A 1153433-nucleotide genomic window follows, 5' to 3' on the forward strand; every position below is an offset into this window, starting at 1 on the left:
TCCTAGACTCCAAATCCCAGGAGCACCCGCCAGCCCGCATTACCGGCACCTGGGCCGCTCTCCCTGCTTGAACCGCCCTCCAATCGAGTCCCTATATCAGCAATTGGCCATTCCCGCTGCGCGGGAGCGCGGGGAGCGTCCTGGGAGAAGCCCGGGACAAGGGCGGGGCCGTCTGTGGCCGTTAAAGGACAAACAAGGACGGGACGGGCCACCCCCCGAACATTGGTACTCTTGCATGTACTGGTAAGATTTAAGCCCCCTGCTGTAACGTACCCTTTTGTCATTGCTACTTTAAGACAGCCTACTTTGCTGTGATTTATTTCCCCAACGTACCATAACTAATATTTAAATTAACTACTATGGCTTCGCCTACGGGGATGAGTAAAAACATCACGGTAAAGACCTCTAAAGGGATAGTTACTGGCACGATTGATCATTTCTTTAAGCGTATTACCACTGTCCTGGAGAAAGAAATCGCTGATACTGAGAAGCGCCTATCCCTTGATTTATTAACGGGAAAGCTCTCCTCTTTAGGTCAAATAGCCCACGCAACATCCCCGGGTACGGAAAACTTAACAGGAGGTGACCCCTCCCAGTCGGCCTCAAGAGAGGAGGATGATGAATTGATCTGCCTTAGTGGAAATGTTTCCCCTCATAATTCCACGTTGGGGACAGACACTACGGGCTTATCAAGTTCCCCAAATTTACCCATCACCTCCCCTCCAACGATAACTCAGAGTGGGGAAACGAGTACAAATGGGAGAAAAAGGAAAAGAAGGGGATCTTCCCAAAAAAAACGCCAGGTAAAACGCATAAACAATCCAACTCCTGCTATCCAAGTAAACTCGCAGCCAATAGAGATTGGTAACTCAGTACCCTCTAGTAACCCACAGGCGCAGCCACATGGTTCAAATTTAGAGGGTGACCTTTTATCCAAATTAGAGATCATGGTTAGGTCTCTTCTACTCCCCTTATTTGAGAGAACGAGACTGATCAGCGCTAAATTGGATAAATTAGGCGACCAACTTGGCAGAATTAGTAAAAACTCAGGTCACAAAGAGTAGTGGAGGCCTCGCTGAGACTTGTACCCTCACTATAGAACAACCCTCCACTAGCAGCTCTAATGCGAATACTGGGTCTGTAGCGGGGAAAAAGAAACCGGTGGGTAAACCCACAAAAACTCTGCCCAATAAAGAACCATCAACTCTATCAGCAAAAGGCCCCCTGAAGCAAAAGGAGCCCCTAAGTGCTGATGAGAAAAGGGCAATTGAGAATAACACCAAATCCAATAAAAATAGAATAGAGAACGAGAATAGGGAACAGCCCCCACAGCGATCCCACAGACACACGTTTAGAAATGTAGATCTACCCCCTGAATCTGCCCCCTTTACTATCATCATGACAGGAGTACCCGAATTAGCAGAAGGGGTTAGGGAAAATCATCATGCCCTAAAAAATAAAACAATTTATTGGTTAGAACAAAATAGACCACTCCCCGCCCATGTAGATGGAGAAATTCTAACCGTAAGACTTGCAAACTGGGTAGGTTCACGTCCAAAGGATAAGAAAGGGGACGTAGTAATAATAAACTTTAAGGACCACAGAACAGTTAGATGCATTGGAGACTGGTATGAAGCAAGAGGGGGGGGGGGATTCCATCACCACCCACTACGTTAGTTATTTTTATCCAAGAGACCCACAATCCTATCAAAAAGCTAATCCTGTAAGAAAGAACCCCTTTGAATGGAGAGAAGTTGGACACCAACCTCATTTTCAAAACCCTTATAACTACCCAAGTTGGCCACTCTCGTACAGGGGGCATAATAATAATAGCTTCCCACCACAACAGGGCTTTATCCTTCCCACTTTTAACCACTTCTCAATGCTCTATGGGCTAGACGAAGTGGATTGACTTGGTATGAATATAAGTGGGGGTGAGGGATTACTATTAGAAAGTATCTCCCCAGAAACAAGCGATAAAAAAAGTTCTGACATAATGAAGGAGGAGCGAAACAAGGAAATGATATCATATGACCACCTCCATGCAGTTTCTAATTTGATATCCCTGGCAGAAACTCTGGACTAAGAAAACTCACCAGATACTACAATAGGCCCCCTAAGGGAGAAGATGCACCCGACAGCAGACAGCCCTCCTCTAGAGGAGGCTCCCCTAAGTGAGGCACCGCATGTACAGAAACATGGAATGATATCACTTCTGTTCTGGAACATAGCGGGCCTTCGCGCAAAGATTGAGGACGATAGCGCCCTAAATTTCTTTAAAGAATATGGGGTTATCTGTTTACAGGAGACCTGGGCCATCACGGAACATCATCTGATGGGATATATAATATCTACTTCTCCCCAGCGATAGCAGTTACCCATGGAAGAGCAAAGGGTGGCCTGACCATATATATAGCAAACACTATATCAGAGTTAAAAATAACGGTCCTCCAAATTGAACCGAATTACCAATTACTAAATCTCTCTTTTAGAAAGAAAGAGAACTTTCTTCTGGTAAATTTTTATGACAATTTAGCGGGTAGTGAGGCGGAAAAAATAATTGGTGAGCTCCGCCAAAAACTTGGAAAATGGATAAATCAAATGAAATCCACGGGCATACCAAGTATTATTTGGGGGGGGAGATTTTAATCAACACCCCTGTCCAAAAATTAATACCAACATCTGTGGTCTAGCGGAAAATCAAGATGAGCAAATAGTCCACTTTAACCATTCTATGGTAGGAAACTATTTAAATGAAACCTAATCTGATTTAGGCCTAGTGATAATTAACGAGGTACAAAATTCACAGGGATGTTTGGACCCAACTTATTTAGGAAGAGGATGTGAGTCGACTATAGACTACATCCTAGCCACAGCAACATCAGTAAATACATTCAGTGGATTTAGAGTATTAGTAAACTCCCTAAGCGATCATGCTGCTTTGGGTGTGAATTTATCTTTAGAACAGTGCCAACTTTCACCCCCGCTTATAATGGCAGCTCTCGCCCAAAATAATTTACACCTTTCTAAAATTAATGGTTATGACCTGGGCTGGGAAAAGATAGACCCAGTAGAAATAACAATTTAAATAGAAAGAAAGAACACCCTGCCTCGGGATATAAAGGCCCCAGCTAGAGGGTCCAACAGATATATGTGAAGGGGTGATTGACCTAGGAGCTGACACTACACATAACAATCACATGGTCAAATCAAATAGACTGTACAGTTCATGTTAGAAATATATATATTTTTTATTTTTTTAAAGATGGCAAGGATATAAATATTGAATATAATTTTCGTATCACAAATACATTTAGATCATAAATAGGACATACATAGATATGGGGACAACATCAACAGGGAAGATAGTCCTACCCAGTACCGGCCACACTTCACACACACTGTCTCATTCACTTCAATCTCTTCAAGCCTTGTGTCTCCAGGAATACAGTTATTGTCCTAACTACATCAGGACCCGTAGTTAAAACCATCTACCTGGACCAACACTCCGATCCATACAACACATTAACCACCTATGTGTTGTACTCGCCAGGATCAGAAGAATGAATGGTAGAATGAATGGTGAATGGTACAAAATGAGAGAGTGGGAAGAGATTGAAGTGAATGAGACAGTGTGTGTGAAGTGTGGCCGGTACTGGGTAGGACTATCTTCCCTGTTGTTGTTGTCCCCATATCTATGTATGTCCTATTTATGATCTAAATGTATTTGTGATACGAAAATTATATTCAATATTTATATCCTTGCCATCTTTAAAAAAATAAAAAATATATATATTTCTAACATGAACTGTACAGTCTATTTGATTTGACCATGTGATTGTTATGTGTAGTGTCAGCTCCTAGGTCAATCATCCCTTCACATATATCTGTTGGACCCTCTAGCTGGGGCCTTTATATCCCGAGGCAGGGTGTTCTTTCTTTCTATTTAAATTGGTCTCTCCCCCCTACTACCTGCCCATATTCTAAAGCTACCCACGGGGAACCCCCTTCTTTGTCTACCAGTAGAAATAACAACCAAGGTGGTATGTGCGTCCTATCCGGCTATCCGGCTATATTAAATTGCTTAGATACAAACATAGGAAAATGTAAAAAAAAAGTCTAACTGTAAATAAGAAAGGGAACAGGGATATAAAAAAGGATGGTTAAATCACAAGTGCACTGTGGCCCATAAAAGACTAAAAAGAGCACTCTCAAATAAAATCAGAAATCAGAAAGAAATAAAGTTGCGGAGAAGGTCTTACAGATTAGCCTGCAAGGAAAGAAAATCAGAAGTGAAACAAGACCTATGGAACCAGTTACATGAAAGTTCTCTGAATTAAAACAGCGAGACTTTCTGGAAAGTGTTAAGAGCCCCGTTCCTAGCAGATAAAAAGAACCAACCGACAATAGAAGTGGCTATAGAGGGACCTGCATGGGTAAAACATTTTTCAAAATTTTTTGGTAAATCCCCAGAATCAGAGCTCCCTGGGGGGACAAATAGTAATGGGAACACACAACAATCTAATTCCCTTCCAATCCCATTAGAGTTTTTATTAATTGAAGTTACTAATGCCTTAACGGTTAGTAAAAGCGCCAAAGCCCCTGGCCCAGATGGGGTACCAGTGGATTTTTTTAAATATAAACCAGATTTGTGGACCCCAATAATGAAAAGGGTATTTGATTCTGCAATGATGTGTGGCCTACCCAAATCCTGAACCCAATCCATTATGGTTCCCATCTTTAAGAAGGGTGAAAGACATGATGTCACCTGCTACCGTCCAATCTCACTCCTGGATTCGCTGGGGAAAGTACTGGGCAGAGTGGTTCTTCAACGCTTACAGGAGTGGGTTGAGGACGGGGAGCTTCTTTCTGACATCCAATTCGGCTTTAGGGAGGGCTTCGGAACAACGGAGCAAGCCCTTAATCTGTCATTAATGATAGGGAAATATGTCTCAGCAAAGCGGGGCAGGCTGTATATGGTCTACGTCGACCTGTCGGCGGCGTTTGATTGTGTTTCCCATTCAAAACTATGGTCTATACTTATTGAGATGGGGATAGACCAGGCCCTCGTAACCTTCTTAAGAGAGCTTTACTCAAATGCCTCTGCTAGAGTGCGTTTTGGAGTGAACGGTGAATTAACTGACTCATTCCCGGTGGAGCGTGGAGTCAGGCAGGGTTGTGTCCTGGCTCCCTTTCTTTTCTCCCTCTATACAAATGGTCTTGAGGTTGAGATGTTGAGAGGGGGCCAGGACCTTCCTCGAGTAAAACATCGCCTGATTCCTGCTTTATTATACGCGGATGACGCCATGATTCTCGCACGCACTCCGCTTAAATTACAGAAGGCATTAGACAGGTATGCGAGGTTTATGGGCAGTCTGGATCTGCGCATAAACGTAAAAAAGACCTACGTTATGGTGGCAGGTAGAAAGAAGAAAGGGGGAAAAGGTATATTCCTTGACAACAAAAGGATTGAAACAACTGCCCAATACCCATATCTTGGAATCATGATGGACGAAAGGTTAAACTGGAAACCAGCTATAGAAGCACGAAAGCATCAGTTGCTGAGAGCAACTGCTGTTCTCAAAAACTTCTACCAAAAACTAGGAAAGAGACCGCCAGTAGAATTGCTCCATATTTACAAAGCAAAATGTTAAACCACCGCACTTTATGGGGCAGGTCTTTGGGGACATAAAAACACTAAATCCCTACAGGTGGCTCAGAACAATTTCCTAAGATTCTTGCTGGCAACCCCCAAATGTGCATCCATCTATGCCTGCCATATGGAGTTAGGTGTCCCACACATAACTGATTTGGCTAAAATACAGCCGCTCTTGCTTTGGTGATGTATTTGGATTGCGACGAAAAACACCCTATCTAAACAGATAGTAACAGACTGCATGTCACTGGACCACGTGGGGAAGATAGAGTGGCTCATGTACATAAAGAATTTTCTCACAGACCTAGGGCTTAGTAATTACTATTTCACACGTGAACGAATTGGTGAAATAACTAGAAAAGAACTAAAAAAAAGGGCCTTGGGCCATGTGGAAGAGATGCGACTTTGCACAGTGGCAAGAAAACCTTCAACTCAACACTCTTTGGCAGTTATGACCACCCTAGAGATTGAACCGTACTTGACATATGTTCAGTCACAATTTGAACGCTTCCTACTGACAAGGTTCAGAATGAACATTTTTCATAGACTGGTGGCCCTTCCGATAAAAAACAGTTGGGAAGAGCGTTTAACAGTGTGCCCATGTGACAATACATCAGAACAATCCACCATCCATACTGTTCTGTTTTGTAAATACTACTCTGTACACCGTAAACTTTGGCTAATGCCTCTCCTAAGAAAAATGGGTGTGAGAAGAGGTCGTCCTGCCATGATGCGCTTACAATTTATAGAAATTGAAGTAGTCTGTAAATGCATAGTGACTTTTTTTAAATGTATTTTTAAACATAGGGAAGATCTTTGACTAAAATCCACTCGTATATGCTAGAAAATGTGAGATATCACAAACGACTAGGGGAAAGATTATCCCTTTTTATGCTGCTGTAAAATCAATAATCTGTTAAATGTGTATATTATGATATGCTTGTTGAAATTCTTTTATGGTTTTTATCTAACTTGAAAATCGAATAAAGAAAGATTTACTTACTTACTAGCTGTCGCTAACTGGTGTTAGCGACAGCTAGGTAATAGGGAGATAATTTTATCTCCACTTTCTTGGCTTTTAAAGCCAAAAAAAGCGGAGATAAACCCCCTTGATAAAATGCCCCTGTCTCTTTTGCTGAGGTGGTCTTCACGATCCCCACTACCAGATATTTAGAAAAGTCATTTATGACTACCAAAAGGTGTAGGCCATCTTGGCGACTGCCTAACTCTGCAGGAATGTCTGCAACCCCACTGGATGACTATGGCTCCTTTTCGTTATGTGAGCATCACTGCTCTATGGGGTCAGAGCACGGCTGGCATAGGCAACGGGGTCCCGCTTCGTGAGGAGACTTCAGTGCTTTGTGGAACCTGAGGCCATTCGTGGAAGCGGTCATTGGATATTGAGTGGGGGTGTGGAAATTACAGGCAGGGCTGCGAGCGAGTAGCGGGTCCTGGACTCCAACTCCCAGGAGCACCCGCCAGCCCGCATTACCGGCACCTGGGCCGCTCTCCCTGCTTGAACCGCCCTCCAACGTGATTAAAACCTCCAGCCCTCGGACACAACTTGGGACGCTTTGCTGCATCTTTGTTACCTGCTAGGACTCGGCGCTCTGGGTTCTTTAGCGCCACACCTCGCGGTACCCGCTTCGCGGGTCCCGCTTCGTGAGGAGACCTCAGTGCTTTGTGGAAACTGAGGCCATTCGTGGAAGCGGCCATTGGATATTGAGTGGGGGCGTGGAAATTACAGGCAGGGCTGCGAGCGAGTAGCAGGTCCTGGACTCCAACTCCCAGGAGCACCCGCCAGCCCACATTACCGGCACCTGGGCCGCTCTCCCTGCTTGAACCGCCCTCCAATGTGATTAAAACCTCCAGCCCTCAGACACAACTTGAGACGCTTTGCTGCATCTTTGTTACCTGCTGAGACTTGGCGCTCTTGGTTCTTTTGCGCCACACCTCGCGGTACCCGCTTTGCGGGTCCCGCTTCGTGAGGAGACTTCAGTGCTTTGTGGAACCTGAGGCCATTCGTGAAAGCGGCCATTGGATATTGAGTGGGGGTATGGAAATTACAGGTAGGGCTGCGAGAGAGTAGCGGGTCCTAGACTCCAACTCCCAGGAGCACCCGCCAGCCCGCATTACCGGCACCTGGGCCGCTCTCCCTGCTTGAACCGCCCTCCAATCGAGTCCTTATATCAGCAATTGGCCATTCCCGCTGCGCGGGAGCGCGGGGAGCGTCCTGGGAGAAGCCCGGGACAAGGGCGTGGCCGTCTGCGGCCGTTAAAGGACGAACAAGGACGGGACGGGCCACCCCCCGAACATTGGTACTCTTGCATGTACTGGTAAGATTTAAGCCCCCTGCTGTAACGTACCCTTTTGTCATTGCTACTTTAAGACAGCCTACTTTGCTGTGATTTATTTCCCCAACGTACCATAACTAATATTTAAATTAACTACTATGGCTTCGCCTACGGGGATGAGTAAAAACATCACGGTAAAGACCTCTAAAGGGATAGTTACTGGCACGATTGATCATTTCTTTAAGCGTATTACCATTGTCCTGGAGAAAGAAATCGCTGATACTGAGAAGCGCCTATCCCTTGATTTATTAACGGGAAAGCTCTCCTCTTTAGGTCAAATAGCCCACGCAACATCCCCGGGTACGGAAAACTTAACAGGAGGTGACCCCTCCCAGTCGGCCTCAAGAGAGGAGGATGATGAATTGATCTGCCTTAGTGGAAATGTTTCCCCTCATAATTCCACGTTGGGGACAGACACTACGGGCTTATCAAGTTCCCCAAATTTACCTATCACCTCCCCTCCAACGATAACTCAGAGTGGGGAAACGAGTACAAATGGGAGAAAAAGGAAAAGAAGGGGATCTTCCCAAAAAAAACGCCAGGTAAAACGCATAAACAATCCAACTCCTGCTATCCAAGTAAACTCGCAGCCAATAGAGATTGGTAACTCAGTACCCTCTAGTAACCCACAGGCGCAGCCACATGGTTCAAATTTAGAGGGTGACCTTTTATCCAAATTAGAGATCATGGTTAGGTCTCTTCTACTCCCCTTATTTGAGAGAACGAGACTGATCAGCGCTAAATTGGATAAATTAGGCGACCAACTAGAAGGAAATAAAGTTGTCTTGGCAGAATTAGTAAAAACTCAGGTCACAACGAGTAGTGGAGGCCTCGCTGAGACTTGTACCCTCACTATAGAACAACCCTCCACTAGCAGCTCTAATGCGAATACTGGGTCTGTAGCGGGGAAAAAGAAACCGGTGGGTAAACCCACAAAAACTCTGCCCAATAAAGAACCATCAACTCTATCAGCAAAAGGCCCCCTGAAACAAAAGGAGCCCCTAAGTGCTGATGAGAAAAGGGCAATTGAGAATAACACCAAATCCAATAAAAATAGAATAGAGAAGGAGAATAGGGAACAGCCCCCACAGCGATCCCACAGACACACGTTTAGAAATGTAGATCTACCCCCTGAATCTGCCCCCTTTACTATCATCATGACAGGAGTACCCGAATTAGCAGAAGGGGTTAGGGAAAATCATCATGCCCTAAAACATGGGTACTCACAAACTTTCTCTAGGGGGCCAAATTTACAGTGTGGTTTATGTCCGAGGGCCGCGCTGGTGGGGGCGGGGTCAGTGGGGGAAGGGGCGGGGCTAGAGCAACAAGAAAAAAACTGTGACCATGAGGTTGATCACAGGTCCCCGCAGCGGACGCCTTCGTCCACTGAGCCACCAGACCCGGCATACACACATCTCTCTCTCTCTCTCGTTCTTTCTCTCCCTCACTCTCTCTCCCTCCCTCTCTCTCCCTCTGTCTCTCTGTCTCCATCTGTCTCCCTCACTCTGACTGTATCGCTCCCTCTCTCCCTCTGTCTCACTCCCTCTCTCCCTCTGTCTCACTCCCTCTCTCCCTCTGTCTCACTCTTTCTCTCCCTCTGTCTTGCTCACTCCCTCTCTCCCTCTGTCTCACTCACTCTGAATGTCTCACTCTCTATATCTCCCTCTCCATCTCTGTCTACCTCTCCATCTCTGTCTATCTCTCCATCTCTGTCTTCCTCTCCCTCACTCTGTTTCCCTCTCCCTCAGTTTTCCTCTCCCTCACTCTGTTTACCTCTCCCTCAGTTTCCCTCTCTAACACTCTGTTTCCCTCTCCCTCAGTTTCCCTCTCTATCACTCTGTTTCCCTCTCCCTCAGTTTCCCTCTCTCTCACTCTGTTTCCCTCTCCTTCAGTTTCCCTCTCCCTCTCTCCTTCCCTCTCCCTCCTTCCCTTTCCCTCCTTCCCTTTCCCTCTTTCTCTCGGTCTCCCTCTCTCTCCCTCGCTCACTCTGTCTCCCTCCCTCACTCTGTCTCCCTCGCTCACTATGTCTCCCTCCCTCACTCTGTCTCCCTCCCTCACTCTTAGCGGGCTCCCTCACTCTTGGCGGGCTCCCTTACTCTCCTTCCCTCTCCCTCCCTCCCTCACTCTCCTTCCCTCACTCTCTCCTTCCCTCGCTCTCTCCTTCCCTCGCTCTCTCCTTCCCTCACTCTCTCCTTCCCTCGCCCTCCCTCTCCCCTCGCCCTCACTCTCTCCTTCCCTCACTCTCTCCTTCCCTCACTCTCTCCTTCCCTCACTCTCTCCTTCCCACACTCTCTCCTTCCCACACTCTCTCCTTCCCACACTCTCTCCTCCCTCACTCTCTCCTCCCTCACTCTCTCCTCCCTCACTCTCTCCTCCCTCGCTCTCCTCCCTCCCTCTCCCTCCCTCTCTCTCTCCTTCCCACTCCCTCCTTCCCTCACTCTCCCTCACTCTCCCCTTCCCTCTCCCTCCTTCACTTTCCCTCCCTGTCTCCTTCCCTCCCTCTCTCCTTCCCTCACTAACTCTCTCCTTCCCTCGCCCTCCCTCTCCCTCGCCCTCTCCTCGCCCTCACTCTCTCCTTCCCTCACTCTCTCCACCCTCACTCTCCCTCCCTCACTCTCCCTCCATCTCCCTCCCACGCTCTCCTTCCCTCGCTCTCTCCTTCCCTCGCTCTCTCCTTCCTCTCCCTCCTTCCCTCCCCCTCCTTCCATCCCCCTCCTTCCCTCACTCTCCCTCACTCTCTCCTTCCCTCACTCTCCCTCCCTCGCTCTCCTTCCCTCGCTCTCCTTCCCTCGCTCTCTCCTTCCCTCACTCTCCTTCCCTCTCCCTCCCTCCCTCACTCTCCCTCCCTCACTCTCCCTCCCTCCCTCACTCTCACTCTCTCCCTCCCTCGCTCTCTCCCTCCCTCACTCTCTCCCTTCCTCGCTCTCTCCTTCCCTCGCTCTATCCTTCCCTTGCTCTCCCTCCCTCTCCCTCGTCCTCCCTCTCCCTCGACCTCCCTCTCCCTCACTCTCTCCTTCCCTCGCTCTCGCCTTCCCTCATTCTCCTTCCCTCTCCCTCCCTCACTGTCCCTCCCTCACTCTCCTTCCCTCACTCTCTCCTTCCCTCACTCTCTCCTTCCCTTGCTCTCCCTCCCTCTCCCTCTCCCTCGTCCTCACTCTCTCATTCCCTTGCTCTACCTCTCCCTCGCCCTCACTCTCACTCTCCTGCCCTCACTCTCCTGCCATCACTCTCCTGCCATCACTCTCCCTCACTCGCCTTACCTCCCTCTCCCTCCCTGTCTCTCGCCCTCCCTTTCCCTCCCTGTCTCCCTCCCTCCACCTTGCCCGTGCCCGGGCTAAGACAGCTTCCGGGCAGACACACCCACAAACACAGCCTCACCGGAGCACTTCACACGTCTTCAAAAGACACTTCGTATGTTAATGAGGCTTTGTCACCTCTTAGCCCCCCTGCAGCCCCACTCTGACTACGAAGGGAATCGCCCGGCCCCCACAGAGCAGCAGTCTGAGTCACGCTGCCGCAGGGTTTTTTGCTGACACTGTAAAAAAAAAAAATTTAAACACGGGTACATGTCTGAAAGGTCCGCGGGCCGCCAGGGAAGGCTTGCCGGGCCGCCCCTGGCCCGCGGGCCGTACTATGAGTACCCGTGCCCTAAAAAATAAAACAATTTATTGGTTAGAACAAAATAGACCACTCCCCGCCCATGTAGATGGAGAAATTCTAACCGTAAGACTTGCAAACTGGGTAGGTTCACGTCCAAAGGATAAGAAAGGGGACGTAGTAATAATAAACTTTAAGGACCACAGAACAGTTAGATGCATTGGAGACTGGTATGAAGCAAGAGGGGGGGGGGGATTCCATCAACACCCACTACGTTAGTTATTTTTATCCAAGAGACCCACAATCCTATCAAAAAGCTAATCCTGTAATAAAGAACCCCTTTGAATGGAGAGAAGTTGGACACCAACCTCATTTTCAAAACCCTTATAACTACCCAAGTTGGCCACTCTCGTACAGGGGGCATAATAATGATAGCTTCCCACCACAACAGGGCTTTATCCTTCCCACTTTTAACCACTTCTCAATGCTCTATGGGCTAGACGAAGTGGATTGACTTGGTATGAATATAAGTGGGGGTGAGGGATTGCTATTAGAAAGTATCTCCCCAGAAACTAGCGATAAAAAAAGTTCTGACATAATGAAGGAGGAGCGAAACAAGGAAATGATATCATATGACCACCTCCATGCAGTTTCTAATTTGATATCCCTGGCAGAAACTCTGGACTAAGAAAACTCACCAGATACTACAATAGGCCCGCTAAGGGAGAAGATGCACCCGACAGCAGACAGCCCTCCTCTAGAGGAGGCTCCCCTAAGTGAGGCACCGCATGTACAGAAACGTGGAATGATATCACTTCTGTTCTGGAACATAGCGGGCCTTCACGCAAAGATTGAGGACGATAGCGCCCTAAATTTCTTTAAAGAATATGGGGTTATCTGTTTACTGGAGACCTGGGCCATCACGGAACATCATCTGATGGGATATATAATATCTACTTCTCCCCAGCGATAGCAGTTACCCATGGAAGAGCAAAGGGTGGCCTGACCATATATATAGCAAACACTATATCAGAGTTAAAAATAACGGTCCTCCAAATTGAACCGAATTACCAATTACTAAATCTCTCTTTTAGAAAGAAAGAGAACTTTCTTCTGGTAAATTTATATGACAATTTAGCGGGTAGTGAGGCGGAAAAAATAATTGGTGAGCTCCGCCAAAAACTTGGAAAATGGATAAATCAAATGAAATCCACGGGCATACCAAGTATTATTTGGGGGGGAGATTTTAATCAACACCCCTGTCCAAAAATTAATACCAACATCTGTGGTCTAGCGGAAAATCAAGATGAGCAAATAGTCCACTTTAACCATTCTATGGTAGGAACCTATTTAAATGAAACCTTATCTGATTTAGGCCTAGTGATAATTAACGAGGTACAAAATTCACAGGGATGTTTGGACCCAACTTATTTAGGAAGAGGATGTGAGTCGACTATAGACTACATCCTAGCCACAGCAACATCAGTAAATACATTCAGTGGATTTAGAGTATTAGTAAACTCCCTAAGCGATCATGCTGCTTTGGGTGTGAATTTATCTTTAGAACAGTGCCAACTTTCACCCCCGCTTATAATGGCAGCTCTCGCCCAAAATAATTTACACCTTTCTAAAATTAATGGTTATGACCTGGGCTGGGAAAAGATAGACCCAGTAGAAATAACAATTTAAATAGAAAGAAAGAACACCCTGCCTCGGGATATAAAGGCCCCAGCTAGAGGGTCCAACAGATATATGTGAAGGGGTGATTGACCTAGGAGCTGACACTACACATAACAATCACATGGTCAAATCAAATAGACTGTACAGTTCATGTTAGAAATATATATATTTTTTATTTTTTTAAAGATGGCAAGGATATAAATATTGAATATAATTTTCGTATCACAAATACATTTAGATCATAAATAGGACATACATAGATATGGGGACAACAACAACAGGGAAGATAGTCCTACCCAGTACCGGCCACACTTCACACACACTGTCTCATTCACTTCAATCTCTTCAAGCCTTGTGTCTCCAGGAATACAGTTATTGTCCTAACTACATCAGGACCCGTAGTTAAAACCATCTACCTGGACCAACACTCCGATCCATACAACACATTAACCACCTATGTGTTGTACTCGCCAGGATCAGAAGAATGAATGGTAGAATGAATGGTGAATGGTACAAAATGAGAAAGAGTGGGAAGAGATTGAAGTGAATGAGACAGTGTGTGTGAAGTGTGGCCGGTACTGGGTAGGACTATCTTCCCTGTTGTTGTTGTCCCCATATCTATGTATGTCCTATTTATGATCTAAATGTATTTGTGATACGAAAATTATATTCAATATTTATATCCTTGCCATCTTTAAAAAAATAAAAAATATATATATTTCTAACATGAACTGTACAGTCTATTTGATTTGACCATGTGATTGTTATGTGTAGTGTCAGCTCCTAGGTCAATCACCCCTTCACATATATCTGTTGGACCCTCTAGCTGGGGCCTTTATATCCCGAGGCAGGTTATTATTTCTTTCTATTTAAATTGGTCTCTCCCCCCTACTACCTGCCCATATTCTAAAGCTACCCACGGGGAACCCCCTTCTTTGTCTACCAGTAGAAATAACAACCAAGGTGGTATGTGCGTCCTATCCGGCTCTCCGGCTATATTAAATTGCTTAGATACAAACATAGGAAAATGTAAAAAAAAAGACTAACTGTAAATAAGAAAGGGAACAGGGATATAAAAAAGGATGGTTAAATCACAAGTGCACTGTGGCCCATAAAAGACTAAAAAGAGCACTCTCAAATAAAATCAGAAATCAGAAAGAAATAAAGTTGCGGAGAAGGTCTTACAGATTAGCCTGCAAGGAAAGAAAATCAGAAGTGAAACAAGACCTATGGAACCAGTTACATGAAAGTTCTCTGAATTAAAACAGCGAGACTTTCTGGAAAGTGTTAAGAGCCCCGTTCCTAGCAGATAAAAAGAACCAACCGACAATAGAAGTGGCTATAGAGGGACCTGCATGGGTAAAACATTTTTCAAAATTTTTTGGTAAATCCCCAGAATCAGAGCTCCCTGGGGGGACAAATAGTAATGGGAACACACAACAATCTAATTCCCTTCCAATCCCATTAGAGTTTTTATTAATTGAAGTTACTAATGCCTTAACGGTTAGTAAAAGCGCCAAAGCCCCTGGCCCAGATGGGGTACCAGTGGATTTTTTTAAATATAAACCAGATTTGTGGACCCCAATAATGAAAAGGGTATTTGATTCTGCAATGATGTGTGGCCTACCCAAATCCTGAACCCAATCCATTATGGTTCCCATCTTTAAGAAGGGTGAAAGACATGATGTCACCTGCTACCGTCCAATCTCACTCCTGGATTCACTGGGGAAAGTACTGGGCAGAGTGGTTCTTCAACGCTTACAGGAGTGGGTTGAGGACAGGGAGCTTCTTTCTGACATCCAATTCGGCTTTAGGGAGGGCTTCGGAACAACGGAGCAAGCCCTTAATCTGTCATTAATGATAGGGAAATATGTCTCAGCAAAGCGGGGCAGGCTGTATATGGTCTACGTCGACCTGTCGGCGGCGTTTGATTGTGTTTCCCATTCAAAACTATGGTCTATACTTATTGAGATGGGGATAGACCAGGCCCTCGTAACCTTCTTAAGAGAGCTTTACTCAAATGCCTCTGCTAGAGTGCGTTTTGGAGTGAACGGTGAATTAACTGACTCATTCCCGGTGGAGCGTGGAGTCAGGCAGGGTTGTGTCCTGGCTCCCTTTCTTTTCTCCCTCTATACAAATGGTCTTGAGGTTGAGATGTTGAGAGGGGGCCAGGACCTTCCTCGAGTAAAACATCGCCTGATTCCTGCTTTATTATACGCGGATGACGCCATGATTCTCGCACGCACTCCGCTTAAATTACAGAAGGCATTAGACAGGTATGCGAGGTTTATGGGCAGTCTGGATCTGCGCATAAACGTAAAAAAGACCTACGTTATGGTGGCAGGTAGAAAGAAGAAAGGGGAAAAAGGTATATTCCTTGACAACAAAAGGATTGAAACAACTGCCCAATACCCATATCTTGGAATCATGACGGACGAAAGGTTAAACTGGAAACCAGCTATAGAAGCACGAAAGCATCAGTTGCTGAGAGCAACTGCTGTTCTCAAAAACTTCTACCAAAAACTAGGAAAGAGAACGCCAGTAGAATTGCTCCATATTTACAAAGCAAAATGTCAATCCACCGCACTTTATGGAGCAGGTCTTTGGGGACATAAAAACACTAAATCCCTACAGGTGGCTCAGAACAATTTCCTAAGATTCTTGCTGGCAACCCCCAAATGTGCATCCATCTATGCCTGCCATATGGAGTTAGGTGTCCCACACATAACGGATTTGGCTAAAATACAGCCGCTCTTGCTTTGGTGATGTATTTGGATTGCGACGAAAAACACCCTATCTAAACAGATAGTAACAGACTGCATGTCACTGGACCACAGGGGGAAGATAGAGTGGCTCATGTACATAAAGAATTTTCTCACAGACCTAGGGCTTAGTAATTACTATTTCACACGTGAACGAATTGGTGAAATAACTAGAAAAGAACTAAAAAAAAAGGGCCTTGGGCCATGTGGAAGAGATGCGACTTTGCACAGTGGCAAGAAAACCTTCAACTCAACACTCTTTGGCAGTTATGACCACCCTAGAGATTGAACCGTACTTGACATATGTTCAGTCACAATTTGAACGCTTCCTACTGACAAGGTTCAGAATGAACATTTTTCATAGACTGGTGGCCCTTCCGATAAAAAACAGTTGGGAAGAGCGTTTAACAGTGTGCCCATGTGACAATACATCAGAACAATCCACCATCCATACTGTTCTGTTTTGTAAATACTACTCTGTACACCGTAAACTTTGGCTAATACCTCTCCTAAGAAAAATGGGTGTGAGAAGAGGTCGTCCTGCCATGATGCGCTTACAATTTATAGAAATTGAAGTAGTCTGTAAATGCATAGTGACTTTTTTTAAATGTATTTTTAAACATAGGGAAGATCTTTGACTAAAATCCACTCGTATATGCTAGAAAATGTGAGATATCACAAACGACTAGGGGAAAGATTATCCCTTTTTATGCTGCTGTAAAATCAATAATCTGTTAAATGTGTATATTATGATATGCTTGTTGAAATTCTTTTATGGTTTTTATCTAACTTGAAAATCGAATAAAGAAAGATTTACTTACTTACTAGCTGTCGCTAACTGGTGTTAGCGACAGCTAGGTAATAGGGAGATAATTTTATCTCCACTTTCTTGGCTTTTAAAGCCAAAAAAAGCGGAGATAAACCCCCTTGATAAAATGCCCCTGTCTCTTTTGCTGAGGTGGTCTTCACGATCCCCACTACCAGATATTTAGAAAAGTCATTTATGACTACCAAAAGGTGTAGGCCATCTTGGCGACTGCCTAACTCTGCAGGAATGTCTGCAACCCCACTGGATGACTATGGCTCCTTTTCGTTATGTGAGCATCACTGCTCTATGGGGTCAGAGCACGGCTGGCATAGGCAACGGGGCCCACTCTCTGCACTGTTGTCGCTGAAACAGTACAACTCTCAGACCCTTGGGGCTGGCGTCCACTGCCAGCTCTGTGTTGATGTTGAGGTCAAATTAGACGAGTATAGTGTCTTCATATAAAACCTGCTTTGTTCCCTGGAATGACTTCTCTTGTTTGGGACCCCATTGCTAGGGGTTGACACTTTGCTGAGGTCTTGCAGTTGCCCTATAAGTTGGGTTAAGTTTGGCTTAAACTCGCTGCAGTAGGTGACCATTCCTAAGATGCTTCTGGCTCCGGTGACTGTGGGAGGCGCTGGTAGTGTCTGGATGTAATGGACTTTGGCCAGGTCAGAGGTGATCCTTTTCACTGAGAAACAGAATCCAAAAATACATATCTCCTACTTCAGGAATTCACATTTCTCTATGCACAAAGTGAGGCCACAGCTTTGTAGCCAGTGGAACACTGAGCACACTCAGTTAAAATGTTCCTCCAGAGTATGTGCGTAGAGTAGAATGTCGTCGATGACTTTCAACACTGGGGTGAGGCCAGCCAGCACTCTCCTGATGATGTCTCGAAACACCTCAGCAGCACTCAACAGTAATACAGAGAAAAACACAACAAAATGATTTCACAGCAGGGTAGAAAAATAAAGAATAATTTTATAAATAAAAGAAGACCAAAACAACAACAATACAACAAGTAGAAGTCAAAGTATGAATTTTCAAAGAATAAACTCTAAAATATCGCTTTGAAGCAACAACCGCTTAAATGGGATATCTGGTCGTGCTGAACCGGAGCAAAATCAAATTTCAGGCAAACCCTGATGGAGTGTGGGCCAGATACAGGGGCCCAATTAGGCCAGCTGAACAACAGTAACCCGATAAAGGATTGTGTTGACCTCGAAGAAGATGTGAGCTGCAGCCGAATACGTTGGTGTGGAGCCACACAGTGTGCAATATGTATTGAGATTCTTCATGCAATAACGGAGAGGCAGTAGCTCTGAGTGTGATGCGCTGGTTTCTAAAATGATGGGCGGCTACTGCACCCACAGCAGGTGTTGCTTCCATTCCGAAAGCTATGCTCTGGTTCCGAGTGCGAGGTGCCAGATCCATACCAAGGGTCGATGAGGATACGCTGGTTCCGACCCACTCAGGGGCAAAGATTTGCAGATTTCGATGAGGATGCATTGCTTGGGTTGGGAAAGCACCTCAGGACTCGCTACCAAGGGTCTAGGACTGGGGTGGCACCATTTGGCAGGGCAGACTCATAGCTTGCAGAGTCCTAATGCAGACTTAGGTAGTTGGAAGTCTTTTGTATCCCTGAGACTTCAACCAGGAGGAAAACAAGCAAGCCCTTGGTGTCACTCTGGGTTCAAGTGATGCAGGTCCAGTCATTCACACCCAGGCAGGAAAACAGCAGGCAGCAGCACAGCTCAGAAGAGCAAGACCACAGCATGGCAAGAGTCCTCAAAACAGTAGTCCAGCAGAGTGGCAGTCCTTCCAGCAGCACAGCAGTTCTTCTTCCTGGCAGAATAGTCACAGGTCCAGAAGTGTACTAAAGTCATTTTGTCAGGGGTCCAGAATTTATACCCAGTTGTGACTATGAAGTGGGGGAAACTTCAAAGAAAGCTTTGAAGTGCACTGAGGTCCTCCCTTTCTACCATGGCTTCAGACTCAATTCAGGGGGTACACAGCCCTTTGTGTGAGGACAAGACACAGCCTATTCAGGCGTAAGTGTGAGCAGTGCCCAGCTCCTCCTTCCATCTCCCAGGATGGCTCAACAAGACAAAACTAATATTTCTTTGTATGTGGCTGTCTAGAGGGAATATACAAAACCCATTTGTCACTCAACCCAGAATGAACAGAGACAGGCAGCGGGCACCACAGTAAGTAAATGATAACTTTCTGAAAGTTGCATTTTCAAAATTGTAATTTAAATCCCAACTTCACCATGAGTTGTGATTTTAAATTCTGAGTCCAGTGACAACAAATGTGAACAGTCTGTCTCTTTACAATTGGAAATGACACTTAAGCTGTAGTAAGGTAATCCCAATGTTATCCTACGGAAGAGGGAGGGCTTGCATAGTGAAAACGAAATTGGGAGATTCTCACTATCAAGATATGTAAAACTTAAAAGTACATGTCCTGCCTTTAAAATACATTGCACCCTGGCCAGTGGGTCATACAGGGCCTACCTTAGGGCTGACCTATATGTATAAAAAAGTGAAGGTTTAGACTTGGCAAGAGGTTTATCTTGCCAGGTCGAAGTGGCAGTGTTAAACTAAACATAGAGACTCTGCAATGGCAGGCCTGAGCCTTGGTTAGAGGGATACTTAAGTGGGTTGCACAATGAGTGCTGCAGGTCCACTAATAGCATTTAATGTGCAGACCCTAGACACATGTAGTGCAGTTTACTTGGGACTTATAAGTAACTTAAATATGCCTGTTAGGATTAAGCCAAAATTACTGTGTTAACGGAAATGCCCGAGCACTTTGGCACTGGTCAGCAGTCGTAAAGTGTGCAGAGTCCTAAAGACAGCAGAAATGTGGTCAGAAAAATGGAGGGAGGCAGGTAAAAAGTTGGTAGAAGACCACCCTAAGGCTGTCAGGTCTAACAGTGCTTATATTGCCTCAAACAGAGGTCAGTGGAAAATGTGGTTACATTCTGTGACTCAGGCACCAGGAGTATCTGGTGGTATTCAGACAGCAGGTCTATTTTGTAGAACCATCAGGAGTTGGATAGTGATGATGTTGTCCACTGTTTGTTATGTGATGTTCTCTTTTGATCGCAGTGTTCGGGAGCCTCATACACGCACTTATCCTGGCTGCTTTGGCTTGCGAGCTACTATTATAGGTGATACATAAGAACATTGTTTTTTCCAGTTTTTCAATGATATCCACCACATCCAAATTCAGCAGCTCTGCCTCTACTTTCGGTTGAAGGTGGAAGGCCACTGTGCTGTGGAGCAATGCGAACAGTTGCAGTCACTTGTCAATGTGTAGATGAACTACTTGGTCTTTGAGTCATCCAGTGCCTTTGGAAAGGTATTTTAAATTGTCTAGGCATGAGCTTATAGCACTGACATGAACACCAAATGCGAATTGGACCAGCTGCAGGTGTTCGACCGTGTGGCAATTGAGGAGCATTTCTACTGCACCATTTGTGACATACACCTTTGCTTTAGTGGTTTGTTCTTGGTGGCTGATTGTGGCGGTCAGTACCCCTGTGAGCGGGAGACATGTGGAGGTGCAATAGGCATAAATCCTGGAGGTGGTGGGGTGAAGCGCTGGTGGGGAGGCAAATTCACTGTGTATCGATATGGGCAATATGTTGATTATGGTGGTTGAGGCCCACCATTGGTTGTCCATCGGCAGTGACTTGGCACCAGAGTGTGTGGTGGATGTGGTCTAGGGCCAGCTCCACAATGTGTATGGCATGAACCGTTCCCTCTGATTCATTGTCATCCATGTCATCCTCATCTACGAGCATGGATTCTGTGTCAAACTGGCTGGCAATCTTTATTTTGAGCCCTTTCAATGGGGTTGTGGAGCAGCAGACCTTCATGTAGTGGTTCATTTTTCCACATGGGGAACACTTTCTCCCTTAGGCAGGGCAGTCTCCACAATGTGGTGTAGGAGCTCTGCGCCACCTACAGGGTCTGGTGGTTTGTGGTGTCTTTGGGCAGTCTATTTTGCCGAAAGGTGACGTGGATGCTCCTACCTGGTTGACTGGCTAAGTCTTGATGGTGTGCTAAAGGGATACCTCCATATGGATGACTTGCGCTTTTGACAGTTCTTTTGCCTGGCCCATGGTGGGAATGTCTGCCATCGTCATGTGGGGCACCTGAAGCATGTGCTCACAAAGCTTTACCAAGGAACAGCTTCATATGAACTGAGCTAAAATGTACTCTTGTTCATCTGGAAGAGTGCATGCACTTGAGAGCTCTTGGAGCCGAACATGGAATTCATCCACGATTCATGTGGTGTCTGTAGGACTTGCCGGAGCAGGAACAACTCATAATCCAGATTGACCAGGAGTGCAAAGTGAACGGTCAGAGCTGTTTTGAGCGTGATGTAGGTGTACTGTGGGCCAACTAGGTGTACTATTTTGGCCAGCTTATGGACGTTGGTGCCATCCAATTGGAGGAGCATGGGCCGACACTGTGACCTGTCTGGTTCTAATCCCACTACAGCAAAGTATATTTTGAAGCAATCAAGCCAGGTTGCCCACTCAGCGGCCTGTGACATCAGGGGCATCAAAAGGTACAATGGTGGGTACGGACACCATGTGCACAGTTATTTCATGCATATGGATGAATAGTCTGTGCTGTGTGTGCTGTGACGTCAATTGTGCCAGGGGTGAGGAGGCTAAGGTGTGGCATGGTTCCTTACGGTTTCTCAGCTGCCCTTTCAGCTGCATAGAGCGGTGGAAAATGTTGGGGCGATCCTCTCTTTGCAGAATGGTTAAGACAAGCTGAGCAGGTAGCTGCGCACTGCTTGGTCATTTCAGTGTGAGGCACATCTGCCTTCTTATGGACCTTCTCGCCGTCTGGATGTGGGACCTGGTATGTGGGGCGCACATGTCTTTCTGTAGGCTTTTAGCCTTCCGGGCTTTGGTGGCAGTGTAGGGCCTGTGTGTGCCCTAGGGCCTGTCGTATCCCAACAGTTCCAAAAAGTGTGCACTTGCCGAGCACCAGTGACTCACAAATGATAGGCGGTGCAGCCGTGAGGAAGCGAGGCCACCGTCCATGTCGACTGGTGAAGGTCGGGCATGGCTGTCAGGGCGTTGCCATGCCCAGGAGGCTTAGGGCCTCCTCCCTCTGTTGGGTGCATCAGCTGGGCGTGGGGCCGGGTGCAGCAGGGCATCGATGGGAGGGTGTAGTACCACCGTCCTCGTCGCCAGTTGTGTTCTGGGCAGCAGATGGCTAGGCCGGCCTCAGAATGCTGCACGCTGCCGCACAGTGCTGAAAGAATTTACAGTACACACTGGCCTTCGCATGACGTGGAACTGCCTATGTGCAGTTTCACCTGTTTATTTAAGCCCTTGGTCATGTGACCACGAAGCCATACCAAATACATTGCGAGGCTGGGAGCGTGGTACTGAACACTCTATAACCTAGCGCAGTATTGAGGGTCATCTATTTTTTTAATGTAATTCTTTTACAGTGCTACTCATTTCAGAAATATTACCTTTTGGACCCCAAAATCTGTTCTCTCCTAAACAATGGTGGCCCGAGGACGCAGAAGCTCCTCCCAATACTATCGCTTCTGCGCGAAATCTTGGGATTAAATTCGACGACCAACTTTCATTCAAACAGCAAGCGGTGGGCGTAGCTGGCTCATGTTTCCAGATCATCAAATCACTGAGGAAGTTTTTTGATCTCCTTCCTCTGGCAGCCAGAAAGACTGTGGCAGTAGCTCTTATAACATCTAGACTGGACTACTGCAACAGTCTTTATGCAGGCACCAATAAAGCAGTGCTGCATAGGCTGCAGATGGTCCAGCATGCTGCTGCTCGCCTGGTACTGCACTGGCCGAGAAGGTCATCTGCCTCGGCGGCGCTCAAGATCTTACACTGGCTGCCCATCCACAAGCGCGTCCTATTCAAGGTTCTTGTCATCACCTTTAGAGCCTTTCAGTCTCAATGTCCTAGATACCTGCTGAATGGCTTTAAACGCTATGTGCCAGCACGCTGCTTGAGGTCAGCCAATCAAAATCTTTTGGTCAATCCCAGATTCAGATTGGCCACCAAGGGGGGGAAATCTCTTTTTGTGCTAGGATCAAGAGCTTGGAATAAACTGCCAGCTCAGCTTCGGCGTATAGTCAAGGAGAGCGATTTTAGGAAGTCTCTGAAGACCTGGATCTTCTCACTCCCCGATGCGGCCTGCAGAGCACTAGTGTAAAGCTTGTATTGTGTGAAACTGCCTTTTGTCCACCAACCTATGTCAGCGGGGTTGGGTGCTGAGCGCCAAGATGCTCCTCTGAGTGATAGTAGCGCTATATAAATGTGTGCTTACATTACATTTCAGTGTAGGGTGTCAGAGCACGTTACATCACATTCAGAGTCACAATAAATCATACAAGTGTGTAAATCAGAACAGAAAATGTTACAAAAGACAAAGACTTTGTAGAAAATACACAATATCCATACTTGTAGACTATTATATGTTAAGACTGAATGGTCGGGAGAAACACAAAGTCAGGCTATAAAGCGTAATGCAAGTTTTGTGATTGTCTGTACCAACAACAGTTTATTACTTCCGAAAGGAACCCTTCTTTTCAACCTTAGAATAACATCAGTTTTAGAAAAAAGCAACACGGATTTGAACCCATGACTCATAGTTTGTATGCAGCTCCTTGATGTCTGTAAATAGATCACTGTGCTATATTAGAAGAATTGCAATTAATGAACTGTAAATAACAAAATGATCTCAGTGTCGAAGGCAGTAGTCTACTTACCTATCTACTTAAAATACAAATCTGTGATCTGCATATTACACAATGTGCTTTACAGAAAGCACATTAACCGTCTATGCCACTGTATGAGTCAAAAATGACTGGACAAAACACACAACTCTCCCAGAACTGTGTTAGCCACTAAGTTATCTCACAGCTCTTATAATCCCCTGCAAATTGCTGGGCACACAATGATCACTGCAACAGGTGTTTTAACCCTGTAAGATATTTAAAATGCAACCCTTGTGACCAATCAAGTAAGCTAGTATACAGATTTAATATCACATATGTACTTGTTGACTATTTCTATGAGCATTTTTTTATCACATATGTCCTTGTTGACAATTTCTATGAGCAGTTCTTTTTAAATAGATGTATAAGCGGACTGTCAGACTCTGATTTTTAAGCTCTGCCCCTCAAAACACCGCTCTTTTTCCTCTTTCCCACCTTGACCCCCAGTGTATGGGTTTCTGGAGTAAATGGTTTCCAGTTCCAGCACTGCTGGTCAGGCAAAACTCAGGGAATTACTGTAGGGAGCTGGTGATGGAGCAAGGATTCGCACGTAAAGCGACTTGCTCTCACTCATGAACCTCGCCTAACGTATAATCATATTAATCCAACTGTCCGTCATTTATTTAGCATATTCCCCAACACGCGGGTGTCCCCGAGAGGCTTGCCTGTGTGTCTTTTCATCCTCACAATGCTTGCACTAAGGAAATGGCTGCTTTGCAGAAATCCAGTCTGCGCATGCGTCGGTCATACTCATGTGATGTGACGCACTCGCATTTTGGAGGGATCTTATTGCTCATGCGCACTGTTGCAAGTATGGCCGCTTGTCTCTCACCACGCTCTCTGCTTGCCACTGCTGCTTCAGCCTATCTGTCTTTTCGCACTAAACTTTAATACTATAGATGTTATAAAATAAGGGGTGTGTTAAAATCTATCACGGTATACAGTGTGATCATTTTTATGTATGATTCTAATTTGTTCTCGCTTACTTTTCATGTACCGCGTCTCTGGGGGCTGGGAAAAACTTGAGCTACGCCATGATGAAGCTCTACTGAACCCCGTCACATGACATGGGGAAACCCCACTGCGCAGAAGCTGAAACCAGCCAGCTGGCACCTGAAGCTTGATGCGCCTGAGAAACCACCTCGAAGACACGGCGTTTTACCTTGACTGTGTAACAATGTATCTGTAACATGCTCTCTCTCATTGTCTTCTGTATTCCTAAGCCTGGGAACGTGAACCCAAGGGGCGGGTATGCAAAATTTTACAGTAATGATGTGAACACTGAATTCTAGGAGGTGACAATGACCAAATCACCTCTCCTGACCAATCACCATGTGGGAAATTGTCACTTGCAACATTAGTGGGTGGTCCAGGGGTCCCCAAACCGTATAACTGGCCTAGTGTAGCATAGAGAATTTGTCCGACTTGTCCGAGTAGCAGACCTGTCACTGACCCTACGAACTCTATAGGTGATCAATCTAGAGTGCTGCAGAGCACTCTGTCCATACTTTCCACAAACTCCTAGGGGTGGAAATAGTCCTAAGTGCTGGCGGAGCACTTTGCTCGGGAAATTCGAAAACCCAATCGGGGTTACTGGCGGATTACTTGCAGAGAGGGGTAACGCAGGCGTTGCATCCGAAGCTGTGGGTGTTGGTCGTACCTTGGTGAGCCCAGTCCTGACCCAAACCTGAGGGGTATCCTGTCTTGACTGTCCGTGAGCTGTACCTGCTCGCATTCTGGTATTCCATTCCTTGAGGGTCCTTGTCCCCGTCTTCTCAAACTGACCTGTGGCCAGGGTTAGTCCTCATTCCTATCTAGGTAATTATAAATCTGTGGGTTTACATCTTCCTAACTCTCTCTCTCTCCTCCTCTTAATAAAGCACTCTTGCCTGTGATATTGCTCTATCACCTTCGAATGCACATTATATGCAATTGTTTGTTTAGAATTGTTCCACTTCTCTCCCCACCTGTAGGTATTATAAAATTGTCGTATTATATTAGTGTGTTCCATTTTTCCACTCCCTTTTAGCATGGTTGCAGTGAACTTAGTAAGAAAAGCCTAAGTAGTCTAGTTCAATACACGTTTTAGATCATGTTCATGTCCCATGCCCTAGTATAACTTGCTGTGAATAGTTCTGTTTTTAGTATTCTTACCCCATAGTGTTCACACTTACTTTAATGGTCCTCGCCCTAATCCATAGTTATATTGTGGCTTTGGTTCTACTGATTGATGTGTTACTTTGTATTTGGCTTATTATCTTGGCATATTCATTCTGAAATCTCTTGATAAATCTTTAGAAAACTCAGCAGGTGTCTGTGGTCATTTATCGTATAAAGTGTGGATAAACGTACTTGGTATGGATGTACCATGTTACAACGCATACCGTTACAACTACCTACCATTACAACGCGACCATTACAACGCATACCATTACAACGCATAGCGCTTTGGGGTGCTGGATAGTGGTAAGTATAATTTACTATTCTAACTCCAGTCCCCGTGGACCCTAGGGAAGGTGTTGGATAGTAAATTATACTTATTCCCTATCCTATAGCACCCCCCAGCGCAATGCGTTGTAATGGTATGCGTTGTAAAAGTCGCGTTGTAATGGTAGTGCGGAGTAACGAATGCGTTGTAACAGGTGCATACCACTTGGTATATGAAAAGTTTTACTCCCTTTAGGAATCTTGTCACCTATCCACTGCTAGCTCCTGATCTGTCAGGAGTAATGTGCCTGTGGTAAGTCAGGTACATGAATAGTAAGTGGTGAAGAGTCACCCCCCGAATTACTCATAGTAGCGTGTAGGCAATCACCCGGTTCACGCAAACTCAGTCCTTGTATGTACGCCAGGGCCCAGTGCGTGGAAAATTGGTAAACTTGTGACCCGGGTGACCTGCGCGCTCTATCAGTAATTTTCTGGTAGCAGAGCTATGGTTAGGACTAGTTAAGATAGGTAGACAGGATAGTTGATAAACAAACCGTGAAAATAAAATGTGCTGCTGAAACTTCTATTGCATTAATTTTAATACTGTGCAACTGTTTAAGGATTTGTATATGTATGTAAATGATTTTGCATTGCTGCTATAAGTGTTATATGTAATATTAACAAAGAAATTGTTTGTAAGTGTTCAGTGTAGTCCGAATCCCCGGGGAGGTATATAGCTAACGGTGAGCAGAATCCGGTTAGCTGGAAAAGTCACTTGTTGTGAGTCATTAGTGCAGGGTTAAGAATACCTGGAAGCACTAATTAGGATCTTCTTGCATCTGAATAAATGATAGCTACGAGTCAGTTATAAAACTTCCATTGTGATATCACCTAGTAAGGGTCACATACGGGAGGAGTAATAGGGTCTCCGAGGCTTGAATGGTAAGTAAAATAGTCCGCTGGTGAAATTCTGACTCAGTATATATCCCGGAAAGAAGTGGATGAGTCAGAGGAGTAACAGGTTCTATATTGCTCGTGTGAAGGGTTAGGCAAAGAAGTCTATCCGGAGTGAATGAAAAGTAGACAGAAGTGGTTTACTAGTAGTGAAAGAAAATTTTTCTACCTGTTTAGAACACTCAAACACAGTGGCAGACGTTGTGTGTTGTTAACTAAGATTTGCATTCGCACTTTAGGAAAAGTTAAAAGTTTCCGTTACCTTGTGAAGGAGGGAGTCGGTCGGAAGACTGCTCTGACGTCACTCCGTGCCGCGCTGGTATTGGTCAAGACAGCGGGTGTGTAGTGAAGCTGAAATTGTAAGGGAGGGGTGAGTGCCGGAGCGTGAGACCTCGTCTCGCGAAAAGGCCGCGCACCCATTGGACAAGGATTTTCGCAATCACAGTGTTGATTGGTTGCTAAAGAAATAAAAGTCGCACTAGCATTGGAAGCTCAAAGGTAAACAAAATTAATCAACAGGAGCTTGAGAGAGGTATAGAAAGGTGTATGTGGTATCCGGAGTTCTTACCTAATCCACAAAACTTTGGCTTCTATAAGGAACAGATTTTACGAGGTAGACCGCACATGATGTATGGAGTAAAAAGAAAAATGTCCTTTGCCGATAAAGTAAAGAACTTTTTAAAAACAGACAAGCCCATTAGAACGAGGGAGGGGGTGATCATCCCTCCCCCGAATACACCTGCTTCCTTCATGTTGTTCGAAAAAGGGTATCATACCTGTGTATGGCTAGAGAATTGGGCAAAGTATAGTGCAGATGACGGGATTCTAGCATTTCCTATTGATGGTACGTTTAATGGCAGAATCCTGTTTAATTTGAGGACCCACATGAATGAATTACATCCCAGACCCAGATTAACCCAGTATGAAGCCTTAGAAGAATGGGAAATTGAGGCTGTGGAAAGAGATAGACCCCAGATGGACAAGGGAGTGAGCAAGTGGTATCCGAGGGTCCATAGAGAAACCAAAGAGCAGAAAATGAAACATTGGAGACAAAACATGATGGTGGAGGGATTGTTTCCAATGATGGGGTTATTAGAACAAGGGAAGGGGAAAGGGAAATGCAAAGAAAAAACACATCACTTAATGGCCGGGGGAGACTCTGAAGATGAGCACCTAGAGGATTTATTGATGAAGAACCCCCCTCCCTATGTTGCAGAATCAGAGCCCCTGAGTTCACCAAACCCGTTTTCCAGATATCCGAGATGTCGGAGGGATAGTGAGACAGATGGAACAGGAACGGATAGTAAGACCAGCGAGGGGGATGGGTTTTGTAAACCTAGTTCCACGGTCCCAAATTACCGCCCGTTTGGAGAAGACCCACCTCGGTTGGTTACTCTGACTGCCCCAAGTATTTACCCTCCCTTGGTACCGCAAGTGTTGCATGACAATTCTGCAGAAAAGGCTTTACGAGAGCGAGAGAAGGAAGCTCTAGCTAGACAGCGAGAGGATTTGGTTCGGACCATAGCCCAGATACATCCCCATCCAGATTCCCTGACCATCCCAGTAACTATTGGTCCTGCTATTCCTCTTTACGGGGATAGACTGGCTAGTCCTCGTCCTCCTGTCATGACCCCAAACATGCCAACTCCTAGCATTCCACTCCCGAGAAAAGAAGTGCTCATAGATGATGATCAAGAAAGTGAGTGCGAGTCAGTGGTCCTGATGGATATGCCCATTAGGGAATCTAGAGCGAGCATGCCAGGTCCAAGAAGTCAGAGTAGGGCAAAAGAAGTGCAGATTGAAAGCACATCAGGGGTGAGGAGTGCCACAGTAGTATCTCCCGAAGAATTGGACAGATGGACCAAAGAATTAGAAAAGGAGACCACTCCCCAACCCAAACAATTAGAAATCTATAAATTAAGGATAGAAATAGAGGAGCTAATGGCTGGAAATGTAGGATTAGACCGATTAAACTCCTTTAGCGAAGAAGAGTTACTGTTCATCAGCAAAAATCTTACCCGGAACGCTAGATTGCTTCATGAAAGATTAATGGACACTGCCGCAGAAATGGGAATCGATGTCAGTCGCTCCAAAATCCTTCAGAAACCCTACAGAGTGGATTTTTCAGACAAAGATTTAGAATGCTTGAATGTGGTAGGGAAACAGATCCAGATAAAAGAATTACTGAAACTCTTACAGAAATGGGGGGATGTGGGAAAATGGAGAACCCGTGGGCAAAGAAAAAGGAAGACAGTAGGGCTAAATCTCAAACGTCCGAATACGTGCTCAAAGAAGTAAGTCCCGCAGAAAAGTTGTGTCCCATGAGGGAGGTCCCGGGGGGAAAATACGTCCATGTTCCTTGGTCCCGACAGGATATTGTGTCATTTACAAATGACTTTCCAAAGTTACGGGAAAAACCAGTTGATTGGTACAGAGAGGTCGAACGCTTCATAAAGGTTCAGAAATGCCTTCTAAAAGACCTGGATGGGTTTTTCGACATTGTGGTGCCTGTAGACTTGTGGACCGAGTGTAAAATTGAAATCGATTGGCCCAATGATGAGTATGTGAGAGACCCCAAAACCGGAGCTCCCTCACCCGAAGTAATGAGGAAGTATGATCAAGTTATACAATACCTCAAGAAAAAGGTACCCGCAAAAGAAACAGATTGGACCCGGATAGATAGAACTACCCAAGAGCGCGACGAAACTGTCCACTCCTTTTATGAAAGGTTGCTACAAGTGTTCAAAACTTACAGTGGAATCGATAATGTGGACATGAAAGACATGACCCATTTCAGTTACAGATTCGTGCTAGGATTAAGGCCTGAAATATCACAATGGATTCGAGACAATAAAATCAGTTGGCAGGGAAAGCCCATAGATGATGTCCTAAAGTACGCCAAGTACTGCGAAGATGAAATAGAGAACAAAAAGAAAGCCCTCAAGGAGAGTGATGTGGGCACAAGTGAAATTGGCTGAACAGCAAGAAAAACAGTTAAGTAAATTAAATTCTAATAATAATGCCCAGAATACCAACGCTGGGGGAGGAGGGAAGCCCCGAGTAAAAATGAGTCGGGAAGAGGCTATGAAAAAATTCCCCTGCCACGGGTGCGGCCAGATAGGGCATTGGAGAGACGAGTGTCCACACCTACAGGCCGGTAATGCCCCTATAAATGGTTTAAATCCACAGGTGCAGAAAGAGGGGACGAAAAGGAACCAGCAACAGGTAAAGCTACCTCCAGTACCTCGCGCTCCTAGACAGAATTATAAGAATCAGGGTCAGCAGAATGAAAGGGCGGAAATATGGGAAGGAGAGAATGAGAGAAATGCAGCAATTCCGCAGTACTTGTTAAACGATACGTTCCTCTGTGATGAACAAGATTGACGGGGCCTGAGGGGGGAGGATAAGGAGTGCGTGCTTGGCGCCTCCTTACCGGTAGTCCAGACTGGACCATACATTGAAGGAAAGGTAGAGGGAAAAGACGTCACCTTTCTGTTGGACACTGGTGCTACCCGGTCCACTGTGAGAACAGTGGATGTTCCTAACCTACCCCTCTCGGGAGAAGCAATCCAAGTAGTGGGTGTCTCCAATCAAATAATCAGTACTCCAGTAACAGAACCAATGGAAATATCCATAGGAAATTTTAAAGAGATGCACAGATTCGTGGTCTGTGATTCCAGTCCGGTGAACCTGCTAGGACGCGATTTGTTGTGCAAAATGAACTGCACCATCTTTTGCACACCAAAAGGTGTCGAAATTCAGACCCCCGATGAAGATGGCTTGTACAAACTGATGTTAGTGAGACCTGACTCTGACATTAGACCCTTGTCTGTTGAAGACTTACCTGAAGAGCTACAGTTAAGAGTGGTACCTGAAGTATGGGATTTCACGGGAAAAGATGTAGGCTTAATGGCAAATGTGGACCCAGTTAAAATAGCAATAAAAACAAATGCTGTATACCCCAGAACAAGACAGTACAAAATGAGTGCAGAAGTAAAAGCAGGAGTCGCAATTGAAATTAACAGGTTGCTCGAAGCAGACATCATACAGGAAGTAATGAGCAGTCCCTGCAATTCACCCATCATTGGGATTAAAAAGCCTAGTGGAAAGTACCGAGTAGTGCAGGACCTACGCAAGGTAAACCAAATTGTTGTACCTTGCTGTCCCATTGTGCCCAACCCTGCAGTGATCCTATATCAGATTCCTTGGAATGCGGAATGGTTCACTGTCATTGACTTGTGCCATGCATTCTTTTCCATCCCATTGCACCCAGAAAGCAAGTTCCTTTTTAGTTTTGAATTTGACAGCCATATCTATGTCTGGAATCGTGTCCCTCAAGGGTACACTGAAAGTCCATCGATTTTCAACCAGATCCTAAAGAAATGCCTTGAATCCCTAGTGCTGCCCAGAGAGTCTGTTTTGGTACAGTACATAGATGACCTTTTGGTGGCATCTAAGACTCAAACTGACTGTGTCACCGACACCATTGCCTTGCTGAATCACCTAGGAAAGGGAGGACATAAAGTATCCCCTGACAAATTACAGTTCTGTAAAAACTCAGTAAAATATCTGGGGCACCAGATAGAGAAAGGGATCCGAAAAGTCACCACAGAAAGGATCAAGATAATTAAAGCTATGGACCTACCCCGAACTCAGAAAGAGGTGAGGATGTTTCTAGGAGTTGTGGGGTACTGCAGGCAGTGGATTGTGGGATTCGCAACTCTAGCCAAACCTTTGATAAAAATGACCAAGAAAGGAGTAGAAGACCCAGTCAGTTGGGACAGTGAAAGCATGTCCGCTTGGGTAACATTGCGAAATTATCTGTGCACCGCTCCTGCATTAGGTATGCCTGACTATTCCAAGCACTTTGAACTGTTCTGTGATACAAGAGAAAATTGTGCGCTCTCAGTCCTGACCCAGGAGCATGGGCTGGTCAGGCGTCCCGTGGCCTACTTCTCGGCCACTCTGGATCCAGTGGCTGCTGGATTACCCGGATGCCTGAAGGCAGTAGCTGCTACTTGCGTCAGTCTAGAACAGAGTGAGAATATTGTCATGGGACATCCTGTCACCGTATATGTTCCACACTCTGTTGTAATCCTACTGACAAGAACCAAGACCCAGTATCTCACTCCTAGTCGGCTGACTAAGTATGAGAGAATTTTGATTGGTGCTGAGAATGTAACCATTTCTCGGTGCAATGTCTTAATCCCTGCAACTCTGTTACCTGTTCCTCTGGATGTAGACGCCGAGGATGAAATGGAACATAACTGCATTGATCTAACAGAATTCAGCACTAAGCCCCGTCCTGACATCTGAGAAGTAGCCTTGCTTGATGGGGATCTTACAATCTTTGTGGCCGGCTCATGTTTAAGACATGAGAGTGGAGGTCTGTGTGCTGCCTATGCTGTAGTCACATTGACAAACACCATAGAAGCCTCTTACCTATGCGAGGTGGAATCTGCACAAGTAGCAGAGCTCATCGCATTGACAAGAGCCTGTAGGAGGGGTAAAAACAAAAGAATAACTGTTTATACCGACAGCCAGTACTGTTATGGGGTTGTTCATGACTTCGGCCAACTATGGTTACAAAGAGAATTCATGACTTCCTCAGGTACCCCTATCAGAAATGGAAAGGTGGTACAAGAATTACTGGAAGCTATTCAATTGCCCAAAGAATTGGCTGTGGTCAAGTGTGCGGCTCACAGATCCGGAAATGATGATGTGACAGCCGGAAACAGATACGCTGACCAAATCGCACAGTTTTGTGCCCGACACCAAATGTCCCTCCAAATTGGGTTATGGGGTGGACACAGCTGCCAACTGATGTTGTTTGAGAATGTGTCAACGTGGGAAGAATTGAGAGACTTACAACAGGCAACAGACAGGGAAGAGAAAGGCAGATGGAGGGCGAATGAATGCAGCATAAGGAATGATGGTGTGGTGGTAAGCTCGACTGGGGTACCTGTACTGCCCGACAGCCTGATAGATCCCATGATCCGAATGATAATTGAACCAACACATATGGGAAGGGACGCAATGTGTCGTGTGTTTGACAAAGTGTTCTATAATTCAAAGTTCAGGAACCAGGCGGAAAGGCTTTGCCAGAGGTGCCTAGTGTGTCAGCAATTTAATGCAGGAAAGAGGACTGTAGTAGAACAAAGTACCATCGGAAAGGCAGTAGGTCCCTTTGTCAGGATGCAGGCGGACTTTATAACAATGCCCAGAAGCAAGGGATATAGGTATGTCCTGGTCATAGTGTGCCTATTTTCCCGGTGGGTGGGGGCCTACCCAGCAAAGAAAAATGATGCCTTGACTGTAGCCAAATTATTACTCAGGGAGTTGATACCTAGGTATGGAATTCCTGAGATGATTGAAACAGACCAAGGTGGGCATTTTGCCAACAAGGTCCTAGAAGAGCTCTGTAGGGCCTTTAAAATGAAGCAAAGACTGCACTGTGCCTACCATCCCGAGGCGTCTGGGGTGGTTGAGCAGATAAATGGCACGATCAAGTCCAGATTAGCGAAGATGTGTGATTCCACCAAAATGAACTGGACAGAAGCTTTGCCCCTTGTGCTGATGAGTCTGAGAAGTATTCCGAATCGAAAAACAGGCCTGAGCCCCCATGAGGTGCTAATGGGGAGAGTGATGCGACAAGCATGGGTACCTGGACACAAACTGCTAAGCATTACTGATGATTTGGTGCTAGAATACTGCAAGCAACTGGGTGACCAAGTGCGTTCTCTCTCCCACCAGATTGGAGAGACAGCTGACGACTGGCCCAAGACTCCAGCACATAAGCTACAACCAGGCGATTGGGTGGTGTTAAAGAAACACACCCGGAAGAGTTGCCTTGGACCAAAGTGGGGAAAGCCAAGACAAGTGATCCTTGTCACCACTACTGCTGTAAAGTGTGCTGGTGTACCGAAGTGGATCCATGCCAGCCACACAAAGCGGGTAACCGGAGAAAACGCGACTGAAGCTGAAGGCAGCACCGCTGAGGAGACTCCCGAAGAAAGTCCGGATCTCGCTGACATCGAACTGCCGAGCACAAGTCGAGACGTTGATTGGTACCCTGCCGACGACCAGGTTCTTGATCCAATACGAACCAGGAAATATTCCTACCTAGACAGTGAGTGGGATAGTCCAGGTGAGACAGAACTAGAGGACGAAGATCAGGTCAGCGAAACTCACATCACACCTGATCAGGAAATAGGCTAAGTAGGGACAGATCAAGACATCGACACTCCTCCTGAAACTCCGGAGTCTGGAAAGGGACAGATAGTGGTCAAAGTTGAAGTTCATGCGGAAGAAGATGAAGGGAACGAAGTGCATGAACCAGAGCAGATAGAAATAGATGAACGTGTTCAGGAATCAGAATCCAGTTCACCTGAAAGCAAAGAAAACATACAAAGCGAACCTGAACAGGGCCAGCTTAAGGACCAGGCAGAAGAAATAGATGAAAGACCTGGAACTAGTCAGACAGGAAGGGAAATAGACTCTGTCAAACCCAAAGAACTCATAAAAAGAGTGCACGAGGAAGGCCAAGTGTCCTCGACCACCGAATAAAAACAGTTGAGGAAAAACTGAAAGACCGAAAGAGGGCTGAAAGTGAAAGGAAAGCAGCCCGAGGCAAGTCTCTGAGAAAGAGCGACAGAGTGAAGAAACAGAACAGACTGTATCGGAGCCCTGAATGGACATATTTGGTGTTGGGAGAAATTGATGAGCCCAATCACAGTGGCAAAAGTGACGAAGAGTCCGGTACTGATCGGAGTTCTGACGAAGACCCTCCTTGAGACAGAACCGAGTGAACTCTTGGTGTAAGGAGGCAAAGACGGGTTGCAAAAGCCACCTGTAAGCTAAAATGTCTGATTCAAACGTAGCTGGAAGATCCAGATTTGGATGTTGCAAAACGTGCTGTAAAATATGCTTATGTAGTGTAGCTATGATGATAGTGATGTGGATAGGACTAACAGTTTTTATTCCTTTTATGATAAGTAAAGATCCTAACCTGTCCCCTACTGAACCTGAAGTGGTAGACCCAGACGTTGGACAAACTGTAGAAACACCACGAAGCTTAGAACGACGTGACAACCCAGTTAGTCTGAGACACACACGACCAAATTTAGAAGCATCAGATGAGGGCGAACTACATTTTCACAAGATGAGAAACCGGACACATTTAAATGTTTTCGCTAACCTTTTAGTGCATTACGTAGAAGCTATGGAAATAGAAGATTGCTATGTCTGCATGAAGCTCCCCACTTCTGTAGCTGAAGGTGTGACATATCACCACCTACCCCTAACCTACGGAATTTCCTGTAGTATATTAGCAAGCTTGTTTTATAGAAGCACTTTACAGTACTACTATTCAAATGCTGACGTAATCTTTTCTGAATTTCCTATTAGAGGACACCTGAACCTTGTACATGTTAGGAGCGAAGTAACCCGTTATATGGGAGAATATTTTCTGACTATAGGTGGCATAGACTTAAATGAAGCAAGACAAGAAAATCTGACCTGTTCTTTGCAAGAGAAGGAAAAGATGTTTATAAAAATGGCAGACAGAAGGAGAGAAAAGTTTCAGAAAAAGGCAAATGACGAAAAGGATAGGGTCCCTAAGTGGGCAGAGCACATGGATAACACCTCACAAGGCGAAGCTAATCCTGCTTTGTTGCTGGATTTTGAACGGAAAGGGAAACTTTGTCTCCATAGAGAAAGGACAGAATATTATAACAATGTATTCATCGGTTCCAGCGAGTGTGAACATAATTACAAGGTAATTGGAGGTTGGGGTTTCAAAAATGGGTCAGAACCTGTGTTTCCCTGAATTTACTATATATGTGGGAACAAGGCTTATTTCAAATTGCCGGATCACTGGTATGGAAGCTGCTACTTTGGCATTGTCTTCCCGAAAATATACCATGTGAATAATGCTGCTGGAAGCAATGAAAAGACTAATGGCTTAGCGCGTAGAAAGCGAGAAAGTGTAGGCGAAATTATAGGTGATATTTTTAGTGCACTGATACCTGGAATGGGGGTAGTTCTGAATACTCACAGAATCTGCAAATTGTCTACAGTAGTGGATTGGTTATCAACTGACACTGCTGCTGGATTCCTGCTGGTCAATACTGAGATGGTTGCGATCAGATCAATGGTTTTACAGAATCGCCTTGCTCTTGATACCTTATTGGCAAAAGAGGGCGGAGTCTGTAGAATGCTGAAGGCGCAACATTGTTGCACCTACATACCTGACAAAAGTATCGAACTTAAGAAATATGTAAGGAACATAACTAATTTGGAAAAAGAACTCAAACCATTGGAGGTTGACAGTGCCTGGACGAGACTGACTGGAGGTCTCTCCTCTATAGGTAGTTGGTTTTCTAACTTAGGTAAAAGTCTTCTGTGGAAAATACTGATGCCAATAGCTGGAATAGGTGTGGTTGCACTGATCATATTCATCTGCTGTAAATGTCAAAAATGCAGAAAGTATGCAGTGAATAAAAGAGGGGTGAAAAGAAACATTGATGAGTTAGAATTAGAAGAATTGAAGAATAAAATCTACAAAAAGGCCAAGAATCACCACTCTCATAGAGAAGCAGAAAGAAAACTCAACAATAAGTTTATCGAAATTGAGATGCATGATATGGAAGAATGAAAGTTGGCATCTGTTTCCTTTGTAGTGATGATAGTAAATATCATCAAAGAGGGGATTGATGGAGCAAGGATTCGCACGTAAAGCGACTTGCTCTCACTCATGAACCTCGCCTAACGTATAATCATATTAATCCAACTGTCCGTCATTTATTTAGCATTTTCCCCAACACGCGGGTGTCCCCGAAGGCTTGCCTGTGTGTCTTTTCATCTTCACAATGCTTGCACTAAGTAAATGGCTGCTTTGCAGAAATCCAGTCTGCGCATGCGTCGGTCATACTCATGTGATGTGACGCACTCGCATTTTGGAGGGATTTTATTGCTCATGCGCACTGTTGCAAGTATGGCCGCTTATCTCTCACCACGCTCTCTGCTTGCCACTGCTGCTTCAGCCTATCTGTCTTTTCGCACTAAACTTTAATACTATAGATGTTATAAAATAAGGGGTGTGTTAAAATCTATCACGGTATACAGTGTGATCATTTTTATGTATTATTCTACTTTGTTCTCGCTTACTTTTCATGTACCGCGTCTCTGGGGGCTGGGAAAAACTTGAGCTACGCCATGATGAAGCTCTACTGAACCCCGTCACATGACATGGGGAAACCCCACTGCGCAGAAGCTGAAACCAGCCAGCTGGCACCTGAAGCTTGATGTGCCTCGAAACCACCTCGAAGACACGGCGTTTTACCTTGACTGTGTAACAATGTATCTGTAACATGCTCTCTCTCATTGTCTTCTGTATTCCTAAGCCTGGGAACGTGAACCCAAGGGGCGGGTATGCAAAATTTTACAGTAATGATGTGAACACTGAATTCTAGGAGGAGACAATGACAAGTTCAAGTTTCAAAGCTTTATTCGACATTTGTCATAAAAGCATTCACCTAGCCCTAATACAATAAATACTACACATAAAAATACTTCCTAAAAATACATATTAAACATGAATTGTCGAATAAATACATGATAAAAATACACTAAATTATCACACTTCTTAAAAAGTAGATTTTTCTAAAAGTTAAAATACAATAATTCATATAACAAAGTGCAAAGTTAGTAATGTGCATGATTTCATTGGGATGTGATTGTCATTAATGATCTGGTACGAATTATCCATGCCCAGGCCAGGAATTTTGCTACCCCAACCACGAGCACTGTGGAACAATCTGTTTCAAGTATCCTGAGAGCTTCAGATTGGCTACGGGTTGCCATATTTGCACACACAGGTTTTAGCCATTTACGTCTGGGGGACGAATACAGTGGACAACAGAACAAGAGATGGGAAATGTGCTCAGTTTGTTCATTACAATGGTGACAGTGTTCATCCCATGCTGGGGACCAATGCTTCTTGAAGGCATTCACCGGGAGTGTACCTATGCGAAATTGAAAATAAAGTTTTCTATCGTATGGTTTTTCGATAACATCCCAAAAAGATTCGCATGAGGGGTACATTTTTATATCTAAGAAGCGAGATGTTAGGCTTGTACTTGTACCATCACTAAACATTGTAAGATATACCATTTCCCAATATAATTCTTTCAGCTTTGCTTTCGTAGGGAAGCCGGTGACATCTTTATTGTCCCATAGATAACCCAATTTCAGTTTTATAAGGAGTCCCCGGAGTTCTTTTAACCATGGGATACTATGGAAGCGGTCGAACTTGATGACATCCATCAAGGCCGCCGCATAGTGACTTAGTTCTGGGGTCACCATAATCCGTCTCCAATATAGAAGGGGCCGTAGCCTCGCTATGTCCTCTATATCTTTTCTTCCCAGATCCAATTTTAATGGAATTGTGGGTGTGCTTTGGGGAACCATCACAATCCCTCGTAGGAATCTGTTTTCTGCTCGGCCCAGTTCTCTCAAATTAGAAAACCCCCATAATTCAGAGCCATATAAACATGCCCCCAGTACTTTCATGGAATAAATTTCCAACACACAATTTACTGGCTTTGTTAGCGAGCTACGATGTTTTAGGCTAATTGCGCCTGCTAGCTGCCTAAACTTTAGTAAAGTTGTGTTTATGTGTGATTTCCAGCTCATGTTTTCTTGGAGGGTGATGCCTAGGTAAGAGAAAGAGTCCACCCTTTCTAGGGGTGTACCTTTATATTTTATTACACCTTTAAAGGTGGACTGCTGGTTGAGGCACATGAATTTTGTTTTAGTGGTATTCAGTTCAAGGCCCCTCCCATCACAAAACTCACCAAAGGCATCAACCACTTTTTGAAGACCACTGGGGGTGCGGGAAAGTAAGAGCGTGTCGTCCGCGAACATGAGGATGGGGACACGAGAGCCTGCAATTACTGGGGCGTCACTAGCAATCTTCTCTAGATGTTCAACAATACCATTTATATAGATTGAGAAGAGAGTCGGCGCTAGGACACACCCTTGTCTCACCCCACGTTCTACCGGGAAGGGATCAGTTACTTCTCCTTGCTTGCCCCACCTTATTCTAGCAAAGTTATTTTCGTGGAGACGAACAAGAAGTGTAAGCAATTCCTGGCTTAAGCCTACGTCCGCCAGGGTCTGCCAGAGTTTCTCTCTGGGGACCAAGTCGAAAGCGGCTTTTAGGTCCACAAAGACTGCATACAATGTCCCCTTCTTTAAAGTAACGTTTCTCCAATAGATGGTTAAAAAGTGGAGGACTTGATCAACGCTACTAGTTAAAGGGCGAAACCCAGCTTGGTAGGATGATAAAATATTCTTTTCATTAATCCATTGCTGCAGTTTATTCTGGACTAATCGACCCATTAGTTTCTGCGCTGTATCAATCAGACTAATGGGTCTATAGTTTTTAGCCAGGGTTCTATCACCTTTCTTGAATATGGGAATGATTTCAGCTCCCTTCCATGAGGCAGGCACTTTCCCTCCCATTGCCACCGCATTAGCCAGCATTGTAAAATAGCTACACCAGGACTTCCGATCCGATAAAAATATATCAGCTGGAATTCCGTCCATACCTGGGGCTTTGCCCCCTGCTACACAGTCCAATACAATACTCACATCCTTTTCAACAAATATTGGAGATTTGTAGTAGACATGCGGAGGAGGACAATCATTGGTAAATGTGGGGTTACGGGCATACTGTGGTTGGAAAAATTCTACCCAGTGGCTTTTCGGGACATGGTTCATTGGTTGGAGGGCTACGCCACCCTTTTCCCATTTTACTGTGGCCCAGAAACGCTTGGAATCCTTGGAGGCACATGCCTCCTTGAGTTCGCACCAGCAATCCTCATCCCAACGCTTCTTTGCTAGTTTTTGGGCCTGTCTATACTGATTTCTCGCCAGCCTCACTGTTGATGCATTTCCTATTCTCAATTCCATGCTAAGATTTTGTCGTGCTATCCTGCAACTCTTATCATACCACCCTTTACTCTCTTGGACCTTTTTCTTGTTGTTTGGGGCTACCGTTTTAACAAAGAAACTTTGAATTTTGGAGAATAGTTTTTCGTGGGCCTCCATCATGTAGTCCATAAAATCAATCAACCCATAATGGGACTTAATCTGAGAAACTTCGTCCACCACTAGTTCCTTGAGAGTCTCTAATTTAGAAACATCTTCTAGGAGCATGCTCCACTTCAGGTGGCGAAGGTTATTTGAGCTTACAAGATCTTGCGTCACCATTTCATTTCCTCTTGGATGGTCGGACATTTCATGGTAGGGATGGAGTGTCAAACACAAAGGATTGTGATCGCTTTCTATTTTGTCTTTCACTTCCATATCTACCAATTTGTTCCAAGCTCTTACATCCAGTAGTATGTAATCTATTCTGCTTGCTGCTCGGCCGTTATCAAATGTATTTTTCCCCATTAAGTCAGAGGGTGCCCGTCCATTGACGGCTCTAAGCCCTCTTGAGAGACAAAAACTCTTTAATTGAATTGCCACTGTGCTCCATTTTCTAATAACTGGGACGTCTAGTTGAGGAATTCTCCACTTGGCATCCTCTTCTTCGGCCAGGATCCTATCCTCTTCACCCAAGGGTTCAAAGGTAGTATTGAAATCCCCGCCTATCATTACATGAGGTGGCACTGGTAGCATTTCAATGTGGTGCTCAAGGGTCGTTATGGTCTCTGATAGTTTACCCCTACCAACTCCCCTGGAATAAAGATTAAACAGGGCGAGTTGTTGGCCATTTTGCCAGCTAATATCAAGTGCTAAAATATCATTAGAGGGTATAGACCTTTGTTTAACTGAGCAGTTCAATGTTTGGCGTACCCAAATTAACAGGCCCCCAGAGGGTCGGCCTACTCGGTTTCTTATAGCTGGGACATAGAAGTTCAGGTACCCTTGCCGGAAAATTGGGGTAAGCAACCAAGTTTCTTGCAGCATAATAATATCATAATGGTCGATAAAGTCGACCCAATCTGGGATGTTTAGCTTGTTTGTAATGCCAGCTATATTCCAAGAGACAAGAGATAATGGCAGTATATTCAGTTGATGATATATCTGTTCATTATCAGGAGTATTTATTGCATCTTCGGATTCTATGCCTGGTGTTAAGTCTCCACTCAGTGTTGGTGACTTCTCAATCACCTCTAGTACTCTGTTTTGACCCTTCAAAACTATACTTAGTTCCTCTGGGGCAGGAGTGTAGGATTCCTTGGGGACCAGGGTCAGTTTTTTTACTAAGAGCTCGTGTGGGGTAGGTGTCCTAACACGTCCCTGATGCAGCTGGATTTTAGGAGGGACAGGAGAAGAGCCCACGAGTCAATCACACTCGTTTAGGTCAGATAGTGCAGAGTAGTGGTTTTCCAGATTTAGCCCCCACTCGCATAATGGGCCATTCCTGGCCCTTCTATTTCCCACAACTGTCCACTTTGTTCTCAATATGCTAGGTTTAGCTACTAGACCTCTTCTACTATAGAAGAAATCCAGTGTCAGTGGTATTATTTCTGCTGTTCTATGTTGTGGTGGGAAGATGTTCCGTAGGACGTCGGGTAATACTTCAGGGCCCTTGAAGTTCAAAACCACACAGTCCCCTTGGAATTTCTTCGTCTTAGTGCCTATCCACTTAACCCTTCTTGCTGTGAGCAGATCACCAGATAGTTTTTCCTTGCCCCAAGGAGATATGTGCATGTTATTACTAAGCCACTGCAGAGCCTTATTTCGTAAGGAATCCGGAGACTCGATCTGCCCTGTTTTCAGTGGTGGTGTATTAGCAAGTACTAGAATCAAGGGGGAAGCTTCGACAATTAATTCAACTGGGCCAGTTTCTAAGTTAAGAATCTCAGCGGTAGAGTTGCCTACTATTTGCGCTGGATCTAAAATTGGATCTAAAATTGGGACAGTGTCAGGGATATTACCAGGTCTAGAGCTAGCTTGCTGTGTTTGGTCAAGTGGAACTTGTAGGCCTGCATTCGTATTCCCCCCAAGTGTTTTCCCTGCAGCCTCTATGTCTTCAAGCTTGCTTATTATTAAATTTGGTATTTCCCCCACCCCCTCATTGGTTTTTCTTAGGAGGGTCTCTAGTTTGTTGACTTTATTGGCTAGTTGGTCTATTTTTGATATAAGGGGTTTCATTAACCCTGATAGTTTGGACTCCAATATACCCATGAGCTTATTTGAGAGCGTATCCTCCCAGACTACACTTTCGTTCTCTTCCTCACTTATCCCTTCTTCCGCCCTTTTATTTGTTCTTCTAGGTGGAGTTACAGGTTTATTCTTGCAGGAACGTGGACCACCTCTTCTAGGCGGGGCCTTAGTTATCCCTCTTTTAGCTCTTGGTGCGGGGACGGGGGTAGGAGGGGTACTGCTCTCTGGGTCTAGCTCTACAATTGTATCGGATTTATTTAACTCTTCTGAAATTAGTGGATCGGCAATAGAATCAGGTTGTAGGACAATAGATGCCGTGGACACATTTATTGTAGAGCAATCATTGGGGTCCTCTATTGGGTCGGTGGTGATAATTTCATCACTAGCAGACTGGAATACCCCTGATTGGTTAATTTGGGCACAAGGTGGCGAGTCCATGAGTCCCAGAGAGGACCTACGATCGTTATTGATTTTGGCCACTAGCTGGACCAGATAATTGTCCATTGTGTTGGTCGGAGTGGCGGGTGTTTTTTGCCTCGACATAACAATCAGTCAAATCCGGGCAACAGAGCCCTGGTGATGAGTATAGCAATAGTAGACCAAGTACACAATGACCGCAAGGAGTGTAGAGATTTGTCACCTTACCACATGTAGATTTGAAAGTTGGGGCAAAGAGGGGTGGCCCAGTCCAGTCTTTCACAGTCTAGAACGGGCTAAAACGGGCCCGCCCTTGGCCCGGGCTTCGCCCGGCGTCCCGCGAGACGGGGGTGATGCGCTATTTCAGCGCCTCCAGGCGCGCTGGTAACGCGGCGTGCGCCGCTTGGGCTTCTGGGAAATGTAGTTCCCTCGGCCGCGCTCCTCTCGGCCACCGCGTACTCCCAGGTGACAATGGAGTCGGGCAGCGGGGAGGCGGGAGGCGGGAAGGCAGGCAACAGAAAGCAAGGGCTCCAAACAAGTCTCCTAATCGTCTGGGCAGCAACAGCGTTTGTCCAGTACAGGTTCCCCCCCTCGACCGGGGTGATGCGCTATTTCAGCGCCTCCAGGCGCGCTGGTGACGCGGCGTGCGCCACTTGGGCTTCTGGGAAATGTAGTTCCCTCGACCGCGCTCCTCTCGGCCACCGCGTACTCCCAGGTGACAATGGAGTCGGGCAGCGGGGAGGCGGGAGGCGGGAAGGCAGGCAACAGAAAGCAAGGGCTCCAAACAGGTCTCCTAATCGTCTGGGCAGCAACAGCGTTTGTCCAGTACAGGTTCCCCCCCTCGACCGGGGTGATGCGCTATTTCAGCGCCTCCAGGCGCGCTGGTGATGCGGCGTGCGCCGCTTGGGCTTCTGGGAAATGTAGTTCCCTCGACCGCGCTCTTCTCGGCCACCGCGTACTCCCAGGTGACAATGGAGTCGGGCAGCGGGGAGGCGGGAGGCGGGAAGGCAGGCAACAGAAAGCAAGGGCTCCAAACAGGTCTCCTAATCGTCTGGGCAGCAACAGCGTTTGTCCAGTACAGGTGACGTTTCAATAAGAATAAACTCTCAATGCTTGGAACATTTGTCATCCAGGGCAGCCTCCAATATAAGCCAGGAAGTTCAGTTTCAATATTTATTTCGCCTCCTGCTGGGACACCTGTCTCCGGGCAGCGACGCTGGATCTCTCCGGGATCCGACGGGAGGAGGGTCACCGCCTGGGATCCACTGGAGGCCTCAGTAAAGTATCAAGGCGCCCCAGGCAGCTGTAACATGCTCTCTCTCATTGTCTTCTGTATTCCTAAGCCTGGGAACGTGAACCCAAGGGGCGGGTATGCAAAATTTTACAGTAATGATGTGAACACTGAATTCTAGGAGGTGACAATGACCAAATCACCTCTCCTGACCAATCACCATGTGGGAAATTGTCACTTGCAACATTAGTGGGTGGTCCAGGGGTCCCCAAACCGTATAACTGGCCTAGTGTAGCATAGAGAATTTGTCCGACTTGTCCGAGTAGCAGACCTATCACTGACCCTACGAACTCTATAGGTGATCAATCTAGAGTGCTGCGGAGCACTCTGTCCATACTTTCCACAAACTCCTAGGGGTGGAAATAGTCCTAAGTGCTGGCGGAGCACTTTGCTGGGGAAATTCGAAAACCCAATCGGGGTTACTGGCGGATTACTTGCAGAGAGGGGTAACGCAGGCGTTGCATCCGAAGCTGTGGGTGTTGGTCGTACCTTGGTGAGCCCAGTCCTGATCCAAACCTGAGGGGTATCCTGTCTTGACTGTCCGTGAGCTGTACCTGCTCGCATTCTGGTATTCCATTCCTTGAGGGTCCTTGTCCCCGTCTTCCCAAACTGACCCGTGGCCAGGGTTAGTCCTCATTCCTATCTAGGTAATTATAAATCTGTGGGTTTACATCTTCCTAACTCTCTCTCTCTCCTCCTCTTAATAAAGCACTCTTGCCTGTGATATTGCTCTATCACCTTCGAATGCACATTATATGCAATTGTTTGTTTAGAATTGTTCCACTTCTCTCCCCACCTGTAGGTATTATAAAATTGTCGTATTATATTAGTGTGTTCCATTTTTCCCCTCCCTTTTAGCATGGTTGCAGTGAACTTAGTAAGAATAGCCTAAGAAGTCTAGTTCAATACACGTTTTAGATCCTGTTCATGTCCCATGCCCTAGTATAACTTGCTGTGAATAGTTCTGTTTTTAGTATTCTTACCCCATAGTGTTCACACTTACTTTAATGGTCCTCGCCCTAATCCATAGTTATATTGTGGCTTTGGTTCTACTGATTGATGTGTTACTTTGTATTTGGCTTATTATCTTGGCATATTCATTCTGAAATCTCTTGATAAATCTTTAGAAAACTCATCAGGTGTCTGTGGTCATTTATCGTATAAAGTGTGGATAAACGTACTTGGTATATGAAAAGTTTTACTCCCTTTAGGAATCTTGTCACCTATCCACTGCTAGCTCCTGATCTGTCAGGAGTAATCTGCCTGTGGTAAGTCAGGTACATGAATAGTAAGTGGTGAAGAGTCACCCCCCGAATTACTCATAGTAGCGTGTAGGCAATCTCCCGGTTCACGCAAACTCAGTCCTTGTATGCACACCAGGGCCCAGTGCGTGGAAAATTGGTAAACTTGTGACCCGGGTGACCTGCGCGCTCTATCACTGGCTCTTTATATAAGCCACCAAAAAGCGGTAAACTTTGTAAAGAGTCCAAGCAAACCCCAACTGGCTCACAAAGGCACAAGTGATATTCCAAATGCTTTCTTTTGTGGTAGTGCGGGCAAGCAGTTAGGCATATCAGAGGGTAGTGCTAAGCATCTATTGTACACACAAAGGCAGTGAGACAGACACACACCCAATAATAGAAATCCACCACCAATTTATAAAAATAACACTTATTTTTATATGAAATTAGATACCAAGATCATCAAAATCAAGTAGTACTTATGGAGATATTAATTTTAATAAGTTTCAAAAGTTGACAGTACAATTTCTGGAGCGCTTATGTTATCCTATAGGGGAAAAACATGATTGCATTAGGGCACCTGTCAGCGACTCACGAAACTCTTCTGACTTTAAGGTGAGCATGGGACAAGGTAGCACGAATAGGTCACTTTAGGAGGTACTGTGGCATCCGGGTTCAGAGGTGATTTACTGCATGAGGTGTCCCATTCACTTCATTGGAGAATGGTCAGGTTGAAAAGAGGCTTCTAGCTTGGACTCTGGGGCCAGTCTGGGCGAATCTACAGGGGTTCTCAATCCTTAGTATACTCGGGCATGTAGGGACACTGTTGGTTCGCTGCTCCATTGGCTGTGGGTCTCTGGTATAGTGGTATCTTTTGGTGTCGGACGGCGTTGCTGGAGACACGTACGGTTCGAGGGGACCTACAGAAGGAGTCTGCAGACAGCAGCTGTAAGTCAAATCCTGCAAAACCCATGGGTGAGCTCAGCTCTTGTGGGCACTGTCGCCTCCCTTGGACTCAGGCTGTGGGGCGCGGGTGCGGAGGCACTATGAGGAGTTAGTGGTGACAGTTGGAGTCTCTTACTTTGTCTTTGTTTTCGCAGAAGAGGGGCAAACAGGACAGCTGGGCCACTGTCAATGAGGGTCTCACTGTCCCTGAAGTCCCGCGACGTGCAGGTCAGTTTTCCTCAGCTTTGGTGTCCGTGCTGGACACAAGCCTTGGTTGCTGCAAGGAGCCCTGTACCCCAGGTATTGGTGTTGTGTGGGTCCGATTGGTCCTGGCATCCCCACACTTGGAGGGAGGACAGATCTGACCTAAAGGAGCATGCAACCTCTTCCTGGGTGGCTACAGCATTGGTTATCCTGGTAGGCAGGAGAACGGTGAACTGGGCCTTGCTTCTTTGTTGCTTGCAACCGCAGGGGAGTAGCTCCTTTACTCTAAGGGAGTTTCACTGGTGTTTTGCGAAGTACTGGCAGCCCTCTGGGTTTCTTGGAGTCTACACAGTGGTAGGATGGGTCAGGTTCTCCACGAAGGCCAGGTGCAGCAGGCAGGCCTGCAGGATTGGCGCAAGGTCAGTAGTTGTTCCTCAGGTCAGCCCTTCTTCTTAGTCCACTTATTCTTTTTGTCTGTCGAAATCTGAAGTCCTGGTATCAGAGGGTACCCTAAATACACAATTTAGGGGTATTAAGAGGATTGGGAGGTAGTAGCCAATGGACTATTTTCCTCTAGGGTTACTACACCCCTCGATGACCACTTCCTTTGGGAAGTAGACATCAATTTGTCCCACACAAGATGGGGGATTTCCTATCTTCATGTTCACTTCAGGCTGCCCACCCATGAGGTGTAGCCAGCCTTGCAGTGCAACAAGCTTCCTGCATAGCAAATTTTCCAGCCTGTCTGCTGGCAAATGGGCTCCGGGCAGGGGTGGCATTTTCCCTGTATAGGGAATCCGTGGGTCACATATCAAAGGTGGCAGAGGCATTTGAAGACTCCTGCCTTGCTGTACTGATTTACTAGCCTTCCGGGAGGAGGAGGTGTAAACCTCCCATCAGAACAGGCACTATTTCTGACCTCTGGGGGTCATGGCTCTCATCTTCTAGGGAGTCAGAAACTTGTCTGTGGTGGCAAGCTGGACTGGAGCAGTCAGCCAGCAAGCTAGAGGGCTAGTAGGGATCAGGGGGCACTTCTATGGTACCTGAGGTACTGGGTTTTCTCGGAACCAATACTAATACAAAACCCAGCGGTGTCAGGGCAACACCCAAAGACCCCGGATTCCCCTGTCTTGGCAAACAGAGACACGGGATACTTCTCGATGACGTCAAAGACCAAAGTTTAATGGTTGCAACCAGGGACAGAGGTCTACGAAGTACACACGGGTAGTTCGAAAGAGACTGCACCATCTCAGTGAACGAAACTCGGTCTTTTATGCCGAAAATTACGCTTCTGGCAACATCACAATTTACATTCGGTGCATAAAAAACCAACCAATGAGCAAGTAGCATTTCAAAAAGTAGCAAATCACGACAGTCAAAGTTAATCCCATTTTCCGTTGTCCAGCCCACCACAAATGGTCACACATATGTTATTTTCCTGTTCGATCAGGCCGGACAAACCTATCATAAAACCTTCAACTAGATCGATGAACATGTTGTAAAGGAAAGGCAAGAACAGATGGAAAGGAGATAGAGGAGTGGGAACGGTAGGCCATAAAGTCGGACCACGTCCTGCTCTTTGATCTTTATCAGTGCAGCTGCTAACTAAGGAACTGGCTCAGCAGGATTCGCCCCAGGGGAAAAGTCAGTTTGGCCAGGTCAACCAAGTGTCAGCTAAGGCATACGTGTCAAGGACTCGTTTGGCCACAATCACAGGGCCTATGTTAGGGCAACCATACAAGATGGCTGCCGCTTTACAAAATGGAACCCGAAGGTTCAAACTAAATCCTCAAATGCAGAGTGTTCCCCTATATCGATTCATACAAAAACACTCAGGCACGTTAGACTCGTCATTTGCGGTCTGCCGACATCAAGATCGTCCATTTCCGACAATCTTTATAAATCGGGTTTCGGAACTATCGAACCCAATTTGGAATTACGGAACCACAGACCCTCCTTTTGCCCTATCATAGGCAATAAACCCAAACCCATTTTAATCTGAATCTGGATCTCTATTCATCAGATCATCGATATGCTTCTGTAGCATCATCTTATTGCTATGGATCTCTCTTCGGACAGGCTTCCGTACGCACATTGTAGCACAAAGGCCAAAAAGGGCCGGAGCGCACTGCACACAGAGACAGAACATGAACAGAATCGCTAAGACCATACCAATGACCATCAAAATCTTCCAACCCCAAGTGGATATCAATCCCCATAACCATCCCATCAGAGACCAATCCCCTTTGTCCAGGTGGACAGAATCGGAGATTTTATGCAATTTGGAAATGGCCTGGAAGACTGACGGAGCATTATCCGGAATAAAAACGCAACAGCTTGATTGAATCAATCTACAAACTCCCTCTCGATCGGCTAGAATAACGTCTAGGGCAACTCTGTTCTGAAGTGTCATAAGTCTATCCGACTGGAGCTCAGCAGTCAGGTTACCGAGGGCACCGGCGGTCTCAACTATGGTGGACTCAACCACTCTTGTTAGCTGACGAATATTCCTACTGTTAGCCATAGGTCCCCAGAACGGCAGAAAACCCTTGAAGAAATCACCCAATTCTTGTCCTGCAGTGTCTTCTTGACTAAAGACACCTCTAGCAATTCTCATCTTGTGATAATCTGCCGCAGCTGTAAAGGTGGGGGGTAACAGAAAGGAAACAAAACATGTGCCCGAAAAATCATGGGGCAACCATGTATATGCTTTGTCATAGCAGACAAAATAAGTACCCTTGGCAGCTAAAAACGCTGGGGAAGACAGAGACGGAAACACGTAAATCTCAGTGCAAACGCTCTTCCCTAACTGAGCTTTCGGATTCTTACCGTTGCCCTGCAGACAACAGTAACCCTTATGGGGCACTATCCCGATCGGTAGGGGACTTTTCGCACGCTGGTTAATACTCAGACTTACTCCATATCCACTTACGCTCCAACCACTATATGGTTGTCTCTCGTCTTGTGGAATAGTCTCTACTGCATTAGTCCCTTGAATCATATCGACTATGCCTCTAGCTATTGGACTATTCTTCGGATTATCTCTCGGTGAGCGTAAGGGGTCAACACTGTGGGCATATATGAACATTGTTCTGTAAGCTCGAATCGAACCATTTAAACTAAAGGGCAAAACTAAATAAGGAATTCCCTTATGAGCTGTATGAGGAATCAAACCACAAATCCAGCAATTCGTTGTATTAATCACTAACTAATGCAGGTGCAAAAGCTGTATGAAGGAATTGTTAGCAAACTCCTTACGTCTAACTACCTCATATTCAGGCAAAGTGTGGAAAGAATGAGAGGAAATAGTAGGTGAAGGTGTAGGTTGCACAGTGGAATTAGACGTCTCTTTAAAAACAAATGCTACATAACCAATTATAAAAATTACGATACTCAGTAGTAAAAGTATGCACAGTATCAAAAAACATTTCTTCAACATTATTTTACAAATGTGTTTTCTAAAAATCAATGTCTGCACAGGTCTCTCCGACTCAAAGAAATCCATCCTAAACTAAGGTTGCTGCCCGCGGTGGTTGGTTGATTCTGCTCGAGAGGCCTCCGCTAAACCCAGGAAGACAGCCTCGGACTAATGGAACCCAAGACCTAGTGTCTCAGGCTTGCACTCCCAAGACTTGTAGCAACCGCGACCCTAGCAGCAAGAACCGGATGGCAGTTCAGAAAAACAAAAATACGTAGATCCTTGGTGGAGAGTTAACCTGCAAACATTAAAAAAAATCAATTTTATTCACTTTATTAGTCCTTATTTCTCGATCTCAGATTGTATCTGTCTTTTCCAGGCAGTTCTTGATCGGTAAACAACAGCTGAGGATTAGTAGTGTCCAACCGCTTCTCAGGAGGTATTGCTTCTTGCAAAAGCTGATCACTCTCAAATTCTGAATTGGTGCCGATTAAACGAGCATCCCTAAAGGTGACAAACCTTGGGACAGTCTCTGTTTCTGAATCTGCAAGACCATCTTGAACCCACTGATCGTATGGTAAAGGTAGGGGTGCCTTCTTCGTATGACACCCATTAATCCAGTGTTTTTTACCGCAGATCTCGTTGACAAGAGGACCTGATAAGGTCCAGTCCAGCGGGGCTGAGTATTCTTTGTTCTTTGAAAATTCCTGATGAACACCCAGGATCCAGGTTCAATCACATGTCCTGGATCATCTGTAGCTTGTGGAAGCGAGTCGTGAACCTGTTGGCGTAAAACACTCATTTTAGTTGTCCGTTCACGCAAATAGTCAAGCAAAACAGGGTACTCAAGGTCACTAAACCTCTTCGGTCTTGGTACGCCCCAAATATTCGCCGGGCGACCAAACACAACCTCATACGGACTCAAACCCATTCGCGAGTGCACAGTCATTCGGGTGGACAATAGCGCTAAAGGCAAAGCATCTGGCCATTGTAAACCAGTGCTCTCTTGAATTTTGGCCAACTTTAGCTTCAGAGTGCCATTATAGCACTCGACTAAACCAGCTGATTGGGGATGATTTGCAGCGTGGAACTTCTGCCTAATCCCAAGACCTTCACACACTCTCTTCATCACTCGTCCCACAAACTCACTTCCGTTATCACTCCAAATGATTCTCGGCAATCCAAACCTAGGGAAGAATTCTTTGATCAAAACTTTAGCAGTGGACAAGGCAGTATTGTCCTTAAGGGGGTAAGCTTCTACCCATCTAGAGAAAGAGCAAACAACCACCAACACATACTTCAAGTTGTTGCATCTTTCCATATTAATAAAATCTAGCTGCAATGCCTCAAACGGATACGTCGGAGGAGCAAAATGACCAGCTGGTGTTGGAGTTCCCTTACCAGGATTATTTATCAAGCATACCATGCAATTCTTAACCAAGTTCTCTGCACATTTGGGTATTCCTGTATTCTGCCAAACCGGAGCCAACAACTTACAAATCCCTTTCACGCTAATATGTGCCAGTCCATGCGCCATTGTAACAACTGGCAACACATACGCATTCGGTAGCAACCATCTCTGATGTTCGGACAAATCAGTCCAACAACCACTCGCATCCAATCTACCCTTCCTCTCTCTCCATTCATTCAACTCTTTCTCCGTGGCCTCACTCTGAATAACCTTCACGCACTCAATGGTGTCTTCGCACATGCCTACTTCTGGAACCCACCTTGCTGGACCCGCAACATACATTGGACTCGTTACATTTCTAGCAGTTTCTTTCGCGACCTCATCCGCAAACGCATTACCACGACCAACGTCATCTGTCACTTTCTTATGGGCGCTACACTTCACAATCGCTATTTGCAAAGGTAGCGTAAGAGATTCAAGAAGTTCATTCACCAGTTGCCCATGCTGGATTTTCGTCCCATGCGATGTCAAAAATCCACGTTCACGCCACAATCGTCCAAAACTATGCGCCACTCCAAACGCATACTGACTGTCAGTATATACATTCACTCTTTTCCCTTTCGATAACACACATGCTCTTGTAAGTGCGATCAACTCTGCCGCTTGTGCAGAATTATATGGGATTCGAGCAGCTTCGACAACTGTATGTAAAGTCGTCACAGCATATGCTGCAGTAGTATCGCCATTTGGCAATTTAAAACATGAGCCGTCAACCCACAAGGCATCATTGCAATCAGGGAGAGGAGTATCTTTCAGATCAATGCTCCCTTTGGTCTCTTCCTCAGTTCTCAAGAAACAATCATGTTGCTCTTCACTATCATCGTCTGTCTCAAGCGAAATTGGCAACAACGTAGCCGGATTTAGAGTATTGCACCTCTTGATGTGCACATGGCTTGCCAACAACGTAAGCTCATACCCTGACAACCTAGCACTAGTCAAGTGCTGTGTCTTCGTCCGATTCAACAAGGTATCCACTGCATGTGGAACCATAACCACTAGCGTATTATCCATAACCAAGCCAGCAGATTGTCGAATCGAAACAGCCGCTGCTGCAGTTGCTCTCAAGCAACTCGGCAACGCTTTAGCTACAGGATCTAAAGTTGACGAAAAGTACGCACATGGGCGTTGCTTCTCGCCAAATTGTTGCGTCAAAACCGACAATGCACATCCTTCCCTTTCATGGACATAGAATGTGAAAGGTTTACTGTAGTCGGGAGTACCCAACACAGGAGCCGAACACAATGCATCACGTAATTCAGAATAGCTCCTTTGACATTCGTCAGTCCAAGGAATAGGATTCGGAGTGTCCTTAACCGTAAGAGCTAACAAAGGTTTCGCTAAAAGAGAAAAATTTTGGATCCACTGTCTACAGTACGACGTGATACCCAAAAACGCACGTACTTCTCTCTGTGTCGTAGGGACACTCATTTTCGCAATGGTCTGAATTCTTTCAGGGGTCAGTTTCCTTCCCTCCTTCGATAAGAGGTGACCTAAGTAGGTAACTTCTTGGCGACAAAATAGTAGCTTTGAAAGAGAAACTTTGTGGTGACATTTAGACAAATGAGACAATAAAGACACAGTGGCATCCTTACATATCTCCTCAGTATCGGCAGCAACTAACAAATCATCAACGTACTGGATAAGGGCCGCACCTTCCGGTAAGGCCAACAAGTCAAGTTGTGTCTTCAAAGCTTGACTATAAATCGATGGACTCTCACAATAACCTTGAGGAGCGCGCTTGAAGCGGAAACTTCGTCCTCCTAAAGAGAATCCAAAGATATCTCTACTCTCTATGGCAATCAGGATGCTGAAGAAAGCATTCTTCAAGTCGATCACCGAAAACCACGTAGCTGAAGCTGGAATCAATGTCAGTAACGCAGTAATGTCAGGCACAACAGGGAATTGTGGAACGACTATTTTGTTCACCTCACCAAGATCGATAACGAACCTATATACCGGAGGCTGGGAAGAATTGTCGTAATTGGCATGGCCGCGTTAGCGATTAGCTGAAACTACACGTTTTCCTGCTTAACTTGACAATACACGAAAACGCCATTTTGAATGTTACAGCAGCCATCTTAGATCATGAGCGGCCTCGTGGCTAGCGTGCCCTTTAGTCCGTTGTCCGTACCACTGACCACTTCAGTCTGCCCAGCAACAGGCTATTTTTAGTACTGGTCAAGCTCGTACATGCGCAGTCCCCACTGACCAGTCACCCCTCAGGAATGTTCCGCCAAACTGACCAGCGGAGTTGTACCCCCACCAATGAGCTGGCTGTGTTCCAAAACATGACCATATATGTACATAATGTATTGTAACTTTGTGCCGCCTATCTTTATTACCTGAAACTGTATAAAAGACGGGGTCACACCGATGTTCGGTGTGATACCTCTTGCATTACCGAAGGGTGCTGTATGAGTGTACCACCACCCCATGGGGTCTTAATAAACTTGTTCTTTGACTTTTGCAGTTTCCGTGCCAACAGTTCTTGAGAGTAAGTGGGTTATCTACGGAGCATGTAGGCCTTGGGAACCCTGATTACTTCAAATTGGCGACCACGAAGGGACTCATCGGCGACTCGGATGCCCGAAGGAGAGGTCGTGACGAAGGCTTGGAAACTCGCCATGGACGCGCGCTGCCACTGAGTGACCCGAGTCTTGGCACCCACGGTGTTTCTTCCTTTCCTTCTGATCTGACCTTCCAGGTGGCGCCGGTCTCCGACTGAGTTTTCGATCGTCTGCGTTGCTGGGAAAGTGCCGTTTGGCTGATTTGATCACAAGACCTTGGCAGTTGGAATCTGGACATTTGAGATTTTGGGTAAGATTTGTGTTCGGTAAGGTAGTCTTCGGACGCTTACTGAAGTTCTATGATTTGTGTTCGGTAAGGTAGTCTTCGGACGCTTACTGAAGTTCTATGATTTGTGACCGGTAAAGGTAGTCCTCGGACGCTTGCCGGAGTCCTATGACCTATGATTTTGATTTGAGTTAGCTAACGTTTGTGAATTTGTGAACTTTGAATCTATATGTGTAGTGCACTTCACATAGGCAGGCATGTAAAGATGTTTCTCTAACTTTGTTTTTTTTCCTCTGAGCGGCACATTTGTGTGAAGTACTGTAAGTGCCATTTTATACGGTGTCACGCTTTCGTGATACCTTTTGAACATGCCTGTTTTTAGCACACTCCGAGGGATGTGCTGTTTTGGAAATGGTACCACAATTAGGTTAGCAGAAGCACAGCCGGCTCCCCCAGAAGGCACACCGAACAGAGATATGTACATCAAATTTGGCCTTCCCCCTATAATGTACAGCAAATTATGGCATAAATATACTAAATCCATTCCTGAATTGCAATGGCCTCTACATGGGTCGTTCGATTTACGTAAAGTGCAGTTTGTGGAACAATGTTTGTTTCAACGCAGGTCTAGACAAAATATGTTTGATTGTGTGCGAATGTGGGAGAAAGCGGTGCGTGAACGAATGAAGCGTGAAGTTGCCTTGGCGGACAAAGAGCAGCGTAAGGCTGCTCGGGATAAGGCTTTACAGCTTGAGGAAAAGGAGGCTCAGGAGAAGAAAGAGAGGGAGGAACGGGAACGCAAATTGCAAACGACTGGTCAATTTCCTATTCGTCGACCGCTTTATCCTGTCCTTAATAATGAAATTGATGATTTTTCATTGCTAGATCGGTCACCGCCTCCGTATGTTTCGCCTACGGCTCCAGATGCAGATTCGGAAGATGATGGACAGGATAAGCTGGAAAAGAAGGGTGTATCTGCTCTCAGGTTTACTGCGGAGAGGTCCGCACATTTACGTAGTTGGGCTCGTAAAGTGAATAAGAACTGTGTTTCTCAGTCTGAGGTGATTGCGGAAAGGGGTAGTTGGACGGATCGGGAATTGTTGTATTTTCTGTCTACTTTGGCGGATGAAGTTGTTACTGCGTATCGTCAACTTTCAGATACGTTAGAATCTAAAGCTGTGTCAGTTCATCGTGAGAATTTGGATAAAGGTTTATTTGCTCTTACAGATGTTGATGACCTTTTCAAGCAACTGGTCCAGCTGCGAGATGAGACCACCAGTTTGCGGGAGGAGCGGAGAAGGAGACAAAAGGAGTCCGGGTCGGAGTCTAACGTGCAGACTAAGGAGTGTTCTCTCCGGGGCTCAGATAAGAGTTCTGCGTTGCATGTTATGCCTATGCGTGAAGCCGCACCTTTGTATGTCCCTCCTAAAGGGCAAGGTACAGATGATGATAAATTATCTAAGGATGCGAAGGGATATTTTATATATAACTGGGTGTATACTCCTTGGAATAGAGCAGATGTTATGGCCTTGAAAAACTCTTTACCTGACCTACGGAAAAATCCGGCGGCATTTTATGAAGGGGTGGAAGGGGCCATTTCGTCTTGTGTAATGACTCTTGTCGACATAGATCTGTTCTTTGGGTTAATTCTTCCACCTGATATGTGGAGACAGATTCGTAAAAATAATGATGAAACAATACTGGGGGGGACATGGAAAGAAATAAACCAAGCAGATTTAGATAGGGAACCTGCATGTAAGCCATGTGATTTGATTTTAGACCTCCCGGCGGCTATCCTGACTAAACTAAAAACGCTTGTTCCTTCTAAAAAGATTGATTGGACCATGTTAGCTTCGTGCAAACAAAAGCCTGATGAAACGGTTTCTGATTTCTTTACACGCTTCGAGGAGGCGTTTCATGATTACAGTGGTCAATCTTTAACAGATGATACGGGTAGGCATTTGTTTGTAGATAAGTATGTGGCTAATCTCCTACCGGAGATTGCAAAGCGATTGAAATCGAGTGAAAGTTCCTGGGCCACGGCGACCCCTGCGTCTTTGTTAACTATGGCTCAGTATTATGAGCGGCAGGAGTTAGAGGCTAAAGAAAGTGTTGATAAGAAGGCGAAAGAATTGAAAACGAAGGTGATGTTGGCTCAGGTTCGGGGAGCACAGGGTAGAGGGTATGATAGAGGTAGACGTGGCGGAGGAAATGCGTCGTATGGTCGTACGGATATAGCGGAGGATCAATGTGCCTATTGTAAGGAGTTTGGGCATTGGGCTGACGATTGTCCGGTACTTCGTGAACAGCGTAGCCAGCGTGGTCGAGGAGGTGGTAGGTCGAGAGGCAGCTATACGGGGGCGAGAGGTGGTGGTGGTGATCGTGGAAGGGTTGAGGAAAGGGGCCGTGGCCAGGACGAAAGAAACACGTTTGATAGACGAAACCAATATCAGATATCGGAGGGTGAGAATGTGGAGCACCAGGATTATGTGCATGCATAGGACTGCGTAGGATGGGGTACGGAATCAATTGAGGTGCCAGTAGATCAGAAGGGACCATATGTAACAGCGGGTATTCTGGGTTCTACTGATCAATTTTTAGTCGACACAGGAGCTACTCGTAGCGCTTTGTCAAAAAACTTGGTTCCGAGGGCTCCCCTGTCTGGCGAAATGATAACATGTGTTGGGTTCGATGGCACACCCTCCCCTAGCCCATTGTCAAAACCCCTTGCACTTTGTCTTGACAAATTTTTCAGTTTTGGTCAATTTTTGTTATCACCCCATACACCAGATAATATCCTGGGCATTGACTTGCTTAAATATTTCCGAGCAACGATACGGTGCGCTCCTGAGGGAGTGCGGGTTATCTTGAATGACAATTATCCTGATTCAGATAGGTTTTGCACTATATTGGACATTCCAGCCTTGGCCTCTCTACCGCACACGTTATGGGCAACCTCAGATACGGATGTGGGAGAGATGCGTATTCCACCTATTCACATTACTGTTAAGGAGGGGGTCTCTCTACCACGAGTGCCACAGTATAAGATTTCGAGAGAAGGTGAAATTGCCTTGACACACATTGTTCAGGATTTGATCATTGCAGGAGTGGTAGAAGAGGTTCCTTATAATGTCTGTAACAGTCCGATTCTTCCGATCCTTAAGAGAGATACTGACGACAAAGTCTATCGGTTTATTATTGACTTGAGAGAGATTAACAAAATTGTCATTCCCCAATACCCGGTGGTGTCCGACATTACGACCTTGCTTACATTGGTGCCACCAACAGCCACGACCTTTAGTGTAATTGATTTGAAAAATGCGTTCTTTTCCATCCCTGTCCATCCTGACAGCAGCTATCTGTTTGGCTTCACATTAAATAATAAATCGTATAGATTTTGTCGTGTTCCCCAAGGTTACACTGAGAGCCCGAGTATATACAGCCAGGCTTTGAAAAGACAGCTTGATTCCTTTGAGTTACAGACTGGCGTTGTCCTCATCCAGTACGTGGATGACCTTCTGCTTGCCGCAGACTCTTATGCACAATGTGAAGAAAGTACAATTGCGTTGCTTTCCTTTTTGGCACAGAACAATCATAAGGTTTCGAAGAAAAAGCTCCAATACTGTAGACCCAAGGTGACCTACCTCGGTCATCTTTTTTCTAAGGAGGGGCGTGCATTAACATCTGATCGAATTCAAGCAATTTTAGACACACCAGTCCCCCGCACACAGAGAGATGTGCGTGCCTTCATAGGATTAACGTCTTTTTGCAGACAGTGGATCATGGGGTTTTCACACATTATAAAACCTTTGTTAGCGTTACTGTCCAAAGCTACACCAATGCCCCTTGAATGGACAGATGAATGTCAGAATGCTTTCGAACAATTGAGACAGGCTCTTTGTTCTGCACCCGTGTTAGGTACACCAGATTATACAAAACTTTTTACATTATACGTGCACGAGAACGATGGGTGTGCGTTGTCAGTGTTAGTGCAAGCACACGGGGATAAGCAGAGACCATGTGCGTATTTCTCTGCCATTCTTGATCCTGTAGCACGAGGGTTGCCTGGGTGTTTTCGAGCAGTGGCAGCAACAGCAGTAGCCATAGGACAGAGTGAGGGAATTGTGTTATCACACAAACTGTTGGTGTTAGTTCCCCATGCAGTAGATGCTCTGTTAAATCAAACAAAGACCCAATATCTTACGAGTGCACGGCTAACAGGATATGAGCTTACACTTTTGGCGCCACATATCACACTGAAAAGATGCGCTACCCTGAACCCTGCCACTTTATTGCCCTATCCGGTCGAGGAGGGTCAGGAAGAAAAACATCATGACTGTGTTTTCCTGACCGAGGAACAGACAAAGGGTCGTGTCGACTTACAGGATATGCCACTTCCAGATGTGGATGGGGGACTGTGGGTTGATGGATCGTGTTTGAGGCTGCCAGATGGTACGACTTCCGCAGCCTATGCGATCACGACACTTAAGACAGTGGTAGAAACAGCACGGATACCACAGAAATCGGCTCAGGCAGCAGAGCTGATAGCTTTAACAAGAGCCTGCGAATTGAGTGCTGGCCTATGTGTGAACATATACACAGACAGCCGGTACGCCTTCGGAGTAGCACATGACTTCGGGCTACTCTGGAGAGAGCGTGGGTTTTTGACTTCTCACGGAGTACATATCATGCATGGAGAACTGGTGCGTGATCTCTTAAATGCGTTGCTTTGCCCGAAGAAAGTAGCGATAATCAAATGTAGCGCCCATAAAAAGATCACCGACAAAGTGGGCCAAGGAAATGCCTTCGCAGACAGTATAGCGAGACAAACGGCTATGTCTCGGACTGACTCCCCCATGTATGTGACACAATCACAGGCTGAGCGATGGAGCGATGCTAGAGCAGAAATCTTGGATATTCAGAAATCAGCTACTGAATTAGAACTTGCGGCATGGGCAGCAGATGGGGTACTAGATGATGAGGGTTGTTGGAGAAGCAAGGACATGGAAAAATGGAAATTGCCTGCAGCTTACTTGCAGGCGATGGTCCAGATGACACATGGATTGGCACATGTCGGAGCCCTTGCAATCACTCGACTGTTAACACGAGTTTGGGAACATCCCGAGATTGCTAATACTGCTAAGAGAGTAGTGCAGACCTGCCTGGTGTGTTTACAACACAATCCTGGAAAGGGGACCCATACTCCGAAAGGAGGGTTCGTTCCACCCTCTGCACCATTTGAGGTACTCCAAATGGATTATATCCAACTCGAGCGCTGCAACAACCTGAAGTACGTCCTAGTGGTGGTATGTGCCTTTAGCAAATGGGTTGAGGCCTTCCCCACGAAAGACAATACAGCCCTAACAACGGCTAAGGTGTTGCTTAAGGAATTCTTTCCTCGCTTTGGAGTTTGCAAATTTTTGTGGAGCGATAATGGGCCTCATTTTGTTGGGAAGATTGTGGAGTATGTACTGAAGGGGTTAGGGATTCAGCAGAAGTTCCACGCTGTCTTCCACCCTCAGTCGGCAGGTCTGGTTGAGCGGTACAATGCTACGTTAAAACTCAAATTGGCCAAGATTGTGGCATCCACGTCGTTGAAGTGGCCTGACGCTTTGCCACTAGCACTGCTCTCTCTTAGATCAGTACCCCATTCACGAACTGGCCTCACACCATATGAGGTGGTGTTTGGTCGCCCTATGAATATCTGGGGGGTGCCCAAGCCGCGATTGATACATGATGTGCCTTGTATAATGATGAACGATTATTTGGCACGATTAACAAATGATTTGCTTTCTATTCATCAACAGGTTCGTGAAGCGCTCCCCGACAACTCTACTGGAGAGGGCCATGATCTTCGCCCCGGCGACCATGTGATGATCCGGTCGTTTGAGAGAGCGAGCAGTTTGGAGCCAAGGTGGAAGGGCCCCGAACAGGTCCTCCTGGCGACCCGGACCGCTGTACGAGTGACCAATAGGAAGCGGTGGGTGCACTCGACACACTGCCGTCGGGTCTCTCCTAATCTGGTGAATCCTGCTGTGTTGACTGACTACAAAGAGATTTTGGAGAAAGAAAAGAGCCCAGCTGTGACGTCGGCCGAAGTAGAGGGAGCCTTCCCGGACCACGCCGTTGCTGGACGAGAGCCCTACAACCTGCGTCCTCGATAAGAAGATTTTTGTTTTTTTGTACGTGACTGGTTGGTTACCGCTCCAGGTTTGTGAAACGGAGACCGGGAATTCCAAGGGGGGGGGATCAGTTCTGCCAGTGTAGCGACACCCGTCTTGGCCCGGAGAAGAAAACAACGGCTACCTCGGAGTTCAGCACCGTATTTTTCTTTTTTTTTAGGTATACACATATGTGTATTTGAGACTTTGTGAACAATTTGCACTATTTGAGACTTTGTAAAGAACTCTTCTGAACTATGGCGTCATCTGCCTCACGAGACAAACGAATACTAGGTGCCATTCTCTTTGTCTTGACTATTGTGGTGATAGCTGTAATAGCCTGGGTAGTTGAACTTGTGGTACCTGTACGTGAACATTTGCTGCCGACTACCCCAGCTCCATCTGAACATTTTCACTTTACCCTACCTTACCATGAAGAACGGCATCGGCAAACGTATTTGAATAACAGTTTTATCCAGATTCTTCATCACACGCATAATATGACCAATACTTCCAATTGTTGGGTGTGTGGGATGTTACCGGGACACCAGAAGAGAGGGGGCACCCCACTCATTCCACTCCCATTCTCACATAATGGATCCTGCAATGCCTGGTACACTCTCCTCTTTACTCTGAGATGGCCAACAAAAGGGGGGGTGCTTTTCCGTTTGAATAAAATATGCTTCCATGACAAGGATGGGTTTCCACGGGCTGAGGGTACTCGATTTGAATGGGAGGAGTACCGGCCTGATAACATATCTGCCCCGCGTGTGTACAGCAATCAGCGAATTATCAATGTATCAAGCTCACATGTTATCACTGTTATTGCTACTAAAGCCGATTTGTGTATAAGAAATAAAGGTTCGATTGCGGTAGGGAAAAGTGAATGCAATACCACACTTACCTTTGATAGCCCGAATGGCATCTCGTTTGTAGCATCTCGAAATACGTATTTCATTTGTGGAACGAAGGGCTATCATCAGCTTCCATTAGGATGGTTGGGCACGTGTTATGTATCGTTTGTACTACCCCCTGTATTCATTGCCCCGCCGATGTATCATAATGACTATGTCCTGTATCACGACTTTGTCCTGAATAGAGTCAAGCGGACTGTTGTTCTGGAGGACATCGACCAGACTGATACTGCCTTACAGCAGTATGTGGATTTCAATTTGGGACTGTTTTCCTTTGTGGGGGCTGCATTGAACAGTCGGAAAATAAGACGATTGACACGTGTTGTTGAGGCTGTAGCAAATGATACTGCAACGGCACTTGGGAATATTACTGAGGAGCTTCAGATTTCTAGGATCGTTACGCTCCAAAACAGGATGGTGTTGGATGTAGTTCTAGCTGACCGTGGGGGGGCGTGTAGAATTATCGGAAGTAGTTGCTGTGTGTACATACCTGACAATTCACCATCTGTTTATGATGCTATATCGAAGCTGCATAAAATAGCAGCTGAAATACATCCGGACAATGGAACTTGGACACTTTCAGGATGGTTCTGGTCAATACTTACTGCTTGGGGCTGGAAACTGTTAACGATTCTATGTATCATTGTAGGGGTACTGTTCCTTGTGTGCTTATGTATCCAATGTGGCCCAGCTCTATGTTCTATGTGCTTATCAGCTTGTGTACCATCAAGACGAGCTCTTGCTCATGACAAAATGAGGCTTCATAAAGAAGTGACGCAGATAATGTTAATAGATATTGAGGACGAACATCCTGATTATGTTCATTATGAGGTAGCTTCAGCTAAACGCTAAAAGGGTCGTCTGTCGTAATTGGCATGGCCGCATTAGCGATTAGCTGAAACTACACGTTTTCCTGCTTAACTTGACAATACACGAAAACGCCATTTTGAATGTTACAGCAGCCATCTTAGATCATGAGCGGCCTCGTGGCTAGCGTGCCCTTTAGTCCGTTGTCCGTACCACTGACCACTTCAGTCTGCCCAGCAACAGGCTATTTTTAGTACTGGTCAAGCTCGTACATGCGCAGTCCCCACTGACCAGTCACCCCTCAGGAATGTTCCGCCAAACTGACCAGCGGAGTTGTACCCCCACCAATGAGCTGGCTGTGTTCCAAAACATGACCATATATGTACATAATGTATTGTAACTTTGTGCCGCCTATCTTTATTACCTGAAACTGTATAAAAGACGGGGTCACACCGATGTTCGGTGTGATACCTCTTGCATTACCGAAGGGTGCTGTATGAGTGTACCACCACCCCATGGGGTCTTAATAAACTTGTTCTTTGACTTTTGCAGTTTCCGTGCCAACAGTTCTTGAGAGTAAGTGGGTTATCTACGGAGCATGTAGGCCTTGGGAAACCTGATTACTTCAGAATCAGTTCTCTTTAGAACAGGCAAAACCGGACTATTACACACATTACCTCGAGTCTCTTCAATAACATCTTTGTCGATCAGGTCATAAATGATCGCTAAAAGTGCACGTTCACCATCACTTGAAATACGATATTGCGGAATGCGTGGCAACTGAGCATTCGCTTTCAACGTCACAACATATGGAGGAATGTCTAGCAGGCCCACATCATTGGGATCTGTAGCCCACAACGAGTCTGGTAAGGAAGACAATTCAGATGGAAGACAATCTTTCGAAACATAAATCGGAGAAATCACATTCTCACCCAAAGTAAGATGTACTCCTGCCGGAGAACAATACAATGTCGCATACAATCTTTTCAGCAAATCAAGACCTAGTAAGTTCTCATTACAACCCGTTGTCAAAAGAAGGGGTGCTTCAAGTCTTCGAGGACCAACAGAAATAGGCAATGGAACGGAAATCGGATTCATAACGGGGGCTCCATAAAAACCTATAGAAACATTATTTAAGCCAGACAAAGGTGCGCCAGGGAGTTTGGAATGCATAATAGAACTCTTCGTAGCACCAGTGTCTAGCAGAAAAGGCTCTGACACACCTGATGCAATCACTTCCACGTAAGGTCCACTCTGATCTACCGGAACTGAAACGACTCCCTCTCTTTGTCCATGGCTCTCCTAATAATCATTACCTTGATCTCCATCGCCTTCAACATAGTAATCATCGACATAGTACTGTGTAGATCGACCAGAAGAACTCTGTTGCTGATCAAAACTATTCATTGAATTCTGTGGAGGCAAAGGGCGTGCATTTTGTCCGCGAACTCTACCACAAGGCACTTGTTGAGCACCTCGTCCTCTAACGCCAGGAGCACTATTGGCACGTTGCAGCAAAACCGGACAACTATTCTTGTAATGACCCTCTTCTTTACAATACGCACACTGATTAGGTCCATACTGAATACGCTGTTGTTGAGGAGTCTTGTTTCTCTGCGAGTTCCTCGAATACTGTTGAGGCTGCTGATAGTCACGCTGATTATTAACACGGGGTGGATAAGCTTGTTGTAGAAGAACTTTCGTCTTCAATTCCTTAGTCTTCTTATCCGCTTTCTCTAACTCATCTTTACGCCGATTCTCGTAGTACTGAGCCGTAGCAAGAATCTGCGCCGAAGTAGAAACAGGCCAAGAACTCTCAGAATCTTTCAAATTAGTACACAGCTCGGGAAGAAGATTGTGCACAAATTTATCAACAAACAATCTCTGGCCACCTTTGGTAGCCATATCCTGACCACTATGATCTACGAACGTCTCTTCGAAACGCGAGAAAAAGTCTGAAACAGACTCTTCTTTCTTCTGCTTACAGGCTGACAATTTATCCCAATTAACACGGACTTCAGGCATTAAAGTCTTCATAAAAGTAATAATCCTACCAGGAAGTTCAGTAATAACATCTTCAGGGTTAGCACCTCCCACTTGTCTATCATTTGCTGCAGCGAGATTTACCCACGAATCACCCAACTCAGCATCGTGATCTGTATAACGAATGACATTCCAATAGGGTTGTGGAACAACATTCCCAAAAAGCATATCTATATCCGCCAAATTCATGACACACGAACTCACAGTCTGTGTAAGTTCTTTATAATACCCTGCAGGGTTCTTTCGTGGATCTGGTAAAGTCTGCTTAAGCGCTAAAACTTCTGCTCGCTTCCATGGCACATGTACCCACACACGTTGGAAATGCGCTAAAACCGGTGGCTGAGCATTAGGATCAGCAGGTCTCCATGCTGGAGGAACCTCTCGCATCGGATATTGACGCGCTTTTCTCCTAACTGACGAATCTGGCTCAAACAACTGTTGGACAGGAACGTCACTTCGCAGCAACAGTAACACTGATACTGCTTTCTCAACATCGGGTAGACTCACAATCATTCCTTTGGCAAACTCCGAACGCGATCGGGATAATTCTACAGGAACTCTACCCACTTCATTCATCCATTGCTCATGGAGGAACGCACACATAAGTTCAAAAACATATCGCTGCTTTGGTGCTTCCCATTGTCGGAAAACATCCAAAATACCTTCCAGATCATACTGGGACGTATACGTCACCCATCTACGTGTCATATGATCTAGAATCACTCGCTCATCTGTAGCGGGCAATTGGCTACGCAGTTGTCTACGCTCGGTCACAGGAGACATACCCATCTGCCCCAAAATAGGAGTTAAGAAATTAGAAAAGGCAGCGGACAGCCGCTGTCTAGGAGAAGGAACAGTCGGAAGGACAAGAGGAGACGAAGCAATAGCAGTCGGATCCATAGTTGGAACAGGCTTAGGAACAGCAGTAGTAACAGAAGGCAAAACAGGCAACCCTTGAGAAGGCTGCACAGTAGAAGGACCAACCAACGGAGGAGCTGGCGGTAAAGGAATAACAGGAGGCAAAGCAACAGGAGCTTGCACGGCCTCAACAGGCTGTGGTGGAGCTGGAGCATTCTGCACATAGGGTGGTGGAGAATTTAGCAAATGCGACATCAAAGGGTCTTTCACAAGATCCTTTTCATCTTTCTGCTCTTTAGCTGGCAAAACTGGGTAGCATCTGTCTACCGCTAGCTTCCTCACTCTAAGCATCTGCTCACTATCTTTTTCTTCTTCATCGTTCTTGTATGCAACGGCGGCTTGCACCATTGACATACCCTTCCTATTCTTCTTTGCTAACTTAATTTCTTTCTGTTTGGCTTCCTTGCGCCAAATGCGGAAAGAATCAAACATTGCCGGCCAGGCTTTCTTCTTGAACAACTTCACTTCAAGATTATCTAAAACTGCTGTCTCAAAACTACCATAACGGGGCCACTGTAGGACACTGTCGTTCTTCGTATATTTTATCCAAATCTCGTTGTAGCTAATTGGACCTACACCATGCTTCACGTATAACTCGTATGTAGGAGTTCCGATCGGAGGAACCGGACACGAATCCTCTAACCGGGAATCCCTCATTGTACCACAACTAAACAAATTCCTAAGACTGCTAAAACCAGGCATCTTGCTCACTAGTCTAGCTTCAAACAACAAGGGTAATCTAAAATCGATAAGCTCGTGAATACACAAATCCCTTGGCTTTGGGGCCTGCAGGTACCAAATCAAAGCTATCCACTAAAGGTTACAAACCAAACCTAAGAACTAAGAACTAGGAAACGCTCCCTTTATACTTAACTGAATTGTCAATGGCGTCACCAGAAGACCCGTCAATCGTCTCGCTCTACAAACGTCTAAGGCTCCAAAACAGGGCGACAGTCAGGGCAGCAGTCCTTCGTAGCCGTCGGGACGTGGGAAGCCTCGCAGCAAAGACCTTCGGAACCACGTCGACATACAGGGGTCGCTGAAGTGGCTGGCCAACCTCCGGAATATTCACACGACGCTCCTCACGAACCTATGGCTTGGACCGGTACCGCTGAAGTCGCCCCACGTTGGGCGCCAAATGAGGTACTGGGTTTTCTCGGAACCAATACTAATACAAAACCCAGCGGTGTCAGGACAACACCCAAAGACCCCGGATTCCCCTGTCTTGGCAAACAGAGACACGGGATACTTCTCGATGACGTCAAAGACCAAAGTTTAATGGTTGCAACCAGGGACAGAGGTCTACGAAGTACACACGGGTAGTTCGAAAGAGACTGCACCATCTCAGTGAACGAAACTCGGTCTTTTATGCCGAACATTACGCTTCTGGCAACATCACAATTTACATTCGGTGCATACAAAACCAACCAATGAGCAAGTAGCATTTCAAAAAGTAGCGAATCACGACAGTCAAAGTTAATCCCATTTTCCGTTGTCCAGCCCACCACAAATGGTCACACATAGGTTTGTCCGGCCTGATCGAACAGGAAAATAACATATCATAAAACCTTCAACTAGATCGATGAACATGTTGTAAAGGAAAGGCAAGAACAGATGGAAAGGAGATAGAGGAGTGGGAACGGTAGGCCATAAAGTCAGACCACGTCCTGCTCTTTGATCTTTATCAGTGCAGCTGCTAACTAAGGAACTGGCTCAGCAGGATTCGCCCCAGGGGAAAAGTCAGTTCGGCCAGGTCAACCAAGTGTCAGCTAAGGCATACGTGTCAAGGACTTGTTTGGCCACAATCACAGGGCCTATGTTAGGGCAACCATACAAGATGGCTGCCGCTTTACAAAATGGAACCCGAGGGTTCAAACTAAATCCTCAAATGCAGAGTGTTCCCCTATATCGATTCATACAAAAACACTCAGGCACGTTAGACTCGTCATTTGCGGTCTGCCGACATCAAGATCATCCATTTCCGACAATCTTTAAAAATCGGGTTTCGGAACTATCGAACCCAATTCGGAACTACGGAACCACATACCACCTGGGTGCATGTTCTAATAAATCCATCAATGAAATCAGTGTGGGTTTATTAATACAAGGTGCTTGATACAAAACACTATATGTTTCAGTGAACTCATTATTTAACTGGGAAACTCGTTTTGGCCAGTGCCAAGTACATACCTTAAGATTGCTTCCCTGTTCACATGGAACTGGCCAGTACAGGTACATATCTGCTCATGCAGATATGTCCTCACATGTAATATAATGCCATCTGCCTTAGGGCTGTAAGGCCTGCTGGAGGGGTGACTTATAAGTATTACATGCAGCGACAGGGGAAATGGCACACAGCTGTGTTTCATGTCTTGCTTTCACAGTTTAGGGAACTTTTTCACGCAGCCTGCAGTGGCAGTCTGTGTAATTTTGGAGCTGGGTCCCTTACAGTGGCGCAAGATATGCTGCAGCTCTTAGGGACCCTCGTTAGTATCTATGCAAAAGGTACCAGGGAATCACTTACTAAAGACTTACAGAGGTGCTAAAGGCCTGGCCAATTGGGGATCAATTGACCAGTTACCTTCTTTTGGGGAGAGAACACTGGCACAGGGAAGTGGTTAGCAGGCACCCAGTGTACTTCAGTCAAAGTTGGATAAAATAACAGTCGAAAAGTGGAGGGACTACTGCGACAAAAAAACAGTTTCCTACAATTACACTCCCACTACATAAATAAATGTACCTTTCATTCCGTAACAGTTATAAGTCTTTCAGAATGTTTGATACACCTGGAAGGATGGGTAGGCCCTTGACAACAGATAGTGTGTGTGATGTAATTAATGTAAAAGAGGAGAAAATGAAGAAGAGGGGAAGAGTGAGGATCACAGGAGTAGAGTAAGAGCCAGAGAAAGCTTGACAACTCAGATCACAGGGTGATAAAGTCTTATCTAGGCAGATGTCGGTGTCACAGGAGTTCCCAGAAGCATGTTCTCCTTGGCCTCAGGATGTATATCAAAGTCACAGAGTTCCTCTGGAGAGGATAGTTCACAGGGATCATCCTATAAAGTCAGAAAGTAAGGTGAAGTACACGTGATAACATAACTTTTCCTCCAAGCTTTGACCATATTTATTTTTTGCTGGATTATCTCTGCGACTTTCCTAAAGGTTCACCAGCACCATATCTTCTTGACGCAGATAAGATGGTTTTGCTCACTTTCATGGGTTGGCGAATTATCTCTTCTCCTTCATTAAAGCATCATGTGTGATTTTGGTCTTTACTTTTCTTCCAAACATTGGTGATGCTCCTGTGGTGCTGTGTGACGTGCCGCTGTCAACATGCAGAGTTTGACAGAAAATCTCCGACAATTGGCAGAACTTTCTTGAGTGATACCATAAATCAATTCCCTATGCCATTGCTTTGAGACCACAGGAGAGTTACTTTTTGCTGTTCAAATTCAATCAGTGTGGTAAAGTCCTTGAATTATTTATCACAGAAACATGATCTGGTCTCTGAGTTTAAATTGGAGGCATTTCCAAAAGGGAAGAAGAATTAGTTTAACACAGGTACGACAAAATCAGCTGCTGTGCTGGGCTCAACCTTTATTTAATGGACGCTGAAGCATTCATCTATCACTATGAGCAATTGTTAACCCATAGCGATCAGCCCCAAAAATTAATTACTTTCTTTTGCAGTGCTTCTGGAGCCACATTTCTGCTCATTCTCTAGCAGATATGACATTTCCCTACTGTCTTTTTCTCAGTGTCACTTAGGGTTGGAAACCAGACTGCCTGACGCAACAGGCACTAGATGGTGTTTGTGTGCCTTTGAACCTGTAAAGCGCACATTGGATTGCCACATGGTCAACATGGTGACACTTCTTGAGCCCTTTTTAAGCTCGAGCTGATGGTAGCTTTTACCTATGTCCAAGTTAGAAAAGAATTGATGGATCATGTCCTGGTTTTGAGTTTCAGGGGTCATTCATACTGTATGGCCAGGTTGCGACATGCATGTCCACACATATGTGAATCCTGTCCCCAGCATTATGGTTGGGTTCAGGAATAATGGGGGACACTCATGGCTTGAGCTCTTATCTAGTTCAATAACATCTTGTTGTAGAAAGTTATTGATTTCGTCTTCCGTCTTTCACAGTATATGAAAATGCATACTCCTTAACATGCTGGACACTGACTGAGCTGAATGTTGAATGTGTGGTCGAATTGGGCCTGTTTTTGAGTATGTCAATTTCCCAAAAGAGTTTGTCCTTCAGTGGCTTGTTCGAATTGCTGACGCAGGTCTTAGAGAAAACCAGTTTTACCTTATTTGAAGCCCAGCGGTTGCTTCCACTATGTAAATGTCACATTTAGCAGAGTGAGAGTGATGAATGAAGCGAGCAAATAATTTGACCTTCCAAATGAATGTTTTTTTTAGCCCCATTACATATGCCTCTGTCAGCTGGTGCCAACGGAGGGTTGAAGTCTATGTTTGCAAAAGCGTTGTATGCCATATTGATTTATGATCACACGGGTGTAATCGAAACCGTGGTAATTAGACCATTAATGTCCATGTAGAGGGCCAGTTCTGACAGTTCATCGTCCACATCAGTGAGGATGCTGCCTCTGACTGAAAATAATGTTTCAGATCTCAACAACACCCTGTCTGATGACTAGAATCAGATCAAGAGCATCCACTTTCATTGATTCTCTGATGTGTTGTTTCCAGGGTCGTAGCTTCAGAGGGCTGTTTTGGGTGTGACACACTTCAAATTAATTCATTCTTGGCTTGGCAGTTGGGGTTGGAGTCAGTTTGGTCTGTGTTGGTTTCTCTCATTGTTCTGGCTTCGCTAAGAGTTTTTAACTTCATTTTTTGGATCAGGAAACTTAAATAGTGACCAGTTTACCAAATAAACAGTAAATCTGCAGCATAAAAGATTTCCGTGAATGGATGTAAATATACTACTTTTCGAAATTTTCACACATTGGTAGTAGTTGGCTTGGAAAGCGGCACCTGCCTCAGGTTTCCAGGCATGTCAGGGTCAAGCAAACACACAAATTGTGATGGGACAAATGCTTGCAAATAATATAACTACTGGTAATCACTCGGATTAGTATGCCAAATCATTGTTTATCACTCACTGTGCCACTGCAGGCAGAAGGACTGATTTAGGGTTTTGTGGACAGATTAAAGGCTGACAAGGTGGGAGAGGCCTGCCGGTGGCATTATGGCGGTTCGAGCAGTAGGCACTTATTGGCATAATGTGGGTGTCAATTGCACAGTGGTGCCCAAGTATGGCATACTGTTTATCCTGGCTCAATAAAGGTAATTCTTGGACTATTTTTTACATTCCTGGCAGTCATGTTTCCGGCATGATAGTAGATATTGCCATTAAGTAGGCATCATTGCATATTGGTGGCAATTCTTGATATATTGTGTGCGTCCATTGCACCCAGCCATACTAGATTGCTACCCCGTGTTTACTGTGCTAATTCTTGCCATGTAGTGGGTGGGCATCATTGCACATTGGTAGTAATTCTTGATATATGGAGGCCATGCACGGCATTATAATGCACTAACTAACAAAACTTTGGTACAGTCTTTATGGGGGTAATTCTTGGGATCGTGTGGAGAGCCATGGTGTGATGATGCCAATGCACACGTGTAAACAATTGTGTATGCAGTATAGTTCACACCAGTTCCGAAAATAAGGAACTAGTGCACTTGGCCCTTATTGTCCTAAAAGTTTTCGCTTTTCCCCCTAGCCTTTTTACTGACATGGTGTGTCTGAACTGAAAATAATAAATGTTGTGCAATGGTGTACACACCTTTATTTCCACGATTGTAGAAATGCACCTTTGTAAAATGTCACTTTTAAAATGGACGCCATTTCTGTCTACTTGTGCCGCCTGCCTGAGGTGGGTTGGCGGTCTACACTTCCCCCCACAGTGACAGTTGAGGCTGGAACTGCCAGGGACCTTCTAGAAGCTTCCAGCCCTTTCTGGTAGGTGGGAGGAGGGGTGAATATGTAGAGCAGTTGAGATGCCATGTGCTCAGACTGAAAGTAGACTTGATTGAGAGGAGACACTCTGCCAGGAGGTACCACCGCAAGGGCCTGTGTGCTGGCCCCTGAGCACATCTGTACCTCTCTGCTGCTCACAGGGCCAGTGAGAGCCTTTGCTGGAGTGAAGACTGCTATGTTGGGAGGAGTGGTACTTTATGGGAGATGACTGCTCCTAGGAGCTGCTGTCCTGTACTGATGAGTACCCACTGTCTGCTGATCTTGCCCAGCCTTGCCTGCCTGCTCTGCTGCCCTAGCGCCTCATGAGCGCCATACTTTGACTGCCTGTATTCCAAGGAGTTGAGGAGTGTGGGCACTACTGTCTTGTGTTGGACTAGGGATCCTCACCAGCTCCCTAGCACCTTGAAGGCACTATTTTCTTGGTTGCCAGAGGAGGAGTGATGCCTGCAGCGCTGTGCTGTCAAAGCGCTTTATTTGGTGGCCTGTACTTCAAGGAGGTGAGGAGCTGACACCTGCAGCGCTGTGCTGCCAAAGCGCTACTTTATTCTGGTGGACCCTGTGACTGTGAGCCATCTAGCGCCTCATGAGCGCCGCCTCCAGTCCCTGCCCAGGAAAAGAAGGTGCGTGGGACCTGCAGCGCTACGTTGCCAGAGTGCTATATTCGCATTGACTGTGCTCTGCTTGCTGTCTGGCGCCTCGTGAAGTGCTACAACAGTTTTCCAGCCCCCTGGACTCTTAGTCCTGCATTCCTGGACTTAACGCTGCAACTTTACTCCTGCATGAGGAGAGCACTTTATCTATACTGCCCACCTGAGAGACAGCTACTTACAGGGAGTGGTGACAATCTTTGCAATGTGTGTGCATGTATGAGGTTCTCTCTTCTGACTTGAGGCCTAATGCATTTCTACGCGCAGTGTAATCCTGCCATGATGTCCATGCTCTTATGCTAAAGAGAAATGCCCTAATGATGCCTAATGTACCTGCAAAGATTTATGCCTAAGGTGTTTATACCCCAGGATTTGTGCCTATTGTATTCAATGGTGCCTAATTCCATGATGTATGCCTAACATGTCTTTACACTAATGATATTGCATTTATGCCTCATCTGTTTTACTACATAAGGTGGCTGCAGGCTAATGCTATGCGTAATGTGTTTCAAAACCTAAGGTTGAGGCCTGAATTTCTTTTTCCCCCCAAGGCTTATACTGTTGGTGTTCTGCCTAATGGTTATGCTCCAAGCTCATGACTCATGCCTGTTTCCGTTCTTGGGCCTAAGCTTAACGTCAGGTTATGATGCCTCATGATTTATGCCTAATGACACTGCATTTATGCTAATGAGGTTTTTATGCCCACTGTCATGCATAATGTGTTTCCCGGTCAATGTGATGCTGAGATTATGCATAAGATGGTTTATTCTTCATGATCATGGCCCTATTGACATGCCTCGTGTGTTATGCCTAATGCATGTGTTTATAATGTCAATGGTTTATTTTTCCCTAACGCTTACCAGGTTGGTGTTCCGCATAAAGTGCCATGCCCCAGGCTGCTGATGAGGTTTATGCCTATTGTTGTGTCTGAGGTGCTTTTATGCCTATTGAGATGCCACATGCATATGTTTAGGTCTAATGAGGATACATAATATGTTTTATGCCTAATGAGGTGCTCAGATATTCTAGATTCACGCCTGATCACATGTGGGGTGCTTCTGGCGCTGCTGCCCTGTGTGGAGTGAGACAGGCGCTGCTATATTCCTGGACCCAAGACCAGCGTTACCTTTCGCGACACCCGCTTCGCGGGTGCCGCTCATTTGCATACTCGCCGTGTCTGCCTAGTGGGAGCGGCTTCACATTCGGTGAAGTGCTAACGCGCTCCTGGGTGTGACATAGAGCGTTGGATTGTGCCTGGAGCCGACCGGAGGACTGCGAGGACCAGCAGCCCTAGCTGACTCAGCTGGTGCCTCTTCCCCCGGCGGCCACGCCCCCTCCCTCACGGAAATAAGATCACCTGTGTTCAAACATCGAGTGGGTGCTTCTGGCGCTGCTGCCCTGTGTGGAGTGAGACAGGCGCTGCTATATTCCTGGACCCAAGACCAGCGTTACCTTTCGCGACACCCGCTTCGCGGGTGCCGCTCATTTGCATACTCGCCGTGTCTGCCTAGTGGGAGCGGCTTCACATTCGGTGAAGTGCTAACGCGCTCCTGGGTGTGACATAGAGCGTTGGATTGTGCCTGGAGCCGACCGGAGGACTGCGAGGACCAGCAGCCCTAGCTGACTCAGCTGGTGCCTCTTCCCCCGGCGGCCACGCCCCCTCCCTCACGGAAATAAGATCACCTGTGTTCAAACATCGAGTGGGTGCTTCTGGCGCTGCTGCCCTGTGTGGAGTGAGACAGGCGCTGCTATATTCCTGGACCCAAGACCAGCGTTACCTTTCGCGACACCCGCTTCGCGGGTGCCGCTCATTTGCATACTCGCCGTGTCTGCCTAGTGGGAGCGGCTTCACATTCGGTGAAGTGCTAACGCGCTCCTGGGTGTGACATAGAGCGTTGGATTGTGCCTGGAGCCGACCGGAGGACTGCGAGGACCAGCAGCCCTAGCTGACTCAGCTGGTGCCTCTTCCCCCGGCGGCCACGCCCCCTCCCTCACGGAAATAAGATCACCTGTGTTCAAACATCGAGTGGGTGCTTCTGGCGCTGCTGCCCTGTGTGGAGTGAGACAGGCGCTGCTATATTCCTGGACCCAAGACCAGCGTTACCTTTCGCGACACCCGCTTCGCGGGTGCCGCTCATTTGCATACTCGCCGTGTCTGCCTAGTGGGAGCGGCTTCACATTCGGTGAAGTGCTAACGCGCTCCTGGGTGTGACATAGAGCGTTGGATTGTGCCTGGAGCCGACCGGAGGACTGCGAGGACCAGCAGCCCTAGCTGACTCAGCTGGTGCCTCTTCCCCCGGCGGCCACGCCCCCTCCCTCACGGAAATAAGATCACCTGTGTTCAAACATCGAGTGGGTGCTTCTGGCGCTGCTGCCCTGTGTGGAGTGAGACAGGCGCTGCTATATTCCTGGACCCAAGACCAGCGTTACCTTTCGCGACACCCGCTTCGCGGGTGCCGCTCATTTGCATACTCGCCGTGTCTGCCTAGTGGGAGCGGCTTCACATTCGGTGAAGTGCTAACGCGCTCCTGGGTGTGACATAGAGCGTTGGATTGTGCCTGGAGCCGACCGGAGGACTGCGAGGACCAGCAGCCCTAGCTGACTCAGCTGGTGCCTCTTCCCCCGGCGGCCACGCCCCCTGCCTTGGTACATTTAATCCACCCAAGCTTACCCGCGACGCGGGACGCGCGCGGGGCGGAGCTCGGGGCGAAGACCGGGCAAAGAGCGGGCCGTTTGAGGCCGTTCGAGGTCGGGAGAGTCCGGTCCGGGCCCCCGCTCTTTGCCTGCCCCACCAAGACCTCGGACACCCTGAACAATGTGCACACGGGAAACAAGAAGTAAAACATCCTCCCTTGCCGCTGCTGGAGTGACCAAAGGCCCAATCGACACTTACTTCGCCAAGGCTGGTTCGCTCCTGATTGAGGAGATCCAAGTCCTGGAGCGAAGAATTTCATAAGAAATTGATTGGGTAAGGAGATCTTCTATGGGACCGATGGCACTAGCTAGAACGCCTGAAAATAGTGCAGACAGGCCCACCTTGATTAGCTCTGATCAAACACCATTCCACCCTACGGATACACTAATAAACAGCCCAGAAACCACCATTGATGTTCCAAGTGACTTAGAGGACATGAGCCTAATGGTGCTTCCCAATACTCAACCTATACCACCACAGAACACCGAGATAGCTCTAACCGTAGATTCCAATAGTGATAACAATAAGGGAGTCAGAGAGGGAGCGATCCCGAAGAAAAAGCAAGGGCCACAAAACCAAGAAGAACCTAGGTCTAAAACCCCCAAATCTAAACAAACTAGAGGAAAGGGCAGGAAATTAAATGCCCTACCCGCAACGGGGGTTAGGCCCGGAATTTCAACCACTCCCAGACCACTCACATCAATCCCACCCCTACAACCTAGTGATAAGCCCCCATTAGACACCTCCTCGGATGACATTACTCTGGAGGATATAGGCTCAATGCTCAGGTCCTTACTAAGCCCATTGGAAGCAAGACTGATAAAGATCGAAGCAAGACTAGTGAGCATCGAAAAGGCAACGGTGCAACTCGCTGATGCCAGGAAAACCGACAGCAACATCACTAAGTCATTAAAGGAGGGCATAGGCTCTAATTCGGCTAAAAACAATAACTTGCAGGCTGTATCAAACCCCAAACCACTAGACCCAAAAATTAGATCCACACAACCCGCAAAAAACAGTGCATTAAAACCTACTGTTACACTTACAGTACCGACACCCTCACAGCAGCCTAATACTACTACTCCCAAACCGACCTCTACATCAAAATCGGTCCCAACTCCCCTGAACAAGACCAAGGACAATCCCCCACTTGAGGGAGAGAAGCCACACATCAAAAGAAAACTACAGTTTGTAAACCTCCCACCAGAAGCCGCCCCCTACACTGTAGTCTTGGCTGGGGTACCTGAACTTGACCCACCCACATTTGAATCATATACTTCACTCAAGAATAAAGTAATAAATTGGCTCTCGGTTAACAGACCACTACCGAGAGGTACTGTGAGTGACATATCCACGACAAAGAGAGTGGCATGGGTGGGCCACACCAGGAAGTCTATCAGAGGAGATTGTATCTTGGTCTCTTTTAGAGACCCTAACACAGCTGCATATATTTGCTCCTGTGTTACTGATGAGGACTTCGGTAATACCATCCAAACACTTCCCCTTTCATTCTTCTACCCCTCCAATCTTTATGACTCTGAGGATCATAGGTGGGGCCACCATCAAGAGTTATTGGAGGGTTGGGAAACTTGTCACAGAGATATTAACACCTATCCTCCATATAGGGGGAGACCAACTGAGTACATCTCTGGTTACGGGGATGAGGAGGGGTGGGAAACTGTCACCAGGAGGAGGAGGGGGGGAAGAGGTCATAGGAGGGGAATACCTGGACCATACAGAACGCATTACCCTGCCTATCTACCAACTCAGAATCGATACAGCAACTTAGATATGGTAGACTGACAGAGGGCTGGAGAGGGGAATGCTGCCTCTGCAACCTCCCCTACTACCACCAACATACCCGTAGTTTCCATATGTGATATAAATTCACATACACTGACGGGCTCATTAACAACAAGTCTGGGTGAATTGACCCAGACGCCAGTTATGGTGAACCCTCCCTCGCCCATTGCCATCTGTCCATCGGACTTCACACAGTCATCTTCAAGCCACAGGGCTCACTTTGACCCCAGTGATATTGCTGTGAGTCCGTTGCGAGCCCAAACACCACACATAACAGCAATTTCGTGGAATGTAGCAGGGCTCGCTAGTAAATTAGATTGTCTAGAATGGGCCTCCTACATTAGATCTAAGAACTTAATACTCCTGCAAGAAACCTGGGCGCGGGAAGCAATAGATTTAACTGGCTTTGCTTCCTTTTCCAAAATAGCCAGGTGGGGGGGAAAGGGGAGACCGTCGGGGGGACTAATGATAGGGGTAGCAACGGATCTAGGTTGCCAAGCCTCTGATATAGAGACCGCTTCCGATGATCTGTTGGCTGTTCTACTAGAGTGGCCGGACACAACAAAATTATTAATCATTAACATCTACTCCAGGCCGACCCAAATGCAAAAAGAGTCGCCTACCATAGAAGAGTTAGCTAGATTCCTAGAGGGCGTGCCGTGTGATCTCGCCTGTCTGGTTGGGGGCGATTTTAATTCCCATTATGAACCCCTGCCCGGACTACGCGACGGTCCTTCCCTAGATGAAGATTCCTGTTGGCTTATACCCGAGACGGCGGCGCCACCGCCAAGGGCTTGGACTCCCCTAGCCCTACAAATAAACGCCCTTACCCTTAATTTCGGTCTTAGGGCATGTAATGGCCGTTGTACCTCGGATATACCCAGCAACCCGACCTACAACAAACCTGGCAGTGAATCCAGACTTGACTACATTATGGTCAAAACCTCTATGTGGCCAGCAATAGTTGATTTCAAAGTGTGCCCAAGAAACGATAGTGACCATAACTCCCTGGAACTAACTTACTGCCTTCCCGGCTGTATGGATACATCACAGGGATTTGGGACTGAAAAGTCTGGTCTCCTACTTGAAACTAACCGTAGGAAAGTGAAGTGGGAGAAGCTGGTTACTAGCACGGACAAACTCCCTCGCCTTTATGAAAGGCTAGTCCCCTTACTAGAGAGTGCCTTTGATCTGGGTACTAAATACCCAGACGAAGACACCAGAGGGGAGCTGGCAAAAATTCACAAAACTATTACTGATTCCCTTGAACAAGATCTGTTCACAACTCCTATGGAAAGGAAGGGCTTTAAGCCAAAGACCTCGTGGTATAATGCTACATGTAGGAGGGCAAAGGCTCACTTGCTTTCTGCAATAAAGGGACGCCTTAGCAGGGAAGAAATTCGCGAGAGAAGAAATAAATACAAGTCCCTCCTAGTGAATGCCAGGGCGGAATGGGACTACGACTATTGGGAGAATCTCGTGAAGGCACTATCAACCAGAGACTCACGCAAATTTTGGCGGGTAGTAGCTAATGGCACGGGTGAGTTACCATCGGCAATAGAACCCAATATAGCCGCCTCAGTGTGGCAGGCCCACTTTGAAGCACTTTATGCAGAGAGAGGACAGGATTCTTGTATTACGAGTCTCTTGCCCGCACCCACCCCCTCGGGGGCTGCGTTCACTGAGAAGGAGGTGAGGGAGGCCATCAAAGGTCTAGCTGCTGGAAAAGCCCCGGGATTGGATGGGGTCCCGGGGGACCTGTTCAAACAAGAACCAGGGATCTGGGCACCTTACCTCACACTAATATTTAATGCCATCCAGGAGGGTATGACTGTGCCCGATACTTGGACGGGAGCAGAGGTAGTCCCAATCTATAAAAAGGGATCCCCCCTGCTCCCGTCCAACTATCGACCAATCAGTCTGATAGACATCTCCCAAAAACTTTTTGGCAGATTGATCTTAAATCGTCTGCAAGCATGGATTCAAGAAGGGGAGATTCTGTCCCCATACCAGGCGGGATTCCGGGAGGGTGTATCCACCACAGACCAAATATTTAGGTTACAACTGCTCTATTGGAGAACAGCGATAATCGAAGGCGGTAGTCTCTATACCATCTTTGTAGACCTACGTGCCGCCTTCGATTTGGTGCCTAGATCCAGGCTGTGGAATGTCATGAAAGAACTCGATGTCCCCGCCGATATCTTGGCGATCCTGATAAGACTCCATACTAATAATTATGCCCGCGTTAGGTGTGGCCAAGGTGGGAAACTATCCGAGCGGTTCCCCGTTCGCAGAGGTGTAAGACAGGGTTGTGTACTTGCACCTACCCTGTTTTGCATCTTCGTGAACGGGGTAATTGCCCACCTTAACAGGATCGCCAATATAGACGCCCCCAAGCTGACCGGCAACAGGGTGCCTGCAATTATGTTTGCAGACGACACCCTGTTGCTGTCTAAATCCCCTATGGGGATTCAGCGCATTTTGGACGGCTTTCTTAACTTCTGCTCCGATCGGGGACTGGAAGTCAATCCCCAAAAAACAAAATTCATGATTTTAAATCCCAACTCCCGGAACAGAACCCCCCCAAGCTAGGCATGGTTATATTAGAACGAGTGCACAACATTGAATATCTGGGGATTACTATAAACGAACACTTAACTTGGTCGGCACACCAGGCCAAAGTGACCATCAAACTGGCACAGTTGGCGGGTGGCACTTTGCGCCTGGCTAACAAATCTAGTTATCGACCACTTACCCCAGTTATTCACATATACAAAACGCAAGCTAGGGCAGGGGTCACCTACGGGGGAGAGTTGTGGGGACACACCCAGTACCCTAAGTTACAGACCACGGAGAACAAGTTCTTGAGACAGGTAGCTGCCCTCCCCCAGAGCACTCCACTACTACCACTCAGGTTGGACTTGGGAATCAGACCCATCACAGAGGAGCTAGGACTAAAACCCCTAAAATTCTGGAGGCGTTTGTGGTCCAGCCCAGATCTTGTAACCTATAGAGAAGAACTACAAGAATTCCTGGAACTACGAAGCATAAAAAGGATTCCTTGGTTGACTTACGTCAAGGGAAGGTGCGAGGTAATGGGATTCCCGGAATTATGGACTGATCCTCTAAATTCCTGCACCAAGATCTCAAAAAAGACACTTGCGGACACCTACTACGCCATGATGCTCAACAGAGCCTCTAATGACATTCGCGAGGGGTCTTTGACAAATTCATTTTTGAAAATAAAAGATACCTATTCCCTGGAAAAAACATTAGATGAGATTTCCCCTGTATTAACCAGGAAACTGTTTTTACAATGGCGCTATGGATGCCTTCCTCTAGCTTCGTTTACAGCATCTTGGTCAGTCTGCTCCACTACATCAACTTGCCCAATGTGTGCACACCCCAAAGAGGACGACATGCACGCGGTCCTTTTTTGCAAAGGCTATGAGCGGAGCAGGAAATATTGGCTTGTCCCGATGCTTAGGAACTTGGGTTTTAGATCTCACCAAATTGCCTATAGAGTGCTAAAATCCGATCTCTCCCCCCCTATTGTTTTTGCACTGTCAAAATTTTTAACCTCCCTGTGGTTTACCCGTAGCCGAATGATGAAATGCCTGCCATAATTGGACATTACCAGCGCCAGCCCACCCACGTCTTATTTATATTTTAACTACTTTTAGAAATTTGGATCACACTATGTTTAATAAGTTTTTAAATGTATGTACTGTTTTGCATCTTTTATGATCTGTGATCGAAATAAAGATTAATGAAAATGAAAAAATGGTTATGTGAATGTGCTGTGATTCATGGCCTATTATGTTTATGCCCCATGCTAAAGGGATTTATGCAAATGCGATATTGCTCAGTACATGATTGTGCCAGTAGCTACTGGCTGTCACACCGTTATTACTGATGCTTACATGTATTCTAGTTGTGATGGTGATGGTTCTGGCAGCGGCCCGATTGGCCCTGCCTTGTAAATAGTCCCCCTGTGAACTGCTCCCCGGTGCCGGTTGGCACAGTTTATCTGTACCTGAAATTACATTCTACAACGTGTTGTCTTAATGCAAAAAGTTATTTTCACATCTCCTGGTATGGAGTCTCTTTTGTAATGTGTCCGGTGTGTCACCTGTGGGTGTGCTGCGCAGATGCTTTACACAATGCCCTGGAGTTTGGCCTACCCGCTCCACACCACGCTACCCCGTTTCTAACAGTACCTCTGAGAGTTTACTTAATGCTGCATAAGAAAATCTCTGCCAAGTCGCATACATAGATGAAGTAGAATAGGTTAGAAATTGAGGAAAATTAAGGAAGCCTGATTGCTTTCTTTCTTTTTTATTTTCTACTGCTGTTGGCAAGCAAGGATTGGACCAAGGATATGACAGTGTCCCTATCCTTGGTCATTTTTCTAGCCTAACAAAATTGTGTGGTCAGCAGTGTTTCGCGCTCTGACCGATTCAGTGTGAGAGACACGCCTGGAGATGCTCTTAATTTCTTGGAGTACTGCAGAGTGAAAGACATATTCAGGGATGCTCTATATTTTCTGCAGTGATGCAGTGAGATAGACTTATCTGCAGATGCTGTATGTTTCTTGCAGGGCATTAGCATAGCCAATATGTCTCGCCTTTGGGACCTTATAAGTATTTAGTTGTGCAGCACAATATCCACTGTTTCATGGCTAAACACATATACAGTCCCAAAGGCGAGCCGTATTCCTGGCTCTGCATCCTATGAGTCTCCACTGAAGTCATAAACAACCCTCTGGCTTCTCTAGCTTCTGCTTCTTTTTTGTGTATTTTAAACATCAATTGCGTCGTTTGCTTCACATCTCCATGGCTCTCTTGCAAAGGAACAGACCCTGTGAGGCAGCTGCCAGTTCAAACCAATAGAACTGCTAGAAGCTCTTGTAGCCTTAAAGGGACAGGATGCTTTTTCTCTAGCTTCATCAATGTAAGCCTGTCATGCTACGCTTTTCCCTCAGTGCTAGCCATTCACAGCATTTTACATGGTGGAGGGCACAACGCAGTCTTGAGACTAGTGTTAAAGCAGTCTAAATTTCGGTAAAAAGTCTAGTCTTTGATAGTCTCCTGAGGGGTGCGCAGATCGTCTGTACATATGGAAATTTGCAAGATATCGAGCCAATATAATATGAAGTGTTCCAAGGTCCATACACGCAGCAGAGAATTATTCTAACATTTATGACACCAATGAAGATTCCTAGAATGCAGAACCAGGAGTACAAGTAACCACTACTTCTGTATCTACAGTATTAAAAAGAGTTTGCTACTCAGTTTAATTGACATCGCACTTCATCCCATCAGAGAGTTGCACCGGACTGTTAATTCTTCTCTGTCCCAGCTGAATGTTTACTTGGAGCTCTCTGTATTGTCGGTCAGGAGATAAAGCTGATGCATCGGCCTCTGTAGTTTGCCTAAAGCTGTTATTAAATGTGCTGAATCCCAGCTTAGCTCCTCATTTCCTCACTAGGCCTGAACATACCTTGATAGCTTCCTTCCGTGTACTCCACCATACAGTCTTTTGTGCTGCTGTGTTACTCCTCAGGTGTGCCCGCGTCAGGATGTGCTCATGCAGTTGTGTCTGACGTCACTCTCTGGCAGCACTGGGGCTCTCAGCCTGATTTTGAAATCATTAACTAATGATAGATATAGTTACCAGCATAGCTTACTGCCAAGAGTGTACAAACAATTTTTTACATTGAAAGGAATTAATCAAACACATTTTGTTTTTGTTTGTAAAAACCTTCTCTTAATAGATGGTGAACTATATGCAATATTGGCGATGTTTAAATTGCTTTGCTTCACTGGATAACATGCAAACTTAATAGTCCTGTGCAATATGTATACTGAATACTCTTTGAGGAGGCCTTTACGGGGATGCAGTCACGTAAAATTGTAAACCCTAATAATACCCAGGTATTATGCGCACAATTAATCTGTTCGAATTTTGAACGTTTTAAAGTATGTATCCTTCGGGTTCGGCTAATATGCTTTCCGTATGGACTTTGTTGTTAAAAGGAACATGAAAGCAAAAACGTCCAAGTGAGATTCAAAATGTGATCATTTATATTATGGTGGTGTTAGCATTGTATGGCACATGTAATATAACGTCATACCTTGTGAGTTGTTCGAGGTGTGGTGCAAGTAATGCTATGCTGTGTGGTTCAGTTCTGGACCAGCCCTAAGACACTGCCAATCCAGGGGGCGGTATAATCGGTCATGTTGGTCACCGATATTATATTGAATGAGATAGGAAGTGGGGTATTCATGAGGTACAGCTTGGTGGCTTTTCATTTGATTGACAAGTTCACGTGCTTTAAACAGTTTGTGTGGCGTTGCAAGCTATATGGCATGTATGCGCAGCTTTGGACATGTATGTGTGTTTTATTTTTTGTCTGACGTGTTCTGGCTGTTTGTTACATTTGTACTGAGTAGTTCTTTCTAACGCAGTCTGTTATGTGAAAAAACGAGTTCATTTAGCTGTGACAATCCTAGGTTCCAACGAATGAACACATTAACTGTTCTTTCCAATGAAAGAACAGATTTGTGTCGGCTCGGCTATCACAGCCGATCAGTCTTTACAGCTGTAGTGGAAAGGGTTCTGACTTGTGCACTGCTTCACGTTCTGTAGTGACCCAAAGGCAGCGGGGGTGGCCGGCCATCGGACTAATGCCATGGCTCAGGGCAGGGGCGGCCTTAGGCATGTGCAAGCTGTGCACCTGCACAGGGCTACCAAACCCCAGGGGCCACCACGCCAATATATATCCTTAGCATAATAATCTACTGAAGATGGATACATATTTGCGTGGCGGCCCCAGGCAGGGATTTGGCGGCCTCCGGCTCTATTCCACTTCCAAACACCCTGACCCGCCCTCTTCACTGGCCTCTGCGCTCTGCCCTACCCGGACCCCCTCTTCCAGGGCCTTCTACCTACGCTCCCTGCCCAGGGCCACCATGATCCTAGAGCCGCCCCTGCTCAGGGGATGGCTTTAAGGAAAGCTGCCGTCCGGAAGCCAAAGGGGGAGCCGTGCTCGTTTAAATGGCCCAACCTCTGCGGCGGGATTGGAGAAAAGCTTGGCCCACCTGCTTCATGGCGGCATTGTGGAGCCTGAGGGGAGGTGACCTCAAGGGCATATCCATATTCAGGGGGCGCAGGAGTGGTGTGGGCCTAGAGAGCGACAGAGAGAGACAGAGCTAGAAATCTAAGGTAATATGGACTGCAACAGGAAAGGAAGTGGACTGGTCGAGAAGAGTAATCAGTGGTTTTGCTTCTTACTGGATGTAATGGATTTATTGGCCCAGAGTTAAAAACACAGCCGGGTCTCTGTACCTTCTTAATGTTCCATTATAATGCAGCTGATCCTGTTCTCAGTCTTGAGCAGCTGGAATCCTAGGCCCTCCTACCAAGGGTCATGGCTATAAGTCGGTACATCCAACGCATGCTTCATCCGTGTATACTCCTTGTACTCCTGAAAAGTACACACATGAGATGCACCCTTAATACAAAGCCCTCAGTGCCACCTGGACATACCTTGCCCCGTGCTTCTTTAAAGAACTATTGGCTCGGCACCAGCTACACTCTTCTCCTTCAGACCTTGTTGTGTCCGCTGCCGCTTTCTAACGTGCCCTGCTCGGTTATGCTGAATTCTGTTCCATTTGCTGTCAGGCTCCATATGAGACTCTATCTGTGCACATGGTGCCGTCAGTTTACCCATGTGCATGATGATCCTTGTTGGTCTGCTGGCGGGGGAAGGCACACACCCATGGTCTGCATGCACAGATTCCTGCACATGGTGGGTGTGCACCAGGCCCCTGGTTCACCTTTTTAAAGGAAGGATGGTGGGGCGTGGAGAACCGGGAGCCCGAGGCTCTCACCTTTACATACAGTTGTGCACGGAGTGAGAGCAATGCACGCTGTGCGCTGTGAGGGATCCCTTTCAAGAACACCGCCAGAGGGGTATCTGGTGGCACAGAGGTAGCCGCTGTTCAATAGCGCAGGAGACCATACTGGGAACCAAGTCACTCACTTACACAGTGTATCACCGAAGGCAGCGGTGAGGAGAATGGGACAGCAGTGGGCGCTGCGGGGACGCCCAGCTTCTGGGTTCAGTGTTCACTGAGCTCTGCCGGAGACACAGAATCAGCTGCTAGGGGGAGTTGGCGATCTGCACAGCCTTAAAAAGCTTCGGAACTGAAAAGAAACACAGGTTTCAAGGACGTTATAGTTAGTTGGACATTTCACTCGTACAAAACCAGAGAAACTCGGCAGTTATGGTTAGTTCAGCTAACTATAACTCGCGCCCCCGCAATGCACTGCTGATGACGTCACGTATTACATCATTCTTGACATGGTCAGTGACATCACTGATGACATCACTGATGACATCTCAAATGACATCACTGATTACATCAGCGATAATGAATAAAATTCACTTATAAAACCATGATTCATTAAACTTGTTACAGAAAAAATGATTAAAAATGCACACACTTCTTTAATATACTACTGTAAAGAGTGTGAACTTCCCATCTAATGGTACTGTTTTGATGTGTTTTTAATATTTTTTTCTGTAACAAGTTTAATGAATCATGGTTTTATAAATACATTGTATTCATTATCACGTAACAGTTTGCACTTTAATTTTTTGGGGGCAACTGGTGCAAAATACCTGTTGATAATCAGAGAAAATGTATACTAGGCTCATTTGGGCAGGACATTAGCGCGAGTATGGCATGAATAGTATAGCCCACAAAGGCTTCTAATACACATGTAATCCTGTGAATTGTAATGTTTAGACATTGCATGTGCCGCTAGATAACTTTTATGTAATTATTTTAAAAGTTGTTTTTGCAAGTATGCTATTGATATGAGCCCGGTTCAGGTATTAACTGTAACTTTTATGAAATTATTCGCAAAATTGATTTCGCAAGTATCCTATTAAGGAGTGCTTGTTTTGATATACAAGTTGTTAAAGATTGTGTATGCGTATAGTTTAGTAATGCTATTGAGCAGAAGATGTTGAAAAAGTAAAGGTCTGTCATCTATGTTGTCTACATGAGTAGTTTCAAGTAACAAAATTAACACAGTTAAAAGACTGCCGTAAATGCCACCTCGGAATTGGTGAACAAGGCTGGGATCAGCTGAAACGTGTTCAATGGCAGCTTGACATAAAGAACATTGGCAATCGCACATGGCGTTGTCTTCCTTGTGGGCGGATTGTGTTGGGAATATTATTTGGACCATTCCTGTGAGGTCCATACGGCGACGCACCCTTCGCTTTGGAGTACAGCATGTGGTTTGCAAGAAAAGAAACGGAATGATATAATGCGAATAGGAGAATTGTTAACACTTTGTAAAGATTCCTTTCTAGACAGCACCTTGCGTATAACATATTGTACTTTCAACATGCCATATTTAGTATTGTTTTCATTGCATAATAATTGATTGTTGATTGGAAGTCGAAGTAACTTTGATTCACTAGAATGAGGTTGACATTGTGGAATAATGATGAGTTTGATCTCTTACTATGCACCAAGTACGTCACAAATTATTTTGAAAGTTTTTATAACTAGCATGAAAATCATTAAAATCTGCTATCGTTGTACTATATAATGTGGTTTACAATCGTTAGCATTTAATAGAGACTCGAGTGAGTCAGCATTTCAAGATAGTACAATGCACTTTCAATCTGTCTTATCTATTCATATTGTACAATAATGATTTTATTGATTGGGCAACGTGCTTTATAGGACTCATATCAAACCAGCACTTTAAACCTGCCTCACAGTTCGATGGAATGAGAAATTTTTTAGCAGAAACAGCACAGGGTCTGTGTTTGTCAGTGGCAGGGCACAGGCGCACTGGCTCCACCGGTCCCCCTCTAGCGACACCACTAAGCGAGATAAGCGCCAGCAGTGGCTGCTGCCCTACAAACTGACCTTAAAAGTCGCCAACCCACAGGGGAAATGCCCAGTAGATGCAACAGGCAGTCCAGGCATGTGCCTCACACTGTTTGGCTTTTATACTCCGTCCCCTCTTCTGCACCCTTCTCTCTCCTCTGCTGCCTCCTATTTGAACACCATGGATTAGATCTAAACTTCTCTAAGACGCGCAACAGAAAGGATATCCTGCTAAAATTGTAAAATAATGTCGACCAACCTCATTTAAAACGAAAGTGTAAATTCAGAGGCAGCTTCTACACACGACAATAATTCCAGTGAAACTGAAGAAGATGCTTCTTCTGACGATGAGTGCCGCTGATAGTGTTTGTGACACACCATTTCACGCGAAGAGCTTTCACCACCAGAACATGCCTCAGATGGATAATGTTATCTGTGATCAGTTCTATGTGCAGCTCCATATCTGATTTCCTGCAGCAGATCTTTGACAAACGGCCCTTGCCAAGTTGTGCTATCTGGTCCAGGAAGGAAGTGACAAGAATGCAAAAAAAAGGTAGAAAATATTTAGAAAGGTTATGATGTGTGAGATATTTTAGCACCATAACTTGGCATCACTTTTCAGTAAAACATAGGAGTTATATTTCCTAATTGGCATCATATAAGTGGTGCGTGCACAGAAATATGTTCAAGAATACTACTGGGATAAATCGCCCTATTAGAGGAGGGTTGCAAAGAACAAGTTCCCAAAAAATGCTAATTTACCACCATCTGCTAATATTGAGTTTGATGCATATAGTACTATTTGTATTTGTAATTGTTTGTATAGCGCTAGAATCGACCCCCAAAGGGGTATCTCTTCGCTTCAGCAGGACTGTGAGGGGATGGCAGCACATTCCACATGATCAGCAGCGGTAGAAGAGGAAGATCTTAAGCATTTTCCTGAACTGCAAGTGTTAAGAGCATTGTCTTAAGGGGAGTGGAAGTTCATTCCATAGGCATGGTCCGCGATATGAGAGAGCTCTACCTCCTAATCTGGCCCTTTACATGAGGAGACCCCCCCCCAGCTTTTCCAATGTGCAAAATAGAACTCCACCACTATTCGGTGGACCAAACTAGAGTCACTGGTCTGCCAACAAGTGAGGTGGAGTCAGCTCTTTGAAAATCTGCCACATGAACAGGGTTGCACTTTCACAAAGATCTAGTTATAGCCCCTAATATTGTGTGGACAACTCATGTTTGATATACCAGTTATGTGCACGCTGAACATGTACCACCCCCGTTTTAATGATATATTTCCAGTGTTCCCATTTAGAGGCAGATGTATAATGCTTTTTTTTAGCTCGCAAATGGGCAGATTCGCAGAATCAGCCGTTTTCAACCGGAAAAACTCAATTTGCGAGTTGGGAACCTAATACCGACTCGTAAAATAGGCCAAGGGCGTCCCTTCCTATTACCGATTCAGATGGGATGCACAATTGTTTTGAAACCGGAATGCGATCACAAAACAATGACAGTTTACTGGCTTACCACCTACTTCAAGTAGGTGGCAAGCCAGTCACAAATGGGAAGGAGGACACAAGGGGCCCCTTCCCCTTTGTGAATGGTAGCAAAAACGTTTTTTGAGAGCAGGAAGTGGTCCTACGGACCTACGGAGCACTACCCTTAAAAAATTAAACCGAAATGTTTTATTTTTTAAATGCATCCTGTTTTCCTTTAAGGAAAAGGCCTGCATTTAAAAAAATAGTTTTATTTAAAAGCAAACACAGACATGGTGGTGTGCTGTCCTAATTAGGAATATTAGGAAGGTTTGCACTTGGCATGCCTCTTCCTCCTAGGGACTCGCAAATCCTATTTTGTGACTCGGTAACCGGTTGCTGACTCGGTTGCTGATTAGGGTTTATACATGCTACAACTCTCTTTAGCGGTCGCAAACGGCCCGAATTTCCATTTGCCACTGCTAAAAATGGTCACACATGTGACCCTCAGTTAGTTACATTCCAGTATCCAGTAAGGCCATGGGAGGATTTTCTGCCGGAGGTTCCCCTTTCCACCACAAAAGTAATTCCTTTTAGGGCAGACACCATCACTTTGATGGAGAAACTCCACTTTCTTAGCACAGAACTCTAAATATCATTGGATTTTCCCTTTCTGGCTTAGCAGTGGAGGGAGCTAAACTGCAATGGCAGAAGGAAAGTTTGCCATCAAAACTCTAAATCAGACCCTAAATTATTCACTTTTTGTTTTGCTTCAGTATAGCCAAGAATGCACAGGAAATTCTGCTAAAGCTTATCTATGGCATGAGGCTGAATGGCTCTGATGCTTTAAGACACAGCAGCAGAATCGTCTCAATTGAAGAAGCATTGGCAAAGCCAATAAGTCTGGCTTGCAGTTATAAATCAGACTTAATGCCTTTGCCAAAGCTGTCGGTGCAATGAATTTGTATGTCAGCACCAGTTTGGCAGCGGAAGAAGAGGAACTGCCTGGCATGCTAAATTTTAGCAGCTTGATGGCTGAATGTGGTTGCTAAAGGCACCAAAGTACCATTGCCCTGATGCCATTTGGTGTGCATTATATTCATTTCTTTTTTCTTAAATTGAAACAATATGCCATGCAGTGAAAACAGAGATTAAAGGACTGATTTGGAGACAATGCCTGTGTGAGAGAACAAAATGAGCATGATCAAAAGATGTGATGATTGAGTGTGCCTTTGAGGTGCGAAATAATCTCTCATGAATTGCGATATATGGTATACGGCAACTGCTTTCATCTCCTCTGCAATCCAGGCCTATCACCCTACTAGAGAGCTGCGCTCCTCTCCCAAATGCCTTCTCTCAGTTCTCGCTTTAAGAAATGCAGAATGGGAGGCTTGAAATTTTCCGTCCTCGCCCCATTATTCTGGAACACACTCCCGCTCGCCATGAGATCGGCCACCTCCTACATGGAGTTTCGTAGAGCCTTTAAAACTTTCCTTTTCCAGCAAGCCTTTTCGTTCTAGGCACCCGCCCTCCTGCCCTTTGTATTAGCATCCTCGAGCACCAAGAAACCGCATGGTATACGTGCGCTTTATAAATTCTTTTAAATTCAAATTCTGATGGGAGGTGGAGTGACACACCAAACAGCCAGTAGCATGAGGTGAGAGATGTGTCCTCATCTAAGTTGTGATTGACCCTATCTCAAAGCAATGGCTTAAATAATCTTATCCAAAGCCTGATCTGTGTACAATTGCACACAATAAGCCTGTCAGAAGCTGCACTGTCTGGTCAGACCTAAACACTGGAAAATCAACCCAGGAATTGCTATTGCCTGATTGTGGAGTCATATATTCTGGAGTGGTGATGCAGTCTGAGTGGCGATGCCCATACCATTGTCTCCAGCCAATTAGTTTATTTTCATCCTTTATTAAATATCACTCTCTCTCTATTCTGATTCGAACAAAAAATTGTAGGGATAAAGGGAAGGAAGGAGAACGGGAGAAACGGAGAAACCCTTCTTCCTAAAATAGCTGCTATGCTGCCTAGAGCAGTCTGATTCTGGGCCTGGAGAATGAGAAACCGAGGTGGGAGTCCCACCAACTCATTGAAGGGAAGGTCTGGTCTACTGCAGTTATGCTTGTCGAGCATGAGGCGAACTGTCTGCAGTGTCACAGTCTAACCTCATATATGGCCCATTTCACACACTGTTTTGCAACAAACCGGAATTGTATGCAAAGATTACACTAGCGGCATGCATCAATTGAATTGAGATGGTCATGCATCGGCTGCCAGTCCTTTGGCTTTGGCAATTATTATTTTGTTCCCTCATGTTTGCAAAACGTTGTTGTTTGTAAGCTGCATACTCTCAACAATAAAAAAATAAAATAAAGGAAAAATATTTTCTTGGTCTCAAAAAAACACACATTATCATATCATAGCAGTTCCTGGCAATGCAGGGAACAGGACAGATAGACAGATAAGACTGGTAGATACATAGATAGCTAGACAGACAGATATGATGGATCCGCATAGCTTAAATTTGTAATATAATCAATACATGCCTACATAAGCGCTGAAAACAAACTAGAAAGCCATGCAAGCAGGACATACAGACTGAATTGGTTAACAGTATAACTGTACTCCCAAATTAAAATGCATACCAGCGTGACAAGCAGGAGTCCAGTTATAAATGTGTTTCATTATGGGCATACAATAAAGAGTATACCTTTATGAAGAACAGTTCCAAATGAGCATAATCTGGTATTCTGCGAAACAACAGGGGATAAACAAAGGGCACTCCAAAAGGAATTTACAAAAGCATTAGCTGGAGAAATTGAACTGATAAAATGGAATGTGCTCTGGGCACACATAAAAAGCAGCATAAAGAGCTGGCAGAAACTGTCCTGCCATCACATCAGGCTTTAAACACAACTGCGAAATACAATCAGAACAAGATTTCTCTGCCAGTGTACATAATTAAGAGTGCTAATCGTCACTGATAACTGGTAACCAACGTGGCGGGTCAAGGGGCGATGAATAGGCTCGTGACTAGAGCCTAGAAAGACATGGAAAACAGGTATGAATGGATAAACTGCAATCAAAGTGGCCTGGATAGAAATATCTTCAATACTAATATAATAAAGAGAGAGCCCAAAACTTTGAGGCGGGTAATCTCAGGAACCACAGCACCAATCACAACACCCAATACAGCGTTGGAAAGGGCAGTTGCAGCAGAAGGACATAGGCTATGCAGACGCCCACCATATACATTTAAAAGGTAAAAGAACCGTGCCAGCAAAGTAGTCCCTTGTGGGCGTGTCTGTGTTGTGCTGTGGGGGTGTGCTGGGGGCATGACAAACGCTGGGGGCGTGTGGTACGTTCCACCCTTCTTACCATGTCTCATATCGTGTGCTAATCCCTCCCTGCTCCCTTTAAATACCCCTGCACCCCATAATCATAACCCACCCTTACTCCTTAAAATACCCCAACACCCTTAAACACTAACCCATCTTAGCCCTATAAATATACCCTGTACCCCAAAACCCAAACCTATCCCTAAACCCTAAAAATACCCCTGTACCCCAAAACCCAAACCTGGCCCTGAACCCTAAAAATACCCCTGTACCTCAAAATCCAAACCTACCCCTGAACCCTAAAAATACCCCTGTACCCAAAACCCAAACCTAGCCCTGAACCCTAAATATACCACTGTACCCCAAAACCCAAACCTACCCCTGAACCCTAAAATACCCCTGTACCCCAAAACCCAAACCTAGCCCTGAACCCCTAAAATACCCCTGTACCCCAAAACGCAAACCTAGCCCTGAACCCTAAAAATACCCCTGTACCCCAACACCCAAACCTAGCCCTGAACCCTAAATACCCCTGTACCCCAATCCTAGCCCTGAACCCTAAAATACCCCTTTACCCCAAACCCCAAACCTAGCCCTGAACCCTAAAAATACCCCTTACCCCAAAACCCAAACCTAGCCCTGAACCCTTAAAATACCCCTATACCCCAAAACCCAAACCTAGCCCTGAACCCTAAAAATACCCCTTTGCCCCAAAACCCATACCTATCCCTAAACCCTGAAACTACCCCTGTACCCCATAACCCAAAACTATATCTGAACCCTTAAAATACCCAAACACCCCAAAACATATACCCCAGTACCCCAAAACATATACCCCTATACCCATACTTACCTTATCCAAACATTGAAAAAAAAGCATGCTTTTACCATTCATGTATTTACAATGAATTTCGTTTTAAATGTATGCGTGGTAAAAGCATATAAAATGTAATGCCATGCGTTATAATGGCATTCGGAGTCATGGTACTTTCGTAATGAAAGTATGCGGAGTTTTGGTATGTGGAAAGAAAGTTGCGGCCCACATCTCCAGCAACATACTCATATTTTTTCACCACCCATTTGAAAAATGCACAGGTCTCTCTCATTGATGGCCAGCACTGACATACACTTTTAGACACACCTCCCGCCACAAGGTCTAGAATTGCGAACTTTAGAGCTGGGGAGCTACGTTCGAATCTCGGCATCAGCTCAACATCCTGTGATTCCAGGCAAATCGCTTTGTCTCCCTGTGCCTACCACAAATGAACGTGTTCTTCTGTAATGTAAATTGTGCTCATGCCATGTTGTCGAGTTTGCGCTATATTATATTGCAAGGAAAAATAAAGTAGGGAAACTCGAGTTCACTCACTACTGAACGCGCACTCTTAAGTGCATCAGCAGTGCACTGTGAATCTGAGCATTTCACAGGCCTGTCACAGATAAGAAATGCTATCAAAACGAAATCCTACAAAACAATATACTACTGGCCGGCAGCAATTCATACCCGGACAACGTCGGGACGGGCTGCTAGTTAGTTAATAAAATGCACACAAGGCAAAACAGCAGCTTACTGGAGAAAATGCATTAACGTAATCCCCGAGTCGGTGGTGATAATGTCAAAGTCCTCAGGAGCATAACACCAAGCAAGGCACTAGAAGGTTCAGGGACATGCCCCTTGACCCGCCATGTTTGTTGCCCTCTTTTGTCTTTTACCAGGTAGATCGTTTGTTATGGGTGATTACTCATTTCAAGTTCTCCTTGGGTAGACTTCAATCCTCCGCTCCATGACTATATGGGTCAACATACAAATCCAGTACACTTAATTGAAAAATGTAAATAGGATAAAAAATTAAGAAAATGAATAGAACATGCAATGAGAAGAAAGACTGCATGTACAAATTATAGAATACATGTATAAAATCTACATTAAAAAAATCATGAACTCACATACACACCAATTCAAGTGAGGCTCTCAAGTTCAATTTCAAAAATCTTTATTCGAATTTCCAAGAATTCATAAAAGCACATATACAGTTACACAGTTTATCATAAAATCCATAAAATTAATATTGAACATCAAGCACAGGTGAATGAGACTTGAGCATTGTCCATCATTTTACGGGCATGAACAGCAATTTTTAGGAAAGTGCAAGTGCGGCAAATTATCTCCTCATTGTCCAGGGTAAGCAGCAATTGATAGGATTCTTCCATAGTAATTGGTCTATGTTTTTTAAAAAGAGGAATTAAAAGCCATTTAGTATACTTCAGATAAAAATTACATGAAAAGTAACAATTTAAATAATTTTGGTTACTTAGCCCATCACAGGGGCAGTTTATTTTACTTAAACTTGAATGGTAACCCAGAGGGAAATTTAACAAAAATCTAATAGATCCAGCCCTCAATCGAAACAGGAGGCTTCTTTCCCAATGTGTCATCGGTAGAGTTAGATACAATGCTAAAAGATATCTGTATAGTTCCTTATCCATGTACCTAACAACTGTAGTTTTCTCTGATTCTGTCCTGATTCTGTCCGTTGTGTAAAGTGCATAGAGTGCTTTCTTCAGGTCATTTTTATTCACCATAATGGCTTTGCTTGGGTTAGTAAAGATACTATCTTTTCCTATCTTACACAAGCTTTTGTAAACAAACGAAATCCAGGGAATCTCCATTCCCCTTTCCCAGTTTAGACAGTCAGTTATAATTTCTTGGGTCAGAGTGGCTAAGTTGTTCCTTCATACCGAGTGCCAAAATAGCACCGGTCGTGCACTAATGTAATACGATACAAAGTGTAAGTTTAGTTCTTTGTGCAAAATTTAATTAGAAGTAGAAACTGGAAACCTTAACAACTTTCTGCAAAACCGGTTTTCTTCCTGCTGTATATATTGGTTATGTAATAGAACATGTAATGAGAAGAAAGACTGCATGTACAAATTATAGAATACATATATAAAATCTACATTAAAAAAATCATGAATTTACATACACATCAATTCAAGTGAGGCTCTCATAGAGAACACCTGTGCCACACCCACGCTAGTTGAAAATAATCAAACTAGTACTCAGTCACTCATAGATCGGAGCCATAAAGAAGCCAGAGAAAAGGCCCACAAGTTCCTTAGATAACTACATCGGAGTTTAAGTAATACACAACGTTTCATAGATTAATAGTTTAGATGAAATTGTAACAGTTCATTAATCCTCTGATTAAAGTAAACCAGTTTCTGTTGAACCATGAAAAATAAGAAGTGCATTGTGAATTCATAGGGTAATATCATACAATTCAGAAATGAAGACATGCTCAGTGCAAACGGGGATCGAAGAGTGCATAGAGTAAAATAAGAGTTACATCCATAGGTGTATCCAGAGAAAGTATCAAGCCACACAATCAAAATATGAAATAAGTCAATAGAAAAAGGAAATTAATAAATTGGATTTAGTAGGGTCATGTGGATGATTTGTGAGAAGATAAATGTATTACATGTTAGAACGTCTTACAACGCTGAGGGACCGTGAAGGAGGATTACAAGTTGCACAGACTTTCAGTGCTGAGGAACACTGATTTTGATTGCAACACGTTTGTCAATCAATCACCAAACATCTACAAGATGAACATATTCCACTCCACTTTAAGGGGTGGATGACACATCTGAGCCTGAAGGTATGCCTGGTGATACGCATGGCATCACCATGTAATGCACTGCCAAATGGTTGGCACCATAAAGAGATGACGGGTACACAGATGCTGGGAAGATCTCTGGTGCTAGTCCTGGCTTAAGACCGTAGACATACTTTAGAAATACACCTGGCTACACAGAAAGACCCTCTAATCGCTCCTGCCACTGCAGATGAGGAAGGCCCCAGCCCAGACCTGGCGAAATCTTCATACCTAGCTTGAGAAGCATGAACGACTGCATGCGGGAGAGTTGCTATCCTATATCATCATGTCACTTCATGTAATGCCGAGGTAACTAACTTGTGTGGTGTTATACCCTGTAATATTTGTGAAATCTAAACGAATGTGTACATTGCAGCTGGATAATGTCACATGCAGTTGGCTAGCATTTGTTCCCATGTGCTGTTTTGACAGTGTCCCCTTGACAAAACTCCATATGCATATGCACTCATGTGATTCTATGGAATGGACTTGCAAAACACCTTTTTCAGAACAAATTCTGTGTAGTCTTGTCCATTATGTTAGAAGACATTGTACACTGTGAAGAAGAAAGAATATGCAAAGTCACATAATTGTTTAAGTGACGTGTCCCATGGTGAGAAACTAAGTCAAAGCAATATATGTATGTGTCAAGAATTAGGCGATGGGAATGTCTGTAGAACCACCTTCTTGATTGGTATCTCCTCTCTGTAGAAACAGTGCAACCTTGCATAGAATGGTATCCATGAAAAGTGTTGTGTCTTCTTAAGATGGTCCCAGAAATGAGGAAAAACATACACAAGAAAAAAATAACTCATTGACAATCTTATAGCTCTTGTCTGAAGATAATGATTAGAATTGCAGACATCAGCAAATCACCAAACACCAGCTGCCACCAGTAGGTAGGAAAGAGCCGAAAAAGAATCCAAATGAAAAAATCTAGAAGATCCAATTTGTAAAAGCAAAAATCTGGGACAAAAATAGAGACATCTTCATGCTAAAAAAAATAAACGAACAATTATGCTCTAACATCATCTCATGACTGTCTCTCTTGTGTATAACTGAACAAGAACTGACATTACAGGTAAAGACTCAAACTCCATCTTCGATTTTGAATCTCAGTTAATGAAGTATGATCAACCCACCATATTTAGAAAGTCAGGTTGGAAGGCTTGTCCATGCCCATTTTCAAAAGTCATAGGTCCTGATTACAAGTTGGTCAGTTAATTCCAACCTGGGGGTAAACCCCTGTTAACGCACAGATAGGAATTGCTTTTTTATTTTTATTTACCAACATCTAATAATTATCTGATGCATTTAGCTCTGTTAAATTTTGCCAGGTCAAAACTACCAAAATTTTACTGAGAAAAAGCCTAAAGTATTTACCTTACAATGCAGATTTTGGAGTGATAAACCTGGAAATCCACGTTACTCCCCATAAACTCATAATAGGTGCTATTTATAGCACCACATAAATAATGTACCCTATTTGTATTGTTATTTATAGGTGCACTAAATAGCACCTTTGCCTGAAACCAGGGCCCATAATATTAATTTGGAGATTGACATACTAATTTCTATGCTGGATTACAGCATCCTGCTGCCGTTCGTCTTGCGTGGTGTTCCAGGTGACTTGTAAAACACTCATGCGGGTGACTGCAAGCATGCTTTAAGAACCACAAGCACGGATACGACAGATCGACTCAGCAGCATGAGCCCCCATCAATCTCTTAATGCAGTGTCCTAGTAAAACAAGGTGCTGCAGTGTAGGGAGATCTTTGTTTCTGAAATGCATGCATCCTTCGGTAATATCTTGGCATGATTCTTGGCATAGATCTAACATTGTGCTGCCCTTTGATGCTCAGGGTTTATGAGGACAAAGTCATAAAAAATCGACAAAGTAATAAATATAGGAGTATGAACTGAAGCAGCATTTATCGAAGAATGATCACTCATGGGATAGCCTTTTCAATGAATATCACATATTTCTTTACCTCGCATTCAAGTTGTCCTTGTACCGTGAAGTGGCAAAGGGTTGGATAGACTCTGTTAATAAGGATCAGGAATGAATAGCTTCAATTGACATGAAAGAAAAAAACAGGATATATCTTCTACCTCAACAGAAAGACCATAGGATTGATTTGAGTAGCTATCTCAAATGGGCCAATAAATCATTGTCCACATTTTACTATGATATATGGACAGGTAGGAAACAATGAGACAATACAAACTTTCTTCCAGGAGAAAAGAGAGCAGAACTGTAGCTTGATTTATCTGAATTTCCTTTAAGTTTATCTTAGAATGGCTTAAACTTTGAGAAACAAGTTGTCAATGTTTCCGTAGGTGATGCAGATAAGCAGTTTGTGCAGTATCCAGAGGATCAGTATAGGGTAAAGCATGGGAACAATCTCTTCAATGATAACCTTGCATACAGAAGAAAGGGTAAACTTTATTGTTATTGTGAGTTGTATCATAAAGAAATTATTATTACAAATCCACTCTGCTCAGTCTGCTCTTTTCACTGGGATGGTAAGTAAAGATAAAGCTAGTACAACTTGAGTGAATGAATGAATGAAAAGAGCGCCTATGTATTGCATTGCTACTCCGAAGAGTGTCCTGGTGCTCTGCACCTCTACCGTCACTGCCCAATATGGCCTTAACTGAGAAGTAGCTGTAATGGCCGGTACTCAAGAGGTATTTTATTCCATTCTGATGTCCTGAAAAAGGAGAAGGACCTGCCTACAGCTCTGGAATGCCAGATTCTAGGATTTTTTTCCAAGATAACATTGGCTGATCAAAGGAACCTAAAGGGCGCACAGAAACTGATCCTTGCCCTGAGGTACCCCAAGCCAGTCTGATGGAGAGCCTTTTCACCAGGACAAGGGTTTAAAAAAAAAATCTCTGCTTGATAGGGGGGAGGGGGACAGTGCGAAACTACTGATGCTGGGACACATATACTCTCAGAGGCAAGGTCAAATGAGTGCAAGCCACTGTGTTTTGGACCACCTGCAATTTATTAGTAAGATAATCAGGGAAAGTGAAAAACAAGGCATTACCGTAATCAAGCCTTGATATTATTAAAGCCTGTATGACCCGTTTCCTGGCTGTGAAAAAAAGAAATTGTAAAGAACTTTCTTAAAACGTGCAGCAGTCCAAATCAAGTGCCCACCACCATATTAACCTAAGGTACAAAAGAGAGACAGTCAAAAAATTTGACTAAATCAGCCTGACACCCAGGAGGAGGGGTGTCCACAGGCCAAAAAGGCTGCCACGACTCAGGGGATCTTCACTCCCAAGAAAATCAGCTCAGTCTTTTATGTGTTGCATTTGACCTGATGGTGTGTTAGTGTAGAAAAGTGCCTGTTTTGACATGGCCTCCCTCACTTTTTGCCTGGTATATGATGTGATTTCTGTTCAATGTGCACTGGGTTCCTGCTAACCAGGTCCCTAGTGCCAGATCTCTTTCCAAAAATGAGCAATTGGTTGCCCAATAGGCAATACCTTTAGTACCCTCTGTAAGTTCCTAGTAAATGGTACCCCTGGTACCTAGGGCTTGACGTACTAAAGAGGGTCCCTAAGGACTGCAGCACGAATTGTACCATCCTGAGGGACCCCTCACCAAGCTCCTGCTAACTGGCGCTGCATGTCTTGGTGCGGGCAAAAGTGAAAACTTGACATGGCACACAGCATGTGTGCCACGCCTTCAGCACTGCATGCAGTATACGTAAGTCACCCCTACAGCAGGCCTTAGCATCCTAAGGCAGAGTGCACAATACTACATGTGAGGGCATAACTGCAGTAGGAGATATGCCCTTGTGCTGGTCAGTTCCATTACTGCCTGTACAGTACAAGTGATCAGGAAAGCCATTTTAAAGCATGTGCTGGACACTGGTGAAAACGAGTTTCCCAGCGATATGATGGTGTCACTGAAAATAGCAATGTTTGGTATCAAACATCTAATTTTAATAAACCTGATGCCAGTGTTGGTTTTAGTAATACATTCACACAGAGGGCCCCCTAGGGGTGCCCCCTGAAAACCTACCAGTTACTGGTGTGTTGACTGACTTTTTTTCACAAGCCTGCCACCAGAGATGGGTTTCTGAACCCCAAGGGCGAGGGCCTTTGCTCTCTGGGGGCCATAAACCAAGCCGGATCTGGCAGAGGGTGCTGATCCAGCGCTCCGATTGAAAAATTGTCTCACAAACACTATCTATCACCTCAATACTCACCATATACTTTTAAACACTGATATAGGCTCATAAAACCAATGAGACAATTTTTGAGCAATTGAATCAGGTGATTTGATTTATATTCTATTCACATAATATTTACACTATTATGTACAACTGCAGTTTATTCTTCATTATCATGATTTTAAACCAATTTTAAGCTAAAAATCAAACCACTTTTGGTTGATGGATCAACTAATGGAAACTAGACCATAAATAAACAAGACCAGCTTGTCATTTCAAATCTAATTTTATTTACTTTATTTTCATAAAGAAAGAGCATTTTACGTTTAAGAATGTTTATTCCATAAGTAAATAAGAAAGCAGCATTTTAATAGGGAAATGAAATTTAGAACTGACATTTCAAAGCAAGCTCAGAAACATGAAGAGTTAGCAAAATAATGGTTTCCATTCCCTGAATCTATTTTCCCTGTCTCAATCTAACTTTACCTGGAAAACAATGAATCATTAAAAGTCTCCTGTCCTTACGTGCGCAAGAAGTCCAACAGCATGACACCACTCAGGAATCGGAAAGTAAGAGTTTTTTCCTTGCTCATGGTGCCATAATTTATACCTTTCTCTCTAGCTAAACTTTCTACATTTCACATTCTTTCGTAGGAATCCAAGGTTATCATTGGCTGTCCCGTGTCAGTCCACGATAAAATTAATTAGGTCATTCGACTCTTGACCAAAATCCAGGTTTTAAATAAGGCACATTGTCTTTCATTTCCACATCCTCGATTTCCTCAAGAAAGATACTTTACTCGAGCCTAGGACGTTTACATTAATTTCCTAACCTTGGCAATCATATCAAAATGCTGTCCTTGGCTGGCCTCCGTGAACACGCTCAACAAGTCAAAGGAATCGCTCTTTAATTCAAAATGACTTTGCAGCAAAATTCTTCACAGCTGCGCATGTGCAGGAAATCACTCTGGACATCTTTTGTCAGCCATATTTCAGCACCAATTTTTTAAGCCTCACTTGGAAACTAATATTAAACAAACACAAGACATCAATTAATTAAAGACTTGAGACCCATTCTGTTACCCTCCCCCTTTGCTAATTAACCTTGTCAATTAAGTTACCTGGCAATGCACAAATAGGCAGCATTATATTTACTTGTCCTTTTCGAATGGCAGGAACTCCAAGAGCTTTTATCACAAAAGACATAACATAAGCACATAAAATAAGCACATGCCATTAAATTATACTGCCGCATATAATACTGACAAAGACAATAGACAAGGTTAGTTTATTATTTTCCTTTGCATTTGCAACATAAAGCACATTAGTCCCGCATGTGTTTTCAGGATTGTATCTTTTAAACTAAGTTGAATAATAATTTCACCACAAGCTTATTAGACTGATTACTTTTGTTAGGAGAGATTAACTTCGCAAGTTTGAACAAAATTGTGTTCTTTACCTTGCTCCATCAACTCCCTCATCTGGTGATTCCTTAATCACCAAAAAATACCCAAAATGTTATACATTTTCAACCCTTGAACATGTTTTGGACTTTCTTAATATTAGTATTTCTAAACGTTTGATTCATCTGTTTTTCCGCATTTCTCATATTGAGTTCTACGAAACTCTTCTAATTCTATTTCCTTTTCCTTTTCATCCCTTAGCTTATGAATTCTTTTCCTTTCTGTTAAATATTTTCTTCTCTTGTGTAGCATACAACTAATTTTTAACAACAGTATCACTATAACTATTATTATTAAAGGAAAAACTATTTTACCTATAATTGATCTACCAATCTCTAAAATCCAGTGTTTAATTGCTGCAAATCTTTTGCCTAAACGTTCTGAAAAACTCTCATCTTCTAAAGGTTCTATCTCCTCATGTAATTCGGTAATATTTTTTATGTACATCTCTATGCTCTGACTCTTGTCAGGTATGTATGTGCAACAATGTTGAACATGTAAGATTCCACAAACTCCACCTTTACACACCAAGCCCTGGTGCTGCTTGACCTCTCGGCTGCGTTCGACACGGTTGACTATGACATCTTGCTCAACCGTGTCGAACAGGCTGGCCTGAGAGGACCAGCGTTGAGCTGGATCACTTCCTTTATCGAGGGCCGGACTCAGGCAATTCAGCTAGGCAGCTTTATAGGCACTAGGCATACATCCACCTGTGGAGTCCCGCAGGGGTCGTCATTGTCCCCCTTATTATTTAATCTTTATCTCCGCCCTCTTCTTCATTCCCTTAAGAAATTTAAAGTCACGGTGTTCAATTATGCGGACGATTTACAGCTATTATTCCAACTGAACATTCCCGATGCTGTGTCCGAATTTCAGAACACCATGAGACACATCCAATGCTGGATGAACGAAAACCATCTAAAACTTAACCCGGGAAAAACGGAACTACTTTTGCCCGGAAATAGTTTATCCAGCTGGAGTGTCAACTACTGGCCAGCAGACCTGGGCACCCCCCCTGTAAGGTCCACTGCTGTAAAGAGCCTAGGTATCACGCTCCATACGGACCTGTCCTTAAAGACCCAGGTGGGTGCCGTGGTCTCCGCAAGCTTTTTCCAAATGAGAAAAATAAAAAAAATTGCCCACTTACTCACCCAGTCTGCCTTAATCCAGGTTACTATTGCCTTGGTCATGTCCCGTCTGGACTATTCCAACAGCGTCTACCTGGGACTTCCAGTGGGCCTGTCGAAGAGACTTCAACTAGTCCAGAATCAAGCGGCTAGACTCATTTTACAACAGCCAAAATGGTCTTCTATTAAACCAGGACTAGAAAAGCTACATTGGCTTCCGATTTCCCAGCGCATAGCCTTTAAGGCTGGCTGTATCACCTTCAGGGCCACACAAGACAAAGGCCCTGCCTTTATTCGCAGTTTGGTTTCTAAATATACCCCCACTAGAAGCCTGCGCTCTGCTCAAAAATCCCTATTGGAGGTGCCTCGCTTTAAAAGGAAGCGTCAGGGTGGCTGCTGCTTTCGCCATCTAGCAGCCTCACTTTGGAACTCCATCCCCTTACCGATTAGGCAAAGTAAGGATTTACTCACCTTTCGCAAGGGACTAAAAACCTGGTTGTTCTCTCAAGCCTACCATTAGCCATTGTTAGCTTAGTGTTATGTTGGACGGATTCTTCACACTTCCTATAGCGCCATGAAGCCCATGGGCGTACGAGCGCTTTATAAATTGATTTTAACATAACAAATTGATTTTAACCTTCTTTTGCCAACAGAATGTCTAGTGCAAGACGATTCTGCATCACCATTGTCCTCATGGCAATAATTCTGTGTTCACTAATTGAAATCCACTTGCAGTGTCTGTTGACAATCTATCAACAATTGTAGACATTTTTCTAATTTTGTTTGCATTCAGGGTTATTCCTACCATCGGTATTAATACACCAAATAAGTCTCCCAAGATTTCTGAAAAGCTTTCCCTCCTGAATCTGTTCACATGATTGCTAATTTCAAATGAATCTTCTACATTTCTGTCTACATGAACATTTTTTAGAAAAACTAAACCTACATAGCACGTTCCATACCAGTGGTCTGGAAGGCTGTAATAAGCTTTATTCCCACAAATAAAATAAATTCCAGGAAAAATTGTATCTTTGCCTCCTTTAAATCCCCAACCCCCTGTAATACGATAAGTATCTTCACATTGACTTGCACCTACAAAATAATTATCATATAAAGTATTATCTCTTCTTATACAAAACTTTCCACCAACAGGTTTATCTATGTGGATTGCGACATTTTCATTTTTACCATTAAGATTTTCATCTTCAATCTGCCAAAATTTTGACTTAGTAGTTTTCAGCATCTCATTTCGCTTGTAAATTGCTCATCTCTCCTCAACCATATTTAAGAATGACTTCTGTTCTGTTCTCAATTTACATGTTAAATTATTTCTAAAAGCATACTCATAAGTAAGTTCACTAGTTGTTAGGAAACATTCCCTCATCTGTTTAGCAGGTCTCACTTTATTCAAATTATCTTCAACTTTTAAATTTGCAAAAATTTCGTCATAATCGGAATAATAATATTCCAGACGACCAGTCTTATAAAACAAACTGGCTATTACACTACATGATATACCATAAGTAAGAGGAAGCATATTATAATTCACACCTTCAGACACAGAAGTAGGTAATTTCACACATACATAACAATCTTTTGCATTCATCACCCTAACATATTCAGATAAAAGTCTTGAGAAGGTATTGCTAGAAAAATCTCCAATAGATCTATCTTGATGAATCTCTGGTTTATGTGCAATAATTCTATTAGTCTTTTCAGTTTTGTCAAGTTTAGCCACAACTTTACCTGTCATGTTAGCTTTATTCATCTCTTTATCTACACCAAAAGGAAAAACAACAGCTAAAATTAACCAAACTAAAATAATCAATATTACACGTATTGAAGACAGTTTGCAACATCTTTTGAGAATTGAGCATCTAGAATTTTCATTAATATAAGGCATCTTTACCTTTAAAATAACAACTAAAAATAAAAATAAACAATTGAAAAATCACGAATATTCCCTTTTTTTTTAACAAACAACCTTATTTTCTAATAGCTTTTCTTCTAACAATTTTTCTTCGACCTTATGTCATACATCAAATGTGTTTTCTAGCTAACACAATTTCTTCGACCTTGTGTCTCCTAACACAATTTCTTCAACCTTGTGTCACTTAATCAATAAGTTCAATCATTGTCACTTGCATCATCAAAATATTCTTGACTACTGTTTACTTCCACTACTGGTGGGATTATTATGTAAGCCCACTCTGGTGATTTATATTTCTGGTTTGGCTTAATTGTTCTTTTTGCTCTGGTGCTTATCACTTCTATTTTCTTTCCTGCCTGTGTTTTCTTACTCAAGTCTTCCTCTTTTTGACTTGTGATCTCATTCACCTGCTCCTTTGCTTTATTCATCAATTTAAATTTTATGCCTCCAATTTCCTTTGGCCAATTATCCCCTTTTCTTGTTAGCTTCTTTTTTGGTTCTTTCAAATTATACTCCACTCTCCAAGCTCTTGTTCTTGTTTTCTTCAATTTAGATTCATCTTCACTGGCATCTGTTTCACTTTCTGTGTTTTCAGCTGATTCATTAATGATCACATTTTCTGAATCAGATTCTTCATCAGATTCAGGTACTTCTTTACTCAGCAGTTTCACTTTGTTAGGAAAATCATCCTTGTAGCTGGTACTTGGAATTTCTTCTTCTTCTTCTTCAATTACTTCCAGTTCACCAGTTTCAGAATTATCGTTCCTTCTTCCAAAGTTTCCAATCTGCTTTTCAATACTCTCCTGATCTTGATCTTGAATCACTTCTTGATCAGTTTCTTTTTCTGCTTCTTGATCTAGCAGATCTTTGTCATTTTCTTCCTCAGAATCTTGTATTACAATTTCTTCATTTTCTTCATTCAAAGCTTCATTCGCATTTGAATCTTCCAGATGTCGACTATCTTGTCGATCTTCAGGATCTGGATTTCTTTCAGGCTCTTCTTCTGAATCTGAATCAGCTGTTGTATCACCTTCTTTGTCAAGATTTTCAGGTTCTGGCACACGTATGGTGTGACTCGCATGAATCCACATTTTCAATCCCCTACACTTAACTGCATTTGTCGTGACCAAAATCACCTGTTTTGCCTTTTGCCACCTTGGTACTAGGCAATTTCTTCTTCAATGCACTTTTGTCCTTACCCAGTCTCCTGGTAGCAGATCATGAGCTTGTTCTTTCTCTTTTGTGAGCACTTCAGTTCCTACATGATGGAACACAGAAGTCACCACGTCAGACAGATTTTTGCAGTAATCCAAAATGATGCTATCATTTATGCTCCATAACTTATCAACTGGAACAAATGCTTGCCTCATGACCCTGCCCATTAAAATTTCATGAGGGCTCAATCCTGTTTTCTTATCTGGAATGCTTCTCAGAGTCATCAAAACAAGTGGTAGTGCATCTGTCCACTTCATTCCTGCTGCTAAGCACATTTTACTTATTCTGTTTTTTATTGTTCCATTCACTTGCTCAACAACACCTGATGCTTCTGGTCTGTATGCACAATGTAATTTTTGCTTTATACCCAATGCTTCACAAATCAGTTTTAACAACCTGTTTTCAAAATGTGTGCCGCGATCTGTCTCAACCGACACTGGGAATCCATACCTTGGTATGAACTCTCTCAAAAGCAATTTTGCAACATTGATTGAATCATTATGGCGCGTTGGAAATGCTTCCACCCATCTTGAGAACAAACATACAATCACCAAGACATATCTGAGATTGTTGTGAGGTGGCATATCAATGAAATCAAGCTGTATTCTGGTAAAAGGATCTCCCTCCTGTCCTATGGTTCCCAAACTTACAACTGTTTTTCTGTTCGGTTTGATCTGCTGGCAGATCAGACATCTTTGACAAAATGATTCTGCAATTATTCTGAATTTTGGATTGTACCATGTCTGCCTAAATAACCTGATCATGGAATCTCTACCTATATGTCCTGGACCATGGTACATGCGTGCCATGTCAGAAATCATGCTGTCTGGCATTACTGCTCTGTCATCTTTGTAAACCCAAATCTCATCCTCTTCTCTTTGCCTGCATCCTGCTTTTAACCAAGTGTCTTTTTCCTCATCACTTGCTTCATCTTGCAACTGTTTTACTCCTTACCAAGTTTCAACTTCAGATATTAGCATAAGTGAGTTCAAAACATGTTCATTTTCTTTTTCCCGATTAACTGCTGCATTATGTTTTGCACAAAATTTTGCTATTTCATCAGCATATGAGTTTCCTTTTGTTATGTAGTCCTCTCCTCTCTTGTGCGCTGTGCATTTAACTACAGCAATTTTTTCTGGTAATTGAATTCCATCAATCAGTCTTTTTATTAACTTAGCATTCCTTATTGGTGATCCCGCAGAAGTTAAATAACCTCTTTGAGACCAGAGCTGGCCATAGTCATGGACTACACCATAACCATACTGACTATCAGTCACTATGGTAATCTTCTGCCCTTTTCCCAATTCACATGCAGGAATCAAAGCAATCAATTCCGCTACTTGAGCTGAACGAATTCCTTTGAGACTGGAAGCTTAAATCACATCTGCAACCGTACATACCGAATATGCTGCACTCAGAACACCTTCATCTGTTCTTAAGCATGAACCATCAACAAACAAAACATAGTCTGACTCAGGCAACGGGACATCTTTAATATCCAGCCTTGGCTTTGTGCAATATTCTAATACATCCAGACATTCATGATCAACAATTTCATCCCTGATTTCTGTTTCAGATGTGTCAGGTAATAACATAGAAGGATTCAAATTTACACATCTCGCAATTGAAACATTATCTGATCCAAGAATAATTTTTTCATATTTTGTCAACCTATTACTTGTCAAATGCTGTGTCTTGCTTCTAGTAAGCAGAATTTCTACTGAGTGTGGCACATATACTTTTACAGGAAATCCCATTATTATTCCTTCACTTTGTTCCAAACTTACAGTTGTTGCTTTTGCAACAGGGTCAAGAACAGCTGAGAAATATGCTATTGGCTTTCTCAGTCTTCCATGTCTTTGAATCAGAACTGATAATGCACATCCTTCTCTTTCACTGCAATACAGCTCAAACTTTTTCATAATCAGGCATTCCCAATGCTGGAGCTTCACACAAACTTCTCTTTAGCTGCTCAAAAGCTTCCAATTCAGTTTTTGTTAGGCTAATCGGGTCTTTTATGTCTGCTTTTGTCAGTCTCTGCAAAGGTTTTGCAATTACTGAAAATCCACTAATCCATTGGCGACAATAACCTACTATGCCTAGAAATATTCTAACCTGCCTCTGTGTTTTTGGAGGTTGCATTGCTTGAATCATTTTTATTCTTTCTGTTGTCACTTGTCTGGTACCTTTTGCAATTCTGTGACCAAGATATTTTACTTCTTGTTTGCAAAACTGTAATTTCGCAGGAGATACTTTGTGTCCCTCATCTGCCAGATGATTTAAAAGAGTAATGGTATCTGACACACAATTATCTCTTGTTTTTGCAGCAACAAGGAGATCATCAATATACTGCACTAACGTAGATTTTCCAGGTAAATCTAGATTCTCCAATGATTTCTTTAACAACTGATTAAAAATAGATGGACTTTCGGTGTACCCTTGAGGGATTCTACACCATGCTAGAATACGCTCTTTGAACCGGAACGCAAACATTTGTTGGCTTTCTGGATGCAATGGAACAGTAAAGAATGCGTTACATAAGTCAATAACTGTATACCATTTTGCATCATGCGGAATTTGATATAAAATTACCGCTGGGTTTGGTACGACTAGACAACATGGAACAACAATTTTGTTAACTTTTCTCATGTCCTGAACAATTCTGAAAGTTCCGTTTGGCTTTCTGATTCCCATAATTGGTGAATTACATGGACTGCAATTTCTCTTAGAACACCTTGTTTTATGAATTTTTCAATTACAGGAATAACTCCTTCAATCACTTCTGCTTTCATTTTATACTGTGGAATATTTGGATAATCTGCTCCTTGTTTTACTGTTATTTGTACTTGATCTACATTTTTCATCAAACCCATTTCATCTCCAGTGAAATCCCACATTTTTATATTCACTGTGTCTTTCAATTATTCAGGCAAATTATTTTTTATCAAACACAGGAAACAATTTGCTTTCTTCTGCCTCAACCATTGACATTGTTAATTTGTAAAGGCCATCTTCTTCTGGAGTTTGAAGCTCTATACCATCCAGTGAGCAATATATTGCGCAGTTCATTTTACAAAGAATATCCCTATCAAACAGATTTACAGGACTGCTGTCACAAACTACAAATCTATGCATGTCTTTAAATTTACCTATTTCAACTTCAACTGGTTCAGCTAAATCTGTTTTGATCTGTTGATTAGCTACACCTACTACTTGGATCTTTGCACCAGAGAGAGGAAGGTTTTCTATTTCCACTGATCTAACAGTAGAACGGGTAGCACCTGTATCCACTAGGAAAGTAATTTCCACATCATTCACTTTACCATTTACAAATGGACCAGATTGATCTACCTCAAGAGTGGCTCCAAGCACGCACTCTTCTTCCTCTCTCAGGCACTGTCAGAAATAATCCTCAGATTCACTACCTCCATCTTCTTTCAACTAAAATTGTTGAGATACATTCGACACATTCACTCTTGGTGATCTGTTTACCTGTTCACCTCCGCTGAATCCTGATTCTGTACTTTATCTCTGCAAATTTACACAGTTTGGAAGTGGCGGTTGTGGTAACTGTTGTGGTAACTGACTTTGCTGAATCACTACCTGTCGCTGTAGCTGTTGCTGCTGATTTATCTCATTCTACATCTGTGGATTTAATGATTGATTTTTAACAAAACATCTGGGCGGATTCTTACATTCGCGCTTCCAGTGTCCAATTTCACCGCAATTAAAACATGGGAGTTTCTGTTTCAACTCTTCTATATTTCCCATCAACTTTGGCTTATTATAATTACATTTATATTTTCCTTGATTCTGATCAGCATTTTTATTTCCTAAAGTTGCTATTTATTGCTCAGCCACTTTCACCTGAGCCCACATTGCTGTAGCTGTTGCTGCTGATTTATCTCATTCTACATCTGTGGATTTAATGATTGATTTTTAACAAAATTTCTGGGCGGATTCTTACATTCGCGCTTCCAGTGTCCAATTTCACCGCAATTAAAACATGGGAGTTTCTGTTTCAACTCTTCTATATTTCCCATCAACTTTGGCTTATTATAATTACATTTATATTTTCCTTGATTCTGATCAGCATTTTTATTTCCTAAAGTTGCTATTTATTGCTCAGCCACTTTCACCTGAGCCCACATTGCTTTTTCTTTCAGCTTCTTTTGTTTAGCATCTATCTGATCATTACAGTATTTTGCCTTTCTCAAAATATCATCAACTGTATGTGATTGCCAACCAACTATTCCAGTTCTTATCATTTCACTAATTTCAGGTCTCAAGCCATATACGAATCTGTATATAAAATGGCTCATATCCTTCTCACTTAGATGCTCATAACCACTGTATTGTTTAAATACCAGTAGTAATCTTTCATAAAATGAATGTACTGATTCTTTTGTCTCTTGAATTGTTCTATCTATTTTAACCCAATCTATTTCTTTTGGAGGAATTTCGTTTTTCAAAAACACAATCACTTGTTCATATTTTCTCATCACATCTGGTGAAGGAGCGCCTGTTACTTTATCTCGTTGAGGTTCTTCTCTAGGCCATTTTATAGCAGTTTTACATTTTGTCCAAAGATCTGATGGAACAATTATGTCAAATAATCCATCAAGGTCTACCCACAAAACTTTCGAAACTTTCACAAATCTTTCTACCTGTCAATACCATTCCACAGGTTTTTCTATCAATCGGGGAAAATCATTTGTAAACACTAAAATGTCCTGTCTTGTCCATGGGACATGCACAAACACTCCTCCTCCTATTTCCCTCATTGGAAATTCATTTACTACCTTTTTTTTCTCTCTTACAGGAAAATTCAAACTGTCTTTATCTCTTTTCTTTTTCCATTTCGCTCTCCATTTACTTAATTCACCCCACTTTCTCAAAATCACAATTACGTATTTTATATGTGTAATTCTTCCTGAAGTATTCATGTTTTCAATGTCTTTTTCAGAGAAATCCACCCTGTAATTTTTCTTCAAATTCTTCTGCTTGCTTAAATCTACTTCAAACTCAGCAGCTATTTCTTCCAATTGATCATATCTATTTTTCGTTTTCCATGTTATGCTTTTACAAATAAACAAAAATTCATCATCCTGATATGCCTTTAAACTGTCAGTTCCAATTGTTCCAATAATTAATTCTTCTATATCTACTTTCAGCTTTCCAACATCAAGTAATTTACCTTCTGGGGTTTGCGTTAAATTTATTTTATTTATACTCTTTTCTGGCGATCCAGAATCAGAATCTGCACCAATTGGGGTTTTACATGATAAACTTTGATTAGGAGTTAAGTCAGGCATCATCATTCTCTCTCGATGTATTTCAGTCAAATCCGAATAAAATTTTTAAGTTACTTTCTGTATTTCTGAATTTAATGAAACAGTTAAAGCTGAATGTCTAATTTCATTTTGATCAAATACTGGAAGAACAGGTCCAATCGTTACAGGCACTGTTACTGCTTCCATGCTTTTAGTTAACTGCTGTATTAATTCATTTGCAGAACGAATATATTCTGAAGTATCTGGTATTGGTAATCCTTCATACCCATCTGCTCTTATTCCATTTCTCAGGGTTTTATTTCTTTGATCTGGAGTGTCAGTAAAATTACTATTTTCTGGTGATATATTTGAATTACATCCTGTTTCTACTCTTTCTGGAGTTTTACTATTAATCAAATTTGTTTCATGGGATATCTCAACAATAACTTCTCTAGGTGGGGCACTTGGAGGAGTAGTCGATGTATAAACTGGTTGATAAGGTGGTGTTTTTTAGTATATATTTCTTCTAGAACCGCATCTTCTGAATCACTCTCTTCTCTAGTATTATTTCTCTTTCGGGAATGCTTTTTTCCTGATGTCTCATTAACTAGTCTCACTGGGTACAAGCCATCACACATATCTGCACTTCTTTATCGATGCATTCTATCCTGATGTGTTTCTCTAACTAATCTTTTTGGTAATCCTCTACTTTCTCGTTCTAATTCATGCATCTCATCTTCCCATTCAACTAAAGCTTCAAATTGTGTAGGTCTAGGTTTTGGTACGGGATTTATCATTCTTTCTCTTAAGTTTTTCAAAACCGCTATGTTAAAAGATCTGTCTTCTGGCCATGCTAACACACCATCATTCTCAGTAAAATTTCATCCAATTCTCAATCCAGAGACAAGTATGATAACCATATTCACCCAACATATAAGCTGCAGGTGTTTTGTGCTTATGAATTAATTTTCCGCCTCGCGTTGCAATTTCTTTATCAGGTTTAAATTTATTTTTCAATTTCTGAAACCATGAAAGTTTCTTTTTCTCTTTCCTAAAATAATAATCCATGTTTTTAAACGATTTCCTCAACTTCGGAAAAGATCGTAACAACTTTCTTGTTATTCCGAATCACCAACCAATCCGTGCGCAAAACTCACCAAAGAACCAATCAGGTTAAGCCACATCACTATCCTGCTCAACCAATAGAATTACTGTTTTTCAGGATGAGCCAATCAACTGTAAGCTTGTCTTGTCACGTGAACCAATCTGTGCGCAAACACTGTGACGTATGATAGCCAATCACAGCACGACACTAGTGACGTATGCTACCGCTGCAGAGAAGCTGCTCTATCTCTCACTCCTTAAACTGACCCCTCCTTTACAAAAAATTTCCCAGCGCCATATTTACAAAACTTTTGATGAAATTCAGTTAATAACTCCACAAAAAACAAACCATTTGTCTGTTTCGCTAAAATAAAGTGATAGTTTTCTCATACATTCAAGTATTCTTTTCACGTGAAATAGACGACGCTATTTTCACAGAATATTTAAATTCGTCGATAAAGTAAGTAGTCTTACCCTACCCTTCTAGCAAGTAATAACAAACTTGTTTCTCTCCAAATGCACATACTGACATTTTTACACCTCCTTAGAGACAATTCAGAGTTTCACTCGATCATATATTACAAAATCATTTATACAGAAAAAATCCCTAACCATGCATACTTAATTCTTTAGTAGGACTTTAACTCACCAATAGAAATCCTCACTCGTCAGTAAGATAGATGACACTTCCTTACCCTTCACTCAAGCTTGAATAAATTCTACTACTCTCTTCACAGTGAGTTTTAAAACAGGACAGAAGTCCCTATACTCGAAAGCTACAATTTCATAGACAATCCTCACTATATATTTTACCTTACACACCTAAAATCCCTAAACTTATGCTGTACGACCACAACACTAGTGATATACGACGATACCACTATTTTGAAACAGAACAAATACACTGTGTAACTTCACCTGTCACACTACTCATGCCGGCACAACTAGGAATTTTCACACTGCTGGAAAAAACCTTTTGACTACATATAACAACTAAACAAACTTAACAAGTTTTAGACATGTAATCCTATGTAATTACCATGTAACATGTTAGTTACCATAGTAACCGAACTCTGCTACCAAGTTATTGATCCAGCGCTCCGATTGAAAAACTGTCTCACAAACACTATCTATCACCTCAATACTCACCATATACTTTTAAACACTTATACAAGCCCATAAATCCAATGAGACAATTTTTGAACAATTGAATCAGATGATTTGATTTATATTCTATTCACATAATGTGGTGTTTTCCACATAAATAAATAAGTACAGAAAGATGAAGTTAAACGAGGTATCATTTAATAAACCTCAGCCACAAACAGCTCAAGCTCAACTGCTAGGAATCCCGGCTCAACATTCTTAGTTATAGAATATTGCAGAGACTTAATTCTATATTCTAAAAAGAACTTAGACATATAAAGAAAGATAGTACACAAAGGTGGGCATTACACACCTCCCTTCTCAACAAAATAAAGAACAACATGCAACAAATAAAAATAAGAAAAAGAGATCATACATAATCATTCATGTAAGCAGGAGCCTTGCGTATTCTTTGACTCCTTGCACGAACTCCAGGAGAATTACTGGAACAAGATGGAAGAACACTGATGGAACCAAACAAATGATTGTCAGCATCAATACTGCTTTGTTCACCCCACATGGATTTCACCACAACAACACGACTTTTGTTCCAAATTCTCCCATCATTTGTTTTGATAGCGTTCTTGAAAACTTTTATAACAGATCTAACATTGGTGTATTTTGACCAAGATTTACGTCCAACAGGTGCTTTTATTTTAACCAAATCACCAATCTTGACTTCTTGGAAAAGAACACATTTTTTCTCATCAAAATACGTTTTCCTGCTAGCTTGCTTTTCCAACTCCCTCTCCCTCCATGGACCAATGCGATTATCTACAATCCCTTTATTCAACTTCATCCAACCAGGACACCACATAGTATTGGGAACTCTTCCTTTAAATAATTCAAAAGGAGAGCTACCAGTGGTGGAGTGAGGTGAACACCGGTAGGCATCTATCCTTTCCTTGAGAGCTAATTTCCAATTTAAACCATTAGCCCTAGCGAGTTGAATACATTCTTTCAATGTTTTATTCACTCTCTCAACAGCACCATTGGTTTTGGGATGATACAAAGAAGACCTCTTGTGACCAACACCACGATTGTTCAAATAATCACTAAAAACACCAGAACAGAATTGAGGACCATTGTCCGACAAAATACTATTAGGAAAGCTTTCCCTTTTGAAAATATCATCCAAAAAACTTAATTACAGAATCAGAAGTAATATCACTAACAGCACACACCTCAATCCATCTAGAATACAAATCCATCACAACAATCAAATAAGGAGTGTCTGACACCCCAGAAAGTGGCCCTAGGATATCAATGGCAATCTCATCCCACGGATGATTGGGTAAATTCCTGCAAACCATTGGCATCTGTTTTGTCTTCAGAATTTTATCGCTTGCAGAACATTCCACACATTCTCTAACCATTCTTTCTATTTCTAAATCCATTCCTGGCCACCAAAATTGCGTTCGTAACATTTCTTTAGTCTTCACTATACCCAAATGACCACAGTGTGCATGCAATAACAATTTTTTCCTCAAAGAAGAAGGAGGTATAAGTCTCACACCACGTGTCATCATACCATCAGTTATAGATAATGCTTCAGAAACAAGAGACCAAGGTTTTTCCAAATGTTTCTTCCCTCTCAACATACCCATAACCTTGACTAAATCCTCATCTTTCTCCAACTCACTTTTCCACTCAAGCTCTTCAACAACACCATCAGTCACTTCACATACATTTATAACATCATCATCCTCTTCAAACACATCTTCAACAAACATATAGTCTCTTTTCACTAATCTTGAGAAACAATCAGCAGATTTATTAGAAACACCAGGTATGTACTGTACCACAAAATCAAACTCCTGCAACAAAATAATCCATCTCCTAATCCTAGATGAAATGGAATCTAAACCTTCCTTGCAAAAGACCTCTTTTAAAGGCTTGTGATCAGACATTACAAAAATCTTAGTACCCCAAATTAAATTTTTTAATTTCCTCAAAGCCCAAAAAATTGCCAAAGACTCTTTCTCTATGACAGAATAATTTAACTCTGGCCCTCTAAGACATCTTGAAGCACAAGCAATGAGAGAATCATTACCCTGTTTACTTTGAACCAAAACTGCCCCAAGACCTTTATCACTAGCATCCGTAAATAAATAAGTTGGAAAGCCTGGAACAAATGCATGAAGACATGGAGCTTTCTTCAATTCCTCCTTAATTTCTTCAAATTCTTTCTTGCATTCATTTGACCATTCAAAAACCACACTCTTGGCAGTAAGTCTCCTCATATTCTTAGTTTTATCAGCAAAATGTATGATGAATTTTCCATAGAATTCCACCATGCCCAGAAAAGAAAGCAACTCCTCCTTATTTACTGGCTCAGCCATATTGTCAATAGACTCACCCAAGTCATTTTTAGGAAAAACACCTTAACTCTTTATACAATGTCCAAGATAATTCACCTCTTCCAGCCCAAACTTACATTTCTCTCTCTTAAGTGACAAACCAGCTACACTCAACCTCTCTAATACTGCACATTCCTTTTAAATTTAAATGTGCCCATTGGAGTAATAAATGCTGTTAAGTCCTGACAAGATTAATCTAACTCTACCTGGTGGTAAGCAGAGGCTAAGTCTAAAGTGGTAAAGTATCTGGCTCCTTTCAAAGTTCCTACGATTTCATCAATATTAGGCAAAGGGAACCTGTCTACAACAACCTCTTTATTTAGGGCGCGTAAGTCAATGCATAGGCGAATCTCGCCAGTGGGCTTCTTAGCTATCACAATGGGAGCCAACTATTCTGTGGCCTCAACAGGCTCAATGATTTGATTCTTAATGAGTTTATCAATTTCCTTCTGTACCTTTTCTTGCTCGCCTAAAGGAATTCTCCTAACTTTTGCTATAACCGGAACAGCATTTTTCTTTAATTTAATACAATGCTTGTAACCCTTCAAACAACCTAAATTCTCATTGAAAACATTTGGAAATTTTCCCGCAAACATTGAAGACAAATCCTCCACCTTTTGTATTTGTACTTGAGGTGAAGCATTTGGATTAAGCTTAACACCTCGGTCACGTTGATGTCTCCAACTAATCAATGCATCACCCTGTTTGGTTACATAAACTTTTCCAGAAATGATACGACTTCCCAACTCAATGGTAGCCAGAAAATAACCCAACAATTTGATAGGTTTATTTCCGTAACCCAAAGGCAAAATGTCACTTCTTAAGAGCTTAACATTTTTACCAAACTTTTTGTGTAATAATGCTTCATCAATCATAGTAATTTGTGAACATGAATCAAATTTGAACTCAATTAATGCATTATCAACTTTCACCAAATGAGATGGGTGTTCTAAATGGCTTCCATTAACTTGAAAAGTTACAGTCTTCACCTGAGGTTGAGACCATTTTCTATTACCATTCTCCCTTTTGTTGATTTTAGTTCTACAACATTTTGAGAAATGTCCCCTCTTACCACAACTATTGCAGATAGATTTCAAAGCAGGACACATAGGAGAGTTTGCAAGATGACCAATATTTCCACACCTAAAACAGGAAAATTTGTTATTTACATTTGTGACATTAGAATTAGAACTATTTAACGTAGAGTCACTTTTATCCACAGTTACTTTGTCTTCTTTTTTTACTTGACAAATTACTTCCTCAACCTTTAATTCACTTTTTTTTTCAGAATCAGATGCCTTTTCCTTTTCTCCTTTCAATTCGTCTGCACATTTCGTCATGTGCTCAACTTGCTTTGCGATAACTAAGACTTCTTCCAACGGAGGTTCGTCCTTTAGCCAAAGTTCTTTCCGGATACTGTCATGTGCACATTTTAAAACAAACTGGCCTCTTATTCTCTCTTCTAACGTTTGTCCAAATTTACAAGAAGAGGCCAACTTCCTTAACGCAGAAACAAATTCTTCCACTGATTCATCTTTCTTTTGACCTCTCAAACCAAAATGGTATCTTTCCATAATAGTACTCAATCTGAGAAGATAATGTCTATCCAATTGTTCAATTGCTATTTCATATTCATTTAAGATCCTTTGTTCAGACACACTAAGTTCCGGTAAATGTTCCAATACATCCTGACCTTCACCTCCCAAACAATGAAGAAACAATGAATGTTTCGTTGTCTTCTTTCCCATTCAATTGCTTTTTTTTAAATTGCTTATACGTCATAATCGCAGGCATAACATGTGGTTGCCATGGAGATTTTAACGTACTGCGTCATTGACACGCACACGCTGATTTTGAAAAAAAAATCTCCAACGCTGTTTTCATTGGAACGCACACGCGCTTTCACACGACAACGTCACTGAAATGCAGATCGGACGAGACGAATTCTCCCGACTTTTCCCTTAAATCCAACTAAGCCCTTTTCATTTGGCCTCCCACCACACTCCTCACCGTTTTTTTCCTGTAATCGCAACAGCCGCTGGGAAGACCACGCTTCCGTCCAAACAAGTCAGCCGCTGGAGGAGTGATGAGACGGTAAGTGAGCAGGCTTTGTGTTGAGGTAGGAAGGGTTCCCATCCTCGTCGCCAAATAAATGTGGTGTTTTCCATATAAATAAATAAGTACAGAAAGATGAAGTTAAACGAGGTATCATTTAATAAACCTCAGCCACAAACAGCTCAAGCACAACTACCAGGAATTCCGGCTCAACATTCTTAGTTACAGAATATTGCAGAGACTTAATTCTATATTCTAAAAAGAACTTAGACATAGAAAGAAAGATAGTACACAAAGCCGGGCATTACACATAATATTTACACTATTATGTACAACTGCAGTTTATTCTTCATTATCACGATTTTAAACCAATTTTCAGCTAAAAATCAAACCACTTTTGGTTGATGGATCAACTAATCGAAACTAGACCATAAATAAACAAGACCAGCTTGTCATTTCAAATCTAATTTTATTTACTTTATTTTCATAAAGAAAGAGCATTTTACGTTTAAGAATCTTTATTTCATAAGTAAATAAGAAAGCAGCATTTTAATAAGGAAATGAAATTTAGAACTGACATTTCAAAGCAAGCTCAGAAACATGAAGAGTTAGCAAAATAATGGTTTCCATTCCCTGAATCTATTTTCCATGTCTCAATCTAACTTTACCTAGAAAATAATAAATCATTAAAAGTCTGCTGTCCTTACGTGCGCAAGAAGTCCAACAGCATGACACACCACTCAGGAATCGGAAAGTAAGAGTTTTTTCCTTGCTCATGGTGCCATAATTTATACCTTTCTCTCTAGCTAAACTTTCTACATTTAATATTCTTTCGTAGGAATCCAAGCTTTTCATTGGCTGTCCCGTGTCAGTCCACGATAAAATTCATTAGGTCATTCGACTCTTGACCAAAATCCAGGATTTACATAAGGCCCATTGTCTTTCATTTCCACATCCTCGATTTCCTCAAGAAAGATACTTTACTCGAGCCTGGGACGTTCATGTTCATTCCCTAACCTTGGCAATCATATCAAAATGCTGTCCTTGGCTGGCCTCCGTGAACACGCTCAACACATCAAAGAAATCACTCTTTAATTCAAAATGACTTTGCAGCAAAATTCTTCACAGCTGCGCATGTGCAGGAAATCACTCTGGACAATTATTTCGTGTCTGCAGCTCTGTCAGCCATATTTCTGCACCAACTTTTCAGGCCTCACTTGGAAACTATTATTAAACAAACACAAGACATCAATTATTTAAAGAATTGAGACCCATTCTGTTACCCTTCCCCTTTGCTAATTAACCCTGTTAATTATGTTACCTGGCAATGCACAAATAGGCAGCATTATATTTACTTGTCCTTTTCGAATGGCAGGAACTCCAAGAGCTTTTATCACAAAAGACATAACATAAGCACATAAAATAAGCACATGCCATTAAATTAAACTGCTGCGTTTAATACTGACAAAGACAATAGACAAGATTAGTTTATTATTTTCCTTTGCGTTTGCAACATAAAGCACATTAGTCCCGTGTGTGTTTTCATGATTGTATCTTTTAAACTAAGTTGATTATTAACTTCACCACAAGCTTATTAGACTGATTACTTTTGTTAGGAGAGATTAACTTCGAAAGAAAGAGCATTTTACGTTTAAGAATCTTTATTTTATAAGTAAATAAGAAAGCAGTATTTTAATAAGGAAATTAAATTTAGAACTGACATTTCAAAGCAAGGTCAGAAACATGAAGAGTTAGCAAAATAATGGTTTCCATTCCCTGAATCTATTTTCCCTGTCTCAATCTAACTTTACCAAGAAAAGAATCAATCACTAAAAGTCTGCTGTCCTTAAGTGCGCAAGAAGTCCAACAGCATGACACACCACTCAGGAATCGGAAAGTAAGAGTTTTTTCCTTGCTCATGGTGCCATAATTTATACCTTTCTCTCTAGCTAAACTTTCTACATTTTACATTCTTTCGTAGGAATCCAAGCTTTTTATCGGCTGTCCCGTGTCAGTCCACGATAAAATTCATTAGGTCATTCGACTCTTGACCAAATTTCAGGCTTTACATAAGGCCCATTGTCTTACATTTCCACATCCTCGATTTCCTCACGAAAGATACTTTACTCGAGCCTAGGACGTTCACGTTCATTCCCTAACCCTGGCAATCATATCAAAATGCTGTCCTTGGCTGGCCTCCGTGAACACGCTCAACACGTCAAAGGAATCACTCTTTAATTCAAAATGACTTTGCAGCAAAATTCTTCACAGCTGCGCATGTGCAGGAAATCACTCTGGACAAGCTATTCGTGTCAGCAGCTCTGTCAGCCATATTTCTGCACCAACTTTTTAGGTCTCACTTGGAAACTATTATTAAACAAACACAAGACATCAATTAATTAAAGAATTGAGACCCATTCTGTTACCCTCCCCCTTTGCTAATTAACCCTGTTAATTATGTTACCTGGCAATGCACAAATAGGCAGCATTATATTGACTTGTCCTTTTCGAATGGCAGGAACTCCAAGAGCTTTTATCACAAAAGACATAACATAAGCACATAAAATAAGCACATGCCATTAAATTAAACTGCTGCATTTAATACTGACAAAGACAATAGAAAAGGTTAGTTTATTATTTTCCTTTGCGTTTGCAACATAAAGCACATTAGTCCCGCATGTGTTTTCATGATTGTATCTTTTAAACTAAGTTGATTAATAATTTCACCACAAACTTATTAGACTGATTACTTTTGTTAGGAGAGATTAACTTCGCAAGTTTGAACAAAATCTTGGCTCACTGGTTAGAGGCGGCAGACCCGGAGGCTGAGAACGGCCCGGGACCAGGGTTCGATTCCCGACGCGGCAGGGTCGCGGACCTGGGTCAGCGGACTGATAATTCCTCGCCTCGGTGCCCACTTTGGGCAGTGATCACACTCGGTAACTCTGGGCATTAAGCTTGCCTCATCTCTACAACGGCCCCACACAGACGCCGGGGATGCCTGGCTTCACCTTGGAGATACCCAGCAAGGGACCATCTCACAGGGAAAGCCAGGACGGGTTCCCCAGCGGTCATTCGCGCCAGGATACTCCGGTAGTAATTGAGCGCGCTACAAAACACCTTACATTTACATTTACATTTACATTTACCTTGCTCCATCAGTGCTTTTCACCCCCGACCACAGGATGACCTGCAGACTAGCATTTCAAGGCCAGGGAGCTTCAAAGAGGCCCACTACCTTTGGTATGCAAATCTGGCTCTTCTCACAAGAGAGGAAACCAACCCCCTTTGTCAAGAGCCCTTTGACACTAGGACAGTTGGGAAAATTAGCTAGGCAAGACAGGCGTGTCCACGCTTAGGTAAGTACCACTAATGAACAGGGTAACCTAAAGTGGACGCAACTTTTCAAAAGTGACCATCTTGATGAAGGCACATTTAAGATCTCTGGGACAGGGTTATTTCCACTTCCCCCAGGAAGTGGATATATTGGGGGCATAGTGACACCAGGCGTAAGTAGCCCATTAGCTACTCCCCTACACTCCCATAACGCCCCTAAATTCAGTACTTAGGTGAACCATGGTACCAGAAAATCAGCTTCCTGCTAACCTATGAAGAAGAATGGCACTAAAGAGAAGCGCCTGTCTCTCCGCCAGCCCTGCTAGCCTGTCTGCTGTTCCCAACAGAGTGCACCAAAACTCATCTCATCCTGCAGCTGCTGTGCCTCCAAACCTTGGGAGACCTACCTCCCTATAAAAAAGAACCAGGGACTCATGTGGAGCAGCAGATCTGCTTTCCTGCATCCTGTAGGCAACTAAAGGAAGACTGTGAGACTCCGGAACCACATAACCCGACGCTGCAAAACACCAATTCACCTGTGCTTCATAACCCGAGTTGAATTAGGCCAACGGTGCCAGCATGGACCACCACCCTCCAGATACAAAGTCCACCTTGGACTTGTCCACTGTTGACTCCCCAATGCTGCCTGCATCCTCTGTTCTCTGGGCCCCTCTACTGTGGCTGGTACCGGTGACAAAAACACAATGCCTAAGGACACCTCTGCACCTGTCGCCCCTGGCGCATGGAGAAAAGGACCGAAGGTGTCCCCAAACCCCCAAGCATTGTGAGGCCTGAGCCCCCTTGTAGGTTCAGCCCGAATGGTCCCTTAGTCAAAGCCTGCATCCTCTTTTCCAATAGACGGATCTCCATAGAATTAAATAGGGCTCCCTACACTGTAAGGCACCTCTTCAACCGACTGTCCCAGTGCTGCCCGATGTGAACTGTTGGGGCTGCCTTGGACCTTGCCCCATACTCACCTTAAGTCCAGAAGATTGATCCCGTAATTCAATGTTGAGTGCCCAAATGCAATACGTGCTTTTCCTCCATAGATTAATATTGCTGCAAATTGCTTCAATTACGATTTAAAGTATCAAAATCCTGTTTTCTTCAAACCTGCTATTTTGAAAATGACTTACCCGATTTTAATGATCTTGGTGCCAAAAGTCATAAAAAGATACGTGTTATTTTAATAAATTGGTGTAGATCTCCTTATTAAGTCGTGTGTATCATTTTTTGGCAGTGTGTGCAACAGGTGTCTAATACTCCTCTCTTATAAGCCAAAGGGTGCTCCACCACACTACCCTCTAGAAGAGCACCTTGGCATTGCTAGAGCAAGCCCCTGTCTACTAGTAAGGAATCCCTGGACTCTTTGAACGGTGTACCTCTTTTTGGTATACCATATAAATAGGCTGCTTCCTGCAGTTAGCCACTAGAAGACGGCTGTCCAGCAGGTTCTAATCATTCTGCCAGGAAACCCTGCATCCGTACCCCATGAAAACTGTAACTGGGTGTCATCAGCATAGGAAATTATTTTCGCTCCTAAGGCCTCGGCAATGGCAAGTAGTGTAAGATAGATATTAAATTAAGTAGGGCTAAGAGAAGAAACCTGTGGCATTGCCATTTGGAGCTCCTGAGACCCTGATGAGAAAGGAGAAGTCAAGACATCCTAACCTCGTCCCTCAAGGAACAAAGCCACCCAATCCAGAGCTTGACCCACAATTCCAATAGATTGAAGAAGGGCTGAGAGTGTGGTGTGGGGTTCCGTATTGAAAGCAGCTGAAAGATCTAAAATAAGCAGCACTGCCTTCCCCCCACCATCTACAGCACTCCTTTTTTAAAGTTTAATATCTGAGTTTATTTATCGAATTCAAAATAATACAAAATATAAAAATGAAGTTGTTGTTACATTAAAGGAACGTTAAATAGAAAGAAATCAGATATATATGAGAAATATAAAAAAGGGAAAAATGAGGAAAGGGGAGGTAAAGAAAACCTACAAAAAATGGGGGAGGGGAAGGGGGAGGGAAGAAAGAATCTCCATACCATTATAAACTGAACTCTATAATAACGTGAAGTAGAAAGAGTTGCACATAAACAACAATTCCATATGCATAAAAAACAATAGTAAGAAATGTAAATATCAAATTGCATTAAGGGTAAATATCTAAGGGAATAGTAAACATCATGTGTTTAAATAAACAACAGCAACTAGTAAATCACAGAGGTTTTCGAACTTCATCAGAGGATTGAACTGAGAGATTACTTTGTGAGGCAATGTAAGGGAGCCATAAAAGATCTCTCTTGATGGATAAAGAAACAGGGGAAACGTAGTTAGTGTCAAGTCTATGATGTAATAGATGCCAACAAGGTGATAGCGCACCTAGAAAAACCTTGGAGGGAGAAAAGGGAACTTTTGTTTTAAAAATGTTGTTAATTTGAGACTAAAGTAATTGCCAAAAGCAGTGTATAGGGGGGCAACTAAAAAGCATATGATATTAATCTGCCTTTGTGCACGGACAAGACCAACAATTAGGGGTAAGATTACAGAGAAGGAGGCTAATTTTTCAGGGGTGAATAAAAGACGTTGATAAACAATATAGTGTTCGAGAGGTATTAGCAGCTCTGGAAGTTTTATGAATTTTAAGCCACAATTTATCCTAAAAGGAAGTAGTCCAACATTCCAAGAGATCATTTTCCCAAGCTAATTACATTTTCGTCTTGCTTCTACTAGAGGATAGAGATAGACACTTATATAACGATGAAGCTGAGGAGAAGCTCGATATTAAGGAAAAGAGCGTGGAATAATTAGGTGAAAGGGAAGACAATGGCGGTAGGAAACAAAGATATTGACAAAGAGAAGGATACAGAAGATCATATTGAGGTTTAAAGGAAGAAGGTAGGGCAAATTGTGCTTGAAGTGCCAGAAATGATAAAGGAATATTATTGGATAATAATTGAGAAATCCAAAGCAATCCCTTATTTCTCTAAGATTTCCAGTAAAAGGTACGGTTTTTAATGCGGAGTAAAAAATTATGCCAAATGGGCTGTCGATCTAACGAGGAAAACAAAGGATAAGAGGAAGGCAGAATAGGAGTCAGAATTTTACGAGTATGAGATATGACTGGACTTTGAAAAGAAGAAATATTGTTGGTGAAGGCAAGAGGTTCTTCAAATTTAAAAGGCGTTATAAAATAGTTTTCTATAGTCAACCAAATAGGAACAGGAGTATTTTGATTAAGAGAAAGCCAACGGGAAGATTGTTTTAATGAGAAGTCATGATGATATTTTTTTAAGTCATTACATTTTTGACCTCCAGACGTTTTATCCGCCTTCAAGGAAGATAAGGCTATACGAGGAGATTTGTTTTACCAAAGAAATTTTGTTAAAAGAAAGTCTATTTTTTTAAATAAAAACCAGGGATACGTACAGGGATCATAGAGATTATGTATAAGATTATGGGAGAAAGCATCATTTTAATAGAGTCTAGTCGTCCCCACCAAGAAAGAAAGAGAGGATGCCAGCGATCAATAGCATCAGAGAGAGTCTTAGTTATGTGGTCAAAATTTAATTTTAGTGTTTCCCGAAAATTTGAACAAAACCACAGGCCCAAGTATTTTATCTTCGAAGGTTGCCAAGAAAAACTGGTAGGGCTGAAATCTTGTTTAAGACAGAGTACATTTAGGGGGAGAACCTCACACTTGTCTGAATTAAGACGGTAGCCAGATAATTGAGAAAATTCATCAACCTGTTTCATAAAAGAAGGAATGGAAGAAGAAGGATTAGAACAATATAAAAGAATGTCATATGCGTAAACAGACATCTTGACATGAGAGGTAGAGAGTTGAAAACCAGTAATCTGAGGTTTTTGACTAATTTTGGATAAAAAAGGTTCTAAAGCAATTATAAATAGAAGTGGAGATAAGGAGCAACCTTGACGCATTCCTCTAAGAAGAGGGAAATAGTCTGAGACTTTACCATTAGCAAAAATAGAAGCTGTAGGACCTGAGTATAGTAGGGAGATAAGGGATATTAATTTAGGAGGAAACCCTATCCATTTGAGAGCTTGAAACATGAAATCCCAACCAATCCTATCAAATGCTTTCTCTGCATCTAATGCTATTGCTGCAATGGGATAATACAGATTAGAAGCTTTGCTAAGGATATTAAAATAGACTCTAGAATTATCAGAGGATAGACAACCTTTTACAAAACCTGATTGTTCAGGGCCAATGAGATTAGGCAAAATAGGGTCGATTCGGAGGGCAAGAATGTTTGCAAATATCTTATAGTCAAGATTGACTAAGGAGATTGGACGGTAATTTTTGCAGAGAGACGGATCTTTATTGTCTTTAGGGATTAAACAGATCATGGCTTCTTGAAAGGTACCGGAAGAAGTGCCAACCGTAGTAAAGGAATTAAAAAGAAGCAAGAGGTGTGGGAGGAGTATATTAGCGAAATGCACATAGCATTCAATAGTAAATCCAACTGGACCTGGAGCTTTTCCCCTATTTAGCACCGATACTGCATGAGTAATTTCGGAAAGGGTGATATCTACATCCAAAGAGGTAAAATCCACATTGGGAGATAGTGGGTGATCAATAGATTGAAAATAGGAAACAAGATCAGATGAAGATGGATGAAGTTGAGGGGTGTATATAGTTTTATAAAAGGAAACAAACTCATTTAAAATGTTGTTATCCTTAAATAAAGAGATGCCAGCATTATTACGAATAGATTCTATCCTAGTTTGATCACGACGTATTTTTAAATAGTTCACCAGTAACTTCCCCATTTTATTTTGACCTCCATAGTACCTCGTGCTACTCTTTGAAAGATATGACGAGGTGGCTTCCGTAGATGCTTTACTAAACTGAAATTTTACTTTAATAAGTTTTTTAAGGAAGACTCAGAATTAGAATGATAGTAGGTATACTCTAGTTGTTTGATCTCAGTAAGTAATTGGGAGGTTTTAGCTTCAAAAAATGTGCGCCTATGGGAAACAAAATTTAAAATAAAACCCCTGGCAGCTGTTTTAAATGAGTCCCAAACCATAACAGGAGAAGAGTTCGGGGTAGAATTTATTGAAAAGAATTCAGAAGCAAAAGAAGTGAATTGGGTTGTAAAAGCGGGATTAGATAGTAAGTACTAGATCTGGGGGTCTCTAGTTGGCAATGGTTATCACCTTTGTTCAAATAGGGACGCTTACATTTAGGTCAGGATAAGGGAATTACAATCCTTAATAACCCCTGCTTACCCCCTTGGTAGCTTGGCACGAGCAGACAGGCTTATCGCGGAGGCAGTGTGTTAAGCATTTGTGAACATACACAGTTATACAGTGAAAACACTGCAGGTGGACACAACACAGGTTTTCTAAAAATAAGTATTCTTTATATAGACTTTAACACAAGACCTCAAACGACAAAAATCCACAAAATACTACACTTAAGATTACTTAAAAGATGATTAAAGTCTCTTAGTTCAAGTTGTTGGAAAATGCGACAAAGTTCGCAACAAAGTACATGGATGCATAACGCAAAGTGAACAAAAGGAGAGATGCGTTGGTTCCATGACCCAGGGGAACGGTTGCGTCCTTCCTCAATGCTTGCGTAGAGTAGGGGACTCGTCATGAGCCTTACCGGTGCGGAGGTGATGCGTAGATTCTCGGCCTGCGGGCCCGTTGCAGTGCGCAAGTTGGCGCCTTGATGCACGCGATCATCCGGTTGCGATGTGAGAAGATGGCGGCCTCAAAGCGGCGATGCTATGACGATGCGATGACCCCCTGGCAGCCTTGAGACGACTCTGTACTTTGGAGCCGCAACAGGCCCTGCGACCCGCTTCTCCGGTGATGCGATGATGACTCTCACGATGGTGTCACGCTTCTCCGGTGATGCGACAGCAGACAGCTTCGATGAACACACGCTTCCAGGAAGATGCGATGAAGGCTTGCTTCTCCGGCGTTGCGATGATTTCAGCTGCAGCGGCGACACGCTTCTTCTCGATGCGTCGCGCTTCCAGCTCCCAGCGGCACGCAACTGACTGGAGTCAGAATTCCCAGCAAGGAAATTCAGGAGGGAGCTGGAGGTGAAGTCTTTTGTCCCTGAGACTTCAGCAGGAGGCAAGCACAGTTCGAGCCCTTGGAGAATATTATGTAGATGAAAGTCCTTACAAAGTTCCTTCTCCTTTCCCTTGGCAATGAAGCAACCACTGCAGGCCAACCCAGCAAACAGCACACTGGCAGAGGGGCAGTCTAAACTCCTGCAGCTTCCTTGGTTCTTCTCCTTGGCAGAAAGGTTTCTTGTTCCAGAAGTGATCTAATTTCCTGGGATCAGGGTCCCAATATTTATACCCCAAAATCCTTTGTTCTCTGAAGGCAGAGAGGTCTCTGCCTAGTCCATACCAGTTCCTAAGCACTTTGTTTACATGACTCTCTTCTTCCTTTCACTGTGCAGGGCAGAGACATCAGCCGCCCCACAGCAGTTGAAGCCAGCACAGGGGAGGGAAGATACAGCGCCGGAGCACTCTTTTTACATGATTCTTTCTCTCCTTTCACAGTGCAGGGCAGAGACATCAGACAAGCCACAGGAGGTGGAGCCAGCATTGTAGAGGGAAGGCCCAGCCCCATTCAGATCCCAGGTGCACTCCTCCCTCCTGTCTGGATGTAAATCTCTCGATTCACCACTGGGCTATCCCAGCCTGTCTCCTGGAATTCCCCAGCCCTGTCACTCACAAACCCAGACAAGGAATACACAACCCAGCAGAGGCAGGTTCAAATGGTTAGGCAAGCAAATACCTGTTTTCTAAAAGTGGTATTTGCAAACACAGAATATTAAAATAACCTTTACTAAAAGATGTATTTTATTATTATGAGTTTAGGCATACTAAATTCGAATTTCTACCATTTTCCCCGAGTCAGTTAGGATTATAAGGATGTAATAATCTTAACTGCCCATTCTGGCCTATGAGAACAGGTAGCCTTCAATAGTGAAAAACGAAAATGGCTGTAATTCACTATTACAACATGCTACCCACATCAGAGCATGTCCTACCTTATACTTACAATGCACCCTGCCCTTGGGCCTACCACAGGGGTGTCTAACATGAAGGGAAGGTTTAGGGACTGGCAAGTGGGTGCACTTGGCCAAGTTGACATGGCAGTGCTAGACTGCACCTAGGCCTTGCAATGGCAGGCCTGAGACACACTTTACAAGCTGCTTCTGTGGGTGGCACAACCAGTGCTGCAAGACCACCAGCAGCATTTGACTTACAAGCCCTGGGCACACATGGTGCACTGTACTATGGGGTTGACAGATAAATCAAAAAACCCTATCATGGAATCCAACCAGTAACTAAATTTAACATGGGGAGCACTTGCACTGTGGCACTGATTACCTATGGCAAGGTGCCCAAAGCATAAATGCAGCAAAAACATATCAAAACAGAGGAGGCAATCTGTCAAAAATGGAAGAGAGACTCACGCCAATGATGTCAGGTCTAACACGTGTCCCCTCCAGCTGAAATGTGGGGAGAACTACCCTTCTGTTTGGGAGTTCTCTTCACTAAGGCGGAAAAATCTGGACAGACCATCATCGTTGGCGTGTTCTGTACCTGGGCAGTGTTCCACCGTAAAGTCCATACCCTGTCGGGAAATGGACCATCTCAACAACTTTGGGTTCTCACCCCTCATCTGCATGGCAAGAGGACGTCCCACTTATGCCTCATTGGTTCTTCAAGACCCATGATCATGCCATGAATCTTTCAACCAGCCCATTTCCTTGTGGGTGGTAAGGAGTGGTGAACTTGTAGGTAACACCACACTCCTTCCACAGAGACTCCATATAATTTGAAATGAAGTGTGTACCTCGGTCAGACACAACCTCTCTGGGAAACCCCAGACGGGAGAAGATCCCCATCAGTGCACGTCCCACCACGGGGGCCGTCACTGTCCTGAGCGGAATGGCCTCCGGGTACCGGGTAGCATGGTCCACCAAGACCAGGATAAACCTGTTGCCCATGGCTGTCTTGGGGTCCAGTGGCCCCACAATGTCAATGCCCACCCGTTCAAAGTGGGTACTGACCAAAGGGAAAGGTTGGAGAGAGGCCTTGTGCCTCCTTCCACTTTTCCCACTTGCCTCGCAAGTTTGACAGGTCTTACAATGAGTATCTGAACTCTTCCGCATCTGGGGCCAATAAAAGTGGGAGACAAGCCTTTCAAAGGTCTTGTTCTGCCCCAGATGACCAGCTAAAGGAACATCATGAGCCAAACCCAGTAGGAAGGCTCTGAAGCGCTGGGGAACCACCAGCACATGGGCTGACCCAGGCTCAGCAACCTTAGGCTCGCTATACAGGAGACCATTCTCCCAGTAGATCCAATGTGATCCAGACTGATCACCTGCTGACTGGTTTGTGGCCTGTTGACTCAAACCCACAAGAGAAGGGCACTTTTTCTGCTCTTCACAAAATTCCTCCATGGAGGGACCCCTTCCTGCTGCCAATGGGTCAGCTCAGGAAGGTTCCCCAGTTCAGAAATCTGCTCCCCTGTAGGTTCCAGGGCATCCCCCTCAAGGTCTACCTCCTCCTGGACTGTGGTTTCCCGCACCCCCTACCTCCTCTCTTCAAGGTAGGTCCCTGGGCCATACTTTCAGGCTCCAGGGTCTCTTGAACACCCTTAGCTGCCATAGACCGAGTGGTCACACATGCCCAATCAGGCAGACCCAACATCTCTAAATGCGCCTTACTCTCCACCTTAACCCAAGGGTAGCTTTCTAAATCATTGCCTAACAGACAATCAACAGGCATGGATGGCCTCAAAGCTATTCGAAGAGTACCAGAGACCCCCCTCACTCAAAGGGAACTTAAGCCACCTTGCAATGGCTCTCTGTGTTGTCAAGGGCAACAAATGGGAAGAATGCATTGGGGACTACCTGCTCTTCAGAGACCAAGTGACACTTGACAGCTGTCACACTTGCTCCTATGTCTCTGAGAGCCTCCACTCTATGGCCATTGATGATCACCCACTGCTTGTATTTTTTTAGTGTTTTGCAGGCAGCTGTGTTTTAGGGACCATCTCAAAGTCTCCTAATGAGACAAGGGACATTTCTGCGGGACCCCACCCACCTTGGACACCCATCTCCTCCCCACCCAGGGCTACACTGGCCATCTGACACTGTGGTGCATGGGGTGGCACATACTGTCCTTTCTGAGGACACTGGCGATCATGCCAACGGTGTCCCACCTGCTTACACTGAAAGCAGGTAACAGGCCCCCTATGAACTGGTTTACCTGTCGGGGGTCCTGACTTCTTTTCAGGGGGAGGCTGGGAACCCTTACCTTGGTTCCCTTGGGAATTACTTTGGGGACCTTTTTGGAACTCCCTCTGTTTACCCTTGTCCCCCGCACTCTTCTGCTGGGGACCCTGCCCACCTTTGGCGGAGTCTCCCAAAAGACCCTTGTGGACCCTGCTACTGACCCAGCAGTCCACCACTTCAGCAAGTTTTCTAGGGTTAGTCAACTAGCTATCAATAAGGTGCTGGCATAGCTCTGGAAAACAATTAGCAGACAAGTGCTCCCTAGCACTCAAATCATAGAGCACTTGAAAATTATCAACATTGCTACCACTCACCCAACCATCCATAGCCATGCAAAAGAAGACACATATTCTACCCCAAGGGGTTCCCTCCACTTTCTTACAATTCCTGAACCTCTGCCTATAGAGCTCTGGAGTTAACCCATACCTTGTCATCAGTGCTTCCTTCATGTGGTGGTAAGACATCCTATGCTCCCTCGGTAGGTCTAACAAAGTATCCCTCCCCTCAGTCAGAAAGCGGGTCCCACAACCCCGCTCCCCAATCCTTCTCAGGGATCCGGTGGGCCAACATTGCTATCTCATAGGCTGCAAACCACTGACCAATATCTTCACCTTTGTGAAAAATCTTTAATGACATCCTTGGGAATATGTACTCTGCCTTCTGAAGGCACAGATGGTGCGCTGCCACCAGAGGGATGGATTTCTAAGCCCTTGGCCTTGATCTCTAACTCCCTCAACATTCTCTCATGCTCCATTCTCATTCTCTCCCTTTCCAAAGACAACCTGTTATTCTCTGTTTCCCTCTGACTCTCCATCTTAAGCTTAGCCATCTCCAGCTTGTGTGTCCTATTTCTCTCCCTGTCTTCCAACTTTCTGGGGCACAGGTCTTTGGAAGAGATGCTGCTGCCAGGTGGAGACAGCACCCCTCCCCTGCCTGGAAACACTGGCCCATTAATTTGTCCATCTGCATCTCCAACAGGCTCTACCACAAGATCAGGGACATTTCTTGCTTCTACCCAGGCCCTCAGCGCCTTTTGGTAGTCTTCCTATTTAGAAATGCCTGGTGTAGCAACTTTCAATTTCCTGCAGAGCTACTTAAGCTGTTTCACAGTGTAGGTTTCCAACCTCTCTTCCTCAAAATCAAGACCCATAGATGCAACAGATGCTGGTTTACTCATGGTAGTAAGAATTGGGAGTTTTCAGGATAAAACTAACAGTCCAAGGAAAAAGGATTCTAAAAAAAGTATGTGGTTGCGTTTGGTCTGCACTCACTAGTAGAGTACACCAGTCACTGTATATGAAACACAAATGCAAAGTCCAAATCCCACGGCTGCCACCAATGTTAGATCTGGGGGTCTCTATTTGGCAATGGTTATCACCTTTGTCCAAATAGGGACCCTTACTTCTAAGTCAGTATAAGGGGATTACACTCCTTAAGAACCCCTGCTCACCCCTTTGGTAGCTTGTATGAGCAGACAGGCTTATCTCAGAGGCAGTGTGTTAAGCATTTGTGAATGTATACAGTAATACATTGAAAACACTACAAATGGACACAACACAGGTTTTATAAAAATAAGTATTCTTTATATAGACTTAAACACAAGACCACAAACAACAAAAATCCACAATACTACACTTAAGATTACTTAAACGATGATTAAAGTCTCTTATCTCAAGTTGTTGGTAAATGCGACAAAGTTCTCAACAAAGTACTTGAATGCGTAATGCAAAGTGAACAAAAGGCTCGCAAGAAGAGAGATGCGTCGGTTCCTTGACCCGGGGAACGGTTGCGTCCTTCCTCAATGCTTTCGCAGAGTAGGGGACTCGTCATGATCCTCACAGGTGCGGAGGTGATCCGTAGATTCTTGGCCTGCGGGCCCGTTGCGGTACGCAAGGTGGCGCCTTGATGCGATGCGATGACCCGATTGCGGTGCGAGAAGATGGCGCCCTTGAAGCAACTAAGGCTCGCTTTTCTGGCGTTGCGATGATTTCAGCTGCGGCGGCGACACGCTTCTTCTCGATGCATCACGCTTCCAGCTCCCAGCGGCATGCAAGTGACTGGAGTCAGAATTCCCAGCAAGGAAATTCAGGAGGGAACTGGAGGTGAAGTCTTTTGTCCCTGAGACTTTAGCAGGATGCAAGCACAGTTCAAGTCCTTGGAGAATATTCTGTAGATGAAAGTCCTTACAAAGTTCCTTCTCTTGTCACTTGGCAATGAAGCAACCACTGCAGGCCAACCCAGTAAACAGCACACTGGCAGAGGGGCAGTCAAAACTCCTGCAGCTTCCTTGGTTCTTCTCCTTGGCAGAAAGGTTTCTTGTTCCAGAAGTGATCTAATTTCTTGGGATCAGGGTCCCAATATTTATACCCCAAAATCCTTTGTTCTCTGAAGGCAGAGAGGCCTCTGCCTAGTCCAAACCAGTTCCTGAGCACTTTGTTTACCTGACTCTCTTCTTCCTTTCACTGTGCAGGGCAGAGACATCAGCCGCCCCACAGGAGGTGGAGCCAGCACAGAGGAGGGAAGATGCAGCTCTGGAGCACTCTGTTGACATGATTCCTTCTCTCCTTTCACAGTGCAGGGCAGAGACATCAGACAAGTCAAAGGGGGTGGAGCCTGTATTGTAGAGGGAAGGCTCAGCCCTATTCAGGTCCCAGGTGCACTCCTCCCTCCTGTCTGGATGTATATCTCTCTATTCACTGCTGGGCTGTCCCAGCCTGTCTCCTGGAATTTCCCAGCCCTGTCACTCACAAACCCAGACAAGGTATACACAACCCAGCAGGCGCAGGTTCAAATGGTTAGGCAAGCAAATACCTGCTTTCTAAAAGTGGTGTTTGCAAACACAGAATATTAAAATAACCTTTACTAAAAGATGTATTTTATTATTCTGAGTTCAGGCATACTAAATTCGAATTTTTACCATGTTCCCTGAGTCAGTTAGGATTATAAGGATGTAATAATCTTAACTGCCCATTCTGGCCTATGAGAACAGGTAGCCTTCAATAGTGAAAAACTAAAATGGCTGTAATTCACTATTAGAACATGCTACCCACATCAGAGCATGTTCTACCTTATACTTACAATGCACCTTGCCCTTGGGCCTACCATAGGGGTGTCTAACATGAAGCAAAGGAAAGGTTTAGGGACTGGTAAGTGACTTGGCAAGTCGACATGGCAGTGCTAGACTGCACCTAGGCCTTGCAATGGCTGGCCTGAGACACACTTTACAAGCTGCTTCTGTGGGTGGCACAACCAGTGCTGCAAGCCCACCAGCAGCATTTGACTTACAAGCCCTGGGCACACATGGTGCACTGTACTAGGGGCTGATAATAAATCAAATAACCCAATCATGGAATCCAATCAGTATATCAATTTAATATGGGGAGCACTTGCACCGTGGCACTGATTAGCAGTGGCACAGTGCCCAAAGCATAAATCCAGCAAAAACATATCAAAGCAGAGGAGGCAATCTGTAAAAAATGGAAGGGAGACTCACGCCAATGATGTCAGGTCTAACAGTAAGGTATTATTGAATCGCCATCTACGTGTATGTGGAGTGATGGGTAATAAATCAAAATCTATGAATACTGGAGCATGATCCGAAATTAAAATAGATCCAATTTCGGAATGGGAGACGTGTTGAGATAGGGATTTATTAAAAAAGAGGTAATCTATTTGGGATTGTGATTGATAGGAAGGGGAGTAAAAACTATATTTTTGAGTATCGGGGTTACACAGTCACCAAATGTCAACTAGAGATTTGCGTTGTATGGTGGAATTAAATTGGGAATGCATATTAGTATTGGAGAACCGAACAGAGGAATGTCTATCCAGTATAGGATCAAAGACCTGGTTACAATCACCTCCAAAAATAATATATTCATCATTCAACAGAAGAAGTTTCTCAGATATATGAGACCAAAAAGCGTAATCAACATTAACTGGTGCGTAAACGTTAAAAGGAACTAAAGGTATCTTATTAACGAGAAGCTTGACTAGTACCCATCGACCTTCAGAGTCACTTTCCTGGTGAGAGACAGAAACATGAAATTCTTTGCGACACAAAATAGAAACTGCATTTTTCTGGCCTAAGGCTTGAGAGGAGAAAACATTACCAACCCAACCTCGTTTTAATTTAGAAGCTTCAGCATCAGATAAATGTGATTCTTGAACTAGGGCTATGTCAGCCTTTAATTTAGATAAATGGGTTAATACCCGTTGTCTTTTTATGGGATTGTTTATTCCCTTAACTTTCCATGTAACTACTCTAAATGTAAACCATCAAAATTAACTTGAACAATAATTATGCAAGTAATAAGAAAAATATGCATATTACTTAAGAAATGGTAAAAAATAGAACAAAAACATAACCAATAAAATTTACCTTGAACAATGATTGTACAAGGAATAGAAAAATTAAAGGCAATATTGAAAGAAGAAAAGATAGAGAAGTTTTTTGAGAATTTAAAGTGAGTTCCAGATTAAACAAAGAAAAGAAAAGGAGGTGAAACTTGCATCAAAAAGAGGTGAGAGAATGAACAGAGGAAGAAAGAAAAGAGTAAAAGAAAAGAAGGGGAGAGAGAAAAAAGAACACAAAAGAAGAGAGGATGGAACAAAAACATACAACATAACAAACAACAAATGATAATGCATTAGAATGTCTAAAAGACATACCACACAAGGACAATCGAAGTGGGGGTGTAGGAACCACATAAGGGAAACAGCACACCGAACGGAGTACTCAAGGAAGACGCAGCAAAGGGAGAACAACCTCCGGGCAGGTGACGGAAGGGTCACAAATCAAAAAGATCACAGAAGTGCGCCTGATAAAAAAGGAAAAAGAAGAACATTAGGAGGGTATCTAGGATATACATACTACATCAAAAGACAGGATGAATACAAATAACAGCAAACAAAAGTCAAATTAAGACATCAAGAACCAATAAAACATATATTAACGTCATCATGGATTGTCCATGGAGTCATTTCTGCATGAGTTGATAAAATGTTGAAGAAGAGCAGGATCTTCATAATTTGTTGTTTTATTATTGTAAGTCACCTTGAATAGGCATGGATGAAACAGTCCATAGCGTGCATTCTGGGAGCGGAGAGCAGGTCTTATGTCCAAAAACCGTTTGCGACGGTCTGCTGTAGCTTTAGCGTAGTCTTGGGCAAAGAAGAGATTGGCGCCATTCCAATTAAGTTTCCCCCTGTTTTTAGCAGTCTGAATAACTTTAATCCAATCAGTATACTCTAGAAAGTATAGGATAACAACTCTAGGTTTCGTTGGAGAGGAAGCGGAAGTGGCCGAACGAGATGGTGGGCCCAATCGATGCGCATGTTGAATGTTCAATGGAGGAGAAGTTGGAAGTCCAAGAAGTGTTGGTAGGAAGGACTGAAAGAAAGATATAGGATTCGGACCTTCAAGACCCTCCCCAAGGACATAAATGTGTAGATTTTTGCATCAGTTGCGGTTTTCCAAATGTTCAACCTGTTGCTTAAGTGATTGTATTTCGCAATGCATTCCTGGGATCTGGTTCGAGACTATCTGCTTTGAGGACACTTTGCTCTCAATCTCTGCAACTTGTTGCTCAGTATACGACCAATTATCCTCAAGGCTTTGAAGCGAAAATTTGTTTCGGCCATGTATGGTTTAAGTGAGCGTATTTCCTCTAGAAGAAGCTCCATGGAGATGGAAGAAGATGCGTTAGTAGGAGAAGGGAGATTTGTCTTCACTCGTTTTGCTGTTACTGATGGCAATTTTGAATTAGGTTTAGTACCCGGTCGAGAAAGATTAGAAGAGGAGCTTTTCGCACTAATAGAATCAGAAGTAGTTTCGTCCATGATATCCTGTAGTACACTGAAAGGATTATTGTCCTCTAACTGCACGCAGGTAACATTAGTATGTTAAGTGTTATTGCAATTGGAACGGGCCATTGTGAATGAAGAGAAGTGAGAAGAAAAATATTCTTAGGATAAAAAAAATGAGAAAAGGCAAAAACACAGGTGACAAAAGATAACAGTCATTCATATAAGTGTCTGCAGGGCATTCATTGAGAAAAGTGAAGGACTGCGTTAAAGTACTTCGGTGAGCATCGTAAAGGGCAGCAGAAAATAAAAACTCAAAAAGACGTCTTGGGAAATAATAATCTCCACTTGGTTTTAGCCGCCAAAAAATAATCAAATGTCATCCAGAATTAGTATGAGTTACAGCAATGTGTCAGAAATCAAAACAAATAGAAGAAAAAGTGGAAATCCAAACATGTGCTAAAACAAAGCTCCATCCACATGAGCAGCCACAGAGGTCTCCAGCAGGAAAGATGAGGCAGCACAGCACATTTCCTTCAAAAAGCTGAGTAAAAATGTCATGTTATCAAGCTCAAAATTGCTTCAGGTAAACAACTATTATTTCTGAGGAGAAAAGCAACATCGTCTCCATTCGCCAAAAAAGGACACAAAAGCTAGAAGAAATATCCCACGATGCAGAAAGGGGAAATGTATGCTACCTAAATCCCTTTAAAGTACATGAGGAAAGAGTGCAGGTCGAGAAAAGCTTGGTGTCTGCATAGCGGGACGCATGGGGAGCTGCAAGCACGCAAAATGGCGGCCACGCCTCAGGAGCAAGCCGCGGTCTGAAACGTCTATGAAGAAAAATAGTCGGCAAGCTCACCCCAAGTCATGGAGAATGTGTTCCGCCGTCGGGAAAAGCAGCTCTGTGACCTTGAGTAGAACTACGCTTCTCTGGAGCCTCCGAGAGCGGCGTCCATTCCTCTCAGTGCCTAAGCCACGTCCCTCCCATCTAATACAGTCCTGATGCAATCTGCCACCTCCACTAGTACCATCTCATTGCTGAAACTGGGAGGAAAGCCAGACTGAGTCGGTGTAATAAATTATTACTTTCCATGTACTGGGGGAGCTGTTGGTTAACATGCTTCTCCAGTACTTTAGATTAAGCTGGTAGCAAAGATATGGGTCTGTAGTTGGACTGCTCGCCTGGGTCTGGGCAACATTTTGACCTGATTCCAGGCTCAAGGCATTATTGCTGATGATAAAGATTAATTCAGGAGTTTGCTGACCAAAGGATTGATAACACTTGCCACTAGACCAGCATGTTAGGGGGCCAAGGGTCCACGGGAGAACCGTAATTAAGTACTCATTTAGCTATAAATGATCCTTCAGGGAAATGAGTTTGAACCTGGAAAAAGTCACTGCAGAATTATGCATTGAGCTAGAGTGCATTCATTCCAGTGAAGTCTCCTGAGGCTGCATACTGGGGGAAGACTGGCCTGAATATTCATGAGCTTTTTCTGGCAATAGTGTGCCAGCTGCTCACACCATTCAACCGAAGGTTCATGACACCTAGAACTGGTCTCAGGGGACATAACGTGTATCTCTTTTACACTGCTCTGCAAAAAATATGTCAGATACTGAGTTCCTCTATCAGAAAAGAGAGCAAAAGGCAATCCAAGAAGATAAAAATATCTGTCAAAAAGCATTGAGCCTCAGCTCTTGATATTTGAGCAAAGGAGAAACATGAGCCATACTTGAAAAGGTGTCTACAGTAACCACTCACAAGCTGTCCTTGTGAGCTAGTGGTAACGACTGTAAATATGCATAAGGCTTAAAATGTTGAGATTTGTGCTGGGTGTGAATAGAACAGGCAAGATCATTTTCCTGAATGTCAAAATGGACAGTTGGTCACCACAAACATCACAGAACTAAAACCAAAGTAGTATTACTCCTCTTTAAAATGACTGAGTAATAATACTTTTTCATATAATTTAACTATAATTCCCTTGTTGGAATAAAAATGGTTTGTTGACTGAAAAGTCATTCATTTCCTTAAACTAGAGGAGTCTTAAATTGAAGATCTTCCAGTTTCTGTAAATCAAACTTTTCGTGAACCCTCTTTACCTTACCTAGGAAGGACTCAGCAATACCAAAAACACATTTAGAAACAATTACTGGCTGATCCTAGCTAAGTGATGATTCAGAATAACAATATGATAAAGGATCATCCAACATATTCTGTGAGCCAGTAATCTAACTGATTGAAAAATCATAGTGGGCGAAGAAAAATACCCATTTGGCTTGACGATTGTTACTACATTGATGTATTTGCAAACATTGTACAATCAGTGCAAACCATATTCGCGGCTAAGAACTGAATAGTTCGTTGTAGATTCTGAAAAAAACATGAGACAAATTAAAGGCAGGATGAGCCTGTTCAGCATCTTCTTGTTCTTGGAACACAATGCATTCAATTTCAGAAGCATTTGTTTCCACAATAAACATGCTTGAGGTTTTAGGATGACGTTCATATTGGCTCATAAGTAAATATCTGCTTATGCATATTAAAAGCCTTTTCAGCTTGATAATTAACGCAAAAATCTTTGCTCATATTCTCATTTTTCAAAGCACGGGTAATGTAACTGGTTATCTCAGCAACATTCCTAATGAACTGATGATAAACGTTTGTGAATTAAAGGAAAATTTAAGTCTCCCTAACATTAGTAGGTGGAGGCCAAATCAGAAAAGATTACTATTTCTTAGGATCCATGAGGAGACTGGAGGAAGTCATTCTAATGTATATAACAAAGAGAGGGTATTAAGTATACAGGAAGTATGGGTGCTCAACAGTATTAGCGTAAATATTACAGTTGTCAAAGTTACTGGTGCTGGCAGGGAGGGGGGACCCAACGAACCCCTCAATTTAAATGTGAAAAGATTCACACCTAAGACTTAAACACAAAATCCTGCGCACTCAAATTCAATATAACAAGTAGAATACTGTTAAATGTAATTTGAAATAGACAAATGTCCAACGTTGATTCCTGGAGTATGGTGTATATCTCCTTTATTAGATCATCACATCAGTGGTAATTTTACAGCCAGCCGACACGTGTTTCGTTATAGGTCTGTACAATCACACATGCTATAACTCTTCAGGGCTGGAAAAATACAGAAAAGTATGACCTGTAGTAACCATGTAACATAAATTATTTAATCTATCTGCCACAATAAAATTAGATGTGACATAACCCAAATTTGAAAGATGACAACACCATGTCATAAGGAACCCATAAGTGATATGAAAGTATTGTTCCGTCATACATAAATACGTATATCATACAATTGGACAAAAATATTGTTCGTTGTAGTGAAACAAAGTGCAACGACGCCCGTGCTAACTCTAGTAGGGAATATTCATACATAATAGCATGAATACCTCCTATAACAAATGCAAGATTTAATTAATACATAAGCAAATTCCGCGAGATTTCAAAAATTCAACAAGGAATGGAACAAGATAAAAAGCGGCGTGACATATCAACCGCAAGCAACCCCGTACTTGTAGTGCTCATTTATTCAAAGAAAAAAATATATTTAAAGGCTACCTCGATGGCTGGATCCTTATTTACTAGGGCTAATCATGTAAAGGAAAATGAGGCAAGGGAAAGAGGAGAAAAACAGAAAGAGCAAAAAACGAGATAAAAGAGTTAATAACACTGGAGACTCACTTCTTGGGGAACTCAGGGCAGGGGTGCATGCTCTGTGCGTCCTGCAGGGGATATTCCTGTCCTAATACTGACCCCTTCAGAATATTGAACAGGTAACATTGGAAATCTGCTGAGCTTTTTTGATAAAAGTAGAGCTTACGCTAAAACGAACCAGAATTGTGCTTTCTTCCATTTTGAAAAGACGCTTCAATACACCACGTGATCGTTGTTGTTGATGTTCTGATTCAATAAAGAAATGTGAGCTTTACATGGAGAGATTGCAACTTTCCGGTCTTCAAACTGAGATGTTTCTATCCTAGGAGTACCCAGCTGTCCCTGGCAGCTTTGTACAGCGCACTTAGATTCTTAGATGCGTAGAAAAGGTTCTGAGAACCTCTGAATCCAATGTAATAGTATTATGAGAGAATCCTCAAATGTATTTTCTAGTAAATGTTTCTTGTTGCCTGTGCCTGTTTGGCGTATGCCCTGAGAACCATATACTTGTCTATTAATGTATGAAATCTTTTGGCTAAGGTCCTATAAAAGGACTTGCTTTTCCTCTATTTGCAGAACACAATTTTCCCATCATTACCAGGGAAAACTATGCTGGATTTACAATTGAACTTTACTGAGTTCTTTATACCTATGATCTATACTCCTTGATGCTATTTTATATATTCTGCTTTAATACTTTTTTAAATAAACCTTTAAAACTTTGACCTGTGTTTGTCATTTTTCTCGAGAATGTTATTGCTGTATTCCTACATTGAAGCTCAGATGTAATAGAGACTGGTCCAATCGGGGTGCAACATAGTCCGTGTAGGGACTACAACACTACCGGTCCAAGTCACTTGTGTGATCATGGTGAGTTGATGAGAGACGGATCTGCACACCGACAGATTTGGTAGCAGAGCTTATAGTTCCAAATGAATACAGTCAGAATTAAATAAAGCCATTCAGCTATAGATCCGATTACTGTACCTTCATGGTTCACACAGTGTCAGCTCAAGATTCAAATTGACTCTGCCTCAACCCAGTCCTGGTTCCTGAGAATTAGGTAGCTCTAACCCTGAGAAGGATGGCGTGAGTATCAATAGGGACTTATGTGCATGCAAAGGATAAATGAGAATTAAGCCAAAGGATTGGTAGTTTGTGTATTGTGGCAGAATGCAGTGGACGGATATTGAATTGAATTACTATGTGGCTCATTTTATTGGACTTATGGGAATCGAAGCTATTGTATTGTTGTTGATGTTTTTAAATTTTTTTTTATTATTTCATTGAAGAGAGTTACCGCTGAGAAATTTGTTGAGTTGTAGACTTGTCTGCTAAGGTGAGATGCACTGTGAAGCACTATCAGTTACACCAAGATAGGGACGTGACTTTTTCTATTGTGCAAGTGCGTTAATTGAACTCAGTGGTAGTTCATTCCTTGGTGCATGGAAGTGAGCTCGCTGAGTACGGTTGAGAGTCTGCTGTCATGTGGAAGTAGGTAGTCTTCTTGGCACTGTAGAGGTTTCTTATTAGGGAAAGCAGATAAAACATGAAACATAGTGAAAAACTGTTTAGAAGTTCTCAGCAGTACACAGGTGTTTACGTCATTTGGTGCCGCAAAGGGATTGCTTAGCAAACGCTGATGCCATGCTGCGATAGGGTGTCCTCTGACCGAGACGTACTGATGTTGGTAGGCAGATCGTGAGCACAGTTATGCAAAGTGTGTGTGAGACTGGGACAAGGAGTGACTAATCCCTTCTCAAAAAGAGAAAGATGTGAAGAAGGAAGAGAAATTCACACCAGATGGTACTCCAGCTAGGGAAATGGCAGCACAGTAGGGGTTGCAAACATGCATGTGGTTTAGCCAACGGCACGGATATACATCCAAAGATTGGAAACTACAATTCCCACTGAGCAAGACGTACCACATTCCCAGAATAGAAAATTTAAGATGGTGAATGTATGACTTGAGACCTGAGCCTAGGCCCACACTGTTTGAGGCCCCGAACCTTTAGGAACAAGTTGTGAATGATAAGTAGAGGAAGACGTTTGCATTAAGAATTTGCAATAAGGCCTATTCGTGAATACGTGCACAGGGCGATGAGAGGCCAAAGAAATGGAGGGAGGAAGTGATTGAGACAGTTGGAGTTTACCTGTGGATAGAGTGTGAGGTAATAGAAAAAGAAAAACCTAGTGAGAAAAAGAAATTCAATATCGAGGCAGTAGTAGAGAGTGAGGAGGAGGACACCTTCCTAGAGGAGCTCCTTATAGCTTATAAGGCAGCATTAACACTAAGCGCTACATCACAAGTGGCTGAGGTAACTGTCTGGGTGGAAATTTCTGGGCTTTGGTGCTACAATTGTCAAGGCCCAATTTTGTTGTGGCACATTCCTCACAAATGGCTTCACCCAAGAGCCATTATGGGGTTTAAGTATAGAGGGAGATGGAGGATTGTGCCCTCTCGATTTGTCAACCTTAGTGCAGAATAATTATCAAACGTTCTTTGATGGTTTTGCGTGCGTGGTCTTTATTTGTTATTCCATACGTGAAATGAGAACAGAAATAGTGAACAACAGCCGACATGTGTTTCGCCCTAGTGACCCATTGGCCCTGGGCTTTTTCAAGGCAGATCTTGGTTATGTAGGGAAGTAATGTTCGTGATTCTCTAATTAGAAGGCATGGAGTCTCTGCAGTCTAGGACAAATCGAGAGGGCACAATCCTCCATCTCTCTCTATACCACAAGTGGCTGAAACTGAAACATACGTTGCAGCCATTCCAGAAGTTAGCGCAACTCCAAGTTACCCAGAGACTGCTCAGACCTCAATACCCGTGGCAGAGAGTATTCCACACTACTCGGCCACCACAGCTGTTTCCCATATTACGACTGCTCTTAGCACATTTTAGAGTCTTACCTCTCAGTGTTCCTCAGGACCTTATGGAGGTGTTCAATGTGATAGCTTCAGGCCCACCTCAGAGAGAGGCTTTAACAGCTCCAGTGGCAGGAGGTTGCATGACCAATGTGACTCTACTCGCCAACTCACAAAGCGAGGGACAGACTTGGCAAAGACTAAATGTCACCTAACTGAAAGTAGAATTTAAAGAAATTGTTAAGGGTAATGTAGGGATGGAGACTTCATAGGCCATTACAATGAGAACAACTTGCTTTACATGAGCGAGGAAGCTAATAGGGTGAGGCGAGGAACATATGTGTAGGTGGAGAGAGTGGCAAATGAATGTGGATTTGATCTGACACAAAGAAATAATTTGCGAAAGAATATCGTTGTGAGGGAGTTGATTGAGGATGTCAGGGACTGGAGTGAGACTGAGAAGTTTATAGAGTTTTGTCTAAGAAGGAGAGGGTCAAGGTGAAAAGGAAGAAGGAAGTCACCAAGCAAGACAAGGGAGAAGTTGCAAGACAGTAGTAAAGGAATACCATTTAAGGAAAATACTGGGAGGAGCATATCTGCATGCACTATCATCCCGGACAGATCCCTGCCAATTTGTGTATTCGTTGACAGGTTGAGGGAGAATCATTATAAGTGGTACGTACAGATATAGCAGATAGTTATCATTTTGAAGGTTTTGTGGGAGGATTTGAATGTGTAGTTTGAATTGACGATCTCAAAGGAACTATAAGCAGAATTCAAGAGTACAATTGAATGGCTGACATAGAACCCCCTAGGGTAGCAGGTACTAATGCACCTTCACCCTCGCTAAAGACACAATACAGTGCAGTCATTAACCACCTAAAGACAAGGTTCATTCAAAAGGAAATGAACTGGCCTGATATCATCCGAACATCCCAGTAACCAAAAGAGTCCCTACAAGCATATTTGGAAAGATAACTGCAGGTGTACAGGGAGCATAGGGGTCTAAATGGTCCGCTTAGAGAAAACATGGGAGGGAGTTTTGCCTTTTTCATGCAGAGTCTGTGACCTGAAATTAGCAATCTGATCATACAAGGGTTCTTTGTTGGCAGTGTAAACCCATAGACGAGATCCTGCAGTATGCAAAATATTGCAGTGAAATGCTAGAAACTTAGCAAAAGGGGCTGACTGAGAAGTTCATGATCATTCAGACCCAGTAGGTGCAGAATGGAGGTACGAAAGGACCTAAATTGTCCACTTAAGGACGTGAAGTTGACCCCAGTGCTGAAATAAACATGCAGGTGAGTTTCTATGACATTTAGAGGGAATGCTCAGAGAATAGGAAGAGGCTGAGGAAGTGTGCCTGGAATTAGCATAAGGGCCTTAAAGAAGTTTACACCTTGTCACATTTGTAACAAGAATGGGCTGTGGAAGAGGGAATGTTGCTACAATCCTGATAGAGCAATGCCCAAGCCAACAATTTCACAGAGCGGGGAGAGCTTCCCCTAGTACCCAGACTCCCAATCCCAACTTCAAAAATCCCAAAATTAGGCACGCCACAGAATTCCCCTGGACCTGTAAAGATGCAAGGAGGGAATCTCCATTTTCAACCGAGTAACAGAGTACCCCATAACCCATTCACATCCCAGACAGCCCCAATTCCCATAACATTTGAGTTTGAACAGTCCCAATGACAGTGCCTCAGGTGGGGAGGAGTGTATACTTGGCGCAGTTCTGGAACTGGATCAGAGTGGTCCATATGGGGATGGAGAGCTTAACAAGCACCTTGTATCCTTTCTGATAGACACAGGAACCGCTTGGTTGACTGTCAGAACAGTTGAGGTTCTGAAACTGCCTATCTCAGGGAAAGAAGTCCAAGTCGTTGTTGTTGGAAATAGCACTTTCTGCAGGGTGAAATCCAAACGTTTTGCCTTCCTCCTCCTCTTTTTGCTAAATCTAATTGTGTTGGCTTTTGGACTCTGTGCATTACCACTTCTAACCAGTGCTAAAGTGCATGTGCTCTCTCCTATAAACATGGTAATATTGGTTCATCCCCAATTTGTATATTTAATTTACTTATAAGTCCCTAGTAAAGTGCACTACAGGTGCCCAGGGCTTGTGTAAATTAAATGCCACTAGTAGGTCAGCAGTACTGATTGTGTCACCCACTTACGTAGCCCTCTAAACATGTCTCAGGCTTACCCTTGCAGAGCATGGTTGTGCAGTTTTAAACTGCCATGTCGACCTGGCAAGTTAAACCTCTTGCTAGAACCAAACCATCATTTTGTATACATATGTCACCCCTACGTTAGGCCCTGGACAGCCCAGAGGCCATGGTGCAATGTATTTTAAAAGCAGGGCACGTACTTTTAAGTATTACATGTCCTGGTAGTGAAAATCTCTTAAATGTGTATTTCACTACTGAAAGGCCTATATCTCCCATAGGATTACATTAGGATTCCCTTATTATATTTTATAAGTGGAATTTCCAAATAGTAAGATATGATTGAGTTATGTTTGGTGTCTCTACAATCCTAATTTTAAATCCTAATTTATGCTTAAGTCTGATTTTAAATTACCATCCCGAAAATACAATTCCTAAAGAGTTATAGAGAAATATAGCCAAGAGGTTGGATCCTTACACAAAGCAGCAAGGTTCAACCACAAATAACAGAGCAATAAAGTAAAGTGTCTTGCCTGAATAAATTAGACCAATGACTTATTAGAGAGATTGCAACATTTATTTTGCATGATCACATTGATTATTCATGAACTGATTAGGTGAATTTGTATCAAAATCACTTGTATATCATACACAGCATGAATTGTTTGTTACAAACCATAGTTCAGCATTTATAATACACACATAACTCGCAGAACCTGATTTCTGCTTTACCTACAACGCTATGTGCTAAATTAAAATTTCGAATGCAGTGACATAAACACATAACTTGTTACAGTTCAATTACACCATAACATGACAGTAAAGTCGACTGTCCAAGTTCCCTACTCCATGTTTAAGTGAGCTAGGGGTTGAAGTAAGTTTTTCGCGAAGGCCGCCCATGCTTGTGAGAGTTCACTCTCTATAGAGTTTCTTTCAACTAATATCCTAGTGGCGAATGTGGACGCGCTTCAACCCACTTGATATTAGGGTCTCCTCGGGACGTGGAACTGGAGAGGCTGTTAGATAATTATACATTGAACGTTTTTTGTTGAAATGTGCAAAAGTTGTGATACACGGATAAATGAATGATTCGTACACATGGGTGCCCCCAATAAAGAAAAACAGGTTTACCTTTACTGAATAGCATTGGCAGATATATAGGAAAACGAATTCTAGCTTTTCTAGTCCATGCGAGGCTTGGTGAAAGTAACCTTGTTTTTCAAGTCTTGCAAGTATGTATGTACCCTTGAGGGAAGAGAAGGGGCACCCATGAGATTCAAAATACAACAATGACACCCTTTTTAGAGCAAGGCACATTAACGATAGGTTGAGTTGAAAAAGTGCTTTTGGATGATGGCAGCTAAACATGCTTCTTCAATTTGACTGGCAGGGCTCAGGCTGCCGGAGTGGAACACGAATTCCAATTTAATATATACTAAGTTTGGAGGTGCTCGGGTGCCAGTGGGAGTCTAGTTCGGGCAGCCTCATTGGAGACATGATTTTCAAACATTTCCGCGTTTATTAGCGTGATGGCGTCTTGATTGTGACCGGAAAGGACCAGCTTACACATGAATGACGTTATGCAGGAAAGATGCGAGTTGAAATGCCCAACTCACCGTCTATATACGACTTAAAAGTATTCACAGACACAAAGTATGCCAAATGGAATGCAAAATCAGCAATAGAAATTTTGAAGTTCTGACGTTTCATTGCGACCCACAGCGGTTGTAGTAAATTGTAAAGTTCGATTTGCTTCTCTACTTGTTAGATTTCTTTCCAAATCCAGTGGCATAGCAAGGTCAGGTGCCCGTTGCGAAAAATTTCTTGTAATCCCCTGGCTAGACAAAATGGCAAAAATATGTGTTTAAAACACATATTTTTGCCATTTTGTCATCCCCCTCAGTGCGAACACCTGGGGCGGCCCGCACCTACCGCACCCCCCTTCCTACCCCACTGTCCAAATCATCTCCTCGGGGATCGGGATCAGGATGAAAGACTGACAACAGAGTCCATTTGAGATCATTCTTGGTGTAGTGGTGCTCAAAAAAGTGATTTAGAAGTGGGGCTGATGTTACTACGTGGGCAATCAAAAATTTGTGCTGTATTATTCTTTGTCGTATTTCCTGGTTTGTTTAACCAATGTAAAGTTTTTGACCCAGACATACAATCCCATAGACTACTTTTTAGGTTGAGCATCAGCACACATGCGCTGTCTGCAAGACATGCTGTAATCACTCCGCACAAGTGAAATTTCAGCTGCTGCTTGCCATTAGCTGACAACTCTCTTGCTGCTCCTTATTGGCCGGTGCTTTCAATACATCACTTCCATTTTTAAATCAGGAGCACCGGCCAATTATAGTTTTCGTACACCTATTTCTTTATTTTTTTCTTTTATTTAGGCGGGACTTCCTCCTGTTTTTATTCCTCTCTGCTTCATGTTATTGCATATGATGAAGTAATGCTGTAACCATGGCCCACCAACAGCCCTGGTAAGACCTTTATATCATTAGAGTTCACATTTTTTAATTATCTTAAGATCCTGCGAAGGGTCTTTTAAACATCCTTCACTACAATTCCTTTGCAACTGTTTTTAAACCTCCAGACAATGCAGATGATCTAATTGTGGCCCTCAAAACAAAATCAACTCACTCTGATGACTTGGCTCTGGGTTGCTTTGTGATAGCCTCATTTTAGATTATTGCAGTGAGTTTTTAGCTAGTCAGTCCGTGACTTAAAACATAATTCCATATTTAGTTTTGGCATGGTTCTGCTCAGAAAGTTAACCAATCACTAATGTAGAGGATTTGAGGCCGACCGTGGGTTTTCAGGGCTCAGCAGGGCTAGAATGATGAAAGCTATGTTGCAATACAGATTGTAGAGCAACATTTTGGAATCCGTAGTTTCATTATGGCAGCACTCTACAGTGACTAACACCTTTCTACAGTTGTTTCTGCTGTGCAAGGTGACAATAGAGCGATTGCCATTCGTGATGCAAGTGGATGGTTTGTAGGTTAGACTAGAGAGACCAAAAGATGGCTCGCAAAGCCGAGTTAAAGAGTACTGATAAGTGTTTCGTGCCTTCTGAAGTCTGGAATTTAGTGATCATATTGCTTGAGCACCGTAGTTACTAAACAGTATTCTGTGTGTGCTGTTCTTTACCACTGGCATGCTTAGAAGCCTGTGTGCTTAACCTGCACAGCGCACAGGTGTTTGTTCCCCCAGGACCTGGTGCACAGTGCACCCTAGGGTTCAGGGCTCAGGTCTAGGGTTCAGGGCTATGTACAGCAGTTGGTCTGTGTGCATGGCTATCTTTATCTGTCACCATCTCTCCATCGATGTATGTATATCCGTGGGTCTGGGAGCAAAGTTGCTTGTATCTGTTGTGTGCACATGTATGTATGTGCATTGTCCCTCTGTGCATGCAGTTACCTAAAGCGAAACCCAGGACCAGAAACCAAGTTCGACCATGACAAAAATATACAAAGTGCTTGCATGCTGCAGGAGGCCTTGACTAGAACTGGGCCTTCATGGCATGGCTGGATCATGACAGCCAATGCTTAATTTGACCAGGTGGTTTCCAGTGCTCAGCACCAGCTCCTAATTGACAACATTGGTGTTTGTGATAGTCTGCCACAAGGTGACACTGTCTCTCTAATATAGATATGACCAAAATGACAGTTAATTATCGATTCAATATACTTTAGAAATGACTATCATTTGCCACCCAAACCATTTTTACAGCTTTGGGGGCCTGAACTAGTCCGAACTGTCACAATTGTAGGAGTGTAATGGTTAGTAGTTGTGTTGTTACTGCAGCATGGCAGGGGCAATATGTGATGAAAGCTGCAGTAGATTCCTAACAAGGGCCCTGCCACTTTATTTTCCTTTTTACAAGTTAAGCACTGATGACAGCTCAACCTGCTTTAAAAGAAGCCAAGAGCGGCCATCCCACTGGGAAAGTGCCAGATGTCTATAGCTTGTCCGGCAGTGAACAAACATATTGGATTTTCAACATAACAAGTGTGTTTGTGGAGCACACATCCACCTCTCAGCACTTTACAGATTCTATTTACTCCCCCCAATGATACTCATTTTATCAACCTCAGCCAACAGCAAAAGAGGGGACATGGTATGCCTACTGGTTTCTTTTTCATTGAGCCTCTTGGGATTTGCACACAGAGTAAAACAGCAAAATATATACTCAATATCTGCTAATGTATGAGACAGGAAGGATTAATTAAATGAGTAACAAAGCAGTAAAGAACAGTAGAAAATGCATTAGACTTATGAATTGCCTCATATGCCCCAATTCAAATAGCTCGTTGGTCTGTGAATGAAATGAGAAACATCCAAAAGTGACTGTCCTTTACCACCTCCGGTAAAGAAGCACATTTTTTCTTTGATTAAATCTCCTTTAACAGTGTCAGTATTACTACAGCCTATCTTGATCAATTGTCCAAAGTGCTCTTGTCAGATCTTCATTTCCCCACCCCCTGCAGAAACTGCATTTTCCATTGCAGGGACCTTCCTATAGTTGACACTATGCCTGTGCAAGAATTACACTCTTCAAATGTGCTTCACTTCAATGCCTCAATAGTAACAGAGGACTACCTTGTCCTTATCTGCTTCACAGGACAGTACTCAATCAGGTGACGTTTCCCCCTTAATTCGATAATCTCCCCTTATTTCATGAAAATTGCTATTTATTTGCAGTTTTTCATCTGCGGTTGGCCAGTAGAAAAATTACTTGATCAACCATTTAGTTCTGTGTTGCCTTCAAAATTCTTTCTATAAAACCCGCTTATGCAGATCTCACTATCTAGCATAGCAGCAACAAGTACGACATTTCTAATTCTTGGTCAATGCTCACACATGTTAAATGTACTGTTCTGTCTTATTACCTTATCTTAATAAGTGAGTTAGTATGTTATTTCTTGCAAAGGAGTGTGCAGCCTCCTTTCTGTGCTTACTTTCAGATAATACCTCTTTTAGGAGTTTTGTGGTGCTTTACAGAGTCACACCAAGTCAAATATTTTGTCAATTTTATTCTAACCTTAGATTTGAAATTCTGAAATGTTAGGTCCAATTGCTGTTTTAACCCAGTTTGGTCAATGATCTCCCCTCAGTGTAAACAGGGTTTGCCACAGGCACTGTCATCAAACTGAACCAGTTTCTTTGTGTGGATGATAAGGTTCTGATGCGAGCAGTTCAGACTAGCACCCGTCCTTAGGAGGAGCTTCACTTCAGTGCATAGTGCACTACCACTTGTCTTGCTGTTGGCATGGGGCCACATTCTGCCTCCAGGGGCGAAAAGCGATGAGTAAAAAAGGCCTTGTTACTGCCAGCGTTGCTTCTCGTAAGCAACGAATGGAAGTACAAAGTGTGTCTTTACACACCGCTTCCAGGCTTTCAAAATACATAAATAAAAGGCATTGGTATTTACAATGCCAATAGCTCAAACCCTCACAAATGCGAGACCAATGCATTGCAAATACTTGTTCTGTTTTGCAATTAGAAAATGGTGTATGTATCCATTTAATGCTCTCCAATGTGAATCCAGAGTCTTCAATAGTTTGGTCACAGACTATACAAGTACCACACTTATGGTGGCTTCGCAAGCCTCATAGGGAAGTCTGATGGCTCCTTCATCCATCTCTAAATCGAATTTGTACAGATGCCCGATGTAATCAACTAAGGTACATCCTTGTGATTGTGTGCTTGTTTTCTCGTTGAATAGATGCATATCCCACCAGGAGGTGTGATAGTCTGTCAGCCGCCAAACTACTATTGGAGCAATTAATTCTGTAGCAATTAATTCTGCGTTGCGAGATGCCAGTTCATCTTGAGTCAGATCAAGGGAGTCACTTCAAAAATGGTGTAATGCAGTTGCTATGTACAGCATTAGGGATAGATCATAGATTCCATTGCTGTTAGAGACCAGAAGATTTAGGCTTCATAGAGAAACTGAGTGGGAGTATCAAAGCAAAGTTGACCAAAGCCTGTGTGTCCACATCCCTTAAATGGGTTCACATGAAGAAGCACATTCGCAAATCGTGTTTGAAAGAGCACTGGAGAAGCCCTTGCCAGGTGATCCTGGTCATCAACAATGCTGTAAAATGTGCTGGTCTGCCATACTGGATACACACCAAGCATACCAAGAGGGTGAGACAAGAAGAGGAAAGAGTGAAACAAACATTGACTATCTCCTAAAGTCCACCAAGGTATGACATTTTTGAGGCATCCGAAGAAGAAGAAGAAAGCCAGTCTGAGAGATTGCAGTCTCCAGCAAATTCAAAGAAATGTCATTCTGATGACGACTGTGATGCCAAACACTGGGTTAAGAATACACATCCACAAAGATAGCGATAACTCATGGAGAACTGAACCAAGTCTACCAGAGTCAGGTACAGAAGAGTAATATTAGCAGAGAAGCCTCATCTTCTGAAAGCGAATCAGCTTCACCTGAAACAGAGATCACAAAAACCTCTAAGGATTGTTCATCAACAGATAAAGGCTAACACCAGAAATGGACTAACTGAAAGAGACTGTTAACAGCAACAAAATAACCAGAGACCATAAGAAAGGCTAGCTATTTAGAGACGAAGGAACATCTAGAGCAACCACACACTGAAGGCAAGAGTTCAGATCTGACAAACCCAAGCAACTCAAAAGAGAGTGAACCATTAACTACCACTATTGAGGTCCTGATTGGACATATCTTGTAAGAACTGGCATCGAATCAGATGACTGCCTGACTGACATTGACAAACCTCTTTGAACTCTAACCTGACAACAAAAGGGGCTGAATTTACAGAGACCGCAGACAAAAGTAAAAAAAGGAAAGGCACAAATAGAGAGTTAGGTTAATGGTTAGAGGACATCTGGGCCTTAGAGCTTCAATTGATGCAAATTTCAAATCCCTGTAGTTTGCGAGATAGAGAGGTGACGCTAAAGTAGAGATTGAAAGATTGGTAGCTTCTTCTGAAATAACTTACTTGCTTGATCTGATTTAGGCTAACATGACGCAGCGACGCTGAAAACTTCTACTTGTAGTTTTGGCAGTTGCCATTTCTGTTTCTATGGTTGGGTGGATGCTAGATGTCTATCTACTGGGTGGAAATGTTTCTCATATATCTGTAAACTCAATAATTGACCTCTTCATTAGCCAAACAGTGCATGAAGGCAAAGTCTTGCAAATTCCTCATCCTCAAGGTTTAACGATTGTTAGCTGAGTATTTGTCTGCTCCTATCTTCCGGCATCCACAGCTGATGGGGCTGCCTATTTTCATCTACGTTTGTCCTATTCATTTTAATGGTCTTTTTCCTTAATCTGTTCTATCAACAAAATTCCATCAAACTGTTCTATACTGACTATGACAAGCCCTTAGAAAATGTACCAATTGTAACTGATGCAAATATGTATTTCTGGTCCACTAAACATGTTCATCATTTCTCTAAGGCTTTTAAACCAAGGTATACGCTTGAGTATATGATGGTATTCTTTATTACTGTGACTAACACAAGTGTTACTAACCAAAGCAAGCATGACTTAACCTGCAAAATCAGCAAAGGAGAGAGGGTTATTGTACATGAGCTAATTGAAAGGATAATACTAGATAAAGATAAAGGGAGCAAGAAGGTTACTAAAGAACACATTATCAGAAAGAGGAAGGACATTTTGAAGGAGCCACCCCCAAGATTAAGTATTGATGTCACCAAGAAGGGGACTTTATGTATGATTCGAAACTAGAGGGCTTGGCAACCTACTTACCTGCTTCTTCTACGCTCTTGACCCCGTTCCGCCCCAGCATTGTGACGTTTGTGCGGAGGGTCGTTTAGCCGAGCGCCACTTCCTGCTCCTGACACCACTTCCGCCCTGCCCCTCCACCCTGCAGGTTAGCGGTCTAGTGGCTGCAGAACTTTTTCTATTTTAGGCGCGACAACTGCACCTTTCTGTTGACAAACGCGGCGATTTAGGCTGCGGGTGTGTGCTCGTCTCGCTGCTCATTTTAAAAGCTGATTTTAATAGCTGTGTTAAAATTTCATTTTGCTCGTGCAAATTTGTATTGTGTTCTGTGCTTGAGGGTACTTGGGCTTGGCAACCTACTTACCTGCTTCTTCTACGCTCTTGACCCCGTTCCGCCCCGGCATTGTGCCGTTTGGGCGGAGGGTCGTTTAGCCAAACGCCACTTCCTGCTCCTGACACCACTTCCGCCCTGCCCCTCCACCCTGCAGGTTAGCGGCCTAGTGGCTCACTTCCTGGTCTGTATAACATGGTGGCCTGGCGGAAGCGCAGCGGACGAGGGCAGCGGGAGCGCCGACTTCGCGCCGAAGTTGCGCCTAATTTAAGCCTGTCTGCGCCCATCCGCGGCCGGCCGCGTCCAGCGGCCGCCCACTATGCCCAGCGCATCACTTATTCCTCCAAGGACCTGTTCTCCCTTCAACGCCCTGGCCCTCCTGATCCCCGTGCCATTGGCGCCGCTCGGGACTGCGGCATCTTGAACCCTCACAGCTCCCTTTTAAGTAGACCTGATGTGCGTACTCCCATCATTTGCAACAATTTCTCCACCTTGCCACTCGCCGCTGGGTCACCAGCACCTCACTCCTTATCAATTGTCTACCTTAACACCCGCTCTCTGACTAAGCATCAGCTTGAAATTTTTCAATTGCTGGACAATAGTAATAATGACATTCTTCTCCTCTCGGAGACTTGGTTAATTGATGACTTTACCCCCGACATCCTCGCCGCTGTCCCTCCGGGCTATTACATCCTACAGTCCAATAGGGCGGCGGGTAGAATGGGTGGGGGGGTAGCTGCTATCATCCGTTCCCAATATAATTTTACCAACTTGGAAACTACCACTCTCCCCAAAAGTGACATCCTCACGCTGAAATTTACTTCTCCCAAGTCTTCCTTTATGTGTGTTCTTGTTTATCGACCCCCTGACAATATGCCTCTTTTCTCCCATCAATTTGGCAACCTCATCTCCCGGTTAGTTATTAACTCCGCCAAAATCCTGATTATTGGCGACTTTAATTACTGGCCGCTAGATCCCTGGGAAAGCAGCCTTTCTGCAGAATTCACGGATCTTCTACTAGGCCTGCATTGTAAACAGCACATCTCAGTGGCTACCCACACTAAAGGCCATACTCTCGACCAAGTATGGACGGCCAATCTTGATATTTCTCCTCCCCTAGTTTATCCCTGCACTTGGTCGGATCACTCTTTTATCTCCTTCTCTCTGGAGTTCACTTTGCCCTACCGCCCCTTACCTACCACCAACTTCACTGCGCGGAACTGGAAGCAAGCTGATATCTCTGAATTTCACTCTATTCTACTCACTACAGCCCCCAGCGACATAACCATGACATCTGCCCAGACAGACGTCCTCGACCAGTGGTTGAAAGATACGAGTGATGTGGTAGCCCCGCTGAGAACTACTAAAACTAAACGCCCTCATGATGCTCAGCGCTGGTTCACAGATCAATTAAAACTGGACAAATTGGCCCTTAGCCAAGCCGAGCGCCGTTGGAGGCGTAATTATGACCCATTATTAAAAACTGCTTATGTTGATTTATTAAAACTGTACAAAAAATCTATTTTACTGGCCAAAACTTCCTACTTTTCCCAGAAAATTCTCAGCTCAGCTTCTTAAACCAAGGATATCTTTTCAATCGTAGAGGAACTTTCCCTGCCCGACCGCATTACTGTCCAACTCCAACCCTCACAGGGCCTTTGCGATTCCCTTAACTAATTTTTTATCGACAAAATCACTACTATCAAAAACAATATCCCTCCCCCTCCTCGTCCACTGCTTGTTCTTTACCTCCCATGAATCCCTGTTGTTTTAACGAGTTCCCTCCCATTTCCCAGACAGAGTTCATCTCTTTGTTACATGCGGTCAGCTCAGGTTCCCCTAACGACTGTTGTCCCCCTCAAATCCTGAAAGCCGCCTTCTTGGCTTGTCATGGTCCCCCGTTGGCACTCCTTAAAAACTCGCTTGCCACAGGTTCTGTCCCCGATGCTTTCAAACAGGCAGTTGTTGTCCCCATACTCAAAAAGCACGGTGCTGACCCATCTGTCCTGAGCAACTATCGGCCAATCTGTCTCCTCCCCTACCTGGGGAAGGTTTTGGAGACTTATGTCACCCACTGCCTCAGCACATTCATTGAAGGGTCTTCTTTCTTAGATGACCAGCAAGCCGGTTTTAGACCGGCCCACTCCACGGAAGCTGTCATCGTGGCTGTAATGGATGTGCTGAGGCAAGGCGCCGATAAGAACCTGGCCCAAGCTCTCGTTCTACTAGATCTGTCGGCTGCTTTTGACACGGTCGATCATGCCATCTTAATCGACCGTGTCAGAAATGGGGGCATCCAGGGCATGGTTCTAACATGGATTAGCTCTTTCCTGCACCAGCGCTCCCAGTCAGATCATCTGTCCACTTTCTCTGCCCCCTATTCCTCACTTTCCTGTGGTGTCCCTCAAGGTTATGCTCTTTCGCCCCTTTTATTTAATCTCTATATGCAACCCCTTATAGCTTCTCTCCGTCACACCCCTGTCACTACTTTCAATTATGCGGATGATTTACAGCTAATTTTTCCTATTGATTCCTCCCCTTCTTCCTGTGCTAATTTCCAATCCACCATGCTTGCCATCTCTGAGTGGATGCATTTCAGCCAGCTGAAGCTCAATCCCAGCTAGACGGAGTTGGTGTTGACAGGAGGGTCGCCCAACCCTTGGAGCTCTAGTTTCTGGCCCCCTTCCCTTGGCCCCCCACCCTGTCCTGTCAATACGGCGAAGAGCCTTGGTGTAATCATCTCTAGTGATCTATCTATGAGGCCTCAAATCAATGTTGTCACCTCTTCCTGTTTTTTCCATCTGCGCAAGATCTGCAAAATTCGCAGGTTTCTTACTACTGAGGCTCTAACACTTGTCATCATGGCCCTCGTCACCTCCCGTATTGACTATGCCAACTCCCTGTATGCTGTGATTCTTGCTTACCATCTTCATCGGCTTCAGCTGGTACAAAACCAGGCGGCCAGACTGGTCTTTCAACAGCCTAAGCACCAACATGTCTCGCCCCTGTTGAGGAGATTTCACTGGCTCCCAGTAGCCTCTCGATGCAATTTCAAACTGGGTTGCACTGTTTTCAAGGCACTCCTCGCTCTCGCCCCAGCCTTCACTTCCCTTAGCCTCAAGCGTCACATTCCCTCAAGAAATCTCCGGTCTTCTACACAGAACCTCCTAACTGTCCCCAGGTTTAAACGTAAAAAGCATGGAGGCTCCTGCTTCTCTTTTCTTGCCCCCACACTTTGGAACTCTCTCCCGACAACAATCCGACTCTGTCCTAATTACACCTGTGTTCTTAAATAACTCAAAACGCATCTCTTCCAGTTAGCTTACGAGTAACCACCCTGACTGCCCCCTCTGCTTTAGTCTATGAGCGCCATGAAACCGACTGGTGACCGTGCGCGGTAGAAGTGATTTTAACATAACATAACATAACATAGAGGGGAATGAGACTGTTGAGATAGTGGGTTGGAGTGAATGTAAACATAGTTACATGGCAAAAGGAAGAGCCTTTTCTGAATTGAATGTGAGTATCAACTGCATATATTTTGTATGTGGTAAATCAGCTTATTTCCAGCTATCACATAATTGGATAGATAGTTGTTACACAGCTTTAGTTTTCCCAAGAATCTAGCACACAAATGAGCTAGGCTCATCCCATGATCACTACATAAAACTGAATAAGTGTGACTTTAAGTAGGTGATGGAGCAAGGTTTCACATATTCCGAAACTTGCTTGTATTCAGCCCTCTCTAAATAACTTGTAATATATTAACCAACATGTTTTGTTTAGTAGTATTCGCACTACACAACATTTCTAGTATCTAGGGGTAGCTTGTCCTTGTGCTTTTACTAACAGTAACTCTAATGCATTAAAATGGCCGCCGAAAACACGGGAAACCTTCTGCGCATGCGTCTATCACATCTACGTGGCATGACGCACCTCTCTGCTTGGTGGGAAAACTTTGCTTCTGCGCACTAGTGCAAAAAATGGCCGCTTTAAATCTCACATGCTAATGCTTATGCTGCAGCTTGTACTAAACTTGTTCGTTCTGCTTAATTATTAATGCACAAGTTAATATGAAGCAATGGGGTCAGAGTAGAGAGAAGTGGAATACAGTGCATTCATTTATTTTTGTATTCTAATACGTTTCTTTTGACTTTGATACTGGCTCGTATTTGGGCCTGAAGGGTGACTTGAGACACCATTTTGAAAATTCACTGAAAATGTGCCGGGAGAAATGAGAGACCTCGAGCTGTGGCATTGAAATCGTGCCAAGGATTGTCTTACCCGCGATGCGCCTGAGAATCTCACCCCATGACCTGAGAAAACACTTAAAAATGTTTTAACATTGTATGCTAAAATGAAATAAAATTGGTGGGCGGAATAAAACCGTGAGAAAATAAATTATGGGTGGGTACTTGATCAATTCAAGTCAATTGAGATGATCTCCTCTTAGTATGGGATGATGACCTCTCCTCGTCTTTCCAACCAATCACTGAAGGGGAACACATAGATTTGCAACATTTAGGGGTGGTACATTGCCCTCTAAATGGTATAACTAAGGTAGGCTCAGGTAGAGAAATTGTCCGACTTGTCCGAATAGCTGACCTGTCATTGACCCAACGCACTCAATAGGCGATCGAGAGCAGAGCACTCTGTCAGAAGAATCGATTACCCAATCGGGGTGCCAATTCGCTTTCCTAGAGAGAGGGGTGTGACGCTGGCGTTGCACTTAGCGGAGGTCACCTGTCCTGATCCGCACCTGTCTTGTCCCATAGGCACCTTATTAGTTGGGAGCCTGGTCCTGGTCCGTATTTTGCCCCAGCTCGTGGCCAGGATTGGTCATTGCACCATTCTAGGTAAATATAATCTATCTTGTATGTCCTTGTGCTATTTCCCTTTCTCACCCTTACCAATATCTAAAGGGGTTACTGAGATTTCGTATAAACTTTATGTCCTGCTGGTTCTTTCCTTGCTTGTAAAATTTATGGTCACAAGATTGTGGCCATTTTCATTTTGACTCAGAACATCTCTCATAGATAAAGGTTTTAAAACTTTCCCTGAGTCTTTGGTTATTATAAGAAAAGTAAATGTGGTTAAATATTGCCAGTTTATGCTAACTCCCTCTGATTCACAGGACTTATAAATAGGTGGCGAGGATTGGTAAGTCATGGTTTACAGGTATAAGTCCTAAACAGACCTCTGGGAAAATTGATAGAGTGGTTCAAATTAGTAAACTGGTTAGGCAGGACTGCTAGTTCAAAGTGTGAATGTTATATGGGCCCACGGTGAGTATGGTATAACTGAGCTAGTTGGTCCCTGCACGCTCTATCATAGGAACTTATAGATATCTTTGGAACCTTAATACCTTCAGTAGGAGTTGCAATAAATGATGATTGATAGAATCAGAAAGCTATCAACTTAAGTAGCCCACTTGCTACTAATAATGTAGGTGCCTTAACTGTTATTAATAAAGTATTGGTTGCTATGAGAGCTATGATTATGCAAAACCCCCTTGAATTAGATTTGTGTTTTTTGGGAAGGAAGGCAGAGTCTGCAAGGTAATTCATGTACGGGAGTGTTGTGCACACATCCCGAAAATAGATAACCAGCTTAACAGCTATGTCTCTAAAATCACCAGTACAACACATTAACTAACTGAATTGGAAGAAAAAGGTGCCTGAAAAAGTAATAGTTCAGTATTCGGATCAAGTGGAATGTAATTTGCTAAAATAGGCGAATGGTTAGAGAGCTCAGGTGGAGGAATACTGTAGTTGCTTCTAACTCCTCCTTTGATTATATTAATTGGTGTTGCATGTGTGCTCTTTTTCCTAAAAATTAGCAAAGGAATTTCATCAAGCAATGTTTTAGATTGTGGGATTAAGAAGCTATCAGCAATGAGAGTACGAAAGTGAAAGACAATTGAAGAGATGCAGAGTGTACTCTTTGACACTAAGAAAGATTTGAGAGAACTGAAAGAAAAGAACCCGGAGTTGATGAAAACTGTCTGTAATCAAGATGCAGATGTGAGGATTTAGTAATCATCAAATGGGCGTTGTGAACATTGTTTTACCTTTCCTTAGCTTCTAATGTGTTTTCTTCCTACTTGAAATGGCGTTGAAATACACCATGTGATCATTGTTGTTGATGCTCTGCTCTAATAAAGAATTGTGAGCTTTACACAGAAAGACTGGCACTTTCCAGTTCCTAACCAAGGATAACCCAACTGTCCTAGACCGCTTTGCATACAGTGTGCCGACGCACACCACCTGATAAGACTTTGAGAACCTCTGAATCCAATGAAATAGTATTATGAGACAATCCTCAAATGTATTTTGTTGTATAATGTTTCTTGTTGCCTGTTCCTCATTGGGGTATACCTTTTCCCTTAAAAATTCACATAAAGGCTGGATGTTACACTCGCCGGATCGGTTCACTGCATTATAAAAATTAATCAGCATAAGCTTTGTTTTGCCCCTCTTTAACTCTAAAACCTGGATATTTCTATTACCAGAGTAATGTTCAATTTTATGACATATAAGAGTCAAATTGACGTAAATTGCCAAGCCCCCTTTTGCTCTACCACTGGCTGAGGGAACTGCTGGAATAAAAAAACTTTGATAACCCTCAATGTGTGCGTTTTTTTCCACCAACCATGTTTCTTGGAGACATATTACCGCATGTTCCTTAACAAAAGATAGCCAACCAATATCATTGAGTTTGTCATGGAGCCCGACTATGTTCCAAGATATTAAACTTGCATTACATAATTGTGGAGGACATTGAGTTATATCATCATTTTCATGTTCACCTGTTATAGAGGGCATGATATCTATACTGCTACATGCCCTTACTTCTTCAGGATTATACCTATTGGGGACTGGGGTAAGGACAGAATTTATTACTTCATATAGACTTGTTGGTCCTTTTGGCTGACCCAAGGAGCCCATCATCATCTCAGTGAGGCCTTGCGATACAGATACGTGAGCATCTTTAACTAGTCCTGCATCTCGTTGCAGTCGGGCGTTGTGAGCAAGATTGAGTGATGTATCAAGTAGTCATTCAACCCCTTGCAAACCTCCCTGATCGTAGAAGACATCAAATCTATTTGAGGTAGGAATATTAAACCAGTTGTTAAAATGGTTAGGATATTGATGTTGTTGTTGATATATCTGTTGTGGGCGTTCCCATGTGTCTAAATTACTATACCCCCAATTGTTAAATAGGGCACCATAGTCCCGGCCATTTGTTATTCCTGGCCATACTGGCCTAGTGTAAGTATGGGTTAACTTAGGGTAAGTCATACTTCGCTGTTTTTTACCAAAAAATTCTAAGGTAAGCGCAACGATGGTACCTCTCCTGCGCTGTGGCGGTAGAATATTTGATAGAATATTTGGTAATGCAGCGGAGTTTGTAAGGTTTAAAACTATACAATCACCCTTAAATTTTTGGGGGTTTTGCCCTATCCATGGCACTCTTCTGGCTGATCTGATGTCTCCTGCTAGCTGTTGTTTCCCCCATGGGGCCAACTGCATATTGCCAGACAGCCAGTGCAGGGCCTTACTTGTCAGTGCTGTGGGGGATTCTAGTTGGTCTGTTGCTAGTGGAGGGGCATTTGCCAGTACCAGCACTAGGGGTGATGCGTCTTCTAGGAATTGCAATGTATCTACCTCTGTGCCTGATAAAGTCGATACTGGGGGGTTTGAGGGCTGACCCTCTCTTATCAGTGATTGGTTGGGCACAGGTATTGGAGTCTGTTCAGTAGGATTGTCATGTATATTATTTGTGACCCCCTCCTTGTCTATAATTATTAGCTCATTTGTAGAAGCAGCTAAATTTGTGACTATGGTTGATATATTTGTCACCTCTTCCGCTAACTTTTTCTGATCAGTGCCTAATTTTTTAACATCAGCAGACAATTTATCTAGTTTAGCCACTACTGGTATCAAGAGTGCTTTAAATTTAGTGTCAATCATATCAGCTATCCTAGATAGAAACTCGTCATCCATATTTTGCTTCTCAGCATCATCTCCTTTCCCTCTATTTTTATCCTTAGTTTTCGGTGGCGACACAGCCCTCTTCCTCCCAGAGTGAGAACCACCCCGATGCATTTGTAGTTTTCTGCACTTTCTAAATGCCCGTGTAACTGGGGCATGGGCAGGGGGGTCTAAGTCTACGATATTTTCCTGTGCACCCTCCTGCACAAGGAGATCTTGTTCTATATCGTCTACCTAGGATTCAGTATCATTTTCCTGGGGTAGGTCATGGTCAGATTCTATGAGAACACTCTGATTTGGTGTCCCACTATCGTGTATATCTGTATCTGGGATTTCATTTCCCACGCCCTGCGATGGTATATCTACCCACGGGGAATTTGGCGGTGGGCTCAAGAGAGAGAGATTAGGAGATTGGCTTAAGCCAAGTGATTTTCTCCTATCATTATTAATCTTTGATACCACATGTACCATGTAATTGTCCATGGTATTCCCCCCTACAACAGGAATCTTTTTTGTCATCCTCAGTTGTATTAATAAAGCTACCAAAAATAACTCGTGTATCAAAGTTTAGTGAGGAGAACTCAAATATTACTCTACAGACGAGGCCAAGAAGAGAATATAATCAGAAACAAAAGTCTTACAACTAACGGCCAAATCAAGTTCCGTAGGGGCAGTATAACGCGCCCAGTCCAGTCACGGCCTTTCGCGGACTGTCTAAGACTGTCCGCCCTTAGTCCGGGCTTCGTCCGGCGTCCCGCACACGCGTCCCGCTATGCGTCAGTGGTACGGTTTTATAGGAGGAGCAGGGGGCGGGAAGAGACTCCAGGTGCGCTACGGTGATCCTGCGCGGAACCCTGGGTCTCGCAGTCCCGGCCCCTGTTGGAACAGCCTCGCTCACTCGTAGGCAATACTTTTGCCTTTCCTCAGGCTCAGCAGGCAAAGGGAACAAAGGGAGCAAAGTCGCGGTCTCTTCGATCAGCTGCGAGCGGCTCCCGCGAAGCGGGGGCCGCGAGCTGTTAAGTAGGCAGGCAAACAGGCAGGCAAACAGGCAATCAGGGAGGAGCAGGGGCGGGAAGAGACTCCAGGTGTGCTACGGTGATCCTGCGCGGAACCCTGGGTCTCGCAGTCCCGGCCCCTGTTGGAACAGCCTCGCTCACTCCTAGGCAATACTTTCGCCTTTCCTCAGGCTCAGCAGGCAAAGGGAACAAAGGAAGCAAAGTTGCGGTCTCTTCGATCAGCTGCGAGCGGCTCCCGCGAAGCGGGGGCCGCGAGCTGTTAAGGGCAGGCAAACAGGCAGGCAAACAGGCAATCAGGGAGGAGCAGGGGCGGGAAGAGACTCCAGGTGCGCTACGGTGATCCTGCGTGGAACCCTGGGTCTCGCAGTCCCGTCCCCTGTTGGAACAGCCTCGCTCACTCCTAGGCAATACTTTCGCCTTTCCTCAGGCTCAGCAGGCAAAGGGAACAAAGGAAGCAAAGTCGCGGTCTCTTCGATCAGCTGCGAGCGGCACCCAACAGGGACCAACAGGGCCCAAAAAAACATTTTTTAAAGAAGTTTGGCAGGAGCCGCATTGGATCCACAAATCCTGCTGAAAATTGAAATAAAAAATATGCGTGTTGCTGTGCTTCATTTAATGAAGCCCCCTAGTGGGCCCGGTCCCAGGGGCAATTACCACTGCACCTCCCCGAGGCTAATTGATTGAAATGCAGGGGGTCATGCGCCCCACTACCGCCCTGGGTACCACCACTTCCCCAGGGCTAAACACCAGGAAAATGCAGGGGCACGCCCCCATGCAGCCCCAAATTCTCTCGCTTCCATGAAGCAGAGCAGAAGTGCTTTTGGACTGAGGGAGCTGCAGGTTTGCCCCGTGACACCCAAAACCTCTCAGCAAACCCACTGTCTGAGACTTGCTGGTGGTAACAGGAGGGGTAGTTGGCCTCCAAGGACCCTCCATAGCCAAGAAGACTTCATCCCTCTACTAGTAGTGCGTCAGTAGGTGTGTTTGCAGAGTGGTGGAGAAAGGGGGCATGGCCTGCTGTCAGATCTCAGCAATCCTGCTGTATGGTACTTACTGGATGTAATGGAAGGGGTAGTTGGCCTCCAAGGATTTGTTTGGTGCTAACTACCCTGCCTGTTACCTCCAGTAAGTTCCACACAGCAGGATTGCTGAGAATTTGCCAGAGGCCATGTCCTGTGTCTCCACCCCTGTGCAAACTTACCTCCCAGCACACTACTAGTCCCCTTGCCTCTGGAGAGACCTTGGAGTCCAAGAAGCCCTCCTAGTACCTCTTGTAAGTCCTACACAGCGTAATTCCTGAGAGCTACTTGGAGGGCCGGCCCCCTTTCCCCACCACTCTGCAAACGTGACTGCTAATTAAAAAACCTTAGACATTCACTAAAAATAAAAGGTTAAAGGGATGTTCTAGTTAGGAATTAACATTTTTTTAAACATATAAATCCACTGAAAAAAACAGAGGTTACAAGGATGTTATAATTAGCAAATAGAATTTAAAAAACCTTAGAAATTCACACACAAAAACAAAGGTTACAGGAATAATATAGATAGGGTTAGATTATACTAATATAAAACGAGAGAAATTCAGCCATTATAGTTGCTTGAGTTAACTATAACTCGCGCCCCCGCAACGCACTGCTTATGACCTCACATATTACATCACTCATGACATGGTCAGTAATGACATCTAAAATTACGTTACTCATGACATCAGTGATGACATCATCCAGTGACTCTTTTTAAAAAGTTTATGAGTGTTAAATATATATACTAATGCAGAGGTCTTCAAACTTTTGTAGGTTGAGCCCCCCCTTCTGAATTTTTTGAAATGTCGGCCCCCCCACCACCTGACAGAAATTTCTGGAATCTGGTACACTACATAATTGACCGCCACCCTCATATCCCGGGCCATATCCGGCAAATAATATTCAATGCAATACGAGTTTAGTTAACTGTAGGTTTGTGAGTGGGTGTGGTTAAAAGACAGAAGCTTATTACACAGCTCAAAACTAAATTTTCCCAGATAAAATGCACGCAAATTGTTTTTACTAGGATGATTTGTTTTACACATGACAGATTGATAATAACACCACCAACATTAATGTGACGGGTGTGCCTGTTTTTCGCCACATAGACGGTCAATCTGTGGATGGATTTTTGCCACTGCCATCCTCAGGTTGTGCTCCACATCCAGTCTTAAACAGTACTTAGTCTTTAGTACCGCAAGTACTGAGAACCCAATATCACATAAATAGGACGAGCTGAAAGGCAAGAGAGTTTTGATGGCAGTTTCTCGCAAAGCTGAATATTCTGCAGACATTTTCAGCCAAAACTCTCCCAGTGAGACTTTGCTGAAATGCATCTGCAGAGTGTGGTCACTTTGGAGATCAATCAGTTCTTCCTGCATACGAATTGGGAGATGGCTTGCCACCTCTGCCAGAAATGGTTGAAAGACCCAGTCATTTAAGTGATCGTTGTCCTCAGGAAATACTTTTGCAAACTGTCCCTGAGAGAAGTCAAATGATTTTTATTACCTCAGCAACACTTGGAAGTTCATATTCAGTCTCCGCAAGAGCATCTACTAAACATGCAAACTGCTCAAACAGGCCATCTTCAACTAGTCTTCTCCATAATTCAAGCTTCTTCTTGAATGCAGTTATTCTTTTATTCATGGTAAAAGAAGTCATGTCAGCTCCTTGCATAGACAGATTCAGAGAATTTAATTTCTCAAAAATGTCAGCATGGTATGCTAGAAGTACAAGCCAGTGAGGATTGCATAGTTGTTCTGCTTTGCAGGGGTCCAAACACAAAAGAAACTGCCTTACTTCATTCCTTAATTCAAAGATGTGAGACAGCACTTTCCCCTGGGATAACCACCGCACTTCTGTATGAAACAGCAAGCCATCATGCTCAGCTCCCATTTCTGCACATAAAATTGCAAAAAGATGATCTCTTGTGGGATGGGTCTTTATAAAATTTACTATTTTTATAGCAGAATTCAGCACATCCTCTAGTTCGCTGTCCATGTTTCGAACAGCAAGGGCTTCCCGGTGTATCATACAGTGGGTCCAAAGAATATGTGGAGCCACTTTCAATACGTTAGCTTTTAGGCCAGCCCTAGCACAACACATTGAAGGAGCACCATCTGTGCAGATTCCAACACAGTTATCCCATTTTAAGCCATGGATATTCAGGAGGTCATTGATCATGGCAAACAAATCGGATCCTGTTGCCCGCCCCTTGATTGGCTTTCAAAATAAAACATATTCTAATACTAGTGTATCATAACAGTAACAAACATAAGCAATTAAATTGGCATCCTTTGACACATCAGTTGCTTCATCCAGCTGTAAAGTAAACAAACTTGATTTCAACCTGGCTATGAGCTGTCCCTGGATATGTTCTGACATGTCAGCAATGCGGCGGCAAACTTTTGTATCTGAGATTGGTATACTTTTGAACTTCTCTGCTGCTTTTTCACCAAGCATTGTCCTAGCTACGTCGAGCAATGCTGGGAGAATCACCTTTTCTCCATCTACAAAGGGCCTTTTGTTTTTGGCAATGTGTTGTGCTACTTGGTATGATGCTTTTAATTCAGTTGCAGGAGTATTTGCCACATGTTTCACAGCTTCCTTCTGCTGAGTTATCTCTGTCAACTTCCTGGCAAAATAAATCTCTGCTTTTTCCTGCTAGAGACCCATGTTTCGTTTCAAAGTGACGCCTTAGTTTGGTTGGCTTGAAGCTGTCGTTAGCTAAGATCACGCCACAATTCACACACTGCGGACTACTTTTTCTACAAACAACAATGCAGGTGAAACCAATATCCAAATAGGAGAAATCATATATCCTTGTTTTTGCAGCTTTTCTCTCTCCGTCGCTTTCTGTTTCGGCCTTTCTCTTGAGCACTCTACCATCTTTTGGGAGCAGAAAACGATCCATATCAAATGCTTGCCTAACCTAAGATACAAAATTTGAAGCTGCATGTTAATAAATAGTAAATGGCTGCAATTTTACAGCTGCATGAGGTACAGGATTTTTTTTTAACTTTGTAGGTAATCTTTAAAAAAAATCTTCTTATGTTTTAAATAAAATAAATTTGGACAAAAGAATCATTCTATGGTGAGTGGATAACAAGTAATTCCAGCTCATCCAGGCTTTAAGTAGGTGCTCCCAAAATTGCTGCAGTATGTATATGCTGTATACCACCGATGAGGCTCTGCAAGGTACTTGTTCAAAGGTTAGTGAGGGCAAACGTCAGCACTGCCCCTCCACCCACTCAAAAACAAATGCATACCTTCTTATTCACTTCCTCAGATGTTTCTTCTGCTTGAATAGGAGTCCTTAGCTTAGCGACCAAGTAGCTATTTCCCTTGCAATGAAGAGAAAATGTTTAAGAAATATTACTTGCATGTTCTCAGTATGATTTGCATAAGACACCATGAAAGCTTCAGAGATCAGAATCATAGTGATGGGCAAGGAAGTGAATGACAAGCCTAGAAGTTACTTGCTGCCTTATCTGAAGGGCAAATAAAATACGGCATGATCTGCAAGTTATTAGTTGAAGTGCTGATGGCTGGTAGGATGGCCCTGATCTGCAAGTTAAAAATTTGATTTCTGGCAGGGCCACATTAGCTTTCCATTCTTTCAAGTTTGTTAAATTGATTGCATGTACTTCCTTGAGGCTCCTTCACTTCAATATCCCCCATACACAATACACCCACTCTCCTGTAAGCACAAATTTTCTTTTATTTGTGCCATGTTAATATTTCAACACATGTGCAGTTCCTCCTTGCACCTTTGCATAGAATCACAACTGGCACATGTGACTAATGTAATGTGCACTCTGCAGAGAAGCGCAGGATTGGATGAGCATGCATTTTAGAACAACTTTAGGACCCAGCGACAGGCACTGTGAGAAACTTGCACTGCCTTTGAATCTCAACTTCAGAGGTGTTAATTGTGTTTTTTTGACTGTTTAAGTATGGACGCTTACATTTCATGGAGCCCTGGCCTTTGCTCATAGACCTTTGCAATATTACAGACGGACGGCCAGGGCAAAAAAGCACTGGGAAAAATCACTTAATCTACTGCATCAAAAGGGTTCATACAACATGTGCAGCTGAAAGGCATCTGGAACAGAACAAGGAGGGCTCCTGGGATACTCCGTACCGCCCCTCTGTACCTTTTTGAAATTTGTATTAAGAATATAAATCTTTCCTATGCCAAAGCTATGACTCCATTGGTTAAGATACCACCTTAATATATTGGGAAAAATCCCGGGCGGATCAAAAAAAGGAGTCACCTAAAGCTGTATTTTCAGCACTTATCTGTGCATACTTTGAACAGCAAATATAAATAGAAAGCACTTTACATTGTGTTCTAGGGCTGCCTGAAAGATCCATGACTGAAAGGGAACAATGACCGAAAAGTCACATTACAAATGAATACATACTTCGTTATTTATAACCTGTATTAAGGGCCATATGTATCAACATCTCGTTTTTTGATTTCTAAATAGCGATTCTTAAGGAATCGCTATTTAGAAATCGCAAAATGGTATGTATGTAGAAATTTGCTTCTTTTTAGCGATTCCTTAAAATTCCTTAATTGCGATTAGCAAATTGCTAATCGCAATTAAGGAATAATTTCCCATTCATTTCTATGGGACAGGAGGCCCACAGGAATAAAGGGGAAAATTGTGATTCGCAATTTGCTAATCTCAAATTGAGAATATTTTCAATGGTGCAGGGGTGTCCATGGACACCCTGGTGCACCCCTGAAATCTGCATGGGTGCACATGTGGCGCACATACATGCCCTAAGGGCATGTATGTACGTCACATAACACTTTGAAAAATGAAAAAATATGCATTTTGATAGGGATTCGCAACTTACCACCAACTAGAAGTTGGTGGTAATTTGCGGTTCCTTAAGGCCAATTTGCTATTTTTTTGGCTTCTTACATTGCATTTAAGGAATCGCAAAATTTGCGATTCCTGAAATGCAATCCCAAGATATGGAATCGCAAATTTTGCGATTCCTTATTTTTCAAGCAGATTCCCTTGATGCATACCATTAGTCCAAATTGCATTCGCAAATGCCGAAATTCTGCGAATTTCGACGTTTGCGCAGTCAATTTGGCTTGATACATATGGCCCTTAGTGCCAAGACAAGCAATTTGCAAGGTACTTATACAACATATGGCTGGCATTTTTCTTTTGGCAACTTGAAGCCCTTCTAATCCTGTGGGTATTGCTACCTGCCTGTATACTTCTAAAAGAAACTATGTATTTTCCTGCTTGGCTGCTGTGCTCTTCTAAATGCAGCCCAAGTGCAACATTCCACACAATTGCCCGGGAGGCCTATGTAATTGTTGAACTCCAGTGCAGGAATATTTTAAAGAAAGTTAAACATTACCCAAATATTTACAAACAGGTTTGAAATGGTGTAATTTAGCTTCTCCGTGCAGACCCAGGGGCTGCTGCCCTAAAGGTACCTAGGAAGGCATCCGCCTGGAAAGGTGCCCCCCCGATGGAAAAACTCTGACTTAAGTGTACCCTAACACCTCATTCCACATTGTACACGTCACACCATTGTCCCCAAATCTTTTGGGATTTCCATGTGTGGGATTCTTAAAGTCAACAGGTCTCCTGAGAAGTACAGAGCTGCCAAGGTTTCAGATTGCTATGTGTGACATTTTCATAATGTTAGTGTCTTATGAGTGACATTTCAATGATTATATGAGCGACACTTTCTCGCAAGCAAAATCAAGCAAAGAAGGTGAGGGAAACATAAATATCAGAAATCACACCCAGTTGAGCAACGTGAAACTCTTAAAAAGTCACTGACCTAAGGTGTGTGACAGGACTCAATACTTCATGACTATGTAAAGCACTTGGTCCATATTTCATTGAGACTTAGATGTGGTCCTAAAATCTTACCAAATAAAAACAAAAAACACGTCAATTTTTTATTTTATTCTTGAACAGCCTGCACCTAATGAGTTTCATGGATATGTGTGCTCTCCCACCATATATTTTTACAAGCCCCTTTGTGAAGCACATGCTGTAAAAAGTTCTTTCTTTTTCCCATAGACCCGTTTGGGTACCTGGCCTAATGAAGAACCAAAATCTTGAACAATCAGGGTTGAAACCCAGTGTGAAGAGCAGTGAAACATGAGTAACCGGCGTTTAAACCGACTGTGAGGCTGTGCAAAAAAAGAGAGAGGAATAAACCAAAGCTTTAATTCAGTCAACCCAAAGACCCTGTGCGGCTGCATGAATGCTGATTGGCTGGTGGAGAAAAGACAGGTGCAAACTCAATGTTAGGACAGAGTGCTCAAAGAAAGAAAAACAAGTGCAAAATCTTCCAATGTTGCGACAGATACACAGGTAAAAGTGCTTGAAAACATGCTGGAGCTGTTGTCACACTAGAAAATGCTGAAAATGCATAAATTGAAAGTTATGTGCATACAAATAAGCAATGGAACACCAGTGGACCTAGCAGACAAGACTTTCTCTAGCCATTTTACTAGATCTCAACAGAAGTGTCACTTTTCTATGTCATCCCACTACTGTTGACAAATGTGGTCAGGACAGCCATGATTACAGAAAAGGAAGAATTAATGGATCACCCTCATGGATACCAAAAATGCTGACTATACACATCAGTACTTGGAAACAGACATTCTAATCCGGCATCTGATCAAAGATTATTAGTGTATTCAAGACCCTCATCCTCTGTAATTTTGATTGTATTGATACGCTGAAGTCCTCAGATCCCCCACATCTGTTAACCACTTGGCTGCTAAGGCAATATTTTACTATTCATTGAATTTCCATTGAAATCAATGAAAAGTGCATGACGAGTTACCCTTGTCATTAGCAGCCAAGAGGTTAATCCTCATTTTTCCTTTTGAAATTAGAAGGATTGTTCTCGACGTTACAAAAAAGAGCATCATATTTGGACATTGATTTAGCACTAGTGCTTCCAAAGGATGACTTTAGTGTACCGCAAATGTATACAACTTTAACAAAAGCCATCACACTTGGACATCATTTCTTCAATGATTGACATAATTCCATTCCAGAACTTTGGTTACAAGAAAATACCAACTACCTAGGAGCAGAACTGCTACCCCCCGGTTTCTGCATGATTAGAATGTAACCACAGCGATAAAACGTTTGGCTGAGTAACCAACCTTCCCAAAGATAATGTAGAAATAAAGAAGGTGCCACTTGCAAACTCATACTCAGGTGAGTTACTAGGATGAGGATCCTAAATATGCTCTGTATTAAATAAATCTTATTTACCGCTCACAAAAGCGGATGTCCTTAACACCGGTAGATTAGTCAAAAATATCTTCTGTTTAAGAAACAAACAGGCACTAAATCGCATGAAAAACTGACAAATGCTGTGATAAGAAGTACCGTGAATGTGTCATACACAATCCCACAATCAATCATGAATTCTGCGGTGCTTTTAGGTCCGCATTGTAACAAATTATTTATTCAGAAGTTACGCAAGAGGAATAGATTTCCAAAGGATGGGCATAATCTGAGGCACGAGAGACAAATGGTCTGAGAACTGCATCGATGTTGGCAGAAAGGGGCAAATCAACTAAAGCTTTCAGTGCAAGGGTGGTGCTGGCACTGTTGGGATCAGTGCATCCGCAGATCATGCAAATGGTCACGCAGAAAAGAGAGGAAAACAGTGGTTTTATATGTGACTAGCGGCCCGTAGCGACGTTGTCCGGGTAAAAAAAGGCTAGGCAGCAATGGTTTTAGTATTGAAAATAACATTTACTTCAAAACTTCATGGTACACCACATTTCGTGTTTCATGAAAATCAGGAAGTAGAATAAATTGGTTGTCGGAATTCCCCGACCTCGATAGCGCGACATATAACTGTCCATGAGTGAACTAGTCCTCTCGTAAGTCTATCCCAATGACTTTGTATGTATGACCTTGTGATTTGTTAATGGTGGATGCAAAAGCAATGTTAATAGGGAATTGTAACCGTTTGAATTGAAATGGTAGATCAGTAGGGATCATGGGTATCCAGGGAATATGGGCTAACTGTCCTGCAGCAGGGCCAGTGAGAATAGTAGTCTCTATTACATAAGGTAAAAGAGATTTAACTTGTGGGCGCGTCCCATTGCAGAGATTTGGTGGATGTAGGTTTTGTAATAACATGATAGGAACACCTACTTTCATTTGGAGTGTATGAGGGGGAAGCCCTGGTTAAGTGAGTGGAGGAATTCTTGGGGATAATGCACAGCGTCTTGTGTATCTAATACTGTATCAATGGAATTATATATTGTGGTTTCACCTGGGAATAGTTGTAGTATGTGTTCATTAATATGATGCACTGCAGAGTTTCGGGCGGCAACTATAGACCTCTCGCAAATCCGTGTGTAATCTTTGCTGAGAAGATGCTTGATGTCTGGGTAAACATGTTGTATGAGTTCATGTAGTGTACAGAGATGCTCACCTAAGTTTTGTATGTTGGTAAAGCCATTTGTGTCAGGTATGTCTCCGTTGGCCACTTGTATTAGAAGATCTGCAAATTGTGTATCTCCACCTCCTAAATGTGTCCTCATGTTAGTGCGCAAGGTAATAGATTGTACAGAGTTCCATAGGTGTGATGCTTTTAAGCATGCTTTTAGTATATCAGCCCGCGTTCCTGTAGGCACCACAGGAAGAGTTTGTCGGAAGTGACCAGCAAACACAAAAGTAACACCTCCAATTATGTTGTACAAATTTCTAATGTGTTTGAGAGTTCTGTCAACTGCCTCAATATGTGAGCGGTACATTCGTCCCACATGATAAGAGACACATTTTGAAGCAGTGTCCCCAAAGGTCCGTTTTTCCGAATAGAGCATATTGAATCCTTTTCAAGGGAAACTGTTAGAGGCAGTTCAAAGATAGAATGTGCTGTTTTCCCAGCTGTTAGCAAAGTGGCAGCTATTCCAGATGAAGTAACAGCTAGAGCCAAATTCCCAGAAGATCGAACTTTGGCAAGTATGAGGTTGATTAGGTAAGTCTTTCCTGTGCCACTGGGGGCGTCTATTAACAATAGTTTGCCTTGCTTCTTTTCAACACTATCAACTATGGTGTTGTAGGCGAGTTGTTGATCGGGAACTAAGTTAGGCAAGTGTTGAGCAAGGTAGTTATTTAGCTCTGGAATATTGTGTGCGGTAGCGATATTGTGGTATCCAGTTAGGTTAGTTCGGACCGCTGGCGGCAGGATGAAATCTTGTAAGGACTTCTCGCTTAATAGATACAGTGAGTCTTCAATTTCTATAAGTCCTTGGTTTATGATTTCATTGTTGATAGCAGCCCGTGCCGACGTTGTCCGGGTATGAGTTGCTGCCGGCCAGTAGTATATTGTTTTGTAGGATTTAGTTTTGATAGCATTTCTTATCTGTGACAGGCCTGTGAAACGCTCCGATTCACAGTGCACTGCTGATGCACTTAAGATTGCGCGTTTAGTAGTGAGTGAACTCGAGTTTCCCTACTTTATTTTTCCTTGCAATATTATATAGCGCAAACTCGACAACATGGCATAAGCACAATTTACATCACAGAAGAAAACATTCATTTGTGGTAGGCACGGGGAGACAAAGCGATTTGCCTGGAATCAAAGGATGTTGAGCTGATGCCGAGATTCGAACGTAGCTCCCCAGCTCTAAAGTTCGCAATTCTAGAACTTGTGGCGGGAGGTGTGTCTAAAAGTGTATGTCGGTGCTGGCCATCAATGAGAGAGACCTGTGCATTTTTCAAATGGGTGGTGATAAAATATGAGTATGTTGCTGGAGATGTGGGCTGCCGTGCCACCAATGTACTTACTGGGGGAGGGTAAACACCGATTATTCCGCAACTTTCCTTCCGCATACCATCACTCCGCATACTTTCATTACGAAAGTACCATGACTCCGCAATGCCATTATAACGCATGGCATTACATTTTATATGCTTTTACTACGCATACATTTACAACGAAATTCGTTGTAAATGCATGAATGGTAAAAACATGTTTTTTTAAAATTTTTGGATAAGGTAAGTATGGGTATAGGGGTATATGTTTTGGGGTACTGAGGTATATGTTTTGGGGTGTTTGGGTATTTTAAGGGTTCAGATATAGTTTTGGGTTAAAGGGTACAGGGGTAGTTTTAGGGTTTAGGGATAGGTATGGGTTTTGGGGTACAGGGGTATTTTTAGGGTTCAGAGCTAGGTTTGAGTTTTGGGGTATAGGGGTATTTTTAGGGTTAAGTGGTAGGTTTGAGTTTTGGGGTACAGGGGTATTTTAAGGGTTCAGGGCTAGGTTTGGGTTTTGGGGTACAGGGGTATTTTTAGAGTTCAGGGCTAGGTTTGGGTTTTGGGGTACAGAGGTATTTTAAGGGTTCAGATATAGTTTTGGGTTTTGGGGTATAGGGGTATTTTTAGGGTTCAGGGGTAGGTTTGGGTTTTGGGGTACAGGGGTATTTTAAGGGTTCAGGGCTAGGTTTGTGTTTTGGGGTACATGGGTATTTTAGGGTTCAGCTGTAGGTTTGGGTTTTGGGGTACAGTGGTATTTTTAAGGTTCAGGGCTAGGTTTGGGTTTTGGGGTACAGGGGTATTTTTAGGGTTCAGGGGTAGGTTTGGGTTTTGAGGTACAGGGGTATTTATAGGGTTCAGGGCTAGGTTTGGGTTTTGGGGTATAGGGGTATTTTTAGGGTTTAGGGATAGGTTTGGGTTTTGGGGTACAGGGTATATTTATAGGGTTGAGATGGGTTAGTGTTTAAGGGTGTTGGGGTATTTTAAGGAGTAAGGGTGCGTTATGATCATGGGGTGCAGGGGTATGTAAAGGGTTCAGGGCTAGGTTTGTGTTTTGGGGTACAGGGGTATTTTAGGGTTCAGCGGTATGTTTGGGTTTTGGGGTACAGTGGTATTTTTAGGGTTCAGGGCTAGGTTTGGGTTATGGGGTACAGGGGTATTTTTAGGGTTCAGTGGTAGGTTTGGGTTTTGAGGTACAGGGGTATTTATAGGGTTCAGGGCTAGGTTTGGGTTTTGGGGTATAGGGGTATTTTTAGGGTTTAGGGATCGGTTTGGGTTTTGGGGTACAGGGTATATTTATAGGGTTGAGATGGGTTAGTGTTTAAGGGTGTTGGGGCATTTTAAGGAATAAGGGTGGGTTATGATCATGGGGTGCAGGGGTATTTAAAGGGAGCAGGGTGGGATTAGCACACAATATGAGACATGGCATGAAGGGTGGAACGTACCACACGCCCCCAGCACACGCCCCCAGCACACCCCCACAGCACAACGCAGACACACCCACAAGGGACTACTTTGCTGGCACGGTTCTTTTACCTTTTAAATGTATATGGTGGGCGTCTGTATAGCCTATGTCCTTCTGCTGTAACTGCCCTTTCCAACGGTGTATTGGGTGTTGTGATTGGTGCTGTGGTTCCTGAGATTACCCGCCTCAAAGGTTTGGACTCTCTCTTTATATTATTAGTATGGATAGAAAGCAGGTATTCTTCTAAGCAGAAAAATCTCAGACATACAATAATATTGTACTTTGTACGCTTTTGTAACTTGCACACATGTCACTTTTTCCTCCTGTAATGTACCGTTTGCTACCTCTTGTATTTTGTTGCTCACAATTGTCACTATTGCCTCATGTAACGTAACGCTTGCTTTTGTAATTTGTTCACTTGTAATCTTCTCCTCATGTATCATTACTGTTCCTATTGTGAAGCGCTCTGATACCTTCGGGTAAAGGTTGCGCTATATAAAAAAACGCATAAATTACAAATAAATAAATAAATACGGCCGAACATCAGTCCAACATCCCCCCATCTGACTTCGAGAAAGCCCTCTTACCAGTAGTCCTTCTCAGCGAGGAGAGGCGATGGGCACACGCAGATTCCAGCAAGGAGAGGCGATGGGCACAGGCAGATTCCAGTGAGGAAAAGCGATGGATGGGCACACGCAGATTCTAGCAAGGAGAGGCGATGGATGGGCACACGCAGATTCCAGCAGTTCTTCCCATTGAGGTGACGGAAAAACTTTCACATGAAACCAGGAAGAAAAGGCAGCAAAAGTGGAATGCAGGGGCTTTATGGCCGCAAATTTCGTGGCACTTCCTGCAATCTCAGCTGCTCTCACCCTCATTGGTGGAACATCACTGATGACGTTCCTGCGTGCTGATTGGAGAAAGCGGGAGCAGCAGGCCAATCACAAATCCCCATTTGAAATGTGGGAATACTTGCGACGTGGGACAGAAGAAAAACAAGAAAACAAAGGTAAGCTTTTCGGATGGCGTCCGTGCCCTCCCTGGGATGGTGGCGCGCCCCCCTGGGATGGTGGCGTGCCCCGCCGTTTGCAGAACACTGTACTAAGTTGTATTGGTGAATCAGTGGGTATATGAGTGTCTGTATGGATAACTCAGTGAGTGCATGACTGACTCTATCAGTGAGTGATTAAGTGTCTCAGTGAATGTAAAGGTGAGTGACTGGTTGTGTAAATGAGTGTATCTGTCTGTCAGTTGATGTCTAAGTGGGTGTATGAGTGTGTTAGGGGGTACATGAATGGCTATATGGTGAATGGTTGTCTGACAAACTCTATGGTTGTCTGGGTGCCTGTGTGTGAGTGTTAGGGGATGTGTGACTGCCTGTATGTATGAGTGAGTGGGTGAGTCAGTGCCTGTATGGGGTACTGTGCTTGAAAAGCTGTATGGGTGAGTGAGTTTCTGTATGGCTGTGTGGGTGATTGAGTGCATGTGTCAGTATTGGTGAGTAACTGGGTATGTAAAAGGCAGTATAGCTGAGTGATGGGGTATTTGAGTAACTGTATGCATGAGTGTATGAATATGAGCGTGGCTATATGGATGAGTGTGTGATACTATCACTAACTGTATAGGCGATGTGAATATGTGTTACTATTTCTATGAGTAAGTAAGTGGGTGTGTGTATCTGTTTAAGTGAGTAAGTGGCTGTTTGTTGACTGTATGGGTGAGTGCCTAGGTGTGTGAGAAGTTCTATGGGTGACTCACTCAGTGTGTGAGTGCCTGCATAGATGTATGAGTGGATACATTAATGGCTGTATTAGTGATTGAGTGGGTGTATGAGTGGCAACATGGGGAGCGAGTGAATGTGTGTGTAAATCTATGAATCACTGAGTGGGTGTATAATTACTGGTATGGCTCTGTAAATGGGTTTATGAATGGTTGTGTGGGAGTGGCAGTGGGTGTATAAAATATTCTATAGGGGTGTGAGTGAGTACTTCGGAGATGCTGAGGAAGATGTCATCAGTGATATCACTATGTATTTCATGAGTTATGTAATATGTGAGATCATAAGCAGTGCATTGCAGGGACGTGAGTTAACTATGGTAACTATAACGGTTGAATATCTCTGGTTTTGTATGAGTCAATCAATCAATCAAGGTACTTGTAAAGCGCGCTACTTACCCGTGAGGATATCAAGGCGCTGAGAGGTGGTGGCGGGGTGCCGCCACTGCTCGAAGAGCCAGGTCTTGGGGAGTCTTCTGAAGGTGAGTAGATCTTGGGTCTGACGTAGGTGGGTGGGGAGGGTGTTCCAGGTTTTGGTGGCGAGGTAAGAGAAGGATCTGCCGCCGGCGGTCGTGCGTTGGATGCGGGGGACATCTGCGAGGGCGAGGCAGGCGGATCAGAGCTGGCGGGTGGGGGTGTAGAAGCTGAGCCTGCTGTTCAGGTAGGCTGGTCCGGCGTTGTGGAGTGCCTTGTGTGCGTGGGTGAGGAGCTTGAAGGTGATCCTCTTGTCGATGGGGATCAGTGCAGGTCTCTCAGGAGGGGGGTTATGTGGCTGCGGCGGGGGGCGTTGACGATCAGTCGGGCGGAGGCGTTTTGGATGCGTTGTAGCCGCCGTTGGTGTTTGGCTGGGATTCCTGCGTAGAGTGCATTGCCGTAGTCCAGTCTGCTGCTGACGAGGGCCTGTGTCACCGTTTTTCGTGTTTCGTCGGGATTCATTTGTAGATCCGGCGGAGCAAGCGTAGGGTATTGTAGCACGAGGAGGAGACGGCGTTGACTTGTTTGGACATGGAGAGGGAGGAGTCGAGGATGAATCCTAGGTTGCGTGCGTGGTCGGTTGGTGTTGGTGCTGTCCCTAGCGCGGTCAGCCACCAATAGTCGTCCCAGGCTGTGGGGGTGGGTCTGAGGATGAGGACCTCCGTCTTGTCTGAGTTCAGTTTCAGACGTCTGCTCTTCATCCAGTCGGCGATGGCCTTCATGCCCTCGTGCATGTTGGTTTTGGCGGTGTGGGGGGTCCTTGGTGAGGGAGAGGATGAGCTGGGTGCCGTCGGCGTAGGAGATGATGTTGAGGTTGTGGTGGCGGGCCACTTGTGCGAGGGGTACCATGTAGATGTTGAACAGCGTCGGGCTGAGGGATGAGCCCTGGGGGACACCGCAGATGATGTCGGTGGCTTCTGACCGGAATGGTGGGAGGCGGACGCTCTGGGTTCTGCCGGAGAGGAAGGACGTGGTCCAGTCAAGGGCCTTCTCTTCTTGGAGGTGCGCCTTTAGGGTGCGGTGGCAGACCGTGTTGAATGCGGCTGAGAGGTCCAGGAGGATGAGGGCTGTCTCGGTGCTGTGGTTTCGTCTGAATCCGGATTGGGACGGGTCCAAGATGTTGTTGTCTTCTAGGTGGCGGGTCAGTTGAATGTTGACGATTTTCTCGATGACTTTTGCCGGGAACGGGAGCAGGGAGATGGGTCGGAAGTTCTTGAGGTCCTTGGGGCCCGCCTTGGGCTTTTTTGAGGAGGGCGTTGATTTCGGCGTGCTTCCAGCTTTCCGGAAATGTCACTTTTTCGAAGGAGATGTTGATGACCTTCCGTAGTTGGGGTGCGATGGCCGCGTCTGCTTTGTTGAATACGTGGTGTGGGCAGGGGTCTGACGGAGATCCTGAGTGGATGGAGTTCATGATCTTGCGTGTCTCCTCGTTGTTGGTGTTGGTCCAGGAGGTCAGGTGGTTGGTGCTGTTGGTGATCGCATGGGGTGGTGGGGTCGTGCATCGTTGGTGCGGTCGTGGAGTTGAAGCTGTCGTGGATGTCAGCGATCTTGTGGTGGAAGAAGATGGCCAGTGATTCGCACAGTTCTTGTGAGGGCGGGATGTCATTGGCGCTGGCTCGGGATTGGAGAGTTCTTTCTCGATGCGGAAGAGCTCTTTGCTGTTGTGTGCGTTGTTATCCAGGCGGTCTTTGAAGGAGGATCTCTTGGCTAGTCTGATGAGATGGTGATGTCTGCGGGTGGTGTCCTTGTGGGCTGCGTGGTTTTCTGGCGTTCGTTTGTGGAGCCATTTTTTCTTCAGCTTGCGGCAGGCGCGTTTGGAGCTCAGGAGGTCGTCGGTGAACCAGGTGGCTCTCCTGCTGGTGTTGTTGGATGGTCTCCTGAGTGGGGCGAGGGTGTTGGCGCAGTCGTTGATCCACTGTCTGAGGTACCGGGCTGCGGCATCAGGGCAGGTGGGGTCGATAGGTGGGTTCTGGGCGAGGGAGGTCGTCAGCTGGTCTTCGGTGACTTTGTTCCAGTGGCGGTGCGGCTGCTGTTGGGTGCGATGGTGCGTGGTTGGTTTTTTGAAGGTGAAGTGGATGCAGCGGTGGTCGGTCCAGTGGGGTTCGGAGGTATGGTCGAAGGCGACGTGGGTGCTTGTGGAGAAGACGGCGTCCAGCGTGTTGTATGCGGGGTGGGTGGGTGCGGTGACGAGTTGTCTGAGACCTAGGTTGGTGAGGTTTTCGATCAGAGTGACGGAGTTGAAAATTCAGGTCCCCGAAGGAGGAAGTAGTCCGTGGAGGCGAGTGTGTGGGTGCTGACGAGGTCGGCGATGGAGTTGCTGAACTGAGCCCGGGATCCGGGGGGTCTGTAGATGAGTGTTCCTCTGAGGGTGGTGTTGGGGTTGGTGTGGATCCGGAAGGGCAGGTGTTCGGCGGTTTTGAGGGTGTCGTCTTCGTGGGTGCTGACCTTGAGGGTGGACTTGTAGACGATGGCTATTCCTCCTCCGATTCCATTGGTGCGGTCCCTGCGGGTGATCTTGTAGCCGTCCGGGATGGCTATGGCGATGTCGGGTGCCGAGGAGTCGTTCCATCAGGTCTCGGTGAGGAAGGCCACGTCTGGGGCGAAGGTGTCGAGCAGATCCCAGAGCTCGATGGCGTGTTTGCATGCGGAGCGGGTGTTGAGCAGAATGCAGCGGAGGTGGTTGGGTCTAGTTCTAGGAGGTTTGGTGGGTCTGTCGCAGGTGAAGCTGCAGGTGCGGCAGGAGAAGGGTCCGTGGGTCCGTTTCGGGGCGGCCTGGAAGCAGGTGTTGTGTCGGCTGGCGTTGAGTGCGTGGAGGGAGTCGGCGTCGTATCTGAGTCTGGCATCGTGGCGAGCGTGGGGTCTAGGGGGTCTGAAGCTGGGCGCGGTCCAGGCACGGATGGGCGCAGACAGTCTTGCCTTAGGCGCACCTTTGGCGCACCAGCAGTGTGGCCGCGCAGCGGCCTCCATTAAGAAGGGTACGAGGGAGGGAGGAGCAGCTGGGAGGGGGAGCGGGTGGCTAATCAGACGTGGGGGCGGGGCCGCAGGGGAGGCAGCGGGCGGGAGCTGGAAAGCGAAAAAACGGCAGTAAAATGCAGGAATCCAAACAGAGGCAGCAAGGGGGACGCTGACGCGGTGGGGAAGAGACCTGGCCTGTGAACAGGGTCGCTCCCTTAGTGCACAGCGTAGTGCACAGCGGCCTCCATTAGGAAGGGTGCAAGGGAGGAGCAGCTGGGAGGGCGAGCGGGTGGCTAATCAGGCGCAGGGGCGGGGCCGCAGTGGAGGCAGCGGCAGGAGCTGGAAAGCGCGAAAACGGCGGGAAAAGGCAGGAATCCAAACAGAGGCAGCAAGGGGGACGCTGACGCGGTGGGGGAGCGACCTGGCCTGACCTCAACTATAACTTCGCTGTAACCTATGTTTTTTTGTGAATATATATACACACACATACACACACACATATATATATATTGAGAAAACCAAAGGTTAAAGTAACGTTGCAGTTACTTTATATATATAACATGTCAGTGCGTTAAGTTTGGAAAATAAAAGCTGATTTAAGTTGCTACCTGGAGTGCTCGCTGTCTTTAACAAGCATCATAGTATTTGATCTTTCTGGAAGTGCTGTAGGATTTTTTTTTTAAAGAGGACAGATAGGTTTCAAATCGTCAAATCAGTTCATCATTTATAATTAGATCTCCCTTGAGGAGATGCAGTCGAGAAATGATGCTATTTCTCAAGATACCTACTACTGCCTTCTATATGCAACAATGGTGCTACCCAAGGACTATAAATATGTAACTTATTCTGGACAATGAGACTGAGGGGTCCACATCTTCGTATTTAGCAGAATGGATGTATGAAATAGGAATTTAGAGGCATTCACCCCAGGTTCATAAAGCTGCAGTAAAATGAGGTTTGGCACATTAACACCCTCAATGGAGTGCAGGTGTCTTTTTCATGAATCTGAAGATGGGCTGAATTTACACCAGCAGAATACGAAGGTGCTGGCTGGTGCCGCTGTGTAAAAACTTGGGACTAAGGCAATGTGTGCAGGCTTGCAGAATGCTAAGGCACGACACTTCCCCTCCCATCGTCTTCTCGGTCTCCCGCTTTTTATATGGAATGTGGCAAAGAAGGTCTTCCCTGATTAATTAATTAACTAATCATTTTAAAATTGTGATGTGCACTTCTGATAACTTTCAATTTAATAACGTTTTAACTTAAAGTTCTCAATTATTTATGCATTTTATTGCTATTTATGTACATATTTTATCTACACTTTTATGGTCTATGACCGAAATAAAGTTATCTTAAAGTAAAGAATTTACACCATGATCTATGTAGCATCATGAGCGTGTTGTTTATACGAACAAGGTGTTATCGTTTTGGAAAAACAACTGCAGTGTATTGAAAATGTCAGTCACTTCTCTCCAGATTTGAGTGTGAGTCTGGCTCACCCGACTTGGACTTGCACTGACACTTCAAGGGAAGCTGAAGTGTGCAGGGCAAAGGATATTGAGTAGCTGTCAGACGATGTTCATATACATAGAGCCACAGGGTATACACTTGTGAATAAACAGTGGACTGTGCCAAACAATCATGTGGCGCCTGGGAGGAGATACTATTCAGGATCTGTGGGAAGGTTACCAAGAATCATAAAGTCTCTGTTGGTGTTTGAAGGTCATAGAATGCCCCGGGCTCACCTCTGTGCCATACAGTGAGGCAGACAGACGCACCTGTTCCATTGTCTTTGACTGCAGTGGCCCGTGCAGGTAAGGGTGGGGGGCCGGGTTTGGGGTGGATTCCATTGTCGAAATCACGCCCCCTCTCCCCCATGGGCCCCCACCGCTCTTACTTGCACGTGCCGCTGCTGGTCTGTGAGATGTAACATGAAGGGTTCATTCAAATATTCCTCCTGATGGAGAAAAGGCCTGCCCTCCCTAACAGTACCGAAGGATAACTTTGCGGTCGATTTGTTGCATATTTGTTGCAGTCAACCCAATGGCTTTTTTAGGCATTGTCGAGGAAAAATCCTTTCTTGGGCACAATTCTGAAAACAGAAGAAGTGGTTGTGGTGTCCTGGCCTAAGGCCTAGAAGTAAGGGACACAGGACACACGTGTTACCTTAGGTGGCTAGTAACTCACTGACCACGCCCAGGACCCTGGGCTCTTTATTAACATTGTAGCGTGTCCACGCTTACGTCTGGTGGGTAAATGTATAGAGGGGTCCCCGTGGGAGGGGAATTTTTTCAGCACAAACAATAAAGAATTTTTCGAAAGAAATTAGATATTACTCAAAAAACATGGGTGTTGTCATTTATTCAACAACCATACATGAAACAATTCAAAGCGAAATTTATAATCATTTATAAATAGAAAGGGAAATTGTGAATTTGAAAAAGGCCCCAAGGGGGGAGGAAGGAAGGAGGGGTGTGCTCAAAGGGTATGTGAAAGATTATAAGGATAGTACATAGATTTAGACATACAGTGTGAATACACAATCAACAAGGATTCGCAAAATATTTCACAAAACCAAAACGGCCTACATCAATTAAGGCAAGTGTTGGACAGGTTTAACAAAAGAGGGGGACATTCAACGGTCACATGTACAAATCAATGAGGTACTGGAAAAGTGCCGGATGTCCCGTGGTAGAGAGGCGTCGACGTTTCGACCCCTATTTATAGGATCAAATTTATTCCTTTGCCGGGGTCTTCATCAGGACCGTGGTGGTGGGGAAAAGGGACGAGGGGGGCCGTCCTATTTAAAAAATGAAACCCGTGTCAGATGATGGAATATCAGTTGATAATAGCCAAAACATATGGCAAGGAAATAGTGAACAACTGAACGAATACCACATTTGGTTGAACCAAAGGAACACCAATATCCAGTTCACCCTTGAATCAAGCAAGAAAGCCATACCTTTTCTGGACATCTCCATCTATGTGGCGAATGGACAGCTTCTGACAACTTTGTACAGGAAACCGACCGAAAGAAATTCTCTACTACAATATGGTAGCCACCACCCCAGAGGTCTCAGAGACAACCTTCCGGTAGGACAATTTTTGAGAATTAGAAGAAATTGTTCCTCCCGTACTGACTACCTCAAGGAGGGGGGTCGAAAGGTCGACGCCTCTCTACCACGGGACATCCGGCACTTTTCCAGTACCTCATTGATTTGTACATGTGACCGTTGAATGTCCCCCTCTTTTGTTAAACCTGTCCAACACTTGCCTTAATTGATGTAGGCCGTTTTGGTTTTGTGAAATATTTTGCGAATCCTTGTTGATTGTGTATTCACACTGTATGTCTAAATCTATGTACTATCCTTATAATCTTTCACATACCCTTTGAGCACACCCCTCCTTCCTTCCTCCCCCCTTGGGGCCTTTTTCAAATTCACAATTTCCCTTTCTATTTATAAATGATTATAAATTTCGCTTTGAATTGTTTCATGTATGGTTGTTGAATAAATGACAACACCCATGTTTTTTGAGTAATATCTAATTTCTTTCGAAAAATTCTTTATTGTTTGTGCTGAAAAAATTCCCCTCCCACGGGGACCCCTCTATACATTTACCTATCTACGCCCAGGTCCCCGTGACTGCTTGGGTCCTACCCCCCATTTATAATGCACGCTTACGTCTGGGCTCTACCAAAACCCTTTTACGCCTGAGGGGCAGCAACACTACATTCCTCCTTTACCTAGGGATAAAATGAAAACTGAAAACAAAGTACACAGATACTCAACAGTCTATCATGGTCAGCAGACATGCTGTGAAAGTTGTGGTTGATGCATTCAAACAAAGTTCACCAACTGTCTCTGGTTCAGTCTCTGCTCAACTGGTAAAAAGCCATAACATTTCGAATATCAAAAACAGAACAGTCTTACTTTATTCTCGGCGGGGTCAGCCATCTCGATCAGTTCAACGCCAGCACTGTGCCACAAAGTCACGATACCTCTGGGAAGGCTTTGGACACGGACGCAGGCTGTATCTTGCTTGGCTTCGGCCTTCCCCCGTAGCTGTGGGTGACTCTTCTGTGTCTCTGGTCTCATTGACGTTGGACCCTTCCGCTGGTTTCTCCGTGACGTGGACGCTCGGGGTGACGTCTTCTGTTTGGCCCGTTGCGGCGTCTGTTCCCACCGGTCCTGATGGTCGGCGTTGGGGAGTCGGGTACCACTCATCCGGGTCAGGGTCAGCACTTCCCTCTGGTACTCGCTTGAAAAACGAGACGTTTCTTGTGACAGATTCCTCATTCCTGACAGCTGTGACCATGGTTCCGTTTATCTCCGTCACAGTCCATGGGTCCAATTCAAAGGGCAGACGAAACTTTCCTCCGGGGTGGCGGTCCTTCACCAGAACCGTGTCTCCGACTTGTATGGGGCTGTCTGTTGCTCTTCTCCGTCGGGATGCTTCCTGGTTGGTTTTGGCGCGCTGCTCCATGGACCGGTTTCTGGGGTTTGGGGCGAGCTCCCACGCTGGGTGGTGCGGAATAGTGTCCGCCATGACTCGATTGAAGGAGAGTCGGCTTGGGGAGACTCCGGTAGTGCAATGCGGGGTCAGGCGGTACTCTCGGAGGAATTGGTAGAGGGCCAGCTCCAGACACAGGCCGTCGGCAACTGCAATTTGTATTGTTTTGTTCAAAGTTCTCATTAGTCTCTCGACCTCTCTGTTGGCCTGTGGCCATCTTGGCGTTATCCTTTGTGCTTAATGCTCTGGCTCTGAAGGTACTCCGTGAATTCATTGCCGATGAACGGGGGTCCGTTGTCAGTGCGGACTTCCTTCATGAGCCCGTGGGTGGCAATTATCTTTTCGAATTTTGGTATTACTTTCGAGGCTGCTGTCGATGACACAATTTCTATTTCCGGATAGCGAGAGAAATCGTCCACTACGACGAGCATGTACTTGCCCCCAGGGAGACTGCCGAAGTCTGCACTCACTCGCACCCATGGGGATGTCGGGCCTTCTTCGGTTATCACTGGCGCTGGAGGGTTTGGAAGGCTCGTCGCAAGACACACTGGACACCTATGGATCACCTCTTCAACTGCTCTGTCGAGCCCAGGGAACCACACCTTACTCCGGAGCCTGTTTTTGGATTTGACAATCCCTTGGTGTGATCCGTGTGCCAGCAAGGCAGCTTGTTGGGCTAGGCTGCTGGGTAGCACCAGGCGGGGGCCTCTCAGGAGGCAACCTTCGGTGGAGACTGACAGTTCGTGTCTGACTTGATACAGGGCTTTCAGGACGGCTTGGGCGTCAGAGTTGCGAAAAGATGCCGGGCTCTGCAGTGCCTTCCAGTCACCGGACTCTATGGCGTGGATCGCGATTTGGAGGCAGTCATCGTCCTTGGTGGCCCTTGATACTTCTTCCAGGGACATGGGACGTGGTCTTGACCGTTCGACAATTAGTCGGACGTACTCTTCTGTGGCTGCTGCTTCGGCTGCTTCCGCGTCGGTGACTGGACGGGCGTGTCTTGACAGATAGTCTGCAGGGTTACGCGTGCCGGGCCGGTATTCCACTGTGAATTGGAACTCCTGCAGCTGCAGCACCCACTTCTCAATCCTCGGGGGTGGGCGAGATGAAGAGCCTTGAAAGAGAGGTATGAGGGGTTTATGATCGGTGATCACTGAGAAGGGGTGTCCATAGAGGTAAATGTGGAAATGGCGGCATCCCCACAGGATAGCGATAGCCTCCCGCTCAATTTGGGAATAGCGTTGTTCGGTAGGCGTTAGCGTACCGCTGGTGTATGCCACGGGGGCCCACTCTCCGCATGTTTGTCGTTGCGACAGGACAGCTCCCAGGCCGGTGGGACTGGCGTCTACCAGCAATTGTGACTCATGTTGCGGGTCGAAATAGGCCAGGGTGGTGTCAGCCGACAGAGCCGCCTTCGTGTTCGTGAATGACGCTTGTTGCTCCGGGCCCCATGTCCAGGTGGCATTTGACTTCGTGAGGTCGCGTAGGGGGCCAGTCAGGTCAGACAGATCTTTGATGAAGCGTCCGCAGTACGTCACCATGCCCAAGAAGCTGCGGACAGCAGTTACAGAGGTGGGGGCTGGTGCGTTGTGAATGTCTCGGACTTTTTCTGGGTCTGGGCCTACTCCTTGATCGGAGAACTTGTAACCAAAGAAACTGATGTCCTTGAGTAGAAATTCACATTTGTCTTTGTGGAGGGTCAGTCCTCTCTCCTTTAGCCGGTTGAATACCGCTTGTAGGCGTCAGATGTGTTCCTCCAGAGTTGGGGCGTGTACCAGAATATCATCGCTCACATTTAGCACGCCGTCAAGGCCTTGTAAGACATTGTGAATGATGTTTTGAAACACCTCGGCGGCGCTTGAAATGCCGAAGTTCAGCCTCGTATATCTCCACAGGCCGGCGTGGGTGGAGAAGGTTGTGATTGGGCGTGAGTCTGGGTGGAGCGGGATCTGATGGTACCCCGACCTCAGGTCCATCTTGGAGAACCACTTGGACCCCACGAGCTCCCCGATGATGTCATCAATGGTCGGCGTCAAATGACGCTCTCTTTTAATGGCCAGGTTGGGGAGGCGCATATCCACACAGATTCTTACTGCTTCGGGCTGCTTCGGTTTTTTGGCCACCACAATGGGGGACACCCACGGTGTCTGTCCTGTCACACGTTCGATGATGCCAGCTTGTTCTAACATCCTTAGTTCGGCTTCAACTTTGGGCCGGAGATGAAAAGCAATGCGTCTGTGTCGGAGGGCTACTGGGGCTACCGACTGGTCAATGTGGAGTCGGAGGGGGGGGCCTCGTAGACATCCGATGCCTTCGAACAGTGAGGAATGTTCTGCGACCAGGTGGTCCAAACCTTGTGCTTGCACGGTCAGGGCAAAGTGTATGAGTCCTAGATCTCGTGCCGTCTTGCAACCAAGGAGGAATCCCAAGCCTTCCTGGGAGACGTAGATTTTTGTCTGTAGCTGTGTAGACCCGTGGGACACAGCTGTCCGGAATACTCCGCACAGGCGCAATGGGCGCCGGGTCCCATAGGCAAATACTTGCACTCTGGTGGGGTGGAGCGTGGGGGCGTTTTCGAGGCACTGGTACACGCTGGGGGCCATGAGATTTATTGTCGCACCGGTGTCGATGAGTGCTCTAACGGCCTGGCCATGTACTTGGATGGTGCACATTGGTTCGGACGACGACGTTGCAGCAAGGGTGTTAAGCATGCGCACCACGTGGACCGACGCGGTGTCTTCTTCGTCGTCGTCCATGTCGCTGCTGTTTGACGTGTTCGGTAATGGCGCCACTTGTCGCGCTCTCCTGGGTGGGCCACTCTGCTTCTTCCGCTGTGACGACAGACAGACACTTGCAAAGTGGTTGGCTTTGCTGCATGCACTGCAGATTTTCCCTTGAGCTGGGCAGGTGCCCTTGTGTGGGGTGGCACCACCACACCACATGCAGGCTTGATCATGAGCGGGCTGCGTTTGCTTTGGCCGCCCTTTTCTAGGGGGTCTTGTCCGGTTGTCAGGATGTTGCGACTTGACGGCGCGGACAGGTTCTGTCTTTACTATTGGCCGCTGGTTTTAGCTCCATGTGGGCCGCACATGCCTTGGAGAGTTCCTTAGATCTTCCTAGGGCTAGGATATCGCGCATCGGCATAGCGTCGGTTTCAAGCACTCTCTCACGCAGCTTCAGGGAGGCGCACCCTTGAATGAATTGGGCGCGAATTTCATCCTCTGCATCCAGGAGCGTGTACATGCTGGCCAGTTTCTTCAGACGCGCGTAGAATACATCCACGGACTCTTCTGGGAGCTGGCGTGCTTGTCGGAGCAGGAATCGTTCGTAATCCGCACTGGTAAACGGCTCAAAGTACCTCATGATGGCGTCCCGTAGGGTGGCATATGTGTGGGGCGGATCACCTTCCGTGATGTCCTTGGAGATGTCGTGAATAGCCTCTCCTCCCAGGTGCAGAAGCATGGCGCGACGCCGCGCTACCGCGATGTCCGCTGCGATGAAGTAGTTCTCCAATCGTTCCACCCACTTCCGCCAGCGTGTGGCTTGCGAGGGAGGCGTTCCCGTGATGGAGAAGGGTTCTAGGGGCGGCACGTTGGCCATGGTGGCTAAAACAGGACTCAGCGAGATGTCTGGGTGCTCCTAGCAGGTAGGGGGGAGGCGAGAGGCCTTCACAAGCACTGTGGGAAGGAGCAGGCACTGGAGAGATGTACCCTGGCGCCGTCCCGCCGGATGCATGAGGATTGGCAGGGTCTGCGGGGCCGAGGACACGCGAGATGCGTGAGACAACACGGAGCACGTCGTGGACGTGTTGCTGGGCGCTTACTGCGCATGCGCGGGACCGCCGGGGATGCCGCGCTGGGTTGGCGTCTCCGGGAGAGGCGAAAACCGGGGCCCAAGGCTAGCTGGAGCCAACGTGACAGGCCGCTGCTGGTACCTGGAAGTGGCACGCCGGCCATGCTGCAGGGGACGGCCGCCGGACGGCCCAGGAGGCAGATGGGAGCCGAGCGGGGATGCCGGAGGGCAGCGCGGGCCGCTGCAATCGGGCAGGCGGGTCTCCTCCGCTTCCGGGCGGACAGGGTGAGTCCTTGATGGCGCGGCCGGGGGCAGGCGACCCCGGATGACGGGGCAGGGCGCCTCGAGCAGGGCTGCACGTCGAGGAGCTGCTGGCCAGCGGGGCTGCGCTGGAGGGCCGCTCGTCGTTGAGCTGCTGGGCAGCGGGGGCGCCGTTGAAGGGGCGCGCTGTGACACAGGGCACGCGGTGGGGGCTGTGGACCCCAGTCGTCGCCAAGGTGGTGTCCTGGCCTAAGGCCTAAAAGTAAGGGACACAGGACACACGTGTTACCTTAGGTGGCTAGTAACTCACTGACCACGCCCAGGACCCTCGGCTCTTTATTAACATTGTAGCGTGTCCACGCTTACGTCTGGGCTCTACCAAAACCCTTTTACGCCTGAGGGGCGAAACAGTCAGGAACAGGGGAGGGGGCGTGTGCTGCAGTGGTACACCCCACTGGCAGCAACACTACAGTGGTATGAAGTTAAAAAGTAAACCGTTTTTATGTGGTTAAAAACGTGTTTTTACTTAAATTCTTCCCTAAAGTATGTCAGCAAAATGAAACCTTTTAACCTACAGCCATCTCTCAGACAGAGCCGGTAAATGAAGATTTACTTCACGTAAGTTCGTCGCTGTTTATAAAAAAGCAAATCTAAGTCAGCACAATGTTGTTTTTTTACTGTGGACTTGCTTCCACTTCTGCCTATTTGTGCAAACTTGTCTGTGGTTAGTAAATAATAATTTCAATTGAAACCGCTCACAAAAGTTCCACATGTCCTTGAAAGTAGGTTATGTGAAAAGACAAGCGCCGCATTCCGTGCGCCGTTTGAGGTGCATGTGCCCTAGATTCTCAAACAGATGTGGGACGAATCGAAATAGGGTGCAGCTGCCGGGAAGTGAGAATAGGGGAAATAGCAGTCAGAAAAAAAACATAAGTAGGCAAAGATTGTTACCAAAGGATCTGCCAGTGGACTTAAGTGCCTCTATTATTACTGACCATTGAGATATTTTAGGCAAGTATGAAGCTGCATTTGTGCAGAGGACTTGCCCTATTGTCTACAGTTTGCCTTATACCATATGAGTCTCTCTCGCTTTACAAAATTCATCTCTGAAGCATACGAAAGCTGGCGCAGATTACTCAAATGGTTTAAAGTGTACAGGAGGAAATCCCCAAACTCGTGAAATTTCAAAATCCCATTCATTTTCCCAAAGCAAACAAACTATATCCAGGCAAAACTGGAAAACATTTGAAAGAACGTTCACTGATGTGTTATGGATCAGCGGCATTTCCATTATTCTGCGCCTATTTTTGGTATGGTGAGTTCAACTTTTGTCCAGCAGCTTTGGAAATGCAAACAAAATGTCATGCCTGCACTTTACATTTCATAAATTGCAATCTTAGACAGAACAGGAAAAATCGTTGCATACTAAGGAAAACACTATGGTGCATATGCAATAAACACATAACATTTCCCTCATATTGCATGATTATGAAGATGTAGAGTAAAAACAAAAATAAATGAGCAGCAGAGCAGGAAAGCGGATGATGCATGCCTACATGCACATGCCATGGGTGTACATGCACTCAAACACACACACAAACACACTTTGCATGCAGGATAAACAATCATATTGAAATGCATCATGACATTGTAAGACACCTGCAGCCCATAACACCACATTACCACCTGAAAAAATGAAACTTACTGCAGGATACACCTACCGCCCTAAGGCACCTGTAAGAAGCTATGGTTCTTGCGTGACAAGGGTTTCCCCCCCCTCTCAACCATTACCCCAATATATTCAGTTTCAACAATTTCAGTGAAAATAGCCCCAAAAAGCACAACAAGCCAACTGTGGATATTTGGTCACTCCAGATCGGGCCAAAGTCACAAATTCAGGCCGACCGCAATGGAGAATGGGCCAGCTACTGAGACATGGTTAGGCCTCCTCAACAAGAGTTGAGGAAGTTGCAGAGCGTTGCGAGGTCCTGCACCGACAATGTGTCGGGCAGCTGAGGTAATAGTTAGGGTCCATGGTGCTGTGAAGTTGCGCAGCAAGGTCCTGCATCGTAATCAAGGATCTGAGCAACGAGGACTTGCGATGTCAAGTCCTGTGTTGAGTTTGCATTGCACAGTCGAGGCAATGCGTCAATTCTGAGGAGATGTGGGGCAGTTATGAGAAAAACTGCATCACTGTCAAGGCTGCCACCTACGAGAGATTTGCGATGCATGGGCCTGCCCCAGGAAAGCTTTGCACAGACGAAGGTTCCGACAAGGTACAGTAAGACTCACAGATGGCAGAGTCCAGGTGCTGTGTTCAAGGTTGTTAAAACCTTCTGTCAAACCTTCTGTCCCTGAAGCTGCAGTCAGGAGACGAGACAACTAGCCCTTGAGTCACTTTGGGGTCCTGGGTTCAACAGCTGCAGGTCCAGTCTTTTAAATTCGGGCAAAAAGGCAGAAAGATGCAGGTCACCACAGCAAGGCTAAGGAAATCAAAAGGGGGGAGTGAAGAGGTGATGCCGATGGGCACCGAGGTGGGCACGTCCTCCTCTTGTCAGGGTTTCAGGTTAATCAGAAAGGGCCACCTCACAATGGGTGGATGTGTATCCAGGTGTCAATGGAATACAACATCTTTGTTAAAATACCCCTCACACACCAAAAGGGCCCTTGGTGTCATGCTTCATCATCGGGGTCTTCCCGTCCCGCTGCGGGGCGGGGCAGTGCTGCGACAAGCGGATACGCTGGAGCACCTTTTAGATGGAGGTGCTATGTGTTGGGAGTGAGTGTCAGTGGGGTCAGGGGTGATATCTGGTGTGAGTTTAAAAAAATACCTGGCCTAGTGGAAAAAATAATTTTATTAAACACTGGCTGGTATTATTAAAAAAAGTGAAACGGAGAGATAGAGCAGGTTAATGGGCTCTCTCTCCTAAGTGGGTCAACATGTTTCGAGGCACGGGGCCTCTTCGTCAGGACCAAGGGGAGATCCCCCTGTCACTCACTAATGTATTCTCCACATAGGTAGAAAAAAATGTGTATGTACAAAAAAGTGAAAAAAGAACTATGTGAGTAACTACCAGTTAATAATTACAGCACATATATGCTACCACACTAATAATGTAGTATGCCTGCAAAATAAAAGTAAGAGATTAAAAATGCGCCGATCCCAAAGTGCGCTTAACTCTAAATTATCTGTAAGGAAAAAAATGAGAGAAACACACAGAAATATTTTCAGGTAAGGGATCCAGTGTAAACATGTAGGATTCTTGAAGAGTTCCTTCAGCACACACACAGTCAATCACACACAGGGTAGATAATATACATGGGTTCTAAGTAGCCCGAGGTTGTAGATATGGAAATGCATACTTATCAATAGGGGGATCAATGCCTCATGAGCCAGCATAAGACTGAAGGGTATGGTGGGGTGTCAACTGCAAAGAAGAAAAATGGATACACTGTAATTCTGCCTTAGGAGTGGTATAAGGTGACTCAACTAGGTTGAGTAGAAATACAGGTTTTTGCCTCCTCGAGACGGCTATGCCGTACTTACTGTGCCCCTAGCACGATTGTGCTTCCTCCTTCGTCCGCGGCTTCCGTGGATATGAGGGGGGAAGTGGGCGGCGTGTATATATACTCAATGGTAATTGGATAATTGATCCAATAAACCTTGGCGGGACGATCGCCGGGTATGTGTGGCCAGCAGGGGAATTACGGGGGCGGCCATGTTGGATGGTTAAATTTAGCCCATAGGTATTGGTTCCTCGGCTGTGGTGCTCGTTAAATGACGATCGGTGGTACTTTCCTGGGGTCTAAAGCTAGTAAAAGATGCAAAACCAGCCAGACCGGGAGGAAAACACCGCAGCGGCGGATCACTACGCATGCGCCGGAGTTAGCACACTTCCGCGCATGCGCATTTGGCAGTCACTGATGGTGGTGCGCGTGCGCACCCTGATTCCCTTGTTCGGATCCTAGATCTCACCATTCATGCTCAGAATGGACCAGCACACGTGAAAAATGGACAGTTTCATGACTATTAGCGTTGTATACATTCAGACTGTCAGAGGAGTAGAGAAGTACGTTTTATATGTAGCCTCGAGGAGTTTGAGTTAGAAGGAGGTTTTGAGAAAAAAGAAGGTATATCAAATATTATGACAGGGTCCCATATATGTATATCTCACAGAAACCAGGTTGGCTGGAAGGGGTGAGAATACATATGGGAAACCTGTAATGTGGAAAGTCTATGTTGCCGGGGCCATTCTTACAACCAAAAAAGGGGGGTTCTTTCTTATATACATATAAAACAGAAAAAGTCCATTTGTGGAGACAGAGGTGTCTGCATTGTCACACAATTTAACACGCCTCACGTGTGCAGTTGAGACCATGGGATGTCATCGTTCAGGCCAGTGCGATGTGACCCCAAGCGGAACACCCAACGTTGTTCTTTTGATAGAAGCTCTCTATCATTGGGGAAGATCTCAATAACGGTCCACTTTAGGTCATGTACAGTGTGTCCCATAGTGGCAAAATGGGCAGACATTTTTGTGGATGTCCTGTTGCAGCGCACATTGCTGCGGTGTTCTCCCATGCGAATTTTCACGGGTCTACTGGTCATCCCTACATACTCCTTGTTACATGGACAGGTGATCAAGTACACCACGTTGCGACTGTTGCAATTCGTGAATGCACGCTGCTCCCATGTAGAGTGGTTAGAAAAGGTGATACTCTTACTTTTCTTTGTGTACTGGCAGGATACACACGAACCACAGGGGTGATGTCCACTAATCCCTGCGACTCTAGGGGGTTCAATTCCACTCGTTGATCTAGGTCTTGTATGTACCAGGAGATCTTTAAGGTTCATTCCTCTCCTATGTGCAAACATTGGTTTAGGAAAATCCAGTTGGCCACATGATAAAACCCTCCAATGTTTGTTCACGATTTTCGTGATTTTGTTGGAGTTGGTGTTGTAGGTGGTAACGCAAATGGGGCGTGGATCTGGTTCTTTTGCTTCAGTGTCGTCCAGGAGGGCTTCCCTGTTATTATTGCGAGCACGTTTCAGACCTTTGCGGACAATGTTTGCCGGGTATTGTCTGTTCAGGAGTTTGCTCTCCAGGTCTGCCGCTTGAGTCTTAAAATCATCTATGCTGCTACAGTTGCGCCGTAAGCGGAGAAATTGTCCGTATGGAAGGTTCTCACGTAAGTGGCGCGGATGGAAGCTACTGTACAGAAGTAGACTGTTCTTAGCTGTCGGTTTGAAATGAGTGCTAGTTGCAAGTTTGCCTCCTTTAGGGAAGATGTTCAAATCTAGAAACACTAGATTTTCTTTGGAAGCAGTATGAGTAAATTTCAAGAACTGATCTTGCTGATTTAGCCAGTTCATGAAACTTGTAACCGAGTCTAGGTCACCCTTCCAGATGACAAAAATGTCGTCTATGTATCTCTTCCAAGTGAGTACATGATGTCTATAGGGATTGCTCTGATCCAGGATCTTGGTGGATTCCAGATGATGGACGTAAAGACCTGCCAGGCTGGGGGCACAGGTGCTCCCCATACTGGTGCCGTGTCTTTGGAGGTAGTAGGTATCTTCATATTGAAAAAAATTCTTTGTGAGGGTCAAAGAGATGCATTCCAGGACCACTTGTCTGGGGGTGTGGTAATCCCATGGTGTGGAGAATAATACTTCCTCTATTATCTCCAGGGTTTCCCTATGTGGGAGACTTGTATATAGACTCTCCACGTCAAGTCCCACAAGAAGATCGTGTTCCGGGTCAAAGGGGACATCCTTGATCAATTGAAGGACTGCTTTGGTATCCCTCAAATAGGTATCGGTGCTCTGCACAATAGGCCGGAGGAATGCGTCTGCGAACTTAGATAGTGGTTCCAAGATAGAGTTTATACCCGACACTATCGGACGCCCAGGTGGATAAGGTGCGTCCTTATGAATTTTGGGTATAGTGTAAAAGTACGGTACTTTTGGTTTGTCTTGGGTTAGGAACTCACTCTCTTTCCTGGTCAGCCAATCGTGTGCTCTCGCTTCCTCAATCATTATCTGGATCGAGATCCTCACTTCCTCTGTGGGATCTTCTCTCAATACCTGGTAATTTCGTTCATCATTCAGTAGTTTTTTACATTCCCTATCGTAGTTACTGTATGTCTGTACAACCGTTGCTCCGCCCTTGTCGGCTGGTTTTATCACAATAGTCTGGTTATTAGCAAGTTCCTGTAGTGCAGCCTGTTCCTGACGGGAGGTGTTCCTAAAGGGGATCTTGTCACTGTTCGGTAACCTTTCAAGATCTTCCATTACTGCTTTTTCAAAAGTCAGGAGTTCTACAGGTATGGTAGAGTCTAGTGGGGTAAAGGTTGACTTTTTCTTCAACCCTGTGTCGGACTCCTCAGTACCTACGTTAGTAGCATCCTGAAAGAAAGCCCGAAGTTTGAGTTTTCTCATAAATTCTTTCATCTCTTGGCAAACTTTGAATTTATCCATTTTATTCGTAGGTACATAGCCTAAACCCTTTGACAGAACCTTCACTTGGTCTTCTGTGAGGTCTTGGTCCGACAGGTTTACCACTAAGTTCCCCGGCTGGTGGAGGCTGTTTGGCTCCGTGTTGATACACCCGGGGCGGTCTCTGAAGGTTGGTTCCAATGAACCTGATTGCCTTTTCGGTTTCTTCCCCTTCTGGGGCCTCGGCGCTGGCCTAAAAAAGGCTGCTGCCCATAGTAATTGTACTGGGGAGCTTGTGGATCCCAAGGTTGGAAAGGGTGATTCATAAAGGGTGGTGCCGGTGGGTATTGCATATATCCTGGGGGTACCTGGTATGGTATCCACCCTCTTCCACCCCTTGGAAATTGCCCTCTGGAAGAGGGTTTTCCTCTGTTTGCACCCTGATTGCTATTTCTACTAGAGTTGGAGCTATTCGAGCTGGTGTCAGAAAAGTTGGTGTCCTGATCACTGCTTTGATTTCTTGATACATAATCTTTCTTAATGTACGGATAAATCCGCTCATGTGTGAACTCCTCTGTGTCTTTTTTATGTTTTTTACTTTTACTTTTTTTCAGAGTGAGTTCGAAATCGGTCATTTCTTGGTTCAGTTCTTCAAGTCGTTTTTTTAGGGCTGCAGGGGATAGATAGCTTTTGATCTTAACTTCTAGTTTTGAAATTTCAATTTTCAGTTCTTGGGTCAGTTTTGTCGCTGTCTTCACAATGAGAACCAGCCAGTCTCTGGTGCATCTCCAGCTTATCAAGGACCAGTCTCGTTTAAATTCGAGGTCATGGGTGAAGATGAAAGGTTCATTTTTAACTATCAGTCCTGCGGGGGCTGTCTTGGATTTCAGATATTCCGACATAAATAGACCGTGGAGGGCCGTCTTGATCTGTGTTCTTCTAAGCACAGCCAATTCGTCCCAATCACTATCGTTCGTGCATGGTTCGGTGTTACTTAGCCCTTCAAAAGGGCGGAGCGTGGCTAGAATTCTGTCAACTTCCTCATCGTCAAATGTGAGGCCTCCTGCTTCCTCCATGATGGATGGCTACTTAGAATGAGTGTGTGGTGACTATGTGTGGGTGTTTTAACGGTGATGTGCGTGAAAAAGGATATAAATATATAGACACAAGGCAGCCTAATTGGGTGCTATGTGTAGATCCAGAACTTCTGGTGTCTCGGTCAGCTTGAGAGAAAAAAAAAAACATGTTGACCCACTTAGGAGAGAGAGCCCATTAACCTGCTCTATCTCTCCGTTTCACTTTTTTTAATAATACCAGCCAGTGTTTAATAAAATTATTTTTTCCACTAGGCCAGGTATTTTTTTAAACTCACACCAGATATCACCCCTGACCCCACTGACACTCACTCCCAACACATAGCACCTCCATCTAAAAGGTGCTCCAGCGTATCCGCTTGTCGCAGCACTGCCCCGCCCCGCAGCGGGACGGGAAGACCCCGATGATGAAGCATGACACCAAGGGCCCTTTTGGTGTGTGAGGGGTATTTTAACAAAGATGTTGTATTCCATTGACACCTGGATACACATCCACCCATTGTGAGGTCACCACAGCAAGGCAACAGTCCATTGAGGCTGTAATCCAACACAGCAGCTGTTCAGCGGAATGGCAGTCCTTGCAGCAGCACAGCAGTCCTTCTTCCTGCCATTTTTAAAATTGTAATTTAAAATTCAACTTTACCAGGAGAGAGGATTTCTTATTACAATTCCAAAGGCACCAAACATGGACTGGGTGTCTGCTTCCATTTGGAAATTACCACTTATTAAATGTAATAAGGTAACTGCAACGTTATCCTATGGGAAAGGCTGGCCTTCGCAGCAGTGAAAAATAGATGTTTCATGTAAAAATAAAAAGTACTGATCCAACTTTTTAAATATACTTCAGCCTACCCTCTGAGCTATCCTGGGCCTATTCCAGCGGTGCATTATATGTATTAAAAAGCAAGGTTTTTGTCTGGCAAAAAGGTTTCTTTTGCTAGGTCCACATAGCAGTGTAAAAACTGCACACACAGACTGCAAAGGCAGACCTGAGACATTCTTAAAGATCTTATTAAGTGGGGGGGCACAGTCAGTGCTGCAGGCCCACTAGCAGCATTTAATTTACAGAGCCTGGGTACATGTAGTGCCATTTTACTAGGGACTTACAAGTAAATTAAATAGACCAATTGGGTGTAAGCCAATTCTATCATGTTTAGAGAAGAGCACACAAACACTTTAGCACTGGCTAGCAATGGTAAAGTGAGCAGAGTCCTAAAAGCCAACAAAACAGGTTCAACAAACAGTAGGGTGAAGGCAAAAGGTTTAGGGAAGACCCTGCAGAAAGGGCCAGGCCCAACAACGCCCATGTAGATAATTGCAGTAATGTAGGATCATCTCATTCAGAGCATCTGTTCCACACAGGTGTTCATCCCTTCCACAAATGTATGACTAAAGCCAAACATAAGGAACATAGAGAAGCCATCAAAGCAAATGGGAAAAAGAACATTCAATAGGATATACACATAAGCACCACAACCAACAATATCATTAGCCCATCACAAATGTATACATTACTGATCCAAAATCCAAAGAGCAGGATTGCTTCTAAGAGGGACATGACATATATTAATAACAATAATACCCATGAAAGTATCATTCATGAAAAGTAATCAACAATTCTGAGTGGTAAAGTCAGTATATTACAACAAGCAATCAATGATCAAGGAAACAAAATAAAGAACACGCATTCAAAAATGGCATGCAAAGGGAATTTGTATATTGACACATAAGACATAGAACAATTGTTTAAACAATAGACTAATATGGCAATATGTTCTCAATGTGAGAAGGTGAATCCACAGGGCTGGTGAACAAAGCAACAGCCTCAAAACGTAATCAACTTGCACACTTGCACAAACTGCATAGTTGTCAGCTGTAGGTGGCATGGCCAGCCTCCAACAGTGGGCCCGATTCACAAAAGTAAATTTAGATGTTTGGTCTAAACTTAGACCAAACTTCTAAGTTTACAACTTTGGGAATTCACAAAGGGCATTTAGGAGTACCATCTTTATTGTCCACACTTGGGCTGCATCTCATTTTAGAACTTTGGGAATTCACAAAGAGCTTTTTCGAGTACCATCTTCATCTCTGCACTCAGGCTGGATCTCCCGCTCGAGTGCATATATAAAGATAGTACTCATAAGTGCCATTTGTAAACTCCCAACGTCCAAGTTTACATTTGTGAATCAGACCCACTGTGTGTAGAAGGGGTGCTCTAATGAGGGGAATTTGTAGAGTGTGAGTACATGCAGAGAATAGTGAAAGTACACGCTAAGCATGATACAGTGGAACCAGCTTTAAAACACAATTTTTGGTACATTATGCCAGTCTGCTACATGCAAGAACCTTGGCTGGAAGATATTACCTTGTTGAAAGAGGGAAATGTCACACTCACTGACACACTTACTATTTGTTTGAAGTAACTCCAACTATATGAATGAAGAATATAAGCAACATCACTCTTGATACCATGGGCTGTAGCAATGCTTCGTATAAGAACATGAGCCTGAAGCTATCTTGTCTACCATCGCACCTCTCATATCATGCACATGCTAACCATAACGCCTTCATTGCCATATATTGCCACACATCGCTGCATTTGATTTATTTCAGTCTAGCCTTTAGCTTAGTGTCTTGAACATGTGCATCTATCTCCATGTGCCGTATTATTTACCTACCTTCAAGTCTGCTTTTGCCAGAAGGGAGGAAAGAAGGGGGGTTGGGCCCAATGGGAAAGAGGGTAGGTCGGGCCACAAAATACTATAGAACAAGGGGGTTTACCTAAGCCTCTGGTATTAATTCGACAATTAATGCCTGAATAAGGATGAACAAAATTGTATTAGTTTATCCTGACATTTGATTTATGTCATTTTTCTTTTCATTTAATTATCGAATTTGTTTTGTATCTAGACAGAACAAGACCGTCGTCAACTTCACATATTGCCATACAATTTACAACATAGTGAACCACAAATCAGAAACATTTACAATGAAAAACATAAAAGTAAACATGTGATTATAAATACAAAATAAATTTTGTGCTCACAACTTCCAGAAATAAATCAATTGACAGTTACTAACAAACAGTAAACGAAAGACTAAATCATCAATGCAATTCCTGTGGGGCGAAAAAAAGAGCTTTTCAGATACCACCCCACTCCCTGTTTACAGTATCACTGTGTTCTTATTTTAATCAGGGAGTAAATGCCATGTAACAAGCAGATGTTGTTGGCATTAAATGTCTTAAATGAATAAATGCCGACGCGTTTCGAGTCCCACTGTCTGATTCACAGGACTCTCATCAGGGCAGGATGAGTCAAATCCATGGGAACTGTTTCAGAAAAAAAGAGGTGGAAGATTTTTTAGAAAGAGGTCCTCGATCCATTTAACCATAAAATGAAATGCATCAAAGCGATGCGGCATACCTTTTTTGTAACCAAGGATGCGCTGGCCTTTAAAATGTCATCAGTGCTGTGGATGTCACACTGCAATAGAGTAAAGTTCAAGTCAGGGGAAATTGTTCCCAGTCTGAGCAACGTTGTGCTCATGCGGGCAAGGGGGACAGTTTTTCTATTACCTTGAGCCGTCTTGCTCGAGTGGCGTATATGCTGTCGTCTCGATGTACTTTGGTTGCCGGATTGGTTTACATTTCTGAAAAGATTCAGGGCAACACATAAGTATTTTTTGCAAAAAACAGACTTTTGAAACCCGTTTAAAAGGAAAAGACTTACTCATGAGGGGAGCGTGGAAAGGACGGAAATTAATGCCGCTGTTACTTCCAGGCGGTTCAGTCCTGTGGAAAGTGAAGGGTGGGAAAGAGTCACTAAGCTGGTCCTACATTAGATTTACGAAAGAAGCCGCCAAAGCAGTTTCAGAATCTTACCTTGAAGGTACGCGACTGCCAGCGTTTGTCAGTTTCACTCTGCCGCGGGTTCGTGCAAGCAGCAAGACCCGTATTGTTTGATCACATTCAAAGTTCAAGTCCCGATCACGTGATGTCGGTCGGGCCAATCAGGCAGTCTGACACACTGCAGTCAGTTGCAGTGTATTCTGGGCATTGTAGTGGTGCGTATATATCAGGGGGCCAGACGATTGTTTAAATTTTGATAGCACATGTGACTCTCATGCCCTATTAACTTCGCTCAAACTATTAAGTCCTTTGTTGACACTGTCGAATTTCATGATAAGATACGCCTCTTTACGCAGTAGCGCAGTCTCAATGCTGGACTGATGTTTAGGATCAATCCAGGATAATACTGTCCATTTAAAATAATTTTCACCGTGGTTGTGATTCAAAAAATGTTCAACCATTGGCGCGGATGAAACTTTTTTCTTTATTCTAGAGCGATGTTGGGTGATCCTTACATTGATGGATTGGCAGGTCTTTCCAATGTATACTCTACTGCATGGACATACCACAGCATAGACCACATTCTTGGTCTCACAATTTGTGAATACATCATGTTTCCATTTGACCAAGTCATGGTCAAACACATTGCCTTCAAGCGTCGTTGAACATGACACACAATTGCCACATTTATGATGCCCACATATAGGTTTTAGATTCCACTGTGCTATCTGGTCGCTCTTCTGTTTGGGAATATAACTGTCCGCTCTTATTATTTGTTGGCCTATGCCAATAACTAATAACGGTCTTGTTCTGTCTAGATACAAAACAAATTCGATAATTAAATGAAAAGAAAAATGACATAAATCAAATTTCAGGATAAACTAATTAAATTTTGTTCATCCTTATTCAGGCATTAATTGTCGAATTAATACCAGAGGCTTAGGTAAACCCGTTTGCCAGAAGGGAAGCATGCAGGAGCCAACTAAGTGCTACCTGGGGATGGAACACCTGAAAGTGCTAAGGAGTTGGGAGGGTTGGGGATCCATGCACTAGAGTGCAGTCTGTCATGTTTCTGAAGTTATCACCTGCACCTCCTTCTGAGCCAGTATTGGTACTACAGCATACATTATTTGTTAACAATGTTTATTTACAATAAAAGTTGTTGTTACTATTGTTAGAAATGGGGGTCTCTAATTGGCAGAGGTATGCACCTTTGTCTAAGTAGAGACCCTTCCTTCTAGTCAGGGTAAGGGAGCTACACACTTTCGATAATCCTTGGTCACCCCCTTGGTAGCTTTTCACGAGTAGACAGACTTATCACAAAGGCAATGTGTAAAGTATTTGTACTCAAACATCCAGTAACACAGTGAAAACACCACAAAGAGAAACCACACGAGTTTAGGAAAAATAAAGTTTCTTTACCTAAACTAAACAAGACCAAAACGAAAAAATCCAACGTACAGGTATCAAGGTATTACTTTTTAAATGGTTACTTCAAAATAGAACTGTTGAAGCAAAAATAGCTCCAACAGGGTCTATTATGACATTGTGACAGGCACAAATCCAAAGTACAGCGCTGAAGGCAAAGTGCGTGGGCCGGACACAGAGTCACATGGACACCCAAACAACAGTGCCTTGGAAACCAAGGCAACAGACGATGCACAGCATTGTGGAGGTGAGGCGTCGGTGCAGAGGTGAAACTGATTCCTTTCTGTCACGGGGAGGCAAGGTGCCAAGTACATGAGAAAGAGATACATCGAGTCCAAGACAGGGGAAGTTAGGCGCCATCAGCATTAAGGAGTCACCGGTAAGGCTTTGCTTCCGGTGAGGCGATGCGACGTTGAAGAGTTCCTTAAGTCACCCTTGTCAGTTATTGGCTCTGCGCTAATGTGATGCTGGCGGTGATGGCGTTAGTGCGAGCGCTGGCATTGGATAGGCCGATAACTGTGGGCATCAGCAGGAATCGAAGGGCGTAGGAGCTGCGGTGCAGGTGAGGCGCTGCGTTGTGCACTTCACGAGCAGTGTACCCGGCCTTGGTACAGGTCGCGGGCCACTGGCGGCATCGCTAACAGCGCCGGGGTCATTCTTCTTTCTTTGCAGCTCCAACCATATAATTCTCAGTGCCCAAGAAATGGGACTGCCACCCTTTTAAATACAGGAGTCCACAGAGGATTCCAGGTGCTGGTCAGCGGGTGCAGGTGAAGTCCTTGTGGCTCAAGACTTCAGAACAGGAGGGAAGTGCACCCAAGCCCTTGGAGAGTCTTCTTGAAGCAGGTTCACAGCAAAGTTCCAATCTTTATCTTCTCTTTTGGCAAAAGCAGCAACTGCAGGTCAACCCAGCAAAGCACACACAGCAAAGGGGCAGTACACCTTCTTACAGCTCACCTGCTCTTCCCCCTGGCAGATATTCCTCTTGAGTCCAGAAGTGATCTAATTCTCTGAGGTTTAAGATCAGAAACCTATTCCCTATTTTCTCTTTGTTCTATTCGACCCTTTTTCAGGCCCTGGGGACTCCAACACCCATGGCCACATTTCAAGTTTATAGGGGAGAGGGTGGTGCATGCTACTTTCCTGAGCCTTTTTAAAATCCCTGAGACCCAAACACCTCGGCTGTCGAAACTTTAATGGGGAAGGGCAAGCACCCCCCCTTCCCTAAGCCCTTGGTGTGGCCCCAGGGATACTTGGGCTGACTTTATGACTGTGACTGTGTCCCCAGACCCCATCCTCAGGACACCGTTTTTTCCCTGCCAGCAAGAACACAGGCAAGGAAACCTTCTTTGCTCCCTGCAGGAGCAGGAAGTTACTCCTGCCTGGTGGGAGCACAAATGTTTCTCCAGGCCCATGCTTTCTCAGGCAGGGAAACATAGAGTTGCTCCCATCTGGATGGGAGCATAAAGAAAAGGTGCTCCCATTGGGTGAAAGCAATGCTGGCTCCTGCTGCACGCAGAATCGGTGCTGACACAGAAACCAGCCGAGCTGTAGCGCCCCTGGGTCGACCTCGCAGTCTCCAATGTGGCTAATGTTGTGGCATACCCGGAATACACTGGAGCACCATACTGTGAAATTAAAAAAAGAGATCCATAGAATGGGGCCACTTGCAGGGAGCTGAAGGGGTCCCTGGGGGCTTGGGGCTCCTCTCACAGCCCCAAACATTAAAAAAAACTGTGGTGTGTCCTGGGGAACCCAGAGTTAAAAAAAACAAAAAAACGTTTGCCTGCTTATGCTCTGTCCCAATAATAGGGCTGCTGGCAGGGAGCTGGTGGTTCTGTGGGCTCGGTGTGGCTCCCACTGCGGCCCACCACAGAATTTTAGACTGGTTAGTAGTAAATATTTACAATACAAAATATATTTTAAATGATGAAAAATAGCGGAGCATAAGTCCCACAATCAAAACAACTTTAAATATAAATATATATAGCCCGCAGTATAGTTCCACTCGGCACGCTCTAACTGTGGGTGCTGGCGTGGGGCTGAACCATAAAACCCATGAGTACAAAAATATGCCACACTCAATAAATCTTTGGTAATTCATGTTTATTCAGAACCCCGCTTCTCCACCAACGCATTTCGCCCTCACAGGGTCTTTACCATGGTTTAATATATATATATATATATATATATATATATATATATATATATATATATATATATATATATATATATATTTATATTTATATAATGTGTAGTATAAAATATATAACTATATATTCACTAAAAAACGTTAAAGTTAGGTGACTATGTTAGTGATGAGATTAACGTTTTGACCTAAAGAAAACAGGACATAGCATCATACATCCAACCCAATCCTGCACAGGGCTGTTTTTTTAAGTTACAGGGGAGGGGAGGCTCCCCGAGCCGTTATCAGTCCTGGGGACCCCATCCCCTGGGGCCAATTATTTAAATAAAGGCAAGGGAGACTGTGTGCCCCTCCAAGCCTTGTTAGGCCCTAGGGACCCCATCCTCCTGGACCAGGATTTTAAATAAAGGGGAGGGACAATTTTGGCCCTGGGGAACCCCTTTCCCCTGGGCATGCAGCCCCCTCCTCAGGCTGATTTTGGCCCCGGGGACCTCATCTACTGGGGCCCGGCAGCATTGTTAGGGGGAAGAGGGCATACATGGCCCCCTCATATGGGCCAGTTTTGGGCATGGGGTCCAGCACCCATTTAAAGAGGGAGGGTGTCATGTGGTATCCTCCCATGGCAGATTTCGGCCCTGCGGACCAAATCCGCCAGGGCCCTGCATAATTCTGAAGGGGGCCCACAACCCCCCTTCCTGGGCCATTTTTGGCTCCATGGACCCCATCCCACGGGGCATGGCACACTACTGAAGGGGTGGGGGGCACGCGGCCCCTCTACCTCAGCTGATTTCAGCCTGGCGACCCCATTGCTGGGGCCCGGCATCGTAAAAGGTGGGTGCCCTGGTGCTCACCCAGGGCACCAACCACACTATCGTTGGGGGTCACAGGTGGAGCCCCAAAGCCACTGTGGTCTCAGCTGGCTCCCCTCATCCACCAGGAGCCAGAACTGCTTCCACCCAGAGGGAGCAGCTAGTAATGCTTCACCTGGTATGGAGTTGAAATGTATTTTCCCACTCTCCTAGTTGTGAGGCCCTTATAGAGGAGTTTTGTGTATGCCAGCAGGGTCGGGCCGACGCGTACTTTACGGAGGACTGCGAATAGGTATGGCCATAGTAGTGTATTGAAGGCCTTTTCGAGGTCTAGAATTAGGCATGCGGCTTGTGGGAGGTGATCTTTTGCTCTATCTTATATATGGAAGAGTCTGCGTATATTCTGTGACACGTTGCGCCCGGGCAGAAAACCGCTTTGGCTTGGGTGGATCAATTGTGGGAGGACTTGGATGTACCGATCCGATAATATTTTCCCTAAAATTTTACAGTCCGCGTTGAGTAGGGCTATGGGCCTGTATGAGTACGGGAGAGTGGGATCCCTATGTGGTTTGAGAAATGTTACCAGGGTTGATTCTCTGAGTTAACCAGGAAGTTCACCTCTTTATAACGCGTCTTCATACATGGACACAAGTCGAGGGGCCAGTTGGCCTGAGAAGGTGGTATAGTATTCGAGGGGTAAGCCATCCATTCCCGGCGCCTTGCGTCATGCCAGTGCCCTGAATGTGTGAGTTACGTCCGGAGATTTTATCTTTGTCTCTAAATTAAATGGCTCTATAGCGTGTATTTTTATAACCTTGTATTTTCTTCATTGGATTGATAAGCATACTTTTTTTCTTTATATTTTTTATGTTTGCAACAACGTGGCAATACCAGCGGTGATGTAATGAATGGTGCATGTCTTTGAGGAAGTCTTGAACATATATATAGACAGATTTTACTTAATAGAAGACACTATTTGTTTAGTAATGTAGAGTTTATATTTAAGTTTGTGTGATGATTTTGTGAAAAAAACTTTTCAATGGGGTGGTTTATATATTTGCCATGACTCTGTAGACCACTGCATCGTCGGTAGTCACAAAGTGCACAGGGTTTTATTAAACTCGGAAACACATACTTACACATATTTAAGTTAATATGTGACACAATTTGTTTATTGATATACTCTTTAAACTTAACTTTTGGAAGAATTTTTCAATTAATTGCCTTTTGCTTGTTTTGCGTGATCACAGCAATGCCAGAAGTTGCGATGTCGTCGGTAACCGTGTGTTTTTGGTAAAGTGTATAACACATATTTATACATATTACATTATGTGATCCACATTTGGGGTTTAATATCAGTCGATCTCAAACAGGTCACAAAATCGCAAAACATTCAATGACCACCACCACATTAAAAAAAATTATAACTTTAAAAATTCACTCTAACTATTACAAAACACACATTACTAACTTAAAGAACATGTTTGTACACATTTATTTGTTGTAACTTTTTTAAAACTGTGTTAGAGGTGTAAAACACATATATCTACACATTTAACAGTATTGCAAGTCAAGTCAAAAAGTTTATTTGTTCTGGTACTCAACAGAGGACCACAAAATATATTACACAAGTTACATGTAAAAAGAGATTCAATTTTGTCAATACAGAGATAAAAACAATTTTAGAAATTTATACAGGTTAAAACAAACAAATTCGTTCGGAGGTTGCTTGCAAAGAGCGATAAGTTCTCTCACTGTCGTGATTCTACATGAGCAATATATTGGTGCTAAAAATCTAGTGCGAGCAGAAATTACGATCTGGTTCGGACATACAAATAGAACATGTTCCAGAGTCTGATCACCCCCAGCGCACAATGTACATAAAGCAGATTCCCCCGGGGACCATCTTGAGGTAAATGAAAGTAAGGGGAGGATGCCCAGTCGAAGCATAGCAATTGTTCTCCTTGCACCATGTGTTAAGGTTAGCCCAATATAAGGCCGACTTTGTTTAAATTCTAAGGAATCAACAAATGGTTTATAGGTAGATAATTTGGTGCAGTGTCGAGAGTCCACTTCGTAGCTAAGCTTTGGGGTGAAGCATTTTAAGAATAGTTTTAGTTGTGCTGGTGACCAATTTAGCAGCATTTCAACGGTAATATTTGCTACACGAAATGCTTCAACCATGTTCTCTCTGAAGACTTGCTTTTTAGCATCATACTCAAAGGTTTCTTTTTTCAACAGTGACCTTAGTGTGTTCTCTTTTGCGTGCAATAAGTTGTAGGCCCACCTTATTACATTTGCAATTGCTACTGCATAGGAACTTGTCACTGATAGTTCCAGTCTCAGTGCTTGGACAGGAACTGCATCTGACAGTTTCATAATTTTTCTTAAAATCTTCCCCTCTTTTCGATCCATAAAAGCCCATTGTTTTATGGGGATGTACTCCGTCGCGTAAGAAAGTACAGGAGATATTTTTACTTTATAGAGGTTTATCAGAGAGGAAAAATGTCTATTCCCTGTTGCGCTATAGAGTCTCAGGAGGGCCGTGACATGTATATCTGATTTCCTTGACAAATTATTCCGTTGCGCGGTGTTAGATAAGTTTTTTGAAAGGATCCTGCCAAGGTAGGGATAGTCCTTAACTTCTTCTATCTTTTCCCCTCCTAAACTCCAGGTATATTTTGCGCTTTGTTTCCTCCCCGAGAAGGCCAGCACTTTTGTTTTTTGAATGTTTGGGACTAGATAGTTTTCTTTAGAGTATTTGTGCAGAATGTCAAGTGACGTTTGTAGTCCAAAGGGGGTAAGATCCAACAACACTATGTCGTCAGCATACAGTAAAGCAATTATTTTTTGATCAGCAATTTTTGGAGGTAGGTTGGAGCCCAATTGCAGGTAATGGCACAGGTCGCTTAGGTAGAGGGAGAATAATATTGGGGCTAGGAGGCACCCTTGCTTTAGTCCGTTTTCAGTTTTAATTCTTTCCGTGTAACCTCTTTCTCCCCCCATTTGAACTTGACACCAAGTATTGGTGTGTAAGCTAATTATAGACTGTAATAGTTGTTCGTTTATGCCAAGTTTCCTCAATTTTTCCCACAATGTTGGTCGGTCTACCCGGTCAAATGCTGTAGAATAATCTATGAAGGCAGCGTATACAACCTGATTTTTTTGTGTTATATATTTGTCAATGATGGTTTGGATAACTGCGATGTTGTCAGTTACCGAATGTTTAGGTCTGAAACCTGCTTGAAACATCGGTATCTGGCCAGTCGTGAAGGCCCATTCTTTTAGACGGTGTAAGATTTCTGCTGCAAATACCTTGCCCACGGAGTCCATAAGTGCTATTTGACGGAAATTGCTTGCCCGGGTTTTACTTCCCTTTTTATGGATCGGAATGATTATACTTCCCTGCCATGATTTTGGAACTTGGCCAGTATCTAAGATATAATTGAAAAGGGGATATAGCAACTGACTCCATTCCTTTGGGGCGATTTTTAGTGCTTTGATCGGAATCTGATCAGGGCCAGACGCTCCTGTTGATCTTGCTTTACGTATGTTTAGTTCGACAGATGTTGCGGTGATTTTACTTAATGGAAGTTTAACTTTTTCTTTATTGTAGACCCCACTGCTTTCCGATGGAACTATTAAGTTTGGTCTGTAAAGGTCTGTCAGAAAACTTTCCCAGGCATCCGGAGGGACCGGTATTGATTGTAATTTCTTTTTGGATCCAGTAAGTTTTCCTATTAGGTACCAATATTTGCGCTGGTCGTTCTTGTTTGCCGCTATCTGGATATCTACCCAGTTACGATCTTGTAGGGTTTTTTTATGTCTCAGATTCTCGCGTCTTAATTGATTTTTGGTTTTGTTTATTTCCTTTTTTATTTCTGGAGTGGGATTCATATATTGGGCGCGTATGTATTTGTTTAGTTTTTTCTTTACTTCAGAGTTCTTAAAGTTGCGCTGATTTTTATCTTTATTCTTACTGTTGCCTCCTGAATCCTTTGCTGTCATATTAAGGATGAGAGATCTAAACTCTTTTATAATGGATTCAAAATTTTCGATGGGATTTTCTGAGTATATTCTCGTTAAGAGTTGTGAATGATCAATCAGGGACGAAATTTTGTCGATGGTATGAGAGTTCCAGAATATGCGTCTCTTTTCATTGTTCACCACTACAATGCTTTTTTGATATAATATGTGACAGGCTGCAGAAGATTTAGGTAACCAATCTGTTGTCAGGTGCATCATGGTATGATCGCTTTCTTGACAGAACTGGTTGAGCAGATATGAGACTGTTTCTAGCAAATCATTACTTGTGATTATATAATCAATTATAGATGATGTCCCATTTCCCTGTCTGGTATAATTTGCAGGGATATCCCCTTCCATGCTACCATTCAATATTACTCCATTTATGTTTGTTAGTGTTGATAATAACAGTTTCCCTCTTTTGTCAGTCAGTATGCCCTCCGGGAATTGTGGAGCTATGATGTCCAGACCTTCTTCTGAGTGTTGTTTTGCCCATTTATTAATTTCAAAATTAGAAATTTTACTATTGAAGTCGCCGACAATTAAAAAGGATGAGTGAGGATCGTTTTCTGTTATGATCTCAATCCTTTCCATGATATTTAAGAGTATTATATCATGCTTTTTACCTGGAGGAGCGTATACATTAAAGAGGAGAATTGTTTTAGGGTGAGCTGTACTGCATGTTTTAACGGAGATTTTGATGCACTGTAGGTTTTCTAAGTTGGTATCTAATAGTTCCTGGGCCCACAGATATTCTTCACTTAATAGAATAGCTAAACCGCCTTTAGCATGACCTCGATGAGTGTTTATTGCTGGAATTTCGTAAACATAATAGTTTTGAACAGTGATAGGTTTGGTTGCCCATGTTTCTTGTAAAATCAAGATGTCCGGCCGATTTCTGGTAGCCGTGGACAGTTTGTTCTTAATTCCACCTGCGATGTTCCAGGAGGTTATTTTTATGTCAGTGCTAAACAGATTGTTGTTGAGATCTCTTGGGTTTGTTGCTATTTAGTGTCTCTGAAACCCAAGCCCAAGATTTTGTGCTATTATCGTTCACAAGTATCTTAGGAGCTTGATACCAGACGGCCCGTTGACCTTTGTTCACCAGAATTTTTAGTTTTTCTTGCCCTACAGAATAAGTATCTGAGTGCATGATTGCTTGATCTTCCAACGCTTCATAATGTTTTGGAAATTGTTTCCTGTATGAATTGGCGAGTGCACTGATTTGGGCATCATACCCAATTGGAACTGTACTGACCATTGATTCTTTTCTTTCCACAACATCATAGCCTTGTTTGTAAAGTATCTCCTTATCATTCAGGATGATTTCTGGGATAACAGACGACCAAAATGTTACCCTTGCTAATTTAGTGTTGTCTTTAATGGGAAAAGTTACTTAATCAAGTTCGTTACTACTCAATGATTGTAGAGGCTTAATATGGCGTAGTAGATGTATTATCCTTCTTCTGTTGAGTGGGGATGAGTCACTAGGAAAAAGTTCTTCGAATTGTATAATTTTAGGAGAAGACTCTTTTTCTCTTTGTTTGTTCCTGTCTAGATGTTCCATGATTTTATTATTATTAATTTGAGTTGGTTCCTCTAGAAGTCTGGAAGAGACAAATTCTTGCGCTCTTGGGTCTAGTTGTGGCGACTTCTCTTCAAGGTTTTTCCTAGTTGCTGATTTAGCAATACTTTCAGATGCTATTATTTTTCCAACTTTTTCCTCTTCAGGGTTTTGTTTTATAGCTGACTGTCGAAATTTTAGTTTGTTAGCTTTCTTTTTTTGAATCCTCCTGATTGGTTTTTTTCTCCTTCTTTTCCTTCCTTCTATGTTACTTTCCAGATTCTTTTTATCTGCAAGTTTTCCGTTATCTTGTACTGATATATTAGACGTATGTAATTCCTGGTTATCTGATACAGAATTATTTACCAGTGTAGTTGTTTCGCTTCTTTTTTTGAATATTGGGAAATTGTTAATTTTTTGCTGATGTTCTTCTTTGAAAAGTTTTTTTAAGGAATATATTGTTGTATCATTTGGATGTTCCATCTTTTGTTTTTGTTGTTTTTGAGTCTTAAAAGTTTGGGTACCGAAATCACGTGTACTTTTCTTCTGTTCATTATTATGTTTCGATATATCATTTTGCTCAGATTTTGTTTTCGTTGGTAAATTGTTTGCCTCTGCTAAGAGGAGGTCTTTTTTCTTTTTCTTATTAACTAGATGTTTTAGTATCCCTATTTGGACGTCCAGGGTTTGATCAGAATTATCAAGAATATTTCCCAGGAAAGAGAGAACCGATTCTAGAATCTCTTGCAGTGAAAACAGGGCTTTTGATATGGGTGATGTCGTGTTAATAATATTATTATTTGTTTTGAAGTTGATATTGAAAGGATCGGATGAGAGATCGATTAAGGTGATTGGAAGAGATGTTTTATCCTTATTGTTCTGGCTTGCTGCATGTTCCAAGTTTTGCAGTCCTAGAACTGATTTATTGATATTTGAGTTGTCAAATAGCGCTGAACTCCCTGCATTTTTGATGGGAGTAGAAGTTTTTAGAGTAGTCTGTTCTTGTTGAGGGTTTAGTAAATCAGCTGGAGTGCAAGGTGATTTACTACTTAGATCAGTGGCCAGAAGACACAGTTTTGATTGTTGGTTAGGTATCGTTGGAGTGCTTTCTAATTCCCTTAAGATTACGGAAACGTTGGGAGAGGTTTCTCTGGCAGATGTATTCAATTCTTGAGTGTCTTTAGTTGTAAGTGTAGTAAAGTATGTGCTAATTGCCGGTGTTAACGTTATCCGACCAGGTTTAATTGCCTTGTCGGTAGATTTCCGAACAGCATTTTCTGTCCCCATTCTTTTCATAAATATCGTGCGGGAACGTAATTTTTTGAAGCCCATTTATTTACCTATATACTTTAGATTGTTGTGGGTTATGGGTTCTCATACAATAACACCGATGTACGCTCTGATGTAAGCTGCTAGTTGACTTACCGAGTGCGGTGTTCTCTGTAGTAATAGTCGGGATGAAAGGGGGGGGGCCCGGCCCGTCCTCAGACGTCCCCGGACGGCCACAGACGGCCCGCCCTTTGCCCGGGCTTATCCCCGCGCTTGGTCCCGCGCGCGTCCCGCGTCGCGGGGAGCGAGATGTTATTTTTATACGTTTCGTTGGGGGCGTGTCCGTGGGCGGGTCGCCTGGGGGAAGAGGAACCAGGTGATCTCCGCTAAGGATTATGGTCCTCGCAGTCCCCCAGGCTAGGTGCACTCGCTGTATGCACCCTGGCCTCAACCCCTCTGACTCCAGCTGGGAGCGACAGGCAGAGCGTGCCGAGTGCAGCTCACGCTCACACCAGCGAGTCAGGGGGAGGCAGCGCCACGATACGGTGAGCAATCAGCGTCAGCTCCAAACAGCCAGCACAGGTTGTAGACGGTGAAACTGGTTTTCTTGCACAGCAGAATTGGGTACAACAGATCAGCAGCAGTTTTAAGCTCCAGTGAGTGGCGCCCGCGAAGCGGGTGTCACGAATCTATAACCAGCTCGTTGGGGGCGTGTCCGTGGGCGGGTCGCCTGGGGGAAGAGGAACCAGGTGATCTCCGCTAAGGATTATGGTCCTCGCAGTCCCCCAGGCTAGGTGCACTCGCTGTATGCACCCTGGCCTCAACCCCTCTGACTCCAGCTGGGAGCGACAGGCAGAGCGTGCCGAGTGCAGCTCACGCTCACACCAGCGAGTCAGGGGGAGGCAGCGCCACGATACGGTGAGCAATCAGCGTCAGCTCCAAACAGCCAGCACAGGTTGTAGACGGTGAAACTGGTTTTCTTGCACAGCAGAATTGGGTACAACAGATCAGCAGCAGTTTTAAGCTCCAGTGAGTGGCGCCCGCGAAGCGGGTGTCACGAATCTATAACCAGCTCGTTGGGGGCGTGTCCGTGGGCGGGTCGCCTGGGGGAAGAGGAACCAGGTGATCTCCGCTAAGGATTATGGTCCTCGCAGTCCCCCAGGCTAGGTGCACTCGCTGTATGCACCCTGGCCTCAACCCCTCTGACTCCAGCTGGGAGCGACAGGCAGAGCGTGCCGAGTGCAGCTCACGCTCACACCAGCGAGTCAGGGGGAGGCAGCGCCACGATACGGTGAGCAATCAGCGTCAGCTCCAAACAGCCAGCACAGGTTGTAGACGGTGAAACTGGTTTTCTTGCACAGCAGAATTGGGTACAACAGATCAGCAGCAGTTTTAAGCTCCAGTGAGTGGCCTGTTAACAGTATTGCAGGCACTAGGGGTTTATTACTGCACTGTTTAAAGTCATATTTTTATATCAAGTTTGTATAAAAAAAAATGATTCAAACCGATTTTCCATTTAGCAGTGACGCCTGATGTCACAATGATATTGGTAGCCGTGATTGCTGCAAATATGTAGTGAAATGACAAAACAAATGCAGACATGCAATAGCCACCACCACATTCAAAATGCAAAATTGCAAAATGGATTAAAAACCAAGAGGCAGATGTATCAAGGGAATATTTTGTCGCAATTTCTGCGATTCGCAAAAAAGCACCATTTGAGACTAAAAATTTTCAAAACGGTATGTATGATGCAAATCACCTAGCAAAATTAAGGAATCACAAAATTTGTGATTCCTTAATTTTGCTTAAGCATTTAAGGAATTGCAAATTGGGATTCCTTAAATGCTATGCATCAAGCATTCTATTTTTGCGATTTCTCATTAAGAAACCGCAAATTACCACCAATTTGAAGGTGGTGTTAATTTGCGATTTCTTTCACAAATGCACTTTTTTGCATTTGTGAAGGTGCCATGTGGCGAACATACATGCCCTTAGAGTATGTATGTTCGCCATATGAGCACAAAGTGAATTTCAGGGGTGCAGTAGGGTGTCCTTATGACACCCTTGTACCCTTGAAATTCTCAATTTGCGATTCTCAAATTGCGAATCGCAAATTGAGAATAACTTCTCATTCATTCCTATTGGCCTTCTGGCCCAAAGAAATGAATGGGAAATTATTCCTTAATTGCGAATTCGCAATTTGCTATTCGCAAATACGGAATAATAAGAAATCGATAAAAAATCCGATTTTTTAGATACATACCATTTTGCAATTCTCAAATAGCGATTCTCAAAAAATTGCTATTTGAAATTGCAAATAGGTATTTTGATACATCTGCCCCCAAAAGACTAAACACATTACTATCTAAATGACTGTATAATTGCATGTACAACTCCCTTAATTTCTCTATAATACAGTACATACATTTTTTTGTGTAAACTATAACTGTACGCATCACTGTATCAGTATGTATAATTATTTGAGTGAATCTGTAAGACGGTGTATCAGTCTGTCAATGCTTCTGTAATGAACTGGGTGACTGCCTCAGTGCATCTATGAGTGGATGCATCAGTGTCACAATGGGTCAGTGATTGGTTGCATAAGCCTCTCACTCAATCTGTGAGAAGGTGCATGAGTGCCTTTGTGCATTTGTAAGTAAGTATACAACCGCCTGACTGGATCAGTTAGCGGATACAAGAGTGTCCAAGTGGGTGTCTTAGTGGGTGAGTGAGGGGGTGCATGAGTGTCTGAGTGGGTCTGTGAGTGACTGCATAAGTCTCTCAATGGGTTTATCACTGGCAGCGTGAATGTCTGAGTGGTCCTGGCTGTGGGTGCGTGGGTCTCTGAGTCTGACTGTAAGTGGGTACATGAGTCTCTGAGTGTATAACTGACTGGGTGCCTAAGTCTCTGAGTGAGTCTATGAGTGGGTGTGCGAGTGACTGTATGGGTGTGTGAGTGTCTGAGTGGGTCTGTGAGTGGGTGTATGTGTCTGAATGATTTTGTGAGTGGGTTTATGAGTGTCCTAATGGGTCTGTGAGTGAGAGCATAGGTCTCTGAGTGGGTCAGTGAATGGGTGCATCCATCAGTGTCTGGGTCTTTGACTGGGAGAGCGAGTGTCTGGGTGAGTCTGTGAGTGGATACATGTGCCTTGAGTGGGTGAGTGAGTGGGTGCATGTATATCTGAGTACGTTTGTGAGTGGGTGTGTGAGTTTCTGAGTGTATGAGGGAGTGACTAAGTCCATAAGTCTCTAAAGGTGTTAGATTCAACCACTCACCTGTGCTCCTTTTGCCCTACCTGGCGACAACACTTTCCCAATCCCTCTAGGAGCTGACAAAAAGGCAACAATATAATATTTTCTGTCTATCTGGAAGCATCCAGGAGGGAAGGGGGAATGGGATGACAAAGAGAGAATACACCGGACCAGCGAGATGGCCAGGTCTTCATTCATTTCAGGGAAAATGTCTTTAGGAACCTTTATTGGGAATCAGGCCTCAGTGCTGATAATTGGTGTTGCATTGGTAAATAGGAAAAGTTAAAATTACCATCCACAAAATAGCCACTAAATATACAATGTTGTATTGTTCTACTAGAAAGTGATCTACCTTTTATGTGTCACAAACAATGATCTTTATGAGGGCTGTTGATAAATTCACAGACTTCTTGTTATACCTGGCAGTGCCTTGTTTCTATCTGGCTGTGCCGTGTTTCTATAAATAACCAGACATTCACAAAATATATGTTATTGACTGATTGTTAAATAATTCAGAGAAGGTTTACTGTAATGCATGATCAATATCATATACCTGAGTCTTTTCATAAGATGCTTGACTCGTGAAAACACAAAAAAACTGTTTCCAACTTTACACAAATTAAGAGAATAAAGAAGGAATGTTTTGGAATAAAATATAAGGTTCAATTGTTTTTTAAACAGCTGAAGAAATCCGAAGGACTTTTCAATAGATTGATTCTGCACACAAGTTTGTTCATCCAGTTGTCTCACACAGCGTTTTGTGTGTGTTTTCTATATTTAGGAAAACATATCACTCACCGATTGTGCTGGATGCCTTGTTTCACCTTAGTTTAACTGTAGTCCGATTTTAACTTCACTTTTGTTTGTGCTTTCTTTTGAAGGTTTACGATAGTGAAGCTCCGATGTGACCGGCAGAGGCAGGAGAAGCCAAGGAAGACAGGAACAGACTCAGGAGCCAGACGAAGGAGGAATCCAGATGAAGGACAGCCGACGGGAACAGGAGACAGGTAAGGACTAATTACCCCCAGGTCCCTCCTGACCCCGTCCCATTCCTTAAAATAGGGAGATAACCATCTCCACGACAGAAAAAAGAAAAGGAGCATGCTGGGATACCCTACCTGCTCCCTCCCACTGGGAGTACTTAAGCAGTACCAACCCAGCATGCAGCCTGTTCTTTTTTCTGTCTCCGACAGATTGGATTGTTCGTGTATGCTGTGATGTTTTTCCTTACCTGGATTCTTCTTCCGGACGGCGCCCGCTCCTGCTGGGCTGGGGTGGCGTGCTGGTCATTCTCTGCTTCCCCTGCCCGGCTGCCTGGCTTCGCGGGCAGGGGTGTTGTTTCCTGGTGTCTGCCTCCCGGCCTGCCTGGCTTGCTGGGTCGCGGGGCTTCTTCCTGGCTGCTTTCCGGTTTGCCGGCCCTTTGCGGCTGGTGCGCCGTCATCCCGCTGTTCTTCCGGGTCGCCTGGGCGCGTCTCCCCGAGCTTGGCCGGGTGGGAGGCGCGCTGCTCCTGTGGCTGGCAGGCGAGGCGCTAGATGGTTTCTGGTGCCGGCTGGGTGTGTGGGGGCCTTGTTTCGTGGTGCTGCGGCCCCCACTATGGGTGAGTCCCGCTTTGCGGTGTTTGCCTCCTTTTTTGTGTCCATGTCTGTTTCGCCAGCAGCCTTCGCTCGCAATTGCGAATGTTGTTTCGTTTTCTGGCTGAACTGTGGAGCCCGGGGTTCTCTTCCCCGTCGGGGTGCCGCTTTTCCCTTTCAGGCTGGCCGCAGACCGTTTACTTGTGCTGAGGTCTGTGTTACGTGGCTGCTTGGGCACCTCCTGGTGGTCTGGACTGCGCCCTCCCGGAGGTTGCCATGTTGTTGTGACTTCAAACTGCCAATTTGGGTCTTGGTCATCGGACACTGTGCCACGCTTCCACTGGGTGTGTTTGCCTGGCGGCCGCCTGTCTTCCCCGGGTGTCTTCCCCTGCTGTCGCGGTGGTGTGGTCTGCTCTGCCTGGCGCTGATGTCCTGGAGGGTGCCTGCGCAGTTTCTTGGGGGGCGATGAGCTGTTGGGGCGCTCCTCCTGCCCTCCTGGTGAGTACCGCATAGCGGTCCCTCTTTGTGGGTTTTTTTGTTGCCCGCATTTTCCCGCTGTCTTTCTTTTGCAGGTTTCCTCCTGGCCTGGTCCTTGGCTCCCTGCCTGTGGCCTCTGTGGATCTTGCTGTGGCCTCGGCAGGGCGGACTTCTCTGCCCGGCGCTGGGTTCTGGTGGGCGCCTGGACAGTCTGTTGGGGCTGTAGGGGGGGGGGAGGTGCTGTTGTGGCCCTCTTCCTGACCTCCTGGTGAGTGCCGCGTAGCGGTTCCTGTTTCCTGCCTTTTTTCCTGTGTCCTGTGTTTCCTGCTGTCTTTCTTTTGCAGGTTCCTCCTGGGCCTGGCCTGGGCTCCCTCCCTGCGGCCGGTGTGGTTCTTGCTGTGGCCTCTTCAGGAGGGGGGGACTTCTCTGCCCTGCGCTGTGTTCTGGTGGGCGCCAGGGCTCCCTGTTGGGGGAAGGGGGGGTGTTTTGGGGCCCTCTTCCTGCCTTCCTGGTGAGTACCGTGTGTGGTTCGCCCCTGTTTCCTTCCTGTTCCCTGACCTTCTTTGCGGTGTAGCGGTTGGGCTGTGTATGGGCGGGTTGGCCTTGATGGGCTTGGTTCCGTCTCTTGGCCTGTTGTCCATGGCTGTTGCTGGTGGGAGTCGTCCTTTGGGCGTCTCTCTGCCGGTCATGTTGGGTTGATGCTGTTTTCCTCAGTTTCCTCCTCTCGTTTCCGCCTTGGTTTGCCTTCCCCGTGCCTCCTCGGCTGGTTGGGTTCTGTTCGTCGAGGCTGTGGGCTGGGGGTGCGTTATTCCTGCCTCCTTGCTGTCCTTTCTCCTCCTCTGGAGTTTCGGCTTTGGAGTGGCCCTGGGTTCGGGTGGGCCTCCTCCTTTTGGCTCTCTCGGGGGTTTCGGGGGTTCTCCGGCCCTTCTTTCTTGCCGGGGGGGGGGGGAGGGGGGGGGCGTCCGCCTGTTGCTTGGACTCCCCTGCTCTGCGGTTGTTCTGCCCCTGGTGAGGTGCGCTTGTGCCCTTGGTACTTGGTGGTTGGGAGGTTCTTCCTTCCTGCATGCGCCCTGGCCCTCTGTCTTCCTGGGTTGCCTCTGTTTTCGCCTGTTTGCCGTTGGCGTGCCTCTTTGGTTGGCTTGCCCTTGCGGCGTGGCTTGTGTTTTTTTCTTCCTGTTCCCCTGGCCTGCGTGCTGTTTTGGGGATTCGGGTTGGCCCTTGGTGGGCTCTTGTTTCTGGCCTTCTCCTGCTGCTGCGGTTCCCTGTGCTTTCTGGTTCCGGGGTTCTTGCTGCTTTGCTTTGCCGTTTCTGTCTGGCATGCTGGGGCTTGTCCCTTGGTGTTGGTCGTTTGCCGCTTGTTCTCTGCGGCTGTGTTGCCTTGTGGCTTTGGCTTCTGGTCCTCCTGGCCGTCCCTGGTGGGGGGTCTTCCTGCGGGGCCGGGGCTCGCTTTCTGCGTCCTGCTGCCTTTGGTTCCTGGCGTTCCTGTGGGTTCGGTCCTGGTGCATGCCTGTCGGGTTCCTGCGGTTTTCCGCTGCTGGTTGCTTCTTGCTCCCTCTGGGTTCCCTTGCTTGGGCTCTGCTCCGGGCTTCTGGCTTTCGACGGGTTCGTGTGTCCTCCCCTGGTTTCCTTGTCGGGGAGCTGTTGGGCCCTTCCTCTGTCCTGGGGGCGCCTTGTCCTTGTTCGGCTGTTGGCTCCGGTCCGGCCGGGTTGGGCTCTTGTTGGGTCCTGTTGTTGGGGGTTTTTCTTCTCCCCTTCTGCTTGATGGGGTTTGGTTTCCTGTTGTGGTTTCCTTCTCCCCTCTTGTCTCTCCGGCTGGTTTGTGCTTTGGGGCTTTGCTTGGCTGGCCGCTCTTGCCTCCGGTGGTGGCTGGGTCGTGGCTCTGCCTTGGGTGGACGCTTGTTCTTCGTCTGCCTGGCTCCTGTGCCCCGTTCTGTTTACCGGTCCTGCCTGGACTGTGCCCTTTCCCTGCTGGTGGGTTTTTGGGTGTTGGTCTCCCCGGGTGTGTGGCCTTTCTGCTGCCTTCTGGTGGTCCCTCCCCCCCTCGGGTTTCGGGGGGGGGGGGGGTTTGTCGGGCCCTTCCTCGGTGCTGGTGGGCCTTGGCCTTTTTTGCTGGTGTTGGCTTTGCCTGCTGTCCTGTTTCCCTCTGGTGGGGGCTGGGATTTGTTGGTCGTCCTTGGCTTTTGCTTTGGGTGGCCTCTTGTTCTTGGGTTGTTCGGCTCTTGTACCCTGGCTTTTGGCCGTGCCTTGTCCCTGCTTGTGGGGTTGGGTGTCTGCCTTTCCGGGTTTATGGGCCTTTGCTCTCTTGTCGGTGCTGGGGTGTTCCTTCGCGCTCCCTTCTTGAGTGGTGCGCCTTGGCCTTCTCGGGGCTCCTCTCCTTTGCTTTCGGGTGCTGGGGTTTTTTCCCCGTGTGCTCTGGTGGCCGGGGCTCTGCCTCTGTGTTTTTGCCTCACGGTCTCCGTTTTGCCTTCCCGTCCGCTTTGCGGTCGGGTCGCTGGTGCTCTTCCTTGGTGGTGTTGAGCTTTGTGCTGTGTGGCCCTTCTTTGCTTGGGGTCCTTTTTTGGTCCCTGCTGGGGTTCTTTCCTGGCTGCTCCTTCTCTTGGGATTTGTCGCGGTCCTGGGGTGTTCTTCGGTCCCTTCGGGGTCCGCTCCCTTCGGTTGGCTTTGGCTCTGGGTCCGTTTTGTGAGCTCTGGGCTCCCACCTTCGGTTTCTGTATTCTGGGGCGGGCTGGCTCTGGTTGGCTGTTGTGCTTTCCTGGCCTCCTTCCTGGTGGGCGGTTCCTTTGTGGCTCTCCGTCTGGGTCCTGTTGGTCCACTGTTGTGTGCCTCCTGGCTGGCTGGCCTGCCTCTTCTGCGGCTGGTTTCTTGGGGTTGGGCTGTGGGCCTTGTTGTTGGTCCTCAGCTTTTGGGGTTTCGCCTTCGGTGGTTCCGTGGTGTCCCCCTTTTCCTCCTGGGGGTCGGTGCCTCCTTTTCCGGTTCTGGGGTTTTGGTTTCCCTGGTTCCGTGTGGTCCTTTGTTGTCTTTCTTGGTTGTGCCCTGGGTTTTTCCGGGTCTGTTTTTGGTTGGGCTTTTTGCTCTCCCTGCCCTCTGTTGTGGTGGTTGCTGGTTCTGCTGAGGTTGGCCTTTTGTCGGCCCTGCCCTGTGGCCTGGTTCCTTTGTGGTTCCTTGTTGCTGCCCTCTTTCGGTTCTGCTGGGGGCCTCCCCTGCTCTGTGGGGGTCGTCCTTCTGCTTTGTTCCTTCCTGGTCCTTCGGCTTCTCCACCCTGTGTGGGCTGTTCTTTCTGCCTTTGTCCTTTGGGCTGGGTTGGCCTGTTGGTCTCTGGTTGTTTGGCGGCCTGGGGGGCCTGGTTCCGGGGGCAGCGCCCTTGGGGGTTTCTCGCGGGTTGGTTGCCTTTTCCTGGCTCCTTTCTCCGTTGGGTCGCGCGCTCTTCTCCTGGCCTTCCGTTGGTCGGGGGGGGGGGGTCCTTGGTTTTGGCCCCCTCTGCTTGCTCCCTTGAGGGCTTGGCTCTGCTTCTGTGCCTGCCTTCCGGCTTGCCGGATTGGTGGTTTTTGTTTTCCTGGCGGTCCCTTTCTGACCTTTGGAGGTCTTGGTTCGGGTCTGTGGGGTTCTGTTTTTTGGTCTGGTGCCCTTGTTGTTGGTGGGGTTCCGGAAGGCCGGCTTCTCTGCTTTGGTATTCTCCCTATTTTAAGGAATGGGACGGGGTCAGGAGGGACCTGGGGGTAATGTCCTATTACTTACCGGTAATCTTCATTACTCCTGGTCCCGTTGACCCCGTCCCATTCCTTACTTCCCTCCCTCCCTCCCTTGCGGCCGGCCTTCCTGTTGTTGGCTTGGTGTTTTTCAGGCTGCATGCTGGGTTGGTACTGCTTAAGTACTCCCAGTGGGAGGGAGCAGGTAGGGTATCCCAGCATGCTCCTTTTCTTTTTTCTGTCGTGGAGATGGTTATCTCCCTATTTTAAGGAATGGGACGGGGTCAACGGGACCAGGAGTAATGAAGATTACCGGTAAGTAATAGGACAATAACGAACGAGACTAAGCAATGTCCTGAACGCGCGAGCGATTTAAACACCATTTGCCACCCACGTATGCATTTAGGAGGCTCGTGGTCCACGTGTTGACAGTTTACACGTGTTCAGGCAATACTGCGGGTAACATGCTTATCCACAATCTTGCTTGCACGTTTCTTTTACAGTTGTGCCATGTGCAGCCAGCTTAATTAGAGCATCTTCTGGCTTGCACGTTCTTTTAGCGCTTGTGCAATGTGCTATCAGTTTACCTTCAACATCATGAATGATTATTTTAAGCACATGGTTTTATTTGTACATACACATGTTTGATTTGAAGAAGCAATCAACAAATGATTTTGCACATAAAATACACATGTGAAGACAAGAATTCATCAAATACAATAATTGATCCATGCAGTTGATAAAACATCTGGAACATTAGAGTCTAATCACGTCCCCACTATTGTCTGCTGAGGAGAACATGAAGAACGTGCATGAGTGAAAATAGTTATACCCATAACAGTCTCCCCCCCCCCCCACCCCCACCCCCCTTAAAGGTCGCAGTATTGGTCGGGGTTTGTTAGGGTGCAGGGCATGAAAACGCAGAACCAGCCTAGGGGCATTCAAATTAGAGTCCGGTTCCCAGGATCTTTCGGAAGCATTGTAACCTTTCCAATCAATGAGATAGTAACTTTCCTTGTATTATTTTGGCATCAAGAATTTGCTTTATTTCTTATTCAAGGTGATCATTAACTATGATAGGAGGAGGGGGATTATCTTTTCCAGTTACAGGATGTTAAGGTTTCACAAGGGAGACATGGAAAATAGGGTGTATTTGAATATTCTTTAGTCAATAGCAATTGCATGGAAACCGGGTTCAAGATCAGGCCCGGACTGGCCGTTGGGGGCACTGGGCAATCCCTCGTTTTTGTTACAGGGCCGTTTTTGCAGCGTGACAATACAGAAAGAGTGCGTGGATGGAACCCAGTAAGAAAATAAAATGGGAAACAACCTAAAGCTGAATGCATACTGTTGTTATAAGTGAACCCTGCTAAAGGAAGTGCTTGATCCCATTGGGAAGTCAAGGTAGATGTTAAACACCGAAGACTTTGTTCTAAGTATTGATTTCCTTTCTCAGTTTGACCATCAGATTGGGGATGGAACGCCAAAGATAACGCTACTTGTATTCCTAACTGTGAACATAGGGTTTTCCAAAATTTGGAAGTAAATTGGGGTCTCGATCGGAAATTATTTTTCTCAGAAGTCCATGTAGTTTTATTAAGTTATGAATAAAAATATCACAAATTCGATAGCAGTGGGTCATTTCTTTAGTTGGATAAAATGACTCCTTTTTTTTGTTCAAATCTGTTTTTATTGTGAACACAGCGTTAAGCCTACAACCTCAAGCCGAGGCCGGCCGCGTACATGATAACTCTTATGTTTCTACGCCAACTGGGGCGGGAAAGAAGCTTTAACACAGCGCCTTGCCTACAACCCTCCAGGGAGGGCCGGCCGCATGGCTTAGGAGTGAAGTTCACAGGGGTTTGTCGCATGCGAGTGCGTTTCCGCTTAGTAAGGGAGGCGTAGGATGGGTAACTGGCTTAAGTGTCACAAAGGAAAGAAAGCCCAACCGGGCGTAACTGTCTCGTAGAGAGACGAAGGCCAGATTGGCAAGTAGGAAAGAAGGAAGTATGTGAGGTCAGGTAGCCTAAGAGTAGGTAGAGAAAAGAGAGTGGGGGCGGTGGTTATGTGCGGCGTTTCAGGGAGTAGGGCATGGGAGGGCATGTGCGGTAGCAGCAGCGCATGCAGTGTGAATGGCAATCAAGGGCATAGCCTGGCAGGATCCGCCGGGATGATGGCATCTTCAAAGAGGTGCAGAGCGCGGAGTCTAGGGGGCATATGTCGCGCATAGCTTATAGAGCAGAGATATCGCACTAGGGGCTGCCAGACCACTTTGAAGCGTGTGTCCCTCGCCTGTAGCCTTGCCGTGAGTATTTCCATTGCCAGGACCTGCCAGAGACGCACAAACCAGGAAGCTATTGGTGGCGCCTCAGCCCGCTTCCAGTATAGGGCGATGAGTTGTTTAGCTGTGCCCAGCATTTGGAGCGTAAGGATCCAGTCGCTGCGGGTAAGTGCCCTAAGTGTGGTAGGCCGGATTCCAAGCAAAATCGTGCTCACTTCCTCAGGCAGGGGGAAACCCAGTACCCCTTTGATGTGGCTGAGTACCTCCTTCCAGAAAACAGCTAGGTTCGGGCACGTCCACCATATATGTACAAAGTCACCAGTCGCAGAACCACACCTCCAGCACATCGGCGAGGTGTTGGGGAACATCTTGCTAAGTCGCAGCGTGGTATAGTACCATTCGGTGAGTAACTTGTAGGCGTTTTCCCTCTGCGGGACACTGCAGTAGATTTTGGGGATATCACGCCACAGTCTGTGCCATTGGGAGGGTTCGATGTCTGTACCTGCTGCCAACTGCCATTGTCTCTGATAGGGGTGCGCAGGTGTCGAGGTAGGGTGTTGCAGTATGTGGTATATTTGTGAGATAAGTCTCTTCAGCCCCCCAAGGGAACGTGCTAGTTTCTCGAAGGGTGTGTAGGCGCTAGTGGCCGCTTGATACATGTCTTCACCCATAGTCCATGACTCCTTTTTTATAGTAAATCCACAACCACTAGAATAGTAGTAAAGCAGTTAGATGTTGGTAAATCAGTAATAAAATCAACGCTAACGGTATGCCATGGTGTTGAGCGGTTTGGCAAAGGATGTAGTAGTCCTATTGGGGCTATGTGTTGTGCTTTACAGCGAGCACAGGTTGGACATTTCCTAATATACTCTTGAACATCTTTTTGGATGTTATTCCACTAAAAATTGTGTGAGCATAACTCTACTGTTTTTTGTGTACCTGGGTGCCCAGTATTGCAGGAATCATGATTCCTAGCTAGAAATTGTTGTCTCTGAGACTCCTGTGGAATAATCAATGTATCATTATGGAATAAATATCCGTCTTTAATGGAATTTTGTGGTTTTCATAGCCATTGGGTTTTTTCTATGCATCGAGATGCTTTTTTAACATTGTCTAAAAAGGTATCTGTTTGTGATAGAGCTAGTATTTTGCTGGCCAGTATTATGCTTTGTGGTGATATGCATTTGTCTTTGATTAGGTCTAGGTAAGATATCTGACAATATTTGTTTTTGTCCAGGCCGGTATGTTATAAAATCAAGTTCACAAAAACAATGCGGCCATCTCATTTGTATGGGAGTTAGGGCTTTCACTGAAGTAAAAAACTGTAAATTCTTATGGTCAGTAAATATCGTGATGGTGTGTTTAGCCCCTAGGAGATGATGTCTCTATTCGGCAAATACATCCTTAATAGCTAGAAGCTCACATTCAGCAATAGTGTAATTATGCTCAGCTTGCAGGAATGTACGAGAATAGTAAGCTACAGGGTGTAAATGTCCTGTGTTCGGATCTTTCTGCATAAGAACTCCTCCTAAAGCTGTTTGGGAAGCATCAGCCTGAACAAAAAATGTTTGATCTGGGTTTGGGTGTGAGAGTACCAGGGCAGCAGTAAAAGCTGTCTTTAAGCCCTGAAAAAGCCTTTTCTGCTTCTTTGGTACAAATACATTTTTGTCCCTTTTTTAATAGTTGTGTGATAGGAGTTGTAGTGCAGGAAAAGTTTGCTATGAAGCGCCTGTAAAAGTTTCTGAATTCAAGGACTCACTGAATTTCCTTTATTGAATTTGGGGATGGCCAATTAAGGATGGCGTCCACCTTTTTAGGAGACATACTGATTCCATTTGGGGACAGAAAGTATCCTAGAAATTATACTGATTTGGCATGAAAGGCACATTTTTCTATTATGGCATATAGTGTTCTTTAAGTCTCTGTAAAACAGCCTGTACATGATGAACATGTTGGTATTCTGTTTTAGAAAATGTGAGTATATTGTCTATATAGACGATCATTCTGATGTCAAGGAAGTCATGAAGGACCTCGTTTATGAAATACTGGAATGCCGCCGGAGCATTACAAAGTCCGAACAGCAAAACAGTATATTCAAAAAGACCGAACTTGGTGTGGAAGGCAGTTTTCCATTCATCGCCTTCTTTTATGCGTATCAGGTGGTATGCACCCTGAAGATCTAACTTAGTGTAAATAGTGGACCCCATAACTTGATCCAAAAGGACAGGGATCAGTGGTAATGAATAGTGATTTTTAATGGTGGCTTTATTGACTGTGCGTTGATCTATTAAAGCCTTGAGATCGTCTGACTTCTTACCTACAAAAAAAGAGGAGGCACAATAGGAGATGTGGAATGTCATATAAAGCCAATTTGTAGAAGTTTATCTAAATATTTTTTTAAGTACTGAGTTTCCGGTTCAGTGAGGCCATACATTCTGCTACATGGCAGAACAGCTCCAGGTATTAAATCAATTCTGCAATCAAATACCCTATGGGGTGTGTTAGAACCGGCTGTCTCTAGTTGGTAGAGGTATGCACTTCTGACAAATAGGGACACACCTTTTCTAGTCAGGGCAAGGGGATCACACACTTAGATAACCCCTGCTCACCCCCTTGGTAGCTTGGCAAAGCAGACAGGCTTATCTCAGAGGCAGTGTGTTAAGCATTTATGACCACATACAGTAATAAAGTGAATACACTACAAATGGACACGACACAGTAGTATTATAAAAATAAGGATTTTTATATAAGGCTTAGCACAAGACCACATAACGACAAAAATATACACAATCTTAATAAATACTCTTGGAAGGGAAAATAATAGTTCAAGCGTAGTTTCTTCTTAGCACAAAGTCTTTAGTATCAAAAGCAACTCTTCTTCTTTAAAACAAAGTTCTTGGCAAGAATGTAACCCACACGGGAGTCACACGACGTCGAGGCAAAGTTAATCCAAAGGGTTTGGCGTCGACCGCGAGGAGCGCTACGTCGAGCCCGGAGTCGAGCAGACCCCCACAACACAGTACCTTGGAAAAGCGAAGCACACGATGATCAGCGGCGTCGAGATGTCCGGCGTCGCGTCTTCGGCGTCGATCCGGCCTCAGAGTCTGGGCGACCTGCAGCGGCGTCGATCGATGTCGGGCAGGAGCAGCGCTCACGAGGTGAAGCAGGATACGGCGTCGTTGTCGATGTCGATGAAGTTGCAAGAGTGAGCAGCGCTCACGGCGTCGAGGGGACTCGAAGTCGATGCGATCAGCAGCGGTGCAGACACGGGGTCACTTGGAGCTGGAGCCGAACTCGCTACTCACTGGCGTTGCTGCTGGCGTCGATCGGGCCCGGCGGCCGGCGTCGAGGAAGCGGGACACTGGAGCCGTTACTCACGATGTCGAGCTGGATTCGGCGGCGTCCGTCGGCGTCGAGATTGCTGGTTTCTTTCAGAGGTGCTGGATTCTCAAGTTCCAGCAAATAGCACTTTTAGCAGATGAAGTCCTTTAGCCCTGTGACCTCAGCAGGAGACTGGCACTCTTCCATTCCTTGGAGATTTTCTTAGCAAAGCTTGAGAGTACACACACAGTTCCTCTCTCCTGGTTCCTTGGCAAAAATAAAGCAGCACTGCAGGATTCCCCCCAGCAAACAGCACACTGGCAGAAGGGGTAGGCAAGTCCTTGGATCAGCAGGCTTCTTGTCCTTGGTTTCAGGGTTCCTTGTCAGAAGTGATCTAAATTCTTGGTTCATGGGTCCTTCTCTTATACCCCTTTTTGGCGTTGATCCCTTTGTCCATGCAGGGGAATTTCCCAACATCCTGGGTCTGTTGTGGGTGTAGCCAGGCAGAGGCACCTGGCCTATTCACTGTGCAGGGCAGAGTCCTCAGCTGCCCAGTAGGAGGTGGAGCCAGTATTGTCACTGGCAGGAGCAGAGCTATCAGCCTCCCGGCAGGAGGTGGGGCCAGGATCGTCCCTGGCAGGCACAGAGCCATCAGTCGCCTGGCAGGAGGTGGAGCCAGCATTGTATCAGGCAGGGCAGGCTATCAGAAGCTACTCTCCCCCTACTCTCAATGCAAATGTCCCACTCATCCCACACTGACTCAGCAGATCTCTGGAGCCACCCAGCTCCTGTCACACACACACCAAACCAGCAGAAGCCAGAAATAGTTAGACAAGAAAATAGCCACTTTCTAAAAGTGCTATTCTCAAACCCAGAGTCCAAAAACCATCCACACAAACGGATGCGTTATTAAACCCCGAGTTCAGGGATACCAAACTCGACATTGCACCATGCTCCCCGAGCTAGCTAGGATTATAGCATTAATAATCCTGGCAGCCCATTCTAACTAATGGAGAGCAGGTTACCTCGCAATAGTGAAAAACGAATATGGCTGTAATTCACTATTAGGACATGCCAACTTGGTCAGGCTTGTCCTACCTTATACTTACAATGCACCCTGCCCGTGGGCCTACCATAGGGGTGACTAACATGAAGTTAAGGGAAGGTTTTAGGGACTGGCAAGTAGGTATACCTGCGCAGTCAGCGTGACAGTACTAGACTGCACGTGGGTCTGGCAATGGCAGACCCTAAGACATACTTCTACTAGGCCGCTCTTGTGGGTGGCACAACATGTGCTGCAAGCCCACGAGCAGCATTTGTATTTACAAGCCCTGGCACCCCTGGTGCACTAGACTAGGGACTGACAGTAAACCAAATAAGCCAAACATGGAATTCAATCAATACATCAATTTAACATAGGGAGCACTTGCACTGTGGCACTGATCAGCAGTGGCACAGTGCCCAAAGCATTACACCAGCAAAAACATCGTAAACAGTGGAGGCAAACAGAAAAAATGGAGGAGAGACTCAAGCCAATGATGCCAGGTCTAACATGTGTCCCCTCCAGCTGAAATGTGGGGAGAACTACCCTTGACCTAGGGAGTCCTCATCACTAAGGCGGAAAAATCTGGACAGACCATCAGCATTGGCGTGATCTGTACCAGGGCGGTGTTCCACCGTAAAGTCCATCCCCTGTAGGGAAATGGACCACCTCAACAGTTTTGGATTCTCACCCTTCATCTGCATCAACCATCTGAGGGGCCTGTGGTCTGTCTGAACCCGGAAGTGAGTCCCAAACAGGTAGGGTCTTAGCTTCTTCAGCGCCCAGACCACAGCAAATGCTTCTCGCTCTATGGCACTCCACCTTGTTTCCCTGGGAAGTAACCTCCGGCTGATGAAGGCTACTGGCAAGTCTCAGCCCTCTTCATTTACCTGAGCTAGAACAGCCCCCACGCCATGCTCTGAAGCGTCCGTCTGGACAATAAATTCTTTAGAAAAGTCGGGTGCCTGGAGTATAGGTGCTGTGCACATTGCAGTTTTCAGGGTGTCAAAGGCCGTTTGACAGGCATCAGTCCAGATCACATTACGTGGCTGCTTCCTGGAAGTCAGCAAAGTCAAGGGGTGCACAATGTTACCATAATCCTTGACAAACCTCCTGTAGTAACCCGTGAGACCTAAGAAGGCTCTCACCTGAGTTTGGGTTTTGGGCGGTGCCCAAGCCAGGATGGTATCAATCTTGGGTTGCAGGGGGGCAACCTTGCCGCTCCCTACTTGGTGCCCCAAGTACACCACAGAACCCTGCCCAATCTGGCACTTACTGGCTTTGATTGTGAGGCCTGCTCTGCGCAGGGCCAACAACACTTCCTGGAGGTGGTGCAAGTGTTCCTCCCAGCTGGCGCTGAACACTGCGATGTCGTCCAGGTAGGCGGCACTGAAATCCTCCAGTCCAGCCAAGACCTGGTTGACCAACCTCTGGAAGGTGGCAGGGGCATTCTTCATCCCAAAGGGCATCACCCGGAACTGGTAGAGCCCATCTGGTGTGGAGAATGCTGACCTCTCCTTTGCCCCATCAGTTAAGGCGATCTGCCAGTACCCAGACGTCAGATCAAACGTGCTAAGGTACCGGGCAGCCCCCAACCGATCTATGAGCTCATCAGCTCTGGGGATGGGGTGCGCGTCAGTCTTCGTGACTGAATTGAGTCCTCGGTAATCCACACTGAACCGAAGTTCTGGTGAAGCACCAGGCGCTGCAGCCTTCGGGACCAAGACCACTGGGCTGGCCCAAGGACTGCTAGAGGACTCAACCACCCCTAACGCAAACATTTTGGAGACCTCCTCCTTAATGTATGCTCTGACCTTGTCAGTCACCCTGTAAGCCTTGTGCTTCACAGGAGGGCTGTCTCCGGTGTCAACATCATGGACACACCAATGAGTGACACCCGGAACCAAGGAAAACAGATCAGGGAATTGTCCCAACAGTTGGCGACAATCCTGTTTCTGCTCAAGGGTCAGTGTGTCAGAGAGGACCACACCATCCACTGACCCATCTTGCTCTTTAGCACACAGGAGGTCAGGAAGAGGCTCACTCTCCTCCTCCATTCCAGCATCTGTAGCTAGGAGCATGCCCACTTTGGACCTTTCTAAGTGGGGCTTCAAACGGTTGACATGCAGGACCCTCAAGGGGTTCCTGGGAGATTTCAAGTCCACCAGGTAGGTGACATCGCTCTTCTTCTCCACAACCTTGAACGGTCCAGTCCACCTGTCCTTGAGCGCACAAGGTTCCACAGGGGACATGACCCACACTTCCTGACCAGGCTGAAGCTCTACCAGAGTGGCATTCCGGTCGTACCAACGCTTCATCTCCTCCTGGCTGGCCTCCAGATTTGCCTGAGCAAGATCTCTGAAGCGCCTAGTCTGGTTCCTGAAGGCCAGCATGTAACTGTATACATCCTGGGGAGGTTTCCTGGGAGATTGCTCCCAGCCTTCTTTGACCAGACTCAAAGGCCCTCTTACCGGGTGACCATACAAAAGCTCAAAGGGGCTGAACCCTAGAGACTTCTGTGGCACCTCACAGTAAGCAAACAACAGGCATGGCAAGAGGACGTCCCATTTCCGCCTCATTGGTTCTTCAAGACCCATGATCATGCCTTTAAGGGTCCGGTTGAATCTCTCAACCAGCCCATTTCCTTGAGGGTGGTAAGGAGTGGTGAACTTGTAGGTTACCCCACACTCCTTCCACAGAGACTTCATATAGTTGGAAATGAAGTTGGTGCCCCGGTCTGACACCACCTCTCTGGGGAACCCCATCCGGGAGAAAACACCCATCAGTGCCCGCCCCACCACGGGGGCCGTCACTGTTCGGAGAGGGATGGCTTCCGGGTACCGTGTGGCATGGTCCACCAAGACCAGGATAAACCTGTTGCCCAGGGCTGTCTTGGGGTCCAGGGGCCCAACAATGTCAATGCCCACCCGGTCAAAGGGGGTACTGACCACTGGAAAAGGTTGGAGGGGAGCCTTCTGCTTCCTTCCGCTTTTCCCACTTGCCTGGCAAGTGTGACAAGTCTTACAGTGGATGTCTACATCCCTTCGCATCTGGGGCCAATAAAAATGGGTGACAAGCCTGTCATAGGTCTTGTCCTGCCCCAGATGTCCAGCTAAAGGAACGTCATGAGCCAAACCCAGTAGGAAGGCTCTAAAGCGCTGGGGTACCACCAGCACACGGGCTGACCCAGGCTCAGCAGCCTTAGGCTCGCTATACAGGAGGTTGTTCTCCCAGTACACAAAATGTGACCCTGACTGATCACCTGAGGTTTGGGCTGAGGCCTGCTGCCTCATACCCACAAGAGAAGGGCACACTTTTTGTTCTGCACAAAATTCTTCCCTGGAGGGACCACCATCCTGCTGCCAATGGGTCACCTCGGGCAGGTCTCCCAGTTCAGCAACTTGTTCCCCTGTGGGCTCCAGGACATCCCCCTCAGGGTCTACCTCCTCCTGGACCACGGGAACTACGGGGGCCGGTTTCCCGTGCCTCCTGCCTCTTCTCTTCACAGCTGGGTCCTGGGCCATACTTTCAGGCTCCGGGACCCCATCAACAACCTTACTTGCTGTCATGGAACGAGTGGTTGCACATACCCACTCTGGCACACCCAACATTTTCAAATGTGTCTCCCTCTCCACCTTAGCCCAAGGGGAGTCTTCTAAATCATTGCCCAGGAGACAATCAACAGGTATGGCGGGCCTCACAGCAACTTGAAGAGTACCTGAAACTCCCCCCCATTCAAAGGAAACTTGAGCGACCTCACACTCTTTCTGGGAGTTGTCAGCAGCTATCACGGGGTAGAATGCGTGGGGAACCACCTGCTCTCTGGACACCAAGTGACACTTGACAGCTGTCACACTCGCTCCGGTGTCTCTGAGAGCTTCCACTCTATGGCCATTAATGGTCACCCACTGCCTATATTTCTTAATGTTACTAGGCAGAGGGGGTGGAGGGACCATTTCCATGTCTCCTAGCGAGACCAGGGACATTTCTGCGGGACCCCTCCCACCAGGGACAACCATCTCCTCCCCTCCTAGGGCTACACTCGCCAACTGACGGGGGGGTGCACGCGGCGGTGCATTCGAATTCTTCATGGGACACTGGGGGTCATAATACCGGTGTCCCACCTGCCCGCAAACGTAGCAGGTTAGGGGGCCCCTATGAACAGGTTTACCCGTCGGGCCCCTGGCTTCTTCTCAGGGGGAGGCTGGGAACCTTTCCCTTGGTTCCCTTGGGGATTACTTTGGGGCCCTTTCTGGGACTCCTTCTGTTTACCCTTGTCCCCCCCACTCTTCTGCTGGGGACCCTGCCCACCTTTGGCTGAGTCTCCCACTGGACCCTTGTCGACCCTGGTACTGACCTAGCGGTCCGCCTCCTCAGCAAGTTTTCTAGGGTTAGATATCTTGCTATCAATAAGGTGCTGGCGCAGCTCTGGAAAACAGTTATTAGACAAATGCTCCCAAGCAAACAAATCATAAAGAGCTTCATAACTTTCCACTTTGCTGCCCTTTACCCAACCATCCATGGCTCTGCAAAAAAAAGACACATATTCAACCCACGTCGTACCAGGCAACTTCTTGCATTCTCTAAAAGCTTGTCTGTACTTCTCGGGGGTTAGGCCATACCTTAACATTAAAGCATCTTTCATATGAGCATAAGACATCCTATCCTCAACAGGCATGTCTAACAGGGTATCTCTCCCCTCATTCACAAAGCGACCCCACAACCCCGCTCCCCAATCCTTCTCAGGGACCCGGTGGGCCAACAATGCTAACTCATATGCTTTAAACCACTGACCAATATCTTCATTCCTATGATAATCTTTTATCACATTTTTGGGAAAATAAAATCTACTTTCTGCAGGCCCAGATGGGATGCTGCCACCAGAGGGATTCAATTCTAACTTCTTAGCTTGGATGTCCAACTCCCTCAACTTGGTATCACGCTCCAAAGCTAACTTCTCTCTTTCAAAATCCAACCTTTTGGTCTCCAAATCAGCTTCTCTCCTACCTCTTGCATTTTCTAACTCCAACTGCCCATTTATCTTTCGCCTTGCCATTTCCATGTTGTATGCACGCTCCTTCACCCTTTCTTGTCTTTCTTCAGGGGAAAGACCTTTGGAGGAAACACTGCTTCCGGGAGAGGACTCAGGCCCATTCACTGGTGCCTCCTCTTCCCCTTCCACTGGCGGTACCACCACCGGATCAGTGGGATCTCTGGCCTCCAACCAGGCCTGCAATGCTTTGAGATAGGTTTCCTTAGCCTTGAGACCTTTGGTAGGAACTTTAAATTTCTTGCAAAAGGATTTCAGCTCCTCCAATCTGTAGACGTTTATCTTCGCTCTATCAAATTCCTCCTCAACAACAACAGGGGTAGGGACTCCAGTGTCACTCATGGTCAAAACTGGCAGTGTTCAAAAAATCAAGCTTCAGAAAAGCGGAGAACCAAAAAATAGGATCCTTCCAAATTAGATTGTGGCTGCGCTATGGTCTGCTTTCACTATGTAGCGCACACTAATCACTGCACATGGGTCATAAATGCAAGTTCAAATCCTCACCGCTGACCCACCAATGTTAGAACCGGCTGTCTCTAGTTGGCAGAGGTATGCACTTCTGACAAATAGGGACACACCTTTTCTAGTCAGGGCAAGGGGATCACACACTTAGATAACCCCTGCTCACCCCCTTGGTAGCTTGGCAAAGCAGACAGGCTTATCTCAGAGGCAGTGCGTTAAGCATTTATGACCACATACAGTAATAAAGTGAATACACTACAAATGGACACGACACAGTAGTATTATAAATATAAGGATTTTTATATAAGGCTTAGCACAAGACCAAATAACGACAAAAATAAACACAATCTTAATAAATACTCTTGGAAGGGAAAATAACAGTTCAAGCGTAGTTTCTTCTTAGCACAAAGTCTTTAGTATCAAAAGCAACTCTTCTTCTTTAAAACAAAGTTCTTGGCAACAATGTAACCCACACGGGAGTCACACGACGTCGAGGCAAAGTTAATCCAAAGGGTTTGGCGTCGACCGCGAGGAGCGCTACGTCGAGCCCGGAGTCGAGCAGACCCCCACAACACAGTACCTTGGAAAAGCGAAGCACACGATGATCAGCGGCGTCGAGATGTCCGGCGTCGCGTCTTCGGCGTCGATCCGGCCTCAGAGTCTGGGCGACCTGCAGCGGCGTCGATCGATGTCGGGCAGGAGCAGCGCTCACGAGGTGAAGCAGGATACGGCGTCGTTGTCGATGTCGATGAAGTTGCAAGAGTGAGCAGCGCTCACGGCGTCGAGGGGACTCGAAGTCGATGCGATCAGCAGCGGTGCAGACACGGGGTCACTTGGAGCTGGAGCCGAACTCGCTACTCACTGGCGTTGCTGCTGGCGTCGATCGGGCCCGGCGGCCGGCGTCGAGGAAGCGGGACACTGGAGCCGTTACTCACGATGTCGAGCTGGATTCGGCGGCGTCCGTCGGCGTCGAGATTGCTGGTTTCTTTCAGAGGTGCTGGATTCTCAAGTTCCAGCAAATAGCACTTTTAGCAGATGAAGTCCTTTAGCCCTGTGACCTCAGCAGGAGACTGGCACTCTTCCATTCCTTGGAGATTTTCTTAGCAAAGCTTGAGAGTACACACACAGTTCCTCTCTCCTGGTTCCTTGGCAAAAATAAAGCAGCACTGCAGGATTCCCCCCAGCAAACAGCACACTGGCAGAAGGGATAGGCAAGTCCTTGGATCAGCAGGCTTCTTGTCCTTGGTTTCAGGGTTCCTTGTCAGAAGTGATCTAAATTCTTGGTTCAGGGGTCCTTCTCTTATACCCCTTTTTGGCTTTGATCCCTTTGTCCATGCAGGGGAATTTCCCAACATCCTGGGTCTGTTGTGGGTGTAGCCAGGCAAAGGCACCTGGCCTATTCACTGTGCAGGGCAGAGTCCTCAGCTGCCCAGTAGGAGGTGGAGCCAGTATTGTCACTGGCAGGAGCAGAGCTATCAGCCTCCTGGCAGGAGGTGGGGCCAGGATCGTCCCTGGCAGGCACAGAGCCATCAGTCACCTGGCAGGAGGTGGAGCCAGCATTGTATCAGGCAGGGCAGGCTATCAGAAGCTACTCTCCCCCTACTCTCAATGCAAATGTCCCACTCATCCCACACTGACTCAGCAGATCTCTGGAGCCACCCAGCTCCTGTCACACACACACCAAACCAGCAGAAGCCAGAAATAGTTAGACAAGAAAATAGCCACTTTCTAAAAGTGCTATTCTCAAACCCAGAGTCCAAAAACCATCCACACAAATGGATGCGTTATTAAACCCCGAGTTCAGGGATACCAAACTCGACATTGCACCATGCTCCCCGAGCTAGCTAGGATTATAGCATTAATAATCCTGGCAGCCCATTCTAACTAATGGAGAGCAGGTTACCTCGCAATAGTGAAAAACGAATATGGCTGTAATTCACTATTAGGACATGCCAACTTGGTCAGGCTTGTCCTACCTTATACTTACAATGCACCCTGCCCGTGGGCCTACCATAGGGGTGACTAACATGAAGTTAAGGGAAGGTTTTAGGGACTGGCAAGTAGGTATACCTGCGCAGTCAGCGTGACAGTACTAGACTGCACGTGGGTCTGGCAATGGCAGACCCTAAGACATACTTCTACTAGGCCGCTCTTGTGGGTGGCACAACATGTGCTGCAAGCCCACGAGCAGCATTTGTATTTACAAGCCCTGGCACCCCTGGTGCACTAGACTAGGGACTGACAGTAAACCAAATAAGCCAAACATGGAATTCAATCAATACATCAATTTAACATAGGGAGCACTTGCACTGCGGCACTGATCAGCAGTGGCACAGTGCCCAAAACATTACACCAGCAAAAACATCGTAAACAGTGGAGGCAAACAGAAAAAATGGAGGAGAGACTCAAGCCAATGATGCCAGGTCTAACACGTGTCCCCTCCAGCTGAAATGTGGGGAGAACTACCCTTGACCTAGGGAGTCCTCATCACTAAGGCGGAAAAATCTGGACAGACCATCAGCATTGGCGTGATCTGTACCAGGGCGGTGTTCCACCGTAAAATCCATCCCCTGTAGGGAAATGGACCACCTCAAAAGTTTTGGATTCTCACCCCTCATCTGCATCAACCATCTGAGGGGCCTGTGGTCTGTCTGAACCCGGAAGTGAGTCCCTAACAGGTAGGGTCTTAGCTTCTTCAGCGCCCAGACCACAGCAAATGCTTCTCGCTCTATCGCACTCCACCTTGTTTCCCTGGGAAGTAACCTCCGGCTGATGAAGGCTACTGGCAAGTCTCAGCCCTCTTCATTTACCTGAGCTAGAACAGCCCCCACGCCATGCTCTGAAGCGTCCGTCTGGACAATAAATTCTTTAGAAAAGTCGGGTGCCTGGAGTATAGGTGCTGTGCACATTGCAGTTTTCAGGGTGTCAAAGGCCGTTTGACAGGCATCAGTCCAGATCACATTACGTGGCTGCTTCCTGGAAGTCAGCAAAGTCAAGGGGTGCACAATGTTACCATAATCCTTGACAAACCTCCTGTAGTAACCCGTGAGACCTAAGAAGGCTCTCACCTGAGTTTGGGTTTTGGGCGGTGCCCAAGCCAGGATGGTATCAATCTTGGGTTGCAGGGGGGCAACCTTGCCGCTCCCTACTTGGTGCCCCAAGTACACCACAGAACCCTGCCCAATCTGGCACTTACTGGCTTTGATTGTGAGGCCTGCTCTGCGCAGGGCCAACAACACTTCCTGGAGGTGGTGCAAGTGTTCCTCCCAGCTGGCGCTGAACACTGCGATGTCGTCCAGGTAGGCGGCACTGAAATCCTCCAGTCCAGCCAAGACCTGGTTGACCAACCTCTGGAAGGTGGCAGGGGCATTCTTCATCCCAAAGGGCATCACCCGGAACTGGTAGAGCCCATCTGGTGTGGAGAATGCTGACCTCTCCTTTGCCCCATCAGTTAAGGCGATCTGCCAGTACCCAGACGTCAGATCAAACGTGCTAAGGTACCGGGCAGCCCCCAACCGATCTATGAGCTCATCAGCTCTGGGGATGGGGTGCGCGTCAGTCTTCGTGACTGAATTGAGTCCTCGGTAATCCACACTGAACCGAAGTTCTGGTGAAGCACCAGGCGCTGCAGCCTTCGGGACCAAGACCACTGGGCTGGCCCATGGACTGCTAGAGGACTCAACCACCCCTAACGCAAACATTTTGGAGACCTCCTCCTTAATGTATGCTCTGACCTTGTCAGTCACCCTGTAAGCCTTGTGCTTCACAGGAGGGCTGTCTCCGGTGTCAACATCATGGACACACCAATGAGTGACACCCGGAACCAAGGAAAACAGATCAGGGAATTGTCCCAACAGTTGGCGACAATCCTGTTTCTGCTCAAGGGTCAGTGTGTCAGAGAGGACCACACCATCCACTGACCCATCTTGCTCTTTAGCACACAGGAGGTCAGGAAGAGGCTCACTCTCCTCCTCCATTCCAGCATCTGTAGCTAGGAGCATGCCCACTTTGGACCTTTCTAAGTGGGGCTTCAAACGGTTGACATGCAGGACCCTCAAGGGGTTCCTGGGAGATTTCAAGTCCACCAGGTAGGTGACATCGCTCTTCTTCTCCACAACCTTGAACGGTCCAGTCCACCTGTCCTTGAGCGCACAAGGTTCCACAGGGGACATGACCCACACTTCCTGACCAGGCTGAAGCTCTACCAGAGTGGCATTCCGGTCGTACCAACGCTTCATCTCCTCCTGGCTGGCCTCCAGATTTGCCTGAGCAAGATCTCTGAAGCGCCTAGTCTGGTTCCTGAAGGCCAGCATGTAACTGTATACATCCTGGGGAGGTTTCCTGGGAGATTGCTCCCAGCCTTCTTTGACCAGACTCAAAGGCCCTCTTACCGGGTGACCATACAAAAGCTCAAAGGGGCTGAACCCTAGAGACTTCTGTGGCACCTCACAGTAAGCAAACAACAGGCATGGAAAGAGGACGTCCCATTTCCGCCTCATTGGTTCTTCAAGACCCATGATCATGCCTTTAAGGGTCCGGTTGAATCTCTCAACCAGCCCATTTCCTTGAGGGTGGTAAGGAGTGGTGAACTTGTAGGTTACCCCACACTCCTTCCACAGAGACTTCATATAGTTGGAAATGAAGTTGGTGCCCCGGTCTGACACCACCTCTCTGGGGAACCCCATCCGGGAGAAAACACCCATCAGTGCCCGTCCCACCACGGGGGCCGTCACTGTTCGGAGAGGGATGGCTTCCGGGTACCGTGTGGCATGGTCCACCAAGACCAGGATAAACCTGTTGCCCAGGGCTGTCTTGGGGTCCAGGGGCCCAACAATGTCAATGCCCACCCGGTCAAAGGGGGTACTGACCACTGGAAAAGGTTGGAGGGGAGCCTTCTGCTTCCTTCCGCTTTTCCCACTTGCCTGGCAAGTGTGACAAGTCTTACAGTGGATGTCTACATCCCTTCCCATCTGGGGCCAATAAAAATGGGTGACAAGCCTGTCATAGGTCTTGTCCTGCCCCAGATGTCCAGCTAAAGGAACGTCATGAGCCAAACCCAGTAGAAAGGCTCTAAAGCGCTGGGGTACCACCAGCACACGGGCTGACCCAGGCTCAGCAGCCTTAGGCTCGCTATACAGGAGGTCGTTCTCCCAGTACACAAAATGTGACCCTGACTGATCACCTGAGGTTTGGGCTGAGGCCTGCTGCCTCATACCCACAAGAGAAGGGCACACTTTTTGTTCTGCACAAAATTCTTCCCTGGAGGGACCACCATCCTGCTGCCAATGGGTCAGCTCGGGCAGGTCTCCCAGTTCAGCAACTTGTTCCCCTGTGGGCTCCAGGACATCCCCCTCAGGGTCTACCTCCTCCTGGACCACGGGAACTACGGGGGCCGGTTTCCCGTGCCTCCTGCCTCTTCTCTTCACAGCTGGGTCCTGGGCCATACTTTCAGGCTCCGGGACCCCATCAACACCCTTACTTGCTGTCATGGAACGAGTGGTTGCACACACCCACTCTGGCACACCCAACATTTTCAAATGTGTCTCCCTCTCCACCTTAGCCCAAGGGGAGTCTTCTAAATCATTGCCCAGGAGACAATCAACAGGTATGGCGGGCCTCACAGCAACTTGAAGAGTACCTGAAACTCCCCCCCATTCAAAGGAAACTTGAGCGACCTCACACTCTTTCTGGGAGTTGTCAGCAGCTATCACGGGGTAGAATGCGTGGGGAACCACCTGCTCTCTGGACAACAAGTGACACTTGACAGCTGTCACACTCGCTCCGGTGTCTCTGAGAGCTTCCACTCTATGGCCATTAATGGTCACCCACTGCCTATATTTCTTAATGTTACTAGGCAGAGGGGGTGGAGGGACCATTTCCATGTCTCCTAGCGAGACCAGGGACATTTCTGCGGGACCCCTCCCACCAGGGACAACCATCTCCTCCCCTCCTAGGGCTACACTCGCCAACTGACGGGGGGTGCACGCGGCGGTGCATTCGAATTCTTCATGGGACACTGGGGGTCATAATACCGGTGTCCCACCTGCCCGCAAACGTAGCAGGTTAGGGGGCCCCTATGAACAGGTTTACCCGTCGGGGCCCCTGGCTTCTTCTCAGGGGGAGGCTGGGAACCTTTCCCTTGGTTCCCTTGGGGATTACTTTGGGGCCCTTTCTGGGACTCCTTCTGTTTACCCTTGTCCCCCCCACTCTTCTGCTGGGGACCCTGCCCACCTTTGGCTGAGTCTCCCTCTGGACCCTTGTCGACCCAGGTACTGACCCAGCGGTCCGCCTCCTCAGCAAGTTTTCTAGGGTTAGATATCTTGCTATCAATAAGGTGCTGGCGCAGCTCTGGAAAACAGTTATTAGACAAATGCTCCCAAGCAAACAAATCATAAAGAGCTTCATAACTTTCCACTTTGCTGCCCTTTACCCAACCATCCATGGCTCTGCAAAAAAAAGACACATATTCAACCCACGTCGTACCAGGCAACTTCTTGCATTCTCTAAAAGCTTGTCTGTACTTCTCGGGGGTTAGGCCATACCTTAACATTAAAGCATCTTTCATATGAGCATAAGACATCCTATCCTCAACAGGCATGTCTAACAGGGTATCTCTCCCCTCATTCACAAAGCGACCCCACAACCCCGCTCCCCAATCCTTCTCAGGGACCCGGTGGGCCAACAATGCTAACTCATATGCTTTAAACCACTGACCAATATCTTCATTCCTATGATAATCTTTTATCACATTTTTGGGAAAATAAAATCTACTTTCTGCAGGCCCAGATGGGATGCTGCCACCAGAGGGATTCAATTCTAACTTCTTATCTTGGATGTCCAACTCCCTCAACTTGGTATCACGCTCCAAAGCTAACTTCTCTCTTTCAAAATCCAACCTTTTGGTCTCCAAATCAGCTTCTCTCCTACCTCTTGCATTTTCTAACTCCAACTGCCCATTTATCTTTCGCCTTGCCATTTCCATGTTGTATGCACGCTCCTTCACCCTTTCTTCTCTTTCTTCAGGGGAAAGACCTTTGGAGGAAACACTGCTTCCGGGAGAGGACTCAGGCCCATTCACTGGCGCCTCCTCTTCCCCTTCCACTGGCGGTACCACCACCGGATCAGTGGGATCTCTGGCCTCCAACCAGGCCTGCAATGCTTTGAGATAGGTTTCCTTAGCCTTGAGACCTTTGGTAGGAACTTTAAATTTCTTGCAAAAGGATTTCAGCTCCTCCAATCTGTAGACGTTTATCTTCGCTCTATCAAATTCCTCCTCAACAACAACAGGGGTAGGGACTCCAGTGTCACTCATGGTCAAAACTGGCAGTGTTCAAAAAATCAAGCTTCAGAAAAGCGGAGAACCAAAAAATAGGATCCTTCCAAATTAGATTGTGGCTGCGCTATGGTCTGCTTTCACTATGTAGCGCACACTAATCACTGCACATGGGTCATAAATGCAAGTTCAAATCCTCACCGCTGACCCACCAATGTTAGAACCGGCTGTCTCTAGTTGGCAGAGGTATGCACTTCTGACAAATAGGGACACACCTTTTCTAGTCAGGGCAAGGGGATCACACACTTAGATAACCCCTGCTCACCCCCTTGGTAGCTTGGCAAAGCAGACAGGCTTATCTCAGAGGCAGTGCGTTAAGCATTTATGACCACATACAGTAATAAAGTGAATACACTACAAATGGACACGACACAGTAGTATTATAAATATAAGGATTTTTATATAAGGCTTAGCACAAGACCAAATAACGACAAAAATATACACAATCTTAATAAATACTCTTGGAAGGGAAAATAATAGTTCAAGCGTAGTTTCTTCTTAGCACAAAGTCTTTAGTATCAAAAGCAACTCTTCTTCTTTAAAACAAAGTTCTTGGCAACAATGTAACCCACACGGGAGTCACACGACGTCGAGGCAAAGTTAATCCAAAGGGTTCGGCGTCGACCGCGAGGAGCGCTACGTCGAGCCTGGAGTCGAGCAGACCCCCACAACACAGTACCTTGGAAAAGCGAAGCACACGATGATCAGCGGCGTCGAGATGTCCGGCGTCGCGTCTTCGGCGTCGATCCGGCCTCAGAGTCTGGGCGACCTGCAGCGGCGTCGATCGATGTCGGGCAGGAGCAGCGCTCACGAGGTGAAGCAGGATACGGCGTCGTTGTCGATGTCGATGAAGTTGCAAGAGTGAGCAGCGCTCACGGCGTCGAGGGGACTCGAAGTCGATGTGATCAGCAGCGGTGCAGACACGGGGTCACTTGGAGCTGGAGCCGAACTCGCTACTCACTGGCGTTGCTGCTGGCGTCGATCGGGTCCGGCGGCCGGCGGCGAGGAAGCGGGACACTGGAGCCGTTACTCACGATGTCGAGCTGGATTCGGCGGCGTCCGTCGGCGTCGAGATTGCTGGTTTCTTTCAGAGGTGCTGGATTCTCAAGTTCCAGCAAATAGCACTTTTAGCAGATGAAGTCCTTTAGCCCTGTGACTTCAGCAGGAGACTGGCACTCTTCCAGTCCTTGGAGATTTTCTTAGCAAAGCTTGAGAGTACACACACAGTTCCTCTCTCTTGGTTCCTTGGCAAAAATAAAGAAGCACTGCAGGATTCCCCCCAGCAAACAGCACACTGGCAGAAGGGGTAGGCAAGTCCTTGGATCAGCAGGCTTCTTGTCCTTGGTTTCAGGGTTCCTTGTCAGAAGTGATCTAAATTCTTGGTTCAGGGATCCTTCTCTTATACCCCTTTTTGGCTTTGATCCCTTTGTCCATGCAGGGGAATTTCCCAACATCCTGGGTCTGTTGTGGGTTTAGCCAGGCAGAGGCACCTGGCCTATTCACTGTGCAGGGCAGAGTCCTCAGCCGCCCAGTAGGAGGTGGAGCCAGTATTGTCACTGGCAGGAGCAGAGCTATCAGCCTCCCGGCAGGAGGTGGGGCCAGGATCGTCCCTGGCAGGCACAGAGCCATCAGTCGCCTGGCAGGAGGTGGAGCCAGCATTGTATCAGGCAGGGCAGGCTATCAGAAGCTACTCTCCCCCTCCTCTCAATGCAAATGTCCCACTCATCCCACACTGACTCAGCAGATCTCTGGAGCCACCCAGCTCCTGTCACACACACACCAAACCAGCAGAAGCCAGAAATAGTTAGACAAGAAAATAGCCACTTTCTAAAAGTGCTATTCTCAAACCCAGAGTCCAAAAACCATCCACACAAACGGATGCGTTATTAAACCCCGAGTTCAGGGATACCAAACTCGACATTGCACCATGCTCCCCGAGCTAGCTAGGATTATAGCATTAATAATCCTGGCAGCCCATTCTAACTAATGGAGAGCAGGTTACCTCGCAATAGTGAAAAACGAATATGGCTGTAATTCACTATTAGGACATGCCAACTTGGTCAGGCTTGTCCTACCTTATACTTGCAATGCATCCTGCCCGTGGGCCTACCATAGGGGTGACTAACATGAAGTTAAGGGAAGGTTTTAGGGACTGGCAAGTAGGTATACCTGCGCAGTCAGCGTGACAGTACTAGACTGCACGTGGGTCTGGCAATGGCAGACCCTCAGACATACTTTTACTAGGCCGCTCTTGTGGGTGGCACAACATGTGCTGCAAGCCCACGAGCAGCATTTGTATTTACAAGCCCTGGCACCCCTGGTGCACTAGACTAGGGACTGACAGTAAACCAAATAAGCCAAACATGGAATTCAATCAATACATCAATTTAACATAGGGAGCACTTGCACTGTGGCACTGATCAGCAGTGGCACAGTGCCCAAAGCATTACACCAGCAAAAACATCGTAAACAGTGGAGGCAAACAGAAAAAATGGAGGAGAGACTCAAGCCAATGATGCCAGGTCTAACAGGGTGGTAATTGTGTGGCTTGAACTGGATCAAAAATGGCAGCAAGACCGTTATACTCTTTTGGTAATGAAGAAGGAGTCAATATCTGCATGATAGCACAATGTAAAGGATAGGTAGGATCCTGTGCTTCCTGATAACAAGGAGTTCTGCAAAAGGCAGAATCTAGGGTTACAGTTCTTTGAACCCAGTTGATCTAGGGGTTATGTAATTCTGGCCAGGGTATTCCCAGTCTTGTAGCAAAAGTTGGAGTATCAATAGGGTCGAAAACAGTCTGTTCCGTACGACCATTTTCACTCACAAGAGTTAATTGTGTTGTGTGGAAACAAATGATTCCTGAGGAAAGAGCAGAACCATCTACCGCTCTTAATGGTTCTGGTTCAGTTTTAGCTACTTGTGAAACTCCCAATTTCTTGGCTACATTTATATAAAAAAAATTGCCTGTGATGCCCGAATCTAAAAATATTGGAAAACGATGTCTTTGTTGAGCAGAGATGACAACCGTTATACTAATAGTCATATGTTAAGATACTGGTTTTATAACATTCGTTGTGGATCTTGAGACCTCTGAATCTTATTCTCTGGAAGAGGCGGTCTCAACTCTCTACGAGGAAGTCAGTTTCCTGACTCCTACTGGTCTGTGGTTGTATTGGCTATTATCTTTCTCTTTTTCGACTTAACTGTGCAGTCTCTAGCAAAGGGTCCTGCCTTGCCACAATATAAACAAAGGTTTTCCTTTCGATGCCTTTCTTTTTCTTCAAAGGATGATGGCTCTTTAACTCCACCTATCTGCATGAGTTCTGACTCATTTAATTTATCGTGATTAATCAGAGGAGGGATAAGGGATCAGGGTCTCCGTTTCGTTCCCCAAGGTTAGTTACTGGTTATCAAAAATAGAAAAACGGACACTAGTTACACCTTATGACCATTGGTATAAGGGATAAAGATCAGAGTAGCCTCAAAAAACTCTATGTTTTTGTTGGAAGGAGGTGCGGTATATCTGGTTCGTCCGCCCCACATTAGAGTTGTGGCAGTTATCATTGGCTACTCCGAAGTGAATGTGCCAGCCTCACCCGAGGCGCCTCTGGTCTAGGGTGCAGTGTCCAGAGATTTTGAGTGAAAAAAGGGGTGCAAAGTAAAATGGACAAAAAAGGAAGAAATGGTTAAAAAGGTAAACAGCCCGGAAGTTCTTTAATGGGGGTTGTTTTTACCACATTAAAAATTGGGTGGTACGATTTTAGACCGAGTTACTGGGTCTGATAGTATGATTTAATAAGGTACGTCGACATGTTTCAGCTCCGTTGGGCCTGGAAGGGTCTGCGGAGCTTTCGTCAGGACTCACAAACATAAAGGTATTGTACTTACACAATTTGTGTAGTCATATATGGCGTACAAGCACACATTTTGAACAGACAAACATCGAAGCCCCCACGAACCCCTACTCAGCTAATATAACAATTTGGCGTCGATATATCGACGACATTTTTATTGTCTGGGAGGGTAATGAGGAGACACTGAAAGACTTCCTCACTTGGATCAACAACCTTGACCCATTTCTCAAATTCACCTGCACTAGCAGCCCAACGGAACTAGCATTCCTAGACCTCAACATAAGACCTGATCAGGGAGGCCTAACAACAACCACTCATTACAAACCAACATCCAGGAACTCATTGTTGCGCTTTGACAGTTTCCACCCCAGACCCCTGAGGGAGAACCTGCCATTTGGACAGTTCCTGCGTATACGCCGGAACTGCAGCAACCTCCACGACTTTAAAGACCAGTCTAAAGCCTTGGTCCACAAGTTGGAAGACCGTGGTTACCCAACCAGAATCATCTCAAAATCCCGCAAACGAGCACGTAACCAGAACAGGGAGGCTCTTCTTGAAACAGTTGTCAAACCACCAGAAACACCTATTATGACATGTGTCACCACTTACAACACTGCCTCAAACCAGGTCTGTAACATAATTCGCAAAAATTGGAAGATCATCAATTCAGGCACGAGGAACTGGGATCCCCCCCGGTTCGCTTACAAAAGAGCACAAAATTTGAAGGACCAGCTGGTATCCACGAGACCCAGAAAGATACCACAAACAGGCCAAACAATTTTGAATACATGGGGTCTACCAGAAATAACAGGCCATCAACCGTGTTACAATTGCAGCGTCTGCCACCTGACTACTCCTTCCAAAACATTATCGTTGGAAAATGGTAAAACCTGGACACAACGACAATTTACTAACTGTAACTCATCTAACTTAATATACCTAATCACCTGTCGTTGTGGTTTGAGATACATTGGTATGACTACCAGGAAAGTCAGAACCAGGATGACTGAACACAGGAGCACAATGCGCTGTGGCAAAAACATCAGCAAGCTGACCCAACACTTCATCGTGCAAAATCACACCCCGAACGACTTCACCTGGACGGTCATCGAACAATTCGCTCCCTCGTGCTGCGATGAGAAAACTCTGCTATCCAAAGAGCAGCGCTGGATTTATCGCCTTTCTACCCACACAGAGGGGCTCAACGATTCCATCCCGTGGAATGCTCTAGCCAGATAAACTCTCCAAAACAATTAGTCTGTATCCCTGTCTGCGCTCAGACTCGTGGTCTGTCCCTACTCTGTATTTGCCTTTATGCCTAAATTCGCTATTGTTGCTTGTTTTTTAATCCTCAATGGTCCCACACGGGCCCTTTTTCCTTTGGTAACTCCCCCTATGCCTCTAATTCCTTAATGGTCCCACACGGGCCCCTTTTCTTTGGTTAATCCCCATTGCGCGTGCGCCAATGTGCACATGCCACTACTACTGTTGTCCGGCGTCTCCTCACTTCCTATGGCGCCTAGGCGCATGCGCGAATGTATAGAGCTCCCGCATGCGCTAGAACCCCTCACCGCGCATGCACCACGCGAGTGCCGCCAGCTACCTGCACACGCGCGCTAAGAGCTAGCGCGACCGCACCCTTTCCCCCCTCCAGGTGCTACCTATTGAACCGGCTATTTAAGCCCATACCTGATCCATGCAAAGCTCATTCGGGACACTGGAGCAGGACGATAGGTCGCAGGAGCACGCTGATCGGAAATACCGTGAGTAAAAGGAGTGATCTCTACACAACGCTCGGGGTAAGCAGCATTTTCTCTCTACAGGTACCATCCTAACTCTGACCTTTTACAACGTTTAGGGTCTTCTTTCTCTCCCTGCCAAGTGACCCATGAGGCTTTAACAGCAAGTAGCAAGTGTGAGGAATTATGTACCATACTTACCTGTACCTCACGCTATGCTTGTTTCGCTGTGTAGCCCACCACCGCCACTGCGTTTAAAACGTTACCGCCATATTTCACCTCAGCCATAGCTAACACTCATGGCCACGTTATCTGCCGCTCTAGGTCGCTCACGCACACTAGAAGTCGGCCATATGTTGTGTTTTGGTAAATACCATTCTCATTGGTTCTCCCTTGTATGTCTGTATTGTCTCTGTGTTCCATGTACAGTAAAGTAGAGGGAATCCCCCTCTTACACGTACAGCACCTTAGCGAGTGCGACACTTTTTTACCACACATTGTCACTTAATATACTTTATTATCACTCACACATACTCATTGGTCCTGAGGAAAGCCAGTTTTAATCAAAAGGCCTGGCTGAAACATGTAGACCACAAGGACGTAGGAGCTCTTAATACACTCCACATCGTCCACAGCCTTTTTATCTTGCTAACAGGGGCCCAGGTATTAAATTTACCTTTTACCCTCGGGAACTGGGACCACCTGTATAGCTTTTAACTTTTCACTTTCATTCTCACCATCACTGCACACTCAGCAAGCATACCTGCTCCTCAGTAATCTGGAGTCGCAGCACACCCGGGACACATTCGGTGTCACTGTGGTGGGCCCGATGATGAAGCATGACACCAACTAGGTTGGTGTGTGAGGGCTTCATGATCAAACCTAAGGGTTTGCCAGCAGATATACCCCCTGAGTCTCACTAAACACAACCTAGCTAGTCCAATATTGATATTTCTATTTATAAATAACCAGACATTCACAAAAGTTATGTTATTGACTGTTTGTTAAATAATTTCAACTCCCAGAATACATCAAAGGGGAAAGAACACCCGTTCCGAGGAGATCTTTTGATGTTAAGCTCCAGTGAAATTACATCTACCTGTTTAAAATACCATCAAGACAGGTTGCGCTGTTTGTGAAACAAGCAGAACGCCGAAACACATCCTTGTAATTAAAATATCTTCAAAGGGGCCATGTGAATGCCGCATTTTTTTTTCTGAAACCGGAGCGTTTATATTTGTATGGACCCACCCCCATACTGACCTGCACCAGTCTGGAAGAGTGAGCACATTGCCCTAAGACTGACTGTTGGAGCTGTGATGTAATATAGGCAAGTGAACCGCCAACAAGGAATCTGGGTACTGCCACTGACCAATGTCGACAGCCATCATTGCTGTTGGAGATTCGGCCATTCCCAGAGGAGATAAGATCAATAGCGCAATCTGGTTTCGTTCTTTGAATTTGCAGTGCACTTCAAAGAGGACGGCGAATATTAAGCCTGAAAGATGGACTAACTGTGTGTCTGGGGGTTAGTCATCTAGAGGCTGGATGTGTAAGAACTAATATCGACCATGGTGGTGGGAGAGGGACGATTGAATAGCCCCCATGAACACTCTCGGACTTCAACGCCCAGAATACATCAAAGGGGATAGAACACCCGTTCCGAGGAGATTATTCCTCTTTTAATGTTAAGCTGCTACATCCAATGAAATTACATCTACCTGTTTAAAACGCCACCAAGACAGGTTGCGCTGTTTTTGAAACAAGCAGAAGAAGGCAGAACGCCGAAACGCGTATTTGTAATTAAGGTATCTTCAAAGGGGTCACGTGTATATATCTCATTGTGGAGAGGATGTAACCTTACTGCTAAGCAGTCGACTTTGAAGCTGGGGAACCGGGTTCGAGTCTTGGCAACGTCGCTCAAAATCCTAAGATTCTGGGCAAATCACTTAATTTATCCGTGCCTAACAAAAATGAATGTGTCCCTGTGTAACGAAACTGGTGCTATGTAAAGCGCCCTGATACCCGATATCTTCAGGTCTAGTCTGCGCTATATAAAACTCTAAAAATAAGAAAAATATATATATTTATATATCCAGGATTACCAAAAATGACTCGCACTTAAGGATTCAAGTTCCCAGGATTTATTTGGCAAAAAAATCCTGGGAACTTGAATCGCGGAGTGCGAGTCATTTAGCTGTTATAGTTTGAGATATTTCAAGGAACTATAACTCATGCCCTAAGGTAACTATAACTTGTGCTGCCACTATGCAGAGTTCTGGCATCAATAATGTATTGTAAATGTTGTAGTGATAATATCAATGATGTCATAGAAGATCAGTAATGTAATATGTGGGGTAATTAGCTGAGCATGGCGAGGGTGCCAGTTATAGTTACCTTAGGGCACGAGTTATAGTTACATGAAATAACTAACTATAACAGCTGAATTTCTGTGGGTGTGTGCATGTAAACTCAGAACGTAACTATAACGTCACTGTAACCTTTGGTTTTCTTAGTGAATTTCCAAGGGTTTTTAAATGCCAATTCCTTGCTATAATGTCCGTGCACCCTTTTCAGTGAATTTCTAACTTTATTTAAATGGAGTGTGGCCGATCTCACGTGTGCTGCCAATCTAACACTGCACATGGAGTGGTTGACTTCAGGTGTTCTCCCACTATTTTTCTGAGTGCCATGTCCTTCTTTTGGCTAGTTTGTTTTACTGCTTTTTTTCTATTCCTATCCCCCATTATACAGAGTGTTTTCTCCTGCTTTTGCCTCGTTTTTTTACTGCTTTCTCCTTCCTCTTCCCGCATTTTTGTTGAGTGCTTTCTCCTGCTTTCTCTTCACTTTTTATGGTTTTCTCTTTCCTTCCTCCCCCTTTATTAATCCCGGGGCTGTATATAAATATTGTAGGTGGACTGGGACCACTCTTTGAAGCCCCAAGCACTACTACCTCTGTGGGGCTAAATGTGCAATTTATTACAATGTAAAGGGGAGGGGGTGGGGCCTGCCCAGGACCCACCTCCTCCCTAGGGTCAAAACTTTAGTTGGAACTGAGAGGGGTGACAGCGTGGCCCCCTCCTGGGCTGATGTTGGACCCAGGGCCTGGCCATACTTCAATAGGGGAGGAGGGTCATGTGGCCCCACTCCCAAGGGCTGTTTTTGGCCCCAGTGACCCCATCCCCAGGTCCTACCACTATATTTACCGGTTTCAGTCCCGGGGTCTACATCTTTCATCAGTGAGGGAGGGGACACACAGCCCAGTCCTGGGCTGATATCGGCCATGGGGATTCCATCCCTGCGGCCCAGCCAAAGTCCAAAGAGAAAGATACCACACGACCCCCCACCCCAGGTTGATTTTAGCTCCTGGGACCTCATTCCCAAAGGCCTGGTGCATTTTTTAAGAGAGGGGCATGTGGCCCCCTCCCCGTGCCAATTTTGGCCCATGGCAACCCATCCCTTGGGACCAACCACTATATTTACAGGGGAGGGTGTCACACAGCCCCCTCCCTGGCCTGATTGTGGCACCAGGGAATCCATACCCCAGGGTTCAGTCGGATTACAATGGGGAAAGGGGCAAGCAGACCCCTCCCCGGGGTGATTTCAGACCTGGGGACCCCATACCCTTTGTCCTAAGGTGGAGGGGGCCTTGCAGCACCCTTCCCAAGCCAATTTTGACCACGGGTTCCTATCCCCTCGGAACCCGGCCAGCAAACACTATAGTTGAGGACCGTGGGGGGAGCCCCAAGGCCCCAGTGGACCACAGTCACCCCCCCCCCAGTGGGAGCCAGCACTGTTCCTTCACACGGGGAGCAGCTAAAAATGCTGCTCCTTCCAGGTGGGAACAATATTTTAACTGTTTCCGTAGTGCTAAAGAAAAACAAGGGTACCCCGATATGTGAACCTGGGGTGGTATAATCTTTTATGTAAACAATTGTTCTGGTGTGGCCTAAAAGGTGCAAAAGAATGTGACCTGTCGGAGCAAAGGTCACTTTCTTTTGGACCTTTTAGGCCACACCAGAACCATTGTTTCCCTAAAACATTAACTGTTTCCCTGCCCGCTTCAGTGCATTTTTCTTCCCTCTGTGAGTGGACTTGGTGTTTGATCCCACGTGGCTGGAGTTTTGAAATTGCACCTGTCAAGTGCGAGCAAACACAGGTTCCCTTGCCAGGGCAAGTGGGCGCAGGGGGAACTGGTGTGTCCCGGGGGTAGGTACCCCGGAACATAGCATATGAGCTGGCTATTGGGCATGGGGTCCCAAGGGCCATTTATGGCTTAAGGAGGGGGTGTGCATGGTGGATCTTTTTTGTGGTGCTTTTACTGTTTTTACAGTGTGTTGCTTCATATTAAGCCGGACTGCTTTGTGTCAAGCTACCAGATGATGAGCACTGGTTAATTTGGGGATTACTGGTGCCGTACCCTGACTAGGATTGTGTTTACTGCTTGACCAGGGCCAAAATCCCAGTCAACCAGGAATCCAGTTCCTACAATCATTGATCAGCGGTGACGATAGGACTTGTGTTTGTGCAATGCCATATGGTAACTTGGTGTACACTATCATCCTATATCTAAGACTAGTTTGAATAAATTCTCCCTGGTTGGCCGTTTTGCTTTTTCCAATTTTATTCTTACTCTTCCTGTCTGTGTGTCTGTGACCCCACCTGCAAAGATGGAGTTTGAGCTGGACAACATGGAGAGCTACACCGTAGCCCAGCTCAAAATTTGGAGTTTGAGATGGGCAAAATGGAGAGCCACACCGTGGCCCAGCTCAAGGAGAGGGTTGCCTGTTAAGGCGAGCAATAAAAAGACAGAGCTTCAAAAGGCCTGGAGGGCATGAGCAGAGGCCCACCAGACCCCAACAGATGATGAAGAGGAAGAGCTGGATAATAAGGAGGAATTGGAGCAAGACCCACAGGCGGGTGTTGAACTGCGACCTGTTGGGGAGGGGGTAACATACTCTCAGGATTGGAGATCTTTTCCAGAGCAGGGACCAGTATGTCTTCCAGGAGACTATCCTCAGAGGAGCTGGAGGACATGTGGGAAGAGAGGAAGCTCAAGTTGGAGCTCGCCTAATTGCAATTGCAGAAAGAAAGAGCCTTAGAGGACAAAAGGCTGGCCATGGAAGCAGAGCAAAATAAATTGGCTATGGAGAAAATTGCTTTGAAGTGTTTGACTCAATTGAGGAGCCTTAAGAAACTGGACCTCAAGGCCAGACAGACAGGCAGAGTATAGCATTGATGGTGGCAGCAATATTTCAGTGCCCTCTGATAAGAGGGTCCACATTTCTAACGGTCTGGTGCCTGACTTTGTGGTGGGAGACAATATTAATAAGTGGTATGAATCTTACGCGATTGCCTTATTAATGCATAGGATCCCTGTGGGGGATTAGGGAGCAAATCTGTGAAGGCATATCCCTTGCGAGGGGAGAGACACCTTACTGGCCCTAGAGGAGAAGGACAGGATCTCAAACTGTTGAGGTGGTCCATTTACCTACAGGGAATGGACTTTACGGTGGGACACCGTCCTGGAACTGATCATGCCCATGCTGATGGTCTCTTCAGGTTCTTCCGGATTAGTGAAGAGTACTCCAGAGGGGTTGGATAGCTCTTCCCATTTTCAGCTGTGTCGGGACATGTGTTAGACCTGGCGTGCTTGGCGAAGTTTCACCTAACTTTTTGCCTTTAGATCTCCTGTTTTTGTTGACTTCACTTTTGCTGGCCTTAGAATTCTGCACACTTTACCACTGCTGACCAGTGCTAAAGTGCTTTTGCTCTCTCCCTAAAATATGGTAAATTTGGCTTATCCACGATTGGCATATTTAATTTACTTATAAGTCCCTAGTAAAGTGCACATGTGCACAGGGCCTCTAAATTAAACGCTACTAGTGGGCCTACAGCACTGATTGTGCCACCCAATTCAGTAGCGCTTTAAACGTGTGTCAGGTCTGCCATTGCAGAGCCTCTAGGTGCAGTTTAAACTGCCATGTCGAGCTGTCAAGTTAAATCTCTTGCCAGGCCGAACCTTCCTTTTTAATACATTTAAATCATCCCGAGGGTAGGCCGTAGACAGCCCAAGGGCAGTGGGCAGTGTACTTAAAAAGGAGAGCATGTATTTTAAAGTTTTACATCTCCTGGTAGTGAAGAATTTTTGCATTCATTTTTCATTACTGCAAGACCTAGCTATTCCCATAGGATAACTTTAGGATTACCTTATTACATTTGATAAGTGTAATTCCAAATTGTAACAAGATGGACGTTTAAAGTTTGGTGTCTCTGGCATCACAACTTAAAATCAAAATTGCCTGTCTCTGATCACAGTTTCTGGGGTGGGTGACAGCTGGACTTTGTATCTTCACCCTAGACAGCCACACACATTGGGAGCTTAGGTGTGACCTGATGGGCAATCCTGGCAGGATGTGAGGGAGGAGCTGGATCCAGCCTCATCTACACCTGAATAGGCTGAGTCCAATACCCACAGAAAGGGCTACATACCCCCTATATATTGAGTCAGGAGCCAGGGCAGGAAGAGAGGGCATTTGTGCACTTCAAAGGCATCTCTTTGAAGTCTCCCCACGTCAAAGACACCACTGGGTGTAAATACAGCACCACTTAAGTACACTTCTGGACCTGTGGATACTCTGCCAAGAAGAAGGACTACTGTACTGCTAAATCGACTGCCACTCTGCTGGACTCTTGCTTTGCACTGGACTCGAATCCATACCCTGAGTGACTCTAAGGACTGGTTGGCTGGCCTCCTGATCTGATGTCACTAGGACTTTAAAGACTTCCAACCACTCTGCCTTCTGTTAGTCTGCCCTGCTAGATGGCGCCAACCCAGTCCTGGAACTTTGGAAGTGGGTCAGAGGTGATTGCTTCAGCAGAAATTACACATACTCTGTCAATCTGACGCATTACTGCTGCTGCGCGGGTTGGAACTGGCACTTGGCCTCTGTTGCGTGGATCAGAACCGACATATCACCTCTGCAGCATGGATCGGCACTGACACATCACTGATGCTGCATGGATTGGACTTGACGCATAACCTTCGCAACTACCACTGCACAATGCTCATCCCGGCATTGCATCTTTGTCGACGGTAGGATCAGCGATGATGCTGAACCTCCACATCGCAGCACCCTGCTCATAGGAGCTGATGCATCGCTGCTGCTGTGAAGATCAGGAGTAGTGCATTGCTGGTGCTGCGTGGATGGGCACCTTGGTATTCCTCCGTCTGCACTACGTACCTTCAACATTTAGTTGTAGAAGCCTGTGCTCCATTGCAGTCAGCCTGAACTCTTGGGTTTGTCCTGGTCCAGTGTTACCAGATATCCCAAGTAAGTGCTTATGGCTTTTAAGCGCAATCTAACAGTTTATTCTTTAAAAATCAATATCTCAAGATCTACCTATTGGATTGTTGTAGTTTTGGTCTTGTTATATTTACTAAAATACTCTCTATTGTTCTAAATTGGTGTGGGATCTTTTTGAATGGTGCTTTCACTGTTTTTGCTGTTTGAAGTATTGCACAAATACTTTACACATTGCCTTCAAATTAAGCCTGACTGCTCTGTGCCAAGCTACCAGAGGGTGAGTACAGGTTAGTTTGGGGATTGCTGGTGCCTTACCCTGACTAGGATTGTGGGTACTTCTTGATCAGAGCGAATACCCAGTCAATTAGGAACCACATTTCCAACACAACACAAGACTCTCGTTCCAGACAGCTGCATTGTTTATTAGGGAAGAGACATAATGCCAGGCTCACACTTAAAAGTGCACACACATTCATGCAAGTGCGGTTCTAAATTGTCTGTGCTCTGAATACAGACCCTGCTCTCCTCAGCTACTGGGCTGTTCATGCATTGAACTCAAACATTTTCACTCAGCTTCTGCAGCCCCACGCTTCAGAGGGCCCTCACTGGCTACTGCTTTGGCCACTGCCTCTACTATTGGCTCCTAGCCTAATGTTCAGGGGCAGTTCCTCCGCAAAGGAGTGTCGTTCCACTGCCTTTATGCAGCAAAGGAAAGGAAAAAATAAAATGATCATAATGTAATGCTATTATCATTTTATTTTGTCCTCCTGCAGCGGCAGCTGGCGTGAGGGTGCGGGCGGGGCTGCAGAGCAGGTGAGGAAGGTACAGCCCTCCTAAGTGCGCAATGACTGTTTGTTCAGACCTCTCAGGCCGACAAAACAGTCATGCGCTCTTCCCCTGTTCTCCGTGCAGGCTTCATTACAGCATGCATGGAGAACATGCCCATCCCTCAAGCCTCTGTCTGAGCGCCGTGTAACAGCACTCCGGCCAATCAAAACGCTGCATTGCAGGGTTGTGATTGGCTGTGGGTAGTGTGGGAGCCCTGGTGCTTCCTGTTTCCCTAAGGAAGGAAGCGGACGCAGGAGATGCGGCGGCGTTTTTTTACCCGATACTCCCCTGCCCCCGCCCGCCCCTTACTCTGCTACCCGCCCCACTGCGGGTGAGAGGTAGCAGCCGCTACTGCTATTGTTCACCCACGATGTGACTTTTTAGAGAAAGGCGTACAGGGGGGCGTGGCTTGGATGGCAATGAGGTCGGGCGCCTAGGTCCGTTACCTCCGCAACCCCGAGGGAAATATCTGTGAAAGAACAGCGAAAACGAGCACTGAACAGAGTGAAAAGAAGCCTCAAGTACGTCGGAATACCCAGGGCATACAAGAGAAGCAAGGATCCCGCCACCAACATAGTTCCGGGGGAGTTTCAACCAACTTTCCGTCTCGGTGGGATACACGAACGGAGCACAGCAAAATGGCGCCCACACAGTAACGGGAAAGCGATGCACGGAACGCCAACAAACTGAAGGACACCATGCAATGCCCGCAATTGAGGAAATACAGAGGTAACTCGAACTCCCCCCCCCCCCAGCAAAACAACCAAGTAAGTGCCAAAGAACTAAATGGGGAGGAGGTGGCGGTACGGGATCGAGGCACGCTGTAACAAGAAAGTCCTGAAACTGAAAGCGCTGCTGGGGGCCGCCATTTTGCTGTTGTTGCCTCGCCCCTTCTCTCGCTGAGCGGCAAGGGACCGGAAAGTCACCGGCGACCACCGCAAGATAGCGACACCACTGGCAGCACAGGTGGGGGCGAAAGAATAGAGGAGAGGATCGCAAGAAGCGCGATCAAGTCCAGTGGTCTCCGGGAGTAGCGGGGACAGAGCAAGGGAAATGAAACCGAAGGTCCCCCACTGGAAGCCGCCATTTGCCCAGCCAATAGACCAGGGCTGCGGAAAGAAGTTCAGAGGAGCCACACATACCGCACATTCCGCCTCTGCGTTCCCAACGCGCAACCGGCCGTTGCCGCTAGACCGGACAGCACCACGCCTACTAGGGTGCTCACCGAACCTGTCCCACACCTGTTTTGGCAGGAAAGGGTAAGGAGAGCGTAAGTTACATGGACTACAGTCAGCCAGCCTAGCGGAGGCATCAGAGCGATAGACTAACAGGGGGATCAAATAGATGAGGTGAGACCCGAAGCTGGGAGCAAGGAAGAGGAGGCCGCCATCCCAAACATACGGAGAGGGTGGAAAACGAAAGTGAAGGTCCCCCAGTGGAAGCAGCCATCGGGCCCGGGCGAAAGACAATAGACCGTGGCAGCAGTCAGAAGCGTCAGCCGAAGTTGTACAACCCGCATAATTGCCTCAGTCTGGCCACAACAAGCCCGCAGCCGGTGAACCGGTCCAACAGCTGGATAAACACCTTAAGGAGGCGTCGGAGCCTCTGCCCACAACGGCGGCCACAAGCGAACAGGTGGGACTCGAAGCGGCGGTCAAAGAGGAGGAGGCCGCCATCTCACCACACTGAGCGAACAACAAACTAGTAGTGCTGTGCCACCCGAAGCTCGGTCCAAGTACACATAGCACACCCAAGAACTGCCAGCAAAGGTCCGAGACCACTAAGCGCCGCCCAGTTAACAATTGAGGAGCACAACACGTGCGTTACAGGAAAGGACCAGCCGGACTTACAGAAAATAGCACCCTAAGAGGGTCTGCAGAACAAACAAACCAACATTGGCCCCCGATAACACCGCAGGTACAGACAAGACGTGTTCTCGATCTTCCCACTAATCCCAGAGGACAAGGGGTCAGCACACCCGAGAACGAAGGAAACAAGTGCGGAGCTGGCAGGAGCAAAGACCAGGACAAGGTCCATAAGGGAACCAAGCAGGTACAGGCTAGACCACCAAAATCCAAAGAAGGAGCAGTCATAATCAAAAGGGGAGCTACCCAAGCCAGTCTCCGTAAAGCAGAAATCGGCAGACTTGACAGCTACCCAGCCAGAAGGGGTTTGGCAACAATGGCAGGGAATGATGGCAAGTCATCCAGCGATGCTAAGAAATACAGGAAGGATCTAACAGACTCACCGCAAAAACAGAAGAACAAAATAACCCTGGACATGATACTTAAAAAAATCAACGAGGGCAACGATTTGGCCATATCCACGAAGCAGACAATAGACAACATGCAATTGGAGTTGGCAGCTATAAGGGCAGACCAAAATAAGGCGAACAACAGGATAGGCGGAGAAGCGCATCAGCGACCTAGAGGATGAAAATGCCCAGTCAACCAAGTCCCTGCAGTCCATCACCAAAGCCGCCAGCTACCTCAAAAAACAGCTGGCAGACCAGGACGACCGTAGCAGAAGAGGTAACATAAGACTTCTGGGAATTCCTGAAGGAGAAGAAGAGAAACCTGGTTCGTGTGCAGCCCTCATAGAAGAAATGCTTCCAAAGCTAACAGGATTAAATTTTGACAGACAGTTCGAGGTAGACAAAGCCTACAGAGTGCCGGCTGTCAAACCGCCGAAGGGTCGCGGCCCAAGACCAATCATCTGCAAGCCCCTGTGCTCCAACCAGACTGAAGCGTTCTTTGCGGTAGCGCGGACGAACCCGAACCTAAAATGGAATGGCAACAAAATATTAATCACACTAGACTTTTCAAGGCAAACAGTGGAGACCAGAAAAGAATTCCTAGCCCTAAGGGAAAGAATGAAGAAGAATAACGTCACCTTCAGCTTTGCGGGTCCGGCTAGGCTCAGAATTACGGACAATTGGCGAACTTTGGTTTTCGACGACCCCCGCGAGCTGAGAAGGTACCTTCAAGGTCCTGCACCAGAAGAAATGGAAGCCTAAAACACGGGCACGGCGAAAAGAAGAGCATCAACGGACAACACTGAGACAGGAGGAGCTGCGGGCAACTAGCGCCTCGGCTAAGTGCCAACAGGGGACATTATGACTAGGGGAAATAGTCCTGTCAGATACAAGCGTGGTCTAATGACCCAGCAGACAATGCGACACCTTATACATACTGTACTAGCCGACCTACCTCAAGCCCAATCAACTACCTCAGTCAAGAGACGTTACAACAATATCTACCTCATATCCTTTTGATCTCAATTTGAGTAGGCCAGCACTAATGACGGGTGGGACAGGGAGGGGGCAACAGGGATTCTCTTGTATAACAGCCACAACATGTACTATAGACGGCCACTTGTTGCAAGAGCTCTGTTCTTAGCTCACCACATATCCTCGGGGGGAGGGGAGGGAGGGAACGTTGCTGTCGCACGCTCGCACTGCAAGTTTTGGGGGGAGGGGTGGGAGGGGGTCCGAGGGGGGAGAGGGGGGCTCCACATACTTTATTTTTTTTGTTTTCCATGCTTTTCTTCCTTCTTTCTTTTTTCCCTTTCTTTCCCCTACACTATCTTCACTTCTCCTTAACGGTCAGATGCAAGCTACCACTAAGCCAGTCTACTCCAACAAGCAAGCCTGACAGGAAGGCGACAAAAAAGGGCGACAAAAGACCATACGTAAGGCAGTTAGACACATACAGGACCGCCTTACGAAACTGCGATACGCACCGGAAGACATGACACAGACAACACATAACCAGCTAGTTTCAGACTTAAAAGTAGTCTCCTTCAACGTTAAAGAGCTTAACCATCCAGTCAAGAGGAGGAAAGTGTTAGAGTACCTAAACAAACTAAAGCGCGATATGTGCGTGCTCCAAGAAACCAAACTGTCAGCAGAGGGCGCTCAGCGAGTCAGGGCGAACTGGATAGGGCAAACACTGTGCTCGCCAGCAGTGCACAAAAAGAGAGGGGTAATCACTCCGATAAATAAGAGCCAGACTAGGGGTACAGGAGAGCCACGCAGATGAGGATGGGAGAATCCTAATAATGAGCCTCAAAAGGGGAGAAGTGTCAATCCACAGTGCCAATATTTATAGGCCTAACAGTGAGGACAATGCTTTCTGGGGGGACGTTGAGAACAGACTAAACAAGATTCCCCTAGAGGATTTACTGATAGTAGCAGGGGACCTCAACCAGGTGACACTGACAGACACCCACAAAGAAATAGCCACTGCACACAAGGGCAGAATACCCTGAAGAACCTATGCGCCAAGTTCCCGCTTAGGGACCCCTGGTGACTCGAACACCCAGATACCAGGGACTACACTTTCTACTCACACCCGCACAACTCATACAGCAGGATCGATTACATCCTCATCTCAGCCTCACATACACATCTCATAGACCACACAGAAATCGTCCCCGGAACAATTTCAGACCACTCACACAACAGCCTAACACTCAGCGGACGACATAACGAACACCCTAGCCGTAGATGGAGATTCAACAGCGACATCCTCAAAAACCCGGCCAATGGAGCAGAAATAGAAGGATCGATAAAAGAATTTCTAGAGTTCAACGACACCAAAGACACGGAAAGAGACACCCTTTGGGACGCCATGAAAGCTACAGTCAGGGGTAAACTACTCAGCATTAAAGCCAGAATAAACAGGGAAAGAAATAAAAAAGTACTAGAGCTTGAACTGCAGATCAAAGACCTAGAAACAAACCATATTACCAACTTAGCAGACAAGAACACTCTTACCGACCTCACCAGAAAGAAATACGAGCTCAATAGGATTTTAAGCGAAAGGGCAGGCACGTGGATAAATAGATATAAAGCTATAAACCTATGTTCAGCAAATAAAGCGGGGAAAGCGCTAGCTGCATACTCGAAGTGCAAACAGAGGCAACATGCAATTGCGGCAATAACAGACACCAATAAGAAGTCCAAAACATCAAACAAGGGAATCCTCAAGGTCTTTAAAGATTTCTATGAGTCCCTCTACAGAGAGGACAAAAACCTAAAAGGGGACGGCGGAGCCAGTCTCCTAGACAAGCTTACCTTGCCCAAGCTGTCGGATACACAAAGATCGTCCCTAGATCAAGATATATAACGGGAGCAGAGATAGAAAAAGCGGTAGCGAATCTTAAGGACAACAAAGCCCCTGGCCCAGACGGGTATAGAGCAGTGTTCTATAAACACTTCCTCCGACTAATCAAACCCACAATGGAGGAAGTCTTCACACACTGCATTCAAAAAGGTAAGATGACTTTCTCAATGGCTGAGGCTAACATAATAGTCATTCCAAAAGAGGGCAAGGATCCACAATACCCGCAAAACTACTGCCCCATCTCATTAATCAATGTAGATTGCAAGATATACGCAAAGATCCTTGCGGCAAGACTAAATGCACAGCTCCCAAATCTAATCCACTACTCACAGGTGGGCTTCCTCAAGAACAGAATGTTCCAAGACAACACGAGACTCTTATGCCACTTAATAAACCATGCCTCCACAAAAGAGGAGCCAGCAGTAATGATCACACTCGATGCTGAGAAAGCTTTTGACAGAGTGTTCCTGGCCCTTCCTAGAGCAATGCATGAAACAGTTTGGGCTAGGTGAGAGATACATAAGAATGGTGATGGCGCTATATAACGAACCCAAAGCCCTTGTGGCTGTCAATGGGGGCACCTCTGAATCACTATCACTGGGCAGGGGGACCAGACAAGGCTGCCCACTCTCCCCGGCACTTTTCCTACTCTGCCTGGAACCGCTCCTGTCGATGATCAGAGGCAACAGAGAAATAAAAGGAATCCCAATCAAGGAGAAGACTTTTAAATTAGCGGCATACGTGGATGACATACTAATAACAACACAGAACCCCGGCCCATCGATAGCGGCTCTTATGTCTACAATCGAAGAGTACACGCAGGTGTCTGGCTATAAACTCAATAGGGACAAGTCGGAATGGAAACCCCTAAATATTCACACAACTAGGGCAGTACTAGGGATCTCGGGACTGGCTTGGCAAAAAAACTTCCTAAAGTACCTGGGCCTATACTTCGGGAGGTATCTCAAGTCAACACTGGACTACAACGAAAACTCCATTCTAAACAAAGTAAAAGAGATGCTAGAGACATGGTCACCAAAATTTATCAGCTGGTGGGGGAGGGTGGAATCAATACAAATGATGATAACACCCATGGTCAACTATTTCCTCAGCATGCTCCCGCTCTTAACTACAGAGGATTTCCACAAAAAGCTAGACACCCTGATCAATACATTCCTCTGGGGAGACAAGAAACCCAGGATCAGCCTGCAGAAACTAAGACTATACAAAGCACTTGGAGGACTCAACCTCATCAATTTTAAAACCTTTCAGATGGCATGCCTAGCCTAGCAGGGTATATTTTGGATCTCACCGGACCAGGCATACACACCGGTATGGCTGGAACTAGAGAGAGCAATTTTAAGAGGCCTTGATCCCCTAGCCCTACTTACGGCTAACAAACACCCCGAAGCCAACAACATCATATTTAAATATACCAAGGACGCCCTCCTCAAGGTGGACATAAAGTTGGAATGAAGCATTAAAAACACAAGTAGGGAATCTATCAGGCACAATACCAAAATAAAATACAAAGACAAAGTACTGAATATCAGTGCTTGGTATGAACGGGGCATCTCTACTACTGACCAGCTAGAAAAGCTCAATGCCCCGCTTACCTTCCACACACTAAAACACTTGCACAACCTACCAGACATTGAATTTTATAACTTCCTAAAAATAAAGGCGGCAATCACAAGAGCAGGTATTAGCAAGGAGGCCCCATCGATCCTGCTATACATGGCAAACTTAAATAAGATTGGTCATCAAACATCACACCTATACAAACTCCTCTGCCCGGTAACAACAACACTAAATGCCAAAGCATTAGACTTTTGGGAAACACAACACACCGGACAGTTCAGTGAGACAGAAAAGGCCCGCCTCTGGAACTCTGCATCCAAAAATAAGGTGTCCCCAACTTTAGCCCAAACCAAATACTGGCTCCTCCACAAAGCATAATGGACTCCGGTCCGACTGGCAGCAGTAGGCCTCCGGGACAACGACATATGCAGGAACTGCCACAAACACAAAGGGGACCTCGCACACCTTATACTTTACTGTCCTAAAGTCAAGACATTCTGGGGTAAGATAAGAGTCTTCATAAACAGCATAATAGGCCACTCAATTCAGCAAGATTTCCTAGGGCTAGTAGCCACCTTCCTGGCCCCAGGAATCGTATCCAAAAGCGACAGTGAACTAATCGATCTTCTGCTCACAGCGGCAGTCAAAACTATCCTGGCGAACTGGAAGGACATGGGGAAGGCAACCTTATTCATTTATTAATTTATTTTTTAAACTTGTAAGGCGCAACAGCTACCCAAAAAGGGTTTCCCGGCGCCAAAGAACACAGCACAGAAGATGGGGAACGATCAGCTTAGGTCATTTGGGGTTATTGATCGAACAACCAGGTTTTTATTTCTTTCATGAACCTGGAGTAGCTCCCCTCTTTGCATATATGGAGAGGTAGTTCGTTCCAGATGGATGGACCCTGATAGGCAAAGGATCTCCCTCCCATTCTAAAGAGCTTGAATCTGGGCACGCAAAAAGTTGCTGCTGAGAGTGACCGTAGGTTTCTTTTTGGGATGTAAGGATGAACTAATGCCTGAAGGTATTTGGGTGTAGTGCCTGCTTTTATTTTAAACATGTAGTTTAGGGTCTTAAATCGAATGCGATTTTCCACCCTGAGCCAGTGAAGTTCACGCAAGTAGAGGGACACGCAGGTATTTCTAGGTATATGACAAAGAATCCGGGCAGCCGCATTCTGTATCATCTGAAGTCTCTTTATAACTGCTTTGTTGGCACCTAGGTACAAGATGTTCCCGTAGTCAAGCCGAGATGTAACTAAGGCGTTGACTACTGTTTTCTGCGTGGAGATGGGCAGCATCCATAGTATCTTTCTGAGCCATTTTAGGATGGTGAAACAGAGTCCAACTACTTTGCTGACCTGTTGCTTCATGGACAACGAGTTGTCCAAGATTACCCCCAAATTCCTAGCATGGGAGACTGGTGTAGGAAGATTTCCCATCTGGGAAGGCCAATGTGAGGCATTCCATAGATCGGGCTGCTTACCCATAAGGAGGATCTCCGTCTTGTCTCCTTTTAATTTCAACTGGTTCATAATCATCCAGTTGAAGATGTTCAGGAGACCTTGTTTGAGCAGAGACGGAGATGATGGGTGGGATTCTGACAGCGTGAAGATGATCTGAGAATCATCTGCGTACGTCATAAATGTCAGTCCAGATTTTTCCACTAAGTCCGCCAGGGGTCTAAGGTAAAGGTTGAAAAAAAGTGGGCTAAGGATAGATCCCTGCGGTACTCCATGAGGGGAGTTGACAGGTCCAGAGCACACAGTGGATGATGCTATCTGGAAAGTCCGTTGGTCCAGGAAGGATCTAATCCATTTCAAGGCATCGCCTCGAATTCCGTTTTTTTCTAGCGTGGTGAGCAGCTTTTTGTGCGACACAGTATCAAAGGCTGCGCTTAAGTCGAGTAGAATAAGCGCAACCGTTTGACCATCGTCAAGATGTTTCCGGATGGTTTCTGAAACTCCCAGCAGGGCGGTTTCCGTAGAGAAACCCGCTCGGAATCCCGATTGGGTTGGATGGAGAAGGGAATTTTCTTCCGCAAATAGGGTTAGGGCAGAATGCACATGTCTCTCCAGACATTTAGAAAAAGCTGGGAGAAGAGAGATAGGCCTGTAATTAGCTAATATTTCGGGGTCTGCTGTCGGTTTTTTCAAGAGTGGGGTTACTATGGCATGTTTCCATAGGCTGGGTACTGTAGCGAGCTCCAAAGATGAATTTAAGGTATCAACAATAATTTCAAGGGAGGGGGTGTCCAGTGATTTCATGATATTCATAGGAATAGGGTCCTGCGGAGAGCCGGATTTGATTGTCTTCATGATGGATTGAAGGGTATCAATTGTAATAGGTCTGGTTAACTGTGGGGGTATACTCCAACTCTTGCTTTGTGGTGGTATCAACATTGTTCCTGTTTATTTCAGTGATTAGTTCATCTATTTTGTCAGAGAAAAATTGGGCGAGGTCCATGTCATTGCCTTTCGTTTAATGGGCGGGCCGGGGCTGTAGTTTGAGCCCCGCTAGATCTTTAACTGTGTTGAATAATGTTTTGGCTTTATTCACAGCTTCAGTGATGGTGTTAGAGACATACATGGCGCGTGCTTTCTTGCATGCAGTATGGTATAGGTTTCTGCCAATTTGGTACCTTTTTTTTTTGTCAGGAGCGAAATCTTTTCGCCACAATCTTTCAAGTACCTTACATTTGGTTTTTTCCTCTTTGAGTGAGTCGTTAAACCAGGGGACAGGGGGGCGATGTCTGTTTCCCTTAGTATTCGGGGTGGGCAGGCAGGTCTCAGCCGCTTTGCTGAGTCATTGTTGAGTAGCAGTTGCAATACCTTCCATGTCTTGGATTTTATTTGGTAGGTTCATGCTCAGTGCTGTGTTGAGTTTTGAAATGTCTAGGGATTTCCAATTTTTTCTTAATGAAACCGGGGGTACAGATTGAGAGAAGGATGTGGCAGGTGGTTTCAGATTAAATTTACTTAAATAGTGGTCAGACCAGCATACCGGGGTAATGTCCTGCCAGGTAAATTCTGGGAGATTAGAAAGTACTGGGTCGAGCAGATGAGCTGCCTTGTGGGTGGGTCCAGAGTTAAGGAGATTAATACTTAACGCTGTCAGATCTTCTAGCAAGTTAGCACAAGCCGTATTAGATTGGTCCTCTAAGTGTAGATTTAGATCTCCAATAAGAGAGAAGTTTTTACAGGCCAAGTAAAAAGGGGTGATACGGTCCGCTAATTCGGAAGCCCATTTCGTGCCATTCCCGGGAGGCCAGTAAATTAAAGAGCCTGAGAACGTGAAATTAGGATTCAAGCAGATTTTAAAAAGTGCGGCTTCACAGTCAGGGATATGTAGCGTCTCAATTGTACATTTGAGTGTTTTGTCATAGATAACAGCAAGTCCACCCCCAGTTTTCAGGGGTCTATCCTTCCTGAGAATCGCATAGGTTGCAGGAAGAGCAGTGTCCACATCCGGACCAGAGCCCTCGTGTAGCCAGGTTTCTGTGAGGAACAATGCACTGGGTTTGTCCTCTAGCAACAGGTTAAGAATGTCCAGTTTGTGTTTGGGTATGGAGCGGCAATTTATATAATAAAACGTAAAAACTTAGTCAGTGGGGCAGAACTGTTTATGACGCTTCCTAAGTCTGGATCTACGCGGAGGGTAAGATTGAAAGGTGATAATGTGAGACAGCAATTAGGGCAGACTGCCTTACCAGTGTGTGGGATTTCTAGTAAAGTACAGTTGTCGTGCTTCCTAGGTCGCAGTGCTTTCAGCTGATCGGATGACACAACCCGTGGTGGCCTTGCATGTGAGACATAACCCTCTGCCCCGTGCCCCGTCCTGGCCCGGACGGGCACAGACGGGCTAGTCTTTGGCATGTCTTCGGCGCGGGGACGGCGCGGACGCTGCGCTGGCTGGCTAAACTGGATTATATTCCTAAGGGGGGCGGACAACATAACGGCGAAAATCTCACCCAACTACACCGCAAAGGGCGAGATGTGGCTCCCCCTAGACAACTACTTGAGCTCGCACAAACCACCATAGGTAGGACGGGTTATTCCACCCCCCCAAAAAGCGCCACCCTTCCTGTCCGCTCTTCCCTTTTTCTCTTCTCCCTACTTTTCTTTTGTTTCTCTTCCTTCTCGAGGGCAGCACCGAGTTTCAACGCACGCCTGTACCAAGCATTGCCCAGCCATTGTAACATGCACCTAATCATGTTAAACGATATGCCTACTGTAACCCTTACGGCGTATAAGACACCAGTAATGCCTTCACTTTATATGTACTGTTAAAATCTCTATAATAAAATCTTTTTAAATCAAAAAAAAAAAGAGAAAGGCGTAAAACATATTCATGCTCCTTGTGACTCTTTTGAGGCTATGGCATTGGTTTAGCTGGCTGCCATTCAGGGTCTTGGATAGGCAAAGACCCTTTGAAATAGATGGAGGGATTGGCTTCACCTCTGAGAGTTTCTTCCAGGGTGCTGGGGAGCTACCAGTAGCTTCCGAACTACTCGTTGGAGACCCCTACTCTAAAGTAAACCCTAAAACGTAGAAAACAAACCGAGGAATAACAGCCATGCAAAAACATTTTTTAAATAAAAATGCACAAAACAGTATATTGTGTCTCAATAACGAAAACTTTCATTAAATAAATATGCTTTTAGACTTGATACGTATGATTGTCTGCCAATTGTTTTAAACTGCACATATCCATTAACTTAGGTTGTTCCTTTTGTGAGTCATTTGCATACATGAAGATTGAGGTTGCAGCGTTCTCATTCTTTTTTCCAGAGTCTCAGAGTCGACGTATGTGGGTCACGCATTCGCTGACTGGTTTCCTTTATTATCAGAGCGGTGAGCGGCGCGGCTCACTGCATGGTCTGCCACCGCGGGAGGGAAGACTGTTCATGCAGCCGCCAGTGAAACGTGTGGGCGCAGAGCTGGAGGTGAAAGTGTCCTGAGGCAGCAGCAGGTAAACGACACCTTCAGAGCTCTGTCTGATAATGATTTAAAATGCAGGATTTACATCGGTTCATTTGTAAGCCTTTTTTTCTGGCCATCTCTTCTTTTTAAGCACGTGTTCTATTTATTTTCCTCTGGGATTGTACTACTCTCAAGGTGTAGATTAGAAAAATTAACATAATTAAAGTTAAAGTTGCAAATAATATTTTTATTTTAATATTTACATTTATTTTAATTTTAAAATTGTATCACATATTTACACAATCTTAGATTTAATATTGAAATAAGCGCCATATAGGAGTTGTGGGTTGTTTCTACATGATGGAGGGTACTAAGCTACCATTGGTGCAGCAGGTACAGTTGCACCGAAGCAGAGAGCGCTGACGGGCCCATTGAACCCTGATAATTGTTGTATTTGAATACCCCAACAGCAGTCACTGGGACCATTTTCCTTGCACCAGGGAGCATGGCATTCAAACTACGCTACTGACATGAAATCTAAACATTCACTTGTGTGCGTTTTTTGCTAAAATTGATAGCTGAATCTTTCTCTCCTGTTGAATCAACAGCTGCATCAGTTATTGGTAAAAAAGGATTCCCATTGTAGAGACACTGTAGTCTGATAGTGACAAAAGGTGCAACTTATATCTGAACTTATGAGGGCAAAAGTCGAGGATACAGGTGGCTAGACAGCGTCTACCCACTCTTTTCACATGGTGTTCGCCGTCTACCCTGCCAAGAAGTTGGTTCCCACTGAAATATTCTAAACTCGGCCTGGTGTAGCTTTCAGACACCGAGAGGACTTTACATCACACGCACACATTATACATTGACAATAAATAATTTGTGTGGAAATCAATGTCCAGGATGTGTTACAGAAGGCCGTGTGTTTTACAAGGTGTAGGAGTTACATACCCTTTATAGCTCACTGTGCCATATTAGTAGGATTGCAAGGTATGAACTGCAAGCAACAAAAGGATCCATGTGTTAAAAGCAGTAACGCACTTTCTCATTTCCATAAAATAAAAATCTGTCATCTGCGTGTTACTTGATGTGCTTTGCAGGAGACATATTAACCCTCTATGTAACTTTGATTGAACACTGGGAATAGAAACAAACTAAATCTCTCCAGCAAATGTGTTAACCTACAGAGTAATCTTACCGTTATTAATATTCCTCTGGATGTAAAGGGAACAATCAGGAAGACCTCTGCAGCAGGTTTCTTAACCCCATAAGATATTTTAAAATGCAGACATTGCAATTAATTAAGCAGAACAGATTTACTGGCATGTTTCTCCTTGTTGCCACTTTCTTTGTGGCAGGGTTTAAAAAAATAAATATGTCAGTTGAAACCCGGATATTTCATTAGCACAACCCGACGCAAAATCTAATTTGTTAAATATTGTAATGTGCTTAATGTTCTCATGATAGGTCTGCTAAACATATGTGGGAGGTCTTAAGTTCTGATGTAACTCATTGTGATGTCACTTCCTGTGAGGTCATGGGTTCTGATGTCACGTGCCGTGATATCATGCTTTGTGATGCCACTTGCCATGATGCCACTTGCATATTGCCTAACTTGGTTAGACCCCCCACCTCTTCTTTTTAGGATTTGTGCCCTGATCATACGTCTTGTAAAAAAATCACATAGTCAGATGAGTGTTATATGGTGATCGAAAGGATACAAGAAGGTTTGCTGGGATTGCCATCTGGAGGTCATCATTAGGAATGTTCAACCTTGTGGCGTATCCTTGGTCTTTGAAGCCCCAAGTGGTGCAAAGTCGGAGGCATGACCGAGCACTCATTGCTGACAGCTGGCAGTTGGATTTTGGGTAGAGGGAATATCAGTAGCTCCTGACCTTAATCTGGAGGGAGATCTACCATTGATGTTATGCCACCAAGACCAACGTAATCTTGCAAAGTGTTAAGGACACACTCGCTTTGCGGTCTATGCAAACCTAATTGTGTCTAAGCGCTAAAAATGTATTAAAATTGCAAGTCATTTTCGTGAAGGGGGGTAGAAGGAACAAAAGACCCTTTGTGGTGCAGTGGACCTTGCTATAGAGATAGAAACTGCATTAAGAGACAGGTTGCACACACGGGTAGGAGAGGTGCTCAGTTGTGTATTGCTAAGGATACTGCATATGTCGAGATTGGTTTAATAGGTGCACAGCTCAGGAGTGAATTTACAGGTGAGCAACGCTGAAGGGCAGCTAGAGGTGCCCATTTCCAGACTGCTGTGAGAGAAGCACACAACCCTAAACTGCTTCTTGAGGCACACAACCGAGGACTGCTGTTGAATGTGCACAGCTCTGGAGTGTTCTGAGAGATGCTACAGCTCTTGAGCACTGGGAAATAGGATCATGAATCTATGAATATCTTGTGAGTGCTGTGAGAGCTGCAGATCTCCAGTGTTCTGCGCCACCTGCATCTTAAAGACACTTGCCTCTTCCCAGGAGAGCTGTTGGCTGCAGTGATAGTAAACAATGGCATGCTGGGTGTTGTGCTGTCCTATCCGTCCCGTGTGGCCCTAGGGCCGTTTCATGATGGGCTGCGCTGGCTCTGTGCACAGCCAAATGCCTGTTTTTTACCTACGAGGTCTCTAACATTCGTACACATAATGCAGAATTTGTCTGAGTTAATGCATGAAGTTAGGTTTCCGAGCAGGGACGTTTTAAGGGGTGGGCAGATTGGTTAATTGCCCAGAGACCCCACCTTCCAAGGGGGGCTCTGGGAAAGTAAACGTAAACGTTATTATATTTCTTTAGTTAAACCTCTTTCTCTCTCTGACAATCTCTACCTCTGACTCTGCTCTCTATCCAGTATCATCTGAATGACTTTTGATATCTAGTGCAAGACATCTGTTTGCTGGTTTTGTGTGACGCTGTTAAAGTTTAACATATAATTTAGCTAGTTTGCCATCGTGGGACTTGAATTAGCAAAAAATGGGTAATAAAATGTAAGTATGTTTAGTACATGGGTCCCCAAATAGGATACGATGCTGAGCCCATGCTGTCTGATGATGGCGGTGAGGGGGGCCATGTAGATTTTGAAGAGCGTGGGGCTGAGTGAGGATCCCTGGGAACTCCACAGTTGATGTCTGTGGTTTCGGAGAGGAAAGGAGGGAGTCGAATCCTCGGAGTTCTGTCAGAGAAGAAGGATTGGATCTAGTCGAAGGCAGCTCATTGTATCCCCGCGTCATGAAGTCTGGTGGCGAGCGTACGATGTGAGACGGGGTCGAAGGCTGCTGAGAGGTCTAGAAGGATTAGGGCCTCAGTGTGTCCTTGGTCCAGTAACAAGCGGTTGTCATCAGTGGCGGCGAGGAGGGCGCTCTCTGTGCTGTGGTTGCTGCGGAATCTGGACTGGGAGGCATCTAGGAAGGAGTTATTTTTGATTAAAGTGGTCAGCTGGGCGTTTACGAGTCTTTCGGTGACCTTGGCCGCAAGGGGATGAAAGAGATGGGCCGGTAGATCTTCAGGTCCGTGGAGTCGGCGTTGGTTTTTTGAGGAGGGGTTTCACCACCACCCGTTTCCAATCGTCTGGGCAGATGCCGGATCTGAGGGAGGTGTTGATGGTACGTCCTAGTTTGGGTGCGATGACAGTGGTGGCCCTGTGGAATTTGTGTGGTGGGCGGGGGTCCATTGGTGATCCCGAGTGTGTTTTCTTCATGGTGTCGGAGAAAAGTTTGGTGGTGGTGGGATCCCAGGACGTGAGAGTCGGCTTGTTGGCAGTGGTGGGTAGCGGGTGGTGTCCGGGCTGGTTCGCTGAAGTTGTCGTAGAGGTCCTTGATCTTTAGATGGAAGTAGGAGCTGAGCTTGTTGCAGAGTTCCTGGGAGGGTATAAAGTTGGTGGCTTTGCAGGTGGGTTTTGTGAACTACTGTATGACGTTGAACAGTTCCCTGGCGTTGGTTGCGTTGGTCAGGACTTTGTCTTTTATGAAGGTGTCCCTTATGCGCTGGTGTTATTCCCTCAGGGCGCTCTTGTGGTTGTTCTGTGCTTCCGTGGTATTCTGGTTTTGCCAGATTTTCTCTAGTCGTCTGCAGGAGTGTCTGGCTTCTTGTAGTTCTGTGGTGAACCAGGCGGCCTTCAGAGGGTGTTGTTTGGTGGGGAAGCGGAGCGATGAAGCTGTGAAATTCCCTGGCTGCGGTGTTGGTATCGGTTGTGGCGGCGGAGGGGGTGTTTGACGGAGGGTGGTGTTGTGGTGTTCTTCCTTGACCTTCCAACAGTTCCATTGTGGCAGGAGTGGGGCGGGTTTGGGTGCATTGGTGGATTTGAAGGTGAAAAGGACGCAGTAGTGGTCAGTCCAGAGGGGCTGTGTGGTGTTGCTGAAGCAGATGTTTGTTCCTCCCGTAAAGATGGGGTTGTGGATGTGACCCACTCTGTGGGTAGGTGTGTTGACAAACTGCTTCAGTCCTTGGTAGGCGAGGTTGCTGAGGAGGGTGATGTAGTCGGGGTCATTGCAGTTGTCGAGGTGGAAGTTCAGGTCTCTGTGCAGAATGTAGTCCATGGAGGTGATGGCTTGGGATGCGAGGTCCTGGTGGTCTGAGGGTGGCACTGAGCGCGGTCCTGGGGCTGGTCTGAATCTTGAAGTGAAGGTGTTCTGTGTTGGAGAGGGGGTCACTCGTGCTGGAGGTGGAGAGTCAGAGGGGGTCTTGTGTGCGATGGCGAGTCCCCCTCCTGGGCAGCGTGGGCGGTCCTTTCTCTAGCTCTTGTAGCCGTCGGGGATGGCCGTGGCGATGTCGGGGCCGGAGGTGGCGTTGGTCCAGGTCTCCGTGAAGAAGGCGACGTCGGGCGAGAGGGTGACGATCAAGTCCCATATTTCTAAGGCGTGTCGGTGCAGGGAGGGCATGTTGAGAAGGATGCAGCTCAGGGTTTCAATGGTGTGAGCCTCCGGCGGGCCTTCGGCAGTCGTGGGAGCAATGTCAATGGTGAAGGATTTGCAACAGGGTCTGCAAGAGAAACTGCCCATGGGTGGTGATGGGCGAGGATCTTGCGCAGTTGACGTTTCTTCCAGGGTTGAGTGCGTGGAGGGTGGTATATAGGCATTCAGATCTTATATAGGCATTCAGATCTGCTCCAACCAGCGCAACCCATCATGATACTGCCCCCAGGCATGCCACTAGTTTGACTAGCTAGTATTCCTGGGAATAAAGATGCAGATGGCTCTGTAATACTGAAGACCTCTCGCACCTTGGCCTCAGTTTAATTGATACTCTTTAAGCTATAAAATCTTTGCAAAAGGGGGTTCGAGAATGTCTATCAATCAAATAGTAAAATATTCTACAAACAGCCAAAAGGTGTGACATGTATAAATGGGCTGTCCTGTTCTGTGTGCCCTACAGTCAAAGAAAGAAACCATTATTTCAGGAGAACTGACAGGCCTAGTAAGTGGAAAAGAAATTCCATGCTATATGGCCTTTATTTGGGCAACAAGAATTGGCATAGGTGCTAGGTATCGCCCTTGTGACCTATTGGTTTTATTAATGTTTTTTGCTATTCTACTCTACATTTCGAATGCTGTGCTACGTTGCTAAAGTAAAAAAAAAAAACTTTTGACATGGCTGCCTAGGTCATTTTGTAGCCGCACGCACTATGCCCACAAAAAAAAAGCAGGCGTTCTTTTTTAGGTCGAGCCTAGGCAGCGCATGCATATAGTAAACACAATATTGAGGTTAATTTCTCCTGCCATTCTCCTGCTGCTTGCCATTTGTTAACTCTGTCATTGCTCTTGAAAGCTGGGTTATCCTTGGCTTGTGATCCGTCACGTCATTTCCGATTTCCTTCTGTTGGAAGGAAGCGGCACCGACCAACTGCTGTTTAGTTGCACTGGACTGTTAACTTGGCTGTTATCTTGTCATTTACGGATTACTTCCTTGTTTTTAATGATTCTTCAGTCGTCACTGCTTGTTTCCTTTTACTTGGTCTAACCTTTTAACTTAGATTCTGAAAATTCAAGGTTTGTTTTTGTGAGAGAGCAGAAGATGGAGTGGAGGGAGGGATGGGAGAGGGAGAAGGGAGAGGGGTCGCAAAGCAAAAGAAGGAAAGGAGAAAAGAGTGAGGGTATGGGGGAGGGGGAGCTACACGAGAGGAAGGGGGCCACGAATCAAACAGGCCTTCCTCTCAGGGCCCACAGAGACAGGGGCCTCTTCCAGTCTGCAAGGACTCCAGGGGCCCCCTGGACCCAAGGTAGCAATGCTGCCCCCTGGGCTTCACTCTCACAAACCAGAGCTTTCAGGGGTGACAGCAGAAATGGATCAACCCCAGTGTGTAAGTGCGCACGGGGCTGTGTCACAGGGTGCTTGGCTGAGTGACGAGCCCTTCACTTCCAGCGGGGGTCTGGCTGTGTGCGCATTGTGTTTGACTGCGCTGTAAGGACATGGGCAGTAGTGGGCAGATGTTGGTTGGCCTAGTGATGGAACCCTCTCTGGGAGCGGGGATGTGCACTATGCTTGGGGCTGTGTTAGATGGTGCTTGGCTGAATGATGGGCCCCTGTGTTCTAGCGGCGTGCGGCTGTGCGCATCGTTGGCAGCGCGCTACACACGTGGACCAGTGCCCGGAGGATGCCTGCTGAGTGAGCGGTGCTCCCTGTGGGCTCTGGAGGAGACACTCTGATAAACCTCTCTCGGAGCGGTGAAGAGGCTGTGCGCCTTGTATCTGGCAGCGCTATAAGCACTCGGGCGCTCTGCGTGGTCTGTGGTGAGAGGGAAACCCCTAACCCATGGAAGGAAAACGCTGTTCTCTGGATATAAATATATGTATAACTAGAAATATTTTCAATCAGTAACTGTAGTTAAAGGATCTAATCCAGTTTTATTTTTATTTCTGAATAAAAAAGTGCTTGGAACTTCCAGAGGTAAACTGTATGTAAATACCTCAAGTAATAGGCTTGTGGTGCAAATCGCATAGTTTTAGCTTCCATTCTGCATTCGTTTCTCCGGCTTAAAGGTGCGCCGGAGATATGCATTTTTAAGCATATTCAGAACGCTGGGCGTGAAATTAAATGTTTGACAGAGTGAAAAAAAAATACAGAGTTTTTGGAGATGCCGTTTTTTAAAGAGAAAAAATAGTAATGCTATGCAGATCTGGAGAGTGGGGGGCGCAGCCGCTCAGTGGTGGAGTGACCCCTCTCTCCAGGAATTTGTGGCTCACTGTTCCCTCGCCTAATCTGCCGCCTCCATTGAAGTCGCCAGGTTGCTGCCAGGCCGCCTTAGAGATAAGAGGAGGGGGGGAGCATGGGAGCAGGACTGACCCCAAAGCTCTTCCATGTAGGTAGTAGCAGAGGGAAAAAAAGGCACACACAATAGGCTGCACTGGAGAAGTGTGGCTCAGGGGTTAGAGGCGGCAGACCCGGAAGCTGAGATCGGCCCTGGACCAGGGTTCAATTCCCCGCCTCGACGGGGCTAGGGCTCAATAATTCCACGGACTCGATAATTCTCGCTCCGGTGCCTACTCGACTCACGGGTTCACACTCTGCGACTCTGGGCAATAGCTTGCTTAATCTCCACAACGGCCCCTCGCGGCGGGATGCCTGGCTTTCACCTTGTGGATACCCTGCCGGGGTTATCTCACAGGGGAATACCAGGACGGGTTTCCTAAGCAAGCGCTTAGATGCCTGCGATGTGGGTGGTTTGCGCTATATAAATACATGTACATTTACATTTACTGCAGCCCAGTGTAACTACCAGCGGGCGAGATTAATCCAAGGACCTCTAACGTCACATTTTGTTTGTTTTGTCCTTTAAAATGAGCTTTGAACAGAAACTGAATTACTCTGGACAAAAATAAAATGTTTGGGAGTCAGGGTTTTAAGAGGGATGCAAAAAAGGGTGTGTGGGGAAGGAGGCTCTTAAAGAGGCGCAGCCTATGTAATTAGGGGCGTCGCTTGAACACTAGTTTTTCTGATCCCTATAATGGGCCTGCCTAACGGTAATTTGGTGCAAGATTAAGAAAAATATAAACAATAACGTAATCACTACTTTGATGGTTTTTAGACTTTCTTCAGAAAATTATCAGTTTTATTTCTCAGTACAGTGAAGGACATGAATATAGGGCCCCATAGATACCCGTGTTAATCTGTGTTTTTGTTTTTTATTACTAACGGGTCCGAGACCAGGGTGGACCCGGCCCTCTAAAAGCCCTGCTGGAAATAGAATGTTCATAGGTAACTCATTTTTGAGTGTACGGACATTCAAGAGCCCATAACTCTTTTCTTTCTACCCAATATATGCACCACACCACCACCAAAAGCCAGCAACCAAAAATGAGCTAGCATCTTTGCAAAATCACATTGTTCCCTGCTTTTTTAAATTTTTTTAAGCATACAAACATAACTAGCTTGGGGGCACGGGTGAATAACAAAACAACAAGCTATCGTGTTTTGCTGACCATCCTTCAGTCAAACACCCAAAGCAGAGCCAATGAAATACACGAACAAAAGAACTGAGAAAAAAATAAAGCTACATTCCAATATATACGCCTGACCATGTCGTCTTGGGATGGACTGGAATTTATGTAAACACGTGCACCGAAAGTTAGTATTTAATAATCACATACTCTGTAGACCTGCATACACAATACATAAGATGTAAAGTAGGAGGGGTGAGGGGGCAGAGCGGAGCCAGGGCAGACTCCCGCCGTATTTGTAGGCCGCCCACCCACAACCCCTGCATAGAATCACGCCGGGTTTCTTTCGGCCGCGCTGTAGAGGGCCTATTCTTTTTAAAAGACAATGCATTCTTAAAACAATCGAATTTGAAGAATGTGTGTTTTTTTCAGTGGACAGCAGGTGCGTGATCCCATCTTCTTAAAAACAAAAATAGAAACGGTTTCTAAGAAAACAGAGTGCTTCTCTGGCAAACATGTTTTAGCAATGCGCGGCGCTGTGGGGGATTAAAGACATTCGCTGCAAGCAGCAGCTGGAAAGAAAAACAAGCACAAGCACCTACGAGCGCACGGACAGTGGGACCGGGGGCGGGAAAAGCACGGACAGCGGGAGGGGGGTGCGGGAAAAGCACGAACAGCGGGAGGGGGGTGCGGGAACGAACGGGCACACGGAAAGCACTCACCTAGACCTGGACTTCCTCCGGCAGTGGTCGGCCGCGGAATGACCCAAATAAACATGGACAAACAAAAAAATAAACCCCGCCCACCGCCGCACTGACGCCCTAAAAGGGGCCAGATGAGAAAAATTCTCACAAACGCCCCCGAGCCACCTCACAGAATGACGGACGCCTCTGTTTTCCAATGGCTAGGCACCATTTATGGAGCTAGCTAATGGGAAACAGAGGCGGGACTTTTGTCCATACTGCAAAACAAAAGTTTTCGCCTGCGCGAAAAGCTGCTTGCGTAGCTGTTCGCCAGGCGAAACCTAAACAAGCAAAAGTGTTTTTTTGTTTTTTTAAGTGATTGGGAGAATGGAGGCAATGGGGTTAAGGAGCAAGATGAGGAGGGTGGGGGTAATGCACCAGGCAAGGGTGAGATGGTAAAAAACATGGAAACAACACTTTGGAGAACGTGGGAAAGGGCGCGAAAGCAACACGTGGTGGGAGGGACGACAAAGCAACACGGAGGGCCCAGATGTGGGGCATAATGGGGAGAGGCACATGGGCGAGCCATCAGGGAGGGAGGGGGTTTGCAACTGAGAGCAAGAAAGGAAGTGAAGTTCACGAGGGAGACAGTTTGAAAATACACACACTCTCATGGAGTGCTCAACACAAAAGAAACAACTAATGCTTGAAAAGCAAGCCATAGAAGCAAAGATGCCAGTCAAGCAAAGCGGTGGTAAAGGGGCAGGGGTTTATTGAAAGGACAAAGAAAAACATTGACAACCTAGGGGACGAATAAGAGCAGGCAAATGAGTGACAAGGAAAGCCAACCAGTTAAAAAGCAATGAGCGGTTTCCAAGGCCGTCTTTGTTCATGCTAAGCCACAATATGCCGTAGAAAAAACAGCTCTTCCCTGTCTAGAGACTCAACCTAAAATTAATAACGCATGCAATTCCCCTTTAGCTGAAATATTTCTCAGAATATTTTTGAGCTGCTCATCCTAAAACAGCCGCAGCACGCTAAGCTTATCTGCATCAGTTAAATGATGATGACTGAACAGAAATCCATGGTATCATTTGTTCTAACAATTTAAGCAACAGGAGGTGACTCACTGACAAGAGGGCAAATAACATGATTGCCGCAGACACAGAGTTAGAGTTTGCTGGATGGGATCATCTGTTGCAACCATGATGGATATCCCAGCCTCTGCATTACAAGCTCCACAGGATAGAGTGCAATTATAATGCTGTGAATAGGATATATAACAACAAGGGGTAGTGATGGACAGAGTCTCTGAATTAAGCAGAATACTCTCACCCAGTCAAGAGATCAGGGCTAGATCCAACACCGTTTTTTAGCTCACTGCACCATCCCAGCTCCGAACCTGGCTATATGCAAATTATTCTGTTCCTGTCCCAGTGCATGATGGGAACAGGGCAAACCAAACTACCAAGCCAATTCTTACACTGGAAAGGAAACAAGCTTCCGGGGACCGGTTTCTGGCAATTCAGCCGTCGTCGGCCCGGCTTGCTTGAATCCTGATGGTGCAATGAGCAAGGGACTCACATCTGAGTATACCCTTCCACGCGTAGGGTGGACAAAATATTTAACAACAAGGGGTGGTGATGGACAGAGTCTCTGAATTAAGCAGAATACTCTCCCCCAGTCAAGAGATCAGGGCTATATCCAACACTGTTTTTTAGCTCACTGCACCATCCCAGCTCCGAACCTGGCTATATGCAAATTAGTCTGTTCCTGTCCCAGTGCATGATGGGAACAGGGCAAGCCAAACTACCAAGCCAATTCTTACACTGGGAAGGAAACAAGCTTCCGGGGACCGGTTTCTGGCATTTCAGCCGTCGTCGGCCCGGCTTGCTTGAATCCTGAAGGTGCAATGAGCAAGGGACTCACATCTGAGTATACCCTTCCGCGCTTAGGGTGGACAAAATATTTAACAACAAGGGGTGGTGATGGACAGAGTCTCTGAATTAAGCAGAATACTCTCACCCAGTCAAGAGATCAGGGCTAGATCCAACACCGTTTTTTAGCTCACTGCACCATCCCAGCTCCGAACCTGGCTATAATAATAACGGTGATGGATCAAGCCCTGATCTTTGGACTGGATAAGAGTGGTCTGCTTAATTCAGACACTCTGTTCATCACCACCCCCTTTTTTGAATCGTTTTTGGCCACTATAGGTGTGGCAGGGTATACTCAGACATGAGTCCCTTGCTCACTGCACCATCAGGATTCAAGCAAGCCGGGCCGACGACGGCTGAAATGCCAGAAACCGGTCCCCGGAAGCTTGTCTCCTTTCCAATGAAGAATTGGCTTGGTAGTTTGGTCTGCCCTGTTCCCATGATGCACTGGGCCAGGGACAGACAAATTTGCATATAGCCAGGTTCTGAGCTGGGATGGTGCAGTGAGCTAAATAACGGTGATGGATCAAGTCCTGATCTTTGGACTGGGTAAGAGTGGTCTGCTTAATTCAGACACTCTGTTCATCACCACCCCCTTTTTTGAATCAATTTTGGCCACTATAGGTGTGGCAGGGTATACTCAGACATGAGTCCCTTGCTCACTGCACCATCAGGATTCAAGCAAGCCGGGCCGACGACGGCTGAAATGCCAGAAACCGGTCCCCGGAAGCTTGTCTCCTTTCCGGTGAAGAATTGGCTTGGTAGTTTGGTCTGCCCTGTTCCCATGATGCACTGGGCCAGGGACAGACTAATTTGCATATAGCCAGGTTCTGAGCTGGGATGGTGCAGTGAGCTAAATAACGGTGATGGATCAAGCCCTGATCTTTGGACTGGGTAAGAGTGGTCTGCTTAATTCAGACACTCTGTTCATCACCACCCCCTTTTTTAAATCAATTTTGGCCACTATAGGTGTGGCAGGGTATACTCAGACATGAGTCCCTTGCTCACTGCACCATCAGGATTCAAGCAAGCCGGGCCGACGACGGCTGAAATGCCAGAAACCGGTGTCCGGAAGCTTGTCTCCTTTCCGGTGAAGAATTGGCTTGGTAGTTTGGTCTGCCCTGTTCCCATGATGCACTGGGCCAGGGACAGACTAATTTGCATGTAGCCAGGTTCTGAGCTGGGATGGTGCAGTGAGCTAAATAACGGTGATGGATCAAGCCCTGATCTTTGGACTGGGTAAGAGTGGTCTGCTTAATTCAGACACTCTGTTCATCACCACCCCCTTTTTTGAATCGTGAATAGGATATCTGTCACGTCTGTGATGGACTGTACATCTGCCTTAGTCTGGATCAAGCCCTACATTTGTACAAGAAAGACTGAAGGAGTCTCTGTTCACTCAGAAGGAACCAAGGGACATGTGCAGCATTTACAGGAAAAGAAAGAGGGAGCGGTGAACAAAGGAGAAGTGCAAGAAAAGAAGGAGGACTAGTGTGCAGGAAAAGAAGAGGGTGCAGGGAAAGAAGGGGGGATAGTGTGCAGCAAAAGAAGGGGTGCAGGGAAAGAAGGAGGGATAGTTTGCAGGGAAAGAAGTGGGTGCAGTGAAAGAAGGGGGGATAGTGTGCAGGGAAACGAGGGGTGCAGGGAAAGAAGGAGGGATAGTGTGCAGGTAAAGAAGGGGTGCAGGGAAAGAAGGATGGATAGTGTGCAGGGAAAGAAGGGGTGCAGGAAAAGAAGGAGGGATAGCATGCAGGAAAAGAAGGAGGGATATTGTGCAGGGAAAGAAGCAGGGCTAGTGGGCAGGGAAAGAAGGGGGTGCAGGGAAATAAGGAGAAATAATATGGAAGAATGGGGTGCAGGTAAAGAAGAAGGGATGGTGTCAAAGAAGGGGGTGCAGGTAAAGGAGGAGGGATGGTGTGGAAGAAGGGGGTGCATGGAAAGAAGAAGGGATGGTATACAAGAAGGGGTGCAGGGAAAGAAGGACGGAGAGTGTGGAAGAAGGGGCTCAGGGAAAGAAGGAGGGAGAGTGTGAGTGCAGTGAGAGAAGGGATGGTGTGAAAAAAGAGGGGCAAGGAAAGAAGGAGGGATAGTGTGGAAGAAGGGGGTGTAGGGAAAGAAGGAGGGATGGTGTGGAAGAAGAGGGTTCAGGTAAAGAAGGAAGGAGAATGTGCAGGGAAAGAAGGGGGTGCAGGAGGGAGAGTGTGGAAGAAGGGGGTGCAGGGAAAGACGGAGGGATGGAGTGGAAGAAAGGGTGCAGGGAAAGAAGGAGGGGTGGTGTGCAAGAAGGGCTAAAGGGAAAAGAGGGATAGTATGCAGGGAAAGAAGGGGGTGCAAGGGAAGAAGGAGGGAGAGTGTGGTAGAAGGGAGTGCAGGGAAAGAAGAAGGGGTGGTGTGAAAGAAGTGGGTGCAAGAAAAGAAGGAAGGATGGTGTAGAAAAGGGGGTGCAGGGAAAGAAGGAGGGATGTTGCGGAAGAAGGGGGTGCTGGGAAAGGCGGCGGGGAAGGAGCTCTGATCTTGAGCTCCAGAAGCCAGGATCACGAATCAGTGTAAATCCTCGTCTCCACCCACCTAGGAAGAACAGAAACATAAGGAATCTTAAAAAAGAGCTTACTGGCCACAAGGAAAACAAGAAGCTTGTAAAGCCTGAAGTCGGATTGACCCGAAGGGTGTGTGCACTTCAAGACAGAAGTGCCCGATGATCCTCACCTCGTCTCCCCCCAGGTAGCCTAGAGGCATCACGGAGGAACGACCAGCGAATTACACCGCCGTCGGTCCCAAACCAAACTGGACAACACGGGACCCCCGGAGAGCAGAGGGCATCCATATAGACCAATGGATGTATGCCCCTTCCAGATGGTGCCGCTCCCATATATGACAAGATAACGGCAAAGAAGATAAATGACTCACCGTCCCTTGCAAGATTTCCATCCTGAAGAAGGAGCTGCCGACCCAACACACACACACCTCCGGTCTCCTGCTCCCAAAGAAGGAATCACTGTCCCTCTCAAGATCTACAACTTGAAGAAGGAGCCACCGACCCTGCAAAAGCATGCCTCTGGTCTCCCGCTCCCTAAAAGAAACGGTGAGTGCTAACGAGCCGAAGGTCACAGGTTGGATAGCTGGGTCCCCTAAGGAAGGCTTTAAGCACTCGGTGCGCGGCTCCGGGGAGCTAGTCGCACCGGCAATTGAACCCACCTACAACCCGGTTATGCTTAGTGACTTCAGCGGACACCAGGCATGTTAAACAAATAAAGACTTAAACAACAACCATAACAAAACAAAAGGGAAGCCACAACTCAAAGCCCCACAAGCTTAATAGCCCAAGAGCCTGACCCCAAAATGGCGTCCATTCGGGACCAATCACTCCGGAGACTTCGCCCTGCTACCAAGCAGCAAAAATTAGCCATTCCAAATAACAGCTGCCTCTAGCCTAAGGGGACCAGAATTTCAAAGCAAAAAGAACTGGGTCATTTCACAAAAATAGAATGAAGTGCTCTAATTCTATGCCAATGGAAAGCACAGAATGAAAGAGCTCCTCAACAGAGAATTACAAATGAGGCAATAAGTACGACATAATGATACTATTTTTAAACCCAGATGCCTGCCTGTGAACTAAATTGCTTTCCTGGAACAACTGCTAACTACCCCTGCTTTGTAAACATAAAACAAGCATAATCCACTAATAAACTGAAGCTTTGCGGTACTGCAAGCAGGCAAACGCTAAACACCCTACACTACTAACAAGGCTACAAATGGAGAAATTCAAACTTCCTCATGACAACCCCAGTGAATGAAGCTCAAGAATTACCAGGAAGCTGTCTAGAATGAGTCTGCCACCAATTACAGCACACCTTCAAGTCCAACCCAGCTGGGAAAAACTCAGGACAGGCGTCCACAAATATCTCCCGAAATCTATCTTCTAGCTCAGTAGGCTCCTCCGTTCCCTGTCTCCTAGCCCCCAGAGAACAACAATGCACCCACATAACAGAATAAATAGATCACAGGCCAGCCTAACCCCCCTCCGAGCCAACTCAGCACATGGCTTAAAACCCCATGGCAGGAACTCCTTTTCCATCACTTACCATCCCAACATCTCACCTAAAGCGAAAAGAAATTTTAAACACAGGCTGATAAGACAGCACCAAGAATCACTAATTGCACCTCAAAAGGCTTGCAGAAAATGGATCTTATTTTCCACACCCAGAATCCAATGGGGTGGGACTCCATCCTCAGATCTCACCTCCACATATCTAAAACTACCACCACCCCTCTCAGCTGTAAGCTAACGTTCCTAGTACCTAACCACCACACACGCAGCGGAAACACCTTTGCAGCGTTTATACAGCAATGGCACAATCCTGATCCAAGCCAACTATGACAACCTGGAGGCTTTCGACTCACTCTTCCCCACGCTACGTTTTGCCCTGACCCATCTATCCCAGTCTAACGCGAAAGCAACCCTATCCTCAAGCCATACATACGGGGAATACCATCTAACCAATCTATCCACTCAATCCCCACCCGCCAATCTACCGCCCCCCCCAGCCCCACTATCCCCTTCAACTCTCCCCCCGAGCCTGCAAAATTCATCCCGTTCAGACACACCCAACACAAGGACCACCCAGGATGACACACTACAGCCCCCCTCCAGTGTCCCCCTCTCCCTTTACCCCCAACCAGCAACTAATGAAATCGACCCGCTGATAACAGCCCCAAACTCCCCTCCTTCACTAAACCCAGCGAACTCGACGCACATTCCCGGAAACACTCCATCACAACCTAGACGTGCGATTACCCCCATAAACCACACAGATACTAGAAACACAGGGAACTGCACACACACAGATATGCTATCACTACCGAACACAACCAAACAGCCCCCAACCACAAATGACCTGACCCTGGTCACACAGAGAACAAACTCCCCCACCCCTCCCTCCTTGAGCACAACCCAAAGATTGGCTTGACTAGAATAACAACTAGAAATAGTTACACAGAATATTAACAAAATCTTATCCAACCGCAACATCCCCACCACCCAAGGCCCACCCCCCACACTCTCTGGCACTCCCAATAAACACAGATACTACCACAAAAATCTACGACTCAGATGGAAGACAACCCCCCTTTAGAAAGCAACCACATAGACCCAAGAGGACGAGCGCTGTAATGTCCATGCAAGAGGCGTGGGATCTCGCTGAATCCTATAAAGCAGCTCCAACGGTCACTCCCAGCTCTGTGATCCCAGTAATCAGTGGATTTGGTAAAGAAGCCACAACTATAAAAATAGCGAGACCTCCAGCGCACCTCACTAATATTCCTAAGGCTCCCCCAAATAAGGAACTCAACAACAAGAAGGTGGCTAACTGCATGCTCATAAACTGCAGATCTGCGAACAAACACGCAACCGAACTGGCAGAAACCATCTTAACACATGACATAGACATCACGTTCATGATGAAGCATGACACCTAGCTTGCTGGCTGTGTGAGGGTTCTAGTTCCCAAGAGGGAATTCCTTCCCTCTTGGTTTTTGCTTCTACACTACCCCACACACTCCCTCCTTCCGATCCAGTCCTTCTGGGGAACTGTGTGTACCTTCCTTGTTGATAGACATCACGTTCATCACGGAAACATGGTTAAACGAATACTCTCCCCCTATCTACGATATGCTCGTACCCCCGGGGTACTCTATCATCAAAAAGGACAGGAAAAACCAGCAAGGTGGAGGGACCGCAATCATACATAAAAGGAACATCTCTGTTACAGAAACTGACTCCTTCAAATACCACACACTGGAGTACCTTACAGCCACCATCAAAACATCTGATAACAAAATGCTTCACTGTCACCTCATCTACCGCCCACCAGGTAACAATTCCGTATTTGGTGAACAGTTGGCTGACCTGATCTCACACTGCTCACTCTCAAATGCTTTCAACCTAATACTAGGAGACCTAAACCTTCATTGGAATGAGACCAACAGCCCTCAAATACAAACCTTAAATGAGCTCCTTCAGAATAGAAATTTGACCCAACACTGCACTGAACAAACCCACAACAAAGGCTCAATCCTGGATGTCATCATAGCCCGCGAAGATGCAATCCCCATCGACCGTACCCTCCCTGTCGACGGGTCAGACCACTATCTCATTCTCTTCCACATCAATCAAAAGACACATCGAACACCTCGCGCAAATGATCAATTTAACTGGATGAGAAACCTGAGACAGATCCCCCTGGAAGAACTAGAAGAAGGAATAAGTACACTCTTCCCCTCCAATGTAGGAGAAAGGTCTACAGTAGAACTTACCTCACAATACAGTGAGGCTCGTACCGACATGCTGGACAAAATAGCCCCCCTGAAGCAGAAAAAAAAACAAGACCCTACCATCGAGATCGTGGTTCAACGTTGACCTAAACCTGGAAAGAAGGCGACTAAGAGCGGCAGAAAGACTTTGGCACAACAACCCCTCAACAACCCACCTTGAGCTACTCAAAAATCAACATAGAAAATACAATAAGCATATCACACATGAAAAATCCTCCTTATTTTGCGACATGCTTTACAATGCGAAAAACCGCCCCAAAGAACTCTTCAACATCATCAGACAGCAAACACCCAACACCCAAACCATCACCTTCTGCAATTCTGGCCTTCAAAGAACTATGTAACAAGTTTGCCAATTTCTTCAACGTAAAAATACTAAAGATTGAGCTCTCACTTATGGACCACTCTCGTCCCCCAAAGGAAGGCCCGCTACTTATCAAAAAAGACATGAACCCACCCAGCCAATCCACCAACAACTGGCTAACCTTTGAACCCCCCACTGAAACGGAAATCATTGAACTAACTACCGGATCCAAGCCCTCATCACACCAAGAGGACCCCCTCCCAGCTCAACTGGCCAAAAAACTCAAACACTCCTTAGTCCCTCTCTGGACTGAGATTATAAACAGCTCCCTGGAAACAGGAATCATGCCCGACTGCCTTAAAATCGGTGAGGTAACACCAGTAATAAAAAAAGCAGGTGCCGACCCAAACGATCTCAACAACTACAGGCCTGTTTGCAATCTCCCATTCCTAGCAAAATTACTAGAAAAATGTGTACTCGCGGATGTTTTGGCAATTGCACTATACTCAATTGGAGTACTTTCTACTGGCTAATCAGTAAGTGCTACCTCGTTGGATAAATGTATCGTGCTTTTCCTGCACTACAGCTGCGTAAAGGCCCAGAAGAGTGGTCTTCAGTGACACCGTGTGTCTGTAACTTTGCCCTCGCGCCCATAGGCGCCGAGGTCCCTCGAGTGAGCTGTCCATCACAGTGGGGGAAAGGGCGGGAAGAGGTTGCATAGCCTAGTGTGTGTGGGGCTGGGCTTCTGTGCGAGTTCACATGGCTCTTGTTTATAAAGGGTCAAGACCGATCAGAGCAGCAAATGAGGAGAAAGCAGTAAGTGCTACCTCGTTGGGTAAATGTATCGTGCTTTTCCTTCACTACAGCTGCGTAAAGGTCTAGAAGAGTTGTCATCAGAGACCCAGTGTGTCCGTAACTTTGCCACCGCACCCATAGGCGCCGAGGTCCCTGGAGTGAGCTATCCATCAGAGTGGGGGAAAGGGCGGGAAGAGGTTGCATAGCCTAGTGTGTGTGGGGCCGGGCTTCTATGAGAGTTCACATGCCTCTTGTTTATAAAGGGCCAGAGACCGATCAGAGCAGTAAATGAGGAGAAAGCAGTAAGTGCTACCACGTTGGGTAAATGTATTGTGCTTTTCCTGCTCTACAGCTGCGTAAAGGCCCAGAAGAGTTGTCTTCAGTGACCCCGAGTGTCTGTAACTTTGCCACCGCACCCATAGGCGCTGAGGTCCCTCGAGTGAGCTGTCCATCACAGTGGGGGAAAAGGCGGGAAGAGGTTGCATAGCCTAGTCTGTGTGGGGCCGGGCTTCTGTGCGAGTTCACATGCCTCTAGTTTATAAAGGGTCAAGACCAATCAGAGCAGCAAATGAGGAGAAAGCAGTAAGTGCTGGTCACTGGAAGTACAGGGGGATTGTGCTCGAGAAACTCGGATGCCTAGACCCCCATCACGGATTACAGCTAATTGTAGACGGTAGATCTGGGGAGAAAGCACACCTGCCTAGCATCGACTGTGCTCACTAGATTCCTGGGCTGATTAATAATGTGTTACTGAATTTGAGCTTCAACTCGGGCACCTGCTTTATTTATATCTGTATGTGCTTCCTGCTGAGGTTTAATTTTAGTGACAGGAGCCTCGTTGCCTAATTGTAACTATTCTCTGACCCTGCTTCGAGGGTCAGAGCAGGGTCAGAGAAAAGTTGCAAGTAGGCAACGAGGCACCACTCAGGAAGCACTTACAGGGTTACAGAAGGTGCCTAAGTTTAAGTAAATTTCTTTGTAATGGTTACAAAGAAATGAGCATCAACTTGGGCACCTGCTGTAACCCTGTAAGTGCTTCCTGAGCAAAATTCGTCCCGCTCGCGAACTCGTGGATTTTGCCGCGATTTCGGACAATTTGCGGATCGCGAAATCGCAAAAAATCCACAAATTCCGCGAGCGGAACGAATTTTCCGCCCATACTCATTCACAATGGTTCACCTCCTTCTTGCAAAACCGCTCCCAAAGAATAAAAATCGGAAACGTCACGTCCAACCTACTCCCTATAATCAGAGGTGTTCCCCAAAGTTCAGTTCTTTCACCCGCACTGTTCAACATTTACATGGAGCCACTCACCAGCATCCTCAAAAAAGCCAATATTCCCTTCCACCTCTATGCCGACGACACCCAGATCTATCTAGAAACCTCCTCCATAGCAGACATGCAAAGACTAAACAACACCCTAATAGAAGTCCAAAAGTGGCTGTCCCTAAACCATCTGAAACTCAACCAAGACAGAACGGAAATCCTCCTCACAGCCAACAAAGAACAGACCCCCCAAATCACGGAATGGATAAAGCCTTTTGATGCTCTCGACTGTACCCTCACGCCAGCAGACTCAGTGAAGTCATTGGGTATCACTCTAGACCCCAACTTGGATATGATCAAACACATCAAGAACACCGCAAGATGTGCCTTCGTCAACTTAAAACTACTGAACAAAATCAAGCCCTTCATCCCACCAAATGACCGCAGTATAATTACATGACACGTGGGCGTGGTGTGGTGCTGGTCATAGTGGCACAAATCTTAATCTTTAAAACATGGAAAACCTCAGTTGGTGGAGTTTTTGAGATAGGTCAGCTTGTTATCCTATGGACCTAGGTTCATAATAGCGCTGCTTCAGAACGACGAGCCGCATATGTCAGCTTTGTGACGGATGTGGCTCGTCGTTCTGAAGCAGCGCTATTACGAACCTAGGTCCATAGGACAACAAGCTGACAAGCTCATTTCACGGAGCTGATGGATGCGGCTCGTCATTCTGAAGCAGCGCTATTACGAACCTAGGTCCATAGGATAACAAGCTGACCTATCTCAAAAACTCAACCACCAGAGTATTTCCACATTTTAAAGATTAAGATTTGTGCCACTATGACCAGCACCACATCACGCCCACTCGTCATATAATTATACCGCGGTGTTGGGATATGTCCCCACAGCCTCCTGATAAACCTACAGGATTACTGATTTAATTCACGTATGATTGCTCAACCTTTGGTTAACATCTGACAGTTTCCTTGATGCCCCCACCCCCGGTCCTGAGGAAGACCCGCCGCTGAGGACCGCATTAACCCTTTAGCACCCGGTCGAAACGTCGACGCCCCCGAATATGCCCACACCCTTCCCTTGACCCCCTTAATTTTGTGAACAGAAGATAATACACTGTGAAAGCGAATATGATGTATTTTGTTTTACTGTTTCTTTAGGGGTAGGCCTGAATGATGATGAGATACTGTCTCTTTACATTGCATTGGATCTCCTAGGATTTAAGTTGTTTGAAACCATTACTGCTTCCTTTCTCTTATCCTCTCTCACATGAGCACTGACATTTCACATACCACTTCCTGTCTGATGATAACCATGTGATATGCCATTGTATATATCTTTTTGGATAAAATACCATACATGATTGATTAAAAGGTTTTTTCAATCACTATCGGATTGGTCGTGTCATTGAAAGTTATGTCTTTTGTAAATATTGTTGTGCCTTATTAGATATATATATTATATCAATTTTTGAGCGATCCACGTAAAAAAAAATGTTTTTTCTTAGTATTGTATGCATGGACTGAGCCAGCACAGTCACTCCACTGACTCACGCTTTTCTTTGATATCAGAGCATGCCACAGTAATAGCTATGGAGAGGGTAAGTAGTGTAAGCCTAGAGCAGGCAGGGTCTCCAGCCAACTGTACGCTAATCCCGGCAGGATGGCCGTAACTGGGACCAGCTGAGCCGGTGCTCCCCTTCCCGCATCAGGAGCACAATACGTTGCTTTATGGGAAGGAATGGGCTCTCTTTTTTCGGAAGGATCATAAAATAAAGCATTGGCAATGTAATAGCACTTGCATTTACGCAAGACCTATTGCATTGCAAATGGCAATGCGTGCGGGTGACGAGGCACAAGGGGGGGTGGCGAGAAGGCATAGGACTGCGGTAGGGGGGCACGAGAAGAAAGTAGTCTGTGCTGTAAAGGGGCCAGTTGCCATGGAAGGATACAAATGACTGACATGGCTCTCATGGGGAGGGACTTACAAGGTTAAAACCAATCAGAAGGCAGATTTTATAACCTAAGCCAATTAAGAAGATGGACTAGAGAGTGGGCGGTGCTACCACGAAGCTTCCAAACTATAGTGTATATTGCATGCCTCGTAAAGCAAAGGCAGCGCATTTGCTCTGCAGAGCTAGGCAAGACCTAAAAAAGAGCTCTTTTGTTTTAAATCTCTGACCTGATGCAAGTGGCTGTGTGTGTACCACTACTTGGTACTGGCTGCTGTGCGAAACGGAGGCAGTAATTCCAGCCTGACTTGCTGTCCTTCACTGAGCTCTAGTAATATTGGATGGGCTGGGCGTATTCTGCTTCTCTGACAACGGATCAAAATATTTGATATAAGAAAAGGTTTAAGAGGTTTGTTGGGTATTTATCATAGTGCCATAGAAGAGTCTAAAATATTCTAGCCATGACCAAAAAGTAGGTATCATAAGTGAAGTGTGATAACCACATCATATACTTGTTATTATGAAGTATGTTATTTATTTCTCAATAGTGATATATTTTGATTGTATGGAAAAGTGCATTGAAGTGACAATTTGGCGGTTGCTTTAATGTGGTATGACACATTATTCTTAAATGTTAAAGTGATATACACTTACATGAATCATTAAATCCAGCTCATTCTAAGTGATTGCAAATCTGTGTTTGTAGACAGCCTGAGTCTAACATGGCCACATCCAAGTCTTGTGAGACTGAAACTTTTGTTGTTGATCTCACAAGACTTTGGGCAGCGATCCTGAAGCAGGTGTGCAAAATAGAAAAGCCAAAGAGTGAACAATGATAGTGACCGACATGCACTTGATTTCTGACAAAAGAATTGGAAATGCCTAACAAAGTATATTGTTTTCTGTACAGAATGCCTTTATGAGAAAGAATGGAATGTGACAAAAAGTGCTGATGAGTGTACTTTTTAGATGTAAAGTAGTCCCTCATTCATTGCAATGGAACCACTTCCCAGGGGGCAGAATAATACACCATGAAGCCAGTAGCACTGAGTGAGAGAGTGAGAGATGTATACTCCCCTAGATTGATCCAAGACGTGACTGACAAATTCACTAAGCAATGGTTGAAGAGGGGCGAGGCAAACCCCTCCACTGACCAAGAATGATAAGTCAATGCTCGCTCTTGAGGTTCCGTGACAATTGTAAGTGGTGTTTTCGACTCGCACGAATATGGTCGAGTCTGGTATCTACGAACCGCAAATGACGAGTTTAGTAAGTGTGCGCAGTTTCGCTGTGCTAACTTAAACCGTTCGTTTGTTACGTGGGTTTTTCATCTGTACCCACGGGTTCCATCTTAGATATGGCATCCATTTTGTCTCTTGCCCTCAAGTAGCCAGCGAACGGACGTTGTCCGCTTCGCGACCCTGGGGCTCCCAAGATATTTGCGGAAGACACATGTCCTTTGTAAGTGTCTTTATGATGAGGGGGATGATACTGTAAGGCAGATGGCCCCGCTCGAGGCTCATCTCGCCATGCCGGTTTATTGTCTCAGCCGTGCATCTCATTAGGCACGTCCCTTTGATGCCTGTAGCTCGTGTTTCCCGATACCTCCCCTTTTACACCCTTTCCAATCTCCCCACTGTTTCCATCTTCCTCCACACCTGTTCTTGTTCCTTCTTCGATCTGTTTTACTGCTGATTGGAATGTACTAATGGTGGGAAGATGGGTTTTTACAGTTGGGAACCGCTAAATGTTTCCGCACTTATGTTCCGGACCTTGTGTGTATCAAAGTGACCAAAGCGACCCCTCTGGGGGATAATTGTGGGAACCGGGTTGTAAACCTTTGTGTGCTATGCAAACCTATGGGAGAATTCTGTATAAAAGGAGCGATCCACAGAACCAATTTGAAGCAGTCTCCCCGAACTACACTCGTTGTACTTCCTGTGACTTCTGTGTTTCCCTGCAGTAAATAAACCTTGAATCTTTGACGCCGAAGGAAGTGTCCTGTGTCTCTGTCATTCGTACGCCGGAGCAGGTTACCCACGAAGGTTTCAGGTGTTGTCCCCTGGCACCGCTGGGTCTTAAAGAACCCAGTCCTTCAGTTGTCGCCCAACGTGGGGCTGCATCAGTGGTACCGGTCCAAGCCCGACGATCGTGAGGAACTTCGTGTGAAATCTCCGAGGGAAGGTGCACTCCGCTTCATCGATCCTGTTGTCGAAACAAGTGGCCCGAAGACTTTTCCTGCGAAGATTTCCGCCTCCTGACGGCTGCGACGGACTGCTGCCCTGACTGTAGACCTGTTTTGGCGCCTGGCGTAGACCTTGGTAGAGCGAGACGACTGACGGGCCTTCCTGGCGACGCCATCGATCTTTGAGTTAAGTATTTGTGGGTCGCTCCCAGAGTTCTTGGTTGTGGTTGCTTAGTGGTTGCATGGTTCCATTGCATTTGTGGTTCTTGGTACTTTGTTGTGTTGTTTGACGACTGCAGCCGCCAAAAACCGAGGGTTTTTGCTCTTTGCAGGGACTTGGTAAATCCCGTAACCCTTGACGTTTGTGAAACTCGGCTAGTGTGCAAGATGCCTGGTCGCAGTACTTTGTTTAGTTGTTTCAGACGTTGTGGTGCGGATTCCCGACTGGAGGACTCGTGTCCGATACCTCCGGTTGGAACTCCGACTTATGAACTGTACAGCAAACATGGGCTAGGCCCGATTACTTTTAATGATTATTGGATTTGCTATACTAAGAAGGACGGTGTCCTTAGTTGGCCACCTCATGGTAGCTTTGAGACCCCGATCTTAGATAATTTAGAGGCTAAATTGTTCGAGAAAAAGTCAAGGCCGGCCATGTTTGATGCCTTTCGGTTGTGGCGTAAAGAAGCCCGACAGAAAGAGATCAGACAGACTAAACGAAATCAGAGAGATGGTGTTGCTACCATTGTAAAGAAAGCAGAGCAATTTCAGCGTGACAAGGAGGTTAAGGAAAAGGAAGTGTTTGATAGACTACAGCGTATGACTATAGATAAATGCTATCCTGCTTTGCCTACGGAGTCGGAAAAGAAGGAAGAAGCAGTTGAGGATCCGTTAATGTCCTATCTTATGAAGTCGCCACCTCCGTATGTACAGGGTACCGCAGCTCCTGTGGTTCCCCCTGTACCTATTCTTCCACCTATTCTTCCTCCGCCTGTTCCTCAACCTGCACCCGTTCTTCCGACTGTCCCTGCTCCTTTGCCTGTTGCTATCCCTACTGCTCCTCCGCTTCCACATACTCCTGCTCCCGCTACTGCTCCTGCTCTGTTAACTCCTGTTGTTGCCTCTGTCTCTACTCCTTCGCTTGTTAGTCCTGTGTCCTATACTTCTCCTTCTACTCGTAATCGTACTTCTCCTCTTGCGGCTAGCTTCTTTCATTCTCTCGGACCTGTTCTTGGGTCCGCTGGTTCAGATGGTCCTCAGAGACGTAGTCAGCTTCCTGGTAACAGGGAACGCGCTTCGCTATATAATATGGCAATGGGTTGGATGACACATCCTCTTAGAAATCCACCACGTGTCGTACTCGATACGTTTTGTCAATTCAATATACCAACTCAAAGATTCGTGTTCGAAGAAATGTGTAAGGTCCTTCGTGATCAGATATCGGCCGATGCACCTGACGAGGTGCTGACCGCTTTGTCTGACCTACAGCTTCAGTTCTCGACTGGACTGATAGTAGATACCAACGTTCGACGTGCGGTTGAGCGGTTGCTATCTTTCCGTCCCACTCCTATACCTCAAGCCTTGTTTGTTGAAGATGTTGAAAGACAGCCAGATGAGTCTGGTCAATTTCCTATGCGGGAAGTTCCACCAGTGTGGATGCCAGGCGATCCTAATGCTAATCCCATTATTCTACCATACTTCCAGAGAGTGTGGATACATCTCCCATGGAAACGCTCAGAAGTGTTGCAGGTGAAGCAATCTTTGCCTGACCCTCGCAAAAATCCTGCAGGGTATTATAAAGAATTATCACAGCTCGTAGACGCTACGGTAATGAATCTTGCTGATATTGACATGCTGTTTGGCAATGTTGTACCGCAACCGGTATGGGCTAAGATTCGTCAGGAAAATCACGCAAACGAATTAGGTGGTGATTGGGCTGCCATTATAGCGGCGGATGGTCGACAAACTGGTGGTGCTAAACCCGAGCAGTTGATTGCTGCTCTTCCTCAAAGAATAATTACGCTAATGAAAACTCTTATGCCAGCTATGAGGGTGAATTGGGACAAATTGTCAGCTTGTAGACAGAAGAAGGACGAGAGTGTCTCCGACTTCTTTACGAGATTTGAGGAGGCATTCATTGATCACAGTGGTCAGGATATGAGCACTGAGGGTGGTCAGCGGTTGTTCGTAGACAAATTTGTTTCAAACTTATTGCCCGATTTGAGCAATAAATTGAAGAATTCAGAATGTGCGTGGGCCGTTTCTACCTCGGCTCAGATACTGGCCACAGCACAATATTATGAGAATAGAGAGAAAGAAGAGAACGACCGCGCCGATAAAAAGACGAAAGAACTCAAAACTAAAGTGTTGTTACAGCAGGCCTATCCCCCACGTTCGAATCAGAATGCTTCGCAACAGAATAGACCGCAGTCACAATCGAATCGCTCACAATCTCGAAATGACTCCTCTTCCCAAAGATCTTCGTTAGGGTACAATCAATGTGCCTATTGTAGACAGGAGGGTCATATAAAATTCAATTGTCCTGTTCTAAACGATCGTAATAGCGGTAATTCATCTAGAGGAGGTCGTGGTGGTTCACAGCAGACATCACGCAGTAGGGGTCGTGGTGCTCAGAATGACCGTTCAGATAACTCATCAAATTCCGATAATTGTTTTGATCAACGCGGATCATCGCAAGGACGATCTGCGCAGTACAATGTAGACGACTATTATGTCGATCAGGGAACTGACGACAGTAATTACTAGGACAGCCTTAGACAAGGAGAGGGAGTGGTATCAGTTCCGGTTGATCAGAGAGGGCCTTACGTCGCAGTTGCTACATCGGGCGTCGTTGAGCCCTTTCTGTTGGACACTGGTGCAGCGAAAAGTTCCATAAAGCATTCGAAACTCCCTGGCGCACCTTTGTCTGGCTTAACAAATGTTTCCGTTGGATTCTCCGGCGCCCCCGTTAGCAATCCAGTTTCGCGCCCTTTGCCCCTTACAATTGGGCCTCGTGAGCTAGAAGCTCCGTTGATTTTGACCACGGGTTGTGGTGAAAATCTTTTAGGCTTGGATTTGCTTAAACGCTTGTATGCAACTCTGTATTGTTCTCCTGCGGGTGTAAAGCTTACTTTAGGAGAGAGGGTTGTCTCCCCTATGTACTTGTCTCTCGATAAGCTTCCACCGGAATTGAGTTCTCTTCCTGCATCTTTGTGGGCAACAGGTCCCAATGACGTGGGCCTGCTTGACATCTCCCCTTATGTTGTTCAGTTGAAATCTAATGTGCGGTTGCCACGTATTCCCCAGTATCGTATCTCTCTTGATGGTGAACGAGCATTGTTAGCGATCATCTATGATTTGATCGAGAAAGATGTAATTGAAGAAACACGGGGAAACGTGTGCAACAGCCCTGTACTGCCCATTCTAAAACGTACTGATCCTTCAAAACCACCTGTTTATCGTTTTGTTATCGATTTACGGGAGGTGAATAAAATTGTGATTCCTCAGTTCCCCGTTGTGCCTGACATCACGGCACTACTGACTCTGATTCCAGCTTCTGCATCTTGGTTTTCGGTGATTGATTTGAAGAATGCGTTCTTCAGCATTCCCATTGCAGAAGAGAGCAGAGACCTTTTCGGTTTCTCTCTTGGTGGACGCAGCTTCCGGTTCAAACGCGCTCCTCAGGGCTACTGTGAAAGTCCATCGATTTACAGTCAAGCCTTGAAGGGTCAACTGGATGCGTTTATGTTGCCGGCTGGTGCAGCCTTAATCCAATATGTTGACGACTTATTGGTAGCTGCAGATACTCAGGACATTTGCAAAATTGCTACGGTGTCGCTGCTGCAACATCTCTGCGAGTTAAATCACAAGGTGTCACCTTCTAAACTCCAATATTGTTGTCAAGAAGTAACCTATCTAGGTCACTTATTGTCAAAGGAGGGAAGGCGTTTGACCCCAGGGAGAATTGCAGCGATTGCGCGAATGACTGTGCCAACAACCCAAAGAGATGTGCGTGCCTTTCTAGGTATCACGTCGTACTGCAGGCAATGGATTCCAAATTTTTCATTGCTAGCGAAACCATTGGTAGCTCTTACGTGTAAGGATGTTTCAACTCCTTTACCATGGACGGAAGAATGTCAGAAAAGCTTTTCTGAACTGCGTGATTCATTGTGTTCGGCTCCTGTGTTAGGTACTCCTGACTACAGTAAGCCGTTTACATTATATGTTCACGAGAGGGAAGGTTGTGCTTTGAGTGTCTTGACGCCACCTTTTGGTGGTAAGCAACGTCCATGTGCATATTTTTCCTCGACCTTGGACCCGGTAGCTAGAGCATTGCCGAGTTGTTTGAGAGCAACAGCGGCAGCTGCGGTGTCCATCCGACAATCAGCAGGATTGGTCATGGATAATATGCTTACGGTGATGGTTCCGCATGCAGTCGATACTCTTTTGAATCGTACGAAAGCCCAGCACTTGACGAGTGCGAGATTGTCTGGGTACGAGCTGACGCTGCTGGCAAGTCATATTCAGATAAAACGTTGCAATGTTCTGAATCCGGCGACTTTGTTACCAATTAGCTCAGAGTCAGATGAAATAACAGAACACAACTGTTATTTGAGGACAGAGGAATAAACAAAAGGTCGAGTGGACCTTAAAAACACTCCTTTGGAAGACCCAGATGGAACGCTGTATGTGGATGGTTCATGTTTTAAACTGCCGAATGGCGATGTGACTACTGCATATGCTGTTGTAACGTTGAATACTGTTGTTGAGACTGCAAGATTAAATCAGAATTCTGCCCAAGCTGCAGAACTGATCGCTCTAACTAGAGCGTGTGTGTTAGCGAAAGGGAAACGTGTGAATGTGTTTACCGACAGCCAATATGCTTTTGGCGTCGCCCATAGCTTTGGACGGTTGTGGAGAGAGAGAGGTTTTCTGACATCGCATGGTACGAAGATTCAGCATGGTCAGCTTGTGAATGATCTTTTGGATGCACTTACGTTGCCTAAGCAGGTAGCGATTGTTAAATGTAGTGCGCATCGTAAGGTGACGGATGATGTTGGTCGTGGTAATGCGTTTGCGGATGAGACTGCTAAGGAAACTGCCCGGAACCTTAGCACTCGAATGTATGTGACGAATTCGGTTAGGTGGCCTACAGAATCGAGTATGTGTGAGGACACTATCAAGAGTGTGAAAGCAATTCAGAATGAGGCCACTGAGACTGAAAAGACGAAGTGGAAAGAAAGTACGGGAAAGTTGGATGCAAATGGTTGTTGGATTGATTTGTCGGACCAGAAAAGATGGATGTTGCCTGATGCGTATGTGCTGGCTGTTGTGACAATGGCGCATGGGTTAGCACATATTAGCGTGAAAGGTATTTGTAAGTTGTTGTCTCCTGTGTGGAAGAATGATGGTATCACGAAATGTGCTGAACGCTTGGTTAAGAATTGTATGGTATGTATGTTGTACAATCCTGGTAAGGGAACCCCAACTCCTCCTGGTAGTTTTGCTCCCCCTTCATGTCCCTTTGAGGTGATCCAACTAGACTTCATCCATATGGAGAGATGCAATAACTTGAAGTATGTTTTAGTTGTGGTTTGCTCATTCTCCCGATGGATCGAAGCCTACCCTCTTAAGGACAACACTGCTTTGTCAACTGCGAAAATCCTACTGAAGGAATACTTTCCTCGGTACGGAATGCCTCGGGTTGTGTGGTCGGATAACGGAAGTGAGTTTGTGGGGAGTGTGATGAAGAGTGTGTGTAAGGGCCTTGGAATTAATCAAAAATTCCATAGCGCCAATCATCCCCAGTCAGCTGGTTTGGTTGAAGGGTACAATGGCACCCTTAAACTGAAGCTAGCGAAGATTCAGGCTACGACTGGTCTCTCGTGGCCTGACGCTTTACCCTTAGCCTTACTGTCAACAAGGGCAACCGTACACTCCCGAGTAGGGCTCAGTCCCTATGAAATAGTGTTCGGTCGTCCTGCAAATGTTTGGGGGGTCCCTAGACCGGGTGTGTTCTGTGATCTTGAGTATCCAATGTTGATCGATTATCTTCATGACTTGACTGCTAAACTGAGGTTAATTCACCAACAGGTTTACGAAGCATTGCCGACGCAGACGGAGGGTCCAGGCCACCAGCTCCAGCCCGGAGACTGGGTGGTGACGCGCAATTTTTCGCGCAAGAAGAATTTGGAGCCCAGATTCACTGGACCCTTCCAGGTCCTCCTTGCCACGAGAACTGCTGTTCGTCTAGAGGGTCGGAAAAACTGGGTGCACGCCACCCATACAAAGAAAGACCCTATTCCGTTGCCGGCAGACTCGTGGGTGAGGAGAGGCATTGCATCAACTGAAACCGAAGGATTGCCGGCGTTTGTACCTTTCAGCGACGCACAACCTGTCGGAGAATCCTCAGTGCAGCAGAAAGACACTGTTGAACATTTGTCATCAAAAGACTCAAGACCAGAACATTCAACTGATCAACAGGACGCTGTCTCTTCAACGGATCCTTTGTTTGACGAACAGACACGTCCTGGGAAAACTCGATACTTTTTGCGATCCAGCACTAAAGACTAATAAAAAATCCTGTTCTGTCCCTTGACAACTGCATTATCCCGTTTTCCACGATCAGTTTGAACACTCGTATCATTGTAATTATTCTTGTTTATATACATTGAGTTTCGTTCCTCATATTTTTGCTTCCACAGCTGAGAGACACTTTGCATACACATAATTGTGAATAAAGGCCGTAGGGCCGCGCGTGTACTTCCTTCTGGTTAGTAGGTCTTGACACTAGGTTAAAGACCGTCGGTTCCTGGGAACTCCTAGGGATTGACTACTGCTACACAGAACGAAGTGCGTCAAGAAACGTTGCGGACGGTCGTAGGGGATGGCATTTTCGAAGCTGATGGACTTGGAAGAAGCTCAGGCGCAAAGGTTCAAGTTGCAACAACTTAGTCGTACCAAATGTTTTATGTTCCAAATATTCGTATTGCTTTTGACTGTTTCTGCATTATTGGCGGTGGGGTGTATTACATGATGTCTTGTTTCTTATCTCCTGTCATACCTACTCCTACCTCTGATCCTAAACTTACCACTGTTGCATCTCCCCATTCCTTTCACATCTTACCCGAACACGAGCAGGCTAGACGTGCAGAATTCCGCAACAATTCCTTTATTCAGCTCCTTCACCAGCACCAGTTAGTGGTTAATACTACTAATTGTTGGGTGTGTGGGTTGATGCCACATACTACGGATAAGGGAATTCCATATTTGGTGTTACCGTATAGTTCCCAAGGGTCTGCTCGAGCATTTCAAACAATGTTTCGAAGCGCACTAGATTCTCACCCCAATCGAGAGCCACGTTCTCCCTACCTTGGCCCTGGCTCGTACTATAAGCCTTTGTCTATAGCGATAGAAGACTTAGATAGAGATATCTATGAGCCGTCGCTCATTCCAGTGGAAGAGGTACAAGCCTATAGGGTCCTGAGTAAGGTTGAGTATAGTGCGCTCACGAGTGATAAACAGCTTAAAAGCTCGCCTCCGATATGGGTCGTACCCCACATTGGTAATTTTTGTCTAATGGGTCGTGGCCGAAGAACGAAAGCCCGACTTGGAGAGAGTGCTTGCACCGAAAATTACATGCTGCCGATGATCTCGTCCCCTGTGTTTCTGGCTGCCAAGGGTACCTACTTTGTCTGTCATGATCGTGCGTATGCATGGTTGCCCTCTGACTTCATGGGCTCATGTTTTATCGCAAACTTGTTTCCTCCGACGTTTACTGTAGATGCAGATTATCACAAGACTAGAGTTGTGAGAGGCGTAATTAGCGAAGAGGATACTGCCGGTCAAGAGGCAGGAGACTTTTTCAAGGGTTTCCTCCCGTTTTGGGGACCTATGGTTAATAGTAGGAACCTGAGACAGTTGACTCGAGTGGTAGAATCGACAGCTAATATTACTGCCAGTGCCCTTGGTAATATCACCACAGAACTTCAGGCGGATAGACTTATGACGTTACAAAACCGTATGGTTTTAGACGTGATCTTAGCAGATCGAGGTGGGGTATGTAAGGTGATCCATTCGAGCTGCTGTATTTTCATTCCTGATAACGCTCCGACTGTCTATCAAGCCATCTCGAAGTTGCATAAAATCTCTGAATCCATACACGTGGATGTAGGGGATTGGACGCTACTTGGGTGGTTTTGGGGCCTGATGTCGACTTGGGGTTGGAAGATTCTGATGATCATCGGAGTCGTTGTGGCGTTCCTGTTCACGTGTTGCCTTTGTGTGCAGTGTGGTCCTGCCTTATGTGGCCTCTGTGCTACAACGTGTATGAGACAGCCGCCTGTTACCAATGGAACTCGGTTGGACAGAGCTATGCTACAGCAACATCTAGATGGTCTGATGAATATCGAGTATGATTCCGACTAGTGCTTGCCTACATGAGGGCAAAAGGAGCGTCTGAGGTTCCGTGACAATTGTAAGTGGTGTTTTCGACTCGCACGAATATGGTCGAGACTGGTATCTACGAACCGCAAATGACGAGTTTAGTAAGTGTGCGCAGTTTCGCTGTGCTAACTTAAACCGTTCGTTTGTTACGTGGGTTTTTCATCTGTACCCACGGGTTCCATCTTAGATATGGCATCCATTTTGTCTCTTGCCCTCAAGTAGCCAGCGAACGGACGTTGTCCGCTTCGCGACCCTGGGGCTCCCAAGATATTTGCGGAAGACACATGTCCTTTGTAAGTGTCTTTATGATGAGGGGGATGATACTGTAAGGCAGATGGCCCCGCTCGAGGCTCATCTCGCCGTGCCGGTTTATTGTCTCAGCCGTGCATCTCATTAGGCACGTCCCTTTGATGCCTGTAGCTCGTGTTTACCGATACCTCCCCTTTTACACCCTTTCCAATCTCCCCACTGTTTCCATCTTCCTCCACACCTGTTCTTGTTCCTTCTTCGATCTGTTTTACTGCTGATTGGAATGTACTAATGGTGGGAAGATGGGTTTTTACAGTTGGGAACCGCTAAATGTTTCCGCACTTATGTTCCGGACCTTGTGTGTATCAAAGTGACCAAAGCGACCCCTCTGGGGGATAATTGTGGGAACCGGGTTGTAAACCTTTGTGTGCTATGCAAACCTATGGGAGAATTCTGTATAAAAGGAGCGATCCACAGAACCAATTTGAAGCAGTCTCCCCGAACTACACTCGTTGTACTTCCTGTGACTTCTGTGTTTCCCTGCAGTAAATAAACCTTGAATCTTTGATGCCGAAGGAAGTGTCCCGTGTCTCTGTCATTCGTACGCCGGAGCAGGTTACCCACGAAGGTTTCAGGTGTTGTCCCCTGGCACCGCTGGGTCTTAAAGAACCCAGTCCTTCACTCTGTACAATGGAAACATAGGTATTGCAGGCAGCAGCACTGTTAAGCTAGAGGTAGGAAAAAAGGAGGAGAGATGGTAAAGGCTAATGGGAGGACTAACAGTGTCAGAAATAGATGGCAGATTTGGCAAGATCAGCATTCAGCCTGCAGACTAAATTCAAACTATAAATAGTACTGATGGACAGGTGAACTATAGGTTTAGAGTGCCCAATAAACCAGGTAAAAAAGAATACAAATTGAGTTTATGAAAGCAAATATAACTAAAACAAAATAAACCCTGATTCAGAGACAGATAAAAATACCATTATCATACACTTGGAAAACTATCTTTTAGTAAGTAACCGCCCCATAAATCCTGCCCCACCAAACTAACAGTTCCCACACCTCATAGGGTAAAGTGCTAGTTTGGTAACACCAGAGCCTAAGCTGGTTCTACTGTAGAAAACCTCTGATCAATTACCTTTCCGCTCTTGATGACTGCACGCCAAAAAACCTACCCTATTTAGGCTAGTCTTCCGACACATTTTTCCTGTTCAGGACTGCCAGAGAAAACATGGCGTTCCTGAACAGGAAAAAATGCAAAAAGCCCAATGCACTTGAAGAAAACTACCAGGGTCATTTGTGCTTTGCTTTTCAGAAAACAAACCACCATTTCAGAGGTTTGTTTCTAAAAAAACTAAAGGTTTTCTGAGAGGGGCTATAAGATCACCTCAACTGCTCTACAATCGCCAAACGAGTGGCTGCTCTGAATTGAGGGGCATATGTAAGTAGGCGTTTGCGAATCGCAAACGGTGCTTTGGTATGTAGGTGCATATTAGCAAAATAAGGAATCACAAAAATTGCGATTCCTTATTTTGCTCAAACATTTAAGGAATCTCAATTTTGCGATTCCTTAAATGCTATGTAGGAGTGAATTTTAAAATGCGATTGTGGCTGAAGGAATCGGAATAATACCACCTACTCCAAGTAGATGGTATTTTGCGATTTCCTTTCAAAATGCATTTTTTTTTTAAATTGAAAGCGCCTTGTGTCGCACAGACATGCCCTTAGGGCATGTGTGTGCGCCACATGTACTTCGAGGCACATTTGAGGGGTTCAACAGGTGTCCTTTGGACACCCTGGCACTCTTGGAATTGCGATTGTCAAATTGCGATTTTCTCATAGAAAATCGCAATTTGAGAATGTATCCATAGAAAATCGCAGTTTGAGAATGTATTCCTATTCATTCCTATGGGCCTCTTATCCCATAGGAATGAATGGGACACTCATTCCTTAATTGCGATTCGCAATTTGCCAATCGCGATTAAGGAATGTTAGAGATTCGCAAAAAATTGCGAATTATAACCTACATTCCATTTTGCTATTCTCAAATAGCGATTCCTAAAAAATCGCTATTTGGGAATCGCAAAATGGAAATTACCTACATATGCCCCTAAGTGAAATACCTGGCAGGTAGGCAGGGATCACTCAAAAGGTAGGGTCAATGACTTCCACTAACTTGTAGGGATGGCAGGCCAAAAAAAGACTAGAACCTGCTGATGCACCACAAGGAGGCACAGTATGGCAGAGGAGGGTCACCTCACTGCTTTTAAACAGTGAGAAACATAAAATGACAATAACTTATAGTTATTGTCATTTTATGTTTCGTGTCCTGCTGCTTTGCGGCATGCAGGTGGGCGGGGCTGCTCTGCTCTCCGAGCAGACAGGGGAGGAGTGGTTTGTCTACTTCTAAAGTGCTCAATGACTATTTGGTCGGCCCTCTCGGGCCGCCCAAAACAGTCATGCACACTTCTTTGTTCTCCATACAGACTGCATTATAGCCTGCTTAGAGAACATGCCCACCCCACCAGCCCCTGGGTGAGCGCTGTGTCTTGGCGCTCAGACCAATCACAATGCAGCACTGCAGCGTTGTGATTGGCTTAGGGGAGAGAGCCTGACTGTCTGCTTCCTGTTCCTGTCAGAGGCAGCAGAGCAGGAGCAGAGAAGACGCGGGACCCGGCCTCAAGGTAGGTTTTTACTATTTTTATTTCCGATCCCCCCGTAAGACAATCGGCCCACCGACCTCAACCCGCGAGCCATGCCGGTCGTGACTGGGCACAGTTGGTGGCACTTTCACTAGCACCAGGTGATGCGTCTGTGGCAAATTGGCAATAACAAGCTGGCCTCATGCTTATCCACACCCAAAGAGTATGTGTTGAATGCTGGAGGCACTGATGAGAGTGGCCTTGTCGGCCCGTTGCACAAGCATATTTTCAAAGGAGGAGCCATCCGTTGATTCTTCTTGCTGATCAGAGCAAACAGCATCGGCAAGAAGGGCAATCACAATAATTAAGACTAACCTTTCATCTCACCTTCCATTGGACTACTTCACATTGATGGCCCAGTAGGTAGCATATCCTCTCCAGGGAGCTGTAGGTGAAAGATTGGAAGGACCTCTGGGGCGAGAGAGCACCTGAAGAGCATGTGCTAGAATTAACATGGGACTGATGAGGCTAGGTGTTAGCTAGGGGAATTCTGTGAGAATTTATATGAATGCATGGCATCATAGATGTTTATTTCACTCTATCATTGACCTTTTGGTCTTATTGATGTCAGAAGAGTATGACAGACTTTTTAGTGGTGCTTTTCTAGTGGTTTCTGATGATCCAATGGGTGTTGGTGTTTATCAGTTGGAATGACAGGATTGTTAGAGCATGGGATGTGTTAGTGATGTGTGGTGCTGAGGGTGGAAAACCTAGGGTTCTTTGTAACTTTAAAAAAAAAACTTTTTATTGTTAGTTCGTTGTCATAGATTCACATACATCAATAAACCAATAAACATTAATTGTCTCCATTTGTGATTACTTAGTACATTACACGTTCCACTGCGTACATAACAATTTACCTCGACACATATTTCGCATTGCCTAATAAATTACAGCATTCCTGCAATGTCCCTCCCTCATTACTACATCTGAGTTTTAGTATAAACATATCACCAGGCCTCATCTCTATTTATGGGCTATCTTCAGGGGTTGATGTCGCTCGCGGAGATTCACAGACATGCCCCCAGGATTCATTCCACTTCCCCCATATTCCGGACCATTTTTTGGGACATCCCCTATGGGCATAAAACGCTCTTTCAGCCACCATAGCGGCAACCATGTCATTCTCCGACTGCTGCCTGTGTAGGCACCCCCCCGGAGCCCCAGTTCCTGGCTATATTCCGCTTAGCCATCGCCATCCCAAGCGTTGCCCAATTCTGTAGGCCCAGGTTAAGGTCAGTAGGATGCCAAATATTTAGTAGGCAGCATCCAGGATCTCGTTGGACCTCTACCCCAACCACCTCTGAGATCTCATTCAGCACTTGTTCCCAGTAGGCTTGTATCTTTGGACATTCCCATAATATACGAAAGAATGTTCCGACTTGCCCACACCCTCTGAGAGGCTCAAGCGTGTGCCCGAGCTTATGTAGTGTGGTGCGAGGGTAGTATACGCGATGTAGCACTTTAAGTTGTATAAGTTTTAGCCGAGATGGGATCGCTGCCTCCCTGGGTGATGCTAGTGCGTCCATCCAGTCTGAGTCCTCTATGTCTCCCAATTCTGTGTGCCATTTGTCTCTCAAGACTACCATGGGGTCCGGTTGATTACTTACTAGCTTACTGTAGGTCTGTGATATGCCTTTTTTTTCCCCATGTAGTCTGTGAGGAGTCTGTCTTCAAGGGGCGAAGAGTCTGCTAATTTGGTGCCTAGGGGGATGGCACTCTGGAGGGCATGTCTGATTTGGACATAACGGTGTAGTTCAGTCTCTGCCATCCCGTACTTTTCTTGTAGAGTTGCAAATGGAAGGATTTCACTCCGCACCCAAAGATCACAGATTTTCATGGTGCCAATGAGGTCCCATTGCCTGAATCCTTTAGCGTTCGCCAGGGTGTCCAGGCGTCTAGTTTTCCAGAGTGGGGTGGCCAGTGTTAGCACTCCCTCCCAGCCCAGCACTCTTTGTGCAGTGTGCCAAATTTTAATCGTGTGGGCCGTGGGACCCGTGAGTGCATGTCGTCTCTTGTTATTGTAGAGGGCCTTCATCAAGCGGTCTACGGGTAGTATATTTCTGTCTAATCTGAATGCTAGGTCATCCTGCGGGACATGTAGCCATTGATTTATGATCGTCAGTTGTGCGGCCCAGTAGTATAATTTAACGCTTGGCAAGGTAATTCCCCCATCATACCAGCTATGTACTAATTTATGTTGTGCTATACGGGCTGGTTTCCCGTCCCATAGTAAGGAGGACATTTCTGCGTCAATTGCTTTAAAGTAGGAAAGGGGGACTGGGAATGGGGTATTCTGGAGTGCATATAGGAACCTGGGGAGTGCCAGCATTTTAAATATTGCTGCTCATCCCAAAAGCGTCAACGGGAGGGATCTCCAGTGTTTAACGTCTGCTCTAAGTCTCGCTAGGGTTCTCATTAGGTTTTCTTCTATAAATATAGAGTCTTGTGGGGTAACATAAATTCCTAGGTATTTAAATCCTCTGGTCGCAATTTGTAATGCACAGCCTGGAGGTAGGCTGGGTATAGGGCCATGTAATACGTATAGCAATGATTTTGTCCAATTGATAGTGTACCCCGATACTGTTCCGTATGCTGTAAGGATGTCCAGCAGGACCGTCAGGGACTCTGTCGGGTACGTTAAAAAAATTAGTACGTCGTCCTCATAAAGCGAGATCCGGTCCTCCCAGTCTGCCTCCCCTTTTATCCTGTGGAGCTACGAACCGTGCCGTATCCATGCAGCAAGCGGTTCTAATATTAGAGCGAAGAGGAGCGGGACAGTGAGCCTTGCCTCGTCCCTCTTCCCAATGTGAACTCCCTTGATATACGTCCATTCGTTACCACGTGTGCTAGGGGCGCTGTCTACAGTAGTTTGATCCACCCACAGAATTTAGGGCCAAATCCCATCTTTCGGAGTACTGCGAATAGGAACGGCCATTCCACGAGGTCAAACGCCATTGTGGCATCTAATGAGAGGATGGCCGCATCTTCCTGGACCATTGGCGTTTGGGCCAGTACACCATGTAGACGCCTTAGGTTCAGGGAAGTGTTTCGTCCAGGCATAAAGCCAGATTGGTATGGGTGAACCAATGTCTTAAGGTGTGATTGCAGTCGGAGCGCCAGTGCTTTAGCCAATATCTTTGCCTCTGCGTTTATTAGGGATATCGGGCGATAAGAAGAGGGTGTCTCCGGAGGTTTCCCGGGTTTGTGTATCGCCACGATCGTAGCTAACCTTTGATCTCTGGGTAGGATCCCTCGCACTAGGCAGTCATTATACATACTGAGTAGATGGGGCGTGATTGTGCTTGCAACCTTTTTGTATAGTTCCACTGGTAGGCCGTTAGGTCCCATTGCTTTCCCCGTGTGAAGTGCTGTCAGTGCCTTCCCTAGTTCCGCAGCCGTGAAGTCTGCTTCAAGTGTATGCATGTCTTCTAGTGGCAGTGTGGCCATTGGTATATCGTGTAGGAATTGTATGCTGTCATCCACCGTAGCTGTGGCACGCGGTGTGTACACCTTTTCGTAGTGTGCTGCTAGCTCCTCCACTACGTGTTGGGAATCTGCTGTGGTAGTACGTCCTCTAACGTTAGCTGGGCAATCCACCTATCTGTCTTCTCCCTCTTCTCCAGCCATGCAAGCATTTTCCCTGTCTTGTCTCCCAGTTCGTATATTCTATGTAGAGTGTCAGTGTGTCTAGTTTTTGCCATTTCCTCTGCATAGTCTCTAAATTCTTGGGACGCTAGTGTCAGGGTTTGTGCTGTGATGTCATTGGGATGCATGGTATGGGCCACCTCCGCTCTCTGTACTGCTTCCTCTAGGGTATCAAGGGTCCTCTTGTGTTCCTGTTTGTGTCGGTGATGGTCGAGATGGCTTGACCCCTAATTACTGATTTGTACGCTTCCCATAAAATGCATGATGAGTCTACGGTCAGCGTATTCTCGGTAAAGTACTGTTCAGTAGATTTTACTAGAGCCTTGGCAATCTTATGATTCTTCAGGTATCCTGGGTAGAGTGGATAGATTCTCTGCCTTCCGGGGAGCTGTGTAGTGTACGTAATTTGAATAGGGGAGTGGTTGGAAATACCTCTCGGTAAGTGCTTGACCGTACTGATACGTTCCGGGGTTATCGCTAACGTCAGAATATAATCTATGCGGGAGAGACTGTTATGTGCCCCTGAGTGAAAGGTGTACTAGTGTTCAGTAGGGTGTTTAAGTCTCCAAATGTCAGTCAGTACCATAGCTTCTAAGAATTCCCTAAGGACCCTGTTGGATCTGTTTGCCTCTCTGGGCGGTTTGCGGTCCATTGTAGCATCTATTACTGTATTGAGATCCCCACCTATAATCAGTTCTCCCTCAGGAAAGTCAAGTAGGAGTTTTCCAAGGCCCTGGAAGGCTGTCTGGTGGAGTATCGGGGGGACATATACTGAGACCATGTTGTACAGTCGTCCCTCCCATTGGCAGGTCATTGCGGTGAATCGGCCCTGGTCATCAGTCCAAGTTTTCTTGACCACCAACGGAGAGCTCTTATGTATCAATATGCCGACCCCTCGGGATCTCGATGTGAACTCCGCGCGGGCAGCCATTTTGAACCCCCAACAGTCTAGTGCTTTACCGGCCGTTCCCGCTAAATGCGTTTCTTGGAGCAAAGCAACCGTGGGGCCCTTTCGCTTTAGATATTGCAAAACCAATCCCCTTTTAACCTTGTGCCCCAGCCCATTGACGTTCCACGAGATGACGGACAGGGGAGGGCCCCGCGATCGTGGCGCCTGGGAGCTATTACCTAGATCTTCACGTCTAGACATGGTGTGTGTGGTATGACATCAGCAGTGTAAATGCACTTCCGGTAGTGTTTAGGCTAAAGTGTACGCCATGTGTATGGATGCATTCCATCGTTACTAAAACCTTCCCTTTACGTGTATGTACTTTCTGCGTAGTTATCAGCAATCTTCCATGGAGAGACTGTGGAACTTTAATCTCAGAACATAACCGTGTAAACTGCTGGGCACCAAAAACCCATACCCCCCACCCTGCCTCCCTGCCCGGTGGATCTAGAACCGTCCACCTCCCCAACTGAGCAGAGCGCTTACAGTCCCTTATAAACTGCAAAATACATGAGGGTGAGTCTTCTGTGACCAATATAAAGCCCCCCTCTCCAATGCCGTCCATACAGTGCTGCTTAAACTCGGTAGATCCTACCTGCGGGAGTCCCCGTTCCCCATCTCTGCAACGCTCGACGTAATTTTGCTGCATTCTCTGTGATCATTGTTTCAACCCGCCCCCTTTTTCATTGCCCCTTCATGGGCCATGCCCAGGTACCATTACAATGCATCAGAGATACATGCTTGGACAGTTAATCTGCATTCTGGAGATGTACAGTACTTGAAGTTTGTCCTTGCACCTCATTTCTCTGTGTTTCGCCGTTCTCCACCGTGATTGTTGCGCGCCGTGTCTCGGTTACTGGGTCCTTTAGTCGGTCTCCAGCCCTCTAGCCAGTCTCTTGCTTCCCCTGGTGACTCGAAGAACGACGTTTCCCCTCTGACTCTATGCGTAGTCTTGCTGGAAAGATCATGGAGTATTTTAATTCTCTGACGTGGAGTTCCTTCTTTACCTCTGTAAAACTTCGCCGTTGTTGCACTACTGCCGCTGTATAATCAGGGTAGAAGGTGACTTCAGAATTGTCGATTTTTATCGGTGGGGCAATTCGTGCGGCCTGCAAGATGGCGTCTCGGTCACAAAAGTTAAAGATGCGCGCCAAAATCGGGCGCGGTGGAGCCCCCGGGCGCGGTTTGCCTCCAGGCACTCAGTGAGCCCGTTCCACCGAAAAATATTGCGTATAGTCCTCTCGGTTGGAGCTGGTTCAGGATAAGGTCTTCCACGAAGAGGGCAAAGGCTTGGCCCTCTGTCGTCTCTGCACACCCACCAAGCGTACATTATTGCGCCAGGATCGACCTTCTTGTTCGTCAAGCTTGGCCTTCAACAGGGTATTGTCTTCTTCTAACTTTTGCACATTGTTCCGTAGCTCTGCTGTGTCTGCTGAGAGCCCCGTCCTCGTCTTTTCGACATCCAACAAGCGATCTGACATTTTGGCGAGGTCCGCCCGCATGAGGGAGATGTCGGTGGAAATTGTGCCCATGGAGGACTGCATTGCCTTCAAGGCCGCCATTACATCCTGCAGAGTGACTCCTGTGGTAGCATCAGGGCTGTTGGTCGGGCGGGTTGTTGGCTGTAGCGTGTCTCCCTTAGAAAGGTCTGTAGTATCCTTAGTGTATGCGTATTTGTCCAGTCTGGGAATTGGCTGCGTTCTTGAACACCCTTCCGCTCATTGTCCCTAAGTGTAGGTACTCAACACGAGTTGCTGTGCGGCGGTTAATGCGCAATTGGTATGTAAGTGGGCCTCTGCGCCACTCCTGCACCGATGTTGCGATTTAAGAACCACAGCCCTACAATAGCAGCCGGAGCCCTTCCAGATAGGCCTGCGCTGCTGTTGCAGGCTCTCTTCTAGTGAATCCCTTCAGTCTGTCAGATGTTCAGCCACTGCCTGTTGCAGGGCGGGTCGCAGTGTCTCAAGCCCCACCGCCACCACTGCCTGGTACCAGTCTCTGTGGGAACTATGGAGGCTGCGCAGCGGCGCTATAGGGCACCCCCACTGGTGCTTGGCTCCGAATGACCATTGAGCCACGACACGTCGCGTTGCCGATCGAGGAGTCGCTATCAACATCGCATCAGACCACAACAAAAATCATCAACAGATTCGATCCACGTCCAACACTTCTTATATATTAACCCGTGTTGAGCAACAAACTAAGAGAACGCACAGAATAGAACAGCGTTCCACACCTTTGGTGTTTTCATTCAGCTAACGCAACCAACTGAGGCGGTTTGCATTTCTTTCAAGGGAGTCTTTGCTTCAGCAATAAAATAGTCATCGTCCTGATGATGGTCTTCTTGACATCTGCAACCGAGACCGAAACGTCGACACTCCATCAACTCCTCTAATGTTGTTTCATAACACGAATTCACAACCACATTTAATTGATCATTTTGGGTTGTTTTTTCTTTATCAATAAGGAGCTGATGTGTTAAGTCATGAACTGAAGATAATTTGTTGTCAATCTTTGTTCATGATTTTTTGCTATAATTAATTTGTACATCTATCTCCCACAACTTGTTTTCAGTAAAGATTTTTTTGAAATATAACATTCCTCTGCTCTGTTTTTCTTCTAACCTTCCATTAATTTATTTATCCTTTTAAAGCAATTTTGTTATCCTGTGGATACTGTTGAGTGTGTTACTATGGTACAACTCAGAGCTTAGACCAAACAATTTATAAACAAATCCCTTGTAGCACCTTTTTGTTTTGAATGGCTCCTTTTGTAGCTGCAGCCCCTCTGTGCCAGCACTTTTCTCAGCGTTGTTGTGGCGAGGTGTGACTCCGGTCTGTCCGGTCCGGCTGGTCCTCCGTGTGCTTCCCTCCCCTGGGCAGTCAAACGGTTCACAGGGCCACAGCCCTCCGCCGGGTTATTGCTGCTTCTTCTGCCGCAGGTCTGGGCTGGTGTTTGCCTCCACTGGCCACAGGAAGGATCTCTTGCCGCTCTTTAGGTGTAGTTTGCGGGGTCCTGGGTAGCGGCGCCCCCTCCGCCCGGATGCAACGCTCACTTTTGGAAAACTCACCACTGCGCCTGTCCGCGCACACACGCGTCCAATCTGGACTTTAGGCCCCGGCTCCGGTGCCCCCGCAAGGCCGCAAGTTTCTCGGCGGCGGCGCACAGTGTCTATCGGGAGTACGACGCTGCGGGTGGGTGCGTTATGCAGCGGAGGCTTTCTCGCAGACGGATTTATGTCGCAACACCGTCTGCTGTCAGGAGAATTACTCGGATATCGTCGGGAAGGCCCTGTTGGTGACAGAGCTCCGTTAAGCTGCGGCCATCTTGGCTGGTCGCTAGCCACGCCCCCTCTTTTAACCACTTTATAAGCAATCTTCGACCACCCGCTCACCTTCGACCAGTCTTCCAACACCTAGCCCCCTTATTTAGCACCTGGATTAAGTATTTCGTTCACATTTACCCAATCACTCATATTCACCCACCACAACAAACATGTTGACCCACACATCAACCCCTGAAATTACCTGATTGTCCCATCCATACAACCCCACACAAATATAAACGCAGACACGCTTGCATCTATCAAATAACAAACACTTTCAGTAATAAAAGCCAGACTCATTGGTGCTGCCAGTGATTGCCATTAATGCCACCTGCAGGCTCAGATCAGCTTTGTCAAGGGAAACACTTGGGTTTCTGTTGTTAACTGTCTTATTACTATATCGGTTAATGATAGAAGTAGGCTTTTAATTTCTTGAAATTGCAGGCCTTTTGTTGCTAATATTTAGGACATCAAGGCTGAATATATTTAACAACAAAAAGCTAGTGGTTTGATGCCATTCACGAAGTCTCCAAGAGTGTAAAAATGTAACCTATAAATGCTAAAATGTGTTCTAATTCAATCTATATAGTGAAGAGAGAAAGGTGCCAGCATGACACTTTAGTAGGAGATTCTGAATACATTATCATATAGCATAAAGCCATGCAATAAAAAATATGGCACAGAGGTCGAAACCTCTCCTAAGTCTCAGCGTCGAGTGCTACATATGATCACAAGCATTGCCTAGTTATATTCTTGAAGACTCTCCTAAATTTTCATTGTAAACCCAATTAAAGGATGCTTTCACAGAATATTTCCTTTCACATGACCTAATCAAAATTCTTTCGGTAAGATTTTATTACTACAAAAACATAACTCTTCTTGTTGTTTTCAGATACCTTTATGTGACCTTGACTGTATGCTCTCATGTCGTACAGAAGCCTCCCTTCTGGTCGTCATTTCTTTCACCCTTGACTATCCTCACACAAACCTATCGACTGCGCACAAAAAAAGCCTTCTTTCCCATCCTTGAACCATTGTAAAAAGTACCTAGAAAAGAAAGAAAAACACCACATATAAGAGAACATTCATGCTGAAGGTCAGACATTGTGAAATCCAAGTGCTTGAGGCATTTGGTCAAGTCAACAGATACAAACTTCAATCTACGTTATAAATAAATAAGACTAATACATGTGCATTCAATTTAATACAGCAAATACATTTCTCACATATATTTACCATTATGTAGCAGAGCACTACATTTTCTTATAAACAGACATTTAAACAATAACTTGTTATTACTTAAAGCATTAGTAGCGCACAACTAAATATTTTGTGATTACAGTACATGACCACATCACACATAACTGTAAGTACACTTTTCTCTCACAGATGACATTATTTTTCATGAATACATAAGGCCATAATATACATATGCAGCCTAATCAATAATAATGAGGGTAGAGCCAGTTTTATGCTGCTCTGTTAGTTAATATGAATAACTAAGGGAAACCTTGAGGCGTTGAACTAGAGGGTTTGTAAGGTGAAAGTAGCCAGAAGGTCATCCATGCTCTTAACTCATTTTCACTGTTAATCTGTGCAGGGGACTCTTTCCAGCAAGGAGATATGGCAAAGAGAGGTGAGATTATGAATGGGTCAAACACAGCCAATAGATTTCGGACAGTCCACATAGTACGCTGACTCTTTCACAACCATCAACCAGCTCATCCTTACTGACAAGAAGTCTGCCTATGTACGTTGTCTTGGACTGTATTCAACAGACAAGATCAAGAATGTTGAGCATCTTTAGACAGTTTGGACTTAGTTGACTACAGCTGTTCACTTTCTTGGTTTTGTTGATGCTGAGCAGGTTGGAGTTTGATGTGACTGAATGTTCTTAAAATCTCATTTCAAGAATAGGTGATTTTGCTGCTTGTTTTAATTCTTTATTCACACAACCTTACTTTAGTGAGAAATTAGAAATGATGGCCTGAATTCTGAGGCCTACAAATGTTGTTACATATTGACATTTATTTATATTGAGACTTTTTATGGCACAAGTAGCAGATGAAGAGGTGCGTACGTCTGTACATTCACAAAAGAAGGCATACAACGACCAGAGGTTGGTTATAGTTTATAAAGTAAGTGAATTTCTGAAGAAGTGTGATTATTTGTAGTGAGGTCAACCACACATTGATTGTTCTTGTTAGGAAATTTGATCGCTTTTATTTTTTCTGAAATGCTATGAAGACATTGAGCTTCTTAGTTGCCCATGCCATCATTAAATGGTGACATTAAGAAACAAGCAGGAACTTGGCACAGAGCAGTTAGTCTTAACTTAGAGACTAGTGTAAAGTTTTTATGCAGCTCTTCAAACGGAAATAAAGTGAAACACAGCACACAAAAAATCCAACACCAATTTAGAAAAAAAGTCATTAAAAAAAAAGTTATTATGGGGCAATCCATTATCCTTCAGAACCTGGGCAATACAGTTTAGTGTATACAATGGTTCTGTCGGGTGATTAACCTGATTGCTTCAAATTACGAATGAATCATTCAACATATCAATTAGCCATGGTTATATCAATTAGCATGTCCTTTAGAAAAAATCATTAAATGCAAATCCAACCCAAAACAGGGTAATTGTAGGTTTAAAAAAAAACATCAACAAAATTCTAATCAGTAGAACTGGAGATATGCTATTTTAAAGATATAAGTGAAAATAGTGCCAAAAAGCACAATTCGGCAACTGTGGATATCTAGTTGCTCTAGAATAGGGCACAGTCAAAAGTTCAGGCCAACTGCGATGGAGCACGGGCCAGCTACAGGGTTCCAGTTAGGCCAGCTGAATGAGAGTACCCTAAATCCTGGTTGCGAAGAGTTGCGGCATCCTGTGTTGAGGATGAGTTGCACAGCCGAGGCGATGCAAGATCCTTTACGAAGATGCATTGCACAGCATCGGTTACGAGGTGATGCGATACTGTGATGCAAGGTCCTGCCTTTTTTTTGGGGAGGCTGACAACGTGAAGGCTTACAATATGAAGTCCTATGTTGAGGATGTGTCATGCACCAGCTGGTGCGGAAGAAGCTGCGGGCTTACAATGCAGAGTCCTGCATTAGCGTCAAGGGTGCCATTGATGAGAGGCTTCGAATGTGAGGGCCTGCATTAGGGATGCATTGCACAGCAGCGGATCCGATGACACTGCAAGCTGCGAGAAGGGTGTGAAGTCCTTATGCCAGGAAAGTCCACACAGCAGAGGTGATGTGTCGATTCGCTCGGGCGGCACCATTCAGCAGGACGTCTGTTCTGCTGGGACCACAGTTGGATTGCCAGAGCATCTTCAGGCCCACTTCCCCATGCCCATAACTGGGGTGGCACAGCTTGGAAGGGTTGACTCACAGATGGCAGAGTCCAAGTGCAGGTGCAAGGTTGTTGGAAGCCTGGGGTGTCCCTGAGGCTTCAGATCAGGAGGTCAGCACACTAGCCTCTGGAGTCACTCTGGGGTTATCGGTTCAAGAGATGTTGGTTCAGTCCTTCTCACCCAGGCAAGAAGGCGGCACGTAGCAGGTCAGCACAGCAGCGCAGTAGTCCTCCAGAGCAGTCCTGCAGAGTGGCAGTCCTTTAATCAGCACAGACATCCTTCTCACTAGCAGAATCTACAGGTCCAGCAGTGTACTGAAGAGTTGGTTCTAAGGGTTCAACATTTATATCTGGTGCCCACTTTGAAGTGTATGAAGCTTCTGCAAGTTTCCACCCCTCTTAGGTTTCAGGCACCCCCTTCCTCCCTGTGTTGGCCCCAACTTGTCTGGGGTTATAATAGATTAGTGACAAACCTTTTGTGAGAGTGATCAGGCAGAGCCTTTGTGATGTGGAAATGTGGTAGGTAACAGCTCCTCCCCCGTGTTAACTCAAAGTGGTCTATCCTATCAACACCTATCTTCCCTTCGCCCTACTGTCTGGAAGCAATGCACAACTAACTGCCAGCTACACCTAGTAATGTGACCGAGGATCATGCTGGAGGCCCCAAATGGTTAGCACAAGAAAATGCCAACTTTCTAAAAGTGACATTTTCAGAATTGCAATAAAAAATCTGACTTCACCATTAAAGAGGGGTTTTAATTACAAATCATTAGCCACCAAACTTGACCTGTCTACCTGGTCCAATTACAATTTACTCAAATGTAATAAGGTAACTCCAATTGTATCCTATTGATATTCCTTGCAGTAATGAAAAATGAATGTAGGAGTTTTTATACCACTAGGACATGTGAAACATAAAAGCCCATGTCCTAGTTTTTGATTACACTGCACCCTGCTCTCTGGCTGTTCAGTGCTTGCCCTACGGGTGACCTATATGTATTAAAAAGGAACGTTTGGGCCTGGAAAAAAGGTTTATTTTGCTGAGTTGAAATGGCTGTTAGAAAAACTGCACATGCAGGCTGCGATAGCAGGCCTGGGACATGTTTAGTGGGCTACTGAAGTTGGTTGCACAGTCATTGCTGCAGGCCGGCTAGTGGCATTTAATTTACAGGGCCTGGGTACATGTAGTACCACTTTACCAGAGACTTAAAAGTACATTAAATTAGCCACTTGGGTGTAAAACAGTTTTACCATTTTTAGAGGGAAGATCACTAGTACTTTAGCACTGGTTAGCAGTGGTATAGTGTGCAGAGTACGGAGAGCCAACAAAAACGGGTTCAGAAGAAAAGAGGGTAAAGGCAAAAAGTTTGGGGATGACCCTGCAGACACGGCCAAGTCCAACAGTCACCAACTTAAAAAAAGACAGATTGTGCATATTAAATGTGTGATATTTACCTATTCACCAGCTGCTAAGATATTTTACTAATAAACTTAAAATTCAGACAGACGCATACACATGTATGCACACTGATAATTTGGGGGGTTATCACTGCATTTTGTGTCTTCTAAGACCAGCTGCATGTTAAATGATTGACACAGAGTCAAAGTCATAGATAAAATACTAACCATATCTTTAAAACTCCGTCCAATCTCCCTGCTACCCTATCTAGCAAAACTAGCAGAGAAAGTAGCCAATGTCCAACTCATGGCCCATCTGGAAGCCCAGAATGCTTTCCATATATCGCAGTCGGGTTTCAGATCAAGCTTCTCTACGGAGACCGCTCTATTGAGAGCAACTGAAACCCTGCGGGCAGGAGCTGATGAGGGCAAGACCATGGCTCTCATCATGCTGGACCTCAGTGCCGCGTTTGACACTGTAGCACATTCCATCTTGCTACAGTGGCTAAACAGAGCGGGGGTCACCAAGCAGGCGCTGGGATGGCTGAAGGCCTTTCTCACCAACAGGAGTTTCCAGGTCCAAAGAGGGACTTTTCTCTCGGACAGCTTGATGCTAGAACAAGGGGTACCTCAGGGCTCTGCCCTGAGTCCCACCCTGTTTAACCTGTACATGGCACCGTTGGCCGAGGTAGTACAATCGTTCGGCGTAGAGCTTGTCTCCTACGCCGATGATACTCAACTTCTAATCTCCCTGTCCCAGGCTCCCTCCTCCGAGGCCGACAATTTTAAATCCTGCATGTGCAAGCTTGCTGCCTGGATGACGGATCATTGCCTCAAGTTAAATGGAACAAAAACGGAGGTACTTATAATCGGAGGAAATGAAACAAAATGGACGAAAGACTGGTGGCCTACATGTCTGGGACCCTTACCTACTCCCAACCAGGAAGCTAAGAACTTGGGTGTCTGGATAGACAACAAGCTCTCCTTTGACAGCCATATCAAAAAAACAGTAGGTAAGTGCTTTGGAGTCATGAAAACCCTCAATCGTACCCTGGATTTGCTCCCGCTGAATTCCAGGCGCACCATGACTCAGGCACTTATCACCTCTCGAATAGATTATGGTAACGTGCTGCTGCTGGGCACGTCTGAAAAAAACATCAGAAGATTACAAGTCTTGCAAAATTCAGCAGCACGCTTAGTGCTAAGACTTCCCCGCAGAGCTCCTTCCAGACCTTCCCTGGCCACCCTTCACTGGCTGCCTATTAGCAAAAGGATACTATTTAAAGCACTCCTCTGGTGCCACAGGATCATTCATCAAAAAGCCCCCTCCTACTTGTCCGATCTGGCTTTATTGTATGAACCAAACAGATCCCTCAGATCCAAAGGAATGGGCCTGCTTAAAACATCGCTCCCTAAAAGAGCCAGAATGGGAGGTAGGTCCTTCCGCACTCTTGCAGCCAAGAAGTGGAATACCCTCCCTACGAACATCAGACAAGAAATTAACGAGGCAGCTTTTAGAAAACTGTTGAAAACCCATCTATTCACTCTATAGTTGGCTGTATCTCTGTCTCCCCTCCTAATACTATCTCTCCACAGCGCGGGGACACGCCGGGAGGCGTCACCAGGCGCTTTACAAACCCCTTTAATAATAATAATAATAAAAGTTGTGAAGTCGAAATTTAAGTTACAATCATTAAAATGCCACTTTTCGAAAGTTGCCATTTTTATGTCCTAATCCCCTGTGCCTTTCTTCGAGTAGCCTGTGCCATATGACCCTGCTATTGTAGGTTGTGTACTGCTGCCAGACAGTGACACAAAAGAACACTAGGGGCCTGATTACGAGTTTGGTGGATGGATTATTCCATCACAAACGTGACGGATAACCAGTCCACCTTATTACGAGTTCCATTACATTCGGTTGGATATAATGGAACTTGTAATAAGCTAGACAAGAAATCCATCACATTTGTGATGGAGTAATCCGTCCGCCAAACTCATGGCCTTTAACAGTGCCCAGATGTCCATAACCAGTCTCTTTCAGATGCATTAAATTAGTTGTATAGTGCCACTCATACCAGTGTAGGGTGTCAGAGCACACATCACACTGAGACAATTAATCATACCTTTTGTAAATCAGTGTATATGAAATGTTACATAATACCGAGGCTTACAAGTGTAGGAGTGACATGTCGTCCATACTGGTAACCAGTATAGTTTAAAATTGCTTGGTGTAAAGAAGCACACACTTAGAATATAAAAAGGAGCACCATAGTTGGGGATTCTCTTTAAAAATAAGAATCCATTTCTACCCAAATTAACCCTTTTTGAAACATTAATATATTCTATAATTGGCAGTATGCATGCAGTTCTTTGATGACAGTTAATAATTCACTGTTCTATATTCGCATCTTAACTTATAAACTGCAAGTAACAAAAGGATATCTCTTTTAAAAGCAGTAACCCACAGACCTATTTACATTATATACACCTTGTAATCTACATGGTACACATTATTTGCATTAGGCCTATTAATCCTCTGCGCTACTTTATAGTGAGTCAAAACCTCAACTAGACAAAACCTCGAGCGCCGAGACACCATTTTGGTATTTGTGCGCTTTATAAATATCATTATCATTATCATCATTATCATTATCATCTCTCTCCAGGAATAAAATTGATCACAGCAGCTATCCTGACATTTTTAATGCCTACAAATTGCTGGAAGAAAGGAATGCGGCAGCAGGTGCTTTAAAACCATAATAAACTTGCAAACAGGGTGCCCCCTGCAAGTCAGCACCTGGTGCGGTGGTACTGGTCGCACCGCCCTTGAGCCGGCTCAGTACCAAAAGAAACCTGACACCAGACCTGCCCATTCTAATGCCACACCAGACAGCTTGGAGCCTACCTCAGGAAGGAGGAATTTAAGACAAAGGGTACACTCCCCTCTCACAGGTTGGTACTGGGGAAAAAAGCGCCACTCTCAGACCCCAAAACAGGACCTTCCTGGTTCTGTGAAGATTCAGAAGAAGGACTGCCCTACCACCAGAAGGGCTGTCATTCTGCCCTGCTGTTGGAAGGTTTACTATGGTGCCCTGCCGCCTGAAGAAAGAAGCCAGAACCTGCTCCTTTGAACTCAAGACCACCAGAGTGACTCCAAGGGCTATTTGGCTAGCCTCCTGTGTGATCTACAGGGATCTTGAACCCTATGGTTGGCCTCTACTGGAGTAAGTCTGAACCCCCCAAGTGGTGCTCCTCCCCAGGTTCTGGATCCTTGCAAGTAGTGTTGGTGGTACCTCTCCTGCATAACCTTATAAGCTGGAAATTCGAAACCTTTTCAACAAATTGTACTCTGAGAACCGGCAGGAGACCGGGACCTACCTGCAAGCCGATCCAACGAAGGATGGACTTCAAGGCAGCTAGTACTATGTTCTTTTCCGCAGCAGCAAATCATTTTCAGCTGCACCCTTGACAATGATATTCGTCCAGCGGCTCGGAGGACGATGACCTCCTCTCGGGAAAAGACTGCTGCCTTGCCCCGCTGAAGAATTTACTTTCTCCAGAAATGTTCAAGAAATCTTATAAGTCTTAAGGGAAGTTTTAGACCAAGGCAAACCTGTGTTGCATTATATCCTGTTTCAGCAAATGTAGGAAATATGAAAATTGTATTCTATTTAAAACTTGGTCTACCGGCCCATCAAATGAGTTGAGCAAGTATCACACAGACCACGTTCCAGGAAGGCAAAACACCCAAAATAATGCTTGAGCGAACCGAAAACAACAGAGCGGGAGGTGGCTGGTGTGCAAGGGAGGGGAGAAAACAACATTGTCGAGACTGTGATGGCAAGCTACAGGACAGCAAAGGTCTTAAAGAGGCCCATGTTGCTTTCCATCTAGGGTGCAAAGAAATAGAAACAGCATTAATTTACGCATGAGGTGGCATATTGAAGGAAGCAAAGAGTGTAAAGTCCCATGAAAGACATTTGGCCCACTGGCCAGAATTCCAATCTTTGGAACTGGGGACGCAGTTTGGAGTCCAGTCACCAAACTGAAAATCTGGGAAATCACTTAATCTCCCCTTACCTAAAATAATATCTGAACGTGTTTAATGTAATCTGGTGCCCATGTGAATCCATTGGACTAGTTGACTGCTATATAAACGATCTGCAGAGCCATTGGGCTAGTTATCTGTTTTAAAAAAGATTAAAAAGATCTGTAGAAGAGACATTTTCTTTGCAGCTGCCTCTGCTGACAAGGCACACAGCTTTGGTGGAGGTGTACCTCTAAGATCAAAGTGAGGAGAAACTACAGGAATGGGCTTTGTCAATGAAGAGCATCTCAGAATCACTTGTGCCAAGCACTGTACACACAATTGCGATTACGTTCCTTGCTGGGGGAAGTTGCAGCTCCTCTTCAAATCTATGACTTGCACACAGGGCACTCTAGAGGGCTGAGCCGTGGCTCGTTGGTTTTGACTACAGAAATTGACTATTTTGCATATCTGAATTTGCTCCTTCTGGACGAGGAAGCACATAGTAAATAAGCACAATCCTGTCACAGCGAAGCTAGCCAGTAGCTGAAGTTGACTGACCCCTTGACCCATGCTGGATGCAGTAGTGGGTGCAAGAAATATGTAAATGACTCAACAACAGACCAATGGATTAAGAGGGCTGACCTAATGTCCACATAAGTATGTGTAGTACACGTATTATATTTTAGTAAAATTGTATGATCTCTGCTAAAGGCAGACCTACTTAATACACAGCTCCCAGCGGTCTCATAACGGAGTTGTCCTTCAGTTGGACAAGTCCACCCCTGAGTATACACCGGTGTCTGTAAATTCGATTATTCACACTATAAAAACAAGTTATTTCTGTTTGTTTTCAGTGATATACTTAGTGCACACACAGACAAGATGCGAAATACATACAAGCGTGTAAGGCACATCATATTTTGTAAACAACGCTTCGCCTTATTGGTGAGACATATCCCCCAGCACCCAATTTCATCCATCGAATAATCATATTCCTAAGCAATGCATTAAAATTCTACGCTCATCTAGAGCTGTGCTGAACCCACCTCCTTAATATTATAGTTTTCAAATGTATGCAGACTGAAATAACAGTACATACAATATAACAACCCAGTTTTAAATGCATAATTTTAGACAGATACGCAAACAAAAAGCAATATTTTATTCGATGCAGATTAAAAGTATACATTAATACTGTTCATCATTTAGAGTTCAGTTTTCAAAAATCTCTTTCTATGAGGAAAACAGGTGGGCAAAGAAAACCTGCCGGATCCCCTATTCAATCACAGTTCAGCAAGTAGTGTGAAATTGACACAAAACCTTTGAGAATCATACACTATTTTAACTCAGTGGATTCAATACAGGCTAAATCCATATTTCAATCGAAAGTTACTATACAGAGTTTCGGGCGCAACTTTGGAGCACCTCTGTGTCTAGCAGGATCAGAGCCCATCAGCCAAACCAAGTAAAGACGCAGACAATTTAGTATACACAGTTGTCCCACGGCCAAGTCCTTCTCAAAGCTGTCAATAAATGAAGCCTAAAATGATAACATACATTAATTTGATCAATGCATCTATGGCACACTTAAACTCACTCTGGAAAGAGTAAACAGGGTATTCAAGGAGAAATAATTTCAGCATTACCTCTTTAAATCTTGGGATAATCTGCATTCCTTCAATACAGAAGCTTAAAAGGAAAAACATACCACTTACAATTGATCATTGCCGGAAGGCTACATTTCTGAGCCTGGGACTTCAAGATGTGTCCCTCATGAGGCTAAGCTACAATGGCGAACCTACTGATTGAGTCTTCATGGGTGGAGCCAACATATCTAATCGGCTGTAGTCACTTGAGCCATTTCTGAGCATCTATATTATCACATGTTTCTTGAAGGTAGATGAGAACTGGTCTCATATCTGAAATATATCCTCACACTGTGGGCCCGATTCACAAAGGTTCTTACATATGGTAAAGTTGTGAGTGCGTAATCTCCGCACTCGGGGTGAATTCTCTGCACTCGGGTGGAATCTCCACAGTGAGAACTCCAATGCAGAGATTCCACTCCAAGTGCAGAGACTCCACCTCAAGTGTGGACACTCCACACTCATAACTTTACTACACGTAAGTGCTGTTGTGAATCGTGGCTTTGTAGCGTCATGCTATAGCCACTACAAACATTCACCTACAAGCACTTTAACAGAACATCAGACAATATGTTTTTGTAACCAGTTTCTTTATCTCTGTGACCTTGGCTGTAGGTGGATGTGTGGAATTGTTCGATCACAATCTTTTTTTCGTTATTTTATTTGCAGATGATGGAAATGACATGCAAGCAGGTGTGAAAAACTGATAAAAACAGAATGCAACAAAACCATGCCAAATCAGCATATGAGGCTCTTCAACAAAACAAAAAACAATGCTTTTCATATGCACCCTCTGGAAACCCCAGAATTTGTTATTGAGAAGTAGTGTGTTTTTAGGCTATGGTACTTTTCATAGTATGCCGCCACTTCTCTATTCGCTACCCGCGAAGCAGAAGTGAGAGGTTTGTCTAGAAGTTTAAGCATGATCCTGCCACCCTCTCAGAAACTCCACTTTAAAATCATGTTGCAAAATGCAATTGTTACTATAGTTTTGATATGTTGTGGTTCAAAGTATCCATCATTCTCCTAAGTGAATAAGGTTTTTATTAGGCCTGAGAGAAAATTCCTTTACAGGAGCCCAATCTTGGTAATTTTGGTACTTTCGCATTACACTTGCTGCATGAAATTGTTGAAAATATGCATGGACGTCTGCAGCAATTTTTTAGGGGGGGGGGGCATAATTTTAACATAATTTATCCTTGGACCCTTTTTGACAATGTCAAAGGGCAGGGGAATTGTCTTATCACAGAAAGCTCAGGCATGCAAAAGGTTGAGAAACCTGATGCAAAAGCTTAATAGAAGGATCACGCTTCCATTGTCTGATTGATCTGATTTCTTATCTGTTTTTATGTTAACACTATTGAATGCACCACATTATTCATACACACAAATTCAAGGCACTATAATAAAAAAAGCATGTAGAATCTGCATTTTGTGTTAACATACACAAACAAATGACAATTAAAATATATGACAAATGTATTTATTTTGAAAATGTATTAACTTTATATAATAAAAAAATAACATTAAATATATTAACTTAATATATGTATATAAATGACAACTGTTCACATCCAAATTGGAAAATAAAACACATAACCTTTAACTGGATAACTGTTGCAGGCTAGGAACTGCAAACATCTACGCTCTTGCTCAAATTTAACAATCACTTTTTCAATTAGTAGTTTTAAACAGTTTTTGTTCACTGGTTAGTGATCTTGAAAAAGGAACTGTAAATGTCTGTGGTCTTATGCAAATTTATCAATGTAATGTGTGCCACAAAATAAGATAGTGGAAAAAATTGGAAATAACTTTTTTCACTTTTCTTCAACTTGCCTTTTCACAGCGCTGTTGGCAAACAATACTTGTTTCTGGTTTCTTTCTGACCACCAAACAGTGAGTTGCACCCACTTGTGCGTTTTTATGCCAAGAGAATGAAACATAGTTGTGTGCACTTTCATGGAAGTCTTTATATTTAGTAAAAGGCGTAGTTATGAATGTTCCTTGTATCCCAAGATTGAATGGCTGTGGGAAAACTGAACATTACTTGCAAATCGCACCTTTCAGCTGTGGAAAGTAGCTAAGCCATGATGAATATCAATTAATCCACACATGACGGAAACAGCGTGGTCCACCAGAACCCTTCTTGAAGTCATACTTTTCAGGTGGGGTATATGCATTTAGTACTAGATTGTATTTAAAATCATATGTTAGTTTTTTAAAGAATTAAAATACAATCCTATATCATTTACAGGAGCATCAACATGGCTATATTCTGTTGGAGCTGAAACTGGACCTGCAGAAATGTTTTGTTTGGTTTTGCCTCCTGTTCACCATGTCATGGGGCAGATGTATCAAAATACCTATTTGCGATTCTCAAATAGCGATTTTTTGAGAATCACTATTTGAGAATTGCAAAATGGTATGTATCTAAAAAATCGCAATTTTTTTGCGATTTTTTAATATTCCTTATTTGCTAATAGCAAATTGCGAATACGCAATTAAGGAATAATTTCCCATTCATTTCTATGGGCCAGGAGGCCCATAGGAATGAATGGGAAGTTATTCTCAATTTGCGAATCGCAAATTGAGAATAATTTAAAGGGTGAAAGGGTGTCATAAGGACTCCCTGATGCACCCCTGAAATTTACAAGTGTGTGCATATGGTGCACATACATGCCCTAACGGCATGTATGTGCGCCACATGGCACCTTCACAAATGGCAAAAAGTGCATTTGTGAAAGAAATCGCAAATTACCACCAACCTCAAGTTGGTGGTAAGTTGCGATTTCTTTATTAGGAATCGCACAACTTGGGTGCTTCATACATAGCATTTAAGTAATCGCAATTTCCGATTCCTTAAATGCTGACGCAAAGTTAAGAAATCGCAAATTTGGCGATTCCTCAATTTTGCGATTCCTTAATTTTGCGATGCGATTTCAATAATACATTGCATTTTCCGATTTTTTTGTCGCAAACCCTGCTATTTTGCAAATCGTAGCGTTTGCGACAAAAAAATCGTTTGATACATCTGCCCCTAAATTATTTTCTTGGTTCCTTATCATATTCTAAATCATCCAATTTTCATTTTGAAGACAATTTGCAGATGTCCATTTCTAAAAGGAAATGGAGATCATTAAATACTCCGCTCATCATGCAACTGTTCAGTAAACTGTGAGTTGTAGATGAGCTGCAGGGAGTTGAAAAATCCCCATAAATTTCTCCTGCAAATACAGCCCCAGTGTGTATGCAATAATAGAAACATTAAAAAAAAGAGTATGTGTGTGGTTATATATACACCGACACACACACAATATATGTGTATAGTTAGGACTGGATGGCACCCACACAACACTAAATAGTAAATAGTACCCATGACACCAATATATCAGTATTCTTTTTATGACCTTGCTTGTAGGGGGATATGCATGTATATGGAAAGAAGGAAAATATTAAAATTCATATACATATGTGACACTGTATACACAAGGCTACTTCATTCAGTATTGAAGTCACTTAGATATAAGCTCTTTCTTCATAATGCAGTATCTGGTTCACACTGAGCTCAGTGATTACACACACAGCACCAGATTTCACCAGTTTGCATCACTTACCACAGCACCAGACTGCTTGCATAGCAGTTGTCACAGCACTAGATTGCATGCACAGAACCAGCTACAGCTCTAGATTGCACCCTCTGCATCCGATTGCACCCAGAGCACTTGTCGCAGCACCAGATTGCACACACAGCACCAGATTTCACTTGCAACAGCATTTGACTGCACGCACCACAGTTGGCACCACACTAGATTACATTCACTGCACCAGCTACAGCACCAGATTGCAGCCACAGCACCAGATGTCACTTGCCACAGCACCGGACTGTATGCACAGCAGTTGCAACAGCACTCAATTGCACAGCCCCAGATTGCACCCTTAGCACCACATTGCAGCACAGCATTTGTCACAGCACCAGATTGCACTTAACACAACACAAGATTGCATGCATAGCAGTTGCCACAGCACTCGATCTCATACACAGCAGTTGGCAAAGCACTAGGTGGCACGTACAGCACTAGCAACAGAATACAGGAGTTGCCACTGCAGTAGATTGCACCCACAGCACCATATTGCACCCAAAACGCTTGCCACAGCACCAGGTATAATCCCACAACACTATATATAACCCCATGGCACAAGATATAAACCCGCTGCATCAGATAAAGATCCATAGCACTTAATATAACCCCACAGCACAAGAAATAGATCCACTGCACCAGATATAAACCAAAAGCACCAGCTACAAACTCACTAGACAAAACTCCACAGCAGCAAATACAACACCATAGCACAGGATATAAACCCACAGCAACAGATTTCACCCACATTTCCTACATCCGTGCCATCTTCCCCATTTATATATTTTCTTCCTCCACACCGTCATCTCTTCCCCTTTTACGTGTTCCATTCCTCCACCCCTGCCATCTCTTTTCCATTCCATTGTATGTATTTGTCCCCACCCATGTCATCTCTTTCCCATTTAATATATTTTCTTACCCCATTTAGGTCTGTCATCTCATTTCCCCATTATGCCTTTTCCTCCTCCATTTATTTTTTGTTACATGATCCAGAGCCACCATTTTCAGCCTTTTGGATGGTAAGGATGGGCAGTGGCTGTTTTACACTCTCCATCATAGTTGGGAGGCTGTGGAGGCACGTGAAGCGTGAGGCTGCAGAGAAGCTGACCTGACACAGCCCCTGTGAGGCGAATGGCACCTCATCGGGACTTCCAGGGAAGTCCGGCCATCTAGTCGCCCCCATAGGAAAGCATTGCAGGCGACCAGATGGTTTGCGACAAAAAAATCGTTTGATACATCTGCCCCTAAATTATTTTCTTGGTTCCTTATCATATTCTAAATCATCCAATTTTCATTTTGAAGACAATTTGCAGATGTCCATTTCTAAAAGGAAATGGAGATCATTAAATACTCCGCTCATCATGCAACTGTTCAGGGAAAAAGAAAAACCAGCAACTCTACTCACATCTGAAATGGAACCTCATACTCTACTCGACTCCTCCCAATCAGGACTCTGCAGTAACCACTGACATCACAGTGTGCAGTGAAGTCATCTCAATACCGGCAGTGCGATCAAGTAAAAAATTCCTTTGCCCCCCCTTCTTATGGCATTGCACAATGTTGTGTGTTCACGTGCCATTCAAGGCAAATCTTTAGCATAAGCAAAAGAGACCAACTCAAATTAACAGAACTGAGCAGCTCTTTTTAGCTGCCTTTGTGTTTTTATGGGTATTGTTAGCTTGAAATGTATGCTTTCATCAGAAATTGACCCAAGGATGCATTTCGAGGTAAAATATAGCACCAAATGCAACTTTTTAATTTCACATAATTAGGTTTGATTTTGTGATATCTTTTCAACATTTGTGTGTAATCATGCAAAACATATTACACAAATTTCACACACTACAAGTTTTAGATGTATGGCTTCTTCATATATTCAAGGAATGCGTTTATTAGAGCTGTGAGCCTGCACCTTTGTGACTTCGGGGTGCCATTGACTGTCTAGATTATATACCACTCTTAGTGTTTGAAAGTGAGACTTCATCTCTATATGTTCTGTATGTTACCATTGTCAGCCTCAAGGAAGTGGCTTTGTGTAACTTGCTTTGATTCATCTCTGCACTTGATCCTTCAGTTGCACAGCAAGTAATAATAAGACTATTGTTATCCATTTTCTATTCCCACTCTGGTTTGTCATTTGCACCAACACCAGACTCATTGAAAGAAACGAGATCAATGGATAGAAGACCCATAGAATACAAATAATGGCACAACAATTTGTTGTTGAGAATTTGATTTTTCCCTATGTCATCAACATATTCTTGTCTTTTGAGGTAGAGCAACTTCACCTATGTGAGCAGAGCCAGGGAGCATCTGCTTGCTTTTTTTGTATGTGACACCACTATTTGGCTCTCATGACGGTTTAAGCCTATTTCTTATGATATTTAACAGGCATTTGTCCAAAATATCCATATCTTTATCCTTTATAGATTACTTTTTTTGAAAAAGCAGCAATAAACAACATTATCCCCTAGCAGGAACTTACCATCACATTACTCCTTCACAGGATAAGCTGCAATAAAAAACATTAACCCCTCACAGGAACTCTGTGACAATCTTGCAAACTTCTTTGATGACTAGATCACCAATATCTACAGAAACTTCCCCAGCTCAAGGCCACTGACTTCTTCAAGCAACACATTGGCCCTGCCACCACTACAGACATCTGACTAACCAAATGTAGCCAGATTTCCCCCCAGGACACCACCTGGAAATAAATGTGCAAGTCAACCCCTATTGAAGAAACCCTCGGCAGACCCCTATGAACTCAACAACTACTGACCAATCTCCCTGCTCCCATTTCGGGAAAAAGAAAAACCAGCAACTCTACTCACATCTGAAATGGAACCTCATACTCTACTCGACTCCTCCCAATCAGGACTCTGCAGTAACCACAGCACCAAGACAGCCCTCATCACTGCTACCGACTACATCCAGCTGTACTCGACCGAGGAGAGACTGTGAGTCTGATTCTCCTAGTCCTCTCTGAAGCTTTCAATATGGTCTCCCACCACACTCTCATCACAAGACTTCACAACATAGGCATTCAAGGAGTTGCTCTCAAATGGATCGAGTCTTTCCTCACTGGAAGAACGCAAAAAGTCTGCCTTTCCCATTCACCTCCGGGCCCAATAAAACTATCTGTGGAGTACCCCAAGGATCCTCGCTCAGCCCCGCCCTCTTCAACACTTATATGACACCTCTGGCCAGCATCGCCAAATCCCACGGGCTCAACATCATATCCTACACCAACAACCCTCAATTCATCCTCTCCTTCTTCTAAGACACCATCAATACCAAGACCAACTTCCACAAATGCATGACAGACATCGCCAACTGGACAAAGGACAACTTCCTGAAGCTCAACATGGACAAGACAGAGGTACAGATTTTCTGAAACAAAAGCTTTCCATGGAACGCATCCTCCTTGCCATCAGCACTCAGACCTACTGCTACCCCTGCTGACCCCTCTAGGAACCTAGGTATCGATCTGGACAACAAGCTAACCCTGACGACTCAGGTCAACTCCTTCTCCTCCTCGTGCTTCTTCATCTTCTGTATGCTTCATAATATATTCAAATGGCTGCCCAAAGGCTTAAGAAGCATCAACCCCCAGGCCCTCATTTCCAGCTGACTGGAATATGGCATCAATCTCTACGCAGGGAGCTCACCTCCTCTGTCAATTACAGGCCATACAAACACTGCAGCCAGACTGATCCTGGATCTCCCAAGAAAAATCCACATCATCCCCTACCACAGGGAACTGGATTAATGGGCAGAAAAGATGCCATGTCAAGCTCCTGACCCATGCATACAAAGACATGCACAACTGGGGACCCAACTACTTGAACCACAGCCTGAACTTCCAAGAGCCCACCGGACATCTCCTCTCCGCGTCCCTTTCTCTAAACCTCTTCCACTGCATCCAACGTAGCAGATGCGGAGGCCACTCCTTCTCCAACCTTGCAGCATTTCTGCATTACACCCACAATATAATTCACTGGACAGATATTTACCACTGACCCACTCTTGATAATGGCAACTGGAATAATGTAATCCTGATAATCAGCTTATTAATGTGAGAGTTAAAGTTAACTTACGACCTTAGCTGTGACATGTCCTGTTTAAAAACAACATATCCAAATAGTTCTGATTTTTTTATATTTATATATTTATATACAGAGAACTCCGCCCGATACTCCAAATGGTTTTGGAAAGACGAACACGGACCCAAAGACTTTGTGCAAGTTTCCCAGAACCACCGCCATGACGCGTTTCAGCCTTCAGGAAGCCTTGATCACATGACTCCATGAGGAGTGACCCACAAATTTAAAGTGACAGTGTAATACCACATGAAATAATGCAGATAGACATAGAAAAAATATCACTTCTAATCATTTGCTTTTTGTAAACATCGTAGTACCAAACAAATCTAAATATCAGAGCAATTGCGCCAATAAGCAGACAGTGCTAAATGGAATTGTGCAAATATGCAAATGTTACTGCATCTTATTAAAATGATTCAAAATTGTGGAAAAATTGTATATTACCACATATTTTAAAGCAATGGCTATTTTCACAGGCAAACAATATCTTGTGCAAATACGCTTACAGTGCTGCATAATGACGTGCAAATAAGCTAGTATTCATGAATCATAAATATATTCAATTAAAATACGGCGAAATCCCACTGAACTGAGCAGAGAAATCTCCTCTTTTCCTTCCTCTCTTCCCATTGTGTGTTACATATATGCGCAGTATGCCAAAAATAACATCCAGTGGGTCCACACCTACTGCATTCTAACTGCTCAATGATATACGTGTTATTGTTCATTAAAAAACGTTTTATGATACTGCAAAAATATTAAACAATGTTGACATTTCAAATGAAACCAATAGTTTTTAAAATGATCTATGGCTCGATCTAGTGTGGGGAGTTACACCAACTGCAAACCCACAAATACAACCGGCTATCAAACATATCCAGCTTAATATAAATAAAAAGCTTCCATGATGCCAGAAATGCTAAAACCTTAATAAATATTTATTACATCATAAATATCTAAAATCAAGTTTAGTGTGCAGATTGCATGATCATTTCATTGAAAATTTGTTAGAAAATTTTATAGAAAAAATTCTACACCTTAATAAATATTTATTACATCATAAATATCTCAAATCAAGTTTAGTACGCAAATTGATTGATCATTTTATAAATAGACAACTGAATTTCATTTAAGCCATCAAAATACTTGAGTAGAGCCCATGTGGGCCTGATGTCTATTCTGCAATAAACAAAGTGCTTGGGCTAATAAATGTGCTGATTTAAAAAAGGTTAAAATAACTCAAGTTTCATGTGAGGAGGTCAGGCATAAAAGTTTGTTTTACGTTGAAATGTACCATTGAGTTAATTAGTCTGATGATGAACTGGCGTCTTTGTGTCCAACTCTAGGATGTACCTTGTTTCTAATTTCCTCAACAAGGCCTCTCGGTCACCACCACGTCTGAGCTGCAGATTTATATCCACCACAAAATAACTAAGGTGATCCAGCCAGCTGCCATGGTCCTCCTTAAAATGCATGGCTCCTGGATAGGATGTGTCGTTATTACTGATTGCCCTCATGTCCTGGAGTATACGCTTGTGGACCTGTAACTTGGTGCTACCCGCATATTGCAGGCCACACGTACACTCCAGCACATACACGGCAAAATCAGTTTTGCATGTAAGCCTCTTAGATATTACTGAGGGCACATCATGTAATGGAATTTTGTAAGATGTTTTACTCTTTCCTAACTTACACGCCTTACGCGCTGTACATCTGAAGAACCCTTTGATAGTTTGTAACCATGTACTAGAGGTCACAACCTCTGGACTGCTTTTTACAAGCATGTCACTCATTGAGCGTGCTTTTCGAAAAGTAATTTTTGGAACCTCTGTCAAGGATTTGCCAATCACGGGGTCATTACGAACTACGACCCAGTTTTTATTGAAGTTGACAGTTGTACGTAACAATCAATCTTGGAGGTTCTGCAGTTGAAACAGGTGCACTATGCGTGTCACCTGATCTGGGACTAAGTCCTAATGCTATTGATCTGGAAATGGACTTGGTTTTTCATGATTGCCTTGTCTACAATTTGAACAGTATAGCTCCTGGCCAAAAACCTTTTCTTGCTGTCATTCTGAGCCTTAGAACAGTCCTCATCCACACTACAAATACATGTGATAGGCAGCATCTCACCATCGGGGATGCTGCGTATCAAATGATCAGGATGATGGCTGGTGGCGTGGAGCACCATATTGCCCGCCGTTGGCTTGCAATGCAATCTGGTCTCCAACCGGCCATCCTGGATGTACACTTCCACATCCAAGAAATTGACTGATTCCTGGCTGATTTGTGCTGTAAACCGCAAATTGAAATTATTGTCATTGATTTCATGAATAAACAAAGCGGCTGTTGCCTCAGAGCCCTTCCAGATGAGAAATAGATTGTCTGTGTAACAATACCATGCAATTATATTGTCAGCTAATACTTTTGCAAACACGGTACTGAGGACTTGCTCCTCCCACAGCCCCAAATGCATGCAGGCATAGTAAGGGGAGAAGCAAGCCCCCATAGCCACACCTCTCATCTGTTGAAAAACATGATTCTGAAATGAAAAGAAATGATTGTTTAAACATATTGAAATCACCTCTAAAAGCATTTTATTGTGGTCCAACATACACAAGGGTTTAGTCCTTAAGAAATGTCCAACTGCTTTAATGCCGTCCAAATGGTGTGTACTTGTGTATAACGTAGTGACATCGATGGGGGTTAGCAGGTGCCATGTTATATTGTCAATCTTCCTTAAGAAATCCCCTGTGTCTTGCAGCTACGATGGTAAATGATTGACATGCTCCTTCAAGAAGTAGTCAATATATTGCGAGGTGTTTTCCATGATACTGTTTCTCACTAATATTATCGGCCTACCAGGAGGCTTGGCTGGATCTTTGTATATCTTGGGGATTAGATAGATAACTGGTATTACTGGATGGTTCACCTTAGGAAACTTAAATTCATCCATACTCAGTAACCCAGCACTCTTCCATGATAACAACTTTGCATGGAAGTTGCTCCATGCTAGTCTGATGGTTTTCCAGTCACTAGTCTATAGCACTGGTGATCATTGAAATGGGAGAGCGCTTCCTCTACATACACTTTCTGAGTCCAAAGGACTACAATTCCGCCCTTATCTGATTGACGAATTATCACATTGTCGTTGCCTTTCAATTTCTTCATAAGTTGCCCATAACAGTTGTTTTGATATGAGAACCTACGACACGCATGTAATGTTAACATGTGAAGTTTTTTAGGTTGATTAGTCACAAGTTCATTGTATATGCCAATATTGTCATACAGCATGATTGGATTAAAGGTAGATCTTGGTTTGAATTGTGTTAGACCAGGCATATCCAATTTAGGAAAGAACTCAGTATCTGCAAATCCGACATCCATACTTTCCTTGCGTAATTCACGAAGGTTGCACATCAAATCATAGTCGTTAACTGTTATGATTGGCGGGCTAAGTATTCCTACAGGTGCCATTGCTTGTTGTGTTATGGGTTCAGTCTTTCGCAATGCGTGAAACTTGCGTAGTTTAAGTTTACGCGTGTATTTGTAAAGATCAATGCGTGTTTGCGCATAATTAAAATTGTTGGCTGGACAGTAGGATAACCCTAGTGCTAAGATCTTTACCTCCGTGTTTGTCAGCTGCATGTGAGTGAGGTTGATTATCAATAAGGGGTCATTAGTGGAACTGTTCATTTGTGGTTCCATTTCTTCTGTGGTTTTTAGTATTTTGGTTTGCCTCTGCTGTTTGCATTTGCGGCATTGTCCTCCCTTCCGGCGCTTGAGGTTTGCCCTCTCAGTTATTTTTGATTTGCCTCACGAGGCCTTAGGGTTTGCCTTCTGTCCTGGCGCAGGCAATCTACTTCCTGCACTATAACACAACACCCCCGGGTGGGAGCAAGGGTCACAGGGAAATGTTTAAAGACCTAACCAGTTTCAATCCCCAAATCCTAACTTATTCAACACATAGAAAAAACTGGTGGTCTAATAAAGGATAGAACACTACAGAGGCTAAGAAAAAGACATTCAAATCAGATCACTCATCAAAACTAAGGACCAAGATCGCTACAGTTAGTGACATATGTGCAACTCTATGACAGAAGAAAACCCTGAGGAGGGGAGAAAACAATAAGGATTTCCATCAACTGCCCTTTGTGGCCAGTGTCATCATTTGGAACTCCAAGAGTGCCCCTGTCACCTCAGTTTTCTGGCAACAAACCAACAACTGGTGAATTGGGCATAAGGAGAGACCAGTAAAAAAAGTAATTGACCAAATCAATCCATTAATGCATTGCAGGAATAAACAAATGAGTGAAGGTGATGTTAAAAAAGTTTCAGCAGCAAACCAGACAACTTTATTAGTGATTGCTGATGAGCTTATTAAAAACAGTATATCGGCAATAAACAAATCTGCCGGGTGTAATGGACTAGTTTCAGCCGTACTGGGTCAAGAACCCCGGCTTTCTTCAGGACCTTTAAGTAGAAGCTACTGCATTCAGTGCAATTTGACCAACAGACAAAAGTGCATAAAAGTGAAAGACATAAAGTTATCACTATAACGCTGGTTGCGAACTTAGCCTACTGAGGCTGGGGGTGACCTTCCCCAGCCTCAGCAGACTTGCCTGAGGTACCGACAGAGAGGGCGGTGCCTCCCTATACCTGAGTCTGTGCCAGGTGAGGTGAGGCCTGATACCTCACACGGGATAAGTTTGAATAACCATCTGACGTGTGTAGAGGTATTGTATAAGTTCGCAACCAGCGTTATAGTGATAACTTTATGTCTTTCACTTTTATGCACTTTTGTCTCTGCACGTTTAAAGATGGCCGCCATGAACTGTACATCGAATGCTGCATAAGTCCGTCTTTTATGTTTAGTGACAACACGTGATGTATTGCTATTTTAAATACTTTCGTGAAGCACAAAGAAACTAACATTGAGGAAGCCGTATAGCGAAAAGCGTCTGTCAGGGGGGGTCTGCTAAATAAACCATCTACCTTGAACATCTTTCCATGTGTGCTCTCTGCTTTTGGCTGCAAATGTGTTTGCCTCTTCTGCAAAACAAAAATAGTTATATATATATATATATATATATATATATATATATATATATATATATATATATATATATATATATATATATATATATATATATATATATATACTTATATGATGGTAGCCACTGAGCAGTTATAGTTAGGATTGTATTTCCATAGGAAAATCAATTTTTGTTTTCCTAATAATGTTAATGCCATTTGATGAAACTTCATGAAACTTTCAACAAAAAAAAGTTGTTCCTCCTCAGCTGCATCCTGGAAAGTATCGGGGTGATCTATGAAGTGGAGCTGAGAAAAAGGGGGGTCCCAAAATTGTGTTTCCCCATTCATTTTTCCATAGGAAATGTAGACACAGCAACAGCCCAAATGGCTAAATGGATTTACCTAAAATTTGGCAGAAAGTTATATTTAGGTCCAGAAAGAGTGCTTTTTGGTAATTTCATCCGTTCAGTAGCTTTTGAGCCGATAAAGTTCAAAACTTTATATATTTCATTTCACAGAGGATCTTTGGGGCCGACAAATCTAATGGTGAGATCTAATTGGCAACCACCACATCAACAAGGATGTGAAGGCCGCCATTTTAGGACTCAGGACTCATTCAGTAAAAGTAGGCAGGGTAGGGATACCATGACCCTCTTTGCTTGGTTGTGGGGGTAAAAAAAAAATAATAATAATAATAATTGTACCAAACTTGCAGAAAATCTGCAGAGAATCCATGAATCCCCAGCAATTTCTTTTTTTTATCAGCACAGGCTCTTAATTAATGAAAACCCTGGATGGGCTAGGTTACAGGAGGCACTGCAACATATTTCTTTTGGTAAGATGGGCACGTGGCCCCACTCCCCGATCCTCCGCAATCCTCGGGGGAGGCCCCAGGGATCCCATCCTGTAGGACATGATGTAAAAAAAGGGTGGAGGTGTGTGGCCCCCCTCCTCAAACCTGAATAGGCCCGAGGACCCTATTCCTGATGTGTTCCCCGGGGCCTATTGAGGTTCATGAAGAGGGGCCAGATGACCCTCCCTATAGTTTTGGCCCCAGGGGATGGGGTCCCCGGGTGCACTATTGGCTTTGGGAACGGGGCCATACATGGACCAAATGCAAGGCCCTGTGGAAACCCCATGCTGTGCATGGTCGAAGGCCATGTGTGGTATTGGGTTGGCTGCCCGTGGAGGGGATGGAAACATGGTGTGGCCACAGGTTTTGGCTTTAATATGCTAATACAATATTATGATAAAAACATTGAAAATACCAGAAAAAAACAAGGTTAAAGGGACGTTATACTCAGTTATAGTTAGGTAAAACTGTCATTTAAAACATACTGTTTTTAATTAACAAAAACACTAGAATTCACCAGATATAGTTATCTCAAGTAACTATAACTTGTGTCTTAAGCTAGCTATAACTCAAACCCTCACCATGCACTGCCAGTTACCCCACATATTACATCACTCATGATATCTTCTATGACATCATTGATAATATCACTGAAACATTTACCGATCAGAAAAAAGTGCAAGCAGGCGCAAGTTTTAGTTATCTGAGGGCATGAATTACTTGATAACTATAACAAGAAAATTTCAGTGGTTTTGTTTGTATAAAACATTATCTTTTAAATGACATTTTTACCTCACTATAACGTCCCTTAAATCTTTACATTAATAACATGAACAGACATGTTTCGGCTGATGCCTTTCTCAATGTCAGCGTGCAGGCAGTTAGTTATAGATACTTTGTGAGACCGTTCATTGAGTAAACAAATTTACTGAAATCAATGAAGAACTCATATATAATTCCACCTTATTACCGCTGTTAATGTGGCCCCCATCTTAATACTGCAAAATGCTCCATACTTTCATCGTAATTCATGTCAACCAGTGATGTAATTCTCAAAAGTCAACATACATCAATGCAGTTTGGATCAATAAATGCCTGGTAAATACTCATCACAGTTCTTAGATCATTTGGAGGCACTTAATTTTGGCATAATGCCCCGCAAGATTACGCACCTAACAAAACATTTGACTATTTAGAAATAAAACCAATGGCTTTAGAGAGAGATCTTTGGCAACATGTCTCAATTTGAGAGACCCTCTTCATCCGCAGCCCTGGACTTTACACTGCTGAATTATTGTTACTTCCATTTCAGAGCATAATTCTTAAGATAAAATCTTTGATCAGCATGATCCGCTTGAGGTATACAACCTCTGCTCCATTCCAGTCAGCCGGAAATCTTGCATAGATCTCAGTCAACAGCAAACAGTTATTTTTCAATGTTTCTTTTATTAGTCTACGTGCTTTTTACCTTAAAATTAAAAAATATGTATCTCCAGTTATCCAGTTTTACTGATTTCTGTCCTTATTAAATTGTTCTTTATTTTCCGAAATTAGTTTAAGAATATCATTGTGTTCTTTACTTTACTTTAAAATTGTTGGTACTTCTTGAACTTAACACACACTTCTGTGAAGATTTCATGATTCCTGTGCTATACCTCCTGGAATGAGGGACTTATTCTTTAGGAACTGTGTATTAACCTCACCTTGATAACCACATTTCTGACAGTGACAATGAGAGTAAAATTGCTGCTCCTGTTAAAACAAACTCTACTTGCTGGGCGAGGTGAACGCCAGCAGCACTTGCTCAGACGACTTTCAATCAAGAGTTGTCCTTCCCTTTCTACTCCTCGAAGGAGGACTAGCCGTCTCCTTAAAAAGTTATAGGCAAAGTCTGCGGCTATAACGCAACATCAGTAATTGAATGACAGTGCTCACTGACGAAGAGGGGTAAGTGAATCTATTTACCTAACGTACACAGAGTGACCAACAAAAAGATTGCTCCTTCGCCGGTCCTGATGAAGGCCCCATGACCCACCATGGCAACCCAGGGTTGAAGCACGTCAACCTACCATGACCTACCACTTGGTGCTGTGGATCAATAGCACACCCACAATAGCACCTCCATATATACGTCATTTCATGTTATCACTTTCCTATATAATAAAATATTGCATGCAGGAAAGTAGATAATTTTAATCTTTTTTCACAAATCACGACTGTCACGAACCAGACAGTCTCCCTCCTGATGGAGGATAGTAGATCACCTGGAGAACAGAACACTCAGTTGATAAGACTGATGATACTGCTCACTTAACCACAAGAGCAGAGAATCAAGACATAGCACGCCCTGTGTTAGTGTGATTGAGGGTCTCTGTGACAAACATATAGCAACTATGATTCATTCCCTTTGATCATGAACATATTAGTTGTGGAAGTCGAATGAATCTCTGCTCCTCTCTCCCTCCCCTATTTTGTGCCTGTTAAAACAAATACAGAAACTGTCATCGAATGCACATACTTCTATTCGTTTGCTTAACACCATCACTGCTGCAGCAATTCCCCTCCTGTGCTGAGAACCTTTGATTACCATTGTTCATGACTAGCTGAGCTCGTCATGAGCACACGACCAGTGTACTGCATGACGAGCTGAGCTCGTCATGAGCATCGAAGGGGCTAAGCAAAGGGGGCAAATGGGAAGAAAGGACCAGTTATGAATGCACTGCCGAGATGTCAGTCAGGCTTGAGATAACCAAAGACAATTTAAACAGGCACATTACCTAGAAAAGAAGCAGTGACTCATAGGCAGAATATATGGTCGAATAGAAAAGACACATTTGAAACTGAGCACTTTGTAGAAAAAGGTGGAAGAAGATAATAGAATATTTTAATATTTTGCTACACAGATAAAAGTTTTAATAGTACTACACCTTTGGCAATCCTAAACAAAGCTTGTCATGGATCATGAGAAGCTAAGCTATTTGATTTCACTGGTGAGTCTAGTACCAGGCACAATTTAAGTAATAAAAGGAGGTGATCCAAGTACTAAAATTATTGTAGACATTTAAAGGGTTACAAAACTTAGTTGTAAACCTCCAAATAGAAGTTAAACACTCTGATGACAAATACAAGGTCATGCCAGCGATAAGATGTTAAACTAAAATGTTGGAAAGTAAAGGTCTATCAAGAAAACTGATATCCGTTTGAAAACTAAAACATGCCCAAGCAGTGATAATCATAAATGAAATCATTATTCCTGGAACGGCTAACGTGTTCTGCAGAATCTAATACTCCTTACAAAGGCAGATACATCAACTTAAAGACTCCTTTCTTGAAAGTTTATGCAAAGTATTAAGCTCTTAAACTATATACTGAAAATGAAATGTATTTGAAACTGAGGCCCTACAGAAATGACACCAGTGTGCCAAAAGTAGATAACCGTTTTGATATGTGGTCGGCCCTGGCCATTCAGATGCCGATATATTAAAGAATATCAGTAGCTGAGAATGGAAGGTCTGGTATCAAAAGCTTTTGAGGACCTTCCATCTAAATTGTTCAGTCCCTTTAGTCAACGGAACCAAACACAACTGCAACCTACATTATTGATCTGCTAGAATCCACTCTGGAAGTACTTAAAATGGTAAAGAATATTGAATCAGAGTCTAAAAACCAAAACTGAAGCACAGATAGAAGCTAGTTTGTTATGGAATGAAACTAGACTCTATAGTTGCCATTGGCTTTCTAAAACAAAGGAGTAAAATCTAGTAAGCATCAGTGATGTTACTGAACCTGAAGTTTAAGAGACAGAAATCTACCATACTACACTGAAATTGATGAACGGGATTTCCTTTAAATAAGAACTTTTAGAGAAGTTAGAAGTGGAATCTAAGTCATCCTGCGCATGTTTACATGCCATGTACATTAGGAAGAGTATCCATTGGTGTTGAAATCAGCACAGAATTGCAATGGGAACAAGTCTGTAGATAACAAGTTAAATGACATGATGGACATAATCACTAAGCTCATTCCATCTCAGACCACTAATACTAAACCCAGCAGTTAAGCATGAAACATGCAGAGGCTCACAACAGCCATCTGAACAGAGAGAAAAACAGAAGTGTAATAGATCAAAAGCCCCCCTACATTTACTCACCACTGGAAGTGAGTATTCCAAGAAAAGAGTCTAAGCGTTGCTTTTTTTGTCACACACATGATAAAACTGGCACTTGGCAGGAAAACCACTGACTAGGCGAACATTTGTGAACTCTACTTGATAATGATTCATTTCAGTTTCGATTCAAGTTAGAGCTGCACACCAGTATGTCAGACCGGTATTCCACCTTAAGATTGGCTACCCAAATATTGTGAACAAAATTTTGAGGACAACAATCTTGACAAGGCCAGTATATGTAGGTGTTTATCGGCATACTTTACTTAACTTCACATAAGTGCACATTGATGATATATATCTCATCAATGTAGTTAGATATGGAGTTAAGAATAATAAATGTATACTTCTGGATTTACCTTCTGAAAATGTTGGCCACAATTTTTTCATAGCACATAGTTTCAGTGGTCAATATTCCAACATGCAACCTGCCAGAGATATGTGTGTTTCAGTTGCAGCACCTTACCAGTGGCTGTCCTTGTACCCCAAGCTGGAATAAGGCATGGACCCCTAGCTCATAAAGAAGGGCTACTATGCTGCCCTAGTCAAGAGGACTTCTATCTGTGGAAATAAAAATAGGCTGTGCTGTGCTTGGTCAGGAGGGTTGCTTGGCAGAGAACAGGAGCACAGTTGAAGGGAATTCGTCCTTTTGAGGCTTCTCCCATTCCGCTGATTCAGAACATCTACCTACATCCCCAAGCACCTCCTCCATGCGGCATCCTGTATGTCCACTGATAATTTCTCCTCCCGTCAACCCTTAAGGGCCAAGAGCTCGATTTCTACGACATCCCCCTGCAGGGCTACGTAAATGTGCAAAATAGCATGTCAGCCCCCTTTAAGGTTCTCATCAATTCTAATTGGCCAGCTTCCTGTGTATGGTCACTGTCTAAATTCCATGATTTATCTGCCACCCCTCTTAATGCAGAATATAGGTGACACTGACCCGGTTCTAATGTGCCCCTCTCCATCTGGTCTACAAAGGTGCAAAGGCTACCCTCCACTGCTATGTCCAACCTAGTCGTGTTTCCAGCTGTGGTCCAGGAATCTACTTGATAAAACCTCTCTTAGCTGCCTGCACTGTGGGGGTACCAAAAGGGGAAGGGAGGTGCATAAGGTGTCGCTCTTTTACCGCAGTGTATATATTTCTTCCAGCACCATGTCACCACCGCCAATAAAGTACTGGGGATAATACGGTATGAGGAGGAATCTAAGAGCCTCTACAATAATGTAGTGTTCCTGAAGTCAACACCCAACAGATGGATGGAAGGTGTCTATCAGCCATCGAAGCGGCCATTGAAGTTGAACTGGGGCATAGTAAAGCTCATAATTTGGAGCACCGAGCCCCCCATTCTCTGGTGTATCATATTAAGTGTCCAATATCACTGTGTTCCTTTTCTTAGCCCAAATCAGTGATGCAAGTATGAGTGGTAAGTCTAGAAAGAATGACCTCTTTAATATTACCTGGAGTGCCGCAAAAAATAAAAGAGTCATTGAAGGACACTCTCCCCATAGGTTTTAGAATCTCTCCCAATAGATCATAGGTGTGGCTGTGTCTAAAAGGGTAGCATCTGTCAAGGCCTTTCCCAGATTTTCCCCCACAAGGTCGCGTTCACAGTGATACATTTGGACTCCCAAATATTTGAAGGTGTCATAGTTCCACAGTAAGGGGTGGTTTCCAGTGGATTGGTGTTCAGGCATCCATAACAAAGGAAATAAACATAATTTCCCCCAATATATCTGCAGGCCAGAGAGAGGCCTAAAGTGTCTAATACCGACATACATCAGGTAGCAATGTGGGGTCTGCCTGTAGATAAATCGGCATACATGGATCCTATCATTAGGCTGGTCTCCCACTGGATAGCGCCAGGCACATGTTTGTTCCCGTAGCATACAGGCCAATGGCCCCTTTTCCAGGGGAACAGCAAGAGAGCCTAGTGCCAAGTTCAACAGCAAAGCTATCCAATATGTAAATGAGATAACCCCAGGGTGTCGACACCTTTTCAATGTCTGGTGTGGCCACCCACCCCTGCATGTCAACCTGACGTGCCCACTCCACAACACCAAATAACCCGAGAAGGTTCGAATACATGTTCCAACCCAGAAAGGAGTAGCCAGAAAATTAAATAACCCCCACTTTGAACAAAACCTCAAGTGATGTCAACTAAGTTAACCCGTCCCTTTCTAATAGTTCCCATGACCCTTAAATCCATTCATCTGTCCATCTACCCTGCAAAGCTTCCACCCATTTATCATCTTTTTATATTTCCATCCCTCTTCCCTGCTTTCATTATTCTTACCATATATGGAGATTCCATTAACTCATCTGTTCACATCAATAAATCCTTTCACCTTTCCAGTTTTCCATTTATCCATTGGCCCATCCACCCAGTAACCATTTTCCTTACAGATAAATATATATATGTACACTTTCACTTTGCTGTCTATTCAACGTTTCACTCTTCATCCTTTCAAACATCAATCCTGGCATTTATCCTTCCTTTTTCTTTCACCCACTCTTCCTTCCATGTCACCTTTCACCTATTTCCTCATTTTAATATTGCCTTCCTTTCACCCTTCTTTCTTTTAACCCATCTTTCCTTCTCTTTGCCCTTTATAGGTTCTACAGAAATTCTTTATTTTTTGGCATTATTTTTTCTTATTTACCTGTCAGTACCCCACTATGTGCTACTCTCCCTGTCTATTTTTAATTTGTTTGTATCACCACTTTCTGCTTTACTGAACTTGGCTAACACTTGACCCCGACCTCTCGGCCCTGCTATTTGCTAAGCTAATTTTTGTTTGCAGGCAAACTAAAGAGGCAAATGTATAGTAACCAACTTCCAGTGAGACTGTTAGTGATTACCCCCCATTTAAGCTTCTAACGTGGGGGGTTCACGACACCACTGCTGCCCAGAATGAACCCATTCTGATCTGAGTGGATCACTGTATGTATCATGGTAGTCAGTCTATTCGCCAGGACCTTCTTCAGCACATTGTAATCAAGGTTAAGTAATGAAAGCGAATGATAGGATGCCACCTCAAGTGGATATATTCCAGGTCTTTAGGAGCACTGTTATCAAGGCGTCCCGCATGCTGTCTGATAATCTGATCCGATCCCTGGCTGTTCTGTATACCCCTAAAGGTCACAGGGCGACGGCGGCCTGGAATATGACATAGAACTCTATAGAGAGGCCATAAGTATCAGGACTTTTACCAGTGGCTATCTGCTTGATGGCCAGTTTGACTTCTTCAAGCGTCAGGGGTGTGTCCAGTTACTGCCTCAACAGTGGATCAAGAGGCGGCATGTCACAGGAGCGTATGTACGCGGGTATTGCATCTGGCTGTTTGCCCAGAGGTGCTTGGTAAAGTGCAGTGTAATAAGTTTCAAAATCCGTATTAACCCCTTGCATGCTGGTGACGGCTCCCGTCCGTCATGGCACACAGTGCTCGTGTGCTGATGACGGCCGGGAGCCGTCACGACCACGCCCGCGATCGGAATGTGCCGCACAGGAGCAGAATTCCGACCGCAGGCAAGGGGTTAATGACCAATTGGTAATTTACTACAGTCCCTGTGAGTGTGCAAATTGCACCCATTCGTTGCAAAGGAAATCAGAGGTCAGCAGCCAGGCCAATAAGCTGTTGACGGTTAGTAGATTCTCTGTAATCAAAAGAACATAAGCTTTGGGAGGCCTGCCTGTATTCGGATCAAATGCCCTCTAATTTGCGTATCCCATCCAGGTCCATTACCGAGGCCTGCTCAGCTGCTCGTAGCCACCCATATACTTCAAGGGCCCGATTGTGATGCGGTTAGGAAATCTTCCCAAACTAATCGGTTTGGAAATGGTTTCCGAAAGACTTGGTTCAGGAGAGTTCAACCGACCGAGTATGATGCATCCGGGTGCTTCCAGATAAGATTGGTTGGACTCCCATTGACTACACATGACCCGTCGAATTTAAGGTGCCACTAGTAACGAGGGCCCCACTCTACTAGGCTTTGGCCGGTCTCCTCCGGCCATTTTGAAAAGGTTAATGGCCATTGCTTTGAGCCTCTGCAGATTTGTACCAAGTGCACCAAACATTGTAAAAAAACTTTTAAACTTTGAATGGTAGAACAAATCTCAGTAGACTTAACAGAGAGATACAAATTGAAATGGAGCAGTTTAATGAGTGACTGACGGGTATCTGTACTGAACTGAGATTCTGCTCTGCACTGTTTGAGACAGTGCTCGTGCTGCCTGAACTGCCTGCAATGTGAACTTGGCTTCATGCTAGCAAAGTAGGGATTTTATCACGATCACTCCCATAGACTTAACATATGGGTATAGGCTCTAAAGTTACTAGAAGATTATAGTGCTTTGTTCATAGGCACTAGAATAGTAGTAACGCATAATGATCAGCTACGATTTGCAAATGTGTTTTGTTTCTTGAAATGTATTGTATTTATTTATTTGACTCCTGTGTTCTTCCATCAAGCATTGATAATCGAAACGTTGCTCTTGTTTGTAAACTTACATACATTGTTGAACGTATTACTGCATTGCTCTAAAGCTATTGCCCTTGTCTTACAGTGTCCATGGAGGTCTACTGACTGGAGGCATGAATATCAGTATATTTTCCTGGAAAGCTGCACTTGTCCTCCAAATGCTTTGCTGCAGGGTCAATGGAGGTAGTAGGACGTGGTTCCTCCTATTTTTCTTGAAAATAATTTATAATGACTTTAATGTTTTAATGTACAATATGATTGAGACTCTCTATTATTAAGCTTTTTAAATTACTGATTAAAAGATTAGATTTGATAAATATATTTAAGCTAGATGATAAAAGAGAAGAATTCTTTTTATAAAAACACTAGCAGCCCGCCCCAGCATTGCCTGGGGTAGAAGGAGGCTGGGGGCTGCATTTCAGGTTTGCGTGCTCTCCCGCCCAGGCCCCCGCCCGCCACAACATTGTCTGTGTCCCGGACAATGTTGTGGCGGGTGGGGGCCGGGGCGGGAGAGCACGCAAACCTGAAATGCTGGCTTTCCTTACCCCCGCCTGCCCTGACATTCCCCAGCAGCCCGTGCCCCGCCCGCCCCGACCCTGGCTGCCCCGGATTCTTACCTTGCCTCTGCTGCTCACACCGCCGGTCCATATTTCTCCGCTCCGCCGCTCTGCCACTCATCACCTGTCCGCCGCCGCTCCTGCCCGCGCCATATCCGCCTCTCTGCTCCGCCGCTGGCCTCACTTCACCGCTCCTCCCCTGTGCGCCATGTCCGCCGCTCCTGGGACGCTGCTCCTCCCCTGCTCCTGACGTGACGACGCACAGTCGCGGCCGGCGCTACTTTGGGGGAACTACTTTTTGTAAAAATTTAACTTTTTATATACCGTTTATTTTTAAAATTTTTAAAGCCTATGACCATCTACACACCCTGCCGATTTCAACGGTGTATCAGGTGTGTAGATTGGCGCTGTGGTTCCCGAGTTTACCTTGCCTAAAGGTGCAAGTTCTCTCTTTATAATAGTAGTATAGATACAAGTGCAGTGATGACCTTAATGTTATCGGGGTGAATGAGAAGTATACAATGACACCTAAATGAAGGCGTAGGGTGTGATTTAATTTGGATTTATAAGCCCAACAGTATATTTAATTTGGACTTTTCAGTCAATGGAGGTAGGGCCAGCTATTAATTTCCTTATTACTCAGTTGGACTCATACCTGCATGCTTCTTAGTACGGGAGGTTAGTTTAGAGCCAGGTATATATTGGAATACCATTTATTAACAGGATTAATGAGCCAGAGAGATGGGGCATATTCAATAAGATTTGCTGACACATACTATTTTACTAAGGGTTTAATGTCCTAAAAGTTCCTAGGCAACAGGTGATCTGCAAAAACAACATCAGAAGTCTCCTGTTTTGTAAATATATTATCATGGAAAAGTGTAATATTCTATCTCAATAAATGTAATCTCAATAAAAGTGCTTTCCCCAAACTTCTATAAATTATGCTTTTTGACCTTTAGATTACAATACCAATGTATTGGTAATTATGGGTGCTGGAATACCAGATTCCTGAGTTAGCTAGAATGAGGACTAAAATGTCAGAAAAGTGAGAAAAAACAATACATGTGGAAAGATTTCAAATGCAGTATAGGAAGGTCTACAACTAAATTATTAAATTAATAATGGATTCTTGTGCCCACATTCTTTTAGGGAACACTCGACATATATATCTTGATTACATGTGTAAATTCACGTTTGGAATTCTCAACTCATACATTTACAATCATGAAGGGATTTACGTGTCATGTTTGTAGCATCTTATAGTACAACAATGTAGTAATAATATATAGGGGTGAATTTTGCCTGGTCAAATGCACACAGCCCACCTGAAAAAAGTGAAATTCTTTACGAGGGCTGGTGAGTCTGGGCTGCTTACCCACTCCTTTATTTTCATATGTTTTATATTATTGCTTTTTTTGCATTCAGCTTGTGTTTGGAAATAAAAGAAGTCAAAATTGCAGAATTGGCAAGGCCAGACCTATGGTCAATGCGTGCTGTACTTTGTTGCTGTTACTTAAGTGTTGTGTTTGAAGCAAGTATTTCATTTTACCTACTTTGTTTTCGTACATCCTTTACATGGTTTTATGTTTAAGCCTCTTTGCGTGGCTTTGAATAGCTTCACAAATATGGAGTAATGCAACACAGCTCAAATCACTGCATTGCCTTACTCTGCTCAAGGGAGGCGTTCCATGGGCATTGTGGTGGGTGTTCCCACGCAGTTCTCATGGTTTCGGTGGTTTTTGATGCATTCCCGGATTTGCAAGACCTTAAAAACTTGATAATGCTTCAAATTCTTGTGCCTTCCCAGGTGAGACGTAAAGAGGTGAAATATGTTTATTTCTCCTCGTTTTTTCCTCTTTCTAATTGTGCTGCATTCTGCAGCACACACAGAAATAGGAAAACACCTCTATTCATTGTTTCTAAGCACAAAGGTTCCCCTTCCTGCACAAAAACAATCCTGCCTATAATCGGAGAAGAGACATCAGAGGGAGATGAAGAAGGGTACCTGGAAGCGGCCTGGGATCTGATACAGACCATGAAACAATGGTGACTGAAAGCAAATCGCTCCTGGCCAAGCTATTGGAGGACAACTGTAGCAATGATCCGGCTTGAGGTGACATAGCAAATGATAGGGACATGGCGGGGTACTCAGGGTGGTGCAGGGGACAGTAAGATGTTCCACATCACCCCACACAATAGACTTAATTGCTCATAAGGGGATGGCGCTCCAATGGCTGTTCCTGATCCAGGGACTTTGTTTAATTATGGTTTAAGTTTGGGGGTTTGTTTACAGGTGCCTGTCAGTTAACCAACCTATGTATTTGATCTCAATCATGATACACTCTCCTGGGCAATGGTCATGGGCGGGGGCATACACAGCGACATACACATTTACCCCTTGGTTACTTATAGGATGACAGACTCACTGACTCTACGAGTAGTGACCCTCAATGTCAAGGGGCTAAATATTCCAGTAAAGTAGAGGGCGATTCTCTCCTACTTAGAAAATACACGAGCGGACATACGCACCTATTGCCCAGAGACTGGCTGAGACTCAAATGCACAGCCTTCCCACAACAATTCTTCTCTTCATTAACCCAGAAATCCACTGGGGTGGCAATATTGTTTTCACGGTCCTTTCAAGGGAAGATAGGAGTAAAAGTAGCAGAGATCGAGGGCGCTCTTGGGATACCACATACACTTCGGCGCACACTTGTTAATGGTAGGATCAATATATACCCCAAATGAAAGACAGGAACAGTTTTTACAAGAATGAATAAGGGACGTAAGGGTAGCACAAGATGGCTGGGTACTACTGGGGGGTGACTTGAATTTGGTATTCCACAACGACCTAGACCACTCGACCCAGAATCATGGGACGGCAGGGGCAAACAGTGAAGGGGGAGCTCAGTGGCTATGAGAGCTGGGATTGAGAGACCTCTGGCGGGAGTTTCATCCTGAGACAAGAGTCTACACATTTTACTCCCATGCACATCGATCATACTCATGTCTGGATTACTTCTTGGGTTCAAGAGAGGTGCAGCTGGCAGTCCATTCCATAGATATTGAGCCTAGAACCTTGTCAGATCATTCGGCGGTACAGCTGGACCTCGCCCTTCCATTCCATTACAGAGGTCCTTGGGCTGGTGATTGAGAGAATGTATGCTTCGCAATCCAACAAATAGAGAAGGTGGTAAGGAATATTTAGAGATTAGTGACCGCCCGAGACTTCCCCTGAAATGGTATGAGATGCTTTAAAGGCAGTAATTAGAGGGGTGCTGGAAGCGGACTCGGCCGCTGAAAACAAGGCCAGATGAGAGAAGCGCAAGGAACTCCAGACACGGGTTCGAGAGCTCGAGCATATCCACCACTGTACTGGTGCCCCGCGGGTCTGGAGACAATTGGAGTCAGCAAGGAAGCAACTAGCAGGATTGGACTAGGATCATGCTGAATACTCAATCCTGCACCTTAAACATGCATACTATCTAGGGGGTAATACATTTGGGAGACTACTAGCTACCAAACTCAGAGTGCATCTCCAAGCCAACACTGTGGAGGGGTTAAGAACTGAGACGGGTGAAATAATAACTATAGATGACGTGGTGGCAGCTAGATTCAGACATTTTTATAAAGATTTATACACAGCTCAAGACATCCCCCACTTCAATCACATCTTACTTAGAGAAAGCCACTGTAACCAAACCAACAGATGTTCAGGCCTCTGCATTAGATCACGCTATTAGAATAGAAGAGGTCATTACCACAATATCAGGACTGAAACCCAACAAACCACCAGACCCAGGAGGCTTCTCGGCCCTGTTCTATAAAACATATTGTACCATATTAGCCCCTCTGCTAACCACACTTCCCCCATCGATGCTTCAGGCCTCCTTACCTGAGTAACTAGAGGACTAGAGCAGTGACAGCGGACACAGCCTGCAAGCAGGGGCTGCAGTGCCGGGGCAACGCGAGTGAGGACCTTTCTGCCGACACCGCCAAGAGTCTACTTTGGCAAACTACGCGCGCCGCGGTCCCGGGACTACATCTCCCGGCAGGCTAAGCGGTGGCGCGCCCTCTGACCTGCAGAACGGCTCCAGGAGGCACATTTAATCCACACGCCCCCGACAGGAGGGAGGAACTCCTTACCTGAGTAACTAGAGGACTAGAGCAGTGACAGTAGACACAGCCTGCAAGCAGGGGCTGCAGCGCCGGGGCAACGCGAGTGAGGACCTTTCTGCCGACACCGCCAAGAATCAACTTTGGCAAACTACACACGCCGCCGCCCCGGGACTACATCTCCCGGCAGGCTAAGCGGCGGCGCGACCTCTGACCTGCAGAACGGCGCCAGGTGGCGCATTTAATCCACGCGCCCCCGACAGGAGTGAGGAACTCCTTACCTGAGTAACCAGAGGACTAGAGCAGTGAGAGCGGACACAGCCTGCAAGCAGGGGCTGCAGCGCCGGGGCAACGCGAGTGAGGACCTTTCTGCCGACACCGCCAAGAGTCAACTTTGGCAAACCACACGCGCCGCCGCCCCTGGACTACATCTCCCGGCAGGCTAAGCGGCGCCGCGCCCTCTGACCTGCAGAACGGCGCCAGGAGGCGCATTTAATCCACGCGCCCCTGCGTTGCGGGACGCGAGCGGGACGCCGGGCGAAGCCCGGGCAAAGGGCGGGCCCTCTACGGCCTTCCAAGGCCAGAAGAGGCTGGGCTGGGCCACCCCCCTAACTTTACCACCACACTGAAGAAGGTACTCTCTGTCACTTTATTTTTCCTTTACTGTATGTGGGTTGTCCATTCCTAGTACCATCTTAAGAACAGTTAATCTCTAAGTGTCACTTATACCTTTTTGTTTTTGAGCAGTATGAGCAAGATCACTAAATCCACTAGGATGCCCACCCTAAGGTCAAATTCTAAACAGAAGGTGGTTGCCCCTCAACCAGTTCCTACACTTACAGCAATTGACATTATGCTGTAGCAGACCATAGGGGCAGTATCAACTGCAATAGCTAATACAGAAAGGAGGTTGTCCTTACCACCGACAATACTTGTCCATGATTCACAAGATGCTGCAAATGACCCTCTGGTAGCTACTATAGATGCCACTGATGATTTAGATTTAAGCCTCGGTGTCACTTCTTCCTTCGCCGAGCTTCCGTGTGCACAGGCGCCCTCTGAGTCAATAGGGGATATAGAAACTTTTCAGCCAAACTTAAGTATTCCACGGGATGGGGAGAAGTCGAATCTAAACAACACAGTGCCAAAAAAAACTAGTGATGTTCGTGCATATAAGAAGAAAAAAAAGGGCCAGAACACCACGCAAAATCACAATCTAGTTGCCCCAATTTCCAATTTCACACCAGGAATACCTTGCTGGGTAACAAATATGGTAGCTGATCTCAAGGCAGACCTTGAAGATACGATCATCGCCCATATCAAACCACTTATGTCAAAAATTGACAGATTGACGTCCCTAATAAACAGCAAAGGGATGGGTCCCACTAGGCAAGTGGCAAATGATGGCATATTAAGTAAAGGGGGGTCAAAAGGGGGTACTACCAATAATATACCAAATGATAAGGTCACAACAGTTAACCAATCCTTAGCCAATAAATCTAAGGATGCACCTAAAATAACACTCCGGTTGGGAATAAAGCTTCTGCATCCTCGAATCCTAGTGTACCTAGCACTATCCCACAGGCCAAACCGAAGGAAGGGCAAAGAATTGGAAATCCTTCAACCTCAGATGACAAAACCTGTCAAAATTCTAGAAAAAGTTCAAGCACAGACACTGTCCAATCAAATAACCAAGTAGAAAAGGCAAGGTTGGCACGCTTCAAGACTATTAATCTTCCACCTGAAGCCCTTCCCTTTGTGGTCGTACTGACAGGAGTGCCACCTATGAAGGAGGGAAAAAAGGAAACACAAATTGAATTAAAAAATAAATGTATACAATGGTTACAGCTAAATAGACCTCTACCGCCCAACATTTCGGGAGAAATACTAACGGTTAGACGAGGGGAATGGATAGGTAGAAGTATTAAAACAATTGCAGGGGACATTATAATTAATTTTAGAGACACGGCTGCAGTGGACTATATATGTAATGCACCCCCTAGTGGAACCAACACACTAATCCACCCTTTACATCTTTCATACTTCTATCCGACCATACCCCAAAGGCAAATGCAGAATAATAGAATACTTCTGAGCAGGGCATACCAGCAAGCACCCCAGCAGAGATTCAAACAATGGCAATCCCCCTGGCAAGGCAGCCTTGATTTTGATCCCTTTCTATCCCAGTATGCACACTGGAACAGGTTTTGTGCACTGGATGAGGTGGACTGACTTAATTTTGAGGAAATTAACACTCTGCCTCTTCATACGAGCTTAGATGAGGAAGGGAACACAATGATGGAAACCTCACCTCTATACCCCCGCCCTACCTCTAAATTAGTGTATAGTAATGCTCAGGTCACACCTTTAACAGAGACCACGCCTCCAAGTGAATGTTTGGGACCTCCAAAAAGTAATGGTTATGTTCCTAAGGGTCCATTCATGATTCTTAGTTGGAACTTAGCGGGTATCCATCGGAAACTGGGCTCACCCGAGTGGAACACTCTGGTGGAGGCGCATAAGATCTGTCTGTTTCAAGAGACTTGGAGCCTAGAACCACTTCACCGTGTTGGCTATGTCACATATTTCGTGCCTGCGGAAAAACATATAAATGGGAAGGGACGCCCCTCGGGGGGTTTGCTTACTTGGGTAAGCATCTCCCTTAATTGTCGCACAAAACCTAAGCACATCAATAGTCCAGACATCTTAGGACTTTCTTTGAAAGGTCCTTGTAGGGGGTCAACCATTGACTTGTACAATATATATGTTAGAAGCACCAAACATGGGTCTATGTCCCCGATTGTAACCACTCTTGAAACAGAACTAAGAGAAAATACTGAGGGTGCCCAAATCTTAGTCGCGGGTGGCTTCAATTGCACCTATGAGCACCTCTCCTCAGATGACACTCTGGACCTGGGTGAGGATGACTCTAGAAGGGGTATTCCAGTCCTAACCATTCCCCGATTAAAAGATGGTCTCATTGTGCGATCCAGCTAAATGCTCTGACATTGGAGTTTGGCCTAAGAGCCGCAAATGGTCGTACACCATCAGACTCCTTGGGTGCTGTCACATATATCAGAGCCAATCACACCTCGAGGATTGACTATGTTTTGCTAGATGTCACTCTATGGGGATTAGTGCAGGACATGCCAGTTTTACCCACGGTAGAGAGCGATCACAATTCGCTCTCCTTATCTCTAACAAACCCCTGGCCCAATAAATCAGCCGAAAAGTCCCCTAAACATGCTCAAAAAATCGCCGTCTCTTCTTGTGGGAGACGCTTAAAGTGGAATAAAATCTCTGCTGACGAAGCCAAACTTAAAACAATTAATGAATTGCTTTTGACCTCACAAATGGAACTGGATACTATTAATCCAGCCTTGCCAACAGGAAGGGTGACATCTATTTTTGAGGATACACTTAGGTCCATAAGGGATATATTTCTGAAAAAGGGGTGTGTGGGGAGGAATATGGTATCCCGGAACTCTAGGGGTAAGCATGACTGGTATACACCTGCATGTAGACATGCCAAATCCCTTTTGATTGAGGCTGTCAAAGGCAAATCACAACCCCAGATACAGGAAGCCAGGAAAGAACATAAGCGAACCATAGCAAGAGCAAAAAAGGAGTGGGAAGAAGAGTTCTGGTGCACCTTAAAAGAGGCAAGTGCTAAGAAAGATCCAAGGTGTTTCTGGGACACAATCAGAACCAGAAACAGACCTGATAGTGACCTCATAACATGCAACATCACTAGTCAAGTGTGGGTCAACCACTTCTCTAAACTCTACACCAGCCAATCCGGACATATCATCTTAGATATACCCAATGAAGATCAGGGATGGGCAGTGGCTCCAATTATGACCTATAAGGACTGGGAGGAAAATCCAATAGACTCAGACTTCTTAATAAAAGAAGTAGAGTACGCCATTAGAACCATCAAGCCTCAAAAAGCGGCTGGTCCGGATGGTATTCCTGGAGACCTACTACGCTCAGACATTCAGAAATGGGGGAAACTTATCCAGTGCCTGCTTACTGCCATCTGCAGGGGCGCACCGATCCCCACATCCTGGAAAGGGGCGGAGGTCGTCCCTATTTTTTAAAAAGGTGCCAGGGACGACCCGTCCACCTATAGACCTATAAGCTTGCTGGACATAAGCCAAAAGGTAGTTGGTAAGGTACTGCTGGCTAGAATATTGGACTGGATTAATGAGAATAATATCCTCTCTGCCTATCAGGCAGGATTTAGAGTAGGCACTGGCACAATAGAACAAGCCTTTAGATTGATGTTAGTGTACTGGAAGGTGGTGGTCATAGGCAAAGGCAGTCTTTATCTCACATTTATCGATTTAACGACTGCCTTTGACCTCGTACCTAGGGAGACCCTTTGGAAAGTCCTTACTGATATGGGAATACCGCACTATATTCTATCCTTACTTGTAAGGCTCCATGAGAACAGCTTTGCCCAGATAAGATGGGGCGCAGGTGGAGAAAAAACCAGCAGTATCCCGGTGGAGAGAGGGGTTCGCCAGGGATGTGTTTTAGCTCCCACCCTTTACTCCCTGTACATCAACGGAGTGGTTGAGCAGCTGCTGAAAGATCCTTCAGATGAACCATCCCTGGCGGGGGAGCGTATCCCCACCCCTCTCTTTGCCGATGATACGCTCCTCCTGTCTAAATCCCCAATGGGTCTTCAAAAACTCCTCAACAACTTCCAGACTTTTTGTGTAGAACGGGGCCTGGTAATCAATACCGACAAAACGAAATATCTTGTGATGAATCCCCCCAAAAAATCTGTACGCCCCCCCCAAGCTAGATGGTGTACCTTTGGGGAGGGTAGACGTATTTGATTACCTAGGTATCCGTTTGTCACATAATATGCAGTGGGCCCCCCATCTAGATAAAATGTTGCTAGGCCATAAGAGGGTAACCGGGGCCCTCCTGAAGGAACAACGCTCTTGTGCTATAAGACCTATAGCCCCTGTTATTGATATTTACACAGCTAGGGGGGTTAGCTCTGCTCTCTATGGGGCAGAGCTATGGGGCTCATGCAATATTAATGAACTGGCAAAATCTGAGAGGAAGTTCTGTAGGGCCATTATGTCACTTCCCCAAGGCACCCCTATGACCCCATTAATGCTTGATTTAGGCTGCCAACCTATTGAAGATCTAGCAAAGTTCCAGCCTCTACTCCTATGGGCCCAGTTGTGGCGAGTCCCGGAACTCGCCAAATATGCGAAAGGGCTCTCTGAAATCATGTCGCTACCAGGATGGCATAGAATTAAATGGTTAAGAGACATGAAATCCCTTTTGTGCAATTTGGGCCTAAGTGAAGCCTGGGCAAATAAGGAATCTCCAGCAAAGGCAACACTCAAGACTCTGTACTGGAATTGGATCCTGACTAAACGGAGCACTAACTGTACACTGGGCAGACTGACGGAGGACTTCTTAAAGTTCAAGGACTTACCAATTCGGGAACTCTATCTAGACATTATTGAGAAACCATTTGATAGGACCCTCTACTTCAAATTTAGAATTGGATCTCTACCCCTGTATGCTTTTACATCTCGGTGCAAACCACCAGCACAGACTACAGAGTTTTGCCCCTCGTGTCCACTCAAACAAGAGTCAGTGGCACAGTTTATGTTTGAGTGCCAGGAGTATGCCCGACCGAGAAGAAAATGGCTTAAGCATTTGTGCCGGATGCTGGGGACCAGGCATCACGTTGAGGCACTACGCATTTTAATGTCAGACTCTCGCCCATCGTATGTTTGTACCCTCTCAAAATTTTTATCATGGGCCTGGAGCATTAGAAGCTAAAGGCTTAAAGAAAATGTTTTATTCTCTTTTAAACCAAACCCCAATGATACGCTTCTTTTATTTGTAAATCAAGATTTTTAAAGCTTAATGTAATCAAATTGTCGTATTTCTCCATTGCTCTTTTTTAATCAAATGAATGAATTTGTGTCTTTTTATTGTGAAGCTTTTATGATAATTTTTAACGAAATAAAGCCTTTTTAACTTGACTTGGCTTCAGGCCTCCATCTCTGTCATAGCAAACCCAGGAGAGGATAGGGCAGTCTGCGGGACCTACCGACCTATCTCACTCTTGAATGTAGACGCAAATTTATTCACAGGTATATTAACAGCTCGACTGGCTCCACTAATGCCCGGACTCTCACTCCTGATCAGTCAGGATTCATACCCAACAGACAGTGTTCAGACAACACTAAACACCTTCTTCATCTTATAGAAAAAGCACCCCTTACACAACGTGAATTAATGCTCTCCTCGATAGATGTTGACAAGGCTTTTGATAGAGTACCTTGGCCGTATCTAGTGGGGGTGCTGAGACACTTTGAGTTTGTGGACAAATTCTGCTCTTGGATATTGAGCAGATATGAGAAACCACGGGTGTCGGAAAGGGTAAACGGCAAAACTTCAGATTGCTTCCCGATTTGGCGCGGCACAAGGCAGGGATGCCCTCTCTCCCCTTTGCTTTTTGCATTATATGTGGGGCCATTTGCTCAAAGAGTGAGCTGCAACCCAGATGTGCGAGGTATCCACTCTGGGGGCGAGGACCACTGCATTATGCTCTATGCAGACAATGCCATGATCCAAAAGTTTCCCACCCGAGATTCTTAACCGAGGTTGAACACTTCGGACTAGTCTCCCGCTTCTGCATTAACGTGTCTAAATCGCTGGCACTGAATCTGACACTCATCCCTGAAATGTAAGACCATGTTAAGCAATTTCACTTGATTAATTGGCAATCCACCATCACATACCTGAGGATCCGCCTAGCACCGACAATTTAGGAGATCACGATGACCAACTAGAAAGACTTAGTAGGCAAAACAAAAGAAGATTCAGTCCGGTGGCACCTTTATGCATTGGCTAGGATGGATTCTTACCTAACAATGATGGCTTTCCCAAGAATATTGTACGTGTTTCTGACCACACCTCTTTGGCCACCACGGGAGCACTTCAAGACTTGCAGGGTGTCTTTAGCTCTTTTGTGCTGGCAAATAAACAGCCCATCATGTGAAGGAAGCTAAGCATGCGAGCCCCAGGAGACAGATGCCTAGGAGTACCATCCATAAAAAGCTATTTCCAAGCAGCCCAACTCCGATACAAGGTGGAACAGTCCCGCTCGTAATCAGAAAAACGTGGTTGTTCATGGACAGGGCGCTGGCGGGCTCCCAGCTGTGGAAGATCCCTTTCTTAGAAAAGACTAGTCGTGCACCAAGCCTCTATCTATCGGCAATCATGGCCCCCACACTGAGGGTCTGGGACACGTTTGGGCTGAAGAGGGGCCTCACATTGTTCCCGTCCCCCTTGACTCCTGTAGTCGGGAACCCAGCCTGTATGCTAGGGCTGAATCGCAAAGAGTTCAAGGCCTGGCAAAAACTAGAATGCAGATCAACAGGTCATCTATTTGACAAAGAAGGCCCCAATCCATTAAATATTTTAAGAGCAAATGGGATGCTCCCTGAGGAAGAGAGATTCCACTATACAGAAATCAGACAGTGGGTGATGAACCCAGAGACAAGAGAAGCTGTGTAGAGATGCTTAACCGCCTTTAAGAAATGGCTCCTTGGCAGAGACTCCGACAAACGACTAATCACCGACCTATACAAAATCCTAATGGGCCCAGAGACAGAGACGGAATCTACAGCTCAGCAAAGTTGGGGGCTGGAGCTGGGGAGTGAGCTGACCCAAAAAGAGTGGAGAGACATTCTCAATAGGGCTAGATGCTCAGCCCCCAACACATGTATTACTGAAACAGCAGTGGAAATACTCACCTATTGGTACTTGACCCAAGCTTGTATGCACAAAATCAACCCAGCTCACAACAACAAATGCTGGAGATGTAGCACATCGACAGGAACACTAACGCACATAATTTAAGACTGCCCAAAATTGCCTCACTTCCGAGAAGAGATTCTAATAGAGATAGATATACACTTCACGACCCAGCTCCCTAGATTCCCCTCCTATAGAATTGTGGGCCTCCCCAACTCACTCACATGCGCATTTAGATCAAGGAGAGGCAGATATATAACTCTAGCACTTAGAGCAGGACACCAAGCTATATAATCTTTATGTCTTACTGAGAGAATTCTAACAAGACTAACTTGGCTACACCGAATTTGGGACCTGTTAGGGATGGAGCGCCTCTCCTCGACGTTTAGGTCAGAGGGAGACACTTCCGGGAGATCTGGCACCCATTTATACCACTCTTATCACATAAATTTACTGAGCTATCCTGCCTCCAATATCTTAGACTATTAAGACTAACATAAGGCTCCCACCCAGCAGACATATGTGGAGACCTAGGAGTTAACTAGTACCACTAGAGGAGCCTAAGAGAATAGGATGCACAGGCAAGAGAGGGCTGGGAGTTTTGGAGTTTTGCTACTTTTTCCCTTCATTCTCTGTGTAAAATGTTGCATCACAACCGGCAAGGCCGAATGTTGACGCCGAGTCGGAATGTACAGAATTTTGCCACAATACTGGAGCAACAATAAAAGAAATGTAAACATAAAAGTGAAGCACCCAGGTCTGAGGCAATCAGTGACACTCCCCTTTTTCACAAGGGGGAGGACCTTGAGGCACTTTTGCCAGGCTTAGGAGGTCACACCCACTGGTCTATGAAATCCTCAGCCTGGCAAAGTTAAGTTCAGACAGAAGCCTGTTTATTCAGCGCATGTCTAGCTCCAGGCTCTCTGTCTTGAACAAGAAGAGTGTCTGTCAGGCTGACTTTTGCTCAGCCTGAAAGACACTCTTCCTGCCTAGAGAAAGGTAGGCCACACGGCCCCCTCATCTTGTATGGATGGGGCGCTGCGGCCTACTCACTTGGTCATTATTTAAAAGTGTAGCCAGCAGTGGGTAATATCATTTAATACTCAGCCTGCTGACCTCATCCCGTCTGCAAACCGATGTAATATAGATGCACACCCGAATTCTCCTGTGACTTACAAAGTATGGTCCCTAAATTATGCCTAGTCTGCTTCTTTGGAAAATTAAAACTAGGCAGTAATATTGGAAGAATATTATATCATCTAAGATACATACTCCAATGAAGGGCAGCGCACACCTAAAATTATTTTACCATTAAATGTATTTAAATCACAGGCAGCGCCCTGCTTAACCAAGATTTTCCTATGAGTATGTGGGACTTACTTTTGTAGTGCTGTTGGTTTACTACTCAATTCTAGGAGAAAGCCAGGAGTACTTCTGACCTAACTCTGGAACTCAATAGTGTAATCTGGCCCACAATTGGGATGTTACACATTAGGTTTGGGTTCTCTGACCCATACCTAATGCAGTTTCATTGTTTGAATGAAAATTATGTGTGAGTCTCTAAAAGTGTCTTGGCCTAAGCAGTGTGGCCTTTAAAACTAAGGACGAGGCCTAATACATATGGACTAGTGTACAGAGCGTGATAAAATCATAGATAGAGCTTTAGCTTTTCTTTCAAGAAAGTATAAACAAATTCAGCTAGCAACTAGGGGGCAGATTTACAAGCCCCTTGCTACACATTTACACCCCATAGTGTCACTTTTGTGACGCAGCGGCGGCGTAAACTATGCGCCACGTTGCGACTTATTTACAATGTGACGCATCTAGGGAGATGCGTCACATTGTAAAGCTGTGCTCCACATTAAACCTGCATCAGGTTTAATGTATGCAGGGTGGGCGTTCCGTTGCAAGGAAGCCCCGTAAAAGTGACGCAGTGAAATCTACAAGATTTCACAGTGTCACTTTTACGTCCATGCTGCGTCAAAACCCTGTGCCTGCTTGAAGCAGACGTAAGGAGTGACGCAGCATGTTAGGCATAGGGCGCCCCTGAGTATTGTTGGAGTTGCGTCGCACTTGCAATGCGCCACTGTTACGCCATCAGATGCGACACACATCTGTCTATCCCTGCACCATGGTGCACCGCATTGTAAATGCGACGCATCTGTGGTGGCGCAAAGGTAGAATTGCGTGTTGGATCTTTACTTGCACGTACCTGCTGATATGCAGGGATGCTCCAGTCCTTGTAAATCTGCTCCTAGATATTTACCTACAGCAACAGATATACAGTTTAGTAGCTGAGGCACTTACAAAGGATCACAAGTATCACTCTTACCAAAAACAGTCCACCGCTCTTAATTTTCATTGTTGGTGCATGAATTAAAGAAGTGATCAGCCACCATAATTGCTCACAATCCAGCCAAAGGTTTTACTGACAACTTCAAATTATGTAAATTAACTGAGCACTCTCATTGGTCACTTACATTGAACGGTAAATAACTCCTAAAGGGAAAATCCAAATTGTATGTGTGATGAACAATTCCTGAACAAAACAGAATATGAGATGATCCATTGTAACTATTTGACATTTCCTTTATTTATAATTCATTGACAGTAAAACTTGCTTGTAGCCAACACATTTTATTGAAATAGAACTTCTTCAGAGCTTATTTATTGTTCATGTTAATACATGGCCTTACCTACACTGCACAAGAGTTTTGTGATAAACTGGCTATCTACTACAGAGATAACATTTTAATATCTACTTTGAGCTTCCCCTCTCTGTTGAACATAGTTTCTTGATAGAAGCGATGGGCATCTCTACTGGGTCCCCTAGGCTCTCTGTCTTCTCTCCCATTTTGGCTCAGAAAACCAAAGAGCTCCTAATAAGTCTGGTTCCCTTATGGACCCTTGTCCACCCAAAATCCTACAGTTATCTCCTGATTTTATTTTTAAGACCCCTCAGTTATGTTCTAGATACAAGTTGCGGCTGGCATTGCTCGTGGGTGGGGGGGGGGGGGAGTGCAAGGGGTCATGAGGAGGAGGGATTTGCAGGGAAATTAGACAAAAAATAAGTATATTAAAATTACTTTTCCGTCGGACCCCGTGTCTTCTCAGCTCCTGCTCTCCTGCCTGCGACAGGAACAGGAAGCAAGCAGCCAGGCTCCCTCCCTTAAACCAAACACAAGGCTGTAAGCAGCGTTGTGATTGGTCGGGCTGCCGCCCAGCCAGCAGCTTATGTGGCTGCAATGGCAAACTGCTACCCTTGTTCAACATCCAAGCCCTTTCATATGACGATGATACCCATGTCATTGTATCATTATATCCATCTCAGACAACTTGTCATTTGTATCAACACGTTTACCCACTTCATGACCAGGATAAATACCTGGACGACAGAACATTTTCTAGAACTTAGTACGGACAAATCTGCAGTGCTGGTATTTGGGGCACCAGAATCTATCTGGACCAATACTTGGTGGCCAGAGGAATGTGGGAGTATTCCAACCCTGTGAAAGCTGACAAAAATCTTAATTTTGAGACACGGGTCAATCGTACTGCAAGTACATGCTTTTAAATTATCACAACTCTTTGGAAAAATCTTTCCATTTAATCCGGCCAAAATGCATCACTCGATGGTCATTGCATTAATCTCCTCCCAACCTGACTACTGTAATGCCCTTTACTTGAGTACTAAGCACTAAAACATCCTCTTTGAATAAACTGCAAGACTGCTTACCTCATTGTTAACACCCCCAAAAGTATGTCAGTTATAGAAGGCATTTGCGTTCTGCACTGGGTTCCTGTTAGGAAGCACATGTCCTTGAAGGCTATCTTCTTGGTCTTCTTTGCCCATCATCAAAAAGCATCTAACATCTTTCTGCTCCCTTTAACAATTATGTGCCAGGTAGGAAGCTCAGATCCACTTCTGGTAGGAAAGTTACGAACCCCAGGTTTTTCAAAATCAGATGGGGCAGCTCTTCTATTTCCATTCCTCCTGCCAGGTTATGGAACACTTTTCCTGCTCACCTCTCTAAGTCAACACATTTGTCTTGTTTAAAAAATCCTTGAAAACATGGCTATTTTCATCCTAGTTCTTTCTGGCATTGTGATTGTTAATGGGTTCTGACTCTTCGGTATAGAGTTTAAATACCTTTGGGCTTAAAGTGCTCTATAAAATCCAATTTCAATTAATTTAATTAATTTCGGGGTTCTCTTTCTCTTTCCATATTGCATTAATAATCTGACTTGTGTTCATCGTATGTGCAAAATCATAAATAATAATTCCCCATTCTCCTCTGATAGGGAGCAAAGGCAATCATAATGAGTTGCATGCTCTCAGGGTGCTCACAGCATGGTTTGACGCCATGAGCACGACAAGAGCACACCATTCAATATGATTACCTAATTGATTATCATGTGCCAATAGCTTTGATAATTTTGACAAAGTACATGTGACTTCTCAGGAGCATAGTCCTTTCAAACTATTAACATTGACTGTTTGCTTTCTTGGTCATAGGCCTTCAACCTGGTCCAGCTGTCCTGATAGAGGTCATAAAGTATATGGTAGCAGGTAGCAAACGTGGGGGGGCACCAAGACAGTAAAAGAAGCTTCAACCCAGCACCTCATAATACGGGATAGCTGTTGTAGATGAGTATTCTTAAACCCAATTCCTTGACTACTATACACTTTGGACAGTGGACTTCCATTTTTAGGTCGAGCCCTGAGCCAGCGCGCAAGCGCTGCTCTGTGGATGATCTGTGGTAGTTCACTATGTGAGGGAAGCCCCGCCCACTCCCCCGACCATGTTTTTCATTGGCTTGTGTCTTTGTCCTTCGTAAATGCTGCCTTGGGATTGGTTTATAGGCTTGCTAGTCCCTCCTTATTATGGCCACACAGTACTTATTATTTACTTTAATGAGCTTCTCCTACTGCCTTATCACCCTCTCCCCCCCACTCCCGCTGTCCGTGCCTTCTCGCCCTCCCCGCACTCCCGTTGTCCGCGCCGACCCCCTCCCGTTTGCAATGCAATAGGTCTTGCGTACATGCGAGTCCTATTGCATTGCAAAGGCTTGTTTTCTCAATAGGTTCACTCGTGCACTAGGTCGCTCTAGGGCTCTGTACTGAGCTCAGAAGCCGAACCATTGCTACACACCATGCCGTTGCCAGCCCCGCTCCACTTCACCCCCCTTGAGTCGACTCCTCTCTCCTCCTCCTCGGCTGAGCACGGTTTGGTGTTCGGCGAATTGTCCTGCGACTGTCTCCACCAAACGAGATTTGCTCAGAACCCAAACCCATTAACAGAGGCTTGGGTGCATGTTTAAGCGCTCGTTAATTGCCACAGGCACGCCAACGTACTTTAGTCGTCAACTTGGGATGGCCACCCTTTCAACACTGGGGCCTTGATAGACACCCCACTTATAACGCATGTGCTATATTGGTTGACAGTTTGTAAAAGACTTTGGGGGATATTCACAAATTAGCTTAGCGCAACTTTGCATATCGCAGTCTATCGCGGGAAAATAACACTGTGTTAACGTTATATTCACAACCCTGTAGCTCCATGCGATAGTTCCTCGATAACGCGTCAAATGACCGCGTTAAAATCAACGCGACGCCGCAGAAATGCAAAACACAAATGCAAAAAAAGTTGCAATGAGGCCAATCACGATATAAAGTTCCGCGATAACCAGCACAGGCCGGCAGTTCCCACGTGTCATGCTGGAGAATGCACTATAAAAGCAGAACAAGAAAAACATCCCCCCAAAAAAATCAACTGCGTAGCAAAATGGATGCACCCGGACCGAGTGTCCAGGTCAACGCGAACCCCGCAAGCCCCACAAGCCCCACAGACCATCAGCAAGAAACCTCATGGTCGGGGAAGGCCAAAGGGAAGAGGAAGACACAGTTCAGTCCACATGGCAACTGAATCGTCGTCACGGAGGTGAGAGAACTTCAACGACAACTGTCTGTTCCCTCCACCTTGTCATTGGCAACACATACAGAAAAATGGCATTCCATCATGAATGCAGTCGGAGTGTCAAGGAGATCAAGATGCACTGGCATCATGTAAAAGTCAAACCAAGCAGAAACCCGCTGCCAACAGGGAGGCAGCAACGGCGAATGGAGGTGGAATTCCTGCGTCACACGAGGCGGTGGAGCAAATGGTGGCCACAGTAATCCCGGTGGAGACGGTGCAAGGAATTGGGAGTCCGGACACTGCTCGACATGACCTGAAACAACATCAGCAGGGTGAGTAACGAACAGGGACTGGAGGGACAGGTGTGACGGGCACAATGGCACACATGCACAATGACGTGTAGCACACCGCACACCCACAATGACCCTGGTTCATGTCCCTGATTCCTGTGGCACACTGCAGCACACATACGAACATCAAGTAGGCCCCCGTCCACCATGTCCCCAAAGGGGTCCCACCCCACACATCACTAATTCCACAACACACACATGCACTTGTGCCAAACAAAACAAAGATGCATATTTGTGAGCCACACTGACAATGCAAGTGACACTACATGACAAGCAGCATGGCTGGAGAACAATCACCATGACATTGTGCACACCACACCACTCAGGTGGCTGAGTGTGGACCACATCTGTAAAGGAGCAGGTCACACTCTGACACATCCACGTGCACAAACAACCACTGACGTCAACAATACATCTGCAGACAAACAATGCACAAGAGTACAAAAACCGTCTCAAAGCACAAATGACCCAAGTCGCCAACATCATTGCACCTTAAAAGCACAAAAGTCAAAGGCACACCGCCTCCAAGGGATAAGGGGCCGAAAAATCACAGTGGCAGGGGCGACCCTTCCACAATGCAGCACACACACATAGCAATGACAGCACATCCACATGGATGACAATTTGGTACACAGTGCAACACTTACACTACAGAACAGAGGACACAACTGGGTCTGCTTGTGCGTAGTGATAAGCGTGGCTCAAATCCACCTGAGCGACTTACCTCACTCATATACCATTACCATATGCCAGCCGGACAGTGGAGAAGAATTAGTAATATATTTATATAGCCATAATATTGATCTGCAGATGGGCCCCGTCAGGTGTACACCCCAGGGAGTGCGCCGAGAGGACTGCCCCATCCCATCACGACAATACATTATAACATAGCATGGCAGAGTAAAACCACGCCCAGACTGGAAAAGTACTGGGCTCAGCAGAGGGTGAACAATGAACTCACACACCAGGCACCTGCACCTGCAAGGGCAACATTATTATCTTTACTCCAAGGCCACGGAGCCGAGACTCTGCTTCTCCAGAGCATGGAAACATTTCTGCTCATAAAGGAGGGGGGGAAACTGTACCATGAGACATTGGAGCTGCAGAGCAAATGTCAGCATCAGAAGTCTCTCTGCCATTGACAAGCTTCTCTCTCTTATAGAAGAGTGTACAGAAATGTCTATTCTGTAAACTTAACCGAGGGAAAGCAATGTACTACAACAGGTCTTCTAACTTAGAAGGTAAAAATAAGACAAAAGCTTACACATTACAGAAACAATTCTATCCAGCTGAAGCTTGCATATTACAAAAATAGCTCAGTGGGTTGCAGCACATGAATAATAAGCTGTAACTGCATATTGGTTAGACACATTAGGCTAACACGTTCACAACATCATTAGGACATTCTGTAACAGGAAAATAACGATCTATCAGTAGAAAATGGGCAATAACATCTGACATAGCAGGAAACTGTGAGACCAAAATGTATGTGTTACAACCTCACCTACATTATGTAGTCCAAATGTCCACTGTCCCGCATCAAATAGTCCGCTCCACCCAAACAGTCCCAATGTACATTGTCATGCAGTCTGTATGTAAACTTGAACAATGCGTCAACATACATGCCAACACAATGTCAACAAGCATCTCCCTCCTTATCACACAGCTGGACGCACCCACCACCACGGCTAGCTCCCAGCAGCCCACCGAAGCACACATCGCATCACAAGGCCAGGTGTCACTCTGCCAGAAGGGGGTGGCTGAACAGGTGCGGGTGGGTTTCGACCTCATGGAAGCTGAGCTAGATCACATATGTGGATGTCTTAAGTCCCATCAGGGACCACCTACACTCCCCAACGGAGGCCACACTGCGACAGAGACACATGTCCAGTTTTGAACCTCACCCAGAGCCACAGGATAATCATCTGCACCCCCACGCTGGACTGGGGTAGGCCGGCCCAGTTCACTCCTCTGACGTATTGAGTGGAGGACTACAAAGCTGCATGTGCAAGGTCTCACCATCTGCCTGCGATGACATGGCTGCATCCACTGTACATGGCACAAGTTAATGTTGTACGGCCTGGGCCCCTAATGCATACATCAAGAGCACACGGACACACTCAGATAGTTCGTTGAACTGGCTACGGGCACGTGCGCTCGACACCTTTATTGTCAGGGTCACATGTACAATGATGCTTGTGCTGGATGTGTGTGGGGTGAGTGTAAGTCAGCCCCATGGAGTCGTTGGTGCTGGCAACAACTTGGACAGTGAACACAATTAAAGAGGAAACAGAAAACACCAGCAAAACATAAACAACTGTGAAGCATCATGGTGATAGCCGGAGAAAGTACAGTGTTCTCCCAATATGCAACCAGAATGAGTTGTGTTGCACTGAGTTAGTGGCACCTGAAGAGCTGAGCAGGGTATCAAGCTGATGATGGCACCCACGACAGGTGTGAGCAACTCTGATAGTCTGGCAGTAAAACACCTCCGACTCTGGCACCTGTTGTTTGGAGTTGGTCCAGGCGGTGGGGGCATGTGCTTCCTGTGTTGATGCGACTTCCGGGCAGGTCAGGACTCGATTTGATGTGTGAGCCCAGGTGCACCGCAGTTGAGGCAGGAGGCAGTGGACAACGCAGGGCCACAGATACATGGCATGGATGAGCCCCAGGCCATCGACACAGAGGCCATCCAACATTCATTTGGAAAGGGTCCATGACTTGAGCTGCACAGAGTTAGTGGCCCCGGATGCACTGCAGCCGGCAAAGGCAGACCGCCACAAATTGGGAGACTTGCGGTACAGTGATATAGGGCCACGTGAGCTGAGCTGGTCCTCATCGATGTCCAAGGTGAAGGTGGCGGAGGGTTGTGGGGGACAGTGGAAGATGTCCTCCAGGACATGATACAGAGCATCGGAGCCATAATGAAGCGGCAAATGGAGGAGTGGAATGCTACGGTCTCATTTTTGCCACCAAGTCATTATCACCGACATGATGATGAAGACAACCCCCAGTCCATAGACTCTGTCACCACCAACGCTCAACCAGAAAGTGTCCATGGATGTCGGGGAACAGACTTAGTGGCACAGGAGCTGAAAGGGGATGTCTGCAATGAGGCCTGTACAATGATGTCAAATCTGCCATAACTAAATCAAGACTGAGTTCTGAAAGTGTGACCAATTCGACCACAGTGTAGGCCCGAGGCAGCAGTCAGTAGGGGCGAACAAGCCTGTGTCATCAGCTTGAGATGCACAGAGTTAGTGACACCAGGGCAGTTGTTGTTAGTGCTCGATCACCTCCATAATGATGATCCATTTTTCATCCTGACTGAAACGCGTCTTCCTCTTACATCACTCCTTGCGTGCAATGATATGAACTCTGCCATGATGGAATTAAGACTCAAGTTTCAAATGTGGGACCTACTCGAGCGCAATGTGGGCCGAGGGCAGTAGTTCACGAGGGCCCACAGACACTTGTGGTTGGAATGCTATACACAACCCTGGTGGCACCACATCCAAGGGAGTATAGTGACATAAAATCAGCCATAAATATGTACTCTGCCATTGTGTAATCAAGACTCAGTTCCAAATGTGTGATCTACTTGTACGCTGTGTATGCCGGTGGAGTACATCAACAAGAAAAGAGGACTGCGGACCTTGCTCGAGGAGGTTGTGATGGTCTGAGCAGGCTGCCAAGGTTCCGGGCCTCGAGCTTAGAGTTTGCATTGGCACGTGGGGGGCCCTCTTTGACACACACCGGGACTGGCAGGTGAGCAGTGAGGCCTGGATGTACAGAGGCGGGCAGGACGGGTTCGGGGACCAGAGGCCCGAGGTACAGCAGGCCCACATGATCGTAGGAAACTCTGCTTACCAAGATGGTATCGGCCTTGTGGCGGGTGAGAGGCGCCGCCCTGGCAAAGACGTTGGGCATTCCAAAAGAGAACCACACCCAGAGCTATGTGCTATTTATTCACACCCCAATGCTGGCCTGTCATATGGTGGGCCAGCCCACTCCGCTCACGCTTACGGGGGGGACGTAACAAGCAACTTTTCCGCGATCTTCCCTATTGGCTGGGGTGACATGGTTGCGTCCACTGTCCACTACACTCCAAACACCAGCAGTGAATGTCGACATGGATATGTGTGTGCTCTGCATACTGCAGTCTGGCCATCACATCCACGCCACACTTGGCATTTTGTACATTCTTATTCATGGGTCACTTGCCTCCTTTGCACATGCCTGATCCGCACCTCTTCCCACAATCTGCTATCGTGTGGCTGAGGTGCCATGCCGTTGACGGCTTATGTGCACGGCTGGCCCAGGTTCCCACAGTAAGTTGTGCTGTCTTGTCTGGTGGGTGGGAATGTTGTTTGGCATTCAGTACGTTAGTTTGTAATGTGTGCATTCCCAGTGTTGTGAGTTGCATGATTGTGGAGTTGAGGTGTGTGGTGTGTTCATTTGGTACTTGCCATCCAGCAGTCCATTTCTGTAGGTGCCTGCCTGGAAGCGCTAGTTGATGATGGACTGTCGGAAGATGTAGGAATCATGCACACTGTCTGGGCAGTTGGCGTCAACGTTGGTAGAGATTCTCCTGTGGTCCACTATTGCCTGCACATTGATGGTATGTACGTGCTTTCTGTTGCGGTTATTGTGTGCAGTGTTGTCAGGGGGCACAAGTAGGACATGTGTGCAGTCGATTTCCCCCAACACGTGCCAGAAGCCAGCTATGGTGTAGATACCTTGCTTGTTCTCCAGCTGTTCCTGCACAGTGTGGGGGGTATAGGTAGTGGGGTACCAAGCTGATGATGTAATCCAAGACAGTTGTGAACTTTGATAGGGCTGGCTGTGAGACACCTCAGACTCTGGCGGTTCTGGGTTAGAAGGTACCAGGGGCCAACAAGTGCAGCACGGTCAGCAGCTTTGTCTGAGGTGGGATATTGGTTGTCCGCTGTGTTGGTACCCTCAGCCTGTGGGCATGACCACCACAACAGCCTCAACTCCTCCATCACCACCAACTACATCTTTTACTACAAGTGCTCTTCCAAATGGAAAAGCCTATTTCTACGGCACCTCCCCATCACCACCTCCCGCAAGATCCCATACGGTCTGAAACTCTCCACCCTTAGGCATGTGCAAGGTGTGCACCTGCACAGGGCCGCCAAACCGCAGGGGCCGCCACGACGAGGATCGGATACAATCATACATATTCTCGTGGCGGCCCCTGGCAGGATTTGGCGGCCTCCGACCCTGGCTTCCACTTTTCCGTTCAGAAGCTGTGAGACCGGAGCAAGTGAAAAACGTGTTGGGGCAGAGGGGGGAGGGGTTGAAGGCAGCGAGCGGGACGTGGCTCAGGCCAAATGAGACCTAATTGCCCGCCTCGTAGACTAGAGGCCCACTCTATAATCAAGGAACAGAAGGCACCACAGATGGAAGACTTGCGGAAAAGGATGACGCTCAAAGGTCCTGTAGAAAGGCTCTGGGACTCGAGCAGAAGGAGGGGGGGGCTTAGAGGATGTGTCTTATTAAAAACACCTATAGGAACCTTACTTCCAACTGTTACTTAGACAGCAATACATCGACTCAACTTGGAAGACACTATGAAATAGACATAATTAAGATGTCATCTTTTTAAATTCCGCGGAAACAGTTTGACGGCTCCTGGAAAATAATCAAAAACTTTGAGACTCCTGTGTACACCAGAAACCTTAGAGCAGATGTTATGGCTCTGCACGCGCATGTGAGACATTTGTAGTAAATATCGCCTCCCGACTTTCAGGAAGTTATCGCTAGCACAATAAAAGAAGCAACAGACCTTTAGTCTGCATTGCAAACAAACACTTTTATTGTGAACTTTGCGAAGTCTTGGAGCACATTTACAGTAGACTTAAAACTGTTGATGGCTCAAAACTGGTAATTCAGTCTCATGACGAGGTGTTGACGTCAGCCTAGGATGGGAGAGTGTAACATTACACAGCATTTTTCCATTGCACAGCTCACGTATTTAAATTGATTTAACATTTGTATTGTAGTTGGATAAGGTTTAAAAAACTGCCCAATAGATTTGAAGGGAATACGTTTTTTGAAAACTGCATTTTACACTTTATACCTATGTATTTTCTATATGAATAGTTATGAATGTTAATAATTTACACAATAAAGCAGCCCTACTGCAGAGAAAGCATTCATGTGTGATCAGGTAAAAGGGACTGTCAGCACCCTAAGCCTCCCAAAGAGGCCGGGAGGCTTCTCTGTCTATACAGGTGAAAGGAGAAAGGTTTGTCTCAACTGCTGTGATTGTCCGTTGCCACAACCAACAGTCTATTAAAGACATTCTCCATGCACTAATTAAAGTCTGAAAGGATTTAAGAAAAATTAATAATCTGTGAATCACAGATTCAGGAAGACAGAGGGAACTCCAGTCCAGGAAACCTGTTGGAAACTGCTCTACCATCAAAGGCAGCACACACGGTTATAGAAGGATACACACTGGCTTGCAATGGAGACATGTGGTGGAGTCAAGCAAAGGGAGCCTAGTAAACACTTGGAACCTAAACACTTCCTCACTTTGGAGCCAAGATATGAACAACATGCTGGACCCTCAGAGAGGGCACTTCCTTTTGGCATTTAAGAGGCAGTGAAACATAAGTTACAGCGAGTTTCTGAAAGTTATATTTCACTCTCACCCCCATGCCATATAATTGCGCAATCTGTCATTATATTCATCTTTATCATCCACTGTACTTCGAGGGTAAGATGGGGAGTGTAGAAAAGTAGGATCTGCTTTCCTGATCATCTCCACTATTGCTTGATGTCTGTATGTTTTTGACTAGTCTGACTGTCATCCTGCCAGTCTAGTGTACAGACTTAGGCAACAAATGTATAAACATAACTATGATTTCAACAGTTAATGACAAACCAACATGGATGAAAGGAGAACCAACTGTATCTGGATATGTTTTACAAAATAGACATAATTTATATTGATAATAATAAGAAATTCATTTCATTAAAAAAGACAAGGTCCCATACAACTCAATCATTCATCTTCATTCATACTTTAAAGAAATTAGTGTACATTAAAAATTGCAACTTTTCTACATTTCAGATAAATGCAATGATAACAATTTCAATGTTTATGAGGAAAAGGCAGTGTGGCACACAAGTAATAATCTCTTGTGTTCTACGTGCGTTTCGGCACTGAGCTGTGCCTTCGTCAGGAAAATGGGCCACAGTAGATCAAAGTTGGTTTCTGTAAAAAGAACATTATATATAAGATATGACTGAGGCTGTTCCTCATACCTGGTGTTTATTGTATGCAAATAGCTGCAAAGGCCGACATGGCGGTGGGGGTGTGGATTCACAGGCTAGGCCAAATTAGCCTTTGGCTGTCAGAATAATTGGAAGGTACTGTCTCTACGGGGAGAGTGGTGCATTAGGAAGAGCAATGGACCCAGGGCTTTATCAGAAATAATAACACCGGGGAGAGGGGAAGCTGTGTGCTCGACTTCCCACCCACTGTGTGTGCCCCAGGACTGCCTCGGCGGCGGAACCCCAGCTCCTGTAAGCCATCTCCTCCAACCATTCCCAATGTTACAGGCTTTACAGGCACCTTCTCATTGGGTTTAAACACGGCTAAAGCTCTTCTAGCCGCTAGTTTGAGGCCAAGCAGGGTGCTGACTGGATGGTTACTAAAATAATACAACGAAGATCTCTACATTAACTTGGGAGAATATTAAATCTCACCGCAGTGCCATGGCCATCTCTGGCTCACCCTGCTCCGTGCACAACGATACAGCTCTTCCCCTGGCATGAAGCCTCTTCACGGTGGCGGCTACTCTCTGGAGGGCGTCTGGTCGCACAGTTTCCAGCTGCCCTTTGTGTGTCACTACGCTGCCTCCAACTGGTATGGTGTTTCGGCAATGGGGGGGGGGGGGGGGGGGTTGATGGGGGGGAAGGGGTTGGAAAAGCGTGGCACTGTGGCAGACAGCAAGCATCTGTACAAATCCCTACAATCACCCGCTAGCAGCAACCATTGTCCTTTACCGTCATCTGTATGAGCCTTGCTGCACTGGGGCCCCCACCTACGCTCCCTGCACAGGGCCACCATGAACCTAGAGCCGGCCCTGCTCCACCACACCTTCTGCCACCTTTCCAGGTGAAGTAGATATTTCCATCTTCAAGTCTGGAAACATTATCATCCAAGCCTCCGAACACCACCTATTCATCTTTGAACTTCACTTTCATACTCTTTCTCAACTCCTTTTGCAACCCTCAAATTCTCCCCTGTCACACACTCTACCCCGTGATCCATCACCTCTCTCATCTTCCCTTGACCCCTGCCACCTCTCTCTGTTTCTCCCCAACCCCATGGTCCATCACTATCTACCATACCTCCCACCCCCGTTTCCTCTCCCGGTCTTACCGTCCAATCCCCTAATCTGTGTTATAGATACCCAACCTCCTTTGCCCACTCGTGCCCCCACCCCCCTTCTCCTCTCCCGGTCTTACCATCCAATCCCCCCATCTGTATTATTGATACCCAACCTCCATGGTCCACCCGAGCCCTCAACCCCCACACTCCCTCCAAAGCCCAATCCCCCGGCACCCCTCACTAACTCTCCTACTCTTGAGCCCTACACCAAACCCTCCTCCTCACAACCCCAACTGGCATATCTGGCCTTCTCCTCTATCTATATCCACAACACTAACTCTGCTTCCCCCTTCTGGACATTGCACCCGTGGGAGGGAGGGCGCACTTACTTCCGAGGCGAGAAAACTCCTGCATAAACAAACAGTGCTAATGACCAGCACAAACGACCATCACCTTGTGTGCTCCAGACGATGAGCAATTTACAGGGAACGCTCCTCGCTGTTTACTGTGAAATTTCACACCCTTGAGGGCGCTTGGGAAAGTTTACTTCACACCAATAGAACTCCGGGATGCACAGCTGCTCCTAGATTTACCTGAGGGCATCTACAGAGGTATTAAACTGGGCGTAGTTCGCGTAGTAGCCCTACGCGTAGCTACGCGAAGTGTACTTCGCACTATGCACGCTACGCATAGCTAAGCGAACTGCATAGTGCGGTAGGGAAAATGCTGTTCACAATGATTGCACAGTGCTGGATGCTTGTCCGCACTGTGCAATCATTGCAAACGGCATCATGCACAGTGCGAGCGGTCGTTTTCTTCAGCTCGAGTAGATTTGTACTCGAGCTGCAGCTTTCTCAACGCGGACTGGTAGTTTCTCATCACGAGCGGTAGTGAGCATCCGCAACCACTGACCTCCCTGCCTTGAGAATCTTGCTGGGAGATTTATTTTCCATGCTTGCGATCGGCAACTTGATGTTGCCCATCACGAACAAGGAAAAAGTCTCGCCAGTATGTTGATTTTGCTCACTCGCGGTCGCCAACTTGACGTTGAGGACCGCGAGCAAGCATAAAATGCCCGCTACGGTGTGCATTTTTGTGCTGTCCTACATGTGATTCACGTAGCGTGTGGTTGCGCAAACTACGCACATTCGGCGAGCGTACTGTACTTTTTCACCCAGGCTTACACAGAGGTATGGCTGTTGAACACGCAGTCGTAGTGCACACATTCACCAGTTGCTCGCAGTGGTGGTGCCCGCTTTCAAGGGCCATCCAGCCAGATGCCCGCTCACCGGAAGCTTCGCTCCTTGTGTTATTTTCAGCTGAGGGCATCGGGTTTCTTGTGAGTCTGTGTGACCGTCTGTGTTGCGATGAAAGTGAGATGGGGCATTTAGCTGCACGTGCCAGGTGTGCATAGCAGTGCAACGCAGGGCGCCTTTTAACTGTGCCAAAGCCTTCCAACCTCTGTTACCCACAAAAGAACAAGTATATAACGGTTTTCCACCCACTGATTCATGCTGGGAGGCAACTTAAAATCAGCATATAGCGCTCTACAACACCAAAGTTTAACCAGCACTGACTTTGTCATTAGGTGTCGCTTGTTTTGCTGTCCTGTAAACATACAGGCACACAAGCACACAGCCACAAACGTTCAGGCATCCATGGACACATACCCATAATCACACCTATCCTTTGCATGCAGGTGCACCATATCCACTGTCGATGGGATCCCAGTTAGGTGTGCACATAGGTACCACTGGTGCCCTGCACCTCATGGGTGCAGGGTAAAGTAAAACATGAAATGCAGATTGATGTGTCGTGGGTGGGCATGTGGTGGTGCAAGTGAGGTTTAAAGTGGTCCCATGTCAGGTGTGAGTAGCTTATCCAGTCAAGATTTATTTTTTAAGACTAAACGCACCAAAGCGAGAGGAACAAAAGGCCATGTGAGAAGATAACCCACGTTCACCCACAGACTGTGGTTAACTTCTCCTTGCTGAGCTGAGAGACAACTAATGGTATTCACTTGACAGCACAGCTGAATGCTTTGAGCAAAAGCCTGATGGACATGTGCTAGCTTTGGTTTTATATAGAAACGGTGTTTCTAGTTTGATGACATTGCAAGTTGAGATCAGACTGTATCATAGTTTGCTTTATGCCATATTTACTGCTGCCTGCAGGCCAAGGGACACTGGTGAGTGTGGGATAAATGCATATATCCTACAGTCTGGCTGAGAGTCTCCTGACTGCAGGGCACTTTAAAAAAAATTAACATTGCCACTAAATGATACAATAAAGCATGACTGCAGCCTAGAGGCAGAGCCATACAGGCCTTTTATTCCACAGGGCATTTCCCCAGTAGTTTGGATCCCTTGAAGGCTAGTTTTGAAAACTGAGGGCCGCTGCTAGTGCCTCTGTCACCTTCTTCTGAGATTAATTGCTTAAGACAAAGGGAGGCTCCTAGACAGAAAGATGTGGGAGGTAAAGAGAAAACAATCAGAGGAGGAGAAGCGCGAGGAGAGAAAGAGGTTTGGTGGATAGAAAGAGATCGTAAGGAAAAAAATGAAGTGTAGCTGGTTTGAGATTTCTGCAGATTTCTGCCAGGGCTGCTTTTGGTTTCACAGCCAGGCCCTGCCTAGAGAGGCGGGTGAGCCACTGAATGCTGAGGTAGGATGGACTCCACCCCACCCTCTTTCTTCACCCAGCCCATCTCTCGCTCACATTAATACACCTCACATGAAACCAATCTATACCACGTAGCAACATTCCATATAAACACACTCCATACAATGACTCATAATTACAACCACCAGAATTTCACTCAGTGTCACATATTTCCACAAAATAAACTCACCACATAATTCAACAAGAAACCACACAATAAAAATCAACAACACAATTACATAACACACCACATACATACAATCCACACCACATAATTCTACATCACACTAAAAAATTCAACAGCACGCAACATAATTAAACTACACTACATAACACTCCACAACACAAAATACAATACCACATACTTACTCTCCATGACACACGATCCCGCGCCACACAATTTCAATATCCTAAATACCACATAATTACTATCCACATAATTCCACTGCATACCACATACATCCACTCCACAACACATAAGTAAAAAATATTTACATTTGCAACGCCGATAGCTCTAACTCGATAGCTCTAACTCTTGTTTTCTAAATAAATACTCCATTGCAGAGACAAAAACATAAGTAAAAACATTCTCATTTACCGGGCCAAGTGCTCTAACTTTCCCAAATGCGAGACCGATTGCCTTGCAAATGCTTGTTAGATGTCTTAGCAACAGAACACCCCATCCTCCAGACACCTTCAGCGGCCGTTCAGGAGAGAATTTACCTTTTCATTAGATGTAAGGAAATGCTGCATGTTGCCTAGGACAGAAAGGAATGCTGCACGTATTTGCCTGAGGAGATGAGAGATATTCCCTGACAGATGCCTTTCCCCGCTCTGGATGCATAGCTAGATGGAGCCAACCCTATACGGCCTTCAATGCACAATCCCTGTGCCGGCATCTGCTGCACCATCCTGCTTTTGGTTGGCAAGCACAGCCTTACCTAGCTGATTCCTTTTTCAGGGGCCTGTGTATGGTGGTGACCGCACCTATGACTACGAAGAACGACCTGTGCTTGTCCTCGGAATGTGTCTCCAGCCCTTTTTGTTCCTGTCTGCACGTTCACTCTGCACTCTAGCCTCTGAGGGGGTTCTGAAATCCCTCACAAGGGTGACTCAGTCTGTGATGGCACCACTTTCTAGAGGTTGTCAGGAATCCCTCAAGAGTTGCAGGACACCCAATAGAGTAATATGGCCTGGTGGTTTGCACATCAGCTGTGTGTTTACCTTTTGATTTCTGACCCCGACCTGTGATGCTTCTGAGAATAGGTGCTTGCCCTGTGCAAGTAACTATTATTTGTAGTTGAGTGCAGAAGCCTGGACTCTGCAGGGTGCACATGGACTGGGGGTATGCACAGACGTGGGCTGTACTCTGCTTTCTTCAATATGGAATTGAGTGTTTGGTATTCTCTTTCAGTAAACTCAAACGTTATTATTTGCATTTTTTCAAAAATATGATCTATTAACTAGAAGTCCTGCTCAATGTCCCAAATACAAGGTCTGAGTTGCAAAGGGATGTAGCTAACTATTTCAATGTTCATTTCATTTTATTTGAGATATTTGCTTTATCCAGACTAAATGGCAGGCAGCTACTGATTGCTGTAAGGAAGCCCCGACTTATAATGGTAGAACCTCCAACATGGGATCCTAAATGGGGAACAGTATGGAGTATGTGATTCAGTTGAGCCCAGATTATAAGGAGACCAGGCTATGATGGGCAGGGAACATTCAATTGAAACAACATTTTCACTACAATGTATAGTTTCTTTGCATATTTACATTACTAAAAAAAAGGATTTTCCCGGAATCGCTGCAGAAGTCCAAATGTGCTGTAGGTATTTGGCATCGAGCAATGTCACATGTGTGTTCTCTCTCTCCGCAGGTGTTCTGAAGTGCGATGGGCAGGTCAGGATAGAGCCCTCCTCAGTCTTCCTCATGGGCTCCAATATTTCCATTATTTGTACGTCAACGCTCGCCTGCCAGCGGGGAACGTTACATTTGTATCTGAATAAGAAAGAAGTCCAGTTAGATAAGGAATACCAGTCACGGGTAGAAATTCAGCTCAACAATGTGCGAGAAAACTACACGGTCACCTGCTTCATCAAGTGTGCAGGCGAACCCCTGGATAAACTAGTTTGTGGCAACAGTATCTTACCTGGCTGTAAGTATCTCCTTCAGTAGGGAGCCCTGTATGGTTTCACATTTCTGTTTTCATTATATACCTGTGTCGCCCGCTGCTGAGGGCTAACCCATTTGTTAAAGGCCCTGAGACCTGAGCGTCAGTTATAAGCCCTTGCTGCAGGTGAGGACCTATCAAGAAAGAGAGGGCCTTTAACAACAGGTGTAGTCCGAGGCAGAATGGGTACAAGACTATTACGACATTCTACTTATTGAGGGTAGAATGGTCTAAATTAAAAAATGGAGAAACAAAAGACAAATATTAGAATGTTGGAGCAGAAAGCCTATACCAGTAATTATTAGCCCTGCGCTATTTCATTGTCTTCAATGGCACTCTCAAAATGCCAATGTTCTAATATAGCCTTAGATCCCGCCCAAGCGGGCTCTACCAGCCAATACAGACCTGGGCTGAAGGTGAGGGCCTTTAAAAAGAGAGTTGCCTTTAATTGTCAGTAAAACCCGCTACGGAGGGCTCTAAGGCTATTAAAAGATTACACCCCTAGAGGGCAGAATGTTCCAATTTGTAAAAGCAAAAACCTCACAGAGCCCGAAGGGGTTGAAATCTCCTCGGGCTCTGTGAGGTCTTTGCTCTTTGTTCACAGCTGTTTTTGTGAGCAAACATTGGAATGCTGATGCTCCGGGCTTCTACCAGCCATTAGAAGCCTTAAACACTCCACTGTCTTCAATGGAGCGCTCAACATTCCAATGTTCTAATCTTAAATAGTTCGTGTATCACATGCTGTGAGATAATTATCAGTCCTATGTTATAACAATTATAGTTAATACATTCATGAAACAATTATAATGTTGGTCTTATTCGATGCCAGCACTGTATACGCGCTCTTACCTTCGAATTTGATAGGCCAATGTCCCAACTCTTTTTGGAGCAAGTGCTTGTCTAGGGCTTCCATGGCTCAATCATCTTCTAGTGTTTCTCATCTGTTTGGGGTTCGTCAAGTTTCATGTTTGTCTCCACTATTGTTAGACAGATCACAACTGTTGTAGTTGGCAGATCTAATTTCCCAATTATGCAGATGATGCCATGTGATAATTGTTAAACAGGGTTTCAGGTGGCTAGGCTTGAGTGCTTCAGAAACGGAATTCCTGTTGATTGCTCCTCAGTATAAGAGAGACCAACATTTATGAAGCAGCATATCAGTTGGGGGAAAGGCTGTTAGCACAATGAGCAAAGTTAAGACATTGGCACGTTTGTTTTGCACTCTTCAAAATCAGTGTTTAATTTGTAATAAAAAGAAGTGCCACGGCTCTGGTCAGGATGCAGCTTTGACCAGCCCATTTCTTCTGTTGGTGCTGCCTAACACTGAACCAACAAACCCTACAAGTGGGACGGGATGTGGCGTAATGGCGAGAGCTGCTGACTTCAGAGCTGGTGAACCAGGCTTGATTCTCGGCAATAACTCAACATCCTGTGACCCTGTGTGAATCACCTTATCTTCCTGTGCCAACCTAAAATGAATGTGTCCTTCAGTAACGGCTCCTGGAGGGAGTTCTGCTGGGTGGTGGGGCACGGTGGGGGAGGGGCAAGGGCAGGGTGGGGGTTAGTAAACTCCGGCATACAGCCGATTGGAGACAAGAAAATAAATAAATAAATAAATAAAACAAATTAAATTGCGCGCACTGCAACACCAAACGCTTTGCAGCGCGCGCAATATGATTTGTTTTATTTCTTTATTTCTTTACCTAACTCCGATCAGCTGTATGCCAGAGTTTGCCCCCCCCCCCCGCCCCACACCTGCCTCACACCTGCCCCAACCTACCGCCCGCAGCACTCCCTCCAGGAGCTGCTACTGGTGTCCTTAACTGTTGCTCAAACTCCGGTGTTGATGATTAAGGTCCGGTGCTGAGTACCAGAAACTACAGTCTCAAATTAAGCACTGCTCAATGTCCAGAGATGAATAGTGAATCAAGTGTTTTAGCGATAATAATTGAACAAAAATCGAGACCTTGTTGTTAGAGGTATGATTGGGCCCAAAACGGAATAGTGTAGTACATGCATTGTCGGCTTTACTTAAAGAAATGGCAACAAACTGCAAGTGCTACAGATTTCCTCTGCAAGGACAGCGTACATCATCAGAGCTCTGGAGGTCGCATTCCCTTCTAAGTCTTCGGTATTGTTCATTAGTGACCCTTTTGTCGGGCTCCCAAATATTAGAAAAATTAAAATGAACTTAAATTAGACAAACCTATCCTTAATCTGTTCTCTTGTGGGAAGAATTTACCTGTTCTTGTTGGGGGGAGACTTTCCCCTTGCTCACTTTTAAATATTGGAATCCTCTTCCGTGAGATACCTGTGGCCTAAGTGCTTAAATACCATTTTGTGGTTGTTAGACACTTTATCAATCTATGACAACGGTGGCAAGGAAACTATCGCCCTTTATAAACCTTTGGGGAGTTGCTTGTAATTTATTTAAGGATAATTGTCCATAAATGTATTTTTAAAAGATCTTGGGGTATTTCCGTTCGAGGAGCAGCATGTTCCATTGAATAACATGCGTATGACATAATTCTTCGTATTCTGAGGTGTCCCACATTGGAAAAGTTGTAAACATTGCTAGCTTTCTTGTAAAGCACCTTAGCAAGAGCACGCCTACTTAAGAAGAATGTGGTTAAGTCTTAAAAAAATAAGCCACAAATGTCAAGCTCTTTTAATGTTTTCGGTTGCAACAAAAGAGGAACAACTTCTTGTAACTATTTGTTTAAGAGTAGAGAGATGTTAGATATGCACCAGAAAAAAACATATTGGAACGTCATATATTCGAAATAAACATTTGAGCTGACTGAGTTATTGAAAGCATCTTTTACTTGTTAAATGTTTCACTTTTGTGAGTGGATGGGACCCCTACCGTTTGCTACATGTTATTAAAAACACTCTTATCTTTTCCAGTACACCAAAATAGTCAATTTAAGAATCCCTTCTTCGTAGAAATCGATGATCAATGTGTGGATACTTACCTTTTTTAACAATAGCATTTATTTGCACGCTATCGTAATCACGTGAAGTTATATTGGAAAACAATATAGCCAAACATGCAAATCTTCCTGGCCCTCCTAAATCTTACAGTTGAACATAGCAGGATTTGAGAATAAGAGGTGCGCTAAAAGAGAAACACAAGCTGAAAATGGTGTAACTCACTAGTATATCAACCGTTATTCGAGGAATGCATTATAATTTGAAACTTAATCAGCAAAGCATTAAATAATATTTTTTATGCAGTGTTTCTTATTGCAACGTCTGCCATTTCTAAGCTCTGTAAGTGGCAGCTGGTAGTATTCCCTAGTGCAGGATCTCATTATGAATACGTCGTATGTGGGGGTTCTAATGCCGCAGATCTGGAAATAATACCACTGTCCTGTTAATTCCAGGGACACAAATTTAGCAGGGATTCCAAGTTCCAAGAAGCCGCCTTACAATGCCCTGAGAAATGAATCATTTAGGGGAGTTGGTCATTTCACATTGATTTCCCCAGACATTGTCCATCCCGCAGAAATATCCGTTGTTTTCAGGAGTAAGAGTCCTCAGGGATCTATTTTCAGGCCTGTACTGTTCCAGAGTATCTCAGATTTCTAACTACCTTTACCAGCTCCATGAGAGATTGAGAGAAAACTGGAAATGGATGTCTGGTTGTATTCAGTTGATTATACTGTTAAGGGCGGGGTTCTGCTACCAAATTTAGCTATCAACCCTGGGCCGATTTACCCTTATTACCTGCTGAGAAGTGTATGGTGGCGCGTCACCTAATTTCAGTCAATTAAACAGTCGATAATAACTATGGCTCAAATGATCACAGACTCCAAACTCCAGTTTAGGGGTTTATTACAAAGCCAAGAACAACTGAATATACAAGCGCCTCAAGACGAGGTTGTAAAAATACATGGGAACTAATACAAATCTGTATCTACAAATAAGTTTAATCCGATGAATCATGAAGAGGATAAAAAGTTCTAAGAATAGGACAAAGTAAGAACTTCTCCAATTCTCAGACTTCATCTTTGGGTGAAAAATTAAGAAGCATTAAACTATCCCTACTCTATCTCCAATGTGGCATCCCTACTTAGCATTTCCCAGGCAATGTCAGTTAAAGGTGTCAGCTTGTGAAGACTTCTTAAGAAGTACATTCACAAAGTAAATCAGGTAGCCAAAGCTACAAAGCTCGTTCTTAGATGCTCTTTCCAGATCGCTCTCCTCACCCCTTCTCCTAACTCAACCCCAGGCACTATTGCTAATACAAAATGGAGAGATGTAAAAAACACGCCCACAGATCACCTCATGCTAACAGACACCTCTCCTAGGTAGTTTTCCACCGTCTTCCTCACGTTCACTAAGTGTAGTCCGATGACCTTGGTTCCCAGGCCTCTTCAGCGAGAAAGAACACCGGCTCCCAATTATCGACCTTCTGTTTACAAAGTATCACTTCTCCTCCATGCCTAACTCATAAAACAAAAGGAGTTAGTCCTAACTAACAAAGGTAGCTTCTTCCAACTGCAACTGAAACATTAGAACAAAACATCCTTGCATAAACATGAAATTCGCTGACTACCTCCAAATGCAAGAGCCTACCAGGGAAATTAAATTTTCAGGCCTACACAATTCGGACAACATAAGAATAAATGAATAGGCCTTTCATAAACACAACATGAACATTTCATTTAGGCCTTTACACATCAAATTGTACACTCATGTTAATAATGCTTTGTGTTGCAAACATCTTCAATTATTACATGTTAAGCATAACTCATTATTTAACACACAGAAGGGTTGAAGCGTGTGTGGTATCGTCAGCTAGTACTATTTCCCAGGCCAGCCGGGACAGAATTAAAACCGGTGGAGAGATCGATCACCACCTTGCAATTTTGCCTTCAAGCCCTGTAGAAGTCTTGGGTTACTACCCAGAGAAAACAAGTGTTGGCTGGGCAATCAATCTGGATTAAAATACAGAGAACACAAGTTACCTATGATTGTTCTTTTTGATATATAAATCAATGTTCATTACTTGTTTTTCTGAATGTTTTGAATTAACAAATACACAGACTCTGTTCTGCATACAACATCGACGAGTGCACAAGCCATTTGTATAACTCATTATTTCTCTGTGCAATCTTCATCATGGTGCACGTTAAAATCAAAATGCATTATATCACACATAAGCTGTTCGTTAGGCAAATGCAATATACTAAAGGTTACAGTTTCAAATATAAATTCCATTTAATTTCTCTTCTGCATGGCACAAAATATTTTCTGTTCATTCACATGCACATGTTTGTTATTACAATACAATTCTACTGATCAAAGTTGATACAACCCAAGAATATATGTGGATGCGCACCATCCGTTATTATGACGCACCCCTACAATTTTAGAGCACCCTTGCGCTCCATCAGTTCCCCCTCTGATGACAAATATCATCACAACAAATCACACTCCCTGGAGATAAAACCGACCTAAGCAGAACTTATAGCCACTCTTCCCTGTCTGAACCTCTCTCTCCAAGCTTTTAATATTCTCATAATGACTGTCCTGCAGTCTTTCCATCCTTCTCTCTTTCTCTCTAAGTGACCTCTCAACTCGGTTTATTTTATGCCACTTGTAAGCTCTAACTAATCCCTACAATATAATCACACAAACCACCACTACAATAAGAGGCTTCAAGATGTAACCAAGTATTCCCTTTCCAAGGGAAGCAAACCGACTTCCTACCTTAGCAAATCATTCTCCCACCTTGTCCCAAACTCCTTCTGTGGCTAAATCATGTACCTCATGATGAATCTTAGTGATATTACTTATATACTTCTTCATATCTTTACTATTGTCAGGAATATAAGTGCAGCACTGTTGGACTTTCAACATTTTACAGACTCTGTCCTCTTTTGCCAGTAAAACATCTAAAGCAAGACGGTTCTGTATCACTATAGCTCTTATTGACACCATCTCTCTATCTAAAAGCAACAATGATTTATCTGTATTTGCTAACAGCTTGTCCACAATGGTTGACAACTTTCTAATCTTGACATCATTCAACACCACAATGCCCCAAAAACATCTCCTACAATTTCCTCTGCACTTGCACCTCTCTTCCTTCTAGGATGTAATCCACCTTCCATATGGTCCAAATCCTCCACATGAGAAATCTTGGGAAACACTACTGCCACATAACACTACTATACCAATTCAGTGTCAACCGCACAAAATCATTTTTCCCGCACACAAAATACGCATTTGCACCACTTGTACTGCATCTTGTAGAAACGTCTTCGCAGTAGCCTAAATGGTGAAAATATGATCGCATGCACTCTCTCCCACAAAGACTTTATAACAATATGTTTGAACTTGTCTCACACACAACTTCCCTTTCTGCTCAAAATCCAATGCAATTGAACCACTACTCCCTTTTGCTTTATGTGCTAACTCCTCTTTGGTCCATTCAACCGTCCCTTCCTTGTCATAACGATTTCCTGTTAAATGTCTATGTCTATCTTCTACCTGTTAATGAACATGTTAAGATGTGACGATGTGCAGAAGCTGTATCTAAAGTTACAGTAGGTATGAAATACTTTCCTACTCTATCTTCCTGCTTGTAATAATCATACTTATTTAAATGCTTATAATTGGAACCTCTGAAAGCACTACTTCATAGTTCGAAAAATAATACTCATAATGATATTTTTCAAAAAACATATTAAGCAATAAACTACATGTAATACCATACGTCAAAGGGAGATGATGGAAACGAATACCCTCCTCCACGGACGCAGGCAATTGCATACACACATAACAATCTCTCACATCCATCGTGTTTACATACTCATATAGCAGCTTTGCATATGCATTAGGCGTGTGATCGCCCCTGGATAAATCTACATGCAACATACGACTACTCTGATCTAGCATAACCTTTTCAGCTCCTACGATACCCTCTTTTGTGTTAGAAGTAGTAGGTGTGGACGTCCCTTGCACTCTCACCTCCCCAACTTCTGCTTCATGTGAAATGGTTCCAGATACAATAATATCTACTGCTATAACAACTATCCCTCCTGAAGGGTCAGAATCCATACTCTGCTCAATAATGGAGGTCTCCGAACAGTTACTGTCAGCACTTCCTCTTCATTATTTAAATATTGGGTGCACAGCGCGCAGTTGCCTGCAGCAGTCTTCAGTGGGAGGCCTAGAGGGTGGTGCTGGGGAGCAATGCCATTATCATGCGCATTGCAATTAAAAGTGCGTGTGAGCAGGCTGACCTGTGAGGTGAGGCATCCTAGGACCCAGGCCAGCCAGAGACTAGTGAGAACTAGGAAGGACCGTGCGGCAGCCGGGCACAATTTAAATATTACTAGCCCCGGGGACGTGGCCTGGCGGCGGCTAAGATGGCGTAGTCTTGAGGCCCGTCTGAGGGTCGGCGAATGACCCCCTAAATCTGGCCAACATCCTGCTACCACTCTCCCTTCTGCCACGGATCCTGGCAGCGGGAGAGCTCCGGCACCGGGGGAGGCTGCTCTGGTCCCTCTCCGGCCCCGCATAGCGAAGCGGTGCGGCCCGATGACAGCCGCCAAGCCGGGGCTAGTCTCTGGCCTGTGGAGGAAGTGCAGCCCCAGCCTCGAGTGCGGGTGTTGCCGGGTTCCAGTGAGGGTGCATCAGGGATGCGCAGAAGACACAGGCGGCCGCCCTCGAGTGACGGTGAGCGGGCCCCCTCCCCTGGGTCGGGCCCCCCCTTTTCCCACCCCCCCTCTGCTGAGGCTCCGGGGGGTCACTGGGCGCTGGAGGACACTCGACGGTTGCACAAGGGGAGGACGGCTGGAGGTGCCGGTGGGCTCTGACCAGAGGAGCTGCATGACTCTTGGGCCGCAGGTTGCAGGACACAGAGACAGGGTCGGACGCTGACCCCAACTAACGGAAGGCGGAGGCGGAGCTGCTGGGTCTGGACTGTGCCCGCCGGTGTGCAGAGGCTCCAGAGGCATGACTGATCGGCGATGAGGGCTGGGAATGATGGCGCCCGGGGCACGTGGCCGGATAAATGGCGGTGAGACTGAGAGCTCTGGCAAGCGGGGTGGCTCCACTGGCGCCTCGGGACTCCCATCCAAGACTATTGCCAAACCCAATCCTCAACTATCACCCAGGCCAACACCATTGACAAATATATGGCCCGACGGGTGAAGGAGGCGACGCGCATGCGGGAGCTGTGGTGGAGGGGTCTGAGCCGTCGCTGGCTGCCATTATGCAAGTTATCCAGTCACTGGGAACAACACTGGAGACGAAGATCGATAAGGTGGCCATCAAGTTGGAGTTACAGCGAGCGGACCTCAATAAAACGTCGGAAAAAGACACTCAGAATACTACCGACATTGGCGAACTTCGGAACACCACTAAGCATCTGCAGCAGCAGGTCCAGCATCTGACTCACCAGCAAAATATTAACATGGCACGGCTGGAGGACCAGGAAGGAAGGGCTCATAGAAACAACATACGGGTGGTAGGTGTAGCAGAGAAACTGGAGGGGCCGAGCATGGATCTGTTCTTGGAGGACCTCATTTTGAAACACCTCCAGACCAAGAGACTTTCCAAGTTCTTTATCATCGAACATGGGCATCGGACTCCGGTCCCCCTCCCTCGCCCGGGCCCCCTAGAAGGACTATCATTGCCTGTATTCTCAACGTCCGAGACCGGGATGCCATTTTGCAAGCCGGCCATCACCACCCCCTTTTGTACCGCCATTTTGCAAGTGGCACGTCAACATGGTGACCTCCGGATAGACAATGCGGTGATAAGGTTCTTTCCTGACTTTACGTACAAGGTCCAGTAGGAATGCCGCTTGTTTGAAGGAGTCAAAAAGGAACTACGAGCACTGGGCCTCAAGTACATGATGTTCTTTCCGGAACGCCTCAAGATCTTGGCAGAGGTCAAATCCTTCTTCTTTACATCCCCGGAAGAGGCCATGGCGTGGATTGAAGAAAGGCAGAGGCCCTCGCAGCCATGAACATCTGCCGGCTGGGGAACAACTCCCGGAGTATGCCCCACTGGAAGATAGACTGTTAATGGACCCAACGGTAGACAAGGCAATCTCCCTGACGTACAAAAAACTTATCAACAACCTGACTGATCTCCTGGAGCCCCTGAGGGAGAAATGGGAACCGGACATAGGGTTATTGGATGATGACGACTGGAGGGAGGCACTGCAAGGCCCGCGCGAGGTAGCCATCCGAGCTAGGTTTTGACTCACCCAGCTCCGTATTCTCCATCGCTCATACACCCCACGCACGACGCAGCATAGAATAGGCTACGTGGACTCTAAGTTCTGTCTGAGGGGCTGTGGGGAGGAGGGCACGTTTTTCCATATATTATGGGACTGTACCAAGATCCGGGTCTACTGGTCCAGATTGTCTGATATCATGGCAGAGGTAGTGGGGTCGGAGGTCCCCCTGGAAGCTCGATGGCGCATCTTGGGAGTTATGAGTGATATCACATGGCCGAAAGGAGACAAGATCTGGTTGACATTAGCTAGCATGGTTGCAAAATGGAACATAGCAAGACTATGGGGGAGTGAGGTGGCGCCAACAGTGGAAGACTGGGGGAGGAACCTGGATTGGTGCCAGAGGGCCGAAAGAGTCATTTATAAAAGTAGAGGGTGCCCTAAAAAGTGGGAGAAGGTGTGGGCGGTGTGGAGGCATTATAGAGAAGTGATGGATACCCAAGACATGTCTGAGTCTGATTAGTTTTTTTAAATTTTTTTATTTTTATTGTCATCAACAAAGGAAAACCAGGTATATCCGCACCATAATTATTGCACACACAAGAAGGGAAAAAAACATCTCAGATTTACCTACAGCTACAGTGTGTCAATCCTAAAGACTTCCCATGTAAGTGCAACACATGCCATCAATATGAGAACAATCAAGAGCAAATGCAAAACAGTGGATGCCAGACCCTCAACAAAAAACAATAAAGAAAATCCCAAATGCAACAAAAAAGGAAAGGAAATCATAACATAAAATCATAAGGAAAAAACATCCTCAATCACAATGCTTTGTCATGCACATAGCGTAACCACAGTGCCAGTCTGTATACCTGTGTCCTTGTGATAATCACGCTGCTCCCATCAGTGGACTCTCCAGCCACAACCATTCCATCGCGCATCTCGCTTCTCGCCGGTACTTCAACCAATTACCCTCCTCAGTATGTGCAAGCAGATACAGCCTCAGAGGCTCCCATATATCCCTCGGCCTCGACGATAGGGGCAGCTCCTCCGCATAGACGTTGAGACTATCCCGTCAATACACTAAGTCCGTAAGCCAAGCTTTTAGGATAGGTCGTTTGCTTCTCCCCCACGTAACTGCCACCCTCCGAGCAGCCATAAGCAGCGCTAGATGCACAAACATTCCATTCGCCCCCTTAACATGTGGCACACAGCAGAGTAGACATACCAACGGTGTACAAGGAAGATCCACGGCGACCATCTCACGCAAACTACGCATCACAGCAATCCAAAAAGCAGCCACCGTCTGGCAGTTCCACGCTAAATGTAGAAAGTCTGCTTCATCTTGCCCGCACCTGTCACACCTCGCTGTGTCACGCAACCCATATCTATACAATAACTCTGGGGTGTAGTACACCTGGTGCACATATTTAAAATGGAGGATTTTAAGATTTCCATTCATACATAGCCTGCCAGTCAGCCCACATATAAACTTCCAGTTATATTCAGATACGTCAACAGTCAGGCATGCATTCCACTTGGCCCAACTCTTATCCTCACCCAGCACGGTTTCATCTTTAATACGTTTACAGAGTTTGGAGATTAATCTCTTGTTATTAGGCACAGTGAGGACAGTTTGTAAAGACACCAGTGCAGGGGGCTCGTCCGGAAAGGCAGTGTAATGTTCTCGGCCGCGCATCGCAAGCGATGTATCGCGAATTGGAAGAGCAGCGACTGATTCACAATATGACTCAGGTCATCCTGTCTGATAAATTTGCCATTGGGGTACACATCCCGCATATGAGAAATACCTGCCTACCTCATCAAACTCAGAGACGGGGCCTCGTGTGTGACTGACAATTGTGCTTGATACTCTAAACGCAAGTCCGGCGCATATAACGGTAACTTTTGTGCCAGTTTCCTATCCGCTGCCAGGCCGACACCGTAGCATCCACCGCGTTTATCTCCGACTTCGGGGTACCCCTCGAGTGATGTGTGACCACACTATGCAGTGGAATCGGAGCCGCATCTCCCTGTTCCACTGCAACGTGCGGCGTGAAAGCATGTTGCCTATACCAATAGAACGGGTATTGAGCTGGTGTGCTTAAGTAATATGCATAAAAATCGGGCGCTGCGAAGCCACCCTGCTCATACCCCCGTGTAAGCACCGACCACTGTACTCTCGCCGCCTTTACTCCCCACACCAGTCGAAGCAAATGGGCTTGAAGCGTTTTAAAGAAAGACAAATTAGGCACTATGGGCACATTCACGAACAAGTATAGGAAGCGGGGTAACACCACCATCTTAATGAGTGCGAGCCGATCCGCCAATGATAAAGGTAGCTGCAGCCAGGTTTCAACAACGCTTTCTAATTTTGAACATGCCCTGCCATAATTTTCCCGAATAACCACTGCCGGATCCCGATGCACCCACACTCCCAGATATTTCACCGGGTCTCCTGACCAGACCAGTGGAAACTCTAAATCCGGACATGTTGTCCCAGCCGTCAGCGGTATTATAAATTACTTCTCCCAGTTAATGTACAGCCCAGATATGCGGCCAAACCGCACATACTCCCGCAACAACTGCGCCAGATATCGCGACGCTTCACTCACAAACAAGACCATATCATCCGCGTAGAGTGAAATCGAGACCGGCCGATAGTTAAAATTCAAGGCAGTTTCTCTATGTCGCTGCCGAATGACGCAGGCCAGTGGTTTAAGAATGATCGCATATAGCAGGGGTGATACGGGGCAACCCTGCCGAGTTCAGCGTTCAATACACCACGCATCAGACGTCAGCCCACCAACTCTCACCCATGCCGTTGGCGCCGTGTACAGCACAGCTATCGACTGAAGAATCTGGGCAGGGAACCCCATACGCCACAGGACCTCATGCATATACTGCCATTCAATCGAGTCAAACGCTTTGGCAGCATCCAGTAACACTACTGCCGCCTCTAACTGTGGATCTAACACATGGAACATAGAGAATGGTGTGCGCAAGTTATGCGAAGTGGATTGTTCAGGCACAAATCCGGATCTTGCAACAGGGGCTGTAACTTAGTTGCTATAATTTTCGCTAGGATCTTGCTGTCAATATTGATCAGTGATAATGGACGGTAAGAATCACAGTGCTCCGGAGGCTTATCTCTCTTGAGTAAAGTAACTATGAGTGCCTCTCTCATGCATGAGAGGAGCACCCCTGCGTCGTACGCCTCAGTATATACCTCTAGCAGATGCGGCGCGATGAGATCAGCATATTTCTTATAAAATTCCACTGGCAGCCCATCCGGGTCCGGTGCCTTGCCATTGGCCAATGCCGCAATAGCCAGCTTGACGTCCTGTTCATCAATTAGAAGACAGAGATATCGACCCTGCACATCTGACAACCAAGCACATGCTATGTCATCCATATACGTATCAAATTCTTCCACCGGCAGCGGACCTTGCGTGCTGTCAAGATCCTTATAAAATATACGAAATTGTTCCGTTATAGCCTCCGGAGTGTTATGCTCACCACCTTCGTCATCCACTATTCTATCTACACGTGTTTGCTCCAACCTCGCCTTTATCTTGAACGCCAGCATCTGACCCGGCTTGCCCGCCTTCCCGTATCTCCTAGCTGCAGATCTGCGAGATATATAGTTTATCTCCGCTTCTGCCTGCAAGTCATACTCCACCAGTAATTCCTTTATTCTTCCCAACGTAGATAACTCGGGACGACTAGTATAATCCCTCTCCAGATCCCGCAGTTCCGCCTCAAGTCTTTGCAAACGTGATCGTATGTCACGGAGTATGCCCGCAGCTGTCCCAATACATACCCCTCTAATGGTGACCTTGAAGGCCTCCCACAGCATGGCAGCTTCATCAACCGTGCCCTTATTGATTGTGAAATATTGTTCGATGGCATCATGTACAGTTTTATCATACACAGGATCTAAAAGCGCCTCAGCGCGCTTTCACCATGTAAAAGGACGTCGGACTCCAGTCGGAATTCTCAACAGCAGGCGTACCGGGTTATGATCCGACAGCGTGCGGGCAAGAGGCACTACCTCTGCAACCCATTCCATTAGCTCATCATCAATCAACCAGAAATCCAGTCGTGACCAACTCCCATGCATGGGCGTAGCATGCGTACCCTCTAGTCTTCCCGGATTGCGTTGCCGCCATACATCACACAACCCAAATTCCTCCATAGCTCGCAGTACACTCGCTGCTACTCTTGGGGTGCGGTGCGTCTCAGGGTTCGATTTATCCAATTGTACATTCAGATATGTATTCAGATCGACCCCCCAAATAACTGGGGCCTCAGGCAATTCCCTCAACCGCTCACAAACACGCGCCACGCATGCCGGATCGTCCACTATGGGGCCATACCTTTTTGACAATGACAACCAATTTACCACTCAGCTTCCCGCACACCATAGCGCATCTCCCCTCATCATCTGCATATGAATCCAACGTCTGAAACTCCACCCCCCGTTTAATCAGGATCAGCACGCCTCGCGCATACGAGGAATACGAGGGAGCCATACGATAGCCCGCCCATCTGTCAAGCGCCCCACATGACGCATTTGGAGCTAGATGCGTCTCTTGCAACAGTGCAACTTGTATTCCGTGTCTATTTAAATATGCGAGCACCTGGCGCCCTTTCTTGGGGGAATTGAGACTCTGAACATTCCAAGTCAATAGGGCACAGTCAGTAGCCATTAACATTCAATAGGGTAAACATAGCAGCTTGAGAGCGACAGCCCCCTCGGGAGACACGTGAGTCACTACAGAACAACTCCAATATTAAGCATATCAAATGTTTCATGTTGCACTTGTGATTGACCTTCACAAACAAAAAATTGCAAACAAACAGAAAATAAAAAATCCCCACCTCCCTCCACCCCCCACCCACTCCAACCTCCCAATTAGGTCGAGACCATCCCCCCCTCGCCACCCTCCTTATTCCAACCATGTGGGTAATACCCTCTGGGGGAAGAACACAGCAGTGTATACGCACGCCGAAGTGTGGCCGCCGGAACTATTTCCATCATACAATCGCTGAATCCAAATCAAACAAGCAATGTAGGATCCTCACATCGCATCAGCAGGAGCCCCAAGGGGAGCAGCTATCATCTCTACAGTACACGCCCACCCCGACTCCACACACCATTCAAGACCACAGTGTTCCGCCCCTTTCAAAGAAAAGGCACAGCAGTGCAACAGCAATCACGATCAAAACAAAGCATTAGTCGGTCTTTCAGCCTGTGACATCCAGTCCTGATTCTGCTTGCTCGTCATCTGCGCGTTGCTTCCGAGGCTTTGTTTTGCAGATATGTTTTGTAAACTTTAACGCAGATTTTGCGTCTGTGAAAAAATGAGATTGCTCTTCATGTGTAATTTTCAGCTTTGCTGGGTACAACATAGCATAGGGCACCGTGGCCTCCCTCAGCAACTTCTTTACCGGGACAAATTCCCTCCCCGCAGCTTGGACTATCGGGTGTAGTCAGGAAAGAAACACAGGGTATCGCCCTTGTATACCACCGGTTCTTTTGCTCTTGCCTCCCGGTAGCTAGAATCCCTATCAGCATAATTAAGTAATCTGGCGATGATTGGTCGCGGCGGCGCCCCCGGTTTAGGCCTAGGACCCAGCGACCTGTGTGCCCTCTCTACTATCATCACACTGGATAGAGCAGTACCAAAAAGTTCACGCAACATACAGTCTATGAATTGTTCCATCCGGGATATAGGTGTAGTCTCCGATAGGCCAAGAATTCGCACATTGTTGCGCCGAGAACACGCCTCTAAATCCTCATTTTTCGCGCTAATCACCTCCAGGAGTTTTTCCATTTGAAGAAGCTGCGTGCGATTCTCGGCTTGCGCATCATTTCCATGGGCCACTCGATTCTCCAGCACATCCAGCCTGCGTTCATGTTTCTCCACCTTTTTCTTTACAACGTCTAGACCAGTCGCCAGGGCGTCTATTTTACTGTCAATAGACTTCATCCTTGCGCGCAGTTCCAGGAGTATGGTGCGGTTGTCATCCTCGGTATCCTCAGGCGTAGAAGACATCCTTCTGATCTCGCTCTGGGCTCTCGAGCTCTATCCCGCTCGTGACTGTCGCTGAGCCACGAAGGCCAGCTTGGCCTGCTTGGGTTCGGGCTTGCCCATGGTGCTGCGTCACAGTCTTTAAATCCCAACAGACCGTTGAGTAGCAAGTAGTAAAGGCGTCTCGCTCAAATATCCACACGGAGTCCCACTCCGTCGTCATCTACGCAGTAGCCGTTTATGCCACCCAGCGTTGTGTTTATCGCCACTTGCACCACTGTCCGCAGCTACTGGTCTGTACATTGCAGCCCAGCAGGACGTCACCTCTCTTCTGCAGTCTTCTACCTCGGGCAGCTCCGGTAGACACTCGCGGCACCACGCTGGCTCCCCGCCTCCCGCGGCCCCCGCAGAACTCGTCCCACAGCCACCCGCTCTCCCCTGTCCTCTGCCGTCCTAGGGGAGTAGCGTTGCGGCCCACAGTCAGAGCCCCACCGGCCCCGCAGTCAGCGCAGCATCCAGATGTCTGAGTCTGATTAGTTGCAAGAAACTGTTTGCTTTATGCTCCACACTCTGAGACGGAAGAAAGGGGGTGGGTGGGGCGGAGGGGGCGGGGCGGAATTGGTTGTAGTGCCGTAACAGTGCCAGCCGGAATGTCCACCGAGGGTGGTTCCACAGTGATTGTGGCCAGCGGGTCCACTGCCAGTACGGGGGGGGGGTGGAATGGGGGTTTGATCTACCAATGCATGCCGAATTGTGGTTGTATGGCATTACAACGCAGGCTTTTAACCCGCATGCCATTACAACACGGGGATTACAACTAAAGTTGTTACAACGACTTTCGCTGGAGGGCGCTGGAGAGTGGAATAGTTTAATTTTCTATTCCAACTCCAGCCCACGTTGACAGTAGGGAAGGTGTTGGATAGAAAATAAAACTATTTCCTATCCAACAGTGCCCTCCAGCGAAAGTCGTTGTAACGACATTCGTTGTAATCTCTGCGTTGTAATGGCATTTCGGGGTAATCCCCGCGTTGTCATGGCTGTTCCCCCCGAATTGTTGATGTTTCTGCAATAAAAAGATGTTTAAAAAATATATATTACTAGCACCTGCCTGCCTAGCCTTGCTCTCTTATGTTGCCCGCTCGCGCCTGCCTGCTCCGAAGCTGCAGGCCAGGCCTCCAGTAAGTCTGTCTGATGGCAGTCTTGATTAATACGTGAAGTATTTGGAAAAGACACCACCTTATCTGAAACACCCGAGCAGATAATGGAATGCTTCCTGTTCTGTCCAATCTCAGATCAGATGCTGCTCTGAGACCTTGATGGAAAATACAACTTTTCTTCAACTAACAGGTCCTGAGCAGGTACACTGAGCTACGGGGAGAGAAGTGCCTGTTAGCCTGCTCAGAGAAGTGCTTCTGTGTAGGGTGTTTTTTTGCAACATGTATGTTCGGCATGGGGTATGCCCTAAACTCTTCTCCACTTGTAAAATTTATGTGGTAAATGCTGGTCAATAATGATGTCTGTCTTATGTCACACAACAGCCGGGACACCATCTGCCAGTGTAAGTCTTTTAAATGAGGAATTTAAAGTTTTCTTAGGGAGAAGGAGCATAATGTCGAGGGTTTCCGTTTTTATGAATTCTGGAGGAGGCGACCACCTTCTGACGAGCCTAGAGTCTAAGGTGAGAAACGCCAGGCTGCATTTCCAACTTCCTGATTGGATAAGCCCCTTGGAGCACAGACTGTTTATGCCCCTCAGACCAGACGTCCTTGAGGGAGGGCTGCAGTGTTGCATTTGGCAATAAAAAAACCCACAGCTGTTACAATTTGTTAAACAGATCTGTGTCTTAATGTGTCAACACGTAATCTCTGTAACATGAAGGCCACATGACTCAACCCCCTCTTTTTCTTTTATTTTGAGGGTTTTGAAAAGGATAACATTGACCTTGCCGATGGTAACTGCATCTATTATTTTTCTTGGGGCTCAGGGCTGTATAAAGTACAAACGAAATATGGAATAAAGCACCCCCTGCAGAAGACTAGTGCAAAACACCAGGGAGCTCGGCTCCATAACATATAGAGGAACGAGGCCGAAGGCACATTGCACCACCTTTCACCACTTCATACTGTGGATTCTTTAACAGTACAGCAAAGTACGGGAGCACCTGCACATTTTTTTAGGGGAAGTAGGGACATTTATGGGAATTTCAATTGTTCAATGTTTACGGCAAACATTTTCTCTTTTGAAAGAAGAACTATATATTCCTTATATCAATTTATTTTCACACACAAAATATACAACTGTACACATATATACACACACACATCATTTGAGGCTAGGGATATCACTCCTCTTCTCTCAGTGCTTAACATGTCTATCCTGGATAGACATGTTTCTCCCTACTGGAACAAAATGAAGGGATGTAAGCCAGGCATACCATCCTAACTTTGAGAACAGTGGCCTTTGGATCACTCTTCCTACATTTTTATTCTCTACACTTACCCGGGCTCCGATGTTCTTCACCCTTCAGTTAGTCCATATCGGCTGGTTCTCCTCAGTATGAGATAACTTTCCTCTTTGGTCATAACTTCTCTGGCCTGGTTTTGTATCTGCTTCCTTTATGTCTTAAAATGGACAAGGTCTAGCTCTGCCATTTGCTGATCTCATCCTCAGCTTATGCTGGCGTGTCCCACCCCCATATGGATTAATTCCAGGCCACACTGCATCCCTGCTGCGGTCTGGTCCCTGCACCACATGCTCTTCTCAGACACACTATGTGGTTCTCCGTTGAGGCTCAACACTGCCATTTCAATCTCCAAGAACCACATGAGCACAACATACCTCACTGTTCAAATGCCCATGCTGTTGCCTCACCTTCCTGGGAAAACACCACTATACAATTCCTTTCTTTCATTGCAGGCTTCTACTACACATTTGCTTCGGTGAACTCCTACCAGACTACATCATACCAAACCATCCACTACTATATCACTCCTAACCATCCACACCACATCATGACACAGAACATTACGCCACAGCACACAATACCAATCCATTAGAGGATGCATCACTCCACATCACACCACATCACTCGCCTCAGGCATGGTATCACAGCACATTCCGGTATCACATAGTACCATATGATCCTAATCCCTACCACACCTTAACAGACTTCAACTCATTTCAGTACACCTCACCTACCACTTCGCACATCCAACAAACCACATCTATAACTTCTTGCCAGAGTACATAACATTACATCACAGCACTGAATAGCACTTTTCCCCACAATACCTCCCACATACCACTATAGCACCACATAACACACTACATCACACTACACTTCAGCATACAATTCCAGACCTATCCCTCCCCACCCAGTCTACACAACTGTAAACCACACCACCATACCAAAACACCTCACTGCTCATCACCACAATGCTCCATATGATACCACACCCTCCAACACAATATCACATCTTATCATATTACGAGACACCAGTTGGAGAAGTATGCTGAGATGTTGACTTTGTAAAGCAGCAAGGGCTATGTTGATTAAACAAAGGCTGGTGTATCACTGAAAACATATTCATGAATTTTCCATTAATGTTAGTTAATTACTTTTTGGGCAATAGAAGTGAACATTTGAATACTTTTTCTTGAGGAGCCGGTGGGACATTAGACTCTATTGTGATGCTATACAGACAGTTTAAGGACCAAAGGAGGTGACACAGTGTTGCTACACTGCAAAAGTACTGCAATATGCATCCCTCAAAACCACATTAGTCAGTGATAATACAGTGAATGGATGTTTTGGAGACGCTGATACCCACGCTTCATTCAAAAGATAATGCCAATGGAACCAGATGCATCCCTCACCTCTGCATACTAATATGGATTGGGCAGTAAGGCCAACCTCCGATCCACAGTGAGACATCTGTACTGATAACCCGCATTCAGAAGTTATCAGTCAATGGGAAAGCATGCAGGTAGAATGACAGCGAGAACACATGACCTCCTAGGAACTCTCACACAAACAGCAGTTGAAAATCCACGAGAGAAAGACAAACTACTGTCAGGATCAGACAGTACATGTAAACTAGAGCTAAGCCCTAGCAGGTACAGATTGAGATGGAGGATTGCGAGACCAAATCCCTATTGTAGCAAACCTTCTGTTTTGGACAACCCATTGTCATAATTCTAAATTCCTCCCAGCAAGAAGGAGTCATTAAAATCAACAAATGATGTACTGTATAGAAACCCTGAGTCCCAATATGCACTTATGTAAGAGAAAAATATATGATCAGTATCTGCAGGCCTGTGCAGTCTAGTTCTGCCTACATTGTGCCGGGTGTGAGATGCTATGCACAGCACACACAGTACTCCAGGAAAGCTCAGGTAAAACATTGGTCGAATTCAGGACCAAAGACATTTAAAACATGGACACAGGTAGGCTTGAAGAGACTGAGGGGCAGGTAAACCCATAGGCATGTCACATGTACACTGGGAGCCCTGAGGAAAAGGACACTAAGTCCTAGGAGTGGGGTTAATTATGGACAGGGAACATGGGGGAGCGGAATCCCAGAAAGGAAGTCTAGTGGGAAGGGAATCACAAGGACTAAAAGATATTGAAACAAGGACCCTAAGGTGATTGACTTTTAGACTTGGCTTTTTCAGCAGGTTCACTCCCAGACTTTATGCTTTTGGCCTCCTGTTTTATAACTTGTTTTTGATGGCTTAGGACTCAGGGCTCTTTACCACTGCTATTCAGTGCTAAGGTGCATATGCTCTACATGTAAATTGTGTGTATGGATTGGTGCTTCCATGATTGGCTTATTTGATGTACTACTAAGTCCCTAGTAATATGCACATGTGTGCCCAGGGCCTGTAAATCAAATGCTGCTAGTGGGCCTGCAGCACTAATTGTGCCACCCACACAAGTAGGCATTCAAAGGGTTCTCACGCCTGCCACTGCAGTGTCTACGCACATCTTTTACTGCCATGTCGACCTGTCTGTTGCACCCACTTGCTAGGTCCTAACATTCCCTTCTTTTATACGTTAGGCACCCCTAAGGGAGGACCAAGGTAACCCCATGGGCAGGGTGCCGTGTATGTGAAAGGTAGGACATGTACTGGGGTGTATGACACGTCTTGATAGTGAAATACTGTGTATTTTGTTTTTCACTATTGAAAGGTTGTCTGTCCCAAAAGCTTAACAAGGGAGTTGCCTTGCAACATTTCACAAGCATATATCTCTATTGGGATAAGATAGAGAATTGGAGTTTAGTATGCCTAAACTCAGAATGTAAAAATGCATCTTTTAGTGAAGATGATTTTTATGTTTTGTGTTTGAAAATACCACTTTTAGAAAGTGGGCATTTTCTTGCTTAACCATCCTGTGTACCTCTACCTTTTGTGTATACCCTGTCTGGGTCTAGGGTGACAGGAGCAGTGGATGTGCATTCACACTAGACAGACACAAGGGAGGGGTTGAGGTGTTTCCTGCCTTTCCTGGGTGACTCCTAGCCAGGCTGAATAGACCTGGCTACATTTAGGGCAGTGGGAGGAGTGTGTGTGCCAGAGGAACTTTACCAACTTCAAAGGAAAATGTGGTATAAATATTGGGGCTCAGACCACAGAACTTTAGATCACTGCTGGGCTAAGGAACCTTACAGGAAGAAGAGCTGTAAGAGCTGTGAGGAGAGACTACACTTTGGTGTCTGCTTTGCTGGTTTGGCCTACAGTTGTTGCTTCTGTTTTGGGCAGGGAAAGGACTGGACTGTGCTTTCTGCATCCTAAGTATCCCCAAGGGCTTGATGTAGCTTGCCTCCTGTTGGAAGTCTCAGGGAAATCAAAGACTTAAACATCTTCAGGGTACTGGCTTCCGGAACTGGATACTTCAGCTGCCCCAGAGAAAAAAGGTAACCTCACACAGTCAAAAAGGCCACTGCCAGCTTCGTGGCCTGAAGGCACCGCAGAGGGTACACCGCATGTCGCACTGCAACCCTGGTCTTAACACCGCCGTCTCCGCCCAATGCCGGAACAAGCTGCTGCTTGCATTGTGACCTATGGTCACCACACTCCGCACCGCCTCGCTTCATACTGCTGCCTTGGTATCCCCAGAGTTATGTAAAAATGTGGTAACCCGAAATACCACTGGACCCGGGTAGCATACAGTACAGTAGATAATGGCCACAGTGGAAATCAATTTCAGAAAATGCAGAATACAATCATTCAAAAATCACCATGATAAATTCCAATGAATGAGATTTTATTTTTATCACATAACTATCAAAGACAACACATTTGTCTGTATATTTGAAAAATGGTGCTCGGAGACAGGAACTGAGTGCTCGGGAAGGAATATGTGCTAGTGAGGGTTGTAGGAAAGGAAAGGCATGTGCAATATATGCATCAGAACATAGCTGAAACCTATTCAGCCTAACAATGGCAAATTAATACAAAAGAAACATAGCAAAGGGTAGGGTCAGATAGTACATCTCTGTGGTCTATGCTTGAAAAATTGAAAAAGACCATCAAAGTTTCGACCCCTGCAGGCTCGTAACACAGGTCCCCACAGTCCCCGCGCTGTAGGGAGCACCCTCAGGACAGTACTCAGGCCAGAGAGCTCGGGTTTAACTCCGGAGCAGAGGCCCCTCAATGTACCTTGCAGGGGTCCCCCTCAACTTTCGTTACGCCACTGGCAAGTATAACCTGCTCATAAGGAGTGAGTCTATTATTTGTCATATGTTGTGTCTTAGTTATCGTCATCAGGAGCTCAACTGAATGTGGAACAAAAACAGTAAGTGGCCCATGACAATACTCTCACATCTCTCAATGCTGACACCGGTTGCAGCAACAGACTTAAGACATCCGGGCAACGCTGAAGCTACTGAATCTAAAGTAGCTGAGAAGTAGGCAACTGGTCTACGGACTACCCCATGACTTTGAGTTAGGACTGACAAAGCACAACCTTCTCGCTCATAACAGAACAATGAAAAGGACTTGTTATAGTCTGGCATCCCCAGAGCTGGAGCATGACCCAGGTCCTCTCTCAACTTCAAAAACGCAACCAGACAGTCATGATCTCACGGTACTGGATCACTCATATCCTTGTGCATCAGCCTCTGTAAAGGCTTCACCTTCAAGGAAGAATTTGGGATCCACTGCCTACAGTACCCAACTATTCCCAGAAACATTCTGACCTCCTTCAAAGTGATAGGAACAGTCATTTTCATAATCGCCTCAATTTGATCTGGTGACACCTTCCTTTTGACTTTCTCGATTTGGTGACCCAAATACTGAACTTCAGTCAAACCATACTGTACCTTGTTTGGGGACACCTTGTGTCCATTCTTCGCTAGATGGTTCAATAAAGCAACAGTATCGATCCTGCAAGCGTCCTCCGTCTCAGATGCAATCAGGAGGTGATCTGTGTACTACACGAGAACTGATTTCTGTGGCAGTACGAGGCTCTCAAGATTTGTCTTCAAATGCTGATTGAAGATTGATGGACTCTCTGTATACCCTTGACGGATATGACACCACATTAACACACGATCTTCCCGCCGGAAAGCAAATAAAAATTGGCTCTCCTCATGCAATGGTATCAAAAAGAATGCCTGATCAATCACTGTAAACCACTCGGCTTCACATGGGATCTGGAACAGTATCACTGATGGATTTGGTACCACGGGACAACATGGAACCACAATCGTATTGACCTTGCGCAGGTCCTGCACAATCCGATACTTCCCACTCGGTTTACGCAATCCCATGATTGGTGAGTTACATGGATTTCCCATTATTTCCTTCAGTATTCCCTGTCTGATCATAGACTCAATCACAGGCTTGAATCCTGCAATTGTTTCCGGTGCCAGATTTTACTGAAGTGTTCTCGGAAACTCGACATCTGGTTTAACTTGGCTCTTAACTGGCTCGACTCCCTTAATCAGTCCTATTTCTTCCCCTGTGAAGTCCCATACGTCCAAGAAGACAGAGTCTATCAGGTCGGGTGGAAGTTCCTCAACTGTTAACATAGGAAATACCTCTGTACACATACTCTGATCTACCATTTTAAATGCAGCATCATCATCATTAGTCTGTAGTTCCACTACCTTAGGCGTACAGTAGATATTACAGTTCAATTTGCACAAAAGATCACAAACCAACAAACAGACTGGACTTGAGTCACATACCACAAATTGGTGCCGATCGTGAAAGGTTCCTATTCTCACAGATATTGCCTCTGTCAATGGATTAGTCATTCTCTTATTCGCCACTCCTATGGCTTGAATGGATTGTTCCAAAAGGGGTAAGTTGGGAACTACTGCAGATCCCACAGTAGAATGGGTAGCACCAGTACCAACCAAAAAGGTGGTTGGATGACTGTCAACATACGCCTCTACATACGGTCCTCTCTGGTCTACCTCCAAGACTGCTCCAATGGTACAGTCTACCTCCCCCCTCAGACACCATTGTTGCAATGGGTCTGAATCGAATTCACTGAAGGTCTCGATAAAGGGCATCTGTTGGTAAGTTCTATTTCCCTGTGGGATTCTTGATGGCTGGGAAGCTTGTACTTGTGGACCTATTGTCCCCCCTTGTACAGATATGGATCTCTTCACCGTATTGACGACCTCAGGTATCTGCACCACTTTCTCCTCTTGAGTCTGATTAGCTGGATTCACTCTAAACTCAGGCTTCCAATGCCTGATCTTGTGACAATTATGACATGCAGTGGTTTTCTTTAGTGTAGCAACATCTACTCCTGTCTTAGGGTTCATGGGTATCTCCCTTCCCTGACTAGATGCATTGTGGGTCCCTCCTTGGGCATGCCCCTGTCTTCTTTCTAATGTTCCTCTACTTGACTGTGCCTGATCTTCCATCTCTGCATTCTGCATTTGGACCAACATCAGCTTATCCTTAAGCTTCTTATGCTTCAAGTCCACTTTATCACTACAGGACCTGGCATACCGTAGAATCTCATCCACAGATTTATTCTACCAGCAAATCAAATGCTGTTGTATCATGAGGCTAACTTCTGGTCTCAATCCTAGAACAAATTTGGAGGCGAACTGTCCCAAATCTTTCGGGTCAAGAGTATCCAACCTGCTGTACTGCTTGAAGGCTTTCAAGAGCCTCTCATAATAGGCATGTACAGCCTCTTTTGGCTCCTGAACAGTTCGGTCTACCTTAACCCAGTCAATATCTTGTGATGAAATCTTGGATTGCAAACGTGATTACTTGCTCATACTTTTTCATAACCACAGGTGAAGGACCATGTGTAACAGAATCTCACTCTGGTTCCGAAGACGGCCAATTGACTGCAATTTTACAAGCTGACCACAAATCACCCTGGTACCACACTATCAAACAACATATTTAAATCAATCAACAGCACCTTTGAAATTTTGACAAATTGATCAACTTTTTTGTACCACTCAACAGGTTTTTCCCTCAGCCGAGGAAAATCATCGGTAAACGTGCCAAATCACCGCTACTCCAAGGCACCTGCACGTACCCTCTACTCGGTATCTCTTGCAACGGAAAAGCCTCTAGTCTTACCATCCATCCTACTGGAGGTGGTGTTTCTCCTATGCTTGTTCTAGCACCCTTCTTCTTTGATCACCTTTCCTCCCATTTGTCAAGCATGCTCCATGCAAGTATCCCTACAATTAATTCACGAATATGCATTTTCAAACCTATGACTCTTTTCTCTTCTAGTTACTGATCACTGTAATTTAATCCATGATTTCCCTGCCACATCTTCGTTTTGGACAAATCCACATCATACCTCTGTGCCAACTATATCAATTTCTCATGTGCTTTCCTCACCTTGCGAGTTACATCCTTCGCCACAAACCAGCAATTCATCTGGCTCGTAAAGTTCCATCCTTTCCAAAGACAAGTTTCCAATGATTATTTCCTCCACTTCTGCCTTTAATCTGACCATATCAAATACTTTAGCCCTCATAGCATCTTTAATTGTTCCTCGACTCGGCGGACTACTTGACTCTCCACTCTCACTACACCGATCTTCCCGCTGATTCCCTTCCATTATGTTCCGTGAGGCAGATTGACTCCCCGAAACTCCCTGACCATTGTCACATCCCAACATCCTTCCACAAGGACCTCTCACTGTGGGTTCCGACATCCTCAAGTCAGAGCGTGAATCAGCTAAAGACCCTGCCCTCGCTGCTCTCTGCTCCAACTGACCTCTAGAAGAATCTGCAGTGGCTGGCAAAGGCGTACTCGATCCTATGGCCTTGAAGGGTGACTACTTCCACTCCCTGTCCCATTCCCTTCAAAATCAGTACTTTCTCCCAATACCATTCGTACCAGACTCCCATTTCCTGACTGATCTGGATCGTACACTGACACTATGGGGCCAATGGTGACCGGCACTGTAAGAGCTTCTGGTAGCCTGCCAATTGGATTCACTCCACCTGCCTCTGCACTCCTCAGTGGCTGTGCCCCCATTCCCTCTGTTCTTGTTGAAATCCTTCCTCTTACTCCTATACTCAAGATTTTGTCTGTGGTTCCCAAATTTCCTCTGTAAAAGCTATCATTCCCTCCTCTGAATCTTAGTTATACGGAGGTGGACGCTCTGCCAGTAACCTTTCCAAAAGACTGTCATCTGTGTCACTATCATCTTCCTCTTCTCTTCTCTTCTGAGCATCTACCACTTTTATTAGCTACGAAAACAATCTATCTCCTTCAATGGGTTCTACCCTCCATCTTGTCGCCAGCATCCCATCGCGCATCTTGAAATGGCCTGATTGACTTCTTCACCCTTTACTGACTTCAATCCCTTTTTCTTGCATGCGCTGCTCTCATCCATGCATCTAATGCTTCAAACTGTGTTGGTCTGGGTAGAGGTCGCAATGCAGCCATTACCGATTTCAAGTGATACAACACATCAAATCGAATGAACCATAACATGGGAAAGCCAAATCTTTCTCCTTCTCAGTAATCTTTTGCCAATTCTGAAGCCAAATTATAGTATGGAGTCCTACGTTCATAGCCATGTAATGAGCTGGGGTATCCTGTGAGGGTGCTTCTTCCCCCACTTGAGTTACCACTCCTCTATCTCCCCTACAAAGATCTAGCAATACCTTAAAACATTTCATGATGGAATCAACTTTTTTTACCAACAATGTTGTTGTTCCGCTTCCTGATGTCAGTCCACCAATACCAGCATGTCTTTACACCAACCTACCTATCACAGCGTGGCAAACTTTTACGTTACTCTTCCTCCTCACTCAGCAGTTTCCCTCCTTCAAAATTCATCTTGAACACTCTTGCAGATCTCACTCATACAGCAAGTATCTGTCTGGCCACCATACGTCCGGACAGTCACTTAATCGGCTGTCTGTCCACCAAACGACTGGACAGTCGCTCGTAATTGTCTACCTCTATCTGACAATTGTCTGTCCGCGAAACGACCGAACAACTGCCCTCGACAATCTGCCCACTAACAGCCAGACGGTCACATAAATAATTGATCGGATCCAATTACTCGATTTTACACAAACAGTAACCCACGTTGGTCACTCAAACACTCACTCTCTAGTTCCCTTTCTCAGGTGGGTTTGTCGATGACTTCTCACGACTCCCACAATCAATGGTCAACAATTACGGCTCAGGGTGTCTTCTACACTACAATCTATCTATCCCCGGATCTTTGGGTACTCGTCGAGCCTGACATCAAAAATCACATGGACCACAATCACTCAACTCTCATTCCAACTCCGCAAGACATCACACAATCAAATCATCACTGCAATCTAACAACATCCCTATTCATTCTCACTCCTCCGCGAACCGCTGTTTCCCCTGCACCATCACTCTCCGTCAGTCTCCACCAAGTGCCGTCATCCTCTCTCGATCCTCTGGACAATCATCTCTTGGACTCTGTGGGGTTTTAACTAACCTTTCCCTAACTACTCTCTGACTACAGAGGTAACCGTCTCCTCGCTACCAACTGTTAAGGGTGGGGTTCCACTACCAAATTTAACTAGGAAACCTGGGCCGATGTATCTTTATTACCTGCTGAGAAGTGTAAAAGGGTGAGACAACTCATTTCAGTCAATTTAACAGTCGATAATAACTATGGCTCAAATGATCACAGACTCCGAACTCCAGTTCAGGGGTTTATTACAAAGCCAAGAGCAACTGAAAATACAAGCACCTCAAGACGAGGTTGTAAAAATAAATGGGAACTAATACAAATCGGTATCTACGAATGAGTCTAATCTGATGAATAATGAAGAGGATAAAATGTTCTAAAGATTAGGGGCCAATGTAGGTAAATTTTATTTTCCGACCTCTTAAATACCGAGTCATACCGACTCGGTATTTCAGAGGTCGGAAAATAAAAGTACCGAGATGTAGGTAAATGCAGATGTGCAATTACCGAATCGGAAACAGTCGGTATTTTCCGATGCGGGAAATACCGACCAGTTAATGCCCATTCATTCCTATGGGCTTTGAAGCCCATAGAATTGATTGGGCATTTACCGGTCGGTATTTACCACATCGGAAAATACCGACTGTCACAAGGGTGCAGGGGGTGTCACTTTGACACCCTCTGGCACCCCCAAAAGAGGCTCGGGTGCCATGTGGCAGGCATACCTGCCCTAAGGGCAGGTCTGCCTGTCATATGGCATAGGTGTGCATGCACACATGTGCATGCACACCAGAAACGGTATTTTACCATCAAGTAGTATTTGATGGTAAAATACCGATTTTGTACTGCTTGTGGGACTCAGAAGAGTCCCACCTACATACCAATTTACCGGAATCCGTAATGATACCGACTCGGTATTTTACATACTCGGTAAATTTACCTATCGGTAAATTTACTGAGTCTGTAAAATACAGGGACCTACATGTCAAATTGCTCTTACCGGTCGGTAACGGCCGAATTCGGCCGTTACCACCCGGTAAACGCCTACCTACATCTGGCCCCATGACACAAGCAAGACTGCTCCAATATTCAATTCAGACTTCATCTCTGGCTGAAAAATTAAGAAGCATTGAACTATCCCTACTCTTTCTCTAATGTGACATCCCTACCTAGCATTTTCCAGGCAATGTCAGTTAATGGTGTCTGCTCGTGAAGACTTCCTAAGAAGTACATTCACAAAGTAGATGTAAAGAACACGCCCACAGATCACATCATGCTAACGGACAACTCTCATAGGTAGTTTTCCACCGTCTTCCTCACGTTCACCAAGTGTAGTCCGATGACCTTGGCTCCCAGGCCTCCTTAGTGAGAAAGAACACCGGCTCCCAATTATCGACCTTTTGTTTACAAAGTATCACTTCTCCTCCATGCCTAACTCCTAAAACAAAAGGCGTTAGTTCTAACAAACAAAGGCAGCTTCTTCCACCTGCAACTGAAGCTTGAGAACAGAACATCTTGCATACACATGAAATTCGCTGACTACCTCCAAAGGCGAGAGCCTACCAGGGAAATTACATTTTCAGGTCCACATAATTCGACCAACATAAGAATAAACGAATAGGTCTTTCATAAACACAATGTGAACATTTCATTTAGGCCTTTACACATCAAATTATACACTCATGTTAATAAAGCTTTGCGTTGCAAACATCTACAATTATTACACGTTTAGCATAACTCATTATTTCTTTGTGCAATCTTCATCATGGTGCACGTTAAAATCAAAATGCATTACATCACACATAAGCTTTTTGTTAGGCAAATGCAATATACTAAAGGTTACAGTTTCAAATATAAATGCCATTTCATTTCTCTTCTGCATGGCATGAAATACTTTTCTGTTCATTCACTTGCCCAGGTTTGTTATTACAATACACTTCTATTGATCAAAGTTAATACAAAACAAGAATATATGTGGATGCAGACTATCCATGATTATCATGCACCCCTACAATTTTAGAGCACCATTGCGCTCCATCAATATGAAAGTTTGATGGCTTAAGTCGGCCATGCCAGGGTTTAAACTTGTGACTTTGAGATCTCTACATATCCCATTAGCCAGTATGCAACTCAGTTTTAAAAAAATGCCAGGCAAGCCTCGACATAGTACACCAACAAGGCATATTCCCTAATATTTTTTATTTATTTTGAAGTGAAACATTAAAATGTTCTAGTACTCCAAGTATTTCGCCAGACTTTACTCTGTTTAGCACGAAAAAAACAAGCATTCGTTCCTCCCAGAACCTCATTAAGAACATTCACCACACACTTATTAAGTGAGTGACACAGTCCGTTGGCGGTTTAAACCACTCCATTAAAGCGTTATTATTAGTTCGTTAGTAAAAGACGGTGGTTCCGTGAGCGAAACAGCCCCTTGCCACCAGCAACAAAGGCTGTGCATAATCTTTTCTCTCAGGATGTGGGCCTAGTTGTAATCACTTCATTGTCACCAGAGAAGCCGTTTTTATCTTTCAGTTCATTAAGATCCTGCTAAAACTGTCATTTTCATTTATTAATGTCTTGCAAAATTATAGAAATACAAGTGTTTTTTCAAAACTTACCACTCACAGTGTGCATTATAGATATGATTAGTCCCTAATTCTAAATCTACTCTGAACAAAATATTTAAGATACTGATTTAGAAAGCCGGGAGATGGCTCATCTAAGTGGGTATGGTCGAACATTTTTTCAAATGAATATTTAAAAAAAAGCAGCAAAAAAGTACATGATGGAATATATTGACGGATCAATGTCAGTGGCATGCTTCAAGATTAGAGTATTTGAGATATAAGCCTTTCAAACTTCAATTTTGTAATTCCCTGTTTAATGTATTTTCCAACTTTCATGGGCACAACCTCCCCCCCAGCCTCGTGTGTTCTACAAATAGCAATGCCAGTTACAGATAACTCACCACAGAACAGTCGCAAGAATGGGTTAACAGAGAAAAGAGAGTGGGTACTTGTTGCATTTCTTTAGGTCGTGAGGTCTAGTAGAGGGGTGCAGATAGGGAAACAGAGAACGCGGGATCCACAAAATTGTCCAGTAGCACGCCTCCTGTAAGAAAAGAGGGAGGACTTTGTGGACGGAAGTTCCAGGCGACTGTCACAGCCCCTAGAATTATTTGCAATGTCAAAATGTATATCTACACTATATGAGTGCATATTTATTCTCATTAGTGTTTATTTGATATTTAGTTGGTATGCATATCCTGTGTAAAGCATGTAGCATGATTTGTACAAGTTAGTATAAAATGAAAAGAAGGGACACCTAGCTAGTCAAGGAATTTCGAATGATCGTTCAACCTGACTTTGTTGTCAATCTCCTTAATCACGCTCATTTGCAGTCTTATCTTGGTTTTAGTTTTCAGGATTACTTGTTCTCCACCTTAGCTTTGGCGTCCAACAAGACGATGAAATGGTAGTTGTATGGGACAAACTATCACTTTTTTCTGCATTTTTACAACAATGCTCCCTTCCCAAATAGGCAGCAGCAACAAAGCCCAACATTTTTGAAGGCAATATACCCATGGAAAGTGACCTCTTCCATTAGAATGCAGAGACAGAGGAGCAGACTATACTTTGTCTAAGGCGGTTACCATCCTTCCGGCTGATAGCTAAATGTAATCGTAATCAGTGTTGCTCTGACAGTTTCTGCCTTGTTTGCTAAGGAAGCATCTTGTGTTCCTTCAGTAAAGTCTTCATGAATTCATGATTAAAGCAACCTGACTGACACTGGCGCTTTTCATTTTCCTCCTAGCACAATGGACTTTACAATTTCATGACAGTAACAGAGAGCTCTATCTGTCTTCGAGAGCGTCGATTACTGATTTGGAATGAGGCACTTACAACAAACTGAGAGTACCAAACTCCCCCACAGAGAGGACCAACGATCATGGTGCACCTAGCCACTGTCGAAAAATCCAACTTTAATTGTTTTAATGAATTGGGACAATGATGTACTGAGTCCTCAGAAGTTAATTCTTGTGCACATCACAGTCCCAAATCAGTGACTGCTTTTGTTGACAGATTTAAGACCTCCAATTACAGCATGGAGTCTAGCCTCTGTATCCTCCAGGTGGATCAATGTGTCAGCCAACCCCTGAATCAAAAAGGATTTAGAAAGGGTGTTTCATGCCGTACCCTATAATACATCTGTTTTACTGGTAAACTGACCAAGAGAAAAGGAACTGTCATTCATATTTGTGTTCTGTCGACTCTTCCAATTTCTCGACCATATTGAGCACAATCTATTACAGTACAAATTAAAGACCCTTGGGATTAACAAGGCTTACTGAAATTGCTTCTCCAGTTTCTTGCTAAAACTTGTGTCAAGGTGTCCTTACTGGAGGATTTTTTTTTTTACCTGAGACTGACAATGCAGAAGTTTAAGCATGGCTGTATTTAGTTGTTCTGTCGCATTCACTCAAATTGAAATACATTTTTCGAATAAGTGGATGATAGCTCTGTGTTTTCTAGGCCTGTCCATAAATCATGCAATGCATGACGATTACTTAGTTTTGTTGGCTTCTCATGACCAAGGTCCTCATAAGTCTAGGCCTCCAGTTGGTCTATTGATACTTTAAGACAATACAAGAGGTTAAATCATTTAAATGCTAATATTAAAAAAAGAGGAGTCCTTATTGTTGGGCCTAGCACAGTATGTAACTTCTTGTTCCTTGATGGCACTACGCGTGTTGCTCTATGACTAATTAGGGCTCACCTTGACTCCCAACCTTAAAGGCAAATTTTGCCATCTTACTATCAACTGCTAGTAGACTGAAACACTTCAATAATACATGCCCAAGTAGAAATGTAAAGCTTCTTCTGAGTGTCATTCAAGCAAAAGCTATTCTCTCAGTATTACACGTTATATTTGAAAGATGAATGAAGCTTATCCGTTGATGTAACCAGATTGGGGGTCTAGTTCTGAAGAAACCCCGTAGTCTAAGTCATTCCCTCCCAGAGGAACATCTACATCTTTATTTAGCCCCTTGTAAGATCAGCAGTCCTACTAGATGTCTCACTTGTAAAGCACTATTCTGAGTGACAGAACAATCCACTGATGCTAGGCGGCCTCATTAAAACGGAGACCTGTCATAGACTGGAAAACGTAATCAGCTCAAGAATGGGACAAATGTACCGGCCACACATAAGAATTACAATCTGTTTCACTGTACGACTGCTGCAAACATAGCTGGGTGAACTGTTAAACAACAGAATAACAATGCAACAATTGCCAGTTTGAAAAGTAGACTCTATGTAGAGGTTTCTTCAACCTAGACCACCAGGAAAGATGTCTGTGCTGCAAAGCTAGCATTTCGGACTGCTACACCTTCCCATAAAATAATTTACTAGTACCTGAGCAAGAACTGAATGTAGTGTCCAAACAAGTGCATCTATGAATTGTCATATTGTTGTGAAGAGTACCCTGAGTCTTTGGATTTCATTGTTTGAGGCCCTTTTAGAGTCAAGGAGGAATCATTTAGCATCCTTTTTATTTCAGCAGGTATGTCTGTAAGCAATGCAGCTGTAAGGCTATGCTTTCATGGCGACGATAACAGAATATGCACCATGAAACAAGCTTCAAAATGTTGCCTACTTTGAGCTGAGTGTATAAGTACATTGAATTGTTTAAAATGGTCATTAGATTGTATAAACTTGTCTTTTCACGGTTTCTGGGAACACCCCAGCGTATCTTTGGGGGATCTATCATTAATAGTTGACCGAGTTAATCTTGGCGAATGTACATGTATCTCACAAACTCACCTATGGTTTTTACTAATTTAATAGAAATATATAGAGGAACAGCAGAAGCTGCAAGACATTTAGTGGGGTTCTTTTGCTAGAGTCCTTTCCTGAGCTTACCCTCCCCTGCCCATGATTATTAGAATTAATTAGGGTATTAAGACAGATGATTACTAAATGGTTGAATATTACAAGAACACAAACCATTGTGCAGGCAGGCTAACAAACAGTCTTGTTTTCTGTGCAATGAAATGTAAAACCTCCATGCAAACAGTTGTACAGCCGTTGAGTCTGCATCTTGCAGTAGTGCATATTGGACTAGTTATCAGTACAAATGTCCTTCGGAATAGAAACTCAGGACCAGATGTAGTAATCCCATTGACAAGCTAGAGAGGTGTCAGGCAGAGATGTGCATTTTGTCCACCAACCAGTTTGCGTCTGGGAATGCAATTTGCTATGCAAACTATGTAATTGCAAATAAAAACACAAGCGTGTCCAAAAGGAGCTGTAAAACAAGCATTCATTACACAGGTTGCAATTCGCAATCCCCAATGATTGGCTGTAAATGCAGGATGTGGCTTGAAAGTCACAGCAGACCTCCATCCCTACAGTTGCATCCGCCTTGGGACCATGGCTTGCTCCTCATGAGGCTACTAGGACACTTACCAAAGTGAAATTGTCCCCTACAGGACAGCTTACCCTTTGTGAAACAGTTGCCACCATAATTTGGAGGCTTGTAAACAATCAATGGTTTGCAACTGAAAAACGTTGGTGCATCTCAATGGTGTACATATGACGGTGGGCCCATAAAAGGTCTTTTATGCATTATGAACATCTTTTGTGTTCACAAGCCGTGTGATTTTGCGAATCACAGGGTTGGTGACCACAAAAGGACTTGATCCATTTAGCCCTCAGTGCTCTCTGTAGTGAAGCCTCTTTCCCCCCTTGCTAGACAGTTCTTATGGCATTCCCATCAAGAAGAAATACCAGAAAGAAGAGATGCTCATGGCTTGGTGAGGTGTCATGGTAATCATATATCATAGGCAGAGCAACAGGTATTAAAACTGGGGGGGGGGGGGGGGTTAGCCATTGTTTTTAAACAGGAAATGGAGGTGGTGGTTACTGAGACGGTGTGTAACCCACAAATGGAGCTCCTGATTTTCACCATCAACCCTAGCTCTAGGGATTCTAGGAAGGGAGCACTAGTTTATCGTCCTCCGGGTCCTGCTGGGAATTTTTCTATACAACTTTTGGAAATACTTGCCCCTCACATGCAGATGAATTCAGATTTCATTATGCTAGGGGACTTCAATGTCCACAGTGAAATAGCGACATGTCTTGAGGCACAGACACTCCTGACTGATCTGGCCACACTTGGCTTTAACCTAGTGAATCAGGGACCTACACACATAGCCGGTCACACACTTGATCTTGTGCTATGCAATTCTACACATATAAAATGTCTCCCTCCCCACTATGTGGATTGGACTGACCACGCCATTATCGAATTTTATACTCGCTCCAACTTTAAGACAAAAGGCATTCGGAGGACTATGGCAGATGTCAGAAGACCCTGGAACAAATTAACTTCTGAGGGTTTTAGGGGGAAATACTTAGAACCCATTTGGGCTGAATGTGGGGATAATGTTACCTCTGTTCTAACCAAATTCAATGAAGCAATAACTACTACAATTGATTGTGTTATTCCTTTGAAGACATATAAAACACGGCCTGCCCCTAAACAAAAAGTCTGGTTTACAGGCGATCTTAGACAGCTAAAACTCACTACGAGGAAGTTGGAGAAACGTTGGAGACTTACTCGGAAAGCAGAGGACAAAGAAAATCACAGGGCCTCCCTAAAAAGTTACCACAAAGCTATTCGGGCTGCGCGGAAACACCATATCGCTGCCCAATTATCAGCAGCTGGTAATAACTCCAAAGCTCTCCACCAAATTCTTCAAACATTCACTAAGCCTTCGGCCTGTGAAACGGATGGGATTGAGTCCCAGGAACTTTGTAATAATATTTCACAGTTCTTTGTCAGTAAAATTGAAGGCATCTATGCTAAGATCCTAGCCTCTAATACCACTGTTAATAACACGGGCTCCAGCGATAGCATGCCTCAGCCTCCCCCTAGCTCAGCACATAATAAGATCAGTAAACTTGCGGAATTTCCACTGGTATCGATGGATGAGATAACCATCTTAATCACTCAGACAAAGAGTGGGTGCCCTTCAGATATCATCCCGGCACGGGTCATGGCACTTTTGAGTGATGAGCTGGGGGCTGGAATCCAGCAGGTCGTCAATCTTTCTCTGAGCACAGGGGTAGTTCCCCAAGACTGGAAGCATGCTTTGGTAAGACCTCTACGGAAAAACAGCTCCATTCCGTGGACAGATCTGACAAACCTGAGACCCATTTCCCTCCTCCCTTTTTTAGGGAAGCTTACTGAGAAGTCTGTAAACCGGCACTTATCTAAATACATCGAGAGTGCGGGGGGGCTCGATCCATCCCAATCGGGGTTCAGACCCAGGCACAGTACAGAGACCGCCTTGCTGTCAGTCGCTGACGATTTATGGATGCTACAGGATAAGGGTTTTTCCGTTATCCTGGTGCTCCTAGATTTGTCAGCGGCGTTTGACACTGTGTCACATGATATCATGACCTCCAGACTAATTGACATCAGTCTGGAAGGCAAGGCGTTGGCCTGGTTAAGGAGTTTTTTCACCAACCGCACTCAGAGAGTCATACTGGGTCCTTATCGGTCAGAGGAGGTTGAGATCTCAAAGGGGGTGCCACAGGGCTCTTGATTGAGCCCAACGCTCTGTAACATCTATGTGGCACCCCTAGCTAACATCATGAGATCTCATGGGTTCATCCCTGTATCATATGCAGATGATACCCAACTCCTCTTCCCATTCAAAATCATGACTCCTGAGGTGCGTAACTCCTTTGCACTGGGAATGAAAGAGGTGGCACATTGGATGGCAGCTAATTTCCTTCAGTGTAACGTCTCTAAGACCGAGGTTATGCTCTTTGGGGAAGCCAAACGATTATGGACTCCTGACTGGTGGCCTCATGATCTAGGCCCAGTCCCTGTACCCAGAGTGGTAGTGAAAGATCTAGGAGTAAAGTTGGATCAGGAGCTTGCCCTTAAACATCATGCCAATCAGGTTGTAAGCTCCTGTTTCCATGTCATTGGTCTTCTCCGACGGGTATTCCCCCTGTTACCTGATATCACAAGGAAAACACTGATTCAGTCGCTCGTGCTGAGCAGACTGGATTATTGCAATGGTTTGCTGCTGGCCGCTAATGAGGGGGTCATGGCCAGACTACAAGTCGTGCAAAATACAGCTGCTCGACTTGTTTTTAATGCTCCGGCCCGTACTCCCTCAATGCCACTATTAAATAAACTCCATTGGCTCACTGTAAAACAGAGGGTGCTGTTTAAAACTTGCTGCACCATCCATAAATGCCTTAATGGTAAAGGTCCTGACTACCTGACCAAAAAGTTCATTCCCTATACCCCCGTAAGGGCCTTGAGATCTGGAGATCAACAACTGTTATGTGTCCCCAGGTTTTGGAAATCTAGACAAGGGGGAAGGGCTCTGTCAGTGGCTGGTCCAAAACTCTGGAATGATCTCCCCTATGACATCAGAGTTTGTAGGGAACACTTTCCTTTTAGGAAAAAATTAAAAACCTTCTTGTTCAATTACTAACTCTGATAGAGCAACTGCTGTACATCAGACAGGGCTATTGCTTCACAGATGATGCCAAAGGCGCGGAGATACTCCTTAGGGAGTCGAGTTCCTAGCGCTGTATAAATCTGTAAATAAATAAATGGTAACCACCCATCATGAGCTTTACATACATATATAGGCTAATCACTAGAACCATTTTGAATTAAGGAAAACAGGCCTACAAAACAAAAGTAATTACAGGCTTATAATAATAGGGGAATAGGTGATCTACAAAGGCATTTCTCGGTACAATACATGCAATTTACTAGGAAGTATATTATGTCATGATATATTTGCATACCATATAAAATAGTTAATAAAAACGAGGTAGTTAAAGATAATTAGCAGGCACAAACCTAAAAATGCTGGATAGATCAGGTGTGAAAGGTCATGGGTGAAAGGTTATACGTAAAAGGTTTGTGAGTCTGTAGTAACGGGGTCCACGCCGGTAGGATGTAGTTCACGATGTTTTACTGTAGTAAGTTACATGTAGATAAGATTCTGTGAAGCAGGTAGTTGAATTCTGTAGAGCAGCCCCACCAGGAGCAGCCTGCCTCCTGCTCAGCCCATTCTCCCACTCACCAACTGTCAGACTTCACCTCACGGGCACCCAATATTCCAATCATATCCTCACTCCAACATTCCATGCAGCACACAGCACATTCACACTGCTGAGCAGGAGTGAAAATGGCAGAACATTAACATTAGCAGGATACTACAGAGTCCCACGCCCAAGTTATTGTAGCAACCATGTGACAATTGTCAGCATTTCCATGAGCGAAATACCAGTGAAAATAGGCAATGTGGCCCCAGAAAGCGCATTGGGCTAGGTTAGTGGTGTGACTTCCCCTCATCCATTGGCACAAAGTTGCTCTGGGCGACACAACCCCTGTCCCTTTTTGTGGCAATACAAATAACGTGATAAAGGAGAGGTGATGGTGGCACAGCCCTAGTTATAATATGGTCCTCCCCCTGCCAAATGTATGCGGGGCTCCACACAAAACAAACATACATGACAGAAGTGAACTGTGTTTTTATATTTCACACTCCTGTCTGTTGAACATTATGCCTTCTTTGTTACTACAGATCCTCCTGAGAGTCCAACCAACTTAATGTGTTTCTTATACGAGCAGTCACACAGCATGATGTGCGTGTGGGAAGCTGGGAGGTTCACGTACATAAATACGAACAGCACCGTCCATTTAACGAAGTGAGTCCTTACCGTAATAACTGCTTCCTGTAACCTGTTTCTGAACCACTGTATCATTTTTTACACAGCATTGCCATTGAGAGTGTCTAGCACTTATTAATTACTTTCTAATTTCAGCATTGTACTACATTTTTAAACCATTTCATATACTTGTTGAAAGGCCCGCGGCTGCTGTCAAGCATATATATTTTATTACAGTCACTATTGCGCACTCAATGTAATATTGAGTCACAATGCATGCTGCCTCGGGCCACAGAATGTTGAAAAGTGCACAATGCACACTGACGCTCGTGCAGTCACAGAAAATAATGTCTCTATACAGGCCCTTTTAGGTGAACATCCTCTGATATGTCACATTCATAAGCCTATGCGTTAATATGTGCTGGGACTCTGACCTTGGAAATGTTAGAGTTCTCTGAAATCCTTGACCCACACTTGATCAGAAATATCTGAGTCAATGATATTTATATCACAAATGTCTCATTTTACAAATGACTTTCAGAAAGATCTAGAGTCCTTCAACACAGCATCAGATTTTAGTTTTGTGCCCAATATACTAATTAAAATACTTTTTTGACTCTTGAATCTCACAGCACACAAATTGTAGAACTGTCACCATCTAACCGAGAGCATTACACAGGAAATGTTTTATCATGCATCTTATACTATTGAAACTATAAACTGGGCTGCTAGCCAGATGAGACCCGAGTAGATCATTCATAGGCTGCAATCACTTTTCTGTAGGTAGAAAACCCTTGCTCTTTGTGCACAGGAGTGGTTTCCATGGTTCGCACAAACCTTGAGGAATATGCTGTATTTAGTAATTAACAGAGTGATCCCGTTTCAGCATTCATTTATTTCTCTTTTTCAATAAATACTCCCGTTGTCTCTAATTATTTTTAAGCTTAATTGACATTGGTAAAACGATCAACGTTCCTTTCATTAGGAAAACAAATTTCTCTCTACCAAGCGGAAATCCTAAAGTCTTGCCTTGTTTTCCTGCCATGGGCGCACAGAGAGCATCTTGCTTCATGGACACTCTGAAGGTCAAGCTCGGGCCTGGTAAGGCAAGTACAAATTCAGATTTTACACAGTCTTAAAACTGCACACTATGGCCCAGATGTAGATCGCCAATTACCGGTCGGTAACGGCCGATTTCGTCCATTAACGACCGGTATTTGGGAATTGGCATGTAGGGGGCATTTTATTTACAGAATCGGTATATTTACCGATTCGGTAAATTTACAGAATCGGTAAAATATCGAATCGGTAAATATACCGAATCTGTAAATCCATATGTAGGTGGCACTGTAATCAGTGTCACAGGCCCTTACCGAATCGTTATTTACCATGGAATACTATTCCATGGTAAATAACGATTTCCAGTGTACATGCACATCTGTGCATGTACACCTGTGCCATGTGGCACACAGACATGCCCTAAGGGCTTCTATGTGTGTCACATGGCACACAAACCAGAAACAGGGGTGCAACAGGGTGTCAAAGTGACACCCTGTCCCCCTTGTCAATTCGGTAATTTTACCGATTCTGTAATTACCGAATCGGTATTTGCTATTGAATCCTATGGGCTTCAAGGCCCATAGGAATCAATGGCAAATACTGATTCTGTAATTACAGAATCAGTAATTACCGAATCTTACAGATTCTGTATTTTTACCGAATTATTTACCTACATAGCAATTACCGAATAGTGAATACCGAATCGGTAAAATTCGGTATTTACCATTCGGTAATTGGCTATTACCTACATCTGGGCCCCATATCCTAGATTTACATGTGCGTTCCGCTGGCACTAGCGCGGTGTTAAATCAGCACAGAGCAGCATCAGTGATATTACTTTCCAGTGATTTAGGTGTTTTTGAATAGAAAGATGGCCTTTTCACAGAGCAAAATCCACATTGTGTCCCTTGCATCAAGGGGGAGGAGCGCTTTCGATTATATGTTTTGGGGGTAGGAAATTCAAAATCTGCACCGATCATAAACCATTGCTAAATATTTTAAAACCTGGGGGGGGGGGGGGGGAAGGAATCTTACTCCAGGATAATAATATCGCCGATGGATTGTCACGTTTGCCGTTAGAGGAAGGGAATGTAATTTTAGAAAATAGTAGTGAGTGTGAGGTGGCTTTCACTTTTGAGGATCTTGTATTGAGTGAAGGAGAAAAATACAGGCAGGTTGTGTCTGATGCAGAATGGATAAAGGAAATGGAAAAAGATATGGGGCCCGATGTAGGTAAATCTACATTTACCACTTCATAAATACCGAATCATACCGAATCGGTATTTATGAAGTGGTAAATTAGAGGGGGGGAGATGTAGGTATTTCAGATTCGGTAAATACCGAATCTGTAAGATTCGGTATTTACCGATTCTGTAAATACCGATTCGGTATCCCCCATTGCTTCCTATGGGCCTTGAAGCCCATAGGAATCAATGGGCATTACCGAATCGGTAATTACCGATTCGGTAATTACCGATTTGTGCAAGGGTGCAGGGGGTGTCACTTTGACACCCTCCAGCACCCCAAAAAAAGGCATGTGAGCCATGTGGCACACAGACATGCCCTAAGGGCATGTCTGTCTGTCACATGGCATAGGTGTGCATGCACACATGTGCATGCACACCTGGATTCGGTATTTTAACACCCAATTGGATTGGGTGTTAAAATACCGAATCTGAAGGGCCTGTGGGACTGAAAGTAGTCCCACCTACATCCCAAATTTAAAAAATCGGTAAAATTACCGATTCGGTATTTTTGCGATTCGGTAATTTTACCGAATCGGTAAAATACCGAATCGGACAAAAAAAGGTCCCCTACATCTCAGTAGGCCAAATACCGGTCGGAAACGGCCTAAATCGGCCGTTTCCGACCGGTATTTGGTACCTACATCGGGCCCATGGTGTTGAAGGTGGTAAAAGAATATATTTTGGGAGGTTGGCCAAGGGAGTCTCAATTGCATGGAGAATAGAGTGTTTTTTGGTAAAATTCAAGATGAGCTATCCGTGTACAATAATATTGTATGAGAGGAGACAAATTGTATCCCCCGATTGATGTGCGTGAGAATATCATCAAAGTAGGTCATGAAGGGCATAGAGGTATGTCAACCACAAGGAGGAGAATGAAAGCAAATTGTAGTGTAGTTCCTATATTCCCAATAGGCTCTGCGCATTGGAATAATATAAACAGCAGTGTAGACGTAGGACTGAGGTCTTCTAGGTCTCTACTGACTATGTTAGACTTAATTAGTTTTTGCCAGCTAGCTCAGAGGTCACTAGAAACTTTCTCGAATAAATAGGGAGGGGTTAACTTCCCTGATTTAGACAAGAAGGGTTTAGCTTCTGACAACCATATAACATGACAACTTTGCTCCCCCAGAATAAGGAGTGAATCTCCAGAGTCGTGTGAAAACAATAGACAGCTATTTCACTCAGTCAATCGTGCATGCTTAGTTCCACCAGAGAGTAGAGAAATAGAAAGACGGGCGTTTTCAATAAAAGGTGTTATTTTATTGAGCAGTCTTCTTTCTCATGCAAGAGAAATGAATTGCCACAATTGCAATACTTATCATGAAGTAAAGTGCGTACAGTAAAAGGAGTATTATAAAATAATACTGTAAAAGCATTGATACGGTTTGGTAGCCATATGATACTTTAAAACGGATAAAATATTTACATACATAAAAAGATTGACTAACGAACTCAACTGGTGCTTCTAAGATACGCCTACCCCGGTGTACCTGACCTAAGCCTAATACGTGGGAAGGAGTAAGTAAGTTGCAGTTTTAAGTTAAGTTGGGTTTTTTGCCAAGATTCTGAATCAAAAATTCTCTCTAAGGTTTGAATCAGCTCCGTACCTTTGTTATAGAATGAAGAAGGTCTTGTATCTCGTTTCTCAGGACTCGATCTTCCAGTAACCCGCGAGGGTGACTGGAAACACCGGAGCTGGATTTCTCGGCCTGAGAAAAGGCAGCTTCTCCAGTGTGTCAAAGGGGAGGGGCGGCTTCCTTCGGCTCTCGCATCAGCTGGGCTTCGTATAAGTATATAGCCGCTCTGCTCCACACCACCGTGTATTGCTTAAGGCAAGTGTTGGTATATTTATACCTGGAAGGTGCCGTGTTTGACGTAAGGTTGGGCATAAGACGTCAATAAAAGATGTCACTAAGAACTGACTGTCCCTTTAGTGCTCACAGTAGTTCAATGACAAATCAAAACAAAGACATGGGGAATTCCCAGGTTACTGAAGGTTTGGTGTGTCGAAAGAACTCGTTCTGCTCTCTAGGAATCTAAGGAAGTAGCCTTGCCGTATTTGGGCTGCGTGGGCTGCGGCTGAATATGGGTAAGATTCGTATGCCTTCATTAGGACATGATTTATCATAACTGCATAAGGGCATGAATCAGGAATATTTAATTAGGGTCCTAGATACATTCACAACACCCACTGCACGTATAATGTCAATCATTACTAAATACTAAGCAATATATAAACATATAGGTATGCATGTTCTTTCCAACCCACCCCAAAATACAATGAAATGCATTTGAAATGGTATAGATACACGAAATGAGTATTTTACTGTACGCTTTCAAGCAGAGTTGTCATTCAGGAAATGTAAATATTAATATTGGCTGAATGAATTGCGAAAATTACATTTATGAAATGGCTCTGAATACAGAAAAAAAGTCGAGACCATTTCATCACAAAGTTATACAAAATTGTACATATGCTAGAGGCTGATTCAAAATATTGTCTCTAAAGTCTCTAAAAATATAACATCTGTTCTCTAAGAATAGTTCTACTTTAAGCAGAGTACCATGTGCCAAAAAACAGTAAATATTTTGGAAATTAGGGGACAAATAATTTGGTTCTCGGGAAGGGAGAAAAAAATAGTGTCACTGTCTTTTTGGAGTTCTGTTTATCAAAACTGAAGGCTGAATTCAGAGTTCAGGGAACGCTGTGAGCTCGCTTTTTCAAATATTATTCTCGTTATTAGGGGAGAACATTACTTCTGATAGGCCAGTAAAAAATTTGTCTACAACAGTAGGTGAAAGTTGGGCCAACCCCGAAAAGGTGGAAATAGTGCAAATGTGCGATGCATTGCCATCATCGATGTCAGGATCAGAAATGTTCACAGAAGGTTGTACCTGTGTGGTGCCACTTTCATCTCGTACCTCACCGCCACTTAATCGTAATGGTGAAGTCTCAACGAATACTATCATCAGAATAGGTAGCCGCTGGGGACAACATGTTGCATGAGTCGTAACAGGACAAAGCAAAGCGTCGATATCCATTGGTACTGCTGATGGTAGTGTAAGACAAACGTCCAACACGCATTCTTCTCCGCATAGCAGACATCGAAGCACAGGTAAGATGCAATTTTGCCAAATTGGTCTGAATGAAAGAAACCAGGTAGTATTTAGATCCCTTAGCCGGGCCAATCCGAGGACCTTAGTGATACGGTCTCGATATTGTATTGCTAGGATCGTTTCTTCCATTGTTGCCAGAGGTTTGTCTGTGACTTGGCTTGCCATATCGGAGCAGGAGGAACAAAAATAAAATTCCTGCTACAAATCCCAAAATAAGAGGCAGGCCGCCGAAGAGCGAATGCACAAAATTTGGGAAGATGCCAAGAACTGCTTCGAAGGGTGTTAGCAGTCCCGAAAAAATTGTCTTAAATACATGTGCGATGCCACTGGCATCTGACATGTTTAAGATTTGGCTTAACATTTCTACGAAATGCACCGGACAATTTGTCGATAATAGGGTATGTATCTCTGCCGTTGTCCTTGCAACTTGCAGGTCATAAGTCTCTTTGGACGAGGTTAAAGGCACATTTGTCTGTAAAAGAATAGACTTCATTCTGCTTAAAGTATCAATTCGAATAGAAGAGATATTCACATAAGACCATATTGCCGCCTCCATGTCTGGATTGCTATTTGGATACAATACTTGCATACAGCAAATGACCCTGGCCGTCACAGTTACGAGATAGGCTTTTCCTGGCACCATGCCACAGCAGCTGTGATCACTTATTAAAACGTAGCTACAGTTGGAAAGCTGTCTGAAAAATGGTTCTATCTGTGCAGTAGGGGTGCCCTAAAGATGACATGAAAGGTTGTTTGAAGAACCTTCACAGGCCCCATGCAAGTTAATACCTTGGCACAGGAGTGTACTGCTTAGTGATTTTTTACAACCATTACCACTAAGAAATACCTCTTTTTTTCCCTTCACTGTAACATTTGTGTGTATAAGATAAATTCCAGGTCGATTTGATGTATTCTTTACCCAACCTTTCACACAGGCCTGCTGGTATATATTTTTGGCAGTATTGAAACTGAAAAGTTGTTATCAGGATTGTAATGGTCCCATGTATTATCCATTCAACGACAGGTCTTTCTGACATTGTCAATGGTAATCTCTCAAGTTTTTCAATGCTCAGTATCGTAGTCTGCTCCTTTCTGTGCCAAACTGATTTGTTTACCAGTAAAGTTAAAGATAGAAAACAATGACGTTGTGTTGATTAAATGCCATGGCACATAGCCTGAACGCAGGTTTTGTAACGTCCAACCTAGCTGTACAATAGAACGTAATTGGGACTGGCCTTGTTGTAACATTAGCATGTCCTGTTCTATTATATCAATAGCAGATGATACAATGCTGTCCAGTGAATAGATTCTGGAGGACAGAGTCGTTAACCCATTGTCCACTACAGAAAATGTTTTTTCCAAATTGATACGGTCAATTTCCCGTATTTTATCTGTAGTTTAAATTTGTTTCAATTTCCAAGCTTCGTTGTAAGCTGTGTATATCGGCGTATATGAAACGTTTTTGACGCTGTTTGCGAGATCCCATTATGAAATCTCGCAAGTCGGCACCTTCTTTAAGTAAAGTTAAGTGTTGCTTTATTTTGGGAAGTGTGGATTTCTGTAGCCAGTCAAGGCATAGTTTTCCTACACTATATGTTGTTACTATCCCTGGATGTTGTCTCTGGGAGTATCTAGGGTCTGGCCTGTTCTATTGAACTCCTGTATTTTGTTCAGGAATCTATTTTGACAGTTATTTGTGTCTATGGGCCAGATCAACCATTTTTTCTAATCAGGATTTGATCTGTTTTAAAATATAGGACACGTCTAACCCCTCATCTGTAGTGGTGTTTCTATCAGGCATAGGTTTTGGTATAGACGGGTTATTTAAATCTTTTATCTTAGCTAAGCCAAGACAGGTTGTTTGCTGAATTGTGTCATTCAGGAACATAATTTATTCTGGGATCATGCAGGCTCTGAATAATGCTTCTTGACCTTGTACCTGCCATTCTTTTGTTCCCCAGATTGTTTTTGTTTCAATGTTGTTTTTCCAAAACTCAAAACCAAATGTTGACATTTTGTCATAAAATTTTTCAGAATAAATCAATTAGTATTTGTCAGCATGTTTTTCATTCCGGTCTTATTTAACATCTTGAAATAAAACATTTCTGGATCCGTATGATTAAACCCTGAAAAGTATGGGAATTTTTCATAAAACGTTTTCGAACTGCCTATTGGCGGTGTTGGACAATGTTCCCACTGATTATAAGTAAAAATATTTCTAGGATTCGCAGATTTATGCAGATAATGATGACCATAGTGGTTATAACAGTACATCTCTTCATAATTCGATGAGCCCTGTAAATAATCATGTTCTGTAAATTTTGCTGACATTTCTAAATCATACATCATATTATTAATGTTTTCAAAGTCCCAATCATCAGAGAAAGAATTTGGTGTCACAAAGTCACTTAATGAAATCTTGAATTGGTGTAGATACTTCAAGAGCTCTACCGGGCCATAGATTTCATAGTCAGTTCTGTCCCATGCTATACCACTAGGTATAGGCTTTGCTGTGATGTTCACTGATGATAGTTCTCTTTTCTCTATGTGAGAGAATCTGTGTGGTTTCAGTACCAAGTTGATGTTCTGACTTGCTGTGTCCATTGTACTTTAATAAATTTACCCAAAATTAAAACTAGGATTAGCCAAAGTAGTAGGATAAGTACACCTAACACAATCCATAGTTCAATCCAAGGGGAAATCAGATATGTTTCTTTGAGTTGATGAAAAAGTTCTTTAATTTTCATTTTGAAAGTTTTTGTTGCTGGCTTGTCTCCATTTTCACTCGGATCATCGGAAAAGTCATCAAAGTTGATAAAGTAGCCAGATGCAGTTCTGTCAATTGGTGGGATTGTTTCCGGATTTCCATTGATCTTTGCATTCTCTTTTGTTACATTTGTATAGTCCGAGGCTACATCGTTGTAGACTGGTTTTCTTGAACTGTTGCAATTTGGGTTTCAAGAGATACAAGTTCCATGGCTTTGTTGCATAGTTCTATTTTATTCACTGATGGTTTATCGAAGGTGATTAGTCTTTCAGTTTGAACCTCTTGTATTGTAGCAAGATTTCGTCTTCTGCTATTTCTTGGGAGTCCACTGGGCCTACTACTTATTATCGGCCACATGATTGTGGTTTCACCAGGTCGGTGGAAACAACTCTGTTTTTCTTTTTACCAGCAAGTGGCGGTAGTACTACTGATCTTGTTCCGCTGACAGCAAAGACAGGTACTGCTTTTCTGTAAGAAGGCCCAAATTCCTTCTTCACCGCGATCTTTTCTCTGACCAGATCCCCAATCTTTGGAATCCAGACAGGTCTTGCTGGGACAGGTGGGTCTTCAGTGGTTGTTGGCTTAGACTTTATGTTACTTAGACTTTTTCTTGTTTCATTCAAGTCATGTAAAACAGCCAAACGATCTTTGATATCAAAGGTTTTTTCTTCTACCACTGAAGTATGACTATCTAAGTCCTGGATTCTCATTCTAGTGCCGAACAATAGTTCGTATGGAGTGAAACCCTTTAGAGAATTTCTTGGCAGATTGTTAAGACTATGTTGGACACTTGTTAGATGTTTGACCCACCCATCACCCGAACCTAATACCCTTGCCGTTATAGATTGCTTTATGTCACGGTTTTTTTCTTTCTACAACCGCATTTCCCTCAGGATGGAAGGGAGAAGAGTACCGCAATGCAATGCCGATGCTGCTCATGGCCTCTTTGTAAGCTCGAGAGCTAAACGCAGGACCCTGATCAGAATGTAGCATGCCGATTGCGTATGTGCTGATAAAGACTCGCAATCTTTTATAACAGTTCTGGCGTCAGCCGAGCGCTGAGGCGACATCTTTAGTGAATCAAGTCTTAATAATTATGGGACCGCATTTTTCCGGTCGGACGTCAGTGCATAGTTAGCCTGATGCTGTCTAATAGTGGTGTCTGGGCTGGTGCCTGGTCTGGTTCACAACTGCGATCTCTGTTGCAGTCCTCACAATTCATTGCAAAATTGTAAATTTCTACGCTCATCCCCGGCCACCAGTATTGTGATTGTAATTCTATCAGAGATTTCAGGATCTCTTGGTGCCTCAGACCCAATCCCATGTGTGCTTCTTGTATCAAGAAGATTCTCCGGTTCGTGTTTGGAATTACTCTATCCCCCACTCCAGGGATTCGAGCAAATTTAACGGAGTTCGCATCAATTATGTATGTATTATTGAGTGGACAGTTGAGAGGTAATGCCGCATAGTCGCCTTTTAATGAGGCTTTTACTGCCAGCATGGTTTCTCCATCTATTTGTTTTTCTGAACGCTTATTAGTGGCTACGGAAGCCGGTTGACCAGCCGCCGCTGTGGCTCTATCAGCCAATGAATTCCCTGCAACGTGAACGCCATCACGTCGATGACTCAGTGTATGTATCACGTGAGTCTTTTGTAGTTCTTTCTGTAAAAGAACTACTTGTTCCCAAAGCTTTTTATGCTTTATTGTGGCACCTGTGTCATCTTTGTAACCGTTTTGAATCCAAGTCTGCAGGTTCTTATTGTAAGATTGGACGCAGTAATGAGAATCGCACACTATTAGTGTGGGGAATTCGCGATCGGCATTTTCAAGCGCCATCTTTAGGGATCTTATTTCAGCTTGCTGAGCTGTACAGTTTCTGAATGATTCTGTTTTAGTGACCAGTGGTCTGAATTTACCTAAGTGCCAACGACCTTTAACAATCGCGCACGCGTTGTTGTAAATTTGCTTTTCCACAACAAAATGTTGTGCAAATCTGTCCGTGTAGATTACACAGGTGTACTGTTCTAGAGGCTGGATTTCGACTGGCAGAGGACATTCATATTCGTATTCCATATTTTCTAATTTTTTCATTTTCGGATCAAAATAGTGTTTCACGTCTTCTGCAGCAAGAGAATTTTCCCATCATATCCATTTCGGATCTAATGCCACAGATTTTAGATTGCGTGGACTTCTCAATGCCTCAATGGCTGATTCTGCTGTAAAAACAGTTATTCTCTTGCCTTGGGCTAGGGCTCTTTCTCTTGCTACAGCAGTTTGAACCGCTGTCAGAATTTTTTCTGTAGAACTGAATTTCATTTCAGCTTGTGTGTACAAATGTGATTTGTAAGCTATTGGCACCGTTTCTCCCTCATTAGAGGTCAGGTATGTGAATCCGCATCTTCCTGGGATGACTCGGATTACCAGATTGCGTTTGTTTGCGCATGTTTGCAGTTTTGTTTTAGTTAACATGTCTGGCTGTAATGATCTCAAAATTTCTGTGTGTTCTTGAGTCCAATTATTTGGTTTGAAATCATTTTTTTTTTTATTCGTATAGAGGTTTAACCCTCTCTGCCTAATTTAGAATGTATGTTCTTCTGAAATTCAGGAAACCTAGTATTGATTGTAAATTCTTCAGCATTTTAGGTGCTTGGAGTAGTGCACATTTCTCAAAGAAATTGTCTGCTAGACATCTTGCCTTCACTTGATAATTCATATCCTAAAAATAGGACAGTTAGATGGGCTATTCTTGACTTTTTAAAGTTGAATTTTAAATCTTCGGATGCGAACCCAAGTATTATGGTGTTCACTCTTTTCAAGTGAGTGTCCAAGTCATCGTCTGTAAGATAGATGTCATCGACATAGGATAATGCCTCATCATCATACATTTGTGGTAATTCTGCTACTCTTGCTGAGAATAATCCTGGGCTATTCTTGAATCCCTGTGGGAGTCAGCAAAATTGTTTTTGCGACCCCATTATTGAGAAAGCGGTCAAATACCTGCTTTCAGGTGCAATGTTTTGACAGAAGAATCCATTAGAGATATCTAATGCTGTTTTATATTTTTTGCGCATGATGTTATTCATTAGTGCTGCACTGTGAGAGTTTTGGACTCAAAAGTATTACAGCACGTGTTTAGATATCTGTAGTCCAAAATTAGATGATATGAATCGTCTGGTTTGGAGACAGGAAACAAAGGATCGTTCATTTGTGAGGTGCATGTTTCAATCACCCCTTGATATTCAAGTTGATCTAAGATCTCCCTGACTTGCTTTTTAGCTTATTTTTTAACTGGGTACTGCTTATATGCAGTAGGTTGATTTATTTAATTGGATTTTGTGGTGAGGAGAATCCTCATCCCATCCTACATGATTTTTATATAAGGCAGGGGCTTGGGCCGCCGGCCATTTTCTTGCAAATGTGTATTTTTTATGAATTGGGATATGATTTGAGAAGGCAGGCAAAATAATTTCTTCGCCATGAGGGCACTCCCTGACAAACTCTGGTGGCCAGTCTTTTTCAGCTAACAGGATATCATAGCCTTTAGAAAGATTCTCCCAAAAGAGACCTTTTATTTTCCTAGTTTTATCTCCCTCTATATGTGATGTTATTTCATATAGTTTATGGGGCACGCTAACTCGCGTGTCTGCAGTTTCCACCTGAATGTATTTATTCGTTTCCACTGTCTCCAGAAGATTCATCAGGATCTTGGGAGCTATGGTCACTTCTGCTGCACTGTCTAGCATTGTCTGGGCCCACTCTCCTTTTTTAAGTTGTGTCCTCAGGATTCTCGGCATGTTTAATTTTAATACTTGCTACCTTCTTTCTGGGAAATTGTGATTTTTTACTTTGATGAGCAGGTTCTTTGTCTTTGGACTTGACTTGCTTTTCCTTGTGTTCTGACCGTCCTCTTCTTTCCGATTTCTGTGAGGAAGTCTGAAAAGATCGAGAGGGACGTGTATCAATATCTTGATATCTGTCAGGTTTTCTTAATTTATCCCTATCTCTAAGATTAAATTTTTTTTCAGAGGGCTCCATTTGGGGAGATTTGTCCCCTCCGCCTGGAGACTTATTTCTCCATTGGGGAGACCTCCCTCTGGACTGAAATTGTTTTTCTCTGGGAGTAGTTTGTTTATTACCCTCCCATTTCATCTTTTGTGAATTGAGATTGTTTTTAATAAAGGTTTTTTTAGGATTTTCAATTAGTTGGGGTTTTACTTGTTTACCACCCAAACTATCTCTGCCTAATTCTTCATAGCGTTTTTCAATTATTTTAGCAAGCTCAAAAGGTTGGTTTGCTATATCTGTTTCCTTCAATTTTTGGCGGATTGCCACACATGCTGCTTCTCCTTTTATGTTGGCCAATAATATAGCCGAGACCTGCTTGAAGTCTTTCAGTAATTTCATACCCAGAGTTAAAGCAGGTTCTGGACCGTATTCGTTTTGAATCTGTCTTAGTACATCTGGTATAACCGCCATTGACGGAAAACCATGTGTTTTTGTGTACATAGAAGCAAAGACCGTGCCCCAAGTGTCACAGTCCTCCACATGTGGTGCGATCCCCATTGGGAGACAGATAGTCAGAATTTTGTGTTTTTCGTGAGGGGTAGTATCAGGAAATACTGCCTCTATCTGGGTGATTTTTTGAGCTAACCAAAAGGGGATTTGTTCCCATTTTACAGGTGTGTTTCCAAGACATGATTGAATATTCTGTGGAGTAATTTTATTTGTATTCCCCTGATGAGGGGTGTTTTGAGGAATTTTAATTGCAGGTTAGACTGTTGAAGTCCGCATGACATATTGGACCAATTGTCTATGAATTTTAATTAATTGTTTTAGTTGAACCAAAAGTTTTTCGTCTGACATTCCTTCAATGTCTGGGTGTGGTGTGTAGCTGGCTAGAACCGGCCACGTGGCTCCTGGTCTACCTAGTGGACCGAGCCTGGTAATGTGATTTTGATTTTTAGGGCGCCATTAAATAAGAGCAGGTGCTCTTGGTATGTTAGTGGAATTTCAATTTCCTCGAAAGGAGAGTATTCCTCTAGAGATTCCACTACTTTATAGTAGTGGAACTCACGTGTCACAGTATGTGCTGCTGGAAAAGTTATCCAGGAATAGAATACCTCTGTCTGCCGATACTCATGTGCCCCTACCACAAATACAACTGTACCACCTCTTGGTGATACCCCATTTTTTATAAGTTTTATAGTTATGGTTTTTCTTATGTTGGCCGGGATGATTACGGCATCATGGTCATCTTCATTAGACCCTGTAAGGTCTGCCCCCGGTTGATTTGCATTTACTGCGGTTTCACCGGTTTCGTTGTTGTCGCCGTGATTTGACATTGTTTAATGAAAGTTTCTTGCAGAGCAAGTTTTGAGGAAACAAAGATTAGGTGCACAATATTTTGGAACACTGTATCCTTCAACGTTGACTATACCGTAAACTAATACATAGGATTCCCATCCTACTAAGTTTCAGCGGATATTAACCTTCCACCCACTCCAGACGTCTATTGGAGTTTTTATGGGAGAAATGGGTCTGTGTGAAAAGCATGACTGAGTTACTCTAGTATCTTGTGTTAGATTATCATCTTACCAAACGTTGGGCGCCATGTATTATAGTTCCTATATTCCCAATGGGCTCTGAGCATTGGAATAACATAAACAGCAGTGTAGACGTAGGACTGAGGTCTTCTAGATCTCTACTGACTATGTTAGACTTAATTAGTTTTTGCCAGCTAGCTCAGATGTCACTAGAAACTTTCTCGAATGAATAGGGAGGGGTTAACTTCCCTGATTTAGACAAGAAGGGATTAGCTTCTGACAACCATATAACATGACAACTTTGCTCCCCCAGAATAATGAGTGAATCTCCACAGTTGTGTGAAAACAATAGACAGCTTTTTCACTCAGTCAATCGCGCATGCTTAGTTCCACCAGAGTGCAGAGAAATAGAAAGACAGGCGTTTTCAATAAAAGGTGTTATTTTATTGAGTAGTCTTCTTTCTTATGCATCATGAAGTAAAGTGTGTACAGTAAAAGGAGTATTATAAAATAATACTGTAAAAGCATTGATATGGTTTCTTAGCCATATGATACTTTAAAACGGATAAAATATTTACATACATAAAAACATTGACTAACGAACTCAACTGGTGCTTCTAAGATATGCCTACTCCGGTGTACCTGACCTAAGCCTAATACGTGGGAAGGAGTAAGTAAGTTGCAGTTTTAAGTTAAGTTGGGTTTTTGCCAAGAATCTGAATCAAGAATTCTCTCTTAGGTATGAATCAGCTCCGTACCTTGGTTATAGAATGAAGGAGGTCTTGTATCTCGTTTCTCAGGACTCGATCTTCCAGTAACCCGCGAGGGTGCCTGGAAACACCGGAGCTGGATTTCTCAGCGTGAGAAAAGGCAGCTTCTCCAGTGTGTCAAAGGGGAGGGGCGGCTTCCTTTGGCTCTCGCATCAGCTGGGCTTCGGATAAGTAGATAGCCGCTCTGCTCCACACCACCGTGTGTTGCTTAAGGCAAGTGTTGGTATATTTATACCAGGAAGGTGCCGTGTTTGACGTAAGGTTGGACATAAGATGTCAATAAAAGATGTCACTAAGAACTGACTGTTCCTTTAGTGCTCGCAGGAGTTCAATGACAAATCAAAACAAAGACATGGGGAATTCCCAGGTTACTGAAGGTTTGGTGTGTCGAAAGAACTCGTTCTGCTCTCTAGGAATCTAAGGAAGTAGCCTTGCCGTATTTGGGCTGCGTGGGCTATGGGTGAATATGGGTAAGATTCGTATGCCTTCATTAGGACATGATTTATCATAACCGCATAAGGGCATGAATCAGGAATATTTAATTAGGGTCCTAGATATATTCACAACAAAATCTTTGGTGACTGGGAACGGATGCCATGATGATCGTTCGGTGAGGAAATGAGTACCTTGTAGTGCAAGTGATAAATCTGTTAAACCACTGAATGTTCCTTTGGCAATGGTGGAGTTGCTGGAGGGACAATGGTGTAAGTTGGCCGTAGACTTTATGGGACTGTTTCCAACCTTGTCTGCCGGAGAGATATATGCCATAGTACTTTATGATTATTATTCTAAATGGACTTAAGTACTTATGGTGAGCAATTACAACTGATATGATAATTGAATTCCTTGGGGATGTCTTTTCAAGGGAGGGTCTTCCTGAAGTTCTGGTATCTGATAATTGGGTGCAACTTGGGAAACATCCTTTAAAACGAAACTTTTACGACGCAAAGCAATTACAACGCAGGTTTTACTACGCATACCTTTACAACGCATTACACTGAGGGGCGCTCTAGGATAGGGAATAAGTTTAATTTACTATCCAACACCTTCTCTAGTGTCCACGGGGACTGGAGTTGGAATAGTAAATCAAACTATTCACTATCCAGCACCCCAAAGTGTAATGCGTTGTAAAGGTATGCGTAGTAAAACCTGCGTTGTAACAGCATGCGTTGTAAAAGCATGCGTTATAATGTCATACATCCATGCAACTTATATCTGAGAAGATGCATATGTTTATGAAGAAGTCATGTAAAAGTTTCCTGGTACCACCTAGAAGGTAATGGTCAAGTAGAATGTTTTAATCAAGTCAAAAAAGGAACCATTCAATTGGCTTTGACATCTGGGCTGCAAAGGAAGATATCCCTTCAAGACATGTTATTGTCCTACAGAATTACTCCCAGTTATGTGACAGGCAGGATACCTTTTGAGGTTGTGTGAGGGACAAAACCGTCTTCAAAGTTAGTTTTGTGGTGGTTGAGGAAGAAGAATGAGTAGGAGTCTGATAAAGTAGTTCTGGAAATGAGAAGGAAGGTAGAAATGCTTCAAGAACAAATAAAAGTAGACAGAATGTTCATAAGACTTTACCTATGGTGAAAGAGGGACAGTATGTTCGAGTGAGGAAGCCTGGTTATGAGAAAAAGGGGCTCCACATTTGTCCGAACCTTTAGGAATTATCAAGGTTCTGGGTAGGGCAGTCAATTTGGAGGACGGAGGAATGTGGAATTTACGTCATGTGAGTCTTTGTAATGTGAGGAAATCCAATATTCAGAATGTTAGCTGTGGGAATGTTGATGAATGTGATCACTATATGATGGGGATGGTTGGGTAGTAGTGACTCTGAGAGTTTGTGTATAGGGGGAGAGATGAGAATGTGTGTGAGGAGGAAGCAGCAGTGGTTGATTCCAAAGCAGCAGAGGTTGATGACAGACGAGGAGTACCTGAAATAGAGGTTTCTTTGGAGTAGTATAGTGAATACATTACTGTGTCACTTTAAGAACCTTGTTATGGGATAATGGTAGTGTTTATTATTGACTCTGTGTAGTGTTTATTTAGTTTTTATTTTGTTTATATGTATAATGTTACTGTAATCTCCAGTTCTGTATTTAAGTGAATAGTGTTTTGGGTTGTATTATTGGGGGAAAAAGTAAGTGGGGCTTATTATGTCTTGTGTAATGTTGGGATCATGGAATGATAAGGGTACAGGGTTTGAGGAGCAGCGGTTCAGAGAGAAGCTGGTGAATGTCGGAAGGTGCTTGCAATGCTCCTTACGTCCATATTGCTTTTCCGATAAACCTTGTATTGAGTCTTACCTGCATAGATCTGGTTGCTTCTTAACGAGGGTGTTTCTGGGGAAATCACTCATCTGTTTTGACCCAACACCCGATCTACCTCGGTAGCCTGACCATAGTTGTGGATGCAGGTGCAAACAATGGGGGATACATTGATGTCTCCGAGAAACCAAAGGATTGCATGCATGCTACAGTTCACATCACAATCCAATGAGCCTGACCGTTCTTTGCTTGTCTATGCATAGAAATTTATACTGGAAGGGTTTCCCTCCAGTCAAAATCCTATGCTAGACAACACATGTTGACCCTGTACCATGGTGTGAGCTTGTACATTGCACAAAACAGTCTATGTATGTGCCAGGGCAGTAGATAACACCACGAAAAGACCAATTTCAATATCTATGACTCTGCACTGTTTTCCCCTTTACAGAACACAGCACATACATTTAGATGCTGTGCTCCATTGTGAGAGAGCTTAGTAAATCTGGACTCATATGTTGTACTAAGATTTCTTTTTTTTTGTATTTAAAACATTTAAGGCCATCTGTACTGAAACATGTTTTAGTAGACACAGAACGGGTAGAACGCTTTGATATATCTGGCCCATAGAGTACTCGATTTGAAGCCCTCCATTCCACATCAGTAGTAACATGTGCAGAGAACCCTCAAGAAACTGACAGCACACCTTTGTATGTACAGGTGGGATCAATACATTAATTTACTAATTGTTATCCAATTTTCAAAATATATATGCATAGATTTTCAAAAGTGTTTTACTACATAGGAAATATTCATTCTCAGTGCATTTCAGGCTACCTTGCCCTTCTTCATGCTTAATTCAGATACTCTGTCCATCACCACCCCCTTTTCTGAATCGTTTTGTCCACCATAAGCGTGGAAGGGTATGCTCAGATGTGAGTCCCTTGCTCACTGCACCATCAGAATTCAAGCAAGCCGGGCCGAAGACGGCTGTAATGCCAGAAACCGGTCCCCGGAAGCTTGTTTCCTTTCCAGTAAAAGAATTGGCTTGGTAGTTTGGTCTGCCCTGTTCCCATGATGCACTGGGCCAGGGACAGACTAATTTGCATGTAGCCAGGTTCTGAGCTGGGATGGTGCAGTGAGCTAAAAAAACGGTGATGGATCAAGCCCTGATCTTTGGACTGGGTAGGAGTGGTCTGCTTAATTCAGATACTCTGTCCATCACCACCCCCTTTTCTGAATCTTCTTCATGAAGGGCAGTTACTGCTTAAACAATTCTCAAGCACAAACAGGCAAGTACAATCTGTAGACACATGATACACATAATACCTCAAACAGTCATGAGAGCATTTTGGCTATTAAAGGTAGATTTTCCAGGAGTTAAGGATGGAAAGTCCTAATTTTATTAAAGACACAGATGCCTTAGCAGCTAGTCAACAATAACATTACATTTTGGTGAAAAAATAAAGAAAAAGTTACAAGAACGAACATTCCCTTGAAACATTGGGAAAAAACTACAGAATGACTCAAACAGTCCCCATGCACTGTTTATAAAATGAAGTTAATAATTTAGTCCTTACCTTTTCTTGATACTCTAACAGTCTCTGAGAGTTGTAGAAGATATAAAAAAGGTAAAAAGATAAAAACTCCAAACAAACTGGAAAAATATCCAGTCAGCAACGTATATGAAACTATAATGCAGACTGCGGAATGGTGAACTGAGCAACTCAAAGGACCAAAAGTAAGGATTATTAAAAAAAAATCTAATTAATATTTCAAAACTAAAATTCAAAAGGTAAGGGAACATAAGTGTATATTGATTACACCAATGGATAATTTTTGCATTAAATGTTGTACCTATAGTAACAATACCAATAAGAAGTGAGATAATATGTGCCTCTATGTGTTTAATAAAATTAGGGCTTTACATCACTAACACTGACTGGAGGCTTATAGGGCCAGATGTAGGTAAAATAGATTTACCGATTCTTAATTACCGAAAATTACCGAATTTTACGGAATCTGTAATTAATAATCTATAAATCTGAGGGGTGGATATGTAGGTATTCCAGATGTGCTGGAATAACTAATCGGAAAAATTCGGTATTTTGTAATGCCCATTTATTCCTATGGGCTTTGAAGCCCATAGGAATGAATGGGCATTACAGATTCCGTATTTACCGAATCGGTAAATACCGATTTTCACAAGGGTGCAGGGGGTGTCACTTTGACACCCTCTGGCATCCCCAAAACAGGCTTGGGTGCCATGTGGCAGGCATACATGCCCTAAGGGCAGGTCTGCCTGTCACATGGCATAGGTGTGCATGCACACATGTGCATGCACACCGGAATCGGTATTTTACCATCAAATTGGATTTGATGGTAAAATACCGATTCGGTAAGGCCTCTGGGACTACATCTGGGTGCCTCAGATACGGTAAATTTACCGAATTTTTATTTTTCCGAATCGGTAAAATTACTGAATCGGTAATTTTACCGATTCGGTAAAAAAATGCCCCCTACATACCTGTCACCCATTTACCGATCGGTAACGGCCAAAATCGGCCGTTACCGGTTGGTAAATGGCCTGAAACGGCCACCTACATCTGGTCCATAGTATGCTAATTTAAAGCAAATTGATCACAGGCAGGGAAACATGAGCAATAGGATTGTGGTAAAACTATTTGAAATTTGTAAGAGGAAGACAAATCGGCTCCTCTAAACATATCCTCCAATGTGGCACCAGCCGAAAAGGCTTTCAAGGGCATTGTTCTCCTTAAAGAATGGGCTCCAAAATGAGAGGTGTCTATGCCAGCATGAGACATAATCCATTTAACCATTCTTGCTAACGTAGCCATTTAATTATTGTATTCTTTGAGACAATGTACAGCACAGTTTTGGATGAGGTGGAAAGGAAGGGCACTTTCTTGAAGTTGAGGGCGCTTTGGTTTTCCTTAAAACAAAGAGAAAGACTCAGTAGGAGTAACATGCCTAGCTGACAAGTCCAAAGCCTGTACATTCAATAGTCCTTTGCAGAGTATTAACTATAGTAAGATAATTAGTTTGGCTGAAATCCTCTTCAGAGACAATAGTTCATTATCTAGTAATTTATGGTAAATTCTAATACGATATTGACATCCCGAAGAAAGGAATACTTTAAAGTTGGCGGGGTACATATCCTAATTCCACAAAGTAATCTGCCAAGGAAGACATGTTCTCCAACAGGTTTGTCATTAATGTATTAATGATTTAACAATACATCCTGATCTGTGATTATTGATACTTCTAAAAGGTTAACCGAGGAGCCCAAAGAAATCAGAAAATCGATCAAGCTGATTTATAGATTTTAAGTGTTCTCAGACCTATACAGAATTGATTTGATTAATAGATATATGTGAAAGGCCATCTTTACAAGGTCCGAGAACCATATCTGAGATGGGCAAAAGGATGTCACTATGAAAAGGGTACCTAATTCTCTCTTAACTTTGGCATGGGAATGAACTATCGTTAGAAAAGGAGGAAATAATTAAGGAAGAACTATATTGCACAATTTGAGAAAAGCGGCTGTTGCCAAGGCTAACTTATCTGGTCTCCAACTGTAGAACAGAGGCATTTGATTGTTGAACCTGTAGCAAATAGGTCTAGAAGGGCTAGAGGTGTGCAACATTTGAGTAATTTACCTTTGTATAACTAAGTGAAATGCAAATCCATAATTTAGTACTATATTTTAGATTGAACTGTGTAACTGCGTCAAGTTTTTCCTGTAAGGACACATTTCGCTCTAAAGAATAGTACAAAAAAGCAAAACCACAGTGAACATCAGCTGCTCACATTCTGTTGTTTGTGTGGTGGTGCTGTAAATTCTTTCAAGAATACTGCATAATCACACACCATGGCATTATGGTGTGATGTCAGTGATTTCACATAATAACCATAGCATTAAATTCCTGAAATTGGAAGAATCACACCAGCATAATAAAATTTTTACCCAGGCCTAGAAAGGGCCCCATAGAGATTGGATGATGTGGAAAAAAAGAGGATGAAGCTCTACAATTGATGTGATCTCCAATCTGCCACTTTGTTTAAATGACCAGGAAGATATTCTATCATTACTAGAATTTGATAGATCAGAAAAAGTTCCCAAACTGTTTGGCTAAAGTAGCTTGAATTTTTTTACATGTGCTTCCTTAGTGACTAATGTATTGAACCGCAGTGAAATTGTCTGTGTGGAGCATTACAGAACAGCATACATGATTTTTTGTGAATATTTGAATATAAAAAAAAAACTCCAAGAAGCTCGAAACAGTATATATGGAGATCAGAGTCCATAACAGACCATGCATATCCAGTCGAAAATTCTCCACATCGAACCCCAAACCAGACGTTTATAATGCTTGATACTGTAGAGGACCTGTAAAGACAGCTTGATGGTGGAAGACCTACTATACTCGTTAAATGATGGCGAGAGATGGAAGATAGAGTTAGAAAATTTGAGAGTTCTTTCAGTATAAGAATCACATTTGATTCTGGAAGTTGTATCGCTTAGGATATGAAGTTTATAACAAAGCCTAGGAATTCTAAGAACTAATATACTAATATTAAAAAGAGAGAGCCCAAACCTTTGAGGCGGGTAATCTCAGGAACCCTAGCACCAACCACAACACCCAATACAGCATTGGAAAGGACAGTTTCAGCAGATGGACATAGGCTGTACAGCTGGCCACCATATACATTCGAAGGGTAAAAGAACCTTAGGGGCAAAGTAGTCCCTTGTGGGCATGGGCGTTCTGCTTGGGGCGTTCTGCTAGGGGCGTGTGCGTGTGCGTTGTGCTGGGGGCATGGCCATACAGCCATGGGCGCGGCATTCGCTAAGTGTTAGTACTTCCTTGTGGCCGTGTGCGTTGTGCTGGGTGGGTCGCCATACACCAATGGTGGCGGCATTGAAGCGGCATTCAGAAAAAATGCTGCGCGAAATCCGGGAAAACAAGCGTTCGCATTCAAGCGGCATTCAGAAAATGTGTTGCGCGGGAATCAGGTAAAACAACAGTTTACAGCTCCATTGTGGGCATGTGGGGGCGTGGCCATACAGCAATCGGTGTGGCATTCAACGGGCATTCGGCAAAAATGGGGCGCGGAACTCCTACAAAACAAACGTTCACAGGACTCCGTTGTGGGCGTGTGTATACCCGGACAATGTAGGGGCGGGCTGCTAGTTCATTCAGAAACTTTCTAGAAGAGAATTTGTGATCTTAAATTGGATATCACTGGTTTCAGAAACTTTATGAAGCACCATTAGGCAGAAAAAGTTCAAAAAGAAGAGGATTGTGGCAGAGAAAATCGTCTACCTAATAGCGACGGGACAGAATATTGTTACAACAATATTGAGGGTCAAACTATTGAAAGATAAGTGCACAGAGGGAGGTACAGATTTATTATTGTTAACTTCACATCTACATGCTTTGAAGATATACACATCATCAAGGTACGTATATGTGGAGTTAGGTATAAAAAATATTCAGAAATGTACCTTTCTATATTTTATCCCTCCATATTGTTGTAATAGTATTCTGTCTTGTTGATTTTTGGGATTCGATATTCCAGCCAACACTGGGAAGAGCTGTAAATTGATATATTAGTCCTTGTCAGTAGAACTTAAGATGTATTCTATGGGATTGGATTGGGACTGCATGAAAAGCATATGTGGGATCTAGGCAAGTCAGCCAGTCTCCTGGTTAAAGGCAACCTCTGAGATGATGAATAGAATCCATCTTGAAACAGTAATATGAATCAAAAGAGATGAAGTGTCTAAGATCGATCACACAACAGAATGTTTTGTTTTTCTTTTTCACCAGAGAAGTGTTCCTTAAAAATCCCTAGGATGTAAGGTAGTTTTTTTTCTATCAGATCTGTGCAATGTAGAGCCTGGATTTCCTGAAAAAGGTGGTGAATATGACTCAATTAATGAGGCCCCAAAACGAGGCTTTCTAAAAATAAAGAAATCTAGGGGTATATAGTTAGTTCACATCCCACTTCTAAAATACCTATTACCAAGAAGCTTTTCTATATCATTAGCAGCATTCCACAAATCAAATTGTAAGTCCTCTTTGCAGAGTGGGTATTGGAAGATAAGTTGTGTGTGTAAGTGACTGTGGGTAGATCCAGTGAGGTAACACTCAGTTTGTTGTTCTGTGATCCTCCATTTCATTATTTGTGTATTTTTTTTTACAGTATAAATGGGGGTATAACCAAATGGCAGTGGAATACTCTGCAAGCAACATATATGGAATATAATCAAAACATAAAGGATCAGATACTTGTATAAATCAATCAAAAGGCACAACGAAGAGATCAGCATGAGGGGTGTAAATAATCCTAACAGAGGATGGTGTTGGGACCAACATCATTTTTGAATCAGAAAGTTCTTGAAAAAGCAAGGTTAGACTTGCTTTGGAATGAAAGGATAGTTAGATATTGCTTGTTCAGGCCTGTAGGAGAGGATTATAGTATTCAGAATTTAGACGTGGCACATGAATGCTTGAAATAGTGTTTTTGTTTTCTTTGCTTTAGGGATTTTTAGCAGGAGTCTAGTGGTCTTGGTACACCAATCAACAGTATGTCAAAGTGCTAGTGTAAATAGATCACATGTTGGGTTATGTGACCATTTTATTTGGTTTCTGTTACCAATGGAGTTGCTAAATTCAGTGTGGATTTTAGTTGTGCTGGTGATACTTTTGGTAAAACTGACAATAGGTGCAGTTGTGCATATTAGCAATGTGAGCTTGTAATTTGAGGCAGGGATCAATATCAAGGATGGATCACAGGTGGTTTAGTTTATCCAACCAAATTCTTACTTTGGGGGTGACAGTTTCCTGAAAAATAAAGAGAGAGTTCTGAATTAGCTACACGCCTTTAAGTAGAAAGAGGCAATTAATCTACTGGCTTCCCTCCTTAGCACCTATTTATTAATTTAAAGTTTTATATAGCATGAACAAGACCCTTTTGGCTGACAGAGCGCTTTACAAGAATATCAATAGCAGGTATGTTACGAAATGATAGGCAGTTTACAAAAGCACAGTATAAGTAACATAAGTAAATGGTGAGAAACAAACATAGGCACATACCGGCATTGGCAGAGTCCTACAGGTGATAGAACGGTGTATAGATTTGCAGGGAAGCACAGGAGAAACAACTTGGGTCATGATTGTATGTGCAAGAGTGTGCCAGGAAGCAGCAACAAACAAGCAGGAAAGAGTCGTTCATGAGGAGAGGGAGGAATGTCCTCAGTGAGAGAGGAATCTGTTTGTTAGTAGAGTTTTTACTTCTTTCCTGAAGATGGATGTGGAAGGGTTGCATTTGAACTTGGGTAGGAGAGAGTTCCAGATTTTAGGGGCAATACCTGAGAAGGGTTGGTTGTTTTGGGTTTTTTGTGATTTAAGTAGTAGGGAGCTTGTGCTTCTGGAAGGTCTGTTTTCACCCGATAGGGTAGCTTTCTGGGCTAGGTAAAAGGGGGTATTGTGCTGCAGCGCTCTATGGGCTACACATGCGATTTTTAGATCCTATCCTCATAGGGGAGCCATTTTAGTGATTAGAGGTCAGGTTTTATGATCACTTTTATTTCTATCCGGCGATGAGTCTGTCAGCAGAATTCAAAGTGGCCTTAAGTGGTGCAACTGTGATTTTCAGGAGACCTGCATGTGCAGCACTGCCATAATCTAATTTCGATTGAACAAGAGCTTGAACCACTGTTTTGAGGTCTGCCCTTGTGAGGAAAGGCTTAAGTTTTCTTCGTGCATGCAGTTGAAGGTTGGCTCTTCTGGTGGCGGTACTGATGTGCTTTTGCATGGAGAGCATATTGTCCAGGGTAAAACCTAAGGATTTAGCAGTCAAGGAGGTGTGGGGTACAGTTCAATACAGTGAGATGGGGGAGCCAGTCTTTGATACTAGGAGTGATGGCAAGTCGGGAGATCAATAGGAATTCTGTTTTGAGGGCATTGAGTTTGAGCTGGTTAAGAGCCAACCAATATTGCATTTTTATCAGAATGTTGTTGAGGATATTGATGTCCAGTGAGGAGGAAATGTATTGATGGATAACTGTGCCATCCTCATATATGTGGTAGGAGATATGTGCAAGTTTGAGGTTTTAGAGGGAGTCCAGGTATCGATTAAGCAATGTCGGGGAGAGAGTAGAACCTTGAGGTATGTCCTGTTCCCACCACTCGACCCACCAAATACTGCAGGAGCGATGAAAATCCCACTCCTCTACTATAAAACCCGCCACCAGCACTATCTGATTATACACAGTGTCAGCTGGCAAATGTCACAGAAGAGGGTGGGGAAACACGAAGGAATGCCTGGAATTCACAGGACCTCACTCAGGGACTGGGGACCCTCAGGGATCTACAACAGAGAAGAAACAAAGAAAGGAAATAGTGTAATTTCATGCATTTATATCCATACGTGCTTGGGCGGTCATAAGTCAAAGAAAAACAGGCAATGAATAACCTTACCCTTCTTTAAGGGTCCAAGCGCTCTGGTTTTTTTTCACAATCTGTAAGCAGCATATTCCAATCACCATCTGCATGTCCACGTTTTCATACGTATAAGAGTCCAGGCATCCATAATTTTCTTTAAACAAAATTGGGAAGTTTTTTTCTACACTTCTCCAGGAATAAGGAGCAAGCAAGAAGAAAAAGGGGAAAAAGCCTTCAAACTGGGGCAAAAAACCCCTCTTCATACAGATGGGGAAAGGGTGCTATTTTAAAGACAAGTGCACTTATCTCACAAAAAAAGAAAAACCCACATGGCCCAAAATCTAGACAAGTAATACTCTATGCCTGACACGCAGCTGCGTTATGCCCAGGCAAAATTCACCATGGCGGTAGGAGCCCCCACCACTATGGACACAAAATAGTCCTCTTACAGGGATTCAAAATAACAAAAACAAAGGGACTCACGAAGTTCAGCTGGCCAAAGAACAGTGAAACTACTTTCTGCACTGTCCAAATTGTGTCCTTATCGAGGCTAGAATCCAAGGTCTCCAGGAAACAAGAACTGGCAAAGTTCCTTGAAAAAAACGCTGTCTTCCTGAGGCTCCATAGACGAAATAAAAAAACTGGAAGTCAGGCAAGGAGGAGCCAGAAATCCACAACCATCCGGGAAACGTCAAGGGGGATGACTTTCCAGGTCACAGGACCGGAGAAGAAACCAAGCGCTGCTGAATGAGAAACAGAGCCTTTTAACCCCAGAGCGCCCCCCCCACCAAGCACGCAGGACATCCACACGAGCAGAAAGTCGAGGAGGAAAGAAAAGGTACGTCCCGTAATAGAAATACGTGGACTTTTAGGAGAATCCAGTGGGATCAATTCCCAACAAGATACACCCACTGACACAGGCGACTGATCGGAAAGAGCTTGATTGATTAGAAAGCGCTGATATCTATTGTGAAGGAAAGTGGAGAAATAGTTTAGCATGGTACTGGGAAGGTCTATCCTGTGTTCTAAAAGGTTCAGCAGGGTATCATGATTGACCATGTCTAATGCCACTGACAGGTCAAGTTGGATTAGTAGGCAAGATTCGTTCTGGTCGAGTGATCTTAGGGCATTATCAAAAATATGGACCAGGGCTGTTTCGGTGCTATGACCTGGCCGGAAGCCAGATTGACATTGGTCGAGAAGTTTTAATTGCTCAATGTGATTGCAGAGCTGTAAGTGCACACATTTTTAAAAAGAGTTTTGCTAATGTTGGGATATTGGAGATAGGCCAGTAGTTATTAGGGTCAGACTGGTCAGCTTTGTTTTTTTTTTAGAAAAAGAGTAACTTGGCTACTTTTGAGGCAGTTGGGTATGGAGCAGTGAGTGAGTGAAGCAGTGATAATCGTCCTCCTAAAGGGAATAGGAAGTGAACGGACAAATTGAGGAGTTTGGAGGGAAGGGGGTCAAAGAAATGGTGGGAGTATTTTAGAAAGGTCAGAAGTTTTAAGATGTCATTTTCCTCAAAGGTTTTAATGGAAGACCAGTTGGCTTTGTTTTTGGGTGAGTGGGTAGGGTTTCCTGAACATTCGTCCATATTTAGTTGGGTGGCGAGTAAAGAGGGGTCACATGGCAGATGTTTTATAGCATTATGGATATCTGTGGGAATTAGCATGGTTTTCTCAGAAAAGAAGGAAGCAAAGGTTTTACAACTAGGTACTGTTTTGATGACTGAGGATCGGGGATACCTTTGGAAGGCCGACTGGTTTTTAATGATTTCAAAATGTTTTTTGGTTTGTTTCTTGTCGATTCAAGGTGGTTTAAGAAGCATGCTGCTTTGGTGCTTGCTCCTGATGTGGCTAATATAGGTGCTTTGTTTCTGTCAAAGAAGTTTAAAATTGGAGAGAGAGGGAGTATGTCTCAATGCACTCTCTGCAAGTATGAGGTTTCGGCATTCATCGTTAATGATTCATTTGAACCAAGGATTGGATATTTTGGGCAGGATTCTCTTTAGTTGCATTGGGGCAAGGGTGTTCATGTTTTTACATGGAATTGGTGTAGTGGTCAGTAAGGTCATGAGTGTAATTCATGGAGAAGGGCGGGCACAGAATATCTTCACAAAAAGTTACTGCAGTGAGGGGGTTAATATTGCATGTGTACCATACCCAATTTTTGGAATTTACAGGTTGACCCTTGGTCGTGATTGCCTTTCTGATAGGAGGAAGGTGATGCAGTGATGGTCGGTTCAGTCGCAAGGTAGGAATTTGTATGGATTTCTCTTTTGCGATGATGAAATCTAAAGCAGCCCCTTTGTTATTGGTCAGACTGTTGCAGGCTTGGATATGGTTGAGGTCCTGCAGGAAGGATTTAAAGCTGTTTATGAGAGGGTCACTAAAATTATTCCAGTGGATGTTGAAGTCGCCAAGAAAAATGTGGTTCTTATGTTCGTCATAGTTAGAGAATATAATCTCCATGATCTGTTCGGTGAACATATGATTGTCACCACGAGGGTGATAGAACATGTGAAAAAAGCAGGTTGAGTTGTCAGTGCTGGTGGGTGATGGTGTCCCTAAGGTAGTCACAGGAGGGCAATGACAGAGCTAGTGATTGATTTAACAATAGTGTGCTCCTATACATACAAGCTAGTCTACCACCTGAGCGGCCTAGATGGTCTAGTCTAGTGATTGCATGACTATCGGGGACTAGTATGTCAAGAAATGTGGATGAGGATTCATTCAGCCAAGTTTCAGTGAGTATAAGGATGTCAAGATTAAATATAAGATCAGTTACGTCCGCCACATGCTTCACAGCTGAGTGACAATTGAGTAACAAAAATTTAAGGGCTGTTTTGGTGGTGTTCATAGAAGTGTGAGAAATGAGAACTTGTTTGCGGTTCTCTTTATTTTTATACCTAGTGCTGGGTGGGATGTCCTGAGAGGGTGAGTGATAATGGTCCCGGTTTTTGTAGTAGGAGTAGCACTGATGGCTGGGGTATTTTTATATGTGTCTAGGAGAGAGATTATGTCAATTTTTGATAACTGGATGGCTAGTCTATTAGGTCGGTAGGAGTGGTTGTGATTCAGTATAGATCTCCTGCAAGGACATGTGACCTTGGAGTAAGCAGGGATAGTAGTTGAGCGACAATTGGGAGCTGGACTGTTGTTATTCTGGAGGTGAGTTGAGTGTGAGGTCATGAGGGCGGGATGGGTGCAATGATCCTGTTGATGGGAGTTTGGCAGCATTGCCCTATTGGAGAATGATATGTAACAGTGTCAGGTTGTTGTTGTTGGGAAGTATCAGAATAGTAGCTGTCAGAGAGGTGTGTGTTGTACTTTGGTGGAGCTTGTGTATAAATTGGTGTCCGTTTGGAGAGAGCAGGATAAGGTGGGGTGGGAGAAATGATGTTGTCAGATGGAGAGGAAGCAGATTAGAGTTGAAAAGGGGCCTGCGGGTTGGAGGAAACAGTGTCTAATTTGTTCTTGGGGTAGCAGAAAAGATTGACAAAGAGTTCCAGATTACGATTTGAATATTGGATGAGCACGGTGCCAGTGTTATAGATCGAAATGTTGCCAACTGCATTGTACAGCATATAGGGTGCTATAGTGAGTTTATGGATGTGTGAAATGTTCTTGGTGCTGGTGGTGATGAGTGAGGAAGATGGGACTTTACTCCATTGAGCACAGCCATTGGTGGTGAAGATTAGGTAATTCAGTAGGGTATCCTTGTTATAGCAAGAGTAGGGATCAGTGATAAAAGTTTCTTTGTAAAGGAGAGGATTTTATGTTTGAGATTTCTCATGGCGTTTTTGGTTAGGTTGGGAATGTAGTTTATTAAGTATGAGTCATGTCCTGCAGGGGATCATAGTGGTTTCATCTTACTTACATGGAGAGTATCCATGTTGGATGATGTCGGTTGGAGGGTGCTGTATCAGATCAGATGGGGGACTCTTCAAGTCAGATATTCTAATTGGAATAGGAGTGAGTCCACTAACGAGTGAAGATGTAGGGAGGATCCTTCTCCATGACTGATTACCACTTTTGTGAGAAATCAGGACCCGTTTACAGTGTCCCCCCACTTGTTGCATCCATTTTGACTACTAGATGTTGGTTTTCTGACTCTGATTGTGCCCTGGACTGTGCTAACCAGACCTGTCCTCTGTGTAAAAGTACATGGTCGTTAGGTATAACTACAATTGGCAATGACAGACCCCTGTAAATCCCTAGTATACAATAAGGCAAGGGGGGTTAAAACTAGCTATAAGTCCCTAGTATATAATAGGGCTGGAAGGTTTAGAGACCCAGTAGATTTCCTGCAATGGAGTGTGCACTACTGTGTTGCCTGCTGTCATTTTAAATGCCAGGCCTGCCTTGCAGGCTGCTTTTAAATTGCTATTATATGCAAATTTAACTTTGGATTTAAAAGTATTTCCAAAGTAGTAATATACCTTATTTAAACATATACATCACCCTTAATGTCTCCCCTAGGTACCTCAGGGGTAGGGTGTCATGTAACTATAAGCAGGGGCATTGTAAAATGTTTATAAGCCCTGGTGAGGGAAAAACTGCCACATTTGTTTTTTTCCCCGTGCAGATAATGAGCTAACATTTGAATATTTTATTTAAGTAAAAATATTGACAGTAGCAGGTTAACAATTTCATTCAAGGTATCAAAATGTTAGCTATGATAAATCCCAGAACTAACCACTGTTAGATTTATAAAAACTAAAACAAGTTATGAAACTTTATTTTCAGTAAGCCAAAATCCAGCTTTCTGTTGCTTTCTCCTGATTGGCTAGCCTCTGCCAGGCAGAGCCAAGCTGTCTTAAAGAGGTGTGAAGTATCCTGCTAGAGAGATACTGGGTTTTCTGTGGGAGGAGGACTGAAACTGCAGAAGCAAAAGGCAAGAGGAGGAGGGGATCGCCAAATTGGTCTTCAAAAGGGGAATTAAACTTTAGGACAGCACAGGCTCACCCCCACATCTTTCTACATGGCATTGACATTCCATTTCCATCTCTAGATCCTGTAAGATATCACAAAGCAAAAAGTCAACTATTAGTGGCCATTTGGTTGCATGGGGGAATGGCATATAAAGTATAAAAATACAATACAAATACAAGTTAGAAACTCTTCATAAAGGGGCAACATCAGATGCTGGGTGTAAGGATCATATGGCTTGATGTAGCCATGTAGGTCATGGTCTGAAACAAGGAGCAGGACCCGAAGGTTGTTGTTACCATCAGTTTTCCATGGCATTTCTCATTTTCTGCTTGAAGTCCCTGCTCGGGACATCAGGGACATCCTGAGAAGGAAATGGTAGATGGGGTGACAGGATACAACTAGTTTGTCTTGTCTCACAGTGGATAGAAAGGTGAGCTAAACCTAGTTGATTTCCCTTGCCCATGTGCCATTTTCTGATCCAGAATGTTTCTGGATAAAACGTCAATAAAGCATGACACAGGCCTGGCTGCACCCTCGCTCAGAACAGCAATAAGGGCTGAGGAAAATACGCCAGACAGACTGGGAAGAGACAGTGCTGGAAATGATCTCTGCATGTGCAACAGATTGTCAAAGTTTGAATAAGATGGGAAACCCTATTGAGTTGAGGGCTGGGTAACATTTTAAGTAGGGTTGCATGAGCTGGCAAAAATATATGTATAGATGGGCAAGGTACTCAGAGCCGGAGACAAAATGATGGTCTGAAGAGTGGAACTAGTTAATGGTGTCCTTTGTGGCCTCTAATTATTTTTTCAACTATCATATATTAATGAACTTTGCACAGTTACCAGTATTTAGAAAAATTATGCTATTTTGCAAGCCATGAGACTTTATAGCTTTGCAAAATTTTAATATTTAATATGTGGGTGAAGTGTCTGTGACTTGAATCGTTCCACTGTCTGCTTTTTAGACGCAATAATGGCCATTTGAGGTGTTATGTTCTGGACTTGGAAAATTCAATTTTTATGCTTTCCCCTAGAACTACAATCTTCGCTAGCAATATCAGATTTTGCTTATATTTTGGGTCTATATTAAATTTCCCTATCATTGACCTGAAACACACTGTTTTGGTAGAAATGGGGAATTTGTAATGAGTTGAGAAGGGGATGTCAAATTTCAGAAATAGGAATGTTGGGTAGATGTGTATTTTAGCCTTTTCAAGTGAGTAGCAATTGACAATGGTGAATTGTCTTCAATGTATTAGTAAAGTCATGCTGATATCCTTAAGTTACAACACGTTTGGACTATGATTAATGGCTGTAGTGTATGTTGTCTTTTTATTTTGGACAAGATTTCTCAAAAAAGTGTGAAACATCTCCACAAAGAAGTTGAAGATCTGACTAGCGTTTACTTTGGAGAGAGGAAGTGCTTGGAGGCAGAGGGTGAGGGTGAGGCCAGGGCTCTTTTGAATTTTGGGTGTATTTTTGGTGGTATTTCTTATTTGGTTTTGAAAAATGTCACTGTGTATGTATGCACATGTATAAAAAGAGTGTGTCCCTCGTTACAAAACAGTGAAGCACTGAACAAGGGTGAGATCCTTACATATGATTTATGATCATGTACACAAAATTGGATGTACATCAGAGTTGAATACTTTTGCGTGCAGAGGTAGTGTTCTCTGCAAGAGGTAAGATGTCAACTCCTTTCTGAATTGCAGGTGAAATGTGGTCACTATGATGTTGACGGGGATTTTATGCCAGATTCTGGGAACTCATCAAGAAAAACAGTAGCTGCTTTTTAAATAGTTAGGTTGGTGTGTCGTTGCAGAAAATGTACTTTTTCTGTATGATAGTCAAAAAATCTGACTTGTTTTTCTGTTTTTCTGGAGCCAATTTTTACTGGTTTCAGGACTCTGCCACAATGTGTGTGCCTTGCTCCTAATATTTAAAGTTAAAATTCGTGTCACCCTACTGGTTTATGTAACTTTCATATAAGGCCTTGGTAGATGGTACTGAAAATGCATCAATCGCTTGGACATTAAAGGTCATATTAGCTCTTCAGTGTGCATTAAGCATGGGCGGAAAATCCGTTCCGCTTGTGGATTTTGCGGATTTTCGGTAAATTCGCAATCCGCAAACTCTCGCGAATTTACCGAAAATCCGCAAATTCGCACGCAGCGGATTTTTTTGCTTGGTGATACAATATTGCGGCGTGCGGCGTTCACTTACCGTCATTCAGCGTTTGCCGAGTTGTTTTTCTCGATATTTTGCGAGTGCTGCTCCATTTTGGATCTTGCTGCGGGATCCCGCAGAAGTTTGGCGACGCATCGCGAGAGTTCGCAATTGCGAACATGTAGATGCGGCGGGCAGCAACAATCTCGCACTCGCGGAATTACAAAATTTGCAATTCTGCACAAGAAATCCACTAGCAAGCAGCATAAACCTTCTGAAAATGATGATTTTTATCAGAATAACTCCTCAGGTTGACATTTGCCTGCACTTTTTTGGATTTGAGGCCTTTTTGACTTTCTTTGGATCACTTTTGGATTAGAAATCAACTTTCTGGGGAGGAGCTACGATGGCGAACAAGATGGCTGCTTAGGCTCTCGGCTCCGCCGACCTCCATATCCCGCCGCAAGATCCTGCATGATATCCTGCTTTTACGCCCAGCCCCTGCGTACATGAACAGTTCCTCATTCCGGAGGTGAAATCCCGGGAATTTCATTGGCCGGTTTCACGGAGTTACACCGTGTTGAAGATTGCGGCCTACTCCGGCAGCGAAGCCGGGGCCTCGAGTATCTGCGTCGCCGAGTGGTAGTGCAATAACAACGGCTGAGAGACCCAGGCAGGGTCCGGTTGATCCTAGTAGAGGCTTCTTTTGCGCCTGGAATTGGCAGTGACTGCTCTTTTTGCTCGGCACTGATGGAGTGGTGACCTTGCTTGCTGCTGGCGGCGGGCAGGGGTTCCCGTCCCGCGGACCCGGTGCCGGCTCCCTCCGGGGTTCGGCGGGTCGGGTCCCGGCCTGCGGCGATAAGCCGGATGATCGCGGCTGTGGAGAACAACAGGCTGCTGTCTATGCTTGCATTCTTGTGATCCCTGTCGGTCCCCCCGGTGACACCAATCCACTCGGTGGGTGATTGGGGTTGGTCTCGGTGTGAGATCATGGATCGAAATGTAGCCGAGCCATCGCTGAAGCCATTATTGGCGGAACTCTGGGCGCTTCAATCGCAAATGACTGTCTCCATGAATAAAATGGATGCAAGCCTGTTGGGGATTTTGCATATTGTACTGGACCCTGCCCCACTATTTGAACTACCATCGGTAGCCATTCAACCAGCGGCCATTTTGGCTCACTGCGAGGACCCCATGGGGACGCGATTATTGGAATCACCGGACGTAGCCCTGGATGATGGTGTCCTGGAGGTCGTGAGAGTGCCACTGCACCTTCCACTGTTATCGACTTTCGAGGAATTGAATGGCTTCCTACCCCCGGAGACTTGTATTGTGGACCCTTTTTCATCTGGTGATCGTCTCCCCCCTTTTTGGAAATGCTGCGACCCGGGGGCAAGAAACATCGAGACTGTCTTGTCGGGAGAGGGAGGCTTTCTGTACATGAAGTTCCCGTGGACTCGATTGCTGCAAGCGGTTACGGATTGACTTTCGGTGACTTTCCTCTCCTCTATGACTTGCTTATATGCCATTGGGTCTCGTTGGGAAGGGCTTGTGTGCTGGTCCGGAAGGGTCAGGGGTGAGATTACTTAACTCGGGGCGGATTGAAATGCTATTGTGACTGTTCGACTTATGATGATTTGAGTTCAGAGGCTGGGCGGTGTTTCATGGTTCCCCCTATCTACTTTCATAAGGCTCGCATAACATCCGTTTCTTTGCGATAGGGTTGCCTGTTTCTGGCGGGGGCAGTAAGGGGCTGGGGGCAAGTACTACTAGGCCCTCCTCCGTTTTTTCTCTTTCTTTCCCTTCTTTTAGGGGTTTTAGTTTTTAGGGCGACAGGCACGCTTCTAGTGGGGTTAGGCTATAGCCATAGGCAGGGGTGCAGGGTGGGAGGTTTGATGTTGGGGGGATTTATTTTGCCTTTTTTATTTTCTATGGCCTTTTTCTCCCTTCCCTTTCTTTCCTTTCGGGTCAGTATCGTCTGGGTACTATTCTGATTACACTGTGTTCTGGAATTTAGTGCTTTCTAGGTTAACCGATAGTCCGGGTGGGCAGGATCTGGGAACTGGCGCTTATGAAACTGTCTCCTGTATTGTTGCTCGTCTCGCTGTATAGGTATTGGCGCCAGGGTCCCTCATATTGTTGTTTCTGACGTATATCCTGTTTCTTGACCTGTCCCCCGTCTCCTTTAACTTGATTATATGGCACCTGATCCGTCAATCTCTATAATGTAAAATGAAACCTTTATTATATTCTGTACCCTGTTCATACGCTCCAAGATAAACGTTATCCTGAATCGCTGTCGGACCTCAGGGTTGTCTGCTGATGAGCTGTGTTGAACCGTGATATGTTTGGTTACATTTCTGACTAGCGGCCGGCCCCTGCGGTTGTAGGCCCATACTTGTACATTTATAGTGCTGCAATAAAGGTTTAAAAAATAAAAAAAAAAAAAGAAAGTTTGTTTGGGGCATTACAGTTGCTGTTCTGCAGAATAACGAGTTTTGCAAAACTGAAAGCACTCAGCAGGTGCAAAAGTTCACTCATCATTAGTAACCATTCCCTGTAGTGCTTCCTGAGGGGCCCCTCCAGAGTTCAGTTGCCTATGTTTGTTTGGGGCATTACAGTTGCTGTTCTGCAGAATAACGAGTTTTGCAAAACGGAAAGCACTTAGCAGGTGCAAAAGTTCAAACTCATCATTAGTAACCATTCCCTGTAGTGCTTCCTGAGGGGTCGCTCCAGAGTTCAGTTGCCTACTTGCAACTATTCGATGACCCTGCTCTGACCCTCACAGCAGGCTCATAGAATAGCTACAAGTAGGCCACAAAGGTCCTCGGAAAAAAATTTGCACTGCAACAGAAAGCAAATTACAGATAAGGAAGCAGGTGCCAGACAGGAAGTTTAAATTCAGTGACACGTTAATCAACCCCAAATTAATTCATGTCAGTTGAAGCAGGGCAGGTGTGCTTGCTTTCCCCCCCCATAATCTACAGTGATGAATCAGAGGGTGGCAGTGATGTACCAGAGGGTGGCATGGGTGAATCAGAGGGTGGCAGTGGTGAAACAGAGGATGCTGTGAACCTGTGATGATGAACCAGACGTAGAAACAACAAAGTCACGACCGTTGCGAGCCGACAAGTAAGTTCGCAATTGCGAACTGGTACAAAACCCTCGCGAACTGGCAGAAACCCTTGCGAACACAAAATAAAATTCTGCAAATTCGCGAGAATTCGCGGATTTTGCGGATTGCGAGTTTGCAAATACGCAAATTCGCGAACGCCAGATTCGCAAAATTCGCCCATGCTTAGTGTGCATCAATGCCACCCACAAATGGAACACAATTGTGCTGTGGCTGGGCTGTAGTTTAAAAGCATTGAAATGACACACGGCAGGGAAAAGCTTCTTTGCCATGAAGGAAAACTTATTTTTCTTCATTAGTACTCTATATTAGATAAATCACTCCTAAAGTGTGCTATGTAAGTCCACGGGGAATGTGCTTAATATATAACAAAATAGCATGCTGTTACATATTTACACTAGGTAAAGATGGATTTTCCATGCTGAAGCATGAGTTTATAAAACAAAAAATACTGATTTTATATCTTCATTAGGGAAAATGCAAGCACCATAATTTAAAATAATTTTCCATTCAGTTCTAAAACTCTAATATACTGGTTAAAATTGCTTTTGTTAATTTTAGGGGGAACATTTTTAAATTGTACTGTGTATTACCTGAGAGAAAACTGGTTCAGAACTAGTTAGTCTCTCTGCCCCACGCCTCAGGTTTAATACACAATCCTGGCTGAGAGTTACCAGCCCTACTCCCAGAAAGGTATGAGTGTGGTCAACAAGTTGCCGATTTATAGGAATCAGCAATCTGGCAGGAGGTCAGAAACAATTGGCAGAACAAAGGCACAGCTTTTCATTTTTCTTTTGACTTTCTGTTGACAAATGGGACTTGCAGGGCCTGCTCCAATTCATATCCAGTTCTGTCCTACACTCTAACCTATGTAGGAGAGAAAACTAGTTTCTGACCCTGATGGGGTGGACATCATCTACATAGGGGAGTGGCTAGAGGAGCGCAAGAACCTATCTCTAGCTGGAAGCAGGGATTAGCTTTTGTGGATTGAGAGCTTCTAGAAAGTTTTGCTTCAAACCATACACGAGGAGCAGTAAAAGGTTGTGGGTTATTGGTGAAAATAAAGTTGGAATTGGTTGCTGGGAATTCTCCATTCACTGGTTCATGTGCAGTATAAGACTGGCACCTCACTTCCACTTCCTGAGAACACTCTTGGGGCCAGCATGACAAAATCTGAAGAAAGAAGACCCAGCTGGAAGAAATAAAAGAAGGACTCCTGACTCTTGCTGACTTGCTGACACACAGGGACTGAAACTCCTCTCCTAGGGTCAATTGGTTGACCTACTGTTTGATTGTTCCAGGAACACAAAAGGCAGAAGGAATCTTGTCTCCAAGTACACCAAGAGGGCTGAACATTAGAAGAACCTTGGAAGGAGTGAGGCCTGGTGCCTAGAAATCTGCCATACAGACCTGGGCGTAGAAAGACTGCCCATAATGCGCTTTCCCAGTAGTTAAAAAGAAAGAGAGACTCTTTTCACCTCTACAAGCCCTGGACAAAGTGCTGAGAATTCCCCAGGGAGCGCGCACCCCGGATGTTCAGAAAAACAAGTTTGCCCCACTCACAGCAGGTTGTTGTACTGACAAAAGGTTCAACAGGACCTTGCTGAAAATATATTCAGACTTGTGGAAACCTGTCTGGCTACAGCTCTAAGCCTTCACCCATTGGAGAATTTTGATAATCAAAAATTTGGACTATGTCCAAAGGTAAAACCTTCAACTGTGGCAAGGCGGCAAATCTATACTAATAGTGAAGACACCAAGGCAGCTACAAATTACTTTGTTGTTCTGAAAACCTTGGACACCAAAACTAATGGCTTAAGTGAGGGCTCAACAATGACCTATCCAACTTTAAGTGACCCTCGCAAGCTTTAGCCTTGCATCTTGCCTTTCTGGAGGATTTTGACTTCAAAAATTGACAATAAGTCTGAAGGTAAAAATGTTTTCTGATATGACCCGCTTGATGTATGCCCCATCCACTCCATTGCATTCAGGCTGAAATCATGTCTCGGTCCTAGTCATCTGCAAATAGAAACTTTACTTGGGTGCATTACTATTTCTAAGTAGTTTTTGCCTTAACATTTTGAAAAAATATATATCCGGTGTTATTAATTTCTCACATATTTTTCTTCAGTGGTTTAGGAATTTTCTTATGTTGAATTCTGGACTTTAAATTTGTTGGTAGTGCTTGAAATTAACATGCTATTCTCTTTGCCATATCTACCAGAGGTTGATCATCGTTTCACTGAAGCTTGTGGTGAGACCTACCTAGTCCATGTTATGAATTGAGAACATGTACATGGTGTTAAATGTTCTCTATTAACTGGAGCATACCAACATAGTTTTGAAGACTACTGGTTGTAAGGTGATTTATTTGGAATATATCCATAACACTGTATTTGTGACTCTTAAAAACCCAATATATTTGGTTGCTCAAGCCTGGTGTGATCTTGCATCTCTCTGGTGCCAAAGTATTGAAATAGTCGAAGAAGGGTTGCACATTTTTCATAATCACTTGTGCTGAATCTGTCCTTTAATTATTTTGCTTGGGCTTGTCTGAGCTTCTGCGCAGGATATTGTTGTCAAAACCCTGTAAGCTAATGAAGTGTTCCTTTGAAATTATGAACCACCAACTGCATTCTCTTGGCTACGTTTAGCTACACATGGCTTCCATTGAAAGTCACTAGTGTGAATACCAGATTAGAAATGTTATTGTAGGAAAGTAGGATCTGCTTCTAGGGTTACCGCCACATTTTTCCTGGTGCTAAGCTGTTACTGACTAGTATGACTGGGAGCCTGCTAGTCAAGACCCCAGTCTATCTGCTTTTTCCCTAAATTGTCATGTTCAGTACTTAGGTATATCCCAGATTGGATACTGCGGTACCCTTATAAGTTCCTAGTATATGGTACCCAGGGCATAGGTACCCCAGAGCTCTCACATGGGCTGAAGCATGCATTGTACCACCCATGAGAGACCATTCAAAATGAAACTACAGACCTGCCATTCCAGCCTGTGTAAGCTGGTGCTAGCACCACTTACTAAAGATATAAGTTTCCGATCTCTAGGGTCACTGCATTGAAAACCTATAGGTCACCCCTATAGCAGGCCTTTGCAATACTGAAGGCAGGGTGCTTGGATCTAAGTGAGAGGGTGCCCCTGCATGAGCAGAACACCCCTACAGACTACGGTCCCGGGTTGTCAGTGAAGCAGACATATACCATATAGAGGGCACCGGGAATTACGTGATGACCATCTCAAAACTGGCTGCAACAAATCCTATCATATTTAGAATCAAACATGTTGGAATCACTCCCCCCCAATACCGTGGGAGGTGGGATTCCAAGTACTTGAAGAGCCCTCCTTTGGGCTCTCAGTGTTCCCGGAAAGCACTAAATGGTTGCTGTCAACCAGAGACACGATTCTGCCCTCCTGCTGCTGAGTCAAGCTCGAGCAAGGCAAGACAGAGTAATAGGCATTCTGTCATAGGGAGGTGTGACCCCCTCTCAGATAGGATTTAGTGTATTGGGATAGGGTGGGTGCGCTTGCCAGAGCCACTCAGTCTGCATGAGGGGCACATTTGGTGTCCCTGTGCATAGTCCAGTTCAAACCAGTCCTGGGGGCCATTGGCTCCCGCTCTGGTGCCAAACTGGACAAAGGACATGGAAGTAATCTCCCCTCTGTCCAGGCCCTCCCCTGAGAGGCCAGTATCCCTTGTGGGGTTGCAACAACCAAACCCCTGTGCACTGCTTCAACTTGCAGTTGCAGAGGCTTGTAGACTTCTTTCCAAGACGACCATTGGGCTCCAAGTAGCCCCAGCCTTGAGCATCTCCTGTGACCAGAATCTTCAGCCACACCTCATCATGTGCATTGTGGGCTGCATCTTTTGGTGAGCTGCTTGAGGTCCTCTTGTGACTCCAGTGCTTCCGGTCTGTGGGTCCATTTGAGGGTCACCTTTACCTGTGTTGGGCTCCCCTGATTGCTCGGGCCTGCCCTGACTCCCCTGCTTTTGATGCATCCCCTGGACCTTGCTGGTCTTGACATTGCACCTTCTTTGACTCCTGCGTTGATTGCATTTGACTAGGCTTGTTGGTGCTCCCGCCAGACATCGACCCCTCAGCACTGGACATCCTGCATAAGACAGCTCTGCATGACTCCTGGTCTTCCTCAGCATCGCATGGTCCTCACAGCTGCAGAGTCAAGGTCCTCGTCACCTCTCCTGCAACACCCGAGATCAGAGGGCATTCGTCTTCCATGTCTCCTGGTCACTCCTGAGTGACATAAACACTGTCCCCTCTGCTTGCAGGTACCTCTCATCTAGAATCCATCTTCGGATTCCACTGGACACTTTCTACTCTTCCAGCAGTTCCACTTTCCTGAAGACCTACATTGGAAACCACTGCGGTTTCCAACACCACTTCACACTTATGCACCCGGCTTCCCTGGTGTAGGCAATATGGATACTAGGGGTCCACGTGGGGAGTAGCTCTCCAACCTTCTGTCTTTCATGGGGTTGCTTCAGGGTCCCTTGGAAGGGTCCTTAATCTTCAAAAATCCAACCACGACTTACACGTAGATATGTACGGAACACGCGGTTGTGTACTCACACTGCACATGCTCTCTGTGGGGCTTCTACATACTCACCTTGGGTAGTTCCTTGAGTCCCCAGCACTTCTACATCCTCTTGACATTGGCTTGACTCCTGCCAACTTATGGCGAACAAAGAAAAACCAAAGGAAATGATGGACGAAGCGTTGACAATACAAGCACTCACCCCCAGTCAACTGATCTGGGTTTAATCCATCACCGTTCTTTAGCCCACAACGCTACATTGGCCCAGAAACAGAAGTCAGTGCAAACTTAAAAAGGATACGGTGCAATCTTGACAACATCGACCTTATTGGTTCAATCGCGAAAACCCTCTTCCACCAAATTAATTGCTCATCTAAGTTGGCGAACGTCTGGCATGACTTCATCATCACCATTGGGGAACAACTGGGTAGTACCAGGCCTTCCAATTCTTGCCTGGTGAGAGGACCCTAAGCACGAGACAGATGCGGTTGGATATGAAAATACAAAAACGCTTGATTAATCAAACTCTGAGGAGGATACGAAAGGAACAGGGGAACCCTAGTTTGCAAGTAGTGCTGAGGGAAGCAAAAAAGCAACTCAAACAGCTGAAATGGGCAAGTCAAAAACAAAGGAATGAAGAACTTTGGGGGAAACTTGTCCACGAAGGAAAGCAAAAAAACAGTTCTAGGTTCTGGCAAATGGTGAAAAGGATCCAGAACCCGGACCATCTGGGGCAAAATTCGCACATAGTAAAGGAAGTATGGACCAAATACTTACTGTCACACTTTAATAATGGCAATATAGGAGATACGACAACAAAGGCTCCCTGCACGGAAATCATAAAGCTTGGTCGTGATGGTAACCCCAGCAATCAAAGCGGGACAAGCATGTGTGGACTGGGGGAGTTTGAGGGTATGACCTTACCACAATCAGAATCTTTAGAAGGGGAAGGAAGACCCATAAAGGACATGGAGACAGGGCTCACGGGATACACCCCAGTAGACATCGGGCGTCAAATTACCAAGGGACGACCGAATGGGGCCCCGGGACCGAATGGAATCCCCCCTATGTTGTACAAATCTGACGTAGCCTTTTGGAGTGCATCCTTGTGTCAGGTCTTTAACGAGGCCAGACTTACTTTATCCCTTCCGGACTCCTGGCATGGGTCCGTCATTAGCCCGATATATAAACATGGGAGCAAGAGTAATCCGAATAGCTACCGTCTCATTGCTTTGCTTGACATAGAAGCAAAATACTTCAGTGGTCTCATTCTGGAAGAACTATCGGCGTGGGCGTCCGAAAAAGCCATTATCCCTTCCAACCAAACAGGTTTCCGTAAAGGCCAAGGGACAACAACCAACATCATGGCCCTGTCCCTACTGATGGGCGAAGCAAAAACCACCAAGCTACCGCTTTTCCTTTCATTTATTGATTATACGGCGGCCTTCGACCATGTGGACCGAAAGAAACTTTGGAAAAAACTATCCACTTGGGGCATTCCGAAACATCTCCTAGATGTCCTAATACTGCTTCACTCTAACACCTGGGTTAAAATTAAACTTGGAACTGGCCAGCACCTCTCGAAGCAGATTAGGACAACTAAAGGACTAAAGCAGGGGTGCCTATTAGCGCCAATTCTATTCAATCTGTTTATTTCTGACTTACCGGAAGAACTTGACAAATGCCGTAATCATGCGCCCAAGCTAGGAAAAGCCACCCTCCCTAGTTTGTTATATGCGGACGATTTAGTGCTGATAAGCCGGTCGCCAATAGGCCTTCAGCATCTTTTGAATTGTACCCATGCCTTCTCGGTAAAGAATGCCCTAGAAATAAACCTCAATAAATCCAAGGTCATGACGGTAAACTACAGGAAGAAAAGGATCCCTTGTTGGTACCTGAACGGAGTAAAGCTCGAACGGGTAGCCATATACAAATACCTTGGCGTTGTGCTGGATTCTAAGAACACGTCTAGGCCTCAGCTCCAGTCCATCCGAGGGAAGGCAATAATGATCCACCTCGCACTGAAATCACTAAAGACTAAACTCCCTGACCTCACCCTTAAACACTTCCTTGAAATCCTCAGAGCGAAACTTCAACCAACGCTCACCTATGGGAGCGAATCGCTGCATGGGAAGGACGCTGCATTGTTAGACACAGTCATAGCCAATTGTTACAGGGCCATCTTCAACCTTCCCAAATACGCGTCTCCGGCCCAAATTCGTTTAGAATTTGGGGTGGTCAAACAAACACTAGAAAGACGGAGTGCATATGTAACTAACTGGCGCAAGATCCGCAACGCAGACCCTGACTCCTTAAATGCCAGCGTCTGGGAAGAGCTACTCAGATGTCGCACTTCACTGCCTAGGGACTACCTATTTGGATCTCTTGATGTGCTAGGCTTATCCGATATTTGGGAAACTGCCATAGATCACCAGTCCTTCAAAAAGTTGGCAAAAAAATCTGCCCGAATAATCTCCGCAATAGAAGATAAGAAAGACCTAGCCAACAGGGCGCATGGATGGATAACGGTGGGAGATTACGGCAAAATACGGCCACAAGCATATCTTAATATCGGGATGAAAATAAAAATCAAAGAAAAGTTCCTTAAATTGCGCCTTGGAGCTATCCCGATATTACCGCACCTGCCGCCATGGGAGAGAACTCACGCCTCGGCCCTATGCCGCTTGTGTAAATCTGGCAAGGAGGACATCATCCATGTGATATGTATTTGCCCGAGACTAATGGACCTGAGGCTCAAGCTGTTGCTACCTTTTTTTAGATCACATGCCGTTCGGACCTGTAGGCAGGCAGTTAAACTTTGTTTTTCCTCCAGCGATATTAAACTGAATTGTCAGGTTGTGAAGTTCTTTGATTTAATGCAGGAAAGATTCAAGCACACTTGAAAGACTCATTGGGACTTAATAACAACCTTGAATTGACAATAGTAACTGCTGTATTTTAAATAATTTGTACTGTTATATGGCATTTTAAATAATTTGTACTGTTATATGGCGTTTTATATTTTTGTAAAGATTTTAATTAATCATATACAAATAAATATATTACTATTACTATTACTATTACTACTATCTATTGGGTAGTGGGGTCAAACTTATCCGCCACAGCTGAGGTTAGTCATCTATATACACTTGATACTCTTCTCCATCTGTCCCATCCCTGCAGTAGGACGTCTGGGCCCCTCCCCTTACTGTTGCAGGTGGCCAACCGCTGCTTTCGCTGTCGTCTATTTTTTACTAGAACTATCAAGCCATATGCTCCATCAATTCCATTGCTGGGGATGTCTAGAGACAAAGGGAAAACATTGCCAGCAGAACTTATTGTTTGACACACGGTGGGCATCCATACACCAGGTGACCTTTACCGAGACTCACAATTATGACCTTTGAAATCATAAAGCAGGAGGAGGGAATGCCACCGGGACACTTCCTTAGTTATTCCTCTAGGGTTGGCATGTTGCAGTGCAGATGGAGACACATAACGCAGGAATGGCAAACACACCTTATACTCAATACATACACGTTATGGGGGAGGGATGTCATCTTACTTGCTGGTTTGCGGATGCACTCCGTTTACACACTGCAACAGATTTAACTCCTTTCCGAACTCGATAGGAGACGGACCTATATCACCCCTGCACAACTGCAGAATGGAATATGATCCTGGTGAGCCTCACATAGGTCCCCCTTAATGCCAGATTTAACGCAGTATTACATAATACAAAGGGCATATTTGACCGCAGCAAACATGAATCGCCATTTCAAAAAGGAAGACATGGGTTGTCACCAATGCACCCATCATGATGCTGATGTTATACATATGTTGTGGTCATGTTCTAAACTGCGACATTACTGGGAGAGGGTAACACACCATTTGTCTGAATGTACTGATAGACACATTCCAAATTCATCGGAAGCATGCATATGGGGGATATTCACAAGAGATAAAAAAAACAGAGCCACACACCAGTTTATAGATCTTGGCATTATAGTAGCCAAACGTCTCATCACGAGACGCTAGAAATCCAGCAAATCTCCATCCTTATTGGCCTGGCCACGGGGCATACTTAACTGGGCGAGAGCAGAGGCAGAGTCTCTTCGTAGAGAGGACACCTTTAAATTCTCAATTTCAACCACCTGGAATGTGATTCTAATGGCCCTTCAAACAGCATTACGCCCGAAGCAGAAACAGATAATTCTTCTAATGAGGAACCAGTACCTGAATAGGAACCGATGTCCAGAACATACTCTTAATAGATGTGATATCTACAGTATAATAATGGAATTTACTGATAATGTTTTCAGTGCAAGCAAACCTATTTTTGTTTACTCTCTTGTTTCTATTTTTAATTCTTCCTTACCTTTGATCAGAATTAGAAATACTCACCTTTTGCTCCCACCTGAATGACTTGTTAACCCCGAGGTGTGGAAGTCACTTACATGCTTGGTGTAATTGGGGCAATGTTATGTTATGTTATGTTAGGCTCATTTATTAAGCGCACAGATCCTCCAGCGAAGGAGCGTCCTGGCGCCCGACAAGGTAGAAACACAACACAACTGGACAGCCAATGTATGGTAAATACCAAGGTAACCCCCCTTTTTCTGTTCTTCTAAAGAATGTGAGATTGCTGTTGTGTAACATGAAACCAATATGGGTTGAATAAGACCAGAAACGTGTACACCATAACACTGCAAATGTGATAAGAGATTGAGCTACATGACTGTTTCTACTGTTTTTAGTTATTTCAGAGATACATAGGGACACCCCTGTATTAATGCATTACTTATTTACGTAATGTAACAATATAATGTAAAATTAAATAAACAGATCAAACAAAACAAAAAAATGAAGTGGCTCCATATGTTGGGCTCTAGGGTAGCCATAATGGTGAAAATGTGTTTTATATTGTGCCCATTTCAAGTCTTTTCATCCTCTGGATCTCAAGCTGACTCGAGTTACAGATTCCAGTCACACTGTGTCAATCCTGTCTCTCCTGCGTTTTTGCTCCATTTGAGGTTATTGTTTTGTGTCCTGCTTTCCATCAACATGCTGCATAGTTTATTGTAGCAGAACATGGATCTGGCATAGCATGAGAAGTGGCCAAGCAGTGCTAAATTAATGGTGGGGTTCTTTGGAATGGAAGTGTGAGCTGCTGCAAACAACCTTTGAGAGTGTCGCTCGTCCATGACTGTTTATGTAGGTCTATCCCTATATGCAGGTGTGTGCGTGCTTCTATTTTTTCTTTGTTCAAACAGTGCATGTATTGTGTATTTTGTTTTTTGCACTGTTGTGTTAGTCTTAGTTTTTTTGTATTTTTTTATAGCTTTTCGTTTATTCCCAACACTTTCAGGAATTTGTATTACCTGCTTTTGACTGGAGAAATCTAAGGGGGTATTTTCCACTTGTTTACAATGACCTCTCTTACTTGCAATTGGGTGTTATTTGCCACATGCAATATTTTTCACTTGGTAAATATCTAGTTCTTTTATTATACAGTAAAATAAAACCGTAACATACAAACATTATATTGATACCTAATCAAATTAAACATTTTTAAATTGTATACACATTTATGAAATCTGGCAATACGAAATAAATGTGAATTCCAAAAGCAGCATTTCAGGTTGATGGCAATATATCACAATTAGCCGTTTAGTCCAAAATGTAAGTGTAATGTATGAAAGACAATGACAAAAGTGTCACAATGCTTATTACTAATAGTTAACTTTCATCAACGTTCATTTGTGCAATGAGAATAGAACTTGTATTTTTCTTAATGCTGGGCATTATGCAGTGCAGTTAAAATAATGTTAACAGACTTCCCAGCCCTTGCTAGAACTTGGACTGAATTATTACTGAAGCACAAATCAGATGCTTCCCTGGAATATCTCAGTGACTTTTTCTGATAGACTGGAACCAGTAGACATCGGCGATTGTTGACAAGATGTAACCAGGACTCATGTGGATAATTACAGAGCCTACATGTTAGCTGACCGTTCATCCGAGCCGACAGCGGGTTAAAATCATGAATTGGAAGGGCTAACAGCCTCATATAAATAATTTTATTACGAGTCTGTGATTGGAGAGAGTAATTAAAATATGGTTGAGGTTTCCCCTTGATATACAAGGCATCCAGAGCTGTAAGGAGTGTTTTTTTGGGAAGCCGAGAAGTGTCTCTCTCAAATGACACTAGAGTAATTTGACTTTTTATCGTTTTTTTCCACGTTGACAGGGGAATAATTGGATTAGAGAAGTTTATGATTTCAATCTTCAATGTGAAAATGGCCAAGTGCAGCTGCCTGTACCAAGGAGAGAGTTTGTCTGTGAACACTGATTGCAATTGTTCTTTCATGGCTTGAGCTGGTGCACGCAGAGTGTAGATGTAGAATTTAATTAAGTCTCCTAGACAGTGAAGATCTGCACTTGCCAGGCCCAGCTAAAGTCTCAGCCTCGCCCTCCTTGCATGCTGGGGAGCCGAAAATATTTTCTTATAGGCCATTATTTGATAGTTCACAAGAAATTAATCCATTTTACCAGGGAAAGCCAGATGTCCATAAGACACTGCCGGGAGCAGTGTGGCGTGTAGGACCCTTAAGATTGGCTCGGCTGTGGGTCTGTACAAATTCTGATTCAAACCCCTCAGACTTTGATTAAACCCCTGCCCCCTGGGGCCGAAGAAGTTTTGAGATGGGCTACTTGACTTGCTCTTTCGTTAAACCAAACTCCTAGATAATTATAGCTAGTGCAGGTATTTATTTTTTTGTGCTTCCCAAAAATCATGACTTTAGTTTTTGACTCATTCATCAGAAGATTGTTTTTTATATTGTATGTGTTAAGGGCAGTGAGCTCTCTTTGTAGACATGTTTTATATGGTCCATAATAATAATGTCGTCAGCGTATTGCATGATCTGTAGTCGTGTGCCACCCAATTTTGGGGCGACCAAAGTTGCACCTACCAATTCTTTAAGCAAGTCGGCAGTATAAAGATTAAAAAGTAGTGGGGCTAATACGCAGCCTTGCTTTAGACCATTTTTTCGTGCAAGTTTTGCATATACTGTTGTGGCACTTGTTTTAATCCTCACCCAGGTTTTCTGATGCAGTGACATTAGTGCAGAAAGAAGTGCTGATGGTATCCCCCAGGAATTTAGTTTGTTCCATAGTGTCCCTCGGTTGACTCCATCGAATGCTGCTGAAGTCCACAAAACAGTAGGATAGGGGTAGTTGATTGGCCAAAGTGGCTCTCCACGACAGGTAGGACAGCGCTATTATATTATCTGTCGTGGAGCAGCCTGATCTAAAGCCTGACTGAGTATTTATTTACTTATTTTTATTTTATTTATTACATTTGTAGAGCGCTAATCACCAAAAGGTCTCTAAGCGCTGTGTCCTTGAACGGCCGTCCTCGTTCCATTGAGCCCCTGAAGCCTGACTATGAACCTAATGGACCTAATCAAAGGCCTCTAAAAACAGCATCGTCTTAAGCATTTTCCTAAATGGAAACAGTCTATCTTCCTTGCGCATGTCATCTGGTAGCTTATTCCATATCTGGGGGACACAGACTGAAAAGGCTCTGCCACCAAAAGTCACCATACTGACACAGGGACAGGCAAGGAGACTAGCCTGTGATGATCGAAGCTGACGGGCCGGTAGATAAGACTTCAAACGGCCCTTGATGTACTTAGGGGCTGCACCAAACAGGGATTTGTATGCAATACACAAACCCTTAAAACTGGTCCTTTGTTTAATAGGCAGCCAATTCAGTTGACGCAGCAAGGGAGTGGCATGTGCTCTGCGGGGCAGTTTGAATATCAACCTGGCAGCGTACGGGGGAGGATGCTGTTTTCTGTAACCCAGTTTTCGAGTTCTGCCAGCAAGGCCTTAGCTTTGATGTCCAATAAAGCTAATAGCCTATAATTGGCCAGATTTGAGTGGTTACCCTTTTAGTAAAGTGGATGTAATATTGAGCCCTGCCAGGTGGATGGAATTGTAGCTGTAAGAAAGGCTTGTTTAAGGAGCGGTGTAAGGAGCTCTGCCCAAAAGGATCGATTTGATCTAAAAACTGTAGCGGGTATTCCATTTGGCCCTGGCGCACCATCATTCCTCATGCGACTAATGATCTTGACAATTTCGGCTTCCGAGATGCCTGAACCATGGGTGTTTTCATGATTTGGTGCTTGAGGCGAGTAGAGGGCTGACAGCTCCCCTGTCCCACTGCTCTAGAGCTGATTGATATGATTCACCAAGAGATTCTCAGGTACACCATTCTCCTTTGACTGGCCACTATTACTGATTTGGTTAATATAGTTCCAAAATGGAGCTGGATTTTTATCCTTAAGAAGAGAGAAAATTTTAAACCTGGCATCCTCTCTTCGTTTAGTATGTTGCTCCCATGCGCGTTTCTTATAGACAGCTTGAAGTGACCCAGTTACAGTGCCCTGCAACGCTTTTTCCCCTCTTTGTTTTGCATTTGGGGGATGTTGGCACTTTCATTTGCTTTCCGGCACTTCCTTATTTGGGTGCTGGTTTAAATCGTTAGGCCCCTGTTTTTGTTGAGCGTCCAAATGTTCTCCCCAGCGCCCGATGCAGGTCCATCAGGAGAGTGGGCCAGTGGTCTAAGAGGGCTTGCGAACCAAAAGCAGTTATTAACTGTTCATTTTTAGTTGTACATGCGGACAATTCTGTACCGAGATTAGTGGTCCATTTTATCCTACGTGGGACTTTATCACAATCTTCGCCCGTAGATTCGCCTACAGGTATGAATTTGCAAGATACAGCAGTGGAAAGACTGAAAGATGCTCTAAGGGGCCTGTGGTCGCTCTTGACTCGATTGTCAATGTCAAAGTCATTCAGATGTGAAGCTAGTATTCTGCTGATTAATAGATAATCGATTGTAGAGATGTTCCTCTATGTTGGAAGCGGGGGCCCATGTCTGAACTTTTGCTTTCTCGAGATTATGAGCGGATGATATAGAACAGGCGTCAAATAAGGCTTGTAGTACAGCAACCTCTTTAGGTTGTTTAGGGTCCTTTTCAGTCTTGTCAAGCGATCTATTATTAAAATCCCCAACTATAAGTGGATTATGGAAAGGATATTTTTTTTTTATTAAAGACCTTTATTCTACATGAAACATAGCGTGCATTGCATATCACTTAGTAATGTATGTTGGACCAAAAAAAAAAAAGAAATACATCCTGTCTGCGTAGCAGAATTATGTTGGACACAGCCATTTAGCCGGCATCCCGGGGGCCCGGCGGCGTACAGTGCAGCAATCTTCCAGAGTCAACAGGGCTTAATCGCATCAAAGCAGCGACATATATAGGCCCATGAGTGTTGCAAGTATCAGATTTTCACTCGTGCCCAAAAACCTTAGATATGTGAAAAAGGTCTAGGAACAAACTAACTACCCCAACCGACCCTAACCCTCCCCCGTGTGCCAGCAAAAATGTACCTAGTAGTGTACTCCAATCGGTGCTATCAGCAAGTTCATACTACACTGCCTACAGCTATCACTCCGGGAGCCCTGTTCCTTGACCTGGGTGACCTGAAGGGGACTACTCTGGTGCTATTACCAAAAAACTCCCCTCCCTCCCCTCTGCAGCCTCCTCCGAAGGAAACTACATCAACCATTCCACCTGACCCTCTGGGGATTCCGGGATGTCCGGAGTTTCGTCGCCGTCCGAGTTCATTTCCTCACTCTGCTGTATGTATGCCTGGTAGAGACCCCAGAAATTGTTGGGCCTACTCCTAGGGGGGAGTAGCTCGCTGTAAAGTTCTGACTGAGTGCAACAGTAGAGTAAGTCACCCGCCCATCTCTTCTTGGTGGGGAGTGGCCCCCTCATCCAGCACTGGGCTACTACCCGTCTGGCTACCAGTAGGGCCATATCTACAAGCCCGCGCTGAGAAGACGGAAGCGGCTTAGAGTATCCCAGTAGCGCCAGCGCCTGTCCGTTAGTCAACTCCGAGCCCAGGATTGTGTTTAGCTCTGAGAACGTCTGGGCCCCTCCCCTTACTGTTGCAGGTGACCAACCACTGCTTTCGCTGTCGTCTATTTCTTACTAGAACTATCAAGCCATATGCTCCAGCAATTCCATTGCTGGGGATGTCTAGAGACAAAGGGAAAACATTGTCAGCAGAACTTATTGTTTGACACACGGTGGGCTTCCATACACCAGGTGACCTTTACCGAGACTCACAATTATGACCTATGAAATCATAACTTAGTAGGAGGGAATGCCACCGGGACACTTCCTTAGTTATGCCTCTAGGGTTGGCATGTTGCGGTGCAGATGGAGACACACAACGCAGGAATGGCAAACACACCTTATACTTAATACATACACGTTATGGGGGAGGGTGTCATCTTACTTGCTGGTTTGCGGATGCACTCCGTTTACAGACTGCAACAGATTTAACTCCATTCCGAAATCGATAGGAGACGGACCTAAATCACCCATGCACAACTGCAGAATGGAATATGATCCTGGTGAGCCTCACATAGGTTCCCCTCAATGCCAGATTTAACGCAGTATTACATAATACAAAGGGCATATTTGACCGCAGCAAACATGAATCGCTATTTCAACAAGCAGGACGTGGGTTGTTACCAATGCACCCATCATGATGCTGATGTTATACATATGTTGTGGTCATGTTCCAAACTGCGACATTACTGGGAGAGGGTAACACACCATTTGTCTGAATGTACTGATAGACAAATTCCAAATTCATCGGAAGCATGCATATGGGGGATATTCACAAGAGATAAAAAAAAAAGAACTGAGGCACAAACCAATTTATAGATCTTGGCATTATAGTAGCCAAACGTCTCATCACGAGACGCTGGAAATCCAGCAAATCTCCATCCTTATTGGCCTGGCCACGGGGCATACTTAACTGGGCGAGATCAGAGGCAGAGTCTCTTCGTAGAGAGGACACCTTTAAATTCTCTATTTCAACCACCTGGAATGTGATTCTAATGGCCCTTCAAACAGCATTACGCCCGAAGCAGAAACAGATAATTCTTCTAATGAGGAACCAGTACCTGAATAGGAACCGATGTCCAGAACATACTCTTAATAGATGTGATATCTACAGTATAATAATGGAATTTACTGATAATGTTTTCAGTGCAAGCAAACCTATTTTTGATAACTCTCTTGTTTCTATTATTAATTCTTCCTTACGTTTGATCAGAATTAGAAATACTCACCTTTTGCTCCCACCTGAATGACTTGTTAACCCCGAGGTGTGGAAGTCACTTACATGCTTGGTGTAATTGGGGCAATGTTATGTTATGTTATGTTATGTAAGGCTCATTTATTAAGCGCACAGATCCTCCAGCGAAGGAGCGTCCTGGCGCCCGACAAGGTAGAAACACAACACAACTGGACAGCCAATGTATGGTAAATACCAAGGTAACCCCCCTTTTTCTGTTCTTCTAAAGAATCTGAGATTGCTGTTGTGTAACATGAAACCAATACGGGTTGAATAAGATCAGAAACGTGTACACCATAACACTGCAAATGTGATAAGAGATTGAGCTACATGACTGTTTCTACTGTTTTGAGTTATTTCAGAGATACATAGGGACACCCCTGTATTAATGCATTACTTATTTACGTGATGTAACAATATAATGTAAAATTAAATAAACAGATCAAACAAAACAAAAAAATGAAGTGGCTCGATATGTTGGGCTCTGGGGTAGCCATAATGATGAAAATATGTTTCATATTGTGCCCATATCAAGTCTTTACATCCTCTGGATCTCAAGCTAACTCGAGTTATAGATTCCAGTCACACTGTGTCAATCCTGGCTCTCCTGCTTTTTGCTCCATTTGAAGTCATTGAGTTGTGGCCTGCTTTCCATCCACATGCTGCATAGTTTATTGTAGCAGAACATGGATCTGGCATAGCATGAGAAGTGGCCTAGCAGTGCTGAATTTATGGTAGTGTTCTTTGGAATGGAAGTGTGAGCTGCTGCAAACAACCTTTGAGAGTGTCGCCCGTCCATGCCTGTTTATGTAGGTCTATCCCTATATGCAGGTGTGTGCGTGATTCTATTTTTTTCTTTGTTCAAACAGTGCATGTATTGTGTATTTTGTTTTTTGCACTGTTGTGTTGGTCTTAGTTTTTTATATTGTTTTATAGCTTTTTGTTTATTCCCAACATTTTTATTACCTGCTTTTGACTGGAGAAATCTAAGGGGGTATTTTCCACTTGTTTACAATGACCTCTCTTACTTGCAATTGGGTGTTATTTGCCACATGCAATATTTTTCACATGTAGTAAATATCTAGTTCTTTTATTAAACAGTAAATTAAAACCGTAACATACAAACATCATATTGATACCTAATCAAATTAAAACATTTAAAATTGTATACACATTTATAAAATCTGGCAATCCGAAATAAATGTCAATTCCAAAAGCAGCATTTCAGTTTTATGGCAATATATCACAATTAGCCGTTTAGTCCAAAAGGGAAGTTTATTGTATGAAAGACAATGACAAAAGTGTCACAATGCTTATTACTAATAGTTAACATTCATCAACGTTCATTTGTGAAATGAGAATAGAACTTGTATATTTCTTAATGCTGGGCATTATGCAGTGCAGTTAAAATAATGTTAACAAACTTCCCAGCCCTTGCTAGAACTTGGACTGAATTATTACTGAAGCACAAATCAGATGCTTCCCTGCAATGTCTCAGTGACTTTTCCCAATAGACTGGAACCAGTAGACATCGGCGATTGTTGGCAAGATGTAACCAGGACTCATGTGGATAATTGCAGAGCCTACATGTTAGCTGACCGTTCCTCCGAGCCGACAGAGGGTTACAATCATGAATTGGAAGGGCTAACAGCCTCATATAAAGAATTTTATTATGAGTCTGTGATCGGAGAGAGTAATTAAAATATGGTTGAGGTTTGCCCTTGATATACGAGGCATCCAGAGCTGTGAGGAGTGTTTTTTGGGGAAACCGAGAAATGTCTCTTTCAAATGACACTAGAGTAATTTGACTTTTTATCGTTTTTTTCCACGTTGACAGGGGAATAATTGGATTAGAGAAGTTTATGATTTCAATCTTCAATATGAAAATGGCAAAGTGCAGCTGCCTGTACCAAGGAGAGAGTTTGTCCGTGAACACTGATTGCAAATTTCTTTCATGGATTGAGCTGGTGCACGTAGAGTGTAGATGTAGAATTTAATTAAGTCTCCTAGACAGTGAAGATCTGCACTTGCCAGGCCCAGCTAAAATCTCAGCCTCGCCCTCCTTGCATGCTGCGGAGCCGAAAATATTTTCTTATAGGCCATTATTTGATAGTTCACAAGAAATTAATCAATTTTACCAGGGAAACCCAGCTGTCCATAAGACACTGCCGGGAGCAGTTTGGCGTGTAGGACCCTTAAGATTAGCTTGGCTGTGGGGCTGTGCAAATGCTGATTCAAGCGCCTCAGACTATGAATAAACCCCTGCTCCCTAGGGCCGAAGAAGTTTGAGATGGGCTACTAAATTTGCTCTTTCGTTAAACCAAACTCCTAGATAATTATAGCTAGTGCAGGTAGTTATATGTAAATCACCTGCATTCCAAGACAGGATTTTCTTTTTTGGTGCTTCCCAAAAATCATGACTTTAGTTTTTTACTCATTTATCAGAAGATTGTTTTTTATATTGTATGTGTTAAGGGCAGTGAGCTATCTTTGTAGACTTGTTTTTGTATGGTCCATAATAATAATGTCGTCAGCGAATAGCATATTGCATGATCTGTAGTCATGTGCCACCCAATTTTGGGGCGACCAAAGTTGCACCTACCAATTCTTTAAGCAAGTCGGCGGTATAAAGATTAAAAAGTAGTAGGGCTTATACGCAGCCTTGCTTTAGACCATTTTTTGTTGCAAGTTTTGCATATACTGTTGTGGCACTTGTTTTAATCCTCACCCAGGATTTCTGATGCAGTGACATTAGTGCAGAAAGAAGTGCGGATGGTATCCCCCAGGAATTTAGGGGTCAATTAGGATGGCCGACGGATCGCCACCGCCATGCAGGCGGTGGCGATCCATCCGCCATCCTTGCCCGTCCGCCACCTATTTCCCCCCGCCATATTACAATGGCGGGGAGGACCGCGGCGGACGGGAAGACCGCCCGCTGCTTTTCCGCTGCGGTCGCCTTGCGGCCGCGGCGGAAAAGCTCTAATATGGTGGCAGTGTCTATCAGACACCGCCAGCCATATTAGGATGTGCTGTGGGCTATGCCTTTCCGAGGCCGTGGCGGCAATGCTGCCACGAAAAGGCATGCGGTACTTGCATTGGGGGCCCGTTGCAGGCCCCCAGGGTGAAGGGAGTGGTGGGGGATGCACATGGGGGTACCTATGGTACACCCTTGCAGTTGCATGCACAATGCGGCAGGCACTGTGCAGTGCCTGCCACTTTCTGCATGCAAATGCACAGCATGCACTTTTAACTTTGCGGCGGGTGCTGCTTAAAGCAGCACCTGCCGCAATGTTAAATATACGGGGTGTGACCGCCAGGGTGGCGGTCATATCCTAATTGCAATGGATGGAACGCCACTGCCCCTGCGGATGGTCCCTCCACCTCGGGGGTGGCGGACAGATGCAGGTCCGTCCGCCATCATAATTGACCCCATAGTTTGTTCCATAGCATCCCTCGGTTGACTCTATCGAATGCTGCACTGAAGTCCACAAAACAGTAGAATAGGGGTAGTTGATTGGCCAAAGTGGCTCTCCACGACAGGTAGGACGGCGCTATTATATTATCTGTCGTGGAGCAGCCTGATCTAAAGCCTGAATGAGTATTTATTTATTTATTTTTATTTTATTTATTACATTTGTAGAGCGCTAATCACCAAAAGGTCTCCAAACGCTGTGTCATAGAGCGGCTGTCCGCGTTCCGTTGAGCCCCTGAAGCCTGACGATGAACCTAATGGACCTATTCAAATGCCTCTAAAAACAGCATCGTCTTAAGCATTTTCCTAAATGGAAACAATCTATCTGCCTTGCGCATGTCATCTGGTAGCTTATTCCATATCTGGGGGACACAGACTGAAAAGACTCTGCCACCAAAAGTCACCATACTGACATGGGGAAAGGCAAGGAGATTAGCTTGTGATGAACGAAGCTGGCGGGCGGGTACATAAGACTTCAAATGGTCCTTGATGTATTTAGGGGCTGCACCAAACAGGGATTTGTGTGCAATACACAAACTCTTAAAACTGATCCTTTGTTTAGTAGGCAGCTGTTGTATCTTGAGTCTTCCTGCTGCTCAGCTAGAATATCTGTGTTGTGGAATGTTTGATGGGTGGAATGGCGATGTTTTGATGAAGAATCCATGCGTGCAAATTCAAGGAAAATGAAAACACAACAGAGACTTGACTGAAACAGATAAGAAAAGTTGAAGCTTGTTGAAAAAGGAAATCAGAAAGGTGCAGAAAATCGGAAAACAACGAAATCTCATGGTAAATGACTTTCAAAAAAGTATTTAAAAGTGTGTCTGGAATGCTGTCTGGCAATCTAACCCCATCAGTGACCCGGACATCGGTCACCCTGAAACCCAGGTTTGCTAGATCCATCAGCGTAAATCTGCTTATATTAATTGCCGTTGTGTCATTTGTTTGTGGTTCGGGGGCAGCAAATCGAGCCTCGGAGTAAAGTTCTGGCACAATACCTGTTGCTGTGTCTTTCGTATGTGGTTCGGGGGCAGTAAATCGAGCCTCGGAGCAATGTTTATGATGACAGTTAACCCAGGTCTGCGTGATTTGTCAGCGCTAATTAAAGTGATTAATGCCAGCTGCAGTGTACTGTGAATATTGTTTAGGAGCAAGATCGAGTCACGGAGTAAATCTGGAGTCACATTTTCAATAGCGTAATACGTTGTGAGTTTAAGTCTCGAGACAGCACTGTGTTTTTGGCAAGATACCATGCATGGGAAGACAAAAGGAAAATAGAAAGAAAATATCTACTTTTGTCTTTCGCTGGTTTTGACTGTTGATTTCTGTGGAGAGAGATAACGGTTGCTGTTTTCATTTAGAATCAGCACAAGACAAGACTGATTACATTTCTAAAGGTTTACGATGTCTTTTGTCTCGCACGTCAGGGTTGCGATGTGATTGTCTGTTGCCTCACACGTCTAGGTTGCGTTGGCAGTGTCCCTCGCACGTCATGGTTGCGTTGGGAGTGTCCCTCGCATGTCAGGGTCGTGTTGGGAATGCACATGAATGAGTTATGTGAGTACTTGTTCTTCATCTCAGGTGGGCACGTTGTTTCCTGATATGTATGGTGTTAAGGGTTGTTTCTGTGTGTCTTTCTTGTTATACTGGTCTGGCCAACTGGTATGATTTGTGGCATATGGACGTAGGATGTAGGTTAGTTGTTTATTTCAGGAAGTGATGTGATGCTCTCTTCAGACTGTAATGCGCGAGATGAGTTAAAATTTATTGTATGCTTTGTTTTAAATTTATTGACTAAATGTACTAGAGTGTATTGTTTTAAATTTCATCCATTTTATTGCTCAATGCTGTTGTTTCCCTAACGAAGGGAGATATGTTGTATCTTGAGTCTTCCTGCTGCTCAGCTAGAATGTCTGTGTTGTGGAATGTTTGATGGGTGGAATGCAAGTGGTTTGTGAATGTCAGTTGGGTGAGGGCTGAGCAGCAGGACAGCTGCTCCTGATGGGGTTATCTTTATATCTTAACATCTTAATTGAATAAAGTAACTTAAAGAACTAACTCGAAGTACGGATCATCTTTCTGATTACATCAGCAGCCAATGCAGTTGACGCAGCAAGGGAGTGGCATGTGCTCTGCGGGGCAGTTTGAATATCAACCTGGCAGCGTACGGGGGAGGATGCTGTTTTCTGTAACCCAGTTTTTGAGTTCTGCCAGCAAGGCCTTAGCTTTGATGTCCAATAAGGCTATTAGCCTAAAATTGGCCAGATTTGAGCGGTTACCCTTTTAGTAAAGTGGATGTAATATTGAGCCCTGCCAGGTGGATGGAATTGTAGCTGTAAGAAAGGCTTGTTTAAGGAGCTCTGCCCAAAAGGATCGATTTGATCTAAAAACTGTATCGGGTATTCCATTTGGCCCTGGCGCACCATTAATCCTCATGCGACTAATGATCTTGATCATTTCGACTTCAGAGATGTCTGAACCCTGGATGTTTTCATGCTTTGGTGCTTGAGGCAAGTAGAGGGCTGACAGCTCCCCTGTCCCACTGCTCTAGAGCTGATTAACATGATTCACCCAACAGATTCTCAGGTACACCATTCTCCTTTGACTGGCCACCATTACTGAATTGGGTAATATATTTCCAAAATGGAGCTGGATTTTTATCCTTAAGAAGGGAGAACATTTTAAGCCAGGCATCCTCTATTCGTTTAGTACGTTGCTCCCATGAGCGTTTCTTATAGACAGCTCGAAGTGACCCAGTTACGGCGCCCTGCAACGCTTTTTCCCCTCTTTGTTTTGCATTTGGGGGATTTTGGCACTTTCATTTACTTTCTGGCTCTTCCTTATTTGGGTGCTGGTTTAAATCGTTAGGCCCCTGTTTTTGTTGAGCATCCAATGTTCTCCCCAGCGCCCAATGCAGGTCCATCAGGAGAGTGGGCCAGTGGTCTAAGAGGGCTTGCGAACCAAAAGCAGTTATTAACTGTTCATTTTTAGTTGTCCATGCGGACAATTATGTACCGAGATCAGTGGTCCATTTTATCCTATGCGGGACTTTATCACATTCTTTGCCCGTAGATTCGCCTACAGGTATGAATTTGCAAGATACAGCAGAGGAAAGACTGAAAGATGCTCTAAGGGCCCTGTGGTCGCTCTTGATCAATTGTCAATGTCAAAGTCATTCAGATGTGAAGTTAGTGTTCTGCCGATTAATAGATAATCGATTGTAGAGATGTTCCTCTATGTTGGAAGCGGGGCCCATGTCTGATCTTTTGCTTTCTTGAGATTATGAGCGGATGATATAGAACAGGCGTCAAATAAGGCTTGTAGTACAGCGACCTCTATAGGTTGTTTATGGTCCTTTTCAGTCTTGTCAAGCGATCTATTATTAAAATCCCCAACTATAAGTGGATTATGATAAGGATATTTGATGAGAAGATCTCCAATGATGGCTGCCTGATCGTCGAGTGCTTGGTTTCTCTGATGCAAAGCAGGATTGACATACCAGTTGAATAATAGCAATCGAAATGGTTTGTAGTGATTTTTTATCCCATTGATGAGTAATACTTGAATTCCAGGTGAGGGAGATGCGAGTGAGGTTACTTCCAACGTTCTGGAATGCTTGATGTAAACAGAGAGGCCGCCCATTGGCCGCCCAAAAATATTACGTTTTGAAGCCGAGACATGGATTTCAATGTACCCGGAAAGAGCTGTAGCAGACGTTGCCCATGTCTCCTGGAGACAGATTATATTGCTGCTTTGAAGGTAATCTAGGGCCGAGTCGTTTTTAATCAATTTGTGAAGGCCAGCCACATTCCAAGAAATGATCGTTATGTCATTATTTTGCTCGTTCAATATATGGTCTATGTTGCCTCTAAGGGACTTCAAGGTGCCGTCGGGCCGAATGATGGCCACATTCAGCCTGATGTCCAAGTTGGTTGTTAGTGTCCTGTTTGCTAGTAAAGACTCTTCTCTGATTAGTTGAGCAGGTGATCCTCAGTAGTTTATGCTGGGAGAGAGTGCTGATAATATTGTTACCAATGTGGTTATCATCAGCACATTTTAAGATGGAGTAAGTATTTAAAGATTTATTGACTGATTGATTGATCTTGAGGTAAGTGCCTAATCTCAATACCCCAGTCTGCCAATTGATTGGCTTCACACAGCATTGCCGTCTGTTGTAACTGTTGATATAGACCGGCCACTGTAGATTCGTTGTGGAAGTCGCCTGCAAGGCTTTGGAATTTAACCCAGGCAACATCTGTCGAGCCTATATACTCCAAAGATGGTTTGTGAGTAAATAAGCACAGGATGTTGCCTCTGTTCAAAACATCATAATTGCCTTTGGCATGGTATCTTGGTGTAAGTAGGACCTCCACCACTCCTGGTTTTGAACAGCTGCTGCACTATAAGGTTCCCGGTACGACTTGATTGTCAAGTGCAAGTGTTGGTTGATATATTGGGGGGGTTCTATATACCATTGGTCCAGGAGGAGATTTTACCGGCTGTCTAATGCTGTAAACAGCACATTTTATAAATTGTGCATGTGGACTACAGATGTGAAGTATTTAGAACATGCGATTACCAATCGTTATTTTTAACTTGTGGTCAGACGGGACTGTAAATGCATGCATTATTTTCTATGGCATGCGGTAACTACTGCCACGACTAGATCACGATCATGGCCAAAGTCTTGAAACATAGCCTGATTTATAGGTATGACCCTGAATAATGTAACTAGGGAATCATTCTTAACCTTTAAATTTTTTAAGTACAAAAGTAAGTTTATTGAAAATTTTTTATATAAAGGTACATAATATAGTCAAACAATAAAAATTCACGGAAAAAATTAAGTTAAAATGCAGAAAACAACATTGTAAGATGTAAACATTAGAATAACATGGCTTGAAGAATAATATAAGAAGTGAAAAGAGAAAAATAACAAATAAAGGGTTAAAATGGTGTATCCCACAAAATGATAAATGTCATACAGAAGATTCATGAATGCTATTAATATGAACAGGTTGATGCATAATGAACATGTGGAATGTCAGGGAGGTTGAGAAACTTTTTGTTGAATAGGGGTTAGGGAAAAAGAGCGCTTGGCACTAGCATCTATGAACGTAAATGTTTCGAGGCCATATGAATAGGGTGTACAAAGGCTGTATCTAGTCTGTGGTTATAACAAATGGCATACCACCAAGATTAATAAAGAAAATTGGTGAAATCCTTCCAATTTTTGGTTATTTGCTGGAAAGCAACTGCCAGGAAAAGGTCTATAATCTTTGTATTGAAATTAGAGTCACCAAGCTGGAGATAAACTCCCTAGAAATAGATGTGTGTTAGAGAAAGGGATTCTGGAACAAAAGATTAAGTTAATTAGAGACCAAACGTTCTTCCAAAATTTATGAACATGCGAGCATGTGAAAAGTAGATGGTTTAAATCAGCAAGTGGTGAGGTGCAAGTCCAGCAAGTATCAGGAAGGCTAGTATGTCTTTTACTTAAGATTACCAGGCATAGCAGAAGTCTGTTATAAATAAAAAAGAGTGTTTGTGTGGTGTTATCTGCTCTAGAAGATTTCCTGATTTTAGTCCATATTTTGTTCCATACGGATGTAGACCAATACACCTCTAAATCCTACTCCCAGGAGGCTCTACTTTAGTTTTTTCTCTATCATTGTTCGAGGTGCGTAAAAATGTACATATAAGAGAAGCTTTGGGATAGCTGCAAAGAAAATCATGTATTCCATTCACAGGAGAGGAAATGCTAATATTAAGGGTTAAAAGTTGAGGGTAAGCAATCTGGAGAGTGTGCAGTAGAAGTTTGTATATAGACTGAAAGGAAGTAGGAAGATTGAAGAGCTGCCTAGCTTGTGCAAAAGGCATGACCTCATCTTGAACAAAAAGCTGATACATCCTAATTAAACCATTTTGTTTCCAAGATTTCCAGTACAAAGGCTTGCCAAGTATCAATACCATCTTATTATGCCATAATGTGGAGCTAAGAAAAGAGTCTAAACTAGTCGGAAGTGTATTTAAGTATAGGGGTAGATATAGATTGAGGTCTGCGGGTAAAGGATAAATACTCTTGAAATGAGTAACGGTAGAGAAAAGAATGTTCAAGTTTCACCCACAAAGGACAATTTAACAGAGACTCTGAGAGCCATCTTGAAGAATGGTGGAGTAAAAACTATTTTTGGTACGTCAAAAAATCAGGAAAATTTACTCCACCCTCTGATTTTGGTCTTGATAACTTTAATATGGACATGCAAGATTTCTTGTTCCAAAGAAATGAAGATAACACTGAGTTTATCTTCTTATAAACTTTTGAAGGAATGGACACTGGAATATTACATATTGTGTAGAGTACTATGGGGGTTATCATTATTTTTACAGTGTCCAGAGGACCCCACCAAGATAAGTATAAGGCATACCATTTAGCAGTCAGTGTGGAGATTCTTTGTATACATTTGCTCATACATAAAGAGAGTGTTATTGGTATGGAGGGGGTGAAGTATAAACCTAAATATCTTATGTGATTAGGATTCCAAGCAAAGTTGAAATCAGCAAAATCCTCTTTGAAAGTATACTTAGTTAAAGGCATTGTTTCACATGTATCTTTGTCTAGTTTATATCCGGACACAGAGGTAAAGGATTTGACTTCTTGTAGAAAGGCAGGGATAGAGGATAGTTGCTGTGAAATAAATAATAACACGTCATCAGCGTATGCTGCTAACCTAGGAGCCGATTAGGATGGCGGACGGTCTTTGTTCGTCCGCCATCCTGTCGTGGCAAGGTACCATCCACCTTAAAGGTGGAGTCCCATGCGCCGAATTAGGATACACCCCCCACAGTGGCGGGTGCATCCCGCATTTTTAACATTGCGGCGGGCGATGCTAAAAGCAGCGCCCGCCGCAATGCTAAAAAATGCATGTTGTGCGTTTCAAAGCACAACATGACAGGCACCGTGCAGTGCCTGCCATGTTCTACTTTTAAACGCAGGGGGGTACCATAGGTACCACCCATGTGCACCCCCCCTTCACCCTGGGGGCCCACAACAGGGCCCCCAAAGCAAAGACCATATGCCTTTCGCCACCGAAAGGCATTCCCCAAAGCCCATCCTAATATGGCTGGCGGTGTCTGATAAACACCGCCACCATATTAGACCTTTTCCGCCACAGTCGCAAGGCGACCGCGGTGGAAAAGCGGCGGACAGTCTTCCCATCCGAAGCGGACCCCCCAGCCATCCTAATGTGGCAGGGGTTCATTTCAGGGAGGATGGCGGACCGATTGCCCCCGCCGGGCTGGCGGTTGCTACCGCCAGCCAGGCGGGGGCAATCCGTCCGCCATCCTAATCGGACCCTTAATTTGTTGTCCTTGAAATCAAATCCATGTATATTTTGGTTTAGACGAATTCTAGATACCAAAGGGTAAATTAAAAAAGAAGGGAGATAATGGGCAACCCTGACGAACACCTCTGCCTAAATTAAAGTATGAGGAGATGTTGCCATTTCCTGTGGTTGTGAGTAAAGAATGGAAATTAACAAAATTATGTTTTGGCCAAAACCAAACCATTTAAGTGTTTGAAAAAGATAGGGCCATTCAACTCGATCAAACGTTTTTTCCACGCCTCAGCCTATAGCTGCCAATGAATGAGGTAAATGGGAGGATTTGGCTATAATATTAAAAAAATTGAGTGTTATCTGTGGTAAGACGGCTTTAACAAATCCAGATTGTTCTGCACCTAATAATTGGGGTAAGTGGGATTCCAGACGCATGGCCAGGGCCTTAGGAAGAAATTTGTAATCCATAGTTACTAACAAAATAGGTCTATAATTTTTACAATATCGTAGATCCTTCCCTTTTTTAGGAATAAGGCAAACTAGGGCATCTGCAAAAGAACCAGAGGATCTGATGGAGTGTAGAAAGAGTTTAAGAGGTCATGCAGTTTGCGTAGAAGTTATTATGCAAAATGCAAAAAAATAAAACTCAACAGTAAAGCCATCTGGCCTGGGGCTTGATGTTTTTTGTGTATCTATAGGCCAGCTTTTTGTGATAAGTCAGATTCTAAGGGGGTAAAATCGATTAGAGTATCAGAGGAGTGTTGAATGCCAGAAAGAAACTGAGAAATGTGGACTTCTGAGGAAGGATTGTCTGACGTGTATAATGTTTTGTAAAAGGTAAGGAATTCATTCAAAATATCAGCATCCTTAAATTTCAACGTTTGTTGTTCATCCATAATTGACTCTATGTTAGGCATATTATGTTTAACTTTCAAATAGGTAGCTAATATTTTCCCCACTTTGTTCTGATCATCATAAAACTTTCGACTGGATTTTAACAAAGAGGTTGAGGTGTCGACTATTAATTACATTGAAACCTAGCATACATAAGTTCAGTTAAAGATTTTTTTGATTTGGAAGAATCATAGGAATGCTTCAATCGTTTTATCCTAATTAAGAGGTCTTTTGTTAATTTATGTGAAGATTTTTTTTTTTTAAACAAAGCCGATAATGAAATCCCGAGGAATCCTTTGTGTCCGTTTGGCGTTGTGGTTGCTGCCCATTGCTTTATTACCTGCTGAGTTACCGGGGCCGCTGTTGCCTCTATTGACCGCTCGCCGGACCCGCTGCGCCGGACCCGCTGCGCGGGTCCCGCTTCGCGGTTTGAGGATATGAACTGTCAGGACTTGTGGAGTGCGAGGGCTGAGGCACGGACTGTTGCAGGGCTGCGAGCGTTAACAGGGACTCCGTATCTCAGGAGTCCCTGTGGAGACCAATTCGAGTCACCTGGTCTGCTCTCCCTGCCTGACACGCCCCCCGCCCTCGAACACTGAAAGGCGGGTATACCTGGAGCCACTGTGGGAATCCTTTGTGTCCGTTTGGCGTTGTGGTTGCTGCCCATTGCTTTATTACCTGCTGAGTTACCGGGGCCGCTGTTGCCGCTGTTGACCGCTCGCCGGACCCGCAGCGGGTCCCGCTTCGTGGTTTGAGGAGGAGAACTGCCAGGACTTGTGGAGTGCGAGGGCTGAGGCACGGACTGTTGCAGGGCTGCGAGCGTTAACAGGGACTCCGTATCCCAGGAGTCCCTGTGGAGACCAATTCGAGTCACCTGGTCCGCTCTCCCTGCCTGACACGCCCCCTGCCCTCTCCACACCCTACTTAGCAAGAACAGTCTACCGCTGCGCGGGAGCGCGTGGGAGTGCGCCGGGAGAAGCCCGGGACAAGGGCTGGACCGGCTGTGGCCACCAGGGGCCGAAGGAGGATGGGCTGGGCCCACCCTCTAACATTGTGCCTTTTATCCACATGATACAGTACGTTCCCAGGTTCAAGAGATCCCTGGTGTTTGCTTATATAGTATTGTTAATCTTATAGCTTGTTGGCTGCGAAGTGTGTCTTCTATTTCAAACACCACTGCTCAATTCCCCACTCAGGCCGAGGCGGGGCTAGCTATCTTGGGTCCTCTAGACAAATACTTCAGTCGGGTAACCCAAGATATTTACAAAGAAATCGCTTTGGCGGAGAGGCGCGCCAAGCGTAGGTTATCTATTGAACTCCTTAAAATTCCCTTGGAGAAACGGCCACCCCAGGGTTTCCCTGCATTGGCATTGGTTCCTCCCCTGTCATCTCTAACCCTGCCAGTTGTACTGGAAACGCCTTATGCCTTTCCCCCTTCACCAGAGCTGTTGGCTGGCTCGTCTGTGGGCCACGTCGTGCCCATTTTGCCTCCCACCTCGCCCCCAATATCAACTAGCTTATCTACAGGGCAGGTGACTACTGTCCAACCGAGTGTGCCCATTTTGCCTTCCACCTCGCCCTTAACACCAACTGGCTTACTTTTAGGGCAGGTGACCACTGCCCAATCGAGTGTGTCAGCTCACGCAGATAAAACCAAACCAAGTATTAAAAGGAAAAGAAGTTCTGCCCCGAAGAAGTGTTATCTTCCCAAACATCCGAAAAAAATAAGGAAGTTTGGAGTATCCCTGCGTCCTTCCTGTAAGCCTACTGGGGCTGGCTCTGGTGGGGAAGAGACTACTAAGGACGGAGTTGTTTCGGTTAGTCCTGTATCTATCACGAATGTCCCTTCAGCGATGGGATCAGCTGAGACATTATCTTCTGATCCAGTTCTGCTTCTCGAGTTGGAGAGGCTGATGAGGTCTCTCCTGATTCCTATCGAGGAACGAGTTAAAAAATTAGCTGATCGGCTAGATCATTTTGAGCAGGCAACTCTAGATAACTTTTTTTCCACCAAAGCCCTAATTAAGTCCCACCCTAGGACTGGGGAAAGCACCAATTCTCTGAAACCAAATGGCCAGGCTAATGGTGTGTCAATCGCAGTGCCCCCTCCCCCCATAGTCAGCATTGCTAGCAAGCCTCAGTCGAAGGGTCAAATCCCTAAGACTAACTTAGATTTGTTGGACCGCCCAAGTAGTAATACCACCAAACAAACCAAGCTGCCTGATACTGTGGCTATGGGTAATAAAGAGAGTTCCAAAAGTGGTAACCCTGTATTTGATGGTTCCCAACCCATATCAAGCAGTTTTAAACCCTGTTCTGGCGTTCCAGTTCGGGATAACAAAGACAGTTCCAATACCAATAGCACTGTATTGAGTAGTTCCCAGCCACTACCAAGTATTTCAACATCACGTCCTGCTGCTCCTGACATTAAGCCGGCCCAACACCCTCCCGATGAAAGCACCCGTAGGATACCTCCTATGAATCTTACCCCGGATTCCTATCCCTTCGTGGTTGTTCTCACTAATGTACCACCTCTGTTGGCCGGGCAAAGAGAATCCTTCCAGATGCTAAAGAACAAGGTAATGCACTGGTTGAAGGCAAATAGACCACTGCCCGGGGAAGTGGACGGGCTGATTATTGGAGTGAGAAGGACAGATTGGATAGGTTGTACTCCTAAGAACCTGGGGGGGGGGTGTTTAGTTGTTAACTTTCAAGATCCTAGGGTGACACGTTTGATTACGAAGCAAAATTGGGGCACAAGCAGTGGTGGAATCGGTGTTGTTGATCTCACATTCTTTTACCCAAGACCAACAGGTGTTCAATTTGGAATGACCAGTGAAACAGGTTGTTTTAATAATTTCCCCTCCCCAGGGTTTGTTCCTTTCACTGTACCCTCTCAACGGGGCAACTTCTATAACGGACCAATGTATAATCATTTTGAAGTAATGAACGATCTAGGGTGGGTCCATTGACCCAATTCTGATTATTGCCAGAACAACAGGGAAGGTATGTCTCGTAGGGAGATATGTGGGAAGCCTGTGTTAACTGTTTTGTCCAGAAATGTGGAATCAAATGAAACGAGAACTGGTTGGGAGACTGTGATTTTGGATGAAACCTGTGGGGAGTGTATTCCTACTTCCGAGGACTCTGAAAAGGAGGTATTAATTACACTTAGCATTGTGGACACCCAGGAGGCTGATCATAACATAGAGGATACCACCCGAGGGAGGGGGGAGGGGCGTGACGGAACTTTAGTAAACAACTCTGGGGTGTCCTGTGTAGGAGCGATACCTATGGACGGCCCCAGTCTAGGGAAGTTTCTCTCATGGAACATCGCGGGGCTGAATAGCAAGCTGATGTCCCAAAACTGGATTGATTTTGTCAACTGCTTTGAAGTCTGTTTATTCCAGGAGACATGGGCTTGCGACCCTATATTTCTTCCTGGCTATTTAAATTTCTCAATTCTGGCCAATAGAGGTTCTAGGGGCCGGCCAATGGGAGGCCTAACTATTTGGGTAAGGCAATGCCTTCAGATAACAATCAAAGTGGTGGATCTGGGTTGTAAAGACATCCAAATGATAAGAATAACCTCAGAAAAGCAGGGAGGGATAGATATATATAACATCTATGCGAGGGGTAGTACCACTGGAGTTCACCCATTCTATAGGCCTTGTCCACCTCCCTGGAATCGCAGTCTCTGGGTAACAAAGTTGTAGTAGCTGGAGACCTAAATAGGACCTTCGAACCATTGGATAGTTCGGACGATCCCCTAGGGCATGAAGAGGATACACAATGGGGTGTTCCGACTTTACATCTGGCTCCTGTTAAGCGGTGGACGAAAGATATATTACAACTGAACGCCATTTGCTTGGAACATGGGTTGAGAGCCCTAAATGGGAGGACGAAGGGCGATAGGGAAGGTGCCTGCACATTCAACAATGGTCATAATCAAAGTCGGATGGACTATGTCCTTTGTAGCCTTAATTTGTGGCAGTTGGTATGTGACATGAAAATTGAGGGTAGACTGGAAAGTGACCACAATCCCCTCTGTGTGTCCCATGATTGGTGGATGGCCATATCAGGGAATCCTCAATGAAGCAATTGCCTAATGCCTACTATGGCCAATGACATGGGCAGACTCAACTGGCCGAGTGTACTGGCGAATGCAGAGTCTATGAACTTTATAAGTTCTGAAGTGGATACTGCAATCGCTGCTATGGAGGCTGCAAATTCTGTAACCCCAGGCTCAGGGGAAATAACGGACATACACAACAAGCTCTTTTCCATTTTAAAACCGCATTTCTTGAGGTCCAGCAACACAAATAGGAAAAAACCACCTAAACCAGCTAGTTGGTTTAACCACCAGTGCAGGGAAGCCAGGTTAAGCTTGGGAAGAGCAATTAGGAATAGGGACAAGGCAGCGATTGGCGAGGCTAGGAAGCACTACAAGGCTAGTGTACTACTAGCAAAAAAAACATGGGGCGAAAATCACTGGGCTGAACTAAAGGAGGCCTCAGGGGCTAAGGATTCCAGGTTATTCTGGAATATTGTTAAGTGGGGCAGAGGAGGAGTTCCAAACAAACCTGACAATAATGTCGCTGAGGGTGCCTGGGTGGATTATTTCAAACCGCAATATGCCGAGACAACCGAGTTTAATGATGTGAAGGTAGTTTCAGCTGTATTCCCCACTGGGAATTTATTTTCCACCAAAGAAACTGAAGTTGCAATAGGCGCTGCCAAAGGGGGAAGGGCCCCGGGTCTAGATGGGATACCCTCTGATGTTTTTATAAACGATAAGGCGAGGTGGGTTAGGTATATATTTCTTTTAGGAAACGCAATTGCAAAGGGAACAGCAGTCCCGGAATTATGGAAGGGATCAACTATTATACCCATATATAAAAAAGGGGATCGGTCCCTCCCGGCCAATTATAGGCCAATAAGCTTGATTGCCACTATCCAAAAAGTGGTGGGGAGAATGGTGGTAAACAAGCTAATGGATTGGGTAGATGAGAAAAACGCCCTGTCCCCATATCAGGCTGGATTCCGGCAGGCAACAAGCACAGTTGATCAGGTGTTTCGTTTTGCTCTGCTGCAGTGGGGGACGGTGGTGCTCGGCGAAGGCAGCCTGTATGTCGCCTTTTTTGACTTGCGGGCTGCCTTCGACCTGGTCCCAAGGAGAAAGCTCTGGGAGGTTCTGAGCGATATAGGCCTTCCAGCTGAGTTGCTCACCCTGATAATGAGGCTACATGAGCGTAACTTCGCCAAAGTCCAGTGGGGTGCGAATGGCGAATCATCTGCTGACTTTCCAATTGGACGCAGAGTACGACAGGGGTGTGCTATGGCCCCCCTGCTTTTTTCCCTATTTATTAACTAAATTGTGGCTCGGATGCTGGATGCCAGTGTCGATGCACTTTCGTTGGCGGGCGTCAGGGTTCCGATCCTGATGTTCGCCAATGATACTCTGATTTTTTCCAAAACACCGGCCGGCTTGCAGCGAGCTTTAAACATCTTTGTTCTCTTCTGTGGGGAACATGGCCTGGAAGTTAACGTGGGCAAGACTAAGCTGATGGCCTTCTCACCAAAGTGTAGACCCCGGCCCAAAATACTCTTGAATAACTGTGAGCTAAAGGTTGTTTCTGTATTTACCTACCTTGGGGTGCAGATAGCAAACAATCTAAAATGGTCCCAGCATATGGAAAAGGCGGTCCTGAGGCATCAACAGATTTTGGGGGCACTCCGGGTGGAACATAAAAATTCAAAATCAAAGCCCATGATACCAGTCCTAGCAGTATATGATGCCAAGGCTATTGGGGCTGCCCTATACGGGGCTGAGCTGTGGGGCTTCGATAGGCTTCTCCCTCTGCAAATATCTGAGAATAGGTTCCCTAGAGGAATCACAGGTCTCCCCCAGAGTACACCACTGATCCCGCTTGGTCTTGATTTAGGGAGAAGATCAGTTAGTGATCGAGCGCAATTGCGCCCGATTCTTTATTGGAGACGCCTCTGGACTACCCCGGAGATACGGCAATATGCAGAGGGGTTCCTTGCCATAATCAAAGCTGATACCTTTCACCAAATAGTATGGTTAAAAAATCTTAGAACAGCTCTAGGTGACCTCGGCCTGTCTAATCTATGGGATAATCCATCTGGGGAACCCTTTCCAAGTAAAAACATAATCAAGAGTTTATATTGGGATTGGTTAGATGGTAAACTTTGGAGCAGAACGAGGTCAGATACAATGGCGCAGCGCTTCTTAGAAATCAAACTGTGTCCTATACTGGAACTATACTGGGACAGTATTACTAGCCCTGGGGATAGGAAGCTTTTCTTCCAGTTGAGATCAGGTGCTCTCCCTCTGAGATCATTGACGGGTAGGTGGAGGAGTGTAACTACTTCGTGCTGCCCGGTTTGTGGTGCAATTAAGGAAAGTATAGGTCACTTTTTATTCTTGTGCAAAGCTTATGCCAACCCGAGAAGAGTTTGGTTAGCTCCCGTTTGTAGAAATCTAGGGACATCCAGGGGTGTTGAGGCACTACGAATTATTTGCACCTCCACTGATATGCCTATTGTTCTAGGAACAGCAAAGTATCTGGGGTGGGCATGGTCTATTAGACGGAGGGCAATTTCTACCAATGTAATATAACTAGGGTATCAAGGGATCTCTGTGTAAATGTATACCTAATATTTTCTTTTATTGCTGATGTATGTACAAATGTTTTAAAAGTATGTATAAATAAGGAAAACAAATTAATGTGATGTATTTTAAATGTATGTTTGTGCTTTTATGAGTATATTCCTCGAATGAAGCCTTGACTTACCAGAAATCCCGAGCAGCTGCCTTGAAAGCATCCCATATAATAGAAATTGGTAGGGTATTTATTTGATTAAACAGAAAATATTTGTTGAAAATGGAAACAAAGGAGGAAGTAAACTTTGGATCTAAGAGAAGAGCATTATTAAAACGCTATTTCCTGGATATATTAGGTTTGTGTAAGATGTCTAATTGAATAGAAATAGGGGTAGGACCAGATATTAGAATACAGCCATTATCTGCATCTCTTAAGGATTGGGAGATGTTGTGGGATAGAAAGAAATAAGCTATTAGTGATTGAGTGTGATGGGTTGGAGATAAGTAAGTATACTCTCTTGTGGTAGGGTTGCAGGCATTGACAAGCTAGTACTGCTGAATAGTTTGAGTAAAAAGTTTGTGTGCTCAACAACTTGGTTGCAATCACCAACGAGGATAAAATTATCGTAAAGAACTCTGAGCATTCCCAATCAGCAATTTTGTATGCAACCACATTCCCTCATCATCAGAACTCCAAGAGAGCAATTTAACAGAAAGCAATTTATGACAAAAAGTCAAAACCCCATTACACTTACCATCTCCTGGTGAAAAGAAGACCTCTCCCACCCAACCCCTCTTCAACTTTATAGATTGTTTGCCATAAGATGGGATTCCTATATAAGAGCTAAATCAGCCTTTAATTTAGCCAAATGTGTTAAAACCCATTGTCTCTTAATGGGAGAGTTCAGACCTCTGAAATTTTAAGAAACAATTTTCAGAGACATGAAGTAAACTGAAAAAGGAATAGAAGACACCATCTAGATAAACCAACATAAAATTAAAAACAACCCATGTAAGTATCCAACTATACAATGAATTAACCATACAATAAATAGGAGATGAGAAAAATGAATGAAGAAACAAATGCGATACAAGAGGCATATAAGAAAAAAGAGATGAAATATGAAAAGGAGAGAGAAAGAAAGCCAAGAGGAAAGAAGAAGAAAGTAAAAGACAATTAAAAAGGAAGTGGGGGAGAGATACAGGGGTAAGAAAGAAGAAACATACCTAGAACAACTATACAAGGGTGGAGGGAGGTGAAACCACAGGGAACAGATGACACACCCAGGTTAAACCGAACAACAGGTGGGGAAGAACCACATCACATGTGACGGGTAGACCAGGTGAACACAAACATCACCAAATCTGCAAGGAAGAAGAAAAATACATTATCAAGGAATTGCAATGAAATGATGGGAAAACATTATGACAACAATTTTAAAGTTTTAAACTATATAATAAAGAGTTAGCATGGTAATAAAGAAGACAAGGTACAATAAGATTATGTTAACATTAAATAGTCTGGGAAGTCGAAGCTCCAGAAAAGTCTATGAATTCTGTTTTGCTGAGTTAATGAAGCTCTGCAGCTTGACTTGATCCTCGTATGTTGTGGTTCTGTTCTTGTAAGTAACTTTGAAGAGGCAAGAGTGAAAAAGTCCATATCGGGCTTCCAACGAGCGTAGATAAGGTCTCATATTAAGGAACTCCTTACCTCTATTCACAGTAGCTTTGGTGTAATTTTTTTAAAAAACTTCTTTTTATTAGTTTCATCCGTAGTTACGCATACATTAGCTATCAGTATTATCGACAATCACATATTACATCATTACAATATCAAGGGGAAGAAAAGTCACATTTACACAATATCTTCTTCTCAATCTCCACTTCTTCTCATTTCAAGTTCCACCATCGGAAGATACAGATAATCCCACGATATACGTTCCATTTTCCCACTTCTTTGGGCACCCCGTGTTATAAATACTTCCTTTTCTGCAATCATACATTTATCAAGGTATTTTGCCGACATCTGGATAGACGGTGAACTTGCCGCCCCCCCCTTCCCTTGGCTATTTGTCTTTTGACAAGGGTATAGCCGAGAGTGGCCAGTTGCTGCTCCACCGCTGTGAGGTCTATTGCCGCCCATATATTAAGCAGCCTAGCCCTGTTGTGAGATTCATTGCTTTCCCCAAGTCAGTCTAGATATGGATTGTGGCCCCCTCCCATAGTCTCAGGAGCTCTGGGCACTCCCTTATCGTGTGGTAAAAGGTAGCTGTTTGGCTGCAGCCCCTAAGACAAAGTGCATCAGCTCTGGCCCCTATTTTTGCCAATGTCACTCCTGTTAGATATGATCTATGGAGAAGCGGAGGGTGATGGCCGCTTCTTTAGGGGACGTCAGAGCTGCCTGCCAGTCCTCATCCTCAATGGTCCCAAGTCTCCCTCCCACTGCTCTCTAAGTTTATGTAGTGTGTCTGGCAAGTTTTTACATAATTTTTTATAGGTCAATGAGATGGCTTTGGAGTGTAGTGACCCATCTGGCAGCCGATCTTTCAGCGGTGACGACTCTGGTATATCTGTGAGGTCTTGCAGGCCTGTGGTGAGGGCGTGTCGAACTTGCATAAATCTAAACAGTTCCCCTATGCCATCTTATAATCTTCCTTGAGCTCCTTAAAGCTTAGGATCGACCCTTTTTTAACCCCTCCCATGCTGGTGATGGAACCGCTCCGCCACCAGCCTCGGTCGCGCTGTGCTGGTGACGGAGCGGTTCTGTCACGGCTGGGCGTTCTATTGAGCGGGCTGGGCCGTCACAAGCACAGCGCGCCCGAGGCACGTGACGGATTGATTCCGTCACGAGCATGGGAGCGCCGCGCGGCCCCCCTACCCCTAGCACTGCGGCAGAATTGCCGCTGCAGCGAAGTGGTTAATCAGGTCTCCGACCACAGAATTCCCGAAAGTATCCCTCTTATCGAAGCGGGTTTATGGCAGAGAGAACCCAACCTCTGGGCATACCACAGCGGTGTTGCTTTTGTGAGGACAGTGGACCATCCCAGACATGAATTTACCTGGTGCCAGATCGCTACAGTGTGAGAGAAAGGCCCAAAATATCGCCCTCGTTTTACTTTTGAGTATAGTGCTCCTAGGTAACCAGATCACCCAGTCTGATATCTATCTAACACATAGGCGGGATCACTGGGATAGCGTTAGATCCACTGACTGATTTACCACCACCAGTTGTGAGGCCCAGTAGTAGAGTCTAAGGTCTAGGAGGGCTATTCCCCCATCATACCATCCTTTCGTAAATTTTGTGGTAGCGATGCAGGGGACCCTGCCGTTCCAGAGCAAAGTACGGACTTCGCTCTCCACTGCTGAGAAATACGTGTCATGAACTCGGTGTGGGCAATTCTGGAGAAGATATAAGAAGCGGAGAAGAGCAGCATCTTAAATAGGGATGCTCGACCTACCAAAGACAGGGGCAGGGACCTCCATGTGTAACATCTGTTTTTAGCCAGTTTAGTGGGGGGGCTAAAAGGCGATCATAAAAAAGGGTTGGGTCAGATGTAGCATATATTCCCAGGTATCGATAGCCCTCCACTGCTACCTCAATCATGCAGTTCGGTGGGAGATGGAGAACTGGCCCCCGGAGCATAAAGAGTACCGATTTACTCCAGTTTATTTGATAACCAGAGTATTTCCCAAAGTTCGTAAAGATGTTCAGGATGCCACGCTGGGTATAGTAGAATATCATCTGCGTGGAGGGATATTCGATCTTCCTGACCCTCCACTCATTTCAAGCCCCTCACCATAACATCCCGACGGATCCAGGCGGCCAACGGTTCCACCATCAGAGAAAATATCAGTGGGGATAGAGGACAGCCCTGACGGTGTCCCCTCCGCAGTGTGAATGTCCATGAGGTATAGTTATTAACTCTCACTTGACCCTGTATATCTGTGTATAGTAATTTTATCCAACCTAAAAATTTCGGACCAAATCCCATCTTTGCCAAGACTTCGAATAGATACAGCCATTCCATAGAATCAAACGCCATGGAGGCATCTAGAGACAGCACTACTGCGTCTTCTTCTAAGAATTTCCTACGTGCCAGCACATTGTTGAGACGGCGAATGTTGAGTGCTGTATTCCTGTCTGGCATAAACCCAGATTGGTTATGGTGTACCAAGGATGAGATAACTGTAACCAGCCTGGTGGTGAGAACTTTAGCTAGGATCTTTGCTTCTACGTTGATTAATGAGATCAGCCTGCATGAACTGCAGTTATCATCTGGCTTCCCCAGCTTACGGATTACAACTATGGACGCCACACGTTGGTCACTAGGCAGTATCCCTTGTTCATAACTTTCATTGTACATGGCTCGCAGATGTGGAGCGGCTTGGGAGGCAGTTACTTAAAAAAATTAATTGGTCCCATTGGGCCCCATGGCCTTCCCTGAGTGTATTTGGCTTATGGCCTTTTTGATCTCCTCATCTGTCAAGCCACCCTCCATAGCCACTTTATCAGTCTCCGAGAGAGTTGGTATATTGCTGTCAGAGAGGAATTGGTGAGAATCATCTGTGGTGTATGCAGTGGAAGGAGAGTAAATCTGCTCTAAATGATCCGCGAAAGCATCCGCTATATCCTTGGGATGTGTTATACTTCTACCATTTGACGTGGTCAGGCTTGGCACCTATCTTTCCCCCTGCTCTCTCTTTTCTAGTTAGACCAGTGTCTTTCCAGCCCTATCTCCCAGTTCATACAATCGATGCTGCATGTTAAGGTGTTTGGCCATCATGTGTTCCCTTGTTTTGATCCTATACTCATTTTTTTTTTAGTGTAAGGTGGTGCAATGTGTCTTCCGACGGCATATTGGTATTATCTAGTTCCAGTTGTTGAAGCTCATCCTCCAGTTGCGCTAAATGACGAGGCTTTTTCTGGATGTATCCCACTTTAAGGACATAGGTTGGCCCTTTAGGACCACTTTAAAGGCTTCCCATAAAATTTGGTACTGATGTTACCGAGCCAACATTTTAATTGAAATAATTACAAGTTTGGTGATAGAGTTATGTTTTACTATCCGGAATTTTCAATAACCATGGGTTGAGAACTATAGTGGATTGTGGCTGCCGCTCCCAGTGTGTAAGTTCGACTATTACCGGGGAGTGATCTGAGATGCTTCTCAGCAGAACATGATGGTTCTGAAAATTACCAATGGAGGCTGCGTGTGTTAAAAAATAGTCGATACGGGATGAGCTCTTGTGGGCATTAGAAAAGTATGTGTATTGGATTTCATTTGGTTTTATTGTACGCCATATAACAGTAAGACCCATAGCTGTAGTAAATCCTTTCATGTGTACATTAGGACGTGTCCCCACCCACCGGGAGTATCTATTTATACTGTCATCCATGGTCATATTATAATCCCCTCCCAGGACCAATGTGCCCACTGGAAGGTCAGTCAATTTTTTGCCGAGAGATGTCAGTGCTTCCATACCCAGTGCAGGCAGTAGGTACAGTGAAATTACATTGAGTGCCCTTGCCTCCCACTTGGTCTCCAGGACAGCAAATCTGCCACCAGGGTCTGTCCAGGTGCGCTTCACAATAAGAGCTAAGTTCTTTTTAACTAGAATCCCCGTTCCCCGGGATCCTGTGGTATAATCAGCATGAACGAGGAGCTTATAACCCAATCTTGTGAGGGCTTTACTTTTGTTGCCAATCATGTGCGTCTCTTGCAACAACACTATGTCCGGAGACTGTCTTTTCAGGTACTGTTGGACAATTCCCCTTTTAATTTTAACACCCATACTGTTCACGTTCCAGGTAAGTATGGAGATCGATGAGTCCAGCCTATCCCCCATCATCCAATGTAAAGACAGTGAAAGTGCGACAATTTAACAAAAAAGTATGCATAACGGTCCCTCTTGCTAGCACTATCAAGGCGTGACCCGGCTCGTCCTCCCATAAAATGAAATCTGTTGTGAAACCTGTATGTGATGGTATGCAGACACTACTTTGTGAATCAAACATTACTTGAAACGATAAACACCCATCCCTCCACCCGTTCTCCTCCCCCCTCCCTGCCCGTAGATTTAAAACTACCCACTCCCCAACAAGGCAGAGTGCCTCTCCCCCTCCCAAGAATACCGAAAGGTGTGGGTTAGTGGTCCCCTCACCCCCACCCATAGCTATGAGTATTATATCTACATTCTCTTGACTCCCAGCCCTTCCTGTGCAGGAACAAAATAACACATATCATAGGTGGGTCTCTCTGACATTAACAGTTGAGTAACAATTTTCCTTAGGACCTTTAAGTCAATAACATTATAGGAACATTCTCACCAATGTCGTGGGGCATTATTGGGATATAGATTTTCCTGTAGTCCCCATCGCATGTATGGTTGTGTCACCTGCGCTTCAGCTATGTGTCCTTTGCGCTATCGGAGCCGTGTTCTGATAGATTCCCACCATTTTCTATGTGCGTCCTTGGTCCGGGATTTTGTCTCGACGGTGGCCCCCGACTTGGCACCATCCCTCCAGCCATTCCCACGTGTCTTCCGGCGAAGTGAAAAACCAAGTCTTTCCGTCTGATTCCACTCTAAGTTTCGCTGGAAACTACATGGCGCATTTTACTTCTCGGACCCAAACCTCTATCTTCACCGCCTGAAAACTTTGCCTTTGGGCTTGGACCTTGGCAGTGAAATCTGGGAAGAACGTGATTTTGCTATTCTCCAACTTGAGTGGGGGGCCAGGTCGTGCCGTTTGGAGAATAATGTCCCTGTCCCTGTAGTTAAAGACGCGGGCTATAAGTGACCTCGGAGGGGCGCTTGGGTTTGGCCTTCCTCCTGGCACTCTTTCAATTGAGAAATAGTTGGAGAGACTCTTGGGCTGTAGATGTTTCACTATTAGGTCCTCCACATACAGGTAAGCCGCTGGCCCTTCAGCCCGTTCCGGCACCCCTAAAATACATATAGTTTTTTCTTAGGGCCCTCCCTTCATATTCATCTAGTTGTTGCGCCATTCTCCCGTGTTGGCTTTGAAGTGCTTTGGCGTAATCTTGAGAGTAAAATAAGGTTGAACCTCACCACACAATGGGTTGAATTGATTTGGTAGCAGTGAGAACTTTTAACAAATCAGTATATTCGAGGAAGTATAGTATAACTCCTCTTGGTCTCTGTGAGGTTGACACCGAAGCCGGTTGTCCACCTAACCTGTGGGCGCGCTGGATATTAAGTACAGTTTCCTCTGGCAAATGTAACAACTTAGTAATAAAAGATTTAATGAACATGTGGGGTTCAGAGCCCTCCGTACCTTCCCGTAAACCATAAATGCAGAGATTATTTCTTCTTTTTCGAATTTCAAGATCTTCAACTTGTTTTTGAAGTGAAGAAACCTGTGATTGCAGTACATTAACTTTAGCAATGGTGGGCACAAAAGAAGAGACGTTCTGCTCTACTACATTGAGCCGCTCATCCATTTTAGACCGGTTGTCTGTGAGAAACTGCAATTTGTTGGTTGTATCCTCTATAAAGGGTAAAAGAGCTCATATCTCCTCCAACAACAAGTCAAAGGGTACATTAGAGGAGGATTTTGAAGGGGATGGAGGATCTTTCTTTAAGTGTGTTGTAGTTGCTTTCCCTGTTGTCTGAGGAATAGGGCTCTGAGAGAAAGATCCTTTAGATAAGGATACGAGGGAATCTTCCATTTTAGCCAACTCAGAAAAAATCTTAGAGTTTTGAAGAAAAACATGCAGACCGTGATGCAGGTGGTCCCAATTTTTTCAATCTTCCCATAGGGTGAGGAAATGTAGAAATGGGTTGGAAGAGAAATGACTGTGCAAATAAAGTCTGTATTTTGTTGGGACTCTCTGTATCTTTTACCTTATAAAAATAGTTCTATATAAAAATCCTTTCATATGCTGGCAGCATATGATGTTAAGGTGACCTTTTCAGGAAAAAAGATCAATACATTGGAGCAGCTGCCCTTAATTGTCTTACAAGCTGCCGAGCCTCCAGAAAAAACAAAATGGCGGCACTGATAACAACTCCTTGAGGTAAACAAAAAAATATTTCACCCAAAGTGCTTTATAATGACAAAAGTATCAAAAATAATAACCTGGTATCCTTGTCACTTATATTTCAATTATTTACGAGAAAAAAACACGCTATATTCTGTTCGTGATTGGGTTATTTAATCACCCAGTTTTTTCAACAATTCATTTTTTTCATAGATAAAAGGACTCTGTTCTCCTCAGAACCACATATACAGTTTACACACATTTATCACAATACTTTACAATACTCACATTTACATATACAAATAGTTGAATCCATCTCACTTAATGAGATTTTACTAATACTATACACAGTAAGTTTTACTATACACAGTACAACCACATTAAGAAACAAAAAACCAATGTGGAGCAAAGATTATGCTCTTTGCCATTCAATCCAATTGAACAGTAAATTCATTTTCAAATTTTTAATACAGCGTCTTTCCAAAGTATCATTGCTAGATTATTTATGTAGGTGCTTTAATTTGCCTCAGCGGAACTCTCGCTGTGCCGACGCGTTTCAAGCCACACTGTTGCCTTTGTGGGCTCTCATCAGGGCATATTAATTTCCAACATTGGACTTATCTAAAGGACACAAAAAATGAGACACCTATCACTCATCTGCACAATTCTCATTGTTTTTAGGCTTTTACCTTTGGCTAGTTGGGGACCTACCTGCTAATGCGGTAAAGCTTTATGGATATAGGGGCTCCTTAACAGCTTTCACAACTGATTTAACGGTGGACCTGGAGGCAACAAAACATAATTTTCGTTTTTTCTACCTCCTGGGCACCCAACTGTTGCTGGTGGTAATTCGCCATATTTTTGTTTTCAACATACCTGCACTTCCGTTTATGGTGCGACTTATTAGCTTTCTCTCGTCATTACCAGGACATTCTGTTTATAAAACAAAACGAAGACACACATTCGTTCAGAACAGCTCTAAATCATGCCAGTACGAATGATGGTATGCATGGGGCATGCACGCACCTTTCGGCGTGTTGTTAGTTCACCGCCTACTCGTATGTGCCCGCTGGTCTTAACTGTCATGTTTCCTATGGAGGTGACACAAAGCTTTAAGTTAATGCTTCTACGTGCTTTGTGTACTTATTTAAATCTATTCTGCGGAGACGCCAAGTGCTTATAATGACAAAAGGTCACTACAGCTGAAGCTTCTAAAGCGCAAGACACGCAATGAGTGCTTCATATTCAGTAGGAGACAGAAACACGCATAGACTACCCAGGTATTCAATGCCCGCATTCTGTAATGGCGAAGCTTAGTTTTAAACGCACAAAATGGCGGCCACACTCCTCTTCCTTCTGAGGTCGGTGGGAGCCCACAACAATCAAAAGCAGGTCCCAGAGCTGAAAACAAAAGCACTAGAGGGCTTCCCCTCGTCAGGGCAACATCCACAGCTTAAGACGCCTCACCAAGTTCCCAGTACTGGCCTCTAGCTGCAGTTAGTTCCCACCGCACTGAGGAGCCTCACTCGGTCGCAGCCATCTTCCGTGGGGTACAAGCCACGTCCCCCTAACCTTTAGACTTTAAAGCTCTCTTATCTTTGATAAAGTGCTCCACTAATTTCAGCTCACTGTGGAAAACTAAATGGAACGTCCATGTCAAAGGCCATACATTTGAGTATGTATGGACATGAATGTATTCATTATATATTTTGGAATACCAGCAGACTACAGAGAGTTACCCTAAGGAAAGTTTTCTCTGTGATTCGAAACCACTAACTAGTTTTGTCGAGGTTCTGCTGCCTCTGTCTCACAAAAATCTACAAATGTAAACAAGAACTGAGCCAGAGTTCCCATAGAAGTGGTCAGGCGGTGGCAGCTGTTTCCAAGACAAGCGGCTTGTCAGCCCAGTTCTGCCATCTGAGCCTTCTGTCTCTTAGAACGATTCTAAAAAACGCACTCAAATTCCAGATCAGCATTCGCAAGTCTGAATTTGCAAAAGTGTTAGGACATGTCACAATCGATAAGTGATCGATATGGATGAAATTGAAGATGTGTCCAATAGTGTTTTAGGAGAGCAGGGAATGCCATTGAGGTCAACAACATTTATAGTTCATTTTCTTCATCTTCCTCAAATTTCAAAGACTTGTTAGGTGGAGCAGTAACTATTGTAAAGTGCACACAACACCCGATTTGTGCAATAGGTAAACACCTTAACACAGAGAATGATTTGCCACGTGAAAGAAAAATAGACAAAAACACTTTGATTTTATTTTGAGTACGCCTAATCACTCGCCTGTGGATTTTCTGCAATACAAACAATCTGTAGCTATTGGGCCCTATTTCAAGTTGCACTTCAATTGTATTTGCATTTATACAGCGCTAACTACCCCTAACGAGGCGTAGAAGTGCCAAACGATGACTCCGGAACCCAAACAGTATTAGTGGTGATTTAGTATAGAAAAATATTTGAAATATTTGAAATTAATCTGAGTGGTGGACATGTGAGTCTGTTATTTGGATTGGCAAAGGTTAGTGGAGAGGTGTAAGAGGGAAGGGTTTGCATTTATATAGCGCTTGTTAACCCTGATGAGGCGTCAAAGTGCTTTCTGGAGCCGTAAACACAGGTACCATGCGGAAACAGCCCTCCAGTACCCTCAGTTACGAGCCAGGTCAAAGTACACCCCAAACTTCCAATTCTGAGTGGATTGACATTGCCATTTATAACCTGTTATCAGCAGGAGACAGAGGAGGCTGTGGCGAGGAGGGGTTGCGGCGGTGGGGGTATAGCATTCTCTTCTGAGCCCAAGGGGGTTGGGGGTGGGGGGGTGGAGCAGGCAGGAGCTGACTGTACTTTTACTGGCCGCAGGAACACAGAGACTCGTAGTCTGGTGAAGTAGTGTCCTTTCCAATTTATCAGGGCCGTAGAGTTCTGGTAAACAGGCACACAGGAATACAACTTACATTTTGACATTTGCCTGGAATGTATATCATTTAGGTCAAATGAAAGAGCTGCAAATCCCTGTAAATCGTGAATATCAGCCCCATCAAGCCCCATCTCTTATTTCCTGACCACTATTTAAACCAGACGCTTGCTGATTTTTTTTTTTTTTTAAATCACGCTCTGTGAATCACAGACGTTACGAAAGCAGGGCATAACATTTCCTTTTTGCTCCCCCCCCCATTTCTTTGTGGGCAATGAGCGCACCTAGTCAGCGTTGGGAAAGTGAAGTGAGCAACCGCAACCTCTGAACTTTTATTTTGGTACATAAAATAGGTAGTGTGATGAGTAAACTGAACTATGTTAGGCAGAAACCCCTGAGCTAAAAGAGAAACAATAAATGACATAATATGTATCTCCCGGGTTCCATGTTACGCAGTGGACATACATGCAGGTGAGCGCGTTCAGGCTTTGAAGGTCATGAGGACAGGCTTAGTTGAAGCAGCTGCTTGTGTAACACAATTGTGCAGCGCGGCTCACATAACAATCTGGACTCCATAAAAGATCAATTTACATAATGATATTCTTCCTGCACAAAACACACATAGTGTTCAGTACGCAAATATTCATTTGACTCTCTAGGTGAAACAGTCACATAACGTTATTTTCTTTCTCACTTAGTAAATTCAAGCCATTGTGATGGTAAACAATATTTCATTATTTGTTAAATGTTTAAAATTTGGGGCATGCAGAGAGAGTTGAAAGTCAATTAGTACCAAAGAAAAGCTCAATCAACCCTTGATAAAGAAATTGTTTTGAGCTTGGATAAAGATTTCAATTTGTATTGCAACAAAAAATATTTCTTTGTGGAATTCAGTGTGTTTCTTCCATTGTAGGAAAGACACAGTAGGAGTGGCTTGTTGGAAGTTTAGTGGATTAGTGCATTATATTAAAATAAGAGATATGCACATAGTGCTTGAAATTGTAGAAAGCATTTTCAGATGCTTGTAATCACAAATAAATTCTGCTTTGATATTGACATCATTGATGAAACAGTGAAAATCAATGCACTGCTCTGAGGATTTTGACCAGTCCTTCAAGTGAAAACTGATGTTTCTCCCTAATTCTCTTATTTTGCTTTATTACACCTAGTTACTTACTTTATGTACACTTATCATCCTAGACGGGGACCTCTGTATTTGTAGAATAAGAGAAATGAAACGAGGTAGGAGAACAGCAGAGAGGCGAAGAGAATCATAAAGCAAAAGAAGTAAAGTACTGGCAGAAGGGAGGTAGTAATTTATATAAGATAGAGCGATAGATGAGGTATGGTGAGACTAATGCTAAAGAGAGAAAGGAGAGGTAGCTAGAAAGAAAGATGCATACATGTAGAAAATGACTAGGTATATAGATAAAGAGAGATAGAGAGGTAGGTATTGTTTTAGCGAAAGGTAGGGCACGACCTAAGGATAGGAAGAACAAACAGACAGGGAGAGGGATGGAGAATTTTAGGAAAGTGGATTGTTAGTAATCAATGGTAGTTTTTGGAAAACGGGGGACCCCTACATTGACTAAGTTTGCTAGTAGTAGGGAACAATAAACATTTATGGAAAAAGAGAGAGCACTCTCACTAGCAAACATACGGTTAATGACTGCCCATTTGATTATTTAGTTTCAAAACGACTTCCTTCAAATAATAACCAATTCAAAACCATATGTAAAATTTCAAAATCTTTGTTTTTGTTTTTATTTGACATATTCTTTTTCATATAAATATTTTGGTTCTTTTTTGCATTTCATAATGCGCGTAGTTCTATTCCACCGCTTTGCCTACTTCATTGTTACATCGACCGAAAATTCCCTGATTGTTTCATATTTGTAATTTCACATTCTCCTGTTTTGTATATGTATTTATGTGTGTAATATGTTAGTGTCTACATAATGTATGTCAAATGAAATGCAAAAAAGAACCAAAATATTTATATGAAAAAGAATATATAAAATAAAAACAAAAACAAAGATTTTGAAATTTTACATATGGTTTTGAATTGGTTATTATTTGAAGGAAGTCGCTTTGATACTAAATAGTCAAATGGGCAGTCATTAACCGTATGTTTGCTAGTGAGAGTGCTCTCTCTTTTTCCATAAATAGTAATCAGGGGTATACACCTTCACCTAGTAATAATACCACAATCACTAATAGGTCCAGTCAAGTCTCTATAAATGAATCCTTGCTCAACCCTCCATAGATTGGCAAACGAGCAGTCAAGTTTAAGTTAAGAGACAGGTATGTGTAAAGCATTTAATATCATCAAAACAATAAATAAGTGGGGGAGGAGCCAAGATGGCGACGGGAGCGGACGTGTAGTCCCTCGGCTCCTCGGTCCTTCGTCCCTCGCGACGATATCCTGAACTCTATCCTGCCTCTGTGTGCTAGCGAGAGGACGGCAAGCGAGCGCGGCACTGGCTGGTGCTTCCACCGATGTCCCTGCCTGCCTGGATCCCGGTATATTACCGAGTGTTTGGCGGAGTCCGTCCCTACCCCCGTGACCGAGACCAAGGATGGGATGCAGATATGGCGGCCGCCGGAGCTACGAGGGGTTGCTGATGCAGAGCGAACCTGGCGTTCTGACTGGCGCTTCTGTTTGTTAATGTATGCGCCTACCCTCACCCCGTTCACTGTGTGCAAGCCGACCGGGAGTCCTAGCGGAGGCCGCTCCTTTTGAGATCCACAGGTGAGGTGCGCGGCGCTACCCCTGTAATGGCGGACATCCGAACACCGTGGCCTCCCTATAAGCCTGCTAACGCTCCGGCTTGATTCATGTGAGCTATATCATTGATCGCCCACTGCTTGAAGATCTGCTCTGAGACGGCGACCTGAGTCCCTTTTGCTATGCGCTATTCCCCCAATGAGGCTGCTACGATGGCTGGACCGGCTGCGCTGACTACCAGCACCGCTTTTGATACGCACTGGACTGATCTGTGTGGCCCCGGGCACTATACTGACTTTGGAGCCGTGCCTGAGCTCGTGGAGAAGATGAATCCCCCGGCCGCTCTCACTTACAACTCTATCCTCGGTGCACTATACAACTTGCGGGCGGACATGCGTGAAGGCTTTCTGTCGCTGGGCAAGAGAATTGATGCCGTCACGCCCGGGGTGGATTTTACACCATTGGTCTTATTTCCTCGCCGAGATGCTCTGCTGGTGCTGAGCCCAGACCGGGCTACAATGTTACCTCACGAGTGCCCTATACCCTGGCGCCTTGACAGTGCTGGCGCAAGCGTTCTAATACCTGCTTTTTCCATCAGCGCTACACTGTATCCATCTCTTTCGGAACTCGTAAACTCTGCCTTGACTTTACTACCGCTGGGAATAGCGCCGCAGACGCAGAATCTGGTTGCTTTGATTGCTCACGCTCTGCTGGCCTTTCTTCAGACTTTTCTTATTTTGCTACACCGGTTGGCACCACTTCGGGACTTTTATGGATCTGGTCGGGAATGGACCCATCCATTTTGTCTTGTACTAACAGCTCCCTGCCAGGAGCGGCCATCTTGTTCCTTTGTTCTCCTAGTGGAGGTTGCCCCACGAGGGCACTGGCGGGGGAGGCATGAACGGTCTGGCCAGGGTTAGCGGACTGCACTTGGTAGATTATGCATTCCTGGCTAACGATATCTCGGACTGCAGCGTTCCTATAAAGTGTACGAATGTGTCTCTATATGGTCTATATGACGCTCGTAGCCCACTGCTTTCGCTGATATACGTGTGGGGAAGTGACGGACTGGGTTTGATTGGCGGGTGGGGACTCGGGACGGGCCACCTACTCAGTGCGTCCTGTTGCGATATAGGTGGTCTCTCCCTACTTTATTCAATGCTGTATTGTTATTCCTCTTATTATGTATAGGGTAGTAGATGTGGTATGGCTGGGGTGTCCGGGGGACTTAGTACTTGGTGGGCTCCTCCCCTCCTTTTTCTTCTTTCTTGGGAGTTTCCCTTCTGTGGGTCACTTGGGGCGACAGGCACGTTAGTGGGGAGGGAGGGCCGTAGTCTCTCAACGTGCAGGGTGGGGGGGTGGGGTCTTTATTTTTTCTTTCCCTTTTTCTGTTCCTATGGCCCTTTTTTCTCTTTCTATCTCTCACTTCTTTTTTCCTTCTTGTCTATCTTGGGTCAGATGGGGGGTTGGGTTTGGTTCTGTCCGGGGCGATTCTTGCGCTTTGCGTCTAGGTCTTATTATATGGTTTATTGTTTCTCCGACCAAGATATTGATTTGTATGCATAGCCACTGAATAATTACATCTTTTGCTCTTACTTCCCTTCAATGCGATTGTTTGAGGGCGCTTTTCCTCCCACGAATTCTCCCATGTAATAATGTACTTATTATGTGTCATCGTATCCTTTTATTGCTGCTATACAATGTTCCCTCTAATATCCTATTATACCGTGGACAACTTAGAATGTAACTCCTGAGGTGATATACTGACTGGGCGGGCGCCAATTGGGGCGACATGTATTTTTGCGCTTGTGTATCCTTACTGTAATGATTCACGTCAGTATTTTTATAATGATGGTTCATTTCTGGTTATCCCTTTCTGTGGCTCGCCCACCCAGCTACCCGACCTGACCTTAGGGCGATTCGTCAAAATTAGAAAATGAAACCTCTCTATCCTTTTCCTTTGGTCCCTCGCCAGTCCATTGTAGTGTCGCTATTTTTGTCATCTAATTTAGCACGGGGTACCTTGGAAGATTGTAAATTGTCATGGCGGCCGGCCCGCAGTGGTTGTAGGCAGACGCTGTGTACTGTGCTTGCGATAAATAAAGGTTTTCAAAAAAAAAAAAAAAAAAAAAAAAAAAAAACAATAAATAAGTAAAAGCCACAACACAGTAAACATCCAACACCAATTTATAAAACTAGAGAATATCTGTATTTTTAAAATAACACCAAAACAACACACATCCAATGTAGGGAATCGTAGATTTGAATTTTGAAAGATTAAGGTCAAACATTGTACATTTTAGTGCCAAAAAGGTCGAAACGCCCCTCATGGCTATCTGGTTGGACTGGACTGTGACTAAGTGAAAGTTTTAGGCCAACCATGATGGAGCGTAGATCGGATAGGCTAAGTTCTATGTCCCGGTCAAAAGTATACCTTGGGACTTAGTCCTTTTCATGGACCTTTTCTCTTGTCGACAGGTTGGTCGTTGGGTCCTCGGGCTTCTCGGATCCGAAGTTCAATTCGACGATGGAGACCTGCTGCAACGCAATGCCTCATGCGTCGGGGACGTTTTTGTTCTCAACATTAATGGCGATGAGCTCCAGAGCTTTCAGGGGGGACAAACCAGCGCGGTCAGTCTGATTTACAAGTCAACGTCAGTGGCTTGACTTTCAACGTCAAGCCTCTTCCTGGAGCTTTTCTGCAAAACTTTGCAGAAAGTTTATTTCTTTGCAGATCTTGTAGTTTCTTGGTTTCTTTGATGAAAATACGTTTCCTGAAGCTCAGTCCAAGGGTTCAGATACTCTATATTGTCTCTTGGGGATAGGACTCGATTTCCCACAATGCACCTGCCAGACCAGGAAAAATCCAGTTGCAACTGGTCTACTGGGGTGATCCTCTCTTTGTGCTTGTAGGTGACTTCTTCCAGCTCTGCTGCACATGTTACTGATCACGGAGTCCAATCATTTTTCTTTGAGCCAGACACAGTCCTTTCTTTGTGGAGCCTTGAGAATGCAGCAAGCAGGGTCAGGTTCTCCATTAGGGCTCTAAGGCTGCGCCCCCCTGATATTCCTTCACAATCCTGTACAAATAATAAATAGATCGATGTATTAAGACATACAATTGTATTTCTAAACAAACCGATGCATTTAAGTCTGGGCTGCCTGTCCCAGGCTGTCTGCTCCTCCACGCTCTGAAGCAAGAGAGGGAAGCAAGGCAGTAATCGTCTTTCTGAACTGTGATGTACGACCCAGGGCTTACTATACCAAAGCCCTTCAAAGTGAATCATTATCATTGTAGTCTATGGCATTATCCACTATAGGCCAGTGACAGTTTCAGGGTCAAGGTTTCGGGCGCTGGAGTCTCTGTCCCAGCATGAGAGCAGGCGCCCATCATCCACAGGCAGAGATCTCACCCATTCCCATTGGTCGCACATAGGAGTGGATGTAGACATGTGTGTTTTGTGCCTTGTCCTCAGTAATGGTAAGTGTTAGAATGCTAGTCTTTTGTTATGCATATTGTTCTGAGACCCCACGCCACGCTAACCTCCCCCACTGTGACACCCCAGGCACTGACTGCACGCTGCTGTCCCTGTTAAAAGTGGAGCTGTTGCATTTGTTCCCCCGCAAAATTGATCCAAAAGATGAGCAGGCTATTGTTCTTGTTCCCTTGTGAAGTTGATCCAAATATCTGAGTAAGTGCAAAGCAAGTGATATGTGCTTACATTAGATAGTTATCTGCTGTATGACATTAAAACTGGCCCTATATTCATGCCTGTTAGATCTGGGGGTATTCACCTTTGTCCAAATAGGGACCCTTACTTTTAAGTCAGGATAAGGGGATTACACGCCTTAATAACCCGTGCTCACACCCTTGGTAGCATGGCACGAGCAGACAGGCTTATCTCAGAGGCAGTGTGTTAAGCATTTGTGAATATACACAGTAAAAGAGTGAAAACACTACAGATGGACACAACACAGGTTTTATAAAAATAAGTATTCTTTATATAACTTAACAAAAGACCACAAACGACAAAAATCAACAATACTCCACTTAAGATTGCTTAAAGATGATAAAACATTGCTTAGTTCAAGTTGATGATAAATGCGACAAAGTTCTTAACAGAGAACCTGGATTCAAAACGCAAAGTAAATAAAATGCTCACAAAGGGGAGATGCGTCGGTTCCGTGATCCGGGGGAGATGAAGCGTCGTGCCTCAGTGCTTGCAAAGAGTAGGGGATGCGTCGTGATCCTTACCGGTATGGAAGTGATGCGTAGATTCTGAGCCTGTGGGCCCAGTTGCGGTGCGCAAGATGGTGCCTTGATGCGATGCGATGCGATGATCCGGTTGCAATGCGAGAGGATGGCGCCCTTGATGCGGCGATGCGATGACGATGCGTAGATGCCATGGCAGCCTTCCGACGACTCTTTACTTTGGAGCCACGACAGGCCCTGCAACACGCTTCTCCGGTGTTGCGATGGCGACTCTGTCAATGGCGTCACGCTTCTCCGGTGATGCGACAGCAGGCAGCTTCGATGAACACACGCTTCCATGGAGATGCTGCTTAGGCTCCCTTCACCGGCGATGCGTCGATTTTAGTTGTGGTACCGACACGCTTCCACTCGATGCGCTGCATTTCCAGCTCCCAGAGACCCACAAATGCCTCGAGTCAGAATTCCCAGCAAGGAAATTCAGAGGGGAGCTGGAGGTGAAGTCTTTTGTCCCTGAGACTTCAACAGGAGGCAAGCACAGGTCAAGCCCTTGGAGAATATTCTGTAAATGATGAAAATCCATAAAAGTTCCTTCTCTTTTCCTTGGCAATGAAGCAACCACTGCAGGCCAACCCAGCAAACAGCACACTGGCAGAGGGGCAGTAAAACTCCTGCAGCTTCCTTGGTTCTTCTCCTTGGTATAAGGTTTCTTGTTCCAGAAGTGATCTAATTTCTTGGGATCAATGTCCCAATATTTATACCCAAAAATCCTTTGTTCTCTGAAGGCAGAGAGGCCTCTGCTTAGTGCAAACCATTTCCTGAGCACTTTGTTTACACGACTCTCTTCTTCCTTTCACTGTGTAGAGCACAGACATCAGCTGCCCCACAGGAGGTGGAGCCACCACAGGGGAGAGAAGGTACAGCTATAGAGCACTTTAATGACAATATTCCTTCTCTCCTTTCACAGTGCAGGGCAGAGACATCAGACAAGCCACATGAGGTGGAGCCAGCATTGTAGAGGGAAAGCCCAGCCCTATTCAGGTCCCAGGTGCAACTCCTCCCTCCCATCTAGATGCAGATCTCTCTATTCACCACTGGGCAGCCCCAGCCTGTCTCCTGGTATCCCCCAGCCCTGTCACTCACAAACCCAGACAAGGAATACACAACCTAGCAGAGGCAGCCCATGACAGTTAGGCAAGAAAATACCTACTTTCTTAAAGTGGTATTTTCAAACACAGAATGTTAAAACCAACTTTACTATCATTGTGAGTTCAGGCATACTAAATTCGAATTTCTACCATGTTCCCTGAGTCAGTTAGGATTATAAGAATGTAATAATCTAACTGCCCATTATGGCCTATGGAGAACAGGTAGCCTTCAATAGTGAAAAACGAAAATGGCGGGAATTCACTATTAGGACATGCTACAGACATCAGAGCATGTCCAACCTTATACTTACAATGCACCCTGCCCTTGGGCCTAACATAGGGGTGTCTAATACGAAGCACAGGGAAGGTTTAGGGATTAGCAAGTGGGTGCACTTGGCCAAGTCGACATGGCAGTGCTAGACTGCACACAGGCCTTGCAATGGCAGGCCTGAGACACACTTTACAAGCTGCATCCGTGGGTGGCACAACCAGTGCTGCAAGCCCACCAGCAGCATTTGATTTACAAGCCCTGGGCACACATGGTGCACTGTACTAGGGGCTGTCAGGTAAATCAAATAACCCAATCATGGAATCACCAATTAGTACATCAATTTAACCTAGGGAGCACTTGCACTGTGGCACTGATTAGCAGTGCCACAGTGCCCAAAGCATAAAACCAGCAAAAACATACCAATCCGTCAAAAATGGAAGGGAGACTCACGCCAATGATGCCAGGTCTAACAATGCCCTTAGCAATATTAATGCAAAAGCATGGATTGATTTATGAACAATGAGTGTTAAAAATGTTAAGGCAATACATGTCAGCGATTTAGTGCCTCTCTTATTTAAAAGTTTTTCGTAATCTTGCATTCCTCAAGAGTTAGCTATTTAATCATGTTGTATTTCTTTCTGTATTTTGTTCTGTGCGTACTTTGAGCTGTGCAAGTGTTTATGAGGGGCGTTGATCATGAGCTCTGACACTGATGCTGACGCTGAAGCCAAAGCAAAGTGCCTGTCAGTGGGTTGGCCTCTCTGCACAGCACACAGAACAATGGTCATGTATTCCAGTTGTAATTGCAATTTTGTGAACATATGTGTGACGGGAGTGCACAGATGGCAAAATATTTGCAGGGCAAAAGCAAAAGTAAATAAATGACAAATGTGAGTGAGTGCAGTGTATGTTTGGAAGTGGTGACGAGAGGTAGGTAGGTCTGTTTACCAGAGGGCAAAGCTATGCCAGACACCTAGGCTCCTGGGGCCTCATTTATGAAAAGTAACGCATCGCTGCGTGAAAGCAGCGATGCATCATTTCTCAGTGCAAACTCCTTGCGACATACCTGATGCATCATATTTAATGTATGATGCATCATGTCGCAAGGAGTTACAGATACGTCAGTATTTCTGACGTATCTGTGAGCGCAAAAGTGACGCATTGCTGGAGTGTGTCACAAAAGTGACACAACTCCAGCAATGCGTCCTTTCACATGGGGCAAGCCCCATGTGACAGAGCCCGCGTCAGTCTTACGCCTGCTGTGAGGCAGGTGCAAGATTTTGACGCAACAGTGTCCTAGAAGTGATGCAGGGAAATCTCATAAATCTCATAGATTTCACTGCGTCACTTCTACGAGGCTTTTTGCGTGGGAACGCCCCCCTTTCATACATTATACCTGACGCAGGTATAATGTAGCGCAGGGGTTTACAAAGTGACGCATCTGCTTAGATGCGTCACTTTGCAAATAGTGCGCAACAGGAGGCATGTTTTACGCCGCCGATGCGTCACAAAAAGTGACGCATCGGAAGCGCAAAACTGACAGAAGGCCTCATAAATTAGACCCCTGGGGCCTTATTTATGAAGGCCTTGCGCCACCGGTGCGTCACTTTTTCCCATGTTAAAAGTGGCGCACCCGCAGCGCAAGGCCTTCATAAATAAGGCCCCTGGTTTTGAATCACTTGTCTATCTTTAATGCACCTCTCTGTAACCTGATAGGCAGTACTGACTTAAAAGACTACCTTAAGCTGTAGTATTTGCTCTGGTCGCAGTTCCCCAGTGTATTTTTTATTTTTTTGCTAGCTACTACTCTGCTACATTGTGGTGCATCCTCAACAAGCCCAATTACTGAACGTTCTGTGCTATAATGCTGTGCCCCTCTGCATGGTGCTACGGCTGTGGGTGATGTCTGGACAGCCCTTTCTGCTGGAGGCCTACTGCAACAGAAATTCAGAAAATCTAGGTGCTTACACTTGTATTAAAATAAATACTGGATTTATTCTACGTTAATCTGCTCGGTACAAAACAAGCTCAGCTCAGTAAATAGGCAGCAGAATGTGATATTTGCTTTTTTCTCGATTATGTCTATATTGCCTAAATTAAGTCTCTGTTACCTAATTTGTAAAAGTAAGCCCTACGCTTAGACCATTGAGCTGAGGTTTCCTAGAGGAACGTATTGGTGCACTGCTGCCCTCCAGTGGTCTTTTTATACTAGACTATTTTTCGGTCTGGATGCTTGCTTGCATTCATTCCCTTTACCATCAAAGTAAATAAAGGATTAGGGATTTCCAACAAACACACGTTTTTCATTGTGTCTTTTGAACACGGTATTTAACCTGCTTACAGTCAAATGGTTCATTGGATATTTATGTTCGTAAGAAACCATTTTCTCGTTATTTATGTATCCCAATTTCTGATTAACTTCCTTTTTATGTCTCATTTACCAGACCTCTAAAAGCTTTGAGCTGTGCGGTAAATACATATAGTAAGAGTTCACAATGGGCATTGCCCAATCCATTGCATGCAATTGGCTGCCTTTCTTGTCACTCTTATTTGCTTGCATTTTATTTGATGGCTTTCTTTGTCCATCCTGTGTCTGTCCCTTCCCTTCCTTCACCGAATCAAAATAGTCTGTTTACTATCCTTTCGACTGGATGACTTGTGAACTACTTTTTTCTTTCAGTAATCCATGAGAGTGTATATGTTTTCTATTTCACCCCCTCATGTGCTGATTCTCTTCCCAAAACATTTGTCCCACTTGTGTGTTCCATGTTGTCCCATAAACCTCCATCAAGCTAGTTGATTGTTCCCTCCACCCCCTGGCTTTTGAATCATGTTTTTGGGCATCCTTCGACCCAGCCACAAGCGCCCCTCCTGCTTCCTTTGCCCCACCCATTCCTCATTGCACCCTCTGCCCTAAAAGTCACAAATCCTATGATTTATTACTCATAAAAAACGGGATTTGCAGCCAGAACACCTTAGTGCACACAAATAAAAGAGGAAGCAAAAAAATGAAATTGAGATTTTTTTAAAAAACGACATTTGCTAGTTTTAAATATGCTATCTACATACAAATACATTCTTACCCCTCTAACAAGTTTGAACAGATGCACTACACAAGACCGTCAGAAAGTGCCTTCCTTTCTCTTCCAGGTTACTTCTCTACTTTGCTTGCCCAAGGCAGAACCTGTTTAACTTTAACTGTTTGCTGCACTTCACCCTATTCTTCCCTGATACACATCTCACCGTGCACTGTCATGTACAGATTTAGGTGTGAATGTTTTTTTTTAATCTTTTTATTAAAATCAAGGCACAAGTTGATCAGACAGTACGTACAAACATTATATCCAGAAGTCAACATTATTATGACAATTTGCATTTTGATATTGCACATATCATTACAGATGACAATATTCCATCCGTTAAATTCGCATCCCCCCCGCCATTTTCATCACAGATGTAACCCCTGAATTTATTCCATGCCCCACTTTTGAGGACAGCCTCGATTGACAAACACTGCCTTCTCGGCCACCATAGCTGCATCCATATCTTTGCACCATGCTGAAAGTGTTGTTGACTCTTCCCCACCCCATTTTTGTGCGATGTTATGCTTTGCTACCACTATCCCCAGTATGGTTCAAACCTGTGTTGGGCGACTAAAATCATTCAGGTGCGAATGCTTTTGAGTATAGCACCTGTACATCTTTTGTGTGCATGGCTGCTTGTGTGCCTGTTGGTCTCTTGCTCTTAGGGTACAATGAACAGTAAGTATCTCCGTGTGCCTCTCTGTGGGAAAACATGAATTTTTGCGTCTGTTTGTGTACACATATGTTGTCTGTCTCTAGGTGCATCATTATATAAAGCCAAACCCAATTGACTTGATAAAAGCTTCTTTATTTTGTAGAAGTGGCAGTGATGTGCAAAACGATATGCTGAATTTACTATTAAATATACTTAGGGGAAATAATGTGTGTTTTAACTAATTAAAGAAATATGCTAAGGTAAATTAAAAATCTAACGTGCATGAGAATATCAACTCAAATTGGAAGATATAAATTCTTTGCTCTTCTGTTGCCCTCCGATCCCAATCGACAAAGGCGGTTCCAGTATACACATCTGCAGGCACGTTCACTGAATGGGGCATAGTTTTAAGAAATCCCTAGACATCATTGAGGACCCAGGAAACTGGACATGGACTGAAAAAGAGGACTAGCTTCTTGCTCTGGACCTGCAACTGGAGTCTCACGGACCCTAACAGGGAAGGATCAAACACTTAAGTGTCAGGTGGTCTGCTGACCTCACTGTAATCTGGAAACGAGGCAGCTCTGTGATTGTGCCCAGTATTTACATATACATTGATGGATTTTTAGATCCGTAAACAAGTCAACCAAGAGCTTGAATGCCACCAGTAAAGTCAACAATTGGGATTTTGAACCAGAGCTGACGCCAAGAGGGCAACAAATCTTTGATATACTATGTAAAAAAAATGTGGTTCTATAAAAGTTAGTCTGCCACAGAGATCTGATAGAACTCCGGCGCGGTGCACATGTGTTCAAATATGTTTGAACAAACAGAATAGAAACACAGACACCAAGGTTTTGCCTATTGATATCAATCTTCAGGGTACCAATGTAAAATATTGTATAGGGCCTGATTTAGTGTCTGGCATATGGGTTGCTCTATCCCATTGTGGTGAATGTCCTATCTTCCTTGTTATGAGTACACTAGGATATAATGCCCTTGTAATCAGGTGGACAGGATATCCATCATGTTGTAATATAGTAACCTGCCAACCTCTAAATCTGACCAGGCAAAAATACAGTCTGAAACATTAGTTAAGTTGATGTTTCAACCACACTAAGTCAATTGGGCAAGGTCTTCATCAGGAAAAACATCAAAGAACATTCAAGTGTGGGCTCCTACTTGAGCCCTGAATAATATGTGTCTCCCGTGTGTTTGTATAACCAATAAAGGAGGCAAGGCAGAAGGGAAGAAGAAGAGCTGCATTGTGTTCATAACGGCAACAAAAGTGGTAATCGAGCCATTTTGCACAGTAGGCCATAGTGTAGAAAAATAGACATATTGATGTACATAAGCAACGTTCATTTCCCTTTTCCCACTCCTCTTCCTGCGCATATCCTAAATACCGTAAAGCATTTAACTACATCCTACTGCCGGCAAAGGCCTGTACCCGTGTATACATGACAGCCATTTCAGGCACCCTGGCCCTTTTTGCCCGCCTAAAATTAGAATCACTGGCTCCCCTTCCGCGTGTATTCAAAATCTCTCTCTCCCTCACATGCATGAACCATGAAGCCCTCTCCCTCTGCACGACCCCGCTGTGAAAGGCAACTCTCCCCCTTGACTCGCACAAAACCCCCTATTCCATCTTGGAGAGGCATCCTTTGCCTTAGCAGACATAGCCCTCCCCCAGCTGCACCTGACTGCCCCCGCTCTCATGTACGGGTCATAAGATCTCTCTCGCTCTCTGTGTGACTCTGTCCTTGTGTCCACCCTGGCTACCCCTCCCTTCTCCTCACGTAAACAAGTCATAAACCCTCTTCTTACGCAGAGCCCTGTCCTTGAGGGTCACGGCCGCGCCTGACCAGCACCTCCTTCCCTTCCATGAATGCCCCTCTGTTGACAAGCCTTCCCTCCGCACTCAATTGTCCACGCGGCATTAATACCACTCCTTTGATGACCCTCTTCCCCCGAGTCCGGCTGACCACATATGTCCGAGGCCATCGCCTGAGCCAGGAGATACCATTTACTGCCCTTATTGTATGAAGTCACTCCTCTTCAAAGGATCCTCTATTGGTCTTAGCCACCCCCACCCCTTGGGCTATGATCAGTCGTACACATCCTGCAAAACACTCAGTTGTGTGATTGACCTCCCCTCTTATCAGCAGGTCAAGGGCCCCCATTGTGAATGTATATGGGTAGGATCACCACGAGGATTATGGGGATGTCTTTCCTTTTGCGTCACACCGTCCTAATTGTGTTATCATGTGTTCTGTAGAGTATAAAAAGCCAGAGTCTCAGCTCACTTGTTAGAGCACCTCCCGAAAGACACTGTGTTTCGTGTCCGAAATGACTGGCTCTCCTCATGAGTAATAAACTCTGTCTCTTGATTCCTGCTTCCAGCGCCCGTCTCTTTATTTTGGTAATTACTCAACATGGGAACTAAGGCGGTTTGCGCCAGCAGCCTGGGCATCGATAGGAAGATGGTTTGCATTTTTCTACAATAGCAGTTTGGGGGCGCGCTCTCCTTTGTTAGGTCTCGCATAGGCAGCGCATGCGCTGCATCCACGAGTCATCAATTAGTCAGTATTAGTGGTGAAACTCCACCGTTTCGTTTATATTTGTGTTTAGCTTGCCATTGGTTAAATCTGGCATTGCTCTTTATATGTAGCTCATTGATTGGCTGGTGGTCCGAAACGTCACTTCCATTCTGCTTCCGTTTTGCAGGAAGCAGCACCGACCAATTACAGTTTAGGTCCGCTGCTGACTGTTATCTATTCATTTAGGGACTACTTGTTTTTTAATTCACGCTCAGCGCACCATGCCCGCTTTCACTTTCAAAGCAGGGACAATGGCGGCCATCGTTACGACTGTGCACCCGCCTTCACGCTCTCTCCTACAGTAACTCCTCTTCTTCCTTCTGAAACCGCTTTGCTTCATGAGTAGCTTCTCCCCTTCACGCGCTCAGCATGCTATGCCCACTTTCACTTTCAAAGCAGGGACAATGGCGGCCGTCGCCATGACTGTGCACCCGCCCTCGCGCTCTCTCCTATGGTAACTCCCCTTCTTCCTTCTGAAACCGCTTTGCTTCATGAGTAGCTTCTCCCCTTCACGCGCTCAGCATGCCATGCCCACTTTTAATTTCAAAGCAGGGACAAGGGCGGCTGTCGTCATGACTGTGCACCAGCCCTCGCTCTTTCTCCTACTGTAACTCCCCTTCTTCTTTCTGAAACTGCTTCCTGCCCCATTCCGTGCCTTTCATTTGCATTTCTTAACTGCACTGCAGTAGCTTTAAAGGTGCTTTTCGTCGTTGCTGCTTCCGCCGTCCCTCTAACCTCCCAGCTCAAACACAGTGTTTGCCTTACTCAGACAGTGAATGAGCACGGACGGAGGTAGCCTTGTTTTATGGTTGAGTCATTTGTTGCAACTTATTAAAAGAAAATTCCACCCTTTGCAGGTTCGTGCACGCAGTTACTTTCCGTCATCACTTCGCCCTCCCAGGTCAAAGGCAGCGTTTCCCTTGTGCATGTTTGTACGCTCACTGAACACAGAACTTCTGTCATCACAAAACTTATTACAATAGAACTGTTTGATATAAATGGTAAATAGCCGCGATTAATGTACAGGTTGCAGCATCTCTTGTTACAACTTATGATAAAAATTACTCCCTCGTGCAGGTTCATGGACGCAATGAACACTGAACTTGTGTCAAGTGAAAGCAGTTTTGGCATTGATCACTTAACGTGCTATTGTCGGTTTGGTTTTGTTTTAACAAATTATCCTCCTTTTTCATTGACCCTGAAACTAAAATTAATTCCGCTCAGACATTCAGGTACATTTTAATGAAATCATGGCACACGCACTGCCCAGTACGACACATAAAATACACTGTATTTAACAGAGTGCAACTCAACTTCAGTACGCTGCATCAGTTTGGATTCTGGAGTTTGCTTTCAGTACATAACCCTTCCCCGGCCTTTGTCCTTGTTTAACGTAATCATGTAAAGCACTTCAATACCTTCGGGTCGTATTCGCGCTATATAAAACTGAAAAGAAAATACCAATACCACCGCCTATTCCCAGCGCATATCACCAGACACCACATAGCTCCATCCCTTCCACGCACGTTTTTACAGTACTTAATATACGCACACACACTTTTTTCAATAATGCACATTCTATTATGTCTCCTCACTCTCTCTTATGCGCACTTATGTTTGTTTATGGCTGTCTCACACACATAGACACAAACTTCATTCCGTACAAACTGCTATACTATGTTCTTTCTGTCTAGAAAATAGAAAACAAACATAAGATCAAGATTAAAGAGGCATTTGCAATTCATTAGGTCTCACATTAATGAAAGTTTGCCCTATTTTGCGTCTGCAAATAATAATGCAACCCCAATAGCTCAAACTTTCAGTAATGCGAGACCTATTGCATTTGCAATGCAATAGGTCTCACATTTGAAAGAGTTTGAGCTATTGGCATTGTAAATGACAATGCCTTTTATTTATGTGTTTTGAAAACCTGTAATATGATGCGTAAACACAAATTCTTTACGAGAAGCAAGGCTGGCAGTAACTGCATCTCGTTTACAGCCAGCCTTGCTTCTGGTAAGCATAGACTACAAGTACAAAGAGGCACAGTTACTGCCAGCCTTGCTTGTTGTAAGAAACACCTATAAGTACAAAGTGCGGGTTTACATAATACTTGCAGATTTTCAAAACACATAAATAAAAGGCATTGTCATTTACAATGCCAAAGGCTCAAACTCTCGCACACGCGAGACCTATGGCATTGCAAATGCTTGTCCTTTCAGCCAAGAAAGAGGCATAAGCTGTCTACATCTTAGAGTGCACTCTGGATTGATTACTGCTTTTGTCCGCAGTAACACATTATTTCTACATGTTTATATATTCAGAGCAAATACTGGTTCTGGAGTAAATAATTTATATATCTATGTATGTGTGTGGTATTCGCATAGTGAAAACCTAGTCAAATGACAGCCGAGCTTTCACATTTTAAAAGAGACAGTAAAGGACTTTCAATATTTGTTGTACTACATTAATTACAATCCTGCCACTCATTAAAAGATAACCGACCCATGGAATATGTAAGTTTAGAAATATGAGATTGTCACTGTATTAATTTGGGCTTAGTTGAATTTTCCATTTATATCAGCCCACTCTTAAAAACGAACACACCAAAAGTACATTACCTTACTTCAACACTAGTTTGTGGTTTTTACATACATCCTTTTCGCCGTGGCGCGAATTTGGCCGCGGCGCGGATGGGGCTAAGGGGTGGCTGTGGTGCTCCCTTACTCATGACGGCTCCACGCCATCATGAGTCACAGGCAGCGTTTGCTCATGACAGTCTGGAGCCGTCATGACCCCGCCCACTCACTAATTCACCCGCACTGGCGGGGAATTAATGCTGCAGAGGCGAAGCGTGGGCGGAGTGGCAGTTGCATGACTGCTCCACACCGTCATGAGCACACGCCGCCCGTGGCTCACGACGGCGTGGAGCCGCCATGAGCATGGAAAGGGATAAGGAGACCATGTAAGCAATTTCTATTTTTTGGGTTCCGTTCTCTAACCACCTAGGATCCTAAAAACTTGTCATCAGAGATGTGTATACCAAGATTCTGTTTGACCCACTCAGGTGATCATACAAAGGGAGAGTATGAGTTGAATAGTTTGTCCTGTTGATGCAATGATCTGGTACTATGAAACAGGTGCTGAATTCTTTCAGTTTCAGTATTAATTAGTCATGTATGAAAATTACTTGAAAGTATTATTTTAAGTATTCTCTGATATGAAGGTCTATGGTGATCTTAATAATGACAGGAGAATAATTGATTAACATTGCATTCAGTGTCCTATGATCCAGTGTGGACTATTTTTACTGTCTCTGTACAGATTTACCTATAATACTAAAATATTTCAATATAATTCTAAGTGTATACACAATATATCATGTGCGCCTTATCAGTGCAATTATTTACACTTCGGCATAGCACCTCAGTGCCAGTCAGTATCACTATTGTGTGCAACTTATTTGCTGCAGTACTAAAGTTCTGACTTGGAAGAAAGGACATGATTTTTTTCATTTGCCCCACATGTTTCCTCTCTGGTTTTGCTGCCTTTGAGAGTAGAGCACGGACGCTTCCTTCCACCAACCATCCGGGCACTGGGCATTGGATTTATCCAAATCAGTGATTTAACTTTCCAGTAAGGCCATAGTGGATGCCAGAGAAAACACCCTTAAGACATAAGTTAAATGTTATGTGTCAGTGGGTATTAACATCACCCTCATAATATAAAAATAAATGGCTCCCAGGAGCGCGACTGTACTCTGTCTGGGCTGCAGTTAGAAGCACTGCAGTGGCACACGAAAAAGAAAAGCACCGTATCCATGTAGGAAAACCTATTATTTATAATTATTTTAATCACCTTTAAATTGTGCCATGTAAGCACAAAGGGCTGGGTGATTAATATATAAAAAAAAAAAGCTATTCCACTGTGCAGGTTAGTTAGAATCTCCATAAACAGGCCTAAGTAAAATGAAAATCTTGCACTTATCCATTTGTTTGTTGAAATGCTAGCAAAATGATTCAAAGTCATTATCCTCCTAGTTTTTTAAAATCTAATTTCAAAGTTTAAGTTGATATCTAATACATTAAAAAAAATGTACTTTCGATGTCTGAGCCAGAACTGGTGTTACAGTTGTCGATCCTCAGGATCAGTGGGATGCTTAAAAGGTCCACCTCCAGGCAGCACCAAGTCTGAACGCTGTTACAGCGCTGATTATTGGTGGGGTTAGGTGAGGGAAAAGGATTGGGGAGGGACAGCAGGGAAGGAGACCTGTTAGAGATTTTATATTTCAGCTACATCACTAAATCCCCCTGCCCCCTCAAATTAGCCCTCCCAAACGAATGACCCCCTGTGAAAAAGACTGGAGTTGCTCTCTTCTAATGCTCCCTTCTGCTGTAGGTAGTTAACTTGAGCTCGGATGCATAAGTAGGAGACTTATTCATGCAGAGACACTTCTTTAACATAAATCAATCCTCTTAACTGTGACAACTTTTATAGTATCCTCACTCCTCTGGTCTCTGCCTTAGCGCTTTCCCTCCAGAAGACTCTGACTTCGAAAAATGCTATTACTCTTACTTCAGAGTAGAGTTTCACTTTCAATGATCAAAGTAGGTTTTCTATTTTATCACTGTTTGCTGCTTTTATATAAGGGGTTCAGCTTTCAAGATTCAACCCGTGACTACATTTGTTTTTTTGATTCACATCTGGCGCTGTTTGTATTTTCCTTAATACAACTTCCAAGCATTAATACACATATAGAAGTCTTTCCAGTGTCCACTGGGATTTCTCCGTAAAGAAATGTTTCCCAAACTCAGAAGGTCTGTTTTTAATATTATGTTCCACTTCACCGAATCACTGTCAGACGCGCTCCTACCTCGAGACCAGTCTGGTCTCAGAATCCACCTGAAAACCTTCTCTGGATGCCACAGCTCGATCGAGGTCCATGCTCAACTGGAATTCTCTGAATACCGCTGTGAGTCTTGCGACAAATGTTTTGCCCCCTCTAAGGCCAGGGGCCGCAAAGGAAGTGCCAGGAGTAGCAGGGAGCAAGCTAGAGGCTGCATCTGCGACCCCTGACTACCCCAAATGAGGTCCATGGAGTCGTGATAACCATATGGGAACGACTAAAGGTGAATGCAGATCTGGGAAAGGTGACTGCAGATTCAGTTTTGGAGCCTAGAAGGAGCTCCACGTCGCGGCAGGTCCAAGACAACTGGCTTAGAAACTGTTTCACCACTCATCTCACCTCCCGAGGTCCAATACCCAGTCGAAGCTGGAGTGAATAATCTTAGTGTCCAGAGAGCAAAAACCAGTCCCTGTTCCCAGCAAGGCAAGGATGTTGCAGGCAACCAGTCACTTAATAGGGATTAGCCTGCTGAGAGGTGGCAGGAACATTTCTAGATGAAATGATAGACTCAATGTACCTCTTTTGACTAGAAGATGCCAAATAGGGCTGGTAGGCTCTTCTTCCATTCATCAAACAGCCCTCCTAAACTTTATTTCTAGTCCCAGCAGATGGACAAAAGTTCTTTACCCTTACAGAGGAGACCTCATCTAAATAGGGCTGTGGCTAGAAGAGTGCCAGAGTCCAATCTTATTTAATAAGGTTTAACAACTTTTGGATTCAAGACTTCTGGGAATTGTTCCTTTAAGAGAAGAGGGGGTTTTGAAAAAGGAGGTGGGCATAGGGCAAGAAGGCAGACAGGTTTGTATAGGAAAAGTTCCCAAAACCTTGGCTAGTGCATAGGAAACGACTGGCCCCTCCTGTCACCTGCTGGCACCAAGGGATTTAAACTACTCTGCAAGGATCCCGTTGCTGGTCTCATATTTGTCTGCTCCACAGACACAAAAGCAGAACGACTCCTGACCAGGCCTGGGTGGAATTTCAATTATATTAATGTTGTTGACATCATTTTGAGAATTTCATGCTACCCTTGTTACACAAATTCCCTAAATTACACTATTTCATCACATAACTACACGCCCCACACAGCAAATTCTTAGCAGGAGTGCACAGTAAAACAGAAATGGCCAGAACATGATCAGTTGATGTTTGTGGCAATTGTGGTTTGTGTGCTATTGTTTTGGTGCAAAATGCGTCCTCATGCCTAAAAATTAACACAAAGAAAGATTTTGTGTTAACATATAAAATACAAGTTTTACCATTCACATATTTCTGCATCATTTTCCCAAAACTTCATGTACTTACAAAAACTATGTGAAATTCACTCACCATACCTTCTGACTCCAGGAGAATGCAGCTGACCTCAGAGGACGGGACCCTGCTGGAGGCCTGATTGGACAAAGACCTGATACCCTGAGGACCTGCGGGCTGCAGGAGTCACCAGAAAAACGTTTCCAGCAGTTGGTTAGAAGAGGGAGTCAGTACTTTGTTCCACCTCTGAAGGACCTTGATAGGGTGCTGAGACTTGCCCAGGGCTGTTGCACCCTAGGAGGGCAATGAAAAACATGATCTTATAGAAAAGATATCTGGCCTTGTAGAGCTGCGCTTGGATACAACCTCCATCCCTGTTCCACTGGAGGGTTTTTAGAACCAACCAATTGACTAAGGACCTTATTTAGAGTTTAATGAATAGGGTAATCCATCAACTTGTACCAGTAAGGGTGAAATAATTAGGGGTGGGTAAAAAATTCCACTCCACTACTGAGTTGGCTGGGTTGAGGCCACCCTGCAACATTTTCCCAAAGTGGGCAGTCGTGACAGTTCGCTATAAGAAAGCTGCTGCTCGAGTATGAATTCTACTCGAGTGGAAGCAAAAGTAACTCAGGGTGTAGCACTCAATGGCATACAGCCTATTGCTGTTCACACGGATTTACGGGCACAAAAAAATCTGTGTGAGCAGTGCAACATCCTTATTTCCACCCGTTCATACAACTTTGTGGAATCTTGCTAAATTTTGAGGTAACTCCTCCCAATTACATGGAGTGAAAATCTGCAAGATCCGCTCACCCCTAGAAATAATCAGGGGCAATGCTATAATGTAGGCATAAATACTCCGTCAAAATGTAGCAAATATCTGTATGCCCTGTTACAAGTTCATAGGCTTTAATGCAAATGTGGTATGACGGGACATCTGCCATATTTGTGATGGAGTATCCCATCCTCTAAACTCTAAATAAAAGCCTTACATTTGAAGGACTGGGTTATTTAAGACCCAGCGGTGCCAGGGGACAACACCTGAAACCTTCGTGGGTAACCTGTTCCGGCGTACAAATGACAGAGACACGGGACACTTCCTTCGGCGTCAAAGATTCGAGGTTTATTTATTGCAGGGAACACAGAAATCACGTGAAGTACACAGCTGGTATGTTCGCGGGATCTGCTTCAATTTGCTACTGTGGATCGCTCCTTTTTATACACATTTCTCTCATAGGTTAACATGGTACACAAAAGTTTACAACTTGGTTCCCATAATTATCCCCGAGAGGGGTCGCTTTGATGCATTCAAGGTCCGGAACATAAGTACAGAAACATTCGGTGGTTCCCAACTGTAAAAACCCATCTTCCCACCATTAGTACATTCCAATCGGCAGAAAACAGATCGAAGAGGGAACAGAGACAGGTGTAGAGGAAGGTAGAAGCAGTGGGGAGATCGGAAAGGGTGTAAAAGGGGTGGCATCGGGAAACACGAGCTACAGGCATCAAAGGGACGTGCCTAATGAGATGCACGGCTGAGACAATAGACCGGCACGGCAAGATGAGCCTCGAGCGGGGCCATCTGCCTTACAGTATCATCCCCCTCATCATAAAGACACTTTCAAAGGAAATGTGTCTTCCGCAAGAGTCCTTGGGAATCCCAGGGTCGCGAAGCGGACAGCGTCCGTTCGCTGGCTACTTGAGGGCAAGAAACAAAATGGATGCCGTATCTAAGATGGAACCCGTGGGTACAGATAGGAACCCACGAAACAAACGAACGGTTCAGGTTAGCACAGTGAAACTGCGCACACCCACTAAACTATTCATTTGCGGTTCATAGATACCAGACTCAACCATATTCATGCGAGTCGAAAACACCACTTACAATCGTCACGGAACCTCAGACGCTCCTTTTGCCCTCATGTAGGCAAGCACTAGTCAGAATCATACTCGATATTCATCAGACCGTCTAGATGTTGCTGTAACATAACTCTGTCCAACCGAGCTCCTTTGGTAACAGGCGGCTGTCTTATACACGTCGTAGCACAGAGGCCACATAAGGCAGGACCACACTGCACACAAAGGCAACACCTGAACAGAAACGCTACAACAACTCCGATGATCATCAGAATCTTCCAACCCCAAGTCAACATCAGGCCCCAAAACCACCCAAGCAGCGTCCAATCTCCTACGTCCACGTGTATAGACTCAGAGATCTTATGCAACTTTGAGATGGCTTGATAGACAGTCGGAGCGTTATCTGGAATGAAAATGCAGCAGCTCGAATGGATCACCTTACATACTCCACCTCGATCTGCTAAGACCACGTCTAAAACCATACGGTTTTGTAACGTCATAAGCCTTTCCGCCTGAAGTTCTGTGGTGATATTACCAAGGGCACTGGCAGTGATATTAGCTGTCGATTCCACCACACGAGTCAATTGTCTCAGGTTCCTACTATTAACCATAGGCCCCCGAAACGGGAGGAAACCCTTGAAAAAGTCTCCTGCCTCTTGACCGGCAGTGTCCTCTTCGCTAATCACGCCTCTCACAACTCTAGTCTTGTGATAGTCTGCATCTACAGTAAACGTCGGAGGCAACAGATTTGCGATAAAACATGAGCCCACAAAGTCGGAGGGCAACCATGTATACGCACGATCATGGCAGACAAAGTATGTACCCTTGGCAGCCAGAAACACAGGGGACGAGACCATCGGCAGAATATAAGTCTCGGAGCAAGCACTCTCTCCAAGACGAGCTTTCGATCTTCGGCCACGACCCATTAGACAGAAATTACCAAGGTGGGGTACAACCCATATCGGAGGCGAGCTTCTAAGCTGTTTTTCACTCGTGAGCGCACTATACTCGACCTTACTCAGGACCCTATAGGCTTGTACCTCTTCCTCTGGGATGAGCGATGGCTCATAGATATCTCTATCTAAATCCTCTATCGCTATAGACAAAGGCTTCTGATACGAGCCGGGACCAGAGTAGGGAGAACGTGGCTCTCCATTGGGGTAGGAATCTAGTGCACTTCGAAACATTGTTTGGAATGCTCGAGCTGACCCCTGGGAAATATAAGGTAGAACCAGATATGGAATTCCCTTATCCGTGGTATGTGGCATTAACCCACACACCCAACAATTTGTAGTGTTAACCACCAACTGATGCTGATGAAGGAGCTGAATAAAAGAATTATTTCTGAATTCCACACGTCTAGCCTGCTCGTGTTCAGGTAAGATATGGAAAGAATGAGGGGATGCAGTGGAGGTAGATTTAGGTTCAGAAGTAGGAGTAGGTATGGCAGAAGGTAAGAATTATGACATCATGTAGTACACCCCACCCGCCAATAGCGAAGAAACAGTCAGAAACAGTAGGAACACTTGAAACATAAAACATTTGGTACGAATAATTTGTTGCAGTTTGAATCTTTGCGCCTGAGCTTCTTCCAAGTCCATCAGCTTCGAAAACGCCATCCCCTAAGACCGTCCGCAACGTTTCTTGACGCACTTTGTTCTGTGTAGCAGTAGTCAATCCCTAGGAGTTCCCAGGGATCGACGGCCTTTGACCTAGCGCCAAGACCTACTAACCAGAAGGAAGTACACACGCGGCCCTACGGTACACCTGGATGTAAGGTATCTTATTTCACAAATATGTAAAAGTCTCTCAGCTGTGGAAGTAAAAACACATAGATGGAACGAAACTCAACATTTACAAAAATAATCACAGTTATACGGGATTCAGACTGATCGTGGTTAACCGGATAATGCAGTTGTCAAGGGACAGAACGGGAATTCTTTATTTGTCTCTGCTGTTGGATCGCAAAAAGTATCGAGTTTTCCCAGGACGTGTCTGTTCATCAAACAATGGATCCGATAAAGGAACAGAGTTCTGCCGATCAGTCGATTGTTCCGATCTTGAGTCTTGTGATGGCAAATGTTCCACAATGTCGTTGTGCTGCACTGAGGATTCTCCAGCAGGTTCAGCGTCGCTAAAAGGTAAAAAGGTCGGTAGTCCTTCGGTTTCCGATGAAGCAATGCCCTTCCTTACCCACGAGTCTGCCGGTAAAGGTATAGGAACCTTCTTGGTATGAGTGGCATGCACCCAATTTTTACGTCCTTCCAAACGGACGGCAGTTCTCGTGGCAAGGAGGACCTGGAAGGGTCCGGTAAAGCGGGGTTCCAAATTCTTTTTGCGAGCAAAGTTGCGGGTAACCACCCAATCTCCGGGTTGGAGCTGGTGGCCTGGACCCTCCGTCTGCGTTGGCAGTGCTTCGTAAACCTGTTGGTGAATTAACCTCAGTTTAGCAGTCAGATCATGAAGATAGTCAATCAACATTGGGTACTCAAGATTAGAAAATACACCCGGTCTAGGAACCCCCCAAACATTGGCAGGACGGCCGAACACTATTTCATAGGGACTGAGCCCTACTCGGGAGTGTACTGTCGCCCTTGTTGACAACAAGGCAAGGGGCAAAGCGTCAGGCCACGACAGACCAGTCGTAGCCTGAATCTTAGCCAGTTTGAGTTTAAGGGTGCCATTATACCCTTCAACCAAACCTGCTGACTGGGGATGATTGGCGCTATGGAATTTTTGATTAATTCCAAGGCCCTTACACACACTCTTCATCACACTCCCTACAAACTCACTTCCGTTATCAGACCATACAATTCGAGGCATTCCATACCGAGGAAAGTATTCCTTCAGCAGGATTTTCGCAGTAGACAGGGCTGTATTGTCTTTAAGAGGATAGGCTTCAATCCATCTGGAGAATGCGCAAACCACAACTAAAACGTATTTCAGATTATTGCATCGCTCCATATGGATGAAGTCTAGCTGGATTACCTCAAAGGGATATGAAGGAGGAGCAAAATGGCCAGGAGGTGTAGGGGTTCCCTTACCAGGATTGTACAACATACATATCATGCAATTCTTCACCAATCTCTCAGCACATTTCGTAATACCATCATTCTTCCACACAGGAGACAACAACTTAAAAATACCTTTCGCACTAATATGTGCTAACCCGTGTGCCATTGTCACAACAGCCAGCACATACGCATCTGGCAACATCCACCTCTTGTGCTCCGACAAATCGACCCAACAACCATTCGCATCCAACTTTCCCGTACTCTCTTTCCACTTCGTCTTTTCAGTCTCAGTGGCCTCGTTCTGTATCGATTTCACACTCTCAATGGTATCCTGACACATACTAGTCTCTGTAGGCCACTTAACTGAACTCGTCACATACATTCTAGTGCTGAGGTTCCGGGCAGTCTCCTTAGCAGTCTCATCCACAAACGCATTACCACGGCCAACATCATCCGTCACCTTGCGATGCGCACTGCATTTAACAATCGCTACCTGCTTAGGCAACGTAAGTGCATCCAAAAGATCATTCACAAGCTGTCCATGCTGAATTTTCGTACCATGCGACGTCAAAAAACCTCTCTCTCTCCACAATCGTCCAAAGCTATGAGCGACGCCAAAAGCATATTGGCTGTCGGTAAACACATTCACTCGTTTCCCTTTCGCCAACACACACGCTCGGGTTAGGGCGATCAGCTCTGCAGCCTGGGCAGAGTTCTGATTCAATCTTGCAGTTTCCACAACAGTATTCAACGTTACCACAGCATAAGCAGTAATCACATCACCATTTGGCAATTTAAAACATGATCCATCCACATACAAAGTCCCATCGGGATCTTCCAAAGGAGTGTTTTTAAGGTCCACACGACCTTTTGTTTCCTCCTCAGTCCTTAAGTAACAGTCATGCGCTGTTACTTCATCTGACTCTGCACTAATTGGCAACAAAGTCGCCGGGTTCAGGACATTGCAACGTTTTATCTGGATATGACTCGCCAACAACGTCAACTCGTACCCTGACAACCTCGCACTCGTCAAGTGCTGAGTTTTCGTACGATTCAAAAGAGTGTTGACTGCGTGCGGAACCATCACCGTAAGCATATTATCCATGACCAATCCTGCTGATTGGCGGATGGAGACTGCGGCTGCCGCTGTTGCTCTCAAACAACTCGGCAATGCTCTAGCTACCGGGTCCAAGGTCGAGGAAAAATATGCACATGGACGTTGCTTATCACCAAAAGGTTGCGTTAAGACACTCAACGCACAACCTTCCCTTTCGTGAACGTATAGTGTAAACGGCTTACTGTAATCAGGGGTACCTAACACAGGAGCCGAACACAATGCATCACGCAGTTCAGAAAAACTTTCCTGACATTCTTCCGTCCATGGTAAAGGAGTTGAAACATCTTTGCACGTAAGAGCCACCAATGGTTTCGCTAACAATGAAAAATTCGGAATCCACTGTCTGCAGTATGACGTGATACCTAGAAAGGCACGCACATCTCTTTGGGTTGTTGGCACAGATATTCGCGCAATGGCTGCAATTCTTTCAGGGGTCAACCTTCTTCCCTCCCTTGACAATAAGTGACCTAGATAGGTTACTTCTTGACAACAATATTGAAGCTTAGAAGGTGACACCTTGTGATGTAAGTCACAGAGATGTTGCAACAACGATACCGTGGCAATTTTGCAAATGTCCTGAGTATCTGCAGCCACCAATAAGTCGTCAACGTATTGGATCAAAGCCGCACCAGCCGGCAACACAAACGCATCTAGTTGACCCTTCAAGGCTTGACTGTAAATCGATGGACTCTCACAGTAGCCCTGAGGAGCACGTTTAAACCGGAAGCTACGGCCACCAAGAGAGAAACCGAAAAGGTCTCTGCTTTCTTCAGCAATCGGAATACTGAAGAACGCATTCTTCAGATCGATTACTGAAAACCAAGATGCAGAAGCTGGAATCAGAGTCAGTAGCGCCGTGATGTCAGGCACAACAGGGAACTGAGGAATCACAATTTTATTCACCTCCCGTAAATCGATAACAAAACGATAAACAGGTGGTTTTGATGGATCTGTGCGTTTCAAAATAGGCAATACAGGTCTATTGCACACGTGTCCCCGTGTCTCCTCGATAACATCTTTCTCGATCAAATCATAGATGATCGCTAACAGTGCTCGCTCACCGTCAAGGGAGATTCGATATTGGGAAATACGTGGCAATCGCACATTAGATTTCAAGTGAACAACATAAGGGGAGATGTCAAGCAGGCCCACGTCATTGGGACCTGTTGCCCACAAAGATGCAGGAAGAGAACTCAATTCCGGTGGAAGCTTATCGAGAGACAAGTACATTGGAGAGATAACTTTCTCACCTAAAGTAAGCTTCACTCCCGCAGGAGAACAATACAAAGTCGCATACAGACGTTTTAGCAAATCCAGGCCCAAAAGATTTTCACCACACCCAGTGGTCAAAATCAACGGAGCTTTCAGCTCACAAGGCCCAATGGTAAGTGGCAAAGGGCACGAAACCGGATTGCTAACAGGGGCGCCAGAGAATCCAACGGAAACATTTGTTAAGCCAGACAAAGGTGCGCCAGGGAGTTTCGAATGCATTATGGAACTTTTCGCTGCACCAGTGTCCAACAGAAAAGGCTCAACGACGCCCGAAGTGGCAACTACGACGTAAGGCCCTCTCTGATCAACCGGAACTGATACCACTCCCTCTCCTTGTCTATGGCTATCCTAGTAATTACCGTCGTCAGTTCCCTGATCGACGTAATAATCATCTACATTGTACTGCGCAGATCGTCCTTGCGATGATCCACGTTGATCAAAACAATTGTTGGAATTTGATGAATTGTCGGAACGATCATTGGGAGCACCACGACCCCTACCACGAGATACCTGTTGAGAACCACCACGACCTCCCCTAGATGTGTTACCACTATTACGCTCATTCAGAACAGGACAGTCGAATTTCAAATGACCCTCCTGTCTACAATAGGCACACTGATTGTACCCTAACGATGATCTCTGCGAAAAGGAGTCATTACGAGATTGCGACCTACTAGATTGCGGCTGCGATCGATTACTTTGTTGCGAATCATTCTGATTCGAACGCGGAGGATACGCCTGCTGCAACAACACTTTAGTTTTAAGTTCTTTCGTTTTCTTGTCAGCACAATCGTTCTCTTCTTTCTCCCTATTCTCATAATATTGAGCCGTAGCCAATATTTGAGCAGAAGTGGATACAGCCCACGCACTCTCAGAATTTCGCAATTTATTGCTTAATTCTGGCAGCAAATTGGAAACAAACTTGTCCACAAACAACCTCTGACCACCTTCGGTACCCAAGTCTTGACCACTATGGTCGATGAAAGCCTCCTCAAATCTCGTAAAGAAATCGGAGACACTCTCATCCTTCTTCTGTTTGCAAGCCGACAGTTTGTCCTAATTTACCTTCATGGCTGGCATAAGAGTTTTCATTAGAGTAATTATTCTCTGAGGCAAAGCCGTAATGAGCTGTTCAGGTTTAGCCCCACCAATTTGTTGTGTATCTGCCGCTCTAAGGGCAGCCCAATCACCACCTAATTCGTTTACATGGTCTTCCTGACGAATCTTAGCCCATACCGGTTGCGGTACGACATTGCCGAACAGCATATCGATATCAGCAAGATTCATTATCGTAGCGTCTACGAGCTGCGATAATTCCTTATAATATCCTGCAGGATTTTTGCGAGGATCAGGCAAGGATTGCTTCACCTGTAAAACTTCAGAGCGTTTCCAAGGAAGATGAATCCACACTCTCTGGAAATGTGGCAAGATCGGAGGATGAGCTCCAGCATCACCTGGCATCCATACTGGTGGAACTTCGCGCATGGGATACTGACCAGACGCATCTAACTGTCTCTCAACATCTTCAACGAACAATGCTTGAGGTATTGGAGAGGGACAAAGAGATAACAATTGCTCAACAGCGCGTCGAACATTAGTATCCACTATCATTCCGCTCGAGAACTGAAGCTGTAAGTTAGTCAAAACAGTTAATACATCTTCCGATGCATCTGCCGATATTTGGTCACGCAGAACTTTACACATTTCTTCGAAGACATATCTTTGTGTTGGTATATTGAATTGACAGAACGTATCAAGCACAGCACGTGGAGGGTTTCTAAAAGGGTGCGTCATCCACCCCATCGCCATATTATACAACGCAGCACGTTCCCTATTACCGGGAAGTTGACTACGTCTTTGAGGACCGTCCGAACCAGCGGACTCAAGAATAGGACCAAGAGAATTAAAGAAGTTAGCAGCCATTGAAGGGGTACGACGTCGAGTAGTTGGAGAAGTATACGATAGAGTAGAAACGAGGGAAAGAGTAGGAACAGAAGAAACAGCAGGAGTAAGTAGAACCGGAGCAGTAGCGGGAGCAGGAGTATGTGGAAGTACAAGCGGAGGAGCAGTAGGGACAGCAGTAGGCAAGGGAGCAGGAACAGTCGGAGGAACAGGTTGAGGAGCGGGTACAGGAGCAGGTACAGGAGGAACCACGGGAACTGTGGTACCCTGTGCGTACGGAGGTGGTGACTTCATAAGATAGGACATTAAAGGATCCTCAACTAATTCCTCCTTCTTATCCGACTCCGTTGGCAAAGCGGGATAACATTTATCTATAGTCATACGCTGAAGCCTATCAAAAACTTCCTTTTCCTTTTCCTCCTTATCACGCTGAAACTGCTCTGCTTTCTTTACAATGGTAGCAACACCATCTCTCTGATTGCGTTTTGTCTGTCTGATCTCTTTCTGTCTGGCTTCTGTACGCCACAACCGGAAGGCATCAAACATGGCCGGCCTTGACTTTTTCTTAAACAATTTTGCCTCGAGGTTATCTAAAATCGGGGTCTCGAAACTACCATGAGGTGGCCAACTAAGGACACCATCCTTTCTGGTATAGCGAATCCAATATTTATTAAAAGTAATCGGGCCTAGCCCATGCTTACTATAGAGCTCATAAGTGGGAGTTCCAACCGGAGGTATCGGACACGAGTCCTCCAGTCGGGAATCCGTACCACAACGTCTGAAACAACTAAACAAAGTACTACGACCAGGCATCTTGCACGCTAGCCAAGTTTCACAAACTTCAAGGGTTACGGGATTTACCAAGTCCCAGCAAAGAGCAAAAACCCTCGGTTTTTGGCGGCTGCAGTCGTCAAATATTACAACAAAGGACCAAGTACTAAGAACCACAAATGCAATGGAACCATGCAACAACTAAGAACCACAACTAAGGACTCTGGGAGCGACCCACAAATACTTAACTCAAAGATCGATGGCGTCACCAAGAAGGCCCGTCGATCGTCTCGCTGTACCAAGGTCTACGCCAGGCGCCAAAACAGGTCTACAGTCAGGGCAGCAGTCCGTCGCAGCCGTCAGGAGGCGGGAATCTTCGCGGGAAAAGTCGTCGGGCCACTTGTTTCGACAACAGGATCGATGAAGCGGGGTGCACCTTCCCTCGGAGATTTCACACGAAGTTCCTCACGATCGTCGGGCTTGGACCGGTACCACTGATGCAGCTCCACGTTGGGCGCCAACTGAAGGACTGGGTTATTTAAGACCCAGCGGTGCCAGGGGACAACACCTGAAACCTTCGTGGGTAACCTGTTCCGGCGTACAAATGACAGAGACACGGGACACTTCCTTCGGCGTCAAAGATTCGAGGTTTATTTACTGCAGGGAACACAGAAATCACGTGAAGTACACAGCGGGTATGTTCGCGGGATCTGCTTCAATTTGCTACTGTGGATCGCTCCTTTTTATACACATTTCTCTCATAGGTTAACATGGTACACAAAAGTTTACAACTTGGTTCCCATAATTATCCCCGAGAGGGGTCGCTTTGATGCATTCAAGGTCCGGACCATAAGTACAGAAACATTCGGTGGTTCCCAACTGTAAAAACCCATCTTCCCACCACTAGTACATTCCAATCGGCAGTAAACAGATCGAAGAGGGAACAGAGACAGGTGTAGAGGAAGGTAGAAGCAGTGGGGAGATCGGAAAGGGTGTAAAAGGGGTGGCATCGGGAAACACGAGCTACAGGCATCAAAGGGACGTGCCTAATGAGATGCACGGCTGAGACAATAGACCGGCACGGCAAGATGAGCCTCGAGCGGGGCCATCTGCCTTACAGTATCATCCCCCTCATCATAAAGACACTTTCAAAGGAAATGTGTCTTCCGCAAGAGTCCTTGGGAATCCCAGGGTCGCGAAGCGGACAGCGTCCGTTCGCTGGCTACTTGAGGGCAAGAAACAAAATGGATGCCGTATCTAAGATGGAACCCGTGGGTACAGATAGGAACCCACGAAACAAACGAACGGTTCAGGTTAGCACAGTGAAACTGCGCACACCCACTAAACTATTCATTTGCGGTTCATAGATACCAGACTCGACCATATTCATGCGAGTCGAAAACACCACTTACAATCGTCACGGAACCTCACATTAAAATGTAAACCTTTAGACAGAGGCAATAGGGCAAATGTATCCCATCTCCAAAGCAGCATGTTTCTACGAAATCCAGCTTTCCCCACTTAGGGCTTTTGGCACCAAAACCAATGCTTCAGTAGGAGCTCAACGACAATGTATCTGGTTTTGCTGTGCCCACCTTGGCTTCACTTTGAATCTTGCCTGGTTTGAATAATTTGACCTAGAGTAAAAAGATGACGTTTTAAGGTAATACTATGACTGGGGCGACCCATTTTGTGTATTTGACTACCACTGAATTGTGGTCAATCTAAGATTAGGTCCTAGGAAACGGCAAACTGAGACTTTAAAACTGCACTTTTTGTTGGTGCTTTTTGTATTACAACTTTATATCCCCCATTTCACTTATCTAGTTGTTGTTTTTTTTACATTCAGATTTTTTAAATTTTTCTAAAATTGCTTGATAATGTTCTTATGTTGTTTTCTTAAAATTGATGATACTGCTTGAATGTAACATGCGTTTCTCTGGGGAATTGCTGGTTGCTTGTGCTATAGGTCCATGGACTTAAGCAAAGTTTCACTGAGACTTGTGTGAAGACCTAACCCATTTTCTGACACTCTTTGAGAAAGAGTATGCAACTTCAAATTGATTACCTGACCTTAAAATGCTCATCTACTTTAAGACACACTATAAAGGTCTGCTAAGGAAACAGGTGCCAAAAAGGCAGATGGACAGACATTATACAATGAGTCCCATCTTTTCTGTGTTTCCAGTAGAATCAGAACTTCACTCGCTAGCTGTGGAAGTCAGAATCTGATTCAAAAGTGCTGCATAAATAGTTTTTAGATGGCTAAACAGTCTGTCACTGACCTCTCTAAGCAACTCAAGCGTCTTTAGCAACAAACACACCATATGGTCAGATCAAGACAGAAGGAAACGAAAGGTGGAAAATATGTTATGAAAAACTGCAATATTCTGCCCATGTAAATTTCAGTCCCTCACCAGTTTCATACAAGAGCAAAGCTCGTGTTTAGTTATAGGTTGAGTTAACAGCAGAATATCAGAACATAGAAAAATTCTCAGATATATGCAATAACTCGGTGTGCTATAAAAAGTTTATATCATACATTCTTACAAGTTCCAATTACACATTTCCATTCATGTATCGCAGATAAATGTTTGGTAGCAAGTCGTTCATCACTGCCAGTGACTAGAAATGTTCTCTCTCAGTGATACACACATACACACTGTTAGAAATTGTATTGTTGGGTGACTGGGGTGTGAGCCCTGGTCAAGCAGCAACCACAGTCCTAGTCAGGGTTAAGCACAAGCAGACCCCAAATTAACCTGTGCACACCCTCTGGTAACTTGTCACAGAGAAGTTAGACTTAACTGGGAGTAATATGTAAAGTATTCATGAAATACTTCAACAGTAAAAACAACTGTGAAAACATTATACAAAAAGATCCCACACCAGATTTAGAGAAATGGAATATATTTTAATGAAGATCAAAATGACAAAAGTCCAATAAGTAGAACTTGAGATACTGTTTTTTATAAACAATTGTGATAAGAAGCGTGAAGGGATAAATTGGTATATCTGGTCTCACTGCTGGGTTGGGACAAAGTTAAGAGTCCAGGCTGGTCGTGATGGAGCACAGGCTAGAAGCAGGGACCCAGTTAGGCCCGTTGAGCAAAGGTACCTTAATCCGAGGTTGCAGAGCATTGAGTCTAGGATGTGTCACACAGCAGCAGTGATGTGCATTTTCTGAGATCCGGTGTGGCTGCAGTGCGACTTTCAGATGCGCCAAGGATCTTGTTGATGGGGCTTGCAATGCGGTGACCAAGGAAGCGTTGCTCAGTCGAGGCAATGCAGTGGTTCCGATGAGTAGGAAAGCTTTGGTGTTGAGTTTTGCTATCGTTGTCAAGGCTACCATTGTCGGGGATGTGAGGACATTGCACTGGGAAAGGCATTGCGCAGTGGTGGTTCAGAAGGCAATGCCTCAAATCCTATCCACGTAGTAGCGATGATGCACTGGTGCTAATCCAAGTAGTAGTGATAATGCGCTGGTTCTGATCCGCGCATAGGCAGTGATGAACTGGTTCTGCAAAGGATGTTTCGGTAGAGAAAACACTTTAGGTCCACTTCCAAAGGTCTAGGACTGGGGTGGCACCATTTTCAGGCCACACTCACAGATGGCAGAGTCGAGGTGCAGAATCAGGTTGGTTGAAAGTCTTTTATGTCCATGATACTTCAGAACAGGAGGCCAGCCACCTAGCCCATGGAGTCCCTCTGGGTTCAAGTGATGCCGGTCCAGTCCTTCTCACCATGGCAGGAGAACATCATACAGCAAGGCAGCACAGCAAGGCAGGGGTCCCGCAAAACAGCTGTCCAGCAGGGTGACCAACCTTTCAGCAGCACAGCAGTCAGTCCTTATTTCTGACAGAGTAGTCACAGAACCAGAAGTGTATTGAAGGGGTGGTGTCAGAAGTCCAGTACTTATACCCAGTTGTTCCTTTAAAGCGGGGGAGACTTTAAAGACATGTCTTATGAGTGCACAGATGTCCTACCTTCCTGCCTTGGCTCCAGACTCACTACAGTGGGGTATGCAGCCCTTTTGTGTGGGGAAAGGTAAAAGCCTATTCAGGTGTAACTGAGGCTGTGTCCAGCTCCTCCCTCCCATCCTGCCAGGATGGCCAATCACGTCACACCTAAACTTCCATTGTGCGTCTGTCTTGGGGGAATACCAAAGCTCAACTGTCACCTACCCCAGACATGTGACCAGAGATAGGCAGCAGGTACCAAATGGCTAAAGTAAGAAAGTGCCAACTTTCTAAAAGTTTACTGAATAAAAAGGGGCTGGGCTCTTCACAGCAGCTAGAATGAGCCTCTCTAATATGTAAAACTACAGTATGATCTAGCTGTCTTGTTTTAAGAATGAATAATTTTAAAAACAGGGTTGTATAAAGTAATTATCTTGGCCCTTGTATATTTCCAAATTCATTTCAAGTAATATCACAATTCATAACATGTCATAGGGGGATTACCTTAAATTTCTACTCTCAATCCTATTATATACATATAACATAACCTATTGTAACAAATATTCAAAGAGAAAGGGAAAAATTAAAAAAGATAAACATACTTTTAACATTTTCATGTATTTTTTGAAAATCATGAATTCCACCAGCGGAGGTAGTGAATCACTTGTTCCAAAAAATTATTATCTCCTGCTGGTGATAGCTCTTGGGGACTGCTGAGTAAATTTCGAGTGGAGTTGTCAATCTGCCACTTCTCCCACTAATTTAGTCCTCTTTCTGGAGATTTTTTGCCCATGAGATCATGTCAACGCGTTTCGTACCCCCTTATGAGTAATGGGGTTCTCCTCAGGACAATGACTGGATTTGTTCTTGTTAGAACCGGCTGTCCGTAGTTGGCAGAGGTATGCACTTCTGACAAATAGGGACACTCCTTTTCTAGTCAGGGCGAGGGGATCACACCCTTTGATTACCCCTGCTCACCCCCTTGGTAGCTTGGCAGAGCAGACAGGCTTATCTCAGAGGCTGTGTGTTAAGCATTTATGACCACATACAGTAACAAAGTGAATACACTACAAATGGACACGACACAGTAGTATTATAAAAATAAGGATTTTTATAGAAGGCTTAGCACAAGACCAAATAACGACAAAAATATACACAATCTTAATAAATACTTTTGGAAGGGAAAATGTAGTTCAAAGGTAGTTTCTTCTTTAGCACAAAGTCTTTTCGTATCAAAGCAACTCTTCTTCTTGGTAACACAGTTCTTTAGCAACAAGGTAACCCACACGGGAGCTACACGACGTCGAGGAAAAGTTAATCCAAAGGTTCGGCGTCGACCGCGAGGAGCGCTATGTCGAGCCCGGAGTCACACGGACCCCCAACAACACAGTACCTTGGAAAATGAAGCACACGATGATCAGCGGCGTCGAGCAATCCGGCGTCGCGTCTTCGGTGTCGATCAGGCCTCAGCAGGCGTCGTCGTCGATGATGCAGTTGCAAAGAGTGAGCAGCGCTCACGGCGTCGAGAGGGCACGCAGTCGATGCGATCAGCAGCGGTGCAGACACGAGGTCCCTTGGAGCTGGAGCCAAACTCACTACTCACTGGCGTTGCTGCTGGCGTCGATCGGGCCCGGCGGCCGGCGTCGAGGAAGCGGGACACTGGAGCCGTTACTCACTATGTCGAGCTGGATTCGGCGACGTCCGTCGGCGTCGAGATTGCTGGATCTTTCAGAGGTGCTGGATTCACAGGTTCCAGCAATTAGCACTTTAAGCAGATGAAGTCCTTTAGCCCTGTGACTTCAGCAGGAGACTGGCACTCTTCCAGTCCTTGGAGATTTTCTTAGCAAGCGTGAGAGTACACACACAGTTCCTCTCTCCTGGTTCCTTGGCAAAAATAAAGCAGCACTGCAGGATTCCCCCCCAGCAAACAGCACACTGGCAGAAGGGGTAGGCAAGTCCTTAGATCAGCAGGCCTCTTGTCCTTGGTTACAGGGTTCCTTGTCAGAAGTGATCTGATTTCTTGGTTCAGGGGTCCTTCTCTTATACCCCTTTTCGGCTTTGATCCCTTTGTCCATGCAGGGGAATTCCCCAACATCCTGGGTCTGTTGTGGGTGGAGCCAGGCAGAAGCACCTGGCCTATGCACTGAGCAGGGCTGGGTCCTCAGACGCCCAGCAGGAGGTGGAGCCAGCATTGTCACTGGCAGGAGCAGAGCTATCGGCCTCCTGGCAGGAGGTGGGGCTAGGATCGTCCATGGCAGGCACAGAGCCATCCGTCGCTTGGCAGGAGGTGGAGCCAGCATTGTATCAGGCAGGGCAGGCTATCAGCAACTACTCTCCCCCTACTCTCAACGCAAATGTCCCACTCATCCCACACTGACTCATCCAGACCTCTGGAGCCACCCAGCTCCTGTCACACACACGCAAGACCAGCAGAAACCAGAAATGGTTAGACAAGAAAATAGACACTTTCTAAAAGTGCTATTTTCAAACCCAGAGTCCAAAAACCATCCACACCAACGGATGCGTAATTAAACCCCGAGTTCAGGGATACCAAACTCGACATTGCACCATGCTCCCCGAGCCAGCTAGGATCATAGCATTAATAATCCCGGCGGCCCATTCTAACTAATGGAGAACAGGCTACCTCGCAATAGTGAAGAACGAAGATGGCTGTTGTTCACTATTAGGACATGCCAACTTGGTCAGGCGTGTCCTACCTTATACTTACAACGCACCCTGCCCGTGGGCCTACCATAGGGGCGACTAACATGAAGTTAAGGGAACGTTTGAGGGACTGGCAAGTAGGTATACTTGCGCAGTCAGCGTGACAGTACCAGACTGCACGTTTGTCTCGCAATGACCGACCCGTAGACATTCTTTTACACGGCCGCTCTTGTGGGTGGCACAACACGTGCTGCAAGCCCACGAGTGGCATTTGTATTTACAAGCCCCGGCACTCCTGGTGCACTAGACTAGGGACTGACAGTAAACCAAATAAGCCAAACATGGATACAATCGATACATCAATTTAACATCAGGAGCACTTGCGCTGTGGCACTGATCAGCAGTGGCACAGCGCCCAAAGCATATACCAGCAACACATCATAAAACAGTGGAGGCAAACAGAAAAAATGGAGGAGAGACTCAAGCCAATGATGTCAGGTCTAACAGTTCTGTAAATAATAATGTGTATGTTTCTATTAATATCATTACTCCTTCTCCCCTCACTCCACATGCTGTTGAGCTATTAAAACTATATATCAAAAGCATCTTTGGTAGTCTTTAGCTCCTATGCTTCAGATCTTATTTAAAGCTTGCAATCCACTCTGCTAATTAATGTGCCAATTTCATTGTCCATTAAAATAAATTTGATTTCTTTCTGTGCAGATTAACTTGCCGGTTTTTTTTATCTGTAAAACAAATATCTAATATCATTTAATGTTTGGGAAAATCGTTTTGAAAGGAGCAAAAGGTAGAATGCTATGCGTTTTTATTTATTTGTGTACTTTAACATTTAGGCATTGCTATATCATGTTTTCGTTATGGCCGTCGTTCCGCACTAACTCGTTTATTTATGTTAGCAGAGCGGATTTGAAGTGTGAATCCGTTTTCTAAGTATCGAATTTATGAGAAGGGATCGCTCGGGATTTCCCCTATCATGAGAAGTTAGCATAACAGGCTGCACACCAACATGTTCCTAATCCTGATGAAGACCCCATTGTGATGTTGCCCACATACACTCGCCTTCGGGGGGTTGAAACGTCGATGTTATATGACCAAAGCTTACCATACCTAACTAGACGTATATTAGACAGGATGAAAAACACCTCTTCTTTAAGGGCATCAACTGTATTTGGGCCCTAAAACAAACTTATGTGTATATGTGTTAATTGTGTTCACTGTCTTTTATTGTCATAGCACCTGTATCATTTTGAGGAACATTCCTACACATGTATATATATTTGACAAAATATTGTCCATAGTCTGTATTTGGTCTGAATGTTCTTATGTACTAAGAACAGACAATGTATGACTTTAAATACATCGTTCATCTCTAACTGTTATCAAACAAACACTGTTGTTATCACTTCCAATATTTGTTTAAAGGATGTTTTCATGTAGATTAATTGATAGTTCTTTATTTATGTATGTATATTCCACTGATCAAAAGCAATTATCTCTCCATGGCAGAACCTCTGCTTCTATACTGCTGAAATACCTCAGCTTCTGCATGTTACTGGGACACCCCATTATTATTAAGGCTCTAGGATGGGGGCTTGGTCAACCGCCGAGAGTAATGGCTGCTTCTTGAGGTGGCTTCGTCCGAGCGTGCACGTCCAAGCAATTATCGGCCTCTTCGAGATCCGCCAGATGGCATAAATACATCCCGGAGCACTGCGTAACTTCAGGGGAACAGGGGAGCCAAGTCTCTGCTTGACCCAACGGGCAGTACTGCGCCTCTGTCTGCCCAACCAACGCTTGGTGCCTGTCGGGGCACGGATTCAGAGACCCGCCCTGAACCTCGATTTCCGATTTGGGGCTGAAGGTGAGGAAACTCAGTGGCGGCGAGGCCTGGAGCCATATGGAGCTTCCCAACTGGCGAGAAACGCCGCACCTGGAGGGGGTAATCTGTACCTGCTTCGCACTGCTCGCACTGGACCCCGGTGTGACTCCCGTTGGGAGCCATGGCCTCTGTGCCCTCCGTGGCGATGGGCCCTCCGCTGGAGTGCCGGCTGGGGATTGCATTGCCGGGATGGGGGGATGCGGCCTACGCCGGGGACTGGGACATTGCTTGTCGATGACTGGGGACGGTGCTCAAGGTGCCCAGGAAAAATAGCAACGCTGGTTGCTGAGGAGAGACGGACCCTGTTGCCCTGGGTGTCTATGAGTCTTTGCGAGGGCCAGGCGCACAAAGTCCACTACTTCTGCCTGTGAAGAGACACAGCCTGCCCTGGCGCTCAGCTTACAGCGCTTCAACACGACCTTGCTGCACCGGGCCCTAGCAGAGGAGGACTAAAAGTTGTCACCAAGTTTCCATCTGGCCCAGTCTCTCAGCCCTTCCAGGCTTGAATTGTGCAACAGGGCCGTTTACACCATGGCAGGGGGCTGCTCTCTAAAGCAGCCCTCCAGGCCAAGCTAACGAAATACGCATGGGATCGGGACCCTGGAGCAAGTCCAAAAGGAGGGTCAGCCATGTTAGACAAGCCCAATCCTGGTGGCAAACAAATCCTTGAAGCCATTATGACCGTCCATACATCCTTGGAATCGCACATTGACACAGTATTCACTGAAGTGTCCCTTATTCAGGCAGATATGCGCTCGATGAACTCGTAATTGAAAGACGTGGAAATTAAAGTGAACTCTCTTGTTTAGGACACATCCACATAACAGAGGAGGATGGAGGAAATGCAGACGCTCTCCGTGAAATTGGAAGCGCAGTTGGACGACTTTGAGGGGGGCTCCAGACTCAATAATGTCCGAATTATAGTGGTGCTGGTGCGAGCAGAAGGTCCTTTGGCTGACCTATTCATGGTAGAACTGATTACTACTTACCTTTAACCGAAGGGGCTCTCTAACTTCTTTTCGGTGGAACGGGCGCACCGTGTACCGAGTGGCATACCGAAACTTGGAGCCCCCGCGACCTCTCCTTGCCAGGATCTTCAATTTCCGAGACTGGGATATTATCCTGCAGAGTGCCAGATCGGCCCCACGATGGAGTATCAAAACAGCTGTATCACCTTCTTCCCGGACTTCACCTGCTGTGAACCATTTTAGAACACTATTGTAAATTTCTCGATTCATACCCTTATATAGGTATAAATAAATATGTCTTTATATAGGCATAAGAATCATAACCATATTTAGACACAGCTCATGCGTCCAAATACGGCAGGGCTACTTCCACTAGTTCCGAAATTCTACAACGATTTCTTGGAAAACTCAGCTTCAACGACTAGGGACTTCCCCTTGCTCGAATACTGACTTGTCCAAGAACTCATGGTTCATCCAAAAAAGACGGTGCACTTGAAAGTAATATTCAACTTCTCTCCAAAGTCTTCAATTATTAAATTCTTTATTGTTCAAATCTTTTTTAAAAAGCCTCAGCATCAGCCAACGCGTTTCGTTCCGATGGAACTTCGTCAGAGCTCAATAATTTCTTGAAATAGGTACGGAGGGGTCTATGGTCATGGTAGGCCACAAGCAATGATATATAAAACTTCTTCACCCAATCTTTAGGTAGACAAGGGATGACGGTAAATCAGTAAATTCATGAGAAACAGCAGATCCTCTGATCCAGGCTCACAAAAAGGATACGAGGGGTCACGTTCAGTCTTATCAAAGGCACAATGGCCACATGACTAATGGGTCATATTGATGTACTATATCCCTTAATATTATGATGCACCTTTTTGTCTGACTGAAGACGTGGTCCTGTATTTTGGGTGTTCTTGTGATTGGTGTATCCCTGAGGGTCTACTATTACCCTCTGAGGATAACTGGGCCTGCGGGTCAAACTATACAAACCAGGACACTCTTCCTCACAAGTAATGATAGGAGGTACTCGTGCTTGAATTTGGGGACACCAGTAACAGTGATTGACGCTATAGAAGCAATTCACTTCCTTACTTCTTACACTCATTTTGTAAACGGATATAGGCTATAGACCTGTGAGCCTGAATCAGAGGATCTGCTGTTTCTCACGAATTTACTGATTTACCTTCATCCCTTGTCTACACAAAGATTGGGTGAAGAAGTTTTATATATCACTAGCAGCCAGTCCCGACGTTGTCTGGGTATGAATTGCTGCCGGCCAGTAGTATATTGTTTTGTAGGATTTCGTTTTGATAGCATTTCTTATCTGTGACAGGCCTGTGAAACGCTCCGATTCACAGTTCACTGCTGATGCACTTAAGAGTGCGCGTTCAGTAGTGTGTGAACTCGAGTTTCCCTACTTTATTTTTCCTTGCAATATTATGTAGCGCAAACTCGACAACATGGCATGAGCACAATTTACATTACAGAAGAACCCATTCGTTTGTGATAGGCACGGGGCGACGAAGCGATTTGCCTGGAATCACAGGATGTTGAGCTGATGCCGAGATTTGAACGTAGCTCTCCAGCTCTAAAGTTCGCAATTCTAGAACTTGTGGCGGGAGGTGTGTCTAAAAGTGTATGTCGGTGCTGGCCATCAATGAGAGAGACCTGTGCATTTTTCAAATGGGTGGTGAAAAAATATGAGTATGTTGCTGGAGATGTGGGCCGCTGTGCCACCAATGTACTTACCGGGGGAGGGTAAACACCCATTATTCCGCAACTTTCTTTCCGCATACCATCGCTCCGCATATTTTCATTACGAAAGTACCATGACTCCGCAATGCCATTATAACGCATGGCATTACATTTTATATGCTTTTACCACGCATACATGTGCAATGAAATTCGTTGTAAATGCATGAATGGTAAAAGCATGTTTTTTAAAAATGTTTGGATAAGGTAAGTATGGGTATAGGGGTATATATGTTTTGGGGTACTGAGGTATATGTTTTGGGGTGTTTGGATATTTTAAGGGTTCAGATATAGTTTTGGGTTATGGGGTACAGGGGTAGTTTTAGGGTTTAGGGATAGGTATGGGTTTTGGGGTACAGGGGCATTTTTAGGGTTCAGGGCTCGGTTTGGGTTTTGGGGTATAGGGCTATTTTTAGGGTTCAGGGGTAGGTTTGGGTTTTGGGGTACAGAGGTATTTTAAGGGTTCAGGGCTAGGTTTGGGTTTTGGGGTACAGGGGTATTGTTAGGGTTCAGGGCTAGGTTTGGGTTTTGGGGTACTGGAGTATTTTAGGGTTCAGGGGAAGGGTTTGGGTTTTGGGGTACAGGTTTATTTTTAGGGTTCAGGGCTAGGTTTGGGTTTTGGGGTACAGGGGTATTTTCAGGGTTCAGGGGTAGGTTTGGGTTTTGGGAGTACAGGGGTATTTTAAGGGTTCAGGGCTAGGTTTGTGTTTTGGGGTACAGGGGTACTTTAGGGTTCAGGGGTAGGTTTGGGTTTTGGGGTACAGTGGTATTTTTAGGGTTCAGGGCTAGGTTTGTGTATGGGGTACAGGGGTATTTTTAGGGTTCAGGGGTAGGTTTGGGTTTTGAGGTACAGGGGTATTTATAGGGTTCAGTGCTTGGTTTGGGTTTTGGGTTACAGGGGTATTTTTAGGGTTTAGGGATAGGTTTGGGTTTTGGGGTACAGGGTATATTTATAGGGTTAAGATGGGTTAGTGTTTAAGGGTGTTGGGGTATTTTAAGGAGTAAGGGTGGGTTATGATTATGGGGTGCCGGGGTATTTAAAGGGAGCAGGGTGGGATTAACACACAATATGAGACATGGCATGAGGGCGGACCGTACCACACGCCCCCAGCTTTTGTAACGCCCCCAGCACACGCCCACAGCACAACGCAGACATGCCCACAAGGGACTACTTTGCTGGCACGGTTCTTTTACCTTTTAAATGTATATGGTGGGCTTCTGCATAGCCTATGTCCTTCTGCTGCAACTGCCCTTTCCAACGCTGTATTGGTTGTTGTGATTGGTGCTGTGGTTCCTGAGATTACCCGCCTCAAAGGTTTGGGCTCTCTCTTTATTATATTATTAAGCATTGTTCGTGGCCTACCATCCCATGGACACCCGTACCTATTTCAAGAAATTATTGAGCCATGACGAAGTTCCATTGGAATGAAACGCGTTGGCTGATGCTGAGGCTTTTTTAAAAAGATTTGAACAATAAAGAATGTAATAATTGAAGACTTTGGAGAGAAGTTTAATATTACTTTCAAGTGCACAGTCTTTTTTGGATAAATGTTTGGTATCTGTTGATCAGTGGAGCTAAAGTGCGGTGAGCTCCGGACATGTGTTGCACTTTTTCAGGACTAATTTATGGAACTGAGAAATTGAAGTGCCTAACCAGGGTCAGCCGCAGTGTTTGTTGTTGGAGGTTCCAAGAACTCATGGTGTTTGCAAAGAACTGAGAGTCTTTAATGATGTTATTATGTCCACCTTTACGTCAAACTCTGAAACTTCAAGGTATAAATATGCCCACACTTGCCATAGCAAACACACGGTGGTTTGGAGCAGTTCGACTATCTACTTGCCCGATGCGCCCTGCTACTGCAAGTGCCGAAGGAAGCCGACCCTCCAGCAGACACACTGAGAGAGACACTGTCTTTTCTCCTGCCGAGAAATCCAGCTCCAGTGTTTCCAAGCTACCCTTCAGGGTTGTTGGGAAATCGAGTCCTGAGCCTGACCTTCTTCATTCCAAATTAAGGTACGGAGCTGATTAGACCCTAAGAGAACTCTTGGACGGATTCTTGGCAAAAGAATAATCTATTTATTCTACAACGCACTTACTTCTTCCCTCGTACTAAGATTAGGTTAGGTACACCGGGGTAGGCGTATTTTAGAACCCTTTGGTATTTATGTATGTATTTATTTATGGTCTAGGAACCATACAATGCTCTTACAGTATTATTTTATTCTACTCTTTCTACTGTATGCATTATATTTTGCAACCAGTTTTACGATTGTCGCAGCTCATTTCTTATGCTTGGGAAAGACGACTGTTCAATAAATCCTTTTATTGAAAATGCCTGTCTTTCTATTTTCTCTGCACCTCTGGTGAAACGAAGCATGCACGATTGACTGAGTGAAATATCTATCTATTGTTTCCACGACTCTGAAGATCAGTTTTATCTTGGGGAAACAAAGTTGTCATGTTTATGCGGTTGTCAGAGACTACTCCCTTCTTGTGAATTCGAGAAAGTTTCTAGGGACCTCTGAGCTAGCTGGCACTCACAAGGTAGATCGAGAAAGGCGCAGTTTCTTGGACGTGAAAAAAGTGCTTTGAGACAGGGAATTGAAATATGCTATGCTTTTTCCAGCCAACTGAGGCTGGAATCGTAGGGGAAAACTTGGTTCTTTACCACCCCAGAGAAGTCCTGGGACTAGCTGGATGGATGGCATAAGGTAAGCTGCAACAACAACCATACCCGGGGCGTGAGGACGGGAGGGGGTGCCCGGGACTCTGATGGCGGCTCGTCACACCAGGAGCAGAATGAAGCGGGGGGTGGCATCGAATAATTGGTCTGTATGCTTCCCTTTCGGGGGTGGAAGGTTTCTTCAATGACTGAGGTATGTGACGGAGTGTCGGCTCCTCTAAGTGCATCAGACTTCTCATTAGTATTGAGCCAGACTCTCACTGATAACTTTGTCGAACTGGTCTCTTCAAGACCCGCTTTATCCCCTACCACTTATGTATCTGTTTCCTAGTGTTTTCTAGGCCCTGGCTCTTAGTGTATCCATGTTATTCGAATGCGATTATTATCTGATAATTTCTCAGGGACGGGTGCTCGGTTAGGCTACACATACCTGTAAGTCTTTGGGAGGGTGGGCAATAGGCGTTTGTTAGTTTGTAGGGCAGGATGTTTTGACACCGCCGAGCACGGAGGCAGGGAGGGGGGTATCGGGAAATGTTTCTTGGGTCTGCGGGGCGGGTTGGATGAGATTGCATTTGTGTTTATGTTTATGTTGGGGTTTTGTTGTTCTTCAGGCATGACGTATTTGATTGGTCTCAGGTAAAATTAGATACAGGTTTGGAATTCTTGATGTCCTCATTGATGTAAGGGCTATGGGGTGTACCGGCATCTCTCCCCATGTGCCTTGCGAAGTGCTCCTCTCTGGGTCACCACACACCTTTAAGATTGGGTGATGGGTACTGTGAATAGACAGAGACTTAACTTGCTCTCTTGGAATGTAAATGGACTGGGTGACAAAATTAAGAGAGGGGTAGTTCTCCAATTCCTGAAGAGACATTCACCAGATATTGTTCTCCTGCAAGAGACCCACCTGTTGGGTAATGGCTGTAAGACCCTGTCACATTGGGGTTTCCAGTTGGCAGTTAACTCCGCCTTTGGTTCTAGTTCCCGGGGGTTGGGCATCTTAGTCCGTAAATCATTCCCCTTGACTGTGGACGTTGTACGTACAGACTCTCTGGTTAGATTTGTTGCTATTTCTGGGATTTGGGAGGGATCCATGCTTAACTTGGTTTTAGTGTACATACCACCAGGCTTACATGCACAGACTTTTATTGACCTCGGAGATCTCCTCCTTGGCTTGCCGGATGGGAGGTTACTGATCGGGGGTGATTTTAACTCCATCGTCTCTGACTCCCTGAACCGCTGGCCCCAGAAAGACCTGCCACTCTCCCGCAAACGAATCCATAGTTTTCTGGGTGCTATGTGCATTGCGGATGTTTGGAGATGCCTGCACCCCGATGAGCTCCAATACACCTACTTTTCGGGACCCCATCGCAGTATGTCTCGTATTGATTATGTACTCACACTCAGGCATCACCTTCATACCGTCAGCCATACACTAGTGCTTTCCAAACTTTTCATGTTGGTGACACACTTTTTAGACATGCATCATTTCGAGACACGGTAATTCAATTTTCCTAGCAACCCGGTGGTTAAATTAACTGCATTTGTAGGCATGCACAATTCCGCGACACAATAATTCAGTTTTACTAGCAAACCAGAGGTTAAATTAACTGCATATAAGAGCTAAGGACAAATACATATGTCATAGACTAGAATTTGTAAATAACAAAATGTATAGAGAGTTCCTCCCTGGGAACAGAACTAGGTATGTAGCTAGAACTGTACAACCCCAGCTGCCCACCACGAGCACTCGAAGGGTGCCCCCACCCCCTTCAGAACTCACTGTCAGAGAACTCCCAACTGATTGTATTTCTCAGTTTCAAGTTGCCCCACTTGTAGTATCGCAAGCCTGTCCTGAACTCTATTAGCATTTTCTTGTGACTGTCAAAAAATATAAGACCAAAGCATTTCGATTAAAAGTGAACCAGCATTTTAATGTCAAGCGACCCGCGTTTAAACATTGGCAATTCTGAAAGCTATGACATGAGGGATATTCATATTTTTGCTATGAATTTGCTGCCCTCAAGGTACCTTATGCCCTTCCTGCATTTAATTTGCTGTTCTGGGGGAGCTAAGCAGGTTTAGTTTCTTTGGCCGAAGTTGTTAAGCAGACCAAGGTTAATGCAGTTTCAGTCCCTATTAACGTGCACCTCATTTGGAGGGAATGTCCTTTTACCTGTGGATTCACTTCCTCCTTCCCTCCTGACTAATGTTTCTGTGACTCTGATGTCACCCGCAACAGGACAACAATAGACATTTGTAGTTACTGACGTGCCTCTCTGACGTTCTTGTGTTGCCTGACGTTGTGTGTGAACTGTTGTAAAAGTGTGCTTTTCAAGGAAAGCACGCTGCAGAGTTGCCGCTGCCCATGCAGAGCCTTTTATAATTTTTACAGTTAATTTCGTAGCCTTGTGACATCTCAAACAAACAAATACAAAGCATAAAAAATAAATTCTACCATTACCAACCCCATTTACCTTCACCTTCTTCACTTTTCATTTGTTTATAGAGCATTATCATGTGATGTGGAAGTAGTGCTCATGGTCTATATATTTTTTTACTGCTCCAAGTTGGCGTGAATTTTGTGCCTGCCGCTGCCATTCAGCAGCTGAAGTACAGCAAACTCCACCAGGTCTGGCGCCCACTGGCGCAGCACCTCCATGGCGTAGCCCTGTAGCAGGTCAGTCATACCAGCCCGGGGGGTCTTGATTCTCATTGTGGCGATAGCTCCCGGGCGTCTCCGTGCCACTGGGGCTCAGACAGACAGCGGAGCCCGGCAGCCACCCGATTGTTATCCCCCGCCGTTCCTCCTTGTCCCTGGACCAGAACTCCTGCAGGGAATGGGTAGCAGAGACGCTTCTACGGACTGCATTGTGCATGTGCTGCCCTCACACACTTGCCTAACGGTCTCCCTCTCCTTTCTCCGCGTACGTCTGGCATACGAACTGCCTTTTCTATTTGTACCGCATTTTCATTGAAAAGCTCTCTGATTTTCCTTGGGCCTAACAGGTGATGTATAAAAGCATAAATACATTAATAAAACCGGCTTGGAGAAGATGAACGGCAAGTTCCTTAAGAAACTGAAACAGACCTTGTAATGCGCAGTACCAGCGTCATCGCGCGACACACTCACCCATGTCAGGCGACACAGTACCGTGTCACGACACAGAGTTTGGAAAGCTCTGCCATACACGATCTGCATGGGAGGGGAAGCGTCAGGCCCTAACGGGATCCCCATAGAGTTATTTAGGATAACAGCAAACATGACTGCCCCCTTTCTCACTGATATGTATAGAGAAATTAAAGTGGTAGGGATCCTTCCCAAAGATCACAGGCTGGCCAATATCATTGTCATCCATAAGGCGGGCAAGCCCGCCAACCAGTGTTCATCATATAGGCCTATTTCATTGCTCAATTGCAAAGCCAAAATCCTTGCAAAAGTCCTCGCCACTTGTTCGCTACAAGTTCTCACCCGCCTGGTGCACCCGGACCAGTCCGAATTTATGCCGGTGAGAAATACATCCCTCAACCTCCTCAGGCTCTACAGTGTACTTTGCCGGGCGGACATGATCAGAGAGGATGCTGTTGTGGTATCCCTGGACGCCGCATCAGCGTTTGACACTATTGAGTGGCCGTACAAGTTTCCTGTGCTTCAAAAACTAGGTTTTAGCCCTGAGTTCATTAAATGGGTGCACCTTCTGGACTGTCAACCGTCGGCGCAGGTGGTCGTCAACAACCGGAAATCCCCTGTCCTTTCTCTTGGTAGGGGCACCTGGCAGGGCTGCCCCTTGTCGCTGCTTCTCTTCGCCTTAGCTTTGGAGCCTCTGGCGGCATGGATCCAACAGGATCCCACCATTAGGGGTCTCAAATGTACATATGGTTGGGAGGACTGCATATAGTTATACGCTGCTAACATCTTGCTTTATTTGGCCTCCCTCACAATGTCTCTCAATGTGGTACTGGACATATTTCGAGTATTTTGTAGGTTCACAGGATATACGATCAATTAGACTAAATCAGTGCTCTATGTCCTTTACGGACAGCGGCCTTTGCTACCCCGAGGTTGCCAGCTGACTGAGGCAGTGGAAAGCTTCAAGTATCTGGGAATTTGGGTTTCCAAAGATTTATCTTGATTCTATGACAATAACCTTCGGCTGCCACTGGCGCGTCTCAAATCTGATGTCCAACATTGGAAGTTGCTTCCTTTGACTCTCCTGGGACGTGTGGCCCTATTTAAGATGATGTCCCTTCTCCGACTTTTGTATGCACTATAGAATACTCTGCCTCCAGTCTTTGCATCGTATTTCAGATAACTTGAAAGTGCTATTCGTGTTCTGCTGTGGGAGGGCAACCCCCCCCTGCATCTCTACCGATAAACTCACATTAGGTTGGTTTGATGGGGGCATTGGGCTCCCAGATATTAAGAGGTATTAATGGGCCTCGCAGCTCGCAGCAATCACCTAATGCAGTTATAGCCGGCAAGATGACCCGGCTTTTCGGATCGACAGGTGGCTCCTCCTGGGGGGTAGTTTTGAGGGTGTGTTATATGCGAGGTCTTTGAAACCTGCCCTGTCCAGCCCGACTAGGCATGCCATGCAATTGTGGAAAGACGCAAACAGAAGCCTGGGTTGGGAGGGCAAACTCACTCAAGTCACGCCGCTCTGGCATTGTGATCAGCTGGGTTGACTGTCTCGCTCAAAGGATTTCGATAAATTGGACCTTATTGGTATGTCCAGGGTGGGGGATGTCTGGAAATTGGGCGAAGTCATACCCTTTTCCTGACTACAACAAGATTATGAAATGGCCAAATATGAACATTTCCGGTACCTTTAAATTTGGCACGCCCTGCTCGCGGTTCTCCCACAAAGTACTGTCCTCCCTGACCCCTCCCCTCTTGAGGACAGGATCCTGGATGGCAACGTACCCGAAAAGCTATAGCTCTTATCTACAAAATACTCATTAATAACATGACAGATCCCCTGACCCGTCTGAGAAGTAAATGTGACCACGACGTGGCCAATTTGGATGATGAGGAGTGGCGGGCTGCTGTGGCTTCTCCCTGTGAGGTTGTCATTTCCTCCCAACTCCGATTGGTCCAACTGAAGATTCTCCACAGAATATACTTGTCAGGACCCTCACTGGCCCATATTGGTTACACCCAAGATGGTGCCTGCGTACGGCGGTGTGGGCAGGAGGGCACCTTTATCCATACACTCTGGGAGTGTGTAGGAATTCAGAAATACTGGGAAGGGATGGTACTCATGATGGAGGAGGTATTTGGGCAACAGATACATTGTAACATTAAATTGGTTTTGTTGTACATTTGGGATCCCACTGACCTTAATGCCAAGGAGAGAATTTTTGGTCACTTTAGGTTTCATGGTTGCAAAACGAAATATTACACGGGCGTGCAGGGCTCAGAGTCCACCAAAGATTGTTGATGGGCTAGCGACTGGTATATGGTAACGGAGAAGCCCATTTATGTATCCAGAGGGTGTCCGAAATATGGGAGCCATGGAATACTTACCAGGGGGACATCTGTGAGCCTCCAAGGGTCCAGGGGGATACAGATGCTGGGATTTAACTGTATAAGTCTACTTATGTCAGCCCTATATTATTGTGTTACCAAGTTCATGGACATACCATCTTAATGATTACTACCGACTACCCGAAAAATGCTGCATAGTAACTGTATCATGCCTTGTTTCTCAATAAAAAGTGTCATCATTGTCATCCATAAGGCGGGCAAGCCCGCCAACCAGTGTTCATCATATAGGCCTATTTCATTGCTCAATTGCAAAGCCAAAATCCTTGCAAAAGTCCTCGCCACTTGTTCGCTACAAGTTCTCACCCGCCTGGTGCACCCGGACCAGTCCGAATTTATGCCGGTGAGAAATACATCCCTCAACCTCCTCAGGCTCTACAGTGTACTTTGCCGGGCGGACATGATCAGAGAGGATGCTGTTGTGGTATCCCTGGACGCCGCATCAGCGTTTGACACTATTGAGTGGCCGTACAAGTTTCCTGTGCTTCAAAAACTAGGTTTTAGCCCTGAGTTCATTAAATGGGTGCACCTTCTGGACTGTCAACCGTCGGCGCAGGTGGTCGTCAACAACCGGAAATCCCCTGTCCTTTCTCTTGGTAGGGGCACCTGGCAGGGCTGCCCCTTGTCGCTGCTTCTCTTCGCCTTAGCTTTGGAGCCTCTGGCGGCATGGATCCAACAGGATCCCACCATTAGGGGTCTCAAATGTACATATGGTTGGGAGGACTGCATATAGTTATACGCTGCTAACATCTTGCTTTATTTGGCCTCCCTCACAATGTCTCTCAATGTGGTACTGGACATATTTCGAGTATTTTGTAGGTTCACAGGATATACGATCAATTAGACTAAATCAGTGCTCTATGTCCTTTACGGACAGCGGCCTTTGCTACCCCGAGGTTGCCAGCTGACTGAGGCAGTGGAAAGCTTCAAGTATCTGGGAATTTGGGTTTCCAAAGATTTATCTTGATTCTATGACAATAACCTTCGGCTGCCACTGGCGCGTCTCAAATCTGATGTCCAACATTGGAAGTTGCTTCCTTTGACTCTCCTGGGACGTGTGGCCCTATTTAAGATGATGTCCCTTCTCCGACTTTTGTATGCACTATAGAATACTCTGCCTCCAGTCTTTGCATCGTATTTCAGATAACTTGAAAGTGCTATTCGTGTTCTGCTGTGGGAGGGCAACCCCCCCCTGCATCTCTACCGATAAACTCACATTAGGTTGGTTTGATGGGGGCATTGGGCTCCCAGATATTAAGAGGTATTAATGGGCCTCGCAGCTCGCAGCAATCACCTAATGCAGTTATAGCCGGCAAGATGACCCGGCTTTTCGGATCGACAGGTGGCTCCTCCTGGGGGGTAGTTTTGAGGGTGTGTTATATGCGAGGTCTTTGAAACCTGCCCTGTCCAGCCCGACTAGGCATGCCATGCAATTGTGGAAAGACGCAAACAGAAGCCTGGGTTGGGAGGGCAAACTCACTCAAGTCACGCCGCTCTGGCATTGTGATCAGCTGGGTTGACTGTCTCGCTCAAAGGATTTCGATAAATTGGACCTTATTGGTATGTCCAGGGTGGGGGATGTCTGGAAATTGGGCGAAGTCATACCCTTTTCCTGACTACAACAAGATTATGAAATGGCCAAATATGAACATTTCCGGTACCTTTAAATTTGGCACGCCCTGCTCGCGGTTCTCCCACAAAGTACTGTCCTCCCTGACCCCTCCCCTCTTGAGGACAGGATCCTGGATGGCAACGTACCCGAAAAGCTATAGCTCTTATCTACAAAATACTCATTAATAACATGACAGATCCCCTGACCCGTCTGAGAAGTAAATGTGACCACGACGTGGCCAATTTGGATGATGAGGAGTGGCGGGCTGCTGTGGCTTCTCCCTGTGAGGTTGTCATTTCCTCCCAACTCCGATTGGTCCAACTGAAGATTCTCCACAGAATATACTTGTCAGGACCCTCACTGGCCCATATTGGTTACACCCAAGATGGTGCCTGCGTACGGCGGTGTGGGCAGGAGGGCACCTTTATCCATACACTCTGGGAGTGTGTAGGAATTCAGAAATACTGGGAAGGGATGGTACTCATGATGGAGGAGGTATTTGGGCAACAGATACATTGTAACATTAAATTGGTTTTGTTGTACATTTGGGATCCCACTGACCTTAATGCCAAGGAGAGAATTTTTGGTCACTTTAGGTTTCATGGTTGCAAAACGAAATATTACACGGGCGTGCAGGGCTCAGAGTCCACCAAAGATTGTTGATGGGCTAGCGACTGGTATATGGTAACGGAGAAGCCCATTTATGTATCCAGAGGGTGTCCGAAATATGGGAGCCATGGAATACTTACCAGGGGGACATCTGTGAGCCTCCAAGGGTCCAGGGGGATACAGATGCTGGGATTTAACTGTATAAGTCTACTTATGTCAGCCCTATATTATTGTGTTACCAAGTTCATGGACATACCATCTTAATGATTACTACCGACTACCCGAAAAATGCTGCATAGTAACTGTATCATGCCTTGTTTCTCAATAAAAAGTGTTAAAAAATAATGAATACTCTAGGATGGCCAGGCATACCCTTTGGGGTGACTTATCCCTATTAAAAAGGAAGGTATGGGCCTGGCAAGAGGTTTAACTTGCCAGGTCGTCATGGCAGGGTGAACTGCACATACAGGCTCATACAGGCTCTCCAATGTCAGGAGTGAGACATGTTCAAAGGCTACTTAAGTGGGGGGCGCAATCAATGCTGTAGGTCTACTTGTAGCATTCAATTTACAGGCCCTGGGCACATGTAGTGCATTTTATTGGGGAATTATAAGAAATTAAATATGCCAATTGTGAATAAGCCTATGTTTCCACGATTACAGGGGGCACCAAATGCACTTTAGCACTGGTTAGCAGTGTTAAAGTGCACAGGGTCTTAAAGCCAACAAAAGCTAATTCCATGAAATGCGGAGGTGAAAGGTAAAGGGTTTGGGGGTGACCCGGTCGAGAGGGCCATGTCCAACACACACGCACACTAACTCTAATCTCTCTATCACTATCACTCTTTGTTTCTATTCTCTCTTACTCATACACACTCTCTTTCTCTCTAAATCTCCCTCTGACATTTTTTCTGTTTGCATAATTGCCAAATAGTCAAACCCTAAAACTTCGCATTAAAGCTAATGCTAGCCTGCACACATCAAGACTTAATGCCATCTGCCTTATCCTTAATCACTTGTAAAATATCTCCGACTTCTTCATACTACTGGATGACCTAACATGCGTCATGAGAGAGTGATGATGGAGAAAAGAAAAAAAAATAGGAAATGCAAGAATAGGGTAAAACGGACAAATAGGCAATTTACTATTTAATCACACATCAAAAATTCACAATGAAGCCAATCATGCCTTCCTATACATAGAAATTACACAACAAAGCCATTACGTGGGACAAGGAACACGCAAAGGAAAAACACCACATGTTAAAAAAGCATGATTTGCACCAACCTAGGTTATTATTTCATTAAGTAAAAAGAAGCAGGAAATTAATTATTTGTAGTGATTTATGTTCTCTTTTACCGTAAATGCATTTAGTGAAATTGAGATATTGTTTTAGCTCTAATTAAGGAGTATATAGTTTAATGTATTGATTATTTTTCAGTTTACAGACACAAGAAGAGTCAGTTTTCCATTCCAAAGACAATTTCACAATTTGGATCAATAAATCACAGGAAGGCATCCAGTATTCGCTCTGGGTAGAGACAGAAAATGACCTGGGCTCGGCAAGATCAACTCTGCTGAACATTTCTCTTGATGACATAGGTACGAAGTATGATCTGTAGCACTGCAATAGATTTAGCTTGAAAGAGTAATACTGCGGTTTGCAAACTGATTACTTGTATTTGATTGACTTGTAATGATTGTAAATCTAGTTGTAATATTTCTGTCTTCGTCTTTCATATACACAGTTGCAAATCAACGAAGAAGTGAGTAAAAATTGCAAAATTGTAAAGTAGGACTGTGTCCTGTAATCGTCTATCATTTGCATTTAATTGAATATAAATATGGGGTCTCACCTGTTAAGACATCTACTCTACCAAAGATGTATCTTAATTCCCAATTTTTTGAACATGACATTTTTAAGGTCTAATTTCAGATCATGTTAGTTGTCCTGCAGAGCATATACTCTCAATAAATTACACAGAGATAAGGGTAATCATTTAGCCCCCTCCCACCCCAATCCGCCCCCCCAATTCCCTCCTGCCATTGGTTGTGCCATTGACATTTTGATCAGTCCACATTACAGCCAGAACTGTCAAGGATGACTTATAGAGATTTCCTCTTTAAAAAAGCACTAGGGGGTGCTGTTCCTGTTGGTGGAAGATGGCGGCTCTCCCCTCTTGCAACAGCTATGATTTGATCATCCATTGTAAGAAAACCATTTAACCAACTGTGGTATTGCTACACTGGTAATCTGTCATCCTTTGTCCCAATCCTTAACACTTTAATAAATTAAATGCTACCTCACTATTAAACTGGATTATTGGTTTGGTAAATGCAATCAGAATCAAATGCTACCTAAATTTGGTCTGAAACACTCAAATATGAAACAATATCTGGGCTACTTATTTTAGATTTGTGACTTTTTGAGACAGGAAATAGCGTTTTCCTAGCCAAAGCGCAGTGGTATAGTGAGATGCTATCTTGTGGCTGATCCTTTTCCCTGGCTTTTCACACCTGTTTTGGTTTCATCTCATGCCCGTACGTATTTATCCATAAAGATATCTGCTTTTTAGCTTCTAGGGTAACACACAGATTCATCAGAAAAGGTGAAGAGATTTGGACTAGGTGCAGTTCCTTGACATCTACCTGAACAAACCTAATACATCATGTATTTTTACCGAGTGCTTATCTCTGGTAGACCCACAGCCTCCACTGGCCATCATTAGACTCCTAGTTCAGTATTTTAAATGGTGTGACACACCTATCAAGTCGATTTGACTACATTGGTTGGAAGTTAGTAGAGTTGGGAGGCACGGAAATGCTCCTTAATCTCCAAGTTGTCGTCAGTCATCTAGGATTTAAAAACGTAAGTAGAAGTTCCCCTGCCTGCTGCAAGCACACTTTCTAGTGGAATACCAGAAGATTATTTTCCTCCCTCTACATTGAATATTTGTGGTCAGGGTTTTGTTGCAGAGCTGGAACTACATCTCGATCTGGTCAAAAGGGTAATTTGAACATGATCTGCTGGGACGTTTTACTACCTGAGAAGCCTTCTTCAAGAAAGTGCGGTCTGCAAAGCAGCAAATATCCTTCAACCAGGAGCGCTGACTACAGATATCTGCTTAAACAACTGAATTGAAAGAACCAACCTGAATAACTACAGCACAATTTGGGTCTACTAAAAATGCCCTTCAACCTTCATACATTCATTGTGTGTAATAGTCTTCATTGAGTTGAGAACCAATTCAAAGTACTTGCTTTCAGGCCAACATCGAGTCATGGCCTCAGGAAGATTTGCTTGCTGGGACAGGGGTTTAACACCACAACCCTTTCAACAACTTTGAGTCCAGTGTTTACAAGTACATCTTTTACTTGCAATTACAGAAGAGTGTAAGCTCGACCCACATCTAAATTTGTCACTATGTACCAGGTTGCACAGCACAATTCAGACTGCGTTTTCCTTGCGTTTTATTGCTGTTCTTTTGTTGATAATGCTTGATTGAACACAGCTTTTTCTAGGGCTGATAGGTTGTGCTATAGCAGAGTTTTACTGAGAATTGTGTGAAGACCTAACCAAGTGGTGTTTGTTAAGTTAATAAGGGTTCTCCCATTCACAAGTTAATAGCCTATTTTCTGATACACTTTGAGAAAGATTTTGCAGCTTCACTTTAACCTTGAGATAACCCTGCCAAAATATTGTTTTCCAAGAGATTCATTCAAAATATATATTCATTGAGGGGCATTTGTTCAGTGGCCTTCATCCATTGGTCTGTTGAATTGTCATTCACATTTTGCTTTCGCCCATCACAGCTTTCAAGCAGGTGGTAAATATATGTCGGGGGTCAGTGTTCATTGGGTTTTGAGGGGCGGATAGAGTAGGGAAGCAGAAGCGGAAAAAATACCCATTGAAAAATATGTATGGGCAAGGAAGGGGGCAGAGACTTGGCTGTTGCAGCCAAAGTCTTGTCTGACTTTTTCCAGACAGAATTACTAGCAGCTGTGGCCCATCCCTATGGGCTGAGGGGCCACCTCCTCACCTATTGGCCACTATAAAGAATATCTGTCAGACTGGGGGCGGAGCTAGCCACGAAGTGAGATGGCTGCCGCCTGAGCGAGCTCCTTGCCCGAGCCCCGATAATCCTGTTGTACCATCCTATACTCTCATCTGACTCCAAACCGAAATGAGCTGCGTGACGTGGGACATCCATACCCACTGCCGACTTGGTAAAATCCCGCGATTTGAAGCCGTGGAGCCTGGCATTCTGGCCCCTGACGGCAGAGGCCTGCTGGCATTGTAGTGAGACCGGAGCCCCGACCTTGAGTGAGTGGCAGCCTGTGGAGCGGACCGTGCACGGCGGCGGCGCAGGGTGGTGCGCGCCGTCTACTACCCGGGACAGGAAAAACCGCATCGGAGGCCGTCGAAGGGAACGCGAGACCAGGTGGACTGGCGGCCCATACAGAAGATAGCCCGGGGACAGGCACTGAGCGGGGGCCGCGCTGGACCATAACTGACATCGGAAAGGTTGGCGAGCGACCTGCAGGACTGCTCTGGGAGCTGAGGCGGCTGGACGTGGTGCTCCCTTTCTGCCCTCCTTTTCCCCCGCCACTGCGGTGGATCCCCAGGGGGTGCCGCATAGGGGACTGGACACACCTTCCCCCCCCCCCCGAACCAGCGTGGAGTTTGGGACCCTCTCGGCGCTGCATATACTGTCGGGGTGGATCGGGCCAGTGCAGCTCTACAATTGAGGGGAGGTGACACGGCGCGTGACGGGGACCGCCATTGCTGGCACCGCCCAATAGGCCGCAATTGCTGCAACAGACAGGGTATTTACAACGAATGCAGGATTGCCATCCCAGGGGGCCACAAGTATCATGCATGAGGGAGTCACACCAGCTGTGCTGACATCATACGTGGCTACGGAGTGCGTGGCACAGACCCAGGAGTGGAGTTCTGTGGGTCGTGGACAAATACTAGGAAATAGCGGGGCGCACACATACGCACCGGCGTGGGGGCGAGAGCTGAGCGGCGCTGCTCTGTTCTGCGTCTTCGCCGACGCCCCGGTTTGGCCCCTGCTCTTGACCCGGCGGGCACGCTTTTCCTTTTCGGGACCTTCCTACTGCTGAGAACACCTGCACTGAACCATCGCGGGCCGCGGGGATGGAGCAATGGGGAAACTGGACCGCAATCAGCCAAAGATAACCTTTGACCAGGCCAAAAAACATCAGGACGCTGGCACGGAAGCGCAGGCCCCACCCAAGCTACAGACATCGGACGCAGGAGTGGTCACAAATGAAGCCATACAGTCCATGTTTCATACCATACAGGCCTCGCTAACGAACATTGATGGGAAGATCGACTCTTTAAAGTACAGGGTGGATAGAATGTCCGAGCGCTTAGACAAACATGCGGAACGCCTAGACCTGGATCTCCGAGGCCGAAGACTCTCAGGCGCAAGTGGAAACGAGGCAAACAAGAATGGAGAAACAACTTGTGTTAATGGCAGCTAAGACAGAGGATTTGGAGGCCAGGTCCAGGAGGAGCAACATTCGCCTGATGGGTGTTTCCGAGACAATCAATACTGGCCCAATGAAACGCTATGTAGAGAACCTACTTACTTCTATGCTTGGTCAGGACACCTTCTCAGATGTGTCTATCGTAGAAAGAAACACAAATGACATATATTTTTTTCAAATTCATGACTGTACTGGTATACCCTGTGGTGATGTGAAGTTGAAAAAATGGAAGCCAACTAACGGTCCCCTCAAACAATGTTAAAGGGGGCTGAATGCATCAAGTTACTGCACTTGCTTATTCTGTACCTAATACTTATGCATTCCAACAAATGATGTCAACTCATAAAAAGGTAATTTCTAATAGTTCTCATTACAACAATGTATAATGAGTCTAGTTGAATTACTTAACTTGCTGTTAGTGTATTATGGTGGAAGCGTTATGTCATCATAGTGATACATTCTAGATTAAGCTAGAATACTGACAATCTGGGAATTTAGTTTCATAAGATATAAAATTCTGTCTTCAACATTATCATCATTATTGCTACAGGCTTGCAAGTTAACAAAGGTTTTAAAAATTAGTTCTAAGGCAATCAAAAGGTGACGTTTGGTTTTGATGGACAAATGCCTTCCTTACCTCATTAAATTACTTTTTTTCAATATGTTATTGTGCGTCGGGACAATCACACAGCACTGGAAAGGCTGGGTGATGTAGCTGAGAACCCACTCTGCTAGTAGGCAATGCTTTAATGATCATTTGTAGAAACAGAAAGTAGAAACAGAAAGAAGAAATAGGGGATATTTACCAAATAGAGTGAATGAAGCAAGTAAAGATGCGCAGTTCATTAATTGACAAATGATGGGGAAAAATGGCCAGAGAGCACCCGCGGGACTAGAACCATCGAAAGGTTGAACAAGTTAAATCATGTAAACTTGAGAAGGAACCGCTGGGCTATAGCTGACCCAACCGCACCATCTTTCTTCAAACTATAACACAGTGAACATCAACTAGGGAATTAATGTTCATTTATTTGAACTCTGAGGATAAACATATTGCAAAAATTACTTTCATGTTATTGAAGCCATTAGCGATAAGAAATATATATTCTTCACTTTGAGCTACTCCTGAATATTGAAAGGGTGTTCAGGCTCAGATGAAGGTACAGACACCAGAAACATTTATGGTAGGAAAATCTTAACCCATGGAATTGTCTCTGTATTCAGATGAAGATCTCTGAACTTCTGTAAGTGGATGTGTTGTAGATCATGCAGTCCATTTTTTGTGGCAGTCTGAGATTTGTAGCCTTGATTTATTAACAGGATTAACAACATAATTTAAAATCCTTCTGAGAGAGTAGTTTAACATTAAATTCAAATCACATAATTCAATGTAAATGCAGCCAAAATTAGGTTTTGACATATTAAATCTGGAAACCCTGTCAGGTCTGCATCCCCAGCAGCAAAAACTGTACATTGGCATAAACACCTGTTGTTGCAGTCGTTATCAATGTAGGAACATTTTGATAGGTGACTTTGTTAAACATTACGCAGTTTGTCAACATTTTCAGTGTTCCTTTTTTGTAGAAGAAACCACTAAATTAGGATTTAATTTTTTTAACAGAAACACAAATGATTCGAACACCATGCTGTGGGGTTATATATTTTTTTCAAACTCAGCACTGCACTGATATACCTTGTGGTTATGTGAAGTTGAAAAAACGGATGCCAACTAACGGTCCACTCAAACAATGTTTAAGGGGGCTGCGTGCATCACGTTACTGCACTTGCTTATTCTATACCTAATACTTATGCATTCCAACAAATGATGTCAACTCATAAAAAGGTAATTTCCAATAGTTCTTATTACAGCAGTATATAATAAGTCTACTTGAATTACTTAACTTGCTGTTAGTGTATTATGGTGAAAGCGTTATGTCATCATAGTGATACATTCTAGTTTAAGCTAGAATACTGACAATCTCGGAAATTAGTTTCATAAGATTTAAAATTCTGTCTTCAACATTATCATCATTATTGCTACAGGCTTGCAAGTTAACAAACTTTTAAAACATTAGTTCTAAAGCAATCAAAAGATGATGTTTGGTTTTGATGGACAAATGCCTTCCTTACCTCATTAAATTACTTTTTTTCAATATGTTATTATGCGTCGGGACAATCACACAGCACTGGAAAGGCTGGGTGATGTAGCTGAGAACCCACTCTGCTAGTAGGCAATGCTTTAAGGATCATTTGTAGAAACAGAAAGAGGAAATAGGCGATATTTACCAAATAGAGTGAATGAAGCAACTAAAGATGCGTAGTTCATTAATTGACAAATGATGGGGAAAAAAGGCCAAAGAGCACCCGTGGGCCTAGAACCATTGAAAGGTTGAACAAGTTAAATCATGTAAACTTGAGAAGGAACCGCTGGGCTATAGCTGACCCAACAGCAACATCTATCTTCAAGCTATAACACAGTGAACATCATCTAGGGAATTAATGTAAAAAAATTTTGAACTCTCAGGATAAACATATTGCACAAATTACTTTCATGTTATTGAAGCCATTAGCGATAAGAAATATATATTCTTCACTTTGAGCTACTCCTGAATATTGGAAGGGTGTTCAGCATCAAATGAAGGTACAGACACCAGAAACATTTATGGTAGGAAAATCTTAAACCATGGAATTGTCTCTGTATTCAGATGAAGATCTCTGAACTTCTGTAAGTGGATGTGTTGTAGATCATGCAGTCCATTTTTTCTGGCAGTCTGGGATTTGTAGCCTTGATTTATTAACAGGATTAACAACAGAATTAAAAATCCTTCTGAGAGAGTAGTTTAACATTAAATTAAAAGCGCTGAATTCAATGTAAATGCTGCAAAAATTAGATTTTGACATATTAAACCTGGAAACCTTGTCAGGTCTGCATTCTTAGCAGCAACAACTGTACATTGGCATAAACACCTGTCGTTGTAGTTGTTATCAATTTAGGAACATTTTGATAGGTGACTCTGTCAAACATTACGCAGTTCGTCAACATTGTCAGTGTTCCTTTTTTGTAGAAGAAACACTAAATTAGGATTTTACTTTTTAAAAAGAAACACAAATGATTCCAACACCATGCTGTGGGGTTATATATTTTTTTCAAATTCAGTACTGCACAAAGCGGAAACTTTGTGAGCTCCAAATACCCTATGCGATGCTATACCCTGCAAGGCTCAAAATCACATCCGAGAGCAAAACGAGAATATTCAATGACGCAGGGGAGGTGCAAACTTTCTTAAAGCAAAAGGAGAAGCAAAGAGTGAGGAGAAGATCACCCAGAAGCGCACAGGGGGAGCCCCCCGCTTTGTCTGATGTGGAATAGTTTGTATTGATATTGCACAGGGTCTGCGAGGAGGCGGTGGGCTGATGGTGCACCTCAAGAGGCTGTAGACTCTGGACACTAGCGCCGACAATATGGGACTGCAGAGGCAGAAGTATCCAGATAAGTGACTATTTATTATATCTGCTCTGTGCTTGGATTAACGCATATGCTAATATTGGCTCTGAAGTAGGCACTGCTCTGCAATTTTATACTTTAGTCCTGTGGCTCTATCTATATTGTCTGAATATAATGGGGAAGGAGGAGACGATATTGCGACACAGGGGGCTCGGACCCATGCAACGTTGGTTACAGGAAATGGGTAGGCAGCCCTGACCCCCGCGCATGAGTCGCATAAGTTCTTTTTGATTTTGGTGTTTCTTGTTCTTATTGTTAAGTTGGTTGTGGGACAAGATGAGAAATGTTTTATGGGGTGTCTCCACTGATTTGGGGGAGGTGGAGTGAGAGTGGGTGGGGGGGGGCACAAAAAATTCTGACTGGCTGATCGAAGGCTGACACTATTGATACTGACACACTCCGACGGCGAACACATAGGGGATTGACACTATACAGGACTGCAAGAGATGAGTGTCCCCTCTAAAGTTTGCAGATCCCTGAACCTCCTCATGTGGAATGTACGGGGTCTGCACAACCCACAAAAAATACGCAGGCTGATAGCATATTTAGATAGACACAAGATAGATGTCGTCTGCCTGCAGGAGACGCACCTCACTGACAATCGGGAACAACATATAGGCAAAAGGTGGGCCTCGTATCGGCTGGCTTCCTCCTACTCGTCCTACGCCAGAGGGGTCCTTATATGGGTCAAGCGTACGGTCCCCTTCACACACCTCAACTCAGTTCGAGACGATCAGGGACGCTTTGTCATTTTACAGGGCAACTTTGGGGGCTCAGTGTTGACCATAGTGAAGGTATATGGCCCGAACATAGATGACCCTGATTTTTATACTAAACTCTGGACGACCTTGAGGGTGATGCAACCAGGCACCATAATCTGGGGGGGGAGGGACTTCAACACTTGTTTAGATCCCACACTAGATCGATCGACTGGCCTGGACAGGTATGGCAAACGCTCGGACAGAGTGCTACGGGAGGGGTTGTCTGGATGGAACATGCTGGATGTGTGGCGGCAGAGGAAGCCGGATAAATTAGAGGGAACGTGTTTTTCATCCATGCACCCCACATGGTTGTCGACTTGATTATTGGTTAGTGACGCAGGACGCCTGCACTTGGACTACAGAGGTAGCGCACATGCCCAAGACACTGTCAGATCACGCACCGGTCTTGTTTAGACTGGAAGTCCCAACACACACACCAAGACAGTTCACTTGGAGACTAAAACACACTGCACTACAGGATCAGGTATTCAGGGAGGGGCTGAGACAGGCTACAGTGAGCTTCTTTGAACTTAACACAGGCTCTGTTCAGAGTGCAAAAACTCTGTGGGAAGCATTTAAAGTAACCATGTGGGGTTACTTCATTGGAACACATGTGGGGATACTGAGGGACATCCATACCCAACTGGGGAACATTGAAAGCGACATACAGGTATTGGAGCGAAGGTTCGAGGAGAGCCCAACAGACTCTATCCCAGCCAAGATAAGACAACACATAGATAGATACAACGAATTTGCAGCCGAAGAAATAAAATACCTCTCACGTAGATATGTGGCGCGCACCTATGGTGAGGGAGGCAGGTCTGGACGGGCCTTATCCTACAAAATTAGGCCTGCCCACACCATGACACACACCACAGAATAAAAAAACTGACGCACACGTATATGACACACCGTCTATATTGACTAGTTCTACAGAATTTTATACACAATTATATATGGCGCGCGCAACACCCCCAACCTCGGACATATGGCAATACCTAGACGATATAGGACTAGCCTGGCTGTCCGACACCCACAGAAAATATTTCTGCCTTCCGATATCCGAAGATGAAATAATTAAAGCTTTCAACTCACTTCCCAATAACAAGGCCCATGGCCTAGACGGCCTCCCGGGCGAGTTTTATAAAGAATACCAGGATATACTGGTCCCACACTTATCAGAAATGCTCGAAGAGGCGTACGAAGAGGGCTCACTACCGGACACACTTATGGAGGCGCTACTAGTATTGCTTTCGAAACCAGGCAAAGACCACCTGAAATGCGAATCCTATGGACCCCTTTCCTTACTTAACATGGACGCAAAGATTCTGGCAAAAATAATAGCGAATAGAATATACCCACTCCTATGTAACCTGATTTTGCCGGATCCAGCGGGCTTTATGCCAACGCGGTCCACGGCTCAGAATCTCCGCACGATGTTTTCCCTCTATCACCAGTTGGATCCGGAAGTGCCAGCGGCAGAGGCCCTATTGGACGCCGCTAAGGCATTTGACTCCGTGGAATGGGGTTTTATGTTTGTGACCCTGCGCAAAAAGGGGTTTCCTGAACGTTTTTTTGAAATGGATCTCCCTGCTGTACACGGCACCAAAGGCGCAAATTCGTATTAACGGTCTAACTTCAGCTCCCATCTCCATCACTAGAGGCACGAGGCATGGATGCCCTTAGTCTTCCATGTTTTTTGCCCTGATACTGGAGCCACACTATGCAAGATCCGCCAGAGGCACTCTGACACTGCTTTGCAATTCACCCTGCGACCGATTAGCATCTCATTGTATGCAGATGATATGGTCCTTTACACCACACACCCGAGCAGGAACCTAAACCCGCTCATTAGAGAGTATGTTCAGTTTGAGCAATACGCCGGCCTCAGTGTCAACTGGGACAAGTCGGTGGTGATCCCACTCACCACCACTACCACAGACCCTGAGTTAGACTATCCCTTAAAATGGAGCACTGATCCGGTTAAGTACCTGGGGATATGGATCCACAGGGACCCAGACATAGTTATTAGGGAAACTACGGAACGGCACTAACTAGACTTGAAGAGCAAGTGGATAGGTGGATTAAACTGTCTCTCTCCATGGCAGATAGAATAGCTCTCCAGAAGATGATTATCCTTCCTAGATTCCTATATCTGTTCTGGAACGTCCCTAATTGGCTGTCCAATGCATTCTTCGCTAAAATGCGCTCGGTGCTCCAAAAGCTGACGTGGGCCGGATGTCCCGCCAGAGTGAGTTGGAAAATCCTGACACAGCCATATCATCTGGGCGGCTTTGAGGTACCTGACTTACAGTTATACTACATTTGTGCACAAGCCCAACATGCGCATTATTGGACACGGCCCCATGATTACATGCCACACGTTGCGGTAGAGCACGATGGTGCTACTTGCCGAACCTATACGTTAAGCCCCAAAAGACACGATACACACGGCGAAGAACACTTCAAGAGCGTGGCATGCACTGGCGCGCAGAGCAGATAAATTGCCGATAAATGCGCGGGCCCTCCCAACAGCCCAACACCCTAAGCTCACGGTGACGCAAGAGCCCAAAATGCAGACACTATTAGAGGAAATGGGCTTACGTACCATGGGAAAGGCGTTCCCACATAACACGTTTCTCAATTGGACAGACTCCGATGAAACACTTCGCATACCTGCGCTTTCGGGCGGCCATGAGGGTGCTATACAGCACGTTCCCTGAGGAACCAGAACAACTGGCGTCACTACAGACACTGCTCATAGCGCTATCACGCAGTCATTTGGTACCATGTCTTTATAACACGGCCCAATGAGAGCAGGTAGAGGAGGTTAAGGCACCGAAAGAGAGATGGAAAAGACTACCGGACACCCCAGTAGACGAACAAGACTGGCAGTACAGTTGCATGCAGCTCACACTCTTAACGTCTAATTGTAATCTACGATTAATACACTTTAAGTTCCTACACCAGACCTACTACACGCCTGCAAGGCTACACCGATTGGGACTTAGGGACACTGACTGCTGCCGCCGCTGTGGCTCAACTGTCGGAGAATTTTTGCATGCGGCGTGGTCCTGTCGGGACCTACAAGCCTACTGGCATGCTGTCACTGATGTACTGCAGACCATGCTGGCTGAACTTATCCCGAACACGCCTCAGACGTGTATACTGGGAATTCACAAGCTTAAACATGCCAGGCGCAGAAAGTTCCTGGTAGTGGCGCTGCTGCTGCCGAAGCCCAGAATAGCGACTAAATGGGGCAGTAAGAGACCACCCCGATTCAAGGACTGGATTACAGACATGACATACTGCAAGACAACATTGGAGGCCTTTGCTGAGGAGATACCACTGGCATCCAGACCCAGAGACTTCTAGGAGCCACTGACGACATACTTACAGAACACACACGCAAACACTTAATGGCTGGCTGTTGTCCAGTTGTCCCGTTGCAGCGCAACCTCAGATGTGTACAACTGATTCTACGCTCCTGTGACAGTTACGTAGACGTGGACCTGTGGGACGGAGGGAGGCAGGGGGCAAAAGGACCCACGAGGTCTGTCTGTATATCCCTGTACAATGTTCCCAATGTTGGCTCACATGAATAAAACAATGTTTCTTAATGTGTCAACTGTATAACATGATCAGGGTCATATATCAATGTATGCTTTGTATCTGTTGGTCGGATTGAAAAAATAAAAATTAAAGAATATCTGTCAGACTGAACAAAGATCAGCCTGACAGGTACTCTTTTTCTTTGCTGGTGAGCCTGCCAGGAACTAGAGATGCGCTAAATGTGCAGACTCCTGGCTGCCTTAGCTGAACTTTGCCAGGTTAAAGAAGTCACAGCTCTTGTGGGCTTGATATTTTCAGCCTGTCCGTCACAGATTGCCTTGGATCTGGGCGCTTCAGGGCTAAGCCTTGTCACACAGTGGGGTGGGGTAAGCAGTCTCATTGACTCAATTCCACTCTGTGATGAGTAAGAGACTGCTGCCTTCCCTCACTGGTTGACCTTAGGTAAGCAAGTGAGGGAGGACAACAGGCCCAACCCTTCTGGGACCACTGAGGCAGAGTTGCCTGGTAAGTATGATTTTATTTTCAATGTTTGGTGGGTGCATGCATGAATATTTGTGAGTGAGTGTTGTGAATGGATGAGTGTCTGTGCTTTCATGTGTGAATGCATGAGTGGGAGTGAGTGTGTGTATGTGTGTGGTCCCCTGGCTTCATCACTGGTAAAAGTACAGGCCACCACTCATTACTGGCTGGTAAAATTGGGTCCGATGATTTCGCACCTGTGAAAACCAGATGCAGAAACAGCTGGTCTGTCATGATCAGGTGGCGCAGTATTTCACCTAGAGATACTGCTCTGCCTGACTCGCAATTGGGACCACCATTGTTCTTACTAAGGTTGGTACATGGTCAGTCTGTGAAAGAAAGGATCTGGAAGTGAAAACTCCAACGTGTCATTCTAGTGATATGGTCAAAAGTCCCTGCATCAATTCTGTCAAACATGATACAAAAGTTATCAATCTATGTGAGCTCTGACAAGCATACTCATGCAAAATGGCTATCAATAAGTCGAGCAGATGGCTCAGTGAGTTGAATACTCATCTATACAAAGTTTAGCGATCGGTGTGTCACAAGCTTGAATTCCAGCAATACAGACTCTGCCTTCCATTCTCCTGAAGTCAGAAACTGAATACTATTAGATTGGATAATACCATTAGAATTTGAGGCAGTAGCCCAAACATTGTTCTCTCTAAGCCAAACATGAGATGTTGTCATTAGGCATTGCTGAGATTAAATAAATACACCTTAAGGCTTCATGCGATTTGAAATCTGGTGAAGTTTTGAAGCAGGTAATGCATTTATGAAGCTGTATCATCTCTCTGTCTGTTATTTTAAGTTTACCTTATCTCTCTTGTGTTATGTGTATTCTAGTGGTTCCTGCTCCACCTGCTATCGTCAAAGTTGAGATTTTAAATACATTCACATCAGAATTGTTCATAGAAGGAAAAAATCGGGAAACATATAAGAAGCTCTATTGTGAAGTTAAATATAAACCCACAGGAAATAACACATGGACTTTGGTATGTTATGGAAGAAACTGTATGCTTTTATCTCGTGTCTATTGTTTTCTGAGTGTTGATTTTCCTCGGGCAAGGGGTTTAATCCCATGAAAAAACATTTTCTAAAGTAAACAAATGCTATTAAGTGTTTTAACCTTCTTGTCTAAAGTGATAACTATAAACAGTCATCAGTAATACCAGGTAATATGCTAATATTAGGACTGGCCGTTGAATTTTTCCTCACTCCTGTCTAAAAGTTGATTTTACAGTGTTTACATTGTATTGTGACATACTATCTGGCTACATTGTTAGTGCTTTTTGAGTGATGATATCTTGTTGTCACCGTCAATAAAAGTAAAAGTAAAAAGTGGTAAAATTCATTGCGCAACTCACACTTGTTTTTCTAAAAGAAAAATCAATCATAAAACAGCTGCATGAGTGAACGTATTATTTTTTTTACTTTGCAAGCATGTTGTGACCACTTTTATATGGCTTTCGGTTTTCTATTTCCATTTTCATTTTGTGGCATACGTTAAATATACTTAACCATTTCACGAGCATTCCAAGGTCAGAAATTTTGGCTTTGCCAATGCTTGTATACTTAGTCAGAGGTAATGAAAATCCATCCGAGGCCAGTCAGAATGCTCTGAAGGATGGTGGCAGACAACAGAAGTGAAGGCATGCTAGCAGAAAACAAAGACGGCCATCCCACTCAAAGAAAGAGAAAATGGATTCCTCTCCACCTTCACTGTCCACCGCCTACTGTCAATGCAGGATTTGTATATATTTTATTTTATTTACAGTGTTTTTCTATAGTGTACATTATAACAATAACTGCATATTAAGTAAGATAATATGCCTCAATTTAACATCATATCAAACAAAAGAGTAACCATGAGGTGGTGGGGGTTGGTGAAAGGAGGTCCTGTGTTGGATACAAATAAGTAGTTATATGATACGCCAGTAATGAGGCTAAATGCTATGCATCCGGGAAGGAACCATAGGCACGAACTGAGAAAGGGAGCAGTTTTCTTACTTATTGACAGACAAATGATTTTTTTTATAGGAACATCTTGAGATGCTTCCTTAAGGAGAGCATGTCATGTGACATTTTTAAATGGTTATGAAGGAAGTTCTAGACTGTTGGAGCAGAGCCAGAAAATTATTGCCTTCGAGAGAGTGATGTTTTGAATTTCAGAGGTTGTAGCAGGACAGAGTCTTTGCTGCAGGATTGTATGAAAGCTTTTCACAAATTCATTGCTCATGCTCCACCCAGTTGACCACATACATGTACTGGGACATGGGCTGCTGGGCAGCAAATAATAAACTGCTGCGTAGAAAATCCCAGTAACACCTTGGAATTCTTTATCAGCGATAAAAGATACCCATTGATTACATTGGTATTTTTAGCATGTAAAATGTAACTTGTTTTTAGGTCTGGCGTGCGTTGCAGCGCAAAGCGCTGCACTGCCTCCGTGAAAGATTTTGTAAGAGAGGAGTTTGAGAAGAGTGCTTTAAGCCCCACCCCTCTTTTCCATTGGGTAGCATCAGCGTTTATGGTAAACGCTGGCTTCTCATTGTAAAGGAGGGTTTTTCATTGCCTCCATTTGGCTTTTTGGTCCAGCCCACCTGGACTGGCTCGCCTGCTTCACAGCTGTTGTGAAGACTTTTCTTATCTGCTTGTTTATTTAACAAGCAGATAAGAAAAGTCTTCACGACAGCTGTGAAGCACCCGAGCCAGTGCTCAGGGCTTCCTGCAACAACGCTGCCTTCACGCCTGGAGCATGCACCAGACAGCTCTGTGATTGGTTGGCAGCAGGAAGGCAGCAGGAAGGCAGAGAGCTCAGAGGCACAAGGGGTCACAGGGAGAACACAGGTGTTCCGGCAGACTGTGGGGCTTGGCAGGAAAGGATGTGAGTGCTGTTCAATTGGTCTGGCATTAGATTTTGTCATAGCAGCGTGGTGGGTCAGTGCTTTTGTGTCCGTGGAAGTAACAGTGCTTTATTGTGCTTAATGTACATTAATACACCCGCAAGAGCGGAATTTTAAAATAACTTGCTTGTGTCACCAGGTGCATGATCGACTCTTTGTGAGCCAGCATATTCATAATTTTTAGTGTGTCAGTATCTGCGCTGGCGCTTTGCATCATAAAGTTATGACGTGCCTGGCGAACGCTTGTTTTAAGGGGGGGGGGTAATCTTACAGCTATGTGTCACATTGGTGACCGCAGTGTCCTCGCGGCTCAGTGTGTGCTTAGTTTTTTGGTAATTGAATACGTACATATATGGACAGGGCGCCACCGAGGAACAGATCAGTGACAGTTTTAAGAAGTTTCTTTTGTTGTGCTACACTAAACTGTTGTCCCTGGGTCGTCTTTCCCTCCTCGGTCTGCCTTCAGGGTGGCACCAGCTGTCTCTGCTGTTCCGGCCACGCATCCTTTGTTCCTCACTGGGTGCAGTGCTCGCTGCTCAGCACCAGTGTAGTGCAAATGAGACAAGAACCATCCCTGCTGCTGCCTGGTGCAGTGGGATGCAAAGAAGAGGCAAGGCGCACTGACCTGCCGGGCAATTTCCTGATGGGCCAGAGCAGGTCTCTGCCACTTCCCCATCTCTATCGGAAATGGGTTCCAGTTTATGGGAATAAGGCGACCACTCTGCAAAACGTCAATGTCTAGGAAAGGCAACCTTCCAATATCGATTATTGTGTGGTTAACTCATCCACTGCTGAAGAGTTCTCATAATCTAATTCCTGACAGTTCTCATAGGTATAAAGAAGAAAGAAACACACAAAAAACATGCACACTCTTGTAGGTAAACCTCACGCATTGTTGTAGATAAAACACTTGTGTGCACGCGGGGGTCTGTACTTCCAGGGAAACACCTACACACCTTTCTATTGGTTTCTATATGTTACAAGTGCGTACCTCGCATCCACCCGTCTCTTACATCGCCCAAACATGGAGATAACCACAAAAAAGGCAATTTTATACAATTTTGTGTACCTGAAAAGACTACGTTGGTTAATAGTGTTGAACATTTCACAACCCATTTGCATTTAAGTAACAGTTACTGATATTACTATTTTAACGTGTGTGTGTGGGGGGATCAAGCCATCCATTTTTGTAATGTAATGGATATTTACTACACCCATATTTAGAGAGCTCTGGATACACTATCATTGATTGGAGGTCTAGATTTTGAAAGGAGAGGGTTGCATATTGTACAAAGCATATGTTTTAGTGTATTGTGCAAAGCGTGTGTTTTTGTGAAGAAAATGTATGCTTTCCTGGAAAGTCTGCACTCCTGTTACCAGGCAGGCTTTGTCAGAGCCTACTGTTGTTTATCAGGCTGCAGTTGCTGCCTGCTATCCCAGTGCCAACCAGCAGTAGGGGCTGCTGAGCAAGTCTGGGTGTACAAGAACTAGTTTCAAATGACCAAGAGTAACCCTTGCCTTTTCTTCAAAAATAACTGGAAACGTGTATGAACATTGATGGCACTTTAAAAACTAGTACCAGGTGCCCCAGGGTGGGGGGCACTGAAGAGAAATGCATTTGTGCAGAACAGAGGGGGGTTGGAGGCCTTGGCTTCACTGTAGCAGCCGGCCCTGTCCCAAGCGCTGCAGGGTTTAGAGATGGAGATGCTTGTGGGTGTGGAATGGGAACACAGCAGGAATAGTCTCCAAATATCATATGCAAATACTACAAATAGAAACAACTGTGTCCATTTTACAATCTTACTAATAGGGAGTTGGACGCAAAGGATCGCAAGATAATGCAAGAGGACCCTGTAGTGCTACCTCCTGCATTTTGAAACTGCCCCCCTGATAATTCGAAATATATGTAGGTGTCAGAATGACGTCCGTTTTCAGTTGCCTGCAAAAGAAATGTATTTTTACTCTGTGCTGCTTGGGCCAATGGACTGGGGCTAAGGAGGGGAAATACAATATGTCATTGGGGCTGGGTTAAGGCTGCAAGTTACTTAAGACAAAGGGGTTTACATCTTGAGAGAAAGTGTGTCAAAGGTAACAGAGCCGATCTTAGACGAGTCACGGAACAGAGTACCAAAAGAGTAAACCACATCCAGTACAATTCCAGAAACAACCAGCAGTTATATTGTAGGTATTTCTGTATAGTGCAGGTTTCCTGCTCTCGCTTCCAAAAACCAAAGCATTGTTTGCTGTGGCAGCCATAGCAAACAGTAATGTCCCAGGGTTGGGCACCCCGGGACATTGCAGGAGTCAGCCCTGGGGGGTGGCGGTCCCCAGGGCCATCAAGGAGTCCTGGAGGAGGGCCCCCTTCCCAAGTGTTTAAAGCCCTGGGAGGGCGTGGTCTCCGGGGCCCAGGGGTCCACAACGGACCCCCGTATTTGAATATTTAGTGCCCCGGGGAGGTGGCGGTCTGGGGCAGTATGGGGGGGCAGGACACTTTTTTAAATTCAATTTAAGCCCCAGGGAGGTGACGGTCCCTGGGGCTTGGAAGGGCCTGCTAGGCTCCTCTATCCATATTAAAGAATACTCCAGTGAGGTGGCAGTCCCTGGGGCAGCGTGGCGGGGCAGGAGCCCCACCACACATTTTTTTAGAAGCTCCAGGGAAGAAGCGGTCACCGGGGCTGCGTGCCCCCACACATAATGAATAAAGGCCCAGGAGGTGGCGGTCAACATTTCCATAGGATATGCGTTGTAAAAAAACATATAATCAGACCTTTCCAGCTATTTACCCAGGATCTGGAACAACATTCCTGAACCCATCATGACCGCCCAAACTCTGTTCCAATTTAGGAATAATATGAAGAGCCACCTCTTTAAACATCATTACGCATGATGCATTACCGTCCTCAACTCAGCTTCCTCTCAATTTACTCATTGACTTTAAGCTTGCCTTTGACCATGGTCAGTGCTGCTGCTATTTGTCTAGATTTGCGCTACAAAAATACCATTTACATACATACATGAAAGTGTGTCTTATGTTAGGGTGAACTGTATATTTGTATATGGTTATCAAATTGCTATGGATGTGACACTTCACCTTTACTAATATACAGATGAGTGAGTAAATGCATTTTGCATCAATTTGGATATTTTCCCCAGGATCAAAATTGGGTTCAAATTGGTTGCAGCATTGTCAGCCTCTTTCAGACTGAAGGTTTTTGATGGCAGATTGATTACACCACCCATCGTGTATTCACCAAGCTACAGGGCAATGCTATAATGTCATTCTAACTTTCTCTCAGTAAGACCCATTCTGTCTTTCTTTCAATAAGGCCAGTGGTTTTTCCCGGTAATAGAGATAGAAAAAGCATAACAATGGCTAGCACTCAGGTCTTAGACAAAACGAACAACCAGAACAGTAGGCTCATGATATGTTTAGCTGTATGTATTTATGTCCACATGTAGTATTTGTATAGCGTGAACTTAGGCCAGAGGTAGCATAGTACTGTGCAGGGTCAAAGGCAAAGATTCAGTCAAAAGCATTTGGAGGAGTAGCTGGGTTATGAGTAGTAAGCTTTTACTATGCTGTATTGTTGTGTTGTTGAAGAAATGCTCTTTGGCTCTTTCCTAAATGTGAGCATGGTTGGGGTTAGCCTAATGGATAAACGAATGTTGTTTAAGATCCTGGGTACATAGAAGTAGAAGGTCCATTGCCTTGTTTTTTCCTTTTTTTGCATGTTTTGGTCTGTCTTTTAGGGTCTGTCACTGGCTTCAGGTATGCCGTAAGCAGCCTGTGATGGAAAGCTTATCTGGAAAATAATTGTGTGTGTTAGTCGTGATGGCCTTGTAATTGTGCAGTTAGTCTTGAAAATGGTACGAGCTGGCAAGGGGAGATAGTGGTGTTTCATTCGGTGTTTCATTAGGATGCAGGTTATGTAGTCCTTTTTCTTCAGGTCCCTGTATGAGGTGTGTTGCTACATGGAGGATGACCCTTAAGGGGGCCAATGTGTCGAGTCTGGAAGAACATTAAGGGGTCCATTAGGATGACCGGCAGTGGCACCACCGCAGTGCTGGCGGTGTGGAAAAATGTATGTTTCTGCCCACGAGCAGCGGTACTCACGTCCGCCATATTAGTATGGCAAAATATAGTCAATTTCCCGTCCGCACCGGTGTGACGCGCACCGCCATCAAAGTGCACCTGCCACTGTGGTGGTGGGAGCCAATGGAGATGCACCGTCATACGGAATGAAGTCCTCACGTAACTGCAGCAGGGAAGGCAAGGGAATACATGCGCACAATGCAGAAGGCAGGGCCAGGCATGGGCAGGGCACAAAGACCACAGGGCCACACCTCCTCTCACCACGCATAAGCACACCCCATGAAGGCACATGCCATGTGCCCCTCCTGTGCACCCCCATGCACAACAACAAGACAGGTCAAGCCACAACCTGCACCACGCAACAAACAACCAGGGAGACAGCCACTGTCGGAGTGGTTGCACAGGTACACAACACACAGCCCAGTAGCACAGGGCCAGGGAAACGTATACACCACAATAACACCCCACTCAGGGAAACAAAAATGAGTATGAGCACCAAATGAACACATACAAGGAGCAAACACAGCCTGCATAGCCACTCATACATACCCCAGACTGACACACAGACACATATACACCCCACATGCCAACAGCAATGGAGCACAACAAATAGGAAAGCCGAAGCGGGCCACACACAAATGGAAGGCCATGGAGACACACAACACACAAGTGTGCATCACATGCAAGACATGGAACAGAGAACAAAACACTCAGACCATCAAAGCACAGGTGTGTCGGTTCAGTCAGTGAATTCCAACCACAGATATCACAGTGCAACAACACAGGGAGACAGCAAGGCAAACCATGTATAGGCACAAGGATGAAAGGGAGGCCCTGAAGTCAAACTGTGAACAGCCACACTTGTATATAACTACTTCACAGGAGTACACCAGCAGCACAATACACAGGGCCCTTTGACACACTCTATGACTGCCAAACACTAGAAGAAATGTACACTTATAACCTCCCTCACACCAGCAGCACACACCACCAGTGTCAAACACACAAAAGGCTGGCAATACTTGCCAGTCTATGCACACACAATCACACACCCTGGGGGAAGCCACAAACATTACACACACACACAGGGATGCCAGAACAAATGTCTGCACAAAAACAACAAACACATAACCCAACAGAACCACAACAACAACAGACATGCCCTGTGCAGCAAACATGTGTAAAGGCAATGGGAGCCTAGACACAACAGGAGTGCACCACCTCATCAGTCAGGAACAATGCACAAACAACATACCACAACACACACAAAAAGTGCACCATCACAGAACAACACAGCCACATTAAACAAACAACTGATGCACCGGCAAATGAATCACATAGAAAACACAGCACGACACCAGGGGATGCACAACAGGCAATGGCAAGGCAACATACACACACAGCACTGCATGCACAACAAGCAGTGTGTGCACACCAAGCATAACAGCCACACACAGCCATGAGTGACAGAATAGCAACCCACACAACAACAATCAACGCAGCACTAAGACAACAGCACACCCAGGAAGTGAAGCAATACCACAACCAACACACATACATACAACACAACACCAACAGATGCACAAGTCTGGGACACAAAGGTGGAAACAACTTGACCAGAGGATTAGGCAGCACACACAGTTGAACTTCAGATGTGCAACCATGACCGCCAAACAGCACAAGAACATCACATACAACCCATATGGGCAATGCCCTGAGTGACACATTGATCCTGGCCAAAGAACTGCACCACAAAGCACAGTGACTCAAATGATGTGATGGGGAGGCACACACACATGAAAACCAAGGGGACAGCTGAAATCTAATTGAAGTGTACTGCATGTCAGTAAGGGACATGGCAGGAGTGTACCATACACAAATGGAGGGAGTGCAGAGCCACAATGGTTAGGCACCTGAAGTACAGATAGGTGATGGTATGGCACCACACAGAACATGCCACACTGGAGTCAAGCAGGCACAATGTGACAGCAATGCATGAGAGAACACAACCACAATGGCAGTGTGGAGCAGCAGGTCTGCACAGTCACCACAAACAGTAACCAGATACATGGATGATCAACAAAACACAACACTGACTTTCCAGTCACACACTCTGCATACTCACAAGTGACAAAAACAACACGTAGGAGTCAGACAAAACTGCAAGGACACACCAACACACTGCACAGTGCAAAGCATACAACTCACACATAGGCACACAACCACATCCACAGGGCTGAACAATAAAAACAACAGGCATACAACACCTGGGTGACACATGTGTACTTGACAATGCAGGAGCATGCACACATCAACACTCCCAACAAACTCACCCCCTGTTCACTGCACACTTCCTGACCATCCAAAAACACACATGGGAAATAAGCCATGGACTAGGATGACTGGCCATCACAAGATGACCACACACATACACCACTGGGCACACATAAAGGAAGAACACACATACATGATGACCCTGGCCAGCCTGCCTGCAATACTGTGGATAGAATCCCACTCTGTGCTGGCAGTGCACCGCAACCTGACATGTGTATAACATAGCCAACATGAACAAAGTAAGAAAATGACAACTGCTTTCCATTAGAAAGTGACGTCATTGCCCCCACAAGTATCTGGGTCAGGAAGCACTGAAGTCTGTGTCACCCCTGCAAATAATAGAGTAAGTGAGCTAAAACATAGACTATGTGGAAGTGCCACACAGACCATGTGGCACAGTAAAATACAAACACAGAGAAAAATAACTTCATTCAGTAAGGACACTGACAAAATGCAGAGTATGTGCATGAGAATATGAACAGGCAAGGGCAAAACAGCCAGTCCAGTGTCCAGGGAAAAGTGCAGAGTAAGTATGTGAGAATCTGCACAGGCAAGGGCAAAACAGCCAGGCCAGTGTCCAGGGAAAAGTGCAGAGCATGTCCATGAGAATATGCACAGGCAATGGCTAAACAGCAAGGCCAGTGTCCAGGAAAAAGTGCAGAGCATGTCCATGAGAAGCCACACATGCAAGGTGTACAACTGTACCTTAACATGAACAGCAACACAGTCAGGGGGTAACAATGGGCAGTACATGCCCACCTGTGTAAGAGACAGGTATTTGAGGGTGACTAACACTGAGACTTGGCTGTCAGGTGGACTGGGAGCTGGCTGTGTGCCGGGGACAGTTGGAGCACTTGACTGGGGAGAGAGCGGCCCAGCTGAGGTAGAGCTATCAGTGGCATGGCAAGAAAGAGGGCTGCTTGGACCAGGTGGTTTAGTGGCACGTGGAGGTGGAGTCCTGCTGACATGAGACACAGTGTGGCTGGGAGATTGTGGAGGGGTGCCTTTCCACTTGGGGGTTCTAAATGGCTTCCCAGTCTTGGGATTATTGAAAAGTGGTGTGGACACAACAGGCACACTCTCCAATGAAGCTGCATCAGGTGAAGACGCTGGCACTCCCTCTGGGGATGTGCTGAATCCAGCGGAACGATTCCCCTGGCTTCGCCTTTGCCCCTCTGTCCCTTGTTTACCAGGTGTGACCCCTACAGTGCCCTCCTTCCCCTGCTTCACTGGGCTTGGAATGGGAGTCGGGGTGGTAGGTGAAACTGCCTTGGAGCCCTTGTGTCGTGTACCCTTGCCATGCACCACCCATGGTAGGACACGTCGTGTGGTGGAGCGTATTTTTGGTCTGCTCAAGTCACGTTTCCGCTGCCTAGACAAGACCAGAGGTGCACTGGCATACTCGCCCAGGAAGGTGTGTCAGATTGAAGTGGCATGCTGCATGCTCCACAACCGAGCCATTCGCAAGGAGATTCCCCTGCTCCTGGATGATGAGGAGGACCCAAGGCCCCCACCTGCAAACCAACCTGTTTCCCGTGATGAGCACAGTGGAGAGGTGGAAGGTGTTTACCTGCGTCAACAGCTCATCACCCGCTACTTCAAGTGACGGTGGGTGACAATGTACAACATAGCCATTGTCTGATGATATTGCTGTTGTCGTGAAGGGGTATGTGGGAATTGTGACAGCAGCCAGTTGTAGACTCAGCAGTGGTTGGCAATGTATCTGGGACAGGTAATTTGAGAACAGCTACAGGACGCATATGTTGACACTTGTTGCCCATTGTAACATGTGCATGCTGGCTTCTCTTGATGGTAGGTGTTGTGTGATGTCTGTGATGCCACACCCAGAACAGTAAATGTTGTTATGTTTTGTTTCTCTAGGTGCCTCAACTTCTCCTTGCCTACATACAGTCCATACTCCTAGTACATTGTGGTCATGTTGTAGACCGTACATCCTGCACTTATGACGGAGCAGACACAACAACATGTTTGTGAGCTTTTTTTTATTTACAATGGTGACATGTGAGGGGGGACATTTCCATTGAGGTGGTGGTGGAGCAGTGAGTTGAAAGTGATGGTAAATGAGATAATTGAGTAGTCACCACATTGATGTGGTGACCCAGTCCAACAGGCAGATGCCATTCACAAGGCAGTGTGGGGAAGGACAGCCTAAAAAGGCAATGCAGTGGTGAAGAGGGTTGCCATCAGGGCTGGCTCCGTGACTGGCGTTTGGCGGGTGCTTTGCCTCCAGATACTACCAGGGTCTTCTTAGGACTGCCCCTTCATCGCTTGGGAGGGGGGCCCTGCTGCAGGGCCAGTGGGGTCTGAGGACTCACCCCTCTCTGGAGGCACAGGGGAGGATGGTGAGCTGTCATTCTGCGGCCCACCAAAGGGAGTTGGAGGTGATGTTTGTGGCGCAGGCCTGTCCCTCAGTACCGCCACTTGCTGACCCAAGAGGTCCACAATTTGTCCCATGCAGCTGTCGATGGACCTCATCAGCAGGATGAGTTCGCGAAACAGATCGTCCGACCGGCCACGTTGTCCCTGGGCCTGTTCATAAACACCATGGACTCTGGTGATGTGGTCCAGGGATTGGGTCCCAGCCTCCTGGTGTCTGTGGGTGACCCTGAACCTCCCACCTACCCTGCTGCCACGGACCTGTTGCCTCACCACTGTGGGCCCGCATCCTCTCCCTGCCATCCTCAGTCGGTGTTGTGGGGTGGTCATCCTCTGGCACAGGGAGTGTGTTGCAGGCAGCACTGATGGTGGTGGTGGTGGACGCACAGGCCGTAACAGCAGGGGTCTGCAGTGAAGTTGTTATTGCTGCAGATGTGGTGGGGGGTGCGATGGGGTCCTGGGACCTGTTGCTCCCAAGCACACCAGATGGGCTTGTTTCAAGCTCATCGTCCAGAGGATCCTGGGAGTCAACATCCGAGAGTCCATGTACTGGGGTGGAGACTGGCTCTGCAGGTTGCTGGTGTTGTCCTCTGCAGGGAGTTCTTGGTCACCTGTGGATCAGATAGTAAATGGTCATTGTAGTGCACCCCGCATGCTTTGTGTTAGCTGTGTCATTCACTGTTTGTACACTACACATTTGACTGATCATCACATTGTTTTCTATGAGCACTACTGCTTCTGGTTGGGGGAGTGTTTCATCCTGCTCAGGTGTGGGACAGGGGGCATGGTGGGAGTGGTTGTACAGGCCTCCCACCCGCAAATACTACAACCTTGGTAACTGGCTACCTACCTGTAAGTCTGTTTGGTGTACTGCAATGGCTTTCAACTGCTTCTGGGTGGGGTAGTGTTCCATCCTGCTAAGGTGTGGGGCAGGGGGCATGGTTGGAATAGTGGTGCAGGCCTCCTTCCCCCACACAGCTCTCCATGGCAAGATGGCTACCTACCTGGTAGTTTGATGAGGGTTGTATAATGGCTGACTCATGCTTCTGGGTGGGATGGGGGAGGGCTCCATCTTGCTGATGCTGTGGGTCAAGGGGGCCAGGTGGGAGTTGTAGTGCTGGATGCCTGTACACATGCCCCCATGGTGATGTTGGTAGCTATGTTTGGGGTGAATGGGAGTGGGTGAATCTTGGATCTGTGAGACCTGTTTTTGTGAGTGTGTGGTGCAGATGAATGGTATTTGTCCTAGGTGGTGTAGCTTTGTAGTTGTGCAAGACAGTACATATCAGTGTGGTGGTGGTCATTTGTTTGTACTTACCAGCCTCCATTCCCCAGGTACTCTTGTGAGACACTCAGGATGCAGCATGGCAAGCACCTTCTCCTCCCTTGGAGTGAATGGTTTTGGTGGAATGGGAGGGACAACGCCAGTCCTGTCTGTCAGCTCCCGGTTCTTGCTTCTCCTCTCTTTGACAACCCTCTTCAGATCATGCCAACGTTTCATGATCTCCTTTTTGGATCACGGGGTGGTCCCTACTGCATTGACCCTTTGGACTATCCTTGACCACATTTGTGTCCTTGTGGCTAATGGTGCCTGTTGGACCAGGCTACCAAACAGTTGTGGCTCCACTTTGACTATCCCATTTACCATGACTGTCAACTCACTCTCCGTGAATTTGGGCATTTTCTGTGCTGCCATGGTGTGTGGTGCGCATAGTGGTTGTGGGTGCAGGGGTGTGAGTGGTGGGTGTGGTTGTGATGTGTATGGTGTGTGATGTGCAGGGGGTTAGTGGTGCAGGAGTGGAAGTGGTAGTGGTGGTGCTGTGTGTGGTGTGAGTAGTGCTAGTGTGTTGCTTTGCCTATCCTTTGTTGTGAGGGTTTGTGGCCTTCAGTCTAGGAATGTTGCAAAGAATTGTGGTCAGGGGATGGGCCTGTTTTATACTCAGCTATGTGGGTGGGCCCAAATGGGTGGTTGCTGTCAGTTGTGTTGTGTGTGTGGTACTGGGAATTGTATTTTTCTTTGTGCCATGTGTTTGTGTCATTGTGGTGTGTTTTGCGCATTTGGGGGGCATGGCTAGTTTGCTATGTGCACTTTTTGGACTTCTTGTGGGTTTTTTGCTTCGTCCGCCTTATTTTTCGCGGATCGTCTGTAGCGCTGACTATGCTGCAGCTCTTCTGCTGGCTTTCCCATTCATTCCAGTGTGTGACCGCGGCAGTCGGAAAGAGCGGAACGTACCGTGGGACCATCGGGGATATCCTAATCTCCTGTGCGGTGCCTCCACTATGCTTGCGGCGGGTTGGTGTTTTTCCGCTGCGTATCCAACCACCGCGGACGGATTTTGACCATCACTGCCTACTACGGGTGGTTTTTCTAGGCCCCGTTCCGGCACGGTCGATTTTTTGGGGTGGATCGTCCTAATTTAGCCACCGTTTTTTCCACGGTAGCGGCAGGCAGTTGTTTTCCGCTTCCGTGGCGGTCGGGGTGGTTTATTGATCGCCATCCTAATCGGCCCCTTAGTAAGGTGTTAACATCATCCAGATATAAGAGTATGAGGACGTGAACAGAAAATTCAAAATCACTTGCTAGGACATTCAGTTTCATATTTTTAGTAGAGAGCTGGTAAGCGGCCATGTGAGTTTTCTTTACAGCTAGGTATTGGGTCAAAGTTGGGTTTTGAAGCGGTTCCAGGTACATATAATTTAACAAGGTCAGGACTGCTTGTTGGTTTGTGTTCTTGGTAAATTGTTGGTCTTAGGTTACAGAACATAGGGGAAAATATACATGAGCCAGTTTTAATTAAGACTTGATTACAATTGAAAGCATGGGTTTCTACAAAATTAAACAACATGTTTACTTAACCCACAGTGCCAGGGTTAGAACCCAGATCTGTGGATTCCAAGGAATTACCAGTGCAGTTATTTAACCACTTGAAAGAATTTACACCTGCACGTCTTTATGCAGCTTTTATGATTATTAATTGAGGTTTATTTTACTTGAGAGCAATTTCTCGGATGAGTATCCATTTGGCATTTGATCGCTCTGATAATTTAACTCTTTATACATATGTATGTATATATATATATATATATATATATATATATATATATATATATATGCAATTATGCATCCTACTGTGGTGTAGATTCTACCTGGCTACCTTAGCCTCTTGTGAGGCATTTCTGGGTATTACTTCTTCCATGGACAATCAATCAGTGACACTTATAAAGCGCGCTACATACCCGTAGGGTCTCAAGGCGCTGGGGGGGGGGGGGAGGGGGGGGGGGGGTGCCGCTACTGCTCGAACAGCCAGGTCTTCAGCTTCTTCCTGAAGGAGAGGTGGTCTTGGGTCAGGCGCAGGTCGGGAGGGAGGGAGTTCCAGGTCTTGGCGGCCAGGTAGGAGAAGGACCTTCCTCCTGTAGTCGCTTTTCAGGTGCGGGGGACGGCGGCGAGGGCGTGGTTGGCTGATCGGAGGTGGCGTTTGGGAGCGTAGAAGTTGACTCGGCTGTTGAGGTAGCTCGGGCCTTGGTCGTGTAGGGCTTTGTGTGCGTGGGTGAGGAGGCGGAAGGTGATTCTTTTGTTGACGGGGAGCCAGTGAAGGTCTCTCAGATGTCCGGAGATGTGGCTGGTTCGTGGGATGTCGAGGATGAGTCTGGCTGAGGCGTTCTGGATCCGCTGGAGTCTCTTCTGGAGCTTGGCGGTGGTACCGGCGTAGAGGGCGTTGCCGTAGTCCAGTCGGCTGGTGACGAGGGCCTGGGTGACGGTCTTCCTGGTCTCGGTGGGGATCCACCAGAAGATCTTCCGTAGCATGCGTAGGATGTTGAAGCACGCCGAGGAGACGTTGTTGACTTGCCTGGTCATGGAGAGGGAGGGGTCCAGGATGAAGCCCAGGTTGCGTGCATGGTCTGTCGGTTTGGGTGCGGTGCCCAGGGCGGGAGGCCACCAGGAGTCGTCCCAGGCGGAGGGTGAGGAGCCCAGGATGAGGACCTCCGTCTTGTCCGAGTTCAGTTTCAGGCGGCTGGTCGTCATCCACTCGGCTACCTCTTTCATCCCTTCGTGCAGGTTGGCTCTGGCGGCGGCGGGGTCGTTGGTCAGGGAGAGGATCAGCTGGGTGTCGTCGGCGTAGGAGATTATGCTGAGGTTGTGTTTGCGTACGATGGCCGCGAGGGGGCTCATGTAGACGTTGAAGAGGGTGGGGCTCAGAGATGATCCTTGGGGGACGCCGCAGATGACTTCGGAGGCCTCTGACTTGTACGGTGGTAGGCGGACTCTCTGTGTTCTTCCGTCGAGGAAGGAGATGATCCATTCCAGCGCCTTGTCCTGGATTCCGATGTTGCTGAGGCGCCGTACTAGGGTGCGGTGGCAGACCGTGTCGAATGCCGCTGAGAGGTCTAGGAGGATGAGGGCCGCTGTTTCTCCATTGTCCATCAGGGCTCGGATGTCATCGGTGGCGGCGATGAGGGCGGACAACACTCTAGAGTCAGGAGGCAGTCAAACAGGTAGATGTTGCCAATGAGCCAAGAATCTTCTCGGCATCACTTGGAACTATGTACTAGGAGCTGCATGGCCTTTTTGATATTGAATGAGATATAGCTAAGATTCTCCTACTATCAACTGACCTTGCTCTCTTTGTCAGAATTTCTGTTCTCATATGATGTATTCTCCCATTATATTTTGACTGGGAGTCTTAGGTTGTTAGTTATTTCTTAGGAAAATCTTGTATTGCATTTTATTTTTCTTAAATTCCCATATAACTCCTGTAAATCGAGTGAACGTTTTTTTGGTAGCCCTTTACCTGTATTATTGTACTGTTTTTTTTCAAATATACCTCTAATTTCCCATCTTACACTGGGATATGTGGATAGACATGTTGCCACCGCCACTTCCAACCCTTTGGCCTGAAGAACTGCCGCCCTTTTGCATTTGATATTCTATTCGCCACAAACTCTTTGTTTATCATATATCTGTAAGTAGTGCCCTGTATGGAGCTGAGCTGTGGGGTTTTGAAAAAGTGAACGATCTAACAGTGATTGAGAATAAGTTCCTTGGGAACTTAGGGGCTCATTAGGATGTCGTAACAATCGCCACCACCGGGCCGGCAGTGGTGATCGTTACGCCATCCTAATGTGAACGTCTGGCAGTCGGTCCTATCACCATTATGATGGCAGGCGGACTGATGTCCGCCCGCAATCATAATAAGCCCCTAAGTATCTCTACCTCCTAGTACACTACCTTATCCTCTCAAATTGGACATGGGCATTAAATCTGTTGAAGATCTAGTAAAATGGTAATATCCACCCCCAAGTTGTCCACATATGCTAGATACATCAAACACAATAAAATAGGCTGGATCAGAAATATCAGAAACCTCCTTAATGATATTGGGGCAAAGAGGAGTAGCGCCAATTGTTCAGAACTACCTACCGGAAACAAATCAAAATAATGTACGGGGATTGGGAATCCCAGAACGAAATCAGGGGTAACAGGCAGGGTACACTAACTGAGGAATTTTTGGATTTTAATTTAGCATGTACCCTTGAAGGATACCTTGCTTTTATTTAGGTGCCAGCTGACAGAAAACTTTACATTCAATTCAGGCACGGCACTCTACTCCTTAACTCATTTACAAGCTCTTGGTCAGGTGACGCTGCTCTGCCCAAAGGCTGCCCTTGTTGTTCTGCCCCAATCGAACCACTTTAGGCTGTCCTGCATATTCTGGTCCTAGAGGAAAATGGCTAATCCCTATTTGTAAACAGTTTGGAACCCAGGACTATGGGGCTGCTTTGCGCGTACTGAAATCAGACACAAGCCCACTATAAGTGTGCGCAACAGCGAAGTTCCTGGGCCATATGTGGGGAATTAGAAGAAAGGACCTGATGTTGCGAATCGTCCTCAGGATCGGTTTGCAGAAAGGTAAGCCCACCTCTAAATCTAGCCAACACCTGGATAGCCGTTATGGCACAGAGTGTTGACAGGATTAAGTGAGGGGAAAATAAGAAAGATCAAGGAAGGAAAGGATGGGAACAGCAGGGAGGGAGATCTGTAAAACACAAACAGAACACAGGCATAAGACGAAATCCCTATACTGTAAATGATTCAAATCTATAATAGTGGCTATGAGGGTTCATACCTGTAAAAGAAAAGATAAAGCCTTGTGGATGTGTAGAAGCAACGTAGGGTTGGAAATGAGGTAACTATTGGGAGATAGAACATACAGGAACATAAATAGTCTAGAAGAACATGTACACAGTGTTTGATACAACCCAACCTTTTCTGCTCTATGCACCTACCTAAATGTGACTCCGCTAAACATCACAGGGGAAGAGTGTGAACCACACCTCCGAATCCCCTGTTAATACAAAAGTCAACAATTCCAGTTACACATATATATACATAGGATCCGTGATATCTTTTCTACACACAGTAATGTATTTCCAGACAAGGCTCCTCTGGAAGGTTTTTAGATGGTATCCTCAACTAATACCTCTTAGCTGAGTTCCAGGACAATTCGTATTTACAAGCAACAAATGAATCACCACAAAAGGAGTAACTATCCAAAGTTCGATAGCTACACCAGATAACCCGCCGTTGGCCGAAAATACCAACCGGGTCAAATCCAAAACACGATCCCAAAAGCACGAGTACAAACAAGCAAGGTCTCCACAAAGGGGTTCAACAGCAAAAGGTGTGTAAGAGACAAGCCGCCGCTGAGTACGAACCTCTCAGCGTCGCAGCAACCAAAACTCTTACCGCACCCGTTCACCAGCACTCCTAGGACAAGAACAGCTTCAGGTCCGGAATCACCGACAACTCGCTCCGGCCGCCATTCCCCTTTTGTACAGCATCGCGGAAGCGTGATGCGCCGCAAGGGATGCCAGGAGCTGTAGTTCTTACCCGGAGGATGCCGGGAATCGTGGTTCGCGGTACCTCCGCGATTGTAACTCCTGAAACGTATTCCATCATTCCCTCTAATAGGCCCTTAGTACAGCAAATCTCCATTAGGTTCCGCTGGGGAGCTAACCCATGTTAACCCCTATGGAGGGCAGCTAACTGAGCAACTACTTATGCTTTGATTGCTAAGTGTTCCCATGTTAGCGGAAGTACCATTGCAGTAGCTGAATGTACAATATTCTAGTCTTTTAGCCTCTAAACAAGCTTGTGTATTTACGAATTAGGCCATACGACGTGATCAACTAGTAGCTTCTTAAGGCAATCTTTGTACAGTTAAAATGTTAACAGAAGGTTTGTGTTTTTAAAGCTTTTTGTTCTGTCTTTTTAAGCTTAACTGATGATTTTTTAACATATTTAAACTTGATTGGGCTGTATGTATGCACCTTTCACTTTTATGGTCTGATGAACGAATAAAGTTTATTGACTGACTTTCTGATGTACATATTTTTGTATACATAATAATTTTTCTTATTTGCAAAATGTATATCATTATTCAAAGGGATGGCCTAATCTACCTTCTTATATGTGAAGAATTGTCCATATGTACAATAAAAAAATCTCTCCTTGATTTGTAATATAAGCACATTAAGATAGTTTCAAATATACTAACTTTATCTTGTAGGTGAACAGAGATAAGACTGAAAGACGCTTTACAAACATTCTGCATGTATATCAGCAATTGGATGCAGACACTAAATATGAATTTCAGGCTCGTTGCGGATATGTTTCTGACTCTAGATACTGGAGCACATGGACTGAGTCTTTTAATGTAACAACACCAGAAGCAGGTAAGATTTAAGTTTGAATGATTATATCCACTCTTATGACACAGCAATAGTCTTTCAATCTTAATAGTGTAGAACACAAATGAAATTAAAATTTGATAATTATTGTATCAACAAATGCCCATACCTCAATGTATAATTACAGTGTTCACTTTTGAGTAATATGTTTTCATTCTGAGAAGAGGTCCTGTGAAAAAGCACTACAACAGGGATCTTGAGATGTGGAGATGGTTATCAGGATGACTCATGCTCACTTCCTGAAAATGCCAGAACAGGTAATCGACAGAATGCTGAACAAACCAAACATGGACCCCCGTCTCAGATCCATTGTTTTATGCATGTTACACCATGCCAGTTTAGACCCAGCCTTATGCAAATCAGTCTCGATCTTGCCCCCCTGGTATATTTCCAGGTTAGGCCCATGTAGCAAAGAAGCTTATTTCTTACATTGTCCTCACACATAACATTTTCAGCTGTTACCTTTTGCACATATTTGTGTGCATTGTGTGCATGACAATGTTGAAATAATTTCCCTGAAACTCAACTTGTTTACACATCTAGCTTTGCACAACATTATCACAATGCCCTGAACATAATGCACAGGGTCTCGTTTCGCACTATCTACAATTGTCATCACTATCTTCATCCATGGGACGACAGGACTATTTACATATCCATAACATCACTAATCTATATGCACCTCGTAAAGCTGATTTCTATTATAAAAGATGAGATCCTCAATAGATTAACAGAGGAGGCACTTTGCTGACATCGCAGATCCTTGCATATTGAGAAATCACAACGCACGCGGTCTGACCTCTCGTGAGTGGTGTCCATTTCGAGACCAAGATGGGGTCCTTCACTCTATCCCATCAGGTAATGGGGTTGGATCATCCCTTGGGGATTCTTGACTCTACATCTACAGACATTCTAGGCACACTTAGAGTAGGGTTCGCATAGTAGAAGTACTTTCGATTACTGCCTTGTATTATTTCCCTGCATATATACATTGTTTAGAACCATGGTAGAACTACTGTTTACACTTTTGCTGCTTGTAATCACGTTTATCTGTTTCTGTCTACTAATCATTGCAGCACACGTATTTTATGCAAAAATAACATTGTTCAATAAATATTATTGAAAACGTCCCACTGTGTATTCTCTATATATTTCACTGTGAATAAGTGAGCATGAGTGACTGAGCGAAAAGGTCTGTACTGATCTACGATCCCTCAGAGGTTAGGGTTGTAATGTTCATTTGTTGACAGAAAACCATTCCCAGGTAGGTTAGGGGGGCTTATGGTGGCACTGTAAGCTAGCTGGTCTATAGGCCAACATATCATGCAGGGCTGTCCGAAATCAGTCTTGACACCAAGCCCCTATGGATTAGTAGGAACTACATTACACCCCATGGGAACAGTCCAGCCCCAAATGCCAGGCCATGTCCTCTCTAGACCAAAAACAAGCATCCTGCGACCGGTGTTGGGATATCACCACTCATCAGCCAGGCTAGATTGAATCTGGTGGAGTAGCAAGCATGGAACCCATATTTGGGCATACCCTTCCTACTTAGGGTGACAAATGCCCAGACGTGGGTCCCTGGCTCACTGTGCCACTGGATTCAAGCTAGCCTGGCTGATGAGGGGTGATACCCCAAAACCGGCCCCAGGATACTTGTTTCTGGTCCAGGGATGACCTTGCTTGTCAGTTTGGGCTGGACTGTTCCCATGAGGAGCAGGGTCAAGACTGATTTGCATATGCTGGGGGTAAACTGAAGTGGCAAGGTGAGCAAAAGAACAATTGCTTTAACCCAGATCTCTTGACTGGGGGTGAATGTTTAATTTGTTCCGCTTTCCGTCCATCATTTGTGTTTGTGTCTCTACCCATTCATTGCACTATACATGGCTCCCTTAAATGTCATGGTGCTGTAGGGAGTAACAGAGGAAGGCTCTCACTTCCCCAGGATAGTGTTATGAGCTCAGCAAGATGTGCCAGGCACACTGAGCACCTGAGAAAACTATACACCTTGTGATACACTGTGGGTCTGATTCGCAAAGGTCAACTTACACTTGTGTGTAACTTTATGATTGCTATTCACAAAGGTATTTTACTAGTAGTTTTGTCATGATTGTGGACAACTGTCCTAAGTTTTTATGTGTGAAGATTCTGCAGTCATAAAGCTGCTACTAGTAAAATGCATTTGTGAATACCAAACAATTGAAAATTTTATACAAAAGTGTAAGTTTACCTTTGTGAATCAGGCCATGTTTGATCAAAGAAAAAGAACAGTCTATGGGGGTCATTAGGATGGCTGGCGGACTTTGTCCGCCTGCCATCCTATCGGAAAATGGGATTTCCCGCCATAAGGGCGTGGGTCCCGTTGGGGCCATTAGGATGCGCCCGCCACAGTGGCAGGCGCATCCTGCATTCCCGTCATTGTGGCGGGCGGTGCACTCAGCACCGCCCGCTACAATGCCAGGAAAGCATGTTGTGCACTTCCATGCACAACATGGCAGGCACGGCGCGGTGCCGGCCTTGTTGTGCATGGAACTGCAGGGGGGTACCATTGGTACCCCCCATGTGCACCCCTTAGCCCCCAGAGTTCCTGGGGTCCCGCAACGGGCCCCCACAAGCATTTACTGCATGCCTTTCCATGGCGGCAATGCCGCCACAGAAAGGCATGTTTCCGCCCCATTATAATATGGCTGGCGGTGTGTGACAGACACTGCCACCATATTAATCTTTTTTCAACAAGTTAACCGGACGGAAAAGCGGTGGACAGTCATTACGTCCGCCGCGGTCCCCCCTGCCATAGTAATATGGTTGGGGGGAAATGGGTGACGGATCTCGGGCGGATCCCCACCGCGTCTGCCCGAGATCCTAATGGGCCCCTATGTGTCAACAATGCCTCCACCTTGTCCATGTAAAATGATGGACTAGAAAAAGGCTTATCCTTCTAATAATTTGGTGTAATTAAATTATATCTAAACCTGGCCCCCACAATATAGTCAGTGCCCAATATTCTATTTTCTTTATTTTAATCCATGAACCCAAATAAACATAGCTATAATCAAAGTTAAAAACACATTGCGTATGTGTCCCACCTCTAGGGCACCCTATTATCTTATCTGGACCAAAGTACACAAAGTTCTTAGTTCTGACAATAGTCTCTTAAGTACTGTATGACTGCATAAATATTCAGTACCTTCATTCTAGTACTAGTACATTATAATCCTTGTAAAAATAGATGCAATACTGAATGCATCACTTGCTTAAAAAAGATATTATATTATTTACTTATGTTAATGAACAGGAGCCTGATAATCTCCAGTGCAGTGACTGAAATAAGGGATTTGCATTTCAGGGAGTAGAGGTGCTTGGAGTTCAGGAAGCTCATATTAACATCATTAAAGCTGCATACTAATTAGCTCTGGCACTCCAGCACTGTATTCTCATTACAAATTGCCAGATGTGTGCATTCTGAACCCTGGGGTCCATGGAACCCGTGTCTGTTCCCTCCAAGGCCCACAGCTGTCATTCAAAAGTAGTTGATGAACTTTCACTGCTTTGCAACCACATGAGTCATCAAGAACCATTGATACATTTGCTTGTGAATTGCAAGGACTAGGGGATGCCTTTTGCTACCTCCTTTACTTTGAGGTTTGCAAAGGCTCACAATATCGATATTTGTATTTGCAATTTTATTTTAGTACTTTTTATTTTTGATTTTCATAATCGCAAATTACGTCATTTTTCTTTGCCCAGGCTTTGCGTTGAAAAATATTACCTTCTTTGAGGCCGGGATTTTCCAAAAGAGAGGAACAGATTTCAAGCTTAATTCATGGTAGCGTCCAAAAGAGCTAAGATATTTTTTTAATTTACACTACGCTTTTAAACCTAGGGGCCCATTAGGATGTAGGGCGGATCGCCACCGCCATGCGGGCGGTGGCGATCCGCCCTACATCCAAGCCCACCCGCCACCCATTTCCCCCGCGATATTAGTATGGGGGGAGAGCGTGGCAGATGGGAAGACCATCCGCTGCTTTTCCGCCCAGTCGGCAATTCGACCGGGCGGAACAGGGTTTCATATGGTGGCGGTGTCTGCTAGACACCACCATTCATATCAGGATGCAGGCGGGAGGGAGCCTTTCTGTGGCGGCAAAGGCATGCGATTTTCTAGGTTGGGAGCCCGTTGCCGGTCCCCAGGATGTTGGGGAGGTGGGGGAGCAGACGTTGGGTACCTATGGTACCCACCTACATGTGCATGCACAACATGGCAGGCACCGCGCGGTGCCTGCCACATTGTGCACGCACATGCACGACATGCATTTTTGGCATTGTGGTGGGCGGTGCTGAAAGCATCGCACACCGCAATGTTAAACATGCAGGATGCGTCCGCCAGTGTGGCGGGCGCATCCTAATGTCACCCATGGGATCCCCGCACATATGGCGGGCGGTCCCTATTACCGTCAGGATGACTTCCGGACAAAGTCCGTCGCAAAGTATCTTTCTATCTCGGAAATATACTATGCTTCTTGCACAATCAGTGAGTCAATTGTGAAATAGGATATTGAAGTGGCTGAATAGCCCACATGCTCACTGTAAATGTTCATAATAAGGAAATATTTGCTGCCTCATAGTCAACAGGTGCCAAATGTGTGTCCTGCAAATAAAATGTGAGAAGGTTTAAATGGCTGCCATTACTTCTGTGCATGGGCATAACTGCTAATAGTGCAGCAGGTGCAGTGGCACTATGGTTCAGGGTGTGACAGACCCTCTTCACCCCAGTTAGTGAATATTTTCCTTTACCAAACCATGGATTAGGGGCCCAATATCCTTGCTACACCATTTCCTATGCCACTGGCTATGTTGATGTGTCGAGAGGTTAACAATTCAATGTATGTCTTATAAAGCACAAATATATTAAAAGTGAAAGCTGGGAATAATTCAATGGGTACACTTATGATGAGGTCTGTGCCTAACTATAGAGGACCTATGTCACTAAAACCTGCATATGACATTGCAAAGATTCACTTCCATAGAGCCTCTACCACGAGTAACAACCATGGGTCCTGATTCATGAAGGGCTTCTGCCGTGGTGGCGGAGCCCCCGCAATCGTGGCAATGAGAATTCTCATTGCGGAGATTCCGCCCTCAATGCGGAGATTCCCCCATGATGGCAGAAGCCCTATGAGAAGCAGGCTCATAGTGTTGTAATCCTGTAGTTCCATGTTCAGTGTTTGATCTGTCCCATGATGCTTAGAAGGATGTCATGGGAAGAAGAGAACGACTGGACCAAGAGAAAGAGGCCAATGTTTCTCCGGTGCTCTGCGGTTGGTGGTTTTAATATAGGCTTATAGCCCCCTGCCGAGGGCTTTACCGAATGTTAAAGACCCTAAGCTATTAGAACATTCCACCCACTGATGGTAGATGTTTGAAATAAAAAGGGAGAAACACGAAGACAAACATTTGAATGTTGGAGCTCCGGCCTTATACCAGCCAATATAAGCCCGAAATTACACCATTGTCTTCAATGGAGTTCTCAAAATTCCAATGTTCTAATAAACCTGAAGTTTGTTCTAACGAAGTTTGTGACCTTGTTACATAGATCTCATGCAGTGAACTGATTCTCCTCCATTTCATCACAATATCTTGGTGCACAAAGAACTGTCCTTCAATGCTTTGATCTTCAGCGTTAGTTGATGGGATTTCCGCTCCATGAAGTGTTAGAATTAAAATATACCAGCTCCTCTTGGTAATGCTGATTTTGTTTCTATGCCAACAATTCATTGTTAGACAGAAGTCATATTTTTCTGGTTTGTAGAGTAACTTTCCCAAAGCTTGGTTACCATCTTTGGTCTGCTCCTCGATCCGTGGGCATCTTGTAAGCTTCTTTACTATGAAGGGTATTCTGTTTAGTAAAAAAGAAAGAAGTTCATATCTGAAGAACACTTTAAAAAGAACCGTCCCTCCATGTGTTTTGACATGAAAATTCTAATAGAAACATAATACGAAGAATACAAACATTGGATGTGCATGGCCTAGCTGCCTACCAAGATGGGCGCGTGATTCTGAAGCTCTGGCTGCTCAACGTTGGAAAAATAGGCTGATGTTTGCATCCAGCATGTTCCAGCTCTGCCTATATAAATCAGCGACACCATAGTGCTGTGCATGATGCAGGCATAGCAGGGAGGATAGCTCAAGACACTGGGGCGTAGTGAGTTGGAAGGCAACCCATATCTAACCTCAGAGGCCCAGCGGTGACAGGGACCGCTGATGAGCCTGAGGCTCCGGGGCTGCCGGGTCCCACCAGTTTGTCTGCACCCCACCCCCCATCAAATGCAGCGAAACTAATTCCTATCTCCCGGCTCCCTGTCAAGTCCCAGTTTCACTGAGGATCCCCAGGCTGCTTACCTGGGGATCATTGTGCCCACCTTGTGGGCACTCACAGTCGAGAGCAAACCTCCGTGACCTGGTCCCACATAACCCCTCTGACCTATGGGTCTCTGCAGAGCCAGATGCCGGGCTGCCTTCCACCCACACGATTGCTGCGCTACCTATCTCAGATACTTACACATTTCCTCCGGTGGGGCATATTGGGCTTTGCAGTCAGAGTGCCGGGAAGACTGCGTGGTGCATCCCAGGTCCTGATGTACATTAAAGCTGCAGTGGGGGGCACAGCACCACTAGGGTGCATCACAGTCTTGCTGCGGAGCGTAGCTGGTGGTTGGGGATGTAGAAGGAGAGGCATCTGTTGAGGTAGGCTGGGCCGGTCTTGTGGAGGGCTTTGTGTGCGTGGATGAGGAGCTTGAAGGATATCCTCTTGTTGACGGGGAGCCAGTGCAGGTTTCTCAAGTGGGGGGTGATGTGGCCGTGTCGTGGTACATCGAGCATCAGTTGTGCCGAGGCGGTTTGGATGCGTTGTAGTCGATTGATAAGCTTGGTCGGGGCTCCTGCGTAGAGGGCGTCTCCGTAGTCGAGTCTGCTACTGACGAGGGCCTGGGTGACTGTCATTCTTGTATCTGTCGGGATCCATCTGCAGATCTTGTGGAGCATGCGGAGGGTGTTGAAGCAGGAGGAGGAGACGGTGTTGACTTGCTTGCTCATTGAGAGCGATGAGTCAAGGATGATTCCCAGGTTGCGTGAGTGGTCGGTGGGGGTGGGGGCTGCCTCCAGTGCCGTTGGCCACCAGGTGTCGTCCCAGGCTGACGGGTTGAAGCCCAGGATGAGGACCTCCATCTTGTCCGAGTTCAGCTTCAGACGGCTGATCTTCACCCAGTCGGCGACGTCCTTCATTCCTTCATGGAGGTTGGCTGTGGCGGTGATGGGGTCCTTGGTGAGGGAGAGAATCAGTTGAGTGTCGTTGGCATAGGAGATTATGTTAAGGTCGTGCTGTTGGGCAACGTGTGCGAGCGGGGCCATGTAAATGTTAAACAGTTTCAGGCTGAGGGAGGATCCTTGGGGTATGCCGCAGATGATCTCAGAGGCTTCAGAACGGAACGGGGGGAGGCGGATGCTCTGGGTTCTGCCGGAGAGGAAAGAGGTGGTCCATTCCAGTGACTTGCCTCGGATCCCTGCGGCATGGAGGCGTGTGCGTAGTGTGCGATGGCAGACGGTGTCGAAGGCGGCAGAGAGGTCTAGGAGGATGAGTGCTGCAGTCTCCCCGTTGTCTAGCAGGGTCCTGATGTCATCGGTGGCGCCGTTGAAGGCGGTCTCGGTGCTGTGGTTGCTGTGGAACCCTGACTGGGAAGGGTTCAGGATTCTGTTCTCTTCGAGGTATCGGGTTAGCTATCTGTTAACGATTTTCTTGATGACCTTGGCCAGGAAGGGAAGCAGAGAGATGCGTCGGAAGTTCTTGAGGTCTCTTGGGTCTGCCTTGGGTTTTTTGTGTAGGGCGTTGATCTCTGCATGTTTCCAGCTCTCTGAGAAGGTCGCGTTCTCAAGGGAGAGATTGATGATGTTGCCTAGGTGGGGTGCAATGGAGCTGCTTGCTTTGTTGAAGACGTGGTGTGGGAATGGGTCTTACGGAGAGCCGGAGTGGATTGTGCTCATGGTCTTGATGGTGTCATAGTCGCTCACGCTGGTCCAGGCTCGCAAGGGGACATGGTCGATGGTGTGCGAAGGGTCTGTAGTATTGCTGTCTGTTGGGGGTGTCTGGGTGTTGAAGCTGTCGTGGATGTCTGCGATCTTGCGGTGAAAGAAGATGGCGAGGGAGTCGCACAGGGCTTGCAACGGCGGGATGTCGTTGGTGTTGGACCTGGGGTTGGAGAGTTCCTTCACGATGTTCAAGAGCTCCTTGCTGTCGTGTGGATTGTTGTTGAGGCGGTCTTTGAAGGAGGTCTTCCTGACAGCCCTGATGAGGTGGTGGTGGTTGTGGACGGCATCCCTGTGTGCTGCGTGGCTGTCCGGAGTTTGTTCACTGTGCCATTTCTTCTCTAGTTTCCTGCAGACTTGCTTGGAATCTAAGAGTTCTGGGGTGAACCCGCTGGCCCTCTTACTGGTGTCTCCGTGGGGGGTTTCTTCAGAGGGGCGAGGGTGTTGGTGCAGTCCTCGATCTAGCGTCTGAGGTTGTGGGCAGCGTCGTCGATGTTGGAGGGTTCGGTGGGTGGGCTGGGAGCGAGGTTTGAGTGTAGTTGGTCTTCGGTGATTTTGCTCCAGCGGCGGCGGGCGATCTGTTGGGTGCGGTGGTGTGTGGTGGGTTTCTAGAAGGTGAAGTGGATGCAGCGGTGGTCGGTCCAGAGGAGTTTGGTGGTGTGGCTGACGGAGACGTGCGGGCTTGAGGAGAAGACAGGGTCGAGCGTGTGGCTGGCAGAGTGGGTGGGTATTGTGACATGTTGTCGAGGTTATCGATCAGGGTTGTGGAGTTGTTGTCATTGTTGTTCTCAAGATGAAAGTTCAGGTCTCCGAGGAGGATGTAGTCGGTGGAGGTCAGGGCGTGCGTGCTGATGAGGTCGGTGATGGAGTCCTTGAACTGAGGGCGGGGTCCGGGGGATCGGCAGACGTGGATGCCTCTGAGGGTGGAGTTGGGGTCTGTGTGGATCTGGAAATGCATGTGTTCGGCAGTGCTGAGCTCGTCATCGGTGCTAGTCGAGACCCTGATGCTGTTCTTGTGGACGATGGCGATTCCTCCTCCGACTCCGTTGGTGGGGTCTATGCGGGTGATCTTGTAGCCGTCTGGGATGGCTATGGCGATGTTGGGTGCGGAGGAGTTGTTCAACCAGGTCTCTGTCAGGAAGGCAATATCTGGGGAGGTTTTGTTGAGCAGGTCCCAGAGCTCGACGGCATGTTTGCGTGCGGAGCGGGTGTTCAGTAGTATGCATCGGATGTGGTTGAGGTCATTCTTGGCGGGTGGTTCGTCGGCTCTGTGGCTGGTGTAGCTGCAGTTCCGGCAGGTGAAGGGACCATGTGTGCGTATCGGGGCAACCTTGAAGCATTTGTGGGTCCGTCCGGGGTTGAGAGCGTGCAGATTGCTGGCATCGTAGTGGCGGCGGTTGTCGTGGCGGGGGCCAGGGGTTTTAGCGCTGGGCGTGGTCCAGGTACGGGCGGGCGTGGATGGACTTGCCGCGCCCCAGCAGCGCGACGCAAAGCGGCCGGAATGTGTGGGGAGGTGGGAGTGAGGAGCAGCTGGGAGGCGGGAGGCCAGGGCAGCGAATGGGCAGTCAGTGGGCGGAGCCGCAGGGAACGCAGCGGCGGGGGCGGTGAGGGGCGACGAAGGAAACAAAAGGCAAAAGGGCACAACAATTGAGGGGAAACAAGTGGCAAAGAGGGCAAAAGGTCACAAGTAAGGGCAGAAAGGTCACAAAACGGGGGAACCGAGTGGCACAGAAGGCAGAAAGTTCACAGAAATGCAGAGGCAGCTAAGCAACAGAAGGCAAAGATGGGCAGAGAGACACGGGCAGCAAGGGGAGCAGAAGGGAAACCGGGCAGAGAGACACGGGGGCAGCAAGGGAGAGCACGAGCACAGCCGGTGCTGTGCGGAGGGGAGCGACCTACCTGGAAGGGTCAAGGATCGCTCTCCTCACTGTGCAGCTGCCGGCCTTTATGGGGAGGTGGGAGGGAGGAGCATCTGTGAGGCGGGAGGTGGAGGCAGCAAATGGGCAGTCAGGGGGGCGGGCCGCAGGGCACGCTGCGGCGAGGGGCGACGAAGGAAACAGAAGGCAAAAGAGCACAACAATTGAGGGGGAAATGAGTGGCACAGAGGCAGAAAGGTCACAAGAAATGGCAGAAAAGGTCACAAAAAACATTTGGAAACGAGTGGCACAAATGCTGAAAGGGCCCAAGAAAGGGCAGAAAAGGTCACAAAAAACGGTAGGAAACGTGTGGCACAGCGGCACAAAGGTCCCAAGAAAGGGCAGAAAGGTCAGAAAAAACGGGGGAAATGAGTGGCACAGAGGCACAAAGGTCACAAGAAAGGGAAGAAAAGGTTACAAAAAACGGGGGAAACGAGTGGCACAGAGGGCAAAAGGTCACAAGAAAGGGCAGAAAGGTCACAAAAAATGGGGGAAACGAGTGGCACAGAAGGCAGAAAGGTCACAGAAATGCAGGGGCAGCTTAACAACAGAAGGCAAAAACGGGCAGAGAGACACGGGGGCCACAAGGGAAGCATCACTAATTAGCAATGAATTAATTAATATCAACTAATCATTAATTACAAATAAATTACTTTCCACCCTTTATCCCTATAACCCCACAACCAGCACCTAAAAAAATTACACAATAAATGTAACTAATTATCAATTAATTAATATTAATTAACAATTCATTAACAATTAACTAAAATATATTACTTCCCACCCTTTACCCCTATATACCCCAAAACCAACACATAAAATGTACCCAAAAACATTAAAAGCACAAGTAACACAATCAAATATTAATTGAATAAACATTATTAAATAAAAAATCATCATTCATTTATTATAATTAAATTACTTCCCACCCTATTCCACTATAAACCCACAACCCGCTTTGAAACTAAAATACCCAAAATGTATTTAAATTAAATGCTGATAATTTAACACATAGATTAAAAACATAAACAACACTTTTACCAAAAAATTACATCACATACATTTAAAAAAAAATACTAAAATACATAACTAATTAAAAAACGATATTTTAAACAACTATATTTTGCAAACGATATTAATGACTTCTATGTTTTTAAAAATCAATTCCTTCAAATCGATATTCTTGACATTGATATTCTTGCCATCAATATTTCCATGTCACCATATTTTAAACCCGATATTCTTGTACATTGATATTTGCAACTCGATATTTTGTGTAAACACCATGGCAGATTTGATGCCATTGCTAATTGCCTCAATTCCCTACACAAACTTCTCAGTAGACACAGTGGCCGGTTGCACAGGGCCGAGTAGAGGGTTTTGAGCTTGGAAGATGGGGCACCTAAAACTACTAAACGCTAGGAGAAACTAGAGAAACTACTAAAATCTGTGGCCCTAAAGAACAAGGACGTAGCGACCAGGGGGCATTGCAATATTCTGCTTCTCCTGGGTTTTGTGATATCCACTAACACTGGGCGCATGGATCTCTTTGTGGAAAAACTACTGACGGACGTACTGAACAGACAACACTTCTCATCCATTTTAGTGGTGGAAAGAGCACATTGCTCCTTGGGCATGTCTCAACCCTAGATTTCCTTCTAGACCAATCATTGCCAGACCGCTCAATTTTCGTGATCGCGATGTGGCCCTCAGGCTGGCACATGAAAACGGCCCCTTGCACTGCCAGATTGCTGAAATTTCATTATTCCCTGGCTTAACCCTAGTTGCGCAGGGCGCTCCTCGCAAATTCTATAGAGTAAAAATCTCTTTTCGAAAACTGGTCCTCCGATATGGCATGCTATATTCTGCACGTCTCAGGGTGGACAATGACGAGAAGCCCACTTCTTTGATACACAAGCAGTTGCACAAGGCTTTTGCAAGCAGTATTCCGGGGATTACTCCACTCGAGAAAGATCTCCCCCAGGCCACCCATTCTAATGCCAGTGTAGACCTCTTCTCATCAGGCTGAGATTTATACTTGCTCAACTTCATTGACATACCTTTCATGTGCCTACTGACTGTGACACGCTCCTTCTGCTCCACAGGGCACTACAGAATGTATCCTGTTTCCATTGTTTGTCGCGAATCGCAGCCTCATTTCTCAACCTGTTGATTTGGAGATCCGAAAGTACCTCAATTCACTATGTGGCGTTGCCACCCCCCAGTGGTATACGCTGTACTGTTAATTGTTTTACTTTTCTGTATTTACCTGGCTGTTTATTTGGGGTTGGGAGGCGGGTGGTGGTGTGGGATTCAAGATGTTGTTTATGTTTAATGATGATGTTATCTGATGCCTACTAACTTGCACCTATGTTTTATGTATGCACGGTCCTATTGCTTTTTATACACTCACTGATGTTACCTTTGCAGACACTTGAATCACACTTTATAAGATGCAAATTGCTGTCATGGAATATTAGAGTCTTAGTAAGCCCAGCAAGGGTATGCAAGTCTCGCAGTATCTCGCACGACATGGCACTCAAATTGCCTTTCTTTAGGAGAATCACCTCTCACCCGGTTGACCTCATAACTTTACCTTCCACTGGGGTTCTACTGTTATTTCTCATGTTCTAGTAAGTACTCCTGAGGGGTCTGCATTTTGATTCACAAAAGAGTACCTTTCCACCCAGTTGCAGTTGTCATTGACAAACAAGGACATTGTGCCTTGGTGACTGGGACACTGGTGGGCCTCTTAGTGTTACTGACTAATGTCTATGCACCATACGTAGACTCCGAATTTTTCCAGACATTACATACAAAACACTTCAAACTTGGCTGTGACCACCTTATTTCATGGAGGGACCTTAATCTACTCATGGACTTGTCCCACAACACACCAGCTAGCTCCCCATCTGGTAAACCATAATCACTCCATACCCTATATTATATTTGTGACACTTTTACACTCCGGTACGCCTGGTGCCTGAAGGGATCTCCCCCTTGGCATTCACTCACAATACCTGAGCCCGCATTGATTATTGCCTCATTTCCACGTCACTGGGCCATTGAGTAGAATTAGTCCACCACTTACAATGTACCCTCTCTGACCATGCTTTGGTTTGCACCAACTTTTGTTTCCCATTCGGGGTGTCCGGGAGAGATTATGATGATTCCCCACATTAGCACTACAAGATGCACTTTTCGGCACAGACCTGCACAGACCTGCAAGATTCGGTGCTAGAATAATTCTGGCTCAATAAGGTCTCCGTAACCACACAGGCCACATTGTGGGAGGTATTTGAAGTATTTATCAGGGGTATATGCGTTTCTAAATCATCCGAGGTACTGCAAGAGCTCCTCGAGGGGCTGGCACACATTGAAGAGTATCTATCTGAGCTAGACTCGGATAGCCATCAAGATCCAGAAACCACAAGCTCCCTTGGGTGTACTGCACCCCTTGCACAATACCATGACCTGGCAGACCGTGAGGGATTGTTCCTCGGAAAATATTCCAGGGCTGGCAGATATGGGGAAGGTGAACGCCCAGGGCGCACATTGGCCAGGCTACTTCACCCACCGAAGGGCACTTCCTATATTGCTGAATTGCGCACAGACTTGGGATCAAGACCAACGTCCAATGACGACATACTGAACACCCTTCTCTAATACTACACATGCCTAAACACCACTAGACTCTCCAATGATGTATCGGCCCAAACCAAGTACCTCGAGGAGACAGCATTTCCTCAGCGAGTCCCTCACCTGTGATGAGATCGTTTGGACTATAGACTCCATGGATGGATCGAAGGCCCCCAGCATGGATGGCATTACAGGTGAATTCTATAAACGTTTAAAACATATCCTTGCGCTGTGGCTATTAGCCATGTACATGGAATCTATAACTACTGGGGCACTTCCCCGTCACTTTGGGCAGAGGTCATAACCCTGCTACTCAAACCGTGCAAAGATCCACTTCATTGTGATTCATATAGACTGCTTTCACTTTTAAATTTTGATAACAAAAGACTCATCAAGTACCTCTCTAATGGCCTTGTCCTACTACTGGAGCAAATAATATCTCCTGTACAGTACGGTTTTGTCCTTCATCGCACCTCCTCCTTAAATCGATCCACGGTCTTCTCAGTCCTCAATGGGATTTCCCCTGAGGTACCTGCCTCGGTAGCCCTTCCGGATACAGAGAAGGCTTTCGATTCAACACAATGGTCATTCCTCTATGCCACCCTGCGCAAACTAGGTGCCCCCCACAAAATCAACCAATCCCTTTTACTCAGAGCAGATGGCAAGGCTGCCCCTTATACCCTTTACTCTTTATCATAGCAATGATACTCTGGTCTGACACTTACAACGGGATCACATGCACTGCAGTCTGCAATTCCGCTCAGGCCCATTACTCATATCTCTCTATGCAGATGATGCTCTGCTGTCTATCCGACACCTGGAGGAAAACCTGCCCCCCATCCTGCGTGCCGCCATTCTGTGCTAATGCTCAACTGGTCCGAAATCCCACCACCTCCCCTACTCCTTTTCAATGTGAATTCCCACTATCCTGATGTGACAGCTTGTTTAAGTACCTGGACATCCACCTACACCATGACAAAGAACAGGCAATACGACAGAACTGCCCTGCCGTTGACACTTTAACCACGCAGGTGGAATGCTGGCTACATCTACCACTATCCATAATGAGACGTATTGCGATTATTAAAATGGTAGTCCTTTCTCGCTTTTTTTATCTATTTCAAAACATCCCAATTCCCCATATCAGTTCTTTTTTCGTCATGTTACGAGTGTTATTATTAAAACTCATCTGGGCTACAACATGTCCCTGTATTACAAAGTGCCAATACGCGTATCACTAGTATCACAAAGATGCCAGACTCCTATACACCAAACCGTTAATTGACGAGGCCGAACCAGTACTTTTAGCCTCTCTCCTATCGAGGAGTCTCTCCTTGGACCTCAACGATATACAACTCTTATCCACCACAAGCTGGGCCTGCCGCAAATTCCAACACCAGTTTAAAGCCTCACTACTGTACTCACCCTCCTTGCTTTTTGCCGATAACCCATGGCTTCCTATCAACTTTGGGGCATTGGTTAAACATACTTTAACACACTATAAACTCCGCACATTTGGCAATATTTTCCCTGATGAACATGTTCTCGTCAATTGTACAGATGTACACTACGACAATGCAACAGTCATGGACCACTTTGTGATGCAACGTCTTTACAGCTCACTCCACACGCAGATCCATCTTATCCATTGGCACCTGATGAGTTCACACATCTCACACTTTTAATAGATGTCTACAATGGCACTCGTTTGGTGTCAAAGCTGTACCACGCATGTCTGATTTTTTTGCCCACGTTATATCAGACACTCCAAAGCCATTGGGAACATGATTTTGGTTGCCACTTGACAGATAAAATGTGGACTGCCTGCTGTTTGCAGACACGCTCCTTCTCCCCAAGTCATTGCCATAAAAGAATTTGTTGCAAGTGTTTATGTCATGCATATATCACTCCAGTAGACCACCACATGCTTGACCACACCAGATCCCCATAGTGCCCCAAATGTCATGATGTGGGAGCAGATTTCCTGCATATGACTTGGACTTGTAGACACATTGCATGCTTCTCAGCAGAGATCTTTTCCTGCCTGGCCTAAATGGTGGGGGTCGACCCTGACCCAACCCCCCTCTCGGCACTACTGGGTTATGTGCAAGACCTCCCGAAAGGCATCCGCTGATACACAGCGATGGCCCTCCTACTTGCTAGGTGGGAGATTGCCCTTCACTGGGGGAGAAGACAACCCCCACTGTTAAAGACTGGTTCACAAGTTTGGCTAATGGCAACACCACCAGTGAGCTATTTGGCTCATTACAGCCTCCATCTTCCAGACCAAAAGACATATGGCAACCCCCCCGTAATTATCTACTATCAGTGTCTGATTCTTCCCAACAAACTCAGAGCATGAACGTCTAGACACACCATCACACAACGTGAATGTATGACGTTACAATGCATACTTTTACAACGCATACCTTTACAATGCTTTTTTTACAACGCAACATCCATTAAAACGCATTCCATTACAATGCATGCCATTAAAACACATTTTTAAAAACTACCTTTACAACGCATTCCATTACAACGCATACTACCTTTACAACGCATACCATTACAACGCATACCATTACATTGCATGTATGGTAAGTATTGGATAGTGTAGGGGTAAAAATTACTATTCTAACTCCAGGGGGTGCAAAAGTAGGGTAAGTGTTGGATAGTGTAGGGGTAAAAATTACTATTCTAACTCCAGGGGGTGCAACAGTAGGGTAAGTGTTGGATAGTGTAGGGGTAAAAATTACTATTCTAACTCCAGGGGGTGCAACAGTAGGGTAAGTGTTGGATGCGTTGTAATGGTATGCGTTGTAATGACTGCGTTGTAATGACATGCGTTGTAGTGGTATGCATTGTAGTGTCATGCGTTGTAATGGTTGCGTTGTAATGGTATGGGTTGTAATGGATGTTGCGTTGTAAAAGTTTCGTTGTAATGGTAGTGCATTGTAAAAGTTGCGTTGTAAAGGTTGTTTCCCCACACCACACACTACCCTATTTGCCCTCCTATTCAGTTCCCCTCACCTGCGGACTCACCTTGATTCCCCACGGCATGATCCATAAACTATATCCCTCCAAGCACGAGCACTAAACCTGTACTTTCCACTCCTCGCTAGGTTCCATGACGCCTAGAAATACAACGAGATATAAGCAACTACCTATAAAGTGCAATTTACCGTGCTACAATTGGCAAAACATAATTTTATGATACAGTTCATTGTTTTTTGCTGTTCAAATTGAATTCTAAAAGTGGAATCTGGCTCCTGTAGATGCCTTAAGAGCATGTACTACTCTCCTTTATGGTTTCTCTTCTATACAACGCAACAACTGGCTGACTCTGTCTCTCTTATGCTATATGCCAAGATATTGCATTTGATGCTATGCTGGTTCCGATTTGGAAGACTGTAACGATGAGATATAAGCCTGTACTTTACACAACAATAAAAACATGCTTAAAATAAAAAAGAATACAGACATCTTGAGTCATGTATCTATTCTACTAAAACTCGAATAATTTTCTTTCAGAACCATCAGAAAGTCTGGAGACCTGGAGAAGTTTTGGTCAAGTATACGCTAACGGTACCCAGGAGGTGACCCTGCTGATAAAGGTACGAAGTACCATCATTTCAAAGTCTGTTATGGATCAGATACCTCATTCATGTTATTAAAGGGTGAAATCCAGAGCTGAGAAACTCATTTATTGCTGTTGTGGATGGTGTTTTGCTGTTAATGTTTGTATTGAATGAGAATGAGAAAGGGATGAAAGGAGGCATTCTTTGAGTACTGGGACACTGACCCTCAGTAGAGCTGGGAAGAGGAGAGGCTGCATTAGGGCAGTGAGAATTTATTTGGGATCTGTTGTGGTCAGATAACCCTCAACCACATTAAGTGGCATGCTTCATCATCAGATCCCCCTCGCCGTGACCAGCTATGTGTTGGTCTATGGCAGGCTCAGATACTAGCTCTTATGATAGGGTTTTCTTTTTAGAGTGCAAGTAATGTTGAGTCACACTGCTCTAAAGAAATCTCCTTGTGAACACCACTAAAGTATTTCAGTGTATAGAGCAAAGGATCTGAAAAAATGTATGTCTTTAGAAAATGTCTAATTTTATTATTACCCCTTTCCACATGGCTAAAGAACAACCTCGCTATGAAGGGATTTACAAAGATCCCATATAGTGTATGCCCTTCTACTGCCTACCCTCGATCATGGGCATTCGGGAAGACGGGTACTCACTGTGCTAGTCTTTCATACTGCTTCTTTCATCACTAATCTAAAGAATTGTGTGTGGACGGAAGATTCATACTAATACATTTAAGAGAGGTGCACTTAATTAGGGAAAAAACATCTCTGGTTGCAAGAAACCTTAAATATTATACAATAAAAATAGACCCATGCATTCATCATCAAATTCCTTGTTGTCACTAGCATTTGTGCACTTCTGAGCTCATAGTTGTAACGGTATATCTAAAAGAAAAGGAGGAAATCCCTCAAAAATGAGGGCACATACACTCCACCCTCCCAGAACCGGTGTCACTGCAAACCATGCAAGGAAAGATATGTTCAGAAGTCTCACTGGTGCAATCAAATTTTCTGCCCCTTGGCTTACAATCAGGCACCTATCAGGACATTGCAGAACAAAAGGAAGGTTTAATAATTGTCATTGAAGGCAAATTAGGAGTATTCAGATGGCAAAAAATATATTTACAAGGATCCAGCTGTGCCATACCTTCAATGAATATGTCCTCCTTCCACTTCCTTGTGCTCGATAAGCCTGCTTACTGCTAGCGAACACCAAGGTTCCCTTTGAGGGGCCAATCCCGTTTTCGACCGGAAGGTATCCGAATCATGTTCGGAGCCCTTACGACCAAAACGGTCACTGCCGGTCGGATTCCTTTCTGACCGAGCCATTCCCATGGGCTCGGTCACAAAGGAATCCGACTCGGATTTCCGTATTGCGGACGACAGGCTTGGAGAGCCTGTCCGCATTCCGGAAATCCTCCAGTACTCCCCCGGTCGCTTCTCTGTACGACCGAGGGAGTACGATGGCAGCTTTTCACTGCCTTTTCGTGCCGGTCTCTCCGGCATGAAAGGGCAGTCGGAAGCTGTCTCTGGAGGCCCCCGGCAAGGCACCCATGGGTGTGAGGCCGCCGGATGGTGACCTGGGGCCACCTATGATGCCCCTCTGTTGATCCCTGCACCCGGTGGCAGGCACCTTGGGGTGCCGGCCACAGGGTTCAGGGATGAACTGCATCCCTGCTTTCTACATTGCAAGCATGCTTTCTGGTTGGAAAGCATGCTTGCATTGTAAGGTATACAAATGCGACCGAACCCTATTCGGTCGCATCCACTAGCATGGCTGTAACCAACAACAGCAGGTCTGTCGGTTACAGCTCCTGCCGGATGTCGGATGGACTCAGGTCCATCCGACATCGGAATAGGCCCCTAAGAAGGTAGATCGAAGGGTGATGTTGGTGTTTTCCTGTGCATTAATGCTGTGGGTGGCATGGTGTGCTCCGCACAGCACATGCAATGATGCTTCAGGTAGTGATGTGAGCATGCTGCTCACATTATGACATCAAAATATATGGCTGACACGTTGCACTGGTTACCTCCCTTAAATATACAAACGTTACAAAATTGAAGCAGCACCTATTTTTAATATACATAAATGCAGAGAGGTACAGATTTATCTAGATAAAAAGTATAGTTGGTCTTGGCCCTCAGTATTTAAATCATCAAGCCCAGAAGATATGGAAGGAGAAGACATGCTGGCATAATTACCACTTCCCTGTTAAATGACATGATGGCTAGGGATGCACTAATTACCTTGCACCGAGATTTTTTTTTAACAAGACTACTAAGAAGAAGTTTATGTAAAAGTCCACTAAAGGGAGCTCTTGGCCTGTAAGCATCACTGGGGTCTTTCTAGGGGGGGGGGGGGGGGCGGTTGTACAAGTCTAAGACATACATTCTATAGCAAGTCCATCGACTCGAATGCAGTATGCACTGTTAACTTCAAAACAATTAAACAATTTATAAATCACAAAATACTCATTACTTCATTATATCTCATTTATTTGTTATCACCCTAAGGTTTTTTGTTATGCCTCATCCATGTACTAAACACAATCTTCTAGAACATGAGTTCCCTTGATACTTTTTTTTTGGGACAATCATCTGATCGATATTTACTGGGAACATAAGCTGTCCGGGAAAAAGGGAAAAAGGAAAGGGAGCATTGGTACTCCTGGAGAGCAGTTTGACCAGAGGTTCGTTTGGACTTCGACAAGTACTCAATTAGAATCGAGCATTAGGTATGCCACTGAGGTAGGGACTTAATTGTCCCGAAATGCATCCGCATGAAAAGAAACAGGATGTGCATCTTATTTATTTCAAAGAATATCACAGTAGTATGTTGATGTGAAAGAAAAGTATCAAGGGAACTCATGACTGAATCGTACCATCCAACAGGTGGATCCTCCTATTCCTCACTTCATGCACACAGTATACTACAAAAGCCTACCCCCCCATTCAATCAATCAATCAGGATTCATAAAGCACTGTAAATCACCTGTGGGTGTGCCAAGGTGCTGGAGATGCTAGCTGCTTTGCAGATAAAGCAGTGAAAAATGAGGCAAAAGCAAGAGAAAGGACTCAGAAAAACAGGGGAGAGGAAGGAGAAAGCAGTAAAAATGAGGCAAAAGCAGGAAAAAGCACGTAAAATCATGTGGGGGAAGGAAGTAGAAAGCAGTAAAAATTGAGGGAAAAACAGGAGAAAGAACTCAGAAAAACAGGGAGGAAGAAGAGCTGTGCGGGAGCACAGGAGAGCTAGGCCTAGGCCCTGAAACTTAGTTGTCTATATGGCCAGTTTTAACCTCCTGTATCCTTGCCAATACCTGTCCTTGGTGTCTTAGGTGCTCTTGCCATTCACTGCTAAACACAGCAGTGTCATCCAGGGAGGCCCACATAACCCCTCCTCCAGCCCTGCAAGAATATGAGTTAACAGGTGGATGAAAAGTCCCAAGAGCATTCTTCAACCCTGAGTGAGTCACCCTAAACTGATACAGTCCCTGTGATGTAGAAAATTCAGTCGTCTCCTAGGCACGTGGTGCTAAGAGAATCTGCCAGTAGCCACTGGCCAGATCAAAGGTGTTCAAATATTTTGCTGCACCTAACTGATCCACTATTTCTTCTGCTCTGGGGACTGGATGGGCTTTAGCCTTTGTCACCTCATTGAGGGCTCAATAGTACACTCAAAACCTCAAGTCAGTAGACTCTTGATTTGGCATTAGCACCTCAGGACTAGACCACAGTCTACAAGATCTCTTAATGACCCACAGGTGCAAAATCTTGGCAAACTCTGCCATAATGCATCCTTGAACCTGGCGCGACATTCTGTACATTAATCCCTTCATTTTCAGACTGGTCCCAGTGTCCATGTCCTGCACACAGAAATGTGTCAACCCTAGTGGCAGTGTGAAGAGGTTAGAAAACTATCCCAACACCTCTGTACTCCGTCTCTGCTGCTCAGGTGTTAACTCAGGGGCTGCAAACATACATAAGTTGATGGGCAATTGCTCTGGGTAGCATTCACAAAAATTGTTCTTTTGCCCACTATGCCACCCCAGTTTGTACCCAGCCATATACAAATTAGTTTTGACCCTGCTGCAATAGGAACAGTCCCGCCCAAACTGCCAAGGAAAGTCCTCCCTGAACCAGAAAACAAGCAATCCAAGACTGGTTTTGACATGATTGGGGCTCTTCAGTAGATGTAGCTGGTTTCAGTGGCACAGTTCGCACAGGACCCACATCTGGGCATACCCTTGCCACACAGGGTAGTAGAGCAAGCATACAAAAGATGATGGGAGGAATGCTTGCAATTTTTCTAACTACTGGCAATCTCTCAGAGTAGCATTCTAACCCAATGTTTTTTTGCTCACCATTCCTCCTCATTTTCGACCCAGCCACAAGCAAATCAGCTCTTCACGCTCCTTGCTGCTTCCTCCACCGTGAATGGTACGCTTTGCTCCGGACTTTAAAAAGATAACTTTTTTAGCTGTATCCAGCTTTTGAATCACCGTGGTTGGCCTGAACTTGTGACTTTCTAGTGGTCTAGCACAACTAGATGACTGCAATTAATGCTTTTTGCTTTTAGGCTCTATTTTCACAAAAAAATAATAAAACTGAATAGCTGAGGTTCTACTGATTGGATTTTTGTTGTTCTGTACCATTTTATTTATTAAATGTTAATCTGTTTCTCTCAATCGGTGTCATCTGTAGTCCTTGGGATTGGAGTGATGCACAAAAGGGTCCAACTCTTGATCGTCTCAATTCTGTATGCTGTAATAACACAGAATTTTGATAGGATCAAGTGAGGGAAGGATAGGCAGGGAACAGCAGGGACGGAGATCTGAAAATTATAAGAACATGATATTACTATCTTCGGACTTTTCAAAGACAGATGACTGAGTTTACATCCTACACACCCTACCATATAATTTACCTGTAAAAGAAAATAACAGGAACCACTGTTCGTAATGTACGATAGTCACAGGAAAAGTGTTACAAACATTCTTTGATCTACTTCCAGAAGGAATGCATGGTATCAGTGCATCTAAGGAAGAGATATAGTATGACTCGCAAGTGAGTATCCTTAAGACAAACAAACAATTCAAGTTGAATTCATTACATACCAAATAGTTGGCCTGCATTTTCAACACAGGGTGTGGACCTCACTCCTACGAAGATCCCCGTTAGTAGCTAGGCATGAAAACATAGAACACATATGTAACAACGTCAAAGTATTGATACTTTATCATGTTTTAGCTTTTGTTACACAATGCTCCATTAATCAGAATTCCTTAAATAAAGCTTCTCACACACTGGTAAATAACCATCCTTGCGAGATTCAAGGCGAAACAAAAGTTAAAGGGCAGTTGCCTCACTTCCAAGAGTAAGGAATATATGCCCACGTAGTTATGCCACTTCCAAATATATAGGAACCAAAATGTTGTCTGACCTTTTTGCGCAATCAGCAGAACTCCAAAGGCAGAAAACCAAGGACAAAGGTTACTGCTCTTCAGATACCGGTTCCTTTACCCAATGTGAAAAAGCCAGCCAAGGAACCGACACAAAGTTAGGTTTGGTGGGTTTCTTCACCCGTACGAACCTCAAACCAAACTTGCCAAGATGAACTGTCAACCCTTTGAGAAAAAGTGGTGCCAAGGAACCATTATCAGAACCTCAAAGAAACGTGTGCATACCGGCCTCTTTCCCCAAATGACCTGGAATAGTCAGCAACAGCCGACCATGCCGACTTTCCTTAAGAGTCCGCCCACAACGGAAACATGTTTTGTGTACCCCGGAAGTACTGCGGCATGCTGGGAGTGTTAGTTTCATTGCCGCTTTGTGCATCTGACAGCGAGCCTACTCGGGAAATCATAACAATAGGTTTAGGATTTTTCTTTTGTTTCAACTTTATTACTGTCTGTGTGCTGCATGAATAAATAACACATTGCCTCTAAGTTATGCCTCACTGCTTTTGTGTCAAACTACCAGAGGGTTAAGCACAGGTTAATTTAATTACTTTTGTGGTTCACCCTGGCAAGAATTATGGTTGTTGCAGGGATTCCACACCTCTCAATCAATAACCTTAATTTCCTACAACAAGCTTTTGCAACAGAGCTGAGGAGAGCATAAATGCCAGTGACACTGAACAAAATTGATGATAAATTCATGTGTCTGTTCTGAATATATAGTGTTTATAGGTTCTTTCAACCGGTGTAGTAGGATTTTTCATTCATTAGAAACACTTCTCGGAAATGTATGAATGTCTTTATTTTTTGTATCCACATACCACTCCTTAGGTTAGTGTTTCAGAAGCTGTGTGTTGCTAATGCCGTGACAGGCAGGACCTGCCATGCTGAATGCCCAATATTCAAGGGAGGTAGTAGATGGGCACAAACATGTAGACTACAAAGGCTCTTAGTAAATCAAAGACACTAAAAGTGATGAGATGAATGCTTGCAAGTAGTCTACACCAATGGCAAAGGTGCTGGATTGCACTCCCACCAATTCTTTTTCAGTCAATCAATCAATCATGATTTATACAGCGCAGCAAATCACCAATGAGGGTCTCAAGGTGCTCAAGTTGCTAGCTGCTTCTCTGTGCTGTCTTGAGTACTCTTCCAGATTTTCAGAGCAATGCAACGTTCCTGAGGATGACTTAGGTCGAACAAAGCGATACTGAAGGGGATGATGGACGGAGCGTTTGAGCAAATCAAACACCCACCCCATTCAACTGATCTGGGTTTAATCCATCATCATTAGTTAGTTCACTCTACCACCCCAGTTCAGACATGGCCATACTCAAATCAGTCTGACCCTGTGCGTCATGGGAACAGTCCAGCCCGAACTGCCAAGCCATGTCTTCTCTGGACCGGAAACAAGCATCCTGGGACCGGTTTCGGGTTCATAACCCTTATCAGCCTGGATAACTTGAATCCAGTGGCAAAGTGAGCAAGGGACCCATGTCTGAGCATACCCTGCCAACTTAGGGTGAACAAAGTGATACCAAAGGGGATAATGGACGAGCGTTTGAGCAAATCAAACACCCACCCCCAGTCAACTGATCTGGATTTAGTCCATCATCTTTCTTTAGCTCACTCCACCACCCCAGTTCAGACATGGCCATATGCAAATCAGTCTTGACCCTGTGCCTCATGGGAACAGTCCAGACCAAACTGCCAAGCCATGTCTTCCCTGGACCGGAATCAAGCATCCTAGGACCGGGTTCTGGCTATCAGCCTTCATCAGCCAGGATAGCTTGACTCCTGTGGCTTAGTAAGCACGGGACCCACGTCTGGGCATACCCTTCCCACATAGGGTTCCACATAGGGTCCGTCCATCAATTGTTGTTTTTGCCTTTGTATCCTCACAGCTTACCAAAATGTTGCATAAGCCTATCTCACAAGTCCAGTGGCGGCTTCCATGTAAGGGGGCGGGGGAACAAAAATAAAAGTAAAAAAACAAGCAAAAAAAAATAATTGCGGGGGGGGGGGGCGTGGCCAACTGCCGAGCATGGCGGCAGCTTGAAGAGGGAGCTCCGCAAGGCATAACGGCCTGACCACTAATCCGTCGACCCATCCGTTAAATCGACCGCTCGAAGGAGCGACATCGGCTGCGGGAACCAAGCGGCACGCATCGACCCGCTCCCGGCGACCGTCCAACGCCGAGAAGTGCTCCATACAGAGGCGGACTCCTGTGGCCTTCCACTGCCCGGCTGCACCGGACTGGCGTACTTGGCGGACCCGGACGGAAGTGCACCCTGGGCGGCAGCGGCGCTCTGACTCCAGCCGGTACCTGCGGACACCCGGGGATAAGAAACGCTCCGACGCTCCATGCTGCCAGACTGGACCCTTCGAGGGAGCGACATCGGCTGCACTGTCCCAGACGGGATAAGCACCCTCGCAAGCGGGAAATTCCCTAACCATCGGCGGCGCTATCTGCGGGGAGAGAAGAAGACAGGAATCACCGGTTGCGAGGTGAGACAGCAGCGCGCCCACTGATCCGTGCAGCACACACTGGCTCGAGCCCACCTAGAGGGTTGGCGCTGATCATTATCCCGAGAAGAGCGGGCGCTGCCCTGGGAAGGCGTGTGCAGCACTAACTACGCTACTGGTGGGGGCTGAGACCTCCCGGGTACTGCACCCCCGGCACTGTGAGACCCTGCCGCAATTTACATGACACAACCGGTCCTGCGGACACAGACTGCGACCACGAGGCATAAACGTTAAGCGTGCTGTAGCGCGCAAAGGAGTAGAGCCCACACGTGGTGGGCCGCAGGGCAAGGTCACGGGAACAGGCCATCTACCAAGTGCAACCCCTAGGCTGCAGTGAACCGAGGAACTGTGACTAACGGTGCAAGATACGGCTGGCGATAGGACTCCCATCAGACCACACGTAGCCTGGTGTCCGGGGGACGGCACGACCCTCAAGCAGTCGGCTTGGACATAAATAAGGGACAGGGTCACACGACAGAGAAAACGGCGCCATGGCGGGCAAAGGCTTACGGAGCGCAGCCACACAGGCAAAACTTGATAAATTTGTATATGGTCAGCAAGGCCATTCTCAGGGAGGCGGACGCCACTCTGCTGGTACTCCTCCGGACACAGAAGGGGCGAAGAAAGTAACCCTGGAGGACATTATGCGAACGCTCACGGCTGTGCAGGCGACAGTGGGCACTATTTCTTCCGAAGTGAATTTGTTGAGGGCTGACTTCAAGAAGATGACAGAAAGGGTGTCCCAAGTGGAGGTAGTCACAAAATCGCTCATTGAGGACACTTCAGACCTGCAAGTGGCGATGGAGCGAATGGAAAAGGTCACGAAGCAACTGCAGGACAGACTGGATGATCAGGAAGGGCGCTCCCGAAGAAACAACGTCCGCATCTTAGGCCTTCCGGAGTCGGAAGGGAAAGGCGCCATGGATCTGTACGTAGAGGACCTTATCAAAAACAAGCTACAACCAAAGGGCCTGTCCAATTTCTTCTCTGTTGAGAGGGCGCACCGGGTCCCGGGAGGGGCTGCCAAACCGGGAGCAACGCCGCGACCTGTTCTGGCCAGGTTGTTCAACTTCAGAGACAGAGACGCCATCTTGCAGGCAGCAAGGGTCGCACCGCCTGTAAAAATTCAGAACTCGACTTTGGCCTTCTTTCCGGACTACACGGCAGAGGTGGCTAGGCGCCGGAAAACATTCAATGAAGTGAAAAAAACGCTGCGTGATAGGGGCCTACCCTACTCGATGCTTTTCCCCGCCAAATTGCGGATTGTGGCCGAGGGCAAGACATGGTTTTTTGACACACCGGAGGTGGCACGAGAATGGCTGGATGGATGGAGGCAGGTGGGCCAGCCCCAGCGTCCGCAAAGGGACCGCCAGAACCAGCGTAACGGGAGGACGACGGAGCACCAAAACAGTAGCCCTACAACTGAGGAGGGAGCCGCGGGGCTGGACTCGGATCTAGAAAGAGACCCTCTCGACTCAGGACAACCTGCTAGGAGCTGAATGTATGTGGTACATATGGACCGGCGCATCTGCTGCCATTGGGGCCTTGTAGCTGATGGAGCTGAGTAGGGCGGGCATTGGCCGATGCCTGTGGGGGACTCACCGACCCCACGAGCAAGTAAGATAGATAGGGATGGGACTAAGCACTCTGCCGAGTTGGGGATGCGGGCGGGTTATCGTCCGTGGAGCAGGGGAGCAGGGAGGGGGTGGGAGGGGAAAGTTGTATTGTTATGGTTAGCATTATTGGTCATCACTACTTCCGTAGGGAAAGCGGTCACACTGTGGGACATCCACATAGGGCGCATGGACACACAGCACTCCTCACAGATAGCGCCACATGGCTGCACACTGGAGTCACAGGTTCTAAATACAGATGGCAAGACGAGAACAAGCTGCACCCACTGAGGGCGCTCCCGCGCTAACAACGGTGCCCCCACTGAAACTACTTACGTGGAACGTCAGGGGATTAGGAGATAAAATAAAAAGGGGTTTGGTACTGCACACCATCAAACGCCACGGGCCTGAATTGGTTTTGCTTCAGGAAACACACCTGACCGGGAATGCATGCAAGGCTTTAAATAGACGCGGATACTCCATGGCAGTACATGCTCAATTCACTGCGGGTTCCAGGGGCACTGGGATACTCCTTAAGAAAAACTCATCCTTTCTAGTTCACAGCCACAAGACGGACGACCAGGGACGTTTTGCGGCGATCTCGGGCCAGTGGGAGGGAAGAACCCTTAATGTGGTGTCCGTATACATCCCCCCGGCGCTACACGCTACTGCACTCCCGGCGCTAGGGCAGTTTCTCCTAGAACTTCCGGAGGGAAACATAATCATTGGGGGGGATTTTAATGCCATAACAGACCCCTTGCTAGACACCTTTCCCACACGGGACCGCCCGAGAGGAGCCTCTGCTCTTCCCAGCTTCCTGAACGCGTTGGGTCTCGCGGATGCATGGCGCCAACTGAATCCCACAGCCCATCAATACACGCACTACTCCTCCTCACACAACAGCCTCTCACGTATTGACTTCTTCTTCCTTCTGGGGGTAGGCTTGGGCTCCATAGATAAGCTGGAAATTTTACCCAGGGGCATTTCAGATCACTCCCCGATATCACTACATCTTACTACCAAAGAATCAAAGCGTGCCAGAATATACCCGATATATCCCAACTACCTACAGATCCCGGGGGTCAGGAAGAAACTCAAGCTAGCCACGACACATTACTTTACCGAAAATGCAGGGACAGTCTCCTCACCCTCGGTACTTTGGGAGGCATACAAAGCGGTCTTACGTGGCGCTGCCATAGCGGCAATCGCAGGGCATAAAAAGGACTCCAGAGCAGAGCTTACGAATTTAGAACTGGCGCTAGGCGCAGCGAACACTGCCCACATGTCGGACCCAACCCCGGACACAGCTCATACATTGCACCTCCGACAACAGCAATACCAAGCTCATCTGACAACGATCACTAAGGGTCATTTAGCAAACACCGCATACCGAATATATGATGTGGGGGACAAGGCCGGGAAGATGCTGGCATGGCTGGACAAACGAGGCGGTAGTAATAGAGGGATACAGAGACTGTATGATAGTGAGGGCCAACTGCAGACACACCCGGAACAAATAGTACGCACCCTAGCACGCCACTTTCAAGGGATTTACACCCCGGAGCGCTCCGTCACGGAGCAGGAAGCGATGGCCTCGATTAGCCACATTGATATCCAAGTGCTGCCCAGCGAAACGCAGCATGACCTAGACGCAGACCTGACTGAGGGCGAGATCCAATTGGCAATACAGGCGCTGCAATCGGGCAAAGCGCTGGGACCCAACGGCATACCTGTAGAGTGGTATAAAGCGACGGCCTCAGTACTGGCAAAACCCCTGTTAGATATGTACACTGAAAGCGTAGAGAAGGCAATGCTCCCACTCGACCAGCGCACGGCCACGATCGTTGCCATTCCCAAACCAGCCAGGCCACCAACTGAATGTAACTCATACCGGCCCATCTCCTTACTTAACATTGAAGCGAAGATACTAGCAAAACTCCTAGCCAGTCGCCTGACTCAACACCTACACACTCTGATACACCCAGACCAGTCGGGTTTCATGCCACACCGTAGCACGGCATTGAACCTACGAAGACTACATGGGGTGATGGCGCGGGCGCATCTTCTCACGGACCAGGCGGTAATAATATCCCTAGACGCTAGGATGGCGTTTGATCTGGTTGAGTGGGAATATTTATTCGCTGTACTGACTCGAATGGGATTTGGCCCCAAATATCTTGCATGGGTACGGTTATTGTACACGTCACCAGTCGCGCAGGTGGTAGCGAACGGTCACATTTCACCGCCTTTCCCGCTGGGGCGGGGAACTAGACAGGGGTGCCCGCTATCACCCCTTCTCTTTGCACTAGTGCTAGAACCTTTGGCAATCTTGCTCAGAGCAACGCCACTGTTCCGGGGCATCTCCTGGGAGGCAGGGTGGGAGGATAGAGTCTCCCTGTATGCAGACGATATGCTAATTTACATGGTCAATCCCACCGAAGGAGTCCCTGCCTTATTGACATTGTGCGATGAGCATGGCAAGGCGTCGGGCTACACCCTGAATTGGGCCAAATCCATAATGTACGTGCTTAAGGGCCCAGCCCCATTGTTGCACGACGACTGCCCCCTAAAAATAACATCCACCTCTTTTAAGTATCTGGGAATTGTCGTTACTACTGATGCTAAGGGATATCATACCGAGAACTTACTGCCGCCTCTGGTTCGCCTACGTGCGGACGTTAAATTCTGGGCTACACTACCGCTGACCCTCCTTGGGCGGGCGGCGCTGTATAAAATGATGGCTCTCCCGAGGTTTTTATATGTACTTGAGAATTCCCCCTATATCGTGGACCCACGCTACTTTAAGCAAATCGCTGCACTGGTATCAAGCTTGTTGTGGAGTAATGGCCCAGCGCGGATAGCGCATAATAAACTGGTGAAGAGCTGGTATGAGGGGGGGATAGCGTTACCCAATCTTCAATTATATTATTGGGCGTCACAGCTTAAAGTAATTAACCACTGGATCCACACCCCACGGAGCGATCCCGCATATAAGGCGGACTGGTCTCAGCTGGGTATAGACGGCATGCTCGCGGTACTATACAACTACTCACAAGTTAAAAACCTACTAGGCCCGACATTACACACGGCAAAACTATGGCACACGGCACAATCACGTCTGGGTTGGAAGGGAAAAATTACCAGATTAACACCGTTGTGGGATACTAAGGCGCTGGGAAACCTGAGGTCCTGTAAGGGATTCACACAGTGGGACAGCGTAGGGATCTCAGTGGTAGGAGACCTGTGGGAAGGGGGCACAGTGCTTGCATTTTCCCAACTCCAACAACAATACGGACTAAGCCCCACCGAGACATTCAGGTATGTGCAGATACGACACGCCCTCCTACAGGCAATCCCGCCTGACACCACACTCCCAGACTCATCACCACTAGAGGACAGGCTACTAACAGAGTTTATGGAGCAAAAGGCTACCTCTCTCACGTATAAAAAACTAGTTAACAACTTACCGGACCCCACACAGAAGCTTAAAGAGAAATGGGTTGGGGAACTGGGCGAGATGGACGAGACGGAGTGGAACGAGGCGCTTGCATCACCACGGGAGGTAGGCATATCGGCCAGGTTCCGCTTAGTACAACTCAAGATTCTACACCGCACTTATTACACCAGACCACTCCTACATAAAATACAAAGGGCACCACACCCATACTGCCTCAGGGGCTGCGGGGAGGAGGGTACTCTGCTCCACACTTTATGGGATTGCCCACGAATCCAGGATGTGTGGAGGCAAATTATGCGTACTGTCTCCCAGGCCATGGAAGTGTCAGTCATGCCAGAACCACGTATGTGCCTGTTAAACGTATGGGAGCCTAATGACCTGGACCGGTATGGGCAGTTGTGGGTTACGCTGGCTGTAACAGTGGCCAAACGTGATATAGCGCAAAAATGGGGTGCCCCGGAACTGCCTACAGTAGCAGGGTGGATAAGGAACATGGACCTTTTAATGATAAAAGAAAGGGCAGTATACGTGATGAGAGCTTGCCCCCGTAAGTGGAATAAGGTGTGGTTGCCGTGGAACAAATATAGGGGAGAACCATGTACACCATTGCCGGAGGGCCAGGATTCAGAATCTGAGGAGGATGACGACTAGATGGCGTGAGTCCACATACTGAGCACTGGGGTGCCTCGAGAGGGTGTGGGGTGGCGAGGCTACCCTAGAACTAGTACTACTGGTGTGGATTGACCGACTGCTGACTGTATACGGCATTACCCGTTGCCAAGTGATGACCTTAGTTGGGTTAACTGTTTTTGTTAAGCTTTAAAATTGAACTGTTAGGAGCGGGTACACATACCACGAGTGAGAAAAGCAAGGATTACCGTGAGGAACTGCTCTGCAGGTATAACTTGAAACCTGTATTTCACGGACTGTTACGAACGCTCCATGCACACATCAAGGTGGTAGACAAAATTGTTTGATCACGACATGTTAATAATTTCTCACATTTCTCATGATTGTAAACGCCAATGGTCCACGATCGAATTTCTGTATGCTTATAAGTTTGTGTATTGTGCCATCTTGACAATAAAGATTTCTTAAAAAAAAAAAAAATAATTGCCTTCCTGACTCGAAGTCCTCCTCCTCGCTCGGTTCAGGAAACTGCAGTAACCAGCCCTGCATGAGAGCAGTGCCAGGATTGGGGGGAGTGGCCTCTCTCCCCACTCCCGAGGACACTTGAGCTCTATGCTGTCTTTCACCCAGCAGTCTAAGAAAGATGGTTTAGAGAAGTTTAAAATGTGCATGTCTAGCTGGCCAAAAAGACATGCATACTTTAAACTTGAAGTGCCCTGCCCCTCACTGCTTTCTGCTGCTGCCTGACTGGCAGCAGAAGAAAAAGGAAAATCACGCCCCTCCATCTTGACGATTGGCGCAGGACGGGTTTTTGAAAAATAAAATGGTAATTAATAAATTTTTATTACCATTTTATTTGTCCATCTCTGGTGGCAATTTTGTATTGGGGGGACGCTCCGCTGCCTAAACGGAGTAGCAGCCCCTGCACAGGTCACCTTCTTCCTTCCTCTTCATCACTGTTTTCACTATGTACTTTTGTGTGCATTTTCTTATGCTTCCTTCCACTTTACTACAAAGCCACCCACTCTCTCACTTGCTTCACCTTTAAACATGCTATTTTCATTTCCTTTGGCGCTGTCAAGATTTTCATAGCCATATATACAGTTCACAAACTTTCATATGAAATGTTAATTACATATATGTGACCATTGCTCTGTGCTCTCAGCAGAGATGCCAAGGATGGAATGCACATGTTGTCTGAGCAACTTTATGACCCACTGTTGCTCAGACAACATGTGCTGTCAGGGACCCAGATTCAAACATTTGATGGGCACAGAGTTTGACCTGCCGTCTGATCCAGAATCCAGTGGGTGGAAATGAAGAGGTGACACCCAACCCCATTACCTGTTCGCCAGGAAGAGTTGAAGACAATAATTGCATTGCATCCTGCGCACCATGCTTGCTGCCGAAGTGTGCTCTGCAGCGGTGAGAGACCACCACAGTGAGTGCAGCAGTCATCGAGGGTCAGTGTTATATGGTGCCATCTTGTCTGGGTGGCAGTAGAAAGAGACTTGCCCAGGTCCTCCCTGTTGGCACCAGGATGCCCACAGATCATCAAGATATCATGCCACATGTGGAGACTGAGGTCAGAGACAGCCTCTTTGTGTTAAGGTTAAGGTTAATGTGTAACCGGAAAGTGAAGTACAAACAGCCAGGCCAAGTCTGAGATGGGTTGGACCCATAGGAATCAGTAACCTCTCTTGGCCATGGGCCCAACTCAGACTCTGACTGCCTGCAGCAGCACAACAAGCAAGCTGCCAACCACCGCTCTGAGGTCTGCTGTGCCGCGTCGCACAGTTCAGAGGAGCTTAAATATGAGTACCATAGCATTTTAATGCGGTGATGCAGACACTACCACTAAAATGTGTTATGCTATCCGACAATGCGTGGCACTAGGCAGGGCCAGGTTGGGGATGCTGTAATAACTCATGTCTCTCTACAACAAACAGAGCATTCCAAGACCTTAAAGCAAATAATTAAATAATATTAGCTCTTCCACCCTTTTGTTTTAATGCTCAGTGTCTGTGTTTATTCATTATGCATAACCGATCATTCTAGTAATACAAACACTTCAGCAAAGAGCCTTCTCTCTCGAAGGCATAGAGATAGCATAATATTGGAGGTCTTCTCCCTTCCACCATGCATCTACCAGTATTCTGCCTTCACCATGACCTATTAATGCAGCACTGTCTCCACCCCTTCTCTACTGCACTTGGAGAACTTCCTGAGAGTTTCATAGGGTTCATGGAGGATATGTCTACTGAGTTCCATATTCCTCTTTAAGCCAATACTGGCCACCTCTAATGTGGCATTCTCTGTAGATTACCCTGAAACTAGGCTTTCATGAAACAAAACATATGTTAATATCTGCAAATCAAAGTGCAGTTCCTAACCCATTAGACTTGTCTCTATAATTCTTACCTTGTGGACAATGCTATCTTCCTGTGTGTGATTTGGGAAAGACATTGTTGGGGATCTTTCCCCTGGATCAATAGGAATTGTGCCTTTAGATAGAAACTGTAGCAAAATGATTTTTTAAATCGCTTTAAATGTCATAATTCTAGTCCAATAACAATTGTTCAAAGTGTATCAAGCATATGTATTGATAACTAATGTATCATGATACAAAAATATCATTATCAAAATATCAACATCAAAAATATCCAATTTACCTTCCTATGATGTATAAAATATTGATTACAAAAACAGGCTAAAAAGTATTGGAATGCTAATATTGAAAGCAATATATACTAGTAGATAATATGATTCAAATTATTAATAAAAGTTTAATTATTTAAAAAATGTATATTATAACTTTTTCTATAGAGCCAAAAAAACTTATATGTGTAATTAAAAAAAAATACTTTTAATTTCAAAAGAGTAATTAGCTGAATTGGAGCATCTGCTGAACTGACCTTCAGTCAACTAAAGAACAAAAATGTATATATTTAGTTTAAACCTGCAAGGATAATTGCAGTAAGGACAGTGAAAGGATAGAAAAAACAAACGCTCAATGTACCTCAACTAGTACAGTTGATTAACATTCTTTGGAAACTAATACAAATAGACACTAGACTAAAATCACTAAAACCAAAATGAGCGGGCAGTTTGATAGGAAGAAAAGTGATGAAAAACTACCTCCCCATAATATATGTTATGGATTCCTTCTTCTAACGTTATTACTTGACCATACGTCTTATTTTTGGTCAAACCTTGCATTCATCATCTCCAACTCTCCCTGTATTGCTTCAAAAGCTTTTTTATGACTTGTACGCTGTGTATTGACTACCAATAGTCTAGACTAAATACCCCATTTATATGTTCTTGCTGAATAGTATTTCCTCACAGATTACTTTATGTGCAGCAGTTCAGAGACATGACTTACAGTGTTTGAGTCCTCCATATCAGAGGATCCTGCACTTTGAATGTCTCCTTTGATGTTTTCCACCAGATGCCTGTTTATATTTTGATTTCTGTTGTACAACCTGAGTCCTAATTGATTCCCAAAGCTATTATCCGGTAGTGCCTTGATGGGCACATCACGAGGCAGCCACTCCTGGGGACTGTACATACACCAAACCTGCACTCATTCATCACAGGCATCACCGGTCAGAAAGATCCATGTGCATGATCCTGGACGCAGTTTAGGTACACATCTCACTTGTGCCAATATCATTATTTAATTAGCATGTGGGCTTAGGTCTACGACACAACATTTCCAATGACCTCCTGTTGCTTAGGCTATGACCAGCACTGACTGTGGCTGTTGCTGTCCACATATCTGGGTAGCCAATGTCCATCCTGGTGAGGAGAGAGAGAAGCAGCACCATCAATGAGGATCAAGCAAGGAGCTCGATAGTAGCACAAGGTTTGCAGCCCTGCTGGGAAGAAGGTGCTATGTGCAGTAGTCGCCATGATAGCAGAGGGAAGCATCCAGCATGAGCTGGAACTGGCAGAGCTGCCTGCGTTTGATGTGTAAATGTAAATGTGTTTGTATTTATATAGCGCACTTCCAACCTGAGGTCTCGTAGCGCTGTATTCATACCGCTGTGGAACCCTTCCTGGCTTTCCTGTGAGATGTCCACTCCTGGGCACCCCCAAGGTGAAGCCAGGCATCCAAGCGCTGCTGGGGCCGTTGTGGAGATTAAGCAAGCTATTGTCACAGAGTGGGACCCATGATTAGACTAGGCACAGAGGCAAGAATTATCAGGTCCAGAGAGATTGAGTCCAAGAGCCGCCGAGGCGGGAATTGAACCCTGGTCCCGGGACATACCTCTGCATCAGGGTCTGCCACTCTAACCATTTAGCCACACTTCTCCACATTTCTCATGCGGGAAATTTTGGGCTTCCGCAAGGTGTTGCAGTCAGAGCAGTGAGTCCACAAGGCAGGTGGCACCTTGGCATGATCAGCCCACAGCAAGAAGAGAACTGCATGGACATCCACGAACCTCTTGCACACATAAAACAGGATAATATGAAAGACAGCGCAGTATTCATGTCTGGCTGCGAGAATGCATGTGTGTCTCCCTGAAAAAAAGAAGACAAATACAAGAAAGATCTAACTAGAGTCCTCACCTGCCCATCTCTGCTGTTCCTTGACGTCCCTCAGTTGGGAAACATACCCCTCACACTGTAACTGTGTTTTAAATTGAGCAGGCAGCAGCGAACCTCAGCAGCCGGTCCCTTATAAGTGTTGAAAACTATAAGCACAGACTGGCCCCTAAAATCTTCTATTTACCTATCTCTTATAATATTCAGGGGCGGCTCCTCCGCTAAGGTGGAGGAGTGTCGCCCCACTGCTCTCAGAGCAGTGGGAAAGGTAAAAATATTCTTTTTTTTTCCGTCTGCTGGGCTGGGTTAGGGCGGGTTGGGGCTGGTGGCTCAGGGAGGAGGAGTAGACTGTACACACTTAGGGGCTGATTTCGAGGCAGGCAGGAAGGGCTCTGACCATTGGTCGTAACCCTCCTGCCCACATCGGAATGTGCTGTTCAGTTTGCTTTCCGACTGAGCCATTCCAATGGGCTCGGTCGGAAAGGAATCCGACTCAGTTTTCCAGATGGCTTCCAACGGGCTCAGAAAACCCATCTGCCATCCAGAAACCCTTCAGTACTCTCCCGGCTGGCTCTTTCTGGCCGAGGGAGTACGTTGGCAGTTTCCAACTTCCTTTTTGTGCCAGACTTTCTGACACAGAAAGGCAGTAGGAAACTGTCTTTGGGGGCCCCCAGCAGGGCCCCCAAATGGTGGCCTAAGGTGCACCTATGGTGCCCCCCTGTTGATCCCTTCACCTGGTTGCCGGTACCTTGGGGGGCCCAGGGATGAACTGCACCTCTGCACTTAACAATGCGAGCATGCATTCCTTTCGGAATGCATGCTCCCATTGTCAAGTATAGGATTGTGACCGTACAGGGTTCGGTTGCATCCTACTTGCAGATCTGGAACTGTCCGAAATTGGAATCGGCCCCTAAGTGTGCATGACTGATTGGCTGGCCGTCTCGGGCCAGAAAAACAGTCAGGCACACTTTGCTTGTCCCCCACCCAGCCTGCATTACAGCCTGGGTGTTTAACATGCACAGGCTCCCTGTGTGTAAGTGCCTAACCACGTCGCTCAGACCAATCACAACCGTGCATTGCAGCATTGTAATTGGCTATGGGGAGACAATCACAAAAATGCTTTGAAGAGTTGTGATTGGCTCAGGGGGGCCTGTGTGCTTCCGGACTCTTCAGCAATGAAGAAGTAGAGATGGAGGTATCTGCAGCGTGAAGAGGTAAGTGTTGTTTTTAAAAATATATATATTTTGTCCCCCCTCGCCACATGCCCTCCCACTTCCGTTCTCTGCTAGCTACCACTGATAATATTGGCATTAATTCATGCTAAATTCTTCTTCTTTATCTTGATGGTCATTGGAATGTTGCATTAAAAGTCAAAGGGCATTAGTAAACATCACAAACTTAAATAGTGTCAACAGTTTTAAGTTCAGTCAATGATGAGAGTTTGAATAGATTTTTCAATACCTTTATTCCCATCAAGAGATAAGTATGCTCTTCTCTTCATGTTTATTTTTAATTCAGTTAGCCCATAAATCAAATAGGTTTACAGAGATCTTATTAAAAAGAATCCTTAGTACAAGCAATAAAAATGTAATGCATTAAGCGATTTCCATGAAGGAAAAGATTCTTTAGTCTAAAGATCAGAGTTAGAGTTCAAGAACCCATGAAGAGTTTGAATTTCAAGGAAAAGAGTGTGATCAGAGGAGCATGAAGCTTCCAAGTTAAATTAGAGTTGCAGAACTTCCCATAAAGAGTAGTTCATGAGATTCAGATGAGTCTTCATTCAGGTGCAGTAGCAATCTGTTGAAAAGCAAACAAAACAGATGCAGCAGTAGCCACAACCATCAAGGGTCTGCGTTGAGGGCAATCCTCTTCAGAGCTGAGCAAGAAAGAGAGTGACCTCTTCCACCTAGGAACACACACTAACATAAAAGTAGAGAAAACATTTTGAAAAAATAGGCATTAGGTTTCTTCTCTCAGGAGCCAACAGAATGGCAGCTCTCTTTGATAAGCAGGTTCAGCTTCTCTGTTCCCACGAAAATACATGCTGTTTGTGCACTTTTATTGCACAGTTAGCTACAGTCAGTATTTGCATAGTTAGATTCTGGAAACATTAGACTCAGTTCCCACAGGCCCTAAAACATAAATCTATCTTCCACATATAAGTTTGTTTTACTGCGGAAAAAATGAACTATTACCTAAAATGCAACATCACTGTTAGGTAATGTATTTTTTTTTACAGTGAATCAAGCATCTTTGTTTACAATGCACACATTATTCTATTCAAAACATTGTATGAAACATGAGCAAGTAGAAAGTTCATGACATTTAATGAATAAAATGTTGCTTATAAGATTATACATGTGTTAAACCGGATCATTCTGCAATTGTGACAGCATTTCTAAACATGTCAGTTTAAGGGAAAGCTTCAAAGTCACGTTGTGCTCATTTCAGCACAATTAGGCTCTGCTTCCAGTTAAAGGAAAATGGCTTCATAGCTTTTTTATGGCCTAAGGGAGTAACTATGACTGCCTATTGCAAATCAGCTCATTCCAAATGCGTGGGTTTTTCTCCATCCCTTTTTATTTTTATTGTTGCATGTTAAACTACTAGATTAAATATTTTAATGTTAATTAATTAACTCTCCCAAGCCCTTTGGACCAGAGTGGGCCGTGCAGTTGCCTTCCAGGCCCCCCCACATCTGGCCTTATCTTTGAGTCTGCTGAACCAGCGATCAACAAACCTCTTCACGGCACACAAAGGTCCACTTTAAAGACTTCGAGGCACAGCTGGAAGGGGTGCAATCAGAATAAATAACATGAAGACAGGGCATCTGAACCAGGCTGGCACAGAGGAACATGTGCAGTCTCTGACCAGCAGCCCAGAATACAGTCGTTCTCAGCACTCACTAGAGGTGCTGCACAGGAAAGGGCCTCACTGCCCTTAACTCAGCCTTCTAGCAGAGGTCAATGGTGGTTGTGTTGCTACCCACGCTGGTGAGTAGTGGTACAGCAACAGTTTATCGCCTGCCATAGGTAGAAATAAAAGGAGAGAGGTGAGGAGGACCAGGATCAGGTTGGCTGAGAAGCACTAAGCTGCGGACTGGAGGACAACAGTGATGCATTGGAAAGAGAGGAGAAGTGTGGCTCAGGGGTTAAAGGCGGCAGACCCGGAAGCTGAGATCGGCCCTGGACCAGGGTTCAATTCCCCGCCTCGGCGGGTCTTGGGCTCAAAAATTCCACGGACTTGACAATTCTTGCTCCGGTGCCTACTCGACTCACGGGTTCAAATTCTGCGACTCTGGGCAATAGCTTGCTTAATCTCCACAACGGCCCCTCGCGGTGGGATGCCTGGCTTTCACCTTGTGGATACCCTGCTGGGGCTATCTCACAGGGGAATACCAGGACGGGTTCCCTAAGCAAGCGCTTAGATACCGGGTCGGTGATTTGCGCTATATAAATACATTTACATTTACAGAGGCCCGGTACTGCTGTGCAGCCAGACTGCTGCAAGAGGATGCTCACACACTGTTTGGCTGCACCATCTGGATGTCATCCCATTGAGGCACCCCAACACTCTAAAGCCTTCAGTTATGAAACTACCCAAACTGGTTGCCTCCCTGGAGTTAAGGAGGGGGCTGGGTAGGGGGACCAGATGCGCAAAGGAGAAGAGCACTTCAACTCGGTTGCAACCAGAGGAAGGAGGGGAGGCATCAATGAAGCCACCAAGATCACAAGGTACAACTAACTGACTTCCACCCAACCAGTAGATGGAGTCTCACACCTTCCCTCGAACGGAAACCCAGAGACTCTACACAGATCATTCAAGTATGCCATGCAGTCATGACCTAAGACAGGATGAGGCCCAGAGAAAGTGAGGCCGGTCAGAAAAGAAGGCGGAAGCACACTGCACCCAGACTCTTGCCAGACACTAGGTCGCAATCAACCCACCCTCTCAAGGCACACTGTGCCGCATCCACACTAACCATGCCTGATGACAGCAGATCCTCAAGTTGCAAGCACTGCACCATCAAGTGAAAGTGAGGCAGAACCACAGCTACTTACTCTCCATGGAGTGGGATGCTAAGATAGTCTCTGATAAGAGATCATCCGAGGCTTGGCCGATTGACACACTGACCCGAAGAAGAAGAGAACCTGGCTGCACATTCCTACCCACAGGAGCACAGCTCCAAGAAGGTCGCTGATGAGGGGACATACGACGTATGGCCGGATGCCACATAGCACTAGAAAGGAGAGAAGTGGATCAGAGACTGCCCTAATCATCACCAAGTTGGAGCCCAATACCCTAGGCCAGTTACCAGACTACTGAGATAATAGACCACTGAGTGACCCTGTTGGCCAGTCCCGAAAACATTGCACACTGAACACCCAAAAGAGAAAGAAGAGATTTGAGCTAAGAGAAGTCTCACCAGCATATTTGAAAAGAAAGTGCATGCAGAAGCACCAAACAGAAAGAAGAAAAAGGAATGTAACCAGCCGGTTCACACTGGGTGACCTGACGACCGTCCAAACCTAGAAGGGGAGAAGACCAGGTGGGACCAGGCCTGGAGGTTGGTCCATAACCGATTTGTACCAATGACTGTGAGTGCATTTATTGGCACAAGTGAGCCTCTGATCTGGACCAACAACGACCCTGTGAAGGCCCTGCAGGAGAACCGAGAGTAGCAGCATGCATGCGCAAACAGAGTCTCTGCCTTAAGCTTCCCAGCGCAAACATCGAGACAATCACCAGCTACCTAGTGAACCATGACATTATTGCCTAGAGATGCAGTTTCATTGCATATGCAGAAGACATGGAGCACAGCAACTCATAGAACCATGAGGTTATAAAGGCCTTCTTGTCACCAAAGCTCCAACCGCTGAAAAACCAAGGAAGAATTCCTCCATCATGAAGGCAAGTCGTCAACACCTATTGTACAGGTTCACCCTACTGGCAACACCAACCTGCCAATCCCTGTAGCATGCATCACTACTACTATCTGTGGAGCATCTTACAATCGGAGCAGAGTCCAACAACATTGAAGCACTAAGAAGTGCATATGAAACCAACAAAGCAGCAGTTAACCATAAAGTAGAGGGACCGCAGAGGGAGAATGCTGAAGATCGTCAATGTATTCCCAGTCCCTTTAAGACTATCTTTAGAGGCTCCAGCAGTGCCACTAGAGCAAGCTTCACAACAGACTCCCAACAACACTCCTGATGCACCCGCTTTGAACATTTGACTCAAAACTCAAATTGTCCTAAGCATTATCAGGGTAAACCAACTCTATACCCTATGGATATGAATTCAGCGGTCATGCTGCCAGAAGAAATCGAACTTCTTTGCTCTAGCATTTTTGTCCTGTCTCATCCCACGTTAAATTATGAATTTCAGCCCAAATGTCCTGTTGCATCCAGTTTTGTTTGTACATGTGTCAACTGCTGTCCTGCTGATTGACCCAGAGAGCAATATATTATTTTGTATCCAATTTATTTTCTTTTGTTTATAGTTTGAACTTGTCCTTTCTTTTGGGTTTTTGGAAGAATGTAGTGTCCTGATATACATATCACATGGCAGCTTCTCCCTGTCACCGGTCAGTTGACCCTGTTAATCAAAAGGTCCGGAAGTGTAAGTCTGGGGCCAGTTATGTCAACATATTACTGATGTCTGAGTCAATATTTAATTAGCATGTGAGCCTAGGGCCCACATCACAAGATACCCTCACTACAATTTCTCTCGTTATCTCTGTATTACACCTGCCATACTTCTGGGGTCTGTCAGCAGGCTGTCTGCCAGTCGGCGATTAAGCATGGGCGGAAAATCCGTTCCGCTTGCGGATTTTGCGGATTTTCGGTAAATTCGCAATCCGCGAACGCTCGCAAATTTACCGAAAATCCGCAAATTCGCACGCAGCGGATTTTTTTTTCTGGTGATACAATTTTGCGGCGTGCGGTGTAAGTTCGCAATTGCGAACAAGTAGGTGCGGCGGGCAGCAACAATCTCGCACTCGCGAAATTACAAAATTTGCAATTCTGCACAAGAAATCCACTAGCAAGCAGCATAGACCTTCTGAAAATGATGATGTTTATCAGAATAACTCCTCAGGTTGACATTTGCCTGCCCTTTTTTGGATTTGAGGCCTTTTGACTTTCTTTGGATCACTTTTGGATTCGAAATAAACTTTCACAAGTAAGTTTGTGGGCATTACATTTGCTGTTCTGCAGAAAAGCGAGTTTTGCTAAACTGAAAGAGTGCAGGTGCAAAAGTTCAAATTCATCATTAGTAACCATTCCCTGTAGTGCTTCCTGACTGGGGCCCCTCCAGAGTTCAGTTGATAGTTGCAACAATTGTATGACCCTGCTCTGACCATCACAGCCGGATCATATATTAGCTACAAGTAGGCCACAAAGGTCCTGGAAAAAAAAAATTGCACTGCAACAGAAAGCAAATTACAGATAAGGAAGCAGGTGCAGACTGGAATTTTAAAACAGTGACACATTAATAAATCAACCCCAAATTAATTCATGTCAGTTGAAGCAGGGCAGGTGTGCTTGCTTTTCCCCCCATAATCTACAGTAATGATGAACCAGAGGGTGGCATTGATGTACCAGAGGGTGGCATGGGTGAAACAGAGGGTGGCAGTGGTGAAACAGAGGGTGCTGGGAACCAGTGATGATGAACCAGACGTAGAAACAACATAATCGCGACCGTTGCGAGCCGACATGTAAGTTCGCAATTGCGAACTGGTACAAACCCTCGCGAACTGGCAGAAATCCTTGCGAACACAAAAAAAGAAAATTGCGAGAATTCGCGAATTTTGCGGATTGCGAGTTCGCAAATCCGCAAATTCGCGAACGCCAGATTCGCAAAATTCGCCCATGCTTATCGGCGATGCATGTATGCATGGTTTATCCTCTGCATCAGCCCATAGTACAACTGGTCAATGAAATAGGTGGCAGGTTTCGTGTCTAAAGGCAGGCTTGAGGCCTCTCGGCTGATACTCGCTCTACTCCAGATCACCTGCGCTCTGCCCCTCTTCCTACCCAATCCCAAAGTGCTTGTGGAAGCATTTTGAGAAGACACTCTCCTTTGTAATGTCCAGCAACACAGTGTAATGACCTTGGAAGAAATAATTACACATGTCCTCTGCATGAATGGAAAAGAGGAGGTGGCTATAAAGCAGACATGAATAAGTATCTTGTGCATTAATGATGCATTGTCATCGTAGCCCATTTTTCTGGTCACGTGTGCAGTCTTGCTATAGCAATTCTGTGAGGTATTAAGAATGCTTGTTTGGAGTGATGAAATGTGTGTGTGTTTTGTTTTTGGGGTTGTTGAGTGTGATTTATTCAATGTTCTGCCGTGAGGATGCAACTGATTTGTGGGGAGTTATTTGGTGTTACTTTCACCTCTTTTCCCTCCAATTATCTCACACTACATCTATCAGGTCACCGTGGTAAGCAACAATATTAACTCTGCACGCAGCATGGCGGGGGGGGGGGGGGTTTAACTCTGACTTGTATTATTTAACTGACCTCCTTGTTTCTATATTTGTTATCTTTTTGCAGCCTCTTGATCCGAAGGTTGCAAGAGGCAGAGTTCTTGGCTATATAGCATTTTATGAAGAGCAGGAAGAGAAGAAAATAATTAAGATATGCAAAACATTGGAGCTAAAATGCAAGATTCTTGTGCCCCCTTCAGTGCACACCATCAATGTCACTGCATACAATTCGAAAGGGCATTCCAAACCAGCTCCTGTCATTCTGAATGAGGAACAGAACGACCCTGGGGGTGAGCAATGCATCATTCTTAATTGTGCAATTAGCATTGTAGTAAGATGTGTGAATATATGTAATAATATTCTAAATATTCTAAATTCCTAGCTTGAGCGTTTTATTTTTGGTGCTAAATACAGCCATTATAGATAGTCCAACTTTTCCAAACGTCTTGCTTGAAGGCAGCAAATAATCTTCATAGAAATGTATGCAGAAAACATAAAGACACACATTATGTTTTTTACTGAATGCTATCGTATTGTTTAGAAAAAGTATGTGTCTGATGCAGTATCAATCCAAATACGGGGGTTACTGCTTCCTAATATGAGACTAATCGTGCTGGAAGAAAGAAAAAGGTAAAGTAAGTAGCTAGGTACTGTACCAATCAAGAGAAGACAGTCAACAAGGTTGTCTCTTGTTGCCCTCACACATCCCTAGGGATGTCATGCTTCATCATTGGGCTGTGCTCCTCATTGGGCTGGCACTGCAATGCCCTACGGGTCCCCTGAAGGGTCACTTTAGCTGAGATCTTTTTATTTCGCTGTTTGATGAGTGTGAGAGTGTGTCCTAGTGGGGTTGTGAGAAGTGAGTGTGAAACTAAATAATTAAAACTGGCTGGGGATATCCCAAAAGATGTAATATGCTGATTCCCCTGTCAGAGTAAAAAAAAACATAGGTTAGTGCTACTTGTGGGGTAATAATGACCCCTACTAGCTAGAAAAAGAAAACGGTCGACATGTTTTGCGCCTAACATTGGTCAAAATGATCCCTGGCACTTCATCAGGACCGAGATTACTATAAGTTATTAGTAGGTCAACCCCAATTGTAAATTCAGAATGAGGGGTCCCATTTCTTTTTGTAGGGTGGCACCTGCTCGTGATAAGTATCACCTTTGCTGCGACCTAGAAAGCTAAGAGAAAAAGAGAGACGGTACATAGATAAACATAGAACGTAAAATATATATTAGATGGTATCGAACTAATAGTATCTAGGTGGTAAGCAGACGTAAGAAGAATACATATTGGTTATACAGGAAATTAAAACGAGAAGCACATCATTTCACAATCAGGCGCCATCCTCAATTTCAAGATCATAGTGTCTGTCATCTATTCATTAAGCATTTTTGTATAATGGTGAGATTGTTTCTTGCCACATGCCCCTAATTTTGTTAGTATCACATCTATTCCTTAGTATTAATTGTGGTAATAGGACAGAGCCATACAGAAATATAATAGGATAGATAGTATAGGAATCTTACCAAATTCTTCTAAAGAACGGACTTCATAGGCTGGCGCACAGTGACCTGCACCATTACAGGCTATTATGTCAATTGGACAAGGAGGGAGAAAAAAGGAGGAGGCATGTATCAATAACTGCGGTCATGGCTGATGTAATCCGCGGTTTCTTAGTCATCACCACCGGTGTGTGAATAGAACTACTTACTGTTTTGAGGGTGCCGTCTCACTGCACCTACCCTCAGCCAAGCATGCCTGAATGGTGGCCGCACGGTGGACCAGCATCCGTCAAGTAGGTTCCGTTCCATTGCCTCACTTCCGGCTGCCTGACCTTCAGTAGGCATGGTCCACACTATTGCACATGTTCATGTGCCATCTTGGAGTGGTGTCGTGTGTATACCGATTCCAAAAAGGTAATGGAATTTGTGATATTAAAAACATGTTAATGGTTGTTGATATTAAATGTGGTGGCAATTTAATAATGGTGTAGTGAGCCTCTAAAGAAGTTAGATCAAGCAGGTGTGTCATCAAGATACTTGAGTAAGTATTTATAATATTTAAAGTAGTCCGAAATTTGCTGAAAAAATTATCTAATAGGGAGATTAAAGGGTTATTGGGTGTAGAAAGGCACCAGACACAGCCCTGTGTAATTAAATCTGTGATTGGTCCTGATGAAGCACCAGGGGTCCTTTTGACCAATTGTAGGTGCAAAACATGTCGACCTTTTTCTTTTTCTAGCTACTAGGGGCTTACCCCACAAGTACCACTAACCTATAGGTTTTTTTTACTCTGACAAAGGAATCAACATATTAAAACTTTTGGGATATCCCCTAGCCAGTTTTAATGATTTAATGTTACACTCACTTCTCACAACCCACTATAACAAGCTCTCACACTCGTCAAACGACAAAATAAAAAGATCTCCATTAAAGTGACCCTTCGGGAGACCTGTAGGGCATTGCAGTACTGGCCCGATGAGGAGCATCGACAATGATGAAGCGTGACATTCATAGGGATGTGTGAGGGCAACAAGAGACAATCTTGTTGACTGGCTTCTCTTAATTGGTACAGTACCTAGCTACTTACTTTACCTTTTTCTTTCTTCAGACACAATTACTGTCCTATTAGAAACAGTAACCCCCTTATATATGGATTAATATTGTCTTTTGGATCATGGAAACTGGAACTTGATTAGCTTCTAATAACCCCTCTCTTTTTTTGATAGGCAGTGTCTGATGTGGTATCCAGCAAACCTTTCACTTCTGGGGTGTTTGCGCATCTCTGTGCTAGGAGTTTTGGTCTCTATGGGCCAGATGTGAGAAGCATTTTACAGGTCACAAACAAAAGGGTTTGCAAGTGGCAATTAAGAAGGACCATGTTACGGGTGCCCCTCCCTAATACCGAGTTGCACTGGTATGTAGGAATGTTTTGCAACTGGGAATGCAGTCGCGAAACATTCGCAGTTACCACCAATTTCCAGTTGGTGGGAAGCCATTTGCAAATGGGAACTTTGTGAATGGGGCGCCAACATTTTTTCAGAGTAGGCAGTGGTTCCAAGGACCACTGCCTGCCTTTAAAAAATAATGAGAAAACCTTTCATTTTTTTCTTTTAAACGTATCCCTTTTCCCGTTAAGGAACATGGGCTGCATGTGAAAAAAACTGCTTTATTTAAACAGCAAACACAGGCATGGTGGTCTGCTGTCCCCAGCAGGCCACCCTCCCAGTGTCATTGCTCATTCCCAATGGGTCGCAAATTGAATTGATGAGGCAGGTCCCCTGTGACCCATTTTAGATTTGCTAATGTGTCTGACACACAATAGTACATTTCATTTTGCGAGTCCCTAATTGCGAGTCACAAAAACTCACAATTAGAGACTCGCAAAAGGAAAAGTATGTACATCTGGCCCTATGTGTGTTAATAGAAACTGTTTCTTTTGGTATATCAGGGCTATATATTGAGATAAATCATGCATAATTATCTCAAGCAGACTGAAGATATAAAGATATTTACATTTTTAAAGCATTTGCTCAATATTTTGTTGAATTTCATAAATGCTAACCAAGTAAATGTTGCCCTGAATGTCTGGAGTTCGGCAACACCAAATACATGTCAGTTTTCCTAAGTAATGTAGTCTGCACAATCAAATATGTAATGTATACATGGAAAATATAAAAACTATATTTTTTCTAATTTCATGCAACCCAAGCAATCTATTGGTGCAAGCAAGGCCTGCCTTCACTGGTTGGCAGCTAGCACATGCTGAACATAACTTTTTTTTAGTGATTTATATTTTGCAAATCCTGGCCATTTCTTTCACTTTTCTTTATACGCAATTTTTTACGTTTCAAGGTTTGACCCCCTAACTGTGTTGTTCTGGATCTCCTTAGTGTGGTAGTATCAGACATACATGGGTATTCTATGGATTTGTGGTGTCCACAGGCAATAAACTGGGTGCAGTGCATTTTGAAAATGTTGAAAGTTACTGGATTCAAAAGCATAGTAAAGGTACCTGTCTTCTGGTCATAGGTATGTCCACTGGCCTAAAAGAAAAGATACCAGAACCAATATTGTTAACATCTACCCATAATGCAGTTTCTATTACTAGTATGATTACACAGAACAATGTAATTCACTCCAATCGCCCTCATTCAGTAACACATTCCTGCCTAGGGTTCACCCAGACTTTAGTTTAACTGGGTCTCATGAGTATTGGGGTACTACACATTCAAAGTTTTTCAACAGGTTTGATCAGGGACCCACACATTAAACACAAGTGAATACTTTTTACTGGACAGCTTCCCAAGGTTATGCATTTTGGTCCGGGTCGGCCAGCACCGAGGGACACCTACCAATATCAGACATTTCTGAAACAAAGCAACCTAGATAAGCTAAAGTGATGTGGCTTGTAGGAAATCCAGCGCATTTGACTACCTGCAGAAAATCAAAGTATTGGTAAAAAAATGTCCCTCCATTCCATGTACAGGGAGTTCTCCTGATAAAATGGTAATCCACATGTGTTGGTGGGCATATTGCTTGGGAAAGGAATAGGCCAACACACAGTCAAAAGACAGTGTGAAGACCACATTGACAGTATAATGACTTCACAAGGGGACGCGCTCTCTGGTACCTGGATCTTGCCTGTTGGTCCTTCTGAAGTTCCTTGCTGTGCTCTTTGCAGTTTCGTCGTTGCACTGCCTGGAGACCCTCGGTTGAAGCCCTGCACCAGCCCACCATCCCTGACGCCTTTGGCACTACATCCCCCATCAGGCAGTGTGATCACGCAAGTAGATCATGAGAGGATCAGCGCCACAAATAAAAACAGCAGAGAGCCCCCGCGGCCAAGGGCTGGCCCGTCTCGCGCCCGTCAGCACCAGAAAGAGCCAGGGCAGGGCCACCCCCCCTTGAGTCTTCGTTCAAAGCGGCCTGTGAGACGGCGGCACAACTGCTGTGTCCCATACAAAGGTACTGTTCCCCTGTTCGTTATGTTTGTTCTGTAAAAGCTGGTGGGCTTAGTCTTCCTCGTGGACAATTAGTGGACTACTAAATAAGAGGTGTTTTCCCTGTATTTTATTTGTTTGGAATTCCACGAGAAGTGGTAGATCCGTACAGGGAAGCGCAAGTCAATGGAGGGGGAAAGTGGCGGGGCCGAGACTGTGACTTCTTCTAAGACATGAAAGGGAAAAAAGGCAAGGAAGGTGGCTAGACACGCAGCTGCCAACTGTGTCCCTGATCACATTGATAACATGGTGAAAGAATGTGAGGCAAATCTAGGCAGTGATGCAGAAGTAACTGGTGTTGTTTCGCAATTGGATAGAGGTGACTGCTATGTTTCTCACAAAAAACACAAAGGTTCAATTGAATCTGGCACAAGAGGGTCTCTAACTGTACCAATTAATAGTTCCATTGAGAATAACACTGACAATTCGACTTTAGTTGATAGTTGCCAGCCTTTTCTATCCAACCAATTTGTATCCTGTGTTTCCAAGTTTTCTGTCCTGGCCAATATAAATAGTGATAGACCTACCATAGACACGCCCCTTTTAGCTGACACTGAGCTAGCCTCCACTGTCAATCCTATTTCTAAACTTTTGCCAAATCAAGTACCTGTTTCTTTGGTATAAACTGGCACCAAGTGCAACAATGTCTCGCAGGAGATTTGTGTCCTATCAAGTTTAGTTTCCCTTCTGAGAGATGAAATTGAGTCTATGAAAACCCTAATTTTAAACTTATCTGCTATGGTGGGACCCCAGATAAGTGAGAGGATACACCCCGCATTGAATCCTAGCTCAACTAGCTCAACTAATGGTAATATTTTCCCTCTGAAAACAAACCGTATTAGGCCGAGGTCCCAAGTTGAGGGTAACATAGCCAGGGCTGGGAATACAATACAACCCACCGTTACAGAGCAGGTTAGGGCAAGTGGACTCACTGCATCTAGGAAAGGGCAAAATAAATTGTCAAAACCATTTGAGTATAAACTGACACATCAGTTGAAGACAACGGTGAGGGAGCACTCCACACCCGATAGTAGGGGGGGTACTATTGATGAAGTGCACAATAGAGGGAAAATTCCAATAAGAAGAGAGGATGCTGAACCTAGTAGACCCCATAAAATCTACGTGACAAATGTTCCCAAGTTAGTCATGGGGTAAATTTGAGAGCGTTGACTCCCTGACCAACAAAGCCATTCATTGGCTACGTTACGTTAGAGGCTGCAGATCAGTAATCAGGGAGGACATTACTAAGGCTACTAGGCTAACCTCGGATGTCGGCCAATACGACTGTATTGAATTGGTTTTAAGAACGGAGTCACTGGCCGATAATTTATTCGCCCTGCAATTTAGAACCAGCCCTCCAGTCCATTCCCGTATCCAGTTGAGGAATACTCCTTTTAACCTATCTTATGTGCAGAAACCGCGGATTAACACTGGGTGCTCTGGCTTAGAAAATATTGACTGACTCCCAGTTGTTTCTGAGATAACACTCTCTGACTCAAGCCCTGGGGACGTCGCCAGGGGAGGATTTGATATAGAAATTAAAATGATTGACAGCAGCTTAGGGCCCAGTAATAGTGTAGCGGTACAAACTGGTAATGTTAATAGGGCTGACCACTTTATCGAAGTAACATCCTGCAAAGGGTCTGGATGCCCCACTGGTGTATGTTCAAACATTAGGCCAGATTGTTTGCGACAAGTCAATATATGCCCCTCTACTTGTTTTAGCCAGGATAGGCCTGCTAGTCTAACTCAGTCAAGTATCTCTTCTGACATAGGGTCGGATAGGGGGACTATGGCAATTCTTATGAATGAGGAATATTTCTTCTGTGGGCGGTGGACCCAAGGGGCGGACGCTAATTTCCTGGAATGTAGCAGGCTTTTGCGCCAAAGTGTCATCACCGGAATGGTTAGCGTTCATTGGAGATTTTGATGTCTGCCTCTTCCAGGAGACCTGGTCATCTCAGCCACATTTTTGCCCTGGTTATTTAAATGTTTTTGTCACTGCAATAAAGGGGGTTAAGGGGTGGGCAATGGGTGAGTAAACCATCTGGGTGAGACAGTAAATCCCTTTAGCTATCAAAGAATTACCCTCAGAGAGAAATTACTTCCAAGTGTTAAGATTGCATTTAGGCCCTATGGGATGCTTGGACATTTACAATGTCTATGTGAGGGGAGTCCGAGGGGGAAAATCACAGGTTATAGTTTCCTTGGACTCCCTCATTGAGCTTTACTTGCAGGATACCAATGTAATCGTTGCCGGTGACCTAAACTCTACCTTTGAGCTCCTGGTAGCTTCTGATTGGCACCATGCAGAAGAAGACGAAGATGGTCAGTGGGGGGTACCAAATGTAGAACTTGAACCTGTTAAGAAATGGTCAGAGGTAGTCATACAGATTAACACTTTCTGTTATGAAAGGAGACTTAGGGCACTTAATGGTAGGACTTCAAAGGATAGGATTGGGGCTGCTACATTTAACAATGGGCGTAGCAAAAGTAGAATTGATTATGTCCTCTGTAGCCTGAAGTTCTAGCATACGATTGTTGACATGGTGGTCAATGACCGCATGGAAAGTGACTATAATCCCCTCTGTGTCACCCACGGCTGGTGGGAGCCGGACTCACCTCATGCAAATTGGGTTGAGCCTTGTCCCGCAAGTATTGTTCCTACCAATGATATGAGGCGTCTTAATTGGCCAAACGTAGCTTCCAACCCAGAGGTGTTGAATAAAATAGCTGAGGAGGTTGATAGTGCTCTACTAGCCCTAGAAGATGTTAATGTTAATACTGATCTGAGCTATGTAACTCCAATCCATGACAGCCTGTTTAAGTGTGTTAGTGCCCATTTTTTTGCTACTGTCAAAACCAAGAAATTAGCTACCCCAAAATTGCTAAGGTGGTATAATGATGATTGTAGGAAAGCTAGAGCCGACCTGGGCAATGTCATTAGGGCTGGCAATCTGGATGCCGTCCACCGTGGCAGACAGATGTATAAAAGAGCTATCCTTAAGGCCAAGAGACTATGGGATGAGCGCCGATGGCAGGAGCTTAAAGAAGCAAGTGACAATAAGAATTCCAGATCCTTCTGGAATATTATTAAGTGGGGCAGAGGGGGCAAGTCTGAACAGCCTGAAAATTATGTCTTTATTGTTACTTCGTAGGGTCTTTACATTTTTCACCCTTTTCCTCAAGGTAGTTCTTTTTGGTGCATTTACAGAAGTCCAAAATTCAACTCAGGTGTGCACAAAGACAGTCTAAGTTAGCAAAAGACTGATCCTGGTTCACAGATTTGAGATCTTTGGACATGTATGCCCGCAGATGAATCTTAGTACCACAGGAAACGTTACATTAACTGAACTTTTTTACTGAAACTCTGCGATAAATCTAGCTCTCCTGGACCTACCAAGGTAGCTCTGGTGTAACCAATAGGTATTCCCTGATGACCAAGTATTCTCCTGATGGACAAAATAAAAACATGTTTGATGAGCTAATGCACATCTTTCATGGACTTAAATCCATAGATTTCCCCCTGTGTGAACAACCAGAAGGCTTATCTATAGAGGAGTGTTAGTACTAAAGGAAGCCTATTTTTATGACTACAGCTGGGGATTTTTGTGAATCCCCAAAATGTTTGAAATCTACTCAATGGGGTTGCCTTATCTTCTTTTTTTATGTTTGCTCCTTTTATTTCTTTGTCCTTTTGAGTTTTCTTTTGCCATTAGCTTGGCTATCATCTGTTTTTCCTGCAGAATTTTTTGGCACCCAGTTTTCCCATGGCGCTGTTGTTTTCTGTTGATTTGACCATCTTAGCAAGCAGAGTCAAAGTGGTCTGGGAATGAATGGAGGTCACGAGCATAATAATAGTGATTGGAGGAATAAAAGTGGTATTCTATTGTCGACATCTCAAGCGTCAGGTGACACTCTGCAACTCTACACCGTCAATGAATACCAGCGCTGCTACAATTTCATCCCTCCCTTTCATCAGTCTAAATTCAGGCGCACACTTCAATAATTAAGGAAGGCCTTGCACATGTTTGCTGGCTCATGAATTCATGTTGGTTGAATGACGGAGCACATTTGTAGAAGCTCATTTGTTGAATAAAATGCCAGTTTCCTGTGACTTCACAAAAACGCCTTTATTTAAAATATGTCTAAAGTGTACCAAAATAAGAAATGAACGTGAAACAAGAGAGACCAGAGTAAGAATAAGGAAAATGAAGTTATGAAGAGGATGGTAACACATGAAGAGGAAGAAAGCAGGGGAAATATGAAGCACTAATGTTTGGAATAGCCGCAAAAATTGCTTGGAGCCACTTATGGCACTGATAATGCTTTCGAATATACTTGTGTTTATCCACTCCATAACACTTCTCATTTCAGTTATCAGGATGGCTATATATAGTCTGTAGATGCAAGCCCAGAAACAAGTGATTAGAATACATGTTGGTGTGTGTGCAAGCACCATGGGTCCGATACATGAGCGTATTTCTAGCCATAAGCATATGTTAGCCGTTGAAAATGCCTACATTTACACCTGTCAGGAATTCACAAAAGGATTCTAGGCTGGCACACAGGCGCGGTGCGTCCATTGGGGCGTAGGGGCGTAGCCCCACTAAGCCTGGGATGCATCGTCGTCAAGCACTGCAGTGTACACTAAGAAATAGCGCAGCAGCGCTACTGTATCTCCGGGAATCGGGACACACCCGGAGCATTCAGGAGTGATCAGGGGGTGGGGCTGGGCTGGGCTGCTTTAGCTTGAGTGACAGTCCAGTCCACACTCAGCTGCAGCAGTCTGCGCAGGTGAAAATTTGGGTGGTAACTAGCCCGAGCATGCGCGGTTCAGCCTTCCCCTTTAGAGTTGCCCCAAAGGGGGTGCTGTTTCTTACAGCAGCCGTGCCGCTGCCTGCCGCAGCCCCCGGGGTCTCAAAGGGCGAATAGTGACTGGGCCCCGCTAGCCAATCCTGGAGCTGCATGCAGCGCCAGGATTGGCTGTTCCACCGCGCAGTATTGCAGGCAACCCATCATTGGATGCCGCGCATGGGTGGTAGCACACACACTGCCTCAGCCGCACTTAATGGCCAATCACTGTGTGACTTCATGTGAAGCCATGCAGTGATTGGCCATTTGGTGATGTGCGCGCTGCTGGCTGGCTGGCTGCTGAGTGTGTATAGCCTATGGTGTGTCATCGTTACTAGGGCTCGTGCTGCACAGTCCGACTGTCCGACTCACCACGTGGCTGCAGACATAACTCTGACTGTCTCTCTGTTCGTTCCCTGGCAGAATTGGTCGGACAGCGTTTTTTGGAAGTACTGTACAGTGCACAGCAGCAAGAAGTTCAAGTAAACAGGTGTCTCTGACTCGACTCTGTGGCTGGTAGGCAGCATAGGTAGCCTTCTTATCTTTTCAATTTGGGCGGGGGCGGGCATGAATCGAATGGAGGCCGACTCCGAGGCTTTAGTTTACCAATGTTTGTTACCATGATGGCTAAGGGACAGGAGGATCCGGGGGCTGGATGGAAAGGCAGCTGGGGGGGGGGGGGAATAGACACCACCAGGCAGAAGCTGCTCTGTGCGCGGTCAGGGGGGGTCCTGGCCTGGCTGAAAAAGGCGAGTGTTTGTTTGTACCATGTCATTGCCCCCTGCTGCTGGCTGGGACAGGCCCAGTGTCGTGGTGTCGTTAGGGCTCGTGTGCTGCGCAGTTCGACTCACCACATGGCTGCCTGCAGACAGACACTAACTCTCGGTCTCCGTTCGTTCCCTGTCTGGCAGAACTGGACACAGGCCCAGCATTTACTACTGTACTGTAGTGTGAAGTTCAAGTACTTTGTATTATACCTTTGTAACAAACCTGCACAGATGTCACTTTTTTCCTCCTATAATTGTACCATTTCCTACCTCTTGTATTTTGTTTGCTCACATTTATCACTTTTCTCCTCATGTAACTTAACGTTTGCGGTTGTACGTTGTTTGTTCACTTGTAATTTTCTCCTCATGTGTAGTATCATTACTGTTCCTATTGTTGTGAAGCACTCTGACACCCTCGGGTAAAGTCCGCGCAGCGCGCTATATAAAAATGCATAAGTGAACAGCAAGGTGTCTGACTAGACTGTAGGCGGCATAGGTAGCCTTCTTTTCAATTTGACCTAACATGATTTTGGTTCAGATTGTGAATGCAATGCGTCAAAGTGCTGAGTGTCCCCAGCCCAGGCTGCTTATGTACTGGAGCCAAGGGGGGGAATTGTTGACTTGGAATGAGGACGTGTAGCGCCTTGAATCCTAGTTTGAGGGGCACAGTGGCGGGTTTCGAGATCCCCTGGGCCAGTTATTGAGTGCATTCAGCTTGGGCCTTGGGTGTTCTGTCAGCCTCCTGTGTATTTCAGCTCACTGTGAGACTGAGACATCCTGGCCTCTGAGTCATTCTGTTCAAACTATGATAAATACATTCACTTCACTCACTGTGCTGCACAGCCCACTGAAGTATCTTTCAAGGCGCACTGCAGCCACTAGCAGGGCAGCTGTTAGAAGGGAGAAACCTTGCGGTGTGCGAAGGTTTTGCTATAAACAGACAGATCCCTTTTCTTTCTTGTTCAGAATTTCTTTCGATTTTTGAGCTTTTACCTGGGTTACAACTGCCTGTATAATGACTTCTGTGAACTTTTTTGTTTATTTCAATTGCAGTATATGCCTTGATCATCTGGGAAAGCTGCATTAATACTCCCAAATATTTTATATAAAAGTAAAGTATCTCAGTGTGTTACTATAACGCTGCAGTAATCTAAGTATAGTCTGAAGGTCATGGGTTCAAATACGGTTGGCGTGGCTTAGCATTTCATCTTTCCAAACATGATAAAATTAGTACGCTGAATTGGGTAATAGTGATTTCCGAATTCAGCGTAATAGGACGGAATGTATGAAGCTCTGTGCTATACTGAATAAGCAGCTACCTATATTATGACATCTATTATTGTAATAACTGCACTTTCACAATTGCTTTATTAACCTTCCTGCTTTCTCAAATTTGCTTGAAAATGCACCATTTGTGCACGCTTTTTCACAATTTTCTCGGGGGGAATCCCCCCGAACCCTCCTTAGGGGGTTCCGGCTATCTCGCAGCGCTCGCTCACTACGGTGCAGTATGATCATCATTTTACGGCCCACCACTTTCAAATGTCACCAGCCGCCCCTGCTGGCACATCAGCATTTATTGATTCAGAGGTCTCTGCCACGAATGTGAGGATATCTGCGATACTGAGAGACATCTGGCTGGGGATCAAATTCTTTGCAGAACTATCGAGTTTCAGAGTCATAAATGTCAATTTTTACACTTTCTCTTACTCTGATGTACACTTAACCCCCTAAGAGTTGAATTAACACCCAGAATATGACCCTTTAGAGGCTATACTGATATAGGAACCCCTGGGCAAGAAACATATCACACAAATTCACCACACACTACTGGCTAACACCCCGTACTCACTGTTGCCACTACGAGAAGTTTGGACCGTAGATGTGGGCTCCCTCAATCATGATGGCTTGAGAGAAACTAAGATTGCTATCTGCACACTTGCCATCTCAACCAGACTTCGGCTTGTTCAGCTTCACTATTTCCATAGGATATTCTCTTTTCCTGTCCATTTACATCAGATTAAATGATCCTCTTTCCGAACTTGCACTAGATGTAAACCCTAACAGGACAGGGCACCCTTTTTCATACGTTCTTGGAATGCTCTGTCACCCAACCATACTGAGTGCTGGTTTTTCCAGTCAAAAGGACACATAACATTACTCTCCTGGGGATTATGAAGGAGATGGATGGCACACGCGCCCAACATACCTTTATTGATATTGGAAGATTGCTGACGAAATGCAATATTGCAAGTTATTGGAGAGCTCAGTATCCCTCCACATTGAAAGAATGACACACTGGTATGGATCACTGCTGCATCCTTGAAAGGACAGTTTATATGGCCAGAGGATGGCCAATCACACATGATAGAGCATGAGGACTTTGGATGGGAGATGTGTAAGCTGTACATTTTTTCTGATGCTGTGGCCAAGTGCACCACCCGTCCCCGCCTCACCCACCAACCCTCAAGCTCTGGTTCCTAGGTGGAGATCTCTGCTTTGACCAAGGTCATTATAAATATTAATTCTATAATCAGAATAATTCCCTGTATCACCTCTTGTTGATATGCAGTACTCATATCAGTTTCATTATATGCTCCTTATGTATGCAATGTGCATTATGTGTTTACCAATTGTGTGTTTCCAAAAAACAATAAAAATGGCTGGACAAAAAAAGAAGTAAATTCCATGAATGGAGTAGGATTAGTCTTGTAAGTTTTTGAATGCCAACAAAAATATAAATTTGTGGCCATTCATAAACTCCAATCTGACATCTTCGTACTCTGGAAAATGGTTAGAAATTGGAACTGCCCTTCATGAATGAGAAGAGTATTGGATCAACTCCAATGGTGGCTGCCTCTGTACGGAGGGGGTGGGGCGGGGAGGGGGGGGGGTGCATGAAATGCCACTGGAAGCACCCAGGCCCCCGGAATCTCCCAGCCAATCACAACGCTGCAGGAGCAGCCTCGTGATTGGTCTGAGCGGCCTGTTTGGCCTCTCAGGTAGTAACTGGGAGCCTGAGCATGTTCTCAACAGGGTTGTGCAACACAGCCCAGTGAAGAACATGCCTAGTGCGCATTACTATCTGGCTGGCCCCAGAGTGTCGGCCAAGCCATAATGCGCACTTAGGGAGGGAGTACAACCCACTTCTGCTCCCTCTGACAGCGGCGAGCCCAGCCCCGCCTAACCTGGCTGGTGGGGCTATACTTCTCTGCTTTAGTAGAGGAGCCATCACTGATCAACTCTGATTTGGTAGGAGTGTAGGAGAAGGACATTCCCCACAGAGTAAAATGTTTTCCCTGCAGAAAAACATAGTGAATAGGAACACCTCTGATTTGTCACATAATATTGCCAGTTGCATTTCACAGCATTCTAGGCAATTTCTTGGAATGTTTGTGAATTGATAAAAGTTGTAAAATGTTTTCTGTGAATGGGGCCTAATCAGTTTGGGTTAACATTTGACATCTTTTCTCTTGCAGATTGCCCACCTCCTAGAAATATGAAACTCTTATCTTCAGATCATGATGGGATCTTGGTCACATGGGAGGCACCTGAATCTGCTTTCCTATGGTATGTTATTGAATGGATTCCAATAAGGTGTAATAAACAACAGCGAGATTTACTGTGGAAAAGAATTCCGAGGGAGAATTCCTCCGTCTACATAAAAGGTGAGAAAAGCAGATTGCGGTCATCCTATGGCTTTTTTTTTGCTAAACGTTCTTTGTGTGGGTAATACAGTGTTGGTTAGTTCCAGCAAAGCCTTCCACCACTTCATAAAAGATGAAGAGTTCTGCTCTGAAAAATATGCATGAAACTATAGTAATAGTGACAGTACATCACAGTTGATTAGCAATTGATTCCTTCTGAATGCCCTCAATGAACCGGTATTTAGACAAAATATCTGAAAAAGTTATTGTGACACAAAAATATTGTGTTAAGAATATCGGTATTACAGTAATATCGTCAACAGGAATAAGGAAGGTAAAAATATATAATTTTTAGTTTTGTTTTAATATTGTTGCAAAAAATGTCAATGTAAAAAATATCACTGTATGTAATATCTATTGCAAGTGTTCCTTTGTATGTAATTTATGCGTGTGTGTTTAATTGTATATATTTGGTCAAAGTCAAATAATTCTTTATTCTTACAGTACTTGACTATAAAAGCACAAGATAGAAACAGTATATGTTAAACATTAATCCATGAACCTCAAATACACATTCTAATTCCTTATAAGGTTACAGAAAGGGTCTTTCGATACAGGCATTTAGTCCTAAAAATAAAAGATGAAAATTTTATGAAGCACATTTTTTCAGTTTCAACACAGCCAGTATGTAATTGAAAACAGAGAAACAAATTATTGGGATAGGGTATTGCTAAAAATATAAACCTTCTTGATATGACGTTAATTTCATGTTACTTTAAAAAGGGTGTCAAGAAAGATTTTGTATGGTAGACTACAATGTGCAAAAGAACATAAAGTGCAATGTAGATAGGGTGGAGACAGCATCAAATGGGCAGCACAGACATGGCAAACCAGGACCCTGTCCTGGTAAATACAGCTAAAAAGTGAACCATGCTTAGTTGGTTCCGTCCCCCATGGAAGTAGAGATTGGCACATACCTTGCTACTGTGGCCATATAACGCACCTTGATTCAGAAATGGGGGGTGGTGATGAACAGAGTGTCTGAATTAAGCAGACCACTCTTACCCAGTCCAAAGATCAGGGCTTGATCCATCACCGTTTTTTAGCTCACTGCACCATCCCAGCTCAGAACCTGGCTACATGCAAATTAGTCTGTCCCTGGCCCAGTGCATCATGGGAACAGGGCAGACCAGACTACCAAGCCAATTCTTATACTGGGAAGGAAACAAGCTTCCGGGGACCGGTTTCTGGCATTTCAGCCGTCTTCGGCCCGGCTTGCTTGAATCCTGATGGTGCAGTGAGCAAGGGACTCATGTCTGAGTATACCCTTCCACGCTTATGGTGGACAAAATGATTCAGAAAAGGGGGGTGGTGATGAACAGAGTGTCTGAATTAAGCAGACCACTCTTACCCAGTCCAAAGATCAGGGCTCGATCCATCACCGTTTTTTAGCTCACTGCACCATCCCAGCTCAGAACCTGGCTACATGCAAATTAGTCTATCCCTGGCCCAGTGCATCATGGGAACAGGGCAGACCAGACTACCAAGCCAATTCTTATACTGGGAAGGAAACAAGCTTCCGGGGACCGGTTTCTGGCATTTCAGCCGTCTTCGGCCCGGCTTGCTTGAATCCTGATAGTGCAGTGAGCAAGGGACTCATGTCTGAGTATACCCTTCCACGCTTATGGTGGACAAAATGATTCAGAAAAGGGGGGTGGTGATGAACAGAGTGTCTGAATTAAGCAGACCACTCTTACCCAGTCCAAAGATCAGGGCTTGATCCATCACCGTTTTTTAGCTCACTGCACCATCCCAGCTCAGAACCTGGCTACATGCAAATTAGTCTGTCCCTGGCCCAGTGCATCATGGGAACAGGGCAGACCAGACTACCAAGCCAATTCTTATACTGGGAAGGAAACAAGCTTCCCAGTATAAGAATTGGCTTGGTAGTTTGGTCTGCCCTGTTCCCATGATGCACTGGGCCAGGGTCAGACTAATTTGCATATAGCCAAGTTCTGAGCTGGGATGGTGCAGTGAGCTAAAAAACGGTGATGGATCAAGCCCTGATCCTTGGACTGGGTAAGAGTGGTCTGCTTAATTCAGACACTCTGTTCATCACCACCCCCTTTTCTGAATCATATAACGCACCATAGCAATTCTAGCATTTTCCCTATTCTCCAGTGACGATTCTTTTATCAGCGTCTTTGATCCCGAGTTAATGCTACCTAGACAATCAGAGATATTGCTCAGACCCAAGATGGAAAAGGTATTTTTGACATGTGCCATATAGCGCCTTGAGACCCTCACAGGTGAGTAGCATGCTTTATAAGCCCCTGATTGATTTATTGATTGATTGATTGATTGATTGATTGATGGAATTGCCGTCCTACGGCTATAGTTCATACAGTCCTCTACTAACTTGCATGAGAGGCTGGTCTCTGGGGTAGACCAAAGTTTCAGCCACAGAAGTAAAAGGGCCAATCTAACTTGGTCCACCAAATGCCCATGACCACGTTGCAGATGTGAAAAGAAACAGGGTGTGGTTTTGGGGATGGCTAAAAGTCTGCATATTAATTTATTTTCAGCTGTCTGTAAAACTAAGGCCTACATGTCCTCATACACCAGCTCCATAGGTTCCAGATTCAAGGCATTTACTTTTATAAAGTGTAGACATCTCTCTCAGGGGGTTATGTCCTAACTTTTTTGGAAATCTGTAAATTGATTCACATGGAGCCACCATCTTCTGTGTTCTCAACACAGTTAGCCAGCCCCAGCTCAAGTTTGCATCAAATAAAATTCACAAATAATTACAACTAGATACTTTCATAACCAGGGTTGTCCATACTAAGAAAAAGGAGTGCTCCTCAGCCCATTTCTCTAATTTTCCCAAAATTGTGCAACCTTAAATGTTTGCAGACAAATCTAATAATGAGATAGCAAGTTGGAAGGTTCCTATCACCCTACTTAAAGATAGGTACTTTAATTGATTTCCTCCAAGAATCAAGTGGACATTTCTTCAACATGGCTCTCGTTACATTTGTTAATAAAGGGGCCGAAAGGATTGTGTTGTGCTTAAATAGGTTGATTGGTACCCCATCGGGCCCAGAGCCTTCACAGCCATTGCACTCAAGATAGCCTTTGATACATCGGCTACACTAATCAATTCCTCAGGCCAGCTATCATTATCTGGAGGGAGATCTAGTCCCCCTATTTTTGTGGGTTGATTCACGAACATGGTGCTAGAATTAAATATCTGGCAGAAGTGAGCGATCCAATCACCATCTGGGATGTAGTACTCTATGACTGCAGCCGGTCGATCTGAAAAGAAGGGACAGTTTACAATTGCCCAGAAAACTCTATTGTCCATCATCTGTACTGCACATTCGAAATCTTCTCAAGCTTTGCTTCTAATTTCCGGTTTTCTTCTATGAAGTGCCTGCTTGTATATTTTCCTGGCTGTTTTAATGTCCTCAGGGTTTTGTGGTGTCATATTTGTAACTTTTTTAGGAGCTTTATAGACACTCAATCTTGATAAAATAAGGAATGAGGGGCACCTTCCTTTGAACTAATAGTGTTAGTAACCATACAAGAAACTGAACTACAAATCTTCGTAAAGTTGTCACAGATTTTAAATGGGTCCTCATGGGGGAAAAGATAACAGGTAATATCCCCATATGTATCTTTGATCAGATCTTCAAAAAACGTATTGGGCTCAACTGAATCCCATTTCATCCAAAACCCTTTTTTCACAAAGTGGTTCAATGCATGGTCTCACTTATATTTCTGGGTTTAAATGAAAAGAAAAACATAAAATGATTGCATTGTGATCACTAAAAGGTAAGCAGACAATTGTTCAGGTGGCCTAAAAAGGTCCTGAATAGCAAGTTCTAATTCTAGTAGTGAATCAATCTTAGGAGCAAAATTTGTAGGGTAGCATGTAAAGGAATATTTATTTCATATTCTCATGTAAAATTCCTTTTCAGTGCTCACATGAGTGACATGGTGCATAATTTGACTTGAGTGAACAAGGTGAAAATATACTAAGTATCACATAAAAGCAAGGTGTAGTCCACAGAGCTATATACAATGGAGTGGGGGAATTTCCTTGGTTGGGTCGACGACGTTTCGATCTTTAAGGATTTAAGATCATCATCAGGACATGATGAGCATTACTGAAATGAGTCTCTTTAGTAGCCCTCCTAAGGGGTCCTGGTTATTCGAGTAAGTCTCTTGGTAATTTCTCAAGGGATGGATTTGAAGGTCAGTGTCATCTCTTTTGGTGTCTTTATAGTGTAGGGGTTTCTTGTCTTGGCTTCACGTTCACTGTGGCAGCTGTGGTCCCGCTTATAGCGGGTGTCTTTATAGTTTAGGGGTTTTTTGGTCTTGGCACCACGTTCACTGTGGCAGCTCTGGTCCCGCTTAAAGCTGGCGGCAGGGTCAATATTGAATCTCATTACGTTTTCAAGTGGGTTCTAATCATTTGCTCACTTGAGGTCCCACCGGGAGTTAATCGCTGCGGTCCGTGGTTGGAGTAGGGGTTCCGCCTAACTCGCTGCTCTGGCCTCTTCTGAGAGAGTCGCCAAGACCAAAAAACTCCAACTTACCAATTTAAGGAGAAAGCAGATGGACTGGGGTCCTGATTAGCAGGATCCCAGTCAGACTAGTCAAAAACAGCATCCCATCAAGCAAAAAGTGAGGATAACCATAGAAGTAGATCCTAATTTTCTACACAATGTTTTTCTATTTTTATGTTATGTTATGTTACCCATTCTTGTATAGCGTACAGCTGCCCCAGCGAAGGGGCGTCCCGGCGCTTTCAGCATCAGTAAGGTGGGCCAGACATCACAGCAATAATAGCCTCAAAAGAAGACCACAAAGGCTAAATTAAGGGAAAGAGAAAGGTTTTAATGGCTTTCCTAAAAGCAAGCAGACATTCCATACTGCGTATCTGCACAGGCAAGGAGTTCCATAACTTTTCCGCCAGGCAGCAAAAAGAACGGCTCCCGCGCGACAGCGCTTCACCCGGGGAACACTGACCAGGTGCTGCCCCGTAGAGCGCAACTGGCGAGGGGGAACATAGGTCTGTATAGTTGACGTTCGCTCTTTCATGTCTAACATCTTTTTCAAGTAGCCTCAAATAGGGGTTGAATAGTTATTGCAACCCTGTTAGTATCCAACACCCTCCCCAAGTATGATTAGGCTGGAGTGGGAATAGAAAATGTCACCCCTTTAGTGTCCAACACCTTCCCAAATATGCTTAGACTGAAGTGGGAATAGCAAATGCCACCTCTTTAGCGTCTGACACCTTCCCCAATATGGTTAGACAGAAGTGGAAATAGGAAATGCCACTTTTTTAGTGTCCTACACCTTCTCCATTATGGTTAGGCTGGAATGGAAATAGTAATTGTCTCCCCTTTAGTGTCAGCACCTTCCACCAATATGGTCAGGCTGGAGTAGGACTGGTGAATGTCACCCCATTAGAGTTCATCACCTTCACCGAAATAGTTAGTCTGGAGTGGGAAAAATACATTTAATCTTTTTTGTGTCTAACACTTTTTAAAAAAATGGGTTTTGTTGGAGCGTCATTATTTAATTTTAATATTTTTGTCTCAAATTCTTCATTTTAAATGTAACTCTATATAGTAGATATAATTTGTTATTTTATTAACATTGATTGCATTTACAAATATAATAGAAAAATAATTATTTGGATTTTTGTAAGTAATAATATTATTAGTCATATTTGTTTATAGAATAATGAGGTAACACATGTTTCTGTTGTGTATACATTTGTTTTCAACATATTTTAATAAATGTTATATGATATATGAAATAATTGCATATGTTAAACTAATATTTATTTTATACTTTGCAATTTGTAACATTTTTAAACAACAGTATTTGACATGTTTTACATTTTTTATATTTTATTTTACTTTTTTAATACATTTATACATTTTTACATTATTTCCCATTCATTTAAAATGGAGACAGTCTTTTTTTTAGTTTCATTTAGCATCCATTTTTACAGCTGGCTTCTATTTTGCAATCTATTTGTGTAATTTTTAGTCTATTTTTTTGGAAACAGGTTGCAATAAGGTGCGGCTGTTCGCTGGAACAGATAAGTCATTTTTTAAGGAATTTCTAAGGACTTTTAGGCTGGTTGATTTAGAGTGAATTCTACATGTTGGTTATAGTTTTGTTTGTGAGATGTTGGTATATTTAGATGTATTAATATTATTGTTTTTCGCTAGTTAGTAGTTTTGCGTTTTCCTACGCTATTTATGTAATCTATTGTTATGTTATCCTTAATTGTGTTATGTAATATATATTTTGATGATTTACATATGCTTTGCAGAGTATATTTGTTTTGTGGGTGGGCTTTTGTACTTTACAGGTTTTTCTCTTCGAACATGTCCTATGCGCATTGGGAGTTTTGGTTTTAAAAAAAATTAAATCTATTTTGGTTTACAATAAATCAACGCTTTTTACTTTGATATCCTTTTTAGCAGTTTTCCTGTAGCATTTATATGTTAAAACACTTTTTTATGATCTTCCAAGTTGTAATCCTGCGGCCTGATTGCTGGTGCAGCAGTGGCAGTCCTCGAACTCAAGTCCCCAAACTCATAATTAGGCCCTTAGTGTAGATTTTTGACATTGTCTCCATATGCTTTAATTGAAATGATAGTAACAGCCTTGTATAGCCGTGTGGGCGTAAATCTTTGAATCATGGCTTGTTCAATGTCTATTATCATTTTTGGGGGTATAGATATTTTTTTTTTGTTTAATGTACTGTAAGAGGTCCTAGTATTTTCTGCTTTATTTATTTGACAGTAGGGCATATATAAGAGGTATATTTATATTTTGATATTTACTGTATGTGGTGTGTATTTGAGTAAAAGAATTCGGACACATTTTGAAGGTCTTATCCATCATCCATGTTTGACAATGGCTATGTTTTAGTAAGTTATTTTCTGTGGAGAAAATTAGGATTAATATCTCATTATTTAGGTTGTCATGTAAAAGCAAAGGTTCTTCATTATGTGTCATTGTTAAATGTTTAGGTATTCCTGTCTCTTAATATCTTCTTGGGGCAGGAGGAGTATGTCTGGTGATTTTTTAATGTGTGCAATTACATGTTTTCAATTGGGAATAGGTAGTATTTGGCCTGTGATGTGCTCAGGGACTTTAGGCAGTATATCTTTCCGGATTTTGGTTGTGGGTTCTTGGGAACTAGTGATTGCCTCTCTTATGTCTTGTAATATTTTCCTACCTTCTATTTCTGTCTGTTACCACTTCATCTTTTGTACTTGCCTTCCCATAGCATGCATTAGAATAGTATTTGGTACATTTCCAGTTTATATTTTCTGTTGATGCACTTTCATGGCAATAGGTGTAGCCCATGTGATTTTGTAACTGTTATCCTTTCTGAGAGTTTGCTGACTCAGTCATTATATCTGAAAGTAGTGTGATAGCATAAATATATACAATCATTTAAAGTTTGTACACTTGTTATATACATGTACAATTATGCAATCACTTCTATTTTGTACTTACATGTATGTTCCGTTAATGTGTTTCATACGTTTTTGCAGCTTTTCTGTCAGGAGTGATCTCATTTAGAGCAGGTCTTTTCTTTTCTGTTGGGTTAAAAAAAATGTTAGTTTCATTTTAAATGTTCATTTGGTAGTAGTTTTTAGAGATTGCGGTTGTTAGGTCGATTTTTATTTGTTATTTGGGTCAGTTGATAATTTTGCAATAATTTATGTATACTTACTTTATTTTGTCCTTTTGTTGGTTGGTGGTGCTAGTTACTTTTTCTGTCAGTTTATTGATTTTTCATGTCGTAGTTTTGTCATGTCGGACGTATATGCAAAGAGATAGCTGTGTAAGAGTATTTTATTATTTAATGGCTATTTACAATCTTAAGTGTATTGACTATTACATTTTAGGTTAAGCTTTACTTACTTGGCTATGAAGTTTTGAAATGTATATATTTTTCATTTTATAGTTTGGTGACAGAATCCAGCATTGTTTCCTGGTCTTGCAGGGTCTGTAGTTTTTGAAGTATTTAGTTGGTTAAATTAGTGTGCCTTTTATTGTTTTGATTTAATTGACTTTATTGGTTAAAGTTGTTTATACTTTTATTTTATTGGTTGCTTTCATTTGAGTTTGATTTTTTTCTTCATAGTTACATCCTATTGTAAACGTTTATTTCATTTTTTTAATGTATGATATATAGTTTTATAGTTCTGTTTATAAATATATTCATGGAGGTATATATGTTTATTAATATTTTTGATGGTTAGATGTTTGTAGTTAATGGTAATATGTTTTTATGATTGTATTAGTTTGATGTAAGGCATATAATTTATTGGGTTGAATGGCAACAATTTTGTTGATGTAATTTATTTGTATTTATTTTAGAATGTATATAAAATGTTTTAGGTTTATTTCCAATAGGTATTTTATGTATGAAATGTTTATTTATATTTGTTAATGATTACTTTTGGCAATATTATTGTAGTTGATAGTGTGTGAATCGATATTTTTGACCTATTTGACATATTATTTGTTTATTTAAAGTTAACAATATTTTTGATTCCAGTATTTCTGTTTTTATATAGGCTTAAATCAATATTTTTTATGATATTTATGTTGTTGATATTTGTGGTTTTACTAGTTGAGTAAAAGAAGTCGATATTTTTCATTTCAATATTTAATTTCCAATTGTTTTGTGTTTCAATATTGTATGAACCGATATTATGTCAGTGATCCCAATGAACCTGATTCTGAATTTCGCTCTGGTGGGGACTGAAGCATATTAAAAGCATAATATTTGGATGTGACATTTATCACAACAAAATATGTGCATTTAAAATTATTCACCTGCATTCCCCCTCCCCCATGTCAATCACCAGTTTTTTTTATTATCCCACAACCCGTAATTCTGTTCTCCGTCTTTGCAGGGATATGAATTACACCCGAGCTCTTAGTGATGGGGGGAGCCTTATGGTGGACAAGCTTTTTAGATATCTCTGTCACCAGCAAAACATACAGATTATAATCATGGAATATTACTTTCATATATTTTACAGAACATTTCTATTCTTCAAATCAGCCAGATTATTGAGAGAGGCAGTTATTCATGCATTGACATGCACATTTGTATGTTAACATTAAATAAACAAGTTCCTCAAAACCTATTTATTCAAGGCAAATACCTCTCAGATGAATTTGAAGCTACCAGGTGAAGCTCTCTGAACAGAAGCCAAAAGATCTAACATTCTATATCCCAGATTACACAGATGTAAAACTACAGTATGTTTTGTACATATGCACAACAATGCATGTAACATACACAATGTTTCCGCATCGATACATACATTCCATCATTGACTTGATGCACTGATTTTCCATGTAGTATTCAATTCCTTTTAGGTTTTGCATAACAATGTAACGTTTTCAACAGCACAGTTTCAGTAGTGGTAAAATGGATTAACACTCTCTCTTTCCTTGGCATTCTTTTTTCCAATAAACATTCCATTTGTGAATGGTCTGGTGACACCACAGTAAACCCAGCACATAACAGGCTGCCCTTTTCTTAAACCTTTACCTTCAGTCAACAGGTTTTCAGTGCTACCTGCATAATGCCTTTTATACAGCGATAAATGTATTGCATGTTAATTCCTCCTTTTCACGTTTGATTTGGGAAGCAGCACAGCTTTGATATGCTTATCACTTACAACAGTAAACTAAGATAGGACATTCTATGATAAGAAACTATTGGCATGAGTAACTAACTCATGGGATTGGGTTTAGGTATTAGCAAACAGAAATATTGCACCTCAAAGTTTGAAGCTGCCTCTCGATTGAAGACAATATTGATGTGTGATGGGATTAATGCAGATGTTACCAAGAAGAGCCATACTGATGTTGGTTATAATACCATGCACACAAATTACATTACAATTAAGTCCTAAAAAACTGCAGTGCTCTACTAATATCATATGCAAAAACAGTGAAATGTTGTGAACCATGCCCTGAAGGTGAACTTTTTATGCCCAAGTCAAAGCCAAACCATCTTATTGAGATTTTACGTAGACCAGTAGGCAATAAATTAGTAGCATTCCATTGCTGTTCTGTTAGTTTATTGCCAATTTTACTCATTTTTATCTTTTAATACCTTTGGCCACAGGCTTCTTTTTAAAAAAATGATCATTTCACTTTAAGAACTACTCACCTCAGTTGTCTGCTACTTTGTTATGCTGTGTGCTATTTTATAATGCTGGTGAGTAATTGTTAAGCTATTCATTATTTTTATTTCGACACCAATTCATTTTAGCTGGGCTTTTATAATTTCAGTCTTCACTTATAGGTAGCTTATTTTAAGCAAGTTCTTAAAATTTTGTGTGTTACTTATGTCTTCTGCTTGTGAAGAATCATTTTTTCCTGCTGCAGGCCAGTTGGTGCAATGTCTTCCGGAAGCTCAGTCAGGGATAATTAAAGTGTCTCTTTTGTTGGCCTTTATTATGCCATCTTGAGTGGATTCCTTCCCCACTTTGCGTGTTCAATGCATCAGGCACCAGCCTACCTCTATGTGTGCCTCCAATAATAAATATTTAAGAGTGGTTGTTGCATGTCTAAAGGCAAGCATATCTGCACTCATCTGCCTCCAGTGCACCCATCAGCCAGCTATGCTGTTCACATTTCTTCCAACTGCATTTTGAACGCTACACAAGTGAACACTTGTTACTTCTTTCTGCTAGTAACTCTGAGTTGTCGTTGGCTATATTGCATGCGTTCAAACATCTGAATCTTTTAGAAAATGTCTCATCATCCTCCCACGTATCACATTCAAGAGCACAAAAAAGTGGTGAATGGAATGCTTGAAATATTCTCAGCTACTATTTTTTATTTATTACTCGGCCCACATCTGTGTCCACCAGTCCTACTGAAGGACAAGATTGATTTGTATATAGCTGGGTCTAATCTGAGGTGGCATAGTGGGCTAAAAAACAATGATGTGGCATCAGTCCAAGTAATTATCACTGGCTAAGATTAATTCAAGCATTTCATTCATAGCTTTTTTGTATTCTTCATTGTGATGCCATAACTGCAACGTGCATAGGGCCGCATTACAATGGCGGGCGGACAATGGTAACCGGGACCGACTGCCAGAGGTGCGGCTGTCCCGCCAGGCCCATTAAGATGCATCCGCCACCCTGGCGGTCGCATCCCGCATATTTCACATTGTGGCAGGCGGTGCTGTAAGTAGCACCTGCCGCAATGTAAAATATGCATGCTTGCCACCTTGTGTATGCCAATGAAGGGGGTACCATAGGTACCCCCCAAGTGCAGCCCAATCCCGGGGCTGTTAACGGGCCCGAAAGCGTTTTCCGCCTGCCTTTCCATAGCACATTATAATATTATCTGCCTTTTCCGGCGACTGGCAATCCGACCGGCGGCGGAAAAGCGGCGGACGTTCTTTCCATCAGCCACGGTGCCCCTCACCATACTAATATGTCACAGGGACATTTGGCGGGTGGATCGCCACCGCCGGCCCAGAGGTGGCGCTCCACCCGTGATCATAATAGGCCCCTTAGTCTTTTATCATACACACAAAACATGGCAAAATAATTTTCTCCGTCACAGTCAGGCGACATTTAACCCAGCCATGGCACCAAGCTTATTATCCTCTTGTGATAGATAATTTAAGAACCATGGTAAATGTTATTAAGGGGTGGGTTCTAATTCTGTTGGATCGCTCTGCCACTTTTAATACCATGGATCACACCAATCTTCTTCAATGACTTAGAGGCCTGGGAAGTGAAGTCTTCAGAGCAACACTAGCTCTTACATATGCAAGTATACATTTGGCCAGAAACTTTGCAGACATTTCGTGTCAGTATTTCATAAGGATAAGACCCTCATCATTGTTTAACTGGAAGTCCTGGTGTCCGATTCTCTCTGAACTACCTGGCATTCATGGTACTGGTCCTTAAATTAATCTAATTTTTGTTACCAATAGGTCCTCTTGTGTTTAACCAAAGAATAATTAAAGTTGCTTACAAAATCATTGAGGCTATTCATCTCACAACATTTGATCCCATCAGAAAGTCGCAATCAGTTCAATGGACAATAATCACCCTATTTTTAGGATCCAACTGTAACCTTTCCAATCCCGAAAGGCATCTGGGATATCCTAACTACTGGTTTGGGGTTTCCCCCATAATTAGTTACTGTTTATTTTCCTCTATGAATATTAGGACACTTTCTCCTACAGTTTTTAGTTTAATTCATATAACGTCCTCACATTATGTTAGAAGTACACCTTGAAAGAGTGCTATCCCCTTGATAGGACTCAAACGTTCCACGTAAAAAACAATCAAAATATACCTCAATCTAGGAAATTGGTATTTTTTATTCCAAGTATAAATTTATACAACAATCTTAAAAAAACACATAATAATATACATCCTATGATAAAAACACATATTGTTGCTCACACAAAAAGTCACTGCTAAAATAAAGCTACTACATGTAAAATTATGACCCGCATAATTAAAAGGCAGACAGAAGTACATCCAATATCAAGTAGAACCCCCCTAAGCATTTGTTGGCCTCCTAACTTTACAGAGGCATAATATCTGATACTTTTGTGTGTTAACCTGCACAGGAAGTGTGAATTGGTCAGAATTGCTTCATTCAATCTCTCTTTCTTGGAAGATCTAGACAGACCACAAGAGTCCATATGTTTTACTGCCTGTTTCTCCATTGCTTCATGCCAGAGTCTCGCCTCAAATCCTTTGAGGGAGAGTATAATGTAAAAATGACTCCTCTGATGAACTATACTCCAAAAGTAGTGTTTTCTTTTTTAAACACTACTATGTTGGCGTCTTCCCAGGATGGTGCAGGCTTCCCAAGCTGTGCATCTTGAAATGTAGCAAGTATATCCTCCTTAAGCTCCCTGGTCCCGCTGCTTTTACCCTGGCTAACAACCCTATTGCCTCCTCAATCTCCTCCATAGATATCGGGGTATCAAGTTTCTCCTGCTCTTCCTGTCATAGGCCTACCACCTCTAAATATTGAAAAAAAAGCATTAAAAAAGACAAGGCCACATCCTTGCCAAGGTCCTATAGACCAATATCCCTTTTAAATTGTGATGGCAAGATTTATGCTAAAATCTTAGCAACAAGATTGGTGCGAGTAATTACGAGTAATTACGCCCCTGGTATCTATTCACCAACATGGATTCATACCTGGCAGGGGCACAGTCAACCATATAAATAGAGTAGTGACTATGATAGATTTATCTAATGTACAACACCATAGGCTGGGCTTGATACTTTTTGATGCCGAAAAGGCGTTTGACCGTGTCTCCTGACCTTTTTTATGGGCATACATCCGTAAAATGGGGTTTGTCCCGGGTTTTAACAAAGCTATTCAAGCCATGTATAAATCACCCACTGCTAGGATCTGTATAATGCGCAAATATTCTAATCTAGTTCATATAACTACAGGGACAAGGCAGGGGTGCCCGTGCGCCCTGCTGTTATTTGCCCTGTATATTAATCCCTTCCTGACAATGTTGGAAGAGAGCAATAAGATCAGCTCTACATTCTGTGGGCAGTATCAGGCTCGGTTTTAGCCTACTCGGACGATATTGCATTGGTGACCTCAGATACAGTGGCAGCTATTCCAGAGATAGAGCTACTGGCCCATATATTCGGGGTGGTATCAGGGTACAAGCTAAATCCAACAAAAACACAAATTATCTGCACAAAGGCGGCCTGTCCAGGAGATGCTTGTGGAACTGAGGAAGCTATGTATTTGGGTATAAAAATCATGATGTGCCTTTAGGAACTAGTAGAGGTTAACTGGGGATTAAACAGCTGTTGGACTGTCTGGAATGTTTACATCTCTCACTGGTGGGGAGGTGCAATGTTCTTAAAATGAACATCTTACCCAAAGCTATGTATTACTTTAGAGCAGTACCACTAGAACTGACATGACCACAGTTCAAAAATTGCAATCTATATGTGATAGGTTCCTATGGGGCAAGGCAAACCTCAGAGAGCTTTTAAATACATGATGCTACCGCATAAGCACGGGCATGGGCAGTCCCTAACTTTAAATTTTATTAGTTTGCCTGTCTCCTCCAAAATATGAGGATTTTGTTAAGAGGGGAGGACATGGGCACCCTGGTGGAAACACCATCAATATATCAGATGCTGATGGGTTCAGCAGCTAAAAATTGTTTAATCAGGTATTCGGAGCCAAGCTATTTAAAAACAAACACGCTTCAAGGTGGTGGAGGCAGTATATAAGGCGTTGAAGATAATACAGAGTATGTTACAGATTAGGGGGACATGTTTCTATACCCCTTTGAATTCTACAACAATGCAAAACTGTAAGGTCAAACCAACCAACATGAAGTGCTGTTCAACTTCCATATATCGCCGTATAATGCAAGCTAAGACTGACAATAATGGTACTAAGGTGCAAAATGTGAACAACAAGTGCACATTACAGCAGGATAGGATACCATACCTAACGGCAGCATCCAGTAACAGCTGTAATTCATAAAAAGAAGATAATTCCATCAGTTAGATAAACAGCACCACAAATATAGCATGTAGAGCAGCAATGATAATACTAAAGTACAACAACGTGAGCCGACAAAATGTAAATTACAGTAGAATAGGATATCGTCCCAGTGTCCGCATCCCACAGAAATAATAAATCTTCAATGGCTGCGGCGACCAGAATTACGATGAAGGACATAAAAGCATACAATTCACCCCGAAGTTAAGTATTCCACAGTAATGCATCATTATCAGTACATTAACGAACCCCGATTAAATGTGGAATACACTTCAAAGCTCATGTATGACAACGATGCATGACTGTGGACACAGTACAACTTCATGTATTCGAGGATCTAGACAAGACCAGCCCGATGAAGGTAGCAGAAACTGTTCTTCAGCTGTGGAAGTTCCATTGTTCCACATTATGGGTACAGGGGTGTGTAGTGTTGCACCATTGCTCCTAGGCATTTACAGACGCAGGTGATCAAACACTTTAGCAGCAGGGGGGACAGAGTCTCCTGTAGCAGGTAGCAAATGAATATGATGCAACAGTTTCATCCTGAAATGCACCTACAGTATTTGTAAGAATGTGATGTGATGCTACCAAGTCTTGTGTGCAAATATGCCATGTTGATGGGGTTAGAAAACCCCAAAATGGCATAGAAGTTTCTCTTGACAGACTTCACTGTAAATGGGGAACATGGCACAGTAGTCCACACACTTAACAGACAACCATGAACTGCATTCATGGACCACTGTCAACAATTATACCAATGGCGGTCCAGATAACGTTTATTTTCAGTTTCTTTGCTGAATTTGGGAAATGTCAGAACTACAACTTCTTGATGAAACGTGCATTCGTTAGAGATGCTACCTTCTATGTCTGTTTGTAAACTAGGTTATATGTTGATAGTTCATGTAAACTATTATGAAAAAAATACCAGAAGTAAAAAGATGCTAACACTTTAAGAACCTTCGGACATTAATTTACTTTTCAGAGGACCTGTGTTCATCACAGTTTCTTTAAATACATCTTCACTCGACTGGATTAGCAAGGTTGAATCACAGGAAAACAAAAGGTGAATTAAGGATGTTGAACTAGTGTGATCAACATGTATCAGTTTGTCAATGATAAGAAACAACTTTGCCAGTGTTATATATATATATACTAACCATGCAACCGGAAGAGGTTTTTCTCTTCGAACATGTCCTATGCGCATTGGGAGTTTTCGTTTTAAAAAAAATTAAATCTATTTTGGTTAACAATAAATCAACGCTTTTTACTTTGATATCCTTTTTATCAGATTTCCTGTAGCATTTATATGTTTAAACACTTTTTTATGATCTCCCAATTTGTAATCCTGCGGTCTGACTGCTGGTGCAGCAGTGGCAGTCCTCGAACTCAAGTCCCCAAACTCATAATTAGGCCCTTAGTGTAGATTGTTGACATTGTCTCCATATGCTTTAATTGAAATGATAGTAACAGCCTTGTATAGCCGTGTGGGCGTAAATCTTTAAAATGGTTTGAATCATGGCTTGTTCAATGTCTATTATCATTTTTGGGGGTATAGATATTTTTTTTTGTTTAATGTAGTGTAAGAGGTCCTAGTATGTGCTGCTTTATTTATTTGACAGTAGGGCATATATAAGAGGTATATTTGTATTTTGATATTTACTGTATGTGGTGTATATTTGAGTAAATGAATTCGGACACATTTTGAAGGTCTTATCCATCATCCATGTTTGACAATGGCTATGTTTTAGTAAGGTTTTTTCTGTGGAGAAAATTAGGATTAATATCTCAATATTTAGGTTGTCATGTAAAAGGAAAGGTTCTTCATTATGTGTCATTGTTAAATGTTTAGGTATTCCTGTCTCTTAATATCTTCTTGGGGCAGGAGGAGTATGGCTGGTGATTTTTTAATGTGTGCAATTACATGTTTTCAATTGGGAATAGGTAGTATTTGGCCTGTGATGTGCTCAGGGACTTTAGGCAGTATATCTTTCTGGATTTTGGTTGTGGGTTCTTGGGAACTAGTGATTGCCTCTCTTATGTCTTGTAATATTTTCCTACCTTCTATTTCTGTCACATTTGGGGGGCCATTGGGCTCTCTTACATGAATTATCACTTCATCTTTTGTACTTGCCTTCCCATAGCATGCATTAGAATAGTATTTGGTACATTTCCAGTTTATATTTTCTGTTGATGCACTTTCATGGCAATAGGTGTAGCCCATGTGATTTTGTAACTGTTATCCTTTCTGAGAGTTTGCTGACTCAGTCATTATATCTGAAAGTAGTGTGATAGCATAAATATATACAATCATTTAAAGTTTGTACATTTGTTATATACATGTACAATTATGCAATCACTTCTATTTTGTATACTTACATGTATGTTCCGTTAATGTGTTTCATACGTTTTTGCAGCTTTTCTGTCAGGAGTGATCTCATTTGGAGCAGGTCTTTTCTTTTCTGCTGGGTTAAAAAAATGTTAGTTTCATTTTAAATGTTCATTTGGTAGTAGTTTTTAGAGATTGCTGTTGTTAGGTCGATTTTTATTTGTTATTTGGGTCAGTTGATAATTTTGCAATAATTTATGTATACTTACTTTATTTTGTCCTTTTGTTGGTTGGTGCTAGTTATTTTTTCTGGCAGTTTATTGATTTTTCATGTCGTAGTTTTGTCATGTCGGACGTATATGCAAAGAGATAGGTGTGTAAGAGTATTTTATTAATTAATGGCTATTTACAATCTTAAGTGTATTGACTATTACATTTTAGGTTAAGTTTTACTTACTTGGCTATGAAGTTTTGAAATGTATATATTTTTCATTTAATAGTTTGGTGACAGAATCCAGCAGTGTTTCCTGGTCTTGCAGGGTTTGTAGTTTTTGAAGTATTTAGTTGGTTAAATTAGTGTGCCTTTTATTGTTTTGATTTTATTGACTTTCTTGGTTAAAGTTGTTTATACTTTTATTTTATTGGTTGCTTTCATTTGAGTTTGATTTTTTTCATAGTTACATCCTATTGTAAACGTTTATTTCATTTTTTTAATGTATGATATATAGTTTTATAGTTCTGTTTATAAATATATTCATGGAGGTATATATGTTTATTAATATTTTTGATGTTTAGATGTTTGTAGTTAATGGTAATATGTTTTTATGATTGTATTAGTTTGATGTAAGGCATATAATTTATTGGGTTGAATGGCAACAATTGTGTTGATGTAATTTATTTGTATTTAATTTTAGAATGTGTACAAAATGGTTTAGGTTTATTTCCAATAGTTATTTTATGTATGAAATGTTTATTTATATTTGTTAATGATTATTTAGGCAATAATATTGTAGTTGATAGTGTGTGAATCGATATTTTTGACCTATTTGACATATTATTTGTTTATTTAAAGTTACCAATATTTTTGATTCCAGTATTTCTGTTTTTATAAAGGCTTAAATCAATATTTTTTATGATATTTATGTTGTTGATATTTGTGGTTTTACTAGTTGAGTAAAAGAAGTCGATATTTTTTATTTCAATATTTAATTTCCAATTCTTTTGTGTTTCAATATTGTATGAACTGATATTATGTCAGTGATCCCAATAAACCTGATTCTGAATTTCGCTCAGGTGGGGACTGAAGCATATTAAAAGCATAATATTTGGATGTGACATTTATCACAACAAAATATGTGCATTTAAAATGATTCACCTGCATTCCCCCTCCCCCATGTCAATCACCAGTTTTTTGTTTTCATCCCACAACTCGTAATTCTGATCTCCGTCTTTGCAGGGATATAATTTACACCCGAGCTCTTAGTGAAGGGGGGTGCCTTATGGTGGACAAGCTTTTTAGATATCTCTGTCACCAGCAAAACATACAGATTATAATCATGGAATATTACTTTCCTATATTTTACAGAACATTTCTATTCTTCAAATCAGCCAGATTATTGAGAGAGGCAGTTATTCATGCATTGACATGCACATTTGTATGTTAACATTAAATAAACAAGTTCCTCAAAACCTATTTATTCAAGGCAAATACCTCTCAGATGAATTTGAAGCAACCAGGGGAAGCTCTCTGAACAGAAGCCAAAAGATCTAACATTCTATATCCCAGATTACACAGATGTACAACTACAGTATGTTTTGTACATATGCACAACAATGCATTTAACATCCACAATGTTTCCACATTGATACATACATTCCATCATTGACTTGATGCACTGATTTTCCATGTAGTATTCAATTCCTTTTAGGTTTTGCATAACAATGTAACGTTTTCAACAGCACAGTTTCAGTAGTGGTAAAATGGATTAACACTCTCTCTTTCCTTGGCATTCTTTTTTCCAATAAACATTCCATTTGTGAATGGTCTGGTGACACCACAGTAAACCCAGCACATAACAGGCTGCTCTTTTCTTAAACCTTTACCTTCAGTAAACAGGTTTTCAGTGCTACCTGCATAATGCCTTTTATACAGCGATAAATGTATTGCATGTTAATTCCTCCTTTTCACGTTTGATTTGGGAAGCAGCACAGCTTTGATATGCTTATCACTTACAACAGTAAACTAAGATAGGACATTCTATGATAAGAAACTATTGGCATGAGTAACTAACTCATGGGATTGGGTTTAGGTATTAGCAAACAGAAATATTGCACCTCAAAGTTTAAAGCTGCCTCTCGATTGAAGACAATATTGATGTGTGATGGGATTAATGCAGATGTTACCAAGAAGAGCCATATTGATGTTGGTTATAATACCATGCACACAAATTACATTACAATTAAGTCCTAAAAAACTGCAGTGCTCTACTAATATCATATGCAAAAACAGTGAAATGTTGTGAACCATGCCCTGAAGGTGAACTTTTTATGCCTAAGTCAAAGCCAAACCATCTTATTGAGATTTTACGTAGACCAGTAGGCAATAAATGAGTAGCATTCCATTGCTGTTGTGTTAGTTTATTGCCAATTTTACTCATTTTTATCTTTTAATACCTTTGGCCACAGGCTTCTTTTTAAAAAAATGAACATTTCACTTTAAGAACTACTCACCTCAGTTGTCTGCTACTTTGTTATGCTGTGTGCTATTTTATAATGCTGGTGAGTAATTGTTAAGCTATTCATTATTTTTATTTCAACAACAATTCATTTTAGCTGGGTTTTTATAATTGCAGTCTTCACTTATAGGTAGCTTATTTTAAGCAAGTTCTTAACATTTTGTGTGTTACTTATGTCTTCTGCTTGTGAAGAATCATTTTTTCCTGCTGCAGGCCAGTTGGTGCAATGTCTTCCTGAACCTCAGTCAGGGATAATTAAAGTGTCTCTTTTGTTGGCCTTTATTATGCCATCTTGAGTGGATTCCTTCCCCACTTTGCGTGTTCAATGCATCAGGCACCAGCCTACCTCTATGTGTGCCTCCAATATTACATATTTAAGAGTAGTTGCTGCATGTCTAAAGGCAAGCATATCTGCACTCATCTGCCACCAGCGCATCCATCAGCCAGCTATGCTGTTCGCATTTCTTCCAACTGCATTTTGAACGCTACACAAGTGAACACTTGTTACTTCTTTCTGCTAGTAACTCTGAGTTGTCGTTGGCTATATTGCATGCGTTCAAACATCTGAATCTTTTAGGAAACGTCTCATCATCCTGCCACGTATCACATTCAAGAGCACAAAAAAGTGGTGAATGGAATGCTTGAAATATTCTCAGCTACTATTTTTTATTTATTACTCGGTCCACATCTGTGTCCACCAGTCCTACTGGAGGACAAGATTGATTTGCATATAGCTGGGTCTAATCTGAGGTGGCATAGTGGGCTAAAAAACAATGACGTGGCATCAGTCCAAGTAATTATCACTGGCTAAGATTAATTCAAGCATTTCATTCATAGCTTTTTTGTATTCTTCATTGTGATGCCATAACTGCAACATGCATAGGGCCGCATTACAATGGCGGGCGGACAATGGTAAACGGGACCGGCTGCCAGAGGTGCGGCTGTCCCGCCAGGCCCATTAAGATGCATCCGCCACCCTGGCTGTCGCATCCCGCATATTTCACATTGTGACAGGCGGTGCTGTATGCAGCACCTGCCGCAATGTAAAATATGCATGCTTGCCACCTTGTGTATGCCAATGAAGGGGGGTACCATAGGTACCCCCCAAGTGCAGCCCAATCCCGGGGCTGGTAACGGGCCCGAAAGCGTTTTCCGCCTGCCTTTCCATAGCCAATTATAATATTATCTGCCTTTTCCGGCGGCCGGCAATCCGACCTGGCGGCGGAAAAGCGGCGGACGTTCTTTCCATCAGCCACGGTGCCCCTCACCATACTAATATGTCACTAATATGTCACAGGGACATTTGGCGGGTGGATCGCCACCGCCGGCCCAGCGGTGGCGCTCCACCCGTGATCCTAATAGGCCCCTTACTCTTTTATCATACACACAAAACATGGCAAAATAATTTTCTCCGTCACAGTCAGGCGACATTTAACCCAGCCATTGCACCAAGCTTATTATCCTCTTGTGATAGATAATTTAAGAACCATGGTAAATGTTATTAAGGGGTGGGTTCTAATTCTGTTGGATCGCTCTGCCACTTTTAATACCATGGATCACACCAATCTTCTTCAATGACTTAGAGGCCTGGGAAGTGAAGTCTTCATTTAATTTGGATGACATATTTTTTTCATCTTAAATATCTCAGTTAATCCACTTAGATAACTTGTATTTATTGCCAACCTTTTCTTTGGGGTGTACCGGAAAGATTGCCTATCACTCTTATCCTGTGAAAAGCTCCTAGAATCTTGGCATCATACTGGAATCTAATTTGTAGCTGGTACCATGGATATTGGCTGCTAATCAGTTGAAACAACTCAGGTGGATTTTCCCATTCTTGTCATTTTCTCACAGAGTTGTTGTCGCCAACACATTTATCCAGTCAAGAATGGCCGGCAGTAATTCAGCCTTTTTTGGGTATGCCCCAAAAACCTGGACCATCTACAAAACATTAAAAATGCAGCTGTCAGGATCATTTGTAATTTTAAAGAAATTCAACCATTCAACATCGCTGGCTTATGATGAAGAAAATATAAAATTCAACGCACCAAAACTTTATGGATTGATTCCAGTATTCTTTAGTAGTAAATTTGCGATATAACAGCTTGCTGAGAATTATCTATTTATCTATATGTACCAAAGGTGAAACTTCCTTAACTGAGAAGCAGGTCCTTTCGTGTTCAAAGGGCTATTCTTTGGACTTCACTCCTTATCCATGTTAATGTGGGACCAGATCATCTTAAATTCAGAAACGTTTTAAAAACCTTGCTCCTCACATCTTAAACATCATTCTATGGCAGCTTTGTACTAAATAGGTTGGTGTTAATTTTTCGCACCAAAAAACTCCATATATGGGTGTATGTGCGCTTTACAAATTACCACAATTCCTTCAATTCAAAAGTGTTGTTACATTTTTCATATGCTCATATACACATGCCAGTGGTTCTGAGACTATAGCATATAGTAATAGCAAAAGGGGGTAACCTTGCCGAGCTCCCCTCTGATGTCACACATCTGCCCATTTATCCGTATCTGGCCCATATGGTCAGTATATAATAATTTCACCCCTTTTATGTGGGTATTTCCCAGATCCCACTCACCCAAGCACCGTCAGCATTTACTTCCACTCTAGAGAGTCAAAAGCCTATTTCGGCGTCAAGGAATACTGCTGTTGCTCTCATGTCTAGGTCTAATTTTTAGACTGTGCTAACAAATCTGTGGTGATTGTTTGAGGTTGACCTACCAGGTATCAATCCAGTTTGTTCAAGCAACACTAGCTCTTAAATATGCAAGTATACAATTGGCCAGAACCTTTGCAGACATTTCGTGTCAGTATTTAATAAGGATAAGACCCTCATCATTGTTTAACTGGAAGTCCTGGTGTCCGATTCTCTCTGAACTACCTGGCATTCATGATACTGGTCCTTAAATTAATCTAATTTTTGTTACCAATAGGTCCTCTTGTGTTTAACCAAAGAATTAAAGTTGCTTACAAAATCATTGAGGCTATTCATCTCACAACATTTGATCCCATCAGAAAGTCGCAATCAGTTCAATGGACAATAATCACCCTATTTTAAGGAGCCAACTGTAACCTTTCCAATCCTGAAAGGCATCTGGGATATCCTAACTACTGGTTTGGGGTTTCCCCCATAATTAGTTACTGTTTATTTTCCTCTATGAATATTAGGACACTTTCTCCTACAGTTTTTAGTTTAATTCATATAACGTCCTCACATTATGGGCCTCATTAGGATCGCGGACGGACTTGCGTCCGTCCGCGACCCCAGAGCAGGAGGGAACCTCCGCATGGCATGCGGAGTTCCCTCCTGTGCAATTAGGATGTGACCGCCACCCTGGCGGTCACATCCTCTATTTTTAACATTGCGGCGGGTGCGGCTTCAAGCTGCACCCGCGGCAATGTTAAAAATGCACGCATTGCATTTGCATGCAGTAAGAGGCAGGCACAGCGCGGTGCCTGCCGCTTTCTGCATGCAAATGCAGGGGGGTACCATAGGTACCCCCCATGTGCACCCCCCAGCCCCCCTTCACCTAGGGGGCCCGCAACGGGCCCCCGCAGTGAAGTTCCGTATGCTTTTCCACGGCGGAAAACCCGCTGCGGAAAAGCATAATTTACAGGCCATCCTAATATGGTGGACGGTGTCTGAAAGACACCGTCACCATATTAGAGCTTTTCCGCCGCGGTTGTAAGCCGACCTCAGCGGAAAAGCTGCAGACGGAAACCAGGACCCACCAGCTATCCTAATGTGGCGGTGGGTCTTTGGTCAGTCCGCTGTGGTTTTTCCGCATCCTCTGGGCCGGCGGTGGCTTCCGCCGGCCCTGAGGATGCGGAAAAACCGCAATCATAATGACCCTGTATGTTAGAAGTACACCTTGAAAGAGTGCTATCCCCTTGATAGGACTCAAACGTTCCACGTAAAAAACAATCAAAATATACCTCAATCTAGGAAATTGGTATTTTTTATTCCAAGTATAAATTTATACAACAATCTTAAAAAAACACATATTAATATACATCCTATGATAAAAACACATATTGTTGCTCACACAAAAAGTCACTGCTAAAATAAAGCTAATACATGTAAAATTATGACCCGCATAATTAAAAGGCAGACAGAAGTACATCCAATATCAAGTAGAACCCCCCCTAAGCATTTGTTGGCCTCATAACTTTACAGAGGCATAATATCTGATACTTTTGTGTGTTAACCTGCACAGGAAGTGTGAATTGGTCAGAATTGCTGCATTCAATCTCTCTTTCTTGGAAGATCTAGACAGACCACAAGAGTCCATATGGACAACATGTTTTACTGCCAGTTTCTCCATTGCTTCCTCCTAATTTCCAAAGTCTTTATGCCAGAGTCTCCCCTCAAATCCTTTGAGGGAGAGTATAATGTTAAAATGACTCCTCTGATGAACTATACTCCAAAAGTAGTGTTTTCTTTTTTAAACACTACTATGTTGGCGTCTTCCCAGGATGGTAGCTTAGGAAAGTAAGGGGCCCCTGCCTAATCGAATGAACCCTGGCAAGGAAACAGCATAAGGGGGTAAAGTTAGAACAAAAGTGCACCGGGTTATGTGCCTGGTAGAAAAAGGGGAGGAAAACTAAATAACTAATGACTGAAAACACTCTAGTGTTGATTTATTATGATATTTTATTTTTGTAACATCTTTTTTTCTTAGCAATTGTTTTTCTTAATTCATTGTACGTGCAAATTGTTATAGGTAAAAAAGACAAAACATGTGCAAATGGTGTAAGACTGGACAACTTGATTGATTATTAAAAAATACAGAAGTGCATTCCTTTTCAACGCGTTTCGGCGTGAGCCTTCTTCAGGAAGTCTGTATTTATGCACCAATATCTTAAAAAAAATAAAGATTACATGCCATTAGTCTGATATATCGTTTTCATACCTCACATAATTTATACATGCATTTCAATCTATGATTTTTTCACTTTGAAAGGATCTCTCCAGTAGCACCCTTTGGTGACGGCTATACTAAACCTAGAATTCCCTGAGTCTACACACATATTAAAAAATAGGGATGAATATATTTATTATATACCTTACGTCAAAACTTATCGAAAAAATTACATCCTTAAAAACTCTAAGTGCTTCGTGCATTATATACATTCTGTTATCGTTTAATTTATAGACATTGTGGACTCTATATACACTTATATACATATTATTAGTACATTTTGCTGACTCATAATATCGAAACATGGAACTGATGTTTTGAGTTCTTTGATGATTACATCCTCTAATGCATATTGGACTAATTTATGCAGGCTGGCTGCATGATTATGTATGGAAGGGAAAGGAAGGGGAGCAGGTGGGCCCTGAAGGAAAGGACTATGGACGAAAATTATAGCAAAATGGGTAACCTAACTGGTCGGCAATACTAACAGTGGGTATGAATAACAAGAAATGGTCAGAGATATTTCACGTACTTAAATTAGGACACTTCTGATGATCGCACATAAAAAAGCTGCCTTTTATATAGGTCCTGCATTCAAAAACAAGAGAAAAAGGCACTAATGTATATACCTGCTGGCGAATAAAGCACAAGCGGATGTAAGTGTACTGTCGTTTGATAAAAGAAACAGTCCACCTGCTGGTATGTAGTTGTCTTGAAAGTATTCTATCTGATAGAAATAATAAATCAAATGTAGAGGTTAATTTAGGTAGTGGAGCACTCATTGAGGCTGAATGTAATGATATTAAAATTGTGTACCTGACGGTGGTCTATGGATGCGTGAACGAACGGAGCTTCTATGTTCACTGATTTTATCGGTAGATTTGCTTGGTGTTCGCTCCAATATATTAACTATAAAGCCAGGAAACAACAAAAACTAATGAACAGTGTACCAACTATTTGATATGGATAATTTAGACATAGCATGTGCAAGCTAGGTGTCTTACCTATATGAAGGTATATGGTACCATTGATCAGAAGACCCTAGTTTAATGCAGGTAACGTGTGCACCCTCATGGATCCAGGGAGGACTCCATCTGTAAATGATTATAGTATATAAGCTGTTATGATTATGCTGACTGATAAAGGATGTTGCGCTGACTTAACCATTAATATGCAGTGAGTCAAAGCTGTGGTCTGGGTATACTTCTCAGTATCAATGGCGCTGCATACTATTCTGTATAAACCCTTATGTACGATAAATACTAATGTTTAACTATCATTCTGGTAATTCCCTTAGAAAACAGGAATCAAAAGTTCCTGCGTGTGTGGGAAGATAATTGATGCCTATGGCTGCGGGTATGGTTATCTGTGTACCAAGGGCGCTAATTGTATTAATACTGCTACGAGCAGGAGCCAGAGACCGCAGCTACTAATCAGGGTGCTTACACGGAGGGAAGTGCTTACTAGTAATTTAAAGATAAATGCTAACTGAGTCTGAGGGTATAAGTGTCTCTGTGCCAAGAGCGCTAAATGTGTTAAAAAAGGCTACGGGCAGAAAGCTGGAGAGCGCGGCTGCAAGTCCGAGTTCTTGCACAAGGGGGCGTGCTTACCTCAAATTATAAGGGTCCGTCCGTATCCCGATCGTCCGTCAGCCGGGTCCGCCTGTTAAAGTGGTTACTCGGTACTGCTTTTAAAGTATAGCGGTATTGTCAATGATGACAACACTCGCGAGAGGACGGGCAGGCCGGGAGCTGGGGCCTGTAGAAACGCCTTAGCGAAGGGAACTAATTGGAGCGCCATCTTAGCTAGGTGGCTGTGCTGTTTTTAATGACTGTTCTTAGCTGATCGCGCATGGGAAACCAAGGGATTTTAAATTTCTACGTATATTCGATAATAACGTGAAACTGATGATGTTTATTTAGACTTGTATGGGGATTGGACAAAAAATGACAACATGCCGATTTGTATTAATAATATGCAGGAAGCATATTCTATGTTTTAGACCTACCAAACACACCGTAATGCCTGCATAATTATAAGCGATGAAGTGTGCTGATGGATACAAGTATGCACATGGCTTAAAAGGTCTGGTATGTGTGTGTATGACACCTTAGCTGTGCTGGCCGCCATCTTTAATTGGGAAATAGTTGATGTGAAAAAACACTACTCCGTATTGGATTGAAAAAACAGTTACTGGTCAGTTGCAACAAGCTATAAATATGGCATATGTGCTACGTGTGATCTGGTGTGTATTTAGAATGAATATATAAGAACTGAGGTGTTCTCTATGTATTGAGGGTCTCACATGAAGATACCTTGTGTAACAAGACATTGGAGATGGCCCTGTAATTAGTGGGGGGGGCCATGGAGGGTCCCTATTATGACTCAATTGCTTAGAAATCTTATCGGATAAGGAAAAAGGGATTACCATAAGTCCTACATAGTCTATATGCATTATGGATGAAAATCATCACCATCTTCCCAGGATGGTGCAGGCTTCCCAAGCTGTGCATCTTGAAATGTAGCAAGTATATCCTCCTTAAGCTCCCTGGTCCCGCTGCTTTTACCCTGGCTAACAACCCTATTGCCTCCTCAATCTCCTCCATAGATATCGGGGTATCAAGTTTCTCCTGCTCTTCCTGTCATAGGCCTACCACCTCTAAGTATTTAAAAAAAGCATTAAAAAAAAAAGGCCACATCCTTGCCAAGGTCCTATAGACCAATATCCCTTTTAAATTGTGATGGCACGATTTATGCTAAAATCTTAGCAACAAGATTGGTGCAAGTAATTACGCCCCTGGTATCTATTCACCAACATGGATTCATACCTGGCAGGGGCACAGTCAACCATATAAATAGAGTAGTGACTATGATAGATTTAGCTAATGTACAACACCATAGGCTGGGCTTGATACTTTTTGATGCCGAAAAGGCGTTTGACCGTGTCTCCTGACCTTTTTTATGGGCATGCTTCCGTAAAATGGGGTTTGTCCCGGGTTTTAATAAAGCTATTCAAGCCATGTATAAATCACCCACTGCTAGGATCTGTATAATGGGCAAATATTCTAATCTAGTTCATATAACTACAGGGACAAGGCAGGGGTGCCCATGCGCCCGCTGTTATTTGCCCTGTATATTAATCCCTTCCTGACAATGTTGGAAGAGAGCAATAAGATCAGCTCTACATTCTGTGGGCAGTATCAGGCTCGGTTTTAGCCTACTCGGACGATATTGCATTGGTGACCTCAGATACAGTGGCAGCTATTCCAGAGATAGAGCTACTGGCCCATATATTCGGGGTGGTATCAGGGTACAAGCTAAATCCAACGAAAACACAAATTTTCTGCACAAAGGCGGCCTGTCCAGGAGATGCTTGTGGAACTGAGGAAGCTATGTATTTGGGTATAAAAATCATGATGTGCCTTTAGGAACTAGTAGAGGTTAACTGGGGATTAAACAGCTGTTGGACTGTCTGGAATGTTTACATCTCTCACTGGTGGGGAGGTGCAATGTTCTTAAAATGAACATCTTACCCAAAGCTATGTATTACTTTAGAGCAGTACCACTAGAACTGACACGACCATAGTTGCAAAAATTGCAATCTATATGTGATAGGTTCCTATGGGGCAAGGCAAACCTCGGAGAGCTTTTAAATACATGATGCTACCGCATAAGCACGGGCATGGGCAGTCCCTAACTTTAAATTTTATCAGTTTGCCTGTCTCCTCCAAAATATGAGGATTTTGTTAAGAGGGGAGGACGTGGGCACCCTGGCGGAAACACCATCAATATATCAGATGCTGATGGGTTCAGCAGCTAAAAATTGTTTAATCAGGTATTCGGAGCCAAGCTATTTAAAAAAAAACACACTTCAAGGTGGTGGAGGCAGTATATAAGGCGTTGAAGATAATACAGAGTATGTTACAGATTAGGGGGACATGTTTCTATACCCCTTTGAATTCTACAACAATGCAAAACTGTAAGGTCAAACCAACCAACATGAAGTGCTGTTCAACTTCCATATATCGCCGTATAATGCAAGCTAGGACTGACAATAATGGTAATAAGGTGCAAAATATGAACAACAAGTGCACATTACAGCAGGATAGGATACCATACCTAACGGCAGCGTCCAGTAACAGCGGTAATTCATAAAAAGAAGATAATTCCATCACTTAGATAAACAGCACCACAAATATAGCATGTAGAGCAGCAATGATAATACTAAAGTACAACAACGTGAGCCGAGAAAATGTAAATTACAGTAGAATAGGATATCGTCCCAGTGTCCGCATCCCACAGAAATAATAAATCTTCAATGGCTGCCGCGACCAGAAATACGATGTAGGATATAAACGCATACAATTCACCGGAAGATAAGTATTCCACAGTTATGCATCATCATCAGTACATTAACGATCCCTGATCCAATATGGAATACACTTCAAAGCATATGTATGACAATGATGCATGACTGTGGACACAGTACAACTTCATGTATTCGAGGATCTAGACAAGACCAGCCCGATGAAGGTAGCAGAAACTGTTCTTCAGCTGTGGAAGTTCCATTCTTCCACATTATGGGTACAGGGTGTGTAGTGTTGCACCATTGCTCCTATCATTTACAGACGCAGGTGATCAAACACTTTAGCATCCGGGGGGACAGAGTCTCCTGTAGCAGGTAGCAAATGAATATGATGCAACAGTTTCATCATGAAATGCACCTACAGTATTTGCAAGAATGTGATGTGATGCTGCCAAGTCTTGTGTGCAAATATGCCATGTTGATGGGGTTAGAAAAACCCAAAATGGCATAGAGGTTTCTCTTGACCGACTTCACTGTCAATGGGGAACATGGCACAGTAGTCCACACACTTAACAGACAACCATGAACTGCATTCATGGACCACTGTCAACAATTATACCAATGGAAGTCCAGATAACGTTTATTTTCAGTTTCTTTGCTGAATTTGGGAAATGTCAGAACTACAACTTCTTGATGAAACGTGCATCCGTTAGAGATGCTACCTTCTATGTCTGTTTGTAAACTAGGTTATAGGTTGATAGTTCATGTAAACTATTATGAAAAAAACACCAGAAGTAAAAAGATGCTAACACTTTAAGAACCTTCGGACATTCATTTACTTTTCAGAGGACCTGTGTTCATCACAGTTTCTTTAACTACATCTTCACTCGACTGGATTAGCAAGGTTGAATCACAGGAAAACAAAAGGTGAATTAAGGATGTTGAACTAGTGTGATCAACATTAAAAAAACTGTATCAGTTTGTCAACGATGAGAAACAACTTTGTCAGTGTTATATATATATACTAACCTTGCAACCGGAAGAGGCAAGTCTTTGGCAATCCCAGATAAATTGGTAGCGCTCTCCATTGGTCTAAGGCCTACTGACACAATAGCATTAATGGCTTAAACATGTCAAAGCAAGAAGGTGTGTGCAGGACGCAGATTGTTGAATTGTGGCACTAATTTGAATGTCTACTATGACATTCCCAATGCGCCACCTTGATCCTCTCCAGCTGACCCTCCGATGAGTATCATCTACCACAGGCAGCCCCACTGCACAATCACTCTCCAGAGTTGTACATGGAAGACTATGCACACCAGGTAGTTCCTCTTAAAGAAATCTACTTCTTGTGCAATGCACTATAAGACTCAAGGAGACACTAAAGCTCTGCTGAATGTTCACAATTTTACTTTCCAATACCACTGTAGGCAAAAGACTAGATGACTTTATACGTAGCATATGAACATTATGGCAAAGAGCCACTAGGTATAGAACAGTGGGACTATCCTCATGGGCGCAAACTTGGGAGAGTCATTCTTCGTGAAGTTGATTGTGTTCATTGTCTGGGTCCACATGTTAACTACCTGAATGGTTGTCATGTTGTAGGAATGTATGTGATCTATAGATCCTGAGCATCCCATCCCTGTTGTATGTGCTAATTGTTTGTCACTGTGTAGTCTGTCCCTCCTTCTCTGACTTCAGGCAAGGCATGTTCTACTAGTATTTGGATCCGAAGCAGCAAAAGCACCTCTCCAGTAGCTGCCAAGGTCAGACTGGGAATCAAAGGCAGAGCTGGCAAGAGAATGAGATTTTTTGTGAGTGTAGCGCGTGAGACTGAACCGCAAGAAAAGTTATTTAGGGGTCTTTCTCTCCCAGGCGGTTTTGAATACCTTTTAGGCAGAAAATGCTTTAAACCTTATCATAACATTCATCAAATGTACACGAGGTACAAAATTGATATAATAAAATATTGCCACACTTTACATTTTCCTACAGTACACATAAACTGCAGTTCTACATTGAATAATAAAAACAACAAAGTGCCTATTTGAAATTTGTATGACCGCAAAAATTAAATGCACAGCAGGAAAATCACTTTTTTTGGGAATTTTAAATGTTTATCTGGGACTCAAATCTATCTCTTCTAGATTGTGGTCTTCTGCATCACGGAACTCTAAAATTCTCTACGAGTATAGCCACTCCATTGTATGGCCTTAGCATACCCACAGACAACTATTTATAGGGAAACGTGATGCTTTACAACTGTCGTGAAAAGCCAAAAGAGTAAAGCTAAATGAGGAAATACATTCTTGCTTCTCCGGCTTTCAACTACAAGGTAGAACTTTGGGCAGAAAAAGCCAAAGTCCCTCTCCAACCTAACATACCAGTGATAACCCTGAAATATCAAGAGCTGAAATTAAGACAAAAGTAGACACAAAATAAATGGAACTAGCAAAGTAGCAAATCCCAGTGATACATTTTATTCCATAGCATAATGTATCGTTCTGGGGTTCAAACAATGATATCACCAACAGCAAAATATTAATATGACAGACTCTTCTTGAATACCCAATACTGTCAAACCAAATGCTCAGTCACAAATTTTCAGAACAGCAAACTATTACAATACAAGGATGATTAGGTACCGTACTGATGTTAATGCAGCACTAGAAGACATCAAAGCAGGAAACACTCTAGGAGCAGATTAAAGAAAAAAAGAGTCTCCCTATACCTTTACTCCTCAAAAGTGAATCATCCATTTTGTTTGATGAAAAGGCACTCTGGCCTGGTTTAGATCTTGGAAGATGGGTACTTTTTCACAAAGGTGATGGATATCCCATCGGCCGAAATATACATTCCATAGGACATAATGGGATTTATATTTCAGCGGACGGGATACCCGTCACTGTTGTGACGAAGTAACCTGTCCGCCAAGATCTAAATCAGGCCCTTGGTCAGCTTTCAGGTGTTTCTCTTTCTCAATCACAATTCCACCACTTCCAACCCAACCACAGAGAATCACAACTTAACCAGTTACATTTCGAGAGAATATAACTTCAATGAAATGCCCAATACCTACTGGAGCATGTCGATTTTGAAGCAGTGAGCACCAAAGTCATCATGTTACTCCTCAGTATTTGGAAAAGCTTTCTAAAAGGTTTATTTATGACACATGATAAATAAGGATACCCAGGATATTGTTACTGTCAGGTTCGATATATATATATATATATTTTTAAAGCTATCTTTTATTGTTTGCAGTTCATAAACAAAGATACAAAGAAAGAATCAAAGAATAAATTACCCCTATCCCAAAACATTTGACATGGAGTAACAGGTTATCTTGAAGCAAATACACCAATAATACATGTGTATCACATCCCAGGAGTTTCCTCTCAAAGAACAGGCTAGATGTATATAAAACGAAACACCAGGCCACTCATAATGAGGTCCTGGGCCAACTTAGTAGTACAAAAAACCATAGTATCTTACTCAAATCCTAATTTATAATAGTCCAAGCACTGCTCCTCAGAAACACTGACGTCCTGTGTCCACTACCCATCCTATTGGCAGAAAGAAGGTGTACCGGTCGTTCATACCCTGGGAATCATATGGGATGTTGAAAAACTCTCCGCTTCATGCCGAGGGTACTTGGGCTTTGGTCAACTCAACACTATTGTAATTTCTTGTAACACGGACTATCAACATACCAGAAAAGGCACAGCAAACACCAAAGAGATTAATCTTTGACCTGAAAAGCTGGAACCAGTAGTAGCACACCACAAATGCTTACAGTGACCCTCACTGAAGGACAGAAACAAATTCAGGATCCTCTCCCTTAATAACAAATGCATTGACTTTGTAGCTCCCAAAAAGCTGAAGGTAAAAATTTAGCAATGCACTTGGGCTTGCAATTTAAATTTAGTAAATGAGCACCCCAAGTCAGATGCAGAAACAGGTATTACCAATGATTCTCTGCCCAGCTATGTATGTCCAGTTATATATGCAACCAGTTCCTGATGGAGTTCAGGTCAAGAATGAATACCTACCTCTATTAAGAGTCTTGCTATCTTCCACTCCTATCATGTATCAACTGCACTCTTCCTTTTTATGGAAGTTAATTTATCTCTCTGTCTTTGCTTATAATTCTCAGTCACAATGTGTCCTATTTAGTAACAATATGGCTTATCTTATGCCTAACCACTTAGAAGCATCTTAGTTTTGCAGGCAGCATATTACATGGACAATTAATATAAGCATATATATAAATGTATTGGTATTACAACATTCACCACGCCATCCTGCTTTTTCCATCTGCATAGGATACCTAGGATCAGTAGGTTCCTCAGCAGAGATGCACTTATACTTGTCATCATGGCTCTCGTTACGTCCAGAATTGACTATGCCAACACTCTGTATGTGGGAATCCCCGCTTACCATCTCTACAGGTTGCAGCTGGTGCAAAATCAGGCAGCACTCCTAGTTCACCATCAGCCTAAACACCAGCACGTTTCGCTGCTGTTGCGGAGCCTGCACTGGCTCCCGGTGGCTAAGCGTTGCACCTTTAAACTTGGTTGTACGATATTCAAAGCTCTGTCTGATCAAGCTCCTGCCCTTATCTCTTCTAGTCTGAAGCGATATGTGCCCCTGAGAGATCTCCGCTCCACCTCACATAATCTTCTAGTCATTCCTAAAATCAAATGCAAAAAGCACAGTGGTCTCTGTTTTTCTTTTCTGGCCCCAAAAATCTGGAATTCCCTCCTGACTGCTTTCCGACACTGCCCTACCTATGATTGCTTTTGTAGGATGTTGAAAACCTTCCTCTTTCAGTTCAGCGTTCGAGTAACCCCCGTTCTTGCCCTCCGCATTTGTTATTAGCGCCATGAAACCGTCTGGTGACCGAGCGCGGTACAAATAATTTTAACATAACCTAATATAACATAACATTGAGCCATTTGGAGATGGGTGCTCAGTTTCACACGATAGGTGAGGGAACAAGGCACTATACGATTTTGAGAAGTGCTTGAAGTGAATAGTTGAGGGTGCAGTTTAGTTGAGGTGGAGTTTATCTGAGCAAATTTCAACTATAAAGTATTTATTGAGAACGATTGATATGAGATGTATCTTCCAAATCATAGAGACTCTGCTAGATGCAGCGGAAGAAGTTGTGAGTTCCAGATTGTAGGGGCCATTATTCAGGGAGATTGCCTTATGTTTGTTGCTTCTTAATGTACGTTTCCTAGACCTAGCTGCCAGTAACTGAGTGCTTCAGCAGCTTCTGGGCCAATATCTTTGAAGGTAATACACTTAATTTTGTGTATATTTGGACTTCCAGAGGAGTCAATGTAAAAAGATTAAGAAGTGATAAAACCATCAAATGCTAAGTGCCTGAGATGGGACCAGCATGCTGCTGTATTTATCAGAGTGAGCTGGTTTTCCGAAGGTCAATCATGAAGGTAGTACCGTACTCTGTCCTGGACACTTCCAGTGCCTGCTTGGCAGTTTGCGAGCCAGCTTCAAGGATAACATTTCACATCAGTGATCAGACTTGAAATTACGCTTCTGAACCTCTCTTTAAAAAATATATTCCAAGGACGTGATGCTCAGTTCAACATTTATTAAGATACAATTGATTGTGAGAGCTTTCAGGCGTTAACAGGCTGGAGTGAGGGGGATACAAAAAGAAAAAGACATTCCATTTTGTGTGGCCTTGAAGTCGGGTAGTTGTTTCACAACATCAAATTCAGTTCTTTCTCAGTATTGTGGAGCATCTTGTGAAATTTGTGGCATGAAGTTACCGTTAGAGGATCACAATAAAGATGGTTTTGTTCCATGGAATTAAGGTTCGTGTATCATCATTCAAGATAAAGAGCAAGGGCCTTATTTAGAGTTTGGTGGACAGGGTACTCCATCACAAATGTGGCTGAGTGTCCTGTCTGGCAAACTCTTGGTCTGCCTACCCTATTAAGAGTTGGGTGGACTGTCCGCTTCAGCTGAGCCCTCATTGGTCCCTTCAAAGGAAAGCTTACTCTGATGACCTCACAGAATGCTGGCTGTTGAAGTAATCACACCACACTGCCCACCCTGTTTAGGGCTGACGGTCTGATGTATTTTTTTACGTTCATCACCGCCACCCTGTTGGTGATCGGAAAAATTTAAACAATTACTCCGAGATTTTTTTCCCCACCCCCAGGGGAAAAACTCCCTTGTGGTGGGGGTCAATAGTTATTCATTTTTCAGAAACAAACTGCCACTTTGTCCTCCACCAGCCTAATGAACAGTGAGCCACCTGTCAAACCCTGTATCAAGCCCCAAGTGTTTGATACTAAAATATACATTTATTCCTTCCTTGGGAATATTTATTATAAATCTACTTGGACTCAACCGATGGTAAAAGGCTTGGGATTGGAAACAATATGGCAGTCTTTAATTTAATAGACAGTTTGGTTGTTCTTTTGACCAGCTAACTTAAATTTCTACATAATCATATCAGCAGTATTAGAATTATATGGAGCAGGCATTTGGGGTTGTGTAAGCACTGAATGGCAAGGCCAAGCAAATAATATTTCTAGAAGTATAAATAATTTCCCCTTAGATACCACATAGGAAGGAATAAAATCTCATGCAAGGTAGGAATTTGACTTTATAGCTCCTGTATACCCTGACGGTGACAGTAGCGCTCTACAAATCTACTGCTTGATTGATTTATTGATAATGTTGGCCTGCATCTTCATCAAGGAACATGATTTTGCTTAGTGTAAGAAGAAATTAAATTATCTTCCCCCTATGCATCTAAACCTAACCTACTGATAAGACTAATCATGTCAGTGGCGGTAACCCTTTCCACAAGCCCATGCGTACCTAAAATGGTGTCATCACATTCTGCACACAAGGCTTGGCTCATGGGAATGCTCTGTCTCCCGTACCAGTTGGAACTAATACACACAGATACTGCAGATATGGTTATAAAAATCATTAAGCAAACCTTGGTTTTAAAGTACCGCATTTCTCCACATTAGTTGTGCATAGAGTTGCATTTACTTTTCTGTTCGTTTAGATGACTGGGTTGTCAAAGACTATTTCTACGTTGTGTTTTTTTCAAAAGTCATATATTTGCATAATTTTATCTTTCAGAGAACATTAGAGCTGGAATTCAAGTAAAGATATCTCTGTATGCTGTTTACACAAATGGAGTGAGTGTACCATGTGAAGATGTTGGTTTTGCCACAGAATTGAGTAAGTAAAGCACTTAAAACGTTACTGCAATTTATGTATGTCAGGAAAAATACACACGTGAAACAAATGTGTACCATCACAGCCTCTTTTACAGCTTTACAGTCGCCTCTTGAGGTGCTAAAAATTAGTTTGGTAAATTTCTAGATAAAATTACCAGTTTTTTATTCCTATTTTTTGGGTATATTCTAAGGCAGACAAATCCCCACAAGCATCAGTCCAACTATTCGCTTCTTTATTTCAAAATAATTTGTTCACTATAACATACAGTGATGAAAATGTAAATAGAAGCAATACTTACGTTTTCTTAAAAATTAAGCAGTAAAACTCTACTTCTGCAAGGTTTACTGTTCGTGTTGAGTCTGATGTGGAGTTAAAATTTGTTTAAAAAAAGACGTTTTAAGATTCTGGATTCTTAGTGGTTAATGAGATGTTTCTAGATATAATGAAGACATACCAAAGCGGAGCATGTCAATGTCTAAAATCATTTGAAAGGTGTGGGAATGAGTCCAGGATGAAAGAATCTTCTAGGAATTTGACTATTTTGGCCAAGGAACAAAACACAAAGTTCAAATGTTAAGTAGGAAAATAGAAAAGTAGGGCAGGAGGAAAAAACAACATTTTTGAAGAAGCCACATACCACAAAGGGTTAATATAATAGGTGGACTTCAGGACCTTCTATGAATCTGTGGACCATGAGAATGGATGTACCTTGAGGATGGATGTCAGAAGTTTTTGGGAGTTTATTTATACAGTTTTGTAGACCACGAACAATTTCAACCACAGTTTATGTTTGTTTATGTTTTTGCGATTTGTATTGCGCGTAAATACCCGGAGGTGTCTTGGCACAAGTGTTTCCCAGGACAAAGCACCCTGAAAGAATCACTGATCAAATAACCATGTCTTGAGCAGTCTACGAAAGCTGGTGAGAATGGGACTGCGTCTGATTGACAAAGGAAGCGAATTCCAAAGTTTGGGGGCTGCCACTAGGAAACGTCTTTCTCCCCAAGTGGTGGTTCTAGTACGGGGAACTGAAAGAAGACATGACGAAGCAGATTGCAACGATCTGCTGGGGGCGTAGATGTGAAATGCAGTCCTCAAAAACTGTGGTCCTACATTGTGCATTGCCTTGTAGGTGATGCAGAGCGCTTTGAATTTAATCCTATTTCCGACCCTTAGCCAGTGCAATTGACGTATGGCCGCTGAGGTTGGTTGGCGTTTGGGGATGCCAAGCAGAACTCTCGCTGCCGCATTCTGAATCGATTGTAGTTTGTGGAGCACCTGTTCCTGAGCATTCAGGAACAGGGCATTACCGTAATCCAGCTTAGAAAATACAAGAGTGGAGATCAGCGTTTTTCCTGTAGATGGAGGAAGGTATGGAAGTATTTTCTTGATTTTCCTTAACATGTGAAAGGAGGCGGATACCTCTGAATTCACTTGTTGTTTAAACAGCAACTTGTCATCGAACATGATCCCGAGGTTTCTGTTCTTAGTGACTGGCACTGGTGGAAGGCCTATTCCACTTGGCCACCAGATGGAAGACCATCTTGGCAGAAGGTTTCCAAAGGTCATGACCTCAGTTTTGTCCGAGTTTAACTTTAAGCAATTATTCGCCATCCAGGAACTGATGGCGAGCATCCCCTCCTGAAATCTAGTTGCCACAGCTGACCTATCCTTATGCACCACCACCACCAGCTGGGTGTCGTCCACATAGGTGGTTAGGCTCAGTTTGTGTTGTTTAATCACCCTTGCCAAGTCCGACACATATGTATTAAATAGTGTCGGACTTAGCGATGATCCCTGGGGCACTCCGCAAGGGAGGGTGAAGATTGGCGAGTAGTATTCACCCAGTTTCACCGATTGCGTGCGATTCGCCAGGAAAGATGCAATGAGCTCCTTTGCTAGATGGTTAATCCCCAGGGTCGCGACACGGTCGATCAGAATGGAGTAATCGACCGTGTCGAAGGCGGCGGACAGAACCAACAGAATGAGAGCCGCCGCCCCCCTGGTCTAGAATAACCCTGATTTCATCAGACGCCTTTATTAATGCTGTCTCTGTACCATGACTCTTTCGGAACCCAAATTGGGTATCGTCCAGGAGGTGTTCCTGATCAATGAATTCTGAGAGCTGCTGATTCATGATATATTTGAATATTTTAGATGGAAAGGGGAGGCAAGCATTTGGTCTGTAGCTTGCAGAGTCTAGAGGGTCAAGGGAGTTTTTTTTTTATCAGCAGCTTAATCACTGCCTTTTTCCATATGTCCGGGTAGGAACCTGTTAGGAACATAGAGTTACAAATGTTCATGAGGGGAGGGTGTAATGTCCTCATTGATAAGTTTAGGTATGGTAGGCGGGCACGGGTCTAGGGGAGACCTTGACCTGATGCAGGTGACAAGTTTGCTAATATGTTCCCTGGATACTATCGCAGAATAGGCAGTGGAGAGTCTGGATGAGACTCCTCTGATTGATACTGGGTGGTAAATGCTGAGTGTATATTTACCACTTTGGAGGAAAATAAATTGGCTAGGGAATAACATAGCTCCTGGGAAGGCTCAATGGCCGGGCAGGATGGTGGGTTGGCCAGGGATTTAACTACTTGGAACAGTGTTTTTGCAGAGTTGCCGGCGAACTCAATTTTAGATTGGTAAAAGGAGCTTTTATGCGCAAGTATGGAACGCTTGTAGGTTGCTAGCGCAGCTTTATAAGTTTGTTTCTCGTGAGAGTTATAGAGTTTGCGCCAGTGTCGTTCCAGGTTCCTACAGTGTTGCCTCTAGAGCCTGAGGTCCTCTGAAAACCACTGGGCAGATGGCTTATTCCGATTGAGAAAAATAGATTTTGTCGGGGCTATCTCATTGAGTGCATCTTGGACCCAGTCAAGATACCTATCAGAGAGTAGGTTGGGATCAGCTGAGCTCTCGTAACGGGAGGTGGCCAGCACCTTAGATAGACCTGGTATGTCTACTCTATTCCAGGCTCGAGTGGTTTTAGGCAAGTGTGCTCTGCACTGGGGAGGGTTTAGGGTTGTGTGATTTCAGAGTAAACATGACTTCCGCATGGTCGGACGATGCCAAGGGGAGTACTTTAGGCAGCGTGATGAAGGGATTGTTGGTAAACAGCCCGTCAAGCGTGTGGCCTGCTAGAGGGGTTGGGCCTACGACTAACTGCTGTAGACCTACTGCTTCTAAGTCATCGATAAGGAGCTTAGTGTCCTTATAACTGAGGGCTTCAAGGTAGAAGTTAAAGTTGCCCAGTATAGTGTAGTCCGAGGATCCTAAGGATTGTTCAATAAGATTTACAAGGGCTGAGAGGAACTTATTACGAGGGCCAGGGGGACGATACAGGAGGGTACCTTTAAAGGTTTGATTATTGTTGAGGGGAATGGCGAAAGTTATGGCCTCACAGTCAATATGGCAGATTAATTCTGTTTTTATATGGTACGGGGCCTTATAAATGATTGCTTGGCCACCTCTTTTGCCCAATAGTCTGTCCTGCCTCGCCACGTAGAAACCGTCGGGTAAAGCTGCGCGAAGGTCCGGCCCTGAGCGAGATCCCCCCAGGTTTCCGTGATAAAGAGGATATCCAGCTTGTGTCTGGTAATTAACTCCATAATTTCCAGATTGTGCTTTGGAAGGGAGCGTGCGTTGATTAGCGCCGCCCGGTAGTGAGGCTTGGGAGTGGTGGGGGTACAGGTAGTGTCCGGGAGGGGGGTAGGAAGAGAAAACGGGCAGAAAGGGCATGGTAACGGTGCAGATGGAAAGCAGGAGGCAAGTGGTAACGCCATGCACTGCATAGTGCTAGCGTAAATGTTTAATTCTTTGAGCTGCGATGATGAATAGCGTAATATAGGACCTACGGCCTGTACGACCACAGGACCAGGGGGGGGGGCCCTGGGCTCGATCCGGGCACGGACGGGCGCAGACATGCTTGCTTTAGGCGCGCCTTTGGCGAGCCCGCGGCACGCATCCGCTGCGCGTCAGGGGGGGCATGGGAATTTTATATCGTAATAGGAGAGCAGCTAGACTGCTAACCTCAGTGCAAACCGGAAGTGGGGAGAGACACTTCCTGGCGAGGCGATCTATCCCTCCACAGCAAACTGAACAATCAGTGGTGGAACGGGATCACGCCCAACTCATAAACACAAAAGTAATTTATTAATCAAACAACATTTGTGACATGGAACATAGTAAAAAGAATAGTGAGGTTAAAAGAGAAAAGTGCTAGGAGCCTTCTGACTGAGCCTCCGTCGGCGCTTTGGTGAAAGAGTTAAAATCGCATTAATCGCGCTAAAATGCTGATGCGAGCCTGCAGCAGAGCTAGAGTAAATGATATTCAGTCAGCGTTATGGTGTCTATGAAAATCCACGAGCTGGGGAGGTCAGGGGTTTTTATATCTGACTTCAAAATTATAGACCTGGAATTCGAAAATATGATATTGTTACCTGGCATAGAGAGGAGGAGTAGAACCCACAGTCACATAGGGGGTCATAATTTGGAAAATACACCTGTCAGGCATTCCTCATTTTGACACACCCACATAGTTGAGTAATAAAACCAACCTCTTGCCTGACCATCATCCTTGTCACAACTCCAGCAGTGAAGGGCCATACACCACAGCTCAAAGGAGAAGCATATCGTCACACACCACACCATCGCAACCACCCACACAAACTCTTCCAGCACATACCTCACACATCTCCACCACCACCTTCCTACCTGCACTTGTCACTTATTTGCACATCACACACAATGTCACAGAAAAAAATGCCTACATTCACAGACAATGAGTTCTGAGTGATGGTAGACGAGTTAATTAGAGTAGAAACACATTTGTTTGGAAGCATGGTCCAACAGACCCCACTAGACAGAAAAAAACAAAAATGTGGGAAAGGATAGTCAACAAAGTCAATGCAATAGGGACCATCCTGTGCACACTGCGTGACATCAAGGAGAGGTGGCATGACTTAAGACCAGGGTGAAATACCGTGCTAACAGGAACCATGATGCGGCTCAGAGGACTGGCAGTGGCCCTCCCATTCCACCACTAACATTCACTGAATGGGAGGAGAAGGCGCTTGCCATCCTGCATACAGAGAGTCTCACAAGAATAGCTGAAGAAGTGGAGACTGGTGAGTACCAACAAATGTATCCCCATCACACTGCCATGTTCTGTCTTGCACAAATATAAAGCTACACTTTGTAGACCTAAATGCACTAATGTACAACACACTCTTCCCAACACGTCTTACATATCTACCATTTCCTTCCTCTGATTCACTTCAAAGGTAGCTAGCACTAAAACTCCCATCAGGCACCCTTGTCTCACAGCTGAGCAGGATGGAACACTTCCTCCACCCCAAAGCCATAAGTAAACCATTTCATTGCTCTGCTTCACTTGCATCATCCCTGAACAGGATGGAACACTCCCCCCCCCATAGAACCATATGGCAGCCATGTCATTGCTATGCTTCAGCTTACAAGTAGGTAGCATTCTCAACAGAGAGGGGATGAGTGGAGAGGCAGCCAGAACTACAACTCCCATCAGGTACCCTTGTCTCACAGCTGAGCAGGATGTACACTCTCCCCACCCAGAACCATGTGACAGCCATTCCATTGCTCTGCTTCACCTTACAGGTAGGTAGCCATCTCAACAGGGGGGAATGAGTGGGTGTGAACAGGCAGCCAGCACTAAAACTCCCTCCAGGTCCCCTTGCCTCATGGCTAAGCAGGATGGAACACCCGACCTGCCCAAGAGCCATGTGCCAGCCAATTGCATTGCTCTGCTTCACCTTACAGGTAGGTAGCCATCTCATGCTCACTTATATTACCCCTGAACTGGATGGAATACCCCCCCCACAGAACCATGTGGCAGCCATTTCATTAGTATGCTTCAGCTTAAAGGTAGGTAGCCTTCTCAACAGGGAGGGGGTGGACAGCAAGCAGCCAGCACTTCAACTCCCACCAGGCGCCTTTGCCTCACAGCTGAGCGGGATGGAGCACTCCCCCCACCCAAGAGCCATGTGTAACCTAATACCTTCCTCTGCTCCACTTTACAGGGAGGTAGCCATCTCAACAGGGAGAGGGGGTGTGTGGACAGGCAGCCAGCACTATAACTCCCACCAGGCTCCTCACCTCACAACTGAGCAGGATGGAACACTCCCCCACCCAAGAGCTATGTGTAACCTATTATCGTCCTCTGCTCCACATCACATGGAGGTAGCCTTCTTACAGGGAGGATGGGGGGGGGTTGGACAGGCATCCAGCACTACAATTCCCACCAGGTACCCTTGTCTCAAAGCTGAGCGGGATGGAACACTCTCCCCACCAAACAACCATGTGTCAACCATTTCATTGCGCTGCTTCACCTTACAGGTAGGTAGCCATCTCATGCTCATTTACCTCACCCCTGAACAGGATGGAACACTCTCCCATCCCACAGCCATGTGGCAGCCATCTCCCTCCACGGTGCCACCTAACAGGTAGTAAGCGCATGCAGCCTGTCATCCTTCTTAAAGTGCATGGACCATATGACTACCTCATTCTTCACTTTTTAGCCAACTCTGGACAGATCCATATGTCACATCAAGTGCACACACAGCTAAGTCCATGTACATTTCACATAAATCACACTTTGAATAACAAAGTCTCATGCAAATAAATTCAGGGCCCAATCATGCAAAGCACACAATGCAATGTGTAAGTCCCATTGTTTCAAAGCATGAAGGCTCATATGAAAACAACACATGCATGGACAATCTATCAAACAAACAAAACCACATGATTTCAAACAAAAATGACCAACTGAAATTAGGAAGTTTTGGCACAGCTGAAACAGATTCTCAGAAAAGTCTACTATATCCCAGCATAAACCAAAGTGGATGTGCACCAAGTTGGTAGATGATGACTTGTCCTTGTAAACACACTATCTGTACATGTCAAATGTTTGGTATTTACATCTCACACTAATAACAAGTAATGTATGTACCTCTACATCATGTCATGATGCTGATAATCTTTTACCAATACTAAGTGATTGCAATGTACAAAGTTTGGCATATCAACTGAAACCTCCAAAACTGAATCACCAAGGTTTTGGAGTGTACTTAACTGGCAATCTAACCTCTGGGCAACAGGAGATTCACAATCAACAGCTGGCAAAAATACCACCAAACAGCAGAGCCAGTCTCCCCTCCCCTCCCCGACGTGAACTCTCTGATGCTGATCCTCTACGTTTCTCAGATGAGGAGCAACAACCTGGCCCTGCAGGACTGCCAGGACGCACTCCGTCTCAGGCCTCATTGTCCCCACCACCACCACAACTATTAACACAGCAGCGACATCAACTATGCTGGCCCCTGCTACAACGACCCGTGCTGCAGCCACCGCCACCATCATCACCGCAGCCTGCAACACTGGCCCTAGCTCAATGGTTACCAACACCACCAACCAAGCCCAGGATGCTGGAGACAGTGTGCAGGTGCATGTACAACCAGCGCCACAGGTCCATGTCAGCAGGGTAGGTGGGAGGGCAACTGGGGGACAATTACATGAGGACACTGAGACTAAAGCCCTGGCACTGTCGCAAGAGTCCTTGGTGCGTACCAACAGAACCAGGGACAGATGGGCCAGTTTGTAGAGGAACTGCGTGAGCTCCACCTGCTGCAGAGGTCCATGGACACACGAATGAGACAACTTGTGGATCTCATGGGCCAGCTTGTGGGTGTTCTGAGGGACATACATGCTGCTCAAATGACAGCTCACCCACCCTCCAGTGGCCAGCCTGCTGATACGCCCACCACCTCAGCTGCGGCCACAGAGAGGGATGAGCTGCAAGACACTGACTCCTCAGTCACCTCTGAGCCTGCAGCAGGGCACCCACCTGCAAAACGCAAGAGGGGACATCCGAGAAACACCACAGGAGGATCATGTGGCAAAGCACCAACCAAAGTCAAGTCACTGAGCCAGCCATAATGTCACAAGTGTTGCACTGAACATTGACTTTGTTGATTATCCAATCCCACATTGGTAGGAGTTTGTTGGACTGTGTAATTCCATTATTGTGGTGACTACTCTATCTGTCTCTGTTACCATCACTGACAAGTCATACACTCAGTATGCACAATTAACTTTTCAGTTGCTTTAAATTTAACACAATCTAATAGAAAATAAACACAATTTACATACCTATGCCTTTGTGTCAGGTCCATGTTTATCACAGTATGTACAATGTAAACTCTGATGCCAATGTACCACAAGCTTTGTGACGAGACATTGATGGGGCGGAGGAACCTAGAAAGGCACAAGAAGATGACTTTGAGTTGTCATGTGATGGCATTACAGTAACAACACACTACTAGTCAACACCATCACACCGTGACACATTACACTGACCAACACCATCAGCATAGACATGAGGTAGGTGGAAACAAAAACACTGTTCCACACACATTAGCCCATAGCAGTGTGCTAACAACAGCCAGCATTCCAACACATCATCTATGCTTCGGCACTAGCAAAGCAAACAGACACAGTCATAGTTTCTCAATGGTAACTTACACTCAAGGGAAGTAGTTTGCAATGAGCTGTTGACGCAGGTCAAGACCTTCCTAGTCACCACTATCATCATCACTGGGTATGTGTGGATTTGCAGCGGGGGGCATCCGCTGATAATCATTGTCCAGAATCAGTGGGCATCATTAAAGCCGACTTTCCCTGGTGTCCTTGGATTCCTCTGTGGGCTCAACAACCAAGGCTGGTTTGGATATGCAGAGTCACCTAGTTGTGAGAAACTGAGACCAAGTTTGTAATAGAATTATTTGGGGAGACCAGCATGTCACACATACAGCACACTACTTGACACAGCTCACTCACCAACAGGCCACACACGCTCCAGATGCAGATTTTCCATTTGTGGGATGATGCTGTTATGCAGAATCTAGGAGTCATGTGCAGAACCCGGAAATTTGGCACATACGTGAGAGTTAATCAGATCCGCTTGGTATACCACTAGCACATTTACTGAATGGTAATGCTTCCTGTTATGGTAGATGTGCTTATGTGCCTGTGATGGAACAAGGTCAATGTGTGTGCAGTCAATGGCACCAAAAATATTAGGTATGTGATCAAGGTCATAAAATTGCCCCTTCACATCTGCCAATTCATGTCTCCTTGGAAAGTAAATGTTGCAGTCCTTGTAGTTCAACAATGCGGACAGGACATCATGCCACACTATGTTGAACATAGGTTGAGACATCCCACCTGCGATGGCCACCATGTACTGAAAGGACCCAGTGGCAAAGAAATGCAAGGTGACCATCACCTTTACTGTTGGTGTCAAAGCTGTTGGATATGTTCTGTGAGGCCTTAAATGGGGCTCAACTGAGCATATAGCTCTTGAAGGGTAAGGCGATTCACATGGAATTTCTTCATGATTTTGGTATCCTCCATTGTCTCCAGCTCTGGGAAAGTCCGATACACAGGTGGTTGTCTCCTACGTATTCTGGCAGGAGACACATGTAAAAATGAGTCAGAGATGAGATGTGGGTAACAGCTTACATAATTACTAACACAAACACAACATTGACACGCTTAATGCACCAGTGACATCCATAGACACCTTGATCTCCTGTAGTCATTCATGTAGCCAGGATGTTCATACTAACTACTGTCAAATCTAAATCAGACTATGTTTATGGTATATGGTACACTGCTACATCATGTGTCCTCAGCCATGTGTGTAGATGACACTGCACATGTGGCTAACAGCATCAATGATGAGTTGTATGTAGCTGCTGTTACTACACAACCTCAAGCTTTAGTCACACTAAACACAACATCATTACAAAATGAGCCCAGTGATTGTAAGCTGGACAACTATCAATATAAATACAGCACTGTGTACAGACATATATGCATATTACATGGTCAGTTTATCATGACTGTGGAAGGAGTTTGCATTACACACATTGGCATGTTCACATAAATGGTAGGCAATTCAACATGATATCTGTATACATGCCCACATGGATGAAATCTGACATGTGAGTACGGACATACCAATGCATTTAATCATGTGTACTGCAATGACATGTGCCGGCATACTTAAGTTAAATGCCACACTCTCAATTCACTTTACAATGAGCTGAAATTAGTTTTGGGAAATATGTTGTGATCAGTGATACAATACGCAGAGTGAGAATGCTAATGCACAATGTGTTTACAGCAGCGGTAGACGTGCTCCGCCACTGCCCGGACAGGCATTGGCCACAATTGAATAATGCAGGATTGCTGTAGAGACATCATGCCCCCGCAGTGTGACACCGCCTATGCGAATAACATTGCAGCCAATGGGAACCGCCATTGCTGTAGTGCATTTCAGTTTTGAATATCACGCTAGGCGTGCTCCACCACTACGGTGACAGGCATTGGCCACAATTAAATGATGCAGGATTGCGGTGGAGACATCCTGACCCCAGCTGTGTGACACCACCTATGCAAATATCATTGCAACCAATGGGAACCGCCATCGCATTAGGGCATTTCACTTTTTAATATCGCGGTAGGCGTTCTCTGCCACTGCGGTCAAAGGCATTGGCCACAATTGAAAGATGCTAATCAGGCAGACCAATTGCATCAGCAGTGTACCACTAGACCAACCCTAGGGGTCTATAAATGTCTGTGAGATAGCCACACCTGTCACTTGCATACAGACATGGCAGCCTGCCATTCATCACCACCAACTGCTGCTCTACCTCTACTCCCGACCCAGTCATGGCTCGTACAGAGAACATCAGGGCCTGTCCCTTCACCACGGAGGAGCTGGAGGTCCTGGTGGACGAGGTCCTTGGCCAGTACGGGCAGCTATATGGTGCTCCAGAGGTACTGGTAAGTGTATGAGTAAAAGTTTTAGAGTGCTCACAATGCTCACATTCTGTTACTATACAGTAGTATGTGCAAAACAATGTTAATGCATTCAGATTTTGCTATCAGAATGGGCCATACATGACGTATATGTCTTTGTATTTGAGTATGTGGGGAGGATGGAACCATAGACACTGGCCCAGCTCCATTAAAGGCAAACATCACACATGTTGTTCTGAGAAGATGTCATGTAAATATGTGATTATCAAAAAAGTGAGCGACCCGGAATACCCTTGAGGGCTTGGGTAATGAAAGTGAAAGGGTGAAGGTGCCTTCAAGGGACTTTATTTTATCTGTATTCGTTGATTTAAATTATTTTAAGAAGGACTAATTGATCATCCTTGGAATGAGCTAATCCAATATCAGTTGTCTTAATACAGAATATGAATACTTCGTATTGTCAACATATAACATATAAACAAAGACACAAGGTGTATACGAAAAAAGAGTTTTATCAAATAGTTCATTAAAGTAAGTGACTTCATATACAGATAAATAAACAAATAAGATTTAGGACTGTGGGTACACACATAAGTAAATTACTAAGTGACTCAACAGAACCTAAAAAACACCTATCCCAAAATACATTGAATAAAACAAAGATAGGGATAAGATGTGCTGTCGACGTTTCGGTTTCTTAAGAATCAATTGCTGAAACCATCCTCAGGACTGTTATCAATTGTGATCTGTATAGAGGTATTGTAATCTGAAAATTAAAAAATATTTACAGTTACAATTCTACACTGACTATATTCGTTACACCCTGGTGACAAAACAATAAAGCTTCACAATGATGACAAGGGACAATACCATAATATGTACAACATAACAACAATGTGGACATAAGGTTCATATACATAAAAACTAAAAGCATTTCAATAATTTCTACAGCCTTGTCTGAATCAAAGAGACATTTTCATGTATGATCATATATATACAGTTTATCCATACGAACTCAGGCCCATATTCTTTTGGTTCAATAGGAACAAAGCAACTTAGTATGTTTAACCGTTTTATAATGACTCCATAATTATTCATACCTGTTTTAGAACATGATGATGACAATTTTTTAATTATTTAATTAATGGTGTTGCCCAGCGGATGTTATATGAAACCATGTTAAGCCAAATGCTATCTTGTTCATTTCATTCTGGATTGTCAAGAAAACTAAATACCTGTTTACAGAAATACTGCCACTTCGTCACATAAGGGATTTGTTGGAGATCGGGGTGTCTTTATAAATTGACTACAACATAAAAAATCAAGCATGTTGAGTCTGCATTTTGAAAGGTGAACATAAAAAGATCTGTTTGGCCATTAGAGAACATACCTGTTGGTTGTTTGAAATCTGCGTTCACAATTAAATCAAAAGGAGACGTGAAGTCGAGTTTGAGCTTCATGCATATGAGAACCCCTCTGCAGACAACATTGTAGACAACATGAAGCAACTCAGCCCTATAGTAGGCCACTTCAAATGTAACAACTGTGCAGCTTGTGCAGCCACCACGACAGTTAAAGCCTGTAAAATCAATAACATCCAGTTCACAAATAAAAGCTTCTCAAACTGCAATACCACGAATGTGGTCTACTGCATTCAATGCCCCTGTCAGCTACACTATTTCGGAAAAACAATTCAACCCATAAAAAAGCGCATTTTACAACATCAGTCGCGCATTCGCTGCAAAAAGGAAACAGCTCCCTTGGTAGAGCATTTCCTACGTCTAGGACATAAGGAAACTGAGATGACATGGTGGGTTCTAGAAGTAATAAAACCCAACAAGAGGCAAAACAATATTGATAAGGTATTAACAATGCGAGAAGGTAAACTGATCTGCCTTACCGATACTGTGAAGCGAGGATTGAATTCAGCAACTGAATGGCATGCCCTCGCATGCCTCTCGTGAACCACTTAACTGTCTACGCTGTCCCTCTCCTTAAAGGCCTGAATCAAATAAGCAAACACTTTGATCTATACAGATTGATATGTCTTTTAATAATACATCTCTTACATAGAAATGACAACTATATAGATCGATATGTGTTTGTAATAATATACTTCTTATATAGGAATGTTACAAAGATAAATAATGCTATTTATAATTATCTGCTATGTTGCCGAATTAAAACTCTAATAGCGGATGTTCTATGACTAAATCCGTAAGTTCCCTAAATTATTTGATATAAGTACATGACTCTCCACTATATCATTAAATTGTTTACAAACATGACTCGAACTCTCATGTGCACTAATGACAGAATGCCTGTTGCACTCGCCATTCTGCTGACTAGTCCAATATGGCCGCGAAGTGCAGTCCCATTTCGATTTCCAAACACTGCTTTTAAACGAGAGAGCAGTCAGTAACAACTTCTTGCTCCGTACTGACGAGACGCTCTGTGACTCCACTCTGCTTTGAAATTAGGTAAGAACATTAGAACAGAACTAGAAATAGATTCACATGCGCTCAGGACAATGTTGTCACTGTCGCATGCTCGGCGCACTGCCATAATGTTTACTGCCTCAAGCAACCCACGAAGCGTTTAGACACTCGTGTCCCTAACGCTTGCATACATTTTTCTTTAACTTTCAGATAGGTGATGCAGGATTGACGACTGCTCCCTACATAATTCCTTCCACTTAACTCCACTTAAACTGCTTCGATCTATTCCCTATTGATCCCGGTGATGGATAAAACTCCACCCCATTTATACCGGGTAAGAATATCTTTACAGCACTACGTGGCTAGTCTATCAAGATATTGATAAATTCTAATTATATTTATCATTTTTCAGATGATCACCGCTTAACAAATTACTTATCTTCTATGAGTGAAGCTCAAACTCGACTTCACGTCTCCTTTTGATTTAATTGTGAACGCAGATTTCAAACAACCAACAGGTATGTTCTCTAATGGCCAAACAGATCTTTTTATGTTCACCTTTCAAAATGCAGACTCAACATGCTTGATTTTTTATGTTGTAGTCAATTTATAAAGACACCCCGATCTCCAACAAATCCCTTATGTGACGAAGTGGCAGTATTTCTGTAAACAGGTATTTAGTTTTCTTGACAATCCAGAATGAAATGAACAAGATAGCATTTGGCTTAACATGGTTTCATATAACATCCGCTGGGCAACACCATTAATTAAATAATTAAAAAATTGTCATCATCATGTTCTAAAACAGGTATGAATAATTATGGAGTCATTATAAAAAAAAAACCTCATCTTTGACTTGCGTTCTGCACTAAAAGACCGATACTTTACATGTTGATGGAAATGATCACATCTGACTTAATTGAGTTATCTGATATGTAATGATGGACCTTGATGAAATGGAGGTTATCTCTCTTAACGGTTAAACATACTAAGTTGCTTTGTTCCTATCGAACCAAAAGAATATGGGCCTGAGTTCGTATGGATAAACTGTATATATATGATCATACATGAAAATGTCTCTTTGATTCAGACAAGGCTGTAGAAATTATTGAAATGCTTTTAGTTTTTATGTAAATGAACCTTATGTCCACATTGTTGTTATGTTGTACATATTATGGTATTGTCCCTTGTCATCATTGTGAAGCTTTATTGTTTTGTCACCAGGGTGTAACGAATATAGTCAGTGTAGAATTGTAACTGTAAATATTTTTTAATTTTCAGATTACAATACCTCTATACAGATCACAATTGATAACAGTCCTGAGGATGGTTTCAGCAATTGATTCTTAAGAAACCGAAACGTCGACAGCACATCTTATCCCTATCTTTGTTTTATTCAATGTATTTTGGGATAGGTGTTTTTTAGGTTCTGTTGAGTCACTTAGTAATTTACTTATGTGTGTACCCACAGTCCTAAATCTTATTTGTTTATTTATCTGTATATGAAGTCACTTACTTTAATGAACTATTTGATAAAACTCTTTTTTCGTATACACCTTGTGTCTTTGTTTATATGTTATATGTTGACAATACGAAGTATTCATATTCTGTATTAAGACAACTGATATTGGATTAGCTCATTCCAAGGATGATCGATTAGTCCTTCTTAAAATAATTTAAATCAACGAATACAGATAAAATAAAGTCCCTTGAAGGCACCTTCACCCTTTCATGTAAATATGTGATACACTGCCTAGCATAATGACTTCATGTCAATGGGGTGTACAGCCTTATTCCCCCAGTTGTACAGTTACACTGCTGATTTGAGGAACTCTCACTTTGTACGCACATTCCCTGTGCCATGTCATGTAATAGTACATTAAGTGTGCATATGATCATTTGTCAAATGCAAAATGTAGAATGGACAGAGGGTACTGATTAATGTGTGTACTGCTTTGATAGTGACCCTACGGTGATGTGGCCAGTCTGCACAGGATAATAAGGCCTGTATCTGTCTATATTGGTGGATCTGTCTATATTGGTGGCAACTCACCTCTCACACATCTGCTAAATGTACAGTGGACATGTCCTCCTTCTTTTGGTTCCATTATGTGAAAAGTATCACATGTGTAGGCACTGAGTCATCATTCTCATTGTACATGCATGTCATTCTTGTGATGGACCACTATTTTCGTCAGTGAAAAGCCCTCAGGTCTGTCAAGTAAATACACAATGTATCACGGGATAAACTCAAGCGGGGGATGGTCAGCCAATTTGTCAGGAGACATTCGTCTCTATCTATGTTCCGCCTGGTCTACAAAAAGATACATTCAAGGATCTGGGGTCCATCTTTCTGACATTCCCATTGGGTATCCTGATAATGGGGGTAGACTTTAATGCTGTGATAGCCGGTGAGATCGACAGACACCCGCTGCGTGAACTTAGACCCGCCCAAAGGTGGCTACCAGAATTTCTTGAAACAATGGGGATGGTGGATTGGTGGCGGACTTGTAACCCTGACCGGGCACAATACACTCATGTATCAAGCACACATAATAGTTTGTAACGCATAGAGTACATCCTAGTACCAGCGGCACAGGCCCACACCATAAGCGAGATCCGCCATCTGGGATTAGGCATTTCTGATCACTCCCCTGTGTGGCTCCGAATGGAATTGGAATAGACCAGCGTGGGCAGAGTAGCCCCGATCAACCCATGGTACCTGAAAGGCCCGACTACCCGTTTTAATATTGTCAAGGCAACTGAAAAGTACTTTCAGGAAAACCAGGGAACGGTCGATTCTGCGCAGACCCTATGGGAAGCGTAAAAAACAGTTGTTAGAGGTGAGGTACTCTCTCTCATAGCTGGGAAGAAAAGGGACAGACAGGCAGAGCTAACGAAGGCAGAGGCGGAGGTGTTGAAATCGGAGGAGGAGCTGGCCCGGGGAGTGACCCCTGATAACCTCCACCTTCTGAAACTGAGGCAAGACCAATTTAATAGCATTGCTAAAGACAGAGCCAAGGCTTAAAGTAGGGAGGTACAGGGCAGAGTGTATGAGCTAGGGGACCAGGCAGGAAAACTGATAGTGTGGCTGGATAGAAGAGAGTGGGCGTTCGCGACTAGTACCCCAGATACAGGTAGAAGGCTCCGATCTTACTACTGACCCGCAGGCCAACGCGGATACATTTGCAGCTCACTATCACTCGATTTACAACACGACCGGCATTTACACAGAAGAAGAAAATAGCGAGATGATCAGAGACATAAGGCTTCTCACACTCTCTGACGAAAATAGGGCCTACCTGGATTATTCATTGACAGACGATGAGGTGGCGCAGGCGAGCAGGGGTGTGAACTCTGGAAAAGCCACGGGGCCCAATGGTATTCCCATTGAACTGTACAAGCTGAAGCCTGATATGCTAGCCCCCCATATCCGTGCTATGCTGATCGAGAGTAGAGAACGAGGAATGCTCCCATACGACCAGCCCGTGGCAAATATAGTGGTCATTTATAAAGAGCGCAAACCAAGAAAGAGCTGTGGATCCTACAGGCTGATCTCGCTTCTCAATGTAGAGCTCAAAGTCCTTGCAAAATTGCTTGCCACTAGACTGGACAAAGTAATAACAACACTGGTCCACCCGGACCAGTCTGGCTTTATGCCACATCGCAATACAGCCCTCAACCTGCGCAGACTACATGGAGTACTGAGCAGAACACCCACCATACTGGAGCCAGCGGCTCTGGTTTCATTGGACGCTACCATGGCATTTGACATGGTCGAGTGGCCCTATTTATTTGCGGACCTAAGCAAGTTCGGACGTGGTCTGGAATTCGTGGGTTGGATCCCTCTCTTATACTCCGACCCAATGGCCCGGGTGGTGGTGAACGACAGAAAATCCACAGACTTTCGGCTGAGCAGGGGGACTCGTCAGGATTATCCCCTGTCTCCACTGCTCTTTGCGTTGGTACTGGAGCCACTGGCGGCCTGGGTGAGGCAGGACCAGTCTATCCGAGGGCTGAGATGGACCCTGGACTGGGAGGACAAGATATCCCTGTATGCAGATGATGTCCTACTATATCTCACTACTCCGAGGGCATCATTGATCTGTTTTTTAGACGTGCTAGCTATATTCGGAAGATACTCTGGTTTCACTGTCAATTGGTCCAAGCCGGTCGTCTATGTCCTTAGGGGACCCGCCTGTCAATACCGTCAGAGGGTTTCCAATATCTCGGATCTATGTGACGCTGGACCCGAGACGGCGCTTCGCCCATAATCTAGACCTGCCCATGCAGAGACTCAAAAGCGATGTAGCGCACTGGAGGTCCCTCTCTCTTTCCATGTTGGGGTAGGCGGTCCTCTTTAAGATGATGGCCCTTTCTCGGTTTTTATATGCCCTCCAAAATACAATGGACTGGGTCCCACCATCTTACTTTAAGGAAATTGAGAGTCTCCAGAGGGCACTTCTCTGGGACGGCAGGCCTCCCATAGCGTTCTCTAAGTTGAATCTTGGCTGGTATGATGGGGGCATCAGTCTACCTGGTCTTAAGAAGAATTATTGGGCGTCCCAGCTGGCGTCTATCAATCACGGGACATATGGCAGCCGAGATGATCCCGGATATGCCATGGATAAGTGGCTACTCCGGGGGGAGACTATACCAGGGCTTTGTACGCCAAACCAGGTAGGTTCCTGCTAACTGGTCCTACAGTGCTTGCCGTCCAGAAATGGCATACTGTATATAAATACCTGAAATGGGAAGATAAACTCACACTAGCCACACCGTTGTGGAACTCAGAGAAATTTGAGGGCCTCTGGAAATCCAGGGGTTTTGATAAGTGGGACCTTATAGGGATCTCACGAATCAAGGATACTTGGGGGCACGGCACGGTTCTGCCATTTGCATCACTTCAAAAACAATATAGGTTGATGAATACTGAATTTTACCTCTATCTCCAAATCCGCCACGCATTACTTACTCAGATACCTAGCGGCACGACACTCCCGGAGCCCTCCCTCTTGGAGGATAGAGTACTAGACGGACACATCCCAGAGACGACAATTTCACTCATTTATAGAAAACTAATTAATAACATGGACGACCCATTGCAGGCTCTGAAGGGGAAATGGAATAGTGAAGGCCTGGAACTCGAAGACGAGGACTGGCAAGAATCGGTCTCTTCCCCAAGGTTGGTGGCAATCCAGGCTAGGTTGAGACTAGTGCAGCTTAAAATACTGCATAGGTCTTATGTGAAGGGACCCGGAATGGTTCGGATGAGACGTGCAGACAGCGGAGAGGGTAGGCGTGGGGTGTGGAGAACTAGGAACATTCATGCACATATTGTGGAACTGTCGCTGGATAGAAGAGTATTGGAGAATCAACCACCACACAATGCGGGCAGTCCTAGGGGTTGAAATACAGCCAGAGGCGCGGAGATGCATAGTAAATGTCTGGGAACCTACAGATCTCAACACATACACTAAACAGTGGGCCACATTGGCATTTATGGTCGCAAAAAGGAACATCGCACAGTTGTGGGGTGCGGGTCAGCCGCCTCTATTGGGAGGTGGAAGGAAGATCTAGACTGGTGCATTATAGGGAAAAGTCCTTTTTTGTTGCTCGAGGATGCCCTGGGAAGTGGAGCAAGGTGTGGGGAGCCTGGAATCAGTACAGAGGTGATATTTGACCCCCACCTAGTCCGCAAGTTGATGATGAGACTCTTGATACCCCTTAATCAAATGGATAAGATAATTGTAACGTATTTTGAAATGTAAAGAATGCTACAGAGGAATGCTAAAGTCGACTGCTTGTACTCATTTGATGTGCTTTTGTCGAAATTGTTTAATAAAAAGAATTATAAAAAAAAACATATGGATATGACGTACTGCTAGCAGAAAAAGATTGGCCATCTGAGTTTGTGATGGATTGCCCAAAAGGGGAAAGCGTTGATTTGCTCGCTTTCTCCGACCTCTTTCCAGAATCTCTAAAATAATTCATGAGTGCAGGAGTGTGCGCTAGCGCTAGCGCTAGCGCTAGCTCCGGCATTAAACCGCAACCATGGAGTCTACCCACCACGAAATCCTATGACAATCTACTCCAAATCCACAGAGACAGTACCCTATTAAAATGATGCAAAAAGACAGGTCAAAGAAATCTTAGACCAACTCGAATACCAAGAGGTGATTGAGACTTGCACCTCCCCAGTGAATAATCCTTTGTTTCCAGTAATGAAACATGACAACACATATCATCTAGTTTTAGATTACCAACATTAAAACACATGCACACCAACATTTGCAGTTCAAAATGCACATTGTGCTGCTTTAATGAATAACATTGTGTGGAAGAAATACAAAACAAGATTAGTTATCTTGAATGGATTCTTCAGCCAAAATGTTGCTCCAGAAAGCAGATATTTGACGCCATTTTCTGCCCTCTGATATGAGCTTTCAAGTGAAGGCAAGAGCCTGGCAGCCACCTTTTCAGAAAAGTGTGGCTGCTCCAACCTCCGAAAAATCTAAAGAATTTATAATCCATTTTAGGATTTCAAATTTTGGCAGGACATACATTCTAGATTATGCAGTGAAAGATTTCTATGACTTAATCAGACCTGATTTCACACCACATCGGTGGACACAGGAACATACAGATATACTATGTTCAGTTCAGGCTGACATGATAGCATCTAAACATTTGCACACACGAGTGAATTCTACAAATTTGGTAATCCGGGTGGCCCTGGGTTTATCAGGATATACTTATATCACTTTCAATGAAGGTGAGACAGTTCCAATTGCATACAAATCACATTTATACACAAATGCTGACATGCAATTGGCAGCAACTGAAAAAACATTGACCGCAGAGAAAGAGCACAAGCACAGGGATAATGCATTATTGTTGTAAGCCCGGGACCAACTTTAGAAGCTGTTACCAAAGCGAGCATTCCAAATGCAAAAGCACTGCATCCGCACTGGATAAAATGGGCTAATTCTCTCACTGCAACAGATGTAGATTACAAATATGATTCGACATTAAAAACACAAGTGTTCCTGCAGTACGAACAAGAATACCCTCACCCGAATTAACTGTTGCCTCTAAAGAAGTATGAATACCAGTTGGGAAAAACATCCTTGCTAAAGAGGGCAAATTACATCTTTGTTTCGTAGATCTTACAAGTGCATTTGACTTAGTTAACCATGCAAAACTATGGCAGACCGTAAAAGGGATGGGTGCCCCAAAAGATATTATAATTTATCTGTCACAAATGTATGCCTTACTTATCTCAAGAGTTCGCTATAGACCTAAAGGTGAATGTACTCCCCGTTTTAGAGTTGCCCGAGGTATACGGCAGGGTTGCGTTCTTGCACCACTCTTATTTTCTCTTCATATTATTAATGTTGATATATCTCTGCAAAACCATAATGTTGGCGCCCCAGAGTTGGCAATCGTGTTACACCAGTCCTTTTGTATGCGGACGACGCAGTCCTGTTATCAAGGCCAGCTAATGGGCTCCAATGTTTAATTGAAAACTTTGCACTATTTATGAATGGAAAGGATTTAATACTTAACCTTAGTAAAACATTCATAATGACATGCGGAAAAGGGAAAACTAAATATAAAAACCAGCATGTTGAAGGTGTAAACATAGAAAGAATATCTTTCTTCCCATATTTAGGACTCTTTTTTACTTGGCATGGAAGTTGAGGCGCACATATCGATCTTTGCAAATTGAAATTCATACGGATAGTCAAGGCTAATTTTAGAGACGGTGCGAAAATTGTGTTTTGAAGGTCTTCACGTTTGGAAGACTTCTCGATTGGAATGGAGACGACGCCTTGACTCTGAACTCTTCAAAGTGCAGTGCCTATCAGAGTGCCCCATGTTCCACTTCTTACGTGAAGGACAGAGAATTGAACCTGCTTCAGATACTTTATTGATACTCAACTTCTTGAATTGTCACTCCGCCTTGTGTCATCTTCTGTTCCGATCTTCTTATGAATGCTGCATACTCACAGTATTTTAAATAGCCTAGCGGTTGACTTATCAAATTGGCTGCTTGCTTTTTCTTCTCAACGGTATCGTAGTCTATCTGAAACGCGTTGGCTGTCTTCTATGCTGTTTCACTGATCACCTTACCTTCTGTCTTGTGCTGTTTTGCTGATCATCATGTTTTGATTTCTTGGCTGTTATCACTGTGTCAAGACTTATTTGATTAAAATGTGGACATTTTTTTGGATTCACGAAGGATATGTGTCTCTCAATTTATCAAAATTGATATCTCATATTTAATAATTGCTCTTGCTGCCTCTCCATTTGCTGGTTTTGCGTTCATTTAATTTTAGTCCTAGTCCTGTGGCAGTGGACTAGGGAGGTGGGCAACTTTTACTGCCTAAGACTTTGTACACTAGTGTATATGTTGGTTGTGCAACATCCAAATCCCTTACTGCCTACTCTTTGCTGTATCTCATATTTTTAGATTCTCAAACAAAATTGGGAACAAACCAGTTAGGGACATTTGACCCTATATAGGAGCAAATGCCTTACAGGAACATGTTATGGAGCAGCACTATGGGGACGGCAAACCATACTTTACTACAAATCCAGGAAAATAAATTCCTAAGCAGGCCTTTAGCAGTTCCTAATTCCACCTCCTCAGATATGACCCATAAGGAATTGTCATCCCCTATCTTAGTGATTATAGTAGCACAGCAGCACTTTGGTATGGGATCTGGACCAAGGAGGGGACTAAATTCACCAAGGACATCATAATGGACTGCCTTGTCCTTGATCATTATAAAAATATTCCTTGGCTGCAGTACATACACATCCTATTGATTGAATGCAAGGTGAACGCTGATTTTTAAGACCCGACGTCCATCCAGAATTACAGCAAAAGGGACCTAAAATTAAGGCTTGCAAGGTCAAGAGAAGCATTAAGAGATACCGTAGTAAGTTTCAAGCAGACGATTAAATTATATTGTGAAGGTCTACTATCATCGAGTACCCAACCTTACCTATTGTGGACAAGAAATATACAACATAGGCTTTAGCTAACCAGGCTATGACTGGGTACCCTCCATCACTTGATTGCATTCCCTACAATAGGCAAATGGAGTCGAAATATCCCAAATTGCCCTTGTGATGGAAAATCACCACAGACTACACTGCACTTTATACTCTTTCATAACTTCTATAGAGATATTACGAAGCACTTTTTATTTATTGATGGTAAACTGTATTTTTACAAACATGCTTTTAATTGTATTTGCAGCTTAGAAAACAAAAAAGTCTGTAATGCAGTAATTATTTTGGTACAAATGGCGACCAAAAGAAGAACAGACAGTTCCCACCTGGAGGCATTAACGTACGAAAAAACTTAAGTTCAATAGTAAAGATTTTCTTATTTTTAATCCCACATTTTTTAAATGATTCTTTATAGCTTATGGAAATGAATCGAATTTCTAATGATCTCCCTCAATGCCTCTGTGTTATTTACTATGTATCATATTTTACCTTTAGTACTGTATAAACAAATTTTATGTTAATCAAATAATGTAAACTTTTTAGAATCCTTTTAAGGTTGTTTTTGTAAATCGAATAAAGCTTGATTGAATTGAATTGAATACATCATTTATACTGATGTTTCTGCTCAGCCTGCTATAGGAAGTAAATAACAGAATAGGGCAGCATGTGCTATAGTGAAGGGACGTATGCCGGGCGGTAAGTTCCTTCCCAGCATTACGACTACGCAATCTCTAGGAGATTGTACTGCGCTTCTCGCAAAACTGAAAGCCCTGATACTAGCACTACAATACATGGATCGGGAAACCCCTACACTTACAGTGTGCGATTTGTTTTATTTTGTGCAGTCCTATAATGAATATCTTCGTTACTGGGGCCAGAATGGCTTTAGAGATTTCAAGGGTTACATAATTAAACATAAATTGTTATGGGAACAAGTGGCAAAAGTGAAAGCATGCCTGCCTCAGGCTCAAGTTAGATACAACTTGAGTCACCAGTGTGTTGGCATACACGGTGAAGAGAATTAACTGGCTGATAAGGCCGCCAAGGCGACAGTGCGAACTATTGCCATTGCTGCATTCACACGTTCTAGCACGAGGATAGGCGGAGACATACTGATAGCTGTCAATGCCTCACAGAACTGCTCTGCCATTCAAAAGGCTTTTGACTCAAATATTTCTATAAATTAGATGAGCAAAATACACTGTATGCTCAAATCCCAGGAGTGGGGGATAGAGTTATACCAAATATGGATCACAGATTAGGTTTAATTCTAGCTGCCCACGAGGGTCTGGACTCAGCGCACACTGGAATCACTGCTACAATTTCATTACTAAAGTGGTATTTCTAGGGGCCAAGTTTGTCTAAACAAACAAAGGCTTATGTCTTAAAGTGCAACATCTGTCAACAGATGAAAGGTATCACCGTAGCACGGCCACCGCAAACAAAATGACTTATTTCTGACAGACCTCTCGCATGTGCCTATTTGGATCACTGCGCCCCCTTAAATTCAGACAGGGCTTACAAGTAACCCCGGACAATGGACTCTGCTCAGCAACTGGAAGTTGCAAAACTTGGTAATTACGCATTTCATTGAAAACAGGAAAATCATGCAAGAATTCGCACTCTGCAATGGAGTTATCAACTGTACCCACAACTCTTTGGTAACTCAACTTTACCTTTACATGCTAAAAAGCATATAACTAATTCACAAAAGTGAACTTTGAAAATCTTTAAGCAACGAGAGAGGTGATGATTTTGGAGTCACCCCTTACCTAGGGGAGGGCAAGCAGATGCCTTGAACACAAAGAGCATATCAATTTGGTGGTGGCCCCCTCCTCCTAGGACCACCCCAAGCAAAGTTATGGGCAAAAATGCACTGCCAACCAAAGGCCCAGCAAAGCATTAAGGATTGTTGGGATTGTATTTTTGCCCATACCTGTACTTGGGGTGGTGCTAGGAGAATGGGACCACCACCGAATCATTTCAGCATGATGTGCTCTTTGTGTTCAAGGCATCTGCTTGGTCCTCTCCCTAGGTTAGGAAGGACCCCAAAATCATCACGTCTCTCACTGTTTGCTGTTTTCGATTTTCACTTTTGTGAGATGACTATATGCATTTTAGCATGTAAAGATAGAATAATATATTGTTTAACTAAAAATGCTGCTTGCTATATTTTCATTTTTGTGAGATGGCTATATGTATTTTGGCATGCAAAGATATATAATTTTTTTTACTAAAGGTATGTGAGAGTTCTGTTTAAAAATGTTATTAATACACGACAACAAGGGGTTCTTACAAAAACTCTGGAATAAGCTACTGCACCAACATTTCATTGATAAAACAATTTTACCTTTACATGCTACAAAGCATGTAACCAATTCACAAAAGTGAGATTTGAAAAATATCAGTCAATGAGAGAGGTGATAATTTTGGTGCCCCCCTAATCTAGGGAGAGGCCCAAGCAGGTGCATTGAACACAAAGAGCATATCATGCTCAATGAATGTGGTGGTCCCATCCTCCTACGACCACCCCAAGCAAAGCTATGGGCAAAAATACAATGCCAACCAAAGGCCCAGCAAAGCATTAAGGGCTGAGATTCTAGAGTTTAGTGAATATTATAGTATTAGCTCTCAGCTGAGCCCAAGAGCCTGCCCCTTGAGGAATGTTTTGATATTGGATACTATAATATTCACTGCACCCTAGAATATTGTCCCATAATGCTTTGCAGGGCTTTGGTTGGGATTGTATTTTTGCCCATAACTGTGCTTGGGTGTTCCTTGGAGGATGGGACCACCACCGAATCATTTCAGCATGATGTGCTCTTGTGTTCAAGGCATCTGCTTGGTCCTCTCCCTAGGTTAGGAAGAACCTAAAATCATCACGCCTCTCTCTCTGCTTGCTGTTTATCGTTTTCACTTTTGTGAGCAGACTATATGCACTTTAGCATGTAAAGATAGGATTTTTTATTAACTGAAGGCACTGCTTGCTATATTTTTGTTTTTGTGAGATAGCTATATGTATTTTAGCATGCAAAGATGATTTTTTTCTTCTTCTGAAGGTATGTGAGATTTCAGTTTACAACTTTTATTAAAATACAACAAAAACTCTGGAAAAGGCTACTGCACCCACATTCCATTGATAAAACAATTTTACCTTTACATGCTACAAAGCATGTAACCAATTCACAAAAGTGAGCTTTGAAAATTATCAGTCAATGAGAGAGGTTATGATTTTGGGGCACCCACTAACCTAGGGGTAGGACCACACAGGTCCCTTGAACACAAAGAGCATATCATGCTCAATGATTGTGGTGGTCCCATCCTCCTAGGACCACCCCAAGCAAAGTTATGGGCAAAAATACAATGCGAACCAAAGACCCAGCAAAGCATTATGGGGCAAGATTCTAGAGTTTAGTGAATATTATAGAATTAGCTCTCAGCTGAGCCTGAGAGCCTGCCCCTTGAGAAATGTTTTGATATTGAATACTATAATATTCACTGCACCCTAGAATATTGTCCTATAATGCTTTGCAGGGCCTTTGATTGGGATTGTATTTTTTGCCCATAACTGTGCTTGGGGTAGTCCTAGGAGGATGGGATCACCAACAATCATTCAGCATGATGTGCTCTTTGCGTTCAAGGCATCTGCTTGGTTCTCTCCCTACGTTAGTGAAGACATCAAAATCATCACCTCTCTCACTGCTTGCTGTATTTTCATTTTCACTTTTGTGACATGATTATATGCATTTTAGCATGTAATAATAGAGTTTCTTGTCGTTTTATCAAGGGTATGTGAAGTTTCTGTTTTATTTATTGTGGTGAGATGAAATGGAGGTGTGGAGTGGAATTCACAGAGCTTTTTATCAATTTTCCACAGTTCCGTGTCATACTCTGCCAACAATGCCCACCTACATCTTGGTGGCAGTAGATTCATGCTCTAGATTTATATGGGTTTGGCCTCAGCTCTGTGCTGATGCTGAAACTGGATTTGCAAGTCTTCATCAGGACATACACAATTGGCAAGTTACATTCTGACTCTAGCCCTGCGTTTAGCTCTCAGGCTTACAATGAAGCCATGGAAAGTATGGGCGTGGCCTTGCGGTACTCCTCCCCCTACCAACACAAGGTAAATTTGTTGGTGGAGAGGAACAGCCGGGACCTAAAGCAATCCTTAACAGCAAGGGTATTAGGTGTGGGCGGTAGTTGGGTTGATCACCTATATGGGGTCCAGAGGGCACTAAATAATATACCAAGAAGTACCTTGGGAGGACGTACCCCCTATGAGATCCTGTTTGGGACAAGAATGTGGGTACCTGACCACAATTGTGCCAGCACAGTGGCAGATGTAGAACCATTTCAATTGAATGAACGTTTAGCTGTTTTACAGGAACTCAATGAATTCAAGGCATTACAAAGCAATGCCCAAGTAAAACGGACTGCTTCTGGGGAAGTGAAACTGGTTCCGGAAAGACCTGCCTGGGTCCCAAAGATCGGGTGTTGGACTTGGCCCTTTTGGCAGGTGCAGCCCTAAACTTTTTGCATTCTCCTAGCCTTTTTCTGTGATCAGGTGGTAGTGGTCTTAGGACTCTAGGCACTTAAGCGCAGCTGTCCAGTGTAAAGTGTGTGTGGGCTTTGAGTTACGTTTGGTGAGATTGGCCTGCCCTCCCATAGGAATACATTGGGGGGTTCCCTGATGAGTGTGTTAGTAGTAATTCCTGTTATGAGAGGAGCAGTGTGGTGAAGTTTAGTGTGGTTGGAATAGTAATAATAAATGCTACGCAATGGTGTGCGCAGATTTGTTATGACTATTTTAGAAATGCCACTTTTAGAAGTTGGCATGTCTGTGTGCTATGTGTCTGCCTGCCTGATGGTTTGTGAGTAACAGGGCTGGGAGGTGTGTGTGGATCCAGGAGGGGCAGGGGGAGTCAGCACTAGGCGGAATGGGACATCTGGGCTGGGAGTAGTGGGAGGAGTAATCCCCTGACCCTGAATAGGACTCTACCCAGCCTGGACAATGCTGGATCCGCCCCCTGTGGTGTGTCTGCTCACTTAGCCCCCACCGGACAAAGGGGAAGAGGAGCTTGGAAAACAAAGTGCTCCAAAACCCCCTGAACAAGTTGCATCTGGTTCCCCAAGCCCTACAATGCAGACAAAGGAGGGAAGTAGTATATGTAAAGGGGCTGTGACCCCATGAAGGTGTGTTGTTCTGGGCTTTATGGCTGGGGGAGACATTCTGCCAGGAGGAGGCACCAGGGGACCCAGCTGCAGCTTCTTGGGGGTCCCTGCATGCTGGCTGCTCTGTGCTTTGATGTCCCCAGCCTCAGTGACTTGTTGTTCTTGCCTGCTGAAGACTTGATGGCTCCTATCGCCTTGTGAGTGCTGTTTTTTAATTTCCTAAAGAGAGTGGAGCATGTGGGCCTCGCAGAGGTGATCTGCGTCCTCTGCTGAGAGAATCCCGACGTGGGGAATCCCCGCATTTTGGTGCACTTTTGTGGGAACCTACTCCGCATTTATACCACATTGTTTTCACTTTTCGAGGTGCCCACCCCACATTTTCATCGCCTTTAGCGGGAGCCCACCCCGCTTTAAATTTTCAACTCATTGCCGACAAGAGTAAAGAAATCACTGCCGCGGCCTTAGGAGAAACGCGACTGGAAGCCAGGCAGGCATCTTGCCTGTTGGGAAGCACGAGAGCCTGCCCCCCCTACGCTCCTGGTCCTGCAGGACAGCTGCCGGTAGGGAGGAGAGGGGCTGCAGTTGATCAGTGAAGCTCCCGTGGTGAAGGGAGAGGCCCGCGCGTGCTGCTCTGGTGCCCAAAAAAGCTAGGAAGTGGATGGGAGCCCACCCCGGGCTCCGGTGGAAAATTAGACCGGGAGGTCCCCGGAAGAAAGGAGGTGGCTGCCAGCCTGAGCGGGCCCCCGTGTTGGGAGGAGCCCCGCGAACAGACCAGGACATCCGGAGCCTTGCAGTCTCCTTGCAGAAATCCTGGTCCCAGGAGAGGGACCGGGTGAAGAAACAAGTCCTGCCTGGACTGCAGAAAGAGCGGGGAATTCGCAGCAGCCGAAAGCCCGTTGAGTGAGGCTCATTGTTGAACTGGTTGTTGGGGGTGCATCGGGGCACATTGTCGGTGCCCACCCCCCCTGTGGTCCCTCTTAAGGCACCGTAGTGCCTGTGCTACTTCTACAGCTGCCCGCCTGGCAGTGGGCAGCTGCAATGTTGGGCCACACTTGTTTAGGAGTCCCCGTGGACTGAAGGGGTCTTAGCTCAGGAGAGGATGGCGGAGGCTTTGCCAGGGAGAAACTAGCTCTGGAGGTTAGATTGTCCCATGAGAGTAGATTTAATTGTTTGGATTCACCAGTGAGGGTGGGGTCCAGTGGTGGCAGCAATTTGGAGTCCAGTGCAGGAAGTCCCATTCCCAGTTTCTAGAGTGAGGTACCTGGTTCCCAGTTAGAGGGGTACAGGTTGAGATTCAGAGGTAGTAAGAAACTGTCTCACCGTTCTCGTGGGGAGTTTGTGGATGAATGTTGTGATGCACTGGAAGGATGGGTGATGAGTAGCTCGGCAAATGATTTTCAAGGGCAGTTCAATCTGGTTGTCAGAGAGCACGTGTTCAGTCATTGTTTTCCGGAGTTACGCCAACGCCTGTTGGAGTGTGAGTTCTCTGATCCTAGGGAGCTTGCACGGGTGGCAGACATGTGGCTGTGTGCCAATGGGTCTGAAGAGGCATTAGGGAATGATCCTAACAGTAGTGGCTCAGGTATCTTCCAGACCTGTGTGGAGGAAGGGGTTCAGTGTAGCCCAGCTAGGTCCCAGTGTTGTGGGAGGGGTGTAGGGGCCCACGTCCTGTCTCAGTGGAGAAGGACTGTGTGTCCAAAGGTGCCCAAAACCCAGTCTCAGGACCTGGAGGGTTCCCCAAGGGAATACCAGATTGGGGGCATAGGTTGTACTGGTAGGCTATTTGAGGGAGATCTCCTAGTGTCAGGAGAACCTGGAGCGTCTGTAAGTGGAGCTTCAGTGGTTCTGGTGTCTGGCGGTGCCGCTCCAGTTGAGAGGGTGCAGAAGTCCAGATTGAGGGGTGAGATGGGGATGTGTTCTCCAGTGGAAGAGCCAGTGGGTCAGGGACCAGCCAGAAGGGTTGGGTCTCCTAGTAGTGACCATGGTGCCACTACTTCTGTCCTGGGGATCTTCACGCACTGTCAGATGGACAGGGGTCAGGAGATCTGCACCAGGCAGACTGTCACATGACACATGAGTCATGTGTTAGCCTCGGAGGATACTGTGTGAGTGCCCAGTAGTCCTGGCATGCCAGGCAATTGTTCAAACGCAGGGGTTGGTCCCTGGGTTGCAAGGCCAGGTTCAGGTGTGGAATTTTAGTTTGCGGGCTAAACATCGTCTGCGCCAGCTTGTTACCCACGTACAACATGCATAACAGCCATTTTAGGTAACATGGTCTCTCTGTCCACGATCGACCGCCAGCGCGCCCTCTGACCCAGCAAGCATCCTCCGCGCACCCTGGCTCCCCCTCCCTCCCCCTTATGAGCATAACCCTTCTGCATGACCCTGTCCTTGGGAGTCACACCAGCGCCTGACCAGCACCTCCTCTCCTCCCATGAATGCCCCTCTGTTGATAAACCTTCCCTCCGCGCTCAATTGTCCACGCGGCATGAATACCACTCCATTGATGACCCCTTACCCCGTGTCCGACTGTCCACACAGGTCCGAGGCCATCGCCTAAACCAGGAGATACCATTTACTGCCCCTCATTGTATGGAGTCGCCCCTCTTCAAAGGACACGCTGTTGATCAGGGCCTCCCCACCCCCTGGGATATGATCAGGCGCACACATCCTAAGACTTGGCGAAACACTCAGCTGCGTGATGACCCCCTCCTCTTATCAGCGGGTTGAGGACCTCTATTGTAAAGGTATATGGGGGTGGGATTGACACGAGGATTACGGGGATGTCTTTTTCCTTATTTCACAATGTTCTGATTGTAATAAAGAAAGATCACATGCCATAAACCAGTGTATAAGAGGCCAGGCCTCCGAGAGACTGTTAGAGCACCTCGAGACGATACCTTGTTGTCTGATCTGATGTGTTCTGCTCCGTCGGAATAAAACTTCTGTTTCCTGCCTTCTGGTCTCCGGCGCCTGCCTCATTGCTTGGTAAATTTGAATGGTACAAGGGCGGTTAGCGCCGGGCAAATCTTGAGAAAGGTCCTAGCCCTACCTTTTTCCACAATTGGCGTCCCAAAGCGTGGGGCCCATCAGCGACACGTGGATCCAGTGGGAGAGATCCCGACGACAGAGTGAACGACTGCAACGATCGGGAAGAGCTCGTGTCCGATAGACCCTCGTCTGACAGCCGATCATCCGACCTTCACTAGTTCTGAACAGACCTCTCTCGAGTGATCTACGGTCCTGACTGGGAACCATCAGGAGTGCCACGAACATCACGAAGGAGAGAGGACGATCGGGCACTGGATCCAGAGGACAGGAAACCGTCCATGCGGTCCGGGTAAGGTCGTGTAAACGCGACGAATTGAGAAAAGATTGTTTTGTTTGGATAATACTAGTATTACGCTTTGTTGAAACCTCTGGAGATTCGCTGTCTGCAAACGGAGAAAACAACAGGCTCTCTCTTTGCAAACAGTGAAGGATAGGTAACGCAGACTTTTGTCCCCGTTGTAATCCGTCGTGCCTATCTTCCTCCCCCACTGTTTCCCGAACTGTCGTTCGTGGATTATTGTCTGGAGATTCTTTGTCTGCAAACAGGGAAGAACAAGGTCTCTCTTTGCAGGTAGAGAAAGAGTGGGTAACGATAACTTTTCGTGCCCACTTATTCTCCCCACTGATTGTTTGATTGACCGATTGTTCGGTATTGGTTCGTTTGAGGTATTCACCGCCGGCAAACAACGGAGAATAGAAATATTCTGTCTAGTCTTTGCCCGCCGTGATAAGATAGGTAGTGCAGACTTTTGTCCCCGTTGTAATCCGTCATGCCTATCTTCTCCCCACTGGTTGGTAGCCTGTTTAGCCCGGACCGCTTATTAGAGATGAACCATCCGGCTCCACTGGAAGGCACCCCTAATAAGGACATGTTCACTAAGCATGGACTAGTCGCTATAGCTTATACTAAGATATGGCATAAATATACAAAGAAGAACCCTGAAAGTCAGTGGCCACTGATAGGTTCCTTTGATGATCATAAAATAAAAGCATTAGAAATAGCGCTCCAGAAAAATAAAACTACGCCCACTATGCTCGACAGTATCGGCATGTGGCGCAAAGAAACGGAACAACGAAAGAAAAGAGAAGAAGCAAAAATAGGGAAAGAATTACGAAAGGCAGCCCACCTGGCCGCAAAGCAACTAGAAGAGGAAATAAAAGAAAGAAAGGAAGCTACACAAAACCAAGAATCAGGGTCGACAGGCCAATGTCCTGTTAGGACCCCCTCTGCGCTCTACCCTGAATTGCCCTCCAAACAACGGGCGAACGATGAGTTACTGCTAGGTCCCCCAATCATCTACATGCCCCCTCCATATGCCCCCTGCCAACAAAGCTTGCAAGCCCCGAGTGCGAGCGAAAGTGACCTTAGCGCTAGTGCACCAGCCCTCGCGGCCTCTGCACCAGCCACATTAACAACATCGTCAGATGACCCCGAGGCTAGCAAACAACCACCAGCCAGACCAAATAGGTTGAGCAAAAATGAGCGGGATGGGATCGATAAAATAGCAAAGACATTAGTAGAACGAAGGGAGAGCGAAGATTACACAATGAGCGTATATAATTCACATGCCGACAGCCACAGACGGCATTTCATCTTGCGATTCAGCTACCACACCCTGAACGCATATGAAGATAGGTATCAAAGTAAGGGTCCCGCTAAACTAACAACGCTGTATAGGAAGATTGATGTTGGAGATGGGACTGAATGTGAGGCGGCGGAACTCTTCATGCAGATACTTGAGGTCCTCCGCCATCTCACGGGACAAAAACCAGAAGCCAAGGTTACAGTCCCTGAAACGACCTCGGTAGAAGTAGCCAATACTATGATGCCTATCAGAGAAGCGGCCCCTTACTGGATCCCGCCACGTGGCCTGGGAACAAGCGATGATATTAATCATGCAGATGCAAAAGGGAGAGTTGTGTATAATTGGGTTTACCAACCATGGGACCGACAAGATATCCTAACCTTCAAACAAACCCTGCCCGATTTAAGAAAGAACCCAACAGCATTTTATACCGAATTAGGCACAGCCTTGGGTTCGACAATAATGACTTTAGCGGACATTGACTTGTTCTTTGGGTTATGCCTGCCAGCTGACGTGTGGAAGCAAATCCAGAAGGCTGACCACACGGATCTGTTTGGACATACCTGGGACCAACTCGGTAAACTAGATAGACAACGAGAGCCTGGAAGGAAACCAGTGAAAGACATACTGGAACTCCCAGACAAACTAGTCCAGAAATTAAAGACACTGATCCCAGAAAGAAAGGTAGATTGGTCGATAGTCACGGCCTGTCAACAGAAACCGCAGGAAGATGTGTCAGAATATTTCTCCCGATTCGAGACAGTGTTCTCCGACTACAGTGGCCAAGACATGACCACCGCAACCGGACAGCACCTGTTTGTACAAAATTACGTAAAAGGCCTAACACAAGAAGTCTCCCAAAAGCTGCAGATGAGCGAGAGTAGTTGGGGGGCCTCCAAACCCGCAGCTATCCTTCAGATGGCTCAGTATTACGAACACCAAAAGAATGAGAGTGATAGGGCGTCCGAGAAAAAGAAGAAAGATTTAAAAGAAAGGGTAATGATAGCCCAGATACAAGGTATAACGGTAGGACGAGAACACCAAAGGGGGAACTACCAATCAACCACCCCCAGAGATCTACCTTCTAAAGATCACACCCCAACACCTCACACTGGACGTAGAGACATTAGCAATGACCAATGCGCCTTCTGCAAAGGATTCGGCCATTGGAAATCCCAGTGTCCGGTTCTACTAGAGATGAATAGAAATAGGGACTCCAGGGATGTGGCAGGAGGGCCGAGAAATAGAGTACAAGGACGAGGGCACACCAACGACACCAACAATGACAGATCAGGGAGACTGAACACATTTGACCGTCCCCGACAGAACCAATATCAGCTGTCCGAAGGTGAAAATGCCCCCGACTTTGCATAGGACTGCCAGGGGCAAGGGAGGGATCCAGTCGAGCTCTGTGTTGACCAGCAATGTCCTTATGTCACCGCTAAGGTCCTGGGTACAGAGTTTCCATTCTTGGTAGACACTGGGGCGACACGTAGTGTGTTATCAAAACGACTGATTCCAAGGGCACCCTTGTCTGGCTCACACATAACGTCGATAGGTTTCGATGGAACGCCCTCCACTAACCCCCTGTCCGTACCTATTACCTTTGACCTAGAAAACAACACCACTGACGCGACATTTCTGCTCTCCTCCAACTCCCCTGACGCCATTATGGGCATTGACTTACTGAAACATTTTCGAGCTACCATTAGGTGTTCCCCAGATGGAATACGAGTCATCCTGTACGTCAACCCAGACATGCCCAGATCCCGTCCCCCACGACACATGTGCTCCATAACTGACGCTGATCTGTCCCTGCTTGACACCCTGCCTCCGTACCTATGGGCCAAAAATGACTCTGATGTGGGGCGAATGATGATTGATCCTATTCACATAACTGTACGACAGGACGCTATGCTCCCGAAACTCCCGCAATATCGGATATCGCCAGAGGGTGAGAAGGCACTGGTAGCGATTATTCAGTCTCTGGTAGATGCAGGAGTGGTTGAAGAGGTGGTTAGCAACGTCTGCAACAGCCCAATCCTACCTATTGTTAAGAAGCAAGGTGAAGGAGATGAGAAAGCGTACCGCTTCATCATCGACTTGCGAGAGATTAACAAAGTGGTTGTACCCCAATATCCTGTAGTCTCCGATATCACCACCATTCTGACCCTCATCCCGTCCACTGCCACCACCTTCACTGTTATCGACCTTAAGAACGCGTTTTTCTCTATCCCCATCCATCCAGACAGCCGTTATCTCTTCGGCTTCACTTTAAAATCCCGCTCGTACCGATTTTGTAGAGCTCCCCAGGGGTACACTGAAAGTCCCAGCATTTACAGCCAGGCCCTCAAAAGGCAGCTGGATGCCTTTCAGCTACCAGATGGAGTGGTGTTGATCCAATATGTCGATGATATCCTTTTGGCGGCCGACACCATCCCGCTTGCAACGACAGCCACCGTCCAACTCCTACACTTTCTTGCAGAAAATGGCCATAAAGTCTCCAAAAAGAAGTTGCAATTCTGCCAGCCACAAGTGACTTACCTAGGCCATCGCCTGTCCAAAGAAGGGAGGAAACTTACACCCGACCGAATCCAAACCATCCTAGACACCCCCATCCCAAAAACACAAAAGCAAGTCCGCTCTTTGGTTGGCCTAACCTCTTTCTGTAGACAGTGGTTACCTAACTTCAGTCTCATTGTAAAACCTCTACTTGCCCTATTAACCAAAGATGCCTCCTTCCCCTCCCTTGGACCCCTGAGTGTCAAGCATCCTTTAAGGAATTACGAGATGCCCTCTGTTCAGCGCCTGTCCTAGGAACCCCGGATTACTCCAAACCCTTCTCCCTCTTCACCCATGAAAGGGAGGGGTGTGCATTGTCTGTCCTAACTCAATCAATTGGTCCTAAGCAGCGCCCTTGTGCCTACTTCTCCGCCACTCTTGATCCTGTAGCCAGAGCCTTACCTGCCTGCCTTCGAGCGGTAGCTGCCGCTGCTGTCTCTATCCGTCAGAGCGAGGGAATCGTACTTTCCAACTCCCTCATCGTGCTAGTACCCCATGCTGTCGACACCCTCCTGAACCAAACCAAGACTCAACACCTGACTAGCGCACGACTGACGGGGTACGAACTGACGCTACTTGCACCCCACATCACACTAAAGAGATGCACGACTTTGAATCCTGCCACATTGTTACCCATGCCTGAAAATGACCCCGACGTTCCTCCCATCCACGACTGTGTGACCCTCACGGACGAACAGACAAGAAGTAGGGTTGACCTCCGAGACACTGCTTTTACTGACCCCGATGGAGAGCTATGGGTAGACGGCTCATGCATCAAACTCCCAGATGGCACCACTTCAGCTGCCTATGCAGTAACGACAGCCCGAACAGTAGTTGAGGCAGCCTGCATCACACAACGATCCGCCCAGGCAGCAGAGCTGATAGCCCTCACTCGAGCCTGCATCATAGCCACGGGGACCACCGCGAACATATACACAGACAGCCAGTATGCCTTCGGAGTGGTCCACCATTTTGGACTCCTGTGGAGGGAGAGGGGAGTCCTGACGTCCCACGGCACCCCGATCCTCCACGGAGATCTAGTCTCCGCTCTGATTGAAGCAGTTCTCCTCCCCAAACGATTAGCGGTGATCAAATGTCAGGCACACAAAAGGGTGACAGACTTAGTCGGACAAGGGAATGCATTGGCCGACATCACTGCACGAACCACAGCTGAGAATAGGACGGTGACACGCATGTATGTGACCAGGTCACAAGCAGAAACATGGAGTGACACAAGGGTAATGATCAGAGACATACAGTCGGCCAGCACCCCTCACGAGCTGACTAAGTGGGCAAGGGTGGGTTTGAAGGATGAAGAGGGCTGCTGGCGAACGAAGGATGCAAACAAGTGGTTGCTGCCCGACTCATATCTGATCCCCATACTGACGATGGCACACTCCCCCGCACACATAGGATCTGCACCCATGATCGAACTCATTTCCAAAGTCTGGCACAACGACAAAATCCCTGACTCAGCCAGACGCCTAGTTCAGCAGTGCCTTATCTGTCTGCAACACAACCCCGGGAAAGGAACTGTGGTACCCCGGGGAGGGTTCGGGACCCCCAATCACCCCTTTGAGGTCCTTCAGATGGACTACATCCAACTAGAGAGATGCCAAAGCCTGAAGTATGTACTAGTCATCGTATGTGCCTTCAGCAAATGGGTAGAGGCCTATCCAACCCGTGACAACACTGCCATGACTACTGCCAAAGTACTACTGAAGGAATTCTTCCCTCGCTATGGCCTTTGTCGAATTTTATGGAGCGACAATGGCCCCCACTTCATAGCTGAGGTTATCCAACTAATCCTAAAGGGGTTGGGGGTGAAGCAAAGGTTTCATGCGGTCTTCCACCCCCAATCCGCCGGTCTGGTGGAACGCCATAATGCCACACTGAAGCTGAAATTGTCAAAAATAGTGGCCACCACTGGACTTAACTGGCCGGATGCCCTCCCACTGGCCTTATTATCGATGCGTTCCACTCCCACCAAGCACCAATTGACCCCCTACGAGGTCGTGTTTGGGCGACCAATGAATCTCTGGACTGCTCCCAAACCGACCTCCATTCATGATGTCCCAGACGTCCTACTATCTGATTATTTGTGCAAGTTAACTAAAACATTGTCTGTCATTCATCAACAGGTGCAGCAGGCCATCCCCGATGCTTCCAGGGGCCCCGGCCACGACATCCAACCGGGAGATTTCGTCCTAATACGAAATTTCCAGCGGACCAAGAGTCTGGAGCCTCGGTGGACGGGCCCCTGGCAGGTGCTGATTACCACCCGAACGGCGCTTCGGGTGGAGGGGAAGAAGCACTGGCTGCACGCGCATCATTGCCGGAAGGTCTCTGCGAACCTAGCCACGACAGAAAGTGTCAGCGCCCAAGAAGAGCTCCTGAGCAAAGATCGACCAATATTGGACTGTTATCCCGACACTGAGGCACTCGAACTTGCGAAATTCTCTGATCCCACTGTGCCGTCCAGGGAAGGGTATTTCCTGCGTCGAAAGGAGGGAGTTTCGGCTAAGTAGGCCACGGACCAAGTTGAATCTCAGAACGGTGACCTAAGCACAATCAAGGGTTACCGGGAGAGAAGCTAAACGAAGTCTGTGGTTCTGCCCACTACCGAGCCCCCTTGAAGGTGATGGAAGCGCCAGATAAGAAGATGATGGAAGCGCCAGATAGGAAGATGATGGAAGCAACGGGAAATACCCACTATAGAGACCCAAAGACTGACAATTTGCACAAATCAAAGACAATCGCCCTCTTTATTGTCTTCCTCTTCTGCCTCCTCCTCATGACCTCCTTCTGGATTCTGGAGGAAAGCACTCCGGCTCACGAGGCATTGCTACCTACTGCACAACCAACGCCCCTGAAAGAACATCACCTAATCTCTCTGTCGCCTCAGCTGCGAGAAAGGCGCAGGGAATTCTGGAACAATTCCTTCGTGCAACTGTTGCACCAACACAACCTTGCTGCAAATGTTACGAACTGCTGGATCTGCGGGTTGCTCCCGCATGCCACTGGACACTCCATCCCCTTCATCCCTTCTCCTTTCTCAGTTCACGGCTCCTGCCTCGCCTGGTTGATCCTCATGCAAGAGAGCCACAAGGACAACGCCACTTCCAGCCAGACAGTGTCGCACTTCTACTCTGGGTTTTGGCTGAACAAAACCGGAAAGACTTCTGCTCCCCTGTGTCCTGCGCTCACAGGCGCCACCTTCCTTAAAGACATTCCAGCCAAAGAACGTGTTGAAGTACAGGTACTCCACAATCCAGCTAGATCCACCTTCTCTCATCTGCAAAAACAAACCACCGCCACTCTGACTGTGGCTCTGTCTGTTATCAATGTCACCGGTCTTGTGTGCCTAGAAGGCCAGGGAACGCAACTGGTGGGTCACAGTTCCTGCCGAATCACCAGAACATTGGACTCAGTTGACCCCCCTTCCTTTGTTGCTTCTCCAAATATGTACTTTGTGTGCGGCACCAAAGCTTACACCTGGCTCCCGAGAGGTTGGAAGGGCACCTGTTACATTTCCTTCGTTCTTCCACCCACATATGTAGCCCCTGCCAACCATCACCGGCCGAGGCGTGCAGGTGACATTGGACAAGCCGACTCCACCGGAGCACAGTTCCTAGATGCAGCAAAGGGACTTGTTCCTCTGTGGGGCCCAATGGCAAACAGCCGCGCTATCCGTCACCTGACCCAGGCAGTAGAAACAACGATCAACATCACGGCTGGCATCCTCGCCAACAACACGGCGGAGCTTCAGGCGGTCCGCCTTGTGACCCTTCAAAATCGCCTTGTACTAGACGTGGTCCTAGCCGACCGAGGAGGAGCATGCCGCATCATCGGATCCAGCTGCTGCACATACGTGCCAGATAACTCGCCTTCAGTCTACAAAGCCATTGAACACCTCCACAGACTTTCCTCGGAGGTTCACCAAGAGCAGGAAGGATGGTCGCTTGGGAGCTGGCTTTGGGACACTTTGAGGAACTGGGGTTGGAGGTTGTTTTCCTTCGTGCTGATACCTGTTGTGATATTATGTGGGTGTTGCTTGGGTATTCAGTGTCTACCCTCCTTGTGCAGCTTCATTTCTAACTGTATGTGCCCAAAGACTTTGGACTTCCGAACTGAGCACATGAGTCCCCTCTACGAAGTCGAAATACGTGGCCTTATGGGGATAAATCCAAACTGAAAAGTTGGCGAGACATGTTAAAAGGGAGGACTGTGGAATTTTAGTTTGCGGGCTAAACATCGTCTGCGCCAGCGTGTTACCCACGTACAACATGCATAACAGCCATTTTAGGTAACATGGTCTCTCTGTCCACGATCGACCGCCAGCGCGCCCTCTGACCCAGCAAGCATCCTCCGCGCACCCTGGCTCCCCCTCCCTCCCCCTTATGAGCATAACCCTTCTGCATGACCCTGTCCTTGGGAGTCACACCAGCGCCTGACCAGCACCTCCTCTCCTCCCATGAATGCCCCTCTGTTGATAAACCTTCCCTCCGCGCTCAATTGTCCACGCGGCATGAATACCACTCCATTGATGACCCCTTACCCCGTGTCCGACTGTCCACACAGGTCCGAGGCCATCGCCTAAACCAGGAGATACCATTTACTGCCCCTCATTGTATGGAGTCGCCCCTCTTCAAAGGACACGCTGTTGATCAGGGCCTCCCCACCCCCTGGGATATGATCAGGCGCACACATCCTAAGACTTGGCGAAACACTCAGCTGCGTGATGACCCCCTCCTCTTATCAGCGGGTTGAGGACCTCTATTGTAAAGGTATATGGGGGTGGGATTGACACGAGGATTACGGGGATGTCTTTTTCCTTATTTCACAATGTTCTGATTGTAATAAAGAAAGATCACATGCCATAAACCAGTGTATAAGAGGCCAGGCCTCCGAGAGGCTGTTAGAGCACCTCGAGACGATACCTTGTTGTCTGATCTGATGTGTTCTGCTCCGTCGGAATAAAACTTCTGTTTCCTGCCTTCTGGTCTCCGGCGCCTGCCTCATTGCTTGGTAAATTTGAATGGTACAAGGGCGGTTAGCGCCGGGCAAATCTTGAGAAAGGTCCTAGCCCTACCTTTTTCCACACAGGTTTTGCCTGACCTGGAGGGAACTGCATCGGTAGGTGGTGTCCTGACCGGGGGAATACTGTGTGAGTCCCCAGAAGTCCTGGCGTGCCAGGCAAGTACTCAGCCAAAGGGTTCAGCCCCAAGTTTGAGAAGACAGGTTCAGGATCTGCCTGACCTGGAGGGAGGGACATCTGTAACCAGTGTCCTGACTGGTTTGGCTTCCAGAGGTACCACTCCAGTTGAAAGGGTGCAGAACTCTTGAAGGGGAGCAGATGGAGGGAGTCCTCGCCTCTGATCCCCGGTGCAACCTGAGGGTTTAGACCCTAGGTTGCTAGACCAGTTGCTGGAGAGAGGTCCTGAACTGGTGAGAGAGTGGTGTTCTGAGGTGCCTCTCAAAGGAGGAGAGTGTGGAACCCTAGAAGGAGTTGTAGGAGGATGAGAGCCTCGCCTCTGACTTCTGGTCAGACTGGGGGTGCGGTCCCTAGGCTGGAGGATCAGTGGCAGTCTAGAACTGCCCTGATAAGGGGTAGAGTGGAGAATGGTCATTATGTTCCAGGGGTTACTGCCCGCCACTCTGTGAGATGGCAAGGACCAGATACATCTGGATGGCCTAGGGCCTGGTCCTGGGCACGGACAGCTAGGGCATACCAGTGGGTTAGCCTAGTTGATCCCGAGAGATTTTAAAGAGGGAACCACATGGGTCCACAGTGGGGTAGAACCGGAGGGTGTCCCTGCAGTTGCGGGCCCGCATCCGTCTCCTATCACCCAAAGCAGGAAAGCCCATCAAGGCGGTTATTGGTCTACCCTGCCTTTTGGCTGGAAGGGGGTTGTGTTGGACTTGGTCCTTTTGGCAGGTTCATTCCTAAACTTTTTGCATTCTCCCAGCCTTTTTCTGTAACCTGATGGTAGTGGTTTTAGGACTCTGGGTTTATTAGCGCGGCTGTCCGGTGTAAAGTGTGTGGGCGCTCTGATTTACATTTGGTGAGATTGGCCTGCCCTCCCATAGGAATGCATTGGGGGGTTCCCTGATGAGTGTGTCAGTAGTAATTCCTGTAATGAGAGGAGCAGTGTGGTCACGTTTAGTATGGTTGGAATAGTAATAATAAATGCTACGCAATGGTGTGAGCAGATTTATTATGACTATTTTTGAAATGCCACTTTTTGAAGTTGGCATTTCTGTGTGCTATGTGTCTGCCTGCCTGAAGGGAATTGCATGTTTGGCTTGTGAGCGACAGGGGCTGGGAGGTGTGTGTTATTCCAGGACGGCCAGGGTGAGTCAGCACTAGGCTGAATGGGACATCTGGGCTGGGAGTAGTGGGAGGAATAATCCCCTGACCCTGAATCGGACTGTGCCCAGCCTGAACAATGCTGGCTCCGCCCCCTGTGGTGCGTCTGATCACCTAGCCTCAACCTGACAAAGGGGAAGAGGAGCTTTAAAAACAAAGTGCTCCAAATCCCCCCTGAACCAGTTTCATCTGGTTCCTCAAGCCCTAAACTGCAGACAAAGGAGGGAAGTAGTATAAGGAAAGGGGCTGTGACCCCATGAAGGTGTGATGTTCTGGGCTTACTTGAGCTGGGGGAGACACTCTGCCAGGAGGAGCCACCGTGGGACCCAGCTGCAGCTTCTTGGGGGTCCCTACCTGCTGGCCTGCCTGGAGCGGGAGCCCACCCCTCATTTATGCCACATTGTTTACACTTTTCGCGGGTGCCCACCCCGCATTTTCATTGCCTTTAGCGGGAGTCTACCCCGATTTATACTTTCAACTAAGAGGGAGCCCACCCCTTATTGCTGCCAAGAGTAAAGAAATCACCGCCACGGCCAAAGGAGAAACTCGACCAGAAGCTAAGCAGGCGTCTTGCTTGACCGTGGGAGGGGCCTGTTGGGAACCGCGAGAGCCTCGCAGGCTCCATTTCAGCCCCCCTTCACTCCAGCAGGAGAGCCGCCGGGTGGGAGGAGAGGGGCTTTAGTTGATCACCGGGGATCCCCTTGTGAAAGGAGAGCCCTACGTGTGCTGCTCCGGTGCCCAAAGAAGCGAGGAAGCAGACGGGAGCCCACCCCACGCTCCGGTTCCAAAGTAGAGCCGGAGGCCCACGGAAGAAAGGAGGTGGCTGCCAGCCTGAGCGGGGCTCCCGTGTTGTTGGGAGGAGCCCCGCAAACAGACCAGGACATCCGGAGCCTTGCAGGCTCCTTGCAGCAGTCCCGGTCCCAGGAGAGGGGACCGGGTTTCACTCTTCCCTGGTTGAGGCAGATATGTAATCAATCCCTGGAGGAAGGAGTGGTCCCAGAGGATTGGAAACTGGCGGTGGTGACCCCACTGATTAAAAAGCCTTCCCTGGATCCCTCAGTACTTTGGAAGGCGATAACGCAGTATCTCTAGACCTGTTCCAGCAATGCATGCGGAAGACAACTGACTGGCTTAGAAGGAATACCCTACAATTTAACGCTGGAAAGACCAAGGTGCTGTACTGTTCCTCTGGTAGGCTACCTAGACAATTTCTTTCTGAATTTAGGCTTACCCCAGAGGAGGAACCACTGATCCCAGCTAGTAAGGTACGTAATCTGGGGGCGCTGATTGACAATGATCTCCAGATGGAATCACAGGCAAATAAGAACGCCAGTGTCTGTTTTGCTTTAATACGTATGTTGCGTAAAATACTCCCTCTACTACCTAAAGAGGCGCGATCATTGGTAGTAAGTAGTGTAGTAGGTAGCAGGCTGCATTACTGTAATTCCTTGTATCTGGGGACCCCATTATACATCCTGCAGGGGCTCCAAAGAATCCAGTTCGCAGCAGCTAAACTAGCCCTTGGCTGGCAATGTTGCTCCTCGACAACATCGGCTCTGAGAGAGCTGCATTGGCTGCCTGTGATGGAACAAGTTCGTTTTAAATCCCTATGCCTGGTTTTTAAAGCGGTACATGAGCTAGGCCCTGTTCCTATGCAGGAAAGGTTCTCTTGGTAACCTACAAGGCAGCTCCGTTCTTCCAGTGCCGGTCTACTTACGGTGCCTAGATTCAAACGGTACAGTCTAGGAGGAAGGGCATTTAATGTGGCTGGCGCTCTGCTGTGGAATGGACTTCCCCAGAGCCTTAGACAGATCAGCGCCCTGCTAGAGTTCCGCAGGAACCTGAAAACCTGGCTTTTCCCTAAAGCTTAGCCAGAGTCCTTTCTTTTTGCTCTTTCAGGTGTGACCTATTCCATCGTGGTTCGGTTTTCAGTCTGAGGCGCCAGGATACCCGTGGGGTGACAGTATGCGCTATATAAGTTTTAAAATCAATCAATCAATCAATCAATCAAGAAACAAGCCCAGCCTGAGCTGCGGAGAGAGCGGAGACTACGCAGCAGCTGTAAGCTCGGTGAATGGGCTCATTGTTAAACTGGTTGTTGGGGTGTGCGTCGGGGCACAATGCCCACCATGAGTGCCTGACTTTACTTGCGCCTTTTATTCACAGGTGCCCTGCGAGAGCGCTGGGCAGCTGCATCATGGGAGCATTGTTTTTCTTTAGCTGCAGGTGGCAGCTGCACCCCCTGAGATTCCTGGACATAGGGCATTTGAGCCCTCTGAAAGGCCAGTTGGTCTGGGGGTCATTTTCTTGCTGGGGTTTGGGCGCAAGGCCCTACGGTGCTGTGTGCACCTTTCCCGTCTTTCTGTGGTGTAGTGTTTATGCTTAGGAAGATTTATACCTAATATGATACCTACAAGGATTAGGGAGTCATGTTAGGATATTTCAGGATGGTGTCTAATGCTGATGGGATAATGCTTAGGTCATTATGGTACTAGTAGTTACTGGTTGTGTTTTACCTTACTTACCTGCTCTGATGGGTCTGATTGGACTGGTTCTGTATATAATCCCCTGTAAATATTGCCTAGTGCCAGTTGGCACAGTGTAGATTGTGTGATTTCTATTCTAATGTGTTTTGGATAATACAAAGACTATTTTTATATATAACCTTGTGTGGAGTTCCTTTTGTGGTGTGCCTAGTGTGTTCATGCTGTGTGTGTGTTGCACACATGCTTTACACATTGCCTCTGGGATAAGCCTGACTGCTCGTTCCAAGCTACTAAGGGAGTGAACAGGGATTATCTTAAGCGTGTAACTCTCTTGCCCTGACTAGAGTGGTGGTGACCCCTGACCCTGTTCTCAGGGCCGGTCGCTCCACGCACCGCGTGGCCCCCCTGTGAGTGCACCTGAGTCGTTCCCACTGCTGCCTGAACCCGCCCTGCCTCTGAGTATTGTGCCTGAGTTTGTACTTGGATTTTGTATTTTGTTCTCTGTGCCCTGTGACTGTTTTTCATGTTTCCTGGTTTCCCTCGCCACCCTGCGCGACTGTCTTCCCGCTCCCCGCGGCTGCTCTCCTGCGGTCCACCCACTTTTCTTTTTCTGTAACCCAGCACCCTTCTTATTTGCTGCCCCGCTCCCGCCTCCCAGCTGCTCCTCCCTCCCACTTGGCCATTTATGGCTGGGATTGCGCAGTGGTGAGCTGTGACCCCTGACCCTGTTCTCAGGGCCGGTTACTCCACGCACTGCGCGCCCCCCCCTTGAGTGCGCCTGAGTCGTTCCCACTGCTGCCTGAACCCGCCCTGCCACTGAGTATTGTGCCTGAGTTTGTACTTGGATTTTGTATTCGTTCTCTGTGCCCTGTGACTGTTTTTCGTGTTTCCTGGTTTCCCTCGCCTCCCTGCGCGACCGTCTTTCCACTCCCCGCCGCTGCTCCCCTGCGGCCCGCCTACTTTTCTTTTTCTGTAACCCAGCACCCTTCCTATTCGCCGCCCCGCTCCCACCTCCCAGCTGCTCCTCCCTCCCACTTCGCCATTTATGGCGGGGACCGAGCGGACGTGCAGCTGGCGCGCCGATTGTGCGCCGAAGGTGCGCCAAAGGCAAGCCCGTCTGCGCCCGTCCGCGCCTTGACCGCGCCCAGCGCCAGGACCCCTGGCCCTCGACGATGCCAGCCCACACGACGGACTTACAACGCCGCCACCCTCCACGCTCTCAACGCCGGTCAGAACGCCACCTGCTACCGAGCCACCCCGAAACGCACCCACAGACCCTTCACCTGCCAAGCCTGCAAGTTCACCTGCCTCCAAACCTGCACCACACCCGCCAAGCCAAGCACCAGCAACAACCACCTCAAGTGCATCCTGCTCAACACCTGCTCCGTCCACAGGCACGCCGTCGAACTCTGGAACCTCCTCGACACCAATTCACCAGACGTCGCCTTCCTCACAGAAACCTGGATGAACGCCTCCTCAGCCCCCGACATCGCCATAGCCATCCCGGATGGCTACAAGATCACCCGGAGGGACCGCGCCAACCAAACCGGAGGAGGCATCGCCATCGTCTACAGAAATACCCTCCGCATCACGACCAACTCCGACGACACCCTCACCGCCGCCGAGCACCTTCACTTCCAGATATGCACCGACCCCAAGACCACCCTCAGAGGCACTCTCATCTACAGACCCCCGGGACCACGCACACAATTCAGCGAAGCCATCGCAGACTTCGTCAGTCCGCGCGCCCTCATCTCCTCAGACTACATCCTCCTAGGGGACCTCAACTTCCACCTGGAGAACAACAAGGACTGCAACACCGCCGCCCTGCTGGACAACCTCGCCAATCTCGGACTCAAGCAACTGGTGAACACCCCCATCCACTACGCCGGCCACACGCTTGACCCCATCTTCTCCTCCAGCAAGCACATCTCCTTTAGCCACTCCACCGGGGTACACTGGACAGATCACAGCTGCGTCCACTTCCACTTCAGGAGAACCCCGACCCACCACCACCCGCAACAGGTTCCCCACAGAAGCTGGAGCAAGATCACCTCCAACCAGCTCACCACCTCCCTCAGTGGAACCCTCCCACCAACACGACGGACCCCAACGAAACAGCCCGCAACCTCACACAGTGGATCACCAACTGCGCCGATGACCTCGCACCACTGAAGATCCCTCCCAGCCGACCCGGCAGCAAGAAAGCTTTGTGGTTCACCAATGACCTCAAAAACTCCAAGAAAACCTGCTGCACCCTCAAGAAAGCCTGGCGCTACGACCAGAAAACATGACAGCCCTCAAGAACGCCACCCGCAAACACCACCAGCTGATCCGCACCACCAAAAGGACAACATTCAAAGAAAGTCTGGACAACAACACCCACAACAGCAAGGAACTCTTCAGCATCGTTAAAGAGCTCTCCAACCCCAGCGCCTGCATCTACGACATCACACCCTCGCAAGACATCTGTGACTCACTCGCCTCATTCTTCCACCGCAAGATCGCCAACATACACAACAGCTATGGCGCACAGACCACGCACCCAACCACCAAAGCAATGCCCCCTCCACCACCCTCTGCACCTGGACCCCTGTCAGCACCGAAGACACCACCCGCTTGATGAACACCATCCACTCCGGCTCCCCTACTGACCCCTGCCCACACCACATCTTCAACAAAGGCGACTCCATCATCGCACCCCAACTCCGGAACATCATCAACAGCTCCTTTGCATCCACCACCTTCCCAGAGAGTTGGAAACATGCTGAGCTGAGCGCCCTCCTGCAGAAACCCACCGTGGACCCCACGGACCTCAAAAACTTCCGCCCCATCTCGCTCTTCCCTTTTCCGGCCAAAGTCATAGAGAAGACCGTCAACAAACAACTCTCCGCCTTCCTCGAGACAAACGAATCCCTTGACTCCTCACAGTCCGGTTTCCGAGCAAACCACAGCACCGAGACCGCTCTCATCGCAGCTACCGACGACATCAGGTCCCTGCTCGACAACGGGGAAACTGCTGCCCTCATCCTCCTAGACCTCTCAGCAGCCTTCGACACCATTTGCCACCGCACCCTGATACAGCGCCTCAGCAACACTGGCATCCCAGGAGCGGCCCTGGAGTTGTTCATCTCGTTCCTCGACGGAAGAACCCAGAGAGTCCGCCTCCCCCCGTTCCGTTCCGCGGCCCCCGAAGTCATCTGCGGCGTTCCGCAAGGATCCTCACTCAGCCCCACCCTCTTCAACGTCTACATGAGCCCTCTCGCAGCCATCGCACGCCAACACAACCCAAACATCATCTCCTATGCTGACGACACCCAGCTGATCCTCTCCCTCACCAACGACCCCGCCACCGCCAGAGCCAGCCTCCAGGAAGGAATGAAAGACGTCGCGAAATGGATGAAGCTCAGCCGTCTGAAACTGAACTCAGACAAGACGGAAGTCCTCATCCTGGGACCATCCCCTTCCCCCTGGGACAACTCCTGGTGGCCCACTGCCCTGGGCACCGCACCTAAGCCAGCGGACCATGCGCACAACCTGGGCTTCATCCTGGACTCCTCCCTCACGATGACCAAGCAAGTCAACGCTGTCTCGTCATCCTGCTTCAACACCCTGTGCATGCTCCAAAAGATCTTCTGGTGGACGGTAGACGGTCACCCAGGCCCTCGTCACCAGCCGCCTGGACTACGGGAACACCCTCTATGCTGGAACCACAGCCAAACTCCAGAAAAGACTCCAGCGCATACAGAACGCTTCTGCACGACTCATCCTGGACATCCCTCGTCACAGCCACATCTCTGCCCATCTGAAAGACCTGCACTGGCTCCCCGTCAACAAAAGGATCACGTTTAGACTCCTCACCCACGCACACAAGGCTCTCCACGACATGGGCCCGAAATACCTCAACAGCCGCCTCACATTCTAAACACCCACCCGCCAGCTCCGATTCGCCAGCCTCGCCCTCGCCTCCGTCCCACAAATGCGCAAATCCACCGCCGGAGGAAGATCCTTCTCCTACCTGGCGGCCAAGACATGGAACTCCCTCCCCACCCACCTACGGCTGACCCAGGACCATCTCTCCTTCAGGAAACAACTCAAGACCTGGCTGTTCGAGCAGGACGACACCCCCCCTCCCAGCGCCTTGAGACCCTAGCGGGTGAGTAGCGGCTTTACAAATTTGTTTGATTGATTGGTTTCTGCCTGGCATTGGCGCAAGCCTTAGCCAACCAGAAATCCCAATTCTAATATTGGGGACCTGGTCCGAGAAAAGATCGTGGACAAGAAAGAGTTTGGGCCATCCAATAGAACTCCTGTACCTGTCCTGGTCGTTCAAGCATCAAGAACAGTACCTCTTCTGAGTCTTGCCGGTCAAAAAGAGAAAAGATTTGTCTCTATTAATTTGATCAAACAACACTATGTGGCCAGTTCTCAACAGCAGACCAAGTGGAATCCTGAGTAGTTGCAGATCTCCTCTCGCTACTATACAGAAAGTTCAGATGGAAAGACTAATAACGTTTCAAGACTCCTCTGCGCAAGATGCGGGAGTAGTAAATAACGGAGTCCGAATTTTACCTGTTGAAATTAAATAACTTCCAAATGAAACTGAAATGCAAATTGCAATTCAGCCCAATAATGAACTCTAAATCAATGTGCCTTCACAAGAAACAACTGCCAGTTCTACAACCACTGCTGAGCTCCCAAAGATAGATTGAACTGTGTCTGTATACTTCATCAAATTCGATGACTTTTCTTCAGATCCAAGTGAACCTGAGCAAACACCCATTTCCAAAAAAGAAAAATTTCGACAGTTCTACCTCTAGCTGAAAAAGACTTACTTGGTGTCCCCTTGGTTGCATCTTTGGTTTGCATTAGGGATCCTGTTCCTGTTGATTTGGATTGGTATAGTAACTGTATTTTTCCTACTACTGAATGGACATTACCTCCCATAATGCTCTGCAGTACAACCTGTGAACTTGGTCTTGAAACCACATACGTCATCACACCTTGAAGAGAGAGACCACCCCAGTGAACATTTCAGTAGTTTCAGTACCAGATGGTATAGTTTGGGATAGGGTTTCATATGATGCATTTGGTCCTGCTGAACATTAGAAAATTCCACATATATTCAAAATTTCAATGATTGATTTCATTACCCTGAGTACACTCTCTGATGATTGGGACATTGTTCTAAATCTGAGAGCATAGAATTTACAGTCTCAACTGCTGCATTTTCTTACAGGGAATTGTACAAAGATACACCTGACTTTGATTGTATGTATTGTTATCAGCAATATGGTCACCACTTTTTGCACAGAACTAGTGTCCCACGAACTGTTAACACTTACCATCAATTGAAAAATTGCCCGACACCACCGAAAAGTAGTTCTGACACATTGGTACAAAATGTGCATACTTTTCAGGGTTCAATACATCAGACCCAAAGTCATACTATTATAAGCTAGTACAAACAAATGCAACTGCAAAGAAAATCATGCTGACGAAGACCATGCTCATATATTTAACACATTTAACTCCCAACTGACCATACAAGGTTTCCACTACCGGAGGGACACGATAGACACAAATTCCATTTGGGGTATGAAAGAGTGGCAGGTTCAGGGAACAGAGGCTTTATTTAGAGCTTGCCTCATACCATTTGAGATAATTTTCCTGAACAAAACAGAGTAACAGACCACCTGCTATGGGTTTGAAAAAACCAAAGACCTGAAAATACCACACATCCCTTTACCTACACCTATTGAAGGTTTATTTAATGACACACTGATAAGTGAGAAGATGCTGGGTGAAATGATACAGAATGGTACGTACAATTCATCAGCTCCCAATTGGAAGTATTGTTTGCTTTGGCCTATCGACACAAATAGGTGTCAGTCAAGATTCAAGTCACTGGAGGGTTTAGTATCCATAGGCCTGACCCATGCTATGTACACACAGACTCCCCAGGTCTAGGGATTTCTTTCTTTATTTATTTTTTTATTTATTTTTAAAATTTGTAAAGCGCAACATTTGCCCTTGGGCGTCTTGGCGCTAAGACTCACTGATAGCCTCGAAAACTCAATTTACAGTTTAGTAATGCAGAAAGTGCAAGTGGAGAAGAACTTATTGGTCAAACAGCCACGTCTTCAACAGTTTTCTAAATTGTAGCAGTGTGGGAGTAGATTAATTTCCAGTGGAAGAGTATTCCAAAGTCTGGCTGCAGCAATGGTAAAGGATCTGTCTCCCCAAGTAACTGTCTTTGTTCTTGGCACAATAAGACGGAGAGCATTTAATGACCTTAGTTGTTGGGTGGGGCAATATAATATAAGCTTCTGCTTCAGAAACTTTGGCCCTAACTGATGGCTGGCTTTAAAGGTAATACATAGTGTTTTAAACTTAATCCTGTTTTTCACCGTCAGCCAGTGATAACTCCTGATTGCTTGTTTAATTGGTTTATATTTGGGGGTACGAGACAACAGCCTTGCAGCCGCATTCTGGACCAGTTGTAGCTTGGCAACCACCCGAGCTTGGGCATTCAGAAATAAACCATTACAGTAGTCCAAGGCTGACAGTACTAGTGAGCTCACCACCGTTTTTCCTCCCTTGTCCGAGAGAAATTGAACTATTTTTCTAAGGAGTTTAAGTTTAAAAAATGCTGCGGAGGCTACTTGATTAGCATGGTTAACGAAGTTGAGTCTCTCATCAAAAATAACTCCTAGATTTCTGACCTTCTGCACCGGAGACGGCAGTGCACCTAGCAACGGAGGCCACCAGATTGATGACCAAATAGGAGAAAGTTTACCAAAAATGATCACCTCCGTTTTCTCTGAATTCAACCTTAGACAGTTGCAGGCCATCCACTCCTTAATTGCCAACATGCCTTCGTGAAACCTGGCTGCCACCTCTTCTCCATCATTATTGACGGCTAGCACCAGCTGTGTATCATCCGCATAGGTGGTGAGGCTCATCCGGTAGCTGTTAATAACCTTAACTAAGTCTGCCACATAAATGTTAAAAAGGGTCGGACTTAGGGATGAGTCTTGTGGCACTCCACATGGAAGAGCCAGGTCCGCCGATCTAAAAGTCCCCAGAGTTACTGCCTGAGTTCTTCCCGACAAAAAGGAGGCAAGCAAAGCTCTGGCCGTGGCCTGGATACCCAGCTCTTCGACCCAGTCAATCAAGATAGAGTGATTGACCGTGTCGAAGGCCGCAGATAAATCCAGCATGATCAAAACCGCCGTGCCACCCTGATCTTTAATGGCCCTGATATCATCCGTGGCCTTGATGAGCGCAGTTTCGGTTCCATGCAGTTTCCGAAAGCCAAACCGTGACTCATCCAGCAAGTCATTCTGATCAATATATTCCGAAAGCTGGCTATTCATGACCTTCTCCACCACTTTCGCTAAGAATGGCAAACTATCAATAGACCTGTAATTATTTAGTAACTCTTTATCCAAGCCTGGTTTCTTCAGGAGTGGTTTTAATAGCGTATTCTTATAGCGTTGGGAAGTTGTGCCTAGAATCTCTAAAAACGTCAACACTACAACAGGTGAAACAACACTTGTCCCTTCTATCAAAAAACATGGATCTTAGGGATTTCTTGCTAGATCCCAAGAAACCGCTTAAGAAACGCTTCTTATATGCAATCTACAATGAACTATGGAAAGTCTCCCAAAAGGATGCTACTGAGAGATTATGTGAGATTGATAGGATTTACTTAGAAAAGGCATTGGCTGTTGTAGACAATGGTATGACAACACTGTCTTTGCGTATTCATTGACTGGGCAACATTGTGTCCTCAGCAATTGACATAATGGAAAAAGATTTGTCTATTCTACAACATGGGCAGTCTTCTCAATTACGCTCCATTATGCTTTTAAGCTGGACGCTACAATCATTGCGTCTTGGCCACGTGCCATGGAAGTACAATAATCAGCTCAAATTTTTTTCAGTTTATAATCTGACCGACAGACAATTGACCATGGCACACAGAGATGCAAAGTATACCATGCTGCTCATTGAAAAATTAGAGAAGTTATCTTTTACAGTAGCAGAGTCACCATCTATGGAATGGTTAATTCATGGCTATATCACACTGCCAATCACGACATTCTAGTTCAAATACTGCCTTAGATATATCCGAGCAGGCAAGTATGAAACGTTAGATAAAGGGTACATACATGAAACCTGGGTGTTACCGTATAGATATAAGGACGCTGACGTTTTCTTAAGTGGTACAGACTGTGAGAGGGCTTTAAGTGGGTCTTTAGTGTGCAAAGAGGTGTCACTTCATGGAGGATGTAATACATCAAAAGCAAACTTATCTTGCTACTTGAAAGGCTCCCCAGCTGCCGTGATTCATCTGTTGCTTGAATTGCTTTCGAATGGAAGTTATTTAATGATGAATGATCAAGGCTGTTGAGGGATGGCTCCAGGCAGTGCCTATTTAGTCACAGTAAACTTCAGGGTTGTTTGCTGTAAGAAAGTGGTGTTTCCCCCGGCTCGTAATTAGGGAGGCACTACTGTGGCCTTCATTAAATGTTTCCAGTATAAGGTTTGATTCGCTGAGCAGACTGAAAGCCATGTTGTTTCAACAGAATGTGGCCTTACCTTCAGCCTGAGAGACTTTTGATCTCCAGGCTGCAAGGTCTTCAGCAGAGATACAGGCCTTGGTTCGTACGAACTTCCTGATCCGTTTCGGACAAATGGTTCATCGTATCTTTAACATGTCTGATAAGAGTGCGATTGTACACTTATTTTAGCGCCTTGGATCAGGACTCAAGTCTCAACCACCTTTCAGACCATTTTCGGAGTAATTCCAGCTTTCATACACTCCGTACTTGGAAGTGTTTTTGGGGGACTTCTTTTTGTCCTGCTATCGGTAGCGGGCATCCTGATTTAAACCCTGTTGCTTTGCAGTGGATGTCTCAATCCCTCAAGATATGGAGAGAACACTGCTGGAACGACTTTGTCGTGAGCGTATGGAGTTCTACCTGACTATGCCTTGGCTTTGAGAGCTGCGTGAGCATTGGTTACTGTCATTCAGACCAGTCTTGCTAGATTGCGTCCTCCTGCATTCTGTTGCCTCTTCTGCTGATTTGGCTGCATGTTGGACCTGTGTCTGACACTTCCATTGGTTGCGCCCCTGGACATTGACGTGCTCCTGAAGCCTTTGCAGGCCCACGTGCACAATTGTCCCCAGTGTATTCCCAGGCCGCCGACAACCTCTCGAAGTGGATCAGCAAATGCGCAGACAAACTCGCCCCTCTGAAGATCCCGCCCAGCAGACCCGGCAGTAAGAGAGCCCCATGGTTCACCGACAAACTCAAGAGCTCCAAGAAGAACTGCCGAGCCCTCGAGAAAGCCTGGAGAAAGGAACCCACGCCGGACAACAGGACCACCCTCAAGCTCGCCACCCGGAAACACCACCAACTGATCCGCACCGCCAAGAAAACGGCTTTCAAGAACCGACTGGACAACAACGCACACAACTGCAAGGAACTCTTCAACATCGTGAAAGAGCTCTCCAACCCCAACGCCGGAAACAACGACATCACCCCATCGCAAGACCTCTGCAACTCCCTCGCCTCCTACTTCCACAACAAGATCGCGGACATACACAACAGCTTCAGCACTCAACCGACGCACACCACGACCGCAGCAACGCCACCCACCACCACCCTCCGCGCCTGGACCCCGGTCAACACCGAAGACACCGTCCACATGATGAACTCCGTCCACTCCGGATCTCCGACCGACCCCTGCCCTCACCACGTCTTCAACAAAGCTGACGCTGTCATCGCACCCCACCTGCGGGACATCATCAACACCTCTTTCGACACCGCCACCTTCCCCGAGAGCTGGAAGCACGCCAAACTCAGCGCTCTACTCAAGAAACCTACAGCAGACCCCACCGAACTCAAGAATTACTGCCCCATCTCTCTACTCCCGTTCCCAGCCAAAGTCATCGAGAAGACCGTCAACAAACTGCTGGCCGCCTTCCTCGAGACGAATGGATCCCTCGACCCATCGCAGTCCGGATTCCGTGCCAACCACAGCACCGAGACCGCCCTCATCGCCACCACGACGACATCCGAGCCCTGATGGACAACGGAGAAACAGCGGCCCTCATCCTCCTAGACCTCTCCGCGGCTTTCGACACGGTCTGCCACCGCACCCTAGTGCAGCGCCTCAGCAACGTCGGAATCCAGGAGAAGGCACTGGAATGGATAGTCTCCTTCCTCGACGGAAGAACACAGAGAGTCCGCCTACCACCGTACAAGTCAGAGGCCACCGAAGTCATCTGCGGCGTCCCTCAAGGATCCTCGCTAAGCCCTACTCTCTTCAACGTCTACATGAGCCCCCTTGCGGCCATCGCACGCCAACACAACCTCAACATAATCTCCTACGCCGACGACACCCAGCTGATCCTCTCCCTGACCAACGACCCCGCCGCCGCCAGAGCCAACCTGCATGAGGGGATGAAAGAGGTAGCCGAGTGGATGACGACGAGCCGCCTGAAACTGAACTCAGATAAGACGGAGGTCCTCATCCTGGGCTCCTCGCCCTCCGCCTGGGGCGACTCCTGGTGGCCCCCCGCCCTGGGCACCGCACCCAAACCGACGAACCACGCACGCAACCTGGGCTTCATCCTGGACTCCTCCCTCTCCATGACCAGGCAAGTCAACGCCGTCTCCTCGTCGTGCTTCAACACCCTGCGCATGCTTCGGAAGATCTTCTGGTGGATCCCCACGGAGACCAGGAAGACCGTCACCCAGGCCCTCGTCACCAGCCGACTGGACTACGGCAACGCACTCTACGCCGGAACCACCGCCAAGGTCCAGAAGAGACTCCAGCGCATCCAGAACGCCTCAGCCAGACTCATCCTCGACGTCCCACGACACAGCCACATCTCCGGACACCTAAGAGACCTGCACTGGCTCCCGGTCAACAAGAGAATCACCTTCCGCCTCCTTACCCACGCTCACAAAGCTCTCCACAATCAAGGCCCGAGCTACCTCAACAACCGCATCAACTTCTACACTCCCAAACGCCACCTCCGATCTGCCAGCCACGCCCTCGCCGCCGTCCCACGCATCCGTAGAGCCACTACAGGAGGAAGGTCCTTCTCCTACCTGGCCGCCAAGACGTGGAACTCCCTCCCGGCCGACCTGCGCCTGACCCAAGACCACCTCTCCTTCAGGAAGAAGCTCAAGACCTGGCTGTTCGAGCAGTAGCGCCCCCCTCCCCCCAAGCGCTTTGAGACCCTACGGGTAGGTAGTGCGCTCTATAAATGTCTTTGATTGATTGATTGATTGATGTTGATGACCGAATTCTTGGAGCCTCCACAGGATGCTTCAGCACTTATTGGAAGGGAAATCTGCTCTGCTCCAGAGGTACAGGCATCGATATCAGGTGTGCAGGCATCTAATTCTTCCCCGGCAGCTGCTAAGAGAACCAGAGATGAACAGCTTTGCTCACTCATCATGATACTGAAAGTTCTGGAGGGATTGCCACCTGTGGATACAATGTTCAACGATGTTGAGTCTTCAGCGCAGGATTTTTAAACAATCTGGCCTCTCCTTTGCTGGAAGTCGTTTGGCAACTTTCTAAACATTTACTAAATTGAAGGTCGAAACTGACTTTGTTTTATTTTTCCTTCTCTGCTTTAACTGAGCATAGTGGCTTTCAAGGTGCTCAGTGTAATAACGACACATATACAAGTTTAAGAGGACCTTTCTGAATTCTTATTAGGGAAAAAATACTCTTTATGGACATTTTTGCAGGCTTTTAAAGTGATCTCTGGGATCAGATCATTTGGCCATCTCCCTTAGGAGACCGCCCATCACCTAAGTCAGAAGTAAAGAGCAAAGGGATGACCCTGGACAACCAACTAACGATGGCCCCTACAAGCAAAAAAAGTGGCTGACAGCTGTTTTGGCCTTTTGAGAGCCCTAAGAAAGATCTTGAAATGGCTTCCAGCAGAATCACGTAGAATCATGATTCAAGGTCTAATCCTCTACCGCCTTGATTATGGCAACTTGATGTACTTAGGAAGCCCAAAATCTGTAACAATAAACTCCAGATTACTCAAAATGACACAGACTGAATACTGTTAGGTAGTCCACAATAAGTCAGCATTGTGCTCATAAAGCTACACTGGCTTTCCATAAGCTGCAGAGTACAATTTAAGGCACAATGCATCTTACATCAGGCAAAGCATAGCACAGGCCCATTTGTCCTGCAGTAGCTGGCCCTCCCCTATCATGTCAACAGGGACCTGCAATCAAACAACCTTGAACATCTTCTTATCCCCAGAATCAAGAGAGCTAGAATTGGTATGAGGTCTTTTGCTTACTTTGCACCCAGGCTTTGCAACTCTGGGGCATATTATCAAGGGGGTTTATCTCTGCTTTTTTGGCTTTAAAATCCAAGAAAGCGGAGATAAAATTATCTACCTATTACCTAGCTGTCGCTAACACCAGTTAGATACAGCTAGTAGGAGATAGCGACCATCTTGGGCCCCACTTTGCATGTCAGTGATATTTATCACTAACGACATGCAAAGTGGGCGTGCCAAGATGTTAGCGACTGAAAACAGTTGCTAACATCGCTATCTCCTATTACCAACTTTTGGAGATATTCGCGCTAAGCGCGTATATCTCCAAAAGCTAACACCTGCCCTGAGCAGTTCTTAGCCATGTTATCCAATAGGAGGTGGATAACATGGCTAAGAGCATTAGCTCGGTAATGCATGAATATCGCTGACTATTCAGCGATATTCATTCATTTGCGGCGATTTTTATCGCATTTGCGATAAACGTTGGTAATACCAAGGTTTATTTGCGGTAAAAATCGCCTCAGCTCAGCGGTAAATTTTTGTCTCTAACCAAGCAATAGTGATAATTATCGCTATTGCTTGGTAATATGCCCCTCTATGCCTACCAGCCTCAGAATGGAGGACACTTTTGTGATGTTCAGAAAGAAACGTAAGACATGTATTTTCCCTTAAGTTTGTTTTATTCTTTTAAACTCACTCCAGCCCAGTCTGACAGCGCTGGGAAGTCCTATTTTGGGTAACTATGTGTGCTACAAGTTCTGGAGAAAAGAATACAATAATCAGGGACAAAATGAAGGTTGAATATGGCACATAAAATGGCTATTGATGAGCTTGTGTGTCGGCTCTGATGCTTGTCAGGAAACAAAAAGTGTTTTTTTCTCAGGCATTGTGAGAAAGTGCACTCTTTCTGTCAGGTTGCCCCCACTTTTTGCTGAACTGCTGATGTACTTTGACTGAGTGTTCCCTGGGCTCCTGCCAATCAGGTACCCAGGGCCTGTGTTCTTTCCCTAAAACTGCACTGAAGACCAAACCCAATTGGCACTCACTGGCCACAAGTCAGCCCTTGGTAAATGGTACCACAGGTACCCAGGGCACCGTGACCAGGGCAGGCCTTTAAGTGCTGCAGCACTTATTGTGCCACCCTTGGAGGCTCTGTATCTTTACACTCAAACACTGCCTTTGCAGGCTGCGTGTTTTTGTGCAGAACAAAGCGACCTGTTGACATAGCACACATCCCTGTATGCCGTGCCTACAACCCACTGGCCTGGCATAGATCAGCCACCCCTCAAGCTGGGTGCACTATACCAGTGGTGAGGGTAAAGGTGATGAGCCCTGTACCCCTACAGTGTTGAAGCCAATTCTTAAACATTGAAAGTGCAGTAATGACATTAAGAGTATATGGTGTTGGGAGTTTGTCATTACGAACTCCACACTATCATAATGGCTTTACTGATAACTGAAAAGTTTGGTATCAAACTTCTCAGCACATTAAACACACACTGATGCTTAATGAAAAATGCACACAGAGGGCATCTTTGAGATGCCCCCTGAAAAATGACCTAACACTAGTGTCCAGGCTGAATGGCTGCCACACCAGCTGCCACCACCAGACATGATCTGGACCCGTGGGTCGACAGCCTGCTGCTCTCGGGGTCTGAAACAATGCACATCCTGGAAGGAGGTCCCAGGCATGTTGCTGCTTTCAGGAACTGGCCCCCATCGGTTCTGACCCCCACTTTGGGTGTGAGAATTGGTGGAAAAGCCAAGTGAGGAAGATAGGTGTCTCCACCTTTGCCAACCCCACCCCTCAGGTGGGGGAGGTGAGGTGAAGCACAACTCTCAGCCTCCACCATCATTCAGATGGGGGGATCCAGCCAACCAGAGTGAGGCATATGCCCCCCTCCCACTGGAGGGTGGCATAATAGGGGGTGTACCCACCCCAAGGAAGGGACCTATTGGTCCCAACCTTTACTTACCTGTAACACCCCTAAATCTAGTATTTAGGGACATCCCCAAACCTTGCCTCCTCAGACAAGAAATGAGCAAAAGAAGAAGAAGTACCGAACAGCCATGACAAAGCCAAGCAGAGGAGGATGCCCACTGACTTAGTAGAAGCAAAACGCCGGTGTGTCCTGCAGTCAGAAACCTCAAGAACACTGAGGACCTGCCCTGCCTTCCAAAGAAAAGATTTTGTCTCCTGTGAACACCAGATTTGTTTATCCACAGACTCCAGCTCCAGCAAAGTCTGCAAGTCTGCACCACTTTGCACCCGTCGCCCACGGCCCGAGTTCGAGTTATACAACACTACCAGGAGGTCTCCTCGGTGATCCCGACCCAAGATCCAGAGATCCCTGACCTGCCTCAAGCCTCCAGCCGATGCCTGCAGCCTCAATCAGGAGGGTCCCCCCAACCGTGACCAGGAGCTGGCAAGAAGATCCAACACTAAAAGATACCCCTGCCCCTGACACCCCACAGCCTTGGGTGGCCCAACCGATGGTGTCTAGCCAACCCCCAGCATCCCAACTTACCTCTTCAAGTGGTGGTCGCACCCGAAAACCGTTGTCCCCTAGCCTGTAGTGTGTTTGCAAACCGAAGAATCCCCATTGAAAGTAACAGGGCACCCAACGCCAAAACAGCACCCTGCACCCGACCGCCCTAGTGCCTCTGAGGGTGTACCTTTGGTGCTAACTTGGACCCCATTTGCCCTGAGCTAAAGTCCAGGAGCTTTGCTCCCACAACTTTGCGGCCTGCTCGTCAGCAATCACCAACCAGAGGCCCCTATCCCCCATTGGATAACATTGCACCTCAGCACTCTGCACCCAGCTGCCTTAGTGCCGCTGAGGGTGCTTTAAGAGTGCTTCCTCTACCCTGGGGGACCCTCTGAGTCTAACCCCAGAAACCCAACTCCCACAACAAAGTACTTACAGCTGAACCGAAAACACTATTTTCTCCCATGGTATAACATTGAATGTTTTCTATGACAAAGTTTCTATGTGTGGAGTTGGAAAACCTATAAAAGTCTCTAAAACTGAATCCAAATAACCAAAATGCTTTTACTTACCTGTTTACAGGAAATTTCCCAGTGTAGTATCCAGGTATACTACACTGTGTAAGAAAAGTAATTTGCAAATAATTTACAAGACCTGCTATTGAAAAGTAAATACAAAATATATGTATATATTTCAAAGTATTGCATTTCCAGTAATTCTACTGTAACCAAACCAAAGTATATATACAACTGCAATTCAAAACTGTATTATTACTGCAAGTATAAATTACTTACCTGTGCCAGGCTTGCTTTGTTCTATGAAATAAAATAACTAAAAGATTATTTTTATACAAAACTAATTGGTCTGAAGTTCTGTCTTTGAGTGTGTGCAATCATTTGCTGATTGAGTGTGTACAACAAATGCTTAACACTACCCTCTGATAAAGCCTTACTGCTCACCCACACTACCACAAATAGAGAGCATTATGCTATGTACTTTTACCTCTGCCTACGTTTGGAGTTCCACTGGACTCTGTGCACACTACACCTCACTTTGGCATTGTATATACAGAGCCAGCTTCATACAGGCATGCCTTATAGTTTCCAAATCTTGGCACCCCTCACAGGCATGGAGGGAGTTGCGGTGGGGCAGAAAGGCGGGGTGGGGAGGGGCAGAGTGGGGGGTGCTAAAAACCAGAATATGGATATTTGGAGGTAAGTAAACAATTTAATAAATAAAACTAATTTCGTAGCGCGCCCTGCATCGCAAAATGCGATGCAACCCGTGCTACGAAATTCCTTTTATTAATTAAATTGTTTACTTACCTCCAATTATCCATATTCCGGTGTTTAGCACCCCCCACCCCGCCCCTCCCCCGCCTTTCTGCCCCACCGCAACTTCCTCCACGGGCCGTGGCTGACCCCTCACCACTAACCTCCAGTTGGTCACCTTTGTGGTTGGTCCCCAATGGCTGTAAAAATGTATTTTCTTAATGCAAAGCTCTTAAGTCCGCTCTGATTCACAAGCTTATTATGGGTAAAAAAAAATGTTTTAGCCCTAATCCAGCCAATCACGTTGTGTAAACAATTCAGTATTAACCCTTTAAATCCCTCGCAGCACATTTTAAAAATATTAATATCTTAAAATACGCATAGACATGGGCAAGGTGTTGATGGAAGGATAAACACTGTGGATCGTACACCTCTGTTTTGCAGACTTTTCTTGTGAACACTTTTGTTGGGTTTCAAAGTGTTTTTTCTACACTGTATTGGCAGGCGGATTATAGAAGGAGATTGTGCTGGTGAATCTGATAAATGTTAAGGTTATGAAAAATAGTGGATATTACATGTAACCTAAAAGATAGACACTAGGGCGCCCATCAGGATGTCGGGCAGATTGCCTCCACCAGGGTAGCGGTGGTCACCGCCTCCCTGGCGGAGGCAATCCGCCCGACATCCTTCCCTGCATTTCCCCCGCTATATTACGATGGCGGAGGGGACTGCAGCAGCGGTGGGAAACACCGCCCGCCTGTTTTCCGCCCCGGTCGCCTTGCGGCCGGGGCGGAAAAGGGATAACATGGTGGCGGTGTCTATCAGACACCGCCAGCCATATTAGAATAGGCATTTTTCAATGCTTTTCCATGGCGGCAATGCCGCCACGGAAAGGCATGCGGTTTTCACTCTGGGGGGCCCCTGTGGGCCCCCAGAGTGAAGGCCAAAGGGGGGTGGCACACGACATTTGCATAATCGCAGCGGCAGGCACCGCGCGGTGCCTGCCGCTTCGATTATGCAAATGCGTGCATTTGTTTTTAAGATTGTGGCGGGCGGTGCAGTGAGCACCGCCCGCCACAATGTTAATTTGAGGAATGCCCCCGCCACTATGGCGGGCGCATCTTAATGCCAATGTCGGGACCCCCGCCCTTTAGGCGGGCGATCCCGATCTCCGTTAGGGTGGCGGGCAGACTTTTTCCGCCCGCCATCCTAATGGACCCCTAGGTATGTATGGTTCGATACATATTTTTATAAATTTGTATTGTGCTTAGTGGCATGAACAAATAGTCTCAGCCAGGCATTTAAGTACCGGTAGGCACATGGAAACTGAGACTGTGTGCACAAGGGATGCAGTGACAACCAGTAATTTACCAGGGAGGGGGCTACACATGCACACTTATACACTCTCTCACTCACACCCATGCATTCACAAAAGTGAACACACATTTACAACATTCACTCACAACAAATTCATAAACTCATAGATGCATGCACGCACCAGACATTCAAAAACATAGGTCAGCTAATGAGAAGAGGCAGCAGTCAGTAACTCATCCCAGTGTGGGATGGGGTCAGTTAAACTTTGTGACGAGTTATCACCAACTGACACTTGGCCCTAAGCACTTCAGGGTTGAAAACTGAAGCACCCATGTCCGAGGCAATCACTGATGGTCCCCTTGTCACAAGGAAGAGGACCTTGAGGCACTTTTGCCAAGCTGAGGAGACCACACCCACAGGGTTGTGAAATCCTCAGCTTGGCAAAGTTCAGCTCTAGCAGCACTCTTCTTGTCAGGCAAAAAGTGAAGGGACATGGTCCCTCCACCCGTACAAATGAGCCTCAGCTGAGGGAATGTATCCAGTACAGCTACCTGGGAGGACCATTTCAATAAGAATTTGGGAATGTGATCATGTGCAACCACAAAAAAGTGTAGGTATGTCTGTATTTAGAAATTGGGTTTGTAGACTGCCTTCATCCTACCAACATACTTTCTGTTTTAACTAATTGACACACATACTTACATGCAGCAATCAAAGCATTCGTCAATTTCTCCATAGGCACCCTTCATTTGTAGGACAGGTTAGGTGAGCCAATATCATGTATATTCAATACCTAGCTATATGGTGGTGACACCTTGGTTCCATGCATTTCATAGCACAGACCATTGAGAAATAACTTAAAGCAATCGAAAGGACCTAATTTATTCTGGTATCATAGAGTTCAAGCAACCTTATGTCATGGTCCACAATAATGAATGACACTGACAGATCTAACAAATCAAAAGCACATGCATCACAATCATAAGATGCTATTTGAAGGTCAGACAGAACTGACATGATGATTGATTTGGTTGCCCAATGGGAATGAAACCCATCCTGGCACTCATATAATTGATTGCTGTCCTCCAAATAGGTGATGACTGGCATGTGAAGCCAGGATCTTAGAGAAAGCTGAAAACAGGGAGTTGCTCATTAATTTGTTAATACTTTAGGGTCAGATGTTGGTTCTATATCAAAAGGAAGGGATGACATAGGCATGTTTAAAGCCATCTAGGACCACAAAACTCTTACAACGATTAGGTGAGCATTCCGCAAAAAACCGAGACAATGATGAAATTAAAATGCATACAACTGCACTACATGGATTTCTCTGTGGTCAGGCACCTCAAATACTTCAAAGCACTATCCATATTCTCCTTCTGTTGTTCCTCTGCAGTACAAGTTTCTGTCTAGAAGCCCACAGTTAAAGAGTCCTTCACTCCGGTTGGGAATCTGCATTGAAAGTAGTGACAACATGCTCAACCTGGCTTACTTTCCCTTTGGTCAGGGTAACTAACACTGCCACTTCTTTTGTTCTGGCCTTAGTTTGAGTGCTTTAAAGATCTCTATAGTGACATCGGCTGGTTGGGCTAGTCATTGCACTGTGTATCCATTAAAATGCATGGACACTTTACAGTTTCTGATTTGCAGTGTAAACCAACTCATAGAAAAGGGTGCTTCTCCCTAGACAGACTTGTACACCTATTATATGTACCAATGAAATGACTGAATCCAGGCAAAGAGGGAACAGGCCATACTTTATGATGAATGGTAGTGTCAGCAATAAATCATTGTAATGTGCTTTGGTCAATATGTAAATGATGCCAATGGTGGGGTGGAGGCTGACCCATCACACCTAAGTCTAGTCTCAATATGAGTTCCATTTTAATGGGTCAAGTAATTCTAGCCTCCACATATACCTTTACTAGCTGGAATAGTAAATCCAGGGGCCTCGACAACCAGCAACATTTCTATTGAACCTCAAAGGTTGACTTAGGAAAGGGTAAATAAGGGTTTCAGATTCAGATTTAATAAATCCAATTTCTCCTATTAGTCTTCATTCCCAGCAGCATTTTCTGCTGGGTGATTTCCCTCAGGAAAATTGATTAGTCTTGGGGTTTTCCTGCTTTACTGATAGCCCCGGCGGACCCTGCGAGAGAACAAGAACTTTGTAGCTACACCTACAAATGGCATGGTCTGACAAGTGTTCACTATCTGACACTGAAATAATTTTATCCATGGATGTACAACTATTATATGTTTTCATTTCTGTATACAGCTTCTTGCTTCAGTTGAATCTAGGTGAGTTAAACAGTTTTCTATGCATAGATTTATGCTTCTAAAATGACTGTAAATAAGGCAAATAATAATGGTCACATTGTTACCTTTCTGTCCTAGCACCTGAAGTAGGTCCCACTGCTGTGATTCAAAATAACAATGGAGAGACACTACTAATTGAGTGGGAAGACATTCCTGCATGCAAACAGCGTGGTTTTATTCTGAGGTACAACATTTATCTGCGAACTGGGTCAGAAGCCTCTGAAATATATTGTAAGTAAAAAGACATTAAGTTATATAGAAACTTTTATTCCAAACTAGCAGCATTGTTGGCTGTGAAGAGGCATGCATTCATCATAAACCTATTTAAGAAATTCAGATTGTTGATTTTAACATTTATAGACACAGATAAAGAAAATATGTTTTCTATTTATCCAATGCTTTATTGCCATTTATAGGAAGTATGTTAACTACACTACACTCTGCATGGGATGATGTGAGAAAATGCCTCTATTTGGGTGGCCACCCCCTTTTTTTTCTGGCTGGTATTGCTCGTTTTCGAATTCTGCACTCTGGGTCACTGCTGTCCAGGCCTGGGTGTAAGTACTCCGACCCTTTTGATATAGCAGGGTTTGCAAAGTCCTGATTGACCTACTTAACTTTTCAGTAAGGCCAGAGTAAATGGTGTAGGAAAATGTTAAATGGCATGGTGGAATGGTAAAGTTAAATGTCACCTACAGACAGAAGCACACGTTGTGCCATTCATTAGTCTGAAAAATCAAACATGGCTTCAGCCCTACCTCCATAGCCAGACTCCTGTAGCTTTTAAACCTGCAGGCAAGTGTGCCAAATTAAGTCTTTTTGACAGGAAAGAATCCTACTTTTAAATATTAAATAAGTAACCCTTTAGTAAGCCGTATAGCCTAGAAGGTAGGGTGTCTAGTATTTGAAAGTGGTACATTTCAGAATTTAACTTTGGCTTGCACCCACAGTGACGAGCCCCAAAAGCTATTTTTCACTTTGAAGGGTTGAAGCTGTAGCTGTCCTATGAAGTTCAGAAAAAATCATAACTCAGCTAACTTTGGTTGGGACAAGGTACAGGAAGAATTAAAACACTGTTTTTATTGTTTATTAGAAATCTACTTCAGTTGTGAAGTCTGATTTTTGTTACATATTTAGGAAAAGTGACTTTCAAAAAGTTAGACTTTGACTGTCTGAACCTTTGGTGGCTAATTGACATTAGCCTGCCAATAGCTGGCCTACCTTGCCCCTTATTGAGATGTGAAAACTGCTCCCAGAGCAGAAACAGGAGTTTTGGCAGTTTGGCAGGAATGTGAGGTGTGTGACACATACCTGCTTTGGATGGATAGATGCTGAATGTTCAGGAACTTAATTAACTTAAAAGGGACCAAGTGAGACCAGCCCATTCATAGATATTTGTAAAGGCAGACCCGGAGAAGAGAAGCCTTTTGTTTCCTGGCCTGTCTGTAACAAGTTTGACACCAGCCCAGTGGGAGTGGGAGCTGGCCCCAGAATCAGTTAAGTGTAGTTAAAGAGGAAGAGACTGCTCATTTCGCCGCACACCTCCAGGAGTGACACCCAAGACACCTCAAAGGGGAGAAAGGCTGTACCATGTTGCATTTTACTTAGTAAAGTACACTGTACACTGCACTGGAGTAGTTTGCAGTAAGGCCAACAGAATGGGGTGCAAAAGTGGAAAGGTTTTCACTTGGGAACATACTTCTTATTGGCTAGGAAGTGTCCAGGGTGCACCCCCACCCACTGGACAGTACATTCTACAAAAGTGACACCTCACCTACAGTTCATGAGAAGTCATCTGGACTTGGGGAAGAACAGAAGACTAAACCTTTTGCTGTGTTCTGTGCGGAGACCTGAAGGTCACTTGTCCCAGGACTAAGATGTGGTCTCCAGGTGGCTGATCTCATGTGTGTCTACAGGGACACAACAAGCTTCAAGAGGCCTTTTTTCCTGAAGTGCCCAGCTGACCTGTAGCAACTGGACCTAGACTGGACCCTGCCAGTGGAGTGAATCCTGGCCCCTATATTGCCTATGCGTAGGAATGACTCTTCATATACTGAAGTGGAGCATGTCATATTTGCGGATCTGCATTGGGAAACTGTGAGACTGATAAATCTATGACCGACATGAGTAAAAAATAAAAGAACTAGAACAGCCTCTTACTGGACACCTGTCAGGCACTATAAGGTGTACTATAGCCAGAGCTTAATTTGTAAAAGAATGAGTGCCCGAAGCCCTGCTCGGGCAATGCTATTAAAAAACGGCATGCCGAATACTAAGGCTGCATAGTGTTGAATTCCCCTCAAGCCTCTTTAATCCACTACCAGGCAATGCTGCCCTTTTACCTCACTCTTGCTGGTCCCTACTTTCTCTATTTGTGCCCACTTTATAGTCTTTCTCCTTCCTCTTCTTGCCTGTTTGTGTGTTTTTCTCTCTTGCATGCAGTCAATTTCTGATGAGGAAAACTAAGTGTCAGTTCCCAAAAATGAGTGGCGCTGAGCCCCACTAACAACACCCAGCTCAATATAGGCACTGACTGTAGCAGACCCAGGTAGAGTCCATTGAGGTGCTACAGGTCCTATGAAACAAGGCCCATTGGCACAGAGACCCTCATTGGGAAGGGCTGCCATCTAAAAAGCTTTACAAGTATTTTTGTTTGGAGACTGTACTCTTTGCTGCTGTAAGTTTTAGATAACCCTGTTTTACGTAGAACCTCCAGGTTGCTAATTTTTATGACTGCTGGGGGCATTTTTACAACCCCTAAAGCCTCCTGAGCGTCACTTTCTGATGCTCCGGTGGTGTTGCTCCATTCCCCATATTCACAAGATGGCACTAAGCCACTTAACGTGCCTTAACGCCACCTTGTAAATATGCCCCTCTCTGCCACAGTCTGCTGTGGCACAGGGGCGGGCAGTGGGTGTTGTAATGGGCATTCCACTGCAACACCCATTGCTTTTTGAAGCTGTCCCATATTTATAAGGCTGGGGCAGATCCAAAAACTAAGGCCATGTAATACATGGTCTTAGAATGGTGATACGAGGAGAAATTAATAATTTCTCCTCTTTTTTTGTTCTTTCTTCCTGTGCTTCTGCAGCACACACAGAAATAGCAAATCACCATTATTGATTGTTTATGTGCAGGAAGGGAGCTGTTGATGTACAGGAAGATGTCCATTCCTGCACATATTATCAATCGCCCCTGCAGCGCATGCACCCTTCCAATAAGGCACAAGGGTGCCTGCGCTTGTGCTAGGCAGCTTTTATAGTACCAGCACTAGGGGAAATGCAGGGGTGGGTTGTATTTTTGTAAATAAGGTGCTTCCCTGCGTTTTGCAAATGTCAGAGCACAGCGTTGATAGGTTCGCCGTAACACCATGCTTCGGCATTTTCTGGTACACATCCCTGTGGTATTGTAGAGTGAAAGAGGCCATTAATCACTGGACCAGTCCCCCAGATTGTGATCCAAAGACGTTCATGTCAGACTTTCTGGAAGTTACATATATATTTTCATGTATGTGATCTATAGAATACAAACCTAGTAACTGGGTGTTAGACCTGGAATTACCAGTTTACATAGGGTAGCCTGGCACAGAGCAGGGACAGCTAAACTCCAAGGCAAATGTGTTGTGCTTACAATATCCACTCACAGTAACCCACGCTACCCCACTGAAAATAAAGGACACCACACCTTTGTAGAAAAATACGGTCTGCTTTATAAAATTCTTCTTTCTTTTTCTTTATCAAAAGCAGTGTTTAGTTTCAGTACATAAAATAGTTCTGCAGTCAATTACTAGCCTCTACACCTCTTCTCATAGCATTAATCACCTTTTCCTTCCCCTCAGAAAGAATCTCTGTAGTCGCTCCCTTATTTGAGCGATCAATACATATCACAGTTCTAGTTAAATTTCATTACACAAGTAGAGCTAATTTTCAGTTAGGCACGGGTGTGCAGTACCTTTAAGGCCTTGACATTATTACAATGGAGAAATTACAGGTGTTTAGCATCAACTTAAGCACTAGCCCATTTATATCTTCAAACAACCAGCTATGTACCTCAATACAGACAATTATGCTGGTTTAACATTCTTTTCACCATGACTTGACAGTTTGTTCCAATAACTTCCTTGGATCCTATATCTCTTAATACTAGGAACACTCCCCCTCAGCCAATGTGTTTTCTTATATTGGACTTGTCCCTGCTACCTCGGCTCACAACAGCAGTACCTGCGCCTCTATCAGTGTTCGTTCCCCCACAGGTGACACTAATTAAGCAGGGAAGTACTCAGATCATGGTGCCTTACATTGAGGAGGTAACGTTTGTGGCGTAGAATAGCAGGTTGTATTTGTCCCAAATCCGAATGTTATTTCATGGCCACGGGTTTCTGTCAAATCTTTGGCTTAATACAGGCAGGCCCGGGAAACCAATTCCTTCCCTCCCACTACGGCTCTCTCAGGGCACTGCGAGGCCCTCACAACCTCTGGGGCCCACACTTTACTTCCAGGCCTTACCTGGTGTGTGGCAATTTCGTCCCGGTCGGCTCCCTTAGCCACACCACCTCTCCGGATTGTGCTGCAGCAGTTCGATGACGTTCCCGGCCCCCGCGCTGCAGGTCCTAAGCAGCTGACAGGGCCGGGACTCCTCTGCGCCTTCTCCGGCACGTTTCCCGGCTCCGCCTCGTGCTCTCCCCTCAGGCGTCACAGAGGGAGGGTACTAGCGTGGGCCAGCCTCTTCGGATTCCCGCCCCTTCCTCCACCGCTCACTCATCAGCCTTCTCCAGCTTCCACGTTTCAGCCTCCCTATGTCCTGCTACTCTGCCGATCAAGATCGGGCCCTCCCCGTGGATTCTCCTCAGCGCGGGGGCCCATATTCCAGAATCAAGGACCTAGCAGTAAGGACGTCAGTCCACGGCTGTAGCCAGGTAAGGACCTTTGTAATAACTTCTGGCCACCAGGGGTCTTGGGGACAGCAGCGGTGAAGTTCTAAATCCCTCTACACATTGCCTCTGGTGTCGGCTCAGGTTGGGTCACAGAGGAAGATGGGGGGAACCGGACAGTCTCTTCCACAGTCAGCTGTTTCCCTGTTGCGCTTACAGAGCGTCACCAGCAATTTTGGTACAGTTCTCCCAGGACACTAATGGGTTTTGGAGAGCTAGAATGGGGGAATGATGACAGGCTTAGTCAATAGGTTGAGGGGGCACGTCAGCCAGTAGAGCAGCTGGCCCAAAGGTCGATCTACTTCCTATCAGGGCGCTTCCCTCCCCTCACTATCGCTTTGCTACTCACCAGATTCTACCCCAGCTCTCAGGTCATTCTAAAATGGCTGCCCTGGTGCTGGCCCTTTTATAGGCTGGGCTCTGGTTACCAGAACTGGCTAGAAGTTTCTAGAATTTCCCTATGTAGTTCTATGGGTCAGTCTTCTGAGGTAAATGATGTGGCAGTTACAAGCCAACATTTTGTGTGTCTTATGTATTCAGTCACAAAGGCACTTCCATAAAGGGCGCCAGGGCCTCAGAAAACCATAGGGACCAAGCAGCACCTAGCCCCCCTGGACAGCACCAAACATTCCAGTGGACACAAAAATAAAAAGAGTTAGGAGGCAAAAGAGGACAAAAATAAATAATTAACAGGAGGGACCACCCAAAAGGCTGACAGGTCTAACACGCGCCCCCCCCCAGCTGAAAGTGGGGAGAGCTACCCAACCCCTTGGGAGTTCTCATCACTAAGGCGGAAATACCTAGAGAGACCATCTGCATTGGCGTGGTCCACTCCAGGCCGATGTTCCACCCGGAAGTCCATTCCCTGTAGGGAGATAGACCATCTCAACAGCTTGGGATTTTCTCCCTTCATTTGCATCAGCCAACGAAGGGGTCGGTGGTTGGTCTGCACCAGGAAGTGCGAGCCAAACCGGTATGGCCGCAGCTTCTTCAAAGCCCATACCACCGCAAATGCTTCCAGCTCAATTGCACTTCACCTCTGTTCCCGGGGAAGCAGTCTCCTGGACCGGAAGACAACAGGTTGATCCAGACCCTCTTCATTGAGTTGCGATAACACTGCCCCAATGCCATGTTCTGATGCGTCTGTTTGGACAATGAATGTCTTGGAAAAATCAGGAGCCCTGAGAACTGGAGCAGCACACATTGCTTGTTTCAAGGTGTCAAAGGCTTGCTGACAAGCCTCCGTCTGACTACCCGTCGGGGTTGCTTCTTGGATGTGAGTTCAGTTAGGGGTGACACAATGGTACCATATCCCTTCACAAAGCGACGGTAGTATCCTGTGAGGCCCAGGAAAGCTCGGACCTCAGTTTGAGTCTTGGGGGGCTCCCAGGCCATAATAGACTCAATCTTAGCCTAAAGAGGCTGCACCGTTCCTCTGCCCACCAAGTGCCTAGGTACACCCCCGACCCCTGCCCGATCTGACATTTGCTGGCCTTGATTGTGAAGCCAGCCTGTTTCAGGGCCTGGAGAACAACTTGTAGATGACACAAATGCTCCTCCCAACTGCTACTGAAGACGGCAATGTCATCCAGATAAGCAGCGGAGAAGGCCTCCATCCCGGAGAGGACCTGGTTCACCAGCCGCTGAAAGGTGGCAGGAGCGTTCTTGAGCCCAAAGGGCATTACACAGAACTGGTAGTGGCCCTCAGGCGTGGAGAAGGCTGACCTTTCCTTTGCTCCATCTGTAAGGGAGATCTGCCAGTACCCTGAGGTGAGGTCAAAGGTACTCAAGTATTGGGCAGCTCCCAGCCGGTCAATGAGTTAATCCGCCCTAGGGATCGGATGAGCATCAGTCTTGGTCACTGAATTCAGTCCCCGGTAATCCACACAGAACCTTAGTTCTGGAGTGGTGCCCGGTGGGGCAGCTTTTGGTACCAGAACCACCGGACTGGACCAGGGGCTACTTGAAGGTTCAATTACTTCTAGCTCCAGCATTTTAGTGACTTCACTGTGGATGCTGGCATTCACCTTGTCTGACAGCCAGTAGGTCTTAGACTTCACAGGTGGGCTGTCTCCTGTGCCCACATCATGGGTACACAGGTGGGTCCTTCCCGGGACAAGGGAGAACAGCGAGGAGTACTGCTCCAGGACCTGGCGGCAGTCCTCCCGCTGCTCAGGAGTTAGGGATGGGGAGAGAATCACTCCCTCCACCGACCCATCCTTTTCCTGAGACGAAAAAAGATCAGGGAGAGGTTCGCTTTCCTCTTCCCCTGCTCCATCAGTCACCATCATCAAAATGACTTCGGGCCTCTCATGGTGGGGTTTGAGGCGATTAGCATGGAGCACCCGCAGGGGCTGCCGGGGGGTTTTCAGATCCACTAAGTAAGTGGCCTTACCCTTCTTCTCCATCACCTCAAAGGGGCCTGTCCAGCGAACCTGGAGGGCACTAAGCTCTCCAGGTTCCATCACCCACACTTTCTGTCCAGGCTCCAACTCCACAGGGTGAGCATTGTGGTCATACCACTCCATCATCACTGCTTGGCTGGCTTCCAAGTTGTCAGAAGCTTGCTTCCACAACTTAGCCATTTGGCTCCGGAAGGCCAGCATGTAGCTCACCACATCCTGGGGAAGCTTCCTGGGAGTCTTTTCCCATCTGTCTTTCACCAGGCTTAGAGGTCCACGCACAGGGTGCCCATACAGAAGTTCGAAGGGGCTGAAGCCCACTCCCTTCTGTGGCACTTCCCTATAGGAAAACCACAGACAGGGTAGGAGGACGTCCCATTTCCTCCGCAGGCTCTCAGACAGACTTCTGATCATGCCTTTCAAGGTTTTGTTGAACCTTTCCACTAGACCATTGGTCTGTGGGTGGTAAGGGGGGTGAACCGGTAGGTAACCCCACACTCCTTCCACATAGCCCGCATGTAAGCTGACATGAAGTTGGTCCCCCTGTCGGACACAACTTCCTTGGGGAAACCCACCCGGGTAAAGATCCCAATCAGGGCCCTCACCACTGCAGGTGCAGTAATGGTCCTCAGAGGAATGGCCTCTGAGTACCGTGTGACGGGATCCACCAGAACCAGGATAAACCTGTGACCAGCTGAAGTGGGTGGATCCAATGGCCCCACAATGTCGATGCCCAACCTTTCAAAGGGGGTGCTAACGACAGGAAGTGGTTCCAGGGGAGCTTTCAGCTTCACCCCTGTTTTCCCACTACAAGACACACATGTCCGGCAGTAAGTGTCGGACGCCACCTTCATCTGATGCCAATAAAAGTGGGGGACACGCCGGGCAAAGGTCTTGTCTTGAACCAGGTGTCCTGCCAAGGGTATCTCATGAGCCAGTTCTAAAAGAAAGGCTCAGTAACGTTGAGGGACAACTAAGGTCCGTGACGAACCATGCACTGGTAGCTTGGGTTCACTGTACAGAAGACCATCCTCCCAGTAAATATGGTTGTTCCCCGTAACGTTACCTGCCGCCTGGGCTTCGGCCTGTCGCCTCAGTCCCTCAAGGGTAGGGCACTCCTTCTGGCCCTTACAAAACTCCTCCCTGGTAGGCCCTCCTTCCGCATGCCACTCGACAGGGATAGGTAGGTTCTCCAGGGAGATAACATCCCCCTCCGTGGACTCTTGGTCCACCAACGCAGGGGGCCTATCCATCTCACAGGACATGGATGCCGAGGCAGGCTTCTCCTGTCCCCAAATCTTTCCCTTTCTGGCAGCTGGCTGTGCCTTTGTTCCAGGCTCCAGGCCAAGCGAACTCCCCCTCGGGGTAGTCGCAGACCTTGTGCTAGCACAGGCCCAGTCAGGTGCACCCAGCATCTCAGAATGAGTCCGGTATTCCACCTTCTTCCAAGCATTGTGCTCCATATCATTCCCCAACAGACAATCAACTGGCACAGCAGGGCTTACGGCAACTCGAAGTAGACCTGCAACCCCTTCCCACTCAAATGGAACCTCAGCCACTGGGTGGTGGCCCATTCTGCTGTCAGCCATCAAGGCGGGGTGGAGTACATGTGGAATCACCTGCTCTGGAGACACCAGTTGACTCCTTACCATAGTCATACTGGCTCCTGTGTCTCTCAGAGCTTCCCCTCTTTGGCCATTGATGGTGACCCACTGCCCATACTTGGCAGTATTTGGGGGCACCTGGATCTTAGGAACCATCTCCCGATCTCCCAGGGACACTAAGGTGACACCCGCCCACTCCCCCCCCCTTATCTAAGGGCAACTCCTCCCGAGCACTACACTAGCTACACCCGGGGCTTTTCCTCCAGTGGGAGGGGGTGGTCTCTTTGGGCACTTAACATCTCCTTTATAGTGCCCAACCCCACCACACTCATAGCAGCGGACAACCCTTGGCTGCTGACTATGGTCAGGATGAGGGTTTCTCGGTGGGTTAGCCTTGGGAATGAATCCTGTTCCCTTTCCCTGGAATCTGTTTTGGGGGCCTCTTGAAAACTCCCTCTGTTTATCTCCCCCTTCTTTCTTCTGGGGGGCGCCCTGTCCAGTCTTTTGGGAATCCCCTCCAGTCCCCTTTGAGGACACCCGGGTACTAGCCAAGATGTCCGCCTCCTCAGCAAGCTTCCGGGGGCTGGTCAGCTTGCTGTCCACCAGGTGTTGTCGCAGCTCGGGAAAACATTTCTCGAGTAGGTGCTCCTTGAGGATAAGGTCATACAACCCCTCGTAGTCCCCCACCTCGCTGCCTTGCACCCAACCCTCTAGGGACTTCTTTGCATAGTCTAGGAAATCCACCCAATACTGTGTGCCTAGTTTGTGACTACTCCTAAACTTCTGTCTGTATTTTTCCGGAGTCCGCCCAAACTTTTTTATCAGCGCCACTTTCATGGTGGGGTAGTGGGTCTGCTCTCCCTGCTCTAGGGCCAAAAGGGTATCCCTTCCTGCAGGAGGCATGTATTTGTACAAACCACCCCCCCAGTGTTTTTCCAATATCCCATGGGCTCTTAAGGAGACCTCATAGGCAGCCAGCCACTTTGCAATGTCATCCCCTGCGCTGTAACTGGCGACTACGTCCTTTGGTAGGTAGGGTCTGGGTTCTCTGCTGGTGTCTTTGGATTGGCTGCCACCATTAGAAGTACTGGGAGTCCCTATTTGCAGGGCCTTAAGGTCTAACTCTCTGATACTCAGTTCGTGAGCCAGCCTCTTCTCCTCCCTCTCCTTCTCTAACTTTGCCAACTCCCATTTTAACTACCTCTCCTCCCTCCTGTCCGCTAGTTCAGCTTCAGTTAAACTCCTCACGGAAACACTGCTGCCCTCCCTTGAGAGTGTCCTAGGACCTGTTAGTAGGTTCCCCCCCTCCGGTGGGTAAAGACCATCAACCTCGATGACAGTGTCCCGGTCCCCCTCTTCCTCCTCCATCTTCCCCTCTCTGTGCTCTTCCCCCATGCCCTCAAGCTAGTTTGAAGTTCACTCTTTTTCGCACCTCGCTTGAAGTACACCCCTTCTCTCTGGCAAAAGTCTCTGAGTTGGGCCGCAGTATAGGTCTCCAATTCTTCCAGATCAAATTCCATTTTGCCACTTAGGGTCAGGGACAGCCACTTGGAAGAAGTTAAGAAAGGGGTAAAGTGAGAGTTACCTCCACCCACCACCAGGAGTAAATTTGGAAAAGCAAAAATTATTAATTAGGGAGTCCGCTAGGCGAAAACTCCAGGTGTAGGCATGTGGTGCTCACCGCTTTACTAATAAGTGGACGCAAGCACAAGCTCTGATCCCACCGCTGAACACCAATTATGTTAGACCTGGAATTACCAGTCTACATAGGGTAGCCTGGCACAGAGCAGGGACAGCTAAACTCCAAGGCAAATGTGTTGTGCTTACAATACCCACTCACAGTAACCCGGTGCTACCCAACTGAAAATAAAGGACACCACACCTTTGTAGAAAAATACGGTCTGCTTTATGAAATTCTTCTTTCTTTTTCTTTATCAAAAGCAGTGTTTAGTTTCAGTTCATAAAATAGTTCTGCAGTCAATTACTAGCCTCTACACCTCTTCTCATAGCATTAATCACCTTTTCCTTCCCCACAGAAAGAATCTCTGTAGTCGCTCCCTTATTTGAGCGATCAATACATATCACAGTTCTAGTTAAATTTCGTTACACAAGTAGAGCTCATTTTCAGTTAGGCACGGGTGTGCAGTACCTTTAAGGCCTTGACATTATTACAGTGGAGAAATCACAGGTGTTTAGCATCACCTTAAGCACTAGCCCACTTGTATCTTCAAACAACCAGCGATGTACCTCAATAACGACAATTATGCTGGTTTAACATTCTTTTCCCCATGACTTGACAGTTTGTTCCAATGACTTCCTTGGATCCTCTATCTCTTAATACTAGGAACACTCCCCCTCAGCCAATGTGTTTTCTTATATTGGACATGGCCCTGCTACCTCGGCTCACAACAGTAGTACCTGCGCCTCTATGTTCGTTCCCCCACAGGTGACACAAAATAAGCAGGGAAGTACTCAGATCATGGTGTCTTACATTGAGGAGGTAAAGTTTGTGGCGCAGAACAGCAGGTTGTATTTGTCCCAAATCCAAATGTTATTTCATGGCCACGGGTTTCTGTCAAATCTTTGGCTTAATACAGGCAGGCCCGGAAAACCTATTCCTCCCCTCCCACTACGGCTCTCTCGGGCCACTGCGAGGCCCTCACAACCTCTGGGGCCCACACTTTACTTCCAGGCCTTACCGGGTGTGTGGCAATTTCGTCCCGGTCGGCTCCCTTAGCCACACTACCTCTCCGGATCGCGCTGCAGCAGTTCGATGACGTTCCCGGCCCCGGCGCTGCAGGTCCTAAGCAGCTGACAGGGCCGGAACTCCTCTGCGCCTTCTCCGGCACGTTTCCCGGCTCCGCGTCGTGCTCTCCCCTCGGGCGTCACAGAGGGAGGGTACTAGCGTAAGCCGGCCTCTTCGGATTCCCGTCCCTTCCTCCACCGCTCACTCGTTAGCCTTCTCCAGCTTCCGCGTTTCAGCCTCCCTATGTCCTGCTACTCTGCCGATCAAGATCGGGCCCTCCCCGCGGATTCTCCTCAGCGCAGGGGCCCATATTCCAGAATCAAGGACCTAGCAGTAAGGACGTCAGTTCACTGCTGTAGCCAGGTTAGGACCTTTGTAATAACTTCTGGCCACCAGGGGTCTTGGGGACAGCAGCGGTGAAGTTCTAAATCCCTCTACACACTACCTCTGGTGTCGGCTCAGGTTGGGTCACAGAGGAAGATGGGGGGAACCGGACAGTCTCTTCCACAGTCAGCTGTTTCCCTGTTGCGCTTACAGAGCGTCACCAGCAATTTTGGTACAGTTCTCCCAGGACACTAACGGGTTTTGGAGAGCTAGAATGGGGGAATGATGACAGGCTTAGTCAATAGGATGAGGGGGCACGTCAGCCAGTAGAGCAGCCGGCCCAAAGGTCGATCTACTTCCTATCAGGGCGCTTCCCTCCCCTCACTATCGCTTTGTTCCTCACCAGATTCTACCCCAGCTCTCAGGTCATTCTAAAATGGCTGCCCTGGTTCTGGCCCTTTTATAGGCTGGGCTCTGGCTACCCGAACTGGCTAGAAGTTTTTAGAACTACCCTATGTAGTTCTATGGGTCAGTCTTCTGAGGTAAATGATGTGCCAGTTACAAAACACCATTTTGTGTGTCTTATGTATTCAGTCACAAAGGCACTTCCAGAAAGGGTGCCAGGGCCTCAGAAAACCATAGGGACCAAGCAGCACCTAGCCCCCCTGGACAGCACCAAACATTCCAGTGGACACAAAAATAAAAAGAGTTAGGAGGCAAAAGAGGACAAAAATAAATAATTAACAGGAGGGACCACCCAAAAGGCTGACAGGTCTAACACTGGGCAAGGCGGGGGCTGCTTTACATATAGCAATTCAGTTACAATAGATCATCTTTATAGCTTCAACGTCCAACTTCATTCTGGTGGAATCTACTGAGACCTAGCTACAAGGATGAAGACTATTACAGTAGAGACAACCCAAAAACTTGTGCTTTAAAAAAATTCTGAAGGTAATCATTGGAATTGTTCCTGCCTTTTCAGGGACCTCGTTCCATAATCAGCAGGCGAAACCTGCTTCAGGGGCTTGGATTTCTTCGTTTTTTTGGAACTTGTAGTGTCAGTTTCGCTTTTCTTCTTGTTAGTTTCTGTCTCAATGTAGTATGGGGAAGGAGCTTTCCTTGCACTTGTGGATTGTGTTGCAGGAGGCGATAACTATCCAGAAGGAGGCTTCCTCCAGACAATTTTGAAACTTTATGCTGGGTATAATCAGAATCTTGCAGACTCTCTTTTTTCTGGGTGTCCTTCACTTGAAAATTTAGGGTTTTGCAGAAGGACTTCAACAGGTACTGGATAAACGTGGTAAAGAATTACAGCACAAGTGCATACCCCCTTCACGAGACCCCCGTACTGGAGCATATATTGAGTCTGGCCACACTGGAGGAGACTGTTCGATGCTGTACACATTTGCTGCACAATGGTATGGGCACTCGTCTGGAAAAGTGTGATGTTGACTTCCTGGAGAAAGAAGATTGATGAAAGGACTTCAGAGTGAGTCACTGTTCGCCAGCCGCGGCACGTGGAGGGAGTTGCTGTGGGGGAGAAAGTTGGGGCAGGGGAGGGGCAGGGTGGGGGGTGCTAAAAACCGGAATATGGACAGTTGAAGGTAAGTAAATAATAAATAAAACGAATTTCGTAGTGCGCCCTGCATCGCAAAATGCGATGCAGCCCCTCGCTACGAAATTCGTTTTATTAATTAAATTGTTTACTTACCTCCAATTATCCATATTCTGGTGTTTAGCACCCTCTTCCCCGCCCTGCATTTCTGCCCCACCACAACTCCCTCCACGGGCCGTGGCTGTTGGCACATTTGGAAACGCAGTGATGTTTCTATTTTCTGAGTTATATACAAGTTACCAAATCGAACTCTTTAGTAACTTTCATTGCGAGAGTTATGTGAATTCTTTATGGCAGATTTTAAAGCGATTTCTCAATTAGGCATTTCTAACATAGCATAATATTCTGTATAGAAAAGCTGTATTTTATTACTTTAAGCGAAACCACTATTTTATATTTGAATGACATCATGCGCACATCTGGTTGCATAATGGAGGTATAAAGGCAAATTTGACAGTTTTTCGCAATTCTAAAGGATAGAGGCTCTCACAGATTCTTTATACGAACCAGGTGCTGACTAAATCCCCAAATGTTCCCATGACACAGCATTTTACTGGTGCTGGGCGGTGCTATACGACATCATCATCAAAACCTTAGGAACTTCTAGTATGAGGTCACATTTTACTACATAAAGTACACATGGACCAGTGACATCTGTTCCAATCTAATTTTGTGCAGATGCTAGGAAACTGATGCCGGAAATGAAAGCACACATTTACATTGTTAGAAATTGAGTTACTGGTTGATTCGGGTGTAAGCCCTGATCAAGTAGCAACCACAATCCTAGTCAGGGTAAGGCACAAACAAACCCTCAAATTAACCGGTGTTCAACCCCCTGGTAGCTTGGCACTGGGCAGTCAGGCTTCACTTAGAGGCAATGTGTAAAGTATTTGTGCAACACTTCAAACAGTAAAACAGTGAAAAGACCACATACAAATTATGCTATACTAAGTTAGAAACATAGAGCTCAATTCAATGAAAAAAACAAGACCAAAACAACAAGAATCCAATCAGTAGAACTAGAGCATTATAGCCCTTAAAAGAATAAAGCGTCAAGCTCAGCTATCATGGTCATGCTGGACTGGGTCAAAGTCAAAAGTTCAGGTCGAATGCAATGGAGTGTGGTTTCAATACAGTCTCAGATTCGTCCCGCTGACAGTTTACCTCATCAAACTTTGTGCCCATAATTCAGTTTGCATGGTAGAAGGCCGCCGGGAGCAAGGAGAGCATCGCTGGTGGTGGTCGGCATGGTGCGAGGAGCAGGCTGGGCATTGCAGATATGCGGGCTGATACTTTGCATTAGCGGTCCTCCGCAGGCAATCAATGCTTGCTGGGAGAAGAGACGGGCTTGCATCAGCTCGTGCTGATATTCAGTGCAAGTGGCGCGGTTCCAAAGAGTCCAAAAGCTTGAATTAAGAGCCCTCAGAGCCACACCAAGGGTCCAGGTTCTAAAGGGCACCTCTTGGGGGCCGGAAACCCACTGAAGATGGATCCAGGAGCTGTTGGGGAGCCTGTTATTTCTCTGAGGCTCAGATCAGGAGGCCGGCAGACAAGCCCTTTAAGTCACTCTGGGGCCCAGGGTTCTAGATGGGTTCCAGGTCCAGTTCTTTTTCCCCAGGCAGGAGGGCAGCAGGTCAGGACAGCAAGGCAGCAGCTCCTTCAGAGTAGCAATCCAGCAAAGTGACAGTCATTTCAGCAGCACCACAGGCCTTCTTCCTGACAGAGTATCCACAGGTTCAGAAGTGTGCTGAAGTGGTGGTGTTTGAGGTTCTTCTTTTATACACAGGTGTGCCTTTGAAGTGGGGAGAAACATCTAGAGGCATACCTTTGAAGTGCACAGATGCCATCTCTTCCTTGCACTCTCTCGTGACTAAGTACTGGGGGCATGCAGTCCTTTGTGTGGAGACAGGAAACAGCCTATTCAGATACAAGTGAGCCTGGGCCCAGCTCCTCCCTCCAATCCTGCCGGTAGTGGCAAATCCAAATGCAAAAATAGCAATTGATGGACAGAATGCAGAACAATGTCATACAATCACATCAGTACAGAGATCTGGGCCTAAGTCCATTGTTTTTTTGCTCCCCATGCCATTCCAGTTTGGCTCAACCCTATGCAAATTAGTCTTGACGCTGCACCCAATGGGAACAGTCCAGCTGAAACTGACAGACCAGGTCCTCCCTGGACTGGAAACAAGCATCCTAGGACTGGTTTCGGGCTTTCAGCCCTCATCAGCCAGGATAGCTTGACTCCAGTGGCATGGAGAGCACGGGACCCACGTATGGGCATACCCATCCCACTTGGGGTGACAAAAGCAAAAAGAACAGTCGATGGAGAGAATGCAAAATAATGTCATACATTCACCTAAGTACAGAGATCTGGGCCTAAATCCATAATTATTTTGCTCACCATGCCCTTCCAGTTTGGGCCCAGCCATATGCAAATCAGTCTTGAACCTGCACCCAATGGGAACAGTCCAGCCCAAACTGGCCCATCCAGGGTCACTTAAGCTCCCATTGTGTGTGGCTGTCTAGGAGGAATACAATAAGCCCAACTGCCAGCTACACTCAGTCATGTGACCAGAGACAGGCTGCAGGCACCAAATGGCTAAGGCAAGAAAATTCAAACTTTCTAAAAGTGGCATTTTTAGGACTTTATTTTAAACTCTAACTTCACTGTCAATTAGGATTTCAAATAGAATTCCAGAGACACCAAACATGAACCAGTCATCTGTTCCAATTTGGAAATTAAGCTCTTAAAATATAATAAGACAACTGCAATGTTTTCCTATGGGAGAGATAGCCTTGCAGTAGTGAAAACAAATGTAAGAGTTTTTCACTACTAGGACATGTAAAAAAGTAATAGTATATGTCCAACGTTTTAAATACATTGCACCCTGGCCTCTGGGCTGTCCCGGGCCTACCCTGGGGTGAGTTATATGTATTAAAAAGGAAGGTTTCAGCCTGCCTAAGATTTATTTTGCTGGGTCGATGGTGCAATCAGTGCTGTAGGCCCTGTAGTAGCATTTAATTTACAGCCCTAGGCATATGTAGTAGATTTTACTAGGGACTTATAAGTAATTTAAATATGTCAATTCGGTATAAGCCAATGCTATCATGTTTTAGCAGAGGGCCCAAGCATTTTAGCATTGGTTAGCAATTGTAAAGGGCACAGACAGTCCTAAGGCCAACAACAACTAGTTCAGCAAAAAGGGGAGGAGGAAGGCAAAACGTTTGAGGATGACCCTGCAGAAAGGGCCAGGTCCAAAACACATAATACATTTTTCAACAAAATGTATTATGTCACAGTGCCACTCCACTCTACGCTATTCCACTTTTTTGCAGTCCACTCAATCACACTCCACTCTACACCACTGCACTGTACACCACTCCACTGTACACTATTCCACTGTTCACAGCCTCACTGTACACCACTCCAGTTTACACCACACCTTCATATGCCACTATTCTGTACCCTAATCCAGTCTACAATATTCCACTGTGTGCAACTCCATGGTAGGCCACTGTAATCTATGCTGTTGCACTTTATTTCTCTCCACTTCACACCACTCCACTGTACACCACTCTACTACATGCTATTCCTCTGTTTGCTGCACCACTGTATTGCCACTCCATTCTACCCCACTCCAGTCTACTCCACTCCACGGTAGTCTATTCCACTCTACAATACTCTGCTCTATGCTATTTCATTATGTGCACCTCCACTCTCACCACACCACTCTACGCTATTCCACTTTACACCAGTCCACTCTATGCCAACCCATTGTACGCCACTCCATTACATTCTGTTTTACTCTAAGACACTTGACTCTACACCACTCCACTGTAGCTATTCCACTGTACTCCACTTCACTGTACGCCACTCCACTTTATGCCTCTCCACTATATGCTATTCGACTTTACCCACACTCCTCTCCACGCAACCCCTCTCTATGCTAATCCACTGTATGTCACTACACTGTACCTCTTTCCACTGTACGCCTCTCCACTGTGCACCACTGCACTCTACGCACTTCCACTGTACGATATTACAGTCTACCACACACCAGTCTATGCCATTCCACTGTACGCTGTTCTCCTGTACGCACTTCACTCTATGCCACTCCTCTCTACAACCCTCCTCTGTACACCACTCCAATAGACACTATTCCACTGTAAAGGGGAATCCATCAAGAAGAAGCTGAGAAAACAGTAGGGTCCCAGAACGGAAAAGTCCCATGCATTTTCCATAGACTTTTTTGGAGACCAATATCGCAAAAACTGTAGAACAGACTTGCACCAAAATGTATCAGGAAGCTAGATCTCGGTGCAGAAAGCATGCGTTTTTGTGATTTGTTGTATTAGTTCAGCAGTTTTTAATAAATTAAGGTACAAAAATATTTGTATATCTGAATGGTTGGGTTCGAAGGACTCTCACTAGAGTCTCTAAAAACCAATAAAACATTTGAGCATTCTGATTGGCTTACAGAGCTTTTTTTTCTCCCTTGGGACGATTTACTTCCGTGGGAGACACCCTCCAGCGGGAGCAACCACTCTCATAGGTTAACAGCAATATGAAGACACATATTGCTCCCAGCCACCACAGGACTCTGGGACTGACCCCCTAGTCTGAAAATGTTTTAGAAAATGTATATATCAGGGATCAAGGTAAGGATGCCCTGCCCCCTAGCCCGGGCACAAAAAAGTTAAAATATCTGTCATTTTTGCCGCAATCTTGCTAGATACATGCAGGATCACAGCGAACAAGAAAAAGAAAATTGTGAGCCACCATTTTTTAAATCCCCACACGGAGGCTCAAACATGACGAAGCAATAAACACAACACAACACAACCTGGAAAGAGATCTCACTTTATAACATGAAAAACATCAAAGACTGTTTTTAGAATAAGGCTTGTTTTTTTTTGTTAAATGCTTTCTAACATAAAGGCTTTCCCAGATGTCAAATGAACAACATTCAAATGTTTATAGAGATATATATGTATATTCAAGCAATAATAACACACGTGGAAAATACATCTCTTAAATGCATGTATTATGATATGAAATGAAACACAAGTTTATAATAATAACAAAACAGAACACAAGCTGATAATAATATGTAATGAAACACAAGCAGATTATGCTGGACGTCCTGCAAGAAATCAGAAATATATATTCACTAAATACATCAGATGATTAACTTGGATGTGCACACAGACACTCCCACATCACAAAGTCAATACTCAAAGAAAACACCAAAAATGATAATAGCCACCAGAAACTGGAATGTGCACACAGACAGTCACACATCACTATGGCAATAATAAACAAAAAAAACACATCACCTAGTGCAAACTTCATCTTGGCCCATTCCAGACTGCGGGATTCACAGCCGGGGTCAGGAGACTCAGCAACCAGATTCTTGCAATGAAGACGCGTCCGCTGTTCAGGCTCCAATCCCAGTTTCCAAGTCAACAATCTAGTTATATAATCTCAAAACACACTAGAAGGTTCCGAGAGGCCCTCCCTCTGCGCCAAGGAAACTTACTGGAATTGGCCGCTTTCCATGCAAGCACTCCAAAGGCAAAGGAGTTCTCACATTCCTTCTGCATTCTCAGAGCTTACTAAAGTCTCCAGCAGTACATTCAACAATCTCTAAAAACAAAGCAACTTTGAATGTGAATAATCTAAACAACTTTAGTAATGTGGGGGCCTGCCTGCCCATGCAAAAACCTCAAGCAAGACAGAGTTAGAAATCAAGATGGCATGAGGGCATGTCAAAGCCAATAGTAAGAACTTCATAATACTTCCCAATGTACAGCACACATTACATGTGTGCACCACTGCCTATAGCATCACACACTTCATCTCCCAATGTATAACATAATGCATATTTGAACACCACTGCCTATAGCATCATATACTTCCTCTCCCAATGTACAACATAATGCACATTTGAGCAGCACTGCTTATAACACTGCACTTCAAGACCAAGAAGTGCATTCCACACCTCTCTCTCTTGCATGGTTTCAAATGCACATCCAACACGTGTTGTTCCTGGCAAGGCTGTTCTACTCTGTGAAAGCTCTCCCACTTTAAAACTAAGAGATTACATGAGAAACATCTTCAAGCAAAAAAGCACATGCAGGAATAAAATATGCTGTACATGCAGGCTAGGGTAAAATACAACACCAAAAGTCAATTAAAATAATGGTAGTCAAAGGTCAACAAGAGGTTTCAAAACATAGGAGTGTCTCTAGCTCTACAATCCTGCAAGTCAAATTCAAATGCATTGATATTCTTTCATGTACTTGCAGTTTAACAAGTTGTTACTGGGTGTCCCTCACAAGGCAAATGCAAAACCATTGGGATTCTTTCATGAAGCTGAAGTTCCAAAAGTCACTGCTCGGTGTTGCTTTCTAGTCACAAGCAAAAGCATTGAGATTCTAACACCAGGCTGCAGTTCCACTAGTGGTTACTAAGGGGTCCATTATGATCTTCGGATGATCTCCGAATCCCATCCCAAAGGGCTCCGGATGGGATTTAGTATTATCAAATCCGATTCAGAACCCTTGTTTCCTACGGAATCTTACAGTTTTCCCAATGACCGATTACGATGCCCTGAAACCGTTCAAGCAGACCGAATCAAGACTGAAAGGCATACGGACAGCCCGAGTCTTTCAGACCCAATTCGTAAAGCTCTATGGACACAGTTTCCCGATGAGCGATTACGATTACCGATTCGGACAGCCATTCCGATTCGGTTTACCCAAGACAAAACGGCTTTCGGAATCAGTCTTTGGGAGCCTGTCACCCTTCACCCAGAGGCGTACGAATATGGTCTGTGGGGATACCCAAGGGACCACTCTTCCCAACCATGCACAATGTGGCAGGCACTATGGGATGCCCACCACAGGGTGCAATGTTTTCCCCAAACACCCCTTTTTCCAATGGCAGACTGTGTTCTCGCGCGGAACACAGGCTCCCATTGAAGTCAATGCGAGTCTGACCGAACGATGTTGTGAAGCCTCGTAATCAGTCGTCCGGACTTGCAGGACCTGATTCGTTTGGAAACTAGTCAGGAAACAATTTGTTCGGGACAGTTTCCAAATGACATCGTAATCGGGTCCTTACTGTCTTTCACAAGTCAACTGCAAAAGCTTTGAAATTTTCTTTTAGCTGAAGTTCCACTTATTGTTAATTGAGACCCAGCTCAAGACGGAAGCAACACCTTCAAATGACCTGCACCAAGCTGAGGAGGTGTGGCTTTAGTATATACATTTATTTTTACACTTTTGCTATTTTAATCATGTGTGATGGTTTTCACAGGGTTAATTATTTGCAAAACTGGTTCAAAATAATGAGCCCAAATTTCAGATTTCAATCCATTTATTGATTTTTAAAAAAAGTGTGTGATCACAACCTACTAGGTATTTGTATTCACTGGTAAGTAGAAGTACATTTTTATAGCTTATCTTGGCTGTTTGTGTTTCAGTAGGTGGAAGCTTTGTCTTGAGTTGAGAGGACTGTTCTGTGCATACTGACATTGCTGATACAACACTCCATTAGGGAGATTTAGTTCCACACATAGTTACTATAGGGTTCTCTCAAGTGGTTGAAATGCCAATCACAAGCATGTGGGGTGTGTATCTTCAACCTAAAAATCTGCAAATAGACCCCACGTGACTTGTGCTCATTTTCAGAGGATTAAACAAATATGCCAGAGCTAGTTTATAATGAGAAATAAGCATTGTAATTTACAATAAATGTCTTGAGAGTTACAAAAATAGTCAAGTAACCCTACTATAATTAGGGACTTTCAGTCATTGGGAAGTGCAAGTGTCTAACGATCCCTATTTTTGGTGAACTATTTATTAGGTATATGTGTACATGTCCAAGGGAAAAATGCAGTTACTCAAAGAAAAAACATCCAATGGCTGGAGTGGTCTGGCCTGATGATCTATACTTCCTGCTGGGGTGGGAGGGAGTATAACTTGATTGACATGCTAAAAGACCAATGATGAAAGAGTGTTGATTGGGAACCCCAGTATATGTTCGGTTATTTTGCATGATATTATTTGGAAAACATGAGGCTTACAAGACAGCTAAGGCTGTCTTTAGGTTAAAACAAAATATCTGTAATGTAAACGAAATAGCACTTTGCATTCTTGACTAGAAAATTGTAATTCATTGTAGCTTGATTTTGTAGAACTCCTATTACTGTCTGTTACTGAAATTAACAAACATTAGCAAAGCTGAGGTCTCATTTTGTTAAACAAGTATAGCCCAAACTAATGTGTAAAAGATTTGTAAATGAAAAGAAATGCCAGGCCTAGCAATCAGCAAAGTGAATCGATTTGGATTATAAATGAAAGTGTTTCTGTATCAACATTTCATTCAACATTTCATGCTACAGAAGCCCACAAGGTGCCCGGAATTGCCATTATTATCCTAGGCCCCACAATATAGCAGGAGTGCACTGGGGCCATCAAGACACAGGTGACACAATTTGTCAAATATAACCATAAATATTCCAGGGCTAGCATTTCCCCTCGGTGTACACCATCATGTTGTTAAAGGGCCCAAAATGCCAAGAAATATCACCAATATGTGATGGGTGCTCCCAATATGCTGGGAATAAACATCAAATGAAAGGTCAGCAGTTCCCCCAAGGAGGTTACCATCCTGCCAAGGGGGCTCTGAAAAACGTTAAGATTTACAACAAACATGCCATGGGTGGTCCCAAAATGCAAAGGACCTCTAATATGTTAGTGTCAGAATTTTGAGTAGAGAGAGCACCATCCTATGAATTGTCTCGAAATGGCAGAAATACCACCATTTATGCCAGAGGCAAGAAAGAGCAAGCACACTCTGTCACACATACACAAATGAAAGCTCACCTGCATGCTCATACATGCACAAATGCTCACAAATCCTCACACATGTGCTCTCTTACTCGCACAAACACTCATACCACATGCACATACACTTGATCTCACCTGCACGTGAACCCACCCTATCATAAACACTCACAGGCTCACATGTGCTCTCACAAACACACATACACACACATACACAATATCTCTCACTCACATGCATGTAGACATCACTTGTGAGTTTTTGGAGTGTTTACTTTCTTAATTTCTTGGCCTTACTATTCGCAGCTTCCGTGGGTCCTGGGTCCTAGGCACTTTTGTTGGCAAAGGGTTTGTTGAAAATAGCAGATTTAAGTTCAAAACATGTTATTGTGTAAATGAGCCATCAAATGGCGTGGTGGAGAGTTACAGAGGAAAAAAAGTCCCCACAGCGGTAGGGGACAGGGCTCTTGTAGGGAACTGGTTCTAAGGAGAGTTTGATCAATGCGAGATCCCTCCCTAAGCACTCAAGATATATTTGGGCTCTTTTAAACGACGACTACTTGGGATGTTTTATTGATCAATGAAACCTGGCATGTGGTGTCCTCCGAACCAGACATTGCCCAAGCCCTACCTGAGGGCTATGCTATCTTACACTTTAATTAGGAAATTAGAAGGTGAGAGGCATGCAGTAATGTAACGATCATGCTTTCGGTGTAGGAGTGGGTTTGGGGGAAGCAGAGAGATTAGAATTTTCTATTGAGTTTGTCACTCACTTTTTCTTTTTCAGGATCCTTGGTTTATCAGCCACCAGAGTAGGGGCCACATTTCGATGAGGCATTAGCTAATGCAGGGGCTACTTTGTATTTGCAGTATGCCAACATTATGGTGCTTGGGGATAATAATCTCCATATAGAGGATCCAGCCTCTAAAGCGGTGATAACGCTGGTTGAAGTGAGGCAGACTTAAATCTTCTGCAAAAAGTGATGGGACCCACACATAAGCAGGGTCATACACTGGAACTGGTTTTTACTAATTGTCCAACCTTAAGAGTAGATAAACTGCAACCTGTGGTATGGTATGGCCACTTTATGGTACCTTTCGCATGAACTGTGGTGGACATTTCTCTGGCAGATGCAAAAACAGTTATTCCTTTGCGACCTTGGTAGATAATTTTTTATTAGCGACCTTGGGGCTTCCAGGATCAGCCTAGAGGGAAGCATGGAGATTGATGTTAAGACTTGTAGTGCTTCCCTTTTGCAGGCAATTGAAAATGTAGCTCTGTTGAGAAAAGAATCTGCAAAAAGACCGCAACCTTCAGCTTCTTGGTTTTCTCCTGCTCTTCAGAAGGGAACATGGTATTGTAAACTACTTGAATGAAAATGTAGGAAATGTTATCCATAAATAGAGTGTACAAAACTGCCCTGATAGCCTATGGAAAAAGTATTGGAAAAGCACAATTTTCATGCCAAATTGCTAATTCGAATAACCCAGCGAGGTATATATTTAAGTCCGTCCAATCTTTTCTTTGTCTGGTGGCAAGGTTTTTCCATAAAAAGGCTGAGGATGTTTACTCTAAGTTTAGTAATTATGTGGTGGACAGTACCCCTGACCTCCCTGCATCTGAACAGAATGTGAGAACTGGTTCTTTACTGAATGCTTATGACACCATTCCTTGGAGTGAATCGGATTTATTGGCAGGTTGAGATCTTTTTTGGATTCTTCCGCCTCACATTCTGAAATGAGGGGCTCCAACAGTGATACTAAATATCAATAAGCTGTCCAATCAATCTTTGTAACTAGGATCCATTCCTCTTGTACGGAAGATGGTGCAGGTAGTGCCTCTCCTGAAGAAACCAAATGTTGACCCTTCCATCCTGAGTAATTTTGGGCCAATCTTTCTGCTCGCCAGATTAAGGGAAAATGTTGGAGAAACTGGTAAATAAACAGCTTTCCCAGTTTACAGAGAGTAATACCATTCAGGGTATGGCTCAATCTGGGTTTCCTACCTGGGTTTAGTGCCAGATTGGCACTATCAGAGTTTATAAAAGCTAACTTAAACAATGGGGATGAAAACTGTGGTCATTCTTTTAGATCATCTGTCAGCTTTCGAAACCATCTCTCATACAATCTTGTTAGAGCATCTTGAGGCAGCTGTCCACAGAGCTATACAATGGCTTTTTAAAGGATTGGATGCAGGTCGTCCATTTCCCCCCATTTACCTCAGGTTACAAAGAGCTAAGACATGGTGTCCCCCGGGGTTGAGTTCTTAGCCCTATATTATTCAATATCTATATGGATCCTTTGGCTAATGTAGTGGAACATTGATGTTTTAACATTGTGTCATATGCAGATGATACACAATTACATTATTACTTTTCTGCAGATTGATGACTACATGATAGACATGTATCAAGGCTGTCTTTCTGATGTGGCTGCCTGGACAAAATCGTGTTGTCTGAAGCTTAATGCGGATATGTCAGACCTACTGTTTTTTGGCAACTACCCACCCTTTGATTTATTGAAATGGTGGCAAACTGAACTTGGGTAGCCTCTAGTCCCCTTTTCGATGGTACGTAATTTAGGGATCAACTTTGCTCATTTAAACTGCAGATTCTGGCAAATACTGTGGGCTATTTCTCTGTACTGAAATCTTTCAAAAATCTTTAACATTTCTTCCAGACCATACACTGTGAATGATTATGTAGGCTCTAATGACGTCGAGATTAGATTATGCTAATTCTCTCTATCTAGGGACTTTTGCTTATGTGATTAACAAAACGGAACTAGTTCGAATTGCTGCTGCCTCCTTGACTCTCAATTGCCCTAGGAAGCAGTCTATTTATTCTGTTCTGAGGAAACTTCATTGGTTACCGGTCAGTGAAAGGATCAAATTCAAGACTTTGTTAATTGCCTTTAGAGTAGTTCACAAACAGGGTCCTCTCTATCTCAGGAACAGACTTTGTGAATATCCTCCATCTAGAGAACGTTTTGCAGTTGTTCTTTCTCTTTAATAGCACTTAAGCTGTGGAGTAAACTGCCTGAAGAATTGAGACTTCATAGTGTTATTTAAAAAGAGGCCCAAGACCTTCCTTTAGCGCCTGAATGATTCCATAAAGGAAGCTGTTTGCACATTACAAATGGAAGTTCAATTATTCATTGATTGCAAGGTCAGGACCAGGTAGCTGATGTACAAGAGGCATTATAGGTAATGGGCAACTCAACATGGCTGCCAGACATGCAAATTGCTGACCTCACACAGCATGCAAATCTGAAGGCTATGTTGGTTGGAATTTTTGCATCAAACGTGGCCACACCATCAAATTGAGGGTATTTCTAGAATATTTTTGATATTTAATATTTTTTAAAGTGCGACGTATACCTAAGGCTGCCTTAGCACCAATTTTTGAGAAAATCTGTACTAAAAAAGGTAAAAAAATAATCAGACTAAAGAGGGAGTGAAAATAAACCTGTTTTAAGATGTTTTCTAAGACTCGTCAGATTTAATTGGCATTTGAGATTCCAGGGCAACTGGTTCCAAGCTGACCGGTGAAGTAGGCACAGCTTTTATCCCCCTTCACTGTTTTGAAGGATGCTGATCGAAGACCTCTCCTAGGAACATACCAAGAGAAATTTCTTTTTAAGACCGGTATGATGGAGATTTGTATGCACTGTGCACAGTGCTTTGAAAGGCACTCCGTTTTTTTACCGGGAGCCAGTAAATCTCCATTAGTGTGGTCGAGAATAAATCTGACTTCCAAATGTTCTTGAGGAGGCATGCCACAGCATTCTGTACCCTCTGCAGTTTCCTCTGAGAGCCTTGCTGCATGCCCAAATAAAGGCCATTGCAGTAATCTAATCCCGACAAAACCAGAGATACAATTAGTGTTTTTTGTAGTTCAAAGGTAATAAAAGACATGATTTGGTCTTCTTCGTTTTTTAGCCATAAAGAAACAAGAAGAAATGAGCTTGTTGGTCTGGTCAGTAAAGGACAGTTTGGAGTAAAAAATTACCCCTAGATTTCTCACTTTGGGTACTGGTATTGAGAGTGGCACCAAGGTCTGTGGCCACTAGGAGAGGTTCCAAAATGAGGTGTCTGTAATACACATATGCTCCTCCCAACATGGCCATCTGCTGTCATTTGTCTTTTCTAGATAAAGGAGGAGGATGTTTAGTAAACTCGTTCTTCTTCCAACATGGCCACCTGCTGTCATCACACTTTCCTCTATGCTCCTACCTACTAGCCTCCCAAAATGCCTGCCTACATGTTGTACTTGGAGGTTCCACACTTGAGAGTTGAAGGTCTGGTCAGCTGGTGAGTTGTGTTGCTCTGCTGTAACTCAATAAACTGAACTTATAACTACAAATAAGTGTCCTGCTTTCTACATCTACTTATTTTACAACATTTTGGCGACATTCTGTGCTGACCGGGCCAGAGAGGCAGACCACCAAGAATAGCGCAGCACGAGCAGCACTTCGCAACCAAGAACCCATCTAATTGCGGCCAGAAACAAGAATGTAAGCAACTGAAAGCCTTTCAAACACAAAAAAACAGAAGTAATGAGCCAAAAGTAAACAGTACTGATGTCAAGCGCGTGTGTGTTTGTTAAAAGTTTATGTGCGCACTATTGGACAGAGAGGAATGCCCAATATTGACAGTTTTTATCACAAGGTGCAATGGAATGCCCTTTGAGCACAGAGATCGAGCAAAACTCTAATGTATTTTGAATCACCTGGAAGCGCAACCGTGTTGAAATTAAGGTTTTTCTTTTACAAGAGTGCCACCTGGTGGATTTTAGAAGTATTACTTGTGTTTTCGTTTTTTTTCTCATAGCCAGTACGTTTGCAGTGAAAGCAATATTAGAAAAATAAACCTTCTGATTAATTAAACCTACTGCTGCATTGCTTGTGATCTATGCTTGAAGAGTCTGTGGTGCTTACAACTATGAAGCATCAATGGGGAGTACAGAAACAATTATATCGTCATAGCAGCACCCATCGCAGAGTGTGAATACTCCCAGGGACAGTGACTGAGAAATTTGAACAAACTGAGCCTGTACTTGCCTCACCGATTGCTGTTTAGCTCCACGTCTCGCGGTACCCGCTACGCGGGTCCCGCATCGCTGAGGGGTGTCTGAATAAACCGGGAGCTGCTGTTGTGAATCCGGGGCTGAGGGCTGTGAGCAGAAGGGTTGGGACTCACTCTCCCAGGAGTCCCAGGACATCCCGCGCCCATTACACCTGGGCTGCTCTCCCTCATCGCCCCGCCCCCAATGGAACCTGTTTAAATTCCCCGACTGCCATACCTTCGTGGGACCTCTCTGAGCCTGTTCTTGCTACTGTTTGCCTCACCAATTGCTGTTTAGCTCCACGTCTCGCGGTACCCGCTACGCGGGTCCCGCATCGCTGAGGGGTGTCTGAATAAACCGGGAGCTGCTGTTGTGAATCCGGGGCTGAGGGCTGAGGGCTGAGGGCTGCGAGCAGAAGGGTTGGGACTCACTCTCCCAGGAGTCCCAGGACATCCCGCGCCCGTTCCACCTGGGCTGCTCTCCCTCATCAGCCCGCCTTCTTCCTTCACCCAATTGGAGGCTACTATAAGTGAGAGCGAGAACCCCGCTGCGCGGGAGCGCCCGGGGTTAAGCCCGGGACAAGGGCGGGACCGTCTGTGGCCGTCAGGGGCTGAAGGAGGCTGGGCTGGGCCCACTTTCTTTCGCCTGCACCTTCCTGATTTTAGCTGAACTAAGGAATAGGACACGGACATGCCCTTACCGGCACTATGTGAAACTCCATCAAGGGCGGGGGGAAGCAACACCGGGACTTTGGACAACTACTTTAAATCCGCCAAGAGCGAAGGGGGAAAAGAAAGCTCCTTAGAGAAGCGCAGGGCAGAGCGCCGCCGATCTATTGAAAACTTAAAAATCAGACCTCTTAGCGAGATAATTCCCTATCCCATTTCCCAAGAGGAAGGCGCCCTTAATGGCAGCCAGGATCCATCAACCCAAGATGGCGTCCCCCTACTATTACGGGATAGCATCCCCAACCCCGGTACTTTGCTCGAACAGTTCACGGAGGCTATCCCACTTTCAATCTCCACCAATATGGCTGTTGACTTGGTCACCCAAACCCCCCCCCCAGACAAAATTAAGAAAAATAAGCCCAAGCAAATTGTTGTAGCGGAGCTGCATGGCCCTCCACCCAACAAGCGCAGAAGGAAGACGAGGGGGGGACAGGGGAAAACCAAAATACCCCACTCAGACTTTGGTAAAAATCACAAGCCTGCACTCATCCCCGTTAGGTCCAGAGAGAATGTGCATACTGTCACTTCCCCCAAGGACACAAGCGCTATCACTGCTGCTCTTAACAGTGATCCAGGGGTTAACCCGTCCAACACAGCACCCCCCGTTACATCTTTAGGGAGTATAGAATTCCTACTCCGATCACTCTTGCTGCCTATTAGCGAGAGTCTGAAAAAAGTTGAGATCAGGCTTACCATTCTAGAGGCAACTCTAACTACCCTGAACACCTCGGTAAGCAAGCAGATTAGAACTACTGGGCCCAATCCACCTATAGGAACCCTTCCCAACAAACAAAATCCTCCCTCTAATGTAGGAGGCTTACAGGGCGCTAATGCAGGAGCCTTACAGGGCGCCGCTACTGCCCCCCCCCCCTTGCAACCACTTATGACTATCCCTGTTCCAATCCCACGAAACATTTCAAATATCGTGTCTCCTCAGATAATAGACCCTGCCCCCCACAGTTTAGTGCCAGCCATAAATCACGGGATCCCCCCCAATGCTAGTATCTACCCTCCCCCCCCCTGGGCAGCCCGCTCCCAGACCACGGAGACCAGATCTGCCACCGGAAGCTAATAGCCTTATGGTGGTTTTAGCGGGTGCCCCCACTCTACAAAGGGATGAAAACGAAAATTTCCAATCTCTCAAGAAGAAAGTCATTAAATGGCTGAAATGGAACAGACCCCTACCACCACATTTCAACAATGAGATCATTATGGTCAGAAGGGTGCCATGGTTGGGGAAGACGAGGAAAACAATAATAGGGGACTGCATAATGGTGACCTTCAGGGACTCCGGTACTGTTTTACATATTTGCGCAGGGTCAAACAGATCATTGGATTCCACCATACAGACTCTGCCAGTCTCCTTCTTCTTTCCACCCATCCGTACGCATTATGACCCGCCGCAAGGCAATTGGACAAGGGTAGAACGGAGACCCAGACACAAGGAATATGTCCCACGTACAAATTATCAACCACCTGATATACGCTATCTTCACTTCAACCGTTTTAACTGTTTGAGCGGGCTGGAAGGGGTTGATTGACTGTCCACTAACAACCTTGTGACTTTGGACAATGGTCCCTGTGATCTCTTTGAGCCATCTGGATTCACCTTGGATAATGTTCCCGATGCAGCAATTGCTGTAGCATCCGGTATTGTCCCCCCCCACACTTCCATCCCGGCAATTCCTCCTATTGAGCATCTGAGACTAATCTGGTGGAATGTGGCCGGACTAGCTAACAAGCTGGCCACTCAAGACTGGGAAATTTACATTGAGACTGGGGACGTTTGCATGTTCCAGGAGACCTGGGCAAGGGAAGATTATTGGCACCAGGGTTACCAGTCATTTTCCATCCTGGCCAGGTGGGAGGGCAAAGGACGCCCTTCAGGCGGGCTCACAACCTGGGTGGCATCCCACCTAGGCTGTGAGGCTACACGTCTACAGGTGCCCTCCGATGACATCCTTGTGGTTCTACTGTCCTGGCCAAATCAAGCGAAACTCGCCCTAATAAACATTTACTCCAGGCCAGTGGGAAGTGCCAGGGAATCGCCCACCATAGATGAACTTTCAGACTATTTAGCTGAAATACCAAGAGATCTACCCTATGTAGTGGGAGGGGACCTAAACTCCCATTTGGAGCCGCTGCCAGGCCTCCTAGAGGGTTTTCCAATGGAAGAAGAGGTTAGGTGGTCGGTGCCTTCGGTAGAAGCCCCCCCCCCCGAAGGCATGGACTCCCGTAGCATTGCAGATCACAGCTCTTACCCTAAAGTTTGGAATTAGAGCCTGTAACGGGCGTATTAATTCTGACATACCTAGCAGAACCACCTATAACAGAGTGGGAAGAGAATCTCGCTTCGATTATGTCCTGGTACAGATAGCGAACTGGCCAGCTATTCAGGATTTTAGGGTTATGGAAAGACTAGACAGCGATCACAATGCCCTTGAACTTGACCTCATTCACCCCGGCCTTCAAACCTGTATAACATCTGGGGAGGAGAACAAACCTGAACTTCTACTGGATAACAACAGGAGAAGAATCAGGTGGGAAAAACTGGCCTCGAGCCAAGAGAAACTCCCGAGCCTTTATGCAGGGTTAATTTCCATTCTGGAGACTGTGGGAGATTTAGCCACCGGGGTGGGCAACAAAGACTCAGATGGCAAATTATACCAGGCCCATGAGGACCTTATAAAGGCTGCGGCCCCCATCCTCTTTAGTAATGCACAGAGTTCAAGGAGGGGGCAGCCACACAAATCCTCATGGTATAATACAGCCTGCAGAAGGGCAAAGGGGGAACTCCTTAGAAGCATCAAGGAGGGTCTAGGTGGAGAGAAGTTAAGAGAAAGCAGACGGGCATACAAAAAACTTATTGCCCATGCTAAAACTGAATGGGAGGAGAACCAATGGGAGGAGCTCACTAAGTCCCTCGTAATAAGGGACCACCGAATGTTCTGGAGAATAGTAAGCGGGGGGTCGGGGAATCTCCACTCGGCAATTGAGCCAAACATCGCAGCAGGGGTGTGGCAGGCACACTTTCAATCCCTTTATAGCTCTGAGCCGGGAGAACCCACTAACGACACCGGAGGTTAAGGTTGCAATAGCAGGACTCACCTCGGGAAAGGCGCCAGGATTGGACGGCCTACCCGGGGACCTGTTCAAGCAGGAGCCCAATGTCTGGGCCCCCTACCTTGCCGTTCTGTTTAATGGAATTCTGAGCGGCATGGAAATCCCGAGTACTTGGCTGGGGGCGGAGGTGGTTCCCATATTTAAAAAGGGCTCGCCTCTCCTCCCAGCCAACTACAGACCAATCAGTTTAATCGATGTGTCGCAGAAGCTGTTCGGTAGGATACTGTTGAACCGGCTCCAGGATAGGGCAGAAGAGTTGGGTGTCCTTAGTCCGTACCAGGCGGGATTCAGGAAGGGAGTCTCCACAGTGGATCAGGTCTTTCGATTGAATATTATCTATTGGAGGGCAGCGATATTCGAGGGCGGCAGCCTATACACAATTTTTGTGGATCTGTGGGCCGCCTTCGACCTGGTGCCCAGTGGGAAACTTTGGAGCGTTCTGGCCGAGATGGGCGTCCCCCCGGATATTCTGATAATCTTACAGAGATTGCATCACAACAACTATGCTTGAGTGAGGTGCGGGAGATCCGGGGCACTGACGGACAGATTCCCCGTTGACCGGGGGGTTAGACAGGGTTGTGTGTTGGCACCAACCCTGTTCTGCCTCTTTGTCAACGGGGTAATCGCCCACCTAAACGCCACTGAATACACTGACGCCCCCAAACTGAACGGCAGCAGGGTGCCTGCAATCATGTTTGCAGACGACACCTTGCTGCTGTCCAAAACCCCAAAGGGGATACAGAGGATCCTCGATTCATTCGTGGCCTTTTGTACTGATAGGGGCTTAGAAATCAATGCGGCTAAAACCAAGTTTATGGTCCTGAACCCAAGTCAAAAATTGCGTCTGAATCCATTATTGGGAGCTTCACGGCTGGAGAGAGTCTCCACCTTTGAATATCTTGGTGTAACCCTTATTGAAACCATGTCTTGGGGACCACATCAGAGTAGGGCCAACCTCAAACTGGTACAGACTACAGGGGGTATCGCGCGGATGATGAATGGCTCCACATACCGTCCGCTGGGGCCGCTCATCCAGATCTACAAGGCACAGGCCAGGGGTGCCACTATGTATGGGGCGGAATTGTGGGGCCATACATCTTCCTGCAGTCTGTCCTCAACTGAGAACAACTTTATCAGACAGATAGTTGCACCTCCGCCCAGCACCCCGCTCCTCCCTCTGAGGCTGGATCTGGGCCTGCGACCAATAGCTGACGAACTAGGCCTAAGACCCATAGCCTTCTGGCGAAGGCTATGGAGTAGTGAAGAACTCTCTGCCTATAGGGCGGAACTGAGGGAGCTATTGATCCACCCAAAAGCGTTACAGATCCCCTGGATAAAATATATTCAAAAATCCTGTACGAGACTGGGGTTTCCTGACCTTTGGTCCGACCCTGCTAATGCCTCATTAAATATCTCACGGAGAGCTCTGGCCATTGTTTACCACGAACAGAAACTAGCCATGGCCCTAGATAGTCAGGGTGAGGGGTCACTAACATCTGTATTTGCGCAAAGCAAGGACTCATACAGGTTGGAGAGGGTTTTAGACGCCATCTCCCCCGTGCTGGCCAGGAAGCTGTTTCTCCAATGGAGATATGGCACATTGCCCCTGCGATCTTTTACCAGCTCCTGGTCATCACCGCCCTCCACCAAGCAGTGCCCGGCATGCGCTGGTGCTGAGGAAAGCGATTTACACGTGGTCCTGATTTGCCCAACTTACAAGGCAGCGAGGAAATATTGGCTCCTTCCACTTATCAGAAACTTTGGTTGTAGGGAATATCTCCCGATGTACAGAATTCTAAAAACCGATGTTTCAAGCCTAACTGTGTTTGCACTAGCAAAATTTCTCACCAATGTCTGGCACACTCGCACCCGTATTCTGAAGTCGCAGGCTCCCACCCAATTTTAAGGTCTATATTTTTAATTGTAATTTTATTAATATGTAACTCCAAGAATGGAAAGATTTTACATTGTATAAGCATGTATTGATTGATTATTTTTGCTGATTTTATAATGGTTGTATATGTTTTTATTGTACATCTTTGATGGCCATATGGCCGAAATAAAGATTGAAAAGTAAAGTAAAGTACTGTACTGGTGAAAGTATGCAGTCGACCTCCTTTGTCACAGACACCATCTTATAACAGTGTCAGAGTCTGTTAACTCATGACTGTCACAGAGTATAACTTACAGAGTGTCATGTACTAAGTCTTAGAGCCCACATCTGGCGCACTGTGAATCAATTAGCCTAATGCCAAGGACAGAGACAGACAACTCTAAACCGTGGCTGAGAACCTAGTAACAGGTCAGAGGACATTGAATAGAGATGAACGTCCCACAACAACTAGCGCATCGACGCAGAGAGCCCTGCAACAGGGCATAGAGTTCAATTTGTTGAAAGCGAGCCCATAAGCGGGCCGCTGGATCCAAACCAGGGACAAACGTTCTACTAGTCCTACCATGACGGAGATGTTGGTCCCAGAACCAGCAGGTGGCAAATGCCCTGAAATCATCAGGACACACAGCTCAGAGTACCAGCTGAGGACTAAGGTCCCAAAAGTAGAAGAGGACAAAGGATTGGACAAAGCCCATCCCAGAACAAGGAATGGACAATGGTCATCCAAGAGGAGACAAAGGTCGTCCCAGAACAAAGAGTGGACAAAGGTCATCCAAGAGGGGACAATTCCCACAACTAGGAATGGACAAAAGTCATCCAAGAGGGGACAAAGGTTTTCCCACAACTATGAATGGACAACAGTCATCCAAGAGTGGACAAGGACTGGACAAAGGTCGTCTAAAAGAGCGCAAAGCCCATGACTGGTATGGCGACCAGAAGCTGGTCAGAGGACTCAAAACAGGGTCTAACGTTCCACATCTGGAAGCTGGTCAGGGAATTCTTAACCTTGTCTGTGAACCAGGAGGGGGCAAATGTTCCATGGGTGGTACAGTGTTTCCAGAACCAAGAAGAAGCTCCTGCAACTGAGTCTCAGTGCCCCAGTACTGAGATAAAGAGTCCAGTATCAGAAAATGTAAGAAAATCCAGGAAAATATTTTCTGGAACTTAGAGTCCAAAAACAAAATCTAACTTTGAGGCCCTCAACCAAAGCAAAGGATCCAATACTTAAGAAAGAGTTTAAGAATTTGTTAGAGGGATCCAGAACCAGATCGGGAATTATAGTTCATCTTCAGTTGAATTTTTATCTTCAACTTCGAGCGTAAAACAGGTTGAAGAAAGTGAATTGTCTCTTTATGTTTTTTTGCTGGTCAAGGACAGATAGGAGAAAATGGACAGTTTTTTCCTGTTTTATCAGTTTAAGGAGAATAGGTGGTGGCGCCAACAGTTCAACAGCACGTCATTCAGGAATCGGGAAGCAAGCGTTTTTACCTGACCCAAGTGTCAGGTTTTATACCTTTTTCTTTAGATAAACTTTCTACATTTCACATTCTTTCAATGGAATCCAGGCTTCTCATTGGCTGGCCCATGTCAGTCCACTGTTAGATCATCTCTGAATTTTGACCAAGTCCGGGCTTCACTTAAGCCCTATTGTCTTTTCATTTCCATGTCTCTCCGTTTCCTTAAAAATGTTACTTTCCCTTGAGTTCAGAACATTACTTCCTAATCTTGGCAGACACTTTCTTCCTGTCCTTGAACCTTCTCTCTGTGAGCATATTCTTTTCAAGCAAAGAATTGTTCTTTCAATTAATGTTTGTGCAGCAAAAATCTCCACTACTGCGTAAATGCAAGGCTCCACTCTGGACAAAGTTTCACGTCTGCATCTCTGTCAGCCATATGTTTCTGAGCCACTTTTCAGGCCTCACTTTGGAAACTATTATTTAAACAAACACAATACATCAATTAATTAAAGAATTGAGACCCATTCTGTTACCCACCCCCTTCTAATAATTAACAGGGTTAATTAGGTTACCTAGCAGAAGCACATATATGCAGCAATATATTTACTTTTCCTTCAGGAACTGCACGAACTCCAAAAGCTTTTGTCACAAATAGACATAACATAAGCACACATGAAAAGCACATGCCATTTAGTTAAACAGCCGCATTTAATACTGACAAAGACAATAGAAAAGGTTAGTTTATTATTTTCTTCTTTGCGTTTGCAACATAAGGCACAAAGTAGTTTATCACGCGTGTAGTGATAATTGCATTTTTAAACTAAGTTGTTTAATAATTTCACCACATGCTTATTAGTTAAGGTATTCATTATGAGAGATTAACTTCACAGGTTAGAACAAAATTTTGCTCTTCACCCTGCTCCATCAACTCCCTCATCTGGTGATTTCAAAATCACCAAACAATACCCAAAATGTTATAAATTTTCAACCCTTGAACTTGTTTTGGACTTTCTTAATATTGGTATTGCTAAACTTTAGATTCATCTGTTTTTCAGCATTTTTCATATTGAGTTCTCCAAAACTCATCTCTTTTTCTTTCTCTTTTCTGAGTTTGTAAATTCTTTTCTTTTCTATTAAGTGTTTTCTTCTCTTGTGTATCATGCAACTAATTTTAAACAAAAGTTTATTATAGCTATGACTATTAAATTAAAAACTATTTTACCTATAATTGAACTACCAATCTCTTGAAACCAGCGTTTAATTGTTGCAAATCTTTTACCCAAGCGTTCTGAAAAACTTTCATCTTCTATGCATGTATGTATGTGTGTATGTGTTTTCTTATATAGTGCTCGACTTACCCTAGGGCATCTATGGGTACTAGTTCACTATGTAACTCTGTAATATTCTTAATATACATTTTTGTATTCTGACTCTTATCAGGTATATATGTGCAGCAAAGTTGAACATGTAATATCCCACAGACTCCACCCTCTTTTGCTAGCAAAATGTCGAAGGCAAGACGATTTTGCATTACCATCGATCTCATGGCAACAAGTTCTGTATCTACTAATTGAAATCCACCTGCAGTGTCTGTTGACAATCTATCAACAATTGTGGACATCTTTCTAATTTTGTTTGCATTCAGGGTTATTCATACCATAGGTATTAACGCACCAAATATATCTCCCAAAATTTCTAAAAAGCTTTCCCTTCTAAATCTACTCAAGTGATTACCAATTTCAAATGAACCCTTTGCATTTCTATCTATATGAAAATTTTTGGGAAAAACTAAACCTACGAAACATGTCCCATACCAGTGGTCCAGGAGATTGTAATAAGCTTTATCTCCACAGATAAAATAAATTCCAGGAAAAATTCGATCTTTGCCTCCTTTAAATCCCCAACCCCCTGCAATACGATAAGTATCTTCACATTGACTTGCACCTACAAAATAATGATCGAATTGGGTATTATCTCTTCTTATACAAAATTTTCCACTAACAGGTCTATCTATGTGAATTGCGACATTTACATTTCTACCATTAAGCTTTTCATCTTCCATCTGCCAAAATTTAGACTTTGTCTGTTTCGTCATTTTGTTTCGCTTGTAAATTGCCCTCCTCTCTTCCACCATATTTAAAAACATTTTCTCTTCTGTTCTCAATTTACATGTTAGATTATTTTTAAAAGCATGCTCATATGTAAGTTCACTAGTCACTAAGAAAAATTCCCTCATCTGTTTAGCATATTTTACTTTATTCAAGCTTTCTACAATTTTTAAATTTGCAAAAATCTCATCAAAATCAGAGTAATAATATTCTAGACGTCCAGTTTTATAAAATAAACTAGCTATTACACTACACGTTAGCCCATAAGTAAGAGGAAGCATATTGTAAGTTACGCCGTCTGACACAGAAGTTGGTAATCTTACACAAACATAGTAATCTTTTGCGTTCATCACCTTAACATATTCAGATAAAAGTCTTGAAAAAGTATTTCTAGAAAAACCTACCACATCTTGATGAATCTCTGGTTTATGTACAATAACCTTATTAGGGTCATCAATTTTGTCATGATTGACCACAACTTTACTAGTCATGTTAGCTTTATACATCTCTATCTATTCCAAAAGGAAAAATGACAGCTAAAATTAACCAAACTAAAATTATCAAAATTATACATATTAAAGACAATTTGCAACATCTTCTGATAATTGAGCATCTCGAGTTATTGTTATAAGAAGGCATCTTTACTAAAAATAAAAATAAAAAAATAATAAAATTGAAAAATTGAAAAATCACTAAATATACTCCCCTCTTTTTTTATCAGATAACTTTGTTTTCTAACAGCTTTTCTTCAACCTTATGTCATACATCAAATGTGTTTTTCAGCTAACACAATTTCTTCGACCTTGTGTCCCCTAACACAATTTTTTTGACCTTGTGTCACCTTAAAGAATGAAATCAATTATTATTACTTTCATCATCTAAATCAACTAGACTATTTTTTACTTCTACCACTAGTGGGATGATTATGTAGCTTCACTCAGGAGACTTATACTTCTGATTTGGTGTTACTGTTCTCTTTGGCCTGCTACAGATCACTTCTATTATTTTTCCTGTTTGCATTTTCTTATTCAAGTCTTCTTCTTTTTGACTTGTAATCTCATTCACCTACTCTTTTGTTTTATTTACTAATTTGAATTTTAGGCCTTCATTTTCACTTGGCCAATTGTCTCCTTTTCTTATTAATCTCCTTATTGGCTCTGTCAAATTATATTCCACTCTCCAAGCTCTTTTCCTTGATCTTTTCACTTTCTGTCTTATCAGCTGATTCATTAATTATCAGTTTTTCTGTATTGGATTCTTCTTGAGATTCAGGTACTTCTTTACTCGGCAGTTTCACTTTGTTAGGAACAGCATCCTTATAGCTGGTACTTGGAATTTCTTCTTCTTCTTCTTGTTCAATTACTTCCAATCCACCAATTTCAGAATTTTCGTTCCTTCTTCCAAAGTTTCTAATTTGCTTTCCAATACTCTCCTGATCTTGATCTCAAATCCATTCTTGTTCGGTTTGATCTTCTGCTACTTGATCTAGCAGATCATTATCATTTTCTTCTTCAGAATCTTGTATCACAACTTCTTAATTCTCTTCATTCAAAGCTTCATTTGCATTTGAATCTTCCAGATCTCAACTTTCTTGTCGATCTTCAGAATCTGGATTTCTTTCAGGTTCTTCTTCTGAATCTGAATCAGTTGGTGTATCACCTTCGTCGTCAGGATTCTCAGGTGGAGGGACACGTATGGTATGACTAGCATGAATCCATCATTTCAGTCCCCTACACTTTATTGCATTTGTTGTGACCAGTATCCCCTGTCTTGCCTTTTGCCACCTTGGTACTAGGCAATTTCTCCTTTGATGTACCTTTGTCCTCACCCAGTCTCCTGGCAACAGATCATGAGCTTGTTCTTTCTCTTTTGAAAGTACTTCAGTTCCTACCTGGTGGAACACAGAAGTCACTACGTCAGATAGATTTTTGCAGTAATCCATAATGACGCTATCATTTATGCTCAGAAGTTTATCAACTGGAACAAATGCTTGTCTCATGACCCTTCCCATAAGTATCTCATGGGGCCTCAAACCAGTTTCTCTATCTGGAATGCTTCTCAAAGTCATCAAAACAAGTGGAAGTGCATCTGTCCACTTCATTCCTGTTGCTAAACACATCTTAGCTAGCCTGTTTTTATTGTACCATTCACTTGGTCAACAACACCTGATGCTTCTGGTCTGTAGGTACAATGCAATTTTTGCTTTATTCCTAGTGCTTCACAAATCAGTTTTAGCAATCTGTTTACAAAATGTGTGCCGCGATCAGTCTCAATCGACACTGGAAAACCATACCTTAGTATGAGTTCTCTCAAAAGTAATTTTGCCACAGTAATTGAATCATTGTGACACATTGGAAATGCTTCCACCCATCTTGAAAACAAACAGATTATTACCAAAACATATCTTAGTCTGTTGTGACGTGGCATTTCAATGAAATCAAGCTGTATTCTGGTAAATGGACCACCCTCCCGTCCTATGGTTCCCATGCTTACAACAGTTTCTCTGTTTGGGTTAATCTGTTGGCAGATAAGACATCTCTGGCAAAAAGACTCTGCAATTATTCTGAATTTTGGATTGTACTAAGTTTGCCTAAATAATCTAATCATAGAGTCTCTTCCGATATGTCCTGGACCATGGTACATGCGTGCCATGTCAGAAATCATGCTGTCTGGCATTACTGTTTACAACAAGGGGTGGTGAGGGACAGAGTCTCTGAATTAAACAGAATACTCTCACCCAGTCAAGAGATCAGGGCTAGATCCAACACCGTTTTTTAGCTCACTGCACCATCCCAGTTTCAGAACCTGGCTGTATGCAAATTAGTCTGTTCCTGTCCCAGTGCATGATGGGAACAGGGCAAACCAAACTACAAAAGCCAATTCTTACACTGGGAAGGAAACAAGCTACCGGGGACCGGTTTCTGGCATTTCAGCCTCTTCGGCCCGGCTTGCTTGAATCCTGATGGTGCAATGAGCAAGGGACTCACATCTGAGTATACCCTTCCACGCTTAGGGTGGACAAAAATATTTACAACAAGGGGTGGTGAGGGACAGAGTCTCTGAATTAAACAGAATACTCTCACCCAGTCAAGAGATCAGGGCTAGATCCAACACCGTTTTTTAGCTCACTGCACCATCCCAGTTTCAGAACCTGGCTGTATGCAAATTAGTCTGTTCCTGTCCCCGTGCATGATGGGAACAGGGCAAACCAAACTACAAAAGCCAATTCTTACACTGGGAAGGAAACAAGCTACCGGGGACCGGTTTCTGGCATTTCAGCCTCTTCGGCCCGGCTTGCTTGAATCCTGATGGTGCAATGAGCAAGGGACTCACATCTGAGTATACCCTTCCACGCTTAGGGTGGACAAAAATATTTACAACAAGGGGTGGTGAGGGACAGAGTCTCTGAATTAAACAGAATACTCTCACCCAGTCAAGAGATCAGGGCTAGATCCAACACCGTTTTTTAGCTCACTGCACCATCCCAGTTTCAGAACCTGGCTGTATGCAAATTAGTCTGTTCCTGTCCCAGTGCATGATGGGAACAGGGCAAACCAAACTACAAAAGCCAATTCTTACACTGGGAAGGAAACAAGCTACCGGGGACCGGTTTCTGGCATTTCAGCCTCTTCGGCCCGGCTTGCTTGAATCCTGATGGTGCAATGAGCAAGGGACTCACATCTGAGTATACCCTTCCACGCTTAGGGTGGACAAAAATATTTACAACAAGGGGTGGTGAGGGACAGAGTCTCTGAATTAAACAGAATACTCTCACCCAGTCAAGAGATCAGGCATTACTGGTCTGTCATCATTGTAAACCCAGATCTCATATTCCTCTCTTTGCCTGCATCCTGCTTTTAGCCATGAGTCTTTTTCCTCATCACTTGCCTCATCTTGTAACTGTTTTACTCCTTGCCAAGTTTCAACTACAGATATTAGCATAAGTGAGTTCAAAACATGTTCATTATTTTTTTCCCGATTTACAGACACATTTTGTTTTGCGCAACATTTTGCAATTGCATCAGCATATGCATTTTCCAAAGTTATATAGTCCTCTCCCTTTTTGTGAGCTGTGCATTTTACTACAGCAATCTTTTCTAGTAACTGAATTACGTCAATTAGTCTTTTAATCAGTTGAGCATTTCTTATTGGTGATCCCGCAGAAGTTAAATAACCTCTTTGAGACCAAAGCTGGCCATGGTCATGGACTACACCATAACCATACTGACTATCAGTCACTATGGTAATCTTCTGATCTTTTCCTAATTCACATGCATGAATCAAAACAATTAATTCTGCCACTTGTGCTGAACGAATTCCTTTGAGACTGGAGGCTTCAATTACATCTGCAACAGTGCATACTGAATATGCTGCACACAGAACACCATCATCCGTTCTTAAGCTGAACCATCAACAAACAAAACAAGATCTGATTCAGGCAATGGGACATCCTTAATATGCTGCCTTGGTTTTGTACAATATTCTATATACATCCAGGCATTCATGATCAACCTCATCTCTGACTTCTGTTTCAGTAGTGTCAGGTAACAATGTGGAAGGATTTAAATTCACACATCTTGAAATCGAGACATTATCTGAACCAAGAATAACCTTTTCATATTTTGTCAACCTGTTGTTTGTCAAATGCTGTGTTTTGCTTCTGGTGAGGAGAATCTCAACTGAATGTGGCACGTAAACTTTCACTGGAAATCCCATTATTATTCCTTCACTTTGTTCCAAACTCAAACTTGTTGCAGCTACTGCTTCTAAGCAACCTTATAATGCTTTTGCAACAGGGTCAAGAACAGCTGAGAAATATGCTATTGGCTTTCTCAGTCTTCCATGTCTTTGAATCAGAACTGATAATGCACATCCTTCTCTTTCACTGCAATACAGCTCAAACTCTTTTTCATAATCAGGCATTCCCAATGCTGGAGCTTCACACAAACTTTTCTTTAATTGTTCAAAAGCTTCTAAAATTTTCACAGCGCCATATTTACAAACCTTTCAATAGAATTCAGTTAGTAACACCACAAAAAAAACATTTGTCTGTTTCGCTAAATAAAGTGATAGCTTTCTCAAACAATCAAGTATTCTTTCGCGTGAAATAGACAACGCTATTTTCACAGAATATTTAAATTCGCAGATAACGTAAGGCTACTTTACCCATTCATTTACGCACATTCATACGGAAAAAATCCCTAACCATTCATACATAAATCTTTAGTAGGACTTTAATACACTAACAGAAATTCTCACTCACCAGTAAGATAGACGACTCTTCCTTACCCTTCACTCAAGCTTAGATAACTTCTACTACTCTTTTCACAGTGAGTTTTAAAACAGGACAGAAGTCCCTTTACTCGAAAACTATGATTTCATAGACAATCCTCACTATACATTCTACCTAACACACCTAAAATCCCTAAACTTGTGCTGGACGTCCACAACACTTGTGATATACGACGATACCACTATTTGAAACAGAACAAATGCACTGTGTAACTTCACCTGTCACACTACTCATGCCGGCACAACTAGGAATTTTCACACTGCTGGAAAAAACCTTTCGACTATATGTAACAACTGAACAAACTTAACATGTTTTAGACATGTATCCTGTATATTACCATGTAACATGTCAGTTTCCATAGTAACCAAACTCTGCTACTAAGAAATTGATCCAGCGCTCCGAAAGAAAAACTGTCTCATATGCGCTACCTATCACCTCAATACTCACCATTAATCTTTAAACACTTAAACAGGCCCATAACACCAATGAGACAATTTATGAGCAACTGAATCATGTGGTCTGATTAATAAATTCACTCACCTATTATTTACACTATTATATACAACTGCACTTTATCATCTTTTACCATGGATTTAAACATTTGTCATTTGTTAAATCAACCCACATGAGGCGATTGGATCAACTAATAGTAACTAGACCATGAATAAACAAGACCAGCTTGTCTTTTCTAATCTAATTTTTATTAACTTTATTGTTCATAAAGAAAGAGCATTTATGTTTTAGAATCTTTATTTTATAAGCAAATAAGAAAGCAGCATTTTATTAGGAAATTAATTAATAAACTGACATTATTTAAGCAAGTTCAGAATCATGAAATATTAGCAAATAACAGTTTCCATGCCCTACATCTATTTCCCTGTCTATTTCTCGCTTCACCTGAAAAGGAAAATATCATTTAAAGTCTGCTGTCCTACAGCATGTCATTCAGGAATCGGGAAGCAAGCGTTTTTCCCTGACCCAAGTGTCAGGATTTATACCTTTTTCTCTAGCTAAACTTTCTACATTTCACATTCTTTCAATGGAATCCAGGCTTCTCATTGGCTGACCCATGTCTGTCCACTGTTAGGTCATCTCTGAATTTTGACCAAGTCCGGGCTTCACATAAGCCCTATTGTCTTTTCATTTCCATGTCTCTGCGTTTCCTTAAAAATGTTACTTTCCCTCGAGTTCAGAACATTAGTTCCTAATCTTGGCAGACACTTTCTTCCTGTCCTTGAGCCTTCTCTCCGTGAGCATATTCTTTTCAAGCAAATAATTGTTCTTTCAATTAATAATGTTTGTCCAGCAAAAATCTCCACTACTGCGTAAATGCAAGGCTCCACTTTGGACAAGTTTTCACGTCTGCATCTCTGTCAGCCATATTTTTCTGAGCCACTTTTCAGGCCTCACTTTGGCCTCACTTTGGAAACTATTATTTAAACAAACACAAGACATCAATTAATTAAAGAACTGAGACCCATTCTGTTACCCACCCTCCTTCTAATAATTAACAGGGTTAATTATGTTACCTAGCAGCAGCACATATATGCAGCAATATATTTACTTTTCCTTCAGGAACTGCACGAACTCCAAAAGCTTTTATCACAAATAGACATAACATAAGCACACATAATAAGCACATGCCATTTAGTTAAACAGCCTCATTTAATACTGACAAAGACAATAGACACGGTTAGTTTATTATTTTCTTCTTTGCGTTTGCAACATAAGGCACATTACTTTATCCCGCGTGTACTGATAATTGCATTTTTAAACTAAGTTGATTAATAATTTCACCACATGCTTATTAGTTAAGTTATTCGTTATGAGAGATTAACTTCACAGGTTAGAACAAAATTTTGCTCTTCACCCTGCTCCATCAACAGTGAATGGACAGGAGAACACCTGTAATGTCTTAAAAGAACTCTCAGGAAGAGTTTTTTGCTGACCTTATTTATTGTGTGAAGTAGTGTGCTTCCTCCCTTTTAATTATAGTTTTACTGACATGAGTGATTTGTTTATACCTTGCTCATTCTTCTGTAGAGTAATTACTCCTCCAGATATTCTACTGCCTCCGACAGCACTTCTCCATTTCCTTGAGCTTAGAAGAGAACTATCACTCTGTCGGACAGCTTCTGTAATTCTTAAACTGTCTAATTGAGTCAATTTGTTGGCTGCCACACTTATCCACGTAGAGTAGTTGTGGCTGCCTTCAGATCACCAGTTTTTGATGGTTGCTTACCCTCCAGAGTCTCCATCAATTCAATCCTGCTGATTTTGTTCCAAGCCCGAACTGATTAAACCTGCCTTGTGTTATTAGCTGCAGTTTTGCTAGGTAGTATTTTAATACAAAAACCCACCGCCATATGGTCGGACCAAGTGACAGGAAGAATGTCCTCTAGCTGTAGATCTGGATGGTTTGAAAAATGCCATTTAAGGTATGACCCGCAATATGGGTTACAGTGGTCACAACTTGTCCCAGATTGAAACCACTCAGATTTTCTGAATCACTGACAGAATATCGACATCAAAAATATCGAGATACAAAAATATTGATGCAAAAATATCGTTGTCCAGAATATTGAAGGCCTATCTACATAATGGTAAGTACAAAAATATCGAGAGAAAAAAACATTGTTGTCTAAAATATCGTTGTTAAAAATATTGGTTTTTGTAATGTTATAAAAAATAATGTAAATAAAGGAAATAATAATATATAATTAAAAGAACATAGTAAAAAAATAAGCATACATATATAAAAAATATTATATATATTTACTTAATAATATTAATAATATTAACAAATATTTATTTTATTAATTTATACATTGTTATAAAAAATTATAAATACATATATATATATACACATACACCAATAACACAAAAATAAAAATAAAATACATGAAATATTTTAAATATTAAAATATTTTTAAACTTTTTAAAATACATTTTACACTACATTAACTGAAACAGTAGAGTACATACCGGATAGCGGACGGGTAAAAATTACTATTCCCACTTAAGTGAGTGCAACAGTAGGGAAAGTATTGGATAGCGTAAGGGTAAAAATTACTATTCCCACTCCAGTAGGGAAAGGGTGAATAACGTAGGGGTAAGAATTACTATTCCCACTCCTGTGAGTGCAACAGTAGGGATAGTGTTGGATAGCGTAGGGGTAAAAATTACTTTTTCCACTCCAGTGAGTGCAAAAGTAGGGAAAGTGTTGGATAGCGTAGAGGTAAAATTTACTATTCCCACTCCAGAGAGTGAAAGTGTTGAATATCAGAGGGGTAAAAATTACTATTCCCACTCCAGAGAGTGGGACAGTAGGGAAAGTGTTGGATAGCGTAGGGGTAACAATTACTATTTCCACTCCAGTGAGTGCAACAGTAGGGAAAGTGTTGGATAGTGTAGAGGTGAAAAATTACTATTCCCACACCAGAGTAAGGAAAGTATTAAATAGCGTAAGGGTGAAAATTACTATTTCCACTCCAGTGAGTGCAACAGTAGGAAGACTGTTGGATAGGGTAGAGGTGAAAAATTACTATTTCCACTCCATAGCGTGCAACAGTAGGGAAAGTGTTGGATAGTGTAGGGATAAAAATTACTATTTCCACTCCAGAGAGTGCAACAGTAGGGAAAGTGTTGGATAGCCGAGGGGTAAAAATTTATATTCCCACTCCAGTAAGTGCAACAGTAGGAAAGTATTGGATAGCGTAGGGGTAAAAATTACTATTCCCACTCCAGAGAATGCAACAGTAGGGAAAGTGTTGGATAGCATAGAGGTATAAATTACTATTCCCACTCCAGAGAGTGCAACAGTAGGGAAAGTGTTGGATAGCGGGGAGGAATAATTTACTATTCTCACTCCAGTAAAATAATTAAAAATATTTAACACACAATTAATTTATTTAAAAACATTTACCTCCCACCATATTCTCCTATAAATGACACCACCAATGTTGTAAAACATAACACTATTAACATAATGAATTAATAATTGTTTAATTAATTATTTAAAACCAACAAACAATTTAAAGTATAAATCATTTTAAAATACATATTATAATGAACAAATTTAAAAAAATATACAAATCAAATTACTTCTCAGCCTACTCCCCTATCAACACACAACCCACTCTTAAAAACACACACAAATAACATAATTATTTAATTATTATTGATATCCAATTAATAAATAGGTAACAATATATTATTTACCACAATTTACAATATACATTTTTAAAATACTTTAATTTTAATTAATTAAAAATATAAATAAATTAGTTATTATTAAATTACTTCCCACCCTACTACCCTATAAACCCACAACACGTCCTAAAAAAATAGCAGAATTTACATTTTACCAATGAATTAGTAATAATTAACAAACAATTAATAACTAATCAATAATACATTATTTATCACAAATAACAATATGAAATAATAAATACGTTATTATTAATTAATCGAAAATAATAATTAATTAGTTATAATTAAAGAACTTCCCACCTTATTCCCCTATAAACTCACCACCCACTCCTAAAAAAATTACACAATTAAGATATTTACTAAATAATTAATAATCATTAACAGCCATTAATAACTAATTGATAATACATTAATTACCACAATTAACAATATTACGTATTAAATATATCAATATAAATTTATAAAAAATAATAAATAATTACTTATAAATAAATTACTTCTCACTCTATTCCCCTATAAACCCACAACCTGCTACAGAATTAAAAAGCAAAATCTTTTTTTTAAATAATTTCTAAGAAATATTATTAAATTTACTATAATTAATTTACTGCCCACCCTATTCCCATATAAACCCACAACCCACTATGGAACGAAAATGCAAAATTTACTTTAAAAAATATTAACAACTTCTGAAAAAATACTTAACCAAAAATATAGAACACATACATTTAAAATACATACTAAACTACATAACACTAATATAAACATTGATATTATTAACAACGATATTTTTACAACCGATATTACTGACTTCGATATTACCCAAAGCAATATTTCTTACCTTCATGTCGATATTCTTGTCACCGATATTCTTTATGTCGATATTCTGTCCCTTCACTATTTCCAACTCGATATTTTTGTACTTCAAAAATACAAACTCATTTTGATGTCCGCCCACCAGATTTTCAATGAGAGATTTAGAGTCTTTGTCATTTAAATCTTCTAAATGAAAGTTGAAATCCCCTAGTATGTGTAGTTAACAAATTAAAAACATGTTTCCCAAACAAATCACTTAATGCCTCAAGGATCATTTCTCTCCAAAGATGCAGCCTTGCTCGTGGTGGGATGCAAGGAGATACATTGTACTCCTGTTCACAGGTAGTCCACCAAAGCAAAATCATTGTCCCATTGAACAAAAAGAGGAATATAAACGACCCAAAGCCCTTTGGCCAATTGGCCTAATAGATATTGACTTTAAGATATTTTCAAAACTGATTCCTCCGGCTCTAGATGAGTGGGCCATGAATTAAACATCTTCATCTCCAAGACCTCCAAACGCCTGCAGGCTCCTGTTACTGCTACAGAATCATACTGCAAAGCAAATAGATTAAAAACCAACAACAAAAACCTAAAAATCATGATTTTCAAGACAAAATTACGAGCAAGGTATTCATTCTTCATAAGTGATACAAAACGTCAACTCCTTCAAATAGCGGGGGTAGCAATCAACAGAACACTCAAATGGAATAACCATATCCAAATAAAAATAGAAAATTCTGAGGCTGCAGCCAATGCCATCTTGAGGATAGTGCATCACCACAAACATCATTTCTCAGAGCGTATTGATAAAGTTTTTGAAGCAAACGTTGGAAGTCAAATCTCATATGGAGCTGAGCTAGGGGTCCTGGATAAGACCACAACCTGAGCAGGTTCCTTTAAATGAAAGTTCGGGAAATCAATGCTCCAGATACAATTATTTTCCTTGAATGAGTTGTCAGATATCTTTCAACTGAAGCCAGTTGCAAGATAGCAACGATAAAATACAGGCTGAAAAAATTAAGAGCACCAGCCAGCACTTTGGTTGTTTGGGCCTGGAAAGAACATTTTATTGGGGAAAAAAAGCTAAGAGGCTCCACCTGATATTGCGCCTGCATTCTCCAACCTGAAATTACTGACAAAAAGGGAAATAATCTCCATTATCAATAAATATTCCTCAAGCTTCAGGATTGAACCAAAACGCAAAGCTCTTTAAGAAACACATCCTAAGAGCTTTATCGGCATGTTTAACCCCCACAGAATGCCCAGCAATACCTCGGTGGATGTATGTCATTACAACGCATACTTTTACAACGCATGCCATTACAATGAAACTTTTACAACACAACATCCATTACAAGGCATTCCATTACAACACATGCCATTACAACACATTTCACAAAGCTACCATTACAACTCATTCCGTTACAATACATACTACCTTTACAACGCATACCATTACAACGCATACCATAGCATGTATGGTAATTATTGGATAGTGTAGGGGTAAAATATACTATTGTAACTCCAGGGGGTGCAACAGTAGGGTAAGTGTTGGATAGTGTAGGGGTAAACATTAGTATTCTAACTCCAGGGGGTGCAACAGTAGGGTAAGTGTTGGATAGTGTAAGGGTACTATGCGTTGCAATGGTATGCGTTGTAATGGTATGCATTGTAATGACTGCGTTGTAATGACATGCATTGTAGTGGTATGCGTTGTAGTGTCATGCGTTGTAATGGCAGGCGTTGTAATGGATTTTGAGTTGTAAAAGTTTCATTGTAATGGTAGTGCGTTGTAAAAGTTGCGTTGTAAAGGTTGTTTCCCTATCTAGTTTTGCTATTGAATTATAGAAAGAGAAGACTCTTTGCTTTAGCAAGAGGTTGTCAAATTACATTAGGAATAAAAGAACCCCTGCTGTTTCTGACAAATGCTTGTGCGGAGCAAGAGAGAACATGAAACACTTCATGCTGAACTACAATTTGTATGACACCGTTGGGTATAACACAATAGTCAAGATTTTGCATAGCGAACAGCTCAAAAACCCAGACCAACAACTATTCTTCCAAGTGGCCTCTCGGGTCATAAGACAAAACAAATTGGTTTGTGCTTGAGGAAAAGTTGGGATATTTGGATGTAAAACAGCAAACTTAATACCTTGGCAACAAACACAATAAGATTAGTTACTTTTTTCTGGCTAAAAGCAGAAACCTAACGTATCGTGTGAATAGCACTTTAGGACAAAACAAAAAACAGGCACACTGCATCAAGAGTTGGGCCTCTAAAAAAAAGAGACGTGTTTGTCATAGGTGTCAGCAGCAGTAGCTAGCTCATTTCTTTTCATTGTAACCATTTTGCTTTATTTTAAATTACTTTTGTATCAATGTTTGTGTGAAAGGCTATGCTCTATGCTTTTGCATTGTTGACCAAAAGCATCTTTAATAATTTTCAGATACCAGATTTCACAGGCAGTGCTTGCTTGGGCCAGATTTCATCACGTGTCCCGATTTAGTGCAGCTACTCACCTCCTATGATGCTATTCTGCTTGTGAGGGGAGGTGATTGTCTGGTCCCTGCATCTTTTCCTATTCTTCTCTGCCTATGCTTCCTATCACTATTATGACCATCTTAACTATAAGCAAAAGCTTCCTGAAAGTGCCCTTATCAGCTGATGATGTACTTTATATCACTCTTCTGCCTATAAGCTGAGGGAGCTCAAGGCTTCCCCCCTGGCACTCAAGGTCAAGGTCATAATAGGCAAGGAAAGCCCATGTAGGTGTTATGAGAAGGTGATGCGGATGTCCTAGTTTATTGGTCTGTTACACCTGACATCCTTGGAGTGGTATTCCCCCAAAGATTTTATCCTCACCCCTCCTGTTTGGTGAATTCGTTTTTGTTGGCTTTAGGACTCTATGCACGTTACCACTGCTAACCAGTGCTAAAGTGATTGTGGACTCCTTAAAACTTGGCAAAATTGGCCTACACCCAATTAACACATTTAAGTTACTTTTAAGTCCCTAGTATATGATTCTACATGTACCCAGGGGATGTAAATTGGATGCTATTGTTGCAAGGATTTCTGCTCATACACAGAACTGTGCACAGAGACCTAGCACATTAGTGAATTGTGGTGTACCATAAACTCACCTCATTACCTAGAAAACCCCAACCAGCTAGCATCAGTGTCACATTAGCTCTTCGTCCTATAGCAGTAACCAATGATTAGACAACCTAGAACATGAGACTTGGGGCCATCTCAGGAATGGTGGGAAGTGAGAACACTCTTTTGTTATACTCTCATACCAGTCCACAACAGGAGTAAAAAAGGGACAGGGTAAAGTTAAAATATTTATTTTAATGATGTGATCTTATGCACAGTATTTTAGTCAACATAAGCAGACATATGAATAAAAATAATATGGTCAGCAGGGTTACAACTCCATAATACGAAAGGAGGAATCATATTACAATGATTGTGCAAATCGGTGATATAGCGCCTAGTTTTAACACCCTCCCTATATAGCAACTATGTATTATAAACTATAGAAGGTCTCTTGAGCTTGTTTTGGGGAACCCATTACCTTTCCGCTCAGTAAGTGTAAATTAAATCTGAATCAGCAAGGCTCTCTGCATCCCTGGAATATTCCAAGTGTGTGAAGTTATGGCAAGTGTGCTATGATAAAGGTCCCAGAATCTTGCTTGGCTCACAGCTGCCAAAATGTTGTGTCTAGATTGCATTACACGGACATGCCGATAAACAGGCTCACATGTTATGATAACCTTGACGGCTCAGCACTCACTGTACAGACTGGGGGCACGATGTATGTCTAGAGGTGTCGAAAAACAAACCTTTTCTCATGTATAGACCTCCGTGAAAGCTAACTTTGAAAAACAGCTAAGCAGTGTTGTGTGCAAAAAGCAGCAAAAGTTCAAATGGCGTTTAAACTTCTAATAAGCCATGCTAACATAACATGCACGCAAAAAGAGGCCCTAAACCATACTACACTATTAGTGCACCTGCATCACTCATTGTGCCACCCAATAAAGGAGTACGGGCAAAATAAACAGTTTTGCCAGGCCTAACCTCCCTTCTTAATTCTTATATCACTCCTACAGTAGCTCCTAAAGGCTCGTAAGGTAGGGTGCAATGTGTTTAAAAAAGAGAACATGTGCACTTAAGTTTTACATGTCCTGGCAGTGAAAACCTCCTAAAGAGTGTTTTCACTGTTATAGGCCTTTCTCTCTCATTGACTAACACTGGTTACATTAATACGTACTAACTTTAGATTGGAGGCAGATAGAGACATGCTTATTTACACTCAAATTAATTATGATTTAAACTTTTCTTTAATTGTGAAGTTGGATTTTAAGTTGCAATTATGACAATGCTTCTTTTAGAGAGTTGGCCATTGTGAATAGCTCTGCTGTTGAGGTTTGTGTATTGCTTCCAGGATGGGCCATGCTGGCAGGATGACTAGGAAGGGGCTGCACCCTGCCTCACGTAGACTTCAAGGGGTTTGCCTTCTGCACACACAAAGGAACCTGACTCCAGGCCTGTCATGCCTATTGTCACCATCAGACAGTTTGGAGCCTTGACAATGAAGGGAGGAACTTTTCAGAACCAGTAGAGGAGATAGGACAGGGAGTCCCCCCACACAAAGGCTGGAACCAGATATAAATATTGGACCTCTAGAGCCACTCATCAAAACACTCCTGGACAGTGCTTTCATTTGTAAAACATCAAGTGCCGAGGCCCTTCTCTGAAGGCCTTTGCAGCCTGAACCAACCATACCCTGCCAGCACTGCCAATGGTAGTACCAACATAACACATAACCATCACATTCCTACAAGTGTGAAAATTCAGACTATTTCAGGCCACACAATGCTAGCATAATGGCATGAGAGCCTAGTATTATTAATTTTCAATGTATATTGACTTAATAAACACGACGTGTGCTCATCGCAAAATGAAAAAAGACAATGTCCCCATGTGACTGTCACTAGACCCAGTGCTGTAAATTAGGTGCCGGTGCCAGGCACTGGAAACCACCAGCACAAATTAAGCACTGCTCCTGGACCTGTGGAAGTCACATAAGCAGGACTGCCCTGCTGCCAGAAGACTGCTCTGCTGCTTCAAGGACTGCATTGCTGTCTGAGAAGGAAGATTGGGCTTGCTTGCTCACATCCCAGCCTACCCAGTTTGACTTCAAGGATTAGTTGGCTTGGGCACAAAAAGCTTCAGAGGTCTCACTGCAACTGCCTAGCTGACCTTCTGCAACTGGCAATGCCTGAGACTTGCTGATGGCTTCTGCTGGAGTGAATCCTGATCCCAAGAGATGCCTCCCCCCATTAGAAATGGGATTCCTAGTTGGCTGAGATATGCACCCCGGCCAGGCAGGAACCACCACTCTTGTCAGTGTAAACTAGATATACACTAAAAGATAACCTGTGCTCACTCTCTGATAGCTTGGTACAGGGCAGTCAGGAGTATCTAATTAGGTAATGTGTAAAGTATTTGTGCAACACACAGGAACACAATGAATACACCGCAAAAAGACTCCACACCGGTATAGACAAAATAGGGAATATTTATCTTAACATAATGAGACCAAAACGACAAACATTCAATTAGTAGAAGTCGGGAAATGAATGCTTGAAGAATAAACCAAAAACAGTGCTTAGAAGTCAATAGTGCTAATCAGTTACGTTAGGTCACGCTAGACCAGGGTAAATCCAAAGTTCAGTCTGACCACGATTGAGCGCGGGCCAGATTCAGTTCCAAACAGTTCCGGCTGAAGGTTCACTTTCTCAAGCTGAGCCAAGAGCCCTGTTTGTAGGGGAGATGGTCGCCAGGAGCAAGAAGAGCGCTGCTAGTGATGATTCTGCAGGCGCAAATAGTCAGCCCGGTGTTGTGGACGGCAGATGGGGCCTCGTGGTTACAGGTGCTTGCTGTGCAAGGAGACAATGTTGCAGCAGTTCGTGCTGATCCTTCGAGTGAGCAGTGCAGACCCAGTGCAAACGGGCCTGTTTGCGATCGCCAAGAGCCCAAAAGCTTGAATTCAGGGGCCCAAACACCACGTCCAAGGGCCCACATCTGCAGAGCTGCCTCTTGGGGATCAGGAGCAAATTGAAGATGGGCCCAGGAGCTGTAGAGGATGAATTGGAAGTCTTTTGTAGAAAGCAGCTGCAGAAACCACTTCTGAGGCCCAGAACATGGAAGGGACACTTAAGGCAAGGCAGGCTCACAGACAGCAGTGTCCAGCAGCACCAGCAATTGCAAGACGTCTTTTGTGTCCCTGAGACTTTAGAAAACAGGAGACAAGCCATCAAGCCCTTGGAGATCACTTGAAGGGAAGGTGCAGTGCTTCCAGTAAAGTCAGGGAGCAGCAAGGCAACAAGCAGAAAAGCATTTCTTCCAGAAAAGCAGTCTAGTTGAGTCCTTTAAGCAGCACAGCAGTCTTTCTGACCTAGGTTCAGTTCAAGATCCAGAAGTGTCTTATTTCAGGGGGTCAGAGACACAGTGCTTATACCCAAAAGTGCCTTTGGGGTAGAGGGTGATTTCAAAAGATCACCCGCATTTAGAAGGTAACTTTTCAGCTGGTCTAACCTGGTCCCTTTATCCGACCTGTACTCCATTGTGGTTGGCCTGAACTTGTGACTTTCTTCCAGTCTAGCATGACCAGATGACCGTGAGTGGTGCTTCGTGCATTTAGGTGCTATTTTCACTTAAAACTTTAAAATTAAATACCTCTGGTTCTCCTGATTGGATTTTTTTCATTTGGGTATCATTTCATTTATTGAAATTTACACTATTTTTCTAAATTGATTGGGGATTTTTCTTGTGTTTCGACTTTATCACTGTTTGTGTGCTGCATAAATACTTTACATATTGTCTCTCAGTTAAGCCTGACTGCTTTTGTGCCAAACGGCCAGATGTTTAAGCACAGGTTAATTTAGTGACTTTTTGGGGTTCATACCGAAGTACTGGGTTTTTAGAACCCAGCGGTGCCAGGGAGCACACCCAAAGTCTTCGAGTTCTTCCTGTTTCAGACTACAGAAACACAGAGTCTTCTTGGTGAAGTCAAAGATCATATTTATTGGCTGCAGCCAGTAACAGATATCCTAGAAGGACAACACGGTGTATATTCTCAGGAGACTGCTCAAACTTACAAAGCCAGCCTTCCTCTTTTATACAGAATATTATGTTTCAGGCAAACATTCCTTATTTTACAGTTAACCATTCACATATTTTCACTACAAAGAAAAAGCAGAGTCATGATGAGAAGCCCGCATTTCAGTTTGTCCAACCCATAATCAATTATCTGTAGGCCCAGTATTTTCATCAGATATCGACGGACCACCAATAAAAACGGGCACCTCCTCCTCGTAAAGCAAGAAGTCATAAAGAAAGAAACAGGGACAGGTGTGTGTGTAAGATTAGACATGGTTTGTGTGCGATGAAAGGTTTATGGCATGTTGTACCTTGATACTAATCACATTCGGCCACTGGGAAAGAAACTGGCCGAACAGGTTTGGCTTCAGGTGGTGGAGTCAGCTTGCCCAGGTCACAGAGGAGGCAGCAAAGGTATACGTGTCCTTTAGACTCGTTTTCGACCTTAATCATTGGCTTATGTGAGGGCAATCACAAAATGGCTGCCGTTCACAAAATGGAACCCGGGGGTTCAGGACGGAAATCCTTGAATACAGAGTGTTTCATTGATCGATTCAGGTGAAAACACTCAGACACACTACACTTGTCATTTGCGGTCTGCTGATACCAAAATCGTCATGATACGACAATGTTTATAACACGGGTCCAGAATTTTCAGTACCACAATTCTGACAAGGATTGTGGTTCTTGCCTAAGTGGAGCTTCCACCCTCCTCAACCACTAACCAAGTTCCTTTCAGGGATTCTATCAGTTTTTAATTATGTATCTTGAAGTCCAGAAAGACACTGTTAGCACATGATCTTTTCTGTTTTAGCTGCAGGGAGAGACCACTCAGCAGATGAATATGCTAGCCCTCTGTTATCTTTCTTAAGCTCTTGGTTTATGGGACTGTAAGCCCTGCCCCTGTCAGACAAGAGTCTCTATAGGATTAAAGTGATCCATGGATATGTAACTTACTTCACAAAACAATCCATCTACAACCCCCATCTGATACACTAATAGACTAATGCAGCTCAGAGAGCCGAGAAGACTCTCTCTATTGAAACTTGGTGCCCTAAAAATAAACGAATCAACCACCTTAACTAGTGTACATAGGGTGCAGCAGCCTCCACTTGGGAAGACATTCCCACATTCCTAGGAGTATACCCTTCATTGCTTGGACATAGGATAATGTCTAACACCATGTGCAATATTCTCTGCACCTAAGCGTTGTTTTTAAAATAGTGTAATAGTTGTTTGAATAGAAAATTAATTGTAAGTTTGTCATAGTTATGAGCTCTGAAATAACCCCCACATCTGTTACTATCCCAGTCATACATGAACTTTATATGGCAAGTCGCCTCAATTGCTCACTAGCACACAATACATTGCCTTGTATTGTTTGACGGTGGGTGGCAGAGCAGTAGGGTTTTAGAAGTAGAGTGTCATCAGTTAGGAGAACTCGAAGGAAAGCTGAGAGGGACCTGGATGGGGCTCTGGGTGGAGCACACGGTAGAAGCTTTGTGGAGGGGTGTCCCAGAAATATCGGATGATTGGGATGTAACTTACAGAATCAGGTGAAGAACAACAAAGAGTACAAATTGTAAGTAATTATCATTAAAACAGAGGAGAAAGAATGTTGAACGGCATATTTGAGGAGAACGGCAGAGGATATAGGAGGAAGTCTTGAGATGCTACATAGTTGGGTATTGAAGACCTCTTGTGTTGGTGGTCATATTTTAGTCCATCTTCTATGCTTATGGTAAGCTTTTAAGTCTTTCTTCATCGTCAATAAAAGGTTCCTGTCTTCCAATTTGATTCAGAAAAGGGGGTGGTGATGAACAGAGTGTCTGAATTAAGCAGACCACTCTTACCCAGTCCAAAGATCAGGGCTTGATCCATCACCGTTTTTTAACTCACTGCACCATCCCAGCTCAGAACCTGGCTATATGCAAGTTAGTCTGACCCTGGCCCAGTGCATCATGGGAACAGGGCAGACCAAACTACCAAGCCAATTCTTATACTGGGAAGGAAACAAGCTTCCGGGGACCGGTTTCTGGCATTTCAGCCGTCTTCGGCCCGGCTTGCTTGAATCCTGATGGTGCAATGAGCAAGGGACTCACATCTGAGTATACCCTTCCACGCTTATGGTGGACAAAAATGATTCAGAAAAGGGGGAGGTGATGAACAGAGTGTCTGAATTAAGCAGACCACTCTTACCCAGTCCAAAAATCAGGGCTTGATCCATCACCGTTTTTTAGCTCACTGCACCATCCCAGCTCAGAACCTGGCTATATGCAAATTAGTCTGACCCTGGCCCAGTGCATCATGGGAACAGGGCAGACCAAACTACCAAGCCAATTCTTATACTGGGAAGGAAACAAGCTACCGGGGACCGGTTTCTGGCATTTCAGCCGTCTTCAGCCCGGCTTGCTTGAATCCTGATGGTGCAATGAGCAAGGGACTCACATCTGAGTATACCCTTCCACGCTTATGGTGGACAAAAATGCAGTGGGCCAGGGACAGACTGATTTGCATATAGCCAGGTTCTGAGCTGGGATGGTGCAGTGAGATAAATAACGGTGATGGATCAAGCCCTGATCTTTGGACTGGGTAAGAGTGGTCTGCTTAATTCAGACACTCTGTTCATCACCACCCCCTTTTCTGAATCGTTTTTGGCCACTATAGGTGTGGCAGGGTATACTCAGACATGAGTCCCTTTCTCACTGCACCATCAGGATTCAAGCAAGCCAGGCCGAAGACGGCTGAAATGCCAGAAACCGGTCCCCGGTAACTTGTCTCCTTTCTGGTGAAGAATTGGCTTGGTAGTTTAGTCTGCCCTGTTCCCATGATGCACTGGGCCAGGGACAGACTGATTTGCATATATCCAGGTTCTGAGCTGGGATGGTGCTGTGAGATAAATAACGGTGATGGATCAAGCCCTGATCTTTGAACTGGGTAAAAGTGGTCTGCTTAATTCAGACTCTCTGTTCATCACCACCCCTTTTCTGAATCGTTTTTGGCCACTATAGGTGTGGCAGGGTATACTCAGACATGAGTCCCTTTCTCACTGCACCATCAGGATTCAAGCAAGCCGGGCCGAAGACGGCTGAAATGCCAGAAACCGGTCCTCGGTAGCTTGCTCCTTTCTGGTGAAGAATTGGCTTGGTAGTTTAGTCTGCCCTGTTCCCATGATGCACTGGGCCAGGGACAGACTGATTTGCATATAGCCAGGTTCTGAGCTGGGATGGTGCAGTGAGATAAATAATGGTGATGGATCAAGCCCTGATCTTTGGACTGGGTAAGAGTGGTCTGCTTAATTCAGACACTCTGTTCATCACCACCCCCTTTTCTGAATTGTCTTCTAGTTTGGACATCAGGTAACTATGTATGAAACAGCTGAGTCTGTTGAGAGACTGGTGCACTTCTGTTTTACTATTCCACAACATTCTGCAAAGTGTGGTGTTACAATGCCCCTGCTTCGGTTAGAATCGTTGTTCAAGATGGAACATCACATGCACAAACCTTAGATTCTTTACTACTTATGATTTGTCCCAGTCCCAGTGTACTCTGAAATGCCTTTTACTCAGTCGTTCTCTTGCCTTGGATATTCTGTTTCGGGTGGAGGCTTCGGTAAATGATATTTTTGCTGCTAATAAACACCTACTATTTCCTGCAGGCTATTCCATCCATGTGCTTAACAGGATCTCTAACGGTTTGGAAAATATTTTTTAAAAAAATTGCCTCAAACCTTTAATATGAACCTCTGATACTTCCCTGACTCAAGCATTTTAATTATTCACAGTTTCCGTGAAGGTTCCACACTAAAGTACTGAATGTTACATCTCCAACACAATGTATCCTCTTTCTAGCACGTGGCTTCATTTCATAGCTTTTCCTGTCAGCAGCTGGTTGATTTGAATAGTATCTGCAAAGCGTTTTAATAAAAACTGGTGGAGCAGGTCTATAGAAACAATATGTAATTAAATTTAGATCATAAAAAATCCATTCTGTTGCATCTACAAAGAGATACTTTCGTGTCTCAGCCTCCTCTAATGAATCAGCATTGGCACAAGTGCATGCAATGGCAGAGTGTCCCTTTGTGTATCGGAAATGTGGTCCCATTGACTTCTCAATGCCCACATTCCTCCATGTGTTAGCACAAATGTTATTTTTATTTTTCTGAGTCATACTCAATGAGCATGTGTGTTCAGTGGAAGGCGGCCAACACCGTGTAGCATTAGCACAGTACAAAAGTTACACTCTTCCAGTAAATAATACTGGGTGTAGAAGGGCAATACTGTACTTGGGGGACTTCAGAGAGTTACATGCATGGTGTTTCTGGGCCGCATTCTGAACAATAAGATCTGCTTTGAATGGCAAATGCCCCATGTTCATTTCTCACTCTGCTCCTTTCTTTTCAATAAAGATGCCCCTCCATCTGCGAGAATGAAGCCGTTTGGCAAACTGAATCCTCAAAGTTTTTACACTGCTTACATGACAGCTTCTACAGCTGTTGGGGAGGGACCTGCCGGAAATATTGTAGGATTTAAAGTTGGTGAGTCTGTTTTTTTCTTTCTTTATAAGTGCGATTAACTTATTGCTTTTGGTACACTGGGTTTGAATTGGGAAGGTGTGGAAGACATAACAATTTGAGGAGCACATGCTTCTTGAATAAGACCTGCTGGTTGTTGCCATACTCAATTTGTTTAGATGAATCGTTTAAAAAGAACTGTTTACTTGTCCGAGATCCGCTCAGCCTTAGAGGTTGTAAAAGGAAAGGACAAACAAGCATTTGCAATGCAATAGGTCTAGCATTTATGAGACTTTAAGCTTTTAGCATTGTAAATGACAATGCTTTTTATTTGTGTTTTAAAAACCTAAACATAAAAGGCATTGTCATTTACAATGCCAATCGCTCAAACTTGCGTTAATGCAAGACCTATTGCACTGCAAATGCTTGTTTCACTTGATGGCAGGTTTGCAAGGCGACTAGATTGCTTTGATACTAGGCGAAAGAGATGGGCTATTTATTGCACAGAGTAATCTTTCATCATTCTTAACACAATTTACTGATGGCCTATAACAAACAGCAGCCATATCTAGTCAGGTGTTGAATGTCGGCTAGAGCGTCATCTGCTCGAAATCCCCATGTCTCTTAGGTGCAAGGATGGGAAAGGGAGAAGGAACGCTGATAGGGGTGGCAATCAAACTCATAGCAGCAACAAATGGACTTGTGAGATTACACAGGACTTTTGGGAAAGCTAGTTAAAGATTGCACTGGGTGTTTTTTCCGGTTCAAGTAGCCCGAGGTGTTAATCCTCCTACCTGCTGCTGATCCGGACGGAAGCTACTAAGGAGAGAGGTCCACTATGCTCAGATACAACCAACTGCCCCTAAATCGAAAAGCACTTGCACTCTATAAGGGCTACTTTCTTTTAAAGGCATGGAAGGAGGGATAAGGGTGAATTCAGATTGCAGGATTGGTCAACGAAATCCGTGTGAAATTTCCAACATCAATAGACACATAATAAGGTTTTGAGTGCTTTCGAGAGATCTGTTTTGAAGAGAACTGTGCAGTTTACCATCATGCACCTAGGGTTCTAGAGTGAATGGGAACTGTTTGTGGCTGCATTAAAAACAAGAAACAATAAAGTGGAAACTGTGTCGGGAAAAAAAGCCACAGGACGGAAATAGATGGGAGAGGGAGGGAGAACAATGGCGCCTACAGGAAGCGTCTGCACGGGGGAAGGGGGAACAAACTCAGACATATTTAAAAGTTATAGCGCGACCCCCCGTAAAGTGGACTCTGCGCCGAGTTAGAAAACCAAGACATAAGGGATCAGGAAAGTGTTTGCTATACCTGCGCACCCTAAGTGAAAGTAAAAAATTTTTTTTTAACTATTTATTGCACAACGTTAATAAAGCGGGTGCAACGCTGAAGACAGGAGGGAGTGGCAAAGAGTTTACAATACCTGCGCGCTCAAAGGAAAGTAAACTGATTTTTAAAAACAACACATTATAGTGCGGATAGCGCTGCGCCATAAAGGAAAGTAAACAAACCTACAAAAAAAACCAAGGCTAACCTGCAACAAGCACGACCGCGCTAATTAGACAAGAAATGCAGCTGGCTGTTTCTTGAAATCGCCCCGTGCGCACACCAGCTCCTTGTGCATGCGCCGCTGCTATGTTTACGTCAGGCAGAGATGCGCGAGACAAAGGAGTGCGAACAGTGCGGATGAAAACTGTAGTTGGTGGCCGCTGCTTCCGGACTACATGGAAGTCAGTTTGACATCAACAGCCAGTCAAAACTAAGCTAATAAAAGCTATACCAACATTCAGCAAATGGCAAGCGGCAAGAGAAACTACCAGCCGCTTGCCAACACATAGAGATTTATGTCTCGCTGAGACAGCGCATGCTGCGGGCGAGACCTAAAAACCAGAAAACTATTGCTTGTGCTCTTGCTCAGAGGGATCCTGACAGAATAGTTCGATCCGGACTTTTCCATTTGGATCAATATTGAATTGCACTTGGCTGGATACTGTCTGAGGTGGTATGGTGATCAAAGTAAAATGAATTTGAATACTGCCCAGAGTAATTACCAGAGTCTTGGGTTCATTCAAGTAATCCACCCATCACTTTTTACTTTGTTTACTGTCAGACCCAGTGTCAACAACAATATATTATACCTCAGTAAGTTTATTTCCTGTTAAAAAATATGAAAATATCATAGAGCATGGACAATGACTTGAAATTGGAAAAGCTTCAGAATGTCCAAAATGCTGCTGTTTAACTTAATTTTTCCTTTAAAAATGGGACAGAGACTCCCACCTTACGCAGGCCTTGTACTGGCTCGTGGCTAGGGTGTACTCTAAAATTCACACCCTTGTTCGTAAATGTCTGCATGGCTCTGCACCTGCATATTTATCCTGGAAGTTTAAGACCATCTAATCTTCCACGAAAACATTCTTGTCTGTTCTTTATCTTCCGCTTCTAAGGATTCCTGGATGTAATTGTAACTCCCAGGACTACGTAGGTTTCTGGCCGCTGTGTAATTGTCTCTTGCTCAAGGTGGGGCAAACCACTACCTATCTTCTTTGCACAAATTATGCGAATTTCGCAATGTCTTTTGTGTTTCTTCCCATTGGACTTTTCCTCATGCTTGGATACGGCTTGGCATGTGCAGCTGTGTGTGACAAACCTAAATAAAAGATTAATAAATGGAAAAGCTGTGTCACCCTCTGAAAACAATACTTTAAGGCTAGCTTTCTCATGAGAGTTTCTTGCCTCAACCCCCCAGTCCTTCCAACCTACTCTTCCATTCAAGTCTATTGCATATTCCACTTTCACTGTTTATGGTCTGCTACCACATTGGACAATCCCTTTGAGCATCTGAACAAATTCATTCTGATTAAGAGACCGATAATTCCTGTCTCTGGCTGACAGTTCAACCTTCTTTCCACTTCTTTCTTAGATGTTCTCTCTTCCAATAATATTCCTTTTAAGTGGCCTCAGAGTCAATTGCAATACCTACTGCCTGGCTGAATATCTTTTGGCCATTATTTAAACCACAGTTCAACGTGTAAGAAGCATTGACATTGCCAACAGGTCTAGCTCCTTATTTATTTGGTGTGTAGTAATTTATAGTTTTCTTGAAACAATTCTTGGAAGAGAATGATTGTTCTGTTTTGTATTCAGTAGATCAATATGCATGAATTGTAATAGATACGCACAGGTAATACAACACTTAAAGTTAACAATTGAATGGAATCACTAGACGTTTAAAGGCAATTAAAAGCAAATTAGGTTGTTGTTTTTTGCATAAATTAGGTATGACTTAGGTGTTAATGTGTTTTGTGTATTAGTCCAAATCTTGTAACTGCACAGTTCTATAAAAATGGCAGTGGAGGAGGATTAGCACAAATGCGTAGGCACCTTTTCAATGCGCTTTTTTTATTGTTTCGATATTTTTAGGTTTGGCAGTAGCCAAGACCTTTTGATTTTATTAAAATTGTATGTGTCATATATTTACTCAAATAGGCTTTCAACCAGCCCTCTTTATCCACTGGTCTGTTATTGTGTCATTCACATTTTACTTCTGCCCAATACAACATATATCATGGGACAATGAACCATCCCACTTCAGCTACTGACTTACATCACTGTGAGTGATGACATTCTGCCCTTTCATGAGGAGCACATCCTCACACAAGGTAGTTTCCTTTAGTCCTATGAACCACTAAGTCAATGTATGCTTTTAGAGACAACATTTTGTTTTTAGCTTTTAGCCAATTTTTTTTTTTTTAAAGAGTGATGATGACCAGGGTTATTCTCAACAACAGCGTTTAAGCAAAAAACAGGGGGGAAAAAACATACATTGGCAAAGCCAAAAGGCTGGTGGTCAATGCCAGATCTATTGGCGTTTCCAAAAGGACTGAAGTGTTAGAAACTGGAGTTAATAGAATGATAGTTTGATTTATTTAGTGTTCTTCTTTTGATGTAGAGTGGTTTTTGTGAAAGTATGAACAGTAAGAGGATCATTATTCCTCAAAAAACAATATAATTTACTGTCTTGACTGTAATGACTTTTGATCCGGTTTTTATATTTTATACCTACTGCAAGTTGAGTACAAAATGTGGTGTTTACTCAATTTTAGTGTTTTAAATGACTTCCATGTGTATGCTGGTGCAACACCTGATCTCAAAATGGATGCAACAATGGGTGTGTACCTGAATTACCTACCTACGCAGCACAAATCACCAAATGAAGCTCTCGGTCTCTCCCAGAAGTAGGCCTCCCCCAACCTATTTTAGCTTCCGCTTTCAATCACATCATCTTGAATCGGTATCCAGGTTGTTCTCAGTTTGTGAAAGTGACCGGAGGACTGTGCTCTGACCATTGATAAAGGCTTTTACTGCATCACCCGATAGTGCCTGCGTCAAGCGCACAGTTTTGCACAATGAAGTCCAAGCACTATAGCGAATTTTCGGAACGGCACACTAATAAATGTCACCCTTTGATGGAACTGCTCTTCCTTTAAAATCTTCGTTTGAATCTTGTACATACATGTTTAAGCTTTGTCTTGACAAATATTACCCATTCTTTTTCACCTATGGTACTCTATAATTCTACTTACCTCTGTTGTCTATTCCCAGTATGATTTTCTATGCCTGATAGTCAAGAGCATCGCCCGGTTTGAAGTTATAAATATAGAATAAAATTGTTCAACTGCCGAACAAAGACATTCACAAAGGCATGAAGGCCAGCATTCGCACGCACCAGAAACTCCCTGGAGTATGTGCACGTGACTAGAGACGGAAAGGCCCAACCAGGATGCAGCCTGTGGGTCGGTGCACCTTACTCGCAATCGTCACTTCCTGACCTTTGAGGTTTCGTCTGAAAACCTTTAAATTATTATAGTGTAGTTTTTGGAACTGGACATATGTTTGGCAGGAAATAGGCCCTGGCTTACTAGAATCGTGCCCCAATGATGTGCAGGAACAAACACTGCTGAAGTGAAAACCGCACACGCCTCGCACTTCCTCTGCAGCGGCTGCTGCTTGTCACTCAAGACAAAACCACTTCATAGTCACAGAGGTGCTGCAAACAGGTTTCAACTCGCAGCAAAACCACCTCATACTAGCAGGAAATGGAGGTAATTACCTTACTATAATTGTTATACCTTCGGTCTAGTTAGTCCTCTGTCAGAGCAGCCTAGTGCTTTCTATATCGTGTATACCAGGGCACAAGTCGTAAAAAAATAGGTGGGGGGACCAACCTAGTTAATCAGAATGCAAGTAGCATCACGGTGCGTGACGTGTGTAACACCACGGCGTGTGACATCCTGGCGCGTGACTTCACGGCACGTGACATCACAGGAAGTGGCATCATAAGAAGTAACATCAGATCTTAAGCCCTCACATATATGTTTAACATGTCTATCATGAGTACATTGGAGCATATTTCGAGTATACAGGGAAAACCTCCTGATTTAGGCAGAATATTCACACTTTTGTAAGCTACACATAAAATAGTGTTGCCTTTTGTCAGCGTAAACTTCCTCCACCCATAGTGCTCTAAAAGATAAAATAGTGGTACTTGAATATTTCAACGCCTCCTCAGGAGTAGTAAACACCACTTATGGTGTGTAAATACAGGGAAAGACCAACACATCTGACATTCTTACAGTGAATGAATATCTTGTAAACAGGGACTGAACAAAGTGAAAATCTGACTCTCTTAACTATGTGTGAAGTGCTAACAGGGTGTGAGCCTTTGTTTCCCCTCCGCTGCATTTGCATCGGGTGTGAGGCTCCTGACTGCTCACAGCCAGGAGACTCCAACAAAAGGAGGCCTGATGACCCGCAGATTTGGTCTTTGTTAGGGTACTAAGCAGGTGAGAGGAGCGGTGATTAGGAAAGACTAGGCAAAGAAGGAGGTTCATAAGTAGCAGCAGGCAAGAAGGAAAGAGTCACAGAGATAACAGGGCAAGGATGAGTGAGGAGGAGGAGTGAGGCTGGACCACTGGGACACAGTGAGGAAAGCGGAGGGTTGGCAGCAAGCAGCAGAAGTGGACACACAAACGGAAAGAAGGACCATGGCCCACCATTGACTGCTAAAATCAAATGCTGTACAAACAATCAACCGAAAAATTGTTAATTGACACCAGCAGTGGAAGGGTGCAACTCATCCAATTAAAACATGTTGAGTCCTAAATACACATCTGGATCAGAAGACACAAAATATGGAGGAAAATTGTTGAATCAGGAGAAGGGGTGAGGGTGCAAATACACCTGCCTTCAATCGGACACACTTTAGAGAGGATCTGATGGCCAGCAGATAATATCCATCATTTTCAGCACTAATAGGGCTCCATAACAGCAAGAGGAACCCAGGAGGATCACAACTATGGACAGTGACATACCAATATGAAATGTGGGGCCATATGACAGGTGGTAGAGGAAGGAGAGGCAGACATCCCAAAAAATGCGGGGCCCGTGATGGCGGTCGGGTGGCGCTGATGAAATTGTAGGCCCGTAAAGTGGTGCCAACAGTGGGGGAGGGTTGAGGTGAAAGGCCCATGCTAGGATATGGGTGAGCAGTGTGGAGTTGGAAGACTTCCCATTCGGTGGGGTGGTATCGGAGATTAGAATGCTGGAGTGCCACGGCAGCCCTGGCTGTGCTTCTAGTGGGGTGGACTGTGCCACTGCTGCAGCATGTGGTGTAGATGTATGACCCACTGGAGGTCTGCTGAAAGTGAAAGCAGCGGTGCCTGCCCACTTCAAAACATTAATGGCCACATGGGAAGGTGTTGTGAACGCAGCTATACGCTTAGAGATTGAATGGCTGGCCTCATCCGTACGGGTGCTTAGGTCTGCTTGTTCCCCCACAGAGTTGGGAGATAGGTGAGACCCAATAAGTCAACAGATGCAATCCCCTTTCATGTCTACTAACTGGGCACAGAACCCATCAATTATACCTAGAAGGGAAAGCAGCCTGTTCTCAGAAGCCCCAGCTTTATAGAGGGTGTCATTAGGTAGAGTAAACAATAATGATATAGGGCTGCCAGCAATATTGAGGTTGCTCTGTTAAACGTGGTCTTGTTTTAGCAGTCAAAACGAGCAACTAATGCCACTATACTGCTGCTAGCTGTCAATTACAACGTTAACAGGTTGCCAAGAGAATAGGTTGCCATTCCCCCATTAGTTTGATTTTCTATTTGCATTCTTTCGGCCCAACCACATAGTCAACATGGGGAAAATAGACACTAAGAAGCCAAGGCTACAATTTGAGGCAAAATGGGTTGACAATTTGAGGCATGCTGAAGGTGGGCAGAGCCAGGCAGAGTGAATTGGGTTGCAAGTATCTGTTTAGACATGGCCATCAATTCATTCTTAAAGATTATGCAGCAAAGCCTACTCCCCATAGATGATAAAATAGATATGTTGAGCCAAATAGTTGACACACTGGCAATTAAAATAGGCAGAACATGAGGGTGCTAGAAGTGGAGCAGTGTATATCAGAGGTAGAAGAGGACCTAAAAGATAAGCAAGGAAAATGGTTAGACATGGACCAAGTGGTATCCCTTATCAAAGCTAAAAAAGTAGATTTGCAGTCAAGATCCAGATGGAATAATTTGCACATCTTGGGTATTTCTGAATCAAAAAACATGGGAAAGCTCGAAGAGTCTTTAAAACATAGCTCAGCTGCTGTCTTAGGGAAGACATTTTTTCAAAACTGCTGTTCTTTGAAAGAGCTCACCGCTCATTGGATCCCCGGTCACCCCTAGGAGCCCCAACCTTAGCCACTCATAACTACGTTGCAAAGCTTTAGGGATATGAGGCCCGATTCACAGAACTAACTTAAGACAAAATCCTAAACTTACTACAATTTAGGTATTCACAGAAGGCACTTACTCATGTTGGTATTCACAGAAGGCCCTTACTCATTTCAATATTCACAGAAGTTAGGAGTCCTAACTTTAAGACTCCTAAATGCCTTCTGTGAATACCAAAAGTCTTAAAGTTACGATTTTTCTCAGTTTAGGAGTAGTAAAGTTAGGACTCCTAACTTTAGGACTCCTAAATGCGTTCTGTGAATACCGAAAGTCTGAAAGTTAGGATTTTTCTCAGTTTAGGAGTAGTAAAGTTAGGACTCCTAAATGCCTTCTGTGAATACCAAAATGTCAGTAAGTTTAGGATTTTGTCTTAAGTTAGTTCTGTGAATCAGGCCCATGGACACAGCACTATGCCCCATACAAGTAAAAAGAGATCAAAACTACAAAGGAAGCGCCTTTTCCTTATTATACCCGGATGTCACATTAGCAGTTCAAGAGTTCAATAGAAAATATCTGACTGTGAAACAGAAACTGCAAAAGCTGAATATTGCATATGCCCTGTCTAGCTCACCTGAAGACTAGAATGTCTTCTCAAACCCAAGGCAGGTGTCAGCTTTTCTGTATAAACCGAAAAACCCAGGGATTTGCAAAGAGGCCAATGTCAATGCTGAACCTCCATCTTCGCATCTCAGTTACACTGAGACAGCAGTGGTAGTGAGTGATGTATCTCCTTATGACTCAGTTTGACACCTTAATCATCATTGGGGCATGTGTCGACCTCATTGCACCTCATTTCTCTCTATTAGTAGGCTGCATGGAAACTTCACAGATTGAATTGCCTCTGGTGTTCCCTGTGGCTGTCCCTTCTTGGATGGCTCATCATTGAATGGATGGTGAAGGTTAGTCACAGTGGCTAGGCTAGATGGGCTCTCTGGCTGCAAACTAAATGCAGAGTTCGAATGCTCCTATTTCCATATGTTGCTTTTCATTATGGTTCCTGTACACTCAGCTAATGATTATGCCTGCCCTCCTCTGACATGAAAGGAGGAGTAAAGTTGCCACTGGTCAATTCCCCCAGGGTTAACACCCCATTAGTTGGCATCATGCTCTTTGAGAACTCCCTAGAGCACCTGTATGTTAGGATAGAGGGGATGAATTGTGTAAGGATGAGAGGGTTCTTGTATTCGCAGGTAAGTGGGAATGCCAATGTGGGTGGTGAGACAGAGTAAGGGCACAGTTGTTGTTCTCATATTATTGAGTTTATAGAAACAGTACTTAAAGCTAAGCCAGACAAATAAATGTTTTGTCTTTTCATTCACATCACACCATGACTCATTACGCAATAAGAGGCATGTGTTGAGCACACAGTAAGCTAGAAGCAGATATATATGCATTATTGACATGGAACATTAGGGGTTTAAATAACCCCATAAGATAGGACAGGTTATAGCATATTTTAATAGGCACAAGGCAAATATATTGCCCTACTTCAAGTAACTCATCTCTTGAAATTCCCGCAAATAGTTCTAGAAAAGAAATGGGTAGTATACTATTATGTGTCTTGTACTCTTCATATGCCAGATCAGTAGTGATATTCATGATAAAGGGCACCGTACATAGTCACTTACACACAATATCAGACAAACAAGAACCATATGCTATTGCACAGAGTACCCTTGGAAGAAAACATGTAAGACTTGTTAATATTTATGCACTTGCTAATATTTACAGGCCAAATATTGATGAGCCTCACTTTTGATCCCTCTTTAGAATTGTATACATGCATTGCCCCATAAAATGATCATATGTAGAGGGGACTCTAATGTCATATTGGATGCATGGATTGACAGGTCACACACATACCAAGTCACTATACAGCAGCGGATGCTGGGGCCATCAATGAGATAATATCAGATCTCAACTTGATGGATTCTGGCAAATAAAACATACAGAGAAAATGGAGGTTACATATCAGTTGCCAGCACATAATATGTGGTCTATGATGTTTTACTGGCTAATCACATGTGGTGCTTCTTCTTTAGTAATATACATGCAACATGTATGAAATTGGGTTCTGGTTGGCAGAGGTATGCACCCTGTCCAAGCTGGAACCACAATCCTAATCAGGGTAAGTCAGCAGCATTCCCTAAATTAAGCCGTGCTCATCCTCTGGTAACTTGGTTGGCCCAGAGCAGTCAGGCTTAACTTAAGAGGCAATGTGTAAAATATTTGTACAACACCTCAAACAGTAACTCAGTGAAAACACCACAAAAGGCTCCATACCAGTTAAGAAAAATAGAGAATAGTTTTATGGACAAAACACAACCAAAACAGCAAAAAGTGCCAACCGGGGCTATTTGGTTGTGCTAGCCTGGCTCCAGTCCAAAGATTAAGTCTGACTATGAAGGACCAGCCTTGGCCCACTACAGAGTACCTTGTAAGTGTCAAGGGAGATGTGCGCCGTCGTCGATCCTTAGGTTGTAGGCAAAGTGTCAGCTTTGAGCCGCGCAAAGTCGGAGATAAGTCGGAGATTGAGGCGATGTGCCACACAATGTGATGCACTCGATCCTCATGGCAGTGGCAATTCATAATTTTCGATGTAGATGTGCCGGTTCTGAATGATGAGATGGTGCTGATATGTGTATTTTTGCTGGAGCAGCACTTTATACTCACTTCCAAGGGTCCAGGACTGGGTTGGCAGGGCACGACTCATAGGTGGCAAAGTCGATGTGCTGTAGCAGGCTGATTAAATGTCTTGATGTCCCTGAGACTTGAGAACAGGAGGCAAGCCAGCAAGCCCTTGGAGTCACCCTAGGTTCAGGTGATATGGACCCGGTCCTTCTCAGTCAGGCCAGAGGGCAGCAGGCAGCAGGCCAGAAAAACAGAAAAGCAGTTCTTTCAGAGCAGCAGTCCAGCAGAGTGGCAGTGTTTTAGCAGCGCAGCAGTCCATCTACCTGGCAGAGCCTTAAGGGGTCACACATAAGCGTCCTTTGTGTGTTTCTTTCTAGAGGGAATGCACAAAGTCCAGCTATCACCCACCCCAGACGTGTATTGGAGACAGGGTGCAGGCACACAGGCCAAAGACCAGAAACATTCTGTCTTTCTAAAAGTGGCATTTTTACATTTGTGATGATAAATTCAAATTTACCATTAAAGAGGATTCATCATAACAAATTTCACAAATCCAGGGGCCAGATGTACAAATGTTTTTTACATGCGCAAAAGGGTTTAAACCCATTTGCACATGTAAAAAACCTGTGGCCCATGTACCAAACCTATTTTGCAAGTCGCTAATTAAATAGCGACTTGCAAAATAGGGTTAGTGACTCACTATTAGGAAGGGGAGTTCCAAGGGCGTCCCTTCTTAATAGCGAGTCCAACACCTATGTAAGAATGTTTTGCGAATTGTGACTCCCTCATTAATAAGCATGAGGCATGCAATTTGCTACCCCTTGGAGAATCGCAAACAGTGTCCAAGACACTGTTGTACTTTGGAAATTGCAACTCGCAAATTGCGACTTGCAATTTGATGCAATTTACCAGTCACAATTTCCAATGGTCGTACATCTGGTCCCAGACGTATTAAACATGACAGATCTACTCCCTCTCAATCAGGAAATGCAGCGTATTAAGTGTAATAAGGAATACCCAATTTTAACCTATGAGAGGGGTAGGCCTCAAGGTAGTGGAAAACAAATGTGGGTGGTTTTCACTTCCAGGACATGCAAAACTTAAAAGGACATATCCTGGCTTTTGATTACAAGCACCCTGTCCTATGGGCTACTTAGGACCCATATTAGGCATGATGTATATGTAAGAAAAAGGGAGTTTAAGGCTTGGCAAGGGGTTTTAAATGCCAAGTCGACATGGCAGTGTAATTTGTACATACAGGCTCTGCAGTGGCAGGTCTGAGACATATTTAAAGGGCTACTTGAGTGGATGAACAATCAGTGTTGCAGGCCGACTAGTAGCATTTAATTTACAGGCCCTGGGCATATGTAGACCACTCTACTAGGGACATATAGGTAAATTTAGGATGCCAATTGTTGATAAGTCAATCAAACCACGTTTATGGGACTGTGAGCACAAGCGCTTAAGCACTGAATAGCAATGGTAAATCACACCGAGTCCTCAGACCAACAAAACGAATTCAGCAAAATTGGAGGTAAGCAGACGATAGGTTTGCGGAAAGACCACCCAAAGGCTGACAGGTCTAACACAACATTTGTCCAGAATTCTGTCAGTTGATGCCCCAATAGCAGAGGTCTTCAAACTGTGGGGCGCGACCCCCAGGTGGGCCGTGGAGTCCCTGGAAGGGAGTCACAGATTCCCCAGCTTTACTTGTCTCTGTAGAAAGACAGCCGTCCTGGGACAGCTAATTGAGATCGTTATCAGCTGCTTGCCTGAATAAAAGGCAAATGTGCCTTATATGTTAATCTGCAAGTGTAAATGATGCTTGGGAGCAATCCTGGCTCTTTGTGAAGACAAAGATATGTTTTTTTAGTGGAAGTGCAAAGAGTTAACAACTGGGCTGGGAAGTTCTTGCTTTTTAATTTTAACTGCAATTAAAGAGCCCTTAGTGCCCCATAAGAGGTGTTGAAGGGACAGTTATGTAGAACTACACTCTGGTATTACTAAAACCTACATTTTGAAAGCACTGTTTTATTGTAAAACTATTTGCACGTTTTGCAGCATTCTATCTTACCGTGTGTGTAATGCAAGTATAAAAAATGTACTTACATATTCACAGTGCTTTCTGTCACGGGCTGTGACTTTGTAGCACGACAAATATACATCACTATTCTCCACTGCACCAATCAAGATTTAATTCTGTGGTTCTCTGGTGACACGCAGACCTCTGCAGTGCATTAACTAGAATATGCTTCATAATGTACTACAGTGCATTTTCCACTGAGCAATAACTTTTTAAAATTTATTTTTCTTTTACACTGCCCATTATTTTATATGTAGATACCTGAAGGTGACAGACCTAAAAAACATATAGAATATTTTGGGCTTGTATATGAGAGGCTTGCATCACAAGAGCATCACTTTTTTGATGCTCCAGTGGCACAAGCATCTCAACCATACCTATGAAGCTGTGCAAACTCACCCTGCATGGCTTTGCATTTCCTCATAGATATGGAGTAAGACATAGCAGCGCAAGTCACTGCATTGCCTTACTCTGCGTCAAGGCGGTGTTCCATGGGCATTGTGTGGGGTTCCCACGCAAAGCCCATGATTTTGATGCTGCCCCATATTTACAAAATCACTTGTAAACCTGGGGAAGCTCCAAAAACTGAGTTGAGGCGTAATGAGGAGAAATGTTTTAATTTCTCCTTGTTTTTCCTCTTTCCATGTGTGCTGCATTCTGCAGCTCACATAAAAATAGGAAAACGCCCCTCAGGATTGTTTTGGTGAAGGAAAGTGCCTCTTCCCGTACAAAAGCAATCCTGCCTACGTTGGTGCTAGGCAGCAGTTTGTGAAGGAAAAAGGACTGGAATGCACCGTATTTCATGAATACTGTGTATTCCTGCCCTTTAACATTGGCATAGAGCAGCGCCGCAAGAAGACTTGCAGTGCTGCCCTATGCCAATTTCTCATAAATGAGGCCCTTTGTTTTTAGTTACACCTTTGGCTATACCCATACGCTCAATGACCTTTGGTTTGCTAAACACTGTTTAAAATCATTTCCCCACTGTAAAAATGATTTGCTGTGGTAATTGGGGGCTGTTAGAAATGGGGGTCTCTAGTTGGCAATGGTTTGCTCCTTTGGCCAATTAGGGACACTTCATTCTAGTCAGTATAAGAGGGATACACTACTGAAATAACCCCTGCTTGGTACAAGCACTCAGGCTTATTTCAGAGGCAGTGTGCAAAGGATTTGCACATAACAAACAGTAATACAGTGAAAACACTACAAAAGGACACCACACCAGTTTAGAAACAAATCTGATACTTTATATATGTACTTTACGGGGAGCTGGCATCGGTAGGTCCGAACTGCGGTGTGGGATGGGGCAGTATGTCGCAAGACTTATGAGCAGTGCCCCCAAGTCATGGTGCGGTCATGGTTGTCGAAGTCAGCAACGGCGTCAGTGAGACCAGGGCGGCAAAGTGAAGCAAGACAGTGAGGAGTGCGGTGCCCACAGGTCACGGTGCAAGCAGCAGCTCAGTGGCCGTCGGCAGTGAGACCAGGCTTATGGTGCGAGATGCAGCAGTGCCCTCTGCAGTGCCTTCAGGACATGAAGCCAACGGCGGAGTCAGTGACGGAGTCGGTTGCTTTCCCCCCTCTCTGGCTACTGAAACAACGGTTCCAGAGGTGGTACCCAGATGTCAGTGAAGTCGAGGAGGTCCCTGAGACCTCAGAACAGGAGGCAAGCTCTACTTCAAGCCCTTGGAGATACTCAGCAACACGTAAAGAAAGTTCAGTCCAGTCCTTTCACTGCCCAAGGCAGAAGCAGCAACTGCAGGCTAAACTAACAAAGCAACAACACAGCAAAGTTGCAGTACTATTTTTGGCAGTTCTTCCAGCTCTTCTTCTTGGCAGGTTCCTTAATTCCAGCGAGTTCTAAAGTTCTGGGGTCTGGACCCCAATATTTATACTCAGTTTCTCTTTGTGCTTTTAGGCAGAGAGCTTTCTGGGCCAGCTTCCTGGCAGTAGGTGGAGACAGCATTGTCCAAGGCAGACCAGACCCATTCAGGTGCAAGGAAATCTCCTCCCACTACTGTATATACAGACCAGGTCTATTCAGCCCAGCCCTGAATCATCCAGGAAAAGCAGGGCACACCTTGATCCCCCAGTGGCTGTCTGATGAGAATGCACATCCCCAGTCCCTGTCACTCCAAAGCAAGACAGCCAATCCACAAACCAAACAGAGGCACACAGGATGGCTAAGCAAGAAATGACCTACTTTTAAAAAGTGGTGTTTTCAAACACAGAACATATAAATAATCTTTACTTGAATATGCCTTTTTTATATTCCGAGTTCAGGCATACTAAGCCCCATTTCTCTATCTTGTTCCAATGGGAACATATGCTTCTAAGATGATATAAGTAAACTCCCATTCTATCCTATTGGACAGATAGCCTTTCCATAGTGAAAAATTAAACACACTGTAATTAACTACCAGGACATGTCACACACACCAGTACATGTCCTACCTTTAATATACACAGCACCCTGCCCACAGGGGTACCTTGGGCTTACCTTAGGGGTGACTTACATGTAAGAAAAGTGAAGATTAGGGCCTGGCAAGCGGGTGCATTTGCCAGGTCGACATGGCAGTTACAAACCATGCAGACACTGCAGTGGCAGGTCTGAGAACCCTTTTCAGGGCTGCATGGGTGAGTGGCACAATCAGTATTGCAGGCTCACCAGCAGCATTTGATTTACAGGCCCTGGCACCCTCAGTGCACTTTACTAGGGACTTACTAGTAGGTCAAACATGCCAATCATGGAAACACCAATCCATAATTCAATTTACAATAGAAGATCTTGCACTTTAACACTAAACAGCAGTGAGAAGGTGCACAGAGACACTGAACCAGCAAATACAGAGTCAAAACTAGGAGGTCACAAAGGAAAATAACAGGGGAAACATGCAAAAAGATGCCAAATCTAACAGGGGCATTTATGGTTGTCGATAGATGTTGATGATGAGGAGAACCAGTTTCTAGAACATTTTGTCAGAAGGGGTCCTTACGCTTAGAAAGGTTTGACAAGGGGTTCTTGACATCAAAAAAGTTTGAAGACCACTGTCCAATAGAGATAAGGATGGAAATACCACAAGCTGTAACTGCCACCCTGAAGCGTAAGCTAACAGTGGGAGCACAGAGGGGGAGGCTTTTTAGGGAAGGCCTTAGACATTAAATTAAGGCATACTTTGCTAATATTGCTTTGTGGATGATATGAGCATATGGTGGGAGGCATTTAAGATGGTAGTTCAATGACTTTGCATGGCTAAGCTAAATGAGCTGCTCAAATCTCTGAGAGAGCAATTGGCTGCAATGTGAGATTATGGAACTGGAAAACTCTATGCGACTCCCCAACACTTGCTCAGATTAGGATCAAGATCTCAGAGTATAATGAAGTGGCAGAGAGACAAATCAAATATCTGGAGAGATTGGCAATGGTACGTAGATATGAGAAGAAAGGCATCCCATGTAAAACACAAGCCATCCTGATAAAGCAGCCTTGGGTGGCAAATGACAAAGTTGTCATTAGAAATGCCACAGGTTTCCCCAGTTACGAAGCTAATGAAATACTGAAAGAATTTTCTGAATATTATGTGAACTTTTACTCGTCCAAATTTATTGTCACGCCAATAACATTTGTGAATACCTGAAAGACACAGCCATAGATTGGCTAGGTGATGCACATAGATTTTACTTTGCGCAGCCTTTCTACCTAAAGGACATAATGGAGGTGATAAAGGTGTTGTCATCTGGCAACACCCCCAGTTCAAATAATTTCGCATCTACATTTTATGGAGAATTTACGGATATACTGGTGACACACTTGCTGGCTTTGCTCAAAGCTGTAAGTACTAAGTCTCTAGTTCCACCGACTATGAAGGAGGCTCTTATTATTACCTATTACAACGTGGAGAGGTGCCAGATAGAAGTGATTTGTGTAGTCTATTGTCACTTATGAGCTGCAGTGCCACAGTACTCTCTAACATATTTGCAAAGAGACTGTTGCTTTGCTAGTAGACCTGTTCAACTTGAGTACATTATTTGCATTGCTGCACCATTTGGACCTGCAGCTGAATGCAGTGATGGTCTCTTTGGATGCAACCAAAGCATTTGTTTCCCAAGAACGGGAACATCTTTTTACTATATTGCAGGGCAAGGGTCTTCCCCAGTCCTGTGTGAAGAGGATCAAGATGATCTGCATTATCCCATCTGTTGGCCTCAAGAATAATGGGCTTGTATCTCTCCAGTTGACGATATCGAGGGCACCCATCAGGGACACCCACTATACACAACTGTCTTCACCTTGGTGCAATAACCATAAGCAGCAGGGGCGTGGCTACACCAGTGACTAAGACGGCTGCCAGGCAGTGAAGCTCTGGCATTGATGGGCTTCATTCGGCAAGGTTCGGGACGGAAATCCTATCTGGGGCCATCGAAACTGCAACATATGGCTCCCTGATGGTGGCGGCATGAATGGGTGCCAACGTGTAGGATTCTGCAACCATAAACATTATGAGATTTGGGGGGCACATGGTGGCCCATCGTCGGAGACCCCTGGCGACAGGGGCCGTGGGTAAGCCTGAGGCTACCGAGCCTCGCTGGGCCTCTTGCATTGTTTGTGCTTCATGGGGGAGATCGGCGGCAACTGAGGTTGGCATTCATCACTGCTCAGACGAGGTGGAGGCCGAAGACAGCCACGATCCAACTGTGAGGCGTGACTTGCCAGAGATGTGGCTGGACTGGCACTGCACAGCAACCGATTGGGGGCCATTAATGCCACTGGTTCAGTCCGGAGGCCTTGATCCACATTTGCCCTCTCCTGCTTGCCCTGCTTTACAGCAACCCAAGGGCAGCTCCTCCACTGGGGGAAGTGCAGAACACCAACAGACAACATGTCTGGTGCAGGCGAGACCCGATTGCTGTAAACCATGTGTATGGGGTAGCCTGCATGGCACCTAACCACCCAATCCCAGATCTCCTTATCAACCGACATGCAGAGCTTACTATGCATATTTACTTTTCTCTCCGGCTGTGCTAGATAAGTGAGCCATGTAACTGCAGGTTTCTGCTACTTCTCCAACCTCCATTCGCCAGCCTGGGGGCCTGTGTTTTGCTCCTGCACAACCTGGGTTGAATACCAGCCTGAGCACTGTATAAAGCACTTTCACTGCCACTCATTACTTACAATAGCCCATAGAGGGACTCTCATGAATACGTTCTGCAGCGGGGCACAACAACAGTGACATTACCACACACGTGGAGCAGCAATCTCCTGAGCAGCTGTAACGACCGGATTTTCGGACCAGATAGAATCAGCTCACCAGAGCACCACCAACCCAGCCAAAACGTAATCACCTCCCTCCTTAGGACCTATTTACAACAGGTATCTATGTTTCCTACCCAAGGATGGGGAATTAGCAATATACATGCTTAGGTCTTCTACAATACCACACTCATACAATATAGTCTCACGGCCACACGGACCCAGACTAATCTACCCTAGGGCAGTTCTGATTACTTACCATTACACACTGACTGCAACAAGTGCTCTCATTAGCCACAATCCTGTGGGTATCCACACCAGTGTCCCCCCTGGTGCTCTCTTCTTCCTACAAGCCACAATCCTGTGGGTATCCACACCAGTATCCCCCCTGGTGCTCTCTCTAATGTCCAAGCCACAATCCTGTGGGTATACGCACCAGTATCCCCCCTGGTGCTCTCATTAACGCCGCCTTACAACGACGATCACTTTCCTATGAATACCGTTAGCTCTTCATGTTGGGGACTCTCTCACTATTCACTAGAGGTACAATACTACAATATTATGGATCACACAAGAATGGCCGAATTACACCGTGTACAACTTATTCTCTATTTCAAGGGCTCCTCTCTCCCTCATTATTCAGTTACCATTTACCTGATCGGGGGTAGCATCCATTCATATAATAGCACCTGACTAGAAGAAAGGTTACCTTTACTGTATAAAAATAAGAGATATATACACACTGGTTCACTAAGAACTGGGGTACTTTTATTATTATAATAACAATAACAATATAATACTATACTATAACATATAGCCTGCAAAGGAAAATGAAAGGTTAGAATGTGTGCACGCTAATAAGAAAGGGCCGACGTCACCTTATTAATATGAAGTCTGGATTCAGCAGTCATCTGGGTTCCCTTCTCGTCTGTGCCTTGGCTCGTCTTAGGGTCACACCTCTGCAGTCACGGATACACGTCTGCACTGCTATGCTCTGTCTCCTCCGCTTCCCTCCAAGTCACTGGAACCTTCCTCTCATCAGCTGCTTTCTCTCTGGCTGTTCTGCATTACTCCTCTCTCCTCTCGATCACGGACTGTCTTCACTTCTCAGCTACGATCTTATAACTCAGTTTCTACCACTCTGGTATTCGTTCCCTCAACTAACTACTTCACTCTGTATGCTCTGATCTTAATGTCAAAGCTCGCCAGCTGCTCCAATTAAAATAACTTCAATCTTTCTAAGAGAGTATCAGCTTCTCGGTCTTTCTCGGACTTCAAAATGGCGACTGCCTGCATTGGAATAATTAATGGCATTGATGCTAACGACTAGCTGCCGCCTACCGACTGACTCACTAACTGCCTCATGCCTTCGCTAATATGGAAGCTTGTCCCTTCATGGAAAGTTACGGCCAGTAACCTGCCGCCCACCAAATTCTTGTACCTCCCCGTACCAAGGACACGTTCTCTGCCGGCCGGCCTGATGTTATGTCTTCGACACGGAGAAAAATACAGTCTTTCGATAAGGGCCAGCCTGAGCCGGTTCTCTCCAAGCGAACAACACCTCGTAACGAAAACATTACATTTGACCTAGAAGCATCTCAAGCTGCCGGGGCAGAAAGAAAGATGGAGTCTCTCCCGTTTGAGGGCTACAAGGCCCGAAATCAGCATACCTCCATGAAAAGTATACTAACACTCTTACAAAAGGACAGATTATCACTAATACTAATGAATCTATCCCTTAACATAGATTTATAAGCCCTGATCTAAGGAAAAGGGTACGGGATTGTGTCAACATGCCTTGTGAATAGGCTCTATTTACGATTCTAATCCTTCTATTAGAATGATAGTAGACTAAAGTCACCTCCAATCACCTTCCCTCAAGGAAGGGCCAAAAAAGTCGGTCAGAACATTTCACCCTTGAATTTAGGCTACTAATCATTCGCTAAATGGAACTAACATCCGTAGAGGAATAATATGAAACAAAATTAACTGATCTATTTCTTGTACCACATCTACAGAACTGGAGTAAGGAAGGAATGCACTGAATAAAGCAGCAAATGGCTATTAAAATGCTAATAGTAATCATGATACCCCCTAATATCTGTCGTAAAGAATGCAAGTCAGGTAACCAATTGAAGAGCCAGTCAAACCAGCCCTGGTCAATGTGTTTTCTAACCTCTTCAGTCAAGTCATGAAGTTTGTCAATATGAGCCTGAATGGATCTGGTATGATCCGATAAGTTGAAGCAACAAAGGCCCTCAAATTCGGAACAGTCATGTCCATGTTTGAGCAAAAGATAGTCAATGGCAGCCCGGTTCTGCAAAATAGCTCTGCGTTCACCCTGGGCGTCTAGTAACATGTCAGATAAAATTGTAGAAGTATGATTAATGGACTTAACCATCCAGCAGGCCATTTTCCCAATGGATTTCGCGTTATAAACTGCTAAGGCTGGAACACCAATAATTGAAAAAGCTAAACTAAGGTATTCAGATTTGGAATATAAATGTAGTGTAGAGTCACAATCATCATGTAACATCACAGCATCACGAACAACACGGGAATGTGTATTAGGATGTGAAGAAAACATCAATAAACTCAGTCTAGTGATGGCACAAGGTCCTCCAGAAATATTAGCAGGATTGTAGGGCCAGGATGTATTACCACAAGAGAAAAGCCATCCAGAAGGTAAGAGCATTGTACGATAATGACTAGGGGTAACTACTAAACTCTTACAGGTCATATTATTTCTAACAGAAGTACATGATTTCGGGGATCTTCGGGAACATAAAGTTCGTTCATGAGCTGAAAAGGAAGTTGCTGCTTTCAATTTTAAACGCACACATTCAGTAATTGCATTGGGATCGCAGGTAAGGAAAAAACATAAATCACCCTGGGTGATATTATATGTAATTATTTGGGAATGAATCGGGGGTGTTGGATCTGAAAGCACAGTACACAAAGGACAGTACTCATGGGTGGCGAAGTCTCCAAGGATAACGTTGGGACGGGCATTTGATATGTTAAAGATATGGGCTAAAGTCTCCACCGAAGCAGGGACAGCAACCAAACAGGTCGCTAGGATGTCAGTCACTGAACGCATCGGTGTTAAACAGAAATGTGGAGAGTTGGTCACCCTTCGTGCAAGGGTAGTCCAAAAGTTAGATGATGAATCCCACGCAGCAAAGGAACGCGGTACTCGGGTTATCCAATCAACCAAAGTCTGTGGGTTCCCTCCTTTCCCGACGTAGCAGACCAAAAGGAGTCCAACGCCGGCACATCCTGCAGCAACAGTCCAGAGAATGATCTGAAAGAAAATCAAATACAGGCATTATTCATTCTCGTAAATAACATTTGTCAGCTGGGACAGCTTCCTAGCTATCTTTCCCTGGTCTCATGACAAGAATTGTGTTATCATGACCGGTTGCAATAACTTCAGCTTGTTCAGGGGGATTTTTAGGCGATTGCACCCACACTCTCGCTCCTGGATTATCTGTGGAGCCAAAACCTTTTTGTCCTCGTACAGTTAGCAAAGTTGGGGCAGTGCCTTTCTGAATCTCACCACTGAAAACAGGCATGATTAGCAGCTGAGCGATTCGGTCAGTTTTGTGAATTGGTAGATCAACCTCACTGCTATTCAGCAGGAGCACCTTAATCTCTCCCTGATAATCACTGTCAATGACTCCTCTGAGTACTTGAATGCCTTTTAAGGCCAGGCCCGATCTAGGGGCAATCAGTCCAAATTTCCAGTTGGTATACAGACACCAACACCAGTCTCAATGATAACTCGATCTCTGCTTTTAATCGTGGCATCATTCATGGCATGCAGGTCCAAGCCTGCGGAACCTGGGGTTGCTCTACATGGAGCTAATGCTCCAGGGGAAATTTCCCAGTACATTATTGCCAATTGTATTCAGCTTTGCATCAATAGCTGGAGGAAATGAACGCATTAATGGAGATTCAGCATTCAGAAAGGGGCGATTATTCAAAATTAACAGTGCTTGAAACAAATAATCTCTCCAATTTTTATATTTATTGTCAGTTAATTTTCATAATTGATCTTTTAACAAACCATTTATTCTCTCAATAAGACCCGCTGCCTGTGGATAATATGGTATATGAAACACCCATTCGATATTATTCTCCACACAAAATTCCTGCACCAATCTTCCCTTAAAATGGGATGCATTATCAGATTGAATTTGAAATGGAACACCATAATAGAGCATACTCAATTCCAATGTTTTAATGGTATTCACTTGGGTAGCTCGCTTACAGGGAAAGGCCACTAAAAGGCCACTGTATGTGTCAACAATAGTGCAAATATATTGGCAATTCTTACTCATAGGGAGTGGACCAATATAATCAATCTGCCAAATTTGAGTGGGCAATTTTCCTCGATGTAAATGTCCTTTAACAATTTGGGGTACTTTTCGTTGTCTGGAATGTTGACAGATAGGACAATGCAGTATTGTGTCTTTAATCAAATTTAAAGGAATATAAATTCCTCGATCAGCAGCCCACCTGCAAGTGGCTCTCTCTCCAAAATGTCCTGCTTTCTGGTGGGCCCATTTTGCCAATCCCGCCAAATCAGAATCTTGCATGTCCACCACTGCCTCAGCAATTTTAGATTTCTCATCTGCAATGTTATGAAAGAATTTGTCAAGGGAATCTATCGGGGTATGAGCATCCACATGAAAGATTGTAACAGTACTCTGTGGGAGCATTTCCCAAATTTCTTGCCATAATTCTTTTCCCCACAGTTCTTTAGAATGCAATTCCCAATTATGAGAATGCCAAGTTGGTAGCCAAACCGCCAGTCCATTAGCAGTGGACCAGGAATCAGTAAAAATGTGACACGTACCAGGTAACTCTTGTTTTAAAACTTGGTAAACAGCATATAATTCAGCAAATTGACTACTCTTTCCTTCACCAGTTGTACTCAGCAATTTTTGTGTGATGGGATTATAGGACACTGCCTTCCAATGTCTTTTCTCTCCTATGTACCTCGCTGAACCATCCGTAAACCACACATGGTTTCTGTCCTCCGCGGACAGATCATCAAATGGCGTACCCCACTTAACAGGGGATTCCTGTACTACAGGTACAGAGCAATCACTCCCAGTCTCATTCGATGGCGCCCGCGCCACTTGCTCATGTAATGATGCTACACCTTTCGGTCCCACACGTGCCCTGTCTTGTATGTACCATTTCCACTTAATCACACTCGCCTCTTGAGCATGTCCAATTCGATGAGTTTTCGGCAAACTCAAAACCCACTGCATTATAGGAATCTCAGGTCTCAAAATCACATCATGCCCCAAAGTCAATTGCTCGGTATCCACCAGAGCCCAATAACATGCAAGCAATTGTTTCTCAAAAGGTGTATAACGCTCACCAGCATCGGGTAACTTTTTAGTCCAAAAACCTAATGGTACTTTATTTTTGCCTTGTTTTTGCCACAAACTCCAATTTGCATAAAGACCTTGCACGGACACATTCAAATCCACATCACCATCGCGCACAGGCCATAAATCCAAAGCGTACTGAATCGCTTCTTTCGCCAAATCAAACGCATCCTGCTGTGGTTTACCCCATTCAAACACATTCTTTTTACGAGTGACTTTGTATAAAGGGGCCAATATCTGACTCAAATGTGGGATATGCTGACGCCAAAAGCCAAATAAGCCAAATAAGCCAAATAAGCCAATAAAGCTTTGAGCTTCTTTCCTGTTTCTTGGAACTGCAAAATCGAGAATTTTCTGCTTCACTTGTGGAATCACCTCTCTATGAACTACATGCCAATTAATGCCTAAAAATTTCACATTTTGGGATGGACCTTGCAATTTATCGGAATTGAGTTCCCAACCTTTTTTGCGTAAGCGATCAATAATTTGATCTAACTGGGTCTGAACTTGATCTTGTGTCTCACCTTGAATCAAAATGTTGTCAATATAGTGACATATCTGAATTTGCGGATGTACGGGTACTTCAGACAACTGTTCCGCCACCAGCCGGTGACAAATCGTAGGACTATGTACATAGCCTTGGGGAAGACTTCTAAACGTCATTTGACGTCCATTCCATGTAAAACTGAATTGTTCCTGACACTCGGGGGCAATCGGAATTGAAAAGAAAGCCTTGGCAATATCAATAGACGCATACCATGTTCCTGGATGCTTTTGAATTCTTTCAATTAAAGTAATGATGTCTGGTACTGCAACAGTCAAAGGGGGTGTATGTCTATTCAATTCGCGGTAATCAACAGTCATGCGCCAAGAATTATCACTCTTACGCACGGGCCAAACGGGATTATTCCAAGCAGAAGTAACCGGAGTTATAACTCCTGCATCAACAAAATCTTGAATTGTAGCACTAATTTCTTCATGGCCACCTTGGATACGATATTACTTTTGGGAAACAACCTGTGTAGCCTGGGGAATTTTTATAGGGAGCATTCTTAAGCGACCAACTCGTACAGGTCTGGATGATATATAATTTTTACTTCCGAATTGATAACAGCCGTCATCTAAATGCAATGTCATTCCTTTCAAAATGTCAATTCCAATTATGTATTCCAGAAGTGGCACAACTAAAACAGAATATTCTTTTCGGGGAATTCTACCTATTCTCATTTCAACTGTAGTTTGCACTTCGGGGGTTTCCTTTCCACCTAAACCAGTAATTGTGAAAAATTGGCCTTTAAATTTCTTTGATTTTCCATGAATAAGAGTGGCCTCCGCTCCTGTATCTACCAATGCTCGGGCCCTTTGGATATTACGATGTTTCCAAAAAATGTCAATATCTACATAGGGTCTATTATCTTTGTGAGCCCACCTGCGTACTGGAGCTTGACCTATTTCCTAGTCATTTTTACTGCGTTCTGTTAACCAGGACAAATCAGGGTAAATGCTCTCATATTTCTTGGGCGATAAAATCTCATGTTCATATCCATCTCCATTACGAAATGGATTCCTGTATGGTACTGTGAATTTCGATCGGAAAGTCTGTGTCGATCCTCCCTTCTCCTCAACTCGGGGGACTGATCCCTTTCATCTCTATATCTGCTGTTAACACGGTCATCTCTCCCCCTTTCTCTTTCCCCATCACGCCCTCTCTCTTTTTCACGCCGAGGGGACACATCACGCTCATGTCGTCGTCCATCACGACGATCAGAATCATCACGACTTCTATCGTCTCCACTGTCATCAGAATATCCACAATCACATTCATTCTTTCGCACACGTCGGGCACCCTCCTTTCGATCCAAACCACGCTTGCGAAACATGTCCCACAAGCGATTATTAGGTTCACCATCAATATCTTCCTTTTTCACACCATCAGCCAACAGTGCAAGAAACATATCACGTCTAGAGAACTGATAATCTCCAGTAGTACCACCCTCAGGTCTGGACGGTCTCTCAGGTTTAAACCAGTCACCCAACTCACCAAGCTGAGGGACAGATTCAAGCACCATAGACAAAGGATTGCCAGTTTGATTGATCAACAAAGTCATCATAACCTGCTTATAAGCAATAGGGGAAGAACGGATAATGCGATTGCGCACAGAAGATGTTAACAAACCATCCAACAATCTGTCAGCTGTACTCAGAAAAATCGCAGTTTTCATCACCTCCTCTTTCATCCGTTGCGCCGCATCGCGCAAGGTGTACCACGGCTTGTCATTCACAGGCCAATCAGATTCAGTAGGGTATTTGTGATTACAGCCATCAGTCGCTAACTGGAGCAGACTAGTCTGACCGGCACCATTAAAATTCTGAAAATGATCTTGTACTGTAGAATCGGAACTCAAAGAACAACATTTCAGGGCATCTCCTGCATCTAACATGATACCTGCAGTGCCTAACTCATAAAGGCGCACCATCCACGTAAGCAAGGCCTCACCAGGCCGTTGTCGAAATCGTTGCAAAATGTCACTAACTTCCTGTTGTGTAAAATCTTCTAAACTATCCAAAGGAACACCATTCGGATTACCAGGGGCTTGTTGTAATTTCCTCAAAAAAACGGATGCGCAGAAACCTCCGGACAAGCATCAGAAGAAGCCCGATCCATAGATTTAGAGGAACAATCAGAATGAGAAACGTCATTACAATGGGAAGAGCGACCACGGTCGCCAAAATCATCATGTTTGTCACAAGAAGTAGATTTACAATCACGTCCGGAGCGAGAAGACTCGCGCCTGTCAGACTCCTCAGCCGAGGAGCCAGAATCATTCGAGTCCCAGATATTACCGTCCCATTCATCTGGGTTCCAGTCCAGTCCGGCTTCCGCCCCGACCAGACGCACCTTCCGTTTACAAACACGACCACGACGATTCTTATATTTGTATTTCGCAATTCGAACAGCAGCCCTTCCAGCTATCGTCTGATAAGTTTCAAGTTTGTCGGCAAGCAATTTATTTTGACATCGAAAAAGAGTATGAGCATTTTGCACTTCAACAAACTTCTCTTCCATATCCACATATTGCTTCTCTAATTTCAAAAATTTCTCATGTACAATCCTGTACGCAATTAAAACAATCCAACCTCTCCTTCCCAAAACAGGAAGCTCATCACCCTTCACTACTGGCGCTTTCTGCAAACAAGCAATCACAGTAGCCGGCTCCGCCAGCTCCAAACAAGAACTCCAATTTTCACTCAAGCCAGTAGAATCGGCCCACTCACGGGCCAAAGCCTCGTAAGGCGTTGATTCCCAGCCGGGAATTTCAACAGGCAATTTGAAAGTAGATTTGGACCTCCGCAAAAACATTTTGACAAACCAAAAAGATATATACAACTATAAACAAATAATATACAAAATAAACTTCGTACGAGCCGAGTGCAAACCAACAAGATAAAAACAATACAGCGCACACAGGCTTCGTAAACAGTTCGATACGCCAGATGTAACGACCGGATTTTCGGACCAGATAGAATCAGCTCACTAGAGCACCACCAACCCAGCCGAAACGTGAACACCTCCCTCCGTAGGACCTATTTACAACAGGTATCTATGTTTCCTACCCAAGGATGGGGAATTAGCAATATACATGCTTAGGTCTTCTACAATACCACACTCATACAATATAGTCTCACGGCCACACGGACTCAGACTAATCTACCCTAGGGCAGTTCTGATTACTTACCATTACACACTGACTGCAACCAGTGCTCTCATTAGCCACAATCCTGTGGGTATCCACACCAGTGTCCCCCCTGGTGCTCTCTTCTTCCTACAAGCCACAATCCTGTGGGTATCCACACCAGTATCCCCCCTGGTGCTCTCTCTAATGTCCAAGCCACAATCCTGTGGGTATACGCACCAGTATCCCCCCTGGTGCTCTCATTAACGCCCTACAAAAATGGGAGTCTAGAGGGAAAGACAAACAGAACTAGGACGCCCTCCACTCTATAAGCTAATCAACAACACCAGTCCTAGTTCTTGTGGCAATATTCATTTACTGGACTGTAAACATCCATGGTCGAAATTCGTTATCCAAGGGATCTCTTTAGTCTCAAGATAATCCTAAAATGTTTCAATCTACTGCAGGCACCCAAGATACAGTGTCTCTTGCAGTGGCATTTAAAGTGAATCGATAGGTAGTATTTACTCTCTCCTTTTTTAGTATATGTGTGTTCACTGTTTGGGGTTCGAGACACGCTTTTGTTTTAGCTTGATGGCACCGATGATGAGAACAGGGCCATCCTGGTGAGTACCAACCAGGGGCCCCATTGGTGGTGCGCCCGTGAGATGCCATCTCGCTTTTCACACATTTTTTGTTTGTGCTGTCCTGTCTGTATAGATCAGAGAGGTTGTTGTTTTAAAGAGGCAGTAGATTGAAACATTTTAGGATTATCTTGAGACTAAAGAGATCCCTTGGATAACGAATTTCGACCATGGATGTTTACAGTCCAGTAAATGAATATTGCCACAAGAACTAGGACTGGTGTTGTTGATTAGCTCTCATTAACGCCGCCTTACAACGACGATCACTTACCTATGAATACCGTTAGCTCTTCATGTTGGGGAATCTCTCACTATTCACTAGAGGTACAATACTACAATATTATGGATCACACAAGAATGGCCGAATTACACGGTGTACAACTTATTTTCTATTTCAAGGGCTCCTCTCTCCCTCATTATTCAGTTACCATTTACCTGATCGGGGGTAGCATCCGTTCATATAATAGCACCTGACTAGAAGAGAGGTTACCTTTACTGTATAAAAATAAGAGATACATACACACTGGTTCACTAAGAACTGGGGTACTTTTATTATTATAATAACAATAACAATATAATACTATACTATAACATATAGCCTGCAAAGGAAAATGAAAGGTTAGAATGTGTGCACGCTAATAAGAAAGGGTCGACGTCACCTTATTAAAATGAAGTCTGGACTCAGCAGTCATCTGGGTTCCCTTCTCGTCTGTGCCTTGGCTCGTCTTAGGGTCACACCTCTGCAGTCGCGGATACACGTCTGCACCGCTATGCTCTGTCTCCTCCGCTTCCCTCCAAGTCAATGGAACCTTCCTCTCATCAGCTGCTTTCTCTCTGGCTGTTCTGCATTACTCCTCTCTCCTCTCGATCACGGACTGTCTTCACTTCTCAGCTTCGATCTTATAACTCAGTTTCTTGTATTCGTTCCCTCAACTAACTACTTCACTCTGTATGCTCTGATCTTAATGTCAAAGCTCGCCAGCTGCTCCAATTAAAATAACTTCAATCTTTCTAAGAGAGTATCAGCTTCTCCGTCTTTCTCGGACTTCAAAATGGCGACTGCCTGCCTTGGAATAATTAATGGCATTGATGCTAACGACTAGCTGCCGCCTACCGACTGACTCACTAACTGCCTCATGCCTTCGCTAATATGGAAGCTTGTCCCTTCATGGAAAGTTACGGCCAGTAACCTGCCGCCCACCAAATTCTTGTACCTCCCCGTACCAAGGACACGTTCTCTGCCGGCCGGCCTGATGTTATGTCTTCGACACGGAGAAAAATACAGTCTTTCGATAAGGGCCAGCCTGAGCCGGTTCCCTCCAAGCGAACAACACCTCGTAACTAAAACATCACATTTGACCTAGAAGCATCTCAAGCTGCCGGGGCAAAAAGAAAGATGGAGTCTCTCCCGTTTGAGGCCTACAAGGCCCGAAATCAGCATAACTCCATGAAAAGTATACTAACACTCTTACAAAAGGACGGATTCTCACTAATACTAATGAATCTATCCCTTAACATAGATTTATAAGCCCTGATCTAAGGAAAAGGGTACGGGATTGTGTCAACATGCCTTGTGAATAGGCTCTATTTACGGTTCTAATCCTTCTATTAGAATGATAGTAGACTAAAGTCACCTCCAATCACCTTCCCTCAAGGAAGGGCCGAAACAGTCGGTCAGAACAGCAGCCTGAACTGGCATGGCACTGGGAGACCCGGTAGAAAGGAAACATCAGGTCGAGAAATCTCGAGCTTCTGGATGTGCAGACCCCCATCGGATACAGAAGAGGGTGCTGCTGGGACCATTGGCTTGGAACAAATTACAGGCACGGCAGCTATAATGGGCAAACTTTGCGTGGGTTCTCGCTCCATAGATGCCCGCTTCAACACTCTTATGGGCAGGGTTGACCGATTGGGCGACCACATGGATCACCAAAGCATGCGATTGGCGGCACGGAAGAGCACATCTCGAGCTTGGAGGACAGCACAATGACGGTCTTCAATCAATCAAATTGATAAACTGGAGCATCTTCTGAAAGCCATGGCAGTGAAGAATGAAGATGTAGAAGCGCAATCCCAAAGAAATAATATCTGCATAGTGGCCATTGCAGATCCCACTGACAGGGGCCACCCGGACCAGTTTGTGGAGCACCTCCTGGCTGTCCTCTTTGACCGCCAAAACTTCACTTCCATCTTTGTGGTCGAACGCGCCCATCGCTCTCTAGGCACATGCCCACCTCTGGGTGCCCCACCTTGTCCCTTTATAGCCCACTTAATTAATTTCAGGGACATGGCGCTATGACTAGCGCAAGATCAAGGTCCACTGCAATTCTAGTGCTCTCCAATTGCCTTCTACCCTGATAATACATTGGCAGTATGGGAGACCCGAGGCAAATTTGCTGACGCTAAGCACTTATTACGAAAGCATGGATTGATGTATAGCATGCTCTACCCGGCCTGCCTCTGGTTGGACCTCAACTGGAAAGCTTGCCTTTTTGACTCCCTAGCTGATGTAATTAACTTTTACAAACAATACAGCAAAGGGACTTCGCCACCTCGGCTTGCCACTCTGGAGCAGTCCCCTCTGGTATACATGCCACAGCAAGCACAGATCTCTTCTCTTCTGACTGATTGATCTCTTTGAAGCCCAGGCCTGCAATAACTCTATCCACCTTAGCTGGGCTGCTATTGCAACTACTTGGCAGTACTCATCTGATCTCATGTCCTGGATAAATGTGACTGACCTCTTAAGGCCACTTCCCAAATCAGATGCATCAGTTATTCTTCATTCGCGGGCCCATTGGCCAGATCATTGCCCACCGTGCGAGGTATGTACCACTTTGTGTTTTTGTTCTTTTAGATTTTATTCAAAATTAATGGGAATAAAAATATTGGGATTCACTGGTGGTTTCTTACCTGGTGTGGGTGGGGGAAGGGAATTGGCTGTTTATGTTTTTGGAGTATGTTGACCACTGTTACTTGGCAGGTCAGGCTGCCACTACTGATCTATACACACACTCATGAGTGTTTAGCTTTAGAATACAGCTTAGCGCAGAGGGTGAGATCATGTGGCTGAACTTACATTCTTGTCGTGGAATATTAGGGGCTTTAATAACCTGGGGAAGGGCAAGCTGGGATGCTGGGGGTTGCCTGGACACCGTCAGTTGGGCCACCCAAGGCAGTGGGGTGTCTTTAGGTGGTGGGTTTCCTTACCAATTCCGATCGCTGTCGGGGGGGACCCTCCAAATACAGGTTGCAGGCATCGTTGGGAGGCTTGAGGTAGGTCAGGGGCCACCAGAGCCCAGGTTAGGATCGCTGGGGTGACCTCTTTATGGTGTTAGGCCACTCAAACTAAGGCCGTGGGCATCAGTCATAGAGTGGTGTAGACTTGGGAATTCAGCCGGAGCCAAGTCTGGTTCTCATGCAAGTCCGGTGCTCACAGGAGACAAAGTCTTTGTAGGGATGGCATGGCAGGCCAGGTCCTCTGGGTTCTGGGGGGCTGCTGGCTGCAGGACATGCCGGGATTCTGCTGGAGCAGGTCAAAGCCGGTACAGGCCGGTAGGCTGGGGCCAAGGAAGTTAGTGTCCTCCTCTTCTTCCTTGAGCATGGCTCTTCGGTCCTTCTTCTTCTTGATTGTCTGAATAGGCAAAGTTTGGGGTTGCATTTCAGGTAGGTATATGTCAGGACCAATGGGTCCCTTCCTTGGGGTGGGTACACCCCCTATTATGACATCCTCCAGTGGGAGCGGGGCATAAGCCTCACTATCGTTGACTGGATCCCACCATCTTCAAGATGGGGTTTAGAACTGGTGGGGGCCAGTTTTCTGGGAGCAGCAAATGGCTGGGTCATCTCTCAAAGGCAGCAAGCCTTCGAAGCTTCCCCTTTATGGACTCTGCCCATCCTGGGGGAGGAACCTTGGCACCCCTGCCCAGGACACGCTTTGTTTCAAGACCCAGAGAGTGGGAGGCTCTCGACCCAGGGGTCCAGAAAATGTCTGAGGGTGGCAGCTGGTGAGCAGCCAGTCAGCCAGGACACTAGAGTTAGGTCGTTTTTCAGGGGGCATCTCTAAGATGCCCTCTGAGTGCATTTGTCATTAAATCCCACACTGGCACCAGTGTGGGTTTAATGTGCTAATACATTTTATACCAAACATCTCAAATTTCAGTAACGCCATTATGGTGCTGTGGAGTTTGTAATGACAAACTCCCAGACCATATACTCTTTATGGCTTTACTGCACCTACAATGTCTAAGAATGGACTTAGACACTGTGGGGGTACAGTGCTCATGCACCTGTACCCTCACCAGTGGCATAGTGCACCCAACTAGAGGGATGGCTTACCTATGCCAAAGGCAGTGGATTTTAGGCATGGCACACAGGCATGTGTGCCATGTCGACTCTTCACTTTTCTCTGCACCAAAACACTCAACCTGTAAGGGCAGTGTGTGCGTTAAGACACAGGACCTCTTAGGGTGACACAATATGTGCTGCAGTCCTTAGTGGCCTTCCCTGGTCACAGTGCCCTTGGTCACAGTGCCCTTACAAGGGACTTACATGTGGCCAGTGTGGTGCCAATTAGGGGTGCAAAGGTACAGTTTTTGGAAAAGGACATATGCTCTGGGTACCTGGTTAGCAGGAACCCAGGGCACACTTAGCCAAATGAGCATCAACATGAGGCAAAAAGTGGGGACAACCATGCAAAAAAGGGAACTTTCCTACACCACTATGAGGGTCAGTGGTGGGAAATCATCCAGGGCCAGTGGGTAAGAGGGGATTTCGGCACACAGTGAACTATGGAGCTGTCGTAACACAAAGTGGTTCATATATGTAGCAGCTGCAAATCTGACATCATCAGCATGAGTGAGAACATGACGATCCAGAAAAATTTCCCCGAATGTGCATAAATTATACTGGATCAGTGTATGTTGAACTAATTTTTCTTGAGTGATGAGGGTCATCGATTATTAGCAATTCACAAAACTTTATTCAACAGTGTTGTCATAAAAGCACATATTACAATACAGTCAACAAGTTATAACTTAGCTAAAAAATGTTAAAATACCATTAAATCATTCTTTGCCCATCGAATAAATAATCACACACGTATTAAAAACTCTAAGTATAAAAATATAGCCAATTAATTCATTCGTCAGCCCCTAAAATATTACATAATTTATAGACCTAAAGTGACAGATGGCCAGAGCATTGTGCAGACATATACCCCGAGGAATTAAAGCAAAAAAGAAGGAAAACACAAAGAAAAGTAGTATTCACTTATCAAAGCCTAGGTGCAATGTGCTCACCCTGATTCGCCAAACCCACCCCAAGAACTTTGCAACAGCTAGGGAAATTGGAGGTTCAGGATCAGAGCACAATATTCTCAAAGCTATTGCGTGCCTTCTGATTCCCATCACTCTACAAATAGGCTTTAACCAGATTTTACATGGCACAGTGTACAGCGGGCAGAAGAAGAATATGTGCCCCATTGTTTCGGATTGGTCAGTACACTTGTGACATTTATCATTGCTTGCAAACCCCCATCTACAAGTGAATACACGGGTTGGCAATGCCCCTACTCTAAGCTGAAAATACAATTTTCGATCATTTACTTTCTCGATCATATACCAATATCTTTCGAAAATTGGGCGAGACTTGAGCTCGAGAAAGCGGCCTGTAAGATGGGTTGAGAGGCCTCTAGAGGTTTCTGCTGTAAATACCATTTCCCAATAGCGTTCCTTCAACTTGTCCTTCGAGGGGAATGTCGCATTAGATGGATTGGTCCAAAGTTCAGTTAAACCAAGGTTCCTCAAGAGGGATCTGATTTCGTTTAACCATTTTACCTTGTGGGACGAATCAGCCCTTATAACGTCCATAAGACCGCTAGAGTAATGAGTAAGTTCCTCTGTACACCAAAGCCTCCGCCAATAAAGTAGGGGGCGAAGTTTTGCAAGATGTTCCACAGGCTTCCTACCAAGGTCAAGTAATAGTGGTCTTAGGGGAGTGCTTTGGGGGTGGCTTGTTATCTTGCGTAAAAACGCATTCTCCAATGTGGTCAAACCCTTTAAATTCTCGAACCCCCACAGCTCCGCTCCATAGAGACAAGAGCTCAAAACTTTCATCCCATAAATATCCAGAACTGGACTGATGGGTTTTGTGAGCGAGGTTTTGAACTTAGTTAAAAGAATTCCAGCTTGTTGTTTATGCGATAAAACTGCCCGGTCTAGTTGGCAGTTCCATCTCATATCGCTCTGTAACGTGACCCCCAAGTATGTAAAGGAAGTAACCTGTTCCAGGGGCATATTATCCATAAGTACATTGCCCTTGAACGACTTATGCACGTTAAAGGACATGAACTTCGTTTTTGTGGTGTTCACCTCCAAACCACGCAATTTACAGAATTCTTCAAAGAGCCGCAGGGCTCTTTGCAAGCCACTAGGGGTCTTGAAGATTATTAGGGTATCATCCGCAAACATGAGGATTGGGATGAGTGTTCCTGCCAACCTTGGAGCTTCCGTGGGCGACAGAGCGAGGAAGTCGGCCACCCCGTTGACAAAGAGCGAAAACAGGGTAGGCGCCAAAACGCAACCCTGTCTCACACCCCTGCCAACAGGGAAGTCTTCTGTCACTTCGCCCATGCCCCCCCACCGGACCCGAGCAAAGTTCCCCTCATGTAAACGGATGATTAGGGATAGTAGTTCTGGCGCATCCCCATTTCCCTCAAGACCTGCCATAGTTTCCCTCGCGGTACTAAATCGAAAGCTGCCCTCAAGTCGACAAATACCGCGTAGAGGGCACCTCTACCTATAACCACCGTGGTCCAATACAGATTGATAAAACAAAATACTTGGTCTATTGTGCTGGTTCGTGACCGAAACCCAGCTTGTACAGGACTTAAAATATCGTTGAGCTCAATCCAAGTCTGAATCGTTTCTAAAACCAGTCTGCCCATCACCTTCTGCATAGAATCTATTAGACTGATTGGTCTATAATTAGCAGCTAGGGACTTGTCGCCCTTTTTAAAAACTGGAACAATCTCTGCCCCCTTCCAAGAGGGTGGAATATCCGCCCCTTGGGCAATTGCATTAGCGATGCTCGCAATGTAAAGACGCCACGTTTGGATGTCATTTTTAAAGACGTCTGCCGGGATGCCATCCATATCCAGCGCTCTACCCTCAATCACTGCGTTCAATGCCCTATCTACATCTCCTGGGGTAAAGATCTCCACGCTATAGTGTATATTGGGGGGCATGTCAGCAGCCACTGCATCATCACTTCTAGCGTACTGTGGCTTAAAGTAGTCGCCCCAATCATTTCGTGCCACATTGTTCTGAGGGCGATCAGGGCGACCTCCCTTGTCCCAGTTAGCAACATCCCAAAATAATTTGGGGTTCCTCGCTTCACTAGCTTCTTTAAGCTCCTTCCACATTTCTTCGTCCCACTTTTTCTTTGCCTCTATCATCGCTTTCTTATATTGGGCACGGGCAGATCTAACCGATGATACATCTCCAAGCTTGAGTGCTCTGCCTAGATTGGCCCGAGAGTTCCGACAAGCTTGATTGTACCATCCCTTTGTTTTTTTCATTGTGTTTGGTCTGCGGAAGTAAGTTTTTAGCCCTTCAAAAAATTTTGTATGGACATCAGACACATAATGTTTGTTGTCCAGGCTAAATGAGACAGAGCCCAACTCTACCAATGCATTAACTACCTCCTTATGAATCGCAGCTACAATTTCCGGGATCTCAATGATTCTGCACCATTTTAGATGGCGCATATCATTGGATATAACGAGGTCAGGTGCTAAAGTCCCCTGTAGGGGTAATGTATCCACCGACATAGTCAAGTTAAAAACGGAGGTAAGCGGATGGTGATCACTCTCTATTCGTTCTATGACCTCCATATCTACTAAATGGGACCAGAGCTTTAAATACACTAAGTGATAGTCACTACGGCTCGACCTAATGCCGTTATCAAAAGTATTTCTGCGGGACTTATCTGACAAGCTACGCCCATTAGCTGCCCTCAACTGGCTGCCCATGCACAACCCTTTCACCTGGATTGCTGCTTCAGTCCACCTTTTTACTGGAGCTGTCTCAATTGTAGGAATACCCCATCTTAGATCTTCTTCTTCTGTTAACAGGGGGTCATCATGTCCTAGGGGCTCAAAAGTGGTGTTAAAATCCCCTGCTACCAGGGGAAGGGAATTCGGGGGCGATGCCCCTAGTAACTCTTCTAGATCATTAATGACCTCTGATTTTTTGCCCCCTGGGGTACCTCGCACATAGACATTAATAATCTCTATACTTCCCCCCTCAGTGGTAGTAAATCTAATAGGTAGTATGTCCTTATTTGGTGCAGTACTTTGTTTAATTTGACTCCCTAGGCCCTGCCTAACCCATGTTGTAAACCCCCAGATGGACGCCCCTTGTTTTTTTTTGTAGCCGGAATATAAAAGTTAAGGTAACCATCACGGAAAGCAGGTTCTAGGAGCCAGTCTCCTGGAATAAGCATATATCAAATGTTTCAATAAAATCTATCCACTAAGGCAAGACTAGCTTTGAACCCAACCCCGCCAAATTCCATGAGATTATCAAAATACTTCCTTTATTCTTAACTATACCTTCTACACAGTCCGTCCCTGATGCGGGGTCGCACCTGCCCACTTAATTTTCAGAACCCAAGACACTGACCATCCCCTGGTCCGCCCTCTATAGGAAGTCATGGCCACCATCTTTAATGGTGGGACTAACAGGGGGCGGTTGGATCTCTATTTCCCTCAATATATATATTACACTCTCTGATCTAGGTGGTGGGTGTACACTAAATTCTGTCACCAATGGGGTCTTATTATAGCTAAACAATGCAATGTCCTCATCCCCAGTCCCTTCCCCTCCCCCTTCAATGACTTATTTCCCCTAGTTTCTGCTATCTGGGGATGGGCTTGAATGTTAGACTCTAGTCCAGGCAAGGATGACTGTCAATCGCAGTCTTCCAGCCCAAGAGTATGTCAAACCCATTATAGGTACTGACCCCACCCATGGTGGCTACCCGGTTGCCTGAACCTCTTGAAAGTAGGTTACTTGAGCTGTGTTGTGGTGGAGCATGATAGAAGTAGGTAAGGGGCAGAGTGTGAATTGAATGTCCCGGACTTACATCGTACCAATTACAGATATGTTCAACTGCCTTCCTGTCCCTAAAGTTAATGATTTTACAATCACCCTCTATGGACTTACGTAAGGGACCCACCCAATCCACTCGTCTAGCAAACAGAATTTCTGATGAGACAAGCGGAGGTAGGGGGCGATTGGCATTAACCCAATGAATACACTTATTCTTCAATTCCCGATACTCTTCCCTCTTATCCAGTCTTAATGGGGGGACCCCTGCTAGTATCACAACATAGGGAACGGATTCCGGGGGGAGATCAATGCGGGGCAACCTTTTCATAGTTTGTATGCTAGATGCCTCTCCCCTTGGCTGCGAGGTGAGTGGACCTTCACATACGACAGCCCTCCTCCCGCCCCCACCATCATTTGCTGGATTACTTGCTACAACTGTAACATCAACATTAGTTCCTATGCTCAGAAACGAAGGTAAGGGCCCCTGCGGGACAACGACAGCATTCGCAGTGTCCATGGATGTTACACAACAGTTGTTAGTGGTCTTATCCTGCGGTTGACAATTGCCGGGGCGTTTGGACCTAGATGTAGTCCGAGCCTGGGACGATGCATATGCTAGTTCTAAACAAACCAGTCTGCTCTCGATCGTATCTAGCCTGTCATAGATTGGAAGGCATGTTTTATGAAAAATGGCTTCCAACCTGGTCCAGAAATCCCTTCCCAATTCCATCGGGGCCTCATCAATTGGAGCTGGGGGCAAGGTTGTTATATCACTTGGAGTACAGTTGGGATCTGGTTGCAAGTTCACTGGAGGGGTGACGTTATCAGAGTCTTTATTTATTTTCCTGGACTTTGAATGTTTCCCTTTGCCAGCTGCTACCCCACGTTTTCTCTTGGTACTTTTATTTTTCCCCTTGCCCTCGCTTTGCTGACTAGGATGTCCCTGGTTGGCATGGGTTGCCGACCGAGTCGTAATACACTGTACCACTTCTCCTTCAAGCCTGGCACCGCGTTGTTTCGATGTTGCTCTGTCGGTGAGGTTGGCTTCATCAGACTCGGGGAGGCAGCTATCAGACCCATCGTGCTCTAGCATTCAGTTTGGTGCCTCACCTACTATAATGCTTCCTTGGTTAAGCTCCACAGTAGGTGGATTCAATGGCGATCGTACTTGTGCCAAATGACCCAGGGAAGAGCGTTTTTCTGATAGGATCTCAATAGATAGTCTTTTTTCCGCCATAACAATTTCCTTTTTTAACAATATTGGTAGCTCTTTTCAGGAACTGGTCAAGAGATCCCACTATGGAACCACTCGTTAATGATTTTCTACCTTTCCTTCCTGACAGTGATGCCATTATCAGAATCACAGTACTTTTCCTTATTTCTGTGTTCAGAGCAAACCCAATCGTTGAATCTCCAGGGATGGTAGTGAAGATACAAATGATGAAATGTAAATATTAGACTATCACTGACCTTTTATAAGGAGGATGAAATGGAGCAGTCCCGTCCCGGCCTCAAACGGTCTCTAACGGGCTACAATGGGCCCGCCCTTGGCCCGGGCTTCGCCCGGCGCGTCCCACGACGCGGAGGTGCGCGCTGCTAAATGCGCCTCCTGGCGCTGCTGGCGTGTCACTGGTGCGCACCGCCGCTGAGGATGCCGGGGGATGTAGTCCTGGGGCGGCGGCGCAGTTGCTGGTGGCGTCCGGTGGCAAAAGAATACTGCGGCAAAGGTAAGGCTGGGCCAATTGCTCGGCAGTGTATAAAGTGCTCCGCTGCAATGTAGAGGCTCCCCCCCCGCTCTGCTGAGGTGCGCGCTGCTAAATGCGGCTCCTGGCACTGCTTGGGCGACATTGGTGCGCGCCGCCGCTGGGGATGCCGGGGGATGTAGTCCCGGGGCGGCGGCGCGGTTGCTGGTGGCATCCTATGGCAAAAGAATACTGCGGCAAAGGTAAGGCTGGGCCAAGTGCTCTGCAGGGTGTAAGGTGCTCCACTGCAATGTAGAGGCTCCCATTGAATATTAGCCAAAGGATGAGCGGTTGAGTAGAGGAGACCTCCCCCCAGAAGCAGATGTAGCTTCCGCCAAACCCAGTTTGTAGTCAATAAGGTTTGGATATCAAGAGGCATCTAGTGCAATGCCTTGTGGAAGTATGGAATGAAAAGCCATAGTCCCTGATTGATCTTTCTTGAGTTTGGCATAAGGGCGGTGGGCAGCCGGGTAGGATCAGTTATAAGCAAATTGACACTGCGCCCAAATATTAGAGCTGATAATCTGGTACACCAAACACGTCATGATCATAGAAAATGACCAGCATGCCTCATCCAATCTGAGGCATTACAGACGGCCCAGATGAGCCATAAAAAGAGGCTCCTCAAAGTTGCAAAGAAAGCATTGGTAAGAGGAATTGGTATATTTCAAAATAGGTAAACGAACTGTGGGGAACCACAATCTTAATGATGGGTATTAATGCCACCATGGATAATGGGAGTCCAAGCCATTTTTTTACTTACATGGTTAGATTGTCGATGGCCAGACAATAGTTCAGGTGAATCACCTGCTCCTTTTCAAAGTGTACGACAATGCCCAGGTACTTAGCAGAACTATCACAAAAAGTTAAAGGATATCCACTAGCAATAGGTGTGGTGGCATCTGTGAGAGGTAATAAACCTGACTTAGCCCAATTAATATTTTGGATAGAATAGTACCAAACTGAACAACCTCACCCACGATGGAAGACAAGTTTTCCTTTGGGTGCGAAAAGACAACAATATATTGTCCGCATATAAAGAAAGGAGCAAGGAGTCCAAGACATACTGGAGGCCGCAGTGAATACGGATTTCCCGCAAATGGTGGACTGGGGGTCCATAGCTATAATACAAAGAAGTGTCAACAGGGGGAAACCCTGTCTAGTTCCCTTGGTTACCGGAAATGGAGCAGAAAGGGGCCTATTGGCCCTCAGGAAGGCTGTCGGGACGGTGTACAATAACATAATAAGTGAAATGAACCCGCACGGTAGTCCGAGCTTGAGAAGTATTGTGTGTAGGAATGGCCATTCTAGAGATTTGGATGCTTTTTTGGCATCTAGAGTGCCACAGTCACAGGTAAGCATGGGCGGAAAATCCGTTACGCTCGCGGATTTTGCGGATTTTCGGTAAATTCGCAATCCGCGAGATCCGCGAATTTCCCGCAAAATCCGCAAATTCGCACGCAGCGGATTTTTTGCTGCGTGCGGTGTAAGTTCGCAATTGCGAACTGGTACAAAACCCTCGCGAACTGGCAGAAATCCTTGCGAACTGGCAGAAATGCTTGCAAACACAAAAAAAGCATTCAGCAGGTTCAAAAGTTCAAACTCATCATTAGTAACCATTCCCTGTAGTGCTTCCTGACAAGGGCCCTCCAGAGTTCAGTTGCTAGTTGCAACAATTATATGACCCTGCTCTGACCCTCACAGCAGGCTGATAGAATAGCTACAAGTAGGCCACAAAGGTCCTGGAAAAAAAAATTGCACTGCAACAGAAAGCAAATTACAGATAAGGAAGCAGGTGCCAGACTGGAATTTTAAAACAGTGACACATTAATAAATCAACCCCAAATTAATTCATGTCAGTTGAAGCAGGCAGGTGTGCTTGCTTTTCCCCCCCATAATCTACAGTGATGATGAACCAGAGGGTGGCATTGATGCACCAGAGGATGGCATGGGTAAAACAGAGGGTGGCAGGGGTGAAACAGAGGGTTCTGGGAACCTGTGATGATGAACCAGACGTAGAAACAACACAATCGTGACCGTTTCGAGCCGACATGTAAGTTCGCAATTGCGAACTGGTACAAAACCCTCGCGAACTGGCAGAAATTCTTGCGAACTAGCAGAAATCCTTGCGAACACAAAAAAAAAGATCTGCAAATTCGCGAGAATTCGCGAATTTTGCGGATTGCGAGTTCGCAAATTCGCAAAATTCGCGAACGCCAGATTCGCAAAATTCGCCCATGCTTAGTCACAGGTACATCTGGGGATATCGTAATGAGCACTGCAAAGTTAGTATACACTTTTAGGGAGGTGAATCAATGGGAGACAAAGCCCGATTGCATCAGAGATATGATCTTATATAGCAGCAAAGATTACTAAGTGGCTAGGATTTTAGCCAATATTTTATTATTGATGTTGAGAAGCGAGCAATAAAAGTTATTGAGATGGGAATCCTTGCTAGGTTTCAACAACAAAGTGAGCACTTTATCCCTAAATAGCAAATTATGTGTGTGATAAATTGGTTAAGGGGATGAAACCCTACTCAAGCAACAGCCACAATCCTTGTCAGGCTGAACCACCAAGAAATCACTAAATTAACCTGAGGTTAATCCTCTGGTAGCTTGTCACAAAAGCAGTTAGGCTTAACTTCGAGGCAATGTTTTAAGTATTTATGCAGCACTTAAACCGTAACCAAATAAAAATGCAACACAATTAAAATCCCACACCGATTTGGAAAAATAGAGTACATTTCAATAATTAATTTTACACCAAAACAGTAAAAGTGATCACTTATTAAATGTAATAAAGTAACCCAGTGTTATTCTAGGAGAGAGGTAAGTCTCACAGTAGTAAAAAATGAATGTAGGAGTTTTTCTCTACCAGGACATGTAAAACCTAAAATTACATTTCCAACTTTTTAAACAAACTGCACCCTGACCTGTGGGCTGTTTAGGGACTACCTTAAGGGTGACCTATATGTAATAAAATAAAATGCTTTAGGAATGGCAAAGGGTTTATTTTGCCACATCGAATTGGCATTTTAATACTGCATGTAGGCTGCATGGCAGGGCTGGGTCATGTTTGGGAGGCTACTTAAGTGGATGGTACAATAAGTGCTGCAGGTCCACCAGTAGCATTTAATTTACAGGCCCTGGGTACTTGTAGTACCACTTTACTAGGGACCTATAAATACATTAAATGGGCCAATTGGGTGTAAGCCAATTTTATCAGATTTTCGCGAGTGAGCACAAGCACTTTAGCAGTTGAAAAATGCAGAGTGCTAAGGCCAACAAAAATTAATTCAACAAAACAGTAGAGGGAAGGCAACACGTTTGAAGGAGACCCTGCAGAGAGGCACAAATCCAACATAAGTCCCCTTCAGCCAAATCTGAGGAGCGACAAATCAGTACCTTGATGGGTGATCGCACATGGACAATGGAGTTCTACTGCAGAGGCTCTTGTCAGTTCTATGCTTCTCTGAACTCAGTTGGAACCCTCGGTCTACACTTTCCTGAACTACTGAGCTGTCCCCTGGGAAATCCTTCTCCTCTCCTGGTGGACCCCATCTGTAAAGCACCTAACCTTAACTTTCGCACAAATGCACCCCAGTAGGCAGGCAACACCACCATGGCCAACAAAGTGATGTTCTCATTCCACCCCTTGGATCACACTTCTGTTCCCAACCAAGGGAAAACATTGCCCATAAGGACAGCAACCAGCCGTGGCTACTGACAGCTGTCAGTGTCGAGACCCAGGCCCCAGCCCATCTACGGTTCTCTGACCTCTCAGATCTCTCGGATTGGGGGGCAAAAGCTGAGTGCTACGCACCCTTCTTCCACCTTCCTTCCCAGTAGTCCAGGAGTGGTAGCCTGACACTGGGCCTGTACCCTGATGCTGAACAAGGATCATTGGTGAGCCTTTCCTTCCCCTGCCCTTCCATTTAGGCCTCTGTAACCTCAGTTTTCCATTTAAGACTTGTTCTCCCAGAAACCTGAGCTTTCTGTGCTCCCTGGGCAGCCGCCACTCCCAGGTCTTCTCACACAGGCAGTAAGTCATTTCCCAGAATGCAGTCAATGGACATCTGGGAACTAACTTATACCCTCCTCTGGGTCACCTCCCCATCCCACTCCCAGGATACCAGTGCCATGGGGTGGAAAAAGTCCTGCCCCTGGGCCTACGTTATCCTACACACCTGTCCAGTGTACAGCTCTGAGGAAATCCAGCCTTTCTACTGCCATGGTCTGGCTGACCTCAGTGTCCCTCAGAGCAGTGACAGGAATCCCATTCGCTTTGATCTGATAGAAGTGATGACTCCCATCCTAAGCTCACCCTCTGAGTCTATCTCCCCAACTAAGGGAGACTTGGGTATGCTCTATCTCCTGCCGCTGAGGAATTCTTACACTGTGGTTCTAATGTTGAAAACTGCCTCTTTAGCACACTCCTTATGGTCTGTGAACTTACTTTCATCCAGGTGTTGGTGCAGGCCTGCAAAACAGATATTGAGCATGTACTCCCTCAGTATCAGATTAAACAGTCAAGTAAACTCATCACCTTTATTGCCCTTCACCCAACCACTCAGTGACTTGCTGGAGTAGTCCAAGAAATCTACCCACAAATGGTTTGGAAGTTTCTGGTTGTCTGTGAATCTGAGGCTTAGGGGTCAGCCCAAACATCGAGAATATAATGGCATTCATTTGCTCCCCCTACTCTTTTGTAAGAAGGGTATCCCTCCCCACTGGGGGCATATGTCTCTATAAACTTGTTCCCCAATCCTCCTCTGGACTCTATGCATCCTCAGAGCTATCTCATAATCAGAAAAACATTTATCTATATCCTCTCTCACCATATAGCTAGGCACCAGGTCTTGAGACAGTGTGGATCCTCACCTTTCTATAGACACTGGACTGCTGCCATCACTGTCGTTGGATACTGTTGCGTGCTTGGCTTTCAGTTCTTGGTTCTTCAGGCTCCTCTCATGAGTCGGCTTCTTTTCCTCTGGAATGAGCCTCTTTTCCTCCATTTTACCCGTGGGCATCTGCAGCTTGAAGGCTCTTTCAGCCTTCTTGTCTACCACCTCCTCAGGGGGCAGAATGTGAGAGAACACACAATTCCCTAGTTTGGCAGGAGGCTCCATTTCTGCAACCAAATGGTCCTTCTCCTTCTCGGGCTGCAGCAGCTCAAGGTCTATGTCGGGACCCTACTACTTCTCCTCCTCTAGATACTCTACATCCTCCTGAGGGTTGTGATCCTCTAGGGTGAACTGCATCCTCCTTCTCCATTGCAGCAAAAAGAGGGGGGGACATTATTTTGGAAAAGAGAGAAAAATCACCAGTCGAACATAAAGGATAATTTCCAAAAAGAGGTCAAATTTGGTGTCAAATTATCCTGGGATTTTGGTGTTACACAAATCACTGTATGGCACTGCACAAACACAAGTACTGGATACCACCAATGAGCACCAATGTGAGAAACTGGGTTGTTGGTGGAGGGAGGTGAAACCATACTCTAGCAACAGCCAAAATCCTTGTCAGGGTGAACCACCAAGAAGGCACTAAATTAACCAGTGCTTAAACCTTTGGTAGCTTGGCAAAAGAGTAGTCAGGCTTAACTTAGAGCTAATGTGTAAAGTATTATGCAGCACGTAAACAGTAATAAAAATGAAAACGCAACGCAAGAAAATCCCATACCAATTTAGAAAAATAGAGTACATTTTATTAATTATTTGACACCAAAGTAACAAAAATCCAATTAGTAGAACCAGTTATGAATTTTTAAAGTTTTGAGTGAAAAATTAAACCTTAAAGATCAAAGTACCAACCAAAGACATCTAGTTGTGTCACACCAGGGCCAAGTTGAAAGTTATTGCCGACCGCAGTGGAGTGCAGTTTGGATAGACAAAGTGGATTGGGCCTGGGCTCCCCTTTCCTCTGAACTTAAAAGTACTTTTAAAAAAGTGTGTGAGAAGGTCCAATTCAGCGGGACAAGGCAGCTGGCGGTGCCCGAGTAGGATTTGTTTTTGTCGGGGTGCCACCAGACAAAGATACGGTGAAGATTTCTAAGTTCAGACCTAGGGCCTGATTTAGACTTTGGTGGATTAGATACTGAGTCACATATGTGGTGGATATCCCAACCTCCTTATTACAAATGCCATTGGATATAATTTAATTGTAATACCGAGGAAGGGATATATGTCATGTTTGTGATGGAGTATCCCATCCGCCAAAATATCAGGCCCTTAATCTCTTTTATGGAAGTCAAAAATCTCCAGCAGAGCAAAGCTACAGGCTGTACCCGACAAGGGCTGCATGAGACCAGATACCCCTTCTACAAAGAGCCTCTGCAGTACAGAAGGAAGTAGAAGGATCTTCGGCAAAGTCAGGCCAACCGTCAATGCACCTTGGGCGGATTTGTTCCAGTTCGGTCTCGGTTTTAAAAGCACTTTTTGGGAGAAAGGTTTGTGCCAAGTTTTAGATTTGGGATACCTGTTCACATTTATCACCATTTCCAAGGGTTCGGACAAGGGGGGCATCGCTTGGAGTGTCAGGACTCACTCAGGCTGGATCCAGGATGGTTTCAAGATGGTTGGAGCCTTTCCTGTCCCTGAGGCTCTGATCAGGAGGCAAGCCAAATAGCCCTTAGAGTCACCCCAGCAATTCCTGGAGTAAAGCAGTAAATCAGGTCTAAAGCAGAAGGGCAGTCCTCTGAGGGCACATGGCAGACTTCAGGCAACAGGGCAGTCCTTTTTGGTGTAGCAGGGCAGTTCTCTGAAGTACACACAGGCCATGGGCAGCAAGAAAGTCCCCTGATATTCCTTCAGCAGGTCTAGAGGTGAACTGAAGAGTGGGTCTAAGGGTCCCATTTTTACACCTGATGCCAACTTTGAAGTGGAAGACATTTCTGGAGATGTCTCCCAACTGAAGTGTCTGTAATTTTCAACCTCCTGTAATGATTAAATGTCCACAAGTGATCATGAAGTTTGGAGATGGTTTATTCCAGGATAGTTACAGGATTTACAGGATGATAAGAAAATAGGAACAAGACCATAGGGAGACCCCACCAGGAGCAGCCAGCATGCTGCTCAGCCCAGCCAACTGTGGCTATCTGACTCCCCAACATTCTATGAAGTGACATCACATGAGGATTGCACCACATGAGTATTCCACAGAGAGGGAAGACATAACATAGAAGTCCAGATACCACATATCCCCCTTTCTCCTTAATAAAAGAAAAAACAACAGAGAAAGTAGAAATGAGAAGAAGAGGAAAATAGAGCAAACAGAACTGATCAAACATATAAGCCATCCCCCCTTCTTACACACCAGAGAAGAAGAAAAGAAGCAGCAACGTAAGAGAAAAGAAGGAAAGAAAGTACAACACACAACTCCAAAACACACCTACTGGCCAGAACATGAATGAATGGAGCAGGAAAATGAAAAATTAACAGAACACAGGACAACAGGCTGCGACGAACGGAGATAAAGAAGACACGTCAGAAAGGGACAGAAAAGCTCAGAGTGCACAAGCGACACGATAAAAAGACTTAAGTAAGAGAACAGGAAAGTTGAAACAAGCAAGAAAGATGAGGAGAAAGGTTCCCCATCTAAACACCATTATCCTTAAGCAAAGACAAATATGAAATGTAAAGATAACAGTGCAAAAGTTGTAATAAAAATACAATATAAACAAAACATATTTAACAATGATAGCGTAAAAGTCAGTCAGTTAAGTAAAGCATAAGCTAAATATGTGAGCAACGAGACACAGAGGACTGTAGGAATGTAAATGTGATAAACACCACTTATGAGTAGATATTCATGACGTAATAGGGTAGAAACCTATGTAAATATAAAAAAGGACTAAACCTTTGCATAACTCCCTTGTAAAAAGAATGTAACGGACAGCATCTGGTTAGAAAGGAACCCAAAATATAATGCACAGGGACTGACAATAAGAGGTGTCCGTGTATGGACAAGTGGTGCGGAGTTACCACAACGTGCACTAATGTAAAGTGAAGGTTTGGGTAGGAACCGAAAACTGTGAGTAGGAACAATGGGTAGGAACCCATAAACATAATACACAGGGACTGACACCCTTGCATAGCTCCCAGGAGGGAGGAAAAACCAAGTCGCGCACACCCTACATGGCTAAAAACAAAAATTCTGCGGGTCGATGTGTGGACAACTAACGTGGTGCTACCACAATGTGCGCTGTATGAAACTAAAGGGACTGACCCTTAGCAAAACACAGACAAACAAAATTGCCAAGGTCTGGCTGTTAGAAACTAAAGGGACTGACCCGTAGCAAAACCCAGACAAACAAAATTGGCAAGGTCTGTGTGTAGACACTGGCCGTGCACTTTTGGAAACTAAAGGGACTATAACCCTTCGCAAAACACAGACAAACAAAATTAGCCAGGTCTGTGTATAGACATTGGACGTGCACTTTTGGAACTAAAGGGGCTATAACCCTACGCAAAACACAGAAACAAAATTAGCGAGGTCTGTGTGTGCAGTTGAAAGCTAAAGGGACAGACAGGGACCCTTAGCAAAAAAATAAAAATAAAATATGGCCTCTCAAATTGACATGTAAAAAAACAACGTGCACTATGAATGAACACTACAAGGCAAAGTATATGTCCATGAGAGTGGGCAAAATAATGCATGACATGTATGTGTGTTATGTGAAAAACCTCAAATATGGCAAAACAATACTTAAAACTGAGGCATTAAACATGAACTTTGCAGGTACAGAATTGCCAACATTAAAGTCGATGTAAAAGTAACACAAACAGTAGTAGGAATAAATCCCAATCAATTACGCAGAGCGTCGCAGGGCAGGGTGGCTCACCGCATAAAGTCACATCAAAACTTAAGAGAAAGCTGTAGTGACGTCACACCTGAAGAAAAGGAGGCCTCGGATGAGCAACAAGGATGAGGTGAGAATGCACACACTGTGAGCGTGCGCGCAGTATGAGTCTCGAGAATGTTTGAATATTGCAGGCCAGTTAAACTGCCATCGCGCTAAGGCACAAAGCAAAGAGTAGGAAAATAAAAATAAAAATTCCCCACTCACCGGATAATATGGTAACAAAGTCCTGTCCTTAAGAAAAATATGTCAGCTCACCAGGGGTAACTGCGCACACAATAAATGACTGTGAGGTAAATAAGCCAACCCGTTTGGCAGAGTATGGCAAGGAGGCAGCAGAAAAACCTAGTTAGGTACAGATGCACTGTTGGAAGAAACGATCACTGACGCAAGGCTTGGCATGCAGGCAGGAAATGACCCAACCGGAGAGTGGCAGAAATTCTCCAGATCTTTCTTGCTGCACATGTAGAAACTGGCAGGAACTAAGACAGACACACTACTTCACCAGGCAGTGTGTAAACAAACTCACCACAGCAGATGTGGTTGTTAGGAGGCTTGACAAAACGAATGGCTTGCTCTCACAGGGGCACAGCACAGGATGAGCCATGGCTTGTTGCTAGAAAGGCTTACAGGGGCACAGCTACAGTCAGACACTAGACTCTCCAGACGCTTGAACAACTGGCGGACTGCTGTGGGCGACCGGTGGCAGGTCACTGGTGGGGTCACAATGCCAGTTGGGGTGCCTTGATAAGAGTTACAGGAGATTCTGTATTTATTTGAAGTTGTTTGAAGTCCTTGTAGAGGTGCCAGATGTAGGTTCTTTCCTAAAATCGTCGCCAAATTGTAATGATTAAATGTCCACAAGTGATCATGAAGTTTGTAGATGGTTTATTCCAGGAAAGCTACAGGATTTACAGGATGATAAGAAGATAGGAACAAGACCATAGGGAGACCCCACCAGGAGCAGCCAGCATGCTGCTCAGCCCAGCCAACTGTGGCTATCTGACTCCCCAACATTCTATGAAGTGACATCACATGAGGATTGCATCACATGAGTATTCCACAGAGAGGGAAGACATAACATAGAAGTCCTGATACCACACCTCCCTGTCCTGGTCCCAGTCTGCGTGCAGTCACAATAGGCTAATGTGAAGTTTGAAGTGCAAATAGGGTTGTGGACAGCTTCACCCTATCCTGCTTTGGATGGCCCATCCTGCCCATCCTGCCCATCCTGCAAACATCCAGTCAATATATTGTTGGTGTCTGGAAGGAATACACAAAGGCCAACTGCCAACTACACCTACTCGCGTAACCCAGGAAACAGACTACAGGCAACAAATGGTTAGGACAAAAAAATTCCAACTTTCTAGAAGTGACATTTTCAGAATTGTGATTTAGGATCCGACTTTACCATTAACCCTTTCGATGCTGTCATGATGCACAGTTGAGCTGTGCTGATGACGAGCTGAGCTCGTCATGAATACAGCCTAAGTGCAGTTTCCAGCACAGGGGGGGAAAACACCTAGCAGCCAAGGTGTTAAAGAGGATTTTAAATTGCATTTCTCTAGACCCCAAATACAATATTTCTACCTGCTCCCAAACAAAAGTTACCACTTATTGAATGTAATAAAGTAACCCAATTATATCCTTTGGAGAGGTAGACCTCACAGAAGTGAAACAACAATTTGAAGAGTTTTTCACCAACAGCACATGTAAAACTTAATGTAAAATTTAAAAGTATATGTCAACATTTTTAAATACTTTGCACCCTGCCCTATGGATGCTTTATGGCCTACCTTAGGGGTGACGTAAAAGTAACAAAAAAGGATTTATTTTGCCACGTTGAACTGGCAGCTTAACACTGCATACAAGCTACAATGGCAGGCCTGAGAAAGGAGCTGCGATCCAGGTTAATCTTGGCCAGATTATTCTCAACATGGTGCTAAATTGTCCTATTGAGAGATGCTACGCTAGTTTGACTTGACCATGAAATAATTATTTTGAGCTTATCCGGGAAAATATTTTGTGTAGCAATGTCCTTAAATATAAATTATACTCCTTTATGAAATGTGTCTCAGTATAACAGAGTCTGCACTTCATGCGATACAGTTGAGTTATCCCCTCATTATCCACTATAGAATTAGCCAGGAATCCTGTGTTCTTGATATTTATTGCCATTGCTGCTACTTCCCCCTCAGTGGATCATTTTCTTTCCCAAAGAGTCATAAGGGAATTTGTCAAAGTCCCTGACAATGGTCACAGAGAATATTGCAGCTAATCGTACATAGCTCTAGAATGCATTTCCACTTTTCCATGCCAAATGCACCAATGGTGTTAATCATTCCTTCAATACCCATTGTGCATTGAAAGTAAATATCTCTTTTTTTTTTGTTTGAATATGTTTATTGAAGTTTCGGTTTATTATCACAATACAGTGCAATACATTGAGGACGACAATAGGTGATCCCTCCAAATCCCATTAATGATCATGTCCAGCAATAACATTAGATTTCACACATGTCTCATATCACAACCATTAGTGCGGGAGGGGGAACAGAGATACTTAAGACAAAGATCATGTCCTCACTTCACGTATAACAGTAAAAGTGTTTCCCATCTCTACAGAGCAATGGGCTATCCGCTAGCGATGCGTTAGTGCTCCGGAATTGGGCGTGTGGTTCCCGTTACAGTACCATGGTCTGTTATGTGGTGTAATCGTGTGCCCATTATGGCAACAAATGATGTATTGTCCCCTGGGTCAGTCACAGTTATGGTTCAGGTTCTGCGGATGTATTAGGTAGAGCCCATCCTCTTACTTATGTGACAGCTCCGCTTTTTACTTGTCGTGCCTAAGGGACCCTTTCTGTGAAGTAACCCCTCAAATGCAGATGCAAGTACTGCGGATCAATAGATACCATTTTGTTCCAAACATTTTAACTAACGTGTCCGCTAAAGAACTTGTCGGTACGTCGGTAACTCGGTCAACTGGGGGGGGGAGAACAAATGTATGGGTCGACAGTGAAAGGGACCTATAATAAAAAGAAGAAGAGGGAGAGGGGGGAGATAAAAAGAGAAAGAAAAATAGAGCTTTAGTCTGAAGATTTTCTATAAAATGCGTGGGCGAGTAAAGTGTTCATACGTGCCGGTAGGTGCGTGTTAATGCTTCCAGGTGTTGGGGTCACATGGTGGAGGTAGATGGCCATAGCATGGGTGTGTACAGCATGGAGTTTTGGCATCCGATTTCGTGCGTATGGGGATGGGACAGGTCCGCTCATGTGCGTCGTATGGTCAGTCTCCATGTTCATTGTCCATGGCTTGTCTCTGGCTACCGGTGTCAGAGTTCCCACTTCAGGTGCGTTATTCTTCCTGCCGCCCATTGTTATGGTGGTGTCTTGTGTGTGGATTGTCTATGTGATTCCCTGTTCGAGGCATGCCTGGTGAAAGGATTTTAAAATGTCATCCCAGGGCTGTGCTATTGGAATAGCTCTGAGTCTCGCAGTCTCCTCTCTGCCTAGGGTGGCACCCTCCGCTACCGCCTAATTATTAAAGGAGGCTCGACAATATTGAATGTGCGGTGGGTCTGTATCCTTCCAGTGTTTGGTGATGAGCCTCTTGGCAGTGACCAGCCCTAGATCCCAAAATCTGGCATGTACTTTGTTGTGTTTTGATCTTTTAAATAGGCCCAACAAACATGTCTCCCATGTATGAGGTAGCTCTTCGCCAGTCCCCTGCGCTATTTTGTGCCAGTATGTCGACAGTCTAGGGCAGTCCCATAGCATATGCAGGGGATTTGCATTCACTAGGGAGCATCTCGGGCATATTGACGTGTCAATTGCAAAATATTGATTTATTTTATCCGGTGATAAGTATGCTCTGTGTATGATGTAAAATTGAATGATTTTGAAACGCGGGTTGCGTGGAATGTTGGTGGGCCCTTCTAGTATCCTTTCCCATTCCTTGTCTGTCCAGTCTCTGCCTCTGTCTACTGCCCATTTGTCTCTCAGTGGTTGGAGGGTGCAGGTCGTGTGTGACAACAGTGCTTGCGCCAACCAGTGGATCACATGCGACCCATTCACCATAACGTGCAGATATTGCATTAATAAGTGAGTCTGCGGTTCCTCGGTCATGTCTCCCCAAGCCTTAACATACGTGTGCATCAATGATGTGTGTAATAGAAATTGCCCCGCTGGCAGGTCAGTCGTCCCTGCTAATCTATCAAATGGGAGCAGAGCATCGTCTGCGTATAGCTCAGCCATTGTTTCTATCCCGGCCTGCACCCATCTTTCCAGCATGAGCGTGGTTATTGCTCCTCCGTCTCTAGGGGTTCCTAGTAGTGGGAGTGCGGGGGCATAGGGTGTCACTGTTCGTGTGAGTCGTAAGCTACATGTATAGCACTTGTGGGCTTCCGCTAAGTGTTATTGTGTTGGGCGAGGGAGTTTGGCTAGGGGATGAAACAGCGTAAGCGCCTGTGTATGGGTTAGGGTCGTGGTATCTGAGGTGGTGTCAGTCAGGCACTTCCCACTCAGCCATCCAACCACCCACTGCAGTTGTGCGGCCAGGTAATATAATTCCTGGTTGGGAACCGCTAGGCCTTCCGCAGCCACCGGCGCATACAGTTTCGCTAGCGACACTCTGGGTCTACCAGTGTTCCAGATGAGGGCTCTCGTCATGGATTCCAATTCTCGAAAGATGCGGTTTGAAATGTAGACTGGCATGTTGGAGTGATAGTATAGTAGCCTCGGTAGCACGATCATTTTCGTCAGGGTTACTCGGCTACGGACATTCCGGGGGAGCGTCTTCCAAAAGGCTATTTGTGCTTGTAGGGAGGAGATGGCTCTGACCAAGTTACGTTATAGCACGTCCGCCGGGGATCGGTAAACATGGATACCTAAGTATTTGAACGTAGCGGTGTGCCAGGCTAGTTGTGCTCCGCCTAGTCGCACCTCACACTCCGGCAGATCTGGGCTGAAGGAATACATTCCGGATTTACCCCAGTTAACCCTGAGGCCCGAATGGTCTGCAAAGGTGCAAAAGGTGTCCGTTAGTAGTTGCGGCACTTGGGTGAGGTCTTTAATGTATAGAAGCAGGTCGTCTGCATATAGGGAGACCGCGTGGATACCGTCCACCAGGGGGATACCAAAATCTGCACTTTGCCCTCGCAGAAGTTCTGCCAGCGGCTCTATGGCTAGCGAGAAGAGCAGCGGTGACAGTGGGCAACCCTGTCTGGTACCTCCCCGAACTCTGATGGCATCGGACCCGTAATGTGGGCGTTTGATACAGTAGGTGAACCATAGCAATGAAGGCGTCTTCCAGCTCATATTTCTGCAAGACCGCTCTGAGGTAATGCCACTCCACCAAATCAAAGGCTTTCTCCAGGTCCAGCACTAGGCATCTGGATCTTGGCCATTGTTGTACCGCATACTCCTGCACTCTGAACAGTCGGCGGATATTATCGGAGGTGCTTCTCGTGGGCACAAAATCATTCTGATCGGTGTGCACTAGTGTAGGTGTGAAGGGGGCTAGTCTCTGCGCTAAAGTGGATGCCAATATTTTATGGTCAGTATTGAGGAGAGCAAGAGGCCGATATGAGCCTAATTGTTTGCTATCTCTGCCTGGCTTGAGGAGGGAGATAAGGGTGGCTTCATTGAGCGTAGGTGGGAGGGAGGAGTCCTCTATTGCTGCTTCATACATCCGGATCAGCTCCGGGATCAGTAGATCCGGGTAAGCCTTATAAAATTCTGCCGGCAATCCATCTGGGCCTGGGGATTTGCCATTGGAAAGCGCAGCTATGACCACTCGAAGCTCCTCAGGTGTTATTGGCGCCTCCAGGTCCTCGCGCTGGGTGTCCCTCAATGGCAGTAGGGGAATGCGTGCAAGATAATCGGCAGTGTCTGGCGGGGGGGTTTGCAGCTGGGAGTGGTATAGCGTTGTATAGTGAGTGGTAAAGGTGTCATGGATCTCTTTTTGTGTGAATAATACGCCACCTTGGCCGTCACTTACCGTCGTCACCGGCTTTGTTCGGTCCTCTTGACCGATCAACCATGTCAAGAGCCTGCCAGGTTTGTCACCCTTGCTGTGCGTGCAGGCCGAGTGGGCCGCATAGTTGAGGCATCGCAGCCTTTCCAACAACCGCTCATGTTCCGCCTTGGACACTAATGCGCTCCCATTTCTGTTTACAGCCGGTCCCTGTTCTGTCTGCATGAGGGTAGCCTCAAGCCGTGTCAGATCTGTCTCTAATTGCCGTCATATGTTGGCCTGTGTGCCTAGGCAGTGACCTCTGATTACAACTTTGAAAGCATCCCATTCTACTTGTGGGGCAGACGCCGGGCCTGTGTTATCCTCAAAGTAGTGTGTGATTTGTGCAAACAGTGAGTCTCGGAATGGGGCGTCTAGAAGTAGATCTGGTTGCAATCTCCAGGTGGGCACAGGGGTATGCATGTGCGTCCATGTAAGTTCTAAAATGTGGGGATTATGGTCCGAGTGCGTACAGCCCATGTAATAGGTGACTGTGACATGTGGGAGTAAGTCACTAGTCAGCATGTACCTGTCTAAGCGTACGTGCAGATCATGGGCGCCTGAATAGAAGGAATAGATCCGAGCATCCGGGTTACGGCACCTCCATGCATCTCACAGATTCCATTGTGTGGCCCAGGTGATAAGGGCTTTCATGGCCCCCATCGTAGGTGCACCCGGTAAAGGTGGAAAGGAGTGATCCAGTGCGGTGTCCAGAACGCAATTATAATCACCACCCACTATCCAGGGGAGCCCATGCCAGGGAGACAGGACGGCGGTGATCTGTGCAAGGATACCCTGCTGGCCTGTGTTAGGAGCATATATCGAGGTCAGAACTACTGGTCGCCCATCCAGCCTCCCCCTAACCACCACCAGCCTACCCTCCCTGCCAATGTGGGAATGTTCCACCTCAAAGGGAGTCCCCGGTCTCACCCATATTAAGGCGCCGCGGACATAGGAGGAATAACCCGTGGCATAAAGCTGTCCTCGCCATCTACGCCGCAGTGTGTGTACCTCTGCGTCGTTCAAGTGGGTCTCCTGCAGGAGCGCTATTTGGATCCTGTGCCTTTTCAGGTATGAATAAATTTGATATCTGCGTGAGGGGGTGTGAATGCCACGTACGTTCCATATGCAAAATTTTAGTGCTACCATTACGTCAGCTTAGGTGTTCCCGATCCCCCATCACCCCGACTCCACAATGCCAGTTGTGGACGCAGTGCCTCCCAGTAGTTCCCACACCTATATATCAAACGCTCTGTTATGGTTACCTGCATCGTATGGGTATGAACACGAAGTTGCGATAAGCAATTCAGACAGCTCGTTAAACCTAAATAATAATCGATATGGGGGACAATACCAAAAGGTCGGCTGCAAACCGTGTAAACGTCCAAACACTCTATCGAGATAGTCAACATTCAAGTCTATGGGGGTTGCTGCTTGCTTAGCAGGGTTGAACAGTCGTAGTCTGTGGGTAAATGACATTGTATATTCTCCTTTCCGGGGATTAACATGCATAGACAGCCGGCTCTATGGCATGCAATATGGAGGTTTTCACTGCATGGCAACCTGTGAGTGGTACACCTTCTGCGTGGCATCTGCCATTGCGAGCGATATAGTTTCATTGGGCCCATTGGACCCAGGGGCATCCAGTCAGGACGCGTCAGCTGGGGCGTTTGTTTGTCTGTGTGTTCACCACCTGCCAACAGCCAAACAGCCAGGAGCGATACTCACTGTGTCTCACGGTTGGTAGTCAAGTGTCCCAGCAGCGGTCTCACCTGTGTGTTGATTCAGTACTAGCAATCAGCTGGGGTCGGAGGTGGTCAGGCGCTTCAGTTCTTCCAGAACATTGTCAGTGGAGGAGGGGAGAAAAGGCGCAGTAGAGTCTTTCATCCGAACAGATCAACGGTTTGCGGCGTGATGTCTGACAGGTCCGAGGAGAGCTGAGAATCCGGTATCCCATATATCGCCTCATCGTCACTGGGCAAGGCCCGAGGGCTGGTGGTCGAAAGCGACTGCGACCTCAGTGAATTGCTGATCTCTGCGACTATGCGTAGGGCATCTTGCTGTTCCTGGTGCAGTACTTCTTCAGGCGGTCCGGTGCTCATCTGCGTTTGGTTTTCTGGGGCTGACGATGATCTATTCCTGCGCCTCCTCCTCGGGCCTCGGTGTCGTTTCAGATTAGGAGTTTCAGTAATCCGTCTAGGAGCCGTATTCGTGCCACTGTCCAGCCACGCCTCCACTTCATCAGAGCTTGTGAGAAAGTGCGTTTTGTCATGTGCCACCACACGGAGTTTGGCAGGGAATAGGAGAGAGTATTTGAGGCCGAGTTGGCGTAACCGCCGCTTTACCACCAGAAAGTAGTGTTTTTAACGCTGCACTTGGACCGTGTAGTCGGGGAATAACATGATTTTGGCGTTGTCAATCTGGATATCCTGGAGTTTACGTGTTTCCCTCAGGATTGAGTATCGATCTCTGTAATTCAGAAGGAGGAGGAGGAGGAGCGGTCGGGGATTAGAGCCTGTTGGGAGAGGCCGCGCAGGTACTCGATGTGCCCGTTCCACCACAAAATGTGGCGACAGTGTCCCTTCTGGCAACAACGTGCACAACCAGTCCTCCATGTGCGCCGTAGGATCCTTCCCTTTCCATACTCCTACTATCCGTACGTTGTTCCGTCTCGCCCGTCCTTCCGCATCCTCTGCCCGATCTTCTAGAAATTCTACTCTGTTAAGCAGGTCCTTCATTAGCTTGTCTGACTGGGTGACACGGGGTTCGAGGTCTGACATTGAGCTCTCCAGTGTCGTGGTGCGGTCTGCAAGTTTCTTGTGATCCGGGCGTAGGTGGATTAGATCAATGGCTACTCCATCTATTTTCGCTTCAAGTGACGTGCACGTGGATTGCATTGACTCCTCTAGCCTCTCCACAGCTGCTAGCAGTGTCGAGTTGAGCCGTCACCAGATCGGCCTCTGTTCGTTTTGCGAATTTATCCATTTTGCTTTTTAGTTGCGCTCCACTGGAGCTAGTGCGCGCTCTGGTGCCCCCAGACATGGGCAGCATCGATGTTGTGTGCTCTGTAGTCCTGTGCCTTGCAGTCGACGGCTCACTCAACAGCTGGCGCTTCCGTAGCGGGTGTGGGCAGGGTGGTGTTTTTGTATATAGGGTGGGCAAAGAGATTGGTGGTGCCCAGTGCCTGTATGCCGTGTCGTTGTCCTTTTGTTACATATTGTTCCGCAAGGCCTATCAGCCGTGAGCTGGGAGGTGAGGACGTGGCTTCCGCTGTCAGGGTATGCCCGCCAGTTCGTCCCGGGCCAGCACGATGGTCCCTATGTTGTTTGCCCAACGGTGACGCCAAGTTCCCGCCACCAGGTACTTCCGCACAGCAGCGCTATCTGTTTCTGTGTTTAGCGTTTGCCCTCTGTGCTGTTTCCTTTCATGTCCCAAGGCCTCTGGCAGCCGCGCTCCGAGGCTGTCTCTGATGCTGCTATGTGGTGTGCGCCTTTGGTGAGTCCCAGCCGCTATATGGTGTAAGCCCCCGTTGAAGTAGGTTCAACGTGTCTCCGGGCCTAGCCCCTCAGGCGCTCGCCACCACAGCACCTTTCTGCCTCAGGAGGTGTGCTCCCATCGGTGGCCGGCCCCTGGTAGCTCACTGTTCTGGTGCACGGCGATGGCGCCTTCCAGTCTCTGCGTCCCGCTCCACTGGTTCCGTCTGTATGGCCGATGCTTGCGCCTGTTGTCGGGCGTCATCCACTGCAGCCACGTTGCGGGTGTGCCATGCGTATTTCCTGGCTGGGAAATCCCCAGGAGTGAAGGACTGGGTTCTTTAAGACCCAGCGGTGCCAGGGCACAACACCTGAAACCTTCGTGGGTAACCTGCTCCGGCGTATGAATCACAGAGACACGGGACACTTCCTTCAACGTCAAAGATTCAAGGTTTATTTGCTGCAGGGAACACAGAGATCACGACAAGTACACAGCGTGCAACTTGGGGAGACTGCTTCAAATTGGTTCTGTGGATCGCTCCTTTTATACAGTTTTTACCCATAGGATAACATTGAACACAAAAGTTTACAACCCGGTTCCCACAATTATCCCCCAGAGGGGTCGCTTTGGTCACTTTGAAACACACGAGGTCCGGAACATAAGTGCGGAAACATTTGGCGGTTCCCAACTGTAAAAACCATCTTCCCACCATTAGCAAATTCCAATCAGCAGTAAAACAGATCGAAATAGGAACAAAGACAGGTGCAGAGGAAGACGGAGACAGTGGGGAGATCGGAAAGGGTGTAAAAGGGGAGGTATCGGGAAACACGAGATACAGGCATCAAAGGGACGTGCCTAATGAGATGCACGGCTGAGACAATAAGTCCGTGCGGCAAGATGAGCCTCGAGCGGCGCCATCTGCCTTACAGTAGCAACCCCCTCGTCATAAAGACACTCACAAAGAACATGTGTCTTCCGCAAATATCTTGGGAGTCCCAGGGTCGCGAAGCGGACATCGTCCGTTCGCTGGCTACTTGAGGGCAAGAGACAAAATGGATGCCGTATCTAAGATGGAACCCGTGGGTACAGATGAAAAACCCACATAACAAACGAACGGGTTAAGTTAGCACAGCGAAACTGCGCCCACTTACTAAACTCGTCATTTGCGGTTCATAGATACCAGACTCGACTATATTCGTGCGAGTCGAAAACACCACTTACAATCGTCACGGAACCTCAGACGCTCCTTTTGCCCTCATGTAGGCAAGCACTAGTCGGAATCATATTCGATATTCATCAGACCATCGAGATGTTGCTGTAGCATAGCTCTGTCCAACCGAGTCCCCTTGGTAACAGATGGTTGTCTCATACACGTTGTAGCACAGAGGCCACATAAGGCAGGACCACACTGCACACAAAGGCAACACGTGAACAGGAACACTACAACGACTCCGATGATCATCAGAATCTTCCAACCCCAAGTCGACATCAGGCCCCAAAACCATCCAAGTAGCGTCCAATCCCCTACATCCACGTGTATGGATTCGGAGATCTTATGCAACCTCGAGATGGCTTGATAGACAGTAGGAGCATTATCTGGAATGAAAATGCAGCAGCTCGAATGGATCACCTTACATACCCCACCTCGATCTGCTAAGATGACATCTAAAACCATACGGTTTTGTAACGTCATAAGTCTCTCCGCCTGAAGTTCTGTGGTGATATTACCAAGGGCACTGGCAGTAATATTAGCTGTCGATTCTACCACTCGAGTCAACTGTCTCAGGTTCCTACTATTGACCATAGGTCCCCAAAACGGGAGGAAACCCTTGAAAAAGTCTCCTGCCTCTTGACCGGCAGTATCCTCTTCACTAATTACGCCTCGCACAACTCTAGTCTTATGATAATCGGCATCTACAGTAAACGTCGGAGGCAACAGATTTGCAATAAAACATGAGCCCATGAAGTTTGCGGGCAACCATGTGTATGCACGATCATAACAGATAAAGTATGTACCCTTGGCAGCCAGGAACACAGGGGACGAGGACATCGGCAGAATGTAATTTTCAGTGCAAGCACTTGCTCCAAGTCGGGCTTGCGATCTTCGGCCACGACCCATAAGACAAAAATTACCAGTGTGGGGTACGACCCATATTGGAGGTGAGCTTTTAAGCTGCTTTTCACTAGTGAACACACTATATTCACCTCTACTTAGGACTCTATAGGCCTGTACCTCTTCTTCGGGAATAAGCGAAGGATCATAGATCTCACTATCTAAATCCTCTATTGCTATTGACAAAGGTTTTTGATACGAGGTAGGACCAGAGTAGGGGGAACGTGGTTCTCGAATGGGGTGGAAACCCAGTGCGCTTCGAAACATTGTTTGGAATGCTCGAGCTGACCCTTGGGAACTATACGGTAGCACCAGATATGGAATTCCCTTATCCGTAGTATGTGGCATCAACCCACACACCCAACAATTAGTAGTGTTAACCACTAACTGATGCTGATGGAGGAGCTGAATAAAGGAATTGTTGCGGAATTCTACACGTCTAGCCTGCTCGTGTTCCGGTAACATATGAAAGGAATGGGGAGAAGCAGTAGAGGTAAGATTAGGGTAAGAAGTAGGAGTAGGTGTAGCAGGTAAGAAGTAAGACATCGTGTAATACACCCCACCCGCCAATAATGCAGAAGCAGTCAAAAACAATACAAACAATTGGAATATGAAGCATTTGGTACGACTGAGTTGCTGCAGCTTGAATCTGTGGACTTGAGCTTCCTCCAAATCATTCAGCTTCGAGAATGCCATTCCCTACGACCGTCCGCAACGTTTCTTGATGCACTTCGTTCTGTGCAGCAATAGTCAATCCCTAGGAGTTCCTAGGAACCGACGGCCTTTAACCTAGCGTCAAGACCTACTGTCCAGAAGGAAGTACGCGCGCGGCCCTACGGCCTTCAATGCACAATATGTACGTATGCAAAAACAAAGTCTCTCAGCTGTAAAGGCAAAAAAGTATAAGGAATGAAGCTCAATATATATACAGAAATAATTACAGTAATACGAAAGTTCAAAACTGATCACGGAAAACGGGATAATGCAGTTGTCAATACAGCAAGGCAAGATCTTTTTATTTGTCCTTAGTGCGAGATCGCAAAAAGTATCGAGTTTTCCCAGGACGTGTCTGCTCGTCGAACAGAGGATCCGTTGAAGAGACAGCGTCCTGCTGATCAGTTGAGTGTTCTGGTCTTGAGTCTTTTAATGCCAATTGTTCAACAGTGTCTTTCTGCTGCGCTGAGGATTCTTCAACAAGCTGTGCGTCGCTAAAAGGTACAAACGCCGGCAATGTTTCTGTTTCAGATGACGCAATGCCTCTCCTTACCCACGGGTCTGCCGGCAAAGGGATGGGGACTCGCTTGGTGTGCGTAGCATGCACCCAATTTTTGCGTCCCTCAAGACGAACGGCAGTCCTCGTGGCCAGGAGCACTTGATAGGGTCCGGTGAACCTCGGGTCCAGGTTATTTTTGCGTGAAAAGTTCCTTGTCACCACCCAGTCTCCGGGCTGGAGCTGGTGGCCTGGACCCTCTGTCTGCGTCGGCAATGCGTCGTAAACCTGTTGGTGAATTAACCTCAGTTTAGCAGTCAAGTCATGTAAATAGTCAATCAACATTGGATACTCAAGATCAGAAAACATTCCTGGCCTAGGAACCCCCCACACATTCGCAGGACGGCCGAACACTATTTCATAGGGGCTAAGCCCTACTCGGGAGTGTACAGTCGCCCTAGTTGACAGTAATGCTAAAGGCAAAGCGTCAGGCCACGAAAGACCAGTCGTAGCCTGAATCTTCGCTAACTTTAGTTTAAGGGTGCCGTTGTACCCTTCAACCAATCCAGCTGACTGAGGATGATTGGCGCTATGGAATTTCTGATTAATTCCAAGGCCCTTACACACACTCTTCATCACACTTCCAACAAACTCACTTCCGTTATCTGACCACACGACTCTAGGCATTCCATACCGAGGAAAATATTCCTTCAGTAGGATTTTCGCAGTAGACAAAGCAGTATTGTCTTTGAGGGGATAGGCCTCGATCCATCGGGAAAATGCGCAAACCACAACTAAAACGTATTTCAGGTTATTGCATCGCTCCATATGGATGAAGTCCAATTGAATCACCTCAAAGGGATACGAAGGAGGAGCAAAACTGCCAGGAGGAGTTGGGGTTCCTTTGCCAGGATTGTACATCATACACACCATACAATTCTTCACCAAACGTTCAGCACACTTCGTAATACCGTCATTCTTCCACACAGGCGCCAGCAACTTACAAATACCTTTCGCGCTAATATGTGCTAACCCATGTGCCATTGTCACAACGGCCAGCACATACGCATCAGGCAACATCCATCTTTTCTGATCCGACAAATCAATCCAACAACCATTCGCATCCAACTTTCCCGTACTTTCCTTCCACTTCGTCTTTTCAGTCTCAGTGGCCTCACTCTGAATTGCTTTCACGCTCTCGATAGTATCTTCACACATACTTGACTCTGTAGGCCACCTAACCGAACTTGTCACATACATTCGAGTGCTAAGGTTCCGGGCAGTCTCCTTAGCAGTCTCGTCCGCAAACGCATTACCACGACCAACATCATCCGTCACCTTACGATGCGCACTACACTTAACAATCGCAACTTGCGTAGGCAAAGTCAATGCATCCAAAAGATCGTTCACAAGCTGGCCATGCTGTATCTTCGTACCGTGCGACGTCAAGAAACCTCTCTCTCTCCACAATCGTCCAAAGCTGTGAGCAACACCAAACGCGTATTGACTGTCGGTAAACACATTCACACGTTTCCCTTTCGCCAACACACACGCTCTAGTAAGAGCAATCAGCTCCGCAGCTTGGGCAGAATTCTGATTCAACCTTGCAGTCTCAACAACAGTATTCAATGTTACAACAGCATAAGCAGTAGTCACATCGCCATTCGGCAACTTAAAACATGACCCATCCACATACAAAGTGCCATCCGGATCTTCCAATGGGGTGTTTTTAAGGTCCACTCGACCTTTCGTTTCCTCTTCAGTCCTCAAGTAGCAGTCATGTTCTGCTACTTCATCTGACTCTGTGCTAATTGGTAACAAAGTTGCCGGGTTCAGAACGTTACAACGTTTTATCTGAATGTGGCTTGCCAAGAGCGTCAATTCGTACCCAGACAACCTCGCACTCGTCAAGTGCTGAGTTTTCGTTCGATTCAAAAGAGTATCGACTGCATGCGGAACCATCACCGTAAGCATATTATCCATGACCAATCCTGCTGATTGTCGGATGGAGACCGCAGCTGCCGCTGTTGCTCGTAAACAACTCGGCAATGCTCTAGCTACTGGGTCCAAGGTCGAGGAAAAATATGCACATGGACGTTGCTTACCACCAAAAGGTTGCGTTAAGACACTCAAAGCACAACCTTCCCTCTCGTGAACATATAACGTGAACGGCTTACCGTAGTCAGGGGTACCTAACACAGGAGCCGAACACAATGAATCACGCAGTTCAGAAAAACTTTTCTGACATTCTTCCGTCCATGGTAAAGGAGTTGAAACATCTTTGCACGTAAGAGCCACCAATGGTTTCGCTAGCAATGAAAAATTAGGAATCCATTGCCTGCAGTACGACGTGATACCTAGAAAGGCACGCACATCTCTTTGGGTTTTTGGCACAGCCATTCGCGCAATCGCTGCAATCCTCTCTGGGGTCAATCTCCTTCCCTCCTTTGACAATAAGTGACCTAGATAGGTTACTTCTTGACAACAATATTGGAGTTTAGAAGGTGACACCTTGTGATTTAACTCACAGAGATGTTGCAGCAACGACACCGTAGCAATCTTGCAAATGTCCTGAGTATCAGCAGCCACCAATAAGTCGTCGACGTATTGGATCAAAGCCGCGCCAACCGGCAACCTAAATGCATCCAGTTGACCCTTCAAGGCTTGACTGTAAATAGATGGACTTTCACAGTAGCCCTGAGGAGCGCGTTTGAACCGGAAGCTGCGTCCACCGAGAGAGAAACCGAAAAGGTCCCTGCTCTCTTCGGCAATCGGGATGCTGAAAAACGCATTTTTCAAGTCAATCACCGAAAACCATGATGCAGAAGCTGGAATCAGAGTCAGTAGCGCCGTGATGTCAGGCACAACAGGAAATTGAGGAACCACAATTTTATTTACCTCCCGTAAATCGATAACAAAACGATAAACAGGCGGTTTTGAAGGATCAGTACGTTTAAGAATGGGCAGCACAGGGCTGTTGCACACGTTTCCCCGAGTCTCTTCAATAACGTCTTTCTCGATCAAATCATAGATGATCGCCAACAATGCTCGTTCACCATCAAGGGAGATACGATATTGGGGAATACGTGGCAGCCGCACATTAGATTTCAACTGAACAACATAAGGGGAGATATCAAGCAGGCCCACGTCATTTGGACCTGTTGCCCACAAAGACGCAGGAAGAGAACTCAATTCCGGTGGGAGCTTATCGAGGGACAAATACATGGGAGAGACAACCCTCTCTCCCAACGTAAGCTTTACACCCGCAGGAGAACAATACAAAGTTGCGTACAAACGTTTAAGCAAATCCAGGCCCAAAAGATTTTCGCCACAACCCGTGGTTAAAATCAACGGAGCCTCTAGCTCGCGTGGCCCAATTTGAAGGGGCAAAGGGCGCGAAACTGGATTGCTAACAGGGGCGCCAGAGAATCCAACGGAAACATTTGTTAAGCCAGACAAAGGTGCGCCAGGGAGTTTCGAATACATGATAGAACTTTTCGCTGCACCAGTGTCCAACAGAAAAGGCTCAACGACGCCCGCTGTCGCAACTGCGACGTAAGGCCCTCTCTGATCAACCGGAACTGATACCACTCCCCCTCCTTGTCCTTGGCTGTCCTAGTAATTACTGTCGTCAGTTCCCTGATCGACGTAATAATCGTCTACATTATACTGCGCAGATCGTCCTTGCGATGATCCACGTTGATCGAAACAATTATTAGAATTGGATGAGTTATCTGAGCGATCGTTCTGAGCACCACGGCCTCTACCTCGTGACGTTTGCTGCGAACCACCACGACCTCCTCTAGTCGAGTTACCACTATTGCGTTCGTTTAAAACAGGGCAATTGAATTTAATGTGTCCCTCCTGTCTACAATAAGCACATTGATTGTACCCTAACGAGGATCTTTGGGAGGAGGAATCGTTACGGGTTTGGGATCTGTTTGATTGCGGCTGCGACCTATTCTGTTGCGAATTATTTTGATTTGACCGCGGAGGATACGCTTGTTGCAACAACACTTTAGTTTTCAGTTCTTTCGTCTTTTTGTCAGCACGGTCATTCTCCTCTTTCTCCCTATTCTCATAATATTGTGCCGTAGCCAATATCTGAGCTGAGGTAGAAACGGCCCATGCGCTTTCCGAATTTCTCAATTTATTGCTCAAATCGGGCAATAAATTTGAAACAAATTTATCCACAAACAACCTTTGACCACCCTCCATGCCCATATCCTGACCACTATGGTCGATGAATGCTTCCTCGAACCTCGTAAAGAAGTCGGAAACACTCTCATCTTTCTTCTGCTTACAGGCTGACAACTTGTCCCAATTCACCTTCATGGCTGGCATAAGAGTTTTCATTAATGTTATTATTCTTTGCGGGAGAGCAGCAATCAACTGTTTAGGCTTAGCGCCACCAACTTGCAACCCATCTGCCGCTACAATGGCCGCCCAATCACCACCTAGTTCGTTTGCGTGATCTTCCTGGCGAATCTTAGCCCATACCGGTTGCGGTACGACATTGCCAAACAACATGTCGATATCGGCAAGATTCATTATCGTAGCATCTACGAGCTGCGATAATTCTTTGTAATACCCTGCAGGATTTTTGCGAGGGTCAGGCAAAGATTGCTTCACCTGCAACACTTCCGATCTTTTCCATGGGAGATGTATCCAAACTCTCTGGAAATGCGGCGGAACAATAGGAATAGCAGTAGCATCGCCTGGCATCCACACTGGTGGAACTTCCCGCATAGGGTATTGGCCAGACTCGTCTGGTTGTTTTTCAATATCCTCAACAAACAATGCATGAGGGATGGGAGCGGGACGAAGAGATAGCAATCGTTCAACAGCACGTCGAACGTTGGTATCCACTATCAGCCCATTTGCGAACTGAAGCTGGAGATCAGACAGAGCGGCGAGCACCTCGTCAGGCGCATCGGTCGCTATTTGATCATAAAGGAACTTACACATTTCATTAAACACATATCTCTGGGTTGGCACATTGAATTGACAGAATGTTTCAAGGACAACACGGGGTGGACTTCTCTGCGGATTTACCATCCAACCCATCGCCATATTATATAGCGCAACGCGTTCTCTGTTTCCAGGAAGCTGACTTCGTCTCTGAGGACCATCGGAACCAGCGGACCCATGAACAGGTCCGAGTGAATGAAAGAAGCTAGCCGCAAGAGGAGAATTGCGACTACGAGTAGAGGGAGAAGAATAAGACACAGGGCTAACAAGAGAAGGAGTAGAAACAGTAGCAATAGCAGGGGTTAACAAAACAGGAGCAGTAGCAAGAGCAGTAGCGGGAACAGGAGTATATGGAAGCGGAGGAGCAGTAGGAATAGAAACAGACAAAGGAACAGGAACAGTCGGAAGAACGGGTGCAGGTTGAGGAACAGGCGGAGGAGGAATAGGTGCAAGAACAGGTACGGCAGGGACCACAGGAGCTGCGGTACCCTGTACGTACGGAGGCGGTGACTTCATAAGATAAGACATTAAGGTGTCCTCAACTGGCTCTTCCTTCTTTTCCGACTCCGTTGGTAAAGCGGGGTAACACTTATCTACAGTCATATGCTGTAATCGGTCAAACACTTCCTTATCCTTAACCTCCTTATCTCGCTGAAATTGCTCTGCTTTCTTCACTATGGTAGCAACATTATCTCGCTGACTACGTTTATTCTGTCTGATTTCTTTCTGTCGGGCTTCTTTGCGCCACAACCGAAAAGCATCAAACATGGCCGGCCTTGACTTTCTTTCGAACAATTTAATCTCTAGATTATCTAAGATCGGGGCCTCGAAGCTACCATGAGGTGGCCAACGAAGGTCGCCGTCCTTTTTCGTGTATTTAATCCAGTAATCGTTAAAGGTAACTGGGCCTAGCCCATGCTTACTATAGAGCTCATACGTGGGAGTTCCAACCGGAGGTATCGGACATGAGTCCTCCAATCGGGAATCCGTACCACAAAGTCTGAAACAACTAAACAGAGTACTTCGACCAGGCATCTTGCACACTAGCCGAGTTTCACAAACTTCAAGGGTTACGGGATTTACCAAGTCCCAGCAAAGAACAAAACCCTCGGTTTTTGGCGGCTGCAGTCGTCAAACAACACAACAAAGTACGCTAGCAAAGTGTCACCGACAAAAACACTCACACAGCGTTAACAACAAAAACACTCGCTAAAGTGTCAACAACCAAGAACTATGGGGGCGACCCACAAATACTTAACTCAAAAATCGATGGCGTCTCCAGGAAGGCCCGTCAATCGTCTCGCTATACCAAGGTCTACGCCAGGCGCCAAAACAGGTCTACAGTCAGGGCAGCAGTCCGTCGCAGCCGTCCGGAGGCGGGAATCTTCGCGGGAAAAGTCTTCGGGCCACTTATTTCGACAACAGGATCGATGAAGCGGAGTGCACCTTCCCTCGGAGATTTCACACGAAGTTCCTCACGATCGTCGGGCTTGGACCGGTACCACTGATGCAGCCCCACGTTGGGCGCCAACTGAAGGACTGGGTTCTTTAAGACCCAGCGGTGCCAGGGCACAACACCTGAAACCTTCGTGGGTAACCTGCTCCGGCGTATGAATCACAGAGACACGGGACACTTCCTTCAACGTCAAAGATTCAAGGTTTATTTGCTGCAGGGAACACAGAGATCACGACAAGTACACAGCGTGCAACTTGGGGAGACTGCTTCAAATTGGTTCTGTGGATCGCTCCTTTTATACAGTTTTTACCCATAGGATAACATTGAACACAAAAGTTTACAACCCGGTTCCCACAATTATCCCCCAGAGGGGTCGCTTTGGTCACTTTGAAACACACGAGGTCCGGAACATAAGTGCGGAAACATTTGGCGGTTCCCAACTGTAAAAACCATCTTCCCACCATTAGCAAATTCCAATCAGCAGTAAAACAGATCGAAATAGGAACAAAGACAGGTGCAGAGGAAGACGGAGACAGTGGGGAGATCGGAAAGGGTGTAAAAGGGGAGGTATCGGGAAACACGAGATACAGGCATCAAAGGGACGTGCCTAATGAGATGCACGGCTGAGACAATAAGTCCGTGCGGCAAGATGAGCCTCGAGCGGCGCCATCTGCCTTACAGTAGCAACCCCCTCGTCATAAAGACACTCACAAAGAACATGTGTCTTCCGCAAATATCTTGGGAGTCCCAGGGTCGCGAAGCGGACATCGTCCGTTCGCTGGCTACTTGAGGGCAAGAGACAAAATGGATGCCGTATCTAAGATGGAACCCGTGGGTACAGATGAAAAACCCACATAACAAACGAACGGGTTAAGTTAGCACAGCGAAACTGCGCCCACTTACTAAACTCGTCATTTGCGGTTCATAGATACCAGACTCGACTATATTCGTGCGAGTCGAAAACACCACTTACAATCGTCACGGAACCTCAGGAGGTCGATGGTGTAGGTGTAGGCCACCTGTAGGAAGCGGTGCTTTGGGGCCTTGGCACCCGGCCCGTTACTGCCGCTTTCACTCTCTGCTGTAGGCTGCGTTTTGCGGCCTTGTCCCCCCGGCCTCGCGTAGTTGTTGCCACCGGCACGTACTTCAGGAGCGCGGCTGCCTCATGGTCAGGGATCCCGGTGCGGTCAGATACCTCCCAACGGCCTGAAATTCGCCTGGATGGTGGACAGCATGTCCGGGCTGCAGATGTCGGAGTCTGGACCGGCTGTGTTCAGTTCTTACGGATAACTTTCCCGGTAAAGGGGAGCTCACACCGGAGCTCTACCCAAAGACGTCTGACCTCGCTGCGTGCATAGCCACGCCCTTGAAAGTAAATACCTCTTAATCAAATACTTTAGTTTAATCAATGGAATCCCCCCAAAAACGAATTAAGTATATACTGCACCATGCACTAGCGTCTGTGCCACAGCACACTGGATTGCATCTTAGTGCAAGGGGAATTCGCCATTAAAATGAGTTTGGATCAGAATGAGTTCCATTAATTCCGGTCCCAACTCATTAGCTGCTTTTCATCTTAAAGGTAAAAAGTTAAATCACTGTAATTTGTGAACATTAGGATACTATACTTTACTGCATACTAGGAACATTCTACCTCAATACAACACTACATCCTAGAGACACTAAATCTTTATCCTCAAATCCTAGAGCTTTTGAGTCACTGCCCTGCATTCTAAGGGCTCCAGTCAACCACACTCAAATACATCCACCATTTTGTAACAAAGCCAGCCTCAGAGATGCACCAGAAAGCACTTAATCTTACTTACACTTATCAAAATGAACTGCACAATATGGACATTTCCATATCATGCAACACACTATATTGCATTCTAGGAACACAAACCCTCCACACTGCACTTTGCCTTAAGGAAACAAATTCTTCTCAAGCTGCACTGCATCCCATGAGCACTGTGCCACAATAATGGATTCATGGTGTCTTTAGAAGCCCCTCTAGCCAGATCCCACTGCATGCTCAGTGGAACACCACATACTTCCTCTTCGGGCATTTAGCTCAATTGGGTGGCTGTCGTGAAACTTCCAAAGTCAGACTCCTTTTTGAGAATATTAAGTCAGCCTGTCTGAGTTTGGTCCACATTCAGCATGCCATTATCTTTCGCAGAACTTGTGAAAGTGTAATTTCATCTAAAAAACGTGACTTTGTTATAAAATCAGGTGACATAAGTTTGCTACAAGCTATGCAATATCTAAGTTTCAATTTTTCACAGTAGATGTGTAAGGCAAACAAGTAGTCCACAGTGATATAATTTAATTGTGCTGATTTAGACCGGTAACATGTCAGAGTATTGGAAATACCAATTAGATTTGGCAGCCTAGACTGAAAGTCAATGGCCAACCCTAAGAAAACCCCTTGAATTTACCCCAAATTTGGAGAGACATTTCGCACAAGGTTATCACAAGAGGTTCTACCAGAGTGCCATAATGTCCATTTTTCAGCTAAGAGTCAATCCCATGATGAGGGGAGCTGAGCATGGCTGAAGTCTGATAATCACAGTTGATCTGCTGTGAACAGGTATGCAAAGCATTGTTCCCCAAGAAACTCTAGAGCCAAGCCAGCTATTCCATGCTCTCATAGTTTAGCACATAAAAATAGTTTTAGGCGGTTAGGCTGCAAGGACCTTTGAAAATATGTTAGAACTGTTCTTTTTATTCGCTGCTTGCAACATGCATACATGCAGCTTTAATTGTATTCTGTGTTGTTATTATGCTTGTGCTGAATAACAGGATGGAATTGTTGAAACAAATCACTTTTAAATAAATAAATATATATAGATGGATATCGCCAGTAGGTAGTTATGGTTGGGACCAAAGTTTCCATAGGAAAATTGTTTTTTGTTTTGCCAATAACTTTGGCTCTGCTTGATGAATCTTCACGAAATTTTCACAAAACGCCCCCTCTTTGGTTCAGGTTCTGTACTGAAAGTTTCAGGGCGAAATGGCAAGCAAGGGCAGAGACAAAAGGGGGGTCTCAAAGTGCATTTTCCCCATGTTATGTTTATGGGGATTTTTCTTTTTTTGAACATGACTGCAGCCCGAACCGCCAAACTGAATTGTACCAGATTTGGCAACAAGCTAGATGTTGGTCCAGAAAGCATGCTTTTATTAACTGGGTGTAAATCCATTCTTTAGTGCTTGAGATATTTAAGATGAAGAAATACAGATATCTGGGGCCATGAGTCCTTGGTATGGATTTTCAGATCCTACTGAAACTTGATTGGCTGCGAACAATTCAGCCAGTAAGTGTTGGCAGCCATCTTGGGATTCGGCTTGAAGCTGAGTCCCGCCCAAAAAAAATTAAAAACGAAAAGTGGCAGGGTAGGAATACCTTGACCCCCAGATGTAGTGAGGAAGTCCGACAGGGACCCAGCAGGGGTTAAAAGCATTTTTGTAAATTGAATTTTGCTGTGGATCTGAAGCAAAATAAAAATAGAGACACAGGGGCTCCCGCATGTCTTTTTCATGAAGCCCCCGAGTGGGCCAAATTCCCGGGGCAGTTTTTAAAATAAGGCAGGGGACTGCCACCTCCTCAGGGCTATTTGTTAAATTAGTGTGTTGGTTAGGCCCGTATGGCCTCCCCCACAGCCCTGGGTATGCCACCTACCCGGGGCAATCAACAATGAAAGGTGCGGTCCCGTGTGGCCCCCTGCAGCCCTGGGGTCTGCCACCTCCAAGGGGCAATCAACAATAAGATGCGGGTGGTTTGCATTGCCCTACTGCAGCCCCAGGGACCGCCACCTTCCCAGGGCTCAAATAATATAATGGAGGGGGTCCATTGTGGATCTCTAGGGATAACCACCTCCCTGGGGCTAACGTAAATATTGGAGGGGGCCACCCGGCCCCTCTCCTGGAGCCATACGTGGCCCTGGGGACTTTCACTGCCTGGAGATAGCTGTTTGCTAAGGCCAGGACCTTTACCGCTTCTGCCAAGTCATAGCCAACTGTGCTCCACTTTGAGCAAGCAAGAGCATTTTCCTCCCTCTTGTACAAAGCAGAGCATAATTGGTTTGACACAGAGGGTGCTGTAATTTAGCAGCTCCCTCTGTGTCTAATCAATGCCAGCTCCTGTAGAAGGCAGGTAGCTGGCAGGGACCACAGGGGCTTTCAGGCTCCCCCCGCAGTCCACAACTGTACAAAGTGGGTGCCCTGGGTGGGACCAGGGCACCCACACTACAGGCCGGGCCTCGGGGATGGGGTCCCCGGGGCCGAACTTGGCCCGGAATGACGTCATCAGTGATGTCATTTGAGATGTCATCAATGTTACTGTTGTGGGTAGTTCCAATGACAGGGCGAGGTGATGGTGAAAGAATAAAAGGTTTATTCTCTTAAGTAATCCTGAATAAGAAAAAATGTGGCTCTCCCCTGGCCAGTCAGACAGCAACTGCCAGGGTAGAGAACATCCACACACAACTAGAATTTTGAATACAACAACACAGAGCTCCATGCTCCATAATGGACATAGAAGATCATAACATATCCTCTTCTCTTATATAAATAAATAAATGAGAAAAGAAACAAAGGAATGAGATAAAACAAAATATAACAGTAGTATGAAACTGGTAAAGAAAAGAGTACACATCCTATTTACAAATGTAATCTTTCAGATAACCTGGAGGATGACAATTTCTATACAGCCTCACTTGAGGAACGCAAGGAGGACCAGAAGGAAGAGAAGCAGGAGCATCACCCCCTCCTTGTACCACATTTTGGGAAACACTCATGCTCCAGGGATTTTGAATAAATTCATCATCTGACATAGACAAGAAAGTGTTGCTAACAGGAACATCATGACGTATGGGTTTGGCATTAACACTTACATCACCATTACTTTTCTGGTACAATGCGACCCTCCTATAATTCCATTTCTCACCATTATTCAATATTACACCATACGGTAAAGTGACCTTGACCCTAAAAGGTCCAAGAAACTTTGTAGAGGAACTAGGTCTACCAGAACGTATTTTGACCCAATCTCCAGGACAAATTTTCTTATTAAGATTTTTTTTGCAGTTCACACGTTCTTGAGAAGCAACCGAAGGTGAATCAATAGAAACACTTTTGCCAGAAATAATGTCTCTCATCCAAGTAGGTACAAGCTTGGTATTTGGTTGTCTCCCACGCATCATTTCAAATGGTGACTTACCCGTGACACCATGCACACTTGAGCGATGAGCCCACAGCATCTCTGATACCATTAATTCTACATCTTGGCCACTGGAGATTGCCATCTGTATGGCACCTTTAATTAGTCGGTTAGCCCTCTCAACAATGCCATTACCCTGTGGGTTATATAAAGAGGTACGGCTGTGCCTAATTCCACAAGTGGAAAGGAATTTCTGCATTTCATCAGATGTCAATTGTGTACCATTGTCCGTTAGGAGGACCAAGGGTATACCCTCTTCACTCCAAATGCACCTCATGGCACTAATGGTAGTGGAAGTTGTGATGTCTTTAGTGAATTTAACAATCAACCATCTCGTGTGCACATCAACAACTACAACGCCAAAGCGTAAACTCTCTTTCAAGCTATTCATTGGCCCAATGAAATCCAAACATATGGTGTACCAAGGCTGACCTGGATCAGAGATATGTCCAGAGGAAGCCTGAACACCAACCTTCAGACGTTTATCACTCTCTCTGCAAGCTTCACACTTGGTAATCCAAACATTCACCTCCGAATCCATACCTGGCCACCACCAAATCGTTCTCAATCTTTGTTTAGTTCTCGTTTGACCCAAATGTCCTTCATGGGCTAGCATAATCAAACTATTTCTCAAGGAAATCGAAGGAACAAACAAATCACCCCGCATGATCACAGTATCATCATAGACAGACAGCTCATCCAACATTTTAACAAACGCCCTATTGGTAAGTGAAACAGTGCTCTCTCTCTTGCATCCTGTTTGTATTAGTTTCTTAAGTTCAGTCATAGAACTGTCTGTAGACATAGCATTAATCCACTCACTCTTGGTCAAGGCCTGAGGTTCACATATACTCAAAACATCCTGTACAAAAGCAACTGCACCCTCATTCTGTTTCTTTAAAACAGCTACTTCATCAACTGTCTTCCAATCCAGTGGCAGTCTCGATAAACAATCTGCTTGAGTGTTTTTCCACCCTTGAATGTACTCTATGTTGTAACAGTACTCTTGAAGGCGAGAAGCTAATCTAGCCAACCTAGCTGAGCATTTGGCATCGCCACCTGGTAACAATACTTTAACAAGAGGTTTGTGATCAGATGTCAATGTAAACTTTGATCCCCATAAATAAGTCCGAAAGTATTCACAAGCCCAAGCGGCAGCTAAGGTCTCACGTTCTATAATGGAATAATTTTTCTCTGAATAAGTTAAGGTTCTTGATGCAAATGCCACGGTCTTCTCTTGACCGTTATGAATTTGTGCTAAGACAGCACCTAGACCTGTGGCACTCGCATCAACAGTGAGTACCGTCTGACATTTAGTGTCAAATAGTGTGAGAATTCCTGCCTCACTAATATCTTTTTTTATGTTTTCAAAACAGGTTTGCTGTGAAGCACCCCAAGAGAAACTAACACCCTTCTTCATCAAACACCTTAAATCAGCTGTCTTAGACGAGAAATCTTTGACAAACTTGGAATAGTATTCTACTAAACCTAAGAAAGACCTAAGTTTGTCTTTATCTGAAGGAACAGAAGCTAACCTAATGGCATCTATTAAATTTTTTTTAGGTTTTACTCCCAAATCTGAAATCTCGTACCCCAAATAGTCTACTTTGTCAACTAGAAACTTACATTTGTCACGCCTAAGTGTTAATCCAGAATCTTTAATCTTTGCCAAAGCCTCACGGAGTGTGTAGTTGTGTTGGACAACTGTGTTACCAAATATCAAAATGTCATCTTGAAAGAAAACGATATTTCTCACCCCCTTAAAGTACATTCATCATTCTTTGAAAAATGCTTGCTGCAGAGCAAAGTCCAAAAGGCATCCTGGTGCATTGGTATATACCTTCCGTGGTGAAGAAGGCTGTAAGGGGTTTTGAGTCTGCATGTAGTTTGATCTGGTGGTAAGCATTTTTCAAGTCTAACTTTGAAAAGAACTTACCACCACTCAACGCTAAGATTAGTTCGTTAATATTTGGGAGTGGAAAAGTGTTAACAACAACATTCTGATTGAGGGACCTGAGGTCAATGCAAAATCTAAATTTGCCATCAGATTTCTCTGTAATCACCACTGGAGAAACCCATGATGAGCTTTCAACCGGCTCAATCACTCCAGAGGCAAGCATCTCTTGAAGCATCTCCTTAACTGCTTCTCTAGCTACTAAAGGTGTCCTTCTCACTTTATGTTGTATTGGAACAACATTGGGTTTCAACACTATCTTGTGTACATACCCTTTGAAACAACCTAATTCATCTTTAAACACCTCATTGTTCTCTTCCAAAATCTTCTCTATGGGCAAATCATCCACCACCAGAACCTGAGTTGGAGCTCTGGGATCAATAATGATCGATAGATCAAATTGGTGCACCCAACCTAAGATAGGTGGACCATCACTTGCCACATATACCTTGCCTACAACGGATCTGCCTTTGAACTCAATGACAGACTTCATATAACCAATAATATTTATCGTTTCACCTTGATATCCTCCTGGATTTATATCTTTAGGTAATAATGCACTATTAGGCCACAAGTTGTCATAAATATGGTTGGGTATGATGGTGTACATTGAACCACAATCAACCATCAAGTCTACAGAGACATCATTAATCTTAACGCTTCCTTTAGGTCTATTTTTCCTGCCACTCTGATCACTGGGATCATCAACAAGTAAAATCCGGTCAACCTGTAAAGGAATATCATTAGTAGCACCAGATAAATAAACATTTAGAGTCAAGTTGTCATTATCATCATCTGTGACCGCTACTCGCTGTTTAAAAGATTTCCTACACATATTTGAAAAGTGACCTTTACGTCCACATTTCAAGCAATTCTTTTCTATGGCAGGGCATTTACGAAAGTCAGCATTGTGGGACGAGTTCCCACACCTAAAGCAAGATCTAACTTGTTGCCTTCCTCTTTGGGAAAATCTTCCTGATCTGGAAACAGCTGCTACATCTGAATCTGCACTGGAAACTGAAGAGACGGTTCCGTTACCCCCTTCTTTTTTATTCAATTCACGCATACAATATTGAGAGTGTTCTAGAACTTTGTCTATATCTATAGCATCCTTCAAGGAAGGGTTCTTCGCTGCCCAAAGTCGTTCTTGCGTCTTCTTACATTTGCATTGTACTATGAGTTGGTCTCTTACTAACTCATCTGTCATTGCTCCAAATTTGCATTTTAGCGATAACTCTCTAAGTTTGGACACAAATTCATCTATCGATTGATTCTCTTCCTGTCTATGGGTGTAAAATTAGTACCGGTTCATGACAATATTAATCTCCTTTGCAAATCTAACTTCCAAACGTTTCTTAGCTTCAATATAAACATCTTCAATTGCATTGCCATTTGGTAGAGTCGCTACCGGTAAATACTTAAAGATGCGTTGACCCTCTTTGCCTATGTTGTTCAGAAGTAAAGCTTTTTTCCTTGCAGCACTGAATTTTGAGCCATCCAAGGCATCTAAGTAATTTTCAAACATAGGTAGCCAATCTTCCCATTCAATTAACAGTGGTCCAGGTGAAGCTAGAAAAATTGGAGGAGTAATTATTGAACTTTGACTCTCCATAATGTACTGAATAGGAGGAGTAGCTGTGGAACCTTGACTTTCCATAATATTCCAGGAAGATAAGCTATGAATCCTGTGTATTAATAAGGAGAAAAATGAACAATCCAAAATTTCAAGTTTAAAAAAAAAAAAAACGAAGTACTCCACCAACACGAAGAGAATAACGCTGTAAATTTTCCTGAATGAAGCGCTGGAGCGAATATGACTCAATTGCAAAAATAAATAAAATCCTTAGAGTAATACCTGTTTATTCGAAGGTTGTCCTCACGTCTCATGAAAGTAAACAAACAGTCTGGAGTTTCCGATAGAAAATACCAACTTCTCAAAATGGCCGCTACATTTTTCACATTGGTTTCTAAGGAAAGTTGACCTTGTTGCAGCAACGTGATGTGCGTGGCGTTGTATCTACAGCCGATCGAGCGCACTAGACGCAATGACTGTGACGTCGATACACAGCTCGAGGTCGCACATGGTGTCTTTCAATCTCACGCACGAGCTGATTCAAAGCAACGGTCACACTCCAAACTTGACGGAGAACTAATTTAAAACAAAATTACTCACAACGAGTCCGTTTCAAAGAAGGAAGATACCGGTAAGAATCTTTGATAAAGCGAAGATTTCCATTTCAGTAGAAATTCTGCCGATGTTTCTTTCGCGTATGGGTTCTTTCGCCACTCTTACTCAGGAAAGTGCAATACTGGCCAAAACGTCACCAAAAATGTTGTGGGTAGTTCCAATGACAGGACGAGGTAATGGTGAAAGAATAAAAGGTTTATTCTCTTAAGTAATCCTGAATAAGAAAAAACGTGGCTCTCCCCTGGCCAGTCAGACAGCAACTGCCAGGGTAGAGAACATCAACACACAACTAGAATTTAGAATACAACAACACAGAGCTCCATGCTCCATAATGGACATAGAAGTTCATAACAGTTACCATCAGTGATATCACTATGTCATGAGTAATGTAATATGTGAGGTCATAAGCAGTGCATTGCGGTGGCATAAGTTATAGTTATCTCAGGTAATTTTACTGGTTTTGTATGAGTGAAATCTGAGACTAACTGTAACGTCCCTGTAAACTTTGTTTTTTTCAGTGAAATTCTATATTTTTTCAACTTGTTGTTGCGTTTGCAGCATTGGGGAGAAAAGGGGCAGGGCCTCCAACCAGCTCTCAGGAACCAAGATGTGTTGGACTTACTGGAGGTAACAGGAGGGCTTCTGGGCCATAAAGGACCCTAGGCATCCAATTATTTGTCATCCCACAACCATCCATGCACCAGGAGGCATGTTTGCAGAGTGGTGGAGAAAGGGGGCATGGCCTCTGAAGACCGCTCAGCAATACCGCTGTGTGGGACTTACTGGAGGTAACAGGAGAGCTTGTTGGCCTCCAAGGACAGTCTAGAGCCTAGGGGACTTCATACCTCAACGACTTATTTGCCAGGAGGCGTGTTTGCAGAGTGGTAGAGAAAGGGAGTGTGGCCTTTGAAGTCCTCTCAGCAATTACATTGTTTGGGACTTACTGGAGATATCTGGATGGCTTATTGGCCCCCAAAGACCCGCTGTAACCACCTTCAGCATTCAAGGGGACTTCGTCCCCCAACCAGCAATGCGCCAGGAGGCGAGTTTGCAGGGTGGTGAAGAAAGGGGGCCTGGCTTCCGAAGACCTCTCAGCAATTCTGCTGTGTGGGACTTATGGGAGGTAACAGGAGGGCTTGTTGGCCTCCAAGAACACTCTAGAGCCTAGGGGACTGAATCCCTCAATGACTTATTTGCCAGGAGGCGCGTTTGCACAGTGGTAGAGAAAGGGAGTGTGGCCTTTGAAGTCCTCTGAGCAATCACACTGTTTGGGACTTACTGGAGATATCTGGATGGCTTATTGGCCTCCAAAGACCCGCTGCAACCAAGGGGACTTCATCCCCCAACCAGGAGGTGCGTTTGCAAGGTGGTGGTGAAAGGGAGCTGGGCCTCCGGTGACTTGCTGGTCTTTTATTATTTAGTATTATTATTTAGTATTTTATTATTTATTCGGGGAGGGAGCTGTGTGGCCCCCCATCCCTGTGACAATTTGGGCTCAGGGACTGTATCCCCTAGGGCCTTATCTAGGGCCTTATCTATTTTTAATGGGGGACAGGGCTGCGCAGCCCCCCTCCCCGGGCCTATTTCGGCCCCGGGTACCCCATCCCCCGGGACCAGGCATCTTTTTATTTATTGAAAAACAAATAATGGTGGGGGGCCATGCAGCCCCCATCTTTAGCCAATTTTGGTCTGGAAACCACATTCCGCAGGGCCCGGCCTCAAATGTGGGTGCCCTGGCACCCACTTAGTTGGGGCCCTTGGTGGGAGCATCAAGGCCCGCTGCCAGATCCCTGCCTCCTGCAGGAGCTGGCATTGAATTTACAGAGAAGGAGATGCTAACATGCAGCTCGCTCTGTGTAAAAGGAATTTTCAATGCTCTCCCTTGAAGAGAGCAAGCATAGTTTGCTATGGCTTGGCGAGAGCGGTAAAGCTCCTGCCAAGCCACATCAAACAGCAATGTCCCGGGGGTGAGCATCCCGGGACATAGCAGGCACCAGCCCTGGGGGGGAGGCGGTCCCATGGCCATGTATGGCTTTAGGAGGGTGCCCCATAGCCCCCCTCCTTTCTTAATTTTGCCCCGTGAGATAGTGGTCCCGGGGCTGCAGGGGGTCCAAGCGGCCTCCCACATTTTTCCAAATCAAAACCCATGGGCGGTGGCGGACCCTGGGGCTTCAGGGGGATCCATGCGGCCCACGCATTGCTTTATCATAAAGTCTCGGGAAGGTGGCGGTCCGGGAGCATAGAGGTCTGTGAGGCCCCGATAAAATAAAAAAAAATAAGACCGAGGAGGTGGTGGTGCCATGGTAGCAGGGAAGCTTGCAAAAACAACAGGTGATGGACCGAATGAGGATCAATGTCACACATTCAACCCAGTCAAAAGATCTGGGTCCTAATCCATCGTTTTTTTGCACTCCACACCACCCTGGGTTAGACAATGGCGATATGCAAATCAGCTCTGACCCTGTGCCCCATGGGAACAGTCCAGTCCGAACTACAAAAGCCATGTCCTTCCCAGAACGGAATCAAGCATCCGAGGACCGGACCGGTTTCGAGGTAACACCTCACATCAGCCCGGCTAGCTTGACTCCAGTGGTGTGGAGTGCCTGGGACCCACGTCTGGGCATCCCCAGTACACTTATAGCGAGTTTGCAAAAACAACAGGTGATGGACCGAATGAGGATCAATGTCACACATTCAACCCAGTCAAAAGATCTGGGTCCTAATCCATCGTTTTTTTGCACTCCACACCACCCTGGGTTAGACAATGGCGATATGCAAATCAGCTCTGACCCTGTGCCCCATGGGAACAGTCCAGTCCGAACTACAAAAGCCATGTCCTTCCCAGAACGGAATCAAGCATCCGAGGACCGGACCGGTTTCGAGGTAACACCTCTCATCAGCCCGGCTAGCTTGACTCCAGTGGTGTGGAGTGCCTGGGACCCACGTCTGGGCATCCCCAGTACACTTATAGCGAGTTTGCAAAAACAACAGGTGATGGACCGAATGAGGATCAATGTCACACATTCAACCCAGTCAAAAGATCTGGGTCCTAATCCATCGTTTTTTTGCACTCCACACCACCCTGGGTTAGACAATGGCGATATGCAAATCAGCTCTGACCCTGTGCCCCATGGGAACAGTCCAGTCCGAACTACAAAAGCCATGTCCTTCCCAGAACGGAATCAAGCATCCGAGGACCGGACCGGTTTCGAGGTAACACCTCTCATCAGCCCGGCTAGCTTGACTCCAGTGGTGTGGAGTGCCTGGGACCCACGTCTGGGCATCCCCAGTACACTTATAGCGAGTTTGCAAAAACAACTGGTGATGGACCGAATGAGGATCAATGTCACACATTCAACCCAGTCAAAAGATCTGGGTCCTAATCCATCGTTTTTTTGCACTCCACACCACCCTGGGTTAGACAATGGCGATATGCAAATCAGCTCTGACCCTGTGCCCCATGGGAACAGTCCAGTCCGAACTACAAAAGCCATGTCCTTCCCAGAACGGAATCAAGCATCCGAGGACCGGACCGGTTTCGAGGTAACACCTCTCATCAGCCCGGCTAGCTTGACTCCAGTGGTGTGGAGTGCCTGGGACCCACGTCTGGGCATCCCCAGTACACTTATAGCGAGTTTGCAAAAACAACAGGTGATGGACCGAATGAGGATCAATGTCACACATTCAACCCAGTCAAAAGATCTGGGTCCTAATCCATCGTTTTTTTGCACTCCACACCACCCTGGGTTAGACAATGGCGATATGCAAATCAGCTCTGACCCTGTGCCCCATGGGAACAGTCCAGTCCGAACTACAAAAGCCATGTCCTTCCCAGAACGGAATCAAGCATCTGAGGACCGGACCGGTTTCGAGGTAACACCTCTCATCAGCCCGGCTAGCTTGACTCCAGTGGTGTGGAGTGCCTGGGACCCACGTCTGGGCATCCCCAGTACACTTATAGCGAGTTTGCAAAAACAACAGGTGATGGACCGAATGAGGATCAATGTCACACATTCAACCCAGTCAAAAGATCTGGGTCCTAATCCATCGTTTTTTTGCACTCCACACCACCCTGGGTTAGACAATGGCGATATGCAAATCAGCTCTGACCCTGTGCCCCATGGGAACAGTCCAGTCCGAACTACAAAAGCCATGTCCTTCCCAGAACGGAATCAAGCATCCGAGGACCGGACCGGTTTCGAGGTAACACCTCATCAGCCCGGCTAGCTTGACTCCAGTGGTGTGGAGTGCCTGGGACCCACGTCTGGGCATCCCCAGTACACTTATAGCGAGTTTGCAAAAACAACAGGTGATGGACCGAATGAGGATCAATGTCACACATTCAACCCAGTCAAAAGATCTGGGTCCTAATCCATCGTTTTTTTGCACTCCACACCACCCTGGGTTAGACAATGGCGATATGCAAATCAGCTCTGACCCTGTGCCCCATGGGAACAGTCCAGTCCGAACTACAAAAGCCATGTCCTTCCCAGAACGGAATCAAGCATCCGAGGACCGGACCGGTTTCGAGGTAACACCTCTCATCAGCCCGGCTAGCTTGACTCCAGTGGTGTGGAGTGCCTGGGACCCACGTCTGGGCATCCCCAGTACACTTATAGCGAGTTTGCAAAAACAACAGGTGATGGACCGAATGAGGATCAATGTCACACATTCAACCCAGTCAAAAGATCTGGGTCCTAATCCATCGTTTTTTTGCACTCCACACCACCCTGGGTTAGACAATGGCGATATGCAAATCAGCTCTGACCCTGTGCCCCATGGGAACAGTCCAGTCCGAACTACAAAAGCCATGTCCTTCCCAGAACGGAATCAAGCATCCGAGGACCGCACCGGTTTCGAGGTAACACCTCTCATCAGCCCGGCTAGCTTGACTCCAGTGGTGTGGAGTGCCTGGGACCCACGTCTGGGCATCCCCAGTACACTTATAGCGAGTTTGCAAAAACAACAGGTGATGGACCGAATGAGGATCAATGTCACACATTCAACCCAGTCAAAAGATCTGGGTCCTAATCCATCGTTTTTTTGCACTCCACACCACCCTGGGTTAGACAATGGCGATATGCAAATCAGCTCTGACTCTGTGCCCCATGGGAACAGTCCAGTCCGAACTACAAAAGCCATGTCCTTCCCAGAACGGAATCAAGCATCCGAGGACCGGACCGGTTTCGAGGTAACACCTCTCATCAGCCCGGCTAGCTTGACTCCAGTGGTGTGGAGTGCCTGGGACCCACGTCTGGGCATCCCCAGTACACTTATAGCGAGTTTGCAAAAACAACAGGTGATGGACCGAATGAGGATCAATGTCACACATTCAACCCAGTCAAAAGATCTGGGTCCTAATCCATCGTTTTTTTGCACTCCACACCACCCTGGGTTAGACAATGGCGATATGCAAATCAGCTCTGACCCTGTGCCCCATGGGAACAGTCCAGTCCGAACTACAAAAGCCATGTCCTTCCCAGAACGGAATCAAGCATCCGAGGACCAGACCGGTTTCGAGGTAACACCTCTCATCAGCCCGGCTAGCTTGACTCCAGTGGTGTGGAGTGCCTGGGACCCACGTCTGGGCATCCCCAGTACACTTATAGCGAGTTTGCAAAAACAACAGGTGATGGACCGAATGAGGATCAATGTCACACATTCAACCCAGTCAAAAGATCTGGGTCCTAATCCCAGATTAGGACCCAGACACTTATCCTAAAACAACGGGCCTCCCCCTCATTCATTTTTAAAGAAGCCCCAGGAGGTGGTGGTCTCATACAATGAGTGCTGCAGGGCCACTAGTTGCATTTAATTTACACGCCTTGGAGTACTTGTAGTACTATTTACTAGGGACTACAAAGTAAATTAAATGTATCAATAAAGTGTAGGCTAATTGTATCATGTTTGAGAGAGCACAATTACTATAGCACTCATTGGCGATTGTAAGGTGCACCGAGCTCCAAAGCCAACAAAAACACATTCAACAAAACAGGAGGAGTGAAGGCAAACATTTTGTGGGGATACTACACCAAAGTTGTCAGGTCTAATACTATGCACATTCTGACCACAATCCATCAAAGTTCATGTATTAGTCCCAAGTAGAATTTTCATAGGGCAGTCAAAGGCTAAAAGACTGGAGAATTAAGACACCATTTAAACCCCAAAAGTGTATTCCACACCTTGCTAATTTCTGAAATTAATTTCTATCATATAATGTGGCATTAGAGCAATGGAAACCAAAAAGAAATAACACACTCATAAAGAAGTGACATGACTGTAGTATTGGTGTAAGTATCCCTCTGTCTTAATCTGAGCATAAAAAAGTAGTTCTATGAGACAGCTGGATGGAAAGTTATGTTTATGTACAAAAAAGTTCTAGCCAGAGGCTGTGGGAAAGTTAGGGTATTTGTGTCTGGCAAGTAGATCAAGGGAATTCATGGGTAATTTTGAGGGGTGGGTAGAATGTTTCATTCCGCCTGGAGATTTGGAGGAATTTGGTGATTCCGTGTTCCTCTTGTAATGCAGAGTTCTGGCCAAATTCCGCCATTGCTGCATGGCCCGCTAAGCTTCAGAAAAGCAAGCACATGTGGGATTTTGAGCCCACTAGCACAATTTTCAATTGTAAGTGTTTGTGGGCGGTTGCTAGCGGTCGTGCTAAGAGGCCTGCTTCTCAAGTAGATTTGCTATCCCCTGAGCAGATTTTCTACTCAAGCGGCAGCAAAATCAGCTTGAATGACCACAAGTTCTTGCCCGCAGCATCGTGCCGTTAACTCTGATTTTTCATCTCTGCATGCGCTACTAGTGCTAAATTGCAGTGGTAGCAGCTCACTGTGCATATTGTCCACCCATTGGCGGGATTCTGTACAGTCTTGTAGAGTTTTAAAATGTAACTCTGTGGAATTCCGCTCAGTGAAACTCAGAGTTCCGCGCACCCCTATGATTACTTCTATTGCAAATCAAGGCAACAGTGGCGGCTCCTCTATGTGGGTGTTTGGGCGCCGCCCCCCTGCTTTCTCGCAGTGCGAGAAGGCAGAAACAAATGGTAATAACTACCATTTGTTTCTGCCTTCTCGCACAGCGAGAAAGCAAAGGTTCCTGGTTGAGAGTGGGCGGTGTTTCGCGAGGGCAGGGGGGAGTGGCTTGCCCACTGTTGTTAATAGTGTCTGTTTGGGCGGCCTCAGGCTGCCCAAACAGACAGTATTAACAACAGTGGGCAAGCCTCTCCCCCCTGCCCTCGCGAAACACAGCCCACTCTCCCTGTTCTCTCTGTATGCTGCAGCATACAGAGAGAAATGACGCTGGTGGGGCAGCGGCCGGACCAATCAACGCTGCGGGGGAGGGAGGCTGTCTGTAGCCTTCCTGATGACTTAACTCGACGTGCCCTGCAGGAATTCAAAAACCAGGACGGCGGGAGTCAGGAGTCTCTGGTAAGTTTATTTTAATTTATATCTTTTTTCCCTTAAACCCCTCACGCCTCCCCCCATCCCCTCCGCGGCGCAACTTATCCCTTTCCACCCGCCTCCCCCCCCGTAATGCCGGCTTGGCGGGAGGCTCAAACAACTTGTGATTCTGCCTCGGAAAATCACTTGATCTCCCCGGGCCTGATGAGGCGGGGGCAAAAATTGCAAAAAACACAGTTGATGGACAGAATGTAGAACAATGTCATACATTCACCCCAGTACAAGGATCTGGGCCTAAATCCATCGTTCTTTTGCACTCCACACCTCCCTGGGTTAGACACTGGCTATATGCAAATCAGCTCTGACCCTGTGCCTCATGGGAACAGTCCAGTCCGAACTACCAAGCCATGTCTTTCCCAGACCGGAATCAAGCATCCAAGGACCGGTTTCTGGCTATCAGCCTTCATCAGCCTGGATAGCTTGACTCCAGTGGTGTGGGGAGCCTGGGACTCATGTCTGAGTATATCCAGCACACTCGGGGTGAAAATTGCAAAAAACACAGTTGATGGACAGAATGTAAAACAATGTCATACATTCACCCCAGTACAAGGATCTGGGCCTAAATCCATTCGTATTTTTGCTCTCCACCCCACCCTGGGTTAGACACTGGCTATATGCAAATCAGCTCTGACCCTGTGCCTCATGGGAACAGTCCAGTCCGAACTACCAAGCCATGTCTTTCCCAGACCGGAATCAAGCATCCAAGGACCGGTTTCTGGCTATCAGCCTTCATCAGCCTGGATAGCTTGACTCCAGTGGTGTGGAGAGCCTGGGACTCATGTCTGAGTATATCCAGCACACTCGGGGTGAAAATTGCAAAAAACACAGTTGATGGACAGAATGTAAAACAATGTCATACATTCACCCCAGTACAAGGATCTGGGCCTAAATCCATCGCTTTTTTGCTCTCCACCCCACCCTGGGTTAGACACTGGCTATATGCAAATCAGCTCTGACCCTGTGCCTCATGGGAACAGTCCAGTCCGAACTACCAAGCCATGTCTTTCCCAGACCGGAATCAAGCATCCAAGGACCGGTTTCTGGCTATCAGCCTTCATCAGCCTGGATAGCTTGACTCCAGTGGTGTGGGGAGCCTGGGACTCATGTCTGAGTATATCCAGCACACTCGGGGTGAAAATTGCAAAAAACACAGTTGATGGACAGAATGTAAAACAATGTCATACATTCACCCCAGTACAAGGATCTGGGCCTAAATCCATTCGTATTTTTGCTCTCCACCCCACCCTGGGTTAGACACTGGCTATATGCAAATCAGCTCTGACCCTGTGCCTCATGGGAACAGTCCAGTCCGAACTACCAAGCCATGTCTTTCCCAGACCGGAATCAAGCATCCAAGGACCGGTTTCTGGCTATCAGCCTTCATCAGCCTGGATAGCTTGACTCCAGTGGTGTGGAGAGCCTGGGACTCATGTCTGAGTATATCCAGCACACTCGGGGTGAAAATTGCAAAAAACACAGTTGATGGACAGAATGTAAAACAATGTCATACATTCACCCCAGTACAAGGATCTGGGCCTAAATCCATCGCTTTTTTGCTCTCCACCCCACCCTGGGTTAGACACTGGCTATATGAAAATCAGCTCTGACCCTGTGCCTCATGGGAACAGTCCAGTCCGAACTACCAAGCCATGTCTTTCCCAGACCGGAATCAAGCATCCAAGGACCGGTTTCTGGCTATCAGCCTTCATCAGCCTGGATAGCTTGACTCCAGTGGTGTGGAGAGCCTGGGACTCACGTCTGAGTATATCCAGCACACTCAGGGTGAAAATTGCAAAAAACAGGAGGTTCAAACAACTTGTGATTCTGCCTCGGAAAATCACTTGATCTCCCCATGCCTGATGAGGAGGGTGCGGCGCGTGATGCAGTTGCGGAACAGACTGGAGATAGTAAGTTTTTATTTAATATAGATTACCCCTCCCTCGCGCGAACCCACCCGCCTGTGACTGCCTATTAATGTGATACACTACAGATTTGGTTGGTTTACAGGAAATATTTATTTTTACTTCCACTTCCCATTGCTCATATGAATGTCAGTTACTTACTATTTTTATGACCGAATGCCACATATTATGGAACACTTGTGGCCTATGAAGGTTAATGTCACAACACTGTGTAATGCTAGGCATGAAGCAGGCATTATGGGATATGGAACGTGAGAATGCACATGACTCGCACTGCACAGGGAGACACTAAGAACGAGAATACAGCCGGATCAATTATGCCATCCCATGAAATCATATTGCGCTATGCGGACGAGGAGCAGAGAAACTAATTAGGTGGTTTCAAATTCAGGACCAGATAGTGTCGAGAAAAGTGATGTTGTGATATAAGTGAGGGGTTGTTAGGCCCTATGAACATTATAATCTCACTGACGTACATAACGCTTCAGGAGCAAACCTATCAGTGCGTAGTTCCAGAAGCTATTGCGAGGCTGGTCATTAGCCCTGAGCTTTTCCGTGTCGACTCGCCTGTGTTTAAAAATGAAATATTCAGGCGCCCCCTCCCCCGCCCGACCTACTAAGCGCCTTGTTTCCATTAATGCCTTAATCCTTTAAAAAATGTGTGGGAATCTATGGTCCTCTGCTGTGGTTGACGAGGCACCCCCAGTTAAAACAGCGACTCTGTGCCCCTAATTTAGACTGCATGGCCTAGGTTAACACAGAGATCCTCTGTGTTACGATATTTACAGATTCACGCAGTGAATCAATATACTACAGCGGCATAATCACTCTATCACCACAGCAAGTCTCCGCTGTCACCATCATTACGTGTCACTAAGTGCACCATCCTCAGCAGAACTGCCTCTCGTGATTTTTTTGTCTCTCTTGTACTCCTACAGTTTGTTATTACTCGCACTTGCTGTCGCCGATGTCTTAAATATTCTGTTGTTGCTGTAATGTTATTTGTAACCTGCCATTGCGATCAATAATTAAGAAATTTTAATTCTGTAAGTATGGAGTATTTTTAATGTTTCAATATTCCAAGTGTACTCTGTCACAATTGCTTTATAAACCATCTTGCTTCATCAAATGTACTTTAAAATGCACTATTTTCCCACTTATTTTCAAATTCACGCGACACACCCCTCAGCAACAACTTTTACGCCCTACCACTTGCAAATGACACCAGCCGCCACTGCAAGGCAATCTGTTAACAATAGAGACTTGTGAAAGTCAATCAGCAAATGTGCAAAACCAAAAGTCCAATACACATCCTGCCAACCTATTGAATTTGTCACTCTCATAATCCATTGATATCAGCCATAATGACTATAAAACACCAGTCTCTATGTGAGTGAGTGCTAAAATATATTCTTTAAGTTTTCCATATACCCATATGCAATAAAATTCTCAAACATACAGAAATAAAGAAGATACTTTTTGACATGGGAATGATGCAATGTATCCATTAATTTTCATCTCATATAACTTTTCAGTCAGTTCTAAAAATGTAGTGATATGTCCTACATAATTGTGCGAAGTGCCGCTAAAGCAGAAAGAAATTGCATCCGAAATTGTTCTTTTTCGTTTTTGCACCGATGATTGTTCTTGAGTATTTCCTCCGTATGTCAAAGAGTTCTGGGCATAAACAAAATATGTGTTCCAGTGACTCTTGATCCAGATTACATAGTCGACAAATTAGGTTTTTCGGTTGATTCTAGGATCCATCAACTTGTTTAAAAGGCAGATGAAACAACATAAATTGCAAGAAGGCTTTATTTTCTTTAGTTGCACTAATGCATCTCACATATATGGTTGGTGCTGCAAAGTATACGTTTCCATGATATATCTACTATTTGTGTATGCTCTTGATTCCTCAATATCTATTCTAATATCATTTTCTTTAATTTCTCTTTTTAAAAGTAATTTTTGAGCTGATCTTGGCATCAGTATTAATTCCTTCAAATCAGGTATATGATTCTTACTAAGACTTTGCTTAAACTTTGTTCGGATTACACAACTTCCGAATTTTGTTAGACCAGATCATTCTTAACAATAGATCGCTCATGACATTTAATTGCTAACCCATCGTGATGTACGCCCTTGACTCATTATTTTGTACACCTATCTCCCCACTTGAGATCATCTGGTACCCTGTCTAGTAGCACCCCAACACCTGGTTAGTGCTGAACAAAAAACACTCAAATAATGAATGTGATTCAGCATCATGCATCATATAATTACTTTGATAAATTGCAATAATACACACAGGACATTCAACATTGCATACGAAAAACACAAGTGAGATCTTTTCTTTTCAGCGACCTGAGAGCTTCTTTAGGGTGAAATTGATTTTAGCGGGTACATTATTGGGTAGGTGAGTTTTAAAGTTTCCAGTGAGGGATGCCATTTGTGCTATATTTACAAATCAGAGCTTCAAATATTTGTATTCTATGGGGGTCCCAAGATGGTGGCTAGATAGTTTGTTATTAAGTGAGATGTACAGATACCACAAAGCACCTCTCATCTGTATCACAATGCCTTTTGCTGGGATAAATGTTATGACAAAAAAAACAGGGGAGACACATTATGTGTGTGACATTGGGTATCGGACCAAACCGACCTTGCACATTAAAGATCCAGCTCCCTCTCTGAAATTAAATTTTTTTGTTGAAATTTTGTTTTGTTTAGGCACTTTCCATACTTTGTGATCACACTCTATAGGACGGCATTGCAATCTTCTCAGATGTCTGCGGCCCGCAGATTTTACTCTGTCCGTATGTACATCTCTTGCAAATGGACAGGAAGTTTCTTATAAGCATAGCTATATTTGTAAAATGAAGGTTTCCTGGTTTATTGAACCTGCTTGTGGTGTGATTGCACATTCATATTTCATTTACAATGCACATAAGATTCCCTTTCAAATGGATTCTAGGCCTACCAATGCACCACCTCCAAGATTAAAAAAAAAACCTGTGGTTCCTTAACTCCAAGATCAAGTTGCTGTCCTCGAATATGATGACCCACTAAATTCTACTTCTACCATAGAGAATTGAAATACTGCTCCTTAAAATGTAGACATAATGAGCTTGAAGCCACTGATGAGGGAGAAGCATGCTTTTTAGTTGCACGTTCAACAGCATGCCACTGCAGAAAAAAAATCCTATTTCATCACATCTTCAAAGTTGAGGCTAGTAGGAAGATGTCACAGATACCTCTGTCTATTCGTTCACCCTTCTCCTTCCAATGTTATGTTATGTTATGTTAGGTTACACTAGACTACGCTATGCTATTCTAATATTAGACCTGGGGGTCTCTAGTTGGCAGAGGTAGGTACCAATGCCCAAATAGGGACCCTTACTTCTAGTCAGGGTAAGGGGGATACACACTTTGGATAACCTCTGCTCATCCCCTTGGTAACTTGGCACGAGCAGACATGCTTATCAAAGGCAATGTGTAAAGTATTTGTACTAACACTCACAGTAACACAGTGAACACACTACAAATGGACTCCACAACAGTTTAGAAAAATAAAGTATCTGTATCTAAACTACACAAGACAAAAACGACAAAAATCCAACATACACTGTTCCAAAATAAGTCTTTAAGAAGAGTTCAAGGGTTTGCACCAAAATAATCCACAGTTGCTTCACTTGTAGACCAAAGTACCTGTGGTGTGACAAAAGTTCAGAGCGGCAGTGTCAGAAAACAAGCGATGCGTCACTCCTTAGGCCCTGAGGAGGTGATGCGACAATCCCGCTGCACTCAGCGGGCGGGTTGCGTCGAATCCGTTCTGTATGGGGGGTGATGCGATACCTTGTATGGATTCCGGTTTGCAGCTTCACCGGTAGGAAGCATCTCGCACAGGTACGATGCGACGATCTCCGGGGTGGCGAAGATATTCAGTGCAGCGGCGATGCGCGGCGCAGCGTTGATCCTCTTCTGTCACGGCCCCTCAATGCGTTGGTGCTGGACTCTGCGACGATGTTCGCAGTGACCTGATGCGTTCCGCAGGCAAGTGGTGCATCGGCTCTCGCAGCGACCACAGATTCTGCGACGATGTTTGCAGCGACAGGATTCTTCCAGCACCGGGGCGATGCACCCCACAAGCAAGCGACGCATCGGGTCTTGCAGCAGCAATAGGCGCTGCGACGATCGTCGCGGCTACGGGAATTTTCTCGCACTGTCAACAATGCGCTCCGCAAGCAAACGATGCGTGCATAATTGAAGATCTTCTTCTCTTCTTCTTTTCCAGCTCCCCAAACAATAGGAAACAACCTCCAGAGGCCCCACAACTGGATCAAGCACTCTAGGCATGTCAGAACTCACACAGCAGATTCAGGGGGGAACCTGGGGGTAATGTCCTTTTGTTCCTGGGACTTCTTAGCAGGAGGCCAGCTCGCCTCAGGCCCTTGGAGATCTTTTCAAGAATGGGACACAGTAACAGAAAAATCCTTCCCCTCTCCTTCACAGAATAGCAACTGCAGGTCAGCCTACAAACACACAGCAGGTCAGCCATTCCTCTTCAGTCTTCCAGCTTTTCTCCTTCGCAGAGGTTCCTTCTTGATTCCAGGATGATACAAAGTTCAGGGGTTTGGGCTCCTGTAGTTATACCCCATAAAGTATTTGATCCCATTGTGCAGGAGGGCTCTGAGCCCGGTCCAAACCAGTTCTGGGTGCTTCCTGCCAGTGGACACCTTCTTCCTTTGAGAGAGAAAGGCAGGGTCATCAGCCGCCCAGCAGGAGGTGGAGCCAGCATTGTGGAAGGCTGGCACAGCCCTATTCAGGCCCAAGTGCTATACCCTCCCACCACTCAAGATGCAGATGGAGCTTTTCAGCCTAGTGCTGACTCACCCAGCCTCCCGGAGCCACCCCAGCCCCTGTCACTCACAAACCAGACAGTCATTTCACAAACAGGCAGAGGCACACAGACAGGTCAGATAATAAAACAGCAACTTTCTAAAAGTGCTGTTTTCGAACACAGGATTTAAAAACCATCCTTCCTAAAAGATGGGTTATTAAATTCTGGGTTCAGGGATACCAGACTTCAATTTTCTAACTTGCTCCTATGGGAAGATATGCAGGTTAACTATATACACAGCATTCCCCATTCTAGCCTATGGGCAAGATAGCCTTTCAATAGTGAAAAACAAAATTGGCAGTATTTCACTATCAGACCATGTTACCCTCACTAGGACATGCTCTACCTTTCACATATACTGCACCCTGCCCAGGGGGGTACCTTGGGCCTTCCAGAGGGCTGTCCAATGTGCACAGAAAGGGAATGGTTAGGCCTGGCCAGTGGGGACACTGGCCAGGTCAGTATGGCAGTTAGCAACTGCACACAGGCACTGCAGTGGCAGATCTGAGACAAATATTTTAGGGCTACTCATGTGGGTGGCGCAATCAGTGCTGCAGGCCCACTAGTAGCATTTGAATCACAAGCCCTATCACACTCAGTGCACTTTACTAGGGACCTACTGATGAAACAAATATGCCAATCATGGATAACCAATCATAATAGTAATTTATCCAGGGAGCACTTGCACTTTGACACTGATCAGCAGTGGCAAAGTGCCCAAACCATCTAAACCAGCAAAAACGAAATCCAGCACAGTGTCAAAAATACAGGAGGCAGAGGCAAAAAAGTAAGGGGAAACCACTCCAAAGATGTCAGGTCTAACACGTGTCCCCTCCAGCTGAAAGTGGGGAGAACTGCCCACCCTTTTGGGAGTTCTCCTCACTAAGGCGGAAAAACCTGGACAGACCATCAGCATTGGCGTGTTCTGTACCAGGGCGGTGTAAGTACATTCCCTGTAGGGAGATGGACCACCTCAACAGTTTTGTGTTCTCACCCCTCATTTGCTTTAACCATATGAGGGGCCTTTGGTCTATCTGAACCCGGAAGTGAGTCCCAAACAGGTAGGGCCTCAGATTCTTCAGAGCCCAGACCACAGCAAAAGCTTCCATTTCAATTGCACTTCACCTCTGTTCCCTGGGAAGTAGCCTCCTACTAATGAAAGCTACAGGTTGATCCAAGCCCTCGTTGTTCAGTTGTGAGAGCACCGCTCCTAAACCATGCTCTGAAGCATCTGTCTGCACTACATATTCACTGGAGAAATCAGGCGCCTTGAGCACAGGTGCTGTGCACATGGCAGTCTTCAGGACATCAAAAGCAGTTTGACAGGCATCGGTCCAATTCAAGGGGGCAACAATGGTGCCACACCCCTTGACAAATCTTCTGTAATACCCGGTGAGATCTAGGAAGGCTCTCACCTCTGTCTGGGTCTTGGGGCTCCCAAGCCAGAATGGTATCAATTTTCACCTGTAGGGGCGCCACCTGGCCGCTCCCTACCTGGTGTCCCAAGTACACCACAGATCCCTGCCCTATCTGACACTTACTGACCTTGATAGTGAGGCCTGCCCTTTGCAGAGCCTTCAACACTTTGCAGAGGTGTTGCAAGTGTTCCTCCCAACTGGAGCTGAACACAGCAATATCATCCAGGTAAGCGGCGCTGAATTCATCCAGCCCTGACAGTACCTGGTTGACCAGTCTCTGGAACATGGCAGGGGCGTTTTTCAACCCAAAAGGCATGACACAGAACTGGAAGTGCCCCTCTGGCATTCAAAACGCAGACCTCTCCTTCGCCCCCTCAGTTATGGCAACCTGCCAGTACCCAGATGTTACGTCAAATGTACTGAGGTATTGGGCAGCGTCCAACCTGACCACAAGCTCATCAGCTCTGAGATGGGGTGTCAGTCAGTTTTGGTGACAGCATTGAGCCCACGGCAGTCCACACAAAACCGGAGTTCTGGAGGGCACCGGGTGCAGCAGCTTTTGGTACTAAGACCACTGGGCTAGCCCATGGACTGCTGGAGGGCTCAATTACCCCTAGCGCCAACATCTTGGAAACCTCTTCCTTGATGCTGGCACTGACCTTGTCAGCTACCTTGTAGTATTTCTGCATCACAGGTAGACTATCTCTAGTGTCTACATCATGGACGCACCAATTGGCGACTCCTGTGGTCAGGGAGAACAGGGAGGCAAACTGACCCAACACCTGGCGACAGTCCGTCTGCTGTTCTGGGGTCAGGTAGGGCGAGAGGACCACTCCATCCACTGACCCATCTTGCTCCTTGGCTGACAGGAGGTCAGGAAGAGGGTCACTATCCTCTTCCATCCCAACATCTGTAGCAAGGAGCATTGTCACATCAGACCTCTCAAAGTGGGGTTTGAGGTGGTTCACATGTAGGACCCTCAAAGGGTTTCTGGGAGTCTGTAAGTCAACCAGATAGGGTACATCGCTCTTGCGCTCCACCACCTTCGATGGCCCAGTCCACTTGTCTTGGAGTGCACAAGGCTCCACTGGTGCCGTCACCCACACCTTCTGCCCAGGTTGAAATTCGACCAGAGTGGCATTCTGGTCGTACCATCTTTTCATTTCTTCCTGGCTAGCTTCCAGGTTCACCGAGCGAGTTTCCTGAAGCGTTGTGTCTGGTTGCAGAAGGCCAGCATGTAGCTGAACACATCTCGGGGGTCTTACCAGGGGATTTCTCCCAACCCTCCTTCACTAGACTGAGACTGAGGCCCTCTCACAGGGTGGCCATACAGGAGCTCAAAGGGACTGAACCCTAGGGACTTCTGGGGCACCTCCCTGTAGGCGAACAACAGGCATGGTAAAAAGACGTCTCACTACTGTCTCATGGGCTCCGCAAGGCCCATTATCATACCTTTCAGAGTTTGGTTGAATCTCTCAACCAACCCGTTTCCTTGAGGATGGTAAGGAGTGGTGAACTTATAAGTTACCCCACACTTCTCCCACAAAGACTTCATGTACCTAGAGATGAAGTTGGAATCCCGGTCGGAGACTACCTCTCTGGGGAACCCCACACGGGAAAAGATCCCCATCAATGCATGGCCCACCACGGGGGCTGTGATTGTCCGGAGAGGGACAGCTTCCAGGTGGCGTGATCCACTAAGACCAGGATAAAACTGTTGCCTAAGGCTGTCTTGGGGTCCAGTGGCCCCACAATGTCGATGCCCACCCACTCGAAAGAGGTGCTCACCACAGGAAAGTGTTGGGGGGTGCCTTGCACTTCCCGCCATTCTTGACACTTGCTTGACAAGTCTGGCAAGTCATACAAAATGTACCAATGTGCTCCTTCATCTGGGGACAATAAAAGTGGGTGACAAGCCTTTGGAAGGTCTTGTCCTGCCCCAGATGTCCTGCGAGAGGCACGTCATGAGCCAGACCCAGTAGGAAGGCCCTGAAGCACTAGGGTACCACCAGCACACGGGCTGCACCGGGCTCAGCGACCTTAGGCTCACTATAAAGTAACCCATCTTCCCAGTAAATGAGATGATCCATGGACTCGCTACCTACTGCCTGTTCTGCAGCCTGATGCCACACACCAATGAGAGAAAGGCATTCCATCTGTGCCTTGCAGAACTCCTCCCGGGAGGGGCCCCCTTCTTGCTACCTATGGGTCAGCTCAGGTAGGTCCCCCAGTTTGGCCACCTGTTCCCCTGTAGGCTCTAGGGCATCCTACTCAGGTGCTGCTCCTTCCTGGACCGTGGGAACGGCTGGGGCTGGTTTCCCACACCCCCTGCTCATTCTCTTCTGGCAGGCACCTGGGCCACTGTTTCATGCTCCAGGTCTGCTGAATCAGCCCTCCTGGCTGCCATGGACCGAGTGGTCACACAGACCCACTCAGACAGATCCACCATCTCCAGATGAGCCTGATGTTCCACCTCCTTCCATGGAGAACTCTCCAGGTCATTGCCTAGAAGACAGTCAACAGGCATGGATGGACTCACAACAACCTTCAAGAGACCTGAGACCTGACGACTTTGGTGCTGAAAACCAGGGTTCGAGCCTCGGGGTCGCGTCCACATCCTGTGATTCTGGGAAAATCACTTAATTGCCCCGTGCCTGAATGTGTAATGTAAATATGGTGCTCATGTAAAGCGCTCCAAAACCTTCAGTTCGAGTTTGCGCTATATAAATATGCAAAAAAATAATAATAAGAGAGAGAACCTGCGCCACTTTCCAGAGGCGCACTGAGTTGTCGGCTGACACTACTGGGTGAAGTGCATTGGGAATAAACCTGCTCTTCAGTCACCCACTGACACCTTGCAGATGTCACACTGGCTCCTGTGTCTCTCAGAGCCTCCACCCTCCTCCCATTGATGGTCACCCACTGCCCGTATTTTTTAGTGTTCTGAGGCAGGTAGGTTTCCTGGACCATCTCTCGGTCTCCTAAAGAGACAAGGGTCAATACTGTTTGTCCCTCCCCTTCACTGGAAATTGATTCCTCCCCCAAAGCTACACTTACTAAACCTGGTGTCGGAGCACCAGTGGGTGCTTGGGATTTTGTTGGGGCACTTAGGGGCAACGTGTCCCACCTCATTGCAGTGAAAGCAGGTGGGGGACCCATGTTGTCCCGCCTGCCCTTAGGGGCCAGCTTAGTGTTGGCTTGGGGGGCTGGGACTCCTTTCCCTGGGAACTGTTTTGGGGCCCTTGAGAGAACTCAGTGCACTTTACTAGGGGCCTACTGATGAAACAAATCTGCCAATCATGGATAACCAAATCATAATAGCAATTCACCCAGGGAGCATTTGCACTTTGACACTGATCAGCAGTGGCAAAGTGCCCAAAGCATCTAAACCAGCAAAAAGGAAATCCAGCACAGTGTCAAAAATACAGGAGGCAGAGGCAAAAAAGTCAGGAGAAACCACGCCAAAGATGCCATGTCTATCAGCTAAGGTATGTTATGTTTTAGCTACCCATGAGGGTATTCAGGTACTTTGCACGTAGGGAGATGGATGTCTCCCTGGTGAGTTTGTTGAAAGAGACAGGTCTTTAGCTTCCTTCAGAACTTGAGAAGCGATGAGGAGACCCGGATATGATGCGAGAGGTTGTTCCACGCTTTGGGGGAGATGTAATAGGAAGCGCGGCCTCCGGTTTTGATTAAGTGGATGTGGGTATGTGCGCTAGTGAAAGACTGGTTGAGCTGAGGTGCCTGGAAGATAGGTGGAAGCGTACATGGCTGTTGAGGTAGGCTGGGCAAATGTTGTGTAGTGCTTTGTATGTGGGCTTGAGAGAAGTTTAAACTGAGTTTGTTTGTGTATGGGGAGCCATTAGAGGTTTCTGTGGTATGGAGTGATGTTTTGGGTGGTGTGTGTGCAGTGAGATAGGCTGAGGATGAGTCTTGCTGGGGTGATTTGTGTGCAGTGAGGTAGGCTGAGGATGAGTCTTTCTGTGGCATTTTGGATGATTTGGAGTCTTCTCAGGAGCTTCTTGGTGATTCAGCATAGAGTGTGTTACCTTAGTAAAGATTGCTGGTAATGAGGGCATTTTCCTAGTGTTCTCTGGTAGCCACCTGAAGATCCTTCACAGTATTATCAGGGTGTAGAAGCAGGTGGAGGTCACTGTGTTTGCCTGGGATGCCATGTTGAGCTTGTTGGCCAAGCTATTTCCTAAATTTCTGATGTGGGTGGTGGGGTTAGGTGTGGGGCTGAGGCCTGATGACCACCAAGGAAAGTCCCAAGCAGACAATTTCCTTCAGAAGATCACCACTTCAGTTTTGTCTGTGTTGAGTTTCAGCCAGATGCATATCATCCAGGTAGCTACTGAGATCATGCAGGTGATGAAGTTGGTTTTGTTGTGGGTGTCTAGCCCGACAGGGAGAGTATCATTTGGGTGTCTTCAAGAAAGGAAAGTATGTTGATGTTGTGTGATCTGAAGAGGTCATCCAATGGGTTCATGTATATGTTGAATAAGACCAGACTGAGGGAGGATCCTTGGGGGACTCCAAAGATGATGTTCTTGGCTTCTGACGTGTAAAGTGACAAGCTCGCTTTTTGTATTCTACCTGTAAGGAAAGAACAGATACAGTTGAGACCACGTCCTTGGATGCCTGTTTCATGTAGTCTTCTGATCTTGGGGGTCTGTATTGAAGGCTGCTGTGTGATCAAGTAGTATGAGGGCCGCTGTTTCTCCATAGTCGAGCTTCAAAATGATGTTGTGTACTGCTGCGATGAGGGCTGCCTCAGCACCTTAGTTGGACCGGAAACCTGATTGTATGGTATCTAGGAGTTGCTGTGTGTTGAGGTAATGAGCAAGTTGCTTTTTGATGGTTTTCTCTATGATCTTGGATGGGTAGGGTAGAAGGGAGATCAGGCAGTGGTTTGCTAGTTGGGTAGGCTCTGCCAATTGTTTCTTTAGCATTGCGTTGACCATTGTGTGTTTCCAGGCAACCAGGTATGTTGCAGTGGTGATGGAGTTGTTCAGGATGTGAAGGAGTACTTCTCTGATTGGAGAGGTGCCCATGTTGTAGATATGGTGGAGGCAAGGTTCTGTCCGTGCCCCAGAGTGGATAGTCCTCAGGATGTTGACTGTTTCTTCTGTGGTGATTATTTCCTAGGTTCTCAAAGAGTTTCTGTGGTTATTTGTGAGTAGCCTGCAGGTGAGGGTGCAGGGTTTCGGTTGAGGGTTAAAGTTGTAGATAATTTTGATTTTGTTGCTGAAGAATTCCAAAAGGTTATTGCATAGCTCTTGAGAGGGGGTGATGCTGTTCGAGGTAGAAGCTGGTGAGGTGAAGTCTTTGATGATCACGAAGATTTATTTACAGTTATAGGAACTGCTGACTATGCGCTTCACTAGGGCCTTCTTCTTGGTTTCTCTGATCTGCTGGTGGTAATGTCTCACATGGCTTGTTCTCCACTTTCTTTCCAGTTATTTGCAGTGTTGTTTGGTTGTGGGGAGTTCCTCAATGTACCAACTAGCCTGATTCTGGATCCTTATTTGTGAATTGTGTTTTTGTGTGGGGCACGGAGTCGGCGCATTTCGTGATGCACTCGTCAAGCTGTTTGATGTCACCTTTTATGTCATCAGTGGGGTTTGGCTGGTTCTGGCGCAGGGTGTTGGACTACTTGGATTCCAAAATGCTGCTCAACCTGCACCTGGCCAGGCATTTGGTGGTGGATTTTGATTTGCAAGGGATACTGATTTTGAACTTGATGATGGCGTGATTAGTCCAGGTGAGTGATGTGGTTGTGGTGATTTTGATGCAGTTGAAGGCAGCAAAAACTGGGTTGAGGGTGTGTCTTGCTGAGTGTGTGCATCCAGTGATGATTTGTACCAGTCTGAGGTTTCCAAGGCTTTCAAGGAACGAGGTTCAGTTGGTGTTGTTCCTATCTTCCAGGGTGAAGTTGAGTCGATGGTGAGGGGTAGCAACGACGTCTGTAATGTCTTTGGTGAAAGTAGTTCATGGTCCTGGTTGTTGATAGATGAGGGTTCCGTTCAAGTGTAGGTTACTGAGATTTGCAGTTTAATAAGCAGCTGCCCCATGTAGGAGTTTTGCGTTCTCTGAAGTTGTTGTGCAGATGACAGATGCTTTGAATAGAATTGCAATTCCTCCTCCTGTTAGGTGTTTGCAGTCCTGCCACATGAGCTTGTACCCTGCCAGGATGGCTGTGGCGATGTTGGGTGCTGATTCGGTGGTAAGCCATGTTTGCGTAAGGAAGAGGCGGTCTGAGGCAAAAGGATGTCCCAGATTTCCGTGAGGTGCTTGCTGGGAAAGAGGCTGTTGAGAAGCAAGCATGATAGTTCACCTTGTGGTGCGTGTTTGTAGGCAGGAGCGGAAGGTGTGCTATGTGCATTTTATGTAGGAGGTGTGGTAATGGTGGGTGACGCTGCATGCAAAGCAGCAGTGGGTGCAAGTGAAAGCTCCTTCTGTGTTGTGCGGTGCAGCAGCAGTGTGGGAATGGGTGTCCCACGTTAGGATATCAATGGAAAATGGCAGAGTAGTGTGGGGGGCAGAAGGACCAGGAACTGTGGTGCTGGGTGTGGGAAAGGCACAGATGGACACAGAAGGGCTTGCCACCATTAAGCAGGTCCTAGGATGGTGAAGTACAGGGGCTATGGGCTGGACTTGGTGGGAGCACAGGGAAAGAAGCTTGGTGCAGGAAGAAGCAATTTAGGAGCTGGGGAGGAGGGCAGAGGTGCAGGAGTTAGGAAAACTGGGCACCCAGAGATGTCGGGGCAAAAGAAGCGCAACAGAAGTGAGAAAGAGCAAAGAGTGAAAAGGAGAACACTGATTGCAAAAAGAGCAAAGAGTGCAACAATGAGCAAAGAGTGACAAAAAAGGGCAAAAGAGTGAAAAAGAGAGCGCAGAGTGAGAAAAAGGGCAAAGAGTTCAAAGAAGAGCAAGGAGTGATAGAAAAGAGCAAAACATGCACAATTGAGCAAACAGTTAATGGAAGAAGAGCAACGAGTGAGCGGCAGATAATCAAGTCACAGAGTGAAGAGGCACAGAGGAGCTGGATAATGAGAGTGAAGCTCCAGAAGAGGCAGGAGCCTTAGCCACAAGGGCTTTTACCCATTGGGGATCTAGTCCAAGTAAAGTCCAGGGAGGGTAGGGTTTTGGAACCTGTTTAATAAACATCCTTGGTGTACACCAGGCCCTTTCCAGCCCTGTCAAAGTCTTGTAAATCCCCACAAGAAGCATCCATATCAATATTTCCCCTTAGCATCTACCTCCATCATCTCTTGAAGACCAAGGTGGGCTTGACCTCCTTTACTGCCCTATGCACTGATGAAAGTGAAAATGTGTAACATGTGAGGAAAAATAGCTCTGGGAATTCGAAACCTATATGTCGGACATTGCATCATATATGACCATAGACCTTTCAAAAGTAAGTGACTCCAAACAAAATGGCTGTTCCTAAATTTAAACCGCCACCACCATTGTCTGTCCAATTGAGACAGTAAAATTATTTTTGATGTGTGAAATCCATCTGTGGTTCCTAGACATTGGACTATTAATGTGACTCTCCCCAAAATATTCACTGGTAAAAGTGAAGCATAGTATTAGTTCCATTCTCAGCTAGGCCAACTTTTTGCATTAGAGGCTAGCTAGAAATCATCCCAAAGCGGGTCCGAGTACCAAAGATAGATTGGTAACTGGGAAGAAGTCCTAGGACCACATGTACCTAACTAATGGCACACATGTTCAAAGCACCTCCCTTACACACATATCCACTCATAGAAGAGAAACATAACAATGCTGGATTTACCCATGTAAAAGCCCTAAAACAGCTTGAACATGGCTTGAATGTGGCAGACAATTGACAGAACTCAGATCTTGCTCTGAGAACTTATCTGAATATCAACACCAAGTCTAAGTGCAGGAAAAGTCACCTTTGGGAAAATAAATCTTTTTTTTTTCCTTTTTCCTTTTGGTTCTCTTGATTTGGAACTCTAGTTTCATTGTGCTAACATAGGCCTAGGCAATCACTAGCTGCCACTTGGAATTTTATAATATTAATAATTCTCTCCTTGTAAATAAGCAGTATTGTAATGCTGTGGGGTTAGGTATGAAAAGCTAGGGTGCAAGATATGATTCCCCTAGAGCCGCTTTACAAGTTACTTATTGCTGCACAGGTAGCTGACAGCTTTCACTGCACACATTTCTCTTTTAACTACCAATGTTACTTCACTATTTGTGTCCCAATTCTAGGAAATGCAACCAACATCAAAATGATATCTCAAATGTAATCTGATTTGATAAACTCAAAATATTTTGAGATTAATGTTATTCAATATAGTTGTATGCATTGCGAGATGAGCATCTACTCACATTACAGTAAACTTAGAGATTCATGCATTAGCTGAAGTCCTCTAAGCACCCTATTTTTCCTTCTGCCACAGAGTCAGATCAGTTCTTATCTTGACCCATCTTTACTAGGTCATCTTAAAAGAAATATGGGGAAGAACAGCATTTGGGAGAGCTTCTCCCTTGACATATGGTAATGCAAACCTCTCCTGACATCCATTGCCTCCAACATTCAGCAGGGGTTTCACTACCCAGAAAAATGAGAGAGAACAACAACTAGGAGAGCGTCCTCATTGACATTTGGTAATGGAAAGAACTCTTGACATGCAGTGACCAACATTCAACATGGGTTACTAGAACTGTGTCGTCAAGAATGGCTAGAGGCCCTTTGAAGTGGGCTGGCTGGACAGGTTGACAGTAGGTGGGGCTGGGAAGAACAAAAGAGCCCCATAGTAGCAGAGTTCTACAATACCATCTTGGAAAGTACTCGGTAAAAGAGAGAATGCATTAGACACAGGGACTAAAACTGGGAGTGGGGTCTGAGAAGTTTTCATAGATTGGCTTTGAGTGGTCCACCAATAGCATACACGTATTCCTTTTAGGAAGGCTTCCTTGACCCACTGGCACTTTAGAACTTGCTTGTAGAGCTGAAGATAAATACATATCTCAGTATTCTATGCAAGGCGAATGTCTGCTACCACCCAAGGGAACACTAAAAGAATGTTCTGAACAATGACTTAAATCTACAGGACTTTGGACCGGAACTGGACAATACAATTTCATTGCCTGCCCCTTCAGAGCTGCTTAAACCTGTTTGACCCGGATGACACACATGCTGGAAGGAGCGTGCTTAAAGGTCTGTGTGCTGTGAACGCTCCTGGACCGAGAGAAAGTCACTGACCACAAAGAGCCTTATAATATGTCAACTGTTTGCTGAAAAGCCAGTCCTGAAGATTTTTTGAGTCTGCATCTAAAGCTGTGTTGTGTAGATTTAAGAAAACCCTGTGGTCCGGAAATAACTCCAGGGCTGCTGGGGAAGTCAATAGCTTTGGTAAACACCTTTAAGGCCAGAAGCACTTGGAGATAAATGGCCATGAAAGCAACTACTTCTTTCGAGCATACTATGCTTAAAGATTAGCTCTGTTTGTTTGAAAACGTCCAGCTTCCACTACAGGTGGAAGTGGTGAGAGACCCAGTGAAGAGCGTTGTTCTATAGAGTAGATGGAGAAGGAACCACCCTGGAGAAGAGATAAGGAAAGGATTATACATAATTTCAGATTTTGCAACTTTTCTCAGGAAAAAACCCTCATCTATGCACAATAGGACAGGCAAAAACATTTGAAAGAGATGAACAAAAAGTAGTGTGTAGAACAAAATCCAGGAACCGAGCATATCAAAATGTCACACTACCTTGTTGAATTGGCATCTGATGTAGGCTTAAGCCAAGCTTTACATGGAGTCACAGATTTGGGGCATGTGCAAAGAAGATAGAGAGAGTCAGGACTTGTAGTTAGTCCAGCATGTGTTCTCACTCCATCCTCCCTTGCATGACAGCTTCAGAGTTCCTCTTCCAGATCAGGGGTTTGCTTGCTTGCACAGGAAAGGGTAACCAGTTTGGAAATTGTCTCCATGAACATGACCTGGAACTGTCTTTTCGTGCTCTGTGCATATAGAAAGTAAATACATATCAGCTGCAGAGAGTGGCTTGTTAAAGTGCGTGACAAGGAAGGAGTGTGCCGAACTGTATGGTTGTGGGGAATAGTTTTGTCATGTAGGCTGAGCTTTGGATCCCAATCTAATGTTTTTCCAGGTTTTGCTAAAGCGTGTGGACCTCTTTGAAACTTTCTACAGCATTTCCATCAGAGCAGCAGCGTCAGCCCAAGGTAAATGACCTTCCACCAGCCCTTCTGTCTGGTCTTCCAAGGGTTGACTGCTATCCATTAAATGAGCAGCTTCAATGTTCAGCTTTCACAAGTGGACACTGATGATAAACAAACTATTCACTTAGGGCTAGATGTAGGTAATTCTCATTTACTGACACTAAAATACCGAATTTTACCGATTCGGTATTCTAGATTCGGTAAATGAGATGTAGTTAAAAATTCGGTATTTTTTACCGATTCTGTAGGATTCTGTAATTACCGAATCGGTATTTACTGATTCGGTAATTGTAATTGATTCCTATGGGCCTTGAGGCCCATAGGAATCAATGTTAATTACCAAATCGGTAAATACCGATTCGGTAAAAATACAGAATTTGCAAGGGGGACAGGGTGTCACTTTGACACCCTGTTGCACCCCTGATTTTGGCTTGTGTGCCATGTGACACACACACATGCCCTTAGGGCATATATGTGTGCCACATGGCACAGGTGTACATGCACAGATGTGCATGTACACAGGAATTCGTTATTTACCACCAAATAGTATTTGGTGGTAAATAACGAATCGGTAAGGGCCTGTGGCACTGATTACAGTGCCACCTACATGTAGATTTTCCGATTCGGTAAATATACTGATTCGGTATTTTACCGATTCGGTAAATTTACAGAGTCTGTAAATATACAAATTTGGTAAATTTTTCAGGCCCCTACATCTCCATCTGCAAATACCGGTCGGTAAAGGCCGAAATCGGCCGTTACCGACCGGTATTTGCCGTCCTACATCTGGCCCTTAGGCTTTAATTGTTATCCAGATCTGCATAAGTCTCTTATTTCAAATTTGTTTTTGCCGTAGCCTTTGATCCCTTGATCTTGCATTTTAACATTTCTGAAGTCTTTTTTTTTAACAGCTTGTCTTTATACCTAAACCTGGGTAGGACCTTTATTTTTTTTATTTCCAAAATATATTGTGGTTTGGTTGGACTGGTAAAGGTAATATCTCCTCTTATGTTTTCCCTAGTATTGCTGTACTGCTCTGTTCAAACTAACAAAAATTATACAAGGTACCCTGAGAGTTACCTGTTTACCTATGCGAAATGGACCGTGGTCCATTAGCCAACAGTCTTGCTTCCTATTCACCCTTTCTCTATCTGTTGCCTAATCTATCCAAGTAGAAGCACTTTAAGGTGGTTCAATCTGCAGGACTGTTCCATGAAAGTTTTGAATTTATTTATGCACTTAGTGTTTACCTTATTTTTCAGTGTGGTAGTTGAATGTTATGAGCTTGTGAGTTGCTAATGGAGTGCACGTTTTTAACATGCCTCTTCTTTCCTTTCTCATTTTATTATCGCATTTAACCAGAGCTGAATGAGGTTACTGTTTAAAGAATCAGTTATAGTTAGCTTAATCTCAAAACATTGAGCCTACTTTATTCATCTTCTGATTTCATCCATTCCAGTGCATCTCTTGCAGTCATGTTTCTGGCTATTCTACTTTTCGAGAAACACATCCTTCCTGTTTTCTGGTGCTGAAGTAAATGTAATTTAAAAGGCAAAACAGATTTCAAAAAGTCAGAGGGCTAAATCCACGCAATTCTTTGCAGTCAAAGTTGTCACTCAAATCCACACGGAGTTTGGGCGAAACCTGTGTGCAAGCTAAGTATAGCGGGCATTGGTGGATTCTTTGTTAAACAATCAGACATGTTTTTGGAAGTCCGGATTCCTTTGAAAACTCTGGGATCTGTTTTGAAAGTTACGGAATCATTTTTGCATTAATTGAGTAACTGTTTTTCGGATTATATTTCACACCTCTTGGAACTTTTGTTTCAGGCTATTGTCTAAGGAAAATGTAAAACCACAACACAGAGAGATTGGTATTTTCATTGGTTCATCCTGAATTTAAGGGATCTTGTTCATATTTATTGGTAGTGAACACATAATATTACAGCCACCCAAAATATGTTGTCGACCATATCGTAACTTTGATAAATTCTCCAAATCTATTTTGATGCCAGACTGTGCAGTTGTCAGGAAAATAATCTTACAATTTATGTTTCTTTTAGGTCTTAAAAACAACAATGAGAATTTTATTATAATCCTGCTGACAACAAGTTTTGGTGCAATTCTTCTTACAATATTTCTTTTGATATTAGTTTCCAGAAAGAAAATAAGAGAAAGGTAATTCATTTCTTTCTTTTTTTAAAGTTTGATTTATTGAGGAATAACAATAAAAATAACAGCGATAAAATTAATATTACAGTTCCTATATGGCATGAAAATGAATGAATAGAGCAAAATACAGATGTATATAAACAATGAAGCTGCAAAAAAGAGAAAAAAAGAAAAATTATAAATAACACAATAAGTAAAAAGGGATAAGGAGGACAAATTAGAAAAGAATTCATATGTAATACACCATATTCAAAAATTACAGGACGGTATTAGCAACTGTTTACAATGTAAGCATAACAAGAATAAAGCTTAAAAAATGATAATAAACATTCAGTAGTAAACGACTTACTGTTTATTCAAAAGAGAGAAGGCAAGGGAAGGAAATTAAGGTGGTTTGCGTACATTATCTGATACATTTTTAGAGGCAACAACTGAAGAGAGAGTGGAGGATAAATAAGTGGTTAAGGGAAGCCATAGGAGATCTCTTCTGATTGCCACAGATATTGGAGAGACATAATTCGTGTCTAGTCGATGGTGAAAACAAATAGCATTCCACCAAGCTGTATAAGTGAATGAGTTGGCTTGTTTCCAATTTGAAGTTATTAAGTGAAAGGAAATAGCTAATAGTAAATCAAAGAGTTTAAAACGTAATGGTGTTTGAGGCCATGGGGGGGGGGGGGGGGGGGGGGGGGAAGAGAACCTAGAAAAGTATTTGTGAGTGAAAAAGGGACCTGAACTTTAAAAATTATCTGAATTTAGGACCAAACTGATGCCAAAATTGAAAAATGGGAGGACAATCAAACAACATGTGTTTTAAGTCAGCTGCAGGGCAGGGCCAGGACCAGCAGGTAGGGGGTGCTTCTAATCAAAAGGAAGTTAATGATACTGGGGAAAAAAAGAACACAGTGAAAAATTTTAAAAAAGGATTTATGTGGTGTTAGCAGCCCAAGACGTTTTGTGAATTTTGGACCAAAGTTTATCCCACGTAGTAATTGACCAATCCTGTGATAAGTCCTTCCCATGCCAGTTCATTTTTTTTTGTCTGTCTGAAGGAAATTGCAAACTTTTGTAAATATTGGATGCTGATGTGAAGCTTTCCAATGTAGATGATAAGTCTCTGTATGCTGTAGGAAAATCAGTATTATTTGGTGCATTATGAAGAAATTGGGAGAGAGTAGGGTAAAGAAGATTGTATAGCGATCTAGAGGATGAAGATAGCGAGAATCTAGATTGGAGATCAGATAAAGTAAGGGGTTGAGAATCCAATATAAGCTGAGAGATCCATTTTAAACCTCTAGAGTGCCACGTTTTCCAGGATATGGGACGATTGCGGACCCGGAATGATTTATTATGCTAGATAGGTTGTTGGTGAAGAGAGCTTTTAGAGGGGTTAGATGAAGATAGCAAGGGAGTCAGAAGTTTACGAGAATGAGAAAAAATAGGAGAACAGACTGACGTTATGTTGGTAATGAAGGATAAAAATTCTTGAAAAGTGAAGGGGTGATAAAAATGTTTTCCATCTTTAACCATAGAGGAGGATATATAGGAAGATCTGTAGATATCTACCGGGCACTCTGTTTTTGTAAAATAGCAGAAAGTCTTAAAATCGGATAATCGAGTCCCCCACTAGGTCTAGCTTTCTTTAAAGTGGACAAGGCTATACAAGATAATTTACCTTTCTATAGGAATTTTATCAGAGTGGAGTCAAGTTTCGGAAAATACTAATCAGGGATACCATTAGGAATCATAGAAATGGTATAAAGAATGAGAGGGGAGAGTATCATCTTCATTGAACCTAAACGACCCCACCAGGACAAAAAAAGGGGATGCCGACGGTTAATTGAATCATTTAATTTTTTAATACTATAGTCAAAATTTAACTTTAGTGTTTCATGGAGTGAAGGTGCAAACCGCAAGCCCAAATATTTCATTTAAGCAGGTTGCCAAGCGAACCCGGAATGTTCGAATAAATGTCTCTGACATAAGATGTTCAGAGGTAAAATTTTGCATTAATCTGCATTTAAGCGATAACCAGAGAGTTGAGAGAAAGACCTGCTGAAGAAAAGGAGAAAGGGAAGTTTCTGGATTGGAACAATATAAAAGAATATTGTCGGCATAAACTGACATTTTAACCTGATGAGGACCAAAAAGAAAGCCAGTTATACGATCAACTCATCTAATTTTAGTTAAAAAAAGTTCCAATGCAATTACAAATAATAAGGGAGATAAGGAGCAGCTTTGTCTTACACCTCTATGCAGGGGGAAATTATTAGAGGTGTTACAATTAACAAATATAGAAGCGTGAGGACCAAAATACAATAAAGAAATTAAAGCAATTAATTTAGGAGGGAAACCAGCCCGCTTTAAAGCATTAAACATAAAATCCCAGCCAATCCTGTCAAAAGCTTTTTCCGCATCTAAGGCAATGGCAGCAATAGGATGATCTGAGGAATAAGCTTTATTTAGAAAATTAAAACATACTCTAGAGTTATCAGAAGCAAGTCTTCCTTTAAAAAACCAGACTGCTCAGGGCCAATAAGATCAGGCAAGATAGGATCGATACGAAGCGCTCGCTAAAAATTTTGCAAATATCTTACAATCCATGTTGACTAAGGAAATGGGTTGGTGGTTCTTACATAGGGAACGATCCTTTTCCTCCTTATGAATTAAGCAGATCAGAGCCTCCTTAAACGTGCCTTGAGAAGAGCCATTATCAGAAAAAGATTGAATGAAAGTAAGAGATTAGGTAAAAGGATTATCTGAAAGTAATTATAAAATTCAATGGTAAATCCATCTGAACTAGGTGCTTTTCCATGACGTAACATTGAGATAGCGTGGGAAATATCAGCCAAAGAATTATCAGTATCAAGAGACTCAAAATCAATGGGGTTAGATGGAGGAAAGGTTGTAGAACTAAAATAAGAAAGGAGATCAGGTTGGTTTGGTATAGATTCAGGAGTATAAAGAGACTTAAGAAAGAAACAAATTCATTCAGAATATCATTACCCTTGAAGAAAGAGAAGCCATAAGGGCCTTGTAAAGATTCTATTCTCATCCGTTCCTTCCTTATTTTTAAATAATTGGCCAATAATTTCCACATTTTATTCTGACCTCCATAATAGTGGGAGATACTTTTCAGGAGATAATTGGAAGCAGCATCCGTAGATAGTTTATTAAAAGAAAGTTTAGCTTCAAAAAGGTTTTTCAAAGAGGACTCATTATTAGAGTTATAATATGAAAATAAGGTAATTTATTTATAAATTTAAAAAGAAGTAATAGCTTGTACTTCTAAATGTATATAACACAATTACCTTGGTATTGGATATTTACTTAACTGCTATTAAAATTACTTTTTTTAATTATCTATGTATCGCATACCTAGCTGTCAGACAAACATTGATTCCCTTCTTTTCACAGACACAGTAAGAATATCACTAACTTGCATTATAGCGCCTACTGTGACACACATAAAGAATGTTATCAAATCATACTGTAATATTTAAAATAATATAGGCCCCAGTGTTGCTTAGGTATCATCTCTTATAAATGCCAAAATACATCCAGTTGTAATCGCAGCAACTGCATTTTTATACTGATCTATTGAGTTTGAAGGGGTGTCTTATAAACAACACTGCGAAAACATTTAATTGACTGAAAAAAAAGGTCCATATGGTTCATTTGGTACCATCCAGTTGGTATGGGAGTTTGTGAAGGATTTGTAATGCTTTATTAACTTTAAAGCAGGAATAGTTTATCAGGTTATAGTTTTGATGACCAGTCTCTCAATAGCTAATACACATGTCTTTGGATTACATTATTGAGCCAGGGAATCATTTCGTTTCATCATCTTTATTTTGGCAAATTGCCATAAAAGAACAGAATAAATACATACAAATATAAAACATCATTTTTTTTAAACAAAAAAGCATTGAATTTAAAAATAATTTAGAATTAAAGACAAGTAGTTAAGCTCTAGCAGCTTAACTCATAAAGTGCAATAGCAATCAGCATCAAAAGCACACACATGATCTCATTGTAACCCAGATAAGTACATCCCCACTACAGCAAATAACTAAGAGCAAATGACCCTTGGTGGCATCTAAGCAAATGCATCTCCTAACAACCTTGCATCCTTTTCAATACAGTTTCCAGATATAAATTTTAGATCTTAGACATACATGCCTGAATGCTGTCATAAGAACTGCATACCTGTGCACCACATTGTAAACACATCTATAGAAACAGTGAAGACAATGGGTCGATAGGTGTCATATTTCAAGATCTTCAATGCCTCTTGGCCTATAAGATTGAATCAACTATTTTGATCTCCATTGTTATACAGGCTGGGCAGTAAAAAAAAAGAACATGTAATTCAGATTCCTCTGGTGCACCAAATGCTTGGCAATTCGTGACGAATCACCACCATAGTTGTTAGAAAATGAGCACAGAGGAAGTGACCTATGTTTGAATTGTGTGTAGAGTTTCCTAGCTAAAGCGGGCTAAATTTCATCTAGAAAGACCTCTAGACTGTAGATGTCTTTTACCTCAATAAAAGTTGCTGTCAAAGTGCCTAAAGACAAGCACCTCTGAAGAAAAGCAACTTTGTGTCCCTTGAAACAATTCACAAGGTCCTTTCTAGATGTTGTTGGATAGATCACAGCAGGGTCACTCCCAAAGTTCATTTTGTCAATGCTGTTCAGCGTATCCCTCATGTAGTTAGGCCAGGGTAATCTGTCTGACCTGGGTAACCCCAGTATCTCCTTCAGCGCTAATCTGTGGGAGATCAACTCAGGAGTGACCCAGATTATTTTCCAGAAAGTGAGGGATCTAAGTCCAAGTTGCTCAGAGACAGGTCTAATTCCTATGTCTAATCGAAGCAGGATGAGTGGGGTACTGGGAAGCTACTGACTTACTGCCTGATAATGCTTTTAAAATTTTACCAATATCTTTCACAGATTTGTGTCACCCATAGTTCAGCCCCATACATGATGGCACCAAAGGCTTGCACTTTATAGATCTCAACATGTGGGACTTATGGGCTTGTGGAATGAGTTCCTGTGCACTCTGGCCAATCCCCCCGATATTTGTGCTAATTTGAGTCTTGATTTAACAATACGGATCATCAGTCCATAAGTTCAGTGAGAGTTAGCCCTAAATATTCAAAGGTGGATACCTTCTCAAGGGGAATGCCATTCAGACATGGATTAGAGCATGTGGAATGCATGAACCATAAAATCATGAATTTCGACTTGGTGACATTATTTCTAGCCCTCTTGACTTGCAAAAAACGTTAAAACTATCAAGTATCCTTTGAATACCAATTGGAGATTTTGAGAGAACACATGCTTTATTTGAAGGGATCTTGGGGACATCATTGGTGTTTAGTAAATCCACTAGGCCATTGATGTATAGCAAAATAATGTTGGGGCCAACATACAGCCCTGTCTAACTCCCCTACGGACTGTGAATGGTTCAAAGAGATCCCTGTGTTTCCCATATCAGACATCAGCAAAACCCTCATGTAGCCTCCTGATCGTGTGACACAAATAGGAAGGGACCTCAATATCAGTTAGTACTGACCAAAGCTTGTTTATAGGTGCTAAGCCAAAAGCTGACTTGAGGTCAACAAATATTAGATAGAGATTAACGCCCTGCAGCGTAACCATTTTCCAATATAATAGTTGCAACCTAAAGATTCGATCCATAGTGGAGGTGCTTTGTTTAAAGCCTGCTTAGAAGGGGCTAAGAACATTATGAGCTTCTATCCATCCCTGAAGTCATACCAGTAGTACCCGGGCAAAGACTTTCTGCATCACATTGATCAGACTTATTGGTCTATAATTGCCTGGTATCAGAGGGGAACCCTTCTTGTGAACAGTTATAATTTCTGCTCCAACCCATGATTTAGGCATAGGCATTGCCTCCATTATGGCTTTAAAAATTACCCACAAATATGGGCCCCACTGCCGGTTCTTAAAGGAATAGTTCCCCAGGAATTTTATCAATCCCTGGTGCCTTGTTGGGGCTATTTTATGGATGGCACTAAGCACTTCTGACAGGGTTATCGCAGGATACTCCTCTGCTTCACACGGGGACAATTCCTTACATGAGTGGCCTGCACTAATACCCCTCTGTGCTTTATCTCCCTCTTGTGCAACATACAAGGCCTGAGTGCTCATCACAAGCTTTGACCACAATGTTTGGTTCAAAGCTAGCTCTGCCCTCACCACTCCCAGAAGTTACTATTTTTTCAAAAAGCTTTTAGCTAATTGATTATAGGGGCCTGAAGAGAGAATTCCATTTGGCCTGGTCCCAGGATTTTGTTTGGGGAAACAACCATTACAAGGCAGTCATTACAATGAACTACATTTACAACACAGTCACATCGCATACCATTACAACACAGCCATTACAACGCATGTCACTACAACGCATGCCATTACAATGCATGTCACTACAACACATGCCATTACAACGCATTATTAGGTAAGTAATGGGGAATAGTAATTTTTACCCCTACACTATCCAACACTTACCCTATTGTTGCACTCACTGGAGTGGGAAGAGTAATTTGTACCCCTACACTATCCAACACTTACCCTACTGTTGCCCTAAAAGTATTATGCGTTGTAATGGTGTGCATTGTAATGGAATGCGTTGTAAATGTAGTTTCTAAAAATGAGTTGTGATGGCATGCATTGTAAAATCATTTGTTGTAATGGATTTTGCGATGTAAAAACCATGTTGTAAAGGCATGCGTTGTAAATGTTTGCATTGTAACGTGTACTATTCTTTGTTTGCTGATGTGGTGCTAGCTCTATAGATATCTTGCTTGTGTTTGATCCAGGATCTTTCCTTCTAATAGAGCTTGTGTGGCTTCTTGACAATGTCGATTAAACCAAGAGCGGGTAGTCTGGCTTTGGCCTCTGATCCATAGTTTCCCACACAGTCAATCCAATAATTTGTCAGTGAGTGCAGCATGAATTTCAGCCACCCCTGTAAGCAAACAGGTTTCACCTTCACCTGTGGTAACTTTGCTCAGATCTATTAGGGTGTTTCCCACTGCCTCATAAAAGACAACAATGTCATCAGGGGATTGCTGCGTTGCTGACCAGCGCATCCTTTTCCCTACCACTTGTCAGTCTTCTGTTGTCCAACGGGGCACTAGCTGATGACCAAGCACTTATTTCAGGTAGAGCAAGGTTGAGAGTCAAGGCATTGTGATCGCTGTCCTGCCTAGTCAAGACAGCAAAATCTAAGACCAAAGGCCACAACCTTGTCTCCCCAAAAATGTAATCAATTAGAGACGAGGATCCTACCCGATTAAACATATACATCCACTGGGTATCTGATTTGGTCTGCCCATTGCAGGCCTTTACTGACTGGTTCAGGCTAAGAGCATTGATCTGGAGACCCAAACGGGACAATGTTTGATAGGGGGTATACTCAGCTCCGGGAAAGCCCACAGCCTTTCCTCCTTGCATACGGTGTCACCATAATGTGCAGCTAAAGGCTCGAATTGGCAGTTACAATCACCCCTTATAACCAAATAAGCACTTGCCACAATAGGGCACAAAAAGGTTGATAGTTGCGCCACAATCAGAGATTCATGACCAATACTCATAGGTCTCGAATAAACATTAACCAGGGCCACAACAACCTTGGAAGCAAAGGTAAGTATGACACACAAAATGTTGTTTGAAACAAGCTCAATTGCCTTGGCCTTACAGAGCAAGTGTGGAGCCACTCATATGGTTAGCCCGCCAGATGGCCTGCCCCTCTCCCTGGTAGTAGTATCCCTAGTGAAGGCCACAAAGCCCTGCTGCTGAGCTTCCTCTATACAACATATTTCCTGGAATAAACATGCATCATACTGGTCCATAAAAAAACCCCAGTCGCTAGAGTGCAATTTATTCTTTATGTCAGCAACATTCCAGGACACCACCTTGAGAGATTTTTGAACGTTCCGGGTTCCTGAAATTTTCATGGAGGGCTCTATCCTTTGGGATGACACCACGCTTTGAGGTGTTAATAGGGTATTCCCCCAACCTTGATAGAGGTTTACTGCTGCCAGGGTCACCTCCTCATTATTATTGACCCTGTCTTCCAAAGAGAGCTCCAGGGAGGGGGCCCAAGTTGCAAATGGCAGATCCCTTGGTGGATCTGGAATCTATTCTCTTTCTCTTCTCCACCAGGGTTCGAGGTGATGTGTACCTCATGCAATTCACCCTGCTCCCCAATGCCTCCCTTCCAGGACCTGAGAAAGTGGTGTGAATTATGGATTCCCAGTTCCAGTCCCACCCCCCTCAAATGTTCCCCCTCATAGGCCTTGGGCGACTCAGATTCAGCTTGGCCACAAAGTCAGTCTCCACCAGTGCCTTAAATCTCTTCTCTACTGGTATTGAAAAACAAAGATGCCTGGGCATCTGGTGGGCATATCTGCCCCACATATAGGCTAGGTTCTGAGTGACCAGGCCACTTTGATTTTGTTCACTATAGGGCAGTTTGTCGAAATAGCCAAGTGGTAAGAACATGATAGTTGTACCTGGTACCTGTACATAAATTCACCTGCCACAAGGTTATAGGCCAACTTCGAGTTCCTAAAGTTGATAACAACACAATCCCTGGGGTAGCTGGGGGATGTAGTCTCCCAACCCGGCAGTCGAGCAGTCAAGGAAAGCTGCAGCAGAAGTGAACAAGGCACCCATGCTGGGTGACGCTTCTGCCGGGTTATGGCACTCCAGAAACTGATGTGGCAGCTGGGGTATGTAGTTTCCCACCCCAGCAGTCGAGCAGTCAATGAAAGCAGCAGCAGCAGTGCACGAGGCACCAGCGCTGAGGGATGCCTCCGCTGAGTTTATGGCGCTCTGGAACATTATAGTTCGCAGGGAAGAGGGTTGGAAACTGTAAATAATGTGCATGTCATTCACAATAAAACGTATTGTTGGACTCTGCTAGACCTGGAATCTTTGCCGTGATTTACCCCTAACCTTTTGCCTACAGATCTCCTGTTTTACTGACTTTGTTTTTGCTGGTCTTAGGATTCTGCACACTTTGCCACGCCTAACCAGAGCTAAAATGCTTGTGGTTTTTCCCTAAAACATGGTAACATTGGCTTATAGCCAGTTTGCATACCTAATTTGCATGTAGGCTCCTAGTAAAGTTCACTACATGTGTCCAGGGCCTGTAAATTAGATGCTACTAGTGGACCTGAAGCACTAATAGTACCACCCACTTAAGTAGCCCTTTAAACATGTCTCAGGCCTGCTATTCAGAGCCTGTATGTGCATTTTTTGACCTGCCATGTCGACCTAGCCAAATAAACCTTTTGCCAGACCAGAACCTTTCTTTTTAATATATATGAATCATTGGAGTCCTGGACCCATGCAAGTGGGCTTAAGGTGTTTGGCAGCCTTTGTGGATCTAGCAGAAGTGACACATCTTCTCTGCTGCACAGCAAAATCCTGAGCAGAACCGATACATTTCCGTTGCTGTGTGGATTGGACCCATCGTAAAGCGCAGGCCCTCGCAACTCTCGTTGATGGCAGACTCTACATTTCAGCCTCGCAGCTCTTCGAAACCAATGCTTCGCCCGACTGCGTGCCTCATCCCAGGCATCGAACTTTGCATCGCAAGCCCCATAGATGGGATCCACAACAGGACCAAGCACCGCAGTCTTGCTACATCTCAGAACCAATGCATTGCCTTGGCTGCTCAACGCATCTTCAACACGGGGCCACGCAACGCTCTTTAACCTGGATTTTAAGGTACTTTGTTCAGCATACCTAACTAGGTCCCTGTAGCCGGCCCGCGCTCCATCGTTGTCAGTCTAAACTTTTGACTTTGTCCCAGTCCGATGTGACCAGATATCAACAGTTGGCACTGTGAGCTTTTTGCCACTATTTTGACCTAAAGTTTTAAATTGAATATCTGTGGTTCTACCAATTGGATTTTTGTTGTTTTGATCGTGTTATCTTTAATAAATTATGCTCTATTTGCCTAACATGGTGTGTGATTCTTTTTTGTGTGATGTTTTCACTTTTTTATTGTTTGAAGTGTTGCACAAATACATAACACATTGCATGTAAGCTAAGCCTGACTGCTCTGTGGCAAGCTACCAGAGTGTTAAGCACAGTTTAATTTGGGGTTTGCTGGTGCCTTACCTTGACTAGAATTGTGGTTGCTGCTTGACCAGGGTCACACCCCAGTCAATCAGTAACCTAATTCTTAACTGACTCAGAATAAATTAACCTATGAAGTGGCCTATGTGTCTTTTGAGGTCACTACTAACAAGGGTTCGAAAAAGATCTTCCAGTAGGTTTGTAACCTGAGTGTCCATTTTGTTAGCTAGCACAATCAATGACTTCAACATTTTTTGTTGCTAAATCCTGATGAATGGTGGCTTCAGTTTCTTCTGGCTAATGTATTTATAACAGGGTGAGGAAATGTTGCAGAAGTTCCAGCCTTACCACTGAAGTTTTCATTAATAGATTGAAATAACTTGACTAACACAAAGACAGCAAACAATCTTGAGGAAGTCAATCTTGCATTTTAAGCCACTGCATAGGATACTCATAAAATGTTTCTGTCGTATGGAAACTGGGGGATTCCCTCCATGAATTCCATGTTGGACAGTACGTCATGAAAGGTCATATCATAGTTTATTGATTACAATACCTGTAAGAAATTTAGATGTTAGTTGAGAGTGATGAAAGCCCCACTCAAGTACTAATCATACTTCCTTGTCCGGTTGAACCACAAAAGTCACAAATAAACCTGTGCTTAACCCTATGGTAGCCTGACACAAAAGCAGCCAGGCTTATCATAGAGGCAAAGTGTAAAGTATCTAAGCAGCACACAAATAATATTAAAGTGAAAACACAATACAAGAACAATCTAAAACCAATTTAGGGAATATTTTAATAAATAAAATGACACCAAAATGACAATCCAATAAAGAGAAATGGAGATGTGAGTTTTTTAAGTTTGAAGTAAAAATAGCACAAAAAGCACAAAGCATCAACCACCATTATCTGATCATGCTAAAGAGGGTCAACATCAAAAGTTGAGGCCCACCCGGATGGAGCGTAGGTCAGATACAGGGACCATGTTAGTCTTTGTGTAAAGTATATCGGAAGAGAGGCCATGGCAGTCTGATGGAGCCCCAGTCCCTGTTCAGAATTTCACATTGCCGTTGTTAATGCAAAGAGCTGTTTGCTGATCGTAGCTTCGCATTGGCAGAAACTTGGGGCGGTCGTTGTTGAAGTGAAGAGCTCCATGTGGGCAAAGTCTGGGCATGTAACCAGGAAGGTCTTGTTGGTAGTGGGAATCAAATTATGCATTTGCCTCTGTAAAGTCCATCCACATTCCCAATGAGACTGGGGATATTATATGTCAATGCGAAAAACTCTGCACAGGATGTTCTGCGTGATGAATCCAACCTGTGATTTGTTGACATCGGCTGTGGTTTCAGCTGCATCCCTGGTTCTTTTGGGGAAAGTTCAAATAAAGTTTAGTCCAGTTTTGCTGTTTTTGGACAGGAGTACACTCTAACACCAGCCAAGGGGCCAGGATCTAAGGGGCACCTCTTGGAGGATAGGACTCCAACAGATAGCAGCAGCAGGGCCAGGCAAGTTTCAGATGGACTAGGTCAGCAGGAAAACCAGAAATGTTGCAGAAGTTGGCCTCTGGAAGCATGTTATTTCCCTGTAGCTGACAAAGGAGGTCAGTCAAATGAGCCTTGAAGCCACTTCTGGGACCTGGGTTCAAGGCAAGCAGATACAGTCTTCCTTCAGGCTTCAAACAGCAGGGCAGTCCTTTAGTCTGAGCCTCTATATATCCAGAGGTTTTCTGATTTAAGGTTCTGAGGTGCCCCTTTCATACCCAGTGGCAGTCTGTAGGTAACCCTAAAAAGATTCTGGTCATTGCTTTCCCTTCCCCGGGTTTTGTTCTAGTCTATCTGGTGAAACCAAAGGCAGGCTGCATTTGCCCAGGGCATTTTAAGCCTCTCCAGAAGTAAGGAAGGGGCTGGGTACAGCCCTAAGGCCTATCTGCTCTGGAGAGGAACATCCAGGACCTTCTTGCCCACTGTCACACCACAGAAGAGCCATTAACAGTCTTGTGAACCTGGAAACTGGCAGAAAGGCACGTTTGGATTAAGCTGAAAAATGCCAACTTTGGAGAAGTCAAACGTCAGGTATGAGAGGAGAAGTGGCTGTTTGAAAATAGTAATGTAAAATTCAAATTTACTATTCAAGAAGATTTTAAATTGAAAATACAATGAGTGGAAGGAATTTTTCTCTAGCTCGTCCCATACTGAATTTATCACCTATTGAATGTTATAAGGCAAACTAGAGTTAGTCTATGAAAGGCTGGCCGTGTCACAGTGAAAAAGGACTTTGGGTGTTATCACTGCCATGGCATAAAAATCTTAAGTACGCATGTTCTACTTTCAAAATACCATGCACCCAGCGATATCAGCAGTTCGGACCTATCAAAGGAGTGATCTATACATATTAAAAAGGAATGTTTAGGCCTGGCAACATGTTTGTTTTGTTTATTAGAGGGGTGTGCTGTTCCTGTCTGGGCATAAGGGGACAGGGAGGTCTTTCTTTGTGATGCCCTCACACACCCCGGAGGATGTCATGCTTCATCATAGGGCTTTTGCTCCTCGTCGGGCCGGCGCTGCATTGCCTGACAGGCTCCCGTAAACGTGGCTCTTTATCAGAGATCTTTTTGAAGAAGCCGTTGGGTGCGTGCCGGTGTGAGGGCTGGGTAGTGCACAGGGAAGTGAAATAAAATAGGTCGGAGCAGTCCTACTTGTGTAAAGTTTAATAGTTTAGGTAGCTCAAGCCTGTTTAAAAATGGTGAGGGTGTCCTTGTGTGAATATAATGTTCCTAAAGGGCTACCAAGGTGACATTGGTCAACATGTTTCGTACCTCGATTGCCCCTAATGGGTCAGGTGGCACTTTTTCAGGACCGGAATAACTAAATGTGAATGGTACACTACAGTCTGGTATTATGATTATTTGGCTAATTACCAGATGTGGTAGGGAGTACCCTAGTAGACTTGTACTGGGGAATACTGTAGACTTATTGGAGAAGGGGAGAAGAGGAGAGAGGGAGGAAAAGGGACAACATAGGATAATAAAAAACAAAAACAAGGAGTGTGGCAAGGCTCTCAAGCGACAATACAAACAGTGTACTTGACTGAAAATGGCGAATACAGTTAATTGCACTTATGCGACAAATGGTTAGCCAATGATATTGGTCATTAGGCTAGCAGTGGTTGATTTAATTATCAAATATGTGAGTGAGCTGCGTAATACTGTTGAAAATCAGTCCATGCCGTAGCCAAATTGCTGTTAGGTCAAAAGCCTTGGTGCTGCAGGCTTAACCCAGTTGATAAAAGAAAGGCCCCTGGGGGGTGGGTGGGGGCGGCAGCACCTCTGTTGAGGGCGATCGTGCTCAGATTCCTGGAAAATATTTATTCCTTATTATATGCCTTGAGAGACCGGAAAAGAGATAGAGGTGCATTGGTATTAAAGCAGAATAAAAGGTGTAGCTGGTGAACGCGCTCGAAATGGGTAAGCGCCAGGTGCCAGTGTGAAGCGGCTGAGTGTGTCGATGGTCGCTTGGCACAAAGGTGGTTAGAATTCAGTCATCGTTTACGGAGAAGTGACAGATGGATCAAAGTCATAGCAGTAATGCACGAAAGATAGGTGTTGCAACGGTCTATAGTGCCTGGAACTAAGCATGCAATAAGGGCCGGAAACCGTCTGTAATGCCTGCAATTGGGAAATAAAAGTAGCAGTAACACACTCACCCCTAGATAGGAAGCCTAAGGCTGATGGGGAAGGCGGAGCATGTCGTTGCTCATGGAGAAGTGTAGGTAGCCGACTTGTGTTCGTCCTACCCTTAGCTCAGGGCCTTGTAGTAGTTGCTTCCGGGTACCTGCTTTTTAGAGCAGTGTTTGTAGCGTGCGTCCGCTGGTGGGTAAATACCGCAGCCATCTCGGGAGTGTTTGAATAAACTTTATTAAGGACAACCAGATCGAATGGTTTTTTTTTGTCATGCTAGCATGTTAGTTCGTGCTAGATGCCAAGGGTGAAGCTCGACAAATTACGGTGGTGGGTGTAAGGTGCTATATAAGAAATAGCAAATCGCTAACTGTGTCGATACTGCCTGCTGTGGCAGGAAATTGAGAGCTAGTTGCAAGAGTAAAGCAAGGCAATTTTATGATGGTGGGTGTTAGGCGCTAATTTGCAGGTTTGCTCTAAAAGGGTAGGTGTGACGTGTGTCTGCGGCAATGAGAGTACGGGTGTGGTTCCTCTAGTAAACCAAGGTGTATGGGTGCCAAGGAGCCGTTACAAGGATGCTGTTAATGGTCTTACACCACTGCATATCTGGCTATCAGGATGGGAAAGAAACAAGAGGGGTCAGTACGGAAAGGGAAGTGGATGTTATGATACCTAGTGGTTCAGTTCGGCTCATGGGATGTCATCATTGAGTCCCCTGGTGTGTTCTCCCAGTTTAAAAACCCAACATTATTCTTTCCTAAATAAAGCTTCCTTTGTAATGTTTGGAAAGGCTTGAAGGACGGTCCATTGTAAGTCATTCGGATTGTGATTGTGTCCGACATAGTGTGCACACATCCTTGTGTTAGTCTTTTTACAACGAAAGTTACTCCTGTGTTCAGTGATTCTAGTTTTCACAGGATGGGTAGTCATCCCTATGGTAGATGCAGTTACATGTGTTGCAGTTGGTGTGCTTGTTTTGGGTCCATGTCCAATTACTGGTTAGTGGAATAGTCTTGGTAGCTCGTGTCAGAGGGCAGACTACACATTATCCACATGTGTAGCGTCCTGTCACAGGTGGAAGACTTCATAGCGTGTTGGGGGTAGTTGTCGTCATCTTTTTAGGTCTGGTATTAATGAGTAGATCTTTGATGTTGGAAGTGCGTTGGAACGCAAACCTTGGTTTTCTCAAGCAAAGTTCTCCCATCTGAAGTATTCTCCAATGTTTGTTGATGACCCTTTTTAACATGTTTGAATCAGATGTGTAAGTAGTAACACATGTAATGAGGTCAGTTTCAGGTTTGGTGTGTGTTTCCAAAAGGGTTAACCTGTGGGTGTTGCAGGCTCATTTTTTAGCATTGGTTATGGTGCGTGGTGGGTATTGTCTCCTGGCTAGATGTGTACTTAACATGTTTGTTTTTCCAGATCAAAATGCCAGTTAGCCCTACAGGCTATTTTAGGGAGTTACTTTAGTAGGTGACCCAACCAATGTTTCAGCCCACTAGTAGCATTTAATTTACAGGCCCTTGGTACAGATAGGGACTTTTAAGTAAATTAAATGTGCCAATCAGGTGGAGGCCAACTTTACCATGTGGAAAGGAAAGAGCACACACACAATTTACTACTGCTTGGCAGGGGAAAGTGCAACGAGCCCTAATGCCAACAACATCAGGTTAAGTTACAGAAGACAAACATCTGCAGTGATCCTGCAGAAATGGCAAATTTCCACCATTACCATTATAAAACCTCAGAGCTGTCCATGCCTGCATTTCGATAAACCTGTCTACATACTCAGTGTAGAGAGAGAAAAATTTAATAGACATTGTATTCATATTTTCTAAATTAATAAATATGTTCACGGATTTTTAGTAATCCACGACTTTAGTATTTTCATGGTTCTCAGTTTCTTGTATTGCAAGTCCCCCCAAATCCCAAACCCCTCCATCTCCTGAAGAATAACTCAAACAATAGACCTGTGAATTTAGAATATCTCTATTTGGATTAATTCATTCTGCTCTTCCTGAATGACAGTACGGTGCCGCTGACATTTTCTCCAAGAAATGAAATCTCCAGCCCTCCAGATCATCCCAAAAATGTACTGAAATTGTTGAACAATTGCATCAGATCTTAATGAAGCTCAGATCAGTAGAAAGAAAATGAAAGCTGGTCAGATTATAATCTTCCTATCTCTCAGGCAACACTGAGGGACCTATTACGATGTCCCAGAAACGGGACTGACCGACTTCTGGGCAGCTGTCCCGACTGCCTGATTAGGATGCGACTCAACACTGTTCCGCCGAATTACGCCATTTCCCTATGGGAGCATGTGTTTCCCTATCGAACCAGGGATTAACATGGGGGCACCACAGGTGCTCGCTCGGCCACCAGCCAGAGGCCTCTAAGGAAAGGTGTCCTAATAGGGGCCCCATATATGCAGTCCGACAGGCTTTACATGTTGGAAAGCCCAGCATGGAAAGCATGCCGGAGACTCAGTATCGTAATCCCAAGGGCAGAAAAGCTGCCCTTTGGGACCATGGGCTGGCCTCCGACTAGCCGACAGGCTCCCTGAGCCCGTCAGAAGCCAGCCGGAAAGACCAGCCAGTTTCAGTTCCGACTGGCTGATTCATAATCAGCCGGTCAGAATTGAAACCGATGATTTCAACTTTGCTAAATGATCAGACCTCAAAGACAACAAGTTAATACCACAGACCTGTACAGCTTAAGTTAAAATAAATGAAGTAGAAAAAGGCTGCATTCATCTAAGGAAAACAGGATTTCATACAGGATGTACCAACCTGAAAGACCCTCACCTGCTCTGGAGGTACCAAAAGAAATACTTTCATTCAAAACGCTTTATTCTTCGAGTCATTTAGAGAGAAACCACTTTATATATTGTTGGCTAAAGAGGGAGCGTTGAATATCGGGTGGCACAACCCAAACCAACTCAGCATCTCATTGCAGCCTCAATAGAGTTAACTTGTACAACAGAGTAGCTAGCTCACTTTTTACAGGGAAGGAGCTGTTTGATACTCTGTTCACACTGAGGCAGTTCAAGGCACCAAAAAACGATCATGTTCCAACCTTTCAGTTCAGACAAAACAAGCATATCTACATTGGTGGGATTCCACAGAGATACTTCCAATTCAGAAAACAACAGTAAGAGTGTGCCTACCAATAGGCACTAAATGTTACCTTTGAGTCAATGGGAAAGATCGTTGATAAGTTAGCCTTGGTCAGTATGCAATTTTGGATTAAGATGATGCCTTCTTTTTCCTGCCCAAGCCGGATTTCGGAAGGGGATTGAGACCATAGAATATAACATTTGTTTAAAGAATAATGATGAAATATTTCTTTGTGAAGATGCACCATTTATATCTTGCCATGTTATGCTTTAAGTGCTGCTTTTGATGCAGTGAACAAATCTAGACTTTTTTGCTGTCCTGCAGGAAATGGGACTGAACCCAGGATTGGTGATGAAATTTCTCCACACAAACAACTTCCAAAAAGTTGGAAATGGTGTCTTCTGTAAATGCAGTGCAATGCAGTCTGATAGAGCTGTGTTGTCACACCAACTATTTACATTTTTTAATAAAGATATATGTAGCAAAAATAAATTATTGCTGTAAAAAAGGTTCATTACTTGTGACTGTTTTTATATTTAAGATTACATTGTTAATGCTAATGAGTTCATTACACTAATTGACAAAATATTTTTTTCTTTTTAAAACTCATTTGTTTCAGAATGTTTTGATATGCTTTTCTGGAATTTTTTAGGTGGGCAGTGCCAGAAGATATTTGTGTTATAACAAATGATCAAGACATTGTTGAGAAATATGTTTTTGTAATGTATTTTGTCAATTCCTCAAGGAAGCCTGTTATCTATGATTTGTATCAGTCTGTCAGTCAGTCATAAAAATGCCAAGTGCATACATACAGATTAATAAAGATTACACGTAAAAAAAGTTCCTTGATTTCATTTAAAAAGAATAATATCTGATCGATACATATAACTTAATACTAAAATGCAACCATCTAAAATCTGTGCCAATTAAAGTGTACCATTTGATTAGTGGGGTAAAACATCATTCACCACTGGGGACCTAACCTTCAGAACTATAAAGATCACGCAATGTCTCCTCTTCATGAATACTGGAATAGGTTTCATCACTGACAGAGCCTGAAGAAGTTCATGCTTGGCTGATGGAAGGGATAACAGATTTAATTTTTGAGTCTTCCTTCTGATTCCCCACATGTGGCCCAAAAACTTTGCAATTGCACAAAAAAATAGGGGTCTTACATCAGATTTCAAAATGCTTAAAGCTACGCCATGTTTACTGGTTTGCAGCCATTTACAGATAGGAATAAGCCAGTTTCTTCTAGGGCTACAGTATGCTTGGCAACCAAAAAAGACGTGGCCTATAGAGTTAATCGGAGCAGGGCAACTGGGATAGCCCTTGTTCCGGACTGCATCACATGACCATAAGTTTGTAAATTAATTCAGGGGGAGTGAACCATGTTTAAATTGGATGTAAAGTTTTCTATCTGCCAGAAGCTGAATAAGGTCGAGGTAGCCTTCTAAGGAATGCAAACGTTTAAAATCTAAAAATTCCTCCGTTAATCTGCCCAGTTTACTGGGCCTAATTTAATTCTCGGCTACCCAGTCCCAGTACATGGAATTCAATTACTTTTTTGTGGGTAATTCTAGGCAAATTGTGCTACCCACCTATACCCCGATACTGTCAAGTAGGTTTTTGATGGTCCTAATCCAACCTATCTTCTTGAGTGTATTCAGGGTGCAAACTCCATCGAGAGCTGAGGCATATGAAGACAATTCTGGGGTCGAAATCAACCTCGACCAGAAGAGAAGCGGACGGAGTTTTGCTAAATCGTTTACAGATTTGATACCCATGTCCAGTTTGAGAGGGAGAAGTGGTGTGCTTGATTGAAGTGATACTAAGTTCTTAAGGAATTTATGATCTGTCACTGTAAGATCAACCACTTTCTCAAAGGCCCACAGCTCAGCCTTGTAGAGGGCACAGCTTACAGCCTTGCTTTTGTAGATCTCTAGGGCTGTTAGTGTGCGAGCAAGTGTTCCTTCCTGAGTGCCACAACTATCTGCTTAAACTTTAGGTTGTCCTAGGTTAGATGTTGCTTCTAGGACATACCTTCTGCCAGTTTAATGGCTAAATATTCAAAATTACTCACACTCTCTAGGGCAATGTTATTTAGGGTAAGACATCCTTTGAATGATTTACGCCGGTTTAGCATTATGAGTATTGTTTTAGTAGTATTTATTTTTAGGCCTCTTTCATCACAAACAGCCTTAAATTGATTTAATAAAGTTTGGAGCCCCCTAGATGCTTTGGAGACAGGGAGTGTATCATCAGCAAAAAGAAGTTTTGCAATCTCCTCATTACCTTAAGATGTGGCATCCACTGGGGTGCTGGCTAGAAGTTAACAACTTGGTTCATATGTAGGGAAAATAGCATAGGGGCCAAAAAACAACCTTGACTGCCCCCCTGTTGATATTAATGGGATCAGTGACTTGGCCCTGGTCACCCCACCGCACCCTGGCATGGTTGTCCTCATGGAGGCAAACATTTGCCCCTGAAAATGGCAACATTTCCAGGGGCATCCCCATTTCCTTCAATGCCAGCCAGAGCTTATTTCGGGGCACAAGGTTGAATGCTGACTTCAAGTATATAAAAGCTTACATATAAGCTCACCTTACCCAATACCACCACCTTCCAGTAAAGGAGGATGAATCTAAAAACTTGATTGATTGTTCCTGTTCTCTGTCGGAATCCAGCTTGTAGGCAGACAGTATGTCATTCTCAGCCATTCAATCTTGGATCCTCACCAAAAGGGTACAGCAAAATACTTTCTGGATACAGTCTATAAGGCTGATGGGCCTATAGTTGATCTGATTATTCCTTTCGCCTTATGATTTATATGTTTTGGGACTAAAGTAGAATTCCTCTAGACAGGCTCCAAGGACCAATTAGGTCTCAGGTCACATTACGGAAAAATGGAATTATACTGTCCTGGACTCACTGCTGTTGGGGAGGTTGTCAGAACTATTAGTTTCATCAAACAGCAGGTAAGGAATAGAAGGGCTGAAGAGTGCTCGCCTATCACAGAGATTGTGTCTTTCCAGAGAACAAGTAAAGGCTCAGTTTCTAAATTATGTGGCAGCTGCAGACACACTCATTAAACCTCCATAATTTGTTTTAGAACTGCTTAATAGCTTAATATTGTTCCGAAATTTTCAAGGAGAAACAAAGCTTTTAGATGGCTCAAAACCATGCATTTTGCCAATGCATAATTGTTGGAATTATCCCAAAAACTTAAACCAATGGCATATCTCCATTATAAAAAATAAAACACAAAACAGTACTGTACATTTATGTCAACTTCACAGGTCAAAATTAATTTTATCAGGTAATTTTGTCAGACAGTTCTCCAGTATACAAGTATATCAAGTGTCCATCGGCCAAGGACTTTCTTCTGTATCTGATTTTGCTTATTGAACAGATAGTCACTGAGCATCCTGTCCTGTCCTAACATTTGTGATGGTTTATTACATTTCAATGTATTTGGTACATATAAGTAATGCAATTGCCGTTGATTTTTGCAGCATGAAAACTGTTTTGATGTCTTGGATACCAATATGGCTGCATGAAAATGTTCCTAAGCCAGAGAACAGTGCTGCAATCAAATCAATACAGGTACTTTGTGCTACATGGATGAGGTCACGTACTAAGTGATACATAGGGTGTAATTCACTGATCTTAGCAGCTCACATTTTTCCAATAGTAAGTGAAGATAAATACGTGTGGGATTTATTGTGAAGCCTCATAAAGCTCTAAACACAGAGCAGACTTCATGAAAGAAATGATATATCCCAATGCATTACAGGAGAGCAAATTCTAGATTCTTAATGCCGTCTTGTGAAGATGGCGGATTGGAGGGATACCACTGACAGAGCTTCTTCCTGTGTCTAACATTACAATGTTTTCTTCAAAGCACATGGCATAGATTCAAAACATTTTGGATCATATTGTAACCTTCTGCAGAAGTGCAAAGGTACAAAAGGAACATTGGAAACACAATTGCATTGTCTGTAGTGCACACACTGAATCAGTCACTCTACAAGTTGGTGCATGAGCTGCAGAAAGCACACATTAGAAACACACAGCAGCAACACCCATAATTCCAGGGCACTAATGTCTGCAGCTCATGTATTATCCTACATAGGTATGGAGTTAGTCTATGCATAGTAGACACCATGATTAACAGACTTTGAAGTCAATACTCTAATAAGACTAGTAGCACCCATGTGTCTAACAGTAGCCAACAAAGGCAAATTAACAAACCCACTGTTTCACTCTGATTGGTGTCCCTCCTAATGAGCTAAGAATGCTGGAAAACAACAGGCCATATCAGCATTGGAAGCATTTTGATTGGCTGAGCCAGTTTCAGCATTTCATATTGCACTATCTGCAGTTGTTGGACATGCAATTGTAGTGTAGTTCCTATATTCCCAATAGACTCTGCGCATTGGAATAATATATCCTATAGATATGACGTAGGACTTGTGTCTACTAGGTCTCTATCAAATATATTAAACTTAATTGTGAGTGCCAGCTAGCTCAGAAACTTTCTCGAATGTTCAAGAAGGGATTAGTTTCTGACAACCGCATAAACATGACAACTTTGTTTCCCCAAGATAAAACTGGTCTTCAGAGTCGTGGAAACAATAGATAGATATTTCACTGAGCCAATCGTGCATGCTTCGTTTCACCGGAGGTGCAGAGAAATAGAGAGACGGGCGTTTTAAATAAAAGTATTTATTGAACAATCTTCTTTCTCATGCAGAAGAAGTTAACAGCTACAATCGTAATACTGGTATAATGTGTACAGCAAGAAGAGTATTATAAAATAATACTGTAAAAGCATGGTATGGTTTCTAAGCCATAAAATACATACATTAATTAATAAAGACTAAAAGTACTCAACTGGTGCTTCTAAAATACGCCTACCCCGATGTACCTAATCTAAGTCTAGTACGAGGGAAGAAGACAGTGTGGTGTAGCAAAAGTTTAGTATTCTTTTTGCCAAGAATCTATCCACGATTTCTCTTAGGGTCTAATCGGCTCCGTACCTTCGTTTAGAATGAAGGAGGTCTGTTATCTCCCTGTCTCAGGACTCAATTTCCCAACACCCTGCGTCTGCTGGAGGGTCGGCTTCCTTCGGCACTTGCTGCAGCAGGATGCGACGGGCAAGAGTCTCAGTTCTTTGAAAACTCCATGAGTTCTTGGACAAATCAATATTCAAGCAAGGGGAAGTCCTTAACTGCTGAAGCCGAGTTTTCCAAGATATCGTTGTGGATTTTCGGAACTAGTGGAAGTAGCCATGCCGTATTTGGACTGCATGAGCTATGTCTAAATATGGTTATGATTTCTATACCTATATAAGGACATGGTGATTTCTACCTATATAAGGGCATGAATCGGGAAAATTACACTAGGCTCCTAAAATGCTATACAACACCCATTCCACTTTATTATGTTTGACATTACTAAATTGTAAGCACTATAACATATCTAAAGCATGTGTTTACACCCCACCCAAAAAATACACAAAATGCATTTGAAAATGGTTGGACACATAAAAGGAGCATTTTTACAGTACGCATTTAAAAGCAATGATTTCATTGTAAGCATATAATATGATATTGGCAATGCTAACCGAATGAATCACAAAATTACATTTATGAAATGGCTCTTAGTTACAGAAGAAAAGTCGAGATCAACCCATAGCAGAGTATATAAACTGAATTGGTTTGCTGATAAGGTCAATATTGTTTCTAGGAAGTATTCAAAGAATTCTTGTTCTCTAAGAATAGTTCTACTTTAAGCAGATTGCTTTGTGCCAAAAAGAAGAAAAAAAAATCTGGAAAAAGTCAAATTCAAATCGAATAAAATTAGAGTTCCAAAGCTAGAAGTGTTTGTTTCGAAAAGTGAAGGTCGAATCAGAGTTCATAGAACGCTGTGTGCTAATTAAAAAAATTATTCTCGGTGTCAGGAGAAAACATTAAATCTTCTAGGCTGGCAAAGAAGTTGTCTACCACAGTAGGTGAAAATTGAACCATTTCATCAAGTAGATCAATAGTACACGGATGAGAAGCATCGCCGTCAGCGTCAGTCGCATTAGCAATCTTCGCAGTAGATGGTACCTGTGTGCCTGTTGGTCCACGTATCTCACCCTCAGCTGGAATTGCCGGTGAGACCTCAATGAATGCCGTCATCAGGATTGGTAGCCGTTGGGGCCAACACAATGCATGAGCCGTTACCGAACCAAGCAAAGCATCAACATCCGTTGGCAGTGCTGATGGCAGTGTCAGACAGATATCCACTACGCATTCCTCTCCACAATGCAGGCATCGTAGAACAGGTAAGATGCAATCTTGCCAGATTGTTCTGAATGATAAGTACCATGTAGTATTCAGATCTCTCAAACGAGCCAAGCCAAGAATCTGTGTTATGCGTTCACGATACTGCATTGCCAGAAGAGTGTTCTCCTTGGTAATCTGGGTATCGCTGGTGACTGGACTTACCATATCGAAGCAGAAGGAATAAGAATAGTATCCCTGCTACAAGTCCCAAAATGAGAGGCAGGCCGCCGAACACAGAGTGCACGAAGTTTGGAAAAATGCCTAGGACTGCTTCAAAGAGTGCTAACAGTCCAGAAAAAATCGTACAATACCACTGGTATCAGACATGTTTAAGATACGACCTAATGCGCAGTTTGTTGATAACAGGGCATGTATCTCTGCAGAGGACCTTGCAACTTGCAGATCATACGTCTCTTTGGACGAGATCAGTGGCACAGTTTTTTGTAAAAGAATGGATTTCATTCTGCTTAAAGTATCAATTCGTATAGAAGAGATGTTCAGTGAAGGCCATAACGGCGACTCCCCGTCTGTCTTAGTTTTAGGAAACAATACTTGCATACAACAAGTGAACCTGGCTGATACACTAACGAGATAGGCTATTCCTGGCATCATTCCACAACAGCTGTGATCATTCAACATTATGTAGCTCCCATTGGAAAACTGCCTAAAAATTGGATCTATCACCGCTGCCGGGGAACCCTGCAGGTGGCATGATAAGTTGTTTGAAGAACCATCGCAGGCTCCATGCAAATTAATGCCCTGACATAGAAGTGTACTGCTCAATGTGGTTTTGCAATTTTTACCACTAAGAAATACCTCCTTTTCTCCACTCCAACATTTATGTGTGTACGGTAAATCCTAGGTCGACTTTATGTACTCTTTACCCAACCTTTCATACAGGCCTGCTGGTATGTGTTTTAAGCAATACTGAAACTGAAAAATCGTAACTGGTATCGTGATGGTGCCATGTATTATCCATTCAACGTCTGGTTTCTCAGAAACGGTTAATGGTAATCTCTCCAGTTTTTCTATGCTCAGCACCGTATAGTTTGCTCCCCTCTGTGCCAAAGAGATTTGTTTATCTGTCAGGTTAAATCCAGTAAACAGTGACGTGGTGTTGATCAGACGCCAAGGCACATAGCATGAACGAATGTCCAGCCTAGCAGCATTATAGAACGCAATTGAGACTGTCCATGTTGTAACATGAGCAAGTCCTGTTCCATTATGTCTATGGCAGAGGATACAATGCTGTCCAAAGAATACATTCTGGATGACAGAGTTGTTAAACCATTGTCAACTACAGAGCTTTCTCTAAATTAATACGATCAATTTCTCGTATTTGTTCTGCAGTTTCCATTTGTGTGACTTTCCATGCTTCATTCTAAGCAGAGTAAATACCGGTGTATATGAAACGTTTATGACATAGTTTACGAGGTCCTTGTAAGAAGTCTTTCGAGTCTTCTTTAAAAATTAAAGTGTGCTTTTTAAATGAAAGATTTTCCGCCTGGCTTGAAGGTGGTCACATGCATTTTTTCCTGAGATGTTTTACAAAATGTAGCCCCCGGGGTAAACAGCACCCGAACAAAACAGTGAACTTTTGGAAAAAATGCATGTCACCACCTTCAAGCCAGGCGGAAAATCTTTCATTTAAAAAGCACACTTTAATTTTTAAAGAAGACTCGAAAGTACTTCATGATAATTGCAATGTCATAGTAGTGCCAAATAATGTTATGTAATCATGATTCATCATTGTGCACAGAAAAATATTCCAGTGTTTAAGTTCGTTTAGATTTATGGTGCACTATGGGAATGTGAGTAATCAGTTGGGAATGGGCGAGGTTTAGTATTCCACAGGTGATAATTAGAGTTGCACTAAGTGGGGAATTCAAGGAGGGAGGAGTGAAAGCCACGCTTTTAAACCGAGAGGATGCAAGAGAGATTATTATTTTGTTCTGAGCTGGAGTGAGCACGCTGTTTTAACAACAGCAGGTAAGCCAGGAAATGTTTAAAAAGGGTTTTATAACGGGAACCAGTGAAAATGTTATATTTAAAGATGCACAGTTAATGATTAAGAGAGCAAACAGTTGGTTCCATAAACACAGGGAGAGCAACTCATGAAGGCAGCAATGTGTTAACTCGGGTTTATGTTAGAATGAATTCTCGTGTGTAACTTGTTTGAAGCTTATTTTTAACACAATTACATAATGTTAACCTTGATAATAATTATTGAAGTACATGATATTGTGGTTTTAAACGGGTGGATGGAATCTTAATGGACTTATTTTGTACTTTCAGTTACCCCTGACGAAAGGCCCCAAGAGGCTTGAAATGCATTGGGTTTAAATAAACTGCTTTTTAAATGGATTTTGGCATCAGTACGTGTTTTTGTCAAGAGGTTCGGATGGCCCAACATTAACATGAGAACATTTTGGAAAATTGCGTTTCCTGGTTTGAGGTTGGAAAGAAGGATGAATGTGGAAAAGATTGAGGATTAAAAGCAAAAGCACTAAGAAAAAACAGTGAAGAATTAAATATATTGCGGCAAATGCAATCAAAGAATGCAGTGCTGCGAGGTGGAACAAAAAGGTGTCCCACAGATATGATAATCAGTTCTGTCCCATGCTATACCACCAGGTAGAGGAACAACTGGGATGTTCACTGATGACAGATTTCTTTGTTCACGATGAGATGATTTGTGAGGCTTCAGGAGCAAGTTGATGTTCTTACTTGCTGTGTCCATTTTACTATATTCTAACTCTATCAGCTTTCCCAAACTTAAAACGAGAATGAGCCATAGTAGGAGAAAAAGTACACCTAATACAATCCAAAATTCAACCCATGATGAAACCAGATATGTATTTGCAAGTTGGTGAAAAAGTTCAATTATTTGTTCCTTGAAGGTTTTATTTGCTGGCGTCGTTTCGGGCTCACTGGGATCCTCAGAAAATGTATCAAAGTTGATGAAATAGCCAGAGGCAGTTCTGTCAATTGTTGGTATTGCATCTGGATTATTTGAAATCGCTGGAGCTGCTTGTTCCTTTGACATATTGGTATAGTCAGATGCTACATCATTGTAGACAGGAGTGTCTTGACGAACTGTTATTTGGGTTTCAAGAGGCACAAGTTCCATGGCTTTGTTGCATAGTTCTTCTTTTCTCACTGCAGATTCTTCAAAGGTGATGAGTCTTTCAGTTTGAACCTCTTGAATAGTGGCAAGATTTGGTCTTCTGCTACATCTTTGGAGTCCAGTGGGCCTACTACTTATTATCAGCCACATGATGTGGTTTTACCAGTTCAATTGATACAGACCGGTTCTCCTTTCTTCCAGAAATGGGAGGCAGTAACACTGTTCTTGATCCGTGGACTGCTAGTACAGGTACTGGTTTTCTGTAAGAAGGCCCAAATTCCTTCTTATCAGCTATTTTTTCTCTGACTTGATCCCCAATCTTTGGAATCCAGGCAGATCTTGCTGGGACAGGTGGTTTTTCTTCAGGGGTCATTGGCTTCTGTAATGTGTTGCTTATACTTCTTCTTGTTTCATTTAAGTCCTGCAAAACAGCCAAAAGGTCTTTGATAACAAAGGGTTTTTGTTCTACCACTGAAGTATGACGATCGAGATCTTCGACTATCACTCTAGTACCAAAAAGGGTTTCATATGGAGTGATTCCACGCAGAGAATTTCTTGGCAGATTGTTAAGACTACGTTGGACACTTATTAGTTGTTTGACCCACCTGTCACCCGAGCCTAATCCCTAGCTGTTATAGATTGCTTCATGTCCCGGTTTTTTCTTTCCACTACAGAATTTCCCTCAGGATGGAATGGACTTGAGTACCGCAATGCAACGCCCAGATTGGCCATGGCCTCCTTGTAAGCTCGAGAGCTAAACGCAGGACCCTGATCAGAATGTAGCCTGCCGATTGCGTATGTGCCGATAAAGACTCGCAAATCTTTTATAACGGTTCTGCTGTCAGCCAAGCTCTGAGGCCACGTCCAAATGAATCTTGTCCTAATAGTTGTGAGACCGCTTTTGTCCATAGGGACGTCTGAGCGTGGATAGTCTAATGCTATCTAACAGTGGTGTCTGTACTGGGCTGGCTACACTGTAGTCAGGAATCTGGTGGCGCTCTAAGCTGTGATCTCTGTGGCAGACATCACAATTAATTCCGAATTCGGAAATGTGGGCACTCAACCCTGGCCACCAGTACATCTCCTTTAATTCTAGTAGAGATTTTGAGATCCCTTGATGTATCAGACCCTCTCCCATATGTACATCTTGAATCAAAGCACCGCTCCGATTCCTGTTGGGAATTACCCTATCCCCCACTCCAGGGATTCGAGCAAAAGGAACGGAGTTGGCATCAATTATGTACGTATATTCGAGTGGATAGTTTAGAGGTAACGCTGCACCGCTGCCTTTGCTTGTGGCATTGACAGCTAGCATTGTTTCACCATCTATTTTTGTTTTTGAACGAGTGATTGCAGCTACGGAAGCCGTTTGCACAGCTGAACTACTTGCTCCCAAAGCAATTTATGCTTGATTGTGCCACCTTTTGCATCTTTGAAATCGTTTTGCACCCAGTTCTGCAAATATTCATTGTAAGACTGGACGCAGTACTATGAATCGCACACTATGAGTGTGGAGAATTCGCGATCGGTATTTTCCAGCGCCATCTTGAAAGCCTGTAGTTCAGCTCGCTGAGCTGTACAGTCTCCGAGAGATTGAGGTTTGGTGACCATAGGTCTGAATTTACCATTGTGCCAGCAACCTTTAACAATCGCGCACGCTGCACTATAAGCTTGTTTACCCCTAATTGCCGGCTGTGCTGATCGGTCTGTATAGATTATACATCCGTAATGTACTAGAGGCAGAATCTCAGTGGGCAGAGGACATTCTTGTTTGTATTGGAGAAATTCTTGAGTTTTCAAGTAGGGGTCAAAAACGTATTCAACGTCTGTTGCAGCAAGGGAATTAACCCATTGTATCCATCTCGGATGTAAAGCTTTTGCATTTGGAATGCTCGCTTTTGTCACTGCCTCTAAGGCAGGTACAGGAGTAACGACCTTCATGCATTTTCCCTGCGCGAGGGCTCTCTCTTTTGCTGCTGCAGTTTGAACCGCTGTCAGAATTTTTTTTGTTGAAGTGAATTTCATTTCAGCTTGTGTGTACAAGTGTGATTTGTAAGCTATTGGTACGTTTTCACCTTCGTTAAAGGTTAGGTATGTGAATCAACAAAAACACAACGGTAGGGTGGGACCTAGGGGATATTTAAAGACCTGGCTCTGGATACAGTCCCCAAATACCGAACAACTACCAAAAGTACCAGAGGGTCTAGAAAAGAGAAGAGTTCAAAGGTGACAGACACCAGCCCAACGGTACAAAGCCCTTAAACTGACTAAACGGAAGCGTGGTGTGCAGAAAACATCTCAAGTGGATGAGGAAAAAACCCATCAGTCACCACTCGGATCCGCCCTTCATCATTTGGGATTTGTCCGGACCATCCGTGTGAGTATGTTTTATCACAGTCAAAAGGAGACCAGGTGGTTGAGAAGTCTTCTTAGCTGTGCCAACAACAGTATGGTCTACCACTCGATAACAACTAATGAGTGGAAAAAATACAATGTGACTGGGGTGTGCAGTGCGAATAAATGTGAATGAAAAACAATAAACAGTGTGTGATACAATTGGATAAGAGAGCACAGAACTAACTTTATTCAATGAATGCTCACTGGACCAAGATTAAAATTGTTTTGTCAAAGACAGTCAGGTTAAGTAGACTGTCTGAGGTAGAACCAGGTCGACATGTTTCAGCAATTCAGGACTCCTTTGTCCTTGCTTTCATCAGGACCATATAAACAAAACCAATGCTACTGCACAATAGTGAAAAAATGAAGAAGTGACAACAAAGAAAGGGTGTAGGATAAACAAGTGCAAAATGTCACCTGAAGTTTCCAAAGTACGATTACAGCTAGTGTTGTTCACTGTGGATTCAGAAAGAAAAAGGAGGATTGAGTGTCAGCTAAGGCTATCTACTCCATTCAAACTCATTTTAAAACTCTTGTAGTAATTAAGTCCATTATATATAGACCTACAACTTTGTCAGAATTTACTGGTGCTGACATACGCTCTCTTAACAGTAGAGAATCAGTTATATTATATTTGGAAATATACCTTACATTCCAAACACATGAAAAAACAACAAATCTTACCATAGTCTGTAAGATAGGACGACCTCACCCCACCTGGCAGTGGCTCAGGAGAAGAGTGAAGCACCGCTCTAAAAACATGTAAAGGTCACAACATGTTTTACATAGTGTGCAAGAACCTCCATACAATTACCTTCTCTCTAATTGACTAAAGAAAAGCGAACCTATCAAACGAGTGATTAGCCCAATTATTTTAGTTCGAGACTGTTAGTTAAAAGTCATGGGTAGTAATGAAACCACTGACGTGCCGTTTGTCAGGGAGCATAGTGAATCAGAGGGCTAACTGTTGCTAATCTATATTATCCTCGATGCAGTGGAGGAGCCCACTCTTACCTGTCCGTCGGTACTCCGTAGCCGGCGTCTGAACCGACTGGGGAGGTACTGAACGGCAGGACAGAGCTTTGTTTTCTAGCGCCGTCTGATAGGCGGAAAAGCACGTGGTGTCTACGGCTTGGCGATCCTATAGGTCTATTATGAGCTGGCCATACAACCGTGCTTGTCATTGGTGTTGCTCAGGTTACAAAGGTTGCTTACGCGTATGTCGTTGTTATTGCCGGAAACGCGGAAGTGTGAACAAAATCCACATATAAACGAAGTTGGTAACCAAAATCTACATGTAAAGTGTGTGTATGCTTGTAGTGTAGCCCTCATCCTTAATGTTGAGTCTCAATACTCAGAGGCACCGCAGCCTTCCAAATGGGCACTAGATGTAGTAGGGCAAAGTCCCCACGTGGTATCCAGAGTTTGGCGGTCCCATAGGTCAGTTACGAGCTCGCTACGATACCGCGTTATTCATTGGTGTTGTTGGAGATGCTAGGGTTACATTTGCATATGACATCGATGGTGCCGGGGTTGCAGAGCTGTAAACAGAGACTACGCGCAAAAAGTATATGTCTGCGCGTAGCGGAGCCTTCATAGTTGACACTCGGCAATATTTCAGGGGCATCGCCACCTATCTACAGCAGCATTGAGGGTATTAAAAAAGTACTCATAGACTCTTGGTATGTGTGCGCTGTAAGCAAGAGAGATGTCATGGTGGCATAGTGTTGAGGTGTATATAACAGACACTCGATCCAAGTAGATGATAATCAGATCTGACCATCATATCAGGAAATGGATATGTCACAATATCATTGTCAGGGCTGAGTGCAGACAACCCTCAACGGCTCAGTTGGTAAATTACACCTACCTATCTCATCTGAGTCAGTATGGATAAATACAGAAGACAAGAATACTTTAGGGTAGAGCTAATTATAATGTGGACCAAGGAATATCATCATTGAGCCCCTCACGATGTGTATTGAGCTTCAGTACCCATTTCTGTTCTTTTACCAATAGGTATTTAGCTACATCTGCAGTATGTGGAGGAATGAATGGTTGCTCTAAGACAGTCCATTGGAACTCAGTAGACAGATGTTTGGCCTCTAGAAAATGAGTGGTGAGTTTTGTTGCCTGTCTCGCACACGAATCGTGCTTTTATGTTCCGATATTCTTATACGGACTTTTCACGTGGTCATCCCCACATACTTGTATCACAGGGACATGTGATTAGATAGACAAGTCGATCACTGTTGCAATTGGTAAATTTTACTTGTTTCCAGGGTCTTGATGTTCCAATGTCTATCTCAATGGACTTGTTGGTCTGTGCGCAAGCATGACAATTGCCACAGGGATGGTGTCCCGTGACCGGGGGAAGATTCCACAATGACCCGATCGCTCTTGGTTGTTCATCAATTGGTCTGGTGTGTACCAGCCTGTCCTTCAGGTTGGGACCTCTTTTGAACGAGAACACTGGCCTATTCTGAATTCGGGACGATTGACTCTTCAACGTCCATTGTTCTTGTTCAAAAGAGGTCCCAACCTGAAGGACAGGCTGGTACACACCAGACCACTTGATGAACAACCAAGAGCGATCGGGTCATTGTGGAATCTTCCCCCGGTCACGGGACACCATTCCTGTGGCAATTGTCATGCTTGCGCACAGACCAACAAGTCCATTGAGATAGACATTGGAACATCAAGAACCTGGAAACAAGTAAAATTTACCAATTGCAACAGTGATCGACTTGTCTATCTAATCACATGTCCCTGTGGATACAAGTATGTGGGGATGACCACGCGAAAAGTCCGTATAAGAATATCGGAACATAAAAGCACGATTCGCTGTGCGAGACAGGCAACAAAACTCACCACTCATTTTCTAGAGGCCAAACATCTGTCGACTGAGATCCAATGGACTGTCTTAGAGCAACCATTCATTCCTCCACATACTGCAGATGTAGCTAAATACCTATTGGTAAAAGAACAGAAATGGGTACTGAAGCTCAATACACATCGTGAGGGGCTCAATGATGATATTCCTTGGTCCACATTATAATTAGCTCTACCCTAAAGTATTCTTGTCTTCTGTATTTATCCATACTGACTCATATGAGATAGGTAGGTGTAATTTACCAACTGAACCGTTGAGGGTTGTCTGCACTCAGCCCTGACAATGATATCGTGACATATCCATTTCCTGATATGATGGTCAGATCTGATTATCATCTACTTGGATCGAGTGTCTGTTATATACACCTCAACACTATGCCACCATGACATCTCTCTTGCTTACAGCGCACACATACCAAGAGTCTATGAGCACTTTTTTAATACCCTCAATGCTGCTGTAGATAGGTGGCGATGCCCCTGAAATATTGCCGAGTGTCAACTATGAAGGCTCCGCTACGCGCAGACATATACTTTTTGCGCGTAGTCTCTGTTTACAGCTCTGCAACCCCGGCACCATCGATGTCATATGCAAATGTAACCCTAGCATCTCCAACAACACCAATGAATAACGCGGTATCGTAGCGAGCTCGTAACTGACCTATGGGACCGCTGAACTCTGGATACCACGTGGGGACTTTGCCCTACTACATCTAGTGCCCATTTGGAAGGCTTCGGTGCCTCTGAGTATTGAGACTCAACATTAAGGATGAGGGCTACACTACAAGCATACACACACTTTACATGTAGATTTTGGTTACCAACTTCGTTTATATGTGGATTTTGTTCACACTTCCGCGTTTCCGGCAATAACAACGACATACGCGTAAGCAACCTTTGTAACCTGAGCAACACCAATGACAAGCGCGGTTGTATGGCCAGCTCATTATAGACCTATAGGATCGCTAAGCCGTAGACACCACGTGGTTTTCCGCCTATCAGACGGTGCTAGAAAACGAAGCTCTGTCCTGCCGTTCGGTACCTCCCCAGTCGGTTCAGACGCCGGCTACGGAGTACTGACGGACAGGTAAGAGTGGGCTCCTCCACTGCATCGAGGATAATATAGATTAGCAACAGTTAGCCCTCTGATTCACTATGCTCCCTGACAAACGGCACGCCAGTGGTTTCATTACTACCCATGACTTTTAACTAACAGTCTCGAACTAAAATAATTGGGCTAATCACTCGTTTGATAGGTTCGCTTTTCTTTAGTCAATTAGAGAGAAGGTAATTGTATGGAGGTTCTTGCACACTATGTAAAACATGTTGTGACCTTTACATGTTTTTTAGAGCGGTGCTTCACTCTTCTCCTGAGCCACTACCAGGTGGGGTGAGGTTGTCCTATCTTACAGACTATGGTAAGATTTGCTGTTTTTTCATGTGTTTGGAATGTAAGGTATATTTCCAAATATAATATAACTGATTCTGTACTGTTAAGAGAGCGTATGTCAGCACCAGTAAATTCTGACAAAGTTGTAGGTCTATATATAATGGACTTAATTACTACAAGAGTTTTAAAATGAGTTCGAATGGAGTAGATAGCCTTATCTGACACTCAATCCTCCTTTTTCTTTCTGAATCCACAGTGAACAACACTAGCTGTAATCGTACTTTGGAAACTTCAGGTGACATTTTGCACTTGTTTATCCTACACCCTTTCTTTGTTGTCACTTCTTCATTTTTTCACTATTGTGCAGTAGCACTGGTTTTGTTTATATGGTGCTGATGAAAGCAAGGAGAAAGGAGTCCTGAATTGCTGAAACATGTCGACCTGGTTCTACCTCAGACAGTCTACTTAACCTGACTGTCTTTGACAAAACAATTTTAATCTTGGTCCAGTGAGCATTCATTGAATAAAGTTAGTTCTGTGCTCTCTTATCCAATTTTATCACACACTGTTTATTGTTTTTTATTCACATTTATTCGCACTGCACACCCCAGTCACATTGTATTTTTTCCACTCATTAGTTGTTATCGAGTGGTAGACCATACTGTTGTTGGCACAGCTAAGAAGACTTCTCAACCACCTGGTCTCCTTTTGACTGTGATAAAACATACTCACATGGATGGTCCGGACAAATCCCAAATGATGAAGGGCGGATCCAAGTGGTGACTGATGGGTTTTTTCCTCATCCACTTGAGATGTTTTCTGCACACCACGCTTCCGTTTAGTCAAGTCAAGTCAAGTCAGAGAATTTATATAGCGCACTACATACCCAGAGGGTCCCAAGGCGCTTAGGGAGGGGTGGGGGATTACTTGTCAAATATCCACGTTTTAAGTTGCTTTCTGAATGCTAGGTGGTTCTGGGTAAGGCGAAGGTAAGTGGGAAGTGAGTTCCATGTTTTAGCTGCCAGGAAGGAGAAGGATCTACCTCCCATGGTGGTTTTGTTGATGCGAGGTACAGTGGCAAGGGCTTGGTTGGAAGATCGTAGTTGGCGGGAGGGGGTGTAGAAGGACAGTCGTGTGTTGAGGCATTCAGGTCCGATTTCGTAGAGTGCTTTGTGTGCGTGGGTTAGGAGCCGGAAAGTGATCCTCTTCTTGACGGGAAGCCAGTGGAGGTTTTTCAGGTGGCCAGATATGTGTTCTTTACGCGGGATGTCTAATATGATCCTGGCTGAGGCGTTTTGGATTTGTTGGAGTTTTTTCTGGAGTTTAGCGGTGGTACCTGCGTAGAGGGTGTTTCCGTAGTCCAGTCGGCTCGTGATCAGAGCGTGGGTGACCGTTTTCCTAGTTTCGGTGGGGATCCAGCGAAATGTTTTTTTGAGCATGCGCAGAATGTTGAAGCAGGATGAGCAGACGGCGTTGACTTGTCTGTTCATTGAAAGTGAGGAATCCAGGATGACGCCTAGGTTCCGTGCGTGGTCTGTCAGGATGGGTGCTTTTCCAAGGGCTTCTGGCCACCAAGAGTCGTCCCATGCGGAGGGGGATGTACCTAAGATGAGGACTTCTGTTTTATCTGAGTTCAGTTTCAGACGGCTGTGTTTCATCCATTCGGCAACTTCTTTCATTCCTTCGTGTAGGTTATTTTTGGCGGTGCTAGGGTCATTGGTGAGTGATAGGATCAGTTGAGTGTCATCCGCGTAGGAGATGATGTTGAGGTTGTGTTGGCGGGCGATGGCCGCGAGGGGGCTCATGTATACGTTGAAGAGGGTGGGGCTGAGTGAAGATCCTTGTGGTACACCGCAGATGACTTCAGTGGCCTCTGACTTGGTTTAAGGCGGACTCTCTGGGTTCTTCCGGTGAGGAACGAGGTGATCCATTCAAGTGCTTTTCCTTGGATTCCGATGTTTCTGAGGCGCTGTAGAAGGGTGCTATGGCAGACTGTGTCGAAGACTGCGGAGAGGTCGAGGAGGATGAGGGCGACTGTGTCTCCATTGTCCAGTAGCGTTCGAATGTCGTCTGTTGCTGCGATGAGGGCGGTCTCAGTGCTGTGTGTTGCTCGGAAGCCGGACTGTGAGGAGTCGAGGGATTTGTTGGCTTCGAGGAAGGCGGCGAGCTGGTTGTTGACAGCTTTCTCGATGACTTTGGCTGGGAATGGAAGGAGCGAGATGGGGCGGTAATTTTTGAGTTCGGTGGGGTCCGCTGTGGGTTTTTTCAGAAGGGCGCTGAGTTCAGCGTGTTTCCAGCTTTCCGGGAAGGTGGCGGAGTTGAAGGAGCAGTCGATGACGTCTCGGAGGTGCGGTGCTATGATGGAGTCTGCTTTGTTGAAGATGTGGTGAGGGCATGGGTCTGTGGGGGATCCTGAGTGGATGGAGTTCATCAGGCGGATGGTGTCCTCATTGGAGATTGGGCTCCAGTCGTTAAGGATGTTCAAGGGGGGTGAATGTTCAGCAAATGGTTGGGTGGGTTGGTCTCCGGGTTGGTTGTCGAAGCTGTTGTGGATGTCTGCAATTTTGTTGTGGAAGAATGAAGCTAGGGAGTCGCAGAGGGCTTAAGAGGGGGTGATGTCGTTGGAGTTGGCCGAGGGATTGGTAAATTCCTTGACGATGTTGAAAAGTTCCTTGCTGTTGTGGGCGTTGTTATCTAGTCGATCCTTGAAGGCGGTTTTCTTGGCCTTTCGGATTAGTTGGTGGTGTATGCGAGTGGCGTTTTTGAAGGCGTACTTGGTGTTTGTGGTTGGGTCTTTTTTCCAGGCCTTCTCAAGGGAGCGGCAGAGTTTCTTGGACTTCTTAAGATCATCGTTGAACCATGAGGCCTTCTTGCTGCCAGGTTTGTTTTGTCGTTTTTTCAGTGGTGCTAGGATGTCGGCGCTGTTGGATAACCATAGGGTGAGGTTGGTGGCGGCTTGGTCGGGGTTTGAAGAGTGGGCTGGGGGGTTTAGAAGGAGTGATGAGGAGATCTGGTCGATGGTGATTTTGTTCCAGTTTCTTTGCAGAGTTGGTTGGGGGTGGTTGATGGGTTTGGGCTTGTTGTAGGTAAAGTGAACGCAGCTGTGGTCAGTCCAGACGAGAGCCGTAGTGTGGCTGAAGGAGACGTGATTGCTGGAGGTGAAAGATAGGGTCGAGAGTGTGACCTGCGATGTGGGTGGGGGAAGTGACCAGTTGTTTAAGTCCGAGGTTGGCGAGGTTGTCCAAGAGGGTGGTGGTGTTGCGGTCGTTGTTCTTTTCAAGGTGAAAATTGAGGTCTCCCAGAAGGATGTAATCTTTGGAGGGGAGCGCGTGTGGAGTGATGAAGTCCGTGATGTCTTCACTGAATTGTGCGCGGGGTCCTGGTAGCCTGTAAAGGAGGGTGCCTCTGAGTGTGGTCTTGGGGTCGATGTGGATCTGGAAGTGAAGGTGTTCAGAGTTGGCGAGATTGACGTCTGAGCTGGTTGAGATGTGGATGGATTTTTTATGGACGATAGCGATTCCTCCTCCTGTGTGGCCGGTACGGTCCTTGCGTATGATCTTATAATCTTCTGGGATGGCGATGGTGATGTCTGGGGCGGAGGAAGCGTTCATCCATGTTTCTGTTAGGAAGGCGACGTCTGGAGAGATGGTGTCTAGTAGATTCCATAGGTCAATGGCGTGCCTGTGGACCGAGCGGGTGTTGAGAATTATGCATTGTAGGTGGTTGGGGTCGGGAATCTGAGGTGTGAGCGTAGCGGAGTTGGTGACGATACCGATGAATTTGCAGGAGTAGCATGAGAAAGGTCCATGGGTGTGTCCAGGAGCGGCTTGGACGCAGTTGGTGGAGCGGCCGGGGTTAAGGGCTAGGAGGGTGGAGGCATCGTAAGTAATGCGGGAGGGCTGGGCAATGCGAGGGCCAGGGGGTATGGCGCTGGGCGCGGTCCAGGCGCGGACGGGCGTAGACGGGCTTACCTTTGGCGCACCTTCGGCGCGGATTGGGCGCGGTCGCTGCGCGTGAACGCTGCACGCGGGAACAACTGTCATATATGGATAGTGGAGGGGGAGGGGCGAGGGCGGTTCAGCTGGGAGGCGGGGCGGGCTCACGAGGACGACAATAATAAACAAAATGGAGGCGGAGGGGGGAGCACAGCGGAGCGCTAGAGGCAAACGCGCTAACAAAGTAAAAACAGCACAATTAAATAGTCACAGTGCAAATGAAGCCAAGCGGCAAACAGGCAGACAGCAGGCAATACGATTTAGCAGTTTTAAAAGCAATGCAGCAAAACGATACCAAATGTCACCAAGGGACACTGGGAGCGACCACTCTGCTCGAGAGAGAGGAGCGAGTCACGGCGCCTACAGGTAGGGGAGCGCTGTTTCTGGTCAGTGGGAGGGCGGTTCAGCTGGGAGGCGGGGCGGGCTCACGAGGACGACAATAATAAACAAAATGGAGGCGGAGGGGGGAGCACAGCGGAGCGCTAGAGGCAAACGCGCTAACAAAGTAAAAACAGCACAATTAAATAGTCACAGTGCAAATGAAGCCAAGCGGCAAACAGGCAGACAGCAGGCAATACGATTTAGCAGTTTTAAAAGCAATGCAGCAAAACGATACCAAATGTCACCAAGGGACACTGGGAGCGACCACTCTGCTTAGTTTAAGGGCTTTGTACCGTTGGGCTGGTGTCTGTCACCTTTGAACTCTTCTCTTTTCTAGACCCTCTGGTACTTTTGGTAGTTGTTTGGTATGTGAATCTGCATCTTCCAGGAATGATTCGGATTACAAGGTTGCATACGTTTTCGCGTGTCTGTAAATGTAGTAAGTAAGTAAGTAAAAAATGTCTTTATTTAGATATAACACAGATATATTTAAAAGAGAATTACATAGTTCACATATATACAACTCATTAAAAAATGAAAACAGCAAGACAATCAATTAGCCAGCCATAGTAAAGATAAGGGTCTTCCGCATCCTCAGCCTCCAAGTTCCGTAAAAAACTTTTTTTATTTTTTTAAAGAAAAATGAAAACCAGAAGAAAAAGTAGTACAAAAGTTAAAATCTAATATACATGGAGCTTCACCCCATTTTCTTTACTCTCACTGAATTGGATATCAAACAACTAAAAGACGACCCAATTTTCCTAGGGGTACTACTCATATTCTTTTCATTTCATCCCCCTAGAAATTTGGGATGTATCGTAAAGATCATTAAGTAATAAAAGAAAAAGGAAATAAGAGGGAGGATTTAGCAGGACCTCTTTAGCTTAAAATTGCGATATACTTGCTGGATGAACTTTTTTAGTCTGATATTTAAGTCAGTGTTTTCAGGGTTCAGAGCCACGATGATGGCTTGCCTGCAGGTTCGGGCGCCCAACCTGTTCCATTCGGCTTTTAATTTGCACCTGCGTTGGAGGTTGAAGGCTGGGCAGAGGCAAACCACGTGTAACAATGTTTCGGCTGTTTTACCGCACCCTCTGCAGGTTAGATCTTCCGCCGTGCGTCTCCAGGGAGGTAAGTCTTGCAGAAAACGCCAATCACCCATTCTAATGGCTATAAGGCTACGTTTTAGATACAGTGAATATGTGCAAGAAAAGGTAAGCGGCGGGGAGTAGCCGACTGTAAGAATTTACAAGGGCCCAAGAATGGCTGCGTTTTGAGATGAGCGCTTTGTCTGTGATAAGTGATCTCATTCTTACACATTTTTTGATGGCGATTTTAAACGCTGTCTGACTGGGGTTAAGGGCCCATAGGTCACCTGCTGACATTTGATGAATGTAGTCCTTGAAGAGGCGACCAAACGTTCCACCTGGATTTTTCTGGGAGATTTCTAGCCAGACTAGGGATTCTAATGAGCCTGGGTTAGCCTGTCTCAGCTTGTGACAGAAGTTTAAGTATGCACCAATATTGAAAACCTCATAGTTTAGTAGCCCCATCTCCAGTCTTATCTGTGCAGCAGATGCAGAAGTAGGCAACTGGAGGACCTTTTTATAGATTTTGGTGGTATGTTGGTTTAGGGCCGTATTCAATTTACCCTTGAATGACTCTATCCCATATGATAGGGTGGGGCCGATTTTCGCTCTCAGGACTTCCAAGAGGGGCGAAAGAGTTGGACCTGAGAGGTTTTTCGAAAGCTTGGTTAAAGATACTGCGAGAGTCGTGGCTTTAACTGCAATCTCATGGCGCTGTTTTAAAAGATTGCCCCTTGAATCCAGGTGGACACCAAGATATTTATAGGATTGACCTATCGCGAGGCTTATGTTGTTAAAGGTCCACCCACCGCAGACATGTCGTTTCTTCCCAAAGGGGACTACTTGAGTTTTCTTTAAATTGACTTCTAATTGATTCGCTATTGTGTAACAAAGCAGTGTGTCAAGGAGCCTTTGCAGCCCGACCCTGGTGAGGCTGAAAAGAACAAGGTCATCGGCATATAACAGATTACTGAGTGCCGTGCCGCCCACCTTTGGAGGATGACTATTGGTTTCATCCAGGGTCGGCGACAGATCTGCTATAAACAGGTTAAAAAGAAGGGGGGCCAGCACGCATCCCTGCTTTACACCTCTCGTTGTCATAATTTTCCGCGAGAGATGCGTGCCGGACCCTAACTTCACTCGTACCCAGGTGCGGGAGTGAAGTTGAATCATGGCCTCCAGTAGTTTGTCAGGGATCCCCCACTTCCTTAGCTTTTCCCATAGAGCCGCCCTAGGAACCCTATCAAATGCTGCTTTGAAATCGACAAAGCAGCATAGCACTGTCCTGGATGTTAAGAGTGCTTTGTCAACGATGGTTGACACTGCTAGGAGATTGGTCATAGTCTCTGAGTTGGCGACGAACCCCGTTTGATTCATCGGAATCCGGTTGTGTTCCATTGCCCATTGCTTCAGGTCCTCCAAGAGGAGGCCTGCATAGTGCTTAGCCTCTATATCCAAAAGAGCTATGAGTCTATAGTTGTTAGGGGCAGCGCGGGATCCTGATCTATAAATTGGATGTATTATTGCACCCCGCCATGAGTCTGGGATGGTTGCGGTTCTCAGGGCGTAGTTGAAAAGGTTTGTTAGGGTTCCTGACCAAAAAGCTATATCAGATTTGAAAAGGTTCTGTGGCAGCCGGCAGGCCGTTTGGGCCCGGTGCTCCATCTGATCTTGCTTTAGTCACAACCATGGCTACTCTGTCTTGGGACAGCTGAAGGTCCATATTGAGTGAGCTTGGCAGCTCAATGGGTGTATTCCGCTGGATGCTGGCCCCGATCACGGTCTCTCTCAGCGGACCACATCCTATGGGTCCCAGATGTTCTGGGGACCTGAAGTGGTCTGTGAGGAATGATGTCCATTCAGACTCTTGGATATTTGCTGATCCGAAGCTAGTGGTGCTCGGGTTGGTGTGATTTATTAGGGTCCAGAACTTTCTTGGGTTTTTGCTCTTACTCTCCCACACCAGTTTGCACCAAAATTGATTTTCGTGCTTCTGTTTGTCTTTGTAGATCGCCAGCCTGAATGACTTTTGGGCAGCTTGATAGAGATTTAAACATTTGCTGTTCCCAGGATATTTTGCAAGAGACCGCAGGGCCTTATTCCTGGCTTTCTTAAGTAGCTTTGACTGTAATGAAAGTTTAAAGTTGCGAGGCTGAGTTGTCCTTTGCGCCTGTTGTATTACTGGAAAACAGTTAGTCAGATGGGAGCACAGGGTCGTCCATATTACGACGGGGGAGGCATCTTGATCGTTTCCGCCTTTTATACGTTCCATGCATACCTGTAGGATAATTGGGCTGATGTCATCACTCCACTTAAGACGCTTAAGATTTTCCGTATGTGTTCCCCGACACGCTAAGGGTGCAGGTTTGTGCTTCACTGTGTTTGTATTAAGGGATATGACCTGGGGCCTGTGGTCGCTTTCAGAACGTGGAAGGATACAGAAGCTGGTTTTCGCGTGTCTGTAAATGTGTTGTTGCTAACATGTCTGTCTGCACTGAACGCAAATTTTGGTATGTTTTTTAGTCCAATTAGTTGATTTGAAATCAGGTTTGATTAATTCGTAGAGAGGTTTAACCCTTTCTGTGTAATTTAGCATGTACGTTCTTCTGAAATTCAGGAAACCTAGAATTGACTGTAAGTTTCTCAGCGTTTTTGGAGGTTGGAGCAGTGCAGATTTCTCTAAAAAGTTTGCTGCCAGGCTTTTGCCTTCACTTGAAAGTTCGTATCCTAAGAATAGGACGTTGAGGTGGGCAATTCTTGATTTCTTAAAATTGAATTTGTAACCTTCAGATGCGAAACTAAGTATTATGGTGTTCACTCTGTTCAAGTGCCTGTCCAAATCATCATCTGTAAGATAGATGTTATCGACATAAGATAATGCCTCATCATCATACATTTGTAGTAACTCTGTTACTCTGGCTGAAAATAACCCTGGACTATTCTTGAAACCCTGGGGGAGACAACAGAAGTGTTGTTGTGTCCCCATTATTGAGAAAACGGTCAAGTACCTTTCTTTCAGGTGCAATGTTTTGACAGAAGAAACCATTTGAAATATTTAATGTGGTTTTATATTTTTTGCGCACAATGTTATTCATCAGTGCTGCACTGTGTGCATTTTGTACTGGAAAAGTTTTGCAACAAGAGTTTAAATGTCTGTAGTCCAAAACTAGACGATATGTATTGTCTGGTTTGGAGACAGGAAACAAAGGATTGTTCATGGACGAGGTGCATGTTTCAATCACCCCTTGGTATTCAAGTTGATCTAGGATCTCCCTGACCTGTTTATTAGCCTCTTGCTTAGCTGCATACTGCCTCTGAGCAGTAGGTTGATTTTTTTAATGGATCTTATGGTGAGGAGAGTCCTCATCCCATCCTACATGATTTTTATATAATGCTGGAGCCTGGGCCACAGCCCATTTACTGGCATAGGTGTATTTTTTATGAATAGGAATATGATTTGAGAAGGCTGGCATAATTATTTCTTCGCCTTGTGGGCACTCCCTGACAAATTCAGGTGGCCAGTCTTTTTCAGCCAGAAGAATGTCATAACCCTTAGAGAGTTTCTCCCAAAAGAGTGCTCTTATTTTTCTAGTTATGTCCCCCTCTATCGGGAGAGTTACTTCATATAACTTATGGGGTTCACTAACCCTGGTATCAGCAGTTTCAACTTGAATGTATTCATTCAGGTCCACTGTCTCCAGATGATCCTTCAGGATCCTGCGAGCTATGGTAACTTCTGCTGCGCTATCCAGCATTGTCTGGGCCCACTCCCTGTTCTTGAGTTGTGTCCTCAAGATCCTCGCCATGTGTGATTTTTAGACTTGCTACCTTCTTCTTGGTGAATTGAGTTTTCTTATTTTTTGGAACGTGTTGATCGTCTTTGGACTACACGTATTCTTTCTTGTGTTCTGATCGTCCTCTTCTTTTGGATTTCTGCGAGGAAGTCTGAAAGGTACAAGAGGAACGCGTATCAGTATCTTGATATCTATCAGGTTTTCTCAAATTATCCCTATTTCTGAGGTTATATCTCTTTTCAGAGTGCTCCTTTTGAGGAGGCCTACCTCTGGATTGGGAACACTTCTCTTTAGGAAGTGTCAGTCTAGTATTTTCCCATTTCTTTTTAGGAGTAGTGAGTGTGTTTTTGATAAAAACTTTCTCAGGATTTTCTGTTAGTTCGAATTTTACTGGTTTCCCTCCCAAACTATCTCTACCTAGTTCTTCATAGGATTTTTTCTATTTTTCTGGCCAGTTCATGTGGTTGCTCAGTTACATCAAGTTCTTTTCGTTTTTGCCGGATTGCCACTGATGCTGCTTCACCTTTAATATTAGCTAATATTATAGCTGAGACCTGCTTGAAATCCTTCAGTAATTGCATACCAAGATTTAAAGCAGGCTCTACCCCGTATTCATTTTGAATCTGTTTCAGGACGTCTGGTATCACCACCATGGACGGAACACCATGTGTTTTGTGTAGATTGCAACAAAGACTGTACCCCAAGTGTCACAGTCCTCCAGATGTGGTGCGATACCCATTGGTAAACAGATTGTTAGAATCCTGTGTTTCTCATGAGGTGTACTATCGGGAAATACTGCCTCTATTTGAGTAATTTTTTGAGCTAACCAGAATGGAATTTGTAACCTTTTTGTGGGTTTTTTACCAATGACTGATTGTAGAGTCTGTGGTGTAATCTTGTTTGTATTCCCCTAATGTGGGGTTTGCTGTGGAATTCGTATAGCAGGTTGGACTGTTAGAGTCCGCATAACATATTGTACCAATTATCTATGTATTTTAATTAATTGTTTTAGCTGAGCTAACAATTCTTGACCTGTCATTTGTTCAATGGCAGGATGTGGTGTATAGCTGGCTAGTACCGGCCAAGTTGCTCCTGGTTTACGTAAAGGATCGAGCCTGGTAATGTGATTTTGATGTTGTAGAGGCGCCTTTAAACCAGAGCTGATGCTCTTGGTATGTTAATGGATTCTCAACATCCTCGAAAGGAGCGTATTCCGCTAGAGGTTCCTCTATCTTGTAGAAGTAGAACACATATGTTGTTGGATTTGCTTCTGGGAAGATAATCCAGGAATAGAATACCTCTGTCTGCCGATATTCATGTGCCTCTATGAAGAATATAACTCTACCACCTCTTGGTGATAGGCCATTTTCTATAAGCTTTAAAGCTATTGTTTTCCTTAAGTTTTCCGGGATGATTATAGCATCCGGGTCATTTTGTTGGAGACCTGTAACGCCTAAACCCAGTCGGGTATTATTGCCTGCGGATCTACCGTTCTCTTCGTCGGTATCCGACATTTTGTTGAAAAGTCTTGCAGAGCAAGTTTCAAGGAAACAAAGATAAGGTGCACAATATTTTGGATCACTGTATCCTTCAACATTGAACAAAACCAAAAAATAATACATAGGATTTTTTGTCCTACTTAGTTATGGAAGATATTTTTTCTTTTAACCCACTCCAGACGTCTATTGGAGTATTTTTGCGGTAAAAAGGGTTTCTGTGAAAAGCACAACTGAGTTACTCTAGTATCTAGCATTAAATTAATGCCTTACCAAACGTTGGGCGCCATGTAGTGTAGTGTCTATATTCCCAATAGGCTCTGCGCATTGGAATAATATATCCTATAGATGCGACGTAGGACTTGTGTCTACTATGTCTCTATCGAATATATTAAACTTAATTGTGAGTGCCAGCTAGCTCAGTGGCCACTAGAAACTTTCTCGAATGTACAAGAAGGGATTAGTTTCTGACAACCGCATAAACATGACAACTTTTTTTGCCCAAGATAAAACTGATCTTCAGAGTCGTGGAAACAATAGATAGATATTTCACTCAGTCAATTGTGCATGCTTCGTTTCACCAGAGGTACAGAGAAATAGAGGGACGGGCATTTTCAATAAAAGTATTTATTGAACAGTCATTTTTCTCATGCAGAAGAAATGAACTGCTACAATCGTAATACTGGCTTCAAAGTATAATGCGTACAGCAAGAAGAGTATTATAAAATTATACTGTAAAAGCATGGTATAGTTTCTAAGCCATAAAATACATACATGAATTATTAAAGACTAACCCCCACATGCATCAAAGGATTTTGGACTCGCAAACGGTGCGAATCGGAAAAATCGGACGTTTGCGATTCCAAAATCACTTTTTGCTATGCATGAAACTTTTAGGAATTTTTTGCACTTCTAAAAAATGCGTTTGCATTTAAGGAATCGCATGTGTGCGATTCCTTAAATGCAATGCATGATTTTTTTAAAAAATGCGAATTCTAAAATAGGAGGTGCAAATTAACACGAGGTTGACCCTCGTGTTAATTTGCGAAAATTTAAAAAAAAGCAAAAAAATGCATTTTTTAAACATGCATGTTACAGACACACATGTCCTTAGGACATGCGTGTGTGAAACATGCACTTGAAAATACATTTCAGGGGTGCAGGGGGGGGGTCCTTTGGACCCCCCTCTGCACCCTTGAAATGCATCAACAAATTGCGAGTGCAAAACAAAAGAAATGCAAAACGGCATTGATTCCTATGGGCCACTAGGCTCATAGGAATCAATGTAATGCCATTCCTTAATTGCAATTTGCAATTAAGGAATCGCAATTTCCGAAAATTAAGAAATCCTAAAAACTTTTAGGATTTCTTGATGCATAGGATTTTGCATTTCCTAAATAGAGATTCCTTAATTTTCGCTATTTAAGAAATGCAAAATCCTAGATTGATGCATGTGGGGGTAAAAGTACTCAACTGGTGCTTCTAAAATACGCCTACCCCGATGTACCTAACCTAAGTCTAGTATGAGGGAAGAAGTAAGTGCGGTGTAGCATAAGTTTAGTATTCTTTTTGCCAACAATCTATCCAAAATTTCTCTTAGGGTCTAATCAGCTCCGTACCTTGGTTTAGAATGAAGGAGAGCTGGTATCTCGCTGTCTCAGGACTCGATTTCCCAACACCCTGCAAGGGGAGCTTGGAAACACTGGAGCTGGATTTCTCGGCAAGAGAAAAGACAGTGTCTTTCTCAGTGCGTCTGCTGGAGGGTCGCTTACTTCGGCACTTGCTGCAGCAGGATGCGTCGGGCAAGTAGATAGTCGAACTGCTCCAAACCACTGCGTGTTGCTAGGGCAAGTGTGGGCATATTTATACCTTGAAGTTGCCGAGTTTGACGTAAGGTTGGACATAATAATGTCATCAAAGAGTCTCAGTTCTTTGAAAACTCCATGAGTTCTTGGACAAATCAATATTCAAGCAAGGGGAAGTCCCTAACTGCTGAAGCCGAGTAGTCCAAGAAATCGTTGTTGATTTTCGGAACTAGTGGAAGTAGCCATGCCGTATTTGGCCTGCATGAGCTCTGTCTAAATATGGTTATGATTTCTAGGACTATATAAGGACAGGGTGATTTATACCTATATAAGGGCATGAATCAGGAAAATTACACTAGGGTCCTAAAATGCTATACAACACAATAATATCATAGGCAAATGAACCTTTGTAATGATGATTATCTGAGTCGGATACAGAAAAGAAGTTAGTTTATTCTCTGTTTGCAGGTTACGTGTACATATGTGATGCATTGCACACCTATCATACCAGGTGCTCCCTTAATAATAGCTCCATCTTCTTCTAACAACTGCCAGAACCTACAGCGTGCAGGGACTCTTCCCAAACTCTGTGTTTCACTGCACCACCCTCTCCAATTTGGCACCTTGCACATGCAAGCATTTTCTTCTTATGAGGTCTGGCGTTAGCCAAGACTTTTTGATTTTACTAAAATTATATGTATATTTACTTGAAGCAGCTTTCAGCCACCTCTCTTCACCGTCTTTTGTCATTAACATTTTGCTCCCGCCTACTACAGCATACATCATGGGCAATGGGTCAACCTACTTCAGCCGCTGTCTAACTTCACTTTGAGTGACTGCATTTTGCTTTTTCATAATAATCATATCCAAACACAAGGTAGTCCCTTTCAGTACCAGGGTTTTTTTTAACTTTATGATTACTGTAGTGTTGCCTTTGTGATAGCAGGACTCTCTACCAGCTCTAAGTGTTGTTTTTGATATGACATAGTACACATTAAGTTTGATCACTTCCTCTCTCCTGCTAATGCTCAGGTAATTTCATTTTGGAGTAGCACTGGTTTACCTCACTGCTGCTATTTCACAGGATACCAAATTTTACCCATTTGAAACTGTTCTTTATAAACTTGTCATCTTTTTAGTATGCATGCAATGATGGGCATTTATGGCTACACTCCTGTATATCATGCTGATGTGTATTTTATTAGATGACTACAGTTATGTGTAAATTAATTTGGTTTGTATGTCCAGCTTATATGTCTTTCTGGTATGCTTTGAGTGCTCTTGTATGTTGTGCCTATTTAGACATTTAAATAATATATTACTAATTGAAGCTGTGCAGGTTATTCCAATTTGCTGATCAATCTATCTATCTGTCTGTCTGTCCGTCCGTCCGTCCGTCTTTCTATCTATGTTATTAAAACTATGTGTATAACATAGTTACTTATAGGTTTTTCAGCTAGATTTTATCGATTAGCCTGTTTTTGGAAGTCAGTCCACTACAGCCACCGGACGACTTCACTGTGAATTACGGCATGCCGCCCTTTCTCAAGCAGAACGTCCACACACAAAGTAGCTCCCTTTAGTGCCAGGTACTACTATGATGATGTCCCCTTTGTAGAGCCCAAAAATATTTTTGCATTTAGCCAATTTTTTCTTTTTAGATTGAGAGAGTCTTGCAGTTTGTCTAGCAATAAAGTTTTGTAAAAACCGATGGCAATGCCAGACCTCTGGCTTTGCCAATGCTTGTTATATTGTGTTGACCATATATTCAATACTTAGGTATTAAGCCTGCACCACCTTACATGATTTTAGAGTAACACACTAAGGATCATGCAGTGGCAAAATGTTGGCATTCCTTCCAACCTGGCCAAGGATAAAAAAATACTAAACCTCGCTTTGAATTATTTGGTCATCCTGATCAAGTAGGAAAATGCTCTATACAGCAAAGACTGAACAGTATTTATAGCAGGCCCTGCTTGACTTAAATTCCAGTGACAAATCATACTTGTCCAAGATGTCTTGCCCCAGTTATAAGACCAGAACCTACGGCCTGGAAAAAGTCATTTGCCCTTCATGAGAACAGGGTCCTCATAGCAGGAGCCACAATGGTCAGACCAGTCTAAGTGCTGAATGGTCAAAAAGATGAAGTTTAGAGGAGCAAAGGTTAAATGTAAGTTGTGAACAGTGATTCAGATAGCTTCAAAATTGAGTTAGCCCAATTCCAGAACTGCTGTTTACTCAGTAAGGCTCTTCTGAGCATGTGACATGAAGGCTTTATCCACCCACAGATTAAATCTTCTAATATCACAATCTGCCAGTGCGATAAAAAAATTAATTAAACCTTGTCTGTAAGCTGAATAATATAGGAACTACTATATTCTGGCATGTGGTAGGGCACATGATGGATGGTGGTAGACTATACTGTGAATTTTAGAAGTCACAGACACTCTCTCTATTTCCTTTTCAATATGAAGAGCAGAGCCAGCTTAAAAGCCAGTGATAATGATAGCAAGCAACAAAAATATATTTCGATTTGAATACTATGTCTTTATGTGAGATGCTTTTGCTCAGTGAGAGGGCCTCTCTATTGTCTTGCCCAGAGCAGCCCTTAAGCCAGCTTTCTTTATCAATAAATATATTGTTTCTTTTAAAGAAAAAGGTCTGACAGTTCAAAAAATGTCTGGACAGGGAGTAGACATTAACAAGCATAAGTTTAAGTCATAGAGGAGTGAAGGGAAGGCCTCTTCACCTGGAGCTAGGCTTGTGAAAAGAGGCTAATGTATATTGTTGTAGTGTTTAGTTCTTTAAAGAATTTATAGACAATCAGCACCATACTCACCTCTGTCACAATAAATGCCACTCTGCAATAGCAGATCCTGGTGGCACCAAGTGCCAAAAAGCACATTGTTGTAGCCAATGTCTGGGGGTCTAGACTGAGCCATGAGGACTTGCTTTTTGTGCAAAACTGTCATGCATGATAGATGTCATAAAGTGTGCCTCTGCTATACATATACCTCACAATTGGCATGGTATACCAGTGTAAAGGAGGGGGAGTGGAATGATTAAAACAAGGCGGTGCGGGCCAGCCCAGTATGGTAAGTATTGCCTCACTCAGAATACAATAACATTGAGACTTGTCAATCCAGTTCATCCCTACCAGCTCACTGAGCTAACAACTAACAGGGACGAGTTCCTGCTGTTTCTTTATAGGTGCCAAATGTATCTATGCAGACACTGGTGGTTTAAAGTTGCGTCTCTTTTATTTAGACTTTACCCTCGACTACAAAAGCTATCCTCTGGCAAATTAGTGTTGATGTCTACTAGGCTTTCCACTGCTCTGTAGAGGCCTGGAAACATCCAGGTCTGCAGGGTGCTCAACCTGATGCTCCTAAGGTTCCTATTACGATATCACTTATTTAAAAAGATTCATTTTAAGTCAGATGATACAAATTTCATCAGTTAAAATAAACAATCAAAAACCAGAAACATTTAGTTCATGTATTTTGAACAAAAATCAACAAAGGATTGCTCATAACATTCAGAACATGTTAGAGAAATAATCACATTTTAAAACCTAAATATAAAGTATAACCAATCTATACAATATAAAAGCCCAATGCAATTCGGGTTTCAATGAACCCTTTTTCAGGGGTTAATATATAATTGTAGTTTCAAATCAATTCTTCTTGACTTTAGGTTCAGTGGCTGGACACTACAATGTAAACGATTATAGGCTGAGTTTGAGATCTTGACATGTGAAATAGATGATCATGCACACAAACAATCTGTAGAATTTGCACACATTTATGGAAAATCCAAGAAGAGAGAAAAAAGAACCAACGTAAAAAAGTGTGGTCAGGAAAAGAGAAAGTCCAGTGATACATATGCTGGTGATGTTAAATAATCCCCCAAGTTATAATACGAGCTCAGTGAAGCGTGCTATCATGAAAGATCCGGTGCGGTACATAATATGGCTACGAATGGTAATTATATGCCAAATGTGCTCACACGTTGTAAAGGTGTTACGTGCTATGAGAAATGGAAACCCTCTAATAGATGGGCGTACTCACTACATAAAAGGAAGGCGAATTCTGAAACTCTGTAATGATACAATATGTGTGTTTAATACCAAGCTGTTCTAATAACCCGAAGTAGAACCTGTTGCTGGTTCCTTCTACTAACGAGTCTTACCTGCTAAAATCAGCGTTCAATCAGTGTGGATGCCTCGATCGGCGTCCTCATGTATCGTGCTGTGAACAAAATAAAAGCAAGTGTGACGGGTTTATCTTCAAGTGCTGAGTGCTTCAGCTACAATTTCCCCCTTACGTAAAAAGTCCATTCATCTCACCCGTTTTCTAAATGGCGTGTGACCCAAAGTTACTTCAGTGGCCGATAATCCAGCTAAACCTTCTCTTGGCAGTGCATGAAGATGTGCTAAGGGATAAAAAGGAGAGCCTGCCACGCGGTGAATGCGGAGTACTCATCATGAATCCATATCTACACATACCTAGCTTCCCCGAGTATGCGTCCAGTGAGTGCTGACTTCCGCCGCAGTCGTCCTTCCAGTATAAACATCCGGTTAGTGCCGCGGCCGCGTTTTAAATGCTGCGGACTCAATAAACTTTATTAACAACATCGGCTCACCCTAATCTCAGACAGTAAATAGAAGAATGTAAGGATGCTTAGGTTTCAGTGATGTGGCAATGAAAAAAGTGTAGAATTTTCTAAATGTGTAAGGTAGAAGTCAGAGTCAGATCGAAAAAGAGTGATAAGCAATATGTGCTAATCCTTTACAAACATGTAATCAACTGTCACGTGTAACCGAATTGAAAAATCATGTTATCAACATGGGAGCTGCTAGAACAAAGGTAAACATGATACGTGATAGTCATTACAATGGCATTGCGTTACTGAACAAATGACTTTAGATCAGTGCAAGCACCAATTACAGGAAACAAAGTAACTCATATTGATCATTTAGACCCCTGGGGTTCATTGTACCGAGAAACTTAATCTAGAATGTTTCTCTTCGAGAAAGATGTGTATGATGGTCTTTACCACTGATGGGATCTACTTTTTCTAAAACTGTAAATCTAATTTGGGGGATGTTATGTGACTCTTGTAACCAATGTGTGACTAAAGTAGAAGACATGTGACGCTTGCGATTTGTGCTTTTGTGTTCAATGATTCGTGTCTTGACCTTCCTGGCTGTTCTCCCCACATGTACCAATCCACATGGACATTGTATACCGTAAATAACTCCTGTGGTGTTGCAATCAGCGTTATGTCTGAGTTGGATATTTTGACCTGTTTGGGGTGCGCAAATCCATTTCCCACTATCACATTACTACACTGGCCACAATTATAGCACTTGCTCATGCCTTTGTACCTGCAATGGGTTGTTTGTCGTTTGTTTTTCAATATCTCTCTCAGGTTTTTTGAGCGAGTGTCAGCAAAAATAGGGGTGCCCCTGAATAAGTTTGTGAAATCTGGTTAATTCGCTATAATGTCCCATTGTTGTTGTATGATCTTTTTTATCGTTACTGCTTGTTCAGATTGTTTCAAAATGAATACCATGTGTTCATTCGATGATTTATGCGATTTCTTTAATAACGTGGCACGGTCAAGTAGTGCTACCTTATTTTGTGTGGATTCAAGTACTGTTTCTGAATATCCTTGTTGTTTATAACGTTCAATTTGTTCTTTGATAAAACCTTCACATTGCGTTTCTTCAGAGGAGATTCTTTTGATACAGATCAGCTGTGATGTTGGTAAGTGATCTTTCAACTCTTTAGGACGGGCGCTGGAATAGTGAAGAGCGTTATTAACGTATGTGGGTTTGCGGAATACTGTTGTCGAAATCCCTTGAGGGGATTTATAAAATCTCGATGTCTAGGAACTGAATGCGATCCAACTGGATGTTATGAGTGAATTTTATCCTAGGATTCTTGGTATTGATCTCTTGTATACCTTCGTCCAATTCTGACCTTCCTCCAATTCCGACCTACTCCCTTTCCAGATTATGAGGATGTCATCAATAAATCTTAAAAAAAGAAGTATGTGGTCACTTCAACTTTGGTTCTTCAAAAAATGCTCTTCTTAAAAATGGGCCATGAAGGTATTAGCGTACGACGGGGCTCCAGGGAAGCCCATAGATATTCCAGTTCTTTGTAGAAAGTATTGAGTTTTCCAAGAGAAGTAACTATGGTAGAGGGAAAATGTAACAATTCCAACAACAGCACACTAAGGTCTTGATCTATATCCGAATTTAACAGTCTCCACTCCATGTTTTCCATTCCCTCCAAGTGGGCAATTCCCGTTTATAATACTACTACATCAATAGTGCACAGCAGTGTATCTGCATCAACCAGGTGGCTTACTGCTGCAAGTTTGAGGAGACAGTCTCTAGTGTCCTTGATGTACGTTGTCCAAGATCGTATTAATGGTTGTAGATGATGATCGATGAAACTTCCAATAGGTTCATGACAAGATCCACATCCTGCTACGATGGGACGGAAAGGTGGGTCTGTGGCATATTTATGGAACCTGAGGAAAATTAAATTTTAGGTCATGTTATGTTCCCTAGCGCGTACCCCACCGACTCCATGTACCAGCTTAATGTGCATGTAACTTCCCTCCTGTGCCAGCTATGAAGACGCAAATACATTTGCGTCCAACGTTAACTTGTCCTCTTTCAGATCCACCCTGAATGGATTATGTAGTCCGTTCCTAAGTATGCTATGCCACCGTCTTTTTGTAGTACACTTTACATGTTTTCCTGCTCTAGCAGAGTAGGCCCTGAATTTCTGCCACCGAGCCTCTTTTGTGGCTCCTGACTCTGGCAGCCTCTGCCCAGGCTACCTCTGTACCCGTGAACTCTGACTTACTTTCAGCGCGGCCCCTCGCGCTCAGCTCAAGCCTGCTTTCTGCCAAGACTGACTATAACCTTCGAGTTATCTGTTCCGCTCCCCGAGAATGCATTCCTGCCTACTAGATCCTGTAAACATCCTCCCCAGCTGCAGAGCCAAAGGGCCGACCTGTCTCAATGCAAGTAATTCATAGCCTCTGTTGCCATGCTTCCATGGAAGGCCCCGTGCCCCCACGCTTCACATGTAGACACTTAGACGCTTATACACGCATCCACAGTTAGCACAGAATAGCTTCTGCCCTAGAGACCTTTCCGCCCAGATAGTATAGTTCCTAAACATCAGATATTAGATATGATAGAAGTACAAGTTGATCTGACATGCCAGACTTCTGTCTCTTTCCGTCAGTGTAAATGTCAAGTCCCCTGCACCCCATCAATCACACGTCATGCAGCTGCGCGCGCATCCAAGCTTCCGATTTCTGCTGACATTGCAACAATTCTGTTAGCACCACCCCTTGGTGCCACCCACTTGCGTCACCTATCAGTGACGTTTCTAGCACACACCTCTGATTCACGTCTAGTTTACGCCTCTTGATTACGTACTAGTAACACGTGTATACTGTTATCTTGTCTTCTCTCAGCTGTTACGCCTCTTACATTGATTCTTATGGTATAAATCAAGTATATAAGCTATGTATTGTTAATAAACGAGAGCGCTCTATCCCTTCTGACATCCCTGTGGTGGTCAGAACATGATATCCTGATCAGACCATTCCTTTATGAGGAATAAAACCCTTAGAAACTCTAACACCACGGACTCTGTCTTTTTTCATTCCGATTGAGTTGTTATTGATTAAGTACTTACCTGCATAGAAATTAAGAGAGTAAATTAATTATTTACGTCATTTTGGCGCCCGAACAGGGACCCCTCCCCCACCTCACGCGCCGGTTGGTGCGTTGCAAGCTATGTCCCCTGCCATCAGTTAGAAGGAACCTACGCGTACTGGCAGGATTTCCTGCATCTCCCTCTGACCCACGGAGGTGACGAAGACTGCGATCAGTGCCCAGACGAGGCGGTGAGGAGTGCGGAGGATCCCGACCAGAGCCTAGCCGAAAGAAGCAAGGTCCGAGGTGTTAAGAGGCCCACCAGGTTTCCGAAGTTTTCCGAAGTTTTCCGAAGTTTTCCGAAGTATTCCGAAGTACCGAGTCGAGTCCAGTCGAAGTTTTCCGAGGCCTTCTGTTTCCGTGCTTCCCGGTGAGTACCATTGCTGGGTCGTATCTAGACGGGTTTGGGTACGCAAGTCCGGTCTGCACTGTTTTAGGCAGTGTATCTGTACTGTTTAGCAGTATATCTAGTATTCCGAATTTTTGCACTGTTACACCAGTGTATCTGTACTGTTGAGCAGTACATCCAGTATAGGGGGGTAGTCATCTATGTCTTCAATGTTCTTATGTGATTAATGTTGTGGTATGAATGTGACTGTTTAACGTGTATTATTGTGTTTCTCGTATAACGTAGCTGTCAAGAGTATTAAGGAATAGGGATTGAGCATTCAGTAATAAGTAAGCAAAATGCCGTTTTTCAACAAATTAAAGCAGATAGGAACTAGGAAAGGGATACTGGAGGAAGAAATTCCTATTCCCCCTAGGGACACTCCCGGCAATTTTATGTATCAGAAGCATGGCATAGATGCCATATTATATCTAGATTTATGGGCCGATTACACCAAACACCTAGACGAAAGACACAGATGGCCTGTCACCGGAACATGGGATGCCGAGTGCATCATGAGGGTAGAAGAAGCATTATGGAAAAAGAAAGCTAGACAATCTCAGAAGGACGCCATAGAATTTTGGCGTAAGGAATCACGTAAGCGTGCTGACAAAGCACTCCGTAGAGAAGACAGACTTAAAGAATCAGAGAAAGACCAAGAAAACGAATTAGTTACTGAAGGGATCCGAGTAAAAACAGAACAAATAGACCGTGCCCGAAATAATCTTGTAAACGGTATGTATCTTGCAGCAGATGGCACATCTGAAGCCCTATCAGAAATACCGAAAAACTTACCGACACCATTAGTTCCGACTAAAGTAATGCATAAAACTACTAAAGACATATTCCTAAATTCATATTTAGAGGATGTAGCACCAGCTTACACCAATCTGCCTGTTCGTGCCCTGCCTACTGACAGGGATGGGGGTGGCATTACGCCCCCAGATCATGTTCCGCCGGTACCGCGACAGACCTCCCCTGTTCCGCCAGCTCCGCCACTTCCCGCACTCAAGATTGACCTACCGAAACAAGTCTTACCTGATCCTACTAAAGGACAAATTCAAGTTCAGATCCAGACTCCGCGGAGAGATAATGCCCAAGCATCCGCCTCAGAAGGTGCGACTGCGGGTCCTCAGACCCCGCCACCGACACACAGATTCAATTTAAGGGACACGCAGAATCCTTTCCAGTCTCCCCACTTAGTACAGTCTCCCCACTTGTCGCGCCTTGACGCATTAAAAGAAAAGATGTCAGTTTGCAGATATGATCCAGTACCCGGAAAGAACGATCTAATGATATTAGCATCACTACGATTAAGATCTGCCACCGATAGCTTGCTATGCTATGTAGGAATGAAGGAACGTCTCGACAGACTATATGAGTTTATACAGACAGGGAAAGACCCTGACAGTGTCAAAGATGCCATGCATAAACAGAAAGTTGACATTCAAGCACAGATATTACGATTTTTCATAAATTGTGTAATAAGAGAACGAGACAGGCCCGAGACAGATCAAAGTGAATTAGACGCATTAAACAAGTGGGGTCAAAATATAGCCGAAGGAAAACATGATAGGGGGGCTTGCATAGCCAGTATGTCCCAGAAAATTAGAAAGGCAGTATTAACTGCACACCAGGAAGGGAATGATAAAGCTTCCTCCGAGGAGGAAGAAGAACTTACAGCACCAGGAAGGTCTACAGATACTATAGCGTACGTAGGTAAGGGAAATTACCTTAGGAAAGGTATTCGTCCGGAAAGCAAGAGAGTTCTTTTCTCTGCTTTAACAAACCCGAATTCTTCTGAACATCAGTTCCAGGAAACTGATAAAAGGCTTCGAGACCGAGTGGGGTACCATGTACTCAATTCTATGGATGAACAGGAACTAGCTCGGTCAGCCGTGTTATGGGCCGAAAACCCAGACATATATAATGATGATACGTTAGTGCAGACTTTCTTGAACCTTTCCCCAGAAGAGCAGAAAATAGCGGGTGTATACATGATTCAGCACCTCCTCATCAAGTTCAGAAACCATCATTCTGATCCAGGTCCCTTACACGAAACATTAGAAGCACTACTCATGGATAGATGGAGAGGTTTCAGTACCAAATTAATACAAATAATTCTAGAACAACGACGTAAGTATAACACCTTCATAAGCTCTGAATATGTTCCCCCGCCGCCCCCAGAGAGGAAAACGTATTACATGCAATGCGGTAGTGGCATTGAAAGTCAGAATCCTTTACGAGAAGTACACCCAGTTATGGGTACGGATAACGTCCTGAAACGTGTGTATGTTCACACACCACTGACTAAGTTAGAACTGTTAGAAATGAAGAAACTAGTCCCGTGTCATGATAAAGACCCTGCAGGTTTTCACAGAGAGCTCAAAGACATGTTACTGATGGGAGATTACACGTATGATGATATTACGAAAATGTTAAAAGTACTGTTGCCCACGGGCATTTACGAGAAATTAAAGGAAAAAGATTGGGAGGTGGGAGAGTCTAAGATAGCATGGGCAGAAATAGAAGACGAAGAAAGCAAACGAATCCCAGGGTTAGGCCTTGGGGATAGGACTAAAGCATTACCAGGTTTGATAGTACAGGTTTTGCCAAGATTATTGACAACTAGAAAGGAAGATTGGGACGCAATCTCGTCCTGTAAACAGAAACAAGATGAAGATACTAGTGACTTCTATTCCAGATTCGAGAAATGTTTCATTATAAATAGTGGCCTGCAACCTAGTAGCGAGTCATATCCACACCTTTTTGTATCAAAATTAGTAGAGAATTCCCTACCGTTAGTAAAAAATAGAGTGTACAAAGTTGAAAGTACTTGGCAGGCAAATACGCCATCCCAGATGTTACAAATGTTACAATATCATCAGAACAGAATTAGAGAAGAACAAGATCAGGAACAGAAACGTATGAAAGACACGAAAATGAAAATGTTAGTAGCTCAGACGGTCCCAGCCGACGGTCAGAGAAAAGGTGGGGCCCAGACAAATCACAATACAGCTCCCGTTAAAGGGACATGTAATTACTGCAAGCAGCCAGGTCATTACGTACATGAATGTCCAGTCCTGAAACACAACATCGCGACAGGTAAAACTAAAGAAAGACCGCATCCGCCTAGACACGATCAGGTTCAGCAACAGACCTCACAAAATGTACAGCCAATGCAGAATACACAGCCTATGCATGCTTCATCTCACACAGCACAGACAGTAGCAGTACCGCAGCCACAGCCCATTGCCGCGACTCAGCAAGTTTCACAACAGATGTACCAATATGCCCAGTCTGCATATCCAGATTATCCCCGTTATACATGAAACAGCCTAGAGAGGGAAAGTGATTTGCCTCTTATTGAAATTCCTGTAGACCAAGAAGGTCCTTATGTACACAGTCACGTATTGGGAAAAGACAGAACGTTTTTAATTGACACAGGGGCAAGTCGCACTACAATCAGTCACAATGAAGTCCCAGGGGCACCCCTCTCAGGCTCACAGAATGTTTCCCTTGGTTTTTCAGGACAGCCTATTGTAAATGAAGTATCGGAACCAGTACCATTAGCTGTGGGTCCGTTATCCCGAGTTACAGATTTGTTACTTACGAAATCATGTCCAGAAAATCTGTTAGGAATTAAAACACTGAAGGCTCTAGGAGCCATAATATGCTGTTCCCCGGAGGGAGTCAGACTCTTTCTACGGGATTTCAAGGGTCATTATGTTTTACGTGATTTTGATGTCAGATTGAAAAATGTACCAGATCACTTATGGGCAAAAGGCCCAGCTGACGTAGGTTGTATGCATATCACTCCATACCGTGTTACACTCAAGACAGGAGTTGTTCTACCCAGAATCAGACAATACAAGTTACCACCCGATGCTGTAATGGCTTTACTGAAAATAATTGAAGAGCTTATTGCCCAGGGAGTGGTCGTAGAGACCGACTCCAATATCTGTAATTCACCCATCATTCCAATTCTTAAACGTACAGACCCCAATGCACCGCCAGTATATCGGCTGGTGATTGATCTTCGAGAGCTGAACAAATGCATTGTACCACAGTATCCTGTGGTCCCCGATATCTCCTCCCTGTTAACTGCTATTGATTCAGAAGCAACGTTCTTTACTGTAATAGACCTCAAGAACGCTTTCTTCAGTGTACCTATTGACCCGGAGAGCCAATATCTCTTCGGATTCAGTTTAAATGGACGAAGTTTCAAATTTTCCCGCGCACCTCAAGGATTTACAGAAAGCCCCAGCATCTATAGTCAAGCACTGAAAAGACAACTAGATTGTATTCAAATGCCAGTTAACACCGCTTTACTGCAATACGTCGATGATCTACTGATCACCGCACGAAGTGAGCCCCAATGTGAACAAGCATCGTTAACAGTTTTACATTTCCTGGCCGACAAGGGACACAAGGTGTCTCCTTCGAAGCTACAATTCTGTGTTCAGCAAGTTGTGTACTTGGGTCACTTGCTGTCCAAAGTGGGGAGACAGCTCACTCCCGATCGCATTCAGTTAATTGTAAATATGCCACGACCACAGACACAAAAGGAAGTGCGGGCCTTCATAGGCCTCACCTCGTACTGCAGACAATGGATTCCTCAATATGCATTTCTAGCTAAACCACTCATCCAGTTAACGACCCAGGAGGTAGCGACTTCGCCTGCCCTCCCTTGGACTCAGGAACATACACAGGCCTTTGAGGAATTAAAGAAAGCATTATGCCAAGCACCAGTTTTAGCGACACCATGTTACAGCAAACCGTTTACACTTTTTGTTACAGAACGTGACGGTACAGCATTGTCTGTCCTCACTCAGGATCAAGCAGGTTCACATAAGCCTTGCGCTTATTTTTCGAGTACATTGGATTCAGTAGCCCAGGCACTCCCTGCATGCTTAAAGTCAGTAGCAGCAACAGCGTTAGCAATCAGACAAAGCGATTCAATTGTTTTAGGTCATCAGTTAACAGTACAAGTTCCACATTCTGTAGAGGTTCTGTTAAACAGAACCCAGACTCAACACTTGACTATAGCACGACTGACAGGTTATGAATTGACATTATTCCAGCCACACATAGAAATCAGACGCTGCAGTATTCTGAACCCAGCAACACTGTTACCTACAGTTATGACAGACCCAGCCCCGCATGATTGCATAGAGATCATTAATGCAGTAACAAAGCCCCGACGAGATTTAACCGATGTTCCATTGACAAACCCAGACCTGACACTTTACGTGGATGGTTCATGCATGAGAACAAGTATAGGAGAGTTAGTGGCCGCATATGCAGTGACCACTGAAACTGAAGTTAAAGAAACACACCGTATTGATACACTGTCTGCTCAAGCGGCAGAGCTCATCGCTCTGACCCGAGCCTGTATTCTAGCCAAGAACAGAAATGTCAACATATACACAGATTCCCGTTATGCGTTCGGAGTCGTACACGACTTCGGCATGCTGTGGCAAGAACGAGGTTTTCTGACCTCTCATGGTGCCAAGATACAACATGGTCCTCTCATTCAAGCACTGTTAGAAGCAATACATCTGCCTTCAGCTATATCCGTCATGAAGTGTAAAGCACATACTAAAGTCACAGATTCTGTTTCCCAGGGTAACGACCTGGCAGATCAGACAGCAAAACATACAGCACTGACTCACACTCAGACAACTGATACGACAAAGACAACAGATCCGACAAACTGTATGACAGTCAGGGATCCCACACTAGATGTTATCGACATTCAGACACATGCTACTCCAGAAGAAATAAAGAAATGGATTGAACTAGGAGGGATCCAGACAGATCAAGGTTGGATGACGAAGGGAAAATCTACATGGTTTCTCCCTGACTCTATGGTTCAAGTTATGATAAATACAGCACATAGTCCTGCACATCTAGGAGAGAAAGCAATGCTAGACAGTTTACAAAATATCTGGAACAATAAACACTTACGAGCAGCCGCAAAACAGAAAGTGCGTACTTGCATGATCTGTTGCCAGTTCAATCCAGGAAAAAGCGTCCCTGTAGAGCAAGGTGGATTTCATCCTCCCGATCACCCTTTTGAAGTCCTCCAGATGGATTATATCCAGATGGACCGTTGTCGAGGATTTAAATATGTTCTCGTAGTTGTCTGTGCTCTGTCCCGCTGGACCGAAGCATACCCAGTCCCAGATTACACTGCTCCGACCACTGCCAAGCAGTTGGTTCGTGAATTCTTCCCACGATACGGCCTGCCTCGTGTCGTGTACTCAGATAACGGTCAGCCATTCTCATCTGCCTTAATGAAAGAAGTTTCCTTATTACTGGGATACCAGTGGAAGTTCCATTGTGTCCGACATCCAGAAGCCGCAGGCCTTGTTGAGAGGCATAACCAGACACTAAAGATCCGCCTTGCTAAAATATGTCAGGAGAAAGGGGTCGACTGGATAGTCGCCCTGCCAGTGGCACTATTCTACATGAGAATGGTCGCCCATTCGAGATCAGGGCTATCTCCGTACGAGGTGGTCTTTGGAAGACCACCGAATATGTGGGGGACGCCCATTCCAAAAAAGATTACTGATGTTGATTCTAACATGTTGACAGATTACCTTGCCTCCTTGATGTCTGCACTCCAATCATGTCGTTCACAGGTTGCCGCAGCCTTCCCTGACAACACTGATGTAAAGCCACACGACGTCCGTCCTGGTGATACTGTACTCGTCCGAAATTTTGACAGGAAAAGTCCGCTGGAGCCCCGCTGGAAGTCTCCGAAGACCGTACTTCTAACAAACAGGACCGCAGTGAAACTGGAAGGAAGAAAGGGGTGGGTTCATACGAGTCATATAAAAAAATTTCCTGGACTGAAACGTGAGCAAGACTCGTCCACCCCCACCAAAGACTGTGTCAAACAGAAAGACTTTACAGAATCTGAACGAGAAAAGACTCCTCAAGAACAATATCGCATGAAATTACGATCTAGCAAGTCAGACAGTTTAATTGTTTAAGTCCTCCCCTAGGTGAATCGGTTAAATAGTTTCTGACATGTATCCCCTAGATCGAGATAGAGAGAGAGAGAGAGAAGCAAAGAAACGTACATACTGCAAATCACTTCGTAGTCACTGCATAGTGACACTCATAATCATGTTTATTCTCAGTGTTTTAATTATCATTACTAGCATCCTATTGCCTATCTATTACCCTATTTTCAAGCATGAACAATCTGCTTACAATGTATCTGCTGAACACACTTTTAGTGAGTTACCTCCTCACGAGCTTTCCTACAGACTTGCGCTGCGCAACAACACATTCATTAGTATGCTACATCATTCTCATCAAACTAACAATGCTACAAATTGCTGGATATGTGGCCGACTCCCTCCCTACCAGAATTACAAGGGAGCTCTGCCTCTCTTTCCGTACCCGTTCACTCACAATGGCTCCTGCGGAGCATGGTTTAAAATAATTAATTCTTTAGATCCTGATATTGCTGTTTTCGATGGGGGTTGGGTTTGGGGAAACCTGAACTTGGTCCTGCTCGACGTCTGTTACCCAGATAAGGAGGGACTCCCCACTAGAATAGGAACTGATCTAGAAAATGAAGTATATGGATTAGGTAATTATACACTTAGCCTTATGATTCTCACTGTCGAGTCCGAAGCCACACCAGTTCTACCCATTATGTCAGTACTGCCAGTCACTGGTGAATTATGTATCAAGAAGAAAGGTTCAGTACACTTAGGTCATAGTAAATGCACTACCGTGGTCGAATTCAGTGATCATGGAAAATCGTCTTTCAAGGCTATCAGTCACTCTTACTTTGTTTGTGGTCATACCGCATACATTCGTCTACCTCCAGATTGGGATGGTACCTGTTACATTGCATTCCTTCTGCCACCTGTTTTTCTAGCTCCTCCTGATTACCATAGAAATACCAATCTAGTAAAGAATAGACCCAGAAGAGATGTTCCACTTGTCGACTACACAGAAACGGCATGGGAACAGTACACCGATTTTAATAAAGGATTCTTTTTCTTTTTAGGACCTGTCCAGAATAGTAAATTAATACGCAGATTAACTAGAACACTTGAAGCAGTAGTAAATGAAACTGCCTCCGCCTTAGGTAACTTAACCGAAGAGCAGTCCGCCATGCGGGTTGTTGTCCTTCAGAACCGTCTTGTAATTGACGTCATCTTGGCAGATAGAGGTGGAGCCTGTAAGGTCATCGGGTCAAGTTGCTGTGTTTTCATTCCACAAAACGCACCATCTGTATATCAAGCTATCACCCGTCTTCATAAAATAGCAAATCAGATACATCAGAATCCAGGCACCTGGACTTGGTCCGGTTGGTTCTGGACAACGTTAACAGCTTGGGGATGGAAGATCCTATCCTTCCTAGGCATTGGCCTAGTCCTAGTATTCAGTTGCTGCCTGTGCCTACAGTGTGGGCCAGCGATTTGTGGACTGTGTGCCACTTCTTGTATTGAACACTCCAGTTTTCTCTCAAAACGTAACCGAAAGAAAGAAGAACAAATGATGTTACAAGAACAAACTGATCGATTCATGAGGATCGATATTTCATGAAGGGTCCGTAGGGAACAAGGAGGGAATGAGGAAAATTAAATTTTAGGTCATGTTATGTTCCCTAGCGCGTACCCCACCGACTCCATGTACCAGCTTAATGTGCATGTAACTTCCCTCCTGTGCCAGCTATGAAGACGCAAATACATTTGCGTCCAACGTTAACTTGTCCTCTTTCAGATCCACCCTGAATGGATTATGTAGTCCGTTCCTAAGTATGCTATGCCACCGTCTTTTTGTAGTACACTTTACATGTTTTCCTGCTCTAGCAGAGTAGGCCCTGAATTTCTGCCACCGAGCCTCTTTTGTGGCTCCTGACTCTGGCAGCCTCTGCCCAGGCTACCTCTGTACCCGTGAACTCTGACTTACTTTCAGCGCGGCCCCTCGCGCTCAGCTCAAGCCTGCTTTCTGCCAAGACTGACTATAACCTTCGAGTTATCTGTTCCGCTCCCCGAGAATGCATTCCTGCCTACTAGATCCTGTAAACATCCTCCCCAGCTGCAGAGCCAAAGGGCCGACCTGTCTCAATGCAAGTAATTCATAGCCTCTGTTGCCATGCTTCCATGGAAGGCCCCGTGCCCCCACGCTTCACATGTAGACACTTAGACGCTTATACACGCATCCACAGTTAGCACAGAATAGCTTCTGCCCTAGAGACCTTTCCGCCCAGATAGTATAGTTCCTAAACATCAGATATTAGATATGATAGAAGTACAAGTTGATCTGACATGCCAGACTTCTGTCTCTTTCCGTCAGTGTAAATGTCAAGTCCCCTGCACCCCATCAATCACACGTCATGCAGCTGCGCGCGCATCCAAGCTTCCGATTTCTGCTGACATTGCAACAATTCTGTTAGCACCACCCCTTGGTGCCACCCACTTGCGTCACCTATCAGTGACGTTTCTAGCACACACCTCTGATTCACGTCTAGTTTACGCCTCTTGATTACGTACTAGTAACACGTGTATACTGTTATCTTGTCTTCTCTCAGCTGTTACGCCTCTTACATTGATTCTTATGGTATAAATCAAGTATATAAGCTATGTATTGTTAATAAACGAGAGCGCTCTATCCCTTCTGACATCCCTGTGGTGGTCAGAACATGATATCCTGATCAGACCATTCCTTTATGAGGAATAAAACCCTTAGAAACTCTAACACCACGGACTCTGTCTTTTTTCATTCCGATTGAGTTGTTATTGATTAAGTACTTACCTGCATAGAAATTAAGAGAGTAAATTAATTATTTACGTCAAACCTACTGGTGAACATATCTAAGAGAATCCTGACAACTGAAGAAGAAAATGTATTAAACAAAGGAACATCATTTGTCCCGACTTATGTTTCTAATGGACTAGAAACAGAGAAAGCTTTGTTCAAATTTTTAAGAAAGTTACGCTTGAGATGGTTCTTTTCTACAATTAACAATGATGGGGACACCCAGCCAACTGAGATCTTTAGACCCAAGAGCAAATTTGTGTCTCCTATCTCCCACAAGATATTGGATAACTTCGAAACTCTAGTCAAAAAGGATCTTGAAAAAGTAGTATACAACAAACCGAAACACACAAACTTGTCCAAGAAAGAAATGAAAATTTTAAATGATCTGAGACAAGATGCTCAGATCACATTTCAACCGGCGGACCAGGGAGGCACCCTTGTAATGATGGACACCAACTTCTATGATCAGAAAGTAGACCAGCATGTTCAAGACACAGACACATACATCAGATTAGACTGTGATCCAACCAGCCAATTCAACAAACTTTTGAAAGAGATTGTACTAAGGGCCGAAGAAAATGGGCTCATCAATGTCAACACCAGGAAATACCTATTATCTACCATGCTGCAAATACCACATATTTATATGTTACCTAAGATCCATAAATATGCCACAGACCCACCTTTCTGTCCCATCGTGGCAAGATGTGGATCTATTCATGAACCTATTGGATGTTTCCTTGATCATCATCTACAACCAGTAGTACAATCTTGGACAATGTACATCAAGGACACTACAGACTGTCTTCTCAAACTTGCAGCAGTAAGCCACCTGGTTGATGCAGATACATTGCTGTGCACTATTGATGTAGTAGCATTATATACGTCAATTGCCCACATGGAAGGAATGGAAGCCATGGAGTGGAGACTGGTAAATTCGGATATAGCTCAAGACCTTAGTGTGCTGTTGTTGGAATTGTTACATTTTTCCCTCTACCATAGTTACTTCTCTTGGAAAACTCAATACTTTCTACAAAGAACTGGAACATCTATGGGCCTCCCTGGAGCCCCGTCGTACGCTAATACCTTCATGGCTCATTTTGAAAAAAAGCATATTTTGAAGAACCAAAGTTGAAGTGACCACATACTTTTTTTTAAAGATTTATTGATGACATCCTCATAATCTGGAAAGGGAGTAGGTCAGAATTGGAGGAACGAATACAAGAGATCAATACCAAGAATCCTAGGATAAAATTCACTCATAACATCCAGTTGGATCGCATTCAGTTCCTAGACATCGAGATTTATAAATCCCCTCAAGGGATTTCGACAACAGTATTCCGCAAACCCACAGACGTTAATAACACTCTCCACTACTCCAGCGCCCATCCTAAAGCTTTGAAAGATCACTTACCAACATCACAGCGGATCCGTATCAAAAGAATCTCCTCGGAAGAAACGCAATGTGAAGGATTGATCAAAGAACAAATTGAACGTTATAAACAACGAGGATATCCAGAAACAGTACTTGAATCCGCACAAAATAAGGTAGCACTACTTGACCGTGCCGCGTTATTAAAGAAATCGCATAAACCATCGAATTAACGCATGGTATTCATTTTTAAACAATCCGAACAGGCAGTAACCATAAAAAAGATCATACAACAACGATGGGACATTATAGCGAATGAACCAGATTTCACAAACTTATTCAGGGGCACCCCTATTTTTGGCACACACTCGCTCAAAAAACCTGAGAGAGATATTGAAAAACAAACGACAAACAACCCATTGCAGGTACAAAGGCATGAGCAAGTGCTATAATTGTGGCCAGTGTAGTAATGTGATAGTGGGAAATGGATTTGCACACCCCAGAACAGGTTAAAGTATCCAACTCAGACATAACGCTGATTGCAACATCACAGGAGTTATTTACGCTATATGATGTCCATGTGGATTGATGTATGTGGGGAGAACAGCCAGGAAGGTCAAGACACAAATCATCGAACACAAAAGCACAATACACAATCGTCACATGTCTTCTAGTTTAGCCACACATTGGTTACAAGAGTCACATAACATCCCCCAAATTAGATTTACAGTTTTCGAAAAAGTAGATCCCGTCAGTGGTAAAGACCATCATACACAACTTTCTCGAAGAGAAACATTCTGGATTAAGTTTCTCGGTACCATGAACCCCGGGGGTCTAAATGATCAATATGAGTTACTTTGTTTCCTGTAATTGGTGCTTGCACTAATCTAAAGTCATTTGTTCAGTAACATAAGTTACACTGCAATGCCATTGTAATGACCATCATGTATCATGTTTACCTTTGTTCTAGCAACTCCCATGTTGATAACATGATTTTTCAATTAAGTTACACGTGACAGTTGATTACATGTTTGTAAGGATTAGCACATATTGCTTATCAAAAGTTATCACTCTTTTTTGATCTGACTCTGACTTCTACCTTACACATTTCGAAAATTCTACACTTTTGTCATTGCCACATCACTGAAACATAGGCATCCTTACATTCTTCTATTTACTGTCCGAGATTCGGGCGAGCGGATGTTGTTAATAAAGTTTATTGAATCTGCGGCATTTAAAACGCGGTCGCAGCACTAACCAGATGTTTACACCGGAAGGACGACTGCGGCGGAAGTCGGCACTCACTGGACGCATACTCGGGGAAGCTGGGTTTGTGTAGATACGGACTAGTGATGAGTACTCCGCATTCACCGCGTAGCAGGCTCTCATATTTAAGGAGGATTGTCCTGTATATCCCTTAGCACATCTTCATGCACTGCCGGGAGAAGGTTTAGCGGGATTATCGGCCACGGAAGTAACTTTGGGTCACACGCCATTTAGAAAACGTGTAAGATGAATGGACTGTTTACGTAAGGGGGAAATTGTAGCGGCAGCACTCAGCACTTGAAGATAAACCCGTCACACTCGCTTTTATTTTGTTCACAGCACAATACATGAGGACGCCGATCGAGGCATCCACACTGATTGAACGCCGATTTTAGCGGGTAAGACTCGTTAGTAGAAGGAACCAGCAACAGGTTCTAATTCGGGTTATCAGAACAGCTTGGTATTAAACACACATATTGTATCAATGCAGAGTTTCAGAATTCGCCTTCCTTTGATGTAGTGAGTACGCCCATCTATTAGAGGGTTTCCATTTCTCATAGCACGTAACACCTTTACGACGTGTGAGCACGTTTGGTGTATAATTACCATTCGTAACCATATTATGTACCGCACCGGATCTTGCATGATAGCACGCTTCACTGACCTCGTAGTATAACTTGGGGGATTATTTAACATCACAAGCATATGTATCACGGGACTTTCTCTTTTCCTGACCACACTTTTTTACGTTGGTTCTTTTTTCTCTCTTCTTGGATTTTCCATAAATATGTGCAAATTCTACAAATTGTTTGTGTGTATGATCATCTATTTCGCATGTCAAGATCTCAAACTCAGCCTTTAATCGTTTACATTGTAGTGTCCAGCCACGGAACATAAAGTCAAGAAGAATTGATTTGAAACTACAATTATATATTAACCCCTGAAGAAGGGTTCATTGAAACCCGAATTGCATTGGGCTTTTATATTGTATAGATTGGTTATACTTTATAATTAGGTTTTCAAATGTGATTATTTCTCTAACATGTTCTGAATGTTATGAGCAATCGTTTGTTGATAATTTTTGTTCAGAATACATGAACTAAATGTTTCTGGTTTTTGATTGTTTATTTGAACTGATGAAATTTGTATCATCTGACTTAAAATGAATCTTTTTAAACAAGTGATATCATAATAGAAACCTTAGGGGTATCAGGTTGAGCACCCTGCAGACCTGGATGTTTCCAGGGCTCGACAGAGCAGTTCATAATTTAGGGTAGTGGGCACAACCCTTCGCAGGGTTGCTCCCTCATTGGTTTAAACCAGTCTTAGGATTTGATCACTATAGATTTATTAGGTGTGCAGGTCTTACATTTACAGAGCTACTCGGCTTTCCAACCAGCTTCATGGAAGGATAGCTTTGACAGCGGTCTTCACTTCACATGAATTGACTGCTGGAAATGTTGCAGTCAAATGTTGCAGTCATTATTGGTTTATTTGTTATCTGATTGCCAGTACCCAAATATTGATTCATGTGCTAAGCACAAACTTTCTTTGTTTGGGTCTAGACAGTAATTTGTTGACAAGTATTTACGGGATTATTAGAAAATAGTTTTTAGGAACCCTGTTTTTTGTTATTATCGAACCAACCAGGGAGCGAAGTAACAGAAGGTCGCTCGTTCTGGTTTATATACAACGTTATGAAACATCCTTGATATTTTGTTTGCATCATGATATACAGCTGAAAATGGGGTTGACATAGAATCTAAATTGATAGAAACAGACATCTTGAAATGAATCAATGATTTTCCTATGGCAAGGATATAGAACACTAATTAATTGAACACATTGCAGCATATTCCTTTCAATTTCCTTAAAATATGTGTTTGTTCCTATGATGGGAAATAAGCTCTGTAGCAGAGCAAGAACCTTTGGTATACCTACTGTGACTATCCAACCCATTTTATGTTCTCTACCTTGAAGTAGGTGGAGTCAGCAGTCACCAGGGGCCTTCCAATCAGGAGACCCTGCCTGAAATGGTAACAGACTGCCCACTGTAAGTTGGGAAGCCTTTTTGATCCAATTTCTGGTACAGTTCATACCTTCTGAACAGTGGTGTAGCAAGCAATTTGTCTGTCCGTGGCGGTCCCTGTGGCCACATTGAAGAGTGGGGGGATGTGCTGCCAAGATTCCTCCGTTTAACCCGCAGCGGCCACTTTGAAGTGCGGGGTTGCTGGCGATTGCCGTACCAAGATGGCAGGTAAGAGCGGGGAAGGCCGTCGTCCCCAAAACTCATACCCCCAGGGGCAGACATCCCCCTTGCTACGTAACTGCTATGAAATTGGTGTTCTGGTGACTGCTCAACCACTGGGAACACCACCTTTCCCCACACTCAAAATGAGACTAAGGAAGGCACAGATTGGCATTGAGGGGCTGATTCACAAAGTGTCTCTGTGCTCGTGGGAGAGGCCCTCAGTCATCGCAGGGGAACCCTGAATTGTAGCAAGGGCCCTGTACTCGCTGCGGGACCTACGCTAAGAGTAACTGCAGTTTGGAGTCTCTGCCACATGTGTAGGCCCTTGCACCATGACTACAGAGGGCCTTTGTGAAACGGCCGCTGAATATCCCTTTACTTACCACCTCAACATCTTTCAAAAGGAAGGTAATAATAAGGACCTTCTGGTCCATATACATCCACACACACCCAACCGACCTAAAGTGACTACCATTCTGTGGATATGTACAGCATGCCCCTACACGGCAGCTACAAAGGCAATAGACCTGGGGATCACCAAACCATGGCAGAGCAGAACACATACTAATTGTAATCCTGACAAAATGATTTACATGAGCACATGCCCCTGTAGGCTCTATTATATAGGCCTGACATCGAGAAAAATCTGCATACGAATCGCGGAACATCACAATAATATTGGACGGCAACTTAACTACACCAGAATGACTGTTCACTTTTTAGAAACCAAAAAACAGTGAGAACGATATAAGATGGGTCATACTAGATGGAATTGAGCATGATAAAAGTGCACTCATAAATTGCTGCTCTTGAAAGACAAAGACGGAGATACTTTTTGCAAACACATATCGAGGGATTGATAAAATTGGTATTTGTTTCCTATTTTTCTCTATTTCTACATTGTTTTTCTTTTATATCCTCATATGATCTCTGTAGATGAAACAACCTCTGGATCTGTACACCCTCCTCTCTCTTATCTAAGGGGACGAGACTCAGTGATGCTATTTATGCGAAGCCCAGCCTCACCACGCATCGTGAGCTGACCAAGAACATTGTTGTTATTTCCGAAGCAGAATGTCCCCTGCACGTTCACAGACAGGAAACTAGGACCTATAAGACCCACCTATGATATTGTCTAACCATCAATAATATGTATTTAACTGATATGCCTCACTTGACCTCTAACGTCACAGCACAATTTGAACTCTGTTTACTCTAGTAGATTCTGTGAAATTTTCATTTAAATAATCTACAAGAACATGTGCTGCATTTTGCTCTATTTCACTACAGCTAATACGCTCCTTATGGCGTCCCCCTGTTTTTTCCAAATGTTTTTATTGTTTTCCTCATTAACCTGAACACACAGACTTGGCTCCATTTAGATGTCAAGTACTCAGTGCGTGGTTGAGAGACGTCCATGCAAACATTTTAAGGTGAATACAATACATGGAGTTCTTATATACAAAAAAATCCTTTAACAAGCTAGTTCACTGTCTTACAATGTTCAATTGTGAGTGCATAGTGTTGAAGCCTATTAAACTCTTAAAAAACAGCTGTATGGCCCTAGCTTGTGTAGATGAAATATTTTGTGCTAATGGCTTTTCAATTCTAGTATTCTGTTGCATGTATTATCTGGGTTGCAGTATCGGGGTGGGTGGGGGGTGGGGGGGCAAGGTGATCAACGCCGCTCTTTCCCGGGTGTGGGCAGGCAGAGTGGTCAGCTACCTCAGTGGTTTATTCACATTAGGGCTCTGGGGGGTGGGTTGGGATGAGAAGGCCAGTGGGTATTTGGATGCCTCAAAGGCTGTCAATGTCTCCATCCACCTGTCTGATAAAGGTGTCTTTTGGAGGCCTCTGACCTCCTCTTGCCGAAGGGCCGCTTCCTCCACAGATGTCCAAGTGCTCACCTCTGCCTGACATCTGTTATGCAGTGGGCCCTCCGAGGACTTCCAGTGGTGTGCAATGTCTCTGAGGACAATGCCTAGTGCAAGGTTCACAAATCTATCCGCCGCTTTCATCTGGTCAGTGTGGAAACCAACCTAGTATGCAGATCTCCTCTGTGAACGGATCCGGAAACGCATTGAAGCGTTCGCCATTGAGCACACCGGAAGAACAGGTCTCCCTCCGCTTTGATTTATCGGTTCCAAGTCTGCCCCCGTGTCCACTTTTGGACACCAGGAAAGCACTCCTTAAAACCACCGTCCATACTTACTACTCTTGCCGCATACCGGGCCATTTATTTTTTACCAGTGTTAGCAGATTTGCTCTTACCACAAACCGACAGCCCTGAAGAGTTACATCTTTAACACGGAGTGACGAAACACGTGCCGGCTGGTTTGTCGGCTTGTACTGGCCAGATTGAAATACAAACTTGTTTTCACATGAAAATTGATTGTTGATTTTCATCATTTATCAAATACTTTTGTTACATACATTCGGTTCTGACACCAAATCCTCAAACTCTAAAGCGTGTGCACAGGACTCCGTTTCACTACACATTTAGTCTGCCCAGGGTTTTCTTTAGGTCTGTCACCACCCTCTCCCAGAAGGAGGCAAAGAACGGGTATCGCCACACAATTTGGGCAAAATCAGCATTTTCTGGGACGCATCTAGGGAAGTGGTAGATTTGTGTTTGCATCATCATGTTGAGCCTGTGTGGGGTGAGGAAGGTCATATGCTATTAATTAATTTGAGCCTGATTCACTAAGGACCTATGCTCTTGTGAAAGAGGCCCCGAAGTCATGGCAGGGGGCCGCACTCATGGCGGTTCCTCAGTAATGAAAAAACTGTAATGCGGAGGTCCCGCCACAAGTACAGGGCCTCCACCATGAGTGCGGAGGACCTTTGTGAACCCAGCCCTTTGTGTGTACTTAGAGATTGTGGTCCTCACCACTGTATAAGAATGTTCCAGAGTCTTTAACCATTCCTTGTCCCTCAAAGGTCTACCCAGGAGTCTCTCCAATCTATTTCTAGCCCCGGGTATATCATCAGAGGTGGACCATATCAGCGTCTTGTACAGCCAATATAGCAGTCTGAGTCCATCCCCAAAGATAACCAACATTTTCAGTGTGTCGTCAGTTTGTGGCTCAGAGTCTATATCTCCTAATATTTTTCTTAATGCCGTGTAGGCATAACTTAGGTCAGAAACTTTGTGGTGGATAGCCCACTGTCAGACACTAGTCTGTCCGAGTTTCTGAATGTTTTCTCCTTGTACAGGTCCTCACTGCCATCCATCTAGTAGTGAGGAATTCACCCCCCTTGTTGTGGAGGGTAGTGCTGGCACTTATAGTGGGTCCACTTTACTCAGGCATCGCACCCATTTCCATCTTCGTAGGGATATTGTCAGGAGTATGGATTTCTGATGCGGGCCCACTTTCACTTCCATCAGAACCATCACAAATGAACCTTCTCTATGCATTTCCCCAAATTTGTCCAACTCCTGGACGTTCCAACCCATAGGCCATCTAGCCGGCCACTGGAGATGTGCCACGAGGTAATAGAACTCACTGTCGGGTACTCCCAGTCCCCCACACCAGATCAGGCTCTTCAGGGTGTAAAGTACTACCCTGTGTCATCCCCCATTCCAAATCAGCTCCCACATCATTGTGTTGAAGGAGCTAAACCATTTCTGTGGAACCAAGATCAGGAGAATGGCTAACATGATCATCTTGATAAGTATGATCCTTGCCATGATGGTTAAATGTAAGGTGTGCCAGAATGCCACACAGACACGTAGGCCCCAGAGGACCCCATCCACCTCCCAGATTTCCCTCTTTCTTGTCTGAGTCTGAATGGTACATTTTGATACTAGATATTTAAGGACCCTTGATTCGCACCTGAATCCTGCCACTTGTATTGCTGCCTTGGGCTCCAGCTGGTCACACTGTAGCAGAAAAGCACAGATCTTTTACCAGTTGGTGCAGAGACTCGAGACGGTGCCCAGGTCTGCTAGGTGGGCCATGGGACTCTGTCTCTGACATTGCGGAGGTAAAGTAACATCGAATCCACGTATAAGGATATCACATCCTCCCTGTTTCTCAGAACGATGCCCTTCCCCAGCCCTCGAGTATTCTGCAAATGGTTCCCCCACTAAGGCAGATAGCAGTGGGAAGAGACGACAGCCCGGTCTAGACCGCCGGTGGATCGCGAACACCTCTAAGGTTGCTCTGCCAATCCAGCCCCTTGTCTCTGTGCTAGAGTACAAGAGCAACACCCATCTATCCCAACCCACACCCAGGTCCTTCCGATGCATAACCACCCTCAAGTAACCCCACACCAATTTGTTTAAGGAGATGCTTATGTCAATGGATAACACCAGAGCAACCAGGAGACTAGAGAACTCAATTTCATTGTGCCCCGGTATAGCCTTCTAATATTGTGTGAGGTGCTGCTGTGCAGGTTGAAACCATTTTGATTAGGGTGTATGAGGTGCTGCAGGGGAAATGGATGTTTAGCTAGAAGCTTGCTCAGAATCTTATAGTCTAGGTTCAGTATTGAAAGAGGCCTGTATGCTGCCACCTCTAGGTGGTTCCCAGCTGGTTTAGGTGCCAATACTATTAGGGCTTCCCTGGGGGACTCTGGGAGCGAACTACAGACCAAGGCCCCTGCATACATTTCTGCCAGTTTCGTTGCCCAAAAAGGTTCATATGTCTGATAGAACTGGCTGTCTGTGCCTGGCGTTTTTCCTCTTGCAAGTCCCTTGAGGGCCTCCAGAATCTCAAATTCTGTCACTGGCTCTCCCAGAGCCTTGCTGTCAGTCATAGGGAGCTGCGGCAGGGTTGCATGGTCCAGACAGTCTCCAATCTCCTCAGCAAGGGGTGGGCCCCTGTCTCAGTTTAAGTCTCTGTAGTGTTTACTAAACAAACCAAGGATCTCTCGTTGAGAGTAGACCAGTGGGCCCTCCTGATAAGAGATACAGGTAATGGGTCATTCCTTACCGGTAGGCTGCAACAGCCATGCTAATAGTCTGCCAGCTCTGCCTCCCTCGGTGTGTGCAGGGATCAGGTATTCATGTCTGTCAAGGGCTCTCAACCGCTCTATGATAGTGGCATGTTTCTCTTTTTCTGCCAACAGTCTGTGTTAAAGTGAGCAGTTGCTCACAGATGCTATTTGCAACCCTCAAATTCCCTTACATATTATCCTATACAGAAACCCTGCACTACAGCCTTGTAGGCATCCCGGTCTATGTTGGTATGTCTCGCGGTATGCCAATTGTGGTAGAAGTAGTTAATTGTGTCTGCGAGCGGGTCGAGGAACCTGGGTTTCTGTAAGTGTGTCAATCATAGTCTCCAAGTGGGAATATGGGGGTTGAGATTGTGCGTCCAAGGTTTTCCATGAGGTGATGTGTTCTTCAATTCACTGGGAGCACACCAACCTCTCCAGGCCGATGTGTAAGGCATGCACCGCCAACTAATAGGAATATTCCCCCCTTTCTGTGTTCCTACCCCTCCTAATGTTGCCGCAGCTACAGTGATGCAGCCGGGCAGGGAATTCCCAGGTCACCCCGGCACTCGAAGAGTCTACAAGTGGGGTCCCCAATCTGTCCAAGACTCTCTCTAGAATGCACTTGTAGTGTCCTCATAGGATCATCCGGCTGATCATATCCTGGGATAGAACCAAGATCAAGACTTCCAGGAACTAGGTAGTCCTGTGTTTGGTGCACGGATACTGACTAATGTCAGCTGTATACCATTGAGTGTCCCCTCTAATATTGCATATCTGCCTTCTTTGTCGATGTCAGCCTTCAGGAATTCAAAGGAAGTCACTAGTATGATCCATATTAAGCCCCTCTTGCAAAGAATGAGTAACCTGTAGCATGTATCTGCCACTTCCATCGTCGCTTCAGTTTGGGTTTTTTCCCTTTAACTAGATGCTTTTCCTGCAGGAAGGCCACAACCATGTCCCTGCATTTCAAGAAGGCCAGTATCTTACATTGTTTACTGACACACACCAGTCATCTCACATTCCACATGAGTAAGATATACCTAAAGTTCTCAGGAGCCATCCCCTATTCTCTCGATAAGTGGGTCCTGTGCCTGGCCACAAGTACATCCCAGCCCCCCTGCAGCATCCCTTCTACAAAGTATATCCATAGCTGAAGAGTATGTGTGTGTGCGTGCAACTGAAGGTTGGAGCAAACAAAACTTAACAATGGCCTCCAACTTCCTCACCCCAGTTCTGAGAGGCAACCGCCATACGTCTGGTGCACTCATGTGCAGGTACTGACTTAAACCAGACCTCTACTACTCGTTTGCAGGGTTGGTTTCAGGGTTGGTGGCCAGGTATTTCCCAGCTAGGTCACACCACCTCCAGTTCATCCCCCAAAACTAGATGGGCAGATACTCTGTGTTTCTGCCCCATTCCCAGCCTTATCGCAGAGACTGTGCAGAGACTGTGCAGTGTCATGTGTCCCTATATTGTGCTTCTCCTCCAACCGCTCTGCCTTCAAATATTGCCCAATGGATTTTGAGAAGAACCCGGCTCATCATCCACCTTGGTTTAATCCATCCTCTCCCTCCTCATTCCCCTTCACCTTCTCACAGATCACCTGCCTTCTTTATGGTGATGTGCGGACCCGAGCCATGGGCATCCCTCTTTACTTGTAACATCATAATTCTACACATATGACATGGCATGCACAATGCTTCCAGCACATTGGATGTGATCTTTACAAGTGCAAGCCACTACAGCTTCATAAACATAAATGCTGCCTCAAAGGGGCAACATTCTGAGGTGCCGCATTCAATATTTGCCACGGCAGGAAGCTCCTTTGACAACCTAAGTTAGACTGGGACTACAGACCAGCAGCTATCTGTTTTCCCATTACTTTTTTGGCTTTTACTTTATTTTATTTCATTTTTAACCTAGTGTGTGACTACAAGGGTCATCTGATGTACCCCTTTTCATTCGGCCATACAAACATCCAGACTAGGATAAGACTGAGAGGAGTATGAATGTGTCACAGTCTCACTGACACACAAAGTGTCTGACTTCAAAATATAAAATGTCACCTCCTTGCAGTGTGAAGTTGCAGTGATATCTATTTGCCTATCTGAAAAAATACAATTTCTTTTGGCATTCAAATACTTGCATGGAGTGACTTGACTCCAACTGCATCGCTAATAAATGCCTGTCTTTAAATATGAGTGTCTCATACAATTTAATATGTGTTCATACAGGATTTCCACAAGGAAGACTCGACCAGTGTCTAAAGTATAATACACATAGCACATGAATGAATGTGTGTGCTAGCATTGTGTGTATGTGTTAGTAGTATGAGAAAATACGGGGTGTCCCACTCTTACAGGCCTGAGAACCTGTTATACAGTGGAATTACTGTTAGTACCTCTGTGTATTGTTAGATCTTAAGAGACCCGGGATCAATCTTTCTCGTGTGGTTTACGACAAAAGGCAGCAAACAACTGATATGTAGCTAATGCATAAAACATGAATAGGTGAAGCAGAGATGTTCGTAATTGTAACAATGTCTATTATAGACCCATTTGATGATATTAAAAACAACGGTAAAAACAAACATAAAGGTAATCATTCAACATATTGTTGTACAGTACATGTATCTTGTTTTAATGTATTTTGTTTTTTTAATTGTTTAATTAGGATGAACTGTACAACAATATGTTGAATGATTACCTTTATGTTTGTTTTTACCGTTGTTTTTAATATCATCAAATGATTTAGACTGTATGAAATAACAATAAATTTGTACACGTTTTTATCAAAACTTATCTGTATTAGTTTATATTACTGTCACTCTGGGTCTATAATAGACATTGTTACAATTACGAACATCTCTGCTACACCTATTCATGTTTTATGCATTAGCTACACATCACTTGTTTGCTGCCCTTTGTCGTAAACCCCACGAGAAAGATTGACTCCAAGCTTAGTGGAAAGGGTGCACACTATGCAGACTGTGGCTGTGCTCCAGGCATAACCCACACATGCATTTCACAACGCCTGCAATCCCGAGCCCTCGGCCGCTGCCTACAGCCTTATGCGCTTACGTCTCCTCCCTAATCCCGTAAGGGGGGGCTCTCAGGTAAGCATGATGCTGAAGTTAGCCTCTTATTTGCTGGCAACATTTACATAAAACATACACCATTTACTGAACCTTGAATAATTCAAACAACTCAATGTAATCAGACTTTACATTCTAATATTATTAATATTTTGTTATTAAACACACCACATCTCATTCCAAGGTACTTGTAGATTTAGCCTGAAACAAGCAAAGTTTCCACCAAACCATAGGCGACCTATGCAGTGCTGCCAGTGAGTGAGATTGATTTTTAAACTCACTGGTTAGATCCCAACCATTAACAATAGGAGGCCCTTTAACCTGCAAAATAAAGCACCTTCCTAAAAACAGGGACCCCTATGTCCTGGATGGAGGAGGCAAACCCAATGATGAAGCATCCCGCCTAGGTTTGTGCATGAGCATTTGCCCTAAATTTTTAGGAGAACTTCAGTTGAGACATAAGGTACCCCTGAAATTTCATTACATTCATTGGCAAAACCCCTTATGTCCGGGTTGCTTGACGATATAGCACCTCTTAATCAGGTCAAAGGAGGCTGATTTTGAGAAGAATTCACTGGTGACATTTCCTACATGATAGGGATAGATTGGCGGAGTCTCCACCAGTGTTAGCATGTCATCCAGAAATTGTAGGACTTTAATTTCACACTAAACCAGAAGTCAGGCCTTTGACCTATATGTGTGGGGCAAGAAGACTGAATCTTCACTGTCCTACCTTGGACACTGACTCAATATCTTCACTTACATCATTCGGGACAAGTCTAAACCTCTCTTCTTCCTCATATTCCTTTTTCTCCGGTTACCAGTATTTGTCTTCTTCCATTTGTAATACCTGATCATGGGCCCACATACAAATCAGTTTCAGGTATGCATGTTGTCTTAGAATCATATGCATGCATTTAACAGAGCACTTCAATGTTTCAGGTGCCAAGATGCATAATATATGCACAAGTGCCAGGAAATGTTGTCATAACATTTGCACCAACTGGCATCGCTCTCTTAGTGGCAATGCCATTCACCACTGGTTGGTGCAAAGTCAGTAACACATTGTCCCCAAATGGTTCAAATTTATTTAAATCGGGCACCTAAACTCTTATTAGAACAAGAAGGGTGTAACTAAGTGTTTGCCTAGATCCAAGCAAGCCTACATTTTTATATTAAAAAAGATGAGTATAATATGTTTGAAACGATTAACCTGTTAATTCATGTATTCCAATAATTTCCAATGAAACTAACTCTTTTTATAATTTTCAGAAAAAAAGTGAGTTCATCAAATCCAGTCCCCTGCTTCCACCTTCGGATTATGAACCAACGGTTACTGAGATACAGGAGACCTTACTCCAGGAAGACTTTGTATTAGTTGAAAATCAGAACAAATACAAGGAAGAGTCGAGATACAACCTAGGTTGCCCACAAAGTGCGTTACTACGGGATGTTTCCTCCACACCTCTTCTCTCACGAGTTGATGGATACAAACCACAGATTTCCAGCGAAAGTACTTTTGAAAGTTCACTCCCTCAAGGGTCTTCACAGGCTTTCCAAGAAAATGTAATGGAATTAGACAACACCACGAGTCCTATTTTTCTTTCATGGACAGAGATGGTAGCAGATGTCAACAACGTGACTAAGGACAACAGGGGTGATGAGTCAGTGAATATTTTCTCCTGCATAAGGATTGAACATGGTGAGTCCATGGACTTTGAAAGAAAGACTGATTTAGTATGTGGCTTAAATCAAGAAGAAACTCCCCTTTCCAATGGAATAGGATGGCCTTTAATGGTTGGAGGCACAGAAACTCCAAACTCAAAGCCCTATTTTCCGCAGATCTTTCCAAAATAGCTTTATTAACCGCATGCGCGCTAGCGGGTTTTCCCGCTGCGCGCTGAAAATTCGAAAATCACGCGTTACGTGACAAAGCCAGTTCGTCATGCGCGCAGCGCAGGTTACGCCCATGACGAGCAGGCTTTGTCACCCGCGTCGAAGGGGTTAAATATGTTCATTCACAAGAGCTGATGTATAACCCTCCAACTAAAGAAAGCAAGATAGAACACAAAAACGGGGCATATCTTTTGAAGCAAGACTCAACGCTCGTGCTTAATAGATGCTCCCAATGTTTACATTACTTATTACACGGTGCACAGTACGATATACTATTTTATAAAAAATTTACATTTAGAAATCATTTAGATTTTTATGAATTGTGGATCTCTGTTGCATCAAAGACACACATTTTATAGATAATCTGGTAAGTCTACCCCTCCTTTATTACAAGGCGTGATTTGAAGTGATCATTGTATTTTCAAATGAAACATAGTAGTGCTAAAAATAGACAACTCTCATTTTAACTCCCTCATTTTAAGTTTTAAAGTTTGGTTTAATGGAGTTGTCGTGCAATTCATGGAAATGTACCGAGTAAATAACAAATAAAGAACAAGAACTGGAATGCAATGGTGTAGGCTTTGTTACTCATGCTTGGCCAGGAATAAATGAATATTCGATAATGCTTGATTGGTACGGGATGTTCTCATGTTATTGTTGCATCGTCTTAAAAAGGCATCTGCCTTGGCAATTTGTTTAACGGTGTTGAGAATCTGCTATAGTTGCTTGTATGCATTTCACAGGAGGCATGAGTGAAATAAAAAAAACTATGATGCATAACATTTACTTCCTAAAGTACGGAAAATATTTACTTTTACAGGCGTATTTTTCCACAATTATGTCATTCTTATTTAGACTGGTTTATCTATCTCTTGGCAAAAAATACCTCTATTTTCTCTGTGCAGAACTAGACTCCAGTTAGCCTGAGTATCATGACTAATGTTACAGCATATATCACAACAAATCCCGGGGCGTAGCTTGGTCACTAAAATGGGGGTGCGGGGATGAGCTTCAGATTTCCCAACAATCAGGCTGGCATACCTTGCAATCATACATTATCTGAGAAGCAGGACATGAGGAGGGGGGCTTAAGGGCTGGTGGAAAGTGAGAGTAGTGTAGCTTGTGGTGGTACGTATAGCAAAATATTTTATAAAATAACCAACATTTTTTAAGAACTTCAAAACAGAGAAGAGGGAGTGTAGGAGTATGCGTTTTAGTCTGTGTGTGCATGTAGAAATTAGAGGTGAAATCCGACAGACACCTCACCATACCTGACTGAAAGCACCTGTTCCCGACTGTTGGTTAATGAATACATTCAATCGGGGGTGTTGCACCCCAAACACCCTTCGTGAAGTGATGCCTCTGAACAGAACTTCAATATTTGAGGCACTTTAAATCCCTTAAAACAAGCAAAGTAAAAAGTCAAATTAAGGTGTCAGCACCCTAAAACTCAAAGCAGTGCTTGGAGCCTGTGGTTTCTGTGCTCAGCACCGACAATTAATTGTCAGCACCAGATCTAGTGGCAGTCCACCACATGGTGACACTGTTTGTCTAATAGCCATGTTTATTAGGTTATTAAACATTAAAAATTAATAATGCCTGCCGCTCACACCATTATTATAGCTTTGGGTGGCCGGCAATAGCCTGAATTGTCACACTTGTAGAGAGTGATGGTTAATAGTCATTGGCAGAGCTGGCAGGGGCAATGGGTGATGCAGGCCTCCAGTGGCTTTCAGAGAAGGGTCCTGGGCCTTTTTTCAAATTAAGCACTGCCACAAATGTATGTTTTTGAATGATGTATACATATGATCACATCCGTTCTTTAATTCTTAACTAATAGACAGAAGAAAACTGTGTTCTGAGCTTGGGATTTTCAAAAACATCTCTCCAGGCATTGATTATAGGAGAACATAATGAAAAACACTGGCTCTGCAGCTGTACAGTACTTGTGGTATATCAGAAGTGAATCTTCCTTCAAACAAATTAAGGGTAATTCTTCACATATTTCCTGCCTCAGTGTTAAATTGAGTCTGGCTGTATACTTTGGAACTTTCTTCCCAGAAGTTAAAAGGATATCGGTGTTGTGGAAAGGGTGCAGGGACACTGTGGTGGCTGGTGACAATTGAAAGCACCGGGCTATGAAAGTTGGGTATGACTTTTAAGTAGCAAGCAAAGCGAGCAAGCTTAATGGACGAACATCAGGACCTCGGGAGGTCCTTCTCCTGAGAAAATATTTTTAAAAATTGGCAAATGGTGCATTTTAAAGCTAATGGGTTTAGCGAGAGAGCAAGGTTTATAAAACAGTGGGAACAATAGTCTGGAAATATTAAACAAATTAAAAACTGCCCCATATCTTACTTTATTAATATATTCAACAGTTACTGTAATGTGCAAATTGTACAGCGCAACAACTTCGACCTACAGTTGCTGGCTGCAATCAGTCCTATAGAAATATGTGCAGACAAGTCTTTAAGTGGGATGAAAAAAGTGAGGGCTCGCTAAAAGGGAACATATAATATACATTTCCATGATTCCCATAGCGCGCCACCCGACCAATATTTTGGATGTTATTGCATCCAGTTATATAAAACAACAACTCACGTACAACTAAAATCTGCCAGTTCTATTGGCTTTGTCATTGGTTGCTAGCTGTTTAAGAGAAATGAGTAACAATAATGATTTGTTATAAATAATTAACATTGGAAATGTTTCAATTCTGAAATTGTGAGACTGCGAATGAAATAGTATTGAGGCCTGTGGAAGGATAATTGGCCTTCAGTTATGTGTGCTTTGTGTTAGATATGTATATGCCTCTTTTCTGTGCATATCTCGTCTATCTGCACATCTTCAACATCATCTCTTTCCTCTTCAGCACCCTCTTTTCACTCTCCTCCAATTGCACTTCTTTGTATCTCCCTAAGCTCACCCCCAAACATACACTGCACTCACTCACATTTAAGCACTTTTGCCTTGTAAATATTTTAACACTTGTGTACCCCCTTCACACACATTTATGTAGAATTTTAGTTGCAACTGGATTACATGACCATTGTTCTGTGTGCTCTGCAGGGAGGCCAAGCCACTGGCACGCACTTTACTTTGCCTTGAGCCTCATCTCTGGAGCACCTCATAAATGCCTGGCACAACTCAAAGTATGCACTATACAAGAGTAATAAGATGAACAAAAATACAGAAATGCAACATGATGAGATAGCTAACACTCTTGGGGAATGGAACATTAAGTAAAACTTGTGAAATGCAAGAGGAACAAATTCACTTACATGCATTACATTAACGGTTTAACATTCGTTATTCATCAATCAATCCATGTTTTTGGCATTCATGTTACGGGCTTGAAGATAGAGCCAGTTTTAAGGTCATACAACATATAACTGTCTTTACAATAAGCACATATTTATACTTTGCCCTTGACTTGGATATTTGGATCAACTTTACAATGGAATAACATCTCTGCTCAGCTTTTGGGTCAATTTCACTGGGAACAAATACAACAGCTCCACTTCTAAATGGGACAGCAACCTGCAGTCCTGGGCCTGGGGTGTCACAGTGGGGAATGTTAGCATGACATGGGGTCTCAGCACAAAATAGATAATACAGGATTAGCATTATAACACTTGCCATTATGGAGGACAAGGCTCCAAATCTCACATGCCTGCATCCAGTTCATGTGACGATTGGGAAAGGTTGGGATCAATGCATGTCAATGCAGGGATGCAGACACCAATGCCAGAAACCATGACCCTGACAGCGTCACTGCCCTACAGTGTATAGCACCATAGACTACAATGGCAAAGAAGAGCTTTAGAAAAGCCAGCCCTGCGTTGTGTGTCACATTGCAGAAAGTTGATTACTGCCTAGCTTCCGCCTCCTGCTTCAGATCAAGGCAGGGCAGGAAGTCTGGGACTGATAGCCCAGACTTAAATACATCGATTTCTTTTGAAATTTAATCGTATATGTAAATAAATCGATCTATTTAATATTTTTGAGGTAAATGTTTAGGAATTTCATAGGGGCGCTGCCCTAAAGCCCTAATGGTGAAACCGCAGCTGCAGGAATAGCATCTAACCCGGTTAACAAAGGCAAATAATATGTGTGACCACATTGAGCATGCAGAAGTTTCTCAAATCTGTGTGCCCTGATTGTGGATTAATTTTATTAGCCCTTTTTTAGGAATGGCTTTGAGACAAATTTAGCTATCTTCCAGAGCAAATGCGAAGGACTAAAATACAAATACACAAGTAGGGTATTAAGGTCTTTCCTCTTCAGCCATTTGGATGTTTTGGCTGAACCCTCTTACACCAGTTACTGACGAAATTTTCATTAACATTTTGGATCAATCCACAGCAATATTTTCTCTTTCCCTTCATGCATTTGCCTATAATTTGCCTGATTACAAGTTGCATGTTGCAGGGGGCACAAGAGAACCAAGGCAGGAATTACATTTTCCAGTCTTAAATTCTGCCTCTTAATAACGGAATGTGAAGGAGACTGGCATGCTGGCTTGGAATTACTGGACCTTTCACTGCATGTGTAGCCTAAATTATTGGTCTGTTTCAGCACAGAACTTTCTTCTACTGTAAGAAGTAATTTCTGTGCAGATCCACAGGAGAGATACTGGGTGTGAGTAAACACCCATTGAATGTTGGATCAGCTCGTGCACTACTAATTTTTTGTATGGTTTGTTATGTTGTTCCGTGCTCCAGAGTATCACCCTCTGAACAGGGTGTAAATATTATGACTCCTTTTGCACCCCCACAATTGTGGGTGATGTCCCCCGGGCACTGGGTTAGTCCTTACAAAAAGGTTTCATATGTTCAATGACCAATTTCCATTCATATGGCTTTTAGTTCCGGTTCTTTTTAATTGTTGTTTTCATCACAACAAGCTTTTTCAAGCGAAACTTAAATTCCCAGAATGCATTATTCCTGATGGTAGATATAACATTTGTTCAGGATATTTATTCCCAATGCATTTCGGCCTGTGGCCTTCATCAAGGGGATTGTCTGTAAATAGATACATCACTGTTTCAGAATCTTTGTAATATAATAGGAAACCATGATGGTGATCTTTTCATGCGTACTTCTCATCACTATGCAAAAAGGTGGGTCATGCCAGCTCCATACTTTTTTTTTTAAGTTTGAAAGCTTTATTAGAGTAAAATCAGATATTACAATAAGGTGACATCAGTAAAATATAAGAAAAAGTTAAAGATTGGAATAAAATAAACATAGGTAACCAATATCACAGTGAAAAAACCAAGCATTTTGAAGTATTTTACGGGGGGGAGGAGGGGGAGGTAAATAAAAACATGGTAATAGGAAAGGAATGAGTAAAAACTAGAGAATTCAATAAATGTCAGTCAAAAGAGTACAGTAAAATACACAATATTTAGCGACTATTTGAAATAAGAACCTTTAGCGAAAAGGAAACAAGTATAAAACTAAAAAGAAAAATCACAACAGTGAAATTGAAATATCATAAACTACAGGCAAGAGTACATGTGTTCAAGGGGGTTTGAAATTATCCGAGGCAACTGGAGAATATGTCTTTTTGGCAGATTGATCTAAATATAAAATGAGAGGTAACCAGTAAAGTTCAACATTTCGGGAGGGTTTGCAGGAAGAAGCAAAGGCAACATCAAGTCTATGTGATTGACATACTAGATTCCACCAACAATTTAGAGACAAATTGTTCAAGGATTTCCAGTTAGAGACAATGTGTTGTAATGCAAGGGCTAACATAAGGTCAAAAAGGCCGTGAGAGTGTGGAGGGAGATCCAGATCATCTGAAAGGCTACCCAGAAACACAATGGAAGTGGAAAAATGAGTAGAAATGGTGAAAATACGGGAAAGGCGAGAGAATATCTGAGTCCAAAAAATGCGAACTGATGGACAGAGGAAGAAAAGATGTAAAAGATCTGCATTGGGAGCATTACAGGTCCAGCAAGTAGGAATAGAATTGGGGTGAAAGCGAGATATAGAAAGAGGAGAAAGGTAGAGTCTGTGATAGAAGAAAAATAGGGATTGAGTAAGAGAGGCAGTGCGGGAAATCTTCAAAGATCTGGCCCATATTTTGTCCCAAAGAGAAGTTGACCATAAAGAACCCAAATCCTCCTCCCAAGACAATTCTAATTTCGATTTAAGACGGTCTGGGTCAGGGGCTGAGAAATAGCGATAAATAAGGGAAGCTTTAGGAACAGTAGAGAGGACGGTAAGTAGAGCGGGAGGTGAGGCTGGTAGGCTCTCAGACGGAAGAGAATAATAACGATCTAAAATGGTTTCCATAAGGATGAAGAATTTCTTTGCAAAAGAAGAAGGGCAGTGGAATTGAGATTGGAGTTGAGGAAACGAACAGGGGGATGAGCCATCAAACAGATGACGTACCCAGATGATACCTTTCGCTCTCCATGAGGGCCATGCGATAGGTCTGTTATTTATTAATATGAGTGAGTTATACCATATAGGTAATAGTAGGAAGGATTCCTGAGTGACCGGAGTAGAGGAGACTAAAGGCCGTAGAAGAGAAGAGGTATGTTTGAATAAAAGGGGGTTAAGACATGGGGCTTTAGAAGTGAAGCGGATAACCTCTTGTAAAGAGTAAGGAAGTAATAACTCCTGTTCGACAGAAAGCCAAAGGGGAGAAAAGGGTGAGGTTTCCTGAGAAAGCCAGCGGGAAGCTTGTCGAAGTGAGAAAGACTTGTGATAAAGGCGAAAGTCTGGAAAGTTGGTTCCACCATTGAGTTTAGATTTGCGGAGGCGTAAGAGAGAAATACGAGCCTTTTTCTGTTTCCAAAGAAATTTGGACAAAACCGAATCAATGCGGCGGAAATATGAAATAGGGATACGAATTGGAAGCATGGATAATAAATAGATCAAAATTGGGGCAATCATCATCCTAATGGAGTCAAGACGACCCCACCAGGAGAGAAACAGAGGATTCCAAGAAGCGAGTAGTGATTCTATTCTAGAGATGACTGCATTCATGTTAAGTTGAATAGAAGAGGAAATAGAGTTAGAAAAAAGAACACCAAGATATTTAATTTTCTTAGAATTCCAAGCAAAGCCGGTAGCCGTAAAGAAGTGGGGAAGGCAAAATTTGGTTAACAGAAGAATTTCTGTTTTGTCAGAATTTATTTTATAACCTGAGACCAAAGAGAATTTCTGAAATTCACTTAATAAAGAGGGAATAGAGGTGGCCGGATCTGAAATAAATAAAAGGATATCGTCAGCATATGCAGATAATTTAAGATGATGAGCACCATAAGGGAATCCGGAAATGGAGGGATTGTTACGTATAGAGGTGAGGAAGGGTTCAAGCGCCAGAATAAATAAAAGAGGTGACAAAGGACAACCTTGACGGACTCCACGTTGAAGCGTGAATGGGGAAGTGAGTTGACCATTAATGAGAACAGAGGCTTTGGGCGAAGAGTATAGCAAAGAAATATAAGATATAAATTTAGGGTGGAAGCCATGCCATTTTAAGGAAGCCATGAGAAAGGACCAGTCAACCCGATCAAAGGCTTTCTCAGCATCGACTGAGATGGCGGCAATGGGAATTGATAGTGAGGGGGCTTTACTTAACACATTAAGGAAGAGTCTGGAATTATCTGAAGTAAGGCGGCCTTTAACAAATCCACATTGTTCTTTCCCTATGAGATGTGGTAAGAGCGGGTCAAGGCGGAGAGCTAATAATTTTGCAAAAATCTTATAGTCCACATTAACTAAAGATATAGGTCGATAATTTTTACAAAACTTAGGGTCCCTACCGTCTTTAGGGATAAGGCATATGGTAGCGTCCTGAAATGAGCCTTGGGCTGACCCAGTAGAGCAAAAAGATTGAAAAAGAAATAGAAGTTTAGGTAAAAGGAGATCCGAAAAATGTAGGTAAAATTCAACTGGAAAGCCGTCAGGTCCTGGAGTCTTGCCTTTAGTGAGGGAGGATAAAGCAGTGGACAGCTCCGAAATAGTGAGATCAGTATCAATGGCCGAAAAATTAAGGTGGGAGGTATCTGGTTGAGGTAGGTTATCAAAATAAGATTGAAGGAGGTCTGGGGTGGGAGGGTTCTCAGGTGTATATAAAGATTCATAAAAAGAATGAAATTGTTCCAGGATTTCTGCATTTGTATGTAAAAGCACATTAGAGGGGGAGTAGATAGAATCTATGTTAGTTCGTTCCTTACGTGATTTAAGATAATTAGCTAATAGTTTGCCAGATTTATTTCGGCCTCCATAGTATCGTGCGCTGCTCCTGAGGAGAAAAGATGAGGCTGAATCTGTAGTAAGCTTGTTAAAAGCGATCTTAGCTTTAAGAAGTTCAGGAGACATATGTTTATTAGAGGAAGTATAGAATTGATGTTCCAGTGATTTAATGTGTGCAAGGGTAACTTTACGTTTTTGAAGGAATTTTTTCTTCTTCTTAGAGACAAAATCAATAATAAAACCCCGGGCTGTGGCCTTGAAGGAATCCCAAAGGATATGAGGAGGGGTATCAGGTGTAGAGTTAAGTTGAAAAAATTCAGAAGTGAAAGAACGAAAAGAGGAGGAAAAGAGAGGATCAGTAAGAAGAGAAGGGTTGAAACGCCAACGAGAAGATTTAGGAGTAGGAGGAAGAAGGTCAAAGACAGTAATAATAGGAGCATGGTCAGAGATAACAATAGGTTCAATAGAAGAGGAGATAAGGTGTTGAGATAGAGATGAAGATAGAAAAATGTAGTCCAAACGAGAGAAAGAAGCATGAGGAGGAGAGAAGAAGGAGAAATCCATAACATCTGGGTGAGTGAGTCTCCATGAATCCACAAGATGCGTCTGAGTGATAGTGTCAAGGAACTGTTTATGTGGTTTGTGAGGGGAAAAACGAACAGAAGATTTACGGTCTAAAAAGGGGTCAATGATCTGGTTACAATCTCCACCTAGTAGGAAAGAATCTTCTTTATATTGAATACATTTCGCTGTAATGGAGGGCCAAAAGGACGAGTCAAAACATGTGGGACCGTAAACATTGAACACAGTAATTGGGATAGCATTAATGAGTAGTTTAGCCAAAATCCAACGCCCCTCATCGTCTTTTTCTTCTAACAATACTTTACACTGGAGGCGTTTATGAATCAAAATAGCCACCCCGTTCTTTTTTTGAGAAGCAGGAGAAAATAAAACAGTTCCAACCCACAATCGTTTTAGTTTTAAGGATTCAATATCTGAGAGATGGGTTTCTTGAATAAGAGCAATATCTGGATTGTAAGAAGATAAGTGTGAGAGTACTCTTTGCCTTTTGATAGGGTGATTAAATCCTTTCACATTCCATGAAACAACTTTGAAGGTGAAAGAGTATTAAATTTATCAAAAGTGAAAAATGCAATAACATACTGTATATTTAGTAATTCAAACTGTAGGTAAATAAGAACCATGTAGATCATCAAAAAGGTAGAAGGAAGGATAGGTAGAAGATGAAAAAGAAAAAGAAAGGGAGAAAGGGAGAGGGATAGGAAAAGGGAGAGAAGAGCAGCAAAGGAAGGAGAAGGAAGAAAAGAGAGAAGGCATAGAAGACAGTACAAATCCAAAAGGATGACTGTATTAAACATACCTGGAGGGGGAAGTACACAAAGGGGAAGGTGGGGAGGTGGTGATGCGTTACAAGACGGACGAACCAGGGTCAGGAGCAGGACCACGCCAAGACCGGACAAAAAGGAATACAGGATGGGATAAAATCGTGAAGGAAGCGTCCGACATATATCCATCTGGGGAAAAAAGAGAAATTATTGACATACATACGGGACATTTGACATAAAGATAGAACTAGAATATAGAGAGGAACAATAAGTAAATGGAAGAGGTGCAAGAGAGAGACAATAAAAGAGGAGATAGGGAAAATGAGAATATTTAGGGATAAGAGAAGTGATGCGGAGAGGAACATGAAATCAGAGAGAGATTACTAGAGAACAAGACATGGAGACAACAAAAGCCAAAGTTCAGCCACTGGTCGAAGCAGAGGAGGAGGCATCCATTCCTTCTTCATTTTGCAATAGGAGAAAGTTCCGTAGTTCTCCAGGTTCCTGAAATGACCAAGTCTTGTTCCGATAGGTGACTCTGAGAGTACAAGGGTGAAAAAGGCCATATCTTGCTCCCATAGAACGTAGAGAAGGACGCATAGCCAGAAATTCTTTACGTCTGGAGGCAGTAACATTGGAGACATCTTGAGATAAGTAGACTCGTTGACCTTGCCAAGTCACTTGTTTTTTGTTCCTTGCTGCTGAAAGAATCAAAAGGAGATCTGTGTACTTCAAGAAGAGGATGATTACTCCACGAGGTTTGGAAGAAGAGTCAGTTCTCGCACCCAATCTATGGGCCCTCTGTATACTGATGGATGTAGAAGGAGGCAAGTCCAAGAGTTTCGGTAAGAAGGTGGTAAAGAAAGTCACTGGATTGTCCCCCTCAAGATTTTCCGGCAAATTGTAAATACGGAGGTTGTTTCTCCTATTGCGATTTTCCAAATCTTCTGTATGCTTTTGTAGGGAGAGGACAGTCTTCTCCAACGCCCCAATACGTTGCGTGTTGGATTGAAGTTCAGGAATATGGAGCTCAACAGTAGAAATTCGGGCATCCATGGATTCCCACTTATCTTTCAGAAGCTGCATATCTGTACTCGTCTTCTCAATAAAGGGACGCATTGCTCGTAGTTCCTCCAAAATCTGATCAATAGGCGAGGCAGGGGGGTTATCCTCTGGTGTAGGAGAATTTTGTTTGAGGCGCTTGCCTGGTGTAGCCGGTGAAGAGGGCTTACCAACAGATGAGTGAGCCAAGGATGATTTTTGAGTCGACATTTTGACGGAGGAATTCGACCTAGGTGCACCAGATGGAGAACCCACCAGAGTTTTCACAGAGGGTGTGAAGACAAATTGAGGCTTACGTAGCCTTACCATAGAAATGATTCTTGTGCCAGCAGGTAAACTAGTCTATATCTGTGGAGAATTTACTGGTTGAGACTAGACATCCAAAAACGTACATCAGACAGGCAAAGCTAAGTTTGATAATTCACTTGCACATGTAGTATACGCTGGCAATGTTGAAGAGAGAGGGCGCTGAACATGGCAGTTAGGGAAAGCGTATCATGAGGCACCTGAGGCGTAATGAAATAAACAGAAAGTCAGTAAAGAACTATGAAGAACAGCACTGGTGCACTGTCAGTGAGTAGAGCTGAGGTGGCAAAGCGTTTGAAGAAAGCTCCGTTGGGTAGTAAATGCAATTTACACAGAGGAATTGCTGCTGATGATGAGGAGAGGAACACACATCTCAGAATGACATTTAGCATGCGCACTAGACTATAGTGGTCGCAAAATAGTCACTTGACTTTGAGGATGTAAGAGAAGTTAGAATCCTGGAGCATCAGAAGGTAGAAGCCAGTGCCAAACAATGAGTTACATATTCGCTTCCGTGAGGATAAGACATTCAGTAAAGGGTTGAGATGACAAGCTGAAAGATGGTCATCATTGGTAGCAAATTGACAATGCGTTGGCAGAAGATTATTTTGAAGCAATGAACTGCATTAGAGGAAGTTCACAGGTATTAGAGCTCTGCAGTATGAAGATTCATGAGAAATAACGCTGGTCTGGCGCTCTAACAGAATGCATAAAACAGATGAAAATTACAGCAAGAGCAGTCTGCCAATATTCAGGGATTACATTCACTGGGAACGGTGCAGTAGGAGGGCACAGTAATGTAGCCATAAACAATGGTGATATGACAGTCCTCCATATTCCATGAAATGAACTGCACAGTTGGAAATGAGGCACAGTCAGAATATTATTTTAAAGCAATAATCTGCATTAGAGGAAATTCATAGGCATTAGAGCTCTGCAGTATGAAGAATCATGAGAAAAAACGCTGGTCTGGAGCTCTCACAGAAGGCATAAGTCAGATGAAAAATTACAGCAACAGCAGTCTGCCAATATTCATGGGTTAATTGCCACTCGTTTACTAGGGATGACGCAGCAAGAATTCACATGCTGGTATTGTTAAACGAGGGAGCAAAGGTATTGCCATAAATAATGCTGTGATGACAGACCTCCAAATTCCCTGATAGAAATTGCACCGATAAAAAAGAGGCACAGGAATATTCAGGTCTTAAAGTAAAAGCAGTCCCCTGCTGAAGTTTGCATTTCAAGGGAAGAAAAACATAGGCAAACCTCTTTCTGCGCAGTGAAGTGAAGCGCTCGTTCTGTGAGGGAAGATAACACCGTGAAATGGCGCCACAGGAAGCTCCAATGTCGAGAAGGGCTGGCAATAAATAACGCGCTGTCAGAAAATCAATTAGGTGGGCGCGTTAGAGGCAGCTCACATTCCGGAGCTTTTCCGATGCATGCAGGCTCACGGAGACGACGTGGAAACACCAGAAGCCATGAAGAAGAGGTCCGGTGAGGCGGAGGTTCAGCACAACGCGGCCATCTTGCGTGGCGTCGTAGCCACGCCCCGCCAGCTCCATACTTTAATGCACTGCGTGAATGCGCGCTTACCGTTTACACTTAGTAGCTTTGTTCCGGTGTTGTATGCGCCGCGTTCTGCTCCGTGGAGCCATTAACTGGGTGTAATCCCGGGTGCACTGTTTAAATTGCGCTCGCGGGCTGTTCGTAAAAATTAAAGACGGACTTTCTCAATTATGAGAAAATTGTGAAGAATGAAAACGGACTAAGTGTGTTCTCTCCACTCGAGTGATCAAGTGCAATAAAAACCAAAAGAAAGGGTGCTGGAAAAAAACTGAAATCACTAGTTAAGACGTGCCGCAATAAAATACAATCAATAGAGATTATCACTATGCATAATAAAAAATATGTACAATCAGTAATTATTACCAATGTACGTGAACAGACAGCTATACTGCTTATATAAAGAGGATTTCTTACGTTCTATAAGTAACATTGAAATTCCAAGCATTCATTCATCCCGTTGGGTTTCAAGGAACATAGATGATTTATCCAGTGGTTCTCATGTCTTAAAAGATGGTTATGGTTGTCTCTTCCGTCCTGTTTGTTGATGATCTCTAACACACAGAATTTTAACTGACTGATGTTATGCCCTGCCTCGATGAAATGTTGAACTACCATGGATTTTAGTTGTCTTACTTCTATGTTGCTTTTATGCTCGTTTATCCTTGTTTTAACCTTTCTTTCAGTCTGTCCAATATATGGTTTCCCACACGGGCATTTTAACATGTATACCACGTTTGATGTATCACATGTAGCATTAATTCTCAACTTGATCTGGTGTCCTTTCATCGGGTGGGTGATGTATCCTCCCCTCATTAGGTTGTTACAATTGTTAGAATTCCAACACAGGGTGGTGCCTTTCTGTATGGTGGGCGTTGTGTTGTGATCTGTGTGTTTCAATATTTCTCATACATTTTTGCTTCTGCTGTATGCGAAGGTTGGTTCCTCTTCGAAGTTCCAATTGAAGTTTGCTTCATGTCTCAGGATAGACCAGTGTTTCTATGTGATTTTGTTGTATGTGGAGCTCATGTTAGAATATTTTGAAACTACTGTTATGCATTCCTTAACTGCTTTCTGATCAGGTATCAACAATGCCTCTCTTGTTTTCAATGTACAATGAGCTGGCATGACCCACCTTTTTGCATAGTGATGAGAAGTACGCATGAAAAGATCACCATCACCAGCACTTTTTGTACCGATAACAGACACCTCGCGTACACCCTGTTGTACCGTTATTACACACCCTGAGCCCATTAGCATGCACGCAACTGAAATTCTCCTTGCTTTTGACGTTGAAGAGACGACCAGGAATATAAGAGGTCGGCTTTTGAGCACTTTTTGACATAACGAACACCATGAGATTTTCTTTGGTAGTTCAGGCACGACACAACTAATAATTTTTTCACTGTACATATGCACACGGTCTCCTCTTCTATTACATAGATTCTGAAACAGTGATGTATCTATTTACAGACAATCCCCTTGATGAAGGCCACAGGCCGAAATGCATTGGGAATAAATTGCCTGAAAGAATGTTATATATCTACCATGAGAAATAATGCATTCTGGGAATTGAAGTTTCACTTGAAAAAGTTTGTTGTGATGAAAACAACAATTAAAAAGAGCCTGAACTAAAAGACTTATGAATGGAAATTGGTCATTGAACTGTTGAAACCTTTTTGTAAGGACTAACCCAGTGCCTGGGGGACATCACCCACAATTGTGGGGGATGCAAAAGGAGTTATAAATACCCATTAAACTCATAGAGGACAGGACTGGACTGGCGATAGTGGGCATCGGGCATTTCTTAGGTTGGCTGGAAGGGTAGAGGCATATTTTCCAGCGGTGAGGGACATTTTTAGGTCGAGCCTAGCATTGCAGCGCATGCCTAGCTCGTTTGGCTTAGGTCCTAAATGCTGCCTTCCAATTGATTTTAGGCTTGTTAGTCCCTCCTCATGATGAGCATGTTGTCATTTGTATCCTTCCATGGCTACTGGCTCATTTACTTCGAGTGTTGCACAGTATGTTTTTTTCGTATTGTGAGCACTATTTTGTTCCCGTGCCTCCTTCTCCCGCAGTCCGTGCCTTCTCGCACCCCCGTTGTTTGTGCTTCTCACCCGCCTGTTTGCAATGCAATAGATCTTGAGCAAATGCGAGTCCTATTGCATTGCAAATACTTGTTTAAGGCACTTTCAACCACTGATAGATAAAGCGAGCGCACAAGAGAGCGCATTTAATCCTATTGTTATGGTCTGAAAATCTGGTCTGGCTATTTGTTCACTGTCTCGGCTTTTTCCATCTCTGATGTCTCAAAGAGTTCCTCGTTCCTTCCGTGGGCTTCCTGCCGTCAATTTCCATATTGGCATTCTTTCACTCTCCTATGTTAGAGCCTGAATAATCCCACTTCCATATGGCCGCCATGTGGCGTACATAGAGCGTTACGAGTTGTGGTCAGTTTTTGTTGTACTCCGGAGTCCTTTATCTCTTTTCTTGTACTGGTCTTCTTCGAAACTGTTTGGTGCATTCCTATGGAAACGGATGATACCAATTATCTAGTAAGGGGAGCGTGAAGGCGCTATACAAGATTAGAGTGCTTCAGTGAGAAGACTTTGGTGCCTTGCGGAACTGTAGTACGTCTGGAGAGGCTGGTCGCATAAATGAGTCGGGGACTCTGATTTTCCAGTTTCATCCTGCAGCTGGAAAAGGGTAACTGATCAATTCAATCAGCGGAGTGTGTTGGAACTTCAAGACTCCACTTCATACAGACGTCAACTAAGATAACGCCGACTGCTGCTTACAAAGACACATGCCGTCCAGAGGCTGGGCTAGGCACATTACATCACCTTCCTATCCACAGGTAACTCACAATCAGATTGTGGCAAAACCATTTCCAATATAGGTGGCTGCCTCATTCAGTCTGCCTTTCCTTTCAACTAAGTTGGATCAGGTCATGGAACAATGCACGTGTCATAGGTTTTTGTGTTTATAAAGAGTGCCATTAAGACTGGTGTATGCAGCGGTCCAGCTACTCACTTATTCTTATTTTAGCATTTATCCATGCAGTTAGTCTGTTCCTCCTTCCACATCCATGTTCCAAAACGTCCATGCAAACATTTATCAATTTCTTCTTTTGCTCCTGGGATTGTCGCTTAGCATTATAACAAACCGCAATTTGCCTGATTCTAAAAAGCTCTACAGCAAACCCATGCATTCCAGCAAGCTGCCAAATAGTACTGCATTTGCCGTTATACTGGTTACGGTTTTGGCCTCTTCCCATTTGTAATACATATATGAACGAATTGGCTGGAATAATAGGTCGCTTATGGTTTGGTGGAAACTTTGCTTGTTTCAGGCTAACTCTACAAGGACCTTGGAATGACATGTGGTGTGTTTGATAACAAAATATTAATAATATTACACTTTAAAGTCTGATTACATTGAGTTTGTTGAATTATTCAAGGTTCAGTAAATGTTGTATGTTTTATGTAAATGTTGCCAGCAAATAAGAGGTTAACTTCAGCATCATGCTTACCTGAGAGCCCCTCCTTACGGGTTTAGGGGGGTGACGTAAGCGCTCCCTGTATTACTCCTAAAGATCCATTTTTTAAGGAAAGTAATTACCTTTTTTTTATTTGCACATTGAAAATGGAGAAAAAATTCTAAAGATCATTTTTTCTCTTCGCCAAAACTGTTTTGGGACTAAATGTTGTACGAAACTTAGATTGTATAGCATACAATATGAATATTAGTAAACCAATTTGATCTTCATAGATGATTACTTATTTGTCTATAACTCCTACAGAATGCATTGGCTGGAGGGTGGCATGTCAGCCCATGTTTTGTTGAAAGTGTTTTTGTGTCTGGCTAAATCCTCATAGATCATGTAGGGGACTATAGTATGTTTGAAATCAACATATATTTGTGAGCCAATTTGGTTTCCTGTAGACAAGTTTGTTTACTTATTTGGCCATAACTGCTTAGGAATGTATTGAGGTGAGGGCTAGCTTTTGGTGCTCCCTGTTATAAGAAATGTTGCTTGCGTCAGGCATTTTACATACAGATCAGGTAGACGGATGCTCCTTTTATCAGGATCAGTATTACTATTGGTGAGCCAAGTTGCTAGCGGCACACATACGCACATAATACAACTCTGTATCGGTCGTGCGTTTTGCAGTGGTATACTTTGCCAGCATTTGACTGCAGTGACTACCTTAAGGAATAGACCTTATGGATCACCTGTGTGCTGTGTGTGCTATTCAGCTATTACAGTCACATTTTACAACCTCTTGTCATGTGATAATTTCTGCTGCATCAGACAGTGACACACAGTCCCGTGTCTCACTCAATTGCAAATAACATCAGCAACATTTGGCTTCAATCCAGGCTTAATGGAAAGGGTGCACACTATGCAGACTGCTCCAGGCATAACCCACACATACATTTCACAACGCCTGCAATCCCGAGCCCTCGGCCGCAGCCTACGGCTTTATGCGGTACCTGCAGTGCTGCCAGTGAGTGAGAGGCACGCTGCACAGCCTGTGGCCACGCCCTTTGTGTCTCATTCAGATGCACAATGCTGTCAGTGCATTGCCTGGGGCCATTCATTGTGTGCATAACCAGAAACACTTGTGCCTGTGCTCGCGATCTATACATCTAACGCACAGGATGTATCCTCGGGCAATGCCCTCTACAAGCACACACGTGGAATGACCTGATGCAGTCTTCTGCACAATGTGCACAGAATCGTTTGAAACGGTGCCCTGTGCATAGCACAAACGGGGCATGACTGATAGTAATTTAATTGAATCATGTATAGGACACCAAACGGAAACTATTTCTCTGCATCTGTGCTTGTGATTGTGGCAGTGTCGTCAGTCCAATATGCAGTCTATGTCTATTTCCTGTGCATTGTACACACTCACAGAATGGCTCATGGTCATGCCATGATATGCACAGGGTATGGTTTACAGCAGAATACGGCCTGTAGCTATGTCCTATTTATATAACACACTGGGCATCAGGGGCGGCTCTAGACTCATGGCGGCTCTGGGCAGGGAGCGTAGGTAGGGGGCCCCGGAAGAGGGGGTCCGGGCGGTGCGGAGCGCGGAGGCCAGGGAAGAAGGTGGGGGATCAGGGTGTTTGGAAGTGGAACAGAGCCGGAGGCCGCCAGATCCCTGCCAGGGGACGCCGCGCAAACACTTATCCATCCTCAGAGGAATATTATATTAAGGATATATAATGGTGTGGTGGCCCCTGGGGTTTGGTGGCCCTGTGCAAGTGCACAGCTTGCACATGCCTAAGGCCGTCCCTGTGGGCATTACCTGCAACCTTGAACTATACATACTGTCCACAGGATCCGGGCAGAAGCCATTAGCTATACAAACTGTGCAGTGGACATTGCCTGTTTCCACACACTCTGCTGTGGCACACGTGTTGCTTCAGGCATATCACATCCACGAATGACCTGTAGACTTGCAATACATCTACTGCAGACCGGAAGCAGTTTGCAATAATGCCCATTGTGCTATAAAAACAGGGCGAGGTCTTCATCAAGGCACTGCATGTACATCTGTGCTCCACATGTGGCATCGTATAAGGCAAAAGTTGTGTGTCATGAACAATACAGCTGCCTCAGCACATAATTGTAGTTCCATAAGGACAGTTACCACCTACAGGACAGTCTCTATTATGCCTTGTTTCCACTTTCTATTATGCGCTATTAGCACTTCATTGCCAGTTTCCCATTATTCAGTTAAAATATCAATGACGGTTACCATTCTGTCCAGTTAGCATCTCATTGACAGTATCCATTAACAATACGCAAAAATTCAAAAGCACTCTGGCAGAGCAGTTTAGGGTTTGCAGTGTTTTTGAGTGGAGTATCACCTACAACCAGGCACGGGGGCATAATTTAGATGTTACAATGGATGCAATGCATACACCGAAATTAAAAACAAATTGTATGTATTTGGAAAAGTGAAATATTCCCATCAAACGCAGGCATATACTATAAAAAAGTGCTATTAGTCATTTATTTAAAAGTCTAGTCACTCTCTTATTATGTTAATCCCCTTCTCGTTGACAAAGACCTTTACCAAACATCGCCCCGATGCACTAAGTGATGTGTAGGTAGCGGAAAAAGGGCACATCAAACCGTAACAATTGGTCCCCACATGGGCAGGCACATTCATCGTTTAGCTTTTGTACTCAACTGCAAACCAGCATTGTCCTTGGCAATTACCCCATTCCTAACTTAATGCAGAGCCTTCCTCTGCTTGGAGAGTCGATACTTTTCAGTTTGTCTTTAGGCCTTTTAGGTCAAGCATTCGAGATCTCTTGTATATACTTTAGTATATACTTATATGTGTATGTACTTTGTGGGCTCTGGAGATCAGCCCTAGGACGTGTCTGCTTCCGCCTAGTGACTTGTTTTCTGTTCAACTGCCTCTATTTAACGGTCTTGATAGAAAACGACCAGCGGAGGTCAGTAAAATACCAGAATTGCTTTCTGCTGAAGGACTTTATTTTTTTGTTTTTCTGGCAACTGCCCCTATTTAACTTACTTGATAGAAAACGGCCAGCAGAGGTCAGTAAAATACCAGAATCACTTTTGCATTCTCTAGATTCGAGTCCATAGAAATTGTCTTCCACAAGCCCCTGTAGACAATAATATTTATTTCAAATCTTGTATTTTCAGTTATATGACCACCGAAGGCCCTGATTTTATATTAAAAACAGAGCTTTGGACAATACCATTTCCTGCTAGAAGGCAATGTTTCTCTCCATGTGATTTGCCACTGCCTCATGTACAGGCCCTTTGTAGATGCCATGACCCTTTTAACTTGTTCACACAAGTCACTGAACTCTCTGGAACGCCTCATTTACCCACAATACCATGTGATACTCTCAAATTTACTTTCACCTGTTCAACTCACAAAACAAATTTAACATGTGGCTACTTCCAGCTCACTTCCCTGTATCTACCATACAGACGTCTACATTCACCAAGAGACTCTCCCTGCAAATGTGCTAACATAATAACCTCATCCGTAGCAAATGTTTTCACACATATGTTCCATTTAGTCTACGCAAAAGCTGGTTTGTGATGCTCATGCCACTAAAAGCCAGGTCAGCTGCAGCTCATTATCATTAAACTGTAGTCTCAATTTCAACCATATGTTCAATTTGTCATTGAATCCATAGTTCTTCAAGGATACCAACCCATCCACTGAGAGACAACTTAGTGGCATAGAAGTTATTCACAAGGACATCCGCAAATGCAGATCTGTGTTCACCACAATCCATGACAAACTTGATTTGCCTAAATATTCAAAGTTATGTTTTATCTGGACAACTGACATGGTCTTGATAAAGGGAAACACTTTGTTTGTGGCACCATGGAACCTTGTACCTATGCAATGTCTGTCCCTTTGTATATGCATGGTCTGTTCTTCTGCATGGTGTGTTCTTTTGCCCATAAATGGTCTGTTGGTGTCTGCTTGCAGTATCTTCTCTTATGCGTACCACTGTGCTGGTGGAAAATGTGTTCTTCTGTACTGCATTTTTATATATATGTAAGGTTTACTATTCTTTGTTCCCTCCACTGTGTAGCAGCGATTAAGAGTTTTATTGGCTCCTTAATTCCGGGTTGGTAAAGGTGTTAAGGTGAGCTGGTCTATGTTTTGCGGCCTGTGAAGAAAGGTAGATGGTGAAATGCTCCCACCTGATTTTAGGATGTTGTTTCTAGCCAACCAGTTCAAGAGGCTTAGGGAGTGCATGGTATCCAGTTGTGATGTAGCAATCTTGGATGTGCTAAATGTAATAACTCAGCAATACTCCAGTATCAGTTATTCATGCCAATTCTCTGAGGTAGCATTTTTTATTTTGGGTGTTCAGGTCATTGTATGACATGAATCCTTATCTGTCAGTATTTAAAAGTGCACAAGGTTAATGGTGAGTGCCTCCAATTTTTGAGTATGCTTGCACAACATTTCTAGAATGTGTGTTTTGTAATGGTTAAGGTTTTTGAGATTGTTCACATTCTAAACATTTTACAACATATCAAGTCAATTTTGGGTGTCCTTTACACTTTTTAAAAATACCTTCAGCTTAAGGTGTTGAAATTGTGGCAATGACCCAACAGATTCTATTGAATATGAGATTAATCAGCAGAGACAATGAATAAATACACATGAAATAGCATGGTGGCAGAGAAAACATACTCAGGACTTAGACCTGAGTCAAGATCCACTGTTAGTGGATGAGAAGTTTTGAATTTTAAGCTGGCTTTAGTTACATCATGCATTGATAGATCATTTAGACTGCTACCTACGGTTCTTTGATTAAGAAGTTTTGAGGAGCAATAATATGCTGTTTTAAATAGACTTTACCACTCTTCAAACTAGCTCCAGAGATCATGAATGCTGTGCCAGATCCCTTTCTTTGAAATCTTTGAAGGTTTATATTGTGATTGTATGCCTAATATTTGAATACCAGGGAAGGCAAGTGAGCCTGTGTTCAGTCTTTGCAATGATCAAATAGTAAATATGTTGACTTTGTTTTCGTCTTAGAGTCAGACACATTGATTCTCTCTAAACATGTTACTGAACAATTTTATTTTAATAATTTAGAAAGAATCCAAATATGTTGCAAAAAAATGAAATATGTCCCCGCTTTTTAAGATGAATTGTATGTACTACATAGGGGTAGGCTTTTGGACATTGCATGCTATTCTAAAGTTATTAAGTTATTCATTTGGGTTTTGATTGCTATGGAGATGCACACAAAGAGGTTAGTTTTAGCATGGAGAGTTTCATTAATTTTCATAAATTATATTTAGTTTTAATATGTGTCATGCGCAAATCAATGATGGAAACATTAGCAGTATTTTACCTTGGGATGCACAGATGAGTGCAAAAATATTTCCCCAATTTTGTAACCCTGGATGCATTTGGCGATTTGTTTCGGAATCTTCAGTCAAATGAGATTTGAGGGGTTGTAAGCTTTTGGGTTAGTCGTTAAGGGGAGTGAAACCTTACTCAAACAGCAACTAAAGTCCTTGTCAGGGTGAGGAAAAACCAAACCCCAAATGAACCTGTGCTCACCCTTCTGGTAGCTTGGCACAAAGCAGTCAGGCTTAACTTAGAGGCACTGTGCAAATTGTTTATGGAGCACTTCAAACAGTAATAAACTAAAAACACAACAAAAGAAAATCCTACACCAATTTTGACAAATAGAGTACATTTCATTGAATAATTTAAGATCAAAGCAACAAATATCCAATCAGAGATATGGAATTTCAAAGATTTCAGAGAAAGCAGTGCCAAAAAGCACAAAGCGCCCACTGTGGATATCTGGTAGTGCCGGACCGAGACAAAGTCACAAGTTTAGGCTGACCATGATGGTGCGTGTGCTGGCAACAGGGACACAGTTAGATCTGCTGACAAACTGTACCTTACGTCCTGGTTGAGTAGCGTTGTGAGGTCCTTCATTGAGGAGGCGTCGCTCAACTGAGGCAATGTGTTGGTTCCGAGGCACTGTGGAGCTGCAATGCAAAGTCCTGTGTCATCGTCGAGGATCCTATCGACGAGGACCTCTGATATGAAGTCCGGCACTGAGTATGTGTTTCGCAATTGGAGCAATGTGTTGGTTCTGAAGATTTGCGTGGCTACAATGCAAGAACCTGCATTGTCGTTGAGACTGCCGTTGACAAGAGATTTGCAATGGGAGGGCATGTAGCAGGACTGCTTTGCACAGCTGATGTTCCGATCCAGGCTTTGCAGTGAACTCAGAATCCTTGCTCTGGAAGAACCCTTGGAGCATAGGTAATGCGTTGGTTCTGCTCGGGACTGTGACGCACAGCAAGGGCGATAAGTCGGTTATCCAGGATTTATAGATAGACTGCAGAGCACATTCAGGCCAACCTATAAGGATTCAGGATTGGGGTGGCACAACTGGGCAAGGTAGGACTCTCAGATGGCAGCGTTGAGGTGCAGTGTTTAAGTGTGGTTGCAGCCTTCTGTTCCTGAGGCTGTATTCAGGAGGCCAGCCAACTAGCCCTTGGAGTCACTCTAGGGACCTGGGTTCAACAGATGCAGGTCCAGTCCTCACCTAGGCAAGTGGGGCAAGGCAGCGCAGCAAGCAGGAGGTATTCAGGGCTGTAGTCCAGCAGGGTGTACTGAAGAGTTGATGTCTGGGGTCCAATATGTATACCTGGATCTTCCTTTGAGATGAGAGAAGCTTCTAGAGTTTTCCCATTGCTATCCACAGGCTTCTTGCCTTCCCTATCTTGGCTCCAGACTAATTACATAGGGTATGCAGCCCTTTGAGTGGAGGAAGGACACAGCCCATTGACGTATAAGTAGGGCTGTTGCACCCCTTTGACCTCCAATCCTGCTAGTGATGGCCCATCCCGGCACACCTACGCTTTTGATTGTGTGCGGCTGTCTTGGATGAATACATAGGCCCAACTGTCAGCTACATTCAGTCATGTGACCCAGACACAGACTACAGGCACTATGTGGCTAAAAGTGGCATTTTAAAATTGTAATATAAAATCCAACTTCACCATGAGAGAGGATTTTTCATTACATTTCCAAAGACACCAAAACATGAACATTAAAGTTGTGACCACTCTGCGTTCTGCTTAGAGTGCGAAGTTCAGGAAAATCTCTGGCAACTACAGTGTGGCAAAGTTTACTGCCCACCCCTAGACTTATACCTCTGCAATATGTAAAAAATGAAAATTTCAAATTATTATTTACGAACTGCCCATGTTTCAGAGTTTAAATACCTGATCTTGAGGGATGTGCAAATGATAACATGTGCAATGAGTTTGTCCAAAACACCCAGGGGATTCAGGAAAGCAGGATTGGAAAATCCAGTTGAGCAGGCACAACCAACCACCCTTTCTATTGTAACTGAAAGTAAACATTTCCCTTTCCTCTTCACATGTGAGAGTAATCAGTTCCACTGTTGAGTTTAGCAGGAATTACTGGACAGGTACAGGAGTTACTGCGTCTAACAAGGGCACCCGGTGTCCGCTCCAGTGATCATAGAACCCTTAAAGGGACCGCAAACTTCAGATTTAGGCACCCTGACTCATGGTGATAGACTGAAGCTAGAAGCACCCAGTGCCACAGTGAGGTAAGATGGCCCAGATCGCCAGCTGGAGGAGTAATGACAAGAGTATTGGGGTGAATATTGTTCTATGTGCCCTCCCCATGTAGACTGGAAGAGACTCCTTAGCTCTCATGCTACAGATTGGAGAAATTCGGGGGCAGGGACTTGTGTGCTACGGAATTTACTATTCCTGTAATGTGCTGTCCTGTACCTTACATTTTTAAACAGTCCATTTACATCTTTCCTCACCCCTACAGGTTTCAACAGAGATTCACAATAAACTATTGTTCTGTGGCTTTGCTGAGCACCCAACCGCTGCTCTGATATCTTTTATAGCATAGGCGTTACAGGATTTGGGGACCTCTGTGGTGATTGACTTCAGTGTGGTTTCACATAGACTTTATGCTCTACTCACTATTTTCAGATTTTTCTATAAACTTCCAGTATCCTGACACATAGGGCCCGATGTAGGTAGGCCGTTACCGATCGGTAACGGCCGAAAATACCGATTTTGGGCCCTTACCGATTGGTATACTGCCATCGAGATGTAGGGCAAAGAAAAAAGTCCAAATCGGTCCAAAAACCGAATCGGAATGAGTACCGAATCGGAAATAATCTGATACGTACATACCGAAAATCGGATATGTAACAAATCTGTAACACACCGAATCGGATTAAAATACCGATTCGGTCCATGTACCGAATCGGTAGTGACACCGATTCGGACATAAACCGAATCGGTCCATGTACCGAATCGGTAGTGACACCGATTCGGACATAAACCGAATCGGTCCATGTACCGAATCGGTAGTGACACCGATTCGGACATAAACCGAATCGGTCCATGTACTGAATCGGTAGTGACACCGATTCAGACATAAGCCGAATCGGTCCATGTACCGAATCGGTAGTGACACCGAATCGGACATAAGCCGAATCGGTCCATGTACCGAATCAGTAGTGACACCGAATCGGACATAAGCCGAATCGGATAACCTACCGAATCGGTAGAATCACCGATCGGGAAAGTCCCCGATTCGGACAGATGGGGAGATGTAGGGAAGCACAGAAACACCGATTTCGGCTCAAATTCGGTGTTATTCACTCGGTATTTACCATGGATTACAATCAGGTGGTAACCAACTCCAATACATAAGAACAGACCCAAAATGCATTGCAACTTGCAGGATGGCAGCTTTTTATGTCATTGCGAGGCGGCTACGGCTACAGCAGGAAGGACAGAGGGAATGGCAAAGAGAGGAACAGGTCTACAGACAGAGGATCACCCTGTTCATGCTCACAGAGGCAGAGATCCTACAGAGGTACAGGCTGGACTCAGACACCATTCTGGAGCTCATCAGGGACCTCAAACCACTGTTGGACCACCCCACCCCAAGGGCACACGCCATCCCAGCACACGTCCAGGTGCTATGCAGCTTACACCTGCTTGCGTCTGGCAGCTATCAAAGTGGAGTTGCGGCGGTAGGAGGGGTGACCCAGAGCAGCCTGTCAAGGTTCTTCCACACATTCCTTGACGCCATGATACACAGGATGGACCAATACATCTCTTTCCCTGCAACCCACGCAGAACTGCTACAAACTAAAGCTGACTTCTACCAGATGGCACAATTTCCCCAAATCATTGGCTGCATAGATGGCACGCACATTCCGATTTGCCCCCCAGCTGCCACAGAATACATATACCGCAATCGGAAGTCTACGCACACCATCAACGTGCAGGTGATCTGCAATGCGAAGTGCACCATCACAGACCTGGTAGCAAAATTCCCAGGGAGTACCCACGACTCCTACATTTTTCAACAGAGCGGCATCTATGCACGGCTGATGGCTGGCGAATTTGGTGAAGGATACCTCCTAGGTGAGACACATCATCAGACCCCCATAACACAAAGTAGCTAGGTGTGATACATGTATGCATGTGAGTAATGTTACCCCTTTTCCTTCCAGGCGACAGTGCATGTGCCCTCCGCTCTTTCATACTCACCCCCTACCTCAACCCCTCCACACCCAGCCAAAGGAGGTATAACCGGGCCCACAAAAGCACAAGGAATGTAGTTGAACGGACCTTTGGCATCTGGAAAAGTCGATTCAGATGCCTGCACAAGAGTGGAGGTGCAAGGCAGTATACCTCCATCACCTGCTGCAAGATCATAGCTGTCTGTGCAATGTTGCACAACCTTGCGGTGAAGAAGGGCACTGAGGTGGAGTTGTCTGACTACGAGGACCATGACGACGACGATGCTGTGCCACTAACACAGCCTGCTGGGTTGTCTACGCCAAGTGATGGCAGATACAGACGTGAGGAGATTACAGAAAACTATTTCTGAGTGAGTACAGATGCACAGACAGGTAAATGGTTGTGGGGAAAAGCAAATTTTAATAACGTTGCAACACCGTTACTGCACTGATGTGCAACAAAATAATATGTAAAAGTAAAGAAAACAAATGTCCAAGGTCCGGGTTGCCTCACCTGCCCTGGCAAGCCTACTTCTTGGAGCGCTTGGCAGCCCCACTGGGGTGTGCCTCACCCCCTTCCGCATGTCCTGCGGCTTCTGCGGAGCGCCTGGTGCTCCTGCGCGGCTCTGACGCAGCGCTGGCCGGGCTGCTGCGGCTGCTGCTGTCCCCAGCATCCCCCAGGTCCAGGGCTGGATTGGCGGCAGTGTTGGAGATTATCATTGCCTCCATGGCTGTAGTGATGCGGGCCATTCCCCTGGTGACCTCGACGGTCTTTTGAGTGAGACTTGCCTCCATATTGGCACCACGCTGACACAGTTGCGCGGTCGCAGCAGCAAGGCGGCTAATGGAGCGGTTTTGCACGCGGGCATCCCGCCTGCGCGAATGCTCATGCTCCTCAAGTCTTCCGCATAACTGTGTTATGGCTGTGGTCAGCCTGCCAAGACCTGCAGCTACCTCCTTGTTAGTGTCTACAAATGCCTTGAAACCTTTCACCATCTCGCCCATCTGCAGGTTGTGCTGGCGGAGCTGGCGCTGGCAGGCCATGATGGACTTTGCCTGCTGCCGTTGGATTTTTACCATGCTGCCTTCAAGACCCTGGAAGACACTGCCCTCCGGTGCCGGCGCTGCAGTGCTTGAAATGGCACGCCTCCGGGTACTGCTGCTGCCGCCCTGCTGTGTGGGCTGGGGTGCCACTGGTGTGGGTGTGGTGGTGGGCGGGGCCTGACCCGCTGCTCCCTGGATAGGGTTGACTGGAGCCACAGCCATACTCGTGGCAGGAGGTGGTGTAGGTGCAGGATGGGCCCTTGTCGGAGAGTTCTCAGGGGAGAACAGCAAGGGGGGTGTGCCTGGCATTTGTGGGGAGTGTAGGAATGTATAGTCGATTACCAGTTCTCCCTCATTACCCTGGTCAATGCTGTTATCCTCCTCCTCCTCCTCGGCAGCCTGACTCGTGCTAGGCCCTGCCACCGCACTGGTAGTTGGTGCTGGTGCTGGTGCCTCTGAAGGTAGTGGTCCTCCGCCTGATGGTGCCCCTAGGTATAAAGAAGCATTTGTTAATTGAGTGCCGATGTATTACAGTCACTACAATTAAAGCATTGCACATGTCCTTGCATCTCCTTTGAATGTGTTCCACTCTTTTCTATCTTGTGGTTCTGCACTGCCATATTTTGCTAACTTCTGCTGACTACATATACCATGATGCTTTTCTCTTGTATGTTGGTTACAGTACTGGGCTGGGGTTTGCCTGTGCATTGTGTCTAAAGGGGAGGTGTCTGGTAGGGTGTGCCATGATGCGCATGCTTCTTACCTGTAGCTGTAGCTCTGGCTGAGCTGTCCAGGGTCCCGATCCCTGTCACATACTCCCTCTCGATGGTGCTGGACACCAGTTCCTCCAGCTCAGTGAGGGGTGGCGCCGGATTCCTGCCCCCACCTGTCAGTCCTGCTTGCCTCTGGATCTCAGCCATCTTTCGTTTGGTCAGGCTGCGAATGTCATAGAAGCATTTTTTAAGGTCATCAAGGGACCTGGGGGTGACACCTACTGCATTGACCTTTTCTGCTATCTCACTCCAGAGCCTCCTCTTCGTGCTGTCCGGCACAGTGAGGGACAGCCTCCCGAAGAGCTTCCTGTGCACCCTGACCACCTCCTCCACCAACACCTGCAGCTTTATGCTACTGAACTTTGGCTTTCTCTTCTGGCCAGCCTTCTGGCTCTCACTGGTGTTTGCCATCTTGCTCTACACAGTTCTCTGCCTCCTGCTTCCACTGCTGCTCACTGTGAGTGTTCAGCTCAGGCTGGCTCTCCAGAATGTTCTTAATGAGCTGCACCTGCCTGGGTTGCCACTCCCTGCTTGGGTGGGGGAGAGGGGATCCACCTCATTGGCTGTATCGGATTTTACCGAATCGGATTTTACCGAATCGGATTTTACCGAATCGGATTTTACTGAATCGGATTTTACCGATTCGGATTTTACCGATTCGGATCGTTCAATGCATTCCTATGGGCTTTTTGGCCATGGGGGTGTATTCCGACCTCCGAATCGGTAATTGCCGAATCGGATTTTGCCGATTCGGTAATTTCCGATTCGGTGGTAGCCGATTCGGTATTTTCCGATTCGGTGGTAGCCGATTCGGTACTTTCCGACTCGGTCCGTGCCGATTCGGTACGTATCGAATCACACTACCGATGCCGACCGAATCGGTATTTTTTCAGTGTATTTTTCCTACATCTCGTTTTCCGATTTCTGAATACCGATTCGGCCCGCCTCGGTATTTTGAAATCGGAAAAACCCATTTACCTACATCGGGCCCATAGTGTGTATACTTTAGTATTATTTACACTGTGGCTTAAAATATGGGGAAAGTGTCTTAACACTGATATCTTAATAGAGCAATGGCAGTGGATGAACTTTAAGAATGGTGCTGTTCTACACAGTTTGAGGCGAAGCATCTGATGCCTCACCCTTTTTGTTAAACAAGTGCATTTTGTGAATCATATTATATTTGCTTCTAGATATATGCACTGAACCTCATTTTGCTGAAATCTACTTTCTAATTAGGTTAATCCCAGTTGTGTATTCTCCGTGAGTTTCAAAGAGATAAATCTCCTCATACCTCCTGTCTTTTTTCAGTTCAAGAATAATTTTATTGAATTAAAGGAAAACAATAACACAAAAGGTATAATAGCAAAGAAAATAAAAGTATTACATGCAATATATCAATTTGGAATTAATAAAGAAAGAAAGATTGAATGAAATACAGTCAGACATATCATATATAAAGAAGAGAACAGCATTAAAACGAATATTGGTGTGAAAAGGAAACTTACGTGATATACAGAAGTTCGCATCATAAAAGACAATATAGGTTAAAATATACAATATCAACATGAAGGAAGTCATGGAGGTTTAGTTACTTCTTGTTGTGGAGGAGTTCAAGTTCAAGTTCAAGTTCAGGGATTTATATAGCGCACTACTCACCCAGAGGGTCTCGAGGCGCTTGGGGAAGGGGGGTTCAGTTTTTGTCGAATAGCCAGGTTTTGAGTTCTTTTCTGAAGGAGATGTGGTTTTGTGTAAGGCGGAGGTGAGTGGGGAGTGAGTTCCAGGTCTTGGCAGCCAGGAAGGAGAAGGACCTGCCACCCATGGTGGATTTTCGGATGCGCGGGACTGCGGCAAGGGCTTGATTGGACGATCTAAGTTGGCAGGTGGGTGTGTAGAAGGATAGTCGAGTGTTGAGGCATTCGGGTCCTAGTTTGTAGAGGGCCTTGTGTGCGTGGGTGAGAAGACGGAATGTAATTCTCTTGTTGACGGGAAGCCAGTGGAGGTCTTTTAGGTGTCTGGTGATGTGATCTTGGCGAGGGATGTCCAATATGAGTCTCGCTGATGCGTTTTGGATGCGTTGGAGTTTTTTCTGTAATTTTGCTGTGATTCCGGCGTATAGTGTGTTACCATAATCCAGTCGACTCGTGACCAGTGCGTGGGTGACAGTCTTTCTTATTTCGAGGGGGATCCAACGGAAGATCTTTTTGAGAATACGAAGTACGTTGAAGCAGGAGGATGAGACTGCGTTGACTTGTCTGGACATCGAGAGAGAGGAGTCTAGGATGAAGCCCAGGTTGCGTGCGTGGTCTGTGGGTGTGGGCGATGTGCCCAGAGCGGAAGGCCACCAAGAGTCGTCCCAGGCAGAGGGGGAGGATCCTAGGATGAGCACCTCCGTTTTGTCTGAGTTGAGTTTTAGGCGGCTATGTTTCATCCATTCGGCTACTTCTTTCATGCCTTCGTGAAGATTGGTTTTGGCGGTGTAATGTAATGTAAAGTAATATAATGTAATGTAAAAATTACTTATAAAGCGCGGCATTCACCGGACGGTTTCTTGGCGCTGTTCACTTTATTCGGTGAGAGGCAGAGGGCAAGGAGAGAAGAGCTTATGTGTAAATGCTACGGAAGAGGTGAGTTTTTAGGAGAGACCTAAAGTGAAGATGTGAGGAAGAGAGTCTCAGTTCCAGCGGGAGAGAGTTCCAGAATGAGGGTGCCAAAAAGGAGAATCTGAGACCTCCGTGTTTGTTGCGCCTGAAACGGGGTGTCTGAAGGAGCGCAAGGTGAGAGGAACGGAGGTGCCTGGAGGGTTAGGGTCTTTGGTGAGGGAAAGGATTAACTGGGTGTTGTCGGCGTAAGAGATGATGTTAAGGTTGTGTTGACGCGCGATGGAGGCGAGTGGACTCATGTAAACGTTGAAGAGGGTGGGACTGAGTGATGACCCTTGTGGTACTCCACAGATGACTTCAGTGGCCTCTGAGTTGAATGGGGGAAGTCGGACTCTTTGAGTTCTCCCAGCGAGGAATGAGATGATCCAGTCCAAGGCTTTTCCTTGTATGCCGATGTTGCTGAGGCGTTGTATAAGGGTTTTGCGGCAGACTGTGTTGAAGGCGGCGGAGAGGTCGAGTAGGATGAGGGCCACTGTTTCTCCGTTGTCCAGTAGCGTTCGGATGTCGTCTGTAGCTGCAATGAGGGCGGTTTCGGTGCTGTGTTTGGCTCGGAAGCCGGACTGTGAGGGGTCGAGGGAGTTGTTGGATTCAAGGAAGGCGGCGAGCTGGCTATTGACGGCTTTCGCAATGACTTTGGCGGGGAAGGGGAGGAGGGATATGGGTCGGTAGTTTTTAAGTTCAGAGGGGTCTGCTGTGGGTTTCTTCAAGAGGGCGCTGAGTTTGGCGTGTTTCCAGCTTTCTGGGAAGGTGGCGGAGTTGAACAAGCAGATGATGACATCACTGAGATGGGGTGCGATGATCGGGTCAGCTTTGTTTAAGATGTGGTGGGGGCAGGGGTCGGTTGGCGAGCCAGAGTGGATTCAGTTCATTAGGCGGATGGTGTCTTCGGTGGTGATTGGGTTCCAGGCGCTGAGGTTGTTAGTTGGCGGTGTAGGATCTGAGGGGTGTGGGGAGGGTTGTTCGCAGGGAGTGTTCTCGAAGCTGTTGTGAATGTCGGCAATTTTGTTGTAGAAGAAGGAGGATAACGCATCGCAGAGGTCTTTGGAGGGAGTGATGTCGTTAGATGCTGCGGCGGGGTTGGTGAATTCTTTGACAATGTTGAAAAGTTCCTTGCTGTTGTGGGTGTTGTTGTCGAGACGATCCTTGAAAGCTGATTTCTTGGTGGATCGAATCAGTTGGTGGTGTTTGCGGGTGGCCGCCTTGAGGGTGGCCATGTTGTCGGTGGTTGGGTTTTTTCTCCATGCTTTCTCTAGGGTGCGGCATAGCTTCTTGGATTTTTTAAGGTCATCATTGAACCAGGGGGCTTTTTTGTTGCATGAGTTGATCTGGTGCTTTTTCAGGGGTGCTAATTCGTCTGCCCTGTGGGTGATCCATTGCTTGAGGTTGGTGGCCGCTTGGTTTGGGTCCGATGAGAGGGTGGGAGGGTGTTGGTTGAGTGATGTGAGGTGTTGGTCGGAGGTGATTTTGTTCCAGTTTCTCAGAGGAATAGGTTGTGTGCAGTTGTGGGTCAAGGTGGTTTTGTAGCTGAAGTGAACACAGCTGGGTCCGTCCAATGGAGAGATGTGGTGTGGTCGAAGGAAATGTGCTCGCTGGAGGTGAAGATAGGGTCGAGCGTGTGCCCGGCTACATGGGTGGGGGTGTTCACAAGTTGTTTGAGTCCGAGATTGGCCATGTTGTCTAGAAGGGAGTTGGTGTTGCTTTCGTGTTTGTTTTCAAGGTGGAAGTTGAGGTCTCCTAATAGAATGTTGTTCTCAGAGGCGAGGGCATGTGGGCTGACGAAGTCAGTGATGTCATCGCTGAATTGAGTGCGGGTTCCTGGAGGCCTGTAGATGAGGGTGCCTCTAAGTGTGGTCCTGGGGTCGGTGTGGATCTGGAAGTGGAGATGTTCGGCGGTTGCAAGATTATCGTTGATGCTGGTCGTGATTTTGATGGTGTTCCTGTGGATGATGGCGACGCCTCCTCCTGTTTGGTTGGTGCGGTCTTTTCGGATTAGGAGACAGGGAGCGCCTGGCACTTGTATCAATGAATAATGTAACAGGTGACCACAAATCTAAAAGCTTTGCTTTCATGTGTATTGGGTATACAAATGTTGTGTCGAGCCTATGATTGTAATAGACAGCATATCACCATGCTTGGTAGGATAATTTAGTGAAGTCTTTCCAATTTTTAGATATTTGTTGAAAGGCTACCGCTGAAAGCAAATTTATTATTTTGACATTAGAGTCGCAACTCTCCCAAATAGGGGATAAGCTGCCTACAAAAATATGTGAAGGAGAAAAAAGGTGATTGGAATTAAAAATTAAATTAAATTGAGACCAAACCTTTTCCCAATTTTTTTTTAAAAGGGTACATGTGAAAAGTAAATGATAAAGATCAGCGCGTGGTGCCGAGCAGGACCAACAAATATCTGGAAGATGAGAGTGTCTTGTATTGAGGGTGAGTGGGGAAAGTAATAGTCTATTATTTATAAAAAAGAGTGTCTGTGTGGTATTTGCGGCCCTCGAGAATTTCCGAATTGTAAGCCAAATTCTGTCCCAGTAATCTACAAGCCATGAAGTGCCTAAATCCGTTCTCAAAGTGATTCTACCTTAGTTTCTTGTCTCAAACTAAGTGAAGTATGCAAACATGTATAGATAATGAAGGCCTTGAACTCATTGGTGATAAGGGTTCTTAATTTATCTGTATAAGATACTCCAGAAGAAGTGTTTGGCAGAGAGGATGTACATTGCGTGCAAGCATTTAGAACATATTTGGAGCTAAAAGTTGAGGGTAAAGCAAAGAGAGTGCGAGCCTGCGCAAAAGGCAAAGGTCGGTCATTATCATATAATTGGTGCACCCAAATGAGCCCCCCTTGTCTCCAGGACAGCCAAAAAAAGGTTTATTATTAATCAGAATATGCTCATTATACCATATAGGAAGATTAAAAAAGGGAGGCAGGGAAGCAGGCGGTATTATCTTAAAGGTATATTTGATTATAGGGGTGGATACAGACTGTGGTTTGTGAATAAAAGCGAGATATTCCTGAAATGAAAACGGTGAAAGAAAGAATTGTTCAAGCTTACTTCAAAGAGGATGACTATTGGAAGGATCCAAAAGCCATATTGACGCCTGATGTAGTAAGAAAGATTTGTGATAAGTAGGAAAGTTTGTTCCACCTTCTGAATTTGGCGAATTAATTTTGATAGAGACATACGTGACTTCTTGTTACCCCATAGAAAAGAAGATTAAATGGAATTGAGTTTTTTTTTCAAAGTATTTTAAAGGAATAGATAATGGAATATTGGAAATTGTGCATAACACTATGGGGGAGAGCATCATTTTTATGGTGTCTAAACGACCCCACCAAGACAAAGATAAGGGATGCTATTTCGTAGTTAAAGAGGACAGTTTTTGTATGCAGTTTCCAGACACCGACATATCATTCCTGATATAGAAGGAGTAAAGTGTAAACCCAAATATTTGATATACTGGGGACTCCAAGTGAAGACCGAAGCAGCAAAGTCTGCTTTAAAAGTTTAATTTGTTAGAGGTAAGATTTTGCATTTATCCTTATTTAATTTGTATCCAGAAACAAAAGCAAAGGAATCTACTTTTAAGAAAGCGGGAAGAGAAGTTTGAGGTTGTGAGAGAAATAAAAGGACATCATCAGCATAAGCTGCCATTTTAGCGGTGGTGTCCTTAAAAGAAAAACCGTGAATATTATCGTTATTGCGGATCCTTAGCAAAAAGAGCTTCAAAGCAATATTAAACAAAAAAGGGGAGAGAGGGCATCCTTGTTTGACACCTCTACCAAGGCGGAAATAGGATGAAACAGCACCGTTTGCTACAACAGCCGCCCTTGGATTAGAATACAAAATAGATACTAAAGCGATAATTTTGGGGCGAAAGCCAAACCATTGAAGTGTGCGAAAGAGGTAAGGCCATTCAACTCTGTTGAATGCCTTTTCAGCATCTAGGGCTATGACTGCCAAAAGATGGGAGAGATGTGAAACTTTAGAAAGGATATAAAAAATAAACTGGTGTTATCTGTAATAAGTCGTCCCTTAACAAAACCAGATTGCTCGGCTCCTAACAAGTCAGGCAGATGAGATTCTAGACGCATTGCTAAGGCTTTTGAGAAAATGTTATAATCAATGTTGACCAAAGAGATGGGATGATAGTTTTGACAATATTGCGGGTCCTTGCCCTCTTTAGGTATGAGGCAAATAAGAGCATCTGAGAAAGAGCCTTGAGATTCAACAGATTGTAGAAAAGTATGTAGAGGGCATGCAACTTAGGAATAAGTTATGTTAATGGGCATTTGTTGAGAGCACTGTCACCATGAGTTTCCTGGCGTTTTAAGGCAGCAAGGAGTTCTTTCTGTGTTAAATCAGATTCTAAAAGTGAAAGGTCCGAGTGCGTAGCAGGATTACATTGGATCTTGGACAGGAATTGAGATAGAGAATGATCAGAGGAGAGAGTTTCAGATGTATAAAGGGACTTATAGAAATGGAGAAATTCGATGAGAATGTCTTCATCCTTAAAGTTTAGTTGATGATTCTGGCCATAAATAGATTCAATATTGAATTTATGCTGTTTTACCTTTAAATAATTAGCTAATAATTTCCCTGCTTTATTTTGCCCACCATAAAATTTTGCACTGGATTTTAGCAGATAGTTTGAAGCGTTATTAGTTGTGTCTTGGTTGAATTGAAATTTAGCCTTTATGAGATCAGACAAGCATTTCTTTGATTTGGAAGAATAATAGGAATGCTCCAAGTTTTTAATTTTGGTTAACAAGGCGTTAGTGACTTGTTGCCCCTTCCTACGTTTTCCTGAAACAAATCTAATAATGAAATCTCCGGAAGAAGCTTTAATAGCATCCCAAACCACAAGAAAAGGTACATCATTCCCTCGATTAAAAAGAAAAAAAATCATTAAAAAAAAAGAGGTAAAGGATGATGTAAAAAGCGAGTCTAAGTGTAAAGCGTTATTAAAACGGCATTTACGAGGGGTATTTGGTTTATGTAAAACATCAAGGTGAATGGTAATAGGCGCATGGTCAGATATTAAAATGGAGCCGATATCTGCTGCTACAAGTGATTGAGAAAGATTATGAGAAATGAAAAAATAGTCTAATCGCGACTGGGTGTAATACACTGGTGAATAAAAGGTGTATTCTCTCAGTGTAGGATTGCAGAGTCTCCAAGCATCTGTAAGCTTATGTTATCTGATTGTTTATGTAAATGATTTGTGGGATTTATGGGGAACAAAAGGAGTTGTGGAATTTCGGTCAATAAAGGGGTCAAACATTTCATTACAATCCCCTGCAAGGATAAAATTACCATCATAAGACTGTGTAATTTGTTGGGCCAGGGAGGTCCAAAAGGCAGGATCACCTACCGTGGGTGCATAAACATTCAATATTGAGAGAGGGACATTATCTACTAAACGTTTAACACCGATCCATCTGCCAAACTGATCTGTACACTGTGATATTACTTTAATCAAAGGGGGTTTGCGAAAAAGAATAAGGACTCCATTGCGTTTGCCATCACCTGGGGAGAAAAGGACTTCACCCACCCAACCTCTCCTTAACTTTACAGATTCGTCCGCTGACAAGTGAGACTCTTGTATGCATGCAATATCTGTTCCTAATTTGGCTAAATGAGTCAAAACTCTCTGTCGCTTAATAGGTGAGTGTAAACCTCTGACATTCCAAGATACCATTTTTAAAGGCATATGATAAAACTGTAACAATATAATACGTTTCGAATGGAACAAAGTCTGGAACAAATTGAAATGTATCGAACAATAAACTGTATGTAAAACGAGACAATTGGAAAGAAAAAGAAAAGAGGAAAAGAGAAGAAACGTGTTGATTGCACGAGTGTGAGGGAAAGAAGATATGAGAAGTGAAAAAAAATGTTGAATGGAGTAGAGACGAAAAGAGAATATTTAAAATGAGATAAAGAGAAAAACAAAAGAAATAAAAACAGAAGGAAAAAAGAGTAAATAAAACAAGAGACTTACATATAATCGATAACAAACAAGGGGTGAAGGGATGGAAGGCCACACTAAACAATGACATGTCCAAAACCCATGTGGGAGGGCGGGGAGGAGAACAGGACCAACGAATGTCAGTACACAGGGGATAGAATAACACGCAGGAACATCCTGTGGGGAGAAAAAATATGTTAGTCACAAGCTTAATGTTAAAAAAGAAAAAAGGAAGAAGGAAAAATAGTCACTATGTCTATAATTTAAAAAGTTATAATTAGGCCAAATGCAATATCTAAGTATGTAGAAAGATTAAAGAACATAACAAAGCCATAGTCTCTTATTTGGAGTTTCATGAAGAAGCGGTATCCTTTGAGTCAGCCTGGTAAAAGTAAAGAAAGCTTTTCAGTCTTATCGGATCCTCATAAGTGATAGTCTTATTATTGATAGTCACTTTGAATAGGCAGGGGTGTAAAAGACCGTATCTTGCCCCTATTGAGCGAAGTTGAGGCCGCAACGCGAGGAACTCCTTGCAACGATCCACCGTTGATTTAGCGTAGCCTTGGGCAAAAAATAAGGAGTTTCCTGACCATGTAATTTTATTCATAGCTCTAGCCGCAGATTAAACCTTTAACAGAACAGTGTATTCAAGAAAATACAAGATGACTCCTCTTGGTTTTCTAACTGAAGAAGAAGATGTCATGTGAGTTGGTGGACCTAGCCGATGTGCTCTTTTTGAATATTGAAGACAGTACCTTCCGATAAGTTGAGAATTTTTGGAATAAAGGATTTGAAGAAAGCAATGGAATCTGAGCCTTCTGTTCCTTCAGGCAGACCATAAATATGAAGGTTATTCCTCCTATTTCCATTTTCCAAATTCTCTATATGTTTGTGGAGCACCAACACTTGGAAGCATAGAGAGTCTACCTTGGAAGTAGAAGAGGAGAGTGAATTAACATTCTGTTCCAGGGTAACAATACGTTCTTCCATATTTGACCACTTATCCGTAAGCATTTGAAGCTTGGAATTTGTCTCCTCCACAAATGGACGTAACACTCTAATTTCTTCTAGCAATAAATCCATTGTAACTGTAGAGGGTTGCTTAGGAGGAGAAGGAGGGTCTTTTTTTAATCTTTTGTATGCCGACTTGGTAGTAGTTGACGTCAAAGCAACTGCTGTTGTGGACGCACTTTTGGGTGAAATAGTTGTGGAGTCCTCCATAGCTAAACACTGATATCGTGAACTAGTTTGAAGTTTAAACCTGCGAAAGGAAGAAGTAGGCTGAGATAAATCCTTGAGTCGTCTTCCCATAAATGAAAGAGAACGGAATCCCAAATGAAGTCAGAATAATAGTGAAAAAGTCAATTTGCTACCTCCAAAGTGGGTATACAAGGGCTGTATGCCAAATAAATTGCTACATCATTATATATGCATTGGTGATTCTAGTTCAAGAATACATTTATACCACAAGGGAACCCCCTCCTGGCTTTTCCTTGTGAGGTGTCCACTCCTGGGCATCCCATGGTGAAACCAGGCATCCCTTGTGTATCGGGGGCCGTTGTGGAGACTAAGCAAGCTATTGCCCAGAGTTGCAGCGTGGAGCCCATGCTTAGATTCGGCACTGAGGCGAGAATATCCGGTCAGAGGAATTTAAGCCCGATCCCGCCGAGGCGGGAATCGAACCCTGGTCCCTGGCCAGCGCTCTGCATCAAGGTGTGCCGCTCTAACCATTGAGCCACACTTCTCCACTCGCATGTAACAAACAGCTAAAGCTATATTACCTAAATAGCTTTTGTATTTGTATCTCAATAGTGCATAACAAATGAATCAATAATCTTCTTACAGAAAGAGACTACATTTGAGCAATTACAATAAATGATAACATAACTGGAGTGAGGTGAAGTAGAAATGCATCAGCGAGTTGAACATAGCATATAAAGCGCCAAAACAACCATGCGCTAAATTCAGCGCCTGTGGTAACGCAAAGTATTACATGGGCTGACGTGTTGTTGAAATATTTCAATACTTGTTCTACAATAAAGAAGTGTCATACTGGGGAGGCGCTCCGTCAGCAGTGGAAAACAAAAATAACGGTCAAATGCCCAGCTAGACCTTGATGTGTCGCACTTTCAAAGAGAAAATTGTTTCAGAGCTTGAAATGTAATCTAAAATATTCCCTAGGGGTGCATAAATACCATACTTTAAGCTCGGCAGTGTGATCACGCTCATTATATGGCAGAAAATACCGCGTTGAAAGAAAGGTCTCGTCAGCGGCCAGAAAAACACAAAATGGCATTCAAATGTCGAATGAAACTCTGGTGCGCCGTGTTTGTGGAATATAAATAATAACAGTCCATAAAAATACAGATTATAGGTGGAATTTCAATTATCCACAGAACGCTGCCATCAGTCTGTAAAGGTACAGCACCGCATTGGAGATAACTCCGTCAGCGGTGAAAGTAAAATGGCAGGTAGAAGCTCCGGATAGCAGCCCCAAAAGTCACTCAGTTGGAAAAGATGTTTGCAGACCTGAATGGGGCTCACAGCTGGAAACCTCAGGTGCTCGATCCTTTCACGCGCCTCATCCTCCGTGTTGAGGTCCGTGCGTGTGGAGAAAATGTCGCGTTAGCCAGTCTCTGCTTCCGTCACCCCGAGAGAGCTACAGAGCCACTGCCATCTTCGTCGGGCGCAAGCCACGCCCCCCATACCTCCTGTCTTTAAAGGAGTCAGTCTGCAATGATTAGCACAACCACAGGGCACCTGCTGTCTCAATAATAGAGAGACAACAATGGGGGTTCAGGCTTGAGCGCAGTAAGGCTGCACCAATGTAAAAGTCAACAAACAGGATGCCAGTACTGCACGTTGGATAAAGGCTTACAAAAGATTGAGTACGAAATCCTCAATTCCAAAGACCACTCTTTCAGTCTAACTTATCCACAATACTTCTTTTTATTTTTTGTTATGTTTTTTTCTTTATTTCTTATTTTAGTTGTTGTAATTTTAACAAAAATTGTTTTGCACAGGGAGGGACTTAGGAAAACATTTATAATGACATACAAAATGACTGGGAATGGGTCACATGATTTATCACAGCTCAGGTACAATATAATCACATATCATTATTCAAAACATTTAGTGAAAACATGTAACATTGAATGGACAACACAAAGTGCACTTGGGAACATATACACACAAGACTAGACAATTTTGTTAGACGGTGAAAAGACGGTGAAAAGATAGAAAAAATGAAGATGTATAAACCAAGTGTAAATGCCCAGTATTGATAAAGTTTTTTTGAAAACAGGTGCAGATACTTCTACTCAATAGAACAATTGCTATTGTGTGTTTTTTCATACAATAGACCATCAGCAAATTGAATTTTAGGTACAATGATCAAAAGATTGGTCTATTGAGAGGTCGACGCGTTTCAAATCCCCTAAAGTGCTGGGATTCTCATCAGGACCGTGTAGGCTCAATCTAGAAAGATAAATAACATTCTGTCAGTCATACTATCCAGCAACTCTCAACTTCAATCAGTCACACACTCTCAGTTCATACCTGATCTTCTCTTTTTGGTGGTCGGTCTCCCGAGGGTATAAATGGATTGGCTGTAATATTAAAGAGGGGTGCCTCATTAATGGTCGTATGTTTCTCAAGAGTATTATAAAACAAGCGATGTTTTGGATCGCAGTACTTACATTGGCAAACAATGTAGGGAAATACTCGGTTGTTGCTTTCCAAGTTATGATCAGTTTCTTCTGTCGTATAAGAACGGTTCTATAATGAGACAAAATGAAAACGCACGGGTTTTATTATTTGCACATGTCAACCTTGCACACGAGTGAAAAGCGTGGTTGTTGTGTATTACACGAATTTTAGAGGAGATTGTATAGGCTGGCTCTGAAATGGAGTTGAAGGCAAACGCGTGGGTTTTCTTGTTTAAACGTGTTAACTTTGCACACGAGTAGAAGCGTGGTTGTTACGTGTTACACGAAACTTATAGGAAGAGATTATATAAGCGAGCTTTGAAATGGAATTAAAAATATCTCCTGAAGGGATGCGGTTGATCGTGCATACTGCGACTTCAATTTTTTTGCTACATGGTGTAAAAGTTTAGACAAAAAATCCTCGATGTTTGCGATGGTTCTCCCATTCAGTGGATGTTCAGCGTGCAAGTCTTACCGGTGCTAGTCGCTCTAGTCTCCTCCACAGACGTCTGAATCCTCTGTTCGAACGCGTTGCAATGGACCCGGTTCTTGTAAGGATTAGTTCCTGGTTGGCGGGATTGTGGGTAATGTAGTTCAGTCCATTCTGTTGCGATCGTGGTTAAGACGACCCACATGGTGCGCATGTAATTCAATGACTCATTCTGGGTACAATGACTGAATTAGAGATGGCTATTGTATGTTCCTGGTTGGCGGAATTGTGGTTAATGTAGTTCAGCCCATTCTGCTGCGATCGTGGTTAGGACGACCCACATGGTGCGCATGTAATTCAATGACTCATTCTGGATACAATTATTGAATTAGAGATGGCTATTGTATGTTGGTGATTATGATTTAAGAAACATTTTTGAAACAGACCCCAAGGATTTATATCGGATTAAAGTGTAAGGTGGTTGCAATTGAAGCTTTCTCTTGGGAGACCTCAAATCTCTATTTATAAATTGTAATTGAATTTCAGAATAAGCATTGCTTCTCGTTGCTGCAATTTGGCCTCTAGGTCCCCACCTCTCTGGTCATGCTCTACCTTCGAGATCACAGTCCATCTGAAATCAAGATCTCCATGTGATTCATCAATCCAGTGTTGCACTAGAGATGTGGGGTGATTTTTTTCTTTAATCTTGATTTGTGTTGAGAAATTCTCTGTCTGACTTCTTGGTTAGTTTTGCCTATGTACAATTTTGCACACGGACAAAGGATGGCGTAAATCAAGTTCTTTGATTTGCAATTTGTGAAGATGTTATGTTTCCATGAAATTCCTTCATGTTGGAATACGTTTCCTTCAATTGTGGAGTTGCAGCAAAGGCATGTCCCACATTTTTTATGTCCTGTGACTGGGGGTAAATTGACAAAATCACGTATTGTAGGAGCTTTCTTTCCAGGGACTGCTGCTCGTATGATTTGGTTGGCAATGCTCTTATCCTTTTTGAAGGCAAAGAGTGGTGCAGCCTTCAGCTGTGTATCAACATCCTTGATTAGATGCCAGTTTTGGTGAATGACTTTTTTGAGAAAGTTAGATGATGCACAAAAAGTAGTAACGCACACTGTGCGCTCTAAATTTTTCTTTTCTTTCTTTTTCAGAAGTTCATCACGTGGTGTCCACCACGCCCGTTTTATTGCTTGTTTGACCAATTTTGATGGATAGCCACGGTCTAAAAGTCTCTCTATTAGCAAGTTTGCATGGTGCATATACTCGTCCTTGAATGAACAATTTCTACGTATACGGAGAAATTGACCAAAAGGTAAATTTTCCTTCAAACTTCGTGGATGATTACTTGAGTAATGCAAAGCTTTGTTGCGGTCTTTTCTAAAGAGAGTGGTGACCAATTGTCCATTGGTGCAATACACTTTGACATCTAGAAAAGAGAGTCTTGTGTGAGACGATTGAATACTGAATTTGATGTCCCTTGTGCGACTATTAAGCCATCCATGAAAGTCAGAGAGTTGTTCGCTTGTGCCGGGCCACGTGATAAAGATGTAGTCAATAAAACGAACCCAACCCCCTATCCATTGCAGGAAAGGGTTGTTGTTATGGATGTATCTGTCCTCGTATTCACTCATAAAGAGGATGGCAAGCTCCGGGGCAAAAGGACAGCCCATGGCTACTCCTTTTATTTGGAGAAAGAAATCGTCATGAAATTTAAAATAGTTCTTGGTCAAAGCCATCTTAGCCAGTTCAACAATGAAATCCGTAGGAATTCTTACTGGACGGTCTCTTTTCTCCAAAAAAATTTCCACCACTTCCAAAGCCTGATCTTGAGGCATTTGGGTATATAGTGAAACTATATCCATGCTGACTAAAAAATCCTGGCCCTCGATGAATGGTAATTGCTGTAATTTGTTCAGAAAATCAGTGGTGTCTCTCAAGAAGGATTTGACAGTCACTGTAAAGGGTTTTAGGAAGAAGTCAATGAATTTAGAAACTGGCTCGAAGAGTGAGTCACACCCGGATATTATGGGGCAGCCTGGTGGTGATTTGGCATTCTTATGTACCTTTGGGAGTACATAGAACAACGGTGTTCGTGGGTGTTTGTTGACTCTGCTTCCGTCACCCCGAGAGAGCTACAGAGCCACTGCCATCTTCGTCGGGCGCAAGCCACGCCCCCCATACCTCCTGTCTTTAAAGGAGTCAGTCTGCAATGATTAGCACAACCACAGGGGGGCACCTGCTGTCTCAATAATAGATGCACTTTATGCTTTGTTACTAAGATACTCAATAATTTTTAAAAAATAACCGTTAATTAATCGCATATTTCAGTAAACATTTATTTGCAAGAGGGGCTTGTTTGCATACAAACAACAAGCAATAGGTAGATACTTTTGGAAAGTGGAAGAGAATTGAGGATGAAAATTCCAAAAATAATACATGATAGTCTTGCTGGTGGCAGAAATAGGTCATGATACCTTACTAGAAATCAAGACTGAGCTGCAGCCGCGGTCCGTGCAGGTAACAGAGGTGGAGCGGTGGGGTCCGGTGGGAGGGTATTTTGAGGGACAATGCCGAGGGGAAATTAATTATTTATTTAATTTTCCCTCTGCATTGTCCCTCGAGACCCCCCACCCAGCCCCACCGCTCCACTGCTGCTACCTGCATGGGCCACGGCTGCTGAGCTTGTGTGCAAAATGAAAGTATGCAATACAGCACACAGCGGTTGTGAGTTAGAGTGGAAAGGGGCGACCACTCGGTCCCCCCGAACGTATGGTTGGGTGCCCCGATCCCCCCGGGAAACCATTTTGGGCAGGAGGCGTGGCTCGGCTGGTATGCCCGAAGTGGCGTAGCCGGGGCGCGCCCTTTCCCGCCCAGGAGGGGTTGTCCTAGACACCCGCACGGAAGACCACGCCCCAGTAGGCGTCACGGAGGAGGGTCCCCGCCCTCCCGTAGATGGATAAATAGAGCGGGAATCCGAAGAAGCGTCCTCTTGTTCCTGTGCTCTGAAGGCTGCACCAACTCGTTGCTCGTGAGCCCTCGATGGAACAAGCGGCAATTTTGAGAACTTGTAATCTTGTTGTTTCTCTTTCAGTTATTTGGCGTACGAAAGATCCAGGACCTCGTTGATCAACCAACGCAGTGTACACGAAGCTATGGCCGGCAAGAAAGCAGGGATGAGCTCCGAGTTGGAGAAGGTACTGCGCACCTTGTCGAACCGAATGGCGAATATGGACCGAAAATTCGGTAAAGTTGAATCGATCGGCCGAGGTTTGGCCGATGTTAAAAAACAGTTAGCGGCCCTGAACAGCTCAGGCCATCCTAAGAAGGTAATAGGCCCGGCCTTGCCGGGAGTCGTCCCTGAGGGTAAGGGAAAGCGTGTTAAGAGGAGGGCGGTTTCTGGGGAAGATCCGGTTCCTGAGGTACCCCCAATCGCCCCATCACACCGGCGGACAGCCCGGTACCAAAAGCAGATATAGGTTTACCAATCCCTGTTGTAATTACTCCTGTTAATGATGAGGAGATGCCCCCGGAACTAGCCATCCAGTTAGCGGCAGTGTTGCCATTGCTCAAGAAGAAAGCGGGGGGGCAGTGGCCGCGGGGGATCCGGCCGAGGAGGTTAGACTAATAATCGAGCAGTTCCGGGAGTCGAGAGAGGCCGCGACGACGAATGTTCCTCTTGTTCCCCCACAGGTGGCGCCGGGAGGACCTGAGGTTAGCCGGGAAAAGGCGGCAGACACGACGGTCAAACCTGGTAAGCACACATTGCCAATGGCAGGGGAGGGTTCGTTACCTTCAAGGCGCGAAAGGGTGGCCCAGCACATCCCTGCGGCCACGAAGGAACTGATATGGGGGGAGAAATATGTGAATATGTTTTCATTGTTGACTGACCATCGTGAGATGGAATATGCGAAATCCCAGAAGGATTTATGGCACCCCAGTGTATGGCGGGCCAAGATGGCGGAATTTAGGGTCGATGAGACGGTAGCGAATTGGGTAAAGGCCTTTTCGATATTTACGGCAGTCATGGGGGAACGAAAGCCTGAAGTCATGACTGAGTTGACCTGGTATCAGAATAGTATTATGGATTTTTATACAATGTATGAGGGGGACGAGTGGAAAGGTTACGACATGAAATTCCGAAAAGCGAAAGAGTTTGATGCAACTTTGACCTGGGATTGCTTCGACTCGGTGTCATGGCACAAGCAGCTCTTGCCTGGGGCGGCAGGTACGTCCTCGCCGGGCGGGAGTGGGTCGGCGCCAGCTCGCCAAAAACCCGCGGTGCCCTTTCGAGCGGGCGCCGGTGGGGAATATCAGCCCAAGACCGGCGGGAATGGCGGCAAGCGGGGGGTTTGTTGGGGCTTCAATAGAGGCAACTGTAGCAGGCCCCAGGGAACATGTAGGTTCAGGCATGCGTGTACGGGCTGTGGGAACTCCTCACACCCGGAGAGTAGCTGTAGATCTAAAAACAGCGGAACGGGAGGAAAAGGGGGGTCTAAGCAAGAGTGAGGTGATGTTTTGTAACGGATTGTCTTCACCTGTCGATATCATGGCTCTGACTCCTTGGTTGAACAAATACCCTGATCATGTATCCGCCGGGTTGTTGAGGAATGGATTCCTATATGGCTTCAACATCCCGGCGGGGGATTTTCGGGGGGACTCCTTTTGTAAAAATCAGTTATCTGTACAACATAACCCAGGCGTAGCTGCGAGAAAAATTTCCAAAGAAGTCAGCTTGGAGTGGGTGGCGGGGCCTTTTCACCGCCCGCGGGTGGCGGATTTCGTGTGTTCCCCGCTAGGGGTGGTCCCGAAGAAAGACCCAGGGGAGTTTAGACTCATTCACAACTTGTCTGCCCCAAGGGGTTCTTCGGTGAACGAAGCCATTGACCCAGATATTTGTTCGGTGCGGTACGCATCGTTTGATGATGCCGTGGCCATGTTAAATCACCTGGGCCCCGGAGCGCTGATGGCGAAATCAGACATCGAATCGGCATTCCGGTTGCTCCCGGTACACCCGCGAGATCAGCGCTTGCTAGGTTTTGCATTTCGGGGGAGTTATTACATGGATAAATGCATGCCTATGGGTTGTTCCATTTCTTGTGCCTATTTTGAAATGTTCAGCTGTTTTTTTAGAGTGGGCATTCACTGAGGCCACAGGGCATAGGCATGTTATGCACTATCTGGATGACTTCTTGTTTCTGGGGGCAGCCGGCGATACGACATGTGCGCAGGCGCTGCTGGACTTCTGCATTCTCATGCGGGAGTTCGGAGTCCCATTGGCACCAGATAAGACGGTTGGACCATCTACTTCACTGGAGTTTCTGGGAATTGAGCTTGATTCTGTGGAGGGATGTTTCCGTTTACCGATGGAAAAGGTGGCCAAGTTTAGGGCTTCCTTGACACAATGCCTGGGCAAAGAGAAAGTGACCCTGCACCAGTTACAGCAAACAGTGGGTTGGCATTTCTGGCTGACTTCAACGGTCGAGTTGTGTGGAACACGCCACCAGCATCTTCGGATGAACTAGGTTTGTGGACTGACTCAGCTGGGAGCGGGGGATTCGGCGCCATCTTTGGTAACCGATGGTCGGCGCAAGTATGGCCGACGTGGTGGCACTCCAGCGGTCTGACAGGTAACATTGGGTTCTTGGAGCTATTCCCCATTTGGGTTGCGCTGATGGCATGGCCAGACGACTTCAGGGACCGCTCGGTGGTGTTTTGGTCTGATAATATGACTGTGGTTGAGTGCATTAACCAGCAGGCAGCCCGCTGCAAGTGGATCTTGAGATTATTGAAAGAAATTGTATTACGTTGCATGAGATTGAATGTACAGTTCAGGGCAAAACATGTGCCAGGCTTACTGAATTATGCAGCTGATGGACTCTCTCGTTCACACATGCAGGCTTTCAGGGGCTATCTACCCACAGCGGACCTAGTGGCGGCACCGTTCCCCAAAGCACTATGGCTAATCGGTGCCCCGGATTACAAGACCTCGTGGCAGCCAGCTTAGCTCCCAGGACAAGGAAGGCATACGAAGGAGCGTTTCGTTCCTATTGCACATTTTTGGGTCCATCAGGGAGACAGAGCTGGGGTCAGGAGGAATCCTTCCTGGGGTTCCTGGTTGCACTGCACAGAGAAGGCCGATCAGCGGCAACGGCCAGTAGACATAGGGCGGCCATTTCATTCATGGCACAGGTGCATGGCATAAGAGATCCGACGGATTCCTTTTTGGTTAGGAAGGCACTCCGGGGCTGGCAGCGCCTCGAGGGTCGCAAGCAGGATACGAGGCACCTGATTGGTTTAGACAGATTGTCTCTACTTTTAGCAAAGCTAGATGAGACGTGCTCCTCCCTTTTCGAAGCAGTTCTGTTCCGGGCAGCCTTCGCCTTGGCATTCCATGGGGCTATGCGGGTGAGCGAGCTCGTCGCAAGGAACAAGAAGGATATAGAGGGAGGCCTGGGCAGGGATCACGTCCAAATATGGGGTGATTCGATGGTAATCTCTATAGCCAGGTCCAAGACTGACCAGGGAGCTATGGGGGATAGTGTTATTGTGCAGCGCGCACCAGGGTCCCCCACGTGTCCGATAAAGTGTGTAAAGGAATACTTGGCACTAAGGACGGTTACATGGGGGGGGGGAGTTTGCTTAGGCACAAGGATGGCACCCCACTGACGAGATTTCAGTTTCAGAGGGTGCTGGCACTGTCAATCGCTGCCGCGGGCATGGACCTGTGCGATTTTGGGACCCACTCATTTAGGATAGGGGCTGCTACTGAGGCTACAGCCCGGGGTCGGAGTGCAAAGGAAGTAAAGCAGCTAGGCCGTTGGTCCTCGAATTGCTTCAAAAGGTATGTGCGATTGCACATGTTGTAAAGATCAATTGACATGCACTCACGCTTCTTGTCTTTTGTTTACATTGCAGTTTCGCGAGCCTGTCACGCGGGGCGGAATTGGAAGTCGACCCAGCACCAGGAGACCAGCGGTCGAGGATCACCGACTGGGGAGAGAGTGGTATGGGTCATGGGCCACTCATATGTGAGGCGCGCCGGGGACGTATTCAAGGCAGGTGACGCGACTCACGCATCTGGGGAATACGGGTACAGAGTGACCTTCCATGGGAAGGGCGGGCTCTGTTTTGACCAATTTCAATCGTTTTTTGAGGGTCTCTTAGGGCGGCAAAGGTCACCGCCATCTGTAGTCATAGTACACCTGGGGGGCAATGACTTGGTGACACTGGGAAGACGAGTGTTATTAGAACACATCCTGTCGGCGGTTAGCTGGTTGGCTAAAAAAGTCCCGGGGTGCATGATTGCCTGGTCCCCACATGATCCCCAGGAAGAGTTGGCGGGGGGGCATTTCAGTGTCAGCATTGAACCATTCTGTGAAAAGGGTTAACAATAAGGTTGGGAAATTGTTTCGCTCCGCGCAGTTGCATAGCATCCCTCACGGGTGTATTCGGGGAGATCACATGTATCTGAATGATGGGGTTCACCTGTCCAGGGAGGGAAATGATTTACTCATAGGAGACTTCATAGCATGGTTAAGGGGTTTGAGGAAGCATGACCTTTAGGAGGAGTGGGGGGCCAGATAGTCGGTCAACTATCCGGCCTGTGGCGGTAAGGTCATGATCGGTGAGCAGTAATTTCAAGGTCCCTAGAGGGGGGCGCCACCCAGAATGGTGGGAGCGCCCGGGGGGAGGCGGCCATTGGCCCCTTCCACAGGGAGGCGGCACCCACTAAGGATGGGTCACCTAGGGGTAGACGGCCATAGGCCCCTCACAGGGGGGAGGCGGCTAGATGCCCCTCCTACGAATTTCCAGGGGGCCGGATATCCACGACGGCGGATAGAGAGTGTGGGGATGGGGGGAGTCCACGCTTTCATTCCTACAGATACCTCACACGGGAACTCGGACGACCTTTAAAATGGCGTAGAGTGAAAAGGGGGCCCCCACGACAAGGGAAGTTACAGTTGGCAATGAGGGTAAAGTCCTCTGCGCATGCGCCACTCACACCGTGAGGGCGGGATTTTGATGGTAGGGATCTGACACCGGTTAAGACCTTGCCGTTGGCCCTTAATGCTAGGATGTACAATTTTAATTTAGAATGTATGCATTTACAGGATGCTAGACTCGGCTAGGAAACCTTTGTATTAGAGATCTGTTAAGGTTAGCCAAAGAACATGTCTTCATCGAAATGTAATAAATGTAAAATTGTACATAATTCATGAAACTTTTATTTAATGTTTTAAATTTTGTTTCATATTTTAATAAATACGGCCGGGGGGGTAACTCCCCCCCGCCTTCCAAAAGCTCAAACCTGTGTCTGTCTACTCCCATTGGGAATTGGTGTTGGGAGGGGGTGGCGGGCATCCCGGCCATATCAAAGTTCTCTCACGTGTGTTGTGCTGTTTTCTGAATGTACAGAGGGTAATAAGTCAAAGGTCTTTTTTTTTTAATACAATTAAAAATATTAAGATTATTTTTGTTGATGCATCCGCCCTGTGAATATTTTGTAATGCTGCTTTGCTATTGACTAGCTATGAAGGAGGACAGCAGAGTATGTGTGTTCAGGATGTATGGAACTCCGCAGAATCTCGTGCAGATTTAAGTAAATGTGTGGAATTCCGTGTAGGAAAACTCCTCGAGTTCTGCACACCCCTGCTTATTATCAGAGAACCCCTTCCTTTTCTGTTCAGGCAGGGATTGGGAGTTCTGACACTAGCTTGTGGACGTTTAGAGAACTCCCTGTTTTTATGTTTGTCTCCCTCCTTCTTCTGGTGGGGACCCTGCCCAACCTTATGGTGCCCCCACTAGATACCTTCTTTTGACCCTAGTGCTGAGCCACCATGCACTTCCTAAGTAAGATCACTGGAGTCAGTGAGCTTACTATCATTAAGGTATTGGTGCAGATCTGCAAAATAAAGACTAAACATGTGCTATCTTGCAATCAAGTTATACTGCCCTTGATAATACTTCACTTCAAAGCCCTTCATCCAACCTTACAGTGTCTTGCAAAAGGAATCTACACAACCCACCATACTGATGGACCAGCTTCTGGTTTTACCTAAACTTCTGATTTGATTTATAACTTTATAAAGTGCTTGAATACCATTGGTGTATTGGTGTTGCTTCTGAAAAGTGGAGTATAGGAAGTACTAAGGAATAGCGATTAGATGCTAAAGAGCCAGGACTTTAGTGCTTTTCTGAAGGTCCATAAGTAAGGGCTAGACTTTAACATGCTAGGAAGGGAGTTCCACAGTTTAGCTGTTCCTGTGATGAAGCTTTTTCCACACTCTAAGGCTATTGTTGTTCTAGGGATCACTAGAAGTTTGGTGGTAGGTGATTGCAGATTCCTAGTTTGAGTGTATCAAGTAAAGCAATTTTTAAATAATCTGGACATTGTGTAACGCTCTGGTAGCATGCATAGTGATTTAAACTTGATACTTTTGTCAACCGAAAGCCAGTGTAATTTTACCAGACCCTGGGATACAGATTGATGTTTAGGTATGCCCAGGAGTAGGATTCAGAAAAGGGGGTGGTGATGGACAGAGTATCTGAATTAAGCAGAACACTCCTACCCAGTCAACAGATCAGAGCTTGATCCATCAACGTTTTTTAGCTCACTGCACCATCCCAGCTCAGAACCTGGCTACATGCAAATTAGTCTGTCCCTGGCCTAGTGCATCATGGGAACAGGGCAGACCAAACTACCAAGCCAATTCTTTTACTGGAAAGGAAACAAGCTTCCGGGGACCGGTTTCTGGCATTACAGCCGTCTTCGGCCCGGCTTGCTTGAATCCTGATGGTGCAGTGAGCAAGGGACTCATGTCTGAGCATACCCTTCCACGCTTATGGTGGACAAAACGATTCAGAAAAGGGGGTGGTGATGGACAGAGTATCTGAATTAAGCAGAACACTCCTACCCAGTCAACAGATCAGGGCTTGATCCATCACCGTTTATGCCCAGGAGTAGGCGCACCAAAGCATTTAATAGCATTTTGACTTTAGGCCATTAAGCTGCATCCAATTATTCTTCTAAGTCATACAGATATTGAAGAGTTCAGCCATATCCTGGATGTTGCTAGATAGTGAGACAATGATTTGAGTGTCATCAGTGTAGGATACGTCTGGAAAACTGTAGTGCCTGATGAACCGTACTTGTTGGGCAAAGTATAAATTGAACGAGGTAGAGCTCAATGAGAATCCCTCATCATTCAAGCTAGTTTGGAGCTGACTAAGGTGAATTCGCCTAATGCCACATGTTGTTCCCTATCAGAAAGGAAGGACTTTAGAACTTTAAGAGCGGTACCTTTAATTCGAAATTCGGAGAGTTGGTTAATTAATATATGTTGGTCAACTGTATTGAAGGCCGCCGTGAGATACAGTAAGATCAAGGCTGCCTTCTCTCTATCGTCCAGAATTAATCTCAGATCTTTCGTTGTTGTAATCAAGGCAGTGAATATGCTAGGGGCTTTCCTGAAGCCAAATAGAGTAGGATCTGAGTGTTTATTAGAGTTAATGATGGAAGTGAGTTCTAGGTTTATAACCCTTTTTAAGACTGTTGATTGAAATTGCAGTCTGGGGATAGGCCTGTAACTGCTGGGTTCCAATGTGTCCAGGTTAGATTTCTTTATTAATGTCAGAATTTATGCCATTTTCCACTTAACCGGAAACAGTCCTGTTCTTACGATTTCAGTAAAGATTTCCCTCAGTGATTTACTGATAATATCTGGTGCAGATGTATTATTCTAGGCGGATAAGGGTCAAGGGGTGAACCCAATTTAGTTGCAAGGATTAATTTCTGTATGTTTTCCAGATCCAATGGAGGATCTCCACAAGATTGCTGGTAGAGGACGTTGTTGTAATTATGGCTAAATTGGTGATATTTTGCACGTTGCTGTTAAACATATTAGAGGCGTTTTTTACTTTGGACTGGAAAAACTTAGCCAATGAGTTGCAGAAGTCAAGTCTGCAGTACATTAAAGTAAGCTGTGCTGCTTTCACCAGTCTTTAAATAGTGGCAAATAGATCTTTAGTGAAATTCTTTGACTGTGTGATTTTATCAGATAAATATTTAGAATTCTCGTCGTTTTTTATCCTGTGACTCATAATTAGCTCTCCACTTCCTTTCTAATTTTCTGCAAAGCTGTTTTTGTGTTCTTAGTTTATTAGTGAACCACGGTTCAGAAGGAGTTTTCCTTTTGTTAGAAAAAGAATTTTCTGGAGCTACTTGTTCAACCGCGAGCTAATACATGATACATAGATGGAAGCAGCGAGGGTTTGGTCAGAAATGATAGCTGTCTTAGAGTTAAGCAATAGTGATTGAAATTCAAGGGGGTCGATCCTATGCCAGGCTCGTCCTCTACTAGAAGAAGAGGAGTTGTTATTGCTACTTTGTGAGCATAGTACGCTGATCATATCTAACTGCTTTATGATCAGACCATAATAAAGGCCATACCTCTGTGACCTTATGACGAGGATTGATCGTAAAGATACCATCGAGAGTATTTCAGGCTTTATGAGTGGGCCATGCTACCTGCTGGTATAAATCAAAATTGGTAAGTGAGTCAATCAGGGAAAGGGTTTCATGGTCACCTGTGTTTTCAAGGTGGAAATTAAAATACGCTAATATGGAGAAATCTGGAGATTTGATACTTGACTCCAGAAATGGACTTAAATTGTTAAGAAAAGAAGAGTTTGTGCTAGGTGGTCGATAGACCAGTAGGCTGTTAAAGGAGTATGCTTTGCTTAGACGAACCTGGAAAGGCATCAGTTCACAATCTACACCGCTTCCAGCTGGAAAACTTGATACTAACCCTGGGTGAAGCACTACGCTACGCTCGCGGAGTTTGCGAAGTTTGTGCAACTTCGCACTATGCGAGCTGCACGTAGCACAGTGCGAACACGCATAGTGCAGCGTCCTTTTTTGATTGTTCGCGGTCCTCAACGTCATGTTCGCGACTGCGAGCAAGCAAAATGACATCCCGGCGAGATTCTCAATGCGGGGAGGTCAGGTTTCTCATTGTGAGTGGTTGCGCATGCTCGCGACCGCTCTCAATGAGAAACTACCAGTTCGCGTTGAGAAAGCTGCCGCTCGAGTAATAATCTACTCAAGCAGCAGAAAACTACAGCTCGCACTGTGCAAGATGCCATTTTCAATGATTGCACAGTGCCGGATGCTTTTCCGCACTGTGCAATCATTGGAAGCGCATCTTGCATAGTGCGAACATGCTACTACGCAGCTCGCGTAGTGCTACGTGAAGTTTGCGTAGTGCGAAGTGCATTTCGCGTAGCTTCGCGTAGCTTTGCGTAGCGCTACTTCGCGAACTACGCCCAGGGTTACTTGATACTTTGAATTTTTCCCTAAAAATTATGGCCAGTCCTCCTCTGCGCCTACTCAGTCTGTCAGCCCTGAGGCTAGAGTAGCCTTCTGGAACCGCTTAAGCCAGATTGGGGTTAGCATAAGGGTCTGCCCAGGTCTCTGTGATATATATAACATCTAGTCTATGCGATTCTACAAACTCCAGGAAGTCTAAATTGTGTTTCACTAAGGAACATGCATTAACTAGACTGCATCTGAATGTCTCTGAAAGGGATTGATGAGGTTTTTTTGTTGTGGGCTAGTAAAACCACAAGTTGGTATGGTGTCATAAGAAAAAATCAGTTTGCAGACTGCACACTGAGAAGGGCCGAGATGGGGCAAATAATCACACATCTTGTCTTCTTTCCGGCTGTGTTTACTGCCATCAGTTCCTCCATTGCATATTTGATCAGTGATGGTTGATCTGGAAGGAAAAGGCTAGGAGTTCTGGCGCGAGGTGCGATCCAGGCATGGATGGGAGCAGACAGGCTTGCCTTTTGCATGCCAGCAGCATGGCCTCTACGTGCGACTGCTGCACACAGCGCTCCCATGCAATTCAAGTACCCCTTGGAGGATCTGGGTGTGTATCCAGAGGTGTGGCTACAAATAAACGCTTTTCCCGTCCACCGGTAAAATAGATGGGGAAAATTAAAAATAAAAATGGGGTCCACAGGCCCTTTCAGTCCAGCGACCTGCTCCCCACTGCCAGGCTGATACTGCTAACCAAAAACCAAGTGAAAATAGGAGTACCAACATATAAAACATAAAATTAATAAAATAGGGTAATAGGGTGCTAAGATGGCACCTGTGCTAACAGGAACCAGGCAACTCCTAAATGATGACTCTAATGTGTCTACAAGGAAAAGAAAAACAGGGCATAGTTGGTCTGATGCTGTGACAGCTCAAAGTTGCTTAGAGTAATGTCTACCGTAGCAGTCAGAGAACATACTTCTGGTTCAGAAGCTGCGTGGACAGGCTCCCATGTGATTCAGGAAGTACTCGGAGGGCAGGGGGTGTGACAAGGGGGCGAGGCTGCACTCAACTCCCTCTGCGTTCTACCGTAAAACAGGTGGGGAAAATGAAAACTAAAACTTGGGTCCAGCAACCCATACAGTCCAAACACAGGCTTCCCTGTGTCGGGCTGATACTGGTAATCAAAAACCAAGCTAAAATAAGAGTGGCAACTTATAAAATAGAGTTTGAACCCTACCTAAAATGGCACCAGTGCTATCAAGAGCCTCACAAAGCCTAACAAATGGCACTAATGTGCTAACAAGGAAAAGAAAAACTGGCTATAGGTGGTATAATGCTCTGACAGCTCAAAGTTGCTTAGAGCAATGTCTATTGTAGCAGACAGGTGGAGAGCATACCTCCAGTTCAGAAGCAGTGCAAAAGCGCTTCCTTGCAATTCAAGTAACCCTCATAGGGCAGGGAGCGTCCAGGGGGCGTGCCTGTACTTTTATGGTTGTGGCCATATTTCCTTACAATGGTTTCCTTCATGGTGAGACACCTCATTCTGGCCCTCTTTTCTAGGGCCAGTAGGGCATCTCTCCTCTCACTAGGTATCTGTTTCCATAGGATAGCCCCCACTCTTCCTCAGGGATCCTATGCATCTATAAAGCAACTTCATGAGCGTCAAACCACTTGTCAATGTCATCCCCACAAAAAATTCAGGCATCAGACCTTAAGGAATATGGACCCTCTTGTCTTCCGAGGGCACTGTAAGTATGCTGCCACCATCACTGCTGGATTCTTTTCCTCTATTTCAATGAGGATATCTACAGCCTAGACCCCCTCACTGCCTTCCTGTCTTTCAGCTCCCCTGGGAACAGCCCTCATTAAGACACACTGCTCTCCGCCCTGGAAAGGAGTTCCAACTCGGGGGTCAAGTCATCCTCCTTAGCTGACTGCTGCATCTCAGGGCTGGTATCCAGACACTGCTCTGGCTTCTCCATATCACCCTCTCATCCTGGTCCTCTGTTGTGACTAGCAACTGGTGGGCATCCGTCCATGTCCTCGAAGCCTTTTGAAGCTCTGCTTCTTGGTGATTCTTTAAGTGGGTAGACCCTCTACTTACAAAATTCTTTGAGCTCAGACACTGTGTAGCTCTCAGGTTGAGGAGCTTGAATTCCATCTTTGCAGGTGAAGTCCCATATACAAACTGTCATGTAGACTAAGGGTGTTTTTGGAAAAATCAAAAAGGCCAATCATGGAATTCAAAAACTAGAATTGGCCTCAATTTGTAGCGTAACACTCATTTACTGCATGGCACAGCACAACCACAAGTCCTAATTCTCACAGATGATCACTAATGTAAGAAATTAGGTTACAGGCTGAGGCAGGTGAAACTCTACCCAAGCAGCAACCACAGTCCTTGCCAGGGTGAGGTATAGGCAACCCCCAAATTAACCCCTGTGCAGACCCTGGTAGCTTGGTACAGAGCAATCGGGCTTAACATAGAGGCAACACAACACAGAAAAATCCCACACCAATTTTAAATAAATAAATTGAAAACAAAATGACAAAAATCTAATCAGCAGAACCATAGATATGCAATTTAAAAGATTTCTGAGAAAATGGCCACAAAAAGCACAAAGCGCCAAATGTGGGTATGGCAAAGTCACAAGTTCAGGCCAACCGTAATCAAGTATGGGCCAGCTACAGGGATCCAGTTAGGCCCGCTAAACAAAAGTACCTTAGGTCCTTGTTGCAGAGCACTGCTAGGTAACAACAAGAGAGTGAGGGATAGTTGCAAAGGAACAATCTTGGTCCCCCAGTCACAATGTCACCATAGTATAAACAACAAAAGAGTGTAGCTTCTCAGAAGAAAGAGAGAGCAAGCATGAAGAATCTTTTATATTCTTTTAGAAGGCCCTCATTCACCAACCTAGTTGGTGACATGCTTTATCATCGGGCCCCACCAGGAGAGGTTGAGTACCTCCCCGGTGTTCTGCGACGCCAGAGTTACTGCAGAGCTGGAATTTTTGTGGTGATAAGGGCTGGTGTAGTAACGTCTTTTAAAAATGCCTGAATTGTGTCCAAAACCAAGATTTATTAAATGGCCAATCAGACACGCTAAAAACTAAGGCCCCCATTAGGATGGCAGGTGGATCGCCCCTGCCAGGCCGGCGATAGCCACCGCCGGCCTTGCGGGGGCGATCCGCCCGCCTTCCGTGCCGGAATGACCCCCGCCATATTCTTAGGGCTGGGGGGTCCGCGGCGGACGGAAAGACCGTCCGCCGCTTTTCCACACGGTCGCTTTGCGACCGGGCGGAAAAGGGTTCTCTATGCCAGCCATATTAGTATGGGCATTTTCCAAAGCCTTTCCGTGACAGCATTGCTGCCAGAAAAAGGCACGCAGAGTCTGCTTTGGAGGCCTGTTGCGGGTCCCCAGGGACACCAGGGGGGTGGGGGGTGCACATGGGGGGTACCTATGGTACCCCCAAGCATTTCAAAGAACAACGTGGCAGGCACCGCGCGGTGCCTGTCACATTGTGCTTTGAAATACAATACATGTATTTTTACTATTGCGACAGGGGGTGCTTTCAGCACCGCCTGCCACAATGTTAAAAATACAGGATGCGCCCGCCACTGTGGCGGGCGCATCCTAATTTCCCCCCCGGGACCCCCGACCTTAGTGTGGGAACGAGAGCTGAATAAATTGTTAAACTATTTCCCATTAAGTGGGGTCGACATGTTTCTGCCCAGGACATTCATCAGGACCAAAAGAAGAGTGGACTAAACCTCGGCGGTATGGGCAAGCTAAGGCCCACCCTGACCTGAGGACGTGAAAGTGAAAAATTCAACAATTTGTGTGAAAAGAAAATGCAACCAAAAGAAAAATGTGTGGGGGCTTACTCTTATTCCAGAGAAACCAGGTTGCACCTTATATACAGAAGACAAACAAACAATGACAAACACAAAAAGAAGAAAATAAATGGTTAAAATGTGTCTTTGCGTTGTTTGTTTGTTACAGGAAATCATGCTTGTGTGCTTAGATGAAGTGCACAGCTGTATGTTGCCTAAATATCATGCTCCTGTGCCTGTTCCTGCTAGTAATCATGCTCAAATGCTCAAAAACAAAGTGCATATATACTTCAGGCTAGTACAATCGCCCGGAGAAACCATGCACTTAGAACTATACAGTCAATTTGTTTTACTTGACCGGTGGCTTGGTAATAGCGCTGTGGCACCTGCACGCATTGAGGGCGTTTAGCGGTATATTGTATCTGGTGGGGAATATGTAATTATCAAAAAACTTGAGCCATTGCGGCGTGTTGAGTCCCCACACACACATACATGCAGTCATTAAAAACGTATTTACAATATATACAAAACCATGTCTCACATTAGATGTGAAAAGTTTCCACACCATGGGTCGTGGTAGGGGGGTGGTGACGCAATGGCACACCCTGGGTGAGGGGAAGAGAAAGGGAGGAACAGCGTGGTTAGAATCCATAGTGCAATTCAGCAAGTTTTACTTATCTGAATGGTGGAAGATGCAGGTCAAGGTGGGCCTTAGCGTGCCCATACCGCTGAGGTCTAGTCCATTCTTCTTTTGATCCTGATGAATGCCCGGTACATTTTTCACCTGGGCAGAAACATGTCGACCCCACTTAATGGGAAATAGTCAAACAATTTATTCAGCTCTCGTTCCCACACTTAGGGGCTCATTAGGATGTCTGGCAGATCGCCACCGCCATGCGGGCGGTGGCAATCTGCCAGACATCCTTACCCACCCACCACCCATTTCCCCCCCCCCCCCGCCATATTACTATGGCGGGGGGGAACGTGGCGGACGGAAAGACCGTCCACCGCTTTTCCGCCCCAGTCGCCTTGCGACCGGGACGGAAAAGGTTTAATATGGCGGCGGTGTCTATCAGACACCGCCAGCCATATTTGCATGGGCCAAAACAGATGCCTTTCCGTGGCGGCAATGCCACCACGGAATGGCAGGCGGTCTTCACTTCGGGGGTCCCCTGCGGGCCCCCATGGTGAAGGCGAGGTGGGGTGCACAAGGGGGGTACCTGTGGTACCCCCCTGCATTTGCATACGCAATGCAGCAGGCACCATGCGGTGCCTTCCGCTTTGTGTATGCAAATGCATACATGCATTTTTAGCATTGTGGCAGCGGGCGCATCCTAATACCCCCTACGGGACCCCCGCTCTTGGCGGGCGGTCCCATTATCCGATGGGATGGCGGGCGGACTAAGTCCGCCCGTCATCCTAATAACCCCCTTAGTTTTTAGCGTGTCTGATTGGCCATTTAATAAATCTTTTTTTTGGACACAATTAAGGCATTTTTAAAACACGTTAATACACCAGCACTTATCACCACAAAAATTCCAGCTCCGCAGTAGCTCTAGCGTTGCAGCACACCGGGGAGGTACTCGACCTACCCCGGTGGGGCCCGATGATGAACCATGTGACCAACCAGGTTGGTGAGTGAGGGCCTTCTAAAAGAATCTAAAAGATTCTTCATGCTCGCTCTCTCCTTCTTCTGAGAAGCTACACTCTTTTGTTGTTTATACTACTCAAGGGTGCATTGGACAGCCGAGCTGATGCATTGTAACTCTGGGTGGAGTTTGCGGAGATGCACTACGGGGAACTCCGCGAAGTGGCAAAGAAACGCAGTCGCACTACGCGGAGCTCCGCAAGCGGAGGAGTTACATAGAAAAATGCCATTCGCGGTGATTGCACAGTGCTGGATGCTTGGTTTTTACTCGAGCTGCAGTTTTCTCAATGTGAACGGGCAGTTTCTCAACACGAGCGGTTGCAAGCATATGCGACCACTCACAATGAGAAACCTGACCCGCCCAAGTTGAGAAATCCTGCCTGGAGGTTTATTTTCCACGCTCGCGCTCGCTAACTTGATGTTGACGATCGCAAATGAGGAAAAATCTCCCCAAGAGGTGGATTTTCCTCACTTGTGCTCGCCAACTTGACAATGGTGAGCGCTAGTGAGGAAAATAACTCTGCTCCGCTGCGCAAAGTGGAGTTTTTCAGTACTGCGCGAGCTCTGCATAAAGCAGAGTGCAGAAAACTCCAAGACCGGGGCAGAGTTCACAGCCCAGGGTTAAGGCTTAAAGATGCAAAGTCCAGCATCGAGGATCTAGCACAGTAACATCGCATAGTTAGGGCGATGTATCAGATCTGAAGAGATGCGAGGCTGCAATGCAAGAACTTGCGTCATCATCCAGGCTGCAATCAAAGAGAGATTTGCGATGCAATGGTCTGAATTGGGACAATTCAAACAGCGGCTGTTCCGATGCCAACTTTACGGTCGATGTGGAGTCCTTGTGCTGGGAAAACCCTTGGGATTCAGAAAAGGGGGTGGTGATGAACAGAGTGTCTGAATTAAGCAGACCACTCTTACCCAGTCCAAAGATCAGGGCTTGATCCATCACCGTTATTTATCTCACTGCACCATCCCAGCTCAGAACCTGGCTATATGCAAATCAGTCTGTCCCTGGCCCAGTGCATCATGGGAACAGGGCAGACTAAACTACCAAGCCAATTCTTCACCAGAAAAGAGACAAGCTACCGGGGACCGGTTTCTGGCATTCCAGCCTTCTTCGGCCCGGCTTGCTTGAATCCTGATGGTGCAGTGAGAAAGGGACTCATGTCTGAGTATACCCTGCCACACCTATAGTGGCCAAAAACGATTCAGAAAAGGGGGTGGTGATGAACAGAGTGTCTGAATTAAGCAGACCACTCTTACCCCGTCCAAAGATCAGGGCTTGATCCATCACCGTTATTTAATTCACTGCACCATACCAGCTCAGAACCTGGCTATATGCAAATCAGTCTGTCCCTGGCCCAGTGCATCATGGGAACAGGGCAGACTAAACTACCAAGCCAATTCTTCACCAGAAAGGAGACAAGCTACCGGGGACCGGTTTCTGGCATTCCAGCCTTCTTCGGCCCGGCTTGCTTGAATCCTGATGGTGCAGTGAGAAAGGGACTCATGTCTGAGTATACCCTGCCACACCTATAGTGGCCAAAAACGATTCAGAAAAGGGGGTGGTGGTGAAAACCCTTGCAGCAGAGGCAATGTATCAGTTCTGCCTGGGATTGTGCCTTGCAGCAGAGGTGATGCATTGGTTCTGCTAGATCCACAGATGAACTGCAAAGCACCTTAAGGCCTACTTACAAAGGTCCAGTACTAGGGTGGCACCACTTGATAGGGTAGGACGCACAGATGGCACAGTCAAGGTGCTGGGTTCAATGTGGGTGGAGCCCTCCACCCACCCTAGGATTGACAGGATGTAAATGTAAATGTATTGCGACTTATATAGCGCACGTATCACCCAAAGGCATCAAGGTGCTTGCCTTGGGAACCCGTCCTGGCTTTTTCCCTGTGAGATAACCCCTACTGGGCATCCCCAAGGTGAAAGCCAGGCATCCCGCAGCGGGTGGGCCGCCGTAGTGGAGATTAAGCAAGCTATTGCCCAGAGTTGCAGCGTGGGACCCCATGATTAGAGTAGGCACCGAGGCGAGAATTATCGAGTCCGTGGACATTATTGGGCTTAGGACCCTGCCGCGTCGGGTATTGAACCCTGGTCCCGGGCCAGACCTCTGCATCAGGGTCTGCCGCTCTAATCAGTGAGCCACACTCCTCCACATTTGACATTTGTGGAGCGCACGAATGCCGAGGCGTCTTGGTGCTAGGGTGAAAGAGAAAGAGGACCAGTGTCCACAGAACCGACACCTTAAGCCCTGGTGGAACAGCCATGTTTTAATTCGCTTCCTAAACACTGTCCTGTTTGGTTGGAGTCTCACTGTGATAGGTAGTTGGGTCCACAGCCTAAACACAGTGAGATATACTTTTACCACCCCATCTGGCTCTACGAACTTTCGTGGCACAGATGAGACCAGCCCAGAATTAGCTGATCTAAGACTTCTAGTGGGAACATACCAGTGAAAGATTTTTCAAAGGTCAGCGACCCTTTGCCATAAAGTGTCTTATGCACTAGACATAAGGCCTTGCATTCTAGGCGTTGCTGTATTGGAAGCCAATTCAGTGACTTAATGACATCAGATGTGGGGTGACCTTTAGTAATGTTCAATAGCAGCCGCGCCGCAGCATTTTGTATGGACTGTAATTTAGTCTTCTGTGCCTTGGCAATTACAGAAGTCTAGACAGTATTAGACTAATGCCACTACCACTGTTTTCCATAACTCCAGCGTAAGTATGGGCAAAAAATCTGTTACGCTCGCGGATTTTGCGGATTTTCTGTAAATTCGCAATCCGCGAGATTTGCGAATTTCCCGCAAAATCCGCAAATTCGCACGCAGCGGATTTTTTTTTTCTTGGTGATACAATTTTGCGGCGCGCGGCGTTTATCATCGTTTGCCGAGTTGTTTTTCTCGATATTTTGCAAGTGCTGCGCCATTTTGGATCTTGCTGCGGGATCCCGCGGGAATTTGGCAAGCACGATTACGTAATCGCGGCTTGCCAACTTTTGCAGCGAGCGTTTGTCAAGCAAGTACGCCGAGATCACGTCTCGCGGTACTTCGCAATTGCGAGCTTTGAGATGCGGCGAGCAGCAACAATCTCGCACACGCGAAAATATAAAATTTGCAATTCTGCACAAGAAATCCACCAGCAAGCAGCATAAACCTTCTTGAAATGATGATTTTTATCTGAATAACTCCTTAGGTTGACATTTGCCTGCACTTTTTTTGCGAGGAGTCCATTTTGGGGAGGGGGGGAGGGGGTTGGGAGGAAGGAAGTGCCCCACAGTCTTCAACTTCCTGTTCCTGTCCAGCAGGCTCCTCCCAGTGCTTTGTCCATCTCCTGGTCACTTTTCATTTGGATCTGGAGCTGGAAGGATTACTTTTTGTGGATGCTGCTGGATATTTGGATTTGAGGCCTTTTTGACTTTCTTTGGATCACTTTTGGATTAGAAATTTTACAAGTAAGTTTGTTTGGGGCATTACAGTTGCTGCAACTACAATTTTGGAATTTTCGATTTTTGGGCTGTTTTGGGGCCTTTTGCCGAGGGGTACTCAGTGGTGGGTGGACTGAGTCTTACTGTGGGGTGTCTTGAACTTAAACATCATGGAGGGCATGGATGGATTGGGATTGTGCTGATTTTTCAGTGATTTTCGTTTTTTGGGGCTGTACTTGTGGCCTTTTCACCAGGGGTATTTGAGTCTAGCATGGGCCTAGTCTTTATGTGGGGTGTCTTGAACTTAAACATCATGGAGGGCATGGATGGAATGGGATTGTGCTGATTTTTCAGTTATTTTCGTTTTTTGGGGCTGTACTTGTGGCCTTTTCACCAGGGGTATTGAGTCTAGCATGGGCCTAGACTTTTTGTGGGGTGTCTTGAACTTAAACATCATGGAGGGCATGGATGGAATGGGATTGTGCTGAATTTTCAGTGATCTTCGATTTTTGGGGGTGTTCATGGGGAGGGACAGGCCATGTGGCTGGGGGCCATTTTGAGTGCTGCTACAGGCCCTGGCCATGTGCAGGGAGGCAAGTGGCCATTTTGAATGTAGGCATTGTTGTTAGGCCTGCAACCATTTTGCCTACTTTTCAACCTTTATGCCCAGGGGTAGTGAGTCTTGCATGGGCCTAGTCTTTCTGTGGGTTGTCTTGAATCTAAACATCATGGAGGGCATGGATGGAATGGGATTGTGCTGATTTTTCAGGGATTTTCGTTTTTGGGGGCTGTACTTGTGGCCTTTTCACCAGGGGTATTGAGTCTAGCATGGGCCTAGTCTTTTTGTGGGGTGTCTTGAACTTAAACATCATGGATGGAATGGGATTGTGCAGATTTTTCAGTGTTTTTCGATTTTTGGGGGTGTTCATGGGGAGGGACAGGCCATGTGGCTGGGGGCCATTTTGAGTGCTGCTACAGGCCCTGGCCATGTGCTGGGAGGCAAGTGGCCATTTTGAATGCAGGCATTGTTGTTAGGCCTGCAACCATTTTGCCTACTTTTCAACCTTTATGCCCAGGGGTAGTGAGTCTTGCATGGGCCTAGTCTTTCTGTGGGTTGTCTTGAATTTAAACATCATGGAGGGCATGGATGGAATGGGATTGTGCTGATTTTTCAGTGATTTTCGTTTTTGGGGGCTGTACTTGTGGCCTTTTCACCAGGGGTATTGAGTGTAGCATGGGCCTAGTCTTTTTGTGGGGTGTCTTGAACTTAAACATCATGGAGGGCGTGGATGGAATGGGATTGTGCTGATTTTTCAGTGTTTTTCGATTTTTGGGGGTGTTCATGGGGAGGGACAGGCCATGTGGCTGGGGGCCATTTTGAGTGCTGCTACAGGCCCTGGCCATGTGCAGGGAGGCAAGTGGCCATTTTGAATGTAGGCATTGTTGTTAGGCCTGCAACCATTTTGCCTACTTTTCAACCGTTATGCCCAGGGGTAGTGAGTCTTGCATGGGCCTAGTCTTTCTGTGGGTTGTCTTGAATTTAAACATCATGGATGGAATGGGATTGTGCTGATTTTTCAGTGATTTTCGTTTTTGGGGGCTGTACTTGTGGCCTTTTCACCAGGGGTATTGAGTCTAGCATGGGCCTAGTCTTTTTGTGGGGTGTCTTGAACTTAAACATCATGGATGGCATGGATGGAATGGGATTGTGCTCATTTTTCAGTGTTTTTCGATTTTTGGGGGTGTTCATGGGGAGAGACAGGCCATGTGGCTGGGGGCCATTTTAAGTGCTGCTACAGGCCCTGGCCATGTGCTGGGAGGCAAGTGGCCATTTTGAATGCAGGCATTGTTGTTAGGCCTGCAACCATTTTGCCTACTTTTCAACCTTTATGCCCAGGGGTAGTGAGTCTTGCATGGGCCTAGTCTTTCTGTGGGGTGTCTTGAATTTAAACATCATGGAGGGCATGGATGGAATGGGATTGTGCTGATTTTTCAGTGATTTTCGTTTTTGGGGGCTGTATTTGTGGCCTTTTCACCAGGGGTATTGAGTCTAGCATGGGCCTAGTCTTTTTGTGGTGTGTCTTGAACTTAAACATCATTGAGGGCATGGATGGAATGGGATTGTGCTGATTTTTCAGTGTTTTTCGATTTTTGGGGGTGTTCATGGGGAGGGACAGGCCATGTGGCTGGGGGCCATTTTGAGTGCTGCTACAGGCCATGGCCATGTGCAGGGAGGCAAGTGGCCATTTTGAATGCAGGCATTGTTGTTAGGCCTGCAACCATTTTGCCTACTTTTCAACCTTTATGCCCAGGGGTAGTGAGTCTTGCATGGGCCTAGTCTTTCTGTGGGTTGTCTTGAATTTAAACATCATGGAGGGCATGGATGGAATGGGATTGTGCTGATTTTTCAGTGATTTTCGTTTTTGGGGGCTGTACTTGTGGCCTTTTCACCAGGGGTATTGAGTCTAGCATGGGCCTAGTCTTTTTGTGGGGTGTCTTGAACTTAAACATCATGGAGGGCATGGATGGAATGGGATTGTGCTGATTTTTCAGTGTTTTTCGATTTTTGGGGGTGGTCATGGGGAGGGACAGGCCATGTGGCTGGGGCCATTTTGAGTGCTGCTACAGGCCCTGGCCATGTGCTGGGAGGCAAGTGGCCATTTTGAATGCAGGCATTGTTGTTAGGCCTGCAACCATTTTGCCTACTTTTCAACCTTTATGCCCAGGGGTAGTGAGTCTTGCATGGGCCTAGTCTTTCTGTGGGTTGTCTTGAATTTAAACATCATGGAGGGCATGGATGGAATGGGATTGTGCTGATTTTTCAGTGATTTTCGTTTTTGGGGGCTGTACTTGTGGCCTTTTCACCAGGGGTATTGAGTCTAGCATGGGCCTAGTCTTTTTGTGGGGTGTCTTGAACTTAAACATCATGGAGGGCATGGATGGAATGGGATTGTGCTGATTTTTCAGTGTTTTTCGATTTTTTGGGGTGTTCATGGGGAGGGACAGGCCATGTGGCTGGGGGCCATTTTGAGTGCTGCTACAGCCCCTGGCCATGTGCTGGGAGGCAAGTGGCCATTTTGAATGCAGGCATTGTTGTTAGGCCTGCAACCATTTTGCCTACTTTTCAACCTTTATGACCAGGGGTAGTGAAGTCTTGCATGGGACTAGTCTTTCTGTGGGGTGTCTTGAATTTAAACATCATGGAGGGCATGGATGGAATGGGATTGTGCTGATTTTTCAGTGATTTTCGTTTTTTGGGGCTGTACTTGTGGCCTTTTCACCAGGGGTATTGAGTCTTGCATGGGCCTAGTCTTTCTGTGGGGTGTCTTGAACTTAAACATCATGGAGGGCATGGATGGAATGGGATTGTGCTGATTTTTCAGTTTTTTTCCCGATTTTTTTGGGGTGTGTAACTGAACTCATGTTCCTCTGTCTTCCATTGTTTTTAGGTGCACAAGACTCAAGAGAACCACCAGTGCCAGGAAGAAGTCCTGCAGCGGTGTGTGTGTGCAGCATAACGTCACGCGACGTCACGTCTGGCCTCAGACAACTCTACAATTCGTGCAACTGCGGCCTGCTGTCTTACCTGCTCTGAAGAAGATGGCCCCCAAAAAAGGTCTCCGTAGCTCCTCTAGCAAGAAAGTTGCTAGTAAGGAGCAGAAGAAGCAAGTTACCAAGGAGGCTGGTGTGCCAACCGCCACGTTTTTTGGGAGCAAAAAAAAAAGTACGCCTGCATCAGCAGGATCTGCTGGGGACCAAGCTGGGAGCAGCACCCCCGCTCCATTGGGTTCAGTGCCTCCACCACCACGCCAACTTAAGTCAAAGCCCTTGAGTGCTTCAGAGGCAGTCAGTGTACTTCTCCAATCACCATCGACCAGTGATGTTGGCTCATCGCAAGAAAGTAGCAGCAATGTCCCTGAATCAACACAGCTTGTTGTAAGTCATCTGACAAGTGTTTAACAACCACAGCCGCAACAACAACACCATGTGCAAGTACAAGCCCAAGTACATGTGGAAGGAGAGGCAGCGCAAGGAGATGCGCAAGCAGAGGTGCATGGAGGGTCACAAGTGCCCACAATAGTTGTTCCTCCCGACGTAGGGGCACATCAGGAAATCGACAATCAAGGCGAGGTATCATTTGAGGAAGCCACTCCTCCTGATGATCATTCATTGCCTTCCACACCCCTAGCAAGGAAGAGATCAAGGGTGAGTTCTACATCTTCTTCAAGCACACCTCCTTCTGATGATCGGGATGAAGATGGGGAACCACCAAGGCTGTCTGAGAGTGAGGCACACCATGATCTGACAAAGATACCTAAGCGTAAAAGGAAGGTCGTCGAAAAACTCATACCTATAGAGTGTGATGAGGCTCAACAAGAAGTGACGCATACTGCTGCTGATGAAGCCCTTCACGACGACGATCCAGTCATCATAATGGTGACTGCAGCCCCAGCGGGCATGCAGCAAAGAGACATTTTGACCCTATCCCGAGAAGCTGCTGAGCGTGATGATGATGTCGACGAGGAGTCAATGGAAACACAACAATCATTGGATTTGGAGTTAACTAGTACACCAACACCTACCGCTTCCATATTTCTTCCTCGCAAGAAGGGAGTGGGACCTCCATCCACCTCGACCTCAATTAGTGGTGGTGAAAGTGCAAAGCGTACTGAAGTTCGGCAATCCACATCCTCCACTTCATCTGGCATTAGCAGCAGGACCACCACCACCAGTATCGCCGCCTCCTCCGGCCCCCAAAGACATTTCAAGTCTCCAGTTTGGGACTTCTTTAGAGTTTGCCCAAAAAAGGAAAACGTAGCCATTTGTAGCATTTGTAAGCTTCGAGTTAGTCATGGTAAGTTTGGTACCAACTATGGTACCGGAGGCCAGAGAGGTCATCTTAGGAGAACGCACGCTGTCCAATGGTTTGCGCACCTAGAGGCGGTCAAGGAATCCCGAATTGCACGTAATGAAAACGTTGATTTTTCATCTGATGATGACGAGGAGGAAGAAGACGATTCAAACACTTCACTTACACCCAGTACCCCTGTCAGCAGCACACCCCATGTGAGCCACACTAAGAGTGTGGGAGAGAGTGAGACATCAATGCGAAAAAGTTCATCAGCGAGCGTAACAGGGTCAAAGATATCATCATCATCCCGTAAATCCTTGGTCCAGGGCAACATTAAAAAGATGTTGTTTACAGAAGCGCAATATGAACGCAACCACCCACTGACGCGTCTGTATAACACTAAGCTGGCTAAAATGCTAGCTCTGGACCTTCTCCCTTTTTCTTTTGTAGAAGGGGTTGGTTTTCTAGAATTAGTGGCAGCGCTCTGCCCTAAATGGAAGGTTCCCAGCCGGTTCTATTTTGCCCGAGTTGCGGTTCCAGCACTACATGAAGATGTTCTGGAGGTGATTGGGGCAGCTTTGCAGAAGAGTGCTGTTCACACTATACATCTGACAACAGACATGTGGACCAGTGGCGCAGGCGCTGATTACATGTGCATCACTGCACACTGGGTCTCTTTTTCAGGGGCTAAAGCAAAGCTAAACACAGGTGTTGACCCGGACATTGTTTTTAAAGCTGCTCGGAAACATGCAACACTAGCCATGTTTGGTTTGGAGAAACGTCACACAGCAGAAAACATTTTGGATGTCTTTAACACAAAGGTCCTTAAGTGGCTGTCCCCAAAAAAACGCCAGGTTGGTTATGTTTCCACGGACAATGGCGCCAATATAGTTAAGGCCATGAGGCTGGGTGAGTATTTCAGAGTGCCGTGTTTGGCGCACTGTATAAACCTGGTTGTCCAAAAATTCTTGGGTAATAAAGACAGTGCAGCTTACAGAGTATTGGACACCTGCCGAAAAATGTGCAACCATTTCAGCCATTCTTTTAAGGCCCGGAAGCAGCTGAGGAGCCTGCTATATCAACGTCAAATGCCAGTGAAAGCACTCATCCAGGAGGTGGTAACACGTTGGAACTCAACCTTCTACATGCTTGAGCGTCTGTATGAGCAGTATACGGTACTCGATCAATATTTCTTAACAGAGGGTACAGCTCAGGAGGACCTGAGGATGGGTGCGACGCAATGGAACATAGTTCAAAGCCTGACACGCATGCTTCGTCCTTTTGAGTTCTTCACGCGTGCAGTCAGCAAGGAGGACTGTAATTTGGGAAAAGCTATCCCATTGTTGTACATGCTGGAGCACCAACTGAAGGAGGTGTGTTCTGTGTTTGAAAAAGATGTAAAAAACCAGGACTCTTTTGTTCTGGCTGAGAAATTATTAGAGCTCCTACAAGGTGATGAACGTCTTAAAATGATCCACTCAGAACAGCATTACATTTGTGCTACTATTCTGGATCCACGCTACAAAAAGGCGCTGGCAGGCCAAGCATTCTTTCCTTTTGATGATGAACATGTTCCAAAGTACAAACGTTGGCTAGCCTTGTCAGCCAAGAGGTTTGAAAGAGAACGGCAGAAAATTGAAGGAAAAGGCAGTACATCAGCATCAGCAGGCCATCCCCAGTCAAAACAATCCACTTCTGCACCTGTGGCTGTGGCACAAGTGACCTCTCAGCCGTTAAAGATACCGGCAACCGGATCATCTGCACCAGACACAACAGAAACATTGGAGGCTGAAGAGGATTGGCTAGCTCGGCTTGGGTTTGGTTCTCAAAAGGTCAGAGGCACAGCAACAGCTAAGCAAAGTGGAGGAACCTTGGATGAGGACCTTGAGTCGATGGTGAAGGACTATCTGAATGACTCAACAGAGGTCTATGTTAATGCTGACCCATTGGCGTATTGGCATGGGAAAAAAGAATTGTGGCCACAGCTCACCAACCTGGCTTTAAACTACTTGTCTTGCCCACTCGCAAGCGTGTCTTCTGAACGTGTTTTCAGTGCTGCTGGTGGCATTGTAACTTCCAAACGGAGCCGCCTCTCGCCCAAAAATGTGGAGAGGTTAACAATGATCAAGATGAATCAGCACCTCATACCACCAGATTTCAGAGTACAAGAAAGCGCGCCGGATGAAGACGAGGTGGCCAGCAACATAGATGAGGGAATTTTTACTCTGTCAGGTGACACTGAGCTCACCCTGCCTGAATTCGCAGAGTATGATGACGAAGCCTTATTCTTATTCCTGGACCGTGATACCGAGCCCTGAAAATGAGACAACGAATCAATAACTTTCTTTTTCGTCGTTATTCACTTTTATTCCTGTGTGTCTGTCTTTCTTTGTTGTGCACAGTTAATATAATTCAAACTTTAATCAGATAATCACAAAAACAAGCCCATCAGCAGAACTGTCTTCACTTGTTTGCTAATTGATTTGAAGGTGCCGCAGTCTGCATTCCTCAGGTTCACAAGTTCAGAAGAACATGCTCCTCTATCATCCTCCTCCAGACTCCTATTTCCATCAAAGCAGAGGGCTGGTTTACGCCCAATGAAGAAAGACTCAGCACTTGTGGGGGTGTTGTTCTACCTCTTTGCAGGTGAGTTGACAGCTCTGGGGCCATTGTTGGGAAGCTCTAATACCGGATAAAAGTGGTTTGGACCAAATCCGAGGCGCAAATTTTTTAGCGTTTTTGCTGACTTGCTTGCCTTTGAGGTGCTCTTAGGGGGGGTTCCGTCTGTTTGTGGGTGAGTTTCGGGGTCTGTCAGCACTGCTGGGACACTCTAATCTTGATTGCATTTGCTTTTCAGGAAATCCGTGGTGGCAACCCCGACTTATGGCCTAGCTACGCAGCGCGTTTGGACCGAAGGCCGAGAAATATTGTAAGTAGGAGATGTTGCTTTTGGCCTGTTTGGGGGTGTTATGCTTTTTGGCGGGTGGGTTGGCGGGTCTTGGGCCATTCCTGGGAACGTCTAATACCGGGTGGAAGTGGTTGGGACAAAATCCAGGCATATTTTTTTTTTGCTATTTCTGACATTTTGCTCAATGTAGCGTTTTCGGGGGCCGGTTTGGGGGGCTTCCTGGTGTTTGTGGGTGGGTTTCGGGGTCTGGGAGCACTGCTGGCTATGGATACTTTACATTGCAAGAGGTTTGAAGCAAATCCATGGTGGCAGAGGGGAGTTAGGGCCTAGCTGCAGAGCGCGCGCGGAGTGATTTGGGAAATTTGGGAAAAAATGACTAAGTCCCCATTTTTGTACTTTTGCTCTTTGGCTGTTTGGGGGTCTTCTACTCGTTTTCTCTTGGGTTGACGGCTCTGGGGCCATTGTTGGGAAGCTCTAATACCGGATAAAAGTGGTTTGAACCAAATCCGAGGTGCAAATTTTTTAGTGTTTTTGCTGACTTGCTTGCCTTTGAGGTGCTCTTAGGGGGGGTTCTGTATGTTTGTGGGTGAGTTTCGGGGTCTGTCAGCACTGCTGGGACACTCTAATCTTGATTGCATTTGCTTTTCAGGAAATCCGTGGTGGCAACCCCGACTTATGGCCTAGCTACGCAGCGCGTTTGGACCGAAGCCCGAGAAATATTGTAAGTAGGAGATGTTGCTTTTGGCCTGTTTGGGGGTGTTATGCTTTTTGGCGGGTGGGTTGGCGGGTCTTGGGGCATTCCTGGGAAGGTCCCCATTTTTGTACTTTTGCTCTTTGGCTGTTTGGGGGTCTTCTACTCGTTTTCTCCTGGGTTGACGGCTCTGGGGCCATTGCTGGGAAGCTCTAATACCGGATAAAAGTGGTTTGGACAAAATCCACGGCGATTTTTTTTTTGCTATTTCTGACATTTTGCTCAATGTAGCGTTTTCGGGGGCCTGTTTGGGGGGCTTCCTGGTGTTTGTGGGTGAGTTTCGGGGTCTGGGAGCACTGCTGGGACACTCTAATCTTGATTGCATTTGCTTTTCAGGAAATCCGTGGTGGCAAACCGGACCTATGGCCTAGCTACGCAGCTCTTTTGGACCGAAGGCCGAGAAATATTGCAAGTATGAGATTTTGCTTTTGGCCTGTTTGGGGGTGTTATGCTTTTTGTCGGGTGGGTTGGCGGGTCTTGGGGCATTCCTGGGAAGGTCTAATACCGGGTAGAAGTGGTTGGGACAAAATCCTCGCGGAAAAGCCTTTTGGCACTTTTTGTAACTTAGGGTTCGTTAGGGTTAGCCCTAGCAGCAGGATTGCATGTGTTTCGGGGTGTTCTAGATTTTTGCAACTGAGTTCTGGGGTCATAGAGCACTCGTGAGAATGTGTAATTTTGGTTGCAAGTCATTTGAAGAAAATCCATGGTGGGAAAGGGGGGATTCGGCATAGTTAAAGAAAGCCTTTGCCACTATTCTTAACTTAGGGTTTGTTAGGGTTAGCAGTATTTCTATTGCATGTGTTTGGGTGGGGGGGGTTTCGAGTCTTGGAGCGATGCTGGCTATGGATACTTTTGCTTGGTTGCTTGCAAGTGGTTTGAATGCAATCCACGGTGGGTAAGGGGGTACTTGGGCCTACTTTTACTTTCAAAGTACGTTTTGTCACCAGTTTTCTGCTAGGCCTCGTTTTTTGAGATTTGATTGGGGGTCTTCTACATTTTTGCGACTGGCTTTAGTAAGGGTCTGGGTGGGAGCACTGCTGGGAAGATCTAATTTTGTTCTAAAACACAGTTTTCAGTACACCTAGCTTGAGGGGAAAGGTCCGCTACATTAATTTGCCCATACTTATTTATCCTTCAAAAGGTGACTCAGACAGAGTACGCACTTTCAAAAATATTGTACTGTCTACTAGGAAAATCAAAGTGTGACTTTTTGCACTCCATAGCCTACATACCTTATATTTATTTATCAGTGGTGTTGTAATATTATATGACTTCCTGTTTTTCGTTGAATAATTACAGGCCGGGTTTCAGTCTGTGCAATGGGGAAAAAAGGATGGAGTCAGGCTTCACATTAGCGAGCCACAATTCAGCATCAGGCAGGCAGTGGACAGGGTGTCTTCTGGTCACCAACATTGATGGACTAAGCGTCAGCTGCAATGGAGGAGTGCCGCTAATGAGAGGAATTTTTTTCTGCATGCAACTTACTTACCAACTTCAACAGGACAACTACAACAACATACAGATACATTATCCTTTGTGTTTTTCTAAGACTGTGACTGCATTTCTTGGATCTCTCTCTGCTTCTAAATTGATCCCTTAACACATCACTTAGTCCACTCCACAATCACATCTGCACCACACATAGTCATTTGTAAGTGCTCCTACGTAATTCGCAAGTCGCAGCACGCCCCAGCCCGTAGAGGACTGGGATGGCCCCAATGATGAAGCATGTCACCAAGGGGCAACCCTGGTGAGTGAGGGGACACCTAGAAAAAGAGCAATTTCTCCTTTTCTATCTACTATACCTTCCAGACCAACCCCATTGAGTGTTGTGAATGGATTTATAGTGACCAGCAAGGCTCTCAGGTATCTGGCAACAGAGACCTTATGTTGAATATTATAGTTATCAATAATTCCACACACGCCCAGTACTGTCGCATTCTTTCTTCCACAGTTGTCGAAAGTACTACTTACTTTTCACTGACATGCATGCAATAGTGCATGCACTTTCAAAGATTGATGGATAGGTTTGTACCCAAAGATTTGTTTATGTTCAATTGTTTGTCCATGCTGTGCTTTTTTTACAGGGTGTCTTCTGGTGACCAAAATCGATGGACGAAGCGTCAGCTGCAATGGAGGAGTGCCGCTAATAAGAGGATTTTTTTTCTGCATGCAACTTACTTACCACTTTCAACAGGACAACTACAACAACATACAGATACAGTATCCATTGTGTTTTTCTAAGACTGTGACTGCATTTCTTGGATCTCTCTCTGCTTCTAAATTGATCCCTTAACACATCACTTAGTCCACTCCACAATCACATCTGCACCACACATAGTCATTTGTAAGTGCTCCTACGTAATTCGCAAGTCGCAGCACGCCCCAGCCCGTAGAGGACTGTGATGGCCCCAATGATGAAGCATGTCACCAAGGGGTAACCCTGGTGAGTGAGGGGACACCTAGAAAAAGAGCAATTTCTCCTTTTCTATCTACTATACCTTCCAGACCAACCCCATTGAGTGTTGTGAATGGATTTATAGTGACCAGCAAGGCTCTCAGGTATCTGGCAACAGAGACCTTATGTTGAATATAGTTATCAATAATTCCACACACGCCCTGTACTGTCGCATTCTTACTTCCGCAGTTGTCGAAAGTACTACTTACTTTTCACTGACATGCATGCAGTAGTGCATGCACTTTCAAAGATTGATGGATAGGTTTGTACCCAAAGATTTGTTTATGTTCACAATTGTTTGTCCATGCTGTGCTACTTTTTCTTGTCTCCCAAAACCTTTCCCAAAAACCCCCGTACCCATCCATTTTTCAAACCCTAACCCTCTTCCCCCGGGCTGTGTGGTTTTGATTGATGTGTGACTAAATTACAGCAATAAATCCACACACTTGCTGGGGAGGATAAGGTGATAGCAACAGGCTGGTGAAGAAATCCGAGGATATATTCTTACTCTGCTTGACAAAGACCCATGGCTAATGTCAAAGAACTTCAACCGAATTAGTAGTTATACTTTACCATTTGTTAGGCTACAATGTGGCACTGTTCTAGTGTACTTCTGTCACCTGCTATATTCTCTATTGTATCGTTGGATTGCTCAGGAGGACAAACCAGATTTAATTTTCTTTTTTTTCATAGGCATGCAACTGCCACTGTGTCACACCACTAGTACCACCGCTATGAGGACATTTTATCCGCCCAGGATTGCCAACCTTATTCGCTGTTTCCCGTGGAGCCAGCCCTGGGTCTAGCCCTACTTTCAAACACAAATTACAGGTAAGATAAGCGTTTGGTGGTTTGGGAGTATAATGGAGTATTAAGAGAGACAAGAGACTGACTGTAGTACTACTAAAGTCCTAGGACTCTTGAATTCACTTCACTTACTCTGTGAGAGGCACTTAGTGTTGAAAACATTTGGGCATTTACACTTAAAGGAAGAAAATGGAACTAAACTTTCAGGAAAACAAAGTCACTGTTAAACCCCCACCCACCAGGCAAGCAGTAAAAAACAGGTATGCTCAGATAAAGTTTGAAAAAGCATATTTATATCCCTAACAAAATAATCTCCCGCAAGACCCTCCCTAACCCCAACGATTGTCCTTCAAAAGTCCCCAAAAACCCAACTCCCAATTCCCACCCCCCAAAAGTCTCTAAAAAAGGGGCAAGGGACACTATGGGTGGATGCTGTTTACTTTTTGGGCCAGGGCATCATGCTCCTGGCGGAGCAAGGCGTGCTCTACGCGGAGCCCCTCCAACACGTTTGTAAAGTGGTGGAGCTCCTGCTGAAGGCGGGACACCATCAGGGTACTGCGGGACAGGCGTGCCTTCACTGCCCTGCAGGTACAATGGCTGTGAGAGGCAGCTGTTGTCCTTGCTGCTCAGCGGTGGCGTTTGGCTTTGGCAATCCGGCTCAGTCTGGGTGGAGCACTGTGCTGGGTGGCAGCCCGTGGGGGCACGGAGGCCGATGCAGACGACGTTGTTGTTGTGGTCGACTGCACACTTTCTTCGTCCTCCAGGGCCACCAGCCGCCGATATTCCGCAACAGTGGCATCGATCCTCCGTTGCCGGGCCGCTCTAGCCAGCTCCTTCCTCCTTGTTGGTTTGGAAGGAGCATCTATATGAAGAAAGAAAGACATAGTCTGTAACCAATGCTCTTTAAGATTAACTCAATCATTCAGCAGAAATTTGTGTTGCAGTACAACTAGCAACTTGCAAGCGCATTACATAACTATTGAGGCCAGTATCTATCTAACCTCCCACTTCTTCATCCTTGCTCTAACATTAGTGGGAGTTTAAGGAACAAATTCTACGAGCACTATGGACTTCCATTGGAGTCGACTATGAAAGTACACCAGTCTTATTCTTCTTCTTGTCTCTTGTTTAGGAAAATTGGTACGTTATCTTCTGCAAGCCGGCATAATGCCAGCGCAGTGAACTTGCACCCGAGAAAAAGAGACGCACGCCATGATGAGTGACCTAGACTTGCGTTGCATTACTGTACCCGTCCAGTACATGCAGGCGGTGAAGCTCTTACTTTTTTATTACGGGTGGCACTGAAAATACTCTGTTACAAGGGCTACTGCTTAATTAATTTAACTTTAGCCCTACAGTGCAAATGAGTACTAGAAATGGAAAATTGAAGGAGATAAATAATCTGATTATCTATCACTTCACATGGGATGTTTTTGCTTATATATGGGATGACTTTAGGTGCTTTGCTTTTTATTGAGTGACCAGTGATACATCCACACATGAATGACTGAGTACTACTAAACTTATTAAGAGAGGTAGGGAGTGGCCACCGTAATAACCAGATCTATGCTGTGCTTGCAATACAAACTACTGCTACTATTGATGGTTGTATTTGGACAAAATTAAAACTTCTTTTCCTTGCCTTTCCTACACTGGAACGGACGTGCGGGTGCAGTGTTACATGCTCTTCAAAGTTACACTTAGTTCATCCACTGACCGTCTACTCTCTCTAGATCATGGGTACTCACAAACTTTCTCTCAGGGGCTAAATTTACAGTGTAGTTTGTGGCCGAGGGCCGCACTGGTGGGGGCGGAGTCAGAGGGGGCGGGGCTAAAGCAAAACGAAAACTTGTGACCATGAGGTTGCACACAGGTCCCTGCAGCAGATGCCTTCATCCACTGAGCCACCAGACCCAGCATTTACATACATCTCTCTCCCTCCTGCTCTCCCTCCTGCCCTCCCTCTCCTTCTCTCTCTCCCTCCTGCCCTCCCTCTCCCTCCCCCTCTGTCATCTCACTGTGTGTGTGTCTGTCTGTGTCAGCCTTCAGCCCGGGCTGAGACCGCTTCCTCAACGCGCACACACAGACAACCACACCAAAGTACTTAACAGGTCTTCTAGGTACTAGTCTAAAATGAAAACTTACTGGGGCCAGCAAAGGAGCCCTCGCCTGCCCGATCCTGGCCCTGTTCAACAGCATCCGCCGCCTGCTGCTCCTGTGTCTTCCCCTCGCCCCTGGGGGGAGCTGACGTACAACATGAAAGAAAGAACAGAAAACATGGATGATTGTTGCTTGTCAATGTCAACCAAATCAAACATTTCAAAACAACAATAACAAAATATTTCTGCGAAATTACATTGATTAGGGTTAGTTTTCATTGATTTGCGGACCTGCGACTTCTAAAGTCACGTAACTCACTAAACAAAGTACTGAAAGGTTCACCTAGGACTGGCAGGCAGCAGTTCGCAGGCAAGACGCAAAGTGACAGACAAACTCCATTGTGATTTCAGTCAGATCAGTGACAACACTAACAGTTGCCTGCTACATAACCAGTCATTTAAATAGTCAAACTATCAATCCACCGCCACTATTTTTCTTATTGTCAGGGGTACAAAGGAAGGGGCAGATTTAAGCCCTCTTTTGCTCCGTTCTTGCGTGACTTTTGTGACGCAGCAGCTAACCAAAAGAGGCGCCATGGTGCGGCGTATAATATTATAACAACGTGACGCATTTGGGAGATGCATCCCGTTATAAAGCCCTGCGCCATCAGGGGGCGTTCCGGCGCAAGGGAGGGCATTCCTGCGCTGGTACACATCCTAAAAGTGGCTGAGGGAAATCTACAAAATTTCAATCAGTCACCTTTAGGACAATGATGCGTCACACAAACCCTGCACCTGCTTGAAGCAGATGTACGGCTTGACCCAGCATTGGGGAGATAGGGTACCCCAGAGCATTGCTGGAGCTGCGCCATCGTTGCGACGCAACTCCAGCAGTAAAGCTTCGGTGACGTTTTGGGCCCATGGTGCGCCGCATTGCAAATACGGCGCACCATGTTTGGTGGTGGTAGCGGGCCGCACAATTAATGGCGCATCCCTGCTACTTTGCAGGGATGCGACGGTAATTGCAATTCTGCCCCTTAGGGGCATACTTCGCCAGATCAAATACGTCACGAAAAACTACCCTTGCGACACGGCAGATGCGCCTCATTTACAATGCGGCGCACCCTGGCGCAAGGGTAGGCACTTGCGTGACGCATCTCGTCACGTAAGAGCGGCGCATCGCTGGAGTCACGTCGCCAACGCAATGCTACTCCAGTAATGCTCAGGGCCACCCAATACTTAACATGCTGTGTCAGTCCTTACGCCTGCTTCAAGCAGGCATAAGGAATTGAATTGACGTAGCAGCGTCGCAGAAGTGCCTGCGTTAAATCTTGTAGATTTCACGCAGGCACTTTTGCAAGGCGCACAGCCGCCGGACCGCGCCCACCCTGCGTACTAGGAACGCACCCATTGTGGTGCAGGCCCATGGCTTTATAACGTGACGCATCTCCCTAGATGCGTCACGCTGTAAATGACTCGCAGGGATGCGCCACGTTTACGTCGCTGTTGCGTTTCGCAAGGCAACGTAAACGTGGCGCAAGGGGCTTGTAAATGTAATCTGCCCCCTAGTGTCTAGCATTATGCAGTTCTGTAAAGTACACTCATACATAATAGTTACTCAGGCCAATGAGACCACAAAATAGAAAACAAATAGGCATAGTAGCAACGCCACTGAGAAGGAGAGCAGTGCACCTGAAATGCACAGAAGATTTTGAAATATAATTTAACTACAATGTAATCGTCATCAGCGGCATTATTGGCTTGCTCCATGTAAAAAAAAAATATTTGCAATACAACAACACAGAGCAGGAGAAAACATAGTAGTGAGTGATATAGCTACTACTACTCACCAAGCCCGGGGATCTCCAAGCCGAGCTGGTCCAGCAGGTCGCGCTCCCGGTCCAGGAGGTCTGTCCAGCGGTGGGTGGCCTGGCTGTAGGTGCGCTGGACCCCGTAGAGGTGGGACATGGCCCAGCACACCTTCTCCCACCGCTTCCGGCACTCCCGGATGTTGTAGCCGCCGGCCGCGATCCTGCCGCCTCCCGCGATGGTCCTGGGCAGGCGGCGCTGGACGAAGTAGACCAGCGCGCCCACTTCCTCCAGGCTGAAGATCTCCCGTCGCGTCTCCTGCTCCCCCCTCACTCGACCGCATGCTGTCCTGGCACGGGGTCCAGGACTCCTCCTCCCCGCTGCCGCTGCGGCCCTCAAGTGCCTGGGCAGCTTCACGGCGCCTGGCTTCACCATGGTCTGGGCAGGTAAGGTAGGAAGTAGAAAATTGAGAAGGAATAGGATAGGGAAGAAGAAAAGAAAAGAGTTTAAAAAAGTAGTTTAAAAGTAAAGAAAAATAGCAGAAAAGACAAAAATATACAGCTAGGAAAAGAGAGGTATAGAAAAGAAGCAAAATCGTTCAAAAAAACTGAAAACAAGCAAAGGATGGCAAAGATAGCAAGAGGATTAAACACCATGCCCAGACACAGGAAATGAATGAAAAACAAGATGGCCGCCGCCCGTTCACGAGCGCGAAAGTAAGTTCCCACGAGATTTTCCTCGCGATCTCGTGCGAACTTGTACTCGCAATGCGCTAACTTCGCGAGATTATACATAGCGGGCCGAAACGGAACTACGTCACGCAAACAAAATGGCCGCGCCAGTACTCGACCTTGGGGGTAAATTTGCGTGTTGCGCTGCAAGCGGCTCGCGAATACTGCAAAAAAACTCGCGAAACAACAAGCCGCAAAAAAATATAAAGCTCATTCGCACGAATTGGCGGCTTCCGCGGTCGGTTTCGCACGACGCCGCGCGAATAGCGTGAAAAAAACAAAAAACGATTTTTGCAAAAGCAAAAGCAATGAGCAGGTGCAAAAGGTCAACCTCATCATTTGTAACGATTCCCTGTAGTGCTTCCTGAGGGGGCCCTCCAGAATTCGGTTGCCTGCTTGCAACTATTGTGTGACCCTGCTCTGACCTTAACTGTATGCCACAAAGGTCCTGATTTACAGCTAAGGGAGCAGACAAGCAGGTGCCAGGCTGGAACTTCAAATTCAGCCCCTAATTCATTATTGTCAGTTGGGGCAGGGCAGGTGTTGTTAATAAACTAACCCCAAATTGATTCATGTCAGTTCAAGCAGGTCAGGTGGGCTTGCTTTCCCCCCCCCCATCTTCTACAGTGATGATGAACTAGAGGGTGGCATTGATGTAACAGAGGGTGGCATGGGTCAAAGAGAGGGTGGCAGTGGTGAAACAGAGGGTGCTGGGAGGCTGTGATGATAAACCAGACGTAGAAACAATATAGTCGCGACCGTTGCGAGCCGACAAGTAAGTTCGCAATTGCGAACTAGTACCAAATCCTCCCGAACTGGCAGAAACACTTGCGAACACAAAAATAAAAAATCCGCAAATTCGCGGGAATTCGCGGATTTTGCGGATTGCGAATTAGCAAATCCGCAAAATTCGCGAACGCCAGATTTGCAAAATTTGCCCATGCTTACTGCAGCGGAATAAAAGGAAACACCTTCCTGAGTAGCTTCAGAATATAGAAACAAGTGGAGGTTACATGATTGATCTGGACCGAAAAGCCTAGTTGCTCATCAACTATGATCCCCAAGTTCTTAACTTTAGAGGATGGTGTTGGACATATGCCAGCCTCTATCTGCCACCATGCGGGGTCCCACAGGGACGGACTGCCACCAAACTCCATCATCTCTGTCTTATCAGATAATTGTTGCTCAACCAGCTCATTATGTGACTCAGACATGCATGGAAACTCGCAGCAGCAGACGCCTCCTGATGTGACGCAGAGATGATAATATGTGTGTCATCTGCGTAAGACACAAACGAGAACACATGCTGTCTAATGAGACTGGCGAGTGGGGTGACATAGATGTTGAACAAAGTCAGAGACAGTGCTGATCCCTGTAGGACTCCTCAAGGCAGAAGGAATGTTTCAGACTGTGTATTTTCCCAGTACAAAGTCTGTTCCCTATCCTCTAAAAAAGACGAAACGAGGGACAGAGCCGCCTCCCCAATACCCACCGCCTTCAACCACAAACTAACACTGTGTGATTCACAGAGTCAAATGCTGCCGATAGGTCAAGGAGGATGAGGATCACTCTACCTCCCCCATCCACCTGTCTCCAAATATCTTCTGTTGCCATGACTAACGCAGTCTCGGTCGAATGACCGGACCAAAATCCATGCTGACTTGGATCCAGCAGGTTGTTAATGTCTAAGTAGGTTGACAGCTCCTGATGTATTGACCTCTTAAGGATTTCGACTGCAATCGGCTGACAAGAGATAGGTTGATAATTCTTAGCCTCCAGTCGATCAAGCTGGGGCTTTTTGAGAATTGGTCTGATGCAGACTTTTTTCCTCACTGGCGGATAGATCCCTGATTCTATCACTTGATTTAAGATGGGAGTTAAGTGCCTTCTAATATCCCCAGACACCATATGCATGACAGTAGGTGGGCACAGATATCTAGGAGATCCTGACTTAGTAAATAACAGAAGTTTATTTACTGCAGTGGGAGACAGTGTGCTGAACGTGTTGAACTGACAATGCTGCGTCTTGTCCTCTATTATGGTCGATTGACCATTGTTGTTTACCTACCTGTTAATCCGAAGGTCATCATAGATCGTTTTGATCCTAGTTTGAAAAAACTTTGCCATTTTAGTGCATAAAGTGGAGTCTGGATCAAATCGTGTGCTCTGACGTGGTCTTGATAGCGCTTGAATATTTGTTTAAAGTTCCTTAGTGGAGTTGCTAGCCGCCTCTATTTTTGTTGAATAGTAAATCTTTTTTGCTTGGATAATAGCTTCTTTATATAGTTGTAAAGCTCTATTATAGGATATCTTATGCTCCTTGCTATATTCAGTTCTCCATACACGTTCGGCTTTCCAGCATGTGGCTTTCAACTCCGTACCGTACCATGGCGATGACTTAGTTTAATGACTTTCTCAGGGGCCACTCTGTTTACCGCCAACTAGCCCTTGGAGTCTCTCTGGTGGTCCTGGGTTTAACAGATCCAGAGTGCACTGAAGAGGTGATGTTTGGTGCCTAATATTTACAGGTGGGCCTTCTTTGAAGTGGAAGAAGCTTTTAGAGGTTTCCCTTTGAAGTCCACATGCCTCCTGCCCTCCCTACCCAGACTAAATGCATGGGTAGGCAGCCATTTGAGTGGAGGCAGAGCATCGTCTATTCATGTGTAAGAAGGGCTCAGCCCAGCTCTGTCCTCTTATCCTTCCAGTGATGGCTTATCAAAGCACATCTAAACTTTTTATTGTGTGTGGCTTTCTGGAGGAATACACAAAGCCCAACTACCATCTAAATCCAGTCATGTGACCCAGAGACAGGCTGCAGGCACTAAATAGCCAAGGCAGGAAAATGCCAACATTTAAAAATTGTAAGTCAAAATCTGACTTCACCATGAGAGGATTTTTCATTACTATTCCAATGCATGAACTGGTTACCTGCACCCTGGGCACAGGAAGTGCCACCTTTACTAGGGACTTACAAGTAAATGTAATATGACATTTGAGTTTAATCCCATTCTACCATATCGTAGGGAGAGAGCACAAGCACTTTACTACTGGTTAGTAGTGATAAAGTGTGCTGAGTCCTAAAGCAGGAGGAGGGAAGGCTAAAGGTTAGGGAGAAAACCACATTAAGGATGCCAGTTCTAACCTGGGTAAAGAGGAGTGAACTAATAATTTAGATTTAGCAAGAGAGAAGAAAAGAATAGCTATTTGCAAACCACACATGCAAGAACATTTATAACAAAACTCAATGATATTCATTTTGTCTACCTGTGAACTCTATGGACCCCGCCAGGATTAGGTCTGGTTATCTTTAGGTTGCTACTGAAATATAGTAGTTGGAGGAAGCACGTGTGCTTTGCAGACAATGATGCTAATGGTTACTGCTTTGCCAATTCGAGACTTTCTGAATTTTGATTTTATCTTTTATACTTTGTCTATTTCTCCTCCTTATACTTTTGCATAACTAACTATTCCTCACTTACGAACTCGTATTAAATGTATTTATTTGGCATTTCATATATTACATAATTTACCATCAATTCCAGTTCCCTGCTATTACCTTCGAATTATGAGCCAACGATTACAGAGATACAAGAAACAGCAATTCAAAGGATATGTACCGTATTTTCCGGCGTATAAGACGACTTTTTAACCCCTTAAAATGTTCTGGAAAGTCGGGGGTCGTCTTATACGCCGGATGCTAAATTTGAAGGAATGTTTTCATGCATTTTTACATAGCGCGGACTACACCCGAAGGTGTCAGACTGCTTCTGCATTATATAAAAATGGGCTGATGTGAGCAACAATAACAATGGACAAATTACAAAAGCAAACATTAAGTTACATGGATCAAAAGTGACAAGCAACCAAAATACATGAGGTAGCAATCGGTACATTCCTGGAGAAAAAGTGATAAGTGTGCAGGTTACAAAAGCATACAAAGAATACAAAGCATACAAAGCATACAAAGTACGAGCCAAAATAAAATAAAATACATTCTCAAAATGGCTATGCAGGACTGCGTTGGACTGCACTGGAAGTGGGGGTAGTCTTATACGGCGAGTATAGCACAAAACCTACATTTTATTAAGCAAAGTAGGGGGTCGTCTTATACGCCGGGTCGTCTTATACGCCGGAAAATACGGTATTTATTTATCATTGCTTATTATTTGCAAAACCTCAAAATGCTCGAAAATATTACATGATAGCAGGACTGAACATTCCATATTAGTTAGCACTAGGCCCATGTGTGATTTTCATGTCCTGGGTCTAATCGTGTTTAATTCCCAAATTGCATGTTACACAAACGTTTGTGTAATTTCTCATGATTTTTGCATGAAGGAGGCTATTTTAAACCAAAAATTCTTGTTGAGAAATATTTTCTGCTCAAACCATTCTCCTGCAATATGTAGATAACTTTTCTATGCGAGGTAAGTCATCTCCTAGAAAAGCCATAGCTTGCTCAGAGCTTATTCTCATCTATTCAGTTCTTAACTGTTCTACACCAGTAATGGACTCAATCCTCTACTTCTACTATGTCCATCGGGCTATGAGAAAGAACTCAAAGGCAGCAGGATAGCAGACAGGTTGGTTTTATAGCACTAAACAATAATGGTGAGCCATGTGGAAAGCAAAGGCTAATTTTACCAAGAGATCGTTGCTCCTCATCACGGCACAAAAGAAACTGCTCCAACTAATATCCAGTAATGAGAGGCTACACCGTTGGAGGAGGAGACATAGCACCGTATTGACAAAGAGTAGGGTTTTTGTAATGAAGATTCTATGTAACAAATTGGAACATTATCACTTAATTTCTCTTCTTTGTCCCAGGCCTTACAGTATGAAGTTATATCAAGTGCCAGCCTTTCAAACACAATCCATTTACAGTAACGTGTAGTTCTAGTTTATCTCATAACCCTCTCGAGAGTATTAGATCCAGGCACCATATTGTAATATAAGTGCTAGTCTAATGAACCCTCAAATCAGTGGCCATAGAAAACTGACACAGTTAGTCCACATTTAAGATTATGAAAAGGTCAAGCCACAGGAGGGTGGTATTGCAAATAGGCAAAAATGTATTGAAAGACCAGATCTGAACGAACCACCAAAGGGATACAAATGGTTCAGTATATTTATTTATTTTATTTATTTATTGACATTTGTAGAGCGCGGCGAATACCCGTGGGCGTCTCGGCGCTAGTTAAGGGATGGATCAGCAACTGGGGTAAAGAAGATATACAAGGCTATTGGTCAAATAACCACGTCTTTAGCTGTTTGCGGAATGTGAACAGGGAGGGACTTGCTCGGATATGTGCAGGAAGGGTGTTCCAGAGTCTAGGGGCGGCAACCAGGAAACGCCTGTCGCCCCAGGTGACTGTTCTAGTGCAAGGCACAGCCAAAAAGTTCTGAATAGAGGAACGAAGAGATCGGGTTGGGACATGATGGAGAAGATTCTGTTTGAGAAAGTGGGGACCTTGATTATAGAAATATATTGAGTATAGAAATATCGAGGGACAAAATATTGAATTATCAAAATATCGGCGCCAAAATATCGAGGGACAGAATATAGAATGCCTATCTACAAACAGATAAGTACTAAAATATCGATTCCAAAATATAGAATGTTAAAATATAGTTAACTAAAATATCGAATTTTTTAATTGTATTAGAAATACTAGAAATGTAATTAAATCATGAACAAAATAAAATAAAACATAATTAAAATAACGTAAAAAAGCTTAAAATGTTAAAATAATAAATTAAATGTAAAAAAAATGTTTAATATAAATTTACTTAATATTATAAAATAATTATTAATCTTAATTATAAAATATTTAAGACATTAATAGAAATATATTGACATAAATATATACATAAATATAATATATAAATATAAAAAGAAATAAAATATAACAATTAAAATAATTAAAATACAGTTTTTAATGGTAATTAATGAGTGCAACAGTAGTGAAAACTTTGGATAGCGTAGGGGTTAAAATTACTATTCCCACTCCAGAGAGTGCAACAGTAGGGAACACATTGGCTAGCGTAGGGGGAAAAATTATTATTCCCACTCCTAAGAGTGCAACAGTAGAGAAAGCATTGGATAGCGGGAGGGTAAAAATTACTATTCCCACTCCAGAGTGTGCAACAGTAGGGAAAACGTTGGATAGCGTAGTGGCAAAAATTACTATTCCCACTCCAGAGAGTGCAACAGTAAGGAAAGCGTTGGATAGCGGGAGGGTAAAAATTACTATTCCCACTCTAGAGAGTGCAACAGTAGGGAAAACATTTGATACCGTGGGGGTAAAAATTACTATTCCCACTCCAGAGAGTGCAACAGTAGGGAAAACGTTGGATAGCGAGGGGGTAAAAATTATTATTCCCACTCCAGAGAGTGCAACAGTAGGGAAAGTGTTGGATAGCGTAGGGGTAAAAATGACTATTCCCACTCCAGAGAGTGCAACAGTAGGGAAAATGTTGGATAGCGTAGGGGTGAAAATTACTATTCCCACTCCAAACAGTGCAACAGTAGGGAAAGGGTTGGATAGCGGGGGGGGGGGAAATGTATATTCCGATTCCAGAGAGTGCAACAGTAGGGTAAGCGTCGGATAGCATAGGGGTAAAAAATACTATTCCTACTCCAGAGAGTGCAACAGTAGGGAAAGAAATGATTTAATATTAAAATAAGATTAAATTAATTATCAATAACAATAATACATTTATTAAAAATCATGACCAATTAATAACCATTAATTACAATTAAAAAGAATATTACCAATTAATAAATCAATTACCAATAAATAATTAATTATCAAATAATTATCAATACATATAAATAAAAATAAATATTAACTTTATTACAATTAAATTACTTCACACCCAATTCCCCTATAAACCCACAACCCGCTCCTAATAATAAAAAATACAATTAACATAATTATCAATTAATCAATTAATACAAATTCATAAAAATGTATTACCAATAAATAAACATTAATTACCAGTTAATAATTATTTATCAAATAATTAATTGTCAATATATATAAATAAAATGAAATATTTAATTTATGATAACTAAATTACTTCACACACTATTCCCCTACAAACCCACAACCCGCTCCTAATAATAAAAAATACATTTACCAGAATCATCAATTAATCAATTAATAAAAAATAATTACCAATTAATAAAATGTAATTACCAATTAATAATGAATTATTAATCAATTAATTATCAATACATATAAATAAAAAATAATATTTAACTTAAAATACTTAAATTACTTTCCACCCTATTCCCCTATAAACCCACAACCCGCTACGGAATTAAATTACGCAAAAATTAAATTACATAACATTCATTGCTTTAAAAAAAAACATAAATTAGAAAAATAATACATCATTTTAACACATATACTACCATACATAACACAATAAAAAATCGATATTATGGGAATCTATATTATAAAATTCGATATTGTGGGATTCGATATTTCCTACCCCAATTTTGATATTCTATAATATCTATATTTTGACAATTCGATATTCTATCCGTTCTATATTTTTGATTCGAAATTCTGTCCATTCGATATTTTGGAATCGATTTTTAGGGTGTTCACCGATACGAACATCAAGCAGCAGCCATGCAGTTGTCCAACTTCCAGGAGTCACAATGCCGAAACCATTGCCATGGCAATGATTCAAGAAAGGTCACATCCATGTAGAACGTAGGTGGTTAGTCAGTGACACGCATACGGTCAAGTCATATGAATAAAGAAGAAAAGCACATGAACCAACATGCCTTGGAGAAATCTGCACAAAGCATCAAAATGCCAGGATATGGAAATGAAATGAACTTAGATAGATACAGAGAAACACCCAGTCAAAGATCAGGTATTTATGGCCTTGGGCAAAGAAAGATGGCCTGAATGTTTGTTAGATTCATAGACATAGGACAGTTGCCTGTTTCCCAGACATGGCTCAATTTTTTAAATGTAAGCACGGAGTAAACGCATGCGAAACAACGTATGCCATTACAATGCATACCATTACAATGCAAGTTGTTACAACGACTTGCTGTAGGGGGCAGAAGGTGTTGGATTTTATATCCAACACCATCCCTACTGTTGCACAGACGGGAGTGAGTTGGAATAGTAAATTATACTATTCCAAACTCCAGCACCCCCTTACAACAAGTCGATGTAATGGCTTCTGTTGTAATGGTATGCATAGTAACAACGCTGTCTTTTTAATGACTATGTTGTAATGGCATGCGTTGTAAAAGCATGCCTTCTAACGTGCCCTATACTAAGCACAGTGACAAAGAAGAAGTAAGAAGTGGTAGCTATCTGGTTGGTGCTTTCATTTCCTTTTAATGGGCAGACATCCTCGTGGAGGTCCTGCAGACTATGCTCAAAGTGAACCAGAAAAAGAGAACATAAGACTGACTCAGGGGATTATATCTGGGAATGTAAGCTTCAGCATGGGCCACTAGCTCATTGCACTTGATTATTCAGTACAGGCAGGTCGGTGGAATGACAACTGGTGGCCCTCGGAATTGGGATTGACTCCATCTCCTGTAATAGAGATAAAAAATCTTGGAGATAGGTTGGACCCGACACTCAGTTTCACTTGCCATACCAAGAGAGTGGCAGCATCTTGCTATGGCATTATCAGGGGTCTTAGGCCAATACTTAAATTTTTCGATGCCCCCACCAGACAGCTAGTAGTCCAGGCTTCAGTATTATCCAGGCTAGACTATGCTAGTGCATTGCTGGCTGGAATTAACCAGGCTGAACTTACGCGGCTACAGCGAGTGCAAAATGCCGCAGCCAGAGCGGTGGTGGGTCTACCTAGGAGGTGTTCAGTCTCTAGAACACTGAATTCGCTACACTGGTTGCCTGTTGGTCAGAGGATCAACTTTAAGGTGCTCTGCCTGGCTTTTAAAATTCTGAAAGGTATGGCTCCCCAAATTCTGGCGAATCTTTTGACTTCTTACGTTCCCTCGCGATCCTTGAGATCGATGGGTCAGAATTTGTCGGTGGTTCCACGCTTTAGGCTTAGTAGAATTGGCGGCCGCTCTTTTCGAGTAGTGGCCGCGAAATTGTGGAACTCCCTTCCCGCTGAGATACGGGCATTAGATGGTTTATTCCAGTTCAGACGGGCCATTAAAACTTTTCTCTTTGCTTAAATTTTCTGACTAAGTCTCTTTTTAACGCTGTGTTATGTATACCTTCTTAGTGCGCCAGGACGCCCCTTTGCTGGGGCAGCTGTGCGCGATACAAAAACAAATAACATAACATAACATAACATAACAGGGGTTTCAAGCCAGGGATTTCATCAGGCTTCTTTCAGTTTAAATGAAATTCCTCCTCTTCCCCTTAGACAGACATGAATCTACTTGTCCAAAGAGCTTTTGGTCAGTTTGATAGTTTTGATTGAGCCAACATTTTCCCTGTCTAACCGTGTAATTGTAATTATATAGCGCTTTCTACCCCTGATTGGGCCCCAAATCGATTCTCAGCGAGTTGCACGCTACTCCAGTACTCAAAAAGGATTTGTGCTGAATTAGTATAGGGAAATATGAATTGATTTGAGCAGTGGACATGTGAGTCTGTTAGTTGGATTGAAAAGGATAATGGAGGAATAGAAGAAGGAAGGGCCTAGAAAGTGTTTATTTGGAGATCATAGTAGTAGGAGGAGGTTAGGGATGAATAAAGGAGAGATGAATGGGGGGAGAGTCTCTAGAAGAGGATTAGGGAGAAAAATTAGGTCTCGGATGAGTCTAAGGAGGGATACATGATTCAAGGGTTTAGAAATGGTTTTCGGGAGATCTTAATAGTGAAATGAGGTTTGGGGTGATGCAAGGAGAGACAGAGGAGGGAAGAGTCCAGAAAGGGTTACTTTTTTAATCGTAGTAGAAAGAGGTTTGGAATAAGAGTGGAGGTAGAGGATGTATTGAGAGAGGTATTGATAGAGATATAGGGTAGTGCATTGGAGAGACTCAAATTTATATAGAAAAACAGTATCCCATATGGAGAACTGTTGTGATTAAAAAGAAACTGTTCAAGAAACAGTGATTTCATATCTGCAGCACATGATGCCATTGAAAGATTTAAGATACGGGGTTATTCAGATCAGCTGCTTCAGAATAACTTTGACAGAGTAAATAAAATACCCAGACACTGTCTTTTAACAGATAAGCAGCAACAAGGTGTCACTCAGATTAATAGCTTCAGAATCCTTACGTCCTTTTCGAGAAACTCAGAAAGATTACAACATGTACTGACACGCAACTGGGACATTCTCAAATTTGACTCTGTCATTGGGCGAGACATACCAGACCACCCTAAAACAACATATAGGCGTTCTTGCTCCTTGAAAGACTCATTGGTACAGAGCCATTTGGAATCCATTCCTTGCAACCCTAGATTGATTAATGTCACTGGATTCTTCCCATGTTCCAAGTGAAAAGCTTGTAGGAACAGTGTAAAAATCTTAACATACCAAGTTACAGGGATGTCTGGCCTCAAGTAGATCACTAAGTTTCTCACATGCAACACACCGTTCTGTGTCTATAGTCTTGTGTGCCCCTGTAATTTACAATATATAGGCAGCACTATACACCCTACTAAAACACAGGATTTTGGAACATGCAAGGGCCATTGAAAGAAACAACTTAACCTATCCCGTAGCCAGGCATTTTGGTCGTTTCCATGAAAGCAATAGAAATCTACTGAAATTCTATTGTCTTGACCATGTCCCAATACACGAACTGGGTGGGAACAGAGAACTAAAATTACGGAGATTGGAATCCAGATTCATTGTTGACCTACAGACCAGGGTTCCGCTAGGCCTTAACACTGAAAAAGAGCTAGCAATACACCTAGGCTAACGGTTCTCTGGTACTGCATTTACAGTAGGTTGCACCTACTCACTGAATAAGCGTTCATTACTATTCTTCATTTATGTATTCCCATCTTTTTTTATCAATTATTGCCGACATTTTCAGTGTCACTTTGTAAATATTGTAAATAAGGCACTAATTTTGATTTCACTCACCGATTGAAAAAATGCATATATTAATAGCGGCTTTGCCAAAAGAATGGATATCCATATAGGCCATCACTGTGATTGTCCTGTGCATCAGGATCAGTGAGTATTCAGACTACTGAAATCTATGAAATTCGCCTAATGCATTCTGGGCCGAGTGCCCATTCAGGGCGAGATAGTCTTTGTGATTTGTTAATTGTTTTTAAGTATAATATAACTATAGTAGCAAATATCAAGTTAATTTATTGACTAACAAATCATGAAATGCAAGCATTAAGACCCATCGAATTGTTGAAATTTTTAAAAAGGGCTTTCAAATGCAGGCCCATTCAGGGCGAGATACTGCTTATTATATATTCTTTTATATACATGATTCTAGGCTATTTATGGAAGCTTTAATTAACTGCTGAATGATTATCACAGTTGAATGATATATACGAATGTGAATTGAACAACATTCCAATATGGCCAACAAAGAATACACTTATAGTCCATTCACTATGTTGATTGTTCCTTTTGCCCCGAAAATACTTCCTTCTCGAGTATGTAAATGTATGGCGGTGCCTACGTCTTTGTTTACAGTTTCGAAAAAGGTGTGAAGCCGAAACGCGTCCTGTTTGCTTAACCCTGTAAATTAAATACCGAGTTTTTCACCCTTAATGGAGTGCAGGTTCTTCACTTGGTGACGAGTGGGGTTTTGAGCTGTATATATATTTTTTTAACAATAGCAGTAAAGTAGTATTTAATAAACTCAGACTTTCAAGTGTTGCTGTTCAGTATTTTTTTGCCTCTCCCTTTTAATGTCTTCATGACGTATGAAACATGATTGGGCGCTTAACAAACACAGAAGAGAAAGAGATTACCATACATGTTAAGGATGGAAGACCTGCATTAAAAGTGCTCTACACTAAATGGTGTCATTTAAAATTATTGTAGCAAAAATCAGTTTTATCAGTTGTATTCGGGTTATAAATTGATAAAAAAAAGGTATCAGTTTGAGCACTATAAGTTATTAAGAAAGTAGTTATGTTCTAAGTTTCATGCTCACTTCCAATTAAAGCATCATTCTATGAGGCAGTTTTCTGATGAAGGGATAGTAAATTATGAAAGGGGTTGGATATAAGGCCATCAATGAAACAGCATCTGGATTTGAAAGAAACAGAAATAAATATATAGTTTGTAAGCAATCCACATAAACAAGCCTAAAAAAATATATTTTTAGAATTTTTAGAACTTGGATCCAAAGATTGGCCAGTAAAATTATGTTCACCAGTGGTGTTGTTTATGTGAATAACCTTGACAACCTTGGAGACCTGGGAAGCCAGTACCAAATTTAAATTCCATTGTACGATTTACAAAAAGTAAGACAACAATTGCCAATAGCATACGATAGCCTAGTTTACGCATTTCTGTAAGGCACATTCACATTGTGGATATGTTCAGCGATTTACTGCTGTCTAGAGCAGGAGTGAAAGTAGGAAAAGGAGTTTCTTGACAGGAAAAAATCCAGTTATTTTTTCAGTCAAGAAAGGAAAAACAAACCTTGATGATCAAGATACAAGTGGGTATGCCCATTTACCAAATGGTTATTCATGCAAAATGTATACCAACTACATTTACAATATAGAGCTAAACCTACAAGACAGAATTTGTGTATTTGTTAACTGTGCTCATAGACAATAGGCATGCAATAAAGTAACTTTTGCTGTCATTGCAGAAACTAAGCAAAAGCAAAAGGCCTTATTTAGAGTTCGGTGGACGTGAATTAAATGAAGAATTTGTCCATCTGGGTGTAGTTTTAAGACTTGGGTTAATATTTGGTGATTGCAATTAAGACGAAAAATTGGTGAGTATTAACATAATCTTCACATAGCTATTGTATCCACATTATCAAGCCACTTTCTATTGGTTGGTGTTAGACCTGGCATCCTTGGTGGGGTTTCTCCAAACATTTCACCTTCGGAACTCCTGTTTTTCTCACTTTGTTTTTGCTGGCCTTAGGATTCTGCTCAATTTACCACTGCTGCCCAGTGCTAAAGTGCTTGTGTTCTCTCTCTCTAAATCGATTGGTATATTTAACTTACTCAAGTCCCTTTTAAAGTGCACTGGTTGTGCCACCAACTTAAGTAGCACTTTAAACATGTCTTAGACCTGCAATTGGAGAGCCTGTTTGCAGATAGCCCTTTCGACCTGGCATGTTATACCTCTTGCCAGGCTCAACCCTTCCTTTTTTTTACATATGTCACCCCTATGGTAGGCCCTGGATATCCCAGAGGGCCTGGTGCAATGTATTTAAAAGGCAGGACATGTACTTGTAAGTTCTACATGGTCTGGGAGTGAAAAAGTCTTACATTTATTTTTCACTACTGCAAAGCCCATCTGTACCTTAGGATAACGGAGTTGCCTTATTAGATTTTAGAAAGTGTAATTGCCAATTGGGAAGAGATTACCACTTCAATTTTGGTGTCTCTGGAACCCAATTTAAAATCCTAAATTATGGTGAAGTTGGATTTTAAATTGCAAACCTGAAAATTCCACTTTTTAGAAAGTTGGCAATTTCTTGCTTTAGACATTGGTGCCTGCTGCCTCTGTGGCCTTAATGGGCCATCCTGGCAGGTTGGGAGGGCGGAGCAGGACCCAGCCTCACTTGCACTTGAATAGGCTATGTCTTGTCCCCACACAAAGGGCTGCATAACCCCCTGTAGTGAGTCTGTAGCCAGGACAGGAAGAGCAGGATAGCTGTGCACTTCAAAGGCTTGTCTTTGAAATCTTCCCCACTTCAAAGTCAACACTGGGTGTAAGTACTAGACCTCAGATACCACCACTTCAGTGCCCTTCTGGACCTGTGGATACTCAGGCAGAAGGACTGCTGTGCTGCTGAAAGGAGTGCCACTCTGCTGGACTCTTGATTTGCTGTGCTGACCTGCTGCCTAATGCCCTCTTGCCTTGGTGAGAAGGACTGGACCTGCATCATTTGAACCCAGAGTGATTCCAAGGCTAGTTGGTTGGCCTCCTGATCTAAAGCCTTAGGGACAACCCTTTTGCATTTGCACCTGGGCTCGGCCATCTGTGAGTCTACCCTGCAAAGTGATGCCACCCCTTTCCCGACCTTCAGAAGTTGGCCTAAGGAACCTCTCAGTAGAACCAATGCATCTTCTCTGCTGAGCAGCAAATCCTCCTTTCGAATCAATGCATCTCCTCGGCTGAGCAGTGTATGTTCGAGCAGTACCAACGCATCGCTGCTGGAGCATGGATTGGTCCTGGAGCTGAAAGTCCGCATTGCCCTCATAGTGTTCAGAACCGATGCATCACCGAAAGTGCGGTACATCTCCAATCCTGGTATTCGCATCCCTCATCAACGCCAGCTTTTCGACGAGAACAGCCTCCACATAGGAGTAGGAGTATTGATATGTTCATCATAGAAGTAAGCATGGGAGTAACAATAGGGTAGGCATGGGGTTAGAATAGACTAAAGGACAAGTGGTACAGAAAGGAGTAAGGTAGAGGAAGGGATGTGACTACAGGTGTCAGCTCAGTGATAGGAATGGTGATACGAGTAGGAGTCGCAAATAGCATAGTTATTTAAGTAGGTGTTATGTGGGAGTAGTCAGATATGTTTCCATTTCAGTGCATTGAAGCTTCAAAATGAGGCAAAGATGGCTAAGTGGATGACCTTTTGATCAACTTCAGTGAAGATAGAAATTCAGTGGATAGAAGAATAAAAGGTTGGAAAATGACACATGTTAGGTGAGGAGGAGGAGGAATAGAAGCATGGCAGTAGATTAGATGTCACAAAAACAGTCACTAGAAATATCAGACGATACAGAAAGAATGAGTTTGGCAAAAGACAAGAGAGAAGCACTATATGAATATGAGATTGGAAGTAAAAGCAGGAGTATGAGTAAATAAGAGTCAGAGTAAAAAGTAGTGACAGTAGGAGTAGGCATACGTAAAAGTAAGAATACATATGAGCTGTTACTTGAAGGTGTGAGAGTAGCTGAAAGTAATACACGCAGTAAGACTAGCAGGGGTATGAACAAGAGAGAAAGAGTAGGAATAAGGGTGTGGATAATAATATTGGAAGAAGTGGGAGTAGGGGTTAGGGGTAGTTGTAGGGTGAGTAGTGTGTCTAGCAACAGGAGTGAGGTAGGGTTAGAGGTTAGGTTAGGTATTGGAGATGGGGTAGGGATAAGAGAAGGAGTAGGAGAAGGGGTAGGTATAGTGTGGGAGTGGGCCAAGGTGTATGTCTCAATTGCAGGGCACGGTTGCTTCATTTTCCATTATGTGCAACGAAAGCAATGATAGTTCTAATTAAGCAGAAAGCAGAATCCGGTCTGTAAAGAAAATGTCAAGAGCTGAGTGTGAAAGTCCCCAAACACGCCAGCGCTGCGAAGCTATTCTAATGCCAACACTATACAAATCTGTCAACACATCGCCTAATAATCAATAGCTTGAAGGTAAAGATGACATACTGCTGGGAGCTTATCGAAAACGTGAATAATATTTGTATCAAGCAGTGGAAAAAGTATACTAAGCCAAAGCAAGAAACGGCTGAAGGGGTATGACCCCTCTGTGAACTCTTCTGTTCATCGCGTGACTCTGGCGACCAGATAAAGCAACGTCTAGCCAGGCCTTAGGTGTCTCAAGATAACGGAATGGCCATAAAATGGTAACATTTACTACTAACTAGTTGATTGTCCCACAATAATAGATGATATATCCGTATGAAATTAGAAATCTGCTTCATTTTCTGTTGTATAGGGGAACTACGGCCGACCTAGAGCACTTTTGAACGGGGGTCATGTGCACTAGTGAAACAAAACAGCGAAAACAGACCACAAAATACAAAGCACGAACTCTGCCCCGCCCACGTCAAGAGCGAGAGTTCTGAGATCATCGGACAGGGAACTGAAAGACATATAGATTGCACGGAATGTGTATTTATAGTGCAATGTTTGTTTTGCTCGTAAGTGTGAAAGGACCATTCTAACCCGAGTCCCGGTCAGCAGACCTGTCATTGGTTGAGTTGTGCTGATTTACTGTAAATTGTCAGTTTATCGGAAGGCTCGCATTTACATGAATCTGAAACCAGAGGTTTGCAGTGAGAATGCAAAGGACTCATTCAGTAAACTCTTGCTGTGAAACAAGAGTGCCAGAATATGCTGAGCGATTTTACATTTCAAAAGCCCCAAAACTGAGTGCAAGAAGATAGTAATCTTCTTGCACTCAATTTTGGGGCTTTTTGTAATGGATTCGCGGTAGAGCAGTGACATCAGTTTCTATATTATATTCTATATTTATGAAATAATAATGTCAAATGATTCTAGCATTACCAATTGACTCATGGCATGAACACTTCTCTGTAAGGCTGCTTCTCAGTCAGAATGTTTACATCAAGGCCAGTAAAACTGTTGCCTACAATTACTCTTTGCTGAGGCAAACTCAAAACCGCAAATGCGAAAAGAAATCATATCAGTAGTAGTTTGAGATTTTCTAATTTGTCCTAATAAACAAGCAGACGCCAAATGATGGTGCTAAAATAGAGACCAGGTGATTTGAAACAAATTCTTAATTTAAATAATGTTCATCATGGCCCTCGCAATGACATAAAGACATGAACAAATAGCCGGCATTTCACTTTCTGAAAAGTTGCAACCCTGCATCTCCGCCATAGCATAGATCTAATGTGTATGTAAAAGACGACTTCTATCGAGCCAGTGAGGCAAACTTAATCACGAGGTGACTTACTGCACTGCCCTGCCTCAAAACCCTGTAAACGAGGGCCCTGGTGTATAGTGCTACGTGCAACATTTGGGTTTTGTGTGTGTTACCACCGCACCCAATGAACACTGATGCCATGGGACTCAGTATTTAACAGGTGGGATACTACTGTATCTTTACTAGTCTGGCAATTTTGAGTGAGGCATAATGGTAAGTATCTGAGGCCCTCATTTATGGGGTTTTGGAAAGGATGCCTTCCTGTCCTTTCCCAAAGTGATGGGGCAGATTAGGCAGCCTAGCCCAAGCAAGCACCCTTGCATCATGGTGCCTGTGTTGTTGGAAGGTTTTTTTGGGCAGTAAGGGGGATCTTCCTGCACAAAAAAAATCCTTGGAGACTTTTCCCTCTTTCTGTGTTTGCTGCAGATTGCAGCACACATGGGAAGAGGAACAAACGAGGAGATATAAGGTTATTTTTCCTTGTTACACCTCACCTTGGGAGGTATAAGGCTTTGGTGATCCCCAGATGAAGGTGGTTTTGTAAATTTGGGGATGCGTCAAAATCCATGGGTGTTGTGTGGGAACAGCGCAAAGTCCATGGAACCCCTAATGAGCGTAGAGTAAGGCAACGCAGCGATCTGCACTGCCATGCTTTACTCCATATCTATGAGGCTATTCCAGGCCACGCAAAGTGGCTTTGCGTGGCCTCATAGATATGATTTCAAGGTTTGCCCTCACACTGTATGAAGTCGCTGTTATGAAGCTGAGCAGAAAATGAGCTAACCTACAATGCCCCCGCCACAAAGATGAGTGTGATCATCGAATGAATTGTCTGAATAGATAGTATGTTCCATAAACTAGAGCTGTAGGTACCACATAATACTTTCTAACATGTGAAATTTCAAAAGGTATTGAAAATAAGGGGAGGGTCATGTAGTTGTGGCAACAGATTTTGTTGACTGATGGAATCAGTAAATTTACCATAAGGGCTGCCAATGACCAGGAAATCAAATGCCCACGTGCATCAAGCACAGTCATTTGAAAGGGGGCACTAGTAAGGGCTCTAATTGGACCCATGACCTTCAGAGGGCCTAGTGCCAGCTGTTGTGGACACCCTCAACAAAGTTCACTGGAGTATCAGAATTTAAGGGTCCGTATTTTGAAACAGGCTGGATAGGTGGGAAGCTCAATCGATGCACAGATTTCATCATTTTAAATGAAGGTTCATGGTCAGTGGCCCATCATGACTTGAAGCATGTGTAACTCAAGAACAGTTAAGAATAGACGAGCCATTCCAAAGGTTGAAATCAGGATGACCTGCTTCAGCCAAAGGGATATGCCCCATTGCCTAGGATGAACAACACAAGTACTAGGTGTCCATATGAGGTTGGATCTTGACAACATGAGTTCAACCGGGGTCAGGGACGGTGGCTGGTGAGTAAAGGAAAGTATTAATATATATTATATTATTACATTTTGCATATAAAAGCGGAGAATGGAGGGTAATCTCTAGCATACCTAAAACAGGTGGGGCTACAGTCTAAATCCAAAACCATATACAGATGTTTTAAAATCATGACATGAAATCCGAAAAACATTACTGCTTTGAGGGAAACTCAAGTATAAAGTGTGATTGATGTGCCATGTGTGGAAAGGCTTAATTGGGAATAGAGCATTTCAAATGCAAGGCTGGCCTGATTGCATATAAACATGTTTGCACTGAATTTTAGACACCCTATGTAATGGCTGTAGAGTCTAGAAAAGCAGACTGTGTGAATGATAATGCTAAAATATATATCCTCGAAAGCAATATTTTCAATTAAAAAAACTCATGTTTTCTATCATTATTCAAACTAACAAGGAGGAGAAAGGAAACTTTAACTTCTCTGGAGCATCCCTTGTAACCGTGGCTGCAAATATATCTGGCCTTGCAAAAATCCGTCTTGGAAAGCAGAAGGGAAGAGTAGCATTAGCTTCTGTTGCTCCCTTATGCTATGGTGAAGGGGCATTGTGTGCATATTCTTTGCAGAAAAGCAGGAGTGGGGCACAAGCGACTCCTCCTCAGTCCATAAGACATCATTGACAATAAAGGTTTAGGTATCAGGCTGGGGTAGGGTTCGGCACATAGACCAGTGACTGAGGGGAGATGCTGAAGGGCTGAATTCTGACTGCTTATATGATGACAGCATAAGGTATGAGGGAAACTGTACATGGCTTGACATAATGTAGGCTAAGTAAACCTATACAGCCAAGTAAATTACATGGGTAACATCTAGATACTTGAATAGGGTGTAGATTAACAGGTTGGAGATGTGGGATGAATTATGATTACTGTTTATGTAACATTTCCCTTTATCTCCATATTGCCTGCGCAGCTGCTTATGTAACTGATGATAATTCGAATACAAATGATTAATAGACACATACTGCAAAAAAAATTGTTATATGATAGTAAAATATCATTAATTGTGTATGCATACAGATGTTCGATACAAGGGTGAGGCTCAATTTGGCATCACCTGCAGATGGAAGGTTCTCTGACATGTTTGCCTCACTCCTAACACTCCCCATCTAATACAGCATAACTCTAGAGAAAGAGTGAGACACCTGCCAGATCTCCTTTTCCTTTGGGACTAAGGGGATCTATCAGGAGTGACCCAATAATATTGGTCTAAAGACAACTGAAGCATGGACCTTGAGGCCTCTGAAGATGCATGCCCATTAGTTCTTTGAGAACAACAGCTCCATTAATGCAGAGAGCAAAGGAGATGTAGATAGTCTGGACTTGCTTCTCTTCCCAGTTTAGCTCATCCTTATGTACCATTGTTAGACCTGTCTGACTTTTTGGCGAAGTCCCTCCTAATTTTTATTTATTTTGTCCCCTTTTTGCCCGTCATACCCTTATTAATTTTTGTGTCTACTGACTTTTTATAGGTGTTGGCCAGGGGGATAGGTGTTCCCTCTCCCCCTCATAGTTTTTTACCTCAGGTCCAGAGGCCTGTTCTGACAGGAAAGTTGGCACCACCTAAAATGGTGGCCACCAACTGCCCCAACTGTCACCAACAGAACCTGGCCATAGACCAACATAGGGCATTCCAGAACCTTCTGGTCCATTCTGGACCACTGAAGGGCAGCCTATATAAGGCGGAATGCGGGGCAGCCATTTTGTCTACCTGTGGAAGTCAGCTGGAGGACAGGTGGTGGCTAAGGGTGGGAGAAGGTTGGACTTTGGACTGACCTCCTGGACTTGGAAGCTGTCTATTTGGCCTAGCCCACAACTCCCCTGTTGGTTACTTGTCCTGGCCCCGCTGTGGGAAGTTACTGGAGACCCTGGGCGCCTAGCTAGCCCCTTGTCTAAAATTATACAGGGACAGCTTCAGGAGAAGGAGACTGCAGCGCTGCGGTGTGCAGTCCTCTGCCCAGCATAGGGAGTCCAGAGACTGGTAAATGGTTCTAGACTGACCCCTACTTTGTAAATCCCTGGAGAAGATTGAGAAGAAGGACTCTCCTACGGAGAAGGGCTGATCCTGGTGCCCTCCCCTTGTTCTGCTTGTACCCCAGTGCTGCCTATCTGCTGAGATCGCGCCCCCCTGGTGCCAAACCCCTACCTGCGACCACCAGGGCTGGAGAAGCGGGGACCGTAGGACCACGAGTCGCTCTACACCTGGGTCGGTGTGGAAACGCTGAGGGAGCCGGACCGGTTGTTTAGTTGGCCGTGCTGTCCCTTCATCTGGGCGAGTGAGCGACGCGCTTGTGGAGCTGTGCCAAGGGCTGAGGTAAGGAGCGGAGCCAGGGAAGTCTTCGGCGGCGTGTGGAGTGAGCCGGGAGGAGAGAACAGCATCGGAAGTGCAGCGCGACCTCCAGCGGCAAGACGCTGATCTTTCGCGCATGCGCTGTGGCGCCGCCGGGCTCCGTGAGGTGGAGCCGGATCGAGGAAGGCGGGAGCAACTGCGGAGGAGCGAGAAGCATTGCGCATGCCCCCCGTGATCAGCGCGTCTCCGGCGAGGGAGTTTGAGGCTTTCTTTTCCCCCCCTTCGCTCAGGCGCTTCAGAAAGGAGCCAGCGCGAGCGGAAAGGGGGCCTTCCTGTGTGCGCTCCACTGATTCTCTGCCCCAGTGACGAGGAGGCGAGTGCGCTTCATTATTCCCCCCGCCCCAGCACTAAAAAGGCAGCTGGCTCGGCAGGAGGGTTTGAAGTGAGGCCGGTGGGACCTCGAAGGAGCCGTAACTGACAGTAAGGAGGTCATCTGGAGGGGGAAGGTGGCGCTAGAGCCTGTGATCATCTGGTAATCCGTTAAGGGTTGTTGTTCCTCTCAACTACTACAATTTATAAAGTGGTGGGAAGCCTGAGGAAACCCTCCTTGACTCTGGAGATTAGTTAACTGCACTATCAATGTTAAATTAACCTAATATCTCTGAAAGTGCCTGCTGGAGAGGGAAAGGGTGCATGTCCTCTTAGTGAGTTGAGGTTCAACTGTGGCAGAGGGGATTGTACCTACAAATCTGGAATACTAGAGCCTGTTCTAAAGTAAAGGGCTGGTATTATCTCGTTGAGGAGTCATAGGAAGCTATAATTTAACAGATTAAATAAGCGCAGTGTTTGATGAGGTAAACTGTTAACCTTGCTGAATGTGGATTTGTTATAATTGAAAGGGTCATTATTGATTAATTGGAAAGTGTAATGCATCTTAGAAACTCTATTGATAAATTGTTTAGTAGCTTCTAAAGTAATTACTGATTCTAAGGTACAGGTTCTCCAAATGCAAAAGTGTGATAAGATTTCAGAAGTACAGTGACAGTTAGTAATGTAGAAAAAGTGATTATCTGCTAATGATTTAAAACGTGTAATTGCTAACCCTGAAGGTGATCTAAACTGATTTGAATTATTTATATGTGAGTTACTGTCTTGACAACACAGAGCACATTATTTTTATATAAAGCAGCACGTATTTTCATATAATTTTGGTGTAGTGTTTTTCTTTTTGAGTGCTATTGCGTGGAATTACTTTTGGGTGGACTGCAACCTTTACACTGTGCCTCTGTATGTTAGTCTTGCCCTAGGCCAGGCTACCTAATTCCAACATATTGGTGCCTAGCGGTGGGATTGCGGACTTGGTTGCAGCTACTTACTAGTAATTTGGCGTAATACACCCAACCTACACTAGGAGTTTTCTCCTTGCGGCCCTCCCAATTAGTCTTTTTGTTTTTTCTAAATTTATTCCTGGTGGTGGGTGGAGTTGGTTTTAGGTTACCCTCACCCCTCTGAAATTTCTGGTGTGTATTCAGGTTTGCCAGATTCACCATGGAGTTTGCGGTGGAAAACCTGGAAGTCTATTCTGTGCCCCAATTGAGAATGTTCTGCCAGCAGATGGGGGTCTTTTTCAAGCATGGTGCTAGGAAGGGGGAGCTCCAGACTAGCCTTAGGGCCTGGGTGGAGGCACACCAAGAGACAAAGGAGGAGGATGAAGAGGTTGACCAGGGCACAGAAGGGGGGGTGGAGGAGTTATTCCGCCATGAGGGGGAAAACTTGCTCACCGGACCAGTGTCCTATTCCAGAAAGGGCAGTAGCATTTCTGGGAAAAGCCTAACAGAAGCCGAGCTCACCGATAGGAGGGAGAAAAGACAGCTAAAGTGGGAGCTGGCTAAGCTGGAACAGGAGAAAGAGGAGAGGAGGATGGTCCACGAGTTTAGGCTGAAGGAACTGGAGCTCCAAAGTCTACAACGGGGGTCCTCTCCTGTTAGGAATGGTGGCAGCGAACTGAAAGAGTCAGCCAGGGAGACCAAACCCTATATCCCAAAGGACCTGATAGCGAGCTTCAGTCAGGGGGATGATGTTGCTAAGTGGCTGGCCGCTTATGAGGTTTCTTTGAAGGTTCATGGAGTGCAGGAGAAGCACTGGGGGGGTAGTTTGTACAAGTACATGCCTCCTGCTGGTCGGGACACTTTGTTGGCCCTGGAGCCAGAGGAACAGACAAACTACCCCACCATGAAGCTGGCGTTATTGAGGAAGTTCGGGCTCACCCCAGAGAGGTACCGACAGAAGTTTAGGGGGAGCCACAAGATGGGAACTCAGAACTGGGTGGACTTCCTTGATTACGCTAGAAAGGCTTTAGAGGGTTGGGTCAAGGGCAGTGAGGTAAAGGATTATGAGGGGCTGTACGATCTGTTTTTGAGAGAACACCTCCTCGAGAAATGTTTTCCCGAGCTGCGCCAACACCTGGTAGACAGCAAGCTGACCAATCCCCGGAAGCTTGCAGAGGAGGCGGACATCTGGACAAGTACCCGGGTGTCCACCAAGGGGACTGGAGGGGAATCTCAAAAAGCCGGACAGGGCGCCCCCCAGAAGAAGGAGGGGGGGGAGAAAAAGAAAGAGTTCTCTAAAGGTCCCCAAAATAACTTCCAAGGGAAGGGAGCAGGTTTCACCCCTAGGGCAAACCCGCCCCGGAACCCTCATCCTGGCCAGAGCCAGCAGCCCAGGGTTCTCCACTGTTTTGAATGCGGTGGCGTTGGACATTATAAGGGAGATGTCAGATGCCCGAAGAGACCACCCCCTCCCACCGGAGGAAAGTCACCGGGAGTAGCTAGTGTAGCGCTCGGGGAGGAGTTGCCCTTAGATAAGGGGGGTGAGTGGGCGGGTGTCACCTTAGTGTCCCTGGGAGAGCGGGAGATGGTGCCAAAGATCCAGGTGCCCCCAAATACTACAAAGTATGGGCAATGGGTTACCATCAATGGCCAGAGAGGGGAGGCTCTGAGGGATACAGGAGCCAGCATGACTATGGTGAGAAGTCAGCTGGTGTCCCCAGAGCAGGTTGTTCCTAATGTACTCCACCCCGCCGCGATGGCTGACGGCAGAATGGGCCACTATCCAGTGGCTGAGGTTCCCTTTGAGTGGGAGGGGGTTGCAGGTTCACTTCGAGTTGCCGTAAGCCCTGCCGTGCCAGTCGATTGTCTGTTGGGGAATGACATGGAACACAATACTTGGAGAGAGGTGGAATACCGGACGCATTCTGCGATGCTGGGTACACCTGACTGGGCCTGTGTCAGCACACGGTCTGCGACTGCCCGGAGAGGGAGTTCGCCTGGGTTGGAGCCTGGAACAATGGCCCAACCCGCTGCTAAGAAGGGACAGACCCGGAGACAGAGAAAGCCTGCTCCGGCTTCCACACCCCATGAGACAGATCGGCCACCTGCGGTGGTGGACCAGGAGTCCGTGGAGGGGGAAGTAGACTCTCTGGAGGATTTGCCCATCCCTGCGGAGTGGCATGTGGAGGGAGGTCCTACTAGAGAGGAATTCTGTAAGGGGCAGAGGGAGTGCCCCACCCTTGGGGGACTGAGGCGACAGGCTGAAGCCCAAGCAGCAGGTGATGTTACGGGACATTACCATATTTACTGGGAGGATGGACTCCTCTACAGTGAACCCAAGGTACCCTCGCCTGGTTCATCGAGGGCCTTGGTAGTCCCGCAACAGTACCGAGCCTTTCTTTTGGAACTGGCTCATGCCATACCCCTGGCAGGACACTTAGGCCAGGACAAGACCTTTGCACGGCTTGTTCTCCACTTTTACTGGCCTCAGATGAAAGCGGCGTCCAACACATACTGTAGGACTTGTGTAACCTGCCAGGCCAGTGGGAAAACAGGGGTGAAGCTAAAAGCTCCCCTGGAACCACTTCCAGTCGTTAGCACCCCCTTTGAGAGGGTGGGCATCGACATTGTAGGGCCTTTGGATCCACCGACAGCAGCTGGTCACAGGTTTATCCTGGTACTGGTGGATCATGCCACAAGGTACCCAGAGGCAATACCTCTGAGGACAGTCACTGCACCTGTAGTGGCAAGAGCCCTAATGGGAATCTTTACCCGAGTGGGATTTCCCAAGGAAGTTGTGTCCGACAGGGGGACCAACTTCCTGTCAGCGTACATGCGGGCAATGTGGAAGGAGTGTGGAGTGACCTACCGGTTCACCACTCCTTATCACCCCCAGTCAAATGGACTGGTTGAGAGGTTCAATAAGACCTTGAAGGGCATGATCAGAAGTCTGCCCGAGAGCCTGCGGAGGAAATGGGATGTCCTCCTGCCCTGTTTACTTTTTTCCTACAGGGAAGTGCCCCAGAAGGGAGTGGGCTTCAGCCCCTTTGAGCTTCTGTATGGGCACCCTGTACGCGGTCCTCTCAGCCTGGTGAAGGATGGTTGGGAGAAATCTCCCAGGAAACCCCCCCAGGATGTGGTGAGCTACATGCTGGCCTTCAGGAGCCAAATGGCGAAGTTGTGGAAGCAAGCTTCTGACAACTTGGAGGCCAGCCAGGCAGTCATGAAGGAGTGGTACGACCACAACGCTCACCCGGTGGAACTGGAGCCTGGACAGAAAGTGTGGGTGATGGAACCTGGAGAGCTTAGCGCCCTCCAGGATCGCTGGACAGGCCCCTTTGAGGTGTTGGAAAAGAAGGGTAAGGCCACATACCTGGTGGACCTTAAGACCCCTCGACAGCCCCTACGGGTGCTACACGCCAACAGACTCAAGCCCCACCATGAGAGGCCCGAAGTCATGCTGATGATGGTGACTGACGGGGGAGAGGAAGCGGAAAGTGAACCTCTCCCAGATCTCTTTTCATCCCAAGAGAAGGATGGGTCAGTGGAGGGAGTGAATCTATCTCCTACTCTCACTCCTGAGCAACGGGAGGACTGCCGCCAGATACTGGAGCAGTACTCTTCGTTGTTCTCCCTTGTCCCGGGAAGGACCCACCTGTGTACCCATGATGTGGACACAGGAGACAGCCCACCAGTGAAGTCCAAGACCTACCGGCTGTCTGACAAGGTGAAGGCTAGCATACATGGAGAAGTTGCCAAGATGCTAGAGCTGGGAGTAATTGAACCTTCCAACAGCCCTTGGTCCAGTCCGGTGGTGCTCGTGCCAAAAGCCGCACCACCAGGCACCACACCTGAACTGAGGTTCTGTGTGGATTACCGAGGACTGAATTCAGTGACAAGGACTGATGCTCATCCGATCCCTAGGGCGGATGAATTGATTGACCGGCTAGGAGCTGCCCAATATCTAAGTACCTTTGACCTCACTTCAGGGTACTGGCAGATCTCCTTGACAGATGGAGCAAGGGAAAGGTCAGCCTTCTCCACGCCTGAGGGACACTACCAGTTCTGTGTGATGCCCTTTGGGCTCAAGAACGCCCCTGCCACATTTCAGCGGCTGGTGAACCAGGTCCTCTCTGGAATGGAGAGTTTCTCTGCTGCCTACTTGGATGACATTGCTGTCTTCAGTAGCAGCTGGGAGGACCATCTGCAGCATTTGCAGGCCGTTCTCCAGGCCCTGAGACAAGCTGGATTGACCATCAAAGCCAGCAAATGCCAGATTGGGCAGGGGTCGGTTGTGTACCTTGGACACTTGGTGGGTAGGGGGACTGTGCAGCCCCTGCAGGCGAAGATTGAGGCAATCATGGCCTGGGAACCCCCCAAGACACAGACTGAGGTCCGAGCTTTCCTGGGCCTCACAGGTTACTACCGTCGCTTTGTGAAGGGGTATGGCACTATTGTAGCGCCCCTCACAGAACTCACCTCCAAGAAACAACCTCGACGGGTAGTTTGGACAAAGGCTTGTCAGCAAGCCTTTGAAAAGTTGAAACAGGCAATGTGTGCGGCACCGGTCCTGAGGGCCCCAGACTTCTCCAAGGAGTTCATTGTCCAAACGGATGCATCAGAGCATGGCATTGGGGCAGTGCTATCGCAACTCAATGAAGAGGGCCTGGATCAACCTGTAGTCTTCTTATCCAGGAGGCTGCTTCCCCGGGAACAGAAGTGGAGTGCCATTGAGAGAGAAGCTTTTGCGGTGGTGTGGGCTCTGAAGAAGCTGCGGCCATACCTCTTTGGCTCGCACTTCCTGGTTCAGACCGACCACCGACCCCTTCGTTGGCTGATGCAAATGAAGGGGGAAAATCCCAAGTTGTTGAGGTGGTCCATCTCCCTACAGGGAATGGACTTCCGGGTGGAACATCGGCCTGGAGTGGACCACGCCAATGCAGACGGTCTCTCCAGGTATTTCCGCCTTAGTGATGAGGACTCCCAAGGGGTTGGGTAGTTCTCCCCACTTTCAGCTGGGGGGGACGCGTGTTAGACCTGTCTGACTTTTTGGCGAAGTCCCTCCTAATTTTTATTTATTTTGTCCCCTTTTTGCCCCTCATACCCTTATTAATTTTTGTGTCTACTGACTTTTTATAGGTGTTGGCCAGGGGGATAGGTGTTCCCTCTCCCCCTCATAGTTTTTTACCTCAGGTCCAGAGGCCTGTTCTGACAGGAAAGTTGGCACCACCTAAAATGGTGGCCACCAACTGCCCCAACTGTCACCAACAGAACCTGGCCATAGACCAACATAGGGCATTCCAGAACCTTCTGGTCCATTCTGGACCACTGAAGGGCAGCCTATATAAGGCGGAATGCGGGGCAGCCATTTTGTCTACCTGTGGAAGTCAGCTGGAGGACAGGTGGTGGCTAAGGGTGGGAGAAGGTTGGACTTTGGACTGACCTCCTGGACTTGGAAGCTGTCTATTTGGCCTAGCCCACAACTCCCCTGTTGGTTACTTGTCCTGGCCCCGCTGTGGGAAGTTACTGGAGACCCTGGGCGCCTAGCTAGCCCCTTGTCTAAAATTATACAGGGACAGCTTCAGGAGAAGGAGACTGCAGCGCTGCGGTGTGCAGTCCTCTGCCCAGCATAGGGAGTCCAGAGACTGGTAAATGGTTCTAGACTGACCCCTACTTTGTAAATCCCTGGAGAAGATTGAGAAGAAGGACTCTCCTACGGAGAAGGGCTGATCCTGGTGCCCTCCCCTTGTTCTGCTTGTACCCCAGTGCTGCCTATCTGCTGAGATCGCACCCCCCTGGTGCCAAACCCCTACCTGCGACCACCAGGGCTGGAGAAGCGGGGACCGCAGGACCACGAGTCGCTCTACACCTGGGTCGGTGTGGAAACGCTGAGGGAGCCGGACCGGTTGTTTAGTTGGCCGTGCTGTCCCTTCATCTGGGCGAGTGAGCGACGCGCTTGTGGAGCTGTGCCAAGGGCTGAGGTGAGGAGCGGAGCCAGGGAAGTCTTCGGCGGCGTGTGGAGTGAGCCGGGAGGAGAGAACAGCATCGGAAGTGCAGCGCGACCTCCAGCGGCAAGACGCTGATCTTTCGCGCATGCGCTGTGGCGCCGCCGGGCTCCGTGAGGTGGAGCCGGATCGAGGAAGGCGGGAGCAACTGCGGAGGAGCGAGAAGCATTGCGCATGCCCCCCGTGATCAGCGCGTCTCCGGCGAGGGAGTTTGAGGCTTTCTTTTCCCCCCCTTCGCTCAGGCGCTTCAGAAAGGAGCCAGCGCGAGCGGAAAGGGGGCCTTCCTGTGTGCGCTCCACTGATTCTCTGCCCCAGTGACGAGGAGGCGAGTGCGCTTCATTATTCCCCCCGCCCCAGCACTAAAAAGGCAGCTGGCTCGGCAGGAGGGTTTGAAGTGAGGCCGGTGGGACCTCGAAGGAGCCGTAACTGACAGTAAGGAGGTCATCTGGAGGGGGAAGGTGGCGCTAGAGCCTGTGATCATCTGGTAATCCGTTAAGGGTTGTTGTTCCTCTCAACTACTACAATTTATAAAGTGGTGGGAAGCCTGAGGAAACCCTCCTTGACTCTGGAGATTAGTTAACTGCACTATCAATGTTAAATTAACCTAATATCTCTGAAAGTGCCTGCTGGAGAGGGAAAGGGTGCATGTCCTCTTAGTGAGTTGAGGTTCAACTGTGGCAGAGGGGATTGTACCTACAAATCTGGAATACTAGAGCCTGTTCTAAAGTAAAGCGCTGGTATTATCTCGTTGAGGAGTCATAGGAAGCTATAATTTAACAGATTAAATAAGCGCAGTGTTTGATGAGGTAAACTGTTAACCTTGCTGAATGTGGATTTGTTATAATTGAAAGGGTCATTATTGATTAATTGGAAAGTGTAATGCATCTTAGAAACTCTATTGATAAATTGTTTAGTAGCTTCTAAAGTAATTACTGATTCTAAGGTACAGGTTCTCCAAATGCAAAAGTGTGATAAGATTTCAGAAGTACAGTGACAGTTAGTAATGTAGAAAAAGTGATTATCTGCTAATGATTTAAAACGTGTAATTGCTAACCCTGAAGGTGATCTAAACTGATTTGAATTATTTATATGTGAGTTACTGTCTTGACAACACAGAGCACATTATTTTTATATAAAGCAGCACGTATTTTCATATAATTTTGGTGTAGTGTTTTTCTTTTTGAGTGCTATTGCGTGGAATTACTTTTGGGTGGACTGCAACCTTTACACTGTGCCTCTGTATGTTAGTCTTGCCCTAGGCCAGGCTACCTAATTCCAACAACCATGCTGTGGAACCTGACAAACTTTTACAACGAAATTCCACTGTGTAGACTAAGGAGGCCACAGGCTATCACTACCAGTAGGATTTGTAGGCAGAATCACTACAGGATTTGGCAGTACCATACAACAGCATATTATGGTACTTCAAACTGCAGTTAAAACATTGAAGCAAATGGTGAACAAATGTATTGTCTGATTAATTAAAGTCATCACAGAGTGATACGTTACAATCCATTTCCATCAATTTAACATATAGGGGTCGATTCCGATTCGGGAAACAAATCCGTATGACGATTCGTATTCGTAGCCGTTTCCGTACGAATCGTACAGATCCGTCCGAATTGCGTAGTACGATCCGTAGGTAAAAAATACGTCCGAATCATTGCGAACCGTACGAAACACGAGCTGAAATCCGTACGACATAGACCCTCACAGTTAACCGTACGAATTCTAAACATGCCATACGACCCAACAAGTACGATCCAGACCGGGGATTGAGTACGTGATTCGTACGGAAAACGTCACGTAGAAGCAATTCGCACGGAGAGCCACAGATTCACATACGCACCGTACCCCTAAACTCAAGGGGGGTACGCACAGGGTGTACGCACTGTACACCTACGTCCTTGGGGGGTACGAACGGTACCCCTACGGACCGTACACCCACAATCATGGGGTGTACGCACGGGACATACGCACCGTACCCCTAAAATCCAGGGGTGTACGCACCATACCCCGACGCACCGTACCCCTGCAATCATGGTGTGCACGCACCGTACCCGGGGGGGCCGTTTTGTACACATTTCAGGTCGAAATCTGCTTTTCCGGACGTTTTCAGCTCCCGTATCAAGAGGGTCGTACGGAGTGTTGTCCAGACGATTCGTACTTGCTGGGTCGGAAAATGATGCTTCGACCCGTACGGATATCGCTTACTGCATGTTCTGAATGCGATCCGTACGGATTCTTGAGTCGTACGGTCCTTGGTACGATTTGTACAGAGAACTGCTTTGGGTGCACATCGTACTACATCGTACGTATGGGGATGGTTCGGGATACGATTTCTTATGGGAAAATTGCTCCGTACGGCGATTCGGACAGGCTTTTACCGAATCGGAATCGACCCCATAATATTCTTGAATCGACAATATAACATTATGGAATCATTCGACAATTCGATAAGAACTAATACACATAAAATTAATCAAGGTTAAAAATTAAAGCTACATTAGTCTTAGCCTGCAGAAAACCATAGAGGTTGCTTTAAAGTGGCAAGTGCTTGTAGACATATATGTGTAAACATTTATCTGTGTTAAACACTGCATCAAAGTGCCATGTGAAATCATTTGAGAGTCCGATTAAAATCAATGCATATAGAATTCATCAGGATAAAAATAAAGCTGGGTTTATCCTAGCCCACAGAAAACCTTACAGGTTGCTTCAAAGTGGCAAGTGTTTGTAAATAATATATACATAAAAATGTATACGTCAAAGTGCCATGTAATTCAATACAATGTAGGTCCTTAATTGTCAACACCTTTGATCTATAGAGGCAGAGACAAGTATGTTTTTGGAAAAGTGCTGAATGCATTGCCTGAAAAAGTACCTCAACCCACTCAAACATAAAATAAAAATATAAAAAGAGTTGTAAAACATATTACTGAAAAATAAACATTCATTGCACTATTGTTAAAACTTTAAATAGCAACTGCTCAATGGCTCCTAATAACCTGACATGAAAGCCTACCCACATTGAAGAGAGAAAGAAGGGGCATATTATCAAGCAGGGCGTTAAAAATTATCGCTGTTTTAGCAGCAGAAAACTGCCACTAAAGCGGCGTTAATGGGCTTGATAATATGGCCTTGTGAATTCCAATAGAAACCCATGTTCTGGTGTGAACATGGGATTCTATTGGAGATCTCCAGGGCATATTATCAAGCCCATTATCGCTGCTTTAGCAGCAGTTTTCTGCCTCTAAAACGGCGATCATTATAACGCCAAGCTTGATAATATGCCCCGAAAATAGCAGCCTCACTCAATGAAAAAGAAGAGAGAAATCAAAGTTTTTAGTGCTTTTTTTTTAAATAATCCACAGTATCACAAAATCAAAGAAAACAAGCAATTTCATCCCCAAACACAAGACAAAATAGGAAAATGGGCAAAAATAGATTAACGAAGATCCTTACAACAATTACCTACAGCTATAGTACATCAAGTATTCATATGATCAAAGAACACCCCCCAAATATAGATACCTATTTTCCGTTTCCTTGAGCCTTTAACTGAGTATAGGCTGAATTCTTAATGATATATATTACACATCCGGGATCTCCACATTTCAAAAGAGGGGGCTTAGGGCTGCAACCATGATGCAGCAACACAAAGACGAGCCACAACCATAGCCATAACCAATAAATACCGATGCTTGCACATAGGTCTTACGGGCTCTAATTCTTGACCAACCACTAATAACATCATGGATGCAGAAATTTTAATAGGCACACCAGTAACACCTTTTCGAAATGTCTAATATAGAGAGCCAGTTTAACATAAGAATAGAAAATATGTAAACTATCAGCATTGTCGGTCCCAGCTAAAGCATTTACCATCATTCCCCTCCCCCCATTTCAACAACTTTGCTGGTGTAAAATACAGGTTAAACACAGTTTTAAAAAATTGGGCTTTAAGATTCGCAGATAAGAGGGCTTCACCGGCTATTGCAATAGCCTTCCCCAGGGAAACCTCCTGCTCTCCTAGAACATTGGCTCATTTAACATTATGGTTCTCCAAATCATCTATCTAGGTTAAAAGGATTGTATTAAAAAACGCTGTTTTCTCCTGGCGCCTAATGACCTCAATAAGTTTGTGCAGAGTTGGCATTAAATTTTGTCAGCCCAAAAAATCCAGAATCTAGAGAAATTAAAAAACTGCGTCCTAGGTAAATGATATTTCATTGCAAAATCGAAAATGGAAGGATAAAGCCCTCCAGATTCATAAAAATCTCCGATTAATAAAATACCCTTACTTCTCCAAGTTATTGCCACATAATCCCAAAAGATCACTGGTAGTCTCCTTAAAGCATTCGTAGGTGTGTAATATGTTATCCCCTCCAAACAATTTTTTTTCCGAATAAATTTCAATACCTTCAAAACAGCCTCTATAATTTTAAAGCGCGTTCTTTTATAGCAGATGCCATCCAATTCTTTTTCAGTTTTTAACCTCTGTTGCTAAAAGCATATAGTAGATTGACTGATCTTCTGCGGCATTACTAACCTCCTCTCCTGTCAATGATATCCGCATATTGGATAAGAAACAAGCATAATAATAAAATGTAAAATGTAAAATCAGGGCTCGACCAGCCATCCCTCTCTCTTGGGAGAGTCATAAATTGTGCAAAGCGTTTGCCCGGAGCCCAGAGAAATTTAGCACAAGGTGCCTGCAAATGTTGAAGTTCAACCTTCGGAACTTCTATGGGAACGGATCCAAAAAAAGTATAAGACCCTGGGGAGTATATTAATTTTTACGATGTGACCTCTGCACCCACCTTTCTAAAGATTCTTTTACACTACCCATTATAGCCACGCAGTTAGCTTCTACCGACTCCTTCACAGACACTCAAATTTGTATCCCTATATATGTCACTTCCCTGACCACTCTTGGATCCTTGGGCATGCTATTGTTTGTGCAAAAAAATCGCATTTTTGTTGTATTCAACTTATATCCTAATATCTCAACAAATCCTTGAGCTAAGCGTTCCACCTCCGATATAGCCGTAACCGGATCTGAAGTAGTAATGGCTATATCGTCCGCATACGCAAAGACAGAATACTGATTCTCCTGAGCGATAAACGATTTCATCAAGACGCTTTTTTCCAACATACTTACAAATGGGTTGCAAAACAGGGCAAACAACAGGGGTGAACAAGGACACCCCTGCCGAGTCCCTCTAGTTATTTTTACCGGATCCGATACCATACCCATTGAAATTATCCTAGCTACTGGTGACTGATATGGTACTTGTATAGCCTAAATAAACCCTTGTCCAAAACTCTTCCGATACAGGATATTTCTTAAGTAGTCCCAGGCAACGCGATCAAATGCTTTCTCAGCATCAAGCAATATTAGCCCCAAATCCCTACCTTCCACCAGGGCGATATCAAATAAAGTCACCACTTTATTAACATGAGATACTGTTCCTCAGCCAGCAATGAAGCAGTGTTGTTGTAGGGAAACCAGTGGTGAAATAACCTTTGCCAACTGGTTTGCCAATATTTTGGCATAGATTTTCTTGTCACGGTTAACAAGTGAAATCGGTAGTAAGACCCAGGAAGCTCTGGCGGTCTTACCTTCTTCTTAAATACCACAATACTAGCTTCATACCAATACTTAGGTGCTTGCCCATTTTGTGCTGCTCGAATAGCTGCCAACATATCATTTTTAATATTCTGGAGAAAAAAAATCTATACACCTCCCTGGAGATCTTATCTGGTCCTGCAGCCTTTCCAGTCACCACATTTTTAATAGCCATCTCTAACTCCTCCATCATAATAGGTCTGTCTAATATCTCTGCCTCCTCCTGATCTACCTGCATCAAATCCTCTTGAATACCGGAATTACTTGCTGAATTCTGTGGCTTCTGTTCAGTATATAAGTCTGTATAAAACTTATGAAAAATCATAAGGATCTCTCAAGGTTCATGAGTCATAATTCCTACGTTGTTTCTAAGACCTACACTTCTATGGGAGGCTTACTTACATTTAAAGAGCATATTTTAACTCTCATGCTAGACCATTATGAAAAAGGGAAAGAAAAGAGCAAGCTCTTACTGAATTTTTAAACAATATATCAAGTCTTCGACAATCAAACAATTTTTCCTTACTGATACTGTAGATTATTTTTCTGATTTTACCCCACCTACCCCCCTGCATTATCCCACCCAACAACCATGCCTACCCAATCCCCCACACCCCCCCAACCCACTCAACAAGATCTACCCCCCTCAATGAGGCTTTTGGACTCATGGTCCTTGTGATGACATGCTCCCAATCACCCAGTGCTGTTCCCCGTAAATCCTATCCCAGCCCATGTGGAGAAATATAGAAAACCATAAGCCTTTTAATGCCAACAATACCAGAAAAAAAACAATTCTCACATGGGTTGGGAAAAAGAGAAAACAAAAAAAAAGAGAAAAAGCAGCACTACATAGGAGAAGCGATACACCATTATAAGCCAAGAAGAACAAAAAAAAACAACATCTATCCATTAGATGGTATTATCCCAAACCCAAACTAAAAAAACACTAAAGCCAGGAAAGAAAAAAAAGCTCCCCCTAGAGCGAGACCATCTGTAACAGAACTTACAGAGATTTTAAGAATTCTTTAGCTGAAACCTCTGTGGAAAAGAGTGGGGTACGATCCTGAAAAATAACTTTAAGTTTGGTTGGGTTTAATAAAAATACTTGTGCCCCTTTAGCCTGAAACAACGGAATAAGATAAGCTGTTGTAACTGCCAGCTATTCTCGACAGTGAAATGACAAAAATCTGGCCTAACAAAAAACTCAAAATCCCTCCCTGCCCCTATTTATCTTGGCGGGCTAGCTGGCGAACATCTTCCCGGGCTGAAAAGCTATTGAAGGAAATCAAAAACGCTCTGGGCCTATCAGATGTTTGACCTGCTCTAGGACGGAGAGTAAACGGAAAGCGATGTGCTCTTTCTATTTCTCTATTCCAGTCCCACTTAGTTAACTCAGGGAATACATCCTTAAACAAATCAACAATAAACTTGCGAGGATCTTGTCCTTCCTGGCCCCCCAGAATCTGTAACACTCTAAGGTTTTTCCTGGGTGAGCGATTCTCTAAATCGGCCAGCTTCCCCTGTTTCCTCTTACATGGTATGCAGAGACTCAGTCAATGCCTTTTGTGCAACAAGTTTATCTTCAAGACTTGAAATACGTGACTCCACTTCATTAAAGCTTGATGTCAAATCTGAATAGGTTTTAGCAGTGTGGCATACTGAGTTTTGAAGTTTCCGACAAAGATTCTTTACTCTCTGACTTTCAAATCTTGTCTCCTCTCGATGAGACATTATTGATTGGTAGATTGAGGCTAAGGATATATCTTCTGGAGGGTTTGTTGAATCTGGGTCTTTCTGTTGCCCATCAAAATGGTCCTTTTCAGATTCCATATTGCTGTTTTTATGATCCAATCTTTTACGAACAGTTTGATAACTACCTTCCAAAAACTCGCCAGAATCTTCCAAATACGCACTGCTCTGGTCGCTGCCACCGACACCATTAGCTTCAGCTTTGAAACTTTCCACTAGATCCTTACAAGACGATGTTGACTGATCAGATAATTAAAAAAAATCACCAGATTCTGTCTCCTGTACTTGGGGAATAGAACTTTTATCTGAAATAACCCCAAGTTGAGAGCCCCCTGCAGTATTAGTCATTGCAATTGCTGTTGCCATTGCTGATCTTACAACAGAACTTAAGTCAGGGGTAGCACAAGCAGTCATATATGCCATATCTGCATTGGGGGATCCCCACTATTACGGCAGAAGTGGAGATAGAGCTCATATCCTCCAACAGAGAGTGCTTATCCTTACTTTCTTGGCTATCAAGAATACCATTAATATTTGTCAGAGTCAATGAAGTTAAAGTGGAGGAGATAGAGACTCAATTTTCATTACTTGTTGCTTCCTCCATTACATAAGCATCAACATCTTTATCAGTCCCACCTTGCTTTCCTGCTACGTCGACCTCATCTACTTGTGAAGTATACACATTCTTGCCCTTTTTCTTATCTTTGCCAGCAGTAAAGAGCTCCAGGTTAGTTCTTTTAGCAAGACTGTCAACCTTTGGCCCCTTAACAGTTATATCATCTTTTGCAGTTTTTGTAACAACAGGTAGACTCCCTGGCGTCTTCACTCCTCCAACCGCATTCCCTTCACCAAGAGGATCTTCCTGTGGACGTGCTCTCCCCCTCGCACCTTTGGGAGGCATTGTTGCTGGCTCAGGATACTCCCCTCTCGAGCCTCCGTATCAGCTCCGGGGCAGACAAACAGTCCAGTGCCAATGCAGCGGGACGCCGAGCAGCTCTGCCGCAAACAATCAAGTCTCGCTGCAACCAACGCTGCCAAAGTGCTCAGCATCCCACAGATTCCATCACCAGGTGAGTCCGTGACTCAGCATTTCTCTCCCGTTCTCCTCCTGAATTACATAAGTGTAGTATTGACGCCTTTACTACTCTACCATTCACGGGCTTGCGCACCAGGGAGCGGTCAGCTCACACGTCCGAACTTTCGGATGCCATCTTGCCCCAGTTTTTAGTGCTTATGGTAAAGATACAAACATTCTTTCTCCCATGGTCAAAAACTTTATCAACTGGCAAGTCAGTATTATTGAGGCACTTCATAAGCATAAAATGGGGGCTTGGTGGTTAGTTCTCACCCCAGCATCGAGAAAAGAAGCTTTTAACAATATGCGATGTGCGGCAGGCAAGTTTGGACACACATACAATATGCAATAGTTTCTTGCTAAAGCCCACACAGTCTACAGTCTCTACATGCTCTGTGCTGGATTTATTTTGGAGTACCATCATTAATGGGATATCTGCCAAAATACTACTAGTTGCACCAACACTGGATTGTGTGGGTGTCCCCTGGGCACAGGCTCAATGCGCAGTTCTCACACTGCCAAAACTTATATAGAATGAAGTTTATAATCCGGCTTCTTCAAAAATGCATTTTATTGTGATTCTTGATTTTTACTCATCAATTCATTATTCATCCAAAATATGAGCTCCAAAATACGGGTCTCAATCCCATACATCGATTAATTCAATCCCAATGCATTTCAGCATCTGCCTTGTTAAACAACACATACACACATGTTTCTTTAAACAGGAAAGGTGGTAACCGATAAGTGGGCTTGCTGACGAGTACCAGCTAGCAGTACCCTTGGTGTTACGACCGTGAGGTACCTCCTTTCCTTTCCACACTTTTTCTTGCACATTGGGTGGATTATGATGGCATGAACATTTTAGAAACTTATACACACCACAGCCTAGGGACGTAGTTAAGCCCGTGAGGGAGGTATAAACTGTATAATAACCCATGTAGTGCTGAACGGTGAAAGCTGGGTGTAATGACTAGTGATCAGGCCCATTGTTGATTGGCAGCATTATCAAATACCTGCTATAAAAGCCAGCACCTTTCACAAAGATTGTTTCCGTGTTACAATATTTGAATCAAATCAAATGAATAGGAACATCCCAACAATCTGGTTCCTTGGAATTGACAGTGAATTCAGCATCCTCTGTCTTGGAAGTGTGTATAAATGTACCTCACTTAGTTCCAATTCAAAGTTCTTCAAGACCAAGGATGGGAAGGGAGTGCTCCACAGAGTGCTAAAAAAACTGCTGAGGTCCAGGGCTGGTCTCTGAGAAACATCTAGGGGCCCATTATGATGTCGGGCGGATCGCCTCCGCCATGGTGGCGGTGGCGATCCGCCCGACAGAAATGTTTGCCCCCCACCCTTTTACCCCCCGCCACATTACAATGGCGGGGGGACCGCAGCGGTGGCAAACACCGCCCGCCACTTTTCCGCCCCGGTCGCCTTGCGGCCGGGTCGGAAAATGAGTAACATGCATGCGGTGTCTGTCAGACACCGCCCGCAATATTACCATGGGCATTGTCATATGCCTTTCCGCGGCGGCGCTGCCGCAACGGAAAGGCATGCGGTCTTCACTCTGGGGGCCCCCTGTGGGCCCCCAGAGTGAAGTACAGGTGGGGGGGTGCACATGGGGGGTACCTGTGGTACCCCCCTTTATTTTCATTTGCAAAGCGGCAGGCACCGCGCGGTGCCTACCGCTTTGCAAATGAAAATGTGAAAGTGCATTTTCAGCACCGCCCGCCACAATGCTGAAAATACAGGATGTGCCCGCCACTGTGGCGGGCACATCCTAATGGCACCCCCGGGACCCCCGCCCTTATGGCAGGCGGTACCGATTTACGATAGGATGACGGGCGGGCAAAGTCCGCCCGTCATCCTAATGGACCCCCTAGTCTTCAAGAGTTGAATGGACATTACCTGAAGTCTGCAAACCTCGCTGAATGAGCTGTGAGTTTTTCTGTGACATGAAAGCTTACCTGACCTGATAAGAAGGGCATGATATCTGTCTGGTCCTGAAGGAGCTGTCTGTTCAAGAAAGAAAAAACACAGCTTCCAAGCTCAGTACAGGGATGCCTCGGAAGAGCAGACTGTCAGGGAACAGTAACTTGAGTTGACCTGAGCTAGCCCGAAGGTCCCTTGAGCTCTTTTAGTATTTCTGCTTTTAGGCACTGTGAGCCAAACCAGCTCACTAACAAGTGTGCCCTGCTCCAACAATCGTCACCAAAAGACAACTGATGTGCTGACTCTGAGGAGGGTGCGCTGGCCAGCCCAAATGCTGTTGATTGCTAATTTTCTCATCTGTGCATCTGTGGACACACACTTGCTCTGCAGCCAAGCAAGAGTATGACAACTCAGGTAAAACCAAGGCCTGACCTGAACATTGATTGTGAACTTTGCTACAAATTTATGTTGGATTCATGATATAGGAATAAGCGCCCCCCCCCCAAAGAGAACTTCCTAGTAAAGTAAATACAGACTGACACACAGGTCACAGTAACCACGGAAGTTGCTATTCTGCACCCATTGTGAACCCACACCTGTGTTTTAATCTAGTTTACTGATTTATGTGTAGATCACCCCATGTATCACACAATTCCTTTTCTGCATGGTCACCCAGATTTTTTGTCTTTTTCTGGACACTGGTTTTGCTGGTGATAGGACTCTGTGCACTTCAACACTGCTGTTCAGTGCCACAGTGCATGTGCTCTGACCCTAAAATGGTATTAGTAATATCGGTTTCACTCAATTGGTCTATTCAAGGATGTAGTTGATAACCGAAAAAAGGCACAGATAACACAGAAGTTAAATCAAATATGTGCGGTGTAGTGTTTATTTACACCACCCACACATATAGAGGACAAATGTATTGAATCTGAGTTGTATTGTGTGTCTTCCATGTCTGTATGTGTCTGTTACTTGTTGGTTTTTTCGAATAACCGTCTCCACAATGTGGTGATGTCCATTGACATACAGTGGGGATGCTTAATGATGTTTTCAATTTACATTCATATGACGGTTAGAATTTGTGTCGAAATATAGTGGTTACTTCCCGCAGTGGGTTGCTCTGCATTGAGTCTGTCACATACATATGTTTGTAGACTCATCATGTAAGGTTCCCTCACATTGTGGGTATGCCCATTGACACATGTCATATGTTTGCTTTTTTATATCTGAACCAGATGCAGTCGTTTAACCTCACTGCGATATATGTATGTGTCTCATTCATTCATTATGATCTTTACAAAATTTAACACCTTTTTGATTAGAATAACTTAACATTTTGTGATTATTATTGTGTGAACCGTGTGTGATAACAGAGGAGCATGTAAGCACACGTCAACTGAATCAATAATTTCGACATTCATTTCAGCACCTAACCCCGCACTCCCATTAGAGATTGCAGTCTTTGCACAGTTGTTTGTCCAACTTTGGGACATTTTTCTGTAATACTCTAGGTGAGTTTGGAGGGTACTGAGGTCTTTACAAACACACCAGACCAATTTTTAACTACCGCTATACAGGTTGCCACTCATTTCTGCCCTGATGTAGACCCATATTTAGTGTTTTGAATGACCGCGTTATACTGGGTAGAAACGACAGCAACCTTACAATCTAAGCCTGTACTAACTACATCACTATCCTTGAAGAGGGAATCAATTGCTTAAAGGGTCATCCTCTACCATAAGGATATTTGCTAGTTTACTCATCATTACAAAAGACAGGCTTTGTGCAGTTGCCTGCATGCTCTGCGATTCATATTTCATAATTTTATATGTATATATTTATCACTTGTTACTTTTGCATGATTGCTTTTTCTAGAACTTTTTTTCACAAAGAAGCAACAATTGTATTTGGAATTCGATGTACATACCACAAAATCTTAATATATGTGATTTTTTGCATATGTCATGACTCTGGTGTTGTATTTTTTCTATTCTCTTCTTTTTTGATACCTCTTAGGTCTCAACTTAATATTATTTGTTTGTTCTGTTAACATTTATTTCAGTTTACAAATAACTTTTGCAGTTCCTGTTTGGACCACTGATTTGGCATTAGCCTGAGACTTAGGGCCAGATTTAGAAGTCGGTAGAGGGGAACACAAAAGGGATGGATATCCCGTCTGCAGTATTACGATCACATTCTATCCTATGAGGATCGTAATACGGCGGATGGGATATCTATCAATTTTGTGACACAGCATTCTCTCCGATGAATTCTAAATCAAGCCCTGAGTTATTTTTTTTTATGTAATGCATGTTTTTCTTTTGCTATAACATATGTGTTTTATTATGTATTTTTCTTTCCCAAATTCATTTATTCATACTGGGTCTTATTTAACCCCACAGGTTAGTGCCATAAGGGAAATCTAAGTGGTATTTTCTCAATATATCTGCATGTAACGCATGTGCAATATAGGTAGGGAGTTCTTTTACCCTAACAAAGACCTTTTGACTAATTTTCCGGCACTAAGCGTAGGTAAAAACATGTTAGTATAGTCTAGTGGTTAGGTGAACTATCATGTGCTGCCTGTAGACCACAATTCTGATTTTAACCTATACTGGGGGTACCCTGAAATAAAGGAACATCCGTTGAGTATACCCCTAGCTATTTTTAATTTTGAACCAGGACCAGCAAATTTGTCTATTGAAGTAACATATAAGAACTCCCAAATTTATTTGGTTGAGATCTCTGGAGCGGTATTGTCCTATTCTAGTGTGAGAGGTCGCCTATGATGAAGCATGCCATGATAAGTGATGGTTAAGGTGACTTCTCAATTATCTTTTGATGACCCTGTAGTACTTTCACATACTGGACAAGATTGACTTGTACTGAAATACCTTGGGTGAGATAATTAAGTAATCAGGAGGACGCACTTGAGATTCTTTTCCCTCTTGACTCTCCTGTTGGGATTAGAAAAGGTATGTGTCTGCCAGGAGCACCACTGTGCTCTGGCTGGGCTAAATCTAAAGCTACTACGGTAATGCATGACAACAAAAAATACTTTCACTATGTAGAAAAAACAGTTTTAGAAGTGAATACGTTAATTACAGAATAGGCTAATCACTAAGGAAACTTTATAAAAATGTATGTTGGGCATTTTTAGTCAGAACTGCCTTAAAACATTTTTGCTATTGATTACACCTCCAAAGCTGGAATCAATTCTTGGCTGAGAGAGTTAATAAGAGGTCAATAGTTCTGATGCAGAACACTATAGCCTGCCTCTGAGCCCAGAGAAAGCAGATGTGTGTTAATTTCTGACAATTTAGCTGGAATTATTCATGCGGGAGAATACAAGAACAGACTTAGCATTACCACTTTTGACTTGGAGATTTCAGAGAGGGCTTCTCCTATTTATTCACTGTACCTTCCATTATGCTTAAGCCCATTAGGCCATGGTTGCTCTGTGGCCCCCAAAACAAGTCGTAGCACTTTTGAAAAAGTCACTTATAGCATGTTTGGGATTTCATATTGAAGTTGCCAATTTCTGATATTAAAAGATGCTCTGATTGGAGAGCATATTGACACTCTCAGGTACCTCCAGGTCTTCACACCAAGCTTTTGCAAGCACCTGATTGCTTGCATAATTATCTTTGATTACTAATCCACGATATGGATTGTTTTTTTATATTTGGTCATCCACGATCCTCTAGTTATCTTTACAACAAATTAAAGTTTTGCAGACATAGAACGCGTAGACTTTATAGGAAAGATAAATGCTGAGTTGTTGAAAGAGCAGTTATGAATCAACAGTATTTTCCCCGTCAAGGATTTGTGACAATGATATTTACCTCACTAGTCCAAGATGTTTCCAATTAAGGATATGCCACAAGGTGTGTTAAGACTTTCATAGGTTCTGAGGATTGTTGTTGGAGTAGCTGTGAAAAACATATTGGAGTCAATCCAAGAATTATGATCTGTCTTGTCTCAGAAGTCCAGCATAATCCAACCAGACCTGTGAAGGCATGGATTGTGCATGTTATAGTGAGTTGAGGGTGACCCCAGTGCTGATTCTAATGCTTTTTGTGGGGGGTAATCTCCCTCAGTGCCCCCCGTCCAGAGCCGGATTGACTACCAAGCGTTTTGGAACGCTTCCGAGCTGGGGGCTGATTTCACTGCAGAGGGGGCGGATTTCGTTCGTGGAGGCCTGCGTGTGCTTCAAAATAATTAAAGCAGAAAGCATTTCGTTTAGTACACGCAGGTCTCCATCAATGAAATCAGCTCCCAGCTCAGCAGCATTCCAAAACGCCCGGTAGCCAGTCCGGCCCTGCCCACGTCTTAGCATAGGCTGTTGTGTAGTGGTTTTGTACAGCTTTGACTGTGATAACTCATGTGTCACAGAAGGCAAGACATGTAGCTAATCTGGCTGCCTTTTTGATGCACCTTTAATACTCCTAGGGGCTTATTGACAATCCTCTTGCACCACTTTTGCGTCATTTTTAACATGGGAAAAGTGACGTACGGGTGGCGCACAGGGCTTGTAAATAAGCCCCATAGTGTTGGCACATGTAATGAGCGTTGAAAGAAGAGATGGCTCCTTTGTCAGCACTAGCTCTGTCTTTAGGTGGGTGAGTTTTAAGAAGCTGGTCAAGCAGTGCCTGTCACTGCTGAGTCTTACAGTAAGACAGGGTTCTCTGTGCTGTCTGCATACATGCAAGAACGCCCATAGAGCTATGCAGAAATGCAGCAACTGCCGACAGCTACATAGCGGTGGCATCAACAAAGACCGCTGATGCTCATACCAGTGAAGCATGATTGGGGGCTGTAAGAATACACATTGCGAAACATTGGCCGAAAAAGATCCATTACATGCTTTGTTTTGTGGTGTTCTTAAGATAAATGGTTTTATTTACCTCTGCAGCTTAGCAGATGTAAATAGGAGAGTAACCTCACTACTTTATGTCCACCAGTACCAGGTGCGCAACACCGGTAGGGCTAAAAGAGCTTTAAATCCGCCCAACCGCTGGAAGTGTGCCACAGTTTGGCTGATAGTCAAGTCAGAAGATTTATATAGCGCGCTACATACCCGGAGGGTCTCAAGGCGCTTGAAGAAGGGTGGGGAATTATTTGTCGAATATCCAAGTTTTAAGTTGCTTTCTGAATGCTAGATGGTTCTGAGTGAGACGAAGGTGAGTGGGGAGTGAGTTCCAGGTTTTAGCTGCGAGGTAGAAAAAGGATCTACCTCCCATGGTGGTTTTATTGATGCGTGGTACGGTAGCAAGGGCTTGGTTGGAGGATCGTAGCTGACGGGAGGGGGTGTAGAAGGGAAGACGTGTGTTGAGGCATTCGGGTCCAATTTCATAAAGTGCTTTGTGTGCGTGGGTTAGGAGTCGGAAAGTAATCCTCTTATTGACGGGGAGCCAGTAGAGGTTTTTCAGGTTACTAGAGATGTGGTCTTTACGCGGGATGTCTAGTATGAGTCTGGCTGATGCGTTCTGGATGTGTTGGAGTTTATTCTGGAGTTTTGCGGTGATACCGGCGTATAGGGTGTTTCCGTAGTCCAGGCGGCTTGTAACCAGTGCATGGGTGACCGTTTTTCTGGTTTCGGTGGGGATCCAGCGAAATGTTTTTTTGAGCATGCGAAGAATGTTGAAGCAAGATGATGAAACAGCGTTAACTTGTATGTTCATAGAGAGTGAGGAGTTCAGGATGACGCCCAGGTTCCGTGCGTGGTCCGTCGGGATGGGTGCTTTTCCAAGGGCCTCTGGCCACCAAGAGTCGTCCCAGGCGGAGGGGGAGGTACCTAAGATAAGGACTTCTGTTTTGTCTGAGTTCAGTTTCACTCGGCTGTGTTTCATACACTCAGCTACTTCTTTCATTCCTTCGTGTAGGTTAGTTTTGGCGGTGCTAGGGTCTTTGGTGAGTGATAGGATCAGTTGAGTGTCATCCGCGTAGGAGATGATGTTGAGGTTGTGTTGGTGTGCGATGGCCGCGAGGGGGCTCATGTATACGTTGAAGAGGGTGGGACTGAGGGAGGACCCTTGGGGTACGCCGCAGATGACTTCAGAGGCCTCTGAGTTGAATGGTGGGAGGCGGACTCTCTGGGTTCTTCCGGTGAGGAACGAGGTGATCCATTCCAGTGCTTTTCCTTGTATTCCGATGCTTCTGAGGCGCTGTAGAAGGGTGCTATGGCAGACTGTGTCGAAGGCTGCGGAGAGGTCAAGGAGGATGAGGGCGACTGTGTCTCCATTGTCCAGGAGAGTTCGAATGTCGTCTGTTGCTGCGATGAGGGCGGTCTCTGTGCTGTGTTTGGCTCGGAAGCCGGACTGTGAGGAGTCGAGGGATTTGTTTGTTTCGAGGAAGGCGGCAAGCTGGTTGTTGACAGCTTTCTCGATGACTTTGGCTGGGAATGGAAGGAGCGAGATGGGGCGGTAGTTTTTGAGTTCGGTGGGGTCCGCTGTGGGTTTTTTCAGAAGGGCGCTAAATTCTGCGTGTTTCCAGCTTTCCGGGAAGTGGCGGAGTTGAGGGAGCAGTTGATGACGTCTCGAAGGTGTGGTGCTATGATGGAGTCTGCTTTGTTGAAGATGTGGTGAGGGCAGGGGTCTGTGGGAGATCCTGAGTGGATGGAGTTCATCAGACGGATGGTGTCTTCAGTGGAGATTGGGTTCCAGTTATTAACGATGTTCAAGGGGGGTGAAGGTCCTGCAGAAGGTTGAGTGGGTTGGTCTCCGGGTCGGTTGTCGAAGCTGTTGTGGATGTCTGCAATTTTGTTGTGGAAGAACGAAGCTAGGGAGTCGCAGAGGGCTTGAGAGGGGGTGATGTCGTTGGAGTTGGCTGAGGGGTTGGTAAATTCTTTGACGATGTTGAATAATTCCTTGCTGTTGTGGGCGTTGTTGTCTAGTCGGTCTTTGAATGCGGCTTTCTTGGCAGATCGGATTAGTTGGTGGTGTATGCGGGTGGCGTTTTTGAAGGCGTCCCTGGTGCTGGTGTTTGGGTCTTTTTTCCAGGCCTTCTCGAGGGAGCGACAGAGTTTCTTGGATTTCTTAAGATCATCGTTGAACCAGGATGCGTTTTTGCTGCCTAGCTTGATTTGACGTTTTTTCAGCGGTGCTAGGAAGTCGGCGCTGTTGGATAGCCATTGGGTGAGGTTAATGGCTGCTTGGTCGGGGTTTGGGAAGTGGGCAGGGGGGTTTTGGAGAAGCGATGAGGAGATCTGGTCGATGGTGATTTTGTTCCAGTTTCTTCGCATAGTAGGTTGAGGATGGTTGTGAGTTGTGGTCTTTTTGTAGATAAAGTGAACGCAGCTGTAGTACGTCCAATGGAGAGTAGTGGTGTGACTGAAGGAGACATGTTTGCTGGAGGTGAAGATAGGGTCGAGTGTGTGCCCAGCGATGTGGGTGGGCGTAGTGACAAGTTGTTTGAGTCCGAGGTTGGCGAGATTGTCCAGAAGGGAAGTGGCGTTGCTGTCATTGCTCTTTTCTAGGTGAAAGTTGAGGTCTCCCAGCAGAATGTATTCCTCGGAAGGGAGGGCGTGTGGGGTGATAAAGTCAGTGATAACGTCGCTGAAATGTGCACGGGGTCCTGGAGGTCGGTAGAGGAGTGTGCCTCTGAGTGTGGTTTTGGGGTCGGTGTGGATCTGGAAGTGAAGGTGTTCGGCGCTGGTAAGGTTGACGTCTGAGCTGGTTGAGATGCGGATGGAGTTCTTATGGACGATAGCGATGCCTCCTCCTGTTTGCTCGGTGCGGTCCTTACGGATGATCTTGTATCCTTCCGGGAGGGCTATGGTGATGTCTGGAGCTGATGAGGAGTTCATCCATGTTTCTGTAAGGAAGGCGACGTCGGGAGAAATGGTGTCTAGAAGGTTCCAGAGGTCGATGGCATGTCTGTGGACTGAGCGGGTGTTGAGCAGGATGCATTTTAGGTGGTTGGAGTCAGATCTCGGTTGTGTGATCGTGGATGAGGAGTTTTTCTTGGTGCCGTCGAACTTGCAGCAGTAGCAAGTGAAGGGTCCATGGGTGTGTCCAGGAGCGGCTTGGGCGCAGTTGGAGAGTCTGCCGGGCTTAAGGGCTAGGAGGGTGGAGGCGTCGTAAGTAATGCGGGAGTGCTGGGCATTGCGTGGACCAGGGGGTCTGGCGCTGGGCGCGGTCCAGGCGCCGACGGGCGTAGACGGGCTTACCTTTGGCGCATCTTCGGCGCGGCTGGGGCGCGAACGCTGCGCGAACCCACAACTGTCATAAGTGGATGGAGAGGGGGGAGGGGCGAGGGGTGGTCAGCTGGGAGGCGGGAGCTGGGCGGGGACTGGTCGGGGAAGGCACAGGAAGCAAACAACAACAGCAATCACAAAATGGCCTCAGCCGATATCTGACCGGAATGGGGCACAGAAATCGAATAGCGCGATCTTAATAAGAAAGGCACCGGTGAGATCAGGCAGACAATAGTAACAGCAGCGCTACAATATTCAAGATGCCAGGTGATTAATAGCAGCGTAGTTAGGCAGGCGGAGCGCTATGGCACACTAATGCACAACGAGGTTCCTTCCTTAAGGCAGATCAATTCACACTCTGTGTGTACTTGCGGAAGAGCGAGGTGGGGATGCAGAGGCACTTCAGCAGGCAGGCAGAGCGGGGAGCAGCGTCTGGAGCGACCGTGTCTGTTGAGAACAGGACGGTCACAGCGCTGTAGCGGGCGAGCGGGGCAAATGGTGTCAGTGGGAGGGGTGGTCAGCTGGGAGGTGGGAGCTGGGCGGGGACTGGTCGAGGAAGGCACAGGAAGCAAACAACAACAACAACAGCAATCACAAAATGGCCTCAGCCGATATCTGACCGGAATGGGGCACAGAAATCGAATAGCGCGATCTTAATAAGAAAGGCACCGGTGAGATCAGGCAGACAATAGTAACAGCAGCGCTACAATATTCAAGATGCCAGGTGATTAATAGCAGCGTAGTTAGGCAGGCGGAGCGCTATGGCACACTAATGCACAACGAGGTTCCTTACTTAAGGCAGATCAATTCACACTCTGTGGGTACTTGCGGAAGAGCGAGGTGGGGATGCAGAGGCACTTCAGCAGGCAGGCAGAGCGGGGAGCAGCGTCTGGAGCGACCGTGTCTGTTGAGAACAGGACGGTCACAGCGCTGTAGCGGGCGAGCGGGGCAAATGATGTCAGTGGGAGGGGTGGTCAGCTGGGAGGCGGGAGCTGGGCGGGGACTGGTCGGGGAAGGCACAGGAAGCAAACAACAACAACAACAACAGCAATCACAAAATGGCCTCAGCCGATATCTGACCGGAATGGGGCACAGAAATCGAATAGCGCGATCTTAATAAGAAAGGCACCGGTGAGATCAGGCAGACAATAGTAACAGCAGCGCTACAATATTCAAGATGCCAGGTGATTAATAGCAGCGTAGTTAGGCAGGCGGAGCGCTATGGCACACTAATGCACAACGAGGTTCCTTCCTTAAGGCAGATCAATTCACACTCTGTGGGTACTTGCGGAAGAGCGAGGTGGAGATGCAGAGGCACTTCAGCAGGCAGGCAGAGCGGGGAGCAGCGTCTGGAGCGACCGTGTCTGTTGAGAACAGGACGGTCACAGCGCTGTAGCGGGCGAGCGGGGCAAATTGTGTCAGTGGGAGGGGTGGTCAGCTGGGAGGCGGGAGCTGGGCGGGGACTGGTCGGGGAAGGCACAGGAAGCAAACAACAACAACAACAGCAATCACAAAATGGCCTCAGCCGATATCTGACCGGAATGGGGCACAGAAATCGAATAGCGCGATCTTAATAAGAAAGGCACCGGTGAGATGAGGCAGACAATAGTAACAGCAGCGCTACAATATTCAAGATGCCAGGTGATTAATAGCAGCGTAGTTAGGCAGGCGGAGCGCTATGGCACACTAATGCACAACGAGGTTCCTTCCTTAAGGCAGATCAATTCACACTCTGTGGGTACTTGCGGAAGAGCGAGGTGGGGATGCAGAGGCACTTCAGCAGGCAGGCAGAGCGGGGAGCAGCGTCTGGAGCGACCGTGTCTGTTGAGAACAGGACGGTCACAGCGCTGTAGCGGGCGAGCGGGGCAAATGGTGTCAGTGGGAGGGGTGGTCAGCTGGGAGGTGGGAGCTGGGCGGGGACTGGTCGGGGAAGGCACAGGAAGCAAACAACAACAACAACAGCAATCACAAAATGGCCTCAGCCGATATCTGACCGGAATGGGGCACAGAAATCGAATAGCGCGATCTTAATAAGAAAGGCACCGGTGAGATCAGGCAGACAATAGTAACAGCAGCGCTACAATATTCAAGATGCCAGGTGATTAATAGCAGCGTAGTTAGGCAGGCGGAGCGCTATGGCACACTAATGCACAACGAGGTTCCTTCCTTAAGGCAGATCAATTCACACTCTGTGGGTACTTGCGGAAGAGCGAGGTGGGGATGCAGAGGCACTTCAGCAGGCAGGCAGAGCGGGGAGCAGCGTCTGGAGCGACCGTGTCTGTTGAGAACAGGATGGTCACAGCGCTGTAGCGGGCGAGCGGGGCAAATGATGTCAATGGGAGGGGTGGTCAGCTGGGAGGCGGGAGCTGGGCGGGGACTGGTCGGGGAAGGCACAGGAAGCAAACAACAATAACAACAACAGCAATCACAAAATGGCCTCAGCCTATATCTGACCGGAATGGGGCACAGAAATCGAATAGCGCGATCTTAATAAGAAAGGCACCGGTGAGATCAGGCAGACAATAGTAACAGCAGCGCTACAATATTCAAGATGCCAGGTGATTAATAGCAGCGTAGTTAGGCAGGCGGAGCGCTATGGCACACTAATGCACAACGAGGTTCCTTCCTTAAGGCAGATCAATTCACACTCTGTGGGTACTTGCGGAAGAGCGAGGTGGGGATGCAGAGGCACTTCAGCAGGCAGGCAGAGCGGGGAGCAGCGTCTGGAGCGACCGTGTCTGTTGAGAACAGGACGGTCACAGCGCTGTAGCGGGCGAGCGGGGCAAATGATGTCAGTGGGAGGGGTGGTCAGCTGGGAGGCGGGAGCTGGGCGGGGACTGGTCGGGGAAGGCACAGGAAGCAAACAACAATAACAACAACAGCAATCACAAAATGGCCTCAGCCTATATCTGACCGGAATGGGGCACAGAAATCGAATAGCGCGATCTTAATAAGAAAGGCACCGGTGAGATCAGGCAGACAATAGTAACAGCAGCGCTACAATATTCAAGATGCCAGGTGATTAATAGCAGCGTAGTTAGGCAGGCGGAGCGCTATGGCACACTAATGCACAACGAGGTTCCTTCCTTAAGGCAGATCAATTCACACTCTGTGGGTACTTGCGGAAGAGCGAGGTGGAGATGCAGAGGCACTTCAGCAGGCAGGCAGAGCGGGGAGCAGCATCTGGAGCGACCGTGTCTGTTGAGAACAGGACGGTCACAGCGCTGTAGCGGGCGAGCGGGGCAAATGGTGTCAGTGGGAGGGGTGGTCAGCTGGGAGGCGGGAGCTGGGCGGGGACTGGTCGGGGAAGGCACAGGAAGCAAACAACAACAACAACAGCAATCACAAAATGGCCTCAGCCGATATCTGACCGGAATGGGGCACAGAAATCGAATAGCGCGATCTTAATAAGAAAGGCACCGGTGAGATCAGGCAGACAATAGTAACAGCAGCGCTACAATATTCAAGATGCCAGGTGATTAATAGCTGCGTAGTTAGGCAGGCGGAGCGCTATGGCACACTAATGCACAACGAGGTTCCTTCCTTAAGGCAGATCAATTCACACTCTGTGGGTACTTGCGGAAGAGCGAGGTGGGGATGCAGAGGCACTTCAGCAGGCAGGCAGATACAGCTTCAGGACACAAGCACACAGCTTGGGCTGCTGTGGGCTGTATGGGCAGTGGCTAGCGCCTTAACGCAGTCTCATCTGAGCATTTCACAGGACTTTAAAACCATTTACAAGCTAACAAGACTTTCTGTTTTTCTCACTGATTTCCAGTACCCCCTGCGTCCCCACTGTGCCTATGCCTTTGATTTGTTAAATACTTTTGCTAACACAGTGGGAGAATGCATTTCCTAAAAAGTAAAATTAGGCACATAGGGTTGTCACGAGGCTGGTTTTCTACTGACAAATCAGTATTTTGATATCCTGGCCAGTACAAAACAAAGCAACATCGCCTAAAACCTGTATTTGTAGCCTTTATCTGTACATACTTCAAGCACCAAATATAAACAGTAAGCACTTTTAAATGTGTTCTAGATAGAGCTGCGTTGACAATCCTTGCCTGATAACTAAACATGGACAGGAAGATAATCTTACAAATGAATACATATGAACTAATTTAACTAAGGTTCTGGACCATGTAAACTCTTAAAATAACAATGGCCAGTCTTTTTCTCTTGGAAAGGTGGCAACGCACTAGGCATATCAAGAGGCTGAAAGGTTGTTGCAGGATCAGCAAATCGTGTATTTCCTCCTCCCTCCATCCCTGATTGATGCCATAAGAGCAATAGGCTGGTTTCTTCAAATTAACCCCTTGGGCGCGGCCGCGATTCTGCGCCTGTGCGGCACTTCTGAAGAGTGGGCGGGTTCATGACGGCCCCCAGCCATCATCAGCACACGAGCACCTTGATGCATGATGGCTGGGGGCCGTCATCAGCATGGAAGGTGTTAATTCTTGGTTCACCTTTTCGAAGAACCGTTTGTTGTCTTCATTGAATTAAGCCTGAGCCATGACAGTGTACCGGGAACAGGTAATAATTTAATCTTACTGTTTCCTATGCTCTTTAGTGTTCTTTTTGAGGATATTTTGTGGGCAGGAACCTTTTGCATTTGGAGTGAATTGCCAAAGTAATTAATGGGAACATTTTAGAATCAAATGCTCTTTAATCAATGTTCTCTGTCTCGGGATTCACACAGCACTAGCACCGCTCATGCCATTCACCCTCCTCAATACCTGCACTCACATAATCACACCCTGAGTGGAGTGCCTGCACTTACATGGCACTCCACTCACTTGTTACTCTCACTGTTCGCCCTGCAGTCCCATCACTCACCTTACACTCGAAGGGATCCCACTGTACTTACATCGCTCATCATGCGCTCACACAGTTCACTCTGCACTCATATTGTTCACCCTCCTATTAACCTGCACTCAAACGAGCACACCGCTCATGCTCCATGAACATGACACTCCACTAACCTGTCACTCCCACTGATAGAGCGCGCAGTTCACCCGGGTCACTGGGTTACCTAATTCTCACACGCACTGGGCCCTGGCGTGCACATTTAAACCAATGACTCGCGTTTGGCGTGAAACGGGTGAGATTATACACGCTACTATGAGTAATCCGGGGGGGGACGTCTCACCACTGCTGATTATGTACCTGACTTACCACAGGCACATTACTCCAGACGGATCAGGAGCTAGCAGGGAATAGGTGACAGGGGTCCTAGAAGAAAATACACTTTATAATCCAAAATACATTGTCCACACTGTACCATAAAATAACCACAGACACCTAATAAGTTTTAAGGGTTTATAGAAGTATCTCAAAGTGAATATGTCAGAATTAGCAGAATACAAAGTAACACATCAAACATTAGAATCACAACCAGAATATATCCGTGTATTAAAGCAAGGACCATTTGAGTATATGGGAACACTATGGGTAAGAGTATTAGGAACCAACTAATCACTGCAATGTTACACTAGGACCTGGGATAAGAATAGGAACTATAACCTTTATCTATGCTATCTTACTAAGTTCACGGCAATCATACTAAGGGAAAAGGGAAAACGGGAACATACTAATAAAATATGACAGTTTGGCAATTCACTAAAGGTGGGGAGAGAAGAGGAACAATCTAATAAACAATAGCATATAACTCGCTTTTCAAGGTGATAGAGCAATATCACAGGCAAGAGTGCTTTATTAAGAAAAACGGAAAAGAGAGAGAGAGAGAGAGAGAGAGAGAGAGACGCAAACCAACAATCAGATAATTACCTAATTCAGAATGAAGACCAACCCTGGCCACGGGTCAGTTTGGAAGGATGGGGACAAGGACCCTCAGAGAAGGAATGCCAGAATGCGAGCAGGTACAGCTCACGGACAGTCGGGACAGGATACCCCTCAGGATTAAGTACAGGACTGGACCCACCAAGGCACGACCAACACCCACAGCTTCAGAAGCAACGCCTGCGTTACCCCTTTCTGCAAGTAATCCGCCAGTAACCCCGATTGGGTTTTCGAATTTCCCAGCAAAGTGCTTCGCCAGCACTTAAGACTATTTCCACCCCTAGGAGTTTGTGGAAAGTACGGACAGAGTGCTCCGCAGCACTCAAGATTGGATCACCTATAGAGTTCGTAGGGTCAGTGACAGGTCTGCTATTCGGACAAGTCGGACAATTTTCCTAAGCTAAACTAGGGCAGTTATACTCTTTGGGGACCCTTAGACCACCCACCAATGTTGCAAGTGACAGCTTCCCATACTGTGATTGGTCAAAAGAGGTGGCCTGGACAATGTCACCTCCTAGAATTCAGAGTTCACATAATGCATATTTAATTTTCATTATCCGCCCCTTGGGTTCACGTTCCCATCATAGAAAATACAGTACTACAATGCAGTTCATAGTAGGTAGCAACAGTGTTGATTCTTTCAAGGTGAGATTCTGTCTCTCGGAGGAGCTTTCTCAGGCGCATTGGGCTTCAGGAGCCAGCTGGCTGGTTTCAGCTTCTGCGCAGTGGAGTTTTTCCCCGGTCACATGACGGTGCCCAGCAGAGCCTCAAGTATGGCTCAGCTCCCGATTTCCCAGCCCCAGAGATACGATACATGAAAAGTAAGCGAGAACAAATTAGAATCACATATAAAATGATCACATTGTATACCAGGCTAAAACTAAACACACCCCTTACTTTATAACTTCTATAGTATTACATTTTAGTGCGAAAAGACAGATAGGCGAAAGCAGCGGTTGCAAGCATAGAGCGTGGTGAGAGACAAGCGGCCATGTTTGCAACAGTGCGCATGAGCACAGATTCCCTCCAGAATGCGAGTGCGTCACATCACATGGGTATGACCGACGCATGCGCAGACTGAATTTCAGCGAAGCAGCCGTTTCTTCTAGTGCAAGCTTTGTTAGTATGAAAAGACACACAGGCAAGCCTCTTGAAGACACCCGCGTGTGGGGGAAAAATGCAAAATGAATGACGAACAGTTGGATTAATATGATTATACATTAAACGAGGTTCATGAGTGGGAGCAAGTCGCTTTACATGCGAATCCTTGCTCCATCAATCCCCTCTTTGATGATATTTACTATCATCACTACAAGGAAACAGATGCCAACTTTTCATTCTTCCATATCATTCATCTCTATCTCAACGAACTTATTGTTGATTTTTCTTTCGGCTTCTCTATGAGAGTGGTGATTTTTCTCCTTTTTGTAGATTTCATTCCTCAATTCTTCTAATTCTAATTCATCAATGTTTCTCTTCACCCCTCTTTTGTTTACAGTTTTTCTTTTGCACTTTTGGCATTTGCAGCAGATGAAAATTATCAACACAATTACACCTATTCCAAATATTGGCATCAGTATTTTCCATAGGATGTTTCTACCTAGGTTAGAAAACCAACTACCTATAGAGGAGAGACCTCCAGTCAGCCTCGTCCAGGCACTGTCAACCTCTAATGGTTTGAGCTCTTTTTCCAAATTAGTTATGTTCTTCACATATTGCTTTAATTCGATACTTTTGTCAGGAATGTAGGTGCAACAATGTTGCGCCTTCACCATTCTACAGACTCCGCCCTCTTTCGCCAATAAGGTGTCAAGAGCAAGGCGGTTTTGCAAAACCATTGATCTGATCGCAACCATCTCAGTATTGACCAGCAGGAATCCAGCAGCAGTGTCAGTAGATAACCGATCCACTACTGTAGACAATTTACAGATTCTATGAGTGTTCAGAACTACCCCCATTCCAGGTATCAGTGCACTAAAGATATCACCTATAATTTCACCTACACTTTCGCGTTTACTACGCACTAAGCCATTAGTTTCGTCATCATTGCTTCCAGCAGCATTATTCACATGGTATATTTTCGGGAAAACAATGCCAAAGTAGCAGCTTCCATACCAGTGATCCGGCAATTTTAAATAAGCCTTGTTCCCACATATATAATATATTCCGGGAAACACAGGTTCTGACCCATTTTTGAAACCCCAACCTCCAATTACCTTGTAATTATGTTCACACTCGCTGGAACCAATGAACACATTGTTATAGTATTCTGTCCTTTCTCTATGGAGACAAAGTTTTCCTTTCCGTTCAAAATCCAGCAACAAAGCAGGATTAGCTTCGCCTTGAGAGGTGTTATCCATGTGCTCAGCCCACCTAGGGACTCTATTCTTTTCATCATTAGCCTTTTTCTGAAACTTTTCCCTCCTTCGGTCTGCCATTTTTATGAACATCTTTTCCTGCTCTTGCAAAGAACAGGTCAGATTTTCCTGTCGTGCCTCATCTAAGTCTATGTCACCTATAGTCAGGAAATATTCTCCCATATAACGAGTTACGTCACTTTTAATATGTACAAGGTTCAGGTGTCCTCTAATAGGAAGCTCAGAAAAGACTACGTCAGCATTTGAATAGTAGTACTGTAAAGTGCTTCTATAAAACAAGCTAGCTAATATACTACAGGAAATTCCATAGGTTAAGGGTAAGTGGTGATATGTCACGCCTTCAGCTACAGAGGTAGGTAGCTTCATGCAGACATAACAATCTTCTATTTCCATGGCTTCTACATAATGCACTAACAAGTTAGCAAAAACATTTAAATGCGTCCGGTTTCTCATCTTGTGAAAGTGCAGTTCACCCTCATCTGATGCTTCTAAATTCTGTCGTGCTTGTCTTAGCCTATCTAGAGCGTCATGTCGTCCTAAGCTCCGTGGAGTTTCTGCAGTCCGTGCAACGTCTGTGTCTAGTATTTCAGGTTCAGTAGGGGACAGGTTAGGATTTTTACTTATCATAAACGGTAAAAAGACGGTTAATCCTATCCACATTACTATTAACATTGCTATACTACACAAGCATATCTTACAGCAAGTTTTAAAACACCCACATCTGGATCTCCCAGCTACGCTTGAATCAGACATTTTAGCTTACAGGTGGCTTTTGCGACCCCTCTCCTTCTCTTTATGCAAGGCTTTCGCTCTGTTTTGTCTCAAGGAGGGTCTTCGTCTGAACTCTGATCAGTGACGGACTCCTCGTCACTTTTCCCACTGTGATGGGGTTCATCAATTTCTTCCAGCACCAGGTATGTCCATTCGGGGCTCCGATACAGTTTATTCTGTTTCTTCAGTCGGTCGCTTTTTCTCAGAAACTTGCCTCGGGCTGGTTTCCGTTCACTTTCAGCCTCTTCGCGGTCTTTCAGTTTCTCTTCGACAGTTTTTAGTCGGAGTCTTAGCCTTTTGACGTACCTGGGTGTACTTTTGTTTCTGCGACTCTTAGTAGTTGAGGACACTTGACCTTCCTCGTGCACTCTTTTATTTTTCTTCTGGTGCTTGACAGAGTCTATTTCCCTCCCTGTCTGACTAGTTCCAGGTCTTTCATCTATTTCTTTTGCCTGGTCCTCTAGCTGGTCCTGTTCAGGTTCGCTTTGTGCGTTTTCTTGGCTGTTAGGTGAACAGGAGTCTGATGCCTGAACACATTCATCTATTTCTATCTGCTCTGATTCATGCACTTCGTTCTCTTCACTGTCTTCCGCATGAACCTCAGCCCTTACCACTATCTGTCCCTTTACAGGCTCCGGAGTTTCAGGTGGAGCGTTGACGTCTTGATCTGTCCCTACTTGGCCTATTTCCTGATCAGGTGTAATGTGTGTCTGGTTGACCTGACCTTCTCCTTCTAGTTCTGTCTCACCTGGACTATCCCACTCACTGTCTAAGTAGGAATATTTCCTGGTTCGTATTGGATCATGAACCTGGTCGTCGGCGGGGTACCACTCAACGTCTCGACTTGTGCTTGGCAGTTCGATGTCAGCAAGATCCGGACTCTCTTCGGGAGTCTCCTCAGCGGTGCTGCCTTCAGCTTCAGTTGCGTTTTCTCCGGTTACCCGTTTTGTGTGGCTGGCGTGGATCCACTTCGGCACACCAGCACACTTTACAGCAGTAGTGGTGACAAGAATCACTTGTCTCGGCTTTCCCCACTTTGGTCCAAGGCAACTCTTCCGGGTGTGTTTCTTTAACACCACCCAATCGCCTGGTCGCAGCTTATGTGCCGGAGTCTTGGGCCAGTCGTCTTCTGTCTCTCCAATCTGGTGGGAGATAGAACGCACTTGGTCACCCAGTTGCTTGCAGTATTCTAGCACCAAATCATCAGTAATGCTTAGCAGTTTGTGTACAGGTACCCATGCTTGTCGCATCACTCTCCCCATTAGTACCTCATGGGGGCTCAGGCCTGTTTTTCGATTTGGAATACTTCTCAGACTCATCAGCACAAGGGGCAAAGCATCTGTCCAGTTCATTTTGGTGGAATCACACATCTTCGCCAATCTGGACTTTAGCGTGCCATTTATCTGTTCAACCACCCCAGATGCCTCGGGATGGTAGGCACAGTGCAGTCTTTGCTTCATTTTAAAAGCCTTACAGAGCTCTTCTAGGACATCGTTGGCAAAATTCCCACCTTGGTCCGTTTCAATCGTTTCTGGGATCCCAAACCTAGGTATCAACTCCCTGAGCAACAGTTTTGCTGTAGTTATGGCATCATTTTTCTTCGCTGGGTAAGCCTCCACCCACCGGGAAAACAGACAAACTATGACTAGGATATATCTATATCCCTTGCATTTGGGCATGGTTATGAAGTCTGCCTGCATTCTAACAAAGGGACCTACTGCCTTGCCGATGGTACTCTGCTCGACTACAGTCCTCTTTCCTGCATTGAATTGCTGACACACTAGGCACCTCTGGCAAAGCCGTTCCGCCTGGTTCCTGAACCTTGAATTAAAGAACACCTTGTCAAACACGCGACACATGGCATCCCTTCCCATATGTGTGGGTTCATGTATCATTCGGACCATGGGATCTATCAGACTGTCGGGTAGCACGGGCATTCCACTTTTATCTACCACCACACCGTCATTCCTCATTCTGCAGTCAATTTCACTCCATCTAGCTTTTTCTTCCCTGCCTGTTGCCTGTTGTAAGTCTCTCAATTCATCCCACGCTGGCACATTCTCAAACAACATCAGTTGGCAGCTGTGTCCACCCCACAACCCAATTTGGAGGGACATTTTGTGACGGGCGCAAAATTGGGCAATTTGGTCAGCGTATCTGTTTCCGGCTGTCACATCATCATTTCCTGATTTGTGAGCCGCACACTTGACCACGGCCAATTCTTTGGGCAATTGAATAGATTCCAATAATTCTTGTACTACCTTTCCGTTTCTGATAGGGGTACCTGAGGAAGTCATGAATTCTCTTTGTAACCACAGTTGGCCGAAGTCATGAACAACCCCGTAACAGTACTGACTGTCGGTGTAAACAGTTATTCTTTTGTTCTTTCCCCTCTTACAGGCTCGGGTCAGAGCGATGAGCTCGGCTACTTGGGCCGATTTCACTTCGCAGAGGTAAGAGGCTTCTATGGTCTCCGTTAATGTGACAACAGCATAGGCAGCACACAGACCCCCACTCTCATGTCTCAAACATGAGCCGTCCACGAACATTGTCTTATCCCCCTCAAGCAATGCTATTTCTCTGATGTCAGGACGGGGCTTAGTGCTGAATTCTGTTAGATCAATGCAATTATGTTCCATTTCACCTTCGTCGTCTACTTCAAGGGGAACAGGTAACAGTGTGGCTGGGTTTAGGACATTGCACCGAGAGATGGTTACATTCTCAGCACCAATCAAAATTCTCTCATACTTAGTCAGCCGACTAGGTGTGAGATACTGGGTTTTGGTTCTTGTCAGTAGGATCACAACAGAGTGTGGAACATACACGGTGACAGGATGTCCCATTACAATATTTTCACTCTGTTCCAGGCTGACACAAGTAGCAGCTACTGCTTTCAGGCATCCGGGCAGACCAGCAGCCACCCGATCTAAAGTGGCGGAGAAATATGCTACAGGACGCCTGACCAGCCCATGCTCCTGGGTCAGGACTGAGAGTGCGCAATTTTCTCTTGTGTCACAGAATAGTTCGAACCGCTTGGAATAGTCTGGCATACCTAATGCAGGTGCGGTGCATAGACAATTTCGCAAGGTTACCCATGCGGACATGCTTTCGCTGTCCCAACCGACTGGGTCTTCCACTCCTTTCCTGGTCATTTTTATCAAAGGTTTGGCTAGATTTGCGAAACCCACAATCCACTGTCTGCAGTACCCCACAACTCCTAGAAACATCCTCACCTCTTTCTGAGTTCGGGGTAGGTCCATTGCTTTAATTATCTTGATCCTTTCTGTGGTGACCTTTCGGATCCCTTTCTCTTACTGAGTTCTTACAGAACTGCAATTTGTCAGGGGATACTTTATGTCCTCCCTTTCCTAGGTGATTCAGCAAGGCAATGGTGTCGGTGATACAGTCATTTTGAGTTTTGGATGCCACTAAAAGGTCATCTATGTACTGCACCAAAACGGACTCTCCAGGCAATATGAGGGTCTCAAGACATTTCTTTAATATCTGGTTGAAAATCGAGGGGCTTTCAGTGTACCCCTGGGGGACACGATTCCAGACATAGATATGGCTGTCAAATTCAAAACTGAAAAGGAACTTGCTTTCTGGATGCAATGGGATGGAAAAGAATGCATGGCACAGATCAATGACAGTGAACCATTCTGCATTCCAAGGAATCTGATACAGGATCACTGCAGGGTTGGGTACAATGGGACAGCAAGGTACAACAATTTGGTTTACCTTGCGCAGGTCCTGCACTACCCGGTACTTCCCACTAGGCTTTTTAATTCCAATGATAGGAGAATTGCAGGGACTGCTCATTACTTCTTCGATAATTTCTGCTTCGAGCAATCGGGTAATCTCAGTTGCAACTCCTGCCTTTACTTCTGCACTCATTTTGTACTGTCTTGTTTTTGGATATACTGCATTTGTCTTTATGGCTATTTTAACTGGGTCCACATTTGCCATTAAGCCTATATCCTTTCCTGAGAAATCCCACACCTCTGGAACTACTCTTAACTGCAGTTCTTCAGGCAAGTCTTCGATTGACAAGGTTTTGATGTCAGCATCGGGTCTTACTAACATTAGTTTGTACAAACCATCTTCATCGGGGGTCTGAACCTCGACACCCTTTGATGAGCAATAGATGGTACAGTTCATTTTGCACAGTAAATCGCGACCTAACAGGTTCACGGGACTAGAATCACAGACCACAAATCTGTGCATTTCTTTAAAGTTTCCTATGGAGATTTCCATAGGCTCGGTTACTGGAGTACTTATTATCTGATTTGAGACGCCCACTACTTGGATAGCTTCTCCCGAGAGGGGTAGGTTAGGAACATCCATTGTTCTCACAGTGGACCGGGTAGCACCAGTGTCCAACAGAAAGGTGATGTCTTTTCCCTCAACCTTCCCTTCAATGTATGGTCCAGTCTGGTCTACCGGTAAGGAGGCGCCAAGCACGCACTCCTTGTCCTCCCCCCTCAGGCCCCGTCAATCTTGTTCATCACAGAGGAAAGAATCACTCAACAGGTACTGTGGAATTGCTGCATTGCTTCCGTTCTCTCCCTCCCATATTTCTGTCCTTTCATTCTGCTGGCCCTGGTTCTTATAATTCTGTCTAGGAGCGCGAGGTACTGGAGGTAGCTTTACCTGTTGCTGGTTTCTTTTCGTCCCCTCTTTCTGCACCTGTGGATTTAAACCATTTACAGGGGCGTTACCGGCCTGCAGGTGTGGACACTCGTCTCTCCAATGCCCTATCTGGCCACACCCGTGGCAGGGGAACTTTTTCATAGCCTCTTCCCGACTTAATTTGGCCCGGGGCTTCCCTCCTCCCCCAGCAGTGGCATTCTGTGTATTATTACTAGAATTCAATTTACTTAACTGTTTTTCCTGCTGTTCAGCCAATTTTACTTGTGCCCACATCACCTTCTCCTTGAGAGCCTTCTTTTTATTTTCGATTTCATCCTCACAGTATTTTGCATACTTCAGGACATCATCTATGGGGTTCCCCTGCCAACTTATTTTATTGTCTCGGATCCATTGAGATATTTCAGGCCTTAATCCTAGTACGAATTTGTAACTGAAATGGGTCATGTCTTTCATGTCCACATTATCAATACCACTGTAAGTCTTGAATACTTGCAGTAACCTTTCATAAAAGGAATGTACAGTCTCATCACGTTCTTGGGTGGTTCTATCTATTCTGGTCCAATCGGTCTCCTTTGCGGGCACCTTTTTCTTGAGGTACTGTATGACCTGGTCATATTTCCTCATTACATCAGGTGAGGGAGCTCCGGTTTTCTCATCTCTGGGATATTCATCATTGGGCCAATTAATTTCTATTTTACATTCGGTCCATAGGTCTACAGGGACCACAATGTCGAAAAACCCATCCAGGTCTTTCAAGAGGCATTTCTGTACTTTTATGAAGCGTTCTACCTGCCTGTACCAATCAACAGGCTTCTCCCGTAATTTCGGGAAGTCATTTGTAAATGACACAATATCCTGTCGGGACCAAGGGACATGGACGTATTTTCCTCCCGGGACCTCTCTCATGGGGCACAATTTTTCTGTCAGGTTTACTTCTTTCAACACGAATTCTGAAGCCTGTGATTTAGCCCTGCTGTCTTCCTTTTTCTTTGCCCACCGGGTTCTCCATTTCCCCACTTCTCCCCATTTCTGCAATAGCTTCAGTAATTCCTTGATTTGGATCTGTTTTCCCACCACATTCAAGCTTTCTAAATCTTTGTCTGAAAAGTCTACTCTGTAGGGTTTCTGAAGGATTTTGGAGCGACTGACATCGATTCCCATTTCTGAGGCTGTGTCCATTATCCTTTTATGGAGCAACCTAGCACTTCGGGTAAGATTTTTACTGATAAACAGTAACTCTTCTTCACTGTACGAGTTTAGGCGCTCTACTCCTACGTTCCCAGCCATCATTTCTTCTATTTCTATCCTTAGTTTATAAATTTCTAGGGGTCTGGGTTGGGGAGTGGTCTCCTTTTCCAATTCTTTGGTCCATCTGTCTAATTCTTCGGGTGACACTACGGTGGCACTCCTAACCCCAGAGACACCTTCAATCAACACCTCTTTTGGTCTAGTCTGACTTCTTGCCCCTGACATACTAGTTCTGGGCTCTCTAATGGGCAAGTCCATCAGGACCACAGATTCACATTCACTCTCTTGATCATTATCTATGAATACTTCCTTCCTCGGGGGAGGGATGCTAGGAGTAGGCAGTATTGGGGAGATAACAGGAGGACGAGGACTAGCCAGGTTATCCCTATAAAGAGGAATAGCGGGACCAATGGTTACTGGGATAGTCAGGGAGTCTGGGTGGGGATGTATCTGGGCTATGGTCCGGATTAAATCATCTCGCTGCCTGGCCAGGGCTTCCTTTTCTTGTTCTCGTAAAACCTTTTCTGCGGGATTATCATGCAATACTTGTGGTACCAATGGAGGGTAAATACTTGGAGCAGTTGGAGTAACCAATCGTGGTGGCCCCTCTCCAAACGGCTGATAATTCGGGACCGTGGATTTTGGTCTGCAAAACCCATCCCCTTCACTGGTCTTACTGTCTGTACTTGTTCCATCTGTTTCGCTATCCCTCCGACACCTGGGATATTTGGCAAACGGGTTTGGTGAACTTAAAGGTTCAGACTCAGCTGCATAGGGAGGGGGGTTTTTCATCAATAAATCCTCTAGGTGCTCATCTTCTGAGTCCCCTATGGGCATAGTGTGATGGGTCTTTTCTTTACTTTTTCCTTTTCCCGGTTCTGACACCCCCATCATTGGAAACAATCCCTCCGTCATCATGCTCTGCCTCCAATGTTTCATTTTCTGCTCTTTGGTTTCTCTATGGACCCTCGGATACCATTTGCTCACTCCCTTGTCCATCCGGGGTCTATCCCTCTCCAAAGCCTCAATCTCCCACTCCTCTAAGGATTCGTACTGGGTCAATCTGGGTCTGGGATGCAATTCATTCATGCGGGTCCTTAGGTTAAACAGGATCCTACCATTAAAGGTACCATCAATAGGGAAGGCTAGAACTCCGTCATCTGCAGTATATTTTGCCCAATTCTCTAGCCACACACAGGTATGATACCCCTTTTCAAACATCATGAACGAAGCAGGAGTATTCGGTGGAGGAATGATCACACCCTCTCTAGTTCTAATGGGTTTGTCTGTTTTAAAGAAATTCTTTACCTTGTCGGCAAAGGACATTTTTCTCTTTATTCCATACATCATGTGTGGTCTACCTCGTAAGATCTGTTCCTTATAGAAGCCTAAGTTCTGTGGATTAGGTAAGAACTCAGGATACCACATGTGCCTTTCCAGGCTCGCTTCTAACTCCGCCTGATTAATTTTGTTTACTTTTGTGCTTCCAATGCTAGCGCGACTCTTATTTTGTGGAAACCAATCAACTCTGCGAATACAAAAATCCTTGTCCAATGGGTGCGCGGCCTTTCGCGAGAGTAGGTCTCACGCTCCGGCACTCACCCCTCCCTTACAAATTCGGCTTCACTACACACCCGCTGTTCTGACCAATACCAGCGCGGCACGGAGTGACGTCAGAGCAGCCTTCCGCCCGACTCCCTCCTTCACAAGGTAACGGAAACTTTTAACTCTTCCTAAAGTGCGAGCGCAGAACTTAGTAACTAACACACAACGTCTGCCACTATGTTTGAGTGTTCTAAATAAGTAGAAAAATTTTCTCTCACTACAAGTAAACCACTTCTGTCTACTTCTCATTCACTCTGGATAGACTTCTTTGCCTGTCCCTTCACACTAGTAACATAGAACCCGTTATTCTTCTGACTCATCCACCTTAGTCGGGGATATGTACTGAGCCAGGATTTCACCAGCGATAGGGAAGGCTAGAACTCCGTCATCTGCAGTATATTTTGCCCAATTCTCTAGCCACACACAGGTATGATACCCCTTTTCAAACATCATGAACGAAGCAGGAGTATTCGGTGGAGGAATGATCACACCCTCTCTAGTTCTAATGGGTTTGTCTGTTTTAAAGAAATTCTTTACCTTGTCGGCAAAGGACATTTTTCTCTTTATTCCATACATCATGTGTGGTCTACCTCGTAAGATCTGTTCCTTATAGAAGCCTAAGTTCTGTGGATTAGGTAAGAACTCAGGATACCACATGTGCCTTTCCAGGCTCGCTTCTAACTCCGCCTGATTAATTTTGTTTACTTTTGTGCTTCCAATGCTAGCGCGACTCTTATTTTGTGGAAACCAATCAACTCTGCGAATACAAAAATCCTTGTCCAATGGGTGCGCGGCCTTTCGCAAGAGTAGGTCTCACGCTCCGGCACTCACCCCTCCCTTACAAATTCGGCTTCACTACACACCCGCTGTTCTGACCAATACCAGCGCGGCACGGAGTGACGTCAGAGCAGCCTTCCGCCTGACTCCCTCCTTCACAAGGTAACGGAAACTTTTAACTCTTCCTAAAGTGCGAGCGCAGAACTTAGTAACTAACACACAACGTCTGCCACTATGTTTGAGTGTTCTAAATAAGTAGAAAAATTTTCTCTCACTACAAGTAAACCACTTCTGTCTACTTCTCATTCACTCTGGATAGACTTCTTTGCCTGTCCCTTCACACTAGTAACATAGAACCCGTTATTCTTCTGACTCATCCACCTTAGTCGGGGATATGTACTGAGCCAGGATTTCACCAGCGAACTATCTTACTTACCAGACAAGCCTCGTAGACCCTATTACTCCTCCCGCATGTGACCCTTTCTAGGTGATATCACAAGGGAAGGTTTTATACAAAGGACTCGTGGCTATCAATTATTCAGATATGAAAAAGATCCTAATTAGTGTTTCCAGGTATTTCTTCACCCTACACTAATGACTCAAAAACACGTGACTTTTCCAGCTCATCGGATTCTACTCACCGTCAGCTATATACCTCCCCGGGGATTCAGACTATTCTGAACGCTTACAAACAGTTCTGGGTTAATGTGACATGTAACATTTATAGCAGCAATGCAAAAATCATGTACATTTATATATAAATCCTTAAAACATTTCAAAATATTTGAACCAATACAGTAGAAAATCAGCAGCACATTTTATTTTCACGGTTTGTTTATCAGCAACCCTGTCTACCTATCTTAACTAGTCCTAACCATCCTCTGCTAACCAGAAAATTACTGATAGAGCGCGCAGTTCACCCGGGTCACTGGGTTACCTAATTCTCACACGCACTGGGCCCTGGCGTGTACATTTAAACCAATGACTCGCGTTTGGCGTGAACCGGGTGAGATTATACACGCTACTATGAGTAATCCGGGGGGTGACGTCTCACCACTGCTGATTATGTACCTGACTTACCACAGGCACATTACTCCAGATGGATCAGGAGCTAGCAGGGAATAGGTGACAGGGGTCCTAGAAGAAAATACACTTTATAATCCAAAATACATTGTCCACACTGTACCATACAATAACCACAGACACCTAATAAGTTTTAAGGGTTTATAGAAGTATCTCAAAGTGAATATGTCAGAATTAGCAGAATACAAAGTAACACATCAAGCATTAGAATCACAACCAGAATATATCCGTGTATTAAAGCAAGGACCATTTGAGTATATGGGAACACTATGGGTAAGAGTATTAGGAACCAACTAATCACTGCAATGTTACACTAGGACCTGGGATAAGAATAGGAACTATAACCTTTATCTATGCTATCTTACTAAGTTCACGGCAATCATACTAAGGGAAAAGGGAAAACGGGAACATACTAATAAAATATGACAGTTTGGCAATTCACTAAAGGTGGGGAGAGAAGAGGAACAATCTAATAGACAATAGCATATAACTCGCTTTTCAAGGTGATAGAGCAATATCACAGGCAAGAGTGCTTTATTAAGAAAAACGGAAAAGAGAGAGAGAGAGAGAGAGAGAGAGAGACGCAAACCCACAATCAGATAATTACCTAATTCAGAATGAAGACCAACCCTGGCCACGGGTCAGTTTGGAAGGATGGGGACAAGGACCCTCAGAGAAGGAATGCCAGAATGCGAGCAGGTACAGCTCACGGACAGTCGGGGCAGGATACCCCTCAGGATTAAGTACAGGACTGGACCCACCAAGGCACGACCAACACCCACAGCTTCAGAAGCAACGCCTGCGTTACCCCTTTCTGCAAGTAATCCACCAGTAACCCCGATTGGGTTTTCGAATTTCCCAGCAAAGTGCTTCGCCAGCACTTAAGACTATTTCCACCCCTAGGAGTTTGTGGAAAGTACGGACAGAGTGCTCCGCAGCACTCAAGATTGGATCACCTATAGAGTTCGTAGGGTCAGTGACAGGTCTGCTATTCGGACAAGTCGGACAATTTTCCTAAGCTAAACTAGGGCAGTTATACTCTTTGGGGACCCTTAGACCACCCACCAATGTTGCAAGTGACAGCTTCCCATACTGTGATTGGTCAAAAGAGGTGGCCTGGACAATGTCACCTCCTAGAATTCAGAGTTCACATAATGCATATTTAATTTTCATTATCCGCCCCTTGGGTTCACGTTCCCATCATAGAAAATACAGTACTACAATGCAGTTCATAGTAGGTAGCAACAGTGTTGATTCTTTCAAGGTGAGATTCTGTCTCTCGGAGGAGCTTTCTCAGGCGCATTGGGCTTCAGGAGCCAGCTGGCTGGTTTCAGCTTCCGCGCAGTGGAGTTTTTCCCCGGTCACATGACGGTGCCCAGCAGAGCCTCAAGTATGGCTCCGCTCCCGATTTCCCAGCCCCAGAGACACGATACATGAAAAGTAAGCGAGAACAAATTAGAATCACATATAAAATGATCACATTGTATACCAGGCTAAAACTAAACACACCCCTTACTTTATAACTTCTATAGTATTACATTTTAGTGCGAAAAGACAGATAGGCGAAAGCAGCGGTTGCAAGCATAGAGCGTGGTGAGAGACAAGCGGCCATGTTTGCAACAGTGCGCATGAGCACAGATTCCCTCCAGAATGCGAGTGCGTCACATCACATGGGTATGACCGACGCATGCGCAGACTGAATTTCAGCGAAGCAGCCGTTTCTTCTAGTGCAAGCTTTGTTAGTATGAAAAGACACACAGGCAAGCCTCTTGAAGACACCCGCGTGTGGGGGAAAAATGCAAAATGAATGACGAACAGTTGGATTAATATGATTATACATTAAACGAGGTTCATGAGTGGGAGCAAGTCGCTTTACGTGCGAATCCTTGCTCCATCACCACCGCTCACTTTTCAATCTCACAGATCACCCTGCACCCACAGCGATCACACTGTATTTACATCACACTCCATGCACTCACGCGATTCGCCCTCCTCTTAAGCTGCACGCATTTGAGTACATCACTCACCCAGCATTCGCATGACACTCAACTCACCTCTCAGTCTCACTGCTCACCCTGCAGTCTCACCACTCACCCTGCACTTATTCTTAAACAAGCACATCACTCGCCATACTTTCATTCTTCACACTCTGCACTTTCACCCTCACCCAAACTCAAATAAGAACTTCACTTACCCTGCACTCACTCCTCTAACCCTGCTCTCATACTGGCACACCGCTCACCATGCATTCACATAGGTACTCAGACAGCTCACCCTACACTAACACGGGTACACTGCTCGGCCTGCACTCACACATACATTACGTTCAACCGTTCTTGCACACAGGCACAATAGTCTGCCAAAACTCACTGGGACACACCACTCACCGTGCACTAACTCCTCTTATCAAGTGCAAACCAGTCACTCCCACAGTTCACCCTACTCTTTCCCTGCTCACCCTGCACTCACACAGGTACACTGTCTCTCTTGTTTTTACATGGAAAGTTGGGACTGAAAATCTCAACATGTAAAGTGTTGCTGGGTAAAAAACATGTTTGCCAAAGGAAAGTGCACACCCACCATGTCTGTCAATAGGACAGCAGCAGAGATTTGGCAATAAAATAACAGCATTGTCTAATTGTAAAATGGATATGTTTGTTTACATCTCAAAAGTGTCTAAGCCTGTTGCTCTCTTCCCCTACCAGTATTTCTCCCACAGGGCATGTGGTCCAGGAAATCTGTCTTCCATGTCTGAAGGAGCTGGCCATGTGTGGGCTGCTGCAGTTGAGGAGAGTGAACTGAGGCAGCGGGTTGGTGTGGTAGGAACGATTGACATGAGACTGTTGAGGCTGCAGCAACTGGAGTGTCTGTCAGAGTGCTGGGATGGGCGTGCAGAACAAACTGCTTATTCTGCTCGGCACAAACGTAGACTTGGAAGAAAAAAACATGCACAGATGTTTTTTGCAGCCTTACCATGGTTGTCACACTCATTTTGATAGCGGGAACTTCCTTATAAAGAAGGTCTCTTTGCCAGCAGGATAAGCCTGTCAATTAAAACATGATCCACACTGTAGTTAATGCACACAGTGAACATGTCATGATGCTTTAGCAATATTATTAGCCAATACTAGTGTGATACATGAGCCTTCCCATTGTCAACTGCCACATCATTTCGTTTTTTAGGGGACTGAACGCCCTGCAGGAGCCAACAGGAGAACAACAAACACTGTTTCTCAATGGCAGTGCACACCTTCTGTCCGATCAAATACTGTACTCAAGGTAACCAATATGTGGATGGAGACAAAGTCCCTCTCTCAGGTGTGCTTCTTAAAGCTCTTTTTCGTTTGATCACATAAGGTTAGGTGACCGTTGCAATACAAAGCCAGACCCAAAAAGTAAACCTCAGATTCTCAGAAATTCCAAAACACATCATTTAACTAGGGTGCTTCAAATAAAGCATATCACAATGCTATACAAGTATCCTAACGTTTTCAGACTACCACGTGGATTTATGTCATGGTTTGCCATGACGTACCTAATTAGCCTGAAGCAGTGCAGTGGTTTCATTGCGAATAATCTTTCCCAGTTCCTAATTCAACCATTGTGCCTTTGACTCCTATTGAAATCTTAGTAAGTGAATGGCAGTGACTACATTTAGTAAGCAGTGCACAGTACACAGTTGTTTGGTGGAATATGTATCCTTTATAGTAGCGAGTATATTCATGCAAAATTATATTCTTCCTAAATTAATATAGACTTTCTTATGGTTCGTTCACTCTGTCCATGTTTAGTGGACTCCGTTAAATGTGTCATTGCATGGCTACTAAACTTATGTGTATTTGTGTCTCTATTTAATCATTAATGTACAATCATTAAACTCAATATATATTCTTTCCAATAATTGTCAATGTCTATACAGCACACACTGCGGGAATGGTATCATTGTCTTTTCTTCTAAAGAACAACACAGGAGTACATAGCAGGGAAAGCTGGCTGGAGCCGAGAAACCTTTTGCCTGCCTTACTTCAGAGGAACCTGCCCTATGTCGTGGAGAGATGACCTATGGCTGAAGAGCAGACCGTGCTCAAGAGACCTGAACATTAGACAGTTGATCTGAACATGGGGAGCTGACGATGGGCCTCAAGAGCACAAGAACAGACTGGATAGATGAGTTCACATAAAAAAGGTCCTCTGACCATAGTACCTGAAGTTGCAGTACCTTGGGACATTCTGATTTCTTAGCCGCACAGTCAAAGGCCTCAAAGGCCCTTGCTGTGTGCCTGCACACCTGCATTACTTCCAACCCTCCAAATGATTTTAAACTCCCTGCTTCCCTCTCTATTGCTCAACCGTGCTCAATCACAATTCTAGCAGTGCTGTACAGTTTACCAGAATACACATCATGAAAACAACCACAGTTACTCACCTTTAGCCTCGTGAACACACAGGACTTCTTCAAGGCTGCAAAGGCTTGTCGGCCAGCTCAATCCCCGGCAGACCCATGCCCTGCTCATATATGGAAGAATATCCTCATTAATACCGCTGCATCTAATCCAGCCAGAGCCATCAACAACTCCACAACTCCTTGGATAAAGGTGTCTTCTCGAAAGAACTCCCTAAAACAAAGAGGGCTTCAAACAAGGGCTCTTTCTCACTTGTAGACAATAACCAACTGGTTCCAGACAAAATGATTGAAAGATCGGAGACAAAGAAATATCTACATTCCTCAAATAACATAACCTTCTGTTAGGTTACCAAAACGGATTCTGGTAAGGTTGTGGTACATAAACAGCACAGACTTTCACAAATGGGTAAACTAAACTGAACATGCAATGATAAATAAGTTACAAGCAAATTGTCCTGTCACAGAAGGGATCAGTGAATTGGCAAAAGGATGTTGTGTTTAATTAACTTTGCAACAACTTGTTTTGTGTACTTTGGATTAAAATCTGTAGAAGCCGTTTTTTTAGTTGTCAATAAACTCAATCCGCTTTTAAAATATCAATGTGAGTAACATTGTAGCAGTGTGAAATCCACAAAAACATGTTCATTATAATAACAGGCTTGTCCAATACGTTTAAATTGCAAAGTTTGTCACCTTTTTTCTTATATTGGCTATGAGGGTAGATCCAATCCCACCTCTGGAAATGCCTGGTCTACCCTATTGCTGGAAGTGTTACCCACCCCCACCCCGAAATTTGGGTCTAGTTTCACCCCTGACCAGTAACATATGCAATGACATTCATGGAGCCACTTATGTAGTGCTACTGCTCTATAGGTGATCATGGACATAGTAAAATTCATTTCAGTCTTAGCCATGTATCACTTTATGCTGCTCTACTGGATTTACTACTCTACAGTTTATCCAAGGCTTAATTTGCGCAGGTGGTTTCGGGTGCTTGGCACCGGCATCTGTTTGTCAACATTGGTGCTATGGCAGTCTGCAACATGGTGGCATTGTTAGCCTAATTTAGAGATAAGCACAACAGTTATTTATTAATTCATTACACATTTAAAATGACTAATACCTGTTACACAAACTATTCTTATAACTTTAGGGACCTGGAATAGCCCGAATTGTCACCCTTGTAGGAATTGTTAGTAGCTGTGTTGGTTATGTCACTGCACCGCTCGAAGAGGCAATGACTTGTGCACGCTGCAGTGAGCTCCTGACCGGGGATTTGGCACTTATTTAATTACAAATGAAGCACTGAGTTTATCTGGTACTCGTAGGGTGACCAACTGGCATTGGTGCAAATTCAGGACGGTGAGTGTAAAAATTCAGGACAAAGGGTCAAAATTCAGGACACAAATTCAGGACAGGAGGTCAAAATTCAGGACAAAACTTCAGGACAATAGGTACGTTTTACAGACACATCAGAGGTCGCGCAATAGTATATAAGTAAGCCCAGCCATTTCCAAACATATTCAACCATTTGCAAACCTATCCATCATGTATCCTTCCATCTATCATTTCACTCATCCATCCCTTCATCCATCCCCTCAGCCATCCTTTCACTCATCCTCCATTATCCATCCATCCACCCTTTCACCCTATCCATCTGTACACTTATCCATCCACTCTTCATCCCATCCATCCATTCACTCATCCATTCAGCCATTTACCCTTTCACCAATCCAGCCATCCTTTCACTTACTAATCCTTCCACCCATCCACTCTTTTAGTCATCCATCCATCCTCCCCTTCTCTCTCCATCGACCCTTTCACTTAGCCTTACTTCCATCCATCCATCCATCCATCCACCCATCCATCTACTCATCCACTTATGAATCCATCCATTGCCCCTATCACTCATCCATCTATCATTTCACTCCTTCACACATCTATTCATCCTTTTGTCCATCTACCCTCCCTTTCACTCACTCATCCATCCTTACACCCACCCTTTCACTCCTATCTCCATTTATTCACCCTTGCACTTATCAATCCATCCATCATTTCACTCATCCACCTACTCCCCACCATCCACCCACCATCCATCCACCCACCCACCATCCACCCACCCACTCATCCATCCTTTCACCCACCCACCATCCAATCCACTGATCCATCCTTTCACCCACCCACCCACCATCCACCCACCCACTCACACATCCATCCTTTGACCCACTCACTCATCATCCATCCACCCATCCACTCATCCATCCTTTCACCCACCCACCCATCCATCCATCCTTTCACCCACTCTCAATCCATCCTTTCACCCACCCATCATCCATCCTTTCACCCACCCATCATCCATCCATCTGTCCTTCCCCTCATCATCCATCCATCCCCTCATCATCCATCCATCCCCTCATCATCCATCCATCCTTTTCCCTCATCATCCATCCATTCTTTTCCCTCATCATCCATCCATCCTTTTCCCTCATCATCCATCCATCCTTCCCCTCATCATCCATCCATCCTTTTCCCTCATCATCCCTCCATCCATCCATCTGTCCTTCCCCTCATCATCCATCCTTCCCATCATCATCCATCCTTCCCCTCATCATCCATCCATCCTTCCCCTCATCATCCATCCATCCTTTTCCCTCATCATCCATCCATCCTTTTCCCTCATCATCCATCCATCCATCCTTCCCCTCATCATCCATCCTTCCCCTCATCATCCATCCATCCTTTCACCCCCCTCATCATCTATCCATTCCCTCATCATCCATCCATCCTTTCACCCACCCCCTCATCATCCATCCACCCTTCCCCTCATCATCCATCTTTTCACCCACCCCCTCCTCATCCATCCATCCATCCTTCCCCTCATCATCCATCCATCCACTCATCATCCATCCTTTCCCGTCATCCATCCATCCTTCCCCTCATCTATCCTTCCTTTCATCCATCCTTCCCCTCACCCATCCATCCATCCCATCCATTTATCCTGCCCCTCACCCATCCATCCTTCCCCTCCATCCATCCATCCTTCTCCTCCATCCATCCATCCATCCTTCCCCTCACCCATCCATCCATCCCCTCACCCATCCATCCATCCATCCCCTCACCCATCCATCCATCCCATCCATTTATCCTGCCCCTCACCCATCCATCCTTCCCCTCCATCCATCCTTCTCCTCATCCATCATCCTTCCCCTCACCCATCCATCCATCCCATCCATTTATCCTGCCCCTCACCCATCCATCCTTCCCCTCCATCCATCCATCCTTCTCCTCATCCATCATCCTTCCCCTCACCCATCCATCCATCCCATCCATTTATCCTGCCCCTCACCCATCCATCCTTCCCCTCCATCCATCCATCCTTCTCCTCATCCATCATCCTTCCCCTCACCCATCCATCCCATCCATTTATCCTGCCCCTCATCAATCCATCCTTCCCCTCCATCCATCCATCTTTCCCCTCATCAATCATCCAGCTACCCTTCCACCCATACATCCAGCTATTTACATTTTCTCTACATCCTTCCCCTCACTCATCAATCCATCTATCCTCTCTCATTATCCATTTATTCAATCTTTCATTCATTCATTCACCCTTTCACTAATTCATCCAGCCATTCACACATCCCTTCACTTACTTACTCGCCCACCTTTCCATATTAATTTTGAGCTGAGCCCTTTTGAGAAGAGGCCCATCAAGAACTTCACCCTCGCTGTAGGGGCCATTCCAGGACTTGGACAGAAGCCACCCAGGGCGGAGAAAGGATCCACCACAGGGAGGGACAAGAGCCATCACAGGCGGGGGTGGACTGGAGCCACAACATGGGGGACAGGAGCCATCACAGGCGGGTGGGGGGGGGGGGGGGTGGACTGGAGCCACCACATGGGGGGACAGGAGCAGGAGTCATCACAGGAGAGGGAACGTGATCCACCAGGGTGGGCACAGGGGTGGGCATGCAGTATTCTAGTATCATCTTGGGCTTCTCGCCCCCTCCTGCACAAGACAACGAGAAGACTGGCTCTCTGTCCAAAATGCCATCCCCCACTGTGATATACAGTACTTACAGGAGATACTTTAGAGAACTGATTGCCCTCCATACTTTGTTAATCAGTGTGGGTGCGATTGTGCCATTTCTTTATTTTCTTAGATTATAGACTGCATGTTTGAAGAAACAAGGTTTGCTTACAATTTAGTGACAGTAATTAAGCTCGGTGAAGAGAAGCAGGTGCTGCCTCGGTGTAATCAGGGGTGTAATCTGGCCAAGGCTGGGATGTTTGGGGCCCTGGGTAGAAATGGAATGTGTGAGCCCCCCTCTAAATAGCAGATACAAGACGCATTCAGGGCTGTTTGCATGTGAATGGATGCCCCCTGCTCCTGAACCTGCAGCCCCTCCCTCTGTCACCTTCAAGCACCTCTTAACAGCTCTTCAAGGGCTGGAGGTGTGAGGGTTGCCATCCCGCTGTGCCTCTACTCTACAGTGCTGCTGGGGGTCTGAGCTTTCATACAGCATCGGAGTCAAGAAGGGAGGTGGGGGCAAGCTGTGACCGGTTAAAATTACGGACAAATGGCGTCCGTTAAAGAATCCTTCACGGACAACGGACAGACAGCCAAAATTACGGACTGTCCGTGAAATTTACGGACGGTTGGTCACCCTAGGTACTCGTGAGTTCCTGACACGCGATTTACAAACCCCAAACACCAGTAAAATGATTGCCTCCAACCATTCTACCTCAGAGAAAGTAATCCAATTATATTTTGTTTCGCAAGTATAGAAATTTATAGCCCTACTAAACCCATGAGAAGGAGGCATGCAGAGCCTGGGGCGGGGTTTCATGGTGCAGCGGGCGTGCGGTGTGAACAGAAGTGGACTCTGCTGGCTTAGTTCTGTGGTTTCTGTAACCGTGAGTTAGCCGTGTGTGCTTGCTGTTCTCGTACAAGCTGCTTTTACGTTTAAGAGGGACCTTTCGGTTATATTTCTCGAAGCAAAATGTATCTGAAATGTACCTGTAATAACAAACATTTCTTACAATTTCTGATTAAAAATATAGCTTTGAGAACAAAACCTGTCAAGTTGTGGCATCACGATTGTGGCGTGTGTCGGTTACCACCAAATCTAAATAAAAAAGTCAGAAACAGGCCAGACAGCACGCTGTGGAATGGCACATTGCTCGGGTCTCTTTAATCTAGAAGGTGTCACCACCATGGATTCATCACAGAGGCACAATTAGAGCTACATTTTGGGAGGGGCCAATACCTAATAAAAAATTCGGGGGGAAGCTAATTCTTCCAGCAATAGGCAGAGTGGAGATGCATGGGCTCTAAGAAGGGGTGACAACACAACAAAGCTTCGTTAACAAGTTAATGTTCTTTTAAAGACCTGTGAAGTACTCAGTGCGGCTGCAATAAGACGGTCACCAGCCCGAGAAGCTGTCTCTGCCCGGGCTGACACATACCACGGGGGAAGGGGGTCTGGCTGAAGCCCTTCTGCACACCACAAAACTCATTTTCAGCTACATAGATTCACTGGCCACGAAACCTGAGGAGACCTCTCTCAGTACAGAAAAATTAAGTCTCCTTTGGATGGATGAATGGATGGATGGATGGATGGATGGATGGATGGATGTTATTTCTGTAGCCTAAAAGGCAGTGGAGAGCTGTACATAATCAAAGTCAAGCAGTGAGTAATAGGAGTGGTAGGTGGTTTGTGGACTGTTCCTCTTTCTAATATGTACCTATGTTAAGGACCGTTATTCTTCCGCTGCTCAGAGCACATTGCAGTCAGTGACAAAGTGAGGCTCTGAGCAGAAATTGACCTAGGACCTTTACTCTCTGTTCATCCTCATGGTGATCTGTTGCTGGGGGACCTTGGTTAAGTAATCAAAATCTGGAATTTAAGAGACCAATCTTTTTTACATTGACAACAGAAACTCACTGAATTTAAGGGTCCCAAACTATGGGGCAGATCTACAAGAAACTAACGCAGCGCGGTGCCGCAACTCATTTTGCTTGGTTAGTTTGGAAGCACAGGGATGCGACATATTTACAACATCTGAAAGAAACACGTCAGTTATAGATTCCTTACCTTAGAATTACCCCCAAGCGTCAGACTGTTTTTTTTTTGTCAGCAGTACCTCTGCGCTTCGGAAGGTGGCATCGGTCGACTCTGCGTCCGTCCTTAGCGTCGTGGTCGCCGGGATGACGTTGCAGCAGTTACTTAGACGCCGCCCTCGTGCGCTGATGTCAGTCTTTCTTTTTCGCGCCAGCCAGTGTAGATCTGGGAAGAGCAGTACCTCAGTCATTTTTTGACTACGCTTTTCTCGACTTTTGTCAACTTCTTTTTTTGGAGTCTTCGACTCCGAAGGCACACAAGTGATGCCTGGTTTCAAGGCCTGCGGTTCCTGGGAGGCGTGGCTAGCGAGCGGCCAAGATGGCCGCTTCTCTGTAAGCTCTGTTGCGTTCCCGGGAGGTTGCGTCTTTTATTTTGTGACTGACCCCGTTTCTGCCTACAAAATTATCAAATTCTGAAGGCGGAATATGCTGAGGATATTGTGAGTGGTTTTGGAGAGGCTGTGGTGTGTTTTTCACTCCTTTTTCGTGGTGATGACAGTCCCCTCAGGAACGCTCCTCAAAATGGCGGCACGTGAAGCATGACTGAATCATCGAACTTTGCGGGAAAAGTACTGCCTGTAAACTGCTACGGACTTTACAATGTACTTTTTCAGTCAGCATTTTCTACATATTTCTGCTTTTGCGCCTTGATATATATAGCTATTGTAGCGGACTATTCAGGCGCTCCTTCTTCTGTTTGATGCTCTCTTCAAGTTCTTAATGCTTCAGCTGCATCTTTCTTCTGCTGTGGATACCGCTCGCTCTGTCATGCATGTCCCATTGTGCTTGGGGTTTGGTCATGCTTATGTCTTCTCTACCTTTACCTTGCACATTTTTAAGCTCTGGAAACGCGCCATTATTTTATATTGTGCTCTGTCATAAGGGTTTGGCTTTTTCTTTTTGCTGCCCTTATAGGATACTATTTTTTGAGTGCAGGTATGTGCGCTGTTTTGAATTTATTGTCGAAGGGTTGCCCAGAGTTGTGCATACTATTGTTTCCCAGGAGGCTGTCCTCTAATAGTATAGTGTCTTGTGCTACATTAGTGGAGGCAAATACACGCTGAGGGCTTCTTTATTGTCTCTATTGCCTTTTCTCATGGCAGACACCATGGGTCTTTCTCCCAAAACCAAGGACTCTAAAGGCAATCTTAAAAGATCTAAACAAACTTCTCCTGAACTTGTACCAAAAGACTCTGGTACTACACTAGATGCTATTCTATCTCGCCTAAATGCTGTTCATGATATTGCGCAGACCACTAAAACTAATACTGATTTACTGTACACTGCCGACTCTCTGTCAGAACAATTTTCACATCGGTAGCGCTTCGTCGCTATGCATGGATGAGGTCCACTGGCTTTTCAGGGGATGTCCAGAACACCTAGGAAATGCCCTTTGATGGATGTTGCCTTTTGGCGACTAAGCAGACAACGCTCTAGAGCTTTTCAAGGACTCACAGGCTACTGCCAAGTCCTTGTGCCTCGCCACCGCCCTGCACAGTCTGTTTTTCGCCCCTTTAGTGGCCACGGAAGGGGTGCCCCGCTACGTCCCTCCCAGAGCCACAGGCCGCAGCAAGTTACCCAACCTTCAAACGGCCGAGGATGTGGGAACAACTGTCGTAGTTCCGGGGGCCAGTGACTGGGTCAGTCTGCAGCAGCCTCCAAACACTCCTAGTCTGACCTTTCAGGCCCATCAAACGCCAGTGGGTGGCAGGATTCACCATCACCTCCCCCACGGGCGCACCATCATGTCCGATAGGTGGGTTTTGCAAATAGTTCGAAGGGGCTACTCCCTCCCCTTCGAGACTACCCCTCCAGCCATGCCACAGCGCCACCGCCAATGTCGGAGGTTCATCTGACTCTTCTCCAGCAGAAAGTTATGGCTCTCTTGGCCAAGGGAGCCATCAAGCACCTTCCTGTCCCAGAAGTAGGTCTGGTTGTTACTCCTTCTACTTTCCGGTTCCCAAGAAGGACAAGGGCCTGAGTCCTATCTTGGACCTCAGGGACCTCAATCACTTCCTCCGAAAAGAGAAGTTCAAGATGTTGACGCTCGCTCAGGTCTTGTCTGTCCTCGACCCGGAAGACTCCATGGTAGCGTTGGACTTGCAGGACACTTATTTTCACATTGCCGTCCTGCGGGCCCACCGGGGTTACCTATGGTTCACGGTAGGCCACGAGCATATTCAGTTTACCGTGCTCCCCTTTGCTTACCAGTGCCCCTCAGGTGTTCACGAAAGTGATGGCGGTGGTCGAAACTCTTCTGCGCAGATCAGGGGTTTCAGTCTTCCGCTATCTCGACGACTGGCTGTTGAAGGTGGGCTCGCCCCAGGCTGTCATACCACTTTCAGACTACGGCTGGCCTCCTGCATTCGCTGGGGTTCTCCATCAGTGTGCCAAAGTCGCACCTGATTCCCTCTCAGAAGCTCCTCTTCATCAGAGCGGTTCTGGACTCGACGTGGTTTTGGGTCTATCCTCCCGAACAGTGAGTCCTGGATATTGCATCCAGATCTCAAAGGGCACTGCACAACAACTGCAGTGGTGGCTTACGAACCAGGAGTGGGTCAATGGCAGATCCCTCTCCCTTCCCCAACCAGGAAACACTGTGGTGACGGACGCATCCCTTCTGGGATGGGGTGGCCACATAAGAGAGGCGAAGATCAGAGGCCTCTGGACTCCAGCAGAGTACGTGCTTCAAATCAACCTTCTGGAGCTCAAGGTGATTCATCTTGCAATGAAAGCATTCATTCCCTCTGTCCGGGGAAGAGTAGTGCAGGTGTTCATGGACAACACCACCGCCATGTCGTACTGCAACAAACAAGCAGGGTGGAGTTGCCGACCCTATGTCAGGAGGCCCTCTGCCTCTGGACATGGCTGGAACATCAGGGCATATCCCTGGTAGTTTAACACCTGGTAGGTTCTCTGAACGCCATGGCGGACAAACTCAGCCGCAGGTGTATGATGGATCATGAATGGTGTCTTCGTTCGGAGATGGTGCAATGTCTCTTTTGACAGTGGGGAGAGCCTTGGTTAGATCTATTCGTCACCGAAGAGAACCAGCAATGTCAGCAATTCTGCGCGTTGGAATTTCCAAGGCGGCTTTTCGTCGCGAGTGGAGTTGTGGTTTGTTGTACGCCTTTCCGCCTATACCACTTCTGCCCAGAGTGCTGAAGAAGATCAGGCGGGACCAAGCCCAAGTAATTCTTGTAGCTCTGGATTGGACACGAAGAATCTGGTATCCAGAGCTGCTCAGCATGGCCATTGTTCCTCCGATCATACTGCCTCTTGGGGAGGATCTTCTGTCGCAGCAGCAGGGGATGGTCCTCCACTGAACCTGTTCGGTCTCCACCTCCTTGCATGGAGATTGAGCAGCGGCAGTTGATGTCTTTCGACCTGCCTCCTGAAGTCTGTGACATAATCTTGGCAGGCAGGCCTGCCTCCACTAAGACGGTATACGCCTGTCGGTGGAACAAATTTGTGGCATGGTGCACAGCAAAGGCTGTGGATGCCCTTTCTGCCCCTCTTTCTGAGGCTCTCTTGTTCTCTCTTTAGCCCAGCAGGGCTCTGGTCTAGGCACTATCAAGGGCTATCGTACAGCCATCTCTGCCTTCCTTCGGCTGCCAGATCAGCCTTCTCTAACCGGTAGTTAACCGTTTCTTAAAAGGCTTAACATATCTCTTTCCTCCAATCCCCTTCGTTATGCCTCAGTGGGACTTGAATCTTGTTCTAACCTATTTAATGTGCGCGCCCTTTGAGCCACTTCATAACTGTCCCTTACATCTCTTGACTCTTAAGACTGCTTTCCTGGTAGCCATCACTTCTGCTAGAAGGGTGAGTGAGCTCCAGGCCCTTTCTTCAAAAACCACCTTTACTGTCTGTTCATCCGGACAAAGTGGTTCGCCGGACCCGTCCATCCTTCCTTTATGAGGTGGTCACTGCCTTCCACATCGGGCACACTATTACTTTGCCCACCTTCTTTCCCCCTCCACATCCTTTGAAGGAAGAAGAGAGGCTCCACTGTCTGGACCCAAACATGCGCTCTCCTTCTATCTGGATCGCACAAAACAGTTCCGGGTGGATGATCAACTCTTTGTTGGCAATGTGGGCGAAAATAAAAGTCAGGCGTTCATAAAATGCACCATTTCTCGATGGATCGTATTGGATAATAAGGCATGTTACTCTCTAGCTAAAAAGGAGCCTCGAGTCAGGATACGCGCCCATTCCACCAGGGCGACGGCGGTCACTACTGCCTTGGGAAGAGGAGTTCCTCTGAATGACATCTGTCGGGCGGCTACATGGGCATTGTTGCACACGTTCACCAAACACTACTGCCTGGACAGCCAAGTCCAGAGAGACGGCTTCTTTGGCTGTTCTGTTCTCCAGGACTTTCTGGTGTGATCTTAGTTCGCAGACTCACCACCAGGATTGGTATTGCTGGGGTATCTCTTCTAAGGTAAGGAATCTATCACTAACGTGTTTCTTTCAGATGAACAATTTACTTACCTTCGGTAACAATATATCTGTAAGAAACATTAGTTAGTTATAGATTCCTTACCGCCCCGCCCATCCTCCCAATTCTGCTAACTAATTTCTTAGGTGAAGGACCTCCTTTCTGGGACCTAGTTTTGTGCACCAGTGGTCAGTGTCTTGCATGGCTCTGCGTTTCTGGTGCGGAAAGTCATGTACAGAACTGACGTCAGTGCACGAGGGCGGCGTCTAAGTAGCTGCTGCAATGTCATCCCGGCGACCACAACGCCGACGACAGATGCGGAGCCGACCGACGCCACCTTCCGACGTGCAGAGGTACTGCTGACGAAAAATCGTTCCCATTCCAGTCTGATGCCTGGGGGTAATGCTAAGGTAAGGAATCTTTAACTAACGAATGTTTCTTACAGATATATCATTACCGAATGTAAGTAACTTGTTCATTATGTCGCATCTCAGGGTTTCCCCCTGCGCTGGCACACAAACTGCTGCCATGTGCCGGCGCAGGATGCCTGCATCATGGGGAGATTGTTTTTGTGCAGGATGGGGCACCTTTCTGCACAAAAACAATCAATTGAGGTGATTTGCTCTTCCAATGTGTGCTGTAGAATGCAGCACGCATTGGAAGAGGAAAAAAATGAGGAGAAAATAAAACATTTGTCCTCGTTGCACCTTGCTACGCCACCCCTAGGGTGTCGTAGCATTCTGACGCATTTCCAGTTTTACGATTTCTCTTAAATCGGGCACTGCATCAGTGCACATGGGTTTTGTGTGGGAACACCCACAGCAACACCCTTGTCACGCCCCTAACACGCAAAGTTTTGCGTGAACAGGGCGATATTTACAAGCACAGGTTAAGTCACGCAGGTTGACTTTACGTGTTCTTGTAAATATTACTTAGCAGGCTGCGCCATCGGTGCGTCACGCAATGTGCTGCACCAGCAGCACAAGGGGCCTGTAAATCTGCCCCTATGATTACCATGGGTGGCACTGTATAGATAACAAAATCTGGGGTCTGTGGCTACCACTGCAATTAGAGACTGCAAGATATTCACTCTATATCTGAATGTCAGAGTCAGTCTGAGAATGTCTTTCTTTGACTTTGTTTAAAGATACAAAATGAATATTATTCTGTACCATTATTTCTGTTTACTGTAAAACAGTATGTTTTATAAATATGTTTTGTTTCTGTTAAAACGTGTATATTTACATTTACACACAACATTGATTGAAATAGCCCAGTAGCTATCAAATAACTTTTACATGGACTTTGTTATTTTCCCTGTCAACTGGGTTCTACACAACAAAATAAAATAACAGTCAGAATATCGATTTAGTGCTTCTGGAATGCACAAACTTTCACTTACTACAAAGTTCATTTAAATGTAGTCTACATTAGTTATATTTAGGTGCACCCATTAAAACAGCCTACGAGTGATCCAACCAAATAATAGAGAAGGTACAAAATCCCTTCACTTTCAGTATTTTATTCAATGCTTTTTAAACATCATAAACAGGCACCTACACCACCCTCCATTCCAGGATTATCTATATTGCTTAAGATTACAAACTACAACTTATAAAATCTCGAAAGAAATAAGCACTGATCAAACGTTTATTCAAGAGATACTAGATATTTTTAAATCAAATTTTACCTATCATACTCAAAACAATCACATTTGCTATTGTATTAGTCAACCAGTCTACCAATTTTCTCACACTTGGTACTAATTGTTATTTATCTACTGGTTGTAACCACAGCATCTATCCCAGTAGTTGTTTTCTTGACAGTATGTTGAAGAGGTTAATACAAATCTAGCCTCCTAATCCTGTTCTTTCTCAATGGGGGAACATAAATCCCTATAGTTTCCTCTGCTAGCTACATATCAGAACCTAACAAACTTTACAAAAAAGGGACAATGATCTCATTTCTAATGCCTCTTTATGAAACCCTAAATCCTTTGAAATGCTACGCTTTAAATAGCTATCATAAACCCTTACATTCTGCGTTCATCCATCATAATATAGCTGTTCAAAAAGCAACACCATGGAGAAACATTGCCCCACAAATGTATTGTGCATACTCATTGAAATCATATGTCAACCAACTTCTTTCCCTTCATGACATTTAGGTTTCTACCAAACCACAATTCCTTGTCTGTGCACAGTCTCACAGTAAGTCCTTTTGTTTGGACCCCCAGAAGTTAGTGTGCACTATCCATGGTGAATGCAGTACTTTGCCACTTGTTTTCTAGGACCTCATGACCTATTAAACTCTGACTGGATAACTAAGTTACTCCCTTTGTACACTAGACTCTCAAACGGTATATAGACAGAATGCCATCACTTACTCCATGAGACGGTAGAGGTTTTACATATCAGATACTGTAGGCCATAAGTAACTATCTCAATGTCCGATAGGAGCACAGAATTTAAAAAAATTTGCGTTTGTGCATCTCGCCCCTTCACCAAGGGTATGGATTAAAAGGCCTGTGTTCTTGTACTAGAATTAGCTCTCCACAACTGTCTATCTACCTCCCCATAGCCTACTGTCTGAGGGCAGTGGCCACCCTAAACTATTGGTGGAGATTCACATAGGGCCCAATTACGAGTCTGGCAGTCCAAGGATTGCCAGACTCATGGTGGCATGGCGGTGACAGTCTTGCGACCGCCACATTATGACCCTAGTTATCGTGCCACTTTGGGACCACCAGCTCCACGTTCCGTGGTGGTGGTGCGACAGTCAAGAGGCATCTATATGCTTGGTGAGACCGCCCCCCCTGCCTGCATGCAAGGAAGTTCCTATTTTATAAGCACCACCATTTGAACGGCAATGGAAATATCCACCAATCCCCAAAAAGTAATTTTAGGGCTGGTGGTCCTCATGTGGCTTTGGCGGTGAGGTGGCGGGGCTGTCCCACGGCCACACCGTCAAACTCGTAATCGGGCCCCTAAGTGTGCATTCTCTGACTATCAGAGCTTTACAGTCAACTAGTAAAGGTAACAAAAGCATTTCACGCCTAGAATTGCCTCACAGATTGACAAGTTCACTATGAAAAAAAAACCCACATGATAGACCGTATAAGCCCAAACTAAAGCAGTCTGAAATACATTTCTAGTCATTCAAGGAAAATCGTCAATACAGTGGTTGCATGTGTATACTTCACACCATTCATTTATCCTTATCCTCGACTTCTAAATAAATAAAGTACTGATTCCATTGGGAAAGAAAATAGTACCTGTGACGATTGCCATTCCATTTAGACACCCCGCTGCAGTCCTTTGCTGTGGCCCAAATGTACAGGTCAAGAAACATCGCACCATATTTTAGAACCCATCCTTTGTATCTCCAGAGTACACCGTACTTAAACTATGCATATGGAATCAAATAGTTTTTTAACTTCCAAACTGACCATCTCAACTCAAACACCCATAAGTTACATTATGGATAGAAACCTTTTATTATTATCTACCATTAATTCCACAGCCTGATTTTCAAATGATCTCAGAATTCAAAGTGAAACCACCCATTTTCTGGGTTTTTCCTTCATCAGCAAGGTCGGCTTGCGCGATATGTAACCTTGAATATCCACCCTGTCCTGAAGCAATGCTGTGATAATTGACATCCTTTTGTGTTGCGGGAATTACCCCTTTCCCAGGGGCTGTATTGAATGACTATAACCGTTCCAGTGTCTACATTATTTGTGAAATAACCAATTGCCCATGATCTTATAATTCTTTTATATTATTTTAATTCATAGGAGATATTCTTTACAAGAAGGTCACTTTTCATACTCAGCATATTGATTTGGCACAGCAATAGGTTGACGCCAGTGTCTTGTCTACCTATACTGTGAATGTTAAATATGTAAATTTCCTTTCTAAATGAGCCCAAAATCAATGATTTGCTTCTACTCATTTACATTGAGGAGTAGAACATGCACTCCCTTTTCCGCCTTCTGTTGTTCAATGTAGGTTTCTGTCTCAGCGCATTCCTCTGTTAGTTTGATTTGTGCCTCATACACTCCTTCTAAAGGTCTGTCATAGTCTTTAGATATGTTTTATTGTGTGTCTAATGTACATTTTAATTTCCCACTTCACATTAAGCAACAGAGTACATCTTTGAATCAAGAGGACCATTTATGCAAATGAAGTGCGGGTCATCAATAGTCTATACAGGAATTTAGCACACTTGCAAGATTTAACGCAATTTATTTTCTTTGCCGACTGGGTATTCCAGGTAAGCACTCCTAGGCTTTTGATGTAATTGCCAATGAAACACACCATCCCACTCTTACTATATTGGTCTGACCATACCTGCTATGTATTTCTTGTATTGATGTTATTGTTTTCCCTCATGACTTCCAAATCAAATGTAATGCAGTGTCTGTGGAATGCATTGCATACTCTGTACTATTCCCACAGATCTTCACAGACCCTATTGCTCCATTTTCTCTCTTGTAAGCAAACTACTCACCAACATCAATGATCCATACAGTTACCCCAGAATATATATCCGAATTAATCTATTAGTTACCCCCTTAAGAAAACCGAATATTTTTTATTTCGAATTCAGTCACATTATGTATCAGGGAAAAGTTGTGTTATCTTAAAAAAATTTCTAAAGCGCACGGCTGCCTCAGAAGTGGCTCCTGAGAATGTCACACAGGAGAGACAAAGCAGCGGCAGGAAAGCAAGACAACATCAACCTAGATAGAGAATAGTCAGGTCTTCAACTGTTTCCGAAACTGTAAATGTTGTTGAATCTTTCTAAGGTTACATGCCACAGACTTTCATAAAGTTGGAGCTAGAACACAAAAGAAACCCCCCCCCCCCTATTCTGTCTCCGATGTGGCGAGGGATGCAAGACAGATTCAAATTAGCAGAGCATAATGATCTAGAGGACATGCAAATTTGCATCAAGGCAGCTAGACTGGGTGCTCTTTGCTTATATAGGAGTTTATGGGATATGGACAGAGCTTTGAACTTTGTACTCTTCTCAATAGGTAGCCAATGGAGCTTACTCAAAAATTGGGAAGCAGCTTCGAATTTATGGAGAAAAAAGAGAAGCCTAGAGGCAGCATTATGAAGTGCCTGCAATCAGTACAGAACTGATTTTCTGAACCCACATAGATAATGTTGCAGTAGTCCAGGCGATAAATGAAAATGGATTGTACATTCAATTGGCAGAATTGCAGAGAAAAGGATCCCATAATGGGCTTTAGGTTCCTTAAGATGACAAAGTAGTAATTTGCTAGAGTCTTAACTAGGATTTCGAAGGATAGAGAATCATCCATTCATAACCCAAGGTTTCTTTTACTACAGATTTAGGTTCAGGGGAGGACCCTAGTTCTTCTGGCCACCATTCATCATTCCAAAGATGAATGTGCCTGCCAAATAGAAGGATCTCTGTTTTATTAGCATAAAGTTTTAAACAGGTTCTCTGTTTTATAGGTGTTAAGTTTTGAACAGTTGCCGTGTGTCCATCCGACATCCGATGTTAGACAGTTTTTAAAGTTAGCACAGCCATTAGCTGACACTGCTGACAGGGAAGTAATTAGCTGAGTGTTATCAGCATACAACACTAGTGAAATATCAAAGGATTTCACCACATCAGCCAGAGGTCTGACATAAATATTAAAAATGGTAGGGCTAAGCACCAAACCCCGGGGGCACCATGTACAAGTGCTTCTTGGGATGAAGCGAAAGAAGGGGTGCTACATGAAAAGATTGCTCCTTTAAAAAGGATGTGAAGTAAGAACGCCCCTTTAAAAAGGATGTAAAGTAGGTCAAAGCTTTGCCCTGCACCCCAGTTCAGTGAGACAAGTAAGTAAAATTGCATGTGAGACAGTGTTGAAGGCCACATTTAAATCTAGGAGTATCAGAGCCTGGTATTTGCCAATATCTGCAGCGCTGTGAAGGGCTTCGGTAAGTGTTAAAAGAGCAGTTTCAGTGCTGTGTGAAGGTCTAACTCAATTTTTGGAGCAATCTAATATTTGATTTTGTCCTGGCAAAAGTGAAATGGGATGATAGTTTTCTGACTGAGTAGCATCTAGCGAAGGCTTTCTTAGAATAGGGATAACTTTAGCATTTTCCCATGAGACTGGTAGATAGGTGGGATGCTCTCCTGAATTTTTTTTAAATATAATATAGTTTTAATGGATCTTCCGGAGATCCTGATTTCACTTAACGCATTTTGCTAGAAATAGAATCTATGGCAAGCTAAGTCTATTGGTCCAAAACTGCCCATTGCAAGTGATTGGTCCCTGTGACAAGAAAAAGCTTGGCTGTTTCCTCACTCTTGTTAAAGTAAATATAAATATCATTGACCTTATTTACAAAATGATCTGCAAGTTTGTTGCAGTGGCTGTTTGAAGCTTCCAATAATCCGGAAGTGGATGTAGGCTTAATGAGATTTTTCACAATAGACAAGATTTCCTTAGACGTGTCACTGGTGTTTTTGATTTTGTCTGAAAAAAAGTCTGCAGGTGCTCTTTTAATCATCTTCTCATTACATTTAAGCAGTCTCATTTATTGTATTTACTACAGCATCATAGGATTTGCCCAAGCGCTTTCTTTGCTCCAAATGCTTTTCAATTTAATCTTTATATTGCTTCTTTTGTGCGAGCAATGATGCATTAAACGAAGCACCTGGGGCTACTTCCTAGTCCTATAAGGTTTAGCTGGAATAAAATGATCCAAGGAAGAATTGAGCAATGATTTGGTGGGAGACTCTTCCTGTTCTGTATTAGGATCTAATTGAGGCCCACTCCACTCAATATAACTTGAAAAGGCTGATGGGTCCAGTTTGTGCCAATCAGTACCAAAGAGATTTGGAAGAGCAAAGGCTATCATGTAGTGTTGCTCTATTTCCCCAAACCAAATGACCTCTGGCATGGAACTGTTTAATTATAGGAAATTTGAAGATATCTATGACAGAACAGATAATTCTAAATATTTCAGTGGGCCAACATTAGTAGATCACTTGGTTAGGTGTTTGGACAGACTATCGGAAAAAAATATTGTGATACAAAAATATTGTGTTTAGAATATCAGGAGATCAGAAATATTGTCGACAGGAATATCGAAGGTAAAAATATCATTTGTAGTGCTGTTTTCAGTATTGTTGTAAAAAAATATAAATGTAGTAAATATGGTTGTATTTAATATTGTTTGTAAGTGTTAATTAGTATATAATTTGTTCTACTGTGTTTTATTTTACCTGTTTTATTTTTACATTTGTGGTTTTAGTAAGGTGTTTTTTATTAGTTGGGAACATTTTGAAATTTGTATATTTAGATGTTTTATGTAATTTTACATTCAATAATTACATTTTATTTTTATAATCTTTTTACATTTATTTACATTTTTTGATATTTTATAATATTTAAATTTGGAATAATAGTTGATTATTTTATATTTTAAAGTTTAGGAATTTTAGAAAAAAATGTAAAATATTTTAACTCAGTATTAGTGGCCAACTCCTTCCCCAAATTGGTTTAGATTGTAGTGGGAATAGTTAATATCACCCCTTAAGTGTCCAACACCTTCCTCAAATTGGTTTAGATTGGAGTGCTAGTAGTAAATGTCACCCATTTAGTGTGTAACGCCTTCCAAATTTGGTTTAGATTGAAGTTAGAATAGTAAATGTTACCTCTTTAGTGTCCTACGCCTTTCCTAAATTTGTTTAGATTGTAGTGGGAATAGTAAATGTCACCCCTTTAGCGTCCAACACCTTCCTCAAATTGGTTTAGATTGGAGTGTGAATAGTAAATGTTACCCCTTTACTGTCTAATGCCTTCCTTAAATTGGTTTTGATTGGAGTTAGAATAGTAAATGTCACTCCTTTAGGGTCTAACACCTTCCCCAAATGTTTTCAAATTGGAGGTAAAATAGTATCACCCCTTTAGTGTCCACAGCTTCACTAAATTGGCTTAGATTGGAGTGGGAATAATGAATGTCACCCCTTTAGCATCCAACGCCTTCCCCAAATTGGTTTTGATTGGAGGTAGAATAGTAAATGCCACTCCTTTAGTGTCCAATACCTTCCTCAAGTTAGTTTAGATGGGAGTGGGTATAATAAATGTAACCCCTTTAGTATCCACTCTTTCCTCAAACTGGCTTAGATTGGAAAGGGAATAGTACATTTAATCCCTTTAGTGTCCAGTGCCACTCCCAAATTGGTTTAGATTGGAGTGGGAATACTACATGTAACTCCTTTAGTGTCCAACACCTTCATCCAGTATGGTTGATATGGAGTAAGAATGATAAATATCACTGGTTTAGTGTCTATCAGTTTTTTACTTCAATTTGTATATTGTAGAAATAGTTTGTGTTTTATTACTATTGTTTTTCATTAGAAATATAATAAGTATGATTGTTTACAATAATATTACTAACTACATTGTTTTATGTAATGGAGACATGTCATACGATTGTACATTTTATTTAGTTTTTCAATCTTTTGTAATTGTGTATTTTGCCAATTTTAAATTAATTTAATGCATGTCAAAGACAAGTGTTTCCGTAAATTAAAGTAAACAAAACATTTCCTCTTGTTTTTTAATGAAAAAACAAATGTAGATTATATATAAATATAGGGCCGTATTACAAGTTTGGCAGTCCGTGAACTGCCGTACCCATGATCTGACAGCTGAGAGGGCAGTGGTCCGACCACCATATTACGAGAGTGGCAGATTACATTTGGAAAGACTGCAGCTGAACTGCCGACACTGCCAGCACACTGTAGACTGACAGGGTCGTATTCAGGGAAAAGCAGCTGCCATAGAGCGGTACTGGGGAGTTTCACTGCTATTTGTACTATGAGTTGGCTTGCCCTCTAGCGGACCGTGGCGGTGGGACCGCCAGCTTCAAGTCATCGGAAACAAATGATTTGGGGTGCGTAATCACCCCTTTTTTGTTCTTTTTGTCAGAGTTTGACGTGGATCTCATTCTTCACCCCTTAACAGTAGCATCTTCACTCCAAGGATTCAGGACTCTGTTTGCGATGATGTACAGGTGAGTCCTTTTTGTACCATATACACATTGCCTGAACTGCCCCCATTTGGGCAAGATTCCGGCAATGGGTTCCACATGTGTCATGCATATGTGTGCATCCAACACATTTGCAGTCAAAATGCTCACACAGGTATCAATACATATGGAAAAATAATCACCACCATCGCAAGATCTCCCCAGCCACACCGCTGGTAGCGCGGTAAACTCGTAATACAGTGGTCTGAAGACCGCCGGTGTAGCAGTCTTCTAGAGACTGCGGCCGCAGTGTTCGGGTTGTCGGACTGCCAAACTCAAAATAAGACCCATAGTTTTGTATGTTGTGCATTTTCAGCTCTTATTTTACATTGTTTAACAGTTCATTAACATTTTAAAACTTTTCACATATAAATGTTTTCAATAATATTTCATTGTACAATTTTAAAGTATATATTAAATAATTGTGTCTATTTTATAGTATTATTAAACATATACTTTACATGTTGTAATAAAATACTTTGACATGTTTTACATGTTTCATATTTTGTAACATTTTTGTATACATTTATTTAACATTTTTACAATATTTCCCATTCATTTCAAGGGGGGTGGGGGGCAGTCTCTGTTTTAGTTTCATTAAGTGTTTTTTTTTACCTCTATCTTCTATTTTGTAATATATTTGTGTTATTGTTCATCTACTTTCCGAGAACCATGTCACAGTAAGGTGCTGCTTTTCATCAAAACAGTTAAGTCCTTTTCAAGGATTCTTTAAGGGTTTTGAGGATAGGGGGGCTTTAGGTGAGAGGTATAAAATATAGTTATAGTGTTGCTTGTGCGATTGTTGTATTTTTAGATGTACTACTGTTATTTTTTTTTTAGTAATTTGTAAGTTTGAAATTTTTATACTATTATGACAATGTTTTGTTAGATAAAGTTTTGTTAGTTATGTTTTGATGAGTGTAATATGGTTTTGCGAGTGGGTTGTTTTACTTTACAGGTTTTTGTTTAAGATTATGTGCTATGACTTTTTGGGGTTTATATATTTTTTTTCAAGAAAACCATTTTTGGTTTATAGTAAACTAATGCTTTTTAATTTGATTTTCTTTTTTTTCAGTTTTCCTGGAACATCTATTTTTTAATACACTTTTTCAGGCTTTTTATGGTTCCTACATACTTTGGATTGCTTGACTGAATTTTATTGGAGTTGTTTTATTGTTGCAATTTTTGTGGGGTTTTTTGGACAATATTATTCCTATTATTGGTGCATTACTATTTTTTTAAACTTGGATACAGAAAGATCTGCAGCTACAGAACACAACTTATTATTTATTTTATTGTCTTTTAGGTGGGAAATGTCATTTTAAAATGTTTGTGTTAGTATTATAGGATTGTTATGTGGAATTGTTTGGTTTATGTGTTGTAATTGGTGATTGTTAGATTTTTTTTTGAGTAATTAATATCTAGGGGCCGATTACAATGCTCTTCGGAAGGCCTCCGAATCGGATTCGGGTTTACCGAATTGGATTCCGAACCCCTATTTCAAACCGTGCACAGTTCCCAAAGACTGATTACAATGCCAGAAAACCACTAGGACTGTTTGAATCGATTCTGAAAGGCATTCGGACAGGTCAAGTCTTTTGGAGCTGAATCGTACAGCTCTATGGATTCGGTTTCTGAGCAAGCGATTACGATGAACGATTCAGACAGCCATTTCGATTTGGTTTGCCCGAAATAAAATGACTGTTGGAATCTGTTAGTGGGGGCCCATATCAGGCCCCCCTTAACCCAGGGACCTTCTGAATCAGCACCTGTGGGGGTATCCAAGAGACCCTCCTTTCAAAACAAGCACAGAGCGGCAGGCACCATGGGTGCCTGGCACCATGGGTGCCTACCACAGGGTGCACAATTTTCCCCAGCCACCCTTTCTTCATTGGGAGCCTGTGTTCTCATTCGGAACACAAGCTCCCCATTGAAGTCAATAGGAGTCAAACCAAATCATATCCGGAAGCATCCAAATGCATCAAAATCGCTCGGTCGGATCCCCCCGATCCGAGTGGTTCGAAAAGCATTCTTGAACTGAATCGGTCGGAATGCTTTCCGGACGAGATCGTAATCACCACTATAGTTTTGTTACATCAGTCTTCATTAATATTGGTATTTTAATAGCTTTTTGAGTGATGTAATAAAATATTATATATATTATTTAAAAGAAAAAACGTGGTTTGTTGATTTAGTATTTATCATAGTTTTCGAGGATTTTGGTATGGTATTTATTTTAAAATATGCTTTCAGCAATCATTTCTAAGTAATCTACTCCTTTGTTATTTATCAAGAGTTTGACTTTAAGTTCTGGCATATCATACATTCTTTTGTTTTTTTTGCTAAGTTTAGGGGCAATTTGGATAACGGATTATTCCATTCTTAGATGTTGGTAGCTTTGCTCTTTTTGTATCGCTTCTATAAATTTGTGGAGGTTGGATTCTCCCTAATATGGATTGGAAGGCCTTGTATAACCCCTTCCACTACAGTGTTTGTTTTGCCTTCCTGTGCCAAGGTGCTGTCATAGACAATCCATCATGATATTTGGAGTTTGGCTTGGCACCTGTATCCTGAGCGATGCAGTCTGCCAACTCAGCTGTCTTTGAAATAGTCCATTGGGGGCTAAGTTTGTCTTCACTTTGATGCTACAAAAGGATTTCAATCAGTAGATTGTAGTGCTTGGATACCTCTGTGATAGGGGATTTGCTGGTGTTATCATGTTTTTTTATTTCAAAGGCAAATTGTCTGTTAGTAGAATATTCTACACTTATTACCCGATTACGAGTTTGGCGGTTTGACCGCCGGACCGCCTCTGGGGCGGTTGGGAGTACACCACCAAGCCAGAAGCATCCCAACCACCATATTGCAATAACACTACCAGTCTGGGGGTGTTGTGTTGGCAGTGCCATGGCATGCTCCGGCTCATAGAGAGCCTGTAGATATGCCGACGCCCTGGCAGCGTCACTTGCAAGTTAGTGCACTGTGTACCCTGAATCATGCCGTGCACCACAATGCTTTCCCCACCACCGTTTCGTTGGAATCCAGGATCCTGGTAGTGGAACCGGTTTTGTGCCAGGCTGGTGGCGGTCTGACTGTCAAACTTGTAATCGGGTGGTCTGACTGCCGAGGTTGTGTCATTCAGACTGCCACCACAGGCACGGCTGTCTTATGACTGCCATTCTCATAATAATGCCCTTATTGCTGATTTTTGGGATGTGTCTCCATATACTTTGATTGAAATGATGGCAACAGTCTTTTATGGCTTTGTGGGAGTAAAATATTCAGAATGGGTTGAATCATGTTTTGCTCAAAGTCAATGAATATTTGTTGGGGGTTGTAAATATTTGTTTTTATGTTTGATATGGTTTGGAGCTTGTAGTAAGTGCTGCTTTGTTTATTTGATAGTAGAGCATATATAAAACGGATATTTGTGTTTTGATATTCACAATGTATGATATATATCTGAGTGAAAGGTTTGGGACACATTTTAAATGTCGCATCCATTATCCACATGTCACATTAGCTTAGTTTTAGTAATTTAACTGCTCTAGAGAACATTGGGATTTGTGTTTTGGTATTTAGGTTGTAATATAAAAGGAGAGGTTCTTCATTATGTCATTGTTAAGTGTTCAGGTATGTGTATGTCTTTGTATCTTCTAAGGACAGGTGGGGTATAGCTGGTGGCTCTTCTAATTTGCTCAATTAAACATTTTAAAGTGTGGATAGGGGGTAGTTGGCCTGTGAACTGTTTGGGGACTTTAGGTAGTATATCTTCAAGGATTTTGCTTGTGGGTTCCTGGGAGCCAGTGCTTGCCTCACATATATCTTACTTCTTGCAATGTCTCTTTTATTTCTATTTCTGTTAATTATAGGGGCTGGTAGTGCTTTTTTACATGAATTAGATAATGTTGTGTAGTTGCTCTCCCATAGCATACATTAGAATAATATTCAGTACATTTCCAGTTTATAATTTCTGTTGATCCAGTTTCTAGGCTGCAGGTGTAGCACATTTAATTTAGGGCTTGATTACGATGAATTATGATGCTGGCAGTCGGACCATATACAGTCTGAGTCCACACCGCCGCCTCGGCCGGGATCTCAGATACCGATGGGGTAGCGGTCGGAGTCGTGACACTTAATGGTGGCGTTGCTGAGCTAGGCACTGCCATCAAGATATGGATGTCCCTTTCCGACAGCCTGTTCATGGCAGGAACACCTCCTAGTACAGGCTGTCATAAAGGGATATTGAGGCCTGCAAACAGGGTCCCTGTCGCACGTTGGCCACTGCAAAGTGGCCCTTAGTGTATCTGTCCTAGGGTACCATAAACTGATAGTGATACATTATTACAATAGCAATCTTCATAACTCGAATGAAAGCAAAGCTTTGGACTCTGATCTATTTCAACTACAAGTGCATACCAATGGGGCATGGTCTCTAATTTGGGTGGGGAATTTTAACATGCATCTTTGTATGTTTAACTCTGTTGACATATGCTGTCTAATGAAATCATATGGAAATGACCTTATCCGCTTCTCACATAATTTAGAGGGGAATACATATAATGATGTCATCATGAAATATATTCGGTTTTTTGCATCTGATATGTGTAATGCTAATTTTGTGGGGGTCCCACCTTTCAGAGGGAGAGGTTTTTCCTTATGCATTGATGTCATAGTGCTCTGAGAAGAGTTGTGTTCTTTTGGATTTTAAGATTCCTGCGTTCTGTGAGTGACCATAACCAACTAATTTTATCCATCCAATATACTTGGGAAGCCTATGAATTTGGCTATGGTTAAGAACAAAGGTGTTACATATAGGTGGGCTAGTTTTATTACTTCTAAAATAATGTGTAATTTAATTCAGCTATCGAAAGAAAATGTTATGACAGGTCTGGAAGAACGTAGTGAATCATCAAAAAATCTAAATGGTTTTGATGCCATTGGATAGACCCTTAAAAACTGATGACTGGTTCACCACACCATAGTGTTGAGAAACCTCATAGCTGGTTTGAGAAGACATGCACTGTTGCCCACAAGCACCTGATGATTGCCCTAAAAAACAATTCTTGGTCTACGGTGATATGTGTATTTGGAGGTCAGAATAAACAAGCCCTAGAAACTAGAAAATCTACCATCATGCAGGTAGCATGGTTTTCTCTGTAGTGCAAAAGTATGTTACAGAACAATAGTGAATTTTGGCAGATGATCACCATTTCTATCATCCGTAAGTCCTGCTTCTAGATGGGAAGAACTTTTTGGTAATATCTATGCCTGCGATTACCCAGCCAGTAATCAACCTGACATAATGGGTGAAAGATCAAGCATTCCGATCTCCTTTGATCTGATCGAAGTTAGAACTGCAATTGTGAATTGTTCTAAAAGGAAAGCAGCATGCCGAGATGGGATCCCAGTTCAATTGTGCCTTGGTAACTTAGGTCTGAAGTTTCCTTTAATTACCAGTGTGCTACATTGTGCTGCAGAGTCCAAATCTCCTAGGCCCTGGATCCATTTGATAATTATCTTTATTTTAAAATGGGGGATAAAGCTGATCCCTCATGATGTAGGACAGTAGCAGGGAGTGTTTTTTGGTCTAAACTGGAATTTTGGGTGCAAGAGAATGTATTTCTTTCTGAGGGTCACTGCAGCTTTGGTCGTGTCCTGGCTACAATAGAATATTGTCTCAGTCTTTATCTATTGACCAGAAAATACACAGTGACCTAAGGGGGTGCTCACCTCTATCTTCAAACTAGAGAATAGATCGAAATTATAGCATAATATGTTAGTATTGGGAGTGGGCTCCATAATTGTTTATTTTTTGGCACAACCCCAGGCTGATACTTCTGATAAATCCAATATGGCATTTAAGGAGAGCGCACTAACTCTTTCAAAATCTGTAGGTGGTGCCCGGGGAGATATGCCCATGCCCCCTTCCTCTTTACCCTCTTTATAAATGAATTGGAGGAAAATGTAAGGTTGGAAGATCCTGACATGCCACAGATAGACTTCCGTCTGATGCGGGTTCTCCATTAACCTCATGATGAGGTCAAAAAGGCGCAGATTGCTAACGGGATGCAGACATTACTCAATATATTTTCCTCATTTATGAAGAACCTAGATTTAAAAACAAATGTAGCCAATTACTGGTAGTCCTAAAAAGTATACCTACCCTCGATTACTTGCCAAATCGAATTGGGCATTATTAACCTAGAGGATTTAATTAAACTTCACTCATTGATGTTGAGGCTATTGATTTGGGCTGAAGAAGAGACCTTTAATTATTTTGTCTGTCCTTGGCCTAGGGACATTACATACCCTGGATTAAGTATGCAAAGATAGAGCTTGCTTGGGTAGGTAATTTGTACCTCCCCAGCTACTGCTACGTTATGCACGTCAGAGATATTGAATATCTGATTTATTGGAAATGCCACAATGTGTTACATTCATATAACATTAAAAAACAGATGTAACTCATTATGAGGTTCTGTTATAACAATATTAATATGCATCACTCCATATCTCTTGCTTCCTATCGTTCATGCTTCTGAATGCAAGTCTCACTATCGAACTAAAAACCCAGACCTACTTAGTCTGTCAATGTTTGCTTAAACTTATGAATTGTGTATCCAATGTTGTCTTACATGAGCTAAACTTCAAAAGGAACAATGAGAATTATGTCGACTATGAATTGTTTGAAAGCAAACATTTCCATTTGTAATGAATACCAAAGTGTTTTAAATATGATTCCATCTGATATACATCTGTTGGACTGTGAATAATGCCACCTGCAGATGTTGCCAATGTTCGAGGGCAACGAGTTCTTGCGACTCACTGTTTTTCATGTCCTGCAGAGGATTTACAAAAATCGCTCAAATCTATATTGTAGTCTTCGCACTTTGTCTATCACTATCTTCTGAATCACAGGTGCGTCAGACAATGTGCTCAGAAACTTATAAACAGGATATGAGTAGTGGAACAAACCGAGAAATCTTTTTTTAACTCTCCTTTATCCTGAAAATAAAACGCACATTTAACAAACCGAATGAATATTGAAATAAACTATTTAGATGTTATATTTGTTCAGCATATATATCTATAATCAAAATTGAGTTGTGCACTTCTATGCTAATAGGAATATATGTCTCCTGTTGTAATGATTTATTCATAAGACTTTTCAATTCCATTTTAGTATCACAGGGATGAGACGTTGCTTCATCTTGCCTACTTTACACTTTAATGATTAATTATACTATGAAGTACTGTGCATCAACCGACTGATTCACCAAGATCTCCTTTTTTGGTTCATCCATCCTTGATCCTTGCAATTGCATGCTCAACTCACTGATATCAAAGGTGAGAGCACAGGTGTGCCCCATATCCAGGACAATAGGTACTTGGGACCATATTTTTCAAGGTTTTGAGTCGCCCTTACAACAGGGAAGCATAATGGGTGGAGCATGGGTGTTCCCACACATCCACTCACGCATTCTGACACATTCCCAGATTTACCAACACCGGTAGACCCATGAATGCGGCAGAACTGCACGCCTCCCACCCAAAGGTGCAACGAAGAGAAATATCCTTATTCCTCCTCATTGTTTCTTCTTTCCAAGTGTGCTGCACTTTGAGGATTGTTTTTGTGCAGGAAGGTGCCCCTTCTTGCACAAAACAATCCTGCTTACAGCGCAGGCATCCTATGGTGCAAGGGTGTCTGCATTGTCGCTAGACAGCAGTTTCTGCTCCTGAGTAGGCATGGAGCAGTAATGCGTTATACAATGTTAAATGCGCTGCGTTCATGCCCTCTCCCTTTCAGGCAGCACAGCAAGGTGGCATGCTGCATTGCATTGCATGAAATATTAATAAATATGAGCATGGGACTCTGATGGAAAATTGTTACTCGGAGCTTTTTTCTTGGTGTTCCTTGTTTGAGCAGTAAAGGCCTAATTAGAGGCGGTGTGATGGTTGAGTTGAGGTACAGTGCAAACCCGCGTTTCACAGTGTGAATAAAGTTTGACATTTCAAACTATCCTTGTTATTTTATATAAAAGAATAACACTTTAATAATACCTCGAAATATATAAGTGCATAAGTAGCAAAAGCAATCACAGTAAGGTAAAAAAAAGAACATAACTCAAATACACATTAAAAAACAAAAATGAAAATAAATTGGTGAAACACGACCCCCACTATATAAAAGAAAATCATTGCAAACCTGAGGATGATCCTCAAAAACATACAATATATCACTTTGTGTGACATATTAACCGTTCAACACAATCTATGTTGGGTGCGATACCTAGCTCATCAGAAACACCTTGCGGTTTGTAATACAGAGGACAACAACTCTCCCACCAACAACTAATCTATTTGTATCTGCTTTAGAGAAATATATATGTGGTTAACTAGATCGTTAACTGATTGACTACAACCACTGAAAAACAGACTGAAAAAGAAGGAAACCTTGTGGCAAAATCTAAATAAACAAAACTGTATCTCAGCACAGTTGAAACAAAGTGTCCCCAAATTCAGTTATTGGAACAAAGGTACTGTTATATATGCTTACTTTGCAGTTTGGGGTTAGTGTTTGTTTATCCTTGAAAAAGCAGGTAACTTGTGACTAATGACTCCAGAAAAATGACGTCATGCTCAGAGGGCACCAACAATGGTACATAAGTGGATCAGGCGGTTATGTGATCTACGAGGGCCAGAAGAGGTGAGACCCCTATATGCACAAAGGCACGTACAGTTACCACTCAGGTCCTTCCTTCTCTTTCTGTAAAGTTCACAGGCAAACATTTTCTGGGTGCTAGCTAGCTAGATGGACGTAAGCAAAAGGCTAGAACTAGGAGCACAAAAGGTGGTTGAGATACAGAGTTCACTCAGCAAGCAGATTCACTACTCAGCTCATTACCACTTGTAGACATTGATTTTTTGTGAAGGCATCGTGCAGTGTTTGGTGATTGGTAGATAGGTCCCAAGGGTGGTAGGCACTTTACCTGCTTCCATGGACGTAGGTTGGATGGTGGCATCTACACAGGCAAGGTCAATTAATAGAAACAGGGCAGGAGAGCAGAGCTGCACCAGATGTTCATGCTTGTTCCTAGCCCTTGAGGAAATGGGCAGAGCTCAACTGAAAATTGTAGAAGCACCGCGTCAATGTCTACACAGGGGAAATTACAAACAACCAGACAAATAAAGAGTTTCCCGCAACAGATGTTTCTGCTGATAGCATCCCTTGTCCTCCTTTCAGGATGCACTGGAAACTGATGCCTGTGCCACCAGTCAGGCACACTCTCAATGCATTTGTTCAGGTAGGAAACCTCATTTATTCCCCCTAGAAAAAAGCAGCATAGAAAGATAATCAAAAGGAGAATAAGCAGAAGTGAACTGTTAAAAATAAAGTATTTTCGCTGCCATTTAAGGGTAGCGCTAACATTCACTGTCACTTAAGGGTAACGCTAACAACAGGTACAAAGAAGGCATTCCCAATAACATGGTCTGATTTTTGTACATCTTCATTTTGATGTGGAACAATTAATGTTTATGAACATTTGCTTTCATTAAAGACATAAACTCCAAGGTAGTACATTTGCTGCAAATAATTGTAGTTCATTTAGATAAAGATGCCTGTGGCGGTCAGTTCTGTTTGGATTTCGTGAACCACAATTTGCTATAATTGTTTCTATTAGATACGAACTGGTCAAAAAGGGTCAGGGTCACACCCTTAAGAGACTATGGGTAGATCAATTAAGAGTTTCCTATATTGAGATACACTAAGAACATCCAGATGTCTGATTTCAGTAATTCTTTCAGGTCATAGGATACACAAGCTGTGCTAAATGGCTAAAACTGAGAGGGACTTCTCAACAAAAAAATATGGTGGGGATGGAACAATTATATAGCTGGTCGGGAAATTTAATCCTTACAGTCCCTATAAAATTCTAGTGAATGTGAGGGAGGCTTAGTTGCAGTTCGTTTGCCACAAAAATCACTAATGTCTTTATTCTTTTAAGTTCATCAAAAAATATGAGTAACATATAACCCCCAATGCCAAAGTGAAGAATGTATTTGTATAGTGTGAGAAAGTGCCTCTTTTTGCAGGATCAACCCAATTCCTTTGGGAAATGATGCTACTGGTTTTTCAACTCTGTGCAGTGCAAATGATCTGACCCCTAAAACATGGTAAAATTGGCTAATCCCCATTTGGCATATTTGACTTTCCAGTAAGGCCATCGTTTATAGTGTAAGAAAATGCCCCAATGGTATAGAAAGTTAAAAGTCACCAGTGGACTGCAGCATCTATATTGCCATTCACTAGGCTAACGCAAAATACCTGGTTTGAAGCCTACATGTGTAGCCTGACTCCTGCATCTTTTAAACCAGCAGCAAAATCATGTCAAAATAATGTTTTCATAGGAGGCAAACCCTAGGTTTAAATATTAGCTAAGTAACCCCTAAGTATGCCTTGTAGCCCACAGGATAGGGTACCTTCTGTTTAAAAGTGGAATATATATGAATTTAATGTTTGCATGTTCCTCCAAAAGCTATTTTCTTTGTTAGGGCTGTAGCTAGTTCTACTAATAAAAAGCTAAAGTACAGTTGATATGTTAATTCTGTTTTTCGGGTTTGGAATATGCTATAAAGATAGTTCAACTGCTGTTTTTAATATTGAATATTCATTCATATTATTCTAATGGTTTAATTGGATTTTTGATAAATCAATCAAACAGGATTTGTAAAGCACAGCTAATCACCCGCAAGGGTCTCCAGGTGCTGAGATCTAGGCTGCTCAGGCGGCATCATTTGAATTCCCACACCGCAGCTCTCTTCATCTAACCACCGGACGCTGAAAGCAGGCTTGGTCAACTGCCGGTCACTCCCCCGTCATGCCAACGATATCTGGATGTCAATTTCCTCTGACGAGTGGGATATTTTATTTCTCACTTAGTCCTGGATCACTGATTCCTCCTCTCCGGATATCTATCTGGCCATCCCCCCAGGCTACGACATAAAATGCATCAACCGGCCTGGAGGAAAATCGGGAGGCGGACTAGCCGTCATCCTCAAATCCCATCTTCAGCTGACCATTACCAAATTTACCAATATCGGTATAATTGAAGCCATGTACTTCTCTGTATCTGACTCCGCGGCAGTTATACTGGCTGGCACCTTAGTTTACAACCCCCCAACCGCCGCCTCCCCTTCTCTTACTGCACTTACCCACCAGCTGGCTGATCTATCCCTTAAACACCAATATTTTCTAGTCCTAGGTGACTTTAACCTCCACGTAGACAACCCTCTCTGCGTGAAGGCGAACAATTTGTTGGAAACCATGGATAGTCTGAACCTCACACAATTAGTCACCGGTCCCACTCATGTGGCTGGTCACACCTTGGACCTTATTTTCGCCAATTTTTCGACTATCACTGTCCTCCCCCCCCTCCCCCTTACTTGGTCCGACCACTATCTTATCCCCTTCTCTCTTGCCCTAGGCCGGAAATCTGTCCCCCTGGCCCCCAGGAAGGAGTTGGGAAGAAAGTGGCATAAGGTCACATGTGCCACCTTGGACCCGGTATTCCACTTCCAGACGGAATACCTCTCCTCTGATATTGACGGAAATGTCTCTAGGCTAAATACTGCCCTTATCAATGCTATTGACACCATTGCTCCCCAGAAAATCATTGCCTCCACTAGATCTCGCCCCTCCGCCCCCTGGTTCTCCACCTCCCTCCGTGAGGAAAAAAGCAGATGCAAAGCACTCGAACGTAAGTGGAGACTAAACTATGACCCTGAAGCTAAACTTACTTACAAATCTGCTTTGAAAAAATTCCTCAAAAAAAAAAATCACTATGAAAGACCATTTCTCTTTTCAAATTGCTAATGCCAAAAACTCGTCAAAAACCCTCTTCACCATTGTCAAAGACTTCATTAATCCTCCGGCTAGGGCCACTCAGAACTCTGCGAGTCAGGCCCTGTGCGAGGGACTCTCTGATTACTTCCTTGAAAAAATAAACAAACTCTGTATCTCCTTCCCTAAAGGACTAGTCTCCCTGCTTCCCTCCACAAGTCCCCCAGCTTCTCCGTCCTTCCTCTCCTTCAATAAACTCACCCGGGACGATGCTATTAGGTTACTCACCCAATGCAAATCTGGCGCTCCCTCTGACCCTGTCCCTGCTAAACTTATGGGAGAGCTGGCTCCCTCGTTAGCCTGCTCCTTCCTCTCCATCTGGAACGCCTCCCTTCACCATGGCTTTTTCCCTACCACTTGGAAGGAGGCCTTGGTGATTCCCATCCTAAAAAAGGCTGATGCTGATCCCACTGTCTTCGCCAACTACCGCCCCATTTCCCTTCTCCCCAAACCCGCAAAGGTCCTGGAAAAAGCCGTGCAGCTGCAACTCACGGAGTATTTGGAAAGCAACTCTCTACTGCACGACTCACAATCCGGATTTCGGGCGGAATTCAGCACAGAGACGGCATTGCTGGAAGTATCGGAAACAATTCGGGAATGCGTGGACAGGGGCGAGGAGGCTATGCTGGTCCTCCTCGACCTGTCCGCTGCATTTGATACGGTCTCCCACCTCATCCTCCTTGACCGACTCAAACAGATAGGCATTGGCGGCACTGCCTTTAGCTGGATCGAGTCCTTCCTTTCAGGAAGAAGTCAGAGGGTGTTGTTGCGGCCTTTTAAATCGGAGGATAAACCCTTGTCATGTGGTGTGCCACAGGGCTCTGCCCTCAGCCCTCTATTTTTTAACATCTATCTTGCCCCATTGGCCGACGTTGTGGAGTCCTACGGAGTCAGGGTGGTCTCCTATGCTGACGATACTCAGCTGATGTTTTCCTTCAGAGACCACTCGGACTCCGCGTTCACCAACTTCCGCCAGTGTCTCAACAACATCAGTGTCTGGATGACTGATAACCACCTTAGACTCAATGCAGACAAGACAGAGGTGCTGTTTTTTAACCAGAAAAATCCCATCCCTTCCTCTTGGTGGTGGCCCATGGCACTTGATCCCGCTCCCTCTCCCGTTCACTCTGCTCGTAACCTGGGATTTCAGTTTGACGACTCCCTCTCATGCAAAACTCAGGTCAATAAAGTGACCTCTGCCTGCTTCCTGAAGTTGCGCATGATCAAAAAGATACTTCCCTATCTCCCTCTGGATTCCCGCCGTACAGTTACCCATGCCCTCATCACGTCTCACCTGGACTATGCTAACAGCCTTTATGCTGGTGCCCCCCAATATCTGATAGACCGGCTTCAGATTGTCCAGAATGCGGCGGCCAGATTGATTGGTAATATTCCCTACCGTCAATCAGTCTCCGCTTATCGTAAGGAACTTCACTGGCTACCGGTGGCCAGCCGTATCCAGTTCAAGATCCTTACCCTTGCCTACCGAGCCATCAACGACCTCGGACCCAACTACTTGAAAAAACGTGTCTCAATATCCCGTTCCATCAGATCCTTGAGATCCAATGACCTCCGCCTTCTGATCTCTCCCCGTTTCAGACTCTCTAGAATGGGTGGCAGAGGGTTCAGTGTTATCGCGGCAAAATTGTGGAACGCTCTGCCAATCGATCTTAGATTCTGTCCTTCTGAATCCATCTTCCGGGCCAGACTCAAAACTTGGCTCTTTTCTGGACTCTGATTTTATTCTGCTGTTTTCCCTCCATGCTCCTCTCTTCTCACCTGGAGGTTCAGGTTCTAGCGCCGGGACACCCCCTCGGGGGTAGCTGTGCGCTCTACAAACTACATAAATAAATAACCAAGTTTTGACTTTGCTGCGAAGTGAGAGAAGGAGCGCCCTCCACTGGTGCTTCGGCGGTTGCAGGGGGTGTGAGCGAGGTCAAGAGAGGCTGATAACATGAGTCTGGAGGGTTGGTGAAAGTTC

At 44.8% G+C, this 1153433-nt stretch overlaps 1 protein-coding gene across 1 annotated transcript; it reads left to right on the forward strand.

Annotated features, from left to right (window-relative positions):
- Nucleotides 1-262969: 262969 nt before the first annotated feature.
- LOC147747364 (interleukin-12 receptor subunit beta-2-like) lies at nt 262970-973448 on the forward strand. The gene is made up of 16 exons (XM_086936242.1): nt 262970-263071; nt 338995-339092; nt 370565-370843; nt 408640-408763; nt 543178-543338; nt 556458-556606; nt 574910-575075; nt 592253-592335; nt 618109-618331; nt 632150-632338; nt 668373-668474; nt 731832-731984; nt 790501-790629; nt 894397-894511; nt 914940-915030; nt 972257-973448. The coding sequence occupies exons 2-16, from the start codon at nt 339023-339025 to the stop codon at nt 972839-972841; spliced, it is 2619 nt and encodes an 872-aa protein (XP_086792368.1). The 5' UTR covers nt 262970-263071; nt 338995-339022; the 3' UTR covers nt 972842-973448.
- Nucleotides 973449-1153433: the final 179985 nt, after the last annotated feature.

The sequence above is a fragment of the Lissotriton vulgaris genome, chromosome 1_1, assembly GCF_964263255.1.
Source record: "Lissotriton vulgaris chromosome 1_1, aLisVul1.2, whole genome shotgun sequence".
Taxonomy (NCBI): Eukaryota; Metazoa; Chordata; class Amphibia; order Caudata; family Salamandridae; genus Lissotriton; species Lissotriton vulgaris.

Bases quoted from the DNA above. Each gene is read 5' to 3' on its own strand.
- LOC147747364 (XM_086936242.1), top strand. From the start codon at position 339,023: ATGAATATCAGTATATTTTCCTGGAAAGCTGCACTTGTCCTCCAAATG. The intron at 408,764-543,177 runs GTGAGTCCTTAC...ATTATTTTTCAG, and splicing joins AGCACCGTCCATTTAACGAA to TTTACAGACACAAGAAGAGT. The intron at 592,336-618,108 runs GTACGAAGTACC...ATCTTTTTGCAG, and splicing joins AGGTGACCCTGCTGATAAAG to CCTCTTGATCCGAAGGTTGC.